This window comes from Leptinotarsa decemlineata, unplaced genomic scaffold, assembly GCF_025532065.1.
Source record: "Leptinotarsa decemlineata unplaced genomic scaffold, Ldec_3_MD MMD2_P_RNA_scaffold_12, whole genome shotgun sequence".
Taxonomy (NCBI): Eukaryota; Metazoa; Arthropoda; class Insecta; order Coleoptera; family Chrysomelidae; genus Leptinotarsa; species Leptinotarsa decemlineata.
The window spans coordinates 8,805,238-9,958,670 of record NW_027412526.1 but is presented as its reverse complement, the minus strand read 5'-3'; the positions used below and the strand labels follow the sequence as shown (position 1 = coordinate 9,958,670).

Below are 1,153,433 nucleotides of genomic sequence, written 5' to 3'. Positions count from 1 at the left end.
GGTTCTCTTTACATCCAGCGACTCCTTTCTTCGACCCTCTCTGCTCGCATATATCCGTTCGAACACTCTGTCAACTGCGGTGAGTATTGATGTGTATAAAGTGCTTGTAAACAACTTATAACACGAATTCAAGCATGTTAAAGGATTGTAATTCTTAGGAATATACAAATCTCCGCTTTTGGGGATGAGAACGGTCCGCCCCTCCACAAACCAATCCAGAATTGACTGCTCTCCGTCCAGCCATGAGTTAAAACCTCTGGCCAGATGGCGGTGGGTGCTCGATAGTTTCCTTCACCAATAAGTGTTTAGCCCATCCGGGCCTGGAGCAGCAAAGTTCTTGAAACCTACAAGAGCTCTTCGAACGTCATCCGGGTTATCGGGTTGCGCGGTTCATTGAGCTCAGGCTGTCGAAGCTTTCAACAAAAAGCTTTGAACTGCACTAGGGCTATCATTATTATTATACATTTTTTGTTGAGTTCAAGACCTCGCCTAGTGATGACGAAGACAGATCGAATCATCTGAGTAATGGGAACTTAGCAATAATTGAAAAACGCTCTTTATATTTATAACAATTGACAATATATTCAAGAATTGCTTATAGAATGTGTCGATAGAAGATGAATACAAATCAAATGAAATAGACAAATAAATTGGTAAAAAATTCTAGTGGTTTAGATAGAGTGAAGAATTTTTTTTATTCGCCAGGGTTAGTATTCTGGTTGCCAAATTTTGTAAATGTCGGTTGTCAACAAAACCAAACCATAAACAACAACTTCAATTGACTAGTGTGTCACCGGTGGAACTAACCATAGATCTCAGATTCAAGAAGTCGTCTTTTCTGTTCCAAGTTTTTTGTGTTCGGTAAATGTCAGATTTGGTTTACCGTTGTAGGTTATGTCGGTGGGTTTACCTGAGTAAATGTATTTGACAAATCTGACAAGTGACATTAGTGATTAGTTTCAAGACGATCAACAAAAACACGAAAAGGGGATTTATCATTTTTTGATAAGAAAATGTTGAATATGTGAAACTATATCAAGGTCTTCTTCATCAACAAGTTTTCAATAAAAATGGCTATGGCAAATTCAAGTGAAACCCATAATTTCAAGGTTGTTTTATTAGGAGAAGGATGTGTAGGAAAAACCAGCTTAGTGTTAAGATATGTAGAAGATAAGTTCAATTCAAAACATATGAGCACAGTTCAGGTATATGAGAGGCCTCAGATTTTTCATATCTTCTGTTGTATTATTTCTGACAGGGTCCATGTTTCAGGCTTCATTTTTAAATAAGAAACTGAGTATAGATGGAAATCGAGTGAACCTGTCAATTTGGGACACTGCTGGCCAAGAAAAATTCCATGCCTTAGGACCAATCTATTACAGGTCGTCAAATGGAGCTGTTTTAGTTTACGATATAACAGATGAGGATTCTTTTCAGAAGGTGAAAAGTTGGGTGAAAGAACTTCGTAAAATGTTGGGTACCGAAATATCACTTATCATTGTCGGCAATAAAAGTGATCTTGAAAAAGATAGACATGTAAATTTGGAAGAAGCTGAATCGTAAGTTGGAAAAATTATTTGGAAAGCTGACATTCAGTTAAAAAGTTTATTACATTTTGCTGAGCAGTAGATACAAGAATTTGAAATAATCAAATTTTTTTGTAATCGAAACAAGTAAAAAAATGTATGTTTTGGTAGACAGACTCGTGTTGAATTAACCATCTATAGGCTCATCTTTCAAGGCCAGTGATGCATTCGTTGTTCTGCCAAGAATGACTGCTACTAAAATCAACCTCAGAGTCTGTGTTATCATCTTCATCTAACCTAGCTCATTAACTCTCAACCTTTTGATAAGAGTATAAACGTTAGAATTCCAGATTTGTCTAGTCTTGTAAACTACTGAAACCATTTAATATCATAAAAATTCACTGTAGTGCCAGAAAATGAGTTTTCATTCAAAATGGATAGGATGTGTTGATAATAGATATAAAAGTTTTACGATATAATAATAAGTAAATATAAATAAACAAATAAAATTCGACTTCTTTCGATACACATAGTGAAGTTGAATATTGAAGCAATATTGCCTATCAAAATTCTTGGAAACAGAAATACAGTTTTAATTTTTTGGGACTGGTAACATTTTTCTTTAATTTCGTCCCAGTTATTTCGGGACTGATAATGAACTTGAGGAATGTAACTCGATAGAATCAAAAGTTTTTATTGGACACCTGAACATGATCTTGAAAACGATTATATCAAAATCACATAGTCTAAAAATGTTTGGACCCAATTTGCCCATTGTAACACAATGTGATGCATCAAGAGGAAATCAAGGGTGTTGCTTCCTTGTTAAGAAAAAACATTTGGCTATACTTTTTGTTTTGAAAAATGTCACTACTTTGTTTACCAATTTGAGGAATCCCCTGTTTTTGAAAGATTTAGAAAAGGTATCTGCTCAATTGCAATGAATGCAAGCATCCGTTCTCAAATTACTACACTGTCATTTCAATAAAAGGCAAGTTTTACAAATATTGTGATGCCACATCAGAAGGGCCATCCAACGGTTGTTTCTAAATAGGTATTCCACCTATCTTTTTTCATTTGTATGATATTGAAAACTGTGATTTGACTAATATTGCTTGTTTCAGCACCTAACATATATTTTTTATATTTACTGGTGAACAAATTCATCTGAATCCAAATTTCATATTAAGTAATTATTTGTGTTTGTCAATTCCAGTTATGCCGAAAAAGTCAAGGCAATCCATTATCAAACTTCTGCAAAGTTGAATCAGGGCGTTGAAGAAATGTTCTTGGCTCTAACACAGAAAATGTTAGATGAAGCAAAGGAGAAAGCTGCTCAGCAAAGTCATCTGACTAGAAACAATTCACAGAGAATCGTGACTGTTGTTGATGATGATCAAGTACCGACCAATAAAAGCTGCTGCTCAAGCGGATAGAGAAATGAACTACTGAAAATATAAATTTATTTTACTCGAAGCTCCATTTGTGATTTAATATTACTTTTGTCGTTTTATTTATGTATTGATGGTTATTATATTAATATTACTCAATCTAAATTTAATTTATTGCTAGACCCTATATTATGCAAATTTAAAAAACTCAAAAAAATACTATCGTCAGTCGAATAAAGTAAATTGAATACTTTGATGAGACTAAATCTTGACTGAAATGTCAACCAAAAAACTGAGACCGAATGACTCTTGAATTGAACATGTCTGAGAAATATATTGTATAGTTAAACCACGTTTGCAATTTTGTAAACTGTTCAGTGGAAATTTTTCAATAAAGTGTTACTCAAATACACCATGGGTTTTCATCAAGTACATTGCATTTCTAGGTCAGATAGCAAGAGTGAAATTCTATATCTGATTCGGTTCACGCCAACCTAAGCCAAAGTATGTTGTTTCATAATTTTCCAGAGATTTCACGCATTGTCTTCCAACAGTCCAAGTCTCTGCTGCAAGAGTGTCAGCAGCTTTGTTATCTTTAAGGTCAGTGTGGTCAACAATCCAGACCAGAGACAATTTGTTGAGACTTTTTTTTGAGAAAAACCTTTTCTGACAGTTTGCTACCAATTTGGACGTTACTTGATAGGAGACAAGAGCTTCCAAGGCCGCTGGGTTGTCCGAGAAATTTATTGACTTATGTACGAGATTTGATTCTGCCAATTTCTCCACACACAAATCAATAGCTTACACTTCCACTTAGAAGACGATCAGGGTCTGTATTGTATATACCTGCACTCTAAAGGTTTTCGTGATTCATCTGTGAGCTATCTGCTCTCAATATTTTCTCCTGAAGGATCCAAGCCCTGTTGCTCGGGAACAGGACTGTATAAACGTAAATTTCCGCTCGGAAGACGATAACATCGGTCATTAGGCAGGGTCTGTGACTATACACCTGCACCAGATCTAAAGCAGTTTGTGAAGGATCCAAACCTCTGTATAAGGCAAACTGTATTAAAGCAGTTCGTAGTATTAAGAGCTACCTGCTCTTAATATTTCCTCCTCTTGAAGGATCCAAACCTCTGTATAAGGCAAACTGTATTAAAGCAGTTCGTAGTATTAAGAGCTACCTGCTCTTAATATTTCCTCCTCTTGAAGGATCCAAACCTCTGTATAAGGCAAACTGTATTAAAGCAGTTCGTAGTATTAAGAGCTACCTGCTCTTAATATTTTCTCCTCCTGAAGGACCCAAACCTCTGTATAAGGTAAACTGTATTAAAGCAATTCGTAGTTGATAGTTGGAGGCATTAGAGGACAATTCCAAAATGCAATGACTTTCAGAGTCACCCAGCATCCTGCTACGCCCCGCATAAGTTTGTTTTGTGCAATATACAAGTCTCCATGCAGTCCATCTAGCCTCTTTCTACAGGAAAATGTGGCAGATTTAGAAAGATCTCCATGCCTGCTGAGGGCAGGTATCGGCCACCATGAAATTGCTGCCTAATGAATTTGTTTGGGGCCCGAGCCCCAATATTTACCAAAAATTCTTCGACATGTCCATAGGGACAGTTCAGCAGTGAAACTTTTTCCAAGTGTGAGTTCCAGGTGAGCTTTTTATCAAGGATAAAACCTAGATATTTCACCCCCGTTACAAATGGAATAACTTTGCCAAGGAGGGAAGTGCAGTTAAATTAACCTCCACTTCCTGATGAAGAGGACTATTACAGTTTTGCTGAGGTTTTCAGGCACCTGCTCCTTCTGGCACCAACTGTGAATCACGTCAGCATTCGGTGGAAGATATTACAAGGAAGGATTTTTCCTTCTTGTTGAAAGGTTACTCGCGTTCAGCCTATTCTCAAAAGGGCAAGAAAAATATTCCAAATACAGGCGACCTTCTATCGTATGTCACCCATATTTGGAATAACGCAATCGAGAAACATGGAGAATCAAGAGCTGCTGTGCTTGACATTTCTAAGGATTTTGACCGTGTGTGGCATGAGGGTTTGCTGGCCAAACTTCGATGCTATGGCTTGTCAGATCATTTTTGTGTATGGCTCTTCAGCTTACATCGACGGCCACTTGCAGGGCCGTCGATGGATCGCAAAGTCGAATACTTTCACCATCAACACTGGTGTTCCCCAAGGATCCATATTATCTTCAACCCCTTTTTTTATTGCTTTGCTGACGACAGCATACTTATCTCATCATTCCATTCGGATTCCAGGAATTCGGCTACGGAGGCACATCTTCACAGGCAGTAGGAGGTTGCACATCTTAATATGAGAATCTAGAAGTGATTTCGAGTTGGGATGAAAGTAACCAGGTTCAATTCAATGCCACAAAAACCCCAAGTATCGGTTTTCTCCAAGAAGATAAATGTCTCCGAACCGGATATAATAATGTCAGATCAGACAATCCTGCTTTCTGCTTTGATAAGTTTGTTGGGGGTTGAAATGAAAACCAATATGTCTTGGCACAATCATGTCGCTGGAATTGCAAAGGCTGCTTCTCAAAAGCTTGGAACACTGTTCCGAACCACAAAACTGTACACTCCTCAGCAACTTTTGATGCTTCATAAAGCTCAGATCAGACCATCTTTGGAGTGTTGTTCTCATGTATGGAGCTCCGCCCCTAAGCATACCCTGTAGCTGCTGGATTCCATTCAGAAAAGAGACATCCACCTGATTGGAGACGCGAACATCACTTCCAACCTTGATAGTCTCTAGAACAGGGGTCTCCAAACTACGGCCTGCGGGCCAAATCCGGCCCGCCAGTGTCATCAATCCTGCCCGCGACAGCCAATGATTTACTGTCATAAATCTGGCCCGCGACAGCCAATGATTATCTAATTGTTGTTACTATTGCTGTGATAAGTTGAAGAAGAAAACAGAATGATAATTACTCGGTTTTATTTACTTGCAAGGTAAAACTTAACGACAGAAATGATGACAAAGAAAACTTAACTTACGTATCTAAGTTTAAGAATATTAATAACTAATAAATAATTGAAATGAATCACAGTAAAAAAAAACACTAATGAGATTTACGTAATTGTGATTTTCCACCGACAATACTTTGTAGTTGTGGGTCAATTTTACTTGTACCAATTATCAAAAGAGATTTAAGATGCTCATCGGTTAATTGAGATCTGTAAACATTCTTTGTGTACTTCATCTTGGAAAACGTTTTCTACACAAGTAAGTAGTACCAAAAACAAAAAACAACCCACGAGCGAATTAATGCAAATTATCAAATTGTTCCAGTGGAAGACTCTTATAAAATTCCAACAAAGATGAATTTTTATATTTGTTCTTGAGCATATCACTGCACCGTAAATCAATAATTTCCATTTGGACTTCCGGAGCCAGGGTTTCAATGTCAGAATCAAAAGGATTTTGAAAAAGTTTAATTTCATTCGCAATGACATCAAAATCTAAAAAACGAGTATCAAAATTTATCTTCAAAGCACTTAAAGTTTCGATTGCAAAATTGACGGGAAATTCAGTCTCTGTAGTGTGGCTGAATATTTCACATGTAATTGCGATTGAAATAGTATTATTTTCTGCCTGAAGGATTTGATATTGGTGTATAAATCAGAGAGAAGCTGATTTTCTCCTTGCAATCTCAAATTCATTTCGTTCATATGATTTGTCAAATCGACATAGAAGGCTAACTTCCACATCCATTTACTATTTTTTAAATCGGCAAAAGGGCGCTGCTTCTCATTAAAAAAAAATAGATCTCTGCTCGAAGTTCAAAAAAGCGCTTAAGGACTTTTCCGCAACTAAGCCAGCGTACGGCAGTATGATATGGTAAATCATTTTCTCCAATCTGTTGAATAAACTCGCGGAATTGTCGGTGATTCAGTCCAGTGGATCTGATGAAGTTAACAAATGATATGACTGGTTTTAGAACTTCAGACATATCCAAACATTTTCCGCACAAGGACTGTTGATGAATGATACAATGTAAGACTAATGGTTTTGAACCACCATCATTTTCTACAGCCTTTGACACAAGTGCAACCACTCCTTTATTTTCACCATACATATTTTTGTCTCCATCAGTTGTTATAGATTTCAAATTTCTCCATCGAAGGTTCTTTTTATTAATGACATTTTCAACTCCCTTAAAAATATCTGCCCCAGTTGTCGTGCCGTGAATACTATCAATATCAAGAAGTTCTTCATACACTTCATAGCTTTTATCTACTCCGCGAATAAAAATCAACACCTGAGCAGTATCTGACACATCCGTTGACTCATCCAATGCTAGAGAAAACCACTCATGATGTCCATTTTTGTCAGACAGTTGAGATGATATATTTTCTGTGATGTCTTGCACCCTCCGAGCCACGGTGTTTGCTGACAAACTGACACTTTTAAATAAATTTACCTTTTCGGGGCATATTTCTTCGGCTACTGCAGTCAAGCATTCTTTTATCATTTCTCCATCGGTGAATGGTTTGCCACGTTTTCCGATTTCAAGAGCCACACGAAAGCTGGCGCGAGTTGCAGACTCTTGTTCAGTATTCGCTTTGGTAAACAAAGACTGCTGCGATTTGAGTCCGTGTTTCAAAGCTTCAAATTTTTCCTTCCGCAAACTTACTGTATATTTGGAGTAACTTTGAAGATGTTTCGATTCATAGTTTCGTTTAATGTTATAGTTTTTGGGAACAACTATGGTTTCATAACAAATTAAACATAGCGCCTTATTACTGGACTCAATCACAAAATACTGAAAGTTCCATTTTTCTTGAAACGTTCTGCATTCACTGTCGATTTTTCACTTCTTTTCCATACTAACAAATCACACATGAAAACAATAAATCAAATCAAAATACTTTTATTGACGGGTGTTACTTTATTTCACAAGAGTCTAAGGATTTAGACAATGCCAACGCGGTAATTCCAAATATTTAATTACGCCTAATGCCACCTACCGGGTAGCTGAAAAAGATAGTACATAGTATCACTACTCGCCACTAGATGTCGTTAAGTGTCACAATACACAATAATAATTGAAATGTCTAGACTAGTCTAGAAATATAGTTAAGGGCAGAAATTGGCCCTTGGAACAAACTGAAAAAGTCATTATGGCCCGAAGGCTTCAAAGTTTGGAGACCCCTGGTGTAGAACATCGAAGAAAGATTGAGATTTGTCTCTCTTCTGTAGATACTTTCACGGGAAGTCTTCAAGTGACGTGGCCCATTTGATTCCACCAAGAGCGGTACATATCAGAAATACGCGACAGACTGTGGCTGCTCATCGTTTTGAGGGTCAACTCAGAACATCTCGAACTTCACTGTTCAAGAACTCTTTCATCTGGAGAACTGGTTCAAGTGGAATAAACTTCCTTAGAACATTTTTCACAATGGATTCAATCTCTAGCGATTCAAATCCAATGTGAATCGCTACTTTCGCACAGGCACCGCTCTTAGAGCGCCTTGAAATTTTTCCTGTAGTTCTTGTGTTTTGTTCTTAACAAAAACATATTTACACTACATATATGAAAACCTTACATAGCATTTCTTTAATATCAAGGGTTCAACTCTATCAAGATAAATGTGGAGATTGTAATCATGCACGTGTTGGACGATAGGAAGTGAAAATCTATCGTCTGGGCTTGAACCATCGGTTCACACAGCGGTCGATTGAGTGAGTGGAGCAAACCACTTACGCTAACCCAACCGATACCTCATCTTACGTAACATCTAACATCTAAAACGTAACATTAGATGAAAACTCATTCATGATTGTCACTTATCCAAACCGGTGGACAGGCAGATATGCTCCCAAAGAGAGCGTACTAGATCACCTGATATGACGCCTCTAGATGCTTCTGAGGGGATACGTGACATCTGAAGTATACCGTACACAAGCACAATTCATTTCAGAACTCGTGCATAGGAAATGTGTGCCATCAATGAAATTAGCCAGGAACATTGCCTTATGTAATAAATAAATTTGTAAACATACTTCAGTATTGCCAGGAAGTGAAAGGTAAATATTTTGAACATATTTGGATAAAATGAAGTTAGATATAAATACATTTTTTATTCAATTGATATTTATCGTTTGTTTTCAAACGAATATAAAACGTATTATTAGCTATTAAAATTATTTTGAACCCAAAAATTATTCAGACGAACGTTAACTTGGAGAAGTTTTTTGAGCAGATAGTATATGGTACCAGCAAAATCATCATTGGTGGTATCTACATCCCTCCAAACTCCACTGTAGATAAATACTTGGTACATGCAGAAGAAGTTGAAAAATCAATGCAAAGCTATGTTAACCACAATTTTTTTATTGCTGGTGAATCACCAGTAGGTTATAATCACCAGTGGTGATTATAACCTACCACAGGCTGTGTGATCCAATGGTAATCTTGGAGTTACTGTTCAGTGTCCTATAAATTCACCGGCTTTAACTTTATGTGAATCTTTCAGTTTCTTAAACCTGTTTCAACACAACGGTGTTGGCAATAGTAATATTCTACTTGATCTAATTTTTTCTAATCTGGAATCAGTTACGGTGCTCCCAGATGTTGATCTGTTACATCATAATAGCATACACCATACCTCCTGTTTCTTCGATATACTTCATTCCTACTAAAATCCTGAAACCAAATCCAAAGTTTCCATGTTGGTATAGCCCGGAACTGAAAAGCAGCATATTTAAAAAAAAATTACCCATAAATCCTTCAAACAGTCGAGTAATCATGAGGGTTATACTAATTTTTCAAATCTACGAAATGAGTGTAAATTGCTTACCAAGGAGTGCTACCACCTCTATTTATGCGAAATAGAAGAAAACTTAGCAGCTGATAGTAAGTCCTTTTGGCGTTTCGCTAATGAAAAATCAAGAAACAATTTTCCAAATGAAATGTACTTGCATAATAAAATAAGTAAGAGTGTTATTTGATTTGAAAGGGTTATATTTTTAGGAGTGATTAATTTTTGGGAAAGAAAGTTTTTGGCTTTCTACTACTCCATCTGATACAAAAAAATGGATGAGAGAATCTTCCAAAGAAAGGAAGGAAGTAATCAATTTGAAAATAAGTAACTCTATACATGGATGTGTAGATCATGCAAAGAAGTAACTTTCAGACACAAACTGAAAGAAAGTCCTCCTGAAACAGCTACTTTCATATAAACATTGAATTACACGAAAGAAAAAAAATTTTTTGGAAACAAATACTTCTATATGAACACTGAATTATACAGAAGATACTTTTCTCTATTCAGTTTGTATATCGAACATTTGTTGAGGAATAAGAATCAGATATCATTCACATGAGTTCTACTTTGAATGAATGGTAATAAATTGTACTCACATGGAACACTGTCACCCAAACTGGTATACACCATGTTTCGCCTTAAGACACTTGCCCTAAGGCTCTTCAGTACCAAATTGGATAACATTATAGAAAATACACACACTTCATTCATGAATTACGATTTTGAATGTCACGGAATAAGCTTGATCTGCTTATGTCATGGATGACATCGTAATGACATTCATTCACCTATTTGATTTAATCCCAGCCATGAGGAATCTTATTTGATTTGAAAGGGTTATATTTTTAGGAGTGATTAATTTTTGGGAAAGAAAGTTTTTGGCTTTCTACTACTCCATCTGATACAAAAAATGGATGAGAGAATCTTCCAAAGAAAGGAAGGAAGTAATCAATTTGAAAATAAGTAACTCTATACATGGATGTGTAGATCATGCAAAGAAGTAACTTTCAGACACCAACTGAAAGAAAGTCCTCCTGAAACAGCTACTTTCATGTAAACATTGAATTTCACGAAAGAGAAAAAATTCTTTGGAAGATTCTCTCATCCATTTTTTTGTATCAGATGGAGTAGTAGAAAGCCAAAAACTTTCTTTCCCAAGTAAGAGTGGTTCTGAAACGGCTAATTTATTTGCTGAACATTTATCATCTGTATACGTTAAATCAGATAATCATTTTTCGGATGTAAAGTATCATTGTAATGTTAATGTCAATAAGTGTAAAGTATTATTGAGTGAAGTGTTTGATAAAATTTCAAACCTGAAAAATAGTGTTTGCTGTGGTCTTGATTGAATCCCTTCATACTTTTTAAAGAGGTGCATTACTCTGTGAGTATTCCAATACATTTAATTTTTAATATATCCCTAGATCAAGGTATTTTTCCAGATTTTTGGAAATATAGCTTTATAAGACCAATCTTCAAAAAAGGTTGCATTGAGGATATTTCAAATTATAGGGGTATTTGTTTACAGTCTTGCTTGCCTAAAATGCTGGACTCTTTTGTCACAGATTATCTATCATGGGAGTGTAAAAGTTTAGTTATTGATCAGCAGCATGGATTTAGCAAGGGGAGATCCACAGTCACCAGCTTCCTAACTTTTCAAAATACAATCTTAAATGCTTTCAAAAGGGGGTGTCAGGTTCACTCTATATACACTGACTTCTCGAAGGCATTTGATAGAATAAATCATGAACTATTAATTACTAAACTGGAGGCATAAGGCATCACTGGCAATCTACTGAACTGGCTCCATAGCTTCTTAACGGGTAGGTATCAATGGGTTAAAATTGGCAATTACACTTCAGATAGTATTGAAGTTCATTCTGGGGTTCCCCAGGGAAGTCACTGTAGCCCCCTACTTTTCAACCTATTTGTCAATGACATTGCCCTAAGTATTGAGTATTCTCAAATTCTACTATTTGCTGACGATTTAAAAATATTTAAAGTTATCGAAAATGAAATCAATTGTCATCAACTTCAGAGTGATATCAATAATGTTGTACACTGGTGCAATTCCAATGGAATGGATCTAAACCTCGATAAATGCTTCTTTATAAATTACAATAGAAATCATACTTCAATGGACTTTTCATGCTCTATCAATTCGTTAGACCTAGAACGGGTATCTCAAATAAAAGACTTGGGGGTTTTATTGGATGGGGGTTTATCGTTTTCTCAACACATTATAATGATCTCCCTGAAAGCACGCAAGGTGCTAGGTTACATCAAGAGAGTATCCAGAGACCTTTCAGTCAATGCCTTTAAAGTTCTCTACTGTGCATTTGTCCGTTCAATCTTGGAATATGCGTCGGTGGTATGGAACCCTCACTATCAAGCTTATATTAATATGCTGGAAACGGTTCAACACATATTTTTAGGATCTTCTGCATACAAGTTATGACTGTAGACAATTATGACTATGATTATCCAGCCCTATGTTTATCTTTGAACATAACTACTCTGGTGAACAGATGAATAGAAATTGGCTTATGCTTTTTGTTCAAGTTGCTAGCTGGTGAAGTTTATTCACCAGATTTCTTGTCTCACATTGATTTTAAAATTAATACCTCTGGTACTAGGTCAAATGACACCTTTCGTAATGAACACCATTACCGTAACTATGGATTCCACAGCCCTTTATCAACAATGGTAAGGAATGCAAATAAAGTAGATTTGAACTACTTCGGCATACCTTATTCTACTTTCAGACTAGAATTAAAAAATATAAAAGATAAAGACATACACTTGGCCTTATGATGCTGTTTGAATGAGTGATCTCCTTATTCTCTTGAGAGTATATTAATTGTGCAGTGAATGAATATTTTATATGTATTTATGTATTTATCTATATATTTTATTTTTATTCTTTTTATGTTTATATTTTATAAGACCACAATTTAAAATTAATGTATATAACTTTTCTCTGTAGTGAAATTATGTTTTGTAGGTATACATATTCAGGATCGCAAACTTTATATTAACTTGTACAATGCTGTAAAGGACATTCCGTAAATAAATAAATAAATAAACAGCTAATAACTAGAGAGAAAAAAGTTGGCAGCGCCCTCTCAACACTAAGTGTTACAACGCTATAGTCTTTACTATCAAAAAGTACTAAAAATTAAAAAAATTTATGTAAATTTCATTCAACTTTGATATCTTGCCCATTCAAAAATTAAAATTAGGAGACTTTATGTTTGCACTGTATTAGTTACATTCAAATTAAAAAACTTTAGTTCCAAAAATTCGACAGGAACTAATGATGAATATTACTGGTGCAGTTTGTATAAATAAATAAATAATGAAAGTCATACTTGAGTGGAAAATTAAGAAAAAATACTAACAGATGGTCAACCATTCTTCAATATATACCTTTATATATTTACAGATTTACAATTCACAATAAAACTTTCTCCAGTTCTTCTGGAGATTTATGGAATATAAGTTGAGGGTTTTCATAGTTGTTAACCGGATCATGGACTGCCTGATAAAGTTGTTTATAAATTGCCAAGAGAACATCAAATGATCTTTTTTGGACTGCTTTTTTATGCTTCGACGAGGTCAAAAGGTTGATCTGAGGAAGTAAAATGCTGTCTGGATGTGCGGTGAGATAGTCCAGTTTTTCCTAAAATATATTTAGGTCAATGAAAAAACTTAGTACACAAGGTGGATATTTAAATGTTTACTTCATATAGTTACTCAAAAAGATGGTGGAATATGGTCAATCAATCAAACATTTCACTTGAATCAGTGATTCCCAAAGTGGTCCAGATGGACCCACAGAAGGAGTCTCAACGGGGGCCTACTTTGGCGTGACCAAAAAATGGGTGTTCACAATTCGTAAGCAGCGATCCACGAAAATTTAACTGCTTTCAATTGTGAAGAACTTAAATGGTGGCTTGACTTTACCTATCAATGTAGGCAGATTATATTTTAAGGAGTTCAGCGACTGTTACATGTAGAAACTTGCAAATTCCATATTCAGTACAACTTGTCGAGAATGTTATATTACAAAAGAAGCTACTCGAACTTAGCACTAATGAAGAGCTGAAGGTGACATCAGAACACCAGTGTTGATGGTGTTGATTTTTGAAGCTGGAGAGCTTCAAAAATGATCCAACAAGCCATATTTTACCGTTTTTCATTCAACTTCAGAATTTTGACCTGCACAGTATCTTAGAATAAAAAAATCATTACTTCTAAGAATGTACTCACCAAAAAATTCCTGAGATTACTCGGTTCCATACCAGGTACCGCAGAAAGAGGACCGTGGCTTCGATCCTGCAAAATTGTATAAATGGGACCCAGGTTCAGATTCGCTACCAGAGAACTAGCTTGTTCAGATGTCAAAGTATCAGTTTGAGCATCAGATTGAGCTTCGAGACGTTCCAGTCGTTCATCCATGAATTCATATAATGACAAACAGGTGTAAATCTCGTACATGCAGTTCAACATATAAACGGCCATGTCTGTAGGAGGCAAACGTGATGCCTGCTCATTTACAGCTCTGAGAAGTGGTTCTAATATACAGTGTGTTATCTGAAATGATTGATAACAATATTATTTATTATTAATAAGTGGATTATCTTGCGATGGAGAATATATAATCAAAGTAATCTTTCATAAAGATAATTCAGAAGAAATAATAGAGTAAGATGGTTTCGAAACATTTGTTTTTTGAATTGAAGGGGTTATATTTTTAGGAGTGATTAATTTTTTTGGGAAAGAAAGTTTTTTGGCTTTCTACTACTCCATCTGATACAAAAAAAGGGATGAATCTTTCAAAGAAAGGAAGGAAGTAATCAATTTGAAATTCTATACATGAATGTGTAGATCATGCAAAGAAGTAACTTTCAGACACAAACTGACCTACCTCTTCACCCAAAAATGTATTTAGTGATTCTTCCTTACTGTTAAATTAACCGAGAAGTTTGAAAAATGAAGTTATTGTTGTTTGAATCCGGAAGGATTCTACTGCAGGTGAAAGGGCTATGAATGTTTTTATTCAAAGTTGTGGGACTTTGGAAATGTTTGAGGTCACAAGCTAAAATATGAGACCCTCGGGTTAGTTCTTGGCTTGCACAAGTCTCCTGGAGGCTTCTGAAAATTGCTGGTAGAATAACTCCACAGATCTTATAGTCATGATTTGAGATAGGAATAGATCATGTCATCCAGAACAGAAAATCCTAATTACAGCTTGGCAAATCTAGCTGGGCCTGTGAATATTGAATGCGCAGTAGATAAGCCGGCGAAGTTGAGCGAGAGCTCATTAGCATCGAGGAACTCGTGTAGTAAACATCGTGCTGGTACAGTAAGTGGAGAAATTATTCTGTGCGGTGAACTAGGTTCTTTGTTGTCTTCGAAAATGCCTTTCAATAGTAAACTGAAAAACAAGGTTCTCAGCGGATAAAGCAGAGAAATTGTAAACAAGGTTCTCAGTGGACAATGCAGAGAAATTGTGGACAACGTATTAAGATTTATGCAAGCTGAAGCAACGGTAGATGGAATAAGAATTCCTCTCACGAAGGTAAGAAGTAATAGTGATAATAAGTGAAATTGTAACCAATATCTATTGTATTTTAACTTTAAAGTTATGTCGAAAATAACCTGAAAACAATTGAACTGAGGTTTGTTTATAATCATTCAACTGTCAGTTCTTTTCTTATATTCAGTAAATATGCATCAACAGAAGAAATCTTAATAGTAGAGGCATTTCAGGTACAAGGTATTTGCAGTAGATAAGCTTTTCAAGGAAACTAGCTTTGTGAATTATGAAAAAAGTGGCCAAGTGAGCTCGAATAACAATAAAAAGGCGTTTATTATTATTACTGAAAACTGATAACGCTATTGACAATGAAATATTAACAGCAATAATCCACGATGTAGTATAAGGAATATGTCCAATGATTTGAATTTGGATAAAAACAGAATATGACGTTGTTTGAAAAAACAAAAATTGAACCTGTTTAAGCCACAATATTAACATGGCAATGAGAAAAAGATACAAAATTACTGCTGTTGGTTACAAGGTGAATGATAGGATATTATGTTCAGTAATGAAGCTACATTTAGTCAATGAGCTATGATTTGTTCAAAAGAAAAGTAGTTGTTTACAGGCAATTACATCTTTATAAACTATACATAATAAAAGAAAAATTTGGGAAGATTTTAAACAACTTTTTCTAATAAATTTTTTCGATAAAAAATGCCCATTGCTTGTTTTGGAAAATCGTGTTCATTTTTTATCAGAGTAAGATACAACTTGTTCAAAAAAGTTCATCAAGTATTTCTCTGAAAACTCTTCATAAAAGAAGAGAGTTTTTGAATACGACTTCAAATGAAAAAGATATACAGGCGGTTGGAACTGAAGTGAAACACACTGTTTGAATAAATACTAAAGAAGTTAGTTACCTTCATCATATCTCCCTCTCTGCCTTCACTCATATTGGAAGTTGAGAGCATATCTCTCAAAGTAGCAAGCAAATTTGTTATTGCTAAGGTAGGTGACAAGTCTCTAGGTGGAGCCTCAACCCGGACCAGTTTTTTATCTACTTGTTGCTGAAGAGTTGAGAAAAAGGCCTTTTCGCTCCGTTCTTGCAAATCAGTCAATGTCTCTTCTACTAGTCCAGTACCGACGAGCTACAATGAGAAAATTGCCATTATCGATGTTGAATTCCTTGTGGTATGAACTGTCTACCTTGCAAATACATTTCTTGTAATATCTCAATAGGTTAACGATGGAATAAAGGATAGAAGCTTGAGTAGGCACAATCAATATTTTCTCTATTCTCATCTTCAACGGCTGACAAATTCCTTCACAAATTATGGCTAATGAGTCTTTTATCAAAGCGTCAGTTCCTGAAAAAATATGATATGTTGAAAGCAAGTGATTTGTTGAACTCGCCGAAATGAGACTATACTTTTTTCAAATTTCTTGTTAACTCTCGATCGATGCACAAATAAATATAAATGCAAAAGGATTTGTTCATCTTTACTTCTTTACAAGTTACATACAATAAACATTTTTAGATGAAAAGCATGCAAAAATCTTTATGGTAGGTATTTGAAATGTATTTTGTGAATAAACTTATGGATTCGAAAGTTAGGATCGATTGTTTATTGATGTTTGTTCATTTATTCATTATTATACAGGGTGTTTATTGAATATGTGATAAAACTCGAGGGACTATTCTAAGGATATTTTGTCCTTTGATGATTTTTGATGGGTCACTTTGTTTCGAAGATATGGAGCAAAAAATAATTTCGACAATAACAATTTATTATCAAAATATACATCTAATGTTGAACTGTTGAAAATGACTACCCCCCGGTCGGATGCAAGAATCCAATATTCTCCTCATCAACTCCCGCCGAACTCTTTCAAAAACACCAGGATCGTTTCTGATGGCGTTACACCTAGCAATTATCCGATTACTCAAATCTACCACTGGAGCATAAACTAATAACTTTAGGTGGCCACATAGGAAATAATCCAGGAGAATCAAGTCCGGTGATCGAGCAGGCCATAAGTGTGGTCCACCTTGACCAATCCAGCGATCTCCGTGTGTTACTGTTAAAAACTCTCGAACCAATATACTAAATGTGCTGGTGCACCATCGTGCATAAACCACATTGCATTTCTTGCAACCAATGGTACATCCTCCAGAAACTGATGTAGCGTTTGTTCCAAAAAGTTGCGATATTCCTCACCGGCAAGTCTTCCTGGCAGAAATATCGGTTCAATTAGAAAGTCTCCTACAATTTCCACCCAAACGTTTAACGAGAACTGATGTTGAAAGCGATCTTCAAGCACCTCATGTGGATTTTCTTCAGCACAAACATGGGCATTTACTTATGGCATTTCTTGAGAAACTGGCTTCATTGGTAAAAGGAATGAGCGTCAGTGGTTGAGGGATTTGAAACAATGTGCGCAAAAGCCATCGATAGAATGCAATACGAAAAAGAAAATCTGCAGGAAGAAGTGCCTGAACTCGTTGTATATGGTATGGGTACAACAAATAGCCTCTAAGAATGTTCCAAATCGTCCCGTTACTTACTTTTGAAGTATTTGCAATTTTTTGAGTAGAGGTATCTGGATCCTCTTTTATCAAGGCCAGCACATTCTCTTTTACTTCTACCGTTCTTACTGTCATTGGTCTTTCTGTTCCTCCATTTCGGTTCAATGCCCCTGTTTCACGAAGTCGTTGATGTATACTTTGGAAGGTTTTTCTATTAGGCACATTACGATTAGGAAATCGTTCACTATATAACCGCCTAGCTTCCAATGAATTACCATCAGCAAGTCCATAAATGAAATGCATGTGAGCCATCTGTGCGTTACTATAGCCATTCGTGATAGAGGACTTCACTAACAAGACTTTAAATATTAAACATAGAAAACACAGTCAATCAGTTTCAACCTATTCAACACATACAAATAATCATTTACAAGAGTTACTATTTAAATTGAATGTTTGCAGCAGTTTGTAGAAATCGGAATGTTGTTGATAGGTATCAACAGATTTTTTATTACTTGGTAGGTCTAGTGTAATACACTATACTTTTATTTCGAGTACATTGATAATTTTAAAATGACCAAAATTGTAATTGTCGAAATTCTTTTTCGTCCCATATCTTCGAAAACAAAGCGCCCCATGAAAAAGCATCAAAGGACAAACTAACCTTAGAATAGTCCAAGGAATAGTCCCTTAATTTTATGCCACATGTTTAATAAACACCTTGTACATCATAAATTTTCAACAAGTTGTTCAAAACATGATAAAAAAATGAAACGAATAATTCCAGGCTAGAATAGTAACGATTTGCTGATTTTAAAATCCCAAAAATTGGTTCATTTTGACACTAATCGTTCAAAAAAAAAAAAAGAATTTTGAAAATGACACTATTTTTGTTCCTTCCAGAATTCACAGAGCACAAAGTTTTACTTTTTTCAGAATATAAAGCCATTGACAATTCTATGCATGAATATAATAATAACAATAATAACGACATTTGTTAACCATATATGAGGTAGTAATAACATGAATATGAATTAAACAATGATATGGTTAAAACGAGCCCGGTCAGTTGAAACAGGTCGTCCTGTGAACCTGTATTAAAATAATGACAGAAAAATAATAAAAAACAATGGTTTGCTAGCTCTCCAATAACTGAAACCATCATAAATAGGAACATATTTATCTATTCACATGAAATATTTTGAATATAAAAAATATAAACATAATTTTTTATAGATAACTTCGACATTCTTAAAAAATATATTTGGTGTGATTACATAAGCAATGTACATACGTGGTAGGAGATCATCATGATAAATGAGAAATAAAACTTTCGGATGTTTATTGTATCCGTTTGAAGATGTCCTTATAGGACGAAACTGCAGTAACGTTAGTTACAAATAAAAGTGGTAAAAAACATAGAAAGTTTCATTTCTCATTATTCAAAATGAGTTTTATGTTGCCAAAGTGACATTGGTAAGCATCAAGATTCCTAAGTAAACCACATATATGAATGAACATAGGGCATACATGAAGAAGAGACAGATAACAAGACCAGGGATATTAAAACACATTTTAATATCGCTTTCCACTGGTAAAACTGTTGCCAAGCCAAGCATACTTTATGATACAATGATAAAACGTGCATCAGACAATTTATATCTTTGAATCAATAAAATTTTTGATTCACCAAACCAGATCGTACGAGTCAAGCCTATAGAACAAGAAATAAAAACAATTTTTTATCCATAAAATATACATTTATGAGTGTTTTACCATTTAATGTTCTATGAAATTTTTCAATAGTCTTCGGAAGGATATAAGAAATAATGAAGCTACTAGCACATTCCTGAAATCAGTTAAAAAATGTTTAAGTAATCTAGAGCCTTACATTATTGAGGAATTTATTCATCCCAAAAGTTGACAAAAATTATATTTTAATTTTTTTTGTGCCATATATTGTTATTAGCACAGTACTTCATCAAAACATATCTTAAAGTTTTCTCGATTATTTTATGCCTTTGATATGTCGTGACAATTTTCCTTTATTATTGACGTGTTTCTCAGACAAGGGTTCTGCATTGATCATATTTGTTTACATATACTCTGTGAAAATAAATTATTAATCTATTATCTGTCTATCAATTTGCATGTTCCATTAAAAACTCAGGTCGATGAAAATTGCACTCAATGCATATTTTTTAGCATAAGCTCTTCGAGATTGATGGCTCATGAAGAGAAAATACAATTATGTTGAATCAATTATTTTTATCGTCTTCATTGAAGAGTTATGTAAAAATTGAAATAATACTTAAAACACCTCTAGGAAAAATAAAAAGTAAGCTTGGCAGAAGTAAATCACAGATGAAAAGTTTTTATTTTCGTATTATTGACAAAATTTCAAAAAAAAGGAGAGAAACAGTTACGAGTTGATTGATAAATTTAGGTACAGCATTTTCCATTCGAAGAATTCAACTCTCGAAAGTAAATCTTTAACGTAATGGCCCTAGAGATAAATTATTTCCATTGACTCAAATTTGTATTAGACACTTGATAAGCATGTGGTAAATTTTATCAATATTGGAGTAATTTTGTTCACAATCTATAATTATTTTCCACAAAACGTATAATAAAATGGAATACAATCACCTGAATCACGGCATTTTTTCAGCAGCAAACACAAATTCTGCTTCTCAATAACTATCGCTTTATTTAACCACACCAGCATATCAGTAACATAAATTTGTGAATCATGGGCTCTCATTTCGATGGGAGCTGGGTTGCCAGACGGACCACCTCTGGTCAAAGCATTGACGAATTCATCTGTTATTTTACTTCTTCTGCCAATGCAATACTCATCAATAACATATCTGAAAAATCATCACCATCAGATCATTTGAAAAAGCATATCGAGAGTGAATATATAATAAGAAGAAAGTACGAATGAGAAGTATATGTGAAGTTGTATTTATTTGAAATTTTGAATTACCATGTATAAATCTGGAAAATGAAAGTTGAACTTATACTAACGCTAATGTAAATATTTTGTTATATGTCAAACTATATATATTCACATATAATCCTGCAAGAGCTCTTCAAAAATTATTTTCTAATTTTCTTAAAATTTGATTAGGGAACAATTAAAGTCTTTACTTGAATAAAACTGGCCTATCTTCAAGTCTACGCATAGATTCAGTTATCAACTCTGTCAAATCTTGATTTTCCACATTCCTACAATGATTCTGAGTCCATCTGTACAATCTCTCTAATGCACCTTCCTACAAGAAAAAAACATATTGCAGAACTTATTTATTCATATTTATTCTGAACATTATTTTTTTCAGCCCAACACATCATCATTTGGAGTTTCAATTAAAAACACTCTTCAGTAAGGTTAGAGGGAAAACACCAATCAAGAAAAAATCAAGAATACACTGGTAACTTGTACAAAATCTATGGTGTAGCAAAGTTTTCTCATTACTAAGAATTAAATGTAACAAAGTATTGACACAAGTGTTATTGATCTGGCAAAAAATGGTTCAAGAGCTTCCTAAAACACCCTTTGATTGAAAGTCAAGAGAACCATAAGATTTAGCTACATCCAGTGTAAGAAATTATTCAAGGTGTTTTCCTATCATTTTGCAAAAATCTCGGGAAGTTTTCAAATTGGATATGAGTACACACCCAGCTTAAAAAAGAAATTATGGAACATTTTTGTTGTCTACTAAACCAAGACAGTTGTTATTTAAAAGTGATCATTGTCATGAAATCAGAATGAAATGTGCCAAACTCAGGGTCAAAAACATGCATATAAATTAAAAAAAAAATGAAGTGGCATACACTGATGCAGAAAAATGTAATAGACTTCAAAACGCATGATGCATGGGCAGGAGCCAAAAAATATTTGGTTCTGTTGGAAAAAAAGTTCATATAGGAAAATGAAGAAATGGCATCAAGATTTGTTGTTGGATATGAAAGAATCAATAATATTTGGTGAAAACAAAAAGGTTTTGGCTTTCTACTTCCCCATTTTTATACAAAAAAAATGTGAGAATCTTCCAAAGATGGAAAAGTAGAAAACCAAAAACTTTCTTCCCCAAAAATTAATATTCCTAAAAAATATACTCCTTCAAATTTATGTAATAATACTTTGGAAATGATGGGACCATCCTCAAATATAGCTATTCTGGATAAACAAATGGAAATAAGGAATCTACAAGCTGAATTAAATTATCTGATAAACGTCTCCCTCTATTATTATTTCCTCGAATTCATCACATTGTCACTGATATCAGAGAAGATTTGGCAATACACATGGACTGTTAAAAAAAAGGAATGTTCAAATTTCGCTACGTACATTCAATTAGCGATATTTTATTTTTTTATGTTAGCACACTCCTCTTCATCATATGTTCATAGGTTTCAGTTGTTTACCATGTTCAGATTGTAAGTGAGAGGTATAAAAGTATTTTGCGTGTTTGGGGCGATTTTCTGCTATAAAAAAATGGAATAAAGAATTTGCATAAAATTTTGTGTGAAAAATGGAATCAAAAGCTCAAAAACACTTGAAGTATTGACAGTGGCATAAAAATGTTTGCAAGTGGTATAAAAACATAGGAAGTTCTAATTCTCATTTTTCATGATTTCCCACCACCTAATAACATTCATCTTTTTTTTTGTTATCAAATACAATTTCGTTTATCGAGCAAACATATCGAAACAAGTGCCAAAATAATCCATTTTTATATTCCACAAGTATATATTGATTAATGATAGATACATTTGTGAAGAATATAACCTAGATATATCAATTACATTTACCTGATATAGAGTCATTTGTTCCATTATATCTAATGCCAAGGTTTGTAGCCCCGATTGCATTAAAATTTTGCAGTCACTATGAATTTTTTGAACTTTATCCAAGACAGAGAAAATTTCGTGAGTTATCAGAATATCTTTTTTGTTTCCTTGTAAAACCAGTAGATCTTCTGGTGAAAGTTGAAACTTGCTCAAAAGTGATTTCAAAATATTTTGTTGAGCAATACTTTGCTCCCTGTAACAAAGATATATAAGTGTTATTGATTTTCGAATATTTGGAGCTATCAATGAAAAAATATTAATAACTGATGATTTGAGAATTGATTCCTCATCCATACACCAAACTTTTACTTCAAGATTCCAAATTACTTTTCAAATTTGTTTTAAACAAAACACATAAATTTTTGCCTGCTAAATTTGCGCTACCTTTTCTTTAGCAATGGTAAACCCAATTTAACAATTTTAATCCACATTATTGAAGTAAAAGTAAAATATAAATTAAAAGTTTGGTTTATGAATTAGTCATGAACCTTTCACGTTGCAAAGCACTTGTTTGTTGCAACAGTTGTTTAGTTTGTGTTTTAGAGTTTTGCAAGCGTTTAGTCATTTCCTTGATAGATTCACTCATTTCTGCTACATCACTATAAACAGAATCAAAAGATTGCTTCACTTCAAGAAATGATGATAAAAATTCCTTGTTGATATCCAAACTACGCTTCTCAATTTGACTTCTCAAGTTCCTGCGAGCCTGAAGCGTATTTTCTGAATAAAATGTGGAAAGTTGTTTTAGTGCTTCCAGTGTTTCCTAAAAAAAAAATCACTCACTATATATTAAAGAAATATGAATATATTGTGAAAACTTTACTCGATCATTTTCAATTCTTGTCTGGATTATTTTGCTTAAACGTTTCGAAAGAACGTGTTCCTTTTCCGCACCTTTTTCAGAATTCATATTTATTATTTTCACATCTGATTAAATTGAATATTTTCCTTTACTATTATTGCCATCATTAATTTGAGGTTAGCTATTTGACACTTTTGACGTTATTAATATATGAAAGCTATTGTCAAAATTATAGGACGCGAGCGTGCACATTCAAACTTCTGTGTGTTCAGTGAAATCTATTAAAAATGTATCAACAATCTTGCGAATTGGTCTTTAAATTCGACCTCTATATGACCTTCACAAGGTCGAAAAGGTGACTATTCTGTGATTCAGCTTAGAAATTTTGACATTTTCATTCGTGCCGGTGAGCTGGTAAAGTGGCATATTTGAGTTTTTAAGAAAAAGTGAGTTTTTGAAAGCCATACAAACTAAAAATATTCATTCGTATAACTTCTCAAAATTTCTGAATATTAATCAAGTGGTATATTTGAGAAATGATAGAATCTCACTAAAACAGTAGTGTGCCCTGCTATGTCAGAAACCTATGAAAGGATTTTTATAGTTTTCAACTTTTTTATCAGAGATATTACCTAACCTCTAATTTACTTATGCCAATTTCATAATTTGCTTATAAATTTCGTAGATTTTTTATATTGAAAATGCCTCCTCTGACAATATTTCGATTTTTTAGAACTTGCACAGAGATGCCTATCAAAAGCGTTTTGGCCCGTAATATTTTCGACTCACGGGGAAATCCAACTGTGGAAGTTGACCTGGTCACCGATTTGGGACTTTTCCGAGCTGCTGTCCCTTCTGGTGCCAGTACTGGTATGTTAACATTTCTCTTTAATTATGTAGCAAATTGTAGTCCACAATATATTTAATTGTTTATTCAATTGTAAATTGCAAACAAAATTTCAATCACAAACTACACCGAACGATTTGATCTTCACAAACTTTGTTTTGAAAAATATCATGACATGTTTTGCTTTCACAGTAGCTTTTTCGTAGTGAATAACATACATATACGTTTCTGGGCACATATTTAGAATGAAATTTGAAGTGGAATATGCATGTTGATCAGATGTATAAGAGACTCAATAGAAAATATTAATGGAGTTTTTTCCCAACACCAAATCGTTATTTTTAACACCTCGACACGTGTTTTGATCACCAAGTGATCATCTTCAAGAGGAAGAATAAACTAGAAAACTTGCGAAGCTAACCCTATTTATGCTATACAGATATACCATACAGGTATACCACACCTTTGGTGTCTTAAATTAATTTTACAATTTTGTAAAATTAATAGATAAGGCAAATTGTCTATTAATTTTACAAAATTAATTTAAGACACCAAAAGTGTGGTATACCTGTATGGTATACCTGTATAGCATAAATAGGGTTAGCTTCGCAAGTTTTCCAGTTTATTCTCCCTCTTGAAGATGATCACTTGGTGATCAAAACACGAGTCAAGGTGTTAAAAATAACGATTTGGTGTTGGGAAAAACCTCCAGTAATATTCATTACTACACCAAAGGATCCAAACAGTGCATCATAAGTACTCAATAGTAGTTATTATGCAATTTTGCAGTTGAAAAATATATTCACATTAGAGCAATCAATAAATGTGAACTTTGCTCTCTCATATTCACATATTTCTTATAATATTGTCCTTTGGGGAAGTACGGCCAATGTTCGCAGAGTTTTTTAGGTATACCACTATAATTACGTACTACCCCGTAATAATGTACTTTTACCTTTTTACCAAAGTACTCTCATTTTTCATATCTTTGTCAGTACGATCAACTCTTTGGATAATAAAATCTATTTCATATCTTTTTTATTATTATTTATGATATTGATCTATTTTGATGCTATATTTTTATTACCCAGGTGTCCATGAAGCCCTAGAGCTACGTGACAATATCAAAAGTGAATACCATGGCAAAGGAGTTCAGAAAGCCATTGACAATATCAATAAAATCATTGCTCCTGAACTTTTGAGCGCTGGGCTAGAAGTTACTCAGCAAAAAGAAATAGACGAGTTCATGCTGAAGTTGGATGGAACTGAAAATAAGTCTAAACTTGGTGCCAACGCTATACTAGGAGTTTCTCTAGCCGTAGCCAAGGCAGGTGCTGCTAAGAAAGGAATTCCTCTGTACAAACATATTGCTGATTTGGCTGGCAACAAAGAAATAATTCTTCCGGTCCCCGCCTTTAATGTGATCAATGGTGGATCACATGCTGGCAACAAATTGGCTATGCAGGTGAGAAGAAATATATGAAACAAGTTTCATAGTTTTTAGTCATTGGTAAAAAAACTTTGACCACACTAGAACTGAATAATGTCCCCGGCTCGTGGTTGGTCAACTAAATGGGTTTGTTTCATGCTATGGAAAATGATACTGGTTTGCTCATAGACTGATCGTGTTAGGGGTATATTGTACTTATCAAGCCTAATCGGTCCCAAGAATAATTTGAAAAGCAAGAATTTAAATTGGCCGCGTGTCTGTTGACCAATAAACTTGATCGTGTCTAGAGCGGAGTTGCCAAGCTTGTAATATCCAATCATAGATCTGATGGTACAATTTGATAGACGCCATTTTTGTTGTTATTGTTGTCAACATGGTGTGAATACAACCGTTACAATTATCTAATCAAATTAAAGTTAATTTTATTATAGAATTAATGGTATTACCTCTGAAGCTTTTGTTGAATCAGTTCGAGTACAATCAATTCTGTCTATACTTGACCTCATTCAACCTTCCTCTCAAGTTTTGGAAGATTCAACAGATTACCCAAGCGAGCCTGAAAAGCTTGAATTAAATAGCAATATTAGAAAGAGGCAGTGATGTATAAGATACCCTGTATCTGAAATACAAGATGCAAGATACTTAAAAAAAAGCATTTCAGATACCAGATACAAATAATTTTCTAAAAAGGTATCTGAAATACTAGATACAAAATACCTGTCTTTCAAATACTTTTCAAAGATAAAATACTTTTGTAAGAAAACAACATTTAATTGAACTGCCAAGTTTATTTATTCAAAAAAACAATTTTCGATAATATAGGAAGATATGTATTAAAATTGAAACTTTATTTTTTTTATCTTTATTTTTTAGTTGAGATTTCAGTAAAAGTAATTCCTCAAACATATTGTCGCTCATCTTCCTTCTATGAGGCCTCATGATCATGCCACTAAAGGAAAAGAGTCGCTCCACAGGAGCAGAGCTGGGCAAACAGGTGTTATATTATAGGAATATTTTTTTTATCGTAGGAAAAGCATTTAAGCTCTTAAAATTTGCATATTTATTGTTCAGGTACTGGAGTGTCTCTAAATCACTGGTGCTGCTTGTGTTTTCGCCACTAGCAATAGAGGAATCAGAGACCTCTAGAAACATATAATAAATATCACCTTCAATGTTGTTTAAAGCCTCTGATCTTTATTTTTCAGATCGATTGATCTTTCTAGTTTCAGACAGTTCTTTTACATATTCCTTTCGCACTTTTGGTACCCATTTCAGTTTAAACATTGGATGGGACACTGAGGCTAATATAGCATCGTTTGCTGGTGGTTCCAACTGCAAAAACCGTTTAAACCGTCTAAGTTTTCTTCTATTACATCTAGCAGAGGTCTGCAGTATTTCAGATTTCACATTCTGAGGCTTTTGATAACATATGAATGAGTGACAGGAGTGAAATCTTAGGCGGTGACATTTGTAGAAAGATAGTGTCGCCATCTGTCATTTGATTTCCGGCAATATTGACAAAATGTTTAAACGACGCGCTGCGTTCAGTTGCGTTCGGAAAGAAAAACTGAAATTTATTTTAGTAAAAGTATCTTGGGGAACAAAGTATCTTCAAAATACTAAGATACCAGGAATATGTATCTAAATATAAGATACAAAATAAAAAATATAAAAAGTATTTCAAATAAAAGATGTAAATACGTATTTTGTATCTTGTATCTGTATTTCAAATACTTTTATCTAAGATAAGTCACATCTCTGGAAAGAGGTATGTATGTGGGAATCCTTTTTTTTTATAATAAATTGCAGTTGTACAGATTGAGGATTGTAGAATAAATTGAATAATTCAAATGATTCTTAATCCAGTTTGCTATATTTTTTGATTTTCATAACTGTATATTATTAAATAATGCATAAAATCATAGTTTAGGTGAATATTTTGTGATCTATCGACTTTGTGTACTGATTTTAAGTATAGAACTTATTTCCAAACATGATTTTTCGTGTACATTTTATTCCATGTGGAGAATTTTTCATTAATTGAAACGTCAACGGGTTCATATACACTTCCATAATTGAATTGATAATTATAGGGTTCGTAAATTTTATGATTTGGCAATGTTGATTATTTATATTGTTCCTATTGGTCAATCGAACAAGAAGCGGGAATAGGCCCGTGACGTCACCGGCCTACCACATTCGATTTTTAATAATTAATTACTGGAAAACTACGGTACTGAGAGATCTGAAACAAAGTGCGCTGTTTTTCAATTTGAAATTTCTATCAAGTGATCTATAAATCAAAAATTATGAAACAAGCCCATTAACATAATCAGGAAAGTGACTAAAATCAAACATAAGCAACTAAATTAGAACCTTTTATATAACTTTACCTTTGGTAATGTTTCATACTGTTTTTGGGTTTATAACCTTCGACAATCTGAAAAAAAATAAAAGATAAATTGAAAAGTTCAGCCTGAAAAGTTACTGCGTAATATAAACTACTGGAAACTTATCAAGTCCTTTATAGAATATCGATGAGTTTCCCATTTTACAATTAGGGAGGTGAAACATATTACCTCTAGTAGTGTAGTTGTGTATTTGGGAGTTAATTGTAGTAAACTCACTTAGATAATCTGGAAGTAGCTTTTGTAATATCTTCATAACTAAAAATCATTAATTTATAAAATCTGTTTTTCACTGAACTCATGTTCACTGATTCAACTAACATTTTAATTATCCCTCTCTTTTGTTGTGACTGGTGGTTAGAGTTTATTCAGGTACCCGTCTATGTGTACGTTAGTTTCCTTTACACTCTCTGACCCAATGTACCATCTTTACGCCTGATCACAAGAACATCCAAGAAGTCTAGAGTCCCTTGGATTTCTCGATCCATTTATTCACTTTCCTGAAAGTCGTAAATCTTTTTGAAATAAATCAAATGTTTGTACAGAAATTTTACTGTGTTTGAGTAATAATGATAATTTTAGGAATTCATGATTTTACCAACTGGGGCATCCTCCTTCACGGAAGCTATGAGAATGGGCAGCGAGGTATACCATCATTTGAAGAAAGTCATCAAGGACAAATTTGGTTTAGATGCTACTGCTGTAGGAGATGAAGGTGGCTTTGCCCCCAACATTCTCAACAACAAGGATGGTTTGGACCTCATTAAAGTAGCCATTGAAAAAGCTGGTTACACTGGCAAAATCGAAATCGGTATGGATGTAGCTGCATCTGAATTCTACAAGGAAGGTAAGAAAGTTATTCGTTATAGAAATTCATAAACAATTCACATATATTTTAAAGTGACAGTTTATTTTAGATCTACACGTTTTCTATTCTTACATGAACTTGAACAGATTCTGCCTTTATAGGTCAATACGACTTGGACTTCAAGAACCCCCAATCCGACAAAAGCAAATGGTTGACCCCTGAAAAACTTCTTGCCTTGTACCAGGAGTTCATCAAAGACTTCCCCATCACTTCCATTGAAGATCCCTTCGACCAAGATGATTGGGCAGCCTGGTCTGCCATGACTGCTGCTACATCCATTCAAATTGTTGGAGACGATCTTACTGTGACAAACCCCAAACGTATCCAGATGGCTGTGGACAAGAAAGCCTGCAATTGTTTGCTCCTCAAAGTGAACCAGATCGGTACTGTAACGGAATCGATCAAAGCTCATCTGTTGGCCAAAGCTAATGGTTGGGGCACTATGGTTTCCCACAGGTCTGGTGAAACTGAAGACACCTTCATTGCAGACCTGGTTGTGGGATTGTCTACAGGGCAGATCAAAACTGGGGCACCGTGCAGGTAAGTTAATTGAATAACCTTTGCATTGTTATTATATTCTCATATTCAGATAATGCCAAAACATGAACATTCAAAAATATGAGGTATACAGATTGGATCCTCATATAGCTTTCATTTTATTTCTATTTTAAACTATTGAAATGAAATGATGATGATATGATCAACTATCTCTTGAGCCACAGCAGATAAAATTTAGCTTATTAGAATTTACATAAAGAATATACACAATTCTGATTTAGTTAACTAGCTCTTTTGTTGTAAATTTTTCTATTGAAAAATTTTTTAGACATTCTCAAATTGTGTGAGTTGAACATAATTATGTATATAAGAGGTAGGTTAGAGAGTTCTAATTCATAAAAAAATGTTAATTAGAGATTAGGTTGACTACTTCTTCAGGTTATTTTTGAACAACAAACATCTTATTCATTCCAAATTGACGGCTCATATCTGTGAGAAGTAATCTGTCCTTCTATGGGAAAACTTTACATTCGTTTTGAGGTAACAATTGAAACCATTACATGAATTCATTCATCTTGACTTTTGAACTATGAAGAATACGTCGTAAGATTCTTACATCCACCAATTTTTGACTACTTGATCAGACTATGGGTTAGCTTCCTCAATGACTAGTAGTCTCATCATGTGTATAATCTTAAGGTGTAACAGATATACAAATATTATTTTCATTTAGTACACTGTAACAGATTTGGTTAGATGATAACAGGTTTAGAACAACGATAACAGATTGAGCACAACAGCAACAGATTTAGTATGACGGTAACATATTTGGTACAATGGTAACAGATTTAGTACAACGGTAACAGATTGAGCACAACAACAACAGATTTAGTGTGACGGTAACAGATTTAGTACGACGGTAACAAATTTGTTATGATGGTAACAAATTTAGTACAACGGTAACAGATTGAGCACAACAGCAACAGATTTAGTACAACGGTAACAGATTTGGTACGATGGTAACAGATTGAGCACAACAGCAACAGATTTAGTTTGACGGTAACATATTTAGTACGACGGTAACAGATTTAGTACGACGGTTACAGATTTGGTACAATGGTAACATATTTAGTACAACGGTAACAGATTGAGCACAACAACAACAGATTTATTATGACGGTAACAGATTTAGTACGACGGTAACAGATTTGGTACGATGGTAACAAATTTAGTAGAACGGTAATGGATTGAGCACAACAGCAACATATTTAGTACGACGGTAACAGATTTAGTACAACGGTGGCAGATTGAGCACAACAGCAAATGATTTAGTATGATGGTAACAGATTTAGTACGACAGCAACAGATTTAGTACGACGGTAACAGATTTGGTACGATGGTAACAAATTTAGTAGAACGGTAACAGATTGAGCACAACAGCAACAGATTTAGTATGACGGTAACAGATTTAGTACAACGGTAGCAGATTGAGCACAACAGCAAATGATTTAGTATGACGGTAACAGATTTAGTACGACAGCAACAGATTTAGTACGACGGTAACAGAATTGGTACGATGGTAACAGATTGAGCACAACAGCAACAGATTTAATTTGACGGTAACATATTTAGAACGACGGTAACAGATTTGGTACGATGGTAACATATTTAGTACAACGGTAACAGATTAAGCACAACAGCAAATGATTTAGTGTGACGGTAACAGATTTAGTACGACGGTAACAGATTTGGTACGATGGTAACAGATTTAGTACAACGGTAACAGATTTAGCACAATGGTAACGGATTCAGCATGAAGTAATGAAAACAGCAATACAGCCTTATGAAAATCAGACCAAATCGATTGTTGACCAGTGATGCATATGTTGCCTTTGAATTGGTGTACGAATTCATCTCGCTCAATTTTGTTCTTCTTGTCAACCATTCATTTCTGTACTACTCCTGTGCCTAAAGACATGAATAAATTACTTTTTGATGGTGTCAGGAGTTTGTCATCAAATGAGCAACAATCGAACTACATAACCTCGTAAAAGTTAATTGAACAATTATGTATTTCAGTATTTTGTTTCAGATCTGAACGTCTAGCTAAGTACAACCAGATACTTCGTATTGAGGAGGAGTTGGGGTCGGCAGCCAAATATGCCGGCAAGTCATTCCGTAAACCATGTTAGACATTTCATGGTTGATCAAATCAGTTTAGCGGAACTTTGGGCACTGCCAAAGAGTCTGATTACGAATATATTAGGAGCTAAAATATTGACACATTCAAAATGTACTATTTTTTAAATGTATTCTTTTTTGGAATTTGAGTAGCTCACTCAATGTGCATGCAAATTATTTATTCTGAATTCCTCCATGGAAATAAATGGATCTAAACCTCTGATCTCTATTTTATTTTTTGAATGTTCCAATGATCCTTCTTAGTAAAATTCACTTAGTTATTTAAATGAGTGCAGCTTTTGATTTATTTACGAATTCACTAGCATAACCGCATTTTTTGATTACATATCAATAAAAGTAACATCAATAACATAATCCTATTAGTTACTACATTAATCATTCCTATATATCTGATCACACTTTCCAGCTGGCAACTTTCTGCTATAACCAGGTTGACCATAACCAAGAAACTCACATGAGATATTTTAGTGACTACAGTATTGAGAAGTTTTCTAGTTTACAGCTAGAGACTGATTGGTCTTCAGTGTATGACTCAGTTGAAGCAAATTCTAAGTTTGATAATTTTTATAATGAAGTTTCCTATTATTTTGATACTTCATTTCCAAAAAAGGTAGTCAAGATAAAAAAAAATCTGGTGACTCCAGGTGGATAACTACTGAGTTGAGAGAAATTAGTAGAAGGTTAACCGAGTTATCTGAGCTGAACAAAGTATATAAAAATGGTTTATATCAGAGGGAATATCAAGAACTTGAAATAAAAAATCAGGATAAATTGAAACATGCTAAAAAACTAGCAATGATGATAGAATCTCTTCTGCTAATAATAAAGTGAAAGAATCCTGGAAAATCATCAAGGAAACTCAGACTGGTTATTCTGGCAATGCAATACCTTATCTAGAAAGTGCTGAAGATAGGGTCCTTCTTTCTGATGATTTTGCTATATGCAACCTTTTTAGTGAGTATTTTTCAACTGTTAGCAGTAGCATATCCAAACCTGATACTAAAAATATTAATTATATGTTATCTTCACATCAAAGTATTTTTTTATATCCAGCAACTAAGATCGAAATTGAAGAAGTTATCAAAAAAGTTTATAAGAAAAAATCGTTCGGTATTGATGAAATTCCTGGTCTTGTTATAAAAAACGTTGCCAATGTAATTTCTGAGCCTTTGACTCATATGGTTAACTCCACTTTCATAGAGGGGAGGTTTCCTGATATAGTGAAAAGGTTTTGCCAATATACACACATTGGAAAAGTCTAGGGATATTTTTTAAAATGGCAATAATTTTTTTTTAGATCGCTTTAGGAAAAAAAAAGTTGACGGGTGATTATTAAACGAATGTAACTTACAACAAAATTTATTAATTGGTCAAAAATACTGAGTTCGCATATAAGCAAAACTAAAAAAAAATATGGCTCTTCTTTAGCACCCCAAAAAAAATCATAATACAAAAAAAATTGGAATCAGTACAAAGTATGGCCTCCACGCTGGTTTATTACGGCCCTACATCTATCGTGCATCGACAAAATGTCATCGATGTCAATGTCTTGTTGAGGTACATTTGCCCATTCAGCGATTAAAAGCTCTCTCAATTGAAACGTTGTGTGAATGTTCCCCATATGCGGAGTAATTCTTCGTTGAAGCATGTCCCACACATGCTCGATGGGATTCAGGTCCGGTGATTGTGCTGGCCACGGCAATACATCAACTCCTTCGTTGGTGAGCCAGTCAGTCACTAGACGCGCGACATGTAGACGAGCATTATCGTGCATTAGGTGGAAGTTTTCACCAACAGCACCAGAAAACGGACGGACGATAGGTAGAAGAATGGTGTCGAGGTACTGTCTAGCTGTGAGGGAGCGATCGGTTCTGCCGCCAATCATGATTCCGCCCCATAGCATTACTGTACCACCTCTGTATGTGTGGACTTCCTGGACGTGTCTCAAACGTTCATTATTTCCAGGTCGTCTCCACAGTCTTACTCGACGAGAATCTGGATGAAATCCAAATCTGGATTCGTCTGTAAACAAAACTGTGGCCCAATCATTTGCATCCCAGTTTTGATGTTCTTGACACCACTCTAATCTTATACCGCGATTGCCTCTCGACAAAAGTGGACATCTAAGTGGCCTTCTGTTGTGGAGATCTGCTTCATGCAGTTGATTTCTGACAGTATCACGACCAATGGTTACCTGGTGCGTCTGCTGCAACACGTTAACCAACTCAGGTGCTGTGATTGTCGGTTGTCTTCTTGCGGTTAAGACCAAAAATCGGTCTTGAACTGCAGTTGTAGCGCGTCCTCGCCCTGAATGTTGTTCGACTGAACTGCCAGTTTCACGGAAACGAAGCCACAATCGACTGATAACACTTTGGGAGACCCCCAAACGAAGAGCTACATCATTTTGTCGCATGCCACCTTGAAGAAGCCCTAAAGCTCTATTCATCTCAGCCAATGGTAAGTGATGGCGTTCCATGTTAAAGCACAATATTTCCAGTTTAATTGCTGACGAGGGCTCGAGATCTGACTGTGCTACTTGTCAGTTTTCTATGATTATTGAATACTGTTTCTATCAAAGATTATATGATTACTTTGAATCATTCAGATTATTTTCTTCTAGTCAGAATGCTTATAGAAGAAATAAATCCACAGTTTGTGCAATCGATCAACTCATTAAACATATGTTGGAAATCTTGGAAAACAAACAGCAGACTCTGGGGTTATTTTTTGATTTGAGCAAAGCTTTTGACCTCGTTGACCATGACATACTGCTACACAAATTGCAGTTTTATGGTATCTTTAGATCTTACCTGACTGTCCATAGTCAGCTGGTCTGTGCGAATGGAAATAACTCTGTAGGTAAATGTATAGTAAGAGGGGTACCTCAAGGCTCTGTTTTAGGACCTCTTTTATTTTTTGTTTTTATTAATGATCTTCTGAAATTTTAAGCTTCCATTACTATAATTTTCGCGGATGACACTAACATCTTGGTATCTGCAGAAACTATGTCCGAAGTAATTGTCAAAGCTAATGAAGTAACTGATCAAATTGAGGAGTCGTGTTCTACAAATGGCCTGCTGCTAAATTCTGCCAAATCTCAAATGCTCAACTTTGTTACTAAAAATATAACTATTGATAAAAGCTATTTGGTAAGATTAAATAATGAAACTTTACATCAAGGTAATTGTACTAAATTCTTGGTTGTTGATATTGATAATAAACTTACCTGGAGGTTCCATGTTGATAGTGTCAAACTGAAGCTCAGTAAACATATATATTTACTTCATAGGTTGAAACAGTCTCTTTTGATGTTCTCATGCTTTAATACCACAGTTTAATTCAAGTCAGTGATTTCCTATGCTCTTGAACAGTGGGGCTTATCAGCTAAAGCTGATGAAGTGTTTGCTATTCAGAAAAAGGTAATCAGAATTCTGGCTGGAGCATCTTCAAGTGCAAACTGCAGGCCATTATTCATTCGTTATAGTGTATTATAAATGCCTAGTTTGTACATCTTCCAAACTCTGATATATATATATATATATATATATATATATATATATATATATATATATATATATATATATATATATATGCTGTGAGATTAAACTATATAATAAACTTAGTGATGACATTGAGTCCTCAAACATCAATGTCTTTAAAAGGCAGCTGAAGGTTTTTCTATTGCAGAAAGCAGATTACTCTGTGGATGAGTTTCTCCTTGAATCATAATTTGATTGAAGCTTAGTAATTTTATTTAAGTTATGCTTTGTATTTGATTTTTTATAATAGTTTGACCTGTTGTATCAGCCAGTATTTTATGATGATGTTTGCTTAATGTGATTGTAAATGAAAACTGATTCAATAAATGTTTGATTCCGAATGAGGTAATTATTTAACCAAGATACAATCTGATCCCCCTGGAGGAGAGAAAGAACAGATTGCTGTTCATTCACAAATGGATAAAAAACTCCTTCAGGTTCTGATGCAGGTGTAAACATTCTGACTTAACAGTCAACTGATTTGGATTCTTGGCCACACTAGCCTGGAGGGTAATGAAGCTTGTGGCTTCTTTGCAAGACAGAACTCATCAAGCGGTTTTATTTGACCAGAAAACTGAACACTGAAAGATTTGACAATATTTTGAATGATAGCCAGGGCCGTAGTGAAAAGAAAAACCAAACCGGGGGGGGGGGAATCCAAATTTTCCTAACCCCACCAGCAAAATTTCCCAACTTTCAAAAAAATGAAAGTGAGGGATTAGTTACTACTATAATATATTAATTTTCTTACTGAGCTATCCAAGGATTGGCTGAATGCTTATGCCCGTTAGGGTATGCACAAACAAAAATAAATTTTGGTAATTATAAAAATAATAATGGGAACTATTCTACTTTGGACCAACGTCCTTGGTCTTCCCCATGTATAGGAATATTCAATACAAATGAAAGGAAACAACACTTAAATAATATTGTGCTTTTTCTTTCCTTCTATTATTTTTTCTATCTTCACGTCCCGAAATTTCCCAACTTTTCCGAGTTGAAAAAACAGCGAAAAGTTGAGAATTTTGTAAAATTGTCACTTCAAAGTTTTTGGACTGTTCAGGACTGTTCTCTTGGGAGAAATTTTTTGAAGTTTTCAAACAACTCAGAATTTCAAAGTATGGTATCTCCAAGTTAGGCATGTTGGGAAACTCAACCTTCTCCTGGTTCTTTCCCTTTTCTTATTACCTCTCCCTTTCTTTTCTCTCATTTTTATTTTTCAGATTTTTATTAATTTTTTTACTATTATTTTTTTCTATCTTCACGGCCCAAAACTTCCCAAGTCGAAAAAGCAGGGGGGGGGAGGCTCCCCCATGGCGACGGCCCTGATGATAACCCCTTTCAAAAGAATGTGTTGAAGAGATTTCAAATGAATTGGCCATCCATCTGTCACTCTGTCTGTTAGAAAAATGAGGTGAATTTTTATTTTTCTTAAAAAAATATTTATTCAACAATTTCTATTTTGCCTCCTTAAAAGTAGTTTCTCTCAGATATAATACACTTGAGCCAGCGGTTTCTCCCATCCTTGAAGCAGTTCTGATATACACTTTTTGGTACGTCCTTGAGCTTTCCCACCGATTCGATTTTTATCTCCTCAATCGTCCCAAAATGTCGTCCTTTGATGAGTCTCTTCAATCTTGGGAACAGGAAAAAGTCACAGGGAGTCAAATCTGTTGAATACGGTGGCTGGATGGCAATGGAAGCTTGTTTGTGCCATTGTATGGAAATTGGTGGAAAGTTTTTGAACATTTACTATAGAAAATTTTTTTCTTCTCATTGTCTAGTCATCAGATTTTGATTAAATAATTGATAAAAAATTTCTGTTTCTGATTTATTGCTTCCAGGTATAAGTATAAGTTTGAAAATGTCCTTATAGGACGAAACTGAAGTAACGTTAGTTAAAAATAAAAGTGATAAAAAACATAGAAAGCTTCCATATTTGTCTCTTGAACAAATATTTCATATTTTGTGGACCTGTTTTTCATTTTTCCTGCAAATCATATTGTTTCGAAAGATATACAGGGTGGCTCGTTTTCAACTCAAATAATTTGTAGCTCCCGAACCATATGTTTTATACTTTGTTGAAATCTGCTCATCATGAAGCATCTGATAATGCGAAACAATATAAGGTGATCCATTCAAAAAAAATTGGTGACATGCTCTGGGAGTGCGATAGGGGAAGTAACATCAAATGTGAATATAATATCAAAATGTGTCCCCCGGTATACTATTGTTGACGTGTTTTTCCATTTTTCTTGAAAATGATTGTACCAAAAGTTATTCAGGGTGGCTCGTTTTAAATGGAATGCACTGTATATTATATGTACATCCTACTCAGATGCCACAGTTCACAGGAAAGCTCAAAATTTTGTTTATATGCCAATATTTTACCAATTACGAGCCATTGGTTGATTCATTAAGAGACCGATAATAGTACGTAGGTACTCAAAGATGCTCAAAGATAATAACGGGGGTTGAGAGATTCTGTAACGTTAGATATTACATGGCTGACGGACTGCGATTAGCCATGATGCTCTCAAGGTGGCTTGGGGAGCATAGCAGTCGTCGCTGTTAATACTCAAAAAATAAAATGAAGAGTATATGAAAGCTTATTTAGAGCCCCTTTCATACCGAAAAGAACAACAAAAACACATGCAACGGCCATACCACGTTGAAAAGTGCCAGTTCTCGTCCGATCACTGAAGCCAAGCAACGTCGAGCGCGATTAAGGCTTTGGCACACAGAACGCGGTCTGTCGCGGCGGGCTGCTATCGCACGATCTTCGCAGCGGCAAAGCGATCTATAATGCCACACAGGTTGCGAAATTATTATGTGTTCGGTTGGGCATGTGTTCGCAATGTCCAGCTTTGACGAAGAACTTATTCTCCTTCTCTTTGCTCTAAAAAAAAAGAAAAAGAAGAGACGTTGCTGGGTGCATCCCATCAATAAAAAAAGAGAACAATTTGGTGAATACCATCGTCTTTGTATTGAACTACAGTCGCATGAAGATAGATTTTTTCAATATTTCCGCATGTCGAGGTTGTGTTTTGAGGAATTACATGACCTTTTAAAGATAAATATTGCTAAGTGCACCACGAACTGAAGGAAACCAATTCATACAAGAGAAAGATTAGCCATTTGTTTAAGGTAAGTACTAAAAAACATACACTTTATGTGTGATATACAAACTACAGTTTAATTAACATGTTATGAATGTTACAATTATAGTTTATAGAGTGTTTAAACTTGGAATAGAACAAAAAAATAAAACTCAAAATTCAAATTTAAACCAAAAAATAATATTAGGGTAAGTGTATTCATCCCTCGAAAAAGATCGTGAATGGGATGTGGATGCCTTTGGGGCTGATGTTGAGTGTGCTTCTAGCTCCTTAATTTCATTTTCTGCAAATAATGTGGCAAGCTTTATTTTCATTGTTGCCTGAGTCAATGGATTGAATTTTCTGAAGGTCGCAGCATAACTTAAAAACAAATGATCAATCCCATCAGGGGCCTGTTTGCTTCTTTTATTTGATAAAAAATCAATCACTTTGTCGACATCATCTGGGCAGTTTTCAGTTGATGAGTGACTATACGACTTCCTTTTTTTCTTTTTTTGTCGAGCTGGTAATAGTAAAGTCGCTGAAGAATGTTCGCTAGATGCATTTGTTTGTTGGGTATCGTCAGACATCAACAAATTTTCTGTTTCAGATAACCTGGTTTTTTCAGTTTCTGTTACATCTTCTGGTGGTATATTGCTACTATGCGAACGTGGTTTGAGGGTATAATCAAAAAAATTCATGTGGGTACTCCAAGGCCCCTTATGGTACTTCTTGGCCTGACCTGTTTCACCCTTTGTGAACTTCTTGTATCTCATGTAGGAATCACGTAAATTTTTCCACTTTTGTTCTGCTGTTTCAGCTGAAACAAAAATAAATTAATTAGATAACGTAATTAGAGACCTCTGAAGGGTTCAAAAATCAGTTTTCATTTTTTTTAATCACATCGCCGCACAGGAAAGCTAACTGAACATTTTTCTTTTTCTTTTCAGATATTTGGCGACAGGTGACAGCCATCAGACTATCGCTTTTTCTTATCGAGTGGGACGATCAACTGTTTCCAAAATTGTGAGAAATGCCTGCCAAGAAATATGGAAAACCCTACAGCCAATTTATTTGCCATCACCCACCAGACAGATGTGGGTACAATCTGTTGAGGATTTTTTGGAACTTTGGGGCTTCCCAAACTGCCTTGGAAGCATAGACGGAAAGCATATTAAGTTGAAATGTCCTCGTCGTAGTGGCTCAGCCTATTTTTGTTACAAAAATTATTTCTCCATAGTTCTCCTTGCTATCGTTGACCCATATTACAAATTTGTGGTAGTGGATATTGGCAATTATGGGCGTCACAGTGATAGCGCTATCTTTGAAAACTCAGCTTTTTACCAACAGTATATTGAAAATAAAACTATTTTAGCCCCGAAACCACTTCCAGGAAGAGAGGACCCAGTACCGCATGTATTTGTAGGAGACGAAGGATTTGCACTGCAAACTTATTTGATGAGACCGTACCCAAAAACTGGAGTTATTAATAACGCAAAAAAGAAAAAAATTAATTCACAGCTCAGCCGAGCGCGTCGTGTAGTCGAAAATGCATTCGGCATATTGGCCATGAGGTGGCGAGTTTTCCTAAGAGCCATAGTAACTGATGCTCAAACTGCTGACTGGATTGTGAAAGCAGCATGCTGCTTGCACAATTATATTATTACAAAAAATAGGACCAAAGAATATACAGCCATGGTACTTACCCGTCATCCCTAGCGTTTTTGCTATTTCGTTCCATGCTTCACTTTTTTTTAACATATTCTTAAATTATGCATGTGTATGGTCATACAGGAACACATAACTTCTAACAGTTTCTATGAACAATTCAGTATCGCGCGAAAAACTGTAAATTTGTACAAGTGTATCGCTCGTCGTCGCGATCTAAACTAGACCGCCGCGATTAACCGCCATCAGTGTGACTATTATAATATACTTTCGTGTAATATAGAATTATCGCTTTCCCGCCGCGTTCCAGTATCGCAGCCCGCCGCGACAGACCGCGTTCTGTGTGCCAAAGCCTTTAGTACTTGGATGGGTGACCGCTTGGGAACACCGCGTGTCGTTGTTTTATTTTTATTTCAAAATGAAACAATTTTTATATTGACTGATCTTTATTTTATCTAATCAGAGTTAGCTGAATCGATGTCGATCGACCGCGAAATTTCAATATTCACTTTATTTTTTCAACAATCCACATAGGTATAGATTGTATTTTATTGAAAAAAATATTATATTAGGTACGCATGAATTCAGTACAAGAATGTAAAGTGCCTGCCAACTACAGATTGTATTTACTTTTCCATTGTTAGTTTTAAAAAGTGTCTGGATTTTGTTAACTAAAATTAGTACTCGCTTATTTCGAATTGTACTCTGAAGAACGCTACGAATACATGCAACGGCCATACCACGTTGAAAAGTGCCAGTTCTCGTCCGATCACTGAAGCCAAGAAACGTCGGGCGCGGTTAGTACTTGGATGGGTGACCGCTTGGGAACACCGCGTGTCGTTGTTTTTTTTTAATTCCAACTGGTCTTTATTTTGCCTACTTAGAATTTGGTGAATCGATTAATATTGATTTTTTCATTCAATCGAATTTACATATTATCATACATCCTACTCAGGTGCCACAGTTGTCGACAAGTTCAAAATTTTGTTAATATTCCAATATTGAACTAATCACGAGTCATTGGTTGATTAATTAAAAGTCCGATACTAGTACGGGTTCAAAGATGCTTAAAGAGGGAATTATACTACAACTCTATAGTTTAATAAATCAATAAAGGGGATTTGGGAGATTCTGCAATGTAACATGGCTGACGCACTGCGAATGGTTCGGGGAGTTATTAATGTGAATTACCCAGAATGCGAGGCTAATGAGCTTAGCAGTCGATGCCGTTAACACTCAAAAAATGAAATGAAGAGTATGTTATTGTTAATTTTTAATCCCTATTATACTCTTCATTCCTATCATACACCACAAAAATTACTTTTATTAAAACAGCAACATATAATATACCTATAAGAATTTGAGGAATTAAATCGGATTTTCGAGTTGCGTTTTTTGATGATTTGATTAACTAAATGCATTTGATATTTGAAGATTCAACAAAAGTAATTTTTTTGGAGAAAAATCAGTTTTTCATCGACCTTTTTTTGGTATTTTTTACCTTCCACAATCTGAAAAATATAAAAATTATAATGGAGAACTTTATTCAAGTGTAGAAAGGGCAAACTTTTTAGTTTACCCCGATAAGTTACTGTGTGAAATCAAAGTATTTTTCACAAAGAAAAATGTCCTATTTATCAGTAACTTGTCGTATTTAACAATGGGGAATGTTCCTCAATTTGGGTTATTAGAGCAAATGCAAGTTTGAACAAAATAAAGTTGAGTTTAATTCATGAGTTTTTCAAATTCACTTCGAAAAGTATTCAAATTGATGTTTCAAATGTTGGGTTTTAATTTTCAAAGTGATTTGTTTCTAATTCACATATTGTCAACAGCGCCTATATCAAGTTGAAGTAATTTATACGTACTTAGATATTCTACTTTAAAAAAGGAAAATTATCTTTATAAATCAACATTTGAGGCAAAATATAATTCAAAGTTCAATACCACCTCCACAACCCACATAAACAACAGTTGTTTTGTTATTTATTTATATAGAGGAAGATAGGTTAGGTGCACAAAATGTTATATGTCACAGAATGTCTCGGAACTCGGAAAATAAGTAAACAGAACCGCACGCCTCTGAAATATGTCATCTTTGTTTGTCTCATACAGGTAACAGATTCATTATTATCTTTTATTATCTATAACCGATGTTGTCAAATGGTGAAATAGAAACGAATCCCTTTAAATGTTGAATGCATTATTTCATACCTCTTTTTTAAGTATTTAAAGAAAAAGGTTGAAATGATAAGTTTAAAATGCGTTGTTTTAGAGCTCTTTTACGAAAACTACTTGATTTTCGCCAGGAGGAACATTCCCCATTTTGCCTATCAAAAAAAAATTGTTAAGAAATATTACAGTACTTATCTTTACATTACGGAGGCCAAAAGCTGCCTCTTTCTTCAGAAATATTTGCAGCTATTCCTTTTGATTATTCATTTCTCAACTTCTTCGACAGATGTCAAAGGAGTTTTGAAATATGAAATTACGTCAATGTTGTTGATTGACAACTGAAACATTCGATGTAATACAAGGTGCTCTCCGATATAAGTCTGTGGCCATTCGCCACTATCCAAACTTTCCTTCAAGATGGCTAGCCAAGTACGGTCTATTTCTAAGGAGCTGTTCGAAATACAATTCTCTTCATGAGAATATACATATTCTCATATCTGGAGGCGAATTATGACAGTCAAATAATTATATACGGTTATGATTATAATTTTAGTGTTCGTCAATTCAGTATCCAGCATGGTATTAGCCGGGGCAGTAGTTGTTTTCAGGCCGGCATTTGTCTGAACCTACTGTGTAGGTAGTGTCGAGATTTTATTTCGAAATATTCATTTAGACACGTTTTTGATTTCTGATATAGTATCGGTACATGGGGTGTTTCTTCCCCACTTGGGGCTTTGTTCACGAAATGAAGCTGTCACTAGTTAACAATCTATCTCTGAGACGAAGGTTACATACATGCAGTCGAGCTGTGTTGAAATTAATCGAGTCCCAGCCACAGGAGTTTGTGTCGGATCTTTCCTGCACCGATGAGAGGTAATACCTCGAAACCGGTCTGTAGGTGATCTACTCGAATAATTTCAGCATGGTTCTGCTTCTGGATGAACAAGAAAGATCTGCGAGACTAACATCTGTGAGATAACTTGCATAAATGTCTGTCGGATATAAGTCAATATCCAACGTGGAACTGGCCGAGGAAGTAGTTATTTTCGGGCAGGCATTTACTTGAACCTACGGTGTAGGTAGTTGGGAGAGATAAATATTTCGAGATATTATTTCGAAATATTTATTTTCTTTTGTCAATATGGCAAAAATAGTGTACCTACATAGCCTGTATAGAGTGGGCCAAATTGGACACTATTAAAAGGAAAGTTCTGTTTTCAAACTATGTAGATGATAACTGATGACTGTGTCTGAGGGTCAAATTTTATGACAAACTTATTCGTGAAAACCGCATATCGATATCTATCATTTTTTCATAGTTATATTATTGTGTAGTAACGTAGAATTTATTTATTTATTTTTAATTATTTTTTTGGCAGTTGCTGTCACCAGATGCGATTTCTCCACATCAAATTTTGGATGTTGGGGAATTCCGAAAAAGGCTTGAATTCGGCCTCCTGCACGAAAAGGAAGTCTTCAGTTGCGGAGAGAAAGATTTTAAGAATTCGCAGACACTTCCTTCCAAGGGGTTATACTATGGTAGATTTAAAAAAAAGCCTGCTTAAAATCTTCAAAAGGTACTATATTCAATAATAAAGAAAATAAAGAAAAAATATAACAAAATAGACAAAGAAAAACACCCAAAAATTAAAGGAAATACCCATAAATCTTGAAAATAAAACTCAATGTTAGTGTCTTCGCTACACGAGAGTGACGAAATACTCTAGCTTGGCCGATGATTTCTGACCGCTAAATAACTATGACGCAATTATTTATCAGGTCCACTCTGTCCACTCGAACCTTACACGCTTTCTTATTCCTATGTCAGAATAAAAGACTATCCAAAATCGCGATAACCGCCTGTTTTTCAAAATAAAAAAAAAAAAGATTCAACCCAGGAAAACTATCTCTCAAAACAAAATACCGCCCTTGACCGACCGTCGAGAGAACCCTTCAAACTTCAAATTTTCGAACCCTCCTCAAAATTCACGCAAATTGCCTCATGCAAAGAGCTCCCAGAACTCTCTGTATTTTACGCCTTTCAAAAAGCCAGGAAGAAATCATGGATTCCTCGCCCCCTCCCGTTCTCGCCCCCTCCCGTTTCTCAAACGGTTTTTTTAACAGTCGCCTACGTGCGACGGAGGTCTCCAGAAAACCTATTTCGCTGAATTGATAAAACTCACGATTTCAAGGTTGGGATACTGATCCTGAGCAGTTTTCAGCTGCGTGACAAATATATCTTACTGTGCATCTTTTCAAAACACGCCGATAAATAGTGTTTATATAAACACTCTTGATCTTGCCATAATTTCACATTGTATGAGAGACAGATCCGGCGTTTAAAAAATTCTGAATTGAAGAAATCTGTCTCTTCCAGAAGTTAGAATGTATATTACCATACATAGCTTTCGCTAGGTATTACAATAGCATGTTTTTCGAAAATCCGCATTTTGGAACAGTTGCTATAACTTTTTTCCTGTCAATTTTTTTTTGTTTCTATGAAAACATTTCCGGAGCACTTAAATTCAAGCCATACAGGACCAGAAGAGTTCGTCAACTCAGACCAGGAGTTTCTGAATGCCGCATGGCTTTTTGCCAGTGGGTCCTGAAAAGTTGTAACCAAGTACGTGATTTTTCGTTAAATGGTATTTGGACAGATGAAGCTTATGTGAGCAGTGCCGGCATTTCCAACGCAACAATTCTTATACTTGGGCACAACAAAATCCCCATTCTATTGTGGAACAGAGAATTCCAGAAAAATTTGGATTTAGTGTATGGGCAGGTGTTTTCAGGGGTAGAATTATCAGCCCGTTCATTTATAATGGCACTCTCACATCTCAGAGGTATTCTCCTTGTTGGTGAATTGTCACTAATGGAGCTCAAAAAAAATATTTTCAACAAGTCGGGGCTTCGCCTCATAGCACTGTAATTGTCACCAATTTTTCGCTGCAAATTTTGGTAATAATTAGACAGCCAACCAAGGACCCAACCGTTGGCCGGCCAGGTCACCGGACCTAACGCCAATGGACTTTTACCTATGGGGAAGGTTGAAAGATCTTATTTTTAGATTGCCGATCAATTTGAGATACGAATTGGAAAAGGCACTGATGCAAAGTTTTGCTTCTCTCACTCCTATTGAACTAATTAATTCGGCAAAAAACGTTCAGAAAAGGTGTTGCCTGTGTGTAGAAGAAGTTTCATTTATAAGTAGTAAATATAGTATAAATTGTTATCAGTTTTATTAAAACTATGCGTGGTAATTACTGGCATGAAAAGCTTTCTCAACTTTTGATAGCTATTACTGAATAATTTCTTTCTGTTTTATCATCGCGTCGTTCAAAGCCTACTTGATCAAAGTGTGCGTTTCAAAGTCTACATGAAAAAATCTTAAAGCTCTGTATTTCAAAGATGACTCTAGCAAAACATCAAGTGTGCTACATTTTTTGAAAAAGTAATTTTAAGCTCAATTGAAATATGTAGAAATTTATAGGATGTCTCATAAAAAAATGCACATTATTGAAAGACATGCTGCAACTATGAAACGATGATATATATCGATATGTTGTTTTCACCAATAAGTTTGTCATAAAATTTGACCCTCAGATATAGCCATCAGTTTTCATCTATCAAGTTTGAAAACGGGAGTTTCCCTTTAAAAGTGTTCATTTTGGTCCACTCTGTACAAGCTATGTACACTATTTTTGCCATATTGATGAAAGAAAATAAATATTTCGAAATTAAATCTGTAAATATTCATCTCTCCCAACTACCTACAAAGTAGGTTCTGGTAAATACTTGCCGGAAAACAACTACTTGGCTCACTCTGTATACATTTTAGTAAAGTTTCTTGTCGAATGTTGAGTGAGAACTGATCAAAAGTCGAAACTGAAACGTCATTGTTTTCAAAAACAAAAAGTGTTGCTAGGCAACACATTACGATATCAGGATCGTAATGTCCGATTTACCGGCCGCAAATAGGTGAAGGGTGAGTTGACTTACTACACAGAATGAAATAAACATTTTCTGTAGTAGCAGGTTTTCATTTGTCATTCTCTCACATTTAAATGACGTTTTCGAAGCAGTGCATCACTATTTTCGATCAAAATGAACTTCCCAAATGAAGTTTTGCTTAGTTTTCAACATATATCGTCAAAAATAAAAAAAGGCACATCAAAATTTATTGCATGGTTCCCACTTTGTTGTTTTATTATCAGTAGGTGACCAATAAACGGTTCGAATACAAAAACCCATCAAAGAATTCATTAGTTTTTGAACCATACGGTACATAATAAACTTATCACTACTACTACTGCTATATTCATTGATAACTCAAATTGTTTTGAGAAGGCAGCATTGCCATCAGCTTCCCGCCTAAAAATACTTCGCACGCCTATGGCAACTGGTGCCCAGCTCGTCTCCTTCTGTTTTCCACCGAGAAAAAATCTCACGTTTATCACAAGTAACAGTACGATTGTTTTTGTATTGTCTTTTGCCAAAGTTTCCGATTGATTTGCGCGCGCATTTATTCCAACACGGTATAAAAGCATGTGAAGAATCTTTGGTTCCTGTCTCCTGTCTCAATTAGTGGTATATTCAAATCAACGGCGTACGATCCGTAAGAGTAAAAACGATCTTAAAGTTCTGTGGAAAAACTCGTATTGGTGTTTCGTAAAAAATGTCTCTCGCGACCAAAGTTTTCTTGATGGCCCTTGCGGCAGCGTTGGTGGTCAATTTCTCAGCGGAGTCTGCGGCGGTGAAGGTGAGTTTTAGCTGTTTGTTGGAATTTATTGCGTCTAGAACAAATAAAATAGGTGACTTTTTTCATGGAGGAAGCTATAAAAAGTTTTTAAATTCAAGGGCAACTGAAATATTCTTTATATATGGTTATATGGAACGTGGTTTTCAGGATGAATAATGAAATGTTAGGACTTCATTCCTTTGTACCGTGCGTTCTGAAAGTAAATTACAAATAGGTAATTAAACAAAATATTAGAAAACATAGAGATGTACCTAAAGAAGCAAACTTTTCAGTTAACTTCGATCGGTAACTGCGTAAATTCAAAGCCTTTCAAAAATTTCAGAAAAGTCGATGAGAAACTGATAACCTCCACAAAAAAATACTTTTGTTCAAAATAAAAAATCTTGATCGAAATTTCAATTACCTTACATTTAATTTTGAAAGAGTTTTAATTGTCGATCAGATTTCACATAAATGTACCTATATTGAAGCATGAATACAGAATTGAATACATTCGAGAGCTTAAATTTTGTGAAAGCTTTTGGCTTTCTACTTCTACATCTTCAACAGAAAAATGTGGCCATCTTCACATGAAAGGAAGAAAGCAATTCATATCAAAATAAACTTGATGCAAAGATATGTAGTTCACACAGAAGTAACTTTCAAACATAAACTGGAAGAAAAAGACCTCAGTGGCGTACATCAGATGTTTCAAAATAAGACATTTGCCTCTTTAGCACAAATCTGGATAACATTACAAGATGTAGCACTCGATTTATTCATGAATTCTCCCCTAAAATACGCAAATGAATATCATATCGTACTGTAATCGATGACATGAGTAGATTTAACTCAGTTGTGATATATAGTCATAATTTTATGAATGAATTGAATGCCTCATTTTGTTATGTTATTAATTGCACGTAACAGTGGTGATTTCAAAAAAACTTCGACCTTAAAAACTCTATTCGATGCTTTCATAAGATTAAAGTTAGAATACGCGTCAGTTGTGTGGAGCCACTTTTATCAATATCATATTGATAGAATAGAAGCAATTTAACGACGATTTTTAAAACTGCTAAGCCTAAAAACTGATGGAGTTCATCCTCCATTAGGAACAACCCAATCTGAAATGCTACAAAAGCATAACTTTTTCAGTCTCGAAAAAAGGCGTGAATGTTATAGCATAGTTGACTGCCCAACATTACTGGAAAAGTTTAATATTTGCATTCCTAGAATCTGTTCCAGACACCCGAGTACTTTCTTTATAAAAAAATCTCGCACAAATGTTCTGGAGAATTCTTCGATATCGTGTGTAAAGTGACAAACTCTGTTAGTGATAATTTAGATATATTTAGTTGCAAATTGTCAGATGTAAAATCCCACTTCCTAAAATAATTGTTTTGTTATCTATTATAAATATAGAATGTGTAGTCTTTATAGTCACTTGTTTGTATTGTGCTGAAGAGGCAAAAAGGCATGTGGTCTCATTCCGAAACATCGATGTCCACTAATGAGAATTACAGTGTTTCATGAGACTGAAATTTCATCTTGAAAATGAGAATTGAAACTCTTTATGTTTTTTACCACTTTTATTTGTAACTATCGATAGTTACGAACAACTGTTAAAAAAAATGAAAAGTTTCAATTCTCATTTTTCATGATAATCTCCTACCACGTAGTAACGGCTACATCAACCAATTTATTAAAATGTTACTTGTTTCTTATACTATATTGTGTAGTAATCCTGTGAATGATATCCGATTCAATTCCATAACGAATGTTCGGAGTAGAAATTGAATAAAAAAAGTGTTTTTGTATAATTCAATGTTCATATAAAAGTATCTGTTTCGAGAGGGATTTTTTTTCCAGTTTGTGTCTGAGAGTTACTTCTTTGCATAATCATTTCATCATCATTTCATGATCATTTCATTTTTAAATCAATTAGTTTCTTTCTTTGGAATATCCCCACATTTTTTGTATATAGATTGAGAAGTAGAAAGCCAAAACCTTTACCAAAAATATAATTGAAATTTCATGATTTTGACAGTTTTTAACGTCGAATGAGAAACAAAGATTATTAATAAAACTACTCAGAGACAAGCAGCTTTTTTTTTAATTATTTTATTAAATCAGCTATAATAATAATACGTATCTCCATTCATTTTTGTATAACGTTTATTCTTTATTATTGTCCTTGTAAATTGGAAATAACTTGTAAAAGATTTTTCTGTGAATTGTTTTGTCAAAACTGTTTAAAGACTACTCCTTTGAAGAAATTGTTGAAATATCGACTATTTCAGTAGGTAAATCATTTCTGGTACTGAAAATTCTCAAAGTGGCACCTCATTTTCACGATTTCATTCGCCGACCTTTATTCACCCATTCCATATTTTTTCACAAAATAAATACTTTTATATCATCAATAAATTGGCTCTATTTTTGGAATGTCGTATCGTCTCTTTAGTGTTGTTATTATTATTATTTGTTGACAATATCATAAAAAGTTGGAAGTCGAGAAAAGAAAATTATGTTGCCAAATTTCAAGAAACTTATAATACATCATGACTTCCTTAAACGTTTTTTTCTAATAAAAAGAAATTAATCACAAAATGAAAATAGCAATGAAGAAAATACTCATAATGAAAAAAAAATAAATTTAAGTGTATTACTATATTATAAATGGGGTGATAATTTTTCATGATTTCCACCGAAAATAAACCTACTATTGGGAAAAGTTTATTACAATAATTATAGGAAATATAAAGATCTACAACTTTTGTGTGAAACATTTTCCACTAAAACTGAAATTTTCTCTGGTTTTTATTTTTTTCTTAACAAAAATAATTTGTTTTTCACGATATTTGGTGAAAACTCACCTTTTTGAGATCCAACCATGTTGTGATGTTTTTAATGAAAATATTTAGTATAACATTTTAATTAGAAATTGAATAAAAATTTTTCAGACTAAAATACCCATGTACATACTAAGAACGGTGGTATTATTAGTTCGAGTCATATCTTTCAAATCAAAGAATAATAATATCGTTGCAATATAAGATTGTTCAAAAAACATTCAAAGTAATTTGTTTTTCGAGTATTAATTATTAGGTTTCAAATAGTCAAGGTTGGAAAAATGATATAACTGCAATATTTTTTAATATATAAAAATTGATTCATCAGATTTCAGTGACATTTATGGAATATATAATGTTATAATGGAAGTTATTTAGTAATTATACTCATTAAAAATAATTTGGAATAAAAAATGTATTAAAGATTATGAACTAAACTCAAATGGTAATCTACAAAAAAATTAAATACTTTTGAAAATAATTGTTTGTATGTAATGACGTTTCACTTATTGTTGAACCTATTTATTTTAATTCATTTTAATTTCAGGTTATAATGATTTTGGTTAATTTTTCTTGTTTTTTTGGCATTATTTATGTTTCAATTAACTCCACCGAATATTCATTTCATTTGTTCTTCCATAGATTTTGAATCGTTTTGGACAATGGGAGTTAGAATTTGTTTTGTAACCTGTTACATTCAACTGTTTTCCCAAAACAACAAACATTATTTTTCAATAGTTTGTATTTTTTAACAAATTTAATTTTTCCTCACACCATCTGAAACTATATTATTTAACAAAAAAAATACCATATGTTTTCTGCGCATGGATATATCAAACTGTAAATGGGTTTTTTTCAGCTTTAACATCAACATGAAATGGTAATACTGAATATGTCGATTAAAAAAATACAGAATATCAAAATCGTGAAAAGGTACATTTCCACTGAATATCATGAAAAACAAATAATTAGTAGGTATCTGAAAGAACACAGAGAACACTGTCATCCTCAATGACGGACATCGATGTTTCCGAATAAAACACGTGTTTTATTGCCTCTTCGGCACTAATTTTTCATGTAATTCAGTGTTTATATGAAAGGATTATAGTTGTTTTGAGAGGGTTTTTTTCCAGTTCCTGTCTGAAAGTAACTTTTTTGCATGATCTTCATAAATAGTTTGCTTTGAAATTAATTGCTTTTTTTTCTTCAGAAGTTTTCCTTATACTCTTCTCACGTTAGTAAATAACTTCCTTTTGAATCAAAAAGTTGTTTTCAATTATTTTTAATTATGTAATTGTATAAAAGTGATCGTTTTGTTTTATGTGAATAAATAAATAAAAATAATTATTAAAAAACCATTGAAAACCATGACATTGTAATTTTCACTAAAATTGAAAATTGCAAAAACTCGGCTGATATAAGGTAAAACATAAATTATACTAACACTTAATAATACCGTTTATTGTATGATTTTCAAAAAGAGGCGACACGTGTTTCGCTATACAATAGCCTCCTCAAGCGTAAAATGAAAAGTTACTTCTAAATTATAACTATTTTATACTGTAACATATTACCTACTTATTTGCCTACTATTTCTGTGTTCCTTCATGCGGGTTTTGAATGTTCTTCCAGTTTGACCTATATAAAACATCGGACATGACCCACATGATAATTTATGCACTCCTGATTTTTCTGAAACTGAACTTTTATCTTTGTCATTCTTAATGTGATGCCCAAGTTGAAAGCAATATTTACACCTTTATTATGCAGAAAATTTGAAATATACGTAATGGGTTGGCCTGAGTTGGTTAAGGTTCTATAACTTTTATCCTCATCTCTTCGAATTGGTGAACTTTCTTCAAAGCTTGTCTGTATAACTTTTCTGATAATAGAGAATGTATTAGACTGCTATTGTAATCATTGTTGATGGCTATTTGTTTTATAATGTTCAGTTCTTTATTGAAATTCGCATCTGACAAGGGAACATTTATCAGTCTGTGGATCATACTGTTGAATGTTGCTACTATTTGCTGATACGGGTCGATGGACGAATTATGAATGATAATATCTATATGTGCTGGTTTACGATAAATTGAAAAATTCAAGTTAAATCCAAAAAATTTATAGAGTCGTCCATTTTCATCTCCATGGTGAATATGATAGAAGGGTGGAGAGAATTGATGAAATTCAAGAAGTCAGAAAGAAGTAAAGAAAACGTTGAAAATTATTCATTGTGTCATGGATGAATCAGTCCTTCAGTTAAAATATACAAAAAATTCATTGCAATTATTCAAAACCACAGCAATTTCAAATCAAAATTCAGTTTGAAGATTTTTTTTTATTAAAGCAAGAACCGCACCAACCACAGAGGGTTATTAGTGAGGTACATTGCAAGTTATAATAGATATATACACACATATATACGAACTTCATATTTGATTGTATACATTAATTTTCTTTATAAATTGTATAATTTTCTCCACATTGTTATTCAAAGTAAGTTTTATGTTCTCACTGATGTTCATTAGTTTTCGTTCTTCATTGTAGTAGGGGCAGAGACATATGATGTGTTCCACTGTCAATGGTGTATTGCAAAATTCACATAATTTGGGAGTTTGTTTCTTGAATAAATGTTCATGTGTTATTCTGGTGTGACCGATCCTCAAACGAGTAATTGTGATTTGATCTCTTCTGGTTAAGTATGAGTAGTTCTGTTTGATCAATTCCGGATTCACTTTGAATAATTTATTTGTGGTTTGCTTTTGCCACCTTTCTGTCCAATCCTGCGAAATTTTCGTTCTAATAGAACTATATAATTGAGGAATTCATACCATTTGATCAATGAAATTCAAGATATTACACTCCCGAATAATGCCATATTGATTTCATTCAATGTAAAGAATATGTTTCCCAGTATTCCTCAGAATGAAACGATTACTCTGGTAGGGAACTTATTGGACGAAAGGTCTATCAATCCTGTAGTGAAACAGGAAATATTAGACTCGTTTACGGTTTGTCACAGAATTGCTTCCAATTCAGTGAAAGTTTTTACTCATCATGCAAAAGTCTCATAATGGGAAATCCACTTAGTTCTGGCAGAAATTTTCATGGACGATTTGGATCGCAAAATACACAGTAACCCACTGGTAAGAAGTTTCGTGTATTGGTATAGATATGTAGATGATATCCTGGTATGTTTCACAGTAATGAACAGACAATTGACTAAGTTCTTGAATTTCATCAATTCTCTCCACTTTTCTATCACATTCACCATGGAGATGGAAAAGGACGACTCGATAAATTTTTTGGACTTGACAATAACGAAAGTTAACAATGAACATGATTTTTCAATGTATCATTCATAATTCGTCCACCCATCCATATTATCACAAAGTAGCAGCATTCAACAGTATGATCCACAGACTGACAATTGCTCCCTTGTCAGATGTGAATTTCAATAAAGAATTGAACATAATAAAAATAAATAGCCGTCAACAATGATTACGATAGCAGTCTAATACATTCTCTTTTGTCAAAAAATGTATACAGCCAAGCTTTGAAGGAAGTTTACCCAATTCGAAAAGATGAAGGTAAAAGTTTTAGAACTTCAACCTACTTAGGCCAAACCACTACGTATATTTCAAATTTTCTGCACAACAAAGGTGTAAATATTGCTTTCAAAACCAACAAGAAGTTAGGCATGCACATTAAGAATAACAAAGATATAAGTTCAGTTTTAGAAAAATCGGGAGTGTATACATTATCATGTGGGTCATGTCCGATATTTTATATATGTCATACTGGAAGAACGTTCAAAACGCGCATAATGGAACACAGAAATCGTTTCCAGAATGGGAAAATAAATTCCCTATATGCCACTCATTTAATCACAGAGAGACATCAGTTCAACCATGAATTCAAGCCCTCCATACCAAAATAGTGAAAAAGTGAATATGGTACAAGAAATGAAAAATGTAAGAATGATAGCTTATAATACGCCAGAATTGAAAATTAAACCATCAAAACTAGAGTGTCCGCTGTAAGCTAGCGGAAAAACTTTCAATTTTTGTATTTATTTTCAGCCCTTAATTTAAGGCTATATTTTTACCCTATTTCAGAATATTTTGATCTTCATTTAACGAATTTATTGTGGGTTTTATTAGCTTAACATTTTCCTCAATTAGACAAGCACATTTTAGGCTCCCATTGTCCCCTACAGCTGACTTTCTATGATTTATTTTTTTTTAATATAGGGGTTCTACTAGCTTTACCGTAAAGTTGGCAGAACTAAGTCGAAATTTTTCACTTTTTGGGAAATTTGAACTTTCAATACTTTTAGGCTCATTTTAGGCTCCTTCATCAGGATATTGAACATTTTTTCACATCTTGTTTGATTTGAATGATTAGGCACACGCGACAAAACTAAAAATAAGTTTTCAAAAATATTCTTCAACTATGGGTACGAAAGAAATGTATTGAGAATTTTAGGCTCCTATGATCCCCAATCGTCGACTTTCGATGTGTTGCTTAAAAAAAGTGGGTTCTGCTAGCTTTTCCGTTAAGCCAAATCGAAGTCCTTCACTTTTTGGTGAAGGCAAACGTTTTAGGCTCCTTCATTACGATGTTGAACAATTTACTGATTGAATTGAATATTTGGGAGATTACCCCAGACACACACACGGTAGAAAGGGGACTAGTTGTTTGAAAGTGTTCTAGAAATGTGGAAGAGATGAAAAATATTGGGAATTTTAGACTTCTGTTCCCATCCATCACCGACTTTCCATGTGTGTCTGAGGTATTTACTCAAATATTCAATTCAAACGAGAAGTAAAAATGTTCAGTATCGTAATAAAGGAGCCTAAAATTATTGTAAGGTAAAATTTCACAAAAAGTGAAGGCTTTTGATTTGGTTTTGCAAGCTTATCAGTAAAACTTGCAGAACTCACTGATTTTTTCAAAACAACTTATGAAATGTCGGTGATGGAGTGTCATAGGAGACCAAAATGAGCCTAAAATTCTCAATTTACAATGATTTTCTATAATACCCCCCCTTTTATTTTTTGAACGAATCAACTCAAAAAATTAAAATTTGGGATAATGAAATTAATGCATAATAGTGAAAATGACATATGAGACTTTCAAGATGGCGACTAGACGCCATCTGGGGAAAATTGAATGGAAAGGGGGGTTTTGTGACACATCTTTTTGAAGCTCCTGATAAATGCTTCACAACCATAGAATATGTCAATATCTTCAACTACTACAAAATGGCGGAACTTTTAATAATTGCCTGAATACATTGACATTCAACTACGTAATATGAGGTAATAAGCTTGAGAAGATGCTCGAAATGGTTGGCTTGAACTTCTTGACATATGAACAGCCTATCCGATATTTCACGCCGAACATTTTCGAACACTGTAACGTCAATATCTCTACAAATATTTATTATCTGCCGTATATCCAATATTGGAACAGGTTCAGTTTCGTACACCTTTTGCTTCAAATAGCCCTATAAAAATAGTCCAAAGGTGTCAAATCTGGCAAGCGGGCTGGCCATTCCGTAGGACCTCGACGGCCAATCCAACAACCGCGAAAAGTAGTATCCAAATAGTTTCTTACTTGTCTGTTCTTCCGGAATGGATGGATGGCCTGGGGGCTTTTTGTTATGTACACTACCGGTTGTTGTGAATTCGGATACAAGTTCCCTCAAATATTTTCTACAGATAGGACAATTCGAAAAACGTTCATTGAAAATCTTCTCGGTTTCGTGAAAGTTACGCGTCGCACCGTAAATAAAAATCGCTTCAATTTTTTCTTCAAATGGACGAGAATTGACTATTTTGGAGATTGTTGACGTGGTACCTTTTTTACTGGTAAAACCGAAAACTAAATGAGAAAATTCTAACTGAACACTAATGTTCATTGTCGTATTGACATTTTTTGTCGTTTTTATAAACAAAAAATAACTCGACAAACCTTATCGGGTTGTTGGAGACGCCATATGGCAGATAAAAAGGAATATTTCTAGAAATATCGATATGAATGTGTTTGTCTTCAGGAAATTATTGAATGTTCCGCCATTTTGTAGTAGGTGAAGATATTGACTTCATATTCTAGGGTTGTGAAGTATTCGTCAGGAGCTTCAAAATGGTCTGTCACAAGACCCCCTTTTCCATTTAATTTTTTTTCCAGATGGCGCCTAGTCGCCATTTCAAAAGTTTCATCTGTCAATTTCACTTCAATATAAAGTATTCATGCATTAATTTCATTATTCCAAATGTTGCTGTGTTAGGAAAACATCACTAGATCTAAGGAAGTTTTCGTGATACAAAAAAGAATAATAAGAACAATGTCGTTTAAACCTGAACAATATTCTTGTCGCCATTTATTTATAAATGCTAACTTTTTGACACTGCCATGTTTATATATCTTGAACACTATTTTGCATGCCAGGGAGACTCTATCAGAGTTCTCAATTTCACGTTACGATTCAATACTTTATCAATTCCTTTGAAATCCCGAGTCACAGATTAACGCTGGTTTCACATAGTACTGTACTTATTCTAAACTATTCAACTAGCAATAACCGTTCTAAAAAATATTAATAGTTATGACAACTTCAAGTTTATGTTTTTATTCCATTAAGGCATTTTTTGTTTGTAAGAATATTCAAAACGGTTGTTTTGTGTATGATTTTTTGTTTTGTTTTTATCAATATTTTCCTCTGTTCTAGTCACTTAATTATAGCATCTTTTTTTTCCTACACTTGTACTTTGCAGGTCTTTTGGAAATGTGTTGTATTGTATTGTAACCCACAGAGTAAAAAAAAACAAGTCATAGAAAGTTGGCGATAAGGGGTAATAGAAGCCTAAAATGAGAAAATAATGGCGTTGTCTGATTCAAAAAAGTGTTTTTCGTTAAGCTAGCAGAACCCACGATACCTTTGTTAAATGTAAAACAAAAAAATTGTGGAATAGAGCAAAAAATTGTAGAATAGAGCACAAAATCAAATTCAATGAATATAAAAATTGGAAGTGTTTTTGCTAGCTTAACAGGGGTCGTTCTACTTCCATCTTAATTTACACTATAAACAACAATTTACATAATAACGAAATTTGTAGAAATACTTCGAGTGAAAAAAAAGCATAACAGCTCAAAATATTATTTTTTTCTGAAATGAAGTTCCTCTATTTCAAATCCTATAACATACAGGGTGGGGCACCAAAAAGGAAACAGATCGAATATCTCCAAAACATACGTTTTCTGGAAAAAATGCAAAAACAAGTCGATTTGTAATCGAAGGAGGGCTTCAACTGTCATACCTCTCCCTCCACCCCTCGGTCACTATGACCCAAACAATTTGAATAGGAAAAGTAGTAAGTGTAATACATCATTGAAAAGATAATTTCCTAAGGAATTTGGCCATGTCAATTTTCGCTACCTAACTTTCCATTTTGGCGCCATCTTGCGGCACAAAACTGTTCCGTTTTCCAAATTATGATACTTTATTCGCAAGCTAATTTGATAATGCCTCCACAATGGCAGACAAGATTTGTAATTATGGTCCGATTCGATTAAAAATTGGATTGTGGAGATTTTGGGTTCAGATTTTCAGCATGACTTTATGGAATTGGCCGCGGTGATAGTGCGCCTGACTCACGATCGGAAGACCGTGAGTTCGATTCCTGCCTCGACCAGATATTTTTCTCGAGAGAATTTATCTAGTTGAGGCTGGGATGATTCTGCAACCGTGTTAGGAATCACACGTTAAAAGGTAAGACCTCGTTAGTCCTTAGCTCGCACAAGTTTCTCAACTTCCTTCGTATGGGGGCGACAGCTGATTAACGAAAAAACAGATTTTAAACAGAGATGATTCAAACGAATGGAATAAAATTGAATGAAAAGTGGAAGAACAATTCAGCAGTTATTTGCATAGCTGCGAAAATTGAACTTCACCTTTCACTATAACTTTAAATATGTGGTAAGAACTTAATATTGTTATTTTTTTTGTGTGGCTGTAGTAATGAAGACGTTTATTATTATTATTAAATACGATGAGAAGAAAAAGAAAAACTTGACACGAGTACAAAATAGATATTCTTGTTAGGTAAAATTTTGATTCTGTTACGCACAGAATAACCTATGTCACACATCAAAAAGTCTATATAATTATATTTTTAGCGCATTTATATAAAAGCTTTTTTATCAATTTAATCAATTCTTTTAGTCATACTGCCCCATATGCCTATTGTGAGTCGAATCGAATCACAATTACAAATATCGTCCGCCATCTTGTTTTTTGTATCGACAAAACAATCATATTTTGGTAACCCTGAAAATCCCCACATACTAATTTTGATTCGAATCGGAGCATAATTACAAATTTCGTCCTCCATCTTGGAGCCACCATATTGTTTATCAAACAAATCATAATTTCCGATCCTGAAAACCACTTATCAATTTTGAATCAAATCACATCTTGTCCGCTATTGTGGAGCCGCCATTTTGTTTTTTTCCTTAGAATAATTCTATAATGCATTGTCATCGAACTTATGTCAAATTAGCTTGCAAATGAAGTATCATAATTTGGAAGACGGAACAGTTTTTTCCGCAAGAGGGCGCCAAAATAGAAAGTTAGGTAGTGAAAATTGACATGGCCGAATTCCTTGTGAAAAATAACTTTTTTAATGTTTGTTTGAAGGTGATTGACAATGTTTCATGATGAATTTCACTAGTTCTAGACAATGGAAGTCCGAACTAGTGAAATACTTTTTTAATGATCTGTCACACATACGTCCACTTTCCCTATTCAAATTGTTAGGGTGATAGTGACGGGGGGTGGGGGAAGGTTTGACAGTTGAGGTTATGATAGATGTATTTTTGCAAATTTTTCAGAAAACATGTATTTTGAAGATATTAGATCTGTTTCGTTTTCGGTGACCCACGATGGCTTTCTACTTCTCCGTTTTCATACAAAAAATGTGAAAATCGTCCATAGAAAGGAAGAAAACAATTCTGTTGAAATGAACTCTTCACAACGATATTTAAATCATGGAAATGAGTAACTTTCAAATGCAACTACTTTTATATGAAAATTAAATTGTACAAAACACACGTTTTCCTTTTCAATTTGTTCTTCAAACATTCTTCATGGAATCAAATCAGATATCACTCACAGGATTGATATACAATACAGTATATGAAAAAGGGCAAAATTTCACTTACACGGAATACTGTCATCCTCAGTTCCTCTTCACCACCAATCTGAAGCACTCCATTCATGAAATGAAGACTTGGTTAAATCTGCTCATGATAGTACGTAATGGCATTCATTCGATTATTTGAATCTTCAAATTATGTAAGAAAAATTCGTTCAGGCCAGTCTCAACTCCCTACACAGTAGGTTAATGAATTGACACCTCTCAGAAAACAACTACTCCCCTGGCTAATACCACGAAGGGCGTTGGATTATTTCCGACAGGTGTCAGTGCAGGATTATTCACAGAAGTTAATCCTGCATAGGCTGTTGGCGATACAACTGCTGCAATACGAATACGCAATACGCATACGAATCTTGTTTAAATTGAAAGGGGTATAGTATATAAGAAACGTTTTGATTTTTTATTTCTCCATCCTCATGCATATATATATATATATATATATATATATATATATATATATATATATATATATATATATATATATATATATAAAAGATTCCTTTAATTTTGGTTGAAGATGGAGAAGTAAAAAGTCAAAACCTTTCTTTCTCTCCCTATTTGTATCTCAAATCGTAGTTTCTTTTACGAAATATATAAATACCTACCTATCTTGAAAATTCGCTTCACATACGTTTTTCAACTCTATGAATTCATTTGAATCATTTTTTATCCATTTTTCTTCCCAACAGACGTTATTTACTGCCAATGTATTCTGAGAAGTATGTCTGCTTCCAGTTGAACAATAAACTTGTTTTCCATGAAGTCGTTCGTAGAAAATGTTTTGCAATTTCACGCACTATTTTATGGTCCAGAAAATAGAATTTTGCTTCATCTTTGCCGAGCAAAACACCCGTTTTTCAGCGAATAACTAATAAACAAAGTTTTAGCATGTTTCGGTATTTGAAGCATTCTTAGAATTTGAAATTGAACTAACTCTATTACCAAAAAAGAAATAAATCCAGTAAATTTAATGAATACAAGAAGAAAAAAAGCTTTTTGTGTTATATAAATATAACATTTTCATAGGTTATTGATGTGCTGTAGCGTCCAGGGCCGAGTGTCGTTATACGCATCTTCTCGACCTTCTGTGAAAAGTTTATGCCACTTGTAAACAATGTAGTTTTAAGAACAGCATTCAGCAAAATTAGGACTTGAAACAAAAAATTCGATAACCATTTGATAGCGATAATCACAAAAATTAACGACAAGCACACGATTTCGCAATTTACCACAAACCAACCCATTAAGACACAACTATTAACGATAATTCTAATCACCCCTTTCAAACTAGCAGCTTACAACAGCATCATCCACAGACTCATTAGTATTTCTTTAACAGAGGCACTGTTGATCAGTGCCGGCTGCTGCCGACACAATTTTTGGTATAGTCGAAGGAAACGATATTGTAAACATTTAAAGTTGGCGGTACTCTCAAAGGCCAAAAAACCCAATACAGTGCTAGTCAAAAGTCCCCTCCCCCCCTCGTATCTTTTGAACGGGTATACTTCTAATAATGAAATTTGGAGGGTGGAAATAAACGGATGTAGGCTTCTTAACTGGTCATAACAGGTGACGCAATAGTCATAAATGGCGTCACAAGGCCACTGTGACCAAAAATTTTAAATGGGACCCTATGGCAAGTGACAGCTCGTTTGAAAGGTATTGAAAATACCTATTCAGTCATACCAATTTTGTTTGGGTTTCGGCTGATTTTGATTGATAAATTGAAGAAATACGAAAATTATTGTTTCGCATTTAATTAATAAAGATTTAAGAACCAGTTCTTATAATAAGTGTTCAAAATGTGCTCCATCTACTTCCTGGCAGTAATGCATCCTATTGCTAAACTCTTGTCGTACTCGTCCCAGTGTGTCAGCGGAAATTGCCCTACATTCTTCAACAATTCGTTGTTTCAGAATGGCAATACTTTCAGGTGCTGTAGCGAAAACCTTAGATTTCAAGTACCCCCATAGAAAAAAATCTAATGGTGTAAGGTCCGGTGACCGAGCTGGCCATTCGATCGAACCTCGTCGTCCAATCCATCTACCACGATATTCTTCATCTAGGTAACGTCTTACTGCACCGTAATAGTGTGCAGGAGCACCATCTTGTTGAAACGTTATTTCCAAGTTGTCGAATTCATCTCGATTATCTTCTAGAATTTCAAGAATTAACGCCTCAATATCAGTTTGTAACATCTCCAGATACAATTCACCGGTTAAGTTAGCATTGAGAAAAAGAGGCCCAACTATGTGGTTTCCCAAAATACCTGCCCAAACATTTACTTTTTCAGGAAATTGAGTATGTTTTTCACGAAAGATGTGAGGATTTGTGTCACTCCAATACCTCACATTTTGAGTGTTAACATTTCCATTGAGAAAGAAAGTACTTTCGTCACTAAAACAAATTGTCTGTATGTAGCCTGGTTGTTGGTTCATTTTATCGGACATAGTTTCACAGAATTCTAGTCTTCGGTCGGGGTCATCATCTGAAAGTTGGTGCACCATTTTTAATTTGTATGGATGATTTTTGTTTTTAGCCAACACCCTATGTACTGTCCTTTGACTGACTTCACAGATAGACGCAACTTGGGCTGTGGAAGAAGTAGGGTTCACTACCATTTCTCCAAGTATGTCAATTTTTTTGTCATCACTAATTGTTGGTCGACCAGATCGTTTGGCATCTTGAACACTACCTGATGCTTCAAACTTCCGAAGAAGCTCCCTCAAATAAACCCTCGATATAGGGCGATCGGGGTACCTCTCATTAAACAGTCGTTCCGCTGCATGGAAATCGTTTCTACATTCACCAATTATTAAGATAGCTGCTACTTTGTCGGCTACAGTACGTACCATTTTGCCTATGTAAACACTTAAACGTCTCGTTAAACAATAGCTTAGGTAAATTTTCAAGGTATAAACACTTTTGACAAGTAGATAATTCAAACACGTCAACCTTTTTGACAATGAACCAGAGGCGTACTTTAAAATCTTTATTAATTAAATGCGAAACAATAATTTTCGTATTTCTTCAATTTATCAATCAAAATCAGCCGAAACCCAAACAAAATTGGTATGACTGAATAGGTATTTCCAATACCTTTCAAACGAGCTGTCACTTGCCATAGGGTCCCATTTAAAATTTTTGGTCACGGTGGCCTTGTGACGTCATTTATGACTATTGCGTCACCTGTTATGACCAGTTAAGAAGCCTACATCCGTTTATTTCCACCCTCCAAATTTCATTATTATAAGTATACCCGTTCCAAAGATACGAGGGGGGGAGGGGACTTTTGACTAGCACTGTATATAGAAATGAACCGGCTGCGAAATAGTCCACGTGGACTGCATAGTTGGCGGTTTGTATTGGATAATTTTTACTAACCGAGTTTTATGATTGGCTGAAGAGTCATAAAATTAAATTTGAAGTCATGTTACGGTGACGAATAGAAATCGGGGAATTCAGGGATGGTTAAAACCGTCGTGTTTAGTTCAGGAACCGATCGCGATCTGAGAGTTGAAATTTGATATTGATGCAGTTATAATTACTTAAAATGTTTGTTATCTGTTTGAAACGTTGCGTCCTTGGATAAGTTTTAATAGTAGTAACGAGTGTAACAACGCAGACTTTTTCCAGTGTAGTGATTCCAATAGCGATGATGAACAATGCGAAAAAGTGATACCACTGAGTAAGATTCGGATGCATTTGAATATTGAAACACAGAGAGTATACAGGGCTTTTCATGATGAGCGTTAATTAGCCGTTTCTGGCAAACTATTCAACCTGATCAACCTGAAAATTCCACAGTATGCATAAGTCAATATGACCTACACGCTTAAAATATTTTAGACGAAGCAGCGTTGTCGCTTCTACTATAAAGTAGCGGCTTCTTTGATTTTTCGAACGGAACACCCCGTATATAATATCATATTATGATTCATTATCTTTTTGTCAACAAATTCGTATACTATTTCCCTATACCTATCTATTACCGTTTAGAACATATAAATTAATTTCGATATTTTTTTTACTAAACATGAACTTTTATAAATGCTGATAATCTTGAACTTTCTTGCACTAAAACGATCAAATTTGAAATGGAGTGGAGTGATACTATGAGGATCTTCACTCCAAATCATATTTTCATTTGCCTCATTTAGGGTCTTCAAAAAATGCAGATACTTTGATCTCATGAAAAAATGAGTGGAACTCAATTTTTTCAAATGGAACACCCTGTATATTTCAACATTTTTGAGCTCTACATCCAATTTTAGATTAACTTTGTTCAGATAATACTATTTCTATTTTGAACCGTTTTCGAAACCGTTTCGAAACCGTTTTCGAAATCAAACGGAAATTGACATGGTTTCCCTGTTCATCACTCATTTTTGTAAAACAGATTTTGTTTGATGTTTCTCAATTAGTCACAGATAATACAATGAAAAGATAATTATTAAAATACTCCTCAACCATCGAATAAAACTTCTCTTCAAACAATAGTTTTATTAACGCTAAAACACGAACTGAAAATAATAAACCCATAAATTAATGAGTTAATTTAGTCGTCAGTGTATTTTTCTGAATATGTTCAAACACATCTCCACCTCTATTTAAACAAACATGTAATCTCTTCAAAAGATTGTCATGTGTAGCGCTTTTGATCAAGTCTGGAGTCAAACTATTGAAAACAGTTGTAACTCTCGATTTCATATCTTCCATTGTTATTATTGGAGTAGAGTAAACCATATTTTTAATGAAACCCCACACGAAATAATCTAATGGATTGCCATCTGGTGTTCTAGGAGGCCAACGAAAAGGTCCATTATTACCAATCCATCTGTCTTCGAAGATTTCGGTTAAAGCTTCGCTGACTGAATGAGAATTATGGGGTGGTACCATACACGTTCTCTTCCTGGTCTATTATTTAAAATCATTTTAATTTCATTCCTCAGTTAATCTTCATATTTTCATGCATTCAAATTATCATCATAAAACTCGATATAAAAAATTGACTCATTCTTTATGGCACAAAATACATTGAATTGTCATCTTTCTTGAAAACCCCTTTGGCGGACAACATGGGGATTTTCTGGCGCCCAATAATGACTGTTGTGTCTGTTGAAAACTCCATTTCTTGTTAACTTGGCCTCATCTGTCCATATGATATTGTCAAGGAAATGTTCATCCTCTTGAGTCTTGACAAGTACCCATTCAAAGAATTCCACTCTACGAGGTAAATCAGTCTCTTTCAAATGTTGGACACAGTAGAACTTATAGGGATGCCATTTATGCTTATTAAGAATTCGACAAATTGTCACGTAGGGTATACCTATCTCCCTTTCAGCCTCGTGCAGAGAAGCATTTGGAAATGCATGAAAGTATCCCAAAACTGTTTTACCATTGTCATCATCATCCACTTTAGTCTTCTTACGAATGATTTTTGGACGGAAGGTTCCATTCAACCTACAGTTTTTTAGTAGTCGATTTATCACATTATTATTCGGCTTCGGAAGTTGTGGATATCTTTCATGAAATACTCGGCATGTTCTACTTGCAATTCTATTGCACTCACCATAAATTATTAATAAATTCAAGAAATCTTCATTACTGTAACCTAATCTTGACATTATTCTTTTATAATTGGTAGCTATCACAATCAGTCAAAACCACCAACGAAAGTCTGACGTTAAATAATTGGTTTATTTATTTTTCCAAAGCACACTATTAAAAAATATCAATGTGTACTGTTGTACGTTAGAGACCAATACCTCAATGAATACAAATTGTAACTTTTTCTAAGGTAGGTACATACCAATTTCGAATTGACTGATCTGAGACAGTTTAAAAACTGGATCAAAAAGAAATATTACTAAGTATAAAAAAAAGTTGAATATCCAAAATAAGTGATGAATTCAAAAAAACGAGCAAGAAAACCACGTCAGTTTCCGTTTGAAACAGTTTATCTCGAAAACGGTTCAAAATAGAAATAGTATTATCTGAACAAAGTTAATCTAAAATTGGATGTAGAGCTCAAAAATGTTGAAATATACAGGGTTTTCCATTTCAAAAAATTGAGTTCCACTCATTTTTTCATGAGATCAAAGTATCTGCATTTTTTGAAGACCCTGTATGAGGCAAATGAAAATATGATTTGGAGTGAAGATCCTCATAGTGTCACTCCACTTCATTTCAAATTTGATCGTTTAAGTGCAAGAGAGTTCAAGATTATCAGCATTTATAAAAGTTCATGTTTAGTAAAAAAAATATCGAAATTAATTTATATCTTCTAAACGGTAATAGATAGGTATAGGAAAATAGTATATGAATTTGTTGACAAAGTAATAATGAATCATAATATGATATTATATACGGGGTGTTACATTTGAAAAATCAAAGAAGCCGCTACTTTATAGTAGAAGCGACAACGCCGCTTCGTCTGAAATATTTTAGGCGTGTAGGTCATATTGATTTATGCATACTGTGAAATTTTCAGGTTGATCCGTTGAATAGTTTGTCAGAAACGGCTAATTAACGCTCATCATGAAAAGCCCTGTATTTCAATGTATATAAGAATCTACAAACAACTCAAGTTTGGTTTCGAGGGAAACAAACTATTACAAGCAACATGAGATTTGATCGAAATTCCTTTCTCAACTGTACGTAAAGTAGTCAAAAACAAACCTTATAAACGCGAGACGCGATGTGATACAGGATTACCGAAACTTTCAGATGTTCATCTAATAAAATCATTGAAGAAACCATAAGCTGCGACTGTTACAAAAGCAATGAGATTCCTACAACTAAAATCATAAGGAAGAAATTGAATACTTCCGGCCACAACGTGAGCTGTTGTGACAAAACTCTTCAGAATTGGATAAAGAAACTAGGATTTAGATTTAAAATAATAAACAAACGTCAAGCAGTTTTGGAAAGCAGAAGAATAGCGGAATTGCGTAACATATACTTAGAACAGATAACTAAATATAGACAAGAAAAACGGCAAAATTTCTCTTTGGACGAAACTTGGTATGACACTCACGACACAGTTATGAAAGGGTGGAGTGATGGTTCGAGAATGTGTACGCCTAACACGCCTGCAAACTTTTGTAACAACCTAATAATAAAGAAAAAAATTAAAGCAGGTGGCAGTAAATAACAACTCAAATTCAGACACGAAAACCTATTCAAACAAGCCGTTGAACAAATATACCCTCACATAAAAGATAATACTAACACTTTCAAAACACTGATATATACAGGAAAGTCATCAAAAAAGGTGAGCAGACTACTAACTGAACAGAACATCAACCTAGCATACAAAATTAATATCATATGAAAAACAATATACCTATTCCAACATCGACAAGGACAACAAATGGGGGTCTGCAAGCTACAATGTGGCTCGTGCCAAAAAGTTTATATTGGAAGAACATCCAGAAATTTCAAAGAAAGAATATCCGAAAACAAAAGAAGTTTTGAATTGAAGGAAACTAATTCAATCTATGCATGCAACCTGTTGGAAAACAATTAAGATTTCGACATAAACTACGATTTACTACATACATTGAAAAAAGGACAAAAATTGAACCTGGTGGAATCTATGAAAAAATATAAAAAAGTGAACAATCAAATTTCCCATTGAACGGTCACCACTGTTGGAATTTATTTTCATAATAAAATTTCCTAGAATCAATCAAATCATTGATAACAATAATTTACCTGGTGGTTACCTGATTTTAAGACTACCTTTTTGAAAATTAGTAATCTCTATTAATTAATGTGGGTAATTTGTATAAATTGCATTGTCACTGAGGAAACTACTGCTGTAGTGAAACACAGATTGGAGATAAACTCTATATTGTGCATATTTGTAATAATTATCATGAATAGTGTTATTGATTTTCATCGAGAGTCGGTGTATTCAATTTCATTATTAGTTGATTTATATTTTACACTTCAAACTTAGGGATTATTTATCCCCTCGACCCTAATTCGGATGCGTCTATGTCCCGATTCCCATTTTCATTAGTCATCCACGCAGAGTTACCAGACCAGTAAGTCAAATTTCAGTCTGGTTAATCTCTGGTTCGAATCGGTTCCTTTTATATGCGGGCTATTCGTCATAGATCATTTCATTTATTACATGATACATGTGTTTTCTTTGTCCTCCAGACACAAATTCATAAAATGAAGTAAGCTTTCGTTTAAACCGTGCCAGCTGGTGGCTTTATTCGATTAATTTATCATAGATTTGTCGATTTAATTTCCACTGTCATCTGCTTTTATCGGTAATAAGATATTGGAGAAGATTCAGTTGGTATCCTGAAAGATGAAACTGAAGCCCAAAGACAAAGCATTCGTAATTCTAGCAGTGGTGCTAGGCTGTAACAGGAATGCATTTCATTAGTTCGGATTTCCATTGTCTAATATGATATAAGTTGATTTGAAATTCTTGAAAATCTATAAAAATTAAAAAGAGTAGCTAAAAAATAACTGAAATTACAATGAAATAAAATACAAACAACAATTAAAAATTGAACTACTAACATATAATGAAAATTCAAAATAAAAAGATTGCAAGCTAAGTTACTCCACGACGTTTCAGTTGTTAGTATCCACAATCGTCTTCAGGTGATGACTGGACTTATTCTTCCGAGATATGACTATTAATAGGTCATTTGAGTGCTTACACCTATCCCCTCTTCTCTCTCTCCGCTTCATCGGTTTTAGAGGGAGCTGACCCTTGGCGGCAGTTGGTCATGTTCCGCTTGTTGAGTATCTCTATGCTAGCTTGGCTAAATGCGTTGTTGGACAACATATATGCAGCTTCTATGAATTTTCTCCAAAAGCAGTGTTCCTCCTTGTGGATGATTTCAGCTTGAGACCACTTGACGTCATGTTGATGAGTCCAAACGTACTCTGCTGTTCCTGATTTGCTGGTTTCCCCTCGATGTGTGTGTTTCTTGTGCTCAGCAATGCGAACTTTCAATGGCCTCTTAGTTTCACCAATGTATGATTCTCCGCACTCGCAGGGTATCCGTAAAGGCAATTCTTGGAATCGCAGTCCGCGTTTGGTGGCCTGTTTTTCGTGAGGCTGTTACGGATAGTGTTTCCAGATCTGAAGCAGGTTCTGATGTTGGACCTAATTCTTCTTATCCTTTCGGACAATCCTCTAATGTAGGGAAGTACAAGAATTGTTGTGGCGGCTCCTCTTCCTTGTGAGGCTCTTGCTGTTTCTAGAAAGTTCGCATGGCCGAACACAAGAAACATTCACAGCGAGGAAAAACCAGCAAATTAGGAATAGCAGAGCATGTTTGGACCTCAAAAACTAAATCTTTGGACAGGAATTTTAGGTGACCACATCATAGGACCTTTTTTTATCGATAATTTGATTAGTGATAAATATTTGGATATGTTGGGGAATCGAATAATACCGTGCATCAATAGGGCAATTGAGGAGGATATAAATTTATTCGAAAACGAAATAGTTTTTCAACAGGATGGTGCACCTCCTCATTATGCAGCTCCAGTGCGACAATCTTTGGATGATAATTTTCCTGGTCGCTGGATTGGCGGAAGAGGTCCTACAGAATGGCCACCAAGGTCTCCGGATCTCACTCCTGCAGATTCATTTCTATGGGATCATTTGAAGTCTAAAGTGTATGAGATAGAATCAACAACGTTAGAAGATTTGAGAGAGAATATAATGAGCCATTGCAGAGAAATAACTCCCGACATTCTCAACCGCGGCAATGGAAGCTGGTTTGTACCATTGTATGGAAGTTGGTGGAAACGTTTTTGAACATGTACTATAGAAAATTTTTTTCTTCTCATTGTCCAGTCATCAGATTTTGATTCAAGAATTATTAAAAAAAATCTCTTTTTCTGATTTATTGCTTCCATATTTGTTTCTAGAACGAATATCTCAAATGTGGCCTCCTGTATAATTATTGACCTGTTTTTTTATTTTTCCTGCAAATCAGTGATTTAAAAGTTATTCAGAGTGGTTCGTTTTCAACTCAAATAATTTGTAGCTCCAGAACCATAAGCTTCAGACCATATGTTTTATACTTTGTTGAAATCTGGTCGTCATGGAGCATCTGATAATGATATATATATATATATATATATATATATATATATATATATATATATATATATATATATGTATATATACAGGGTGTTCCATCCAAGAGGACCACCCCGTATATTTCTTATCCCATAGTGAGTGGAAAAATTTCCCGAAACACATCGAATGATTTTGTTTGGGGGACATCTTTTGACGTATATTTTAGGCTTGAACTAGCAACCCCCTTTATTTGAAAGGTCTTGGTAGCCTCTTTCTAACGGTGTATGAAAAACGTAAATTTGATGAACCGATTTCGCCAAAAATCTATTTTGCAGCACGAATGAGCCACCTTGAATAATTTGGTTATTTTTACAATGTACAAGCCCATTTTTACTAAGCCCTTTTTACAAACTCAAACAATCGTCAAAAAATTACATTCTTGAAAAATTTAATTGTGTTATCATCATGCTTACAATCAAAAAAATCAAATCTGCGTGTTTAAATTCATTGATCAAATTGTCCTCCATTGACTTCCTTACAATGATATTTTCTCTCAAACTAATAAATAAAAAACCAGCAAAACATTTCCTTATCTTGCCGTAATTTGTTTGTGCTTAGAAGGTGATTGTCTGGTTATAACGTTTCTTTTATCATTTCAGAATTTAAATCAATCTGTTGAGTTACTACTTTGCTGATTTGTTTAAAATTTCAAAAAATATGGTGTACACATTGCAAGAACGTGTTGAGCTGGTTAGCCTTTATTACTAAAAACAAAATTTTGCCCGAGCGACTGCAGGGATATTTAACCAAAACCATCCTGAACGTAGCGTTCGCCATAAGTACGTACTGGAATTGATTTCAAAATTTGTGGAGACGGATTCAGTAATGGATAAAGAACGGGCACCAATTGGAATTGTGAATGATGAAGGAGCAGCTGTGGAGGGATTTGGACATGTCCAACTTATGCCAAACACGCAATCTGTACGACAACTTTCTGCAGTTTCCGGTATTAGTCAATCTAATGTTTTGAGAATTTTACATAGACACAAGTTCCATCCGTACAAAATTAAATTAATTCATGAATTAAATGATGATTATTGGGATCGAAGGCAAGAGTTTTGCGAAAGTATGACCGAGCGTATCAACAATAACCCAAATTTCTTGTACAACGTTTGCTTTTCTGACGAATGCACTTTTTTACTTAATGGAGAGGTTAACCAGCATAACTGGAAAATGTGGAGTGATACAAATCCTTATGTATTTCACACTCAACATCCAGAAAAGCTAAACGTTTGGGTAGCAATTTTGAGAGACCACCTAATTGGACCTGTGTTTATTCCTGGTAATTTAACTGGCGAACGTTATCTTGAAATGCTGGAAAATGCGATTGATCCGTTAATAACTGAACAATTAGAAAACGATCCTCTACTACTTGAACAACAATGGCATTTCCAACAAAACGGAGCTCCTCCGCACTACGCCACACCAGTTCGCCAATACCGCAATTTGCAATACCCCGGTCGTTGGATTGGAAGAAGAGGTCTTATGGAGTGGAGTGCCCGATCTCCTGACCAGAACCCTCTAGACTTCTTCTTGTGGGGACATCTCAAGTCCAAGATTTTTGTGACTCACCCTGAAAATTTGGACGAACTACGCCAAAGAATTGTGAATGAGTGTCGTCAAATAACTCAAATTATGCTGAGCCATGTCAGAGACGGTTTTCAGTCAAGATTGTATTATTGTATGGAAGTCAATGGAGGACAATTTGAACATTTGATTTAAACACGCAGATTTGATTTTTTTGATTGTAAGCATGATGATAAAACAATTGAATTTTTTCAAGAATGTGATTTTTTGAAAATTGTTTGTGAAAAGGGCTAAATAAAAATGGGCTTGTACATGTAAAAATAACCAAATTATTCAAGGTGGCTCATTCGAGCTGCAAAATTGATTTTTGGCGAAAACGGTTAATCAAATTTACGTTTTTCATACACCGTTGTAAAGAGGCTTCCATTACCTTTCAAATAAAGTATTACTCTACCCCTCTCCCCTATTCAAGTTTGAGGGGTTGAAGACCCCCTATTAGGGGGTTGCTCGTTCAAGCCTAAAATATACGTCAAAAGATGTCCCCCAAACAAAATTATTCGACGAGTTTCCGGTAAATTTTTCCACGCACTAAGGGATAAGAAATATACGGGGTGGCTCGTCTGAGATGGAACATCCTGTATATATATATATATATATATATATATATATATATATATATATATATATATATATATATATTTGACCTTTGTGAAACTCAGGTCAGTTATTTGGGGAATCCATCTAATGACCTTTGATAGATTATCAAAGAAAATGATGATTCAAAGAAACAGTGTTATGATTGATAACCTCATTTCATTCCAAGAACACTACAGTGTATTAGTGACCGGTTCTAATGGAAACATAATATGTAAAATATTGAGTAAAATCATAATAAAACGTTAAAAGAAACTTGACTCTCAAGAGCAATCACCATTTCCAATCCTGAATTCTATAACAAAAATTTCCAACTAACCGAAAATTTCTTGGTAAAAAATATTCTTCCAAGAGCTGTCATCCGAAAAATAATTAATGAAGAAAGTTGATCCCCTCAATAGAGGAGAGTCGTAATAAAAAATAATAATTTATATGATGGTTATCAAATCAACAAAACTCTCGTGAATACGAAATGAACTTAAATTTAATTACATTACGCGGATTTCCACCAAACGGACTCGCTTGCGACTAGTTTCGTTTTGAAATACAGAAACAAAAAACTTGTTTTTGTTTCGAAAAAAAACACTCGAAACCGAGTGCCACCAAACAGACAAAATTCAGCCTTAGTCGCGCTTGTGAAATGTATTCTGTCGTTTTCACTACCTACACGAGCAGTTTTCATCATGCCATATCTAGAAGATGTTTTCATAATGGACTGCGGTTTTTTTAAAATCGAATCTTCTGAGCGAAAACACAAAGACATTCGCTCGCGACACAAAGTTTTCAAAATGTTTATTATTTTACAACTCAAGTTTTTGTTTTGTACAAATCGACACAGTTGCTGTTCCTGTGCTGTTGATGTGGTTTTGCTGTGGTTTGCTGTGCTGTTGCTGCGGCTTTGTCCGTTCGGTGGAAATACACTGTTGATCAGAAAATTGTTACAAGAAATACGTATCCATATTCAAAGTTTCCAATTTTATTAGGTTGTTTCAAATATTTTGTCCGTTTTTATGAGTCTACTTAAAACTGTAAAATCTCCCTGCATTTTAAATCTGTAATATCTTCGAAAATTTTATTTAAATTACATTCAGAGGACCATATTGATCTATATTAAATGCACAATGTATTAAGGTACTTAATTAGATAAGGATTATTGCTGTATTGTGATGCTCTGTTTGGAACCTTTGGTAGTGATGAATATTACTGGTGGTTTTTCCCAACACCAAACTGTTATTTTGATACCTCGACACGTTTTTCGATCATCTTCAATCTCAAATCTCATAAAACAGCAGATTACTCTAATCACACTTGCACCATAATTGTTCTCTTTTGTTCCATAGTTCAACATAGACATACAAACGATTTTTCAAACTGAATCAAATGACAGCTGTCAGTGTCAACTGTTTTATTACCTCTCTCTGTGATCTGCAGCCACATGGCTTTCACCAGTATTTTATAATTTCAAACCAAATAACGATTTTATTATGTAAACTCAAATAATCTTCCTTATATCAGTGATAGTCCAGTCATTTTAGGAGGTTTACCTAGGAAAGTGGACATACCCAGCTGTAAATTTGTATAAACTTTGTATTTTGGCATCAAAAAAGTATTCTCAAAATTTACATATGGTTCGACGGCCGCAACTTCAAAAATTGGGGGTCATATCTCGTTTCCAATGAGTTTTATGCTAATTGTATTCATTATCAATATTGTAGACAATTAAATTCTCTACAACTTTTGTTTCAAACATTTTTTCATACGTTGAATCGTTTTTGAGATAGAGGGCAGCGCGAGCGCAGATTAAATATTTGAAATCAACTGGTTGTTCCGATCGAAATCAGCTTATTTAAGGTTTATAAATTATTACTTAATGAATAATTATGAATAATCTTCATTTTTTATTAACAAATACATTATATTCAAATATTGTTTTCATTAATTATTTATTTTCAATTAAGTATCAATTTATTTAATAACACTTACCTGCCCGTATAGTTATGAATTTGTAGAGGGAAAAATATATATTACATTATAATTTAAATCTATATTCTTCAATAAATGAAAATAATAGAAAATAAATAAAATGTTAAATAATATTTTTATTAAAAAATCTCATTTGATACATTTGTGAATGTCAAAATTAAAAAACAGATGAAATAATTAAATAATAATGAGTTTTAATTTCAATTTTCTTCTTTATCTTCGTCGTCTTCTTGCAGCTGTAAAAATTCAAGGGCGTTATCATCTTCATTGTTTCCAATTCTTCCATGATTTCTGGATCAAAGGACCTATCGTCGTTAACATCGGTCTCATATGGTACAGCATTAAGACAAGCTTGCCCATTACACTGGCCACAAGCTAAAGAGCATTGCAACCCCGCTTTGCTGCGTCCACATCTTGAACCACAACCACTTTTGCAGTAACAGAATATCGTATTGAGTAATTCATCTGGGGTGGTAAAATGGTCGTGATAGGTTCTAGCAATCCGTTACGCATTGTCCAACCCCATTCCTGGGGTTCCAAATAATGTCCTAACCAAGTTTGAACTCGGTAATAAACACGATTAAAATGTTGGTGAGCTGCTCCACTTGTTGGTGGGATATTTGATAACTGCACAGGTTTATTGAGCTTTGTTAGCTTGACATATTGTACATAACGAAGATGATCGATAGTATCTACAGACTTTGGAGCGTTATAAACAGCTAATAAAGTTTGCAATCCACTATCAAATAATCTTTGAACCGGGCAGTTTTATTCTTCAGATGCTGCGGCAAGTTCATCCAAAGTTTCTCAAATGTTCTTAAAAACTTTTTTTTTTCTTTTTTAAAGAGCGAAGAAGTCGTATCACAGCCGCTTAAAGCGTGAAGGAACAAAATGTGTTTTTTAGAACTTGAATATTTGTCGAAACTCTTAGAGGAGTATATTTCCGTTTTCACATTTGCTTTGCCAACTTTTTTAAAGAAAATTTCTTGTTTAAGAGATAGTGTACGCCCAATTAAAATCACAAGTAAATCAATATCTTCATCGACTATACCTAATTGTTGTTCTTTGACATTTAGATTCTTCAATAGGTGTCTCAATAATGAAAACATCCGCATCATCTCTGGCCTGTTTAGTGTTGATGTATTTGTTAATAAAAAATGAATATTATTTATAATTATTTATTAAGTAATAATTTATAAACCTTAATGAGCTGATTTCGATCGGGACAACCAGTTGATTTCAAATAATATTTAATGTGCGCTCGCGCTGCCCTCTATCTCAAAAACGATTCAACGTATGGAAAAATGTTTGAAACAAAAATTGTGGAGAATTTAATTCTCTACAATATTGATAACAAATACAATTAACATAAAAGCCATTGGAAACGAGATATTGACAAAAAACGTGCAAAAATTCGGTTTTTTTGACTTTTGACCGCCAATTTTTGAAGTTGCGGCCGTCGAATCATATGTGAATTTTGAGAATACTTTTATGATGCCAAAATATAAAGTTTGTACAAATTTACAGCTGAGTATGTCAACTTTCCGAAATACAGGCCTAAATCGACCTAAAATGACTGGACAATGAGGAGTCAAACCTTTTTCAATGTAGAAACGAGAATTGAAACTTTCTATGTTTTTACCACTTTTATTTGTAACTAACGTTACTGCAGTTTCATTCTATAACGACATTTTCGAACTTATACATTAAACAGTTCATTTCATATTCAAAATATATCACCATATTGACAAAATATAAGATAAACTATGTAAACCCGGTGGAATTTACTGAAAATATTGCCGTAAATAAGTATTTCTCAACGTTTTCGTATATACTTAATACCCTGTTTATGTTTTGTTAGGTGACGATAACAAAACCAATCCGTTCAATTTTAGAAAGTTGCTGATATAGTATAATTCAGGGGTCGGCAAGTAGATTTAGGTGGGGTCCGGATACTGTGGGAAATTTTTAACAGGGTCCAGAAAAAAACAAATATTAATAATAAAGTGCTACATATTATTTTGGTTTCAAATCACATCCTGAATTATAAAAGACATACAAGACCTCTTATTAATGTAAGAAACTACACCGACGGTCTTGTGGCCAGTTTTTTACAGTTTGATTTTCGATAGGAACAGCAAATTCGAAATTTTCTTCTGTTAATCTAGAACGATATATATAATTTTTTTAATTCATCTTTGAGAAAGATGTTTTACATATGTATGTCGAGCCAAACAAAGTGGTCAAATTGATAGGTAGTCTTTTAGAATTTTCATATTTTTCTGGGACATGTTTGGCCCAAAATTCTTCAGTGGATACCGTTCTATACATTTGCAAAGACACATCCTCTTGCAAATCAATTATCTCCATTTGAAGTGATGGCTTTGACAGATTAAACAACTTTGTAGCCACATCTGTCCATTTTGCCGCTGCATCAATTTCAAATGGAGATTTAAGAAACAGAGATAACTTGCCTATCTCTGCTAAGTCTTGAAATTTTGTAGCAATTTCGATCTTAAGATCGGCCAGAAATTTTACAAACTCTGCAATGTCTTCTCAGAGGTCTCCTTTTCAAATTCAAGAATTGTCGGAAAATTAATAAATTCTTGTTTAACGATATATTTTTCAAAGATATCCAGCTTACGACGAAAATCAGACACGCTTTGTATCAGATCATATATTAATTTTCCATTTCCTTGTAACTCTGTATTGATCGCATTCAAATATTTTAAAATATCTTTCAGAAAAACCACAACCAACATATTGCGCTCGTTTTCTATAAACTCAAAGTGCTTTCTGGCTCCCTGCGTATCCAAGTTTTGCAAGAAGGAGGATACCTGTTCTTTAATTAGCCAGAAACGTTCAATAACTTGACCTTTACTTCGTCAACGAACATTGTTGTGTTGTAGTAAGTCACTTAACGCAGATTCACATTCAGAGAGGAACTCTTTGAAATGTCGGTGCTGAAGAGCAGAATGGGATCTCATAAAATGAATATACTTGACCAAGTTGTTCATCACTTCTTTGAGTGTAGCACTAATTTTTCCACAAAGGGCTGCATTGATACGATATGAAACCTGAATTTTTATCTCTGATTACTACACCTTTGTCTTTGCCAATCATTGCTGGGCCCCGTCAGTTGAAAGCGCAACCATTTTATCATAACTGATGTTATATTTCGTAATAAAATCATCAATGGCCTTGAATAAGTCTTCTCCTAGAGTGTTACCTTTCAACAGCAATGTTGCTTGCAACTCTTTCCTAAAAATCTGACACTCAATGTCAAAAAATCTTACGAAAATTGAAATTTGTTCATCATCAACAATGTCACATGATTCATCAAGTGCAATGGTGTAGCAAGGTTCCTTTAGCAGAAGTTTTTAATGGCCGCAGCTAAAATTTCAGTTCTTCGTGCATTACTTCTTGCTGATAATGGAATACTTTGAACTGCAGAGAACATATTTTTTTTCTTCAAAAAGTGACGTAGCTACTGCCAACATACATTCCTTCACTATCTCAGAATCTGAAAATGGTTTCTGGTGTTTATTAAGCGTCCAGCACACAAGTAACGCTGCTTCTTTCCATTTTTCTTGGTCGCTCATGCAACGAACTAGTAATTTTGTACTCTTTTCGTAAGAACTAAGTTATAAATCTAAAGAAATGAACTTCAAACCTTCAAGTCAGTCTCGAATATACCTATACGTTAGGCTGAATGGACTGACGCCTATCAGAAAACAACTACACCCCTGGCTAATACCACGAAGGGCGTTTGATTATATCCGACAGGCGTCAGTGCAGGAATCTTCACAGAAAATTTCCTGCATATACAATTGGCAATACAACTGAAAGAGTCGACCTTCAATTTTGGAACGGGAACACTTGCATACCGGTTTCGGGCTATTTAGCGACTCGTCAGTGCAAGATAGTGGCCATCATCGATCTAAAGTCAATGATATTCCATAATTGAAAATCGGAATTCTTTCAGAGTATTTCATTCCTCTTCCTAAGTTGGAGTGAACAACAAAATGTCACACTCCATCTAGTGAACGAGGTACTAACCAACTGCATATCTGTAATTTTCCCGATTTATCTGAATAAGGAAGAAAATCTTTCTTATTAGTCAGTGGGCTAGGCTTGAAGACTGGCAGTGGTGACTTCGTGGTATTACCCAGGGGAGTAGTTTTTTTCTGATAGGCGTCAGTCCATTCAACCTACTGTGTGATATATTCGAGACTAGCTTGAACGTTTAAAGTTCATTTCTTTAGATTTGTTTACTGCCAGTCCGCAAGCATAGACCACAGACTAATAAGAAAGAACTAAAATATGTCGTAAGTTTTTTCTTTACGAGCCTGACTGACAAGAGGAAAGTTTTTGTGGAATTTCCGATGAGTTGTTTCGTAGTTTCGCTTCAAATTTCCACTTCTAAAAGTAGCGACAGTTTTATTGCATATAAGGCACACTGAAACCGCTGGAGGGCTATCAGGCAGCGTAAAACAATATTGTTAAATCCATTCTGTCAAAAACCTTCTATTTTCACTGTCGACTTTTCGTTTTTTAGAATCCATATCAACTTAGTTACAGAAAGATTTTTTTGTCAAACGAACAAAAACGACAGAAATCATGAAACAAATGTCCGGTTACTCCGTTGTTCGTGCTGCGACTGATGACTGGCAGTCTGCTTTCAGTGCTTTTCCACTCCGCAACTATCGATTGCGATAGTTGCGGAGTTGTTTTGTTGAAACAAGCTCATGCTTGTTTCAACAAAACAAAACAGGAGCAAGCACAAGCACGCTGTTATATGTGCTCACGCACATATTTCCGAAAAAAATGGTACGAAGTTCAATCTATGGATGTTTCGTGTGCATAACAGAGATTTGAAAATATTTAAATCGCATCAGTCTGATTCGCGCGCGCACACACACATATTAGATAGGAAACATATCAGTAGTAAGTAAAACAGGTTAAATAGGCAACTTGAAATAGAATACGTACTAAGTTAGGGTTTATGGTACAAATAATAATTCTAAAGGGTGAAGCAATAATTATGAAACTTTGGCTTAAATGGAATATTTAATGAGGTTTTTGTTTAACTACGAATTTATTAAAAATATCAATTAAGTAAATGTTCAGAGTAGGTTCCGTTGTTTTGTAAACAATAATACCAGCCTTTTGTCAAAGTCTGCACGAACTATCAGCTGGCTTACTATGACTTTTTTATTTTTAATGCTACTTCCCGGACAATTTTTTTAAATGATAAGTGTCCGTCGATACTTTTTTTGTTAAATAAATACTTAATTGGCCGTTTTTGGAAAACAAGTTGGAAAGATCTGTTTTTTGGGTTCTGTCAAAGTCAATAATTTTTGGTTTGTTTGAGACGACTTTTAAATGTCATTAGTTTTCATCATTAGTACGATCTGTACTGTCATTCAGCTGTAGTTGTCACGATGGTTTACAGTATACCTGAGCGCGTGGAGACAATTTTCATAATTGCCTCCCAGAACCAATGTTATTTGAAAACAGCTCAAATATAAAAGGCATCCGGACAAAAATTTAACTTACTTGTACGTCCGCGATTTAGTTGAAAAGTTTAGAGAAACGGGATCAGTGCAAAATAAAAAAAATGCCCCAAGGACAGGACTCTCACATGAGTCGGTTAGAAAGGTGTTGAAATTACATAAGTTCCAATCGTACAAAACAAATTCTTCAAGAACTAGGCGATGATGATTCAGACCGACGAATTGTGATATATTTGTTTCAGTGATGAATGTACTTTTATGCTGAATGGTAATATGTAAATAAACAAAACTGTCAGTACTGATGGAGTGATGCGAATCCGCATCGATTCAGAGAAGGTCACACTCAATATCCTGGACTATTAGGCGATGCTATAATTGGTCCCTTGTTCATATCAAGCAGTTTAAGTGACGACATTTATCTCGATATGCTGGAAAACACCATCAAACCCTTAATTGGGCATGAATTAGAGAACCAAAGGGACGACCGAGGCAACCTAGCTGTAGACGAAGATTTGCTGCATTTGCGACAAGATGGAGCACCTCCTCACTATGCAGCTCCAGTTAAACACTGGATGGATACTAATAATCCGAACAAATGAATTGGAAGGAGAGGTCCCAATGAGTGGGCACAGAGGTCACTAGACTTGGCGCCACCTGACTTTTTTGTGTGGGGTCACCTCAAGTCAGTCGTTATAAAACTCAATCTGCGTCACTTGGGGAATTGCGAGGAAGAATTACGCAAGCATGTCGCGCCATTACTAGCACAACATTTGCCAAAGTTCGTGCAGAATTTCAAAATAGGGTGTATTATTGTTTACAAAACAACGGAACCCACTTTGAACATTTACTTAACTGATATTTTTAATAAATTTGCAGTTCAACAAAAACCTCATTAAATATTCCATTTAGGCCAAAGTTTCATAATTATTGCTTCACCCTGTACAATTATTATTTGTACCATTGGATATCATTTTTTATTGTCTTTTCAATGATGTATCACACGTAAGGGTTTGCAATTTAAACTTTTTGTGCTTTGGTGGGTGGGGCCTAGGGGGTTGATGGGGGTGAGTTCTCTTTCATGTCACTTTAGTTCCCCCTTACTATCCTAGAAACGGTTTCAAGCATTTTTCGATATCAGCTTTCGTTTGTGAGATATAGTCCATTGTAAGTTTTAAAATTGACACACTGTAGAATACAATATTTGGCGCGGTCCGCGGGTCAACAGCGATCCGCATTGCTGCTGATCGCTAGTGTTATCTATCAGCTCCCTGACAAGAGAACTTTGGACACGGCTGTTTAGAATGTAGCCCACGCATCGTAGTAAAACGTAGTAGGGTTGACCTTCCACCGAGAGTAGAATCCTTTGTTTCCATCCAACTACACAATTCATTCATGCATCGGATCACGTTGTTATCTCCCGAGCTGTATCACGGTTCCAAGTAACGAGTCTGTTGACATTTTTTATCAATGTTAATACATCATTAATTACGCCTCAGAAGCGGAAAATATTACACTTGAATTTGTTTCGATACAAACAAATTGATTCGAAAAAGAAACGATATCTTCATGAAAGAAGAACTCATTACGCATTGTTTCGACATGTTTTGTTTGTAAGACGTACGCGATAAATGAAGTGCGTCACGTTTCCTGTTACATGGGAATAATAAGATAATTCCATTCAACCTGATGCAATGCATGTAAAATAATAGTAACAATCTGTGTAACTGTTGATTTGTTTATTTTGCGGAAATTAATGATCACTTCAATGAAATGAATGAAAACACTTTTGTCTAATGTCCACACTACTTAGTTATTATTATCACGCTTTTATTAGCTTCGCCTGTATGTATGTTTGTTTGTAACTCTCCTTTTCATTTCATATTTATTCCCGTTCGAATGCTTGTGATCTGTATTTGACAGAATTATCGACATTATTGCTTGATCTATTCGCGGGCAGATGGCGCTGTACGCAACCTCCTTTATATAATTCGAAGTCACTTCACAAGTATTTCTTCATTTGAAAAAAGTATTATTTTTTTATTAACACACGCGCCTGCTGCCTTATTTGTAACTCTCCTTTGCGCGCCTGCTGCCTTCCTTGGGCTTGGTAACTGATTTTCAGGCTCCTTCTCCGGAATCGGAAAATATCAATGGTCCTTTTTCTAAACAATAAATGTCTGATTGTTCCCAAAGTTTAGATAAAATAAATATAGTTTAAAAAGACTAAAAAACACGCTTTTATAGCATACGAAACTAAAAAATGAAAAATAAATATAGTTTAAAAAAACTCAAAAATACGCTTTCAAAGAACATCAAACTCAAAAGTTGAAAATATTTTTTTAATAAGCTTAAAACAATAACGAACAAAAAATACTAATATTATTGTGAAAAAAGCGTGGGTGCTTTGTGCCATATTTTTTGTATATCAAGCGCCCGTTGCTTGCTAAACCACAATCGTAAAGTTCACGTAGTCCTTTTGGACATATCGAAGGCCTTTGACAGTGTTTGGCACGAAGGCCTTCTACTACACAAATTAGACGCGTTCGACCTGCCTCGGGGACTGATCCGGTGGATCGGGTCCCTCCTAAAAGACAGAAATTTTCAGGTCAGAGTAGAGGGCTCCCTGTCTGACAACAGAGAGATCCTCGCTAGGGTGCCACAGAGAGCTGTGCTCTCTCCCACGTTATACTCGCTCTACACCAGCGACCTCCCGAAGTTCGAGCGTGTGAAGGTGTCCCTCTACGCCGCTGACACGGCTCTCCTCTCATCTTCCATGGGTCGGGAGCTTGGGATCATCTATATGCAACGTGCATTGGACGACCTCGAGCGCTGGTACCTTGAGTGGAAGATCCGAGTGAATCCAGTAAAAACTCAGGCGATAACCATGGGAAGAACGATATCTTCTCCGGCTAGGAAAGTAAGGGTCTCTGGAAGGGAGATCGACTGGCAAGCGCGGGTAAAGTACCTCGGCCTTCTAATAGACCGCAGGCTCACTTGGAACCCACACATTATGTCAGCAAAAACAAAGATCGAGGGCCGGATAGCCAGTCTGTACCCTCTGATCAACAGAAGATCCAAAATGAGTATGAAAAATGAAAAATAAAATTACCATCTACAACACAATGTTCAAGCCTGTCATCATGTATGCTTCAGGCGTCTGGGGACAAGCGGCTCCGTCTAATATCTCCATTTTGGAGATATTGCAAAGTAAGTTGATAAGGATGATTGTGAATGCTCCTTGGTTCGTGCGGAATGGAACCATTCGCAGAGATTTGCAGCTACCTTCCATTCGGCAGTCCATTCAGTCGAGGAATCAGCGAGTTTTTGATTGTGCAGAAACTCATGAAAATCCGTTAGTTAGGGAAGCTATAGATTATGCTGTAGAACCCCTACCGATATAGAAGGCCCCGACACTCTGTCGAATGAGGCCCCCATGTCTCCCGTTAACAGATGAACAAGTTTTTCATCCATCTAACCCCAGCCAGGTAAGGGTACACCGTGAAGGGCGGCACTGATGTTCTGAGAACATTCATGTCGCCATATTACCATCAGCCGTGACCCATTTGTCCCTCTGACAAACATCAGTTGAAAGGGTAAGGAAGCCAGGCTCCAACCTTTTTTAAATCACGACGACAAACAATGTAGGCTTTCAAAATCCGAAAAACACTTGTAGCTGATATACCAGACGCTCAAGGTACTTGTCTGATAGATTGTCGATTATCCATTTGTACATGTCCTGAAACTGCAACTTCAACTCCTTCATTTCTGACAGGTCGGGATACTTCATATTTTCTGTTTTGAACAGAACCTGAAGTTCGAAACTTATCCTTTAACTGTTCAACGTATTGATGGTTCACGTTGTGGTCTGGATGATTCGTACTATAAATTATTGCAGCAACTTTAGCACATTCATTATTTCGATAATAGGTTGCAACAGTTTCTATTCTTTCTTCAGTAGAATAAACCATGTTGGAACACATTGAACAAGGATCACTGAATAGTCGTAATAATTCGTGAAGAAGTGACAGTGGCCAACTACCTACTTTTTGTTTTGCGACTAGATTCAACAAAAACTACCAGTGCAGAAAAAAGTAACAGTGTAGTCCATTTAAAAACGTTAACTACTAATTGAATAAATTCAATAAATCTAGAAGACTTGCGACAGAGAATTATTCGGGAATGCCGATTTCTGACTCCGGACATCTTAAATAATGTAAGGAACGCTTTCGAAAGTAGACTGTATATTGTATGGAACTAGATGGAGGTCATTTTGAAAAATTTATCCGTTGATTTTGTTTCCACTAATATTATTTGTTGTTGATTTCCTCATTAAAATAAACGACAGCGAATTTTCTGTAATTTCTTAAATAAAACGTTCAACATTTAATTTCTCAATAATGAATAAACCAGTAACGACTCGTGCATTGGAAAACAGGGGAGGCTTAAGTCATATAGACTATATACACACAGAAAAGCCCGCCGGAGGCGCGAAAATTTTTATGTTGTTGCACGCTTTGCTTAATACTAAAGTTAGGGCATGGACATGACAATGCATAAAAAGTGCATGAGGAACTATGGACTTTATTTTAGTTTGTAAACCATTTAAATGGCCGGCCATGACCGCAGCCCCATCATAGGTTTGCGCAATTAACTTTTGCCTAAAATTATAGGTGTCACACGTACGAATTAAAAAATTAAACAAATCTTCAGCTGTGCGCCCAGATGAAACATCATGAAAACCCATAAATCGTTCTTTGACATATCTAAAAACGAACGAAAGTTGTGATGTACAGGTAATATCGGTAGTTTCATCAATTTCCCATGCAAAAAAGAAACACTTTCAATCTCCTTGCTTATATTTTCCTTAATAATGTATGCCACACTGTCTATACCGAAAAGTGAAAACCTGAAAACATCTTGAAATTGAAAGAAAACACTTTAAAAACGCATCAAAAATATTACTAATATACTACTATAATATACTGCTATAATTACTGCTATAATATAATACTGCCTGTTTTATACACAAATATTATCAAGAAACACTAAAACGATTTACCGGAATATTTTTTAGTCCTGTCCGAATAATTAAATAAAAAACAAAAGCATTCATACACTAACAGAGACCAACTGGAGGCAAGCCTCCTCTGACGCTATAATTTGTGCAACTGAAATTACAAATCGAAGACATCTGGTTGGATCGGTCTCGTGAAGCCTGTGCTTTATAAAGCGGTCGAAGGCTTGGCTCCCTTGCAACGTATGGCATTCATTATTTCGGGATGATAGTTTATTCGTTATTCGTTCATGGGCGGTGCGTTTGAATATTGTTGATGTAGGATACAGTGTGGTACGTACTACGTAGTGAGTGATAGTGTTTTTTCGAGCATATTATGTATTTATATTAAAAATTAATGGTAAAGTAATGATACCCAAGCAATTTTAGAAAAAAATAATCATAATTATTTGTCAATATCTTTCAATTTATTGTGATGAATAGCCTCAAATTTTATGGGGAGGCTAAGCCTCTCTTGCCTCTTCTGACGAGCCGCCGCTGGAATGAACCAATTTCGACAAAAGTCACAGAGGCAGTAGAGGGACAAAAGACCTTTGAAATGATGTATCACTTAACCGCACTATGTCATTGAAAAAAATAGGGTAGTAGTTGCTGACCGCAGGAGGGTGAAGTTCAGGGTATGATTTTCATATCAGAATTAGTCATCCTCGAAATAAAAATTGACTTGTTCTTTGAAATTTTCGATTACATGTCCGTTTCTGACTTACAGGGGAAGTCAAGTTTTCGCTGGAACGCCCTGTATAAATAATAACTTGTTTGCCAACTTCAGACAAATTGGCGAATACGGTGCATATTATTCTCCAACTTTTCATGGCTTCGAACGTAAACTACGAATATTTCATTAACTTACCTATGAAATGTTCCACCAAAAAAATTTCATTTTTGTTTGCACTATGATTGAAACACACTAAAACAAAACACTGATCCATTTTGATTCAGAAAACTGAACGTTAATGCCTTTTCAAAAGAAGTCAACTCAACGAATACTGAATCTCGACTAATACGCTTCGATTTGCATTTCATTAGTTCGACTTCCATTGTCTAATATAATATAAATTGATTCAAAATCCCTGAAAAAATCTATAAAAATTGAAAAGATTACCTGAAAAAGAGCAATTATATTAAGCAAAAAAACTGAAATTACAATGAAATAAAATACAAGCAACAATCAAAAAATTGAACCATCAACACGAGATGAAAACTAAAAATTAAAAGAGTTCAAGCCAAGTTACTTCACGACGTTTCGATTGTTAGTATCCACTTCCAAACAAACGCTTCGATTTATCTCACCATGAGTTTACCATACTTGGGTCGTCACTAGGCGATTTGAGTGATTATTCCCTTGATTCTTTTTCCATGGTTGTATGCCATTCATATACAGCGTGACTCACGGTCGATGGTAGGTTAGACGTTTCTGGAGAACGCAAAGCATGATTTTTCTGAAAATTTCACCTCTCACATTTCCTTACCTGTTCTATCGATCTAAAATATTTTCAGCATTGCGGCGTTGCCACTTCCATCAAAAAGTCCTAGCAACTTTATTTTTTTAAATAGAACACCCCGTATATTAATTCATTTTTGGAATCGCTCTGGTATTTTAATACTTTTTTGTTAATAATGTCCTATACCTATCTTTATCTGTTTTCGAGATAAAAAATAAATTGTGCTAAATATGGTTTAAAACATGGCCTTAATTGAAATTAAGTACATCAGTACTCTCAATTCATGATATATCATGTCCCTATACCTAAATCGTCAATTTTTCTCAATGAAGTCGCTTCTTCTAGAAACATTATTTTTTTAGAATTTGGATTTAGGTAGCAGTGGAATTCAAGCTTATAGCAGTTCGGTTACTTTTATAAGTAATTTACAAATAATTATCGACGGTGTTTCGAATCATCTTCCAAAATGAATGCAAATATCGATTTTTCAAACGAAGTTCTTATGAAATTATTTATTATACACATGAACAAAGTGATCAAATCATTGTCAGAACGTGTAAAAAATTCAACCAAATGTATCCTGAATTAACACCAATGATCGAGAGGAAGTTTGTAAAGTTACAAAATAATTTCCTTAACTATGGCTCAAAGTTTCCAGGGAACAACTGTACCAAAAATCAGTCATATCTAGGTAAAAAGCAAGATTTTATGGGCTAAAACATGTGAAAGTACCGACAATAACAGAATAGGATGATTGAAAATAACAAAATTGTAAACAAAATATCACATTTTCACAATAAATGCTGAAAATGTTGTCCATTACATTCTAAACACTTTAAAATGTTTTTTTGTACGTGACTTGTGGTTGCTTTTTCAATTTCCTGGGGATCCAGATCTTCAATACTCCGCACTATTCGCCGTCGCAATTCTTCTTTGGGATGCACTGGAGTACTGTATATCCTTTCTTTTAAAACACCCCAATAAAAAAAAGTCAAGTGGCGTGATATCGGGTGATCTCGGTGGCCAATCCCACGGCCCTAAACGCCTAAACCAACGATCGTCGAAGAGTTCGTCAAGTTTCCTGGAAACTTCCTGGGTGGAATGAGCTGGCGCTCCGTCCTGTTGATACCACGAATTTCTATATTCCTCTAAAGGCAAATTTTCAATAAAATCGGTTACAGTCGTCCTTAATATTTGGAGATATCTCTCTGCATTTAGTGTGTCTTCATAAATAAAAAAGCTAATTTTATTGTTCTTCAGAATACAGAAAACATTCAGGTCAAATTTTTCTTGAAAACCCATTTCTTTTATTACATGAGGATTATGATCAGCCCAAAAATGTTTATTCCTTCTATTGAAAATATCATCCCTCGTAAATTTTGATTCGTCGCTCCAAATTATTTTTGACAAAAATTCCCGGTCTTCCTGTGAAGCATGTGATACACCTAAATCTTTTTCTGCACTGCGAATGGAAGCTTGTGGATATGCATAAAAATATGCCAAAACGTTTTGAAGTAACAGGTTTTGGTAATGTTGAAGGTGCTTTTAACATGGAGCCATAGTTAAGGAAATTATTTTGTAATCTTACAAACTTCCTCTCGTTCATTGGTGTTAATTCAGGATACATTCGGTTGAATTTTCTACAAGTTCTGGCAATGATTTGATCACACTGTCCGTGTATAATAAATAATTTCATAAGAACTTCGTTTGAATAATCAATATTTGCATTCATTTTTGGCGATTTTTTGAAACACCGTCAATAACCATTTATCAATTAGTTATAAAAGTCACCAAACTGTCATAAGCTTGATATTTTCACGGCTACATAGAAATCAAATTCTTTAAAAATTATTTTTTGTACAACTGTTATTGAAAATCTCTTTGATAGAAACACTTCAATCAGAACACCTACCAAAAAATCATTTAGAAAAGTTCACACATGCAGTTCGTGCTATTGGTAATATTAAATCCCTGTGAAATTACTGACGATGACGAAGTAGTAGTCAGTCCAACTGTAGAAAGTCCTTCATGACTAACCAACCAAGTCCTCCTTAAAATAACTTGAGTTGGCGTATGTAGTTGTAACATATGCCTTGTAATCCAAAGATCGTGTGTTCAAATCCCATGGACCCTATAATTTTTTTTATTATCAGCAGTAACGTTATACAAAAAAATTGTATGATACATTTGTTAAAAGTGATTTTATTTGGCTCGTGAGTTCGCTCCACTTGCTGACGCTCGTTTTGCAATAAACCCCACTCACAAAATAAAATGCCACTTTCAACACTTGGTAAAATGTGAATAACTATTTTTCCACAAAAACGGCTTTATTAGGAAAACTTGACGATTTAGGTATAGGAACATGTATATCATCTTGAAGCATTTTTTACCATCTTTCAATTAATCGATTAATATACAGGGGGTTTAATTTAAAAAAAATGAACTTTCGACTACTTTTATGCACAATGGAAATAATAGTGAATTTAGCACGCCCTGTATGATATGGAGTTGATTTCTTGGTGTTATTTGAATATTTCGAGTTTGTCCAAACTATCATCAAAATATCAACTTTTCATGAATTGAGAGTACTGATGTAAGTACTTAATTTCAATTAAGGCTATGTTTTGGACCATATTTAGCACAATTCATTTTTTATCTCGAAAACAGATAGAGATAGGTATAGGACAAGATCAACAAAAAAGTATTAAAATACTAGAGCGACTCCAAAAATGTATTAATATACGGGGTGTTCCATTTAAAAAAATATAATTGCTAGGACTTTTTGATAGAAGTGGCAACGCCGCAATGCTGAAAATATTTTAGATCGATAGAACAGGTAAGGAAATGTGAGAGGTGAAATTTTCAGAAAAATCATGCTTTGCGTTTTCCAGAAACGTCTAACCTACCATCGACCGTGAGTCACGCTGTATATGGCAAGTAATGTTATGTAAAAGCTGAGTTCATCTGTTTTTTGTTGCTAAAACCTTTAACTGCAATACCATACGTAAGGCGAGACTCGACAAGAATATTATAATTACGTTTTGCTGCATAACATCCAAGTTCATTCATTACTACTCTTTACTACAAACCTACATCAGAGTATTATGAAACGTTCATCCTACCTGAATATTTCCATTACATAAATCGAAATTGATTTTATTTGTTATTTGCCCCTTCATCCTTGGACAATCAACCATTTTAGATTCCAGCAAGCCACGAGGCGACCATTTTCACTTGTATATGCGCTGAATCTCGGAATGGGATACACTCTATAGTTATTACAAATTCAGTATGGGAAATAACTATAAAAAGAGATTTCCGAGTCCTAACCTAATAATAAAATTGAACCTTCCTTTTATTAAATTCGTTAAACCAGTACAATTTGTGGATTCTCTCTCAAGACAGCCATAAAATATAAACTTTATGTTGATAATAAAACGTCAATCTGAAAGTTAGGAAAGTTCATTTTCCCATGTAGGTACTTCAGATAAATTTTATGTTCATCTGATTTCGATCTGGGTAATATTGTCTTATACCTCATAATAAATATATGTAAGATTTTGGTTATAATTTCATGTATTCTAGTCTGAAGACTAGGTTTGTTAATGATAGTCACAAATGTCTCAAGAAACTGTGTTTATGGACCTACAGAGAATTTCAATATTTACGTCGCGCCGATTTGACGTTGTTGGTAGTAGTGAAAACTACAATTTGAAGGTGAAAACCGTCTATCGATATCTAGCATCATTTCGAAAATACATGTTACAATGGTGTAAAAAACTTATTTTTTCGAAAGACATATCAATAGTTATTGATGGAAAACTATTTTTTTATTGGGACACCCTGTATTTACCTGCATATTTCAATAGCACACTTGATGTTTCACTAGAGTCATCTTTGAAATACATAGCTTTTGCTTTTTTTTCATGTAGACTTTGAAAGGCACACTTTTATCAAGTAGTCTTTGGACGATGCGGCGATAAAACAGAATGCAACACTTTACTGGTAGCTGTAAAATTTTGATTCAAGCACTAAAGACGCTCTTCAATTAATGGGATATTATAGTCTGTTTTGGTAATAATTGGATATCCAACTAAGAAACCAACCGTTGGCCGGCCATTTCAACGGATCTAACTTCTATGGACTTTTACCTCGTGGAAAGGTTGGAAGATTTCATTTTAAAATCCCGTCTAATTTTAGATACATTTTTCTCGAAAGTATGCGTGATAAGCTTTCTCAACATTCCATAGCTACTACTAAACAATTTCTTTCTGTTTTATCGCCGCGTCATCCAAATCCCTCTTGATCAAAGTGTGCGTTTCAAAGTCTATATGAGAAAAAAGCAAAAGCTATGTATTTCAAAGATGACTCTAGCAAAACATGAAGTGAAGTGCAAAAGTGAGAAATTACATACTTTGTGTCTGCCCCGCTGGGGACCTAATTAGGTTTTTAGAGTTCGACAGAGCCGTACTCTTACCATCTGACCTGAAAGACCACTCACCATACAAAATAATCGGCTTCCTTGAGAAGTTGGGTTTATTTGGTCGAGTGTGAATAGGTGTGAACCACGATAAACCCTTGCGGGTTGCGGTGGAGGGTCGAATAGACCCACTCACTTTGGACCTAACCTAACTTAGCCAACTTGCATCACTTCTTATTACTTTGCCCAACTTTTTCAGTGAAGAGATTTTTAAAATCATATTCGAAATGTAAAAAATGTCTTTCGAAATTGGATTTAATTTAGTACGAAATCTCTCCAGTTCAGCTGTTTTATCAAGAGAGGTGCGTGCCACGCTTGATGAAAAAAATTATGATAAATAATGATGTCATACCCTTCTCATTTCCATTCATCAAACATTATACAAGCCATTTTAGTCAATCTTTGTTTCGTTATTTTGTGTCATCAAAATTTAAACATTGTCCTAATTCATCATATTTGCACTTTCATTTGTCGAAATATGTTGAGACATTTTAGATTTTTGTTTGATTTTTTTTTTGGTTTTATATTTCCATTGTCTTCCATTGTCTAATATGATGAATTGATTTGAAATCCCTGAAAGAATCTGTAGACAATTAAAAATTCAAAATTAAAAGATTCCAAACAAAGTTACTTCACGACGTTTCGATTGTTAGTATCCACTATCGTTTACGGGTAATAACAGGTTGGAGCCTGGCTATCTTAACCTTACAACTGGTAACTGGACTTATTCCTTCAAAATCTATCTAATTATAGGTCATTCGAATGCTTTCATCTATCCCCTCGTCCCTCTCTCCGCTTCATTGATTTTAGCGGGAGCTGACCTTTTGGCGGGAATTGGTCGTGTTCCGCTTGATTGGAAGTTTCCATATGTTGCGTATCTCTTCGCTAGCTTGGCTAAATACGTTGTTGGACGACATATATGCGGCTTCTTTGGATTTTCTCCTAAAGCAGTGTTCCTCCTTGTGGATGATTTCAGCTTGAAACCACTCGACATTATGTTGATGAGTCCATAAATGCTCTGCTATTCCTGATTTGCTGGTTTCTCCTCGCTGGGTGTGTTTCTTGTACTCGGCAATGCGAACTTTCAATGGCCTCTTAGTTTCACCGATGTATGATTCTCCGCACTCGCAGGGTATACGGTAAATAATGCAATTCTTGGAATCGCAGTCCGTGTTTGGTAGCTTGGTTTTCGTGAGGCTGCTACGGATAGCTCAAATCATCCACAAGGAGGAATACTGGTTTAGGAGAAAATTTAAAGAAGTCGCATATATGTTGTCCAACAACACATTTAGCCAAGCTAGCGTAGAGATACGCAACATATGGAAACCTCTAATCAAGCTAAACACGACCAACTCCCGCCAAACGGTCAGCTCCCGCTAAAATGAAGCGGAGAGAAGGAAGGGGATAGTTGAAAGCACTCGAATGACCTATAAATAGTCAGATCTCGAAGGAATAAGTCCAGTTATCACCCGAAGGTGATTGGGGATACTAACAATCAAAACGTCATGAAGTAGCTTGGTTTGGAATCTTTTTTGTTAATGATATTTTAAATTTTCATCTCGTGGTAATAAATAGTTCAATTTTTTGATTTTTTGGTTGTTGCTTGTATTTTATTTCATTGTAATTTCAGTTTCTTTGTTTGATGAAATTGTTATTTTTCGATTAATCTTTTTTAATTTTTTACAGATCATTTCAGGGATTTCAAATCAGTTCATATCATATTAGACAATAGAAGTCCGAACTATTGAAATGCACCACAAAAACAAGTTGTCACAATAAAAGTACTCGAAAATAAAATTCACGAACAAAAATTTTTATTAAAACTTTCCTTCAAAATACTCATCTACTTACTAAGTAAAAACATTTGCCCAATAGAAAGTCACTCAAAGTTTTTTTGAAGCGATATAATGCTCATGTTCTTTTAACAATATCTGGAAGTAGGTTATACTCGTATATCCTAGGTCCAATACAATTGGGAAAATTTGATATCGAGTCTCGCATATGGAACTTGAAGATTATTTTTTTCCTTGTATTCAATGTATGAATGTTGGATTTTTTGTAAAATTTGACAATATTTTCAAATATACCTATAGACGCATACTTCAAAAATATATAAACTTGCAAAATGTAAAATTTTATAGGAAGGGAAAATATTTCTACATGAATGATCGTAAAAAACTCCTGCCATTAGTCTCAAAATTGTTTTTGGCTAATGATAACATCCTGTGCATTAATAGTATTACCCCACAGACACAACACAGAGTTTTCTGGACAAATACATTCAAAGAAAGGTAAATTAATTTCTGATACTGGTGATAAGTTCACTGTCGTCATTTAAATCAATAATGACTTTATTTTCGCCATTGATATGGAAGTGCCCAATCTCCATATAGTCTTTTTCAACTAAAATTATATTTTTAATCCTATTCTGCCAGTCTTCTTCGGTAATATTGGGTACTTGTTCTTCAATTAGCTATATTACCTAGTTATCAAATTTTGGAAAATTATTTTTACGCCTGATACTTTGTTTTGATTTTCCCTGAATCAACTCGAAAGGGTTGAAAACACAAAAATAGAAGGTAAGTCTCAGTATAGTGTATCCACACTTATCAGCAATACTCTCAAGGGCATATACTTTTTCAAATGTTGTTGTGTGTGAAAAAGTAGTTGATTTTTGGTATAGTAATCTTCAAAATTCAAATTGTTATCCATTAAAAAACTACATATTTCATCTTTTCTCGCATTTTTATTCGGTACTTTCATGAGCTATCGCGAATGATAGGAAGCGTTGTCAAGAACTATTACACTATTCGCATCCAAATTTGGGATCCATGTGTTTTCAAACCATTCCTCAAAAATATTAGCTTCCATGTTCTTATGATAGTCAACATTGCGGTCCTCATTTTTCCCACATAGTTTTAAAGAATTCGAAACCCATCCTTCACTTCCTCCGCAACCACAATGATTAGTCGCGATCCTTTGTTTGCAGGCATGTTAGGCGCATACAGTCTCGAACCATTAGTCCACCCTTTCGTAACTGTGTTGTATCATACTAAGTTTTGTCCAAATAGAAAATATGCCGTTATTCTCGTCTATATTTAGTTATTTGTTCTAAGTATTTGTTAGGCAATTCCACTATTCTTCTGCTTTCCAAAACTGCTTGACATTTGTTTATTAATTTAAATCTGAATTCTAGTTTCTTTATCCAATTCTGAAAAGTTTTGTCACAGCAGCTCACGTTATGGCCGGAAGTACTCAATGTCTTCCTTATGATTTCAGTGATAGAAAAGTCATTGCTTTTGTAACAGTCGTATATTGTTTTTTTCAATGATTTTATTAGATGAACATCTAAAGGTTTTGGTAATCCCGTATCACATCGCGTCTTGCGTTCATAAGGTTTGTTTTTGGCTATTTGAACGTACAGTTGAGAAAGGAGTTTCGGTCAAATCTGATATTGCTTGTAATAGTTTATTTCCCTGGAAACCAAAGTTGAGATATATATTCTTATAAACATTGAAACCAACTTCAAATGTGCACTTTATCGTTCACTTCGACTATACTATTAAATTTTGTTTAAGGGAGAGTACACCCCAAATTTTTTGCAAAATCGTATAGAGCAGCCTATCCAAAATTTTACGAAAGATTTTTGTTGAACTTCGGCATTTTTCTCATTCTTACAGCTCCCACCAAACTATCATCCCAGGCATTAAAAAAACTCATTATCGCAACAGGCAATATGGCTGCAAATCACAACAAACAATTAATATTGATTAATAGTTTCAAGATAAATCGATATTTGCTCATCCTATTGGTCGTTTCACATAATGCAATTCATCGATTTCTATTGGAGAAGAAATATAGATTTTATTGGTTTGCATTGATTTTTGTTTTTTTTGTAGAGATCCGAGGATGCTGCTAAGAACGTGACAGAACCGCCTTGCTTGGGAAGAACTCCATGCGGATGGGCGGTGTACAACAAGATGGACAGGGTGATCGAATATTTTCTGGATAATAAGTGAGTAAAATACAGTTCAGTTCATCAAAAACTACAGTGTAGCCAGTAGAGATCGTATCATATGCGAATTTTCAATTGATAGCTTTATTTGAAGTTTAAAATAGCAGTCATGTAATTCACATAATCAGTCATTTGTTTCTTCAAAAAAATTCCAAAAGTAGCACCACACTTCAAAATATCGAAAAAAGTAATTTGAAAAAATTTTTTCAAATGCAATTTGTAACGTATTTAAGCTGCTGAACATAATTTTTATTTTCAAATATTTTTGAAAATTCCACTACTGTTGGAAAATAAAACTCATTGCAACTATATTACTCAATTTTACATTTTCTTAATTTAGTACCATACTAAATATGTGTGTTTTTCTGCCAAATCTGAAAAGATTTTTTCGTATCTTGAAGTAATGTATAATAATATTAAGAAAATTGTTCATTCATATATATATATATATATATATATATATATATATATATATATATATATATATATATATATATATATATATATATTTTCATGGAATCAACTAACTTGAAGATGTGAAAGGAAATTCTTAAAAAACGTGGTCGGTTAAATTGAACAAAAGTTTCCTATTTTGGGAAACTTGGATAATCTCCTCATATCGAGATTTCGAAATATTCGCCAAAAACTAGAATTGTCTAATTTCGTTTTTTGGATCAACCGCCTCCATTTAGAATGGCATTAAAAATGCAGAGAATATTTCATATTTGTTATAATCTTACATAAACCAATTTGCCATGCGTTTCAGAGTCAGAAATGCTTTATTGTCATAAAAGTTTAGGTTTTGTTGACAAAGGTTTTGTTGACAAGCACACTTCAAAAAGTCTATAGTAAAAGTCTGTGATAAAAATGTTTTTAAGTTGCAATTAACGGTTGCGAAGTCATCCGAAAGAAATTCCTCAATACTATAATAAGCTTTATCTAGCAGAAGATTTTTTACTCTTTTTCGAAACTGTTTGTAGCATGTTAACTTATTGATTGAAAGGGGGAGATGATTGAAATATTTTTTGCTATTATAAAGAATCGAGTTTTTAATTTGTGCTGTTGACGGGATAGGCAGAGGAATATTGAATGTGAGACGAGTGGCATAACTTTGAGTTGAGTTGAAATGTGCTTTTTGTGCATTAGACAGACTTTCTAAAATAAAGAGGCTGTAGACTGTTAAGATGTGATGAGTTAAAAAAGGGGCTTACAGGAATCTTGGACTCTAGGTCTGATAATGAATCTCACTGCTCTTTTTTGAATTGTGAATACTTGACTCATTAAGTTTTGACAGATGCTCCCCCAGAAAAAAAACTCGTTCGTTGAATTTTATCAACTTTATTTTTTAAATGAGGACCTCTATTTTTTTCATCGTCTCTGTGATAACAAGTTCAGCTATGTATTACAATACATGTGTTTTGAGACGTTTTTTTCAATCAGCACAGTATGGTCATACAATTAACGCTTAGAGTTACCTCAAAAAAGGAGGGACCAATATTTCTTGGATCTAGAACTCAAATATATATATATATATATATATATATATATATATATATATATATATATATACATTGGAAAAGTCTAGGTATATTTTTAAAAATGGCAATAATTTTTTTAGATCGCTTTAGGGAAAAAAAGTTGACAGGTGATTATTAAACAAATGTAACTTACAACAAAATTTATTAAATGGTCAAAAATACTGAGTGCGCATATAAGCAAAACTAAAAAAAAAAATGGCTCTTCTTTGGCACCCCGAAAAAAAATCATAATACAAAAAAAAGTTGGAACCACGCTGGTTTATTACGGCCCTACATCTATCGTGCATCGACAAAATGAGATTGTCAATGTCTTGTTGAGGTACATTTGCCCATTCAGCGATTAAAAGCTCTCTCAATTGAAACGTTGTGTGAATGTTCCCCATATGCGGAGTAATTCTTCGTTGAAGATGTCCCACACATGCTCGATGGGATTCAGGTCCGGTGATTGTGCTGGCCATGGCAATACATCAACTCCTTCATTGGTGAGCCAGTCAGTCACTAGACGCGCGACATGTGGACGAGCATTATCGTGCATTAGGTGGAAGTTTTCACCAACAGCACCAGCAAACGGACGGACGATAGGTAGAAGAATGGTGTCGAGGTACTGTCGAGCTGTGAGGGAGCGATTTGGAAAAACGAGATCGGTTCTGCCGCCGAGCATGATTCCGCCCCATAGCATTACTGTACCACCTTTGTATGTGTGGACTTCCTGGACGTCTCTCAAACGTTCATTATTTCCAGGTCGTCTCCACAGTCTTACTCGACGAGAATCTGGATGAAATCCAAATCTGGATTCGTCTGTAAACAAAACTGTGGCCCAATCATTTGCATCCCAGTTTTGATGTTCTTGACACCACTCTAATCTTCTACCGCGATTGCCTCTTGACAAAGGTGGACATCTAAGTGGCCTTCTGTTGTGGAGATCTGCTTCATGCAGTCGATTTCTGACAGTATCACGACCAATGGTTACCTGGTGCGTCTGCTGCAACAAGTTAACCAACTCAGGTGCTGTGATTGTCGGTTGTCTTCTTGCGGTTAAGACCAAAAATCGGTCTTGAACTGCAGTTGTAGCGCGTCCTCGCCCTGAATGTTGTTCGGCTGGACTGCCAGTTTCACGGAAACGCCGCCACAATTGACTGATAACACTTTGGGAGACCCCCAAACGAAGAGCTACATCATTTTGTCGCATGCCACCTTGAAGAAGCCCTACAGCTCTATTCATCTCCGCCAATGGTAAGTGATGGAGTTCCATGTTAAAGTAAATATTTCCAGTTTAATTGCTGAGCAAGAACTGCATAGAATGTATATATATATATATATATATATATATATATATATACAGTGTGTCCAAGATAAGGATCCTAAGCATGGGAATCTCAGTACCTGTTGGAGATACAGCTTAGGTTAAATCAGGAAAAGGTTGTGTTCTTTAAAGCTTATTTACATGCCGTTTAAAAATTTGAAGAATTTTCATGGCCTGCTGAGATATTTGGGAAAAACGAGAATTTGAAAATATCAATTTTATTTTTTTCTGACTTTATTTGAAAAGATATCAAAAAACGAATAACACTTTTTCATTGGCACTTTCAAGGTACTACACGATGGTATTTTTAGTTTTTATATCCGACGTATCGTTTTCAAAAAACCATCATCAACTTTATTTTTTTAAATAGCCCGAAAAAAAAGTACACCCTGTATCTGATTTCATTTTTTATTGCGAATTCAACGATGTAACACATGCCATTGTTTTCTTTTTAGTTTAAGGGAAAATTGCATTTTTTCTATTTTCAAAATGTATTTTTAAGTAGGTTAATAATGATTTTTTTAAAGTAATGAAAACAACAAAGAAATTAACGCATTTTTTATTCAATTCAAAGGAGGTGTTCAAACAGGTTTCTGTTATTTTCCAAACATAAGTATGATCTTCTAACTGTAGAACTTAAAACATCACGTAACATCTCTGATGTAATACTGTTAAATGCGACAGTTACACATTCTCGTAACTGCTGTTCAGTTTCAAAAGAATATTGGTAAACCGGGTTTTTAACAAAACCCCATATGAAGAAGTCCAGAGGAGTTAAGTCAGGGGATCGCGCTGGCCAAGACACTTCACTAAAGGTTCCAATCCACCTTCCAGGAAATCGCTGCGAAAGATACTCTCGAACTTGTCTAGAATTATGTGCAGGAGCACCGTCTTGTTGAAACCAACAGTTATTGACCTGTGCCAGAGGTAAATTATCTAAACAGTCTTCTACATAGTTTTGCAATAAATTATGGTATCGTTCGGCGGTCAAAGAATTATAGTAAAAAAACGGACCTAGTATTTCAGTTCCTAAAATTGCACAACACATATTAAACCCAAAACGTTCTTGATGTCTTGATATTTTCTTAACACGCGGATTTTGCTGAGCCCAGTAATGCGTATTGCGGCGGTTGAAGATACCATTATTAGTGACCATACTTTCGTCGGACCATATTATTTTTGAAGGGAAATTATAATCTTCTTCACACGCGCGTGTATACCATTCGCGAAAATTTCGGCGCCGTTCGAAATCCCCTGGCAAATCCTAAATTTATAGGGGTGATATCTATTTTTACGCAAAATAAATTGAGCTGTGGATTTGGCTACTCCTACATTATTTTCGATTTGCCTAGTTGATATTTCAGGGTTCTCAACAACTGCTTGTAAAACATTATTTTGGGCTTCTTCTGAAGATTCCTTTTTTCGAGATAAAACAGGCTTTTTAAATGAACCATATTCTTTTAAATTTCGAGCCAGCTCTAAGAAAATGGACTTACATGGCTGCTTTCTTTCTGGATATGTATTAAGATACATTGCTGCTGTATTTACAGTATTTTTGTGGCACAAAATGTAGCACGTTAGCATGTCAAACTTTTCTTCATGGCTATAATGCTCACCCTGCATATTCGACGATAATAACACAATATTATCTATTCAACAATAAACAATAATAACGACAACAGTAACAATAACTCTAAAAACAACAACTCGACAAACAGGCTAACAACAACGACAATTACTATTTTATCGTGTAAATAACTAATATTTGACAGGCTCGGTGACAGGTATTTACGTCAAAGCATTTGTTTGCAACGCCTACTTAAAGATTTTTTTAAAAATAGAAAAAATGTGATTTTCCTTCAAACTAAAAAGAAAATAATGGCATGTGATACATCGTTGAATTCGTAATGAAAAATGGAATCAGATACAGGGTGTACTTTTGTTTCGGGTCATATAAAAAAATAAAGTTGATGATGGTTTCTTTAAAACGAAACGTCGGATATAAAATCTAAAAATACCGTCGTGTAGTACCTTAAAAGTGCCAATGAAAAAAAGTTATTCGTTTTTTGATATCTTTTCAAATAAAGTCAGAAAAAAATAAAATTGATATTGTCAAATTCCCGTTTTTCCCAAATATCTCAGCAGGCCATGAAAATTCTTCAAGTTTCTAAACGGCATGTAAATAAGCTTTAAAGAACACAACTTTTTCCTAATTTAACCTAAGCTGTATCTCCAACAGGTACTGAGATTCCCATGCTTAGGATCCTTATCTTGGACACACTGTATATATATATATATATATATATATATATATATATATATATATATATATATATATATATATATATATATATATATATATATATATATATATATAAATATATATAAACTCCACATATTCTGGAAGAACATGTAATATATAAAGTAACAAACAGAAAAAAGGTAATGTCAAAATACTCCTAACAATCTACATCGTTCACGATATCTCAATAAATGTTCAAATTGCCGTCTATCATTCCTTAAACATATATTTGCTCTTGCAATAGATTTTTGTGGCAATTTTCTAGCATTTGTGGAGTTATAGCCACGCAATCCCGTCTTGTTCAAGACTCTTGATAACAACAGACCTCCCATTTTCGAGGGCGCTAAACGCCCAAAAAAGAACGATTAGGTGGTCGTCAAGAAGGTTATCACAGCACCGGCAGTTGAATGGGCTATCAAGTCGTTTCAGCCCTTCAAATCTCCTGGAGAAGATGGTATATTTCCAGCTCTTCTTCAAAACGGACTGGAAATAATTTTACCTGTTCTCATATACCACCCAGGCAGCAAGGGTGGTATATATACCTGAAGTGGGTCGGAAATACCCACACCCTAAATCGGTGCGACCAATCAGGAGGGTGGCAATACATGAATCCCCCTGAATAAACAACAGTATGCCTATTAAACCGTCAAATCGATAGATTTAGCATTAAACAACCTTGTAGAGAAAATCTCCCACTCCCTTTACAACAAAGAGATTGCGGTTGCTGTATTTCTCGATATTGAAGGAGCATTTGACAATGCACTACCTGAATCTATAGGATCATCTCTGGCTAAAAAAGGTATAGAATCGACCATAACTGGCTGGATCTATACCATGCTGGTAAACAGAACTGCAACTATGACTCTTCAAGGCGATGCCATTAGGCTCAGGATCACTAGAGGCTGCCCTCAAGGTGGGGTACTATCTCCCCTTCTGTGGTCGCTCTTGGTGGTAATCTGCTTGATGCCCTCGACAGAAAAAAAGTTGATCCGTAAGTTTATGCAGATGACCTTGTTATCTTGGCAAACTCCACGTCGAGAAGGGTAGCTTGTAATACACACAAAGCCAGATTGTCCCTATTGACATGTCAAAGGATTTGTGGTTAAACTTGGAGTTTGGGTCCCAAACAAATCCATTGGATTTATGTGATGATTGTCAAACCAATGATCACTTATAGTGCAATTGCCTGGTAGCCGAAGACTTTACAGAAAACGGCCCAGGCGAAGCTCTCTGGCTCACAGAGACAGACTTGTCTGGCAATCAGTGGTGCCATCAGTACCACACCGTCAACAGCCATGAAGATCCTTCTGGATCTACCTTCTCTCCACATTTTTCTGGAGAGGCTCTGTTTGGATAGTGATGAAACAGCAGAACACATCCCGCTGGTGAGCCGTACTCTTACTACCTGACCTGAAAGACTACTCACCATACAAACTAATCGGCTTCTTTAAGAATCTGGGTTTATTCATAATCATAATCATAATTGATTAGCCCAAGTATGTATAAAGTACATTTAAGGTTGTCATAACAGAGGTATAAGTATATGTATAGAACGTAGATTCCGTGTAAAACATAGAACAAGTAAACGACATATAGTTTAGTGACAAACGGTACATGACATTTACAGTATCTGAGAAACTTTCAACAAAATTATTAACAATTTCAGTGGATTATGGTTGTATTTCATCAAAAGAGAAGTCAAAAAATTCGTCGAGTTTGTAGAAAACATTATACAGTAAAATTTCCATAACTGCAGCTTTAAATCTTTTTATCGAAGCATTTTTTATTCCATTTGGTAATTTATTGAAAAGTTTCAGAGCAGTATAATTTGTTGGCTGCTGAGTTCTTTTCATTCTATGGTAGGGAATACTCAATAAATTTTTATTTCTGGTGTTGTAGTAGTGATATGATGAATTTAGAGATAGTGAATTCTCATTTTCTTTAATGTACATCACGCATTGTTATATAAAAACTGATAGTAGAGTTAATATATTTAATTTTTTAAATAATGGTCTGCAGTGGTCCTTGAAACCAGCTTGAGCTATTATTCGTATGACTTTTTTCTGCAATTTGAATATTCTCTCACTATCTGAAAAGGTACCCCAAATTAAAAGGCCGTAAGAAAAGACCGAATAGAAGTTACTGTAGTAGTATGTTAGTGTCGTGTCAAAAGTAGTGAATTCTGTAAGTTTTCTGATTTGATAAACTACTTTATTCAATTTTGCTGCTAATTGCTCAATATGTTTTTTCCAATTCAAGTTAGTGTCAATATGGATGCCTAATAATTTCACGCTATTTTGTTGATCAGATTTTCCGAATAGTAACCCGTTTGTTTTTTTCAGTATTTAGTTTAAAATTGTTTGCTGTAAACCAATTGGTGGCTCTCGCTACTGTTTCAGATTTTTTTACAGTTAATTCCTGTACCTCTTGGGCTACATTCAGAATGGTCGTGTCATCCGCATATAAAATAGCTGCATCTGCGTTCAGGTATTTTAGTAGATCGTTTATAAAAATAATGAAAAATATTGGTCCTAGGACAGACCCTTGAGGAACTCCGATATCTAAAGGCAATAATTCTGATTTTTCGCCCGAGAGTAAAACAACTCTTTGCTGTCTCCGACTCAAATAAGAGGAGAAGAGCTCAAGAGCTTCACCTCTCGATTCCATAAAAATCTAATTTATTCAGGAGATAATCATGTGGTACACAATCGAATGCTTTAGATAAGTCAAGCATGGTAACAGAAAAAAGTTTATTATCGTCTATTGACGTTGTGATTTTTTCAAGAATGGATATCAGTGCTTTCGTCGTTGATTTATTTGTACGGTAACCGTACTGCTCTTTAGCAAATAGTTGTTTTCCCTCGAAATAAGAAACGACTCTGTTTTTAAGCAGTTGTTCCAAGATTTTCGAGTGTGAATAGGACAAGGTCAGGACAGGACAAAGTCAAGTATCTTGGACATATTATTGATAAAATCGGGTTGAGAACTTCTGAAGAAAAGACACAGGCCATTAAAAAGGCAAACATTCCAAAAAATGTCACAGAGTTGAAATCGTTTTTGGGAATGGTTAATCTTTATTGTAAATTCATTCCGAATGCATCAGACGTGATGCAACCTCTATATGAATTATAAAAAAAAACACTTGTTTGATTATAACCCTATCACAACAATTGGCGACACCCCCACCACAACCCGTAAGGATGCTACAAATGCAATACGCATATATATAGACGGCTCAAAAACCAAAGAAGGCTCAGGATGTGGAGCGTACTCCAGATCACTAAGCCTAAGGATTAAGTGGGGAATGGAAAAAAATACCAGCGTGGTCCAAACAGAACTGGCTGGTATCTCAATCGTCACAAAATAAATAACCGGGAAAGTAATGTCTGGCAAGCCCTGGTAGCCTTGAACAGACAACGTGTTACCTCAGGGCTAGTACTAAAGTGTCACCAAGATTTAGCCAAAGCCTCGGTACATAATAACATTATCCTGAGGTGAGTTAAAGGTCACGACAGGAGTAAATGTAATCCCATTGTCGACTCTTTAGCCAAGGAAGCGGCTGGACTAAGAATTTTAGGACCCAGTGGCATCTTGGGCCACTAGGTCCTAGGCCAGTAGGATTTCTGACTGGTCACTGTCAACTAAGGAAACACCTCAATAATATGGGGCTAGTGGACACACTTTTATGCAGGATGTGTGAACAGGAAGACGAGACTGTCAGGCATGTCCTATGCGAGTGCCCGGAGTTATCGTCAATAAGAGAGTGTGTGTTCGGCGAGTCTTGGCCTACACCTGCCGATATAAAGGAGATGTCTTCAAGTACAGGATGGACGATGACCTAGGAGGACAACTCCTCGGGAGGATATACAATGGGTCACATGTGGCCTAAGTGATATGGGTTTACACTCACCCTCCCTACTCTACAGATACAGATAGTGTTGCCAGTTCCCGAAATATAAATAGTCCCCCGTTGAACATTTTATTTAGGACGCGTTTCACACTACACGCTAGCTTCATCAGTTGAACTGATACGACCAGTGCAGAGTGTATATTATTGAACCTTGAACAGATCAAGATTTTCACGAAAACTTTTTTTTGCAGATGCTCTTGCGTAGATGGTAAGAAATGCTTACGGGACGGAGATGACTTGTCGATAGCAGCATATGTCTACAGATGCGTTCTTCCCATAACGTAAGATCTCCATACTCCCGCCATATTTTAAATAGGTTAGCTTTTATACATATACATTTTTTTTATTAGTTTCATAGATATTGTAAAGTTATGACGCACAGTTCGTCAAAGTTAAGTGTTTTTAGATGTTGATTTGCTTTTCATTTTGTGGTATTTCTGTAGCAGAAGAGACTGATGGTTAATATAAGATAAACATACTGGAATGCCACAACGTGGAATTATATACTCTTGTAATGAATACTTTTCAAAATAGACACGAGTAAGTCTTTTCACTGAGGGTCTCTATACAATCATATTGATCTGCAACCATTACATAATAGGTGTATGCTATTCGCTTTCTAGTTGACGAACTAGAGATGAAGTAAAAAAAAGTTATCAGTATATACAAAAAACCTTTGATGTATTTATAGTTATGGTATACATGTAACATAATACACATTACGAATACAAGTTTCGTCATTTTTTTAACATTTCTTATTTGAACATCAGTGTACAATTTTTTACAGAAAAAATTTTTTTCTTTGAACATAACATATTTTTTTACAGAAAAAAATTAACAAAAAAATTCTCATCATGGCTGATAGAACCAAAAGTGAAAAGACAGATTATCGATATCTAGATGTTTTATGAACTGTAACTGGTTGATGATGTAGGTAGTTTAGACAGATTTTAGCAGACTCAATGTTGACCTTAAAAAACATGACGATGAAACAATAATATCAGTATTTCTAAACATAGTTGATAGTTTAAAGACAAAAATTTGTTTTACTGAATATGTAATCACTCTATATATCTTGTCTTTTTATAGATAGATAGATACTCTCTTTTTCATAATAATGATGATTTTACCAATTGTCTGTATGTGATTGATTAAATGGGTAACGTGTTTTTTTTTAACGAAATGCATTTGTCACTTTTTTGACTTTTTTTAATTAAATGCTAAGAGGTTTTTATCTAGGCCTAATATTCCAAAGAATGTTGTTAGGATATTTCTTCGTTGTTTCCTTTTTAAACAATTACCAATATTTTAACTTTATATTTGTATAATTAGTAAAATAGTTGACTCATGTACTTTTAGGTTATGTAAATTTCCTAACTTGAATGTATCATTTCAAATTCATCAGTGTCGTCGATTCGAAAAAACTTATATCCTGTACATGTCGATTATTTTCAAGAAAATAAATATAATAAAAAATCTAGGGCATTTATTATTGACCTGTTTCAAAGGAAGCGTATAAAATACTCTATTACTAAAGAAAAAATTATTATTTCAGCAAACTTGATGGAAACTGGCATATCATCAACGTTTTGAGTATTGCGTCACATAAAAAATAGTTTTATCTCGACTTGAATGAAAATAAAACTCACTAAAGTCGGAGTTTGAAATAATACATTTCCAATAAAATTTCCAGTTTGAAGTCTGAGTTTGACATTTTTTTTACTTGATAATTTTGTTTAATTTATTTATGGAATTCTGACTCGGAATTTTTATAAATCCTGACTTTGCAAATCTGAATTATATTGAATTTTCATTCGCGAGTGAAAGTGTCAATTTATCATTTAATAAACGGACGCTTTTTCGCAAATAACTCAAAAAGAAAATATTTAACCGAAAAAAGCATTCTCAGTAAAAATGTAGCTTATAAGAAAAAGTTAGGATAGGTCCAAAGTGAGTGGGTCTATTCGGCCCTCAACCCGCAAGGGTATATTGTGGCTCGCACCTATTCACACTCGACCAAATAAACCCAGCTTCTTAACGAAGCCCATTAGTTTGTATGGTGGATGGTCTTTCAGGTCAGATGTTAAAAGTATGACTTTGCTGAAATTTAAGAACCTGATTTGGTCCCCAGCGGTGCAGGCACAAAGTGTGTGCTCTGCTGTTTCATCATTTTCCAAACAGAGGCGTCACACAGTTTCTTCTGACAGTCCGAGTCTCTGCCTATGATGAATCAAGTGAAATTGACCTGTAAGAAGGCCTGTTTGTCATCGTAGTCCATCCCTACTGTAGTCCATCCCTACTGTAGTCCAACAATTTGGTAACAAGCTTCGAAGAGTGAATAAGTGCATTGGAGTAAACCAATCCTGGAAGATTCTACCACAAGTCCATAAATCTTCTTACCATCTAGGTATTTAATCTTTGTGTGGTCCGATGAAGCTGCTTGCAGCACCCTCCTTTGCAAGGAGGCCTTCAAGGCCACTATGGCCAGGAATCCAGACCAGAGACAATCTGTTAAGTCTTCCTATCAGGAAAGTCGTTTTTGGCAATTTGCTAAATACAGTCGCATAGGTTCCTAAGCAGGTTGATATCTCTGGGTCTGCGACTGAAAACACCTGCAACAGAACCAGAAAGAGTTTTTGATCCATCTGTGAACCAACAAATATCTGCTCTTAATATTTCCTTCTCCCGAAGGATCCAGTCCTATCTGTGGTTGACAGTTGAAGGCATGAAATCAGAGGTCACTTCCAGAATGATTTGACTTCCAGTGTCAATCAACAGTCTGTTGCATTCTGCATAACCTGATTTGTGCAATTGATAATGTGCACAAGTCTATGTGTAGTCCGTCTAGCCTCTCTCTCCAGAAAAATGTGGAGAAGAGGTAGATCTAGAAGGATCTCCATGTCCGCTGACGGTGTGGTACTGATGGCACCACTGATGACCAGACAAGCCTGTCTGTAATTCCGAGAGCTTCGCCTGGGCCGTTTTCTGTAAAGCCTTCGATCACCAGGCAATTGCACCATAAGTGATCATTGGTTTGACAATCATCACATAAATCCAATGGATTTGTTTGGGACCCAAACCCCAAGTTTAACCACAAATCCTTTGACATGTCCATAGCGACAGTCTGGCCTTGTGTGTATTACAAGCTACCCTTCCCGACGTGGAGTTTGCCAAGATAACAAGGTCATCTGCATAAACTTGCAGATCTACTTTTTTTCTGTCGAGAGGTAAGAGTCCATTGGCCTTAGCAGCACAAGAATTCACAAGATTCTCTATAGAGAGCCAACTGTTGGAATTGGGTCGCTTAAACGACCCGATGGAACATTTACGACCTCTAGTAAAGAAACGTTAGGGATTTTGATAGAAAAACACTTTCCTGGAAATCCGACTCTTGATAACAACAGACTGCCCATCTTCGAGGGCGCTAAACACCCAAAAGAGAACGACTGGAACGTCGCAAAAAAAGGTTATCACAGCACCGGCAGTTGAATGGGCTATCAAGTCGTTTCAGCCCTTCAAATCTCGCACAGAGGATGGTATATTTCCAGCTCTTCTTCAAAACGGACTGGAAATAATTTTACCTATTCTCACAAAATTGTATAGAGCTAGTCTGGCTTGGAACTATATACCACCCAGTTGGTTGGCAGCAAGGGTGGGCCTTACATCCTTCCTGCGGAAAGGACTTGAGAGGATACTGGACGGACATATCAGGAGGGTAGCAATATATGCATCCATCCTGAATAACCACCAGTATGCTTATCAAACCGGCAAATCGACAAATTCAGCAGAAAATCTCCCAATCCCTTGACAGCAAGGAGATGCGGTTGATGTATTTCTTGATATTGATGAAGCATTTGATAATGCACTACCTAAATCTATAGGATTGTCTGTGGCTAGAATCGACCATAACTGGCTGGATCTATGCCATGCTAGTAAACAGAACTGCAACTACGACTCTTCAAGGTGAGGCTATCAGGTTCAGGGTCACCAGGGGCTGCCCTGGTGACTACTATCTCCCTTTCTGTGGTCGCTCCCGGTGGATAGTCTGCTTAATGTCCTCGATAGAAGAAAAGTCGATCTGCAAGCTTATGCAGATGACTTTGTCATCCTGGCAAGGTCCACGTCGAGAAGGGTAGCTTGTAATATCCTCCAAAGCGCGTTGGACGTTGTTCACAGTTGGTGCTTGAGGGAGCAGATGTCTGTCAACCCCAGCAAAACTGTGTTAATCCCCTTCACCAAGAGGAGAAAATTGGACAATCTAACGCCACTTTTCCTCAATGGTGTGGTCATTCCATTTGGAGCAGGGGTGAAATATCTTGGCATTGTCCTTGATAAAAGACTCACCTGAAACGCTCAGATAAAGTTTTACACAAAGCCAGACTATCTCTATGGACATGTCGAAGGATTGGCTCACTCCAAGGCGTTTATTCACCCTTCGAAGCTTTATACCAAACGGTTGTTGGACTACAGTAGGGATGAACTAAGATGTCTAACAGGTCTTCTTACTGGTCACTGTCATTTGAATCATCATATGCAGAGACTTGGACTATCGGAAGACAGTGTGTATCGCCTCTGTCTGGAAAAAGATAACGGCAGAGCATATACTTGTGCCTGCCGCGCTGGGGACCGAATCAGGTTCTTTGAGTTCGGCAAATCCGTATTCTCACCATCTGACCTGAAAGACCACTCACCATACAAACTAATCGGCTTCGTTAAGCTGGGTTTCGGTGTGAGCCACAATAAACCCTGGTGGATTGCGATGGAGGGTCAAATAGACTCACTCACTTTAGATCTACCTACCTACCTACCACTGGCCTTAGGTCCGGTGATCTGGCCGGCCAATGGTTGGGTTCTTGGTTGGCTATCCAATTATTACCAAAATTTGCAGCCAAAAAATTGGTGAATTGCAGTGATGTAAGGCGAAGCTCCATCTTGTTGAAAATATATTTCTCTGAGCTCCATTAGTGGCAATTCATCAACAAGGGGTCCAATATTTTGCCTTAAAATTTCTAAATACCTCTTGAGATGTGAGAGCGCTATATAAATGAACGGGCCGATAATTCTACCTCTGAAAACACTTGCCCACACACTAAATCCAAATCTTCCTTCACTTCTCTGCTCCACAATAGAATGAGGATGTTGTTGTGCCCAAGTATAAGAATTGTAGCGGTTGAAAATGCCGGCACTGCTTGCATAAGCTTCGTCTGTCCAAATACAATTTAACGAAAAATCACACACTTGTTTACATCTTTCCAGGAAATCCTCCTATCGTATTTCGCGTTGACGTTCCTAATACGACTGTTTCTTCCAACTCCTTATCCCTATTTGATTCATATAATTTTGGAAAAGTAAGATTCATAGAGACAAAATATTTTTGACAGGAAAAAAGTTACAGCAATTTTTCGAAAATGCACATTTTCGAAAAACTTGCTGTAACTCAGAAACGATGATAGATATCGATATGCGGTTTTCACCATTGAGTTTGTCATAAAATTTGTTTGATTTGCTGGGGATTTTTATATTCGATTCGTTTCGTTTATATCCGTCTGAGCTTCTTTTGAGAACCGCTTTGAATTTCAGTTAATTTCCATAGTTTACGTTATGTATATATTGACCAAAGAGTGCTTAGCTTGTACTTATTTCCTAATTCTCCTATGTAAGCCAATGAAACTAACTACTTCGGTTAAGCTTCTTGCTTTACTTCTTTCTTTCCATGTCATAAAATTATCGTACGCCAAATCATCTATTTTGATTTTTCTGGCAGCAATTACTTCGTTGTTTCGTTCGCTGAATTGCATACTTCTGGGGGAGTAAAATCTACCGTTTCATCGTCGAATGACATTGTATAATCGAAGTAACTGATATAGTACCTCTTAAAGCTATCGACGAACTCGAAGGTCAAAAAAAACAATGCAAAGAAATATTGCCGCTACGAATTAGTCCACGTGGACCGAAGAACTGGCGGTTCGTATTGGATAATTTTTACTAACCGAGTTTTATGATTGGCTGGAGATTCATAAAATTAAATTTGAAGTCATGTTACGGTGACCAAGCGAATGTAGCGATGAGTACCGCCGTTGTGTCGTCAATGTTCAGTTCAGGATTTGAGTGTTGAAATTCGATATTGGTGATGTTATAATTACTTAAAATTTTAGTTATTTGTTTAAAATGTGGCGTCCTTGGACAAGTACTAATAGTAATAACGAGTGTGATAACAACGCAGACTTTTTGCTGTGTAGTGATTCCAGTAGCGCTAGTGAAGAATGCGAAAAAGAGATACCAGTGAATAAGATTCGGATGCATTTGAATATTGAGACACAGAGAGTATATCAAGTTTGGTTTCAAGGGAAAAAAACTATTACAAGCAACATCAGATTTGACCGAAATCCCTTTCTCAACTGTACGTAAAATAGTCAAAAATAAACCTTATGAATGCAAGACGCGATGTGATGCAGGATTACCAAAACCTTTATATGTTCATCTAATAAAATCATTTAAAAAAACAATATACAACTGTTACAAAAGCAATGAGATTCCTACCATTGAAATCATAAGGAAGAAATTGAATACTTCCAGCCATAACGTGAGCTGCTGTGACAAAACTCTTCAGAATTGGATAAAGAAACTAGGATTTAGATTTAAAATAATAACAAACGTCAAGCAGTTATGGAAAGCAGAAGAATGGTGGTGTTACGTAATAAATACTTAGAACAAATGACTAAATATAGACAAGAACAGCGGCAAATTTTCTATTTGGACGGAACTTGGTATGACACTCACGACACTTACGAAAGGGTGGACTGATGGTTCGATAATGTGTACGCCTAACATGCCTGCGAACAAAGGATCGCGACTGATCATTGTGCATTGCGGAGGAAGTAAAGGATGGGTTCTGAATTCTTTGAAATCATGTGGAAGAAAACTTGAGGACTGCAATGTTGACTATCATAAGAACATGGAAGCTTATTATTTTGATTTATTTTTATCGTTCGATCACTGATCCCAAGCAACGTTGGATGCGGTCAGTACTTGTATGGGTGACCGTTTGGGAACACCGCGAGTCGGGGCTCTTTTCATTACAAAAAAAAAATTTAGAATTGTAAGGAAATATATAGAAGACATTCGTTTTGTATGAAAACATATATATGGCATGGAAGCGCAGAAGGGCCACTTATTTTTATTAATTCTTTCTTGGAAATTCCAAAGTCATAATTTCGGGATTCAATTATACCAAATTAAATATGTGCCAAATTTTAGCTTCCTAGGATTTACCAGTATGGAGAAACAGTATAAGTATAGATTTATTTAGATTGTTTGAATGCTGGTAAACAAATTCTTCACATCAAACGAAAGCTATTTGGCATTAACTGGAAGAGTGATATTTTGAATTTTATTGATCAACTGATATGAATTCTGCAAAATGAATTTGGACTGGAAATTACTATAGTTCTGAACGACTGATGAATTTTTCTGATGTTTTTACTGCAGATGAGGTAACAAAAGAAACCACCGGTCTGATGAAGTAATTCTCTTTGTGTAGGTTAGGTTAGGTCCAAAGTGAGTGGGTCTATTTGACCCTCCACCGTAACCCGCAAGGGTTTATTGTGGCTCACACCTATTCACACTCGACCAAATAAACCCAGCGTCTTAACGAAGTCGATTAGTTTGTATGGTGAATGGTCTTCAGGTCAGATGGTAAGAGTACGGCTCTGCCGAACTCTAAAAACCTGATTCGATCTCCAGCGGGGCAGGCACAAAGTATATGCTCTGCTGTTTCATCGTTAATGAGGTAGTCGGATAGTCAAGGTGCAAGATTCCCACCATGATTCACGCGACAACCTCCCTATATGAGGGTTTTTGCACGTCAGCTACACCTGACGATGCCTTAGATTCAACCGTACAGGATTTTTTTGCCTCTGGTTTTGGTGAATCATCACTTGAGTGCAAACGTTTGCTAACCTGCTCATGGGGGGTTTGTTCCTCCACCTGAGACAGCTTCTGCGTAAATCGCTCAAGAATTTGGCGGTTTCATAAGGTACCCCGAAACGACTCAGTCGTTTCCTCAACAACCACCAAACCTGTTTTTAGGTTCAGTTATTGGATCAGGAATTGAAGAGTTGCGAAGCTCTCGCTTCCTAATCTAAATTTACAGAGAGGTCAGTTGGAGTCGTAAGCTCGACGTCCATCTCCACTGTAGACTCAGCGTCAGAAAGAATTTTTAAGTTTACTTTGTCCATAAAAGTCCCACGAGTAGCTGGGAAAGAAGGTCAATCACGGCAGAGCCCCGCATTACCGTGACAAGGCGATGCTACGACGAGAGGGCGCCCAGTATCTCGAAGTTTCCGTAGAGACAGCTGATAGGCTCAGTGTCATTCATCCTCTCGGCACGGATACACACACCTTAGGATTAAGCCATCGTTGGGATGCCATTCAGTTTGGGAATAACAGAACCACAAGTGATTCTGTCATTCCCGTATCCAGCGGTGTTACGTGGAAGCAGGCATCCGATGGCCGGTTTGCTCAACCCCCACATCCCAAGCCAATGCCCTCGCCAAAAACAGCATGCACATTGGTTCAGGCAGTGAAAGATGAACAAGGACAGCCAACACGCCTCTTTGTGTAACTTGATTAATGAATAAAGTTTATGCGACTGTGCAGCTTTCTCTAGCTTTTTTTGTTTTATTCATATCTTCATTAATTTTAGAAGTTCAAGGTTCATCATAAATGGGCACACTTTAGACCCCTCCTTGTGATAACTGATATGTATCGTAAAAATAAGGATTCATTCATGTATTCGAAGAAGATAAAATTTAATGATGATGATTATTGTTCAACTTCATTAATTGCTGTATTTTCATTGATTCAATAATGTCAGCACATCTGTAAGCAACATCACATAAATAACACGATTTATCTGTAGTTTTGATGTTTTTAATAAATCCCATTGATGCTATTGCATAAATCATTTGAATAGGCGTTTTCCACAGCGTCCAAAGCAACAATTGCAAAAACATCGTAATGATAAATGATGAATTATGACCGAGACAGATAATGGCTTCGAATAGAAACTTGATAGATACGAGGGTGGTCTCATAAGTACCCGGCCCAACCAAAAAAAAAACACGAAAAGTTTAGAAAAAAATGTGTTTATTACTCAGAATAATCTCCATGCAGCTCTATACACCTTTCCCAGCGACGTTCAATAAGTTCAATACCGTTTTCATAATAAAAACTGGCTTGCTTCCCAAAATAGCCATTAACTACCGACATCACTTCTTCATCGTTGAAAAATCTCTGACCACTGAGCCATTTTTTTCAAGTTTAGGAACAAAAAATGATCCGAGGGCTAACTTTGGCGAATAGGGTGCATGAGGTAGCAATTCAAACTTGAATTCGTTAATTTTGGTCACTGTGATAATGGATTTGTGAGCTGGTGCATTGCTTAAATGAAACAACAATTTTTTCTAAGCCACCTGCGGCGGTTATTGCTTGATTTCTTCACTCAAACATTGCAAAAAGTTCGTATAATCAGTTTCGTTTCTGAGATGGTGGTGGACGAACGTACCTATAGCGACCGTCCACAAAGAAGATACGTGGACGCCATTGTTGGAAATGGAACTCATTTCGTGTTGTGATTGTTCGCTCTTTTATAACGTACCAGCATCAATTTAGTATTAAAATTAGTGTTAATAAAATGTGTTTAAGTGTTTTAAAATAAATAGTACTCTCATTCACGCCGGTTAGAGGCCGGAGAGGACATGATGTCCACGCGAAAGTAGGATGGCAACAATTAATCGTTTATGAAGAAACCGATAACTTTTATGTACTGTATATATCCGCCGTTGGAAGACGTGCCAAACGAAAACGAATGATTTGGAAAGAATAAATAAGGGTTGCAGTATTACGTAAAGCAGAGGTTCTCAAACTTATTTTGTCTACCGCCCACTTCGAGAATCCATTATTTCTTAAGAATCACAATCGCCGTCATTATCTTGATAATTAAATTATGTGTCATGTAAAAATTCGACTTTTTGACGAGGGTAATGTAAAACATCATTTTGTAATATTAGGAAAACTTTTATTCATGTTATTAAAACAAACATTTCAATTTGAATTTTAAAAATAATCTAATGTGAAGGATGACTTTGATGATTTTTAACAAATTTGTAATCTGCAACATATTTCTCTTTTTAGTTAGTCTCGTTGCCACAGCACTAAATCCACGTTCACACAAATACGATGATGGGAATGCTATCAAAAATCGTTGAACGATGGACCACAATCCAGGGATAATTGCGGGATTGGCTTTTGTAGCCAAAATTCTTGGTATCCATTTTTGAATTTTATTTTTATTTCCTCGTTCGTTATCAGTTCTGAGAGTTCTTCCAGCTGAGGTGATCCTGCTGTGTTGACATTTGAAAAAGGATCCAACACCCAGTCCGGTATTTCCAATTTTAAAATGTCCTGGAATCGTTCTGCGAAATCACTGTGGAGGTTCTCCAAATGTTGGCAGTAAACAAGCAAGTCATCGTTGTTGAAGGATACTGTTGACAAATTAGGGAAATTGGGAAACTCACGTCTGCCGATATTATTCTTGTATAAGAGAAATTTGGCTACAAAAGCAGCAGACATTTTTGTTTTAATCAAACTCAAGCCGTCACCGCAAAGTTGGAGATTGACATCATTAAATAATTTATACAGCTCTGTCAAGTACGCAATATCATTCTTTGAAGTGATGAGGTTGTCGTGCAATTCTTTGTCTTTGTTTTCCAAGAACTCTATTACAGAGTCAAATAGATTGTAAAATCGAGTCAGACAGTTACCTCTTGATATCCAACGCACTTCTGTGTGAAATATCAATCGTTGAAATCTTCATCATTAGCAACACAAATCTGATTAAATAATCTGTCATTTAAAGAGCTGCTTGGGATTTTATTGACTGCTTTGGTGATATATCGCTGTGATTGAGACAGGAGTCATTCAAATTTTTCGAAACCAAATGTTGCCTATAAATGACGCAATGTACAGCGAGCACATCTAGAATTTAATTTTTTAAGTACGCTATGAAACCTTTGTGACGTCCTGTCATAGCCGGAGCGCCATCCGTAGCAGCTGATATAATATTCTTCAGTGGAATTTCTTTCTCATCACAAAATTTTTCCAGTGTATTATATATGGTTTCTCCTTTTGTATCCGTTTCTAAATTTCTGGCAAATAGTAGTTCATGATATATTTTCTCATTTTTAATAAACACCACGTATGACAACAACAATGCTTCATTGGTTGGTAAAGTGGACTCATCCAACTGAATTGAGAATTTAGAAGTCTTCAGATGATTGCACAATGACTCTTCAATGTTTTCAGCCATCTCATCAATTCGTCTTTGCACGGAAATATTGCTCAAAGGAATTTTTCGGATAATATATGGCGCTGGTTTAGGGAGCACAGTAGTTATTAATTCTTTTATTGTCGAAAAAAATAAATCCTCTCCAATAGTGTGAGGTTTACCTTTTTGAGTAATTAGCAAGAAGATATTGTAGGAAACTCGGAGTTCGTCGTCGACTTCCTTAGAAGTTGCTGAAAAAAGTTTTGGCACAGTTGGCTGAGCTGGGTGTTTCTTTTCCAGTTCTTGAAAATAAGTCACACTTTTGTCTTTTTTATCTGAATGTATTTCATTCAAATGATAGCCTTGAGGGTTTCATCGCTTCATTCGAAAATGTTTTTTGACAAAGAAGGCACACAGGCGAAGATGGATTTGTGAGATTTTCAATAAATCCATATTTTATATAGTCCGCGCTATACTGCCGTTTCTTCTTTTTTGCTTCCGATTTAATTTTGTCTTCAAAAATGCCGAAGTAAAGAATCGAGTATTAAAAACTTGCTAATGGCACCACTCATAGTATTCACCACCACACGTACAGCACTTTACCTAGCTAGTCGCTAACTAAATTCACTTGTTTTCGTAATATCGTCGAATGACGTTACTGGCTGGATTATATGAGGCAGCGGACGGGCCTAGTACTTTCGAGAATGGAGACTAGAAACTTCTCGCTTCGCATTGAAGCTTATCGTCATCTATTGTACATGCATTAAGCGTAAAGAAGCGGTAAAGTTTGTGTTAAAAGCAAAACAACATTTTTAAATTAGCTATCGCCCCTCTAAACCGCTTCAATGCTCCCCAATCTTCTCTGTGCCCTTTACTGCCCCCTATATAGGCCTCTAACGCCCACAAGGGGACGTTATCGCCCACTTTGAGAAAGACTGGCGTAAGCAAGACCTTTGTACCCCCTCGAATAGACATGGCTTACTGCGTCTGAACGGATGCAACAGCCAATAATAGAGATAGAGAGAGAAGTTCGTATAATACTCGCCATTGATAGTTTTACCTTCTTTAAGTCAATGAAAATTATCCCACGTGCATGCCATGACCTTGTCTGCAGATGAAACGGTTTTCGCCTTCTTTGGAGCCGGTGTTCCTTTTTAATTCCACTGTTTTGATTGTTATTTTGTCTCGTGAAGAATTCTGCTTTGTTGCTATGAAACTTTGCTAAAAACTCAATTGAAACATCTTCATGACACTGTTTTTGCCCAAGTGTGAGCAAACGCGGTACCCATCTTGCACACACCTTTCTCATGTCAAAATTTTCAAATATACGATGTACTGCACTTTTTGGAATGCCTACTAAGTCTACTAGTTCGCACACTTTCAGTCGACGATCAGTCAATACCGCTTTGTGGATTTTCTTCACCGTTTCTGGAGTCGTCACCTCATTTGGTCGACCACTGCGATGCTCGTCTTGGCAGATCGTACGGCCTCGTTTTAACTCTGCTACCCAATATTTTACTTTTGTAAATGAAGGAGCGGACTCACCCAGAGTATATGATGGAATTGGCTGATTCTTAATGAAAATCCAGAACTAATGTATTCAAAAACACTTTATTGTGAGATTTTCAATAAACAATTTTACAAAAACGCAACGTGTTTCGCCATACAATGGCTTCTTCGGGCGTGTCTTTACTAATTATATTCTACATATTCAATGCTTAATATACCTAATTTTGCAATTTGAAGTACCTACATTTCAAGTACCTGATTTTTACCTAAGTTTGTAATGAATTAAATTACCTGAGTTCATGTCTCGTTTCCACATTTGAAAAAATATTCAGTAACGGGGAGTTATTCAATTCTAATTGATCATTCAGTAAATTATCCAAATTCCTGGATTTCTAAACATTCTAGAAGACTGAGTTTCAAACTCTTCTCTTCTAAATGTAACACGTCGTATTCATGATTGAACTCATGTCCTTCTGCTAAAAGGTGGTTTGCAAATGACGAATTGGTCTTTCTATTTACAAAACTACTTCTATTCTCTTTAATTCTTTGGGAAAATGTTCTTCCTGTTTGGCCAATATACAGTTTTGGGCAAGAGCCACAAGTCATCTTATATACTCCTGATTTATCTGACACCGCCCTTGCCAGCAAAAAGTTGCTGCATTCAATAGTATGCTTCACGGACTATTGAATATTCCCCTGTTGGAGAGTAATTTCCAGAGAGAGCTGAGTTTTATCAAACAAACCGCAGTCAACAACGGTTATAAGGTAGATATTATAGACTCCATTCTTTCCAACAAAATACAAAAGCAAGTCATGGACCTGGTCTACCTAAATTCAAGATGCGATAACGTCATATTTAGGTGAACCAACCAATAATATTGCCCGTTTCTTGAAGAAAGAATGCGTAAACGTATCTTACAGAACGAATAACAGTCACAATTTTCTACATTTCCACAAATTCCGAAAACGTTCGCTATTGATGGATGCCAAACAAATATTGAACAACGCAGCTTCTTCAAACTTGAAACATATGCTTTATAGATTAATAAAGTGATATTTTTCATACAACTACCGCCATCTCTAGGTCAGTCTGAGTATTTCTGGGAGTACTCTATTTCATAATGTTATAACCTTGTAACACCAGGATGCAAATTTTAACAATAATTTTATGATTGCAATAGTTGTAACCACACCGATGTAGGTATATAAACAGTATACCGAAACGGCGAGTCGATTTTTTCTTCAATGAGAAGCAGTATTCACGAACATGGTATTCTTGAAATATTCGCAGATATATGACTTGACTGTTACTGAGTATATTCAGGCTGACATTTGGGTCTATGAGGTGGAAATATACCTATTTAACCTCGCAAAAATTAGACTACAGATTACTCAAATGTTGGCCAACTATCTAGGCATAGTTCTCAGTCTACAACAAGTCAGTGGCATACTTTTTTCCCAAGACTGTTATCTGTGTGCACACTGAGACTCCACTGGACCTAATAATCTAGTTCGGGCTAAATAAGCGCGTTATTACTTCAAATAACTGTAGCAAATTTCAACCAAATCAGTGTAAGGATGTATATGATACTTCATAAATCCCGTTTTTTTTTTCAAACTTCAACACCCTAAATCTCATAAACGTAGCAACTCCGAATCTATGTTCATAGGAACTTTTTTTCTTAAAACGACCAAACGAATCACCTTCTATAGTTTTGTACCGTAGTTAGGAAACACCCTGTAGTTCTCCACTGAAGGAATTCAAAAATATCACAGTCTTCAAGAAGTTTAAAAGTTCAGCCATTTCTTATTTGAGCCATAATGAAGCTACTATTCGTTTAACTTTTAGCTAAGTTGAAATTCGTCACAAAAATTTTTAATAAAGGTAAATATGTAAATTCTGTTCATCATGAATATTTTTAAAAAGTCTTCTTAACTCTATATAATATTTAATTGTAATATCAGTGATATCTATGTAGACAGTACCTTTTCATTACACCACATCAGTATAAATGAATTGAAAGAAGTGATTGGAAACATAAAAAATAAGAAAGCATCTGGCTTTGACGAAATTTCTATTAAAATTCTCAAAAGTCTTCCTGAGACTGTGCTCAATATACTTATTGAATTGATTAACAACTCCTTCAAGGAAGGAACATTTCCTTCAATTCTCAAAACCTCGGTTGTCATTCCTCTCCACAAAGGCGGCAACAATGAAGATCCAACAAACTAAGGCCTATATCGCACATCCCAACCTTAGCAAAAATAATTGAAAAACTGGTAAAAAAGGATAATGGAATTTTTGACAATTAATGGGATATTCAGTGCACATCAGTATGGCTTTCAGAATTTTAAGAGTACAAGTGAAGCTATATCAACAGTATTGCAATTGGTGTATAATGAAATCAATAACGGGGAATCCACTGCAGCAGTGCTTTGTGACTTATCCAAAGCTTTTGACTGTGTCAATCACAACATAGTGCTTCGGAAGCTCATAAGATATGGTTTTAGGGACAACAGTCACATTTGCATTAGTTCATACCTTTCTAACAGAAAACAATTTGTAAGAACATCATCTAACTCAGACTCTGTGTCGGATCCTATACAGTTTCTGTTATACATTAATGATTTGACCAACATATCGATTACAGAAAACTTTACCTTATTTGCTGACGACACCACATTAGTGTGGCATGACAAGGACAAAAACAGATTGCTTAACAAAATGTGTCAAGACATGAAAAAAGTGAAAAATTGGTTTGACTCGAATCTTCTATCATTGAATACCAGCCATATTAGCATTCAAGTGTGATATACCTGATATCCCCCTGGACAATAACACAATAAAAAATAACTCCACTTTGAAATTTTTGGGAAGTTATTTAGATGAAAATTTAAAATTCTCTCAGCATATTGCAGACATCAACAAAAAATTGGCAGCAGGATGTTTCGCAGCGAGAAACATCTCAAAGGAACTGGGATTTTCTGCAGCGAAAGTAGTGTATTATGCCTTAATAGACTCTCATCTAAGGTATGGTATACTCTTTTGGGGTGTTTGCAGTAAACAACTTATGCGGTCGGTTTTTGTCTTGCAGAAAAGATCAATCAGGTACTTATGTTAAGCGAAATGGTGGGATTCATGTAAACCCCTTTTTCGAGAACATAGAATCCTTTCGGTTATTTCAATATTTATATTGGAAACCATGTCAATTATACATAAAAATAGGGAGAATTATGAATCTACAGCTACACAGCCACATACCACACAAGGCGGTCAAATGAACTGAGTCTATCAATTCCAAAAACATGTTTGGTTCAAAACTCGTTGATGTATAATGAAATCAAGATTTACAATAAACTTCCCAATGAAATCAAAGAGACTCCTTTCATTATATTCAGAAAGAAATGTACAAAACTATCAAGTGATAAAACCTATTATGACATACAAGAATGGTTTTTACAATGCTCTGTGATTTAGAATGTGATGAAACTGCGATTGTACTGTGTGTGAAAAACATATTTTTATTCGTTGTCCTAGTGACCTTTGAATATGTATGTATATATAGTTTATATTTTATTTTATTCATTTATATTTTATACACTTATACTTCATGTTTACAACGTTGTGTTTGTAACAAGGATTTTATTCTTAAACCATAAACATATTATCAATCAATAACTTCATCGATGATGGAACATCAATGTATTTCAATATTTTAATTTGAAAATTCAATCATTGTTGAAATCAGTACCTACCTTTTTTGGGTGAATGAGAATTACCTTCTTGAAAGTTTGACTTTTGCTGTGCCCACTGTTGACCGTATTGCAATGAAAATATTATTATCATTATTATTACTTCGAAGGGCGGAAGGACTTCGGTCGATGTTATTTTGTTCAATAAATTACAATTATTATTATTATTACTTTGAAAAACCCAAGCAGCGGGAAGTGTAAATTGGGTAGTGGGTTGAAAAAAAAATCAGCATACTCCAATTTATATCACTTTTATTGATTATAAATTCGATGTCATCAAATTGGTATAGCTTTCTACGATAAATTCTACAATCAGAACTTTTTTATAACATAAGCACTAAAATTACTGATACTGAAATGAAAAGTTCAAAGTTTACAAGTTCAAAATTCCTTATAAGGCATATCACATAAGACCCTGACAACTATCAAGTCAAATTTCCTACATTTTTTGTATATCCAAGGAATGGGTGGAAATATTTTCACCAGACTAAAACGAAACTGTGAAATGGATCATACGGAAATAGAAAATAAAAATGAATAAATCTTTTTTCAATATTTTCAGAAAAAAATAGGGGGATTTGTACGTATGTAATTCTACTTTTTCCACTAGTGAAACTGTTTCTCAAGTACCGCATTATTATTGGCATTACTTTTATTAACTAGTTGATAAATTCAAGCAGAAATAAGAATTCGGGAATACTATCAATATTGAAAAAGAAACTAAGATTGGGATTATCGCTTTCATAATAGATTTTTTAGAGAGCTTACCTGGAATGAATGATTTCAAATTTGAGCTGTACCTTTCAAAACTTTTAACAATACCACTATTTGTTATTATAGATTGTCAATAATAAAATAAACAAATACGTTTTTCTCTACTTCTTAACGTTTCCTTATTTCGATAGGTCTTTAAACTTTTTCTATTTCGTGAATGTAAATAACTGTGTTAGGAAAATACTCCACAATAATAAAGAAATGAAGACAGACTGTTGCAAAACTTTTATTTGGCGTTAAATTGAACTGTCGAGATAGTGAATCAATACTTTCTGGCAAATTTAGCCATCTCAGTTCGTAGGATTATAACAATCACATTCAAGCTGCTTTCTTTTAAACATTACATTCGATCATGATCACTTAATCGCCATTTGTTTGTTCACTGTGATCATGTTCAGGAGAGATTCAACAAATGGCATCCAAAATTATGCCACTAATTCTGAAATGACAGATATAAAACTAATAAATTAAATCCGATGATTGACACTTGACTCAAATCAAAATATTATCAACCTTCGAGTGTTTCCATTTTGAGGTTAGAATTACATTTCATTTTGAATTATGACTCAAATATTTCATGAAAACATAAAACCCGAATTTGTCCAAAAGAACATGATTCGTGAACTAAACGTGTTATGTTTAATATATAGTGTTGAAAAGAAAGCAAGTAAGAATATCTGGTTCAATTCATATTCTCAGAACATCCAGAAACTGCAAGAAATTTATTATATTTTTAGTAGTATCACACATGGGCTGATAAATGAAATTAGTATTCAATTTCGAGTTGGTGAGAATTTTTCGAATTGGATTGAATTTTTTCATTATATTTGATGAAATGCGCACATTACGATAATATTTTGATACCAGCATCATATATAAAGATGAATGTATAAAGATTTCAAAGAAAATAATCGGAATGTAGGAAAAATATGTAAACAATCACTGAAAATATATATAAATCTTTAAAAAATATATATGAATACTTTTATGTACAACAAACTAATGGCAAGCCAAAAAAATTTAAAAACTAAAAACTCCAACTGTGCAGATGTGGTGAGTAATGAATATTGTGAAAATAGGAATGTAGAAAATTATCTGGGAAGTAAATTAGTAGTACCTCTATGATTAAAAATTAAATCATAGATGGTCACGAACATCAACCTCAAAAGCTTAATTTTTTTTTGGGCGTCATCGGCATCGACTGCATTGGTCATTAGCCTTGTGTCATGGGTAGGCAATGTTAATAACTCCACGAGCCACCTAAGGAGCATGATGGCTAGTCGCAGTCCGTCAGCCATGTAACGTTGCAGAACCATCCCAGCTTCAACTAGATAAATTATCTCCAGAAAAATATCTGGTCGATGTTGGGGTCGAACTCACGACCTTCTGACCGTGAGTCGGGCACGCTACCACCGCTCATATATTTTTCATTAGCACAAATGTTTTCAGATTTGCAGGGAGATTCACCTAACCTAATTTTCACTGATTGGTTAGGTGAAATATGCAATCAAACACAGCGACCAAGATTTTTCATGATGTATATACTCCGGAAACATTAGTAGTCACATAGTGCTTTTGTTGCTACTCTGCAACTGTGGAAACGATAGAAATAGCCCACAATCACACTTTGGTTGTTTTCCATTTACATTCTCTATTAAGGTTAGAGATTATCGTGTATCATATGGGGATCCAAACCTACAATTTCGACTGGGCAAGATAATTGGTCCTATAACTTGTCAAAAAAATTATCAATCCAAGATTTATTTCTGAAAATAATGGGAGTGTATGCATATAGATTGTTAGAGCTTAGTGTATGAGGGATATACGTTGAGATTATTTCCTGAAAAGGAAAAATATATACAGTGCCTTCATTTCAAAACTTCCCACCCCTAGTACTTCGTTTAGCAGGGAGAATTTGCCGTAGACAAAAAACACGTCAATTTAGATATCGAGGGGGAAGTTTAAAACCAATGCCAGTGGTATTTTAGGTTTTACCCCCACTTAATAATTTTAAATGGCACACCCTATCTTGTAACACATCATTTTAAAGATTAGAAAACTGAAATTGAAAATGAATTATAACAAAATGCAAAAATTTATGGAACCGCTACCACTGACTCAATAACGGTATGTTAATGTCTCTGTTTTACACAGATTTTTTTGCTTTAGCTGAAAGTGAGATAAGGGCACACAGTTGCTTCTTGGCATCAGTTACAATTAAATGGTGAAAACATTTATCAGAATTAGTTATTCCTGATTTTAAACTGTTTGTCACGTGGTGACAGTTACACTGACAGTAATACAAATCGTAATGGTGTACACTTTACAAGAAAGAACTGAAATTATTTTTATTTAAGATAGGTGTGCTCGTAGGACAGCCCGGGTTTTTAATGAAAGGCATGCAGGCCATGCCATGCAGATTGATATTTTAGGCCAATTCGCCGTTGAGCCTACTACTTCAATTTCGAAAGTCGCTAAGTTAGTAAATATTTCAGTTGGTTCTATACACAAAGTTTTGAAACTAAACAAGTTCTTTCCTTACAAAATGAATATTCTTCAGCAACTCAGTGAGGATGACTATGATAGGAGAATTGAATTTTGTGAAATAATGACTGCGAGAATTCAAAATGACCCGAATTTAATAAAAAATATTTGCTTCAGTGATGAATAAACTTTTTTTTTAATGGCTTTGTAAATAAGCATAACTGTAGGTACTGGGATAATGAAAATCCACACTTGTTTCGAGAGGATCATACGCAATATCCACGAAAAATAAACGTCTGGGCTGGAATTCTGGGAAACGAAATAATTGGCCCCATTTTTATTGAAGAAAATTAACTGGTCAATTGTATTTAAACTTATTGGAAAATGTAATCGATCCACTCATAACACAGTCCTTAGAACGCCAAGTTGATGAAGAAGACAACCCGCTCTTGAATGAACAAAATTTACATTTTCAACAGGATGGCGCACCGCCACACTAGGCATTGCATGTCCGACAGTGGCTCGATCAACGGTATCCTAACAAATGGATTGGCAGAAGAGGCGCTCTGAAATGGCCGGCGAGATCTCAGGATTTAACGCCATTGGATATCTTTCTCTGGGGTTATTTGAATACAATGGCATACAAAACTCCCTGCAGGACATTCAGGATCTAAGACACAGGATTACTGACACATGCAGACAAATTAATAACGAAACATTTACAATAGTCTGACAGGAATTCGAGCATAGATTGTACTTTTGCTTAGCTAACAATGGTGAACATTTTTAACACCTAATAAAGTAAGGTACATTTATTTAATTGCTATAGCTATTATTTTATTTTTTATTATAATTAATTTTCTTTTTGCCCTATTTTACAAGAACGGATCAACCAATTTCAGTTTTCTAAATGGGGTTGAGCGAGGATTTTTAAGATCTTTAAAATGATGTGTTACAAGATAGGGGTGCCATTCAAAATTATCAAGCGGGGGTAGCTAGGGGTAAGAGGTTAAACCTAAAATACCACTGGCATTGGTTTTAAACTTCCCCCTCGATATCTAAATTGACGTGTTTTTTGCCTATGGCAAATTCTCCCTGCTAAACAAAGTACTAGGGGTGGGAAGTTTTGAAATGAAGGCACTGTATACTCAAAAAACATATAATTTGAAAATACTGATTTTCGGCTTTAAGTGAATATCTCAAAATTATTAGGTTCCAAAAATTATATTCATCTGTCAAGAATATGTTGACGGGCACTTGTCATGTTAGTAAGTAAAACCGATCTGGAGAAAATATTATTGCTGTAAAACTCTGTAAAAGGTACTTATTCAATTTTCCATCATTTTCATGCTTTGGGGGAAATAGTTGTTCAATCGATAAAAATGTGTATAAATTCAAAAATTTTTAAATATTTTTTTTGACTTGAGCATGTAATATTTTAATAATATCCCGAGACCGTAAGTCGGACGATTTTATCTTAAATTATTGTACTCAAAAGCACTAACCCAAAACTCTGTAAAAGCTGCCTAGCTTTTAGCCATAATCATTTGTATGCAATGAGAAAAATAATCAAATCAAACTACTGGAAATTTTAAACTACACACGATGAAAAAACAAACAAAACAAAAGAGTTCTTTCCTTTTGATAAAACTAACAATGTATATATTCAATTAGGTAATATAAAAATTGCTCCCAATGCTAATGAATGTGAGGTAACCCGCAAAATTCACATGCTAACGCATTCTTTCCAGAATGAGAGAGTATAAAGTTCTATCTCATATAATTTCATGTAAGCATCAAACGATTCAAATTTTTTTGGCTCACCTTACTTAACCTAGTGGTTGGCATGATTCGTATTCTCAGTACATTAATAAATCTCAACAAAAACAATAGTTATTCCTCTTCAGCTTTCGGCCTCTGTAACTTTTCAGGGTTGGAACAAGCTAGCCTGGAAAAATCTCTCACGACGTCGTTGAATGTATCGTCCCCTGTAACTCCCAGTTCATCGGAATCTCTTATTTCTTCATTTAATCTTCCTAATCTCAATCTAGAAATCATAATTCATTTTCAAATTGTGCAGTAAAGTGAGTTTGTTTCTATGCAGAAATATAGGTTTTTTCATTAAGCGCTTCCTATAGAGAGAGAGAGTAATTTATTTGACCACTTTATATACAAAATACATTTATGGCAAGTCATATATACTATATACTATAGGTACTATGTCAAACACTAAAAATGAGCAACAACGTCTCTAGATTAAAGTAATAAATTTTATAAATAAATAAAACTGGCATATCAAAATTGCATAAAATGATCACAATGTCACATGAATGGTAATAAAGTAAAGATATCAATATAAAAAGGTCAACAAACATAAAAACAGACATTATCACAGTTTTACAACATGAATCATTTTTCAAGAACTCTGAATTGACCAGCTACAGCAGCATATTCTTCGATTGTGTAAAAACAGTGGTTAAGAAGATAATTCTTGACATTATTTTTGAAATTTCTGAAATCCAAAGATGTAACTGTGGGATGGAGACAGTTGTATAAATTCAAATTTAGGGAGTTTTTTTGACTAACTGCTAACCTATATCTTGTATTATTCAATAAACATGCGGATCTTGTTGAATAATCATGATTGTGAGAGTGTTTCGGAAACATGTCTATATTGAATTGAAGGGGTTATATTTTTTAGGAGTGATTAATTTTTGGGAAAGTTTTTGGCTTTCTACTACTCCATCTTGATACAAAAAAAGAAGGATGAGGGAGTCTTCCAAAGAAAGGAAGGTAGTAACTCTATACATGGATGTGTAGATTATGCAAAGAAGTAACTTTCAGACACAAACTGAAAGAAAGTCCTCTTGAAACAGCTATTCTATATAAACATTGAATTATACAAAAGAAAAAATTTTTTCGAAACAAATACTTCTATATGAACACTGAATTATACAGAAGATACTTTTCTCTACTAAGTTTTTATTTCAAACATTCATTGTGGAATAAAAATCAGATATCATTCACATGAGTTCTACTTTAAATGAATGGTAACAAATTGCACTTACATATAACACTGCCATCCTCACTGGTATACACCGATGTTTCGCCTTAAGACACTTGCCCTAAGGCTCTTCAGTACCAAATTGGATAACATTATAGAAAATACACACACTTCATTCAGTTTGTGTTTGACTTTCTTTCAGTTTGTGTCTGAAAGTGACTTCTTTGCATGATCTACACATCCATGTATAGAGTGAGTTACTACCTTCCTTTCTTTGGAAGACTCTCTCATCCTTCTTTTTTTGTATCAAGATGGAGTAGTAGAAAGCCAAAAACTTTCTTTCCCAAAAATGTCTATATTCTTGTGAATCTGCGTATTTTTTCATTGGCTTTTCAAACGAACCAAACTCGGTGAGATTTTGATCCAATAACTTGAACATAGTTCAAGTAATTGGTTCAAGTGTAATAAATTTATATCATATTTCTTTTTGCTTCATTCGTGAAAGCTATTTTTCGACAAAAATTCAATCACTTGTACAATAACAAAACGTCATTGAGTGTAACAAATTAAAAGTCAAATTTAGAAACGTCAAAGTCAAAGCCTATTATGATAAGAATCAATTTTTTTCAATATCTACAATTTTTTGGAAAAAAATTATAGCTCATGATACATCATTGAAAAGGTGAAATCTGGTTCTATTCAAAACAGAAAGAATCCAATGTAGCACCCATAAGAAAAAATAAAGTTGATGATGGTGGCCGGAAAACGAAACGTCGGATAGCAAATCTGAAACCATCATTATATAGCAGGGAAAAAGTGGCAATGTGGAAGTGAAATTTATTTTTGAATCCTTCAAAAAATAAAGCCAGAAAAAAATAAAAACCATTTTCAGAAATTTCTGTTTTTTCGGATATCTCCGGATATACTCGGCACTTCAGAACTTTCTCAACGGCATATTGTTAGTGAGGTAAATCCGCAACTTTGCCCCAATTTAACCATCTCCCTATCTCTCATAGTTTCCGAGATCCCAATGGTGAGGATCGAATTTGAAACACCCTGTATACTCCTATATGGTCTGTGTTTATATGAATGAATATTATCATAAATACTGATTATTTTGATATTCTAGTTTGAAATATGTTAATTCCTTATTCACTTCCTGTAAAAACTTGATAAGCAGCCATATTTCACCAAAATGAATACTTACAGAGTAACAATATCTGCATTTTCTTTTTGTTCGGCGACAGACAACGGCACCTTCCCTTCATCATCTTCAAGATATTGGTCAGCTCTGTGCTTCAAAAATAAACAAACTTGCGCCGTATGGCCCTCCATCGTGGCCAGAAGGAGAGGCGTTTTTCCGCTCTGATCTTGAGCATTAATTTTTGCACCATTTAATAAGAGGTACGCACAAGGCATCACGGATCCCTGCGTACAGAAATTATCATCAGAAAAATATTTACTTTTATGAAATATACTGAAAAAGTAATGGCAACTAGGAATGTTACAGATGTGGGTTTACTGGATACGATTCAAAACTATTGGATTTGAAGTGTGTGTGAAATCAATCAGAAGTTCCGATCTTTCCGAGTCGAAGCAAAATAATGATAACCATTCATTTTCCAACAGTATTCTCAATAATCAATTAAATAATGGTGAAATTAATGGTAACAACAATATTGTATGATATATTACTATATAATAATATGGAAAACCATAAAAAAGTTAAGTTTTTGATTCATTTATGTTGTCATTTGTATAAGTACCTTTATTTGTTTCCATGGTATTCCTATTGTATTGAACAATAAAGTACTCATAAACGATAAATAGAACATTTCATCCAATACCCTAGATTCCGATTAAATCAGTCATGCTGTAAATAAAAATTTGACGAAGAGATTTAATAAATGCCTGAAAGTTAACGAATGTCTTCAAACATACAGTGTGTAAAAGGCAAATGGAATAAATTAATTATTTCGGTTACTGTACATATTTAAAAAAAATCCTGGAACACGTCAAATGTAAATTATAATTTGACATTCTTCAACGTGAAAATGTCACCCCTACCTTTAACCCCCTTCGAATGACAGGTACAACCCCCAATTTTTTAAATGAGAAGTATAGGCTTGTGATATATCGTTTGAAAGGTCTCTTCATTCTCTATTCAAAAATTTTATCGCTTTCAAGTTTATTGCAACTATTAAGATAAAATAAATTAAAATCATGTGGGTACCAAAATTCGATAAAATACACTCAAAAACTAAAATGTAATGCAAAACGTAATGAAATATAGAATACGAAAAAAAACCATGAATGTTAACGAAGTAGATGTTCAAAATGTTCACCGCGAACGTCTTGGCAACATCCTAATCTCAAATAAAACTGTCTTCAAACATTATTCAACATATCAGGAGTGACCGACCTAATCGCAAGTGTTACTCGTTCTTTTGAGTCATTCAAATCTGAAGGTATAATTTTGTACACATTGCTCTTTACATATCCCCATAAAAAGAAATTTAATGATGATTGGGAAATGTTGCAGTTATTGCCGGATATTAACTTGGTATCAGGATCAGGATATAAATTTGATGAAATTGGAGAGACGTCACTTTGAAGTATTGCCAAGTAATTATCGCCTTTCAAGTTGACCAATGATATGATTTCCTACAATCCCTGCCCAAACATTAACCTTTTGAGGGTATTACTTGTGTTCTTCTCTCATCCAGTGATGATTTTCCGTTGATCAGTAGCGGCAATTTTGCCGATTAGCATGACCGTTAAGAGACAAAGTACACTCATCAGAAAACGTAACGTCTTCTAATTGGATGATATTGTTATTCAACATGTCCATCATTTTCTCAAAAAAATAAGTTCTTCTATCAAAATCGTCTTTCATGAGCTCCTGTGTAGGTATCATATTATAGGGATGCATTTTATTTTTTTTTAATATGTTTACTATCGATATATGGCTAACACTTCTTCAAACTCAAGCATCACATCTAATTTGAGTTCATAACTTATTGCATTGGCAGCTGCTTTTTTTAACTGCCCCGAATGACCAAGCTTCTGAAACTGCTTCTCTATTTTGCTTATTGTTCCTTAAGATATGGAGGATAAATTAGGAAATTTCTCATGAAATAGGCGAGCTTCTTCCTGTTGTGTTAGGGTTTTATCTCGGTAACCAATCATTTGTAAAACTGTTATTTTATGCATTTTCGTTAATTTAACCATTTGTCAGACTTGAAGTTAACGAACTTTTAACTTTAATTAAAATACTGACAACTAATGTTGTAACATACAAAACAAGTTGACAAGGAGTTTTAAACTAACGTTGCTACGGTAATTATTTAGGTTTTCAAAGGATACCATCTAAAAAAACATTGTTATTGTTTTTGCTTACTTTCTTATTATCAATACCTAAACATATTGCAATAAGTTTTCAGTGTATTTTATCGAATTTCGGTAATCACATGATTTTAATTTATTTTATATTAATTGTTGCAATAAACTTGAAAGCGATAACATTTTTGAATAGAGAATGAAGAGACCTTTCAAACGATATATCACAAGCCTCTACTTCCCATTTAAAAAATTGGGGGTTGTACCTGTTATTCGACGGGAGTTGACGGTAGGGATTACGTTTTTCCGTTGAAGTATGTCAAATTATAATTTAAATTTGACGTGTTTCGGAATTTTGTTAAAATATGTGCCGTAACCGAAATAATGAATTTATTCCATTTGGCTTTTACACACTGTACTTTGAGATAGTTTTTAGATTTTGTGTGAAAAGACAATGCAATATTTTTTAATTTCCACTCTTTCATAGAACGTTTAGAATAAACACTTTTAAAATCATTATTTATTCATCTGAAATCCCATTCTCAATAATAACCATAACGGCAAATTGATAGCTCTAATTAACTTTCTGTAACTGTTCGAAATGAAGGTTTCGTAGTTCTTAGTTTTACGGTGGGTATGCGCTCGTTTTATTATTTCAAGAAAACCTGAAATATGTCTTGAACGGTCGATTAGTTATTTATTTATTTATTTATTTATTCATCCAAACAGGCTGATTAGCCTAATTACATGGATATAACAAAAAAAACAAAAATTTTAGTTCAATACTAATACATATACAATAAAATTAATACTAAAAATAGCAACATAATGTTTACACAACCCTAACTGCCAATATAGCAGAATGACAGGGAGACGTTATTCAGAAATACTAACCAAATAATTTAATATCAATTGGCGAAAACTGTTTTGCGATAAAGTCCAGTCCAATGATATTAAAACACCTGTTTGATTAGCCAATCGGAGCATGTATACAAGAGAAGATCTAGATCCATATAAATTTACAGGATAGTTAAATTCAAATGATGAACGTGTGCGTCGCAGCGGTACATTAAAAGGTATTAACGATAGAATTTCCAGACAATTTATTCTATTGTTTAAGATTTTATACAAAAATATCATAAAATTCAAACAACGTCTTTGCTGTAGAGATAATATTTTAAATTCTGCTCTAAGTGTTGATGTTCGCACCGTTCTATAATCCGGCCATTTATGATATTTTTTGAAATACAGATATCTCAGCAATTTATTTTGCACTTTTTCTATATCACCTAATAGCGTTGCATTCTCGTTTGACCAAACTTCGGATGCATACTCAAGTTTGGGCCGAACTAAGGTATAATAAAGTAATTTAATAGTTTTAATACTGTTGAAATGTCTACTTTCTCTAATTATATATCCTAACATTCGATTAGCAGATTTGATGACATTGTGGATATGGTTGGCAAAGGAAAATGTGTTATTATAGGTTACCCCCAAATCTTTAACTTCCTCTACACGCTCCAATGCTTCATTATCCATTGTGTAATCAAAAATAACTGGGTGCTTGATCCTATGTATAGTTAAGACATGGCATTTATTTATGTTGAATGAAAGTTTGTTGTCCTTACTCCATTTCACTATATTGTTTACATCTTTCTGTAGGAGTATACAGTCCCTCACCGTTTTTACATTTTTAAAAACTCTAAAATCGTCTGCGAAAAGCAAACCGGATGAATAATTCAGCACTGAAGATAGGTCATTAATAAACAATGAAAACAATAGAGGCCCCAAATTAGAGCCTTGTGGGACTCCGGAAGTTATAGGAAACTTTGACGATATATTTTGATTGTGCTTAACCATGAAGAATCTATTTTGTAGGTAATGCAATGTCCCTCCTATTACTCCATACTTTCCCAATTTATACAGTAATACATCGTGATTCACCTGATCAAATGCTTTCCTGAAATCAGTATACACTATATCCAATTGAGACTTGTTTCCAAAACATTCAGAGACAAAATTACTGAACAGAAATAGATTAGATCTAATTGATTTATTAGCCATAAAACCATGCTGCTCTGGAACAATATATTTATTGGCATATTGATTTAACTTTGTATGAATAATTTGTTCAAATAATTTTGCTGGGGAACATAGTATTGAAATAGGCCTGTAGTTCTCTATATCCTTTTTATCGTTCGATTTATGTATGGGAGTAACTATAGATGTTTTCCAAATAGATGGAAAAGTTTTGCTAGTTATTATTAGGTTGAAAATATGAAGCAATGGTGTTCTGAGCCATTCATGACAGCCTTTAAGTATATATGGCGGTATACCATCCACTCCAGCTGACTTTTTTGGTTTAATTTTTTTTGCCGCATTATCGAAATCAGATTCATCTAAACGATTTATTACAAATGTATCATTACAATAAACATCAGAATCTTCAGAGTTTACAGTATATGAGGCTTGTTGTTGGCAAAACGTGGAAGAGAAAAATGTTGCAAAGTATTCTGTAGTTTCATTAGCTAATACTTTATTTCCCTGGTAGTAGAAAGAATTTAAATTCGGAGAATTATTTTGTTTATTATTAACATAATTCCAGAAGGAGTTAATATCAGTTCCTCTTTTTTTATTGAATTTTTCAACTCTTTCCTAATATTTTTATACTTTTCATTGAATTGATTGGACAGAAATCTCAATTTGAAACATCGATTTTTTTCCTTTAGTAATAATTTGATTTCTTTTGAAAACCAGGAAGGGTATTTGCTCATTTTACTAGTATTAGTACAGTACGTTGGAACACATTTCGCAACAATTGCCCCCCATGTACTGTAAAATTTGTGTAAAGCTGTTTCTACATTATTATCATTCAAAATCTCGTACCAATCTGTATTTCTGACATTCGTACTTGAAGCAAAGAAATCTGCATTTTTGTAATTATATTTCACCTTGTTACACTTTTGTGTAGATTGCTTAATATTAAAACTTTTTGAAACATTGATATTTATATTCAAGGAAGGGTGATAGTTATGTGGGGAATGTTTCATAAAAATGAGTCATAATCATCTCTGAATTTCAAAACTATCAAATGATGAATCAATACTAGCATTTTTATGTATTCTATGAAATTCTTGAATTTTATGAGAAAATCACTTAAAAGGCCGAATACTTACTTTTTTGAGAGAACAAATGCATGCAAATCTCGACAACGGTTCATTTTTGGTATCAGGTGTAATGAATGAACTCACAATTGGAATTATGCCAGGTATTAAAAAACGCGAAAATGTACAGGGTGTTATATTTGAATTAAAAAAGTTGGTACCAACTTCCGGTATAACCCGAAGTGTTGGAAAAATGCCATAATTTTTATTTGGCGAAGCATATTAAAAAACCTATATTTGACAATTTTTAGGATATGAATCCTATTATTTCCCAAAATACGGCCCACCGACGGTCATCGCATTGTACCCTGAATATACATGTTTTCTGGTAAATGTAATAATTTTGCAATTGCCTATGTTGAGATTCAAGTTATTATCGTCTTACCATTTCTGGTCATTACCCAAATTTACAAATCATCAACGAAAAATAATTTCATTGATTCCATTTGTTGGGATAGATCATTAATAAATAATAAGAGTAATGGCCCTAAATTGGAACCCTGAAGCACTCCCAAAATTGCAGTATCAGTTCTCATTTATATAACTGTTATAAATTACTATCTGAGATCCATTGGACATGAGAGTATGCTGATGAGATTACTAGAGGCCAGGTTTGTACAAGATAATTTCAAAGACCTTTGCAAAATTTGAGATGATGGAAATTGTTCTGATGATGGACATTGCTCTATATTTTGTTCAAATCGGTCTTTTTTTTGCTAATTTCAACTCATCAAAAAAAGTTGAGGTGTTTAGATAGATAGTGGTGCAGTTGGGATAAAACCACAGTCTTTCACAATGAACAAAGGAATAGAATCCAAACCGGAGGTTATTTTATTTCTGAGTTTTCTGGTCGACTCCCAAGCTCCACAACATCCCTAGCAACAACTGAAACCAATGATATACAATTTTATCGGCTTCATTTGCTTCAGTAATCCGAAAAATCAAAAAAAGTCACACAACTTGAACAATTCACACTTACACTGGTAACTGCTGAATGAAGGGGACTCCTTCCTCTGTCGTCTGGATTGATCCAACATTTATCAGCACCTAAAGCTAAAGCTTCGCACATCACTGGTAAATTGTGAGCTGCTGCAGCTTTATATAGTAGTGAATTTGGTTGAAGCTTCGAAATATCTTCCTCACCTAAAAACATGATTTAGTAAACACAGTTCTGTTTGTGAAATATTTTGAAAAACATTCAGACCTGAACCCTCTTGAATAAATAGGACCTCGTCACATTATATTAATTTTTATTCGTTTATTTATTTAGCACAAGGCTGATTAAAATATATTATTTGTTCTCAAATAATGCCTTATTGTGAGATTTTCACACATTTTTCGTTTTGCAATAGCTTTCTCAAGCGTCTTTATACTGACTAATTTCTACTTAATTTGTGCTGTATACAGGGTCTTCCGAGAGGGAATTCCGAATCATGACAATTGATAACGGTCATCTTGTTGAAGGTACACCGTGAAATCAGTTGTCATTTATTCACTCTGTTTTGCCAAATAACCATTGATCATGAATTACCATAAAATAAACAAGTTATCAATCACACATATGAAAACTAATTAAAATTTAAATATCTTAAAAGGAAATTTCAACAAACTCCTTGAATAAACAGCTACTAAATAAATTATCAATTTCCAAATCAGAAAACATATTAAGAAAAGGTGAAGAATGCAATTCTATTCATGAATGGACAGACCCGTTACTTGATGATAATTAATAACACTATCCATGATACTAATTACACAATTATTATTTCTTACTGAGCATGGATAGCAGTGGCGGATTTACAAATTTTCAACGTGAAGGCTGTACACAGTTTTTGCCGCCCTTGCCTATACAATTATCATGCCCTACATTATTTTGACAATTTCGTTGAAATTGTAGGTAAAATAATTCTGGGTATATTTTTGAACTAATTAAAGCTCAATCATTTACGAGCGGAGTATTGTTTTCTACTCACACAATAAGGTACATTTGGTAAACGTGAATAAATATTCTTTATTGCGCTTACGAACAATTGAAAAAATAACCCAGTCAAGTTATAAAAGTTCGTTGCAATAACTTTTGTTGTCCAAATCATCGATGATATCGGCATAAGTAATCTTGTTCATTAATTCTGACTCTATGCAAAAAAGAGCAGAGGCGTTCAATTTTTCTTGGCTCAAGGTCGATCTAAGATAATTTTTTAGCCTTTTCAGACAAAAAAAGCTTCTCTCGCTCAAACAATTCGTGAGAGGACGAAAGTCATCGGCAAAATTTGTTGCAGACTTCTATCTGTAAGACATCAGACAACCGTCATGCCAAAATCTTTTTAATTTTCATGATTTAGCAAAAAAATCGTTCCCTAAATTTGCCGCCCCAGAAATCTGCCGTCCTAGGCTCAAGCCTACTTAGCCTGCTGGTAAATCCGCCACTGATGGATAGCAATTTTATTTGGTCATTAAGTAAATTTTCAGAATTTTCGAGTTTATTAATTTCTAAACATTCCAAAAGATTGAGAGTATCAAACCTTTCTTTTCGAAATGTGATTCCCATCTGCTATATCTGCTTGTTACTACATAAAATGTACACTGGAAGAATTTCACATAAAATTCCATCAGGGTTGTATCAGGAGTTCCACAAGTATCACATCTTGGTCCATTATTATTGAATTTGTATGTTAATGACTTGTATAATGTTATAAAATACTATAGTCTTATGTCATTTTCGAACAACAGCAGGAAACTTCACATAGATCTTGATGCATTGCGGCTCTGGTGTCATCGCATGGTTTTCAATAGAAAGAAAGTAGCCATCGAGTTTAATTACTCTTTGAACAATCATTCAATATGTAACATTGACGAGGTTCTTGGCCTTCGACAAATCTCTGACCATTATTCCGCATATGAACTCTATAATTAGTAAGTCTACACAACTAGTGGGTTTCATCAGTAGGAATTCTATTCGCCTGAATACACTGTAGGTTAATGGACTGTCACCTATCAAAAAACAACTACTTCCCTGACTAATACCACGAAGGGCGTTATATCCGACAAGTGTCAGTGCAGGATCCTTCACGAAAGTAATTTGTGCATATGCTGTTGGCGATACAACTGGACGATTCGGATGTGCGGTTGGTTACCTCGGTCACGGGCAGACTGGGCGATGACAAATATGGCCTTTGACTGTGTCTCTCATGAGATACTCATTTTGAAACTCAAATATTAGAGGGGTGGCATTCTTATTTGTAATTTATATAAATGACCTATGCAACTTCCTATTACCCAATAAAAGTGTTCTATTCGCCGACGACACTACTTTGATGAGTACCGGTAAAAACCTTATGGAACTCACTTCTTCTTCTTATAACATTGAAAAACGTGCTGAAAATTGGTTTACTGCAAACAAAATCAAGTTGAACGCAAGCAAATCCCAAAAAATAACCTTCTCCTCTAATTTGAACTTACAAATGGGAAATACTGTCAACTCACATGGTCGAATCATATAGAACAGCTCTGTAACAAATTAGCAAGTACTCTATTTCTCTTGAGGCAGTTAAAAAAAGCAATTCAACCTGATACTCTAAGAATGACATATTTCTCTCTGTTTCATTCGCAGATAAACTATGGAATAATTTTATGGGGAAATGCCACTCGTGCAATAACCATCTTTCGACAACAAAAAAAAAGCAGTAAGAATTTTAGCTGGAGTTGGATATAGAGAACATTGTCACCCACACTTTATAAAGTTTGGCATCATGCCTTTACCTTCATTATATATCTACAATGCCTTATTAGAAATACACAGAAATATCAACCAGTTACAAACCCAGTCAGATATACATGACCATAATACTAGGTATACTAAGTTATTAAAAACTCCAAAGTATAGATTAACGAAATCTCAACATAATTCTCTGAATATCAATCTATATAACTGCTTGCCGGAGAGTATCAAATCACTATCTTTTGATCAGTTCAAAAAAAGCACAAAAAAATATATTCTTGAACACTGCTTTTATTCCACAGACGAGTTTCTCGTCACAACAAAGCAACTGAGTCATGCACTCAACACATCACTTCTCTGAAATATTCCATTCTGTTTACGCAATTCATTTATGCCTCACTTGATTATGTTTGTAACACTTTCAAAATATCATATGTTTTATTGTATAATTTTATTCATTGTGTACTTTATATTGTATCTGTTAATATATTGACATGCCATAAATGTATTTATATATGTAATGTGGTGAAAATATATCTATCTATCTATCTATGTTGTTTATCGTTCGCTTCAACCTAGTTCGAGAAATGATACTCTGAAATGAATTCGATTTTTAATTGTGGGAAATCATCGGCTTCGTGTTGATGATGGACACTACCTTGCACTGACGAGTGGCCAAATAGCCCGAAACTGGTCTGCAAGTGTGTTCCAACAATTTAAAATCGATTCCGGCAGTTGTATCGCCAGCAGCATAAGCAGAAATTACTCTTGAGAAGAATCCTGCAGTGACACCTGTCGGATATAATCCAACGCCCTTCGTGGTATTAGCAGGGGAGGAGTTGTTTTCTGATACGTGTCAGTCCATTAACCTACAGTGTAGAAAGTTGAGACTGGCCTGAACGAATTGTTCCTTTAGATAATTTGATACACAGCCAGTCTCCAAGTATGTCCCCTTACTATATGTGTTGTCTATGTTAGATCGATTCTAGAATATGGATCAACTGTATGATCTCTTATCATTCTGCACATTTAAATAAAATAGAAGTAGTTCAGAATCGATTTTTACGTATCTGTGTATTTTTTTGGGGTACTCACGAATATAATACGATCTTAACTACCTAGACTGTCCGGATCTGTTATCTACTTTAAGCAACTCAGAACTTTGGTTTGTTTTAATTGCCAAACCATAACCCTGATTATGGATATTACAATTCATCACGACTCATTCTACTTGAAAATCCTTTCAAGGGTGAAATCATAGGAATTGGCTTTTCTCAATGAAAAAATCTCTACATTTTTCACTCCTGGTACATACTTGACTTATATTGGATTGTTATGTTAGGTTGAATTTGTATGGATTGTATAATTTTTTTGTTAAAGTGGGGTTTAATTTCTTGTCTTGATGAATAAATAAAACATATCCATGTAACACTAACTATTTCAATTATATCTAGAGTTTTAGACTTGACTTGACTTTGACATGGCAATATCAAATCAGTGACTACAACAGTTTTTTTTAATATAGTTTTCAGCTTACCAACACTTTCATTGTTGTCCTCTCCTCCTGTAGATTCCTGATCGCTGCTGAACTCTATAGCTCCTTCAATCGGCTGCTTATCGAAATCATTACCGAAAAGCAGTACACTGCCGCGTTTTCTCAAACTATTCCTTTTTGATGATTCACTGTTGGTGTCTTCGTCCTTTCCACTGCTGCTGCTACTTTCTAGGCTCTCAGATATATTGTCAACTTTCGCTTTCGCTTCCTCAGTTTTCACAACCTTCCTCTCCCTTTTATCGCAACTTTTCGGCCTCCGCCTTATTTTTCTCACGCTCCACTTTCGAACTTCCATTAAACTCAACCTGGAAGTTCTATTCGACGATGGAGAGGTTTTGTTGAATTGTGGTAGCGATTTGACATACTTTTTATCGACATACTTTGCTTTAATGAAAGTCTCCCTCACTGCCCTGTAAAATGTATAACCTTTTGAATATTGACGGAAGAATCTCAAAATACCTTGACTTTACCCAAGACATTGCTCCGAGGGTCTAGATACATCTTCAGGCAAGTTTGCTTCATAAATTTTATTCACTACAGTATTACCCAATTCCACCATCACTTTGATAATTTCTGGTTCCCAATCATCTAAAGTTAGTGATCTCACTTTAGTGTAATGTACCCCTAAACTCCTATGAACTCCTGAACATTCTGAAAAGTTATTCAATGTATGAGTTATTGCAAAAATTTCATTACACATTTATATAAGTACATCTGAGAGAGCTAGTCATAAACTGAAAAAAAACTGTAGTTGAAATTATATCGGTTCCTTTTGATACTGTCGTAATTTAAATAATACAATTTAGAATGGATTTCAAGTATTAAACTTATTAGGAATGTTCGAATACGTTTTTCATCGATTTTATTTTTAAATTCTATGGCAATTTGTAAGTATAGTCTATAGTAGGCTTTCTCAAAGTGGCGATAATGCCCCCTTGTGGGCGTTGGAGGCCTATAGGAGGCCAGTAAAGGACACAGAGAAGAATTGGGGGCGTTGAAGCGGTTTAGAGGGGCGATGGCTAATTTAAAAATGTTTTTTTGCTTTTAACATAAACTTTACCGCTCCTTTACGCTTAAAGCGCGTTTCCTCGTGTAACGCCATCTAGGGGACTAGACAGTAACTATTTCCTGTCCGATAGTTGTCAAACTGTACAATAGATGGCGGTAAGCTTTAATGCAAAGCGAGAAGTTTCTAGGCTCCATTCTCGAAAGTACTAGGCCCGCCCTCTGCCTCATACAAAGGCGTGCGCGCCATCCAGCCAGTAATGTCATTCGACGATATTACGAAAACAAGTGAATTTAGTTAGCTACTAGGTAGGTAAAGTGCTGTACGTGCGGTGGTGAAAACTGTGAGTGGTGTCATTAGCAAATTTTTAATACTCGATTCTTTATTTCGGCATTTTTGAAGACAAAATTATGTCAGAAGCAAAAAAGAAGAAACTGCAGTATAGCGCGGAATATATAAAATATGGATTTATTGAAAATCCCACAAATCCATCTACGCCTATGTGCGTTCTTTGTTTAAAAACATTTTCGAATGAAGCGATGAAACCTTCATGGCTACAAGATCGTTTGAATAAAATGCATTATGACTTATTTTCAAGAACTGGAAAAGCCAACTGTGTCAACATTTTATTAGCGGTTTCTAGGCAAGACGACGACGGACTCCGAGCTTCCTACAATATCTCCTTGTTAATTGCTCAATCTGGTAAACCTCACGCTCTTGGAGAGGATTTAATTTTACCGACAATAAAAGAAGTAATTACTACTATGCTCCATAAACCAGCGGCAGATATTATCCGAAAAATTCCTTTGAGCAATACTTCCGTGCAAAGACGGATTGATGAGATGGCTAAAAACATTGAAGAGTCATTGTGCAATCCTCTGAAGACTTCTAAATTCTCAATTCAGTTATAATTCAACTGAAGAATATTTATCAGCTGCTATGGATGGCGCTCCGGCTATGACAGGACGTCACAAAGGCTTCATAGAATACTTAAAAAATGACAGATTATTTAGTCAGCCTTGTATTGCTAATAATGAAGATTTGCCACGCCGCCTATGCCAAAACTACCAAAAACTTTTCTCGTAAATACCTCACTTTCAAGAAATGAATTATTTTGTTAATACAAAAAAAACTATCTCCAAACGACTCACCAATACACAACGTAATTCCTAAATTAATGCTAGCCCACCTTGGATTGGGGCTTCCACAATCACAGCAAAAGTTGTTACCAGGAATCTTCAACAACTGTTCCCACATTCTCTTTTTGGTACGATTATTATTATCACCGGATACGTGTCCACTCCGATTCCTATCGGAAATATAATCGGAATATCTGATGAAGTTGTTAGCGAGCTTTTTGGTCTGATCAAAGTCGATACTTTGAACCCTCTGAATTGCTGCCCCAATACCCTTTTGCAGAGCTGTGACCCAGCAGTCGTACATTTCTTTGGAATCGGCTTGTAACATGTGACTTCTGAAAGGAAATTGTATAATTTCAATGAATATACAGCATATCACTTTTAGACTTGCTTGGAAGGTGACAAAACTTCAAAACAAAAACGTCTCTCCCCATCCAACACTGGTTTAACGGTACATATTCTCAAGTCATCCTCCATAACAGTTTCGTGCTCTTCTCCAGACCTTTTTCTGAAATAGAAAAACTTTATGGATATTTTATATAACTGTTGAATATATTTATTCAAATGTAATTTACGGGCTTTTTCCTGGCTCAGAAGGAGTCTTTATATAATGAGTTTTATGAGTCATTAAAGGGTGAAACCAACCGTATCAAAATTTTATAGTGGTCTACCGAAAGCCAGTATTTGAGGTAGGGTAGAGCACTGGTTAGCTCAGTGGAGACGGGTGGTTCGTATTTCCTAAGTAGTTCAATTAATGCAACCTTTTTCTTTGGAGAGAGAGAGAGAATGAACGTCTATATTACGTGACTTTACAAACTCACTTTCTAATATAAATTTCACTAGTTCGGACTTCCATTTTCTACTATATAAAATGATTTGAAACCCCTGAAACAACTAAAAAAGAAGAATTAAAAATGAATAGCTGAAAATAAGAATTATATTAACCAAAATAAACCTGAAATGAAATAATAGTGAAAAAAAATACAAGTAAAAATAGAACAATTGAATAAAAAAAAGTGGAGAGATTCCAAGTCACGTTAGTTCACGACGTTTCGATTGTTGGTATCTACAATCGTCTTCGGGTGATGACTGGACTGATTCCTCCGAGAGATGACTATTTATAGGTCGTTCGAGTACTTTCACTTATCCCCGCTTACCATTTTCCGCTTAACTGGTTCCGTGTTAGATGACCGTTTTGGCGGGAGTTGGCCATGGTCAACTAACAATCGAAACGTCGTGAACTAACGTGACTTGGAATCTCTCCACTTTTTTTTTTTTTTATTCAATCGTTCTATATTTACTTGTATTTTATTTCACTATTATTTCATTTCAGGTTTATTTTGGTTAATATAATTCTTATTTTCAGCTATTCATTTTCAATTCTTCTTTTTTAGTTGTTTCAGGGATTTCAAATCATTTTATATAGTAGACAATGGAAGTCCGAACTAGTGAAATTCATCATGAAACATTGTCAATCACCTTCAAACAAACTTTTTAATATACTAATACCTAGCCCTGTACGTACTAGGGATTGAAACAAGTCTAATTTATTTATACAGTTAAACAAGTCAAAGTATTTTCCTGGGATGTGGCTAAGGTATGTGGATGATATTTTCGCGATATTAGATACAAAAAAATCGAATATTGAGGACTTCGTTTCCTTTTTAAATAATAGATGTCCATCAAAAAAATTCATGATAAGTTAGAAAATAATGGACAACTACCATTTCTTGACGTTTTGGTAATGAGGAGCCAATATGGAGGGATAGAATACGATAAATTTAGAAAAGAAACAAGCACATATTGGTATATTCCTGACAGTTCACATCACTTTGGAGAGCACAAACATGCTGGGTTGAATTTTTAGTGCATCGTCTTTTGATTTTCCCTCTAACACATGAGAGGTTCACAAAAGAAAAACGTACAATAGAGGAAATAGCAGCCACTAACGGTTTCTTGAGGGGTATTGTAGATGACATAGAGGAAGAAGAAGTTTAGGTTGAGAATGAACGAAATCTCGACTTTCAGAAAGGACAAAAACCCAGATAAATACATCTCAGTTCCATACCACCAATATACAAAGAACTTTGGAAAGATTTTCAAGGAACTAGGTATGAAGGTGGTTTTTGAAACAAAGCATACACTACTGAGCCTTTTGGGAAGTCCAAATATTTTGCAACAAAACCATTCCATAGACTTTAGTTCATTAAGATTAGTTAGACAAGTTCACAACAACAGGCAACTAGATGCCTATGAGGGTGTAGAAATAAGTAAATATAATAATATTATGAATAACGATGACGGACCAATACCAAATAGCATACTATATAGCTTGTTGAAATAATATTGTTGGGTTTACTGATTACTACAAAAAGACACATTGTAAAAAATAATTTAGATAGGCAATATTGTAAAATTAATTTATATATAGCTTGAAAATTGTTTTATATATAGCTGTAACATTTAAACATTACATAAGGACATATTGTAAAATTAATAGATAAGGCAAATTATGAAATTAATTTATGTGTGGTATACCTGTATGGTATAGCATAAATAGGGTTAGCTTCACAAGTTTTCCAGTTAAATCTTTCTCTTGAAGACTTGGTGACCGAAACACGTGTCGAGGTGTTAAAATAACGGTTTGGTGTTGGGAAAAAACTCCAGTAATATTCATTACTACACCAAAGGTTCCAAACAGTGCATCATAAGTTAGCTTGAAAATAACTACAAATAATTTGGCTGGTGACGAAATTGGCTGTCAGAAGAAAAAGGCAACAATCAAAGAAATAATAGTGGTACTCATCCGATTCGTTAGCTTTCCTCCCTTTTTGGCTGCAACCTGGGAAGTTGAAACTGCACTCCCCCAACTTCCAGGAAGTAGCGGAACTGTCAGACTTTCGAATTTCAGAAATTCCTCTATAACGATATCCAATGGCATTAAACGAAAAAGACCTAGAGGATAGAGAGAACACTAGGACTCTAGAATACTTTCTCAACTATTTTATCCATACCTTTGATGAAGGGCGGCCTTAGAGTATAATTTCAGCTTTGTATCCCCTTTAAAAGAGGTAATAACAACTAAGCTCACAACACTAGTTGTTAAAAATGGAACACGGCAATTCAATCCCCAATCGTGGGTAATAGTAATAACAAATAACTCACTAACTAAACACACTGTGCTCCTGCCTGAAATCTTTTACTACTGATACGAATTTTAAAATGTTGGAAAGGGTCTAGGCTCCCGTTCACGAATCAAAATAATGTCATTGTTGAACTTCTTTGTCCCACTCATGCGAATATTACACCTAATCTGGCAGCTAATTGTCGGTGCTTGATAAGGAACGATATTTAAAGTTGATAAGACATCGAGAAACGTACCTAGTTGCGAACTTTGCAGAACAATGACCTTGATATAATTTAACGAATATGCGAAACAGACAGACAACCACTCAAAGAGAAATTATACTGTAACAGTATGTAGCTTTGTGTCACGAACATTAACAACTTCAGGTTTCCCAAGAAACAAACGTTTCTAAATGAAATTAAAGAAGATAACAAATTTTACAAATTGAAAATAAAAAATATTGATTTATACTCAGCAGTCGGTAGCCAAGCGGTTCGGCGTGGGTGCTTTGTTCACTCACTCGAATTGACTGCCGTGTTGGTCGGTGGTTCAAGCCCTAGTCTGAACGATCGATCTTCACTTGCTACCGACAACCCGTGTTAGGAATCACACGTTAAAAGGTAAGACCTCGTTAATCCTTGGCTCGCACAAGTTTCGACTTCTGAGGGTTGTCGTTCGTAGGGGTGCGACAGCTGGTTAACGGAAAAACAGATTTTAAACAGATTTTTTTTTAAACAGAACCCGACGAATTAAAAAAAAAATTAAAGTATTTCCAAATTGAATGGCTGTGTGTAATGTCCCACACACTGAAATTCAAGTTACACTTAGTTTTGGTTGGTTTCCGAGTTTTGCCGTGGTCTACTTTGGTTGTATTCTCCAAACGTTTCGACTGCAACTGCGGCAGCCATCTTCAGTGGGGTGGTCGAATGACTCTTCTTGACGTGTCAACTGAAACTGAAGGTCTCATTTCTGCCGTGTCATTAATAGTGCTGATTTTTCGTGCACTTTCTGTAAATCCCATTCCTTGATGTTTCAGTCATCAAGGAAGGTACATAAGGTGTACAGAAAAAAAAACACACACACACACACTACATAATGGATCCAACCATCATCCAAAACGGAAACGAACTGTCATCAACACCCTAGTGAACAGAGCTTTGAGAATATGTGAAAAAAAGGTACGTCGAAGATAAAATAAAACACCCAACAACTGTGTAACAAGCGAACGGCTACGACAGAAACGACATAATCCGTGTTACGCGTCCAAGGGAGAACGGCACGTTCAGTATTTGAATTTTTTATTAACCCAAATTGTTGTTGTGTTATAATGATAATAAATATCTTTATTTCTGAAGAGTAATCGCAAAAAGAAATAAAAACAGTATACACCACTAGTATAGGGATCTATATTCAGTAGAATCCTATGAATTCCCTTTTTGAATTCACCAAGTTTATTCATTTGTTTGATGCTGGTGGGGAGTTTGTTGAACATTTTCATGCTTTGATAGAAAGGGCTCCTTTCTGTAACAGTTAGTCTATGTTTTGTGTATACATAGTCAAAATTTCTAGTGTTATATACATTATGTGGTAGACTATTTTCAAAAAGATATTTGTTTTTAAAAACGAATAATAAGAGTTCGTGTATATAGACTCCTATAAGTGTAAATATTTTAAGACTACTGAATTTGCCTCTACATGACTCTCTTGAGTTTAGTTTCAGCATAGTTTTTAAGTCTCCTTTTTGTACAATAAAAATTTGCTCTGCATTTCTTCTACCTCCATAAAAAATAATCCCATACCTACAAACAGATTCAAAATTTGAATGACAGACCATTCGGATTACATCTGTGTCAACATACTGACCAATAACTTTCATTGAATACAACACTGAGTTCAACATTTGACAAACACTTTGAATATGACTGTTGAACCTCAGTGTGCTGTCTATGTGCAGTCCTAAGAATTTGCACTCATTTTCTATTTTGAGTGAAATATTCATCAGCCGACTTTCTTGAGGTAAGTCAAGTCCTGCATGGTTTGTTTTGAACATTAAAGTTTTGGTCTTTTTGTCATTCAATATAAGTTTGTTTCTCCTGAACCACTCATCTGCCTTACAGAGGCTTTCTTCAGTTATGGATATCATAACATAATTTGTCATTTTGCAATTTTCCCCAGTATAATTGGCCCAATAAACATCATTGGGCCAATTATACTACCTTGTGGTACCCCAGTATCAATTGATTTTTATGTCTGATTCAGCTTTGACTCCTTACTTGTTAATTAACACCATCTACCTGATATATAATATTTAAGCTATTTCAACAAAGGGCCACGTATGCCATATGATTCCAGCTTTTGTAGAAGAACTGTGTGGTTCAAACAATCAAAAGCTTTTGACAGGTCTAGAAATAATTCCAATGTCAAATAATTGTTCTCAAGTTGTATGATGTTTACTAAAGAAATCTTATTATTCGATTTTTGACAGATTTCTTGAATAGTTTAGCAAAATTACGGATGACAGAAATTGGTCGGTAATTGCAGTAATAATTTTGACTTTCAGATTTGAAGACTGAAGTTACTTTCATAACTTTCCACTGGGATGGTATATTACCCTTTTTGTAACACAAAAATTCATCAAATAAACTAGCACTTTCAAGATATTTATGCAAATGTTTCATTAGTTTGCAAATTATTTTGTCAGAACCTGGTGCACAATAGTTTTCAAGATTTGAAATTAGACATATTATTTCATTTTCTGTCACTGGTTCAGAAAATATGAAGGATGTTACGTGGGTTTCATTAGTTTTCAGGTAATATGCATTTACTATTAAAATCAATCTCTAGTTAATATAATATGCTAAAAATAATCAGAGTTCTTATATTTGAATCAGAAATTCAACATTCACAAGGTGATTTGATCTATTTGGATTTATTGAAAATTTTCGGCATCAGGCTGCAGATTGTCTTTTGATGTTACTTCAGAACACAAATAGCCCTAATTTCTCCATTCTCACAAATAATTCAACATATACAATGCGCAAGCTTTAAAATAATAAATCCCCAAAGGAACAATTCTTACCTGTAAACCAACTTATTGTCATAAAGATAAAACCACCTTCTATTCCAAGTTTTGAATGCATTTGAAGTCCTTTTGAACAGGTATCCTTCCATAGAAGGGGAATTTTTTTCATTTTTCATCGATATCGGTTCGATATTTGATACTATAGCATGTGTATTTTCCAGTTCTTTCTGAATCTTGTATGTCTCATCTCTCATAACTGCTATCTGCAATTTAAATTGGAATCTCAAATCATGAACTGAGATAAAATATATTCAAGAGAATGCTCACTTCATCCGCCAAAGTTTTGGAAAATGGTTCCAAATCTGCACATAAGTCTGAACCTTGATGATAGTAAGTTGAACAAGCATGCAGATACGATAGGAGCTAAAAATTGAATCAGTTTATTATTTCACATGTGTTTGTTTTAGGGCGAGTTTTTATCATATAAGATTAGATTAGCAAAACCTGGTTCCTTAAAAAAGGAATCAGTGCAAATAAATAAACATTAATACTGTTAACATCAGAAAAATTGATCTGTGTGCTTATGAATGGTGATTTGCATTTAATAGGCCAATGAGTCATGTCCTGAATAATCAATAAGTTTTGTTTGTATGGCACAACTAGTGTAGTGATAGACACAACAGTGTTGGGTTTCCTCACAAAAAAAATATTTTTATAATTGCAAAAAAAAGTTGAGTGTGAGAGGGTTTTAGGTAATCATTAATTGGTTTGCAGAGGTTTGAAAAAGTTAAACAGTGCAATTTCATTTAGAAAAATGTTGTTTTTCAAAACTAAACAAATTAACCACTAAATTATCAATACATCCAACCAAACCTCAGTGACAAGTTTTTCTTGAGCCTTCAACATCTCATTAAATTGAGGTAAACTCAAGGGACAGACAGTATCGTAGAAAATTACAAACTTCAAAGGTAGATATAACTAAATAAGAACTCACGGTACTTAAAATTTCATGTCTTTTCTTTGCCTGCAAAACGCTTATGCTATTTACATAATCCAAAGTTTGGTGACCAAAGCACGATCTAACAGCAACCAAAATATTTTGGACTTCTTCTACCTCTTGATGTTTACTCCTGGGAGTGTGAGAGTTACGTGCGAGGACACTGTCATACTCGGACGATATTTTTTCAAAATGTTGCTTATAGTCACGTACTTTCTTGATATCACTGAAACGAGATATTTGATGAATTTTTTGAAGAAAATCATGTAGAAAATTTTCGTAGTTTATCAATTAACATCCTATATTATAGAACAGACTTTTTTTAGGGGTTGTCAGTGTCAAGTGTCAAAATGTCGAAGCGAAACCGATCCCTAAAATTTGAAAAATAACATTTTATATGAATTGATAGGTCAATCATGACCCAAGTTTCGTATGGCGATTGGCAAAATAGTTGGAATATTACTGGCAAAAAGTTAAATATGTCAAACATTGAGCAATTTTCTCGGGAAGTGCATAATCATCATTTGGAGAGACAGATGTCTAAAAATGGAAGCTGGACGCATATTTCATGCTTGTATCACCTACCATAAGATTATAACAACAACATCCATAATTTGAATCTGAGATTCAGAAATCAACTAACTACACCCCAACACAGAACCACTCTATTTCGTGGATCCTTCTTTTATAATGTGGCCTGGCTTTATAATCGAATTCCCAATTTAATAAAATCACTTTCTGCGCTAGATTATAGAAATAAAATCAAAATTTACTTACTGGAACACAAATTGCCTCAACTCCTCTGTCAATAAAATAAATTTTATGTAAATGAGCATTTCATACAGTTTCATTTTCATTGTTTTTTTTATTGTTGTTAGTACTAACAGAAATAAAACTGGTGCATTTGGCACTAAATATATCTAGGATTACGTATGTTGTGCATGTACAATACTTTTTTTTTTCGATGTTGAATGGAAGAGCAACTTCTGGTTGAGTCATTCGTGACAAGATCAGAAATTGAATTCTGCCTTTTGATAGGTACGTGTGTGGATTGTATATATTGTATTCCATACATTGTATTTTTTTCTTGCCTATTATTATTGTAGAAGGTCTTCATTACAAATGCAGTTGCCACAAAATGGCATAATTTTGGACAAAAATTCAACTTTTTGGTGGTGTTGGGACAAGTTTCAAGACATTGTGCTGCAGAGCAATAAAGCTTGTTTAGAAAAACATATATTTCAAAAACCACTGGTCGACGATTTCATCAACAAAATATGAGTGATTTTCCATAAATTATTATTGTATTTAAGGAATGGACATGGCACAAAAATTATAGTTTAAACCTTTCATTTATTTTACAGATAACTCATTCGCATCAAGAAATACATTTTGAGAAATATTTTTTTAATGCACGTAAATGAGAGGTATGTTAAAAAAATAAGATGAATGTTTAAATTTCATGAGCTATGTACATTCAATTAGCAATTTTTTTTATGTTGGTACACTCGCTTTGAACATATGCTCTCAATTTCAGCTGTTTAATATGTTTAGTTTGTTAGACGATTGTTTGCTACCGAAAAAAATGGATCAGAGAATTTGGATGAAATTTGTTGTAATAAAATAAAATTGAATGCTCAAAACCACTTGAAATGTTGATAGTGGCATACGGTGACTGTACTCTGATTCAGAAAAATGTTTACAAGTTGTACAAGCTTTTCACAGAAGGTCGAGAAGATGTGAATGACGACGCTCGCCCTAGACACTCCAGCACATGAACAACCAATTAAAATGTTGGGAAAATGAAAAAAAAAATTATGGAGAATCGTCGAATAACTATTAGAGAGGTTGTTGAGGATGTCTGCATATCGGCTGGCCATGCCATACAATTTTTTCGGAAATTCTGGGCATGAAAGGTGTAGCAAAGTTCCTTCCTTCCTTTCTTTGTTTTATTCAGCTCTGAAATATATTAATTAATTCTGTGAATAGTGTAAGTTTTGTTATGTATGTTTATTTATTCTCACAACCAGATCCTGTGTTGTCATAATATCTATATTTTACCCCAAGTGACGTTTTTCTTGTTACTGTCTTCTATTTTTGTTAACATGAGAAATAAGTAAATATTATTATTAATCACATATTATTGCTTTGAATAAGTAAAATCCAACTATTTTTGCAACAATTATCCATATATGGGTGGATTTATAGGTTACTTCATGATAAATTAAAGCAGATTAAAGTTATTATATTTATTCTAAAGAAAATTATAAATCTATCTGAAGGCAACCATAATTTTTGTTTTTCTCAGAATATTCAACAGTTGACTAATTGTTAATAAAGACGAAGTTCATAATAAACCTGTAACTTCATAAAATCCTTACTTTTTCAGGAATGATGTGAGATTCTTCAAAACTGTTCGAGATGCCTGATCCAACAAAATAGTGTGAAACTTATTCATTTCTTGTAAGCTGTGGATTAATTTATTTAAAGATGATAATACCATTGGATCCTCTTTGAAATGGGTACTCAAATCCCACAAGCTATTGGCAAAGAGACTGAAAAAAGAATTTTTGCTGTTTCAAAATACAGAAGTAAAGGAACTTCTTAAAAAATTAAATGAGGCTCAATTGAGCAGGATAGAATAAAAGTGGTTCAAGTCCATTTGGAAAATTTCTAAATGGTTGAAATTTTTGTGAAGCAACCAGTTGAAAAATCTAGGTTAAGGATTTCGAAACACGTTTATTGTATTTCGAATTGTATGTCATCACTAACATATCAAAAATAGAGAAGATACAAAGAAAACCATTTTTGTAAAGAACTCGGATTTGCCAATTATTGACTTATACCACTTTCTTTCTATGCAGTTCAGTTGTTAAGGGAATCTTTCTTAGGAGAAATTGGATTTGGGGAAAAACCTTCTCCATCATTATATAGAAATTGGGAAACTTCAGGAAATAGAAAGAAAAAATCAAATGCATCAATAAAAAGTCTTTACAAAGGTAGATAATGTACCTTCTTTCATAGATGCAGATACATAGATGTATCTGATATCATAGATGCATAGATACAGATATACACACTGAATTACACAAAATAACTTTCACTGCAGAAACTTTACAACAATATGTCATTTGGAAGAGACTTGCTCTTGTGATGGAATTATCTGATACTTGATGAAAATCCATAAAATATTCAGAAGAAACTTCATTGTGAGAGTTTCACTAAATAGTTTCTAAAACGCAACAATCGTTCCGCCATACAATAGCTTATTCAAGTGTATCTATACGCTTATACGTAAAATTGTTTAAAGAAAATCTCACAGTAAAGTGTTTTTCGAATAAACTTGCTTTTGTCACAATAACAGTTCTTTACAAGGTTATCCAAAAAGGTGTTGATAAGGAGTTAAAGATTGAACGTTTTCTTCATAAGAGCAAATTTTCTATTACTCTTCAAATATTACATTATTTAGAGTACAAACTTATTGAGGAATAATGTAATTTAATGTTCATATTTGAAAGTAGTTGTTTCAAACGACTTTTTTCTTCCAGTTGTATCTGAAACAAGTTTCTGTCCATAATCTAAACATCTTTGCACAGAGTTTTTTCACGTATTTAATTTTTGAATCCTATCTTCAGAAGTTTATCACTTTCCATACAATTTTTTTTTCTAAAAGTTGGTGAAAAAATATAACTAACACTGGTCTCCATAATTTTACTTGACATCCTTTAATAAGCTAGAGAGTGATACCATTGCTGTTGTCAACATGTTATTTACATTAGTAATTATGATAAATGAAATTAAAAAACACACCTTTGTTGTCCCACATATGTTTTTCCAGCATCAACCATGCTCCCACAAACTTTAAGGATTTTTTCCAATTTGTTCTCAAGTTGATCAATGCTGGATTCTTCCTCCTCCAACAAACTCCTGAAAATATTGAAAACAATAACTACCTCCTACAAAATAAAGAATAAAATATACCTAAACTTTGGGGAATCTCGAAGGCAATCTTGCAACTCTATTTTTCCAACCATTTTTGAATTTTTGTGAGTAGCAATACTAGAGGAAATGATACACTTCTCCAATTACAAAATATACAGAATCCTAATAAGATGAGTCATTTCTGTTGCCACTTTCTTTTTCACATAAAGAAAGTAATTAAAAAATCAGCATTCCTTCAGTCAACAAGGTTCTATCGTACTATATGTTCTGTGACTATGATGGAGTTGGAGAAATTCTTGATGATGAATGGCATATGTCATCTAATCTAAATAACATGCTTTGGCGAGTTTTTGAATTCTCAGAAAATTTCTGATGAACGGCTTTAACCATTACAAATGCTTCAAATGCTTTCAACTGGATATATCGAAGCATTCTTTGGTGAATTTTCATCTAATGGATGAATTTATGTACTCGTCTTTTTTTGTTCAGATGATGACAGAGGTTACTCAGGAGCTACGAATTTTCAAGTGAACTTTTGGGTCATGACAGCGAAAAAGATTGGTTTCCGAAACGCCGACAACTAATAAGAAGGCCAAGTATAGAAATTTCATTATGTATTCAAATTGACTATTCAATTATTAGTCAAAATTAATGGATATGATAAATTACTAACTAATTGGACTCCTCAGTGGTATATATTACGCAATAACTCGGAGCGAACTTTTCAGTTTACCCTTCATTACACTTCAGCAGATTCTCTATCAGTTTAACTTGGTCTATATACCCAACAGTAAGAAACACACAAAAATGTTACCCCAATGCATCACCTTTCTATTTTTCCTTGCTCTCTCAAATACCTACTTGGTTCTCTCAAGTATCTATTTGGCACTTGGGGTTTTGTATGTTTTTGTTGAGACTAAACTCTAATTGAAACATATGGCTAGGAATATTTAAAAATACAATATTATAATAGCTAATGCTAATACAAAAAACTACAATAATGAACATCGTAAGGTCCGCCAACACAGTTTCATTACTGTGTCCATCAATTGTTAATGACTTATGTATTTTTTTTTCAACATTATTTTCGTTTTGTGTTCCTTATCAAAAAGACAATACCAAAAATTAGGCAGTACGTATAAATATATTTCAGTACAAAACTATAAATCCCATTTCATTTCTGCAATCATCTTTCCACTTTTTGTCACCGCTACTTTCACGCTAATTGTATTTAAGCAAACAGTATCATCTGCATTTTCGATCTTGGTTAATTTGAGAATCGGAATCGGGGCGGACAAAGCATTTTATACAAACAACTTTCGAAACATCATTCTACTTGAAAAGGGATGGGTCAGGTATGACCTTTATTAATTTTTTACATTGTTACGATAGGTGTCTTCTGGTGTTTAATCGTATTCGAGGCTGTATTCAAAAACGATTCGTAGTGACGTCATTAATAAAAATATTCGCCGGTATGGAATGATTCAATTTATGTCAAATTCAATAATAAAAATAAACTTTTCAATTTCTCTAACCTCGGTTAGAATCAGATTTGTGCAAGTAATAATTTTTCAGCTTTATTTTGTACATCCTTACAACATATTTGATAAAAAGTTTTCGGCACTTTGTGAACTATAACGATAAAAATAAAGCAGAATTTGACAACTGACGTAAAGTAACGTAAATCATAGTTGAAGTGACGTCATCGTTTCAACGCCAGAATGAATGTATTTGAATCACAGACGTTTTGAATAAATGAACTATAATTTATATTTCTGTGATTTGGATAGAGACCACAGAACTCATAATTTCATGTTCATGGTTGACAATGTGTCGTGTGTCGTGGTGCATTTTATTAGTTCGGACTTCCATCGTCTAATATGATACAAATTGATTTGAAATCCCTGAAAGAATAACAATTATATTAACCATAAAAATTAAATTACAATGAAAGAAAATACAAGCAAAAATTAAAAATTGAACTATTAACAAAAAATGAAAATTAAAAATTATTGACAAGAAATGAAAATTAAAAATTGAAACATTCCAATACAAGTTACTTCACGACGTTTCGATTGTTAGTATTCACAATCGTCTTCGGGTGATGACAGTCATCAAGTCGTTCTGAGGTACAGACAATGAAAGAAAGGATGCCTATTTTCAAGGGCAACTAAATAACCCTCGCATATAATTACCTCATTGAAAGTAACGAACTACCACACACTGTGCTATCACTAGCAAAAGTTCTATTGTCCCCTACGAGGTATATTCAAAAAATAGTGTGAATTATCATTATTCTTTCTATTTTCTCCTCTCCAAATTAGTCTCCCTCAGATATAATAAACTTGTGCCAACGTTTTTTTCAATCCTCGAAGCAGTTCTGATATGCACTTTTTGGCATGTCCTTGAGCTCTCTCTCTCAGCGATTCGGTTTTTATCTCCTGAATTGTCGCAAAACGCTGTTCTTTCATGGGTATCTTCAATCTTGGGAACAAGAAAAAGTCGCAGGGACCCAAATCTGGTGAATACGGTGGCTGAGTGATGATTACGGTGTTTTGGCCAAAAAAATTAAGAACAAGCGATGACGAGTGAACAGGTACATTATTGTGATGCAAAAACCACGAATTGTTTTTCCATAATACCAGACGTTTTCTTCGTATTTCTTCTCACAAGCAGAGCATAACTTCAAGATAATACATATTATTGACTGTACGACCATGTGGCAAGAACTTCTCATGCACTTCGCCACAGTAATTGAAGAAAACAGTGAGCAAAACCTTGACATTTGATCAAACTTGGCGTGCTTTTTTTGTCTTGGCTCTCTTGGGCTCTTCCATTGAAAGGATTGGACTTTTGGTTTCGATGTCATAACCACATAGCTATGATTCGTCCAGTCATGACCCTTTCAAGCCAATCTCGAACGCCGTTGACGTCATTCAACAATTCCTGAGCGAGGCTCATTTGACGGTTTTTTTTTTGGTAAAAATTCAGCAATTTTGGAACGACTTCGCTGTCACAAGCTTCATGTCTAAGATATCCGAAAAAATTGCACGGCACGAGTCAACCGATGAGTTGATATCCTTAGCAACTTGTCTAATGGTGATTCGACGATTCTCCATAACAATTTTCTTCATTTTCTCAACATTTTAATCGGTTGTTGATGTGTCCAGGGCGAGCGTCGTCATTTACATTGTCTCGACCTTCTATGAAAAGCTTGTACCACTTGTAAACATTTTCTGGCTCAGAGCACAATCACCATATGCCACTGTCAACATTTCAAGTGTTTGTTTAAACAAAATTTGATGCAAATTTCTTGATCCATTTTTTCAATAGGTGAAAGTCGCTGAAGATTTTTAACTTGTATCCCCTCACCCACAAACTTAACTTGCTGACAGTTCAAACTGTGAATATACGTTCGAGACAAGTGTACCAACAAAAAAATCCCTAATTGAAGGTACGTAGCCCGCGAAATTTGAACATGTACTTTATTTTTTGAACAGTCGATATATATCACCGGCACTAAACCTAAATCAACCACAATTGGACCAATAAAAAATGATCGGGGAGTACTCCTAACAAACAACAGAGACATAGCCAATGAATTCAATGATAATTTCGTAGATATTGGAAAGATATTGGCAAATAAAATAGTCAAAAATTATAACCTCGTTTTTCATCCAAACATTTTACCAAACTCTTTTGTCTTAAGCCTAACTGATAAAAATGAAGTAAACGCTTTAATCTGCGACCTTAAAAACAAAAAGGTGGTAGGAAAAGACGAAATTAAAGCAGAACTGCTAAAATTAATATCACATTATATACTAGATCCTTTAGTTTTCATTATTAATAAATGTATATTACTTATTGGTGGGCCCCCCGACTCATTCAAAACTGTAGTAGTGACTCCTATCCATAAAAAAGGAGATAAAAACTGAAATCACAAACTATAGACCAATCTGTCAAAAATTTTCGAAAAATTGCTAAAAAGAATAAACTCATTTATAACCAAATTCAAATTGATTTCAGATAGACAATTTGGCTTCAAAGAAAAAACCTCAACCGAAGACGCGTTTCTTGAACTAACAGAATTGATACATAAATCCTTGGAGAAAGGAAAACCTTCTTTATGCCTATTCATAGACCTAACGAAGGCTTTCGATACTGTCGATCATCAACTACTCCTACAAACTTTAGAAAATAATGGTATCAGAGGGAACTGCCAAACGCTTTTTGAAAGCTATCTTTAAAATAGAATGCAAGTTGTGCGAATTGCAGATACAATTAGCAATCAAAAACAAATAGAATGTGTACTCCCACAAGGTACGGTACTGGGTCCTCTGCTTTTCAATTTATATCTAAATGAATCTGGAAAAAACTAATTTTCTTCCTTTTAGCTGCAATCTATCCAATGATTGTCCATTTGAAACTCTTGATGTCGGCGAACAAGGAAAAACAATAAAAATAGATTCCCTGAGAGAAATCGAATACTTGGGCGTCTACATAGATAGAAACTTAAGGTTCGACTCTCATATAAAATATACAATAAAAAAACTGCAAACAATACTTTACAACTTCCGTTCCTTGAAAAATTACTTACCTCACAAAGAACTTAATCAATTATATAGTTCCCTAGTAGAGAGCCATTTAAGATATGGTATAACAGCATGGGGATCAGCTCTGCATGTACACCTCAATCCGTTGGAGGTATTACAAAGGAGATTCATGAAGTTGATCATGTCTAGAAATTCACGTTTCTCGTCAGATCTCCTGTATAGAGTGTGAAGTTATGGATATGAGACAATTATATTACTATTGTATAAAAGTGAAGTATCATTTCAGCAAAAATAAAGCATCATCACGAAACCACGACTATAACACACGACATCGCGACCAACTAACCTACCCTACTGTTAAAAAGTCAATTTCACAAGGAGCATATTCTTTCAAGGCAACTAAATTATATAACACCGTACCTCACAAAATAAAAAAATCTTATTCCAAACCAATATTCAAAAAACAAATAAGAAAACACATTCTCGAAAAAGATAGACAATTTAAAAAAAATGTGTTAGAGTGAAATAGTTAGTCTTAGTCAAATTTATCTCAAAGTTGTATCATACGGTATTGTAAGTAGCATAATCTTATCCATATTGCCTAACATTTTATCTATTTGTACATTAATATTTTATTCTTATAGAACGTGTAATATTTGTCTAAAGCTTCATCTTTTTTTCTGACTTTTTGTTTGTCTAGTATTTAATCGGCCTATTTTACCTCAAGCCGAAATATAATTTGCTTAACTAAACACCAAATTCACAAAATTTAATAAAATATTTTGTAGTTTCTACTCCATGAAGGCCATACTTACTTTTATACAAATATTTATGTACTTACATATTCTTTATAACTTCTTGCGAAAAAAGAGCTCTGCTCTTATCGCCAAACCACTTTGTTCACATATTTTGTTTTAATTGTACTCTAATTTGTATACGTTGTGAATAAAGTTATTATTATTATATGTAATATACATTACAAGCTTCAATATCATATACATATACCTGTGTAAATCAACAAAAAAACAATTTGCACCTTGATTGTTTTATACAATAAGTTAATTTTAAGATGAGCCTTTATATGATATAAATTGTGTAATGTAATAAATTGATGAGTTTCATGAAGTTTATTTTCTTTTGAGAGCATGTAAATAAAAGCTTGCTTCTAAAAATGTTTTTATTATTAATTTATCTTTCTTCATCTTCTCCCATGTTGTGGAATATTCAAAAACCCACAAAAAGATAATGGGGAATGTTCCTCCTGACGTAAATCAAGTAGTTTTCATAAAAGAGCTCTAAAACAACGCATTTTAAACTTATCATTTCAACCTTTCTCTTTGAAAAAATTATTAAAATACTTAAAAAAGAGGAATGAAATAATGCATTCAACATTTAAAGGGATTCGTTTCTATTTCACCATTTGGCGACATCGGTTATAAGCTAATAAAGGACAATGAATCTGCTACCTATATGAGACAAGCAAAGATGACATATTTCAGAGGCGTGCTGTTCTGTTTACTTATGTTCCGAAACATTCTGTGACATATGACATTTTGTGCACCTAACCTATCTTCCTCCATATAAATAAATAACAAAACAACTGTAGTTTATGTGGCTTGTGGAGGTGGTATTGAACTATAATTTATATTTTGCCTTAATTGTTGATTTACAAAGATACTTTTCCTCTTTTAAAGTAGAATATCTAGGTATGTATAAATTATTTCAACTTGATATAGGCGCTGTGCCAATATGTAAATTAGAAACAAATCCCATAGAAACATTTGAAACATCAATTTGAATACTTTTCGAAGTGAATTTGAAAAACTCATGAATTGAACTCAACTTTATTTTGTTCAAACTTGCATTTGCTGTAAAATAACCCAAATTGTGGTACATTCCCCATTATTCATAAAAAATGGCTTTTTAGGATAAAGTAGTAACTGAAAAATTGGTGCAGATTTATAGAATATACCAATACTACCAGCAGTGGCATATAGCAATTATAAAAAATCATAATTTTAGACCTCGATGAATATTTTTTTCTGTAAAAATCCCTAGGACAAAAATACTAAAATTAAAAATAGTAAATGTTAAAAAGTTATCTTTATTCACCAGGGCATTTAGATATAAATGAAAGAAATCACCTTCAAAATAACATATAAATAAATGAAAAAAGTAAGTACAGTAAATTACATATATTGAGAATTTATTTTTACACATTTTTTATTTATCTCATTTTGTCTGATGTATTTAATACTCTTGCGACTAAAATTCCTAGTGCAGTGAAGGCTGCCAAACTCAAACCTGCTTTCCACCAAACTGTTGAATCACTCGAAATACTACCAAACTCTCGAACACCCCTGTAAAAACAAGTTCCATCATTTCTGAACGTTATTTCAAGTTCACTGAAAAAACAAAGCCCATGCAAGAAGTGAAAATGTATTAGTCAATCGTTCATTGTTAATAAATAAAACAAACAGTAAAAGAAAAAGTAATTGATTGAACAAATTCAGATATTGTAAACATAGTTGAAATTAGAGGACCCGCTAAATATTTCGCCTTTTGTCGGTTTTTATGTCAATTATGATTTTCATTTGGTTATGGAGATTTAAGCAAGTGTAAAGGAACTTTTTTCCCTATTTGTGAGTAGATTATCTTCTGATAGACCTCTTGTAACGTTCTAAAAATGAACCTCTCATATAACTTATTTATGTTAGTTTTTTAGAATTATCATCATTCGAGGTTGTCAATCATTGATTGATCGTTCACATTATGAATTATTTAACGTTTTGTTGTAAAAGCAGTCAAAATGCCAAGAACTCACTCTGGTTCCTAATACTTGAAAAACTATGGAATTTACTATTTTTCTACAAGCGTTAACATTGATAGCTTTAGCGTTTTCAAATAAGTCAGAAAAAACTCCTCTAGAACTAATGGGTACTTAGTCTTATGTGAATTTAAATAAAGAACTGAATTTAATAGAACACATTTGGAAAAACAACGGTAATGATAGCAATCTAACCTATTCTTTACTCTCCAAAAAACTATACAGTCAAGCCATGAAGCAATTACACAATTCTAAGAGACAAAGATAAAAATTATTTGAGTCAATCTAGTAGAAAGATTTCAAATTTCTTACAGACTAAAGATGTAAATGACAAAGATAACAGTTTGGTGTCAGATATATCATGTCCGATGTTTTACATGGGTAAAACTGGAAGAACATTCCAAACACGTATTCAAGAACATAGAAACAGTTTCCAGAATGAAAAAGTGAACCCAACTTATAATAATCAACTCCTTACAGAGATAAATGATTTCAATATTGGAACATAGGCAACATCCAGAGTATTATGTAGTGGTCGAAAGGAATTTCCAGTATGTACTTTCTGCTACGGCAGTACACATCTTCAGTAATATATGCATTGACTACAAGGACGAAGGTACAGCTAGTCAAATCTAGGAGGCGACTTTTAACATATCACCACCTGCGTACACTACTGATAGAGAATCATTAGGATAGAAATGGATGAAATCTACCGAGCGACTTGGTGCGCCTATTTGGGTTTTAAAGTGGCCTGAGAGTACAGTCCTAGCTGCAAGTAGCAAAAAGGGTTGCTGGTTTTTTAATTGATGGTCAATTATTAGTTTACAATGAAAATGCGGTATTTACGTAATCGTATTTAAATGAGTTTGTTTTTCAGCAGTCTGTATTGCATTTAATTTCGGGTCTATTAAGGAAAGGTAGAAAGACTTATTCTGAAAATGTAGTTTATTTGGGTTTAAGATTAAATTTCAAAATGAAAATTTCTTGGGAAACATTATATTTATTTATCAAGATGAATTAATCCAAACAAAAATAGAATTAAAGTTAAAACCAAAAAATTACAAAGGTTCAACTCCAGAGAGATCGGAATCGCTTGAAGAGTTATCACTATCCTCACTGGTACTATCGTTGTTACTATCACCTTAAACATTTATTATAATTTTGTCAATTGCGAAGTCAAGATCAAGTTCCTCAAAACGTTTAGCATGTTCGCAACGTTTTTTCCAATGCTCTTGAGAAAACGAAGTGAATAATTCATCACATAAACTTTGAACGGATTTGAAATGGAAGTCCTCATTTTTATCAGCCACATATTGTTTCAGTGATGCCCATACTAATACTATTGGGTTCAAATCTGGATGATAAGGAGACAATCTGAGTACAGTATGTTCATGATTTTCCATAATCATATCAATTTCATACAACTTGAATCGTGGTTTATGGATTTTATTATTAGAATGGGGATCAACTTTTAGCATGTCATTCGTGAAATGAATGTTCCGTCGTCTTAACCATTCTTTCATCTCATCTTTCCTCGAGTACATGTTTGGACACTTTTCATACTGGACATTGTGGTATGGGGCATTGTCTATAACCAAAACGATTTTTTCTGGAAGATTGGGAATTAATATTTCTTGCAACAACTTTTTGTAACTCATTTCGCTATGAAATGTGTTGGATTTGAATTTTATCTATGAATTTTTCACAAATCTATTTTCTCCTCCATTCACAATTATAAGTATCTGCCCCTTTGAAATTGGTGCAAGCAACCCTTCATTCAAATCATCATTTAAACTCTTCTCATATGTATGTGAAGCATGGATATATGTTTCATCCATATAAATTATTGTTCGACCTTCTTCATGTCTCTGAGAAAATTTCTTGCAATTGCTGAATCGCCGGTTTTTCCACGACCAATTTTCTATTTTTTTTTTCATTTTCCTCCATCTGAACCCTATTTCTATTATCGCTTTCCTCAGAGACTCATAAGATATCTTGTAAAAATTTTCGTCAACGAATTTTTTATGTATGCGGCGTAAGGTGAGAATTTTTTTCTTAGTAATGTAATAATTGATAATCGTTGTTGAAATCATCAAAATACGATTTTAATGCTTTTCTATGTCTTTTTTTATTAGGCGTTGAAAAAGAGCATGACTCACCATTTTCAATTGTTTTAATTTCACGAGCTATTCTTTTAATGCTACCCAAACTTACACCCGCCGCTTTTGCGTAACGCTCTTGAACTTTTTTCAGTACCATGCTTATGCCATCATCAGTTTCTCGTTGCATAAGAAAAGTACATTAGCAATCACTTCTCTCGCTTGACCACACAAAACTTTTTGTTTCAATTTCGACTCAAATGCCATTTTCTCAGAGCACAGACTTTTGTCGAGTACTATACTTCACCGAAGTGGACACTATAAGATTGTCGTAAGACTGAGCTCCGATCGTCTTTAAGGGTTTTTTACCACGTGCATCTTAGGGAAGGATCTAAGCCGAGACTTTGAAGTCGCTTCGTAGGCTCTAAGTCTCCGCTGAGGAGCTCTGTGTTTACTAATTGGGGAAAGGGGGGAGGAGAGGTGTCCATATAAATGCGATTGGTCCGCAGTTGTGCTAGGTTATTGGTTAATGTTGCTGATAGATGTACTGCTGGTGTACTTTTGGAGTAGAAGCATCAACACTAGGATACAAGAACAAAAAACGGACTGTAATACAACTCACAACTCCGATCGATATCCCACCAAAACCCGTCAATAACGTGGCCCAATCAGAACAATCTAGCACAAGTGAGGACCAATGAGGAGTGAGCATTCTCATGGACACTTCACCCCCACAGTCAGTCATTGCTTAGGCTTTGAGATACTCCTTCGTCGTCCCGGTCAATGCATACACCACTGAAGATGTCTGCTGCTGTAGCAGACAAAACGTTGGGTACTACAAAGTCCCTTTCCACTTTGACCTATTTGCCTGGATTTTGAGCTCTCTTATCAAGACACGAGTTCAATTAGGAAATTAAAAACCTTTTCCAGAAAAAAGTTTCATTTTTTAAAAATGTTTGGTAATAGATATGATATAGGTTTTTATCGACAATATTCAATATATCAGCTCTTTCCAGGAAAATATCACTGGAAGAAATAATAATTTGAACAGCATTCTACTCGCAAATTGTGCTAAATATTCCAATACGCTTACCAAACACCTGAAACATGCAAAAATCTCTGAAAGTGAGTGATGCAAACGCTGCCATGAGACTTAATATTTAGCAGTCCATCCAATTCTGAATTTTGCTACCCAATAGTGAGCTACAGCCGATGCATCCAATTATTCAGCGTCTTAACGATTGAACATACATTTTGAACATTTCAAAATAAAAAACAGCAAGCAACAAAAACAAAAAACTCTGTTTTATATCCGTAGCAGGTTCTGAGTCGTTTCACAGAGAACCCCTACAAATATATTTTTACAAAACACAAAGTGTTAGTAAAGGTAGCCAATTGAGATCAAACAATGTTAAATTTTGGGTTAGAAACAATAGAAAAAGACTAGGTTAGATAGACAACGGCAATCTTAAAAGATAAAACTGTAGGAACCTGTAAAAATGATCTAACCACTCGCTTGGCTGAGGGCGCACAAGTAACATATGAACCATACGACGTAAAGGACTGGAAAACAAAAATAACCATAGAGCCGACAAGAAAAACATAAAATTTCAGGAGGGCTTTAATATTTGAAAATTAATAATCCTTCACCAACATGTATGCAGATGCATAAAATAATAGAACTAAAAGAGAGTACTATTAACTACAATTTGAGAGATAACACATAAAGAGAGAAAGTCTAATAAAACATTTATAAACAATATATCATTTCAAAAGTTCAATTCAGGTCATTTGTTTTATTTGTAAAAACTGATCAGGTTTACCCGGCATCTTAAAGGAGGACTTCTAATTACACAAACTAACGTTAACCCCTGTGTAGGAACCATTTTAATGTAACATATTGAACTAGTTCAATAACCCTAAATCTAAAGAATGAGGATACACGTTATGAAATCAGATTTGCAAAGTGTGAAAATCCATGCTGATTGTCAGACAATGCCATTTGAGTTTTTGTAACTTCATTCGTCATTTCTGAAATTTGTTGTTGGGAATTTTTATTGATTTGACATAACTCCTTCCTTGGCCAATACTACGACGACGATTGGATTATATAAAAATAAATAATAAAATAAAATACATTTCTTTGCTCAAGAGACTGACAATAATCATTATAGGAGTCTTCCTATCCTATTCAATAGATATTTGTGCAAGTTTTTTCGCACAGGAAACACAATTCCAAACGTTGAAGAAACTGGTCAAGCAAGAAGAATTGCACTAGTTGTCAGGTAAATCTACAGATAAGTCCTGATACTAACCACTACTACCAGTACTATTCAAAATGTTTACTTTCATGACATATGTATTTTTCTTCAATACAGCGATCATAGTGTTTTAATTTGTTGTGAATTTATTGGAACTTGTTTATTTGTTAACCTGTTACTTCCTCATAATATTTAAAACATATCAAGGTTTTGCATATGAAGTGTCTTTAAAACAGTCGGGGTTAGATCTGTCCTGCACTGACGAAAAGCAACACTCCGAAACCAGAGATCAGACGATTGCTTTTGGCGAATTCTTGCTGTTGGACAAACAAGAAGCATCTTGTACAATGTCCCCCAGAAATAATCCAGCATTTGTCCCCAGTAAGTTAGTCGTTTTTTGAGTTATTTGCCAGATCTTACTCTGTAGTAACATTGGCAGAGGTGAATATTTGAGTTCGGATGTTTCCATTTGTGGTTTTTCTCCATTCTATATCAATGTAATAAAAACAGCTTCAGTATCGAAGACGGCACTGCTACCTTGGGTAGATCTGTCCTGCCTGATGAGTAGTTTGACTAATGATTTGAAATCTATTAAAGAACAGATAAAATTAAAAAGAATAGCTAAAATATTAATTGTATTGAGCAAAGAAACATGAAATGAAATTACAATTATTGTAATTACAATTATTGTGATTTAATTTCAAGTTTTATTGTTTAATTTTCATTTTCTTTTTTCTTAGCTGTGGTCATTTTCATCTTTTATTTGTTTTATTGTAATTTCATTTCACGTTTTATTGCTTAATATAATTGATATTATTGCTATTCATTTGAATTTTATTTGTGCTTTTATAGATTTCTAATAATATTAGACAATGGAATTCCAAAATAGTAAAATTCTGATGAGTAGTAATGGAATAAATGAGATTTCTGTGTTTGGGAAAAGTGCTTGTTGGTTTGATAATTGTGGTTGTAAAAAATTCGCGAACATGTAACAATTGAATAGATTAGCAAAGTTGGTAATGATGACGAAGAATATAAAATATCTGGGATCAAGTTTTACGTTACCTTTATAAAAAACTACACCCTAAACATACACACCTGTGTTTATAAAATAAAATCCATGCTGCTTGGAAACAACTAACAAACACATTGTATAATTAGTAGAGGACACAAAAAAATGTTTCAGGGAGCAGTTCAAAAAAACAACACAAGCTTTACTTCATCATTATATAAATCCAATGAGTTTTCAACCATTAAAAACATGATAAACACAAGAAATTTTCTCAGCAAAGTAATATAATATAATAATATATAATGTTATCCAGATTGCTGCTCAAGAGGCAATAAAGAAAGTGCCTTATTCCGAAACATCAGATGTCCATGTCAGTGAAATTTTTCCTCTTTCATATTATACTATATTGTGTAGGAATCCTATGAATTATATCTGATTCAATTCCATAACGAATGTTCAAAATACAAGCTGGATAGAAAAAAGAGTATCTTGTGTAATTCAATGTTCATATAAAAGTAGTTGTTCCGAAAGTATTTCTTTTTTCGTGTAATTCAAATTTTATATGAAAGTAGTTGTTTGAAGGAGGCTTTTTCTTTAAGTTTGTGGCTGAAAGTTACTTCTTTGCATGATCTACTCATCTTTATAAAGAGTTCATTTAGAAATCAATTACTTTCTTTGGAAGATTCTCAGAGTTTTTGTATGAAAATAAAGGAGTAGAAAGCCAAAACCTTTCTTTCCCTAATTTTGTTTCCCTAAAAATATACCCCTTCTACAGCTGCCGGACTGAGTCATGGTCGGTGAGAACCTCCCTCAAGATGTGCAGTAGATGTGTAGAAATCTGTTATCAGCCTGTTAGATTATTCGAGCCGTAAACATCCTAATTCAGGACTGTATTCAGTTAGTGATGGAGTTTAAAAATAAATTGCATAAACATATTTTAAATAGTCAAACTCGTGAAGATACGATACAATTTCTCCCACAGGCCATGACTCAGTCCGGTAGCTGTAATTCAAGTAATATAATCTGTCACACTTAGAAGAAATAATTGGAACTGTGTATACTAAAAAATATAAAACTAGTGCTGAACAATTGAAAAATTCCCATCAAGTTTTGTGTATCATGAAGTTGTCATTATTGAATTTATAAATTGAACATTTGAAATAGTTTTCATTAGTTTCCTCAAAGTTGTTCCGTTTATATTTCAACATATAATTTTTCTTGTATGTTTTCCCAATATTGTATGTAAGTTTTCCCAATCATATATGTTTTCCCAATTTATATTATTGGTACCTATATAGTAGTGATAATTTCAAAATATATTTTCCTCTCACCACAATAATTATAAGCAAACAAATGGAATACTTACGGGAATGCAGCCATGGTGGCGAGTTTGACAAAAACATCTTTTCGGAAGTGACCCTTAACGCTAAACTTTTGCAATGGCAAAATTTTGTACTTTTGACAAAAGGTTTCCGGTTGCAAAAGGTAGTCCTGTTTCACTTCTGGAAGATCGTCTTTACAACCTACTATCAAAACGGGAATTTTGCTTTCAGCAAAATATTTCTGAAAAAAAGTTATCTTCATTACAAATAACTCAGTATTCAAATGAGCTTTTATCTAATTTTTCGAATAGGTAAGATTTGAAGGAACACTATTATTCGGATGGTCTTTGTGTTCTAATTTTACATAAAATTGGACGTTGTGAGGAAATAAAAATTCTAACACCATTATTTTTGTTCGACGTAAAAAACTTGCAAAATTTATAAGCCTTTCGTGCACAGCGAATGTCAATAGAAGCCGATTTAGTATAAGTCATATGCTCTCAACATAATGTCGATTGGTGCTGAATTCATGATGTAGACCTCAAATTGAAACAAATAAACACAGGTAAAATATGAAAGCAAGCTTATCGTGTTACGTACAGAGTGTATCAACCATAGGTGGGTGGCAGATAAATGTTTTGGGAAAAAGTTGTAGAGATTTACGAAAGCTATGTTTCAATAATCATTACTAATATATTCAGAGTGTCCAATAAATGTGTTTCAGACCAAACTTATGTTTTTCCAAATAGAAGAATGGATTTATTCCTTCTTCAGTCACGAAAGCTCTCCGGAGGTTCGGTGTCCTTGTCCTCTAGTTCATGCTCCTCCTGGGCAATAAACTCAGGCATGGCCGGAGCAATACTTGCAAATTACTGAGCACTGCAGACCTGCCTTCTTGCAACTGCAGGCCGCGGTGTTGAAGCCTGTGGCGCACTTGTAAGCAAGAATTTTGAGGAGAGAATCTGGGGTTGCGTTCTTCGTGGTGGTGGTAGGTACCACTCCTTACTTGCAGTAAAAGAAAATTTTGTGGAATGCTGCAGAAGACACCGCTCAGCCGCTTTCGTACTTCAGTACATAACATCAGTGGGGTATCCATCAAAAACTACAGTAGTGTTAGCCCCGAAGTGGTTCAAGACGTAATCTACATATTTTCTGCACAAAATTCAACAGAATATTTTTACGTCAAACGAGAATTAGCAGATGGTAGCAGCATACTGTTACGATGTTCTGGCACAAAGTTTCTGATGTAACTGGAAGTAACTTAGCGCTAATAACTCATTTTGGCATTTTTTTTTTTGTTACGTCGATCAGAAATATACATAATCCACGTTTAATGTGGAGAACGCTAAAAAATTAATAAACCCTAAACAAATTAATGATTTCTGCACTGGTATGCAATTCGAAAAAATTGTCAGATTTTTTGTGTAAGAGATAAAGGAGAGATTTCTGAGCATTTTAATGAGTTCTTTGTCAATAGTATTGATGATATGGTGTCTAGTATTGAAGATGTTGAGTTTTTTTGTAGTATACAGTGGAGTGAAAAAAAATTCAGTAATTTTAAATAAGTATCTATAAAGGCAGTCAAATTTATGAACTAAACATTAAAGTTGTGAAAAATAGCTTTGATGTTTGTTTGAAGGTGATTGACAATGTTTCATGATGAATTTCACTAGTTCGGACTTCCACTGTCTACTATATAAAATGATTTGAAATCATCGGAGTCATCACCCGAAGACGATTGTAGATACTAACAATCGAAACGTCGTGAACTAAAGTGACTTGGAATCTCTTCACTTTTTATTTTTTATTTTCTTTTCTTCATTTCTTTATTTTTATTTTTTCAATTGTTCTATTTTTACTAGTATTTTATTTCACTATTATTTCATTTCAGGTTTATTTTGCTTAATATAATTGTTATTTTCAGCTCTTCATTTTTAATTCTTCTTTTATAGTTGTTTCAGGGATTTCAAATCATTTTATATAGTAGAAAATGGAAGTCCGAACTAGTGAAATTCAGCTTTGATGTTATCGGGCATGTGTGGTACCACTTTGTGAATGTATCATTGGAAAATGGCACATATGTATGAGAGGTAAACGAGAGATATCTGAGCATTTTAATGAGTTCTTTGTCAATAGTATTGATAATATGGTGTCTAGTATTGAAGACGTTGAGTTTTCTTGTAATATACAGAGGAGTGAAAAAAAATTCAGTAATTTTAAATTAGTATCAATACATGAGTTGGGTATAATTATAAAAAATCTAGAAAATAAAGGAAGTCAAATATATGAACTAAACAGTAAAGTTGTGAAAAATAGCTTTGATGTTATTGGGCATGTGAATGTATCATTGGAAAATGGCACATTTCTCGAGGAATTAAAAACAAGCACTGTTACACCTATCGAAAAGGTTGCAAATAAAAGTGGTGAGTTTAGACCAATCAATTCTTTGCCATTTGAAGAAAGGATATTAGAGTCAGTAGTTTATCAACAGTTATTAGAATATATTAATTCAAATAATTTGCTATTAATTAATCAGTCTGGCTTTAGATCAAATCACTCATGTAAATCAGCTATACAACTCACTGTCACTAAATGGAAGGAAAAATGAGTAATCATCTGTACACTATAGCAGTATCACTGGATCTAAAACGGGCTTTTGAAACAGTAGAGAAATATTATTAAAAAAACTAAATGAATATGGTATAGAGAGTAAAGTATTCAAATGGATTAGAGGATACCTTACAAATAGAAAACAGACAACAAAAATTTATGATATAATGTCGTCAGCTATTACAGTAAATCATGGAGTTCCTCAAGGTAGTATTTTGGGCCCTCTATTGTTTTTAATGTATATTAATGATATGATATGATCAAAATAAATTATGTGCTGAAAAATATGGATAAATATTTGAAAATGTATGTTAACTATTTTATTTTTTGTAAATTAGGATTGTCCTACTTAAACGAATAAATCAATCAATCAATTCTTAACCCTCAATATATAATTATGATATAATGGACACGGTATGGTATCAAATCGATTGATTATGGGTCAAAGAGATCGGTAAGCCCCAGGAAAGAGCATGGAACCATTTTCGAGGAACACTTATTTTGGAAAAAAAGTTTTGAAGATTCAAAAAAATGTGCCAATTTCAAATTGAACTCTAAAATTGATGATTTACAACTTTCAGGGAGGAAGTAGGCGATTGGGATCGATGGTGTAGCGCTACAGCACTTTGAAAATGGGTTATAGCAGTTTTTACGGGAATTGTAAAAAAAAAATCATTTTTTGATCGTCCGTTTTTGAACTTTCCTATCTGACCGATTTCGGATTAATTTTTTTGTTCGACGGGGAATTTAGTTTTCTTAGGTGAAAAATTAAAACAAGTCCAAAAATTTTGCGGTTTTTCGGCCACCAAAAATTTTTCACAACCTCCTCTAAGTCGAAAACTTGTATTTGACATCACCAAACGTGTGTAAACAACATACTAAAATTTCATTAAGTTGGGAATTTTTCGTCGTGACACTCCTTTTACACGACCTGCCGACTGGATTAAGAAACACCCAGTATGTATTGAAAAAAAAAAATCAAAAAATGAAAAATCACTACTTGAAATCAGAGAAATAAAGAAAAGGTCATGATTCCAATAACTGTGTGATAGAAAATCATCATGAAATATGAGAAATAAAACTTTCTATGTTTTTATATCGCTTGTGTTTATAACTAGCTTTACTACGATTTCGTCCTATAAGGATAGTTCATTGTATTCGTTTAAAAATGTCCTTAAAGGACGAAATTGCAGTAACATTAGTTTACAAATACAAGCGGTATAAAAACATAGGAAGTTTCATTTCTCATTTTTCATTAAAATTCATAAAACCAAAACCCCAAAAAAATATACGTAATGATTCCTCGAGTTAATTTTTACTCACGATATATATCCGAGCTATGTACTCAAAAGATTTTTCATTGCTTATGTCATACACTAAACATGCGACATCACATTGCACTTCATGAGGTAACAAGGGATCAGACACGCTCCTCACGTTGATATCCCTAAGTATCATTATTTTTTCTTGTCCGTAAACTTGAACTACATTAACTGTACAATTTGGAGTTCCTGTCTTCTCAACAAAAGCATTTTTCGGCTGAAAAACAAACATTATTTAAAAAATCTTTTGTTTACCAATAAAATGTACGGTTTCCCATGCTTAAGGAACATTACAGTATGTACAAATAAATCAAAGATATACACTTACATCTAAATTCGATTTGACAAAAGTTCGACAGAGAGTAGACTTGCCAGATCCAGTTGGTCCTATGACATGACATTGGTATACGTTTCTGCTGGACTGTTTTTTGGCCAAATCTAATTTTTTTTCTCTGGTTACTGCAAAAAAATTATATTATCTTACCTTGCATCATATCAAATTATTTCCGAATTAAATGACTGAACTATTGTTTGGCAGCTCATTATTCTTAAAGGAAACCAATGCTAAGGAGGTATCTGAAGTCAAAGTTGCACTCAATAAAAACTCTGCAGCAGGGCACAACAACATATCCGTTAGAGACATAATATTATTTGAAAAAAATGTCAGTTCCATACTTGTTAATTTGATAAACAATATTTTCAAAGCGGGGGTATTTCCTGGGATACTGAAGATTGGAAAAGTAATACCAATATTTAAGGGTGGTAATTTCACAAACAACACCTAAACGATTTGATCTCCACAAACTTTATTGAAAAAATATATCACAACATGTTTCGCTAAACATTAACTTTTTCAAGTGATTTTCATTAATCACTTGAAAAAGCTAATGTTTAGCGAAACACGTTGTGATATATTTTTTCAATAAAGTTTGTGGAGATCAAATCGTTTAGGTGTAGTTTGTGAAATTACTATGGATCTTCATCAAGTAACGGCCGAATCAATCAGAAAATTAAGGGTGGTGATAACAAAAACTTAGAAAATTATAGACCTATAACAATTGTGTGCTCCTTCTCTAAAATTATTGAAAATATAATAAAGACAAGAATAATGGACTTTGTTGATCGTTATGTGGGACTTGATGAGTATCAGTATGGTTTTATCAAGGTTAGCAGCGCTCTAAGTGCCACAATAGATTTCATTCATATTACATCGGAATTAGAAAAAAAAAAGAATGGTTATTGGAGTGGTTATTGATTTAAGAAAGGCATTTGACATTGTTGACCATACTTCACTTCTGAACAAACTATGTTGCATGGGTATAAGGGGCAAAACTTTTGAAGGAAATATCCCAATTTGTCGCTGTTGGTGAGAGCATGAGTGAGTAGATAAAAAATAATTGTGGCGTACCACAGGGATCCGTTTTGGGACCCCTGTTGTATACACTGATGGTTCTGTCACTGAGGCAGGCCGGGCTTAAGGAAAGGTATTTCACGTTTGCCGATGACACCATCCTTTTGTACAGTGGATATGATTTACATTTACTGGAGAACACAGTTAATGAAGATCTCTCTAAATTGTCTGGCACATAATAAACTTTTGGTGAACTCTGCAAACACCGTTTACATGCTATTTAAACAAAAAAATAGAATTTGTGGTAAAATTGAATTAAGAATAAATAACACCCTTAATGAATGTTGAAAAAACCAAGTATTTAGGACTCATAATAGATGACAAGTTAAACTGGTCATATTAACGATAAAATTGTACCAATGTTAGGAGCTCTATATAGGTGTTCCAGTTACTTAGTTTCAGTAATAGACACTTGGTTTACAATGCATATATATAGGCGAATCTTAGATATCTGTTAATCATATGGGGTAATTGGGGCATTACTAATTTCAAAAAAATTCAAACGCTACAAAATAAATCAATAAAAATTTTATTTCAAACCAAACAAATGATTTATTCTCACAAACTGAACTACACCCAATTAAATATCTACTTAAAATTGAGCAATGCAAGAACATATATAAAATAAAAAACAAAAGAATCAAAAGCAACAACGATCTACTAATCAACAACCAGTTTTATGAGTATAATACATGGGGTAGAAATGACTTACACCTGAGCATGGTAAGAACGAACAAAAGATTATACAACCCTATTACACAGGCTATAAAAGTCTTCAATGAATTAGCTGTCCATATACGTGAGTTGCCGGGCTATAGTTCATTCATCAATAGTTTAAAAGAACATCTGAGCCTCAAGACACATGTCTGATGTGTTAGTACTATGAGCTTAGTAGTGGTTTACTAGTTTTTGTGTTTCACTTATTATATTGAATGTTTGTGAATCCCGAGACCAGCATTTTTGCTGATTAGGGAGCATAACAACATATTTTATATTTATAGTGTCTTAACTGTGTAAAACTTTACGCTGTTGTTGTATTTTTAATAATAAAAAAAAACCTGAATTATGTATCTAGAAATGTAACAGATACCCGAAACAATTTTTCTAAACAACCCCTTTTCTATTTTTTTACAATACAGAAAGCAGAAGAAATGAATGAAACATTGAATCTTGAGTTAACGAGAGTTAGTCTTATATTTCGAATTATTGAGCTGCCAAGAGTATATAGAGAGGCAATAGAAATTCAAAAACACAGAGATAAGTTAAATAGAAAAGAAGAGACAATAAACGACCCACATCGCATTTAATAATGTCTACCGCAGTAATAGACGAAACGTCAGGCATAAAAACTTGCAGACCACAGCCAAAAAAACAGAAAATACCTTTCACACTATAACAGCAGTAATGTCAACTAATCCCTTCATTTCTTATTCTGATTGTAGAATGGCCGCGGGTTGGGCTACCTATCGGGCGCGTCCCCAGGTGGCGGATAGGGGAACGGCCAGGGGACTGGAGGTCCTATCCGGGAAGCCAATGGGGCCTAACGGACGGGGTTGACGGACTCCTGGTCAGTGGCAGAAATAAGTAGGGTGAGGGGAACTAAAACCCCCCAAAAGCCCTGCAAAACATGCCACCGCGGACCAGCCTACCCAAGCTAAGATGTAAGGAATCGTGTCGACAGCTGAATGGCCGCAGGGTTATATGCGGTTACGAACGATCCCCTTGAGGAACCGGGCGAAACCTCATTGTAACTAGCCTTCCTCTGGTAATGCGGGGCTCTGCTAGAGGTGACCAACCCTTCCCTTGCTACTCGTGGGAACATACATGGAAACAAAACGTAAGTACAAAAAACCAAACAATCCCGAGGCTGGACAGCAATGCTCACCTCAATTTAGGGCGGGGGCTGGGGATGAACAGAAATGCTCACCCCAAGCTACCGCTCAGAAAGAGGCTGGACATAGCAGACCACCTCGCGATGCAACGCAAAGGCCAAGGCGTAAGCGTATCAGCGGCGCCGAGGCCAAGAGGAGGAAGAGAGCGAAAGAGGCAGAAGTGGCAGCAACTATGAGTGCACCCTCCACCTCTCCCACTCCATCCTCAACAACAAGGGCACCTCTTGCGGAGGGCGCCAAGAGCTCCGCCTTGGAAAAAGGCAAGGAACCGGCTGCCACCGCAGGAAAGCGCCCTCACGCGAGTACCTCCACGGAGGGAACCCCAAGAAGGTTGAAGAAGCTGCGCAGCGACAGAAATGTCGCTGCACCTTCCAAAACCTTCGTGGAGGCCGCCTTGAGACACCTCAAGGTAGCCATCATAGATGAGACTAACCCGTACGGTAAGGTTACCGCAGAACGAGAGAGTCTCATCAAAAAACAACTGTTGGAGGAGCTGGACAAGATCATCTTCTCCGCCTCCAGCAACAACAGCAAACCGCCCACGTTCAAGTCGTGGACATACTCCGGTGAAATCATCAGAGTGGTCTGCGATGACGACGTGACGCTAGAGTGGCTGAAGAAAGCCACAATGAATATTAAGCCATGGGAGGAGGCATCACTTGCAGTCGTCAGTGTGGATAAGCTCCCGAAGCTTACCAAAGCCTCACTCTGGATCCCGGAGGACGTCCACAAGACGACATCCGGTGAAAAGGAGAGGGTGCTGGGTCGGCTAAAGGCGCAGAATCCTGACCTGAAGGTAGCAAGATGGTGCACCTTCCATCATGAGGTTAAGATGAACCCACAAGGACACCTCTTCGTCTTCGGGATCGGAGAAGATGATATGGCTGTCCTGAAGAAGAAGTCAATGAGGTTAAGCTACGCGTTTACCTCACTGACTATTAGGGCAACAATAAAAGAAACAGAGGGTACCTCTGAAGACCCTAGGTCCTTGGAAGTTGAACCACCTAAAGTGGATATTGACCCCAAGGCCACCATGGGTCCCGAAAAGGAAGTCGAAGCATCTGAACAGATGACATTCGATGACCTGACGGAGGAGGCACCCAAAAACAGCGAGGCCACCTCCCCCTTAGCAGGGGAGCAGATGGACCTCTAAAGGTAACTTTGTATCCAACAACTGTCTCATGGGCAAGGACGTTGGAAAAAAAGTAAAAATAATACAATGCAACCTCCAACACAAAAAGGCGGCAACGGCAACACTATGTCGCCACCTTGATGTATTGGAGGAGGCAATAGCTTTGATCCAGGAGCCCTGGATAATTAAGACCAAAATTACTGGTTTCAGTAGTTTAACTGGTCAAATTTTCAGCTTACCAAGCAACCAGCAACCTAGGACGGCTGTCTACGTTCCTAGGAAATACAGAGCGTTTCCGATGGCACAATTCAGCACCTCAGATCTCACTGCGGTCAAAGTTGAATGTCCAGTTGGGAAAGGCAAATATATGGCGTTGATAATCGCATCGGTGTACCTCCCTTCAGATGCAGCCACCCTACCACCGACCAGAGAAATGGAAGTACTAGTGGACCACTGCCTCAACCAGAGAGTGGAGCTCATATTGGGTTGCGACTCAAACTCTCACCACGTGAGCTGGGGCAGCAAGGATATCAACGCCCGAGGTAAGTCACTATACGAATATATAATACAGAAAGATCTAACAATCTTGAACAGAGGCACGGAGCCAACATTTATTAATGCCCGTAGCCAAACGTTAATAGATATCACGCTCACGACAGCCGAAATATCAAACAAAATCCAAGACTGGCAAGTCTCGGACCATATCTCTATGTCAGACCACCGCTGGCTGACCTATACGGTAAGCCAGGATCTCAGGACTACTGTGAAATCCCGTGACCCGAAGAGGACGGATGTAGCTCTCTACAATCGACTCTTAAGAGGAGCTCTGCGGGAAACAGAGGTCCTGACTCCTGGCAACAATGAAGAACTGGAAAGGTGCACAGTATCTATCCACAACAAAATAGACACTGCCTATAAGGAATCCTGTCCAATGAGGATGGTTCAAACGCATGGCACAACCAACACATGGTGGTGCCCTGAATTGGAACACCTCAGGAAGTCAGCGAGAACGACCTTTAACAAGGCAAAACGTACAAGACTCGAAGAGGACTGGGTTATATATCAAGCCAACCTCAGAGAGTTCAAAAAAGTCTGCAGACGAAAACAAAGAGAAGCCTGGAGAGCCTATTGTGAGGCAGTCGAAGACTTTCCACTAGCTTCTAGGCTACAGAAGGCACTCTCAAATGACCACCAAAAGACTATCGGCATCCTGACGAGGAAAAATGGCGACAAAGCCGCCAACCTCCAGGAGAGTGCTGAGATTCTTATGGAAACTCACTTCCCAGGTTCTGTCTTTCCTGGAACGGCGAACTGGACGGATGTACCAATAACACCCTCACAATATGACTGGCAATATGCTAGTACAGTAATTGATGAGGACAAAATAAGATGGGCTATATCGGGCTTTTCCCCCTTCAAGTCACCAGGGCCTGACGGTATAAGACCAGCCCTACTTCAGTGGGGACTGGACACTCTTATGCCACACCTGGTTGGAATATTCAGAGCCTCTCTAGCTCTGAGGTATATTCCCAGTAAGTGGAGAGAAGTAAGAGTAGTATTTATACCCAAACCAGGTAGGATGGACTACACCCTACCAAAAGCATTCCGACCAATTAGTCTCACATCGTTTTTCTTAAAAACCATGGAGAGGCTATGTGAGCGGTACATAAGAGATGAAGTACTTGTTAACAACCCACTTCATCCAAATCAGCATGCATATACCCCGGGAAGGTCTACTGATTCTGCCCTTCACCATGTGGTTGGCAGAATCGAGAGATCATTGGACAACAAAGAATCCACCCTAGGTATATTCATAGATATTGAGGGAGCGTTTGATAAAACAACCTTTCCAACAATTACCCAGCAACTACACTCCAGGAATGTACCCCTGGTAGTAGGAGAATGGATACTCCAGATGCTCTCTAGCAGAGCAATAAGTATTAATGTAGAAGACATCACAGTTAAAGGACTGGTCATGAGGGGATGTCCACAGGGAGGGGTTTTATCACCCCTTCTCTGGAACATAGTTCTGGATACCCTAATTAATCACCTTAACAAAAATGGATTCTACACAATTGCATACGCAGATGACATAGTTATCTTGCAGACCGGCAAATTTGTAAACACACTGTGCGATAGAGCGCAGGATGGGCTCAAATTGATAGAAACATGGTGTAAGGAACACTCACTGTCGATCAATCCCAAGAAGACTGAGATGGTCCTTTTCACCAGGAAAAGAAGTTTAACGGGCTTAAAACCTCCCGAAATCTTCAAAAGCCAACTGAACTTCTCTGAAGAGGTGAAATACCTTGGTATTATCCTCGACAAGAAGCTAACATGGAACTCTCATCTACAGAGCAGAGCAAAAAGAGCATACGTGGCTTATGAGCAATGTCGGAGGACAGTGGGACGCGCATGCGGTCTTTCACCCCGTGTAGTCGCCTGGATCTACACTGCAATAATAAGACCTATGTTAACGTATGGAGCCATTGCATGGGGACCGAAAGTTCTACAAGCAACGGCCATCCAAAAATTATATCAAATACAGCGACTGGCTTGTTTAAACATCACAGGAGCCATGAGAACAACACCAACCGCGGCAATGGAATTAATCACGGGTCTGACCCCTCTGGATCTGTACGTTAAGGAGGTTGCGTTAATGGCCATGATACGATTGCACACGGCTGGTGTAAACCTAGAAGTAGGAATGGGTCGATTGAGGCTGGGCCTATGGCGGGAAGCGCTTACTGCGCAACCTCTGCTGCAGGCAACAAGTGATGCAATTGAACCCAGGTTTGTGTTTAATAAACCCTACAAAATACAAATTAAGCAGAACACAGAGTCAGATGCTACAAATGCAATACGGATTTATACAGATGGCTCAAAAACCAAAGAAGGTTCAGGATGTGGAGTGTACTCCAGATCACTAAGCCTAAGGATTAAATGGGGAATGGGAAGAAATACCAGCGTGGTCCAAACAGAACTGGCTGGTATCTCAATCGCCACAAAAGAAATAACCAAGAAAAGAATTTCTGGCAAAAACATTACAATCTGCACTGATAGCAGACAAGCACTATTAGCCTTGAACAGACACCGTGTTACTTCAGGACTAGCACTAGAGTGCCACCAAGATTTAGCCAAAGCCTCGGTAGATAATAACATTATCCTGAGGTGGGTTAAAGGGCACGAAAGGAGTAAAGGTAATCGCATTGCCGACTCTTTAGCCAAGGAAGCGGCTGGACTAAGAATTTTAGGACCAAGTGGCACCCACGGCCTGATGACATCGACAATTGCGGAACTAGTCAAATGTTACACCCATGCTCAATCTTTAAAGAGATGGGATGAAATCAAAGGATGTAATCTTGCCAGGATCACCTTGGGCGACCCTGGGAAGCTGGCGCCGAAGAAATATCTGGCGATGACCAGGAAAAATCTACGCCTTACAGTAGGATTTCTGACTGGCCACTGTCAGCTAAGGAAACACCTACATAATATGGGGCTAGTGGACACACCTCTATGCAGGATGTGTGAACAGGAAGATGAGACTGTCAGGCATATCCTGTGCGAGTGCCCGGAGTTATCGTCAATAAGAGAGTGTGTGTTCGGCGAGTCTTGGCCTACACCTGCCGATATAAAGGAGATGTCTCCCAGCGACCTGTCCACCTTCCTGGAAAGGACAGGATGGACGACGACCTAGGAGGACAACTCCTCGGGAGGATGTACAATGGGTCACATGTGGCCTAAGTGCGTGGGCTTACACTCACCCTCCCTACTCTACAGATACAGATGGCCGCGGTGGTAGTGCGCCCGACTCACAATCGGAAGGCCGTGGGTTCGATTCCCGCCTCGAGCAGATATTTTTTTCAAGAGAATTTATCTGGTTGAAGCTGGGATGATTCTACAACCGTGTTAGGAATCACACGTTAAAAGGTAAGACCTCGTTAGTCTTTAGCTAGCACAAGTTTCTCAACTTCTGAGAATTGTCGTTCGTATGGGGGCGACAGCTGATTAACGGAAAAACAGATTTTAAACAGATTTTTTCAAACAGATCCATTGTGGTGTAATAAGGTAAATATGGTGTCATAAGTGGAATAATTTCCAATGAGAAATAAGAACCTATGACATTATCAAAAGATAAATAAACGAAATAAATTTCGGAGCTAATGGCGCATTTTTTCATAATAAAGCTATATAGTCTGATGAACCTAAATCAAATAAATAAACTACTAACCTTGAATTGCAGTCGTCTGGCTCTCGTTCTCATAAATATTATACCCTAAATAAGCGAGATATTCCAGAGTCCTCGGCAAATCGACTAGAGTCATCAACGCCCATTGGCACATGTACCCTTCAAAGGTGATCCAACCCTTTTCGTTGGTAGAGACCATGGAGCCGACGTCTGGACTCCAGGCAGGCGTTGGGCACATGGAGAACAGATCCTCGAACTCGGGAGGTGACAGAGCTTTGTCGCGATCTTTGTCATACCTTTCGAACAAATGTGTGAGAAACATCTGACCTTTGTAGGACAACTCTGTGGTGGAACCGGATGGAACTTTCAGGCTGAAAATAATCGAAAACTGAAAAATAAAGAATGAATATGGCCTGAAATATTATCAAGAAATTTCATACAGGTTGATCTAAGCGGTAAAGAATACCAGGGGTTCAGGTTTTCTGTGATAAAAATATGGGTTTCAATTTAGAAAGTTGTTGGAACTGGAAATAATTCTCAATTCAACTTTACAGAGACTTTTGGATCACACTGGATCAAATATGAATTGAAAAAAAGAAAAGGAAGAAACTGACTCTTAATAAAGGTATGTAAGTATACACAGAAATTTCTTTCAGATACAAACTTGAAGAAAAAACCCTACTTCCATAACATTATTTGTTATGGAATTGAAAAATAGGAACTCTACACAATGTGACATATGAAAGGAACTGATATAAAATATCTCTCACAATGAAGACGATAGCGTTTCATGTGAGTGGCATTCAATGTTCATATGAAACTAGTTGTTTAGACAGGGGTTTTTCTTCCAGTTTGTGTACGAAAGAAACTTCTATGTATATTCTACATATATTTATAGACAATTTTGATTTTACTTATTTTCTTTCTTCCTTTCTTTGTAAATTTTCCACATTTTTGTTTGATAAATGGATTAAAATAATTCAACATGTCAGTGGCAACACAACTATTTTGCGTGAGACACCATTAAGATGGTTGATCACATAATGCAAGTCAAGAAATCAAAACATGTGATTTAACTATAATCATTCATTACAAAAACAACAAAAAAAATTGACAAGTAACTATAAGGAAGTGAAAATTAGGTTGGGTATTCAACGAAGTTCCATTTTGGGACCAATATTGTTTCTTCTAGATGCAAAAGAATTCAGTAAACTTTGCTAAACTTTTACTGGGTGTTTTAAAAAATGAACAATGTGAGCGAATAGCTATTGCTATTTCATATGGCAAAAGGAAACAGCTGCTGGGAGTTGCTATAACAGCAAACAGTTCTGGAGAGGAGCAAGCCGAAGCGGTATATGAATGCCTACATGAATGGGGTTTTTCTGATACCGTCAAGGCGATGTACTTTGATACTACAGCATCCAACACGGGAAGACTCAAAGGAGCATGCGTCATATTGAAGCAAATGTTAGGAAGAGAATTGTTATATCTAGCTTGCCGTCACCATATCTTGGAAATTCTCTTAAGAGGCGTATTCGACACAAAAATGGGATCAACCACTGGACCTCATCCACACACATTTTAAGAGACTCCTCACTGCGTGGTCCAAGACAGACAAAGAAAAATACGACACAAGTATCAGTGACAATCTAATACAAAAGCAGCTAACTCCAGAAGTAATTGCAAATGGTAATGCTGAATTCGACACCGAATTAAGTGAGAGCCACCCCAGAGATGACTACAAGGAGCTATTGCAGTAGGTTATCGTATTTGTTGGATCACTAGACGGCAACGTTGTGGGTTTTTGAATTCCAGAAGCCATTCATCACCCTAGGTGAATGGCAAAGGCTATTCACTGCTTAAAAATTTTAATTTTTTGTCGCCAATTTAAGATGTCTAAATATTTCTGTTTTCCTGGTTAAAATTTATTGTAAAGCTTGGTTCAATGCTCCAAAAGAGCATCTTACACCAAAGCAAGATTTAGGTATTTTGCTAGGTATTTTGCATAGCTTGGTAGACATTGACGACATTGCAGAAATAGCCCACTAAATTTTCGAACCATTTGTGGTATTTGAATGCAGAGTTGGTAGGATTATCTTTCTTCGATCCCACCATGACTAATACAGGGTGTTAATTAAGTATGTACCATAAATTTAACAGACGATTCTTCAGGTAATTTTAAGACGAAATGTTCATATGAACATGGATCCTCAAATCTTTCGTTCTCAAGATACGTAAGAACGTGATTCAATTCATTAAATCCAGTGGCGACTCGAGCGGGATTTGAACGAATATTTTTGACCTAAAAATGTACGCCACTGACTTTTGTGCAATTTTTATTATTTCTTTGGATTGAGCAATTAGAAATACAACTTTTTTGTCTCTCGATTTTTTTCGCATCTTGCTTAGTTTTTAAGAAAAAAAAGTCGACCTAATTGCATATGCCTGGACCTCACAAGGAATAATACGGGGAATTGAATGTTTCTTTTGGAAATTATTATTTCAACAATTTTTCAATACTAATTATGTAACAATAACAACAAATATTAAATAACATTAACATCAAGACTAACGAATTGCACTAAATTAAGTGTTGGAAATGGCCTCCTTCGGCTTCAATACAACCGTCTAGCCGCCGCATCATTGAATTTCGCACTCTTCTGAAAATACCTGGCGTATTTTTTATTATGCCACATGAAATAATGATTTTATTCCGTAAATCCTCTTCACTTTGAATAGCAGTTTTGTATACCAACGCTTTAAGGTGTCCCCAGAGAAAGTAATCTAAGGGATTCATTTCGGGCGAGCGAGGTGGCCATGGGTGTGGGCCTGCTCTCCCAATTCAGCGATTACGGTAATTTTCATTCAAAAATTGCCGTGCCACTACACTAAAGTGTGGTGGAGCACCATCGTGCATGTACCACATACGGAATCTTTCCATCACTGGAATTTCTTCTAAAAGTCCAGGTAAAACAAATACTAAAAACCTTCGGTATTCTTCTCCATTAAGTCTAGGTGGAAGGAAGTGAGGCTCAATGAGATGGTCACCAACAATTCCAACCCAAATATTAAAAGAAAACTGTTCTTCAAAATTATTTTCTATCAAGGCCTGTGGATTGTTTTCGGCCCAAATGTGATTGTTGTGGAAGTTAATAATTGAATTGAGAGAAAAATAAGCTTCATCTGTTAACAATATTCGATTTAGGTGGCTCGAGTGGCGTCCAGTGGCTCGAGACACCACTGGATTTAATAAATTGAATCACGTTCTTACATATCTTGAGAACGAAGGATTTGCGGACCCATGTTTATATGAACATTTTGTCTTAAAATTACCAAAAGAATCGTCTGTTAAATTTATGGTACATACTTAATGAACACCCTGTATATTGCTCAGTACCACAGATGAACCATCAGAGCACGCTAGGGTTGTAAATCCCAAAGTTAGGAAAGAAAAATTAAAAGAGGTAGTTGATGGAGGATTGGTTAATTTACTTACATTTACATTACAAACGTTTACATTATTTGACCGATTTAATATAAAAACAGATTTCCTAAGACAACATCCAAACATCTGTCAAATTATTAAAAGTAGTTAATGATATGACTGAGCGTGGTGTTAAATTAATAACCGACTTCAACAACCTTCTGACAAAAGATGAAGACCAAAAGCAATATGACGTGCAAGTTGTAAGAAAATGACGGGCATTATATTCTGACGTTTCAAAAACTACTTTAACAAAAGTTCTAGAATAGATTAGATAACTATGTAAAATTATCAATTCATGTAGTACTGATAGTGGTACCAGGTCACGTTTTTGGGGCTAAAAGCTGTTGTAACTCGGTTTGAATTAAAATAAAATACAAATTTTGAAGAACAACATTAGCCTTCTTTTGAGATACTAAACGTGTTTTTATTATTCATCGTTCTGGAGTTATGGTTCCATATGTCAGCTTTTTGGCCGAAAATTTGGGTTTTTTTTCAAACTTTGAGGGACGAGCGGCACGGGTTAACGTCGTTCAATCGAGCCCAAATTTCGGCTATCTCAATATCTGGAAAGGAGAATCATTTTGTGGGGTCCAGACGAACAAAATTCCGACTTCGATTTTTTGCAGCCACCCTAGTATGTAGCCCGGGAAATTTGAACGTTCACCTTATTCTTTCAACAGTCCACATATTTACCAGAAAAAATTTTGATAACGCAAGAGTAAATTGTGGAAACCTGAAACTATACAGAAATTTCTTTAGTCGATGAGGCGGTTATTTCTGGATTGTCTCCATGAGCAAACACTAACAGCTTATAATAAAAACACTTTCAAAAACAGACTGGACAAGGAGCTTCAATATCTTAAGGAAAACATTTTAAACCTCTATAGCCGGATATAACTGTGACAAAGCTTTTTGTCTAGTTCTCTTCACAGCAGAAATTACATTAATGATGTGGATCTGCGGTTCCATTCTACCCAAAGCATTGATGTAGTATCTGTTGTGAGGACCATTTGAGATAGGGAGAATACGCTTTATTGCATCATGGTGTGGACATGGTAACAAAGCTTATTAGAAATAGAACACAGAAGTATCCCAAGAAGAAATTTTTGTGAATCCCATTCACACCGGTTGGGGCCGGGGTGGACCAGATGTCCACGTGGGAGTGCTGAAGTGGAATAAATATATAACACCTGCTCCCATTCACGCCGGTTGGAGGCCGGGGTGGACCGGATGTCCACGTGGGAGTGTTGAAGTGGAATAAATACAGGGTATTCCATATACGATGGTCTATTAGACGTATCTGGAGAATAAAAAAAGATGATAGTTTCAAAGTTTGGTTACCGATGTCGATGGCTGAGATCTATCGTTTGAAAATATTTTCATCACCGCATTGTTGCCACATCTACATGTAACAGACATCAACTTGGAAATTTCAAATAGACACCCTATATATTATATCATTTATGAATTCTGCATCGAAATCCAAATTACTTTTGTGAACCATGTTCTATACCTATCTCTCACCGTTTTCAAAATATTAATTATTTTCTAATTTTTTTTGGCGAAAACATGTTTTTTTCAATATTTAATATCGCATGAATCAACTGATACACCGAACTCAAATTCTGGAAATATTAAGATAAGGTATGGTGGTTGTTATTTCAGAACGAAACTTAAATCTTATTTTGTACAGAGTGTCTGAAAAATACGTCTCAATTTGTATTTTTGAAAAACGACCATAACTAATTTTTTCAAATGGAACACCCTGTATATTATTCAATTTTCGAATTTAGCCTACCAATGTGAACAACTTTGATCAACTATGTCCTATACCTATCTCAGACCGTTTATGAGATATGGACTAATTCTAAAAGAATTTGCTCTTATGCAAGCAAAAAATTTCCAATAAAGTTAAAAATTGAGTGCATAATACACACATTCTCAAAATTTCATCTTTGCAAAAATGGTGCAGGTCTCAAGCCTTTGGAAATTTACTCCTTTAGATTGAAAATTGACAGACTGAGATGTTTTTTTTTTTTAGAAATACTTTTGAATATTATTAAATCAGGCTGAAAAATTCAATACATATGGTGAATCTTTTTCTATTTTCAATCATCTACTCGAATATCAAAAGAATTTTAAACGTTAATTTTGAACTTTGCAACTGAATTTCGGAAAGGATAATTGTGTATCATGATTTAAAAAACAAAAGAATGAAGTTAACAATAACTTGTTTATTTCAAATAAGATTCCTCTTGGCTGGGATTAAATCAAATAGGTGAATGAATGTCATTACGATGTCATCGATGACATAAGCAGATCAAGCTTATTCCGTGACATTAAAAATCATAATTCATAAATGAAGTGTGTGTATTTTCTATAATGTTATCCAATTTGGTACTGAAGAGCCTTGGGGCAAGTGTCTTAAGTCGAAACATCGGTGTATACCAGTGAGGGTGACAGTGTTCCATGTAAGTGCAATTTATTACCATTCATTCAAAGTAGAACTCATGTGAATGATACCTGATTTTCATTCCACAACGAATGTTTGAAATATAAACTGAGTAGAGAAATGTATCTTCTGTACAATTCAGTGTTCATATAGAGAAGTATTTGTTTCAAAAGAATTTTTTCTTTCGTGTAATTCAATGTTTATATGAAAGTAGCTGTTTCAGGAGGACTTTCTTTCAGTTTGTGTCTGAAAGTTACTTCTTTGCATGATCTACACATCCATGTATAGAGTTACTTATTTTCAAATTGATTACTTTCTTCCTTTCTTTGGAAGATTCCCTCATCCCCTTTTTTTGTATCAAGATGGAGTAGTAGAAAGCCAAAAACTTTCTTTCCCAACTTGTTTAAATAGTTCGACTGTCATATTGAATAGTGAAGATGGATAATAATAATAATTTGAACTCTGAAAATCCTAAATTCGTTTTATATTCATTTATTTCAGGTGAGGGAATATTCAATCGTCAATATAATCACTTCTGGGCTTCAGAAAATCCCCATTTCATTAGACAAAGGGGATTCCTACAAACATTCAGTTCTAATGTTTTTTGTATGCTCACGGATGATTAAGTTTTTATTTGCATTTATGAAGAAAAGTTGAATTCCGAAAAATATTTAGATATTCTGAAATCGACTATGAGTGATTTTCTAGACAATTTACCCCTGAACTTGTATCGGAATTGTTGGTATCAGTTGGATGGATCACCGGATCTGACTCCCCGATAGGTGTATAGAACACCTATCGATACGAAACAGGAACTGAAAGATCGGGTTAGATGTGCCTTCTAGGAAATCGAACATCAATCCATCAATGTTTACAAGTGAATGGTCAGAATTTCAAGCACCTGAGCTACTGAATTTTTGTCATGTTAGCATCAAATTTCAAAAAATTGCGAAGCTAGTTTCACAATATTATCTCTTGTTTTTTAGTTTGGAATTAATTTTGTTATCGATTTAATTTTGAAAAGTGTTCGTTCTTCTGTCAAAATAGTAATGTTTGTCGTACACCCACTATGAAATTTCATTCATGTATTCCATTAAACCTTTCTGAACTAATATAAATTTTCAATAAATACATTTTTGCTGAATTTTGTATTTGAAGTGTTATATTTGTATAGAAGCAAAAACATTATAGAAGAATTCATATCTCATAAACGGTCAGATATAGGTATAGGACATAGTTGATCGAAGTTGTTCACATTGGTAGGCTGAATTCGAAAATTGAATAATATACAGGGTGCTCCATTTGAAAAAAAAAATAGTTATGGTCGTTTTTCAAAGATACAAATTGAGACGTATTTTTCAGACACTCTGTATAAAATAAGATTTGAGTTTCGTTCTGAAATAACGACCACCATACTTTATCTCAATGTTGCCAGAATTTGAGTACTATCAGGTAATTCATGCGATATTAAATATTAAAAATACCATGTTTTTGCCAAAAAAAATTACAAAATAATTAATATTTTGAAAATGGTGAGAGATAGGTATAGAACATGGTTCACAAAAATAATTTGGATTTCGATGCAGAATTCAAAAATGATATAATATATAGGGTGTTCCATTTGAAATTTCCAAGTTGATGTCTGTTACATGTAGATGTGGCAACAATGCGGTGATGAAAATATTTTCAAACGATAGATCACAGCCATCTACATCGATTACCAAAATTTGAAACTCTCATCTTTTTTTGTTCTCTAGATACGTGTAATATACCATCGAATATGGAATACCCTGTATATAACACCTACTCCCATTCACGCCGGTTGGAGGCCGGGTTGGATTGGATGTCCACGTGGGAGTGCTAAAATGGAATAAATGTAACACCTACTCCCATTCACGCCGGTTGGAGGCCGGGTGGACCGGATGTCTACGTGGAAGTAGGATCGCAACAATTAATCATTTATGAAGAAGATGATAGTTTTATATATACTGTATATGTCCGCCGTTGGAAGACGTGCCTACCAAATGGAAGGCAATAGCCAATAATAGAGAAAGAGAACCATGATAATTAAGTTTATCGTATCTAAATTATACAATAGTCTAATTGGATATTGTCGCTTACTATTCAATAATAATAACATTAAAATGTCGAAGAACATAATTATCTACTCACGTCGGACACAAATACTCCTTTGACATGTGAAGATTATCATTATAACCAAATTTTCTCAGAACAGTCCATGTCGTTTCGTTTCTACCTCGCTGGATAAATAAACTATGTAGATACAAAAATCCCTTCATTGTTACACAATTCTGGCACACTCCATCCTCTACATTCTTCCGTAAAACAGCTTTCACGTCGTCCAAAACTTGAGGTTGCAGCGGAGCATTGAAACAACGACTCTGGAAGTTGTTCAACTCTATGTCGTTGAGCAGGCCATCGCAGTCTACATCACATATTTTGAATATCCTGATCAGAGCTTTCTTACACGCGTCTGTCAACTAAATAAACGACCATTAAAGAATGTTTTATACGACTGAGTTCACTTTTTTATTTTGACTTACATCAGCTTTTTCTACAGAATAAATTGGGGAAGTGGGGTGCAAGACAGCTTTCTGGGCATAGTAGAACATTTCCGAAATATTTTTCAAAGTTTTGGCAGAACACTCTATACACGTTTCTATTTCTGAATATTCTTCCATGATTTCAAAAATACCCTAAAAATATTGAAACAATAAAATTCTAAATAAAGAAACATTTCTCATATCCGACTCTATTTTTTCAATTGTTTGATTACCCCATAAATTATATCTCAAAATACTTGAAAAATACATTAGAAACTGCTTCAAGGCTCTCTTTAAAAATATATTTTAAAGAACGCTGAATAGGATGAGACATTGCAAATAACCGTTTCGGATATATTTATTTTCAATATCTTCAATGAAACAACTTTCAAATATAAGTTCAGCTGTATGAATAAAAAAAGAAATGTATGACTCGAAATAAAAAAATGTATTCAATTCTATCCTTGATAATAATTATAAAATGTTTACACTATAAGTAAATTTTATTTAACACGCATTTCGCTACAAGTAGCTTCATCAACTTCATCATCAATTACAATACAATATTACTCCTAGGAGAACAGGTAATTTATAAATATGTTAATTATTGACATTTTATGAAAATAAGTTTAACGAATATGGTTGAATTACTTCTAGTTGATCATTTAAGAAAAATTGATTGTTCAAGTTTTTCTAGAAGTAATATGGTAACTATTTTTTCAAAATCTATTTGTTTTGCCAAAATTAGTTATTTATGAATTCAAGTTTTTGCATACAATGCCAATAATTAATGTCTTTAATAAATACTGTTTTTCTAGAAATAATATTGTATTGTAATATTGTTTTTTCAAAATTTGTTTTACCAGAGTAAGTCATTAATATAATCCAGTTTTGTCCTAAAATGCCAATAATTAACATATATAACTATATATATATATATATATATATATATATATATATATATATATATATATATATATATATATATATATAAATTACCTGATTATAATACCTGTTTAATATAATCCAGTTTTATCATAAAATGCCAATAATTAACATATTTATAAATTACATGTTTTTCTAAAAGTTTCATTGTATTGTAATTGTTTTTTCAAAATCTACTTGTTTTGCCAGAATTAGTAATTTATGTAATCAAATTTTTGCATAAAATGCCAATTATTAACATATTTATGAATTACTTGTTTTCCTAGAAGTAATATTGTATTGTAATTTTTTATTTCAAAAGACACTGTAGAATAGTTTGATGTACCACTCCAACTGATAAAGCAACTGTGTAACGAAACCCGTCTGAAATAAAGTTTTGTGGGAAAATTTTATAATTATTATCATGATTCAACAATATTTCAAATGATTTCTTCAAAACAATTCGTTTTTATATTAATCATCTCATAATATCAATGAACTGTTATCACATAATGAATAATAATCTACTTGAGATTGAGGTATTAAATATCTAGGTATTTTCATTGTTCCATATTTACCGCAAAACTAATTTTTACCTTTCATCTCAGAAGAATATAAAAAAGAGATATTAATTAGAATAAAAATGTAAAAAGTCCAGACTAAAAGTCAAACATGATAATTTTGGTTTCTATTTGACATCTATTTGGTTTATCCAACTTCGAAAAAAAAACCAAAACAAAACATTAGTTCAAAGGATTGTAGAAAAAATATTATTAGCTTTCAAGGTACTTTGGGTCAACTTATGATCTGTTGTGAGAGGATCGTTGGTTAAGCTACTAAGATGCTCATTGTGAAAGTAAACAATAATCGTGATAGTAATGGAATCGAAAAAAAAAAAGTTTATTATTTTTTCCAAAAACAAATACCGATGATTTGTACAAAATTTATAAAGAATAAAGTATTGAGAAATATGATTATTTGACATATGCATTAAAAACAGTACCAACCAGAACCAAAAGTAAATATAACTGTATTTTTGATAAGAACAGATAATATTCACAAGAACATTGTGAAAAATTATTACTAGATAATACCATAATTAATGAGTGCTAGTAAATAAAGCATTGGCAAAATAAGATTAGGTTGTTTCAAAAGTTTTGTACTTCAAAACATTTTGTTTTTGAGAAAAAAAATTGCAAAATAAAAAATGATTGGTAATTGGATACATCAAGAAAAGGAAGGTACAAAATCGAAGAGAATATGATGTAATTGAAGACGATTGTAGATACTAACAATCGAAACGTCGTGAACTAACGTGACTTGGAATCTCTACACTTTTTATTTTTATTTTCTTTTTTCATCCCTTTATTTTTTTTATTGTTATATTAGTACTTGTAGTTTATTTCACTATTATTTCATTTCAGGTTTATTTTGCTTAATATAATTGTTATTTTCAGCTATTCATTTTTAATTATTCTTTTTTAGTTGTTTCAGGGATTTTAAATCATTTTATATATTAGACAATGGAAGTCCGAACTAGTGAAATTGAAAGTAGTTTATTTTAAAATTATCTCTCAATAAATTAGTCAATGATAACTTGTCATGATCAACAAAAAATATAAATAGTCAGTAACTTCAGTATCAGTATCCTAACCATCACATTTCAGAAATGTTAAAACCCCAAATATATTACTTGGAAACAAACAAAATATCAAATGATGGATGGGTTATTTCTCGGCATGCTTTTCAAATATAAAGGTTTATAATAATAATAATGAAACTGATAATCCAAAACAAGTCAATCAATCAAAATTTATTCATCACCTGAAACTATTGAGCATATCATAAATGATATATAGCGAAGCTTATTGGACTAGTCAGAAATTATTAGACGAGATTAGATATCCTCGCATCAGTATACAGACAGATATATTATTATGTATTATGGTTAGAAATTCAAATGGCTACATCAAAAAGAAAAACAAACCAAACTTTTTTCGTTTGTAGAGTTTCAAACAAGAATGAAACATCCAAGTTGGGTAACAATAAAATAGCAGCAATATTCTTAAACATCAATATCGGTCCTTTTACAAACTAAATGAATTATGATGTTCAAATGACTACTCTATACAAACAAGAATCATACTATCGCAGAAAATTGTGATTGAAAATAGTCAACTTTTTGAACAGAGTTCCTCGGGGTTCAGCACTACCACCATAATTATACCACATATTTAGCAGCTGATAAAATAACAGAAAAATCAGTATTATAAAGTTGTAATTGGAAGAACCAAGTTAGTCAAATGAAATGGAATTTAGAAAATTAGGTAACTAATATTGAAAAAATTACAGTTTGTATGAAATAGGAATATATGAAAATGGAGTTAATTAAGGTCTGTTGAAAAAATGAGGTGAATTTTCATTTTTCCCAAAAAACATGTAACATGTTTTTGGTCAAAATTCAGCAATTTTGTAACGAATATCGCTACCACAAGCTTAATTTTCTAAATTTCTGAAAAAATTGCATGGCATGAGGATTTTACAATCCTCCATAACAATTTTTTTCCCTTTCTCAACATCTCCATCGGTTGTTAACGTGCTATGGCGTCCAGGGATAACTTTGAAAAACTTGTATCACTTGTAAACATTTTTCTGACTCGGAGTACAATTATCGTATGCCACTGTCAACATTTCAAGTATTTTTGAGCAATTAATTTTATGTTTTCACAAATCTGATGCAAATTCGTTGGTAACTTTTTTTCAAGAACAGAAATTAAACATGCTAATTAGCTGAAACTGTGAAAATATGTTCGAGACGAGGGTACCAACATAAAAAAACTCTAATCAAATGTAAGTAGCCCGCAAAATTTCAACATTCACAATTTTTTTTACAGACCTCATATGCCTATGCAAAAATATAAACTCTTCAAATAAAATAAAAATTAAATATCAAGGATTACAAACCTACATTCGACTATCGAAAGGTAGAATTTTTGCTTATCCTTCTTCAAATGAAATAAAAATAATATATGCACAAAGAGTTCGGAATGTTAATTGTGTTAAACTGGAAAATATAAATTGTTATTGACGAATTAAGGAAGTGATAACTGATACTTTATTGTCTGAAGAACTACATCTTGTAGACAAAGTCATAAATAATATGTAATATACAAAAATCAACATAAAAAAAACATACACAATTTAAACAAAATACAATAAACATAAGCTAAAAATGTGAAATACACTGAGATATCCAGATGGAAATAACAAGACATAGAAATCAAAGTTAAGATTCAAGTGAATCGTCAAGATACTCCTGAACTGAATAATAGGCCCTATCAACAAGTAGCATTTTAACTGCTTTTTTGAATTTGTTAAGCACTATAATTTCTTTAATTCGGGCTGGTAAGTGGTTAAACAGTTTGATCCCGTTGAATATAATTGAATCCCTAACAAGGGAGCTCTCAGGAATAGGATCTATGTTACTATTGTGGCTACAAGTATTATATGAGGAAGGGGGAGATGCACAAGAATAATGTTTTTTTATCAAGCAAATTGAATCCAAGATAAACAGGGCAGCAACTGTTAAAATACCATGAGCTATGAAAAGAGGCTTGCATGGATCCCTGGGAGCTGCTTTGCACATATATCGGACAGCCCTTATTTGGAGCAGAAAAATCATTTGAAATAAATCTCTAGAACAAACTCCCCAGAAGGCAATTCCATATTTATTATGGGGATCTATTAGAGCGAAATAAGCTGTTCTTGAATGGGAGTAGCCTAGTTCTCTAGAAATCACTCTTAGTGCATAGCAACCTGAGGCAAGCTTCTTGCTTAAGTTTATTGTGTGATTTTTAAATTTCAGTTTATCATCAATGTTCAACCCTAGAAATTTATGATTATGTACCCTGTCTAAGATTTTGTCACCAAGGCATATCTCAGGTAAGTTGCAGTGGAAAGTAAGTATGCTAGTTTTATTGATATTTAATGATAACTTATTGCAGTCGCACCATTCTTTGATTTTGTTGATGTCAGCTGAGATGGCATCTTGAAGGGTAGGAATGTCCTTGTTGTGCCATAATAAAGTGGTGTCGTCAGCAAAGAGAGTAATTGTTGCCGTTATATCTATAAAAGCTAGTCCTTTATGTAGATAAGAAACAAAATTGGGCCAAGGATCGATCCTTGTGGTACACCACATTTGATAGTTTGAGCAGAGGAACACTCGGTTGTTTTAACTATCTGTTTGCGACCTGATAAGTACGAATGAAACCAGTGGAGAGTGTTGCCTCTGAAGCCATACTGTTGCAACTTATTAAGAAGGATATCATGGTTGACACAGTCGAAAGCTTTCGATAGATCACAGAAAATGGCAGCGACTGCTTCTTTAGCGTTATATTCGGAGTATATCGTTTCTAACAGAGAGAACATAGCATCACTATTACCCTTATTTGCTTGGAATCCAAATTGACGAGAAGTAAGGATGTTATTATCATTGCAAAAACATAAAATTCTGCTTTTCACTAGTTTTTCTACGAGTTTAGCAAGGGTAGGAATAAGTGCTATAGGCCGGAAGTTGGAAGGGTCATCATTGGGTCCACCCTTATACAAAGGGATTATCAGAGATGTCTTCAAAAACGATGGGAACTCGGCAGATTCAAAAGACTGATTTATGAGTTGTGATAAAACCACTAAGGTTGAATAAGGTAGATTTTCAAAAATTTTAACAAAAATATCGTCTATACCTTTGCTATTCTTGTTTTTGATATTTATGATAACTGCTATTATTTCCTCAGGATTTGTTTCATAGAGGGAGAAACTTTCTGATATGTCAATACTGGAAAGAAAATTCAAGGGATTAACAGTTGATGATATATTTTCGGTGAGTTTGTCCGCTATGGTGCAATTGAAATTATTTAATAAATTGGGATCCAAGCCTACTTCGGATGAATGTTTATTGGACTTTTCTCTGAGATCGTTGATAATGGACCAGCTTTCCTTAGATTTATTTCCTGCTATATTTAGTCTATGTTTGTAGTAGATCTGCTTAGCATGCTTCAAAGTAACTCTGTAAATTGACCTATAATTATTATAGTAATTGATAAATGAAGTTTGGTTAGGATCTATAAATTTTCTTATATAATGTAATGATCTTAGGTTCTTGGCAGATATTTTAATACCTTTAGTCAACCAGGGTTTTCTTTTTTTATTTTGATTTTTTGTAGAGGAAATGATTTATTGAAATTTTCTAATAACCCATTGTAGAATGCCTCAAAAGGGTGAGAATTGTCTAAGAAGGAAGCCCAGTTTGTTTGCTCACAACGTTGATAAAACCTATTATAGTTCCGCTTGCTGAATAAACGACTCCTTTTCTCACATTTACTGGCAGTTTTGGAAGGGAATTTGAAGGAAAAGACTACAGCTTCATGATCCAATAGCCCAGAAGGGATAACCGAGCAATCAATGTTTGTTAAATCTAAATTACTGCAAATGTAGTCTATTAATGAAGCTGAGTATTGAGAGATACGAGTGTGACAGTTTACATGCATGGATAAATTGAAAGTTTCAGTTTCAGTGAGTCTTCTTTTTTAAGAAAAAAACAGTCAAGAGGAAAGAATTTTGAATCTGTTGAGAGGGACAGAGATTGATACAAAAATTCAGATTTGTTAGGAGTGACATATTGAAGTTGATTAGTGAATATTTGGATGAAGAAAACAAAACTTGAGAGTTCACAAGGAATTCATCAAGGTAGTGTTTTGAACCCTTTCCTATTTTTGAAAATTAATTATAATGCAGTGGAAATATCAGGAGATTACAAAATTTATTTGTTTGCTGATGGCAGTCTATAATCTATTTCACCTTGTCAGATGTAGACAAAAAGACATTTGATCAAAATTGTGTATATTCAATATTTGGTAATAAATGATAAAAGGTTATTTAGAAATAGTAATGCATCTGACTATTTGAAGAATAAAAAATGTAGAACATTAATAATCAATATTGTTAAACTTTATCATAAAAAGATTTCTATACTCAAATAATACATAAGGATTTTTTCGGTAGGCTCCATCCTAATACAGGTATCATCTCTATAATACAGGGTCTTTCACGACGAGCGTTCGTTACGAATATATGAAGAACGATTCAAAATAAAAACTTGAAATTTTGTGGTAGTGGGTTTTACAAAATGGCTTTCTCAACTAAAATATTTTCAACTTCCGGTCTCTTTCCGTTATACCGGAAGTGGAGGGCAACTTCCTTATTTCAAATGGTACACCCTATATTTTATTACATTTTTGAATTTCTCAGCACATTTTAGGCCCACTTTGTATAACAATACCTATACCCAAATTTGTTAGTTTTCGAGATATTAATTTTTTTCTGAAAAATTTGACAGTAACAGCACCACTCCGAAAAAATCATAACTCATAGATAGTAACAGTTGAAAATGTGAAATTTCACAGAATCACACCTTAAGCATCAAGTCATGAACAGGTCTATCGAATTTTCAAAAAATAATTTACAGGGTGGTCAAAATTTCCACCTAAAACATAACATCGAGAAAACTGATGAAACACGATTTTTTTAAATGGAAACCATACACTATTCTATTATTTTTGGATACTTCGAAAAAAAAAAGATATCAAATTCATGAAGTGTCCTATACCTAAAATACACCCCTGGCACGATATATCTGATTTTGATGGGAAATATTTGAAATGTAAATCATTCGGAATAATACCAAACCAAGAAAGCTTTGAAAACAATTTTGAATCGTTCTCGATATATTCCTAACGAACGCTCGTCGTGAAAGCCCCTGTATAATTAATATTTTCTAATTTTATCTACAGTCCATGGCATTTTTATTTTGGTCTATATCTTTTTTTATAGTTATATTCCACATTAAATGTTATTTTCATGTACTGTAAGTAATATTTTATAGATTACATATTAGTCAAAGATTTTTATAATTTATTCACACAAGTTTTTGTCTCATTTTATCAAAGGGATATTTCGAAGATAATTATAATAATAAAAGTAATAAACTTACATCAATTGTTGAATATTCAACAAGATCAATCTTATTTCCAACTAAGACCACGGGACAAGGAATGTCAGGGTGGTTCTGTTTTATCAAAGGCATCCAATACGATGTGATTCTGTCAATAGAATCATCATCATCAACAGCGTAAACTATACACACAACACTAGCTCTCTTAATCTGGTCGTTTAGGTCTGCTTCAGTCTGCTCAGAAGAGGAAAAATCGACGATATTCGTGGGGACTTGTTCAGGAGTAACATCTGCTGGTATTGTAATCTCTTCAGCTTTTGAGGGTACATTTTCAGGAAATTCTTCGCTAACGAGTGACAAAATCAAGGAAGTTTTACCCACACCAGCATCACCTACTAATAATATGCGAACGGTCCGTTTCAGTGGGGACTTCACAACCATTTTCACTGTTACACCCTTAAAATACAAAAATCGTATTGAGGTTAGGATTTTGTTATCTAATGTTTATAAATAACCAAACACTTATAAAAACGATAACAATCCATCAATCAATCAGAGGTAGAAGGCGATAAACTGATATGCACAGGTGTAATATGGTTAATTTTCTTCATTAAAGTGTTTGGGAAAATAAGGTGGAAGCAGAAGATGTTGAAGAGTTATAGGATTTTACCTTTCAATTATGTTCACAGAAAATTATCCCACGAATACAGAATGCGCAACCGATGAATCCACAAATCATTTTTCACTGACATATCATAAGTATAAAATATTAAACACTGAATTTATTGTATGATTAACTTTTATTTCACATAAAACTAGACAGTTCTTGCCACTTATTTGATCTTTATTCATTACGTCAAAATGCAACGCGTGCGTGAATTCGCTTGCACGTGATAACTGGAATTAGGTACATATTCTATTTGCAATTATATGTTGGAGCAAAAAACTGGTTTGTTTATATTCCCCACGAAGTAGTTTTTCAAATATTACCCACTCGAGATCTGTACGCCCATCAGCCTCCCGCGCAGAAACATATTAAAATCGTAGCCAAAAATAGAAAACTGAAAATAGTTCATAAGTTGATTGTTTTTCTAAAGAGTTCTTTACTTTAAACATTTCTTCGGAAATATAGTTTTATTCAACGTGAAACAATTTTATCTCACAACTCAATTTCTGTTTTCAAAATTATTGTAACAATTGTACGATAGCATAGAAGGTCTACTCTCATTGATTTTTTTATATTTCCAACTTTAAACTCATATGTGTTTTTCAGATATTCAACTCGGAATGATATAATAGGGTCGGGTTAGGTTATGATGTCTAGTTCAGTTATAATTGAAAAAATGTCTGAACACAAGTCACAATAAGTAGTTTTTGCGATGTGATTGTGGCAAAAACAATTAGTTGTAACACAGCTTTATAGTAAGTAAGCTGTGGTTGTAATCTGTAATCTGTGCGTCTACATTCCGAGTCGGAATTCCCAAATTATAGTGTGGAAAGTGAGGTTTGAGCCAAGCTCCAACTGTCGCAAAACATCCCGGTGTGGAGTTTTTAAAATTATTCTGTTCTAGAGAAAACAATTGCCGCAATATGATGCAACAAAATTCAAGGAAAATGAAGACATTCCATATTGAGATTTCTATGTCCCGATGTGGAGTTTTTAAAATTATCCTAATCTAGCGGAAACCATCGCCGCAAGATGGTGCAACGAAACTCAAGGAAAATGAAGACGTTCCATATTAAGACTTCTAAGTAATATTACGTATGTTCAGAGTAGAGTTACCTATTCTGAGTATTCGACCTTGATATCTTGGATCCCATTCAAATTTCATATTTTTATTCCTCCTTTCTTCTGTTTTTATAAGATAAAAACCAGGACCACTCAAACAAGATTGTTTACATGTACTTAGCATATAGAAAAATGTACCTGTTTATATTTTGTTAACTTATCAATTGAACTGTTAAATCTGACAATTTTGACTAACATTCAACAGAAGTATAGAAAGGAACCCTGGTGTTTTAACCGATACGCTTTTGTTTTGTCAAAAAATTTAGATGCGAGAAATTGAGATTGATGCTGCAAGAATCGAAATCTATCCCGCGTATTTTGAAAATTGAAGTGCCAACCTGACATTGTCGGATAGTGTATTCAAAACCTCTGTGAATGTTAATCTGAAATTTATTGGATTTCTTTATTATTTCTTATCCAGAGTGCTGTAAGTCGAGAATTTTTAGCATGGAAAAGGGTCCATCCACGGATATTATATGTACCTTGATCCCTTCTATGGAATTGATCTTTTTGAACCAAGATACACCAATATTTCTTGATGTTCTTTTATAGGAATATTTTACATTGTGAAACATTACACAAATTTGAAGTCAGTTGCATGTGGTATTATCCAGAAAAGTAGTTATTTTTATTGGATATATGCCCAATGATAGGCTCCACCACTGCATTTTTAACTACATAACCATTGAATTAAAAAAATATATTTATTGTCATAAATGAAATATATAACTTTAAAGCTTCTTCTTCTTTTTTGATTTTCCAGCAAGAGGAGCAGGCATTTTGAAAACAGTGCTGAAAAAAAAAAATAACATTAAAAATTTTACATTGTATTCTAATTTTATCAGTTTACATATAGTAGGACAAATAATGTACTTACTGGCATGTTGTGCATATAGGACTGAATTTGCAGAAAACTGGAATATAAAAAAAATTAATCTTCAATTTCAGCAACTGAAAAAACTTACTTGAAAGACAAACCGAACAAACATATCCTATATCAATGAGTTCTCTATGACAAAAACAAGCTGCTCTATAATCTACTTTAACCGGAGGAGGTAATACCAGCTTTTCTCTAACAGGAGGTTCTGGTAGAAAAACCCACTGTAAAAAAGGGTTTGTATAGGTACTTATTCCAAATTCAGATGGTTTACTTTACGCACAAGCAAATACTGCAGCAGCCCTTGCAACTGGGGGACCTTGAGGTACAAACCATTGGTGATATCACATCCCTGTTGCAACAAACTCAGGTGTTGGTCCAGTGCACATACATCAATCACTACATTCAATTTTTGAGCAGTGAAGAATACATTCATATAATTCATATACTGAGAGGCTGAACATCCGCTACCTGTGACAACTAATATGCGACTATTTAGCTGAAAATATAAAAATTATTTGTGAACTTATTACTGAGTCAATGGCCAGATGTTCTGTTCAAAACAGAACTAAAGTTTAAACTATGGATAATATTCAGATCATTCATTAACTTTAACGACAGATGAATCAGTCGTTAAACTTAGCTGGAATTCAAGTTAATCCAATAAGTTTCTTTTTGGTTACCGAAAGATGAAGAAGCTATGTTAATATAATATAGAGCGTCCAAAAACTTTCATGTGAGAAATTTTTTATTTACTAGTGTCAAAGAGTTCATGTGTTCTTTCTACTTCATGAAAATGTCACAAATGATTCTTGAATATGGAACTACTAGCCAAGATTGAAGATTCTAAAAGATTTGTCTAATTTTTGAGAAAGTGGTCCCTGCAATTTTGAAATTTTACTATTGGTGACTTCCCTAAATAAAATGTTAGCTTCTCATTAATAAATATGCCTATTTCATTTGAAATTTATAAAGCATCAAAAAAACGCTGTTGTATGTATGAACTCAGTTAAAACTAATTGAAAACTGAAATTTAATCTATTTGTTAAACTCTAGTTCAAGCTGAACCTATAAAACTGGCTCTAACCAGTCATTACGGTACTTTTTTTTGTCAAGTTATATTTTACCTTTGCACCGGGGGGCTTTGTTCTTTGGAGCCTGGCAATATAACACAAAGCCATAGCAATTGTACCTGCTATAAGAGATTCTGTAATGGAGGCTGAGTGTTCCTTGGTCATGAGCTCGGCTAAATTATGCTTTGTTGTCTTTTCTACATTTGTGAAGACTTCATACTGCCCATCCACTTGCCTAACATCTGAAGACTTTCCAGGACCAGGGAAAATGAAGCGGCTACAAAATTTCACAGTTAGATATGGTTAATCATTTCGCACTATGAACAACAAACACTTGCCTTGTTTTAGAATGACATGCCATAATGGCGAGTTTATTTTGAGATTTCTGCATAAGGTGCGAGTTTGCGAAAGCTATCACAGACTCCACACAATGGGTTAATACATGCGGATTATCTCGAAGCATTTTTTGGCCCGGATTAGTGTCCATAATAATCACCAATAAACTCGTTTCGTCAGTTGAAGTTATTTCGGGAGGTACTTCTGCGGGTATTTCAATATTACCACTCATTTTGTTAGTTTTTTCTTCAAAATGTTTACGTTATAACCTTATTATAACCTAAAAATGCACTTTGTTTTGTTTACTTTTTTATTCTCTAATCCTCCATGATAACCAACATAAATTGAACCCAACTCTAAATGTGCTTTAGATTCATGGATGGACATTTTATTGTCAGTTTTTCTATTGTTTCCATATAAAATATTTACAAAGGCATAGAATGGTAACAAAAATGTGCTTAAGCTCTTTAATTCAAGTTACAAAAGCTATTTTGTCATACTTTAAGGAAACACTTCGGATCAAAATTTGACATACATCTCGAACCTTATTGCCGTCTTCATTAAAAATCTGAAGTAACTCCTTAAAAACTTGAGTGGTTAACATACTGTTAAGCAAATTTTACCAACTACTAAATCAATGATAAGTTGTTATGCATATACTTTTATATGCATATACAAAATTGAGTTATACAGATGTAGTCTTTTAAGACTATACAAATATTCAAGGATTATACCCGGAGAGCACTAAGTACCATCCGTTGAAATTTGTTTTAATGCATAATTTTTGAAATTTTGCTAAGCAAATGAGTTGAGTTTATGATAAAATTATTATACACGAAACCATTGGTCTAAAAAACAAATTTTCAAAACGGACATTTATCTGAGAAAATTTTTGGGTCAAGTGGTATTCGTGTATGCATACATATAAGAACAAAAATCAATTTTGAAATTGATTCAATGTTATTATCTGTTAGTGTCGAAAAATTTCAACAGAAAAATTGTTTGAAAATACAATGTTCAAATATATGAGTACATAAATATACTTCTGATGAACTGTTTGGAACCTTTGGTGTAGTAACTGGAGTTTTTTCCCAACAACAAACCATTATTTTTTAACACCTCGACACGTGTTTCGATCACCAAGTGATCATCATCGAAACATGTGATGTCGAAGTGTTAAAATAACGGTTTGGTGTTGGGAAAAAACTCCAGTAATATTGAGTACATGAATGACTGAATTCGTATTTTTCAACAATATGTTTTCTTACTTAAATCTATCGTATACTGATCCTACTTAATTTTCACAACCGCGTATTCTGGTATAATTAAATGTAGATACTATATAAATGTAAATTTTATATTACTTTGTTCACATGTTTTGTGTGGTTTATCAATTTGTGAATATATTATGTTTGGATACTTTGTTATAGCGAAGTGTAGAAAAAAACCGTATGTTGTGAATTTGAATTTTTTATTAACTTGTGATACATGGGCCTCTAACAATCATAAGTTTTTGTGATTTTTCATGTTGTCTTGAACAGGTTCATTACATATGTACCAGCTGGTGTCTTATTATTAAAATTAAATGAAAATTGGCGATCACAAATTGCTATAAAAATACAGTTCTGTGTTCGAAATTCCAAGGTCAACATCTTGTATAAAGATATTAATATAAATTTTTGATAGTGAAGTTTCTATAGAAAAGTATCAACATAATTTCAATTACTACTGAGAATAAAAAGTACGCCAAAAAAGAATATCTATAATGATAAAGTAACTTTCCTACAATCCTACTGGGAGTCTTTTACCATTCACAATATTTCCATGCTTAGACTCGAACAGGATGTATCAGAAAAATATATTAGGTTGTTTCAAAAGTTTTCTCCGTTTAAATGTCATATGTTTCACTGAGATATTACAGTTTTAAGTCCAATAAATCTATAATAATTCCGCAATCACTTACCCAATCGAATCATAATTCAGTAATATTTTTTCCACCAAAGAATTTTATATGTTGCAAAAAATTAAATTAAATAAATTATGTATGTCTACACTTCTTTAGTGGAGTATGGTTTATAACGATTACTTTTTCACTAGGTATCGATAATTACCTATCTTTAACTACTGCCATCTCAGAAAAAAGGGTTTTAGTTTTTAGTAAAATTCATTCACCCACTTAGATTGTTACTTTACAGAAGACATGGAAAGATGAAATTTATATTCAGATTTCATTCTTGCTTCGCTTATTCAAATCCAACTACATCCAATATCATCATCAAAATGTCAAACTGGTCAAAATTTTAATGAGAACGTCATTGGAATGACAGATATACTGTTGAAGATTTGTAAGTTGATTTAATATAATTACAGTCTTTAATTTGATGAAAAGAGCTCTGAAGAAGTTATCTAGTACTAAGAAACTAGTTAGGTAAATTCGCAATGTAGTGAAGTGTCAACTTGTTTGGTAATATACAATTATATTACAGGAGTGTATTGTCAAAACCTTCATCATCATCGCATGAACCTACCACGCAAAATTCAGAAGTACAGATGAACGAAGAAGCAGAATTGCTAAAGACAGAACTAGACGCACTGAAAGACCAAATAGTGAATCTGAAAGCAGCTATTCAGGCTTTGCAGCGCGAAACGGAACAAAAAGAAATAGCTATTGCAAATTTAGCTCGAGAAAAAGAAAAACTCGGTATCGACCTATTGAAGACAAAAAGGTCCAATGTTAACTTGAGCCAGCAATTGGAAGATGAACGAAAGTATTATTTTAAAGAAAAAGAAATATACTGCAGGGAAATGAATGAATGTAAGAAACTCAAGCGGGTTTTGAGTAGTTCCGTCACGAATAGTGAGGAGAAAGGAACAGAAGAATTCAAATCGGAAATTTTGAAATTGAAACAAACTCTCAATCAGACTCTGGAGGCAAATTTCAATTTGAGCATAAAGTTTCTCCGAATGAAAAATACCAAAACTTGTTTAAAAACGGAGCTTCAGACTATGAAGTTGGAACATGAAAAAGTAAGAGATTAATTATGAAATTGTCACCGGAACAAAGATTATATTATTTTTCTTTTATTCAGAAAAAAATTGAAGATGAATATGGGTAGATATGAGGTTGATAGTTGAGATAGTTGATAGTTCACTTACTATTTGTCGAAGATTTGTTTTCATATATCTACAAATTTCGATGAGTTTTTTATATTCCCCAAATTTACACAGAAATTTCACACAAAAATACCAGAACTGCAATTCTTTTTTGAGATGAGCTATATTATAACAGTAAAATTCTGATGCCACCAACTTTGCGCTGAGTTAGTTCAAGGTCGGACGTACCTGCTGGAAAATAGTGTTTTCAATAGATTGTATATGTTCAAAAAAAAACGGCAAATCATTTGTTTTCATCCGAAGTCCTAGACAGTGAAAAAGTATACCCCACCGATGAATTTTGACATTCGATTCTTGTTTACCGGACCAATACCCGTACATTAAAATACATTTTTCTAGACATCAGCGGCATAACGAATCCAAAAATTACAACTTTAGTCGGTGTAAATGTACAATAACTTCCTTCACTTGTGTTACTGATTTAATTCTCTTCTCATCTCTACTATGACTTGTACCGGACTGAACTGAACGCTCTCTCTAACCAGCCTGTAAGTTGTACAGAATAGAAAGCTCATGAACAGTCTTAGACACGTTCTCTCCTCGCCATAATGCCACATATTCATAACGCTCACTCGCTTTTCGAAGGTTCGATTAATTTCTTGTTAGTTCATCGCTCATTCATGAGTTCTTCAAATTCGGAAATGCATTTCGTTGAGCAGCAGTAGTGGTTCGTAACGCACTTTGTATCAAGACCGATAATGATCTATTATTGAAGACTATCTACTACTAGAGTAGTAGTCTTCAAGAGATATAGTCATGAAAAATACTACTTTCTTTCAATTTCCAGTCTTCATAGGAATCACAGAGAGCGATGTATCCAGAGCAGCTTTGAAGATGATCCTAATCTGGATCCACAGTATAGTGAATATGAAACTGGGTAGTCTGAGAATGGGGAATAACAATATTTTCATAATGAAGAAAAGAGAATTGAAACTTACACATTTAATGTATAAGTTTGAAAATGTCCTTATAGGACGAAACTGCAGTAACGTTAGTTACAAATAAAAGTGGTGAAAAACATAGAAAGTTTCTTTTCAAGAACTATCACCTCACGATTCGATGTCTACGAGCTTTCTTTGAAAAAATATAATCACAACATGTTTCGCTAGCACAGTATCTTTCTCAAGTGTATGTAGGTATATACACTGTGCTAGCGAAACGTGTTATGATTATATTTTTTCAAATAAAGTTCGTGGAGATCAAATCGTGAGGTGCAGTTTTTGAAATTACTATGGATCTTCATCAAGTAATGACTGAATCAATCAGAAAAATAAAATAGAAAGTTTCAATTCTCTTTTCTTCATTATGATTTCATACCACGCAGTAACGGCTACATCCATCAATTTATTGAAAAAATATTTTCACTACTTGAAAATGTGGATATTCTGATTGCGTTTTCGGATAAATTGTCTCTTTCATTATTTGCATATTACGATAATCAGTATAAAATAGCTATTTTCCTACCTTACCTGATGATTTATTTGCTTACAATACTAAAATGATCTACAAAAGTTTTTACAGTATAGGAATTGTTTTCATAGATATTCGAGATATCTGAAAGTATTCGTAGAAAACTTTGTTTGCTGAAAATAGAAAATACTCTTATTTGAGGGGGCTCCTTCTTGTTTCTAACTGTTTAGTGAACGAATTTTTCCGTTAAGTCTGTAATCTTGAAGTTCAATATTATCTATTCTCTATAATTCAGTTTGGTTTCACAATATTGTTCAGTTTTTCGATAGCCGTTTTTGTAACATATGTCATTCCTTGTTTTTCGAAACTTCTGTCATTTATCTGCATGAGGAATTCCCGCCACAAGCGGTCGCCTGAAGCTTGGTTGTTTGGGAGAACGTGGCTTTGGAACATGTGAGTCAGAACCCCTGGACTTTTTCTTTGCTGTACTGTATCAATTACTCTTGGCCGGTCCTCTATCGAGGAAAACCTCAATTGTCTGAACAACGGTCAGACAGAACAAATTAGAAAAACGGATTCTACAATAAACAGTAATTCGCTTGATGCCTCCGAGGGGTCCTCCTGGTACCAGATAAAGCCTCATCGAGGTTGCCGCAAGAAGTTAGCCATCGGTTCACTCGTTCCTACCGTAGTGTTGTCTGTAGACTCCAAGAAAACACCTGGTAATCACAACCAGCTGTCAATGGGTAAAACATGTTTGATAGAAAGTATGGTGTATTCTCGAAGTACCAGGATGATATCATCCGAGCAGGCCAGGAAATGCATCTTTCGCAATCCTCACTAATTGTATGGGAAGACCCTCTGAACGTAACGCCGGACCTAATACCTCATGAGGTTCTGTGTCGAATTCCTTAGATCATACAAACAATACTGTTACGACAATACCTTTGTGAGTTTTTGAGTGCTAGAGCACTTCGTTGAGCAGATGAAAGTTATTGAAGTAGGTTGCTTCGTTTATGATACTTTTTGGTGGGTTGAAAACTGGATGACGATTCTAGTTGAGAATATCAAACTAAGCTCTTCTTAAACTATGTTACTTTCAACATAATGGTTGTGAGTTACTTCTCCTAATTTTTCAATACTAAATTTCTGAATGTGAAGAGAAATCGTTGATGAGCGCATTTTTTTTACATTTTTCTAGTCACGTCATTGGTCAACACTTTTGATGATACATTGATTCAAAAAACATATTATCAATTCAACTCTTTTAATTTCAGCTGCAAAACGATTATAAAGGAAAAATTGAAAATTTAACTACGGATTTGAATGATCTAGTGAACGATAAGCTGAGTACACCGATATCCCCAAGTAGTAAGAAATATCTGCAGGTATCTCTTCATTCAAAATTCAAATTTCGTTCGATGTGAAAGATTTTTTATTTTTTTGTAGCTTGTCAAACAAAACGGTTGTCTGGTTTATGAAAATCTGTGCCTCCAACTGGAAGTGGACAATTTGAATTTGAAATTAGAAAAACTGAAACTTGAGCGAACTCGAAGCGAAACCAATAATCAGTTACATTACATTCATCATGACAAAATCAACAAATATGGGCGTAAACCCGAAAAAAATCCGAGAAAAGTCAAAATTCAAAACGAAACACCGGAAAAATTGGAAAGAGAAAGCAAACCATCATGTAGTCGCAGGTATTTTCAGGAAGACGAAAAAATCGTTAAAATATATGAGCGAAAAGAAATTCCAGGCCTACCAAATATCAAAATTATCAATGAAAGAAATTTGAAAGAAAAGAAAATGAAACGAAAAAAAGAAGTTATGGTGCCAAAAACCGACAAAATAATTTCTGATAATGATACTCGAGTTGAACAAGACAAAAATGAGTGTATTCCTGAGTATCGGATAAATGTTGATGAAAGTTGTAAAGATAAAATTGTCAGTAAGAATTTGTCGAAGTTGGCACTGTTTCAAGTTTCTAATGCCCAGTCAGTAGTTTCTAGTGATTTTGTCTCCGTAGCATCCAGTATAAAAAGAAGTCAATCATCACCTGATATTCTGATGAATAATGAATTCAAACCAATGGGCTGAAGCAATTATGTCACTTCCTGTTGGTATATTACTTTTTGGGTTAAGTTCTAACATGATCGGTACGATGATGTGCATTGACCAGGTGCATATTAATTGTGTAGAGTTATTTTTGTATAAATAAATATCCAGACCCTATGTTTCAAATATTTAGACCAAACGATAAGGATTTTTTTAAAGATCGCATTTTCGTGTTGGTTCATATGACATAATAATTTTTTTGTATGAAGTATTGATTATGAGCGACTTGAATTGGGAACTATAACTCACGAAAGTTAATTAGAAGAGTTCAAAAATCAAAATTGCCATTGAATATAGGATTGAATTTTAGAATTTGTCCACCTTCAATGGTTCAACTTTTATCCGAAGATAAGTGTCGTTCTTCCACTCAACCGAAAATCTATATCTTTATATATATTTCCTCGGAAATTAATGCTGCTGATATCACTCAAATAAAATTTTACATAAATATTCAGGTTCAAATTTAGAAATGTTCAACATTTTTACAGTGTCTGTGGTATCATTATATTTTTTACTTCTGTGGTCACAAATTATTTTTAGCTAGTTCACTACCCTGGACTTCAAACGAACAGCGAGTGGCAACGTTGGCAAAATTCAAATTTTCCATTACTAACAAAATTAACCAAGCACTCATCTTAAACTGAATTTTAGTCTAAGAGGAAACCCATGGAAATTTATTTAAAAATTACGTAATTTTACGTTTTGCTGTTAAAGCTAGTTCTTAAATTCAATGACGAGCTTATCAATGCATGAAGATCATTCTTTATTTAATGCTGGTTCTCAAATTTCTTCAAACAATATTGTGGGCTCAGAGATGAATTCAGTAACTCATTTTTTTTATAAATTATAGATATGACACCCTCCATGTTCTCAATTTTAGGATTAGTTCAACCGATACCACACATCAAACAATCAAAGTTTATGATTTATCAAATTGGTTTGATTGACAACCGACATTATCAAAATTGTGAGATTATAATAAATTATTAACTTTCCCCTGAATAACTGGAACTCCGATTTTATTTGTACGACAGTTCGGAAAGATCTTCAACTAAATATATAACTCCTCTGTGATTGATATGTATAAATGCCTACGAAAAACTTCAGCATCAACTCAAGAATACAGGATTTACGAAATCGTTGTTTGAATCCTGTATTCTTGGGTTTATGACACAATCATGAAACAATGAAACAACAATGAAATCGAAGATGTTCCAATGTTTTATGAAAATTTTTTCGGAATCGTTAATTTTCTGTGACGTCATCGCCCTTCTTCAGTTTAATCAATGTTCTGCGAGTAACAATCAAATTGTTGATCTGCGAATGAGTTGATAATACCAATTTCTCAGGAATTGTTCGCTGTGTAATGACTGGTAATTCAAATTGAGGTGACCTGCCAATTTTCATAGTATGAACTCATGAATACAGAACTACGTATTTGCAGACCAGCGAGTGATTCAATTATACGCTCAAGGCCTTATTCTTGAATCAGGTGAAGTCTCACATCAAGAGAGATAATTTATCCCCCTTCTGAATTTGAATGCTATTCAGTTCCAAAACAGACACAAACATCCGATTTTTTCTCTCGTAGTTGGCAACATGGCAACAACAACGTAATACTACAGATAAAATTAACATGTAGCAATACAGCGCAAAAGAAAAAATTCGACACTTTGTTTCAAAAATGTCAGTCTACTTTCATTACTCTAAATGTCAAGATCGTTGTCAACGACACCCCCACCCTCAACATCTTCAACATCATTCAGAACATTATAGCACCATTAGGTATTGCGTTATTGTACCAACAGCAGTTGGTACTTGAGAAGTATTTATCTCATGTTGTGTGAAAATAATTGTAACAAAGAACGTTGTGGGTGAAGCCTTTATCTCACACAAATATTACATGACTTTGGAAAGCTGCTCTCGACTATCGATCTAGTATTATTTATCTTATAACATATTTTTTCCGTCAACTATACTTCACTGTGGGGAGTCTCAGAGATGGCAGAATTTCGTAAGAATTCAAATACAAAATTTCACTCTCACAATTATTTGTTTTTTTAGAGGAGTAAATCGCAGCAATGCTCCGATTGAATTACTGGAATTGACTAGTTAGTTACGGAAGATATGGGTCAAAAAGGAAATATAAATAAAGAGAAGAAGAAAGGAATCAGCGCCTCTCGTTTTGACTTGTGGAACTATCTCCTTTATCGATGTTTCAGAGAACGTGAATAGTTCGGAAATAAACATCAAATAATTCTTAGGTAATTTCTTATATTTCTGCTCATCCGTTTCTCTATTAGTGTAATTAGGAAAAATACGAATCTGTTTTTTCTGTATCGGTGGATATTTTCCAACCAATTTTCGATATTTATTGGAAAACTTGAAAGTGTTTATGGTGTATCATTTCTAGTAAATAAATGAAACTGGTTTGTATAATTGAAAGTCTTTAGAGGAAAATGAGTTTACTTTTCTTTGTTCATGAAATAAGATCTGCTTTACTGTTGTTTGATTTAATCAAGCAGTAAAATTTGACTCTTAACCCAACTTTTTTCTAATCCAAACTCAACACAGCAACAAAAGGAATATATTTTATAAAGTAATATTAGTAACACTATAATCACGTTTTCTGAAACTTTGTATTTATCGAATTGATTTTTCAGCCATGGTGCGAATGAATGTATTGAGTGATGCCTTAAAATCTATAAACAATGCTGAGAAGCGAGGCAAGAGACAGGTACTCATCCGGCCTTGCTCCAAAGTAGTGGTAAAATTCCTGACTGTGATGATGAAACACGGTTATATTGGAGAATTTGAAATTGTAGACGACCATAGGAGTGGGAAGATAGTAGTTAATTTAACAGGAAGAATCAATAAATGTGGAGTAATTTCACCTAGGTTTGATGTGCCCATTACACACATTGAAAAGTGGACGAATAATTTACTCCCCTCACGTCAGTTTGGGTAAGTTCTGTGTTATATATTTTGTGGAAATTTTATCACTTGAATTACCTGGAAATTTGTGACAGAGATACATTTGACTCTTAACTTATGTAAAATTATGAGAAGAACATATTCTGAAGTCAAAACGTGGGACTTTTGTTTCGTATAAAAGTTATGGCCCTGAACAGTTAGGATAGACATGATTTTATTCATCGTGTCAGCTTTACACGTTATTCCACTTTGTTTTATACTTATTCCACATAAATGAACCTTTTTTCATTCAAAAATATTTTTTTGGGACAGTTGCTGTATGGTGGTATTCTATTATGTGATGGAATTGACCGATACTTGATGAAAATCAATAACTTATTCAAGAAAGACTTTATCGTATGTTTTACATAGCCTCATCGAGTGTTTTCATATTCAAATAGTGAAACACGTTCTTATTAGTCAATGGGCTATGATTGAAGACTGGCAGTAAACAAATTTAAAAAAATTAATTTCAAACGGTCAAGCCAGTCTTGAATATACCTACAAGTATGTTGAATGTACTGACGCCTATCAGAAAACAACTACTCCCCTGGCTAATAACACGAAGGGCGTTGGATTATATCCGACAGGCGTCAGTGCAGGAATCTTCACAGAAAATGTCCTGCATATGCAATTGGCAATACAACTGAAAGAGTTGACCTTCAATTTTGGACCGGGCACACTTGCAGACCGGTTTTGGGCTCATTAGCCACTCATCAGTGCAAGATTGTGGTCATCATCAACCTAAAGTCAATGATATTCCATAATTGAAAATTGGAATTATTTCAGAGTATTTCATTCCTCTTCCTAAGTTGAAGCGATAACAAAATGTCACTCCATCTAGTGGACGAGTGCATATCCGTAATTTGCCCGATTCCTCTGAATAAGGAAGAAAAACTTTCTGGCTAATACCGAGAAGGGCTTTGGATTATATCCGACAGGCGTCAGTGCAGAAAATTTCCTGCATATGCAATTGGCCAATTGCATATGCATATGTTGTTCGTTTAAACTTAGGAAAAGGAATGAAATACTCTGAAAGAATTCCGATTTTCAATTATGGAATATCATTGATTTTAGGTCGATGATGGCCACTATCTTGCACTGATGAGTGGCTAATGAGCCTGAAACTGGTCTGCAAGTGTGCCCATTCCAAAATTGAAGGTCGACTCTTTCAGTTGTATTGCCAATTGCATAAGCAGGAAATTTTCTGTGAAGATTTCTGCACTGACGCCTGTCGGATATAATTCAACATCTTTTGTGGTATTAGACAGGGGAGTAGTTGTTTTCTGATAGGCATCAGTCCATTCAACCTACTGTGTAGGTATATTCGAGACTGGATTGAACGTTTGAAATTTATTTCTTTAGATTTGTGAAACACGTGTTGAGATTTTGTGTTGAAAATTTATGACAACTGTTTTGCTCAAATGTTACAAGTTTGGTAGGGGTTTGAATTCATCCAATTGTTTTTCAAAGACATATTTAGGAAAGAAAACATGGATTTAGGAGATTAGCTGCTACTTATACACAAAGTGTGTCCTTTAATGATTTGAATTTGGCTGATTTGATAACCGGTCTCCTTTTGAGCCAGCAGAATCACTTTGGGTTTCTATATTTGTTAACGGTTCATAATATTCGGCTGAATTTAGATCAACTTTGTGGTATATTCCAGAGATTTAGCTCGTCATTTGATGAAAATGTTGTGCATTTCGCTAACACACTTAGTTAGCTACAATTCTTATATACAACAGTAGTAGGTACCTAACTCAATTGGTTAAAAGTCAATGAGATAACATGTAGACTTTGTGAAACAATCACAGTCCTTGGACAGTAGGTACATTTTTGAATATTAGTAAAATCTTTGGCATTATGAAAAAAGGTTTTAACAATAGTGGCTGGTCAACCTCCTGTTGGTTGTTCAACAGAGAATCTGAACGATCACACTTGTTGATTTCCAGAGACTCGTTCAACTTCTGTCCCTCACCTTCTACACAGAGTATGTCTTTCATAGTGTTGAAATCATGATCGTACTCCAAAAGGCGGCAAACTTCTTTTATGTTCGGAGATTCTTGTTTTAAAATTTCTTGAAGTCTTTCCTACATACACTTTATGGCATGATCAGTATGTTAAGTTTGTATACACCTGATGTGTTATTGTTGTCTATGTTTGACTTGCTGTTCTTTACATGTCTACCCGAGGAGTTACCAATCTTATATGCTATGTTAATATTTTTTTATATTGTAGTCTTTTTCTTTTATCGGATATTTTCAGGTATATGTGAGTGTCTTGAAGGTGCCACTATTATATTTTATGTTAGGATTTAATGTTAGATCAAGGATGTGATGAATTAAGGCATTTTCTGGCGCTTATGTATTCAGAAAGTATTGGTCTGTGATTCAAATACATTCATTCTGGCATTGGAACGATGACATCACGTCAACTATGGTTTGAAACATATTCATGATGATTCAAAACTAGCGTGAGGTTTGTTTTGAAACGGAATTTGATGTCACGTTACGTCAGTTGTCAAAATACCTACTCTTGGTCCATATTTTGAATAGAAAAAAAAAGTCTAATACAGTGGTTTCGAAATTGCAGCTATTTTGTAATATTTATGCAAAACATTGTATGCACAAATCAGATTCTGATTGAGGTTAGAGAAATTTGAAAAGATTGTTTTTATCATTAAATTTGACATCTGATACAAATTGCATCATTCCATTCTTGCGAATCTTCTTATTAATGACGTCACTGTGAATTTTTTTTGGATACACGCTCAAATTCGATTAAACGCCAGAAAACACTTTTACATTTGAGTTGAAGTGTTATTCACTGTATTTTGTTTCATCAGATTCAATTCCTTATCAAAATTCTTTGTGGACATTGGTATGTTAATTAGTCTGTGAATCATACTGCTGCTAATTCATGTTGCTGTGGGTGATTAGAATAGTTCTTGATTTTCGAAATGTTGTTTTTTAAAACAAACTCTGTTCTGAAGGCTTTATCCTTAAGATGGCAGAACTAAATTGTATTCCTCTACTCTGTAAATTTTGGCCTTAAAATAACTTTAGGCTCCTTCGTTACCCCATTGAACAATCTTTTGCTCCTCTTTTAAGATTAACATTTGTGTGACTACCTCAGGCACACATGACAGAAGTGGAAATATTTTTTTTAAGTAACAAACTGCAAGTGTGGGAGAAATATAAATATATCGAGGGGCTCATTTTAGGCTCCTGTCCTCCCCCCTATCGATGATTTTTCATGTCATGAATATTCGAGTGATAGCCTCAAAAGCATGATAAACAGCTGAAACTGAACATATGTTCGATGAGAGTATCAACATATTTACTCAACAGATTTCAAGGTACTAAAATGCACACGTCCTATCTAGTCAAAAGGCAATTGATACTGGGGTCCCTCAAGACAGTGTACTGGGTCCTGTTTTATTCATACTTCATTTGAATGACATGACTTTCATTAGTGATTGTGAATTCATCGACCTCTTTGCAGATGATACTCTCATTTGAGCAAGCGACTATGATATTCATAATGCTGTACATTAAATTAATTTGACTCTTGAAAACGTAGCCAAGTTTTTGAATATAAACAAACTCAAACTGAATACCACTAAAATGAAAGCTATAATATTTACAACTCAATATAAATAGAATTTAATTGATATCAACTCCATTAATATTGAAATCTGTGGCAAAACTATTGAAATTGTGTGCCTGGGCTTCATCATTGATAACACTTTGAACTTGAAAAAACACTTCCACTATGTGTGTAATAAAATTTCAAAAAAAAAATGTTTCCTTTACTAGAATTAGTAGACAGCTAATATTCCAATCTAGTTTGACTGTTTATAAAACAATAATCCTACCACACTTTGATTACTGTGCTGGTCTGATATCATTACTAGCTCGTAATTCTATTTCTACTCTACAAAAGTTACAAACAGAGGGATGCGCTTATTAAAATGCCATAAGTATACTCCTATAGTATCAATGATAAATATTCTGAATTGGATGACAGTAAAAGATAGATTACAATATTTTTCAATGATCTTCATATTTAAAATACTGACTGGAAAAGCGCCACAGTACTTCAATTAATTCATTACATATATCCATCAGATTCACAAGTACGATAAAAGAGGAAGAGATGACTTGATTGCCCCTCGAACAAACCTTGCAAAAAACAATGAACTCTATATTTCACAGAAGACACTTGGACTGTAACAAGCTTCCTGATGAAATTGAACAAAGTAACACCTTCCAACTCTTCAAACACTCCTTATCTCAGTATCTACGAGCACCCTATTATTCCAACTGAGTTGTTCATCATTCTTCTCTTTATTAATCTCTTTTTCATTTACTACTGCTACTTTGTTACACACTATTCTACTGTAAATACCTTATATATTTTTGTTAGTTTTGTTTAACAACTTATATATTTGTATAATCTTTATTCATATAAGAATATCTATTTCTAATGAATCTATCTATTCCTTATTTAGAACAGTCATCGTTTATCATTATTTCAGAAAACTTATCAACGTCTCTGTAATTGTGTTTCTAAGCTATCTCAAGGTACACCTGTCTCCTATTAGAGCTGTTTATGAAGATTTTGATGCTAGGTGGCAGTCTAAAGAATCAACTGATAGCAGAATACAGATTTCTGTTTTTCGAACTGTAGAGTTTACGGTAATAGTTTCACTAACAGTCGAAACGAAAAGTAAATAGTTTGTTTTGAAACCTGTTGATGCAGTTGGATAACGAAACCTTCAAACGTACATTTCAAGTGAAACTTCAAAACATTAATATCTCCCAGTGTTACTAAACTGGAAAGGATAGTTTCAAATGACAGTTGAAAAAGAACTTCTTTGAAAGGCATTTGTGTGAAATTTTCCATGCAGAAATTTCTTGGAGATGATTATCGTTGCCCAGCAACAGAACTTCCCCGAAATTTATCAAGTGATGATCTACACGCCAGTGATATGAACATTTCATCTCAATTTCAAATGAAAATTCAAAATTCTATGGTTATTTGTGAAACATGGATATATTAGAATGAGTAACACTTTTTAGATTGTTGAAAAATTGTTGATATAGCCAAAACTAGTTATTTTTCTATAATTTAACATGAATTTTTTTTTGCAACTATTTTCCAGAAGGTTATTGAAGTAGAATATACGTTTTTCAACCTGTGATATTTGAGAGGTTTATGTTATTGGTACAGAATTTCTTGATGCACACAGGGAGATAAAATTAGGGGACCCGTGCTGACATAGTATTAGCTACCACTATAATAATAACACTATTATTATCTGGTTGTTAACGTTTATACTCGGCTCCGATTCCCCTAGACATTTATATTATTACTAAACGTCCATTTGTTATCTCAATTATTTAATACATGTTCAATTTGTGTTTTTTCTACAATATATTTTCTTTTTTCAGATATGTCGTATTGACTACTAGTGGTGGCATTATGGACCATGAAGAAGCTAGAAGGAAACACTTGGGAGGCAAAATCCTCGGATTCTTCTTCTAATGTGAAGTTATTTAATAAACTTTATTAAAAAAATCCTTGTTTTGAACTAATTGATCTCAATTTTCTCACTCCAGCGCATCATTTTTCAAAAATGATGATAATAATAATCTTGTTTCTGAAATTATACAGATATGGGAAAAATAAATAAGTAATTTGCTCATATTGAAACAAAGGCTGGGTTTCAACTTAGGTAGTGGAGAAACTGTTCATCCACTTAACTGAGACACGAGTTTATACGCAATATTGAATTTTTTTGGTCCAATAAACATTGAATTTTTTTGACCAGTAATATTGTTATACTAGGCTTTGAATTTGATACTTAGTTACGAGGGATAAAATATTATTGATACCCATATTACAAATGGGGATTCAACCAATAATGAAAAATTCCTCACTTTTGCAAAAACATATCATGGAGAGTTCATTTTTGTGGTTACAGATGCGTCAAAAAACGATGCTGAAATAGGAATTGGCATAAATATACCACAAATTTATATTTTCGGTCAGAGTCCATGACTAAACTGATTTTTATGACGCCAAAGTAAATGCTATAAATCCGGGAATGAGGACGTGTATATTAATATATAGGAAAAGCTTTATATTTACAGACTGAGTGCATTAGAACAAATAAAATATGCGAGTTTTCAGGTAAACGAGTGATTATATTAGTTTGACAATCAAAAACTTCCACTTCATCCACAATAATAAAATTTATTTTTAAAAACTACACCTCTAATTTGATCTTCAGAACCTTTATTTGCTAAATATATCACGTTTCACTAGCACAGTAGCTTTGTCAAGTGATTTGAACACTCCAAGTTGTTCTTACATTAATATTTATATACTACAGGTAACCATAATTGAGACTACCTCCAAAAAATACTTGAACCTCTACCTAAGGTACCTGTTCAATTATGATCACCTAAAGCATATTACGTCACATCTACATCATTAATAATTCTTTCTTCTCGGTTTTTAAGAAAACAAATTCAGTAACGGTGATCTATTCAAATCTAGTTGGTCGATAATTAGAATGTTTGAATTTTTAAGTTTATTATGTTCCTATGTGCTGTGCTATGTGATGTTCCTGGATCCGATTCCTAAATATTCTGCCAGTTTGACCAATATATACCTTAGGGCACGTTAATTTATATACTCCTGATTTTTCGAATTTGGATGTTTTGTCTTGATTATTTTTAACAAACTTTCTCAACGTATTACTTATTCTATATGAAATTTTAATATCTCGTTTCCTCAAAAATGAAGTCACTTTTTCCGTTGGTTGTCCAAAATTGAGGAAAGGAGATATTAAAATTGCATATAGACCAAGTAATACTTCGGGAAAGTTAGTTAAAAATAATAAAGACAAACATCCAAATTCGAGATATCAGGGGTATATGAATTAAAGTGAAACGTGCCCTAAGGTATATATTGGTCAAACTGGCGGAACGTTTAGGAATCGAATCCAGGAACATCATACGAGCTATGTAAATAAGAAAACAAATTCAACATATTCCAAGCATCTTCTAGGAGAAAATCATATGTTTAACGAAGAGTTCGAAATTTTGCACATAGAAAATGAAGGTTTGAAACTGAATCATTTGGAATAAATGAAAATTAATAAACTTTAAAATTCAAACATTCTAATGAATGACCAACTACATTTGAATAGATCACCATTATTGAACTTGTTTTCTTAAAAACCGAGAAATAATTATTAATGATGTAGATGTGAGGTAATATGCTTCAGGTGATCATAATTGAACAGGCACCTTAGGTAGAGGTTTAGGTAATTTTTTGGAGGTAGTATCAATTAAGGTTACCTGTAGTATATAAATATTGATGTAAAAATAACTTGAAGTATTCAAATCACTTCAAAAAGCTACTGTGCTAGCGAAACATGTGATATATTTTTCAAATAAAGTTTGTGGAGATCAAATCGTGAGATGGTTTTTGAAATTACTATGGATCCTCATTAAGTAACAGCTGAATCAATCAGAAAATTAAAATATATGTTTGAATTTGCATAGGTACGTGGTCTGGTCATGCATATATCGAGGGCAATAAAAAAGTTGATATATTAGCTAAAGCAGGTATATCTTTGAATGTTTCATTAAGCATAAAATTGACAAAAAACTTCATACCATATCTGGAAAAAGTATAAGTGAGAAATGTTACAGTAAAGCCAAAGAAAGGATGTATTTTAGAATCCACTCTGATTTTCCGGTAACTCCATAGTACTGAAAAGTACACAGACATCATAGCTTTTTTAGGCATGTTTATAATACTCTGAAAACTGACAAATTAACAGCAGAAAACGAGTAATGCTACTTATAAGGTACGGTATTGTTCCGAGCAACTCAAACTGTATACAGTGTGTCAATTTGAAAACTTCCCACCCTCAATATCTCCCTTCCAGTACATAATATGAAAAAATGGTCAGACAGGTCAACTTTATTTGCAAGGGGGACACTCTGAATGAATATTTTCAACCCTCGGGGTTCAACCCCCTAGGAGGGGTGGATGTTACCCTCAGAATTTCAAATGGAAAGGGGGGTCAAGTGGCACATCATTTTGAAGGGCATTCAATTCTCTTGCCAATGATACCTTTTTCATTAGTTTTTGATGAGCAGTTTTTGAAAAATAACGTTCCAAACGAACGGTGATTAGAAGTGAATAAGAATAAATGATTAAAACTCGCCCGCACTAGATGTTTGGTATTCAGGTTGGTATTCAAAACAAATGATTGTAATGGACTATTGGAAAAGGTGAGCATCGTACTAGGTAGCATCGTTCCAACCCTTGAGTAATATTCGAATTCGTGGATGTGAGAGGAATGTAGAACTACTTAGTTAACGAAATACGCATCGAGTGCAAACAAAAAATACTAAATTGCAAAAAACAAATTTCAACCATCTTGTTACGCTTTATCCGATAATATGTTCAAAATGTTGTCCATTCTGCTCTAAACAGTAATACAGTCTGTTTTCGAACTCCTCTCGAACATTTTGGAAAACTTCACCACTAATTGACCGGCATGCTGCTGTAATTCGTCCTTTGAGGTCATCCATATCAGTGGGCTGTGTTTTATAAACGACAGATTTGAGATATCCCCAAAGAAAAAAATCTAATGGAGTCAAATCCGGTGATCTCGGTGGCCACTCAATTGATCCCCTTCTGCCAATCCATCTCTCCCGGAATCGCTCGTTCAACCATTGTCGGACGGGGCGAAAATAATGAGGTGGCGCACCGTCCTGTTGGAAATGTAACAAATCTTCCTGCAACAGTAAATTACCGTGTGCATCAATTTGAGTTTCGAGCTCGTGAGTTATAAGTGGATCGATAGGTGCTTGAAGCATATCTAGGTACAGATCACCATTCAAGTTTTCTTCAAAAAATAAAGGTCCGATAATGGCATTTCCAAGAATACCAGCCCAAACATTAACTTTTTGTGGGTGTTGTGTATGTCCTTCTCGAAAATTGTGAGGGTTTTCGTCACTCCAATAGCGACAATTTTGCCTATTAACATTGCCATTCAGGAAAAATGAACATTCATCACTGAAACAGATATTGAACAGAAGATTAGGTAAAGCATTGATTCGAAGAGTCATGATTTCACAGAATTCTATTCTTCTGTCATAATCATCCTCATGGAGCTCGTGGAGAATCTGCATTTTATATGGATGAAATTTGTGCATTTTCAGTGCTTTCCTTACAGTCTCGTGTGACATTCCCGTCTGTTCTGCTACTGATCGTAAGGAGCTAGTCGGCTCTGCAGCAAATGTTCCCAACACCTCAATTTGAGCATCCTCATTCAGTACTCTGGGGTTATTCCTTTTTTTATTCTTCACCGAACCAGTTTCGGAAAACTTTGTCACCAAATCAAGCACATACCGGTGACTTATATTAAGATTTGGATTTCTTTCATTAAAAAGAGATGCCGCCCTTCGTGCGCACTTGCCCACCTCTCCATAAATAAAAATTATTTCAATTCGGTCTTGGATAGTGTAAACCATTCTTACAATTTATACACTTTCTAAGGTATCGCTGATCAGCTCAACAAATGAAACTGAAATGATAGTACTACCAAATGGCTTGAATGCGATGAACACCTTTTTTGCTCAAAAAACGATACTTTTTATAGCAGAAGTAACAAAAAAGGGATAAGAGTTTTAAATCCGATAATAAACCCAAATGAAAGTCACCGAAATCAGATAACTAATTAATGTAAATTTTTTGAGGCTTGTCTAATTTTACCCCTGATGGAAAGTTGAAAAGCTGACCCGTCATCACAAGTTTTACTTATAAGAGAGTCAATAAATTGTATTTCTTTGCATACTAACTTGATAACCAGGCATTTTAGTATAGGCCAATTCTAATTACTTCTATTAGTTTAGAACTACATTTTCGGATACTGCTGATCGGAAAATAATAAATGAGGGCACCGTCGGCAAGCGAATTGAATGCCCTTCAAAATGATGTGCCACTTGACCCCCCTTTCCATTTGAAATTCTGAGGGTAACATCCACCCCTCCTAGGGGGTTGAACCCCGAGGGTTGAACATATTCATTCAGAGTGTCCCCCTTGCAAATAAAGTTGACCTGTCTGACCATTTTTTCATATTATGTACTGGAAGGGAGATATTGAGGGTGGGAAGTTTTCAAATTGACACACTGTATACCTCCCGACGAAGCTCCCTATTATGTTACGTAATAGGAGGCGCACTGGTCAAATGCACCTGACTGAGGAAGCAACGACCAAACAAATGGAAGAAGAAACCGTCATTTTTTTCGGTAAAAAAAATCAGTACATTTGTCAAATATTAAGGTGTTTTTTTTCAAATCTATTATATGTATATTTGTACGTACTTTTCATGGAGTGATTGACGTTTGCCAATGAAACTTTTTCAGTGTTTCTAACACAAATACTATAAAAATAATAGTTGAAAAAGGAAGTATCGAAAAAGAACAAAAAAGTATTAGTGTGAAATGAAAACATATAAGAACGGCAATTTGTAAAGACCTAAGTATTAAAAATCTGTTAACATTCCCAGACAGTGGAAGGCCAAAGCTGTAACATTAACACATACTAAATTCCAAAGAAAACAAATTATACGGTTGGTATATTTGAGCAAATATTTAAATACATTAATTATGGACCTCTATTGCAATAATTCATGTACCTACAAAATTACATTTTTGAAGTGTGGCATGTAAAATATCAAGTCAAATGCCATGAAACCTAACTGCTGGATTTTAGATTCTTTGGTCATAAAGGCCCAGGCACCCATACGCCAAACTCCACTACTAACGTGAACATTAGAATCAAAAGCCCGCAACTGTTTAAGAAATATGTTTTTCGACAAAAGTCGAAACTTCTGCTAGTTAAGAATGAGCGAGGTTTTAACGTGCGATTCCAAGCCTACTGTCTATGGAACTTTTTAGAGGGGCTTGCGGATTATTCTAGTGAATGAGCCTGATCTGCCTGTTACAATTCATGTCTTCATTTATCAATAAAAAAATTTACTAAAAATGATACGAATTTGTAAAATGATACAAACAGCTGATACTAAAACCAATTCATTCGCCACCGAAGTTCATACACATTGTACAAAAGATTCACATCATATAAACCTATTAGACTAGTCACATATCGGAACTCACAAGCTACAGTAATATAGATAAAATGAATTTATATTAAAAGAACTATTATCAGGTCATAAGGGGAAGAACAATTGCATGATAAAGAACATTAAAAGCTACAAAAATGAAAACATTAAATGAGTATGTATTAAATGAATAGCTACCATCTGTTCATTATTAAAACGATACAATTGTACAATCAAATAAGAACATTAAGACGGCAGTACGTTAAAGATAATATAATATAATAATGACCATACATTTGCATAAAAAATTCATTAGTGCAACGTAAATATTCGTACACAAATCTGCAATTGCTGTAGTTGTGGATTTATTATTTCTGACACCATTTTTTACAGTATAGTTAGAGCTTTCGATTCTCTAAAATTGCAGCCGACTGAATATTGAATGAAGAATCGAAAATTTTTATGAAATGTGTCTTAAAGACATAGGTTCATTTGGATAGTTTGTGTTATCCTGTTTGTACCGTTTATTTTTTTTTTGTAGATTGGGATTGACTTACGGGATTGTATTACGTCAATAAGAATGAGTCATAAACTCTTTTCTGAAGACCGTGTTGTGCTAACAAGAGTAAAAAATTTCACCAAAAGTTCATAATTTTCAAAAAATAACTGAAACCAGACAAATTTTTTGTTATAAATGCACTTTTTGCAGGAAAGGAAATCATTAAATAATAACTCTGTTGAGTTCTGACAATGACTAACTATGTTTTTTATTTCAACCTTCAATAGAATGACGAGTAGACAAGTACATACAGTGGAAGGGATGAACACAGAGCAGATGTAATTGATACAACAGATCTGCATTATCGAACGCATTCCGAACGTTCTAAAATGTATTTAACGAACACACCTTTACAGGGTGTTTAAAAATTCGATCCTCACCATTGGGATCTCGGAAACTATGAGAGATACGAAGATGATTAAATTGCGGGCCAAAGTTGCGCATTTACTTGACTAACAATATGCCGTTGAGAAAGTTCTGAAATTCCGAGTATATCCGGAGATATCCGGAAAAACAGAAATATCGGAAAATGGTTTTTATTTTTTTCTGTCTTCATTTTTCGAAGGATTACAAAATAAATTTCACCTTCACATTGCTATTTTTTCCCTGCTACATAATGGTGTTTTCAGATCTGACATCCGACGTTTCGTCTTCCGGCCACCATCATCAATTTTTTTTTTCATGGGCGCTACATTGGATTTTTTCTGTTTTGAATAGAACCAGATTTTACCTCTTCAAAGATGTATCATAAGTTATCATTCTTTTTCGAAAAATTGGAGATACTGAAAAAAATTAATTCTTATCATAATAGGCTTTGACTTTGATGTTTCTTAATTTGGATTTCAATTTGTTATAATCAATGATATTTTGTTATTGTATAAGTTATTGAATTTTTATCGAAAAATGGCTTTCACGAATGAAAAAAAAGACATATGATTCAAATTTATTACAAATACGATAAAAACAAGGTTAGGACATCGGAAATGTATTTCAACTTGTATGCCGAAAGACGACAACCACATCGACCTATGTTCAAGATATTGGATCAAAATCTCACCGAGTTTGGTTCATTTGCAAAGCCGAGGAAAAAATACGGAGACAGAATGGACCAGGAAACTAATGTATAAAAATTAATACTTTGCAGATAAACATGAACCCGGGAAAATCTACACGTCAAATTTCCTTCGAAATTAATATTTGTCACACAAGTGCTTGGAGACATCTCAAAACAGCGGTTAAACTGTTTTCTGGAAAATGTAATTTGGACAGATGAAAACGAATTGTGGGATATTCAACCGAAATAACGAACACATTTGAAGCATAAACAACCTCAGGCAGTTCCGAGAAATTCGACCTCAAGTGTGATTTAGTATTAACTTGTGGGCAGGAATTTACAAAGATAGAATTTTGATCCTCATTCATTTATCAAATTTTGATTGTTGATTCTGTCTCTGTATTTTTTTCAGTGGCTTTTCAAACGAACCAAACTCAGTGAGATTTTGATCCAATATCTTGAACATAGTTCGATGTGGTTGTCGTCTTTCGGCATATAAGTTCAAATACATTTTCGATGTCCTAACACTGTTTTCATCGTATTTGTAATAAATTTGAATCATACCTACCTATTTTTTTTTTCATTCGTGAAAGCCATTTTTCACCAAAAATTCAATGACTTGTACAATAACAAAATGTCATTGAGTATAACAAATTGAAAGTCAAATTTAGAAACATCAAAGTCAAAGCCTATTATGATGAGAATTATTTTTTTTTTCAATATCTCCAATTTTTCGAAAAAAAATGATAACTTATGAAACATAATTGAGAAGGTAAAATCTGGTTCTATTCAAAACGGAAAGAATCCAATGTAGCGCCCATGAAAATAAAAAGTAGATGATGGTGGCCGGAAAACGAAACGTCGGATGTCAGATCTGAAAACACCATTATGAAGCAGGAAAAAAGTGGCAATGTGAAGGTACAATTTATTTTGTAATCCTTGGAAAAATAAAGCCAGAAAAAATAAAAACTATTTACCGATTTTTTTTTCCGGATATCTCGAATCCGGATATCCTCGGAATTTCAGAACTTACTCAACGGCATATTGTTCGTCAGGTAAATGCGCAACTTTGCCAAATTTAATCATCTTCGTAACTCTCATAGTTTCCGAGATCCTAATGAATTTGAAACACCCTGTAGACATCCTAACGGTAGTTCAAGGATTAGCGTTTGTTTACATTTTCACCAAAATCCTTTGCAGATAGAGATGATCTTCTACAGTTGATTCAAATTCGTACACAGACATTTGTTTTAGTTGTAACTCTACCTTATTTTGAAGAATGAACAGATTTGTCAAAAGTATGTTTTCCATTTCAAATTAATGGGAAGACTCTTTGTCGAGAATTTTTCGGTCCATAAATGATTGATTACCATAAAATAATTCAATTGCGGTAAAAATGTGTTCTGAACATTTTTATCAAATTTATGTAAATAACGATAAATAATAAAAAAAAACAACGACACGCGGTGTTCCCAAGCGGTCACCCATCCAAGTACTAATCGCGCCCGACGTTGCTTGGCTTCAGTGATCGGACGAGAACTGGCATTTTTCAACGTGGTATGGCCGTTGCATGAAGTTTGTGAGTTCTTTAGAGTACAATAGGGATTCGAAATAAGCGAGTACCAATTTTAGTTAAAAAAATTGAAATACTTTTCAGAACTAGCAATATAAAAGTAGATAAGCTCTGTAGTTGGGATGTACTTAACATTCTTATAATGAATTCATACGTAATATTCAGGGCCGTAGCGAAAAAGAAAAACCAGGGGGGGAGGGAATCCAAATTTTCTCAACTCCACCAGCAAAATTTCCCAACTTTCGAAAAAAAGAAAGCCGAAGTATTAGTTACTACTATAATATATTAATTTTCTTACTTAGCTTTCCAAATATTGCCTGAATGCCCGTTAGCTTGGGTAGGTATGCACAAACAAAAATAAATTTTGGTAATTATAAAAATAATAATGGGAATTATTCTGCTTTGGACCAAGGTCCTTTGGTCATCCACCATGTATAGGAATATTTTGTACAAATGAAAGGAAACAACACTTGAATAATATTGTGCTTATTGTTTTCTACCATTATTTTTTCTATCTTCCCGGCCCGAAATTTCCCAACTTTTCCAAGTCGGAAAAACATCGAAGATTTGGGAATTTTGTAAAATTGTCACTTCAACATTTGTGGACTGATCAGGACTGTTCTCTTATTTGGGAGAATTTAAACTTTTTTGAAGTTTTCAAACAACTCGGAATTTCAAAGTATAGGATCTCCAAATAATGCACGTTGGGAAATCGCAACCTTCTCCTGGTTCTTTCCTTTTTCTTATTACCTCTCCCTTTCTTTTCTCTCATTTTGATTTTTTGAATTTCTATTCATTTTTTTACTGTTATTTTTTTCTATCTTCACGGCCAAAAATTTCCCAACTTTTTCCCAAAAGCAGGAGGGGAGGCTCCCTCCATGGCGACGACCCTGGTAATATTATATTTATTTCACTAAAATACCATCTACATAATGTGGATTTTTGAAAAAAATAGTGTGACTGTTGATATTTCGCGTGCGACTGACATCGATTCATCCTTCTCTAATTTGGCAAAAGGAATACTAGTCAATACAAAAATTGTTCCATTTTAGAAAAAAAAAAAAAACAACGACACGCGGTGTTCCCAAGCGGTCACCCATCCAAGTACTAACCGCGCCCGACGTTGCTTGGCTTCAGTGATCGGACGAGAACTGGCATTTTTCAACGTGGTATGGCCGTTGCATGTTGTACTAACGTTCTTCTGTGTATAATAGGAATTACAAATGAGCGGTTACATTCTTATCATTTTTTATTTGGGGTCTTAACGCCATCGACTGTTATGATAGTTAGCCTCGAGTTCTGGATAGGCGATATTAATGACGCCACGAGCCACCTTGATAGCATAGTCCGTCAGCCATGTAACGTCCAGAATCTGCCAAACCCCGTTAATATCGATCATATAGGAGGGTAATATCGGTAATATTGATCAATGTCTATACTGCTGCTTCACACGAATCCAGGACTTCTGGCTGAGACATCGCAGAATAGGTAGCATGGAGCCAATTGTCACATGATCTACACCGCCACTACAGTTCTTCTGGTGCCCCAGTTTCAACTGTAGAGTAGGTAGGGTGCGAGTGTGGACTCATAACACTTAGGCCCCATGTGACCCACTGAACATCCTCTCGAGAAGTTGTCCTCCTAGGTCATCGTCCATCCTGTCCTTTACAGGAAGGTGAACAGGTCACTAAGAGACATCTCCTTTATATTGGCAGATTTAGGGCAAGACTCGCCGAACACTCACTCTCCGAACGTTTTGGAAGGTGCAGCGAAATTAATGTCGTTGCACGGCTTTTTCAACCTTCTTGGGGTTCCCTCCGTGGAGGTGCACAAGGCAGCCGGTTCCTTGCCTTTATTCAAGGCGGAGCTCTTGGCGTCCGCCGCAGGAAGAGCCTTTGCTCTGTGATACGCTATGTTCAGCCTCATTCCAAGCGGTAGATTGGGATGGACATTTCTGTTCATCCCCAGCCACCGCCTTAGATTAAGATGAGCACTTCTGTCCAGCCTCGTGATTGGTTTTTGTTTTTGTTGTTCCTGTTTTTGTGTTGTTTTATTCATGTGTGTTCCCACGAGTAGCAAGGGAAGAGTTGGTTACCTCCGGCAGAGCCCCGCATTACCAGAGGTAGGCTGATTACAATGAGGTTTCGCCCAGTTCCTCAAGGGGATCATTCGTGACCGCATATCACCCTGCGGCCATTCAGCTGTCGGCACGATTTCTTACACCTTTTGGGTAGGCTGGTCCACAGTGGCATGTTTTGCAAAGGCTTTTGGGGGTTTCAGTTCCCCTCACCCTTTTTATTTCTGCCACTGACCAGGAGTCCGGCGACCCCGTCCTTAAGACCACATTGGCTTCCCGGATAGGGCGTCTAGTCCCCTGGGCGTTCCCAAGGGACTATATATTCTCTACAACTTCTCTATTGAACCTTTTTATATCAGGTATAGTTTCCGTGAAAATCGTAAAAATCACCCCTTCACCCCATTTCATCCCAGTACCTTTGATCGCCTTTCATTTTTTTCCTTACTGAATACTGAATCACAAAATTCTCTACCCTTGCTAACGATTTTTATGATGTTATTATTTGTTAATTTTGACTTTCTAAAAGGCTTCTGCACTGGTTTTCGAACCACTTCCAACAAATACCCATACAATAACACCTTTCACCAATCAACAGTAAATCCTCCCTCGAAACTACTCTACACCCCCCGTATATCCTCACCTGGTACACGTGCATTCCACGCCGCGCCCCCACCTTTGATACCTGTCCGCGAGATGTCTCCATCGTGTGCTAAACCAATTTTCTCCCATCGTTTACTCACCTGGCGCGGCGCTCGGCGCAAGCGCGAAAACTTTCAACAGAAAACATGCACTTCACAAACTTGCATTTGCGACGTGTGCCGTGGCGAACAGCGCGTCTCTCGTAACGTAATGTCTCTCGAAAATGGTGAAAATTTAATTGGTTCGAGTTCGTGAGGTTGTTTTCTTCTGTAAAGTAAGCATGCTGGGCATTGGAATAAGTGACCTTTTTATAACATGGAAGGACTGATCAAGTTTCGCCCTTTCTGACTTGCAGCATCCACAGGTGTCTTGACCGAACTTTTCAACTGTTTGTGTGTGCGAAGAAATGCAGTTGGTTCAGTAGTGATTTGATATGAGTGATGAGTTTGTTTGAATTTCAAGTTATTAGTTGGTGTAAAATTGAACTTCTACCATGGTAGTGTATAAACGTAAACAAAGAATACCTAACGGAATGGTTAGTGGTGAACGGAAGACCAACGTTAGGTATGTCAATGGATCGGATATATGGTTTTTCGCCATGGCTTTGTTGGGAATTATGCAGTTTACAATAGCAGGTAAGGTTATGTAGTAGTTGTCACATCAAATTAGCGGGAAATTAAGTTAAAAGAGGCCGTTAGAACTGGTTACCTTGGGAGTGCACTTTTATATAGTAAGTTGCTTAATCCACGTCTGTCTTTTAAATCAAATGTGATTAATACAAAATCACGACCAATTCCAATCGTTGGATATTGTAACCTTGTTTGATGATTCATATTATTACTATATCTTCGTCCAGATAGGAAGCAAAAAATCGGATAACTAGATTAAGCAAACAACTATAATTGTAAATATTTCGAAAGGTGAGATAAAAGTATTGATTAGAGTGGGATATTTATAACATATATGAAAGTAATTCAGCCTGTTTGAACATTTCAAAGAGAGCATATTCATCACTTTTACCTTTATCATTTTTAAGATATATAATTCATAACTTACTTACCCCCGTCTATTTTATATATATCTTAGTGAAATATCTTCAATGCTACCAGACATTTAGATCCAGTGAAATTCAGATAAAATGTTCTAATATACATACATCTTCGTTTGATGTTTTAAACTTGAGTTAATTTCCAACCTGGATCTTACAATTTGAAGAGTTTTATCTGCATTCGTGAAGTGTTAACAGATGTGTTCATTTTACTAAGTGTAAAATCAAGGTTGAATTTTCAAGTTTACATGTGAAATGGGTGATATTTTGCAAAAAAACCTTTATCATTTCCTGATATCTGTTTCGAAATTTCTAAAAGGTATTTTGCCAATTTGAGACAAGGAGATCCATTACAATTTTTGTATTTTCCAGATTGTGGAAAGTGAAAAAACTCAAAAAAGACCAATGAAAACTGATTTTCATAAAAAATTACTTTCGTTCATTCATTTTGTTTTATATATCGTACAACAAACGCCTTTTCTCCATCACGTAGTGCAACAAGAGAACATAGTTTTTTTGCATAATATATTATGACTAATATACCTAGGTAACTTGTTCGATTGATGACTTATTAATTTTGTAGAAATTCATATTGAATATAGGATTGAGGAAAATAACTTTTGTCTAATTTCTACTAAGATTTTTTATGATTTGATTGATATGACCGGTTTCTGTTTATTAAACCATTCTCAAGTATTGAAATTTTCGTCCTTTATCAACCTTCTTATTTGTGGACCATCGAAAATTTCGCCATTCAGTTTGTCTGTACTCATATTATGAAACTTTTTAGAGATGTTTTTGAAACAATCACCATCGTTAATCAGAGCTTGGACAATTTATTCCATGAGCATTAGTTTGATATGGAGTGGCGGTAGTATTATCACACATTCAGTTTCCGTGGAACCGTAACTTGCCAGATTTTTCCAACCCAGTGCTGAGACTTAGCTCTGCTGCCCCACAGACAATAAAACAATGAGTTTATATAGCCTCCTTGTTGTTCGAGCAGAAAATTCACCATTTTTAGATCATACAGTGTGTCAATTTTAAAACTTACAATGGGCTATTAAATCTCACGAACGAAAGCTGATATCGAAAAATGCTTGAAACCGTTTCTAGGATAGTAAGGGGGAACTAAAGTGACATGAAAGAGAACTCCCCCCATCAACCCCCTAGGCCCCACCCACCAAAACACCAAAAGTTTAAATTCCAAACTCCTACTAGTGATACATCATTGAAAATACTATAAAAAAATGCTATCCGATGGTATAAATAATAATTGTACAGAGTGAAGCAATAATTGTGATACTTTGGCTTCAATGGAATATTTAATGAGGTTTTTGTTGAACTGCAAATTTATTAAAAAGGTCAATCAAGTAAATGTTCAAAATGGGTTCCGTTGTTTTGTAAACAATAATACAGCCTATTTTCAAAGTCTGCACGAACTTTGGCAAAGGTTGTTCTAGTAATGGCGCGACATGCTTGCGTAATTCTTTCTAGCAATTCCTCAAGTGACGCAGGTTGAGTTTTATAAACAACTGACTTGAGGTGACCCCACATAAAAAAGTCAGGTGGCGCCAAGTCTGGTGACTCCGGTGGCCACTCAATGGGACCTCTCCTTCCTATCCATTTGTTCGGATAATTAGTATCCAACCAGTGCTTAACTGGAGCTACATAGTGAGGAGGTGCTCCATCTTGTTGGAAGTGCAGCAAATCTTCGTCTACAGCTAGGTAGACGAAGACAAAGGGACGACTTTGGTTCTCTAATGCATGCACAATTAAAGGTGTTTTCCAGCATATCGAGATAAATGTCGCCACTTTAATTGCCTGGTATGAACAAGGGACCAGTTATAGCATCGCCTAATATTCCTGCCCAAACATTCAGTTTTTCAGGATATTGAGTGTGACCTTCTCTGAATTGATGCGGGTTCGCATTACTCCAGTACTGACAGTTTTGTTTATTTACATTACATTACCATTCAGCATAAAAGTACATTCATCACTGAAACCAATATTTTTTAACATTCTCGGTTCAACGCGAATTCTTTCAGTCATGAGTTCACAAAACTCAATTCGTCGGTCTGGATCATCATCGCCTAGTTCTTGAAGAATTTGTGTTTTGTACGGGTGAATCTTATGTAATTTCAACACCTTTCTAACCGATTCATGTGAAAGTCCTGTCACTGCAGATACTTGACGTGTTGATGCAGTAGGCTCCATTGCAAAATTTCCAAGGACCTCAATTTGGGTTGCTTCATTCAGTAATCTTGGGGCATTCCTTTTTTTATTTTTTCCCGTTTCTCTAAACTTTTCAACTAAATCGCGGACGTACACGTGACTTACATTTTTGTCCGGATGCCTTTCATGAAATATTTGAGCTGTTTTTAAATAACACTGGTTCTGGGAGGCAAATATGAAAATTATCTCCACGCGCTCAGGTATACTGAAAACCATCGTGACAACTACAGCTGAATGACGTTACAGATCGTACAAATGATGAAAACTAATGACATTTAAAAGTCTCAAACAAACCAAAAATTACTGACTGACAGAACCCAAAAGATAGATCTTTCCAACTTTTTTTCCAAAAACGGCCAATTGTGTATTTATTTAACAAAAAAAGTATCGACGGACACTTATCATTTGAAATAATAGTCCGGGAGGTAGCATTACAAATAAAAAAAGTCATAGTAAGCCGGCTGATATTAAAGTTCGTGCAGACTTTGACAATAGGCTGTGTTGTTGTTTACAAAACAACGGAACCCACTATGAACATTTACTTAATTAACATTTTTAATTAAATATTCCATTCAAGCCAAAGTTTCACAATTATTGCTTCACCCTGTACAATTATTATTTATACCATTTGGATAGCATTTTTTATAGTCTTTTCAATGATGTATCACAAGTAGGGGTTTGAAATTTAAACTTTTTGTGTTTTGGTGGGTGGAGCTTAGGGAGTTGGTGGGGGTTAGTTCTCTTTCATGTCACTTTAGTTCCCCCTTACTATCCAAGAAACGGTTTCAAGCATTTTTCGTTCGTGAGATATAGCCCATTGTAAGTTTTAAAATTGTCACACTGTATATCTGAGCCACAGTAGCATATTCCTCTTTGACTTTTGTTGAATGTTCTATCGGTAACGAACCCAGCTACATTTAGAGGAATCAATAAATGAGCGTCATTTATACTGGTCATATTTGTCTATTCCAATGCTTTTAATAAACCCGGAATATCTAAACAATGAACAAAGTCAACATTTTTAGAAAATAATGTAAGTATATCTCTCTGTCTGCACCGATAGTACGAAATTCTTGTTTCTTGAGTTGAAAGATTGTTTTGTTTCAATCGGGAAGTTATAATCTCCGATGTTTCCTCAGAAAGGCCAAGGTCCCTGACCAGTGCGTCGAGATCTTCCTGGTTAAAGGGCTCAGGAGAAATAAGTGGATTGAAATCAGTTGTTCTACATTCATCACTTGAAGAAGAGATTTTTTTCATCTAAGTCGTGATCATTTTGTGTAGATGAAGATCTTTGTGGCACTGGTGCATCGCCAGATTGATCGAGTAATGGATAACACTTTGACTTCATATTCGACGGTTGTAAAATATTCGTCAGGAGCTTCAAAATGATGTGTCACAAGATCACCGCGGTGGTAGTGCGCCCGACTCACGATCGGAAGGCCGTGGGTTCGATTTCCGCCTCGACCAGATATTTTTCTCGAGAGAATTTATCTGGTTGAAGCTGGGATGATTTTGCAACCGTGTTAGGAATCTCACGTTAAAAGGTAAGCCCTCGTTAGTCCTTAGCTCGCACAAGTTTCTCAACTTCTGAGAGTTGTCGTTCGTATGGGGGCGACAGCTGATTAACGTAAAAACAGATTTTCTTCAAACAAGACTCGCCTTTCTATTTATTTTTTTTCCAGATGGCGCCCAGTAGCCGTCTTGAAAATTCCATCTGTCAATTTCACTTCAAAATAAAGCATTCATGCATTAATTTCATTATCCCAAATTTCAATTTTTTGAGTTGAACCGTTCAAAAAATAAAAAGGGGGGGACATTAAAGAAATGAACTATATATTCACCACAGATGTTACAGAAATAGTTGGGGTCGTTTTTACAGATATTTTCCGATGTAGACACTGTAAAGAAATTAATTTGTGAAAGAATCACTCGGTTTTATGAAAGTTGAGTGTAAATTCACGATAGTAGCTACACAAATATGGTCAATAGCTGTATTTCAAAAACTGGAGCTTTTGTAAAAAAAAGGTAGATTTGAAATCAGTGCCCCCGACAACAGCTATGTGATTTCACGCAACAAAAAAACAATTAAATTTCGTTTCCTTGTGTTGTCGTTAATGAACTTTTAAAAAATGGAACGCACAAGTCCATCGACCTGGTGTAATGATATGCATCAAAGGTTTCTGTGTGACTCGGAGGTTGTTGAAATAAAAGAATTTGTCTTGGAACTGATATAAAATGAACTGTTCAAATGAATAATTTTGAAACTGACAATTTTTTCAGTTCTTTTAAGAATGAAAGAATTCAAAGTCAAAGTCAAAATATGCTTTATTGTCTGAAGATTAACATCTTATTGGCAAAGCTTGGTTAAAATAATTTTCGAGAAACAATTTCACACATAGTAGCTATCGCTACTTGTCAAGTTATAATTATTCGAGTAATGTTCTCGAAAACTATACACTATAAAATAATATACATTGGCAGGTAGTTGTTGAATAAAATTTCAGGTAGTTATTGAACATATGTACAAAGAACAAAAAATACGCTTTACGAAGCCTAAAAGGTAGTCATTGGACAGCAAGCCATGATGGTCAAATCTCTGAAGAAGCTAGCTACTCCCGCCAGCGAAACGTCAGGAAGAAATTCCAAAAATCCACGGCTTTCAAACTCGAAAAGCAATGACACTGATAACAAAAACAATTAGTATTCACGTAGCACAATACATCACTTGCACGAATATACTTAGCCAATAAGAATTTATTTGGAAAATTTTCAATATTGATTACATAAAACGAGTCATCCACAAGTCGATTCAAAAAGTATCTTGGTAGTTTATAATAGGCTCTATCACAAAAAAATCCTTCAAAACTTCCCTAGAGTTTACGTTATTGCATGCAAATTTCAGATTTGATGAAAGGTGATTGAACATTTTTAACCCATTATAAAGGAGTGTCTTTGATGAGGGAATATTTTGGAATGGGCAAATTAAAGTCGTTTTTTTGTCGAGTGGCGTTTGTGTTAATTGAAAATCGATTTTGATGTTTTGCTATGAGACATATAGTTTCAATAATAAAAATAGATATTACAGTGAGGATTTTCTTTTCCTTAAACAGTGGTCTGCAAGAATCTCGTGGTTTTGCTTTACACAGAAAACGTACAGCTCTTTTCTGTATAACTTAAATTGATTGCAGTGTTGTCACAGTACATGCACCCCAGAAAGGAATTCCATATCGTAAATGAGATTCTATGGGAGAGTGTTATGTTACTTTGGCAGCAGCAAATCTTTGATTTGAGACTCTTGATATGGTCTTCAAATTTCAAATCACTGTCATTGGATAGTCCCAGAAATTTGGTTGATGGTTTATTCTCAATAGAGATGTTGTCAATTTGTAAATTGCTGAACATTTGAAGCAAATTACGTTCGTTTTAGAGATATTAAAACTGAGAAGATTTGCGTCACACCATCTTTTTATATTGTCAATATCATTATTTATTACTGTTCCAAGTTCAGAGGGATTTTGATCATGCCATAAAATTGTAGTGTCGTCAGCGAATAGTGTGAACTCTCTTTTAATATCAATAGATGTCAGATCATTTATATACAAAAGAAATAATAGTGAACCTAGGACTGAGCCTTGTGGAACTCCACAGTTTATTTTTCCTTTCTCAGAATAATTAGATTCAAACCAATTGAGATTTACACCTCTTATACCATATTGTAGTAATTTCCGAAGCAGTGTACCATGACTAACACAGTCGAACGCTTTCGATGTCACAGAACACAGCAGCTGCAATCTCTCCATCATTTAATTTGCTATATAGACTGTACAATAATGAAAAAATGGCATCATGAGTGTTTTTTCTATATTCTGGAATCCAAACTGACATTTGTTTAATATCTGTTTTTCTTCGAGAAAATCAACTAGTCTTCTCTCGACTAGTTTTTCTATAATCTTTGCAAGTGTTGTTATTAAAGAGATAGGTCGGAAGTTAGAAGAGATGCCAATATCTCCACCTTTATGGAGAGGAATAACAATAGACATTTTGAGAAAATTTGGAAAAACTCCTTGATTATATGAGAAATTTATTATGTCAACTAGTAGGTAGGACTGATTACACAACACAACAAAGTTTTTGTTTCGGGGTTGAAATTAGATGATTTTAATGTATTTCCACGTGTTAAAACCGAAAGTGACCATAAAAATTATATATTAGCTCTTGTTTTCAAGATATAGTATCATTATATTATATATATGTATATTGAGTTTTCAACAAATGAAATATTTCATCACCAACAGTTGGTACACATGTTTGTTTACATAACACCCCTCTCATCAGCTGTTCTTAAGTAGTAAACATAACCTATGTGAGTTTGTCAATTGTACGCACGTGGTTGCTATTGAAATTATCGTGTGAAGTTGATTTTTAAATTAATTTAAGTGCTGATCTGAAATGCCTCGAAAGTGTGTGAATTCTGTCGATAGCTTTTGCTATATATGTGGTGAAATAACATTTAAGGCTCAGAAACGTAAAATGACACCTATCGTTAAAACAGCCTATGAACATTTTTTTGGTGTGAAAGTTGGGGACCAAGATAAATCATGGGCTCCTCATATATGTTGTAATTCTTGTTCCGTCATATTGCGAGAGTGGCTGAAAAATAAAAACCGGGCAATGGCTTTTGCAGTACCTATGGTTTGGCGTGAGCCTACCAATCATACAGACGACTGTTATTTCTGCTTAACTCCTCCCATTAAGCAAGGTTTATCTATGAAGAAAAGAGGAACGGTTAAATACCCTAATCTCCCATCTGCTCTTCGGCCTGTACCACACTCAGACAATTTGCCAGTCCCTTCTCCACCCCAAAACTATGAAGTTTTAGAGGAAGGTGATGAAGACTGTTTAGAAGGAGCAACCCATTCTTCTACATCCTATGACCCTGATTTTGAGGTAAGCGATAGGTCTAGTGATCCGCACAGAATTAGTCAAGCAGAGTTGAGTGACCTTATAAGAGATCTTCGCTTGTCTAAGCAAAAAGACTGAACTGTTAGGGTCAAGACTACAACAGTGGAGGAGAGTCACAATTTGGATTAGTTCTCGGCGGAAATCCCAGAACAGAATGAATGCATGTATTTCGAAATAACTTTCTCACTGATAAAAGGTCGAGTCATACATTTAGTTACAAAGGATCAGCCACTTGGGCCCTTCTCTTAACTTTTAAATGTGTTAACAATGAGTACCTACTCGAAACATCCCAAATGGTTTCGTTCTAAATATCGATGCGATGCGATGAAAAAATACAAAAATCCTGAGTAAAAATTAAAATAAAATAATTAACAAAAAAAAACTCCAGCAGATGGATATTTTGTACGACTGCTCGGTAATAGAGTCATGAAAAGTGATTTTCTAACGAGAATTTATAATACACAAATAAAAATCAATAACGAAATGAAATGTTTCTAAAGTAAGTAGTTGTAGGAAAAAAGTATACTAAATATGACTATCAAGGAACAATTTTTTTTTATAATCATAATTTCTATTTCTCTTTGATATTCTGAAAAAACACTTTCTTTGATTTATGTTCTATTTATTTAATAAACAATTTGTTTTAAACAAATTAATTTTTACGATATATTTTTTTAATACTACCAAAAAAAAGTGTAACTTTTTGTGTAAAAAATTTTTTCTTTATTTTTTACAAATTTTTTAATATTTTTCTATTTTTGCCTTTGCCAATTCATCATGGTTCTCAATCGTTGTTATCAAAATAACTCATAAACTAATGGAGACTAGACAAACACACAAATAAGATTTTAAACAAATGCTCTAGGCCTATTATTTATCAAATTTATGACAATTTTTTACTAAAATACACCCTAAATCTGTTTTTTTGGGAATCTGTTTTTATGGGTTTTAAATTTTTATAACTCAAACTATTCGACATACGACAAAGACACTTCAAGTCTTTTTTGTTCTCCTTTTAATAGTAAACAAATAACATGCTCTAACAAATGCTCTAACCCTGTTATTTATCAACTTTTTTAACAATTATTTAAAAAGATACTTAAACAATCTAATCTAATTAGTTCTTCATAATGATAATCACGGCGCAAAACTCGCCAGTTGTGGTTTGCAAAAGGCCGTGCTCTTGTAAAGCGACGCGAAATCGACTGCCTCGTATTGTCCTGCACACTCTCACAGACAACGGCCATGTTTTCGACAGACCTTGCGTTTCGTCGACGTACGAGGTTGGTCGATTGTTTACTGAACCAATGGACTCTCAGTATGGCGATTATAGCGAGCGTGATATGGACGAAGCGCGCGGTACGTTGTCCGAACATAATACCCATTTTGATTGAACAATTTTATCAATTTGAACATGTTGTTAAATGCTATATCCGTCCATGGTGATTCGACAAAACAGACTGATCAAATGGCGGAACTCATCTTGATTTTATTCAGGTTGGAGCCTGGCTCCCTTACCCTTTGAACTGAAAGACTGATCAAATGATAAGTAATTTGACAGATATAGCTTCAACAATATGGCTGTTGTCAATTGTCAAAGTTCGGAAGATTCTATATTAATAACTTTCCAGTGAGTGTATGTAAATTCTGTTTATCCTTAATGAATTTCACGGAATATAACTAGTTATTTTTTTTCTTGGAACGGATCATTTCCCGCTGAATTGATTCAATTTAAGAAAAGACAGAGAGAAACGAAATTGAGTTTCTGGCAAGGATCTTTCGCGTGTTTCCTCTTGCGATTCTTTATTTGTGGTGGATGCTTATTTCTGTACGAAAATACATGTTCTAATGTACCACGATTAAAATAGGAAAACTAGCTAGACGCTGAGAAACAACGACTGTGAATAGTTCAACTCGAGTATTAAGTTCTCGATTATAAAACGACTAAGAACACAGAAAGCAGAGTTTACATTTTGTTACATCGCGAGGTGGTTGAACTGAAACATCTCAGTTAGAATTCGAAGAAGCGTCTGTTTATGATAGATATAATGCATGAAGCCACTTCCAGAAAATTTTTCCTCACTTAAATTTCACCAACTAGTTACCTATTTCATTAGGTATATTATACTTATCGAGCTTAATCGGCCCCAATACCTCTTTATATTTGCAGAAAAAAGAAAAATTAGAGAAGCAAGAGTTTGAATTGGCCGCGTGTCTGTTGACCAATAAAATTGATCATGTCTACAGAGGTATTGCCAAGTGCCAATTATTTTAACCAAAATGTAGAGTTATGAAACATTACAAAGAGTACATTGTCTCATACATTCATCAGAGATAGCTGACTTGGTGGCAATATGGCTAATATATAATATATAACATTGAATTTTTAATTTTTTTATTAGGATTCATGAGCCTTGAGAACCATTTAAAAATATAGCTCGTTAAATTTTATTTAGAACTATGGTTTTCCAGTACATTTTATTTCATATGGAGAAATTTTTCATGAATATAAACGTTAATAGGTTCATATACACTTTCATTATTAAAATTTCTGTGATATTAACATGAAAATGAAAACATGAAAACGTTTTATTTGCGTTTTGTGTTATTTTGATCCCATGTATAATCAATTTTCCCTTCCAATGCATTTCTTTCTTCTTAGATTTAGTTGTCGGAAGTGAGTGTGATTTTACTTTGAATCACGAATGAATCAGAAACTGTTTATACCAATACCTACGCTCCGTGAATTTTACAATTTGGCAGTGTTCATTATTTGTATTGTTCCTATTGGTCAATCGAACAATACACGGGCCTAGAAAATCCGATTTTCAATAATTAATTACGAGAAAACAACGCTATTCAGAGAGCTGAAACAAAGTACACTATTTTTCAATTTGAAATTGCTAGCAAATGAACTGTAAACCAAAAATCATGAAACAAGCCCATTGTCAAAGTTCGGAAGACCCTTTATTAATAATTTTCCAGGAAGTATATGTAAATTTACGTGTATCCTGATTGAATTTCACGGAAGATAACTAGTTATTTCTTTCTTTGGAACGAATTCTATACCTAACACTACCTATACCTAACATTTCGGATCATTTTCCGCTGAATTGATTCAACAGAGGAAAATTATTCAGTTCTGTTTGGTCATTGAGCAGATGTTCTGAATTTTTCAATCTAGCGATTTCCACTCGCATTTAAAGCATTACGAAAGAAAGATTTTCAAAACCGTCTCTTCAAAATTAATCTCGAAATTAAGTAAAATGCCATAGTCATGATAGAATTCATACCTTTTTACCAAGAGTGGGTTTGCAAATGTTGAATTGATCTCTTTTTAAAAACTCTTGAGCTTTAAACTATTTTATTCTTTTGGAGAAATTTCTCCATTTGACTAATACCATCGAGAATACAATGTTTGGGACAAAACTATTGGTCAACTTATATCCTCCGGATCTACCCGACACTGCTTGAAGTAGTATTCATTTTATTAGGTTGTTTTAACAGAATATAAAGGAACAGTAAAAATTAAAGTTTTTCAAGAAAATGTTTTTTTATATTGATATGTTCACATACAGCCAAATGGAGTAAATTCATTATTTCGGTTACTGTAATTCTTTTACCAAAATCTTCTTCCATGAGCTCCTGAGTAGGTATCATTTTATTGGTATGCATTATTTTCTTTTAATATGTTTACTATCGATATATGGCTAACATTAAATGTAGTGGATGACTGTCTACTCGATGTGTGGGTTTTCATCAAACTCGAGGCATCACATCTAATTTGAGTTCACCACTCATAGCATTGGTGGCTGCTTCTTTTATCTGCCCCACATGACCAAGCTCGCGAAACTGTTTCTCTATTTTGCTTATTGTTCCTTGAGATATGGGCAGTGAATTAGTAAATTTCTCATGAAATAGGCGAGCTAATTTCTGTTGTGTTCGGGTTTTATCTCCGTAACCAATCATTTGTAAAACTGTTATTCATTTCCGTTAATCTTACCATTTGTCAGACTTGAAGTTAACAAATTTCAAACTTAAATCAAAATACTGACAATTAATGTTTCAACATACAAAACAATTTGACAACGCGTTTTAAACTAACGTTGCCACGGAAATTATTTACAGTTTTTTAAAGGATACCATCTAAAAAAACATTGCTGTGATTTTTGCTTACTTTCATTATCAATACCTCAACATGAAATTAGTTTTGAGTATATTGCAATAAGTTTTGAGTGTATTTTATCGAATTTCGGTAATCACATGATTTTAATTTATTTTATCTCAATTGTTGCAATATACTTGAAAGGCGATAACATTTTTAAATAGAGAATGAAGAGACCTTTATAACGATATATCACAAGCCTATACTTCCCATTTGGAAATTGGGGGTTGTACCTGTCATTCAAAGCGTGTTGAAGGTAGGGGTAGCATTTTCCGTTGAAATATGTCAAATTATAATTCAAATTTGACATGTTTCGGGATTTTGTTAAAATATGTACTGTCGCGGAAATAATGAATTTATTCCATTTGTCTTCTACACACTGTTTATTGGCAAAATGAATACTTAGTTGATAATTTTTTTGAGAAACAATTTTTTTTGGAATCATTGTTTGCATTAATAAAAGGATTCCTCAAAAAATTTCTATTATCTCACAAACAATTCTCAATTTGTTTGTACCAACTTTTTCAGTAATAAAAATGAAATGTCAAAAAAATATATCAACGTAACTTTTATCATTAAAGAAACAAACCAATCGAAATATTTGAAAAACATAAATTTGTTCTGAACTATTGATTTGAATGAAAATATTGAAATTTCCGATGTTTTTTTGGTTTCCCACATACTTTGAGAATTTATGAACGAAAAAAAAATGTTTTCGTTCTTACCATTTGAGCGTGAGGTAATTCGAAAATAGAGTTCAAAACCACCCTTAAATTAAGATGATGATTAGAATTCACGATAATGAATCAGAATAATACAATTAAATTTTCTGTAATAATTATCAGCGTCGAGGAAAATGGTACAGTTTTCCACTGGTGTGCCGTGCTAAGCACCTGTTATTAAACTTTCTTTGTGGCTAATGTTTCAACTGCTCCGATAGAAACCTCATTTAAAAGTTTGATACTGTCGTATGCTGGAAACCAAGTTTTCCACCTGATATTATCCAGAGAGCAGGTTTTTACGTTCCAATTTATATCGAATCATATCAATCAAATATAACTCAGTCGGGAGTGGATGTCACTTTTTCTTTTTCGTACTTTTTTCGATTTGAAAATGTTAAAAATGTCGTTAACTACGGACTGGTATGGATATTTGTGATATACAGAGTGGTGGAATGATTTGCTTTCACCAGATTAAAATTTTTTTTTCAGATTATTGTGTAGTCATGTTTAAGGGAATAAAGATTTGTTCTTGACATTCTTATTGGAAATTTTCGAAAAGTACCTATTTGCTTCAGCTCCAAATATCTACAGTTGGTCAAGGTTGCTTGTAAGGAAGACAAGTTTTGAGATAAAAAGGGATTTTGATTCCTTATCCATTGCTTCTTTGTTTTCCAAGAATGCTAAAGGGGAATCGATATTGAATAAAAACATATAAGGCGTCTGTTGAAATTGTATGTGTATGGCCGGCCTAAACATTGAAGATAAATTTTATGATTGGCTGAAGTCATGTTACGGTGACGAATTGAAATCGGGGAATACGGGGATGGTTATCGCCGTCGTGTACAGTTCAGGAACTGATCGCGATTTGAGTGTTTAAAACGATATTGGTGCAGTTAAAATTACTTGAAATTTTTGTTATCTTTTTAAAATGTGGCGTCTTTGGACAAGTACTAATAGTAATAACGAGTGTGATAAAAACGCAGACTTTTCCGGTGTAGTGATTCCACGTTTGTTTGAAGGTGGTTGACAATGTTTCGTGGTGTATTTCATCAGTTCGGACTTCCATTGTCTAATATAATATAAATTGATTTGAAAACCCTGAAAAAATAAAAATATTACCCGAAAATAACAATTTTATTAAACAAAAAACTGAAATTGTAAGAAAATAACATACAAGCTACAACCAAAAAATAAAAAATTGAAATATTATTAAAAGCTGAAAATTAAAAAATATTATTAACGAAAAATTAAATACAAAAATTAAAATATTCCAAACCAAGTTATGTCACGACGTTTCGATTGTTGATATCCACAATCGTCTTCGGGTGATAACTGGACTTATTCCTCCGAGATCTGACTATTTATGGGTCATTCGAGTGCTTTCACCTATCCCTATATCATCAAGACCCTACTAGATCGTGCTTTAGAGCTTTGTAATACAAAGGAAAGTCTCGAAAAGGAACTAGGCATCATTAAAGATGACCTTCAACGGAATGGTTACTCCAGAGTGATGGTAGTACAGGCTTCAGCTAGAAGACAGCAAGAGCTCCACAAGGAAGAGAAGCCGCCACAACCAGTACTTGTACTTCCCTACATCAGAGGATTATCGGAAAGGATAAGAAAGATTGGGTCCAAGTATAACATCAGGACCTGCTTCAGATCTGGGAACACTATCCGTAGCAGCCTCACAAAAACCAAGCCACCAAACGCGGACTGCGATTCCAAGAATTGCATTTACCGGATACCCTTTGAGTGCCGAGAATCATACATCGGTGAAACTAAGAGGCCATTGAAAGTTCGCATTGTTGAGCACAAGAAACACACACAGCGAGGAGAAACCAGCAAATCCGGAATAGCAGAGCATGTTTGGACTCATCAACATGATATCAAGTGGGCTCAAGCTGAAATCATCCACAAAGAGGAACACTGGTTTAGGGGAAAATTCAAGGAAGCCGCGTATATGTTGTCCAACAACGCATTTAGTCAAGTTAGCGTAAAGATACGTAACATATGGAAACCTCTAATCAAGCGAAAAACGACCAACTCCCCCCAAACGGTCATCTCCCGCTAAAACCAATGAAGCGGAAAGTGGAAAGAGGGGATAGGTGAAAGCACTCGAATGACCTATAAATAGTCAGATCTCGGAGGAATGAGTCCAGTTATCACCCGAAGACGATTGTGGATACTAACAATCGAAACGTCGTGACGTAACTTGGTTTGGAATCTTTTAATTTTAATTTTTGATTTTTTGTTAATAATATTTTTTAATTTTCAGCTTTTATTGATATTTCAATTTTTTATTTTTTGGTTGTAGCTTGTATGTTATTTCCTTGTAATTTCAGTTTTTTGTTCAATAAAATTGTTATTTTTGGTTAATATTTTTATTTTTTCACGGCGGTTAGTCCAGCAAAAGTTGGTATCAATGGCAAACGTCCACCGATTTCGGGAACAGGAATTATGCGTGGTGTGCGGATTTTCTTCTTTCCACCGGCAGCTTTGAGGTATTCACGTGCCGCTTGCAATGCCATAGAGATAGCTTTTTTGCTATTATTCGTCACAATACATTTCGCACTTTATGAACTATCCCAGCACCAAATGCAACTTTTCACATTTTATTTTTCTTCGTTTGTTTTTTCTCACTTTTTTCTTATTGGTGCTACAACCCATGCCCATATGTCTTTTTGCTGCCATAATGTTGGTGACAAGTAATGCAGCTGCTCTTTCCCCAATACTCGCGTCCTTCGACTTAACCATATCCCAAGCGCTGTATTCAAGTTCTTTGTCGGCTAAATGTCTTGCTGCGAGATCGGATGGATGCTCAGAATATTGAATATCGTGTTTTTTTCATGCAATATCCATTTTATTGATTCCAGGATCGTTGCTAGCTGAACGTTGTTTCAATTTTGTACCCCGTCCACAGTATTGATAACCTTTGGGTATATGTAATTCTAAAGGAAGTTTGTTTATTAAATCATCAACAAAACCACAACCTCTTCGAATTTTACGATCACTTTCAATACGTCCGTATCATTTGATGTCATACATTGAAATAAATAAGCTAATAACATTTAAATTTATAATGCGCACGGCACGATGCGCATTGTAAAGGCGGGGACAGACTAAGCAAACATTGTCGAGCAACAGTTAATCAACTGTTGAGCAAGAATTGATCAAATGTTGGCAAACAAACGTCGATGATTGTTGGAAAACTTCGGCGAACCTTGTTCCTGAAAAGTTCGTTCAGTCGAGCCAAAATGTGCGACGAACGCGTAACTGCAGAAAGCGTCGGTGGTGGTAAAGAAGTAACGGGTGATTTTTTTGAGGTTAGGATTTTCATGCATTAGTATTTGACAGATCACGCGGGATTTCAGACATGGTGCAAAGAGAAAGATGCTCAGTATGCTTTGACATTTCATCATGAATAGACTTACTAACGAGCAACGCTTGCAAATCATTGAATTTTATTACCAAAATCAGTGTTCGGTTCGAAATGTGTTTCGCGCTTTACGCCCGATTTATGGTCTACATAATCGACCAAGTGAGCAAACAATTAAAGCGATTGTGACCAAGTTTCGCACTCAGTTTACTTTATTGGACATTAAACCAACCACACGAATGCGTACAGTGCGTACAGAAGAGAATATTGCGTCTGTTTCTGAGAGTGTTGCTGAAGACCGTGAAATGTCGATTCGTCGCCGTTCGCAGCAATTGGGTTTGTGTTATTCGACCACATGGAAGATTTTACGCAAAGATCTTGGTGTAAAACCGTATAAAATACAGCTCCTGCAAGAACTGAAGCCGAATGATCTGCCACAACGTCGAATTTTCAGTGAATGGGCCCTAGAAAAGTTGGCAGAAAATCCGCTTTTTTATCGACAAATTTTGTTCAGCGATGAGGCTCATTTCTGGTTGAATGGCTACGTAAATAAGCAAAATTGCCGCATTTGGAGTGAAGAGCAACCAGAAGCCGTTCAAGATTTGCCCATGCATCCCGAAAAATGCACTGTTTGGTGTGGTTTGTACGCTGGTGGAATCATTGGACCGTATTTTTTCAAAGATGCTGTTGGACGCAACGTTACGGTGAATGGCGATCGCTATCGTTCGATGCTAACAAACTTTTTGTTGCCAAAAATGGAAGAACTGAACTTGGTTGACATGTGGTTTCAACAAGATGGCGCTACATGCCACACAGCTCGCGATTCTATGGCCATTTTGAGGGAAAACTTCGGAGAACAATTCATCTCAAGAAATGGACCGGTAAGTTGGCCACCAAGATCATGCGATTTGACGCCTTTAGACTATTTTTTGTGGGGCTACGTCAAGTCTAAAGTCTACAGAAATAAGCCAGTAACTATTCCAGCTTTGGAAGACAACATTTCCGAAGAAATTCGGGCTATTCCGGCCGAAATGCTCGAAAAAGTTGCCCAAAATTGGACTTTCCGAATGGACCACCTAAGACGCAGCCGCGGTCAACATTTAAATGAAATTATCTTCAAAAAGTAAATGTCATGGACCAATCTAACGTTTCAAATAAAGAACCGATAAGATTTTGCAAATTTTATGCGTTTTTTTTTTAAAAAAGTTCTCAAGCTCTTAAAAAATCACCCGTTATATTCGCAAACAGAAAACGGAATTTTTTTACCAGAACCAAGCTGTTCAAAAACTTCACTCGAGTTAATGCAACCGCATATTATATTAGACAATGGAAGTCCGAACTGATGAAATAGTAGTGATTCCAGTAGCGATGGTGAACAATGCGAAAAAGAGGTACCAGTGAGTACCAGTAACCGTTGCTTACAAATGTAAAGTGATATAAAAACATAGGAAGTTTTAATTCTAATTTTTCAATAAAATTCATGTAGTTTCCACATATGCAATTATTCTAATAAGGTAAAGGTCATTCCTATATTTTCGTTGCCTCAACAAATAATTTTGTCAAAAACAGTGCACGACACTACAAACCTTGCCTGGTTTCATCCACGTACTGAACACTCCTGATTATTCGATAAAAGTGAATTTTCCTACATACTCGAAGCAAACACAATTTTGGTGCCTCCTATTTTTTTGCCGTGCTTCCCTAGAAAAGTATAAACAGCGGGAACACCGTGTATTTTGGACGTCGTTTGTATTTTCTCTCTCCGATATATCTCGACAATACCTAATTTAAAAATCAATTTCCCCATTCCGAGTGGATCGCTCGTATCGGCATGAAATAAAAATACCCAGAGATCGCGCCTATTGAATTTCCCTGAGTAATTCTAGTCATTTTCGATCAAATTTGTATTTTTTGCCATTGACACGATATTGAAAAAGCTTCGACCCGGAGTGGAATGAAGAGAAAAATTTACGAGAGACGATCAGGAACAATGTAATGAATAATTGGATATTAATTTATTTTATTCATTACCTCAAGGCCAATACACATGTAGAAATTACAGTTTCGTCGGTTTAACATTCCAAAAAGAATACCCAAAACATTTATGTATGAACAAACAAAATTTAAGAATCCATTGAAAACGCTCTACCCTTTTTGCTAAACAAGATTATTAGATATTCTTATATATTTTCATATATAACTTCATAATATTCAATGGTAAGAGATTCACCAAAACATGCTGCTACAACCACTATACAGGGCTTTTCATGATGAGCGTTAATTAGCCGTTTCTGGCAAACTATTCAACGGATCAACCTGAAAATTCCACAGTATGTATAAGTCAATATGACCTACACGCCTAAAATATTTTAAACGAAGCGGCGTTGTCGCTTCTACCATAAATTAGCGGCTTCTTTGATTTTTCAAATGGAACACCCCGTATATAATATCATATTATGATTCATTAACACTTTGTCAACAAATTCATATACTATTTCCCTATACCTATCTATTACCGTTTAGAAGATATAAATTAATTTCGATATTTTTATTACCAAACATGAACTTTTATAAATGCTGATAATCTTGAACTCTTTTGCACTAAAACGATCAAATTTGAAATGGAGTGGAGTGATGCTATGAGGATCTTCACTCCGAGCCATATTTTCATTTGCCTCATACAGGGTCTTCAAAAAATGCAGATACTTTGATCTCATGAGAAAATGAGTGGAACTCAATTTTTTCAAATGGAACACCCTGTATATTTCAACATTTTTGAGCTCTACATCCAATTTTAGATTAACTTTATTCAGATAATACTATTTCTATTTTGAACCGTTTTCGAGATAAACTGTTTCAAACGGAAACTGACGTGGTTTCCTTGTTCATCACTCATTCTTGTAAAACAGATTTCGTTTGATGTTTCTCAATTAGTCACAGATAATACAATGAAAAGATAATTATTAAAATACACCTCAACCATCGAATGAAACTTCTCTTCAAACAATAGTTTTATTAACGCTGAAACACGAACTGAAAATAATAAACCCATGAATTAATAAGTTAATTTAATCGTCAGTGTATTTCAGAATATGTTCAAACACTTATCCACCTCTACTTAAACAAACATGTAATCTCTTCAAAAGATTGTCGTGTGTAGCGCTTCTGATCAAGTCTGGAGTCAAACTATTGAAAGCAGTTGTAACTCTCGATTTCATATCTTCCATTGTTGTTATTGGAGTAGAGTAAACCATATTTTTAATGAAACCCCACACGAAATAATCTAATGGATTGCCATCTGGTGTTCTAGGAGGCCAACGAAAAGGTCCATTATTACCAATCCATCTGTCTTCGAAGATTTCGGTTAAAGCTTCGCTGACTGAATGAGACTTATGGGGTGGAGCACCATCCATTTGGTACCATACACGTTCTCTTACTGGTCTATTATTTAAAATCGTTTGAATTCCATTCCTCAGTAAATCTTTGATGTACTCCATTTTTTGTGAACTTGGCCTCATCTGTCCATATGATATTGTCAAGGAAATGTTCATCCTCTTGAGTCTTGACAAGTACCCATTCAAAGAATTCCACTCGACGAGGTAAATCAGTCTCTTTCAAATGTTGGACACAGTAGAACTTATAGGGATGCCATTTATGCTTATTAAGAATTCGACAAATTGTCACGTAAGGTATACCTATCTCCCTTTCAGCCTCGTGCAGAGGAGTATTTGGAAATGCATGAAAGTATCCCAAAACTGTTATACCATTGTTATCATCATCCACTTTAGTCTTCTTACGAATGCTTTTTGGACGGAAGGTTCCATTCAAACTACAGTTTTTTAGTAGTCGATTTATCACATTACTATTCGGCTTTGGAAGTTGTGGATATCTTTCATGAAATACTCGGCATGTTCTACTTGCAATTCTATTGCACTCACCATAAATTATTAATAAATTCAAGAAATCTTCATTACTGTAACCTAATCTTGACATTATTCTATTATAATTGGTAGCTATCACAATCAGTCAAAACCACCAACGAAAGTCTGACGTTAAATAATTGATTTATTTATTTTTCCAAAGCACACTATTAAAAAATATTAATGTGTACTGTTGTACGTTAGAGACCAATACCTCAATGTATACAAATTGTAACTTTTTCTAAGGTAGGTACATACCAATTTCAAATTGACTGATCTAAGACAGTTGAAAAACTGGATCAAAAAGAAATATTACTAAGTATAAAAAAATGTTGAATATCCAAAATAAGTGATGAGTTCAAAAAACGAGCAAGAAAACCACGTCAGTTTCCGTTTGAAACAGTTTATCTCGAAAACGGTTCGAAATAGAAATAGTATTATCTGAACAAAGTTAATCTAAAATTGGATGTAGAGCTCAAAAATGTTGAAATATACAGGGTGTTCCATTTGAAAAAATTGAGTTCCACTCATTTTTTCATGAGATCAAAGTATCTGCATTTTTTGATGACCCTGTATGAGGCAAATGAAAATATGACTCGGAGTGAAGATCCTCATAGTATCACTCCACTCCATTTCAAATTTGATCGTTTTAGTGCTAGAGAGTGCAAAATTATCACCATTTATAAAAGTTCATGTTTGGTAAAAAAAATATCGAAATTAATTTGTATCTTCTAAACGGTAATAGATAGGTATAGGGAAATAGTATATGAATTTGTTGGCAAAGTGATAATGAATCATAATATGATATTATATACGGGGTGTTCCATTTGAAAAATCATAGAAGCCGCTATTTATAGTAGAAGCGACAACGCCGCTTCGTCTGAAATATTTTAGGCGTGTAGGTCATACTGATTTATGCATACTGTGAAATTTTCAGGTCGAAATAAATGAATAGTTTGTCAGAAACGGCTAATTAACGCTCATCGTGAAAAGCCCTGTATATCTTTCATTATTTGCATGAATAGGTGCAGCCAACTTTTGTGGAACATATTCTTGCCCCAATTCCATTTTTAAGCAATACATAACAATTCGAACGAAGGGGTGAAAAGGATACACGCTTGACTGATTCTGACGTGTTTCCACCAGCTGCAGTTTGTAACACGGGGCCTATGGTCGGCCTTTTCTTGTCGAGTCTCTTGTGTATAATTATGTCGTTTGGTTGGCATTTATACAAGGACGTGCGAGTAACTTGTTTGTATTTCAATATGGTGGATATTTTCCAAATTATTTGTGAAAAAGTTGTCTTCAATTGTTGAACAATATATTTGTTCATTGAAATTTAGTGTGTGATCAAGTTCCGAAATAAGCACTGCTCCCAAAATCAGAACTGTAACCCCCTTCTCAACGCTCGTTTTACCAACCAACTTGGCGGTATCAGGAGATTAACTAGACTAATTCATAACTAATTGAATAGAACTGGCCGATACTTGATGAAAATATCGGTACGACCAATCAGCCTTACATCCTTCCTGCTGAAAGGACTTGAGAGGATACTGGACGGACATATGAGGAGGGTAGCATTATATGCATCCCCACTGAATAACCACCAGTATGCTTATCAAACCGGCAAATCGACGGATTCAGAATTAAACAACCTCGTTGAGAAAATATCCCAATCCCTTGACAACAAGGAGATTGCGGTTGCTGTATTTCTTGATATTGAAGAAGCATTTAACAATGCACTACCTAAATCTATAGGATTTTCTCTGGCTAGAAAGGGTATAGAATCAACCATAACTGGTTGGATCTATGCCATGCTAGCAAACAGAACGGGAAGGGTAGCTTGTAATATCCTCCAAAGCGCGTTGGACGTTGTTCACAGTTGGTGCCTGAGGGAGCAGATGTCTGAAAACCCCAGCAAAACTGTGTTAACCCCCTTCACCAAGAGAAGGAAATTGGACGATCTAACTCCACTTTACCTCAATGGTGTGGTCATTCCATTTGGAACGGAGGTGAAATATCTCGGCATTGTCCGTGATAAAAGACTCACCTGGAACGCTCTCTTGGAAAAAGTTTTACACAAAGCCAGACTGTCTCTATGGACATGTCAAAGGATTTGTGGTATAACTTGGGGTTTAGGTCCAAACAAATCCATTGGATTTATGTGATGATTGTCAGACCAACGATCACGTATGTTGCAATTGCTTGGTGGCCGAAGGCTTTACAGAAAACGGCCCAAGCGAAGCTCTCTGGCTTACAGAGACAGGCTTCTCTGGCTATCATTGGTTCAATCAGTACCACACCGTCAGCGGCCATGGAGATCGTTCTAGATCTAGCTCCGCTCTACATTTTTCTGGAAAGAGAGGCTAGATGGACTGCATACAGACTTGTGCACATTGCCAATTGCACAAATCAATTCAATGCAGAGTGCAACAGACTGTTAGTTGACATTGGAAGTCACAGTATTCTGGAAATGATCTCTGACTTTATGCCTCCAACTGTCAACTACGAACTGTCTTATAAAGTACTATTTCCGAGTAGAGAGGACTGAATCCTGCGGAAGAAGGAAATATTGAGAGCAGATAGTTTTTGGTTCACAGATGGATCAAAAACACCTTCCGGTTCTGGTGCGGGTGTTTTCAGTCGCAGACCCAGGACAGAATTATCTACCTGCCTAGGAACTTATGCGACTGTATTTCAAGCGGAAATTTATGCTATTGAATTGTGTGCGGGGAGATTGGATAAATCCAACCTCACTCACAAGTCAATGAAAATATTCTCGGACAGTTAAGCGGCGTTGGATGCCTTTGGCTCCCACCGAGCAACGTCTAAATAGGTAGCAAACTGCCAAAAAAGACTCTCCTCGATAGGAAGACTAAACAGATTGTCTCTGGTCTCGATTCCTGGCCATACTGGCCTGGAAGGCAATGAAGCTGCTGACTCTCTTGCAAAGGAGGGTGCTACAAGCGGCTTCATTGGACCAGAACCTGTCATTGGCATCGCTTTGGGCTTTGCCAAACAAACACTTAACACCTGAATGGCAAGAAGAGTTATGGACTTCTGGCAGAATCTTCCAGGATTGGCTCACTCCAAGTCGTTTATTCACCCTTCGAAGCTTGATTCCAAACAGTTGTTGGACTACAGTAGGGATGAACTACGATGTCTAACAGGCCTTCTTACAGATCACTGTCATTTGAATCATCACATGCAGAGACTTGTACTATCGGAAGACAGTGTGTGTCGCCTCTGTCTGGAAAATGATGAAACTGCAGAGCATATACTTTGTGCCTGCCTCGCTGGGGGCCGAATCAGGTTCTTTGAGTTCGGCAGATCCCTACTCTCATCATCTGACCTGAAAGACCACTCACCATACAAACTTACCGGCTTCGTTAAGAAGCTGGGTTTATTTGTCCGAGTGTGAATAGGTGTGAGCCACAATAAACCCTTGCGGGTTGCGGTGGAGGGTCGAATAGACCCACTCACTTCAGACCTACCTACCTACCTACCTTATAACACTTTTCAAGCCATTGCTCCGCTTGAACGGTATTTTTTCTCATCATGAAGCAGCGTAAAAAAAATGAAAACACGAAATTGTTTTTGATCGATTGTTTTGAAAAAAAAACAGAAGTAGTGTCACTGTTAGTACAATAACTCACAAACTTATGAGTAGAATATTATGAAATTCTAACAGCCTTCTTTTGAAAGTTAGTACTAACTGAAAAAGCGGTGAATGCAATAAGACTAGCGCCATCTCCATGTTAGGCCCGAGACTTTTCAGATGTCTTGGAAATTATTTTAGAAATTTCTGGAGACAAATATGAATTCATTTCATTTCATTCTATACGATGGGAGAAACGTCTTAGAATGTGTTAGACAGGAAGCATGTCTCGGGTTTGTGTGAAAGAGGATGTATATTTCTCTCGACGTCACTAATAAAATATTTATGAATGCCCGAGAATTGAAGGCACTTACACCCGCTGTGAATAACAACTTTTTTATTATTTCATTACATCACTACATAAGTAATGTAATACAATTTGAATAACAGTTTCCCATAATGATTTGTGTTTTTGGTTACTTTTGTCAAATTTTGCATGAGTTGTAAGAACGAAGGATCATCTTTCCAGGAAATTTAGATTACTTTTAATGACCAGTGCCATGAAAGTTATTAGTGAAGTGTTGAGTCTGAATTACCGTCTACCTGCTCAAGTACCTGTTTTTGTTGGTGTCTTTCTAAACTTTCCAAAATTATTCATTTATTCAAGTTGTTTTTGAATACATATAAAAATAAATATTTTACACAGTTTGTCTTCAATCGAGGACCGCCTGCCCGGTATTTATGATGGCCTACAGGCCGAAACAGCTGTCTACCGGTGGCTCTTATATTGAAATCAAATTGTGAATGACCGAAAAGTACTAATCTATTTATCTTTTAATTTTCATGGAATTCTTTTTCAGCAGTTTGACTGCATTACCCTTTCTCGGTTTTATATCATTTCTAGAAACATGTGGATTCGTTTTTCGATGACATTCCAGGATAGCTTCCCAAATATTTATTCATTTATTATTATTTTTTTATTCAGAAAGGTTTCCTCTGTCAGCAATCTGATAATTTAATGTCCGGGTTGAACCGCGTCTTGTGTTTTTATTAGTTCGACGTTCAAGAAGCTATCACTACACTGAGGTCTCAATCTGCCGACTCCTCAGGTTGTGACACGCTGCTAAGGTTTTATGACTTGACACCGGGGCCTCAATCTGCTTACCCTTCAGGTCTCGTCGCTGGTCTCTGCTAAGGTGTCAATCTTTCTGCTCCCAAGTTGACGTTTGGAAGAGGACATCTCGAGTTATCAGTTTCAGTGTTCAGCTTAGACTTTGAAGCAATTTTCAAGAGAGTATGACCACCCTGAGGTCTCAATCTGCCTGCTTCACAGGTAGTGACACGCTAAGGGTTTTGTGACTTGACGCCGGGGTCTCAATCTGCCAACTCCCAAGTGTCGATTGAGACTTTTTCAGAACGCTGGATTTGCATATAATGAAAAAGAGATCTTAAAAATGTTACAATATTCACCAGTAAATTGAGTAAATGATCCCTTTGAGGGGTTTCTTTAACTCTGGGAGTAGATACCACCCTTTTCAGGAGGTAAAAATGTTTTATTAAATACTAGCGACCCGCCCCGGCCTCACACTGGTGCAATCTGGTACTTAATATACATATAAACGCGTGTGATCGCTGCTTCGACGCGCCGCCGCACCGGCCTCCCGCCCGGTACCGTCGCAACCGCTATGTGCCTGCATTTTGAATCTGTAGTATCTTCGAAAATATCCATTTGAATTATTTGCTGTAAAGTAAGATTAAATGCACAGTGTATGTAAGATAATTAATTGGATGAGGATTAATGCTGTATTGCTTAAAATCACTTTGTAAATAATCCATTATTTTTCGTAGGATGAAAAATGGTTATTGTGGGTTATCCCTAAGAGATATAGATATAAACCATCGCGGACTTTATTGTAGACCATTTTAAGGTTACTGTACTGTAGTACTTACGTTATTTTGATCTATCTCGTAAGGTTCAGCCAGCGTTTATAATGTAAGAGCAAAAAAAAATGTGTTCATTTACGACATCATTTACGACATAAATTATTATCAGTGTTTCTCTACTATTTTATGCATGTTATATATATGTTATGTGGTTTTTACATATAAACCTTTCCTCTTGAATTACTCTATCTATTAAAAAACCCGCATCAACGGGAAGCGACCTTGTTTTGTACTATGTATTGATAAGTCCGTATAGGTAAATAATACATGAGGTCTTTTTGCTTTCGGAAAATCTGGGAAAACCTTAGAACTAAATTCTCACGAATGAAGTCGCGGGCAAGCTAGTACAGTAATGAAGTTTCTTTTTGATAATATCTAGAAATATTGCAACAATTGCCCTTTGCGCGAAACAACATCTACAATTCCAACTATTGGACAGGCGGTCAGTTTGATGTTACTTTTTGATTTTCCTTTTTTTCTCTGAAAAAAATTCAACGTGTTGAATGAAAAGACATCAAAGTTGATAGCATACTCACTGACTTTTTTTCATACGTTACTTTTCAAAAACTTACTTATTTCGTTTTTATATCAGTGAAGAATATTATGATTTTTAAAAACAAAATCGTTTCTCAAAATTTTTTTTATCGTTTTAAAAGGCATTTGTTGATTAAACTTTTTTTGCTACTAAATATGAATATTAAGGGAATCAATTGTTGGATGTAGCCATTAAGTACTACGTGGTAGGAAATCATAATGAAAAGAGAAATGAAACTTTGTATGTTTTTTACCACTTTTAACGTTAGTTACAAATAAAAGTGGTAAAAAACATAGAAAATTTCATTTCTCTTTCCATTAATATTAGGGAACTTTTTTTTAAATCATAATTTCAATTTCTCTTTGATATTCTGAAAAAAAAACTTTTTTTAATTAATATTTCCTACATTTATTTAATTAACAATTTGTTTTAAACAAATTAATTTTCACGATATATTTTTTGAATGCTACCAAAAAAAAAACAAAAACAAACATGTGTCACTTTCTGTGTAAATAATTTTTTCTCTATTTTTTACAATTTTTTTAATATTTTAATATTTTTGCGGTTTTAAGAAACGATTTTGTTTTTAAAAATCATAATATTCATCACTGATAAAAATCCCTCAAAAAAATTTCAAATATCTATAAGGAATACATTTGTTTATAACAATTTCTTAAACAAATAGAGCTAAAAATTATGAAAAATCATTTTTATGTAACTTCAAATAATAAAAATACGAATAAATTTTAATATTAAAAAATTTGTTCATTGCTTTCATTGAATTTTTCACTTTTTAACGTCTTTGATTATTAATAACAAAGTGAAAAATCAAATTTTTTAAATTTTTCTAACGGAAATTTATTTTGAAGGCTTTTAAGAAAAGCTCCAAGAAGCTTTTATTTAATTGAAAACTTGTTAAAATTAGTTGATTAAGTAAAGTATATCTAATAAAATAACCACGGGATTTTTTTACACGGATTTTCGTTTATTCAAGTCTCTAGAAGGTATGTGAATTTTTTTTACCTTATAATGATATTTAATGGGTTGAAATAACTGGTGTTGTTCAAAGGTTAGCGCGTGCGGGACGCGCATCGCCCGCATTTAGTGCCTCTAAATTAAAATTAAAAATATTGATAGTTCCGGAAGGTGGGACTTTTTTTAGGTAATTTCCTCCTTTTTAAGGATCTTTTTTCAAATTTCGGATGTCTTCAAGAGACATTTGCAAAAAATCAAACCCCCTTTATTTTTTTCACTAAATTATTCATAACTTTTGCAATTTTTTTGAACCCCACTTGAAATGTTTCAAAAAGTTGCTAGAGGTCAATCCGAATCGAATGAGCCTTGGATCATAATTTTCGGTGACCTTGGACAATAATTCCAAAAAAGAGATCTTGTGACCCAGACTACACTACTTTGTTCAAAAAATAAGGTGAATTTTTATTTTTCTCAGAAAATATTTATTTATTCATCAGTTTATATTTTGTTCCCTTCAAAGTAATCCCCCCTAGATTTAATACACTCTTGCCAGCGTGTTTTCCAATCCTCTAAGCAGTTCTGTTATGCACTTTTTGTCGCAAGATTTCAACTGTTTTTGGGCATTTTTTGGGCCATTTTTGACATAAAAATTGATAAAAACTCCGATCATTTTTTTCTGGTTTTATATTACAATAAATAATGAAATTTGGAACAATCAGGAAATACAAATCAATTCAAAGAACTAAGATTATAAAAAAAAATCACATCGAAGGTGCTGCTTCTTTCCCTCCTGTTCAAAAAAGAGGACATATGCCTCATCGCTCACAAGTGATTTTGGCGAAATTGGGAACACGTGTGAATCGTTGTATTCATGCCACGTGCCACTATATGGGTGTCTGCAATATGCTGTGTAATGTCCGTTGTAAGTAGTCACACTGTGATTTGAAAGTGCATATAGATTATAACGATAAGGAGCCACATTGTCTGCTGCATAACTGTAGTAGAAAATTGCCGAATACGCAAAACACTCTTAACTTGTATGCTCCTCACCAACAAGCTAAACGTACTGAACAGCTGAGACTGTGAACATATGTTCGAGACGAGTGTACCAACATAAAAAATAAAAAATCGCTAATCGAATGTCGCTAACCCGCGAAATTTGAACATTCGCCTTATTTTTTGAACAATCCACGTTCGCATGACTTGTTCGTTCTTGGTACATCAATTATTTGTGTTGATTGTTTTTAGGAAATGACCTCCAGGGTTATGTCATGATAAATATGAAGTAGATAAAGTAAATTTATCGTACTATTGTTACGTTATTTGTTATGATTTTAGTGTGTGGTATTCATTAAACTGTATCACTTCCTCATTGATTAGTTGCAGTGTAATTAATTCCTAACTTCTATGAAAACATTTATAACTAAGTAGAAAGGTTATCATTGACAAAGCAATATGTTTGTGCTTGAATCTCTTTATCAGTTTATTTTTTGATGTTATTAATTAAAATGAGAAATCGTTATTGCTTTCCGAGTGCTGTTGTGATGTTTTATACTATAATCTAAGACATCTACGACACTTCTACGGTATTAACTAGAGACAACGTTGGTAGTATCATTTTGTCAAGAAAGTAGTAGGAAGCAATCTTTCTAAAAGCTCGCGAAAATAGACCAATAGAAATAACAGTAGGATGAAACTCATCAGAAAAGGAGGGGAATATGATAAAAATTGAAGGTAAAATAAATTACGGGCGGTCTGGGAACAGGGAGGTGGTCAGTTTTCAAGGGTAAAAAATGGTTTTTCTCGATTTCCGGCAAAACTACAAGTCCTATGGAAAAAAGTTAAATGGCAAAATTGTAGGTAATAAAAAGATCTACAACTTTTGTATTATAGTTTTTGGTTTTTTGTTTTTCTTTTTCAAATTTTTTTTCTATGAAATTTGGTGAAATACTTATTTTTTCACCTTATTTTGACTTAATATCAAAAAAGCAACCTAATTTTTTCGCGTCAAAATATTAGCTTATTTCAAAAAGTCGGTGTGCTTTTTGTTCGTTGAAATTTCTATGTTCTGATAATGTAAAAAATACATTATTGTAGTAGTAGTAGATGTTAGGAATCACACGTTAAAAGGTAAGACCTCGTTAGTCCTTAGCTCGCACAAGTTTCTCAACTTCTGAGAGTTGTCCTTCGTATGGTGGCCACAGCTGATTAACGGAAAAACAGATTTGTTTAAAATGTTAGAGCGGTGCTGGAATTATGACTTTTTCGGGGAAAATAAGATAAGATAAGATAAGATAAAAGCATTTATTAGTATAGAAATCCTAATATACATAATACTGTTATAACAATCACATTTTGAAAATACAAGCAAAAGTATAACAAGAATAATAAAAATAAATAAAATCAGAGGATGGAGTGTACAACTCTCGATAGACCAATGAACTGAAAAGCTGATATAAATGTGGAAGATATGTTAAACTCAAACATATTTTTCTTTCAGATATTCAGTTAGACGGTTTTTAAAAATTAAAATGGAGTCACTACATTTAATATCATTGGGAAGTTTATTGTAGTCCAAGAGACCCTTGTGGAAAAGAGAATTCATTGTCATGGTATGTTTTGTTCGGGTAATATATAAGTTCTCATTCCCTCGTGTAGGGTAATCATGGATTTCATTTTGATAAGTTATGAACTGGTTGAAATAGGTAGGAAATTTTCAAGTAATAATTTTGAAAATAAATATCATGGAAAAATAGAAAAGCCTGTCTTTTACATATAGCCAATCGAGAACCTGAAGCATGGTCATTATAGGGGTGTATCTATTACATTTTAGGAGTATACGCATACATCTATTTTGTAGTTTTTGCAAAGAGGATATAGAGTTTGCATCAAGAAGGTTGAGAAGAAAAAGACCATTGACGTCACAGAATTGAGATCTACGTGGTATTAGCCAGGAGAGGAGTTGTTTTCTGATAGGCGTCAGTCCATTCAACCTACTGTGTAGGTATATCTGAGACTGGCTTGAACATTTAAAGTTCATTTCTTTAGATTTGTTTACTGCCAGTCTTCAGGCATAGCCCGCTGACTAATAAGAAAGTTACCAGAGAAGCTCTAGAAAATCCAGCATGTACTCTCAGTATGAAAGCATTGCCAACAGATCTCAAATCCTTTTTCCGTGGTAAAATTGTAGAAATGTGGAATCACCACTGGTCTCAAAAACCCTCCAAACTTAAGGAAATCAAATCTACATTATATCCTTGGAACAATAAAGCAACAAATCGGTTCCATCAAGTCGTAATTACCAGATTACGAATGGGCCACACTCACATTACGCATGACCCCATCTACTGAGGAAAGAACTAGTCTAATCAACAAGTTCAAAAACATGAAAAATAAAATAGAGATAAAGGTCCTAAAAATATGAGCGATTCGGAATCACCTCTAGAAAAATGTTTCTGAAGGATTTTGGTGCAGGTAAAAAATTGCAATTGTTATTAACAAAATAAGATTAAAAAAATGGTATTTAGTTTTTCGTTAATAACTCAAAAAATATATTTGAGCAATTTTGAAAACAGGTCGTTAAAGAGGAGGAAATTTCCGATAAAAAAGTCCCGACTCCCGAAACTTTATCTCCATTATTTATAATTTTAATTTGACGTTGAAAATAGGGTTCCGCGCGGCTGTTTCGGCATGCGCGCGCTGCCGCTAAAGAGAGTTTATCAAAAGAAATAATTTTTTTATATCATAAAATGTCATTTTAAAAATTTGAGAAAAATCTAGTATCTTCTTAACACGTGAATGAATCGATTCCCGTAGAAAAAGTTTTATCACCATTTTTCAAAAAGTTATTCAATTGTTAACTAAGAAATTTTTTCCCAATCTCCGTTGGCATAAATAATGGGATAAAAGGTATAAATAATTGGCCTATAAATTTTAAACTTCGTGGAGCCCTTTTGTGATATATATACTTCATACGATCCTGCGATAAAAGTTCATAAAAATTTATTAATTTGTTAATTATGATTTTTTATAACTATTGCTAAATGAAATGTCTGAAATTGTTGATAACATTTTTTTTTCAATTGATATTTAGCTATGTCTGTTTTCACATTAAACAATGGCAGTTATTAACATAGGATATGAATTTTTTACGTAATTTGTTTATTAAATTGTTTTAAACAAATAGAGAAATTCAATATTTTTGAAAATTTTTTTTTGCTATTTTGTTGTCTAGAGATAATTATGATTCTTTAAGATTTTTTTCTTAATGTTAATTGTTTAAAATCGATTTTTTTATATTTCTATTGTTTAAATAATCAGTTAAGAAATAATTTTGCTTTTAAAAATCATAATTTACACTTTTAAATAGTTTGTCAAATATTTTTTTTTCATTTATTATTTAATTGTTTATTAGTTTAACAATTTGTTATAAACGGATATTGACAACCTTATATTTTCTTCTGAAGCAGAAAAAATTATATAAAAACAGCTATATATAAAAAAGTACCATAAAAAAATGTTCGTATGATGATATCGTATGATATTAGAAAGTATTATAATAAATAATGTTATAAAAAAATTATTTCTTCCGATTAACTCTCTTTAGCGGCAGCGCGCGCATACCGTAACAGCCGTGCGGAAAATTAAAATTATTAATAATGGATATAGAGTTTCGGGAGTCGGGACTATTTTATCGGAAATATCCTCCTCTTTAACGAGCTTTTTTCAAAATTGCTTAAATATTAATATTTTTTGAGTTATTAACGATAAACTAAATACCCTTTTTTTATCTTATTTTGTTAATAACAATTGCAATTTTTTACCTGCACCAAAATCCTTCAAAAACAGTTTTCTAGAGGTGATTCCGAATCGAATGAGCTATCGCTCATATTTTTAGGACGTTTATCTCTATTTTTCATGTTTTTGAACTTGTTGATTAGACTAAACCTCCATCAAAATGTTTTGCGTCCACCAAAATGTTTTGCGTATTTTCCAAAATACCAATACGAACAATATTATTGAATTTCTTAAATAATGTAACATTTTATTTAAACTTTAATGTAAACAACTGCATATTTTATATGTTTGCCGCTAATAGCTACAGCTAATGCGGTTAAAAAAAATGAACGCCCATTAATGACTACTACGATAAACAATATCGAGTGTCCCTATTTTTATTCAGGTTTGAAGGCCGTCGATTTCTGGAATTTTTCTTGAATTTACAGTCATCGTAGAAAGAAATTCCAAAACCCAAACCCGAATGAAAATAGGGACCCCGGCCGCGATAGCCGACTTAAGAACATCGACACCAGAGGAAGTATCGCTCATTTTTAATTATCTATAATCTATTTCAATTCATGTTATGAACTGTTTGGTGAACGTTCTCATGATTATCCTCAATTTGAAATTGTTATCTGCTATCTAGTAGAACTAAAAACAAATATATCGCTTAATTTTTCTTGTACTCAGCTACTAGTCAATGCTCTCACATGAAAAAGGTTATCAAAAACTTCGTGGATGTCGAGGAACCATAATTCTTAGTTATCATACCCTGTCACTTTGTTTACAGAAACGAAATACTGCTAGACAGAGTGTATTTCGAGCTGCAGCAATGCGATGGTGATATAATCTATTTTCTCCAAACGACTGGAACAAACAGCTCATCTATTTCTTCCTTCCCAGGCTATTCCGTTTTTTTCACAGCAGAAATGAAATTAGCCAGTACTCAGATGCTCGAGAGATTTTCCCACGAAGTATAATTAAATTTGTTATTAAGAAACACGGATTCTTGGCATAACTTCTTAATTGGAGTAGCTCGCATTTAATTATTCGCTAGGTATCGTTTCTTTCATTGGATTGAGAGGTGTTCTTTGATGAGACTAGATTTGTTGATTAAATTATTGGAGTGGTCGCTGATAAATTTGCACAATGTTCATGAACTTGCAGAATGTTTTTCTATGCGGGTAGATGCTTGTCACTGGTAAAAAATGGGTGAAGAAACTACCCCGTCGTGGTGGGTGACTTTTTTAGATCGTCAACGGTTGAATTTCAGAAATACTCCTACACAAATAATCAAGCACAACTTTAAAATTATGTTTTGTGCTATTGAAATAAACTACTCAAAATGAATATATAGACACATCTTTAAAATCCAATAAGTAAAAAATATGTATTATTTCATGATGAAAACTTCTGGTGTGTACTCCATACTAATTCTTATCATGTTCGCTTTTTTTACTTCTTTTTGTACTTTTAGCTACAGAATCACTAATATGAAAAATTCTGTATTTAGTTTCACTTTACTTTAGTTCGTGATTGGTATTGAATTTTAAAATTCAAACAATGAATGTTGATGTATTGGGTAGAAGGAAGATATGTAGGGTGTACCTCAACGAATTTCAAGTTGCTAGAGCAGTGGCATTGATCTAAGTAGGGTATTCAAGGTGTCTTATAACCCAAATGCTTAATGTGAGTCATTCTGAGGTTTCCAGAGCTTGGAATTGCTACCAAATTTACGACATAGTAAAAAGAACCCTTTATCCCAATCGGAAAAGGGCAACAACCCACAGAGAAGATCGTTTATTACGACTTTGAGCAATTGGGAGTCCCACCGATTCTGCTAGAACACTGCAAAATCGCCTTATATATTATAGAAGCTACGGGACCGCGAATTTCGACCCAAACGATACGAAACCGACTTCACGAAGTACAACTCCACGCAAGACGACCTGCTAGAACCCCTAAATCAACTCCAGCTCATCGAGGAAATCGTAGAAAATTTTGTCAAGAGCATCGTAATTGGAATTTAGAGCAGTGGGTCAATGTAATGTTTACAGATGAAAAAAAATGCATGTTATTCATGTGTGTTCGGGTATGGAGACGTGAATGCTAATTGGATGACTGTGTGGAAGAAATTGTTCCATTCGGAAGTGGATCGATAATGGTATGGGCTGGTATAACTTTGAGAGGATACACGGACCTTGTGGTATTTCGGGAAGAGACTTTAACGGCTGTCCGTTTCATAGAGGAGATATTGGAACTTCATGTCGTCCCATTTGCCCAAAATATGGGCGCTGGGTTCATTTTACAACAAGATATAATGCAAGGCCACACGTAGCCAGGGTCATGTGAAATTTCCTACAGGAGCACAATAATAATGTCATGAGATGGCCAGCTAATAGTCCGGATTTAAATCCTATTGCGCAGCTCTGGGATGAACTGGAAAGACGTTTGAAGGATCATCAACCCTTCAAAATCTGAACCAAGTTGCATCATGGACATAGTGGACAGCATGCCTCGTCGTTGTGCCGAACTTCTTAGAGCCAGGGGTGGACGTACTCACTATTAATGTACATTTTTCTTAATTTTTTTCTGAAATAAATTTTATTTGTTTTTGACACTCATATGTATTTCTTTTTGATCGTATTACCAAATAGCATTTTGAAAACAATGAAGATATATACAACATCAAGAAGAGGAAATCGGTCAAAGAACAGTGTGGATTGAAAACTGCCTGAAATTTGTGCAAGACAGAGTTCACAACTGTTTTAACATCTATAATTGCAGTAGTTTCACCATTCATAAGTTAAATTTAATAAAGGCACCTATAAACTATTTTATAAATATAAATGTTTGACAAAATAATACATATTTTTTTACTTACTGCATTTTAAGGACATGTGCCTATATTGATTTTGAGTAGTTTATATTTAAGTATGCGTCATTTATGTTTTCTACTCGGAAACTCAATTTTTCACATATAGTCAGTGGGCATACTTGAAGACTAGCTGTAAATCCAATTATCTACAAGAACAATTCGTTTACGCCAGTCTCCACTCGCCTAAACTGTAGGGTCATGGACTGCCACCTATAAGCAAACAACTACTCCCCTGGTTAATACCACGAAGGGCGTTGGATTATATCCAACGAGTGTCAGTGTATCATTCCTCGAACCAGGCTGAAGCGAACGATAAACAACATATTTGTCATCGCCCCATATGGTAAACGAGATATTAACCAACCGCATGTCCGAATTTGCCCAATTTCTTGTATAAGGTAAGAAAACTTTTCACATATAGTCAGTGGGCACACTTGAAGACTTGATGTAATTCCAATTATCTACAAGAACAATTCGTTGAGGCCAGTCTCTTCCCTGTAGGGTAATTTACTGACACCAGAAAGCAACTACTCCCCTGGCTAATACCACTAAGGGCGTTGGATTATATCCGATGGGTATCAGTGCATCAACGCTGGTGTTCCCCAGGGATCTATATTGTCTCCAACCCTCTTTTATTTGTATATCAACGGCTTAAATGTCTCCGAAGCGGATATAATAATGTCAGGACATACAATTCCGCTTTCTGCTTCGATGAGTTTTTTGGGAGTTAAAATGGGCACCAATATGTCTTAGTACAATCATGTCGCTGGAAGGCTGCTTTTGAAAAGCTTGGAACGCTGTTCCGAACCAGAAAACTCAGCAACTTTTGATACTTTATTAAGCTCAGATCAGACCTTTTTGGAGTATTGTTCTCATGTATAGAGCTCCGTCCTTAAGCATACCCTGAAGCTGCTGGATTCCATCTAGAAAAGAGCCATCTGCCTGATTGGAGACGCGAACATCACTTGCAACCTTGAAGAAAGGTTGGAGATTTGTCTCTCTTTTATAGATACTTTCACGGGAAGTGTTCAAGTGACTTGGCACATTTGATTCCACCATCGTTTTGAGGTTCAACTCAGTACACCTCGAACTTCACTGCTTGAGAGCTCTCTCATTTGGAGAACTGCGTTTATGTGGAATAAACTTCCTGAGAACGTTTTTCCAAATTAATTCAATCTTCAGCGATTCAAATTCAACGTGAATCGCTACTTTCGCACAGGCACCGCTCTTAGAGTGCATTAAGCATTATCAAAGACACCTGTCTGATATAATCCAACGCCCTTCGTGGTATTATCCAGGGGCGTAGTTATTTTCTGATAGGTGTTAGTCCTACAGTGTAGGTAATTTTAGACTGACCGATACGAATTGTTCTTTTAGATAATTTGATTGGCAGCCAGTCCCCACATATGGTCACTCATTTTGTGAAGTTTTCTTCTTTATATGAGGAATTGGGCAAATTTCGGATATGCGGTTGGTTACCTCGTTCACAAGCAGATGGGGCGATGACAAACATGTTGTTTGCAGTGCTACTTGCTTGAAACTACTATGTTGCTCAGACAAAACCGAATGTACTATAGCATGATTTCTATGAGCAATTTCATTTGCACTTGAGCATTGCTGTTGTGTGAAAATTCGTGATTATTATTATGAATAGTGTTAATGATTTTTACCAAATAACGAATCAGTTTATTCAGAATTCTTAAAAAAGTCCAATAACTTTCTTAGCAGGAGTTATTCAATACAAATCAAATATGGCTTTAACAGCTTTATTCAAAAGAGTTTTCTATCTACCAAACCAGCTATTATTGTTTCATCATAGATAGATGCCTTAACAATGAAATAGTGTTAACTCCTTCTTGCGATCAAAACCTCAATCAGTTGGAGCAGCTCCAGCACCTGAAGAAGGTTGTACATCAGCGGCGAAACTTTGAATAAATCATTTGGAAATTCTAGACGTTAACGATGTGTTGGTTAGATTTGTCCTGCATACTGTAAGGTACTTGTAACACTGCCTAGTGGGTTAGGTTAGGTTATGTCCAAAGTGAGTGGGTCTACTCGAACTCCCACCGCAACCCGCAAGGGTTTATTGTGGCTCACACCTATTCACACTCGACCACATAAACCCAGCTTCTTAACGAAGCCGATTAGTTTTTCAGGTGAGTGGTCTTTTAGGTCAGATGGTGAGAGTACGGCTCTGCCGACAGTGACCTATAAGAAGGCCTGTTAGACATCGTAGTTCATCCCTACTGTAGTCCAACAACTGTTTGGTTTCAAGCTTCGAAGGGTGAATAAACGCCTTGGAGTGAGCCAAGAAGTCCAAAAATATTGTCATCCAGGTGTTCAACCTTTGTTTGGCAAAGCCTAAAGCGATGCCATTGGACCAGGTTCTGGTCCAATGAAGCTGCTTGCAGTACCCTCCTTTGTAAGGGAGTCAGCAGCCTCATTGCCTTGCAGGCCAATATGGTCAGGAATCCAGACCAGAGACAATCTGTTGAGTCTTCCTATCGAGAAGAGTCGTTTTTGGCAACTTGCTACCAATTTAGACGTTGCTCGGTAGGAGCCAAGAGCTTCTAACGCCACTTGACTGTCCGAGAATATTTTTATTGACTTGTGTATGAGGTTGGATTCTTCCAAACTCTTCGTACACAATTCAATAGCGTAAATTTCCGCTTGAAATACAGCTGGAGAGGTTCCTATGTAGATTGATATCTCTGTTCTGGGTCTGCGACTGAAAACACCTGCACCAGAACCGGAAGGTGTTTTTGATCCATCTGTGAATCAACAACTATCTGCTCTTAATATTTCCTTCTCCCGGAGGATCCAGTCCTCTAGACTCGAGATCAGTACTTCATAAGGCATTTCGTAGTTGACAGTTGGAGGCATAAAGTCAGGGGTCATTTCCAGAATGCTGTGACTTCCAGTGTCAACCAACAGTCTGTTGCACTCTGCATTGAATTGATTTGTGCAATTGGCAATGTGCACAAGTCTATATGCAGTCCATCTAGCCTCTCTCTCCAGAAAAATGTGGAGAGAAGGTAGATCTAGAAGGATCCCCATGGCCGTTGATGGCTAGATGGCTAGACTGATGGCTGATGGCTAGACAAGCTGTCTCTGTAAACCAGAAAGCTTCGCCTGGGCCGTTTTTTGTGAAGCCTTCGGCCACCAGGCAATTGCACCATAAGTGATCATTGGTCTGACAATCATCACATAAATCCAATGAATTTGTTTGGTACTCAAACATCAAGTTGTACCACAAATCCTTCGACATACCCATAGGGACAGTCTGGCTTTGTGTTAAACTTTTTCCCAGTAAGGGTTCAAGGTGAGCCTAGTGGGTACTCGTTTAAATTTCAGTGAGGTTGAGGCATATTGAGAAACATCTACAAGAATATTCTTGCACAATTCCCTGTGTTCTTCGTCGTATTAGCCAGGGAAGTACGTGTTCCTTACTGGAAGAGAATTTCCATTCGAAATATTGGGTTACAGCAAATTTTACACCAGGGTCACTATAACCAATTTTTGAACAGCCCCCGTATATCAACCTCATCACTGTCTCAAACATCTTTCTCGACATCTTCTATTTATCGGCGGTTGTTTTATACTAATCATAGTTTATTATCTGGCGGTTTCGTATAAAATCTTCACGTATTCCTACCCAACTAATAATTATTGTGACAATTGCATGGAGAATTGTATAGAAAAGAAACGGTATGTAGATTCCGAATCTCTCGAGTTCCCACTTCCCACAATACCTGAGATAAAAGCGTCGAGCTCTTTCAATTCCGGATCAGATGTCGTGGGTCGCATTGTAGGCTCCTGTTTCCTGTTGATAATATTAAGGTACGGAATAATGGTGTATTGTGTATAAAACAATGTGAAAAATAATAACTCGAAACGAACTGACGAAAGAGAATGAAATGGATAGGAGATTCAGGAATATATGGAGCGTCTCCTGAACATCTAGGGTCAACGAAATAACAGGGAAATAATTTTCTGCCCAATAAGTAATATACAGTGCGTTATACATAGTCCGTCCCCCTTTTAACTTTCGAATCGCGAAAGATAAAGGGGTTGGACAAAATTTTTGTGAAAAGTAATCATTTTCAGTACTTTTTGATAAAAATTCCGAAAGTGTGATATCACTTGCCGCCGAGAGCACAAATTTTGGTAATTCTGTCTCCAAGTTCCCGTATTGTCCCAGGTTGCGTAGCATAAACTTTCAGTTTGAACGGTAAATCCGGTGAACGAGTAGGCCATTCCAATGGATCGCGCCTATCAATCCTCATGCCTGGTTTAATCCCTAGCAAAAAGGCTATGTATTCTAGTATTCCTAATTTTGAGAATAGACCGGAAAAATCAAACGTCCAGTATTGTGTCAGTACAGTGTCTGTACTGGACATCTTGGAAAACAATTTTAAACAATATACTATAACGCACGCCACAGAAACACGCAAACGACTGATTACAACCCTGTGCTGGTACCGAACTCGTACTAAGAAGGCGAATTCACCAACGAACGCTGCCCTTTCCATCTGACACTGGGCGATCACGTGAACATCACGCTTTGGTTTTGTTTTGTTTTACTCTATCTTGGATTTGGATAGACTTTAGAGTATTACAGCCACTCTTGTATATGATAGGAATTTACGGTGAAGGCACCAAATTGGAGTTTTATTCGAAATTTGGTTATTGTTATTTTCTTTTTGGTGTCTTTATTCGGCTATTTTGTTGTATCATTTTTCTTTGTTTCTTTATTATTGAATAGTATCTTTTTAAGTTTTAAAGCCGGCTTTAATTTTAAAATCTGGCATAGTAGTAACCTCTCGGAGTTTGCGAGTTCTTAAGATCTTTCTCAACTGCAACTGAAGACCTCTTCTTTAGGGATCCTGGCATTCAAAATATCATGTGGAGAAATCCGCATCTGGTGACAGCAGCTGCCAAATTTAATTTGACAAAACAATCACGGCATAAGCGAGAGGGGCTCAAAGGGTGACAACTAGCTGAATGATATTTTTTACAAGTGTTTATAGACAGTTAAATGGCATATTATTACAGTGGTGACGATGGTGGGATCATTACTCATCACAAGGGGGACAAATAATTAAAGAAAGTACCGGCGAGCTCAGTTCTCCAGTGGTGACTTCGACGGGATTGAAAAAGCTCATTTATTACACTGGGTATGTCGGATCCAACCAATCTTTCACAGTCCAAAGAAAACGTGGGAACTCACCATCCCGTTGAAAACAAAATCCTGTGTTAGATGAAAGACAACCAACGTGGGACCACGTCAGACATGAAGCGGTGTTGACATTGGTCTGACATATTTAGCACATGAAATGACAACTTGGATGTGCAGTTTGCTGGAGACAGTTTGCTTGGAACCTCCAATCTTGGATGTGCTTCGAGTTTTAGACACGTCGGAAAAATAAAAGAATAAAAAAACTGTTTTCACTAACTGGTCAAAACAGCTCTGTCTGGTATTGAATCATAAATGTGTGGTGTTTGGGATCTGGGTTCATTATTCAGTCAGAATTAAATAGACTAAACATATGATAGATCCCAGGTTGTTGGCAAAATAAATTTACAAAATCAATATATTGTCACGTTTTTTATCCGTGGGTTGACCAATAATTGACTACACAGAATAATCAAATTCAACTTTGTTTCACTTGAAATACAACAAACACTTCAACTAAAACTTCAACTATTATTTGAATGTCTATCGCCTTACTAAATCACTTCGCGTACCGCACTGTAACGTCCACTTGACTGTCCCAATACCCTCGTGGCTAGCCTTCAAATATCGTAATCGAATGTCGAAGAAATTTCACCGAAGTTCGGTAGCATTATTCTCGCTGCTTCTAGAGTAGCGGGGAATCATCGTACATTTGCAGGCTCTTAGTTACGTCACGTTTGGTTTATGGTTACCAGTGGCGGCCGGCATTGATTTCTTTTGGGCATGATTCACAACAATATATCTAGTAGAATCATAATTAGGCAGGGTGTACCTCAGGGCTCGACCCTTGCAGCAATACTCTTCCTTCTATATATGTAAACGACTTACTCCGGGCAGTGTTTACCAGTTCGCAGATGACACATCAGTCATTATCACAGGAACAAATACATCAGAACTCCCAACCAAAGCTTCAGCCGTGTCAAATAGTATGTCAGATGATCAGAGGCAAATATGCCTCAACTAAATGTCACCAAACTAGAACTTGTAATTTTCAACAAATCAATTAACTGCTAGGAATCTCTTTATGTGAAACTCCAAAATAAGTCTATTCTCAATATCTGATCACACTAAAATCTTAGATGTCACGATGGATGTAACCTTCAGTTGGCAAACCCATATAAACTTATTAAATAACATATTGAGCTGTATTTGTGGTGTGATAGATATTTGAGGGATCGAATTTCTGTTTGTAGTCTGAGAATATATTACTATGCCCATGTGCAGTCATTGATTTCATATGGTATTATATTTTGGGGTTCTTCAGTATACTCACAAAAAATATTCATTATTCAAAAAAGAATTCCGAAATGTATCCCAAATCTAGATTGAAGAAGCTCTTGTGAGGAGGTCTTTTGTAAACTTGTCATTTTGGCAGTGCTCTCGTTGTACTTCTTGGTCTTGCCTGTGGTCTGCGAAAAGCCGAGTTCTTGTGAGCGACTGCCTTAAATTCTCCTGCACACTTTCACAGACAGTGGCGATGTTTTCAGCAGATCTTGTGTTTCGTCGATATACGGGGGTTGGTTGATTGCTTACTGAACCAGTAGACTCCAATTCATCTACCACATTGCGAAAAGTAGTCTCGGTAAGACGATTATGGCGACCTTAAAATGGGCGAAGCGCGCGGTACGTTGCCCGAATAGTACACCCATTTTAATTAAACCATTGTTTTATTTGCACATGTTGGTGAATGTTATATCCGTCTATGGTGATTTGGCAAAACATACAGAATGAATGACAATTTGACAAATGTAGCTCTAACAAGATGGGCGTTATCAATTGTCAAAGTTCGGAAGTCGCTGTTGGAAAACTCTATAGTTCTCTACCGAAGGAACTCGAAAATATCATAGTCTTCAAGAAGATCAGAAGTTCAGTCATTTCTCACTTGAGACATGAATGCTACTATTCGTTTAACTGCTGGCTAAGTTGAAATTTGTCACGAAAAAAAATAGATATGTAAACGCAGTTTATCAATAATGTGTTTTGATAATTCAATTTGAAAATGTGATCATTGTCATCCGGTACCAATCTCGAAAGTTTGTTTTTTGCCATGTCCACTGTTGATCGTATTGCAATAAAAAATATTATTGTTATTATTTTTTTTCCATCGTAGTGTGCGCTGGTCAGGCCCTATCCCCCGAAGCCCCGATACATTCGAGAGGGCGCGCCAGCATTATCAACCAATGACCACTCCCCACACTGTAAGTGATCATTGGGTCCGAGAATCATGTGCCCTCAGCAAGCGCAGTGAGCCAAGAATGACAGCCTTCTGCATCTGTGCGGCTAAGATTTCTGCCTTAGTGCGACAAGACGGTATGATTTTAAGATTCGAGAGTAGAGAGGACATCATTCCACCAAGGACTCCAACAACCATCTTGACAGAGTGATCTGGATAGAGTCTGCGGAGTTCGAAGAGAAAATCTCGATATTTTATCCATTTTTCCTCCTCTTTTCTGACGATCTGTCGTGGAGCTGAAATCTCCACGACAAATATCGTTTTGCTCTGGTGGTCGAGAAGGACCACATCAGGCTTATTAGCTTGTATGAGCCTGAGGGTGGGGAACGAATAGTTCCAATAAATACGGCCCTTCTCGTTCCCCACAACGGATTCAATATCCCCCGGAGCGTAGGGTAACACCGGTGTCTCGTCAATACCGTAAGAGTGCCGTAGATGGTAATTTAGCACTCTTAGGGCCGCGTTATGTCGATGGATATTGGCCGAGACCGCATATGCTGGACATGCTGATAGCAAGTGCATTAGGGTCTCGGGCGCCCCGCGGCAGGCCCTGCACCTTGTGTCAGGAACCTCTATACCCATGGGTATAGAGGTTCCTGACATATGGTTAATATTATTATTATTATTATTGTTCTATTCATGTATCACCGAAGAAACGAAAAATGCTTCACAAATTTGTGGAGACTCGAACGAAAAATGTTTCAATTTAAATTTCAATTACATCTGTGGAACAATAAAGAAAGTCGTAAAGAAGGTCGACGAAAGGCTTTTCTTTATTATTTGTGGATATATTTGCTTGCCATCTATTATTTAAAATAGAATCCACCCATTGTAAATAATATATTACATATCGGATAAAACATTGAATAAAAGATTAATCCACTTGTCAAGTGAGCGAGCTCGGTGACAGATCGACCTAAAACCTATTCAATAATACAGACAAAAATAAAAGTATCTGTAAAACATGTCTGTCGAACGCAAAGGTTTCATGGAGGAATTGAGATATAAATTGGATTAAAATCGAAAAGGGAAAACGTCACTGATTAGGTGTTGAGACAAATGTGTTGTCTCGAAACTTCGAAGTACACCTTCGACGTTGGTTAGTGACATTTTATATCATTACTATTTCATATATTACGTTGTGTAGCGTTCATATAAATGATATCTTGAATCAATTTCTCAACGATGAATAGGTATTTGGAGTACAAACTGAATGGAAAAAGTTATTTTCGTGTTCACGTGAAAGAAGTTGTTCTTGTATTTGAAAGAAACTTCTTTGAATTATTCACATATCTTTATGGAGAGTTTTCATTGTAATTTTTTGTTTCCTTTCTTTGAAAATTTCCCAAAAAGGTTTTTTTCTGTGAATTTGATATTTGAACGATGTCTCCAGAAGATCAAGAATTTTTTTAAATTCAAAATTGAAATATTTTCCAGTTATTCATTCGAAAATTTGTTTCTTAACCATGATAGTTTGTGCATTGTTCGAAAAAGGGTTACATTGTTGAATCTGGGAGACAATTTTCAATACTCAACACAACAAGACCTACCATTCAATATACTACACAAAACATTACACATTCCTAAAAACAATGAACCTAGAGAAACTACAATACAAAGGATATTACCTGATGTAACCTAAATACCAAATATAGGTAAATTTAAAGAGACATATTGATGACAGGAGGGGACAAATACAGGTAAATACAAGACGATAAAACAGTCAGTTTGAGTAGATCCATGAAGATGATAGCACAACCTGCTATCGCTCGCATGTGAAGTAGAAGTTATTTAAGAATCAAATCCTTTATATATATATATATATATATATATATATATATATATATATATATATATATATATATATATATATATATATATATATAAAATGAATAGATAAGTACTCTTTGATCATTCCCATATTGATTTCAATTTAAGAGCCACCGGTATACAGCTGTTTCAGCCTATTGGGCATCGTCAGTACCGAACAGGCGGTCCTCGATTGAAGACAAAATGAGAAAAAACCAAGAAAGTACTTGATAACAATAGCTGCGTAAACGCAAGCGAAACATAAGTGGAACCGCCTGCCCGGTACTGACGATGCCCAATAGGCTGAAACAGCTGTATACCGGTGGCTCTTAAATTGAAATCAATATGGGAATGATCAAAGAGTCCTTATCTATTCATTTTTTGATTTTCATGGAATTATTTTCCAGCAGCTTGACTGCATCAACCTTTCTAGATTTCATATATATATATATATATATATATATATATATATATATATATATATATATATATATATATATATATATATATATATATATATATCGAATATAAAATATTGTTTTGCGATTGGGTCTTTTTTTTACATTTTGTTGGAATGTTTATTTGCTATGTGTAGGGGTAATAGGGGTAGTTTTATTATGAAGTGTGGTAGAATTGTTAGGATATTTTTGAAGTTTGAGAACTGTGTGGTAGATTTGGCTGAGGTTGTTGATATATGTTCTATTGTTTATAGTGTTTGGTGATTTTTCAATATCTATAATTTCTTTTATAGTTCTTTCATCATGGTTGTGTTCATACGCTGAAACTTTGGTGCCATTAAAATTTGGGTTGTGGTTATCAGTAACAATATGCTTGTTTAGAGCAGTACTAGAATTTTTCATATGTTTGTGTCCATTTAGTCGGTTATTTAATAATTGTGACGTCATCCCAATGTAAACTTTATAGCAGTCAAAACATGGAATACTAAATGTAAAAAAAAAGACCCAATCGCAAAACAAAATTTTATATTCGATATCCTGCAGAACTGAGACACGCACTGATATACATATTTGACACACCGTTATCCATCAACTATAACATTAATTTTTGAAATGATAATGTGGAAAAAAGCCAAATAGAATAATGAATTATGCGGTATTTGCCAAAGTATGTTACCCTCCTTTCTTGAATACTTAACACTCAATTTAATATGTTTTTTTTTATTTATCTTCCAGCTGTTAATTACTGAAAAATGTTACCCACTTTCACTGATTAAAAAAGAATTTTACTGAAGATGCCTCTGGCCAGAGGAGAAACGTTTAATTGAAATCTTTCTTTTCGTATATTTTAATTGAACATGTGTCCAATAACCCAAGAAAATTAATCAAAAATACATATAAGGGCTCAAGAAATTACCCTTTCTAATATATATATATATATATATATATATATATATATATATATATATATGTGTGTGTTTCTGGCTCATTGAAATTCGTCAGTGCAGAGTTTCTTCTTTTTGTAAATGTTTATCAATCTATCACGTCTACGTTTCTATGTACTTTGCTAAGAGCAAATAATGCATTCTACAAACATTTCTCAACTGCTACGATTGATGTATTACTCGAGGTGTTCGTGCTTTCCAGTTGTGATTGTAAAATTTCCATTCATTTTGTCACAGACCCATTTAAATCTACTCAATTTGATTGAAAACGCAAATAGATCCCTTTCCAGTGCCTCTTCGTAAAGTTTAAAGCTTCGATCTGTCTGTTCTAGCCGTTCCATTGGTTTATTGGGTTTAGCGCAGGTGTTGAGAATATAATCGTGTTTATACGATGGAAATTCGGTGTGTATTGGTATTGGATTTGAAAGTTCCGCGCGTAGGGATATTCGAATTAACTGGTATTGTGCATACTTGAAGTGTCGGCGTTCTCAAAGGCCAAAAAAAACCAATACAGAGGAATAAAGCCGCTGCCAACTAGTCCACGTGGACTGGAGAATTGGCGGTTCGTACTGGATGATTTTTACTAACAGATTGGCTGAAGAGTGATAAAATTAAATTTGAAGTCATGTTACGCTGACGAGTCGTCGTGTTGTCAATGTTCAGAACAGAACTGATCGCGATTTGAGTAATAAAATTCGATATTGGTATAGTAATAATTATTTAAAATTTTTGTTATCTGTTTAAAATGTGGCGTCTTTGGACGCCACATTTTAGTAATGAGTAGTAACCAGTGTGATAACTACGCAGAATTTTTGCTGTGAAGTGATTCCAATAGCGATGGTGAACAATGCGAAAAAAAAAATACCATTGAATAAGATTCGGATGCATTTGAATATTGAAACACAGAGAGTATGTTTCAATGTATATAAGAATCTACATCGAGTTTGGTTTCGACGATAACAAACTATTAAGTAGAAGCAACATCAGATTTGACCGAAATTCCTTTCTCAACTGTTCGTAAAATAGTCAAAACCAAACCTTATGAACACAAGACGCGTTGTGATGTCGGATTACCAAACGCTTTAGATGTTCATCTAATAAAATAATTGAAAAAAACAATATACGACTGTTACAAAAGCAATGAGATTCCTATAACTGAAATCATAAGGTAGAAATTGAAAACTTCCGGCCATAACGTGAGCTGCTGTAACAAAACTCTTCAGAATTGGATAAAGAAACTAGGAATTAGATTAAAAAAATAAGCAAACGTCAAGCAGTTATGGAAAGCAGAAGAATGGTGGAATTGAGTGACAAATACTTATAATGAATAACTAAATATAGACAAGAACAACGGAACGAAAGTTGGTGTCACACTCACGACATAGTTACGAAAGGGTGTACTGATGGTTCGAGAATGTGTACGCCTAACATGCCTGCAAACAAAGGATCGCGACTAATCATTGTGCATTGCGGAGGAAGTAAAGGATGCATTTGAAGGGGGCATACATTTGAAAAAATGTATGCCCTTGAGAGTATTGCTGAAAAATATGGACACACCATATTCAGACTTCCCCCTATTTTTGTGTTTTCAATCCCATCGAGTTGATTTGGGGAAAATTGAAACAAAGCATCATGCGTAAAAATAATTTTCCAAAATTTGATAAGAAGGTAATAGAGCTAGTTAAAGAAGTATCTGATATTACCGAAGGAGACTGGCAGAAAAGGATTAAAAAAGTAATTTTAGTTGAAAAAGACTATATGGAGATTGGACACTTCCATTTTAATGGTGGAAATAAATTCATTATTGATTTAAATGACGACAGTGATAGTGAAACAGACTATGGAAGAGGAATTATCAGAAGTTTTCGAAGAAAGTTAGTGAAGTGTTTTTGCAGCCATCGATTGTATATATATATATATATATATATATATATATATATATATATATATATATATATATATATACATATATATATATATATATGTATATATATATATATATATATATATATATATATATATATATATATATATATATATATCCAATATAATATGTATACCTCTCCTGTAGGTATATATATATATTATATATATTGAATTGAAACTACTTGTGAACTAGACTAAAAGCGCCTAAACTACTTTCAGCCCTCCATTTGCTCACAGATGGAGCCGGGGATAATCTCCGGTTAAGCTCCTCGACTACGATCCTGTATCGTAGAAACCACTAAGTCGCGGTATTTGTTCATTAACAAAGTTACGTATCCCGATCGAATTGATCTAAATGCTCACCTGGCGTGCTTCAAATCTCAATTATGCTCAGGTCGGATCTCGTGTACGGAAAACCATTAAGGCACGCGCCTTTTCCTTTCGACAAACGTTCGAATTTAGTTGAGGAATGGCCGAGAGATTGTTATCTGATAAACGCGACAGATTTTGAAGGCAAATGTTTTTCGAATTGGCACTGAAATGTTGGCAAGCGTGGTTTGTTACGTGATTGAACTCTCACCTAATGAGAGAAATTTACGATTCGATGGATAATGGTAAACCATGTCTTTGTGTTTTTGTCGATCTGGCCAAAGCTTTTGATACGGTTTCACATAAGAAATTATTAAAGGTAATGAAAACATCGGTTTCAGATGGACATCGCTGAAATTATTTGAAAGCTATCTCTCTGATAGGAAACAGTGCGTCAAAATAAATGAAACACTTAGTTCTTACCGTACCATAGAATATGGAGTCCCCCAAGGAACGGTATTGGGGCCTCTCCTATTTAATATCTACTTGAATGATTTGTTTAGGGTCAATTCAGAAGGTACCATTATTAGTTTCGCTGATGACACAGCCGTACTATATAGCGCTGAAACTTGGAATGAATTGAAGAACAAGGTTGAGGGAGATTTTATAAAAATTGTCAGTTGGTTTAAGAGCAGGTTGCTGACAATTAACACAAAAAAACTCACTTTGTACCTTTCTCTTATTTCAACAACAAATTGCCAAATTATACCTCGTTGGAAATCGATAATGATAATGACACAATGACTATAAATATGAAAGAACATATAAAATATCTTGGCATAATAATAGATAAAAATGTAAGATGGAGTAAGCACGCAGAATATGTTGCGAATAAAATAAGGTTTCTACTGAACAAATTTAAGTTTTTCAAAAAGATTTTTGACATAGCACAGCTACGAACATTATATTTCAGTCTAGTACAGTCCCATATCAACTATGGAATAATTGTGTGGGGAGGTATTACTGATAATCATCTCAGGGTTATAAATGTCACTCAAAAATTTCTCATTAAAATTATTTTCAATAGAGATTATACCTATCCGTCTGAAATACTTTTCGCAGAATCTAAATTTTTTACATGTAGACATCTATATTTTCAAAGTCTCGCTATGTATCATAGGAAATATGAAACAAAATTATTGTCTGTGGATCACTTGCACGATACCAGATTCAAGCACAAAACCTCAAGAATTCCTAAAGTAAGTACATCTCGAAGTCAAAGATTTCTCACATACTTGTGCCCTATTGCCTATGCAGAAGTTCCATTCGAAATTAAGTCCATTACAAGTGATAACAGATTTAAAAAAGAACTGAAATTATGGCTAACGAATATAACAATAGGTAAGATAAATGAAATATTGGAACGAAAAAAAAATGAAGTAGTGATACAGAAAGAAAAATCACATGTACTCACAAAAAATAATGTTAATAATTAAAGTATAAATGGAAATAATTTCACAATTCATGATATACACCAGCTTCGTACTTATATTTGAACTTTTATTCAAACTATTAAGTACAAGCAATATCAGATTTCACCGAAATTCCTTTCTCAACTGTTCGTAAAATAGTCAAAACCAAACCTTATGAACACAAGACGCGTTGTGTTCATATTAAGAACAGAACAGTGAATGAAATATAAGATATATGACTTTCATTTGCTATACGTATATGGTGTATGAATGATGAATGTTATGACCGATAGTTTAGTTTGTAATGTTTGTTCACTGATTCATGTTCATGATATCTTTATTTATTTTTCCCTTTCAATTGACATTACACACAAAACGTGTCAACTTAATTTATTGTTTCATTTTAATTTCTTCATTTTTTTGTCATACACAAGCTCTATGAGCTTCAGTGGCTTGCCATGTTTATTTCTGCATTTTTTTTTGTTTATATGTAAATATATTTAATCTTGTGAAATAAACATTATTATTATTATTATTATTTTAACGTAAGATATTTATTTATCGGTCAAGTACACTACAGAATTGTTATAAAGTCCCAAATGGTACATCAAAAAATTTTCAATTGTAGAAACCATGGTTTCTACAATTAAACTTGGGTGTCACACCAATAGGTGGTTCCACTTATGTCTCGCTTGCGTTTACGCAGTTATTTTTACTAAGTACTTTTCTTGGTTATTCACATTTTGTCTTCAACCGAGGACCGGCCAATAGGCTGAAACAGCTGTCTACCGGAGGCTCTTAAATTGAAATCAATATGGGAGTGATTAGAATAGTACTTATCTATTTATCTTTTGATTTTCATGGAATTATTTTCCATCTGCATTAACCTATAACGATTTCATATCATTTCTAGAAACATATGGAATCGTGTTCCGATGGCATTTCAGGTTAGATTTCCAAATTTCTGCTACCGCAGTTGTCGGTTGATTGGTCAAACCATCAACACTGACATAAAAACTTGGCAAGTCGACTTGGGTGTCACACCAATAGGTGGTTCCTCATTTTGCGTAAAGAATTCGTTGTTCAGTTGGAAGTCGCAGTTTCGTACACAGCATCCTAGTAATTCCATGATTATTTGTATTGGTAAGTTTGTTCTATCTTTCCGGTCCCCATCTTCGGATAGCTTGTTCTGTATGATTTGAAGTGTAGAGGCTTTCCACGTCGAAACGATCGTTTTTGCCTTCCTCCGGATATTTACTGTTTAATTTAATTAATTATTGTTCAGTATAAAATATTAACTGTCCATAAACCATTGTGTCTTTTATGACATCGTAGTCACATATTTGAATAATGATTTATCTTCTCTTTCCACTGCATTAGTGTTGTAGGATTATCAGAAAGTGTTGTGCTCTTTGACGAACCGTAAGTGTCATGTACTTCTTGAGTAAATATTCGTAACTTGTTTGAACATGTGATGATTTGTTTGCTCATACTTGAAAGTGTCAACAGTAAAGAAAGGAGATGATGTCGTCTGTTTAATAAACTAATATTTGAGATTGACGAGTTTTGCCAATGAGTGCATTATTCGGTTGCTCGAATTTTTTGCTCAGTTGTAAGTTAATCAAATTAGTTGCTTGTTTAAAAAACAAAACAAGCAAGACCTAATTCACATATTCGTTCGACAAGATGATAACATACAGTGTATTCGTGAATACATTTTGATTTATTTTTAATATCCTTCATTATATTCCAAAACAGCAGGAAGTTCATGAAAATGAAACATAAAATACATACCATTCTTTATAAAAAAAGTGTTTCATTCTAATGATAACACATGTAAAATGTATGTTTGTTTTGTGGCCAAACGTAAACTAATGAGCCTTCTAGATCATTAATAATGAAAAAATATAGACATAAATATATTAGAAAATACTTAGTTTGAAGGTGGTTGACAATGTTTCGTGGTGTATTTCATCATTATATTAGACAATGGAAGTCCGAACTGATGAAATAGAAAATACTTAGTATGAGGATATAAAATAGGCCGAACCAGCTGAAAACATTGTTACAAGAGTTGGTCCTTCACATTGTATACCATAAAAAGAAAACTAAAGAAAAAAAAATTTGCTCAACGTACAAACAGTACGCATGAGTAAACCTACACTCTGCGGCGCTATTTTTGGATATCAATAAAGCTTTTGATAGCGTTTGGTATGAAGGAATGTTATATAAACTTCACACGAATTGAACACCCCTATCCATCGTCTCTGTATAATAAAACAATAATTTTAGAACATAACCCTCACCGTCAGAATCATAAATTCATTCTCCAAAAAATTTGCTCCCCAAAAAGGAGTTCCACAAGGCTCTCTCTTATCTCCAATTCTCTATAATACTTAGTGCCATGATATATACAATCACCAGTTGGAAGACAAGAATGAATTTAATGAAAACATTTACATCTTCCAGTATGCAGATGACACTGTCTTAGTTTCACACAACCGCACGCTAGCACTCACAATAGAGGAACTGCAAAATCTCGTCGACAGGACAACGCTCTGGTTCTATAAATGGAGATTGAGAAAAATCACAATTTATAATTTTTCATCACAACACTTCAGAGACGCTACCAACAATAAACATCAACAACGAAATGGTAAGAAGCAGGCAATCAGTAAAAAACTTGGGAGTTAACATTGACTACAAAATCAACTTGAACAGGCATACAAAAAGGAGAAATGCCTCAATAGAGGAAAACAATTTCGGAGTCTGACATTTAAAAAAGAGGAATCAACACTAAAACCGCAGCTAATAGTTATTTATGTATCAAGGGAATTAGGAGGGCCTTAATTACCGATGGCAAAGTTTGCGTCCCGAGGGCCCCTGGCCCGAGGGACAGCAATTGCCTGAGGTTATTAAGGCTCATTAATTCCCGTGGTACATAGATAATTTTATTTCTGACCGATTTCAATAAAATTTTGTTCATTTTTGAAACGGAAAAATGTACCAATTCATTACCTTCCCGGTATATTTGAATCAGGTACCGTTGATTATAGTAGAGTTTTCTTGTTGCTAGGTTGTTGCTATGTTACTTGTTTATAAACAGAACTTTGTTATCAAGCTGTGTTTGCGGTGAAAACGTGTTTTCTACCCCAAATATAATGGAGGATATTTTGAAAAAAGCTGAACAAGCAAGAGAATCATTAATTCCATCGAAAAGTGAAGCCGTATACCAAAAAGAATACAAGATATATCTGGACTGGCTGACACGGAAAAATGATATGCCAAAAGATGTCACTGAAACTGTATTTCTGTAGAAATACAGTTTCTACAGCTACAATCGGTAGATTTGGTAGTAATTGTGTTTATTCGTTTCAGTCAGAAACGTATAGTCCGAATTCTTTATGGACTAAATGATCAATGCTAAAATCGATGGTGACTATACATGAGAAACGAGATATCACCAAGTTCAATGAACTACAGGCTTTTTTGAAACGGAAGAGTAAGAGTTATAAGCCGAAAAAGTCTGCTGTTTTATCTCCTAAAGATGTTATCAGATTCCTAAAGGACGCTCCTAATGATATTCATTTATTGCATAAGGTAATTTTTTTCTTATTTTCCTTTTTGTGTGTATTTATTTCCTTTTTTTTGTTATAGGTTGTTTTGATTATGGGTTATTTTGGAGGATGCAGAACTCAGGAACTTTTGAATATGAAGATATCGGATATAGAGGACCGGGATTCCGTTATGGTAGTGAACGTACCGGAAAGTAAAACTGGTGTATAGAAGAAATTTACAGTTGTGGATGAAAAAGAGTTCTCCGCTTTGCCTTTATTAAGACTTTATATGTCTTTGCGTCCTAAAGGTATTGAACGATTTTTTTTGAGCTTCCGACAAAATAAATGTACATCTCAGCCAATTGGAAAAAACATGTTTGGGAAAATCCCCAGCAAAATCGCAATGTATTTAGGATTGCCAAACTCATCTTCCTATATGGGACATTGCCTTCGTCGCACTTCTGCTACTGCTCTAGCCAATGCAGGAGCAACTATGACTAACTTAAAAAGACACGGAGGTTGGAAAAGTTCCACGATGGCGGAGGGGTATTTGGAGGATAGCATCGAATTGAGAAATAAAACGGCGCGTATGTTGTCTACTTTGTCATCAGAAGAGGCAGGTACCTCGACTGTAGTGAACAGAAGCTCCAGCCATACAAAAGAAGAAATTGTTTCCAGTGGCGGAAGTAATTTTCAGGGAACATTTCAAAATTGTACACTTATTATTTGTAATGACGTGAATAAATAAAATATGGTTCAGTTTTCATTTCTATTTATTTTTACTTGTGAAAGGTAGAGGGAATTATAAAATCTATAATGTCCCAAGGGAGTTATGACCCTCTTTATTGATAGCGTAACTATGACGATATAAGCTTATAATATCCCGGTCAGAAATAAAATATATAAAATGATCTGTCGTCCACTTCTCGAATATGCACACGTAATTTATTCAAGTTGTCGTAATCCTGCATTAAAAAATCTCCAAACAGCTGAAACATCTACACTAAGGAGTATTACCAAAATACGTCACCCTCAGAACATACTACACAATTCCCCAAACGCACTGCTTTATAGAACTACAAAAGTGAAACCTATAAAGGAGAGACTATCCGACCTAGGAAACCGCTTTGCCAAAAATGAAACTAACTTGGAAGGAAAACATCAAATCACTGTCATAATTTATATATTTTTTTTGTCAGAAATATACGTAATGAATAATGTATTTATTATATATATATTATGTATCTATTGTCTAAGCATATTCAAAAATTATACACTGCCTGAAGGACTTCGGTCGATGGCCCTTTGGTATTCAGCAATTAACGACAATTATTATTATTGGCTATCGATCAAACATGGCTACATTTCCTGAGAAAAAAAATAGTAGTAGTAGTAGTAGCTGTTTATTAATCACCAAATTACTTGTATTTATGAAAGCATACAACATAAAAAATGGGCGGTTGATATAGATATAAGGAAAGGTTTGTCAAAACGAGTCTTATTGAATTTTTATCAGAGGAAACATAGGTATTGATGATTGACTTAAGTTTTCGGAAAACTTGTCTGCGAAACATTCATATCTAAATTCGTCCCTTTAAAAATTGTCAACATTTTGAGTTACTCGGCTAAAACATTTCATTACTTATATTTCTAAATATTATTGTCAATATGGATATTAATCTTTCCTAAAAAGTAACGAATAATATTCTTAGTATACTACAAAAAAGATACATTGAATATAAAATCTGAAAGTATAAAATCTCTAACCGTGTACATGATGTAAAACATATACAACGTAAAAATTTAAATGTGTAAACGTATAAAAATATGAATGTTACAATATAAAATATAAACTCGTCTTAAATTAAAAGTGCTCTAGATAGAAAAGCGGTTCCAACCCTTCTGTATAAGTGGATAAATGCCGATCTGGAAACAAGGGTAATCATATCATCCATAGGCGAAACCACAGTCACAGCTAGAGCTGCCAAGGGGTGTCCACAAGGAGGGGTATTATCGCCCCTACTGTGGGCTATCCAAGTGGACGAACTACTAATGGGGCTAAAATCCAAAGGCATGCATTGTTTAGGATATGCCGATGACCTCGCGATTGTCGCAAGAGACAAATTCGCAAGAACTGTTTCGGAGCACACACAAACGGCTCTAAACATGAAAAGTAAATGGTGCCAGGAGGAGGAACTAACAGTAAACCCTCTCATAACTACACTAGTAGTCTTTACAAAAAAGAAACTACTTAGAGGGCTGAAGCCACGGGGTAGAAATTCCAATTGCACAAGAGGCAAAATACTTGGGAGTAATTTTTGACCACAAGTTGACATGGAATCAACACCTACAAAAAATAATCCAAAAAAGCACGATAGCGTTCAACTTGTGTAGAAGGATGCGCGGAAATAATTGGGGTTTACAACCAAAAATGACCATATGGCTATATACCAGGGTTGTCTTACCCATGATATCATATGGCTCGGTGGTATGGTGGCCAAAGACTCAGCAGGCTGGGCGATTCGAAGGCTAAGTGGCATTCAAAGGCAAGCTTGCCTGGCTGTCACGGGCGCTATGAGAACCACCCCAACAGCCGCATTAGAAGTCTTGTTGAACTTAACGGCACTACATCTATATAATCAAGGAGAAGCCAGGTCAGTCATTAGTAGACTGACCAGAGGGCAAATGCCTATAAGCATGCTGCACGGTAAGAGGTACAACGAGCTAAACAAAGAGTTGGAAAACGACCCTATAATGGGAATGCCATCGGATGAGATGCTTCCCCAGTACAGCTTCGGAAAAAACAATTATAACAGGCAGAGAGGCATGGAAGGGAGGACCTCCAATAAATGTAGAGATTGCCTGTTACACAGACGGCTCAAAAACTGAAGAAGGTGTAGGAGCAGGAATCTATATAACTAAACCAAAGACAAAAGTATCACTCAGCTTAGGTAAAAAAGTGACGATATTCCAGGCAGAAACAGCAGCAATAGGTCATTGCGCAGAAAAGTTACTAAGGCAAGAGTTTAAGGAAAAGACTGTTGCAATATACTCTGATAGCCAAGCAGTTATAAAAGCAATTAGCTCCATGCAGGTCAATTCCAAACTGGTCTGGAACTGCTTAGAAAAGCTACAAGAACTAGGTAGTCAAAACAGACTGTCATTATCCTGGGTACCAGGCCACGCAGGATACAAGGGCAACGAAGAGGCTGATTAGCACGAGAAGAAGCACGACGATACAAGGGCAACGAAGAGGCTGATTAGCACGAGAAGAAGCACGACGCTCCCCCATTGGCCCAGAAACCTTTTGTGGTACAGCAAAAGCGCTGCGAAAAACTTGTAACAGCAACTGGAAAGAAAAACAATCTCAAAAATGGTGAAATAAGGCGCCGGGCCAAAGAGTTCATTGAAGAGCCATCGCCAAAATTCACGGAGTACCTACTAACTCCGAATAGGCGATCAACTAGAGTTCTGGTCGGGCTATTGACGGGACACTGTAGACTCAATAAACACATGAACAACATCGGACTGGCAGACACAGCCCTATGCAGGCTTTGCCAAGAGGATGAGGAAACCTCCGTACACATACTATGCTATTGCGAAGTTCTGTCAAGGATAAGGTTTGCAACATTAGGGGAGGAAAGAACACAACCCTCTCAATATATGGGGAACTTGAGGTCTGGCCTATGGAGTCTAGTTACAAGGACGAGCCTAGACAAGGAACTCTAGCATACATGAGGGCACAGACAATAGATCTGCAAAGGTCGCAGTGTAGTGGCTGTTCAGCACAGAAGCCCCATATTAATCTAATCTAATCTAAATTAAAAGTATGCAAAATGCTAGGTAGGGATGAAAAATATACATGAAAATTGAGACATTAATTCAGTAGAATTGATTCATAGTAATGTTATATTTTGATTTTTGAGCCATTTGATCACTGAAATTTTGAATAATTTAAACACATATTCCATTTTTATATGATCTGGAGCAAGATTGAATAATGTGTAATTGATCTTTGTCCAACAGCTTTGTTCATTTTCGCTATATCTAGGTTACTCGCTTTGAGTCGGGTTTCATATCCATGTTTATGATTTTTGAACTTATTTCTGATATTTCAGTCAAATCACTTGACAAAGCTACTGTGCTAACGAAACATATAGTGATATATTTTTCAAAAAAGTTTGTGGAGATCAAATCGTGAGGTGTAGTTAAAAAAAAAATGTAGTGAACTGGAGTTATGTTCTTATTTCTGCTATCTAAATGAATATTGAAAATGAATAGAAAAATTTCACATAAAGCAGAGTACTCAACATTCAGCAGACTTCCTGATGTAAAATTATAATTTTTGAGAAATCTGATTCTTAATCATTCATGCAGAATGTGATGAAGTCATCCACAGGTCACGTGACAATGGATACCAATTAATGTGCATGACGTCACGTTGTTTGGTTGACATCATATATGGGCATGTTTATTATAGTAATATACTTACTGAAAACGAAGTTTCAAAATGTTTCCAAAGATGTGTACATCGTAGTGGTTTCAATTTATGAACCACCTTCACCAATTTCACAAAAATCGCTTGTGAGTGGGAATGTACACATCCATGTTTATGAAAAGGAGGAAACGAGTTGGCACCTGTAAGCCTTATGAAAAGTTATTTTTGAACTGTTGATTTCAATGTTACAATGTATTATAGATGATTCGCTTCGATGAGAATCATATATTGACCATCTCTGTAAAAAACTTTCGAGACAATTGTTTCTACTTCGCCAGTTAGAAAAAGCATTGAGCCATAAAACACTTCCCACTTCATATCATTTCCTTTTTCACTGTCACCTTTCATAAGGGATACTCCTTTGGGGTAGATATTCGCATGCAGAAAAAATACATCAGAATTATAGCTTCTTGAACAAAACTATTCTCAGTGTTATCTTTCTGCTTGAGGTCACGTATATTATCTATAGAAGAAGGAAGGTCATTTGCATTTATGAGGAGCATGAAAGGGGCTAAGGATCGATCCTGGTGGTACTCCCCTTCCAATTCTAGCTTTGTTACAATTTCTATGTGGGGATGGTACAGTACTAATGTATACGCATGCACGTGATATACGTTACCTTAATACGAAAAAAAAAGATGTAGGTGAAAGTGAAGATAGAGGGAGGTTGATTTGTTTTTTATCTGTGGTGTCATGATGGTGGACAAATTTACAAGCAGAGTTCAATCATATATATGTCCCATCTGATTTCTTATTGTTTATGAGAATGAAGCTGATGCTGCGGAGGATATTTTGGTTAATTTCATCGATTCTTATGCTGGTACCAAATAATACACACCTGCAACTCCTCTCAGACCTATCGTTCCTTCACGATTATCGAATTCTTCAGGATTAGGAAATCTTATTCAAGAGCTTGACACTTCAATTGGTGAAATTCCAACAACTGGTATGATACTGTGCTAGTAATCGCACGTTAGAAGGTGATACCTCGTTATTTCATCAACATTTGTATGAAATGACCGTAATTGAAAATATAGTTGCAGCAAAAAACGGGTTGTATATTAATAGTACATAGTTTTCGTTGTTCCACTCGAACCACTCCATTTATACTCTATACACCATACTTATTATACACACATTTCCTTAACAGTTATCGGTTCAGTTATTCTGATTATTCTAAAGCCTTACTTAACACAAAACAAACATTAACCATTGTTACATCATTTGTTTGAGGTACATAAATTTCAATGTCATTGCTTTCTCTTTTGTTTCAGGTAAAGCAACCATTAGATGATAAGACTTCCTATTCGGTGAGTTGTTTCTTTGTGCTAATGAAATGAAGAATTTGTTGTGTGTTCCGTCAGTCGGATAAATTTAATGTTTTTGCAGTTACCCATTTTATTTCATTGACATATTTTGATGTATTCTTCCAATAATAATTAATATGGAACCATGGCAGGCCACCAAACTGTAATGTTTGAGTTTGTTGAATTCCCTACGTTTCCCTGAACCAGTAGAATATGAATTGGAATTCTTCTGCATATACAGGGTGTTAATTAAGTGTGTACCATGAATTTAACAGACGATTCTTTAGGTAAATTTAAGACGAAATGTTCATATTAACATGGGTCCGCAAAACCTTCGTTCTCAAGATACAGGGTGTTAAAAAAAAAGTTATTCGTAAATATTTTAAATATCCTTTACCTAATTCTGTTGTAATTTGGCAAGGGTATTTATAACATTAAGGGACTAATTTAGCCCGAACGTGATTCAATTTATTGAGTCTAGTGGCATCTCGAGCGGGATTTGAATGAATATTTTTGACTTACAAATGTACGCCACTGACTGTTGTGCAATTTTTATTTCTTTGGATTAAGCAATAAGAAATAAAACTTTTTTGTTCCTTGAATTTTTGGTATCTTGCTTAGTTTTTAAGGAAAAAAAGTCGACCTAATTGCATATTCCTGGACCTCACAAGGAATAATATGGGGAATTGAATGTTTCTTTTGGAAATTATTATTTTTACAATTTTTCATTACTAATTATGTAACAATAACCACAAATATTAAATAACATTAACATCTAGACTAACGAATTGCACTAAATTAAGTGTTGGAAATGACCTCCTTCGGCTTCAACACAACCGTCTAGCCGCCGCATCATTGAATTTCGCACTCTTGTGAAAACACCATAAATAATAATCAAGGGTTGCCTTGGAAAACGATTGCAGCATTTAATAAACAACTTGACAGTTGTTGTCAACTTTATAAGCTTTCAATTTATAATTGTTATAGAGTGTGTTTAGTGGTTATTTTTCGAACCATTTTTGTAAAACACGGTTCAATTTACTAACAGTGAAATGGCAGATATGCATTTCTGTTATGGAATGGCTCACGGAAACTCGAATTCTGCAAGACGCATTTACCATGAAAGATTTCCTCAGCGTGTAGTGCGTGTAGAACTTTCGTACGTCTCCATGCACGACTTTCTGAAACAGGCAGCTTTAAAAGATCGACGGTTGTCATTGGGAGTTCTGCAACGGTACGAACAGTTCAAATTGAAGAAGCTGTTTCAAATGAGATTGAAGTAAATCCTCATACCAGTACTCGGAAAATAGCTGAAGAACTGAATATTACCCATGTCACAGTGTGGCAGATTTTAAGAGCCCAGCAGTTATATCTCTATCAAATGCAAAGTGTGCAAGTTCCATTGCCCAGAGATTTGCCTGTAAGACTACCTTTTTCTAATTGGTTACGCGGTAAAATAAGAAGAAATCTAGGTTTCCTATTACCGTAATCGCTGAATTAGGAGAGCCGGCCCAAACCCATGGCCACCTCGCTCGCCCGAAATGAATCCCTGAGATTATTTTCTCTGGGGACACCTTAAAGCGTTGGTGTACAAAACTGCTATTCAAAGTGAAGAGGATTTACGGAATAAAATCATTAATTTATGTGACATAATAAAAAATACGCCAGGTATTATCAGAAGAGTGCGAAATTTAATGATGCGGCGGCTAGACGGTTGTATTGAAGCCGAAGGAGGCCATTTCCAACTCTTAATTTAGTGCAATTCGTTAGTCTAGATGTTAATGTTATTTAATATTTGTTGTTGTTATTACATAATTAGTATTGAAAAATTTTAAAAATAATAATTTCCAAAAGAAACATTTAATTCCCCATATTATTCTTTGTGAGGTCCAGGGGTACGCAATTAGGTCGACTTTTTTTCCTTAAAAACTAAGCAAGATACGAAAAAAATTCAGGAGACAAAAAAGTTGTATTTCTAATTGCTTATTCCAAAGAAATGATGAAAAATTGCACAAAAGTCAGTGGCGTACATTTTTAAGTCACAAATATTCGTTCAAATCCCGCTCGAGACGCCACTGGACTTAATAAATTGAATCACGTTCGGGCTAAATTAGCTCCTTAATAAATACCATTGCCAAAATACAACGAAATTAGGTAAAGGATATTAAAGATTTTTATGAATAACTTACCTTACTAAATTACCTAAAGAATCGTCTGTTGAATTTATGGTTCATACTTAATTAATACCCTGTATTAATATGATTTTGAATGATATTTTTGGTGAATTTACTTGAAAGTAATTTAAAATCATGTGATAGGTTATGCGATTTTCCATAACTAGCTATGTAATATCTACCTTGTTTTAATGGATTTTCACATGATGTAACAATTCTCATTGTAAATTTTAATTTTTCACTGTATTTTTACATATTCTACTGTATTTCTAGAATGTGACTTTACATATTCATTGTATTACAGTTACGACTGGTTTTGGATTGTTGAAATCAGACAGTTATTTTCTTTCTCCTTTATTCAATATGAATTTCGAACAAATAAGAAATATTAATATTATGATTATTGTGATATATAAATGAAATATCAATTAATGAACTGATAATTTTCAATCAAATCAATATAATTCGTGAATTCATTATTTGAAATAATAATTTGAAAATGAGAACTAAATTTAAATTGTCCAGTGTATAATTCGATAGCCAGGTATGTAGATGATGTAAAGATTTATGCTATTAAAATACAAAATCGCAGTTATTCAGGAAAGCACGAACCTTCATGATTCCCAGTCGAATTTAGCTTGGAAATCTGGATCCGTTAACTTTTATTCGAGCCCGTTACACGTAAATCCTGCAACTTTTGCAGGAATTAACAGTAGATGTGCTGAACTGGATGATGGGATGATGAATAGGGCGTTTCGTTTTGAGCTGTTTTATTGTCAAGGATTTTGAGTTATCTGTTTTGGTGCAATATGGAAAATTTGAGTGAATGAACGAATAAATTTGGATCGCTTAATATCACAGGATATTCGGACTTCCATTGTCTAATATGATATAAATTGATATGAAGTACTCTTTTTACCCAATATATCATCAACCAAGAGACATGAACGCTACTGCAATGCTTTGCCAGAGGCTGAGAAAATATATAATGATGATTTGTTAATGAAAGCAAATAGTAAATCAACTGTATGGAAAATTATTAATAATTTGAAACGACGTTGTTAAAACAATATATCTATCAAAATTCACGAGGAAAATGGTAAACAGATGACTTCTCCGGAAATGGCTGAGCAGTTTAACATCCATTTCACTAGAGAACCATATTCGGTAAATCAGCATAATCTGGATTATCTAAAGTTGAATATGCCAGTGTCAAAAAAGGTTTTTCTTAAAGCCAATGTCAAAATAAAATCGTTTTTCTTAAAGCCAGTTACACCTGTAGATCTTAAAATATTGATTGGTAATTTGAAATCTTCCAACTCAAGTAGATTTGATGAAATGTCAAAAAACCTACTAAAAATCCTATGCAGGTTTACGCGAACCTTTGGCTTTTCTCATCAATCATTGTTATTCTGAAGGAATTTTCCCAGAATATTTGAAGTTGGCTGTGGTTCTGCCATTATACAAAAAGGTGATTCTGATGACTTTTCCAATTATAGAGCCATCAGTTTATGGTGAAGTCTCTCTAAACTCATTGAAATGGACATCACTAACCAAATGTCATCATTCTTGCGGAGTCAGAGACTGTTATCCAGAAATCAACATGGATTCTGTAAAAATATGAGCACAGAATCTGCTCTGTGTGATTTTCAAAAATGTCTTGTAGACAATCTTGATAAGGGAAAATATGATCTGGGTCTTTTGATTGACTTTTCAAGAGCTTTCGACTTAGTCAATCATAGGCTGGTTGGATGGAAAAGCAATTTCTGCCTTGATTTATCATGCGCAGACGTTGAATTCTGCCATTTGTTAGGTTAGATTAGTATCTCTTGTACTGAGTAACCTTTCAATAAAAGTATTTATTATTATGTAGTAAGTTAGAATTGTATGGAGTTAGTGGGAGACCGCTAAAATTATTTGAATCATATTTAAATGTCATATTTAAAGTCAGGTTGTTAGACTGGATGAAGTTCTGCGTAGTTACAGTGAAATAAATCAAGGTGTACCTCGAAGATCTGTATTGAAACCTTTATTGTTCAAAATATTTGTAAATGATATAATCAGTCTAATGAAAATAAACCACGATATAAAAATAGTGTGTTATGCAGACGATACCAGTTTACTACTTTTCGAAAAAAGCATAGACATGCTACTGAGTAAAACTGATAGGATTTATGAAGATATCATTCGTTGGTCTGAAAAGAATTGTCTGTTATTGAATCATAACAAAACAGTCACAGTTTTTTTTGGGCGCTCCAAACAAAGATCACCTGTGTTATTCAAAAATACAGAAAAACAAATAACTTGTAGTGATGAGGTGAAACTTTTGGGAGTAATTTTCGACAAACATCTCCAATGGGCAAGTCATATAGAACTATTGTCTAATAAGCTAATAAGTAGTTGCTACAGCATACAGTATATGAAAGACCACTGCAGCAAAAATGTCTTGCTTACGCTGTACTTTGCATATTTCCACTTCAACATGAAGTATGTTATACTGAATTGGGGAAACAGTGCCGGTATGAATCGGATACATTTTTATTTTATTGGTTGTAAGCTCTATAATATTCTTGACGATCATATAAAATCATCCCCCAATGTTCATATTTTCAAATCAAGGCTGAAAAAGATCCTACTTCGTAAATGTTGTTATTCCATAGACGATTTCTTTTTTTGATGATATTTTTTTATTTTTAAACTATATTATTGATGTTTCTTATATATACATGTATACGTAAATTTGTAATTGTTGATATTTCCTTGTTCAATGTAACGATGTAACTGAAATATTAACGTTTTTAATCATTTATGTCACCTTTGTGCATTTAAATGATACAATGAAGGAATATTATCATTATTATTATTATTAGTCTATTAAAAATTGAAAATATTAGCTGAAAAATAACAATTATATCAAGCAAAATACCTCAAATTATAGTATTTCCAATACCAATTGTAACAGCACAGAGAAGGAATTCCCGCCTCGACATAGGCGTCGGCATATTATTTTTCAGTGGTAGTTTTTCAGGTACTTATTCTTACAATCATAGCAATTGATCACTCCATGAAAAATTTATCTAAACTGAATTCTTCCACCATGTGTAATTATGAAAAACTTCGAAATTTAAAGCAGTTGATTTCCGAGTCCAAAACTCTAAAATACAATGAAAACTCAAATAATCACACCGAATTCTCGTCAAACATATATTTACGAAATTATAGAAGCCAACAAAATTGCTAGAAAAATCAAAATTCTTCTTCGCTATATTCGGGTGAGGTGGAATCATCATCGGGTTGAATAACGATCGGATTTATGGAACTTTGCACATAATATTTGTTCTCTTCTTTTATAACGTGGGCCACATAGTTCTTCCACACATCATTATTACCTACTTCATTCACTAATCGCCTTATATTGTCCAGCACTACAGCATTTAAAGTCGGTGACTGATTACATTCCCGCAAGCTTTCTTTAATTGTGGCCCAAACCATTTCAATTGGATTGAACACACAATAGTATGGAGGCATACGTAAGATAATATGACCACGTGTTTCACACATCGAATCAATAATATACTCCTTTTTGAAATTACGCTGTTTTATGGTCGCCAGTAATACCTTTTTCGTTGGAATCTTTTCGGGTATTTCCATGTCATGATTTCGCATGAAATCAACAATATCTGCTTTTTTGTGTGTTGTTTGGCATTGTAGTCAATAACCGAGAATGATATGAGACGTTATCCATAACAATAACCGAGTTTGGAGGAATATTTGGAAGAAGCTGCTCACTGAACCAGGTTTCGAATAAAGCTGCAGTCATATCTTCGTGGTAATCAGCAGACGAATCTTTTATATTTTTGGCCGACAGAAGCAAAGCGTTAGGTACAAAACCACTTTCATTCCCGGCATGCAAAATTATAACCCCTTGAAGAAGGTGTGTTCAAAGCCCAATACTTGGTTTCGTCTACCCAGCCATATTTGACAACATGGGTGTCAAACCAAATTTCGTTGAGGTCGTCATTTCCAAGGTTGGTACTTCATTTTTTTTGTATATACCATAAATTGTTCGCCGAATCATATCTTTTGTAGCACCATCAACGTTTGCGAATTTTTTATTCCTTTGTTTTCGTTTCATTGCATGGTCAATGACATCCCCTATTTTAATGACTTGAAGAACTGTCGAACGAGATAGTTTCGTTAACTCGCATATTCTAATCACAAAAGCATTCTAAAATAATGACTTACATGTTCAAGTTCAGCGACTAATTTTAAATATTCACAATAAAGTCCGAATCCCTGTCGATTGACACAGATTCCTCACACGTAATGTTATCATTTGTTTCAAAAGGTCTCCAGAAAGCCATATTGATGAAAGTACCCAAAAACACTAAGATTTTCACAAAAATCGGTTTAAACGATGAGATTGGAACCTTTGGTGTAAAAGTTGAAAACTTTTTCTAGAGATCAATTACCCTAACACCAAACTGATATTTTTGCACTCGACTCGCGTTTTGCTAACAAGTTTAGCATCTTCAGGAGAAGCAAATTGATACTGAATCTAAAGACAAGAGTTAGCTGTGTATATACCTAAAGTTTTTTGGTCCGATGTGGACTTTGTTTGTTAAATGATGATTATCCTTATTGATTTTTCGGTAATTACCTAGTGGTTCCACTAGTTAATTACTGAAAAATCAATTAAGATAATCATCATTTAAAAAACAAAGTCCATATCGGACTAGTGGTTCCACTAGTTAATTACCGAAAAATCAATTAGGATAATCATCATTTAACAAAAAAATTCCACATCGGACCAAAAAACAGGTATATAAACAGCTAATTCTTGTCTTTAGATTCAGTATCAATTTGCTTCTCCTGAAGATGTTAACCTTGTTAGCGAAATGCGCGTCGAGTGCAAAAATATCAGTTTGGTGTTAGGGTAATTAATTTCTAGAAAAAGTTTTCAAAAATCGGTTTGAAAAACCACTCACTACCTCACCTAACCCCACGAACACACGGCACTGATAAAGGAATATTGTGAAACGGACAAAAAATTAGTATTCAGCCAGTCCAGCTAGCCGAACCTTCATTCCCCAACTACATTTGATAGCACGTTTACTAACTATCTGGACTTATAGGGGCCACAGGCAAGAAATGTTTATGACTGTACACTTATTTTTATTGCCGTTCCAATTGGGAATGGATAGACTATAACAATGAAATAAAATACAAGCAACAATAAAAATAAATAAAAAAATGAACTATTAACATGAGATGAAAATTGAAATTATTGACAAGAAATGAAAATTGAAAAATTGAAAGATTCCAGGCTAAGTTACTTCACGACGTTTCAATTGTTAGTATTCATAATCGTCTTCGGATGATGTTATTTTTCAGCTAATCTTTTGAATTTTTTATAGATTCTTTTAGGAATTTCAAACCAATTTATATCATATTAGACAATGGAAGTCTGAACTAATGAAATGCATTGACGATAAAAGATTGTATCATTTCTCTACCTGCAGTACTACTGAGTTACTCACACTTTTCAATGGAATTGTGACTAATAGTTGAATTTGAAGAAGCTATTCTTTGAAAGCCATTTTTTGTGGAGGACTCAATACTTCTTACTGTTTTTTGGGTATATACCCTTCTGCAATACCTTTGACGTTTAAAATCTGTTTAAAATCTGTTTTTCCGTTAACCAGCTGTCGCACCCCTACGAACGACAACCCTCAGAAGTAGAAACTTGTGCGAGCTAAGGATTAACGAGGTCTTACCTTTTAACGTGTGATTCCTAACACGGGTTGGACGGTAGCAAGTGAAGATCGATCGTTCAGACTAGGGCTTGAACCACCGACCAACACGGCAGTCAATTCGAGTGAGTGAACAAAGCACCCACGCCGAACCGCTTGGCTACCGACTGACCAAAAACGTATTTCAAAAGAATTAATGCTAATTTGAATTCGAAACGAAGTTTTAAAATGATTTTTGGGTTTTGATAACGACCAACGGAAAATACTGTTTTCCGAAACGTTGAACACTAAAGATAAATAAATTATAGAAATTACATTTTTTCAATTGATTTTTTCAATATGTATGCAAAATTTATGAATACGACAATTTACTGATTAATCGGACTTTTCAGTGGTTCATATCAGGCAGTAACTTTTCGGGGTGATCTTTTCAGTTTGCCCTTTATTACACTTCAGCAGATTCTGTATCGATTAAATATTGTTCATTTTTCAGATTGTGAAAGGTTATATATCCAGTAAGAAGTATTGACGAAGCTTTTGTACTACTATGTCAAAAAGTACAGGGAATTGATTATCGAAACGCAAAATATGTATTATTCATCCAAATTCATTGTATCGCCTTCAAAGTGGGTCTCTTTCTAATAGCAGGGGAGCCCACGATGCAAAATGGGGATTTACTCGAGCGTCTTTGAGACATATTAGGTTGCAAAGCTTAGATGATAAGAAGAAAACATTTTTTTTATATAATATATACCTTTTCATCGGTGGGGGAAGCGGCTATAGATTTTTTAATATGTGAAAAAATACTGTTGCATGGACATACTCGAGCGCGTCAGATATTGATAGCATCAATGTCCTACGTATTTTTAATAATGTTGGTATGTTAATCTGATCGTTTGCATGATGTGGGTGGTTGTACTTAAGGGTTAAAAATGAAAAAAAAAATTCAATCGAGCGCATTTTCTGAGGGGGTGTTGAGTGCAACAAAAAAAAGCTCTCATTCAATAATCTGACGATTACGATCTGACGCAAACTCGCGGTCATTATTATAATGTGCAAAAAAAATTCGCCATTTTGAAATACTCAAGCGCGTCAGATTAAGATATATATGGTTCATCTTTATGTTTTAGACGTGCTGTCTCATAATCTGACGATTATCTTGAGGGATCCGCTTAATCTGACAAAAACAATATTTTTTAAAAATTTTTTGAGGTCACGTACAAAATTACGCCCAGAAGAATATGACAAACATTCAACACGGAACCTGTACAAACGCAGCCCAAGAGGCTGCAGTGTTTTCTGGAGACTTGGACTAAATGGACAAGTTAGAAAGAAACCACTTGGGCCCTCTTCTTGATATATTAAAGCCTCAACAATGAGTACCTCTTCGAAACCTCCCAAATGGCGACTGTAGTTCTAAAATATCCATATTAGTCTAAGATCCGAACCTAAATCGACCTTCACCGAGCTGATAATAGAATTAAATATATTTTATAATGAATTTAGTATGTTAGAAAATATGTTGAAAATGGGTTCGCTAAAAAAATCCTGGATAGACTATTTTTAATTATTTTTTGAAAAATGATTTTTGATTAAATTTTGCTACATGAAGATAATAAGAAAATTTTTGTCCTTACTTGAAGTATAAAACGTATAGAATGTGCAGCCGTTGGGTTGTCTATTATTTACCTGGGCGAACTACTGGTTTGTCAGGTATAAACAGGTATATCGATGACAGTTACTTTCACTGATTACTTAATAAAAAAAATTATATCATCATAAGCGCTGTTTCATTGCGAACACGTTGATATAGGGTTGTCTTCAGAAAATTCGGTCCTATTAGGGGTTTGCGAACTTTAAAGATTTGAATTTCAATGCGCGTGGAAATGTGTGACAGAGAGATGCGAGGTAAGTATAGTATGTAATAATAAAGGAACCAACATCGTAGTCGCCTCGAATGGCATTTAGATGATTTTTTAAAACCAACAGGTTTCATCGGATATCAAACTCCTTTGAAAATCAAGGACATCGTCAAAATGGAAGAGAAGGAGGAAGAATCTAATGAATCAGAAGAATTCGAGTGCGACAATGATACTTCTGATGAATCAGATATAGAATAAAGAATATTTATTTTTCAGTAATATATATATATATATATATATATATATATATATATATATATATATATATATATATATATATATATATTATAGTTTACTCTATAGTTTACAAACCGAGCATGCGCACTTTCTAATATTCTAGGTCCCATTCGAGGCGACTACGATTTTGAGTCCTTTATTATTACACAGTATACTTACTTACCTCGGATCTCTCTGTCACACATTTCCACGCACATTGAAATTCAAATCTTTAAAGTTCGCAAATTCCTAATAGGACCGAATTTTCTGGAGACAACCCTATATCAACGTGTTCGCAATGAAACAGCGCTTATGATAATATACATTTTTTTATTATCTAATCAGTGAAAGTAACTGGCATCGATATACCTGTTTATACTTGACAAACCAGTAGTTCGCCCAGGTAAATAATAGACAACCCAACGGCTGCATATTCTATACGTTTTATACTTCAAGTAAGGACAAAAATTTTCTTATTATCTTGATGTTGCAAAATTTAATTAAAAATCATTTTTCAAAAAATAATTAAAAATAGTCTGTCCAGGATTTTTTTGGCGATCCCATTTTCAACATATTTTCTATTATATATACTACTAAATAATATACTAAATTCATTATAAAATATATTTCATTCTATTATCAGCTCGGTGAAGGTCGATTTAGGTTCGGATCTTCTACTATATGCTTTTCGGCAATAAACTTTGGTTCAAGGGACGAGAGCCTTTCAATGATATGCAATGAAAAATATACAAGAATCCGGAGTAAACAATTAAATAAAAGAATCAACATGAAAAACCCAGGTAGATTGATATTTTGTACGACTGCTCGATAATAGAGTTATGAAAAGTTAATTTCCTAACAAAAATTTATAACACAAAAATAAAAATCAATAACGAAATGAAATGTTTCTAAACTAAATAGTTGTATGAAAAACCCTATATGTCTATACATTTTGCAATTTTTGTCGGCCTTCTTCAAAAGTTTCGTCAACTTTTCAGATGTTTCAATAAAATGACCCTTGTGCTAGACTACAACGATATCGACGAATCACTATTTTCAATCTAGAAAACAAACTTCCGTGCTGCGACCGCCGTACGCGATATCCCCTGCTAATTCCTGCGTGGCCGTACCCCGCGGGCGATCTTTCATAAAGACCAGGATCGAATCGGACTCGAGGAATCCTCGAAGCGGATTCGCGCTGCTGTCGAAGAAGAAAGTCATCCCCGGTCTCTCGACAAGTCGGTAACATTCCAAAGCTACAGGTATTTCCTTTGTGGCCGTCTACCTTGGCGTGAGACGGCCGCGGCACAGTGGCGGGGTTTGGGAAACACGTTACGACTGTGTGGGTTTTTTAATAATGATAAGTCGCAAATTATTCAATAATAAGAAAGGAAAAATAATGTATTTATGCAAATCATGAGATTATGAAACAACAAAAATCAATTGGCGCTCCGGGGCGACTTCATTGATTCCAGTGGCGCATTTGCTTTTTCAGCTGCAGGAAAACCCGTAAAAACCTGCAGCACCACATCATCTGAAGATCTTGATCTGCCAATGTCCTCTCTCTTATAAAACAAAATGTAGGGTGTCTCCAGAGGCTCCAATAGATTCAATACATCGCCAGAACACTTCGTGGCAACTATTGTCAAACTTGAACCAGTCCGTTTTGTCTTTGGCCAATGCGTAATAATGACCTGATTCAACGCCAGAACCACAATAAGCAATGACTGCATGAAGATTACAATTGTGATCTGCTAGATTGAAGTGTTCTTCTATTTTGACCTTTCGTAAGAGTTTAGTGCATCCGTCAGAGGTTGAGTCATGTTTGAAGATCATCAGTGGTATTATTATATTGACTGGTGCCTCAGCTATATTTGTTTTCTTATAATATTTGGTTAGTTTGGCGCATGTTTGGCAATACAATTGATCCATCACCCGTTAAAAGTTCCATTTTCAGATAATTCGACAATAAGCTTTGCACGGACTGATTTTATCAGTCATATTAGGAAACGCTAGTTGAAGTTTCAGAAATGCACATACACTTTTGCTACCTCTTGAACATTTACTACAAGTAAACAAGTGAGTATTTTTCCAGCAAAAGATCTATAGACTGTACGGAATCATTCAATCCAGAGCGGTCAGAAGTATTGGTTCTGCTATTTGTTTGTTCACGAAGAGTATTCAACAATAACCCCAAGAATTCGGAACAATCCTCTTGTTGTCCTAACGAGTATCTAGTGGACTTCAAAGACTCCAGAAAATCGGTTGGTGGGGAAGATGATACATTCTTTCGAAACTGCAACTGCATGAACAATTGTTTGAGTTTGGTGAATAAGTAGGTAACATTCTCGTTCAGCGTTTAAACTTCTTTCTTGAAATTCTTCGTCATGAACAACACATTTAAAATGCTATTCATGCAGCAAATATTTCCTAAATTGTATAATCCAATTTTCTTCTCAACACTTCTTCCATTACTTTTTAAATTAAGGCCACTTGTTTCACCGTCGCCATCTCTCCTAACTGATCTTCGAACTAACCTTTGAATTAATCGACATGGTCCAGTCATCTTAGTCAAAATAAGGTAAGTACCCTGTTATAAACTCGTTTGAACTGGGTATCTGATAGAGTAATGAACACAGTCTCCTACATTGTAACAGCAAATTATTGATAAGTCAATAATCCGCTGTATATTTATTTGCGTATGGCAGCTTTTGGCCGGAGAGCACTATGGGTTCGTTAAAAGATTATTTTCATCAAATTCAAACTAACATTGAAGTGGGCGCCACCCAACTTTGTTAAATCACAAGTAGCAACCATTTATAAAGCTGGGAAATTAAATGGAGATAATTGATGGGAACGTATTTTTGTGGAGTTTGGTTGTTAAGTAATAGCATAAATAGTAAACAACTGAAATAAATACAAGTATATTAAAGTTATAAGAAACAAAAGGCTTCTGTGATATGGAAATCGAAGATATTTTTGGGGAAGACTGAGAACTCAATTTTGCAAGATTATATCACATCATAATTGAAAAATGCTTACCCATAGTACTATGCATCAGCTCACAACATTATAGCATCGTGATTTTTTATAGAGATTTATATGTAGCACTTCCCCTATATTTTTTTATAAAAATTTGAAATAGGTTCAAAATAACATTATAAGTTGAAATAAATTATAAGTTCTGGCCCTATTGGTCCTCTTCACATGACAGTAAAATGGAGGTAGAACACTATCTAGCCGGACACCACCAAGGACGTTTTCCCCACAATTGAAGAAAAGGGAAAGATCAGAAAGTTATGTACTTCTAGCCTCCAGCCGAGTTGAACGTAATAGCATATGCAACAGCAAAGTTATTAGATTCACTTTTTTCAACATAAACTACTTATTCGCCTGAAGTCATCCTACAACCCTAAAATTGAATTTTAATTAAAGCAAACCTAACACAAAAAGGTATCCAGAGTATTCTCCAATTTCTGGGGCTTCTCAAAGACTTACATCTAAAGAGGGTAGGCAATGGTGTATGTATCAAAAACCGGGAGCCTCGTGGTTTGATTAAGCAAAAAACTGGCTAGTTTACAAAATAGCCAGAATATTATTCTACTCAATTCAGGAAGGGCAATTATCAACTTCGACAGGAAGAAGAATTCAAATCCAAAAACTGTGTCCCTTCACAACCACCTCGGCACATCTGCCTTCACTGGAAAAAATTATTGAACTGAAGCCTTATCCTTGAAAACAATCGTGCTTGGTTTTACCAATCGAATTCAATACACTTCAGTTATCGGACAAATGGAAGGTGAGATATTTTAAAATTCCGCATTAATTGGGAGCTGTCAACTGACCATACTCAAAAGTGTTCGAATGGTGTCCTGTATAAGCTGACTTCACTTGGATTTATTTCAAAAATTATAGAAAATTAAAGTAAGACAAACTAAACGCTACAACATCTGCTATTGATTTAATTTCTTTCTTGTATATTCCGTATTTTATCACTTGATATTTTTCAACTCCAATATTTACTGTGTATGTGACAAATTTCCATGCTTGTAAAAAAGTCTCAGGAAAAAGTATAGTATTGTATTGCAAAAAAAGTCAGATTCAGAGTCTTGCCTCTCGATTCATGGGTCATGCACATCAAGACGCCCAGGAGTTCTTTCCTCATCTTTTAGAAGGTTTACATGATGACGTTGATAGAATTAATGACGTATAAAATGTAACGTTGATACGTCAAGAAGGGTACTTCGACCACGCCACTGAAGATGACTGCCGCAGTTGCAGTTGAAACGTTTGGAGATTATAAACAAAGAAGACAACTGCAAAACCAGGAAATCAACCAAAACTATGTGCATATAATTGGAAATATCCTACTTTCCTTCTTACTATCTGAAATCGCGTTGACTCGAGGACGGTGCTTCCTAAGAAAAAAAGAATTGAGAGAATTGAGAATTGGAGAATTTCACGATTTCCAAACTTTCCCTGAATAATGTTTCCAAAAGCTCTCACAATGGGGAATGTTCCTCCTGACGAAAATCAAGTAGTCTTCATAAAAGAGCTCTAAAACAGTGCATTTCACCATTTGGCAACATCGGTTATAGCTAATAAAGGACAATGAATCTGTTACCTGTATGAGACAAACAAAGATGACATATTTCAGAGGCGTGCTGTTCTGTTTACTTATGTTCCGAGTTCCGAGATATTCTGTGACATATGACATTTTGTGCACCTAACCTATCTTCCTCTATATAAATAAATAACAAAACAACTGTTGTTTATGTGGCTTGTGGAGGGGGTATTGAACTATAATTTATATTTTGCCTTGAATGTTGATTTATAAAGATAATTTTCCTTTTTTAAAGTAGAATATCTAGGTACGTATAAATTATTTCAACTTGATATAGACGCTGTTGCGAATATGCGAATTAGAAACAAATCCCTTTAAAAATTAAAACCCAACATTTGAAACATCAATTTGAATACTTTTCGAAGTGAATTTGAAAAACTCATGAAATACACATTCGCAAAAATCAAAAATTTGTGACCCGTGATCTCGAATAAAAAACGACGCGACGCACAAGTAGGATCGATGGGGACTTTTGGCAGTTTATAGATGATGACGTATTCAAGGTCTCTACAAAAAAATCAGCTTTTTGTAAACCCAGCTCTTTTTATTATTGTCTTTTTTGTCCGGACTATACATATATCTGTTGATGAATGTATTGATATTTGAATAATCGTCTTGATGGAAGACATGGAAAGTGGTGGAAAGGTTTCACATAGAATAGATTTTATCCAACCTCGATCAGATGAGATTATGGCAAAGGGAAATCTGCCCTTACAAATCTTTGCTATACTCCACCCAAAATTCAATTAATATTCATATCATAGAAGTGTATGTACATATGAATGCAGTGTATGCACAAATACTACAATTTAACCAAGCAATTATTAAATAATTCAAATAACATCACTTTATTTCCATCTGTCGATGAGTCTGATGCATTGTCACGAGGGATAATATTATTTATGTTTGTTATTTCATTTTCAAAAACTGTTTATTGAACCTACCAAGTTGATGAAAAATAAATATGTTGTTTGCATGTGTGACTTTTCTCGATGGCATTAATCATTCAACGCAGTATTACATTTCTTTGGAACAAACCCATACAACTTCCGCTTTCCCATAATTTTTCAACTTTTACAAGCACTCGTGTATTTACGTCTTTCACCAGTCACTTTAGAAAAACATATTGACTAATTTTTGGAAAAGAAGGGTTTTGGCTGTCTTCATCTTCTCCGTGGGAAACATCTAAAGAAAGGAAGATAGCAATTGGTATCAAATAGATCATTCATAGAAGTAACTGGAAGAGAAAACCTTCTTGAAACAACTACTTTCATATAAACATTGAATTACAATTTTTTTGTGTGGAGAAGGAGAAGTAGAACGATGAAACTTTTTTTTCATATATAGTCAGTGGGCATAGTTGAATACTGGCTATAAATCAAATCATCTAAAGGAACAATTCGTTCAGGCCAGTCTCAACTCCCTGTACTGTAGGTTCATGGACTGCCATCTATCAGAAAACAACTACTGGCTAATACCACGAAGGGCGATACATCTGCCTGTTTGTGAAAAGTTTTCATTTCTTATACGAGGAATTGGTGAGACCATTCCATTTGGAACGGAGGTGAAATATCTTGGCATTGTCCTTGATAAGAGACTTACCTGGAACGCTCACTAGGAAAAAGTTTTACACAAAGCTAGACTGTCTCTATGGACATGTCGACGGATTTGTGGTAAAACTTGGGGTTTAGGTCCCAAACAAATCCATTGGATTTATGTGATGATTGTCAGACCAATTATCACTTATGGTGCATATGGCTGGTGGCCGAAGACTTTACAGAAAACGGCCCAGGCGAAGCTCTCTGGCTTACAGAGACAGACTTGTCTGGCTATCAGTGGTGCCATCAGTACCACACCGACGGGGGCTATGGAGATCCTTCTAGATCTACCTCCTCTCCACATTTATCTGGAGAGGGAGGCTAGATGGACTGCATACAGACTTGTGCACATTGCCAATTGCACAAGTCAACAGACTAGTGGTTGACACTGGAAGTCACAGCATTCTGAAAATGACCTCTGACTTTATGCCTCCAACTGTCAACTACGAACTGCCTCATAAAGTACTATTTCCGAGTAGAGAGGACTGATCCTCCGAGAGAAGGAAATATTAAGAACAGATAGTTGTTGGTTCATAGATTGATCAAAAACACCTTCCGGTTCTGGTGCAGGTGCTTTCAGTCGCAGACCCAGGACAGAGATATCTACCTGCCTAGCAACTTATGCGACTGTATTTCAAGCGGAAATTACGCTATTGCATTGTGTGCGGAGAGATTGGATACATCCAATCTCACACACAAGTCAATAAAAATATTCTTGGACAGTCAAGCGTCGTTGGTAGCTCTTGGCTTCTACCGAGCAACGTCTAAACTGGTAGCAAATTGCCAAAAACGACTCTCCTCGATAGGAAGACTTAACAGATTCTGGATTCCTGGCCATACTGGCCTGGTAGGCAATGAAGCTGCTGAGTCTCTTGCAAAGGAGGGTGCTGCAAGCAGCTTCATCGGACCAGAACCTGTCATCGGCATCGCTTTTGGCTTTGCCAAGCAAACATTGAACACCTGGATGGCAAGAAGATTTAAGGACTTCTGGTACAATCTGGATTGGCTTACTCCAAGGCGTTTATTCACCCTTCGAAGCTTGATTCCAAACAGTTGTTGGACTACAGTAGGTATGAACTACGATGTCTAACAGGCCTTCTTACAGATCACTGTCATTTGAATCATCATATGCAGAGACTTGGACTGTCGGAAGACAGTGTATGTCGCCTCTGTTTGGAAAAATAATGAAACAGCAGAGCATATACTCTGTGCCCGCCCCGCTGGGGACTGAATCGGGTTCTTAGAGTTCGGCAGAGCCGTACTCTTACCATCTGACCTGAAAGACCAATCACCATACAAACTAATCGGCATCATTAAGAAGCTGGGTTTATTTCCTGGGTTTGTCCTAGTATGAATAGGTGTGAGCCATAATAAACCCTTGCGGGTTGCGGTGGAGGGTCGAACAGACCCACTCACTTCAGTCCTAACCTAACTTAACGAGGAATTGCGCAAATTTTGCTTCACAGGCAGATGGGGCTAGTTCGAGGAATGATACTCTGAAGGAATTCGATTTTCAATCATCGCAAGATATCGATTTTATGTTGATGATGGACACTACCTTGCGCTGACGAGAGGCCAAACAGCCCGAAACCGGTTTCAATAATTGAAAATCTAATGCGGCAGCTGTATCGCAGCGTATGCAGGAATAACTTCAGTGAAGAATCCTACACTGACACCTTTCGAATATAATCCAACGCCCTTCGTGGTATTAGCCAGAGGAGTAGTTATTTTCTGATAAGTATCATTCCATTAACCTAAAGTGTGGTGAGTTGAGACTGGCCTGTACGAATTGTTCCTTTAGATTTAGATGATTTGAAATCTTTCTTTCCCAAAAATTGATCTGTCCTGAAAAAATACCCCTTTTAATTTGAATGTACTGAGAAGTTCATGGATGAGATTGATTCATTGATTATGTATACATCACCTAATCAATGGTCGCTTTTGAATTGTTTGAACTTGTTTGAAATCAAGGTGAAATAATTATGCAAATTGGAGTCAATTAATTCCCACTTGTTATCGCTAATTATTCCGTTGAATATTCGTTTTGTATCATATCCGAGTTAATTATTCCAGCTTTAATATTATGTATGCCTACCCACGATAGTTACAGTCCAAGTAAGAGTACATGCATATTAGTATAATTCGAGTTGTTTTGATGTTGTTGATGATATATTTTCAATGTTTCAATGTTTTTTATTGATGCACAATAGGTGAGGTTTAGAATCAGGGGTTAGTCTACTCCATCTCCTGTGGACTGCAACTTTTTTGGCGAAACGCGCGTTGACAAGAGTGTTTCAGTTCTCATGTTTGGGAGCAGTTTTTGTTTCGGATTCGAAGAGTATTATGAACTTCTTGTAGATTTTCATTTTAAGAATTATTATCAAATCTCAACAAAACATGTACAATAAGACTATTCAAAAAATACACGGTCGCCAAACCCGTTTGAGAGTCGTTTATTTTTCCTGACGTTTCGCTGAGCTAGCACGAGTGGCTAGCTTATTCGGAGGTTTCAACATCCTGAGTTGATATCAGATGACTGGATATTATGGCTGCTTATCGCATATTTATGGCCTAGTCTGCAGTTTCTTCATGCTCCTTTAGCTTTTAACTCACAAGTGCACAGTACGCGATAAATTCCTGCTGCTGATAGCAGTTCTCTTTTGTCTTTAGTCGACCCGAGGCTTTGTTGTATCTTGCTGGTTTGAAAAACGTTTTAATGTTGTGTTTCACCAAGATTCCCACAATTCTTTCCATGGCCCTAGGAATTTATGGTAGATACGCGCGTACACTGTATCCATTCCTTCTCAAGGTCAATTGAAGATGTTCCAATCCTTTCTCTGGATGCTCTGATTCACATAATCTTCGAGACTGTTGAGTTAAAGTGGAGGTGACTCCTCTTGTGACTAGGATTGTTGTTCAGTTGTGTGTGCAGGTGTGCGTACACAAATTATACAGAACACCTACGCACACAGGGTGTGCTCGGTATTCAGTAGGTACACAAAGTATTACCGTTGGTAGACGAATTATACCGAATATTTAGTCACACGTATAGGTACCTGCACCCACTATCGAACCACCACCTTAGTCAAAACAGAGGAGTCATCCCCACTCTAACTGAACGTTTTAGAAGAATATGTGAACCAGAGCATCTAGAGCAGTGGTCGCCAACCTCTTCAATGTGTTGAGCTACTTTGTTAATTTTGGAATAAACAGCGAGCTACCCACACGGAAGCCACGTAACGCAACGTAAATGAAATAATCCACAGTTAATTTATCATTATATGTATTTATTTTACTATTTAACTGGTAATACATAATACATAAAGACTAATAATAAACTAATAACAAAATAACTAATATTACTAGCACGTACTTGTTCATAGCTACATTCCTACCTATCAAACGAAGGTGTTTGAAAAATAAACACAAACTTTTATCCAGCCACAACGGCATGTCACGTATGATTTAAAAATAGTTAATAATAACAACAAAAAAGTAACGCACTATCATGAACATAAACACTGAAAAATAAAAAAGCACGTTCAATGAGAAGGCTGACACTCAGACTCATCGATAATTTTTTTAATGTTTGCAGTATAATTTGATGCAGCCATTCGAATACAATTATCCAAATGTTCATCTGTAAGTCGATTGCGATATTTGTTCTTAATAAACTTCATATTGGGAAAAGAAGATTCACACAAATAGGTTGAACTGAATAATGCTTTCACTTTCAAGGCAACACGGCATAGAACTGAATATTTGTCTTTACTTACAATAGGCTAGATACATTCAGTACTTGAGACTAACGATTTTAAGGCTAAATCATTTTGAAACTCAATGACTTCCATTTCTGTTGCAGCGATGTCTTCGCCAAAGTTCTGCATAACACAAGTTGCAAACTGTTGGATATCAATTTCCATAAAGGGTGAAACAACAAACTGCGCTACTAAAGCCATTTCATTGAAATCCTCAAAACGATTTTTGAAGTTATTCTTCAGGGTAGAAATTATTTCTACATGATATTTGTTGTCATAGGGTTCTAATGGATTTTGAGATATTTTTTCTGAAAGAATAGGAAAATGCTTGGCATCGCTGTTAATTAGGTTTTGTTTCCAAAACTCCAGTTTTTTGATAAATGCTTTTATATCAGAAATCATTTCCGCTAGTTCTTTGTCTCTCCCCTGAAGCTGCAAATTAAGTTCGTTTAATTTCTCTGTAATGTCCACGAGAAAACCAAAATATCTAAGTCAGATTGAATTTTCTAGTTCCGGAGTTGGTTCATCGCGTTGTTCGAAAAATTGAACTATGCCAGATAGGACATCATTAAAACGTTTCATCACCCGTCCTCTACTTAACCATCGGACTTCAGAGTGAAGGAGTAGGTCCCCGTATTGACAGTCAACTTCATCGGCCAAGGTTCTGAATAATCTTCTTTGTAACGCTTGAGCTCTAATCTTGTTCACAATTTTTACCACCAGTTTTATAACGTTGTTTAGTTTCAGGAAATTTCCACATAATGCTTGCTGATGGATAATGCAGTGGCAATAGAGAAATTGCGGAAAAGTTTCATCTTTACGAGATAACGCCACCAGACCCTTATCACAACCCACCATAGCTGGAGCGCCATCGGTTTGTCAAGCCTACCATTTTCGATATTGGAATTTTCTCGGAAGAAATAATATTTTTTAAATGAGAAAACAACTCATGTCCAGTAGTGTGTCCTTTCAGTGGAATGAACTTTAAAAGATATTCTTTAATCGTAAAATCACTAAAAACCATCCTGACGAACACGGCCATCTGGGCAGTGTCAATGACATCTGTTGATTCATCCAGTTGAAGTGAAAAATAAACACAGTTATCTAAGTCAGTTCTCAACTGTAAAAAAATATCATTGCTCATTACTTCTACACGTCTCATCACTATATTAGCAGAAAGTTGCATAGATTTTATAGCTGAAACTATCTCGTCTTTATTTCTAAAGTTGGCAAATAACGAAGCAGCAGCTTCTAAAAACGCCTTTTTTATCATTTTCCCGTCTTCATAAGGTTTCTTTTTTTGTGCAATTATCTGGGACACACGGTACGATGCTTCAGTTGCAGCCTTATTTTTGTCGACTGTTCTTAAAAATATTGATTGTTGTCCAATTAACTTCTTTTTTAACTGTTTCAGTTTCTCCTTTCTGGCGGCAGAATGTAGTGGGAATGATTTTTCAAAATTAGAATGTACAGTTTTATGATGTCTCTCAATATTTCCTTTTTTAGCAACGGAGACCGAAGTATTACATAACGAACACACATTTTTATCTTTAACTTCTGTAAAAAAATATTGTTCTTCCCATTCCGAGTGAAAGTGGTATGTCTTTACCTTCTTACAACTGCTTGCCATAATATTATTTTTGTTGTTCTCTACTAACCCAACCGCTGGACGTTGGTTACGCGTTCAGTTTTAAACTAAGCGCAATGTCGCCGCGCCGTGCGTATTTATCCCGTTCAAAGCAATCCAGATCGTTCTCGAACACTAACGCGCTGGTCCGGCTGGTCGGTTCTAGCCGATTCTAGCTTGATGGCGTCAGTGGCAGATCGCTCACCACAACGTTGCCGCTGTTTATGTTTAATATTATGACAATTAGATTTTTTTGTGGAATTTTCGGAAGCTTCTCTGATTTTTGCAGTTTGTATTTTTTAAATTAAAATCGTTGTGAGAGCTACCAGAATTGCCTCCGCGAGCTACCGGTAGCTCGCGATCGACAGGTTGGCGACCACTAATCTAGAGGAAGAACTGAAACATCTACAAGTAACCTTGTGATCGAATGGATTCAGTGTATCAACAAAGCCATGAAACTGGAGAGTTCAACGGTTAAAAACGGGAATAAGGCTCATGGTTGCACGCGCGTATCTACCATAGCTCCCTAGGGTCACAGACATAATTGGAAAACTCTTGGAGAAACACAACATTGAAACGGTTTCCAAACCCAACAAAGAAGAGAACCACCGTCAGCAGTACGGGTTATCGCATACTGTGCACTTGTGTGAAGGTATACATTGGAACCACCAAAAGATCTATGGGAACAAGGCCGAAGGAGCATGAGAGGAACTGCAGTCTAGGCCAAACGAACAAGTCGACTGTGACACGCGCACAGTGAAGGAAACCACTGGATTCTGTTCGGAAACACGGAACTCATTGCCCCCAAACATGCATGCCTTAGCTGACTGGTACGGGAGGCAATAGAGATCCACGAACACACGAATAATTTCAACTGAAAATAAGAAGCTGTGAACTTCAACCGAGTATGGAATCCTATTCTAGGAAGTTTAAGAATAGCAAAGAGTATGACGGCAGGTACAAAAGAGTCGACGACTGTTATTTACAATTTACCTAATCCAGGTACAGTTATTATCACACCAGAATACCTGAGTCAACATAAACCCGCTTTACAGAATTTACCAGGTACAGGTATAAGCACACCAAACTACCCGAGTCAACATAAATACGCGTTATGCAGCCGTTATATCCAACCTTTGGAGATGACCCCAGGATGTATAAACCTCTGAAATAGCTAGCCACCCGCTCCAGCGAAACGTCAGGAAGAAATTCCAAAAATCCACGACCTTCAAACTCGAAAAATAGTGACACTGGAAATCTCGGTCGCGAATGGCTCAACCATTTTGTAATTGGAATAATTTTTTTTAATTTCATGATTCGAAAATTTGGAACACTATTCTGTTGGAGAAGGCTGTCGAAATTTGGTTCAACACTGTATATCTCTATTAAAAGTGGTTGGAGGTATGTCGCATGAGCTATAAGAAGTATCCTGAAAACCTAAATAGTTCTCGGATTATGAGTTTCAGAAATACTCCTCAGGAACGAGAGTTGTCGCGCATCTACCGTCCAATAGTGTATCGCATTATTTCTGGGAAAACGTCTTTTATTTAGGATTAACCCCAAAGTAACGCATCAACCTGAAACATTCATTTTCCCCCGCGACTTCATTCGCGTCTGTCACCCGCCTTAAATCCCTGCGATTCAATTTCCGCATTCCGAATCCGTAACGTCTTGAACGTTCTCCGGAGAGACCGGATCTACGAAACCCCCTCTGAGACCCCTCAAATCCGCCTCTGGTGACATCCAAATGCAAATTCGCCTCTCCATATATTACGTCACCGCCTAACCGGTCATTCCCTCCGATGCACGCCGATTTCGTATGCGAGAAGAAGAAGAAGAAGGCCCCTAAAGGTCGTGTGTGCCGCTTTGCTGTTTGTCTTTCCTCTTCTTCTTCTTCTTCTTGTCGTCTGGGGCGATTAATATGTAAGCGGGGGCGGCGATGATCGTGCGAATTTCCGACAGGAATGCAAATAGTATACACGGCGTCGATGAAAAATTCAGTAGTTCGTGAGAAGTTTGTTTACGAATGTTGGGACTGACGCGGTGACAAGAATTGGAATATCGGTGATTGAAATGCATTTTTTATTATTTCTTGCGTCTAATAAATTTTCTTTCTCGCTTTTGGATTGTTGATACCTGGTATATCGGGATGAACCACGGAATGACGACAAATAGTTTTATAATTCGAACATAAGAATCGATAAATCAATCAAATTTATACAGCGTGTAAAAGAAAAATGGAATAAATTCATTTTTTCGGTTACGGTACATATTTCAACAAAGTCCCGAAACACGTCAAATGTAAATTATAATTTGACATTCTTCTTCGTAAAAATGCTACCCCTAACTTCAACCCCATTCGAATGACAGGTACCACCCCCAAATTTTTAATGGGAAGTATAGGCTTTTGATATATAGTTTGAAAGGTATCTTCATTCTCTATTCAAAAATGTTATCGCTTTCAAGTTTATTGCAACAATTAAGGTAAATAAATTAAAATCATGTGATTACCGAAAGTCGACAAAATTCACTCAAAAACTAAAATGTTATGCAAAACGTAATGAAATGTAGAATACGAAAAAGAACTATGGATGTTAACGAAGTAGATGTTCAAAATGTTCACCGCGAACGTCTTGGCAACATCTTAATCTCAAATAAAACTGTCTTCTAACATTTAACATATCAGGTGTTACCGACCTAATTGCAAGCGTTATTGGTTTTTTTTAAGTCACTCAAATGTGAAGGTTTAGTTTTGGTACACATTGCTCTTTACATATTCCCATGAAAAGAAATCTAATGATGAAAGTTCAGGTGATCGCGCTGGCCATTAACACGACCCTCGCCTCCCTATCCACCGATTGGGAAATGTTGTATCGAGGTATTGTCGGATATTAACCTGGTAATGTGGTGGTGCTCCATCGTGCTGAAAACATATCGTATTCATTGTAACTTGAGGATATAAATTAACTAAACTTGGAATCGCATGATTTTGAAGTAGTGCCAAGTAAATATCGCCATTCAAGTTGCCCTCAATGAAAAAAGGGACCAATGATATGGTTTCCTACAATCCCTTCCCAAACATTAACCTTTTGATTTGAGGGTATTGCTTGTATTCTTCTCTCATCCAGTGAGGATTTTCCGTTGACCAGACCGTTAGCCAGACGATGTCTGGCTAACATTGAATGTAGTTGATACCTCTCTACTCGATGTATGTGGGTTTTCCTCAAACTCAAGCATCACATCTAATTTGAGTTCATCACTCATTGCATTGGTAGCTGCTTTTTTATCTGCCCCACATGACCAAGCCGGCGAAACTGCTTCTCTATTTTGCTTATTGTTCCTTGAGATATGGGCGGTAAATTAGGAAATTTCTCATGAAATAGGCGAGTTACTTCGTTTTGTGTTCGGGTTTTATCTCCGTAACCAATCATTTATAAAAGTATAATGTTATGTATTTCCGTTAATCTAACCATTTCTCAGACTTGAAGTTAACGAACTTCAAACTCAAATTAAAATACTAACAAGTATTGTGGTAACATTACATTTTGTATTCGACGTTTCGGCTCCCATTTTGGAGACATTTTCAAGAATTTGATGTGACTTGGCACCGTGGCTTCAGTCTGCCTACTCCCCTGGTCTCGTCATGACTCTCGTCATGAGAAACAAAGTTGTACATTATTCACTTCAAAAGTTTCTGCAAATAAAGTAATTATCAGAAGACTCACTATAAATGCAATATTTCATCCACACTGACAATAAAATCATTTTATCTTCCTGAAATCCATTAACTTTGACGTCAATGGATCCACACCGTCTTGAAAGGGAGACGGGACCGATTTAGTTTTGGTTGCTTTATTACCGAAGGCTGGATAACACTCTTGTCGGAAGCAACAGGTAGATTTCCGGCAAGGGAACGTAGAGAATATAATGCACTCGAGTCCCGAAGAATCGCACACAAGGAAATGCGATTTATGTAGTATAAGATCTGGGGCGGATTTTATCAAACCATTTTGTACGAAATTTCGTAGGGTTCTAAGTAATTTGGTCATGGCAGACGATAGAAAATTGTACTTAGAAACATGTTGAAGGGTTTTCAGAGATATTACGAATTGAAATGTTGAGCCTTAATATTGAATTCAGTAGGTATGTAGGTACTCGTTAGAGATTTTCGTTAGAGAAAGGGATTGTATATATTGCACATATGAGTTCTCAATGTAATTTGCTCATTGAGAATTTTATATAATTTTTTTTCAGAACAAACAACTTATAGATGTTCACTGTATGTTCATATGTGACCCATTGTACAACCTTCCGAGGAGTTGTTCTCTTAGGGCATCGTCCATCCTGCCCTTTCCAGGAAGGTTGACAGGTCTCTGGGAAACATCTCCTTTATATCAGCAGGTGTAGGCTAAGACTCGCCGAACACACACACTCTCTTATTGACATTCTCTTTAGGGATTGAGCATGGGTGTGACGTTTGGCTAGTTTCGCAATTGTCGAATTGCAATGTAAGCAATTTCCGTGGTAACGTCAGTTTAAAATGCCTTGTCAACTTGTTTTGTATGTTACAACATTAGTTGTCACTATTTTAATTTAAGGTTAAAGTTAGTTAACTTCAAGTCTGACAAATGGTTGGTTACGGAGATAAAATCCGACAACAGGAAGTAGCACGTTTATTTCATGAGAAATTTCCTAATTTACCGCCCATATCTCAAGAAACAATAAGCAAAATAGAGAAGCAGTTTCGCGAGTTTGGTCATGTGAGCCAGATAAAAAAAAAGCAATGTTTGGGCAGGGATTGTAGGTAACTATATCATTGGTCCCTTTTTTCATTGAGGGCAACTTGAATGGCGATAATTTTATTTGACACTACTTCAAAATGGTGTCATTCCAAGTTTAGCAAATTCATACCCTGATCCAGGAAACCCTCAACTCAAGTTCCAGTGAATACGATATGGTTTCAGAAGGATGGCGCACCACCACATTACCAAGTTAATGTCCGGCTATACCTCTAGACAACATTTCCCAATCGGTGGATAGGGAGGCGAGGATCGATTGAATGACCAGCGCGATCACCTGATCTATCATCATTAGATTTCTTTTTATTGGAATATGTGAAGAGCAATGTGTACAAAACTAAACCTTCAGATTTCGATGACTTTAAAGAAAGAATAATGCTTGCGATTCGGTCCCTGATATGTTAACTAATGTTAGAAGACAGTTTTTTTTTTGAGATTAAGATGTTGCCTAGATGTTCGCGGTGAACATTTTGAACATCTACTTCGTTAACATCCATAGTTCTTTTCCGTATTCTACATTTCATTACGTTTTGCATTACATATTAGTTTTTGAGTGTTTTTTATCGAATTTCGGTAACCACATGATTGTAATTTATGTTATCTTAATTGCTGCAATAAACTTGAAAGATCGACTGCTCGAAATCGAAAGTCGTCAAACAACTTGTTCAATCAATCGCTTTCGTGTTAGATATCAATAAAAATGGCGATTCCATAAATATCACGAAGTGTTAAACAAAGCAGAGAATAAAACCGAATGCGTGATCCTATCACGCATAATTCTGTTTGGTCGATAACAACATTTCCCCTATTATCTTCATGATTTATTCACCGACATCAAATAGATTTGAAGAATGAAATGTACAATAGAAAATAAATATTTCATGGATAAAGTTCGAAGAGGATTCTGTATTCCTGAAGAATAAAATTGTTGTCGATTAGTTTACAGTTCTTTACTGCAAATGATTTGCTGAATAATTGCAACAAAAATTAGAATTATGCAGATGACAGTGACAGGGAACCTGAATCTTATCATTATTTAGCTTTTCTGACCGTTTCGATATCTTTCATGTGACTTTATTGATAGTCTGAATCACAAGATCCTTATTTTGGAACCGACAATTATGATCTAGGGTTCATTCGATTCGGAATGACCTCTAGCAACTTTGTGAAAAATAATGGCTCGAAAAAATTGCAAAATAAACAATTTACTAAAAAAGGGGGGTTTGCTTTTTTGCAAATATTAAAGATTCTCGAAATTTGAAAAAAGATATTTAAAGAGGAGGAGACTTCCTAAAAAAAGTCCCACCTCCCAGAACTCTATCACCAATATTTATAATTTCAATTTAGAGGCGAAAACAGCTGATTGTTTTTGTTTTTTTAAGGTAGTATTAAAAAAAATATATCCTAAAAATTAATTTGTTCAAAACAAATTTTTCTTTTAATAAATAATGAAATATATATATAAAAAAAAGTTTTTTTCAGAATATCAAAGAGAAATAAGGATTAAAAAAATCGTTCCTTAATATTCATATTCGGTAGCAAAAAAAATTGTTAATCAACAAATGCGTTTTCAAGCAATAACAATTTTTTTTAAGAAACGAAATTATGAAAAATCATTTTTATCTAACTTTGAATAGAAAGTATGCAAATAAATTTGAAAATAAAAAAAAAAATTCTTTGCCTCAATTGAATTTTTCACTTTTTAACGTCTTTGATTATTAATAACAAAGTGGAAAATATATTTTTTTCAATTTTTCCAACGGGAATCTCTTTTGAAGGCTTTCAAGAAAAGCTCCAAAAAGTGAATAAAATATGAGGTTTTGAGTTTAAAAATTATCAGGGTTTCTATGTAAATTTAAAACTTGTAAAAATTAGTTAATCAACTAAAGTATATGTAATAAAATAATCACGGGAAAATTTTTTTCCATAGATTTTACATTTTCAGGCAGTCGTTCATAATTTTTTTGTCTGATAAATGCACAATCAAATATTTTCTTTTAAAGAACATCGAACTAAAAAGTTATTTTTTTTTAATAAGTTCAAAACAATAGCGAACGAAAAATACTAGTATTATTGTGAAAAAGCGTGGGCACTTTGTGCCATATTTTTTGTATATCTAGCGCCCGTCGCTTTTTTCACAATAATACTAATATTTTTCGTTCGTTATTGTTTTAAACTTATTTAAAAAATTATTTTCAATTTTTTAGTTCCATGTTCTTTAAAAGCGTATTTTCTAGTTTTTTTAAAACTATATTTATTTTTAATTTTTTAGTTTCGTATGCTATAAAAGCGTGTTTTTCAGTCTTTTTAAAGTATATTTATTTTATCTAAACTTTGGGATTAATCAGCCGTATATTGTTTAGAAAAATCACCATTGATATTTTCCCAAGGAAGGCAGCAGGCGCGCAAAGGAGGGTTACAAATAAGGCAGCAAGCAGGTTACGTACAGCGCCATCTGCGCGCGACTAGATCAAGCAAAAATGTCGATATATCAAGGAAGTTACGTACAGCGCCTTCTGCCCGCGAATAGATCAAGCAATAATGCTGATAATTCTGTCAAATACACATAGCGAGCTTGTTAGTTACAAACAAACAAACATACATACAGGTGAAGCTATTAAAAGCGTTTTAAAGGTTATTTCTATCTAGATGGGGGGAGTAGGAAATAAATTACGAAATTGGGATTTAAATATTGAGAAAATTGAAAAAATTCAAACAATCAAAATGAATCTGGTCATTCAAGGAGATTGTTTGTGGGACTTTAACTGTTTTATTGTAAAAAAAAACTCCACTAATGTTTAAGGTCCTACCTTTATCACAGAGGCGTAAAAAATTTTATATCTGTGTCTGGATTGTAGAGGCGGTTTTGGTTGATAATACAGTTGGCGCAGGAGTTGTTGTATTGATTTCATAAGAATGATCATGATATCTATATTTTTGAATGGTTTTGTGAAGTTCTTGAACCCTGATTTTAAAGGAGCGACTGGTTTGGCCCACATACGCTACAAAACAAGTTAATGAGCTCCTGATTTTTTTAAAATAGGGACTTCATCTCTACTATTGATAGGGTATTTGCTTAATGTATTATTGCAGTAAAAGAAAATACCAAGATTTTTGTAAAATTTTTGTAAAATATTTTTAATATTATAATATTAAAACTTTGCCCAAAAAAGGAATAGAATAACATTTGGAGAATAATGAAGGGGACCATAAGTTTTTGTTGATGGATTTAGTTACATACATGTGGTAAAGTTTGTCAGTTAAATGAATGGGATAACCATTGTTCAAGCCAATTTGTTTAATTATATTCAACTCATTGTTGAAATCTAATAGAAATGGAAAAAATGGCGGTGAAATTATACAGGGTTCTACAGTACTTTTTCTCCAATGGTATGACTGACCTATTTAATCCTCATTGTTGAAGAAAAAGAAGAAGGAAGACAAAGTAAAAGTTTGGTGTGTGAATCAGGCATTGAACCTACTCGACACATGTCATATTCATTCTACTCCACACAAAAACAATCGAGAACCGCTTCAGTTTTTACTAGATGCCGTCAAGTAATACGAGATGTTTCCATAATTATTTTTTATGCCTAGCCATAATAGTAAACAAACGTTCTTGTTGGCACTTCGTGTGGCAACATTCTTGGAACCGCAGACAGCAGCTCGCATACAATTGCGCCATTGTATTTAATGGGGGGCAATTACAGAGGGCAATGCCGAGGACCTCCTATATTTGTTTCCTATTAAAATAAATTGAACGGCCGCCCGTTGGGATTGACGTTAGTTTGTTTTCTTGGCGTTTTCGAGATCTGGTTTTTTGCCCCAGGAAATGTGGACAATTTGATGAAGATGTCGTAACTTCTATTTTCGGAGATATGTACTCGTAATGAAAGGCCAGATAAACTGTGAAATTTGAGCTAATCGAATCATTAGAGAAATCTTGGCGGTGGATTTCGAAACTTGGGTTTGCAAAGAGCCACCATATTCATGGTTGGAGTTTTTGTCGATGCCAGGCGACATTTTTGTAGAGGAAATCTTTTTCTAAAAACAAAATACAAGCACTAAGAGCTCCAAGAGCGGTGCTTGTGCTGTAACGTTTCATTTTTCACCTAATTGATTTTTAGTCCATTTGCAAGGCAATGTTATCAGGATGAAACTCCCCTGTGTTAATTTATATTGATGAACTTGTAACATGATATTTATTTAATAAGATGTTTTCACAGATATACCTCTACACAGTTTGCAGCAGTCCATTGGATATGTCCTAGGATTAATTTAATTACAAGTGTTTAAGACCGATTCAATATATTTCAGGGTTAAAAGTCATAATACAAAATGTCAAATTTTTCTTCTCATATTTCAAGGCAGATGACATAATCGCTCAGAGATAAACCCAGTAAACCAGAAAAGATAGTCTTGCGCTTGATCACTGATCAGCTTGCTGTTGACATTCGTGACTGGAATGAAATGGGTGGCAACACTTGTTCAACCTTGAACGAAATCTGAAGTAATGTCGAAAATCAATAAGTAAATGTTATATTCTTCCTTTTCTGTTTCTGGCGTTTATCAGAGAACGACGTATTGATTATTTATAAAGTTTTTTCTGCAAATAATCATATTTTCATAGTTTCAACTAACGTTTAAGGTAGATATATTTAATATGCATTTTGGAAATCAATATCAAGAAATATTGAGTAATTATTTGAATTTGATTTTTGTTGACATATATTGAATGAGAGGTCATTTTTTTAACAACACTTTTTCTTTCTTTTTTTTGTGCTATAGTTCTGCCAGATAAATAGATTTATTTGAGAATAAATAAATTCAGATAAATACATTTATTGATGAATAAGTAAACTCAGATGGAGAAATTTAGATAAATAAATTTACATAAATAAATTTATCAAAGAAAATTTACTGAAGTAAATAAATTTACTGGAGATAGTAAAAGAAAATTCTATTCAACCGTAGCTAAGTCAACCTTGGGTCATTGTGGAATCTATAATAATAATAATAATGAATCGGCTTTATTGATAATACAAAAAAACAGTACAAAGATATATTTGAAAATGAAAATAGGTTACAGGATATTCTGGTACTCCTTGGCGAAGTCTAGCTCAAAGCTACTCCAACTCAACCAACAAGCACCACTCCATAATGCACGCAAACATACAAAAATAAAAGCAATTAACAGTGATGGTACCACGAAATGAGAACCGTAAATAAAATAATAATTTGTGATTACCTTCTAAAGATAGTTGATAAATAATTTAATTTAATTGATCTGTTGTCTAAAAAGCAAAAGTTGACATTACTGACTATCATAGATATAATTTTCATATTTGTATTTGAATTTCCTGATATTGAATCTGTTCAATTGCTCAGGCAATGAGTTATAGAGTTTTACAGCACCAAAAAGAAATGATCTCTGAAACTGTGCAGTGCGATGTTGTGGTATAGTTAATTTGTTTTTATGTCTAATGTTTCTTGAGTGAATATTTTCACGCAGAATTAGTTTTTGTATTAAAAGAGGAGAATATATATGTATTAACGAGATTACTGAAAGTATAAATGCATTTTACTGAAGGTAAGGTACTGTAACTATTATTCTTTTGATCAAGTAACCAGCGTTTATATTATTGCACAACGTTGCTAATTCAGTTCATTAAATTTTTGAAAATATTCATTGCTGTTATTTATTATTTGGAGATAGAGTTTATCTACAGAGACTGGTATCAAAAAGGATCGTTAGTAACTGTTATTTGCTGTAGATGGCGCCCTAGTAAGATCTCTGTATCTTATTCTTTTTGATACCACCCATTTAAATTTCCAAAAGGCCAAATAGCTTGCCTCCTCATGCTAGAGCTGGCTGTATCCATCGTGGCATATAAAATTTAAAGGAAACGTTATAGTGCGAAAGTAGCGATTCAGGTTGAATTTGAATCGATGGAGATTAAATCCATCTGGAAAAACGTTCTCATGAAGTTTATTTCACAAAAACGCAGTGCGTGGTGGAATCAAATGTGCCAAGTCACTTGAACAGTTTCCGTGAAAGTATCTATAGAAGAGAGAGGTTGCAAGTGATGTATGCGTCTCCGTCATTTTGTAGTAGTTGAAGATATTGACATTATATTCTAGGGTTATGACGCATTTGTTAGGAGCTTCAAAAATATGTGTCACAAGACTCCCCTTTCCATTTAATTTTTTTCCCAGATGGCGCCCAGTCGCCATATTGAAAGTTTCATGAAAGTTTCAAAATACAGTATTCATGCAATAATTTCATTATCTCAAATTAAAATTTTTTGAGTTGACCCGTTCAAAAAATAAAAAGGGGGGGACATTAAAGAAATGCACTGTATGTGAACAATACACCAAAGAAGGTTTGAGCTGAGCTATATGAAGCATCAAAAGTTGTTGAGGTTTTCTGCTTCAGAACCAGAATTGGTTAGGTTAGAACCTGGTTACTTTCACCCCAATTCCAAATCGCCTCTAGGCCCTCATCAAGATATGCAACCTCTTGCTGCCGGTGAAGATGTGCATCCCGTAGCCGATGTCCTGGAATCCAAATGGAATGACGAGACAAGTGTGCTGTCGTTAGCACACTTGTCGTTGATTTACAATAAAAAGAGGTTTGGAAACAATATGGACCCCTGGGTAACACCAGCGTTGATGAAAAAAGTATTCTAGAGCTATCCGTGGAAGTCCACTTGCAGGAAACGTTCTTTCAGGAAGCTGGAGAGCCGTGCAAAAATATGATCCGACAAGCCATAATCTCGAAGTGTGGCCAGCTAACCTTCATGCCACACACCGTCAAAGGTCTTAGAAATATCAAGCGCTACAGCTCTTGACCCTTTATATTTCTTGAATGCGTTATTCTAAATATGCGTGTCTATCTTCCAGGTTATTTTCTTCGGATAGCTTCCTCTGTATGATTTGAAGTACTTCTTCGACAGTCACGTTGTTGGCTTGGATTGCTTCTAGTAACTCGGCGGAATGCAGAGGTGAGGTGTTTTCTTCTATCGGTTGAATGATGGGCAGTAAGAATCTGGACAAGTTGTTAGCAGCTGAATTTCAGAACTGATAGTTGGTCTGGGAGCAATACCTCTTTGTCGATTTTGGTAGCCCATTGAGCTGAGAGGTCTCACTCCTTTTCCGAAAAGTTTGACCTCTACGTTTCCTGTTCGTCGATATCTGTATCCATTACAACGGTGCATTCACCTTATCCCCAGGAAGAATCTTGATGGTGTCATCTTTCCGTGAACCGTTCGGATCTCTACTTTCTTCGTGGCTGATGTTAGAAGATGGGAGTTGTTCTCGACCTAGCTTCTTTCTGATTTTCTATCTGCAGTGGTCAAATCAAGAGATCTCATTTGGTTCCTTGACGGTCCTGAGAGATAGGTTTACTATTAGGAGTTGTAATGTTTAATGCATTAAATCCTGGGATAGGCGCCTATATTTGTTATTGGTCAGATTGATAAATAGTCCTATCAAGGACACCGATGGAAAGTAGAGTACCTAATTTTTTCAAATCTTTGACTCTTTGATATTGTTTTGACCTCATTGAAAGAAACATGTAATCCTCATTCATTGTTTCATTGGCCTGTTTTATTGGGATGCCTTCTGTATAACTTTAAATGAGTTAATCTACGAGTACAGTGACGAGTATTAAAAAAAGAGTACAGTAGTTCTGTAATTTACTGTAGAAGTCCAAATGAAAACCCTTTTCAATACTTTTGATTGAATTCCTATTACGAAAATGGAATTAAATCGTGACCATTTTCGTGCGATTATTTTTTACAACTTTCTACGTGGATTAACTCAGCAACAGTGCTTGGATGAACTTAATTCAATCGTTCACTCCAAGACGAATTTCGTGAAGGTTGTCCAAAATCAGTTGTTGTTCCGAAAACCATTGATGCTGTGCGCGAACTGATATTGCAAGATCGCTACGTGACCTATCGTGAGATTGAGACAACCATAGGCATTAGAGGGAACAGCATACAATCAATATTGCATGAACATTTGACTGTCAAAAAAATTTGTTCGAGCTGGATCCGAGACAATTTGTCAATCGCTCAAAAAAAGGATCGTGTCGATTGGTCGAAGGAAATGCTTAAAAAATACGATCGCGCTGCTTCGAAACACGTCTATGACATCGTGACAGGTGATGAATCGTGGATGTACGCGTATGAGCCCGAAAGTAAACAGCAGTCGACTGTATGGGTGTTTCAAGATAAGCCAAATCCAACAAAAGTTATTCGCACACGATGCACTTCCATCGTGGTAGGAGATCATGATGGTCTCCTACCACGTAGTAACGGCTACATCCATCAATTTATTGAAAGAAGCAAGTACAACTTGACAAGCCACATACTACTTTAAACTCAAAATGAAGTACCATCAAGCATCGCAGAATTTATGGTTCAACCAAGAATGCATGAGAAGAAAAATTACTCCCAAATACATTAACATCAGCACCAGGACAAAAACACCAGCAGCGGAGAAGGCGACAATGAAGGTACGAGTGATCTAGCTAAAAGAAGAGTGCAGGACACTGTTCTCAAAAAGGAATATCCTGCAACATTATTTGAAGGTATTACACTCGGAACTTACTTATAAACTTCACCAGGTAGAATTTGACATTTTTTATGACCAAGTTAGGTCTTCAATTCAAGAAACTTAGGGCACTAACACAGAAACAACAACATATCATACACAGCGAATCAGTCGAACCAGATATCCAGTTCAGCGAAAGAATCATCAACTTGAACAAAGTATAATTTAACAAAGAGGAAATTTTAACAATGTCCAAGGGGCCGAAATATACACCAGCAATAATTAATAAAAATAGTTTGGATACGTTGATAACAGATGCAGATATTGCATTGAAATAGACAGATAATAGAGATATAGGGCCATACATTAAGAAAGACCCGACGAAAAATAGTCAAAATGAACTGAAAAATTTCCTCTTAGATACTAAAATCATTTTCACGGAATCAGAGAATCGGAGAATTACCAACATGAACCCCTCTTGCCCTAAACTGTATGGCCTGATAAAAACACATAAAGAGGATAACCCCATAAGACCGGTAGTTTCGAATATAAATAGTCCGGTAAGAGAACTAGGAATACGTCTTAACAAGTTGTTCAAAAATATTACCAATTTCGTCCCACCTCACAGCATTAAAAATTCACTGACTTTAGTAGAAAACATAAGGAACCAAACCACGCCACATAATTCAATTTTAGTTTCATTCGATGTAAAGAGTATATTTTCCAGCATACCGTATACAACGAGTGTAAACCCCTCATTTTAGATATATTAGATCAAGCCAAAATAGACCATATCACTTCCTTTGAAGTTTCAACAGCTTTCGATGTGTGCCTGAATCAGAGCTACCTACAGTTCAACAACAAATTCTATAAACAGGATTCAGGTTTACCAATGGGCTCACCCCTTAGTCCAATTTTAGCAGACATATTTATGAACAACTTAGAGACCACGATAGTAAACTCCGACCTGGGTAAAAAACATATTCATTTTTGGTACAGATATGTAGACGATATTCTTGCCTGTTTCAGAGGTACTACACGACAGCTGAACCAATTTATGACATTCATGAACAATCTCAATCACACTCGAAACAGAGATAGAGAAACAGATAAATTTCTTATACCTGGCCATTACACACATAAATTCGAGTTCAATGTTTTCAGAAAACCTAGCTATACAGACATCACCATCCCAAGCGATTCTTTCCATCCAGATAGTCATAAATTAGTAGCCTACAATTCAATGCTGCACAGAGCATTCTCACTGCCTTTGTCTACAATCTAGCTAGGGAAATTGATACAATTACACAGATAGGTCATAATAATGGTTTCAACACAGATACTATCCAGAAGTTAGTCAGGAAACAAAGCCGGAAATTCACTTACAGATTAATATATCCACAGGTCAAACAACCAGAAATCAAGAAATGGGTAACGCTAACATATTTTGGAAAAAGAACATAAATAATCGCAGGTTTCTTCAGAAAAAACAATGTGGAAGTAGCATTCAGACCACATGCAAGGTTATCTCATTTCCTTTTCAATGCCAAAGATAAGGTCGACAAGTTGGAAAAATCTGGAGTTTATAAGCTTAAGGGTCCGGAGTGTAATAGTGTTTATGTGGGACAATGCGGACGAAATTTCCAAAAACGGTATGCTGAACATGAAAGGTCCTTCAGACTAGGAAAAAATGATTCGACGTTTTCAAACCATTCCTTGGCATGCAACCACAAGTTTCCGAATCTAAACGATACGGAAATTCTGCACTATGCATGGAAGGGTTGCAAACTCAATTATTCAGAATCCTTGGAAATTCACAAACTTAAACATTGCGGGTGCAACCTGTTAAATGACCATTTAACTCTTCGGTTTTTAAATTGGTACATGCGCATTGTGAACTGTAAATTCAGGTACCTGAATGGTATATATTAGCGAATGTAATGAATCATTGTTAGTTTATTGTATAAGTTTGAGAATGTCCATATAGGACGAAACTGCAGTAACGTTAGTTACAAGTAAAAGTGGTAAAAAACATAGAAATTTTCTTTATCTTTTCATCATGATCTCATACCACGTAGTAACGGCTACATCCATCAATTTATTTATTTTCGATGATTAATATTTGTTTTCGGTCTCTAATCCCGAAATATAAAAGGCAACCCTCTAAAATCGAAAGTTAAACCGCTTCCTTGCCTCCCCAAACTTGAGAGCTAATCATTTCCACCTGGGAAATACTACTATTTTATTACTTAAATACGTCATAATGCAGGCAATCGTCAATCCTCTAATCCACCTTCCTCTATATGTTATCATATACCCCAGTTAATCACTGTCTCTCTAACTAGGTTTTGTAATTTTACGGTTTGTGGTTTCGTTTTCTTCGAAACTTTGTCTAGGTCACCCTAATTTAACTTGTACTACACTGATGCTTCATTCTGTCAAAGAGACGTATCTTTCGGCATATTTCAAAAATAAAATCCGCGGCTGCTTGAACCATATTCTTCTCACTTTATCTCCGCTTCGTGGGTTTGGATGATCTTGAGAATCATCCCCAGGGCGTTGCTAAATAACAGGTGAGCGTGTTCATGGTGGTGACACCGAATTGTTTTCATGCATTTTCCAGGTAGGAAATTTACGAGATAAAGTTGTTTTGTTTTACTTTCGGCCCCCACCTTCCCATGCATTTTTGAGTCTTATGGAAGTTGAACAGGGCTCAAAATCGAGTTTATGCATGGGGATTTCGTAAGCGGTTAGAAGTAGTCAGAACGTTGAACCGTGGGGAAGTTGTCTACTTTCGGGTGCTATTGAATTATACAAAAAAATCGATTCTAGCTGTTATTGCCAACAATCTGGAAAATATTTCGGGAAATAAACTATTCAAAATGAATATAGAGAGAGACACATCCTTAAAATCCAATAGTAAAAAAATATGTATTATTTCATGATAAAAAATTCTGGTGTGTACTCCATACTAATTCTTATCATGTTCTATTCGGTTGTTGTTTACTTTTTTTACTTGTTTTCTGTACTTTTAGCTACAAAATCATTAATATGAAAAATTCTGTATTTAGTTTCACTTTACTTTAGTTCGTGATAGGTATTAAATTTTAAAATTTAAACAATGAATGTTGATGTATTGGGTAGAAGGAGGATGCGTAGGGTGTACCTCAACGAATTTCAAGTTGCTAGAGCAGTGGCATTGTTCGAAGTAGGGTATTCAAGGCGTCGTGTAGCCCAAATGCTTAATGTGAGTCATTCTGAGGTTTTCAGAGCTTGGAATTGCTACCAAATTTACGACATAGTAAAAAAAACCCTTTTCCCAATCGACAAAGGGCAACAACCCGCAGAGAAGATCGTTTGTTACGACTTTGGGCAATTAGGTGTCGCACCGATTCTGCTAGAACATTGCAAAATCGCCTTATATATTATAGAAGCTACGGGACCGCGAATTTCGAACCAAACGATACGAAACCGACTTCACGAAGTACAACTCCATGCAAGACGACCAGCTAGAGCCCCTAGATTAACTCCAGCTCATCGAGGAAATCGTAGAAAATTTTGTCAAGAGCATCGTGATTGGAATTTAGAGCAGTGGGTCAATGTAATGTTTACAGATGAAAAAAATTGCATGTTATTCGTGTGTGTTCGGGTATGGAGACGTGAATGCTAATTGGATGACTGTGTGGAAGAAATTGTTCCATTTGGAGGTGGATCGATAATGGTATGGGCTGGTATAACTTTGAGAGGATACAAAGACCTTGTGGTATTTCGGGAAGAGACTTTAACGGCTGTCCGTTTCATAGAGGAGATATTGGAACTTCATGTCGTCCCATTTGCCCAAAATATGGGCGCTGGGTTCATTTTACAACAAGATATAATGCCAGGCTACACGTAGCCAGGGTCATGAGAAATTTCCTACAGGAGCACAATAATAATGTCATGAGATGGCCAGCTAATAGTCCGGATTTAAATCCTATTGCGCAGCTCTGGGATGAACTGGAAAGACGTTTGAAGGATCATCAACCTTCAAAATCTGAACCAAGTTGCAGCATGGACATAGTGGACAGCATGCCTCGTCGTTGTGCCGAACTTCTTAGAGCCAGGGGTGGACGTACTCACTATTAATGTACATTTTTCACTATTTTATAAATATAAATGTTTGACAAAATAATACATATTTTTTTACTTACTTTGCATCGACAATTTTATTGGATCCTCGAAACATAATATAGAATTTTGAAGTCGTACGATTTGGGGATCCCTTAACTTCGATGTTTTGGATACGGGTCTGTATTTATTAGTTAGTTTTTGACAATCATCAAAATGATATCGTGAACTTGAAGTTTTATCGATATTTCCGAGAACTGAAATAATTTGATTATCGTCAAATGAGTGGTTTTTTTATTACGACCCCAATAGAAACTTTCAAAGCTGATCTTTACCGAGCTCGGCTCGGTAATCTCAGCCTAAATGTTGATGTTATAAGCACCGTAATTATTTAAGTCAGGCTTTCTGAAGTCAAAATACATGTGACAACGCCTGAAAATTGCTGAAATTCCTCAAGTGATTAAGACTCACCAAGTTTAATAGACAGAGAAAAGAAGAATTTTATGCGAAAACAAAGGTAACGGACAGCCAAAAAGGTAGGTTAGGTTTATGAAGCTTGACTTGGAGGTTGTAATCCGCTTTTGTGGCGTGTGTGTGTTGCGTGAATATATGTTTCATCCATATAAATAATAGGTCGACATTCTTTTCAATGAGGCCGTATTTCATCAAGAATTCTATCCTAAATATTCAAATAGTCTATTGTTCGAAGGCAACAAATAAGTCATAATCACCACATAGAATAATTTCTCCACTTACTCCACAAACACGATATTTACTACCCGAGTTTCTTGATGTTCGGCTCTCGTCCCTGATCTACTACGTATCCATTATTCAAAGGCGCAGCTAGATTTGCCCAACTGCACGTGGCATGTAACACAAACCTTTTTATTTTCTTGTTGATATTTTACTTAGAAGTAGGGTTCTTTTATTTCTGTTGACCGAAAATAGTCAATTTTGTCACATCAAGAAGAGGGAAACAATCAGTCGAAGAACAGTGTGAATTCAAAATTGCCCGAAATTTGTTCAAGAATGAATTTATAACAGTTTCAACATCTATAGTTGCAGTAGTTTCACCATCCATAATGAACCAGGATATGATCCTGAGGAAGCCCTTACCTTTGAAACAAAAACAGTCTAATTCAATACAACTTATTGATGTTCTTTCTATTTTTCTATAATTGGAATGAAAAAGAAAATATCCCCAGTTTCCCATGATCTTTTTTTTATATTAGCAGACCGAAGTGACTTGTTTGTTCTCTTGTTTGTTAGAGCTGTCAGTATTCAAAAGTTTTTCACTCTCTTTACGAAATTTAATAAAGCCCTCTCTTGTCATATTCTATTCAATAAAGAAAACGTATTAGTTCTGTACGCCAGGATTTTGATGTTATGAGAATGATAACAATAACTGTCCAAGTTTGCTTCGAGAGATCTCGAAAATATGAATTACCTTCTTTTGGACATTAACAATGTTTTACTAGGTCAATTTATCAACTGCTATCTTACATAACAACAAACAAACAAGAAATCGGTAATCAATGAGTAACATTTTGATACCGCGAGGAAAAAACATCTACCTGGGACAATATTTTTGCCATTTTTGATAAATAACGAATACATTTGAAAAAAAAAGTTATTTTCATATCATATTTAGTTCTTCGTGAGCGGATGGTTGGGCCATAATTCTTAGAAGAAACTTTGATAGCTCAGTGTCGTCGAAATTTTTTGGGTAATGATATGAATGAGATTTTGGATAATATGGACCTTATTACTAGGCGAGAGTTGTGGTACCAAATTGATAGCGCAGTAATACACCAAACGGTTGTAGTAAAACAGTGCATAAATCAAATGTTCAGAGGTATAGCTTGTAAAATGTAGGAAGATATTTCTGGTTTTTGTTATGGTCCCGCCCACTAGATCTGCGTTCGTTAGAAAACAGTGAGAGAGAGAGAGAACAGAGAAAGAAAGATTTCTCTAGCCTCTTTCTAGATTTGACAAGCTGTCTGATGCGATTGGGATTATTACTAGCCACCTCGACCACCAGATTTGAAGGCATTGGACTTTGGGCAGAAAGTTTATGAGAGTAGACCTTTCCCTGATAACCTTTCATTCTTTCCATTAATACTTTGCATCAATTTGGGAATCATGGATATATTTTATAATACATCTACTCATCTTACACCTAGATGTTTTTACTTACAAGACTAGTGTTATATTTTGTCTCATATGAGTATGTATCATCTACTGGAATATGTTTACCTTTTTCTTTTTTCTGTTATCATTTCCATATTTTTTTCCTGTCCCAGGAATTGAAAGAATTATTATTTTACACACAAATTTCGTGTTATTGCATTTATGTGCGCATTTTTTGAGAATACACCTAGTCTGTATGAATGGCTGAACGTCAGTGTGAAAAAAACACCCCAGCACCCATCTCAACCCCCGAAACATTCACATCCACATACCTCTACGAATTTTGGGGGCTTATCATAGCGACAATTCCGGACGGAATTGCGAATGTATCAAATTAATACGAAATGAAGCATTCCTAACAAGACAACCTCATGAACACCTCGAAGGAGTACGTGTTTCCCGCGCCCGAGTTTCGAATCCGATTTTGATTTACAAGAACATTATTCGGGTGGAGGCGCTACGACGATTAATCCACACGCAAACCTCACGATGATAACCTTGATTGAGTATTCATAGAGCTTTGAATTTTCATCGGCGTGATGGATATTGCAAGAGAGAAGGTACCTCAACAGTTTTTGGGCAAGGTTTACTCATTTTGATTTTAGATATACAGTATGTTAGTTGAAAATACGTCTCAGAACCTAGACTCGCGGCCATAAATATTTCCTTCTTTGTCTAATCTATTCAACAAAGAAAGTTAAAGGTTACTCATATGTTATTGCAAGATAGTTTTATGTAAATATGGTACATATAGTTTATCTGGTACATATTCTATGTTTGAAACAAAAATCTATCAAACAAATTGTTGGATGTTTTTGGGTTCATCAGCAGGTTTTTATACCTGCGTTGGCAGGTTCTGGTGTGATTGTACTTATAATGGGACTACACTTAGTCCACTTATAGTGAGACTTTAATAGAATTACGCCTAGTCTACTTTTAGTGGATATAGGGTCCTAGTATGAGTGGACTAGGCGTAGTCCCATTATAGTGGAAGTAAAAATAGTCCACTTATAGATTGACCGGGTCCACTCATAATGGGACTAAAATAGTCCTTGTACATTTGTAGTTATAATGGGACTACTCCTAGTCCACTCATACTGGGACTTGGGGGACTAGGTCCACTCATAGTGAGACTGAAAATGTTCCTGGTACGTTTGTAGTTATAATGGGACTACTCTTAGTCCACTTATAGTGGGACTAGGTGTGCGATTGTACTCATAATGGGACTGACTACACATAGTTCATTTATAAAGGTACTACGTCTACTCATAATGGGACTATAGTAGTCCTTGCACGTTTGTAGTTATTATGGGACTACTCCTAGTCCACTCATACTGGGACTTGGGGGACTAGGTCCACTCATAGTGAGACTGAAAATGTTCCTGGTAAGTTTGTAGTTATAATGTGACTACTCCTAGTCCACTTATAGTGGGACTAGGTGTGCAATTGTACTTATAATGGGACTACACCTAGTCTACTTATAGGGGGACTAGATCTACTCACAATAGGACTATAATGGTCCTTGAATGTTTGTAGTTATAATATGACTACTCCTAGTCCACTCATACTGGGACTATAATTTGACTACGCCTAGTCCAATCATACTGGGACTTGGGAGACTAGGTCCACTCATAGTGAGACTGAAAATGTTTCTGGTACGTTCGTAGTTATAATGGGACTACTCCTAGTCCACTTATAGTGGGACTAGGTGTGCGATTGTACTTATAATGGGACTACACCTAGTCTACTTATAGGGGGACTAGATCTACTCACAATAGGACTATAATGGTCCTTGAATGTTTGTAGTTATAATATGACTACTCCTAGTCCACTCATACTGGGACTATAATTTGACTACGCCTAGTCCAATCATACTGGGACTTGGGAGACTAGGTCCACTCATAGTGAGACTGAAAATGTTCCTGGTACGCTTGTAGTTATAATGGGACTATTTCTAGTCCACTCATACTGGGACTAGGGGACTAGACCGACTTATAGTGAGACTGAAAAACTGTCCTGGTGCGTTTGTAGTTATAATGGGACTACTCTTAGTCCATTTATAGTGGGACTATAATGGGACTACGCCTGGTCCACTCATACTGAAAATGTTCCGGGTACGTTTGTAGTTATAATGGGACTACTCCTAGTCCACTTATAGTGGGACTAGATGTGCAATTGTACTTATAATGGGACTACATCTAGTCTACTTATAGGGGGACTAGATCTACTCATAATGGGACTATAATGGTCCTTGAATGTTTGTAGTTATAATAGGACTACTCCTAGTCCACTCATACTGGGACTATAATTTGACTTCGCCTAGTCCAATCATACTGGGACTTGGGGGACTAGGTCCACTTATAGTGAGACTGAAAATGTTCCTGGTACGCTTGTAGTTATAATGGGACTATTTCTAGTCCACTCATACTGGGACTAGGGGACTAGACCGACTTATAGTGAGACTGAAAAACTGTCCTGGTGCGTTTGTAGTTATAATGGGACTACTCTTAGTCCATTTATAGTGGGACTATAATGGGACTACGCCTGGTCCACTCATACTGAAAATGTTCCGGGTACGTTTGTAGTTATAATGGGACTACTCCTAGTCCACTTATAGTGGGACTAGATGTGCAATTGTACTTATAATGGGACTACACCTAGTCTACTTATAGGGGAACTAGATCTACTCATAATGGGACTATAATGGTCCTTGAATGTTTGTAGTTATAATAGGACTACTCCTAGTCCACTCATACTGGGACTATAATTTGACTTCGCCTAGTCCAATCATACTGGGACTTGGGGGACTAGGTCCACTTATAGTGAGACTGAAAATGTTCCTGGTACGCTTGTAGTTATAATGGGACTATTTCTAGTCCACTCATACTGGGACTAGGGGACTAGACCGACTTATAGTGAGACTGAAAAACTGTCCTGGTGCGTTTGTAGTTATAATGGGACTACTCCTAGTCCACTCATAGTGGGACAAGTTGTGCGTTTATACTTATAATGGAACTACATCTAGTCCACTTATAGTGGTACTGAAAGCCTAAACACCATGAAAAATCTATCTGTTTTAGGATTTTCATACAAGATTCATATCTCAATTCATATCGTATAAATTTATCACGCAATTTATGATAGGCTAATACATTCTGGCATTACCTCAGTGAAGGCAACTTATGCATTCTACTATATATATTTTTTTCGATGTCTGCTAGAAGCGAGTATAAATATTATCCATTATCGCTGCAGTATTACGACACCAATGTTCGATGTGCATAAATTTATTGATGTCAACGATCTCTTTGTTTCAGGTAAGGCAACCGTTAAATGATGAGGCAGTATATGTGGTGAGTTGCTTTTTTTGTCGTCGAAATCAAGCGAGGGAATCCCAATGTATTTTTAACAAGTTCACTGACTACATACAGGTATCGTTGTCTAGTTGAAAAAAGCATTGTTCGTAAGTTGAATCCAATTCAGATTCACTCGCTGTATTATAGGAAGAATCGGGGTTTTGAGGTGATCAACTAATTACAGATGAACGAGAAAATGAAACACATTTCATTAATTATTTTGAAGAGGGAATATTGTACCCACTTTATGGGAGACTCATGGATTTCCGCGGAATTTTTCCGGGATGATACTAGAATGATGGTAGGAATTTGGAACAATATTTCTTCTAGTCGGACGCAATTAGTTTTCGAAGTATAGCCTGTCAAAGTATCAAAATGACGTAATTTTTTTTCAACACTGACATTCTTAATATTGAGATGAATTGACTTTGACATTAAAAAAAATTACGGATTACCGCGATTTTTTTTTATGATACTAGAGGATAATAGAAATTCAGAACAATTATTTTGTTTTGGACTTAATTACTTTGTGAAATATAACCTGTTGAAGTATCTATGACGTCATATTTTATTTTTTTACAAATAATATTTGAAATATTGAAATTTAGAGAGAGAACAGCTAACAAAAAAAAAGAAAATCGCAACAGAGGCAGTGACATACCATTCCATCTAACTGGACCTTCGAATTCTAAAACGATCGTATTGTAAATATTTACTTTTTAAAAAACTATCTAATTTAACCTCCGAATTCTAAAAGAAACGCATTTTCGATTATTTAATTTAAGTAAACATCTATCCTCCACATTTAATCTGACTTCCGAATTCCTGAAGAATCCTGTTTTCGAATATTTAATTTAAAAAGAATTCTCAACATCTAACCTCCGAATTCATAAACGAACGTATTTTCGAATATTCAACTTTGAAAAAACTATCTTTTCTCGCCATCTAACCTGACCTAAATTGAAAACCTCATGTATTTTAGAAAATTATATACAGAATTTTTAAAAAACTATCCATCCTCAACATCTAACCTGACCTCCGAATTCTTAAAGGAACGTATTTTCAAATACTTTACTTTGTTAATCTTGTCTCAACATCTAACTAGACCTAGCAAAATGGACAATCTCATGTATTTAAAAAAAAAGAATAGAAAAAGTTGAGATGATATGAAAAAATATGTGAATTGCAAAAGAAACTATATTTATGAAAATTCATTGTTATAGAGCCCTAAAGAAGAATTTTATTAAACTCGAAACGTCGGCAAGAATAAATTAAAAAAAAAAACAAAATTGATCCTGTTACCAAACCAACCCCTTTTTCAAAAAATATGTGAATTGCAAAGGTAAAATATGACATCATACAAACTTTGACAGGCTAAACCCAAAAATCAATTGAGTCCGACCTAAAATAAAAAGTGTTCTGAATTGCTAACATCATGTAGTATCATCTCAGAAAAAATCGTGAAAATCCGTGACTTTACTTATTGCTATAAAAAAAAAGGTAAAATATGACATCATTCAAACTTTGACAGGCTATATCTTGAAAACCAATTGAGTCCGACCTAAAATAAAAAGTGTTCTGAATTCCTACCATCATGTAGTATCATCACAGAAAAAATCGTGAAAATCCGTGACTTTACTTATTGCTATAAAAAAAAGGTAAAATATGACATCATTCAAACTTTGACAGGCTATATCTTGAAAACCAATTGAGTCCGACTAAAAATAAAAAGTGTTCTGAATTCCTACCATCATGTAGTATCATCACAGAAAAAATCGTGAAAATCCGTGACTTTACTTATTGCTATAAAAAAAAAGGTAAAATATGACATCATTCAAACTTTGACAGGCTATATCTTGAAAACCAATTGAGTCCGACCTAAAATAAAAAGTGTTCTGAATTCCTACCATCATGTAGTATCATCACAGAAAAAATCGTGAAAATCCGTGACTTTACTTATTGCTATAAAAAAAAAGGTAAAATATGACATCATTCAAACTTTGACAGGCTATATCTTGAAAACCAATTGAGTCCGACTAAAAATAAAAAGTGTTCTGAATTCCTACCATCATGTAGTATCATCACAGAAAAAATCGTGAAAATCCGTGACTTTACTTATTGCTATAAAAAAAGGTAAAATATGACATCATTCAAACTTTGACAGGCTATATCTTGAAAACCAATTGAGTCCGACAAAAAATAAAAAGTGTTCTGAATTCCTACTATCATATAGTATCATTCTAAAAAAAGAACGCGGAAATCCGTGATTTTGTTCATTGCTGTAAAAAAAGGTAATTGAGTCCGACTAAGGAATGTTATATTTCATAAATAATTTTAGATACCTGTTTTACTGAATTTAGTGTTTTCCCTATTAAAAAACTGATCAATACAGTTTATTGTATGATTTTCACTATAAGGGTTTTACAAAAACCACGACACGTGTTTCGCTATACAAAAGCTTCTTCAAGCATAAACTGAGAGTTACTTCTAAATTGCACCATTTTATACTATAACCTAGTATCTATTCGTCTACCTAAACGATGAATCTACCTGGAAAGAACAGGTATCAATACATTTTTCGAAAGTCTACCTGTAAATATACCTAACTATTTTTACCTGCGAATGAACAGATTCAATAATGGCGAATTATTCAATTCAGTTTGATCGTTCATAAGATGTTGGGAGTTTTTGAATTTGTTTATTTCCATACTCTCCAACAGGTTGAGTTTCAAACCTTTCTTCTGGAAATGGAGGGATTTGTATTCATTGTTGAACTCATGTCCCTCTGAGATTAAATGATGCATATGTGGAATTTATTTTTCCATTCTGAAAACTATATTTGTGTTTCTTTATGCGGGCTTCGAACGTTCTTCCAGTTTGACCTATATAAAAATCGGACATGACCCACACGATAATTTATACACTCCTGATTTTTCTGAAACTGAACTTTCATCTTTGTTATTTTTGAAATGCATGCCCAAGTTGTTGTTGGTTTTGAAAGCAGTATTTACGCCTTTGCTTTGCAGAAAATCTGAAATATTTGTAGTGGGTTGGCCTGAGTAGGTTAAGGTTCTATAACTTCTATCCTCTTCTCTGCTAATTAGGTAAACTTCTTTCAAAGCTTGACTGTATAACTTTTTGATAATAAACAATGTATCAGACAATTTGTGGAAATCTGTTTTTAGGTTGAATTGATTTCATTGGTATCTATCTCTAAATAGTCTGAATATGAAAAGAGATGAAAATTTCTATGTTTTTTACCACTTTTATTTGTAACTAACGTTACTGCGTCCTATACGGACATTTTCTATATTTATACAATAAACTAACAATGATTCATTACATTCGCTATTATATATGAAAGAATCATTGTTAGTTTATTGTATAAGTTTGAAAATATCCGTATAGGACGAAACTGCAGTAACGTTAGTTACAAATGAAAGTGGTAAAAACATAGAAATTTTCATTTCTCTTTTCATTAAGATTTCCTACCACGTAGTAACGGCTACATCCATCAATTTATAGTCTGGATATATATAACTGCTCCCACACTTTTGCTCATCGCTGTATACCAGCAATTGAATGTCTGTGAAAATCTTTGCTAGCGTCTAATTCAGGAACAGGGGATATTACATAACATTACATGCTGATTCATGATATTTGTAATCTCGAATCTCAAACATGGCTTACGCAGAGAAAACGCCAAAGGAGACCTTATTCTGCTGAACATTCCAAAGATAATCCTGCGGGCATGAAATCGTATTTACTTTTATTTTCGATATAACACGGTCATTCGCCGCTGACCACGCAACAATACCCCTTTTGATCGGAATCTCGTTCTCTATATATAGATAATACAATCTTGATTATTCTCGGTAGAGTAAAAAAGTGGATTGTCTTCTTTACGCTACCTGAAAGTACGGACGGACATATAGTGAGGTTTGATAGCTTTTAGATATTTTGCGTGATAATATAAGGTAATACCGGATGACTTATATTTTTCGTTTAGCCAAAAATATTGAGGTAAAACGGCTATTCTAAGGAAAACCTGTGATCTGAAAATATTTGAAGCGTATGAATTTTAGTGTAGCAAAATAATTTACAGTGCCAACAGTACTTTTCGGTAGGAAAAACAATATTGGTAATATAAGGTAATACGGGATGACTTACATTTTTTGTTAAACCAAAACGGAAGTGAAAGGGAATTCTAAGAAAAAACTGAAAATATTCGGAGTGTATAACATTAAAAATAATAATAATAATAAAATTGATATCGTTTATTATGCATAAAAATACATTTATACATGACAGGAAAAGGGTTAGCCAAAGGCTATCTTCCACCCCTCTCAAAAATTAAAACAGTGAGTATAAGAAAATAATTATAAACATACTTATTTACTATCATAACAATGATAGAGAAGAGAAAAAAATAATACATCATATAGTTGCTAATAACGCTTGATATTCTTAACATAATTTTGGTCAATTTAACAATTTCATTGCATTGAATTTTAAATTTTTTAACTTAGTACTGAACAGTAAGTATCCGTGATTTTATTTCTTTTTTAAATTGATGAATATTATGATTTAAAAGGGGTAAAATTTCATTCAGATAAGAAGGGGCTATATAAGAATAACATCCTTGAAATTTGGAAGTACGGTGCCTAGGTATGTTGAATGAGTTAACTCTCAAATTGACCGTATGTATGTCAGAATGCCTGCTTAATAAACTATATAAATAATTAGGTGTTTTAGTTTAAAGCAACTTAAACAAAAACAGTTTTATCAAATATTGGACTCTGTACCTCACACTCAGCTCCTTCATTTTTAACAAAAATGGGGTGACATGTTCACCATGTGGTTTACAGTTATACAGTATACGAATCGCATGCAAGCATTTTGTATACGTTGTAACTTCTGTTTGTTATATTGCGGCAAAAAATTGTAATACACCGAACAACAATACTCGATATGACGGTAAATAAGCGTTTTAACAAACCTGAGTTTCATTTCTTCTGATAACCAATACTAGAATTTATATAGCGATTTGAATTTGTAAAATGAAACTTTTGAAAATGTTTGTCACATGTACATGGAAAGACAAAGAGCTATCTATGGTTACGCCAAGATTTTTAGCACTGTCTACCTAGTCAATGTCTGCGTTATCGAGAGTGAGCCTAAAGTTACACTGAATTTCTGCTATTTTGTCTTTGAGACCCTATGCATAAGGCCAAAGTTTTAGTTGGATTGATTTTCAGTCCATGATTCTCCGAGTATAGGAATGTTTTGTGCAAATCTGTGTTCATATTGGCCACGCAACTTTCTGTATCGGTGTTATGAGAAGACAAATATAACTGTAAATCATCTGCGTATAGATGTACTTGACAATGCGATAAGAAAGTGGGGTAATCAAAAATAAACACTGAAAACATCAAGGGTCCTAAAATACTTCCCTGCGGTACACCTGTAATTGTTTCTTTCAGAGATGACCATGAGTAATCATTCAGTTTTACCCTGTGAGATAGCTGGTCATGCATTTAAGAGAAATGTCATCGAATCCTATGAACTTGAGCTTACTGATGAGTAAATCGTAATTAACTAAATCGCTTTACTTTGATCTTTACTTTGATCAAGCTTTACTTTGATCAAGCAGTACTAAAATGGTGACTTTTGATTGATCTCTGAATCTCGCAAGATCGTCGATTACTTTCAAGAGGGCAGTCTGTGTTCCATGTTTTTTGCGAAACCCAAATAGCCCGTACGGGAGTATTCGATTTTCTTCAAGAAAAGCTCTTAAGTATTTGACAGGAAACATTTCTCTCGAATATTTTAGAGAATGAAGGCAGAATGCTGATAGGGCGTAGGTCACTGAACGTGGTAGGTGCATTCTTTTTCGTAGCGTAGCAAAATAATATACAGTGACAAAAGTACTTTTTGGTAGGAAAGACAATATTGGTAATATAAGGTAATACCGGATAAATTATATTTTTCGTTTCGCCAAATATATTAAGGTAAAACGGCCATTCTAAGAAAAAACTGCGAACTGAAAAATATTTGAAATGTATAAAATTCAGTGTAGCTAAATAACATACAGTGCAAACAGAACTTTTTGATGAGAAAGGTAATATTGGTAATATAAGGTAATACCGGATAACTTTTATTTTTCGTTTTGCCAAAAATATAGAGGCAAAACGGCTATTTCAAGGAAAAAATGCGAACTGAAAGCATCTGAAGTGCATAAAATTCAGAAAAATAATATACAATGCGAACGGTTGTAATTGCTAAGGAATAGAATATTGGTAATATTGGTATATATTACCGGATGAATTACATTTTTCGTTTCGCCAAAAATATTGAGATAAAACGGCCATTCTAAGAAACAACTGTGAACTGAATATATTTGACGTGCATGAAATTTAACATAGCAAAATAATATACAGTGACAATAGTACTTTTGGGTAAGAAAGAAAATATTGATTATATAAGGTAATACCCGACAACTTATATTTGTCGTATCGCCAAAAATATTGAGGTAAGACGGCTGTTCTGAAGAAAAACTGCGAACTGAAAATATTTGAAGTGTATAAAATTCAGTGTAGCAAAATAATATACAATGCGAACAGTAATTTTTGATAATAAAGTCAATATTGTTGTAATTCTCCTCACCAAAAGGGCGCTACCAACTTTTTTTTCCAATAGAAAGGGGTGTTTTGTGATACCTCGTTTGGTAGGTATTTCAATTCTCTAACCAATATTTTTAATCGTCGGAAACCGAATTAGTCGTTTCTAAGTAATCAACAGTTTTATATTTTTTAAGACTCTGCAAATGAACTATAAATATCAAAATTTTGAAAAAAATATCCAAAACCCATTCCAGTTCATTCCGATAAATATTCAAAGTATTTATCATGTACTCCTTGACAATAATAAACGATTTCGAGTTCCACGAATTCTCAAATGAATTGGGGTTGTCAAATCATACACTTCAGATGTCACGTATTCCCCCAAAAACATGTGGAGGCGGCATATCGGGTGATCTAGTGGGCTCTTCTCAGGAGTCACGTTTGCCTGTTAACCGGTTTGGAAAATTGCCAAATCCGAATGAGTTTTCAACTAATATTAGGTAGCAAGACGTGGTATCTCTTTATCACGACGAACTAATTTGAAATTGCCTAGATGACAATTATTCAAACCAGTGGATGGGCAAACAAGGTGCCTTAAAATGACCCGCAGCATCACCTGATATGACACCCTTAGATTTTTGTAAGGATTGGTGAAATCTGAAGCTTACGGTAACAACCACGCTCTACTCCAGAGCTCATGGTTAGATTAAGAGGTGCTCCAAACGAAATTATCAGAAAGTGAATGTTGACTGATTTAAACATTTACCAGAATGAACTGAAGTGAGTTCAGAATACATTGTTGAAAATCTGTTTAAAATCTGTTTTTCCGTTAATCAGCTGTCGCCCCCATACGAACGACAACTCTCTGAAGTTGAGTAACTTGTGTGAGCTAAGGACTAACGGGGTCTTACCTTTTAACGTGTGATTCCTAACACGTTATGTGAATCCTCAAAACGAATATATAACTCAGGAACGGCTGGTTCGATGCTTAAAAAATGAAATAAAAAGTTGTATAGAGAATTGAAATTCCTTTTGAACGAATTGTCACAAAATATTTGATGGAATCGTCCGATACTTCAGGAAAATCCATAACTAACGTATTCAAGAAACACTTTATTGTGAGATTTTCACTAAACAGTTTTACAAAAACGTAATACGTGTTTCGCCATTCTTCAGGCGTGTCTTTACGTGTGAAGATACGCCTGTAGATGACTCCCGTTTGTATAGCTCCGTGTCTTCGGTGCACTGTGTACAAACTGTCATCCAGACAAGAGATTTCGCTTGTTAAACGAAAACATTTACTGTTTTGTCTTCATTTTTCACTCGTAGTAAAAGAATACTGAATAATAGCTATTTATGACATGAGTGTTTAAAGTAAGGTTTTATTTTGTGAGTGAAACAGTTTGCGAAAGAAGCCTAGCGAGTTGAGTAATTTCACGAACAAAATAAAACTTACTTTTGACACAAATATCATACAAAGTTTTTTGTATAGTCGAAGTAAACGATATTGTGTACTCTTAAAGTTGTCGACACTCTCAAAGGTCAAAAAAACCGATACATAGAAATGAACCTGCAGCAAATTAGTCCAGGTTCACTGTAGATTTAGCGGTTCGTGTTGGATAATTTTTACTAACCGGGTTTTATGATTGGCATAAAATTAAATTTGAAGTCATGTTACGGTGACGAATAGAAATCGGGAATGGGGAGATGGTTATCGCCGTCGTGTTCAGTTCAGGAACTGATTGCGATTTGAGTATTGAAATTCGATATTGGTGCAGTTATAATTACTTAAAATTTTTGTCATCTGTTTAAAATGTGGTGTCCTTAGACAAGTACTAGTAGTAATAACGAATGTGATAACAACCCAGACTGTTTCCAATGTAGTGATTCCAATAACGATGGTGAACAATGTGAAAAAGAGATACCAGTGAATAAGATTCGGATACATTTGAATATGGAAACACAGAAAGGATGTTTCAATGTATATAAGAATCTACATCTCAAGTTTGGTTTCGAGAAAAAAAAACTATTACAAGCAACATCAGATTTGACCGAAATTCCTTTCTCAACTGTACGTAAAATAGTCATAAACAAACCTTATGAACGCAAGACGCGATGTTATACGGAATTACCAAAACCTTCAGATGTCCATCTAATAAAATCATTAAAAAAAACAATGAAGGACTGTTACAAAAGCAATGAGTTTCCTACAACTGAAATCATAAGAAAGAAATTGAATACTTTCGGCCATAACGTGAGCTGCTGTGACAAAACTCTTCAGAATTGGATAAAGAAACTAGGAATCAGATTTAAAATAATAAGCAAACGTCAAGCAGTTATGGAAAACAGAAGAATAGTGGAATTGCGTAACAAATATTTATAACAAATAACTAAATATAGACAAGAACATCGGCAAATGTTCTATTTGGATGAAACTTAGTATGATATTCACGACACAGTTACGAAAGGATGGACTGATGGTTCGAGAATGTGTACGCCTTACATGTCTGCAAACAAAGGATCGCGATTAATCATTGTGCATTGCGAAGGAAGTAAAGGATGGGTTCCGAATTTTTTGAAATTATGTGGAAAAATATGAGGACTGCAATGTTGACTATCATAAAAACATGGAAGCTAATACCAAATTTGACCCCAAATTTGGATGCGAATAGTGTAATTGTTCTTGACAACGCTACATATCATTCGCGACAGCTCATCAAAGTACCAAATAAAAATTCGAGGAAAGATGAAATGCAAAGTTTTTTAATGGATAACAATTTGTATTTTGAAGATTACTATACCAAAAACCAACTACTTGAAGTTTTACAGACAAAAACATTTGAAAAAGTGTATGCCCTTAAGAGTATTGCTGAAAAGTATGGACACACCATACTGAGACTTCCCCCCTATTTTTGTGTTTTCAACCACATCGAGTTGATTTAGGAAAAATTGAAACAAATCATCAGGCGTATAAATGGTTTTCCAAAATTTGATAAGAAGGTAATAGAGCTAATTAAAGAAGAATTATCTAATACTACCGAAAAAGACTGGGAGAAAAGGATTAAAAAGTAATTTTAGGTGAAAAAGACTATATAGAGATAGAAAACTTCATATAAATGATGGAAATTAATTCATTATTGATTTAAATGACGACAATGATAGTGAAACTGAGAATATGGAAGAGGAATTATCAGACGCTTTCGAAGAAAGTCAGTGAGGTATATTTTTGAAGCGTAGGTTAGGTTGCACTATATCGTTCACTTGAACTATACAACTGTCCTATTTTCATAATTGAATAGAAAAGTTTAATGTTTCTAAAATAGTATATTATGCAACGATCATGTAATGATGGTTATTAAGACACGAACATTAACTGGGATACGAAACGAGCCGAAGGCGAGTTTTGTATGGTATATGCGAGTGTATTAATAACCATTACATGAGGGTTGCATACGCTATTTTTTCTAAATCCGATAAATAATGAAAAACTATAAATATTATATTTGTATTGAACACATTTACAGTAATTAACTCATATTTTTTAAAAAAAACACAAACTTAATGGTATTATCATGGATATATGAAAACTATAAAGATTCCAATTATATTTATATTGAATATAACAACTGTAATTAATCTGATCTTTTAAAAATATTGGAGTCGATGGTATTCCTTCTATATCGCCGTTCTCAGACATTTTGATAATATAGGTAGGTAATATGAAAACTGATTTTGACAAATAAAGCAATTAGTTACTTAGGTTAGAATCTAGGACAAACAAAGAAACAGGATTCTTGATTGAAAAATTATGGGTTTCTATTGGTTGATCATCTGTATCGTTATGAAAAATCTGTATAATAATGGATATCATTATGACACGGATTATAGTCATATAAGTGTATTGTTAGAGTACGGGTGTAGAAAAAAACACATTTCGACATCTCTTGTCAGTTAACTAAGTATTTTCATGTTATCGCATTTGCTATGAAGTGGGCTTGTCAGGTGACGCCGAATCACCTGGTTACCAACAAATAGTATTGTTTCCAGCTCACGCGTTTAACACTAGTGTTGAAAATATTTTCAACACTCTACTTTTTTGTACAAAAAAGTATGTATCGTCTGTTTCATCAATGATCCATATGTAATATTTCGTTTCTCCAACCGTATTTGTCGTGTTTGTTGTAGAATATTTTATTTCTCTGCGGTTCATTGCGGAATTGAATTAGCAGATTGCCGTTTCAATGTTCCACTCCAATCCTGGAATCACACACATTGCCATTATTTTATCAAGCCAAGCGCTTAGAAGAACAGGTTCTACTCGCAGATGAATTTGATATATCGCTAACCCGCATTATTGAAAGTTGTTCCATGGCGTGACATATCGAAGTAATTTATGCTTTATGTTCCGCTCTCTCACGTATTTGACAACATCGTCCCGAAGGGCAGGGGACTAAGGCCGACCACACACGTACTATTTTAACCATCAGTTAGAGTTAAAAAGCTGTAACTGTCGGTTGGAACTGTAAACTTAAATGCCTACTAACAGAAACAGATGATATAGTTATCTTGCAGACCGGCAAATTTGTAAACACACTGTGCGATAGAGCGCAGGATGGGCTCGAATTAATATAAACATGGTGTAAGAAACACTCGGTGTCGATCAATCCCAAGAAGACTGAGATGGTCCTTTTCACAAGGAAAAGAAGTTTAACGGGCTTAAAACTTCCCGAAATATTCAAAAGCAAACTAAACTTTTCTGAAGAGGTGAAGTACCTTGGTACTATCCTTGACAGGAAGCTAACATGAAACTCTCATCTACAGAGTAGAACAAAAATAGCATACGTGGCTTATGAGCCACGGAGGACAGTGGGACGGGCATGGGGTCTTTCACCCCGTGTGGTCACCTGGATCTAAACTGCAATAATAAGACCTATGTTAACGTATGGAGCCATTGTATGGAGACCGAAAATTCTATAAGCAACGGTCATCCAAAAATTATATTAAATACAGCGACTGGCTTGTTTAAACATCACAGGAGCAATGAGAACAACACCAACCGTGGCAATTTAATCAATAACGGGTCTGACCCCTCTGGACCTGTACGTTAAGGAGGTTGCGTTAATGGCCATGGTACGATTGCGCACGACTGGTGTAAACCTCGAAGTAGGAATGGGTCAATTGAGGCTGGGTCTATGGAGGGAAGCGCTTACTGCGCAACCTCTGTTGCAGGCAACAAGTGATGCACTTGAACCCATGTTTGTGTTTAATAAACCCTACAAAATACAAATTGAGCAGAACATAGAGTCAGATGCTACAAATGCAATACGCATATATACAAACGGCTCAATAGCCATGGTACAATTGCGCACGGCTGGTGTAAACGCCTGTGGCGGGAAGCTCTTACTGCGCTACCTTTGCTGCAGGCAACAAGCGATGCAATTGAATCCAGGTTTGTATTTAGTAAACCCTACAAAATACAAATTAAGCAGAACATAGAGTCAGATGCTACAAATGCAATACGCATATATACGAACGGCTCAAAAATCAAAGAAGGCTCAGGATGTGGAGTGTACTCCAGATCACTAAGCCTAAGGATTAAGTGGGAGATGGGAAGAAATACCAGCGTGGTACAAACAGAACCAGCTCGTACCTCAATCGCCACAAAAGAAATAACCAGAAAAGGAATTTTTGGAAAAAAACATAATTTGCACTGACAACAGACAAGCCCTATTAGCCCTGAACAGACAACGTGTAACCTCAGGGCTAGTACTAGAGTGTCACCAAGATTTAGCCAAAGCCTCGGTAGATAATAACATTATCCTGAGGTGGGTTAAAGGGCACGACAGGAGTAAAGGTAATCGCATTGCCGACTCTTGAGCCTAGGAAGCGGCTGGACTGAGAATTTTAGGACCCAGTGGCACCTACGGCCTGATGACTTCGACAATTGCGGAACTAGTCAAATATTACACCCATCCTCAATGCTTAAAGAGATGGGATGAAATCAAAGGATGCAATTTTGCCAGGATCACCTTGGGCGACCCTGGGAAGTTGGCGCCGAAGAAAAATCTGGCGATGACCAGGAAAAATCTACGCTTAACAGTAGGATTTCTGACTGACCAGTCAACTAAGGAAGCACCTCCATAATATGGGGCTAGGAGACACACCTCCATGCAGGATGTGTGAACAGGAAGATGAGACTGTCAGACATGTCCTATGCAAGTGCCCGGAGTTATCGTCAATAAGAGTGTGTGTTCGGCGAGTCTTGGCCTACACCTGCCGATATAAAGGAGATGTCTCCCAGCGACCTGTCCACCTTCCTGGAAAGGACAGGATGGACGATGACCTAGGAGGACAACTCTTCGGGAGGATGTACAATGGGTCACTTGTGGCCTAAGTGCTGTGGGCTTCCACTCACTCTCCCTACTCTACAGATACAAAAGCAACTCTGGAACGAACTTCGCTGACACACGCTTCGTGACCAAAAAAGTCAAGAAAAAATTGCATGGAATGAGCCAACTGTTGTGCCGACATCCTCAGCAACTTCTCTTATGATGATTTGACGATTCGTACTATGAAACACGACACAAAATTTGTACAAACAGTATTCTGACGCCCGAATATGCTATTGTATAGCGAAAAACGTGTCGCGGTTTTGGAATTTTTGAAGTAGAAATCTCACTTTGAAGTGTGTTTCTTGAATATGTCCGATGATTTCGCATAACACCTGTCTTCGCTTTCTGAACATTTCCATTGGTTGTTGATGTGCTGGGGCATCCAGGGCGAACGTTGTCATTTACATCTTCTCAACCTTCTATGAAAAGCTTGTACAACTCGTAAACATTTTTCTGACTCAGGGTACAATCACCGTATGCCACTGTCAAGATTTCAAATGTTTCTGAACATTTTATTTCATTTTAACACAAAATATTATGCAAATACTTTGTTTTTTCCCCGATAGCAGAAAATCGTCGAACACGCTATTTACTTTTTACTTTTATGCCTCTCACCAACAATGTTAACATGATAAACAGCTGAAACTGTGAATATATGTCCGAGACCAACATAAATTGGCTAATTAATGTACGTAGCCCGCGAAATTTGAACATTCACCTTATTTTTCGAACATGTATAAACAGCGACTGAGAAAGTCTCATTATTATTTTTTCTTTCCATTGTCAAATCCCGGATAATTTCACCTCCGTTTAAAGCGCTATAGTTGCTCTTGTCGAGCGAAATATACATGTGCAATTTTATGCATCGTTAACTTGCATGCATTCAAGTCAAAGTGCACTTTTCTGTATCGTTTACTCATACTCTGATTGGATGTAAATTCATGTGAAGTTGATGTAGGTCGCCGGTCGGATTTACAAGTGAGAGTAGACGATTTAATCATTCTCAAATGGAGCTTAATAACGCAAACGGATAATTGTTATTCAGAGAAGGACATCGGATTTGCATTCTGCTTCGTTTTTTTAAATCTTCAGATTGATAATTGACTTGTTGGAATTTTCGAAGTTGGATTGCAATAATTGAAATATTTCAGTGGCTTTGGAATTAATGTTACGAAACCATTCTGTAGCGTTTGGAAAGGGAGAGTTCGATCAGATTTTCCATTTTTTCGAGAAGTTCCAATAAAGAAACAAAATAATGGTTGTCAGGTTTTTAATGATATGATGAACTGTTAATTTAAATGTCACACATTCATGGAATGCAGTTCATTAGTTCAGACTTCCATTGATTAATATAATATAAAATAATTTCTCTGAAAAAACGTATGAAAAACGAAAACGGAAGCGGAAGCTGACCGTTTGGCGGGAGTTGGTCGTGTTCCGCTTGATTGGAGGTTTCCATATGTTGCGTATCTCTACGCTAGCGTGGCTAAATGCGTTGTTGGACAACGCATTTAGCCATTTAAACCAGTGTTCTTCCTTGTAGATGATTTCAGCTTGAGCCCACTTGATGCTATGTTGATGAGTCCAAACATGCGGACGTACGTTGTTGATGTGCTTCAGGAAGGTGTCTAGTTCTGCATTCCCATGGTTCCATATTATGATGGTGTCGTCTACGTATCTCAACCAGACTCGGGGCTTCTTGTGGGCGTCTTCAATGGCCAGAGTTTCAAACCACCCCATATATATATATATATATATATATATATATATATATATATATATATATATATATATATATATATATATATATATATTGACTATAACCGGCGAAAGTGGCGATCCCATTGGCAGTCCCTCATCTTGCGTAAAGAATTCGTCCTTCAGTTGGAAGTAGCAGTTTTGTACACAGTATCTTAGTAATTCCATGATCACTTGTATCGGTAAGTTTGTTCTATCTTTCAGGTCCCCATGGTTCGATTTGAACTCGAACGTTATAAGTAAGGACCTCGTTAATCTTAATCTCGTTAATAAGATTCCAATTAAGAAGGTGGATGTTCCTAAGGGCACGGCACATTTTCAAAACCGTTTCGGATTCATAACTTTTCCTTTTTTCAACTCTACTAATTCTTCTAAATAATAGTAGTCCGAACCTCTAAAATTCAACAAGACAATATTTATTCGAGTAAACGTTGTTTCCATCAAGGCTTGTTTGTATCTAATCAATATCCAATCAAATATGGGCACAGGTGTTCATTTTGCACATCAATATTGTCCAATTTTCAATGAATATTTGATCAAAATGAGCCTATTCGACAATACTCCTATGACCCAGATGAATTGTTGTTGCTGTAGATCTTAGTATTTTTTTTCGGGGAAATTACTCCATAGATATTAGGATCAAAAGAATTTCCCAACTGTTCAGAAATATATAAATTGTTATCTATGACAGAAAAAATTAGTCATAAGTGTTAGTCGTCAAATTATCTAAGAGAACAATTCGTTCAGGCCAGTCTTAAATTACCTACACTGTAGGTTAATTGACTGACACCTTTCAGAAAACAACTACTCCCCTGACTAATACCACGAAGGACGTCGGATTATATCCGACAGGTGTCACTGCAGGATTCTTCACTGAAGTTATTCCTGCGTATTGTGAAAGGGTATCGCATTACCCAGATTGTCTGAAACATGCGGTGGTAGTGCCCGTTCCGAAACCAGGAAAAATCAAAACACGCATTGATAGCTACCGACCGATCTCGCTTCTCAGTTCGGTCGCGAAGGTTATTGATAAAATCATCCTAAGCAGACTTCTCCGCCTGGAAGATAGAATGAAACTCATCCCCGAGGAGCGATTCGGGTTCCGGCGAGGAGCGATTCGGGTTCCGGCGAGGTCGGAATACGACATCGCAACTGGTCCAGGTTGTTCACGGGGTGAGGGAGTCCTTCAACCAGGGGAAGAATACAGTTATGATCCTGTTAGATATCAAGAAAGCTTTCGATAAAGTTTGGATAGAAGGGTTTGTCGCTAAAATGTGGTCGGCAGGCATGCCTTTATTCGTGATTAGGATTCTAGAATACTACTTGAGCAACCGAACTTTTCGTGTAAGAGTGGACCAAACCACATCTGCGAGTTATTCAATCAAAGCAGGTGTCCCGCAGGGGTCCTGTTTGTCACCGCACTTATATTCATTATATACGCATGACTTCCCTATGTTCTCGAGGACGAAGGTGGGTATTTTCGCGGATGACACCGCGATTTACGCGCACTCTTTCTCGAGCGAGGTGGCGAAGCAGCAGCTTCAGATCCACCTCGATAGGCCAGTCGTGCCGTATTTCGAACAAAATAAAATCGAAATAAATCCCGATAAAACTGAACTCGTAAACTTCACGAGGAAATTCACGAATGTGAAGATCTTCAGGAAGTTGCGAGTTAAGGATAAGTGCATTGACGAGCAGAAGAGTGCGAGGTATCTGGGAGTGATCCTGGACAAGCGCCTGAACTTCCAGGAACACATGAGTATGGCGATCCAACGAGCGGGTGCGGCGATAAAACGCACGTATCCGGCTATGTTGTACGCGAGTCCTGTGTTCTGCAGTCCCAAGAAGTCCCCTTTAATGAGACTCGAGAGAATACAGAATAAGGTGCTCCGTATTTGCACTAACAGTGACAGATACATTTCATTGAACAATCTGTTAGATCTGGCAGAAGTGGAGTCAGTCACCGACCATATCAGGAGACTGGCTCAGAAATTCAGAAATTCTTCAACGAAGAGCCCGCTGACGAAGGACGTCACGGCAGTTAGAAGCTATCATGGACAGCGCCGTAAGCACGGGCTAGTCTATGAAGAACTGGAGATATACCGTGAATGGCGCGAATGCGATCGCACTTAGTTCATGGAAAAATTGGATAAGAGTATTCACGCACACATGATGACGTAATAGCAGAAATACTCTTACCTGGTTTTTTTAATGAACTTTTTCCAGGGGGTTATCGACAACTGCTACCAACAAACAGACGAATGATTCTCTGAGAAGTACCGAAACGCGACAGAATGACAACTTCCGCGTAAGCCTCGGCAGGAAGCGGAAAACTAAAGATGAGGCTGATATAAGGCGTTTTTGAGTGGAGAGCCACTCAATTTGTATATATTATTTTTTTTATTGTGTATATTTTATAAACACCACAAAAAAATTACCTTAAAATTGTATGGAGAATAGTCAATAAAGAACATTTTGATTTTGATTTTTATTCCTGCGTATGCTGTTGACGATACAACTGCCGCAATCGATTTTCAATTATTGGAACACACTTGCAGACCGGTTTCGAGCTATTTGGCAACTCGTCAGTGCAAGGTAGTGTCCATAATCAACATGAAGTCGATGATTTCCGATAATTGAAAATAGAATTCTTTCAAAGTATCATCCCTCCAACTAGGCTGAAACGGACAACAAACAACAGGTTTGTCATCGCCCCATCTGCCTGTGAACGAGGTAGCCAACCGCATATCCGAAATTTGCCCAATTCCTCAAGGTGTATTGTTATCTAATACCACTGGACTACCAGACTCTAACTTCATGAATAATTTTCTCTCTATTTATTCAATACCTGGCCCCGTTTCACTACATCAATTTTCAATGGATTATGGATTATTTAATGACACTTTAATGCAGGATCGTTGAATAAGTTTGATTAGATAACTTCTGGAGTTGTTGAAGTTTCCGTTGTCCCAGGAAGTACTTATAAACTAAAAGCTTAATCCTGCAATATCGAATGCCTAGATTTGACAAATTGGGGGCTTAGGATCACATCTAATGCAAACATCATGTAACTTTACCCTCCCAGCGAAGTTGCTTTGAATAAGAATAACAATCTGAAGCTGTTGTACAGAGTGGGCCAAATTGAACACTTTCAAAGGGAAACTCCTCTTTCCTAGCTAGATAGATGAAAACTGATCGCTGTATCTGGGGGTCAAATTTTATGACAAACTTAATCGTGAAAACCATCTGCACTTTCTAAAAGTTGCTCTAACTGTTTTCTCGTCAAAAATTTCTTGGTTGTATGAAAACTTTTCCAAGGCACTTTTTTACGTAGAATTTTTTATGTAGGTTTTTTTATGTAGATTTTGAAACGCAGGCTTTGGACGACGCGGCGATAAAACAGAATGAAATTGTTCAGTTGTAGCCATCTAATGTTGACATAACAATATTTACTAATGATAAATGAAACTTCAACAATAATAATGATAAAGAACAAACAATGAAATATATTTATTCAGATGTGTTCGAAATATCTACCAGCTTCTTCTACACACATGCGACACATCTTCTGAACGTTTTTTGCCGAATCAATCAGTTCAATAGGAGTAAGAGAAGCAAAACTTTGCATCACTGCCGCTTCCAATTCGTATCTCGAATTGGAAGAGGTAAAATTCCATAGGCGTTAGGTCCGGTGATCTAGCCGGCCAACATTTGGGTCATTGGTTAGTTATACAATCATTACAAAAATTTGCAGATAATTGACAATTGCAGTGTTGTGAGGCGAACCCCCGTCTTGTTGAAAATATATTTTTCCGATCTCCATTAGTGGCAATTCATCAACAAGGGGTTCAATATTTTGCCTTAAAATTTCGAAATATCTCTGAGATGTGCCATTTTGAATGAACGGACCGATAATTCTACCCCTAAAAACACCTGCCCACACACTAAATCCAAATCTTCCTCAATCTTCCTGGACTTCGCTGCTCCACAATAGAAAGTAAAGTAAAGTAAAGTTGTGCCCAAGTAAAAGAATTGTAGCGGTTGAAAATGCCGGCACTGCTTACATATGCTTCGTCTGTCCAAATACAATTTAACGAAAAATCACGGACTTGGTTACAACTTTCCACGAACCACTGGCAAAAAGCCATGCGGTGTTCTAAATCTCCTGGACTGAGTTGATGAACTCTTCTGGCCCTGTATGGCTTGAATTTGTGTTTTTTTTTAATCCTCGAAGCGTTAGTTCTTGGTAGGTCTGTTGATATTTTTATATTTCGCGTTGACGTTTTGGAATTATTTTCAACAGCTCCTAAAACGACTATATCTTCCAACTCCTCATACCTATTTGATTCATATAATTTTGGCGTTTTCTTTTCAAATTGACCACCATCAATTAGATTGTGTCGTAATCTTGTAAAAAAGTCTCTAAAAGGTTGTCTTCTCTCTGGATTCCTCTCGTGATACAAAAACCTAACCCAACCTAACCTAACCTAAACTAACCTAACCTTATCGCCAACGTGAAGCCTATTTGATTCATATGATTTTGGCGTTTTCTTTTCAAATTGACCACCATCAATTAGATTGTGTCGTAATCTTGCAGTCTCTAAAAGGCAATCTTCTCTCTGGATACCTCTCGTGATACAAAAACCTAACCCAACCTAACCTAAACTAACCTTACCTTATCACCAACGTGAAGCTCCCTCTGAGGTCTACACTATTTGGTCCATACCTATTTGATTCATATGATTTTGGCGTTTTCTTTTCAAACTGACCACCATCAATTAGATTGTGTCGTAATGTCTCTAAAATGCTGTATTCTCTCTGGATACCTCTCGTGATACAAAAACCTAACCCAACCTAACCTAAACTAACCTTACCTTATCACCAACGTGAAACTCCCTCTGAGGTCTACACTATTTGGTCCATACCTATTTGATTCATATGATTTTGGCGTTTTCTTTTCAAACTGACCACCATCAATTAGATTGTGTCGTAATGTCTCTAAAAGGCTGTCTTCTCTCTGGATACCTCTCGTGATACAAAAACCTAACCTAACTTGAACTAACCTAACCTTATCACCAACGTGAAGCTCCCTCGGAGGTCTACACTATTTGGTCCATACCTATTTGATGCATATGATTTTGGCGTTTTCTTTTCAAACTGACCACCATCAATTAGATTGTGTCGTAATGTCTCTGGATACCTCTCGTGATACAAAAACCTAACCTAACCTGAACTAACCTAACCTTATCACCAACGTGAAGCTCCCTATGAGGTCTACACTATTTGGTCCATACCTATTTGATTCATATGATTTTGGCGTTTTCTTTTCAAACTGACCACCATCAATTAGATTGTGTCGTAATGTCTCTAAAATGCTGTCTTCTCTCTGGATACCTCTCGTGATACAAAAACCTAACCTAACCTGAACTAACCTAACCTTATCACCAACGTGAAGCTCCCTCGGAGGTCTACACTATTTGGTCCATACCTATTTGATTCATATAATTTTGACGTTTTCTTTTCAAATTGATCACCATCAATTAGATTGTGTCGTAATCTTGCAAAAATATCTCTAAAAGGCTGTCTTTCCTCTGGATACCTCTCGTTATACAAAAACCTAACCCAACCTAACCTAACCTAATCGCCTACGTGAAGCTCCTTCGGAGGCTAACATTTTTAGTCCAGTGATTTGCTTGGTCTCTGCTATTCCACAGACACAAAAAGCAAGGAAATTTGATGCCAACCGTGGTCTTCATATTTTAATTTGTAAAGAATCAATTCTAGGTTTTTGTAGGTTTTCTTGAGGTGTACGGAATGACCAACAGAAATGGAGGCATAGAAACCGCCATTGTGAAGCAGAACTGCTTCAAGGTTTCTTTTTGAAGCATCTATGAATATACACCACTGTGCTGGGTCATATGAGATATTAAATGTATCCATCAAACCTTCAATATTGGTATAATACACCAACTCGTTCTCTTGGGCAAAGCACAGGGCGTTCTTTTTTCATAAAGTGATAGATAGATAGATAGATAAATACTTTATTCATGTTGTTACACAAAAGTGTTTATACATACGTCACATAAAACAGTTACAACAGAAAGTAAAAATGTGAAAATTACAGCGAATAATTAAGTTATTTAAAATCCATTACAATCAACGCCATTTGTCAGACAATAAAAACATATTCAAACACAAATACGTATAGCTTTGTATACTTCATAAATACATAAATTCAGTTACTTGATTACAAATAGGGTATCGGATATGAAAAGTAATTGAAATACTCTTCAAAGAAGTAGAAACATTCCTCGATCAGAATACTCTTTACTTTTTTTTTGAAGTTGCTCAAACTCGACGTTTCGTTTTTCAGATTCTTAGGAAGAACGTTAAAAAATTTTATCGATAGATTCAGAGATGATTGTTTGATCTTAGTTGTTCTAGGCTTTGGCAGTCTTATATCACTTTTTCCTCTTGTGAAATATTCATGTACCTGCTCATATTTGACGGTATCACCACGAATATTTTTATTTTTTATATAAATCAAACATTCATATATGAAACAAGAGGGAAGTGTAAGTATCTTAAATTTTTTAAATAGTGGTTTGCAATGATCATTATAATCAACCCCTGCCATAATTCTTAGAACTCTTTTCTGCAAGACAAAAATTTTGGCTGTATGACTTAATGCACCCCAAACAACTATAGCATACGTCATTGCTGCGTGAAATATTGAAAAGTAAGATACCCTGATGAATTCTTCAGTTAGCTTGCCTTTCAATTGTCTAATAATAAAAGTTGCCGTCGATAACCGTTTGGATAAATGGCTTATGTGTGACAAAAAATTTGAACTGACGTCTAGATGCACTCCTAATAACTTAATATCATTATTAGCTATCGTATTGTTCAGTGTGAAAGAGATTCTTTGTGTTTTGTCCAGATTTAATGTCAGATAGTTGCTTTTGTTCCATATTTTCAGTAATTCTTCAGATTCCATTATATTTTGTTCGACAATACATTTGTCCCTGTTACAATGTATGATGGAGACATCGTCAGCATAACTAGTTACATGTATATTAGTTGGTTTGGACAAATTGAACATCATATTATTAACATAGATTATAAAAAGTAGAGGCCCTAAAACAGAGCCCTGCGGAACTCCATGTTTCATTACAACAAAATCCGAGATATTGTCTTGCCACTTGACTCTTGATTTCCTATCCATAAGATAGGATTTAAATAATTCCAGTTCGTTTCCCCGCACTCCATAGTACTCCATTTTATTTATCAAAATTTTATGATTTACAGTATCAAATGCGCGGGAAAGGTCATAGAGATTTGCCATACAACATTGTTGATGATAGTTATGGCCTGTATACATTTAAAAATAGCGATAAAAATGAAATTGTGCCTATTCATTCATGACTTCAAGTGAACCCTAAAAACCCCTTTTTATAATACAATTTTGCGTTTTGCAAAATTACCTGTCATTCTGTATTTTTCTAGTTTTCAGAACACCTATATACAACATAATCAACATTATTTGTATCGAAAGAGTAGAGGCCAGTTACTTCAAATCTGAATCGGATAGGTTTTTATTTGAATTGAAGGGGTTATATTTTTTGGAGTGATTAATTTTTGGGGTTTTCAGTTTGTGTCTGAAAGTTACTTCTTTGCATGATCTACACATCCATGTATATAGTTACTTATTTTCAAATTGATTACTTCCTTCCTTTATTTGGAAGATTCCCTCATCCTTTTTTGTATCAAGATGGAGTAGTAGAAAGCCAAAAACGTTCTTTCCCAAAAATGAATCACTCCTAAAAATATAACCCCTTCAATTCAAATAAGATTCCTCTTGGCTGGGATTGAGTCAAATAGGTGAATGAATGTAATTACGATGTCATCGATGACATAAGCAGATCAAGCTTATTCCGTGCATTAAAAATCGTAATTTATGAATGAATTGTGTGTATTTTCTATAATGTTATCCAATTTGGTACTGAAGAGCCTTGGGGCAAGTGTCTTAAGGCGAAACATCGATGTATACCAGTGAGGACGACAGTGTTCCATGTAAGTGCAATTTGTTACCATTCATTTAAAGTAGAACTCATGTGAATGATATTTGATTTTTATTCCACAACGAATGTTTGAAATACAAACTGAGTAGAGAAAAGTATCTTCTGTATAATTCTCAGTGTTCACATTGTAGAAGTATTTGTTTCGAAAGAATTTTTTTCTTTCGTATAATTCAATGTTTATATGAAAGTAGCTATTTCAGGAGGGCTTTCTTTCAGTTATAAGTATAGAGTTACTTATTTTCAAATTAATTACTTCCTTCCTTTATTTGGAAGATTCCCTCATCCTTTTCTGTATCAAGATGGAGTAGTAGAAACCCAAAAACTTTCTTCCCCAAAAAAGGTTTTTTATCTTCGTGCAAATTTGGAAATTTCTACTTCATTCTAATATATTTGCCATTAGAGAAACGGTTGCATCTAGAGGTTTCAATTTATAGGATCCTATTGGGTGGAGCGCAAATAATATATTTCTTTTTCTTGACAGAATCGGCTGAGATGTAATGTCAGATGAATATGATATCCTTCTAAATATACAATCACCGGCCTCTAGATATTCTCTTCATTGTGAATATTCAGCCCTTTTGGTTCAATATTATCAATTTACCTTCGAGCTGCCAAAAAATCGCGTTTCATGAATATTGAATATCGTCTCTGCTTGTTTAAGAATTTCGACATCATTGCCAAGGATTCCAGATACCTTTGCATACCAATAACTTATCCCATCTAATTGTGTTCAAATAATTAAAAGCTATCGAGTTCATTTGCATACAGAACATAGCTTCTGAAACCATACCTGAGAAATTATTCTATGTGTATCTACGAAATTACCAGAAATTTCTGTATTTCTCAAATACATTCTGATATTTACATTGCCTTACCTACTAGAAGTAATAGACATCGTGAGGTTTTCCAAAGTTTGCTCATACTATCATGAATTAGTTGAATATTTCATTATTATTCAACAATGCGAATGAAGGCACCGCTGATGTTCACATTTTTCAATCACATTTCTATCTTGAATCTCATTCTGGTAGAAGTAGGAATCAATTTCTCCAGTTATGATGGACATTCAATTAAAGTAATGAAAATTCAATTTTTTTGGGTTCATATCAGAGTGGAACTTCTGAAATTTCGTAGAAATTTACAAAATTGAACCCTCCACAATGAAATTTTATTAGTGAATTTACATTTTTTGTGTATAGTTTCATGCAGTCAAATTCACACATCATTGAAATTTCAATACGATAATTCCATAAAAACTCACGTAATTTTACAAGTATCACGAATTTAATGAGTATATTTGCAAGTGTGTATTATACCGAATCGAATGTGAAAGTACATAATATAACGTTGGCAACTAATTTGCCAACGTTTTTTATGTAATTTTACATTTTTATTTTCACTATGATACACCATCATGTTATGGTAGATTATTTTAACAAGTGCCTACCTCCGATAGTATCCTGTCTCCTCTCATCCTCTTAATGTAATCCACCAAATCGCATGTACCTCCATACTGAATATTCAGCGATTCAATACACACTCATATCGAATCCACCTGTGCTTGTACGCGAAGCGGAATAAGGGACTGTGAAGTGCAGATATAAATTGGTATTAACTGCGGCTTAATCTCGTTTCGGAGACGGGCGATAGAGAGGAGGCCGTGGATGTGATAGTCTAGTCCACAAGTGTTAATTCATCGAAAACTTGGTCTCCAAGATCGAAAATTACGCAATCTGTATTACGCAACTATTGGCTATCACTTGCGCTTTGGAAGCTTGAATTGGGGTATGAGCTCCTCCGCTGAAAGAGTATTCATTTTACAAAAGCGCGCGGTCAGAATGATTGCTAATTTAGAATGGCGACACCCGTGCAGACACTCATTCAAAAAGCTGGAAATACTCACAGTTGCTGGTCTGTATACATATACATGAGATGTGTTTCTACGTTTATGAAAAAGAGAATAATTTAGGGCAAACCAACAAGACTACCCATGCGCAACTAGAGCCAGAGGGTTGCTAATAGCGAATCCCTACCGAACCTCTCTCTATCAGAAGAGTCACCTATACCTTGGATCCAAACTATACAGTGTGGTCCACTAAGTCTGCAACAAATAGGAAACTTTTTTATTATCGATTTCTCAGAAAATTTTATTCTCGACAAAAGTTGGTGCATGTTCCAAAACTATACCAAGTGTATAGTTCAAGTAAAAGATATAGTGCCCCCTACCTTCAATAACACGCACAACGCGGTACTCATCGCTACATTCTGTTGGTCACCGTAACATGACTTCAAATTTAATTTTATGACTATTCAGCCAATCATAAAATTTGGTTAGTAAAAATTATCCATTACGAACCGTCAATTCTTCAGTCCACGTGGACTAATTCGTTGAGGTATAATTCCTTTGTATTGGTTTTTTTGGCCTTTGACTTCGCCGACACATTTAAGATTACTATATCGGTTACTTCGACTATACCTGAAATGGCTTTATGACAAACACCATACAGGATCGGCCAAAAAATATAAAGTTCTTTCAAGAGTGAAGTACCCTTATTTCAAAAAATATAGAAATATGTTGAAGAGAAAAGTTGCTTAGATTTAAAAGTTATGTTCAGATACGAAGTCATGGCCTGCTATCGAATTTTTCTTTTGGAAAATTTTCAATTACCCCCGTATGATACATATTTTTACTATTTTGATTTAATATGTATTTGAAGTAGCCACAATCAAATCAGTTCGGGGTATTTTTTATCAAATTAAAGTGTATTTGTAAAATTTACTTGGATTTGTATATCCTCCTTGATATTTATTAGTCTATTCGCGGGCAGATGGCGCTGTATGTAAATCGACAATATTGCTTGATCTATTCGCGGGCAGATGGTGCTGTACGTAATTTCCTTGATAGGTTGTTCAAAAGAAAATAGTTTAAAAAAACTAAAAGACACGCTTTTGAAGAACATCGAGCATCGAATATCGAATAGATATCGTTTAAAAAATCTAAAAAACACGCTTTAAAGAACATCGAGGTAAACAGTTGAAAATAGATATCGTTTAAAAAAACTAAAAAATACGTTGTAAAAAATATTGTTGCGTCTTTATTTGTAATTTTCTGTTTTTATTACTATTATTATTGTTGGCATGGAGCGACTTCTAAGGGCACATGCTCAAAACTCAATTGAAGTTCTATAGAAGTTCTATAGAACGACGCGACGTTTAATTTATTAATTTCACTTGTAAGATTTTACAATATATTTGAGGTGAGATGTAAATTAGTAATTAATTATTTTTAATATAAGTATATTACAGCTTAATGACATTGTACAAGTTACAAAAAAAAATACTATAATTTTTAGATTGTATCGATTTCTTTAAAATTGTTATTCACTTATATGTATAATTTATTAGTCTTTGACTAAATAAAGAATTTATATATATATATATATATATATATATATATATATATATATATATATATATATATATATATCTAAACCATATGAATAGAGACCTACCTACGATCTCATGCTAAGTACGCTACATGAATCGCTATTACTTTTGCTAATTACTTATTTCACCGTGTGTGATCTAGACTCTGTGTCATCTTCGACTGTTTGATAACTCATTTTAACTTCCCGTTTTGTTGTACAATCCAGTGAAGCTGAAGAAAGAACACTCCAAGAAAGGGCCCTTTCAGAAGCAAGGATTTGTGCTAGGAATTCGGTGAGTTCGCTTTATGCCACAATTGTTACAGTCCACTCTTGTTTTCATTTTTATTATTTTTTAAGTATTCGAAGACGCGTCAAATATCGAACTTGAAAGTTAAAAATATTTTTGTAAATAAGCTTAAAAACAATAACGATCGAAAAATACTAATATTATTGTGAAAAAAGCTTGGGCGCTTTGTGCCACATTTTTTTATATCCAGCGTCCACGCTTTTTCACAGTAATACTAGAATTTTCCAATCGTTGTTTTAAGCTTATTAAAAAAATTTGATTTGAAAGGGTTATATTTTTAGGAGTGATTAATTTTTTGGGAAACAAAGTTTTTGGCTTTCTACTACTCCATCTGATACAAAAAAATGGATGAGAGAATCTTCCAAAGAAAGGAAGGAATAATCAATTTGAAAATAAATAACTCTATACATGGATGTGTAGATCATGCAAAGAAGTAACTTTCAGACACAAACTGAAAGAAAGTCCTCCTGAAACATCTACTTTCATATAAACATTGAATTACACGAAAGAAAAAATTCTTTCGAAACAAATACTTCTATATGAACACTGAATTATACAGAAGATACTTTCCTCTATTCAGTTTGATTATCGAACATTATCGTAATTCATGAATGAAGTGTGTGTATTTTCTATAATGTTATCCAATTTGGTACTGAAGAGCCTTAGGGCAAGTGTCTTGAGGCGAAACACGTGTATACCAGTTAGGGTGACAGTGTTCCATGTGAGTACAATTTATTACCATTCATTCAAAGTAGAACTCATGTGAATGATATCTGATTCTTATTCCTCCACGAATGTTCGATAATCAAACTGAATAGAGGAAAGTATCTTCTGTATAATTCAGTGTTCATATAGAAGTATTTGTTTCGAAAGAATTTTTTCTTTCGTGTAATTCAATGTTTATATGAAAGTAGCTGTTTCAGGAGGACTTTCTTTCAGTTTGTGTCTGAAAGTTACTTCTTTGCATGATCTACACATCCATGTATAGAGTTATTTATTTTCAAATTGATTATTCCTTCCTTTCTTTGGAAGATTCTCTCATCCATTTTTTTGTATCAGATGGAGTAGTAGAAAGCCAAAAACTTTCTTTCCCATTAAAAAAATATTTTTAACTTTTTACTTATGATGTACTGTTTGGAACCTTTGGTGTAGTAATGAAAATTACTGGAGTTTTTTCCCAACACCAAATCGTTATTTTTACACCTCGACACGTGTTTCGATCACCAAGTGATCATCTTCAAGAGGAAGATAAAACTGAAACCTCTTGAAGATGATCACCTGGTGATCTAAACACGTGTCGAGGTGTAAAAATAACGATTTGGTAACTCCAGTTATATTTTTTAACTTTTTAGTTCGATGTTCTTTAAAGTGTGTTTTTTAGTGTTTTTAAACTATATTTATATTTGTGTATTTTAAACAATTGTTTTCTTGACTAGTCCAACAAGCTCTCGTACACTTTTTTATATTTGAACAAGAGTTTACAGTGATGTATGAATTACTTTTGACTTTGACCCAAATCGCAATTTTCAGCCTTGGAGGACAGGTTTTTGATAAAAGGGCACTTGCGGACTAGACTATAAAGTAGACCGTGGATGTGAGGAACGCGAACGTTTGAACGTTTGCGATCGTTTTGCGGCTTCCGTGTATGGTGCAGGATCGTTCGGCACGATGTTGTTGCATTGTTAACCCCGTGGCGTTTATTGCCCAGGTAGAAACGAAGCACCAGGTCGGAATTGGGAGCGGCGCGGCGAGTGGAATGGCGAGGAATGGATGTTAAAATTTGGTCGAGGAATCCTGTAGATATGTAAATTGAAAGCCTTTACGTCCTTATTTGTTTACTATGCCTTGAGGTAATTTCCAAACTTCGGACTGAGTGGAAGGGATGGAATGAGTAGTGATGTTGGAACTTGATGAAATATCTTTTTATGTTGGTGTTTATGCGCAAAAATAGTTGTTTTTTTTTAAAGTTCAAACCGAAACAAATCAAAAACGAAGATATACAAAATAATAGGCACTGAATTCTCAGAAATGACTGACGTTTTTGCCTTAATTCGCCTCTTGCAGTGGCGTACTAAACAGATGAGGAAAAATATATCTCAAGTGTATTGCTAAAATTTAAAAAGTATCTTTTTCGATTGATGACTTATTTATTTTGTAGAAATTCATATTGAATATAGAATGAGGAAAATAAATTTTGTCTGATTTTCACTAAATTACTTGTTACTTGAAAATAGTCTATTAAACCGAAACTGGCCGTAACAAAAAATACACTCAGTAGAAATTAGACAAAAATGATTTTCTTTATTCTATACTCAAAAACTATATTCACAAATAATAATTAATTATATTAAAAAAATAAATACCCTGTGTCCGCTAGACACATAATATACAGGGTGTCCCTGGACTTCCTCTTTTCCTCTCGGGAATGTATAGATGGGGTCAAAATATCACCAGTACTTCATATAACTTTTTTTCCTAAAATCCTTCGTTACCAAGTAACAGGCCCTCGAAGTTACAAAGTGAAAAATGTTTTTCTTTGATAACTTTTCAAGTGAATATTCAAAATCATCCAAATTTTGGTAATTGACTAAACAAATGAATTCCGTCGATGAGCTTTCATGCAGGAGTCAGTTGTTTTTGCTACAAAATCAGGAACGGACCACCCCCGATGATCCACACCCCAAAACTTTGAAATGACAGATATTTTTCAATATTTTTCAACAAAATAAGGTTACTTGGACAATTTTATGAATAAAAGTACTCGTGTGGAAAGTCGATCGGAGCAACGAGTCTTGATAAAAATGTAGTTTCACTCGACGACATCAAACCCGCTCGTCCACCATTATTTGAAATAAATAATTATCAAAGCAGAAATAATAATGATAACGTTAAGTCAACAACATTTATCCTGAGATGTCTACCATTATTCGAAAATATTAGTTTTTAAGGAAAATGGAAATGATAGGTAAAATGTTCATAACGAATTTTTATAATGCAAACACGTTTAACTAACGAAACTCAAGAGCCTCAAGAGCAATCAGAAATGAAAAATCCGCTACAGAAACTGCTCGATATGACCACCTTTTCTCTCTATACATTTTCTTAGTCTGCGAAGACACCCTCTCTGTACTTGAAATAGCATTCCAGGGTCGTTTCGTATGGCTTCACAATGTAATGTTATTCTATTCAACAATGCATCTCTTGTGTGAATAGATGTAGCGTAAACGAGGCTTTTTAGATGCCCCCACAGAAAGAAATCCAATGGATTTAAATCCGGAGACCACGATGGCCATACCAATCCATCTATTGTGGAAAATATGGTTCAGATGGTCACGCACAATCAAACTAAAATGAGGAGGAGCGCCATCATGCATAAACCACATATCTCTTCGGGTTTGCAATGGAACATGTTCCAAAAGTCCATTCAATCGGTCCTGTAGAACGAATGGTCCTATAAGATGGTTTCCTATGATACCAGCCCAAACATTCACGTTGAATTTCCGTTGGTGTTTGGTTTGCAATATCCCATGGGGATTTTCTTCGGCCCATATATGGAGATTATGAGAGTTGATAACTCCATCTCTACTGAAACCTGCTTCATCAGTGAATAAAACTCGATTAATAAAAGTCATATCCTCTCTTTGCCTATCCATGAACCAATTGGCATATTCCAGTCGTGCTGGAAAATCTTGAGGTGTCATGGCATGTACCTTCTGGATGTGAAATGGGTGGAGCAGTTGTTCCCTAATTATTCTATGAATAGTGGACTTGGATGTAAGGAACTGTTCTGATAGATTTCTGATGCTCATTGAAGGATCATCAGCGACGGCTTCCAAAATATTTTCCTCCAATACAACGGTACGTACAGTCCTAGGAGCGCCCTCACCACCTCGTTTTGGCAAAACTGTACCCACAATAATATCGAAATAAAACAACGTGCTCAAATTAATTATCAATTATTACATACCTGTCTCCCTCAAGCTGCGATCGACACGCTCGAATGTTTCTCTTGACGGTACCGTTCGATTGGGAAAATGCTCGGAATACAGACGACGAGCTTCTGCAGCATTACAAAATGCTCGTCCATAAAATACATGCATATCTGCATATTCATTGAATGTAAACTGTTCGGCCATATCAAAAAAATTCAAAATATCCTATAGAATATTGACAATACAATGATAGTCATATGACAACGCACCACTCAACAAAACAAAATCGCATTCCAGTTTCTCATTTTTTATCAAAACTTTCTAAAAGGTTTTTTTGTCAACATTTGTGAAAGAAATGGAACAAATTATTCCCTGGATATTTTTCACCTGATCATGTGCAGCCGTTTTTGTAGTTCATTCGTTTGCTTTTTATTAGTATAGTAAATATTTTTCCGATGTGCGTTTTTTCAGCTAAATTTAGATTCGTGTTAAAGAATTTCTCCCATGAAATTATAATTATCAGTGAAACTCCTCAACAGTTTAGCTGTGAAGAAGAATTTGAAACATTCGAATGTTGAATTTCATGAGATTCAGATAACTGATCAACACGAAACGTGATTATTCCACACGTATTATGTACATACAAAATATGGAATGAATTCGATATTTCATAGTAGAGTAGCTTGTTAGTTTAAAAACACCACGAATCTACAGAACTTGATATTTCTTTTGAAAAAATATCTGCTATCACAATTGTGACTTAAACTTCCATATAGGTACTGTACTTTTTGTTTACGACTTCATTTTAGCATACTTTGTATTATTCCTGTTATAAATGTCGTTGAATTAACGTTATCATTATTATTTCTGCTTTGATAATTATTCATTTCAAATAATGGTGGACGAGCGGGTTTGATGTCGTCGAGTAGAACATTTTTATCAGGACTCGTTGCTCCGATCGACTTTCCACCCGAGTACTTTAATTCATAAAATTGTCCAAGTAACCTTATTTTGTTAAAAAATATTGAAAAATATCTGTCATTTCAAAGTTTTGGGGTGTGGACCATCGGGGGTAGTCCGTTCCTGACTTTGTAGCAAAACAACTGACTCCTGCATGAAAGCTCATCGACGGAATTCATTTGTTTAGTCAATTACCAAAATTTGGATGATTTTGAATATTCACTTGAAAAGTTATCAAAGAAAAACATTTTTCATTTTGTAACTTCGAGGGCCCGTAACTTGGTTACGAAGACTTTTAGGAAAAAAAGTTATATGAAGTACTGGTGATATTTTGACCCCATCTATACATTCCCGAGAGGAAAAGAGGAAGTCCAGGGACACCCTGTATACCTTATAGTTTTTTCTCCATCAGATAAACTCGGACGTCTGCGTTTGCTTTGACTGCTTTCACTTTTCATGTTGCTCATAGTTCACAGTACAAAATTTAACTGATTTATCATGATATTTTCTTTGTTTCAGTTGGTTTCTACCAACTCCGTTGGTTTCTACCTAATGCAAAACTTCTTTTTCATTTACCGTTATTGCTTTTCCTAGAAATTTAGGTACCTAATATTATGACATTATCACTTCTTAGGAGTGGATTAAATGTATAGAAAGTATATTATTGATTTTTGATGTTTATCTAGGGTAGATATTCAAAAATATCATTATATCAAAATAAGAAACATTTTGAAGAGTTTGTGTCGCGGGCGATTGTTTCTGTCAACAACAGAAAGCCCCGTCGGCAGTCGGAACGATCGAAAGTTCTAGGGGTTTGTCAGTGTTTTTTAAACATAGTTTAGACACGTATAAACGGTCGGCGACAACAACAAGCAACTATTCAGATATAACATATCAGTAATTTGTATTCTGTTTGAACATTTTTGGAGTTCATTCAAAGGTTCTCAAATTCGTGATTGAACATTCTTAGAAAAATACGAAACGATGATCTCAGTTTCATTCATTCATATGTCACAATTTTATTTGTTCCATATCAGTCATTTCAGCATTCGTAAAGTCGGGCATGGTACCAAAAAATCACTTTATAAACTCCGAACTGCGAATTTGTCAATTAATAGGTAAAAATGTGACAGCGAACTTCTATTTTTATAAACAAACTTTCATAGCCTACTCGATTTAATTAACTTAATTTGCAAGCGAGGAGTGACAAAAATTATTGAAATCAAATTTGGCTATAAAGTAATATGCATCGATATAGAGAATTGTAAATATCTCGAATACTATTATCACCTTCAGCATTGTTGAGGAGGTTTACATTTTCACTTGGAAAAGGTGTGGGAATTGAGTTTTTTCATGAAAAGTACCAAAAGTTTACTGTCAAAAAAGTTAGGACAATTTGAAATAAATAATGACAGCGTACTCAACGCCCTCTAGGTGTTACATGTACAAATAACTCATTTTTTGCGAGAGTTATTTTCAAAAAGCGAACAAAAAAAAATCAATTTCAACACCCCATATCTCCGAAACGAAGCATTTTCGGACACAGGTTCATATAGACTTTTTTCTCAAAATTGTCTCAGGAAACGTCACTTGAATATTTTAACGTACTTATGTTACACCCTGTATAGAATAGAGTGTGGCGAATGCTCTGCAGTATATACATGTCAAACCGGTAGAAATATATACCCCTAAATGAGCAACTCGAGTTATGTATGTCTCCACTCTTGAATTTATAAGTTTAACAACCCCTATAATCTTCAGTGTTGAATTTTAAAGTTAGCACCCTGGTTCGTACAACTACCTGTACATACATCTTACCTGAAAACTCCCGATATAACCGAATTTTCAAACTTCACATTTCAGTTTTATACTTGATAATGGGGTTAAAACCGAAACCGGTCGTATAAATAAAATCAAATAGTGGTAATTAAACAAAAGTGTTTTTATTCGTTTCATTAAAGTCAATATTAATACAAAAATTTTTTTTTGAAAAGACAGCCATATCTGTATTTTTTCACCGAAATTATGAAACACCTTGTATAAGTTTGAGGTGAGAGACATTAATAGAAAAGTGACAGCAGTCATTAGAATAATTTTGATGCTCACTCGCCCAAAAAACTTTTTTTTTTGGGGTTATCAATATCGGACAAGATCGGATGTGTTTTTTCTATCTTTCTCAACTTATTTCAATGTAGTTTCTCTCTCCAAATTACCAGATGCAATCCCATCACCTATCATTCTTTTCATAATACCCTCAAGATAAGCATCTTTTCTCGGGATCTGATATTGTCACCGATTCTGAATGAAACCAATGAATGCAGGCTGCACTGGCTTACTAGTTCGGATTAGTATTCTTTACCCTCGGCTGAAATAGACTTGAAAGAAATGAGCTTCCTTTGATGACGACGCAAATTGTACGTTAAGGCTGACGACCTCTTGTATTGTTATTTGTTCACCGACCGACCCAATTTTTGATAGGATGTAATATAGTTATAATGGAAAGGATTTGAGTTCAGGATTAAATTTCAAAGCTATTTCGGTTTTTATACCGTAAAAATATGTCGACTATATTTTGACAAAGGTGAGGTGGGATTTAACTCCACTCACTTTCGAAAAATTCTCCGGCCTCTCTTACCTCCTCAGTTCCAATCTAAAGGACTATAGTCCTTTAACGCCGGCTAATTTCCTCATCGGTTACTCTATAGTGGCTTCTCCGGTCAGAGACGTGACCGATCTGAACATCAACCGTCTCAATTGATATCAGTTGGTACCGCAGATATATCAACTTTTTGGAAACGGTGCAAGATGTAATATGTTACAATTTCGCAGCCGTTGAAAACAAATTCAAGGCGGACTTGATGTAGGAACATTAGTCCTCATCAGAGACGACAACACCAAGCCAAGTCGGTGGCAACTAGGGCGAGTTGTCTCATTGGAATCAGTAGAGTCCTTTTTCTCAAGACTTCCTCAGGCATCTTGCGTAAGGGCCGCCATAAGCGCTCCAAGATATGTACCGAAAAGTTATAGTAATTCCAATACCAATTGGAACAGCACAGATTTTCTTTTCTGTGCTGATAAAGAAATATTGTGAAACGGACAAAAATTAGTATTCAGCCAGTCCAGCTAGCCGACCCTTTATTCTTCAACTACATTTGATAGCACGTTTACTAACTATCTGGGCGACTAGAGGCCACAGACAAGAAATGTTTATGACTGTTTATATTGCCGTTCCAATTGGGAATGGATAGACTATACATGTTCCGGGATCTAGACCTGAACATACACTACGTAGACGCGTACATGGGGAAACACGCAGAGGACACGTTTGACTGAATTCGAGCGCACGACAATCCAGCGCTAAGCGACCTACATAACGCACTGAACAAAGATGACCCCAGATTCCGAGAGAGGGACAAACACGGGAGGCCAACGAAGCAGAACCAAAGACTACCCCTGAGAGTCGCCGTCAGGCGGCTTCGGTAAGTATGAACATTTCTTAACCAGACTTCAGATTGATGTCATTTTCAGATTCACTGAGAACCAACACTTACTTGCGACTAAAGACACTCGTCTCCGGTTAGTTTTTGGGGACCTTATGCAATAATTCAGTTAGGAAAGTCACAATTAAACAACACAATAAATTAGAAAGAAAAAGCACCTAGAGGCTGACTTTCGAAAAAAGAAGGTCATATGTCAATCTTGCTGAAGTCCCATCAATAAGTTGAGGACCGCTCCGAAGGAGCGGGGGTGGATGGACGAAATGGGATGTCCTGCACACATTGATCATGTGGAGAAGATTTCAACTCAAGGCACTCAAGCCGGGAGTGGGCATGGGGCTTCATGCATCATCAAGCGAAGCTGTCAGAAGATTTGCCCTCTATCCATAAGTGCTTTATAAGAGGTCTTTTCAAGGCGGGGAATGTGTTCCGGTCTCAGGCCAATCTTGCGTCTGTGCACCTTTACTCATTGATTTGAAAAGGACTAGAGGTGATTGTAGTAGTTACGCATACATACAAACAATAGTTTCGAATGTAAGGCAATATTTTGTTAAAGAAATCCACTAACGACAACTCTAGAAAGTCAAAACTTTTGCTAGCTAAGGATTAACGATGTCTTCCTTTTGAGCGCGACTCGTTGCTCTGGGTAGTGAAGACATCTATTATATCAGATGTCTGCCTAATCTTTCACCTAACCAACGATACTTTTAGATGTTGCATATTCTTTTCCGTTATCTCAATATTTATTGAATGTATAAGTTAGGCCTCAATACTCGTTATCAGATACGCTAACTGAAAAAAAGGTCGAAATATCACTCTATTCAGTCGTCCTGTGTTGGACGATCAGATCAGCAGCTGTTGTTCGCATTATTACCGACGATGGCCGTCCCAGGTGTTCTGTAGCGCCCCCTCCCTCCTCCCCAGTCAAGGTAGACCGGTAGCTAAGAGTAACGAACTAATAGTATAAATAATAACGTACAAAATATGGTAGCGCGAGCAGTTCTGAAGTTGGACTTTATCTTCGCGAGATGAAGTAGCTAAACGACGGTTGAGTAATGCAGGTGGGATGCGAAATGTATTGCTATACATATTAATTATCTGGAGCGCTGTAGTAATCATTTACTGCTTGAAATTTGCGAAATTCATTGTTTATAAATAATGAATTGAATAGAATCTCTCGGTTGGGAATGAGAGCTTCAACGACAATTTTTGATTTTCTATCAAATCAGCGAATTCAGAAAGTCAAGAGGACTTTTTAGGTTTTTTTTTAGAAAACTACGACGTTATGATAATGTGTACAAAAGATTGAGTGAGAGCATTCCATTCCGGTTCATTTAATAATAATAATATACTTTATTGTCATTAAGAATAAATCTTGTGGACAAAGCTTGTGAAAAATACATGCAAATGTAAGTATAGACATATAAGTTAGAACGTACACTATAGTTCAACATCGAAATTTTGTCTCAAACAGACTTGTTTAAAACGTTCATTATTTCCAGGTCGTCTCCACAGTCTTACTCGACGAGAATCTGGATGAAATCCAAATCTGGATTCGTCTGTAAACAAAACTCTGGCCCAATCATTTGTATCCCAGTTTTGATGTTCTTGACACCACTCTAATCTTCTACCGCGATTGCCTCGCGACAAAGGTGTACATCTGAGTGGCCTTCTGTTGTGGAGATCTGCTTCATGCAGTCGATTTCTGACAGTATCACGACCAATGGTTACCTGGTGCATCTGCTGCAACACGTTAACCAACTCAGGTGCTGTGATTGTCGGTTGTCTTCTTGCGGTTAAGACCAAAAATCGGTCTTGAACTGCAGTTGTAGCGCGTCCTCGCCCTGGATGTTGTTCAGCTGGACTGCCAGTTTCACGGAAACGCCGCCACAATCGACTGATAACACTTTGGGAGACCCCCAAACGAAGAGCTACATCATTTTGTCGCATGCCACCTTGAAGAAGCCCTACAGCTCTATTCATCTCAGCCAATGGTAAGTGATGGCGTTCCATGTTAAAGCACAATATTTCCAGTTTAATTGCTGAGCAAGAACTGCATAGAATGTACAAACTCGACACTTTCAGATTATTCATTTTAGCCGAAAACCTATAGTTTGTAAAAAACTTGATGAAAGATTAGTTACCGTTTTTGCAGGCTTTGTTCAACCCATAGAAATCTACAAGGTGGTCGAGTGTACCAATTTAATCGAAATTAAACGACCTCATGCATTTATTTTTATGATATTTAGTATGTTATAAAAATATCCCTAGACTTTTCCGATGTGTGTATATATATATATGCAGTCAAGCTACTGGAAAATAATTCCATGAAAATCAAAAAATAAATAGATAAGTACTTTTTGATCATTCCCATATTGATTTCAATTTAAGAGCCTCCGGTAGACAGCTGTTTCAGCCTATTGTAAATTTGCCTGTCTTATATCTGAGGGCAAGTGATTAATCATCTTGACCACATTGTAATAAATAGAATTCCTGGCCAAATTTGTTGAAGGAATTGGCAATTTCAACGGGGTATAACGGGCGCTATAAGAATGACATGAAGCCTCAAATAGGGACATGTTTTTGTAAATGAGGCAAACATTTTCCAAAATGAATAAAGCAATCACTGTTAAAATTTTTGCTCAGCGAATTTGTGTCTGCATGAATCACGAGGTTTAATTTTACACATATACCTGATAGCCTGTTTCTGCAGTACTAATACAGACATAAGTACTAATGAATTGCATACTCCCCAAAACGGTATTACATAACGTATTCAACGAGGGCGTAATACACCGTTCTGGCAGTTTTTATTCCCAAATTTATTCAAGTTAATCTCACTGCATAATATCCAGAACAAATTTTACTTTTAAGTTGTTTAATATGCTCCATAAATTTGAGCTTGTTGTCAATGTGAATACCTAGAAATTTAGATTGAGTCTCGTTCTTGATCACTAAGTTATCACCAAATGACAGGTCATCAAGAGCACATCTGAATGATAAAATGTTTGTTTCAGTGATATTGAAGAAAAGCAAATTAGCATCATTCCACTCCTTGACTTTTTTCATATCAGTAGATATTGCATTGTGTAGATCATTTGAGTTTTTGTTGTTCCACAATGTCGTCGAGACATCAGCGAAAAAAGTGAAATTTCCAGAAATGCTCAAATTCACAATGTCATTGACATATAATAAGAATAAGAGGGTCCCAAAACTGATCCTTGTGGAACACCACACAAAATTTCCTCTTTTTCTGAAAGTCTTGTTGTTCTTATCATTTGATTCCTTCCTGAAAGGTAAGATTCAAACCATTTGAGCGTCATTTCTCTGCAGCCATATCGGTGAATTTTTCTTAGCAAGATCTTATGATAAACGCAATCAAATGCCTTAGAAAGATCACAAAAGACCGCAGCTGCTACACTACCAGAATTAAACTTTGAGTAAATATCATAAGGAAACGAAAATATGGGATCGTGCGTATTTTCATTGCTTTGAAAGCAAAACTGGCTTTCACTTAAAATATTGTGGTGTTGTAAGAAAATTGATGAGTTTTCACCACTCTCTTCAAGCTCCTGGTATTGACATAAGCTGCGATTTCCCCAAAAGTACCATCTTAATATAGTTTGAACCCCAACCAAATTGCGACACTTCAAAATTCACCAGTAAACGTGATTTTGGTTAGAAGAAATGAGGTTGAGAAAACTATCGGCCGTAAGGCCGTTATTAATTGAATTGAGCCCCAACTTGTGAGAAATTGAACAGCCTATTCTAGCTTTCATTTTGAGCTTTCAAAAAACACTTATTTGCAACAAGAATTTTTTTCCTCGTCGCATCAGATGTTAGATATTGGGCCGCCTAAAAACCCTTTCCGTTCTCCAACTATCGTTCTCTTGACTTATCAATCTGCCTATATTTGGGCCGAACATTCAAATTTCATTTTGAACTTTGGCAATTCAGTCGCCAATTCTCTATTACAGATAGTAACATAATGTCAGACCTTACTGAATATTAATAAGTTTACAGCTGCCAACTTAGGAAAAATAAAAGCAAAAAACTTCACAATCAAAGAATTGGGGATAAACTGCTTGGCAATACCAACGGGCCTAGATTCTTCTGTTCGGTAGCTAAAGCTGTTAATCAAAACTTTACAAAATCCACAATTTCATCGCTAACACAAGCAAATAATTAAACATTTCATTAAGGAAGATAAAATGTTGGTTGTCTATTTAGAGGCGACTCCATTGGCCAATATTTGCATTCCTGGAGCTGCTTGCTTCATTTATCATAGTTTTGATCATTTAGGGCTAACAGAGTGGGCGAAAAAAATTTTGGTCGTCATTACGATGAGGGTTTCGTTACAAGGTCTCCCGTTATGCATTTCTTCCATGGCTACAGGGCACTTATTACATCTACCAACCAGGAGACGCTTTTCCCAGCCTCTCAGTTACCTGCAGTCAGCAAGGAGTCGTTTGGTCAACCTCCATATCTTCTGCAAATTCAGATCAGAAGCTGGTGAAATAAGAAGCTCTTTTTTTATTGGGGTCGGGGTCGACGTACATCTCCTCTGTTGACTAGCGTTTGGCTATTTTGGTTCCTGATGGTCCATGTGGTTCCCATAGGATCCATATGGATCCTATGGGATCCATATGGCTGGGAAGGAAGCTAGTGAAGGAAGGTCCGTAACACAAGGTCTCCTACTACTATGGTAGTTGCTAGCCACACCCGGAATTTTCAGATTGCAGACTGCTTTGTTCATTGGGATTTCTCAAAAAAAAGTATCTTTTGGTTGTTTATATTCAGTCCATACAATTTGGATATACAATACAGAGTACTAATTGATCTAGAATCGCCCAATAAAAGGTAAGACCTCGTTAATCCTTAGCTCGAAAATGTTTTGATTTTTGAAGGTTGTCGTTCGTGAGAGACGACAGATGGTCAATGGAAAACAGATTTTGGCAGATTTGTGGTGGTTTATGCTTCAATGGACAATACTGTGACAAATTAAAGAATTAACTTTTCTAAACAAATGTATTTCCAACAATATTTCATCAATCACAAACTAATTTATTTATTACAACACTCAGCATCTAACGCCTAATTTATTTCCACAGTTTGAATTTCTTGTTCAGCCGCTCGATTCACTTTCTGAACTGCCCTCTTGAGTCGGGAAAACGAGCTTATATCGGTAACGGTCCTTTGTAGAATTCTGCAGTCTATTCGGTACTAGAATTTTACCGCCGATTCCCGTACTGGCGTACTGGTCAGGGGCGGACTCAGATTCGTTACAATACATTTCATTAGTTTGAAGAGCCGGAATACCTGTGAAAACAACTTTACAGTGAGATCATAAACTTTGTGGGACTGGTGAAACTTGATAAATATCCATTATTACTCATTTTAGTAACAGTTCATCGTGTAGTTTTCACATAACAGTTTAGAAAACCAAGATAGGTGTAAACAAAAACTTCTTCAGTACTAACTTAATTGCTGTATCGTGCTTTTTCATACTATAGCAATGAAATCTTGAAAAACTGATGAATTTTTACTATTTTTTGGTAACACACTCATCAAATTCAAATTATAATTATATTACTTGAACCCCCTGTTACATATCGGGGTGAACTGCCAAGTGATAATCGTGTTTTTAAAATACGGATTTACATTGATTTTTTTCTGACATTTGTAATTTACAACCTAATTAAACTAATGGTGGTCTCGTTTCTTTAAAATATCAGTTCTTTCGTAAACACATAAACATGCTGGAAAACAGGTCTCTTTTGATATACTTTGAAGTGGTGAAATAACGATCAAGATTAATTAACTCAAGACTGGGACACTTGTATAAACCGACTGTCATCATAAACAACGCGAATATAAACATTTATCGTTGATAAATCGATGTTTTGATAGCTGTAGATACGTGATTAGCAGTGGTTCGGATACTGATATTATCAAACTCGAATCTTATTGTTTTTCCAGTGACGAGATTTGGCAAATAATTTTGAAAATATACAGGGTGAATCGAAATACTTTGCTGGTGTTTCATTATTATTCTAAAAGAGAGTAATTTGATTTATTACAAGTGATTATGTTTAATCACTTGCCCTCAGATATAAGACAGGCAGAGACCAACAAAATGTTTAGAATAAGATTGAAAACATTTTTGGCTGATAGACACTTTTATAATTTGCAAGAGTTCTAAAATGAAATTCACGTGACAAAATTTGTATATTTGAATTTAGGTTATAAAAGATTTTTGTTTATATTCTTGTTTGGATATAAATGTTTGATTGTTTGGTGTAATTGGTGTGTTTATTTATGTAATATTATATATAAGTATATATGTTTATATGTATTTAAATAATAAATTTCACAAAAAGGATTTGAAGCTTTATATCTTCTATCAATTATCTGCGAGCGCTTTCGACAGCTGGTCGTACTGTCATCTTCTAGGCACTCCTCAAACTGAACTTGTCATCCTGTCGTCAGTCTCTTTATACGGTCAGATCGTCTCAACTCAGGTATTTCAGGTACTTTAGGTAAATTTGCCTGTATTTGTACTGCATCAGGTACTATTCTGTGTGTTAGATCTTCTCTAGGAATGTGTATGGTTTTGTTTAATATATTGAATGTGAGGTCTTGTTGTGTTTTGATTTGTATTTGTTCCTCGATAAGTGATTTATGACTGTTAAATTTATGGATGTTCAAGTTTTCCCAAATGTCTATGCGGTTTCCCTTGTTGACTTGTTTTATGAGTTTTATGTTCTCTGGTGGGGGGAAATTATGTTTGTTTTGTATGGCGTGTGTTGCGAGGTTTGATTTATATACTATTGGATTTATGTATGCCTTTTTGTGTTCATTGTACCTTTGGATCAGTTTTTTCTTGGTTCGGCCTAGATATTCTACTTTAAAAAAGGAAAATTATCTTTATAAATCAACAATTAAGGCAAAATATAAATTAAAGTTCAATACCACCTCCACAAGCCACATAAACAACAGTTGTTTTCTTATTTATCTATATAGAGGAGGATAGGTTAGGTGCATAAAATGTCATATGTCACAGAATATCTCGGAACATAAGTAAACAGAACAGCACGCCTCTGAAATATGTCATCTTTGTTTGTCTCATACAGGTAACAGATGTATTGTCCTTTATTAGCTATAACCGATGTTGCCAAACGGTGAAATAGAAAATAATCCCTTCAAATGTTGAATGCATTATTTCATTCCTCATTCCATTTTTCAAAGAAATAGTTTGAAATGATAAGTTTAAAATGCGTTGTTTTAGAGCTCTTTTATGAAAACTACTTGATTTTCGTCAGGAGGAACATTCCCCATTAAAAAAAATATGTTAACCAACAGCAATGCGAGTGCTCCATATTTTTGTTACTCGAATACATACATACATACAACTATAAAAAGTGTTTTGAGATTTGTTATATCATTTCTCCGCTGACTATAGTTGGTTAAATCTTCCCTTTTTTTTAAGATTTCAAATATTACTTTGGTTATTCTGCTGGTATGGACACATCCAACAAATAAATCATGAAAATCTCCAGATGTCCTTGAATTATAAATGATTTTGCCTCTTCGTTTTTTATATTGCATGGAGTCTAGATCTCCTATCTTTAAGGAATTGTATTAAATTATTAATAATTGAACTATTATAATACAGGGTGTCTCTGGACTTCCTCTTTTCCTCTCGGGAATGTATAGATGGGGTCAAAATATCACCAGTACTTCATATAACTTTTTTTCCTAAAAGTCTTCGTAACCAAGTTACGGGCCCTCGAAGTTACAAAATGAAAAATGTTTTTCTTTGATAACTTTTCAAGTGAATATTCAAAATCATCCAAATTTTGGTAATTGACTAAACAAATGAAGTCCGTCGATGAGCTTTCATGCAGGAGTCAGTTGTTTTGCTACAAAGTCAGGAACGGACTACCCCCGATGGTCCACACCCCAAAACTTTGAAATGACAGATATTTTTCAATATTTTTCAACAAAATAAGGTTACTTGGACAATTTTATGAATAAAAGTACTCGTGTGGAAAGTCGATCGGAGCAACGAGTCTTGATAAAAATGTAGTTCTACTCGACGACATCAAACCCGCTCGTCCACCATTATTTGAAATGAATAATTATCAAAGCAGAAATAATAATGATAACGTTAATTCAACAACATTTATAACAGGAATAATACAAAGTATGCTAAAATGAAGTCGTAAACAAAAAGTACAGTACCTATATGGAAGTTTAAGTCACAATTGTGATAGCAGATATTTTTTCAAAAGAAATATCAAGTTCTGTAGATTCGTGGTGTTTTTAAACTAACAAGCTACTCTACTATAAAATATCGTGTTGATCAGTTATCTGAATCTCATGAAACTCAACATTCGAATGTTTCAAATTCTTCTTCACAGCTAAACTGTTGAGGAGTTTCACTGATAATTATAATTTTATGGGAGAAATTCTTTAACACGAATCTAAATTTAGCTGAAAAAACGCACATCGGAAAAAATATTTACTATACTAATAAAAAGCAAACGAATGAACTACAAAAACGGCTGCACATGATCAGGTGAAAAATATCCAGGGAATAATTATGTTCCATTTCTTTCACAGATGTTGACAAAAAAACCTTTTAGAAAGTTTTGATAAAAAATGAGAAACTGGAATGCGATTTTGTTTTGTTGAGTGGTGCGTTGTCATATGACTATCATTGTATTGTCAATATTCTATAGGATATTTTGAATTTTTTTGATATGGCCGAACAGTTTACATTCAATGAATATGCAGATATGCATGTATTTTATGGACGAGCATTTTGTAATGCTGCAGAAGCTCGTCGTCTGTATTCCGAGCATTTTCCCAATCGAACGGTACCGTCAAGAGAAACATTCGAGCGTGTCGATCGCAGCTTGAGGGAGACAGGTATGTAATAATTGATAATTAATTTGAGCACGTTGTTTTATTTCGATATTATTGTAGGTACAGTTTTGCCAAAATGAGGTGGTGAGGGCGCTCCTAGGACTGTACGTACCGTTGTATTGGAGGAAAATATTTTGGAAGCCGTCGCTGATGATCCTTCAATGAGCATCAGAAATCTATCAGAACAGTTCCATACATCCAAGTCCACTATTCATAGAATAATTAGGGAACAACTGCTCCACCCATTTCACATCCAGAAGGTACATGCCATGACACCTCAAGATTTTCCAGCACGACTGGAATATGCCAATTGGTTCATGGATAGGCATAGAGAGGATATGACTTTTATTAATTGAGTTTTATTCACTGATGAAGCAGGTTTCAGTAGAGATGGAGTTATCAACTCTCATAATCTCCATATATGGGCCGAAGAAAATCCCCATGGGATATTGCAAACCAAACACCAACGGAAATTCAACGTGAATGTTTGGGCTGGTATCATAGGAAACCATCTTATAGGACCATTCGTTCTACAGGACCGATTGAATGGAGAACGTTATTTGGAGTTCATTCAGAACGATTCGAATGGACTTTTGAAACATGTTTCATTGCAAACCCGAAGAGATATGTGGTTTATACATGATGGCGCTCCTCCTCATTTTAGTTTGATTGTGCGTGACCATCTGAACCATATTTTCCACAATAGATGGATTGGTAGAGGTGGGCCATATTCATGGCCATCGCGGTCTCCGGATTTAAATCCATTGGATTTCTTTCTGTGGGGGCATCTAAAAAGCCTTGTTTACGCTACACCTATTCACACAAGAGATGCATTGTTGAATAGAATAACATTACATTGTGAAGCCATACGAAACGACCCTGGAATGCTATTTCAAGTACAGAGAGGGTGTCTTCGCAGACTAAGAAAATGTATAGAGAGAGAAGGTGGTCATATCGAGCAGTTTCTGTAGCGGATTTTTCATTTCTGTTTGCTCTTGAGGCTCTTGAGTTTCGTTAGTTAAACGTGTTTGCATTATAAAAATTCGTTATGAACATTTTACCTATCATTTCCATTTTCCTTAAAAACTAATATTTTCGAATAATGGTAGACATCTCAGGATAAATGTTGTTGAATCAACGTTATCATTATTATTTCTGCTTTGATAATTATTCATTTCAAATAATGGTGGACGAGCGGGTTTGATGTCGTCGAGTGAAACTACATTTTTATCAAGACTCGTTGCTCCGATCGACTTTCCACACGAGTACTTTTATTCATAAAATTGTCCAAGTAACCTTAATTTGTTGAAAAATATTGAAAAATATCTGTCATTTCAAAGTTTTGGGGTGTGGACCATCGGGGGTAGTCCGTTCCTGACTTTGTAGCAAAACAACTGACTCCTGTATGAAAGCTCATCGAAGGAATTCATTTGTTTAGTCAATTACCAAAATTTGGATGATTTTGAATATTCACTTGAAAAGTTATCAAAGAAAAACATTTTTCATTTTGTAACTTCGAGGGCCCGTAACTTGGTTACGAAGACTTTTGGGAAAAAAAGTTATATGAAGTACTGGTGATATTTTGACCCCATCTATACATTCCCGAGAGGAAAAGAGGAAGTCCAGGGACACCCTGTATAGTCGTGTTCAAGATTTTTTATTTTTGTACTGCAATGGTTGATTTCCATTTGTACATTCACCATATATTACTTTTTTATTTTATAAGGAATAAACTAATTATTACTATTATTAAAATTACTAACTGCTGCGCCGCATTTCGACCACCAACCAATTACGACAGCCTGGCTATCCGAACTAAAATAAAACCCCTACCGGACCGACGTCAATTGAAACTGCACTCGAGCGGATCCTCCATCCAGAGCCCCGGGGGACCGCGGGCTTCCCCCCACGAAATTGCAGTTGCAGATTCAGTTCGCTAAATCGTCGAGACGCTATTCAACAAGGGAGTCGAAACAATTTGGCTGTCGGAAGAGTAACACACCGAAACTGTAAAACCGCAAACCGAACTTTGCAGATCTTAACCGCGGTTAATAAGTCAAGTCTAATATTTGGCCGGAGTCCAGCTTAATCAAGCGCGGAGGTGACTCCGGGCATTCATCAGGGGTTTCGGGTCGCGCCAGCGTTATGGTCCTAGCGCAGGATAACTAATTATTTAATTTACGTGAAAAAGCCCTGTGACAGAATGTTTTCTCGTTTTTCGATTAATTGATGTGAGATTGGGTCATGCGACTATACAATTTTAATATTACTCAATTCGGGACTGTGCTGATGGGAAAATTTTCTGTTTCCAGACTACAAAAGTGACCTCTCCTGACAAAAAGAGAAAATAATGGAACGCCACAACGTTGTCATCATGTGGTGGTTAATTTACTATAACCCTTGAGTGCACGGGTTGGGTCTGACATACACAGCCTATTACGTTTGAGCGCTCCCCTCTTGAACGCGGCTCATATGATAGCCGTCTTCTACAGTACCTTCCTATCTTCAGTAGACCTTTATATCCTGAGAAGTTTGTTTCGCTTGCACTTTTAGTTTCCACTAATTCAGACCATCGGTGTATATCAGACCCAACCCGTGCCTTCGTGGTAACATTTTTTTCAAACTCATTTCGATGAAATGTATTGAAACGCTTATTTCACAGCTTTCATGATGAATGATCCCTACGAAAGAGAGTTGCAATCTATGTTTGATGAAGTGTTGACTGACGAAGAAGTCAAATCTGATGATGATTCTGAGTCGGATGGTATGGAGATGTTGGAGGATAGAACAAACATTATAAGTACTCATGAAACAGATTCAGAACAGGAGCTGAGTATGGATGATGAAGAGGAAGAAATGATTGTAGATATGGATCAACGTCGTGGTATACATCGTCACCTGTCTTATTATGGAAAAACTGGTTTTCAATGGAATAAGTGCTGCTTTTCAAAAAATGTTCGAACTAGGCAACATAATCTGATAAAAAAAGCTGCCAGGTGTTATTGACGTTGCAAAAAACTCAAAAACTGCTATGGAAACTTGGAAGCTATTTTTTTCGGATAACATAGTACAGAAAATAGTTGAATATACCAATCAGTTCATTGAAAAAGTAGCTCATTCATATAAAGATAAATACGACGTATGTTACACAGATATAACGGAAATCAAAGCACTAATCGGCCTGTTATATTTAGCTGGTGTCCATAAAGGAGGTCGAACCACTATTTACGAATTGTGGGTAACAGATGGTACTGGTCTGGAGATAGTCCAAAGAAGATTCCGCTTTTTGATAAGATGGTTACACTTTGATGATGTGAAGAGAGGAAAAAAACCGACAATCTTGCACCTATTAGGGAATTGTTTGAGGAAGTAAATGGAAAATTCAGAAATCATTACTCGCCAGGAGAATACGTCACGATTGGTGAAATGCTATTAGCCTTCCGTGGCCGATGTGCCTTCCGAATGTACATACCTAATAAACCTGTGAGTTATGGAATAAAAATATATTCGCTTGTAGATGCTAGGATGTATTATACGTTCAACATGGAAGTGTATACAGGAACCCAACCAGCTGGACCATACCAAGTGAGCAATAAATCTCTTGATGTTGTTGTGAGAATGACAGAGCCCATCCATGATAGCAAAAGAAACATCACGATGGATAATTGGTTTACCTCTATCCCCTTAGCACAATCACTATTGACTGATCATAAATTGACTCTTCTGGGAACTTTACGCAAGAATAAAGTGGAAATGCCACCAGAATTTCTAACAGTGCGAAGACCTGCTAAAACTAGTATGATTGCTTTCACTAAAGACATGACTTTAGTGTCTTATAAACCGAAAAAAAATAAATCAGTTGTATTACTGTCTACCATGTATCATGACGATAAAATCAACGAAAGTACTGGAGATGAAAATAAGCCAGAAATGATAACCCTGTATAATGCGACAAAAGCGGGGGTAGATTGTGTGGATTAAATGGTGGCATCATATGATGTATCAAGAAATACCAGGAGATGGCCAATGACAATATTTTATTCCTTGCTCAACGTCAGTGCAATAAATTTGTTCATCATATATAGGACCAACAATAAGGATATGGTTATCACAAAAACAGGAAGGAGAAAATACCTGAAACAACTAGGAATGAGTTTAGTTACGGAACAGCTAAAGAGAAGAGCTATTGACAAATATATATCAAGAGATGTAAGGCTGAAAGCTGCGAAGTTTAGTGGACAGAGTTTGGTTGAGCAAGCAGATCCATTACAAGGAACATATCGAAGATGTGTCTTTTGCCGAAATCGCAAAACAAGATTTTTCTGTCACATCTGTAAAAAAATGATTTGTATGGAACATTCCAAGCATACATGCCAAGACTGCGCTCAAAATTAACGTTCCGAATCCATGTACCACATAATTTTTCTTCACTTTGTATATTTTCATGAACTTTCTTTTATGTTACATTTTATATGTAAAACATGAAATATATCGAAATACTTGTTTTTGGTTAATAGTGAGAGTAACAATAAACATAATTTTGCATGAACAGTATCAATTTAATTTATTTGAAAAAGATAATGATAATAACAAATGTGTGTATATCAGACCCAACCCGTCCTTTTTTTGTATATTTTTTCACCCGTTTACTCAAGGGATAATGTCGCTTTACACGCTTGATGAATTTAGGGCTGTTTAGTTTTTGACTGTGAAAGAAATAAATCAAGGATACAAAAATGATGACAATATTCATTAAAATAAAAAATGTGCTTCAATCGAGAATGGACAATCATGAGCCTGGAGAGATGTGTCAGCTGAAAGAGGGAAGAGGTGTATCCAATTCACACTCCATCCACTGGCTCCCATTCCCGGATATAACAATGTCAGGTCAGACAATTCCACTTTCTGCTTCGATAAGTTTGTTGGGGATTAAAATGGCCACCAATATGTCTTGGCACAATCATGTCGCTGGAATTGCAAAAGCTGTGTTGGGACTGTTGATAGGTGAATTATTATTTAGACGAACACAGCGTTTATCGAAAATAAAATTTATTAACGACAAACATGACACGAAACAGAAAATGGCAGAGTAACCTTGAGGAACTATCGCTAAGTCTTTTCTCGATCAGCGAGGAGACTCTAGAGCGGGTTCTGGGCGGAAACCCCATAATAAGAAATAGTTCCCGGCCGAAATCCCAGAACATAATGAATTGCTTCGGCTAAAAAAATGTGTTCCAAGTAACTCTCCGAAAAATCATCACTGACAATGGTCGGGGTCATAAATATAGTCGAGAAGGGTCAACCACTTGGGCCCGAATTCGTTGTCTTAATTCAAGTAAAAATCGGGTGTTCAGCCTGCGGCTTGAACCATCGACTCACACATCGGCCGATTGACTGAGTGAACAAAGCACCCACGTCGAACCGCCCGGCTAGCGACCAACCGAAGTAAAAATCAAAATAAAAGAATTAACATAAAAACCCAACAAAAACTTATAATATAAAATAAAAATCAATAAATAAATGAAATGTCTCTAAACTATGGAATGACACGTTAAAAGGTAATACCTCGTTAATCCTTAGCTCGCACAAGTTTCGACTTCTGAGGGTTGTCGTTCTTAGGGGTGCGACACCTGGTTAACGGAAAAACAGATTTTTTTAAAGTAGTTGTAGGAAAAACCCTACAGCTGCTTCTCAATAGCTTGGAATACTTTTCCGAACCAGAAAACTGTAAACACCTCAGCAACTTTTGATGCTTTAAAAAGCTCAGATCAAGCCTTCTTTGGAGTATTGTTCTCATATGTATGGAGCTCCGCCCCTAAGCATACCCCGAAGCTGCTGGATTCCATCCAGAAAAGAACCATCCGCCTGATTGAAGACACGAACATATCTTGTACCCTTGATAGTCTGGAACTTCGAAGAAAAGTTGGAGATTTGTCTCTCTCTCTCTCTTATAAATACTTCCACGATAGATGTTCAAGTGACTTGGCACATTTGATTCCACCAAGAGCGCTACATATCAGAAATACGCGATGGACTGTGGCTGCTCATCGTTTTGAGGTTCAACTCAGTACACCTCGAACTTTACTGTTTAGGAACTGCGTATATGTGGAATAAACTTCCTGATAAGATTTTTCCAAATGAATTTAATCTCCATCGATTTAAATCCAACGTGAATGGCCACTTTCGCACAGGCACCGATCTTAGAGTGCCTTGAGGATTTTTCTGTAGTGCTTGTGTTTTGTCAATGAAAAAAGGCTCCCACTCTGGTGAACTGTTTACTTAGTTTTTCAAATAAAACGATTATTGCTGACTTTCAATGAGTCGGCAAACATCGATCTACTTTATTGGCTTTCAAAATTAATAGCTAATTATCAAACAAATTGAGAAGCAAGGCAATGAAATAGATTTTGATGTACTAAGTGATACAATTTTGATAATTCATATGACTGAATTGAAAATTAATATTCATGAGTTGGGTCTGTCAACCTCCATTCGACACATAATACAGGAAACTATTTTCCTCACTTGTAGAAACCCTTAATATTTTGACAATACAATCATTTCCATGCTAAAATTTCAACATTTCGAGACTTGAATGTCTTCGATTTCAACTGATCAAAATCAACTGCCTTGGTGGACTGTGAACTGCTCTGGTAGAACGATCACAAAGAGAGCCCCAAGCCCGGAGAGAAGAGGAGGGAACCCCCTGCTACACTGGGGGTTAGAAGTCCATAGTATCCCTAAAACGTTGTAAGAGGAAATTGAAAGGCTGTCTCAGTCCAATGGTGTTATGCCACCTGTGCCAAAAGGTGAATAGTACTCGAGCTTTTTCAGGTATCTCCAACGGAGCCTCGGAGTTTCCTGGTCTTCTGAGAGGTGAACGTTTTCCCCTTTCTACTTGGGATCTACACGTCCCTGTCTTCAAAGTCAAACACTAAAGCCTCATGAGTTCATTGTATTTAACACCCATTACAGCAATCTCGTTCCCTGTACTAGTTTCTACCGATCCTTAGTTGGACGTTTTGCTATAGGTATTCTTCTGGACATAAAGTAGGTTGTCCTTGAATGCTTGCTTTCTGTGATTCAGTAAAAAACTGAAACTAAGTACTCCATTATATAGCCCTATAAAGGTGTCACATAACTCGACATTTTTTCAGAGTCTCTTAATATATGTGGGGCTGATAATCCGTGTCTGGCACACTGATGGGCTTTTTCATTGCCTATGATTCCTAAGTGTATATATAGTCTGTTTTTTCCTGTTCGCAAGTTTCTTCAGTTCTTCACCTGACTGTCTGTGAGATGTTTTTGTCAAACATGTTTTCGCGATGAGATTCACCGTAAAGTTTGCGTTTATTTAGGAGTTGCTTCAATGCTGTTCTCGGAATGGTTTTATTGTTATCATTATTCCCAAAAAAGTATTTGCGCTTTATTTACTTTGTCAATAGCAGGTCACCAAACCGTACTAGTGTGAACTTGAAGAACCCAAGTACAAAAATAAGGAGGATGACTCTTCGAGGAAATCCTTTGACTCGCGGTAAGACTACTATAATGAAAAGGGCTCATGTTCCCCAAAGAGGCTTTGGAATAGTGCTTTCCTACAAGAACCCTGGATCAACCGTTGTCGGAACCAGACGGAATTTATCCAGTAATTTCGCAAAAAGGACCGAAAATTCTACTTGAAAAATTTGGTGTGAGTGTAGCTTCGGCATGGTGACTGATTAGGAACACCTTTATTCAGAAACCTGGAAAAATCAGACAGGACTTGGCCAAAGCCTTGAGACTAGTCATTCCTGTCTCATTTGCATTGAAGACGTTGGAAACACTTATTGACAGACTCATTGAGAACGTAGCACCGACTCTCACACCACTGTATTGAGTCTAATATGCGTACAGATCAGATAAATCGACAACTTGGTTCCGCAACAGATCACCTTCCAAAGCCTCGTTTATTATTGATATTCGAGATTTCCGCCTTCTATCGACTTTATATATAGGTGGCATCTTCGTAAGATCATAGCCCTTCTGCAAGTAATAGGAAACAAAAAAGTTTTCTTTCCTTGTACGAGGAATTTGGCAAATTTCAGATATACGGTTGGTTACCTTGTTCACAGGCCGATGTAGCGATGACAAACGTGTTGTTTGTTATCCGCTTCAGCCTAGTTCGAGAAATGATACTCTGAAGGAATTCGATTTTCAATTATCTGAAATTATCGACTTTATATTGATGATACACACTATCCTGCACTGACGAGTGGCCAAACAGTCCGAAACCGGCCTGCAAGTATTTTACAATAATTGAAAATTTATTGCGGCAGTTGTATCGCCAACAGCATATGCATGAATAACTTCAGTGAAGAATCCTGCGCTGACGCCTGTCGGATATAATCCAACGCCCTTCGTGGTATTAGCCAGGGGAGTAGTTGTTTTCTGATAGGTATCAGTCCATTAACCAACAGTGTAGAGCAGAGGTCTCCAAACTACGGCCCGCGGGCCAAATCCGGCCCGCCAGTGTCATCAATCCGGCCCGCGACAGTCAATGATTTACTGTCATCAATTTGGCCCGCGACAGCCAATGATTACCTAATTGTTGTTACTATTGCTGTGATAAGTTGAAGAAGAAAACACAGAATGATAATTACTCAGTTTTATTTACTTGCAAGGTAAAACTTAACGACAGAAATGATGACAAAGAAAACTTAACTTAAGTATCTAAGTTTAAGCATATTAATAACTAACAAATAATTGAAATGAATCACAGTAAAACAAAAACACTAATGAGATTTATGTAATTGTGATTTTCCACCGACAATACTTTGTAATTGTGGATTAATTTTACTTGTACCAATTTTCAAAAGAGATTTAAGATGCTCATCGATTAATTGAGATCTGTAAACATTCTTTGTGTACTTCATCTTGGAAAACGTTTTCTCACACAAGTAAGTAGGACGAAAAACACAAAACAACCCACGAGCAAATTTATGGAAATTATCAAATTGTTCCAGTGGAAGACTCTTATAAAATTCCAACAAAGATGAATTTTGATATTTGTTCTTGAGTATATCACTGCACCGTAAATCAATAATTTCCATTTGGACTTCCGGAGCCAGGGTTTCAATGTCAGAATCAAAAGGATTTTGAAAAAGCTTAATTTCATTCGCAATGACATCATAATCTGAAAAACGTATATCAAAATTTATCTTCAAAGCACTCAAAGTTTCGATTGCAAAATTGACGGAAAATTCAGTCTCTGCATATTTCACGTGTTTCAAAATGTGTGAAACATTTTTCACGTAATTGCGATTGAAATAGTATTATTTTCTGCCTAAAGGATTTGATATTGGTGTATAAATCAGGTTGAAGCTGATTTTCTCCTTGCAATTCAGTTGTTCATATGATTTGTCAAATCGACATAGAAGGCGAACTTCCACATCCATTCACTATTTTCTAAATAGGCAAAAGGACGCTGCTTCTTATTTAAAAAAATTTCGATCTCTGCTCGAAGTTCAAAAAAGCGCTTAAGAACTTTTCCGCAACTAAGCCAGCGTACGGCAGTATGATATGGTAAATCATTTTCTCCAATCTGTTGAATAAAGTCGCGTAATTGTCGGTGATTCAGCCCAGTGGATCTGATGAAGTTAACAACTGATATGACTGGTTTTAGAACTTCAGACATATCCAAACATTTTCCGCACAAGGACTGTTGATGAATGATACAATGTAAGACTAATCGTTTTGAACTACCATCATTTTCTACAGCCTTTGACACAAGTGCAACCACTCCATTATTTTTACCATACATATTTTTGCCTCCATCAGTTGTTATTCAAATTTCTCCAACGAAGGTTCTTTTTATTAATGGCATTTTCAACTCCCTTAAAAATATCTGCCCCAGTTGTCGTGCCGTGAATACTATCAATATCAAGAAGTTCTTCATACACTTCATAGCTTTTATCTACTCCGTGAATAAAAATCAACACCTGAGCAGTATCTGACACATCCGTTGACTCATCCAGTGCTAGAGAAAACCACTCATGATGTCCATTTTTGTCAGACAGTTGAGATGATACATTTTCTGCGATGTCTTGCACCCTCCGAGCCACGGTGTTTGCTGACAAACTGACACTTTTAAATAAATTTACCTTTTCGGGGCATATTTCTTCGGCTACTGCAATCAAGCATTCTTTTATTATTTCTTCATCGGTGAATGGTTTGCCACGTTTTCCGATTTCAAGAGCCACACGAAAGCTGGCGCGAGTTGCAGATTCTTGTTCAGTATTCGCTTTGGTAAACAAATATTGCTGCGAATTGAGTCCGCGTTTCGAAGCTTCAATTTTTTTTTTCCGCAAACTTCCTGTATACTTGGAGTAACTTTGAAGATCATTATAAAGTTCCATAAATAATAAATTGACTAAAGTTTTGTAATCCTCATAAAGTTTCATTTTCTTCACAATAATATTCAAGTTTCAACAAAATAAATGGAGGGAAAAAGTGGAAAATGGGGTTGTACCATGAATTATTGCTACATGGTTCCCAGGTTACTTGGCACTCTGATCATATCAAAAAAGGTCATTACCTGCGAAGTTTTTCGATCTTAGGTCAACGATTCGCGTATACGCGTGAATCAAAAACATTAATTCGTGGTAAAAAAGCTTTAGCGTTCCAATTATAACGATGCATCGATTTATTCTCAACTCTATGTCGCATGATTTGGCGTGATATGCGTGTTATATTAAACTACAGTTAGCGGAAAGTAAACATCCATAACATTTTGGGGGTTTATCGGTATAGGGATATGTTTCAACTGACCTCGGTATATCCTAATAACAAAACAATGGCGGGCCTGGGCTAAACCGATAGTTATCATTTTATCGAGTCCTGTAGCCCGAAGGTAGAGCTCTGTATATAATACCTGTCCTTGTTATTGAGCTTTTAATCTCGCGAACAAATGTGCGGTCGCTGTGGCATTTTCCCAAAAACTATGCACGGATTAATTAATGTTTCATTTCGCGTATATATAGTCGTAGTCGGCTTTGGTAGTTCGTAATTACTACTTGTCCTGCAAAGTCGAGAGGCCATTCAAAGTGTGATTATCGATTGGGTCTCGGCATTTTTGAGGCTTCTCTCGTGGATGTCGGACGTGGGTGATTCTTTCGAGGGTGTTACTCATCAATAATGTTTTGCATTTAGGATTATTCGGAACTGTACTCGTACAACTTTTTTTTCCGGAGGACATAAAACACAAAGTATTTTTATCAACTTGAACCTCGTATTGGTTACCATTTGAATAATATCATCGACAGTAATACAAGATCTCGGTGTTTTCTTTCCCTTACTAACTACAAAAGACATGAATAAAAATTCACTTATTTTTGAAATTATAAAAACTTTAGAGTATTTCTTCCGTAATGACAATTGACCAATTGATCCAAATGAAAACAATTGACATTGTTTTCATTTGGCCATTCGGGTATTGCCGGAAATGAAAAAGTAGATGTGGTAGCGAAAGAAGACACCTCTCTAGAATTGATAACTGATATCAGCTCCCCGCAAGATATAGTATCAGACGTTAGATATGAAATACGACCAAATTGGGGAAAACTCTAGAAATAGTTCTCTTCTAAATTAAAAAATCATTATTCATTAATCCACCCCACTATCCCTAAAAGTATCCCCCACATAAACAACTTCAATTTCTTAAGATTTTACGCCACTACCATCACACGAATGAAAATGAACCATGGTAAGTTCCCTGCACATTTGGCAAAAATAGGCATTGATGTGAATCCATTATGCTCTAATGACAATTTTTGTTTAGCGTATATAAGTCACATCCTATTCACATGTTCCAACTTCGAACTGTACCGGACGGATTTCTTAAATAATTTGCTTTCCTCGAATGTTTCGTTTCCAACTAATATAACAGTGCTTTCAGCTACACTACATGAAAAAATATACGACTTAATTCTAAAATTCATAATTAAATCTAAAATATCAATATAAAAAGTAGTAACTCGATTGATACGAAATTACCAAAATCCACCAAAGTTACCACTAAAACAAATGGAAATTAATAAAAAAGTTACTAAAATATTTAACAAATTTTTATACACCCTTACAGTCACAAAAAAATCACCAAGCACGAAGCTTATCAAAAATGTTTATAAACACACACAAAGAAAAACAACCCAATAAAAGGTGATCAACATGTCGCCAGTGTTATTCTTAACTTATATCCAGGGAAACAAATAGGATCATCAAACAATGATTGTGGAAACCAAAGTCACTTTTCGATCATTTTGATCGATGCAACTAATTTTCCTTCATTTTCAGTATTTCAATATTAACCTATGTTAAAAAAAAGGATTTGAAGCTTTAATAACTTCTACTTATTCATGCTTTACTCAAACTGAACGTTTTATCTTCATGTTTGTTTTTTTATACGGTTAGAACGCCTTAGTGCAAGTATTTGTCCCCTCCCGTCATCCGGTTGTCTCTTTAAATTTGCCTGTATTTGGCTCAGGTAATATCCTTTACGTTGGAGCTCCTCTGGGTTCATTGTTTCTAGGAATGTGTATTGTATTGTGTATCATATTGAATGTTAGGTCTTGTTGTGTATTTATTTGTTTTTGTTTCTGTCTGTGAATTATGTCTTCTGAATTTATGGATGTTTAGGTTTTCCCAGATGTTTCCTTTATTTACTTGTTTTATGAGTTTGATGTCTTCTGGTGAGGGAAAGTTATGTTTGTTTTGTATGGCGTGTGTTGCGAGGTTTGATTTATATGTTATTGGGTGTATGTATGGTTTTTTGTGCTCGTCGTACCTTTGCATAAGTTTTTTCTTGGTTTGGCCGATATAGAAATTGTTGCAGTCCGAACATTGTATGCTGTTACACTCCGTTTAGATTTTCTTCAAACCCTTGAACATCAACATCACTTACAAGCCGAACACGAAAATAACACAAAAAAAAACAGCTATGAAAAAGAAGAAGACAAAAACCTATACAGCGTGTCAAAACTGGGAAGAGACTTGAGAATTATATCTCTCCCTCACATAATCTCCTAACGAACGCGCATCTTAGAGGAGATCCTAAGCCGAGACTTTGAAGTCGCTTTCTAAATTTCACAAGCCCATCTTATGATATACATATAAGATACGTTTCGTCACCTGTGTTGGCGTAATGACGTAATCATCAATTTTTTTAGATGCAAACATGGGATTATTTGTGCAATTTCCGTTCTGAAGCGTTCTTTCAACTCTTATGAATCATTTGACCGCATTTGATAAACTTTGGTCTTTAAGTAGCCCCATAAAAAAATCTAATGGGTTCAAATTCGGAGGCGTTGGTGGCCATTCGATCGCTCCTCTTCTTCGTATCCCTTTACCTCGAAAAACAGTATTAAGGTAGGTTCGCACATCAACGGCGTAGTGCGGGGGCGCCCCATCCTGCTGGAACCACAAATCATTTCTATTTGGAAATATCTGATTCAGTTTTGGCATCAGATAACCCCGAAAAAAGTGTAGATACCGAGCAGTAGTTTCGCTTTCCCCAAAAAAGTATGGCCATGGGACATTAAATTCAGGCGCAAACATTCACTTTTTGTAGATATTGTGTGCTATGCTTCTCAATCCAATGTGGATTTTCTCTTGCCCGGTATATCGATTATTCTGACAGTTCACGTGACCGTTGAGCATAATAGTAGCTTCATCTGAAAATATTACATTTTGTATGAAACTCTGATCTCTGTTAGAGCGTTCCATCATGATTTAGCAGAATTCGACTCTTTTGTCAAAGTCATCTTCTTAAAGTTCTTGGACCAGATGAACATCATATACGAAGGCCACTTTTCTTTCTTCAACACTCTAACAACAATCGATTGGTGTGAATTATTATCCAGTGCAACTTGCACGCAAGTACCACGTCAAATTTTTGGGCTTCTGAAATTGATTTTCTTTTTTGGGAGATATTCAACATGGCCCGTTTCTCGAAACTTTCTTCCAATTTGACTAATTGAACTATAACATTTGAACAATAACAAAACCAACATAAGAAAAATGTTGTAATTTTTAGGTGAATTGATTTAGAACATAAACTTACAAAACATGTGTGTATTATGACTAAACATCAATAAAGTAGTCAATGTGACCTCATTTGTTTTTGAGTAACACATTGACACGACTGTGGATTAAAATAATCAAGCGATTTATCTTTTCTTGAGCAATATTGTTTCATTCTTTGGGTGTAATGCAAACAATATCAACGGTTCAAATAATGTTTCTGTTGTATCTATAAATTCAAGCATGTTTTATGTAGTGCATTTGTTTAAAGTTCCCCCCCCCCCTTTTTTAATTTTTTGAAAGGATCAACTCAAAAAATTGAAATTTGGGATAATGAAAGTAATGCATGAATACTTTATTTTGAAGTGAAATTGACAGATGAAACTTTCAAGATGGCGACTGAGCGCCTTCTGGAAAAAAAAATTAAATAGGAAGGAGGGTTTTGTGACACATTATTCTGAAGTTCCTGACGAATATTTCAAAACCCTTGAATATGAAGTCAATATCTTCACCTACTTAAGTTATTTTTTGTTTATCAAAACGACAAAAAATTTCAGTAAGACAATGAATATCATTGTTCAGTTAGAATATTCTCATTCAGTTTTCGGTTTTACTAGTAGAAAGGTACCACGTCAACAATCTCTAAAATGGTCAATTCTCGTCCATTGGAAGAAAAAAATTGAAGCGATTTTTTTACGGTGCGACGCGTAAGTTTCACAAGACCGAAAGGATTTTCAATGAACGTTTTCCGAATCGTCCTATCTGTAGAAAATATTTGGGGGAACTTGTATCTAAATTCACAACTTCCGGTAGTGTACATAACAAAAAGTCTCCAGGTCATCCATACATTCCGGAAGAACAGCAAGTGCAAATAATTGGTGATATGGTAGTAATTCCTGAACAGTCTACTTATTCCGTCTCGAATATTTGTTAGGTGTCTTCTTCTACTGTGTGGAGACTTTTTAAGAGGAATAGGTATCATCCATACAAAATTAAAATGGTACACCATTTAACTGAGGATGACCCTGATCGAAGAACAGAATTCTGTGAAATCATGACAGAAACCATTGCAAGGCATTCTACCTATCTCCACAATATTTGTTTCAGTGACGAATGTACATTTTTTTAACGGCAATGTTTACAGACAAAATTGCCGTTATTGGAGTGACACCAACCCTCACGTTTTCCGGGAAACACATACCCAATATCCAGAAAAAATTTACGTTTGGGCAGGAATATTGGGAAACCATATTATAGGACTTCTGTTTATCGATCAAAATTCAACAGGGGAACTGTATTTGAATATGCTGGAAACTACTGTTGACCCTCTCATCACTGAAATCGTCGAAGCGAATCCTAATGAATTTGATATGGATACTGTATTCCAACAAGATGGAGCACCACCACATTACTCTAGACAGGTAAAAAACTTATTGGGTACTACTTTTCCAGGCCGTCAAGATCCTACAGAATGGCCAGCCTGCTCGCCAGATTTGACACCTTTGGACTTTTTTATGGCGCTATTCGAAGCAAAAGGTGTACGAAACTGAACCTGCTTCAATATTGGATATACGGCAAAGAATAATAAATATTTGTAGAGATATTGACGTTACTGTGTTCGAAAATGTTCGGCGTGAAATATCGGATAGGCTGTTCATATGTCAAGAATTTCAAGGCAACCATTTCGAACATCTTCTGATCCAACCTAAAGCTTATTTCCTCATATTATGTAGTTGAATGTCAATGTATTCAGGCAATTATTAAAAGCTCCGCCATTTTGTAGTAGTTGAAGATATTGACATTATATTCTAGGGTTGTGAAGCGTTTGTCAGGAGCTTCAAAAAGATGTGTCACAAGACCCTCCTTTCCATTCAATTTTTTTCCCGGGGGCGCCCAGTCGCCATCTTGAAAGTTTCATCTGTCAATTTCACTTCAAAATAAAGTATTTATGCATTAATTTCATCATCCCAAATTTAAATTTTTTGAGTTGACGCGTTCAAAAAATAAAAGGGGGGGGACATTAAAGAAATACACTGTATGAACTTAAATATGGGGACCTGGTACAACTATCAAGAAATCAATCAGTATATCCGGTGTCTTTTGTTGAAATGAATGTCACGTAGTCGTGAAAACCATTGTAAACATAACGTACGTTTCGAACCGCATACATATTACTTTGCGGTAAAATCACTGCCAGGTACAATGGAACATCATGTATTAATTTTTTCAGTTATTCATAGGTGAGAACCAAGGCTGACCTTCGCAGTCGACAGTAAGCCTTAAAAATAGATTTTCTTCTACAGGTAGATTAGAAGAGTTGTGAAAAAGATTTGAGAGAGACTGAACTGAAAAACTATTATTTTTTACGAATGGAAAATATAATAGAAAATCAATAAAATCAATACTTTATGAATGAATTCAAATCAATTATGCAGTAATAATATAAAAGGAATCTCATTTTGTACTGTGTCAGCTTCTCATCATAATATAAGGTGAATCGAAACAAAAACAATAATCTCATTAATTTCTTGTGCATCCAAATAAGAATTTTGTTGTTTATCAAATGCTGCAAGCGTTTGATTCAACTTCATATAATTTATTTCTTTTTTAGCTTCAGTTCAATTTGGTTGTTCTAGCTTATGTGATTCTTACAACTATCCCAATTCGAAATATTTTGTTTCTTCGCTCACTACCTTACTAACTAGATTACATTCCATTCTGAGTATTTATGCATACATTGCCTATACCTATCATAAATAATTCGATACATACAATTTCCTTTCCTGAACCTATAACCCAGTTCCCAAAACCACATTTTATCAAAATTTTCTGTTATGTTCATCCATATACTGATATTAATTGCGGTTATGCCAGGTATAGACAATTTAGGTATCATATTATTTATGATAGGCATAGGCAATGTAGGTATAAATACTCAGATTTGAATGTAACCTAGTTAGTTTTGAAAATGATGTAATGACCTAAACTAGTCAACAAATATAAAACTAATGTGGAAAATAGACAAAAGTGTATTTTTATAGTGTATCCTTAGTAATTGCATTATTTTATAAAATTAGTCGGAGTGTTGACATGTTTTAAGAACTCGATTCAATTGTTGATTAATAGAAACACCTTAGAAAAATTGTGAAAAAGTGGTAGAAGCTTTAGTCATTTCAATTCCAAAACTAAGAACCACAATTCTTTTTCTAAATATCATCAACTTTTTAATATTTTGTTAAAGTTTTGTTTTATTTTCTCCAGCTTTTCTTAATATATTTTTCCTTGGACATATGTGTAATTTAGCCAATTTGAAAAGTATTAATGAAATCTATACATCTTACCTATACATTTTTTTGTATTTTGGGTATTTTCACCTTCCACAATCTGAAAATTATGAAAATTGTAATGAAGAACTTTATACGCGTATAGAAAGGGAGAAGTTTTCAGTCAATAAAAAACTGATTTTCCTTCATAAAAAATGACTTTCGTTCAACATTCTTTATGAAATTCTTCATCCAGCAAATAGTAACAAAGGTTGAAAATTTAAAAGGAATATATGAATTCGAAAAAACAAAGATTCGTTAAAAGATATGAATGTAGATTTCGATTTTTATACAAAATTCAAACAAAATTTTCAGGAAATTCTGAAAATTTTTCACAAGTACCAACTTTGAAAAAAAAATTGCCCCACAATATTATTTAGTTTCATTCAAAACATCCGTAATCTAACATCTTGTTGAAATTTTCAGAGTTTTCATTCAAAATCCCAATTTTTTCACAAATGTAAGTAATTTTTCCATAAATGAAGTGTCCAGTGTCTTAGAAATTAACATGAATCTATCAGATTATTTTTTGAAATTTCATTCAGAATTTCATGAAACATTTTTTGAAATAGAATTCATTTTGTCGAAATTTAGTTGTGAAATTCTAGAAAGTCAGTTCTCTATTGAACTTTTCACTATATTTCAATAAAATGTTAGTACAATAAGTAGATACAATCAAGAGAAGTAAGCCATTAGTAAAGTTGATGGTTTTGGTTTTCTACTTTTTCATCACTGGACAAAACGTGTGGGAAACCTCCAGTGAAAAGATGAAAGGAAATAACTACAATGAAACCTCTTTATGAATATGGGTATACGTATAGATCATATACAGAAGTTTCATTCAGATACAAACCAAAAGAAAAAAAAATCTTATCGAAACTGCTTTCACATAAACATTGAATTACGAAAACTACCTTTTCTATTCAGTTTTTACTTTAAACATTCGTTATGGAATTGAATCAGATATAATTCACAGGATTGCTACACAATGTAATATTATGAAAGAGTGTTGATATAAAATGACACTCACATAAAACACTATTCCCCTCAATGATGTATTTCGAAGTTTCTGAACAAGAGATTTGTCAGCACCGTTTTGGATAACATCAGAAACACCAACACAGGTCGACAGTGTTTTTGTAACATGATTTTTGTGATGTGTTTTGTTTATGTTGGCCTACCCCCATTATAAATATATAATAACGTTGTTTCAATCACATCCAGTTTTTTGTGATAGCTATATATTTATTTCTGACCTAATATACGTCATTTAGGCGGCTGTACAGCTATTGCAACAACTAACATACATTTTATTTTCGTTAGGTACATCGCAAATATGCAACGAAAGTGTTTTACTAACCCTGACAGTTTTGTTATGTGTGTGAAAGATGTCAGTGGATTTTTATATCTTAAAGAGAAATTCCCCAAACTCAGCGACGCGAAAATTGAAGGGAGAATATTTGTAGGCTAACAAATACGACAACTAACGAAGGAGAACTAAATAACCAGGAAAAAATCGCCTGGAAATGTTTTGTGAGTGTTGTACAAAATTTCCTAGGAAGTCATAAAGCGGAAAGCACAAAGACTTAATAGAGAAACTAATAATGTCAGATAAAGCTTTGGGGTGTAATGTGTCCTAAAAAATACGTATGTATGACTCTCATCTAGATTTGGGTGCTGTGAGTGACGAACATCGGAAAAGATTCCATCAGGAAATTTACTTAATAGAGAAGCGTTATCAATGGAAATGCAGTTACGATTAGTTGTAAAAACACTCAAAAAAATATACCAGGATATTCAACAGGAATTCGGCGAATTCTACAGGAAATTCCCCCTATATAAGCAACAGCAGGAATATTTGTTAATTGTACGTGACAATTCCGGTCTTAGTTGTAAATAGTTGGACGCTAATTATTAAATTAGGACAACTCTATTTGTGAAACACCCGATATATAGTTCCAGCCGACTCGATAAGTTTTTTTTTGAAAGGAAAAAAAAGGAAGGTTTTTTTTTCGTTCATCCGCTCTGGGGCATTTGTTAATGAAACTGAATGATAACGTTCGGAAGATTTGATTTCAGGCAAATTCTGGTTTTCGAATATGAAATTACGTCTTTTGACGGATATAAACCTGCCGTGCCTTGTTGTGATATTGCGATTGGGTAATTCTGCTGTGGAGCGATCTTGCTTTATCCTTATTATCGATTGGGATGAATTTTATCGAATGAATTATTTCTTCCGGATCGTTTAAAAACATCTCCAGCAATGTTAGGGCAGTCGAGCATTGGGACGTAAGCGTATACTTTTATCACTCATTATTTTATTTTGGCACGGATGTATCGCGAAATCAATTATTTACGAGAATACCTTTCTTTAGATGTTTTTCTCTGATATGGTAAATCGAAATTTCGCCCGGACGGTGCTAACTTTGAGAACAAGTCGAAGTGGATGGGGTCAGACCTTTTTGAACTGTATTGCCTTGTACATAGCGCCTAAACCGCAAATTTTCCGAAATCATATGGATGGTGGTGTCCTATTTCGACCGTGTGAACGTGGAATTAAGAGCTTTTCACGAATTTGCGAATTAGCGGGCCATAGGAATCTACACATCACTAGCAGCTAGATAAGTACCGATTAGGAGTTTTATTAATGGTGTTGTTTTTGCGGGATTCTAACATTATTGTTTACGAAAGCAATGAACCTCGCTGAATAGGTGTTTCCGAATAGTTTTGTCTTCGCCTTTGTATAAGCGTTTAGTTTGTAGTATAAGTGAAGAATAAATTGGTTGAACAGGCGTATTTTGGGGAAGCAACATTCAACGTTTTTATTCTTGTTCCTTTATCGTATTCCACCTTATTGTTTTCGCGTATCTGGATTGTTTAGTAGTTTCATTTCAGGTTTAGGGCATGTACACAAAACTGCGATGTGACGCGATGCGAATTCGCAACGCAGAAAGTTGCGACACGAATTGCTGCGATGCGAATTCTTGCGGCAAGTGATTGGGATGAACCCAAAATCTTCTTTGTTTCTTTTGCCTGTATCTCCTAAGCAATAACAAAAGTGCACACTTCTTTTTACGATCCATGTCACCTCCCACATCTTGTACCTGTACACGATCTAGTTTTCAAAATACGTCCAGTACGGTTGACGGTCATCGAAGGAATGGTCACCCTAGGCCCTAGGGAGCCACTTGCCGCAAGAATTCGCATCGCAGCATTTCGTGTCGCAACTTTCTGTGTTGCGAATTCGCATCGCGTCTCATTGCAGTTTTGTGTACATGCCCTTAGGAGATACAGGCAAAAGAAACAAAGAAGATTTTGGGTTCATCCCAATCAATTCGTAAGTTCTTGCCATGCGTATTGCGAGCTCGCAGATTTTTGCGTTGCGACGTCGCACCGCAGTTTTGTGTACAAGCCCTTAACCCACGGCCCTTACGAGCAAGCACATTACTTGCCGTACACAAAAAAAAAACTAATGTTTTAAAAATAAATGTCTTTGATAGATAATTTTTTTTACTATTGAATTTAATGTAATAATGCAATAGCAGATTATTGTTGGAAATTCGGGAGGGACCTACCAGAAGACAAATATTTACGAAAATCATAAATATTTATTGTACAGTAAGTAATAATTTCTCTGAGTTTCACCAAAATATATGCTTTGATGTCAAGACAAAAACCTGTTGTGTCAATTTTTTTTCATTGATACAATATTGGTTAGTGACTCTAGTAGATTCAAAGTTTGATATATGTTTTCATGTGACAAAATAAAATTTTGTAGACCAGTGTAATTTCTTTCATAACATTATGACTTTATCACCGGAAGAAACAACTCTGTTTTTGTAACAATGCACTAACATTCATACTATTTGTTAAATCAATCCCACCATAAGAATTTCATTCAAATTGTAAGTTCGACTATAGTTTATTCACAATTGTTGTCTACGTTTCTCGTTTGGTATTCGGAAATATGACCGAATATCCTCAGCCATGTAAGAATCAGGATGGCTAAAAGTTTAGAAACTTAGAACACTGCATCTACTCACTTACACACATAAAGTTTTGATATCTCGCCAACCTGATTGCTTACTGAAGAAGCTTAGAACATTCTCAACAATTAATAGTTTCAGCACACGGAACAGTTCAGTTTTAGTTATACCCAAAAACAAATCTTTCATTTCCACCCACTGCTTCTCGTATAATGCACCCAAACATTATAATCAACTACAATTTGAGTTCGATCTTACTACATGGGCTGGAAAGTCTCGGCCTAACACATAGATGACGCTAGTCTTATTCCATTCACAGCTTTTTCAGTTAGTACTATCCTTCAAAAGAAAGTTGTTGGCGTTTGGCCATTTTTCGCTTGATGATGGGTTTCCATATGTTGCGTATTTCCACGCTGGCTTGGCTAAATACATGGTTGGACAACATGTATGCGGCTTCTTTGAATTTACTCTTAAACCAACGTTCCTCCCTGTGTATGATCTCAGCTTGGGACCACTCCATGATATGTTGATGTTGAAACATGCTCTGCTATTCTTGATTTGCTGGTTTCCCCTCACTGTGTATGTTTTCTGTGCTCGGCAAGGCGAACATTCAATGGCCTTTTAGATTCATCGATATAGGATTTTCCGCACTCACAGGGAATCCGGTAAATGCAATTCGTGGAATCGCAGTCCGCGATTGGTGGCCAGGTTTTCGTGAAGCTGCTAAGGATAGTGTTTCCGGATCTGAAGCAGGTTCTGATGTACTTGGCCCCAATTCTTGTGGGCTTCTTCAATTACCAATTACCAGAGTTTCAAACCACTCCATATAGAGTGTGTAACAACGAAAACTTAACAGAGCCGTTTCTGAATATAAAAAGTAAGATTTTTAAAAAAAGCTCGGACACGTCGATTTCTAATTAAAGGGGGACACCTTTCAGACTAATAAGATTTTTTGTAGTACTCACCCCCTCGGAGGGGTACGTCCGACGACCGTTATTTAGATAGGAAAAGTAGGTCGAGTGGCACCTTGTTTTAAAGGTCTTTCGAATACCTTTACAACTCTGTTGAAAAAAATTTTGTAACGATTAGTTTTCGAGATAATTTGAAGTTAAAATTGCCATGTTGATAATACATTAGACAGATCACTCGGTAACTTGTATGCCTAAATAAAAAAAAAATCCGAGTAGTTCTTATCATTTTTTCGTTAAATAAAATCCCGCGATATATATACAGTGTGACCCATTTAAAATGGAACCACCCCTGTAGAATGTGCATTTTTCAATCAATCTCAATTTTTTTTTATTGAAATATTAAGCATGAAAAACTGTATCTTGACACTAACTTTCACAATTTTAGTTTCATTTCCAAGGCACTCTATGGTTTTTTTGTTTGTCAAAAACGGCAAAAGTTTATTAGGCAAGTTTTGTTTTCAAATTTGACTACACCACTGGATTCGTAGTCGTTATAAATCAAAACTGTCAAATTTTCATTAAAAAATATTTGTTAACAACGAAGTTACAACAACTTCAATTTTGGAAACAAAGTATTTGTTTGTAATTTTTATTCAGATTATAGACATATTTGAGATCTGACAACACTGTCATCACCAAGTAGAACACCAGTGAATTTGTACAGTGAAAATCCGAAGTCAACAGCTCAATGCGTTCTACAGTTATAACTCCTGAAAATATGGTAATGTGAGAGATTTGTGGTGCAAGCGTTTTGAAATAAAAATCTGACTACGCCACTGGATTTGTGGATAATATTCCCTTAAAATCATTCATTTGAGTGTAGGTTACGAGAAGTGTATTCTAGAATAGCAGAAAATTAAAAATTCATTTTCAAGTTATGCAGTACTTAGTACATTCTTCCGCATAGCCGCTAAAATCAAATTGATTTAAGGCATGGAAATCATTTATTCAATAATAAAACAGAGAGCAGGACAAAAATTGTTCCCTGTAAATTCTTCATAACTCAGCTAAAACAATCTTTTAGAGAAGATATCAATAATTTGAGGAAGCTGTACTCATTATGCAAAGGTTTTATAATAAATCAACAGTAGGCTGTGATTTTGACAGTTAATCATAAATAAAATAATAGTTGTTAGTTACGTGCATTTAATAATGGCTTTGCAATTATCATTAGAAGAAAGAATTGAAATTGTGAGAATTTCTGGGGACAATTATCATAGTGAAAGAGAAGCAGCTAGGATATTTAATCACAGACATCCAAATCGACTTCCCATTGACAGAAGCACCGTCAGTAAAATTAACAAAACATTTAAAGAAACCGGTGCAGTCAGCAAACATATTTTAAAAAATAATCACCGAAGAAGAAATTTAAACGAAGGTGCTGTTTTAGATTATTTTAGAAACCACCCAAACAGAAGTTTACGAGTCGCCAGTTTGGATTTAAACTTACCGAGAGAGACTATTCGACGATGTCTTAAACAAAACAAAATGAGAGCATTTAAACCTAAATTTCTTCACTCTTTAAAGGCAGGTGATGAAGTGAAACGTATGGAATTTTGTTTGTGGGCACAAGGCGAGTACCTGAATACAAGAAATTTTTTAAACTGCATAATGTTTAGTGATGAAGCTTCTTTCAGCACCAATGGGGTAGTTTCATCGCAAAATGCTCGGTATTGGGCTACGGAAAATCCGCACTGGATCATAAATTGTAAAAGTCAATATTCCGAAAAAGTTAACGTTTGGTGTGGTATAGTACAAAATAGAATAATAGGTCCATATTTTTTTGATGGAAACATAAACGGGCAAAATTTTTTGGAATTTCTAAATAACCAATTATCGGACGAAATAGATGAAATGCCTCTTGCGGAACAAGTAAATTTATATTTTCAGCTCGACGGCTGTTCCGTGCACAATTCGAGGATTGTTAAAGAGTGGCTAAATAACCAGTTTCCAAATCATTGGATAGGACGAGGTAGTGACTTAATTGAATGGTCACCTAGATCGCCTGATCTAACAATATTAGACTTTTTTCTGTGGGGTATTCTGACACAAAAAGTATACAGAACGAGACCAACGAATCGAGCTGAACTCATGCAAAGGATACGACAAGCTTGTGCCGAAATTACAGTTCAACAAATAAGAAATAGTGTAAACAATATTCGGAAGAGATACGATAAATGTATTGAACTTAATGGAGGTTTGGTAGAAGCCACAAAAATTTGAATGTTCAGTTTTAAATCAATGTTTATTTCAGTATTAGTTTTTTCTTAATGGCAATTAATTGTTGAATAAATACTTTGAAACTTGTTTGTATACATTTTGTTTTCATCAGCTATAGAAGAAGGTAGAGTAAGTTCAGAATCTCATAAAATGTGATTTTCCAGGTGCGCTGTTACAAAAGTACTATTATTTATTATTGGGAAACTTCCAAAAAGCTTACAAGTATGACCATTAATACTTCAAGATTCTATCAAGATTTGGTAAAAGCGCAATTGGGAGATCCCATGACATGAGATTCTGAACTTGGTCTACTACTGCGTAACTTGAAAATGAACTTTTAATTTTCTGTTATTCAATTATTCAATTTTTATTTTTATTTTCACTTCTCGTAACCTACACTCAAATGAATGATTTTAAGGGAATATTATCCACAAATCCAGTGGCGTAGTCAGATTTTTATTACAAAACGCTTGCACCACAAATCTCTCACATTACCATATTTTCAGGAGTTATAACTGTAGAACGCATTGAGCTGTTGACTTCGGATTTTCACTGTACAAATTCACTGGTGTTCTACTTGGTGATGACAGTGTTGTCAGATCTCAAATATGTATATAATCTGAATAAAAATTACAAACAAATACTTTGTTTCCAAAATTGAAGTTGTTGTAACTTCGTTGTTAACAAATATTTTTTAATGAAAATTTGACAGTTTTGATTTATAACGACTACGAATCCAGTGGTGTAGTCAAATTTGAAAACAAAAATTGCCTAATAAACTTTTGCCGTTTTTGACAAACAAAAAAAACCATAGAGTGCCTTGGAAATGAAACTAAAATTGTGAAAGTTAGTGTCAAGATACAGTTTTTCATGCTTAATATTTCAATAAAAAAAAATTGAGATTGATTGAAAAATGCACATTCTACAGGGGTGGTTCCATTTTAAATGGGTCACACTGTATATATATATATATATATATATATATATATATATATATATATATATATATATAATATAATTTAATATATACCTTTTCATCGGTGGGGGAAGTGGCTATAGATTTTTAAATATGTAAAAAATACTGTTGCATGGACATACTCGAGCGCGTCAGATATTGATAGCATCAATGTCCTACGTAATTTTAATAATGTGCGTATGTTAATCGGATCGTTTGCACGATGCGGGTAGTTGTACGTAAGGGTTTAAAGTGAAAAGAAAAAAATTAATCTAGCGCGTCAGATTTTCTAAGGGGGTGTTAAGTGCACCAAAAAAAAGCTCTCATTCAATAATCAGACGATTTCGATCTGACGCAAACTCGCGGCCATTATTATAATGTGCAAAAAAATTCGAAATTTTGAAATACTCAAGCGCGTCAGATTAAGATATATATGGTTCATCTATATGTTCTAGACGAGCTGTCTCATAATCTCACGATTATCTAAAAGAATTCGCCTAATCTGACAGAATCAATATATTTTTTCATTTTTTTTTAAATCATTGAACTTAATTAATTGAAAGCTCAGAAAATAGCATGCAAATAAATAAGTGTATGCTTTTTAAGTGGAATACTTGTATTTATGAGAAAATAATTTTAAAAAAATGCTCAAGAAAATTTAATTTCTTATAATCAGTTGATTAATTAATCATCATCTTCATCACGAACAAGTCTCTGTGATCAGCTGTGATGGCGTCATGGCAACAGAATTCAGAGTGGGGACGGTATGAGAGAGTAATAGATAGAGTAAAAGTAAAAGAGGAATAGAAACTCGGAGAGGAAAATATAGGTATCACACAACTGCACGCATTAAATTTTATCGACGAATATTGTTATTTCGGCATGCGGAAATCGTCAAAATAAAAAAAAATTAGCAACGCTCGGAAATGTCGAAATCAAGTTATTTTTTTATAACTTTGCTGCCCTCCCCTTTCTTTACGTCACTCACAAATTGTCAGATTACTGAAATATACACTTTTTAGCATGTATTTAACTCACCCTACCTTAATCTGACGCGCTCAAGAATTTCTGATGATCAATTTTTGTTACTAATCTGATCCTTTATTCTTCACGGGCGACCTTATATATGGGGCTCATATTTGGTGGACGTACTTAACCGGGTACAAGGTATCCCTCTGTATATTAATCTGCCGCACTTCAGTAAATCCCGAAATCTCCGCTTGGGCTCCCCTATTATTGATTTAATATGCGTATTGAGAAACTTGGCAACCACTGATCGTCTCCACCCTTTACACTTTGTACCTTCATTAATGTATTAAAACGAACCCATGAAGTGCTTTAAGTGCATGTTTGCTACCGTATGGATATGAAAAGATTATGTATATATACCTGAAAACTTGTAGTCAAGCCGTTTGCACTTAACCTTGATGTTTTTGATTATACTCTTAAACTCTTGAAAATCCATCGATTAATGATATACATTTTCCTGTAGACAGAACGATTGCATACTTCAAATTTGAATTATTATATGACCTGTTATAGAATTACTTTGTCAACGCCCTTCTTTCAACCGGATGAAAATTATTTCAAGGTCTCCCTAGTGGTATGTTATTAAGAGTTTACCACTTATTTTCGAGAATATGTGTAGTAAAGAAGTATTGTGTTACATATTTAAATTAAGGAAAGGTCAATAATCTATTGTTTTTGCTAGATAATCAACAAAGGAATATGAATCTCAGACAATACAAAGTGATCAGGCTATGTTATAAGACATTCTTAGTTTCCCATGAAGCGAACTTTTATTGAATTTTTCAATCATATGTTGTTCATTGTTCGTATACCTTGTCTTTCCTTGATTTTCCATTCACAAAAAATCTCTCAGACTCAGACTTCTCATTTAAAATGTAGATTTGTCTTTCTATCCACTCGGCAAAACACATAAAAAACATTCTGAATATTTCATGTTGCTAGTTCAGATAATTTGGAAGAAAATCCAGGCATCGGTTTTCTCCAGAAAAATGAATGTCTCTGAACCGAATATAATAATGTCAGGACAGACAATTCTGCTTTCTGCTTCGATAAGTTTGTTTTGGGGGGTTAAAATGGACACCAATATGTCTTGGCACAATCATGTCGCTGGAATTGCAAAGGCTGCTTTTCAAAAGCTTGCAACACTGTTCCGAACCAGTAACTCAGTAACTCAGTAACTCTTAGTGCTTTATAAAACTCAGATCAAACCTTCTTTGGAGTAGTGTTCATATGTATGAGAACAATAAGGGTTCCGCCCTTAAGCATATACCTTGAAGCTGCTGGATTTCATCCAGAAAAGAGCCATCCGCCTGATTGGAGACAAGAACATTACTTGTAACCTTAATAGTCTGGAACATCACTTGTAACTTTAATAGTCTGGAACATCACTTGTAACCTTATTAGTCTGGAACATTGAAGTCTTCAAGTGACTTGTCAAATTTGATTCCAAGAACGGTACATTTCAGTTAAAATTAAAACAATGTATCACAACGTTCGATTGGACTTTTCATTTCATCCTTACAAATTTGGTTCAAAAAGGTGAATATTTTGTAGAAACAATGAGAAATATAATAAAAACATGCTCACATATCATAAAGGAAAAAAATATTCAAAAAAAAGACAGAGATGGATAACACAAGGACTCATAAGTCAATAAAAAAAAAGAAATATACAGTGAATATAAAAGAAATCCAGATAATTAAATAACGAAAGATTCATACTTGAATTATAGGAAAATAACAATGAACTAATAAAAAATAAAAACTACAAAAGCAAACTTTTATGCAAAAGAAATAAATTGAAACAAAAATGTCTCAAAAAATTCATGGGGGACCATAAACGACTTGACCAACGGTGTCCAAAAACAAGAAATGGAAGAAATACTTACGCATGAGGGAATATACTAAAGGAGGAGGGCCCCATATCGGAAATATTTAATGATTTCTTTTCAACAGTTGGTAAAACCTTGGCACTGAAAATCCTTGTTCGTAATTCGCCAACTCCCAAAATAAAAACCCTAAAAAACTAATTTTTTTCATCACCTGCAACTGAAATGGAAATAAATGACATAATAAAATCGTTACAAAATAAAAAATTACCTGGAATAGATGGCATATCAACAGAAATTGTAAAACAAGTTGGAGTTTTTATTGCTCCTATGTTAATGAGTCTCATCAATGACATTTTCAAAATTGGAAAAGTTTCCTCAAAAACCTTTACAAAATGTCTAGAAAAGGCGATAAAAACGAGGCTAGATAATTTTCTGAATAAATATAAAGTTATTTCAGACAATCAATTTGGATTTCGAGAAGGATTGTCGACCAACGATGCTATCTCGGCACTTACTGGAAAAATTTATAAGTTACTAGATGAAAGTAAACCTAGTCTTTGCGTGTTCCTGGATTTAGTCAAAGCATTCGACACGGTAGATGTAGATCATCAAAAGATGTTGCAGGTTTTGGAGAATACAGGAATACAAGGGACAATACTCAGATTATTCGAAAGTTACTTGAGCAATAGGAAACAAATAGTGAGAATTGGACACCACGATATCTCGCCTAAAGGAATTACATATGGAATACCCCAAGGTACTGTCCTTGGTCCATTATTGTTTTCTATATATGTGAATGATCTCTTCTCGATTAGAATAGCTGGAAACATTATAAGCTTTGCCGATGACACAGCCATTTTATATGCTGCCGATACGTGGGATGAGCTGAAAAGAAAAACAGAAAAAGATCTTACTATAATCAGCGATTAGTTTGAACATAAAAAACTGACTATAAATTACGACAAAACTCATTTCATTCCTTTCACGAGCTACAAGTGCCAACTTTCAAATTTTCAAACCCAACAAATGACAAACAACTCTCAGGTGATACAAACAAAAAATGAAATCAGGTATTTTGGAGTAACCCTCGACTCACACATGCGATGGAATTACCACATAAACCAAGTAACGAAAACTATCAGACTGTTATTATTCAAATTCAAATACCTGAAGAAAATTCTAGATATAACTCACCTGAAGATACTATATCATGCACTGGTTGAGTCATGTTTACAGTATGGGATCCTCTCCTGGGCGCAGTAGCATCTGTACACCTAGAAGTTTTTCGAAGGAAGATATTAAAAATAATTTATAACAGAAAAAATTCATACCCAACAAATGATTCATTCAATGAAACAAAATATGTGCATAATATAATCATATATACTTACAAAAATAAACATATTCTGCAACAAACAGAACACAGCTAAGATACTCGCAGTAAAACTCAAAATATAGTACAAACAAATCTGGTTAAAAAACAATAGGCCAAAGATCTTATGAATATCTAGCCTGTAAAATTTTTAATATTTTGCCAGATATATACAAACTATATATTTACCAAACCAATTCATTTAGTTTAATGAAAAAAAAATGTTTAAACACTATTTGTGCACAACTGATAGGCTCATATTATAGAGAATTTACTCCTAGATATATTTTATATTATATATATATATATATATATATATATATATATATATATATATATATATATATATATATATATATAAATATTTATATAATTCTCATTTATACCCTTTATAGTGAACACATCAGACCTGCGTTTGCAAATGCTAACACTGTAGATGAAAGATTTTTTTCGAAACAAAAAACGCAGTCAAACGCCGTTTATACAATTAACTGCAAGGATTGTCCAGAATGTTATGTAGGGCAAACGGGACGTTACTTAAAAAACAGGTTGTCTGAACATGAAAGAGGTACAAGGAAGTTGAATGTTGCTAATCCAACAGCCCTCGTTGAAGACACAGGAGATAACAACCACAGTTTTGACTTTGCAAACTCCAAGATTTTAGATATTCAACCTTCATTAGGTAAACGACTGTTTAGTGAGATGATCCACATTTTCAAACAAAAAAGTGCTAACGCTAGAAGGGACATAGAAGAGTAGTGAATAGTGCTTATTTTAATTCACTAAATCGTAATCCCTAATATTTTACCATCCTGTGTAATCTGATATCCTTCTATTGTTTATAATTATTGTATGGCAAAAAAAACGTCCATTTCTAATCAGTGTGTCTCCCTTGATATCATTTTCAGTTTTGATGTGTCTGTGGTGTATGTGTTTTCATTTGGTTAGTCCTCATTTTTGTTTGTATCTATGTTGTCTTACACATATATTTCAAACGTTTTTTTGACATGGATAACTAATGTTTGGTAAGTGCACCTGTTTGTTTCTCTTTTACGCAATATGAGATTGTATAAACTTTATAAATTTTGCAATATGTATTGGCATATACTGTTCACTTATTAAATTATTTTATTATAGATCCCTGATGATGGATTTAATAGAGTTCGAAACATTGGCATAAAACTAAATTGTTCATCTACGAATATTTGTTATCCCTTTCCCAACCAATAGAAAAAACCGCATTTGAAAATGAATATAGTTTAAAAAGACTAAAAAGCACGCTTTTATAGCATACGAAACTATAAAATGAAAAATAAATATAGTACAAAAAATTAAAAAACACTTTTAAAGAAATCGAACTAAAAAGTTAAAAAAATTTTTTTTTGATAAGCGTAAAACAATAACGAACAAAAAATACTAGTATTATTGTGAAAAAAGCGTGGCATTTTGTGCCATATTTTTTGTATATCAAGCGTCCGTTGCGTTTTTCACAATAATAATAGTATTTTTCGTTCGTTACTGTTTTAAGCTTATTAAAATTTATTTATTTCCCAAAAATGAAAAAATATTTTCAACTTTTTACTTCGATGTTCTTTAAAAGCGTGTTTTTTAGTTTTTAAACTATATTTATTCCTTTTGAGATTTCTGGATTTGTGTGTCCGCCCGTCGTTGATTGATGTAAATTGTGTAATTGTGTAAATGAAAACAAGCTCACAAAATGTCCCCCTTAAAAAGTAGTTTGACTTTTTTTTGGCATATTTTAGATTCTCATTAGGGGAATATAGTAAACAAGTCACCAAGTGTATAAAAAAATAGACGTTTTCAAATCGAATATGCAACACACCTGTACTTCGGTCGATCCTAGCGGTACTAGGATCTACCGAAAAAACAGCTTCAGTCATAAACCAATATCCTCGAAACTATCAATTTGCTGAAGGCCTGAGGTTGCAATTCATGCCGATGTCTATAATGTTCAACATGTACTGCTTGTTATGAATCGTGTAACTATATAGGAAGGGAATAATAAAGCTGAACTGGCTAATTGAAGTTAGTCTTGTTTATAACTCTTATGCAATGCGGAAGTTGATAACGTAATTTTTGAATAATGGGAATGAATAAACGAATTTGGTTTTGTTTCATAAAGGGCATGTACAAGCTCTTTGTAGTTATCCTTCCGATGTAGATAATTATGTTATCTAAGTCTAAAATACGATTGTATACATTTTGATTGATGCAACTAATTTTCCTACCCGATGCAACCCAAATACAGGCAAATTCAATGAAACATCCGGACAGGAGGGGACAAATACCTGCATTATGGCGTTCTGACCGTATAAAAGAACAAATAAGGAGATAAAACGTTCAGTTTGAGTAGAGCCATAAAGCACAGCCTGCTATCGAAAGCGCTCGCATGTAATGAGTAGAAGTTATTAAAGCTTCAAATCCTTTTTGTGAACATATGTTAATATTAAAAAAGATTGTATACATATACAAAACAGTTGAAACTGCTACCGGGGCAAGAATCCGTTGCCGAGTAGTTTCCTGTTTAGAAAGGCAGAGGAAATGAAATGAAATGAAATGAAATTTGGCTACCTGTCCCTAATTTTACACAGTGAAATCAAAAGAAAAGAAATTCCAACATTGTAGTTTCTGCACTTCGACCGTTACCTCACCGTCTTTGATAATGTGTACCGCAGTAGTAGGTGAAACGTCAGTCATAATAACGTGAAAAACCGGGGGAATAGCTGTGACACAAAATCATATTAGTCTATTGAAGTATTGCCTCGCTTAGATCTTTTTTATGAATCCTTGAGAACTATGCAATGTGTTTTTTAAGATAATCGGGAAGCTTGTTAAATAAGTTTAGATTTGTACTTTTTTTCTGACAAGAATATTGAGCATATTTGAAATTCAGATGTTCTTACGAATATAAATATGAATTGAAAGGGGTATATTTTTAGGAGAGAACCTTTTTCTTGTTTCTACAGAGTGTCTATTTAATTTTCTATGCCACATTCATGAAACATAATTAGCTGGCTTCATAGCAGATGGTATTTATTTTATAAATCGCCGTATCCGTTGACTATGATATGGGACTGATTTCTCCTTTTGTTTTCAGGTAAGAGACGACACAATGAAGCAGGGGATTTTAGTGAGTATTGTAATTATCTGAAGTTGATTTAGATATCGTTCACAACAGTAAAAGTTTTTTGCAAAATTGAATCATTTTTCATCTAAAAAAAAAAACAAATCTTCATATACCCTGTATAAACACTTTCTCTCTAATTAATCCGACATGCTGGCAGCCTCTACAGTATCGCGTACTAACCAAAGGAAGTTTACTGTTATCACCTCATATCCGATTTCTATTACGAAACGACAAAGTATGAAATAACGTCTGTCAGCCAAGTAACATTATCTTTTTTCTTTTTTTCCTAATTGGCCGCAAATTCCAGGATACCCAATATATGTGCACTAAGATTTCCAGCGAAATTGGATATTTTCGACCTGGAATTTATCTTTCCTACTTGAATATTCGTATAACGGTGATTAGAAGAGATGAAAAACTCTGATCAGATGGTTTCACACGAATTTTCTTTTCATTGAAATTTGATGTTCAGGTTGAAAAGCAGGTAAAGGGAATGTCTGCATTAATAACAGAAACAACATTCATCAGTATAAAGATGGATTTCCATCAAACGGACTCGCTTGCGACTAGTTTTCAAAAACAGAAACAAAAATTGAAAGGGTTATATTTTTAGGAGTGATTAATTTTTGGGTTTTTGGTTTTTTTTCTTATAATCTTATTCATATTGATACTGAGGAGCCTGCATTACGGCGAAACACAGGATGACAGTGTTTCATGTAGGTAAAGTTTTTTCTCTTTCATTTAGTGTATCGAATCTTAAAATCATACCGGCTTGCCGCACTGAGGCAGAAATCTTAGCCGCACAGATGCAGAAGGCCGTCATTATTGGCTCACTGCGCTTGCTCAGGGCACATGATTCTCGGACCCAATGATCACGTGCCCCACGGTGTGGGGAGTGATCATTGGTTGATAATGCTGGTGCGCCCTCCCGAATGTATCGAGGCTTCGGGGGGCCTGACCTGCGCACACTAAAATAATAATAATAATAAATGGGCTTTATTCATTGTCATACATTGTTTATAAAGAAGAAGTAGATACAAAAATCAATGAAAGAGCGAAGTTCAGCCGAGGCTGTTTTACAAATCAACCTAGGGGATAGCATGCATTATATAGAAATATAAAAATAATTAACTGGTATACATTGGTAAGTGAGTAGTTCATGAATCGTTGTGAAACTAAGAAAAAAACAAAGGTTATGAATTCCAAAGTAAATATTGAAAATCTATTTTGCTTAAATAAGGTAAAATATATAGCAAAACATTCACAAAAGTGAGACAAAAGGAAAACCATATGATCAAAGCATAACATGAATATATTATCTATCCAGAAGACTTCAGATACGTTTTCAACTTTTTCTTGAAATTATATATGGACTAGTGTCTAAATTCACTGGGCAGAGCGTTATATATTGTTTGATAGAGTTGTAAATAAAACTACGAGAAAAGCAGGCTGTCGAGTATTTTGGAATAATAAAAGTGTGTCGGTTTCGCGTCCTCAAATTATTCTGAGATTTGACAGTTTTATATCTTTCATAAATATAATTTGGGTTTTTGTAGATGAGGAATTTATGTGTATTGACGAGTAGGTGGAACTGCCAGGTTTTAGCAATCGGTAACCAACCTGAGTCCTCGAACTTGGGGGATATATGGTCGAATTTTCTTACACCATATGAAAGACGAATGCAATTGTTTTGTATTTTTTGTAAGCGATTCACATCAGTTTGTATCAAAGCAGGCCCGTAGATATATCGCAATATGTTGATCTAGACAATATGAGGGTTTCGCAAAGTTTCAACTTCAATTTGGAAGTCATAATATCTCTATCTTACTTGACGTAAAATACTGTACGAGCTACAACAAAGTGAATTTATATGTTTGTGAAATCTTAGATCAGCATCTGGTCACAAACCCAAGTTCTTGCTTTCTGTAATTATTTGTAGTACGTCTTGTCCAAGTTGGATTTCAATTATTCCTTCAATTGTGTTTCGGACCAAAAAGTATCAGCTGAAATTTTTTAGAATTCAATTTCAGGTTATGGGCTATAGATCCAGTAACTTTTGTAGATCGCTGTTAATTTATTCCACTGCCACCCGCCAGTTACTTGGAGGAAATTGATAATATAACTGAGTGTCATCTGCATAATGATGAACTGTGAATGAATGATCAATTATTTTATGGAAGTTAGATTTATATAGAAATTAGAATTGGGCCAAGGATAGAGCCCTGAGGTACTCCATAATCAACAGAGAAAGCACTAGAACACTCTCCTTCCAGAAATACTGACTGAATCCGATTTCTGAGGTAACTTTTCAATAAATCTACAGTCCTTTCACTGAACCCGAGAAATGACATGTTCCTACACAGAATATTGTGGTCTAATATATCGATGTAGATATACTGTAGTCCAAGAGTACTATGGCAGGTACTTCATTATTATCAGTTGCTTTGAATAAATCTTGAGTGATGTTGACAAGAGCGGTGGTGGTACTAAATAATGTACGAAATCCAGATTGAACATTTGTTATTAAATTATTATTGTATACAATACAATACAGATCGTGATCTTTGGATTGAGTTTCAATGACTCGTTAAGTTTGGCCGATATATTTTTCGACACAGTCCTCACAGCGTATTTCATATCTCCCCCGCTTTTCAGTTTGAACATCTTGTCTATAGTATTGCCTAACATTTATTGAAGTGAGCAAGAAGTTTTGAAGGCTACTTTCACGTTCAATTTGAAAATACCATCTATATTAAATGACTTGTGAATTTCGGAAACTTTATTTAGTAATGAATATTACTGGAGTTCTATTCCAACGTCAAACCGTTAGATTAACACTTCGACACGTGTTTTGATCGCCAAGTGTTCATATTCATCATCTTGAAGATAATAATGATTTTTGGAATATTTATTAATTATTTCTCACTTATAATTTTGTTATTGTATATTGGGAATGTATCCTGATCTCAGTGTATTTTTTATTTATGTGAAGTTCTCATACGTATATCTGCCAATATGTTTCATCTTTTCAGATAGTCCTGGATTATTAGAGTTGATGTTGGTCGTTGAATCGTTTATTGTTGAGTTAATATACGGTTAGAATGGTGTAAAACCATCTGGTTGTTAAAGGACTGTTTATTTTGTATTACATTCATTATAGAAACTACAGTAACTTAAAGTCAGTTTTTTTATTATTATTCTCAGCGTGACCTGTTTTTAATGAAGCATTGACCATAATCATCATTGACTAATGCAATATCTTATATTTGGGTCAAATTCTCTTCACCTCCATAGCTTGACCAGATCTAATTCAATATAGGTAAATATTTTTCGAATCTTTCTAATGGCTGCTGAAAAATATGACGAAAGAAAGTTAGGTATTCGAACAAACATTTGACATGAATGATCATCAAATTATTCATCCATCGACGTCAGGATATATAACGAATAATTGGAATGAAAGAACTATATGATAGATACCGTCTCCGTTGCCATATCACCATTATGTAACATGTCGTCTTTGTTCTACTGGGAATATGTCGGGCATGCAGCTTGGTTATGTATATTGTATTTGATGAATGAGAAAACTTTCCTCAGTATAGGTTTGTATAATATTGTGTACCAAGTGAATTTTCCAAACCATCAATTCATTAAATTTAGCGTATTGGCAGATTTTATCTTGTCTCATTTGAAAATGTAACTCACAATGTGAAGACATCTGCTTTTCATAGTGGGAAATAACTTGCGACGAATCTTCCAAGTCGAAGACGTTGCACAGGTGCCTGATGGTTTTACTTCAACTCTCTGCGCGGCATCAGCTGGGTTAGTTGTTGTTTTTCCGTTGTAATCCAGTCATTTTAGGTTTTTTAAACCTCAATCTGCGGAAAAATTCCTACTGAGCTGAATTTTGGTATACACCTTCATCATGCCGTTTTAATGAAGATGTGAAAAATCGACTTGGAAATCGTGCCGGATAAAAAAGTTATGAGGGTCAAAAGGTCACGAAAATCAGTTTATCGCGAATATCTCGCTACCTATGGCTCGGAGGTCAATAAATGTCATTATAAAAATTATTCCTCATACGATTGTCTACAAAAATTGTCCCTTGCATTTTTCTGTAAAGTCAACCGTTTTCGGACTAGAGCGCTGAGAAAGCGAGTAGAATGCACTCACGTAGGGTATTGTATACCGTATATATATATATAAGGCGTCAACTCTATTGCTTTTTATCAATGTATTTAAGTTTTCTTAAAATACTTCTACTCCGACGTTTTGTGACAAATATACTTATATTATATCTACTATATATAATATAAATGACCTCCACTGGCAGATGTTCCATTTTTTATTGGTACCTCTCATAGCACGCACACAAATACTTGATCAACCTACATCCAATTTTTTAAGAAACCAGGAAAAACAATGTTGAAACTAAAATATACTCGACTGAGAGCCTCAACAAGTACCCACACTGCAAGAAAAATATTCTGTTTCTACATACTATGACCAAATGTGACACAACTTCAACACTTTCAACACTTTTTGGAAAAGAAAAATTAAAGTCATGAAGATGTTTGAAAAAAACACCCGATTTACAGAATCCTGCAGAAATATTTCAACAAGAAAATTGCGCTCGAGATGCCGTTGTCAATGCTGGAATACATTTTCTACTAGCAATGTACGTTGCTCCAAAATTAAAAAATTCAATCGGCAATCACAGATACTGCAGCTTTGCTAAACTAACAAGACAAAGCACAGCTGTGAAATTTCAATTATTACCACCCACTTCTTCAGCAGGTCAACAGCATATTTATCAAGTCTATTATCAAATACAAACCTGGCTAGGAAAAGAAATTGATCCAGAAGAGTGGGGTTGAGAGTTGAAAAATAATATATCACAACCAATAACAACTTTATTGCCACCAGCATCTGATGATCTACTGAACACAATCTTTTGTAATTGTACAAAAGGTTTTAGCGGCAAATGTGGATGTAAAAAAGTTGGATTGAGATGTTCTAAAACTTGTGGACATTTTCCTGGTCAGTCATGCTTAAACGCAGAGTCTATTAAATACAGCAATTAGTCCACTTGATGTTTTGTCAGCAACTTTTGATGAAATTGAAATTGAGGATATCGACGACGAATTAATATAAATGAAAATTATATACAAAAATTTGTTTCCCTATTTTTCAATGTACAAATAAAAAATTATTGAGCATAAAATAAAAAAAAAACCTTTCATTACAGTTCATGGATTATGCCTACGGAGGAAACCATGTAAAAAAACACGCCTTGCGTTCTACCTCAAAGGTGGTGCGGAAACGAGTCCATCATCATAATGTAGTCGCTTTCACAGCGCTCTAGTCTGAAAACAATTGACTTTACAGAAAAATGCAACAGGAATTTTCTGTAGGTAATAGTATGAAGAATAATTTTCATAATAACCTTCATTGACCTCCGAGCCATAGGTCGCGAGATATTCCTGAAAAACTGATTTTCGTGACCTTTTGACCCTTATAACTTTTTTAGCCGGCACGATATCAATGTCGATTTCTCACATCTTCATTAAAACGCCATAGTGAAGGTGTATACCAAAATTCAGCTCAGTAGGAATTTTTCCGCTGATAAAACCGCAAATGACTGGACTGCCACACGTACCTTGTAAGTCTACATTTATAATTGGTGCTGAAACTTATTTCAAGCTACCTGACTTCCTCAGGCTATTGAAGCTTCAGAGCACTTTCAAGTTCCAACTAACACAATTTATAGTAGATAAATGTTTACATTATCTCGATGACTTTTCAGCTACTTGAAATTTTTTGTTAGTTTCCGTTTTAGTATGGTTGACATTTGATTGTTAACTCATTTATGGCCAAGAATGTGTGAAATGTTCATGTTTCCGAAAGTAAAGGAAGGATTGAGAGGAGAAGCTGTGAAGGAAAAAGCGGCGGAAACCATGAATACCATTCCAGAAAATGACTTTGAACGCTGTTATGAATAGTAGAAAATTTGATCAAAAAGTGTAGGAATAGTGGAGGGGGTATGTTGAGGGGGATAAGGTGAAAGTTGTAAACGAAAATCCTTTCATTTTCTAGCCAAATCTTGTAATAACGAAATTGCAGTAGTCTTATCATGAAAAAAAATATTTATTTGTTCCAAAGTTTTAATTGCTTGCCAACAATTTCATAGTACACTGAATTATCCATTGATTTATCTGTTTGTTGTAATTATTCGATGCAGCTGTTATCCAATGACAATCTCGTTATTATGAAATATTTCATTTAAACGCATTTATTTTCATTGTTTATTTTTCACATTTCTTGTATGCTGACTGAAAAACGACTGTCTCGGCAGACGATGCTTTCTAAACAACATTATTTTCACACGAATTAACTCCACATACCTGAGGAAGATTAATTCTTTTCCACGTGGCAATACTTTAGAATGACCTGAATTTATGAAGTCATGCGAAGGAGAGATTATTCGAATAATGATAACATAAATATTTCTCATGGATATAAAACTCAACTTGAAAATAAATTATGAACATTCAAATTCAATCGGAATCGTAATACTGTTTTATATTTGTTATCATCTGGTCATCTGGTGTAAACCAATTTGTAATATGACGTTTCGCTCGTGAGATTTCATCATCAACTTTATATTTTTAAATATGGACTTCCATCGATTTTTGTAGCCACTGTTAACCTATAGCGAAAGTCAGCGTTTAAGAATAATCGATATCATTAACGCAAATGATATAAACTGACATGTGACAAACCAAAACTATTTAAACTTACCACCGCTCAATAACAATCATTCCATTGAATTATTACAAAACTTATTGTCGCCTGAATATCTTTCCAGGATCATAATGAACTACTCAATATTGAACTCAATGTTAACCTAATCTCTGTAAGAGATTAGGTTAATATCATCATTGTTTAATGCCTCATTGGTTTTTTCATTGTCGTGTTGGCTTTGATTTTCATTTGGTTACGATGTCATTGTAATCCAATTTTTTCGTGAAATAACCCAATTTAATTCCGGCACCCTCGTGTTTACAATTTTAACGATATTATTTCGCTTGGCTCGAAGAATTTCTGGGGATTGACGCAAAAATTATTCGAATCGTATATGAGCCATAATTGTAATGACTTTTTTAAACTTACATGGTCGAGATAAAATGTGGCAATTATGTTTGAACATTACACAAATAGGCATTGCTTTGAATCAGTTATATTTAAAAAGCGGAAACGTGAAGTCTATGAATTTCATTAGTTCGATGAATGATATGAAATGATTTGAAATCCCTAAAAAAATCAAAAGAATTAAAATGAATAGCTGAAAATAATAATTATATTAGGTAAACACACTCTGAAGAAAAATCATAATAAAATAAAATCAATAATTGAAAATTAAACAATGAAAACAAAGTAAAAGATTTCAAGCTGTGTTACTTCACGACGTTTTGATTGTTAGTATCCACCATCGTCTTATTCTTCCGAGAGATGACTATTTATAGGTCATTCGAGTGCTTTCGTCTATCCCCTCTTCCCTCTCTCCGCGTCACCGGTTTACATGGAGCTGGCCATTTGGCGAGAGTTAGCCGTTTTCCGCTTAATTATATGTTTCCATATGTTGCGTATCTCTACGCTAGCTTGGCTAAATGTGTTGTTGGACAACATATATGCGACTTCTTTGAATTTTCTCCTAAACCAGTGTTCCTCCTTGTGGATTATTTCAGCTTGAGACCACTTGATGTTATGTTGATGAGTCCAAACATGCTCTGCTATTCCTGATTTGCTGGTTTCTCCTCGCTGTGTGTGTTTCTTGGCATCTTAGTTTCACCGATACAGGAATTTCTGCACTTGCAGGATATCCGGTGAATGCAATTCTTGGAATCGTATAGTGTTTCCGGATTTGAAGCAGGTTCTGATATTTTGTTTGGACCCAATTCTCCTTATCCTTTCCGACAATCCTCTGATGTAGGGAAGTGCAAAGTCTGTTCCACCAACACTTTGGAGAAACCATTCTTTAAGACCTTCCTTCGTGTTACAAAGCCCGACAGCACGTCTGGTAGAGTCTTGATGATTCCTCTTTTAGTCGATTGATGGTGGTTGGAATTGAGATTCAGATACTGTCCCGTGTGAATGGGTTTTTGGTACAGATGTTTCCCACTTAATGTCGGTTCTCTTCACCATTACGTTTAAGAATGGTAATTTGTTGTGAGCTTCCTTCTTTATTGGGAAAGTGATGGAAGGTCTTACGCTGTTAATATGCTTCAGGAAAGTGTCTAGTTCTGTATTCAGTGTTTTCATTTATGAAGGTGTCGTCAACGTATCTCAACCAGACTCGGGGTTTTTCAATGGCCAGAGTTTCAAACAATCTCAAATCATATCGAAAGTCAGATGTCCTAGGACGCAGGCGATATTCTGAAGTTCCTATGTATCGAAAATTGTAGAAACAAATGGATTTCAATTATTGATTAGAACCGAATTCGATAGTCTAGACTTGCCATGGTTCAAGTTAAGTAAGAAATACTTGAGCCGCTTCATAAGTGAGTAAAGAAAAAACGTATAGGCTGAGAAATATAAACGAAAACAAAAAAAACATTAACCAGATCAAATGAGCAGAGGTCTATAAGAAAGTTAGGTGATTATCAAAATTATGGAGGCATAGAGAAGATAAAAAACACGTTATGGACGTATGTGAGAACTACCACTCGCTGTGGATGCAGCGAAACTTCATCTTTTGGTGGAGGAGGATGTTGGAAGTGATAATTATTTTCACATACTGTATTGTTCTTTATCTGTTTTCTTTTTTATGTCACTATACAGTTGTTATTATCATTATCTTGTCAATAATGAAGTCATACGATTTGGCAGAATCCAGAAATACGTTCACACTTAGTTTTCCTCAACAAAAAAATCATGAGTGAAACATAAGCATGACTTACTTTATGTTCCATATATGAACAAAGAATCACTGAGTTCACTGATAACAAATTGTGAGTTTGGACTGTGATCTTTCAATCTAATTTGATTTTTGTAATGAATATTTTCTCTTCGAAAAACTGAATAAGGGACTTAACAAAAATGAGAACAGCAACTATGAAACATCAATTATTCAGTAAATAGGCAAAAGCAACCTGCATCTCTTACATCATTGTATTTTGATAAACTTCGAAATCAGTCGATAATAACAGAAGTGCAAAATAAACAGGAGACTGAATGTACGCTAAAAAATATCATCAAATGTTCAAAGCGAAAACGTAAAATGTATCCATTAATGTCAATATCCACCAGTTGAAGCGACCAACCAAGTTATGTATATTGAATTGATTGTCAGGATATAACGGCACAAATGCAAATTTGAACATTACTGCAAATTAAAATCCACTATCACAATGTAAATTTACTTTTTAATTCAACAGTTGCATGGCAATATTACAGTATGAGCCAAAAATATTGTAAAATTGAGTACTCTTCAGAACGACTTTATGATACAAAAAACGAAACGATGACGATCGATTGAGAGCTACATCAACTAGGGTTCCCTTAGAACTCTCGACCAATCACTGTCTTCAGCTTAATAGGAAAGCTGACTGAGTTTGTCGTCCTACAAAGGTTGGTTGAAGAGATTGTGTCCTGCAAAATCTAGATAGATGAGTAGAAGTTTGAAATATTCTGCTAAACAATACGGCTTCAGAAGGACCTCTTCATCAAGCTTAAGACTAATGACATCATTTCGGAGCTGGACTGTCCTTGTTCGATATTTCTGAGGCTATTGACTGTGTGGGGCACCAATTTTTTTTTGCAGAAACCAGTCCACTATCACTCGCGTCTTAGCCTAGGCAAGTTGAATCAGTATTTCACAAAAGATTCTAAATTTCAGTTCAAACTTGAAGGCACACTTTCGGTTTCTAGGAACATCTTTTCTGGTTTTTTTTAGGGAACTGTTCTGTCAGCGCTGACATATATTCTAAATGCAAGTAATATCCCACGATTTCAACAAGTGAAGGTCTCACTTTATGCTTACGACATGGAATGGCTCTCCACCCATGTTTCGCTGAAGGTAACTCATATACAAAATGAACTGAGAGATAACGGCAACAATGTTGAATGTTAGAACTAAATTCTTACCGGGGTCATTTTTATTGTCTATGCATCGCAATTGAATAGTAAGATGATTCCATAAAATTTGCCCCCCGTAACAAGATAGCTTCTGCATATCGATAGGATGTACTAGCGAATAGGTGAACCACTTCGTTGAACACTTCGCAGGTCTATTATATTTGCGTCCTTAAAATGCCATAACTAGTCATTCGGTTTCTTCATTATCAAGCGTCCTTATCTGCATAGGCGTAGTGTGTTCTGTTTCTTGTGAAGGTGACTTTGTTTTGTATTTATTAAATATATTTTATTATATTTATTAAATAGACTGTTATATTTATTGACTTTAAAATATAAGATAGAGTTGGCCGATACTTGTTTTTCAAAATACATTATCATAGATTTTCATCTTATTCACACTTTATTGTGAGATAATTAGTTCACCTAGTCATTATGTTCCTAGGTATAAATGTTCGTTAAACTCAGGTACAACTGTCGTTAATTAGTTCCTATAATATTATTAATTTCTAGGTAGATAGTAATATTTCAAAAAGTATATATAAATCACAATGTATGTAGAATTCAGTTTGTTAGTGAACACGCTTGAAAAAGCTACTGTGCAGCGAAACACGTGTTGCGGATTTGTTGCGGATGTTTGTCACACAGTATCGAAGATCTGGCAAGATACTAATGTAACTAGTTATCGTCAATCATTTGTGGACGGTTTATCAACAGGGTTACGCGGACCAACGGGTGAAGGGCAACGACTAATTGTGGCCCATATAGGTAGAGCGAGAGTGGCTTTTCAGACGATAGTGCACTAATTTTTTTAACCAAAAAAGCGGGGGATTATCACGCTAATGGACGCCCAACGCTTTGAAGGATGATTTGAATCCTTTCTTTCACGAGTCGAGCCAAATTCGGTAATAGTAATGGATAGTGCTTCTTATTACAGCCGATTAGTCGAACAGCTGCCAGCAGCAGCTGCTGGGAAAATTTTGTGTGAGGGTTGGAAATAAGGGTCTCGTCAATATAGCAGGTTAAGCCCTAGTTGGACAGGTCTTAAACTTGTTTGCCCACATTATCTTTCAGAAGGTATCCAAGAAGGTTGCCACCACCCAAAGAGAAGGTTGCCACCACAAGAAGAGGGACATTTCGAACCCCTCCTCTCGGGAATGATACTTTATAAAGCAGTTCGTAGTTGACAGTTGGATGCATAAAGTCAGAGGTCATTTCCAGAATGCTGTGACTTACAATGTCAACCAACAGTCTGTTGCACTCTGCATTGAATTGATTTGTGCAATTGGCAATGTGCACAAGTCTGTAAATGTGGAGAGGGGTTAGATCTAGAAGGATATCCATGGCCGCTGACGGTGTGGTACTGATGGCACCACTTGCCATGAGCCAGACAAGCCTGTCTCTGTAAGCCAGAGAGCTTCGCTTGGACCGTTTTCTGTAAAGCCTTGGGCCACCAAGCAATTGCACCATAAATGATCATTGGTCTGAAAATCATCACATAAATCCAATGGATTCGTTTGGGACCTAAACCCCAAGTTTTACCACAAATCCTTCGACATGTCCATAGAGACAGTCTGGCTTTGCGTAAAACTTTTTCCAAGTGAGCGTTTCAGGTGAGTCTTTTATCAAGAACAATGCCAAGATATCTCACCTCCGTTCCAAATGGAATGACCACACCATTGAGAGAAAGTGGCGTTAGATCGTCCAATTTTCTTCTCTTGGTGAAGGGGATCAACATAGTTGCCTGCTTCCTCAGGCACCAACTATGAACAACGTCCAACGCGCTTTGGAGGATATTACAAGCTACCCTTCCTGACATGGACCTTGCCAGGATGACAAGGTCATCTGCATAAGCTTGCAGATCAACTTTTCTTCTGTCGAGGGCATCAAGCAGACTATCCATCAGGTGCGACCACAAAAGGGGAGATAGTACCCCACCTTGAGGGCAGCCCCTGGTGACCCTGAACCTGATAGCCTCGCCTTGAAGAGTCGTAGTTGCAGTTCTGTTTACTAGCATGGCAGTTATGGTCGATTCTATACCCTTCTTAGCTAGAGACAATCCTATAGATTTATGTAGTGCATTGTCAAATGCTCCTCAATATCAAGAAATACAGCAACCGAAATCTCCTGTTGTCAAGGGATTGAGAGATTTTCTCAACGAGGTTGTTTAATGCTGAATCTATAATTTACACGAACATATCTTATTATGACAGATTTCAAATTCTATAAAATAATGCAATACGTATTATCCTTGGTTGCAACAGGTACACGAATATAAAGTCGATGTTAGATATCCTCAACTGGCTTAATATGAAACAAAATCATTATTTCAAACAATGACTTTCATTTTCAAAATGATAAATAATTTACTGCCGAATTATTTACAGTGTCAATTGATTCCTTTGAACAATATCCATGATCGAGCAACACAAACTGCAAGTAATATGAATTTCTATGTTAAACCAACCTCTAAAGCTAGTTCGATGAAATTATTATTGTTGAATTCAATCTACTTCCTCGTGAAATCAAAGAATCTTCGTCCATAAAATTGTTTAAAACAAAATTGAAAGAATCTGTGACAAATTGAACATTATAAATGTGTATGTATATGTTTATATGTATATATCTATAAAATAGGTGGTTCCTGATGTGGGTTCATTATTATATTATTTTGTGTATACAGGTATATATCTGTGTGTGTATATTCATGTATTTGTTAATGTATATGTATATATAGATCTGTGTAAAAATTTTAGCATGTTCCATACTATTCTTTTATTTTTTATATTTTCTGTAATCTGTATTTTTTATATTTTCTACTCTACATTCGTTTCTGTCGATAATTTCAGACGAACATTTATAACAGAAATATTTCATTTACAAAAAAGTTGATGAACTCTGTCGTTTTTATAATAAAACATAATCTATACTATAATACATTCCTTTAATGGATATATCAAGGACATCGATCGAAGGACTAGGCGGTACAGGAAAAATACAAATGGCTCTTAAGTGAATAAAGTAGAAATGATATTAAAACGAACATACATCATGACGGGAGTATCATTAATGCAAATGCGTTCGTATAAAACAAAAAGATTTGCCGCATTATGTAAATTGGGCTCCGCCAACAGTTAGCTTGATTATTAGAGAAGTTCGAAAGAAAAACAAGAATAGCGGAGAGATTTATGGAAAACCATGCCGTTTTAGAGCGATAGCCATAAAGATAATTTTGTGCATTATTATAACATGTGCACGATATTAAAGGAGAACCGACGATGAAAAAGTAATCAACGTTTTTTGTTATTTACTCTCAGTCGTGTGACATTTTGTCTACTATTGGGGAAAAATTCAGATTGTGTATTTTCAATCCAGAATTTTTACTTCATGTTGAAAAATCATTACTATCTCAGCAACGTAACGATAATAATAATAGTTCTGATGTTCTGGTTGAGTAACAGAATAATTCAATTGATTTCGTTTTTTTTAAGGAAAAATTGATCCTGTTACCCAACAAACCTTTGAAACATTATTGAATCACTGGGCTACTTAACTTAATAATAATAGTAATAATGATACTCTTGAGTATAACTGTGGCACCCCCGGAAACCGGAGGCACAAGGTCTCCCATTTGTTTTATATGAATGATTTTAAACTTTATGCCTCTGGAGAGAAGGATCTCCTTCAGTCCTTGAGGGTGGTGGAAGAGTACACACATGCTATCGGTATGAAATTTGGAATAGACAAATGTGCAATAGTCCATCTCAAAAGAGGACGATGCGGGGACTACGGAGGGGATGTGCAGCTCGTGAATGGAAGCATCCTACAATCATTTGGATGCTGGAGAGACGTGTTCTTACCTCGGCGTGGAGCAACGCCACCCACAAGAGGTAATAGCAGTGAAGAACTCTCTCCACGGCAAGAATCAGCACAAACTTCGACAGATCTGGTCATCGGAACTGTCGGGGAAGAACAAAGTTGCTGCAACAAATATGCTTGCCGTTCCAATATTACTCTACTCGTTTGGAGTAGTTAAGTGGACTCGGGAGGAGCTGTATCAACTTGACGTAAAGACCCGAAAAATGATGCATCTTTATAGGAGTTTGCATCCCAAATCGCCCGTTCCACGGCTGTACTTTCCCCGACAACAGAGATGCCATGAACTTTTGAGTTTGTAGTGTCTACATGACAGAATGGTACTGGATGTAGCCTGTAAAGTCGTCAATAGTCCGGATCCTCTTCTCTGCATGGTTCGCGACCATGAGAGATCAGGAATGGGAGCATTCATCTTTAGGGCAGCTGCCCGAGCAACTGATGAACTCGGTTTAGTTTTCGACACTGAACCAGGTGATCACAACTCTGTCACCGAGTTGGAACCCGTTGAGCAAAAAGCTTATATAAAAGCCGCAGAGATCACCTCACTTCTGCGGAAACATAAGGATGAACCAATGCATGGGGTTTTCTTCAATAACATTCAAGACATTGGCTTATCAAAACGCCTGACTTTCGCTTTCCTCAGGTAGAGTGTGCTGAAGTCGGAAACTGAGGGGTTCGTCATGGCTTGCCAGGATGGTGTCTTCAACACCATAGTCTATCGCAGTCGCGTGATGGGTATAGAGGTTCTTGACACAAGGTGCACGGCCTGCCGCGAGGCGTCCGATACCCTAGTGCACTTGCTATTAGCATGTCCAGCATATGCCGTCTCGACCCTAAAAGTGCTATATTACCATCTACGGCACTCTTACGGTATTGACGAGACACCGGTGTTGATCTACACTCCGGGGGATATTGAATGTAGTCCTTCTCGACCACCAGAGCAAGACGATATTTGTCGTGGAGTTTTCAGCTCCTGGCGAGACGAATATCGTACGAAAAGAGGAGGAAAAACGGATAAAATATTGAGATTTTCTCTTCGAATTCTGCAGACTCTATCCAGACTACTCTGTCAAGATGGTTGTTCTGATTATTGGAGTCCTTGGTGGAATGATGCCCTCTCTACTCTCGAATCTTAAAATCATACCGTCTTGTCGCACTAAGGCAGAAATCTTAGCCGCACAGATGCACAAGGCTGTGATTCTTGGCTCACTGCGATTGCTCAGGGCACATGATTCTCGGACCCATTGATCACTTATCCCGGTGTAGGAAGTGGTCGTTGGTTGATAATGCTGGCGCGCCCTCCCGAATGTATCGGGGCTTTGGGGGATAGGGCCTGACTAGCGCAAACTACTGCTAAAAAAATAATAATATGGCTAGAATTGTGGAGAGGAGAGCAGCGTATAAACGGAAACATCTCGAACCATCTGGTTCTTGGGATAGAACAATACTTCTCAAGAAATCATTACAGTAAAGAACTCTTTCTGCGGCAGTATCAACACAAACTCTGAGAATGAACAAAGTTGTTGCTGCGGATATATTTGCCGCGAGGTTTGTCTCACTTCTTTGAATTCTGCTAAGTTGGAAAATAAATCTAAATTCGATCTTTTTACAACCTGTAAATGCAACGGAAATAATTAAAATCATATCAGAACACAAAAATTACAAAGCTACTGGTATAGACGGTATGAAACCGGAAACACTAAAATTTCCATGAAAATAGCCCATCTTTATAATAGGGGAGCCCAAGCAGGAATTTCGGGATTTACTAAAGCGCGGCAGATTAATATACAGGAGGATACCTTGTACCCGGTTAAGTACCTCCACCACATATGAGCCCCATATGTAAGGCCGCCTGTAAGGGATAAAGGATCAGATCGTCAGAAAAAGTGTATATTGCATTAATCTGACAATTTGAGAGTGTCGTAAAAAAGGGGATGGCAGCAAAGTTGTAAGAAACGTCATTTCGACATTCTCGAGCGTAGCAAATTTTTTTTTATTGCGAAGAAAATAATTCAAGGATAACGAAAAATATATAATCTGACGATTTCCGCAAGCCGAAATAACAAAAATTCGTCGATGAAGTTCAATGCCTGCAGCTGTGTGATACCTATATTTCCCTCTCCGAGTTTCTATTCCTCTCTCTTTTCACTTTTTCTCTATCTATTACTCTCTCACTCCGTCCCCACTCTGAATTCTGTTGCCATGACGCCATCACAGCTGATCACAGAGACTCTTTCGTTATGAAGATGATGATTAATTAATCAATTGATTATAAGAAATGAAATTGTCTTTCTTATAAATACAAGTATTCCACTTAAAAACATACACTTATTTATTTGCATGCTATTTCCTGAGTTTTTCAATTAATTCAGTTCAATGAATTATTCAAAATTAAAAAAAAAATATTGTTTTTATCAGGTTAAGCGAATCCCTGTAGATAATTGTCAGATTATGAGACAGCACGTCTGAAACATAAAGATGAACCATATATATCTCAATCTGACACGCTTGAGTATTTCAAAATGGCGAATTTTTTTGCACATTATAATAATGGCTGCGAGTTTGCGTCAGATCGAAATCGTCAGATTATTGAATGAGAGCTTTTTTTTGTTGCACTCAACACCCATTCAGAAAATCTGACGCGCTCGATTAATTTTTTTTTTGTCTTTCCACTTTCAACCCTTACATGCAACCACTCACATCATGCAAACGATCAGATTAACATACCAACATTATTAATGCTATCAATATCTGACGCCCACGAGTATGTCCATGCAACAGTATTTTTTTACATATTTAAAAATCTATAGCCGCTTCCCCCACCGATGAAAAAGTGGGGGTGTTATATAATATAAACATTTTTTTCTTCTTATCATCTAAGCTTTGCAACCTAATATGTCTCAATAACGCTCGAGTAAATCCCCATTTTGCATCGTGGACTCCCCTGCTATTATGTCATGTTTTGAATGAAGTCCTAGAAAAGAAGTGTTTCCTAAAGAATTCAAAACTGCAGTCACTTCCTCAAACTATGGACCTATCTCATTGATCAGAAATGTTGCTAAAATTTCAGAGAAAATTATCAAGGTACGACTACAATCTTTTTCAAACAAAAACAAAATCATCTACCCCTCCTTGGGGGTTGAATCACGAGTGCTACAAATATTTCTTGATAGTGTCCGTCTTGACTATAAAATTGACCTGTTTACTCGATTCCTCATGTTATTCACTGAAAGGAAGATATTGAGGGCGAGAATTTTTCAAATTGACACCATGTATAATAGTATTCGTTACTGAATATATAAAATAAACGCTGCTAAAAATTTAGCAAATTAGTTTACAATACTGGGTGAGTTTCTATATTCTATTTCATCCATATAGAACAATTCAGGATTTCTTGAACCCCCTTTATTTATACTGTATAAAAATCAGAAATATGATGGATCAGATTTAAGAGATAAGCAGATTAGTTGAAAGCAGATAAATGTTGCAAAATTATTTCCTGGATCTTCAAAGTTCATCATCATGCTTTGGTTGATTTGAAGTTTGCTAATAGCACTCTGTTTAACCGAATTAATACTCGTATATAGCTGTGTTCCCTCAGTTGATATTAAACTATTTTGGGTGTTTTGTATAGAAGGAGGAAAGTTCTACATTTGCGGCGAGAAATATCATTAATAATGGATGTCGGCATACGTGTTTCTGTAAAGAATAATGAGGCTCATTTTCGTCGTGTATTATGAATGAAAACGAGATTTAAACTTTAATAGAAGGTGATGCGACCCCGTTATGGTTTGGATCATCTTTTTTACCTTTATGCTGCAAGAAAGATAAACAGCTATATAATTCATATCTCCTGGCACAGTTGGGAGATAAGTTTACATGGTAAAGTTTTCAGCGCTTGCAGCCGTTGAGATGATATGTGGTAAAAACCGAAACACTGAGGACTTTTATCATATCCGCTTCCGTCAACAAGTCAAGTATTTCGTTGGCTACATATTTCTCTTTTTTCAGTTGGACAAAATATCACCATAGAAACGAAATAACAGTTAATGGTAACGATTTACTTGCTCTTTGCAAAGCAGTGAACAAGGTGACAATCGAAAGAAAACAAGTTGAAGTTATAATAATAAAATTGTTGAAAACACCCAAAAATTTAATTGGAACTTCATTGTGTGATTTTTGCTGAACATATATAAATTGTTGTCGTTGAGTTCGAGTTGAACCGCGTCTCGAGTTTTATGTTCGACGTTGTGGCTTCCATTTTGGAACCAGTATCAAGAAATTGATGTGACTTGACGCCGAGGTTTCAATCTGCCTACTTCTCAGGTCATGAGTTCTCTCTAAGGTCTCAGGTCTCAGGTCTAATGAATAAATTTTGCAATATGAGAGACATCGTATCCAAAAACAGTTCAATAACTCTGGATTACAGTTTGGCTGAATCTGTCCTAAGTCACTGCATTACAGCACGGTGTAGCTCCTTCAATAATATTTTCGATCCTCTAAAAATTTTTCTAAATTCTTCACTGGAGATTATTTACTATTTTCTACTATGTTAATCTACCACAATACACCGATAATGAATATAAATTACTTACATATTTACAGAAGCATCAAAAATTAAATATGTTAAATAATTGTCAACATCCTCATTAGTCTTGAAGAAAACAAGTGGCGAGGTGTTCAAAAAAAGGGATTTCCGCCAAATTTCTTTTTTGATAATACATATTTTTCATTTGGTGGTAAGAGTTATAAACAAACTTTTGGTACTCCAATGGGAGCTAAGATTAGCCCCATTTTAGCAACATATGTCATGGATGACCTGCTAGATTTGGTCTTACAGGTATTTTCCTTCAATCTTTTCTTTATAATAAAATATGTCGATGACATTATCATATCCCTTCCTCAAGATGGAATATCTGAGATTGTGGACATCTTTAGTAATTATGATCCTTACATACAGTTCACCATCGAAACTGAGAACAACGAACAATGGGTTCCTTTTCTTGAAGCTAAGGTTATCAGAACACCAGATAATACTCTACTCATTGATTGGTATCGCAAGCCTATCAGTTCTGGTAGGTCCTTGAACTATTGGTCATACCATAAATAGTCAACGAAAATCAATTTGGTCAAACAAATGAAGAACCGCATTCTGCAGATTTCCGATCCTTCTTTACATGATAAAAATTTAAATATAATTTTGCAATTATTTATTAACAACTCCTATCCGGATCCCCTACTTGAGAAGATCTTATTTAGTACGTCAACCATTGACGTTCAAATTAACAATAACAACCAGTTGGATATAAATCCTTTGGAGTCTGACAATGTCATAAATGGAGGCTGATGCACCTCCAGTTCCTATACTTTTCTTTTCTTTACCATACATAAGTGATATGACACCCAAGTTATGCAGAATATTCAATATTAAATGTAAAAATATCTTTTAGAACCATATTCACCATTAACAAATTATTTTCTAAACTCCAATTTTGACTAATTTTCATGTGATCTGATGCAGAGAGAATAATTGTATGAGATATTTTAAAAAATAATAGTCGTTCTCAAGATTTTACATTTTAAGCAATAACTCAACAACGCTGTAACCGAATTTCACAAACCAAACATGAAATGATATCAGAATTTAACGTAGCATCTGAATATGTAATGATATACAGGGCGTTCTATTTTAAAAAATGGAATTTTGGTCTGTAGCACCTACACCAAACACCCTGCATATTTAAAAATTATATCAAAATATAGCTCTCATGAACTCCTAAAACTTTTGTATGAAACATTTTTGTGTATCTCCTTCAACAAACCAGTTACAATATCTGTCAATGTGATATATATATATATATATATATATATATATATATATATATATATATATATATTCTTATATATATATATATATATATATATATATATATATATATATATATATATTCTTGGACGAAGAACTCAAAACATAACAAGCAAACTTTCAAGAGGAAGATCAAAAATTCAATCTTACTCTTGAAGATGATCATTTGGTGATTAAAACACGCGTCGAGGTGTTGAAAATAACGGTTGGGCATTGCGATAACACTCCAGTAATATTTTTTAACAAAGGCTGTTAGGAATCACACGTTAAAAGATGAGACTTCGACTTCTGAGGGTTGTCGTTCGTAGGGGTACGACAGCTGGTTAACGTTAAAACAGATTTTAAACAGGACATATTTTTTTAAAGTCATAAGACACCAATTAAATGGACAACCTTCAGTATAATATAATTCTTGGATTAAGTATTGAGGTAATTGATATTTTTCATAATATTAAGTGATGCAATATCTTTCAGGCGTACTTTATACTTTTTGATTATAATTGATGAGAGATGTGATTACTGACGATTATGTCTCACTAGAGGTATTATCGAAGTAAACTATTATAGAGCTTCCAGTGAAAGACACAAGAACGGATAAACGGGTTCTTGGTAGTAACCTTGAAAGGTCGTAGACACTAGTGGAAGCGCTTGCGGTGTATTCTCATCGACTTTTGATTTCTAATGGTTGTTACCAGAGGCAGCCTATTTGGTATTTCTTTATCTGTGACATGTTCTCCCTGTTTGTCATCTTGACGATGGCGATGACCTTCACAATGACTCGTAATCTTAATTCAATACAGAAATTACTGAATGTGATCGTTACAGTCTTATTCAAACTTACTGTAGTTCCGTAATAAAAATGTATGATACAAAATAAAAATCACTCTAGGAATACAATGTTTCTAAACTAAATAGTTGTAGAAAAAATCCTACAGTACAATATAAATTTCTAAATTTATATCAGATCACAAATTTCTCTTGCGGTTTTCCAAAACATTTACGAAATTTCTGATAAACTACTTTGTTTCGTTTTCGTTCTTGTCCGTGTAAAGTTTTTCGAAGATTGCTCGCGTTGAGCCTATTCCCAAAAAGGACAAGAAAAATTTTTCAAATAACTAAATCTACACGTTATACAATTACACACGTTACACAAGTGGTCCAGCAGTTTCAGGGTATGTTTGGGGGCGGAGCTTCATACATGAGAACAATACTCCAAAAAAGGTCTGATCTCAGCTTCATAAAGCATCAAAAGTTGTTGAGGTGTGTACAGTTTTATGGTTCGGAACAGTGTTCCAAGCTTTTGACAAGCAGCCTTTGCAATTCCAGCCACATAATTGTGCCAAGATATTCCTTGGTGTCCATTTTAACCCCCAACAAACTTATTGAAGCAGAAAGCGAAATTGTCTGACCTGACATTACTATATCCGGTTCGGAAACATTTATCGTTTTGAAGAAAACTGATGCATGGGTTTTTGTGGCATTGAATTGAATTTGGTTAATCTCAGCCCAATTCGAAAATACTTCTATACTATAACAATTTTCAATTGAAGGTGATTCATTAGGGTGCAAGAGGAAGAATGAACTCTGTTCAGTCTTGTATCCTATTGACAAATTTGTATTTTGTTTTACTCCATATTGTATCATGTTATTTCAGCTGTCAATAAATTCATTTATTATTATTATTATTATTATTAGCAACGTCGCACTTGAAGTCACCAACGGATAATCCTCATACCAACTCTGCAGAGGCTTACCAAAATAATATTTTCATTCATTTAAACACATAGGTGATTACGTAAAAATTGTTATAGTAGGTGGCGCTACCTGGTGTCAATGGTAAAACTGATTACATTTTCTTATTATGCCTAATACAGTGCTTCAACAAAACAGAAAAATGTACAAAATTATTATTATGTTTCTTTTATATGAAAAGATAACTACAAAGCAAAGAAATAATTACCTATGCATATGAAGTTTCAGAATCCAATGACTCGTCCGAAGAGGAATCCCCAGTCACTCTTAAATCTATCATTATTTGGTCGAAAACAGTGTCTACCATCTCGTCCAATCTCCACATTTTCTCTTCTTCCTTGATCACATGGTCTACAACATTAGCCCAATCTTCTTTCCGTATCCGTTCCATTGCGAGTTCTAATAAACGTTGGACATCAGAAATTTTATATGTCACGTTTTCACGAGCTACGTAACCCTTAATTTGAGCCCAGATTAATTCTATCGAGTTTAACTCGCAATGGTTAGGAGGAAGTTTCAACATGGCGATGACTTCAGCACGAGCTATTGTATCCACCACATGCTGGCAATATCTGTCACGATGCTATTTAATGACACTCATAACCTCGGCCTTAACCATGTCTCCGGAAAATGGAATTCCTTTTTGTCCTAACTAACTTTGCATGTCTGCTTTTCTGTTGGCCATAGTTGGCAGCTATTCTACTAATCGGCTGTGATAAGAAGCGTTATCCATTACTATTACCGAATTTAGCTCGACTCGTGAAAGAAAGGATTCAAACCATCCTTCAAAGCGTTGGGCGTCCATGTCTTCGTGATAATCCCCCGTTTTATGGATAAAAAAATCAGTGCACTATCGTCTAAAAAGCCACTCTCGTTACCTATATGGGCGACAATTAGTCGTTGCCCTCTACCCGTTGGTCCGCGTAACCCTGTTGATAAACCGTCCACAAATGCTTGACGATAACTAGTTACAGTAGTATCTTGCCAGATCTTAGATACTGTGTGACCAGTATTCACCCAAGTTTCGTCCAGATAATAAATCTTTTTGTGAGTACAACGCATTTCTCTAATAGAGCGAAGATGTCTCCGTTGCCATGAGACTATATCTTCTCTTTCTATTAAGACAGATTTACGGGATCGTTTGGCATATATACATTTTAAATTAATATCATTATCCATTACCTTTGTCCTAATGGATTCGAGGGTTGGCGCTTTATTCTCAAAAAAGAAAGAATGAATGGTAAAGTGTACAACATTTTTTTGGTACTCGTACAATTCAAATTTTTTTTCACCACGAGACAATGTACTTTTGGAACTGTACGGAGTGTATTTTATAAATTTTCGTACACTCTACAGATCTGTTTTTCTTCTAACGATATAAACTTCCGCTTTCTTTGAACATTACTTGGATCTGCTACGGCATCCATCTTAATACTATAAAAATAATAAAATTCAATGATATTATTCAGCTATTTGTCAGTTGTTTACTCACGTCAAAAACTATTTTAAAGTTGATGTATTTTGAAAAACACTTCATAGTGAGATTTTCACTAGAACAGATTAACAAATCCGCAACACGTGTTTCGCTGCACAGTAGCTTTCTCAAGCGTGTTCCCTAACAAACTGAATTCTACATACATTGTGATTTATATATATATATATATATATATATATATATATATATATATATATATATATATATATATATATATATATATATATATTCTTTTCGAAATATTACTATCTACCTAAAACCTAATAATATTCTAGGAACTAATTGATGACAGTTATACCTGAGTTTAACAAACATTTATACCTACGTTTAATGACTAGGTCAACTAATTATTTCACAATAAAGTGTGATTGTGATGAAAATCTATGATAATGTATTTTGAAAAACAAGTATGGGTCAACTCTATCTTATATTTCTAAGTTAATAAATATAACAGTCTATTTAATAAATATAATAGAATATATTTAATAAATACAAAACAAAGTCACCTTCACAAGAAACAGAACACACTACGCCTATGCAGATAAGGACGCATGATAATGAAGAAGCCGAATGACTAGTTATGGCGTTTTAAGGACGCAAATATAATAGACCTGCGAAGTGTTGATCACTTTTCCGATGTTTCAAAGTATTTAACGAACTAGTTCACCTATTCGCTCTTACATCCCATCGATATGCAGAAGCTATCTTGTTACGGGGGGCAAATTTTATGGAATCATCTTACTTTTCAATTATTTACAATAGATCCTCATTGAGATATTCAATTTCCTGCTTCCGGTAGAGATGTGCATCCGCCGCCTATCTCCTTGAATCCAAATGTAATGACGAGACAAGTGTGCTGTCGTCAGCAAAGCAATATATTGAATTATAGGTTTTTTCCAATAAGTCGTTGATATACAATAAAAAGGGGGTTGGAGATAATGTGGATCCCTGGAGAACACCAGCGTTGATGATGAAAGTATTCGAGAGATATGCATCGACGGTCACTTGCAGGGAACGATCTTCCAGGAAGCTGACAAAAATGAAAATGAATAAATTTTCACGAACTCCATGAGTAACTGTTCATTCAATGATTTTTTCGCGAATTCGATTAATTTGATTCATTGTCGACATAAAAAAAAATTATTATTGCTTTAAAAATTATTTTGGTTTCACTATAAATGGTCCATGATCATCATTAATGAATGTTGTTTTATTCATGAATATTTTCATGAATACAATGAATCTTTGGGCATAAAGGTATTCATCTCAAACAACAGTGTTCATTAATGTTTTTTCATGATAACACTGAACGCTATTTCATTTAGATTATAATTGGTAAGTGTTATTCTGATCATGAATATCCATAAATATTCATTAAGGCAAGTTACTGATTTCATGTACACAATTTTTTGAGTGTACAAATGTAACTTAAAAGCAATCAAGATCCACATAAATGATGTTGCCTTGCCTTTCACTTCTGAATGCAAAAACTTGGGTTTGTGGATTGACTCCGATTTGAGATTTTCTAAACATATCAGTCATATTTGTAAATTGTCTTATAACATTCTCAGACAAATTTTTCCCAATAGAGACATTCTTTCTACACAACTCAAACTTAAGCTTTGCGAAACTTTAATTTTCTCTAAATTATCTTATTGCGATTGCATATATGGACCTGCACTTACTCAATACGACTCTCTTCGCCTCCAAAGAATTCAAAACTCTTGTTTGAGATTTTTCTTCGGTATACGTAAATTTGATCACATCAGTAGTAGGTTTGATGACTCCGGATGGTTAAGATTTGAAAAACTACGCACTATACACATCCTCACAAATACACATAGATTACTATTAACAAATAAACCTGATTATTTATATAATAGACTTGTTAGTTTTTTCCAGACTAACAACTATTATACTCGAAATTGATCTGTCTTGGTCATTCCCAAACACAACTCGGCACTTTTTACTCGAAGTTTCTCCTATATTTCGCTAAGCTGTATAATAAGTTGCCCAGTGACTTCAGACTTTACACGATAATGACATTTAAAAAACGCTTGAAACTTCTGCTTAAATCCTGGTAATTGGTGCTATGTGTGTCGATTTTTGCAAAACCCTTATTATTATTCATTTCAATCAAGCTTTTATTATTGTGTTTATTGTTGTATTGTTTGATTTATCGTTTATTCTATACTTGATTTTATAGTTTTTATTGTATATTTTTGTAAGGTTGATTTGAAAAACAGCTTATGCTGATAATCCGCCTGTTCATCTAATTTATTTTTGATGAATAAAGTCGATTTATTATTATTATATTATTATTATTATTTCAATAAATTGATGGATGTAGCCGTTACTACGTGGTAGGAGATCATGATCATGATCTTTATTTGTATGCATTACAGCTCGTGTTAAGATTTAATATGTCATTGTAACCACAACCAAGCAATGTTAGTTGCTTCCTTGCGATATAACACGTTTATTCATTGATATGTTTTATACAGTGCGTTTCTTTAATGTCCCCCTCCCCTTTTATGTTTTGAACGGGTCAACTCAAAAAATTGAAATTTGGAATAATGAAATCAAAGTATGAATACTTTATTTTGAAGTGAAATTGACAGATGAAACTTCCAAGATGGCAACTGGGCGCCATTTGTGGAAAAAATCAAATGAAAAAGGAGTCTTGTGACACACAAATGCTTCACAACCCCAGAATATAATGTCAATATCTTCAACTACTACAAAATGGCGGAACTTTTAATAATTGCCTGAATACACTGAAATTCAACTACATAATATGAGGTAATAAGCTTGAGGTCAGTTCAGAAGATGCTCGAAATGGTTGCCTTGATCTTCTTGGCATATGAACAGCCTATCCGATATTTCACGCCGAATATTTTCGAACACAGTAACGTCAAAATATCTACATATATTCATTATTCTCTGCCGTATATCCAATATTGAAGCGGGTTAAGTTTAGTATACCTTTTATTCCAAATAGTCACATAAACAAAGTCCAAAGGTGTCAAATCTGGCTAGTGGGCTGGCCTTTCTGTAGGCCAATTCAACGACCGGGAAATAGTTTCTTACTTATCTGAAGTAATGTGGTGGTGCTCCATCTTGTTGGAATACAACATCCATATATAATTCATTAGGATTCGCTTCGACGATTTCAGTGATGAGAGGGTCAACAGCCGTTTCCTGCATATGCAAACACAGTTCCCCTGTTAAATTTTGATCCAATAGGTAGTGGTCCTACAATATGATTTCTCAATATTCCTGCCCAAACGTTAATTTTTTCTGGATATTGGGTATGTGTTTCCCGGAAAACGTGAGGGTTGGTGTCACTTCAATAACGGCAATTCTGTCAGTGAACATTACCGTTTAAAAATAAATTTACATTCGCCACTGAAACTAATATTGTGGAGATAGGTAGGATGCCTTGCAATGGTTTCCGTCATGAAAATTACGCGTCGCACCGTGAATAAAAATGGTTGGATGGAAGAGCAAGGTCGACTCATGTTGCGATTTCTCCATAGCATGGTCAGAAATTGAATCTTGCCATTGCAAGGAGGTTATATTTTTGTTTATATATATATATATATATATATATATATATATATATATATATATATATATATATATATATATATATTTTTTTTTTTCTTTGTATTTTATTCCTATCAATAAAATCAATTATTAAATGAGAATATTCTAACTGAACAATGATGTTCAGTTAGAATAGATATTTTTTGTCGTTTTTATAAACAAAAAATAACTTACTTGTTTCAGGGATTTCAAATCATTTTATAGACAGTGGAAGTCCGAACTAGTGAAATTCATCACGAAACATTGTCAATCACCTTCAAACAAAAATAACTTAACAAAAAAATGGCGCCCAGTCGCCATCTTGAAAGTTTCATCAAGAAATAAATATTATTACATTACAAAAACCCGGTATCAGTAATTGAGCTAGAGGGAAATCCATCAAATACAGTACGTCGTTTTTTTTCAAATATCCCATAAATCCTACATATATCAGACCGTACTTTTATGGTAGTTTCAATCACATTGAGTGTCCATTAAACAAATTACCGTTGTGTTATTGAATAACGTTGAATAACGCTTGTCCTTGATGGGCTTCTTGGTTGTTTGGTAATACAGCACCGGTCTTTGTCATTATCATTCATCATCTCGTGTGTGTTGTTAATGTTTTATGGGTTCTCCGTATCTCTTTGTCGTCCGGTTCGAATGAGTCAGGTCCAATGGAATTTTCGATTCGTCAACATCAACGTACATTCTTGAGAATTCTTGTGACGGCTTTTGATGCATTTGAAGAACGAACGAATAGGGGGAAGGACGTTGGGTGGTTATAAAAGGTCAAATTGTAGAAAATGGCTTATTATTTCAACTTTCTTTCCTGTTCCATCGGCTCCCCTGATATCTTGGGAAACAATCGTAGTATTTATTCAACCTAGTTCAACTCTATGAACTCTAATAATAATAATAGCTTTGTTGTCCAACAGTTACCCATTCATAGGGTAACAGAATGCTAAAATTCAAACAAAGAGAGATGAATGCAGAAGAAAACAATTCTTATTACCTAAATTAAGTGCATGTTTTCAACTCTGCAAAAACATCCTGAAAATATATTTCTCCGAAACATGAGCTTCCCAAAACATAAGATAAAATTCAAATCGTGATATTTTTCAACATATGAAAAAATCGTGTAAGTTACGCCATTTGTTGATGTTAATTTTTATAATTATAGTTTTAGGCTTAGTTGAATACGCAGTACGCAGTCCACTGCTAACAACTACTGTAACTGTGTGTTATCTTAATTTTTTTAAAAAATATTTGTGTTAGTGGAGTATTGTTTATTGTAGTTTGTTTTTTGTGTAAATTATTATTTGTATCTTTTAGAAATAGACAAATATATAGACCCATACTTCAACTCACGCACTTCAGTTTCTGTGGCTTTCCTGTTTATTCTTACCCGCATTAATTTTATTGTGGCCATTTCTTGAATAAATAAACATTATTATTATTATTATTTAACCGTAGTTTTCGCTGGTCAGGCCTTATCCCTCGAAGCCCCGATACATTCGGGAGGGCGCGCCAGCTTTATCAACCAACGACCACTCACCGTGGGGTGAGTGATTAATGGACCCGAGAATCGTGTGCCCTGAGCAAGCGCATTGAGCTAAGAATGGCAGTCTTCTGCATCAATATAGCTAAGATTTCTGCCTTAGTACGGCAAGCCGGTATGACTTTAAAATTTAAGAGTACAGAGGGCATCATTCCACCAAGGATTCCAATAATCAGAACAAACATCTTGACAGAGTGGTCTGGATATAGTCTGCGGACTTTGAAGAGAAAATCTCGATATTTTATTCGTTTTTTCTCTCCTTTTCTCTTATTCTCTATTCTCTTATTATTTTTTTACCGTAGTATGCGCTGGTCAGGCCCTATTCCCCAAAGCCCCGATACATTCGGGAGAGCGCGCCAGCATTATCAACCAACGACCACTCCCCACACTGTGGGGTACGTGATCATTGGGTCCGACAATCATGTGCCCTGAGCAAGCGCTGTGAGCCAAGAATGACAGCCTTCTGCATCTGTCCGGCTAAGATTTCTGCCTTAGTGCGGCAAGCCGCACTGAGGCAGATTTTAAGATTCGAGGGTAGAGAAGGCATCATTTCACCAAGGACTCCAGTAATCAGAACAACCATCTTGACATAGTGGTCTGGATAGAGTCTGCGGAGTTCTAAGAGACAATCTCGATATTTTATTTGTTTTTCCTCGTCTATTCGGACGATATTCGTCTCGCCGGGAGCTGAAAACTCCACGACAAATATCGTCTTGCTCTGATGGTCGAGAAGGACTACATCAGGCTTATTAGCTTGTATGAGCCTGAGGGTAGGGAAATAATAGTTCCAATAAATTCGGCACTTCCTCACAACGGATTCAATATTCCACGAAGCGTAGGGCAACATCGGTGTTTCGTAAATAACGTAAGAGTGCCCTAGATGGTAATATAGCACTCTTAGGGCCGCGTTATATCGATGGATATAGGCAGAGACGGCATATGCTGAACATGCTGATGACAAGTGCATTAGGATCTTGGGCGCCTCGCGGCGAGCCCTGCACCTTGTGTCAGGAGCCACTATACTCATCACGCGACTGCGGTAGACACCATCCTGGCAAGTCATGATGAACCCCTCAGTTTCCGACTTCAGTCCACTCGACCTGAGGAAAGCGAAAGTCAGGCGCTTTGATAAGCCAAGGTCTTCAATGTTATTGAAGAAAACCCCTTACATTGGCTTTACCTTGTGTAAGTAAGGTGATCTCTGCTGCTTTTATCTGAGATTTTGCTGAACGGGTTCCAACTCGGTGACAGTGTTGTGGTTACCTCGTTCAGTGTCGAAAACTAAACCGAGTTCATCAGCTGCTCGGGCAGCAGCCCTAAAGAGAAATGTTCCAATTCCTGCTCTCTCATGGTCATGGACCATGCAAAGAAGGGGATCCGAACTCCTGACGGCTCTACAGGCTATATCCAGTGCCATTTTGTCATGTAGATACTTCGAAGCCCACGGCTTCCCCGTTGTCGGGGGAAGTACAACCGTGGAAGAACGGTTTGGGACGCAAAGACCTATAGAGACGCATCATTTTTGGGGTTTTTACGTCGAGTTGATACAGCTTCTCCCGAGTCCACTTCACTGCTCCAAACGAGTAGACTGAGATTGGAACGGCAAACATATTTGTTGTAGCAACTTTGTTCTTTCCCGACAGTTTCGATGACCAGATCTGTCGAAGTTTGTGCTGATACTTGCCGCGGAGTCTCGCCAGGAGCTTCTTGCTGCTATTACCTGTAGCGTTGTTTCACCCAGAGGTAAGTATATGTCTCTACGGCATCCAAATGGTGTAGGATGCTTGATCTACGAGCTGCATATCCTCCGTAGTCCTCGCATCGTCCTCTTTTGAGATGGACCATTTTTGTTGAAAGCTTCTGACTGTGCTAGGGCTGGAGTGTCTAAGTTGAGTGGCTGCGGGTGTTGATAAATATCCTTCCAAAAGGATTCCACCTGATCAGCGGTTGGCGGATTATCCACAACACGTGGATGCTCTTGGAATAAGCGAGAAGGTTTCTCGCGGAACCTAAGGTTTTCCGCGATACTTTTTGCTCGCGTCACTAGTGACTTCTCAACAGCCACTAGCATTCGTATCCTATCAAGGCAATGTTGTTTGGTGGTCATCAGCACGCCTTGACTTAAAGTGTGATGGATACGTTGTAGTTAGGCGGCATAGAATTATACATATATATCATGAAAATGACTCCCCTGGGAAGATATTCTTTGTGAAAATAGTCGCAAGTTGATGTATTTCTGCCGAACGCTGAACTTTCCGATTCTTGTAAATAATCTATGTTAAATTTGTTTCAGGTATGTCGAAGCCACCTTTTTCATTTCGTTTGGTGAGTATATATAAGTTGAAAGGAACTGCGGATTATAGAAGTCCCAATTGAATATTTTTTGTATAAAAAACACATTAAAAAAAAAAGTGATTACTTCAATTTGTTATTTTTCATTACTTCGATTTTGTTTGAATTGGAAAATGAAAATAGTATGAAGAAGACTGTTTATCGCTCGTTCTTCGTTAAGAAATTTCAAACGTTTTGAAAATCTCTTTCTAGCTATTTTCAAGACTGTCTGACTACACTGAGGTCTCAATCTGCCTACTCCTCACCTAGTGACACGCTTTCAGGGTGTGGTGAAACACGTCTAACTGCCTCAACAAACGTCGTACATTTCACAGCATTGCACAACTCGCTTCTGCAAGTCACAACCCCACTTCCACTACCAACCCCATCATCGCTCCCACTTCCAGTTCTCCCCTCCAATCGCCCAGGGATATGAATGCCAGACTAGATCCTGTGTGGACCCTTCAGCTCAAAGGGTAAGGGAGCCAGGCTCCAACCTGTTTGAAATCAAGATGACGTGTGTGGACCCACACTCGAAGTTGACTGCTGCCCGAACTTACGCACACACACTCACATAGCTATTTTCCAGATTTGATGGCAAATGTTTACAGAGTTTTTATGCCGGACGTTTCGTCTACGTCTGCGGTAGACGATGAGACGATGATATTTCTTATAATATATGCTACATGATAGGTTCTCCGATTTTTTACATTAACGGAGGCAGTAGCGAACAAAACCGGTATTTTTCGTTTTATATTCCATTAAAAATGCCTTTGAAAAACTAAAAATATGTAAAACTTAGTTCTCTTTGAAAGCTTTTGATCTGACTCTTCATTTGTGTGTATGATTGACTAAAGTTTGGAATATACGATTTTCGCTTGCAGCGAAAATCCTACGCTCACATGATGCTAAATGTTCCGATTACATAATAAACATATCGTCATTCTTAAACATTTTGTGTACGGATAAATTTAGGTTCTGCAGTTAACAGTTCATTCGACTTAATGACGCAGCATCTGTTTGGAGTTTAATTTTTTTTAAGTAAACATATATATTTCAGTTGCCTTTCGGAATGTGTTATCATGTAGAAAGGTGTTACGAAAACAAATAGAGTTATGATACTCTTTATACGTTTTCAACGCGGTGTTACATTTACAAAAAAAGTAGTTTGAAATTGTTATTTATGCAGTTCTTTACGGCATTGATTAATTAAGAATTGATTGAGCAAGGAACACATCAGAAGATGTTGAGAAGCAAGATTTATGAACTATCAACAGAAAATATTTCAAAATAACATACATCTTTCTCGTATCCTAACTGGTTTGTCGAGAGATACATTCTAAAGCCAAGCGGTTTATATCATGTGGGTTTTTCTCAATATATAGTTTCAAATGATACAACATTTATATATTCTTCGGTTAAATTCAACAAAATTCATGATGATGTAAAAACAGACATGAAAATAATAATAATAATAACAGTAATGTTCATTCACCTTTTTTTATACACTTGGGTATACATATAAGGTAAGTCAGCTGTACTACAAGCTAGTAAAGATAAAAAGAGAAAGAGATTGAGCACAGATTTATTTATACATATATTCACATATACACATACACATATACAAATAAGCATGTATGCCCACAAATTTAGTGAACATTTTACACCATTCACATAATTTAATCTAAATAAAATTACATCAACTGTGATTTTGATTGTTTGTGAGATAATGTTAATTGAAATATCTTGGTAACTGTAACAGTATCTTTCTAAAAGCATAGTTTTAACACAACCATGAAATACTTTGTCATTTGTGATTTTTTTAACTACATTTGGCAGTTTAGTGAAGCACGTAATGGCATTATTGTATCAACAATTGTATTCATTTTTATAAGAATTTGACAAATATTCTAACATGTGCATTAAAAAAGTATCCAATTCAATTTCATTTATGGCTCAGTATTTTGCATATACTGGCTACCACATAAGAGTTGATATATGCTATCACGGACTTTCATTTAGAACTATTTAAATCTTACATTATCTGCATGTAACTCCAACGGTATAGGCACCGCACGCCAAGATAGTTCTCAGGGAGCAAGAATTTTTCCGACTTACTTAAAACTTATCGTTATATTATGAGCAAAATTACACAGAACCTTTGTGAATTGTGGCCCATTTGTTATTCTGATGTATAAGGTGTATTTATGTTAAGTTTCATCTGAATCCGTTCAGTCGTTTAGGCGTGAAAGAGCCACAACATACATACATACATACATTTATCCACCCTCACAAAGTTTCACATTTATACAGGGTGGGTCATCGAATACTTGACATAGAGGTTTTGGGTACTAATCTTGCAAACCCTAAAAAAAGCTGAAACAGGTGAATTTTTATTGGGAGGGGGACAGTTTGTTCCCCACTTACAGCATCGTCACTTCAACCACGGAGCAGAAGGGTGAACAACCCTTGGACTTTTAACAGGGAGTGAGTCGCTCTTCGTTTGAAAAATCTAGGAATTCTCTAAACAATGGTGTATATTTTTTTAATTTGGATGAATCATATTAAATTTAGAGTTGAAGTTACTTACTTTATTCTTATGTTAGCTTATGCTCAAAATGGGCTTCTCCAGTTTCCATGCAATAACTTTGTGGAGCATTTTTGGAATGATTTGGCGACATTCATCTGTGATTTGTTGCCGTAAATCTTCGAGTGATGCAGCGAGTGTAAGTTCTGCTTTTCCAATGACCCCACAGAAAGAAATCTAACGGCGAAAGGTCTGGGGATCGTAGTGGCCATTCGATGGTGCCCCGCCTCCCAATCCAGTGATCCGGAAAAGTCTGATCTAAATACTGCCGAACAGGCAGAGCATAGTGCGGAGGAGCCCGATCTTGTTGAAATATTAGCAGATCCTCCCGATAATTGTAGTCATTTTCAATAATCTCAGTGAGAAGAGAATTAATAGTATCTTCCAGAAGCTCCAGATACATTTGTCCGGTTAAATTGTCTTCTAAAAACAATGGGCCAACAATACTGTCACCAAAAATCCCAGCCCATACATTTAATTTTTGTGGACGTTGAGTATGCACTTTATGAAAAATGTAATGATTTGAATCAGCCCAATAGCGACAATTATGGCGATTAACTGTGCCATTTGAAAACATGCTCGTTCACTAACCTACTCGCAAAATTGAAAGCGTCGATCGAAATCATCTTCATTCGTTTCTTGCGTTAATTCAATCTTATAAAGATGCATTTTGTGGATTTTTAAAATACGCCGAATGCTAGTTCGTGACACCCCGGAAACAAATGCTCACTTTCTTGTTCTCGAAGTATGGTCAAGCTCAACATGGCCCAGAATTGCCACTTGTGTCGCCTCATTTATTACTGGTGGTTCGTTTTGGCGTTTTTTATTCGCTACAGATCCAGTTGCGCGAAATTTGGAATCAAATCGAAAACATACTGTCGCGACACATTCTTCCCATGATGTTGATTGAACAGTTCAGCGGCTCTCACAGCACAACGTCTATTTTCATAGTACAGTTCATTCAACTCAACCTTCTCTGCAGTTGTGCAAACCATTGTTTCTTCAGCAACGCTTTACGGCACTAATAGTAATAATGTAGATATCACTTTTAACATAAAAATGAGAAATAGAAACAGCATTCTCGGAACAAACTCTTTTAAATACGTCCAAATTTAAAAAAATTTAAACCATTGTTTAGAGAATTCCTAGATCTTTCAAACTGTGCGACTCGCCCCCTATTCTCTATTAAATTTTTAAGGGTTGTTCACCCCTCTGCTCCGGGGTTGAATTGACGACGCTGTAAATGGGGAAAGAAACTGTCCCCTTTCCAATAAAAATCGACCTATCTGGATTTTTTTTTGGATTTGCAAGATTAGTACCCAAAACCTCCATGTCAAGTTTTCGGTGGCCTACCCTATAGCCATTAGTATAAATATAGATATTTTGATTTTTATGAAAACAACTGAATTCGTTATTTTCCTAGTTTCCATTAGTATTACAGAGACGAAGCTTAAATTGCCTCTTATTGAAAGACCCATTATTCATTTAAATATAGAATAAAGAATTTATGAAGATCATGGATCAACTTATATTTGGAAAAATAACTAGTTTGAGGTTTTATGTTTTCTACTCGAGTTATTCGGACACCAGATGTCTCTACATCAGCCTCCGAATTTGATTTCCCCTCGACCGCTCATCCATTGTTTTCTCCATCATCTGCGGCTGGATCCGACGGGAAGTGTATTTATAGTAAATCATTCACCAAGCAAATATCGGACAGAGGAAAATGGAGAGTATGTGACCCAATAGCAGATTCGGGATAATCGAATAAATGGTCCGTGAAGGCCGTATCGTGCAGTCTGGCGGTTGAGCGAAATCACTGGGCTTTTATGTAAATTATATTCAAATAAAGCGACACTGTAACGGCGACTTATCTGGATGTAATGTTATGGCTGTGGTAGTCTCGCTGTGTACCGTTTCGAAAGTGTCTATGTTAGTTTTATCGGAGATGGCTGAAAAATGGTTCGATACGGGCCGCCGGGATGTAGAATTGTTTACAAGGTTTGTGAGCTCAGTATTTTATGATGAAATTTGGAACGATTTTATTATCATATACACAGGAAGAGCTATCGAAATGATATCTCCATGGAAGATTGCAACCCAAATCGTCCGTTCCACGATTATACTTTCCCGGACGACGGGGTGGTGGTGGAGCTTGGAGTGTCTACACGACAGATCGGTACTGAGTTGAGCCTGTGAAGTCATCAGGAGTTCGGATCCCCTTCTCTGTATGATCCGCATATAAGTGAACAGGAAATGAAGCATTTCTTTCGAAGGCAACGGCCTGAGCGGCTGATGAACTAGACGAGGTGGTTAAGTTGGAACCCGTTGAGCCAAAAACCTACATCAAAGCCGCAGAGATGACTCCACTTGTGCGACGTGGAGGCTTCTTCATCAACATTGAAGTTTTCTGCTCACCTTTGCTTTCCTCTGGTATAGTGGGCTGAAGTCGGAAACTGAGAGGTTCATCATCGTCTGCCAGGATGGTGTCTTTAACATCTTTATAGTGACCTTCATACAAGTAGTAATCCTAGAATTCATTAGGAAAGGAGTTATATTCTTTTGAAGAAACGTAAGAGAAACTTCATGTAAATAGAGAAGTAGGGATATATGGTAGATACGCGTGTGCAAGTATCTGAGCCTTCTCCTTGTTTTGAGCCGTAGAACTCTTCAGTTTCATGACTTTGTTGATCTCGTATACACTGTATCCATTCGACCTCAAGGTCACTTAAAGGTATTTCCGTTCTTCCTCGAGATGCTCTGGTACACATATTCTTTGAGCCCGTTTCGTTTGAGTGGAGATGACTCCTCTCTTTTGATAAGAATGGTGGTTCCATAGTGCGTGCAGGTATCTATCCGTTTGCGTGGGTTTTCGGTACACTTTGTGGGTCAGTCTAGCACCACGTCGTTTGATTAGTACATCTAGGAATGCTATCCGCTCGTCCTGTTCAGCCTCTGTGGTGAATTCGAAGCTTGGTTATTGAGCGTTCAAGTGGTCTAGGAAAAGGTTCAGAGCGTCCTTTCCATGTTTCCAGATGACGAATATGTCATCAACGTAACGTAGCCACAAAGTCGGTTTCAAATCAAAGGTGTTAATTGTTTTCTCTTCAATACGTTTCATGAAGTAAATGGCTATCACGGGGCTAACTGAACTTTCCGTCACCACACCATGTAGTTGCTTGTAGAAGTTTCTACTCCATTGAGAGAAAGTGAGACATGCTCTGAAAAGTCCGAGGATATCACTCTGAAACAAGAGGCTAGCCCAGTGGGATATTGATAAACAGGGACACAATCTTGAAGTTGACCAGAATATCCGTCGGCTCCAGAGTTGAGTGCTTGACGTAGGAGTTTGTCTTTCCCACATGAGGCTGGAGGAGTGAGGCTATCTGTATCTGTAGAGCACTTAGGCCACATATGACCCTTTGTACATCCTCCCAAGGAGTTGTCCTCCATCCTGTCCTTTCCAGGAAGGTGAACAAGTCACTAGGAGACATCTCCTTCATACCGGCAGGTGTAGGCCAAGCCTCGCCAAACATACACTCTCCTATTGACGATAATTCTGGACACTTGCATAGGACATGCCTGACAGTTTCATCTTCCTGTTCATACATCCTACATAGAGGCGTGTCCACTAGCCCCATTGTATGGAGGTGTTTTCTTAGTTGACAGTGGCCAGTCAGAAATCCTACTGTTAAGGGTGATCTTGGCAAGATTGCATCCTTTGATTCCAACCCATCTCTTTAGGGATTGAGCATGGGTGTGACTTTTGGCTAGTTCCGCAATTGTCGAAGTCATCAGGCTGAAGGTGTCACTGGGTCCTAAAATTCTTAGTCCAGCCACTTCCTTGGCTAAAGAGTCGGCAATGCGATTACCTTTACTCCTGTCATGCCCTTTAACCCACCTCAGGATAATGTTATTATCTACCGAGGCTTTGGTTGAATCTCGGTGGCACTCTAGTACTAGCCCTGAGGTAACACGTTGTCTGTTAAGGCTAATAGGGCTTGTCTGCTGTCAGTGCAGATTGTTATGTTTTTGCCCCTCCTGGCTATTTCTTTTGTCGCGATTGAGATACCAGCCAGTTCTGTTTGAACCACGCTGGTATTTTTCCCATTCACCACTTGATCCTTGAGGCTTTGTGATCTGGAGTACCTTCCACATCCTGAGCCATTTTTGGTTATGGAGCCATCTGCATATATGCGAGGCTAGATGCTTCGCCAGGTGGTGGTCAGTGAACCGGGGGCACTTACGATAAATCTCAGTAGCATGTTGGTTTTGTGTACTTTCGGAAGACCGTAGAGCCTGGGTGGAACGGCTTCATTTTTAAGAATGGTTCTCTGTACGGTTTGTAACAGTGAGGAAGATTTAATGATTTTGTTAACGTTTCTCAACCTTACTTGTGTTGAGTCCCGCGAGTTTATTGAATATAGTGAAAACTATTGACAAAACATTGCTGAACAATATTCAAGATGATGCCTGAGCGGAGCACGAATGCGGATATTTTAGCTGCAGCTCTCATTCTATAGGTTTTTTCATGCACATGAGAAACTGTTGATGGTCGAATGGAATATCTCTTGTTTTCTTATTCTAAATCCTCGAAATGAATATTCAGAAAGACTCGAGTCGCTCCGCTAACCTCAATATACCGCCGAGAGAGAAGCATAATCGAGTTTTGCATGGGTAAATATTATTTCCTTCAATGGAGTTTTTCATTTCCATACGTTCTCCGTGTCGCGTCGAGACGGGCGTCGTATCTCATTCTATACTCCAATTCAATCAGGTTATTACTCCAGCAATACAGTTTTCGGTGTATATTGTAAAAAACGTAAAAAAAGTAAGCTAAATAAAATACAAGTGTATTCGCGTTCGGATGCCTACCAGGAGAATTTTGAGTCGTTGAAATGGATTTGCCACCAGCTGTTCGGCTGGTGAAAGTTTGTCTGTTTTCTCACTCTCGTAATATGATAGAATTTGCTGAATTTTGTTTCTATAGATTTTTGTCAAGGTGGAAAGAATAGTTTATTTACGAATCTGGTTGTGAAATTCTCAATGCTCGAATTTACAGTTGTGACTATACAGGGTGACAACAAAATCATTTTACATGGTTCCACTCAATTGTTTATGAGGCATGATATTTGAAATTCGAAATGATAGCTTTAATGATAATACTCTTGAAACCGGAAATTAACCCATGTCGAGAATTTCAAACAGAACCCTGAATATTTTTGGTAAATATTCGTTTTGAGGGCACCCGGCGATTTTGAAAAAAATTTTGAGTGCACTTACGTATTTTGATGCGTTGATTACGAATTCGGAAGAAAAAAGCGGCGCTCTGCCTAATTTATAAAGTCACGACCCTTTAAAGGGTAACTGTTCAGCCTTCTTTTTCACAATATAAACTATTTAAAAACACTATGTCACCTTTACACCTTTTTTCTCCTTCCTTGACACTGTTCACTTCAGCAATCAACATTTTTCCAATAAAAATGTTGAAAAATGCACGGAGCTGCTTTTTGGTTATATATCTCTGTATTTTACGTTTTTAAGGTTAATGGCATAGCTGGTACGACTGATGCTGTCAATATTCCTAAAGTAATTCAACTGTTTTTTGCCTTCATTCTTTGTGTTTTTCTTATCACTCACGTCAAACTAAAAATCCAAATCTACGAATATGAAATAGTAAGCGACGGCAAATAAAACCGCTTTTTTCTGAAATATCACTAGTAAGTAACCTAGAAATAGAAGAATGTCAGCAGAAAAAGCATTCGTTTTTAAATTGAGTTTTTTTTAAGAAAAATGTTGATTGTTGAATTGAAAAGTGTAATTAAGGAGGAATAAGGTGTAAAGGTGACCTAGTGAATAAATCCTTGTGTTTTTGAATAGTTTATCTTGTGAAGAAGAAGGCTGAAAAGTTGCCCTTTTCTGAACTTTGAACGGTCCTAACTTTGTAAATAAAGGAGAGCGCCGCTGTTTTCTTTCGCATTCGTAATCTACGCATCAAAATACGTAAGTACACACAAACATTTTTTCAAAACCGCCGGGTGTCCTCAAAACGAATATTTACAATATTTTTTGCCGTTTGATCAACGATCTTTTCCAAATTCAATATGGCGGCACTATGACGTCATCAAGAGAAGAATTGTCAAACAACTCGATATATGGGGAAACAAACGATTAGTTTGCTTAGTTTTCGAAAAAAAAAATCAAAAATTGAAAATTTTCACTTCTTCACGTACTTTTTCGATGCCATTTTCACTACATTTATTTGGAGAAGCTCATTTCATCTTTCTGTGCTAGTGAAAATGTGAGTAGGTAAGTAGTTATTAACTCACAATGGTATAGGGCAGCTTTGACACTTCCACATATGCTGTTCATTTTGTTGTGAAAGTGTCAAAGTTGCTCTTATTGTGAATTAAAAACTAACAATGCATTATAACTTTTTCAATTCATTCATACTGCCATGTATGAATTCAGGCAAAAAAATGAAAATGAAAAGTGAATGAAAAGAATACAAGAATAGATCAAAATACTCCTAACTAAAAAGAGCTTATAAAAACAAGTTTTTCCAGAGATCGAACACCATCGAAAATAAACGAAAAAATTGTCATAAGCGGTTGTATTTTTCTCTGATTTTTTAAGACATAAGTGATAAAGCGAAATTTGGTATTGTTACTAATCAGAAGCCGCCCCTGACCAATACGTCGGCCGAATCATGAAACAAACACATGACGTCACCACGAAAGGATGCAACCGCCGGTAAAACTCTAGTCGAGTACCGAACCGACTACCGATTTCTAGAAAGATCCATTACATTATATAAGCCCGGCTTCTCGACCAAAGAGGGCAGTTCAGAAAGTAAATCGAGCGGCTAAACAAGAAATTCAAATATTGGAAATGAATTAAGCGTTAGTTGCTAAGTGTTGTAAATAAATTAATTTGTGATTATTGGAATATTGTCGAAAATAAACTTGTTCAAGACAGTTCAGTCTTTAATTTATTGCAGTATATTTATTAAAATACTTGCGGACGCAAGTTGGTAGGGGAATCAGAACTTTTTGTGTGGAGGCACATCAATTTTTTTTTTCCTCAGATTCAGTTCTGAATGTGATTTTCCTTGAATAAATTTTCCAGGTTTTCAGTTCTGGGAATCTTATACAAAATGCTCTAATCTGTATCACAATGGTTTTAATGTAAACTTTTTTACCGGTTTCATTTAGATTTCCCTGTTTTTTAGGTCAAATTATGTTATTGAAGTTTGAGCCCTTCCTGTTGATAGATTGCTCTGATATTTGGTACACACATTTAGTTTTGATGACAATACAATTTAATACATTCTGTATTAGTGTAAATCCAAGACGGCCGCAACTGACCTACCGAATTATTTTTTAGCTTTTACTACATCTACATCATTATTATCTATTTTTCAAAAAAAACCGTTCAGCATAAAACATTTTTTACTTACATCTGCTCTATGGCAGAGCAGCATATGCTATTTTGAGTTTCGCAGTAACATGTTGATCGAATTGGAACTTAGCATCTGAATATAAACCCAGGTTTTTCATGTGATCACTCAAAAGAAATTCTTAATTATTGACTGGGATTCCTAATCGAATTATTGTACAGAGACAGATTTTTAAACAGATTTACCCCATTTCCGAATATAACAGCAGTACACCTTGATTTTGACGTGATGATTTTCAGACAGTGTGGCTAGGGTTGATAAATCACAGTTGATTTTATCATTTGCCTGCTGAACGTCACTGACTTTGAAAGAATAATAAATGTGTGTATCATCAGCATAAAAATGATAATAACAGTAAGAAATATGAGTGTGAAAATGTGATGTGTACAGAGAATATAATAGAGGACCTAAGATGCTTCCTTGTGGTACACCCTCCTATATAAATAAGCTATTTGATGATTGATTTATAATTTTAACTTGTTGCCCACGATCTGTCAAACAGGATTTCTGCTGAAACAGATCTAAAATTGACAACAACATTTCGTGATTTAGTATGTCGAAAGCAGCTGTTACTTTTGGAACGCCTAACTAAGATTTTGGTCAATTTCGGATATACCCTAAGTTATTACTTATGAATTCAATGAACTGACCTTTCCAAAACGCCCTTTATGTGCGTATACTCCATTCCCACTGATTGGTATCTACTGACGTGCTGGAGAGAATCTCAACTTTCATTAATTGAAAATTCATTTCATTCAAGAAATGACATTTTCGGTTGAACCTGCCGATCAAATTAGAATGTCGCTTTTTCTGTTAGCACAATGACCACATTTGATCGACTTGTCAGTCACTCCATTTATCTAGATCGAAATGAGAAAAACGAAAAGAACCGATAGTTGTTGAACGATCAATTCAGTGCTACTTGATGTAGTCAGCAACTCGTCAGAATATGTTGGATTTAATGAAACTTCATGTTAGAACAATGAGTAACTAATACATTTTTGGTCGCATCACACAAATCGTGTTTGGGTTTGCGGAGAATAGTTTGATCATTTGCTGAGTTCGCTCGCATCAATTCGGAATGGGAAGTTCATTAAAAAATACCGTTCGGGCGAAGCAATGGCTTCAAAAGTGTTGTGAGAACTTCACTCCGTTAGAAACAATAATTGAACGTTGGTTTCCTGACTTCAAACGTGGTCGTAGAGACACCGATGATGCAGAACGCAGTGGATGTCCAAATGAGACAGTAACACCAGAAAAAATCCACAAAATCGTTTTGAATTATCGAAAAGTGAAGTTTCGTGAGTTGGCTGACAATGTAAAGATATAACGTGTTTGCTTTATATTGCATGAGCATTTGACTATGAGATAGCTATGTTCAAAGTGGGTGCCGCGCGAGCTCACTTTTGACCAAAAACAAGAACTTTTTGATGATTCTGAGCAGTGTTTGGCCATGTTTAAACATAATATACCGGAATTTTTGCGTCTATATGTGACAATGGATGAAACAGTCATCTGAGCGGAGAGCAACTGATGAACCTCGTTCAAAGCGCTCGAAAGCACAACAATCGGCTTAAAAGGTTATGGCCTTGGTATTTTGGGATGTGCATGATGTAATATTCATCAACTTCCTCGAGAAGGGAAACACCATCAACGATTAATATTGTATAGCGTTATTAGGGTGTTTGAAGGCCGAAATTGCGGAAAAAGACCACATTTGAAAAAGAAGAAAGTGCTGCTTTATCGAGACAATGCCACAACTCAATCAAAACAATGACAAAACTACATGAATTGAACTTCGAATTGCACCCACATCCACCGTATTCACCAGATTTGGCTCCCAGCGACTACTGGCTGTTCGCCGACTTCAAAAAATGCTCGTCGGTGAGAAATGTAACTCCATTGGAGAGGTTATTGTTGAAACTGAGGCCTGTTTTTAAGCTAAAGATAAGTCATTTTGAAGTGGTACTGAAGTGAAGTGGTACTGAAATGTTAGAATGGCGATGGTTGATTGTGTGGCTCTTGATGGAGGTTACGATGATGAATTAAGTCAATTATGAAAAAAACGCGTTTTCCTTTCTAGCCTCGAGACTTCAGCCCATGTGTCATTTGCACTGAAATGCTAAAACTAGAACTGAGCTGATTTTTTGTGTTTCATCTTCCACTAGTTTAGCATTTTTCATGTTTTTGAAACTTCATAGCTTGGTTTTGACGTTGAGTCAGCTATACTCTTCTTTATATTGTCACAGTTTTTCCTATTTCGCTAACACAAAGCAGGGTTGTCAATTAAAAACAAAACCTGACAATATCAACATTTTCAACCCTAGCACTAAAATTCTCTGGGCTGTAGAGCGGGGTGCTCCCATAGATATCATCAGTGGTTCTGAGATAAATTTGATATGTTTTGTTAAAAATTTTTTTAAGTATCGTTTTGAAAATTTTTACTTTCATTTAGATTTTTTCATATGTAGTATTACTTACTATGTTTTGCAATTCATAGATAGGCTGAAAAGTTCCGAATTTGACAAAAAATCCTGTTTTTTTTTGTTCAAAATTGGCTTCACCAACGCAATTTCCAACAATGGTCACACAATCATTCTAGCGCCGCTCTTACATTTCAGTACCACTTTTGTAGAAGGATTTATCTTTTGCCTAGAAATAGGCCTCAGTTTCAGCAATAAACTCTTCATTCAAGCGAACTTTCTTACCAGTGAGCATTTTTTGAGGTCTGTGAACAGCCAGAAGTCGCTAGGAACCGTATCTGGCGAATACGGTGGTGTGGGAGCAATTCGAAGTTCAGTTCATGTAGTTTTGCTATTGTTTTGATTGACTTGTAACTTGTACAACATTAGTATCACAAAAGAGGAACCGCGTCTATGATTTTCATCGTTTCGACGTTTCGGTTCCTGCTTTGGAGCCATTTTCAAGAATCACTTAGATTTGTACTTACATGACTCGAGGACGAGGTCGTAATCTCCCTTGTCCCCAAGTCTCGTTACTAGCTCTATGTTTGCTGTGTCACACTCTAAGTTCGCACTGGTCACTCTGTTGTTTGGGGCCCAAGCATATTCATCCTGTTGTAGCAGGTATCTGGTTTGCCTGACCGGGTAGCTGAGTTATTTTCAGGTATCTTGCGTGACAACAGTGTTCTCCATGTTTGTGGTAGTCTTTGCGAATCATCTCGGTTGTTAAGACAGTTGGAACGTTTTTCAATGTCGATTGCTTCCCGATATATCCTGGCCTGGCAAAACATAGACACGTGTTTCGGGCTTTTGACCCATCATCAGTAAGGTGCAGCCAAGTGTAAGGATGGGCAACACTTGGTTAACAAAAGATAGAAATACAAATGCACGGAACCACCAGCAGGAGCGAACCGCACATTTGTGGTTTCAGTTGATAGATCTTGTGTTTACAAGAAAACTATCAAAATCACCACGGAGGCAGCTATAGCTACCTGCGTGACATCCGGGTCCAGGAAATTATACAAATATGAAAGTAATTGAGTGTCTTGATATAGAAACAGAAGTTAATAATCGGAAATAGCACTCAAAAAAGTGGCAAGCCGTAAACACCTGTTTCGGGCTTTTGGCCCATCATCAGTATGGTGCAGCCAAGTGTAGGGATGGGCAACACTTGGTTACCAAAAGATAGAAATACAAATGCACGGAGCCACCAGCAGGAACCAACCGCACATTTGTGGTTTCAGTTGATAGATCTTGTGTTTACAAGAAAACTATCAAAATCACCACGGAGGCAGCTATAGCTACCTGCGTGACATCCGGGTTCAGGAAATTATACAAATATGAAAGTTATTGAGTGTCTTGATATAGAAACAGAAGTTAATAATCGGACATAGCACTCAAAAAAGTGGCAAACCATAAACACATGTTTCGGGCTTTTGGCCCATCATCAGTATGGTGCAGCCAAGTGTAGGGATGGGCAACACTTGGTTACCAAGATATATATATATATATATATATATATATATATATATATATATATATATATATATATATATATATATAAATACAGTGTCACCATTAAAGTGCGCACCATATGGGAAACTTTTTTTTCTAAAAGTTTCAATGAAGTTTAACTTCGGCACTTGTTTGTGCTTCAAATTTAATTCAAAATGATGCGGCCAACTGCGACCCACTAACGTTCGATGTTTGTCAAATTCAACTTTTTTTTTGAAAAAAATTGAATAAGTGCATTTCTAGATCGAATTTAACAAAAAGTTACTTAAAAAAGTTGTGTCTACGGCAATTTTATATCCATATGCCAAATTTTATGCAACTAGGATAAAGTTAACGTTTTGCTTATTTCTGACAGATATCCCCTTTATTTTAAAAAACAAGTTCGGTTTATTGTGATCATTTCATGTATACATAACAAACTCATCATGGAGTTCAACTTTTCTGATACATTTTTACTTATACGGACATTTTTAGAGAGAAATTAAAAATTTGCTATAAAAATTTTAACATGACTGGTGCAAATATATATATATATATATATATATATATATATATATATATATATATATATATATATATATATATATATGAATTGTAACAAATATGAAGAAATCAGATTGAAAAAATATATAAATATATTTCAATTTGCAAAAAATAAGTCAAAGAGAATGAATTGTGGCTACTTTCAATGTGATCATACAGAAAAATATGTCGTGCGAGTGTAATTCAAAATTTTCCGAAACTAATAAAGCTGAATGGGGTGGTTGACATCAAAAACAGAGCTGAGATAGCTTATATTTTATATTTTTTATAGTTTCTAATAGATCGTTGATCTACAATAGCAAAGTGGCTTTAGACGAGGTGAATCCCTGAGAGATATCATCATTGTGGAAGCTGGAAAGCCTTAAGCAATAACCATCAGGCAAAACATAAAATGCGGTTCAGCTTTTAACCTCTTTTTATTTTTTCAAATCGTCCTATTTAATTTTTTTTCACTGTTGGAAAATCCTAAATGACCGTTTCACTAAGGCTAGCTCATATGAAATAAGTTGACGTTGTTTATTTCAATCAGCATCACATAATTACTCGGGAATAAATTAAATTTTCATATTTACCTGGAGTAATTGAAAGAAATAATGTTTACCAACTCACGAATTTGTCAGTGAATCAAATTATAAATGTAAAATTGCTTTCAGATTGGAAACATGTGAACAAACAAATAAAGTAATTGCAATCGTGTGTTTCGTGTTTCACAAAATGACCATTATCGAAATGTATAAGCACTATAAAAATTTAAAATAAATGTGCGTTGTTTTTGTAGCGCACTCTTTGTGTCAGTATTGAAGCATTGTGCTTTTATATTCAAAACATTTCGAAAGGCTGTAAAAAGACACAAGATATACAAGTTGATTTCCACCGGTATGTTTTTTTGTTTTGCACGTCCAGTATTCAGAGTTAATTTTTCAATGTTATGCCTGTGGATATGAATCGGCAAATATTCAAAACAAAAACAGAAGCGAATTCGCTGTGGGAAATTATAGACTCAAAAACTCTCTGTTTCCAAATGGCATGAAAATCATTTACTACATGCGCTGAAAAATCTCAGGCCTAAAGGAGGCCCTAGACGGTCAGTCATTTTGATCAAAAGCTTGAGTCAATCGATTGACTCAAGCGTGATTGACCGTGTAGGAACCTGTTTGACGCGAGGCTTGATAGTGTTTGATAGAAAGTTTGAATGACTCAAGCGGTTGAAGAAGGAAGTTGACCGTCTAGGGCAATTTTCGTCAAGCATTGCGTCAGTCACTAGGTAGAAACCATAGGGCTACCTTAACAGGTGGCCCTAAACGATCTACCTGCTTGATCAAAAGATTGAGTCAATCGATTGACGCGCGCTTCAATCAACTGCAATCAGCCCTTCAATATTTTGATCAAAACCTTATTCTCACCCGAAATGGGACCAGTGCATACTTGTTGTTCATTCGCTGGTGGTTCATTTCGGCGAGCAATGGTTTTGAACACGGATCTGGCCTTACTCTCTCTCACATTTTTTGCTCTCAGGCGGAAAAAACAACAGAAAAAGAAATGACGGTGGTCGAAGGAGTGGTACATGGTAATGATGCAGTTTTCTCGTTTCTATTGTAATAGTCCTTGCTCTTCACTTTCCATAATTCCGGACAATCGCGATATAAATCCAAATTGGAAAAAACAGGTAAATGAATGATTTTTATTATTATTATTTTATTAGCCATGTTCAACACGCGTTTAATTACCTAAATTAACTAATTTTATTGCATTTTTGTTTCAAGTTTCTTTCCAAAGACAATTTTCAATAAATGTGTGGGCTGGGGTCATCGGACGCACATTGGTTGGCACACACATTTTGCCTGACAATTTGAATAGACAAAATTACCTCGAATTCGTGATAAACGACTTGCCAATGTTACTCTATGATGCCGAAGTGCCAATATTGGAAACTGACAGGCCGATCACATTTCAGCAAGATGGATGCCCAGCACATTGGGCTGTAAGCGTCCGCGAACACCTGAACCGCTGTTTTCCTGGCAACTGGATAGGGAGAGACGGACCCATCCCCTGGCCTGCCAGATCGCCCGACCTGACTCCGTTGGATTTTTTTGTGTGGGGTCGGGTGAAAGAACTCGTATACACAACAGAAATCACCACGAGAGAAGAATTACTTCAGCGAATAGAGGCAGCGTTTGAAATTATGAAAGAGGAAATGCAAATGAAAGTAACCACAACTGAAGTACGAAATCGTTGTAGAAAGTGTATACGCAATGGTGGAGGACATTTTGAACACCAACAATAAATTTTTACAGTACAAAACATTTTTTTCTTTAATTCCACAAAAATCCATATTTACGACCTTTAACTGGTTCAGGTACCCTAATTAAAAAAGTACTAAAAATCGTAAAAGTTCCTTTAAAAATAAAAAACGCGCTAGAAAATAAAAATGTTTGTATGAATATGTTCAACATGGGCTAGTGTATCACCCCCTTAAAGGTTTGCACCCAGCTACCAAACACCCTGTATATATATATTATTTCGTAGGGATTCAAATAACAGGGTGATAATTGAAAATAATTCTGAATACTACTTACTCACACACACACACACATATTCAAAAACACTTCACTAACTTTCTTCGAAAGCTTCTGATAATTCTCTGTTTCACTATCACTGTCGTCATTCAAATCAATAATGAATTTATTTTCGCCATTAATATGGAAGTGTCAAATCTCCATATAGCCTTTTCCAACTAAAATTACTTTTTTAATTTTTTTCTGCCAGTCTTCTTCGGTAATATTAAATACTTCTTCTTTAATTAGCTCTATTACTATTTCATCAAATTGTGGAAAATTATTTTTACGCCTGATGATTTCCCCAAATCAACTCGATGGGATTGAAAACACAAAAATTGGGGGGAAGTCTCAGTATGGTGTGTCCATACTTTTCAGCAATACTCTCAAGGGCATACACTTTTTCAAATGTTTCTGTCTGTAAAACTTGAAGTAGTTGGTTTTTGGTATAGTGATATTCAAAATACAAATTGATATTCACTAAAAAAACTTTGTATTTCATCTTTCCTCAAATTTTTATTTGGTACTTTGATGAGCTGTTGCGAATGAGGAAGCGTTGTCAAGAACTATCACACTATTAGCATCCAAATTTGGAATCAATTTGTTTTCAAAACATTCTTCGAAAATATTAGTTTCCTCCGCAATGCACAATTATTTGTCGCGATCCTTTGTTTGCAAGCATGTTAGGCGTACACATTATCGATTCATCAGTCCATCCTCTCGTAACTATGTCGTGAGTGTCATACAAAGTTTTGTCCAAATAGAAAGTTTGCCGTTGTTCTTGTCTATATTTAGTTATTTGTTCTAAGTGTTTGTTACGCAATTCCACTATTCTTTTGCTTTCCATAACTGCTTGACTTTTGTTTATTATTTTAAATCTAAATCCTAGTTTCTTTATCCAATTCTGAAGAGTTTTGTCCCAGCAGCTAACGTTATGGCCGGAAGTATTCAATTTCTTCCTTATGATTTGAGTTGTAGGAATCTCATTGCTTTTATAACAGTATATTATTTTTTTCAATTACTTTATTAGATGAACATCTAAAGGTTTTGGTAATCCCGTATCACATCGCGTCTTGCGTTCATAATGTTTGTTTTTGACTATTTTTACGTACAGTTGAGAAAGGAATTTCGGTCAAATCTGCTGTTGCTTGTAATAGTTCGTTTCCCTCGAAACAAACTTGAGTGTAGATTCTTATATACATTTAAACATACTCTCTGTGTTTCAATATTCAAAAATGTATCTGAATCTTATTCACTGGTGTCCCTTTTTCGTATTATTCACCATCGCTATTGGAATAACTACACAGGAAAAAGTCTGCGTTGTTATCACACTCGTTATTACTTTTAGTACTTGTCCAAGGACGCCACATTCCGAACAGATAACAAAAATTTTAAGTAATCATAACTGCACCTTATCGAATTTCAACACTCGAATCGCGATCAGTTCCTGAACTGAACATTGACAACACGAAGTGTATAAATATTCTCGCATTCTATTCGTCACTGTAACATGACTTCAAATTTAATTTTATGACTCTTCAGCCAACCATAAAACTCGATTAGTAAAAATTATCCAATACAAACCGCCAATTCTTTAGTGACCGTGGACTAGTTGGCAACGGCATTATTTCTCTGTATTGGTTTTTTTGGCCTTTGAGATGCCGATAGCTTTAACTATTCACAATACAGGTTACTTCGACTATACTAAAGGTTTTTGTGTTTAGAAGAAACTGTGTTTCATTTTCTGGTCTCTGTAGGTCTGTTTGATCGTTGGCAATTGGAAATTTGGAACATCGTGTGATATGATACGAGTTCAACCTTTAAAGGAGCCACTATAGAAGTTCTTAGTGAATATTATTGTTATTTACTTCTACGTTTACCACTCGATTGATTTCTCTAAAGAATAATGATGAATTACTTTGACTAGGTACTTTGTCAAGACCGAATTAATACATAATTCATTTGTGTACACGATAGTAATGATGTCGACGGATTTCTTTTTTCCAATATCAACCTAGTATGGCATCCAAATCAATTTTTCGGTCAGCCTAGGTGGCTTGTACATTTATTGACATAACTTACCCAGAGGCTAATGACCACAGATGATATGGTTGATATTGGATCACATTATTCCATTGCCTTATCAACCAACTATCGAAGTCTTGAAGCGTGATTCGGATTTTTTTTGTTTTATACCATCTCGAGCCCTATTTTAAGTTCATTTAAATTCATTTTGCTGCAAATTTCAGAATGTAACTTGCTGCACTTTATACGGATTTACATTAAAATATTATAAACATCGATAAACAACTCGAGGTTCAGGCATGTAATTCTACGAACACCGCAATAAACTCAGTTTATTAAACTTTAACCAAGCTCATTACCATCGCACGTAGGTAAGTGCCCTGTGATTACTGTGATCCATAAATTAACAAAAGAACTATCAATAAATTGAAGCCTTTTTGTGGCATGTTCGATTCACCAATGCAAGAGATCATGAGTTGACCTCTTTTTATCCGTATATGGGTTGAAAATGTTACTATCTCAATTAGTTTATTTTTTGATATTGACAACTTATACATTAATGTACAAATAAAAGTGGTAAAAACATAGAAAGTTCCATTTTTTTTAATTTCGGATATCTATAATATTTTCCGAGATATTCGCAAAAACCAGCCCCTCTCTTTTTTTACTAAATTATTTATAACTTTTGCAATTTTTTCGAGCCCCTCTTGAAATTTTTCAAAAAGTTGCTAGGGATTATTCCCAATCGAATGATCCCTGGACCATAATGTTTGGTGTCCTTGGACACAAGTTACAAAACAGGATCTGGATCGCTGTCGACGCTTCTTGCGCTTCTATGAAAAGCTTATACCACTTATAAACATTTTTCTGAGTCTAGAGCAGAGGTCTCCAAACTTTGAAGCCTTCGGGCCATAATGATTTTTTCAGTTTGTTCCAAGGGCCAATTTCTGCCCTTAACTATATTTCTAGACTAGGATAGTCGCAAAGTGCGTGACCTAAGCAAACTTACGCTTTTTTTGCATTTCAATTATTGTGTATTGTGACACTTAACGACATCTAGTGGCGAGTAGTGGTACTATGTAATATATTTTTCAGCTACCCGCTAGGTGGCATTATGCGTAATTAAATATTTGAAATTACCGCGTTGGTTCGAGAAAGTTCTGGTTCTAGCTAGTGTATTCCGATCACTTCGAGATGACAGTAATAATTGCATATAAAAAGGCTAGCGGCGCAACTGCGAGTTAGTCTGCGTAGGAAAGGCGAAGGAAGCGAAACTGTCTATTGTGAAATAAAGTAACACCCGTCAATAAAAGTATTTTGATTTGACTTATTGTTTTTATGTGTGATTTGTTAGTATGGAAAAGAACCGAAAAATCGACAGTGAATGCAGAACGTTCCAAGAAAAATGGAACTTTCAGTATTTTGTGATTGAGTCCAGTAATAAGGCGCTATGTTTAATTTGTAATGAAACCATAGCTGTTCTCAAAGACTATAACATTAAACGACACTATGAATCGAAACATCTTCAAAGTTACTCCAAGTATACAGGAAGTTTACGGAAGGAAAAATTTGAAGCTTTGAAACGCGGACTCCAATCGCAGCAATCTTTGTTCACCAAAGCGAATACTGAACAAGAGTCTGCAACTCGCGCCAGATTTCGTGTGGCTCTTGAAATCGGAAAACGTGGCAAACCATTCACCGATGGAGAAATGATAAAAGAATGCTTGATTGCAGTAGTCGAAGAAATATGCCCCGAAAAGGTGAATTTATTTAAAAGTGTCAGTTTGTCAGCAAACACCGTGGCTCGGAGGGTGCCAGACATCGCAGAAAATACATCGTCTCAACTGTGACAAAAATCAACATCATGAGTGGTTTTTTCTAGCATTGGATGAGTCAACGGATGTACCGGATACTGCTCAGGTGTCGATTTTTATTCGCGGAGTAGATAAAAGCTGTGAAGTGTATGAAGAACTTCTTGATATTGATAGTATTCACGGCACAACTGGGGCAGATAATTTTAAGTGAGTTGAAAATGCCATTAATAAAAAAAATTTTCGATGGAGAAATTTGAAATCTATAACAACTGATGGAGGCAAAAATATGTATGGTTCAAATAAAGGAGTGGTTGTACTTGTGTCAAAGGCTGTAGAAAATGATGGTGGTTCAAAACCATTAGTCTTACATTGTATCATTCATCAACAGTCCTTGTGCGGAAAATGTTTGGATATGTCTGAAGTTCTAAAACCAGTCATATCAGTTGTTAACTTCATCAGATCTACTGGGCTGAATCACCGAGAATTCCGTGAGTTTATTCAACATATTGGAGAAAATGATTTACCATATCACACTGCCGTACGCTGGCTTAGTTGCGGAAAAGTCCTTAAGCGCTTTTTTGAACTTCGAGCAGAGATCAATTTTTTTTAAATGAGAAGCAGCGTCCTTTTGCCGATTTAGAAAATAGTGAATGGATGTGGAAGTTAGCCTTCTATGTCGATTTGACAAATCATATGAACGAACTGAATTTGAGATTGCAAGGAAAAAATCAGCTTCTCCCTGATTTTTATACTAATATCAAATCCTTCAGGCAGAAAATAATACTATTTCAATCGCAATTACGTAAAAAATGGTTCACACATTTTGAAACATGTAAAATATTCAGCCACACTACAGAGACTGAATTTCCCGTCAATTTTGCAATCGAAACTTTGTGCTTTGAAGATAAATTTTGATACTCGTTTTTCAGATTTTGATGTCATTGCAAATGAAATTAAGCTTTTTCAAAATCCTTTTGATTCTGACATTGAAACCCTGGCTCCAGAAGTCCAAATGGAAATTATTGATTTACGGTGCAGTGATATGCTTAAGAACAAATATCAAAATTCATATTTGTTGGAATTTTATAAGAGTCATTCACTGGAACAATTTGATAATTTGCATAAATTTGCTCGTGGGTTGTTTTCTGTTTTTGGTACTACTTACTTGTGTGAGAAAACGTTTTCCAAGATGAAGTACACAAAATATGTTTACAGATCTAAATTAACCGATGAGCATCTCAAATTTCTTTTGATAATTGGTACAAGTAAAATTGATCCACAACTACAAAGTATTGTCGGTGGAAAATCACAATTACATAAATCTCATTAGTGTTTTTGTTTTACTGTCATTAAGTTTTACCTTGCAAGTAAATAAAACCGAGTAATTATCATTCTTTGTTTTCTTCTTCAACTTATCACAGCAATTGTAACAACAGTTAGGTAATCATTGGCTGTCGCGGGCCGGATTCATGACACTGGCGGGCCGGATTTGGCCCGCGGGCCGTAGTTTGGAGACCTCTGCTCTGGAGGACAATCACCTTACGCCACTGTCAACATTTCAAGTATTTTCAAGCACTTAATTCCATTTTTACACAAAATTTTATGTTAATTTTTTTATCCATTTTTTGCGATAGCAAAGAATCGCTTAACACGCAAAACACTTTCAACTTTCACGCTTCTCACCAACAAAGTGAACATATTTTCGAGACTAGTGTACCAATATGAAAAAATAAAAAAAAAATGGAAATTGAATGTAGTAGTCTACGAAATTTGAACATTCACCTCATTTTTCCAACAGTTCACGTAAATTAAGTTTGGGAGCTTCCGAAATCGATTTTTAAAAATAAAACTTTTTCCGAAAAATTCAAAGTTGAGTGACAATTATATTTTATTAGCAATGTCAGAGCCAAAGGTACAATTATAACTGAAGTAAAACTAAGAAAAACTCATATTTATAATATCGGGTAATCTTGGTTAGAATTGCAGAGTCTACTGAATTCCTGATAATGTAAATGCACTCCCGTAACTGGACTTGACAATATCTATAACATGGCTTGTTCATACATAACACGTAGGTATAACTCTGTTTTGAAAGGAAGTATAAAAAAGAAAACATTTTTTTCCACAGGATCATTTCTTCCTTAGTTATAAGCTTTGATTATGGACTTTTTCTGCCAATTTGATTCGTTCAAATTAGGACAATCCATTCTTGTAAGGCCTCTTGACTGTCTGCAAGTTTGTTATTTTCACCTCAGTTTTTTTCAATTCGAGTAATCCTCTATAAGGTCTGCGGAAGCTTACCTAATATAATATGCCTTGATAACACATTCTTAAAGCACTCTTACTTATAACGAGACAGCAAATTATCCAGCACCAGCTTCTTCGGATATTACATCGCCCAGAATACACCCAAGATTTTCTTCCCTAATATCATTTGAAAATGAATTTAATGAAAAATGTAATTGAATTTGAAATCCGAGACGGGGAAAGGATTATCTCTCATATACTTCTGAAAAATCATCTTGTCAGTTATATTGCGGGGATGTCAGACCTAGCGAGGCTATCTCGGGTGATGAGATTTTCTAAGAAGAGTATGTTACAGTGACTTATGAAAGGAAACTCGTTTTAAAAAGTGCACTATCCTGACATTTCGTGGACCGGCGGAGGAAAGAAGGCGAATGATTGATTCGTTCGCAAAAAGTTTAGTGCACTTTGCGTTGGTGGTTCTTGGTTTCGGATATCGCTTCAAAAAGTTTGTATGTTTCTTGTTTTTCGTTCTGTTTTCATGGATCAAAACGAGAGTGAAATGGAGCCCAAAGAGCATTCAAAATGATGTATTTTATAAAGCTTATACAGGGTGGACCTCCCTTGAAACTCACGAAGAGACTGTATTCAAAACACCGCTGTATTACATCACTGTATTACAAACATCGCTCCATTATTTTTTTGAGGTCCGATTTTGGAATGAAATACGTACCGAAAATTCCACTCATTTGCTGGCTAAAGCTATCTTCGAAAGCTTCTGATAATTCCTCTTCAATATTCTCTTTTCACTATCATTGTCATCATTTAAATCAATATTGAATTTATTTCCACCATTAATATGGAAGTGTCCAATCTCCATATAGTCTTTTTCGAATAAAATTACTTTTTTAATCCTTTTCTGCCAGTCTTCTTCGGTAATATTAGATACTTCTTCTTTAATTAGCTCTATTACCTTCTTATCGAATTTTTGAAAATTATTTTTACGACTGATGTTTCCTTTCAGTTTTCCTCAAATCAATTCGATGAGATTGAAAACACAAAAATAGGGGGGTAGTCTCAGTATGGTGTGTCCATACTTGTCAATCAATACTCTCAAGGGCATACACTTTTTCAAATGTTTTTGTCTGTAAAACTTCAAGTAGTTGGTTTTTGATATAGTAATCTTCAAAATACAAATTGTTATCCATTAAGAAACTTTGTATTTCATCTTTCTTCGGATTTTTATTCTGTATTTTGATACAATGTGTTTTCAAACCATTCCTCGAAAATATCAGCTTTCATGTTCTTATGATAGTCAACATTGCAGTCCTCAAGTTTTTTTTTCCACATACTTTCAAAGAATTCGGAACCCACCTTTTACTTCCTCCGCACAATGATTAGTCGCGATCCTTTGTTTGTAGGAATGTTAGGCGTACACATTCTCGAACCATCAGTCCACCCTGTCGTAACTGTGTCGTGAGTGTCATACTAAGTTTCGTCCAAATAGAAAGTTGGCCGTTGTTCTTGTCTATATTTAGTTATTTGTTCTGAATATTTGCTAAGCAATTCCACTATTCTTCTGCTTTCTATAACTGTTTGACGTTTGTTTATTATTTTAAATCTGAATCCTAGTTTCTTCATTCAATTCTGAAGAGTTTTGTCACAGCAGCTCACGTTATGGCCGGAATAATATACAGTTGTATATTATTTTTTTCAATGATTTTATCAGATCCGCATCTGAAGGTTTTGGTAATTCTGTATCACATCGCGTCTTGCGTTCATAAGGTTTTTTTTTGACTACTTTACGTATAGTTGAGAAAGGAATTTTGGTCGAATCTTATGTTACTTGTAATAGTTTGTTTCCCTCGAAACCAAACTTGAGATGTAGATTCTTATATACATTGAAACACTCTCTGTGTTTCGATATTCAAATGCATCCGAATCTTATTCACTGGTATCTCCTTTTCGCATTGTTCACCATCGCTATTGGAATCACTACACTGGAAAAAGTCTGCGTTGTTATCACACTCGTTATTACTGTTAGTACTTGTCCAAGGACGCCACATTCCGAACAGATAACAAAAATTTTAAGTAATCATAACTGCACTTTATCGAATTTCAACATCCAAATTGCGATCAGTTCCTCAACTGAATACGACGGCTTTAACCATCCACGCATTCCCCGATTTCTATTCGTCCCCGTAAAGTGACTTCAAATTTAATTTTATGACTCTTTAGCCAATCGTAAAACTCGGTTAGTAAAAAATTTCTAATACGAACCACCAATTCCTCAGTCCACGTGGACTGTTTCGCAGCCGGTTCATATTTGTGTATAGAGTTTTTTGTCCTTTGAGAGTGCCGCCAACTTTAAATGTTCACAATATCGTTTACTTCGACTATACCTATTATTGGGTCTATATAATAAAAATACAACTTCTGAGGGTATTTGGACTCACAATACAAGGTCCTTGGAGAAATGTCCGTTCCTGTTCGAGAAAGTAATCGGCTGAAAAAAAAAACGTGGATAATGCATTGAAAACAAAGAAAAATAAAGCGGTTTCTTTGAAAATCTTCAAACCTACTACGGAAAGAGAAACAAGTAGAAAACGGAAAATCTTTGAAGATATCAAAGTCTGAAGAATTTTACAAAAAATAGAAGAACTGATAGGTATTCTGAAACTGAAAAAAGCGGAACTTGAGGTAATTTGAACAAAATTCCTGTGGCTGGGAGCAAATGAGCAAATTAATGTTATTTACATACTGTCAACGATGACAACGATTGGTTTCTGTTATATTTCATTTAACCATTAAGCTAAGTATAGTCAAATAAAAAATCTTGCAAAATTTATCATAATCCTTTGGATTCGGAAATTGTTAGTTATCATTCGAGGAAATACGATAATGAAATTTTAGGGTTGCACCTATTGTTTTCAAAAAAAGTAATGGAAATTATTCTACTCACGCACTTTTCGATGAAGGAACAATTGTCACTTTGATAGATGAGGAAGTAGCAGACAAAATGAGTGAGGGTAGATTTTTGTGTAATATTTTGTGAATGAATTTATTGATCAATGCTGGATGGTTAGGATCATCAAAAAGTTTGTGAGTAAAGGTACCTATGTGGAGCTGTCTTCTATTGTACATATTGAGCCAGTTGAATTCAACAAGTTTATGTGAAATATATTCATATTTTCTGATTCCATAAATCAGTCTTGCGCAGCTATTTTGCACTTTTTGTATTATATCCTTATAGACTTATATCAGGCATGGTTGTGATTCACACAACGTTCACTTCATTTTGAAGCTAAGAATATAACGATTACTGTGAATATACTGCTCTCAGTTATATCAAAAATCAACATCTTGAGCGATCATCAATATGGCTTTTGGAAACAGAGATCAACAGGCGACCTTTTATCGTATGTCACCCATATTTGGAATAACGCATTCGAGAAACATGAAGAGTGAAGATCTGTAGCGCTTGATATTTCTAATGCCTTTGACCGCAATGATGGTTGCAGGTCAAACTTCGATGCTATGGCTTGTCGAATCATTTTCTTGTATGGCTCTTCAGCTTTCTGAAAGAACGTTCCCTGTAAGTTGCTGTTGACGGATATCTCTCGAATACTTTTACCATTAACGTTGATGTTTCCCAGGGATTTATATTGTCTCCAACCCTCTTACTATTGGATATCAACGACTTATTGAAAAGAAAACAAGAATCCAATATATTGCTTTGCTGACGATATCACACTTGTCGTCATTCCATTTGGATTCCAGGACATCGGCGGATAATGTATTTCTTCACCGGCAGCAGGAGGTTGCATATCTTAATGAGGATCTAGAAGTAATTTCGAATTGAGGTAAAAATAATCAGGTTCAATTCAATGCCAGAAAAATCCAAGCATTGGTTTTCTCCAAAAAGATAAATGTCTCCGTACCGTATATAATAATGTCAAGTCAAACAATTCTATTTTCTGCTTCGATAAGTTTGTTGGGAGTCGAAATGGACACCAATATGTCTAGGCACAATCATGTGGTTGGAATTGCATAAGCCGCGTCTCAAACACTGTTCCGAACCAGAAAACTGTACACACCTCAGCAACTTTTGATGCTTTATAAAGCTCAGATCAGACCTTCTTTGGAGTATTGTTCTCATGTATGGATCTCTGCCCCCAAACATACCTTGAAGTATTACCTGAAGCATACCCTAGAGCTGTTGGATTCCATCCAGAAAAGAGCCATCCACCTGATTGGAGACGCGAACATCACTTGCAATGTTGATAGTCTGGAACATCGAAGAAAGTTTGGAGATTTATCTCTCTTCTATAGATTCTTTCACGAAAAGTGTTCAAGTGACTTGGCACATTTGATTCCACCAAGAGGGGTACATATCAGAAATACGCGACGGACTGTGGCTGCTCATCGTTTTGAGGTTCAACTCGGTACACCTCGAACTTCACTGTTCAGGAACTACCACGACACATCAGAATCTCCAGAATTCACCACAGCAGACAAAGGTAACAGCATAGTATGTCTGAGTACAATACGATTCAAAAATGCAAGAAATTATAGAACAATTAGACACCACAGAGTTGAAGAAAGGCCCCACAAAACCCTTCACACTCCATCTGAAGAAAAATCTTGAACATTCTACGTTCCTTTTCCCCACAGCATGGGACAAGGAGAAGACTACCTGCATGAATTCCCGTCCACCTGAAATGTATGGACTAATTAAACTACACAAAGATGATAACTCAGACCGGTAGTTTCATATACCAATCCCCCTAATTATAAGCTGTCGAAATTCTTAAATTGCAAATTCAGGGAGATCACTAATTTCAAACCTTCTCACACCATACTAAATTCTATATACTTGACAAACAAACTCAACAACATAAAAATTAACAATAACACTAAATTAGCATTATTTGACATCAAGAACATGTTTCCAAATATTCCAACAGATGAATACCTTCCCCTGATAAAAAACACATTACATAGACATAATACTAACCCATATGTCAACAGTGAACTCTGTGAACTGTTCAACACGTGTTTAAAAAAAACTATTTTAAATTTATATATAAAATTCAGACCTACCGATGGGATCACCGATAAGTCCGTTAATAGCTGATATCTTCCTAAACAATTTAGAGAATAATCTAATTTTGAATAACTGTCTTTCCCATAAACATATTGTGTTCTGGTTTAGATATGTAGATGACATATTAGTAGGCTTCGATGGTTCAACTAGACAAATATCTCATTAATTGAAATTCCTCAATAGTCTACACGATAAGATCAAATTCACCGTAGAGATATAAGAGAACAATGAGATGAGTTTTTTAGATCTGACAATATCCAAAAACAATGATAAACTCGACTTTAACATTTTCCGAAAAAACACATTCACAGATTGCACAATACCTTTTGACTATTTTAACCCGATTTCACAGAAATTGTCTGCATTCAGGTCAATGATACATAGGGCGTTCACAATACTCCTTTCCGATCAAAACCTCCGAAATGAAATCGCAATCAGTAAACAAATAGCAGTTGATAACAAAATACCTACCACTCTAGTTAACAACATTATAATGAAATATCAACAAAAATCAATAATGGAAGAACTATATTCAATTTCCACAAGAACAGAACACAAATATGGTAGAATCTCCGAGAATATTAAAAATTATCTTTCAAAATTCAATCTACAAACATCCTACACATCTAACGGAAATTTAGGAAACATATTATTTAATGACAAACCTAAATTAGACAAAGGGAAGAGATCTGTTTATATCGACTAGAATGTGGTGAATATTAAAAAGCAGGCGGAAGGAAACAATGAAAACACTCCGACTTGTTCAACTATCAGCAAGAAACTGCTTTATTAGAAAAGGAACGGGAATACAAAGTAACTGCTACATATGCTACTAGAGGGCGCGACAACTAACATCTTTTATTTTTAAGCTAATATCAACACCCCCACTAGGTTAAACAATAAAAATCATTCTATTCCAAGAGTCTTCAGAAACTTATAATGCTTAACAGAAGGTAAAGCCTTAGTCAAGATGTCAGCCACCATTTCATTTGTTTGAATGTACACAACATTTATAAATTTGTTAGTAACAACATCTCTGATGTAATGGTGTCGTACATCTATATGCTTTGTTCTTTTGTGATATACAGGATTATTACACAATTTAATTGCGCGTTGATTGTCACAGTATAACTGAACACAATTAAATGAGCCTTTAATTTCACCTAACAAGTTCCTCAGATAAACGGCTTCTTTCGATGCCTCAGACAAGGCCATATATTCGGCTTCCGTCGTTGAGAGTGCTACAGTTTTTTGTTTGGTGCTTTCCCAGGAAATAACACACTCGGAATATTTAAAACAGAAACCAGTATAAGACCTCCTGTCAACTGTGCTGCAACCCCAGTCAGAGTCTACAAAACCCAGTAATTGACCAGAACCCTTTTTATACTTTAGACAAAAATTTCTGGTTTTCTGCAAATATTTTAAAACTGTTTTTGCGGATTTCCAATGACTAACATCAAAGCAACTATTGTACTGACTAAGATAGCTGACTGAGTAAGAAATATCAGGTCTCGTCATTACGGCGAGATACATTAATCCACCAATGAGCTGCCTATATGGTAACAATGAATTACAGTTTTTGTCACCCTTATTTAAGCTTAAACCATTTTCCATAGGAGTATCAATAGGTTTACAGTCAATCATGTTGAATCGAGTCAATAGTGAATCAATGTATTTACTTTGATCTAGGGTTATAACTTCGTTTTTCTCATCAATGCACACACTTACTCCCAAAATATGTTTGGCCTGACCTAAGTCTTTTAGTTTAAAATGGTCTGCCAATTTCTCTTTCAAATCCGTACTTTCGGCTATGTTGTTTGAGAAAATTAAAAAATCGTCAACGTATAGTGCAATCACAGTAAGAAAACTATTGACATGCTTTATAAAAACGCAAGGTTCAAGAGCTGATTCACTATAGCCTAGACACAACAATATATCCTCGACTTTTTTATACCAGACACGTGACGCTTGTTTTAAGCAATAAAGGGCACGTTTTAACCTTAAAACTTTGCCTTCATATCCTGATTTGATAAAACCCTCAGGTTGTCTCATATATACAACTTCGTCTAAGTGTCCGTGTAAAAAGGCCGTAGTTACATCTAAGTGACTTACGTCTAGACCCAAATCTACAGACAATGCCATTAGTAACCTAAGTGTAGAATACCTAACTACCGGTGAGAAGGTTTCACCATAGTCCACTCCTTCTCTTTGAGTAAAACCTTTCGCTACTAATCTAGCACGATAGCTTTTATTATTTTCAGTATCACATTTTATTTTATATACCCACTTGCACTCAACCAATGTACCGTTCGATGGTAGGTCGACAACTTCCCACGATTCATTTTCCACCAGGTTGTTCATCTCTTCCTGCATGGCCTTTTGCCACTCGTCTTTGTCGTTTCTACCCATAGCCTGTGAGTATGTGGTTGGGAACTCCTCAAAACAGATGTTGCTATCTGCAGCGCTCAGATAAGTAACATAATCCTCAAATTTCTTTTCTTTTCTTTCTCTTCCAGATCTTCTTACTTCTGTTCGAGTTTCAACATCATCAGCATTGTTTGGAATATAGTCTGGATCTAAATCGTCCAAGTCAGTGAACGAACTGCCTTCACTAATATTCTCAACAGCTGGATTGTAATCTAAATCCCCCACTGCTTCTGACATTCCAACAACTTCTTCATAGTTTACTACTTCTGATGTATTTTCAAATCTTTTACTTGTATAGTCTTCATAAACTATGACATCTCTACTGGTTGTTATGTCATCAATGTCTGGGTTATATACTCTATAACCTTTGATATTTTCTGAATAGCCAACAAGTATGTGTCTTTTTGCCTTTTTTTTCAAATTTTGTACGCTTGTCCTTAGGTATATGCACCATACAGGAACTTCCAAAAATTTTGAGCTTTGACAGGTCCGGTTTTTGTCCTACCCAAATTTCATATGGTGTTTTTCCATCAATACCACTTGCTACACAACGATTTCTTAGATAACTAGCAGTGTTGACTGCTTCTGCCCAGAAACGTTTTTCTAAGCCAGCATCAAACAGTAGGCATCTTGCTTTTTCTATAAGGGTTCGATTATGGCGCTCAGCAACCCCATTTTGTTCTGGCGTGTAGGCATTGGTCATTTGGTGTATTATTCCTTCGGTTTTTAAAAATGTCTTAAACTCATTTGAACAAAATTCACCACCTTGATCTGTGCGGAATACTTTTATTTTTTTGCTTTTCTGTTTTTCTGCCATAGCTTTAAATTCTTTAAACTTAGAAAAAGCTTGACTTTTAGACTTTAAGAAATACACAAATGACATGCGACTACAGTCATCGACTAAAAGTAGAAAATACCTAGAGCCGCCAATGGACACATTTTCCATGGGTCCACAGATGTCACCATGTAGTATGTCTAATAAGTTCAGACTAAGCTTACTTGTATTTGAAAAAGGTAATCTTGTTTGTTTGCCCTCACAGCAAACTATGCAGTTAGATTTATCTATGTTTACCATCTCTTTTAGTGATAATCCATTCACACAATTCTTCATTTTGTACATATCTTGGCTATTGATGTGAGCTAATCGTCTGTGCCACGTTTCAGGGGATATGGCCAATAAGCATTGTTCTATCTTCAAGTTTAGTTTATAAACGCCGTCTACTAAACTTGCTGTAGCTATCTGTACACCAGAGCTATTAACAATCGAACATCCTTCGTGGGTGAATATAACTCTGTTACCTTTAGCAATAATCTCACTTACTGATATGAGGTTTGTGGTTAGTTTTGGTATGCACAAAACTTCTTCAACTTCTATTTCATGAGATTTTCCATTACAATCTGTGACAATATTCAAACTCCCAGAGAATTCTACTGGCAAAATTTCTTCGTTTGCCACTAAAATTTCTTTCACAGTTGCTTCTGAACAGTCATGCAGCCAACTTTCATTAGGAGTCATATGTTTACTGGCTCCGGAGTCTAGGTAAAGATCGTTTTTATTATATTTGCCACTAAGAAATACTGCACTAAAGGCATTTATTTGTGATGAATTTGATTTTTCCGGACAATGAGACATGTAATGCCCAGTTTTCTTGCACTTAAAACAAATAATTTCGGTTAAATCCTTTTGTTTTTGTTTTTGATATTTGTCGTTTTGACTTTGACAACTGTCTGACGATTTTCTGTTAAATGTCTTTGCCTTGCCATCTCTTGGTTGTGTCGTAAAGTTTCGCTCAGCTACGAAAGCGTTTCCACTTTTGCCTCTGGTGCTATCTGTGCACATGTCTAATAACTTTGTTTTAATTGAATCGGTAGTAATGTTCATACCTGAATGCTCCACTGCCATGATCATGGGTGCAAACCTTTCTGGGAGACCGGCCAAAAGCAGAGAACCGATCCATTCCTCGTCGATGTTAAAACCTGTCCTTTTCAATTTCTGAGACGTTTCAACGACTTGGTTGACGTAGCTTTCCATGTTTTCACAGCTTTCCAAACGAAGGGATATTAACGTACGCAGGAGCCCGATTTTTCTGACAAAACCAGTGTCTTCATAGAGGTTTTTAATTTTTAACCAGACGTCCTTTGCGGTAGCGGCATCTTTAACGTGCATATATAAAGAGGGATCAATGGTAAGGATGAGTTTTGCCTTCGCTTTCGCGATTAAAACTGTGTCCGTCTCGGTCCCATCAATACATTTGGTCAAGCCCTCCAAGACAAAGATGTTTTCCAGTGCAAAACTCCACTCGTCGAAGTTCTCGCGACCGAGTAGTTTTGGACAACTGTTTAAATAGTTGATCGACATTTCACTTTACTGAATGAACAAACTGCGGTAACACTTGTTTCAATGTTTTTATTTACACGTGGTGTTCTGGGCACATAACCTATTAAAAAGCAGGCGGAAGGAAACAATGAAAACACTCCGACTTGTTCAACTATCAGCAAGAAACTGCTTTATTAGAAAAGGAACGGGAATACAAAGTAACTGCTACATATGCTACTAGAGGGCGCGACAACTAACATCTTTTATTTTTAAGCTAATATCAACAGTGAATGCCCCGCCATATATACAGGCCAAACTGGTAGAAATTTTGATACAAGGTACCATGAACATGTCATTTCGGATTAAAAAATCATCAATGTACGAACATCTTCAAAATTCGAAACATAAAATAGATAAAGATAATTTAAAGATCCTTCACACATGCGAATCTGTTGGAATCTATGGAAATAAATAACTCAAAGAAAAATCCCAATTCTATTGTCCTCAACGAACAACTTGATCTAAATAATAGTCCTCTCCTGAATCTATAATCCAGTTCCCAAAATCTACATTATATCAAAAGCTTTGTTTTGTTATGTTCATGGATATTACAGGTATACAAAATTTAGGTACCAAATTATTTATGATAGGATAGGCAACTTAGGTGTAAATTATTCAGATTTGAATGTAATCAGTTAGTTTTGAAAATGGTGTAATAGCCGAAACAAGGCAACAATAAAGTTTTGTAGTGTATCCTCAGTGAACATGAATTTCCACAAAATAAACAAGTCGTCAATCAAATAAATAAATATTTATTGAGATATGAAGCTACAAAAACACATGCCATTGAAACGGATACAAATCTCGAAACAGCCTAACAATGCCACAAAAATGAAAGTTTAACTAAAATTTTTTTCATCAAATTACTGCGTATAAGTTGTGAGTTAGCGAGTTATGTAATTAATTTATTGCGGCGGACTTCAGAAACTGGGTGAAGGCCATCCATAACATCAAAATCATAAACGGTATAACTTCATAATGCTCGATACGGTCTGCGGATCGCAAAAGGGCGCGATAACATCGAATTCCTGTAGAAATTCGTTTTTGCCGGGCTATTGTGTTGCACTTTGCGTGCGAACATATTCAAATCCTATGCCACTTTACCGCCATTGTGTCGAGAAATGAAATGAACAATAAAAGAAATCCACGTAATAACTATTCGTTTCGATTGTTGTTAATGAATTGCTTTTTCGAAATCAAGATGTTTCGTTTATTCGGTTCGCGGGTCAGTTATCGAAATACAAAGCTGAAAATGTACCTGGGAGGTGAAACGTGACGAATTGTTTTTTTGCACGCCCCGAAGTTTTAGTGACTGTTTCGAATGAGTAAGCGAAAATTATAGACCGAAATGTCCGCATTCTGACAAAAAAACATACAAAGGGTTCAATTCTTTCATTCATCCTGTCTTTACTTTTAATAAATAAACTTATCAATATGACGGCTTGACTCCAATGTTTTGTAGATGACTACATATCTTTCGGATACCAGGTTGTTTTGACTCTGTTATTCTAGAATGTTAACTGCGTATGATTATGCCGCAAAATAGTAGTTTCCTTATGAAATATCCTAAAAAAATATTTTTTAAAAATTTTCTGTCTTTCTCTCTTTGTTTGTATGACCGTTTCTCTACTGTTGGGTACATACAATGTTACAAACATTACAAAGGTATTGCCTTTTTTTAAAAAAGGAGACAGGTCTCTGGTTAGTTACTATAGACCAATATCAATCATTCCCGTTTTGGGAAAAATCTTCGAAATTATTTTGAAGAACAGGCTCATGAACTTTTTTATCAATAACAAATTATTTAGTGAAGATCAATACGGATTTAGAGCGGGTAGATGAACAACAGATGCAATACGAAAAACTGTGAGTCTGGTTATCGAGGGTCTTGAGAGAGGTGAACATGTGATATCAACCATGTGTGATCTCTCTAAAGCATTCGACTGCGTTTCGCACGATGTTCTGTTCAAAAAGTTGGAGTTTTATGAAGTGAGGGGCTACCACTCAGTTTATTTCAGTCGAACTTATGTAAATGAACCCAATCTGTGTGTGTGTGAATGGAAACATGTCTGACAATGAAACTATCAAGAATGGTGTACTGCAGGGATCCGTTGTGGGACCATTGCTATTCTTGATATATTTCAATGACTTCAGTCATTTTATGTCACCAAGTGAATGTGTTCTTTTCGCAGATGACACAACTCTAATAACGTCTCAGAAAAACATAATCGAATTACCATCAATTACTGATGATACTCTGAGACAGGCGTCTCTGTGGTTCACAACAAATCAGTTGAAATTAAATGAAAGCAAGACCCAAATTTTTTGTTTACGACCTCAAATACTGAAACCACTGAAAATGGCGATGATACTGCCAAGAAGTTGTGTAAGAGTATATTTGCTTTTTGACAGCTAAATAGAGTATTGTCTCTTGACGTCCTGAGAAGTTCATATTTTGCTTTGTTCCACTTACATATGAATTATGGCATAGTTTTGTGGGGTAATTCCTCTTACTCCATTAAAATCTTCAAACTTCAGAAAAAAGCAGTCAAAATATTGATGAATGCCAATTATAGAGATCACTGTAAGCCGCTTTTCAAAAAATGGGTATACTACCATCGGTATTCATATATAGTCAATTATTTGAAATTCATAAAAATAAATCAATCTATTCGCAGCATCAGGATATTCATCATCATGCTACAAGAAATGCAGGTCTGTTCATACAGCCTCGATACAAACTCACAAGGTCTATTAAAAATTCATTGAATATCAATCTCTACAATCATCTTCCTAATTCGTTCGAAGTGCTCAAACAAAGCTCCTTCAAAAACAAAGTCAGAACTATTCTCCTGGAAAACTTTTTTTATAGTACTCAGGATTATTTGAGTACTTCAATTATGCCGATTTAGATTTTGATTTTATTTCATCTGATATGTGAAGCTCATGTTTATACATAATATTTGTTTCTTGACACTTTCAAAAATTTTAGACTGATTATTGTAATGTTCAAAATTATCTTTCATTTTATTCACTATATATTTTTAACTTGTGACTAGTTTTTTTGCTTTTTCTATGTATATTTTAACTGACTTGCAACAAACATTCAAGTGTAAAGTTGTCAAATAAATAAATATATATGTATATATATATATATATATATATATATATATATATATATATATATATATATATAGAGAGAGAGAGAGAGAGAGGTAGTCTTTGGTGACTAGTTACGAACAATTCCTTGGAGTTATTTGGGATAGCACTAATACCGTACTTATTGACTGGTACAGAAAACCAATAAGTTCAGGTAGATACATGAACTATTGGTCACTACATAAACAATCAACAAAAGTCAACTTGGTCAAACAGATGAAACAACGTGTTATCAGAATTTCGGACTCATCCTTTCATTTAAAAAATTTCAAAATCCTTTTAAACCTCTTTGTACAAAATTCATACATTATTAAACAAGATATTGTTTAACACGTCCCCAAATGAAATAGATCATAACGTTCGTCCTTCAATCTCTTCAAGTCAGGACAATGATATCAATAATAATAATAATGAAATTCAGATAAATAATTATCTTTTTACTTCCTTACCATATACCAGTGAAATTATACCCAAACTGACACGAATTTTCAAAAATATTGATAATATAAAAATTGCACACAAACCTATATCAACAATTAATTCCCTTTTTTCAAACTTAAAAGATAAAATCCCAAAAAAATTTCAATCTCAAGTGGTTTATAGTATCCCTTGTATAAGTTGCAGTGCTGAATACATTGGTCAGACTGCCAGATTATTAAAAGACAGAATATCTGCACACAAAAGTGACTGTAGACTTCATCCAGAAAGGTGTGCCCTTAGTGAACATGTTTATAATAATGGACATGTAATGGACTTTAACTCAGTAAAAATTTTGACCAAAGAGAGGAATGTTTCTAAAAGATTATTCCTTGAAATGACTTACATTTCGCAATCACAAAATTATCTGAATAAAAAAACAGACTTACAACATTTAAGTGAAATATATTCCTATTTAATTATACAACAAAACTCTTTCTTCTGTAGGCAACTGTAACTCTTTGATTAATTGCACCAGCGGTAAATGCCAAGTCTACTTCTTCTTCAAAATTTAATAAATTGACAAGTGATGTGTTTCTAACCTAAGATCACCACGTTCATTCTCAAATTTAAAAAAACATTTTATGAAAATTCCTCATTTAACGTATATATTTTGTAGCTTTCACTTACTTCATATGTCTTGTAATTTTACAGTTGTTATGTGTTTTTATCATGATCACAACTTTCATATTTTAATTTTAACTCAACTCAATTGCGACCAATCTCACTAACATTGTAAGTATCCGTCTGTTAACTTGAGTTCTGTATTAATTCAAAATCTATCATCTATATATATATATATATATATATATATATATATATATATATATATATATATCCCTGTGGACTGATGTTAGGAAGACCCTGCTGACTGTCAGAAATAGTGGTTTTCGAATAACTTCTGCAGGATGATGCCCTTGGATCAGCTCTCACTCGGAGATCCGATTGGGGCGCTTGAAACCGGAAACAGCAGCACAACAACGAAACATTAACCCGAAAGCAGCTTCATGCTGCCTAAGCCGTTGCGATGGTATCTTACCGGGCGATGCCGGGTGGGACCAGCATCTACCATCTAATTCTCCAATAAATTCAGTAGAATTCTTTCGTAGCTAAAATGCACCAAAATAAAAATATAATTGAAAATTTTATGAGAGTATCAATTTTCTTCGTTTTTTTTCAAGATGGCGGCAAGGATAAGTGGGTATTCACTGAACTACGTAAGAAGAGTAAGGATCTGTATCTGTAGAGTAGAGAGGGTGAGTGTAGGCCAAAAGACTTAGGCCACATCCAACCCATTGTACATCCTCTCGAAGAGTTGTCCTCCTAGGTCATCGTCCATTCTGTCCTTTCCAAGAAGGTGGACAAATCACTAGAAAACATCTCCTTTATATCGGCAGGTGTGGGCTAAGACTCGCCGAACACACACTCTCTCATCAACGATAACTCCGGACACTCGCAGGACATGCCTGACAGTTTTATCTTCCTGTTCACACATTCTGCATAGAGGTGTGTCCACTAGCCCCATATATGGAGGTGTTTTTTAGTTGACAGTGGCCAGTCAGAAATCCTACTGTTAAGCGTAGGTTTTTCCCTGGTCATCGCCAGATATTTCTTCGGCGCATCTACCGAGTTTGGCTAAATCTTGGTGGCACTCTAGTACTAGCCCTGAGGTAACACGTTGTCTGTTCAATGCAAATAGGGCTTGTTTGCTGTCAGTGCCGATTGTTATGTTTTGGCCAGAAATTCCTTTCCTGGTTATTTCTTTTGTGGCAATTGAGATACCAGCCAATTCTGTTTGAACCACGCTGGTATTTTTCCCATTCCCCACTTAATCCTTAGGCTTAGTGATCTGAAGTAACATCCTGAGCCTTCTTTGGTTTTTAAGCCGTCTGTATACAGTGCCTTCATTTCAAAACTTCCCACTCCTAGTACTTCGTTTAGCAGGGAGAATTTGCCGTAGGCAAAAAATACGTCAATTTAGATATCGAGGGGGAAGTTTAAAACCAGTGCCAGTGGTATTTTAGGTTCAACTCCCTCACCCCTAGCTACCCCCACTCAATAATTTTAAATGGCACCCCCTATTTTATAACACATCATTTTGAAGATTTCAAAAATCCCCACTCAACCCCGTTTAGAAAACCAAAATTGGTTGATCCGTTCTCGTAAAATAGGGCAAAAAGAAAATGAATTATAACAAAATGCAAAAATTTATGGAACCGCTACCACTGACTCAATAACAGTATGTTCATGTCTCTATTTTAGCTGAAAGTGAGATAAGGGCACACAGTTGCTTCTTGGCGTTAGTTACAATTAAATGGTGAAAACATTTATCAGAATTAGTTATTCCTGATTTTAAACTGTTTGTCAAGTGGTGTCAGTTGCACTGACAGTAAATACAAATTTTAATGGTGTACACTTTACAAGAAAGAACTGAAATTATTTTTATTTATGGTGCTGAAGATAGATGTACTCGTAGGACAGCCCGGGTTTTTAATGAAAGGCATGCAGGCCATGCCATGCAGATTGAGATTTTAGGCCAATTCGCCGTTGAGCCTACTACTTCAATTTCGAAAGTCGCTAAGTTAGTAAACATTTCAGTTGGTTCTATACACAAAGTTTTAAAACTAAACAAGATCTTTCCTTACAAAATGAGTATTCTTCAGCAACTCAGTGAGGATGACTATGATAGGAGAATTGAATTTTGTGAAATAATGACTGCGAGAATTCAAAATGACCCGAATTTAATAAACAATATTTGCTTCAGTGATGAATCAACTTTTTTTCTTCATGGCTTCGTAAATAAGCATAACTGTAGATACTGGGATAATGAAAATCCACACTTGGTCCGAGAGGATCATACGCAATATCCACAAAAAATAAACGTCTGGGCTGGAATTCTGAGAAACGAAATAATTGGTCCTATTTTTATTGAAGAAAATTCAACTGGTCAATTGTATTTACACTTATTGGAAAATGTAATCGATCCACTCATAACACAGTCCTTAGAACGCCAAGTTGATGAAGAAGACAACCCGCTCTTGAATGAACAAAATTTACATTTTCAACAGGACGGCGCACCGCCACACTACGCATTGCATGTCCGACAGTGGCTCGATCAACGGTATCCTGACAAATGGATTGGCAGAAGAGGCGCTCTTGAATGGCCGGCGAGATCTCCGGATTTAATGCCATTGAATTTCTTTCTCTGGGGTTATTTGAAAACAATGGTATACAAAACTCCCCCGCAGTACATTCGGGATCTAAGACACATGCAGACAAATTAATAACGAAACATTTACAAAAGAGAATAGATTGTACTTTTGCTTAGTTATCAATAGTGAACATTTTGAACACCTAATAAATTAAGGTACATTTATTTAATTGCAATAGCTATTATTTTATTTTTCATTATAATCAATTTTCTTTTTGCCCTATTTTACGAGAACGGTTCAACCAATTTCAGTTTTCTAAACGGGGTTGAGTGAGGATTTTTGAGATCTTCAAAATGATGTGTTACAAGATAGGGGGTGCCATTTGAAATTATTAAGTGGGGGTAGTTAAACCTCAAATACCACTGGCACTGGTTTTAAACTTCCCCCTCGATATCTAAATTGACGTGTTTTTTGCCTACGGCAAATTCTCCTTGCTAAACGAAGTACGTTGGGTGGGAAGTTTTGAAATGAAGGCACTGTATATGTGTATTGCATTTGTAGCATCTGACTCTGTGTTTGTTTTGTTTGTATCTTGTAGGGTTTATTAAACAGGAACCTACGTTCAATTGCATTACTGGCTGCCTGCTGCAGAGGTTGCGCAGTAAGCGCTTCTCTCCATAGGCTTAGCCTCAGTTAACCTATTCCTACTTCGAGGTTTACACCAGCCGGGCGCAATCCTAACATGGCCATTAACGCAACCTCCTTAAGGTACAGGTCCAGAGGTGTGAGACCAGTAGTTAATGTTAATTCCATTGCCGCGGTTGTTGTTGTTCTCATGGCTCTTGTGATGTTCAAACAAGCCAATCGCTGTATTTGATATAATTTTTGGATGGCCGTTGCTTGTAGAACTTTCGGTCCCCATGCAATGGCTCCGTACGTTAACATAGGTCTTGTAGTGTAGATCCAGGTGACCACATGGGGTGAAACACCTCATGTGCGTCCCACTGTAAGTAAGGATTTGTCTATCGATATTCTTGGACGTACAGTACACGTTTCTTGATAGATTGGCCCAATCCTCTGGCAGTTCATTTATCAGATTTTCGATATCCTGCATCGTCATATCTTAATTCGTCACTTGATTGCCAGCCAGTGCTAATAGCCAACAAACAGAGCAATTTCTCCGAAACAATACCCGACCCATTACCGTTCCGCTCTTCTCTCAATTAAACAATAATTGATTACTGGTGTAATTTTGATAGATTAATGAAGAGACTTCAGTGTTAATTCGGTGTATTAATGATTCTAGCGTCACAGACGTGTAACGCATGAATCGGAGATGAATCATATTGTTAGCGTGGACAATCATAATTATTCATCATCGAGATGCTGAGATTGCAATGATTGTTGTTGATGAGGAATTCAAAGTGACAATGCATTTCGAGGAGGTATCGTGCAGGATAAAATAATAATAATAATAATAATAATGGTGTTCTGCTCCGGGTGAGACGAATATCGTCTGCGTATAACGAGGAGGAAAAACTCCTGAAACATCCAGATTTTCTCTCCGAACTCCGCAGTTATATATTCGACATACATTTTCTGATAATACGATTCACATGTTTTCCACAAACTCCAATTGAGAGTCCAATTCGAAACATGTGTCAGGTTCAGAATCATATCATTTAATTTTATATACACCAGATCCTAGTACCATTGTTTAGTATGATGTCGACTGAAAAACAATACCTGGGATTCGCCAGGGTTGATTTTGGGGGGATATTTTCTTGAATTTTCTAGTTGCTGAGAGGTCGTTATTAATTTCAATGGCCTGTAAAGGAAAATAAACTTGAGTGTAATCGATGTACAAATAATTGTTTCAGTTTTCTAGATAATCTTTGAAATGGAACGTATATATTAAGGACAATAATGGGTCCGATATGGACCCTTGGGGTATTCCACTACACTTTCTGAATGCAATGTTCAGCCTAGATGTAGTTTTGGGACCTCTATTATTCATTCTATACATACTCGTAAATGATCACACTGGCAAATATAGAATAAAGAAAATACTTTTGTCTAGTTTCTACTGTGTTTATTTATTCGTTACGACCGGTTTCGGCTTATAAGGCCATTTTCAAGTAACTACCAACTAACTTAGATAGTGTGGAAGGTTTCTGCTCTAGGTACCTGACCTAACACGTTACCAATATTACAATATGTCACGATTACCAACTATTGGATGGATCCTAAAATTCCTAAATTCAAAAGGGGCGAGCTGCATAGATCTTGTTGGTCGTTGAGCGTTATGAACTTGGGGTCCTTGTACAATTTATTTATTTCCAATGCTTCCAATAAATTCATCTCCCTTCCTTTGTTACATGTATGAAGAATTTTCATGTTTCCTTTATTTATTGTATGGTTTGTTTCTTTTAGATGTCCATATATGGCTGATTTTTTATCTGATAATACATGTTCTCGGTATCTTATGTCGAAGTTTCTGTCTGTCTGACCTGTATAAGCTGCTGGGCAGTCCCCACATTCTAGTCTGTATATGCCCGATTTTTTCCATTAATCCCTTTTGGGTTTTGCGTTGAATAACATGTTTCCTAAATTATTCTTATTAGGAAATGATGTGCTTATGTTGAGTTTTGAAAAATCGTTCTTTATATTTTCTGAGAGCTTCCCTGAATAACTTATGCTAGCATATGTTTTACCTTCTTTATGCTCTTCCTGATTTAGGTATAGTTCCTTCATGATCAATTTATTGTTCTTATTGGGGATCAGTTTTTCAATTAAGTTGGCGGGAATATGGTTGTTATATGCTATCTGCTTTATGATCTTAATTTCTTCTTGAAAAAGCCTCCTCTGATGACGGTATCATAAATGCTCTATATATCATAGATCTGAAGGCCGATAATTTGTGTGATAATGGACTGAAAGAATCCATCGGTATTGTATAGTCCGTGAAGGTGTTTTTTCTATAGATGTTGAACTGAAATTTATCATTGCGTTATGTAATAGTGAGATCCAGGAAGTTAATGCTGTTGTTTTGTTCTATTTCGACCGTGAATTTTACCTTATCGTGTAGAGTATTAAGGAAGTTCACGAACTGGTTTATCTGTCTCTTTGAGCCGTCAAAACCCACGAGGATATGTTCCACATAAATAAACTCAGTAGAAACTAGACAAAAGTATTTTCTTTATTCTATATTCAACATGAATTTCTACAAAATAAGTCATCAATCGAACAAGTTACACTGGCAAATACCAAAATTCTCTTTATTGAAAATAGATAAAATGAATTTGTTTAAAAATTCAATATTTAGGTGTATTTTCAGATAGCTCACTAAATTTCAATGAACATGTAACATACATTCCAGGAAAAATTGCTAGAAAAATTGAACTATTATCAAGAATAAGGAAAGACTTAACAAATGAAACAAAATTCACGATACTTGGATCTATCATAGAGCTTCATTTTCAGTATTGTTCAGCAATTTCATTTTCAGTTGATGAGAATCAGATGGAAATTCTACAGAGATTAGAGAATAGAGCTATGAGAGTTGTTTTAAATAAGGATATTTATATGAAAGTAACGTGGATGCATGATGGCCTAGAAATGTTGGGTGTAAGACGGAGAATATATCTAAACACGTTCATATTTTTATATGAACTCATGAATGATATGCTTCCTGAATATCTCAAGAAATTCAACTAATATCCAAATAAAGAGAAATAACACAATCTTTGGACAAAATAAATTATTCTATAGAGGTTTGCAAAATTATAGTTACCATTAGAAATAAAAATGTATATCAAGTTGACGAGACACTTCTCGAAATTTGCAAAACGAATGATTTCATAATTTGCCGCTATTTATTCGCTAATTAGTTGCGGAAGAAAATATTTTTTTGCCCCTTTTTTCGAAAAAATACATGTTGTCTCGCTAACCTGATATCAAGTTAGCGATACGACTTTTTTATTAATAAGTTTTCCTGAACTTTGAGTAGACCATTGGTTTAGTATATTTATTCGCTAATTAGCTGCGGAGAAAAATATTTTTTCGCCCCTTTCATTTAAAAAATACATGGTGTCTCGCTAACTACTTGATATCAAGTTAGCGATACGACTTTTTTCATTAAGTTTTTCAAAACTTTGAATAGACCATTGGTTTAGTATATTTATTCGCTAATCAGTTGCGGAGAAAAATATTTTTCCATCCCTTTTATTCAAAAAATACATGGTGTCTCGCTAACTTGATATCAAGTTAGCGATACCACTTCTTTATTATAAAGTTTTCCAGAACTTTGACAAGAACATCGGTTTGGTATATTTATTCGCTAATTAGATGCGGAAGGAAAAATTTGACTTACTCTTTGTTTGAAAAACTACATGGTGTCTCGCTGACTTAACATCGATACGTCTTTTTTTATTAATCAATGTGAAAACAGCCACGAGTTTCAGTCATGGATTTGTCGAACCGACGCGACGCGAGAGATCTTCCATGAATTAACTCAATTACCTTAAATTTTCCGATGACATTGACATTTTTCATCAGATGTCGGACTTTATATGTCAGACCTTTCGTAGGGCAGAAAATCAATCTTCACCCATGTTTTTACTAATCCATAATTCTCTCAAAACATTCGTATATTAACATATATTATAAAACATATTATAAACAAGTTACACATGTCAAATTTATTTCGTTAGGCATTAAATCATCCCTGTTTTCATTCATTTTCAACAAAAATTGATAACTTTTTCCAAACATTCGTGGATAAAATAAAAAAATATATTCACAAATGTTTTTTGGAAATGACTGAAAACAGGGATGGAGGTTGAGTTTTTGCCGGACAAAGTAATTTGACTTACGGAATTTGTTTAGTAAGTAATATAATATATGTTAATGAGAAAAAAGTCACATACACGAAAGTTTTGAGAGAGTTACGAAATAATAAAAACAAGAGTGTGAATTCATTTTCTGCCCTACAAAAAGTCTGACATATGAGCTTTGATCAACTACATAGTTCACATAGAATTCTCCAGATAAAGTTTTCATCCACGAACATTTTATTGAAATTGAATCGTGGCTGTTTTCTCACTGATTTTTTATTATTGAGTTTTTCAGATCTTTGACTACACCATTAGCATGTTCTAGTTATTAGCGAATTACTTGCGACGGAAAATATTATAATTTCTCATCTTTTAAACAATATATGATGTGTTGCTAATTTGTCACCCCTCTTAAGCTAGTAGAACCACTTTGGAATTCTACATTTATTTTCAGGCCATAATTTAAGGCTAATTTCAGTCAAATTTTGTATTCTTTTGCCGAATTTTTTGCTCTTCGTTTAAAGTAGATAACTTAGCTCAACGTTGAGCTAGCAAAACCCACCCTTATAAAAAACATTTTGTCAAATCGGATTCCATCATTATTTCAGGCTCATTTTAGGCACATCTTTTCCCTTATCGCCGATTATCCAGGTGTTCTATTTTTTGAAAAAATGTTGGGTTCTGCTGGCTTAACCGTTAAACCGTCAAGTTAGCGAAACTATGAATGTTTTTAAAACAAAAGGTAAGTCAAATATTTTTCTTCGCAACTAATTAGCGAATAAATATATCAAACCAATGTTATAGTCAAAGTTTTGGAAAACTTAATAACTTCTAACTTCTTGACGTCAAGTTAGCGAGACACCATGTATTCGAAAAAATATTATTCTCCGCAACTAATTAGCGACTAAATATAACAATCCAATGGTCGAGTCAAAGTTCTGGAAAACTTTATAATAAAAAAGTGGTATCGCTAACTTGATATTAAGTTAGCGAGGCAACATGTATTTTTTTTAAAGGGGCGAAAAAATATTTTCTTCCGCAACTAATTAGCGAATAAATGGCGGCAAATTGTGAAATCATTCGTTTTGCAAATTTCGAAGTGTCTCGTCAACTTGATATACATGAAATAAAATACTGTGAACATTTTGAAACACATAGAAAAATGTGTTCAATTTTTGTACAAAACAACATTGATTTCTGAGTAATAACTTTATAACTTAATTAAATAATTTATTCTTTTTTTTTTCTATCATGCAGAGTTTACTTGAAAATAAAATAATTTTATAATTCACGATATCAACCAATTAGATTGTCTTATTTGATATTTGTATTTAGTAGCTTTATAGCAGAATAAACTCTTTATTATTATTATATGGACCTTCATGACCACGATCTTCCATGCCGAAAATATTGATAATTCTGGGTATCATAATGTTGAATTCAATCTGTGGTCAAATCAGAGGTCATTGAAAAGAGGTACGCCCTTCCAATCGGGCTTTTTCCTACCCATCTGCTACTAGAAAAAAAAACAACAATAACCAATCTACAAATCATCTTCCGCCTAAACTCGACCATCTGTTAATCAAAGCAGAATCACAAGTGTTTTCTAACCCACAAACCCCTCGCCTACTCTCAATTAGATTCATTTGTGATCGACCCACCCCTTGGGCCTTTCCGAACGAATTACGCCGATCGCTGATCCAGATCGACAACTGTTCCAGTTCTAAATTCAAATCAAGGCGTGCCGTAACAATTCATTGACGACAATCATCGCCCCTTAATATCAACACGGTTGGACGGTCGCACTAGATGAATGCATGAGCCTCGTGTGCTCAGCAAATCATTTATATACTGACGAATAAACATACGGTTCGAAATGCGGAAGATTTACATAATGTATCGCTTTCATCTGCCCACATGCTCGTTTCGACGTGTGGTCTGATAATGTTTGTTTGATTTATGGCGACAGGTAGTCTGTCTTGTTTTTGGTTTTGTTGGAGACAAGCGGTGTCGATTTGCCGAAATTGAACCTCAGGGGATACTTTATTCAAAATTCAAGGCCATCCGTTTGTTTTTCAAAACAAGTACATTCATTGTAGATGTTTGCTGTGAGAAATAATTTTACTATAACAAATTTCAAGCATAACTTCAATCATTTTCTGTTTCTGTTGCTCAGTTTCTTTGATCTTCCTCTTGAAGATGATCATTTGGTGATCGAAACACGTGTCGAGGTGTTAAAATAACGGTTTGGTGCAACTCAAGTTTAATGCTGATACACCAGGAATATTAGGCGTTTAACCTCGGAATGAGAGATAGGCAGCTATAAATTTGTATAAACATTCATTTTGACTTCCTAAAACTTGTCTCAAAACCTACTTATCGTAGGCTTGATAAACGTTGATGTCATCAATGTCAAGGGATTCCTTGACAACAAGAAGATTGCGATTGCTGTATCTATGCCATGCTGGTAAACAGAACTGCAACTACGACTTTCCAAGGCGAGGTCATTAGGTTCAGGGTCACCAGAGACTGCCTTCAAGGTGGGGTACTATTTCCTCTTCTGTGGTCGCTCCTTATTGAAGAAAAGTAGATCTGCAAGCTTATGCAGATGACCTTGTCATCTTGGCAAGGTCTACGTCGGGAAGGATAGCTTGTAATATCCTCCAAAGCACGAAGGACGTTGTTCACAGTTGGTTCCTGAGAGAGCAGATGTCAACCCCAGCAAAACTGTGATAATCCCGTTCACCAGGAGAAAAAAACTGGACGATCTAACAATTTTGGCATTGTCTTTGATATCAAAAAAGTTTTACACAAAGACAGACAAATCCATTGGATTTATGTGATGATTGTCCGACCAATGATCACTTATGGTGCAATTGCCTGGTGGCCAAAGCCTTCACAGAAAACGACCCAGGCGAAGCTCTCTGGCTCACAGAGACATGTTTGTCTGGCCATCTGTGGTGCCATCAGTACCACACTGTTAGTGATCAGGGAGATCATTCTAGATCTACCTCATCTCCACATTTTTCTGGAGAGAAAGGCTAGATGGACTGCATATTGATTTGTGCACATTGCCAATCGAACAAATCAATTTAATACAGAGTGCAACAGATTGTTGGTTGACACTGGAAGTCACAACATTCTGGAAATGACCTCTGACTTTATGCCTCCAACTGTTTACTGCGAACTGCCTCATAAAGTACTGTTCCCGAGTAGAGAGGACTGGATCCTCCGGGAGAAGGAAATATTAAGAGCAGATAGTTGTTGGTCCACAGATGAATCAAACACACCTTCCGGTGCTGGTGCAGGTGCAGATATATCAACCTGCCTAGGAACCTATGCGACTGTATTTCAAGTGGAAATCTATTGATTCGAAGAATCCAACCTCATACACAAGTCAATAAAAATATTCTCGGACAGACAAGCGGCGTTGGAAGCTCTTGGATCCTACCGAGCCAAGTCTAAATTGGTAGCAAATTGCCAAAAACGACTCTCCTCGATAAGAAGACTTAACAGATTGTCTCTGGTCTGGAATCCTGGCCATACTGGCCTGGAAGGCAATGAGGCTGATGACTCCCTCGCAAAGGAGGGTGCTGTAAGCAGCTTCATTGGACCAGAACCTGTCATTGGCATCACTTTAGGCTTTGCAAAACAAAGATTGAACACCTGGATGGTTAGAAGATTTTTGGACTTCTGGCAAAATCTTCCAGGATTGGCTCACTGCAAGGCGTTTACTCACTCTTCGAAGCTTGATACCAAACAGTTGTTGGACTACAGTAGGGATAAACTACGATGTCTAACAGGCCTTCTTACAAGTCACTGTCATTTGAATCATCAAAGACTCTGACTGTCGGAAGACAGTGTGTGTCGCCTCTGTTTGGAAAATGTTAAAACAGCAGAGCACATACTTTGTGCTTGTCCCGCTGGGGACCGAATGAGGTTTTTAGAGTTCGGCAGAGCCGTACTCTTACCAGCTGACCTGAAAAAACCACTCACCATACTAATTAATCGGCTTCGTTACGAAGCTGGGTTTATTTGGTCGAGTGTAATTAGGTGTGAGCCATGATAAACCACCGCGGGTTGCGGTGGAGGGTCGAATAGTCCCACTCATTTTGGACCCAACCTAACGTTTAGTCAATAGAAAACAACATAATGATCTACATGTACCTTTTCAAAAAAATGTCTTTTTCAATCATCCATCTGTGATTGGCCGAAAGATTTCTAATAACTTAACCATTGACTTGGAAATCTATTCCTGAACTGAAATTATTCGAATTAGTATTGAAAGAATTTTTATTGAATCAAGTTTTTCACTCTGTAGATGAATATTTTTTGCACTGATTTCAGACTCTACAGATATATGTAAGTTCCTCTTTTGTGATATGAATGTTGTAGACGAAAATTCAGGCTAGGTATTAGTTTTACTTTTAGGACATTGACAAACAATATACGAATTGTTTCATCATAAAGGAAGTAAAGTTTTACTTACTTACTTATTGAAATTATTTCAATGAACTTTGAGCACCCGCAACATTTCGTTTTTTTAGCCTCCGTCGCTCGTTTCGGACCGTAGTCCGATAATCTGTGATTTGTGTCGACAGGTGGTGTGCCGGCCGGGCAGTTCGGATTACCGAACTTTTCTGTCAGAAGAGTTTCGGGATCAAGTGTTTATTCTGTCTATATTTTATAGGAAATCCTAATCGTTATTTTCAATCAAAGCGTTGGCAGTTATCTCACTGATGGCGAACTGCAATCTATTGAAACAATGCGCACTTTTGTTTTTGCAAAAGTTTGTTTGTTTCGTCAGTATTTCGACAATTGATAGTGAATGCAGAATTGATTCTCAGCTTTTCTGCACAATCGTTTGTTTCGCGATAAATTATTTGGTCTCTGTCAGTTAACTGTTTGAATTAATTAAAAAAAAATGTTTCAACAACTGTTATTGTGACTTTTTCACAAAACTTCAACAAAGATATTTCATACTTGTCTATCAGAAATCAAATCAATCAGTTTGACTTCATTCTGAGAGAGCACATGATAACCTTTTCATTTAGAATGTTCATATGAACTGTCGTCGTGTCCGGTGACAGAGTTGAGATGATATGAAAGAAATGAGTGCTCGGTCTTGAGAAATGATCGAAAAATATGGTGACGACGAGATAGAGACAAGTGTCTCTGCGCCGAAACTTCGAAGTACACCAAGAATTTGTAAGTAAGTGATTTTTTTTTACATTTATTCCTCATATATTTTGTTGTGTGGCTGAGGATGAAATTTGAGGGACTATGGTGCATTTGACAGAAAGAAAACAAAAAAAAATTGTGGTTACTGGAAGTGTGAGGAAACAAATAAATGTTATGGGTGAGCAAATATTACCACATAAAAATTTACACAGTGAAAACATCTTTTTTTTCAATTTAGGATAAACCAGTTACAATAATTATACAAATTAAGATTGTTCTTTACGAGAAATTGCCCACAAAATGGGGTTTCTGTTGAATCCACCAGAACTATTTCGAAAAAGGACAAATATAAACGGTATAGGACACGCAAAGTTCATCACCTCAATGAAAGGGATTACGGAAGGAGACTAAAATTTGCGAATTGGTTAAGATGTAGAAATAGGGAAGTTGGAAATACTTGTGAAAAAATAATATGGACGGACGAATCAAAATTCACCAACAATGGTTGGTTGTACAGAAATATCCATTATAGGTGTAATAATACAAATATTACAAATGAACATTTACAGAGGGAATCCAATTTCCAAGAGATGTTCTGAATTAATGTTTGGTTGGGAATTGTGGGAACAAACATCCTTGGCCCTTTCTTTTACGATGATCATTTGAATAGTGAAATGTATTTTCATTTTCGACGCTCCTCCCTATAATGCAGCAATAGAAAGTGACATTTAGATGCAATATTCCCAAGTGAATGGACTGGAAAAAATGTACCAATCAACTGGCCAGCTTGATCCCCAGATCTTACTCCTTTAGATTTTGTTGTCTGGAGATACACAAAGGATAAAGTTTTTTCAACACCAAGTACGGATATCGACCATCGCAAACAAAAAGTAAGAGATGGGTATATTAGTATTTCACTTATTATGCTAAAAACTTATGTGCATTCAACAAAGAGGTCGTCAATTCGAGCATTTAATATAGACTGCCATGTAGCTTTGATCCTCTGTATAAGTTTCATTTTTCCCAAAAGTTCATGATAAAATAAATTGTTTTTCTATTTGATTGTTGTCACTGATGATGTTGGTTATTTCAAATGAAACTCTATACAAATATCAAATCTGCAATACCCTTGGATTGTTAATTTATCGCTTTATCAATATCTGTAATAAAAAAAACAGGTTCATATTTAAAAAATAAAGTTGATGGTGGCCATTTCGACACGAAACGTTTTATCGAATATTTATTATTGCATCGTCATAGTACACTTCGAATACAGTAGCATTTTCCTTAACATTTTTTTATATTCTCCGAAATAACAATGCCATTCGAAAAAAACGAAAAACAGCATTTTTGGTTTTTCCCGTATAACTCGAGGAGGGCGAGAGTCCCCGTAAATTTTCCTCGACCATTGTATTGTTCTTGATGACAGTTACCTTTTTTCCCATTTAATCGTCTTCGTATCTGTTACGGTTTAGAATATAGCAATGTGACCACATGATGAAAAAAACTGCCTGTATATTATTATTTTTTCCCAACCGGTTGGACTAGGTTGGATTCATACTATTTCTAAGACGATTTAGTATAATGTTCCAGTCGTTACTGTTTCATATATATTCCATCAATTTATCACATGTTATCACCGGTGATAACAAATCGCGTTCATATATTTTTTTAAGACTCCTTAGGTGATCGTTTGCGATCAAACCTCATCCGGTTCATTCTTCGTCTTCATTCCCCTGCCGGAAACCAATTTAAAGAAAATCGCATCTCGTTCGAGAAGACACAAAAGTCGTTAAGAACTCCCCTTCGCCGGCGATGAAGATACCACTTCACCGTTCAACAGCCGACGATCGAGTTTTCCTCGAAAGAAATTCCCGCGCAGTCGTTTTTCCGAACTGCGGAAAGTTTGCTGAAATAATTACCGGTGAGATGGCCGCACTTTGGAATGCAAATAGGTACACTGTTGAACTGGCCATATAGTAAGAGTCCAATAAAATGAGGATTCAAATCGCCATCCGCCCGGCAATCCTGCATTTTTCAATATAAGTTAATTTCAGCATATATTTGACTGATTTATAATTGAACAATTTTGAATTTCATTTGGGGGGCAGAAAATAATCAAACACTTTCCCAAAAATAACTTTTCTGAAACATAAAAAGATATAAAAAAATGGTTGGAATAAAAAATGTAGGAATTGAAATTCTCGCTTAAATCGTCAAGAACCACTTTTGACGTATCTGCATCAGAAACCGATGCAATAAACGATTGAAATTTATAGCTCAGCGATGCAGCATATTGAATTTACAAGAAATCGAAAAATTTTAATTCTTCAACTCATTTTTAAAATAATTTCTACACAAAGTCTAACGAATAATCTCAGAGATGTAATTATTTTTCTGTATTGATTGGTGTCGAATAACTCAGCAGATGGTTTTACATATTCACGCCATGTAAAATAAAAAGTCATTGACCAAAGAGTTCCAAGGGATAGGGTTTAAATTGTTTTGTATGCACTGACGAGTTGTAAAGTGAGAGGTGGTATTCTCAAGTTTCACCAGATGTTTTTATTCGAATATACTTTCTTCAGAATGAAAAGAGCTACAACTGTCAAGTTTTTTAATCTACAAACAGTTGCCTGCATGAGTCACGAGGTTTAGCTTTACACAAAGTATCGTATGGCTCTCTTCTGTAATAGAAATACAGACCTCAGCAAATTAAGGCTACACACACCCCAAAGAGGTATACCTTACCATAAGTGAGACTCTAGCAAAGCGTGATACGCTGTAACAACTCCCAGTTCACTAGCAATAACTCTCACTCAGCCGGTGGAAATTTTGCTTTTCATCTTCCTGATGTAATACAGTAATATAAGAAATGTAACTCTCTCTTTCTATCTTCACAAACTTATACCTCCCCCTCAACTTCCGTTCGCCTGGCCCGATCACACTTTTCCTAACGCCCCTTCCACACCTTCCACAATCTAAAAAAATCACCCGGGCCCAGTCCGACCCTGAATAGGCACGCATTTACGGTTGCAAAGTTATGTTCGTGTCAACCGATTTACATGTCAAAGTGTTCGCCGGCGACCAGCCAACTTGGATAAGGTCGATAATTATGGCAAGGTTTATCATATGAAGGATAATTCCTGATTCCTGTAACAACGAAAATTTCCATCGGCGAGATATGCAAATGCGCACTTGCATAGGAAGAAATATGCGCTCGTTAGACATTGCAGAGGATAATTGAAGTCATGAGACCTGTTAAGGATGGAATGTGGCTTTCTAAAATACCTCTTTCTATACAGATTGAGGAATCATTTACAAAGCAATGGGTGCTTATGAAGTTGAAAGACGTTCCCAGGCTCCTTGATTAGATACAACCCAACTACACGGTTTGTTGGAAATGTGTGGAATTTGAGAATTCAGTACAGAAGTTTTTGTGAAGAAATCCTTGTTTTCCAGAAGAGACTAACTATTTCGCCTCTAGGACAAAATACCACACTTTTTCTTAGGCAGGCACATTTTACAGTCTTTCAGACCTTTGAGACATGTGGAACACCCAACTCGTGGTAGATGTGACGTGTGTGTGATAGGAACTGCTATTTGTATGTGTATAAGGGAAAAGACGATGATTTCAGTGTTGGGTATATAAAAAACAAACATGCCAGTGACATGCCAGAAGGACACTGAACTGAATCTTCTTTTTTCCATCCCCCACTCACATCACCTACTCACTCATGCAAACATACATTCGTCTCACTCTTACACACGTCAGCTATTGATACCAGAACTGCTTTTTTGGTACGCTGCCCTCCTTGTTTTTTCTTCATCACTTGTCTTTTCATTTGATATATTACACGTGTCAATCCGACTTAGTGCTCTTTTGGCCTGCCGTCATGTTTGTTTTTTCTCTAATCAACATTGACGTTATCGCCTTCTCCGTCATACTCACAAATATTGTAGTTCGTCCCACTCTCGCACACGTCATACCTACCTCGGGTTAAGTTTTCCGCAACGTTCCGCTCGGAGATTTGAAAGAGTCCAAACAGCACCTCCACTAGAAAAAGTATGAGATTTTGTACTAGAATATAGCTCCTGTACTCAAGAAACTTCTTCGGACGATGGATTCAAAGAAAATTCTGTTCATATAAATTCTTTGAAGTTTGGTAAAAAAGTCAATTTTACACCGTTTTGGCGTTTCTGTGGAGCTTAAGTCAAAATTTCATGCTCTCTCGATTGATATAAACGGCTTTAGTCTAGACAGTTTCTGCGCCACACAATTTGCTCTGGTAATAGGGAATTAAGTCAGAAATGTAGAATGATGTTTGATATTATGGACTTCAGTCAACATGCGCCCATTGTACCAAACAAAGAATGAGAAGCAAGCCTCTGGTCTAACAGGCTTTTGTCGTATTGAGCCCGTCATATCAACCTAATGTACAAAAAATATCACCGTGCCTTTGTGGTATTCATACCGTGCTGTGGAGTGAACATGTTATAACAATCGAGAAAATCGTTTCAATTTTTGTGCTGTTCAATAAATTGAGTAACCGAGGTAAAAACAATTTAAAATAATAATTTAGTAAATCCCAGGTTATGTATACTGCAGTAAACACAACTGTAGACACTATAGGTATACGGGCTCAGTGTGGCAAGAGAGATGGCGTAACGCCAAACCAGTGGGAAGAGAATCGCACAGTCGCTTGCGTATGGCGACCCATCGCCACGGCAGCAATCGGTTTTACATGCGACTATAGATGTTTCACATCAATAGTATAAAATCTAAACAGCACTATAAAAAATAAGAAACAATTTCGTTCTAGCTTGATAGAGTTTTGATTAATTGGGTTCACAGAAGAACTTACTTTTTCATTTTCAAACAAATGCCAATTTTGATAATGGATAATAATTTAAAAACAGAAAAAATTATTGCCAAAGACGAATTTTATCATCAGACAGCAGACATATATGTATATAACATTTTAATGGTGACACTGTATAATTATTGGTTATTTACCGCCTCACTTCATCGAAACCTGCCTTCATTATAAACGTATGTCCACGAAAACAATATCGTCTCGGCGTGATGATCAAGAAAGTGATGTAACCAAGTTTTTTCACCCCACTTACCTTTTCAAAGGGCCATAAGTAGGGTGGCGCGATGTCCCTAAGCCGGATATTGTATACCGGCGCGGCGTAACAGATCTGCGTGGTTATTTTTAAACACAAGTGGATGGGTGTTCATATATGGTACGCATTTTTATCATTATGAATGAGGGTCTATTCTTCCAAGGCTAGTTGAGGGTGCAGGCGAGTCGGGTCTCAATTAATTGAAGGGGATAGATTGGAATTGAATGACTACGAAGTCGATTTTTTTCATTGTTATTTGAATTGCGAATACGATACGTGATACATTCACTATTAGACGGGAAGTTTTCCATAGATAGAAATTGAATAACTTGAGAACTACTTCTTTGAGATTTTACAACGTCTTTTCAACTTCAATTTCTTTTACTGTTGAAGTAAATACTGCATTAGACTCAATAATAATGAAACTAGCGCATTTTCCATCAGACAATTATAAACTTTGTGGGATTCGACGTAACATGATACTGTAACAAAAACATTCTAACAACTCACGTTTTATTTTTGTACTTTTCAACGGAGAATGTTTCATCCAGCAGATTGTTTATTGAACTGTATATAATTTCACATTTTTTTATATCATTAACCATTGAATTACCTAGTATAGGAGTTCTCGTAATACGAACAAGTATGTGAAAATCATATCTTGACACGTATTAATTTTGTGTTTTTACCTGATTACCTACGATAAAGTTGGTACTTGTTTGTGAACATACAACAAGTTTTACATACGAATAAGGGTGGTAGGGCTAAATCTGTCTTAAAATGGACTTCATTGGGAATACCTACCAGAGAGCCTATGATACGTTTTTGTACTGTATAAACACATCAGATTATAAACTTGACGATCTCAAAAACCGCATTCTATATCCCAGAAATAAGCCTAACTGAGCACATTTTTTATCTCGGTTTTTCATATTATTTATTGCCCTTAATACACGTATTTGCTGCATTGTTGCGAAATCATTCAAAATCCTCAATCTGGAGTCTTCCACATTTTCTATTTCTCTGCCAGCGTAAATCCTATTTTTCAATGTCCCCCATAGAAAATAGTCCAAAATAATAAGATCTGGTGATCTTGCAGGCCATTTTATTGATTCATTATTTGTCTCGAAATGGAAGGACTCCAATTCGAACATTTATTGCGCCATTAATTTTTTTGTGTATATAAATTACTTCATATCAATTTTCATTACAATTATAGTGTTCCTTTCGGATATTATTATTGCTATCATTTCTTTTTCTGCTCATAAAAACACATTTAATATATTTTTGTTGTAAATGTGTTTCAGATAATCATAAAATATTTTCTTAAATGTAGAAAACGATCAGAGCAATGGAAATATGAAAAAATATGAATTGATACCTGAAAATGAAAAACAAAACTCTCTAAAAACTCTACGGTAAATCGGGAGACGTGAAAGTTGCTAAGTCTCAACTTATTCAGGAATGACAAACCAAAATCGTAATCATTTCAGAACCTTAAACAATTCAAATTGAACGATAAATATTCTAATGTTTACGAGTTCATGTACCTCGTTGTTCCATTTTGGTGCACGTGCTGTCTTCGACGGCTGTGTGAATAATTCAATGTGTTCACTTAACTGTGAAGTATGAAATTGATGGTTGACCCCTGTAATTGTAGTTGATGACACCCATTTAATCAGCACGCTCTAGGAGCCTCAGAATTATCTTAAAAAATGACGGGATGTTGCAATGTCGAGTCTTAGGAATGAAAATGTCCTTCAAAATGTTTTATTCAAATCATTCGATTGTACTGAGTGTCCAAAATAAGGAGGAAAAATCGTCAACCGCTTGAGATACAAAATCGCTTGATTCAGACCTTTTTTTAGAATTGAAGAAAAAAGAAAATGTTCTGTTTCGTTTGTTACCACACTTAGAAGAAGTAGGTGGTTCATGACAGACTCTAATTGTTTAGATAGATTAAAAAAAATCTTTTAAATATAGGACATATTCATACTATGTAGTTATTATATAGATAAATAAAAAGGTTCTTCAAAAAAAAGTTGTTAGAAGAAGTATATTGGACACACAAGTAGAAGACTGAAAGATCGTATTACTTCTCACAAGAGTGATATTATGTGGCATAAACCAATCTACACCATTTCCAAACACATTATTCACATCGATCATAGGTTCTTCCTTGACAATGTGCAAATTTTAGACTCGAAAAATAATATTCAAAAAAGAACTATTTCAGGAATGCGACACATATTTTGATTTTGATACGATTAAAACCATGACAGACATTGAAAGTTTGATCCTGTTATATACATATCTCCTGCACAGCAAAGGTGTAAATACTGCTTTCAAAACCAACAACAACTTGGGCATGCACATTAAAAATGACAAAGATAAAAGTTCAGTTTCAGAAAAATCAGGAGTGTATAAATTATCGTGTGGGTCATGTCCGATGTTTTATATAGGTCAAACTGGAAGAGCGTTCAAAACCCGCATAAAGGAACACAAATATAGTTTTCAGAACGGGAAAATAAATTCCACATATGCCAGTCATCTAATCTCAGAAGGACATGAGTTCAACCATGAATACGAACCCCTCCATTTCCAGAAGAAAGGTTTGAAACTTAACCTGTTGGAGAATATGGAAATAAACAAATTCAAAAACTGTCAACATCTTATGAACGATCAAACTGAACTGAATAATTTGCCATTATTGAATCTGTTCATTCGCAGGTAAAAATAGTTAAGTATATTAACAGGTAGACTTTCGAAAAATGTATTGATACCTGACTTTTCCAGGTATAGTTTTCAGGTAGATTTATTACTTAGGTAGACGAATAGGTACTAGGTTATAGTATATAATATTGTCATTTAGAAGTAACTCTCAGTTATGCTTGAAGACGCAATTGTAAAGCGAAACACGTGTCGCGGTTTTTGTAAAACCCTTATAGTGAAAATCATAGAATAAACTCTATTGATTAGTTTTTTTATACATGAGTAGAACCAAAAGGCTTACTTATAAGGGGTGATTCTTTTTTCGGGTCTATATAAAAAAGTAGAATCGGTCATGGTATATCATAGCTTGAAAAGTGGCAATGAGGAAGTGTTATTTGTTTTTTGATATCTTCTAAAATAACGTCGAAGAAAAGTTTGGTTCTTTTCAAGCCTCATTTGAATAGGCTCTAAAATAAGTAACTTTACATGTCTCACTATTTTCGATTTTCCCAACCTGGTTCTCCTTATCTTGGACATACAGTATAGTATTATTATTTTAAAACGGTATACCCTATAATAGTTCGAAGGTTAAGCGCAAAATCGAACAATTCATAATTTCAGATGGTATATATCATAAAGATACCTGTTCTTTTTGAGATCAGAGATAATTCATTCAGACTATTTAAGTCTAACAAAACTATCGTCGTCGAGCAATTCTGTGCGTAATTTGACATTATTCGAAGAGAATGGAAAATTACTGAAGATTAAACTAACATAGTTTAATCTTCCTCTTGAAGATGATCACTTGGTGAACGAAACACGTGTCGAGGTGTTGAAATAGCGGTTTGATGTTGGGATAAAACTCCACTAATATTCATTTTTATAAAACCTGTGGTATATAAGAATACTCTGTGACGAGCGAAATAATCTACTGTTATCTATTATCTGGTTTCTAAACATAATAAACTCGGCAAATAAAAATTCAGTCAGGAAGAATTCACAGAAAAGAATAATTGCTGAAATTTCCATTTCAAAAATAGCTCAAGTATATATTTAATGTATAGATACATAATGTATGAATTTCGGTATAAAGGCATAACCTGCGTATTCAAGAATGCTTTCTCCTTTTACCTTACGCTTTGATTCCGGAACTGTTCAATTAGGAAGGATTTTCTTCTGGATTGTGAGGAATTTAGTAGAATTGTAATTCTGAAATGTCTTTGATGGGAGATCAAAGCTCCATTCGTGAAACAATGGAAAATTATCTCTCAAAAAAGTTTTTATTAAAATGAACGTAATACAAAAATAAACATTCAATGGAAAATGGGACATTTTTAGGAGGGGTCAGTCTTTTGATTTTCTGCTTCTCCACCTATGAAGAAAGATAGGAGAAAGAAAATATAATAATAAAAACTCCTCAAAAATATGTTTAGATCATGTATAGATGTTTCTTTCAGATTCAAACTGAAATAAAATTGAAAACTACGGAAATAACTTTCTCTCGTTCAGTTTGCACTTTCTGTATAAGGAGTACCAGGAAGTCAAAAACTGATTTTTTCAAAAAATCTAACCTTTCCAATCAAAGGCTGCCGTAAAATTAACTATTTGTACGACAAACCTCTTTCAGTGACTAAAGATTAAATTATCCAAAAAAAGTCCTGATTAGGATTTCAACATTTGTTTTCCTCTGAAACTTTCAGAAGTGCATCTGTGAAATTTTGTCTTGGAAATCAAATTTTATATTGATATAATCTTTCATATACTATGTTGGGTAGTATACGAATGTTGGGAGTAAAAACTGAATGGGTTTTGGATAGATTTTTTGTTCTAGTTCCTAATGAAAATAAACCTCTGTGAATGATATTGTGACAAATTAAAAAATTAACTGTTTTGAACAAATTTATTTCCACTAATGTTTCACTAATCACAAACTAATTTATTTACAACACTTAGCAACTAACGCTTAATTTATCTCCACTATTTGAATTCCTTGTTTAACCTCTCGATTCACTTTCTGAACTCTTGGGTCGGGAAGCCGGACTTATATAATGTGTAACGGTTCATTCTAGAAATCTGTAGTCGGTTCGTATTTTGAGTTTTACCGGCGGTTGCCGACTGCATTCCTTTTGCGGTGATGTCATGTGTTTGTTCGCTGGCCGGCATATCGGTCAGGGGCGGTTTCAGAGTCATTACAATATACACATTTGTGTGAAGAGTTCTCAATAATGTATTTATTTATTTTTCTTCAGAAGAAATATATACAAAACTATAACCAACATTAATATAATCAAAACAATGGAAGTAAATTACTCACTAAAACCAACGGGGGCACTCAAAAAAAATAATGAAATGTTTGAAGAACAAGAGAAATAACAGAAAACAAAAAGAATTCGTAGAGGGCGGGCTAGATAAAAGTGTTTCAAGAAAGTAAAGGACAGAGAAAAATAGAATGAATCTGGAGATCAAGAGCAGTGCAAGTTACTAAAGGGTATTTCATCAAGCTCTTTCCATCTTTACATTCAAATAAAATACAGTGTGTGTGAGATATCATCGAAATTTTTTATTCGTTTAAAAGACTTATTAATGAATGGATACCGATGAATGGGTCACATCGCTGAAGTGGATTTTTCGATGAAAATTAGGGCCAGTTGCCAACTGCTCCAAAGCCCATTCAGCGAAGATACGTCGTTTTCTGTGGTCGTTTCTCCTGAAGACTTTCAGAGACAGCGGTGATGTTTTTGGCAGATATTGCGTTTCGTCTACGTACGAGTATTGGTCGATTGATTACTAAACCAGTGGACTTGAATTCATCCACCACATTGCGAAACGATTATGACGACCCTAAAATGGACAAAGAGCGCGGTACGTTGCCCAGAACACCCATTATGATAAACCAATTTCATTATTTGCACATGTTGTTGAAAGCTATATCTGTCCATGGTGATTTGGCAAAACAGACTGAATAAATGACAACTAATTTGCTAGATGAAGCTTCAACAAGATGGCCGTTATCAATTGTCAAAGTTCGGAAGTTCCTGTTGGAAGACCCTATTGAGGATATCTAATGAAAACACTCTTCCTACATATACCATCAGATTTCTTTGTCTCGATGCACGTTTCGCTAACCAAGTTAGCATCATCAGGAGTTGAATAATAGGAGAAATAGTTCTCTACTTTGGTATGCAATAAGTGTTTTCATTAGATTCATTTCACGTCAGATGTTTCATACCTAAAACTCATTAAGGAACTGTGAAACTCATTTGGAATCACTGATAATTCTGTTTTTATCACAGTTCAACGGAGTTCTGGTTGAATGATTTTTGTTAATATGAATTCATGAATAATAAACTCATCCATGAAACAAGTGAGAGTTACGTAATGAATGATTCTCTTGAATTATGCACGCAATGTAAGTAAAGTCCGTTCTCAGTGAGGTCGCTTGTTCAGAAATTCGTATGCTCGAGAACTATTCCAATAATGCTGACTTTGCATACAATATTACCGACATATTCCATTAAATAACTATAAAAAATAATCTAAGCATCGAGCAGTTTCATAGCGGCGTGCACATTATTTTTAGTACCAAGTCAGCGCATTAATTAGCCGCTGAGATGATGATCTAACTTTGGATAACATGTTTTTGAAACAGAATAATTGTTTTGTCAATAATATCCGAAGATTTTGGTAGAATGAAAATTGGTAAAATGCTCCCTTTATAGCGCTATTTCAATCTAACACCCCTCCTTAAAGCCCTGAGCTGTGTTGCTGCACTGACAAATACCATAAATAAAGGTGAAGTGTATCATATTCCTTGTAATGAGTACCGCATCTGCACTATCATGCACTAAACCCAAGGAGATAATAGAAGAAGTGGATATTTTTATATAATATAGGGTTCAGAAATCTCAAACAGTGAAAAAAATTTCATTCACTTCCTTTTTTTGTCAAATGTAATACAATTGTACCTTCCTCCGCAATACTGGTTCCAAATAACGAACTGGTTCTAATTTTTTGTCTGCCATCTTCCAACCCCAGTCTTTTGGGTCTAGTTGATAAATAACCAAGGCACACTTGAACTTTGCTTAATATACCTTGAAAAATGTTGATGGGCAGCCGCTTTTAGTTGGAGGAAAACAAGCTAATTGCACCAGTTTTTTATTTCGAGTATAACGAAACATGCATATTGAAACTTATCTAAGCACGTGTTTTTTTCAGGAGCTCCATACATACAGAAAAGAAAGCAAATTCCGTTGGTGATAGCTTCTTCTGAAGTTGAATTACTCTTTTTAAAAAACTTCAGCACATTGAACTACTTGAATCTTGTTTTCCGAGGAGTAAAAGGAAGTCAAAATTTGACAATGACATATAATTAATGATGATCTTATGTCAATGTCAATTTTTCACTTTCTTTCACTCCTCGTACTCGTCATTCAGCACGTTGGAAATAATTTTATGAAAAGGTTTTAAACAAAATATCATAATGTTAAAACCAAAGGTGTAATGTTCGTGTCTACTCAGAGTAGTGTTTTACTAAGGTTTTGTACTTTGATTCTAGAGGATATTCTTGTATGTAATTGACGAGTAAGTAATTCAAAAAATAATTTAAAGTTCAACTTCAAACAAATTTCACAACAATTACTTACTTGCAGGTATCGCACTGATGATAGCGTGAAAGCAGAAAGCGCTTAACAATTTACAAATAAATTATTCACACGAGATACGACTCTATTTCTGATATATACACTTCATGTAGAAATCACAAGTAGAAATCACAAGTCATTCATCAGTTTCAACCGGTAAGTTGAGTACTACATCATGTGTTTGTTATTTTTATTTGATTTCAGTACTTCTCTCAGTTCTGCGTCTTAAAAAAGATGGTGTTTTGGAATAAAAATTTAATAAAATGAATTTGTAAAACTCATTAAAACACTTTATGTATAAACATCGTTACTCTATATTTCTCATTTCAGACTTATTAATGTATCTTCAACGACTGGTCTATCAGAAAGTTTCAAGAAAGACAGGAACAAATGTGGTAGAAGTCTTATATTAATGACTATTAGTACAAAACCTAATGTGAGAAATACAGTGGCTCTCTGTCTCTATCCACAAGGTACGTTGTACGAAATGTAGCAGACGTTAATTATACTTAATTACGTTTTCGTATGAAGCAGAAGCTTGAAAAGAATCGAACTCATTTTATGATTTTTTGTTGTGCAGTTTAGTTGTTCCCTCGAATTTCCATGTGACAGACATAGACAAATAATTACATATACGACTATGTTGTTGACGTTTCAAATTCCGATAGTTTCAATCTTCAATATTTTCTAAACGAACGGAGCAGGAGTATGTAATAATTGGCTACACTATACAATTACTAAACTTCATTTCACTGCTACACTGACGATACAACACAAACACTCTAACTAAAACTTCGGACTGATACACAAATGTTTATCGCCTTATTAGAACACTTCGTTTATCACTTTTAACTAAGCTTCTCAATCTGCGTATTGGTAGTGCTTATATATGGTAATGGAAGTCTCTGGAAGCCGATAAAGAAGTTCCTGGAAATGGCTGAAGTGGCTGAAAATGAGTCGAATAATTACTTTTCATTATTAGGAAACACAGTATAGAAATATCCTCCTTTCAACTTGAGAAAAAATATATATAATAAAGACGGATATTTTATGTTCGATCGTCGTGGAGAGGTCAATCCTACAGTCTGAGACCCTCAGGCGAAAAGGGATTCCAATTTTCGATTGAACATCGTCGCCTCATGAATATTTTTCCACCTGTCTCTCAGTCATCTGTGACGGAGTCGTCATGAAACAATAATTTTTCGAGAGCCCTTTACAGCGCCATTCTGGCACCGACGTAATCTCCAAGAACCAGCGATTAACATACAAAGACGGAGATGAAAAAGTGGTCGACAAAAGACTAACGACTTCCTCAAGACGCGGTTATTAAATAGTTAATTCAAAGTACACCACAGAAATTATTTTGGAGTACCCGTTTCACTTTTATCAAACATTTCTTTTTTTTTTCTTTAATGGGAGATGTTAGAGCAACTTTCTTTTGTTTCATGAGTTCATGCGATATGAAATCAGAAAATCGCATGGTTTCAAATGTTGGAACAGAATAGTTCAAAATTTGAAGCTTTCTTATAATGAAATCATTTTATTACATTGATTACAGTTTTCATTAAAACTTCAACAATACTTGATCGATTCTCAAAAAATGATGTATGAGCAAAATGATGTATCAGCATTATAAGTAGTGCCATTGGGGATGAGGGGGTTGACAACACAATGATTTTGTATTTGGTGAAAATGTTTCCTCTCGAAAAGAAAATCTACGGGTTTGAGCGATTTTTAGTTTTTCTCACGAGTTCACAGATTAGGAGGGTGACAAGTTTTAGCTGTGACACATTGTATGTGTTATGGCACCTCTTCAAATTTTTCTCCACTGAATATACATACGCTTACAGAAACCAAACAACAGACGCTTATTTACTAATTCCATTGTCAATTTTGCTTCGTTTCAAATCTGTATGCTCTTTATGAAGTTCTGTAATAAACACACTAATTTAAAACAATGATCAAATAGAGACGAGTTTGACACAAGGTGATACAAATGGGAATAAAGGACAGTCCCAAGTTTCAAGTGATAATTATTCTTCAGACATACAACTCTGGAGACTTTGTTGAACTCCGGAGTCAATTCAAGTAAGGAACACGTTATGCATATTATATGAACTAAAAAGAGAAGTGAATAGAACTTTGTTCATTATGGTATAATCAATTTATGGAAATTATTTTCTGTGTCGGCAAGTTAGTCGTAACAAATTGAAATTATGGTTATAGATTTAAAAAGTAGGAGAAATTAGTATTGATTTTATCAACTGCTAATTTGTTTTTGCTATAAGAAAATACTGGATTAAAAAAATAATTTCCTTGTTATTAGTTCAGTATTTTTTTTGGAGAGAAAGTTTTTGGCTTTCTACTACTCCATCTTGATACAAAAAAAGGGAGATGAAGGAATCTTCCAAAAAAGGAAGGAAGTAATCAATTTGAAAAAAAAGTAACTCTATACATGGATGTGTAGATCATGCAAAGAAGTAACTTTCAGACACAAACTGAAAGAAAGTCCTCCTGAAACAGCTACTTTCATATAAACATTGAATTACACGAAAGAAAAAAAATCTTTCGAAACAAATACTTCTATATGAACACTGAATTATACACAAGATACTTTTCTCTACTCAGTTTGTATTTCAAACATTCGTTGAGGAATAATGATAATATGGTTACTTTTTTTCGAATTGATTACATCCTTCCTTTTTTTGGAAAATTCCCTCATCCCACTTTTTTTGTATTCCCAAAAAATTAATCACTCCTAAAAATATAACCCTTTCGATTTAGTTTAGTATCTTTGTGAATTTTTTCTTGCGATAGTTTTTATACATAAATTTTATGCTTTGCTAATATTTTAGGTTTCAACATATTTGGATATAAGCTGAAAACCTCATGAAACTCGTTGGCCTTATATTGTTGTTCACTATTCCAATGTGATATTTCTTTTCTGGAATTTTAAAAAACCATAGCCGATCCACAAGTGTTTTCTGTGTTTTCCCTAAAAAACATAGTTTTCTGACTGGAATTCATTTGTTTATTATATTTTAACATTATTCAACCCTACGTGTTCCCAGTAAACTGAACACTAACTTCACAAAAAGGAAAAGTGAATATGCTTACGGATATAGGGGGTATGTTTCATCTTTTGAATTCGTTCATCTAGATACAGCAAGACTAGCACATATTCCTTTTTGAACAATATGATACTTAGTTATCAACACTAGTTCCATTTTTTTATTTTCAGATTAGGAGTTAAATTTTTTCTAAAGAACGTTTTTTTCAAGAATTTCATTACAGTGGTTTTCATTTCTATTCTATGAATATGTTATTTTATTTCGATTTTTGTTTTAATGTTGAATCCTAATGGCAGTTTTAAAAATTAAAATTTATTTGATTTTGAGCAGCTGAATTAAATGATAGTAATAATAATAATAATCGTCTTTATTGTTTCCCAGCTGTAGTAACATCAAATATTTAAATAAATTACATTTGTCAAATATTTATTAAGATGCTGGAGAAGACGTCCATTACTGAGACTTATTCTGGTCTCATAATGATGAAAAATGTATAGGGTTGGGCAGTTTACACTTAAAGTTGGCTTTCGAACAGAAGGAGTTTGAATCTTTTCCTTAAAACAAAAAGTTCTGAATTTCTTATTTCTCTAGGTAACATGTTGATCATTTGGCATATATCATAGCATCCCAACTTGATAGAAAATAAGTCATTCAAACTCAATTTATCTTTTTTTTTCATCTCAATAAACGCCAGTTGAATCATGAAGAAGCGAAACCACAATGAACACCAAAATGAGACTAAATCGATGATTGAATTAGTGCTTATTATTTATTATTTTCATACTGAAGTAATAGATTTATATATCGTAATGGTTTCTAAGATATTCTAAATTTTCAATATCGTGATCTATCAGATTTTTTGTATTTAATTCTAATCTGGGGTCCTGACAATTTCCCCAAAAACTTGGATTTCACAAAGACAGTGTTATATCAATTTAGATACACGATACATAGCTATGATACATAATAACTGGAGAATCAAGAGCTGTTACGCTTGATATTTCTAAGGCGTTTGACTGTGAGTGGCATGAGGGTTTGCTGGCCAAACTTCGATGTTATGGCTTATCGAATAATTTCTGTGTATGACTCTTCAGCTTCCTGAAAGAACGGTCTATGCAAGTGACCGTCGATGGATATATCTTTTTTCTCTTTTGTATCAATAACGCTGTTGTTTCCCAGGGATCCATATTGTCTCCAAATTTTTTTTTATTGTATATCAACGACTTATTGGAAAAAAACAAGAATCCAATATATTGCTTTGCTGACGGCAGCACACTTGTCTCGTCATCCCATTTGGATTCCAGGACATCGGCTATGGAGGCACATCTTCACCGGCTGCAGGAGTTTGCATATCTTAATGAGGATCTAGAAGTGATTTCGAATTGGAGTGAAAATAACTAGGTTCAATTCAATGCCACAAAACCCCTCAGGCATCGGTTTTCTCCAAGAAGATAAATGTCTCCGAACCGGATATAATAATGTCAGGTCAGACAATTGCGCTTTCTGCTTTGATAAGTTTGTTGGGGGTTAAAATGGACACCAATATGTCTTTGCACAATCATGTCACTGGAATTGTAAAGGCTGCAAAGCTCAGATCAGACCTTCTTTGGAGTATTGTTCTCATTTATGGAGCTCTGCCCCCAAGCATACCCTAAAGTTGCAGGATTCCATCCAGAAAAGACTCATCCACCTGATTGGAGACGCGAACATCACGTACATGTGTATGTGCATTTCTGTAGTGCTTGTGTTTTGTCCGTAAAAAAAACTCTCCTGTCCAATTTATCTATTCAATCAGAATTGCCGGTTCCTCAGCTTACTTTGACGATAGGATCCTTAGCATTTTTTCAGTTTGGAATTCGTATAAGCGATTCTGTAGTTTCAGCAGCATAGTTGCAGTTACGACAATTTTACTGAGGTGATACCGTCACGAAAAAAATTTCTTTCACCATTACCTTCAGGCTTTTTTTATCTCGGAAGCTGTTCATATTTCTTTGGCGACGGGATCAACCTCTTCGCTTGTTTTTTTCTCCTAGGTACCTCATTACAATGGCTTCTTATTCAATCCAGTTTGCTTCATCAGAATGATTCCTTCACCGTAGAGATAGAAGAGAACAATGAGATAAATTTTTTAGATCTGACAATATCCAAAAACAATGATAAACTCGACTTTAACATTTCCACAATTTCCACAAGACCAGAACACAAATATGTTAGTATCAATTATGCTGGTAGAATCTCCGAAAATATTAAAAATTATCTCTCGAAATTCAAGTTACAAACATCCTACACATCCAACGGAAATTTGGGAAACATATTATTTAATGCCAAACCTAAATTAGAGAAAGGGAAGAGATCTGGTATATATCGAATAGAATTTGGTGAATGCCCCAGTGGCATTCATTGGTGAATGCCCAGGCCAAACTGGGAGAAATTTTGATACAAGGTACCACGAACATGTCAGTTCGGATAAAAAATCATTAATGTACGAACATCTTCAAAATTCGAAACATAAAATAGATAAAGATAATTTAAAGATCCTACACACATGCGAAAAAGGGAAAATGATGAATCAGTTGGAATCTATGGAAATAAACAGGTCAAAGAAAAATCCCAATTCCATTGTCCTCAACGAACAACTTGATTTAAATAATAGTCCTCTCCTGAACCTATAATCCAGATCCCAAAACCTACATTATATTGAAAGCTTTGTTATGTTCATGGATTTTACAGGTATATGAAACGCAGGTACCGGGTATCAGGTATATCAAATCATTTATGATAGAATAAGCAACATAGGTATAAATTACTCAGATTTAAATGTAATCAGTTAGTTTTGAAAATGGTGTTATAGCCGAAACCGGTCAACAATAAAGAAAAATAGTATCCTCAGTGAACATGAATTTCCACAAAATAAACAAGTCGTCAATCGAAGAAGTGTTTTTCTGACAGTCTACTGAAGGAAATATCGGCTAATTCAAATTCCAAATTGATTTACAGAACCACAGGTATATGTCTTTCAGTGTTGTTTGGCTGCCTGTTAAAATTGGGATTCTTGGATGACTGGTGCATTCAATAGCTAAATGTATTCCTAGGTTCACATCTCTGCTTGAAAGAAGGTGTAGGCGATAACAAGAAATTTGAAAAGGTTGAAACGTGACACTTTGACTTGTGTGTCAACGTTGTCAACAATGTTGAAAGATGAAGTATGAAACTGTAACTATCATCATTTCATGCAAACAAAAACGATTATAGACAAATGATCTATTATTTGATAGAATTACAAAATCATGCAAGGTATTTATTAACGACATCTACAGGAAAATATCCAACACTTTGATCGTTTCGATATTGATTATTCGGTAGTATCGGAAATAGCACTCCTCAAATCTAGAACAATAATCTATTATTGGTGTTGGATCATTAGCTGAGGTAATTAGGGGTAATCAACGGAACGCTTCAAGCATTGATTGATGTATTTGAAAAGCATATTCGTTGTTGTTATTATTTGTTTTGTGTGGTTTGAATAAATGGAAAATTATGTTTTCTATAAATTATTTTGAAAAAATGAAATTTTGAAATATTCATCACTTTCAAATAACAACCTATACAGTTGGTTCTGTTAAATTCATAACGGAAAAATCTCCACATCTTCTCGATCTTCTGTAAATAACTTGTGCCACTTGTAAATGTCATGAATGTAGTTATATCTGCTACTTACTGTGCCTAGATGCTTTGTCTATGGATTGTATTTGTATGTAAAAAGTGACAACAAAAATGAGTGCAAAGAAAATTAAAGTCAGTCTGTCTCCAGCTATTGTTTCAATTCAAGGAACCTTAACATGGCGCAGTCAGTAGGATTCGAACCTATACACCCCCATAGGGAATCTGATTTACAATCAGATTGTTTTTACTGGCCCGGCATGTTCAAAAATATAGAAGATCTTATTTCAAATTGTAGAATTTGTTTGAAATATAGTTGTAACCAACAAAAACAGCCCTTAATGCATCATGAAATACCAACAATACCGTGGTATAAAATTGGGTGTGATACTTTGTATTTGGGGGAAAGTATGCTTGTTACTGATTATCATACTAAATGGGTGGAATTGATATTATTGGATCAAAATTCTAACTCGCAAATGGATATTAAACATCTTAAAACAATATTTAGTCGATTAGGTATTCCAGCAATATTAATTTCAGACAATGGGCCGCAATTTTAAGGCGGTTCAGTTTGTAAAGAGAAAAACAGTTTTATTAAAACAACGATAAAAATAAAAATAACAATAAAAGTTAATTGGCGCTCTGGGACGACTTCATTGATTCCAGTGGCGCATTTGCTTTTTCAGCTGTAGGAAATCCCGGAAAAATCTGCAGCACCACATCATCTGAAGATCTTGATCTGTCAATATCCTCTCTCTCATAAAACAAAATGTAGGGTGTCTCCAGAGGCTCCAATAGATTCAATACATCGCCAGAACACTTCGTGACACGACTATCGTCAAACTTGAACCAGAGTCCATTTTGCACAATGATCACAATGAGCACAGTGAACAATGACTGCATGAAGATTATAATAGTGGTCTGCTAGATTGAAATGTTCATCTATTTCGAACCTTCCAAAGAGTTTCTTGCTCCGTCAGTGGTTGAGTCTTGTTTGAAGGTCATCAGTGTTATTATTAGATTGACTGGTGCCTCAGCTATACTTGTTTCCTTATAACAGTCAGTTTGTTGCGTTTTCCTTCAGTTGAATAAAGTTGTTATCATATCACTTCCAGTCCTAACTACCCTCAATCGAATGGGATGGTAGAAAGGTAAAAACAAACTGTTGAAAAAATGTATAAAGACATAGAATATAAAAAATATTTAGATTTAATACTTATGTACAGGAATATCCCATTAGAAAGTGATTTTCACCAGCTCAAATATTAATGTCTAGAAATTTGAGAGATATTTTACCTACTACTGAAACTTATTTGAAACCAAAAGTTGTCAATTTCACTAAATTTAGTAACCTAATAAAATCAAGACACAAGAAACAAGCAGAATATCACAACGAAAATGCCAAAACCTTAAAACTTATCGAAAAAAATAAGAATGTAAGATATCAAGATAAATTAAATTCAACTTGGAAATTTGGCAAAGTAGTCGACAAACCTAGGGAACACTCTTATGTAATCCAAAAAGATTATGGCACTTCAGTAACACGTAACCGTAAGTGTATCGAAACTTTGTCGATGGAAAGTGAAGAAAATACAGAATAAAAAAACCTGACAGATTGAAATATTAATTTAATAATAACTTATTTTGTAGGCTTGGTTAATTTTATTGAAAAAAAAATATGATCATGTATGTTAATTTTATTTAAATGATTAATGTATTTCTAAACTTGTTCAGGTAATTTTGTTATATAGAAAAAGGAGATGTCATGAATGTAGTTATTTCTGCTACTTTCTGTACCTAGATGCTTTGTCCATGTATAGAAGAAAATTAAAGTCGGTCTATCTCCAGCTATTGTTTCAATTCAAGAAACTTTAACAGTAAACATTTTTGTGACTCAAGAGTACAATCACCGTAAGCCACTGTCAATATTTTAAGTTTTCTGATCGATTTGGCCGTTACTTGATGAAGATCCATAGTAATTTCAAAAACTTTTCAAGTGTATGATTTATACACTTGAAAAAGCTACTGTGCTAGTGAAACATGTTGTGATTACATTTTTTCAAATAAAGTTTGCGGAGATCAATTCGTGAGGTGTAGTTTTTGAAAAAAAAAAATTTGAGTGTTTTTCGATAACACGCGAAACACTTCAAACTTTTATGCCTCTCATCAACATGCCAAATAGCCAAATCTATGAACATATGTGACGAGTGCACCAACGTAAAAACATAAAAAAATTGCTAATCGTACGCGAAATTTCAACATCCTTATTTTTTGAACATACCTCGTATACTCATTTCATAAATATGCCATGATTCAGTGAAGAATCATCCATCCAGAGTTCATTGTACCTTGTTTTAAACGCATTCCTATCCAATTTTGTTCGTTTCAAACTAGTATGTTTCGTAATTTTACCTTTTTTTCTTTGTTTTTCAGGTAAGCACAACGACTTCTGAAGAATTTCATCGTCCCACCGACAGGTAAAACACAATCATACTTTTATACACATCGTGTAGCTGAAACTCCAAATAATATCATTTCGTATTCCATAATTGAACCTTTGCATGACCGGAAATTATTATTATTTCACAATCTTGGTTATAATGCACTTTTGCATTTTTTACTTGTTCGAAGTGCAATTACACGAACAACTAAATTTTGCACCAGATATCTTGTAATGAAAAATCTGTTTCCGTTAAAACAGTAAAAGTAGCTCGACGTCGACTGTCAAGTGGAAAAATCATTTCCCTTTAGTAATCCTCTCTGCCACTTTATCACAGTGACAGTACTGAAATTAGTACCACATGCCGATTGATGTCTATAAGCGTTTCTCTTTTCGAAAATAGGAACTACTTTGCCATCTTAAAACTTGTGCCATCTTCAAATGAAAGGTTAACCAAGTGAGTCAGAACTTGTGTTAATGGTTCAATTATCCGTCACAGAAAGAATTTAGAGATTTGGTCAAAACTAGTAGAACATTTCTTTTTCATTTTATTTTTGATGAGTTGGATTATTTGGACTCGAGAAGAACAGTTTACTTGACGAATGTGATGGAAAGCAATCATCTTATTCATTATCACCTACATTCTATCTCTGTTTTTTTTTTTTTAAATATTTGCAATGGAGCATTCTCAAAATAATTTCTGAATATTGGATTTGTTCGATTGATGACCTGTTTATTTTGTAGAAATTCATATTGAATGTATGATAGAGAAAATAACTTTTGTCTGATTGTTACGGTCAGTTTCGTTTTGTTACATAATTTTCAAGTAAATCGATGCGTTTTAACAAACAACTCCTCAAATATACAATGATACAGGTACCTGCAATATGTACCTGAAAAAACAAATGTTACCTGAATTATCATTACCAATACTGAAACAATTACCAACTATTGATTCAAAAACCTACTTGTGGATATCTCCAATTATCAATAGATCCTAAACTAGTTGTCAAAATTCACAAATTCAAAAGGAGAGAGCTGCATAATTCTAGTTGGTCATTGAGGGTTTTGAAATTGGGGTTTTTATTTTCAATGCTTCCAACAAATTCATCTTCCTTCCTTTATTGCACTAATGGAGAATTTTCATATTTTTTTTATTCAATGTGTGGTTTGTTTCTGGTTCCCAACTCCCTTAAAACAGGGAAAATCATCCCAATTCATAAATAGGGTTCAACTAGCAAAATGGATAACTATCGTCCCATAACAATAACGTCAAGCTTCTCAAATATCTTTGAATATTCTTTCCTTGAACGGTTGTTGAAATTTTTGGATGGTTTTAATATTTTAAGTGAAAATCAGCATGGGTTTAGAATTAATCATTCAACGAATACGGCTGCAATTTCGTTCTTTAACCAAGTTATTGAATATTTGGAATCAGGAGAATGCTCTGCTGGGGTCTTTTGTGATCTCAGCAAGGCATTCGACTGTGTTAATCATCAGCTTTTATTATCGAAGTTGTACAACTATGGAATCAGAGGCTCTGCTTTCAATTGGATTTCTTCCTTCTTAACTGAACGTACTCAGTATGAACAAATTTCGGAACGTATTTCCGGAGCAAACACATTCGTTAATTCTGAAACTAAAGTGGTTAACATGGGAGTTCCACAAGGGTCTATATTGGGGCCAATTTTATTTTTATTGTATACCAATGATCTTGAGAAATACCTTACAGGGATCCCTGCTACCATGTACGCTGATGATACTTCTGTGATAATATCGGACAAGGATGAAATTGCAACACAACAGAAATGCGAACAAGTTCTCAGTTCTATAAACGAGTGGTGTAGCCTAAATTCTTTATATCTGAATGCAACGAAAACCCAAATCGTCAAATTTCATAATTGGCAAAAAAATTGTGTTTCATTAAATGTTTGCGTTAGTGACACACTAATATGTAACATAAACGAAGTAAAATTTCTCGGACTAGATGTCGATGAAAATATGAACTGGAAAAGTTACTGCACTTATTTGAATAAAAGATTGAATTCTTTATGCTATATGTTCAGAAGTCTCAAGCAGGTCCTGGAGGAGCCTCAACTACTATCCTTATATCACTCCCAAGTAGCATCTCGAATCAGGTATGGAATTTGTTTGTATGCCAACTCCACTTCAATAAATGACGTTTTTATCATGCAAAAAAGAGTTGTAAGAATTATGGCCGGCGTTTCCTCCACGAACTCTGCTTGAGGACTGTTTGTTAAATATAACATATTGACATTATTTTCACTCTACATATATGAACTTTGTAATTATGTTCATGAAAATAAAACTAAATTCAACAGAAATGCAAACCTGTATGACGTTAACACTTGTCAAAAAAATCTTTTTCACATTCCATTTTGTAAATATAAAATCACTTATAACTCACCTGATCATATGGGGCTGAGAATCTATAACAGACTACCCCACGATATAAAAAATGTCAATGAATGTAGGAAATTTAACAAGATACTGAAAAAATTTTTAATTGGATGAATATTTTAATATGTAGTTGGTGATAAGCCTGTTACTGTCTAGCTTATCAATCTTTTTACTTTTTTACCTTTTGTTGTCCCGACTATTCCTATATATATTGTACTATGTCTTTTGGAAAATAAATATTATTATTATTATTCTGTAGATGTCCAATTTACAGCTGATTTTTAATCTGATAATACATGCTCCCGTTATCTTATGTTGAAATTTCTGACTGTGTGGCTTGTATAAGCTGCTTTACAGTCACCACACCAACCGCGGACACGTGTTTCTGGCTATTGTCCTCATTAGCGCGGTGTAGCCAAGTGCAGAGATGGGCAACACTTGCTTGCCAAAAATGGAAAAGACAGCAAAAAACGGAGTCACCAACAGAAGCCTACCGCACATTTGTGATTTCAATTAGGAGACCTAGAATTTCTGGGATATCTTGGACCCGGAAGTCACGCAGGTAGCTGTAGCTGCTGCTGATTTAGGATATCCTAGAAATTCTAAGTCTCCTAATTGAAATTTCTTAATTGATAATTTATGTGATAATGAACTGAAAGAATCCACGGAGATATTGTACAGTCCGTGAGAGTGTTTTTCCTATAGATGTTAAACTGTCATTTATTATTGATTTTTGTAATAGTAAAATCCGGAAAGTTAATAATGCTGTTGTTTTGTTCCATTTTGAATGTTAATTTTATCTTGTCGTGCAGAGTGTTGAGGAAATTCACAAGCCAATTCATCTGTTTGTTCGGGCCGTCGAAACACACGAGGATATCATCCACATATTTTAACCAGAATGAAATGTGTTTTTGTGATGATAATAGGGGAGCCCAAGTGGAGATTTCTGGATTTACTGAAACGCGGCAGATTAATATACAAGGGATACCTTGTACCCGGTTAAGTACCTCCACCAAATATGAGCCCCGTATATAAGGCCGCCCGTGAAGGATAAAGAATCAGATTATTAAAAAAAAATTGATCATCAGAAATTCTCGAGCGCGTCAGATTAAGGTAGGGTGAGTTAATTACATGCTAAAAAGTGTATATTCCAGTAATCTGACAATTTGAGAGTGACGTGAGAGAATGAGTGAGAGTTGTAAAAAAACCTCATCTCGACATTCTCGAGCGTAGCTAATTTTTTATCATTTTGAAGAAAATAATTCAAGGATATCGAAAAATATATAATCTGACGATTTCCGCAAGCCGAAATAGCAAAAATTCGTCGAGAAAGTTTAATGCGTGCAGCTGCGTGATGCCTATATTTCCCTCTCCGCGTTTCTATTTCTTTTTCACTTTTTCTCTATCTGTTACTCTCTCACTCCGTCCCCACTCTAAATTCTGTTGCAATGACGCCATCACAGCTGATAACAGAGACTCGTTCATGATGAAGATGATGATTAATTAATCAATTAATTGATGGATTTAGCCGTTACTACGTGGGAGGAAATCATGATGAAGAAAATAGAAATAAAACTTTCTATGTTTTTTACCACTTTTATTTGTAACTAACGTTACTGTAGTTTCGTCCTATGAGGACATTTTCAAACTTATATATTGTATAAGTAACTACAGTAACGTTAGTTACAAATAAAATTTACATGCTTTTTCCTGAGCTTTATAATTAATTATGTTCAATGATAAAAAAAAATTGAAAAAATATTTTTTTGTCAGTATAGGCGAATCCCACTAGATAATCGTCAGATTATGAGACAGCACGTCTAAAACATGAAGATGAACCATATATATCTTAATCTGACGCGCTTGAGTATTTCAAAATGACGATTTTTTTGCATATTATAATAATGACCGCGAGTTTGCGTCAGATCGAAATCGTCAGATTATTGAATGAGAGCTTTTTTTTGGTGCACTTAACATCCCCTTAGAAAATCTGACGCGCTCGATTAATTTTTTATTTTCATTTTTAACCCTTAAGTACAACCACCCACATCATGCAAACGATCAGATTAACATACCAACATTATTAAAAATACGTAGGACATTGATGGTATCCATATCTGACGCGCTCGAGTATGTCCATGTAACAGTTTTTTTTACATATTTAATAATCTATAGCAGCTTCCCCCAACGATGAAAAGGTATATATTATATAATATTTTTTTCTTCTTATCATCTAAGCTTTGGAACCTAATAGGTCTCTATGACGCTCGAGTAAATCCCCATTTTGCTTCATGGGCTCCCCTGCTATAAGATATTCTTCAGGATACATGTGTGTTCTCTAAGTTGTCCATAAAACTATCTGCTTACGAGGGACTCAACAGTGACCCCATTGGGAGACCTGAATTTGGCAGGTAAAAGTTTTCATTGTATTTGAAAATAATTTTGTTTGAGACAGATATCAAACATATTGTATACTTCCTCAGTGATATATGGATTTGTATTCTGTTTTTTCAGTAAGTCTTTCAGCAAAGGGAGGCATTCGTTTGTTCGAATATTTGGAAACATGTTTTTCACATGAATGAATATCAATTTAATGTTTTTAATGTTGTTGATATTATCAGATTATTAGCTAGGTCTATGGAATTAATAACGATGTTTGCTGGTGTTTTTTTACACCAGATAGCATATAACAACCATATTCCCGCCAACTAAATCGAGAAACCGATCTCCAATAAGAACCAAAAATTGATCAGGAACGACCTGTACCTAAATAACGAAGAACCTAAAGAAGCTAAGGAATATGCTAGCATAAGATATTCAGGAAAGATCTCAGAAAACATAAAAACTATTTTTCAAAACTAAACATAATTACATCATTTACCAATAAGATTAATTTAGGGAAGAAGTTATTCAACGCGAAACCCAAAAGGGATAATTGGAAAAAATCGGGCATATATAGACTAGAATTTGGTGACTGTTCAGCAGCTTATACAGGCCAGATAGGTATAAATTTCAACGTAACATACCGTCATCAGAGTCATTTTTTATCTTATATTTTCTTTATCCTATGTTCGGGATATTGGATACTTAGAACCTGCCTCTTTAAAAATTCCATTAAATATGGGTAACAGTAATTTCCACTGAATGTTTACCAAAGATATAATGGGACCTTTTATGCGCCAGAATTCACTTTCGAACACTTCCGTAAGGTATCTGATATAATGTAGGTAATAAAATTTAGAGTGTATTGTACATTTTCCGTCGCTTTAATTAAATTTCGGCTATGCAAGGCTCCCTAATCTATATATCATTTTATGAAAAAAGCTCTATCAAAGACAAGGGACCTGTTCAACAGGCTTTATTAGATTTTCATTGTGTCTGCTTAACTTGATTTGCGCTGCTATCAAATCCGTGAATTCATCAAACTCGATGCGAATGATTCGACAGTAAGATATGGAAGACGATTCAACGGGATTCAGTTGTTTTACTCTTTTCGATTATGTTGGAAATCATTTCCGTGAAATGAGTTTTTCTCAATGCTGTCGGTCCCATTAGGATGTGAAGTTCTAGTCTAGAGGGTAACAAAAAAGTGATGTAAATTGTGGAAATTATTATTTGCCCAAGACAGGAAATGTTGCGACCTAATCTTTAATTTTCTCATTATTTTATTGGTTTGGACAAAATAATCTTGAAGATATTAATTTTTCACCGTTCATCCCTGAATCAAATCTGGGTAAGAAAATACTCTACAATGTTATTTGAAAAGGAAAGCGAATTTCTGAATTATTCGTGTCTTACCTGTTCAAATCGTTATCGATTTAGTTGATAAATTCATCTGATTTTTAACAATTATAGACAAGAGAATACTAGATATGAATTAAATTGAAATCACAATAATTGTCAGAAATACTCATCTTTTGACCAGAATAACGTTTTCCATAAACATGGCTGGAAAATTAATTTTTTCATTATAAAATGTGAAAGCACAAAGCAAGCACAAAAAGCAATGACTTTTCGAAATAAAAAAGGGATGCAAGTAGTGTTTTCTAAGAGTAAGATCGGAAATAAGGCAAAATTTGAATTTCTTGTGTTTAAAAACCTAAAATACCAATTTATGTCCAAATTTCGACTTTATTTCGAAACTTATTGGGAAAATTGAAAAAAAAAAGAATTTTTCATGCCCTTATATCCCAAAATCCAAAGCCTTACGAACCCATGTTTGTATCATCGTCCTATCAAATATCAGACGTTTATTTGAAAGATATCCTGTATAATACTTCTCTCCCAACTGAATCAACCACCAGAAATAACGTAAATATATCAAATTGAAGTGTCATGAGAAGATTTTTTTCATAAACTCATAATATTATTACTGTGTGACATTCTGCAACTGAAGAACCATTTTGTTAGTCAAGTAAATCAACTCAACTCAACTGACATCACTGTTGCTATTTTGGAACCGATAAAACCTACGAAGTCTGTTAAATTAGACTAGAGTTTGTTATTTTGGGAAACTAGAATAATCTCGAGAATATCAGTGGTTGCTTTTGAAATGTTAGCCAAGAACTAGAATTGTCGAATGTTCTTTGATTTTACCGCAATCATCAAATTCATTTTTTTAAATACGGACCTCTAATTTTTTCATCGATTTTTGTAACCACTGTAATAAAAAAATAATGTATCACAATACATGCCTGTATTCAAAAAAATTAAATTTATGATGAAATCTAATGAATGAAACGCCGCGTCGCATTGCAAATTGGTTTATATCAGATTATATCAAACATGAAACAGTATTAAAAGTTTCTCTGATTTTTTTATATCATTTAAAAAGGAGCGGTAGTGCAAAAGAAAGAAATTCGACGACAATTCAAGTTTTTGGCGAAAAGATGTTATTCTAGTTTACCGAAATACAAAAATATTGTCCAATCAAATCGTTTCCAAGATAGCAATATTGGGATCAGTTAAAAAACGGCCCGTATATTTTATGTCAACCGTCAATAATTGAACTTGAACAGAAAATAATACATGATTATTCTTAGAAAACTTCAGATATCATAAATTATAGTATAAATTGAAAGTATTAAAATGCAATCATTCAATAATGCAATGAATAAATGTCGCCCATGAAAGCTATTTATATGTATTGATTTGAAACGAATCGAAAAGCAATGCAACGAACATCCCTTCAATTTGAAAGATTATAATGAATATTTCATTACACTTTTCGTAACAAAAATATATGTATTTGAATCGTTGAATCGTTAAATGAATGAAAAATGTAATTATCAATACATACCGTCCAATTGGGTGTGTCCTGTTTTCCATATGGATAAAAATATTATCAGTTATTATTATTATTATAAACGTTGATAACATTATTTAATCATCATATCAAGATTTTAACTTGTGTGATACTTTTTGAAGTGATAACTAGTCCAGTCATTTTAGGGGGTTTGCCTAGGAAAGTGGACATACCCAGCTGTAAATTTGTATAAACTTTGTATTTTGGCATCATAAAAGTATTCTCAGAATTCACATATGATTCGACGGCCGCAACTTCGAAAATTGGGGGTCAAAAGTAAAAAAAAACGACTTTTTTCACGTTTTTGCCAATATTTTGTTTCCAATGGGTTTTATGCTAATAGTATTTATTATCAATATTGTAGAGAATTGAATTCTCTACAACTTTTGTTTCAAACATTTTCTCATACGATGAATCGTTTTTCAGATAGAGGGCAGCGCAAGCGCAGTTCAAATATTATTTGAAATCAACTGGTTGTCCCGATCGAAATCAGCTCATTTAAGGTTTATAAATTATCACTTAATGAATAATTATAAATAATTTTCATTTTTTATTAACAAATACATTATATTTAAATTTTTTTTTTTCATTAATTATTTATTTTCAATTGAGTATCAATTTATTTAATAGCACTTACCTGCCAATGTAGTTATACATTTGTAGAGGGAAAAATATATATTACATTATAATTTAAGTTCAATCTATAGTAATTAGTCTTTAATAAATAAAAATAAATAGAAAAGAAATAAAATTTTAAATAATATTTTTATTAAAAACTCTCATTTGATACATTTGTGAATGTTAAAATTAAAAAAACAGATAAAATAATTGAAAGAAAATAAGTTTCAATTTCAGTTTTCTTCTTCTTCATCGTCGTCGTCTTCTCGCAGCTGTAAAAATTCAAGGGCGTTATCATCTTCATTATCATCTTCACCCAGATTCGTTTCCAATTCTTCCATGATTTCTGGATCAAAGGACTTATCTTTCAATGTTCACCTAAACTCATCTGTCTTCTTAATGTTTTATTTGTGAAATTGCTATGTTTGTATTTTTTATATTTTATGTCATTGTATTTTGCATTTTTTATATTTTTTCTACACCCGTACTCTAACAATACACTTATATGACCATAATCCGTTTCATAATGATATCCATTATGATACAGATTTTTCATAACGATACAGATTATCAACCAATAGAAACCCATAATTTTTCAATCAAGAATCCTGTTCCTTTGTTTGTCCTAGATTCTAACCTAAGTAACTAATTGCTTTATTTGTCAAAATCAGTTTTCATATTACCTACCTATATTATCAAAATGTCTGAAAACAGCGATATAGAAGGAATACCATCGACTCCAATATTTTTAAAAGATCAGATTAATTACAGTTGTTATATTCAATATAAATATAATTAGAATCTTTATAGTTTTCATATATCCATGATAATACCATTAAGTTTGTGTTTTTTTAAAAAAATTTGAGTTAATTACTGTAAATGTGTTCAATACAAATATAATATTTATAGTTTTTCATTATTTATCGGGTTTAGAAAAAATAGCGTATGCAACTCTCATGTAATGGTTATTAATATACTCGCATATACCATACAAAACTCGCCTTTGGCTCGTTTCGTATCCCGGTTAATGTTCGTGTCTTAATAACCATCATTACATGATCGTTGCATAATATACTATTATGACATTCTATTAGTTTTTTTACAAGACTTTGCCAATAAGATACTGATCTTCCGATAATAAAGCATATATTGATTGATTGATTGATAGAGCGACGTTGGAATGATTGTGTGGCCCTTGATAGAGATTGCTTTGATGAAAAAAGACAATTTTGAACAAAAATAAAACGCGTTTTCCTTCTCAGAATCGGGATTCTTCAGCCCAGTTGTTAGGTTGTGCTCAAACAAGCAAATTGAGTTAATAGCAGAATTACGTACCCCGTACGAACTGGCCTATAATGGCATCGCTCTTGAGGCACTTTCCACTAGGTATGCTTTTAGCAGAGGGCGACTAGCAATTTATGGGGTTCCGTGAGTGGACTCGTATGTGTGTGTCGGTGCATCTGGGTGCAGGCAGGCTGATATTAATAAAAACCCGGCGAAACTCGAAAATTACCACGTAATTCTGCTGACATTTTAATCTCGAAGGTGGAAAATACTTGGGAAACGAGGAACGGGAGAATGATATTTTGATTAGGGCATACACTTCCATAATTCGGAATGAGAATGGCGTGCATTTGTGGAGATACACGTTACATGTGAATGTTTATCCAGCTGGAAAGCTGTTGTAATAATGAACGTTTCCATCTCAGACGGTCTCATCAGTAAGGAATACATCGTATTGAATATCTATTTTGAACGGCAAAATAATCAAGCTACAATCTGTAATGAGTCCGATTCATTTCAGTCAATTAGATTCATTGGTTTCGTTGTATATTATGATATAGTTGGCTTAATGATTATTTCATGGTGCTAAAGATGCATTAATCATATCAAATCTATTTTGGAAGAAGAAAGATTTTCAACACTTGTTCCATATGCTTTTTATCAATCAAGTTAAAGTCATCAGAAGATGATCTATATTTTCTGGAAAAAAAAGGTTTCTGGCTTTCACTTGTTCATACAATAAAAATTGTAGGAAGCTTCCAAATGAAGCTCTCTTGAAACGGCTACTTTCATTGAATTACACGTAAAAAAATACTTTCCAAACAATGACTTTCATATGTGAACAAAGAATTTCAAGAAAATAACTTTTTCCTATTCAGTTTGTACCCCAAACATTCGTTATGGAATTGAATCAGATATCATTCACAGGATTCCTACACATTATAGTAATGTGTGATTTTTCAAGAGGTATAGGATTTGATTTTCAAAAAAAACACAAAAAATTTGATGAAATCTTTATTGGAATCGATAGAACGATCAACATAATTTAATGTTTGAAGATGATTTCATGCAAATATTGTCCGCGGCTCCACTTTAGATGGCCCATGCGCAAGGTCCAATTTTGGCACACTCTAACATATCGACCGGTATTTCACGTATAAATGCTTCAATATTGGCTTCCAAAGCGTCAGTCGTTGCTGGTTCATCCCTGTAGACATGAGCCTTAACATGACCCCACAAGAAATAACCCAAAGGTGTTAAATCCACTATCTAGGCAGCCAGTTGATGGGCCCCAAACGTGAGATAAACTGTTCACCAAAGGCGGCTATTAATTGGGCCATTGTTTCGCGTGTTTTGTGGCATTTGGCACCGTCTTGTTGAAACCACATGTCAGGCATGTCTAATTCTTTCATTTTGGGCAACAAAAAGTCATCAATCATCACACGGTAGCGCTCGCCATTCACAGTAACGTTCCGACCATTGTCGTCTTTGAAGAAGTACGGCCCGATGATGCCACCGACCCATAATCCACAAACAGTGACTTTTTTGGGATGCATCGGTAGCTCTTGCAATGCTTGTGGCTGGTCTCCACTCCAGATGCGGCAATTTTGCTTGGTAACGTATCCATTCAATTAAAAATGAGCCGCTGAACACAATTTTTCGATAAAAATGTGGATCATCCTCTAACTTTGCCAGCGCCCATTCACTAAATGTTAGACGTTGTGGAAGGTCGTGTGGCTTCAATTCTTGCACCAGCTGTATCTTATAAGGTTTTACACCCAAATCCTTTTGCAAAATTTTCCAATAACAGATACCCAATTGCTGCGAACGGCGGCGAATCGACATTTCACGGTCATCACGAACATTGGCGGATACAGCCGCAATATTTTCTTCGGTCCTCACTCTACGTATGCGTGTTGGTGGTTTAATGTCCAATAATATGAACTGGGTTCGAAATTTAGTCACAAGCTTCCGAATAGCTCCCTCAGTAGGCCGACGAAACTGTCCATAAATTGGAAGAAGTGCGCGATGCACTTTCTTCATTAATTTGCAAGCGTTGTTCATTCGTAAGTCGATGCATGGTAAATTATAGACCAAACTGAACAAGTTTGACACTGTCAAAAACAGTGTTGCCAAAAAGATACCAGCAAAAAAATCACTCATTATATGAAAAAGTTACGATATGAAATTTCACCTAGATTGAGCAATACTTCGGACTTCGAAGTTTCGGAATGAGACACTTGTCTTACCTCATTCGCACAGTCTCCTACGTTTAAATTGAAACATGATATGTTTAAACGATATTAGTTTTTGGAAAAAAGCTTTTTGACTTTCAGTAATCCATCTTTACACAAAAAAGTGTGGGAGACTTCCAAAAAACGGCAGAACGCAGTTAGGTTTGAAATTGATGGTAAATAGTGTAATTTCTTACCGGTGACCATTTTCCTGAGATCTGCGAACAGCCAATAGTCACTGGAAGCCAACTCTGGCGCATACGGTGGATGTGGGAGCAATTCGAAGTTCAATTCATGTAGTTTTGCCATTGTTTGGATAACATGTGACACGATGCGGGGTCTTGATGAAAAAAATGATTTTCTTTGCCAGATGCGGTCGTTTCTTTGCAATTTCGACCTTCAAACGCTTCAATAACGCTATATAATATTCACTGTTGATGGTATTTCCCTTCACAAGATAGTCGATGAATATTACACCACGCACATCCCAAAATACCGAGGCCCTAACCTTTCCATCCGATTGTTGTGCTTTCGAGGGCTCTGGACGAGGTTTACCAGTTGCTCTCCACCCAGATGACGATCGTTTTGATTCCGGAGTGAAGTGATGGATCCATATTTCATCCATTGTCACATATCGACGCACAGGTTTACCGTATTCCCATGGTATGGGAGACATACCATCTGGTAGTTTACCATCACCTCGACTGGTACCTGAGGGTTCCACAATTGCAGGAACATAGTTAGTAGTAACTTGATGATTCTCAGATCCTCATCAGGATCGAGATGAGGATGAAATGATCATACATAATATCAGTAACATTCAGCTGTTCCGGTAAATAAGTTTTCTTTTGTCCAAAATTCGTCAAGTTTTTGAGAGTGGGCCAAATAAAAATAAATCTTATTATTCGGTTTTGATACGGATATCAGCCAGTTCCATTCAACTAGAAAAATTATACTTTTTCAAGAGATTGAAATGACATTCTGAAAACTCAGCATATGATGGCGACCTATAAATATTTATAACCTTCAGTCAAACGCCGTCGTGTTTTCCACGAAACCAGAAGTAAAAGCGAACTTTTCTCCCAGTTTTCGGGTGCATAAAGAACTCCGAGTCGATTCAGCTTAACTGACTTCACTTTTAGCTGCGAACTTTCGTTGGAAACACTTTACTAACTCCTTAAATTACCCTTTTTGTCACCTTTTGTAAACTCGCGTAAAAACTTCGGAGAAAAAAGATAAGGAGAACGCTGAATACACATCATTGCCCGGAGCGGAAAAGTGGAATAATTCACTTGTCGAGTTGTAGGGAAGTGATTTCGAAAACGGGGCCAGTTTTATTCGAGCGAGATTAGATTTCATTCGAGGAAATCGAAATGAGATGGAATTATTTTCATATTCGTTTTTGATGGAAGTCGATGGCAATGAAATTATGAGTTGAGAGGAGTTAAGTGAGATTAATCTAGGTCTATTACTGTGATTATGAGTTGTTCAAGGGATGATATCCCATCTACTGAAGTCTATTGTGAGATTTATTTGAGAGATTTGAAATATTTATGCCTGGAGACAACGGTATTAGGTAGAATAATACTTATTTATGCGTTTGAAACTCAACCCTCAAATGTGCAATCCATGGTCTAACGTGGCCTTACTTTTCAGCATACGATGCCTAGGATGAGAGAACGTGTATACTACTACAGAACTATTTTTATGCATTTGTCGCCGACTTAATTGAAAAACAGAGCTCCACTATCTGTATAAATTAGTAAAAATGATATCATGTAATGCTCCACTTTCCCCACTTCTTTTTCATTCATTGTATCTTGCGTTTTGTTCAGTTATTTCGACGCAGAAATAAAATTTTTAATAAAGAACAAATTCAATAGCAACTTCTAAGCAACTCATATTATTCAAACTATCTAGAGTCAAAAAAGTATTCATGAATTATTTTCCTCAATTTTTTCTGCAAAATATGTGCTATGAAAAATATTGAATATTATATCTTCTCTTCGATAAACTGATCGACAGTTTGTAAAAGCTTTTTCTTCATCATATTGTGTGATAATTACCTGTTATTTTCAAATGAATTATGAGTGTATTAGAGAGAATATTTTGGTGAAATACTGAATTATAAAACAACGATAAAAATAAAAACAACAATAAAAATTAATTGGCGCTCCGGGGCGACTTCATTGATTCCAGTGGTGCATTTGCTTTTTCAACTGCAGGAAAACCCAGAAAAACCTGAACCACCACATCGTCTGAAGATCTTGATCTGCCAATGTCCTTTCTTTCATGAAACAAAATGTAGGGTGTCTCCAGAGGCTCCAATAGATTCAATACATCGCCAGAACACTTCATGACACTACTATCGTCACTATTTCGTCTTTGACCAAGGCGTAATAATGACCAAATTCAACGCCAGAACCACAGTGAACAAAGATTGCATGAATATTATAATAGTGGTCTGCTAGATGGAAATGTTCATCTATTTTGAACCTTCGAAAGAGTTTCTTGCTTCCGTCAGAGGTTGAGTCTTGTTTGAAGATCATCAGTGTTATTATAAGATTGACTGGTGCCTCAGCTATACTTGTTTCCTTATAACAGTCAGTTAGTTTGGCACATGTTTGGCAATACAGTCGATCATCACCTGTTAAAAATTCCTTTTTCAGATGATTTAACATAAAACTTTGCACGGACTGGTTATTAGTCATATTAGGAAACGCTAAATGAAGTTCCAGAAATTCACATAAGTTTCCACTACCTCTTGAACATTTACTGCAAAGTAAACAAGTGAGGATTTTTCCAGCAAACACAAGACGAGATGGACTGTACGGAATCATTCAATCCAGAACGGACAGGAGTATTGATTTTGCTATTGTTTTGCTCACGAAGAGTATTCAACAAGAACCCCGAGAATTCGGAACAATCCTCTTGTTGTCCTAACGAGTATCTAGTTGACTCCAAAGACTCCAGGAAATCGGTTGGAGGGAAAGATGATACCTTCTTACGAAACTGCAGCTGCATGAACAGTTGTTTGAGTTTGATGAATAAGTAGGAAACATTCCCGTTCTCGTTCATCATTAAAACTTCGTTCTTGAAATTCTTCGTCATGAACAACACTTGTAAAATGGTATTCATGTAGCAAGTGTTTCCTAAATTATCCAATCCAATTTTCTTCTGTAGATTTTCAGAACAACTCTCTACGGATTCGTAAGGAAGAACATCTTTCACATAATCTCCATAAGAACCATTTCTCAAGCTGCGATCGATCCTTCCAAGTGAAGAAGGGTTTCGTAGAGGGATCGATTCGGCTCTTGCTTCATGAAGCTCTTCCACTGAAAGGGAACCAGAACTACGAGGACTGCAACTCATATTTGGGGGCCAAGAATGACCTAAGTCCATTGACCGCACTGAAAAAGAAGAAGGTTGATCGATCACTTGTGAACTAACCTTGATAGGGGACTAATGAATATCCACAAATTTCGGCTTGTTTCGAAGATATTGCAGTTCCGTACTGAAATTAGGGCAATGCATGATCTCATCAAAATTATGTGAAGGAGGAATAGTTCCAAGTACTGAAGCAGCATTGCCATGTTGAATAGCAATACTAATTCTTCCTATCAAAAAAGAGGTAGAACGGTGATCTTTCGTTGCTTGGCCTATTCTCCTTCCGAGTTCATGAACGAATAACAGAGACTCCGGGCCATAAACACTGAATCGTTATACAGGGTGTTTCAAATTCGATCCTCACTATTGGGATCTCGGAAACTATGAGAGATATGGTAATGTATTGAAACTATTCATTACCTGTTGAAAATTCTCTATCTACGCCAATGTTTTATTTTTGATTTTTTATAGTTTTTGAGGAATGTATATTTTATGTTTTACTTTACTACCAGAGAATTTTCATTCCATGACGGGATTCAGTCTTATTGTATATATGTAATATAGGGGTGCAATGACAATCACTGTTTCATTGTCCCTTTTGAACATTACAGATACGAAGATAGTTAAATCGGGGCAAAGTTGCGCATTTACCTTACTAATAATATGCTGTTGAGAAAGTTCTGAAATTCCGAGTATATCTGGAGATATCCCGAAAAAACAGAAATTTAGGAAATGGTTTTCATTTTTTTATGGCTTCATTTTTCGAAGGGTTCGAAAATAAATTGCACTTCTACATTGCCACTTTTTCCCTGCTACATAATGGTGTTTTCAGATTTGCTGCCCGAAGTTTCGTCTTCCGGCAACCATCATCAACTTTATTTTTTCTTATGAGCGCTACATCGGATTGTTTCTGTTTTGGATAGAATCAGATTTTATCTTTTCAATGATGTATCATAAGTTATCATTCTTTCTCGAAAAATTGGAGATATTGAAAAAAATTTATTCTTATCATAATAGGCTTTGACTTTGATGTTACTAAATTCGACTTTCAATTTGTTAAACTCAATGACATCCTGTTATTGTACAAGTCATTGAATTTTGGGCGCCATTTGGAAACGGTTGGCGACAACAAGCAACTATTCAGTTCATTATTTTTCTTAAGGACATAGCATCGAAGTTTGGCCAGCAAACTTTTTTGCCACACACGGTCAAAGGCCTTAGAAATATCAAGCGCAACAGCTCTTGACTCTCCATGTTTCTCGATTGCGTTATTCCAAATATGGGTGACATACGATAGAAGGTCATCTGTTGATCTTTGTTTCCGAAAGCTATATTGATGATCGCTCAAGATGTTGAAGCCTTCCAAATATTTGAGGATATGGTGGTTTACGACTTTTCCATAATTTTTTATATCACTGATAGCAGAGCGACTATAATAGTTATGTGGAAGATTTTTCTTGCCCTTTTTTGGGAATAGGCTGAATGCGAGCAATCTTCCAACGAGAAGGAAAAACCCACAGACAGGTCGAAAAGTCTGCAAAATACTGTTGCGAGTTCATTTGCGCACTTTTAAAGTACCTACGATGACGGGCACTTCATCAGGGCCGGACGCCTTGTTGATATTGAGCAATTTAAAAATTCGCCTGTAGTAGAAATGACAAAAAACACGCGAATAATTCTTGTCTTTTCGGTGGAATTCGTTTCGAGTTGGTTTTCGAAACTAAAATAAGTTTTTTGTTTCTGTTTTTGAAAATGAGACTAGTCGCAAGCGAGTCTGCTAAGTGGAAATCCACCTTTAGATTCGTTTTACGCAAGAGGTTCCAGTAATGGTGTATATTTAATTATTACTTATTACTTGTGGTAACAATAAATCAAAAATTGATCTGTTTCGGATATTTATACCATTATGAATGTACACTCTACTTTATGGACGCTCTGTATTCATTTTATATTGAACACCTTTAGACTTCAACAGAAAACTTTCATCACACACCAATTCATTCTACGTAAGAAAATTGAAATTCTACTTTCCAACTTCGTGAAAATTTCCATTGTACACCCCGTAGGTGTTGATTGGCAACTTCTTTCGACACAACTCGTTGATTTTAATGACCATTGTCGAAAAATACTGCAGTCGTAACGACCCTTTCGCAGCGTTTTAATGTATAACCCTAAAGTCGAAATAGGAATTCAAGTTGGCCGATATCGATCAAATGGAAATGTCGGTTTTAAAAAATTAATGGGTTTTCAACTTTTCCGAATCGTAACCTACATTTTGAATTCAACACTTTACCGTTTACGTATTATTCGACACGTCAGTGGAAGCGAAAATTTGCGAGGTGCAGTTATGAAATGTCCACAACACTCAATTGCATACAAAAATGGTAGATTGGGAGAAAATTGGAAAAGTCTTATAACGGTAGCGTTTTGTGTCATACAGAAATGATGGCAGATATACAGTAAACTTATTTTAGAAACACTACACACGCTTCAAAGTAAGTGGGTCTATTCGACCCTCCACCGCAACCCGCAAGGGTTCATTGTGGGTCACACCTATTCACACCAAATAAACCTAGCTTCCTAACGAAGACGATTAGTTTGTTTGGTGAGTGGTCTTTCAGGTCAGATGGTAAGAGTACGGCTCTGCCGAACTCTGAAAACCTGATTCGGTTCCCAGCGGGGCAGGCACAAAGTATATGCTCTGCTGTTCCATCACTTTCCAAACAGAGGCGACACACACTGTCTTCCGACAGTCCAAGTCTCTGCATATGATGATTCAAATGACAGTGTCCTGTAAGAATACCTGTTAGACATCGTAGTTCATTCCTACTGTAGTCCAACAACGGTTTGGAATCAAACATCGAAGGGTGAATAAAGGCCTTGGAGTGAGCCAATCCTGGAAGATTCTGCCAGAAGTCCATTAATCTTCTTGCTATTCAGGCTTTGCCAAACAAAGATTGGCGATGCCAATGACAGGTTCTGTCTTGTGATACCTGATGTTGTGGAGAGTAGGTGGCTGACAAGTATCTGAATTTTACGTATGTTTTCCTAAAAAGCTAAGTTAAAAATCACGTTGCCATACCAACGAAGAATAACTCATTACAAGTGTCAGACAAAACTTCCACGTCAAAAATTCTAAGCAGAGTTTAGAGTTCCTTCACTTATACCTCGACATACACTTGAATCTACTGCTCTCAACATTTTCTGGATTTCCTCGATGAGCTGTTATTCTGTATTCATGTTGATCCATTGATTTTCTGTAAGATTCACATATGGAAAGTATGCAGACCTGTTTGGAATTGCATTGTTCGTCAAGCAACCCTGCTGGTGGCAGGAAGAGCCTCGAATGCACCTCTCTGTGGCCTAGCTACAACGACTCGGGGGAATTTCCAACGTTGTATTTGGTGAATAGAATATAACAAATCTTTCATTGTCTTGCGTACAGTTCAGAAGAAAATTATTTTCATTTTGAAAAAGTTATATATTTAGGATTGAAAATAAAAACAAGATTTCTTCTGGCTAATAAGTGAATGAATGTCATTATTATGTCATCGATGACATAAGTAGATCAAACTTATTCCGTGACATAAAAATCGTAATTTATTAATAAATTGTTTGGTTTTTTCGTATAATGTTATCCAATTTGGTACTGAAGAGCCTTAAGGCAAGTGTCTTACGGCGAAACATCGATGTCTACCAGTGAGGATGACAGTTTTTCATGTAAGTGAAAGTTTTACCTTTCATTCAGTATACTGTGTAGAAATCCTAAGAATGATATCTAATTTAAATCCATAACGAATGTTTGAAATACAAACTGAGTAGAAAGAAGTGTTTCTTGTATAATTTAGTGTGCATATGAAAGTATTTGTTTAGGAGGGCTTTTTCTTCCAGTTTGTATCGGGAAGTTACGCCTTTGCATGATCTACACATCTATGTATAGAGTTACTTCTTTTAAAATTGATTGCTTCCTTCCCTTCTTTGGAGGATTCCCATTTTTTTGTATCAAAATGGAGTTGTAGAAAGCCAAAAACTTTCTTTCCCAAAAATAATTTTCATTTCACATATATCGACACAAAGTACAAAAATTAGAAATGGGGACGAGTTGAAAATTTTATATTATTCGAAAAAATTTTTACGAAGTTGTTTGCGAATCGAAGAGGTTTCTGACATACACCTTATTTTTTTTTAACATACACCAATTTTTTTTGACTCATGAATACTTTTTCTGCTAAAGCAGTTGAGCCCCAAATCAAATTCCGTATATGGGTTTAGATTAATTTGGACAAAGTATAGTTGTAATACATGATGTTTATTCATTACTGTTCTGATGTTTTTCAATTTGTAACTCTCTGAATCAAAACGGAAGACGATCATTCACACTGCTTATTTAAATTCTAATATGCATTTATATAGAGTCTTGTTTTCTTGACAAGTTTATTTTATCTGAGCGGATTGATAAATCAAGATTATTTTTTCTTTGTAAATGAATGAAGTCGGTTTTTTCTGTGTTTAGCCACAAGAAATTGTCATTGAACCATTCATTTATGTAACTCATAATGAGCGTATTGCATTGTTGATTAGGGATTTTTTCTCTATTAGAAATAACTATGGAAATAACCACAGCATTTAGGCCACATATGACCCATTGTACATCCTCCCGAGGAGTTGTCCTCCTAGGTCATCGTCCATCCTGTCCTTTCCAGGAAGGTGGACAGGTCGCTGGGAGACATCCCCTTTATATCGGCAGGTGTAGGCCAAGACTCGCCGAACACACACTCTCTTATTGACAATACCTTCGGGCACTCGCATAGGACATGCCTGACAGTTTTAGCTTCCTGTTCACATATCCTGCATAGAGGTGTGCCCATTAGCCCCATATCATGGAGGTGTTTTCTTTAGGGATTGAGCATGGGTGTGACGTTTGGCTAGTTCCGCAATGGTCGAAGTCATCAGGCCGTTGGTGCCACTGGGTCCTAAAATTCTTAGTCCAGCCGCTTCCTTGACTGAAGAGTCAGCAATGCGATTACCTTCACTTCTGTCTTGTCCTTTAACCCACCTCAGGATAATGTTATTATCTACCGAGGGTTTGGCTAAATCTTGGTCGCACTCTAGTACTAGCCCTGAGGTAACACATTGTCTGTTCAAGGCTTATAGGGCTTGTCTGCTATGAGTGCAGATTGTTATGTTTTTGCCAGAAATTCCTTTTCTGGTTATGTCTTTTGTGGCGATTGAGATACCAGCCAGTTCTGTTTGAACCACGCTGGTATTTTTTTCCATTCCCCACTTAATCCTTAGGCATCCTGAGCCTTCTTTGGTCTTTGAGCCGTCTGTATATATGCATATTGCATTGCTGTGAGCAATCCTAACATGGTCATCAACGCAACTGCCTTAACGTACAGGTCCAGAGGGGTCAGACCAGTAATTAATTCCATTGCCGCGGTTGACGTTGTTCTCATGGCTCCTGTGATGTTTAAACAAGCCAATCGCTGTATTTGATATAATTTTTGAATGGCCGTTGCTTGTTGAACTTTCGGTTTCCATGCAATGGTTCCGTACGTTAACATTGGTCTTATTATTGCAGTGTAAATCCAGGTGACCACTCGGGGTGAAAGACCCCATGCGCGTCCCACTGTCCTCCGACATTGTTCATAAGCCACATATGCTCTTTTTGCTCTTCTCTGTAGGTGAGAGTTCCATGTTAGCTTCCTGTCGAGGATAGTACCAAGGTTTCTCTTCAGTGCGAATAAATCTTTCGCCTTTTTAGCCCATTTATAATAGGGGAGCCCACGCGAGGATTTCGGGATTTACTAAAACGCGGCAGATTAATATAGGGCGGGATATCTTGTACCCGGTTAAGTACCTCCACCAAATATGAGCCCCATATATAAAGCCGCCTGTGAGGGATAAAGGATCAGATTAGTAAAATAAAATTGATCATCAGAAATTCTCGAGCGCGTCAGATTAAGGTAGGGTGAGTTAATTACCTGCTAAAAAGTGTATATTCCAGTAATCTGACAATTTGAGAAAGGGACGTAAAGAAAGGGGAGGGCAGCAAAGTTGTAAAAAAATAAAGTCATTTCGACATTCTGAAGCGTAGCTAATTTTCTTTTATTTTAAAGGAAATAATTCAAGGATAACGAAAAATATATATATCTGACGATTTCCGCAAGCCGAAATAACAAAAATTCATGGATAAAGTAATGCGTGCAGTTGTGTGATACCTACATTTCCCTTTCCGAGATTATATTCTTCTATTCTCCATTCACTTTTTCTCTATCTATTACTCTCTTACTCCGTCTCCACTCTGAATTCTGTTGCCATGACGCCATCACAGCTGATCACAGAGACTCGTTCGTGATGAAGATGAAGGTGAAGATGATGATTAACTAATCAATTAATTGTTGGATGTAGCCGTTACTACATAATGAAGAAAAGAGAAATTAAACTTTCTATGTTTTTACCACTTTTATTTGTAACTAACGTTACTGCAGTTTCGTTCCTTAAGGACATTTTCAAACTTATACAATAAAAAACTTATACTTATATATTTTCAAACTTATACAATATATAAGGACAATATATAATACAATATATAAGTTTGAAAATGTCCTCATAGGACGTAACTGCAGTAACGTTAATAAAACAAACAAAAGTAGTGAAAAACATAGAAAGTTTCATTTTTTCTCTTTTCTTCATCAATTAATCAATTGATTATAAAAAATTAAAATTTTTTGAGCATTTTTTAAAAATTATTTTCTTATAAATACAAGTATTCTGCTTAAAAAACATACACTCATTTATTTGCATACTATTTCCTGAGATTTTCAATTAATTAAGTTCAATTAAATTAAAAATAATTTAAAAAAAGTATTGTTTTTGTCAGATTAAGCGAATCCCTCTAGATAATCGTTAGATTATGAGACAGCACGTCTAAAACATAAAGATGAAACATAAGTATCTTAATCTGACGCGCTTGAGTATTTCAAAATGGCGATTTTTTTTTCACATCATAATTATGGCCGCGAGTTTGCGTCAGATCGAAATCGTCAGATTATTGAATGAGAGCTTTTTTTGTTGCACTTAACACCACCTTAGAAAATCTGACGCGCTCGATTAAATTTTTTTTCTTTTCACTTTTAACCCTTACGTACAACCACCCATATCATGCAAACGATCAGATTAACATACCAATATTATTAAAAATACGTAGGACATTGATGCTATCAATATCTGACGCGCTCGAGTATGTCCATGCAACAGTATTTTTTTACATATTTAAAAATCTATAGCCGCTTCCCCCACCGATGAAAAGGTATATATTATATAACATTTTTTTTCTTATCATCTGAGCTTTGCAACCCAATATGTCTCAATGACGCTCGAGTAAATCCCCATTTTGCATAGTGAGTTCCCCTGATATTATTAGTAGTGTAAACCGTTTGCCGAAAGAATGATAAAAATGTTTGTCCAACATTATTGAGAAAATTATCTTCAAAACACTTTAAAAAATCTGCCGAATTTCTATTCACCAACTCGTCGCATTTTCCACAAACTAATTGGTTATTTGCACAATTCAATTCATTAGAAGGTAATCCTTTAGCGCCGCACCGAATTTCGGTCATTTCGTGTTTTATTTAGCGCTGCTTTTATTTAACAGCCCAATTAACGTTTCCAAATCCGAACTTAATCAAGTTAGTCGGGTTTGTGGAGTAGTTGGTAAACATGCGGACGAAACAGGGAAATGGCCTTTTTTGATACTCTGAAGGTCGTAAAGAATCGGGACACCGAGTTATATAGACTAAGATGAAAGGAAATTCAACGGATGGTCGGGCTGAAAATTGAAGTGAATATAAAAACGAATGTGTAACCCGAATGTGTGACATTTGAAAATGTGGGATATTTTTTCTTCAACTTTCGATTTTCTTGAGAATTGATATCAACCTGGGATTTTTGCTAAAGTGAAGAATTGTAGCCTTTGATCATCTCATTCCTCTGTCTGAACCCACTAAAATCATTTTCAATAATAACAATTATGATACAATAACCAAGAGTCGCGATTCTGTATGAGCTCTGCCTCCTTGATATCCACAGGTTACTTTTGGACACAAACTAGAAGAGGGGGACTTCCAGAAAAAAAAATGGATTATATATTTAGACGTGTTGTTCATCATCCACAGAAAATTATTTGAAATAAATTGGTAGCATTAGAAACTTAGAAAAATTCATAATGTCTGCAACCATGGAGATGAATCTCCACACATGGTTTTTTTTTAACAATTCGTTGCATTAAATAAATGAAACATCATACTTTAGCTTGATCAATAACTGGTTGATGATATTTGTCAAAGTTAACCAATAGTGAAGGAAGAACAAAAAGATCCGTTGCAACATATTTGTTGAAAAGAGAGCAAGTTTTGTGAAAACTGCCAAATTTTATCACACTTCAAGGTTATGTATACCAGCATAGTTAAAAAAATGACAATTAGATTCTCCAAACCCTTGAAGTTTCAAAGTTATCGTTCTTTTCTGAAGATACCTTGTAGTCCAGCACAAATTGTTTTCACACTAAATAAACCAAAACAGTTAACAAATATTGAATTATACGTCATAAGCAACATATATCATCAATTTGCCATATTATGTATATGAAGTCAATATCCATCGAAGTCATCGTGAATTTGCCATGTCAAATCCGAACTCTCAGGATGAATTATGACAGTATGAACGTGTTCAAATAATTTGAAATCAATTCAGAAGCGTATTCCAGACTTGATAATTTTGTGGACGGATTTTGATTTTAATAGAAGTTCCAAATAAACAAAGGAAATTGAAATATAGATATAGATATGGAAAAAATCTACAAAATGTAATAAATGATGGAATATTGAAAAAAATTCGTATGCAACAGTTGAAGTTTTCATTGATAAGAATTATTTTTCTTCATAATTTATGTTTTTAATATGTTACTTCAGAAGTAATAATCGAAAGTAGGTTTTTTTCTATAAAAAATGTGATAATATATGTACCTTTTTAAAATTAATTTTCAGATACGAATATTATAATGCTATATAATAATAACGTTTATTTAGACTGAAAAAATATACATATTCATATCACAAAAATGTATGTGACAAAAATTACGTAGAATGTTGGTGTAGAATAGACAAGTTACCCACAAAAATCATAGATTGAGCGTGGGTTTTCATTTATCTAGTATTCCATGTTATGATCTCTATATGAATTATATTCTATTTCAAAAGAGTGTAGAGTAAAAAAATCTCATTAAGTATTCAAAAGCGCTACAGGGTGATCCGTCAATAAATTCTGTCACTTCCCTAGTCCGCATTGCAAAATTATGTCGTTTCATAAAGAGCAGGTAGGTATCACCCTGTTTTAAGGGATTTGTCCATTGTTATCGACGGATAAATACTGAGCCAGAGGCGCGCTAGTGGGATAATTGCCAAAAGAATATGCATTCATAAAAATTATATTAAAGGAAATAAAAATTTAATACAGCAGAACAGTGTTATTAAAAAAATAAAAAATGTAACAATAAAATATATACGAACCGAAATCGGGAAATACTCACAAACACACACGAACGAACTTTACGTATTGAAACACTTGTGGGGACTTTAAATCAATTTATTCACAAAAACGACAAGAACTTTACTGGATACGTTATTACAATTTGACACTTGAACAATACTAAAACTGTGAACTTCCCTTAACGTTTAACAACACTCTACTTATACCCTAATTGAATGTTCTAGAGATTACTAGGTACAATTTTCGAGAACCTTCCGAGAAAATAATTATTCAGACTACCCTTAATTCTAAACCCTAACCTAAGCAAAAGTGTCACTGTCACTGATACACTGGTCTCTGTCCAGATTGCTTATCCCGCTACAGTATATTTACAATTCAATTAAATTATTCTACATCAGTATAGTCTTCATCCGAAGAACTGTCATCATCCCCTGGTGTTATAATTATAGGGTCAACCACCTGATCGACCAAGTTGTCCAGTTCCCACATTTTATCTTCCTCTTTTGAAACATGCTGGATTGCTTTTTGCCAGTTTTCTGATGTGATTTCCATAATGGCTTGATCAAACAATACCTTGACATCTTTCATTTTAAATGTGGTATTGTGCCTTGCAACATATCCTTTAACTTGTGCCCATATAAGTTCTATAGGATTTAATTCGCAATGATATGGCGGTAGGCGCAGCACAGTTACTTTATACTTTTCTGCTACATCTTCTACGGCATATTTCATGAAGCGAGATTTATGTTGTTTTACTATGGCTAGTAGTTCCTTCTTTACTGAATTCGTCTCAAACTGAATACCTTTTTTTGACAGCCAGTTAATAATTTCTTGCTTTCTCCAAGCTGAAGTTGGTACCTTCTCTAAGCGCCTTGAATGGTAGCTTGCATTATCCATAACCACGACCGAATCAGCTGAAAGAAATTTTAACATTTCCCCGAAGTAGTCTTCGAAGACATCCGAATTCATGTCCTCATGATAATCTCCCGTCCGGCACGACTCAAAGCTTAACAAACCTTCTTTTAAAAATCCGTCTTCGCTTCCAATGTGAGCAATTATAAGCCTCTTCCCTTTTCCCGAAGGCACTTTAATACCCGTCGAAAGGCCTTCTATGAAAGCTTGGCGAGAACTTGTTATATTTTCATCTTGCCACATTTTTTTGACTATATAACCTTCGTTTATCCACGTCTCATCAAGATAAAAAATTTTCTTTTGCTCTCTGCGGTACTGCTTTATAGTTGTCAAATATTTTCGTCTCCAGCAAACAATTTCATCACTTTCCAGTAATAGTGCCTTTCGATTGTGCTTTTCCCAGGCAAAATTCATACTTTTTAAAGTTTTCCATAAAAGTTTTCTGGATATCAAAGGAATATCGTTATCTTGGCTTATCTCGATAAATATTTTTTCAAGAGTGGGTATTTCCTTTTTAAAATAAAACGAATGAACTTTTCTTCGAATGTCACATTTGGTGTCTTCATCTAAGATTTTTATTGGTCTTCCTGATTTTCTTTTGCATGGACTTACCTGGCCTGATATCTTTCTTTCTCGCAATAATTTAAAAATCGTGGACTGTCCAATTCCAGTCATTCGGGCACATCGCTCAACACTTTCTTGCACAGACAAACTAGGGTGATCGTGTTTTATGCAATCATATACATTTAAAATTATAACTTTTTCGCAAACAGATAGCGGAGAATTTTTTACACTTCTTTTCTTTGGAGTAAATGTCCCCATTTTATAACTTTTTCACTATTTCTATATCACAATATCACTGTACGTTTAATTGGTGTAGTAACAATTACTATTATAACTCGAATGTTTAAGACACCATTACAATATATTTAAACCCTTTTTCTTAATTACCTGGGTTTAATAGGTATTGCATGATTGGTGGGCAGGGTCAAAAAGGGATTATTATAATGACATGGCACCTCGGAACTAAGTGTTAACCCTTTTTTGAGAAATCATGCTCAAGTATATGAACCCAAATTGCATATTAAATAAGTTCACAAGAACCACTAAAATTAATCTTAATCTTTTTTTAAGAAATTTTACTTACCTAAATACATGTAGGTACTTAGTTTTAGACCAAATTACTTCCCAAAAATGGCCTTTTATTATTATCTATGTCTGTAATTTTTAATTTACTTTAATTATTAAGTTTAATAATCCTAAGATTTGCCTACGCCCATGGACGACAACGAAATTCAGGCAAATTTTATGACACTTCATGATTTATTACTCTACACTCTTTTGAAATAGACTATAATATACCGAAAACGTATGTAATACATTAATGTATAGTCAAAGTAATTTTTATTGTGAATACTTAAAGCTATCGGCGCCCTCAAAGGCCAAAAAACCAATACAAAGAGATAAAGTCGCTACCAACTAGTCCACGTGAACTGAAGAATTGGCGGTTCGTATTGGATGATTTTTACTAAATGAGTTTTATAATTTGCTGAAGAGTCATAAAATTAAATTTTGAGGTCATGTTACGGTGATGAAATAGAATGCAAGCCGTCGCGTCGTGTTGTCAATGTTCAGTTCAGGAACTGATCGCGATTTGAGTGTTGAGATTCGATATTGGTTACTTAAAATTTTTGATATCTGTTTAAAATGTGTGGTAACAACGCAGACTTTTTCCTGTGTAGTGATTCCAATAGCGCTGGTAAACAATGCGAAAAAGAGATACCAGTGGATAGGATTCGGATGCAATTGAATATTGAAACACAGAGAGTATGTTTCAATGTATACAAGAATCTACATCTGAAGTTTGGTTCTTTGAAATCATGTGGAAAAAAACTTGAAGGCTGCAATGTTGACTATCATAAGAACATGGAAGCTAATATTTTTAAGGAATGGTTTGAAAACACATTGATCCCAAATTTGGATGCGAATAGTGTAATAGTTCTTGACAACGCTTCCTATCATTCTCGACAGCTCATCAGAGTACCGAATAAAATTCGAGGAAAGATGAAATACAAAGTTTTTTTTAATGGATAACAATTTGTATTTTGAAGATAACTATACCAAAAACCAACTACTTGAAGTTTTACAGACAAAAACATTTGACAAAGTGTATGCCTTTGAGAGTATTGCTGAAAAGTATGGACACACCATACTGAGACTTCCCCCTATTTCCGTGTTTTCAATCCCATCGAGTTCATTTGGAGAAAATTGAAACAAAGCATCAGGCGTGAAAATAATTTTCCAAAATTTGATAAGAGGGTGATAGAGCTAGTTAAAGAAGAAGTGTCTAATATTACCGAAGAAGACTGACAGAAAAGGATAAAAAAGTGATTTTAATTGAAAAATACTATATGGAGATTGGACACTTCCATATTAATGGTGGAAATAATTTCATTATTGATTTAAATGATGACAGTGATAGTGAAACAGAAAATATGGAAGAGGAATTATCAAAAGCTATCAATTGTATAAATATGCGTGTAAGTAGTATTCAGAAGTATTTTCAATCATCACTCTGTTATTTGAATCCCTACTTTCCCACTCTTTTATATAAACGAAATATTTATTATATGTATTATATTATATATATATATATATATATATATATATATATATATATATATATATATATAAACTATATATGATGGTCGAATAAAAAAATTAGTTGAATACAATGAAAAAATTATTAGAGAAGAGAAATTATCAACAATATTGAGTTATTTTGAGGTCTCCTTGAACCACATATCTTTCCTAACAAGATAGGTAACATATTCTTTTAACTCAACTATTATTTGGATCAATCAAATTACGAATATCCATTCTATTTGAACCAAGCAAATAGTTTTTCACATTGGTCCTGAACAATATTCCATATTTGATGGTAGTTGGCAGGGTATTGAATAATCTTGCTGCAAGGTAAGTGTGGCATCTTTGAGCTAGGGTTTTTGTAGCCGGAATTGTTTTAAGATTTGCATTAGTCTTTGTGTCTGGTGGAATATCGGTGGTGTACAAATTGTATGTTTTTTCTCTGAATTGGAATGACACAACATCTATGAAGTAGAGCTGCCTTATATCGAGGAGTAATGCCTCTTTGAATAGTTCGTCTGAAGGGTAAGTTGAATACACATATACTCCAAAAAGTAATTTTTGTTTTCACTACTTACATATTTTTTACTTTACTTTCACAGGTCAAAATATATAATCTACCAAAATAGTCACGAAGAGAGATTTGAAAAACGAAAGGGTTGGACATGTAATGGCACTTCAATTCGTAGAATATTCAAATATTCAAATCAGATGAATATATTTGAATTCATCTGACGAGATCTAATAGTTTATTCATCTAATGGAGTAGTCTACTCAAATTATTCTGAAAGTACATCAAAACATAGTTACTATGATTGAAATTCTTACACGTATTTCCTTTCTTCCACTAGGAATTCAAATATTCTCAAGATTTAATGTTGATATTCGCAAGTCTACTCCTACTTCGGCGAATAATCTTATTGATACAAAATCAGTAATAACGTATTCCAAAAACACTTTATTGTGAGATTTTCACTAAATTGTTTTACAAAAACGCAACACGTGTTTCGCCATACAATGGCTTCATCTGGCGTGTCTTTCAACTAATTCTACACATTTTCACAAACTACACTTAAACGATTTGATCTCCACTAACTTTATTGAAAATAATCATAACATGTTTCGCTAAAACATTAGCTTTTTCAAATGATTAATACATCCAAGCATCCTTACATTCATATTTATATACTACAGGTAACCACAATCGAGACTACCTGTAAGAAATTACCTGAATCTCTACATCACATACCTGCTCGATTATGCTTACCTAAAGCAAATTGCCTACCATCTACATCAATAATAATTCTTTATGGGTTTTTAAGAAAACAAGTTCAATAATGGTGATCTATTCAAATCTAATTGGTCATTCATTAGAATATTTGAATTTTTAAGTTTATTAATTTCCATTGCTTCTAAATGATTCAGTTTGAAACCTTTATTTTCAATATGCAAAATTTCGAATTCTTCATTAAAGATGTGATTTTCTTCTAGAAGATGATTTGAATACGTTGAATTTGTTTTCTTGTTTACATAGCTCTTATGATGTTCCTGGATTCGATTCCTAAATGTCCTGCCAGTTTGACCAATATATACCTTAGGGCACGTTCCACACTTTAATTTATATACCCCTGATTTCTCGAATTTAGATGTCTTATCTTTATTATTTTTAACTAGCTTTCCCAACGTATTACTTGTTCTATATGCAATTTTAATATCTCTATTTCTCAAAAATGAAGCCACTTTTTCCGTTGGTTGTCCAAAATAGGTTAAAGCTCTATAATTTTGATTATCTACCTTATCAATGGGAAAAACGTCTCGCATCGCTTTTGTGTAGACTTTCTTGGCAAGTATTTTGTTTATTAATTCGGCTTTAAACCCATTGTTTACCGCAATTTGCTTGATGATATTGAGTTCTTTATCAAAATTATCTATTGAAAGAGGAACATTGACTAATCTATGAATCATGCTATTATAAGCTGATACTTTGTGTTGATACGGATGGGTAGAATCGTAATGTATCGTAATATCCGTATAGGACGGTTTGTGATAAATTGAAAAATCATGTTTGTTGTTCCTCCTACTAATTGTTAGGTCCAAAAAATTGATTGAGTTGTCTGTTTCTATTTCAATAGTGAATTTAATGTTCTCATGAATTTTGTTAATATCCCGATGAAACGGGTAATTTCTTACAGGTAGTCTCGATTGTGGTTACCTGTAGTATATAAATATGAATGTAAGGATGCTTGGATGTATTAATCATTTGAAAAAGCTAATGTTTTAGCGAAACATGTTATGATTATTTTCAATAAAGTTAGTGGAGATCAAATCGTTTAAGTGTAGTTTGTGAAATTACTATGGATCTTCATCAAGTAACGGCCGAATCAATCAGATAATTCTACACATTCAATACTAAATATATATATAGTTTATGGAGTACCTGAAATCAAAGTACCTGTAAACGAAGTACCTGAATTTTAAGTAGCTGATATTTTACCTGAGTTTCTAACGAATTAAATTACCTGCACTTATGTTCCATTTTCACATTTGAAAAAATATATTCAGTAACGGAGAGTTATTGTGTTCTGATTGATCATTCAGTAAATTACCCGAATTCCTGAATCTATTGATTTCTAAACATTCTAGATGATTAAGTTTCAAACTCTTCTCTTCTAAATGTAACACCTCGTACTCATGATTGAACTCGTGTCCTTCTGCTAAAAGATGGTTTGCAAATGTGGAATTGGTCTTTCTATTTACAAAACTACTCCTATGTTCTTTAATTCGTTGGAAAAATGTTCTTCCTGTTTGCCCAATATACAGTTTTGGACAGGAGCCACAAGTCAGCTTATATACTCCTGATCTATCCGACACCAAAGTTTTGTCCTTATTGTTTTTAATAAATTTACTTAGGTTATTACTCGTTCTATAAGCTACGTTTACGCCTTCTTTCTTCAAAAAACGGGCAATATTCCTGTTTGGTTCCCCCACATATGTCAATGTCTTATAACTCACGTTATCGCATCTTGAATATGGGTAGACCAGATCCATGGCTTGCTTTTGTCGTTTTTTGGAAAGAATGGAGCTTACAATATCTACCTTATAACCGTTATTAATCGCGATTTGTTTGATCAAATTCAGCTCTTTCTGGAAATCCCTATCAGACAGTGGAATATTCAATAATCTGTGAATCATACTATTGAATGCAGCAACTTTATGCTGGTACGGGTGTGTGGAGGAATTATGTATGATAATGTCCGTGTACGATGGTTTGTGGAAAATTGCAAACTCATGTTTATTGTTATTTTTCGTAATGGTTAAGTCCAGGTAATTTATTGAATTATTTACCTCCCTCTCAGTGGTGAATTTTATTGACGGGTGGATGGAGTTGGCATATTCAATGAACTTGCCTAATTGCCTATCTGTACCAGTAAAACATACTAAGATATCATCTACGTATCTGTACCAGTACAAAAAATTGTTGGCTAACTGATTATTATGGATTTCATACTCTATGTTATCCATGAAAATTTCCGCCAGTAAGGGACTCAAAGGATTCCCCATTATTAGTCCTTCATTACATAAAAAGAATTCTCCGTCAAACTGGAAATAATTTTGAGACACACAAATGGTGAGTAAATCAACAATCTCCTGTTTTATCAGTGGATTCACATGGTTTTTGTCTAAGACTAGTGGAGTGTCTCTTAGAGACACTCCACTAGTCTTAGTCTCTTAGAGACACTCCACTAGTCTTAGAGAGAGAGAGAGAGAGAGAGAGAGAGAGAGAGAGAAGAGTTTGAAACTTAATCATCTAGAATGTTTAGAAATCAATAGATTCAGGAATTCGGGTAATTTACTGAATGATCAATTAGAACTCAATAACTCTCCGTTACTGAATATATTTTTTCAAATGTGAAAATGGAACATAAGTGCAGGTAATTTAATTCGTTAGAAACTCAGGTAAAATATCAGCTACTTAAAATTCAGGTACTTCGTTTACAGGTACTTTGATTTCAGGTACTCCATAAACTATATATATATTTAGTATTGAATGTGTAGAATTAGTTGAAAGACACGCCAGATGAAGCCATTGTATGGCGAAACACGTGTTGCGTTTTTGTAAAACAATTTAGTGAAAATCTCACAATAAAGTGTTTTTGGAATACGTTAGTTATGGATTTTCATCAAGTATCGGCTGATTCCATCATATATCAAAAATCAGTAATGATTTACACGTTAAATCTTAGGTAACGCGATAACGCTTTTTGCTTCTCACTGTGTGAAAACTAACTTCCCCGTTAGATAGAAGCGATGTGTCATTTGTAATCAAAATTTTTTTGTCTCCTTCAAAGATTCTCGAAGCAGTTCTGATATACACTTCTTGGAATGTCCTTGAACTCCCTCAGATTCGGTTTTTATCTCCTCAGTCGTCGCGGAACGCCGTCTTTTCGTCGGTCTCTTTAATCTTGGGAACAGAAAAAAGTCGCAAGGGAACAAATCTGGTGAATACGGTGGTTGAGGCATGATTACGGTATTGTTTTTTTGTCAAATAATTACCAACAAGCAATGATGAGTGAAGAAGTGCATTTTTGTTAAGCAAAAGCCGTGAATTGGTTTTCCACCAGACGTTTTCTTCGTATTGCTTCTCGCAAGCGGTGTATTTGTATACGACACGTCACGATATTCAGCTGAGAGTTTCATTTCACAAGACTACAATATTATAGAACACGCCTATTTATAATCAATAAAATATGGATATTATATATATCAAAGAAAAATTCTTTCGGCCCAAGAATTTTATTATAGTCTGCAGGAGAATGGAAGAAAAGTAGAAAGCTAAAAAACTGTTTTCCAATAATTTAATATCTCTCTATGTTTCCTTTTTCATTTTATTTTAACCCCAGTGATGATTTAACTTACCACATGTGCACGTTGAATCAGAAGGATCAATAACAATTATTATTACTTTTACTTTTGAACGAAAGGTTATTCTAATTTTATAATATCCATCACAGAATTCCATGTTCAAAAGTTGATTAACCTTCAGTAAATAGAAAAACTAGTTACTTAGCTGTGTTTGGGTCAAATATAGATGCCAGGGCTCATAGCCTAAATAATTCCAGACATATTTAAAGAGTAAAAAGCATCTGCAGATAAATAAAATTTGAAGGTTCCATTGAACTTTTAAATGTCCCATTATTTTTTGTGATGGCAAGATGTTACATCCAAGACGGTTTTATTTGTATTTCAATGCACATGGCTTTGTTGTGTATACACAGTTTTTTTCATAGTAACGTATTATCTTGTGTTTTATGCATTCGACGTGTGTCACTTGTCTTGAATTCAATTATTTTTGGCGAATCACTTTCATCTGGACATTGAAATATTCAGTTTTGAAGTCTTCGAGGCCATAAAATATTTCCTTATTATGCCAGTATTGTGAATATCATTACTCTCAAGTTCTGACTCTTCTGAAACGGAGATACAACTGGGTGAACCGTTGGTATCGATAATATTTTTTCAACGATTGAATTTAACTTCATAGCTACACATCTTTATATAGAGTTTATTCAGAAATTGAGTGCTGTTCCCCCTTTTTTTAAGTTTCCCATATTTTTTGTATCAAGTTAGAGAAGTAGAAAGCCAACACTTTACTTTCCCAACTTTGTATGCATTTAATGAGTGATTTTTTTGTTGGTATCGTTTTGGCAACACTGTTTTTGACAGATCACACGTGAATCGTGTCTTGTGTCATTGTCAAACTTGTTCAGTTTGGTCTACAAGTTAACCATGGATCGACTTACGAATGAACAACGCTTGTAAATTATTGAATTTTATTATCAAAATTCATGCTCGGTGAAGAAAGTGCATCAAGCACTTCTTCCAATTTATGAACAGTTTCGTCGACCTACTGAGGGAGCTATTCAGAAGCTTGTGACTAAATTTCGAACCCAGTTTACATTATTGGACATTAAACCACCAACTCGCATACGTAGAGTGAGGACCGAAGGTAATATTGCGGCTGTATCCGCCAGTGTTCGTGATGACAGTGAAATGTCGATTCGTCGCCGTTCGCAGCAATTGGGCCTCGGTTACTCCTCCACTACGTGTAAAATTTTGAGAAAGGATTTGGGTGTAAAACCTTATAAGATACAGCTGGTGCAAGAATTGAAGCCACACGACCTCCCATAACGTCTAACATTTGGTGAATGGGCGCTGGCAAAGTTTGTGTTGTTTTGAAAATTGAATCCTATACCTCTTAAAAAAATCACCCGTTATCTGGAGTGTAACTCCAAATCAGTTTTCAAAATTCCAAAATCATACATTCGCGATACATTCCGCATTATTCATAATAGTGATGTTCGGTCGAAAGATAATGAAATAAACCCGAATGTTTATCGAAAACAGTACATGTCAAACTTGAATATGACGGGCATTGTTGATAATTGAAAGATTATAATCATAAAACCACTATTTCGATTTACGTAAATTCGTAATCCTCTTCACTGAGTAATCATTACTATATAATTGCAATGCATTCATTGAAATTCCCATGACGGATTCGCTTATGGGACTTCAGTTGATGCACGACCTTTTTGTCAGGATGTTTTAATTTTCCATATTTTCCACTTCGCTACAGTTTACCATTCGCAAACAATGTGGCTGAAAAGATAAACAAGAACCGATGTGGTCATGGTGTGTAGGTGACCGGTGTATGATAAATTGGTCGATATTTTCGGGTTTATTAGCCCTTGTCTGCAATTTTTATATCTGACGTTTCGTCTGCTTCTACGGCAGACATTATCAAAAGCGATGCGGCAACGATCGAAGTGATTACCTTGGTAAGATGCACAATAAATTTTCGCAAAGTGCAACGTTTTGCGCAGTGATCTACACTGCTGTGATGCGCAACTTTTTTGCACATCAAGCAATCATTTCACATATAGTGCAAACATTTACACAATGATCTACTCCCCTGCGACGAGCAGACATTTTGCGCGTCACGCAAAAGGTTTGCGCAAAGCGCAAAAAATTGCGCAGTTTGCGCATAGGGCAAACATTTTGCGTTGTGATTTATCTTGCTGCGATGCTCAGACAGTTTGCACAAAGCACAAACAGTTTGCGTATAGCGCAAAATGTTTACGTATTGCGCAAACATTTTGTGCAGTGATTTACTTTGCTATGATGCACAACTATTTTGAGCATCACTCATTGGTTTACACAGTTTGCGCATAGCGCCATAATTTTTCACATATAGTGGAAAAATTTTGCGCTTAGTGCAAACATTTACCCAATGATCTACTTCGCTGCGATGAGCAAACATTTTACACGTCACACAAACGGTTTGTGCAAAACGCAAAAAAATTGCCCAGTTTACGCATTTGCACATAGCGCATTTTGTGCAGTGATGCGCAACTACTTTGAGCATCACGCAATCGGTTTTCACAGTTTGAACATAGCGCCATAATGTTGCGCGTAGCGCAAAAATTTTGCACTTATTGCAAACATTTACGTAATGATCTACTCCGCAGCGATAATCTACCCCGCATGCGTAGTTTGCGTATAGCGCAAACATTTTGCGTGTAACGCAAACATTTTGCGCAGTAATCTATTTTGCTGCGATGTACGAACAGTTTGCGCATCACGCATTTTGTGCGTTGTGCAATCAATTTGCACAATTTGCGCAACATTGCAAGGTAGATCAATTCCACCGTTGCCGCTATGCCTTTCATAAGGTCTGCCGCAGTAGCAGACGAATGGTTTCAATGACGTTTCATTTGAAACAGCGGTGGACAGACTCAAAAAATTCCATTATAACATACTAGTAAACTGAGTGATACTTTCGTGGTCAAGTTCCGTTACTTTGGTTGGTTTTCCAGTTTGCGTATTCTGAGTTTCTCGACGTTTCACCCACATCATGGTAATTGGCATCTTCAGTAGCACGAAGAGTGGTATATCCCAGAATCGAATCGAAAACATTGATTCATTTACTGTTTTAGTGAGACTTGTTTTAATTTGGGAACGTCGTAAATGAATTCAAATACAATTGAAAACTGCGTATCAATATTGATCCATTACGTTTCAACAAATTCAGAAATTCAATAGAAAGCGCCAATAATAGGATTTCATCGTTAAAATCTATCGTGCCTTGAAATGAGACCACAGAGACGGCACCCGAGTCACCCGACTTACGTGACGCGGCTTAGTTGCATCAACTATACATCGCGTTTTTTTTATTTCAATGAAATTGCTACTATGCAGAATAATGCTTTGATTCGAAATAAAAATGTCTTATTATATCATTAAGTTTAGATTGAAATATTGGGATCCCTAAATATCATATATAAACTGTTGCCATTCAATGTACAGCGAGAATGAAATTACTGTTTATTTAAACGTTCTGTAGTTTTCGTATAGCCAATTCATTTCCACTTATTTTTCTCAAAACAAACTCCGTGAAAAATGGGGGCATATCTCGTAAAATTTTCAGGATGTCTGAAAAATGACAAGAGAGAGCACTGACGCGATTTATTATAGTTAAACGATGAATGATACAGATTCATTTTGTTGTTGAAAGGAACTTGGATTGCTACTTTGCTTTTTCGCGTTGAGTTTTTACGGGGTGGCTTTTATTCTTTTTCTGGAAAATTAGTTGTGAAAGCTTCGCCGAATGGTTGACTGAAGCTTTGAGAGACCAATGATGTACACCAGGGGTCTCCAAACTTTGAAGCCTTCGGGCCATAAAGATTTTTTCAGTTTGTTCCAAGGACCAATTTCTGCCTTTAACTATATTTCTAGACTAGGATAGTCGCGAAGTGCGTGACCTAAGCAAACTTACGCTTTTTTTTGCATTTCAATTATTATTGTGTATTGTGACACTTAACGACATCTAGTGGCGAGTAGTGGTACTATGTACTAACTTTTTCAGCTACCCGCTAGGTGGCATTAGGCGTAATTGAATATTTGGAATTACCGCGTTGGTTCGAGAAAGTTCTGGTTCTAGCTAGTGTATTCTGATCACCTCGAGATGGCAGTAATAATTGCATATAAAAAGGCTAGCGGCGCAACTGCAAATTAGTGAGCGTAAGGGCCGCCGTAAATGCACCGTACTATATTCCAAACAGATTCATATACAGAGTTCTAGACCTGGACACGCAGTATGTGGACGTGTATATGAGAGAACATGCAGAAAGCACGTTCGATAGAATCAGATCGCACTTAAATCCAGCGTTTCGCGATCTACACGATGCGTTGAACATGGATGACCCCAGGTTCCGAGAAAGGGACAAACATCCAAGGCCGACCAAACAAAACCAGAGACCGCCCCCACGAGTCGCCGTCAGGCGGCTCCGGCAAGTATAACATTTTAAAATGTACTAACCATATATTCTCTTTCAGAAAAACCGCGATTCACTCTCAAATCATATGCTCTCAGCATCACTGAGAAACGCCCGTCAATCAAATTCTGGCCGCCGTTAGTTTTGGGGGCCCCCATGCAAAAATTCAGTTAGGAATACCGCGACAAATAAGAGCCAATAAATTTAAAACGAGAAGTTAGATAGGGAAATAAAAGTACCTAAAGGCTGGTTTCCAACCCAAAAGAGGTTAGATATCAATCTTGCTGAAGTGCCTAGCAGCTGGATTGAGGACCGTTTCCCTTAAGAAACGGGGGTGGAAGGAAAGGGTCGCCAGGTCCAAACCTGCAGAAATGATTCCGTAAGGAGGGAGCTTGCGACCTGGGCACACAACCCGGGAGGGGGCATGGGGGCTGCGAGTTAGTCTGCGTAGGAAAGGCGAAGGAAGCGAAACTGTCTATTGTGAAATAAAGTAACACCCGTCAATAAAAGTATTTTGATTTAACTTATTGTTTTTATGTGTGATTTGTTAGTATGGAAGAGAAGCGAAAAGTCGACAGTGAATGAAGAACGTTCCAAGAAAAATGGAACTTTCAGTATTTTGTGATTGAGTCCAGTAATAAGGCGCTATGTTTAATTTGAAATGGAACCATAGCTGTTCTCAAAGACTATAACATTAAACGACACTTTGAATCGAAACATCTTCAAAGTTACTCCAAGTATACAGGAAGTTTGCGGAAGGAAAAATTTGAAGCTTTGAAACGCGGACTCAAATCGCAGCAGTCTTTGATTACCAAAGCGAATACTGAACAAGAGTCTGCAACTCGCGCCAGCTTTCGTGTGGCTCTTGAAATCGGAAAACGTGGCAAACCATTCACCGATGGAGAAATAATAAAAGAATGCTTGTTTGTAGTAGCCGAAGAAATATGCCCCGAAAAGGTAAATTTATTTAAAAGTGTCAGTTTGTCAGCAAACACCGTGGCTCGGAGGGTGCCAGACATCGCAGAAAATACATCATCTTAACTGTCTGACAAAAATGGACATGATGAGTGATTTTCTCTAGCATTGGATGAGTCAACGGATGTGTCAGATACTGCTCAGGTGTTGATTTTTATTCACGGAGTAGATAAAAGCTATGAAGTGTATGAAGAACTTCTTGATATTGATAGTATTCACGGCACGACAACTGGGGCAGATATTTTCAAGGGAGTTGAAAATGCCATTAATAAAAAGAACCTTCGATGGAGAAATTTGAAATCTATAACAACTGATGGAGGCAAAAATATGTATGGTAAAAATAAAGGAGTGGTTGCACTTGTGTCAAAGGCTGTAGAAAATGATGGTGGTTCAAAACCATTAATCTTACATTGTATCATTCATCAACAGTCCTTGTGCGGAAAATGTTTGGATATGCCTGAAGTTCTAAAACTAGTCATATCAGTTGTTAACTTCATCAGATCCACTGGGCTGAATCACCGACAATTCCGCGAGTTTATTCAACAGATTGGAGAAAATGATTAACCATATCATACTGCCGTACGCTGGCTTAGTTGCGGAAAAGTCCTTAAGCGCTTTTCGGAACTTCGAACAGAGATCGAATTTTTTTCAAATAAGAAGCAGTGCCCTTTTGCCGATTTAGAAAATAGTGAATGGATGTGGAAGTTAGCCTTCTATGTCGATTTGACAAATCATATGAACGAACTGAATTTGAGATTGCAAGAAGAAAATCAGCTTCTTCCTGATTTATACACCAATATCAAATCCTCCAGGCAGAAAATAATACTATTTCAATCGCAATTACGTAAAAAATGTTTCACATATTTTGAAACATGTGAAATATTCAGCCACACTACAGAGACTGAATTTCCCGTCAATTTTGCAATCGAAACTTTGAGTGCTTTGAAGATAAATTTTAATATTCGTTTTTTTTATTAAACTGTTCTACCTTTTCTCAATTCAGTTGTATCTTTTTCAAATTTATTCACAGGAACACCTGCTGGTAAGTTCAATTTGAGTAAGTAATCGTTGTGTTTGTGCCTGAATCCGCCTGAGGTGTTGACAAAAATCTCTATACACTGAGTTATAGGATTTCAACTCAACGTAAAAGTCAAGAAAGTCCTCCTGAAACAGCTACTTTTATATAAACATTGAATTACACGAAAGAAAAAAAATTCTTTCGAAACAAATACTTCTATATGAACACTGAATTATACAGAAGATACTTTTCTCTATTCAGTTTGTATATCAAACATTTGTTGAGGAATAAGAATCAGATATCATTCACATGAGTTCTACTTTGAATGAATGGTAATAAATTGTACTCACATGGAACACTGTCACCCTAACTGGTATACACCTCCTTCCTTTCTTTGGAAGATTCTCTCATCCATTTTTTTTTGTATCAGATGGAGTAGTAGAAAGCCAAAAACTTTCTTTCCCAAAAATATATCATTATATAATTATATATTATCATTATATATTGTATAATTATATTATTATAATTATAACTATAACTTTACTAACAAAACCCACATCATCATATTTATTATATAATATATATATATATATATATATTACATATAGTTATTGTGATTCTTATATAATCAGAAATGATTAGGTATTGAATAACGAAATTAGTTAGCTCCCCAGCTATATTATTGTTGTTGGAAGGTAGGTTGCAGTATATCGTTCACTTGAACTATACATTTTATGATGATTTATTTATTTTATTGAAATTTTTATATTTTAAAAGTTTGTATCTTAGTTACGTAGACTGGAACCGTAGTAGAACTACTTATTAGTGTAAAGGCGTAAGATAAAGCAAGTAAATAGTAATCATTTGTTCATTTTCTTCGATATAAACAAGAAAGCCTAAATTAGCATTCAAACAGTTGCAACGCCTGGAATTGCCACTTTCCTCTTTCCTTTCGGATTTATATACTTGTACTGTATCCACTTTTGCCGGTGATCATTACAATTTCGCAAACTGCATAGTGGAATCGTATGTTCTCATATAGAAACAGAAGTGTTGCAACAACATAATATAATTAACTGATTTAGTGTGCTGGGTGTGCAGTTTTCGCTAACTTTGGCGAACTTTGGACGTGCACCATTCGAAACAGAAGTTCGTTTTGACTCATGTTGTTGAGAACTATCATGTATTCTGTTCATTCGTTTTGAAAAGGAAGTCATCACTGAAATTTCACTCGAACATCCTTTACACTATTCGTTATCCAGCAATATAGTCTGGGTCACAAGATACTTTTTTTTTTCTTCGGTTTCGTGGGTTCAGCAGTCAAATAATGTGAAAAAACTTTCGAAAAAACGGTTTTTATTTACAATATTTGCCAAGCTTTCGCTTTATTTTGAAGGTTCTTCAGGGCTATCTAAAATACAATTTGGTTTGATTTTAACAGAAAAAGGTTAATATTGATACTTACAGTAAATATAAAAAAAATATATAGGAACATTGTATAAAATAATTGCAGAAAGTTTATATTGGTTGAGTTGGAGGTTGAGTCTTGTTTGAAGATCCTCAGTGTTATTATTAGATTGACTGGTGCCTCAGCTATACTTGTTTCCTTATAACAGTCAGTTAGTTTGGCGCATGTTTGACAATACAGTTGATCATCACCTGTTAAAAATTCCATTTCAGATGATTTAACAATAAGCTTTGCACGGACTGGTAATTAGTCGTATTAGGAAAAGCTAGATGAAGTTCCAGAAATTCACATGAGTTTTCAGTACTTCTTGAACATTTACCACAAAGTAAACAAGTGAGGATTTTTCCAGCAAAAGATTTACAAACACAAGACGAGATGTGTTGTACGGAATCATTCAGTCCAGAGCGGCTGGGAGTATTGATTTTGCTCACGAAGAGTATTCAACATGAACTCCAAGAATTCGGAACAATCCTCTTGTTGTCCTAACGAGTATCTAGTGTACTTCAAAGACTCCAGGAAATTGGTTGGAGGTAAAGATGATACATTCTTACGAAACTGCAGCTGCATGAACAGGTGTTTGAGTTTGATGAATAAGTAGGAAACGTTCTCGTTCGTCATTAAAACCTCGTTCTTGAAATTATTCGTCATGAACAACACTTGTAAAATGCTATTCATGTAGCAAGTGTTTCCAAAATTATCCAATCCAATTTTCTTCTCTCGATTTTCAGGACAACTCTCTACTGATTCGTTATGTACTTACATGGACGTTTTAACATTTCTGAATTCAGGGTAATAAAAGTCTTTGTTTAATGCTAGAAACTCTTTCAGAATCATCAAGTCGATTCTAGGCACATTACCGCTGTTAGCCTTTGTAAATCCTGGTTTCATGGCTCACATTATTTCACTTTGGATTTGATATCATATCAAAAGGAAACAGTCACTGTGAATAATATTGAGTCGTAAAGAAAATGAAAAAAACTAGCTTCGAGTATTACTGTTGTATTATACACTATTTCATTTTCGTTTGTTTACTCTAACGTGACGTAATTCGCTGTATTTGGCGTTCAAGATATCATGACGGCTTGCCGTATTTTGGAGTTTCATTTTACCAAAATGTTATTAATCTCATACATAATAATACAATGAATGTGTGTTTTGTTATCCATGATAGGGTTTCATTCAATAAATACATCATTTCAGTGATTTTACTTCCTGTCACCATGCCTGTTACATCAAAAGAATCGTTCCTGGAATTTGCACATTTTTCACCTTTATTCCACAAAGTTCCACAAAACCCTTTTCGATGCCCTATTTATCTACACTAACAGTAGTTTTATGTCGATATATGTCTGTTTGTATCTTTATAAATTCCCCATTGAACGTCCAGCGGTCTTATCAGTGAAAATTTATTGAATATCGCTCGGACCGTAACTCACATTTGAAAAATTTATGAACGTTTTGACAGCCGTTCAATATCGATGCGAAAACTAAGACCTTCGACCGAGTTTTTTTATTTGCAGTGATATCGTGAATTATTTGCATATTTTCGATACGATCCATGCAAAGGATGTAGTTTTAATATCCTATGACTGCTCCACACAGGATTTTGGTTTGATTTAGAATCTGTCAATGTTGAACATTTCCCTATTTCTCGATAGCTGAGTTTTGATATTGCAATTGGCGTTCAAACAAACTTTCTGTTTAATGCCGTTTTTAAATCAAGTCGTTTCGTTTTTTGTAACGTTCCAGTTCAATTATTCTTCGATCTGGCTTGTCTTGATTATATTTTTTTTTTGGTATATGCATTTTCATCACATCTAAGTCCGAGTTTTTGAAGTGATTACTTCTTATGGGAGAGTAAACCGCTTGGTAACGTAACGAATAACGGCGCCAGTATGTCTGGCTTCCATTTCTCCTCACTCTAACCCACAACGCTGGCTCTCCTTGCTTCGCATGACTGAGTATTCAGTGTGCGATCGATGTACATTGTTGACAATGAGAATATAACGAAAAACTATCACCGCTTTTATGAAACAAGCAGAAGATGATCTTCTTCATTTTGGTAACCAAGTGTTGCCCATCCTTACACTTGGCTGCATCATACTGATGATGGGCTTAAAGACAAAATTACTGAACTATTGGGGTACGCACGGTAGCGTAGCTACTAAGGGACTAGGCGGGGAAGTGCCCCGGGGCCCTCAACCTCAGGGGGCCCCCACCTTACCAGAAAATCTCAATCGAACTCAACTTTTGAAAATTTCTCCCATTTTCAAAATAAATACACGACTTTCATGGCAACTCACTTACTTGATACATTATTAGCTCAATTAAATACACGAGTTACTGGTATGAGTGCAGTCTGTCGAACATTCCATTTTCTAGCACCAACATCTTTTTTACATGTTGATGAAGCAACTGTATTACAAAAAAATATTCAAATGTAATATGCCCTAGCTTTTCACTTCAATCTATCACTCTATCTATCACTCTATCACTGATTCTTTTGAAATAGCTACGGAATTCAATAACTATTTTTCCAATGTAGGACCAGAACTTGCTAATAAAATACCGCGGACTTCAAATTGTAAACATTCTTACAAATCACTACCCCATTCAATTTTCTTGGAACCTGCAACAGAAGAAGAAGTTATTAACACCATAAAATCTTTAAAAAACAAAAAATCACCGGGTTACGACGAAATTACCGCAGAATGTTTGAAGGAAATTGCAAATGAGATTGCAACACCACTGTGTTATTTAATAAACAATATTATTTATAAAGGTGTATACCCTTCTTGTTTTAAATTATCAATTGTAGTCCCATTACATAAAAAAGGAAGTAAAACTGAAGTTTCCAATTATAGACCTATCTCCCTGATTTCTAACTTTGCAAAAATATTTGAAAAATTTTTGAAAATTCGTATAACAAAATACTTAAATAAATACAATTTAATATCAGAACATCAATTTGGGTTCAGGGAAGATAGGTCAACACAAGATGCAATCTCTTTTCTGACAAGCAAAATTTATAAATCACTAGATACAAACAAAAAATCGTTATGCATTTTCTTGGATGTTGCAAAGGCATTTGACACAGTGTCTCATAATAGGATGTTGGAAACTTTACAGGATTTAGGTTTCAGGGGCAGTGTTTATAATTTGATGGTAAGCTACTTAGCTGGAAGAAAGCAAAAAGTCAAAATAAATGATAAATTAAGTGAAGAAAATTTAATAACATATGGTGTGCCGCAAGGTACGGTTCTAGGGCCTACTCTGTTCACCATTTATATTAATCATTTACTTACCTTGAATACTGAAGGTTCCATTATTAGTTTTGCAGATGACACGGCTGTTTTTTATCAGAGTGAGTCATGGGCTGACCTACAACAAAAAATTAATCAAGATTTTATTCACATTATAGACGTTTGATTATAATTTATTAACTGTTAATTACTCAAAAACGTGCTTTGTTCCATTTAGTTGTTATGAAACTGGTTTACCAGATTTTAATGTTGTACAGTTACATGTCAACAATAAAATAATAGAAATAAATAGAGTTAGATATATAAAATATTTAGGTATAACAATTGACGATACTATGAAATGGAATATACATATACAAAATGTAATTAAAACATTAAGGCCTATGCTATATAAAATAAAATTTCTGAACCGATACTTAGACTTACCTGTGATAAAGATTTTATATTACTCTCTGGTTGAATCTAGGCTAAATTACGGAATATTGGGATGGGGTGGAGCCGCAAACTGTCATTTGTCCAAACTTGAGACTCTACAAAAAAGATTCCTAAAAATAATATTTAAAAGAGACATGTTGTATCCTACAAACCTTCTTTATCAAGAGGCTAAAATATTTGATATTAGTCAGTTGTACTACATACAATTAGTGTATTTTCAATATAAACATAAACGTCACGATTATATAGACCACGTACATAACACTAGAAATAAAGTAAAAAAATTGATCAAAACAGAACTGACACTCAAAACAATTGGTCATCGAAGTCATTTGCATTCAGCTAGTCGAGCCTATAATATACTTTCGGAGTCCATTCGACAGGCAGAACATTTTAAAAAATTTAAAAAATTAATTAAAAAATTCGTTTTGGACGAACGACATCAAATTAATTTGTTACTAAGAGCCTGACGTCCTAGTAACATAGTATGTTGTTCTTTTTTTTTGTATTGGCAAATCCTGTTGTTTGCAATGGTTTGTAGTTCTTTCTCTTTTTGTTTATTATTATTTTTATTAACTACTACATACAAAAGTTTTATTTACTGTCTAGATTATTTCTTCTGTATTTCTTTTTTGTTTGTTGCTATAGTTTATTTCATAAAATACGTATATTTTTTAATCGAAAATTTTGGCAGTTTCATCGCATACAAGCTCTGCTTTCGAGATGTTCTGTGTTGGTGTTTATTTGTATTTATTTGTATATTATATATAATATAATCGATGTAAATTAGCATGTGAACAATTGACAAATAAACATATTATTATTATTATTATTATTATTATTATTATTATATTTACCACCTACTTGTACCTCAGTTAACTCAAGCATGGACTGTTCACCAATTATGGAAGGAAATAATGAGTAAATATGGAGTGCTAGAATGCCATCTAACGGAAGTATTTACAGCAATGTTATTATTCTTTACAATTCCTGTCACTTCTGCAGCAGCTGAAATATCATAAGAAATAGTATGGGCCAAACTCGACTCCGATATTTATCACTAATAGCGATTGAGAACAAAACCACATCAAGTCTGGATTCAACCGATGTTACTGATACTTTTGCGAAAACTAAAGCTAGGAAAAGATAGTGATTATAATAGCTATTCAGTCAGTTGATAGGTCCGACCTTTATATAATAATAATAATAAACCCTTGAATCTTTTCTATTTCGTTTTATTGGCCAATGCCTACTCCAATTATTAAAATAATTGTAATTTATGTTGTTAGTGTTTAACATTTTTATTACCTGCCCTGCAGTGCATGAAAAAGAGCTGATGATAAAGTAGCTTAGCATTTTTAAAGTATTTGTATATTTAATGATTTTACTTCTTAAAACCTTACCAGTTTTGATAGCAGTGGGGCCCCATTTTTTTATATGCCCCAGGGCCCTAGGTTACCTAGCTACGCCACTGGGTACGCAGCATGCAAAAGAATACTCTTAGGACATTGATTCTGATATTTTGACACTTTTTATTGTCATCATCAGGGAAACTACAATAGTAAGAATATGTGTATTTACATATTGCTTAAGTTTTGATAAAACTACTCACATTGTCCACGAGGTTGTATGCAAATGGTGGAAAAAAATCATCAAATATATGTACAACAAAACATTTTGGTGAAGTTGACAATACAATCTTTTTAACAGATTGAAATAATGTTACTATAAAACACTCTTGAAACTTTCAGCCAATATTTAAAATGAGTTGTTAATGTTGAAATTTAATACGACGCAGTAACAGAAAAACGAGAATATTCGAAGATTGAAATTGATGGACGCTTGTTTTCATCATCAAAGTCTAATTTTTGAGGTTGAGGCAACTCAAAAACCAGTTTCATAGAACACTAAGTTGAGATGTATCATAAAACAAATCATTAGAAAGGTTTTGGACATTTCCTTGACCCAAGTGCAACTGGTAGGAATATATTCCACTTAAATGATTGATATCAGTTTTTTTATTAAAGTATGAAGGTGATTATGAGATGAAGGCCATCTCTAAAAAGAGTCTAAAAAGACCTTTATTATTTACGTGATTAATCAAAACACATCTTTCTGGTCTTAATCTACAATCACTTTTATGAGATGTTATTCTGTGTTCTAATAATCTTGTAGTTTGTCCAATATATTCTCCATTGTAGTTGGAGCATGGTAAATAAGTTAGGTCTGAGGTATTGGTGTTTTATCTTATGATTTGGTGAAAATAGATCCAATAGTTAGAACAGTTTCATTTGCAATTTTGATATTTTCAAAAGGTTTGAAAATTCCGGCCAATCTAGGCGTGATTTCTATAATGTGAGGAAGAGAGGTATAGAAAATATTATTATTATTATTATTTTGGTTCAAATCCACTTGTTCATTAGTATTCACACGTTTAACAGTGCGCCCTTCAAGTAACTCATGCCTTCATTATGAATATAAATAAACCATATTATTGAACATTCTTTTATCAATTTCTGAAATCTAATAAATATGAGGATATTCTGAATGACCCCGTCAGAGTGTTTAACGCGGATGAGGCTGCATTTTTTAAATCCCAAAGGTGACAAAGTATTGGCCAGAAAGAGGGAAAAAATATTCATCAAAAAATAAACTCTGACTAAAAGGAATGTTCAACTGTTTTGATTACTGGAAATGCAGCTGGTCAGTTAGAACACCTCCAATGGTCATATTCAAATATGAAAGAATACCCAAAGACATTTCGAAAAGTGTTCCTGACTCCTGGGCTTTAGAAAAATCATAGACTGGTTAGATGACAAGGAAAACTTTCTATGAATTCGTAACCCCTGAGAAAATGAGGTTATGGGGATTAAAAAATGTGAGGATGAGAAAACTTTCAAACTTAATGACACAGATGTTAGTGTGATCAATTTTAACCAAATTGTAGAAAAGTTAGACTTTCCGAAAAATAACTATTTTTGGTGATAGGCTCAAATATGAATTTAACAAAAAATTTAATGTCGATGAATGACATGAGCATATCATATTTTAGATGAAGAGTGGAATTGTTTAGTTTATTTTTGTTCGAACTATGAAAGCCATTTTTTTAAATCATTTATTTGTTTTTTATTGTACATAAAAGTCATTCTAACAAGAAAAAAGCTACCGGCAAATTTGTCAAATATTGTCAAGCACTGGTTCCAAAAGTGTCAACACTTGGTTACAAAAAAAGGTGAATAAATACCGAAAGTTAAATATTGTTTTAAAGTATTTCTGAGTCCTGATTCATTCTGTACAGAGTGACCATGATTGAATATCAATGGGAATGTAGGTTTAAATTGAAATTATTGAAGCATGTTATCAAAATAATTGTTTTGTCAACTATTGGTGTGGAAGAGTGTCAGTTTTTGGAATTTTATGATTCTGGAAAGTCAACTTTTGGTGAAATTGCAAAAACGTAATATATATTTTTTTTATTTGATACTCATTTTAACAATATCTTTGAAATTTGTGCTGTAGTTAGCAAAAACCCTATTTGTTCCGTTTTCTCAAGTTATATTGGGGAAAAAATATCTTTTTGTCAATATGTGTAATGATTTGAAAATCCTTCACTGTACTGTCAACCAATGGGTCCTTTACCTTAATTCAATTCAATTGATTAATTCAAAATAGTCTCCATCACTTTTACTAGCATTTTTTCCAGTCCTCGAAATACTTCTCAAACTCGATTATGGGATAGCAGTTAGATATTTCAGAGATACGCTTTCAAAGTCATATATGCTTGTAAAACGACGACCCTTTTAGGTTCTCTTCATTTTTGGAAATAGGTAAATGTCACACGTAGCCATGTCATGTGAATATGGAGGCTGGGGCATCGTTACAGTATTGTTTTGGGCCAAAAAATCTGTATATTATCGTTGTGCAAAAGTCATAAATTATTTTTCCACAAATCCAGGCGATTTTTTCCGGATTGCTTCACGCAAACGACGTTGAGTATTACTACTTGATGACCGTTTGATTTTGTTGATAGAATTTTCCGACGAGCGACAGACACGGGGTCTGACACGAACTACGATGTGGTCCAACTGAGCAAGCTAGTGTCATCTAATCGGCTGACTTGTGGAGGGGAGATATTAGGCGACTCTATATGGTGTTTGACCTTGAGGCTTGCTTCGTTTGTCTCAGAGAAAACTAGTCTCGTATTTTCCTAGCCACGCCTCGTTGTTCTCAGTCCACCTGGTGTAGCTCAAGCATCGCCATGTTTACTTTGAAGCAGCATTTATTATTTCAATTTCCAAAAGCTCTATCCCTGTAACATATTTTTGGTCGGTCCAATTTTCTTCCCAAAATCGATTTACATATTGTACCATGCAATTAATCTGCAGTTGTCCACTTGAGTGGTTTAATTTACAATGCGTGTCCTTTTCTATTTCAATATTTAATCTTTATCGCCTTTATCGCAAGACAAATGTGCCATTCAGAACTTTTACGATCCACTTTCTGTCAATGTGCAGTAATTCCGAGAATGCTCACAGTATTTTTCATTGCTCGAAGATCAATCAACAATAAAAAGTGCGAAACGATTTTACTGGAAAGATCTATTTGTTTTTATCTCGAGGAATAGAACTTCCGCGAGCGCATCATCATCATTTATTTCCAATTTCTTCATGCGAATTTATTTTAGAGAATTATTTGATGAACATAAATTTCGTAATTTCCACGATTTGTAGACAACCTAAATGTAATTGGATTGCTTTTTCTGTCTAGAATTATACTGGGTGTAGTGTAAACAGTGGTCCAACGTTAAGTTGCCGATTTTATCGATTATAATAAGGAATATTTCCACATTTTTTGTATCAAGATGAAGAATTAGGTAGCCAAATACTTTTTTTCCCAAAAAGTATTTACTCCTAAAAATATAACCCTTTCAATCCTACCAACTTTGAGCTGGGTGCGAATTTTGGTACCCGCGGAATATTCCATGAAATTCCATGAATTTTGGTGCAATATTTTTCAATTTTTTGTGAACTTCATCTTAACAACGAAATCTGAGTCGTTTACTTCTCATGCTGGCTATGAATCAATTGTTAGTTGATACTCATAATCTTGAAAATCATTATCATTTCAACATGCCTTATATTTTACTCACATCCGATTGCTTGATTCTCTCACAGCTAGTTGAAATTACTCTAGTTCGTTTTTCAAAGAGAAATCATCAACCACATGTTTAGGAACTTCTCATGATGCAAACGCGGTAAAAAATAATTTGTTTTTTTCTGGTTGTTTGTACTTTCGTGCATGCACCAATTTACGGAACGAGATTGTTCTCGTTACATATTTGTTCCACAGCTGATGTGTGTGTTATTCATTTTAATTATTTTCTGCTACATTTTGTTCAGAGATCGTGTGTGAGGAAAGTTTCGTTTCATCCTCAGAGTAACGAAAGACAATAAGAAACCTTTTGCATCCTTACATTGAAGGCAGCATAACTTTGTTTGTTCACGGGAAGTAAGTTGGACCATAAAACAGTGGCGGTTGGTTGAGTTGATAATTGGAGGGATATTATATATTTATAAAATAAATCATTTCAGGTGAAAATGTATTGTGTTCAAATAGTTCCTACAGGAAATTTGATTTATTATTAATGATTATGGAAATGAGGCCAGTTTTTCTACCACCTAGATTTTTATTTATGTATGGCTTTTATAATAAAGCGCGTGGTTTACTGGGTTGAAATCAAATTATTTCTTATGAAATAATTCATAACAATGATAAATGTTAATTTCAAAAGTAAATGAACTTTGCTTCATAAAATGAGATGAAGAAGTTTGTGATTCATTCTCAGATTTAATAAACGAGCGATACGGTTTGTGAGTCCGATATAAAGAATTTTCGATTAGAAATCATGATTTCATTCAAAATTGGTATCTAGGGGACTTTGTGGACTGACATTATGAAAGGGGATATTTTTGATGATTTTAATGATCATTATTTTGATCTTATTCTTATAAATAAAGTTTTTGAAACTAGATTTATATTATTTCATTATTTGACATATCCCAACCATATCCCAACCAAAAAAAGGTTAAAAAAATGACAACCGTCATTTCTTATTGAATATTGTCTGTATGCAACGCGAGAGCCTCGTGTAAAGAAAGAAAAATCAAAAACGGAAATCATATTCTTTGTTTGAATTGAAGGGGTTATATTTTTAGGAGTGATTAATTTTTGGGAAAGAAAGTTTTTGGCTGTCTACTAATCCATCTTGATACAAAAAAAGGGATAAGGGAATCTTCCAAAGAAAGGAAGGAAATAATCAATTTGAAAATAAGTAACTCTATACATGGATTGTAGATCATGCAAAGAAGTAACTTTCAGACACAAACTGAAACAGCTACTTTCATATAAACATTGAATTACACGAAAGAAAAAACTTCTTTCGAAACAAATACTTCTATATGAACACTGAATCATACACAAGATACTTTTCTCTACTCAGTTTGTGTTTCAAACATTCGTTGTTGAATAAAAATCAGATATCATTTACATGAGTTCTACTTTGAATGAATGGTAATAAATTGCATTTACATGGAACACTGTCACCCTCACTGCTTAAGACACTTGCCCCAAGGGTCTTCAGTACCAAATTGGATAACATCATAGAAAAAACACACTATTCATTCATGAATTACGATTTTTTTTAATGTCACGGAATAAGCTTGATCTGCTTATGTCATCGATGACATCGTAATGACATCCATTCATCAATGAATGAATGAAATGAATTAAAATAATAAATGAATTAATGAAAGCCAAAAACTTTCTTTCCCAAAAATTAATTACTCCTAAAAATATAACCTCTTCAATTCAAATAAGATTCCTCTTGGCTGGGATTAAATCAAATAGGTGAATGAATGTCATTACGATGTCATCGATGACATAAGCAAATCAAGCTTATTTCGTGACATTAAAAAAATCGTAATACATGAATGAATAGTGTGTATTTTCTATGTTATCCAATTTGGTACTGAAGAGCCTTGGGGCAAGTGTCTTAAGGCGAAACATCGGTGTATACCAGTGAGGGTGACAGTGTTCCATGTAAGTGCAATTTATTACCATTCATTCAAAGTAGAACTCATGTGAATGATATCTGATTTTTATTCCACAACGAATGTTTGAAACACAAACTGAGTAGAGAAAAGTATCTTCTGTATAATTCAGTGTTCATATAGAAGTATTTGTTTCGAACGAAGTTTTTTCTTTTGTGTAATTCAATGTTTATATGAAAGTAGCTTTTTCAGGAGGACTTTCTTTCAGTTTGTGTCTGAAAGTTACTTCTCTTCATGATCTACACATCCATGTATAGATTTACTTTCTTTCCCAAAAATATTCTTTGTGTGACGTAAGTTATTTGTTAAGTGAGCAAAAACAGATTTAACAGGTTGCACAAGAATAACTATTCAGTATACTGAACATTGAGCAGAAAGCTTTTTTCTGTTGATCGCAGAATGAATATGACCTATGGCACACATATGAAAAACATATTTTTCATTTTTGAATAGAGTTTTTTCATTTAAATTAATGATTTTTCGTAATTATAGAATTCGTCAGCATGAATTATTGAAAATAAAAACATAATGTTGGTCCACAAAGACCTCTAGATACCAATTTGAATGAAATCATGATTTCTTATCGAAAATTCTTTATATCGGAACTCACAAACCGTACCGCTTGTTTTATCAAATCTGAGAATAAATCACAAATTTCTTCATTTGATTTTCTAAAGCAAAGTTCATTACTTTCGAAATTAACATTTATCATTATTATGAATTAGTTCATATGAAATAATTTCATTTTAACCCAGTAAACCATGGGTTTTATTATAAAGCCATACATGAATAAAAATATAGTAGGTGGTAGAAAAACTGGCCTCATTTCCATAATAATTAATGATAAATCAGATTTCCTGTAGGAACTATTTAAACAGAATACATGTTCACCTGGAACGATTTATTTTATAAATATATAATATCCCTTCGATTGTCAACTAAACCACCGCCACTGTTTTATGATCCAACTTACTTCAACTGTAAACAAACTCTCCATAACTCCTCATTACCCGCCACCCCCCTTGCCTATAAGTTGTACAGAAAAGGATAGTAGGATACCCGTTTCATAATACATGTATTGTATTGGATTAGGCATGGCAATTCTATATCTTTTTATTACTCTGAGGTTTCGTCATATGATTAATGGGATACTTGATGGGACTTGACAGAAAATATTTCTGTTACGAAGTGGTGGTGAATGAATGAAAATAAAATTTAATTTTACTATGGCCGAATGAATTTGGGAAAAAGGAAATATTATGAATGTTGTTTTTTCTTGTCTCTAAGGAGCTCGTCTCTAAGGAAAACGACGCAATAAAAGATTATTTGGTGAAATTTGGGATAAGCTGCACATGCCGGTTTTGAAAAAATGTTTATTTGTAATACATTGATGGATGTAGCTGTTACTACGTGGTAGGAAATCATAATGAAGAAAAGAGAATTGAAATTTTCTATGTTTTTTACCACTTTCATTTGTAACTAACGTTACCCGGCATGTGGTCTGAATGCTACTTCCACATTGTAATGGTTAGATAAATGTCTTAGACCTAACCATTACACCCAATCAAAATGAATTCAAGTTCAATGTTTTCAGAAAACCTAGCTATACAGACATTACCATCCCAAGTGATTATATCCTTCCAGGCAGTCATAAATTAGCAGACTACAATTTAATGTTTCATAGAGAAAAAAAAAGATTTGTTGAATGAAATAAAATTCACTTCATTCAAAGAAATAAAAGTGTCATATATGCACGACAAAATATTTTGTTGGTGCAAGTAAAAAGAATTCTTGACTCCTAACTATTTCTTCAAGCATATGTTCATTGTAACAAACAAATATTTCATTGAAACAATCGCCTCCATTAGTTATTTGAATTCAAAGAAGAATTGAATTCAAGTAATATTTTGTCTAATTGATAGCGAGAATGATTTAGAGTAATTCGAATATTCTATTGAACAAACAAAATTTAAAGATGGGTGAAATAGTGGATCTGATTGAAATAATCAAATGTATTTTCTATTTGAATAAAAGTTATGTTGAAGAAACATAATATATCTGCAGGATGATGAAGAACCTTGTTTGTTTTGATAATGGGAAAATTTCCACTAAAGTAATGATTTTGTTGAACAAATAATGAATAGTAGTTGAACGAACAATGTTTATACCTCATTGTGAGTATCTTTCTGATAGAGTAAAGCATTTCGAAAGTTCAAAATAAGTATGAATAATGATGTACCAAATGAAATAAAGTTACAAATCAAAATCCTTCCCTCAGTTCTACTGAAAATTACTTTTCTCTTCTCCAAAACTTCAATATGTTTTTTAAGTTTGTAGATAAAAAGCATTACGTATAGTTTTAGTATATTGAGAAAATTACTTTTCAGCAGAATCAGAAATACAGAGTCAGTGATTGAATTTACATGAATCTCCAATCAAAATAGATCAAGTTATTGAATAATTGTGAGAATATATTATAGTTTGTTCAACAACCCGATTTCTCAATACATCAAATACACTTTGTATCATTTTCTCAACTGGATCATTGATCTACTTACGTATCACGATTTTTTAATCAGCTGCTGATGGGAGTCTTGCGGATAATATTTCATATTCAATACTGATTATGTAAATGCCATGGAAAATTGTTCAACGTGAGAATGAGCAAAATATAAATAAAAATCGAGAAATTTTAGTACCAAATTTATTCAAACAATCAATAAATTATAATTGACTTCTACAAATATTTAAATGAAAATATAAATTTTTCACAAATGGTTAATCCTAATATGAAACATTAACATATTTTATTATTTATTATTATTATTGGTGATATCTACTAAAAAACAATTAGAGTTGATTTCGAAACCTTTCACTGAAGTAATGATCTAAAATGAAAGAGAACAGAGATTAGTGATAGTCTACATTTTCGCAATAATACTATTGGATCAATTTCTATTAACAAGCTTAGATATTATCCCATAGAAATATAAAAATATAATAATTTTTTTTTGTACACATCCAATTTAACAAAAGGAGATACCCTTATTTTTTGATAATAGGAAAAAACAATGACTTACTTCATCACAGAAAAATTTGATTAGAAATATGACTGTGATGACAAAATTTACCTAGGTCTCCAATCGTAACTTTCAGGCCTTCAAATCTATTAAATTTAAGAATTCTAGCATTCAATTACTTAGGTATAGACCTGAATAATAATAAGTATCTACAGCAAATCGCAAAATTATATAGTTATTTGAGAAAACTGAATATGTTTTTAATTGTAATGGTATACATATTTATTATTAAAGTTATGAATGAAAGACATACCTCTGTTATATATGACTCTTAATTTATTCCATCAATTGCTTCCTTGATTGAATATTTTTCTTTTGCCAATTGGAGGAGTCATTTCTTTCATTTCTTCATCAGTGAGCCTTTTAGCTATGTCTAAGGTTACATCATTTTCTGTCTGAAAAGTATGTGTTTTAAGTATATTATTAGGAGATAAATAATATATGTATTTTTTTACCTTGAAAAATGCCAATTAGGTCATTTAATCCCAAGTTATTAAGAAATTCCTCCATGTCTAAAAATAAAAGAGATTATATTGCAATTATATCCAATACATGCTATTCATAATTATTTCAAAATATGGAATGAAAGAAAGTTATCAACATACCTGTGAAAACACTGAAAAACTTCAATCCACGTATAATCAAAAAGAAACTGTAAACCTCTTCGTCATTTCCTTGAAAAACACAAAACACATTGTTAATTCTTATTCCATTCGTGATTAGTTTACGGTTCTTGCGAAAATGCAAATGGTGCCGACCGGCACTCTATTCCTTAGAAGTATTTCAACTATATCATTTCTTTAAAGGAAACAATTCAATTTTTCAAACCAACAAATAATAAAAATGTTGAAATGAAATTATCCATAATTTTGAAATTATTTCCAAAATTAGTTAAAGGTATTGAAATGTATTGTTGAAGTGAAAATAAATATTCGGTTGATTCAATTATATATTAGTGTCAAAACAGCACCCCATAGTGTTAAACTGAATTGGAAAGTTTTCATTCAACAGACGTACTTTTGATTTGATGAAATTATATTGTTTGACTCAACCGAATTATTTTGAGAACTCAATAAATGTTATTCTTGAAATGATTCACAATTCATTTGACTAAGTAAAATACCTCTTGAATTGAAATATTAGAGAAATTAAAATGAGAATTTCATTTTGTCTCCGCAAAATTATCATCTAATCAATACAATACACACGTCGTTTGGAACGAATGATATTTAATCAAAGTGATGAAATAAATTAGACTAAATAAATTTCTTTGAAGTAACAAATCTTTTTTTTCCGTGGCACAGCCTTTGTCTGCTAACAATCTATAGGGTCCGCCATCTAACGTTTTTTCTTTCAACTAGTGCTTATTTCGTGAATGGTAACACTTAGCTCATGTTTGATTTGACATATAATTAGTTTTATCCTTCCGCTGAACGAATATGGTTGTGTATACGCTTGAACAACGCTGGAAGATATTGCGACATTACTTTGAAAATCATGGTAATGTTGCAGAATGTGTGCGAAAATTGCGTATGGATTTTGGAAGAAGAGAAGCACCGTCAGCTCCGTATGTTTGTTATCTTGTGAAACTGGCATCCTCATCGATAAACCAAAGCGTGAAGAGCCAAAAACAGTGCGTACATCCGAGAATATTGCTGCTGTGGCAGAAAGTGTGCGTGAAGCGCCATCAACATCAATTCACCGTCGTTCTCAACAATTAAACATTTCGGAGACATCATTGAGACGAATTTTGCATAAAGACCTTGGTATGACGCCATACAAAGTCCAATTGGTTCAGGAGTTGAAGTCAACTGACCATCCAATGCGTTTTCGCTTCGTTAAGTGGGCCTGCGATCGACTTACAGAAGATGCCGATTTTGCAAAAAAAATCATCTTCTCAGATGAAGCTCATTTTGACACCGTTGGACTATTATTTGTGGGGTGCCGTCAAAGATGAGTGTTACGCCGACAAGCCAGAGACAATTGACGCTTTAAAGGACTATATTTGTGAAGCCATTGGTGAAATACACTTGCACACAATCGATAATGTGCCTAAAAATTGGGCCGATCGTGTAGCCTACTGCATGGCCAGCCGAGGCAGCCATTTGAATGAAATTATTTTCCATTATTAACCGGAAGGATTTTACTTTCAAATAAAAAAAAAATGAGAAAATATTCAGTATTTTTTATAGCATTTAAAAAAAAGTTATTTGGCGAACCCTATAGCTTGGGAAATGGAAATAATTACACAGATAGGCCATAATAATGGTTTCCATCCAGAAGTTAATCAGAAAACAAAGACGTAAATACAAATTAATATACCTCCAGATGAAACAATCAGAAATAAAAAAATGGGTAACGCCAACACATTTTGGAAAAAGAACAGAAATAATTGCGGGTTTCTTCAGAAAAAACAATGTGGAAGTGGCATTCAGACCACATGCCAGGTTATCTGATTTCCTTTTCAATGCCAAAGATAAAGTGGACAAGTTGAAGAAATCTGAAATTTGTAAGCTTAAGTGTCCGGAGTGAAATAGTGTTTATGTGGGACAAACTGGTCGAAATTTCCAAAAACGGTATGTTGAACATGAACGGTCCTTCAGACTGACTTGGAAATTCATTAGCATAAACATTGCGGATGCAACCTGTTAAATGATCAAATCGATTCAGTTTACTCGCTGATTTTCAGTTTAGCATATCCACATTGTAACAAGTAAACAAAATTCAGGTAATCAATTGAGCTAAGTACTTCTATTATTACCTACAATGGTTTTGTATAAGGCTAATGTAATCATTTTTATTTAAATGTATATCTGAGAATGTCCGTATAGGACGAAACTGCAGTAACGTTAGTTACAAATAAAAGTGGTAAAAAACATAGAAAGTTTCAATTCTATTTCCTTCATTGTTTATGTGTATTACGTATTTTGTTCGCACACAAACCCCTACGACCTCAGCTACTCATTCTTGAATCTTCAAAGGTAAAATACAATATTGGATACAATTCTACTTATTATTATCACTCCTAACAGGAATTCTTATCCCACTTGCCTTTGCTTCCGCTTACATAAATCTCAATACATTGTTCACAATTTTTCTGCTTTGTTCACTGACAACGTCGTTTTTCAGTTAACTGTTCGAAAGACAAGAAGTAACTGACAGTTTACCAAACAGAATAATTTCTCCACTTACTGTACCAGCACTACACGAGTTCATCGATAGCTATGAGCTCTCGCCAACTACGCCAAATGAATATTACTTCAATGTTACAGAAACAGTCTCATTTAACAGGTCAATAACAGTAGCAAGTTGTAAAATTCGTAACTCGATACAATAACTACACACATCGGAAAAGTCTAGGGATATTTTTATAACATACTGAATATCATAAAAATAAATGCATGAGTTCGTTTAATTTCGATTAAATTGGTACACTCGACCACCCTGTAGATTTCTATGGGTTGAACAAAGCCTGCAAAAACGGTAACTAATATTTTATCGAATTTTTTACAAACTGTAGGTTTTCGGCTAAAATGAATAATCTGAAGGTGTCGAGTTTGTACATTCTATGCAGTTCTTGCTCAGCAATTAAACTGGAAATATTGTGCTTTAACATGGAACGCCATCACTTACCATTGGTTGAGATGAATAGAGCTGTAGGGCTTCTTCAAGGTGGCATGCGACAAAATGATGTAGCTCTTCGTTTGGGGGTCTCCCAAAGTGTTATCAGTCGATTGTGGCGGCGTTTCCGTGAAACTGGCAGTCCAGCCGAACAACATCCAGGGCGAGGACGCGCTACAACTGCAGTTCAAGACCGATTTTTGGTCTTAACCGCAAGAAGACAATCACAGCACCTGAGTTGGTTAACGTGTTGCAGCAGACGCACCAGGTAACCATTGGTCGTGATACTGTCAGAAATCGACTGCATGAAGCAGATCTCCACAACAGAAGACCACTTAGATGTCCACCTTTGTCGAGAGGCAATCGCGGTAGAAGTATAGAGTGGTGTCAAGAACATCAAAACTGGGATGCAAATGACTGGGCCACAGTTTTGTTTACAGAGGAATCCAGATTTGGATTTCATCCAGATTCTCGCCGAGTAAGACTGTGGAGACGACCTGGAAATAATGAACGTTTGAGACACGTCCAGGAAGTCCACACATACAGAGGTGGTACAGTAATGCTATGGGGCGGAATCATGATCGGCGGCAGAACCGATCTCGTTTTTCCAAATCGCTCCCTCACAGCTCGACAGTACCTCGACACCTTTCTCCTACCTATCGTCCGTCCGTTTGCTGGTGCTGTTGGTGAAAACTTCCACCTAATGCACGATAATGCTCGTCCACATGTCGCGCGTCTAGTGACTGACCGGCTCACCAACGAAGGAGTTGATGTATTGCCATGGCCAGCACAATCACCGGACCTGAATCCCATCGAGTATGTGTGGGACATGCTTCAACGAAGAATTACTCCGCATATGGGGAACATTCACACAACGTTTCAATTGAGAGAGCTTTTAATCGCTGAAAGGGCAAATGTACCTCAACAAGACATTGACAGTCTCATTTTGTCGATGCACGATAGATGTAGGGCCGTAATAAACCAGCGTGGAGGCCATACTTTGTACTGATTCCAATTTTTTTTTGTATTATGATTTTTTTTCAGGGTGCCAAAGAAGAGCCATATTTTTTTTAGTTTTGCTTATATGCGCACTCAGTATTTTTGACCATTTGATAAATTTTGTTGTAAGTTACATTCGTTTAATAATCACCTGTCAACTTTTTTTTCCTAAAGCGATCTAAAAAAAATATTACCATTTTTAAAAATATCCCTAGACTTTTCCGATGTGTGTGTATTTAGGATTTAATGCTGTCAATCGATATTGCAAAATATTGAACCGGTATAGTATACCTACACGAGCGACGCTTTTTGATTGATTCAATATTCCTTTCAATACAAATAAAACCGCTAGCCTTCTCCTTAATGGCTAATTTATAAACGTTACACACAGGAAAACCTTGCGTCCTCCTTATTGAATGAATAAAAAACGATGGAAAAGCTGGAATGTAATTAAATGAAGCCAGTTTTGTCAGAAGCAAATATTATAACCAGAATTACTATATGAAGGAACATCAAAGGCCACTAAATTGAAAATTATATGCTTTCGAAAAACTGAGCTCTTTTATAGATTTTTTTCTTCAATTCCTTCAGGAAATTGTTATTTGAAAAGGTGTCTCACTCATTCAAGGAACCCAACAATGTCAAATCATCTCCTTTAATATCTCTCAATTTTTTGATATCCTATGAGTGATAAATGTTGTTGGCTTGTTGAAATGGAGAGTTGTTAATGTTTGATCTAGCTTATCAGTTTCTATCTTAAAACTATGTCTCTGTTTGCTTTGAAAATTTCCTGATCTAAAACACTACTACTGTTTTCATTTCAAATTCTTCATTTAATTTTTTTGTAATATTTATTGAACTATTGAGTTTATCTAGTACCCCGAAGGAGGAGGTAGTAGAACGAGCTATATCGAACTGAAAAACAGTTGTAAGCTGTAAAACAAATCAAAATCGTCATCAATAGATCGTTCAGCATTACTTTTATAAAAATTTCGCTTTTGCTTGTAAAGTACAAGCTTCTTTATTATTAAAAAGACATCGATAAAGACTGGTAAAACTTGGTGCTTTAATTAAACTCTATTTTGTCGTAATTCTAAGTGATTTCGGAGTTGTTGAAAGATATCATAATTTTTCTTTAAAAAAATGATAATTTAGATCGCACATTTTTTTAAACATTACATGAAAAATCGGTGTAAGGTGGAAGAGAAGCCTACATTTTGTCGGGAATTGTATTCATTCACACGATGAAATTCACTACTGAAATGCTACCCAAACAAGAACCTATCACGATTCAATTTTCAAATAGATGCTTCCTGTTGTGGATGATATTTTCCAGGACTAATGTAAAATAATTATATTCATATTCAACAAGCTAGTAGTTATTCAAATTTCACTGGTTACAAATTATAATCGATGTCACACAGAAGAATATTAAAAGTGGACATAGCATTACGGCCGTATTTAACCCTTATTACACTCATTTTCCTCTTTGTGTCATGCTCAGTATCATTCGGAGAATAACAGATCAAAACACGCCACGCTCTCATAATAATCTGATTTTTATAAAACCTGTTTTGTACATTATAATTTGTTAATTCGGATCGAATTAATGCAAATTTATTCATTTTTGTTCGGAATAAAAAATAAAATATTTCATTTTCATGGACCTACATCAAGAAATAACCCTCTTGTGAGGGAAAAGAAAGAAAAATAACTTAATAATATGGAGTTAGACTTAATGAAAAAATCGAAACTTTGCCAAGGCCTGGTGATTAAAGGGAGTGGTGATGAATGGTTGCGATATTTCAATTCGTAGATTTGGAAAGTCGTGATGAGCTTGATGAGTTACGGAAATTCGGAAAAAATGAGTTTTTCTGCACGACATTCATGATTTTTGTACACATATGATCGAACTATTTAAGTATAGATTTTTTTTTGTGATTACATGATAGCAAGAAAAACTATTTTATTACAGATATTGATTAAGCGATAACATCACAATTTAGTAGTACTATACTCTATCTGACCAACAGAGTGCTCCAAAATATTATCAGTCACAGTTACGTGATATCCCAGACAAGGCTGCTTGCACAGAGTCGCACTAAGAAACAACCGAATTTTTTTTCTAAAAATGTGGCGGGGTATAGGAAATGTTTTTAGGTGTAGTGTGGGGACACCCATTAGCAGTTTCTTCACCCCTTTCAGTACTTGACATTTTGAAAATTTTAAACTTGAAAATACCGTATATATACACCACAGGCATTAAAACGTAAGTGACCACTCCGACAATGTAACAATGAATTTCTCCAGCCGATTGCAGTTTTATCTGATTGGCCAGCGTAAGAAGGCTTGTTTATTTTACCCAATAGATGCAAATGTACGTGGTGATCATGATTTGACCACGCATTTATCTTTGTTTGGGTTACTTTGTTTGCTGGATGAATATAGTCAGCATCATCAGTGACAACAATTTTCAATTACGGTCCTGTCATTTATTTATGTATTTATTTTATTTATTTATACACACGGACAAGCCCAATTCAGATATTAGTAGTACAGTGCTATGTAGCACTTGATGCAATAAAGTGGATTAAAAGTAAATTGTAAAAATAGATAGGCAATCTTTATCATTTTGTAGACACAATGCATCAGCTTCGCTTTTAATTATTTTAAAACATTGTAAGTCGTCGGCAAATAGCAAAGCTTCGCTTTTATGGAAAAAACTCATTAGATCGTTGATAAAAAGATTAAACAACAGTGGTCCCAAATATGAACCTTGTGAAACACCCGATGTAACTGCGATGGAATGAGAATAATAATAATTAACTCTAAGTTCTTGCGGTGAATTGTTTTGATTTCTTCAAAACATATCCAACTATTGGCATACCTCAGATATTATTCAATAATTTCGATAAGAAACGATCATTCGTATTTTTCCTATTCGTACATTTTTGTATTACAGTTATCCTTGCTTCAAGGCTGATTTCTGATGAATCAATTTTTATTTGAAATATTTTTATAATTCCCAATCTTCGAAGCTACCAAAATATCAGGTTTTGGTCAAAATATGATTGTTGTGTAATTTGGGAGCATTTAGATGTTATATTCCCAACAAAATATATTGGAAACAATGGAAATGCCTGGCCAGCTCGATATCCAGATTCCAAATTCCTTTAGATTCTTTTGTCTGGGGATACATAAAGGGTTTTTCGGCACCTAGCACGATATCGATATCTAAAACAAAACATTGAAGATACATATAATAGCATTACCGACATTTTTTGTGCAGTCAACAAAATGGTCGTCAATTCGAACATTATATGTAGTTTGTCATTTTCTGTATTGGTTTTATTTTAACCGAAAATCCATAAAAATAAATTGTTTTTCCGTTTGAACATTGTCACCGATGATGCGAGTTATTTTAAATGAAAAGCTATAAAAATATCAAGTGTGATATACCACTGAATTGTGATTTTATAGCTTTATCAATATTTGTAATGAAAGAGACAGATTCGAAAAAATGAGTTATTATTGGCAGAGTTGATACGAAACTTTTACATCGTTATAGTACATTTCAAATACAATAAAACTTTCTGTTCCAATTTTTTTTTGATGTTTCATTCACTATTTCTCACCTTTATATTTCAATTTATATATATGTAATTTATAAGTTTCCTCACTGAATCTATGCATCATATTCCGTATTTGGATATTTGTTATCAGTTTCTAATTCAGTTACTACACTCTACACTCCTTATGCCATATAATGGCTTCATATGATGGCTTCAGTTAGCTATTGTCTAACTCAATCCATAAATGTCACAACAGCGTATGTGGAAGACTCCTTCTACTTGTTTATCCTTTCTGCCAATTGTTTGTCACGGCACTTCGAAATTCAAAAGGGAAAAAAAATTTCGTATTGGTCGAATTAAGTTCTGCAGTAAAATACTTTATGATGTTTAAAATAAATAAATTCAACTAAAATAAAATTATCCAAGCAAATACCATTCGAATCATCTGTCACGTCAGTCTCTACTCATTACACTGTAGATTAATGGACTGATACCTATCAGAAAACAACTACTCTCCTGGCTAATACCACGAAGGTCGTTGGATTATATCCGACAGGTGTCAGTTGCAGGATTTTTCACTGAAGTTATTCCTGCATATGCGATACAACTGCCGCAATAGATTTTAAATTATTAGAACACACTTGCAGATTTTTTTTTTGTGTTTCTTGTAAGCTGAAAGCCAAAGAGGGGTTTTCTAGTTCTTTTCTTTCCTTCATACGAGAGAAATGACATAATATGAAACTTACGCTTCTTTTTAAGAAAATTTTAAAAATCAAATCATGACCTTTATTGCATTACACCATAATGTGTTGAGAAATTTAAGGTTCACTTCAATAGGCTAGTGGAAACGACCAAAAGAAAAGTGGAACACGTTTGATGAAAAGACACTTTATTGAAAGTTTCACACACGGTTTTTACGATGTCTGCATGCACGCTATTCCACGATCAATTTTGTGAACAACGTGGATAATAGTGTTGCTTATGTATGAGCTGTTTTCTGTTATATCAATGGCAATCATCATATACTGATGTCAATGTCGGAACTGATTTAAAAAAAGATAATTAATTTCATTCAACATCATTTTGTACAAAAGAAGTGAATTTTCGAATGATGGATTACATAAGGATAAAAATGTTCTTTTATCTTGCACAATATAAAAATGTAATGTGTAAAAGAATATCACATGCGGTGCTGAAGAGGCAATTAAACTAGTGTCTCATTTCGAAACATCGATATCCGCCATTGAGGATGACACTATTTCGTGCAAGTGAAATTTTTCCTCTTTCAAATACTATATTGCTCAGTAATCGGGTGAATGATATCTGATTCAAATGCTTCAGTTTTTTCTTGATTTCATAAAAACTTGACCCTGTTCAATTTGAGACTGAACCTTAAAAATTATTCAAAAAACAGTTTATTGTGAGATTGGTAGTTCCATAATTCGTGCCTATTTTTTGTGAGTAATGTTTAGCTAGCATAACAGTTTTTTGATTTTTGTTTATATTGTGCTTGTCCTGATCCATCAAAACCCCACTTACAAATTAAAATCAATTTCTGAAAGGTCTTGGGTGTCTTCCTACTCAAAACTGCTAGCTGAGCTGGTCTTTTTCAATTGTCAAAGTTCGGAAGTCCCTGTTGGGCGACCCTATATAAATTCAAGAATGAGAGAAAAAAAATGAAGCTGCGAAATTACCAAAACTATCTTCAGGAAAACAAACGGTGCCTGTTGATGAAACCTGCAAACTTGGATTTAGAAGAAGAGTACATTCATTTCACCATAAGAAATGCCGACCTTCGAACGAAGGCATCCTTGAGAAAAAACCAAAGAATTTTTTTCAACCCCCCCTGGCATCAAACTGGAGTACACTGATTCAAATGGCGTAGGAATTCCCGGACGAAAAATGATTCTCGCTGATCTTACTGACTAGTTTTTAAATTCCATAAACAGCAAATCCCTCGAGAGTACTGCGGTCTGATTTAACCTCGAACTGAGCATATTTCGATAAATTGCGATAAGCATAATTTTCCCAACAGCGATTGTATCTAATACGGTTGGAAAATCGCGTGACTAGAGCGAGAAAAAGTTTCTATAACCCCGACAGCAAATAACCACAACTGCACCATAATGTACAATACAATATAATAAAACGAGTTTCTAATTAAAATTTATTTTTCGATAAGCAACAGACCCAGAATAATTTCACATCGTTGGAAAGTTGCCAACATTGCATTTGAATTCGACAATGACAGTATTTTCACGGCTACAAAGGCGAAAATAATTACCTCTGAAACTTTTGCGCCTATACAGTGTGTCAAATAGTTAAAATAAATAAGACCATCCGGGAGGAATGAAAATAGGTATATGTATATGTATAGTAGGAAGGGTGAGTATATACCCACAGCACTTAGGCCACATTTGACCCATTGTACATCCTCTCGAGTAGTCCTTCTAGGTCATCGTCCATCCTGTCCTTTCCAGGAAGGTGGACAGGTCACTAGGAGACATCTCCTTTATATTGGCAGGTGTAGGCCAAGACTCGCCAAACACACACTCTCTTTGGCAACCTTGAGATATCTCACAGCGGCCTCCGCGAAGGTTTGGAAGGTGCAGCGACATTACTGTCGTTTCTTCGTCGCTTCTTCAACCTTCCTGGGGTTCCCCTAGTGTAGGTGTTCAAGTGGCAGCCGGTTCCTTGCCTTTATTCAAGGCGGAGATATTGGCGCCCGCCGCAGGAAGTGCCCTTACTGTTAGAGGTGGAGCGGGGGAGGAGGAGGGTGCACTTATAGTTGCTGCCACTTCTGCCTCTTTCTCCTTTTGGCCTCGGCCAGCCTTATTCCGAGCGGTAGATGAGGGTGGACATTTCAGTTCATCCCCAGCCACCGTCATAGATTGAGGTGAGCACTTCTGTCCAGCCTCGGGATTTGTTTTTGTTGTGTCTGTTTTGTTTGTTTCATATATGTATGTGTGTTCTTACTAGTGGCAAGGGAAGAGTTGGTCACCTCTAGCAGAGCCCCGCATTACCAGAGGAAGGCTGATTACAATGAGGTTTCGCCCGGCTCCCCAAGAGGGTCTTTCGTAACCGCATATCACCCTGCGGCCATTCAGTTGTCGGCACGATTCCCTACACCTTAACTTGAATAGACTGGTCCACGGTGGCATGTTTCGCAAGGCTTTTGGGGAGTTTTAGTTCCTCTCAACCGACTCATTTCTGCCACTGACCAGGAGTCCGGCGATCCCGTCCGTAAGGCCACATATTGGCTTTCTGGACAGGGCCCTCAGTCCCCTGGCCGTTCCCCTATCAGCGCTAGATAAGTAGGGGATTCAACTTAAAACATTTATTTTGGACAAGAAAATCTCCAGAAAATCAATGAGTTTGTTCCGAAATACCTATTTTGTATTGATATATTGTGATTCGATATTATTAAAATCGAGTTCTTGTTACAATACTGTAGAATTTTGAGTAATTTTCGGTGTTAAGAAATGAAAATAACTGCACCAAAAACTTTGGAAATTATTTTACTCTCCAAAAAAATTGACCGTGGTAAACACCATAGTTGTGTAATTTGTAATATTACAGGCTCATAGAATAAATCGTCGTTAGATCATGATCATGACTTCAAATCCAGATGTAGTTTTCAATAATGAACAACTTTTTTGAATAACATTTCCCGAGATTTTCCAAAATAAGAGTACTTTACTCTTGTCTCAATCAAATATTTAAAGGCTCCTCGTATATTACGTGTGTTTTACTGTATTTTGTTGGTGCATGTTCAGTTTTAGGGGGTGCAAAAACTTTTGTCGAAAACCCCTTAATAAATAAGTTTCCCATATGGTGCTTACTTTGGGGATGACACTGTATATTTGAAATTATCAGACGTTTCTGAATTATCATGAATTTGTTAAAATCTTTTTTTCCGTTAACCTAATATCGCTCCTTCACTAACGACAACCCTCAGAAGTCGAAACTTGTGAGAGCTGAGGATTAACGAGGTCCTGTTCTTTTCATATACTTCCATGTGAACAATGAACGGTGGAAAAAGCCCACATCACTGATCAGAAGATGATTTTTCTATATTCAAGAGTTCTCAAGGAATTATTGTGTCAAGACGTTTTGGTCTGTTTTTATATTGGAGCCTTGAATCGCGCAAAAAAGTTGCTGGTGAGTTCATGGCTGTTATTCTGAACAAGTCCTTGGATAGGAAGCCAGCAGGACGTAGAACAGGATGTGTTCTCCCAGTTTTCCTGACTTCAACAGTCTTCACTTTTTTCTATGCGGTTATTCAATGACTGAAATTAGTATTGAACGATATGCTGATATTAACACATTACAACAAAATGTAACGAAAAGCTATAGATGATTGAAAGAACGTTTTTGAAAAGTGAGCAGTTAAACAATAGCAAAGATGTATTGGCATCTTTGACCATCAGTTGAGAAGAAATCGACTGTGTTTTAAGTATCTATGCGAATAATGGAGTTCAAGTACTTCTACACATCCTTCACAACTCCTTTATTTCGGCAAATTTCGACCACCTTGTATATCTTCAAAAAATTACTGTTAATTAAATAAAGTATAACATTTGTATATAAAGAACAGAAGTAGTGGTAAAACCATTTTTGAATATTCCAAAATTTTTCTACTCCATTTTGGTTGCTGATACGACAAACAATAATTAGCTGCGATTTCTAGTGTTTATATTGGTGAGAAATATCAACATTTTAATGTATGTTCTCTGCTACAAAAACATGTACTTCCATGTTCTATATCTGGGATCAAATAGAATTGGTTTATCATTGTTTTGTTGACTAATGAGTGTTTGAGGAATATGGAAATTGAAATATTTCACAAACATTATCGAGTAACTAACTCACCGAAATTAAATTGATTACAGTGCTTCTATTTACAACTACAACTGGGTCTTTAGAGTTAAATTCAATTTACAAAAGAAATGATTCATTTACACTTAGATCTTTAAATATTACGTTTTCAAATTTATTTCCGAAATAAGGCTCATCTAGTTATCGAAATCCCAAAATTACTTCCAATTCTATCAATTCAACTTTGTCAGTTGACTAGGTCTCAAAATGCAAATGCAAAATGAATGCAAATATTGATTATTCAAACGAAGTTCTTATGAAATTATTTATTATACACGGACAGTGTGATCAAATCATTGCCAGAACTTGTAGAAAATTTAACCAAATGTATCCTGAATTAACACCAATGAACGAGAGGAAGTTTGTAAGATTACAAAATAATTTCCTTAACTATGGCTCCATGTTAAAAGCGCCTTCAACATTACCAAAACCTGTTACTTCAAATGAGGACAATACTGTTAACGTTTTGGCATATTTTTATGTATATCCAGAAGCTTCCATTCGCAGTGCAGAAAAAGATGTAGGTGTATCACGTGCTTCAGTACAACGAATTTTGAAAAATCACGGAATGCATCCTTATAAATTTACCAAAGTTCAAGCTCGAAAAGCAAAAGACTTCGAACGTAGAATGCATTTTTGTGAATCCCTTTTGATTCATACACAGGAAGATCGGGAAATTTTGTCAAAAATAATTTAGAGCGACGAATCAAAATTTACGAGGGATAGTATGGTATCTAGTTATCGAAATCCCAAAATTACTTCCAATTCTATCAATTTTGAGACCTAGTCAACTGACAAAGTCTGAATAGATTTTTACTTTTTGTTTGTTTTATAATTCATCTAATTCCACACTTTAATTTCATTACAATGAACCCATCAGTTTGTTAATAATTCATTCATTTAATATGTGGAAATGTGATTTATTATTTACATTTATATTGCTCTGTTTAGCAAATAATCCATTTCATACGCATTTGGTTGTTTCTATTGAAGTATCTCGTTTTAGTCCGTGAGCTGAAGCATGTTTTCGACATATCATTCATTATATAAAGCAGCACTCATCGTGTAACTTTAATGTCACGTTCATGATGTACCAAACAATTCATTCATGTCGAATATTTTCTTATCGGAAGATTTTTGCTGTGTCTTTTTCACTCCAGTGCAATTTAAGTTATACAGATGTGTACAAACAGCTGAAATTCGCAGTCCTCATTTATAATGAGGGTTATTTCAATTGTTCAAAATATTAGAAATATTTTATGCGTTACCATCGGAGGTGAATTTTAGATCCAATGTAGAAGACAGTATCCACATTCGATCTTTAAATTTCATCTGAAAATTACTTTGTTATTCAACTGCGGTTTTAAATGTTACGTTTATTTCGAATAATATCCCGAATGAAAGTTTTGCATGAACCCTGAAATAATTATGAATTGAATGAATATTTTTGTTAGGCAGTGAAATTGTAGTCCCCATCGCAGACAGAAAGCTAGGTTAGGTCCATAGAAGCTTTGCTTGAAAGCTCCAAGCCGTCAAAGTGGAAGGCATGAGGCTGATTTTTGTCACGGTGCATAACAAGTTTACGAATTAAGCGAGCTTGAGGTCTAAGCCAGGCCTAATGCTGTACGAAGGATACCACAAGACGTTGTTTTGGTTTGGTGTCAACCTTGCACCTTTGGCTACGGGGATGCAATTTGGTACAATTTTACTCCACCCTGTATTTCCAAATACAATCGTAACTCCAAGAAAACAAGTCATCAGTATCATAACTGCCTACATTGAGGCAGGATAACTGTTGATCGCTGTTCGAGAGAGTGTTGAGTGGTCCACCAAAGCCCTAAATGAGGTGATAAACCGTCAATTGTAGCCATGCAACTTGAGTTTTTTCCTACCTATAACTCTAGAACTTCCAAAAAACGGGTGCGCCTCGGGACTTCCGATAGAAGTGATGACTTGAAATAATTTAAGTTGAACTATTTGATATTAAAATTGTTAATTTTGAGAAAAGCGTAGGTTATTACTTAAATTTTATGCATATTAATATAATGATGTAAGGAAAGGTTATTTATAATTAAAATATTTAATTGATTATTCTGTATATAGCTACCATAGGCCAATTGTTACTTCTGTAGGATTAAATAATGATAGAAGAAGAAGAATACATTTATTGAAATAGGTAATCCTAATACACAATATTATATAAAACATATTACTAACATGGAAATTAATAATTATATAAAAAAACTCAAAATGTAGATATAGTTCAAAATTGAAAATTTTCAGTTTGAAAAATCTTCAGATCAAGAAAAAAAAACTACTACAAATTTATTGCTATCGACTTCTTTTTTGAATTTAGATAAAGTGAGTTGTAGTGTGGATTCACATGAATATTTTTTATGAAATCCAGATTGATTCACAACACAACAAAGTTTTTGTTTCGGGGTTGAAATTAGATGATTTTAATGTATTTCCACGTGTTAAAACCGAAAGTGACCATAAAAATCATATATTAGCTCTTGTTTTCAAGATATAGTATCATTATATTATATATATGTATATTGAGTTTTCAACAAATGAAATATTTCATCACCAACAGTTGGTACACATGTTTGTTTACATAACACCCCTCTCATCAGCTGTTCTTAAGTAGTAAACATAACCTATGTGAGTTTGTCAATTGTACGCACGTGGTTGCTATTGAAATTATCGTGTGAAGTTGATTTTTAAATTAATTTAAGTGCTGATCTGAAATGCCTCGAAAGTGTGTGAATTCTGTCGATAGCTTTTGCTATATATGTGGTGAAATAACATTTAAGGCTCAGAAACGTAAAATGACACCTATCGTTAAGACAGCCTATGAACATTATTTTGGTGTGAAAGTTGGGGACCAAGATAAATCATGGGCTCCTCATATATGTTGTAATTCTTGTTCCGTCATATTGCGAGAGTGGCTAAAAAATAAAAACCGGGCAATGGCTTTTGCAGTACCTATGGTTTGGCGTGAGCCTACCAATCATACAGACGACTGTTATTTCTGCTTAACTCCTCCCATTAAGCAAGGTTTATCTATGAAGAAAAGAGGAACGGTTAAAGACCCTAATCTCCCATCTGCTCTTCGGCCTGTACCACACTCAGACAATTTGCCAGTCCCTTCTCCACCCCAAAACTATGAAATTTTAGAGGAAGGTGATGAAGACTGTTTAGAAGGAGCAACCCATCCTTCTACATCCTATGACCCTGATTTTGAGGTAAGCGATAGGTCTAGTGATCCGCACAGAATTAGTCAAGCAGAGTTGAGTGACCTTATAAGAGATCTTCGCTTGTCTAAGGAAAAGGCTGAGCTGTTAGGGTCAAGACTACAACAGTGGAATCTTCTAAAACATAATGTGAAAATATCTCAGTACAGACAGCGTCAAAAAGATTTGCTTCCTTTTTTTGAGAAAAAAGAAAACCTCGTAGTTTGTTCTGATGTTAATGGTTTGATGGACTGCTTGAATTTGGATCACACTCCATCTGAATGGAGACTGTTTATAGACTCTTCAAAACTAAGCTTAAAAGCTGTACTTCTGCATAATGGAAATCAGCTACCCTTTATTCCTATAGGTCATGCAGTTCACATGAAGGAAACGTATATAAATATGAAAACACTTCTCCAATCAATCAAATATGAACAACACAAGTGGCACATCTGTGGTGATCTGAAAGTCATTGCTATACTCCTAGGAATGCAATTTGGGTTCACCAAGTACTGTTGTTTTTTGTGTCTGTGGGACAGTCGGGATAGAAAATCTCACTATAAAAAAATGAACTGGCATACACGAAACCTAAACCCTAATGAGAAAAATGTAGTTTACGAGCCTCTTGTAGATCCTAAGGATGTTCTCCTTCCCCCATTACATATTAAGTTGGGACTAATGAAAAACTTTGTGAAGGCCATGGACCAGGAAGGACAAGCTTTTAAGTACTTGAGAGCAAAGTTTCCCAGGTTGAGTGATGCTAAAGTCAAGGAAGGCATCTTTATTGGGCCTCAAATCCGTGAAATCGTAAATGATCCTGCTTTTGACATGATTTTAACAGGAAATGAAAAAAGAGCCTGGGAAGCCTTTAGGGGGGTTGTACATGGGTTTTTAGGTAACAAAAGAGATGATAACTTCACAGCATTCGTTAAAGAGCTTCTTCAAGCTTACCACCAACTTGGATGCAACATGTCCTTGAAAATTCATTTTCTTCACTCTCATCTTAATTTCTTCCCACAAAACTGTGGAGCTGTGAGTGACGAACATGGAGAAAGATTCCATCAAAACATTGCCTTAATGGAACAGAGATATCAGGGCCGTTGGAATGAAGCAATGCTTGCAGACTACTGCTGGTCTGTGTGTAGGGATGCTCCAGAAGTGTTTTATAAAAGACAAGCTAAACGACAGCGATCTTACAATGAATCGGATGGACTTAATTGAAATTTGGTGGTACAAACTTCTTTTATTTGTCAAAACACTAAGAATAATGTTTTTTTTTTATTAATTTTGTACTTAAAATATGCTAAAAGAAACATAACAATATTGTTTTATGTACTTTCACTTTTCACGTATAGTATAACTACTCTTTAAGATTAAGTACTGTGTATCTCAAAAACCAGAGCTGATAAAAATTTTTCATTGTTATTTTCGTTTTTATCACCCCAAAATTAGTAGAAATTGACTAATTTAGTGTAGGAAACATTCAAAAAATATTTTTTTGTTGTGTTGTGTTATTTATTAAAATTTAATTTTTTTCAACATGATCAAGCACCTGCTTATAAACAGCTAGTTCAAGAATTTTTTCTATTGGTGGTAATGTATTTATAGGTCTATATTCATTGGTCTTGATTGTATTGTTTACCTTTTGAATGGAAACTATAGTACTAACTTTTAAAGGATTTTGAATTTTAGAAGTTTGAAGAGAAGTATTTACAAGGTTTAAAATTATATGTCCACATGTTTCAAAAATGACTGAGCATTTTGGAATTTAAGAACTCATGAACATTGTTTTTGTTGTCTAAGGAGTTAACAATACGACGTAATTCATTCATTGTTAATATGTGAAACTTGGAAAAATTAGGATATAGATTATAATTATTGAATTTCCAATCTTGAACATTATCTATACTATCAACAATTTGTTGAATACTGCTAAATTCGTTTACTAATTCAGTTTTATTATTAACAATATACCTCTGGTTTGTTAAGTTAAATTCTATACAGCTGAAGTTTTGGCAATTCATGTTCATAAGCTTTTCTAATGTTTTCCACATCAGTTGACAGTTCTTTTTTCTTTTTTAATAAATTTACTACTTCATTTCTCTGTTTTTTGAATTCTTTCCATTTGACATTTCTATTCACCCCAATAGTTTTAATACAATCTTTATATATCTGATCACGTTGTTTTATTCTAATATGAATTTCGTTGTCAAACCATGGAATTTTACTTTTATAGTGACAGACGTGAATTGGTGCCACTTTATCGATAACTGATTGACAGTTATTAAGTAAATTGAAATATATGACACTAACATCTGTTGAATTCAAATCCCAATCACATGAAATTGAATCTAGTTTTATGATACTGATAATATACGTAAGCAAAATTAGTATCATCATTTTTAAACCACATTTCAAAGAATGAAAGAATATTTTGTGCTTGCTGGTTAGATTTTTATAATACTGTCAACAGTATAAGTGTAACGCACACTAAAAATCGAGCGTTTGTCCGACGAGAGAGGAGGAGCCTGCCTTCCTATGACGTATGCGTGAGAGAAAGAAAAGCCAGACAGATTGGCGACGTAACGCGTTAGGTAACGAAGCGGTTTACCTTCCCATAAGTTATCACATAAAAAAATTGAAATATCTTACGTTACACCTAAGTTTTTCCTATTGAAAATACTCCCTCTGGCTCTCGGACTGAAACATGTCCCGATAAATTTCCGCTTCAAACAGCATGTTCTAATGCGAATATTAAATAGTCATCGTGAAATGTGATATAGTATTTACGTTTTGTCTTTGTTAACTCAATATGACGGGCACCCGCCGTAATGCAGAATGGAATACCTGACAATGATTCAAATGTATTTGTTCGGTGCGACCCCGACTAACGGATATGAATTTCATTCTGGTTGTGAATGAGTTGGAATTATTCTGACGAATATCTCTTCAGGTGTTTCAGGAATGCTTGAATTCCGAGTTGGTGTTCTGATTCTTCGAAGGTTTCATTTTAGTTTGCAGTATAATATTTAATCAATTACGAAACTGATTCATATCTTTTTTTGTTTTCAGGTATGGTCCTTCAAACCCAAAATATCCTTAGGATTTTTTGAAAACAAATCATTTTGATGTCAGTGAGTAGCAAAGATCAATTTCAACTTATTTATTACTAATATACGAGGGTGGTATGAAAAGTTTACGACCTCAACATAAAGATAGCAGCACTCGTTAATAAAAACTAGTGAATTTCGTTGTTCATCTGGTGACAATTATAGTTCAAGCAAACAGTATAGTGCAAGCTACTTTCCAACAGCTCCCCTTTAATAATATAGTTAGAGAGCTAAATAATTTCGTTATTCAATAATCTTTTCTATATAATATATATATATATATATATATATATATATATATATATATATATATATATATATATATATATATATATAGCAAAATGGATTAACGTCTCAGTCAAAAAATCAAAAATCAAATCTCTGTTCTACTTTGCCAAGCTTTCGCTTCTATAATGGGAAACTTCTTCAGGGCAGTAAAAATGAGTTAAAAACAATAAATTGAACATAAAAACTGACGGAGAAGGTTGAACATGTATAAGATATAAGTAGAACAGAGATTTGATTTTTTGACTGAGAGACCCCGTTAATCCATTTTGCTGTACATTTCTCCAGTCGCTAAGATTATCCACTTTTATATATATATATATATATATATATATATATATATATATATATATATATATATATATATATCTGTATCAGGGAGGTAAAAGATTGTTTGTCCATAAATGAAAATATTGAAAAATGGAGAAAACAACTGCAAATGACAATTCACTTCAACTTTTGAATACTTTTTTCACAATGTGTGACGGTGTTCTTATGGTATATCAATTAAATTGATGGGCCTTTTAAAAAACTTTATATATATATATATATATATATATATATATATATATATATATATATATATATATATATATATATATATATATATATATATATATATATATATATACAGGTTGTTTCAGAATTCGACGGACAAACTTATACCACGTCATTCCTCTTGCAAAATGATGAAAAATGAGGTAGGACATGTGTGTCCGGAAATGAGCCGTTTCAGAAATACAGGGCGTTGAAGTTGCAAAATAAAAATACCCTTTTCGTCGTAGCTCCCGGACTAAAAGGAATAAATTAATGAAACTCAGCAAATCGATTACGAGCTAGAATGTGCTTCCTCCAGTGGTATGTTTGCTTCAGTATCAGTAGCCAGTGGCGTTCCAGCGGGGTAATAGCTTATATTTCCCCCCTTATTTTTTACGCCACTGACTTTATATCCACAACCGTCTTTTTTTTGAATTCCTTGATCAATTTTACGTAAAAACCAAATAAACATTCACTATGAAAAAACCAGTAGTTTTCGAGAAAAATTGAGTTGAACTGATAGGTGCATTCTCATATGGGAATATTAATAATCGAGTAAAATAATCGAAATTCCAAAACCGAAATTATTTGAACTCTTTCATCATTCTACCATTCATTGTGTGCTTGAAAAATTATTCACTTCGGCAACATATTGCGGATTTTCTACCATTTTACCAACTTTTTTTGCAGATATGTTGTGAGCCCGTAGACCTACTGAATGGCTTTACCTCGAGATTTATTTTTTAATAAAATGTTCCATCCAAACGATTTTCAAAGACAATTACGAATAGTTGGCAAAACTGAACTCAGAATGTTTTATCGAATTATCTTCTCTCACTGGGTAAAAATCCAAGTTTTATCGATTAACCAAAATACCATTACTTGTTTCAACCTTAGCCATCTACAATGTTTCCTGGGCATATCTATTATAGTTTTTTTAGATAACTGTACCGATATTCTCGAGTTCTTCAGCCACTGGTTGAATAGTTTCAGAATACATTCACGTGACTTATAACAATCTTTGATCCACCTAAGCAATGAGGATTACTTTATTCATTGACAACAATAAATTTGTTAGGGGGCTGTGGAAATGAAATGAGATTCGTATGACACTTCCAAGTTAACGTAGCTGTCAGAAAGTGTTTGATTGTGTATTTCGTATAATAAAAATGAATTTTACATTCGAAGAGTTAGCGGACATGCACCTTATTTATGGAAAATCGGGACGAAATGGAAGGTTGGCACAAAGAATTATGATTTGTCATTACAATATGCTAAACATAACAAAAATTGGTACGATGATAGAAAACCCACAATAATTACCATCACTTGCAAGCGCTAAATTAATGGTAAAATCATAAAAGAGTTCAAATAATTTTGGTTTTGGAATTTCGATTATTTTAATCGATTATTCCCATATAAGAATGCACGTATCAGTTCAACTCAATTTTTCTCGAAAACTACTGGTTTTTTCATAGTGAATGTTTGTTTGGTTTTTACGTAAAATTGATCAAGGAATTCAAAAAAAAAACGGTTGTGGATATAAAGTCAGTGGCGTAAAAAATAAGGGGGGAAATATAAGCTATTACCCCGCTGGAACGCCACTGGCTACTGATACTGAAGCAAACATACCACTGGAGGAAGCACATTCTAGCTCGTAATCGATTTGCTGAGTTTCATTAATTTATTCCTTTTAGTCAGGGAGCTACGACGAAAAGGGTCTTTTTATTTTGCAACTCCAACGCCCTGTATTTCTGAAACGGCTCATTTCCGGACACACATGTCCTACCTCATTTTTCATTATTTTGCAAGAGGAATGACGTGGTATAAGTTTGTCCGTCGAATTCTGAAACACCCTGTATATATATATATATATATATATATATATATATATATATATATATATATATATATATATATATAAAATCTGAAGTTTTCACGGATAGGAATATGCTAAACTGGTTTTTCCGGGTATTTGGTCCGTGTATGTGATATTATTTCGAATTTCACCGACGTTTCGACAAAATCTCATTTGTCATTATCTAGGTGTGCTGTTACGTCTTCAGAAGTTTTTTGACCCTGCTTAACTCACTCCTTACTATACTGGTAAAATGGTATTCGTTACGTGTTCAGAAATAGAGTGTCCATAAACTCTCTACTACCTACTACTTAAATGTTGTTGTTGAGTTGAGCAGGGTAGGTAGTAGAGAGGTTATGGACACTCTATTTCTGAACACGTAACGAATACCATTTTTACCAGTATAGTAAGAAGTGAGTTGAGCAGGGTCAAAAAACTTCTGAACACGTAACAGCACACCTAGATAATGACAAATGAGATTTTGTCGAAACGTCGGTGATATTAGAGATAATATCACATACACGGATCAAATACCCGGAAAAACCAGTTTAGCATATATATATATATATATATATATATATATATATATATATATATATATATATATATATATATATATATATATATATATATATATATACAATAAATATTTCGTTTATATAGGTGAGTGGAAAAGTAGGGATTCAAATAACAGGGTGATAAACTACTCACACACACAATTAATTAGATGATATCTTGATGTTGGTAATCCTGTATTCCTATATTACATCGCGTCTTGCGTTGATAAGGTTTGTTTTTTTTGTTTTTGACTGTTTTACGTACAGTTGAGAAAGGGATTTCGGTCAAATCTGATGTTGCTTGTAATAGTTAGTTTCCCTCGAAACCAAACTTCAGATGTAGATTCTTATGTACATTGAAACATACTCTCTGTTTCAATATTCAAATGAATCCGAATCTTATTCACTGGTACCTCTTTTTCTCATTGTTCACCATTGCTATTGGAATCACTACACTGGAAAAAGTCTGCATTGTTATCATACTCGTTATTACTATTAATACTTGTCGAAGTACAAGTACTGGGCAGCTTAATTTAAACGTGGTCGTGTTGGAGATACGAAATAGATTGTCTCTTCTCTTACGTGAGGTACAATAAAATCGATAGTATAGACAATTTCAGGTATTTTCAGTTTTTTAAGAATGTTAAAAATAAAAATCACTTCGGAGGACTTACGGCGGTCTTTCAATGGTTGCATATTAAATTCTTGTAATTGGCTAGAATACGATATAAATAAAGGCCAGACATTGTGTTTTCTGAAAAAGAGTGTTCTTAATAATCGTTTCTGGACTTTTTCTATAGTATCAGAATATAAAAAGGTCTTTGGATTCCGAATGACACAACCATATTCCTGCTCGTGTGAAACTCATTATTTTGCGTTTAGCTTCGTTGAGAGATAGGCCAGATCTGAAAAGTAAGTAGGTAGATTATCGAGATCATCTTGAAGCATATCAGAAGCTTTTTCGCTTTCGATTATTCTAAAAAGCTTGAGACCATCGGCATAGAGGAGAAATTGAGAATGCTCGATATACCGAGAAACGTCATTAACAAATAACACGAAAAGGAGAGGTCCCAAAATCGAGCCCTGCGGAACTCCCGAATTAGCGGTGAATTCGAACGAAGATACGTTGTTGGACTGTACGAACTATATCAAGTTGGTTATATGGGAAGCACAACGTATATTCCAAGCTTTGGCAAACTAATTATTGCCGTAAGAAAATGGGAGCTGAAGGCTCAATTTTCTGTTGTTGTACGTATCACTGATCCGTTCAAAAATAGACTATTGGTGCATGGATTATACACCAATAGTCTAAGCGTCTAGACACAATAGTACCTGGGCTGAAAAGTATCGGACCTAACACATAGATGGCACTGGTCTAGTTGCATTCACCGCTTTTTCAGTTAGTATCAACCTTCGAAAGAAAGCTGTTGAAATTCTACTTATGAGTTTGTGAGTTATTTTCAAAACAGTGGATCAAAAACAATTTGGTGTTTTAATTTTACACTGCTTCTTGATGGGAAAAAATGCCGTTGAAGTAATGCAATGGCTTGAAAAGTGTTATATGGACTCCGCTTCATTAAAAACAAAAATTTAACGTTGGTTTGCTGACTTTAAACATGGTCTTAGACACACCGATGATGTAAAAGGCAGTGGAAGTCCAAATGAGGCAGTCACACCAGATAACATGAAAAAAATCCACAAAATCGTTTTGAATGATCGAAAAGTGGAGTTGTGTGAGTTAGCTGACATTGTAAAGATATCAAAATAAATTGTTGGTTTTATATTGCATGAGCATTTGACTATAAGAAAGCTCTGTTCAAAGTGGGTGCCGCGCGAGCTCACTGTTGAACAAAAACAAGAACGTCTTGATGATTCTGAGCAGTTTTTGGCCATGTTTAAACACAAGAAACAGGAATTTTTGCGTCGATATGTGACAATGGATGATGAAACATGGATCCATCATTTCAACCCGGAATCAAAACAATCGTCTTCTGAGTGGAGAGCAACTGATGAACCTCGTCCAAAGAGCCCGAAAGGTTATAGCATCGGTATTTTGGGATGTGCGTGGTATAACATTCATCGACTATCTTGAGAAGGGAAATACCATCACCAGTGAATATTATACAGGGTGTTATTTAGGAATGTACCATAAATTTAACAGACGATTCTTCAGGTGATTTTAAGACAAAATATTCATATAAACATGGGTCTGCAAATACTTCGTTCTCAAGATACAGGGTGTTAAAATAAAAATTTAAAAAAAGTTATTCGTAAATATCTTAAATATCCTTGACCGAATTCTGTTGTAATTTGGCAATGGTATTTATAACATCAAGGAGCTAATTTAGCCCGAACGTGATTCAATTTATTGAGTCCAGTGGCGTCTTGAGCGGGATTTGAACGAATATTTTTGACTTAAAAATGTAGGCCACTGACTTTTGTGCAATAAATTTCAGAATAAATGAACACATGTCTCTCAAATGAGTAGGTGGTTGTATATACTGTTTTAACAGAAGATATACATTTACGAGTTTTTACCGAAAGAAACCAGTTTCGAATTCAAAAATTATTTTCACTTCTACAGCGTATTCTCCGACAGAAACATCATCAACAAATTCGATTTATCGTCAATAAAATCCAGTAGAATAACTCTAGTAATTAATTTATTATTTGTTATTCGAACTGAATGACCGACCACTATTTAAATAAATGAATTAAATTTCAAATGTTTACCAAACATTAAAATTTATTGCCATCACCGTAAATAAAATTAATTCCTCGTGCTGTGTTAATCCACATTTCACCGGGAGTTTATATTCGAATGTCATGTTAACAAATCATTTGTTTGCAGAAACATCTACCTTAATTATCTGCGAAACAAATCGAAGGAAGTTAGTTGTTAAGGAATCGGCCAATCATACGCGACTAACTTTAATTTGCAGATTTGGATAGTTTTTCAAGATCTATGCAGAATTGACAATTCAAACCTGATAAATTGGTTAATGCTTTCGCGGCCGCGATTTTCTGTGTTACTAACGAGTGATTTTTCAAGAGGTATAGGATTTGATTTTCAAAACAACACAAAAAATTTGAAAAACTTCATGAAATCTTTATTGGGAATCGATAGAACGATCAATAAAATTTAATGTTTGAAGATGATTTCATGCAAATGTTGTTCGCGGCTCCGCCATAGATGACCCAAGCGCAAGGTCCAATTTTGGCACACTCTCTCTAACATATCGACCGGTATTTCACGTATAAATGCTCAATATTGGCTTCCAGAGCGTTAGTCGTTGCTGGTTTATCCCTGTAGACATGAGCCTCAAAATGACACTACAAGAAATAATCCAAAGGCGTTATATCACATGATCTAAGCGGCCAATTGACGACCCCCAAACGTGAGATGAACTGTTCACCGAAGGCGGCTCTTAATTGGGCCATTGCTTCGCGTGCCGTGTGACATGTGGCACTGTCTTGTTGAAACCACATGTCAGGCATGTGCAATTCTTCCATTTTGGGCAACAAAAAGTCGTCAATCATCACACGGTAGCGCCCGCCATTGACAGTAACGTTTCGGCCATTGTCGTCTTTGAAGATGATGCCACCGACCCATAATCCACATCAACACTAACTTTTTCGGGATGCATCGGATGCTCTTGCAATGCTTGTGGCTGGTTTTCACTTCAGATGCGACAACTTTGCTTGTAAACGTATCCATTCAACCAGAAATGAGCCTCGTCGCTGAACACAATTTTTCGATAAAAATGTGGATCTTCCTCCAACTTTGCCAGCGCCCATTCACCAAATGTTAGACGTTGTGGGAGGTCGTGTGGCTTCAATTCTTGCACCAGCTGTATCTTATAAGGTTTTACACCCAAATTCTTTAGCAAAATTTTCCACGTAGTGGAGTAACAGAGGCCCAATTGCTGCGAACGGCAGCGAATCGACATTTCACGGTCATCACGAACACTGGCGGATACAGCCGCAATATTTTCTTCGGTCCTCACTCTACGTATGCGTGTTGGTGGTTTGATGTCCAATAATGTAAACTGGGTTCGAAATTTAGTCACAAGCTTCCGAATAGCTTCCTCAGAAGGCCGACGAAACCGGCCATAAATTGGAAGAAGTGCACGATGCATTTTCTTCACCGAGCATGTATTTAGATAATAAAATTCAATCATTTGCAAGCGTTGTTCATTCATGAGTCGATTCATGGTTAAATTATAGACTAAACTGACAATTACAGAAGACACGATTCACACTTGAACTGTCAAAAACAGTGTTGACAAAAAGATACCAGCAAAAAAATCACTCATTCTCTTACCTGTTACGTCATTAACAGGTAATAACATTTCGGCCAATAGCAACACTTCAACAAGAGGGGCGGACTAACTGAGTCAACGTAAATACAACCTACGTACTATAAATCACCACTCATCGGTGAATCATCAAGATGAATTAACGTCTGAAGAAGCCTGCCACTCGTGCTGGCGAAACGTTGGGATGCAGTTCTAAACTACGACGGCCTTCAAACTCGAATGAAAATAGTAACACTGAAATTCAAAACTGAATGATGAAACCACCAGGTTGATACTCTATAGGAATGAAAGTAATTGTTGGACCATTTATGCGTATAATTTTGGATTTTAAATGACGTTTGTAAATGAAACCATTGAATGTATTTTTTTTCCTCAGAGCCAACTCGTTAACTAATATAATTTAGAATTTGATGAAAAAAAAATGAAACTATACCTATGAAATAGATATGTATAGTTTAGGTATTGGTATAGGTATAGTAGATTGTGTTTTCAAAAATAAGTATGTTAAGACCGTTACATTTCGAGGAATCTCCACTGGAAACATCCAGTTGAGAGGTCGAGTCATAGGCATTGAAATCAATAAATTGATGGATGTAGCCGTTACTACGTGGTAGGAGATCATCAGGAAAAATGAGAACTGAAACTTCCTATGTTTCTGTACCACTTGTATTTGTAACTAACTTTACTGTATTTTCATCTTACAAGGACATTTTAAAACAATAAACTGAAATAATTAACAAAGTACACCCTCATATACCTGGTATATGTTGTTCATTGACCTTCTCTATTCATACTCAAGGTGACATGGACCAACGTCAATGCTGACTTGCTGAATCGACATCCGGCGATACGCAGTTCTTAAAACGACGACACCATGTCATCATCTATTTTTCTATAAATACCGTACTGCGTAGCGAAGTGAGTTAGTTACATTAGAATTGCATTTAGTTACAAGTTTGTTACTTTTGTATTCATATTACCTAATATTGTGCATTCTGTAACTCAAGGGAACATAGTACTGTTTCCCTTTTTCAAAATAAATTATTAAGAGAATTCCTAGGTGGCCAATGAAATGTTTTTCAAAAGACATACTAGAAAAACCAATTTATAGAGTGGATAGAACTTTCAAGTAGTTGGTTTTCAGAAGACAGTTGTTTGTGATAATTTGGTAGAACGGGGCTTGCCGAAATACATTTTGAAAGCTTTATTCATTTTGTTTCCGTAATCAAATCATCTAAAGGAACAATTCGTTCACACCCGTCTCAACTCCCTACACTGTAGGGTAATGGACTGACATCTATCAGAAAACAACTACTCCCCTGGCTAATACCACGAAGGGCGTTGGATTATATCCGACAGATGCCAATGCAGGATTCTTCACTGAAGTTATTCCTCCATATGCTGTTGACAATACAACTGCTGCAATAGATTTTCAATCATTGGAACACACAGACCGGTTTCGGGCTGTTTGGCTATTCGTCAGTGCAAGACAGTGTCTATCATCAACATAAAGTCGATGATTTCCGATAATTGAAAATCGAATTCCTCCAGAGTATCATTCCTCCAACTATGCTGAAGCGGACAACAAAAAACAGGTTTGTCATCGCCCCATCTGCCTGTGAACGAGGTAACCAACTGCATATCCGAAATTTGCCCAATTCCTCGTATAAGGAAAGAAAACTTTTCACATATAGTCGAAATTCGGAATAATTTATGCCACTAGAATTTTGTAACTAACCTTTTCTCGTGTAGATATATTATTTCTATTTTTTTTACTATGGACAATGTACACACAAATTGTTATATCCACTATTTTGAAATACCGATAAATCCAAATGAAAATACTTCACGTCTTCTTCATATAAATCAATCAATTAGTTTGAGTCTTTGATGCAAAAAGTAATTTTGATTCTTCCTTATTCATTATTTATTCAGAAAATCTCACTGAACTATAAGAAGACACAAAGGATTGTTGAATAACCGATTGCAATCTCGTTAAATCAACTTTTGTCGTTGATACAAGTTTGTGATTCAATGTTCAGACGTTATTAACGGCGCAGCAATTATTGAAATTGGTGTATGTAATAATAATAATAATATCATTCGTTAATGAAAAGACCGAAAATGTATACAGCAAATACAATTTTTTGCATAAATGATACCTACTCGATAAGTGAGCAAACACTTGTTTCGAGATAAAATTACCTTACTTAACTACATAAAAAAATTTATATTTATTCCAATACTGGAATGAATATTAATTACAATTCAACAATATTTACCTTCATCCCCGGAGAATTCGGTTATCAATTCATTCGCAAGTCAACAAACAACCCTGGAATGTAACCCAACGACTCTAATCCAATTCATCCGGTTCGTCGTGACAGTTTCGAGAACTTCGTGCAATCCAGTTGCATACTCCTAACACAGTTTTATGACGCGATACACCTGTCCGGATAATATCCCCGTGGTCTTTTCATCTGGTTTTCCATGACGGTTACCATACAGATAGGTCCCGATGCGCCTTTTAATTTTCTCGTTCCAATTTCACGGCTTCGTCGGGTTATTCTACGGACGAATATTCTGGTCGACTTTATGAGGCTTTCCATTTCTTATTTGTGCTGCTTGTTGTTTAATTGGAAGTGCTCAAGTAGAAGTGTAATGGAGTAATTGAACGAAGTACAAAGTTTATAATATGTACTTGTAATTTCACAAGTTTCTTTCCATCGATTTCCTGTCCGTCTCTACAGAAAATTATGATTGAGATTTTATTCGATTCGAAGTGGAGTTTGGAGAAGTGGAGAAAATTTGAAAAAGTTCCGCAGTAAAACATTGTTATAAAGGTATAAATAGATAAAGTAATAACGGGTTTTGATTTTTGCAAATAGTATTACAAGCAAGATTGCATCCTTTGATTCTATCCCGTCTCTTCAGGGATTGAGCATGGGTGTAACATTAGGCTAGTTCCGCAATTGTCGAAGTCATCAGGCCGTAGATGCCATTGGGTCCTAGAATTCTTAGTCCAGCCGCTTCCTTGGCTAAAGAGTCGGCAATGCGATTACCTTTACTCCTGTTGTGGCCTTTAACTCACGTCTGGATGATGTTATTATCTACCGAGGCTTTGGCTATATCTTGGTGACACTCTCAGTGACGGCTCGTGCATTGGAGAACAGGGGAGGCTTAAGTCATATAGACTATATACACACAGAAAAGACCGCCGGAGGCGCGAAAACTTTTATATTGTTGCACGCTTTGCTTAATACTATAGTTAGGGCATGGGCATGACAATGCGTAAAAAGTGCATGAGGAGCTATGGCCTTTATTTTAGTTTGTAAACCATTTAAATGGCCGGCCATGACCGCAGCCCCATCATAGGTTTGCGCAATTAACTTTTTTCAATTCGTACGTGTCACACGTACGAATTGAAAAATTAAACAAATCATCAGCTGTGCGCCCAGATGAAGAATCATGAAAACCTATAAAACGTTCTACCACATTACCATCTTTGACCTTTGACATATCTAAAAACGATTGAAAGTTGTGATGTACAGGTAATATCGGTATCGGTAGTTTCATCAATTTCCCATGCAAAAAAAGAAACACTTTCAATCTCCTTGCTTATATTTTCCTTGGTAATATATGCCACACTGTCTATAATGAGCTCATTTTGGATGGTTTTTGAGGTGCCCGAAAAAACGCTACCGTTTAAAAAAGTGCCAAATTGTGAATTATATTTGCCCCATAACACGAGGTAAATTTTTCAAATCGGAATATCCTATTTTACGTTTGGTATTCGGTTTGTACGGATAATAAAACACAGGGTCAACAAAAAAGTTTTTCTCGTTTAATGGAGCCGGTTAACCAATCGCATTTATCGTACCAACTAATATTAAATCCTCGATTTCGTCGAATATCTGACGATTTAATTGAAATCAAATTTGGTTGAGGCCTTCCCAGAGTTGTAATAATGTAAAATTTATTATCATAAGATAAAGACTCAAAATTATTTGTCAGCAACCGATCGACTATATCGTCATATTTTTTATTTTCGTCCAACTTATCCATAATAAATGAAAAAAAACTCACCGAAAAGTTAAAATCTGAAAACACCTCGAAATTGAAAGGAAACACTTTTAAAACACATTAAAAATATTACCGACAAGCACTGCTATAATATAATACTGCCTGTTTCATACACAAATAACAAATATTATCAAGAAACACTAAAACGAGTTACCGGAATATTTTTTAGTCCCGGTCCGTCACGGTATCCCGTCCGAATAATTAAATAAAAAACAAACGCAGTCGTACACTAACGGAGACCAACTGGAGGCTAGCCTCCTCTGACGCTATAATTTCTGCAACTGAAATTACAAATCATGATGTATGTCGCTGGTTGGATCGGTCTCGTGGAGTCTGTATTTTTCAAAGCAGTCGGAGGCTTGGCTCCCTTACAACGTATGGCATTTATTATTTCGGATTGATAGTTTATTCGTTCATGGGCGGTGCGTTTGAGTTTTGTTGATGCAGGATACAGTGTGGTACGTACTACGTAGTGAGTGATAGTGTTTTTTCGGGCATATTATGTATTTATATTAAAAATTAATGATGAAGTAATGATATTCAAGCATATATGCGTATTGCATTTGTAGCATCTGACTCTGTGTTCTGTTTTATTTGTATCTTGTAGGGTTCATTAAACACAAACCTGGGTTCAATTGCAGTATTACAGGTATCCAAATCATAAAAAAAGAAGATTTTTAGTTAGGACACATTTTTTCCGCGAACACCAATATTTATTTTATTAATTTAATTTAGAGATGAGGTAACTCATAAAATTGACATACTGAGAAATTGAAACATTCAATTGTCTTTTAGATTCATGGAAAAAATATTGCAAATTTTTTGTCGCGATTTGTTCATTAGTTATGCTTTTGTTGAGTAAAAATTTTCACAATTCGAAAAGTTACATAAAAACTATAAGATTATCAAACTAAGGAACTCAATTTTAAAGTTTTAACTTGTTTGGCGCGTCAATGAAAAATGATAGGAGTAAATTATTACGATGTGCGCGCACACCATCACGAATTACCGACAACCAGAAGTTGGCTTCTTCTTCTTCGTCGTTTCTCAGTCGAGCGCATTTGGCCAGACTCCTCCTGTCCATAGTGAACAGTTTTATCATTCACTTTTTTTTTATGAAAGCACTTTTTTCACTGGTCGCCCCCTTCTCGTGAGGCCTTCGGATAAAATTAACAAATCTATTATCGAACTGACGTCCTCGTCGAATCTGTCGACATCCAGCCTGGTTACTGGCGTAGGGGACCGCTAGTCCTCTCAATATGTCTTTCACAAATAACATATATATTATCGCACTGACGACCTTGCCGAATCCGTCGACATCCAGCCTGGATACTGTCGTAGGGGGCCGCCAGTCCTCTCAAAATGTCTTTAACTTCAATATTTATTCGAACTTGACTTTATTATTTGAAAAACACCTCACTTTTGGACTCCACTCCGACCACCACATCCAGGTGCCATCTTTGAGGACGGTCGTTATCGGCACACCCGTTCTGTTGCGATCGGCGGGGAAGTCCCTGAAGTTAGCTGGTCAACATTTTAGTTTTTCGATAACCACAATTTGAGGACCAATGCGAGAACTAATTTGAGGACCAAATCGAGAACCAACTTGGTGACCAATTCGAGGACCAAATCGAGGACTCAGTCACACTTCAAGTCTCACTCCTAACCTTAATTTCTGTACCGCACCTAACGCCGTTTAACGCCGAACCTACTTTTCTTATTACCTTCTGTGATTTTCTAGTGAACATTCACATTCTTCGCCCTAAAACGCATTGAAGTTTTCGAATGATCTAGATCCACGAACTGGAATGGTGTGTTGAAGGTTCTACAAATTCCTCAACAGAATGGTCTAATTTCCACATGTTGTCCCCTCCTTTTATAACATGTTCCATACAATTTTTTCATTTTCGACATTTCTTTAGGACTCCTTAAAGAGTTATTTTGGCATCTTTTCTTTCAAATGTCGTGTTTCTTCTTGCAACGAAACCCCCTAATTGAGTCAAAGCAAGTTCAATGAGATAAAGTTCTCAAAGATAAGGGTGCAGACGCAGAATAATAAGATTTCGTTTCTGTGATTCAGTGCCATCTTATCTACTACATATTATGTAAAACGAGTTTCATTTGAACAAACTATGGACAATAGTTCTTTTTAACCATATTTTCTTCGAAAGGTATGTTTTTTTATGAAACCACTCATTGATATCCGTTTTTCCCCATGCAGGAGTTGATATTCTTTCAACTCTTTTGGAATGATTACTTGCATTATCCATCACCATCAGAGAGTTACGAGGAATTTGGTCTAACATTGTAATCATCGCTAATGCTTTGACTTCAAGGAAATCATCAAAACCATCTGATAGACCAAATTTCTGAAAAGGCTTGACGTGAACTTTTGTCTCATCATTTGCGATTGAGATATATTCTCTATTTTGTTTTTTCAGCTGAAATTTGATTCCTTTGAAGTTTTCCACAACTTCATTCTGCCTATCACTGGAGATCTACTGAGTTTTCTTTTCAAGGCTTCCATTATTTTGTTGAAAGTCGGTATTTATTTCTCAAAATAAAATGAATGTACTGTTCTTCTAATTGCAACTTGTAGTGTTCCACAACACGAAAAATTTTTTTCCTTAAGATAGTTTTGGTAATTTCACACTTCATTTTTTCTTATTCTTGAATTTACACATCGAGGATTTTGAAACTCCCATTATTAGTTAACACACTTCCAGCAGAGTTTCAACGAAATACGAAGGATTTTGGCGGATGAGAGCGTCATATACATTAAGAATAATAACAGTTTTACAGCCTGTTTACGACTGTAATGCCAAAGGCAGTTCTTTGTTAATTTTTGGTCCCTAAATGCAAAATTGATAGTAGAAGTTTCCTAACACGTAACATTTTTTCACAAAAATGTAATGAACACGACATTCCAAATTTGCTTTTTTCTGTTTTCTTTACCTTTGGAACAGTAGGGCAACACAGAGCCATTATCAAGTGAAAAACGTTTTGTTACCTCCATTACACATTAAACTGGGGTTAATGAAACTTTTGTAAAAGCATTAGACAAAGAAGGTGATGCGTTTAAATATCGTAAACACGTTTTTTTCAAAATTAAGTGATGCAAATCCCAAGGAAGGTATATTTGTTGGACCACAAATTAGAACACTACTAAGTGATCAACAGTTTGACCAAAAAGTAAGTAATGAATTAGCTGCGTGGATTTCTTTCAAAAGAATTGTTTCGGAGTTTTTAGGGAACAAGAAATTAGGAAATTGCTAAACACTTGTAGAATAACTACTTGAAAACTATTGCAGAATGGGATGTCGCATGTCTCTCAAAATTCATTTCTTGCACTCCCATTTGAATTTTTTACAAGAAAATTTGGGGGCTGTCAGTGACGAACAAGGGGAAAGGTTCCACCAAGACATACTGACAATAGAGCAACGTAAACAAGGCAGATGGGATGCAGCAATGATGAGGGATTATTGTTAGTTCCTTATAAGGGAAAACGATGAAACATATAAACAAAAGTCAACATTTGAAAAAAGGCTATGCGTAAAGGACTTCATTTGAATATTTTTTCATGTGTATTGTGAATAAATTCTGTTACCCTCAAAATATATTGTTTTTTTCCTTGTTTTGATCTTATATTTCACTAATAACAACTATAAAGAGTCTTTTGATATATGTAAAATTAAATCATACAACATTTAGTGTTCAAAATGAATACGACGACTCAATTATGTACGCCTATGGAGCAGCCACTTGAACATGATTTATTACTCCGCTGCCCACGGAAATAGAATATAGTTCCATTCATAGAAATGCAGTTCAGATTTCGAATTTGAGAAGCATCTGACTAGTAAAAATTACCCTATCCTATCTCGACACTTTCGTGATAATAATTCATCACTAGGCTTTCATACCTGATTAATCGAAAACCCATCAATCACCGCTGATGATTTATTTTCTCTACTTCGCGTTGGTCGAGTCAAAAGCCCGATCCGACGGGCCAAACTTCCTAAATTTTATTTTATTCGCCGTGTGCAGCGTAGATCCTTCAGATGAAGATTGATCGGGATTATCTGACGCACTTTTTCATATCTGTCAAAAAACTTGATGGGTGAAACGACAATAGAACGAGTTTTATATTCAGGGGGATCCCATATGGGCTCACTGCTGTTCAACTTGTTTGTATCGGACATAGAGTTTGTTTTCAAATATTCAGAATTTCTTATGTTATTATTATTATTTCTTATGTTATTATATTCAATTACTTGCCGGAAAGATGCTGAATTAGTTCAAAAAGATCTCGAAGCCTTTTCCATGTGGTGTGGAAATAATTTGTTAGAGGTAAACATTAGTAAGTGTCAAATCATTACGTTCGCTGAAATTACAAGTCCAATATTCTATGAATATACATTTAATAATATATCTCTTAAAACAGAAACATTTATTCGCGATCTGGGAGTTAAATTTGATAGCGAAATTAATTTTAATCTTCAAGAATCAGAAATGTGGCAAAAAATCTCAAAATGCTGGGTTTTGTGTTGAGAATTTCTACTGATTTTTCAATTAAAACAAAAAAGATTTTATATTGTGCTTTCTTAAGATCCAAATCATAGATATGAACAATTTGTGGACAATGTATTGTCGACATTGAATGAAGTCGCTCCAAAAAAAAACGGTCAAGATCTTTCGACATTATAAGGAATTCTGGAATGAGAAGGTGAGGCAAGCTACACAAGAAAGGGATATGAGTTACAAACAGTATACAATCGATAAAACAACGGGTAACTGGAAAAAGTATAAAGAAAAAAGAAATATAGCAGTGAAAACAATTACACAGGAAAAGAAGAACTATTCAGAGACAAAGATTGAATCAAATAAAAACAATTCCACTGAAATGTGGAATACACTGAAGGCATTAATACCGAATAATAACAAAGATACAAACTTACAACTATTGATTTGGGCAATGGTGAAATAATTTCTGATAGGAGTTTGATACCAAATGGCCTGAACACGTTTTATGTCAAAAGTATAATAAATATAACTGATGCAATTGACAACAAATTTTCTCATAGTTTTCCTATAACTGAAAGAATAACTGATAATAAATTGTCCAACTTTAGTCTTATCAATATGGCGGACCTGATGAAATTTGTGTAGAACTTCTGAAGAAGTGTTTCAGTGCCATTTGTTATCCATTGTTAAACATTATCAATAGTTCTTTAGAGAAAAGTGAAGTACCAACTGAACTAAAATTATCTACTATTATACCTATACCAAAAGGACCAAATACAAACCAAGCTATTCAATTGAAACCAATAAACATGATTAATGCTACAGCAAAGTATTGGAAAGGGTTGTATATGAACAGATAGTGGATTATTTGGAGAGTAATAGGGTCCATTGTTGTGAAACTGCGTTACAATGTGTTTTATCAGATTGGAAGAAAGGTGCGGAAATGGATCAGTATACTATTGCAGTATTTCTTGACCTTCAAAGGGCATTTGAAACTGCAGATAGATGCAGACTGATTAGAAAGATTGAAAGCTTAGGTATTGATGGAAACTGGATCATGAATCATCTGAGCAATCTGAGCATCTGGGACCATTGTTATTCCTTATATATTCAAATGACATTGTAACCATAGCAGAAGAATGTAGAATTCACTTATTTGCCGACGATACCCTATACTGTACCCTATAAACGCTAGTCTTGAAAGGGTGTATAGATATTGCTTTGCAAATTTGCTGAAGGTGAATTTAAATATGACATTTTCATCTTCCTGTTAGCACATCCTGCATAGAGGTGTATCCACTAGCCCCATATTATGGAGGTGTTTTCTTTGTTGATAGTGGCTAGTCAGAAATCCTACTGTTGAGCTGTATTTTGACCATTCAATTTTTTCTCATCCAAAAGTTTTCTCACTCCCGACTGTTAATATATTAATTAATGATAAATATTGAACTCCGTTTGCAAATGTTGGGGTAAATATTTGCAGTGCAACCCTCCATATACCAAACTCGATTCAGATATTAACGTGAAAGCTTTCAACAAACATTCATTAAATAGCTACATGGGAAAGCGCTGTGATCATACGCAAGTCCTATCATCAGCCACCTTGATTTCCGCTTTGTTTCTCAGAGTGATGCGTGGTCGAGGTTGATGAAAATGAGGCTGAATCTTTGACAGGTTGATGGTCGAGTGTGAATAATGGAAGTTAACTGATCAAAATCTACATGTGATTTTTTTTAACAATGTCAAGTAGATGAATGTACAGAATATATAATACATTTGGTATACATTTGAATTCGGGAACTAACCCGAATTCAGATTCTCCTCGCCACGAGGTTACACTGTTATTTTCTGTTTGTCGTTTTGTTGGTGTTTTAATAAATTTCATTATTCGTAAACGCGGTGTCCATCTGATTAATAATTCATCTATCACCAGTCCCGACATAAGTTCAACTTCATCAACAATTCGTTTAACTTGGAATCGGATAGTGAAAATAGGATAGTGGTTTTGCTGTGTAGAAAAAACTTGTTTTATTTTATTTCAAACCATTTGACATGAAGTTTGTGAATGGAAAACAAAATATTTATACGTTAAAGTTGATCGTCAGCTCTGAAGAAAATCATTAACTACTCTTTTTCCAATGTAACGTAATATTTATATCCAGGGGATAAACATAATTTTCCCAAAAAACTTTTTAAACTGGTTCGTATTTTATCCCAGTAATTCTGATACCAAAATGAATGCTCTATTTAGATCATTACTCACGATAATACCAGAGTGACTTGTTTAATTGCTCCATTACGAAAAGGTCAGTACATAATTAGTTGACGTCATTGCCAAATAACGAACTAGTTTTTTTAGGCCAGCCGTTCATCAATGATAAACATCACTGTTATACGAGGAATTCAAACTACATTATGTCATAAAGTTCTTCACTTATCCATATTTTGGTATCCCTTCAATTTGGTATGACTGTTTTGAGTACAGCAATTAATTTTACAAAATCTGAAGCAGGTTCTTCCTTTGAGACACTCATCAGTTGATGTAATGTACTAACTGGTACAGTAATACCAACAATGAACGATACTTTAATTAAAAAGTAACTCGCCACTACATTACAAAAATACACAACACACAGGGAAGATAACCTGCCAGAAGGGAAGCGTGGTAGCCTAACCTAACCTTATACAGGCTGATTCACGGTGGATGGCACATTGGACGTTTCTGGTGAACCAGACAACGGATCACTTTGAAAATTTAATGGAGGGCATATTCGGACATTCTCTAGCCAACTAAAATATTTTCGACAATGCGGTGTTGCCGCTTCTATTAGAAAGCAGTAGCAACTTTGATTTTTCAAATGGAACACTCTGTATATAATATTATTTTTGGAATCTCCAACAATTGCCCGACAACTTTTCTTGATATTTCCCTATACCTATCTGTTACCGTTTTCGAAATAAAAATTAATTTCAATTTTTTTCTTCGAAAATCATGACTTCTAAAAATGCCGATATCTTTTAGTTAAGAAGTACTATGATATCGAAATTTGGTTTGGAGTTAGGTGATACTTGGACACTTCCCACACGTCAGCCTAATCTCCGTTACTTCAATACAGGGTGGTAAAAAAATACAGTTTTTTCGTTTGCTTGAAAGAGTTGCTGAAATTTGATTATTTTAAATGGAACATCCTGTATATTATTGAAAATTCGGAAAGCTGCTGAAATTTGCTTTCTTTCTATGTATATCATACCTATACCTAACTAGTCAAGTTTCGGACTTATGAACATTTATTTGTGAAAATGTCCCTTCAGAATGGTATTTCCATTCGGTATTTGGTAAGCAGGCCATGATTACTATTTGACAGTAGCGTTGTGACATTCTCCTAATAATATCGACATTTTCGTCACCTCAGAAGTTGCAAATACCTTCAAAACGATGGAACAAAACTATTTAAACGAAGTTCTTATGAATTTGTTTATTATTTTTGGACAGTGTGACAAAATTATCAGCAGAACATGTAGAAAGTTCAATGAAATGTATCCGAATCTACCGCCAATGAACCTCAAGAAATTTATACGAATTCAGAACAATTTCAATGCATTTGGATCAACTTTAAAAGCACCAAGAAACTTGCCTCGACCCGTAACTTTCGAAGACAACCAGATTAATGTCTTAGCATATTTTCACGCATTTCCCGAGTCATCGATAAGAAGTGCTGAAGAAGATTTGGGTATAAAATATTCATCGGTTCAAAGAATCTTGCGAAGACATAAAATGCATGATTATAAATTCACCAAAATTCAAGCAATGAAGCCTCAAGATCCTCAACAGAGAGTAGAATTTTGTGAAATGTTGTTGACACGCATTCAAGAAGATCCACTTTTTTTAAATAAAATTATTTGGACTGATGAATCGAAATTTTCGAGAGAAGGGATTTTCAATAGAAAAAATCGTCATTATTGGTCCAGTGAAAATCCTCACGTCACAAAAGAAGCCGGATTTCAAGAAAAATTTAGTTTTAATGTCTTCTGCATGTTGATGGACAACAAATTGAAGTACGTGATATACGAGGAGTCATTAACATCCAGAAGCTACCTGAATATTTTGGAGAATACTGTAGACAGTTTCGTGGATAATCTGCCACTCGAAGATTATCGAAACTGTTGGTACCAACTAGACGGAGCTCCTGCACATTGCACAAGAGAAGTGAGCGCAGAACTGGATAGACTATTTGACGATCGGTGGATGAGGCGCTTGGGACCATGGAATTGGCCAGCGAGATCACCCGATCTTAATCCATTAGATTTTTATTTGTGGGGAATGTTTAAAGAAAAAGTTTACAAAATACCCGTGCGTTCGAGAGATAAATTGTTAGAAAGCATTGCCCAAACATTTGAAGATTTGGATCCCAATGAAATCAGATCTGCCACCACGAAAGCAGTCAACACCCGCATTTTAAAGTGCTTGGAAGTGAACGGCCAGCGATTCGAACATATTTTGAAATATTCCACATGATTGTTTTACTTTTTTATAATTATTTATATCAATATTTCCAATTTCAAGTTTCTTGGTGCTTTTTTAAAGTTTATCCAAACATATTGAAATTGTTCTGATCTCGTATAAATTTCTTGAGGTTCATTGGCGGTAGATTCGGATACATTTCATTGAACTTTCTACATGTTCTGCTGATAATTTTGTCACACTGTCCAAAAATAATAAACAAATTCATAAAAACTTCGTTTGAATAGTTTTGTTCTATCGTTTTGAAGGTATTTGCAAACGAAAAAACTGTATTTTTTTACCACCCTGTATTGAAGTAACGGAGATTAGGCTGACGTGTGGGAAGTGTCCAAGTATCACCTAACTCCAAACCAAATTTCGATATCATAGTACTTCTTGACTAAAAGATATCGGCATTTTTAGAAGTCATGATTTTCGAAGAAAAAAATTGAAATTAATTTTTATTTCGAAAACGGTAACAGATAGGTATAGGGAAATATCAAGAAAAGTTGTCGGGCAATTGTTGGAGATTCCAAAAATAATATTATATACAGAGTGTTCCATTTGAAAAATCAAAGTTGCTACTGCTTTCTAATAGAAGCGGCAACACCGCATTGTCGAAAATATTTTAGTTGGCTAGAGAATGTCCGAATATGCCCTCCATTGAATTTTCAAAGTGATCCGTTGTCTGGTTCACCAGAAACGTCTAATGTGCCATCCACCGTGAATCAGCCTGTATACTATTTTACAAAGAAGAAGAACTGTGGTTATAGCATTGAGGAGTATATAGACAGTTATGCATTCTTACGATACTACAGTTGATAGTTAAATTTTCATTGATAGGTTTCATTGATAGGTAAATTTTCATTTTATTTCGTATAAGATATGCGACTATTTTTCAATTTTGGAACGGGCACACTTGAAGGTCGACTTTTTCAGTTGTATTGCCAATTGCATATGCAGGAAATTTTCTGTGAAGATTTTCTCCTTATTCAGAGGAATCGGGCAAATTTCGGATATGCAGTTGGTTAGTACCTCGTTCACTAGCTGGAGGGACATTTTTGATGTTCCCTCCAACTTAAGACGAGGAATGAAATACTCTGAAAGAATTTCGATTTTCAATTATGGAATATCATTGACTTTAGATCGATGACCAGTTGTATTGACAATTGCATATGCAGGAAATTTCCTGTGGAGATTCCTGCACTGACGTCTATGGGATATAATCCCACGCCGTTCGTGGTATTAGCCAGTGTTGTAGTTGTTTTCTGATAGGCGTTAGTCCATTCAAACTACTGTGTAGGTATATCCGAGAAGGGCTTGAATATTTAAAGTTCATTTCTTTAGATTTGTTTACTGCCTGTCTTCAAGCATAGCTCACTGACTAATAAGAAAACCAATGTTTGATTGTTGTCTCTGATGGAGCGGAGTACTTACAACACCCTTCAAGCCACTGCTGTGCTTGAACGGTGTTTTTTCCCATCAAGAAGCAGTATAAAATTGAAACACGAAATTGTTTTTGATCCATTGTTTTGAAAATAATAAACATAATGTCAGTATTAGCACAATAACTCGCAAACTGATGACTGTATTATCATGAAATTTCAACAGCTTTCTTTTGCAGCCATCTATGTGTCAGGCCCGAGACTTTTCAGCCCATAATATAACAGTGTGTGAAGCGTCTAAAAAAACTTTGAAATTTAAGAATGTTTTGAAACAATTGCAGAACAAACTATAATTATCGCGTGTAATCGTTTTCAAAGTTTGTAGCTGAAAAGTTCTATTAGATTCGAAAAAGTTCTATTTAAGTAACTGACAACTGAAATTGCGATTATAGAAAGACTAGGTTTGCGTCACTGCCATCTCCTCTGTGAGCTTCTTTTGCAAAAAAAAGTAAGAGATTCATACTTTATATGGACTTATTTCTGAAGAATCTTCTCACGTTTACGTGTCGTCACATTTTTTGAATGCAATACTGTTTTAAAAATAAATTGAGGAATAACGATTTTATTCTCATACAATTAAGCAGTTTTGAGCATTCCTAAACGCATGCAATACAAACAAATTGATTGCATTATTACTATCGAACACTGGCACAATCTATCTATCAATATAATCACGAAAATGTATTTAAATCGGGAGCTATTTCAATATCCACGAATCAAATGAAACATCATGTGAAATCGACCGTTTTTCATCGAATTGGAAAAGCCATTCTATGATGAAATGAAAATTGTACTCCAATTTCGATAGGTACAATCACGGAATTGCATACGATGATTATATTATGTAGGCATGGGTAATGTTTCAAAGACTTTTATTCGATTTCGATTACTAATAATACGAATACATTTGTGAATTGTCGAACAGATACGCATGTTAGAGAAAAACACTCTGTTAGCTATTTTGTTAGATATTTTACTTGCAATAACTCATGAGATAGGCTACACAGCCTATCTGAGTGTATGAATGAGGAAGTACGGCTCTGTGGTAAAACAAAACGATTTCCAGTTGGTGGATCTTGATGATTCGATCTCGATGTAACTTAGGGCGAAAAATGTGAATTTTCAGCGTCAAACAGCGGGAGGGCACAGAAATTGAGGTTAAGAGTGAGATTTGAAGTGTGACAGAGTCGTTGATTTGGTCCTCGAATTGTGGTCATCGATTTGAGTAGAGAAAAAACAATGGCCGCCTATCATTTGTCATTTACGGTCTCTCGACGCGCGATTCGGTTAGTTAGCATTATCAGTTGATGACAAAAACCAAAAAATCTCAGATGTGGGTAAACATAACAAAAAAAATTCTTGGGGTGTCTCAAAGTAAATTGTTTAAGAAAAAAATACTTTGACAGTTTATAGATGAGGGGTGGTCTAACGTTTCAACGTGCGATCTCAATTAGGAACGTATACCTGGTATGTGCGATCCAAATTAGGGACATATACAGGATGACGCAAAATATATAGTATGTCATTAAAAAATATACAGGGTGTTTTAAATTCAATCTTCACCATTGGAATCTCGGAGACAATGAGAGATACGAAGATGGTTGACTAACAATAGTACCTGGTACAATGGTACCTGACTAACAATATGCCGTAGAGAAAGTTCTGAAATTTCCAGTATATCCGCAGATTTCGAAAAAAAAATAGAAATTTCGGAAAATGGTTTTAATTTTTTTCCGGCTTTATTTTCCAGCAACTTTATTTTTTCTCAAGGGCGCTACATTGGATTCTTTCTATTTTGAATAGAACCAGATTTTACCTTTTCAATGATGTATCGTAAGTTATCATTCTTTTTCTAAAAATTGGAGATATTGAAAAAAATTAATTCCTATCATAATAAGCTTTGACTTTGATGTTTCTAAATTTGACTTTCAATTTATTACACTTAGTGACATTTCGTTATTGTACAAATCATTGAAATTTGGGCGAAATATGGCTTTCACGAATGAAGAAAAGAAGATATATGATACAAATACAAATACGAAAGAAACAGTGTTAGGACATCGGAAATGTATTTAAACTTGTATCCCGAAAGACGATAATATGTTCAAGTTATTGGATCAAAATCTCACCTAGTTTGATAAGTGAGGTGTGTATGAGATAAATTAGACATCGTGTCGTTTTCAATGAAAATAGAACTTTAAAGAAATTAAAATAATTTACTAAAATGCATAGAATATAGAATAGATTGTATAAATAGTATGGAATTGGCCGCGGTGGTAGTGCGCCCGACTCACGATCCAAAGGCCGTGGGTTCGATTCCCGCCTCGACTAGATATTTTTCTCGAGAGAATTTATCTGGTTGAAGCTGGGATGATTCTGCAACCGTGTTAGGAATCACACGTTTAAAGGTAAGACCTCGTTAGTCCTTAGTTCGCACAAGTTTCTCAACTTCTGAGAGTTGTTCGTATGGGGGCGACAGCTGATTAACGGAAAAACAAATTTTAAACAGATTTTTTTAAACAGAAAAGTAAATCACAGCAAATGCTCAAAATGCTGGCCTTCTTCGAATATTATTCACTGCACGATTAATTTCCCTCCTCCTCAATCTTCCGGACTCTCTAACAATGAGGTGTTGAAGGTCCTTAATATTTTGATATGATAAGCGGATTATCAAATTTATGTTTATTTTTTATAACAGAAGGGTCTCAACTCCTTTGTCTATAATAAAAAAAATTCACTATACAATTAGAAATTTGAAATTTTTTTTTCATGCAGAAAAATTATTGTCCAAAAGAATGTGAAGTGTATAGGACGTAGATGTTCTTAATCCTGTGGCCAGATTAAACAATATTCCATAGAAAAGGATTGAAGGAATGGCTACTGCAGAATAATTTGAAAAATATATGATATTTTCAAATAATTATCGTTATTGACTGTTTTCAGAGAATATCTAATATCGAACATGACAATATAATTTCCTAAAGTAAAAATCAGTTATAAGTACCTAAATGTCACGCACAAGCAGCATTTTTGACTACTTCCTTGACTATTTTCTTCATTGGTATTCAATTGTTATTTAAAGACATTTAAGCAATTTCATTGGTCAAAATTATAGAATGAGAAATGCTTAAAACAATTTATAGAGCTTTATTTGAAAAATATGTGCCCAAAAAATATTTGTTCACCCCCATTAAACGATTCTTGAAGTTGAGTGAATAAATGTGATTTTTTACCCAAAATCAGTATAAGAAAAGTTATACCAACTATTCATGAATAAAACGCATTAATTGAAAAGCGTTTCACTTATTTTCAAATAAGTCGTAACAATAGTTCCACCAACTTTCTGTTCCACAAACCTTCAAGCAATATTAACTTTCATGGCCATTATCTTAATTATTAAAAAAAAAACATTAACACTCACAATCTCACATTCACACTCCATAAATCAGTTTCTGATCGTATTCTTGCTCAACACGTTGTCTATTATCCTTGCGTGTCCTTTATCAGGAATAGATGTGACATGGGCCATATATCCTTCGTGACAGACCGGTTCCTATTGTTAATTATTCGATCGAATCGTCTAATGAACAATGCATGCGTTTGACATGGATTTTCTCGGTCTTTGCCCTTGTTGTACATGATGCATCAATTATTGACCACAATACGCTGTTTCAAGTTAGTTGAAAGTTTGGGGAAAGGAAGATTCTGGTTTTCCACTTTTCCACCTTTATACAAAATAAAATGGGTGGAAAAAATTATGTTGAATGGTTTCATTAAAAAAAGATAATAATTCGGAAGGTTCTAGGTAGCCGTCATCACATCACTCTCTTCAGAAATCTACGGTATTGATCAGATAAAAAAATAATCAAATAGTTGGGTGTAGCGTAACCTAAGTTAATATATAAATACAACGCCTAACGATTCGTTTAGTTCGTTTAGTACCTCAGTATTACCAGGTAATCCGCCATTTTGTAGCTGCGACCATCTTGGATTTACAATGATACAGCATTTATTTAATTGTATTGTCTTCAAAACTAAATGTGTGTACGAAATTTCAGATGAATCTGTGAACAGGAAAGGGGTCAAATTTCAATTACTAAAAATAATGATCCAAATAAATAAAGAAATGAACAAACAAACCAACAAACAAATAAACAGGGCAAACTAAATAAATCCGTTTGATAAAAAATGTGGGAATCTGCCAAAGAAAAGAAGAAACCACTATTACTGTTTTATACCAACACTAAACCCTTGTTTTCAACACCTCGACACTTGTTTCGAACACCAAGTGATCATCTTCAAGAGGAAGATTAATCTTCCTCTTATGGAAGATCTTCCTGTCCAGTAATATTCATTACTTCACCAAAGGTTTCAAACAGTGCATCACAAGAAGAAACCAATTGATTTTAAAATAAACTCTTCACAAAGATGTGTAGATCATGCAAAGCAGTAACTTTCAGGCAGCTATTTTCATATGAACATTGGATTACACGAAAGAAAAAATACTTTTAGAACTACTTATATTACATTGAATATTTTTTTCTATTCACTTTGTATTCCAACATTCGTTGATTGAATCTGATATCATTCACGTGATTACTACACAATATAGTATATGAAAGAGATGAAATTCCACTTACATGAAACTCTGTCATCCTCAGTGGTGGACATCGATGTTTCGGAATAAGACAGTTGTCTTTCTGTCTCTTCAGTACCGATATGGATAACATTACAAAATGAAGCACTCAATTCATTCGTTGAAATGTATGTTGTCAAAGAATTTATTGGTAATGATCGATGAAATGTTTGATATCAAAATGCTCATGAATGAACATCACACAGCTTTCTTGTAAACGTGTTTTCGTATTTGTTTTCTGATTTATTTTCCATCGATAATTATAACTAACAACAAAGTTCATATTTCTAGTTATTTACTTGCTTTTATTCTATTTCCGAGTTTTCGGGAGTATTTGGTCATATTTATCCACAATTCCAAATATTTTCTATTTCGGACCATTTTTCATCTGTCGTTATAGTGACACTACCACCACTACATTATTGACGTAGCAAATTGGCAGTTCAAATTCTTATTAACCTACAGAGGGTAAAGTTGAACCGTTCGAGATTGTTCCACTTTTTGGCGAAGGCGTCGGTTTTAAATATCACCATATACATATTCAAAATAAAATCAATCATAGTGAGTTTATTAAAGCACTTATTTTCTGTTTCAATTCATACTTCTCACACAATTTATTTCTCATGTGGTTATTTATTGTTACCTGCTTTTTTGTTTCAGAGAATTTACTCCAAGCACCTAGATTTACAACGTCTTCTTCGAGTAGCAGCATTATTAGGCTAGGAACAACAAAAATCGTGCAATGTCAGGCTTTTGGTAAGTCAAAATTATTTTTTCCGTGGATAGAGTTGGCACTAGAAATCTTCCATTTGTGACTGATTTTTGTTCGATACAGAGATATATATCTTCACAATATTTCAACAAATTTCCATCAACCACGAAGGTTCTTAGTGAAATCTCTAATTGCAACCTTAACTTTTACTGGAAACACAATTCTCATGAGATTAAAACAATATTGAACGAAAGTCACTTTTGTGGAAGAAAATCAGTTTTTTTATCGACCTTCCACAATCTGACAAATATGAAAATTGTAATGGAGAACTTCATACACGTGTAGAAAGGGTCAATTTTTTAGTTTACCCTTGTAAGTTACTGCGTGAATTCGATATATTTTTCACAAAGAAAAATGTTACATTTGTGAAAGATACTGAAATAACGTTTCACAATTAAGTTCAATTGGTGTGCAGGTATAGAATTTGCTGTGAAGTGGCCGTGTCAGGTGACGCCGAATCACCTGGTTACCAGCTCACGCGTTTTATTTAAAATTTCATTTAAAGTTCGTGCTGGTGGTGTTTAATGTCTTGCATAATGAAGAACAATAGTGAGGAATTGTGTGTTCCTGACGATATTGAAGAGGCTGCAAAAAGAGCTTCAATTGAATTGTTACGAAAAAAATCGGCTCAGCAGTATGACGCATATTCTAATTTTCTTGAGTGGTGCAGACTCAAAAACGTCGAAGGAGATATCAGCGAAGTCGTCTTCTTACTCTATCTAGAAGAGAAATCAAAAATATGGAACTCGTCAACTTTGTGGAGCAAGTTTTTAATGATAAAGTCAAGTGCGCTCGTTAAAATTAGTGTTAATACAAGCAAATATTTCAAGGTAATAGCATTCTTAAAGCGGAGAAATTAAAGTTATAGACTCAAAAAATCAAAAACTCTTGCGTTTGAACAAATCCAGAGGTTTATAAAGGAGGCGCCGGATGAAAAATATTTGATGATAAAAATTGCTACTATTTCCGGAATATATGGAACCTGGCGTGAAGAGGTATGCCGTTTATTAATAGAATGAATTAAATTAACGGATACATCATTGATTGTTCAAATTCCAAATACAAACACGAAAATAGGTCGTTCTTTTTGCATTGTCAGAAAAAACATTGACTATTTCAATAAATACATTGCATTACGCCCTTCTGTTATCAATCATCAACGTTTTTTTCTGAAATACTCAAATTATAAATACAGTGCGAACTTAGTTGATATAAACAAGTTTGGGAAAATGCCCTCTACCATTGCTGAGTTTTTGAACCTCCCGGAACCAAAGGAATATACAGGTCAATATTTCAGAAAGTCTTCTGCTTCTTTGCCAGCAGAATCAGGAGCAAATATAACGGATATAAAGAAGCGCGGAGGATGGAAGTCTACAATAGTAGCTGAGGGTTACATCGATCAATCTTTTTCTTACAAAAAGGCTGTTACTGAAAGAATAATCCCAACAGCTAGCTCCAGCATTACGGCATCGTCCTCTTCACTTGAAGAATTAAGTGTTGATTTCCATGAAATTGTCAATTGAGCAAGTTCAGATATACCCCAAGGCCCTCCAATATCGCGAAGTATTAATATATCAGCAGTTGTTCTGATTATGCTTTTCATATTAATGCTCATAAATAATAATAATTCAATTAATGTATATAATACATTTGTAACACAATTTAATTGAATCAATATCAATAGAAAACTAAATATATGGCACTCTCTCCAACTGACCCTGGTCAACCAACTACAGGGGTTGTGAAGTTACATAGTCACGTATGTTTGGCACCACTAGTTTGCACATGCCCATATCTCTGGAAGGAACTGATTCTATTAAATACCTTGGAGTCATTGTTGAAAACACCTTAAATGGCACGAACATATTACTTACGTCACAAGGATAAGATCACTCATGAATAGATTCTACACTCTTCAAGATTTATTAAACAAAAAAAATTTAATAACCCTTTATACTTCTATGGTAGAATCAGATATAAGATACTGCATTCTCTCTTGAGGAGGCATTTTTAATACTACAATAAAAACTTTACAAAGTGCACAAAACAAAATTTTAAAATCAGTTCTGAAGAAAAACAGAAACTACTCTACCAATCTTTTGTATGAGGATACAAAAATATTCAATGTAAGGTCTCTTTACATTTATCGTTGGCTAATGTGGTCTCAAACGAATTGTCAAAAATGTTTGCTACAAAATTCCCGAACAACAAGAGGTGTTATAAAAAACACACAATTCACAGTTCCCTTAATGCATAAAAATTTAACTCAAAAATCAGTTTATTTTTATGGATCAAAATTATATAACCTTCTCCCAAATAATATAAAAGAACTAAAAAGTGCCATAAAATTAAAAAAAAAAAGTGAAACATTTTTTAATTGAAAATTAAAATATTTTCAATATATTCTAAGTACCTAAACAATAATCTCCCAATTACTAACCCTCACAAAAACACCCATAGGTTGTGAACTATACGCCTGTTTTGAACAGGAACATTATTCTATCAATTGTTCCACTTCTCTCATACGTCTCCGATTTACTTGTTTTTTACACATCTTAGGCTTTCGCATTATGAAAGCCTAAGATGTGTATAAAACAAGTAAATCAGAGACATTCTATGTACAACTAATCTTATCTCTGCTCCACGATATATTTTTAGAATAGGAATATGATCCTTCAAAAGATAACTTTCAGGAGACAGACATTAAGTTGCCTAACTCAAACTATCACTGGAGGAATCATATTGAACAAAATGTAAAAATGTATTTCAAATTACCTGTATTGAATTGAATCTATTGTTCATAATAAAACTTCCTTTTAAAATTGAATAATTATGTTTTGTTTATTGCTATTTGGTGAAAAAAAATCTTGCTGAAAATACTGTTAACAGTAATCTACTAATTTGTAAACATCATCTTTTAATATTCTTGACAACCATCAAAAATGTCACTTTTAAGGGCAATTGTACAAAAAGATCTTTACGTGAAAGAGTTTTTGAAGAACTGGTGTTTCATAATACTAGTGGATGTGGTTATTCCTAATTTTTCCAATACCTTTTCCATAACTCGTATACATTCTCTTCAGACACTGGCTAGTGAATAATGATTTTATATAAAATATCTGTTATTCTTTGTTTATCACACCAGAGGGGAAACATTTTCATAAACATTGGTTTTTATAACTTTCCTATGCATGCTGGCTATAGAAAAATAAACATATTATTCATCTTTGACTTTGTTATTCAAGTGCAAGACAGCGCCAAGATGTATTGTCTGCTCGAGTCTGAATAGGGTTTTTCACAGGATTTCTCCAGTTTGGTCATGTCAGAAAAAATCCTCATAGCATTCCTTATACATAAATCGTTAGCAGTATGTTTTATTCACGAAACAACAATAGCCAGCCAACATTATTACCTCAACATCTGCAGTTACATATGCATTTCTGCGGCATGAAATAGAACGATTTACAACGGCTTCGTTCCATATTTATGAGAGACGAAGCCCTCTTTAATAATTTCAAAATTCAACGACCAGTATGTAAAAATGTCACGTAATTGCCTTTGTAGCAGAACTAACGGTGTTTGGAGTAAACTACTCAGCAAATTTAATGTTTCCCAGAGGCGTCCTTTCGTTTTCCGATCAGTTAGAGCTGGGCTTCTTAATTTTTTTTCATTCGCGACCCATTTATAATTGCGAGTTTCCTGACGACCCCATATAGGTATAAAAGAAAGATAAATGAATATTTTTCGGTGATTTATTTATTAGGTAACAATATACATATAGATATGAAAATAAAATTACTGAACTATTTGGGAACGCAGCATGCAAAAGAATACTCTTAGGACATCGATTCCAATATTTCGACACTTTTTATTGACATCATCAGAGAAACTACAAGAGTAAGAATCTGTGTATTTACATATTGCTTAAGTTTTGATAAAACGTTCAGTCAATATTTAAATGAAGTTATTAATGTTGAAATCTAATACGAAGAATTCACAGAATAAGGAGAGTATTCGAATATTTAACTTGATGGAGGCTTGTTTTTTACATCAAGGTCAAATTTCACCAGTGGTGTCAATCTAATCAGTTGAGGTAACTCAAAAACCAGTTTCATATAACACTAAGTTGAGATGTATCATGAAACACCCTATGGAAAAGAAATTGACAGATGCCCTAACTTTTATTTGATTAAAATTGAAGATAGAATATAAATTTATGAATTTCACAATATGAATTAAATAAATTTGAAACTAATCGTTAAAAATATGTTAGAAAGTTGACAAATCATTAGAAAGGTTTTGAACATTTCCTTGATCCAAGTGCAACATGTAGGAATATATTTCATATGAAGGTGATTGTAAGATGAAGGCCATCTCTGAAAAGATAGTTATGTTCAGTTGCTAATATTTTTGTACAATTGAAGTCCATACAATGACCTTCATTATTTACGTGATTACTCAAAGCACATCTTTCTGGTCTTAATCTTCAATCACTTTTATGAGATGTTATTCTATCTTTTAATAATCTTGTTGTTTGTCCAATTAATTTTCCATTGCTGTTGATCATTGCTGTTGTCACTGAAGAAGATAACGAAGAGGAAGAGGAGAATGTAACCAATATCGAATAGAACTGGCCGATGAAAATGCATATTAAACTAATTACACAGTTCACGCTTGGGGAAGCTTTTGTATAGCGAAACACGTGTCGCGGTTTTTGTAAAACCCTTTATAGTGGAAATCATACAATAAACTGTATGGATTGGTTTCAGAGGCGAGTTAACATATGTTTATCCGTAACGCTATATTCTCGGAGGCAGAAATTTTGTATGTATGTTCGATTTTCAAATATTTCAACTGAGGCGCCAGCTGGTGGGTGAATTAATATTTAGTGTCATCATTGCACCCATACGGATCCGGAGCGGGTCGCTAGTACAAATTCAAAAACAAAGAAATAGGGTCGATCGGGGCTAATATGATACAAAAATATAAACTTTTCACTATAATACCTAACCATATACATTAAGCCATTTTGAAAAAATACTGGGATATATAATTCGTATTGGTTAGTTGATTTATGGGTGCGATATCGTCAATGAACGTAAGACGAGACTAATGTTATACCAGTAATTTTCTCGATTTTTTGTCTTCAGCCATATAAAAGATACAACCGTATCTTGTTCATGTTTTTTCCACTAAAAAAACTCCTTTGGAAAAAATAACTAAATCACCGTTTATCGAAAAAACTCAACATTTTTAACATTCCATGATTTTTTCAGTTTCTTGTATGAAATTATTGAATATTATAATATTCAAAAGTCGAGTTTAAAATCAGTTCTCCTCTCCCTCCCAAAGCAGGTTCAGCAAGTTTTTCTACCACATCTTCATTTTCAATAAATGACACATCTTCCGGATCTTTCCAACAAAAAACTGTGGTATCTTTTATTCGTGTGAATTTTACTCTTGGTTCACCAGCTTCAGTATCCATAACTTGAACTACGTAATGCAACTCTTTCTTCTTGGTTGCAAATTTAACTACAACTAAGTCATTGATTCTAGTTGTAGTATGTTGGTCATGCATGTCACTACCATTGCAGTTTCATAAAGTCTTCTCAAATTCCAAGTCTGACTCTTCTTCTCTCTGCATGGCTTATATAATGTCGGAATCACTGCTATCCTCATCTGCAAAATCAATTCCACTCAGGATATCTGATTCGCTGTCTGACGAAACCGTTATTTTCATACGCTTCTTTTGATTCCTTTTTTTTCCTGAATTATCTGACTCTCTTCCTTACTTGTTATTTCGTCTTGGGTAGCATTTTCCGCTGGTTGGGTTTCATGGGTGCCTGATGTGGTTGTTTTCTTATGTTCCTCATTCACTCTTCCCCCTAGTTTTTTATCTTTTTCGGCTTTCTTTCTCTTCCATTTCTTGTTTCTTTTTGTGTTCGGCAGCAATCCACTCTTCACTAGTAACGATTGCTGCCCTTGAAGTTAGTTTCTTTCTGGTTTTTTTTTTGGAGCAACGGTTTTGTTGAGTCTTTGTAGAAGCAAAGTCTCAAATGAACGAGAGGTACTTGGAGTGCTGATTATTGAAGTAGAGGAACCAGAGTTCCTGTCTGTATTTGGGCTGGCTATGACTGATTGAGATAGACCAACTGAAGATCCACATTCTGCTGAAGTAGAAGCTACCGCCAATGCAAAATCACTAGACGGTGGTGGTTGTGACTGATTGGAAGACGAAGGCTGATATAAATCGCTTGACATAGAAACTTTGACTGATGGAACAGCGTTGTCTGAGTTTGAGTCCGTCATAAAAAATACTGCAAAGAATGATTACAAATTCACTTTTTATCAATTTTCTTTGGTTACTTCTGTACCAATGAAGGATGTTTAGGTCCCACGTATACTTGAGTATTTTGAAACATGCCTTGTCCAGGGGCTGCAAAACATCTGTTGTATGAGCAGGCAGTTTTACTATAACAACTTACTGGTTTTTGGCATAGATAGCTGTCTCTATATCCAAGTGAGTTAGATGACCGTCAAATATCAAGAGGAGCGGTCTCTCTTTTACTTCCTGACAAAATTTTACGAAGTAGGCGTGGAATATAACAGAAGCCATCCACCCCTTTTCACTACAGGCATAGAACGTACCAGGCACATCTTTATCCCCTTTCCAACTGGACCACAAGTTGGCGCCTTGGAAGACTATTGAAGGCGGCATTACTTCACCTGCAGCATTACAGCATGCCAAAACTGTAGTGTTTTTTTCTGCCACTTCCTTCTTGAGTTCAATGAGTTTTCTCACCAGAGAGTAGTTTAACCCTAGAAGGAACGGCACAAAAATATGTCTCATCCAGGTTGTAGATATGGTTAGGTTTATCATCTAGCTTTAATTCCTTAATTTGTTTCTCAAGCAAGTCATAAAAATGGTATATGATGAACGGGTCACTGATATTTAGACGTTTTTTCTAAAGGCTCCATTTTTTTTAGACTCAATTTATGTCTTTCACAAAAACCTTTATACCAATCATGCCCCGGTCTATAATTTCTAAATGGAACCGTCACTGCATTTTGCTCCACGTATTCTTTCACCACATCCAAGACTTCCTCTTTGCTCAACGCAAAACCATTTTTTGCCATGGTCTTGAGATTTTCGGCTTACGAAGCATCACTTTCTTCTGGCAGAGCTGTCTTGTGTCCAGCATGCTTCGCAGTGTTGTCCTCGGTAGGATTATTAGTTTTTTTCATGTATCGGCATAGGAACATTTTCTCAATCTTAAGATCCTTGGCCACATTGCGCAGAGACTTGGCCATCATATATCATTTTTTTAGCACAATCAAAAAGTGTCTGTGGATAAACTGTTCTTGTCCCTTTACGAATGTACTTACGCACCATTTTAACACGTCTTTTTTTATATGTCGAATAAGTTTTTAAAAAAATACAGTCATACACTAAAACTGTTAGCACTATCCAAACAGAGTATAAAGCTTGTATTTGTGATCTACAGGTGGTCCTGCAACAAAACAAAACAAGTTGAAATCCAAGAAAGTTACAAAAACTAATAAAATGCACAATTTTCAAAGTTTTGCATTATCAAGAAAGCCCCTTCAGCTGTATCACAATAGCCCCAATGTTTGTATCAAATTAACCCCCTTATTTGTATCAAATTAGCCCCCTATATGTGACGTCATATATCTCGTGAAGAAATTACCTATTTTGAAATTTTCAAATGTAGAAACATAAAGCTATCTTCCCCCAATACGGGTGGCGCATAAAAACATTTCTACCTCAATAAACAACGGAGTTCAAATAAAAGTTCACAGTCAGTCACTGAAATTTTTTTTGCTTAAAAAAACCACTGCTGATTATTTATTTTTTTATTGTCCACTTACCATGCAATAATGAGAACTTTCGTTATGCCCAACAATAATAGAATGTATTACTTAGTTAGTATTTTTTTTAAATATTTTTGGCACAAAGTACGTAAATAATCTCCTGGTGTATCATATTACCCCATTTTTCATGGTGTATCACATTAGCCCCGATTGACCCTACTTTCAACAGAAAATGAATGAGTTTTTCCATTAACCTGATGTCGCTCCCTGACGAATAACAACTCTCTGAAACTAAAATGTGTGCGAGATAAAGCTTCACGAGGATTTTTTTTCGATATAGTTGGCCTTAAAAAAACCTAACTTGGCTGTTATGCTCTGTATCGTAATCAAATCAGCACGCCTCTGTATCGTTAACTACTTCTGGTGATTTACAACCTGTTACATATGAACCACCTAAATTAGCGACTAATATGGAATCCACATTCCGCATTCGGCTCGTTCGTTTCTGACAGACGACAAATCATGAAGTTCGCATGCGGAAAACTTCCGCGCATTTTTGTCGACGCGACGAATGAGAGGTTTCGTTTCATGAAATTTTTGGTAATTATCATTGTACGTGCGCGCTTATTCTAATTGAAAACTTCCGTACCTAACATTAATCAACTCCGGTCGACAGGTAGTTTATGCTGTAGCTAAAGTCTTTCATCGATGTCTTTCGTAAAACCGAAAGAGAACGATATTTAGTTCGGAAAAATACTCGGCAATATCACATGGCTTGGCTGTCCGTTTCTCTGAAGTTTACAAAAAAAATTGCTATAGTATTGTGTACCGGTTCTTCGAGGTATGTTTCTCACATTATTCCAAACCTAGAAAGAGAAAACCATTACTAAAAATCCAATGCAATGTATTTCGAAGCTCAATACGGGAGTATTGAAGCGTAAATTCGTCATCTGCGTCTGTATGAGTCATAGCCGGTAAGAAAATCAACAAACTCTACTTACCCACAACTTATAAAAATTTCAAACTGCTTGAAAACTTTCGTGCGTTGTTATTGAAAAAGTTTATTTAGGATTGTTATCTCAAAGCAATTGAAATGAGTTGAAATTAATTTTCTTTTTACCAGCTGTTGCCTCCATACAGTGCATTTCTGTAATGTCCCCCTCCCCTTCTATTTTTTGAACGGGTCAACTCAAAAACTTGAAATTTGGGATAATTAAATTAAGGCATGATACCAAAAGTGTCAAATCTGGCGAGCGGGCTAACCATTCTGTAGGACCTCGACGGCCAATCCAGCGACCAGGAAAAGTAGTATCCAAATAGTTTCTTACTTGTCTGGAGTAATGTGGTGGTGCACCATATTATTGGAATACAGTATCCATATCGAATATAATAGGGTTCGCTACGGCGATTTCAGTGATGAGAGGGTCAATAGCAGTTTTCAGTATATTCAAATACAGTTCCCTGTTAAATTTTGATCAATAAATAGAGGTCCTACAATATGGTTTCCCAATATTTCTACCCAAACCTTAATTTTTTCTGGATTTTGGGGATGTGTTTCACTTCAATAACAGCAATTTTGTCTGTGAACATTGCCGATTAAAAAAAAAGTACATTCGTCACTAAAACAAATATTGTGGAGATAAGAAGGATGCAATGGTTTGTGTGTTGTTGTTCTGTTCTCAATTTGTTACTTAATTAATTCATTGTTATTGAAATGGCATACACAAATGAGGAAATGGCTGATATACATTACGTTTGTGGTCTGTCGCAGGGGTTAGAAGCTTCTACAAGATATGCTGAAATGTATCCTCAACGGCAGCATCCTTCACATAGAATATTTGCTCGACTTCATCAACGATTACGAGAATATGGATCATTCGACAAAAGAACGCAGGATTGTGGTCGCCATCGAGAAGTACGAACACCACAGCTTGAGGAAGCAGTACTTAATTTGATTGAAGAACAACCTACTACCAGTACTAGAAAGATTGCTTTCCAGCTAAATGTTGATCATATGACGGTATTTCGAATTTTAAAGGAACAACTCTTATACCCTTACCATCTGCAACGAGTACAGGCACTGTTACCGCGAGACTTTCCGAACCGTCTTGAATTTTGCAATTGGATGCTGGAAATGATAAGAAGAAATTGTGACTTTCTGAAGACGAAAGAATTCACAGACGAATGTACAAGATTATTGATTTTCATAATTACCACATATGGGCTGATGAAAACCCTCACGCTATTGTCGAAACTAACCATCAAGAACAGTTTTCTCTTCACGTGTGGCTCGGAGTTATTGGGGATGATTTAATTGGGCCTCATTTTCTACCTCCTCGATTAAATGGTGAGGCATACGTTCCATTTTTTAAGAGAAGTGCATCCGGAACTGCTGGAGGAAGTTCCTTTGGGCGTCAGAAGGGATATGTTTTTATGCATGATGGGGCTCCCGCCCATTTTAGTCAAGTAGCACGTCAGCATTTAATTGAAACATATGCAAATCAGTGGCGAGGAGGGCCACAGAACTGGCCCGTTCGATCCACGGATCTCAATCCTCTCGATTTATCTATTTGGGGCCATTTACAGCATTTGGTTCATCGTACTCCTGTTCGCGATGTAGAGGACTTAAGAAACCGCATCATCGATGCGTGCAGGGTAATCAGAGAGACTCCAGGAATATTTGAGCGAATACGTGGCTCAATGCGCCGACGTCTAGACGCATGCGTAATGTCATATTGAACATTTACTATGATTTCTACATGTTGTGTGTTTTGTTATTGATAAATTAGTTTTGTTTATTACCCTTTATTCGTTTAATGCAGGTACTAACTACAAAATAACAATAAATCCAGTTCGCATTTATGACGATGTATCTCTGTAGTTGTTCGTAAAATAATTTTTTGCTGCGAACTGGTTATTTTGGGCAAAAAACCCAAGGGACATTTTTTGTTCAGAATGAAATCGGCTATCGGAAATAAATTTTAAAATGGTTAACAAGTAATAAGACAAAAAGTTACATTGGAAATAAATTTTAGGGGTTGCGTTTCCACCCCTTACAACTACGGGGTAAACCAAATAAATTACTGGCTAAGTGTCTTTTTGGTAGTACAAAACGTCAGGTATTTTTCAATATTGTAACTTTTGTTACGTGTTCCAAAGTTTCATAATTCAAATACAATTGTTTTGGTTCCATCATTGCTTTATGTAAAGAGAGACTTCAGAAAAATCAATACCACTTATTAAACACATACCTGCCATATGGGTTATCTATTCTAAGGGACTATTTCTTTATAAATATACTGAACTAAAAGGAAAGAAAACAAAAAAATGAAAAAAAAACACATCCTACTTGATTTAGGTGGAAATATCACTTGTGCCGATGTCGTCTCGAGTTTAACTTTGTTTTGCTCTTCTCTAATTTGAGGATAAATTCTCAAGACGTGAAATTTGTGCTGAGGAAGTAATTGGTGAATGGATTTACAGTTCCTGTTGGAATCATTCCGTTGAGTTGGTTTTTTTTACTCCTCTAGCTATCGACTTAGTCGGATATTTTTTTGTGTTTACCGGCACTTTGTCTTCTGTCCTTGCGTAGGACAGCTACATTTTAAGCCACCCTTCTTCCACGTAAGTTGAATTTTCTTATTTTTTCTTCTACTTCTGGATGGTCGAAAATCCTTATTATTTTTTTTCATTGATGTTTTCTCCTAGGGCTTGTTCTTCCACCCCTAGATTGTTTGGGGCCTACAACCCTTGACTCAAGTCATCTTTGTTACCCGGAACGAGTCCTGATGGGTAGGTGTTATCCTGCGCTCCAGACGATCATCCCTGAATGGATTGGTTCCAGTCCAGGAGATCTGACTTTTTATCCCGACTCACCACCCTGAATAGAAACATTAGGTCCACTACCTTCATATTGGACAGAAACAGATAAGTCTAGCCAATAAGACAATTATTTTGAATTCCTTATTTATTTATTTTTTTTTAAATTGTATAATAATAGAATATCATTATAATTTGTATGGGGTTGTGCTACGAAAGAGTTAGAAGAAATTGTATATGCTTATGTCGTTGATTATTCTAATGTGAGACGCAAGTGAGATCTCCCTTGAGTACTATCTCAAATGTTCATGTTCATGATCTAAAATCAATAATAAATAAGGCGAATTCATGAGTCAGGTTCGCTTGATTCACTTGGAATTATTTATGATATCAGAACCCGCTATACAGAGAACCTACCCCCAAGCTAGGCAAAGTTTGTGTTTTAGTTTTCAGGATTATAGTTGATAAGGGGAGTCACTAGAGCACGTTAAATCTTTTTCTTATTATAACTTTCAGGTAAGAACAAACCCCTGATTAGAAGAACGATATAATTTTGTTAATGGTGAATATCACCAGATATTCTCCCTCCCCCCTTATGTAATACTTTTTCAGTGCTTGTGAACAAAATTGTTACACAAATTTTATGCACCCCCTTTAAGGGAGCGTGTCTTAACAAGGGATGCTCCAATGAAGTTTCTTTATATGAAAGATCCTATCTATTTTTCGATGAGGAATCACCTCCTTAAATGTTTCACACTTATTCAGTTACACCCTGTATAAGTGAACAAAAAATCAAAGCTGCATTATTTCCAACAAGGTATGATGTACACGGTTATTGGAAAATTGTTTAAAATTTCTGAACCATTAGTCACCTCCAGTCGATAGGTAGTTTATGTTTATGTAGTTTAAGTTACCGCCTCTCATCGAAGTTTTCCGTTAGATCGATAGCCCGTCGATATCTTTTATTAACCGTTTGAAATTCTCCGTTAAAATATGAAGAGAACTTTACGAAGTTTCCACTTATTTAGGCGGCAATGAAAATAAACAGGGCATTTGTAAAGTTTATGTTCAGCGTCTGTTTATTGGAGTTATTAGGAGCTTGTAGAGATGTTAATAATAATAAAAAGCAGAATGTATGGCATTCTTGCTTGTTTATTTCGGAAGCAATGAACTATGCACTATACAAACTAAACCAAGGAATTCGTCTATTTTTGATCGAATGGGGACAATGAATGATATTTAGACAGTTAAAAATCAATCGAAAGACCCCAAAATTATCTTCACTTTATTCTGTCAGTAAATATATACAATATATATTGTCGTATATATATACAATATATATATGAGCTGCTTATTATTTTTGCCATATTGACATAAACTAAGATTATAATAACCATATACACTTATTACACAACAAAATGTCATGATTGAAAGTCATAGCCCACTATAGTTTTGTAGGGTTTTTCCTACAACTATTTAGTTTAGAAAAAATTTAATTTTCTTATACAATTTAATACAGTTCAATACATTTTTGCACATTCGCGTTTAAATATTCAAAAATCGAATCTCTCTCGTTTTATCATTACTTTGTGGCAATTCTATTTCAATTCAAAACTCGCGATTCAACATCAACATTTCATAAATTGTATCTTTGCAAAAATCTATTTAATTTGGAAAAGATAATTTCAGTTTTTATTTTTGCAAAAATGTATTCAACTTCCAGTAGTTCAAATAAGTATATCATTGCACTTACAATTCTATTTTTGCACCTTAATTTACAAAATATTTTTTATATATCTCCACATTTCATGGTATATTGTTCATCACTGGCAAGGGGGTACTGTAGGGTTTTTCCTACAACTATTTAGTTCAGAAACATTTCATTTCTTCCTTGATTTTTATTCTGTATTGTAAATTTTAGTTAGAAAATCAACTTTTCATAACCGCATTATCGAGCCGTCGTCCAAAATATGCATCTGCTTGGGTCTTCATATTAATTTTTTTATTTTAATTTTTACTTAACATTTTCATATTTTCTCATCGCATATCATTGAAATGCTCGCTTCTCTCGAAAGGAAAGTTTATTTCCGAAAAACAAATAGATATTTAGAACGACACCACCTGGGATGTTTAGAGTATGTACTCTCATTGTTACCACTTTTATGGATTGAAACAAGGAATTCGGGATCAAGTGGTTGACCTTTCTTGACTATATTTATGATCCCGACCATTGTGAGTGGTGATTTTTTCGAGAGTTACTTCGAACACATTTTTTAGCCAATGCATTCATTCTGTTCTGGGATTTTGGCCGAAAACTAAACTCGCTTCAGTCTCCTTGCTCCTTAGAGTTAGTTCCTTGAGGTTACCCTGTACTTTTCCTTTTTGTGTTTTGTTTTTTGTTGTGGTGTTTTGTTGGTGATAAATTTTATTGTTGATACACGTTGTGTACGTCTGATTAATAATTCACCTATCACCAGTCCCGACACCTACTATTATGGAATTTTGGTATAGAAAAATCTGCACTGTGCGCCCTCGTCTCTAATATTAATTAGGGAAAAACATACACGTCGCCTCGTCCGTAATAGAACTGGTACCTACAGAATGAGTCACCAACAGGACTTAAAAATTTAATTTTAATTCACGTAACAAGTCAGGAAAATCCAGTTTTTTGGATGAGTAGTGGAAATCTGCGAGTCTGAAAAAACTGCTTTCGGGCGTGTTGCAGATACTATTTTCGAGATGAGACACATTAACTCTTTATCGCTTTTTGACACCAGGTTACATTTTTTTTCAATCCCTTAATGGACAAGACAGTAGAGAAGCTTATTAAAATGTTCAAATCGCAGAAAATGACTCAAAATAACTCACTGACTTCCTTGAAAGTGTCAGTATATCCATATTGATAGTAGATATCCGATTGAAGGTTATAACCATATGGTTACAATGACCACTAAATTGGCATTGCCCCTCATACGTATCTAATTCATTATGTATACATTTCTGCACATGACAGCTTAAGATTTTCAGATGAAACACTTTCTCAGTATGGGCAATGTAACCATATGGATATGCATATTTCATAGTCAACATTGCTTCTATATTCGTGTAAATTGGATCGGAAACAAATAAACAACATATTACCTGATTCTTTCACAAAACAGCAGTGACACTATAGACATAAAATTACTATGGTTTCAGTAGGAATTGAAACTTTTATACGAATGTCACACATAACCTGAAACACTGCAGCGCTACCAACAGGCATAACCTCGTGAAAACACACACACCGGCTCTTTTCCCTCCACAAAAACAACGTAACTATATTTACTATATTAACGTAGCCCGCGACACGTCAAACGGCATGGATATGACCATTAAACAACATAAAAATATTCAGGGAGTTTTAAATTTTTTGTAGAACAAAATTTCGAACATTTTAATTCTAATTTATATCAAATACTGATATTCGAACAGTAGATAGGTAGATAATAACAGAAACATTCTAATCCTCATTCGTGTTAAAATTTACATGAAAATTTGAGCAATTGCTAATATTGAAGGAATTGAATTTGTTTGAAAGGTTTGGTATATTTGAGTACCTTTTGTTTGAAGTCAGAACAAGAAGGTGAAGTTTCCGCTTCACATTGATTGTTTTCATCTGATAATTTTTGAAAAGTATTGACAATTTAAATATTATTTTTGTCTATATATGCTTTAGCGACATTGGTAGATCTTCAGCCACCGTGTCTCTTGAAAGTCGTGATGTTTTCACCATTATCTGCGATCCTCAATCGGAGATTTTCTAAAATGTGGTTATGAACATGCTGAATCGATAGTTTTCCTTGTTTGCAATTCACAATGATCTGTTATGTGGAGTATGGGATGGTGGTAAAGATAGATATTGCCTATACAACAGGTTTTCCTCCCCAATTACAACAAACATTCTTCCAATATGTGTTCTGAAATCTGGTATTTTCACAAGCAACATGTGTTACTTGTCGTTTATTAGATCAATTAACATTTTTGTTAGTTTTTCCCGTCTACATGCACCGGCTATCCCAATAATTGTTGCTACCTGAAAATGAAGCAAATCAAATTGATTCTTTTATATCGTACAATCGTAATATTTTGTTAAAATTACAATTAGCATTAGATATATTTCATAATTTGCTTCTCATGAATTTGTTGATCTGCTCGCTTTTGAAGAATTCTGATTTCTTCACGCCATAACCAACCACCATAACCATAACCTCTTAGAAAATGCTATAACCTTTAGAAAAGTGTCTTTTGTATTTTTCTTCACTAAAATGGTACTTTCCAACATACAGTGCATGTTCCACAAGGTAGAGGATTTGGCAGATTTTTGCGCCAAATACGCCAAAATTACATCCTTTGTAATACTTATGCATTTTTCATATCCATCCATTTAAATGAACGTTTCATTGAAATAGACATTTTGTTAGTAAGTATATATTTCATAGAAAATTCATAGAAACGCTACACAATAAAGAGTATTGATATACAATTTCACTATCATGGAAATTTTTCAATCTACAGGTGTACTTCGATGTTTCGAGTGGAAATACTTGTATTCAACTCATCATCAGCACCTTTTTGGAAGACGATACACTCAATTCTTATCATGTTACCAAAAGAGGCATTTATGCAATTTTTACATTTTCTGAAGGCCTGCATTAATAATTCCCTCGAAACGAATAATTTTAATGGCGTGCTAACTTTTAAGGAAGCAATAAATGGAAAATCTCTTATTATTAAGTAAACGTATGGTCAATAAATTGCATTAATTTTTTAATTTTTTTTAACATTGTTCTCAATTGTAAAAGTAAGATTTATCACATCATCATTCTCAAAAGAAAGTTTGTTTTTTAAAAGATTGTTTTTTGTTTGTACACATTGTGTAAAGTATATACCGGGTGAAAATGAAATAATTGTACCCGGCGCCATTCATTTGTTCGTAGGATCAAAAATTTTAAATTTAAGATCAAGGTATATAGGTCTTTGAAGCCTTTATTTCTAACAATGAAACAATTGAAAAATTCTTCCAGTTTAACTGGAAGTGGACCTAAGTCAAGAATTTTCAATAGAACCCTCTATATTTTTGAAACCATTCGAAGGAATGATTTTTCATTTCTCTAATATAACAAAAACAGCTATTTCTATTGAAAATTCTACAATTCACTAATTCGCGTACATTTATTTATCGAAATATCATTTATTATTTCATCTAACTTGTGAATCTTGGTAGGAGTTGGTATTTTTTAAATTTTATTGTAAAGTTATCCTCTTGTTCTACAAAAGAAATGGCGAAGATATTATGCAGTCTATTTGTATGTGCCAGTGAAAGAGTGAGTATGTTTGACATTTTTGTAGTAAGAGAAATTTAAAAAATACCATTTCCTGTCATAAGGCAAATGAAGTGAAAAATGACATTCCAATGAAAATGACAAACTTCTTTTTTGTTTCTCGCTAGATCATAATGCCGCCATATTGAATTTAGATTAAATGACTTCTACCCCGGCATTTTGAATATAAATGGTCACCTGTGTTATATGGTTGAAAACAGAATTTTATATTATATCAAATGATATATATAATAGTATATTATATACCTAGGGTGAGAAGTGAGATATTATTTACCGAGCATTTTTATATCCTGAGGCGTGTAGCGCCGAGAGAAATAATGTGTGAGGTAAATAATAGCTTTCTCAGCCGAGGTATATATAGAATTTTTTTCACTACTAACAATTTTAATTTTGGCATTAGTAATTTTCTAACAATTTGTTGAATATATCGGAATATCAAGTAGAATGGAGCTTGTTTCTAACCAGACTGGCTTTATTCATGAAAAAATTTGGCATGTGTCAAATTTTGATATGAATCTAGGAAATATCTCATTGCATTTTTGATATATTTCAACGTTCCACTTCTCTCATCGCTCAGAACTTAGAATTTCTCAATTCTGTATTATAGTGAGAAAAAAAATTTCCTTGGTTATATGATAACCCAAGGCAGCTATGAATTGTTGCATGTCAAATTGAAATGGTACAGTTTTCATGTTGAATTCGCGATGTCGATGATAAGCGCGCAACATCTACTTAGGCCATGAAAACGTTTGCCGGCGTTTCCATGACAACCAAACACTGTACAATGATTATTATTGCTGTCAGTTTGCCAAATGCGGTTTTAATTCAAATTAAGATGCCATTTTGAAGAACTTAAAAGATATCTATATAAGTAAAACGTCAATATAATTAATTGAAAAATGGGTGAAAATTCAAGTGACGATGATTTAGAGATGATGTGACCCCGCCTGATTTGTCACAATTGTTCAATTAATTATAATTTCAAATATTTTTCAAGCGTATTTCCAATGTTCAATTTCCTACTTCTAGTTGATAATTAAGTTAACAAAAGTTTCTGTGAATATCTTTAAAATTATAGAATTGTTCTCATTATTTACCTAGGTGTTTTTTTATTATCATTATTTACCAAGGGTGAGAAATAATTTTCGTTAGGGGAATGGAGTAAATAATAGCAATTTCTCAGGTTAGTAGTGAAAAAACAAATATACATGATTCCATTTGAAATACTTGATTTGGGTTCATTTTCGTTTTAACCGGTATACATTTTCAATTGTTTCATTGACAATAATATCAGTTTCAGTAAACTATACTTTCGTTCTTATTTCTCCCCCCCACCAACAATTGAATGGCGCTGTGCACAACAATTTCATTTTCACCCTGTATCCTCCTGGTTTCCTGAATTTACGCCTGTGTGTTATTTATCTCAACATTCAGAATGCGTTGTATACAAACATCAAGATGAAAACGTCGAGCTGTCTATCGAAATTCGCGGGGTTTTCAACGCCTAGGCTTTACATTGTGTGAAACCTCGTTAAAAATATAACACCGTTTTGATTTAAAGCTCAAAGCTCTATATTATGTTCCACGTTCGAACAACGCAAAAAAATCCAGTGGGAAAACGATATTCATTGCTATAGGATATGTTGTTTTTGATACAATTGTATTCCTCTGTCCATTATAATCAATTCAATCCAATGGTTCTTTATTTTTATTGTGTGTCGACTGTTCGAATTGGTTTTTTAGAATAATATACTTTCGAACCGATGCATTAGGTGATATCAAATACAGAACAAAATTAATTTTTGTGGAGTGTATCATTGACTATTTGATATTGATCTGAAGGAATGATTCAATGTAGAACTCAAATACAGGTTCACGGCGATAAATTTTCGAAGGTGACTGAAAAACAGCAGTTTTCATTGAGAAAATATTGAATTCTCCACAAACTTTTCTCCTTCAGTCAAAAGAGAAAAAATAGAAAAAAAGAAGGCATCTTGACGCCTTTAAAATATAATTGAAACTATTGAAAAGATCTAAATACGAACGGTTGGTAGGCCCGAATGGAACCTGAAGTATAGTCGAAGTAAACGATATTGTGCATATTTGAAGATGTCGGCACTCTCAAAGGTCAAAAAAGCAATACATAGAATGCCGAACTAGTCCACGTGAACTGTGGACTTGGTGGTTCGTATTGGATAATTTTCACCAACCGAGTTTTATGATTGGCTGAAGAGTCATAAAATTAAATTTGAAGTCATGTTACGGCGACGAATATAAATCGAGAATGCGGGGATGGTTATCGCCGTCGTGTTCAGTTCAGGAACTGATCGCGATTTGAGTGTTGAATTTCGATATTGATGCAGTTATAATTACCTAAAATTTTTGTTATCTGTTTGAAATGTAGCGTCCAACGCAGACTTTTTCCAATGTAGTGATTCCAATAGCGAAGGTGAACAATGTGAAAAAGAGATACCAGTGAATAAGATTCGGATGCATTCGAATATTCAAATACAGAGAGTAAGTTTCAACGTCTATAAGACTCTACATCTCAAGTTTGGTTTCGAGAGAAACGAACTATCACAAACAACATCAGATTTGACCGAAATTACTTTTTCAACTGTACGTAAAATAGTTAAAAACAAACCTTATGAACCCAAGACGCGATGTGATACAGGATTACCAAAACCTTAAAATGTTCATCTAATAAAATCATTGAAAAAACAATATACGACTGTTACGAAAGCAATGAGATTCCTATAACTGAAATCATTAGGAAGAAATTGAATACTTCTGGCCATAACGTGAGCTGCTGTGCCAAAACTCTTCAGAATTGGATAAAGAAACTAGGATTTAAACGTCAATCAGTTATGGAAAGCAGAAGAATAGTACAATTGTGTAACAAATCCTTAAAACAAATAACAAAAAACAAATATAGACAAATTTTCTATTTGCACGAAACTTGGTATGACCTCACGATACAGTTGTGAAAGGATGGACTGATGGTTCGATAACGATTATTGAATAACGAAATTAGTTAGCTCCCTAACTATATTATCAAAGAGGAGCTGTTGGAAAGTAGGTTGCACTATATCATTTACTTGAACTACACCAAAAGTTTGGTCTGATGCTGCAGAAGAAATCGTTACCGAAACTTCAAAAATATCCTTCGTCATCGCAGTTAACGCTCATACCTCTGATGATGTCTGTCACAGTGTAAGACGAAACTTTTTGTATACCAGATGATGAACAGATGATGAGGCAGAAAAGGTGAATATTTCAAAGATGATGTGTTTCAGTTTAATGTTAATCACAGTTAACTTCATCAGGGAATGGAATCAGGGTTTTTAAATCAAAATAGTTAAATTATTTTTGGCTAGTGTACAGAACATTGTGTAGAAAGTATTACAAATAAGTTTAATGAATATTACTGGAATTCTATCCCAACACCCAATCGTTATTTTTAACACCTCGTCACGTGTTTCAATCACCAAGTGATCTTGAATCTTCCTCTTGAAGATGATCACAGTGGTGTTCGCAGACTTCATAAAAAAGCTTTATTTATCAACGTTTTTTATGCCAGGTACTTTTCAGTCTCTACGTTAGACACGTAAATACAGGGTGTTCCTTAAACACATGCTAATATTTAAGGAGGTAATTCTTAGACCCATTTTAAGAAAAAAACTTCCTATGGACGTATGTCCTAAACGCCTTAACTTTTGAGATATAGGGTGGCAAAGTTTTCAAAAATAATCAGTTTTTTAATAATAACTGAGATAATTTTGTAGACATCTTTGGCATATTTGGTACATATGTTCCATGCCTCAAGGCGCATTTTCTGATGTACACAAATTTGTATTTTTTCAAACAGTGGCATCCCTACGGCTTTCGCATTGAATATTTTTGGGGAAAAAGTACTACGCCAATGCTTTCTTTTCAAAACAAAATCATTTTTGAAATCCTCATTTATTTTTGAGAAAATTTGATCTCCTGGTATTTTTTTGTCCGACGCATGATTTTCACTCAAAAAAATAAAAATCGACAGAAAGCAAATTAAGAAATTAGATCAATTCTAAAATGAATGAGAATCTGAAAATTGCTTCATAACGCATTACCAATTCCCTAATAATATTTGAAAACATAATCTACAAAAAAATAAATTTTTCACAAAAACGAGTTTTATTTTATTTTGTGACAGTAAGTTTAAACGAATAGCACAAATTTGTTAATTAGTAATAATACCAAAACTGATTATAAAAATTGTTGGAAGTGGCCACCTGCACTTAGTATGTATGCTTCCACCCTTCTACGCATGGAATTACGCACCCGTTCAAATATTCCCGTCGTATTTCGTATAGTTTCACACGTGGCAACTATTCGCTCTCTTAAATCTTCTAAAGTATTAACGGAAGTTTTATACACAAGAGTTTTAAGGTGACCCCATAAAAAAATGTAAACTGTTGAGATCGGGGGATCTTGCTGGCCATTGCTAAGGTCCTCCGCGACCTATCCAACAATTAGGATAAACTGTATTTAAATGGTTTCGGACAATTACACTGAAATGAGCAGGGGCGCCATCGTGCATGTACCATATTCGATTCCTTAACGCAAGTGGCACATCTTCCAATAACCCAGGTAAGTCTTCTTCAAGAAGGTGTAAATAAGAACGACCATCAAGGCGTCCTGGTAGAAAAAATGGGCCTATTAGATGATCATCTATAATTCCTGCCCATAAATTAACCGAAAATTGGTGTTGGAAATGGGTTTCGGTTATTGCATGGGGATTTTCTTCAGCCCACACATGATTGTTATGGAAATTTTGAATGGCATTCCGAAAAAAAATTGCTTCGTCTGTGAACAAAATTTGTGTCTCAAACTGCGGATTTAGTGCAATACTTTGTAGATACCACTGACTGAAGTTCACACGCTGTGGAAAATCTCTGGGGAGTAATGCCTGCACTCTTGAAATATGGTATGGGTATAACAAAAAATCAACCAAAATACGCCAAACAATTTGATGACAAATATCCAGAGTTCTAGCGATCTTCCTCGTACTCGTCTCAGGATGTTCCTCAATTTCTTGCAGCACCGCTTCCTCAATTTCAGAAGTTCTTACTACACGAGGTCTACCTTCCGGAGTCCCTTTCTTGAAACTACCAGTTTCCCCAAGTCGACGATGAATATTTGAAAAGGTTCGGCTATCTGGTAAGGCACGATTAGGATATCTTTCCTGATAAATGCGCCTGGCTTCTGTTGCATTACCATCGGCAAGGCCATATACGTAATGCATTTGCGCCATATCCGCATTCGTATAATTTACCATATTTACTGATATTCAGAAAAACAGCGGACTACCAAATTAACTTCAATAACACTTCAAAATAAATCAAAACGCGCTGTGACAGTTTTTAACACCAACACCTTACTTTAAACCAACATCAATATTGTCTACTGACGTTTGTGCATACAGAGAATTCGTTTTTTATTGCTATGGTGGGTACGCTGTTTTTTCTGCTTTTAATCTTTTAAAGAAATCATATATCGACAAACTCCATATTTCCAAAAGGTGCAGTAAATAAATTCTGCTACACGTCATTTATTCCAGGATAACTAAATTTATGTTTTCAAAAATTATTAAGCGGTGCTGCGTTATGACGTAATTTTAATTGAGAACAGTGCATCTGACAACAAACAAATACCTTTTAGATCCTCAATTATTTTGCAACAAATCTGATCTCTTAGTTTGCTTTCAGTCGATGCACGATACCGCATCAGATTTTTAAGGAATTTATCCTTAAGTAAAGCGATTTTTCATTTTTTGAGCGAAAACAATGCGTCGGACAAAGAAAACCCAGCAAATCAAATGTGCTCAAAAATGTATGGAGATTTTAAAAATAATTTTTAATTCAAGATAAAGCAGTGGCGTAGTATTTTTTTCGCCAAAAATATACATTTAAAAACTCGTACGTACGCCACTGGCAGAGAAAATTAAGAAAATTGTACATCAGAAAATGCGCCTTGAGGCATGTAAAAAACTGATCATTTTTGAAAACTTTGCCACCCTGTATCTCAAAAGTTAAGGCGTTCAGGACATACGTCCATAGGACGTTTTTTCCTTGAAATGGGTCTAAGAATTAGCTCCTTAAATATTAGCATGTGTTTAAGGAACACCCTGTATATCAAATTTATAGGTAACTTAATTTTTCGCCTGAGGATACAAGTGGATTTCAAGAGAATTACATGAGGGTACAAGAGAAATACAAATAATTTTTTTTCCGCATACAGTATTTTAAATATTTTTTTGTTTCAATATAAATTTCAATCATTGATGTTTAATCTGATTTGAATAATAAAAATGTAAAAATATGTCAAGAGTTGCATTTGTTAGGATGTTTGAGTGTAACTGTATAACGAATAAATAATATACTCCTAGTTCTACAAAATATTGAATGAAAAGTGGTGAAAATGTTCCTTCAATTTCTCGTTTCGAATTTAATTACTTCTCTGTTAATAATAAAGTTAATCGTATTCTACTCACGAATACACAAACTTTCCCGTTATTATTTTCAATATTCACTGTTGTGAATTCACAATTTCACTGTTGTTTTCAGAGCGAGACAACAAATACTTCAAAAGTCGTTACTCGGCAGCCAGTTTGTCAAGGCCCTTTCTAATTTGACGGCTGGGCGGATTAACTTTATGACTGGGCCAAATGAAGGCAATCGTTTAATTGGGCGCTATCGATTAAGTAATGAAGCTATTAATATCGTACCCTTCCGTTCTGCTTCCAACTTGACACAGGCCCGCAGAATGCATCATAATTTAAAATTTATAGCCTGAGAATGAATTACTGAAACTTTTCGTATGTATAACTTGCCAGAAAGAAACTTTTCTTACTAGTATTGTTTCAAACCCATATTGAAAACAAATTATTGTACTGACTGAATTGAAAAGAAATTTTCGGCTTTTTCTTCTCCATCTTCATATAAAGAATGTTGGAAAGTAATAATTGTATAAGGAACGTGCTTGGGTATTCAAGCAATAATCCCAGATTTGAATCTAATTAATGTCAACATGCTTATGGGTTTAGGAAGTATCTTCAGCATACTTCAATCAAAATAAACTCTTTTAAACTCAACTAATACCCCTTTAATTTTGCCAGGACTACCCAGAGAATTCACGGACGTTAAATGGATATCCAGTTGATGTCCATTCTGCATATTTCGGGTATACAATGAACATCCAATCTATTTCCGATGAATATCTTATGGACGTCCGAAGTGTAACAGCCATAAGATGCTCATCCAGGAAATCCATAAAATTTCCATCAAGAATATCCATAAGATATCAGTGAAGGGCATTAAGAATGACTTTTTTGGAAGTTTCTTCATAAAATACCTTTTCCATGAATACCAAAAAATATTGCGAAAGAAGATATTTTAGCGCAAGGTACAAGCAAGCCATAGACCAATAAAAGTTGACAAATGACAACACAAATGAGCTTGGATAAGTCAAGTTTTTTCAATTCAATAAATGAACTTTATATCATTGTTGCTGGGCATCTTAGATTAAAAAATTTAAATGAGATACACATGAATTTCAAAATTACTCCTTGGATGAACTATTGCAATTTCGAAATTTATTTTTATATTTTTGGGGTAACTGATGGATATGTAAAGGATGTCCACCAAGAGATCTATTTTAAGTCCGGTGGAATGGACCACCATTTCATATCCAAAGGTAATCCGGCCTGTATTGGACGTGAAATGGATATTCACAAGATATTCCGTGTGGTCTGGAAAATAACTCTGTCATCACGGTTCCGGATTTCATGGAAGAGTAATTATAACATAATTCACTAAAATGTTTGGTGACAGTGGAAGTACATACAAAAATACAAGGGCAAAGAGGGTGTTGCACTGAAATTTTTTTGCCAAAAAAATTATCCTATCAAATTTGTCTATTTCTAGTCATGTGTGTCGAAATAACCAATGAAACCATCATTACACTTATAACTACCCATGGATAGTTTTCACGGGTAGTTATCACTTATGTCATGACATTGCTAAGCAACCAACACAATAAAGTTGTTTGACATTTCAGTAATTCAATTTAATTCGAAAATGTCACTTCCTCGCTTTGGTGTTCAAAATGATGCGGCAATTGAAGAAAATACACCAAAAAATACTGTCAATAGTAAAAAATACACTTGGAAAATATTTATGGAGTTGTCTTGCAAGAAAATATGAATTGGATGGAAATCGTACTCTCGAAGAGCTTGCATTAATACTCAAGGATTGGGCGATTAATATGAGAAAAAAGGATAGCACAGAGTTTAAGGAGGCTACTGTTAAAACCGTATGGAATATAACAAGCAAATTATATTACAAGAATAACTGTGTGTTCAATAAATAATTTTGTTCGAATTGCAAAAAATTTTCTCACCGAATATCCCTCGAACATTGATAAATAACTCATAATTTTATCACAACTTCCTCAAGCACGTTATTTTAGGTAACATCCCTCCGCCTTCGGCGTCGGGATGTTACCAAATAACGTGCTTTCGAAAACTGTGATAAAATTATTTCGTTAGTTATCAATGTCCTTGGGATATTATAGCTGAAAACAGCGCTGTGGAACTGTCTATCAGCTAGTGCAAATATGGAAGTATGAAGCCTGGGCCCTTACGGAGCCCCTGATTTTATACATAATATTATAAACATCCAGAGTAACAGCCAAATGCGTAAAATTTGGAACATTCCTCCATATATACGATAATGAATACTCACTTGTGAATATAAACTGAATGGCCATACATTTTTTGTCGAGTACAACTAGACCAGAAAGATTCATCTATTTTTTGAGGAGAAATATCAATTCACGAATTGAATCAGTTTTATAACCTGAATAATGAGAAATTTTGACAAGAATATTTGCTTTTAAGTTCAATTATTAAAAACACATTGTTCGTATATATATGAACAGAGTATGTGATTGACTGAACTCGAATTTTCATTTTGATTTCAAATAATAGGATTTTATTGTTTAAGTCTACTTTGCCTTGAAAGGAGACCGCAGATCCTGTACCCGACCTACTTGACGCGGCTAGGTGCATCACCAGGACGTCGCGTATTCTAATCGATTTCATTGTAACTCAGAATAACGTTTCCAGTCGAATTGGAAATGTCTCATTATACCAATAAGTTTCCAATAAGATATTGAGATGTCTGAATACCATAAAAAAATTGTTGTTATTCAAAGTGGAGATTCAATTGAAGGATTGTTGTCTTATTTTCGTGAGATTATGTGAATCAGTGAAGTTTGATAGTTCATTTTTCATTTCGGTCTCTTGCACTACCTTCCCAAGATAAAATGAATTTGAACGAGTGGTAAAAGGATTAAATAGAAATCGGCTACAGAATTGGTCAGTGGGGAGAATTAAAATAGTTGAAATTCCTATATCAAATGCAGAACTTATTTGTGATTTTTGGGAAGAAAAGTTTTGGCTTTCAACTTTTCCATGTTTTTACAAAAAAAGGTAGGATTTTTCTTTCCTTTCTTTGGCAGAGTCCCACATTTTTTTGTTTGAAACAATGTGTTGTTAGGAATGAAATCTTCGTCATTGATCACGGCTCTCTATTATTTTCAGACTTCCGAAACTACCCAAAAATCTAATGTCAAGTAGCCACAATTTCTAATTTCGAACAGTTTTCATGACCGTCCTCTAAGGTGTATCGATCGACACTAAATTTTTCGGGACTCCGAGAATGGATATGTCTGCCTGTTCCTTGAAACTAGTTTTAATAGGCCGCTTAGTCTGACCAATATATTTTTTCGGGTTAGGGTTACCTAATATTTGTTGAAGTGAGCAAGTTTTGAAGGCTACTTTCACATTCATCTTTTCATAAATATTGTCTAATCCGTAGTATATCTTGGTTCATATTGAAGGACAATGAACTTTGAATCAATGTTTTTTGAAAAGTCGAAATTTTACGGAGACTTATGTCCCTGATAAAAAAGCTTACCTTTCTTTATTCAAAGGGAAAGTAACAAGCCCATCCACAAGAAAGTAACATCCTGTCATTTTGTGTTGTGGACAATGTTTTGTGCTATCAGGAATATATCTAAAAGTACTGGAATTATTCCTATAGACATCAATTTTTAACCTGGTTGGTTACTGGGGGATCTGTTGTTAAGAGTTAAAACAAACTCCTGTACCTTGTATTTCATCGTATCAAGAATCAAAAGTACATCGTCTACATATAGGATCTAAGTCTTCGAAAAGTAATCTAACTCCTTTGATCGTGAACGGCTCAGCTGTAGAGGGGTACAAAGAGTTTCCTATTGTCATGACTTCGTGCTGTCTGTAGAAAAAGGTGTTGTGCTAGAATCAATTCTGTTCCATGCAGATTTTTGTTTATTGTATGTCGTCTTCAATAACTTAACTGTGTGATTCTTATATAACTACATATATTTCTGAAACATCTCTTGGACTATATCCAACAAGCAAAAGATGGATCGTTCCTTTCACTTTCAACTTTTGACACTGTCCCCACAGCCTGCCGGAATGGATTCAAAGCCGACTTTATGAATCATAATTAACGGCTTTATGAAATTCTCGGCGGGTAATTGATTCTAGACTGTTTATCGACTCTGTTCAGGATGGCAGATAGGTGAGCAAGTAATGGACTATTTCTGTTTGGTATGCTTTAAATATAGACGAGCATCCACACGGGATTATTCACGACCGATTTGTTAATGGCATTCTATTGATTTTGACTTCATTAGCGTTTTATTTTTGGATTGATGCTTTTGTGACTTCAAAAGCTTTATCAAGGTTGTAGTCTTCTACATGATTTGAACAGGTGGAAAAGTTTCAATGAATATTGTCTCTTGAAACACTTTGTCTTTTTTATATTTTTCTTTAATATAACTGATGATTTTGTCATCCTGAAATTCGAATATTCATGAAAAAATTGTCACTGAAATAGGTAAGTGTCGAAGAAAACAATAAAAATGCACAAAAAACTCTTATAGGAAATGGCACAGAAGAAAACATTTTTATAGTTTGAAGGGGTATATTTTTAGGAGGGAATAATTTTTGGGAGAGATTGGTGTTTAGACATTTTGCTTCTCCATCTTTCTTACAAAAAATCTTTCGTAAAAGGAAGAAAGCAATTGAACTCTTCACAAAGATGTATTGTACTTTTACTAGTTCGGGCTTCCATTGTTTAATATGATTCTAATATGATTCGAAATCTATGGAATAACAAATGAAATTAGAATGAATATCTAAGATTCAATTATATATAAGTAATAAAACGTTAAATGAAAATACAATAAAATGAATAAAATAAAAGAATCAAGATAAAAGTTAAAAATAACCACAGAGTAAAAAAAAATAAAAAATAAAAATAATCAAAAAATTGAAATTTTACGATTGAAATAGAAATTTAAAAAAATCAATCCAAGTTACTTCACGACGTTTCGATTGTTATTATCCACAATCGTCTTCGGGTGATGACTGAACTATTTCTCCGAAGGACGGCTATTTATGAGTCATTCAAACACTTTGACATATCCCGTCTTCCCCCCGGTTTAGCGAGAGTGCACCGTTTTCCCGCTTGATTACAGGATTCCATATGTTGCGTAAATCTACACTAGCTTGGGTGAATGCGTCGTTGGATAACATATATGCAGCTTCTTTGAACTTCCTCTTGAACTAGTCATCCAACCTGTGGATGATCTCAGCTTAGGACCACTTGATGTTATGTAGATGAGTCCAAACTTGATCTGCTATTTCCGCTGTCTCCCCGCTGTCTGATTATCTTGTACTCGGCAATGTGCGGACTTTCAATGGCAGGTTATTCGGTAAATGCAATTCTTGGAAACGCAGTCCGCGTTTGGAGGCCTGGTTTTTGTGAGACTGCTACGGATGGTGTTTTCGGGTCTGAAGCGGGTTCTGATGTTGTACTTGGATCCAATTCTTCTTATCCTTCTCGACAGTACTATGACGTGAAGAAGGCAAGCACTGGTTGTGACAATTTCTCTTCTTCGTGAGTTGCTGTCTTCTAGACAAAGTCTGTTCCACCATCACTTTGGAGGTTACTATTCCGTTGTTTCTGTTTTTATGTTGTTTCATTCATGTGTGTTCCCACGAGGAGCAAGGGAAGAGTTGGTCATCTCTGGCAGAGCCCTGCATTACCAAAGGTAGGCTAATTACAATGAGGTTTCGCCCAGTTCCCCAAGAGGATCGTTCGTGACCACATATCACCCTGCGGTCAATCAGCTGTCGGCACGATTCCTTACACCTTAGCTTAGGTAGGCAGGTCAACGGTGACATTTTTTGCAAAGGCTTTTTGGGGGATTTAGTTCCCCTCAGTCTACTTATTTCTGCCATTGACCAGGAGTCCGACGACCCCGTCCGTAAGGTCAAATTGGCTTCCCGGACAGGCCTCCAATTCCCCGGCCGTTCCCCTATCCGCCACCTGGGGACGCGCCCGATAGGTAGCCCAACCCTAGGCTGGACATGGGTGCTCCCCAGAAGTGCATCCCCAGCGGTAGCTGAGGATGCAAAGAATCGTCCACCCCAATCTACCGCTTAGAATGAGGCTGGAATTAGCAGATCACCTCCAACAGCAAGGGCAGTTCCTGCGGCGGGCGCCAAGAGCTCCGCCTTGAATAAAGGCAAGGAACCTACTGTCCCTTCAGGAAAGCTCCCTCACTTGTGCACCTCCACGGAAGGAACCCCAAAAAGGTTAAAGAAGCCGCGCAACGACAGTAATATCGCTGTACCTTCAAAAACCTTCGCGGAGGCCACCGTGAGACACCTCAAGGTTGCCAAAGAGAGTGTGTGTTCGGCGAGTCTTGGCCTACACCTGCCGATATAACGGAGATGTCTCCTAGTGTCCTGGAAAGGACAGGATGGACGATGACCAAGGAGGACAACTCCTCGGGAGGATGTACAATGGGTCACATGTGGCCTAAGTGCTTTGAGTCTACACCCACTCTCCCTACTCTACAGATACAGAACCATTCCGTTGTAGATCTTTTTTTAATAATGCCTAGTTCCTTTTCGAGACCGTCCTTCATATTAAGGAGCCGGAAAGCACGATCCACTAGAGTCTTGATGAATTCTCTTTTGGTGGTTGGATTCTTCAGAAATTGTCTCGTGTGAGTGGGTTTTCGGTATACAGAGGTTTTCCACTTAGTGTCGGTCTTCTTCACCAATACGTCTAAGAAGGCAATTAGTTGTGGACTTTCTTCTCCATTGTGAAAGTGATGGAAGGTTTCAGGCTGTTGATGTGCTTCAGAAAGGTATCTAGTTCTGTATTCCCACGGTTCCATACTAGGAATGTGTGAGCTTCTTCAATGGCCAGAGGGTCCTAAGATGAGATCATCCACAGGAAGGAGTACTGGTTTAAGAGGAAGTTTGAAGAAGGTACATATATGTTGTCCAACGATGCATTTAGCCAAGCTAGCCTAGATATACACGTAGTGTCCGATTGAAACTGGTTTTTGCGACCGAAACCGAAAACTAATTTCGACAACGGTCTCAAGAAAAAATATTAATTGCACCTTAAAAATACTTAAAATAGGTGAGGTGTTCATTTGCGTATGTTTAGATTCTTCTTTGGATATTATTGATGGGTTTTCAAAAATATTAAACATAAAATTACTTATTTGAGTTGATACCTAATATCACAATAGCCACGACATGATTAGGTACGTGGAAGCGGCAAAATGTCTTCGTCAATTGTATGAAATTCAACGCGCTGAACATGACCGATCACAGCGCGGGAACTCCCGAATGCAGTTTCGGTTTCGGTCGTAGTTTCGGCAGGTTTGGCGCCGAAACCGAAACTAAACCGAAACCTGTTTTTTTCCGAAACTCAACCGAAACCGAACTTTCGGTCGAACACTATATACACGACAAATGGAAACTTGTAATCAAGCGCAAAACAGCCAACTCTCGCTAAACCGGTGAAGCGGAAAGAGGGACGTGGGGATAGGTGGAAGCCTTTGAATGACCCACATATACTTGTAGTCATCTCTCGGAGGAATAGTCCAGTCACCCGAAGACGGAGGATACTAATAATCGAAACATCGTGAAATAACTTGGTTTGAAGTCTTCTTTGATTTCTCTTTTGATTGTTATTTTCAATTTTTTTCCTTATTTTCATTTTACTTGTATTTCTTTTCCCTCTGTGGTCATTTTCATCTTTCATCTTGATTATTTTATTCGATTTATTGTATTTTCATTTCACATTTCATTGCTCAATATAATTGATATTTCAGCTAGACATTTTGATACTATTTATTAATTCAGAGATTTCAAATTATATTAGAATTGTAGGGTTTTTCCTACAACTGCATTATCGGACAGTTGTCCAAAGATATAATTATCATTCAGGTGAACACAGCGTTTATCAACAATAACATTTATTAACAACCGAACACAACGATAATTTGAACACGAAAAAGAATATTACAAACCTCGAGGAACTAACGCTAAGTCATTTCTAGATCAGCGAGGAGACTATATACCAGATATCCAGTTCAGTTCAGTGAGTCCACTTTTAGCAGACATATTTATGAACAACTTATAGACCAGTATAGTAAATTCAGACCTGGGTAAAAACATATTCATTTTTGGTACAGATATGTAGACGATATTCTCGCCTGTTTCAGAGGTACTACACGACAGCTGAACCAATTTATGACATTCATGAATAATCTCAATAGCAACATTCAGTTCACACTCGAAACAGAGTTAGAGAAACAGATAAATGTCACAATCAGAATGAATTTGAGTTCAATGTTTTCAGAAAACCTAGCTATACAGACATCACCATCTCAAGCGATTTTTTCCATCCAGACAGTCATAAATTAGCAGCCTACAATTCAATTTGGTCAAACAACCAGAAATCAAGAAATAGGTAACGCCAACATCTTTTGGAAAAAGAACAGAGATAATTGCGGGTTTCTTCAGAAAAAACAATGTGGAAGTGGCATGTGATCTGCCACATGCCAGCGAGGTTATCTGACATCCTTTTCAATGCCAAAGATAAGGTGGGCAAGTTGGAGAAATCTGGAGTTTATAAGTTCAAGTGTCCGGAGTGTAATATTATTTATGTGGGACAATGTGGCCGAAATTTCCAAAAACGGAATGCTGAAAAAATGCTAGGAAAAAATGATTCGACGTTTTCAAACCATTCCTTGGCATGCACCCACAAGTTTCCGAATCTAAACGATACGGAAATTTTGCATTATGCAAGGAAGGGTTACAAACTCAATTATTTAGAATTCTTGGAAATCCACAAACATAAACATTGCGGGTGCAACCTGTTAAATGATCAAATCGATTTACTCACCGGTTTTTAAATTGGCACATCCGCATTGTAAACTATAAATTCAGGTACTCAATCAAGCCAAGTACCTCTATTAGTACCTACACGGTTTCTATATGAACCATTTTTAGTTTATTGTATAAGTATGAAAATGTACGTATAGAATGAAACAGATAATGAACTTTTATTGAAACACCGATAAAAACAAAAACAACAATAAAAATTAATTGGCGCTCCGGGGCGACTTCATTGATTCCAGTGGCGCATTTGCTTTTTCAGCTGCAGGAAAACCCGGAAAAACCTGCAGCACATCATCAGAAGATCTTGATCTACCAATGTCCTCTCTCTTATAAAACAAAATGTAGGGTGTCTCCAGAGGCTCCAATAGATTCAATGCATCACCAGAACACTTCGTGACACGACTATCGTCGTGTAACGATAGTTACAAGAAAAGTGGTAAAAAACAGAAAGTTTCATTTTTCTTTTCTTCATTATGATTTCCTACCAGGTAGTAAAGGCTACATCCATAAATTTATCTCGAAAAATCATCTCTGAGAAATGGTCGGGGTCATAAATATGGTCGAGAAGGGTCAACCACTTGTACTTGAATTCCTAAATGATAAGTAAAAATCGAAATAAAAAAAGTTACATAAAAAACCCAAGCAGATGGATATTTTGGACGACTGGTCGATAATGCAGTTGTAGGAAGAACCCTACAGATTCATATTAGATTATGGAAGTCTGAACTATTCACCATGAAACTTTGTCAACCACTTGCAAACAAACGTTCAGTTTGTGTGACCTTGCTTTACGAAAACACTCTTTGATAGACTCGCCGTGAAACACCAACTCTTAAGCGTCGGAGGTAATTCGGATTTTACGAGCCCGTGAGTTATTAACAAAATTATATTTATATCCGAAATATGTGCGGCCGAGCGGACTTTATTTTCATCCCATTATTTATGGGCCGTGAAAGCGCGTTTTTCTCCCTCAAAGAGAAAACAGAAGCGATCCGAACAAAAGACGCGGAAGAGTCTCTGAAAGCAATACCATCAAAGGTGTTGCGTGAGATGGATTGAATTTCGCCATAATTTCGGGATGATTCCGTGTTGCTGGAAACATTTAAAAAGTGTGGGTCGGGAATGTATCACAGAAATGTCGTACAGGAACTGAAATGATGATGTGTGTTGTGTTTATGGATTTTATACCATAATCATGTTTTTTTTGAATAAAAATGCAATATATTGAAAATAAATGTTATGACACATATTACATGTTTCCAGAGACAACTCAAGTAAAAGTGACTTAAAAATAACAAAATAACCATCTGTCTTCAGGTACTGAACAGCCTTTTTGTCCTCGGTTACTTGGCAAGGGCTATGACGATCGAGTTCTTAGAATTTAATAATCGGGTGTCACTAGAAAACACGATAGTCCCATGAATATAGGCACATTTGACGCAACATGCCGCCCCCTTTGAAAACCTCCAGGTTTTCAATTGAAATTTTCATCTGGCATAATGTCATTGTCTGAAGTGGGAAGAACACAAAGGTTGCCAGTAGGACGTTGATAAACACCATTAACCGCTTTTATGGACGCTGTACGAATCACTCCATCGGAACCCGGAAACACTTCGATGACTCTACCCATAAGCCATCTCAAGCACCAATTATCCAATCTTCAACAATTCTTGCGAATTTGTAAACTAGCTTCGTATTCTTTAGTCCACCTGGACCAAAAATGCTGGAGCATCTTCTGAAGATGTTGATAACAACTCAGTCGGTTCACTGGAGTTGCCGACCAGTCATGGTCGGGTACTGAGGTCAACAATTGTGCCAGTCAACAAGTGTGCTGGGGTCAAAGGTGAGGGATCATTAGGATCGTTGGATGAAGCACAATGTATATTCGCTAAAAAATACAAAAAAGTAATATTGACAAATATGAAGAAATATACATGAATAGAAAATAATTCTGGACAAAATACTCGAATTAGAAGGCAAGATCAACCACCTGTTTAAACGATGAGAAGTATTTTATTTGAAATTTATGTGTTGAAAAATAAATCGCGTATGGGTTGATTGAAAACCCCAGATTTTAAATAATTAAAAATCCAAAAATGACATTTTTCTATACACAGTATATGACAGTAGTTCATAAATAATAATTTCTAAAACAAGTAGGTTTTGAAAAACAATTATAATGCAATATTCATTGTAGCAAAACATGTCATTTACAAATATGTTAATTCTTCGCATTTTATGGAAACAAGTTTAACAATGGTGAGTTGATAACTTCTTGTTGGTCCTTTGAGGAAGATCAAACAGTTTGATCTTCTTCTTGAAGATGATCACTTGGTGATAGAAACACGTGTCCAGGTGTTAAAATAACGATTTGGTGTTGGGAGAAAACTCCGGTGATATTCATTTGGAAATATATATTTAGATAACTTTTTCTCCTGAAGTGACCTCCGATATCCGTATGAAAATGCATTTACATATATGTAATAATGATATAGTAGGTGCTAATTAAAATGTGTCCGCGCGGAAACGTAAAATCGTTCTGTGTTTTACGATAGTCAAAAACAAGCCTTATGAACGCAAGACGCGATGTGATACAGGATACAGAATATCATTGAAAAAACGATATATGGCTCTTACAAAAGCAATGAGATTCCTACAACTGAAATCATTAGGAAGAAATTGAATAATTTCGGCCTTAACGTGACCTGCTGTGACAAAACTCTTCAGAATTGGATAAAGAAACTAGTGAACAAACGTCAAACAGTTATGGAAAGTAGAAGAATAGTGGAATTGCGTAACAAATATTCAGAACAAATAACTGAATATAGACAAGAGCAATGGTGAATTTACTATTTGAACGATTCTTGGTAACGACACAGTAACGAAAGGGTGGACTGATGGTTCGAAAATGTGTACGCCTAACATGCCTGCAAATAAAGGATTGGGATTAATCATTGTGCATTGCGGAGGAAGTAAAAGATGGGTTACGAATTCTTTGAAATTATGTGGAAAAAAAAACTTGAGAACTACAATGTTGACTATCATAAGAACATGGAAGCTAATATTTTCGAGGAATGGCTTGAAAACACAATGATACCAAATTTGGATGTGAATAGTGTAATAGTTCTTGACAACGCTTCTTATCATTCGCGACAGCTCATCAAAGTGCCAAATAAAAATTCATTCATTCATGGATAATGAGAATGTATATTTTTATACTTTTGAGGTATACAAAAGCAATGACATTGCTTCATTTTGTAACTATAAAGTATATTATGTACTTTTACCCCAGTTCACATAAGTATACGAGTATTAATTCTTTATCACACAGCTACATAGAATTCATACATAGTGATTGAATACATAGTGATTGAACTTTCAACAAATAATAATTGTGCTTGACTACTCTTAGTCCGCGTACTTCACCAAGAGACAAATATTCAGCTTCATTAATGAATTCCACTACCATAAACATATCAACAACTGGCAGATTATCGGATTGACCTTTTGAAAACCTGTCGTCGGTCATTTTTGTTCGAATTTACAAATAATACTGTGTGAAATTAACTAAATACAGTAAAAACCACAGATTTGGACAAAAATAGACAATAAACAATAGAAACTTCGATCCAGCAAACGCAAACAGTTCAACATAAATAGAATGGCGACTGGCGTCATACAGTATGACGTCACATCCAATGGCTGGACTTTTTTGGTCACGTGACAAAATTCAATTTTTTAGTAAACTTTAATTGCTTCTATAGAATTTAAAAAATAGTTTTTTTGTAATAAAGGCTTTATTACAATCTTCCGAATCTCAATGTAATTTCGTGATTGAATTTTTATACAGCAAGTTCCCTATTGTGGGTCAGTTATTTTTTAACTTTTTTAATTGAATCAGGCTCTGCAAGGGGTCGCAATGTTCATCTGTAATGCTTTTATTTATATTAATGAATGAATAGCACAACCATCACGACTGTGAATCTGACTACTATAATCAAATTTTCCAGCTCATCCGACACATAAAACTCGTGTTTATTGTGTTTTACTCGCGTGCCATCATTCACGTGTTGATGTAATGACAGTTTCCTTTGTTTTAGTCTGTGTAAACATTTATATGCAGCGAAACATTTCGTTGCTATCCATGACAGTATATCGTATTTAATTGCTTTCTCGTCGGAACTAAGTCAAATATTGGGGTATCGTATAACTGGAGATTTACTCTTAATCATTTTCCGACGATGCCTATGGCCGTTGTTGAAAAGGAAACGGCTGGAGCACAGTAGAATAATACAACCAGTAGGCTCTCTTACCATGTGATCCGCTCGAGTTGCCGGGGACCTTCAACCACTCTTAGAATGAGATTATCATCCAACGCGGTCAGTGCTGTAGTATCGAAGGATTCGACGGTATCACGGGCATCGGATTAGTTATCATAAACGATCGGAAATTGATATCGTGTTTAGTTTACTCGCTGTTGTTATTTTCGTTTAAGTTTTGGTAGTTGGTTATAAGTAATTTACCACAAAATATTCTATAATAACCTTAAATTTCGTTTTTATATGAGCGCACGCCTAAGGTAAAAGAACAAAATTGGCTCCACACTTCATTTCGAGAGAACTTTGTAAACTTATGAATGAAAGTAGTGGGAATGGACTTACTGGTTGATTTTTACTATGGCTGGAGCACGAAGAAAGGCAAAACAAATGTTGTAATAACACACAGTGTGACCCACTTGAAAGCGGGACGGTTCCCTAAAATTTGCATCTTCTCTTCGATTTCGAAGAACTTCATTTTGAATTGTTGACCTCAAAAACTGTACTTTGGAACAAAATATCATTTTCTTTTTACAAAAACCAAGGCGTGCTGTGAAAATTTCTATAGGTTAAAATACAAGAAATCGTATTAGCGATTTTTCTTAGGAAAAATTCAAAATCACCATTGGATTGGGCACCCTCTCAAAAGTGTGTCATTTCTTTGAATCTAGTTTCTATTATTGTCGAATTATAGTATAGTATGAGCTTTTAGCTGAACGAGTTCCAACTCGGTGACAGAGTTGTGGTTACCTCGTTCAGTGTCGAAAACTAAACCGAGCTCGGGCAGCTGCCCTAAAGAGGTATGCTCCAATTCCTGCTCAGTCATGGTCACGGACCATGCAAAGAAGGAGATCGGAACTCCTGACGACTTTACAGGCCATCCTGTCATGTAGACACTCAAAAGTCTATGGTCTCCCTGTTCTCGGGGGAAGTACAACCGTGGAACGGACTATTTAGGATGCAAACTCCTATAGAGATGTATCCTTTTTTGGGTCTTTACGTCGAGTTGATACAGATCCTTCCGAGGCCACTTCACTACTCCAAACGAGTAGAGTAAGATTGGAACGGCAAGCATATTTGTTTCAGCAACTTTGTTCTTCCCCGACAGTTCCGACGACCAGATCTGTCGAAGTTTGTGCTGATACTTGTCGCGGAGAGAGTTCTTCACTGAGCTGTTACCTCTTATGAGTGGCATTGTTCCACCCCGAGGTAAGTATACGTCTCTCCGGCATCCAAATGGTGGTGGATGCTTCCATCTACGAGCTGCACACCCTCTCCATAGTCCCCGCATCGTCCTCTTTGGATGGACCATTGCAGATTTGTCTATCCCAAATTTCATACCGATAGCATGCGTGTACTATTCCACCACCTTCAAGGACTGATGGAGATTTTTCTCTCCAGAGGCATAAAGTTTAAGATCATCCATATAAAACAAATAGGTGACCTTGTGCCTCCGGTTTCCGGGGGTGCCACAGTTATACCCTTGAGTATTTCTGAGTACAACGGATAGTAGCCGTAGTGAAATGTAGAAGAGACGGGGACTGAAGGATTCGCCCTGAAATACACCCCTTCTGAAAGTGACCCACCCTGTTTGGACTCTTGCTTGACCAGATGTTATGGTGAAGCGAGTTCGCCAAAGTGGTATCAGTTGTTCAATGCATCTCACTATGTTATCGGGTACCGCAAGGCATCTGAGCAAATGCAATATGAGCTCATGCGAAATTGTATCAAATGCCTTACGGTAATCGATTCAGGCCATAGAGAGGTTACGCTTATATTGTATCGAGTCCTGCGTTACACATCTATCGATGAGCAGGTTCTCTTTACATCCAGCGACTCCTCTCTTCGACCCTCACTGCTCAAATATCCGTTCGAACACTCTGTCAACTGCGGTGAGTATTCGTGTGTATAAGATGCTTATAAACAACTTATAACACGAATTCAAGCATGTTATCGGTCTGTAATTCTTAGGAATCGACAAATCTCCGCTTTTAGGGATAAGAACGGTCAGCCCCTCGACAAACCAATCCGGAATCGGCTGCTCTCCGTCCAGCCATGAGTCGAAAACTCTGGCCAAATGGCGGTGGGTACTTGGTAATTTTTTCCACCAATAAGTGTTCAGCCCATCTAGGCCTGGAGCAGCAAAGTTCTAGGAACCAACAAGGGCCCTTCGAACGTCATCCGGGGTTATCGGGTTGCGCAGTTTTTTGAGCTCAGGCTGTCGAAGCTGTCTGTTGAAAGCTTCGAACTGCGCTAGGGCTGGAGTGTCTAAGTTGAGTGGCTGCGGGTGTTCATAGATATCCTTCCAGAAGGATTCCACCTGATCAGCGGTCGGCGGATTATCCACAACACGTGGAGGCTCTTGGAATAAGCGAAAAGGTTTGTCGCGGAACCTAAGGTTTTCCGCGATACTTCTCGCTCGCCTCACTAGTGACTTCCTAGCAGCCACTAACATTCGTATCCTATCAAGGCAGTGCTGTTTGGTGGTCATCAGCACGCCTTGGCTCAAAGTGTGATGGATACGTCGTAGATTGGCGGCTATTCGCCGCACTGCAGGCGTGAAAGGCCTATTGTCCGCCCTGTAGTCCATCACACATTGGATACGAGAAGCGTGTTGTCTCGCCAACGTGATCTTAGCCTCCATCTTGTGTACACGCCGTTCAATCTTCCGAACCGCAAGGCCGGGATTTCGTCCTTCCGATTCGGAAAGCGATTGGACGACGTTATACACGGCGGTGTTGATTTGCCAGATGTCAGCCTTTTCTGTTAGAACATTATGAACCTTCGCATCCAAACAAGCCAGTTCTTGTGGCTTCAGGGGCCTAATTCTGTGGAGCGCCCTGCGTGTTCTGATTGTCGTCTCCATTGGTGGTATGGTGCGAGTCTCCTCTCCAGCCGTGCCAACGGGTGGTAGAACTGCCACTTCTACCACTTCGTTAGCAGGCTGGGGAGGAGCTATATAGCCCTGCCACCGAAGATAGGATACGTAATCTCTAAGATTTTGGGCGGAAAAGGCGGCATGCTCCGGATGTGTTTCACACCACAGAGCTTGCAATCTCGCCATGTACCCTCTTCGCGCGGGCTCACTACTCTCGTAGCAATGCATAAGGGTATCTCTCAGTTTATGCGTCCACTCAAAGCGTCCGTTGTCGTTGCCAGGGTTGTCGTCGGTAGGCAAATCATCGTTATGGGCCCCACCACCTTGCCTCTGACCCCTCCGAGCGGGTCAATTGTGGGGGCCTCTTCCTTGATTATTGGGAACCAAGTGTTGGGTCCACCGGCTGGTTAGCCCTATGGACCCACGGCCGGAACCGGAGGGAGAATAGAGTTCTCCTTCCCGGGTGCGCCTGGGCTGTCGGTCCGGTTTTGCACCAGTTGCTCGGGTAAGTGGTGTCGCAACTCACCAAAGGCCAAGGGTGTTAGTGGCCATCCCTGCTTATATTCTTAGGATTATTCTTAGGATTATTATTATTATTATTGTTATTATTATTATTGGTGTGCTCGCTCGCAATCATACAGCGGAATTAATTTTGAATCCGTGATTCTTCAAGTACTATATCGATGGTCTTTCAAGTTGAATATAATTCATATTCAGCAGGCAAGATCGCCGTCGAATACCTCTCAGTTTGCCCCAATTTTCGACATTAACTCGAATTCCGAGAAATTACCTAAAAGAGATACGGGCGCCTCTGCAATTAGATAGTCAATTCCAATATATAGTTACTTAACCAAAGAGCAATCAACTTTGGAATTCCCACACGCCTGACGACAGACAGTATGCAATTCCAACAGCGAACTGAGAGAATTCTGGAATTGATAACGGCCATATTTTATGAAATCTGTTTAGCTGCAACAACACATCCCTTATGCGCTTCATGTAAATGCAATTACTGTGAAAGCACCCTCACTTTTTTCGTGTTTACTCTTTGCCTCTCCTCGAGTTTTTCCTTGTAATTTGTTCGGCTAATCCGACGAAATGTAATCACATTTTATAGATTCCGGGCTCTGTTCTATTAACTTAAGTGTTTTCGGACGGCTCATTTACATTCTAACCGAAAGAGATTATTAGGCTTTGACTTTGAACAATTAAAAGAGATTTGGGATAGTCAAGCAAAATATTTTCGTTTGTGGGGTGGATATTCGACGCGGTTTTGTTTTTAATCACTTTGATTATCGGTGCGGTAAATGCAATCGCTATTCAATGGAAATGTTTCTCTCTTTGTAGAACGGTTTGGGGCATTGTAATCCTTTAATGCAGTATGGAAGCGAATAGCTCCCCCTCAACTCTTGAACGGGGCAAGCTAAAAAAATCGTACAGAATTTGTGATGAAAAGGAATTATCATTTGACAAAAAATAGCATCCCTGTTTTTTATCTGGTTTGGATTTTTTTTATGATTGACCTTATAAATGGTGCACCTCCATATGGGGGATTGGTTGAGTCAGACATACCCAGGCATGGGGATTGATTAGCGCATTCCGTTGAAATGGTCTGCTCGTTCACCGGATTTAACTCCTCTCGATTTTTTCCTTTGGACCCGTATCAAATCGAGAGCTGATGTTACCCAACCTGGGATAATATGGGAACTCAGAGACAAGAACTCATGCTAGCATTACCTCATAAACATACATGTTATCAAAATTGAAAACAGTGAAGATCGTTTTATAGAGAATTGAAATACCTTTCGAGCGAAAATAGATAGCGCCCTCCCTGGTGCGAGTGATGTCTCACCAATGACTTTTTCATCACAAAGTATATTCGAAGTAAACGATATTGTGAACATTCAAAGTTGGCGGCACTCTCAAAGGCCAAAAAAACCAATACATAGTAATGAATCATCTGCGAAATAGTCCACGTAGACTGCAGAATTGGCGGTTCGTATTGGATAATTTTTAGTAACCGAGTTTTATGATTGACTGAAGAGTCATAAAATTAAAATTGAAGTCATGTTACGGTGACGAATAGAAATCGTGGAATCTCGTGGTGATGATTATTGCCATCGTGTTCAGTCCAGGAACTGATCGCAATTTGGGTGTTGAAATTCGATATTGGTGCAGTTATAATTACCTACTTGAAATTTTTGTTATCTGTTTAAAATGTGGTGTCCTTGGACGAGAGGATGATCACTTAGTGATCGAGACACGTGTCGAGGTGTTAAAAACAACGGTTTGGTGTTGGAAAAAACTCCAGTAATATTCATTACTACACCAAAGGTTCCAAACAGTAAATCACCAGTTCAATAGCGATGGTGAACAATGCGAAAAAGGGATACCAGTGAATAAGATCCGAATGCATTTGAATATTGAAACACAGAGAGTATGTGTCAATGTTTAAAAGAATCCACATCTCAGATTTGACCGAAAAAGTTTACTCAAGTGGATCTCTTGTCTGTACGTAAAATAATCAAAAACAAACCTTATGAACGCAAGACACGATGTGATACAGGATTACCAAAACCTTCACATGTTCATCTAATAAAATCATTGAAAATAAAATTTTCAATCACATTAACCACATTCACTTATGACTTTACAGAATTGAAATTATAATAAAAGCTTGTCGCCATAATTCCTCAATTTAATTTGTGAAATTATAAAACAACGATAATTTCACGTTGTAATTGAAATTTTGTAATTCGGTAGGCATCTACTAAACTTGTAAGCAATTCATAATGTTTGTAATTAAATGAAAGTGCCGTGAATGCTTAAAATGTGGAACTTTAACCTTGAATAACTTTTTTGCACACATAGGATTTCTCGGGTTTGAAATTTGAAATTTCATTTAAGTTTCATCTGACTGAATATGTAGAGATTTCTTCTAGGCATCGCGACAAATTTTTATTATAATTTCAATTCTGTAAAGTCATAAATGAATGTGGTTAATGTGATTTAAAATTTTATTTTGATTTTTTAGGGCACTTGAATAAAAGCTTGTTTTAAAATACAATTTATTTATATTTTTTAGTTTCAATCGATAATTATCGATCAATACGAAAGTCCATCTATAAAACGGAAAGTTCTTCAACAGAAAAACTCAAGGAACAGGATAAACTATATTCTATAGAAGTAGGTAGGTACCTACTCCTCCGACATCCCTTATAGAAGAATTAGCTTTTTATATTTCTTAGTCTATTCATTTCATTGATGGCGTCATTATTACATGGCCGAGTCCCAGTTAATATCGAACAGTCTAATCCTTCTATCAAGAGACCTTCTATTGATGTGACCCTACTTAAAACCACGTACGCTTGGCCGGCAGCGAACCCAAGTATACAACAACGTGGTCAACCAAGCTACCTTGCATTTTGTGAACTGTATAAGCCCAGCATAAAACAATTGGCAACATTCTACGTTCAGCTGTACCATGGCTGAATTTAGCTGGAAATTGCACAGATTTTGGTTGAATAACGTGAATCACATCTTTGCCGAAGTCGATACGGACTGATGGAATGTCCGTGTCATACATTTGTGCTCTCCGGAAACAGGGCCATATAATTTCTATTATATGACCGATGACACCATTCACTAGACCCTTAGACACATCAACATTGTATCACCTTTGCCCCCACCAATATTTCAAACACTTTAGGCAACCCCCCAGTCTTGTTTACATCAGATGGTATAATATTATTTAAATCTATATCTAGCACAACCTATTAGACCATCTTGTGCAATTGGTTTATGACAATGCAAGTAAATATGGGTTCTTACAACCTACTACGCATACACCACATTTTGTATGCGAATGCGTATACAAAAATTCGTGTCCTTGCTATTTACCGCTGAGGAGATCTCTCGTACGGAGCCGATCCTGGCAAGAACATGAGGTCACGTTTATGATTAACATGCATTGTCATCGGTTTTGGATCAGCATGCAAAATTTCAGGTCAATCGGATACCGTGAAGTGGATCAAATTAAACTTACAAGATTTGTCAACATACATACAAGTCAAGTAAAATAAAAGCTTTTGAAAACAATATACGACTGTTACAAAAGCAATGAGATTCCTACAACTGAAATTATAAGGAAGAAATTGTATACTTCCGACCATAACCTGAGCTGCTGTGACTGAAGTCAGTGAGATTTTGATTCAATAACTTGAACATAGTTTGATGTGGTTGCCGTCTTTGGAGATACAAGTTTAAATACATTTTCGATGTCCTAACATTGTTTCTATCGTATTTGTAACAAATTTGTATCATATCTCTTTTTTCTTCACTCGTGAAAGCCATTTTTCGCCAAAAATTCGATGACTTGTACAATAACAAAATGTCATTGAGTGTAACAAACTGATCCTTATTCATTATTATCCGTAATAAGTTGTGCATATGTGGTGCTGGGCGTCTAGAGTTTCTAAAATTTTTTTTATCCTATTCAATGGAGCAGCTGAAGTTTCCGACATTCAAAATATTTTGTTACTTAAAATGCTAATAAAACTTCAACATTGGAATAATATCCTAATAAAGTTCCGGGAGCATGCAGTTGCGATATAAATACAAATTTTCTGTAATACTAGTTCCAATTACGAGCTTAGAAACACAATGAAAATGTATAGCTCGAATAATATTCCATCCAAATCTAATAATAATAGTAATGTAATAGAGCATAGGGATTGAAGTTGAACAATGCTGTACGTGAACAGTCGCGAGCCGGGTAATTTCACAGATTTATTGAGTAATTAGACAAAATAGGTAAAGGTTGATCGAACAGGAATATTAATTTCAGATTGAAGTGTGGTTATGTTGATATAGAAAAAAACGTGTGCTTCTCGGGACGCCCGACAGGAGTGATAGCTCAAACTAATCTAAGTTTAACTATTTGACACTAGCAATCGCCCCGGTTCCGCACCGGTGCAATGCTGATACTAAATATAACTTCACCCACCGAAAATTCAAGGGCATGGAGAAACAGTGATGTAAACCTTACTTTATTTTATAAATGCCCCTTTTTTCCTGCAGCTGACGCCTCAGTAGAAATATTTGAAAACCCTTTCTTTTTGCACAACTACAACAGGAGACAAACCTACATACAAATTTCAGCCTCCGAAAATATAGCGGTACGAAGAAACAGTGATTAAAATGGTAATTTTCATTTGTAAATGCGCCCCTTTCATCCCCAGTGAGGGCTCCCCAATTGGAATATTTGGAATTATTTTTTTATTGCAAATCTTCAACATAAAGCGAACCTACACACAAAATTTCAGCCCCCGAAAATATAGCGGATTAAACAAATTGCAGTAAACAATCTGGTACTAATTTCTCTAATAGAAAAGATTATATCAAGTAAAACTCACAAATCACTTATGAGCGAATTATACCCAAACTGTCGAGAATACAATATAGTCAAGTTCAGTAGCATCAATTACTCAGGTAAACTTTCAGATAATATTCAAAATTATTTCTCTAAATACAAAATATCAACAGCTCTCACAGTAAAAATGATTTAGGTAGAACCCTGTTTAATGCAAAAACCAAACGGGATATAATGAAAAAAACAGGTATATACAGTACGATGCAAATGTATGGAATAAATTCGATATTCACAAAAGGAGCGTCTTTCGGAAGAAATCCAAAAACAAGTCAACTTTAATTTTTGACGGCCCATCGCATGATATTTTTTTTAAATGCAAACAGGGGTCATGTGGCACCCCATTCAAAAGGTCTACTATAGTCTATTTCAAAAGAGTAGAGTAATAAAATCTCATTAAGTATTCAAAAGCGCTACAGGGTGATCCGTCAATAAATTCTGTCACTTCCCTAGTCCGCATTGCAAAATTATGTCGTTTCATAAAGAGCAGGTAGGTATCACCCTGTTTTAAGGGATTTGTCCATTGTTATCGACGGATAAATACTGAGCCAGAGGCGCGCTAGTGGGATAATTGCCAAAAGAATATGCATTCATAAAAATTATATTAAAGGAAATAAAAATTTAATACAGCAGAACAGTGTTATTAAAAAAATATAAAATGTAACAATAAAATATATACGAACCGAAATCGGAAAATACTCACAAACACACACGAACGAACTTTACGTATTGAAACACTTGTGGGGACTTTAAATCAATTTATTCACAAAAACGACAAGAACTTTACTGGATACGTTATTACAATTTGACACTTGAACAATACTAAAACTGTGAACTTCCCTTAACGTTTAACAACACTCTATTTATACCCTAATTGAATGTTCTAGAGATTACTAGGTACAATTTTCGAGAACCTTCCGAGAAAATAATTATTCAGACTACCCTTAATTCTAAACCCTAACCTAAGCAAAAGTGTCACTGTCACTGATACACTGGTCTCTGTCCAGATTGCTTATCCCGCTACAGTATATTTACAATTCAATTAAATTATTCTACATCAGTATAGTCTTCATCCGAAGAACTGTCATCATCCCCTGGTGTTATAATTATAGGGTCAACCACCTGATCGACCAAGTTGTCCAGTTCCCACATTTTATCTTCCTCTTTTAAAACATGCTGGATTGCTTTTTGCCAGTTTTCTGATGTGATTTCCATAATGGCTTGATCAAACAATACCTTGACATCTTTCATTTTAAATGTGGTATTGTGCCTTGCAACATATCCTTTAACTTGTGCCCATATAAGTTCTATAGGATTTAATTCGCAATGATATGGCGGTAGGCGCAGCACAGTTACTTTATACTTTTCTGCTACATCTTCTACGGCATATTTCATGAAGCGAGATTTATGTTGTTTTACTATGGCTAGTAGTTCCTTCTTTACTGAATTCGTCTCAAACTGAATACCTTTATTTGACAGCCAGTTAATAATTTCTTGCTTTCTCCAAGCTGAAGTTGGTACCTTCTCTAAGCGCCTTGAATGGTAGCTTGCATTATCCATAACCACGACCGAATCAGCTGAAAGAAATTTTAACATTTCCCCGAAGTAGTCTTCGAAGACATCCGAATTCATGTCCTCATGATAATCTCCCGTCCGGCACGACTCAAAGCTTAACAAACCTTCTTTTAAAAATCCGTCTTCGCTTCCAATGTGAGCAATTATAAGCCTCTTCCCTTTTCCCGAAGGCACTTTAATACCCGTCGAAAGGCCTTCTATGAAAGCTTGGCGAGAACTTGTTATATTTTTATCTTGCCACATTTTTTTGACTATATAACCTTCGTTTATCCACGTCTCATCAAGATAAAAAATTTTCTTTTGCTCTCTGCGGTACTGCTTTATAGTTGTCAAATATTTTCGTCTCCAGCAAACAATTTCATCACTTTCCAGTAATAGTGCCTTTCGATTGTGCTTTTCCCAGGCAAAATTCATACTTTTTAAAGTTTTCCATAAAAGTTTTCTGGATATCAAAGGAATATCGTTATCTTGGCTTATCTCGATAAATATTTTTTCAAGAGTGGGTATTTCCTTTTTAAAATAAAACGAATGAACTTTTCTTCGAATGTCACATTTGGTGTCTTCATCTAAGATTTTTATTGGTCTTCCTGATTTTCTCTTGCATGGACTTACCTGGCCTGATATCTTTCTTTCTCGCAATAATTTAAAAATCGTGGACTGTCCAATTCCAGTCATTCGGGCACATCGCTCAACACTTTCTTGCACAGACAAACTAGGGTGATCGTGTTTTATGCAATCATATACATTTAAAATTATAACTTTTTCGCAAACAGATAGCGGAGAATTTTTTACACTTCTTTTCTTTGGAGTAAATGTCCCCATTTTATAACTTTTTCACTATTTCTATATCACAATATCACTGTACGTTTAATTGGTGTAGTAACAATTACTATTATAACTCGAATGTTTAAGACACCATTACAATATATTTAAACCCTTTTTCTTAATTACCTGGGTTTAATAGGTATTGCATGATTGGTGGGCAGGGTCAAAAAGGGATTATTATAATGACATGGCACCTCGGAACTAAGTGTTAACCCTTTTTTGAGAAATCATGCTCAAGTATATGAACCCAAATTGCATATTAAATAAGTTTACAAGAACCACTAAAATTAATCTTAATCTTTTTTTAAGAAATTTTACTTACCTAAATACATGTAGGTACTTAGTTTTAGACCAAATTACTTCCCAAAAATGGCCTTTTATTATTATCTATGTCTGTAATTTTTAATTTACTTTAATTATTAAGTTTAATAATCCTAAGATTTGCCTACGCCCATGGACGACAACGAAATTCAGGCAAATTTTATGACACTTCATGATTTATTACTCTACACTCTTTTGAAATAGACTATAGTCGTCTATTCAACAGTATGGTTTCAATATGTATTAATACAGGGTCAACCGAAATTATGTATTCAGAAGACTGGAATTACAAATAATAGTAATTCGTTGAACCAAATAATGCTATGCACCGCCACTGAGAATAAAGTATCGTACTGTCTTCTATTGTTTTTGTTGATTAGAAAAAAGAAATGGTGATAAAAGTCCTACACTCTACTTGAGATTAGTCAATGTCATTGAAGTGAAGTATTATTGAAGCGGTTGACATTATTTCTAGAAAAATATTTAAATCACTTATAATCTGGCAATGAAAGTAACAGAAACCCAAAGAAGCGAAATTTTAATTATGATTGGCTGTGGAGATAAAGTAAGGACTCAGGCAGAAGTTCGAGATTTATTCAATGCGAAATACCCCAACCGAGAACCCGTTTCTCAATCAACAATAAGTAAAATTGAGAAAAAGTTTCGAGAAACGGGCCATGTTAAAGATCTTCCTAAAAGTGGTAGAAAATCAATTTCAGAAGTCCAAAAACTTGATGTGGTACTTGCGTTCCAAGAAAACCCCCATACCAGCACGAGGCAAGTCGCACTGGATAATAACACAACACAACAAAAAAATATTTTTTTAATGTTTCCTACAATAAATTAGTCAATTTCTACTAATTTTGGGGTGATAAAAACGAAAATAACAATGAAAAATTTTTATTAGCTCTGGTTTTTGAGATACACAGTAATTAATTTTAAAGAGTAGTTATACTATACGTGAAAAGTGAAAGTACATAAAACAATATTGTTATGTTTCTTTTAGAATATTTTAAGTACAAAATTAATAAAAAAAAACATTATTCTTAGTGTTTTGACAAATAAAAGAAGTTTGTACCACCAAATTTCAATTAAGTCCATCCGATTCATTGTAACATCGCTGTCGTTTAGCTTGTCTTTTATAAGACACTTCTGGAGCATCCCTACACACAGACCAGCAGTAGTCTGCAAGCATTGCTTCATTCCAACGGCCCTGATATCTCTGTTCCATTAAGGCAATGTCTTGATGGAATATTTCTCCATGTTCGTCACTCACAGCTCCACAGTTTTGTGGGAAGAAATTAAGATGAGAGTGAAGAAAATGAATTTTTAAGGACATGTTGCATCCAAGTTGGTGGTAAGCTTGAAGAAGCTCTTTAACCAATGCTGTGAAGTTATCATCTCTTTTGTTACCTAAAAACCCATGTACAACCCCTTTAAAGGCTTCCCAGGCTCTTTTTTCATTTCCTGTTAAAATCATGTCAAAAGCAGGATCATTTACGATTTCACGGATTTGAGACCCAATAAAGATGCCTTCCTTGACTTTAGCATCACTCAACCTGGGAAACTTTGCTCTCAAGTACTTTAAAGCTTGTCCTTCCTGGTCTATGGCCTTCACAAAGTTTTTCATTAGTCCCAACTTAATATGTAATGGGGGAAGGAGAACATCCTTAGGATCTACAAGAGGCTCGTAAACTACATTTTTCTCATTAGGGTTTAGGTCTCGTGTAGGCCAGTTCATTTTTTTATAGTGAGATTTTCTATCCCGACTGTCCCACAGACACAAAAAACAACAGTACTTGGTGAACCCTAATTGCATTCCTAGGAGTATAGCAATGACTTTCAGATCACCACAGATGTGCCACTTGTGTTGTTCATATTTGATTGATTGGAGAAGTGTTTTCATATTTATATACGTTTCCTTCATGTGAACTGCATGACCTATAGGAATAGAGGGTAGCTGATTTCCATTATGCAGAAGTACAGCTTTTAAGCTTAGTTTTGAAGAGTCTATAAACAGTCTCCATTCAGATGGAGTGTGATCCAAATTCAATCAGTCCGTCAAACCATTAACATCAGAACAAACTACGAGGTTTTCTTTTTTCTCAAAAAAAGGAAGCAAATCTTTTTGACGCTGTCTGTACTGAGATATTTTCACATCATGTTTTAGAAGATTCCACTGTTGTAGTCTTGACCCTAACAGCTCAGCCTTTTCCTTAGACAAGCGAAGATCTCTTATAAGGTCACTCAACTCTGCTTGACTGATTCTGTGCGGATCACTAGACCTATCGCTTACCTCAAAATCAGGGTCATAGGATGTAGAAGGATGGGTTGCTCCTTCTAAACAGTCTTCATCACCTTCCTCTAAAATTTCACAGTTTTAGGGTGGAGAAGGGACTGGCAAATTGTCTGAGTGTGGTACAGGCCGAAGAGCAGATGGGAGATTAGGGTATTTAACCGTTCCTCTTTTCTTCATAGATAAACCTTGCTTAATGGGAGGAGTTAAGCAGAAATAACAGTCGTCTGTATGATTGGTAGGCTCACGCCAAACCATAGGTACTGCAAAAGCCATTGCCCGGTTTTTATTTTTCAGCCACTCTCGCAATATGACGGAACAAGAATTACAACATATATGAGGAGCCCATGATTTATCTTGGTCCCCAGCTTTCACACTAAAATAATGTTCATAGGCTGTCTTAACGATAGGTGTCATTTTACGTTTCTGAGCCTTAAATGTTATTTCACCACATATATAGCAAAAGCTATCGACAGAATTCACACACTTTCGAGGCATTTCAGATCAGCACTTAAATTAATTTAAAAATCAACTCCACACGATAATTTCAATAGCAACCACGTGCGTACAATTGACAAACTCACGTAGGTTATGTTTACTACTTAAGAACAGCTGATGAGAGGGGTGTTATGTAAACAAACATGTGTACCAACTGTTGGTGATGAAATATTTCATTTGTTGAAAACTCAATATACATATATATAATATAATGATACTATATCTCGAAAATAAGAGCTAATATATAATTTTTATGGTCACTTTCGGTTTTAACACGTGGAAATACATTAAAATCATCTAATTTCAACCCCGAAACAAAAACTTTGTTGTGTTGTGTAATTTACACCAATCGACTGTTGTTAGAGTGTTGAAAAGAAAAGTGGCATCCGTATAAAGTTCAGCTGGTCCAAGAACTGTTAGAAGATGACTTTGACAGAAGAGTCGAATTTTGCGAAATCATGATGGAGCGCTCGCACAGAGATCGGAGTTTCATACAAAATATAATATTTTCAGATGAAGCTACTTTTATGCTCAACGGTTACGTAAACCGTCAGACTTATCGATACTGGGCAAGAGAAAATCCACATTGGATGGAGGAGCATAGCACACAATATCCACAAAAAGTGAATATTTGGGCCGGAATTTTGAACAACCAGATAATAGGACTATACTTTTTTGAGGAAAGCGTAACTGATGCTCGGTATCTACACTTTCTTCAAGGTTATCTGATGCCACAACTGAATCAGCTATTTCCAAATAGAAATGATTTGTGGTTCCAGCAGGATGGGGCACCCCCACACTACGCCGTTGATGTACTAACCTACCTGGACACTGTTTTCCGAGGAATGTGGATAGGAAGAAGAGGGCCGATCGAATGGCCACCAAGGTCTCCGGATTTGACCCCGTTAGACTTGAAGAGTAAAGTTTACCAAAATCGACCAAATGATTTAGAAGACGTGAAGGAACGCATCAGAGCGGAGATTGCACAAATAACCCCCGAAGTTCTCGGAAACGTTAGAAATGAATTCAGTGCCCGGCTTTCACATTGCAACATAGCTAAAGGTCATCAATTTGAACATTTATTATAATTTTATTGTACTTCAATAAATAACATGTTTTGGTTCATCTTGTATAAATGAATATTGGCATGGTTATACCGTTGAATAAATGATTAGTAGACCTTTTGAATGAGGTGCCAAATGACCCCTGTTTGCATTTAAAAAAATTGTCGATTACGTCATCACGCCAACACCGGTGACGAAACGTCTTTCATGTGAATATCATGAGATGGGCCGTCAAAAATTAAAGTTGACCTGTTTTTGGATTTCTTCCGAAAGACGCTCATTTTGTAAATATCGAATTTATTCCATACATTTGCATCGTACTGTATAGAATAGAGTGTGGCGAATCCTCTGCAGTATATACAGGCCAAACCGGTAGAAATTATGACAAAAGACTGCGTGAACACGTCTGTTTGGACAAAAAAGCTACAAAGTACGAACATCTTCAAGAATCTAAACACCAGATAAATAAAGATAACCTCAAAATCCTACATATATGTAATGAAGGGAAAAAAATGAATTTGTTGGAGGCCATGGAAATTAACAAATCGATTAAAAACCAGAAATATACACCCCTAAATGAGCAACTCGATTTACGTAGGTCTCCTCCCCTGAATTTATAAGTTTAACAACCCCTAGAATTTTCAGTGTGGAATTTCAAAGTTGGCATCCTGGTTCGCCCAACTACCTGTCTTTCAAATACCTCTCCTTGCAGTATACCTGAAAATTCTATATAACCGAGGTTTCAAACTTCAGTTTTATACTTGATAATGGGGTCATATCCGAAACCGGTCGTATAAATAAACTTCACCAGTGGTAATTAGACTAAAGTGTTTTTATTCATTTCATTACAGTGATTTTAAAATTCATTATCAAGGAACATCGATAACAGAAAATGCAATATTTGTCAACAGAATTAAAATAAAATTCAACGAATATATAAATTGTTGATACTGTTCTCAGTTCTTGATGCGTTGGTCGTTGAAAAATTTTTGAAAGATAGAGGTTTTTTCGAAAATGATTTCGAAAATTATTTACCAAAATAGTTAATCTATTTCGAATACAAAATGTTTTGCGTAAATTTTTCTGAATGCCACACGTGTTGCTTTCGCAATATTTCAAATTGAGATATTTATAAGACTCCATTCAATTACAAATATCAATTTCTATTGGGATATGACAAAAAATCCTCCTAAACTTTATGTTCTGATGGCATTACCTATTCAATGTCATTTGTTTCGATTTTATCCCGAAACCATTTCCTCTTCGAATGTATTGCAAAAAGACAGCTGACGGTGAGTTAAAAAATGAACTGCATGTAGTCCCAACTATTATTCGAATCTTCTAATTTATATGTGTTTGAAACTCGTTTCAACAAAAGACAAGAATGAAATGTTCTCATTAAAAGACGACCTTTTCGATGTGGATTTTCAACATCTATGTATCACAGTGGAGGCAACAATAACGAAACGATTACAAAAACGATTCAATTCCCTCCAACGCCAATTCGAATGAGCACGTTTTTACTTCATCATTACTGTTGATCGATTTTGTGGAATACCGATTTTATTGTTGTGCTATCTAGTTGGTTATCAAACTCATTCAGGCGAGTGGATGAATTAATGATTGTACTTCTATCAGATCCATCAGATTTCAATGTATTATATTCTACCTACAAAACGAATTCGGACGTTGGAGTTTTTTATTTTCTTATCGGCTGATTTCTTATCTTCCAATCAAATCAATTATTCATAATTCTACTCTATCGATAAAGAAAAATGAATATTTCATGACATATTCGGTGGCCGAGTTTTTTCTAGAGAAATGATTCTTTTCTTGCTTTGATATTTTGTTAACCGTCTATAAACTATGAAGTTCTGTATCTGTAGAGTAGGGAGAGTGAGTGTAGACCCACAGCACTTGGGGTTGTTGTACATCCTCCCGAGGAGTTGTCCTCCTAGGTCATTGTCCATCTTGTCCTTTCCAGAAGGTGGACAGATAGGAGACATCTCCTTCATATTGGCAGGTGTAGGCCAAGACTCGCCGAACATACACTCTCTTTGGCAATCTTGAGGTGCAGCGACATTACTGTCGTTGCGCGGCATCTTCAACCTTCTTGGGGTTCCCTCCGTGGAGGTGCACAAGTGAGGGAGCTTTCCTGCAGGGGCAACCGGTTCCTTGCCTTTAATCAAGGCGCAGGAAGTGCCCTTGCTGTTAGAAGTGGAGTGAGGGAGGAGGAGGGTGCACTTATAGTTGCTGCCACACCTGTCTCTAACGCTCTCTTTCTCCTTTTGGCCTCGGCGCCGCAAATGCGCTTATGCCTTGACCTTTGTATTACATCACGAGGTGATCTGCTATGTCCAGCCTCATTCCAAGCGGTAGATTGCTGTGGACATTTCTATTCATCCCCAGCTACCGCCTTAGATTGAGGTGAGAACTTCTGTCCAGCCTCGGGAGTGGGTTTTGTTTTTGTTGTATTTGTTTTTGTGTTTGTTTCATTCATGTGTGTTTCCACGAGTAGCAAAGGAAGAGTTGATCACCTCTGGCAGAACCCCGCGTTACCAGAGTTAGGCTGATTACAATGAGGTTTCGTCCAGTTCCCCAAGGAGATCGTTCGTGACCGCATATCACCCTGCGGCCATTCAGCTGTCGGCACGATTCCTTACATTTTAGGTTGAGTAGGCAGGTCCATGGTGGCATGTTTTGCAAGGGCGTTTGGGGGGGTTTTAATTCCCCTCACCCTACTTATTTCTGCCACTGACCAGCAGTCCGGCGACCCCGTTCGTAAGGCCACATTGCCATGGCTTCCCGGACAGTGCCTCCAGTCCTCTGGCCGTTCCCCTATCCGCCCCCTGGGGATGCGCCCGATAGGTAGCCCAACCCACGGGAAACTATGAAGTTGAATCATTATCATTGTACATTGTTGGCTTTGTTCAATCATTGGCGGTAGGAACGTTCAGAAAAATTCGTTTGTTATAATTATTTTAGAATTATTATACAATACCATTCTATTCACTCTCAATGATCAATCCTCACAAGTAGGTATCGATAATTGTGTTTCGAATATCTTTACACTGAAAAATTGAATTGCAACTTGTACTACCAAACGTTTCGTAGACTACTGCGTCAAACAACTTCAGTGGTGTATGCATTGACTGCGCAGACGAAAGTGGCATCTCAAAGTCTCAGCAGCAACTAACTGGGGAGCTCAGTGTTAACTCGTATTCATACTGGTAGGGGTAGTGGGGGTGAAGTGTCCGGGATGATGCTAACTACTAATTGTTCCATTGTTCCACAATTGCTCTGATTGATCTACGTTGTTGATGGGTATTTATTTATTCGATATTTTGTATCCCAACAGACCAATCTGGTCTAATTACATGGATAAAATATATACAATATTCAACGTAAAATAATATTGATGTTATCATCATAACATGTATTGAATATAATCTCAGCTTATATATACATTATTGTAGGGGATCGAACCAAATAATATATTTACCGGGTTTCTCAATTATAAATATTATCAATTGTAGTGTTTCAACGATACGGTTTCTATACCGCCATATTCAGTAAATAGTTCAGAATGACACGCTGAAAAGTATAGTTCAACTAAACGATATAGTGCAACCTACCTTCCAACAGCTGCCCTTTAATAGGTGAGTGGAAAAGTGAGGATTCAAATAACAGGGTGATAATTGAAAATACTTCGAAAATATTTGCTTCCATGTTCTTATGATAGTCAATATTGCAGTCCTCAACTTTTTTTCCACATTATCTCAAAGAACCCATCCTTTACTTCCTCTGCAATGCACAATGATTAGTCGCGATCCTTTATTTGCAGGCATGTTATGCGTACACATTCTCGAACCATCAGTCCAACCTTATGTAACTGTGTCGTCAGTGTCATACAAAGTTTCGTCCAAATAGAAAATTTGCCGTTGTTCTTGTCTATATTCATTTTATTTGTTCTAAGTATTTCTTACGCGATTTCACTATTGTTCTGCTTTCCATAACTGCTTGACGTTTGTTCATTATATCAAATCTAAATCCTAGTTTCTTTATTCAATTCTGAAGAGTTTTGTCACAGCAGCTCACATTATGGCCGGAAGTATTTGATTTCTTTCTTATGATTTCAGTTGTAGGAATCTCATTGGTTTTGTTACAGTCGTATATTGTTTTTTTTTTCGATAATTTTATTAGATAACATCAAAAAGTTTTGGTAATCCTGTATCACATCGTGTCATGCGTTCATAAGGTTTGTTTTTGACTTGATTTTACGTACAGTAGAGAAAATAATTTCGGTCAAACCCGATCTTGCTTGTAATAGTTTGTTTCCCTCGAAAGGAAAATCATATAAAGTTTCTAAACAACTACTGATCTATGAAAAAAGCAAAAGAGGAATAAAGGATAGTTACAAAATACATTTCAGTACTAACGCCTATGCTGATGAATTAGTGTGACCGCTTTTAATGACATCGCATACTCTCCCGCATACTTTTTAATTCCCAACTTTCTCAATAGAGGTCATTTTGAGTCATATATTATTAAAAAACAAATTAAAAGCGTTCTTTGATCCGTGAATTTGTTACTCGTGTTTCTTTCCACCCAGTTTTATTGATCTTACCAGAGAAAATGAGGAAAGTATTGTCTTTTGACAAAGGCTGGATTATTAAAACTGTTGTTTTTTCAATAAACTTTTATGAATAACGAATATTATTTTCATAAGAAGTTATTAGTGCCTATTATAACAGAACTTCCATTAAACTCGGAACGTAAGTATTATTCGACATACAATGTACATCAAATGAGAATTTAGAGAACAAAGCGTTCTACGCAAAAGGTACAATTTTGTTGTAACCAACAAATTTTCATATCATTATGAATATTACAACTAACAAGCAATTAGGAATTTATCTACAGGCCGTTTCTTTTATTATGTGGTAATATTGCTGTATTTTAAACCGTAACAGGTAAGAACACGATTAAATAGAAAAAAAAGGTGACTGTCATTGGGAAACATACAATGTTCGAAAAAAATTAATGGGACTCTCCCGTTTCTCGCGTTTTCTTCGTATTGCTTCTCGCAAGCGACGCATAACTTCAAGATGATACTTGGCAAGAACTCCTGATGCACTACGCCACGGTAATAGAAGAAACCAGTGAGCAAAACCGTGACATTTGGCCGAACTTAACGTGATTTTTTAGTCTTGACTTGTAAAAAAAGTGAAAAAAAAATGAAAGGAACGACAAAACGGTGTTGTTATGGAGTATGTAAAACACGATACAAATCATTCAAAACCAACACCTACTATTTTATAAATTTTCCAAAGCCTTATCTTGAATATCGCAAAACAATAATCAAATCATCAAGCAAATTACATATTAAAGCATGTGCAAAATGTGAATTATGGGTGAAAAAATGTGGCAGGAGTGACCGAGGCTTTGAATCTATTGATGATGTTACCAAAGATACTTATATTTGCTCACTACATTTCATTGGAGAAAGTGGTCCAACTGAAAGCCCTGATACTTTGAACTATCAGGAATTTCACCATATTGATAAATCAATCAATAAGGTAATCAGTAAGGTAAACAAATTATACAGAAATCTGATTTTCGGGGTTATAATCTCAAACTTGTTTATAGGTGATCCAAGCAAGAACCAGCTCATCTGAAAAATATAGAAGAGTAGATATGGAAAAAGCAAATGGATGTGAATATACGAAAATAGATAATATTTCAACAGATGCACAGGCAGTGTGAATAATATTAAATTATAGAAATGTATTAATCGTAATGAAAAATGTTCCTTTTTGTTATAGATATCAGCGGCTCATGAACAGGTCCACAAGATACTTGATGATAACTTGTTATGTTGAACAAATACCTCCAGATCAAAAATCTGAAATGAGTATAATCAACGAAGGTATAAACAGTGAAGGAGCTAGAGAACATAAAAGAACAATAGAAATTCAAATGTTTGGTCCACTGGCACATTATTCCTTATTGCATTTTTGACTGTAAATTTCATAAATTTCATATATATTATGTTGTATTAAATATTTTCCTCTAATAAAAATCACTAAACAAATTCAATTCAGTATTTACATATTTGTCTAATTAAAAATGTCATATGTACAGCCTCAAAATATTAATGGCTTGATTTATTTATTAGTTCCATAAGTATAATTTCAATTACATCAAATAAATTGACATTATTAATAAGAATAAAACTGTAAATACTATTTTTTTATATGTTTTTAGATAGTAAACAAATGTTGATACCTAACCTCTCAATCAGCTCACTTTCTTTCCTTTTTGCGGACGCCCATATCATTTTAACCACCATTTTAATTGTTCACAATTATGAGCCTCAACTGAATTATAAACAAGTGAAGCACCATCAATGATTTTTTTCCAATAATTTATTTGTTTATAGAGATAATATTCCTTGTCCAGCCATTGTTGATTGAAACAGTACGAATGTTTTGAATAACCGCCATTTCAATATGGCGGCTACGCTTGTGCTCGTCTTATGATGAAAAGGCCTATTAGGACGATTGTACTTTGGTTTCGATGTCATAACCATATACCCATGATTCGTCATCAGTTATGCCCCTTTCAAGCAACTCTGGATCGCCATTGACGCCATTCAACAATTTCTGAGCGATACTCATGCGACGGTTTTTTTGTCTAAATTCAGCAATTTTGGAACAAACTTCGGTGCCATACGGTTGTTGCCCAAAATTTCCGAAAAAATTGCATGGCATGAGCCAACCGATATGCCGACATCCTCAGCAAATTATCTACTAGTGATTCTACGGTTCTTCACAACATTTTTTTTTTTTATTTTCTCAACATTTTCATCGGTTGTTGATATGCTGGGGCGTCCAGGGCAAGCGTCGTCATTCATATCTTCTCGACCTTCAGTGAATATCCTGTACCTACCGCTTGTAAACATTTTTCTGACTCAGAGTACAATCACCTTATGCCACTGTCAATATATCAAGTATTTTTGAGCACTCAATTCCATTTTTTCACACAAAATTTGATGCAAATTCTCTGATCCAATTTTTTCGATAGCGGAAAATCGCCGAGCACTTCTAACTTTTATGCCTCTCGCCAACAAACTAAACATGCCACCTCATTTTTTGAACAGACCACGTTTGGTAGGGATAAGTGGGGAAAGGATCTTAATTTGTCTCGGAAATACACCAGATTCGAAACTTTCGGCCACCTTGTAGCAGTCGAAAATGCATATTGAGTTTCGCAAGTCTGACAATAACTAAAACTGCTCCCAAACTCCCGAAAGCTCTGGGTAATAAACGCCCGTGGGCTTCTAAGATCGACAGTTTGAACCAGACATTGTTAATTCGACGGAGAGGCGGTTCATTAACGTAAATTTGATTTATTAAAATTGCCGGTTCACCTGTTGTTGTTGTTATTATTATTAATGATCCAAGTTTCGCAGTGGCACTCTGATACGATGAAGGATCGTAGTTAGTTACTCAATATTAGCATTATGAATATTTGTTTATGCATACTGCCTCGATCAGAGACTTGCTATCAAGCTAACCAGGTGGATATTGAGAATTGAGCTGTGTATTTGTGATATTTTCATTAAACAGTTCAAAAAGTTCCAACACGTGTTTCGTTAAACAATAGCTTCCTCAGCCGTGCTCAATATCAACTAAATTCTACATAGCTACCACTCAATGCTTTTTTTAACTGGTGGAATTTTTCTCTAAGTCTTTCTATTGTTGATTGAAGTTTTCCTGATCTAAAACAAAATCCTCTATTTTTTTTCTACCATTAAAGGTGTGTTAATTTCAATTATGCTTAGTTTTTCCACTAAATAAATTTCTACGTATACTACAGGTGAACTCTCCAATGATATTTCTCGATTGTAAAAGAAAGACATAAACGTAGCGCTAATAATTAGTTTAGCAGATATATCAAAAACAATAAAAACAAAACATGACATGTGGTTCTCGTCCCAAATCCATATTGGTCAACCGGAGAGATTTTTTACTTAAGAATGAAAGAGCATAGAAGTAGTTTCTTGAATGCCGAGACAATTTCCAACTCTGCGAATTATCTTCTGGCAGAGACTATAACTATGAGTATGACTATGAAAGAGAAAGGTTTCAAATTAAATCTTTTGAAAAGCTCAGAAATGTTATGATGAAAACAATATTTACCACCTAATTGTCCAAAAAAGAGTTGGATAATAAATCTCCATTGTTAAATTTGTTTTCTGGTGTTTGTTACTGGAATGAAACATTATTGGTCATTTGATAGGCAGTAAATGTCATCAAAATCTAAATTAACAATTATTTAATGGGTGGCAAAAATTTAATTTCCCACTATTGCTATATCGGTATCGGTAGAAGATACCATGTTGGTGAAATCAGACAAAAAATTTACTTTCCTGAATGCTATGAAATTAAATTGAAAAATCCAACTATCGTAAGGAATTTTGGAAATGATATAACAAAATGAAATTGTTGATTTTTATTTCTTGTTCTGTATCTTTGATAAACAAAATATAAAAAAATGTCTGAAGGCTTTTTCATTGAAGTAACCATGAAGGATACAGTTTGCAATATTTTTGTTTATCTTATGATATTCCGCTTACTTTTGACGAACGTCATAATTTTTTTTCCAAATTCGTATTTTCTATATTATTTAAAAAAATATATAATACTTCTCTCAATTATGCATTTGCTTATGTACACTTATAACTTTTCCTCGACTTTTCATTTAAAAAGTATAATCATCAGTTGATTATATTTTAAATTAAATATCTAGGTAAGTACTTGATTTGTTATTACGAAGTAAAAACCGAACTTGAAGCCTAAATAAATATTTAAAAAGCAATAAAACCCGGAAAAATATTGAAAGGTCATAATTTAACTCTGAAATTTCGTCGTCACTAGACAACATGTTATCATCACGTTACATATTCCTTTCGTTTTTATTAGTCCATTGTTCCTGAAATATTATTGATCAGTACTAAAGTCATAATATTGTATTATTATTTTTCTGAATAGAGAAAAATCACGAAAGATTGAGTTTAAAATGTTTCTCTCACATATATAAAATGTTATAGTAGTGCTTGAATTCACACCTCTCTGCCAGAAGACGTTTTGAAGAATTGAAAATTGTCTTCACTTTCAAAAACTTCTTATATGCTCTTTTTATCCTTTGGTTGGATGTTCTCTCCGTTTGACCAATATAGAGCTGGGACACGAATTACATGTCAAGTTATACAGTGCTTTTCTTTTTTGTAATGTAATAACATATATTTCTTGAACAGAATATGTGAACGCCTGTATACAGTGCATTTCTTTAAAGCCCCCCCCCCTTTAATTTTTTGAACGGGTCAACTCAAAAAATAGAAATTTGGGGTAATGACATTAATACATAAATACTTTATTTTGAAGTTAAATTGACAGATGAAACTTTCAAGATGGCGACTGGGCGCCATCTGGGAAAAAAATTGAATGAAAAGGGGGACTTTTGACACATCTTTTCGAAGCTCCTGACAAATGCTTCACAACCCTAGAATATAATGTCAATATCTTCAACTACAACAAAATGGCGAAACTTTTGGTAATTGCCTGAATACATTGACATTTTAATTACATAATATGAGTAATAAGCTTGAGGTCAGTTCAGAAGATGCTCGAAATGGTTGCCTTGAACTTCTTGACATATGAATAGCCTATCCAATATTTCACGCTCAACATTTTCGAACACAGTAACGTCAGTGTCTCTACAAATATTCATTATTCTCTGGCGTATATCCAATAATGAAGCAGGTTCAGTTTCGTACACCTTTTGCTTCAAATAGCCCCATGAAAAAAAGTCTAAAGGTTTCAAATCTGGCGAGCGGGCTGACCATTCTGTAGGATCTCAACGGCCAATCCAAAGACCGGGAAAAAGTAGTATCCAAATAGTTTTTTACTTGTCTGGAGTAATGTGGTTGTGCTCCATCTTGTTGGAATATAATATCCATATCGAATTCATTAGGATTCGCTTCGACGATTTCAGTGATTTCAGTGCTGAGAGGATCAACAGTAGTTTCCAGCATATTCAAATACAGTTCCCCTGTTACATTTTGATCAATAAATAGATATTGGGTATGTGTTTTCCGGAAAACGTGAGAGTTGGTGTTACTCCAATAACGGCAATTATGTCTGTGAACATTGCCGTTTGAAAAAAAGTACATTCGTCACTAAAACAAATATTGCGGAGATAGGTAGGATACTTTGCAATGGTTTCCGTCATGAGTTCGCAGAAATCTCTTCTTCGATCAGGGTCATCTTCAGTTAACTGGTGTATCATTTTGATTTTGTATGTATGATACCTCACAAACATTCGCGACGGAATGAGTAGACTGTTCAGGATTTACTACCATCTCACCAATTATTTGTACTTCCTGTCTTCCGAAATGGACGGATGACCTGGGGGCTTTTTGTTATGTACACTACCGGTAGTTGTGAATTTGAATACAAGTTCCCTCAAATATGTTCTACAGATAGAACGAATCGGAAAACGTTCATTGAAAATCATTTCGGTGTCGTGATAGTTACGCGTCGCACCATTAATAAAAATCGCTTAAATTTTTTATTCCAATGTACGAGAATTTACCATTTTAGAGATTGTTGACGTGGTACCTTTCTAGTAGTAAAACCGAAAAATGAATGAGAATATTCTAACTGAACAATGATGTTCATTGTCGTACTGACATTTTTTGTCGTTTTTATAAACAATAACTCAACAAACCTTATCGGCTTGTTGGAATTGCCATATAATGATAATAATAATAATAATCCATATTTTCCATTTTACATAATAAATAATTATTTCCATCTTGAAATGCTAATTGTTGGCATAATAGGCGGAGTTCAGCTTGAAAAAAATGATATGACAATATTATTTGATTACTCAATTGAGCTGCTATTCCACTCAATCTCAAAACGCGCCATATAACGAAAAAGTAAATAAATTAAAAACATTCTTAACATTATTATTGAGGGGTGTTCTGCTTCTTCAATAAAATTATTTTCAGATTCTCTTTAAACTTATCTAACTTCATCTCTTTCAATTTCATTGTAAATTTTTGAGATCTGATAACTGTAGGATCTTACATATTGTTGTGTTTTGTGCAATGACAGATAAAAAAGAAAATTTCCATAAATATCGATATCAATGTGTTTGTCTTCAGGAAATCATTAAATGTTCCGTCATTTAGTAGTAGGTGAAGATATTGACTTTATATTCTATGGTTGTGAAGTATTCGTCAGGAGCTTCAAAATAATCTGTCACAAGACCCCCCTTTTCATTAAATTTTTTTCCCAGATGGCGCCCAGTCGCCATGTTGAAAGTTTCATCTGTCAATTTCACTTCAAAATAAAGTATTCATGCATTAATCTGATTATCTCAAATTTCAATATTTTTTTTGAGTTGACCCGTTCAAAAACTAAAAGGGGGGGACATTAAAGAAATGCACTGTATACTTTCGAATTGTACAACACGTAATGGGATGAAAACAGAAACATTATATGCTAGAACTGGCCAATACTTGTGAGATTTTCACTTCAGGCGTCACAATACTCGAGTATTGAGTAATGTGACGCCTGAAGATGCTACATGAAGATCGTACAGCGAAACACTCGGTTTTGTAAACTGTCATGTAGAAATGTCACATTGAAATGTTGTTTTTCGAATACAGAAACATTATTTCGAAATTCATACAGCTATTCTGAAAATAGTATAACTGTTTGGAAAGTACTATAGTACATTACTTGAATTTCAATATCATATGGATGAGATTGCACAAAAAACTATTTCTGAAGTGTGAAAACTGTATAATTGTAGTTTTTTCTCTGTAAATTTAAAACAACTGAATATGATTGTTATGAAACCAGATGCAGAATAGGAATTGTCACAAAAACCTTCTATGGGAGTTGCTGTTTATTAGTTTTTCCCACGTACAAAATTGTCTTTTGTCCGTATCATTATCCAGAATATAAGAATTCCCAGGTGAAAATCATAACACTGAGGACAGGATACCTTGAGATATATTTTGATATCGAGTTGTAAACATTTATGGCACAACATAAAATAACGTCTTCAAAAAAATTAACGAGCTCGGTCATAAAGAAAGTAATGATAAAAATAAAAGACTCGAAAATTTTGTATTGTCATCTCGAAACATGATTGTTGCCCCTTTTTTATGTTTGATGCGATTCCCAGAAAGATGAGAGACGAATTGAGAAAAAATGTCGTAAAAAACTAATTAATATTATTTAAAAGAGTTGAATGGATGCAAATGGTAGTATATCTGACTTACGTTCCAGATATTTTTTGCCCGAGAGTTACACCACGTTTACTTACTCTTTGAAAAAATGAACACCTGAGTAAGTTATTGTATAGTGAAACATGGTAACGGTTTTGTAAACTATTCAGTGGAAATCTCACACTAAAGTGTTACTTGAATTGTTTATGGATTTTCATCAAGTATGGCCGATTATATCACATATATACATTGAGAAATCATTTATGCATGACTAAGAGTAATTTTAGCAATTGTGAAAAAAACTATATTATATAATTCAAGAAAGCCAACTTTGTAGCAGGGGAGCCTACGATGCAAAATGGGGATTTACTCGAGCGTCATTGAGACATATCAGGTAGCAAAGCTTAAATGATAAAAAGAAAAAAATGTTATATAATATATACCTTTTCATCGGTGGGGGAAGCGACTATAGATTTTTGAATATGTAAAAAAATACTGTTGCATGGACATACTCGAGCGCGTCAGATATTGATAGCATCAATGTCCTACGTATTTTTAATAATGTTAATCTGCTCGTTTGCATGATATGGTTGGTTGTACGTAAGGGTTGAAAGTGAAAAGAAAAAAAATTTAATCGAGCGTGTCAGATTTTCTAAGGGGGTGTTTAGTGCAACAAAAAAAAGCTCTCATTCAATAATCTGACGATTTCGATCTGACGCAAACTCGCGGCCATTATTATAATGTGCAAAAAAATTCGCCATTTTGAAATACTCAAGCGCGTCAGATTAAGATATATATGGTTCATCCTTATTTTTTAGACGTGCTGTCTCATAATCAAATGATTATCTAGAGGGATTCGCTTAATCTGACAAAAACAATATTTTTTTTTAATTCAATGGACTTAATTAATTGAAAAGCTCAGGAAATAGCACGCAAATAAATAAGTGTATGTTTTTTAAGTAGAATACTTGTATTTATAAGAAAATAATTTTAAAAAAATGCTCAAAAAAATTTAATTTTTCATAATCACGTGATTAATTAATGAAGAAAAGAGAAATTTAACTTTCTATGTTTTTACCACTTTTATTTGTAACTAGCGTTACTGCAGTTTCGTCCTATAAGGACATTTTCAAATTTATACAATATATAAGGACATTTTCAAACTATAAGTATGTATAAGTTTGAAAATGGCCTTATAGGACGAAACTGCAGTAACGTTAGTTACAAAGAGAAGTGGTAAAAACATAGAAAGTTTGATTTCTCTTTTCTTCATTATGATTTTCTACTACGTAGTAACGGCTACATCCATCAATTAATTGATTAATTAATCATCATCTTCATCACGAACGAGTCTCTGTGATCAGCTGTGATGGCGTCATGGCAACAGAATTCAGAGTGGGGACGGAGTGAGAGAGTAATAGATAGAGAAAAAGTGAATAGAGAATAGAGGAATAGAAACTCGGAATATTTTTTGTGTGATGAAACTTCATGGAGAACTGATGTGTTTGATATTGTGCACTCTTTAAGTTGGCGACACTCTCAAAGGTCAAGAAAACCAATACATAGAAATGAACCGGCAGCGAACTAGTCCACGTGGACTGTAAACTTGGCGGTTCGTATTGGATAATTTTTGCTAAACGAGTTTTATGATAGGCTGAAGAGTCATAAAATCAAATTTGAAGTCATGTTACGGTGACGAATAGAAATCCGGAAACGCGGGGATCGTTATGGCCGTCTTGTTCAGTTCAGAAACTGATCGCGATTTGAGTGTTGAAATTCCATATTGGTGCAATTATAATTATTAAAAATTTTCGTTATCTGTTTGAAATGTGGCTTCCTTGGACAAGTGCTAATAGTAACAACGAGTGTGATAACAACGTAGACTTTTTCGAGTGTAATGATTCCAATAACAATGGTGAACAATGCGAAAAAGAGATGCCAGTGAATAAGATTCGGATGCATTTGAATATTGAAACACAGAGAACATGTTTCAATGTATATAAGAATCTACATCTCAAGTTAGGTTTCGAAGGAAAGAAACTATTACAAGCAACATTAGATTTGACTGAAATTCCTTTCTCAACTGTACGTAAAATAGTCAAAAACAAACCTTAAGAACGCAAGACGCGATGTGAAACAGGATTACCAAAACCTTCAGATTTTAGATGTTCATCTAATAAAATCATTGAATAAAACAATATACGACTGTTACAAAAGCAATGAGATTCGTACAACTGAAATCATAAGGAAGAAATTGAATACTTTCGGCCATAAGGTGAGCTGCTGTGACAAAACTCTTCAGAATTGGATAAAGAAACTAAGATTTAGATTTAAAATAATAAACAAACGTCAATCAGTTATGGAAAGCAGAAGAATAGTGGAATTCCGTAACAAATACTTAGAACAAATAACCAAATGTAGACAAAAACAACGGCAAATTTTCTATTTTGACGAATCTTGGTATGACACTCACGACACAGTTACGAAAGGGTGGACTGATAGTTCGAGAATGTATACGCCTTACATGCCTGCAAACAAAGAATCGCGAATCATTGTGCATTACGGAGGAAGTAAAGGATGGGTTCCGAATTATTTGAAATTATGTGGGAAAAACTTGAGGACTGCAATGTTGACTATCATGAGAATATGGGAGCTAATATTTTCGAGAAATAGTTTGAAAACACATTGATCACAAATTTGGATGCAAATAGTGTAATAATTCTTTACAACGCTTCCTATCATTCGCGATATATCATCAAAGTACCTGATAAAAATTCGAGGAAAAATGAAATACAAAGTTTTTTAATAGATAACAATTTGTATTTTGATGATTACTATAACAAAAACCAACTACTTGAAGTTTTACAGACAAAAACATTTGAAAAAGTATATGTTCCTGAGAGTATTGCTGAAAAGTATGGACACCTTTTACCCGTATTTTTGTATTTTCAATCCCATCGGGATGATTTTGGAAAAATTAAAACAAAGCATCAGGCGTAAAATGAATGTTTTCAAAATGTATATATATATATATATATATATATATATATATATATATATATATATATATATATATATATATATATATATATATATATATATATATATATATATATATATATATATATATATATATATATATATATATATATATATATATATATATATATATACTATTCTGATCATTCCCACATCGATTCCAATTTAAGAGCCATTTGTAGACAGCTGTTTCAGCCTATTGGGCATCGTCAGTACCGGGCAGGCGGGCGATTGAAGACAAAATGTGAATAACCATGTACCAAAATTACTTAATAGAAATAATTGGTGGTTCCACTTATGTCTCGCTTGCGTTTACGTAGTATTTCTATCAAGTACTTTTCTTGGTTATTCACATTTTGTCTTCAATCGTCCGCCTGCCCGGTACTGACGATGCCCAATAGGCTGCAACAGCTGTCTACCGGTAGCTCTTAAATTGGAATCAGAATAGTACTTATCTAGTTATCTTTTGATTTTTATGGAATTATTTTCCAGCAGCTTGACTGCATTAACCTTTCCCGATTATATACTTATTGTGATTCTTATATAATCAGAAATGATTATTGAATAACGAAATTAGTTAGCTCCCTAACTATATTATTGAAGGGGAGTTGTTGAAAGATAGGTTGCACTATATCATTTACTTGAACCATTCTATACAAGTTTTTTTGTTTATGAAAACCAAACTAGTCGCGAGTCCGTATTGTGGAAATCCGTCAGAATTCACACCAAAAACACAAAACAAAACTATTCGAATATTGAATACGCCTCCCTCAAATATCGCGTGTTGATTATGATATATTTTCTATGACAGACCGCGTCTACCCGACGCTGTACTCAAAGAAACCTCTCGCGTTTCTGGCAAGCTTGTCTTCTGCGGTGGTAATGAGATACTTCCTCAATTCTACGATTCCTGTCTCGGTGCTGTTGCACAGAGAAACTCGTGGAAAACCACACTATCGCATCACGCATGTTTTCGTGGTTAACCCGGTCGAGTGAAATAATTCATTATGCTCGGTTTTGCTCAGTCGCATCCGGTTAGAGACATGGAAGTGAAACTGAATTTTTCAACGAGCTGATTTTAGTGAACTAGAACTCGGAATTGATTGTATTGAAACGGCTATAAAACGGTCAAGGACGATCAATGGACTCCCTGAAAGAAAAATGTCAGTCATACTAGTGCTATTATACACTACTTCACGGCATAAGCACTAATAAAACACTTTCGTACTCATATTTCGGTCTGATATTCACAATAGGCATGATGCCAGATCGAAAAATATTCATTTATTCATCAATTTCTATTTTTTCCACCTCAATTATCTTCTCAATCGTCGCAAAACGCCGTCTTTTCATGGGTCTCTTCAAACTTGGGACAGGAAAAAGTCGCAGGGAGCGAAATCTGGTAAATACGGTGGCTGAAGCAAGATTATAGTATTTTTCAGCTAAAAGATTACGAACAAGTTATGACGAGTGAGCAGGTGCATCATCGTGATGCAAAAGCCATGCATTGTTTCTTCACAACACTGGACGTTCGTATAGCTTCTCGCAAATGGCGTATAACTTCAAGGTATTATTCCTTATTGACCGTACGACCATAGTGAATATCAACCATTAAATCCACTCCCACTACTTTCATTCATACATTCACAAATTTCTCGGTGACCTCGAAACGAAGTGTGGAGCCAATTTCTTTCTTTTACCATAGGCATGCGCTCATATAAAATCGAAATTTAAGGATATTATAGAGAATTTTGTGGTAAGTTACTTATAACCAACTACAAAAACTGAAAACAATAATAACAACAGCGAATAAACTAAACACAATATCAATTTACGACCGTTTATTATAACTAATCCGATGTCCGAGGACCGTCAAATCCTTTGATACTACAGCACTGAACGCGTTGGATGAGAATCTCATCCTAAAGGCCCCCATAGACGTCGTTCTTTTTCGACTGGATTACCCGACGTGCAAAACTGTTCAGGCAATCACGAACCGTGGTGGCGCCCACACACTGCTCGGGTCAGTTTTCCTTCAGTATTGTCATTGTCATGGAGACGACAGTGGCGTTAGCTGCGGTTTTAGCAATAAAAGTTAAATATGCTAAGAGAAAACGCTCTATGGGCAAAAGAGTGGTTTCTAAAAAGGAAACAAGTCTCTTACATTAATTTATTGGCGGATCTGCGGTTAGAACCAGGTGATTGGTTTAATTATCTGAGAATGGATGAAGACACGTACCTAGAACTTCTTAAGTTAGTAACGCCTTCAATCAAGAAAGAGGACACTCTCATGAGACAAAGTATAACCCCCCATGAACGTCTGACTGCCACATTGAGATTTATCGCTACCGGAAGAAGCTACGAAGATTTGAAATTTTCAGCGATAATATCTCCTCAAGCTTTGGGACACATCATACCCGAAACCTGTAAAGCTATATACTATGTTTTAAAAAAAGATTATTTGAAGGTAAGAAAAAAACTTATTTTATCACATGTTTACTTACTTTATACATCAAAATATGGAATGAAAGTTTATGTGAATCAGAATAGAATCAGTTGAGTTTCGTATTTTTATGGTAAATTGAAATCTGGTTCGAAATGTGAAAAATACTTTCCGACATTTCTGTCATAATTGATATCATTAAAAGTATTATTACTGTTTGGTTGCTGGGCAGGAGGTTGTTGACATGTGCCATTAGACAAAGTCATTTTCTTATTATTGGAATTATAAAGGCAGGCATAGTATTGTTTTAATGGCAATCGCCAATGCTAATTATGAATTCCTTATGTGCGACATTGGTACAAATGGAAGAGTATCCGATGGAGGAGTTCTAGAAAATACTGTCTTCTACGAAAAACTAACAAACCATACCCTTCACCTTCCTGCTCCTTGTAAAATAGGAAAAAGTTGTGAACATGTTCCATATGTTTTCATTGGCGATGAAGCTTTTGCCTTGAGAAGCGAGTTTTTGAAACCATATGGCCAGAAAGATTTGAACACAGAAAGAAGAATTTTCAATTATAGACTCTCTAGAGCACGTCGCATAATAGAAAATGTATTCGGTATAATGGCTGCAAGATTTAGAATATTCCATACTGACATTAATTTGAAAATAGAAAATATTGATGCGGTTGTCATGGCTTGTTGCATACTTCACAACTTTTTGATTAGAAATCGCAGAGAGATTTATGCACCTCCAGCTAGTTTTGACAGAGAACAGCATGAAACAGGAATAATCGAAAAAGGCTTAGGTACTGGACAGGACAATATGACGAATTTGCAGCGGGGTTATAACCGAAATGCATCTGAAGAGGCAAAAAGGATTCGAGACTTATACATGTTATATTTTAATACTGACGGAGTCGTAACTTGGCCAGAAAAATTTATTTAATTCAAATAATTGCTAATGTTGTTACTATGCTCTACCAAATGATGTAATGATGTTTATATGTACTTTATTAAATATTCCTTACCATAGTTGATGCTGAGATATCATCTTCATCTATATTGCTCTTAGTTTCTCGAGGCGTCTCTTGATCGGTTAAGAATAGTAGAAGATTATAGTACCAAAGATGTGGTTGGTATATATCATCAGCACCCGCTCATGACTTCATCGTCGCTTTCACTTTTTTAAGTTCCTTCCGAAATGTACCTCGAATTGAGTCAATTCTCTTTTTCATCATTTCTATTGTTGCCGATGAATCAATTTCCTTTAGCTTGGTTAACATCTCCTCGTACGCCTTACTCTTTTTATTTCTGTCAGAATACTCGTCATAAATTGTTTACTGCATTGCCTCAAATCACTCACTTTATATAATACACTGAATACGCACACTACTGGTATTCAAAATCTACTTGGTGACTAGCGGTGTGCCTACCACATACGGGCCGACTTGCACGATCCCATTCAAAACCGTCGTGAAAAATCAGATCACAACAGGTAATTTGGAACGCCGGCAATCACGACGGTTTTCTGCCACACACCGACCGGATTACCCGAACAGTTTTGCACGTCGGGTAATCCTGTCGAAAAAGAACGACGTCTGTGGGGGCCTTAAGAGCGGTTGAAGGTCCCCCGCAACTCGGGCGGATCACGTGGTAAGAGAGCCTACTGGTTGTATTATTCTACTGTGGTACGACCATGTGGCAAGAACTCTTGCTGCCAAAATATTCCTGTTTTTGAAAATTTCACAATTTCTAAGGAGGGCGCATGCTCAGCAGGAAGATTTTGATGTTACTATAATAAAACTATTCCAAAATTATAAGATAAGGTAAGATAAGGCGAGGTGAGATGAGATGAGATGAGAGATGAGAGATGAGAGATGAGAGATGGGAGATGGGTGATGGGAGATGGGAGATGGGAGATGAGAGATGAGAGATGAGATAAGAATTGAATCAAATATCCATAAACATTCACTATAAAATAACGGATAACAATAACATATATGACAACTTGATTTATCGTGATTTTTCGTGTTTTTTATGCTGGAAATGGCAGGAGTAGCCTACCGTGAGTAGATCTGTTGTGAGTGATGACCTCAGCAATAAAGCTTTAACTTTGAAATTGGAATTTCAATATTCAAAACAGATACATGTCAAGAAAAATTATGAAAGTCAAAAACATTGAATTGTTATCACCATATTTATCAATCGAAATTGAAAATGCCTATCCAAAAAATAAATATCAACTTGCAGAGTGTGTCCTGCGTTAATAGTATAAATTCAACAAAATATAATCTACTTCTTGTACCCTTTGAGACATGTATTTTTATTTAGGTCGATTTTGGGCCGAGCTTTGAGCAGCGCCGACATTCAAGAGTCGAGCCAAGCCGAGCCAAGCTCGGCTCTGCTCGGCTCCAATACATCCCTAATATTGATGCCTTCTGCGGTTTTCTCAACCTGTAATGTGAAACTTTGGAATATTAGCTCACTAAAATCGAAATTCTTAAGTAGAAAAATGGTCGTCACGGATAAGAAGGAACTGACTTGAGAATCCTCGTTTATTTTTGATATTTGTGGACTGAGTAGTCTTCTGTAGATCTCATAGATGGCTTTATGTTTATTCGGTTTTATCTGTAATTTCATGCATTTATACAATCGCTTTCAACCTAAATCCATTAAAAACACTTGGCACGTTTTTCATAGAAAACCGCGCATTATACATCGTATTGCGTAATTCAACGGCTTTCAGTTTATAGAGTCGATAAAAAATAATGCCGAAATCGCATGCAGTGATTAATCTTTCATAAATGTCTGGCTGGTGCTAGTTCCATAATAAAATATAAAACGAGATTATTAACGCATGGCATGGATTTATATTGCCAATCTGCCGACCGGTCTTTGTGAAGCAGTGTGTCGGGCAATTACTCCACGAAGAAAAAAACCGTTGATTGCAAAACAGACCTAGTCGTTAATGAACAACCGCCTGAAGTCCTTTGAAGGGGTTTGGGAAAGTGGCAGAGTAACGCGTTTACAATTTCGAGAGAATGTTTTTATTAAAGAATCTGGCACTGGATCGCAATAAGTGTTTTTGGAACAAACAATTAGGGTTTAGGACAACTCTTCGGAATGAATGTGAGTTTTCTTTGACATGGTCTTCAATACAATTTCATATAAGTTGCTCAGAAAAGTGAAGAAATGCCGAAACCTTCCAAATGTAATACGTCATAGTCGTGGTTTGCAAATATGAAAATAATCTTCGCTTTCGAAAAAATTCTTCAATGTTCTTTAATTCGTTGGGGAAAAGATCTCTCTGTTTGGACAATATAAAGCTTTGGACAAGAACCACAAGTCACTTTTTACAGTTCCATTCAAAACGAGCCACCCTGAATAACTTTTGGTATGATGATTTGCAGAAAAAATAAAAAACATGTCGACCATAGTATATACAGGGTGTAACTAAATAAGTGTAAATCATTTGAAGAGGTGATTCCTCATAGAAAAAAGATAGGATCTTTCATACAAAGAAATTTAATTGGAGCATCTCTTGTTAAGATACAGGGGGTACATAAAATTTGTATAACAATTTTTTTCACCAGCACTATTGAAATTAACCTGACGTTTTGTACTACTAAAAAGATACTTAGCCAGAAATTTATTTGGTTTACCCCATGGTTGTAAGGGGTGGAAAATGCAACCCCTAAAATTGATTTCCAATGTAACTTTTTGTCTTATTACTTTTTTTTAACATTTAAAAATTTATTTCCGATAGCCTGTTTCATTCTAAACAAAAAATGTCTCTTGGGTTTTTTGCCCAAAATAAACCAGTTCGCAGCAAAGAATTATTTTACGAACAACTACAGAGATGCATCGTCATAAATGAAACTAAATACGAAACTAATCTATCTAGTACGTCGCTATTAGTGATAGTGACAATAAAATTTATATGACGCTGTCAGTTTGTGAATTTTCGAAATTGAATTAATACTAATTGTGTGTTGTTGTTCTGTTCTCAATTTGTTACTTTAATAATTCACTTCTTATTAAAATGGCATACACAAATGAGGAAATGGCTGATATGCATTACGTTTACGGTCTGTCGCAGGGGAATGGGTTAGAAGCTTCTAGAAGATATGCTGAAAGGTATCTTCAACGGCAGCATCCTTCATATAGAATATTTGCTCGACTTCATCAACGATTACGAGAATATGGATCATTCGACAAAAGAACGCAGGATTGTGGTCGCCATCGAGAAGTACGAACACCACAGCTTGAGGAAGCAGTACTTAATTTGATTGAAGAACAACCTAATTCCAGTACTAGAAAGATTGCTTTCCAGCTAAATGTTGATCATATGACGGTATTTCGAATTTCAAAGGAACAACTCTTATACCCTTACCATCTGCAACGAGTACAGGCACTGTTACCGCGAGACTTTCCGAACCGTCTTGAATTTTGCAATTGGATGCTGGAAATGATTTGAAGAAATTGTGACTTTCTGAAGACACAGACGAATGTAGTTTTTCTTGGGACAAGATTAATAATTTTCATAATTACCACATATGAGCTGATGAAAACCCTCACGCCATTGTCGAAACAAACCATCAAGAACAGTTTTCTCTTAACGTGTGGCTCGGAGTTATTGATGATGATTTAATTGGGCCTCATTTTCTACCTCCTCGATTAAATGGTGAGGCATACGTTCAATTTTTAAGAGAAGTGCATACCGTACTGCTGGAGGAAGTTCCTTTGGGCGTCAGAAGGTATTTGTTTTTTATGCATGAAGGGGCTCCCGCCCATTTTAGTCAAGTAGCACGTCAGCATTTAACTGAAACATATGCAAATCAGTGGATAGGTCAAAGAGGACCACAGAACAGGCCCGCTCGATCCCCAGATCTCAATCGTCTCGATTTCTCTATTTGGGGCCATTTACAGCATTTGGTTTATCGTACTCCTGTTCGCGATGTAGAGGACTTAAGGAAACGCATCATCGATGCATGCAGGGTAATCAGAGAGACTCCAGGAATATTTGAGCGAATACGTGGCTCAATGCGCCGACGTCTAGACGCGTGCTTAATGTTTGAAGGTAGACATATTGAACATTTACTAAACACACATGTTGTGTGTTTTGTTATTAATAAATTAGTTTTGTTTATTACCCTTTAATCGTTTAATGCAGGTACTAACTACAAAATAACAATAAATCCAGTTCGCATTTATGACGATGTATCTCTGTAGTTGTTCGTAAAATAATTTTTTGCTGCGAACTGGTTTATTTTGGGCAAAAAACCCAAGAGACATTTTTTGTTTACAATGAAACATGCTATTGGAAATAAATTTTAAAATGGTAAACAAATAATAAGACAAAAAGTTACATTGGAAATAAAATTTAGGGATTTCGTTTTCCACCCCTTACAACCATGGGGTAAACCAAATAAATTACTGGCTAAGTTTCTTTTTGGTAGTACAAAACGTCAGGTTAATTTCAATATTGTAACTTTTTCAGTGCTTGTGAAAAAAATTGTTATACAAATTTTATGTAATCCCTTTAAGGGGCTGTGTCTTAACAAGGGATGCTTCAATGAAGTTTCTTTATATTAAAGATTCTATCTTTTTTCGATGAGGAATCACCTCCTCAAATATTTTACACTTATTCAGTTACACCCTGTATAGGTACTTCCCCTATCGCACCCCCAGAGCATGTCATCAATTTTTTTGAATGGATCACCCTATATTGTTTCGCATTATCAAATGCTCCGTGATGAGCAGACAAAGTATAATACATATGGTCTGAAGCTTATGGTTCGGGAGCTACAAATTATAAGAGTTGAAAACGAACCACCCTGAATAACAACAATGGAACAATAATTTTCAGGAAAAATAAAACACACTCCAACAATAGTATACAGGGGGGCACATTTTGACATATTCACATTTGGTCTAAGTTTCCCTATCGCAGTAGAATACATTATGGTCTGAAAAGCTTATAGTTTGGAAGCTAAAAACTATTTGAGTTGAACGAGCCACCCTGAATGAACTTCTGTACAATCTGTTACCTTGGTTTCATAGGTGTTTTTGTGAAGTATACTTTAAAAAAGTCTTATTTTGCCTAGTTAAGTTTGAATTTGATATTTTCTTCATTTTGTAGTTGTCCCATTCTACAATAACGATTATATTACCTACTCTGTTTGTGAATGCTCTAGAAGCAATGGTTTATAGAGAACGGATTGAAATAGTGATTTGTACTACCAGAATGGAAATAGCGCTAGAGCTGCTGCCCGTATGTTCAATGATAATCATCCAGGAAGAAATGTACGACACAAATACGTTTCGGAATTATTGAACAAATTTATGGAAACTGGATCTGTTAACAATAAAAACCATAACCGTTCAGGAGTAATCAACGACGGAGCTATTTGTACTGCAGTTTTGGGGCACGTTGGACTAATGGAAAATTCGCAATCTCTTACTAATAAGTTATCTCGAGAATCAGGAATCAGTCGTACAAATGTTTTCAGTATCCATCGTAAGTACAAACTTCATCCATATAAGATTACTCTAGTTCATGAATTGAACGAAGATGATTTCGATAGACGTATCAAGTTTTGAAAAAGTTTCACTGAACGGATAAACTTGCATCAGAATTTCTTGTAGAAAGTTTGTTTTTCAGATGAATTCACATTTAGTTTGAATGGAGAGGTGAATCGATATTGGAGCGATACGAATTCTCATTTATACCGTCAAGTTCATATCCAACGACCTCAAAAACTGAATGTTTGGGCAGGAATATTAGGTGACCACATCATAGGACCTTTTTTTATCGATAATAACTTGACTAGTGATAAATATTTGAATATATTGGAGAATCGAATAATACTGTAACTAATTAAAGAATTAACTGTCTTAAACAAATCTATTTTAACAATATTTCACTATCACAACTATATACAACACTTAGCAACTAACGCTTAATTCATATTCACGGTTAGAATTCTTTTTTTTAAACGCACGATTCACTTTCTAGATACAGACTCCCTCTCTGAGCGAGGACTCGACTTTTTATATTGGAAACGAACGTTCTAGATACCTCTAGCGGTTTCGGTGCTCATCTATTCTTTTCGTGGCGATTCGTCGATCGCATTCCTTTCGCGGTGAGTCATATGTTTGATGTCTGAGATAACGGTCATTGCCGGCTTCAGATTCATCACAATACCGTGCATCAATAGGGCAGTTATTCGAATACGAAATAGTTTTTCAGCAGGATGGTGTACCTCCTCATTATGCACCTCCAGTGCGACTATTTTTGGATGATAATTTTTCTGGTTGCTGGATTGGCAGAAGAGGTCCTACAGAATGGCCACGAAGGTATCCGGCTCTTACTCCTGTAGATTTCTTTCTGTTGGGTTATTTGAAGTCTAAAGTGTATGAGATAAAATCAACAACATAAGAAGGTTTCAGAGAGAATATCATGAGGCATTGCAGAGAAATAACTCCCGAGATTCTCAACCATGTGAGGGCGGCAATAGAAGCTCGTTTGTACCATTGTATGGAAGTTGTGGAAACGATTTTGAACATTTACCATAGAAGTTTTTTTTTTCTTATTGTCCAGTCATCAGATTTAGATTCAAGAATTAATAAAAAATGTGTTTTTTTGATTTATTGCTTCCATATTTGTCTCTAGAATGAATATTTCAAAATGTGGCCTCCTGTATAATTGTTGAGCTGTTTTTTTATGTTTCCTGCAAATTATTGTTTCAAAAGTTATTCAGGATAGCTCGTTTTATACTTTGCTCATTTACTTGCATTCTTCAATAATGAATTGAAAATGTATATCCTGTATGTATTCATTCTTTGGTAAATATATTATTATTATTATTATTATTATTATTATTTAGTTAGGCGCTGCTTGTGAGAAGCAGTACGAAGAAAATATCTGATGAAAAAGAACGTATGGCTTTTGCATCACGATAATGCACATGCTCACTCGTCATTGCTTGCTCATCATTTCCATGCCTCAGCCACCGTATTCACCAGATTTGACCCTATGCGACTTTTTTCTGTTCCCCAGATGGCATAGACCCATGAAAAGATGGCGTTTTGCGACGATGTAGGATATAGAAATCGAATCGCTGAGAAACCTCAAGATCATATCAAAAAGTGCATATCGGAACTGCTTCGAGGTTTCAAAAAAACGCTGGCACAAGTGTATTATATCGGCTACTTCGAAGTGGACACAATATAAATTGATGAATGAAGAATTTTTTTGGAGAAAAATTGAAGTTCTCTTATTTTTTGAACAGTCAGCGTATTCTAGGAAATGTTCTCAAATGAATTCTCTATCTCTTTGATTTATATCATTGATTTCGTCTGCTTTCGATCTGAAACATCTTTCTCTGTCAATCATTTGATACCTTCCTTTCGGCCTTTTTCTACCCAAATTCGTTGAAGTGTGCCTGAATATAAATTGCTACCAGTTTTAGAGCAGGGAATTAATGTTCTTCATCTTCTGAAGTCGCCAACTTGGTGGGTGAAACACGCGTCGCGTAGAGTGGTGCAGAACAATCACTGTTCCCAGTTCAATACTTTTTGAATAAGTATTGTAATAAACAGTTTGTAAAAGCCAAATGGAATAAATTCATTATTTCGGTTATTGTATATATTTAAAAAAATCCCCAAACATGTCAAATGTAAATTATAATTTAACATTTTTTAACATGAAAATGCCACCCACACCTTTAACCCATTTCGAATTACAGGTACACCCCCAATTTTTTAAAGGAGAAGTATCTTGTTATCCAAGATGTCCATCATTTGCTCACAAAAATAAGTTCTTTTATCAAAATCGTTTTCCATGAGCTTCTGAGTGGGTATCATTTTGTAGGGATGCATTTTATTTTATTTTAATATGTATACTATCGATGTATGGCTAACATTGAATGTAGTGGATGCTTGTCTACTCGATGTATGTAGGTTTTCCTCAAATTCGAGCATCACATCTGATTTTAGGTCATCACTCATTGCATTTGCAGCTGCTTTTTTTATCTGCCCCACATGATCAAGCTCCCGAAACTGCTTCTCCATTTTACGTATTGTTCCTTGAGATATGGGCGATAAATTGAGAAATTTCTCTTGAAATAGGCGATCTACTTCCTGTTGTGTTTGGGTTTTATCTCCGTAACCAATCATTTGTAAAACTGTTATTTTCATGCATTTCCGTTAATTTTACCATTTGTCAGACTTGAAGTTAACAAACTTTTTGAAATACTGACAACTCATGTTGTAACATACAAAACAAGTTGACAAGGCGTTTGAAACTAACGTTGCTATGGAAATTATTTACGGTTTTTCAAAGGATAAAATCTAAAAAGAACATTGTTATGGTTTTTGCTTACTTTCTTATTATCAATACCTCAACATGAAATAAGTATATTACAATAAGTTTTGAGTGTATTTTACCAAATTTCGGTAACCACATAATTTTAATTTATTTTATCTTCATTGTTGCAATAAACTTGAAAGCGATAACATTTTTGAATAGAGAATGAAGAGACCTTTCAAACAATATAGTACAACAATATATCACCATTAAAGTGAAACTTTGAAACTTTGCACCAGTCATGTTGAAATTTTTAAAGCAAATTTTTAATTTCTCTCTAAAAATGTCCGTATAAATAAAAATGTATCAAAAAAGTTAAACTCCATGATGAGTTTGTTATATATACATGAATTGATGACAATTAACCGAACTTGTTTTTTAAAATGAAGGGGATATCTGTCAAAAATAAGCAAAACGTTAACTTCATCCTAGTTGCATAAAATTTAGGATATGGATATAAAATTGCCGTAGACACAACTTTTTCAAGTAACTTTTTGGTAAATTCGATCTAGAAATGCACTTTTTCAATTGTTTTCAAAAAAAAAAGTTGAATTTGACAAACACTGAACGTCAGTGGGTCGCAGTTGGCCGCATCATTTTAAGTTAAATTTAAAGCACAAACAAGTGCCGAAGTTAAACTTCATTGAAGCTTTTCGAAAAAAAAGTTTCCCATATGGTGCGCACTTTAATGGTGACACTGTATATATATATATATATATATATATATATATATATATATATATATAACAGAATAATTAGTGACTGGATTAACTATAAATCGATTTAATTCGTGAGGTTGCAGTCAATAGCTGGGCTGTTACAAAGAAAACTCTTTGTTATATGTCAAGCTTTCGGTATATTTCACACCTTCGTCAGGACAACTACAAAAATAAGATTATATATCTTGTAAAAAATATATAAATATGGAGAACTTACTAACGTGAGAATAAAATATAAAATGGTTCAAAAACAGATAGAAAAACATTAATAAATGACAGTTAATAAAAATTTTGGCTGACAATGTCAAGTGGGAAAATTCTGAATGATACTCGAATTACTAGATTTTTTATTTTCTTTATCATATTTCAGTAGGTACGTGTAAATTTTGCTGAGACTATCAATATCAGTTCGTTTATTCATTGAATGTTCTTCGTTATCAATATGTATAATTTCCAAAAATATTCTTTTCGTTATATTGGTTTCTCTATCTAAAATATTTGGATTTTCAAAATTCATTTTATGATCCTCCGAATTAACATGTTCTGTTAATGCACAAGAATTCGGAGTATCATAAAATGAATTTTGAAAATCCAAATATTTTAGATAGAGAAACCAATATAACGAAAAGAATATTTTTGGAAATGATACATATTAATAACGAAGAACATTCAATGAATAAACGAACTGATATTGATAGTCTCAGCAAAATTTACACGTACCTACTGAAATATGATAAAGAAAATAAAAAATCTAGTAATTCGAGTATCATTCAGAATTTTCCCACTTGACATTGTCAGCCAAAATTTTTATTAACTGTCATTTATTAATGTTTTTCTATCTGTTTTTGAACCATTTTATATTTTATTCTCACGTTAGTAAGTTCTCCATATTTATATATTTTTTACAAGATATATAATCTTATTATTGTAGTTGTCCTGACGAAGGTGTGAAATATACCGAAAGCTTGACATATAACAAAGAGTTTTCTTTGTAACAGCCCAGCTATTGACTGCAACCTCACGAATTAAATCGATTTATATATATATATATATATATATATATATATATATATATATATATATATATATATATATATATATATATATATATTACCCCCACGCAAAATTCAGAAGCTCGAATTATTTGAAAAAGTCATTTTTATCGAGCTGAAAAGTGCTTGGATGGTCCACATCACGTTCACAATCTATTCAATAATTCACTAATGATCACTCTGGATTACCACGGATACGAATGTCCGTTTGTTTGGCACGAATTTCCTATTCGAGTGCCAGTAAAAAGACAAGCACACATAACTACCCCTTTTAATCAATTGGGTGTGAATTATTTATGTCGACTGGATAAACTCGGATGAATGCATGGCTCCGGAAATGTATGTGTAAAACAGCTTTCTCGGTGTCCAGATTTACTTCAGAGCGTGGAAATACAGAAGACACAACTTATATCGGGGTTCCCGTTGAAGCGGAATGCGTTGTTGGAACGTCCCCGTCGAACTTTTCGACTGATATTTTGGGAACACGCAATATATAATAATAATAACGTTTATTGTACAAAAACAAGTTTTATACACAAAGGGAAAAGGGTTACCCGTCCCATAATTAAGAAAAAAAAATAAGCATACAGTAAGACTATAAGTAACAGTTACAATAGATACAAAAATCATATAAAAAAAAATATTATGGAGATAATATAAAAGATTACAATCATTTTTGAACATCTAAGAAATGAATTTTCAAAGTTTTTTTGAATTGATATATAGACAAATGAATATACGGTGATAAATTATTTAGATACTTCGGTCCAAAGTAAGATATGGAGTTATATGATCACGGTAGTTTATGCAGCACACAAATCTCATACAAGCATTTTGTATGCGTTGAAGTTTGTGTCTATTATAGTCTGGCAAGAAGTTGTAATACACTGATCAGCAATACTCAATATGGGGATAAATCAATGATTGAACTAATTTCAATTTTGTTTCTTGAGAAAGCTGGAACTTGAACTTGTATGAGGATTTCAGTTTAAAAAAGCAAATTTTGTAAATGTGTTTAACGTGCTCGTTGAACGAGAGAGTGTTATCGATATATACAACTAAATTTTTTGCTGAATTCACCCAGTCAATCGGTTCATTGTCAAGAAAAAGATGAAAATTTGTTTCAACTTCATTTCTTTGTAGGTCAGATCCCAAACATAGGGCTACTGTTTTATTTGGATCTATTCGAAGGCCATGAAAAATAGAAGTGTATTTTCTAAATCTAAGTTCAGTGATAGCATGGTAAATATTATAAGATTGACTTGACAGATATAATTGAAAATCATCAGCATATAAATCTACGTCGCACCGAGATAACGTGGCAGGAAAGTCAAAAATGAAAAGAGAGAACATTAATAGACCTAGAATGCTACCTTGTGGTACACCAGAAGAAGTTTCCTGAAGAGATGAGCATAATTGATCATTATCCAGTATAACCCGTTGAGTCCTTCCTGTGAGATAGCTTCTCACCCAATCTTAAGAACTGCATTCAAACCCAATGTATTTTAGTTTACTCAGCAATAGTTTGAAGTTTACCAGATCGAATGCTTTGCTTTGATCAAGCTTAACCAAAAATGAGACCATCGATTTGTCCCGAGAAGTAGTGATATCATTGATAACCTTCAACAGAGCAGTGTTGGTACCGTGTTTCTGTCGGAATCCAGATTGCACTTCTGGCAGTATGTTAGCTGTATATAAATCTACTATCCATATAGTAGTTGAATAATAATGATGATAATAATGATAATGATAACTATAGACCAGTCCTTTTGCTATCAGTGATATCAAAAATCATGAAGAAAGTCGTAAACCACCATATCCTCAAATATTTGGAAGGCTTCAACATCTTGAACCATAATCAATATGGCTTTCGGAAACAAAGATCAACAGGCCACCTTCTGTCGTATGTCACCCATATTTGGAATAACGCAGCCGAGAAACCGAGATTTAAGAGCTGTTTCACTTGATATTTCTAAAGCCTTCGACCGTTCTTGGCATGAGGGTCTACTGGCCAAACTTTGAAGCTATGACTTGTCGAATCATTTTTGTGTATGGCTCTTCAGCTTCCTGAAAGAACGTTCCCTCCAAGTGGCCGTCGATGGATATCTCTCGAATACTTTCACCATCAACTCTGGTGTTCCCCAGGGATCCATATTGTCTCCAACCCTCTTTTTATTGTATATCAACGTTATATTGGAAAAAAAATCCAATACATTGCTTGGTGACGACAGCACACTTGTCATCACATTTGGATTCCAGGACATCCGCTGCGGATGCACATCTTCACAGGCAACAGGAGGTTCAATATCTTAATGGGGATCTAGAAGTAATTTCGAATTGGGGTGAAAGTACCTAACCAGGTTCAATTCAATGCCAAAAAAACCCAGCCATCGGTCTTCTCCAAGAAGATAAATGTCTCCGAACCGGATATAATAATGTCAGGTTAGACAATTCTGCTTTCTGCTTCGTTTGTTGAGGGTTAAAATGGCATCAATATGTCTTGGCACAATCATGTCGCTGGAATTGCAAAGGCTGCTTCTCAAAAGCTTGGAATACTGTTCCGAACCAGAAAACCGTATACACCTCAGTTTTTGATGCTTTATAAAGCTCAGATCAGACCTTCTTCGGAGTATTGCTCTCATGCATAGAGCTCCACCCCCAAACATACCCTGAAGCTGGATTCCATCCAGAAAAGAGCCATTCGCCTAATTGGAGACGCTAACATCACTTGCAACCTTGACAGTCTGTAACATCGGAAAAAGATTGGGGATTTGTTTCTCTTCTATAGATAATTTGACGAAAAGTGTTTAAGTGACTTGACACATTTGATTCCACCAAGAGCGGTACATATCAGAAATACGCGACGGACTGTGACTGCTCATCGTAACGAGGTTCAACTAAGTATACCTCGAACTTCACTATTCGAGAACTCTTTCATTTGAACGGCGTTTATATGGAATAAACTTCCTGAGAACGTTTTTCCAAATGGATTTGATTTGCAGAAATTCAAATCCAATGTGAATCACTACTTTGGCATAGGCACCGCTCTAAGAGCGCCCTAAAGATTTTTCTGTTGTGCTTGTGTTTCACACTTCAAAAAAAAGATAATAAGAATGAGAATTTGATAGAATTCCTTTATGTCTTTTGAAGTGATAACTTCTTATGGGAGGGTAAACCGCTTCGTTACCTAACGCGTAACGACGCCAGTTTGTCTGGCTTCCTTTTCTCACACGCATACGTCAGCGGAAGACAGGCTCCTTTCCTCTCGTCAGACTGACGCTCAGTGTTCAGTGTGCGTTAGACATATACGTGGCTTAAAAATAATGATACTAATTTTGTGTAACTACATTATTAGTATCATTATTTAATCCTACAAAAGTACCAATTGACTTATGTTAGCTATAATATAAGCAAACACAAAATTATCAAAAAATGATTTTATCAATAAATAACCTTTCCTTACATCATCATATTGAGCCAGTAAAACATAAATAGGACAAGTCACGGATTGCATAATAATATTACAAGTCCCGAACGATCATAATAATATACCGTGTGACAATGGAATCATTGTACACGGCGGCTTTCAGCTGTTTGTAAGGTAAGAAATTTGAAATTCAAAATAAAGGTATAGTTCGTCTATTCAGATATTTTGAATGATAAAACGTTCGAAAATATATGCAAGGTTAATCGGAAACGAACCCAAATCAAAAATATTAAATAGAACCCATTCAAAATGGCGGCATAATAGCAATGTTCCCCAAGTTCAATATGGCGGCATAAGAGCCATGTTCCCCAAGTTCAATATGGCGGCATGATGACGCCATCAACAGAGGTATTGTCAAACAACCCGTTGTGGGGAGAAACAGACACCAAAATTTGCTCCAAAAATCGAAAATTTCCAGGAATCAACGTACTTTCTATTTTTTCAATGCCAAATTTTACTTTTCTATCCTGTTAATCTTGATGAGAAATGATTTTTTTTAACTTTGATATCGAAGTGTACCTATTACTTTACTACAAAAATGTCGAAGATACTATGCTGTCAATTTTTTCTGTGCTAGTGAAAATGTGAGTAAGTAGTTGTTACCTCACAATAATATAAAGCAGCTTCAACACTCTCACATATTATTATCTTCACAGTATGCTGTTTCAGAAGGAAAATAAATATAGTTTAAAAAACTAAAAAGCACGCTTTTAAAGAACATCGAACTATTGTAGATGGCATAATGAGGAAAAAGAAGTTTAGGTTAAGAATGAACAAAATCTCGACTTTCAGAAAGGATAAAAACCAAGATAAATACATCTCAGTTCCATACCACCAATATACGAGGAACTTTGGAAATATTTTCAAAGAACTAAGTATGAAGGTGGTTTTTGAAACAAGTCATACACTACAGAGCCTTTTGGGAAGTCCAAAAGACTAAGTCGAGAATTCGGAAAAGTCTGGAATTTACGAAATTGAATGTAAGGACTGCGATGCAAAATATTATGGACAGACAAAAAAATCTATTAAAGTAAGATATAAGGAACACATAGCACATTTAAAATATGGAAGACGTGAAAAATCAGCAGTCGCCCATCATATTTTGCAACAAAACCATTCCATAGACTTCAGTTCATTAAGATTAGTTAGACAAGTTAACAACAACAGGCAACTAGATGCCTATGAGAGTGTGGAAATAAGTAAACACAATAATATTATGAATAACGATGACGGACCTATACCAAAGAGCATACCCAACTAGCAATTTCGTATTTTATAATAGTTGCGGAAACGTTTCGGAGAAACAAATTATAAAACTGCATTTCTCCCAGAAATGTTTTCAATATGTTTATAAAACTGCTATAAATAGGAAATTGGCACCGTTTCATAAAACATTATAGTTATTATCAATATTTTGTAAGGCCTTTTACAAACACTACAAAACAGTTTTATAAACATTTTGGCAGTTACTATAAAATTTGTCCAACGCTCTTAAAAAATAGTTTTGTAAAGACTTTCCTTACTGCACTTTTGCAACATATTCAAGCGATACTTATAAAATAATCAGAAGACAATTTTATAAGAGTTTTTCAGTAGTTCCAAGTAGGCGTTATAAAATATAATACAGCCGAAAACGATAACAAGAAAATAAAAAAGTGTTAAAAATGTTTTCTTGAAGATGCAAGAAGTAATTTTGTATTGGACGCTAGGAAAATATAATGGATATGTCACCAACTGAAAACTAACAAATAGAAAGGTTGAAGCCATTTTAAAATTTCACTTCTGCACTCATAAAACTGTTAGAGACATTGTTCATGTTTCGAAGATTGATATTTTTACTACAAATGAAATTTTATTGAGAAATATATAGCCTATTATTAGCAAAATTTAAGCCCTCCACTCATAAATGAGTGGAGCGCTTAACTTTATTACAAATAATATAATGTTATAATATTTATGTACTTTTCAGCTGTAAATATCACTATATGTGCGGTATTTCATATTTTCAACTCATCTAATTTCAGTATCCCGGATCGCTATCATTACAAATGGCGTCGTTCTATAAAATGAATTGGTATCAGTAGCAAGCATTTCAACGTATTTTAGCTACTATGTTACCCCTATAAAACTGTTGAGAAACACTTAGTTCTGGGAGTGATGGTATACTATATAGCTTGTTAAAATAAAATAATGTTGTTGGGTTTACTGATTACTACATAAGGACACATTGCAAAAATAAATTTGGATAGGCAATATTGTGAAATTAATTTTTTTATATAGCTGAATTTTTTTTTATATAAACATATATTGTAAAATAAGGCAAAATTGTAAAATTAATTTAGATTGGTATACCTGTATTATTGGTACGCCTGGAAGGTTCACCTGAATGGGTTACCTATATAGCATAAATAGGGTTAGCTCGCATTAGTTTCTAGTTTTAATCTACCTCTTTGAAGATGATCACTTGGTGATCGAAACACGTGTCGAGGTGTTGAAAATAACGATTTGGTGGTGGGAAAAAACTCCAGTAATATTCATCGAACTAAAAAGTCAAAAAAGATTTTTTTAAGTAAGCTTAAAACAATAACGAACGAAAAATACTAGTATTATTGTGAAAAAAGCGTGGGCGCTTTGTGCCATACTTTTGTATATCAAGCGCCGGTCGCTTTTTTAACAATAATATTAGTATTTTTTGTTCCTTATTGTTTTATGCTTATTTTTAAAAAATTATTTTTAACTTTTTAGTTCGATGTTCTTTAAAATCGTGTTTTTTATTTTATCTAAGCTTTGGGATCAATCAGCCGTGTATTGTTTAGAAAACTGACCATTGATATTTTCTGATTCCGAAGAGGCAGCCTGAAAATCAGCTACCAAGCCCAAGGAAGGCAGCAGGAGGGTTACAAATAAAGCAGCAGGCGCGCGTGTTAATAAAAAAATACTTTGTAAAGTGAGTTCGAATTATATTTACGTATAGCGCCATCTGCCCGCGAATTGATCAAGCAGTAATGTCAATAATTCTATCAAATACAGATCCCGAGCATTCCAACGGAAATAAATATGAAATGGAAAGGAGTGTTACAAACAAACAAACAAACAAAAATACATACATATAGGTGAAGCTAATAAAAACGTCTTAAAAAAAACCTTTTTGGTTTTCTACTTTTCCAACTTTGAACAAAAAATTTAGGAACTCCAATATTTATTTGAAAGAAGTTGTTTCTTCCAGTTTGTGTCACGACGTACACATCTTCGTAAAGATTTTATTCTTAACTTGATTCCTTTGTTACTTCGAAATTGTCCAATATTTTCTGTATAAAGAAGGTGGAAGGCCAAACAGATATTATCACAAAAAGTAATCCTTCCTAAAAACGTACCCCTTTCACGTTGAACCGTTTTAAAATAACTTACCTACTCATACTCATGCAACGTTGAAGATATCACTCTCGCAAACTGGAACGTGCCTATGATTAAACTATTAAATCAACTCTCCGGGAGTTTAATATGAGGATTTCTTGCTGGATATGAAATTTTTTAAAAAATACAGTTTACAACTACCCGTTTACAGGGATGCGCATTTTCATTTCGGTCGGAAATAATGGTTATAATTCATAAAAAACTTAATTAAAACTTTTACACAATTTACATATTCATTTCGTCGGGGATAATGAATATGCATGCTGAAATGCTTTTATCTATTACGTTTTCATATTTCAGTGTCTCGTCGACCGTCCACAGTTGTCGTCGGACGCGTACTTAGTCAAATTATTAAGCTGCAAAAAACCATAAAACTTCTGTTTCGTTATTTAGTACAAGAAAATTGTAATGAAAATCCCAAAGAGCACATATTTTATAAATGTTATTTGGCGAGGTTACGGAGTTACTCTTTACATTTATGGGTTAGCACTTACAGACAATATATAAGTTCAAATATATACAGAGTGGTCCAACGAAAAGTATGCACCTTGCTTTTTTCCTTTTTTTATAACTTAACGCAAAAATGCTGGGACTGGTCAATTTTGTTTTTGAGGGGGACACATTTTAGATGTATTTTTCTACCTGTGCCTTCAACCCCCTAGCGAGGGTGAGTAACAACCCTAGAATTTGAAATGGAAAGTGGGGTCGAGTGATATATCATTTGAAAGTGCACAAAATTATCTTTCCAATGATACCTAATTTGTTGTATTTCACTCAAACATGTAGGTATTATGAAGAAAAACAACTACAACCCAGTACTTTGAAATGTGTAATTGACTTAGTAGAATCCTACTTCAGCAAGTGCTGAAAATGTGACCCATTTGCTACCATACAATAATACAGATTTTGTTCAAATCTATTCCTAACATTCTGTAGCATATCAGGTGTTATACTTCTGCACTCTGCTGTAATTCGTTGGCAAAGATCTTCTATGGACTCGGGCTGCGTAGCAAAACATTTATTTTTCAAGTGTCCCCAAAGTAAAAAGTCTAAAGGCGATAAATCAGGTGACCTGGCAGGCCATTCGATGGGGCCTCTCCTTCCAATCCACCGTCCAGGAAACCGGTCATTTTAAAACTCTCTTATCTGAGCAACATAGTGAGGAGGTGCTCCATTTTGCTGGAAATGAAGCCGATCATCATTATGATTTTGGCCATTTTCAATTATTTCTGTTATGAGAGGATCAATTGTATCTTCAAGCATGTTCAGGTAGACCTCATCGGTAAAATTCCCAGGAATAAAAAGTGGCCCTACGATATGACTACCTAATATGCCACACCAGACATTGATTTTTAAAGGGTACTGGGTATGGACCTCTCGAAATAAGTGTGGGTTACTGTCATCCCAGTAACGGCAATTATGCCTATTCACAGCTCCATTCAAAAAAAAACTCTTATCGGAAAAGCACGTGTTGAATGATAGGTGCGGATCATCAATTAGTAGCTGGCTCAGTTGTTCACAAAATTGCAGCCTTCTATCAGGATCATCTTCATTGAATTCCTGTACTAATTTAATTTTGTACGGATGAAATTTATAGGCTTTTAATATCCGTATTATGGACGAATGGGAGACACCTGAGGCTGCAGCAAGCTGACGGGTACTTTGAGTATGATCCAATTCAACATGTCCCAAAACAGCGACTTCCTTTGCTTCATTTCTGATCGGTTTTCGTGGCTGGTGTTTCACATTACAGACAGATCCGGTATCGACAAACTTTTGGACTAACTTGGCAACATAGGAATCATTCACGTTTTTCCCGAGATGACTGTTATTAAAGAGTCGAGCAGTAAGTCTAGCACAACTATTATGTTAATAATAAAGTTTAACAATTTCAACTCGTTCAGGATTGGAATAAACCATTTTTACAGTAAAGTTGAAATAATTTCAAAAGCAACCGAACTGAATCAATGAACGTTTGCCTAAATTCTTTTTGTTCACTTATCTGCTGTTGTTATTTGAACCAAAAAACGCACGAGAGAAATTGAGGAATGTAGTAGTGATAAAAATGCCGTTTTTTCCCAATTTTCATTAACACCAAAATATAACTATTCAAGTAAATACAACAAATTAGATATCATTGGAAAGATAATTTTATGCCCTTTCAAAAGATATATCACTCGATCCCACTTTCCATTTAAAATTTTAGGGTTGTTACTCACCCTCGCTAGGGGGTTAAAGGGACAGGTAGAAAAATACATCTCAAATGTGTCCCCCTCAAAAGCAAAATTGACCTGTCCGAGCATTTTTGCGTTAAGTTACAAAAAAGGAGAAAAGCATACTTTTCGTTGGACCACTCGATATATACTAGTAGAAATCGCAATGTTTACTTGAATCATGAAATCAATGTAAACCGAGGTATAATTAAAAAACTTCATGAAACAGATATAGCAATTAATTCAGAACAAAAATTTTGAAAATGAAATTGACTCCATAAAAAAATCTTGGAGATAATAATTATCCTGAAGATTATTAAACAATGTTCACAAACATGTGAATTATTATCATGGATAATCCAAAAACTGAAAATGCAGCCATACAGCAACCACAACCATTATTACAACACCAATAACTACTGCCATTTTCACAACGTCTACTAATGAATGTGTTACCTAATTCCTTGGCTTTTCTGAAACGAAAAGAAAACAATCGCTTCTGAATCCCATATTCGATACAGTTGAATTGGTAGAACATTCTTTCAACAAGAAATGTTTTATGATGAATTGAACCAAAGCTGAAATTCTGATGTCGGAAGTTAACGAAACGAAAACTGAAAGAGACGGTTTTTATTAAGTTAAAGGGAAATGCAAATATGGCAGTATTTTCATCATTTTCGATAAAAAAAAACGCCTCTCTTGAGAAGAAAATCTGGGAAAATTCAACACCCAGCTCATACATTAAGCTTTTTTTAGTGTTATGTATGTATTCATTTATTTATTTCTTATTGAACAACATTTCATTATGAAGAGATCCATCATTACCTCACAAAATTAACTTGTCGTTTAAAATCATTATTGGACACTGATTATTGTAACAATTGCATTTTGTACGGGCGAAATTTATGCTTTTGAATAAGTTTGTATACTTATTTTCAATTAGCGACATGTGAAGCGACCTGCAGAATTATTGAATGTGGATTTCCTTGCACCATGAAAAAAAAACGTTAACAAAACATGAAAACAACTCCTTTATTCATCCGATTTCTGTTTCCAGACTCAGTCATCTTCGAAACATTGATTGTTTACGTTTCGGTCTCATTTTTTAATTTTTCTTGCATCCAGAAAAAACAGGCTGAATCTTCTTAATTATTATTACCAAATTGTTAATAATAAGTAAATTGCAATTATTCATACAAACTTACTGTAACAGCTTTCACAACGTTTTATCATATTATCATCAAACGCTTTGAATAAAACTAAATGTTCGTGAGATATCGTCGAAATCTTTCATTCGTTTGAAAGACCTGTTTATGCCGCGGTTTCTTTGGGTGGAGCACATCCAAACTTGGCTTTCAGGACCGCACGCACCTACGACTTGAGAAAAACCCACAATAAAAAGTCTAACGGGATCAAATCGCACGATCTCGGTGGCCAGTCCATATCACCTCCACGTGAGATGATCTTGCCCTCAAATCACATGTCTTTGGTGTCTAGATCATCCAACTCAGACCAAGAGAAGTTGGTTATCATCGACTTATAGAGCTCGCCGCTGACAGTGATGGTCGTTTCCAAAGAACCAGTGACTATTTAGGGATGGATTGGACGCTCATGGATCTCATGTTGATTGGTATCGTTCCAAATTCGACAATTTTATTGAATTCTATTTCTTCATAAACCGACTGTAGATACCTAAATCAACAATGATTATGAATTCATATCGAGTCAAACACTGAATTGACTTTACTATCCTTATACTCGCACCAATCTCCAGCGATCCCAGCTATTCCAAGTCCCCGACGAAATTATCCTCTCCGATTCCTATCCCTGAAGGATCGCACCTAAATTTGACCCATCCTGACAAAGACTAGATTGGATCAGAATTATTAATTTCTGTTTACGTTCCAACGAAACCGTTGCCATCCTTCGTTATTTATACATTAGAAACGGCCTCCCTCGATTGATTTTCCACCGCCGCTGCTGACAATTTCCTCCCGAATCTTGCATCTCGCATTCCGCCTAGTTGATAATATCCAGCGAACCCAGCTATTCCAGGTAAACGGTTACGAAGTCCCTGACGAAATTATCCTCTCCGATTCCTATCCCCCAAGGATCGCTCCAAAAGTTGACCCATCCTGAGCATGGGGTCTTTCACCCCGTGTGGTCACCTGGATCTACACTGCAATAATAAGACCTATGTTAACGTATGGAGCCATTGCATGGGAACCGAAAGTTCTACAAGCAACGGCCATCCAAAAATGATATCAAATACAGCGACTGGCTTGTTTAAACATCACAGGAGCCATGAGAACAACACCAACCGCGGCAATGGAATTGATCATGGGTCTGACCCCTCTGGATCTGTTGAGGAGGTTGCGTTAATGGCCATGGTACGATTGCGCACGGCTGGTGTAAACCTCGAAGTAGGAATGGGTCAATTGAGGCTGGGCCTATGGAGGAAAGCGCTTACTACGTAACCTTTGCTGCAGGCATCAAGCGATGCAATTGAACCCAGGTTTGTGTTTGATAAACCCTACAAAATACAAATCAAGCAGAACATAGAGTCAGATAATACAAATGCCATACGGATTTATACAGACGGCTCAAAAACCAAAGAAGTCTCAGGGTGTGCAAGTTACTCCAGATCACTAAGCCTAAGAATTAAGTGGGGAATGGGAAGAAATACCAGCGTGGTCCAAACAGAACTGGCTGGCATCTCAATCGCCACAAAAGAAATAACCTGGAAAGGAATTTCTGGCAAAAACATAACAATCTGCACTGACAGCAGACAAGCCCTATTAGCCTTGAACAGACAACGTATAACCTCAGGGCTGGTATTACAGTGTCACCAAGATTTAGCCAAAGCCTCGTTAGATAATAACATTATCCTGAGGTGGGTTAAAGGGCACGACAGGAGTAAAAGTAATCGCATTGCCTACTCTTTAGCCAAGGAAGCGGCTGGACTAAGAATTTTAGGACCAAGTGGTACCTACGGCCTGATGACTTCGACAATTGCGGAACTAGTTAAATGTTACACCCATGCTCAATCCTTAAAGAGAAGGGATGGAATCAAAGGATGTAATCTTGCCAGGATCACCTTGGGCGACCCTGGGAAGCTGGCGCCCAAGAAATATCTGGCAATGACCTGGAAAAATATACGCTTAACAGTAAGATTTCTGACTGGCCACTGTCAACTAAGGAAACACCTCCATAATATGGGGCTAGTGGACACACCTCTATGCAGGTTGTGGAAACAGGAAGATGAGACTGTCAGGCATGTCCTGTGCGAATGCCCGGAGTTATCGTCAATAAGAGAGTGTGTTTTCGGCGAGTCTTGGCCTACACCTGCCGATATAAAAAAGATGTCTCCCAGTGACCTGTCCATTTTCCTGGAAAGAACAGGATGGACGATGACCTAGGAGGATAACTCCTTGGGAGGATGTACAATGGGTCACATGTGGCCTAAGTGCTGTGAGATTACATTTACCCTCCCTGCTCTTCAGATATTCCAAGTAAAGGGTTACAAAGCCCCTGACGAAATTATCCTCTCCGATTACTATCTCCTAAGGATCGCGGCTAAATATGACTCATCCTGCCCAAAACTAGATTGGATAGGAATTATTAATTTCTGTTTACTGTTGAACGAAATCGTCGACCAAAAATACTGAACCTATGAGAAAATACGTGTAGATTACGCTCTTTTTATAACTGTATCTGTTCGATAAGTAAACTGGTCTGTTCAGCGAAGAGATGGAGTGACTACGTACAGTTTGCGTGTCTACGCAAGTTAGGTCGGAATTTACAAATTTCATTCAACTCTATCTTTTTAATAAACATACTGTTGATACCTAAATCAACAATGATAATGAATTCATATCGAGGCAAACACAGAATTGACTTTACTATCCTTATACTCACACCAATCTCCAGCGAACCCAGATATTCCAAGTAAACAGTTACAAAGCCACTGACGAAATTATCCTCTCCGATTCCTATCCCTCGAGGATCGCTCCTAAATTTGACCCATCCTGACCAAAACTAGATTGGATCGGAATTATTAATTTCTGTTTACTGTTGGACGAAATGGTATACCAAATATACTGAACCTATGAGAAAATACGTGTAGATTTCGCTCCTTTCACAACTGTACCTGTTTGATAAGTAAACTGGTCTGTTCAGCGAAGAGATGAAATGACTACGTACACTTTGCGTGTCTTCGCAAGTTAAGTCAGAATTTACAAATTTCATTCAACTCTATCTTTTCAATAAACTAACTGTAGATACCTAAATCAGCAATGATTATGAATTCATATCGAGTCAAACACAGAATTGACTTTACTATCATTATACTCACACCAATCTCCGGCGAACTCAGCTATTCTAAGTGAAAGATTACAAAGCTCCTGACGGAATTATCCTCTCCGATTCCTATCCCCCGAAGATCGCTCCTAAACTTGACCCATCCTGACCAAAACTAGATTGGATCGGAATTATTGATTTATATTTACCTATGAACGAAATCGCTGACTAAAAGTGTTGAACCTTTGAGAAAATACGTGTAGATTGCGCTCTTTTTATAACTGTACCTGTTCGATAAGTAAACTGGTCTGTTCACCGAATAGATGGAGTGACTACGTACTCTTTGCGTGTCTATGCAAGAAAGGTCAGAATTTACAAATTTTATTCGACTCTTTCTTTTCAATAAACAGACTCTAGATACCTAAATCAACAATTATTATGAATTCATATCGAGTCAAACACATAATTGACTTTACTATCCTTATACTCACACCAATCTCCAGCGATCCCAGCTATTCCAAGTCCCTGACGAAATTATCCTCTCCGATTCCTATCCCTGAAGGATCGCACCTAAATTTGACCCATTCTGACAAAGACTAGATTGGATCAGAATTATTAATTCCTGTTTACGTTCCAACGAAACCGTTGCCATCCTTCGTTATTTATACATTAGAAACGGCCTCCCTCGATTGATTTTCCACCGCCGCTGCTGACAATTTCCTCCCGAATCTTCCATCTCGCATTCCGCCTAGTTGATAATATCCGGTTCGTCTCCCGCCAATTAAGCTCCGGCAGATTTTCCCAGGACCGATTTTCACAGTTTTTATTTCATCGAGTCGAATGTGCACTTTTCACCACAATGCTCAATTATCGGACAGAAAAAACCAAAATAGGTAAATGGGTTTCGAACGCGTCTGCCTATGAATGAATGAATGTTAACAGGTGTAGTAGAACTCACATAAAATGCATACTAAATATGCCCCTCTAGCCCAATATGAAAAATATGGTGACTCAATATCTTTCTCAATCGCAGTTCCATCTGGTGTACCGCAGGGATCTCATTTAGGACCATTACTTCTCAACCTATTTGTAAATAACTTGACATGTTATTCTCTATAGTGAATTTCTTCTATTTGCTGATGATCTCTAAGATTTATCTAACTTTGTACGCTGGTGTGATATGAATATTGCAATTGGCATACTGCGAATTAACTTTTTTCCATAACAAAAACTACATAATTCCTATGCTATCAGAGATTTATGAATCACTCTTCACCCAAAAATATCATTCAAACCCCATATTATTGTAAATGCTACTTCAGGAGCACTAAAAATATCAAAATTTCACCCTTAGGTCTGTAAAGGATTTATCTCTCCCTTCCTTAAAAATCATACAGTGCATTTCTTCAATGTCCCCCCCTTTTATTTTTTGAACGGGTCAACTCAAGAAAATTGAAATTTGGGGTAATGAAATTAATGCATGAATATTTCATTTTGAAACGAAATTGACAGATGAAACTTTCAAGATGGCGACTGAGTTGCCATCTGGGGAAAAAAATTAAATGGAAAAGGGAGTCTTGTGACACATCTCTTTGAAGCTCCTGGCAAATGCTTCACAACCGTGAAGTATAATGTCAATACCTTCAACTACTATAAAATGGCGGAATTTTTAATAATTGCCTGAATACATTGACATTTAACTACATAATCTGAGGTAATAAGCTTGAGGTCAGGTCAGAAGATGTTCAAAATGGTTGCTTTGAACTTCTTGACATATGAAAAGCCTATCCGATATTTCACGCCGAACATTTTCGAACACAGTAACGTCAATATCTCTACAAATATTCATTATTCTCTGCCGTATATTCAATATTGAAGAAGGTTCAGTTTCGTACACCGCCCAGTCGCCATCTTGAAGTTTCATCTGTCAATTTCACTTCAAAATTAAGTATTCATGAATTAATTTCATTATCCCAAATTTCAATTTTTGAAACCGTTCAAAAAATAAAAGGAGGTGTTCAATTGTACCTACGATAAATAATTGAATAAAACTCGACAATTTAGTGCCCCTCATACATAAGGAATTCGGCCATGCCAATATTCGCTATCTAACTTTCTATTTTGGCGCCCTCTTGCGGGAAAAAAACTGTTCCATATTCCAAATTATGATACTTCATTATGGAATTTTTCCAAGGGAGAAAAACAAAATGGCGGTTCAACAATGGTGGACAAGATTTGCAATTATGGTCCGATTTGATTCAAAATTGATAAGTGGTGGTTTTCAGGGTCGAAAGTTATGATTTGTTTGTTAATAAAAAAAACAGTATGGTGGCTCCAAGATGGCGGACGAAATTCGTAATTATGGTCCGATTCGAATCAAAATTAGTATGTGAGAATTTTCAAAAAGGCTGCGATAAGATTGTAATTGATTGGCTTATTTCTGCCTTTTATTTTGTAACAAATAGGCAATGTCATAAATAAATAGATAAATAAATGAATGAACATAACTTCACAAGAAATATAGGATTATTTATTAGACTGCTAGTGATCCAGATCTAATATGATCAGTAACTCTGCTCCTTCAAACAATTACATCATTAATATGAGATTTCAATGCTCCCAAATTATTTGTGTTAGGCCTCCACTTCTTCTTAGCACCAGGGTCTCTAGACTTCCAAATCGTCCCTGGCTATATTTAACAGATTATAACTTCAGAAGCTAGTCTGTAAACTGTCTAGCTTTTATATCAGTTATGTGGATGTATTACAAATTGATGTACTTTGGATATTTGCAACGAAATTACTTTATTCACCTGTGATTACACTAATTGTTTGACAATAAGGACATGCCAGTGATTAAAGATACATTTCAGGAGTAAGATGTGAAAAAAAGTGCTCGGTAACGTTCCAGGTCATTCATTATTCAACAATGCCATATTGTTTTTCAAACCCACCGCTTTTTTATTTTTCATTTTCCCTAATGTATGTACTGATGTATTTTTCATTGACGGAATTCGTTTGAATTTGAACAAAAACAAACATGGAGTGATTGGATCGATTGTATTTTGTATCTAATGAATACGTGATTGATTTCCAAAACGATGTGTGCACAATGAGATTTTTGTTCTATTCCAGACTAACCAACAGGTGAAATTTGTGAGTCATGATTTTATTTCAAGATATAGTTACAAATATGATTACAGTATTCTTTGGACTTGTAATAGTCAAATATTAATTTGGAACTTTTTCTTTTCTTTCTTGTCTCGTTCATGATATTGACGGTGGCCTTCAATTTAAAAATTGTTAATTAAGACCAGAATTTTGATGTCACCTACCATTTTCATATTTTTTCGAAATTTTGTGCAACAAGAGAATCAACAACCACTATGGTATGAAATGGTATGAAATTGAAGAGAATTTTTTCGAAATAGTAGTGGCTAAAAATTTCTTCCAAGAGATAAATCATGTGGAAATAGTATAAAAATGACATAGTATTCGAAAAATAATTGTTTTATTCATTATAACTGCATTATTTTTTAACGTTCAATTCAAAAATTGTTAATTAAGATCAGAATCTTAAGCTTCAATGTCGCCGATCATTTTCATATTTTTTCGAAATTTTGTCCAAGAAGATCAACAACCAATAAAAATTTGGAGATTCACGATACAGATACACAGTAATTGAAAGATGATTTTGTTTCACTCATTTTGATTGCGTATAAATGGTATTACGAAGTACTTTGTTTTTTCACGTCATCAGAGAATAATTATTGGATTATTACACCATTGTGATCATAAATATGATATTAATAATAGTAATATCGTGTTTATCGCTATAATTATTATTATTTTCAAAATCAGTTCATTGAAAATTTAAGGTATTCCTCTACTTCAACGAGGTATTCCTCGTTGAAGTAGATTTGTAGGTAGTTGAATGTCAAGTCAAAATTATTTGAAACTGAACTGTACCTCATTCTTTTAACGAAAGACATTTATGCAATTAGCTGCTGATGTGACAAATATATATATATATATATATATATATATATATATATATATATATATATATATATATATAAAGATAATAGCTTTTGTGAATAATAATATTCATAATTATTATCCCTCTGATACTAATGAAGGTGACAATAATCTCAATCTCCCAAAAAGCTTCTGAATTATTGGATTCCAGGTTTAATGACAAAAAAATTATCAAAACAAGAATTCGAAATTACAACCTACAATTTTCCTTCTCTGAAAGAAAGTCCGTATACGTTCAAAATGTGCCTTTCTAGGATAAAATAATACTATTTGCCTATTCAAAAAGCGTAAATCAAAAATGCGACAACATAGATTTGTGCTTGTGTAATGCAATAATAATTCACCACCGAGAGGGAGGTAAATAATTCAATAAATTACCTTGACTCAGCCATTACGAAAAATAATAATAAACGTGAATTTGCAATTTTCCACGAACCATCTTACACATACATAATTATACATGATTCCTCCACACACCCTTACCAGCATAAAGTTGCTGTATTCAATAGTATGCTTCACAGACTATTGAATATTCCACTGTCTGAGAGTAATTTCCAGAGAGAGCTGAGTTAGATCAAACAATTCGCGGTCAACAACGGTTATGAGGTAGATATTATAGACACCATGGACCTGGTGTACCCAAATTGAAGACGCTATAACGTCAGTTATAGGTGTACGAACGAATAATATTGCCCGTTTTTTGCTTAAACGTAGCTTACAGAACGAATAATAGTCTAAGTAGATTAATTAAAAACAATAAAGACAAAACTTCGGTGTCGGATACATCACGAGTATATAAGCTGACTTGTGGCTCTTGCCAAAAACTGTATATTGGCCAAACAGGAAGAACAGTTTCCCAAAGAATCAAAGAGCATAGAAGTAGTTTTGTAAATAGAAAGACGAATTCCACATTTGCAAACCACCTTTTCACAGAAGGACATGAGTTCAAAATCATGAATACCACGTGTTACATTTAGAAGAGAAGAGTTTGAAACTCAATCTTCTAGAAGGTTTAGAAATCAATAGATTCAGGAATTCGGGTAATTTACGGAATGATCAAGTAAAATTAAATAACTCTAAATGTGGAAACCGGGACATGAGCTCAGGTAATTTAATTCAGTACAAACTTACTTAAAAATCAGATAGTTACTTGAAATTTAGGTACTTCAAATTGTAAAATTAGGTATATTAATTAAACATTGAATGAATTAGAATATAGTAGTAAAGACACGGCCGAAGAAGCCATTCTATGACGAAACACGTGTTGCGTTTTTGTAAAATAGTTCAGTGAAAATCTCACAATAAACTGTTTTTTGAATACGTTATTTCGATTTCAATTTTTTTCTTTCATCGATAGTTCCAACATGAAATTGTGCAACAGCAAATTCACTGAAATGTTATATGATAAAAATACAAATAATCCACTGTTGCTTACTGGAATTGTTCTATAATAGAATAATTATTTACACAATTGAAATGCTACATATCCATTAGCATGAGAAAAACCAATAGTATTGATGAATTTCACTAGTTCGGAATTCCATTGTCTAATATATAAAATGATTTGAAATTCTTGAAACAACTAAAAAAGAAGAATTAAAAATAAATAGCTGTAAATAACAATTATATTAAGCAAAAAAAACTGAAATGAAATAATAGTGAAATAAAATACTAGTAAAAATAAAACAATTGAACAAAAATAAAAAATAAAGAAATACAAAATGAAAATAAAGATAAAAATAAAAAAATTGAGAGATTTCAAACCAAGTTATTTCACGACGTTTCGATTGTTAGTATCCACAATCGTCTTCGGGTGATGACTTTCACTTATCCCCGCTTTCCATTTTTTTCCGCTTCACTGGTTCAGTGAGAGATGACCGTTTGGCGAGAGTTGGCCATTTTTCGCTAGATGATGGGTTTCCGTATGTTGCGTATTTCTACGCTGGCTTGGCTGAATACGTTGTTGGACAACATGTATGCGACTTCCTTGAATTTTCTCCTAAACCAATATTCCTCTCTGTGTAAGATCTCAGCTTGGGACCACTCGATGTTTTGTTGATTGGTCCAAACATGGTCTGCTATTCCTGATTTGACGCTTTCCCCTCGCTGTGTGTGTTTTTTGTGCTCGGCAATGCGAACATTCAATGACCTCTTAGTTTCACCAATATAGGATTTTCCGTACTCGCAGGATACCCGGTAAATGCAATTCTTGGAATCGTAGTCCGCGTTTGGTCACCTGGTTTTCGTGAGGCTGCTACGGATGGTGTTACCGGATCTGACGCAGGTTCTGATGTTGTAACTTGGACCCAATTCTGCTTATCCTCTCCGATAATCCTCTGATGTAGGGAAGTGCAAGCACTGGTTGTGACGGCTTCTCTTCCTTGCTAGGCTCCTGCTGTCTTTTAGCCAAAATCTTTTCTACCATCGCTTTGGAGTAGCCGTTCCGTTGAAGATCATTTTTGAAGATGTCTAGTTCCTTCTCGAGACCTTCCTTTGTATTACAGAGCCCGAAAGCACGGTCTAGTAGAGTCTTGATGATTCCTCTCTTAGTCGATTGATGGTGGTTGGATTCGTGGTTCAGATACTGTCCCGTATGAATGGGTTTTCGGTGTACAGATGTTTCCCACTTAGTGTCAGTCCTCCTCACCAAAACGTCTAAGAATGGCACGTTTTTAGTTGTTTCAGGGATTTCAAATCATTTTATATGTTAGACAATGGAAGTCCGAACTAGTGAAATTCATCATGAAACATTGTCAATCACCTTCAAACAAACAGTAGTAGCGAGTTCAATCAAACAATTATACAGGTAGTGTCGTATAGATTTGTACAAGGTTTCGCAACTGAATGAAAAAAAAGGGCTGAAAAGTATTCATCAAGATTGTGAAATACATGCTGGTCTATTAACTACTTCAGGGATTTTTTAAAATATATTTTTTCAAATCGAACGCAAGAGTTTCTTATTCTGTTTTATAAATTCCTGATTTTAATGAACATCGCAATATTTCCTGTAAACATTCCTCCCTTAGAACATTCCACATTAAGCCGTTTGAGAAACTGGCAGAATGAATAATCGTTTCAAATTAACTTTTTTTCGCATTGTTCTACAAACTGCTCTGATTATTTCGAGGAACACGCAAAGTATGCCAACCTCAATATCTATCGTTCCGTTTTCAATTCCATGTCACATTTGTTTCTACGTGATGTCGAATCAAATTAAACATTTATTATGTAGACTTACCTCCCGGCGGAAGTTGATGGAAAACAATCGATAAAACTCTATTTGGTGGAATTTAATTGAAGTATTCTGATTATTGTGCAATTATTTTGAAGAAAAAAGTAAATAAGTGAAAATTGGGTTCGAATATTTCTTCATAGTAAAGCTTACTGTATTTGAACCTATTCATTTTTTCGATTTCTACGGGTTGTAGATGTAGAGTATTTAACCATAATAAAACACGAATTTTTTGGGTATTTGTTACCTTCCAAAATCTGAAAAATATAAAAATTATAATGGAGAACTTTATACAAGTGTAGAAGGGCAAACTTTTTAGTTTACCCCGATAAGTTACTACATAAAATTCAAAGTATTTTTCACAAAGAATAATCTTCTATTTATCATTAACTTGTTACTTTAGCAGTTAGCGTTTTTTATGTTGGTACACCCGTCCCGAACATATTTTTACAGTTTCAGTTGTTTAGCATGTTTAGTTTCTTTAGTGAGAGGCATAAAAGTTCGAAGTGTTTTGCATGTTCGGCGATGTTCTGCTATCGAAAAAATTTATCAAATAAATTGCATCAAATTTTGTGTAAAAATGGAATTAGGTACTTTAAAACACTTGAAATATTGACAGTGGCATACGGTGAATGTTTGCAAGTGTTACAGGCTTTTCGAGAAGATGTGAATGACGACGCTCGCCCTGTACGCTCCAGCACATCGATAACCGATGAGAATGTTAAGAAAGTGAAGAAAATTGTTATGGAGAATCGTCGAATCACTATTGAAGAAGTTGCTGAGCATGATCATCGTTCAGGAATTGTTGGATGACATCAACGGCCATCCAGATTTGCTTAAAAGGGTCATAACTGGTGACGAATCATGGGTATGTAGTTATGACATCGAAACCAAATTCCAATCGTCCCAATGGAAGAGCCCAGGAGAGCCAAGTTCGATCAAATGTCAAGGTTTTGCCCACCCACTGTTTTCTTCGATTACCGTGGCGTAATGCATCAGGAGTTCGTTCAACTTGGTCGTAGGGTTGTTGAAGAAGTGATTATGAGGAAGAGGAGGAGGAAGAGGAATTGTCACGCGCAAATTTAGAGGATGCGGATGAGGAATAGGATATTTTTTGAGGAAAAGGATGCGGATGAGGAAGCGGAAGACGAAGCGGATGAGGAAGACGATGATAGGACATTATAAATACTAGCGGACCCAACCAAAAAGCCGCTGTCCTGTCTGTACTACTCTGTACATAACTAGATACAGTTCATTTCGATTTTCGATAACAAAAATCAAATTATTAGATCATTTGCACTGCGTACGTAGTTGCGTACGCGCATAAACAAAACAACGCTTGCTATGTCAATAAAATTAAACCAAACAACAAATTCTTCATACATTCCTCTCAAATTTTGAGAAAGCGATAGCGGAAGAGGATTTTTTTATTTTTATTTATGAGGATGCGGTTGAGGAACCCAAAATATTGCGGAACTTCCGCATTATGAGGAAGCGGAATAGGAATCCTCAGCAACCCTACTCGGTCGTGCGGTCAATAAGGAATATTATCTTGAAGTTATGCGCCGCTTGCGAGAATCGATACGAAAAAAGCTTCTGGTATTGTGGAAGAAAAATTTATGTCTCTTGCATCACGATAATGCATCTGCTCACTCGTCATTGCTTGATGCAAGATTGAAGAGACTCATGAAAGGATGATCTGTATCTATCTGTAGAGTAGGCCACGTGTGACCCATTGTACATCCTCCCTAGGAGTTGTCCTTCTAGGTTATCGTCCATTCTGTCCTTTCCAGGAAGGTGGACAGGTCACTAGGAGACCTCTACTTTATATCCGAACACACACTCTCTTTGGGAACCTTGAGGTGTCTCACGGGGGCCTTCGTGAAGGTTTTGGAAGGTGCAGCGGCTTCTTCAACCTTCTTGAGGTTCCCTCCGTGGAGGTGCTCAAGTAAGGGTGCTTTCCTGTAGAGGCAGCCGGTTTCTTGCCTTTAGTCAAGGCAGAGCTCTTGGCGCCCGCCGCAGAAAGTGTCCTTGGTGTTGAAGGTGGAGTAGGGGAGGAGGAGGGTGCACCTATAGTTGCTGCCACTCCTGCCTCTATCGCCCTCTTTCTCCTTTTGGCGTCAGCGCCGTAAATGCGCTTACGCCTTGGCCTTTGTATTATATCACGAGGTGATCTGCTACGTCCAGCCTCTTTCCGAGCTTTAGATTGAGGTGAGCATTTCTGTTCAGCCTCGGGATTGGTTTTTGTTTTATCTATGTCTGTTTTTGTGTTTGTTTCATTCATGTGTGTTCCTACGGGTAGCAGGGGAAGAATTGGTCACTCTGGCAGAGCCACGCATTACCAGAGGAAGGCTGTTAACAATGAGGTTTCCCCGGTCGCTCAAACGGATCGTTCGTAACCGTAACCGTTTTGGTTCCTCTCACCTTACTTATTTCTGCCACTGACCAGGAGTGCGGCGACCCCGTCCGTAAGGCCACATTGGCTTTCCGGACAGGGCTCCCAGTCCCCTGGCCGTTCTCTTATCCGCCACCTGGGGACGCGCCCGATGCGTAGCCCAACCCACGGGAAAAGGATGATGTTTTGCGGCAATGGAGGAGTATGGTGCAGCCAAGTGCAAGGATGGACAATACTTGGTTGCCCAAAGTACTACAAATGCACAGAGTCATCAGCAGAAGCCATTTAATATATCTTGTGTTTACTAGAATACTACTAACATCAGCACGGAGGCAACTATAGCTACCTGCGTGACATCCGGGTCCAGGAAATTATACAGATAAAAAATATTTACGCGTGTTTCGGGCTTTTGAGTGCTATGTCCGATAAATCATTTCATATATTCAAATCAAGACACTCAATAATCTTTATTATATTGGTTATTCACATTTTGTCTTCAATCGAGGACCGCCTGCCCGGTACTGACGATGCCCAATAGGCTGAAACAGCTGTCTACAGCTCTAAAATTGAAATCAATGTTCGGATAGGTGTCCGCGGTCAGTAGTATGTTGTCGTTGAGTTCAGGTTGAACTGCATCTGAAGTTTTCTATTCGACATTTCAGCTCCTATTTTGGAGTCATTTTCAAGAAATTAATGTGACTTGACGCCGGGGCCTCAATCTGCTTAGTCCCCAGGTCTCGTCATGAGTTTTCTCTAAAGTCTCAATCTGCATACTCCTCAGATTGAACAGTTCAATCTAAGGAGTAGGCTAAATCATTCCATATTGGTTCATTTAAGAGCCACCGATTATTATAAAAATCTAACCAGCAAGCACATTATGTGAAACGTGGCTCAAAAATTATGATACTGATTTTGTGTATGTATATTATTTAGTCCTCGAAAAATAACAATTGGCTCATGGAAGCTATAATATGTGTATATACAGAAAATAACCACTAAAAGATTTTATTAATAAATAACCTTTTCTTACATTATCATATTAATATACATAAACTTTAAGTAATAACCTAAGCTTTTCTCAAGCTGAACAATGCCAATATCAGATAGTTCGACTTAGATTAGTTTATAGTCCAGTCATTATAGTAAGTTCACCTCGGAATTCGAGCTGTAAGTCTGTAAATACTTGTATATTGACACCCTAAAAGTTATCTCAACACCTACATATGGTAGGGTGTAAGCAACTATTAAATTTCAAGGTCAAAGGTCACAAAAATCGGTGTTTTGCGCTTTTTTTGGAAATATCTCATTTCCTATGGGTTTTTTGCTATTTGTATTCATTATCAATATTGTAGAATACAAAATTTTCTACAAATTTTGTTTAAAAAAAATGTTTATACGGTGAACCGTTTTCGAGATAGAGGGCGGAGAGCACGTGGTCACAGCATCACTTCAGGTCAACCAGTGCCTCCGGTCGAAAACGCGCCATATATAGTTGATGAACTATCGATATATCAATGATTATAAATGTTTGTCAATTTTTATTAACTATTATATTATATTTTATCATTTTTTTCCTAACTTATCCACTTTTTATTCAGTATTAGTTTATTTAACAACACTTACCTGCCCATGTAATTGCAGAATTGTTAATGAAAATATAGGAATTATATTTGAATTTTAACCTAATTAATATTTATAACTTCTTACATGATGAAAAAAAACAAATAAATTATGAATTAATCTTTTTATTAAAAAATATCATTGAATACATTTATTTTTATTGAAAGTAAATAAATGGAATAAAGGGTACAAAAACTACAATTTATAATTTTAATCATCTTCTTCCTCTTCATCGTCGTCTTCTGGCTGCTGGTAAATTTCAAACTGGTCTTCATTATCGTCTTCAACGACATTTGTCTCAAGTTCTTCCATGATTTCGGGGTCAAAGGTTCCATCTTCGTTAATGTCGCTCTGATATGGTAGAGCATTGAGACAAGCTTGCCCATTACATTGGCCACAAGCTAAAGAGCATTGCAAGCCCGCTTTCCTGCATCCGCATCGCGAACCACAACCACTCTTGCAGTTGCAGAAAATTGTATTTAGCAAATCTTCTGGAGTAGGTGGTAAAATTGTCATGATAGGCTCCAGAAAATCGTTTCGCATTGCCCAACCCCATACCTGGGGTTCCAAATCATGTCCTAACCAAGTTTGAACTTGATAATATACACGGTTGAAATGTTGATGAGCAGCTGCACTTGTTGGTGGAATATTTGAAAGCTGCACAGGTTTATTAAGTTTTGTAGACTTTACGTAATGCATATAACGAAGATGATCGAGACTTTTCACAGATTTCGAAGCATTATAGACTGCCAATAAGGTTTGAGTTCCACTCTCTAATAATCTCTGGGCCGAACAATTTTCTTCCTCAAATGCTGCAGCTAGTTCATCCAAATTTGTCAGTTTCTCAAAAACTTTTAAAAATGATTTTTTTCCCTTTTTAAAAAACGCTGAAGTTGTGTCACAGCCACTTAATGCGTGCAGAAATAAAATATGTTTTTTAGAATGAGGATAATTATCAAAACTTTTAGTCGAGTATATCTCCGTTTTTACATTACCTTTCCCAACTTTTTTAAAGAAAATTTCTTGGTCGTAAGACAGTGTACGCCCAATTAAAATGACAAGTAAATCAATCAATCATTAGTGTAAATGGGAATGTAATTATATTATGATTTAAGTTTTTCTCTTAATTATTTTTTAATTTTAGTAAACGGTTATCAGTATTATTGAATAGATATAGATTTAATGCATGAAGAAAATGATAAAATATAATATAATAGTTAATTAAAATTGACAAATATTTATAATCATTGATTTATCGATAGTTCATCAACTATATATGGCGCGTTTTCGACCGGAGGCACCGGTTGACCTGAAGTGATGCTGTGACCGCGCGGTCTCCGCCCTCTATCTCGAAAACGGTTCACCGTATACAAAATTTTTTTAAACAAAATTTGTAGAGAATTTTGTATTCTACAATATTGATAATAAATACAAATAGCAAAAAATCCATAGGAAATGAGATATTTCCAAAAAAAGGGCAAAAAAACCGATTTTTGTGACCTTTGACCTTGAAATTTAATAGTTGCTTACACCTACCATATGTAGGTTTTGAGACAACTTTTAGGGTGTCAATATACAAGTATTTACAGACTTACAGCTGGGTATCTCGATTTCCGAGATTCTTACCTAATTTAAGCTGGATTATTAAGTTATCACTTCTGTCGGGCGTCCTGAGACGCACATGTTTTTTCATTTGAAATAATTTTTCTAAAAAAACAAAATATATACATGAGCTTGTGGTTTTTGCTACTTCAGATGATGGTTTCTCCTAATTTTATTTTTTGGTAAATAACAAGATCCAAATATTCAAAACTGTTGTATTCCTTCGAAAATGTCTTTATGGGACGAAACTGCAGTAACATTAGTTTCAAATACATACAAGTAGTATTAAAACATTGTAAGTTTTATTTCTCATTTTTTATGATGATCTCCTACCACACAATAACGGCTGCATCCATCAATTTAGCGAACCTTTTTTTCTCTTTTATCAAGTAATAGCTTTGAAATATTTTGTTCTGTCAATGTTATCATTTTTTTTGTTACAGGCAACCCTTCGCCGCAATTCAGGTGGCTGAAAGACGGACTTCCCATAACGGAATTGTCAACGGATCCTTTTTACAAAATAATATCGGCGAAACTAGAAGATGGCGGGAGCTACAGATGTATAGCTGCGAACAAAATAGGATCAATACTTAGCGAAGAAATCAAAATTGTAGTGGCATGTAAGTTTTTTCAGCAAACTCAAAATTGAACCCTCCATGGAACAATATTAACAAAAACGTTTACGGTAAAAAACGATGGAATTAAAACACGAAAACATGAGGCTCCATAATAAAGCAGAAATCGATTAATTAAAATATTCAATTCAGAAAAAAGCATTCATTACCTAACAGTTTCCCGTTTACAGAGCAAAGTATACATGATTGATGAAAAAAATTATACTCTTTGTTACAGTGTCATCCCCCAAAGTACGCACCATATGAAAAACTTATTAATCAAGGGTTTTTCGACGAACAAAATACAGTAAAACACACGTAATATACGAGGAGCCTTCAAATATTTGATTTTGAGACGAGAGTAAAGTACCCTTATTTTGGATAATTTCGGTAAATGTTATTTGTAAATGTTTGTGATGTACCTAACGGTAAATGTTTTGTGATTTAATATTCTTAAATATTAAGTTCTTGTTAGAATACTGTATAATTTTGAGTGCTTTTCGGTGTTAACATAAAATAAAAGTAACTTTGCACCCAAAACTTTGAAAATTATTTCACTCTTCAAAAAAATTGACTGTGGTTAACACCACAATAGTGGTGTTAACAGGATTTTGAAATAAACCGTCGTATAAGGATGCTGTCTATTTATCGTTTTAGCAATTTTTTCCTAGTCATTTGAAAAAATTGGTAAAAAAATAAAACTTCACTCAGATAGCCATGACTTCAAATCTAGATGTACTTTTTAATGCTGAACAACTTTTATAAATAACATTTCCCGAGATTATCCGAAATAAGGGTACTTTACTCTTGTCTCAAAATCAAATATTTGAATTCTCCTCGTATATTACGAGTGTTTTACTGTATTTTGTTAGTGCATGTTTAGTTTTAGCGAATGCACAAACTTTTATCTAGAATAACTTATTGTTGAAAAACCCTTAATAAATAATTTTCCCATACGGTGCATACTTTGGGGATGTATAAGACAAAAAAAACCTAAGGAAAAGAAAAAAACATAAAATAAAACTTTGTAAACATTTTCTATACTCAATAACTACCATTTCTACTGACGACGAAAACGTTGTTGTTGAATCGCGAGTCGACAACAGTATTGCAATTCTGGTCTGCGGGGAAAATGTGCTCGTTTTGAATTCTGCTCTGATTCTTCAATTTTTTTTCCCGTTGATTCCGCAATGTTTTTTGCGTTTTTTTTGTGATACTTTTGCGAAATTTTGATTAACATTGAAAACGCAAGTTCTCATATACCGTTAGGGATCATTATGGAAACTATAAACGTGAATATTCTACTACAAAAATAGAAGTATCTAGTAAAGTTTATTGATAATAATTGACAAATATTTGACAAGAGTTTTCGAAAAATAGCTACAAGAAAGTCCAAAAGACCTTCCATCTATGAGGAAATCATTATTATAGATATGTGATGGGATTGATCGACACTTGATGAAAATCCATAACGAATTGTTTATTATAGAACTGATTATTATAGAATAGTACGGCAAGCGCCAAACGTGATGGCGAGCCTGCCCCCATGCGCACAAACTCATTTTCAATGTAATCCCCACTACAGCTCTTGGACGACATACAAATTATCTGTGCAGATGCATATCTTTACTTGTCCTCCAATGCTGTGGCGTTTGGCATTGTCTGAATAATTTGTGTTGTTTCTGAAAAAATGTCATCGCCTAACAAAAAACCAAGCATCAAGAGTGTATCATTATATAACATTTTATGAACTGTACTACTACCTATACTAATAAAAAATGAAAATAAATTACAAATAGAAATTTTTCCATTTGCTACCCTAATTAAAACTAATTATAGGTACGGCACTGGCCGTCATCACGTTTGGCGCTTGCTATATGTGGTTTAATTTTCTCAAATTTTACTAAGGATAAAAACTACAGTGTGAATTTATATTATGAACTAGCTTTTGCCCGCGGCTTCGCTCGTGTTAAGAATTATTATTATTATTTAGGTATAGTTTTTGCGGCTTTACTTTTGTTTAGCGTCTGTAAAAAATTAGGGCCTACAAAACTTTTTTGCCACTAACGCCATCTATTGTCAACATTTAGAACTAAAAATTGTTTTATTCGTCTTAATTCATTCGTTCCATTAGGTACTAATAAGTTCGAACTAATAAATTTACATCCTCCATCATCCCTTATTTTATCCCTTTAGGGGTGGAATTTATCAAAATCCTTTTTTAGGGGATGCCTACGTCATAGTAGCTTTATGAATGCAAAGTCTCAGCCCGATCGGTTTAAAATTGACAAAGTTTCATACAAACTTTCATCCCCTATTTTATCCCCTTAGGGGTAGAATTGATCAAAATCCTTTCTTAGCGGATGCCTACGTCATAACATCTACCTGCATGCCAAATTTCAACCCGATCCGTCCAGTGGTTTGGGCTGTGCGTTGTTAGATCACTATGTCAGTCAGTCAGTTATCTTGGAGTTATATATATTTAGATATAAGTGGGTTGCTTAAGTTATGACATTTTACTATTCATATTCAATCAAATTTGATTATTGTTTTAGTCGGTAGATAGAAAATTAGGTTGTTTCCGAAGTTTTATCCGTTTGTATGAGTCAACTTTAAACTGTAATATCTCAGTGAATACTCATTCAATTCAATTGGAATAAGCACTATTTGAGTCATGACACTTTCGCCAACGTAAAAGCACGTCCACACTATGTCGAATGTGCCTATCGACATTTTTGAATAGAGAATGAAGATACCTTCCAAACTAAATATCACAAACCTATACTTTCCATTTAAAACATTGGGGTTTTACATGTCATTCAAAGGGGGTTGAAGGTAGGGTTGGCGTTTTTACGTTGACGTGTTTCGGGTTTTTTTACGTGCTTTATATTAGCTTCACCTATATGTATGTATGTTTGTTTGTATGTATGTTTGTTTGTATGTATATTTATTTGTATGTATGTTTGTTTGTAACTCTCAAGCTCAGGATCTGTATTGACAGAATTATCGGCATTATTGCTTGAGCTATTCGCGGGCAGATGCCGCTATACGTAACATCCTTGATAGGTTGTTCAAAAGAAAATCAAAATAAAAAACATATTTTAAGAATTATAAGTGTTAGGTAAATTTTGTACTACAGATGAAATATTTAAATATTTACAATTACCCGTGATTCAGTACATAAAAAAGTTTTGAACGAAACGGAAGATACATTTTAAAATCTAATTCGATTATTTGAAAGCAAACCAGAATATGGATTTCAACAATGAAAACCTTTTTCGTAAATTGTACACCTAAAAAATTCAGTTACTCAAATATTTCAAAAAATCGAAAAATTAGAATTGAGGTGCTTGACATACATATTAAATCAAAAGATTGATTTGAAAAATGAAATTATTCACAGAAAAAATATTTTTAGTCCATTGATATTTTGAATGAAACTTCAAATCAAAACATCAAGACTGAATTGTTTTTGAAATTATTACTGCAAATTTTCTCTTTACTTTACTCTCTTTACAAATTTTACAACTGTCCGCCCTCTGTTGGAGACTTACTGCATCTCAGTATTACTTTTAATTTGAGACCTCAAACTTTATTATGTTGTTTGAGAGGAATTTTACATTCGTGCGCCGTTTGTTGAATATTTATAATACTAGTAGCTAGAATTAAAAAAAAATGACAATGAATCGGACTAAAAAGTAAAAATTAAATATAGTTTAACAAAACTAAAAAACACGTTTTTAAAGAACATCGAACTAAAAAGTTAAAAATAATTTTTTTAAATAATCTTGAAACAATAACGAACGAAAAATACTAGTATTATTGTGAAAAAAGCGTCGGCGCTTTGTGCCATATTTTTTGTATATCAAGCGCCTGTCGCTTTTTTCGTTCGTTATTGTTAGCTTATTTTAAAAAAATATTTTCAACTTTTTAGTTCGATGTTCTTCAAAGGCGTGTTTTTTAGTTTTTTCAAACTATATTTATTTTAAATATGTACAGTAACAGAAATAATAAATTTATTCCATTTGGATTTTACACACTGTATAGCTACAAAAACACAAGACATGGAAACGGAAAAAACTTTTGAAATAACCTAATATATACAAAAGACTCGAAAGGAGACTTATTAATTGCGATTCGGAAACATTAATCTCATGAAAGTAGTTATTACACAAAATTATTCTGTTTTCAGATATGGGAATATTCGAAGATCAAAGCGAGAGATCTCTATCTGTTAAAGAAGGCGATGCCGCCATCTTGGATTTGCCAGAAATCGAATCAACACCACCGCCGGACGTCACGTGGCAAACCGATGAAGGTATTACGCCATATGGACAAAAATATGCTTATTCGAAAAACAATCAGCTGATTATTTTATCGACCGAACCTTCAGACGAGAAAGCATATAGGTAAGTTTTGACAGTAGTCAATAGCTTACTTGAGTAAGTAAGTAAGCAAGTAAGTAATACTCACTTCATCAATCAATATTTTTACACCTATAAAATACAGTATTTAATATTATAAATGGAAAAACGTTAGTGGACTAATCAATACGATAAACAAAGAGCTTTAGAATTCATAGTTCAAACTAAATATACGAGGGTGGGCCCAGAAGTACCCGGCCCAACAAAGGAAACACAAAAATTTTCCAACATAATCTCCTAACAGCTCTATACACTTTTTTTTTCACGTTTGGGAACAGACACTAATCAGAGGAAGCTAAATCTGGCGAATATGGTGCATGAGGTAGCAATATTTATGTATTTATTTATTCAACGGCAAAGCCAATTTACAAAAACATATTTAACAAGTGTGAGGAACTACAAAGTATATTTGAATGCTCATGTCTGATGTCTACATTACAATTTACAATTTTACAAAACATTTAGCAAAGTGTGAAATACGAAATATTAATAAATCCTTGTCTAGTGACCATATTACTTGAAGATGAAACAATTCTGGTACTTACAAGAAAAAAGAAGTAACAAATCTGGTACTTAAAAGAAAATGGTAAGGCAAAGAAAAGCTTCGAAAACACTATAGCTTTTTCAATTGATTTTTAAAGACCTGAAGTGATACATTAAACAGATCTAAGTTATTATGAAATTGATTTCCCAGCTTCAGAATACGAGGCATCAGACTGTTCAAAGCATAATTGCTATGGAAAAAATGTAAGTATATAAAAAATATCAGGATTTCTCATATCTTTTTGTTTGATATGAAAAGTTATTAGTTGAAGTAGTTCTGGGCAGTTTACCTCAATATTTATTATTTTGAAGAGAAAACTCAAGTTCATAGAAATTCTTCTATCTTTCAATGATTTTATATTTAATTTGGTTAAGAGTTGACTGTACTCATATTCATTTCGTTGAATACCAAAGTGAAAAGAACAGTTCCTTAAGAATTTCTTTTTAACATTCTCAGTGTAAATCGATATTTACACTATAGTATGGGCCCCACTATAACCGAACAATATTCAAGAATGGATCTTACGAAAGCACAATATAAAATCTTTTTTGTTTTAATTGAAATTTCTGATACTTGAGGATTAAAATTGATTTCGCTATGAAATTTTACTTCCAGATCGCGAATAAATGTTTCTCTTTCAAGAGCTATATTATTCAATATATATTCGAAGAATATTGGACTTCTAATTTTGGCGAACGTAATGATTTGACACTTGTCAATGTTTACCTCTAACAAATTATTTCTACACCACATGGAAAAGGCTTCGAGATCTTTTTAACTAATTCAGCATCTTCCCGGCAAGTAGTTGCTCGATAAAGTTTGAGATTATCAGCAAACATAAAAAATTCTGAACATTTGAAAACAAACTTTATGTCCAATACAAACAAGTTGAACAGCAGTGGGCCCATATGGGATCCCTGCGGTATCCCTGATGGAACCTGAATGGGCGTAGATGTTGAATCTCATGACATTGCTTGCAGATGAAACAGTCTTCACCTTCTTTGGAGCCGGTTCTCCCTTTTGAGTCTTTCACTGTTTTGATTGTTCTTTTGTCTCGGATGTAAAGTGAAGTTCCCATATTACTGGAGTTTAATCCTAACACCAAACCATTATTTTTTACACCTCGATATGTGTTAAAAAGAATGGCTTGGTGTTGGGATTCAACTCCAGTAATATTAATTACTACACCAAAGGTTCCAATAAAGTGAATTACATGTAACATTTATTGCCAAGATAATTTGGAGAATTTTGATTTACACTTTAGCGAGAAAATTGTTGGTATACTATATCTTTCTTTCTCGTGGAGTAATTATGAATCACAAAGTGCTTTGCAAGTAACTCCTCTTTATGAAGTGGCTGGACTCTGTCAGAGAGGGGATAAAACATACATGTACGTATTCATTGCGTGAACACGCAAAATAATGAAGAAATCAAACAAGTCAACAGAATATCATTGAAAAATGAATCGCCACCTCATATACAAAGATTAACACCAAAATTGATCGATGTATTTCGTAACAATGGCGGCGAGATTCTTGTAGGCTTATTTTACAAAAATTCGTCGCTGTATGCGATTTTTGTGTTAGAAACATAAATCTGAGATTCCCTTAATTTCCTTCAACTATGTCCACGTCAGATACTCAGTTTAAATCTCACCCATATCCACCTAAAGATTTTCTTATTGATGGAACTCAATTATAGATTGCAAGAATTTGATATAACTTTAATCGAATGTCTGCACATAAGTATTTTTAATCTGTTTGTAGAGTTTTGTTCACAATCTTCTTTTCATTTTTATTTTACTTTTTCTATTATAGTACAATTGATATTTGTTAATATGACAAATATAATACATTTCTCTGTTGTACTATGTATTATTTTTTTTTGTATAATTACAATTTTTTCATGTAAGTTGAATTGCCTGTTTTTTCCGCGAATCTTGCTGTGTTAATGAGAGTAACTTTTTTGACAATAAAGTGTATTTATTATTATTCATTATTAATCGCATTCTGAAGATATGCGTTTGTGTTTAAATGATAGCAGTACTTATAATCATAGCATACTATACTACTCGGCAAAAGTTGAAAGTAATAATCGATTTTGTCAGATCTATAATTCGATTATGTCTCTGTCTTTTGCAAAGATCGGTTTGATCGCATCATAACAGCACAAGTATTTATTTGGATTTCAGAGCTCGGGCAATCAACTCTCAAGAAGGTAAGGAAGAAAACAGCGCCTTCATAAGACTGACGATAGAAAAAACAAACGACGACAAAGAGATAGCTCCCGAAATAATAATAGGCCCAGAAGACTTACAGATAGTGAAGGGGACACCTCAAACGACAATAGACTGCATAGCAAACGCGCGCCCTGTATACGAACTAGAAACGTTATGGTTCAAAGATGGAATACCGATCGAAAGTACTGGAATATTGTACTCCTTCAACGACATTTGGAACAGGAGCGTCATCTTGGCTTCGGTCAATACCACGTACAGCGGACAATACGAGTGCCAGGTTAACTTAAGGTCTGGAGGATTTCCCACTGTGAAAGCATCTGCTCAAATAGAAGTGCTAGAAAAACCTAGATTTTTCACTAATTCGAAACCAGAGACTCTTGGGGATTACGCCAATTCCATCAGCTTACCGTGTGATGTCCTGGGGATTCCGAAGCCGAACATCACTTGGTACAAGAACTCTGAGGAGATCGATCTCGCTGACAAAAGGTGACTATATGAAAATTCCTTTTTTTAAGTAGTCAGGTATATTCCATTGAATATACCTGATCATACTTTAAAAAGCTGTTAACAAAGCTTACGTTTTACTAAACTAGCTAGGCAATTCTGAATGTTTTTTTATTTAGACAAGGCAAAAAGACAGAACCTTCAGTTTATTGAGTCAAAATCCTTGTGTATAAATTTAAAATCAGTTATTTTCTACTACTGCTGCAGCACTAGGTAATTTAATTCTAACCAGATTTACTACTGATTCAGAATTTACCAATAGCCGTTTTCTAAACCATGTTTACCTATACACCAAGTACCATTCCATTATTTCATTAATTCGTCTAGTCACTGTTTGTTTTAAATACAGATAATACTTCTCTAGTTGTTTCTCTTCCAGTTGTTTCATTTTATCTGATACAAAACCCATTTTTCTCAACTCTCCAGTTGATTATGTTTATTCTCAACAGCAGACAGCATCGTACTCTGCATTTTATTGTTTATCTGCCATCTGTCAACACCAGAATCAACTGATGATTTCGATCTTCCGAATCATCATTTTCTAATTTGTTTTTCACCTGGACACCAAGCACCATTCTGTTATTTCATTCATTCGTCTATTTGCTGCTTGCCTGAAATGCAGATGATACCACTCTAGTTATCCCAGTTGATTATGTTCATTCTAAACAGCAAATACCTGCACGTCGTCTTGATTTCAAACAGGTTGGAGCCTGGCTCCCTTACCCTTTGGACTGATGTTTGCCAGAAGGACAAACGGGTCATAACTGATGGTGGGTGTTGATGGTATGGCGGCATGAATGTCCTCAGATATCAGTACCGCCCTTCACGGAGTACCCCTACCTGGCTGGGGTGGGTTGGATGAAAAAATTATTCATCTTTTAACGGAGGACATAAGGGCCTCATTCGACAGAGTGTCGGGGCTTTCTATATCGGGAGGGGTCGTCTACAGTATAATCCATAGCTTCCGTGACTAATGGGTTTTCATGAGTTTCTGCACCATCAAAAACTCTCTGGTTTCTCGACTGAATGGAAGGCAGCTGCAAATCTCTACGGATGGCTTCATACCGCACGAACCAAGGAGCATTCACAATCATCCTCATTAACTTGTTTTGCAATACCTCCAGAATGGATATATTATATTTCGCCGCTTGTCCCCAGACGCCCGAAGCATACATGATGACAGGCTTGAACATTGCATTATAGATGGTGATCTTGTTCTTGAGACTCATTTTAGATCTTCTGTTGATCAGAGGGTACAGACGTGCTATCCGACCCTCGATCTTTGATTTGACGCTCATTATGTGCCGGTTTCAAGTGACCCTACGGTCTATTAGAAGGCCTAGGTACTTTACCCGCGTTTGCCAGTCAATCTTCCTTCCAGAGATTCTCACTTTTCTGGCCGGAGATTTCAATCTTCCCATGGGTATCGCCCGAGTCTTTTCCGGGTTCACTCGGATCTTCCAATCAAGGTACCAGCGCTCGAGGTCGTCCAATGCACGTTGCATGTAGACGACGCCGAGCTCTCGACCCATGGAAGATGAGAGGAGAGCCGTGTCATCGGCGTACATAGATATTCACACGCTCAGGCCTCGGTAGGTCACTGGTGTAAAGTGAGTACAACGTCGGAGAGAGCACGGCCCCCTGTGGCACTCCAGCAAGATCTCTCTGTTAGACAGAGAGCCCTCTACTCTAACCTGGAATGTCCTGTCATTCAGGAAAGACCCAATCCACCGGATGAGGCCTCGAGGCAGATCGAACGCGTTTAATTTGTGCAGAAGACCTTCGTGCCAAACACGTCGAAGGCCTTCGAGATGTCGAGTAGCACAATATGCACTTTTTTGTTGAAATTCAGCTCGTGGATGGGGTTTTCGACCAGCCTTAGAGCCTGTAACTTAGTGGAGTATTCTCTCCTGAAGCCAAATTGTTCATCAGGCAGAACATTTCGGTCCTCAACTTCTTCGTTGAGCCTTTGGAGCCTCAGCCAGCTTCACCGCCGACAAGAGTAGACTGATTGGGCGATAGTTCTGTGGAAACAGCGGGTTCTGACCCTGTTTTGGGATCATGACGATGTTCGCATGCTTCCACCTTCTGGGAAAGTGTCTGAGGGATAACGAACTGTTTATGATGTTCAGCTAACATTCGACGCAGTTGTCCGGGAGCCTCTTCAACAACTTGTTAGTTATTGAGTCGTCCCCCGAAGCTTTCTTGGCCTTTGCAGTTCCGACGTATCCCTTCAGCTCTTCCGCAGAAGATGGACGGATGTCGTCGTCATCTTCCCTGAGGATTCGGTGACCGGTCTTCCAACAGCATATCGCGGTCGATGTCGTCGTCGTCGTCTCGTCAACGTTAAGCTGAAACTGACGTTTCATCGTGTCAGCAAAGGCTAACGCTTTGTCAGCGGGGGAGTAGCACACTCCGCGCTCTCCGTGAATGGGTGAGAAAGCAGTCTTCTTCCCCTTGAGCCTGCGAGTGACTCGCCAAAGCTCGTCACTCCCAGGTTCGAAGGATTCCAAAAGCTCTTCCCACCTTTCGTTTCGATGATCAATGATGGCCTGCTTGACTTGGTTGTCCATCCTATTTGCCGCGATTTTATCCCCTGGGAAAAGGGTTCGCTGATAGAGCCTTCTCAGGCGATTTCTTTCTCGTATCAAGTCTTTGATATGAGAGAGAAACTCATTATAGCTCCTCAGCGGGCACTCCTCCCTGGAGGTGGCCGTTCGAAACGCATCATTCACGGAAAGCTCGAAACGTTCAACTGCCGCGTCGAGTTCGTCGGGAGAGTCGAGTACCTCAGGAGGGGCACGCATCTCTCCGAGCTGGGCTGTGAAGACATCCCAGTCCGTCTTAGATCTTATGCGATAATCAGGGGAAGGAAGATCATCGCCCAATACCAGGATTACTGGATTATGATCGGAATCCAGTTCCGACAGAACGTAAATTTCGCTAGTCAGAGAGACGTTTCTGAGAAGCGCGATGTCTAGTACGTCAGACCTGGTATGCCCGCGATACTACGTAGGGTCATCTGGTCCCAGCACAAGATATTCATACCCGTCAACGTGCGCATGGAACAGCAGATAACATCGTATCCTGCATTTTATTGTTTATCTGCCATCACCAGAGTTAACTGATGATTTCGATCTTCCTAATCATCATTTTCTAATTTGTTTCTTTCCCAGGCACCAAGCAACAATCTGTCTATTTACTGCTTTTCTAGGATGCAGGTGATACCTCTGTAGTTATTTCTCCTCTGGTTGTTCCATTTTATCTGATACAACACTAATTCTTCTGAACTCCCTAGTTGATTGTGTTTATTCTAAAAAGCAGATAACATCGTATCCTGCATTTTATTGCTAACCTGCCACCTATCAACAGCATGCCATTACATTTCATTCATTGGTCTATTCACTGCTTGCCTAAAATGCAGATGATACCTCTCTAGTTGTTTGTCTTCAGGGTGTTCCATTTTATCTGTTACCACACTTCTGAACTTCCCAGTTGGTTGTGATTATACTCTTATCAGCAGATAGCATCATATCCTGCATTTTATTGTTTCCGGTTTATTTTTTCTTCCGTCTCTCAACAGAGTTTGTTTTTATCTGTCTGGTATTTTTTCTTTATTATTGTATCTGGTGCAAATATCTTATAGCTGTTTTCTGTCTCCACATTGTTCTTGAAATCATCTTGTATATTAGATCCTTCCTCTGTTGTAGAATTTTTTATGTGTTTTCAATCAGAAAGCCCTACCCACAGCTTCTTCATTCACGTACTATGATTTCTTCATTGTTGTCTTTCATTCAGGTTGTCTATTTATGTGTATTGAGCATCTATTCACAAGGCAAACATTGTTGAATAACTTTTGTACCTTTCCCACTTTTCTATACAGGGTCCTGCAACAGTGGCGCGGTGTTCCATATCTCTATATAGGAAGCAGATAGGAATCTAATTTTCTATAATATTACCTTATTGCTCGAGCTCGACAAAATAAAAATATTGGCGGTCACACAGGGTGTTCGATTTTTTCTGGGCGGATCCCAACTGTGTCTTTTTAAATGGCAACCTATATTTTTTATCGCTTTTTCGGTTTCTTCATAGAAAATAAAATAAACTTTATGTATATCTGCACTTCGAAAATATTGACGGTTTTCGAGATATCTAGCATGACAGGTTTTTTTTTCCAATATTCGTCACTCAGAATATTTGAAATTATAAAGTGGTGCCAAGTCCAGTTGAATTTTTTTTTTGGTCGAATATTCTACATTGGTAACTCTCTCAAACGATATATCTAAAATCGACCTGTGATATACAGGGTATGAAAAACCGCTTGCCAAATATTGTAAATGAAAATTTGCAAAATCTTCCTTAGATTAAATGGAACACCCTGTATATTATTGATCCATAAGAAGCGCCAACGAAACCTCTACAAATTTCATTAAGTATTCCCTATGGCTAAGTTCAATAGTTTTTCTTAAATGAGCATTTCTTTCGAAAAATGGTCATTTTTTTCAAAGCGAAATCCATTTGACGACTGATAAAAATATACGAAAGATATCTTGTTTCAATTTTGTACATTAGAAGGTGTCCAAACAAATATTTTTTAACGAAATAAATGTATGTACCTATCACTTTTTGCTAAATGGAAAATTATTTTTTCATTGGATGCAGAATTTCACTCATAAATCGTGCAATATCAAACCAAACAAGTTAAAAGAAAGAAACATTATAAATAACTATTTTTTTCATGTTATTATATTCATTCAGAGCTTGAGTTCTAGATATTCAAATTTGTCAACTGGCAAATTACAAAACTACAAAAGGGAGAGTTTAATTAAGGTTGATAATGAAACTTTTATAAAATATGTTCAACATGTCTTCCATTTTCTTGAATGCAGACCTGAAGTCTATGTTTGAAAGACTGTTCTACCCTGCGCAAGACAGCTGGTGTAATGCTGCGAAAAGCATTCGTTATTCTAAGTCGCATATTTTCGGGAGAAGTTGGTGGCTCAACGTAAACCATATTTTTTATGTATCCCCATAAGAAAAAATCTAGTTTCGTCAAATCTGGTGATCTAGCGGGCCACCGTACAGGCCCATTCCGTCCTATCCATTTATTGGGAAATACTTCATTTAGATGATCTCTCACTTCTGCCGAATAGTGAGCAGGTGCACCATCATGTTGTAACCACATTCTATTGCGGAGGTCAAGAGGAATATCATCTAACAAACCTGGTAAATCATTTCGTAAGAAATTGAGATACATTGCACCATTCATATGTCCCTCAAAAAAGTATGGACCAATTACATATTCTCCAATGATGCCTCCCCAGACATTTATCGACCACCTATGTTGATAATCCACCTGTCTCAATAAGTGAGGATTTTCTGTCGCATAATAATGGTAATTATGTCGATTTACAAATCCATTTTTATGGAATGTCGATTCATCCGACCATAAAATATTATTGAAAAAATATTCGTTTCGACGAATTTTGTTCATGGCCCAATTGCAAAATCTCACTCTTTTCTCGAAATCAGCATACAGTAGTTCTTGATGTAACTGAACGTGGTATGGATGCAAGCGATGTTTCTTCAATACTCGTTGCACTGATCTCTCACTTATATCCACTATTTCCCCAATTTGTCGTTGACTCCTACTAGGATCTTCTTCAACAGCAAGAAGAACTTGCAATTCATTATCTTCATTAGTAGCTGGCTTGATGCGCTCATGTTTGGAATAATTAATAGATCCAGTTTCAACGAATCGTCCCAAGACCTTTCGGAAAGATCTTTCATCTGGATGCCTTCTATCTGGATACCGTTGAGAATAAATTCTACTTGCCAATAAACAATTCCTGTCTGATTCACCTAATATGAAAATCATATCAATCAAATCACTTTTTGATAACAACATTCTGATGAAATTATACCGACAGTTCAACTTCACGATTGACTAAAAATTTCAATATTCATTTGCAGCCAAATATTTTGTTCTGTCATTTGCCAGACTACTTGATTTCCAATAAATATTTCATTCGCTGAAAGGTTGTTTTAGACCGAAAGAATATGGCACAAATTCCGAGATTTTTGAAATTATTGTAACTATTCAAGAACGTCCATTTTGTGGTGTAATTCGCAACTTGTTTATCTAGCAACAGGTAATTTTAGGAATGGGCGATATTTTAAGGAAAGGGTATTTTTTGTATATTCTTATCAGTCGTCAAATGGATTTCACTTTGAAAAAATGACCATTTTTCGAAAGAAATGCTCATTTAAGAAAAACTATTGAACTTAGCCATAGGGAATACTTAATGAAATTTGTAGAGGTTTCATTGGCGCTTCTTATGGATCAATAATATACAGGGTGTTCCATTCAATATAAGGAAGATTTTGCAAATTTTCATTTACAATATTTGGCAAGCGGTTTTTCATACCCTGTATGTCACAGGTCGATTTCAGATATATCGTTTGAGAGAGTTACCAATGTAGAATATTCGACCAAAAAAAAATTTCAACTGGACTTGGCACCACTTTATAATTTCAAATATCCTGAGTGACGAATATTGGAAAAAAAACCTGTCATGCTAGATATCTCGAAAACCATCAATATTTTCGAAGTGCAGATATACATAAAGTTTATTTTATTTTCTATGAAGAAACCGAAAAAGCGATAAAAAATATAGGTTGCCATTTAAAAAGACACAGTTGGGATCCGCCCAGAAAAAATCGAACACCCTGTGTGACCGCCAATATTTTTATTTTGTCGAGCTCGAGCAATAAGGTAATACTTTAGAAAATTAGATTCCTATCTGCTTCCTATATAGAAATATGGAACACCGCGCCACTGTTGCAGGACCCTGTATAATTCAAGTCGATTTTGACAGAAATAAATCATGGTAATATGACAATGTTTTCATGCATGTTTTTGATAGAGATTGCTTTTGGCAGGTATGTGTTACAAGAGGACAATTCGCTGTTGATTAAAAAACTATTGATTAGCGATAATGGAATGTACCAGTGCTTTGCAAGAAATGAAGCTGGAGAAAGCTCGTTGTCAACTTGGCTGAAGGTTAAAAGTGAGTATTATTTTTTTTGAAATTTTGAAAGTAGGTATCACATTATGTTTTGTCACAAAAAGTCGGGTATACATATGCGAAATCTTCCACTCAAGAAAGAATGTTAGTGTAAAATGTTACGAAGTTAATTTTGCTCTTAGTCGGCTCGAAAGGTACTCTTGTATTATGAAGATTTTTTGAGTTGTTGAAAAATTCAACGCAGCAGCCTTAAAAACTACAATGAGTTTCAAAGTATGTACCATATGAGAAACTTTTTCATTATCCATTTGTCAGAAAATTTTATTCTTATATATTTTACACCGTTCGGAAATTTAGAATTTCGACAACTCAAATCCAAATTTCACGCAATACACCAATTTTCATCAGGAATAAATTTTTCAGACAAATGAATAATAAAAAAGTTTCTCATATGGTGCAAAACTTTCTGAAACTCACTGTATATCGCGATAAAAAAAAAACGATCATATAAAACATCTGAATTTTTGTATATTTACCCATCAGTAAAACCTACAGAAATATGAAACCTCATTACAACGAAAATTATCCGTGATATTAATTATAGAATTCTCACGATAAATTTTATTCAAAACGCGTTTCGCTACACAGTAGAATCATCGGTTACTGATCACCAGTATAAAGTTAATAATTTTCATCAAGTAATGGGTCAAAGTATTCATAATTTGAACAAAAAATAGTCCATTTTGTGAATAGATTGAATTTTTGAATAATACCTAATAGAGAAAAATATAACTGAAAAAAAAAAATTCTACTCTCTCAAAATATCTCTTAAATTTCAAGTGATACAATGAAAAGAGGCATTTTTTGGAAATTGCAATAATTGTACGAATATTTAAGGTCTACGACGATGCTTTTGTTCATTCACAGATTACCATTTACTCTAATGATGTATACAATAGTCAATAGTTAATTTCATTTGCAACAGCTCAAGATAAACGAAGTTTCTCGTCCTAATGAAGCACATATTATCCTACTTTAAAAATTCGTCGATGATCTTGCACGTGGAATCTGTAGGATCTTCAACTTGTCTTACGAAAAGTTTTTTTTTCTTTTTGTTGGAAGACTGTTCAACCTGTACTCGAAAAGGGCAACACAAATGTTCTAAATAACCAAGCACCAGTTGCATTACTATCAGTGGCACCGAAACTTATGGAGTAAGCTGTTACTAAACCCATTATGGAATATCTGGAATGCTTCAACATTCGAACAATGTCAGCTAGAAACACGGATACTCTCGGCATGTTGCGCTTCATGTTAACAAGACCTTTGACCGTGTACCTCTTGCATGATCGTTCACAAATTAAATGTCGATGTTGCAATTTGTCGGATCGTTTTTGTTCGTGGCTCTTATTTGGCCTTCTCAAAGAATGTTCCTTACAAATAGTCAACGACTCTATCATCTATTATCAAGTATCTATTGGCCAATATACATCTTCAGCGTCAAAAAGAGTTTTCATTAATTAATAGATATCTGGAAAAATCGGTTTCCGGTGAGAATTTCATACCACTAAAACCCACCCATCATTTTTCTCTAAGGAGGAATGTTGAAGGTTAGGTTAGGTTAGGGCTGCCCAGCGAGGCAGACACAAAGTATGTTCTCTGCTGTTTCATCATTTTCCAAACAGAGGCGACGACACACTGTCTTCCGACAGTCCGAGCCTCTGCATATGATGATTCAAATGACAAAAGGCCTGTTAGACATCGTAGTTCATCCCTGCTGTAGTCCAACAACTGTTTGGTATCAAGCTTCGATGGGTGAATGAAAGCCTTAGAGTGAGCCAATCCTGGAAGATTCTTCCAGAAGTCCATAAATCTTCTTGCCATCCAGGTGTTCAATCTTTGTTTGGCAAAGCCTAAAGCGATGCCAATGACAGGTTCTGGTCCGATGAAGCTGCTTGCAGCATCCTCCTTTGCAAGGTAGTCGGCACCCTCATTGCCTTCCAGGCCGGTATGACCAGGATTCCAGACCAGAGATAATCTGTTGAGTCTTCCTATCGAGGAGAGTCGTTTTTGGCAATTTGGTACCAATTTAGATGTTGCTCGGTAGGACCCAAGAGCTTCCAACGCCGCTTGACTGTCCGAGAATATTTTTATTGACTTGTGTGTGAGGTTGGATTCTCCCAATCTCTCCACACACAATTCAATAGCGTAAATTTCCGCTTGAAATACAGTCGCATAGGTTCCTAGGCAGTTTGATATCTCTGTCCTGGGTCTACGACTGAAAACATCTCCACCAGAACCGGAAGGTGTTTTTGATCCAACAACTATCTGCTCTTAATATTTCCTTCACCCGGAGGATCCAGTAGTTTATAAGGCAGTTCGTAGTTGACAGTTGGAGGCATAAAGTCAGAGGTCATTTCCAGAATGCTGTGACTTCCAGTGTCAACCAACATTCTGTTACGCTCCGCATTAAATTGATTTGTGTAATTGCCAAATGTGCACAAGTCTGTATGCAGTCCATCTAGCCTCTCTCTCCAAATGTTGGAGGACCTGACATACTAATGTCATGGCTAGCTACGTCGATCAATTTTTTGGTGATTTGATGTCAAATTGGATATTAATATTGTAGTGTTCAGAAAGGGTAATCAAACAGAACTCAACTCCCAATTACACACTTTATTCACACTCAAGTTCATATATCAATGCCCAGCACAATACTGTTGCCTTTAAGATATAAAAAGTATGAATATGTTTTCTGTAGTAATAAAAACAACGTAGTACCTACCGGAAGGGTTTATAAAATTAGTTCACTAGACATTACAAATATGTCTTGGCATAATTACGTTACAGGAATACAACTTTATAGAAACTTGTTGACAGCTCTAAAACTGCGGGTGCTTCATAAACTTTCAATGAGATCTTTTTTGGAGTATTGCTCAAACTATAGCTATAGTTATGCTCTTACGCATTCCCTTAATCTGCTATTACTATTACTGGAGATTGATCCTAACACCAAACCGTTATTTTTCAACACCTCGACGCGTGTTTTAATCACCAAGTGATCATCTTCAAGAGGAGTTTAATCTTTCTCTTGAAGATGATCACTTGGTGATTGAAGCACGTGTCGAGGTGTTAAAAACAACGGTTTGGTGTTGGGATGAAACTTCAGTAATATTCATTACTACACTAAAGGTTCCAAACAGTGCATCACAAGTACAAGCAACCTAGTTCGTCAGAGAATGGTTGGGAATATGCCTCTCTACTGCAGGTACTTTTATGTATTGAAATATAGTTTCTCATTGCTTCGAAATATATCTTATCACACCTTTAAGTACAGTTTTCAAGGACTCTTTTCTATGGAGAAAATAAGCGAGACAGTTTTTCCAAATGAATAGAATCTACGATTCAAATCCAATAGATATATTCCTATTCCTTCTCACTGGTAACGCCCTTAGGGCTTTAAAGGATTTTACTGCAGTGGCTGTGTTTCTCCATGAAACAAATATCATATGTAAATAATTTCAGTTTGTTTTCAAACCATCATATGTTCCCACAATGTATGGAAAAATCAAAATCACTACCTCGATTGTATTATTTTAAAATATCTCTTGTTCTTGTTTCTGAAGGCAATCAAATAAAACAACCGTGCCTGTTTTATCATGGCGTAAAGTACAAAGTTGAAAATCGAATTACCGAACTGTTTTTGTTCGAATCAAACTTCTTTGTACCCGACTTTTTGTATACAAAGTTATATATAATGTGATACGTTCCCTCTGTAGCGGAAGAAGAGGTGGATGGATTATATTACATAACAATTTCATCCCTAACCGAAACACCCTTTTATTAATATGCAGAGCACAGAAAAGTTCGGAGTTTAGCAGCTAAAATCGTGAGATTGAGAAGTTCGGGGGAACGGCATGGAAAAAAAAGCTTTATTTATATTGCGCAATGTAAGGGTTTACGAAAAATTTTTGGAATGTTATGTTATTACACCTTTTGCACCCGTAGTTGTGTTAGTTTTGTTGGCACCATTTTGCAAATTATTTTGTTAGTGGATTTTGACTGAGAAACTAGAGATTGAATTTTTGAAATGTATGTCTTTCTGAAAGAATTGGTTTGAGTATAATTCAGTTTTACTTTTTCGATTTATCAAATGAACAATATTATTTTTTGTGTGTTGATTGAAGTTTCATAACAATTGTTTTTTCATCAATAATTACCTAGTAGGTCATTTGCACCAAGCAGTTCAGAATCACTTTAGGAACAGAATACATTCAGGCTAGATGACTTTTTTAGTTACAGATACATCTCTTCCCCCCTCCAGAATGCGCATTACTTGCCCCCTCTAGTAACAAAACAATATTAATAGATTAAACACTGTAAAATCCGAAATGGAGTTTTCACACTTACCAACGACGCCCGACCTTGAAGTGGGCTAGGACCAAGCTTGCTCATCTACTAATAATTACCTAGTAGATCATTTGCACCAAGCAGTTCAGAATCACTTCAGGAACAGAATAAATTCAGGCTAGATGGCTTTTTTAGTTAGAGATACATCTATGCCACCCTCCAGAATGCACATTACTTGTCCCCTCTGATAACAAAAAAAATACTTATAGATGAAACACTGCAAAAGCCGAAATGAAGTTTCCTAGATTTTCTATCGGTCAAAACTGATTATTCAAATAATCTAATAATTATTCTAATTATATAAAATCTAAAATATCATTTTCAATCGATAACCACAAATTAAAAAGTATGGCTTGATACATCGGCTACAAACAAAATATAAGTTTATTTGAAACCTGTTCCTTTTCTTGGTTGGCTGGCCATTCATAACTTCTAGCGCATAAATGCTCTTTATGTAAACATGTTTGGCATTGAAAAGTTCAGTTGTAAAATTTGCTGTATAATATTTAGCGAATATGCTGATTCGGCTCATATCACCGATTTTGAATTACCTTCTCAAGTTCTGCATAGTCTGCCAATTTCGTGGGGTTACCTCTATTGGCTTCATACCGATAGTACGATGAACTTTGTAGTTATATCAACTGGTGATAGAAGAATCAAGCACTTACAAATGCCTTGAAGTGAAAACGGCCTCTAAAGCCAGCTCTTCAATGTTCTGATAACTCGTTCCGCAATTGCAGCCTTTTTTGTAATAAAAAGGAAATAATGTTTGAAATGCTTCTCTCTCATCAAGGATGAGAATGTGGAATTATGAAATTCAGTGCCCTTATCAGATTTTAAGTTTCTCTAGACATACTTGGCATTTTTCAGCTTGCTCGAAATAGCTGAAGTAATTGGATCAGCAGTTTCATTTTAACGGCCTTGAACATAAATAGTTCGAATAGTAGTTGATCATTATGATTTCTATGCCGTGCAGTTGGATTTTCATTAAATGTTCTCGAATGGAAGGTTCAACATCGAAGTTATCGGTAACAAATGAATCAGTTTTTAGATCTTACAGATGTAATGGAGAGATAAAAGACCTTCCAACTGAACATCAGTTGCCCTCCATACCATTGTAGAAAATACTAGGGTGGGGGTGGAGTTTCGGGTATGAATTTTATATCAAATTGTACACTTTCAAAATAAAGGTCACGTTTTCTTCAAAAAATGTTCACACATGTCAGATTCTGAGAAAAGTGGTATCAAGAATTCGTTGGAATTTGAATGATTCATAATTCTGTGCAAAGTTGAAGGTTCGTTTTACAATCCAAAAGGCATTCGATATACCAAAATTATTTCACCTATTCAGTTCAAAGAATGAATTTTGTTCCGTTCCATCATTGATGTGACAAAATGTGTAGTTTGTTACTTTTTTTTTCAGAATGTGTTGAGAAAAATGTGTTTGCGTTATCTATTAGGTTTTCTGTGAAAGTGTTCATTGTGTACATATTTCATTTTGCATGCCCCTCTTTATACATTCAAATTTCTTTACATACCTTCAACGAATTTTCAGCTGCGCAACCTGTAATGGAATATGGACCCTCGAACATGACAGTACTTGATGGAAATGACGCCACTCTGAGCTGTAGGGCGGTTGGGGCGCCGCTCCCAAACACCACGTGGATACATAACGGTAAGATTAGCGATCTAAATCACAAAAAGCAAGCAAGCTTGGCATATGTGTTACGTTTAAAATGTGTCACCCCGCATGGAACTTGTGCATTTTGCTACTAAATTTCCAGGTGAGAAAGAAGTAGAAACTTCGAGCAGGGTGCAGATTTTGGACACCGGGGACCTACTTATAGCCTCAGTCAAAGAATCTGATGCGGGTCAGTACACTTGCCTTCGATCGAACGAAGCCGGGGAAGTACGAGGATCGGCTCATTTGCAAGTGTTGGGTCAGTATTGATTCTGGGTTACTAACAATATTAACAATATTTCATCCACCCTCGAGACTAGTCTGCTTCTAATTCGTTGTATGGATTGTTTTTGCATTTGTGCAGTGTTATAAGTGTCTGCTAAAATAAATTGACATTCATCTATTCAACAACTGCATTTAAAATTTATTTCTGAATCAATCAATTTCGAAAAAACTAACTAAATTTTTCATAAGTTTCATCCTCTATAAAATACTCAATTTTATTGAGTTGAAATTTTCTTCAGTCTCAATCTGGCAACTCTAGGGTATATCAGTAATTCATATTCAAGTTTGAGAGTTATCAAAATTGTTAGGTATATTTATAGGAAATTCATATTCATTCACAGTATTCACAGCGATCATTGATCTCTGAAAATTTATGATAACTCATGGAAAATCCGCCATCTATTGGCATAATTTATAAAGCGATGTATGCTGAATATATTATTCACCCCTAGGGACTGACTATCATTGGTTACATTGAGACCCTTATTTTTATAAAAAAGAAGAAGAAAGCCAGTAAATTCAAACATTTGTTTACTTTAGTTTTCTTTATTTCCTTTTTATTTTAAAAAAGTACATACTTAATTCAAATGAATTTTTTTTCAAATTCCTTCATTTTTATTTATCTTGATGTTTCTATTATTTGTTTTAATATATTTCGTTCAATACTGTGCAGTGGATATTGAAAGTTATAAAATTTTCACAGGTACTTTTTTAATACTAGTATTTTACAATTGCCACCCTAATTTTGATGAATTATTATAAGAAAATTTCTCTTGTAATCACATTCAACTCATTCTTATGAATTTAATAATTTTTTCTAGTTCGTACACAAATAATTCAACCACCTGTGGATACAAGGGTTCTTTTGGGGCAAACAGCTACACTGCAATGTAAAATATCTTCTGATCCAGCTGTACCTTACCAGCTGGACTGGTTTCGTGACAAGCAGTAAGTATTTTCATTAAAGATCTAGAAAAGAAAGGTTTAAGAAACTCAACTCTTTTTCGTAAATTCTTTCGTAACCAATCTATATATTGGCTGAAAAAGTTTTCATAATTTTGATTAGTTGGTCCTTGAGCCGTTCATAGAAGTTCTAACCATCAAAGCCATAACTATTTATTGAATATCACCTTATTTTTGTTTTGGAAGTCGTGAGGGCTCTTTATTTAACATGGTGAGAATAGACCTCAACTTGATTCAAGCTAATGTTTTTTTTTCCATAGAGAGTATCTTCAAATGTCTTTTCTGAATATTCTCTCGATTATATGACACTAGAAAAAAGTTAATTTTCAATTCCATTTTATTCATTTCATATAAAACTTCCAAACAAAAAAAGTTACTGATATAATAACAAATTTAAGTGAAAACAAATAACAACTTTTTGATAAAACTTTCAATAAACCCTTACACCAATTTTTTTATGTTTTCAAATTTGGATTTTTTAATAATCGAAATAATTGTAATTTTGTTTCTAAATTGTACACTTTTTGGAGTTAGTGAATTAGTCTTGTTTTTTGGTAGATATCTGAAAAAAATTAATTTGGTATTTTCATCTTGAACATTTTCAATTTGTCCTCATCAATAGTGTGAGGCTCTATGTTAGAATCATGATGTAAAATAAAATAGTTGATGTTGGGGTAGCACGAGGTTCAATACTGGGGCCATTGATTTTCTTAATTTTTTTCTTAATGAGATACTTTTCTGGGATGGATTGAAATACAGTATTTTTCAAGGATGATAAATCCAAGAGGAAGTCAGAGGATTCGGATTCTGAGTGATGGTACTTTAGAAATCGAAGCGGTGAGAGCTTCTGATGTCGGACACTATACTTGTTCGGTTCAGTCTCCAGGAGGCAATGAAACCAGGTCATCAAAACTATCAGTCATCGAACTACCCTTTTCTCCTACCAACGTGAAAGCTGAGAGATTGGACACTGGACAACAGAGAGCTGTCAACGTCAGCTGGACGCCGGGGTTTGATGGAAATAGTCCTATAAAAAAATATATTATACAAAAAAGAGAGATTCCCGAATTGGGTGAGTGCATCTTAGTACACTTGTTAATTTTTAAACATTGTTTTTGTGTTATGTACCGTTCTATCAACTATTTCGTTCTTAATTTGTTAATATTCATTAATTCCATTGAATAAATGGGTGGCTAGTAATATCACACTGGTTTGCTTGATCTAGCTTCATTTGTTATATCACACGGAACATTCCATAACACAATTCATAACCTTCACATCATTATTCTTCATTACGAAACACAACATTCTCAGCATGTGACAATAAATAAAGATAATCCACAAAATCATTGACTTTAGATTTTTTTTGTTAAATTGGTATTGATGCATGTATAAGAAATGTATATTTATACGAGGTGTGCCCCAAAAGTATCCGAACTGCTTTCGGTTTTCGCTGTGGCGATGGGCTTCGTGTTCGCAAAGTCTATGTTGTGTCCTGTTGATGATGTTTGGACAGGGCTGAGGATGGGTCTGACTTTCGAGCAGCAATTTGATATTCGTTTACTCTACTTGTCACACGTCTGTTGGTCTGGCCTACATTTGTTCTATCGCAATCGTAGCATGGGGTTCATTGACAATTTTGTCCTTGGGAGAACGGAGGATTGTGGAAATTTGATTGTTGGCGGTGAATATCGTTTTTATGTCCTGTTTTTTAAAATTCGGCCAATTTTGTCAGTTACACCTTCAATGTAGGAAAGGAAAGCTTTATGGGAACGTTATTGTCTTTTGGATCTTTGGGACTGGGCGAAGAAGTTTGTTGCAACGGATGGATCTGTCAATTTGATGGTCTGTGGTTGATAGATCTATGGATGAGAGAATTCAAGACGGAGTTGGTGGGAGTTTGTGTGTGTTGGTTTCCTGTAGACCGTGTGGGTGAAAGAGTTATTGGATTTTCTGATGAGGACATGAATGGAAGGGAGTTATTGGTTTCAATTTCCATTGTGAATTTTATATTTGGGTGGAGGTCGTTGAGGTGACAAAGGAAATTATGGAGAGTTTGGAGCCGTGGGGTCATATAAAACGTCATCTACGTATCTGAACCAGCAAGAGGGTTTGTGGTGGAACCTGTCAATAGCCTCGGTTTCGAAGTCTTCCATGAAAAGGTTTGCAAGGACTGGTGAAAGAGGAGAACTCATGGGGGCGCCTTTTACTTGTTCGTAGAAAGTATCTTGGAAGAGGAAGTATGTGCTGGATATACAGTGACAGATGAGGTTGAGGGTGCCTTTGGAAATTTGGTGTTTCGTTTCGAGAAAGTTCAATGTGTCTGATATGGGAATATTAGTGAATAAAGACACTACGTCCAAACTCACAAGGATGTCAGTCTATTGGATGTTGAGGTTTTTGAGGATTTCAATGAAGTGAAATAAATTTTGTACGAATGATGAGGACTGTTCTGCAAGGGGTTGGAGAGTATTCGCAAGGTATTTAGCAAGGTTTTATGTTGGAGAACCGAAAGTACTGACAATGGGGCGAAGAAGAACATTGGGTTTGTGTATTTTTGGGAGACTGTATATGCGGAGGGTACGTGAGGATTTTTGTCGGAGGATGAGAGCTTTCTTAGTTTCGGTAGGGAGATTGGAGTTGTTGATAAGGGTCTTGGTTTTCTTCTCAATATATGTTGTTGGGTCCCTAACGGTGGGTTGATATTCCGGGGAATCAAGTAATGTACTCATTTTATCAAAATATATACCCAATACTGATGGACAGTATAACTTGTAATTCAATAATTTGAAGTATTTTTGTGGTTTCTAGGATTCTTGAGCATATACTCAGTATTCCAAATGTTATGAACAAATTTTTTATTCTATTTTCACCGTCACTATGTTGCAGAAAATAATGCACAAATCAAAATTATTCATATCATGATGTCGTATTTATAGATAGATAGATAGATAGATACATTTATTTCAACAGAGTATTTTATAATCATTCACAGGAGTGGCAGAAAATTTTTGTCTGAGAAATGCGTCAGAAGGAAAATTTTAAAGATATCAAATATGTGTACATATAAATCTAAAAATGAAGCATTCAAAATGAATTACTTCAAGTTTCAAACATGATTACAAACATATTAAAATGTGCGTCATATTGCGCATGATTACTGAAAGTAGAGATAATTTCTATAAATATATAGCGCAATTTTGAATAAAATTTGTTTCATTAATTTCCACAGGCCAGAAAATATTCATCAGTATTGTAGGGCTCTAGATTACATAAGAATTTTTTTACAGATTTCAGAAATCTGTTAGCAACGACAATATCTTATATGTTTTTCGGAAGATTTTTATAAAATTTCATTTCAGCGTAGATAGAGATAGTGATATAAATAATACTTTTTGAATACCTTTTGAATTTGATAGGTATGAACGTTTCTTCCACAAAGACTGAGTAATCATTCATTTATGTTACTTAGATAAATTGTTATTAACAGTATGACCAGTAATACTGATTGTATACAATACAGTAATGGTATAATTTAATTGATACTTTGAATTAATAACACATGCATAACAACCTAGGGCGCTTATTGGTGAAAGTATTCATTCTTCAATATTCACATCAACATCTACATAACAAATCAAATACACGCACTAACAACTTTCATTCATTTTGCTTATTTATTATACATACTCCACATCTAACTGTATCAACACATCTATCCACCATTTCTTTTCCAGTAATAATCCTTCTGTTCAAAATCTTTTCTGCAACTAACTAGTTTCTTCAGTCTAACTTTCCTGTAACACAAAAACATTGTTTAACTGCATGGGCATGTAGTGAGGACTTTTTTATTTGTTCGAAAAAGAAATGGTGTGGGACATTATTAGTTACAGCTCGACAGAACGTAGCCAAATATACAAATAAAAATGACAAAACAGTAGAGGCAACCTCCAAAAACCCTTTTGAAAATATTTCACTGCTTAATGTTTTTATTAATAATTTTCAACCTCAAAATGAGTTGCTACTCATTTTCCTGGAGCTACGGCCTGTTCGAAAGGCATGTCAGCTTCTTCAAACAATAATCACTCTACTCATATTATGATATAAGTGATCCTTGGGTCCGAGAATAATTTTCCTAATGTTCAGGGAATGGAGATTTACTGCCGTATTACTAGTCAATATGAGGAATGCACATATTTTCACATGTCATTCAATCTGAATATATACCAATCTTCCTGCTGTAGCAAACTGGCAGGTATCTCAAAATATTTATTGTCTGATCAGCGCACTCTTCTATATTCTACAAGATCATAAGATTTTGGAAAATTGAAGAAATCTTTCAAATTTAATAATATAAACTGTTTAAGAAATTATCATACATTAATGTCTTCAATGTCTTGGGACATTTTTTTTTATTTATTTATTCAGTATAAACGGGAAACCCCTATTTTACAATGACTGAATACAAAATTATATGATTATACATTATGTGATTATACAAGAAAATTAAAATATTGTAGGTAGAGTACACATCAAAAAAGTAAAAATTCTCCTCGGCCTCTGTCTCTAAGTTATCAATGAATTTTTTGAACGTTATTGTTGATATTTGTTTAATGCTTTGTTGTTCAATGCTTTGTTTATTGTATCGTATATTGTTCTTGATGAATCTCGAAGTTTGAGAGTAGGTACTTATCATTTTGATATTTCCTAAAGTTTTTTTCTCATTTTGGAGAACATTCACCAATAAAACATTTCAACAGTTCATTCAAAGATTTGTTACCTGATTTTCTATGAACATGCAGCATATATTTGTAAAAAGCAACAGCAACCTGTTGCACCTATCAATCTGCTCTTGGTGTATAACGTAGAGACCATACGCTTCATAAACCAGAAATAGTAGTAATAATAATACTTTCGTTTCTGTTCGACATTTTTACATGTATAGAAATCGTCAAAAAAAAAAATAAACGAGTAGACATAAAATTAAGCATTTTTCTCCGGTATGTTTGGTTACTATAATTTAAGTTGTTTCAGAAGTTTTGTCCGTTTTTATGAGTCTATTACTTGCTACCGCTCATATCTATTGAATTTTTCATCTTATTGAAACATCTCACACCAACATATTTTGGGGAATTTTGACCAATGAGAAAGAAGGCTTGAAAAGGGTAGATGAATATTCCCTTGTATCATCTGGATATATTTGGTCATTCTTTAAAAATGTTTTTTCCTTGTCCTTTATAAAAAATATCGGGTAGAGACAGGGTGGCGTTAGTATTTTAAAATTTTGGAATAGTGGCTTACAAGATTCTGAAGGGTGAGTTTTATTCATAGCTCTGATGATTTTTTTTTGGGAACAAAAACACCCTAGTATGTGAGTTGAGGATCCCCATATTATCCCATATTGCATAGCTGACTGTGCCAATCCGTAATAAAGAATTTTCAGTACTTCAGCTGATTCTGTATCCCTCAGATTCCTAATGATGTAAGTGATTGTGCTGAGTTTTGAACATAAAGTAGTGACATGGTTTTTCCATGAAAGTTTCCTATCAAGCACAACACCTAAGAACTTCATACTCTCTTTGCTTTCTATCGATTTTTCATTGACTGTTAATTAGATGACCATTATCAGAATTCATATTTTTTGTTAAGAATCGAATATGATAGGTCTTAGCAGTATTTAGTGCTACTCTATTTTTATTACAATAATCACTGATTTCCTTTTATTTCCACTCTTTACTAGTTGTTCTGCAGAAACATACTTCAGCAACATCATATAGTAATAAGCTGAAAACATAAAAAAAATTAACAGCATGAATGTATCAGAGGTTCTCAAACTTATTTTGTCTACCGCCCACATCGAGAATTAATTATTTTCTAGCGCCCCCAAATTTTTTTACTTGGTGAAGTGGACTCATCTAACTTAGGTATCCCAAAAACACTTTATTGTGAGATTTTCACTAAATTGTTTTACAAAAACGCAACACGTGTTTCGCCATACAATGGCTTCATGGCGTGTCTTTCAACACGCCAGATGACACGTGTTGCGTTTTTGTAAAACAATTTAGTGAAAATCTCACAATAAAGTGTTTTTGGAATACGTTAGTTATGGATTTTCATCAAGTATCGGCCGATTCCATCATATATCATCTAACTTAATTGAGAATTTAGAAATCTTCAGGTGATTGCATAATGACTCTTCAATGTTTTCAGCCATTCTGCTGCTGGTTTATGGAGCACAGTAGTTATTACTTCTTTTATTGCCGGTAAAATTAGGTTTAAATGAGGTTTACCTGTTTGAGCAAATAGCAAGGAGATATTGTAGGAAGTTCAGAGTCCGTCGTCGTCTTGCTTAGGCCGCTGAAAAAAGTTTTGACACAGTTGGCTGAGCTGAGTGTTTCTTTTCCAGTTCTTGAAAATAAGTTACACTTTTGTCTTTTTTATCTGAATGCATTTTATTCAAATGATCTTGTAGCCTCGAGGGTTTCATCTCTTCATTCGAAAATGTTTTTTGACAAAGAAGGCACACAGATGAAGATGGATTTGGGGGATTTTCAATAAATCCATATTTTATATATTCCGCGCTATACTGCCGTTTATTTTTTGCTTCCGACATAATTTTGTTTTCAAAAATGCCGAAGTAAAGAATCGAGTATTAAAAACTTGCTAATGACACCACTCATAGTATTCACCACCGCACGTACAGCACTTTACCTAGCTAGTCGCTAACTAAATTCACTTGTTTTCGTTATATCGTCGAACGACATTACTGGCTGGATGGCGCACGCGCCTTTATATGAAGCAGTGGGCGGGCCTAGTACTTTCGAGAGTGGAGACTAGAAACTTCGCGCTTCGCATTGAAGCTTACCGCCATCTATTGTACCGTTTGACAAGTATCAGACAGGAAATAGTTACTGTCTAATCCCCTAGATGGCGTTACACAAGGAAACGCGCGTTAAGCGTAAAGGAGCGGTAAAGTTTGTGTTAAAAGCAAAAAACATTTTTAAATTAGCCATCGCCTCCCTAAACCGTTTCAACTCCCTCAATCTTCTCTGTGCCCTTTACTGCCCCCCCTATAGGCCTCCGGCGACCACAAGGGGGCGTTGTCGCCCATTTTGAGAAAGACTAATGTAGAGAGTATAAAATTCACTATTGATCAGTATCTACCACAACAAAGTAAAATAAATATTCATTGAGATAAAGAGATACAAAAACACATGACATTAAAACGGACAAAACTTTTGAAATAACCTAAAAATAGTTGACGCAAAACTAATGGGTCCAATCATTTCACCTTATGATTTGTTTTACGAATGACATCCAAATTTCAACTTGATTGAAGTTACGCAAGCATGCTCATCTCCCCAAATTTTTTCAAACCTACCAAGCCTTACTATCAAGCAGTATTATTTTGTGTTGCAAAGTCCCGCCTATTGCAGGTCCAATACCCGATCCGCTATTGAACTGGGTGACAGAATTGAGTAACGTTTCCATGGAGCAACGATGGGTTTTGCTGACTAACCTCAAGGCAGCAGCGGCTTACCAGTTCAGGGTGAGCGCCGTTAACAGCGTAGGTGAAGGACCTGCTTCTGATCCTAGCAATCAGGTTATGTTGCCACAAGAAGGTGAGTTTCTTACGGTTTATACATGGTAATGGTCGATAAAATCGAAATGTCTCTATGTTTAATTTGTTAATAATGCATATTCATGAGATTTGATTCACTGGAATATTGTCTATCTACTGAAAATCATTTGTTCTTATAGATATTTTTTGTGAACAGTCGAGGGGTTTCTTGAAAGTATCTAACTTGTGTAGTGAAAAGGCTTCAAGTTATCAATTGGGAATTTTCCATGTCAAAAACGAAATTCATTCAGCTATAATAAGCCTTTTTCCTGAGAATAATACAGCGAACGTGTCATGAGAGGCAGCACGAGTAGTAGAGACAAACATAAACTATTCACATGTAAAACAGTGTTATTTACGTAATATTAATTGATTATTCAAAAATATAATTCTGATATAAAAAAATTATTTTGTGCTAGTATAATGCCAACAAAGCATTGCTGTTTTGCGAGTTGTACGTCAGATAATCGATATCCAGAAGAAAACGTATTTTTATGCCATTTATAAAACCTCATATTAATGAGGTTAGGTGTAAGAAATGGATACATGCTTCGACGAGAGTGGATTTAACAGTGCAAAAAATAAATATATATTCATATGTATGCTCTAAACATGAAATAAATGGTAAATTTTTCATAGTTAATTACCATTGATTAGAATGAGATATAACCTCAATCGTTTATTAAATTATATTCATTTATTGTATTTGATTAAATTTATTTTCTTACCATCTATATTTGATTCATATTTCACTCGGAAATAAATCCGAAATTCATAATTATTTTAAATTTCTTTTATTAGAGTTTGAATCTACCGCTACTCTTTTACTAGAGTCTGTATACTAACCTGTCTATTAACTAATTTTTTTTTCCAGTTCCTTTTAAATTACGGAATGCAAGCCAACGTTTTAATGTTACATTGTTATTCTTTACAGTTGCACATTTTTGTTTTGCTCTAGGAGCAAAATAATGTTAAAAACATTATTTTTCAATTGTAGATTAGGCAGTGTTTGTCCCTATCGAACTACTAGCGCTGCTAGTGAGTGATTTTTCGTACTTCAGGAAAAAGGCTCATTGAAAAATAGACTATAGTTCATGAAGTAAACTATTTTATAGATCAGTTTGTTTTCTCGATAACTCTAACTACATAGGTAAGTTAATGAATATTGGAAAAATATGGATTTTCATACATATACAGTGCTCGTGTAAAGGTTTAAATGAATGCAATTTCAGTTGTTTGTTCGGTAAATACTGTAAATATTATACCAGTTTTTGTCACAATCAAGAGGAATTAAGAAAAAAATATCAATGTATGACACTGACCTTCTTAAAGTCTTCTAGCTTTCTGAATTTTCCACTTCTTTTCTTTGATTGTGGGGTTTCCCTAGGCCGAACCTAATGAAGATGTATGAAGGATGTTGAATAGGCAGCTTTCATTATTCAATTATTAAATTGTAGTGGTTCACTTTTAGACTGAATAGATGGATATATATATTTATTTCCCGAAAAATACAGACTACATAATATCCTACTCTGTTCAAAAAATATGGTGAATTTTTTATGTGTGATTGATGACTTGTTTACTTTATGGTAATTAATGATCACTTAAATGAAATTAATAAAAACACTTTTGTTTATCTAAATTTCTCTAAATACAAAATTTCAACAGCTTTCTCAAGTGATAATAATTTGGGTAGAACCCTGTTTAATGCAAAACCCAAACGGGATAGAATAAAAAAATCAGGTATATATAGAATTAAGTGTAGCGAATGTTTTGCAGTATATACAGGCCAAACCGGTAGAAATTTTGAAATAAGACTGCGTGAACACATCTGTTTGGACAAAAAATCTGCAATGTACTAACATCTTCAAAAATCAAACCACAAGATAAATGAAGAAAACCTCAAAATCCTACATATTTTATGTGTAATGAAGGGGGAAAAATGAATCTATACCCCTAAACGAGCAACTTGATTTATGTAGGTCTCCTCTCTTGAATTTATGAGTTTAACAACCCCTAGAATTTTCAGGGTGGTATTTTAAGTTGGCATCCTGTCTCTCAAATACCTGTTCTTGCAAAATTCATATTTCAGTTTTATACTTGATAATGGGGTCAAACCCGAAACCGGTCGTATAAATGAACTCCACTGACCTTCTTAAAGTCTTCTAGCTTTCTGAATTTTCCACTTCTTTTCTTTGATTGTGGGGTTTCCCTAGGCCGAACCTAATGAAGATGTATGAAGGATGTTGAATAGGCAGCTTTCATTATTCAATTATTAAATTGTAGTGGTTCACTTTTAGACTGAATAGATGGATATATATATTTACTTCCCGAAAAATACAGACTACATAATATCCTACTCTGTTCAAAAAATATGGTGAATTTTTTATGTGTGATTGATGACTTGTTTACTTTATGGTAATTAATGATCACTTAAATGAAATTAATAAAAACACTTTTGTTTATCTAAATTTCTCTAAATACAAAATTTCAACAGCTTTCTCAAGTGATAATAATTTGGGTAGAACCCTGTTTAATGCAAAACCCAAACGGGATAGAATAAAAAAATCAGGTATATATAGAATTAAGTGTAGCGAATGTTTTGCAGTATATACAGGCCAAACCGGTAGAAATTTTGAAATAAGACTGCGTGAACACATCTGTTTGGACAAAAAATCTGCAATGTACTAACATCTTCAAAAATCAAACCACAAGATAAATGAAGAAAACCTCAAAATCCTACATATTTTATGTGTAATGAAGGGGGAAAAATGAATCTATACCCCTAAACGAGCAACTTGATTTATGTAGGTCTCCTCTCTTGAATTTATGAGTTTAACAACCCCTAGAATTTTCAGGGTGGTATTTTAAGTTGGCATCCTGTCTCTCAAATACCTGTTCTTGCAAAATTCATATTTCAGTTTTATACTTGATAATGGGGTCAAACCCGAAACCGGTCGTATAAATGAACTCCACCAGTGGTATTTAGACAAAAGTGTTTTTATTCATTTCATTTAAATGGTGAATTTTTATTTTTCGCAAAAAATATCATCAATTTCAATTTTGTCTCCTTCCCTCAGATATAATATACTTGGATAATATACTCAGATATAATAAACTTAAACTGAACGTTTTATCTTCTTGTTTGTTCTTTTTTGCGGTTAGACTGCCGATATAGAACCAAGAAAAAACTGATCCAAAGGTACGACGAGCACAAAAAAACATACATAAACCCACTAACATATAAATCAAACTTCGCAACACACGCCATACAAAACAAACATAACTTTTCCCCACTAGAAAATATCAAACTTATAAAACAAGTCAATGAAGGAAAACCTAAACATTCATAAATTCAAAAGTCAAAATTCACTTATCGAGGAACAAATACAAATCAATACACAGCAAAACCTAACATTCAATATACTACACATCACAATACACATTCCTAGAAACAACGAACCTATGGAAATACCAAAACAAAGGATATTACAGCCAAATTTAAAGAGACATCCAGGTGAAAGGAGAGAACAAATACCTGCACTAAGACGTTCTAACCGTATAAAAGAACAAACAAGAAGATAAAATGTTCAGTTTGAGCCATGAAAATGATAGCACAGGCTGCTATCGAAAGAGCTCGCATATAATAATTATATAGATAAGAACATGATACATTTGGTAACAATCGAATTGATTCCAACCTCTATAAGGGCACTGTATGTTTGTACAAGCAGTAAACAAGTAATAATTCCAGATGAAACTCATCAAGTGAGAAACGGAAAATATTTTATTTTCACTTCACTTTCATCTTCATATCTGTCATGCTTCAGTAAATCAGTCAATTGTTTTAATTTTTTTCCATCATACAGGCAGCTCATATAAATTTATCTTTAAAGGTGGGATGTATGTTGAAATTTATATATTGCATGACATGTTTCTGTCCCTTTTATTTATTCATAAGAATGTTTACTATTTTTTTTTTTTCACTTTTTCAGTGAGTTTACATTTTAGTCGCATATGAAATGATACTTACCAAGCATGTTGATTAAAGTTTTGAAGCAATGCAATTTTCTCCAGTTTTTCATTGAATATGGCTTGAATATACATTTGAAACAATCCTGCTTTTAATAATGGTAAATTGGAAGTTGTGATCATCGTCTAAAAAAATAAAAATAAACGAACTAGCACAAAACCTCTGTTTCACAATGTTTGAATCAATTGGTGAAAATTTAAATGACATCAATACTTTTGAAAACCTGAATAGATGAAAGATGAAATTCAGAATTGGAAGTAACCGTATTACTGTCAGACTCTTTCTCAACTTTTTTGGTTTCAAATCGGTACTGATATCGTTAGAAGACAATTGTATTTCAAAATGTAGAATGTTGGCTATATTCACTGTAAGACAACAAAACATTCACCGATACATATTGCTTAAACATTATCGAACTCATTACCCTATGTTAATGTTTACCGAATACTTTGTAGCTCCCTCTGGACCACCTGTGGGATTTGTTGGATCAGCCAGAAGTTCATCCGAAATCATAACACAGTGGCAGCCTCCTCTAGAGGAACATCGGAACGGTCAAATTTTAGGTTATATTATCCGATATCGGTTATATGGTTACAACGAAAGCCCTTGGACGATCAGAAATATAACAAACGAGGTAGGAAAAAGTTCTAACAAAGGATAACTCTGTTCAATGATTTAATTCACCTACTTTCTCACTCAATTTTCAGGCTCAACGAAATTATCTAATAACAGATCTCATCACATGGAAAGACTACATCGTGCAGATCGCGGCTTACAACAATAAAGGCGTAGGGGTGTTCACAGATGGAGCCAAAATTAAAACGAAAGAAGGCGTTCCTGAATCCCCACCCATCATTCGGAAAGTCGAACCGTTGAATTCCACCTCTATTCAGATTTGGTGGATTCCTCCCGATCCACAAAAAATCAACGGGATCAATCAGGGCTATAAAATACAGGCTTGGCAGTGGCATCCCACTAGGGGTCATCTTGAGGCCAGCATGATGACGGTGCATCCAAATTTGTTGGATCCCTATGCTGAACAAACGGCAGTCATGACTCATTTACAAAAATTCACGGAGTATAATATCACGGTCGTTTGTTTTACCGACCCAGGAGATGGCGAAATGAGCGATTATCATCAAGTAAAAACAAAGGAAGATGGTAAGTGTTGTTATTGAGTATGTATTACTAGATGCTGAATTTGACAGCTTGAGAACTCTTCATAGATATATATTACGAATTATTGTATTACAGAAGAAAACTCACACTTTACGGCATATACGTAACAAAACTATCGAAGAAAACATTTCCGATAGACATAAATTCGAAAAAGTTATGGAGAGGATTTTATTTGAAAGTATATATCAATACTTCGGGACTGTAGATACAACACAGTCTTCTTATCAGAGATGAACCTGGATAGGCCCTTGTTTGAATTTTCTCCACAAAAATCTATAACGTATTCAAGTAACACTTTATTGTGAAATGTAAACTGAACAGTTTACAAACCGTGTGTTTCTCTTCACAATACCAAATCAAATCAAAATATGCTTTATTACCCAAGATCTGAACATCTTATTGGCAAAGTCTAGTAAAGTAAAACATGTATATAGGAGAATTAACAAATATAAACTATAAAATAATGCTTAGAGGTAAGAGCAGAGTATATGGACAGAACAATATTAAGCCCAGCTGAACAGATACAAATATAAGTACATGAATATATGAATATTGAGTGAATGTAAATATATAATGCTACGTAATGAACATTGATAGCCATTTTGTGTTGATTTCAATAACTTGTTTACACAAAGCTACATGTCAATTACTCGATAGAGCCTTGGTAGAATTCCTCTACACTATAATAGGGCCTCCCAACAAGGAATTCTTTTACTTCATTTCTTTCTATTATATATTCGCCTTGAATTAATGGGAAGGTGGTTAAATAACTTCTTGCTATTGAAAATAATAGAATTTTGTGTAAGGGCTAGAGTAGGTGTTGGAAGGGAAATGAAGTAAGACTGACGTGTACTATGAGTTGAGGTAGTATTAAATTGATTTTTATATTTTTTGTGGATAAGACACACTGTTTCCAAAATAAAAAGACATACTAAGGTCAGAATTTTTTGCTTCACATATAATGAGCGGCATGAATCCCTGTAGCTAGCCTTGCATAAATATCTGACGGATCTTTTTTGTAGAGAGAATACCATATTGAAACGAAATTGTGCACAATTTCCCCAGAAACAAATTCCATAACGTAAATAGGACTCAATTTGTGCAAAATAAACTGATCTTGTGATGATAGTGTCTTACTCTCTTGCAACAACTCTCAGTGCATGACATCCTGCTGCTAGTCTTTTACATGAGTAGTCGACATGGGAATCAAATTTTAGATTTTCATCAATGAAGAGCACTAAAAATTTGTTTTTCTCCAAATTTTCACATTTTCCAAGTGTACTTCCCCTGTGTTACATCTAAATGTGACCACATTTGTTTTGTCGATGTTGAATGATAAAAGATTGGAATCACACCACTCTATTACCCTTCTTATGTATGTTGACGATGATTTGATCCAGTAAATTGGAGTCAGTATTGCTATGCCAGAGGATAGTGGTGTCGTCAGCGAAACGTGAATTTACCACTTATATCAACATGGACTAAGTCATTGACATAAATGAGAAACAACACCGGTCCCAAAACGGAACCTTGTGGAACCCCACTGTCAATGAAACTTTCCTCTGATGAAATTCCATCTAATAGAATATTCTGCCGCCGATGAGAAAGGTACGTCTCAAACCAAAGTACCTAATGCAGATCCTCTAAATCCGTAAACTTCTAGCTTGTGAAGAATTAGCATGTGGTCTATACAATCGAAGGCCTTGGTTAGGTCACAATAAATGGTCGCCGCAGATTCTCTTTCATTAAAGAGGAGTGAAAATATGACTTGTGTACCTTTTGGTACACAAGGGTATGTTCATACATGTAGAAAAGTCCTGTTCAGTGAACATATTCCACAATAATATTACTTAGATATATTCCTTTGTCAAAATTTCAAATTTGTTGACATTATTGAAGTAAACAAGATTGCATTGAGAATAAACGAAAATTACTGAGGGAGAATTAATATAAACGGCAGAGTAGAAATTTTGTATGAAATATGAAACGGTTTTATGAAGAATATAACCTATAGTTGAGTGACTAATATTAAATAATAATAATAATAATCTTTATTGAAATAGGTAATCCTAATCTACATTCACAAAGTATAATCTTATATATAGTAATTAGCAGCTCCTTCGATAGTATTAATATATTTGTTTTGTTTCAAATTTAAACGTACACACTAGGTATTTACATTTCGAGTTATATTTTCCATTGTTTTGCTAAAAGAAAACCATTCAAGTACAGCCAAATACCATAATAATCATATACAATCCTACATATGAACCAATAAGAATGCTATCCCAATATACACTTATAGCCCGAAAGAAAATACATATATTGATACCATTCACCTACAGCCAAATACCACAATAATCATATACAAACATACATAGGAAACCAATAAGTTATGCTATCCCACTACCCACTATACACTCATATCCCGTAAGAAGATACATATATTAATACTCGTATTGATACTAAAAATTATTAATCCTGATAGATATACAATACAACGATTTTACTTTTGCTGTAAATGGTTTATCATTTTTATTTTAAACTGTTGCAGAGTTTCTGATTTCTTTATATCATCTGGCAACCTGTTGTAAGCAATGAATCCCTTGAACACCAAGGTTTTAATATTGTAAGCTTTTGTTTGCCTAGTCACATGTAAGTTATGTTTACTTCTCGTATCATGCTGGTGAACTTGCGTATTGATAGTTATATATTTGTGAAAATATGATGGAAGAAGATTATGCAACATTTTGAAGATATAACTCATAGTTAAATAAATGAGTCTATTTTCTATTGACAGCCATTGTAATGTTCCCAACATCAATGATATTGGTGTATATCTGTTACATCTCAAAGTGATTCTCATTGCACGATTTTGAAGTTTTTGTACATCGGATTATGTTGCAGGGGTTATTTTATCTGGATGTAGTATAGTAACTTTTTTAACTAAGTGTTTCGGAATTAGATTTTTGATGATATTGAAACAGGTTGAAATTTAGAATGCATACAAGTGTTTATATCCTTTCTTGACATAGAACAGTTCTACACCAAAAAAGTATAATAATAATATGCCCTAATAAAAGCTTTTCTGTTTCATGAAGAAAACAATTCACAATTTTTTGCTGAAAGCGTTTATACCTACGGTAAATCTATTAACTGAATCAACATATCCATTAAACATATTTGATAATCAGTTTCAATATTGATTCAGTATTTATTTCATCGAAAGTGATGTATATACCATCTTTAAAGTACCCATGATTTTTTCCTGAGGAAACAATTCCCATTATTTCTATCAATTACATTATGTGAAATATTTTCTCATTAGAAACCAAGATAGGTAATTCTGCAACTCATCCCTCAGAGTTCTCTGATATTAGACCTATAAGTGTTCTTCCTGCCATCTGAAAAGCCTTTGAAATGATCATTAAAGAACAGATCACAGATTATGTTAAACGAAAAAATCTTATTATCTCCGTTCAGTCTGGATTTCGCTCTCTATATAGCACTACTACGGCTCTAAGTCTCGTCACTGACGACATATTCAAATAACTTGATGAAGGAAATTTCACATCTCTCTTATTGCTTGATTACAGTAAAGCATTCGATACCTTGGATTCTTCTTTATTGTCCATAAAACTTGAGTGCTTTGGTTTTACCCATAATGCAGTGTCACTTATGAATAGCTATCTCTCCGAAGGGACCCAGTCAACTTAACTTGATGGTAACCAATCAATAATAATATCAAAATAATTTGGTTTACCGCAAGATCCAGTCCTGGGACCTCCCATTTTTGCAATTTATATTAGTGACTTTCATGAATTTCTAAGTTTTGGTAAAATACATCACTACGCCGATGATACTCAATTGTATAATTCATTCAGCTTCAAAGATATACTCGCTAATGAAAATAGTAACAGAAACCTTGAAACTCTTTACGATGTATCCTGTGCAAAAAATCTTACTATCAATCCAAAGAAATCCCAGGTAATGTTATTTGGTCCCAAAAGTAAAAGAAATATTGTGTGGGAGTCATTGTCGATCCGTGTCAACAATAACATAATTTCTTTTGTAAATGAATGTAAAAATCTGGGATTGTGGTTAGATACAGACTTGAGATTCACGAAGTATGTAAGTCATCTTTGTTAAACGTCATTCAATGTATTGAGACAACTGTATCCAAGTAGGCACCTTTTATCAAAAAGTCTGAAGTTGAGTCTCTGTGAAACACTTATTTTTTCAGGATTAGCTAACTGCGATTGTATCTACGGACCCACCTTACAACAATTAGATGTAATGGGATTCCAGCGTATACAAAATAGTTGTGTCAGATTTTCGTACGGTATTCGAAAGTATGATCACATAAGTCCGTCCTTTCGAGATTCTGGCTGGCTTTCACTCAAATATCTAAGAGCAATCAATTTGCTTAGTTTCACGCATAGAATTCTTGTTTTGGGATATGGGCCTTACTATTACGTGAAAGACTGGTTGCACTATCACACAGTGGCACTTCTCGTAATAGACATACTTTGCTCATTCCTAGACATTCCATAGCAATGTTTACTCGAAGTTTCTCCTACAATGCGGCAAAGTTGTATAACACCATCTCTAAAGACTTTAAAGAAAGTTCAATGAGAAACTTCAAAAAAAGGTTGAAAGACATGTTTCTTACACGGCAGTGATAGCACGACATATGCAAAAAGATTTTGGAAATTTCTCGCATACCCGAATAGTATAAAAAAATTATAAAAATACATACCAATCGAGGGTGGGTTTAAAAGTAGCTATAATAGCGGAACTCCGCCTATTCATCATTTCTTTGAATTTTATTTAATTTGTACTCCTTATTGTGATGAATAAAGACTTATAATTATTATTATTATTATTATCTCACTCTATTTCCTCACGTGCATTTTACTTTTCTTGGAAAGCTTTTCTGAGAGACATCATTCCAGATCTCTAATTATAACCAAACTTGGTGATTTTTAAACGTTGAATTCTTGTTATAGTTCCCGATGAAGTATCCAACCTTCAGTTTGACGAAATCAGCGATAGAGCTGTAAAAGTTCTGTGGAAACCTCCAAAGAGAATAAATGGTATCTTAACCCGGTACCAGCTGACGTATATGATCAAAGACGAACCACAAACGATCCGGGTGAAAAACTTCACGGCGAATACTCATAGTACCAAAATTACGGATTTGCGAGCGACGACTCATTATCGATTCGACGTCACCGCATGGACCGACGTCGGTCCTGGTCCACCCAAGATAGCTATAATACAATCTGGAGTAGAACCTGTATTGCCGCATCCACCCTCCAAGTTAGCATTGTCCAATATTGAAGCCTTTTCTGTCGTTTTGCAATTTACTCCTGGATTCGATGGTAACTCGTCTATCACTAAATGGACGGTGGAAGCGCAAACTGCAAGGAACGCCACCTGGTTTATCGTATATGAAATTAATGATCCCGATGCGACTACCATAACGGTAACAGGACTCGTACCATTCACCTTGTACAGATTGAGACTGATCGCTAATAATGTTGTTGGTCGTTCAAATCCATCAGAAGCTACCAAGGAGTTTCAGACGATCCAGGCCCCTCCTGCACATCCGCCAAAGAATGTTACTGTAAGAGCGATGAGTGCCACAGAATTGCGAGTCAGATGGATAGTAAGTATTAATTTTAAGCTTCAAAATCATGATAATTTCCACAGTTCATATGATCAGTAGTAAATATGACAGGTGATACCTAAATTCACGTTCACGTTCATACATAATGGTGATTTCAGCCTTTGCAACAAATCGAATGGTTTGGGAATCCCAGAGGTTATAATATCACTTATACTGAAATGAGAACCGGATTTGCTCATAGTTCCACCATAGAAGACCATACCGCTAATTCTCATATAATAATCAGCTTGGAAGAATATGCTCTCTATGAAATAAAAATGCAAGCTTGTAACGATGTCGGATGCTCTGCTCCAGGTCCTACAGCGCTAGAGAGAACAAGAGAATCAGGTAATTGTTTCATAAATTATTCAAAATTCAGTTCACTGTACTCCCGGGCCTTATTCAATTTCGATGAAATTAAAACCGATATTAAATATTTTCCATAGTCTTACCGAAAAGTGTATTATTAATTTCATTAATTTTGCTTGACTGTTGAATTTTTCAGTACCTTCATTTGGTCCTATGAACATCGAAGCAAACGCGACCTCTTCAACAACTATAGTCGTCAGATGGGGCGATGTTCCGAAAGAACACCAGAATGGTTTGATAGAAGGGTTCAAGGTATTCTACACAGCTGGAGTAAAATCTCCCGTTCAGTATAAACAAATTCCTAGTAATTCAACATTCACAACGACACTGACGGAGCTACGAAAGTTTGTGACATATCACATTCAGGTGCTTGCTTATACCAGATTGGGTGACGGTGAACCAAGCACTCCAGCTGTGAGAGTTAGAACGCATGAAGATGGTGAGTAACTAATGAATTTTCCATAGTCTTTCCGATGAAGTAATTATTGCCTTTATCAGAAAGTTTTTCATTATTGCTAGATTGCTTATAGTTGAAAATATTAGCTTCAGTTGTTGATCTACATAGCAGTCCTGTTATAGTGTTCTTCAGTTCATACACTTGGTATCTGCTGAATCATTTTTCATTTATTGCTCTATATGAAAAATCTAATGCTGACTGCTTTCAGTTCCTGGTGCCCCGTCCAACGTTTCATTCCCAGACGTTTCATTCACAACTGCAAGAATAATCTGGGACGTTCCTGAAGAGCCGAACGGAGAAATATTGGCATACAAAGTCACCTACCACATAGAGAATGCCAAAGTCAACAGCAAATCCTCCAAAGAATTCCTTCCTTCTGACAGAACGTTTCGGTTCATTCAGCTCGACGCAGAAAAGTACTACATGTTCTCAGTAACTGCCCAAACTCGTTTGGGGTGGGGCAAAACCGCACACGCGTTGGTATTCACCACCAACAATCGCGAAATACCGCAACCGCCATCTTTACCTCAGATAAGTCTCAGCCAAGTTCAGAGCAAGCAGATAACCTTCAACTGGACACCTGGCAGGGATGGATTCGCCCCTCTGAGGTACTATACAGTACAGAAAATGGAAAACGGCGGCCCATGGCAGTCGTTGCCTGAGAGAGTCGATCCGAGTCGAGACTCTTATACGGTATCCGACTTGAAACCTTTTACTCGGTACAGGTTTCGTATTCAAGCGACCAACGATATCGGTCCGAGTCGATTCAGTCCGGAATCCATTGAGGTTCAGACACATTCTGCCGCACCTAGCAAGAGTATCACGGGACTTAAAGCAGTACCAATCACCACCACAAGTGTTGAAGTATTTTGGGAGCCAGTCGAGGAGCAGTATTGGAGTGGTGATACCAAAACAGGAGGTTACAGAGTAGTGTTTCAGCCCGTTTCTGATTTCCCTACAGCACTTCAAGTCACTCCAAAAGAAGAAATCATGGGTATCAATGTGAGTTGAACAAATTTAATTTTAGTAGAGATTTTGAATCCTTTTCTGATTCTGAAGTTATTTCAAGATCTTCGCTTTGACGAGTTCTCAAACAAATTTTCAGTATATTAATAAAAATGCTAGATATACTTGACTTTAAAAATAAAGTCACACCTTGATCACAACATATGTCATAGCAAAACTACTGGCAAAATACATTTTGAAACGAAATTGTTGAAAATAAACCTAATCTAACCTAATATATAATTTGCTGAAATAAACAAAGCACGGTTAGGTTGATTTGCGAATGTCAATAAATCAAAGATATTTTCAGGGTTTGTTGCCGTAGTCTGCAGGCTGTAGTCTACCCTCACAGCACATACTACATCTTTCAATGTTCTGATCTTGGGTCATGTTTCATTGGTGGTGTATGTGACTTTGTCCCTATTAGTTAGGGTAATTGGCCTGAAACTTGTACAGTTTAATGCAGGTAGCCAACCTCTATTTATATTAATTCCCTCTTCCTTCAGTTGAAAGTATCTCTGTGTTTCTGTTTTTTATCGTCTTTCTATATTATTTTTGAGTCTGTTGAGTGCTTAAGTCTCTTCAAACTCGATAACGTGAGTGCCTATTCTGAAGCTGAATTCAAGTGGGCAAAACGAAACAGGAAAGAAAACGTAACTCCTGCTTCGGGGTTTTCACGAATCGTGAAATTGAGAAATACAGAGACAAATTCAACTCAAAGAAAGAGGGAATCAACTTGATTAAAGTCCAGCAAACCCAACCAATAGGAATAAAGTCATGCTCACTATCAATAAAATAAAATTGAAAAATCGAATGCGCAGTGAGGGTCCAGAGCACTATGTTTGTTAGCTCATCGCCCCGATAACGTCTACTGTAGTTGTAGACGAAACGTCAGACAAACCTGCAGACCACGACCAACCAACCCGAAAAATAGCCGCGTAAGTTCACATTCTTTGGTGAATAAATCAGTTTACGATCAGTATTTCACATTCAAAGGTTAGTGATAGATAGATAGATAGATAGATCTTTATTTAAATAGGATATCCTAATGATATACAAATCAACTAGAATGGTAGAAATAAAAAAAAAGGTATGTGTTACGTCTAGAAATGACTTAAATGTATGACAAACATAAGTTCAATAAAATATTTTTAAAGACATTACTACAAAAACAGCAACATTATACATTCGAAAAATTTCAATGCAACATGTAGAAAGATAAATTACATAATTATTTGAAATATATAACGAACATTAGATGAAAGGATTTATACAAATTACAGCTACAGGTAACAAAGACATAATACATATTATATTTGTTCATTTAAAACAAATTTCTTCAGTTTATTTTTGAACATGTTCAGAGATGGGCTATTTTTAATTGCATTAGGTAATTTGTTGAACCGATCAAAACCCTTGAAAAACAATGAGTTCATAGTATTTTTGTTTTTTGTTCTGTTAATATATAAGTTATTATTATTTCGAGTGAAGTGGTGGTGAATATCGTGATGAAAGACAATAAACTGATTAAAATAAGATGGTCCTAAATTGTTCAATATTTTGTATACGAAGATCATTGTGAAGTATAGCAGTCTTTGGGAAATGGATTGCCAATTTAAAACATTGAGCATAATAGTGATAGGAGTATCTCTACGGCACTTCAAAATGATTCTCATACCACGATTCTGAAGTTTTTGGAGTTGAGACAATTTATTCTGATTGAATAGATATAGGATAGAGGAACAATAGTCGAAGTGTGGCTGAACAATTGACTTGTAAACTGTGATACTTGACTCCGTTGAAAGATTATTGGCAACTCTAGAAAAAAAGAATAATTTCTTTGAAATTTTTTTATGAATATACTCAAAATGTTCATCAAACGATAGAGTGTTATCTATCTGGAATCCCAGATATTTAGTTGAATTCACTATTTCAATTTTGTCATCATCAATGTTGAGATTAATAGTTTTAGAGTCTATTTGGCTGTATTTAAACTTGGTGGTGATTATCATCGCTTTAGTTTTCATCACATTCAGCTTGAGTTTATTAATTTTTAAATACTTGTTGACACTTGCTAGAGTATTATTCATTTTTTGTATAGCCATCGTAAGGTTCACATCGCTACATGCCAATAGAGTATCATCAGCAAAAAAGTTCATAAATTCACAGTCGACAAACAATGGCATGTCATTTAAATATAGTATGAATAGAAGGGGTCCCAGAACACTACCCTGGGGAACTCCAACGTAATTGTCAATTTCACAAGAGAACATGTCTTTAACTCTTACCCGTTGTTTTCTGTTGGTCAAGTAATTAGATAACCAATTATACACTTTGCCCTCAATTCCATATATATTCAATTTGGCTAGTAGTATAGACCTATCAATGGTCTCAAATGCTCTTTTGAGGTCAAGGAACACGACTACAACAAACTTATTATTATCCAGCTCAGATTTAAATTTGTTTAGAGATAGTTGCACTGATGACTCACACGAATGCAATTTGCGAAAACCCGATTGATTGTTGATTAAAATGTCGTTTTTTTCCACATATTCTATTAGTTGGTTATAGTGAAGACATGTCAGAATTTTTTTATTCCACTCTGTTTACATAATTAACATTTGAGAATTTAATTATTCTGATTCAGGCTAGCAAAATGGTACTGAGTGAATTGCTGCAAGACAGAAATTATGAAATCGTGGTAGTGCCATTTAATGCTCAAGGAGAAGGACCGGCCAGTCCCCCTATAACTGTCTATATTGGGGAGGCGGTTCCTACAGGGGAACCCAGAAGCTTACAAGGAGAGCCGGTATCATCGACAGAAGTGAGGTTGAGATGGAAACCACCCCAACAGCAAATGCAAAATGGAGAACTATTGGGTTACAAAGTAGGAACAAATTATTCAACCATTCGCTCATGTAATGGTTTCATTGATTTCTTTATTTGTAGATTTTTTACCTCGTTCTCAACTCGCCCCAGGAACTGGAGGAGGGGAAGAAATGGGAGGAAGAAATTGAAGTGGTTCCAGCATCTACCACATCGCACAGTTTGGTATTTCTCGACAAATATACCGAGTACAAAATTCAGATTCTAGCTTTCAATCCTGCTGGAGATGGACCCAGGTCGCAGATGATTAAAGTGAAAACTCTACAAGGTCTCCCCAGTGCTCCTGCGAATCTTAGGTTCACGGACATAACCATGAACAGTTTGGTAGTGGCTTGGGATCCACCGAAGAAGAGGAATGGAGATATTTTGGGTTATATAGTTACATACGAAACTACAGAGGAGAATGAACGTGAGTGAAATATTAAACGTTAACTTCAGTTAAATTAAGTTCCATTTCGCAAATATGTTATTTTCTGTACATTCCCTTAAAATTTCTTGTGATACTTTAGTATCACAAGTATTAATAGCGGCAAATTCTTTCATGAAACTACGATTTTATGTCAATAATGCGTTAAACCTACTAATGTCATCAATGACAGTAAACAACGACATTCATTCGCTTGAATTTGAAATGAATTGCTTTCTTCCTCTTTTTGGAAGATTCCCACGACTTTTTGTATGAAGATGAAGAAATAAAAAGCCAAAACCTTACTTTCCTAATGCCATTCAGTTTTCGAACCTTTGTTAACAAAATATTGTAGTTTCTGGGCAAAAACTAACTTACACAATTATTTTTTGATTTTGAAAAACAGTCCTCGTGAAATAGAAAGCAACTCAGGATACTTTCCAGGAAACAAATTTAAAGTGTCTGCCTTGTTGGTCCTTCCCAGAATATTTGCATGTACTTAAAGAAAGATAAACAATCTAGTGTGTAAAGTTCATAAAATCATAGCAGTAGTACTCACAGTAGGATTATATTCCACAGGTTACAGCAAGCAAGTTAAGCAAAAAGTTACCTCAACATACCTCCAAGTCCAAAGTTTGGAAGAAGAAGTTACATACACTTTTAGAGTAAAAGCGCAGACCATAGATTACGGACCTCCAACTTCCAGTAACGTTACGACTGGTCCCCAAGAAGGATCTCCCGGCACCCCCAAAGAACTGAGCTTGGTCAAGACTTTGTCGAGTGTTGAACTCAGGTGGTTTAACGGCCCCACAGGAAAAGGACCCATTCTCGGATACTACATCGAATCTCGCAGAAAAGGTAAGTTGAGAAACAAACATTCATTTTTTGTTAACAGATTCCCACATTGGTATTCCTCTCAATTTAGAACCTTGGTCAACGATAAAACGGTTGCACATAGGATTTATAAATGAAACAGAACTCCCCAAAACTATGAAATATTTAGTCAGTTGAGATCACAATGCAAGATTATATCTAGAGAACGTTATTTAAATTACATTCATTCGGTTAAAACCTGTGTTGAAGTAATGTTAAAAGCTTCTGGAATTTCGTTAGAACTAAAAGATCCAATAACATCATACCTTACAATATGAATCTTGACAACTCTTTCGCCTCCTGTGGTAGTGAAGTGTCTGATCTATTTGCCAAGCACTTTTCATCAGTTTACATAACTCAGAATCTAAATCCACATTTCAATTTCAACCATTTACGAGAAATTATACAATCTTATTATAAAGAAAGGTCTAGGACCTGACATTATTCCACCCAGTTTATACAGAAATTGCAGATTCGTTTTGTCTCGCCCCCAGATTATTGGAAACAATCTTATGTCACCCCAATATACCAATCGGGTACTAAGTCAGACGTTATTAATCACCGACCGATAACTATTCTCAGTACAATTTCCAAAATATTCAAGAACATTCTGGCAGATTACCTTACCTATGATTGCTCTGGCATCATAACTGAACAACAATATGGTTTTGGTGCTGAGAAATCGACTGAATTAAACCTAGTTACCTATTCCCACTTCCTGTCGGAATTTTTGGAGAAGGGCTGCCAGATTGATTCTGTGTACACTGACTTCTCTAAGGCGTTTGACAGGGTCAACCATGACCTCTTACTCCAAAAGCTCAACAGATATGGTGTAGGTGGTACTACAGAAATGGATTAGTAGTTATCTTACGAATAGGACTGAAATGGTTAGAGCAGATTATCACTATTCCACGTTATTCGAAGTAACCTCTGGTGTTCCTCAAGGGTCACACCTCGGTCCCTTATTATTCAATTTATTTATTAACGATATTATTCAGTGCTTCCGGCACTCTAAAGCACTATTATTTGCAGATGATTTAAAACTTTTCCTACTTATTGAAACCTCTTAGGCTTTAGTCTGACCTTGACAATGACCTGCCCTTGTTAAAATGGGGGTCCCACAAGGATCAACACTAGCCCCGCTATTTTTCATCATCTTTATGAGTGATATAATACTTGCATCTTTGTTACCGAATAAAACTATAGCATATGCAGATGATACAAGCCTAATAGTAGCGAAAAACAACCTTCCACTCTCGATAGAAGTTGCAAATAAAACTGCAGAAGAATTCTCACACTGGTGTAAAAATAATGGTTTACAATATAAACAAAACAGTCTTCATGCTCTTCCAACAAAAAAATACTACATATGATTACAGTCCCCTCATAAGAATCGATCATAAATCTATAGAGCAGGTCAGTCATATTAAATACTTAGGACTTACAATTGACCAAAAACTGACTTGGGAACTACATGCAGAAAATCTTACCTCAAAAATGAGTAGCTTGTGTTTTGTAATGAGACAGTTACGGGGAACTGTTTCATTGCAGGTACTCAAACTGACATATTTTGCACTCATACAGTCTGCAATGTCTTATGGGCTGGCCTTTTGGGGAAATTCCGCCCATATGACAAAAGTATTCACTATGCAAAAAAGGATAATAAGATGTATGGCAGGTCTACGTCACAGAGAATCCTGTAGAAATACCTTCACTGAACTGGCACTCTTAACATTGCCTTCACTGTATATATTAATCATAACAATGAATATCAAGAAAAATGAATCAAGCTACATTAAAAATAACATGATACATAAACATCACACTCGGAATGGTAATGAACTGCGACTACCCTACTCTCGACTGGCTCTTGGTCAGGGATCCTCAAGTTATCAAGGTATCATCTGCTATAATAAAGCACTTCAGCTATTTGGAAACACTTGTAATTTCACTGAATTCCAAAGTTCTTTACTTGATTACCTTACCAAAAATGCATTTTATAGTACTGAAGAATTTCTTCAACTCTAGCTATTATTGTGTAGTTACTTTATTTTACTTGTACAAATAATAATAAAAAAAAATAGATTTCACAATTTTAACTAATTTAAGCTACTTGCATATATTATTTGTCACTGTTCTTGCATCTTTTTATTATGTCTACTTAACTTCTAATAACATGTATATATACACTAACTATAGATAAGCACAATTGCTTTATGTTCGGTTCTGACTAGTCTGATAAAGTTTTATGCTGTATGTACCACATGTATAAAATCTTTTAATGATGAATAAATTTCTATTCTATTCTATTCTATTCTATTCTATTCATATATCAAACTGGTGCTCCTCAAATGGCATGAATTTGAATGCCACAAAGTGCCATGTCATGTGCTATTATCGATCCCATGTACCTTCCTACCACTTTGACTACACCTTAAATGGTCATGTCTTGGAGACTGTTAATCAAATAAAAGACTTTGGAGTTGTTCTTGATCCCACCGTGAGCTTCAATCTACATATATCCACGGCTATCCATAAAGCCATGAAAATGCTCGGTTTTTTTAATTGGCTAACCCACTAATTCACTGACGCAAGTGCTATTAATGCTTTTTATTGTTCACTGGTCCATCCACTCCTGGAATATTGTTCTTCTGTCTCGTCCCCTCATTGTGTAACTTATGATAAGAATATCGAAAATGTCTAACACAACTTCCTCAGATACATAGCATATAAATCGGGTGTTCGTTGCGAGTATGAGTTGCTACTGCAATCTCTGAGCATGTCCTCCCTGGAAACTAGGAGGAAACAGAGGGATCTGACACTACTTTTCAATATTATTAACGGCAAATTCAGTTGTGCTGAACTCCTATAAAAAATGTATCTACATGTTCAAAACATTTTACGTACCATTTTATCGTTTGAACCACACATTCAATAGCTGCATTTCAAAATGATTAGCCAATAGTAACGTTGATTTTGAGATGTTTAACATCTCCTTGCATCATTTTAAAACTCACTTACGGAATACTGTGATGTATCATTTTAGTGTATAGTTTATGGTAGTATATGTAGTATGTTTTATTGTCGCTCACTGTTTTTTGTCGTTTTATACTCTAAAATTAACCCCTTTTTAAACTTTAAATTTACCCCTTGTAAGCTATTATTAGTTGGAATTTGTAATTCAGTACCTTATCTGATTTTATTTCAATTATAATTTAACATTGTAATTTATACTTTAAATGGGCTTGTCCGTAAATGAATAAATAAATACTTTTTTTTTCTTGATTTTCATGTTGTACTTTCAGATGACACCAGATGGCAAACTGTTAGCAAGACTACCAACGGGCCCTTACAAGAATTCACTGTGTTATACCAAAGTTTACTACCGTCCACGTCTTATAAGTTTCGAGTGATATCGTACAACAAATTTGGCATCAGCTATCCTGCGTATTCGGACGAATCGGTTTTGACGCCATCCAAGCTCTACATGGAGTACGGATATCTACAGCATACACCGTTTTACCGTCAGACGTGGTTTATGGTTACGTTAGCTGCTACTTCTATAGTGATAATTATTATGATTATTGCCATCCTGTGCGTGAAAAGCAAGAGTTACAAGTATAAACGTAAGTATGTCAACGAATGTATAGATTTCATAATGCTTCGAGCCAGAAAGTTTTTGTTCTGTTACCACATAATTTGATTGATAACTAACTATCCAGGGTTGGCAAAAACCAAGTTTTTTTAAAAAAACAGGTTTTTTTGTTTGAACCAGGTTTATTTGGTTAAAACCAGGTTTATTCAATAGGAAGTATTATACGTCTAAATACTTTAAAAATTAATAAATTATTTTATAAAATAATAGTAATGAACAATGAAAAAATGATTAAGACAAATTTTATTTATATTTACACACAGAAAAAAAAATTATTTAACAAAAAAAAATCTTCAAACGTAATAATATTCAAAATAACAAAGTTTGAAAATACAAAAATAGAATTCATTTATCTTCATTTGCGGCAGATGTATTAAAAAGATAACAAAATGAGAAAAAATTTAAATATTACTAGTGTAAAATTACAGTTCTTTTAATTATAAGAATTTGAAATATATTAATTTAAAAATTTAAATATCAAATTTTTATTTGTAGTTTACTGAGCTGTAGTTTTCATTATTAGAATAATATCAACAACCTAGAGAGAAAAACCCAATAAAAACGGGTTTGTTTTCTTAAAAAACCAGTTGGTTGAAACCATGGTTTCAAGCATGTTGGTTTAAACCTGCCAACCCTGTAACTATCAGTTCTATTCACTGGACCATGATATTCTACTGACAAAACTGAAACTGTGTGGTGTCAGAGGTATTTTCCTGAAATTGTTTAAATCTTTTTTGGCAGGAAGCAATCTACAAGTACTTTTGAAATTTAGAAATTCAATCTGAAACTGTCAATAATAAAAAATGGCTGCTCTTGTTGTTTGCTTGTGGTTGGTCTGAAAAGTTTCTGACCTAACAAGTATACAAGTCATATTTTCCGATTTTTTTTCCAACATAGTCTCCCAGCTATGCTCCCATCTCTGTAACCCGTCTAAAATAGTACTAGGCGTTTTTCTCTGTAAAATAATTGTTCACCAAGGTTATTGCCTCTTCATTTGATGAAAATCTCTGCCCTCCGAGCGCAATTTTCAGATGAGTTAACAAAAATAAGTCACTTGGGGCTAGATCTGAAGAGTAAGGCGGTTGGACAAGCAGTTTGAACCATAATTCGTAGATTTCCGCCATGGCAACCGCTGTGGTGTGAGACGGTGTGTTGTCTTGGTGAAACAGGATTGTCTCCTATAATGGTTTTTCCTTTTTGTGAAGATAACGATTAAAATACTACATGGCTATCTCAAAAAAGAGTCGCCATAACACTCCCAGCTGAAAAAACAATTTTTTCCTTTTTTTCGAGCCGGGTCCCCCTTTGCATTCCGCTGTTTGAACTGTATTTTTGTTTTGGGCATATAATGCAGCATCCAAGTTTCATCTACAGTAATTAATCGGCGTCAAAACTAGAATTTATTGCGCCTAAAGCTACGCCAACACAGCGTTGGAAATGTTCATTCGAACACGTTTCTAGTCTAACGTGAGCAAACGCGGCACCCAACGCACGGACAGCTTTCTCATACCTAAATGTTGATTTAATATGTGATAGACACGTTTTTTTAACATGTTCATAACCTCCACTACCTCTCCCACTTTAATTCGGCGGTCGTCTAGCACCATTTGGTGAACTTTGGCGATGTTGTCGTCGGTAGTTTTTTGACATCCCGAACGTTCATCGCCTTCTAAGCTCTCACGGTCACATTTCAATTCAACTGCTCAAAATTTGACTGTGGTAAATGATGGTAGAGAGTCCCTCTTACACAGCGTTAGTGTATTGCCATTCAAAAACAAATAATGACAGTTCCATACTTGACAGCTGCCTATTTTCATAAATACAATCACATCAACTCACTAAAACGACTGTTACATAACAACTGCGCGTTCAATATAGTTTTTATTTACCAGCGCTGCTATCTTCATGTTGAGGTTCAAAACTTTTCAGATCACTATCATATTGATCTTAAAACTAAACAATTTTGGCATTAGAGGGAATATCCTCAAGTTGTTTGTAAATTACATGAGTGATAGACAACAATATGTTTGCAAAGAAAATCAAAAGAGTTCCATAAGAAAAATAAATTTTGGGGTGTCACAAGGATCTATTCTTGGTCCGCTCCTTTTTTTTAATATACAATAATTTCAGTTTTCTCATCCATACAAAGAAATTTTGAGTTTGTACTTCCCTCTCATCAACATGTATTTGTCCACAATGAATACAATTATTTATTTTAAATCACAGAAGAGGCTCAGAAAACTCTGGAAGAATCAATGGCGATGTCGATGGGCGATCACCAGGAAATGAACTATTTCCACCCCAGGAACGGTACCTCCACCATGAACTCGCTGGGAACGGTAACTAAGAAGAGCACTTTATCGAAGAAACCCACCCAGCACCAACCACCTCCGATCGTCGGAAAATCTCCACCGAGGCCGTCACCAGCGTCGGTTCCCTACAATTCGGACGAGGAGAGTTTGAAAGGATACGACGAGAATCCTGATGACAGCAGCGTTACGGAGAAACCTTCAGAGATGAGTTCGTCGGATTCACAGGTGAGACTTGAATGTTTTATGGATTGGGGAAATTGAAGAACTGAGTAACTGGAATCATACTGATAATAATTTATTAAGTCACGTCAACTAATACGCACTTGATGAATAGATATAAACATAGTTAAAAATACTTCATTCGAAGCATGTATTAGGTGGTTTCAAAAGTTTTGTCTGTTTTTATGAGTCTACTTTAAACTGTAATATCCCGGTGGATATTCATTCAATTTAATCGAAATAAGCTCTATTTAAATCAACGTTGGCACTTTTGCCAACGTAACACAAGTCGATTATTTTCGTCAGCAATAAATTTGTGTGCTCGGAATTCAATGAAGTTGACGAAGGCCGTTTTTGCCTGGTCCTGCTTGGCGAGTGTTCTACCGACGAGAAAGTTATTGAAATGCTTGAAAAGATGATAGTCAGTTGGCGAGAGGTCTGGGGAATATGGTGGGTGAGGCAGAAGCTACTCGCTCAATTTTCTGCTGTCATGGTTTGACCCAATTGCAGCCACTGACCATCATACAGTAACTACGTTCTTTTTTGGTGATTTTTCACGTTTGGGAAGTACCTGGGTGGAGATACCAGCCGCTGACCACCATACGTAACCTAACATAACCTAACTTAACCTAACCATTCTATTTTTTGGTGGTTTTTCGCGTTTGGGAAGTACTTGGGCGGCTCATTGTGTCCAATCACTGCTCTGAACGTCTCCTATATTGTCACAAAAGCAAAGAATAACAGACCTCAAAACATGAAAATATTGTGGGGCACCCACTTTTTGAGCTATTCGACTATTCCAATACGTTATAAATAATTAAAAACCGCATGGGAACTGACGTTCACTTCTTTCAACATCCCACGCACGTTTGTGATGGGTCAGTCTCCTCCAGGGTCCTCAAATCTTCGTGGGTAAATGCCTGTGTAATTTTTTGGGCTTTTTCGGTAGTGCTTTGGTTCAATTTGAATTCATAGAAAAAAATTGGCCAAAAACCGCTTAACGACATCATATAGTAATAAGCTGAAAAGATGCAAAAAATTGAAATTCAGAAAAAAACGGATTCCGTCAATGTATAAAGTACAAAATTTTCTATCGATCAGTTTATACCACGACACATTAGAATAAATATTTATTGGGATATGGAACTACAAAAACACATGACATTTAAACGGACAAAACCTTTGAAACGACCTAATGTAACTATAAAGACAATATTGTACAAAAATATAGTTGATAAACCTTAATGAAAGTTTGATAATCCATAAAAACAAAAAAAAATGAAAGTTAGTCAAAAGTAAGGTTAGGTAAGGGGCTGGTTTGATGATTTTAATTCAGTAAATTCAGTAACCAACATTTTGGTTATGTATTCCAAAACTAACCTTTGATGTCATACTTATGAACAAGTGGTAATATTCGGAACATGATTTCCTGAAAATTAATTAACCTAACATCATCTGTCACCAGCAAATATTGTTCGGTCGTCGAATGTCAAAAGACAATACTTTCAATAAATTGCAGGATGTAACAGTTACTACGTGGTAGGAGATCATCATGAGACATACTTCCTATGTTTCTGTACCACTTGTATTTGTAACTAACATAACTGCATAATACAATAAACTGAAATAATTAACAATGTACTCCCTTATATACCTACACCACCACAGTTGGTAATAACAGACGGTCCTTTATGACTATATTAGCCGAATTTTGTTTACCTGTGACAAAAAGTTAAGAATTGTAAAATTAAAAATTCCTTTCTAGTTGCCGTAATTTGGAAAAACGGTTTGTATTATTAATTGAAATACAAAATTCATCAAAAATCATTAGAATTTGCACCTTCTTTCTAAATTTTCCACTCACACATACCTACTTAGTGAATGCATTATTATCAAAAGACTTTTCGATATGCAAGTTCAAAACAACTGAGACTAAAGTTATTGGAAAGAATAGTTTACCTTGCAAGTAAAATGATAATATAGATTCAGTTGTGCAATTTTTTGATTTATCAAATCAAACTCAATTTCATTGGCTCTTTTTGACATGTTCAAATTTTTCCTTACACATTTTCGCCCACTTTCAAGATGACACAAGTAGAGGGTTGATATTTAAGGATAATAATTGTACATAATTTCCGCTATATACTGTGCAAAATTTACATATTCGTATCAATTATAAAAAATATAAACAAACTATCGCTGCCACCAATGTTGCGTCTATAAGTGAGTTAATAATAAATCTGCAACTTAACGCACACCATGCACACAAGGTCTTTTTAAAAAATGAGATGAGGTTTCAATAATTTTTCAAAAAATATTCATTTTCATCAATTTCAGTTCTGTCCCCCTCAAAGAAGTCCCCCTCAGATATAATATACTTGGGCCAGCGTTTTTCCCAATCTTCAAAGCGGTTTTGGTACTCCCTTTTTTGGTATGTTCCAGAGCTCACTCAGCGATTCGGTTTTTACTTCTCAATCGTCGCCAAACGCCATCTTTTTATAGGTCTTTTCAATCTCGGGGACAAGAAAAAGTCGCATGGGGTTAAATCTGGTGAATACGGTGGCTGAGGCATGATTATTTTTGGCCAAAAAATCACGAACAAGCAAGTGATAAGTGAGCAGGTACATTATCGTGATGCAAATTGCCATGAATTGTTTTTCCACAATACCGAACAGTTTCTTTGTATTGCTTTTCACAAGCGGTGCATAACTTCAAGATAATACTCCTTATTTACCATACGACCATATGGCAAGAACTTTTGAGCAATGAGCAAAACCTTGACACCTGATCGAACTTGTCGTGCTTTTTTGGCTTTGATTCTCCTGGACTCTTCCATTGGGACCATTGAACTTTGCTTTCGGTGTCATAAACATGATTTGTCACCAGTTATGACCCTTTTAAGAAAATCTGGATCACCGTTGACGTAATTCAACAATTCCTGTGCAATGCTCATGCGACGATTTTTTGGTCAAAATTCAGCAATTTTGGATCGAATTTCGCTGCCACACGCTTCATGAACAAAATTTGCGAAAAAAGTGTATGGCATAAGCCTACCGATGTGTCAACATAATAATAATAATAATAATAATAATAATAATAATAATAATAAACGTCTTTATTACTACAACCACACAAAAAAAAACAATATCAAGTTCTAACTACATATATGTATAAAGTTTAGTGAAAGGCGAAGTTTAATTTTCGTAGCTATGCAAATAACTGCTAAATTGTTCTTCTTCAGCATCCTCAGCAACTTCTCTAATAGAGATTCTACGATTTTATATAACCATTTTTTTCACTTTCTCAACATGTTCATCGGGGCGGGGCTCTAGTGCGATCGAAATTTGATACAGATTTTTGTATTCATTTTTTCTATAGCAGAAAATCGCCGAACTCCCAAAACACGTCTAACTTGTATGCCTCTCACCTACAAACTAAACTTACTAAACAGCTGACTCTGTGGAAATATGTTCCAGGCGAGTGTAGCAACATGAAAAAATTTAAAATCGCTAATCGATTGTACGTGGCTCGCGAAATTTGAACATTCAGCTCATTTTTTGAACAGACCTCGAATATTATAAAAAGTAGTGGTCCGAGAACAGAACCTTAGAGTACACCATGGACAACAGGCGTATATTTATCACTATAAAAGACTCGTTGGTAGCGCTGTTCCAGATAAGATTCAATAAGTGATATTCCAGTTCCTATAAATCCATAGTGAGATAACTTTTCAACCTACAACCTACACAGTAGGTTCTGGCAAATACCTGCGAAAAACAACTACTACTCCGACTAATACCACGCTCTGTGAGGTATCTTGCATAAATGTCTGTCGGATATAAATCAATGTTCAGTGTGATATTAGCCGGGAAAGTAGTTGTTTTCCGCAGGCATTTATTAGAACCTACTGTGTAGGTGTGTTGGAAGAGATGAATGTTTCGGGATTCCATTTTGATATATTCATTTCCTTATTACTTCTCGATATTATCATATGTAGCTAAATCGTATATAATCGCATAATCATTATACAAGGTAATTCATTAATTTCATAACTGCAAAAATTGAAACTGAACTGAAAATCGTTGGAATAATCGTGTATAATAGTTCATCTACTAAAATTAAATCAAAATAATCTGAATGTCTGAAATAAAGAAGCCCTTTCACTGCGAATCTTCAGATTAGAAATATTGAGGCATAGTTATACTTATCAAATCTGTTCAATATACTATCAGGTCCCTACTATGTTTAAATCCTACAGTTTGCAAAGATTCAAGCAGGCCTATAAGAAACACTTCAATGTAATCCTGATTTAGGTACGATAGAAATTAGATTTATTGCTGTAATTGTTTAACTTTCATTCTTTTATATTGTTGCGTTCAACACGCCTAGCGATATACTTAAGGTTAAGTTGAGAACTGTTTATGAGCTGATTTTATATCATCTTATAAACTGAACTTCGCCTTTTGCTTTGGGCCAAATTCACATCACATATGTATTCTTTTCATTCTAGTTACGAAAGCAATGAAGTCGTTTATTATTATTTTTTTTAACCGTAGTTTGCGCTGGTCAGGCCGTATCCCCGAAGCCTCGATACATTCGGGAGGGCGCGCCAGCATTATCAACCAATGACCACTCCCCACACCGTGGGGTAAGTGATCATTGGGTCCGAGAATCATGTGCCCTGAGCAAGCGCAGTGAGCTAAGAATGACAGCCTTGTGCATCTGTGCGGCTAAGATTTCTGCCTTATTGCGGCATCTCCGTTTTTCCTCCTCTTTTCTCACGATATTTGTCTCGCAAGGAGCTAAAAACTCCACGACAAATATCGTTTTGCTCTAGTGGTCGAGAAGGACTACATCACGCCTATCAGCTTGTATGAGCCTGAGGGTGGGGAACGAATAGTTCCAATAAATTTGGCACTTCTCGTTTCCTACAACGGATTCAATATCCCCCGGAGCGTAGGGCAACACCGGTGTCTCGTCAATACCGTAAGAGAGCCGTAGATGGTAATATAGCTCTCTTATGTGCTCTCGTTATGTCGATGGATATAGGCCGAGACCGCATATGCTGGATATGCTGATAGCAAGTGCATTAGGGTTTCGGGTGCCTCGCGGCGGGCCCTGCAGCTTGTGTCAGGAATATCTATACCCATCATACGAATGCGGTAGACTAAGGTGTTGAAGAACCCCTTTGTTTCCCACTTCAGCCCGCTCAACTTGAGAAAAGCGAGCGTCAGGCGCTTTGATAAGCCAAGGTCTCCAATGTTATTGAAGAAGACCCCATGCATTGGCTTATCCTTGTATTTCCGCAGAAGTAAGGTGATCTCTGCGGCTTTTATCTGAGCTTTTTGCTGAACGGGTTCCAATTCGGTGACAGAGTTGTGGTCACCTCGTTCAGTGTCGAAAACTATACCGAGTTCATCAGCTGCTCGGGCAGCTGCCCTAAAGAGAAATGCTCCAATCCGAACTCCTGACGACTTTACAGGCTGTATCCAGTACCATTGTGTCATGTAGACACTCCCAAACTCAAAAGTTCACAGCCTCACTGTTGTCGGGGGATGTACAACCGTGGAACTTACGAATTGGGATGCAAACTCCTAAAGAGATGCATCATTTTTCGGGTCTTTACGTCGAGTTGATACAGTTCCTCCCGAGTCCACTTCACTACTCCAAACGAGTAGAGTAAGATTGGAACGGCAAGCATATTTGTTGCAGCAACTTTGTTCTTATTATTATTAACTACCTCGGTGACTAAATTCAAAAATGGTCTAAAATATATATATATTGAACCGATGACTTTTTTAAAAATATTGTTTCTTTTTTTAATAATAACATTTTTTTGAATGATTTTTATCTAATTATATTCAATATTAATGTTGATAGTGTTCAAGTATAATTATTCGTTAATTTATGTTCTTTGGAAGATTATACACATTACTAATGAGACATTCAAATGGGAAATCAACAAAAATATACCGGGTGGTTATTACACATTCAAAAGAGAGCCAAATGTACTGAATTCAATACAATTATTATTGTAATTTGATAAAAACAGATATAAATATTGACTCAAATTCAAAGAAATCGTCAACTGAATCGTATTCAGTCTAGCCTGAAATAAAAAGCAGTTATATTGCCTGTCTTTCCAAATAAATGGTTCCAGAGAAACTAAAATTCTTCAATATTGTTTCATTTTGTTTTCCAGGGTTCCGAGAGCGAAAACGAAAGCGTCCGTTCGGACCCCCACTCCTTCGTCAACCACTACGCCAACGTCAACGACACCTTGCGGCAGTCGTGGAAACGACAAAAACCGGTGAGGAACTATTCGAGTTACACGGATTCCGAACCAGAGGGCAGTGCTGTCGTGAGTTTGAACGGCGGGCAAATAATAATGAACAATATGGCGAGATCGCGGGCCCCGCTGCCTGGCTTCTCGTCTTTTGTATAATAAAATGTGTCATAGCTGTAAATTGAAAATTTGATAATATCGCGCTGAATTTCTTTCTGCGAATGTGATCTACTTATTTAATTTTTATCGATAGTGTTATTCGATGTATATATTATGATTACGCGTTTCGGCAGCTTGGCAGGAATCCATATAATAATAATTGATATCTGTTCCATTCGTCGTGTGAAAAATAGCGGGCAGGTCATACCTGATTAGACGAACATGAAAAAATACATTGTTCTCAAAATTTACTGTAAAAATAATATTTTCATTGAAAGTTATAGTAAAAATACCCTTTAAAGAGTTTACATTCCGAAATGAGTAACAGACGTGCTGATTACCATATTAAGTGGCTAAATTACATATATAACATAACCTCAAGTTATGAATTTTCAATTTCTTGTATCTAAATTTTAATAATAATCGTTGCTAAAGTTTTAATAAGGGAGGCAAAAAAAATTGGTATTTGAATACTCGGGAAATGTTCTTTTTATATATTATATTTGTATTTTATTTTACAAAGAATTTTAATTCATTTTCATTGGCCTTGAGCAAGTTCAAAAGTGAGATTTGAAGAAGTAATAAATACTCATGAGGATAACATTTATAAATTACTTTAAATGATCAATTTGCACTTTTTCTGGTTGAAATATCACAGTGTTTTTTTAATATGTTTGAAAGTATCAACCAATTCCACCACTGTCACTCATAAAAACAACAAAAAGACGGATAATAATTTGACAGGCAGGATATATTATATTCAGTAAGTATATTATAACAGTATGAATTGTAGTGTGACTACTTATATTTGATGAAGTGAAACATCAGTTTTTGAAGTAAAATTTACTGGTGAGGTAACTTTTACTATTACCTTAGATAACCAATTGCCATTTTTCTGGAGTAATTATGATTTATAAATGTTGCACATTATCAGAAATGAACTGTGCTGTTTTTATTGACTGCTAAACTATAAAGTATTGATATTTTGGCTAATTGATCATTACTTCTTAGTAGAGAATTTTAAAAGTAAGATAATTTTCATAATTTACTTCAAATAATAATTATAATATGTCTTAAGAAATAGCAATGATTAGATAACAACTTTCTCAACTTTTAACCATCCTGATTGTTGCATGGCTAAAAATATATGATCATAACCAGTTTCTATTTCTTCCTAGTTTAATTTTTATTCCTACACATTACAGTTAGTGTTCAATAGCCAGGTTAGTTATCTTCAGCTACATTCCTTGAAAAACGTTTTATCTTATTTGTTTTTCTTCCTATTGCTATGAGAATTTGTACTCATTGATTCAAATAAATTATTCTCTCAATATCCTATTACTTATTTTATCATTGAATGATTTTCTGTGTTCTCTCCACATTAATTTTTTTTCTTTCAACTTCTCTTAATTATCTCATTCCATATACATATCACAATCATCCTATCAATGGATTTTTATCTAATTGGCATATTTGTGAAGTTGTAGAAGTTCATAGATGCATTATTGCCCTAATTATTTGTTTAATTTACTTTTCATCAAGAAACATTATCTGTTTTTACGTAACTTTTCGTATTTGATAGTTTAGACTATAAAACGAGAGCTAGGGATTCAGTTGATTCTTATCTCAAAGTTCCTGAAGCCAAAATCTTCCTCCGCCTTCGGAATTGGAAAAAATCAAATATATTTTGCAGATTTTTTTTGGAAATTTGTTTTATAATAGATTCTTTACTTATGGTTATTTCAGGTGATACCTAGTTTTCCACTATATTATCTCAATTGTTATTTATTTTTCTTTTACTGTTTGTAGTTTCGGTTGAAATACCTCAACCTTTGAAGAATTATCTATCTGCTGTTCTACAACTGATATAATTTTTATAAATCGATTTAAAAAACCACTCATACTATTAAACTGATTTTCATTCGAAAACCTAACTTCCCTGCAATTAAAATAAATGATAAAAGTTAGTTATCTCGAATTTAATATCTAGAATTCTCATTGTTCATAAAGCAAAGAAATGAATACACTATTTACTATATTTGCTATCATTATTTTTATCCTTATATTTTAGGTATATTTGCTTTCTTGCACTTTTTGGTTCTTATCAAATTACATAAATATTTATGAAAGTAATCCCAGGGCAAACATTTTTTTTGGAAAATATCACCTTTATTTTATGGAATGACAGTAGATATATTAGGGGTCTAAATTAATTCAATAATAATGAGGAAAAATGAGTTTGAACTTGAAAATAATATTCTGAAACTGAGTATTTACCTCGTAATAATCAGTATTGACTTGTCCAGTGTTGTATTTTATTCATTGACTATGGAATTTAGAAAATGATTATTTTCTGATGCAACATACAATGCAGGAACATATTTTTACAGAAATTCAATATTATCAATCAACGGTTCAATTGTTCAAAGGCAAAATACAAAACTGATTCATTTTTTGTGAGCAGTACGCTTAATATGAGAAAAAATAGTTTCTTCAAGAAACAACAGTTTTCTTTTCTCATTTTAGTTACAACTGAATACACTTGAGCCATCTTTTGACATGGAATTTTGCCAAGCTGTTTTTTTATTTTAGCTATTTTTTAATATCTGGACCAAATGTAGGCATTTAATTTGATCTCTTTGATTATGAGATATTTTAATCTACCTAATATTATCAAATTTTCGTAATTTATTGTTAATTCTACAAGACTTGAATCATTAACTGAATTCTATAGGAAGTATTTGTAAATATTTTTAAACTTTCCCAATTAGAAAATATTGTTACTCTTTATACAACTTTTGAAAGCTAGAAAATATATTGTAAATAATTGTCATTCCTTGTAACTAATCCATCACATCATTTTTTATCGATGCAATTCAAAACATTTGTGCTCAACACTCATACAGGGGGTTTGAAAAATTCTCACTGAAATAAATATTTACCCATTATCCGAGCTGTTTGGCTTTTGATAACGGTTTTTATAGTTATGGCTGAAGACAAATCACAAAAAACATATATATATATATATATATATATATATATATATATATATATATATATATATATATATATATATATATATTTTCTGTTTCTACATAATAATTTGCAGATTTTAGTAAGTAATGATTTTTTCATGTCTTCGAACCATTTCCCTGAAGACGCTATCATCAGCTTCTTTGCTCGATCTGTGAGGAGGGTATGTGCTTTTCCAATTTGGGTATTTTTATACACACTGTAACACATACCCTGTATACGCCATTTTTAACAAGCAACTTCTTCACCGTAGATGAATCAAGATGTTAGATATATTTCTTATGTAAGTGCATATCACCTTTGACGATAATTTTTTCTGTGTCCTATGCAAGTTGCCCTATCTTGAAAACAGTGCCAAATTGAGACAAGTTCAAGGTTCACTAGAATTTCATTTTATTTTTTTTCTTTCAAAAAATTAAATTTTAGGACAATGTATGTTCTATTAGTACAAAATTTTTCAGAAGGGTTCACCTTCATTTTGGAATATATCACTCTGTAACATTTTGGTATGTTTAAATCAGAATTGTTGAAAACTTGCACAATTTTTTCTAGGCTAAAACAATGAAGAGGATCCCTTCAGAAAGTACTGTTTTGTATCTTGAACACTCTGTATACAACTCCTGAGGCTTTTTGCTTTTTGTGTGTATAAATTAGCGAATTTCACCGTATCTAATAGCAACTTCACCTACACTCAATATTGCAGATGTAATTAAGCATCTGAGCACCCCATAAACATAATGAACGGTTGGTGTTGAAGTGTTCATTTCATTTTTATTCTACTGAACTGATTCCTCATCGGAAATATTTATTAATATGTCCTCATTGGAAAATGGGGTTTCAACAAAAAATAAGAACATTTTCAAAATTAAATTTGAGGGTTATAACAGCGTTTTTATTTCCAGACATAAGTATTCAAACAAGCTCTTTTCATGCTTCAAATTTTTAACATATACAGGAACATTTTTCACTTCAATTAAATATTTCTTCAAATTTCTAATAACAATGTTTGAAACAGAAATAAAGAAGTTTCCAATTTTGAAACTGAGAATGTCTTCATTTTCTATTAAATTGTGTCAAAGCTAATATCTGGGTTGTTTGCCATGGTTTGTAGGATTTTATACTTGAGTTTCGTCTACATCTATTGATTCAGTACTCTAGTTGACCTCAAAGAACATTCTATATATTGTTCGGAGTTTGTGTCCCCAGTTTTATTTTATCGGTACTGGATGTGGGTTCATTCCTATTGGTTGAGTTAATAAGCCCGAATCGTGTACTGTTGAGTGCAGGTAGCCAGACTGTACTTATGTTAATTCGCCATTCTTTCTGGTTGAAATTGAATCTGTATTTTTTAATTCATGATGCCTTCCTATAAATTGTTGGATAATGGATCCCAACCCCTGTAGTACAGTACTTCCATTGCTTCATTGACTTTGGCCATAGAAGCTTATATTCTTTGGTTAACTAATTTAGTGATCCATTAAGACTTCTGAAGAGAGGTTGTTTCGTTAACAGTATCAATTTTTTCGAAAAGTAGTTTCTTCTTCGTTAAAAACCATCAGACATATTAGATACATATTGAAAGAAAATAAAAAACATTGCAACAACCAAATTTCCAAGATAACACCAAAACGACACGAAACAAACGAATATTCTCTGTTCCATAATATTATTTGGGCATCTAACAATTCAGAAAATGAATGTTTTCAATTACATAAATAATTATCTTTTGAATAAAGCAAACTTATGAGATATAAGACTACAGCAAAGTGACATTTTGGTTATAAAAGCTTCACGATTGTTGAGATTGGATTCATTTTTGAAGTTTCTCTCTGATAGGGATCAGTTTATGGAGTCAAAAGATATTTGTGACTATTTTGTTGAATAATGAACACCAACCTACTAACTTTGTGATTATTTCAACTTGATGGACATTTTTACTTCTAAGACGCTTAATCTTATTTTCTTAGTTTTCTGTAATTTGTAAAGTAGAAAATTGTGTTCCAAAATAAGCTGAAATAATGTTATGGTGAAGACAAAATATTTCACATAATTCATTCTTTACAATGGATAACAACCATTTCATTTACTTAAAGTGCTTTTTTCATTTCAAACCGATAAGTAGTTGAAACCATATTTTTATGAACAAAATCGTATATCAATTTTGTTTTAAAAAACGTCCGTTTACGAAACTGAAAAAAATTGTAATTAAGGCAGTACTAGAATAAATCGTTAATTATATTCTGAAAAATTAACATAAACTTTTTTGTATTAAATTTGTTACGAGAACTGTTAAAAATATATTGTCTTTTATATATTTTGATTTAATAAGTTCAGCTGCTCAAGATTAGCCCTTAACAAAAAAATTAGTTGGAGTAATTCTATATTCAAATTGTTAATTCTGAACTGTTTCATATGGAATTTATGTAAATAAAATAAATTTATAGATCTAAACTGAAATTTCACTTTTGATGTGAATATTTTGAAAACCAAAATGGTCAATTATGTGATGAAATATTTTGTACCACTACAAATTTTAATTAATCCAGTGTAGATACTCTTCATGACTGGAAACAACTTTTTACTACCAGAAATTGTATTTGTAGTATATTTAGTTATCTGTTAGGTTTCTACCGTTTAAGGACTTTAGGAAAAAAATGGACTGATGTATTTACAGTTCACACTGCCTTTGTTTATTTTAATTTATTGTAATGGAACTGTTTGTAAAATAAATCTGTGATTCTATTAATAATTTATTTGTTTTCTTTTTGGATACCCTAGAACTCCAACCCTAGATAACTGTGCGCTGGTTCTGTTGTGTTTTTTCAACTTTTTGTAAAAGAAAATTCATGTTGTCTACTCTCGTCTTCGCTAGTCTAAGTTCGCCTGCGCTCGCCCTCATTCGCCTCCGCTCGCACACGCTAATTAAAGCTCGCATTCGCTCGTCCATGTGCGCCCACTCTCGTCTTTGCTCGCCCATGCTTGTCTTCGCTCGCCCATGTTTGTCTTCGCTCGCCCACGCTCATATTCGCTCGCCTCCGCTTGTCCATGTTCACCTTCGCTCGTCCAGGTTCGCTATCGCTCCTCTTTACTCGCCTCCGCTCGCCCACTCTCTTCATCGTTCGCCCACGCTCTTCCATGTTCGCATATGCTCGTTCAACCCTGTTCATCCACGCTTGCCTACGCTCGTTTTTGCTCGCCCACGTTAGCCTTCGATCGCCCACTTGTCTATGTTTGCCTCTGCTCGCTTCCGCTCGTTCACGCTCTCCTATGTTCACCTATGTTCGCTCTCAATCGCCCACGCTCACGTGTACTCGCCCACCGTTGTCCACGGACCATTCCGCTCGCCCTTTTTTCCTTCTCTCGCCTCCACTTGCCCATGCTCGCCGCCGTTCGCCTTCGGTTGCCTATGCTCGCCCACGCTCCACTCCGATCACATATGTTCGGTCTGGCTCACCTTCGCTCGCCCACACTCGCCCTCATTCGCCGTCGCTCGCCCTCACTTTCCTTCTTTCGCCCTCACTTTCCTTCTCTCGCCCACGTTCGCCGCCGTTCGCCTAAACTTACCTACGCTCGCCTCCGCTCCTCCTCATATAAGTGGTTGGAGATAATCATGAAAAATGAGAAATAAAACTTTCCATGTCTCTTTTACCACTTTTATTTGAGGAAGCATTATGTCTGGAAGAAGTAGAGGTTGTTCTCCTATTTCTGTTGCTTGGCTGACATATTCGTCCGTGGGGGTTTTGAACTGACATCCAAGAGGTAGGGTGATCAAATGTGCTCACTTGAGAGTAGTCATGTCTGTTGTTCCACAAAAAGTCTGAATACGGGTGGCATTCTTGAAGATGCCAATATAGTGGGCTTCATCTACTTGTTCGATTATGTTTGATTCCTGTTGGATTGGTATGAGCTCGCAGTTAAGTGGGTTATTGTCGATGCTCAGGATTTTAAAGATACAATCGCTCGTGGTGGATCCCAGCAGAAGGTTGTTCCAAGGGCAGTAATGGACATCGTGCAGGTTCAGGCAGGGCGTTGTGGAATATTGAAAATACACCTCAACCGTTGTCAAATAGGGTGAAGGTGGTATAGTGGTGGTTTCATTCAAGGTAGGAATCGAGTATAGATGGTAAAGGGTAAATATATGTGGAAGTACCAAAGGGAGTTTGATGATGAAGACGATTTTATTATTTCTTTGATATGTATACCTATATCGATGATATCATAATATCAAGATGTATTTAGTGGGTCTAATCCAAACAACAAATTTTCAAAAGAATAATGTTCTGATAAAAATGTTATAATTGTTTCGATATCTTTTATTTTCAAAACGCTAGGGTGCGTAGTATTTTTGCAAAAGTTATTGCAGTTTCTAGATCTGTTAATATTTGAATTAATAGGTGTAAAATGGCACTCAGTTGATCGAATGCTTCTTTTGTTTCAAGAAAATGATTGAAATCAAAAACAGAGGTTGAGATAGATGTCCAGTTATGACATCAATGGGTTTCATTCCTGTTGCGGAATGTATTGAACAGTTATATGAATAATGCATTTGTTTAATTATGTCAAGCTCTTCGTGGATAGTTTGAAGAATCCTCAAATGTTCAATAATCGTGGAATGGAATTGTTCAACGATTCCCTTAGATTCAGGATGATCGGGGGTGACATGATGTAATTTTATGTTTGCAAATTCTTGGATAAGTTCATTTTTCAGTTCAGTTCCGTTATCTGAGCTGAGTGATTCAGGAACACCATGATGATTAATACAAGTGTGTAAATTTCAACAGTGCTAAGGCTGGCTGACAAGAGGGTACACTTGTCCATATTTGGAGAAAGCGTCAACAATAGTCAAGAATTTTTTATTCTTTACTTGAAATGTGTCCATAAAAACTGTTTCGAATGGCTTAGTTGGAGTTGGACTCGCTTGGAAAACTTGTTTGGGGGGATTATGGTCATATTTATTAGGATGACATACAGGAGGACAGTTGTTAATGTATGCGCGGGTGTCGATTCCTAATTTTGGTCGATAATAAGTTTCTCTTATTCGTTTTTCCGTTTCGACTATACCTCTATGGTTTGTTTTGCCTTCGTGATATTTTTGTATTGTTAATTGTTGGTCGTCAGTCCGAGTAACGTCTTTTAGCACTTTTGTACATCTAACGAATTTATAAGAGGGTGTTTTTAATGTATTTTTTATTATTTCAAAAAATCGGGGTATCATATTTTCGTCTGGCAAATATATTGCGTAGGTACGTATATTTTGGATCAAGAAAATCCTTGAGCAGTTTGATAACGTCTTGTTCAAAATTTTGCAATGATAACTGAGCAAATATATTTTTTTTTATTTTTAAAAATGTCTTCAACTTTCGGTTCTGCTGGTGAATAGAACACGAGATCAATATGGAGTTGGTGGTCAAAATTATTCAAGGGTTGTTCCGAGATTGGAATGTGAGTACAGGATCTTCGGCGTTGGAGTGGACGGTTTCACAATTATTATTGTTAGATATGTTCACATTGGGTATTTCATCACTGTCACCTGTGTTTGTGACTTCGTTGATGAGGTCTTCAACATCAGTTCGGGGAATGTTATTACTGCTGAGATGATTTCCGTCGTTGCTGGCTCCATTGTTTGTACTCACATCTATGATGGAAGGTACAATAGGAGAGTCCGTAAAATTGATCAAGTCTAGTAACGATAGGGTTTCAAAATATGATGAGGGGGGATTTTCGTCACTATCGACAACATTCAAATTGGGATTTTCATCCATCTGAGGGATAATTGATTCCTCGTCTGTTGATCGATTTGGTCTAATAGGAGTGTTATTAGAGATATCCAAAATGTCTAAAATTTCACGATGGTTTCTGTTGGAATCATCTGTAAAATTTTGTAATTCGTTTGTATGTATTTCCACTCTAGATAGTTCGTCCGCGTTGGTGTTCGGCTTTCCCTTTTTATAGATGATTTCATAATCGAACTCCTCTAGTTTGAGGCGCCATCTCACTAAGCGTGAGTTGGGTTCTTTGAGTGATATCAGCCATTGTAGGGGCTTATGATTAGTGAAAATTTTAAATTTTCTGCTGTACAAGTATGCTCTAAAATATTTAGTAGCCCATACGATTGCTAAGAGCTCCTTCTCGATAATAGAATAATTTTGTTCAGACTCATTGAGTGTTCTAGACGCATATGCGACTGGTTTGTCAGAACAAATTGGTCCTTGTGAAAGGACGGCTCCTAGGGCAAAGTTGCTTGCATCGGTCGTTAGATTGAATGGCTGTTCGTAGTTTGGATGTATCAGGATTGGTTCATTGGTAAGCAATGTTTTGCAATGTTCAAAACATTGTATGAACTGAGAAATGTGTACGATTTTTGCACCTTCCTTCAGGCACATTGTGAGAGGTTTCGTCAAATTGGCGACATCTTTTATAAATCTCCGGTAATACCCGAGAAGTCCTAAGAACGCTTTAATTTGTTTTGTTGTAGTTGGGATAGGAAATTTCTGTATACCCAATATTTTGATGCGGTTGGGTTTGATCCCATCGGTCGTTATGACGTGTCCCAGATAGGCGGTTTCTTTTTTGAGAAATTCTGATTTATCCATCTGAACTTTAAGATTTGCTTTCTTCAAGCATTTAAATATTTTATAGAGGTTGTCTATGTGCTCCTGGAGCGATGTTGAGAACACGATAATATCATCTAGGTAAACTAGACAAATTTTATTAACGTAATATCTGAGAATGTTATCCATACAGAGCTGAAACGTTGCTGGACTGTTCTTGAGGCCCATTTGCATCCTCAGGTGCTCATAGTGACCTCCTTCAACATTGAAGGTTTTTTCTCAATGTCAGAGGGATTCATTTGAATCTAGTGGAAGCCAGATGCCAAATCAAGTGTTGTGTAGTACATAGACTTGCCTAGTGTATCCAAAACATCTGTGATGTTAGGAATTGGATACTTGTCATTGATCGTCTTCTCATTGATCTCACGATAGTCGATGACTATTCGCCATTTTTTCTTCCCAGATGCGTCTTCCTATTTGGGCACTATCCAAATAGGAGACGACCAAGGGGACTTGTTGGGTCGTATTATATTCTGGTCCAACATTTTATGAATTTGGGATTGAACTTCCTGTTTATGGATGAAAGGGTAACGGTATGATTCTGTATAAACCGGAATTTCATCCTTAGTTTTTATTTCGTGTTTTATTTAAGTCGTCGCAGTCAATGGTTCACCTTCTCGGTAGAAGATGTCTGAAAATTGTCTACACAGTGATAGTGGTTGACGTTTCTCTTCAGAGTTAAGGTGGTCTGTCCATATTATGTTTTGAATGTCACTGTAAGTTTTGAGAGAAGTGAATTTCAAAGTTATTTCTCCAGTCATGTTCGCTTATGGCAGGGAACTCTGGAAGCTGATATGTATTATCGTTTTTAAGGGAAACGGTTTTAACCGGGTATAGCATGGTTAATTTGGTGTCGTTTCCTGTTACATTTGAAATTTCGACAGATACTTTTCCTTTGTCAACAGTTGATGTTTCCGGAATCAAGCATGACAAGATTTCTTGTTTGAGTATCATAATATAACCGTCTGGACAGTCAACAGGAATTTGTGCAGAAATTTTGGAATTTTTGGAATAACTTTTTGGAATAAGAGAGTTGGGTTCGATGTGAAATATTTCATAGTTATGGTCGATTCAGGGGTTATTATTTTACTATTAATAAGATCCAATCGGCTTTTTAACGATTTCAAATTATCGATTCCCAATAGGCCATCGAATACATTGTGAAATTTATACAGGAAACACTTTCTTTTCTTATTTGTTTTCTTTTTTTTTAATAAAGTAGAAATTTATTCTGGATTATTACAATGTGTTAAAACAACAAATTATTTGGCGCTCCGGGGCGACTTCATTGATTCCAGTTATTCAATAGCCGGAATTATAATAGACGAATTGTGATTAGAAGTATTGAAACAGGTCGATACCGAAAAAGGTTCCTCAAGAATAAAATCTTTGAAGTATCGATTAGCAATTACTGGATCTAAAAATGAACGTGTTGATCCTGTATCGATTGACAATTTTAGAGGAGGTTGTTTTATTTCAATGAAACAATGTTAATTGTTTCAATAATTAAGTGTGGTCTTCTTGACCCTGGGCATCTGGAAAATTTTCGTTATTTTCATCGATTTCGTCTGGGGTCGAATCTGTCTATTCGACGACAGGGACAGAACTTTGTTCAGCATGGAAGAGTTTTTCCGAAATGAAATTTCTATTCTGATTATCATTCTGGGAGGTGTTCGGACGAGTTTGTTGTATAAGAGTTGTGCCATGTGATATGCCACTCATAGGGGTAGGTCGAATATAATTTGTATTTGGTCTGTTTGGAGGTTTTTTCCAAACGTTTTGAGTTCTCCGGAATACTTGAGAGTTTGTGAGAAATCTTTGAGGGGGACGGTTGATCGGCCTTATGTGTATGGGTTGACTATGGTTGAATATGGGGCGTTGTACATTAACATTTGGTTGATGAAAATTTGGTGAAAAAAAAGTAGGCCTCGGTGTATTGACACTAGTGTGGGGTTATTGATACATAAGATTTGGAGATCGACTTTGTTGATTGTGATTAGGGCGAGAGTTGCTGACTTGATGTTTTGGGAAAAAGTTTAGCTGCAGATTCAAAATATTTATTTCGTCACTGAGAATTGTCAAAGCATGTGATAGTGACTGGGGATTACGAGCCCTTACTATCGTACCATACGGTTCCTTTAAACCTAACAGAAAAACGCGTAAAGTTTGACCAGTAGAAAGTTTTCTTTCACATTTTTTCTCAACTTCTGTAGTGGTATGTACTGTTATAAATAGTATTTAAAACATGAATACAATTCGAATAAAACTGCTGCGGGGTTTCATTCCCTTGTCTCATATGCATAAAGTTTGATTGAGAGAATTTAGGTCTCTCTGATCTCCAAAATTTGATAATAATGTTTTTTCGAATTTCTAACCAAGTTTTAGCATTATAAATATTTACTGCTTCTAAAGCAGTTTTGAAAATATAGTGTTCACAATCAATACATTTTGAGGTGCGTTAGCATTGGTGTTATCAAAATATATTGCTGATAGTTCTTCAACTGTTTTTATAAATCTAACCAGACCAGTTGGATTCCCCTCATATTCAGAGATGGTCGTCAAAAGATCAGAACTGTTTCAGTTCTGTTTCTGTTTCTGTTCCTGTTCTGTTTTATTTCTGTTTATGTTTTGTTTCTGTTCTGTTTCTGTTCTGTTCTGTTTCAGTTCTGTTCTGTTTCTGTTCTGTTTCTGTTCTGTTTCTGTTCTGTTTCTGTTTTGTTTCTGTTCTGTTTCTGTTCTGTTTCTGTTCTGTTTCTGTTCTGTTTCTGTTCTGTTTTGTTTCTGTTCTGTTTCTGTTCCTGTTCCGTTTCTGTTCTGTTTTGTTTCTGTTGTGTTGCTGTTCTGTTTTTGTTCAGTTTCTGTTCTGTTTCTGTTCTGTTCCTGTTCTGTTTTTGTTCTGTTTCTGTTCTGTTTTGTTTCTGTTCTGTTTCTGTTTCTGTTCTGTTCTGTTTCTGTTCTGTTTCTATTTTGTTTCTGTTTTGTTTCTGTTCTGTTTCTGTTTAGTTTCTGTTCTGTTTCTGTTTTGTTTTTGTTCTGTTTCTGTTCTGTTTCTGTTCTGTTTCTGTTCTGTTTCTGTTTTGTTTATGTTTTGTTTCTGTTCTGTTTTGTTTCTGTTACGTTTCTGTTTTGTTTCTGTTTCTGTTTAGTTTCTGTTCTGTTTCTGTTCAGTTTCTGTTCTGTTTTTGTTCTGTTCTGTTTTTGTTCTGTTTCTGTTCTGTTCTGTTTCTGTTCTGTTTCTGTTCTGTTTCTGTTCTGTTTCTGTTCTGTTCCTGTTTTGTTCCTGTTCTGTTTCTGTTCCTGTTCTGTTTTTGTTCTGTTTCTGTTTTGTTTTTGTTTCGTTTCTGTTTGTTTTTTGTTCTGTTGCTGTTCTGTTTCTGTTTTGTTTCTGTTCTGTTTCTGTTCTGTTTCTGTTCTGTTCTGTTTCTGTTTATGTTCTGTTCTGTTTTTGTTCTGTTTCTGTTTCTGTTCTGTTTCTGTTCTGTTTCTGTTCTGTTTCTGTTCTGTTTCTGTTTCTGTTCCCTGTTCTGTTCCTGTTCTGTTTTTGTTCTGTTTCTGTTCTGTTTCTGAACCCTGTTTCTGTTCTGCTCCTGCAGAACAGAAACAGAACAGAAACTGAACAGAAACAAAACAGAAACAGAACAGAAACAAAACAGAAACAAAACGGAAACAGAACAGAAACAGAACAAAAACAAAACAGAAACAAAACAGAAACAGAACAGAACAGAGCAAAAACAGAATAGAAACAAAACAGAAACAAAACAGAACAGAAACAGAACAGGAACATAACAGAAACAGAACAGGAACACAACAGAAACAAAACAGAACAGGAACAGAAACAGAACAGAAACAGAACAGAAATGAAACAAAAACAAATCAGAACAGAACAGGGAACAGAAACAGAACGGAAACAAACAGAAACAGAACAGAAACAGAACAGAAACAGAACAGAAACAGAACAGAAACAGAACAGAAACAGAACAGAAACAGAAACAGAACAGAAACAGAACAGAACAGGAACAGAACAGAAACAGAACAAAAACAAAACAGAAACAAAACAGAAACAGAACAGAAACAAAACAGAAACAGAACAGAAACAGAACAGAAACAGAACAGAAAAAGAACAGAAACAGAACAGAAACAGAACAGAAACACAACAGAAACACAGCAGAAACAGAAAAACACAACAGAAACAGAACAGAAACAAAACAGAAACAAAACAGAAACAAAACAGAACAGAAACAGAACAGAAACTGAACAGAAACAGAACAGGAACAGAACAGGGAACGGAAAAAGAACAGAAACAGAACAGAAACAGAAACAGAACAGAAACAGAACAGAAACAGAACAGAAACAGAACAGAAACAGAACAGAAACAGAACAGAAACAGAACAGAAACAGAACAGAAACAGAACAGAAACAGAACAGAAACAGAACAGAAACAAAACAGAAACAGAACAGAACAGAGCAAAACAGAATAGAAACAAAACAGAAACAAAACAGAACAGAAACAAAATAGAACAGAAACAGAACAGGAACACAACAGAAACAGAACAGGAACACAACAGAAACAAAACAGAACAGGAACAGAAACAGAACAGAAATGAAACAAAAACAAATCAGAACAGAACAGGGAACAGAAACAGAACGGAAACAAACAGAAACAGAACAGAAACAGAACAGAAACAGAACAGAAACAGAACAGAAACAGAACAGAAACAGAACAGAAACAGAACAGAAACAGAACAGAAACAGAACAGAACAGAAACAGAACAGAACAGGAACAGAACAGAAACAGAACAAAAACAAAACAGAAACAAAACAGAAACAGAACAGAAACAAAACAGAAACAGAACAGAAACAGAACAGAAACAGAACAGAAACAGAACAGAAACAGAACAGAAACAGAACAGAAACAGAACAGAAACACAACAGAAACACAGCAGAAACAGAAAAACACAACAGAAACAAAACAGAACAGAAACAGAACAGAAACTGAACAGAAACAGAACAGGAACAGAACAGGGAACGGAAAAAGAACAGAAACAGAACAGAAACAGAAACAGAACAGAAACAGAGCAGAAACAGAACAGAAACAGAACAGAAACAGAACAAAAACAGAACAGAAACAGAACAGAAACAGAACAGAAACAGAACAGAAACAGAACAGAAACAGAACAGAAACAGAACAGAAACAGAACAGAAACAGAACAGAAACAGAACAGAAACAGAAACAAAACAGAAATAAAACAGAACAGAGCAAAAACAGAGCAAAAACAGAAACAAAACAGAACAGAAAAGAAACAGAACAGAAACAGAACAGAAACAGAACAGAAACAGAACAGAAACAGAACAGAAACAGAACAGAAACAGAACAGAAACAGAACAGAAACAGAACAGAAACAGAACAGAAACAGAACAGAAACAGAACAGAAACAGAACAGAAACAGAACAGAAACAGAACAGAAACAGAACAGAAACAGAACAGAAACAGAACAGAAACAGAACAGAAACAGAACAGAAACAGAACAGAAACAGAACAGAAACAGAACAGAAACAGAACAGAAACAGAACAGAAACAGAACAGAAACAGAACAGAAACAGAACAGAAACAGAACAGAAACAGAACAAAAACAGAACAGAACAGAAACAGAACAAAAACAGAACAGAACAGAACAGAACAGAACAAAAACAGAACAGAAACAGAACAGAAACAGAACAGAAACAGAACAGAAACAGAACAGAAACAGAACAAAAACAGAACAGAACAGAAACAGAACAAAAACAGAACAGAACAGAAACAGAACAGAAACAGAACAGAACAGAACAGAAACAGAACAGAAACAAAACAGAAACAGAACAGAAACAGAACAGAAACAGAACAGAAACAGAACAGAAACAGAACAGAAACAGAACAGAAACAGAACAGAAACAGAAACAGAACAGAAACAGAACAGAAACAGAACAGAAACACAACAGAAACACAGCAGAAACAGAAAAAAACAACAGAAACCGAACAGAAACAAAACAGAAACAAAACAGAAACAAAACAGAACAGAAACAGAACAGAAACTGAACAGAAACAGAACAGGAACAGAACAGGGAACGGAAAAAGAACAGAAACAGAACAGAAACAGAAACAGAACAGAAACAGAGCAGAAACAGAACAGAAACAGAACAGAAACGGAACAAAAACAGAACAGAAACAGAACAGAAACAGAACAGAAACAGAACAGAAACAGAACAGAAACAGAACAGAAACAGAACAGAAACAGAACAGAAACAGAACAGAAACAGAACAGAAACAGAACAGAAACAGAACAGAAACAGAACAGAAACAGAAACAAAACAGAAACAGAAACAAAACAGAAATAAAACAGAACAGAGCAAAAACAGAGCAAAAACAGAGCAAAAACAGAAACAAAACAGAACAGAAAAGAAACAGAACAGAAACAGAACAGAAACAGAACAGAAACAGAACAGAAACAGAACAGAAACAGAACAGAAACAGAACAGAAACAGAACAGAAACAGAACAGAAACAGAACAGAAACAGAACAGAAACAGAACAGAAACAGAACAGAAACAGAACAGAAACAGAACAGAAACAGAACAGAAACAGAACAGAAACAGAACAGAAACAGAACAAAAACAGAACAGAACAGAAACAGAACAAAAACAGAACAGAACAGAACAGAACAGAAACAGAACAGAAACAGAACAGAAACAGAACAGAAACAGAACAGAAACAGAACAGAACAGAAACAGAACAGAAACAGAACAGAAACAGAACAAAAACAGAACAGAACAGAAACAGAACAAAAACAGAACAGAACAGAAACAGAACAGAAACAGAACAGAAACAGAACAGAAACAGAACAGAACAGAACAGAAACAGAACAGAAACAAAACAGAAACAGAACAGAAACAGAACAGAAACAGAACAGAAACAGAACAAAAACAGAACAGAACAGAAACAGAACAAAAACAGAACAGAACAGAAACAGAACAGAAACAGAGCAGAAACAGAACAGAACAGAACAGAAACAGAACAGAAACAGAACAGAAACAGAACAGAAACAGAACAGAAACAGAACAGAAACAGAACAGAAATGAAACAAAAACAAAACAGAACAGAACAGGGAACAGAAACAGAACAGAAACAAACAGAAACAGAACAGAAACTGAACAGAAACTAAACAGAAACTAAACAGAAACTAAACAGAAACAAAAACAAAACAGAAACTGAAACAAAATAGAAACTTAACAGAAACAAAACATAAACAAAACAGAAAAGGAACAGAACAGAAACAGAACAGAAACAGAACAGAAACAGAACAGGAACAGAACAGAAACAGAACAGAAACAGAACAGAAACAGAACAGAAACAGAACAGAAACAGAACAAAAACAGAACAGAAACAGAACAGAAACAGAACAGAAACAGAACAGAAACAAAACAGAAACAATACAGAAATAAAACAGAAACAAAACAGAAGAGAAACAGAGCAGAAACAGAACAAAAACAGAACAAAAACAGAACAGAAACAGAACAGAACAGGAACAGAAACAGAACAGAAACAGAACAGTACAGAACAGAACCGAAACAGAACAGAACAGAACAGAACAGAATAGAACAGAACAGAACAGAAACAGAATCAGAAACAGAAACAGAAACAGAACAGAAACAGAACAGAAACAGAACAGAAACAGAACAGAAACAGAACAGAAACAGAACAGAAACAGAACAGAAACAGAACAGAAACAGAAACAAAACAGAAACAAAACAGAAACAAAACAGAACAGAGCAAAAACAGAGCAGAAACAGAGCAGAAACAAAACAGAAACAAAACAGAACAGAAAAGAAACAGAACAGAAACAGAACAGAAACAGAACAGAAACAGAACAGAAACAGAACAGAACAGAACAGAAACAGAACAGAACAGAATAGAACAGAACAGAACAGAACAGAACAGAACAGAAACAGAACAGAACAGAACAGAACAGAACAGAAACAGAACAGAACAGAATAGAACAGAACAGACCAGAACAGAACAGAACAGAACAGAAACAGAAACAGAAACAGAAACAGAAACAGAAACAGAAACAGAACAGAAACAGAACAGAAACAGAACAGAAACAGAACAGAAACAGAACAGAAACAGAAACAGAAACAAAACAGAAACAAAACAGAACAGAGCAAAAACAGAGCAGAAACAAAACAGAAACAAAACAGAACAGAAAAGAAACAGAACAGAAACAGAACAGAAACAGAACAGAAACAAAACAGAACAAAAACAGAATAGAACAGAAACAGAACAGAACAGAAACAGAACAAAAACAGAACAGAAACAGAACAGAACATGGACAGAAACGGAACAGTTCCTGTTCTGTTTCTGTTCCTGTTCTGTTTCTGTTTTGTTTCTGTTCTGTTTTGTTTTTGTTTCATTTCTGTTCTGTTTCTGTTATGTTTATGTTTTGTTTCTGTTCTGTGTCTGTTTTGTTTCTGATCCTGCTCTGTTTTGTTTCTGTTCTTTTTCTGTGACTTCGTTAGAAAGCTGGGTTTATTTGGTCGAGTGTGAAAGGTGTGAGCCACAATAAACCCTCGTGGTTTGCGGACCCACTCACTTTGGATCTAACCTAATTAACCTATCCTTGTCTATGTGTGACTTGCTATTCTTTAAATGCCTAGCCAAGGAATTACCAGTCTTATATGCTATGTTAATATTTTGTTTGTTTGGTAGTATTTTATCTGATGTTTCCCGGTATACAAAGAAAATTAACGAAATGAATATAAATTGATCAACTGCTAGTGAGAGCAGATTTCTAAGTGATCATAATAAAAATTCACAAAAACATTTATTCAATTATGATATGCCATTGTTTTGAGAAGGAATTAAAAAATTAAAACGATGTTTTAAAGAAATCTGTTTAAAATTTGTTTTTCCGTTAACCACGCACGAACCTACGAACGGCAACCATCAGAAGTCGAAACTTGTGCGAGCTAAGGATTAACGAGGTCTTACCTTTTAACGTGTGATTCCTAACACATTGATATTTGAGATGAAATAATGGCAGATCTGTTAGACCATCGTCATAATCGTCGATTATTCATATTCCTTTCAATTTCCAAGTTATTCGTTGACAGATTGTGCTAGGTTAGGAACGCAATCAACAAAACGAATACGTTCTAATGATTTCCATTGTTTCGACTGGGTTAATGAATAATTCATAAGGAATATTTATGTAGGTTGGACTTTGAACGTATCAAGGTTTGCTCGAAATTTAGAAAATTTTAAACATATGGCCATTTCTTTCATTGAAATAAAGAGTAGCAGCAACAAATCTTATCCAGTTCGCGCCCTCTTCCTGAAACCGCTACTCCACAGTCGACATTTTCCATCGTAAAGTTAGTTCAAATGATCAAAGGTGGTCGCAGTTGTTTGCAAAACGCGTCAGTTTTCAAAAATAGACGAGCCAGGAATAAACCAAAACTTCAGTCGCGAACCAGACCAACTTCGAAAAACACTTCACAGAGCCGTTTCACGAGTGCAGTGCGCAAAATATACAGACGAAGAAGGATTTTCCAATGAACTGTTCGGATTAGAGAGCCATGGAATTTTCGAAAAATTGCCGTGTCGAAATTGCCGAAACTCAAAATGGAGAGCCCCGCTAGGAAGGTTAAGAAAGGTGAGCTTTGGTGTGGGGTGTGATGTGCAAGCTAAAATTGGACGTGGAGACAGTGAGATGCGTGAAGTGCGCAAATAGTTATTTGCCTGACAAGCACGATAAGTTATACTTTTGTACTTTCTACTGGTTTTTTTTGGGTATATGACCTTCCACAATCTGGAAAATGAAAGCTAAATCAATAGAAAATTTGCTGGAGTGTCGTAAATGGCAAACGGAAAAGTTTACCCCGAAAAATTACTGCGTAATATAAACCACCGAAGAGTCCAATTAGTCAGTAACATGTCGTATTCATGAATTATGCCTACAGACTGAAAAAATAAATTTAAAAAATTGAATATCAGTGCTTAGCTTTCTTTATCGGTCGACATTTCAGAAAAGAATCTTTTTCCGTTTTCAATACATGAAAATCTCTATAAAACTTTCGCGTCAAATTGTGAATGTGTGTTCATGAAAACAGTCGCTTATGACATCTGGACAATTAATTCTTTTGACGTATGTCAAAAGAATTAGAGCCATCACAATTTGACGCGAAAATTTCAGGTTTTCGAATGTCGACCACTAATTTTTTCAATTTGTAGATAAAATTTATGAATACAACTTACTGACTGATTTAATTATTCAGTGGTTTATACAGGGGGTAACATTAGTACGTTGAAATATTCAAGTGACTTATTTCTGAGACAATTTTAAGGAAAAAGTCTTTCAAAACTTTCGTCCGGAAATGTTTCGTTTCGGAGATACGGAGCGTTGACATTGATTTTTTTCTTCGTTTCTTGAAAATAACTTTTGCAAAAAACGAGTTATTTGCACGAACTTTGGGGTTTTTTTTGACGTGGGAAATCATAAATTCGTATTAATTTTCATGTAACGTCTAGAGGGCGCTGCGTACGCTGTCATTATCCATTTCAAATTGCCCTAACATTTTTGACAACAAACTTTTGGTATTTTTCATGAAAAAACCTAATTTCCACACCTTTTCTAAGTAAAAAAGGTACACTCAACAACGCTGGAGGTGATCGTTTTCCAGATATTTACAATTTTCTATATCGTTGCATATTACTTGGCTTACTTAGTTTTTATAATGTTCTCAGCACCTTTACTTAGCGCCCTAGGAACTAAGTATAATGCATCGAATAGAAAATTGTTAATATCCAGAAAACGATCACCTCCAGCATTGTTGAGTGTACCTTTTTCACTTGGAAAAAATCTGGGAATTAGGTTTTTTCATGAAAAATGCCAAAAGTTTGCTGACAAAAAAGTTAGAGCAATTTGAAATATTAATGACAGCATACGCAGCGCTCTCTAGACATTACATGAAATTTAATGTGAAGTTATGATTTCCAACATCAAAAAATTTATTTTTTGCAAAACTCATTTTAAAAAAACGGACGAAAATATTAATTTCAAAATCCTATACCTCCGAAACGAAGCATTTCCGGAAACATTTCTCTTAAAATTGTCTCAAGAATACGTCACTGAATATTTTAACTTACTTATGTTTCCCCCTGTATTACGCAGTAACTTTTTGGGCTGAACTTTTCAGTTTGCCTTTTATTATACTTCAGCAGATTCTCTATCGATAAAGCTTTCATTTTTCAGATTGTGGATGGTTAGATACCCAATAAAAGAAAGTATTGAGTTCTCCACGAAAAAAGGTTTTTCAAACCTAACCTCTAACCAAAAACTACAAACTAAAAAGTTTGACATTGATATGCTAATACGCGAAGCGCGCCAAATTCAAAATTAAAGAAATCTAATTTCTTTACATTTCCCCCTTGCCAGGCGAAGTTTTATAAGACTATATCTTATGGGTTAGGATTGAAATAAACCAATGTGTTGCTGAAATGAAAGAAACGACATACAAAGTGTATTCCTTCTTTCCATTTTGTATAGTCACAAAATAAATTTCAATAAACATTCCAATTCCAATAAATCTAACCTCTAACCAGAAACGACAGACTGAAAAGTTTGACATTGATATACCAGCATGCGAAGCGCGCCAAATTCAAAACTAAAGAAATCTAATTTTTTTACATATAACATATCATTAGATACAGATACTCCCACAAGATTGGAATATGAAAACTTATCCCATTAGAATGTAATTTCAATAAATCGCCTCATTTGTGGAAAAATAACTTCACTTCACTAAATGCCATCTTATTAAACATGTTTGAGTGTCGAATGAATACTTCATATATTTTCTTAACCGTGTCTTATGATTTTTGGTCATGTCGAAAATGGAAGCTTGACTAACCATATAGTAAAGCATTTATATGTTGCTATTCAACTGTCTTGTTTGTCCCATAGTGATTAAAAAAATTTATTGAAACGTCTTTTCTTGTAATTTTCCTGAAACCGGTGGTACAATTTTGTTCGATTTATCTTTTTCCAATATTGAGAGGAACAGCTAGATTAACCTAGCTGTAATAATCATTACAGTACATTAATTGCATATCTAAATATTTCAATTCTGTCAGTAGAACAGTAGGTCAAGAGGTAAAATAAAATATCTACTGCAGGAACAGGAATACGCCGCTCCTTTCTTGCGATTTCTTCCTCATCTGCAGAAGATTGATTTCCAAAATTCACGGCTTCGTTGTGAAACATTCGATCTTCCCGCTCGAGGCATTGTAATGTCATGGATATTGCCGACTTTCTTTCTATTATGACGTAACAATTATTCATGCACTCACAATCACAATTAAATGTCATAGTCTTAATTGACACCAAATGTCGTCAATTTGTTCGATCTTCAATTTTATATTATTATTTTTGAAACATCTATAGCCGCACGTAAAACCGATTGCTGCAGTGGCGACGGGTCATCATGCGCAAGCGACTGTGCGATTCTCTTTCCACTGTTTCGGCGCTACCTTTCTCGACTACTAAGCTCGGATACTTAGGAATCACAAAATATTATTATTGATGTTTCGGATCTGCCAGGCGTCCCGTGACGGCTCAAAATTTTTTTCAGATGTTTCAAGTCATTACCTTATCTCTATTCCGGATGTAGACACATCCAACGAATCAGAAATCATGAAAATCGGTCTAACTGTTTTTGATTTGTAGATTATGCAACTAACAAGATTTCGCGACTTTGTTTTATCTATTAAGATATCTTCTCCTATGAACTCACCCGAAATTAATGTCGACTTTGATAATGAACAGGTGTTTCCTTGTATTTTTGCAATGCGTTGATATAATTGAGAAAATCTAAGTCTCGTTTGATATTTTCCGTAGTATTCCTGAAATCTCAAAATACATTTTTTGTTAGTCAGAAATAACCTCCGCCAAGATCTTGCATCACAAACGCCCACGTTGGAACATTAATATATGTAGAAGGAGACATTACGAAAAATATATTATTCTGAACGAATGTTCATTTTCAATGCACTTTACGATAAAATTTGTTAATAGAACCTGTGAAGGTTCTGAGGAACTGAAACTTATTTTCTCTATTTACAGGACTTTCCACTGAAACGCGGCGAAAGTGTTGATAATCGCTACAGCAGAAAAAGACTTAACAAAAATATGAGTAATAGCCAACTGCTTGAAGTAAATTATTACTTGTCTGATGAAAAACATCTACTCAATTAATTGTGAACTCAATTTCAATAGGTTACTATCGAAAAAATTGAAACCAATCGTATTCTGAAATCCATATTCAAAAAATTATGTTGGCAAATGGCCATTTTGCCGCCTTTCCACCATATTGTATCGAATGATTTGCTTTCATAGGCCTTTTCATCACAATTTTTTTTGTGCGCATGCGTCAGTATCAGCCATCTTTTTCGTACTGTTTTTTGTAAACAACCATGTTAAAGAGCCCGCAACTCATGTTTAAAAAATCAAAATATAAATTGAAGTTTATTAACTGTAAAAAAGTGAAAAAAAAGTAGTAAGTGAAAATAATCAGAAAAAAAAAATTATACTCCATTAAAATTATGTTATCTGTACGAAAAGGAACAACAAAACGGTGTTGTTATGGAGTACCTATGTAAAAGTGATATACGATTCAAACCATTCAAAACCAACACATACTATTTTATAAATTTTCCAAAGCCTTGTCTTGAATATCGTAAAAAAAATAATCAAATCATCAAGCAAATTACATATTAAAGCATGTGCGAAATGTGAATTATGAGTGAAAAAATGTGGCAGGAGTGACCGAGGCTTTAAATCTATTGACGATGTTACCAAGGATACTTATATTTGCTCACTACATTTCATTGGAGAAAGTGGTCCAACTGAAGAAAACCCTGATCCTTTAAGCTATCAGGAATTTCAACATACGTACATTATTCCTTATTGCATTTTTGACTGTGAATTTCATATCGAGTGGTCCAACGAAAAGTATGCACCTTGCTTTTCTCATTTTTTTTGTAACTTAACGCAAAAATCCTCGGACAGGTTCAATTTTGTTTTTGAGGGGGATACATTTTAGATGTATTTTTCTACCTGTGCCTTCAACTCCTTAGCGAGGGTGAGTAACAACCCTAAAATTTTAAATGGAAAGTGGGGTCGAGTGATATATCATTTGAAAGAGTACAAAATTTTATTTCCAATGATACCTAATTTGTTGTATTTACTTGAATAGTTATAAAAAAAGCAAGAACATTTACTCGATATTTTTGGTGTTAATGAAAATGCGGAAAAAAACGGCATTTTCATCACTACTACATTCCTCAATTTCTCTCGTGCGTTTTTTTGGTTCAAATAACAACAGCAGATAAGTGTACAAAAAGAATTCAGGCAAACGTTCATTGATTCAGTTCGGTTGCTTTTGAAATTATTTCAACTTTACTGTAAAAATGGTTTATTCCATTCCTGAACGAGTTGAAACTGTTAAATTTTATTATCAACATAATAGTTGTGCTAGACTTACTGCTCGCCTCTTTAATAACAGTCATCCCGGGAGAAATGTGAATGATTCGTACGTTGGCGAGTTAGTCCAAAAGTTTTTTTATACCGGATCTGTCTGTAATGTAAAACACCAGCCACGGAAACCGATCAGAAATGAAGCAGTGGAAGTCGCTGTTTTGGTACATGTTGAATTGGATCATACTCAAAGTACCCGTCAGCTTGCTGCAGCCTCAGGTGTCTCCCGTTCGTCCATAATACGGATATTAAAAGCCTATAAATTTCATCCTTACAAAATTAAATTAGTACAGGAACTCAATGAAGATGCTCCTGATAGAAGGCTGCAATTTTGTGAACAACTGAGCCAGCTACTAATTGATGATCCGCACCTATCATTTAACACGTGCTTTTCCGATGAGAGTACATTTTTTTTAATGGAGTTGTGAATAGGCATAATTGCCGTTACTGGGATGACAGTAACCCACACTTATTCCGAGAGGTCCATACCCATCAGTACCCTCAAAAAATCAATGTCTGGTGTGGCATATTGGGTAGTCATATCGTAGGGCCACTTTTTATTACTGGGAATTTAACTGGTGAGGTCTACCTGAACATGCTTGAAGATACAATTGATCCTCTCATAACAGAAATAATTGAAAATGACCAAAATCATAATGATGATCCGCTTCATTTCCAGCAAGATGGAGCACCTCCTCACTATGTTGCTCCGGTAAGAGAGTTTTTAGATGACCGGTTTCCTGAACGGTGGATTGGCAGGAGAGGCCCCATCGAATGGCCTGCCAGGTCACCTGATTTATCGCCTTTAGACTTTTTACTTTGGGGACACTTGAAAAATAAATGTTTTGCTATGCCGCCCGAGTCCATAGAAGATCTTCGCCAACGAATTACAGCAGAGTGCAGAAGTATTATACCTGATATGCTACAGAATGTTAGGAATAGATTTGAAGCAAATGGGTCACATTTTCAGCACTTGCTGAAGTAGGATTCTACTAAGTCAATTACACATTTCAAAGTACTGGGTTGTAGTTGTTTTTCTTCATAATACCTACATGTTTGAGTGAAATACAACAAATTAGGTATCATTGGAAAGAGAATTTTGTGCCCTTTCAAATGATACATCACTCGACCCCACTTTCCATTTAAAATTTTAGGGTTGTTACTCACCCTCGCTAGGGGGTTGAAGGCACAGGTAGAAAAATACATCTAAAATGTGTCCCCCTCAAAAGCAAAATTGACCTGTCCGAGCATTTTTGCGTTAAGTTACAAAAAAAGGAGAAAAGCAAGGTGCATACTTTTCGTTGGACCACTCTGTATATAAATTATATTGTATTGTATTGTATAAAAATTACTAAACATATTCAATTCAGTATTTACATATTTGTCTAAATATTAATGTCATATGTACAGCCTCAAAATATTAATGGCTTGATTTATTTATTAGTTCTATAAGTAATACTCCTGTCAACTGAAATATATTCTCAATTACATCAAATAAACAGACATTATTAATAAGAATAAAACTGTAAATACTATTTTTTTTATATGTTTTCAGATAGTAAACAAATGCTGATACCTAACCTCTCAATCAGCTCACTTTTTTCCTTTTTGCGGACGCCCATGACGTTTTAACCACCTTTTTAATTGTTCACAATTATGAGCCTCAACTGAATTATAAACAAGGGGAGTACCATCAATGGTTTTTTCCAATAATTTATTTGTTTATAGAGATAATATTCCTTGCCCAGCCATTGTTGATTAATATGTTAATATGTTAATCTTGACAGTGCGTTCCAACGAAAACTTGACCCCCCTGTGAGTCAGAAACGCAAGTGTAATCGAAAATTTCAAAGAACACGTCAGCTTTTATTTCTAGGGGGACTGATTTTGATATAGCGCGATTCAGCCCCCTGCGGTCAGTAACTACCCCCATATATTTTCAATGGCATGAGGGGTCGAGTGATACATGCTGTCAAGTATTATGAATGAGTCAATTTCGGTCCCGACAAAGTAATATCATCAATGGCAACACAATCAACGGATAAATTGTTCAAACTGACCTCCATCTAGTTCTATACAAGTCTACTTTCGAAAGCGTTCCTTACATTATTGAAAATGTCCGGAGTAAGAAATCGGCATTCTCTAACAATTCTCTGTTGTTTTGAAATGGATGACACTGTTAGTTTTTTCTGCACTGGTAGTTTTTGTTGAATCTACTGAAGAAAGAATAGAAATTATTGCAACCTATTATCGAAATAATGAATGTGCTAAAGCTGCTGCAAGAATTTATAATACGAATCATCCAGACCACAATGTGAGCCATCAATACGTTAAACAGTTAATGGATAAGTTTTGAACTTCAGGTTCTGTTGACAACAGAAATGACGGAGTTGAAGTTGCAGTTTTACGACATATACAAATGGATAATCGACAATTATCAGACAAGTATCTTGAGCGTCTGGTATATCAGCTACTAGTGTTTTTCGAATTTTGAAAGCCTACAAATTCTATCCATTCAAAATAAGGCTAGTTCAGGAATTTAACGAAGATGATCCTGTTTGTCAACTTCAGTTTTATGAGGTGTTCAGCGAGAAATTGACGAATAACCCAAACCTATTATTTTAGTATATGTACCGCCGAAGTGAGTACATATACCAGCCTATTATACAATACATGTTTTTCAGACGAAAGTTCTTTTATGTTGAATGGTGAAGTGAATAGACATAATTGTCATTACTGGAGCGATGTGAATCCTCAGTTGATGATGGAAACACATTCACAAACTCCACAAAAATTGGATGTCTGGGGCAGCATTCTTGGTAATCATATTGTTAGACCATTCTTCATTGAAGGCAATCTCAATGGAGACACATACTTAAATCTATTACAAGACTGTATAGATCCTATGATTACGCAAATTTTAGAAAATGATGACAACTTAGTAGAAAATGAAGTAACATTCCAGCAGGATGGTGCACCCCACATTTTGATGTTCGGATGAGACAGTTTTTGGACGAACGTTTTCCAATGCGTTGGATCGGCAGAAGGGGTCCAGTGGAGTGGCCAGCTAGATCACCTGATCTCACACCGATGGACTTCTTTCTGTGGGGACACCTGAACTCTATTAAGCCTACAAATCTAGAATACCTGCGACAGATAATTGTTCGGGAATGGCGATTGCTGACTCTGGACATCTTGAATAATGTACGGAACGCTTTCGAGAGTAGACTGTGTTATTGTATGGAACTAGGCGGGGGTCATTTTGAACATTTTATTCTTCGATTTTGTTTCCACTGATATTATTTGTTGTTGATTTCCTCATTAAAATGAACGATAGCGAATTTTCTGTTTTTTTTTTAATAAAACGTTCAACATTCAATTTCTCAATATAGAATGAACTAATTTCGAAAAAAATTACAGAGGTAATAGAGTTACAAAAGACCTTTCAAATGATGTATCACGCAACCCCCCATGCTGTTGAAAAAAATAGGGAGGTAGTTGCTGACCGCAGGGGGATAAAGTTTCGGGTATGATTTTCATATCAGAATTAAGTCTCCCTAGAAATAAAAATTGACGTGTTCTTTGACATTTTCGATTACACGTCTGTTTCTGACTTACGGGGGGGTCAAGTTTTCGTTGGAACGCCCTGTATGATAAACTCGACGGTTCCGTATTATATTAGACCATATTCAGTGGCGGCGCAAGACCTGAATTCACTATGGGCAAGGTACATTTCTCGAAGCCCTCTGATGGTGCAAGAAGAAGGGTTTATAAAATAAAAAATCACTTAAAATTAAACAATTTTTCATTCATTAAGACAAACTTTCCAAATTTTTCACTAATGTACTTTTTTGGAACATATAACAACAAAATTCAAAACAAAAAACCCAACTGAAAAGTAATAAAGAACCATCATGTCTAGTTCCCCGTATTAAAACCCCAGTCAAAGTCACTGATACTGGGACTATTTACTCACTTTAATTAAAAAAACAAAAAATTATCTGTTTTTTGCTGAACCAAATTCCCATTTTGTTCCTTTATCTATATCTCTGTTAGTACCTAATACCGACATGACTGATAAATTATAAAGAATGCACCGCAACCGTGACCTGTAAAAAAGAATAATAGGTCGGTAGCCGGGCGTGGGTGCTTTGTTCGCCCTCTCAATCGATCTATGTGTGAGTCGGTGGTTCAAGCCGCAGGCTAAACGATCGATTTTCCCTTGCCATCGTCCAACCCGTGTTAGGAATCACACGTTAAGAGGTAAGACCTCGTTAGTCCTCAACTCGTACAAGTTTCGACTTCTGAGGGTTGTAGTTCGTAGAGGTACGACAGCTGGTCAATGAAAAACATATATTTTTTCTATTTGTAGGTACTTGTTTGTTTCCTTAAGTATATTTAAATTTTTCATTAACTACAACTCGCGATTTGATTTCCACAAACTTTATTTGAGAAATATATCACGACATGTTTCGCTAACACAGTAGCTTCTTCAACAGTGAGTATTCAAATCACTGTTGAAGAAGTCACTGTGTTAGCTAAACATGTCGTGATATATTTCTCAAACAAAGTTTGTGAAGATCAAATCGTGAGGTGTAGTTTATGAAATTACTATGGATCTTCATCAAGTAACAGCCGAATCAATCAGAAAAAAAAAATATAATTGACTTCTGAGAAGTACAATAATTTGTTAAAAAATTGAAATTTGGGATAACGAATTTAATGCATGAATACTTTATTTTGAAGTGAAATTGACAGATGAAATTTTCAATATGGCGACTGGGCGCCATCTGGGGAAAAAATTAAATGGAAAGGGGGATCTTGTGACACATCATTTTGAAGCTCCTGATAAATACTTCACAACCCTAGAATATGAAGTCAATATCTTCACCTACTATAAAATGGTGGAACATTTAATAATTTTCCGAAGACAAACACATTGATATGGATATTTCTAGAAATATTCCTTTTTATCTGGCATAAGGCAATTCCAACAACTAAGGTTTGTTAAATTATTTTTTGTTTATAAAAACGACAAAAAATGTCAGTACGACAATGAACATCATTGTTCAGTTATAATATTCTCATTTATTTTTCGGTTTTACTGCTAGAAAGGTACCACGTCAACAATCTCTAAAATAGTCAATTCTCGTCCATTGGGAGAAAAAATTGAAGCGACTTTTATTTACGCTGCGACGCGTAACTTTCACGAGACCGAAAGGATTTTCAATGAGCGTTTTCCGAATTGTCCTATCTGTAGAAAATATTTGAGGGAACTTGTATCCAAATTCACAACTACCGGTAGTGTACATAACAAAAAGCCTCCAGGTCATTCGTCCATTCCGGAAGAACAGCAAGTGCAAATAATTGGTGGGATGGTAGTAAATCCTGAACAGTCTACTTATTCCGTCGCGAATGTTTGTGAGGAATCTCCTTCTACTGTGTGAAGACTTTTGAAGAGGAATAGGTATCATCCATACAAAATTAAAATGGTTCAACAATTAACTGAAGATGATCCTGATCGAAGAACAGAATTCTACGAAATCATGAGGGAAACCATTGCAAGGCATCCTACCTATCTCCACAATATGTGTTTTGGTGACGAATGTACATTTTTTTAAACGCCAATGTTCACAGACAAAATTGCCGTTATCGGAGTGACACCAACCCTCACGTTTTCCGGGAAACACATACCCAATATCCAGAAAAAATTAACGGTTTGGCAGGAATATTGAGAAACCATATTGTAGGACCTCTATTTATTGATCAAAATTTAATAGGAGATGTGTATTTGAATATGCTGGAAACTACTATTGACCCTCTAATCACTGAAATTCCAACAAGATGGAGCACCACCACATTACTCCAGACAAGTAAGAAACTTTTGGATACTACTTTTCCCTGTCGTTGGATTGGCCGTCGAGGTCCTACAGAATGTTTTATGGTTCTATTTGAAGCAAAAGGTGCATGAAACTGAACCTGCTTCAATATTGGATATACGGCAGAGAATATTGTAGAGATATTGACATTATTGTGTTCGAAAATGTTCGCCGTGAAATATCAGATAGGCTGTTCATATGTCCAGAAGTTCAAGGCAACCATTTCGAGCATCTTCTGAACTGACCTCAAGCTTATTACCTCAGATTATGTAGTCAAATGTCAATGTATTCAGATAATTATTAAAAGTTCCTCCATTTTGTAGTAGTTGAAGATATTGACATTATATTCTAGGGTTGTGAAGTTTTTGTCACGAGCTTCAAAAATATGTGTCACAAAACCCCCCTTTCCATTTAATTTTTTTTCCCAGATGGCGCCCAGTCGCCATCTTGAAAGTTTCATCTGTCAATTTCACTTCAAAATAAAGTATTCATGCCTAAATTCATTATCTCAAATTTCAATTTTTTAAGCTGACCCGTTCAAAAAATAAAAGTTTGAGGATATTAAAGAAAGGCACTGTATACTTGTGTGTGCATATGATATGTATATGTCCAATTGTTTTTTTAAGCTCATTCATTTTAATGCATAAATAAACATTAAAAAAACTAGGGACTATAGCAAAAGCCCACTTTACTTCTACGAGACTTTCTCCACAGTCTCTTTGGATTGTTTCGCTCTCAAGTGTCTACATCTTTGATACTATTTCGCTCTTCTAATGAAGCATTGTCAAAAATTTTAAATTTACTTCAAGCAAAAATTAAATGCAGTTAATGGATAACCACTCTGTTCCATTTTCGTTCGGCAACTCTGTATATCCAATGGCCTTCCTTTCACATTCTAAATGGAAAACATTGTGTGTTACTTCCTGATGAACAGACAGTTTTCTTATAGAACTGACGAATGATATTAATTTTATCATTTTTTTGGAAAATATGAAGTTCTATTTGTTAAGCATAGAATATTCATATTCTAAACACAAGTTTTCTTTACAGCGAAAAGAGATCCGCGGGTACCAATCAAGACATACAAGTGGGAGGACGTCAAGAGATCTCGCTCAAAAGGTGGGTACCCGTGGACGTACCTCTACAAGGAACCATTTGACGAAGAACTAGACCCAGAACCGTACACGATGGAAGGCATGCGAAAAAGTAAAAGCTCTTCGACGATGGGCAAATCTGACGTCGAAATATCTGAGGTGATGGACACCGATATAAATCCACATGCCGAAGAACCTCACGAAAAATCCGACGAATTGCAAATTATCACCGAACCTGATGAGCATTCCATTAAACGTAGCAATAGTTCTTTAGTCATAGAAGAATGTGATGGTAACGATAAGGATAAACAAAGTCCTGGAATATTCTTCCTCGAATCTGCCGAAAGCTCGGACGATATAAGCCAATATCTCGACAAAGAGGATCGTAGTCCAACGGGAAAACGAAAAAACCAAGAAACTCCTATGGAGGTAACTATGGCGGAAGAAAAAGAAGAGGAGCCTCAAACAAGAAAAAGAAAACTATCAGCAGAAAGCAGTTACAGCAGAATCAGTCAGACTAAATCGGCCATCTTGAAAAAGATCAAGGACACCAAAGCCAAAATAAAAGTTCCCAAGATATCTTTCCCGACATCAAAACTAAAGAAGTCTCCTCCAAAGAAAAAAAATAACACGCCTCCCGAAACAAAAAAAGAAATCAAGAAAAATAACACCCCTCAAAATACGAAGCCTTTATATATTCACATACCACTGAAACCTCTCCCAGGTGAGGAAGATGAGTTCTCACATCTCGAGTTGGGATCAGACCAAACGAAGAAACATCAACCTAAGAAACCAGGAAGCTTCAAGGATCTCGTGAAGAACCTGAAGCAACTGAAGGATGTCAAAAACGATCCGATTAAAGAGGAAATGGAAACAGAAGGGACCATTCAAACAGACATTAATACAGAAAGAACCAGCAAAGGAGAAGAGGCATACAAAGATGAAGACACCGAAACTGTAGAAGACACCAATGTAGGAGAAACGAAAACAGAAAACAAGAAAGATGCAAAAGTGAAAAAAGAGTCCAAGTTAGATAAAAATATCAAAGCACAAACGATTACCAAGAAAGAAATAGTCGTTGATGAAGAAAAAGGAAAGAAAACTGAAGAAGACACGAAGGTGCATGTAGACTCGAAGCAAACGGATTTCAAAATGAAAACAGATCCTGTAGGAAAAGAAGAATCTGTGGTAGACATCAAAGTAGAAGCAAACATTATCGAAAACAAGCGTAGGGTACAAGCTGATGGAGATTCTGATACTAAAATTTTAGTGAAAAATGAAGAGGTCAACTTCGAAATGAAGGATGAAGCTCGTTTCTACAGCCCTGAACAACAAAGTCATCAACAACAAGGTTTATCATCTTTCGGAGAAGTCGATCCTATAAATTTTAAAAGACATAAATCTCCTGAAGACCCTCCAAATATGGAAGTCATGGAACCTGAGGAAGAAAATGATAATGTTGCACAAGTCGAAGAAGCAAAATACAATGACATGTTCGACAAGCTTTTTGCAGCCACCACGTCCAAATCTGACGCAGAGACACAAAGCGAAAGGAAGGGACGGTCCAAATCGGCAGAACCCGAAAGAAAGAGGAAAGTTTCTCTCGAAAGCAGTTATAGCAGAAAAAGTCTCTCAAGGTTGGGTGTGATGAAGAAGCTGAAAGATGCTTCTGATAAAATAAAGAATGCACTGACGCGGTCCAGTTCTAAGAAAGAGGTCAAACCGAAAGAAGAGAAAATAGTTAAAAAATCTAAACAGCTAAAACCTCTGACACCTGTTGAGCCAGTCTACATTCATATCCCCCTGAAGCCGCCCGAAGGGGAAAAAGACGAGTTCTCACACGTCCAAGCCGAAGAAGGTTTGAAAACTCCCGATACGGACTCAACTACTCCCGACAGCCCCGTACAAAGTGGGGTGCAATTCATATTCTTGACTGCACCATCCGACGAAGAAGTGCTAGACTACAACAGTTCTGATGTACCTGAAACGCCTTCATCAGAAAACAAACGCTTTTTCGGGAGCAGAATAAGTGAACTCAGGGAACTTGCTAAAGGAGCAGTTGATGAAATCGCATGTCCTAAACATAAATTAGAATCGGTCAGCGAAGAAAGCAGTGACAAGTTTTCTGTTGAAGAAGGGAACAATCGACAAGAAAGTGAGGTTGTTACTCTGCCTGAGGATGAAAATGTTAGAAAGGAAGTGAAAGATAGTGCTAGAAATGTTGAAATAGAAAGTAACTCAGATCCCATTGGCATTATACTCAAAGAAAAGGCTACTAGCGAAGATTCAGAGAAAGAGGCTATTCAAGTTGATGAGGAAGACGGTTTGAGTGAACCTAAGACAATGAAGAAGGACAATTTCTCAGAAGAAAAGTTGGAAGATGACAAGAAACCGTTACAAGTACAAAATGAAGCCAACCTTCCAGAAACCACAGCTTCGACAGAAAAGGAGGAAACCACCGGAGCTCAATCTCTCGAACTCAGGTCAAGCTTGAAAGGAGACGGTTCACCGGTCATGAAGAAGAAAGTTTCTTTCAAACGTCGTTCGAAAGTGAGCAAAGAGGGAAGCTATGAGGACATCCAAGTCATCAGCTCCGATGGTGACGAAGGTAAGGAGTTGAAGTTTCTACGAGGTGGTCTGGACAATACTCAGTCGATGTCTGTTGACGAAGAGAAGAGTTATTTGGACGATAAGATCGTCAAGAATTCATCTCTCGAGGAGGACTACAACAAATGGTCTAAAATAAGGTGAGTTTTTATTATAAGACTTATAGAAAAAAAATGCAAATGTATAGGAAGGTCTTTAGCATCTTTTATATCGATGAAAAGAATGACCTAAATATGTTTTGAAATCACAGGGAAATTTATGGAAAAGAAAAATAGTTCTCTAAATGATAAAGTGCTTCCAAAAAGTGGGCAGAGATGTATCCTGCTCTTGAAGTATATTGAACAGAAATCAAAATGAGTCTGAATACTGTATCAAGAATACTGTATAAGAAAAGTTAATGTTTCAAGATTTGATTTCGAAATATTCATATAGTCTATTGAAGTCGCAGATGTGAAATCCCAGCAAATTCAGATTGTGCTTGAATTTGTGAGATTGAAAGTTTCGTTTTAGTTCGAAGTAGTGTTGGAGGTTTCTGACGAACTGACCATACTATTATTGTTGTGTATATGTTTAATATATACAAGTCTTGTGCATATTCATTCTATACTCACATTTTACTGTATTTTGTACATTTTATGACATGTGTAATTGGTAAATGATATTGTACACCTATATTTTATCTTAACTCACCTTATGACTAATTTACGTTGTAATAGCTTCGTCTCAACGTAGGAGCCGAGAAGCCCAAAAAATGTCACTGTTTTTTTCGATTACCGTGGCATAGTGCATTAGGAGTTCTTGACACATGGTCGTACGGTTAGTAAGGAATATTATCTTGAAGTTATGCGCCGCTTGCGAGAAGAAATACGAAGAAAACATCCGGTATGGTGGAAAAACAAAAACAAGACTTTTGCATCACGATAATGCACCTGCTTGTACGTGATTTTTTGTCCCAAAACAACACCGTGGTGTTGCTTCATTCACCGTATTCCCAGATTTGCCCCCTTGCGACTTTTGTCTGTTCCCAAGATTGATGAAACAGTAGGGGTGGTGGCTCATTAGACACCCTTCACTCCTCAACTTATGTCGTCATACAGTTGACCAGTCAGAAGCTATCGCGGGTACAGCGGAAAATTCAAATCAGTAGATGAACAAGCTTGTTCCTGGGCCATTTCAAGGCCACGCATTTGGTTCCCATGGAGTTGGTGTTTCAGAGAGTGACTTTAGTGAGTGTGAGAGAGAAATGTGTGACGTAATCGATGCAGAGAAGGATGAAATGAATATCGGAGCGATTCAAAGAGCGTACCAGTCACGTGGTCCTAGTGGTCATCGACAGCTGAGAGAAATTCAATTAAAAAAATGTACCGGTATGAGAATTGAACCAGGTTGTCGGCGTGATAGGTCTCAACACCAATATGAGATGTTGGATATGAATGGGAAGTGATGATAGTGAAGGCGCTTGTTTTGTCAGTTGTCATCGGCGATTCAGAGTGATGAATGAAAACAGAAAAGTATGGAATGAGTATCGGTGATATTGATGAAAGGATGGTGTTTTGCGATGAGTGAGGAGATAGCAACCGATTCGCTGAGAGACCCTAAGTACATACCAAAAAGGGTCATATCAGAACTGCTTTGAAGATTGAAACAACGCTGGCATAGGTGTATTATATCACAGGGGGAATATTTCAAAGATGACAAAATGGAAATTGGTGAATAAATAAATATTAAAAAAAAAAAATCTGCTGATTCACGAGATCTGTTTTCTGAACAGATCTCGTAAATCACATCTTCATTTATTGAATGATATTCCAGAAATGGGTTTATGCCAAGACGTATTCTCAATCGATGAATTATTCCCAAATATTTATATGTTATGTCACTTTCTCTTTTAGTCCAATCTATTTTTTTAGTTTAAAAAGCTACACCCTAATATTCATGTTCCTTCACTTTCTTTAAGAGCAAGGCTAGAGAACTGTGAAAACAAAAAACTTATTCGACGCCTTTATACAGAGTGACCCATTTGAAAGCGGGCCACCTCTCTAAAACTGTTATTTATTATCCGATTCAGAAGTTTTTTTTTTCAATAGATAGAGCGTCAATAGTTCTATTAGAGTGCTGTGAAGTCGAAATATAAATAAAATTTTCAAGGCCTACTTCGAATTTTTTTCAAGGTCAAAAATCCAAAAAACATACTAGCGATTTTTTTATATGAAATTTGACGACGCCACTGGATTTGTGATTCTTTCAAATGGTTGTGACTGAAATTTCAAGATGAAATATGTTTTTTTAACAGAAATATAGCATAAGTAAAATTTTTATCACTTTATCTAAATATTTCGAATTGTCGTCATATTAAATCACAATATTATTAATAATATCGTTTAAAATGCTCTTTCACGTCGTTAGCAGTCGAGCTTGTAAACAGCAGTTATTCAAAATGGTGTCAAATTATGTTTCTTTCAAACAGAACTCCATAAAGTATAGAAGATAGTTATGTCCATCAAAACACTGCAGTTTTTTTGTCATCAGAGAAATGAAATATACATCTTTACATCAAATAGTAATCAATATTCAATAATCAATAATAACCAATACTGATGAAATAAATGAACTACAACAAAAAAATGGATTGAGATGAGAGTGCCCAGACATTAATTTCCGTACTTTGTAACTAATTTCCGATTTAATTCGATACGTTTATTCTACCATTTTCTAATGCTAACTAATCATAAGATTCGATCAAAATTCGATCATTGGTTTGGGGTAACATTTATGCAAGCCTGGTCTTATTCTTTCACGCAGTTCCTCTTTGGTGGTTGTCAGTTATTCCGAATATCTACATATCTTGGTTTCATTCAAACATGTTTGGGATGCCACATTTCGAAAATATTATTTTTATTAGAAGGCTTTGAAAGTTAAGTTGCCGTGGAGATGACAAGTCATTAAAATAAAAGACGAAAAGACACAAATTTGTCAGTATTAATAGTGAAGTTTATAACTCTTCAAGTACCTACACTAATAAAGAAGTATGGCAGATAATTTGACTTTGCAGGAGAAAATTGAAATAGTAAAACTTCGTGGTAACAACGACAGATCCGAAAGGGAAGTATGTAGAATTTTCAATAACATGCATCCGGAGCGTCGAAATATTAGCAGAGCTACAGTTGGAAGAGTAAACAAAATTTTCAATCAGTATGGAGCTGTTAGTAAACATATCCTGAAGAATATTAATACTGTACAAAGGCAGAGACGAAATAATTCTGAACGAATTCGAAATTATTTTAATAATAATCCGAAAACAAGTGTGAGAATTGCAAGTTTGGACATCAACTTACCGCGTGAAACAATAAGGAGAAATCTTAGGAAATATAATAATATGAAGCCCTTTAAACCAAAGTTTCTTCACACCTTAGAAGAAGGCGATAATGAAAAGAGGATGGAGTATAGTTTATGGGCTCAAGGAGAATATCTAAATAACAGGAATTTTCTGAAAAAAATTTTGTTCAGTGACGAGGCAACATTCACAACCAATGGAACAGTTAATTCTCAAAATTCAAGGTACTGGACGGAAGAAAATCCACATTGGATAATAAATTGCAGAAGACAGTACTCCCAAAAAATAAATGTTTGGTGCGGAATATTACATACCAGAATAATTGGCCCCTTTTTTTTTGAAAACAATTTGAATGGTCAAAATTTTTTGAATTTTTTGAAAAACGAGTTTTCCAACGCTATGGATGAACTTCCACTAGCAGAAGAGGCCCATATTCTATTTCAATTAGATGGCTGTTCCATCCACAATAGCAGGATTGTTAGAGATTGGCTGGAAGAAAATTTTCCTAATCGGTGGATAGGGCGAAATAGTTCACTGATTGAGTTTCCCCCCAGATCCCGGACTTGACTCCACTTGATTTTTTTTTATGGGGCACCGTTAAGGAAAAAGTATACAAAACTCGCCCAACGAGCAAAGAGGAACTGCGTGAAAGAATAAGACAGGCTTGCAGAGATATCACCCCAAATCAATTATTGAATGTTTTGGTTAACATTAGAAAACGATATGATAAATGTATCGAATTGAATGGAGATTTGGTGGAACAGTCCAAAATTTAATGTGTGGGCATTGTCATGTTAATACATTCTTTTGTAGTGGTTCATTTATGGTTTTAATATTGATAATTATATTATGATATAAAGATGTGTATTTCTATTCTTTGACAACAAACTGCAGTGTGCTAATAAAGATAACTATATCGCACATAAAGTTGTTATGTTCTGAAGAAGTATTTCAAACCATATTATTTACAAAATTGTTATTTAATATACAACTATTTGAATTATTTTGACAGTGATTGGTATATTTTACTTATGCCATATTTCTGTTAAAAAACATTATTTTATCTTGAAATTTCAGTCACAACCATTTGAAAGCATCACAAATCCAGTGGCGTCGTCAAATTTCATATAAAAAAATCGCTAGTATGTTTTTTGGATTTTTGACCTTGAAAAAAATTCGAAGTAGGCCTTGAAAATTTTATTTATATTTCGACTTCACAGCACTCTAATAGAACTATTGACGCTCTATCTATTGAAAAAAAAAACTTCTGAATCGGATAATAAATAACAGTTTTAGAGAGGTGGCCCGCTTTCAAATGGGTCACTCTGTATGAACGATGCCGTTATCTCATGATAATACCGACTTGGTTGTTGAAACGCGCGTTGAAAAAAGTGCCGTAGCTCTGGTGTGTGGAAACAGTATTTGCATTGGATATAACCAGGATTCAGAAAGTTACGGCAATGATTTAAAACAACTGGTTGGTCTGAATGCTAATAAAAGATGAATTTGATTTTGTCAATTTCACACTGATGTGAACAAATTCGAGTTATCTGTGGGATGATTTCAAAGATAAGTTTTCAACTGAGGGTTGTTGCATGTAGGATCACTTTTAGGAGAGTTTTGAATGAAACGACGTCTCCTAGATATCTCTGATCGAACACATTTGCGAATTTTGACCACAAACACAAATTTTCCCTCCAAGTAACGTGGGACATCTTTATTTATTTTTATCTCCAGTGATTCAGCACCTATATTTCATTTTGATTATGATCCAAATTACACGAAATAGGTTTTTCTTGCATTTGGCTAAGACAACTGCCATTTCTTGACGTTTTGGTAATGAGGAGCCAAGATGGAGGGTTAGAATACGATATATTTAGAAAAGAAACAAGCACGTACAGGTATATTCCTGACAGTTCACATCACTGTGGACAGCATAAACGTGCTGGGTTGAATTTTTTAGTGCATCGTCTTTTAACTTTCCCTCTAACACATGATAGGTTCACAAAAGAAAGACGTACAATACAGGAAATAGCAGCCACTAACGGTTTCACTAGGGGTATTGTAGATGACATAGTAAGGAAAAAGAAGTTTAGGTTAAGAATGAACGAAATCTCGACTTTCAGAAAGGACAAAAACCAAGATAAATACATCTCAGTTCCATACCACCAATATACGAGGAACTTTTGGAAAGATTTTCAAGGAACTAGGTATCAAGGTGGTTTTTAAAACAAGTCATACACCACAGAGCCTTTTGGAAAGTCCAAAAGACAAAGTCGAGAATTCGGAAAAGTCTGGAATTTACGAAATTGAATGTAAGGACTGCGATGCACAATATTATGGATAGACAAAAAGATCTATTAAAGTAAGATATAAGGAACACATAGCACACTTAAAATATAGAAGACCTGAAAAATCAGCAGTCGCCCATCATATTTTGCAACAAAACCATTCCATAGACTTCAGTTCATTAAGATTAGTTAGACAAGTTAACAACAACAGGCAACTAGATGCCTATGAGAGTGTAGAAATAAGTAAACACAATAATATTATGAATAACGATGACGAACCTATACCAAAGAGCATATACTATATATCTTGTTAAAATAAAATAAAGTTGTTGGGTTTATTGATTACTACATAAGGATACATTGCAAAAATTAATTTGGATAGGCAACATTGTGAAATTAATTTTTATATAGCTGAAATTTGTTTTATATAAACATATATTGTAAAATAATAGATAAGGCAAAATTGTAAAATTAATTTAGGTTGGTATATCTGTATGGTTGGTACGCCTGGATGGTTTACCTGTATGGGTTACCTTTATAGCATAAATAGAATTAGCTCGCACTAGTTCTTAGTTTTAATCTTCCTCTTTGAAGATGATCACTTGGTGATCGAAACACGTAAGAGGTGTTAAAAATAACGATTTGGTGTTGGGAAAACACTCCAGTAATATTCATTATTACACCAAAGGTTCCAAACTGCATCATAAGTGAGAATTACTTAGTAAAAAATAATTTTCCTAGAGCCCTCATTGGAAAATTGAAGAAAGAAGTTTCTCCTCCCAAAATGAAGGGATGAAGCCCAAATATCACAAAATTCCATCAGTTGAAAATGTATCTGATAAACTTGGAATGCTACGCAATACCGAACAATCTAAAGTGGCCTTTTCAAATGAAAATACAGTTGGAAAGCATTTTTTCTCGAAATTACACTCCAATATAGTGTTCAAATTGAACTGTGGAAACTGTCACAAATGATATGTTGGTCAAACCGGACGATATCTTGAAACACGAATTTTAGACAACTTGAGAGACTCAAGAAACTGAATATAAAAAACCTCACAGCTCTCGTTGAACATAAAAAAGGATATGGACACATTTTTTATTTTGATCATTCAACTATTCTAGATGTTCAACCATATTTATCTAAAAGAGTTTTGAGTGAAATGATACATATCCTCAAATGCGATAGTGTCAACACTAGAAGAGATGTCAATGGCCTCAATACTGCATATTTCAATTGGATACGTAAAAAACCTTGATAATTTACACTTTTTTCATTCTTTTTCTTTCTGCCATTGATTAAAAAACAGACACCACCTTATCAGAATCACAGATAAAGCCATTCGTTTGTTTCATGTCGTTTTGTGTTGGTCTAATCTCGGAAATTTGATTGTTGCAATGTTTTTATTATTTTTTTAAATATGTATCTAATATGTCTGATGGTTTTTAAAATAGTAATATTATCAACACGAAAAAACTACTTATCGATGAGTAATTTAATTAAAAACTCTTTATTTCTCGTGAAATTGAAACGATAATGATCGTATAAGTTTTGTGTAAGGTATTTTTATGAAAATTCATTGCTACCGAGCTCTGAAGAAGAATTTAAATAAATTCGAAACGCCGGCAAGAGAACAATTGTTTTTTAAGAAAAAAATCATCTTGTTACCCAACCAACCCTTTTTCAGAAAAATTATTGGTTCACTAAACTAGTTAACAAAAGTTATTTTCTTTATCCTATATTCTAGTTGTGTCAGTGATGTACGGCACTGTAGAATGCCTATCTGAAAATATTTATACATGTTTCTCGACAACAAACAAACAGCGAAACAACATCAGGAAGATCGAAAATAGTGATCGGATTGCGTGTTATGGAATTGAAAACAGGAGCAAAACTTAATTATCCATTGAAATAGATATACTTCTTTATTGGCACGGTATCGGCATGTCTCCCGTCTTCGGCAAAACTAGAACAAATAAGCGAAAATATCGCCAGAACCCAAGCCAACAAACAAAACGAAAATAAAAATACTCTCGCCGGGCGTCGAAAAATCCTCGTTCAAGCTCGGCGTCGGCGTTCTAACAATAGCACTCACTAAAATTAGCTAGTGACCTGTGGATGTTCGAGCGAGTTGCTCCGAAGCGGGGAAAACCAAACAAAAATGTAGAAAAATCGGGCGAAAGTCGGAGATGGAATCGGAAAAAGTGCGGCGATCTCGACGGAGGAGGTCCCAGGGCTCGGTGCAGGGCCTGCAGCAGGCGAAGAGGTCCCTGTCGGAGGGCTCGAAGCTCGCCTCCAGGCAACGCGACGTGTCCAGAGAGAGGACCGACGGATCTTCGGCGGTGTCTCTTGACGTGCGGTGCGCTTGTCAATACTTCCAATGCGACTCGCTGCTGCCCGACAAAGGCTGTTTGGTGGGAACGCGGCCTTCGGCTCGGTTCAGACCTACATTTCGGTATGTTTTCAAGTAGTTTTGGTTTCCGATGAGAGTTACTAAAAATAACAGAGCGAAATGTCGATCTTCTCTGACGTCTGAGAAGTCGGAATATAAAATTCACCTAAATGACGTATATTGTTACGAATCATTTATCGCAAAAGTAACCAAAGGATATTCAAATTGTTAGTGGCATTTTTTTATTTTTGGCAGAATCGGATCATCCAAACTTCTACCGAAATTAGGACATTTCAGATAGCTGCAGATGAATTGCTCAATTTCTGGTGAAACATCAAACCTTTAACTCTCATTCGAGACCTACAATTTTGTAGATACGACTGGGAAATAACTGAAAAAATAAACAGTAAATCCGGCTAATGCCACGCTGAATAAAACACGTATGCAACGTCAAGATTTATCGTAAGTATTTTTCTCGAAATGACCACCGCATACCGGTTTCGGAGTGCCGGGTGTGTCAGTTGAGAGAATATTCCTGCTTGTCATTTATAGAACGTTTTTTTTGGTTCCTAGGGAGCTGTCTGACTTGTCCATTTAGTCCAAGACTCCAGAAAACACTGCAGCCTCTTGGGCTTATTGCGTTTATTCTCCCATCTTCTCATGACACCCATTCCATCAGTCTCGTTCCCTGAACTAGTTTATACAGGTTCCGTGTTGGATGTTCGTCATATTCTTCTGGACGTGATTTTGTACGTCCATATATTGCCTGCCTCCTGTGATTCAGTGCCACACATTCGCATAAGATGTGTAGAGCTGTTTTTATCCGTTCGCTGCATAATCTGCAGCTGAGGTCTCCGTTGTACAGCCCCATTTTATTGAGGTGTCCTCTAAGCGGACAATGACCGGTTAGTAACCCTGTAATCATTTTGAGCCGATCCCTACTATATTGATGTAGCCCTTTGGTTCTTTTCTCGGACGGTTCCCTAATGAAGGTTCTACTGTGTTTGATGCCAGGTACTTTTGTCTAGTACTCTGTGTGCTTCTTATTGGTCCATGTCCTAATCTGGTTTCGTACCAATGATTTTGGTACCCCCAGAGCTGGTTCAGGAACATTATATGAAGTTGATGATCCGTGTCTAGCGCATTCATCAGCTTTATCATTACCTGTGATTCCTGAATACCCTGGCACCTAGTACAAAGTTCATTTGTTCCTGTTTGCAATTTCATTCAGTTCTTCATGGCATTCCCAGACCAGTTTTAATGTCACCTTTGGGTTTGTCAGAGCCCCTAGTGCGCTCTCGCTGTCTGTTAAAATATTGATCCGCTCATTTCTTTGAGGTCTCAATTTAATAAGCCTTGCACACTGCAAATAGCATACACTTCCGCCTGAAAGACGGATGTGTATAGGATAGTTGCAGTTTAAATTTCTATCCGCTTGGTATATCCCAGCTTCTGTTCCATGTTTGGTCTTCGATCCATCTGTATATCAGGTGTTTTTTCCAAACATGTTTTCGGGATGCTAATGGTCGTCCACTCTTCACGGCTTATGATTTTGGCCGTGAAGTTTGTGTTAAAGGTGTACTTTAGTGTCAGGTGGTCCGTGCACATATTCAATATGTGCTCCTCCAAATGTTCCGAAATTTCTATTCGTTCCGATTTTTTGTAGTTCGGTGAGTTTTCCAGTCTGAATTGGCCCATCCTGGCCTTACCCATTATCACAAAGTGTAAAGGAGGTAGATTCAGAAGTGTCTCCAATGCAGCTGTTGGGGTAGTTCTCATTGCTCCCGTCATTTCCAAACATGCAAGTCTTTGCACCTTGCCTAGTTTGTTAATAGCAGTCGCCTGCTTCATCTTTTGCCACCAGACCAGAGATGCGTATGTTATCCTGGGTTTAACCACCATCATGTATAGCCAATATTCCATGTCTGGTTTTAGCCTCCGTGTTTTTCCATAGGTGCGTCTGACGAGCATCAGTGCTACCTCCGCTTTCCTTTTTATCTTGTCCAAGTGTTGGTTCCAGGTCAGTTCCGGGTGTGTCAGTTGAGAGGATATTTCTGCTTGTCATTTATAGAAAGTTACTTGCGATAATAGTATTCTTTCAACCGAAAAACGTTGCACAGTTGTCTGATGGCTCTACCTCAATATTTAATGGATTTGTTGTTTCTTCATCAAGGTGTAAAGGAGGTAGATTCAGGAGCGTCTACAATGCAGCTGTTGGGGTAGTTCTCATTGCTCTCATCATTCCCAAACATGCAAGTCTTTGCACCTTGCCTAGTTTGTTGATAGCGGTCGCCTGCTTCATCTTTGGCCACCAGACCAGAGATGCGTATGTTATCATGGGTTCAACCACCATCATGTATAGCCAATATTCCATGTCTGGTTTTAGCCCCGTGTTTTTTTATAGGTGCGTCTGATGAGCATCAGTGCTACCTCCGCTTTCCTTTATATCCTATCCATGTGTTGGTTCCAGGTCAGTTCCGGGTGTGTCAGTTGTGAGGATATTTCTGCTTGTCATTCATAGAAAGTTACTTGCGATAATATTATTCTTTCAACCGGGAGACGTTGCACAGTTGTCTGATGGCTCTACCTCAATATTGAATGAATTTGCTGTTTCTTCATCAGGGATCTGCTACTCGTACTTACAAGATTGTAGTTCACCCATGAGATGCTAATGCCCCGCTGAATTCTGATATTTTATCTTCTTTTTGATTGCAAATAACTTTCTATTGATGATGGAAAGAATGAGTTGATTTTGTTTCGTCTGAATAACCACCGACATCTTGGTTACGGAGTACTGGCTCCTCATCAGTGCCAGGTGGGGGTCACATCAGACGGAATTTCTGCTTCTCATTGCGATTAATCTTTCAAACGGAAGAAGTTTCACAGGGATCCAATAGATCTACTTCAACACTCAGTGTGGTATTGGCTGGATTTGTTGTTGTTTCTTCATCAGTTATCTGCTACTCGTACCTACAAGAGAGTAGGTCTCCCATAAGACGATAATGCCACGCTGAATGCTGATGTTTCTTCTTCTTGATTGCAAGTAACTTTCTATAAATAATGAAAAGGCAAAAAATTCATTCCATTTCGTCTGGATAACCACCGACAGCTTGGTTTTGGAGCACTGGTTTCTCATTTGTGCTAGGTGGGATCAGATTAGAGGCAATTTCTGCTCCTCATTCACAGAAAATTAACTTGTGATGAATATTTTGACTGAAGACTTTGCACAGGATCTACTTCAACATTCAGAGTGGTACTGACCAGATTTCTGTTTGTTTGAAAGTAGGAAAATGGGAATCATCTGTATACCGAAAACCCACTCACACGAAACAGTATCTGAACCAGAAATCCAACTACCATCAATCGACTAAGAGAGGAATCATCAAGACTCTAGTAGACCGTGCTTTCAGGCTCTGTAATACAAAGGAAGGTCTCGAGAAGGAACCAGAGGCATCATCAAAAATGACCTTCAACGGAATAGTTACTCCAAACTGATGGTGGAACAGCCTTTGGCTAGAAGACATAAAGAGCCTCACAAGGAAGCGAAGCCGCCACAGCCAGTACTTGTACTTCCCTACATCAGAGGATTGTCGAAAAGAATAAGAAGAATTGGGTCCAAATATAACATCAGAACCTGCTTCAGATCTGGGAACACTATCCGTAGCAGCCTCACGAAAACCAGGTCACCAAACGCGGACTGCAATTCCAAGAATTGCATTTACCGGATACCCTGCGAGTACGGAAAATCATAATTCGGTATAACTAAAAGGCCATTGAAAGTTTGCATTGCCGACCACAAGAAACACACACAGCGAGGAGAAACCTGCAAATCAGAAATAGCAGAGCATGTTTGGACTCATCAACATAACATCAAGTGGTCTCAAGCTGAAATTATCCACAAGGATGAACACTGGTTTAGGAGAAAATTTAAAGAAGCCGCATATATGTTGTCCAACAACGCATTTAGCCAAGCTAGCGTAGAGATACGCAACATATGGAAACCTACAAGTAAGCGGAACACGACCAACTTCCGCCAAGCGGTCAGCTCCCACTGAAACCGATGACGTGGAGAGAGGAAAGAGGTGAAAGCACTCGAATTTTAACAGGGATTTCAAATTAATTTATATCATATTAAACAATGGAAGTCCGAGCTGAAGAAACATATTTCTGTTGCTTTTTCTCTGCTACTCGTACCTATAAGTACGAGTAGCAGAAGAAGTCGATTTCATTTGGTCTGAATAACCACCGACATCTCGATTACGAAGTACTGGCTTCTCATCAGTGCTAGGTGGGGTCAGATCAGACAGAATTTTTGTTTCTCATTTGCAACAAGTTACTTGCAATGATTCTTTTAACGGAAGACTTTGCACAGGTGTCTAACGAATCTACTTCAACATTGAGCGTGGTATTGACCGGATTTGTTGTTTCTTCATCAGTTATCTGCTACTCGTACCTATAAAATAGCTGGTCTTGCTAATGCTACGCTAAATGTTGATGTTTCATCTTCTTGATTGAAAGTAACTTTCTATAAATAATGAAAAGAAGTGAACTTCATTTCATTTTGTCTGGATAACAACCGACAGTCCGGATTCGGAGTACTGTCTCCTCATTAGTGCCAAGTTGGTCTTCTCTCATTTCTTCTTCTCATTTATAGGAAGTTACTTGCGATGAACCTCTTATCGAAATACGTTTCACAGATGTGTCATGGTTCTACTTCAATATTCAGCGTGGTAGCCGGATTTGTTGATGTTTCTTCTACAGTGATCTGCTACTTGTACCTACAAGAGTGTAGGTATACCATCAGATGCTAATGCCACGCTGAATGCTGATGTTTCTTCTTCTTGATTGGAAGCAACTTTCTATTATTCATGAAAAGAAAAAGTTGATTTCATTTCGTCTGGATAGCCACCGACAGCCCGGTTTTGGATTACTGGCCTCTCATTATTGCCAAATGAGGTCACTAGATCACTAGAACAATCGCGAAGCGCAAATCGAGTTGAACAGGATCTTGGTCACGCCACAATCAATTTACGGCGCTCAGCGGTGGCTGGTGTATTTTTTTCCAGGGGATAATTTACAACAGTAAACTTGAGCACGGTGCTTACTGCTCACTGTTTATATTCCCTTTCATTTTATATTGAATATTGTTAATTGAGAAATTAAAATTTAATTATCAATAAAAATAACATTCTCTGAATAGCAAAACTCACTTGAAAAATACTTTTTCATTACCTTTCCATATTATTTCAAAAGTAATCAATATATCTTCTAAAACTTCAATTTCTGAATCTTTTTTTACTGATTACTTTTTTATTCTAGTGACCATGAATACGAGCCTGTGAACCCACCGCCGGAAAACGTCGAAATAATCCCCAGAGTGAAGATATCCGAGAACCCCACAGTTTGCATAATAAATAGCGATCAAATATCCAACAACTCACAATCGTACAACTTCGCAGAAGAGGAGGCCTACAAGCAAGACCCAGCCTTCTTACTTAAGTTCCAGAAAAACAGCAAACTGGTGCACAGTCCATCTACAAAACCAAAAGAAGATCAAAGTCAGATACCACTAGGAGAAGAAGCCTACATGCAAGACCCGGCATTTTTACTTAAATTCCAGAAAGACAGCAAACAGGTCCACCGATCGGGATCGAGAGAAGGCCCGAGCAAATTCCAACAAGCCATAAAACAGCGAGCTGACAACTTGAAAGTCAGGCTACACAATATTAAAAAACCTCACTTATCCCTACCAGAAAGGCCAAAATTTCACAAGCCAAACTTCCAGAAATTCAATTTGCCCAAGTTACCAGAGAGCGCCAAGATAAACTTACCATCCTTCAATTTGCCACGACGAAACAATGCGAAACGGTCTGTGAGGGAGCGACACCTATCGACGGAATCCAATGACGGAGATTCCAAGAAACCTATCTTCGACTTCAGCACCTATCCCAGAATCTTCAAAAAGAAACCAAAGGATCAAGATCTAGTCGAAGAGGACATTCCGAGTTTCGCTACTGTTCCAAGAAAGAAAAAGCCCGACAAGCCTAAAACAGATGAGAGTAGATGGAGCGCGGGTAGCGATTCCGTGAGAGTGCCTCTTCACTCGGAAGATTCTATGGATGCCGATAATGGAGTGGATAATAACAAGGAATCCTACATCCGCGGTGACTCGATTGAAGAGAACGAACCATCTCATATCAGATACGACGAAGATATCGATAGTGACGATGCGTACGATAGGGAGAACAGGGAGCTGAATAGAGAACGAGATTTTTTGAAGAGGTGGGATCAAGGTACGTACAATGCAGAGGACCACGAGTACATCGAAAACATGAGAAATAAGCAACCTAGAATAACAGACCTAGACTCCCCGGAAGAACCACAGGAAAAAGACTACCCCCACTTCCAAGGAAATAACAACGGGGAACACTACTCCTCGGGTAGTTCGCAAGGCATGCATAGACAGGGGGTCCTAGAGGAGATAAACCCTGACGAGTTCTTCTTGCGGCAGAAAGGAATATCTCAGGACAACATCGAGGTGGGGATGTACCTCAGTTCCGAGATACGAGAAGCTTTTAGAACGCCAGTGAATGCTCTATCGCAAATGCAGGGAAACAACGTCTTCGAGCTGAGGGATTCCAATCAGTCCCTGCCGGAAATGCCTGTTAAGAGAAAGTCTCTGAAAAAGCCGAAAAGAAAGAAGACTCCTCACACCTCCCAGGAAAAAATAATCCCTTATGACGAGGAATCCGCAGAAGATGAGCTCGGCACTTTTCCACCCCCTAGGCCAACTCGTCGAAGCAGGCGTTGCAAGAAGCACAAAAACGCAGAAGATCTCATCCCCTACCAAGAAACGATATCATTGGATATCCCTGATGACGGTAGACTGGTCCAGCACCGAGAAAGTCTAGGAATTCTAGGTGACGACGAACAAGACGAAGAGGTGACAACCTACGAGAATGAGAAGATGAAGGGGAAAGAACAACCTGCCATCAATATTACCGACCAGTATAGGAACTTCGAGTTCGCTGATGAGGAGGATGTTATGGAGGATTTACCGTCAGCTCCTCCGCGGAAGCAGAAGAGTTTGAAAAGCTTGAATATGTCAGAAAGTGATTCGATAATGGGCGACTTTAGTTCCAACAGAGCTATATTCAGTTCAGAAACGGATATCCACGAGCCCGAGGTTAGTACATTTTTTAAATAGTATGCGGTATGCGTCTCTTATACAATTTTCGATGAACTGCAGAACAAACTATAAGGCAGTCCTTGTGGATTTAAAAAAAAAAACGCTACTTCAGACATGGATGGGGTGAACACTTATTGATGGAAAAAGCTTTCTAATACCTACCAATTTTTGGTCAGTTTATAATTCAAAGCTGGATTGAGAGCAACATGTTAGTTTGTTGAGGAGCGATCCGTTATTATCACTCAAAACGGAGATTTGTTGATTCCATAGAATTGCAGACCAATATCCACCCTTCACCATAGAGTTTGCGTCGAAGGTACTCTGGATTCATGTAGTCCGCGAACACAGTCAATGTTTATTCGTGTCTTATCCCTAATAGCTTGGTGAATTTTCCAGGCCTAATGGGCACACTATTGTCTTTTCGTTATTGCAAAATGTAAAGGAAGTAGATTCAGGAGTTAGTTTTACCAGCCAATATATGGTGTCGGATTTGGTCACATGTCTCCTCATGAGTATGTGTCCTCCTGTCTAAGTGTTGGTTCCAGGACGGTCTGGAATTTATAGTATCACTCCCAAATATTTGACCTCCCCTGTTAGTTGCATTTTTTTTATACAGAGTCCTTCTATCTTGGTCCTCTTGGGTGAACGCTACTATGATCGAGGGTTTCTTCCTTGGTTCATCTTGTTATAATATTCATGACCTGCTGCATGCGTCCCTTCACCATATATGCTCCGGAGTAGAATGACTAAGTCATTTGCAGTTCTTTATATCCATTATGATTCAGATGACGTAGTAATTCCATTACAAGGCTCCATAACAGTGAGCATGCATTTTATCCACCTGTAGCTTGACTTTTCGATCTCTCTAATTCAACTTTGCATGTTACTTTCAGAAGGGCTGTATTCTAGAATGACTCCCTTAGCCACATTCAATGATATTGCTATCATCCGTAGACCGCGAACTTAGCCCTTCCATTTATATGACTCAATGGAAAAGAATATTCATCATCAGTCTTTGAAGGTGGTGCAAGAGTACATACATAAACAAAGAACTAAAATTATACTCACGTTGATATATGCAGAAATAATACTTTGAATCATTAATCTGTCTTGGAATTAGTTGCTAACAAAAAAAGTTTTAGACACCTTTATTGCAGAATAGATCCCTTTATACAGCATGCGAAGTGGGAAATTCTCATGAGACAGTAAGAAAATTACCACTAAAAAGTACACCTATTTCAGTATAGTTGTCAAATATATAAAACCTGTTCTCTTATTGAATATAAGTCAGTTTGTTGTGAAATAATCATTATCAATGCCCTAAAGACTTATCAACGACCCTCTCATATTCGAATGCTTCAGAGGTTCAAAAAACGTGGATTTTTACAATATAGCGATTGTTTATATCACCAATCGTTATTGCCATCATCCGAAGAGATTGTGGATAGCAACAATCGAAAGGTACTGAAAGATGTAACTAGATTTAAGTCCGATTCTCTATCATTGAAGAAAAATTGTCAGTCACTTTCAAAAATGTCTTGACTATTCATCATAACTATATTTTCCTCGCCTTTTACAATATCTTATGTCCTGCCATACTTACATACATAACCTTGTTCTCTCCATAAGGTACACAGATTTCGCGATATTTGTTTCGTTGTGTCCCTCCCAATAGATTTCTCCTAGCTACAGTCGTTTCAGAGTTTTGACCATTTACCCTTTTTTGGGATTACGTCCACCTAATGATTCCAATTCATCTTTGTTATATTTTTTTTCATTGTCATTGCTGTGGTCATTAGCCACTTATCAGTCATCCATCATCCTTCATTTTCTTTAGATGTCCGACGTAACTGTTAACTTGTCGCCAATATCGTTGTTCCTTCAATATTCTTCTAAGAAATATCATCTCCGTCGCTTGGAATGTTTTGTCTTGTTGTTTTTATTCACTTGCTTGTGTACTACCAAATAAATTTGCACTTAATACAAAAACATTTCTATCGAATTGTCTCCATTAGCTGTTGATGCGAGATATGAAATGGCGTTTACAGTTTACTATAATATTTTCACGATGAAAAGTTTTACAAAAACCGCGACATGTAATCGCTTACAATTGCTTCTCATAGTAAACTGTATTTGAAGTTTGTATGGGTCAGTTCCATTCAAATTTTTCAAAACACACTCAAGAAATCTATTTATCTCAAAGATTTCTACTAAGGATATAATTTTTTTCGATTTGATTTCAGATAAAAGCAATACGGACAGGATCAAAGGTAATAATACCAATAGAAACCGTAGTTCCGACAAGACCTTCAAGAACACTATCACGAACCAACTCCCAATCCAGAGGAACTTTCCAGAAGGACGACGAAAACATATCTCTCAACACCGAGTCCTTAGCGTCAGAAAATCAAATCCCCTGTGTGGAAGAACCGTGCTTGAAAGATCTGAGAGACTCCATGGGGTACGCCATAATCGACAAATCGAAAGCTAGAGACCCACCGTTGCCTCCACCAAGAATTCCAACCCGACGTAAGAGGTCATTTAGGAATGAAAACGATAGAAATTTCTTCACCGTTCCCAGGTCATCTCGTAATGGAGACACCCCTGTCAGGCCTCTGAGAAATTACAGTACATTGGGACATACCAAGAGAGGCAGCGTCCGCTCAAATACCTACGAAAACAAAGAAAATATTGATATCAGCCAATATATTGAGATTGAAGATGAACCTAATAGAAACTTGCACTCCGGTGCAGTCATTAAAAAAATGAAGGACCGTCCATTGCCACCCCCTCCTAGACCTCCGAGAAAATCCCGACCTCTCCGTGACATCACTTCACAAGAAAATATCAGAGCAGAGTCTAACACCGAATTAGATAAAGTCACGACAGAAGAAGCCGAAGTATCGACTCAAACAGAACCTCTTCCGGATGATTTCATCTGCGAAGAAGTGGTTCAAGAACCAACAGACACAATCATTATTCCTACAAAAAATCAAGATACTCTGTTTCTTCCGGATAATATACTAGACCAGATCGTACAAGTATCAACTCCTGAACGAAAAGCACCTCTAGCAGTTCTCGATGATCAATTAGAACAAGAAACAATTTCAAAACCGATCAATTTTCAACAAGAGACGAGAACAGATAAAAGCATATCTGGCCAAAGCAATCAAATCATTTCCAAGGAAGGGGTGAAAGAAGAGGTAGAAACAATCATATCAACTCCTAGAAGAGAAAAACCTACCATAGAAAGACGTTTAATCACGCCAACAGTATATTCTTATGAAGAAACCGTCACACATGGGTCACTAGTGGTTCAGCCTCTCGACGGGGCTAAGTTACTACCAGATACTGAAATATCCAACATGAGAACCATACCAGTTCACATGGAAGATGACTTGGAAGAAACTTCCTCTATCCCTGAAGAGTTCAATAAGCTCACAGATCCTTCTCCTGGAGAGAATCCTGAAAGACAAATACAAAGTGGCGTCAAACCTAGTGAATTCGACGTGCTCAAAGCTCATAAGCTGCAAGTCTCCGACTTGGATGTTGATAAATTAACAGTTAGCAAATTACATGCTGATAAAATAATAGTATCGGAAATTGACAGCAGCAGTATCCAAACGAATGAAATTTCATCCAAAACGGGTGCGCTGAAAGTTGGGGAAATCACTTTACCCCCTGGAGTGATTACACAAATAATAGAAACGATAAAAAGCAGTCAAGTGGAAGAGTCAACAAAATCGGAGGTACAAAAAAAAACTTCGATTTCTGAAAGTCCTAATATGACTGATGAGGCTCCTGGTGGATCTAGAGACCCATCTGAAACGATAATTGAGAGCCCTGCTGATATACCTGAGACTTTTAAATCACCCAAGGTTGAGTCGCCAGGAGTCTTAGAGGTACAAGAAGGTCCCGCTGAAGGGTTCATCGATCCAGTAAGTCCTTCTGGGCAACTTCATGCACAGAAAAGTCCTCTTGAAGAATTAAGTGTCGAAGAGAGTTTCTCAAACGAGGCAGATCTACAAGAACGCTCTCAAGAGAGCCCTTCCAGAAAAATATGTGACTTAGAAGGCCTTAGTGGAGACCAAAATGTACCAAAGGATATTTCTGAACACTTTGATGTGGAAGAAAGACCTTCGGAGGAAGTGAATGTACAGGAAAAACCTCCTAACGACATTTGCACCCAGGAATCTGAACATGAAATGTTAAATGAACCAGAAAGTTCCCCTAGAGAATCAAAAGTACTGGATTGTCCGCTCGAAGAGTATTGTCCAAAAAGCAGTGTTCTTGAAGATCAAACAGTTAACCAGTTTTCACGTGTTGCAGCTAATATTGAAGAACGTCCTCCAAGACCCCCACCTAGATACTCTGATACAACAGAGAACATTAATGTGTCAGGAAATTTTGCTGAAAACCTAGATGTACATGAATCTCTTCCAGAAGAACATGGCGTTCAAGAAACACCTCCAAAGCCCCCACCTAGATCTTCCGACGCGAATTCTTTCCGCAAAAGAACTCCTCCTCCTAATCGTCCCCCTCGAAATTCAGAAAAACTCAGAACAGGCTCCAGCTCCACCCAAGAAGAATCTCTGCAAGAACCGGACGTGGATGACGTTCCCCCTCCCCGACCTCCACAGCCTCAGCTGGAGTACATCCCCTCACAACCTCCCGCAAGTTTTTACGCCCTCAGAGCGCAGAAATACGTCGATACCCACGGTGAAAGCATTCCCACTGTACCAAGAAGGAGAGGACACGCGAAATCTAAGCAACGCTCTAGATCTAGCTCAGAGGAATCTTCTGTCGTCACTCCTCCTTCAAGACGGTTTCACAGGAGATCCAGCGACCTTTCCATCGCGACTCTTTCGGGTCAACTCGTTCGGGTGTGCGGCGCAGAGGTTAACAATTCACTGAGAAGACTGATAACGTATATTCTGAACAATGTTGTGAGGAACGAGGACGGCAAACAAGACTTGAATGTTATGATAATGATAGTGGTGGTGTTGATTGCTGGACTGATTTTGTTGGGTTACGGGGACGAAAAGACTGTTGTGCATATGCACCATTGGGAGTATTTTAATCCTCCTGGTGACACGTAACCCTTTCCCTCTCTTTCGATTGTAAGAAAGTTGTTTGATTGTTTTATAATTAAGACGAGAAAATTATGTTCATACAGGAGTTATAGCTGATAAGATATGTTGAAAATAAATAACCAAAAAACACTGTTGGCATTTTCCTTCAACTGAGGCATATAATTTGATTCAGAAGGGTTGTGAAAAAAGTAATTAATTAATTACTTTACAACAAAAAAATATTTTTTGAATGTTTCCTACACTAAATTAGTCAATTTCTACTAATTTTGGGGTGATAAAAACGAAAATAACAATGAAAAATTTTTATTAGCTCTGGTTTTTGAGATACACAGTACTTAATCTTAAAGAGTAGTTATACTATACGTGAAAAGTGAAAGTACATAAAACAATATTGTTATGTTCCTTTTAGAATATTTTAAGTACAAAATTAATAAAAAAAACATTATTCTTAGTGTTTTGACAAATAAAAGAAGTTTGTACCACCAAATTTCAATTAAGTCCATCCGATTCATTGTAAGATCGCTGTCGTTTAGCTTGTCTTTTATAAAACACTTCTGGAGCATCCCTACACACAGACCAGCAGTAGTCTGCAAGCATTGCTTCATTCCAACGGCCCTGATATCTCTGTTCCATTAAGGCAATGTCTTGGTGGAATCTTTCTCCATGTTCGTCACTCACAGCTCCACAGTTTTGTGGGAAGAAATTAAGATGAGAGTGAAGAAAATGAATTTTTAAGGACATGTTGCATCCAAGTTGGTGGTAAGCTTGAAGAAGCTCTTTAACCAATGCTGTGAAGTTATCATCTCTTTTGTTACCTAAAAACCCATGTACAACCCCCTTAAAGGCTTCCCAGGCTCTTTTTTCATTTCCTGTTAAAATCATGTCAAAAGCAGGATCATTTACGATTTCACGGATTTGAGGCCCAATAAAGATGCCTTCCTTGACTTTAGCATCATTCAACCTGGGAAACTTTGCTCTCAAGTACTTAAAAGCTTGTCCTTCCTGGTCCATGGCCTTCACAAAGTTTTTCATTAGTCCCAACTTAATATGTAATGGGGGAAGGAGAACATCCTTAGGATCTACAAGAGGTCGTAAACTACATTTTTCTCATTAGGGTTTAGGTCTCGTGTAGGCCAGTTCATTTTTTTATAGTGAGATTTTCTATCCCGACTGTCCCACAGACACAAAAAAGAACAGTACTTGGTGAACCCTAATTGCATTCCTAGGAGTATAGCAATGACTTTCAGATCACCACAGATGTGCCACTTGTGTTGTTCATATTTGATTGATTGGAGAAGTGTTTTCATATTTATATACGTTTCCTTCATGTGAACTGCATGACCTATAGGAATAGAGGGTAGCTGATTTCCATTATGCAGAAGTACAGCTTTTAAGCTTAGTTTTGAAGAGTCTATAAACAGTCTCCATTCAGATAGAGTGTGATCCAAATTCAAACAGTCCATCAAACCATTAACATCAGAACAAACTACGAGGTTTTCTTTTTTCTCAAAAAAAAGGAAGCAAATCTTTTTGACGCTGTTTGTACTGAGATATTTTCACATCATGTTTTAGAAGATTCCACTGTTGTAGTCTTGACCCTAACAGCTCAGCCTTTTCCTTAGACAAGCGAAGATCTCTTATAAGGTCACTCAACTCTGCTTGACTAATTCTGTGCGGATCACTAGATCTATCGCTTACCTCAAAATCAGGGTCATAGGATGTAGAAGGATGGGTTGCTCCTTCTAAACAGTCTTCATCACCTTCCTCTAAAATTTCTTAGTTTTGGGGTGGAGAAGGGACTGGCAAATTGTCTGAGTGTGGTACAGGCCGAAGAGCAGATGTGAGATTAGGGTATTTAACCGTTCCTCTTTTCTTCATAGATAAACCTTGCTTAATGGGAGGAGTTAAGCAGAAATAACAGTCGTCTTTATGATTGGTAGGCTCACGCCAAACCATAGGTACTGCAAAAGCCATTGCCCGGTTTTTATTTTTCAGCCACTCTCGCAATATGACGGAACAAGAATTACAACATATATGAGGAGCCCATGATTTATGTTGGTCCCCAACTTTCACACCAAAATAATGTTCATAGGCTGTCTTAACGATAGGTGTCATTTTACGTTTCTGAGCATTAAATGTTATTTCACCACATATATAGCAAAAGCTATGGACAGAATTCACACACTTTCGAGGCATTTCAGATCAGCACTTAAATTAATTTAAAAATCAACTTCACACGATAATTTCAATAGCAACCACGTGCGTACAATTGACAAACTCACATAGGTTATGTTTACTACTTAAGAACAGCTGATGAGAGGGGTGTTATGTAAACAAACATGTGTACCAACTGTTGGTGATGAAATATTTCATTTGTTGAAAACTCAATATACATATATATATATATATATATATATATATATATATATATATATATATATATATATATATATATATATATATATATATATATATGTATATATATATATATATATCATTATATTATATATATATATATATATATAATATAATGATACTATATCTTGAAAACAAGAGCTAATATATAATTTTTATGGTCACTTTCGGTTTTAACACGTGGAAATACATTAAAATCATCTAATTTCAACCCCGAAACAAAAACTTTTTTGTGTTGTGTTACAAATAAAGGTGATTCAAGTGTATTTTAATGTAGTGATTTATAGGATTTCTAAATGTTGCCTAACAAGTGGAATCAGGGATAAAATAATTTGTAGAGGGTGTTTATTAAATATGTGGGAGAAAACAAAGGACTATTCCTTGAAATATTTTGTCCTTAGATCATTTTTGATAGGGCGCTTTGTTTTGAAGATAAGAAGCGAAAAAGGATTCCAACAGTAACAATTTATTACCAAAAATTACATTCAATGTGTCTGATTGCGTTACACCCAGAAATTATCCGATTTCTCAAATCGACCACACTTTCCACTGGAGTAGTATAAACTCTCATCAAAGGAAAAAATATCCTTCTTCTTATTGTAAGTACATAGGATTTCACGGCCGTACGGAATTTTATTCTCTTTAATTGAGAGTCCAGCTATAATTAAAGAGGCTGAGATTGAATGGAACCTAAAGTAGTAAACGTTTCATCTGCTACTGCGGTAGACCTCATCAGTGGTATATCTGTAGTTTGATAAATTTTGTAGGTGAGTTTTTCAATTAGTAGGTATCTTTTTATGGAGAAAAGCTGAGTATATAAATCATTTTCAACATAATTCCATCTTATTTGCTGAAAATGATTTATGAATACAAATTATCTTTACGTCACTTCTCTCAAGAACAATATGAGTTTTGAATTAGGAGAAATAAATGTATTCACAGTTTGGAATTGAAAAAGTTCATTTTCTTTTGTATTGACCCCTAATTGTATGAAAAGAGAGCCAAAATGAGGGCTAGACGTGAAAATTTGGGTTGTTGTTGAACTTCTGGAAGCTCTAAGATATTGAAAAATCTCAGGTAGGTACTTAATGAAGTTTTTAAGAATAAGATGTGGTACACAAAATGATTAATGACTGCTTCCATTCGAACGATTATCAAGGCTGTAATAATAAAATAATTCACTTAATGATCATCAACGTACCAAAACTCTGGAGTATATAAAAAAAGAACTTTGACTTTATGGTATTGTGCCTCTAGTCGGATGATACTCTGTATAAAAATTCTATGAACATATTCTGATGATAATCTAATGTCTAATGGATATTTCAATGACAAAGTTGAAACAGATTCCTATTATCAAGTGAAGAAGATACAGCAAAAAATAGAATTTTGAAATGCTAGGATGCTTAATCACGTTGCATAAAATTTTTAAGTAGGTCTTGACAAACAAAATGCATGCTATGGTAGTGTCAAGTTGTTGATTTACTTGTCAAATTTTTAATAGTTATTGTTGCAATAATGTTGTCTCTTCAGGAAAGAATAGAAATAGTTTTATTATGTGGTGACAATACACCATACCGGCAAGTAGCTAACATTTTTAATGAACGGCATCCAGGAAAAAATGTTCAACATACTGTGTCAAGGATAATGTCGAAATTCAGAGAAACAGGATCTGTAGCAAATCAATTCAAGAAAAAGCACAGTCCAAGTGAATATGATGAGGAGGCCCAACTTAACATTTGTTCAAAATTATTGAACACAGGCAAACGAGCATAACCGTTATTATAAAAAATACCGATTACAAGAGAGAAAGTGTTAGAAAAATTGTATTAAAGAATAAATGTTGGCCTTACAAGCCAAAATTTATGAACACATTAAAAGAACGAGATTTTGATGTCCGTTTGGGGTTTTCATTCTGGTTTCAAGGAGAGAGAGAAGAAAATGTAAAGTTTAAGTATAAAATTTATGGACAGGTGGGGCAACGTTCTCTTCAAATGGAACGGTAAGTTCTCAAAATTGCCGATGGTGGGCCCAAGAAAATCCCAATTTCACAGTTGAATGTGGTGATCAGTATTCCTTTAAAACTAATGTATGGTGTGGGATACTCAACGACCAAATAATTGGGCCATTTTTCTTTAGGGAAAATTCAACATCCGTCGGTTATCTCAACCTCTCAAATAATGAGGTTAGTGAAGTTTTAGATAATATGCCTTTAAATATTAAATACGACCTATGGTATCAGCTTGATGGCGCACCAATACATTACACGGTTGCTGTAAAACAGTCCCTCCAACAAATGTTCAGAGGCAAAGTTATTGGACGTGACTGGGAACATTATTGGCCACCTAGATCACCCGACTTGACGCCTTTAGACTTTTTCTTGTGGGGTTACCTGAAACAAAAAGTGTACCGAAGTAGACCATTTACTGACATAGAACATCTGGAAAATACCATTGGCGAGTGCTGTGCAAATATAAATCCCCGATTTATTAAAAATTCAGTTACAGATGTCAGGAGAATGACCATAATTTGTATTGAACCTGGAGGACGACATACTGAAATGTAGGCTATAAGTGTTTGACAATTCATTTAGATCAATAAGTAATTTTTTGTACTCATTTGTATTTTCTATAAAATTATTGATGTTTAAAATTTATAATAATAATAATAGTTCTATCGAAATTATTTGCATTTTTTTTAGTTGCCTCTGCTTTTTCGAAATCAAAGGTTTGTTTAAGAAAATAGTCAAGTGATTGAAACTTTGCACCAGTCATGTTAAAATTTTTATAGCAAATTTTTAATTTCTCTCTAAAAATGTCCCTATAAGTAAAAATGTATCAGAAAAGTTAAACTCCATGATGAGTTTGTTATGTATACATGAATTGATGACAATTAACCGAGCTTGTTTTTTAAAATAAAGGGGATATCTGTCAAAAATAAGCAAAACGTTAACTTTATCCTAGTTGCATGAAATTTGGCATATGGATATAAAATTGCCGTAGACACAACTTTTTCAAGTAACTTTTTATTAAATTCGATCTAGAAATGCACTTTTTCATTTTTTTTCAAAAAAAAAGTTGAATTTGACAAACACTGAACGTCAGTGGGTCCCAGTTGGCCACATCATTTTAGGTTAAATTCAAAGCACAAACAAGTGCCGAAGTTAAACTTCATTGAAACTTTTCAAAAAAAAACTTTCCCGTATGGTGCGCACTTTAATGGTGTCACTGTATATTCGGTTTTAACGGAAGTTCATGAAATAATTGGTTTTTGAATCATCATCTTTTATTTTCAACCCATATTCCTCATTATCCAAACTTGTCTTCACTTTCAATACGTACCCCCGTGCGAGAGTAGACATCAAAATTTTCAAGAATTGAAGAACTTTTCGTCAGCCTAGCACAAATGTCCATTTTTCTATAGTGTGTCATATCGAATTATTAACATAACTCGTAACGTAATAGTTGGATGGGTTTCGAGTGGATCTGAGACATAAAAGTGAGTGTAATTTTGCTATCCTTCTAGGCCTACCTCTTCTCCACATCTTCCCGGAGAGACTCCAGATGGACGCATACAGATGTGTGCAAATTGCACAAAACAGGTTAATGCGGTGCCGTTATTGAAAGTCACATCATTCTGAGTAAGACCTCTGACTCAATGCCTCCAATTGTCAACTACGAACTGCCTCATACAGTCCATTTCCCGAGTAGAGAGGATTATTAACATGTGAATGATAACAAGTCACAAAAAACAAGATATTTTGGATTCCTTTAATAAATCTTAGTGTCAGATTAGTCAATTGTTCAGAAATAGTTCCGAAAACATAAATTCTATGATCACAAAAATATTCAATAAGTAGAATTAATTACTTCTATAATTAATATGTATAAAATTTCATCAATCAGAATTTTCTCACCAATTCCATGAAAATATTTAATATTCTTCTCAAACAAAAAGTATGAGAAATATGATTGGTCTATGGGTCTTCAAGAGATTGTTTTCTGCTTCCTAATCAAACATGTCATCATATGTAACCAAGTTCCTCTTATCCCTGTGATTTCCTTTCTGAGAGTGACTGGATGCTGCAAAATAAAGAAGAGCATGCAAATTCATAAAATCTAAACAGTATGATACAAAGTGCTATGAAGTAAAACTATGAAGTTACAGAGTGAATGAAAAATCTGAAATTAATAATAATAAGGTTTGCTGAGCATTATCCCGAAAGTATATATAAATCAAAACAACAAAAGAAAAGAAGAATAGTAGTATCAGACAAACTTAATAGTGAAACTTCGCCAACAAACGTTTCAACCTAAAATCTGATAAATCTTTCTATATGAAAGTTACAAGTTTCATCATATAGTTTCAATAACATAACTTGGACTGAAGGAAAATGAACCATTTTATAATAATAATAATAGTTTATTAACCATTTGTTGGTATGCTAGGTACGTATGGTACGTCCTTATAGTATAATATTACAATTTGTTACACTAAAAATATAAGTACATATGTATGAATAAATAAGTAAATAAATAAAATCTGTCAATTTGTACATATGAATTTGAGTGTCTGTATATAAAAATAAAAATAAACAATCAATATTGTTAACCATTTAAAAGGTAAAAGTCATGTAAGATCTGTGTCTATCGAATTATCGTTCATAAACTCTTGGTAACTATAATAGCACTTTCTAAGTAACAAGGTTTTAATTTTGTTGTGAAATACCCTATCATTGGTAATTTATTTCAGCTGATTTGGTTACTTATTATAACAACTAATTACATTGTACCGTGGGGAGTTCTCATATAATATGCCATTATTGCATGGGGGCACGCTGCGGAAAGGCATAGAATTTTCAGGTTACAAAGAAAGGCAATTAGAATTATAGATGGAGTTTATTATAAAGATGATTGTAGAACATCTTTTATAACACTGAGTATTTTAACATTCCCATCATTATACATATTAGAAAATTTACTCTATATAAAATTGCATATACCTCAATATGAATCATTTGAAAATAGACACGAATACGACACTAGAAATAAAAAAGATATTATCTTTAATACATGTCGCCTTAAAAAAGGCTAAAATGGACTGAAGTACTGGGCTGTGAAATTTTATAATAAACTTCACGAGGAAACGAAAAAATTAACTACTAGCGAATTCAAACGTAAAATAAAAGAGTTTTTAGTATCTAAAGCTTACTACAGTATAGATGAATTTTTACAGGATGACTTTAGTATACAAATACACAAGACGAATCATGATAATATTTTTATATTGTATTAACCTTTAAATGTAGTTTCGTAAAATTATTTAAGATTGTTTTAGGGTGTAATTTTAATATAATGTTAATAAGCTTATTTTATGTTGTATCTTTGTTTGACTTGTGTGAATACTGTAAGTATATTAACACCAATAAAGTATCTATCTATAATGAGGTTCTGTGTTGTGGAATTCTCAAAAAAGCTCCATGCCGTGTATTATGTTCGTGTTCAGATCCATTATGTATATATATATATATATATATATATATATATATATATATATATATATATATATATATATATATATATATATATCATATATATATCAAATACCCGGAAAAACCTGATGTGTATGTGATATTATCTCTAATTTCAAAATTAGAGATAATATCACATACACGGATCAAATACCCGGAAAAACCAGTTCAGCATATTCCTATCCGTGAAAACTTCAGATTTCATATATATATATATATATATATATATATATATATATATATATATATATATATATATATATATATATATATATGTAACCATAGCTGAATTTCATAGAACCAATTATATTCATGTTGACACAATAATTCTGGTGAAGAAAGGTTTTCTTCGACATTGTCACTTTAAAAATTCTGAAGTAAATTCCTTGGTTCTTGGGAAAGAATTCGAGTTCTCTATAATATTTTCTAGAAACAAAATCCTAGTCCTTGTATGTCTATCCCAATCAAATGAGAGTATTTTTATTGAAAGATTGAAAGACCTATTAAGTTTTCACCCCATTCAAATGTTGTGTTGGCATAAAACACGTCTCATTCCGAATTCATTGAATTCCTATTATTCAAAAATGCAGGTTGATAGTCCTACCATATTTTCAATTTTCCCTTCAATTATACTGGATTATACAAAGTCTGTTAAAAAAATAACGTGAATTTTCTTTTTTCTCAAAAAATATTTATTTATCAATCAATTTCAATTTTGTCCCTTTTAAACCCCCTCAGATATAATACACTTGTGACAGCTTTTTTTTCAATTCCCGAAGCAGTTCTGATATGCACTTTTTAATCAGCGATTCGATTTTTATCTCCTCAAACGTCGCAAAACGCTTTTCTATCATGGGTCTCTACGACCTTGGAAATAGAAAAAAGTCGCAGGGGGCTAAGTCTGGTGAATACTGTGGCTGGGGCATTATTATACGGTGTTGTTTTTGGCCAAAACATTACCAACAAGCAATGTCGAGTCAGCAGGTGCATTACCATGATGTGAAAGCCATGAGTTATTTTTCTACACTACCGGATGTTTTCTTCGTATTGTTTCTCGCAAGCGGCGCCTAGCTTATTGACCAAACGATCAACTGGCAAGAACTCCTGATGCACTACGCCACAGTAATCAAAGAAAACAGTGAGCAAAACCTTGACATTTAATCAAACTTGCCGTGCTTTTTTTGGTCTTGGCTCTTCTATTGGGACAATTGGAGTTTGGCTTTGATGTCATAACCATATATCCACGATTCGTTACCAGTTATGATCCTTTCAAGCAAATCTGGATCGCCGTTGATGTCATTCAACAATTCCTCAACGATGCTCATGAGACGGTTTTTTTGGTCAAAATCCAGCAATTTTGGAAGGAACTTTGCTGCCACACGTTTAATTCCCAATATTTATGTAAAAAATGCAAGGCATGAGCCAACCAATCTGCAGGCATCCTAAACAACTTCTCCAATAGTGAATCAACAATATATATCGTTTTATTTAGTTGAGAAACTAATTCATTTACAATAGTAAATACATTGTCACATTATAAATGAAATAATATCAACATGAAAAAATACAAATTTCTGATTAAAAATACATATCCATAAATAAAAAGTTATATAAGAAAGTCATGCATAGGAATATACAATATTTTCGTAAAGAAATCCTTCAATCGTCTTTTGAATATATTTATCGAACCACTATCTTTAATTTCTTGTGGGAGGTCATTAAAACAATCTACTCCTTTATGAAACAAAGAATTATGTGTACTATTTTTTTAATATTTTTCAACTTTTATATTGCTTCTGTTTCTAGTATTATGCCCATGTATTTCAGCCACATAAGTTAATTTATTCTGTAGATATATACAGGTGAATATCCAATTTTGATTTTAAAAATAAAAATTAGTGTTTGGTACTCGAAGACTTTCTTCACTGGTAGCCATTGAAGGGTTTGCAACATATTTGCTATGGGTGTAAGATTATTCGCATACCACGATTATGCATCTTTTGTAGTCTGTTTATTTCATTTTGCCAATCAACATTTTCATTGGTTTGTTGGTACCCACGAACTTTGAACATTCACGTTATTTTTTGAAAAGACCTTTTAGTTGAAGAATAGTTCACAAAATGTTCAAGTTTGTAAAACAGTGATTAGAATTTATACTTTAGTAACGCCTCTATCATTTCTAAACTACTTGGCTTTGATGTATCATCAGCTCAATTTTCAAATCATTTGACAGCAAAACTTAAAGTTGAAAAACCATAAAATTTAGGTTTGTAATGAAACTGTAGGTCGGTAGCCAGTCGGTTTGACGTGGGAGCTTTGCTCCACTCACTTAATCGACCGCTGTGTGAAGCGGTGGTTCAAGTTGCAAGCCGTACGATCGATTTTCACTTGCTATCGTCCAACCCGTGTTGGGAATCACACGTTAAAAGATAAGATCTCGTTATTTCTTAGCTCGCACGAGTTTCGACTTCTAAGAGTGGTCGTTAACGGTTGTGGTTAACGGAAAAACCGATTTCAAACAGATCTAGGGTAGACCGAGGCGAATCGGATCCAAATAAGAAATCTTTGATAATTCAAATATCGCATTTACATAGAACGCACTAAACCAGCGTTTCCTGTCTCTCCATTCACCTCTCACCTCCAGACATGGGTAGTATTTCGATCGTGCTTGTGAATCAGTGTCGACGACGCTCGTCTGCAATTGAGTTGTTTGTGTCACATTATGTATTTGGGTTAAAACTCAACTATATTGGTTTATATTGTTGAGCAAGGTGTGTATATTAGAGAACATCCAAAGCGGTACGTAAAAACGCATTCGAATTTGCGGCAAACGCAAAACATAAAATACAAATTTAACAGAGGTGCTGGAATGGCTGGCCAGGACTGGTTGGTTTCATCGCTCCATGCAAAGAAATAAAAAAAACAATTATTCGGAAGCTGATTTTCTCCTAGGTATGCCACCTGGTACTGAAGTTGCCATGATAGAAAAGGGCTGGGTCACCAAAAAATCTTTTAAGTTATGGCTGCAACATATCCATCGCTATCGTTTTTGAAACCGTTCAAAACCTAACATCATCAACAAGCTACAGCATGGCAACACTCACATCCGAATCAAGGATTCACAAAAGTTGCTTTAGGAGCACTTTTCCAACGGGCTTGGAATCAAGCTGCCACTGTTGGCAATGCTACAAAAGGCTTCAAAAAAACTGGAAAGACTGGAATATTTGCCACTAGACGCCAATGCAATACCTGACCTCAAGTTTATCTGTGATCAAGAGTCAGACATTGTGGAGTTCCAAGTCCAGTCCCCAAGTTCCCAACAAATAAAGCCATAAATGCAAGCCACAAGAAAGAAAGAAAGAAGATGAAGAATAAAGCAACACCTGGGATAAAAATTAAGAGTTCATCAGCAAAACAGAGAAACTGTGAAGTACCCCAAGTCCACTCCAAGAGTTCCAAGAAGTGCATCCACAAGACCAATTCTCAAGTGCAGAACAAGTACAGTCAAAAATAAAGGTACAAGTCCAAGTCACAAATACAAAACCACTTGATATAGTGCCATCCACAAGTTCGCAACAGTCTGAAAAAGCCCAGCCTTTCACCTGTTCAGAAATAATTAAAAAAATCTTCCATCACCTTTGACGTCACCATTTGCTTCGAAGAGAATTCGTGAACCTATGGGGGGGGGGAAGACCATATATATGTGATTTATGTCCTGATGATTAAAATTGATCTCATTATCAATTTTTACCACAGCAAGTGTTAAGAAACTCAAAATTTAGTTACATGTTGTATACGATCCGATTTACCCCGAAAATTGCGGCGATTAGGATATTTTCCTTTTAGTTTTTAATAGCTAATCAAGAGAATATATAGATGATTTAAGTTTTCAAATGTTTATTTCATAGCTGAATATTACTTCTTACGTTTTCGTCAATAAAAATAACATTATCTAACACTTTAGTATGATTTGCTCAACCTCAAAGAAAAAGTGATCCGATTCGCCTCGGTCTACCTTAGAATGAATTTCAGAACTAAATGTAACAAACTGAACATATAAAATGAACAAATAATTATCATATTTTGTCTCTTCTGGTGAATCTACCTTAATTGTTCTCAAGATCAGGCCAACACTATGAAATGAAAAATTGACTATTTAAACTTAACTTTATACATTTAAAAAAAATCAGATTGTTGAAATGCTATTGAAAAAAAAATTCCCACGAATATTATGTGTAGATTTGTTCTATTTCAAAATAATGTAGGTACTATAATAGTTGGTCTTTGCTCCTACGATATGTTATACTAAAAAATAGCATTTTTCACTATCAAAAGTTTTTTTTTTGCGGCATCAACCGCTAGGTTATTAGCCGTCAAAAGTTTTATTATCCAAAATGAAAAAAATCGCTATATTTTCCACCTCTACCATGTTTCTTATTTAAAAATCAACTTCAATAATTGAATTATTATGAAAATGACGGCAGACAAACGAAGCATACAGTGTTTATTTTACCTAAAGTAGCCCAGGCAGCGGATGAAGTGGCATCATTGATGGGTTCAATTTGAGGTTGTCTTCTGGCGAGTGAAACTTTCAACGGAATTCCTGATACCATGCTGCCATCCATCTAGAAATAAAATTATTAATACACGTATCCGTTTTTGGGAAACATACTTATTATTATGGATTTTTTTTGAGCATGTTCGTTTTTTTATCAGATGAATTTCATTAATCATGAAAGCTGTCAAATGAGGTTACTGATTGGTTTACTGTAAATCCGATGAATATTATTTTTGGTTAAAAACATCTCCACAACTCCAATCATTATTACCAGATTTTCAGCCAATTTTCTACTTTTTAGTGGTATAAGAGACAAGCAAGAAGATATAAATTATTTAGACAAATCATACTTTATTGTCTGAAGATTGGCATATTATTGACAAAGTACAAGAAATACAATGTTATTATAGAAAAAGTATTAAAAAATGTAGATATAAAAAAGTTTTAAAAATGTTTTTTGGGACAGAAAATTTTTGGCTTTCTACTACTCCATCTTGATACAAAAAAAAAGGATGAGGGAATCTTTCAAAGGAAGGAAGTAATCAATTTGAAAATAAGTGACTCTATACATGGATGTGTACATCATGCAAAGAAGTAACTTTCAGACACAAACTGAAAGAAAGTCCTCCTGAAACAGCTACTTTCATATAAACATGGAATTATACAAAAGAACATTTTTTTTCGAAACAAATACTTCGATATGAACACTGAATTATACAGAAGATACTTTTCTCTACTAAGTTTGTATTTCAAACATTCGTTGTGGAATAAAAATCACATATCATTCACATGAGTTCTACTTTAAATGAATGGTAACAAATTGCACTTACATAGAACACTATCATCCTCACTGGTATACACCGATGTTTCGCCTTAAGACACTTGCCCTAAGGCTCTTTAAAAATGTATAAATACAAAATAAAAAAATGTATAGATAAAATACCACCATGTATAAAGTAATAGTACAAAGAATAAATTGCTAATATATTGTTAAATTTGCTAAAATACTGTTCCAAACTATAATAGGGTCTATCAACAAGTAGGTTCTTCACCGCCTTAGATTTGCAGATCTCATTTCTAGTGGTAAATGATTGAACAACTTACCACCATTATAGTATATGGAATCCTTGATTAAATCCAAAGTTGGAATGGGAAGTCAAAAAGTATAAGTGCTATTGCGAGCAGCATAAGGAGTAGAAGCAAAGTTGGACTTCGATTTATATTTATAAATAAGGCAAACCGTCTCTAAGATAAAAAGTGCGATGGCTGTTAAAATGTTATTGGCAGTGCTGCACGATTCTCTGGGTTTGACTTTACAGAGACATCTTAGTGCTCTCTTCTGTAATATCAATACAGAAGAGAGAAAGGATGAGTTGCATGCTCCCCAAAAAGGTATGCCATAACGTAGTCGAGATTCAATAAGTGCATGGTAACAGTCTTTGCGATATGGAAACCCAACTCATTTGAAACCACTCTAACTGCATAACATCCGGAGGAGTTGTTTAAGGTGTTCATCAAATTTCAGCCTATTATCAATGAATACACCGAAAAATTTTGTGTTTAATTCATTTTGTAATATGGCAGCGTCTATTAAAATTTCATCAAGCGAACATTTGATTGATATTATATTCCTTTTGGATGCATTGAGAGAGGGGAAATTTGCATCGCACCAGCTCTTCACCTTCTTCAAGTCGGATGATATTATTTTATTTAGCCCCACTGAATTTTTTTCTTTCCACAATATTGTAGTATCATCCGCGAATATAGTGAAACTACCAGATATGTCAATCATAGAGATGTCATTCATATATAGCAGAAATAGAATAGGGCCTAACACAGAACCCTGTGGTACACCAGATTCAATGGCCCTGTTCTCTGAGAGTTCTGTTATCCTCACCATTCGACTCCGACCTGAAAGGTACGATTTGAACCACGTGTTCGTTACACCTCTACATCCATATTTATGAAGTTTTTTTTTAGTAAAATTTTATGATTGACGTAATCAAACTGATACTGAATATAAATTCTCCCACCAGAAATTTAAGGGAATGAAGAAACAGTGATGAAAAGGTAACTTTGTTTCATGAATGCGTCATTTTCTACCGCAGCTAGTTGGAATATTCGAAAATCCTTTCTTATTGCGCATCTTTGACATAAAACGAACCTACATACAAAATATCAGTACAGTACAGAGAAACAGTGATGAAAAGATAATTTTCATCTGTGAATGATCCCTTTTTACCCCACTGGGGGCGCTTCAGTTGGAACTTTCAAAAATGCTATCTTAGTACGAATCTAAGACCTAAAAAACACCTATACACCAAATTTTAGCTTTCTAGAACTTACCAGTACAGAGAAGCAAAGATGAATGAGTGTTAAGTGAGAAACTTACACATTTATAAGTATAGATATAGCCAATGTCATTTAGGTAGGTTAGTTAAACCAGTAAACAAAATTGTTACCTGAATCATCAATTCCTCATCTGAGATACTAAAATAATAATTATTCAACTTCCATAAAATATCAAAATTCATTTCATGCCAGAGGTTTAAATTCTGCCTATATTATTAGATATCTTGTCGCTTCAATCACACACCTTTCCAAAGTGAGAAGCAATTTATGAATTTGATATGTTGTCTAGTAGTGGCTGAAAATTGGGTAATATAATAGGTAAAAAATGTAAATAATAGTTTTTGAAGTTTCTTGCGTCAATGACAGCTGTAAATATTTCAATTTGGGGCATGCACATTTTTTTGTGAGGTAAGCTCTTAGTTATTAGTTAAATGTTGACCAACTTTCTAGGCATAGTTCTCAGTCTCAGGAAGTGTGTTGCATAAACACGCTAAAATATATATTTTACCTCTGATATTGACCTCTCAGCCGCATCCACCTTATCAAAAGTTATAAATCCTCGACTGTAATAAACAAAACTAGTTAAATTTTCAGTAACACGGACAAAACATACTTTTTCTCAATTTCCATCGAAATATTTATAATTGTCCCCATGGTAGAAAAATGTTTCTTCAAGAACTCTTCGGTAATTTTGTACCCAGACACATATATGGTATTTCCTTGTCTGGGTTTGTCTGTCTTCTGTTGCTGCTGCTGCTGTTTTTCTGTGAGACCTCTTTCTTCCCTATCGCGAGCGTTTGCGAAAGAGTCATAGAGATTTTTTAATCTCGGTGGTTTGTTTTCCGGGTTGTCAGGGCCATCATCGCTTTGAACGGCTGAGAAAGGTTGGTATCCGCTAACGATTTTGTCGGAAATAAGCTTTCGCTCTAAGCCTCTTGGTCGCTTGAATCCTTGTTCAGGTTGCTTCTGTTGCTTGGATATGGCAGATATTACTCCAGATTTTATCAGTTTTTTAGCAACTTCTCTGGCATCTCTGGCTTCTGCAGGTCTTTTAGGTATAATGGGCTTTTCTGGTTCAGGTTTTGGAGCCTTTAGAGCTTGTAGAGCTTTTTTCTGAAATGGATGATGACTGATATTTGAAAAATATATTTATAATTCAGTACCTTCTTTTTTAGTTTCTGGTATTTAGCCTGCAGCATGAGTTCCTCTTCAGTATAATTTGCAGGAAAATGAATGTACACCATTATTATATTTTCTTGATTTAAGTATTATCAAAGTCAAGAAGTAAACAATATCCAACAATTAACCTTTTTTTGACATTACCACAATAAACAATACCACAGAATACCCTACTTCCAGAAGGGACACTCATAACGGAACATATACCATGAAATTTTTGAGAATCTCAGGCTCGGGTTGATTCCTGTCATTTGGGCTAAGTATTGCGAAAGGTGCGGCCCATGAAGGTCTACACCTCTATCAAAAATCAAATCGTTTGCTTTCAAAAATGACTAAAATACAGGGATAGCTTCATCTTAAGTGTGTCATACTGTATAATAAAATCAATTTTCATTTAAAAGTGAGAACATAATATTCCAAATTTTCAGTAAATTAAAATCTGAAATTCTAATCTGATGCGTGAAATTTGAAACCTCTGGCGTAAAAAGAATCCGTTGAAAAAAGTAAAGTGAATATTATCATGAGATGTTTAAAATTAACCTATTCAAAAATAGCTTGTGACAAAGAGCTATCAGTAAAAACCTGTTTTAAAAACAGATTAACAAAATCTTCGACATTACACTCTCCAATTTAGGATTGTTATTATCATTGAGTTCTGTATGAAATTGAAGAACGCCACTTGCTACCATCTCACAGTCTAATGGGCAGAAGTTTGATTTCTAAAACTCTCTCAGCTTTTTTTCTCCATCACTAATCTATCAGGACTGACACGTCATGTCCAGCGGATTCATCCATTTGTTATTGGTACAGGATGAAGAAAATAACTTTTGTCTCATTTCTACTAAGTTTTTTATTCGTTACGACCGGTTTCGGTTTATTAGACTATTCTGACTTGAGAATGGTCTAATAAACCGAAATCGGTCGTAACAAATAATTAACTTATTATCTTCATTATCCCATATTCAATATGAATTTCTGCAAAATAAATGAGTCATCAATTGGACAAGTATTATTGGTGAAACATTTATCATTTTTTGGAACATATTCATGAAACTACCGAAAATGTCAAAATTCTCCTTTGAGGCCGAACGCGGCAGAGGACGGTTGTGCTGATACAGACCGACCTCATAGATGGCATGCCGATGTCGTGATCCGAGTGGAGCCCAGAAGACATGTATATATTGAAATAATATAACAGTCGAATAGAGTTATAGTCAGGGAAGCTATAGATTACGCTGTAGACGACCCCTCCCGATATAGAAGGCCCCGACACTCTGTCGTATGAGGCCCCTATGTCCTCCGTTAACAGATGAATAATATCTTCATCTATCTCACCCCAGCCAGGTAGGGGTATAACGCGAAGGGCGGTATGGATGTCTAAGGACTTTCATGCCACCATCAAACATCAGTTGTGACCCATTTGTCTCTCTGACAAACTTCAGTTAAAAGGGGAAGGAGGCCAAGCTTCAACCTGAATAAAATCAAGATGGTTAACGTCGTCGAATAGAGTTATAAGTACCGGTGCCAATTTTTAAGAACAACAAATGATTATAACTGAATGGGTACACGAATGTTATGAAGTGATGAGGAATAGAAAAAAAAAGAGATAACGGTGAAGAAGGCAGGATAAGAAAAGAAGATAAATTTAAAATCTTGATTCTCAAAATTTGAGTTGTTAGTATATACAATCGCGTTTAGGTGGATATTTTCTTAATTCGAGTCAATTCGAGTCGCATAAAAGCTAAAATAGGTACCGAACGTCAGCATTTCCTTTGTATTACACTGGCAACGTGATATTATTTACGAATTCTAATCATTATTTTTATGTGGGAGGTTTTATATGGTATTAAGTAGTTAATTTTTCAGATCCGGTACATTAGTCTTTTATTTAGCTGTTCGGATTGACATTGTATAGCCTAGTTCTCTGGTCTACTGCGCTGAAGGGAAGCGAAGACCACAAAAAAAAAGAAAGAGAAGAAGAAGAAGAAATGTGTTCTTCTTCTTCTTGTTGAGATGGGTTTGACATTTAAGGTCATTTAAGCAGAAAGTTTTCTGTTGACAGTTTATAAATAGAAATGTTATTTTGATTTTAACAAAGAATTGTTTTCATTTCTTTTCAAAGCTTTTCAAGTAATTTAATGTTGAAAAATATGTTATAAGCAGTACATTAATATGAATTAGGAAATAATTTATTCACATTCAAACACGACGAAGCACGAGGAAACGGAAACAGTAGACGTGAAAAAACTGCAGATGGTAGTTTAATTCACAGTGATAGATAAATAATGTGTGATAATTCGACCAGTGATATTTCAATCTCGAATAATACAACTATTCCAATGGGGTCAATAGCTTCTACAAAAGACTCTGTATGCGAAACAGCAGAGGAAGCAGTTACAACTGATTCTGAAGAATGTTCTTCAGAGTTGAGGTAATTGGTTAAACATTCATAGTCCAGGTATATGTGACGAATATCTTGTACTTGATTTTACAGCAACAGTTTCTTTATTAGTGTTTTTTGACTTTACAGATATAAGAATTTTGACCGGCCAGCACAATCAACTACTTCTAATGCTACGTTAACCGATAATATGACAAGTGATGAAGAGAATGATAACTTTTACACAATGAATAGAAATATTTCTTGGGACAATATTCAGATACCTATAGTTGGATATGAAATAATGGAAGAAAGAGCTAGATTTACAGTAAATATGCATCTACTTAAGGTGGATTCAAGCACTATTCTAGAGTTGTAGGTCACAAGAGTTGAGAAATTGTAGGCAGTTGATTATTAATATTCAGACTGTATCCAAGATAAGGAATTCCGGATATGTGTAATACATTAGTGAACTTTTTATGAAAATTGCTAACTCAATGGTATTCTTTTTTTGCGGTCTATACAAAAAAGTACAAGTAGTGATGGTATCTCTGAGACAAAATGTTGGACTAAAAATATGTTAAAGCCATGCAGCATGATAAGTGGCAATCAGAAAGTGTTTTTTTATTTTCAATAATTTTTTAAATAACAAAATCAAAATGAATTTGGCAATCATTCAATGAACAAAAACAACTTGTTATAATATGAATGATACTTCGTGTACGATTAGTTTTTTCTGGTGATTTGATTTCACAATAGTTGGATATATTCTTATGGTTCTTTCTGATAGGTTGAATGTGAGAAGACACAGCAGAAAGTGGAAAAGTACAAACTTGCTACTTTTTCGTACCAAAGTTACTTATAAACTGTTGGTAATTGGCAAATATTCACTTTAACTTTTATACTATCAACTGTTTTCATTTGCTTATGATAAATTTGAAGTTAAATCTTGAAATTCCATGTCTATTTTTGGAGATATAGTACCTGTAAAATATGTATTCAAATCAATCTTGAAAATGGTAGGAAAGTAATGTTTATTCTATAAACTGAAAAAATTGAATTTCAAAACTTATTTTTCTTACTGAAAGTGAGTTCTTTAAATACTTAATATTTTGATTTTCGGATGGCTGAATCTGCGATAGATGATTTATGATCAGTAAATCAAACTATGTAAGTCTAATACAATTTTTCAAAAAGCGGTACAAGCCATTGAAACAAATATTAACCGTTTGAGCTTTTAGTTGGCCAATATGATTTCTTGGAAGTTAAAACGAGCAACTTACAACTTGAAATTGGTGCATGAATCTATCTTTAGGAATTGCTTGTCATATCCGAGTAAAAGAAAATTGTTACTTCCAGGTCTACAAACTGAAAGTTGAAAATAAACTGACTGGCGACTTCTGGTATGTATTTCGACGATATACAGATTTTGTGAGGTTGTGTAACAGACTCAGGGACAATTATCCAGATGTTACTCAACACTTGCCCAGGAAAAGATGGTTGAAGAACAATTTCGATCCTATATTTCTAGACGAGAGGGTTAACCGTTTGCAAACTCTTGTGAATGCCATGCTGAACGAACCAGATTTGATTTGTTCACAAGAAATACAGGACTTCTTTTGTTTAAATGAACCACCAGTGTATTCGGAAACAAGTGAAGAGTCTAAGGTCATTTTCTTATATTATTTCCTCTTTATTTTTGTACATAAAAAAATGCGAGAATCTTCCATAGAAAGGAAGAAACCAGTTAATGCCAAAGAAAACTCTTTACAAAGGTGTGTAGCTCATGCAAAGAAGTAACTTTCAGACACAAACTGGAAAAAATAAGCCCTCTCGAAACAGCTACTTTTCTATAAACATTGAATTAAAAAGAAAAAAAACATTTAATTGTCCAAACAGGCACTGGACCTAGTTATAGGACATGGTATACAATTTTGGGATGAAAGTGTTAAATATAGGAAATATACACATATAATTTCATGGAATATTTAAAAGGAAAAAAAACAAGTAAGTGTTTGATGATTTGCAAACATAATAGACAGTTTTGGGATGAAGGTGTTGAATATAGGGAATATAAATAATCCTAACAATAATACCTTCATGGAATATCTCTTTTCCTAATATATTCAATGGTTTTGAATAAGTGTCTACTTTCTGACAGACTTGATTCAATTAAGCACTTTGCAAATAAGGGAGATATCAATAACATATTGGTTCTTGGTGTTGGAAAATAAAAACATTGTTCAGTTCTACCACTGATTCTTGGCACATGTTACTCTAGTTGAGACAGTAGTTTTGATGAATTGACAAGATTGATCACCAGTTTGTATAAGAATATGCAAGGAGGGACGAATTATACGAAAGAAAAAATACTCTCTAAACAACTATTTCTATATGAACATTTGAATTATACAAAAAAACCATATACGAGTAAACACTGTACTATCATTGGCTAATAAAAATTATTTTTGATATTATTATAATGAATATTTTTTCCTTGGAAAATTTATGCACAAGCTTTGACCTAAACAGTTATCGTGTCCTGCCTTTACTTTCTAATAACTTGAAAAATCTTTTAAAATTCTATTTTAAGAAACAATTGATTGAACGATTATTTTTAGGCTATTTTTGAAGCTTTGGAAGAAACCATTACGGACCTCAAGCAGCAGATACAAGAAAAAGATAATTCATTAGATAAACTACAAACTAAGTTACATTTGTTAGGAACGGAAAATGAAAGTTTACGCAAAGTAATAAGGTATGCTATTATTCAGTCCTGTTTTAATAATTTGTATTACGAGTTAGAATGAGGCTGATAGGCCGATAAACAACACATGGAAATTTTTGCAGATTATTGCACAAAAATGTCCTGCAAAAAAAATTAATGTTTTCCTCCTGCAAATAGTTGGGACTCATTTGAACAGTTTCACAAGAAACTTCTGACTTCTCAATTTTTCTTCAGTGTGGTTATACAATACACAATTTTTTATGTGAAAACCATGAATAATATGAAAAAAAAATCAAGAGAAAGTATTGACTTTTTGAAAAATTATTTTTACTTTGAGAGGAAGCAGTGGTGTGCAATTTTAATTTTCAAAATAATTCAGTACACACGAATAATATTGGCATAAATGAATTATGTTGTACGTCAAAATTGCCTTTTGATGCATAGAAGAGGCATACTTTTCACACAAATATCTAAGGTCACACCAAATTTATCATAAAAAAATTGACTTGAAACTAGTTTAAAAGTTGAAATCTTGTTTTTTTTTTCAAACCTTTAGGACATATGTTGATATATAATTCTTTTTCTCAACTTTGATACAAAAATAACTTTGAATATCAGAAACCCAGTCACTGTCTCTTGTAGAAATTCTCGTAACGGTAGTGCGGTACCCTGATGTGATGGATCTCATTTCCCTAGCTATTAGTGGCTCTTTTCATAGACCCTGAAGAGTCTAAAGTAATCAAAGAATCCATCCCTGAGTCTTGAGAGATGAACATTGACTGTAACATAAGATGGCATTGACCATAACATCAGATCGACAGTGAGAGCTTCTCATGTTTTAACAGACAGGAGGAGTAAGCAACTCATTGCCTTCTCAAGAGCAGAATATCTTCTGATGAATCCGCTTCACACCAGATTATTGAATAGTAGAACAGAATATGCATCAGGGAGAAATCAAACTCTCCGTGTGCAGGTCAACAAAAACTTATATTTAAAAGATGAAAAAGTCCTGCATGACTGAATCTAATGTATCGTAAGGTAAAGCTGACTCATGGATGCCCTCATACGGAAAGTTGTGCAGTGAATAACGTAGGACTCTTGAGGTTTGAACATGCCACAAACTCAATATTGACCAATTAATTGGAATCACTTCAGCATGCCATTATGGCTGCCGTAGATAATATTCCAGAAGATGCCTACAGGCACGATTCCTTAGCTGCACATTGTGGCATGGATGGCTACAAGTTGCCCGAGAGAATCTTAAGAGAGTGTCCCCTGGCCCTTGGGTGCAGTTATGTGGCTGAGTTTGTGAGCCACAAAAAAACTTCGCTGGTTTCAGTAGAATCACTCATTTTGGATCTACCTTCCTATCAAGGAGGAGAAGAATTTCCTAACCTGATGACATATTCGCTAGTATTTCCCAAACAAACAATAGATAACTACCGCCAAATATCTCTTGACAGAATTTTCAAAGGTGCTCTAACGCAGTGTGTACAATGTAGTAATCAGTTACGACCTGTTAACTCAACATGGTTTTAGGAAAAATAAATCAACGGAACCAGTTACATACCATTTACTGAATCATGTTTGCACTTCCTTATATGAAGGAAAACATGTTATGTCTCTTTGGTTCGATTTCTCAAAAGCTTTTGACTGTCTAAGCATGAAATTCATTAGAAAAACTTAATTATCTGGGTATAAGAGGTGTCTTGTTAAAATGGTTTGAATCTTATTTTTTTCACAGAAGTAATCTCGTCAAAGTAGAACAACAACTATAGAATGCATGCACTACTTCTCTTGGGTGTTCCCCAAGGATCTGTCTTGGGACCCTCAATTTTTGTCCTTCAAGTATCAATGTTTGATGATGACACAACAGTTACAGCCTGTGGAGAAACCCTTGAAGAATTGCACAGTATGAAATAAAACAATGATGTAAAAAAAATCGACTCATTTTAAATACTGATAAAACAACCTGCATAAATTTCTATATAAGAAAACCAGTTACAAAAACCTTTTATAAAAATCTAATATTTAGTGACAGCATTAAGTTACTTGGGACATGGCTTAACTCATACCTCAGTTTCTCCTCCTAGATAGATTATTTTTTGTAAACAACTCAATAAAGCATACTATGCAGTTCTTCAGATGAAACCAGTTTTTGATCAAAAGGGATTGTTGAATTTATACTATGCATTTGCATATAGCCATATATCAAATAATATTGCAACATGGGGACTGGCTACTGAATGTAAAAGAGTTTCAACTTCTCAAAAAAGAATAATTGGACTATTATTCAGTTTTGAATACAGAGAGTCATGTAGGACTGTCTTCAAACAATACTCTATTCTGCCCTTCCATTCAATTTTCATTTTAAAATGTGTAACGTTTTTTAAAAAGCAACATTTCTGACTTCAATGTGTTAGGAAGTCATCATAACTACCCATCAAGAAGTTCTATATTAGAAATACCAAAACTTGGGACATGGCTTAACTCATACCTTAGTTTCTCTTGTTTTATAGTGGTGTAGGTCACAATGTGCAGCTAAGGAATTGTGCCTGTAGGCATCTTCTGGAAGATTATCTACAGCAAAACATAAAACTGCAACATTAAAAAAGTCTACATTTTATAATTGCATATTTCTTTATAATAACTTGCCAAAATATATTCTGGAAAATAGCTTCCGTTCAATAGAGGAATTTCTGGCAATGCAATCCAAACACTGAATGTTCACCGAGTAAGTTTTTTAATGTTCTCGGGATAACTACTCTTTCTCCACTCTCAACCCTTCAAGACTTTAACCGCAAAGTTTATTGCGAACGTGTATTTCAGTGTCATGTGATCTGAGAACATGTTTGATGTTCGCTCCACCACATATTCCGAAATTTCTGTTTTGCCTAATTCCATGGAACTAGGTGAGTTTTTCAGTATGAATTGGCCCACCCTTGTGTCTTCCATTATTACAAGATATAAAGGAGAAATATTCACTTGAAATTTTTGGAATAAGAGGTACAGTCTTAAACTTATTTAATTCATACTTAACCAGAAGGAAACAAGCCGTCTGCACAAACGGGGAATTATCTGTAGAGAAAGTAGTTTCCCATGGCATACCTCAGGGGTCAATCCTTGGACCTATACTTTTTGTAATATACGTGAATGATATTTTTCAAAGCCTACTACCTAGCAGAGTCATCTGTTTTGCAGATGATACAACAATGATTCACTCTAACTCTGACATAAGTAAACTACTTGACAAGACCAATGAAATTGAAGAAAAGGCTGTAAACTGGTTTACTTCCAATAATTTGAAATTAAATAGAGGAAAAACTTAACAAATAGCTATATCTTCAAATAATAGGGTAACCAAACAGAAGCACGTAAAATTATTAGGTATAATCATTGACGACTCACTTAAATGAGAAAATCATATTGACTTTCTATGCAAAAACTTGTCAACTCAGCTCTACCTTCTTCGCCAGCTGAAAAGATTCATAAGTACCAATACATTACTAACTGCGTCTTACTCACTATTTCACTCCCATTTAATGTATGGAAATCTCTTATGGGGACAATCTTCTCATGCTCAAAATATTTTCCGTGTGCAAAAAAAGCACTTAGAATAATAGCTGGAGCTTCATTCAACGAACCATGTCAACCTATCTTCATCTTTTACAAAATTCTGCCTTTGCCTTGTATATTTATTTCAAAAATTTTGTAAGAGATCCATAAAAAGAAAAGTATATTCTCCACCCAATCAGACTATCATAATTATCCCACTAGAAATGCAGATAAACTGAGACAACCGCTGAATAAACTAGAAATGTCTACACGAAATTCACTGGACCTCAAGTTGTACAACCATTTACCAGTTGACCTCACTCAGCTCATTACTTCTTCATTCAAGAGGAGAGTTAAAACATTCCTTTTAAAAACTGTTATTACTCAACACAGGATTATATGAATAGTACTTACAGTTGAAGATTAACTCACTTAATATTACTTTTCTATATATATGTTGCTATGTGATGTTCTGCAGCACCAATATTTTATTCTACCTAGCAGTTAGTTTCTATTTCAAATGATCAATAATAATTGTATATTATCTTTTAATTTTGTACCCAGTACAGCGTGCATCTCCACTCTTTTTGACCCGTCATAAATGTATTTATTGTATGCATAACATGATTGAATAAATTCTGTCGGTCTGTCAAAAGCGTCTCCAATGCAGTTGTTGGATTAGTTTTCGATGCCCCCGTTATTCCCAAACATGCAAGTCCTTGCACCCTGCTTAGTTTGTGGATAGCGGTTGTTTGTTTCATCTTTGGTTACCAAACCATAGATGCATATGCTATTATGGGTTTGACCACCATGGTGTAGAGTCAAATTCATCATGTCTGATTTCAGCTCCCATGTTTTTTTTATATTTGCATCTTGCCAGCATCAGTGATACCACCTCATTTTCTTCCGCTCGTAGATATTGGTTTCAGGTCAGCTTGGGATCTTGTATCACTACCAGGTATTTGACCTCCTCCGACAGATGTATTCCTTCACCTCAAAGTTTTAGAGGTCCTCAGCCCTCTGTCTTGGTTCCCTTGGTAAATGCTACTATGGCCGTTTTCGTTGGGCTATTATAATATTCTAGGCCTGCTGCATGCGCCCTCCTCCCACTATATTATTATATTTGCCCTGGATTAGGTTGACTAAGTCGTCTGCATAGCCCATTACTTTATATCCATTATGGTCCAGAAGACGTAGTAACTCGTCCATTACAATGTTTCATAACAGTGGCGACAACCCCCCTCCTCCTCGTGCCCCCATGATGGTTGCATATACCAATCTTCCTCTAAGCATACACTCCATCCACCTGCTACCTCTGTCATCGATCTTGTTCTTGTAAGCATATTCTGCTTTTTCTGTGCCCCGGCAAAAATCCATTTCTGTTGGCATACCTGGCCAGTATGCATATTGGTCTCGAAGCAGAGGTTTGTTAGACAGTGGTATTTCTCTAATAAGTCTTCTGTATCCAATACAAATGATATCAGACTGATTAGTCTCGAGACCTTCGCAAATCCTGTCCAATTTTCTTTCGTTATGAAGCTGGATTTAATCAGTCTTCATGTTTTGGGTATGCATTCCAGCCAGACTTCATTCAAGGATGAGTAGAAGTTCTGGCTCTTTTTGTAGTATTACTAAATGGATGTCATCTGTTCCCAGAAACCCATGGTTGAATTTAATTTACAGTTTTCTCCAAACTTACCACTTTCTTTGCCACCAGCATGTTCATAATCTCACTTTTTCAGCTACAGCTTCCACAGTATCAAACCTGATTACTTTCAATGCTTTCTCCACTTTTGGGAAAATAAATAAGTCACAAGGAGCTAGATCTGGTAAGAAGGGTGGATTTGTGATGCACTGTTTGGAACGTTTGGTGTAGTAATTAATATTACTGGAGTTTTTTCCCAACACCAAACCGTTATTTTAACACCTCGACACGTGTTTTGATCACCAAGTGATCAGCTTCAAGTGGATGTTCTAGTACAGGGATCCTATGTCTGGCCAAAAATGACTGAACAATCAGTGCAGTGTGGGTGATAGCATTGTCCTGATGAAGCATCCATAACTTGTTTTTTCATAACTCTGGTCACTTTTTGTGTACTTGCTCAACGAGAGTAGCTAGAATCTCAAGTTCAGCCACAACTGTGAAATATTATTTGTAGTTCTTATAGTTGGAGCTGGATAGCCTTTGAGGCTAGAGATTAATGATTTTAAGATTTAATTCTTTCACACTTTTGCTTCAGAGTGTAAAATATTGTTGGAAATTCGAATGGAACTGGCTGATACTTGATTGAAATCTATATAAAAAAGTACTGATTCAGTTAGATTACTATGAAAGATTTATAATCGCGGCACATATTTCATTATGCAATAAACAGCTTCTTTCTCAAGCAGGAATTGATGCTTGCACTTCCTACTTGAGAAAGCTATTATACATTTCATTAGTTTGGACTTCCATTGTCTAATATGATATAAAAAATGATTTGAAATACCTGAAAGAACCAATACAGTTGAAAATTAAAATCAATAGCTGAAAATAACAATTATATTAAGCAAAAAAAACCTGAAATGAAATTATAATGAAAAAGCAAAAAATTGAAAATTTCAACGATCAAACAAAAAAGGAAATGAAAATTAAAAGATTATAGCCAAGTTACTTCACATTTTGATTGTTAGTATCCACAATCGTGTTTGGGTGATGACTCTAATGACTAATGAACCACCTTCAAACAAACAAAGCTATTATAGTTTTTCAAAAAGTGTACTGTACAAGAAATAAGTGAAATTATTTTTTTTTTAATATTCCTTACTTTAAGTTGTATACTCAAATCTCAATGTAAAAACTTGCAACGTATTAAGGTGATCAAGATTTGAAAACCAAGTGCATGTTTAATCAAATGTGTGAAAAAAATACATTTCATAAATTTCACTTGATGCTTCCTTATAGTATATTAATGCCTTTTTTTTTTCAACTTTTCCAGGAATTCCATGATGAATTGTTCGAAGTGTCAAAAGGAGTGTGAAAATTTAACAAAACTTGCGAAATGACAGGACCAAGGTTATTGAGACCATTGAGTAGCTATATTTAGCTATATTTATATTTTGTGATAAATTGTTGACATAGTTTTAAATTTTATATCAGAATTTTTATGATTGTGATCAAACCTGATCCAAGACTAAGATGTCTTATGTTATTTCCATAGATATTTTATAAAATATTTCACCCAAAAATTTAGTTTTTTATTAGTTGGTATCTAATGATGACATCTGTGTTTCATCTAGTCAATTACTGAGCAGTGATTTACAAATATAAAGCTTCATATTCGAAACTCGATTTACAGCACATATATAAGGTAATTAGATATTAAAATAGGTATGTCTTCACTTTCATCAGTGAAATATTTTTATTTAAAAGATATTTATCAATACATATAACAAATAGTTGATTATTGCCTGTTTGTCTACGCAATTGTGTGCACTAATCTCCAAAGTGACTGAACCTATTAAGGTGTGGTTTTCATCAATGTATTTTGGTAAGCTTCACTTGACATTTAAGGTCTCTGCCCATTATACGGTATCAACCATGGCCGTGCTAGGACCGTATCAGACACGGAAAATAACATGACACTGTCTACCTTGCCCACTGTAATGGATCAACCGTGTTGTAAGCCCGTAAGCAAAACATATAATGACCGTATCATACAGGTATGATGACCGTTAGATACCCCTTTGACAACTGTAGGTAATGTGAAGTATTGTATGTTATTCCGGCTTACTCATCAGCAGAACTCAAAAAAAGACCTGACGCTATTGGATTCACGACTATTCAAGATAACAAGAAAGTGAAGCAGAATATTGGACATTATTTAGACATTTAGTTGATAATGCTAGTTTTGAAAAGTGTCTGGATTTTGTTAACTAAAATTAGTACTCGCTTATTTCGAATTCCTATTGCGTACTCTGAAGAACGCTAAGAACACATGCAACGGCCATACCACGTTGAAAAGTGCCAGTTCGGATATAACGACCTTCAAGGGACCGGATATACTATGTCGTACTAACCTGATGACGCACAAAACGGATTAATTTTGTGGTAGTAAAGTGTACATTAGTTCATTAGTCTTTCATTTAACTGTTCGGATTGCTGATCGATCTGTGAATACAACATTTTATAGAAATCACATATGCTTTATTTTAATAGTTCTTAAATATCCTAATGTACAAACATATGTACTGTAATACAAAGAGATAAAATACACACGCGTTGCACGAAAAAACTGTGTTACTAACGTAGAAAGTCTGTTATTTGAGTTTGTTTTTGACAAACTTTTGTTCGGTAGTAAGAATTTCGTACAGCTTTGGGATGTGCTCTTGTAGCAGAGGTCCATTAAGGGGTATTCTCCGGTCGCGCTGAAGCTTGAACCACTATAACAATGCCTTATCCAACTGCTCATGAGTAGAAGGCCTCACACGTTTGCATTTCAAAACGTTGGCATTGAACAGCGACTTGATCTTATCTTCATTCTTTTCAATAGTGAATATTGTAGAATGGGATACGCCACACTTCTTTGCGAGGGCTGCATTTGATTCACCGGCTTCTAATCGGTATAATATTGCAGCAAAACACTTTCGCTTTACAGAATTCATTTTGTCGAACTTTATGGAACAAAGACTTCATACAGGAACCTCTGGCGTAAAATCAATCTATTAATATCAATTAGTAGTACCTATCAATAGAGGTTCCTGAGAAGACTATCTGTTAGTAGTACCTATCAATAGACGTACCTAAGAAGAGGGAGTGCGCCGAGGTATTGGTGCGCTTATTTTGTGTAAACAAAACATTGCGCGACGTTTTAACCGGATGTAGTATCATGAAAAACGGTCGCTATAAGCGGTTGGTCGCACTAAACGGTATATTTTCTCAATAATTAAATATGAAACTAAACTTGAGTAAACATTATCGTCGCTATAAACAGATAGTCGTTATATGCGGAGTCGTTATATATTAATTCTACTGTATAAGTACATTTATTGAAAACAATAAGGACAAAAGTCCGGTGTCGGATAGATCAGGAGTATATGAGCTGACTTGTGACTCTTGCCAAAAACTGTATATTGGCCAAACAGGGAGAACATTTTTTCAAAGAATTAAAGACCATAGACGTAGTTTTGTAAATAGAAAGACCAATTCCACATTTACAAACCACCTTTTCCCAGAAGGACATGAGAACAATCGTGAATACGATGTGTTACATTTAGAAGAGAAAAGTTTGAAACTCAATCTTCTAGAATGTTGAGAAATCAATAGATTCAGGAATTCGGGTAATTTACTGAATGATCAATTAGAATTGATCAGGATTAATGAAGTGATTTCAACTTAATACTCGATAATCTCTTGAATATAACGTTGTGATAATCAATTGCCTTTGGTAGGTTTTGATAGGAACAATTACATGCTAAAAATGGTAAAAGCGCAAATAATGAAACTGGTGCACTGCCCATTATTACTAATTACCTAATGGTTATATATCAATCGATAACGCAACTTCGACGTCCGTAGTTTTTAATCTATGTTAATTGTTGGAGCTATATTACGAACAGTTTGAAAGTAGATTAGGATACTATCTTTTTGGGAATATCAACTTCAACGCGTAACGTTTTTGATTAATTAATTAACACGTTTTTATTAGCTTCATACGGAAGCGTAGGCCAAAGATTATTTGTTTATTTGATCCACCATAATTTCGACTTGAAAGTCGAAATTTCGACTTTTATCTCGTAATTTCGACTTTTATTTCGTAATTTCGACTTTTATTTCGTAATTTCGACTTTTATCTAGTAATTTCGACCTAAGGTTAGAAAAAATCATTAACTCTGAATCAATCAATAATTTTAACGAAAATCGCCATAATTGATTTATACATTAACCTGAGAAGTGAATTAAGTATGTTATTTGAATAAATTTCAGATTGATAATTATGCATTGATATTATTCAGTATCTTTTTGAAAAAGTAAATGCTTTCCGCACGAGTAGGAGAAAGTCGACTTTGGCTAAAATATTAGTTTCTCATCATAGTAAATCAATCTGATCAGTAATATCCGTACTTCATTATAAAAACTTGTCTAAAATTCAGAAATGAACAACTGAATGAACAACTGAAGAAATTTCTAGTAGAAATTTATTAACATTTTGAAAGAATACTCTACACATTCATATCTTAAACGTCAAGTAGAAACAGTTTGTAATGGCAACCAAATAATACTGTCGGTATGTTCTTCGAAGAGATACAGTGTTCATTTATTAGGTATTTTGGGTTTTCTCTCCTCGTTTCGAAAAATCGTGGGGATCTAATGACGCCAAAAAAAAACAAACTGGAGCAGAATGGTTCCCGAAGGTTCAATAAAAAAATGAGTAGGCTTCGAATATTCAATAAAATCGGTTTCAGTCATATTTCTTCGTAAAAAATATACCACTATGAGAAGATTGGAACACTGTCGAAATTATTTGAAAAGAGTGTCGAAATTTCGAGATAAAAGTCGAAATTATGAGATAAAAGTCGAAATTATGAGATAAAAGTCGAAATTACGAGATAAAAGTCGAAATTACGAGATAAAAGTCGAAATTACGAGATGAAAGTCGAAATTACGAGATAAAAGTAGAAATTTCGAGATAAAAGTCGAAGTTACGAAATAAAAGTCGAAATTACGAGATAAAAGTCGAAATTACGAGATAAAAGTCGAAATTACGAGATGAAAGTCGAAATTAAGAGATAAAATTAGAAATTTCGAGATAAAAGTTGAAGTTACGAAATAAAAGTCGAAATTACGAGATAAAAGTCGTAATTTCGACTTTTAAGTTAAAATTATGGTGGATCAAATAAACAAATAATCTTTAGCCCTACGCTCCCGTAGCTTCACCTGTATGTATAGATAGTTGCAAAAGAGTGGTAGTGTATACCGATCGATAAAACAATGTACCTGCAAAAAACAATACAGTCATTAACGATATAATCGAAAAATTGAGGATGAAAAAATAATTGGAAATAATGAGCTTGTAAGCATGTTCATGCATGTTTTGGATAATTTATATGGTTATATGCAAGAGAGTGGTACATAATACTGACCGAAAAAACAATGTACCTGCAAAAAACAACACAATCATTAACAAAATAATCAAAAACAGCACAATCTTCAAAGATATAATCGCAAAATTTCAAAAAAAAAAGAATTCGAAATAAAAAACTGATGAATCTCATTCATGAATATCACTGATATTTTTAACACTGTATTATAAGCCTTTTCAAACAACGAAACATTTTCTCTGTATTGTGATCATCCAATGGAAACAAATAAATCGCAAATTTATTATCATCTCGATCTGAATGAAACAGTTTTATGAGTTTATGTTTCAATCGACTATTTGCTACAAATTAAAGGCGATTTAGAAAGTCGGCTGGTTAGTAGATTTATTACTTCAGTGATATACGAATTAAACCAGACTCAGTTGCATACTAAATATTTTTCTTTGTTTTGCAAGGGTTTTTTGAATAACATTGCAACGACAATATAGCAGATGACTACCATGGATAGTTTGCTATAGGGACAATGGACTCAACAATTAATTAATGAATAAAAGTGAAAAGTATATATAAATCACAAAAATGAATGGGAGTTGACAATGTACATATTAACGATGATTCCATTTATTCGAAATGAGCGCTAATTGAATCAATGCACTTACTCGATGAAGTCGAGCAAGGCCGTTTATGCCTGGTCCCGATTGGCGAAGATTCTACCAGTGAGAAAGTTATCGAAGTACTTGAAATGATAAAAGTCGGTTGGCAAGAGGTCTGGGGAGTATGGTGGATGAGGCAAAAAAACAATAAAAAGAATTAATGCCGCTACGAATTAGTCCACGTGGACTGAAGAACTGGCGGTTCGTAATGGATAATTTTTACTAACCGAGTTTTATGATTGGCTGAAGAGTCATACAATTGAATTTGAAGTCATGTTACGATGACCAATAGAATGTAGCGATGAGTACCACCGTTGTGTCGTCAATGTTCAGTTCAGGAAGTGATCGCGATTTGAGTGTTGAAATTCGATATTGGTGTTCTAGGTGTAGGTGTTTTTATATTCACATTTTAAATTTCTTTACTTACATTTACATTCATTTTTCGCAAGCTTTGCCTACAAGATCTATTTTTGATGACAATAAAGTGAATTATTATATCCTGCGTCGATGACGTCACATGTTTCTCTCTTCTACTCACTAAAGTTTCTCTCTGAAATACTTACCAGCGACGCACGACCTTGAACTGTGCCAGAACACGCCTTGTTCATCTACCGACCAGCCTACCCAAGCTAAGGTGTAAGGAATCGTGCCGTTCCCCTTGGGGAACTGAGCGAAACCTCATTGTAATCAGCCTACCTCTGGTAATGTGGGGCTCTGTCAAAGGTGACCAACTCTTCTCTTGCTACTCGTGGGAACACACATGAATGAAACAAACACAAAAACAGGAACAACAAAAACAAAAACCAATCCCGAGGCTGGACAGAAGTGCTCACCTCAATCTAAGGCGGTGGCTGGGGATTAACAGAAATGTCCACCCCACTCTACCGCTTGGAATGAGGCTGGACATAGCAGATTACCTGGTGATGTAATACAAAGGGCAAGCGCATTTGCGGCGCAGAGGCCAAAGGGAGAAAAAGAGCGAAGGAGGCAGGGGTGGCAGCAACTATAAGTGCTCCCTATTCCTCCCCCACTCCACCTTCAACAGCAAGGACACTTCCAGCGGCGGGTGCCACGAGCTCCGCTTTGAATAAAGGCAAGGAACTGGCTGCCCCTGCAGGAAAGGTCCCTTACTTGTGCACCTCCACGGAGGGAACCCCAAGAAGGTTGAAGAAACCGCAGGTTGAAGGTGTAACGACAGTAATGTCGTTGTACCTTCCAAAACCTTCGCGGAAGCCATCGTGAGACATCTCAAGGGTGCCAAAGAGAATGTGTGTTCGGCGAGTCTTGGCCTGCACCTGCCAATATAAAGGAGATATCTCCTGGAAAGGACAGGACGGACGACGTTCTAAGAGGACAACTCTTCAGGATGATGTACAATAAGTCACGTGTGGCCTACACTCACTGTGGGTCTACACTCACTTTTCATACTCTACAGATACTGCAACCTTGATAGTCTGGAACATCGAAGAAGGTTGGAGATTTGTCTCTCTTCTATAGATACTATCACGGGAAGTGTTCGAGTGACTTGGCACATTTGGTTCTATCAAAAAAATCTTTAAAAAAATCAAATGTTTTTAAGCACTTAATTCCATGTTTCATACAAAATTTTATGCAAATTCTTTGATACATGTTTTCGATAGTAGAAAATCGTCGACAACAAACTAAACATGCCAAACAGATCAAACTGTGACCATATGTACGAGACGGGTGTACCAACATAAAAAATAAAAAACGGCTAATCGAATATACCTCTAATTTGAAGGTCGAAATGAGTCGCTCATGACCCTTATTATACAAAGGCATAACTTCGAACATAAAGTGAATATTCTCAAACGGTTTAGAAGCTATAAGATTTCAAATATTTTTTATAATTCTCTTGTAACAAACAAGAAAATTACCAGTTTCCATCACTTCTAGGTAAGTTTTTAGGACATTACTGAAAACAAATAATTTTTGACCAGTGGAATTCATGAGTTCTATGTAAAAAAATCCAATTGTATGTACTTCTAGCACAATGTGGTTATTTTTGCTCGGGCCGAGAATAAAACAGCAGTTAATATTTACTAATCATATGAATAGTTGGCGACACATAAACCCGTTGTTTTGATGACCCGAACTATTTTCAGATAATTTCTCATACCTACGCTGAGGAAGAAACGAGAAGTTTTGGAAGTAGGGGTAAACCTCCCGCGCACACCATTAAAATAACCGTCATACTCATTTCATTTCTCAAGATCATCGAAAGATACGGGGCGATACAAAAATTTTGATCGCCTGATATCTAAAAATGCTATCAAAGCGAATTTCCTGGAAGAGTTGAACTGGTTTGATAACTGGCATGCCATGTTGGGATATTTCTGAGAGAAAATAACATATTTGAGCTAGAAGACCACCTCCTGGTGTACATTTATGAAAAAGGAACTTCTACACAGAAAAATGTAGTCTCATTATATCATAACTATGATTTTTAGCTACATCAAATGCCATTCCATAGTGGGGAATGGGAAAAAATACCAGCGTGGTCCAAACAGAACTGGCTGGTATCTCAATCGCCACAAAAAAAAAACCAGGAAAGGAAATTCTGGCAAAAACATAACAATCTGCATTGACAGCAGACAAGCCCTATTAGCTCTGAATAGACAACGTGTTACCTCAGGGCTAGTACTAGAGTGCCATCAAGGTTTAGCCAAAGCCTCGGTAGATAATAACATTATCCTGAGGTGGGTTAAAGGACACGACAGGAGTAAAGGTAATCGCATTGCTGACTCTTTAGCCAGTGGCACATACGGCCTGATGACTTTCGACAGTTGCGGAACTAGCCAAATGTTACACCCATGCCCAATCCCCAAATAGATGGGATGGAATCAAAGGATGCAATCTTGCCAGCATCACCCTGGGCGAATCTGGGAAGCTGGCGCCGAAGAAATATCTGGCAATGACCAGGAAAAATCTACGCTTAACAGTAGGATATCTGACTGGCCACTGTCCACTAAGGAAACACCTCCATAATATGGAGCTAGTGGACACGTATCTATGCAGGATGTATGAACAGGAAGATGAGACTGTCAGGCATGTCCTATGCGAGTGCCCGGAGTTATCGTTAATGAAAGAGTGCTGTATTCGGCGAGTCTTGGCCTACACCTGCCGATATAAAGGAGATGTCTCCCAGTGACCTGTCCACTTTCCTAGAAAGGACAGGATGGGCGATGACCTAGGAGGACAACTTTTCACCCTAGGAGGATGTACAGTGGGTCACATGTGGTCCAAGTGCTGTGGACTTACACTCACCCTCCCTACTCAACAGATACAAAGGTGTCATTCCATAAAAAATTAATTGAATACTTATAAGAATTATAATCATTAATTAGTATCATCAATCAAAATATCAATGTCTAAGGCTCCTCATCGTTTTGAGGTTCAACTCAGTACACCTCGAACTTCACTGTTTAAGAACTCTTTCATTTGGACAACTGCATTTATGTGGAATAAATTTCCTGAGAACGTTTTTCCAATTGGATTTGATCTCCAGCGAATCAAATCGAATGTGAATAGCTACTTTCTCACAGGCACCGGTTTTAGAGCGCCTCAAGATTTTTTCTGTAGTGCTTGTGTTTTGTCCTTGAAAAAATATTTGTTTTTCGAAATCAGCAATGGCATTTTTTTATCAAAATATTTTTCAGATAGTACACGAGAAGTGTATGAAGAAAATTGGCAAAAAATGTGGAAAATAAAAAAAAATTTAAATTACAGAGCTGATATATACTTTCCATATCCTTTGTATATACCATCCCTTTATACTCGAGAATATCATATGCACCTCTCCGGAATATATTTATCACTATGACTCCCACTCCGGATTATGTTTGCAGGTGGCGCAGTAGTACATCCTGCTGAATCAACAATCCAATCAACTGGTTGGAATCAATTTCGTATGTTCAGAATATTCATACAGTTCATTCCGTCTGAAATGACCCTCCCGGTACTAATGATGAGCTAGTACTCAGATACCGGTGGTCGTCCCGACCAAATGAAATTAATTTCTGCTTTCCATAGTGGGAAATAACTTGCGACGAATCTTCCAAATGGAAGAAGTTCTACAGGTGCCTGATGGTTTCACTCCAGCTTTATGCGTGGCATTAGCTGCGTTAGCTATTGTTTTCATATCTGGTATCTGCCACACGTATAGTTCAAGTGAACGATATAGTGCAATCTACCTTCCCACAGCTCCCCTTCAATAATATAGTTAGGGAGCTAACTAATTTCGTTATTCAATAATCATTTCTTATTATATAAGACTCACAAAAGAATATAATAAATATTTCGTTTAAATAGGTGAATGGAAAAGTAGGGATTCAAATAACAGGGTGATAATTGAAAATACTTCTGAATACTACTTACTCACATATATATACAATCGATCGTTTCAAAAACATTTCACTAACTTTCATCGAAAGCTTCTGATAATTCCTCTTCCATATTCTCTGTTTCACTATCACTGTCGTCATTTAAATCAATAATGAATTTATTTCCACCATTAATATGGAAATGTCCAATGTCCAAATAGTCTTTTTCAACTGAAATTACTTTTTCAAGCCTTTTCTGCCAGTCTTCTTCGGTAATATTAGATACTTCTTCTTTAATTAGCTTTATTGGAAAATTATTTTTACCCCTAATACTTTCTTTCAATTTTCCTTAAATCAACTCGATGGGATTGAAAACACAAAAATAAGGGGGAAGTCTTAGTATGGTGTGTCCATACATTTCAGCAATACAAGGGCATACACTTTTTCAAATGTTTTTGTCTGTAAAACTTCAAGTAGTTGGTTTTTGGTACAACAATCTTCAAAGTACAAATTGTTAGCCGTTAAAAAACTTTGTATTTCATCTTTCCTCGAATTTTCATTCGATGAACTGTCGCGAATGATAGGAAGCATTGTCAAGAAGTATTACACTATTAGCATCCGAATATGGGATCAATGTGTTTTCAAACCAATCTTCGACAATATTAGTTTCCATGTTCTTATGATAGTCAACATTGCAGTCCTCAAGTTTTTTTTCCACATAATTTCGAAGAATTCGGAACCCATCCTTTGCCTCCTCCGCAATGCATAATGATTAGTCGCGATCCTTTGTTTGCAGCATGTTAGGCGTATTCATTCACGAACCATCAGTCTACCCTTTTGTAACTGTGTTGTGAGTGTCATACCAAGTTTCGTCCAAATATAAAATTTGCAGTTGTTCTTGTCTATATTTGGTTATTTGTTCTAAGTATTTGTCACACAACTCCACTATTCTTCTGCTTTCTATAACTGCTTGACGTTTGTTTATGATTCTAAATCTGAATCCTAGTTTCTTCATCCAATTCTGAAGAGTTTTGTTACAGCAGCTCACGGTATGTCCGGAAATCAATTTCTATCTGATGATTTCAGTTGGAGCAATCTCATTGCTTTCGTTACAGTGGTATATTGTCTTTTTCGATGATTTCATTAGATGCACATCTACAGATTTTGGTAATTCTGTATCACATCGCGTCTTGCGTTCATAAGGTTTGTTTTCGACTATTTTACGTACAGTTGAGAACGGAATTTTGGTCAAATCTGATGTTGCTTGTAATACTTTGTTTCCCTCGAAACCAAGCTTGAGATGTAGATTATTATTTACTCTCTGTGTTTCAATATTCCAATGCATCCGAATCGTATTCACTGTTATCTCTTTTTAGCATTGTTCACCATCGCTATTGGAATCACTACACTGGAAAAAGTCTGCCTTGTTATCACACTCATTATTACTATTAGTACTTGTCCAAGTACGCCACATTTTAAACAGATAACAAAAATTTTATGTAATTATAACTGCACCAATATTGAATTTCAACACTCAAATCGCCGTCAGTTCCTGAACTAAGCACGACGGCGATAACCTTTCCCGATTTCTATTCGTCACCTTAACATGACTTCCAATTTAGTTTTTTGACTCTTCAGCCAATTATAAAACTCGCTCTGTAAAAATTATCTAATACGAACCGCCAATTCTACAGTCCACGTGGGTTAGTTCGCAACCGATTCATTTCAATGTATTGGTTTTTCGGCCTTTGAGAATATCGCCACTTCTGAATGTACACAATATCGTTAACTTTGACTATACCTACGAAGTCGTAGGTTCACATGCGAGGCAAGGATAAGTCGTTTCTATGATTATCTCTTTACTGACGTGACTGTTCGGTACTTTTTTATATATTTATGAGCAGATGCCTTACGAAAATCATCGTATAACTGATATTTCGCAAGTACAATTTTGAAATTTTTCGCGAAGTTAATATATTTATATGCTTTTATCGTCACACCGCACTCATCCGGTATAAAGAGAGTCAGCCGAGCGTCGCGATGCCACCGTATCGCTCGTCTAGTGCCAGTTTTATTCCCGGCTCGAAGTGTCGCGCATTTTCCGCGATGATTCCCAACGAATTTTATTTATAATTTTCGTGTCAAGTTTGCCGTTCGAGTGCCGTGTTCAATACCGGACTATGTTTCTGATCTGGAAATTGGATACACCTTTTATCATCTCGATCTACTTGGCAGGTAGGTGGTGTGTGTTTAGGGGTCCAGTTGAAGCTTTTCTGAGCGTTGAACACGCGGTTTTGTTGCAATTCGTGCGAATGAAGTGAGTTTTATCAGAAAAAATGTCACGCTTGAGCAGCACTCGTAAATAAAGTGATAAGAGTTACAAAACGTTTGGTATTCGTGGTTCGGAAAGATTAACATTTTTTTTTGGTTTTCATTAGAGTGTGAACTTTTATTGTTTTCACAAGAACTGGCAACACATTGTTCGAGGTCAGCACCAGTAGTTTCTTTTTTTTTATTAATTGTCTTAATTTCCAGATCTCTGGAAAATACCGGAGCTTCATGGGCTCATTACCTTTTTCTTCCCATTTTCAGGACACCATTTCCATCAATTTTGTTTCCAGAATCAGTTAGTATGGTTGTCCTTTGTTGGACGTTTATTACATTCTTCTGGAAATAATATATGTCCAATGAATGTCGATAGGAGTGTTAATCTCATCAATTTTGCTGATGACACAACATCTGTATCTGTAGAGTAGGGAGGTTGAGTGTAAACCCACAGCACATCCTCCCGAGGAGTTGTCCTCCTAGGTCATCGTCCATCCTGTCCTTTCCAGGAAGGTGGACAGGTCACTGGGAGACATCTCCTTTATATCGGCTGGTGTAGGTCAAGACTCGCCGAACACACCCTCTCGTATTGACGATAATTCCGGGAACTCGCATAGGATATGCCTGACAGTCTCATTTTCCTGTTCACACATCCTGTATAGAGATGTGTCAACTAGCCCCATATTATGGAGGTGTTTCCTTAGTTGACAGTGGCCAGTCAGAAATCCTACTGTCAAGCGAAGAATTTTCCTGGTCATCGCCAGATATTTCTTCGGCGCCAGCTTCCCAGGGTCGTCCAAGGTGATCCTGGCAAGATTGCATGCTTTGATTCCATACCATCTCTATAGGGATTGAGCAAGGGTATAACATTTGGCTAGTTCCGTAATTGTCAAAGTTATCAGACCGTAGGTGTCACTGGGTCCTTAAATTCTTAGTCCAGCCGCTTCCTTGGCTAAAGGGTCGGTGATGCGATTACCTTTACTCCTGTCGTGCCCTTTAACCCACCTCAGGATAATATTATTATCTACCGAGGCTTTTGCTATATCTTTGTGGCACTCTAGTACTATCCTTGCGGTAACACGTTGTCTGTTCAAGGCTAACAGGGCGTACCTGCTGTCAGTGCAGATTGTTATGTTTTTGCCAAAAATTCGTTTCCTGGTTATTTCTTTCGTGGCGATTGAGATACCAGCCAGTTCTTTTTGAACTACGCTGGTATTTTTCCCATTCCCCACTTAATCCATAGGCTTAGTGATCTGGAGTACACTCCACATCCTGAGCCTTCTTTGGTTTTTGCCGTTTGTATATATGCGTATTGCATTTGTAGCATCTGACTCTGTGTTCTGTTTTATTTGTATTTTGTAGGGTTTATTGAACACAAACCTGGGTATAATTGTGTCACTAGTTGCCTGCAGCAGAGGTTGCGCAGTAAGCGCTTCTCGCCATAGGCCCAGCCTCAATTGACTCATTCCTACTTCGAGGTTTACACCAGCCGTGAGCAACACAACATATGGTATAGCTGAATTATCTATGGAGGATATGATTCTATCGGTTGAACTTGGTATTGGTGGAATGACAAAATATTGTCTTCTAATAAACTGATGCTGAATGCACAAAAAACAAAAATTATATATTTCAATAAGAACAATCTGATTGATAGTGAAGTCCTTCAGACACATAACTCCACTAATTTTCTAGGTGTAATGATTGATAAATCACTCTCATGGTCTGATCATACTGAAAGTTCATCAAAGAAACTCTCCAAATCCTACTTCGCAATTTTGCAATTGGGGTATGAACTTTTTGAGACTATTCTTATTCAAGTTTATTATGCATTACCATTTCACATCATGTTATGGAGAAATGCTACCGGAATGAATAAGATATTTGTTACCTACACAAAAACGGATTGCTAGATGTTTAACATGCAGCCAGATGATTCTTGCAGGGAAATTTTCAAGAGTAAAAAGATTTAGAGAGTTTGCTGCATTTACATATATAAATGTTGCTTCACATTAAAAAACATAAAAATGAGCACAAGAAAAACAGGTACCACCACCAAGGGGTATATTTTTGGGGGAGATCAATTTTTGGGAAGGTAAGGTTTTTGGCTTTCTACTTCTCCATCTTTATATAAAAAATGTGGTAAGAAAACAATTAATTTCAAAATATACTCCCCACAAATATGTATAGATCATGCAGAGTAACTTTCAGACACAAACTAGAAAAAAAATCCTTCCGAAACAACAACACTGAATTACACGACAGAAAAATTCTATCAGAATAACTACTTTTATATGAAATTGAATTATACAAAAAATACTCTATACTTCTCATTTTGTACCTCAAATATTCGTAATGAGCTTGTGGAAATTTTCTAAAAGATATTTTTCGTATGAAGATGGAGGAGTAAAAATATACCCCCTTTCAGTTGGACGCACATGGGGTCTTTCACCCCGTGTGGTCTCCTGGATCTACCCTGCGATAATTAAGACCTATGTTACCGTACGGAGCCATTGCACGGGAACCGAAAGTTCTATAAGTAAGGGCCATCCAAAAATATAGCAAATACAGCGACTGGCTTGTTTAAACATCATAGGAGCCATCATAGGAACAACATGAACCGCGGCAATGGAATTAATTACGGGTCAGACTCTTCTGGACCTGTACGTTAAGGATGTTGCGTTAATGGCCATGTTACGATTGCGCACGGCTGGTGTAAACCTCGAAGTAGGATTGGGTTAATTGAGGCAGGGCCTATGGCGAGAAGCGCTTACTTCGCAACCTCTGCTGCAGGCAATCAGTGATGTAATTGAACCAATATACCCTACAAAATACAAATAAAACAGAACACAGAGTCAGATGCTACATTATACAGACGGCTCAAAAACCAAAGAAGGCTCAGGATGTGGATTGTACTCCAGATCACTAAGCCTAAGAATTGAGTAGGAAATGGTAAAAAATACCAGCGTGGTCCAAACAGAACTGGTTGGTATCTCAATCGCTACAAAAGAAATAACCAAGAAATTAATTTCCGGAAAAAACATAATAATCTGCACTGACATCAGACAAGGACTATTAGCCTTGAACATACAACGTGTTACCTCAGGGCTAGTACTAAAGTCCCACCAAGATTTAGCCAAAGCCTCGGTAGATAATAACATTATCCTGAAGTGGGTTGAAGGACACGACAAGAGTAAAGGTAATCGCATTGCCGACTCTTTAACCAAGGAAGCGGCTGGACTGATAATTTTAGGACCCAGTGGCACCTACGGCCTGATGACTTCAACAATTGCGGAACTAGCCAAATGTTACAGCCATGCTCAATTCCTAAAGAGATGGGATGGAATCAAAGGATCCAATCTTACAAGGATCACCCTGGGCGCCGAAGAAATATCTGGCGATGACCAGGAAAAATCTACGCTAGATAGTAGGATTTCTGACTGGCCACTGTCAACTTAGGAAACACCTCCATAATATGGGGCAAGTACCGTGGGCGTACACTCACCCTCCCTACTCTACAGATACCCCTTTCAATTATAATAACTTGCTAATGAGTATGGGCTTTTACCCGCATAATTCACTTCACTACAATAATATTATTGTATATATTTCTTGTGAAAAATCTGACTGTGTTACATTCATCTGAGGTGATCCCCTCACTGATGAATTTTCTGGTATATTTTGAACATATTTTTAAATTAAAAATAATATTAAAGGTCACGGTTATAGCAAAGCCTAACTCCGGAAGTAGATTCCAAATATTTGTTCCAGATATCTGCTGCCTGCTATAAAATACATGTTTCCAATAATTTTTTTGGTTCTCGATTTGTTTATTAATATTCAGCTCCCTAATAATAAACTAGCCCACTCAAACCGCTCGATTCATATCAAATGTTTTATTTTCAATCTGAAGATCATTGATCCTTGTGGTAGGCATAATTTCAGCTATGGTTGATTAGATGTTTTTCCACTATAATCCGTATAAGGGTTGTAATCTCCAATGGTGAAGATCGAATTTGGATTGTCTTGTATACTGATGCGTTACTGTTATTTTAGAAGAATATTCCCAGGAAAACTTTTTCTGAAATTTGTTTAGTACCTAGTACTTTACGTTATGAATTGATTGAAAAATTAAGTTTCATACAAACAGTGTATAGAGTGAACTCATGAAATATTACATGAACTCATTGAAACTGATATTTTCTTCAGGTATTTTGGAAAAAACACTGCGCTTTAGAGTTTTTGTTCAATTTCGTCCACTATATTTTATTTCAGCCCTGTACAACTGTACTGTATAACAAGGTGAAAGAAAAAGTTTTCCGTAACAACTACTGTCACATGAACATCGAATTACATGGAATAAAAAATACTTTCTACACAGCTACTTTCCTATGAACATAAAAAAGAAAAAATCCAAACAAAATTCTTTGAATTTCAATAGAGATTATTTTTAGAAAGAAACTGATCTAAAACTGTTCTCCCTGAAAAATATACATGAAAAAAAAAATAGTTTTGGAACAACTATCGAATGTCTCAAATTTTCAAATATCAACGACGAACAAGGTCGCGAAGTTGAAGATTTTGTAATAAGCAGCAGACCTACTTGGATTATAAATGGGCCAACCAGGATTCCTGACAGTGATGGATAATATGCTAGTCTTCTGGATCTATACCTAACAACCAATCTAGAAATTTGCACAGTCACCGTAAGGTCTCCATTGGGATCTTCTGACCACAACTTCATTTCAGTGTTGAGTGAATTACCAATACGCCGATTACCCGAACTATGCCGAATTACTAATGTTGGAGAACAATCTAAGCCACGCAAAGTTTGGCATCACAGATCTGCTGAGTGGGAGGATTTTCAAGACCATTTTCAAAATTTCCCCTAGAAAGATGTTTGTTTTAGCTCCAATGATCCATCAATTTGTGCTTTGGAAGTCACGAAAGTTATTCTATCTTTCGTGGATGCATATATTCCTTTTTCTATGAAACGAAGTTCTAACGGCAAACCTTGGTTCAGAAAAGTTTATGAGTAAGCTGTCGCCTTCAAAAATCTCGCATATCAGCAGTGGCGCAAAAATCCCAGTGTCAAAAACCGAACTAGGTTTATGAAAGCTCGCACCAACTGCAAACATCGCACCAACTACATAATTTACAATTCCACCACTAACACAAGCGGATGGTTAGTTGCAAATCTACTAGCTGTACAATTTGCATCCTACTTCACAGTCGATTTCATGGGGAAGGCACCACCCACTATTTCCATACTGGAATCCACAATGCCGGAAATTATCTTTCGACAACGTCTAGTCAAGCAAATTGGGCAACAGCTCAATATACTGGCGCCTGGTCCTGATGAAGTGCCCGTTATCGCACTAAAAAAGTGCTTCAATGAACTCGCACCAGTATTTCGCAGACTTTTCAACGTGTCTTACAAGGAAGGTGTTTTTCCTTCTTGAAATTTTGCTTGCGTTCAGCATATTCCCAGAAAGGGCAAGACAAATCTTCCAGATGACTATAGACCAGTCGCTTTGCTATCTGTATCTGTAGAGTAGGGAGGGTGAGTGTAAGCCCACGCACTTAGGCCACATGTGACCCATTGTACATCCTCCCAAGGAGTTGTCCTCCTAGGTCGTCGTCCATCCTGTCCTTTCCAGGAAGGTGGACAGGTCGCTGGGAGACATCTCCTTTATATCGGCAGGTGTAGGCCAAGACTCGCCGAACACACACTCTCTTATTGACGATAACTCCGGGCACTCGCACAGGACATGCCTGATAGTCTCATCTTCCTGTTCACACATCCTGCATGGAGGTGTGTCCACTAGCCCCATATTATGTAGGTGTTTCCTTAGCTGACAGTGGCCAGTCAGAAATCCTACTGTAAGGCGTAGATTTTTCCTGGTCATCGCCAGATATTTCTTCGGCGCCAGCTTCCCAGGTTCTCCCAAGGTGATCCTGGCAAGATTACATCCTTTGATTCTATCCCACCTCTTTAAGGATTGAGCATGGGTGTAACATTTGACTAGTTTCGCAATTGTCGAAGTCATCAGGCCGTGGGTGCCACTGGGTTTAGGACCCAGTCCAGCCGCTCAGTCCAGCCGCTTCCTTGGCTAAAGAGTCGGCAATGCGATTACCTTCACTCCTGTCATGCCCTTTAACCCGCCTCAGGATAATGTTATTATCTACCGAGGCTTTGTCTAAATCTTGGTGGCACTTTTGTACTAGCCCTAAGGTAACACGCTGTCTGTTCAAGGCTAATAGTGCTTGTCTGCTATCAGTGCAGATTGTTCTGTTTTTGTCAGAAATTCTTTCCTTGGTTATTTTTTTTGTGGCGATTGAGATACCAGCCAGTTCTGTTTGGATCACGCTGGCATTTCTTCCCATTCCCCACTTAATCCTTTGGTTTTCGAGCCGTCTGTATTAATCTGTATTGCATTTGTAGCATCTGACTCTGTGTTTTGCTTGATTTGTATTTTGTAGGGTTTATTAAACACAAACCTGGGTTCAATTGCATCACTTGTTGCCTGCAGCAGAGGTTGCACAGTAAGCGCTTCCCGCCATAGGCCCAGCCTCAATTGACCCATTCCTACTTCGAGGTTTACACCAGCCGTGCGCAATCGTACCATGGCCATTAACGCAACCTCCTTAAAGTACAGATCCAGAGGGGTCAGACCCAAGATTAATTCCATGGCCGCGGTCGGTGTTGTTTTCATGGCTCCTGTGATGTTTTAACAAGCCAGTCGTTGTATTTGATATAATTTTTGGATGGCCGTTGCTTGTAGAACTTTCGGTCCCCATGCAATGACTCCATACGTTAACATAGGTCTTATTATTGCAGTGTAGATCCAGGCGACCACACGGGGTGAAAGACCCCATGCGCGTCACACTGTCCTCCGACATTGCTCATAAGCCATGTTAGCTTCTTGTCGAGGATAGTACCAAGGTATTTCACCTCTTCAGAGAAGTTTAGTTTACTTTTGAAGATTTCGGGAGGTTTTACGCCCGTTAAACTTCTTTTCCTGGTGAAAAGCACCGTCTCAGTCTTCTTGGGATTGATCGACAGTGAGTGTTCCTTACACCATGTTTTTATTAATTTGAGCCCATCCTTCGCTCTATCGCACAGTGTGTTTACAAATTTGCCGGTCTGCAAGATAACTATGTCATCTGCATATGCAATTGTGTAGAATCCATTTTTGTTAAGGTGATTAATTAGGGTATCCCGAACTATGTTTCAGAGAAGGGCTGACGCTCCCTCGATATCTATGAATATACCCAAGGTGGATTCTTTGTTGTCCATTGATCTCTCGATTCTGCCAACCACATGGTGAAGGGTCGAATCAGTAGACCTTCCCGGAATATATGCATGCTGATTTGGATGAAGTGGGTTGTGAGCCAGTACTTCATCTATGTTCCGCTCACATAGCCTCTACATAGTTTTTAAAAAGAACGATGTGAGACTAATTGGTCGGAATGCTTTTTGTTAGGGTATAGTCCATCCTACCTGGTTTGGGTATAAATACTACTCTTACTTCTCTCCACTTACTGAGAATATACCTCAGAGCTAGAGAGGCTCTGAATATTCCAAACAAGTGCGGCATAAGAGTGTCCAGTCCCCACTGAAGTAGGGCTGGTCTTATACCATCAGGTCCTGGTGACTTGAAGGGAGAAAAGCCCGATATAGCCCATCTTATTTTGTTCTCATAAATTACTGTACTAGCATATTGCCAGTCATATTGTGAGGGTGTTATTGGTACATCCGTCCAGTTCGCCGTTCCAGGAAAGACAGAACCTGGGAAGTGAGTTTCCATAAGAATCTCAGCACTCTCCTGGAGGTTGGCGGCTTTGTCGCTTTGCTATCAGTGATATCAAAAATCATGGAGGAAGCCGTAAACCACCACATACTTAAATATTTATAAGGCTTCAACATCTTGAGCGATCATCAATATGGCTTTCGGAAACAAAGAACAACACGCGACCTCATATCGTATTTCACTCATATTTGGAATAACGCAATCGAGAAACATGGAGAGTCAAGAGCTGCTGCGCTTGATATTTCTAAAGCCTTTGACTGCGTGTGGCATGAGGGTTTGTTCGCCAAACTTCAATGTATGACTTTTCGGATCATATTTGTGTTTGGCTCTCTAGCTTCCTTAAATAACGTTCCCTGCAAGTGGCCATCGATGGATATCTCTCGAATACTTTCACCATCAATGCTGGTGTTCCTCAGGGATCCATTATGTCTCCAACTCTCTTTTTATTGTATATCAACGACTTATTGAAAAATTACCAAGAATCTTATATATTGCTTTGCTGACGACAGCACCCTTGCATTTCCATTCCATTCCAGGACATCGGCTGTGGCTGCGGATGCACATCTTCACCGACATCAGGGGGTTGCATATCTTAATGACGATCTAGAGGTGATTTCGAATTGGGGTGGAGGTAACCAGGTTCGATTCAATGCCACAAAAATCCAGGCATCGGTTTTGTCCAAAAAGATAAATGTCTCCAAACCTGATACAATAATGTCAGGACAGATGATTCCGCTTTCTGTTTCGATAAGTTTGTTTAGGGTTAGAATGGACACCAATATGTCGTTGGAATCATGTCGCTGAAATTGCAAAAGCCTGCTTCTCAAACAGACCCCTCTTTCCCAGTGGGCACTTTGGGCAAGTGTCCAGGGCCCCGCGATCGATAGGGGCCCCACTCAGATCAAATACGAAATATCTAGTTCCTGACATATCACCAAACGATAACCAGTATTTATTAGATACCAAAAAAGCTTATATAATTTGAAGAAATCGAACCTAAATTACTGACTACAATACCAACTCACTAGCTTTTACATGCGCGAAGCTATTCTACTCTCGCCCAAAAATTTGGCTTTCCGACTTCAGCATGCTCAGATAAATTCAAATATATAATGGTATACTGAGCACATACACATTTTACAGAAAAATCATCAGTAGTACACTCATCAATGTGACTCGCTCCATTTAAATTGAGCGAACAAAGCGAAGTATGAAGCTCCGAATTTGAATTAGTAGGTGTACATGCTGCTGGGTGTGTATCGGAGGCAACAAAGTTTTTTGAAATGGTTCAGAAAGTGTACAACTTTTTTTCGGGCTCCACTCGTCGATGGGATATATTGAATATTTAGGTTCAAAAACAGTTGTTAAAAGTCTTTCACAAACTAGGTCAGCCCGAGCAGATGCAGTAAGCGCCTTGCATGAAGGTAATAAACAAGTTATAGAAGCTTTGATATCTAAGGCAAAATATACAGAACAGGCAAGAGAAACTAGAGACGAAGCACTTAGTCTGTCCAGAAAAATGGAAAAACCCGAATATATTATACTAACGGAAATTTGGAACTGTATATTGGAAAGAATAGACAAAATAAGAAACTATCTTCAGAAAAAAACAATAATACTAGACGTTGCAACTAATATGTTTACTTCACTTGATGATTTTATTATTAACCTCAGGGATAAATTTGATTACTTCGAATCGTCTACCAAAGAAAGGAACCCGGAATCTAACTACAAGGATCTATCTCAAAGACAAATCGCAGAAGTTCTCGCCAGAGTTTTTTTGATGGCTTTGCGCCGTCAGTCCAACTGAATGGAAGAGAGAAATTCGAAATAGTAACCTTTCTTCCCATAATTGATACCCTCAGCGTTTATTTAAAATAGCGATAAAGTTCGTATAAGAATATCAGTAAACGTTTTGATTTATTTTTTCGCTTGAAAACTCTGAATTCTGAAGAGTTGAGACAAAGTTGCAAAGAATTTGCTGAATTTTATTATGAAGATGTTAATGAGAAAGGGTTAGAAATAGAATGTTTGCATTTAACAGAATACTTGAATATTTTTGACAGTGAAAATGAGGGTTGTATATTAAAAATATATCAACTTTTGAAAGAAAACAAAATTGAAGACACATTTCCAAATGTAGAAATCGCATTGAGAATCTTTTTGAGCATGATGGTAACTAACTGCAGCGAGGAACGTTCCTTCTCCAAATTCAAAAGAATTAAAAATGAATTAAGGAGTACAATGCTTCAAGAGAGATTAATCAGTTTGTCGCTGATGTCGATAGAATATGATGTGCTGAAAAGCATAGATTTTGAAGAAGTGATTAACGATTTTGCCCATCTGAAATCTGGAAGGGTTTCTCTTCAAATAACATTTGATTTTCAAGCATAACCTGTAAATGCTAAAAAAGTTACTTTTGTGGAATATATTACATTTATCTATTCGTTTCATGTGATTGTTGATAAAAATAAATATTTAACCTTGTTTATCTACTATCTTTGTATATTCTAACAAAATAGTGCTGTGTCAAAGTCATTATCCTATTATGTCCAGGGCCTCCAATAGGTTAAAGACGGCCCTGTTCTCAAAAGTTCGGGACACTGTTCCGAATCAGAAAACTGGACAAACTCTAGCAACTTTGGATTATTGGAGTATTGTTCACATGTATGGAGCTCCGTCCCTAAGCATACGGTACATATAAGAAATTCGTGACGGACTGTAGCTGCTCATCTTTCTGAAGTTCATCTCCGTATACCTCGAATTGCACTGTTTGAGAACAGTTTAAATTGGAGAACCGTGTTCATGTGGAACAGACATCCTGGGACCGTTTTTCCAAATGTGTTTTGTACTCAAAAAAAATTATTTTGGAATCGATTGCTTTCTTTCTTTCTTTGGAAGTTACTCAAAAAAAATTGTGTATAAAGATGAAGAGAAGTGAAAGCCAATAAGATTTTTTTGCGATAGAATTCTTGATTCAATATTGAAAGACAGCTTCAGAATAGCCTATCTCAGTGAGAATTGTTCACCATCTGCATATTCGCAGGTCTTATTTTTGTCCATATTTTGGTGTTTCAATTATTCAAAATAACAATCATTTCAAGTAATTATAACTGCACCAATATCGAAGTTCAAATCGCGATCAGTTCCTGAACTGAACATTGACAACACGACGGCTCGTATTCTATTCGTCACCGTAACATGACTCAAAATTTAATTGTATGACTCTTCAGCCAATCATAACACTCGGTTAGTAAAAACCACCCAATACCAACCTCCATTTCTTCAGTCCACGTGGACTAGTTAGCAGTGGCTTTATTTCTCTATATTGGGTTTTTTGGCCTTTGAGAACGCCGACACTTTAAGTTTGCACAATACCAGTTACTTCGACTATACACACATTCATTGATGGGTATTTGGCTATCAAAAGTCACTGAGGTCATTGAAAACAACTGGAAAAGAATATGCATAAGCATCAAGTATTCATTTTAGTTCTTGGTTAACATAATTTTTTGAATTCTGACGCACAAGATTGAGTTTCTATAATATTTTTTGGCGAACGTACGCATTTTGTTAGAGAAATCATTGAATTGAACTGAACATTATTTTGGTTTGGTCTTACTTTCTAGTAAAATTTGATAAATTTTCTGTTTTCCACATTTTATAAAAGAGCTCGAATATTGAGAGTAGAACTCCTTCAAATTAACAATCAATGAAACAGAATATTTCTTTCAAAACAAGCAATTCCACCAAACACCGGAAATGCAAAATTGTATTCTACTTCATTTCCAGAAGAAACCAACTTGTTTGGTGGAACGCGCTCCGATAATGGTATTGCTGTTCTGGTGTTTGAGAGAAGTGTTTTGGATTTATTCCACGCCAGAGGTTTCAGTCAACAATATTTCCTATTTTCACATTTTCTCACTGAAATGCCTTCTGAAAATCTGAAGCCCAGTATAATAAGATAATTCAGTTTATGGTCCTGCATTATTGAATGTGTATAATTATTGGCAAACGTAAGCTAATTATATCAGTTATCAACTCAATGCCCATGTGTGCATGTGACGGTAGCAATTTTAAAAGCAATTGACCTAATTAATTGATGAATTTTGGTCATTTTGTGGAATATTTGGGGAAAACTAATCAACGATTGTTTGATCTATATTGGGTCAAGGTGTTGATGTTGTTAGTTGGTAGTAGTATATCTAATCTGGTTTAAAACGAAACATGTATATTTTTAGGGGAGATTAATTTTTGGGAAAGAAAGGTTTCGGCTTTCTACTTTTCCATCTTCATACAAAAATATGGGAGAATGCAAAGAAAGGAAAGAAGCAATCAAACTTCACAAAATTAACTCTATACAAAAATGTGTTAATCATGTAAAAAAGTAACTTTCAGGCACAAACTGAAAAAAACCCTCTCGACGTGTTCATATGAAAGAATTTTCTTCGTGTAATTCAATTTTTAAACGGTTTTATTCAGTTTGCCCTCTGTTTGTTTGGATAAAATTCAGTAACTGAAGTTTGACCCCCTTCTTGTTGACAGGTTGAACTCATATTTGATACACACATTTGATTTGATGACAATACAATTTAATAAATTCTATATCATTGTAAATCCAAGAAAGCCGCAGCTACATAATGACAGATCACATATTTTTTTCACAACTATCTCAATATAAATATCAAATGACAGGGCTTCACTAGTGGAATAGTAATACACTCAGAGCCTCTCTAGCTCTGAGGTATATTCCCAGTAAATGGAGAGAAGTACGAGTAGTATTTATACCCAAACCAGGTAGGATGGACTACACCTTACCAAAAGCATTCCTACCAATTAGTCTCACATCGTTCTTTTTAAAAACTATGGAGAGGCTATGTGAGCGGAACATAAGAGATGAAGTACTAGTTCACAACCCACTTCATCCAAATCAGCATGCATATACTCCGGGAAGGTCTACTGATTCGGCCCTGAATGGCAGAATCGAGAGATCATTGGACAACAAAGAATCCACCCTTGGTTATACATATCGAGGGAGTGTTTGATGAAACAACCTTTCCAACAATTACTCAGCAACTACTTACACTCCAGGAATGTACTCCTGGAGTGTAGGCGAATGGATACTCAAGATGCTCTCTAGTATCAATGTTGAAGACATTACAGTGAGAGGACTGGTAATGAGATGATGTCTTTTCATGAGATGAGGGGTCTTATCACCCCTCCTCTGGAATATAGTTCTGGATACTCTGATTGATTACCTCAACAATAATGGATTCTACACATATGTAGATGACATAGTTATCTTGCAGACCGCACACTGCGGTAGAGCGCAGGATGAGCATGGTGTAAGGAACACTCACTGCCTAGTACCTTGGTACTATCCTCGACAGGAAGCTAACATAGAACTCCCACATACAAAGTAGAGCAAAAAATGCATATGTGGCTTATGAGCAATGTCGAAGGACAGTGGGACGCACATGGGGTCTTTCACCCCGTGTGGTCACCTGGATCTACACTGCATATCAAATACATCGACTGGCTTGTTTAATCATCACAGGAGCCATGAGAACAATACCAACCGCGGCAATGAAATTAATTACTGGTCTGACCCCTCGGGACATTTACGTTAAGTAGGTTGCGTTAATTGCCATGTTACGATTGCGCTCGGCTAGTGTAAACCTTGAAGTAGGAATACACTGGTTGCCTGCGCAACCTCTGCTGCAGGCAACCAGTGATGTAATGTGTGTTTAATACACCCCACAAAATACAAATAAAACAGAACACTGAGTCGGATGCTAAAATGCATCACGCATATATACGGACGGCTCAACAACCAAAGAAGGCTCAGGATGTGGAATGTACTCCAGATCACTAAGCCTAAGGATTAAATGGGGAATGGAAAAAAATACCAGCGTGGTCCAAACAGAACTGGCTGGTTCGCTGTGGCTCAATCGCCACAGAAGAAATAACCAGGAAAAGAATTTTTGGCAAAATCCATAACAATCTGCACTGATAACAGACAAGCCCTATTAGCGTTGAACAGACAACGTGTTACCTCAGGGCTTGCTTGATAACGTTTATTCATTATTTGGCGCTAATAATTCACAATGTTTTATTCATATTTGTTGGGACCCTGCTATAGGCTTATGCCTCTTCAGGGTTCACAATTTTTTCCGATCTGTGTTAGTATACATTTATCTTAAAACATATTGGATGTATTATAAATTATAGATTATGAATTTGGTTGTCCTGGTTCTTGACTGTGGTCGGTGTTCGTGGGAGTGTGGATTTGTGTAGAGTCTGAGGTGTTGTTGGTTTCATTTGAGTTGAGTTCTCAGAGCGTTCCAGGCTGTGATTCTCCGCTATCTGATGGCTAATGGATACTCCTCAAGGATATTCTGGATCTGCTCCGTTGGGTCTTCCATTGACCCCCGGAGTCTGGCTGGGGGAAACAGTAGCTTTTTTTATGGTCTCCTTTTGGCGCCTCCGCGGGGCCTTCATGGAGTGGTGAGGGTGTTAATGGCCTCGGTGTTTTGGCTCCTCATAGTTCTCGTAGCATATCTGCCTTGGAGCTCCTGAAATCTCAAATTGATCGGGGTGATATCTATTCGATTGTATAAGTCGTCTGAGGGATATTTGAAGGGGATGTTATGAATGTTTTTAAGGATTTTTCTCTTGGTTCTTACTATTCGGTGGATTTGTCTTTGGGAGAGGGTGCTGTAGATCGTGGCTTTGTGGTCCACGACCGGTCTTATGAAGGTTTTGTATGTGAGTAAGAGTCTTACTGTTGTATCTACCGAGCTTGCCTCTCAGCGCTTTTAGGAGATTCGCCCTTTTCCGGACTCTGTCTGACTCGGCCCCGATTGAGCCAGACAGACAGCCGGAGCGAGACAGACAGCCAGGCATCCAACCGTGGTGTACCAGTGACGAACAGTGACGTCACCAGCCAGGCTTACAAATTGTCACAGGTTGTCAGGCATCCAATAGAGCGGCGAACCATTGTCACGCGCAGAGCGTGCATCATAGTGGCGGGAGATTTGATCTGTGGAATAATTCAGAATAAGCGGGTAGGTAAAACGTTATAAAAAAGTTTTGTTGAGGAGTTGAACGCGGGACGTTTGGTATCGTAGCTTTTGAGTATACTCTCATCGTTAGCGAGGTATATTGAAAGTGAATGCGAATAGTTGGTAGATATGGGTTGTTGTTGATAAGTGCGTTCTGATAAGTTGGAAGAGTGTCTGTTATAAAAACCATGACATAATCACGAATCGGATTAAAGAAAAAAACATGAGGTGGAAAAAACATGTCATACAGGGTGCAAATCAATGTTTATAGGGTGTAAAATGTCAGAGGGTGTATCGTTTCAGCGAACGATTCCCGTGTGTACAGGGTGTCTCAATTACGTCACAAGGTAGGGGGACTCTATCGTATTTGCGTGCGACTGTATTTTTCGTGTCCTTTGACCGTTTTTGTGTGTTTTCGACCGTTTTCAACCGTTTTTCGTGCGTTTTCGATCGTTTTCCGTATGTTTTCGATCGTTTTTCGTTTTTGACCATTTTTTCGTGCGACCTTTTCGCGTGCGATTCCCCAACATGTGTGTGTATAGGGTGTTTTATTTAAGAGTTTCTCTGAGGTCGGTCTCCCAGTTGAGGGTACTTGTGAAAGTAATCCCCAAATAGGACACCGAGTTTTGGAGGTGGAGGTTATCTCCCAATAGTCTGAGGTTCAAGTCGTTAGTGTTAAGTTTAGGACGTGTAGTGGTGTTTGGGTGTCTAAATAGGATTGTTAACATCAGGGCTATTATCAGAGTGTCACCAAGATTTAGCCAAAGCCTCGGTAGATAATAATATTATCCTGAGGTGGGTTGAAGGGTACGACAGGAGTAAAGGTAATCGCATTGCCGACTCTTAAGCCAAGGAAGTGGATGGACTGAGAATTTTAGGACCCAGTGGCACCTACGGCCTGGTGACTTCGACAATTGCGGAACTAGGCAAATCCCTAAAGTGCTCAATCCCTAAAGAGATGGGATGGAATCAAAGGATGCAATCTTGCCAGGATCACCCTGGACGACCCTGCGAAGCTGACGCAGAGGAAACATCTGGCGATGACCAGGAAAAATCTATGCTTAACAGTAGGATTTCTGACTGGCCACTTTCAACTAAGGAAACACCTCCATGATATGAGGCTAGTAGACACACCTCTATGCAGGATGAGTGAATAAGAAGATGAAACTGTCAGGCATGTCCTATGCGAATGTCCGGAGTTATCGTCAAAAAGAGAGTGTGTGTTAGGCGAGTCTTGGCCTACACCTGCCGATATAAAGGAGATGTTTCCCAGTGACCTGTCCACCTTCCTGGAAAGGACAGGATGGACGATGACCTAGAAGGACAACTCCTAGGGTCACATGTGGCCTAAGTGCTGTGGGCCTACACTCACCATCCCTACTCTACAGATACAGATACTGATAGTACACTTTGAAAAAGAAGCAAATTCAAGATAGCCACTGCTACAAAATGGCGAATTACATATTATTCCACAACTACCTCAATATGGGTACCAAATGACAAGGCTTGACAAGTACAAGATGCAAAAATTGTTATTAACTCAGAATCGGAATACAAGCATGGATCTCTCACCCAAGTCAAGATTTTGTATCGTGTCGAGAACTGTGTGGGGCCAGAGTGGCTAAAAATGATACGTCGTTAGCGATACACCATCCAAGTTAACGTGATAGGTAAAAACGTGACAAGAACTGTGTGGCATTAAGGCGGATAACAAAATTGGAAACTAAAATCTTTAAAATGACCTTAAATAATTTTTTTATGTTGAATGGTTTCGTATTCAAAAAACACTTCATTGTGAGATTTTTACTAAACAATTTTATAAAAACGCCACACGTGTTTCACCATGGCTTGTTCGGGCGTGGAGTAAAGATACGCCGGAAAATTGTTTAGTGAAAATTTCACAATAAAGTGTTTTTTGAATACGTTAGTTATGGATTTTCATCAAGTATCGGCCAATTTTATCACATATATTGAATGGTTTCATTGGAAAAAATAATAATGATGTTGATAATGTAATGAAAGCTAAAAAATAATTCGGAAGGTCCCAGGTAGCAGTCATCACACCACTCTCCTCAGCATTGTATGGTATTGATCAGATAAAAAAAATCGTTGGGAGTGGTATTTACATATTTACTCAAGTTACGCCACGCCCATCGAAACTGAAAAATCAATGACAGAAGTGAAAGTTGAATACTCATTTTTAAGTAATGCAGTTTCCCTTTTCTCTCCGATCAGATTTTATCGATGCAGATATTGTTTATTGTCGATTGATCGATATCGAATACGAAGTTTCATAAACACAAATTTTTCGGAACAGCAACAACGTTGAAATTTATCATTTGGTTGAGTGTATCTATTTTTATTACCGCCCACTATGTTCAGTGGAACATTCTGAGAGTAATTGAATTGATGTGTAAACATTGCAAAAATTAAAATGCATAAAATTTCATTCGAACGTTTTCATAGTAAAAATCGTGCATATGTTTGGGGAGGAGCTAATCAGTTATGAGTTCTTTCAGTGTATACGTGGACTGTTAAAAAAATAAGGTGAATGTTCAAATTTCGTTGGCTACATACATTCGATTAGCGATTTTTTATTTTTAAATATTGGTACACTCGTCTTGAACATATGTTCACAATTTCAGCTGTTTGGCATGTTCAGTTTGTTGGTGAAAGACAAAAAAGTTAGGAGTATTTTGCGTGTTCGGCGATTTTCAGCAATAGAAAAAAATTATTAAGGAATTTGCATCGAATGTTGTGTGAAAAATGGAATGAAGCGTTCAAAAACACTCGAAATGTTGACAGTGACATACGTTGATTGTACTATGAGTCAGAAAGATGTTTACAAGTGATACACGCTTTTCACAGACGACGCTTGTCCTGAACAAAAGATGGAAATGTTGAGAAAGCGAAGAAAATTGTCATTCAACGATTCTTGAGCGATGCCCATGAGACGGTTTTTATGTTTAAAGCGAATATAAGGCACTATGTCACAGGAGACAGCAATTTATAGACATCCCATAAGAAAGAAAGACAGAAATGTATTCATTCATAGACTAACTACACAGGGTCGTCTTTAACCTATTGGAGGTCCTGGGCATAATAGGATAATGGGGTCCCTATGACTTTGACATAGAAATATTTTGTTAGAATAGACAAAGAAAGTAGATAAACAAGGTTAACTATTTATTTTTATCAACAATCACATAAAACGAATAGATAAATGTAATATATTCCACAAAAGTAACTTTTTTAGCATTTACAGGTTGCTGCTTCAGAATCTATGTTATTTGAAGAGGAACCCTTCTAGATCTCAGATGGGTAAAATCGTTAACCACTTCTTCGATATCTATGCTTTCTAGCACATCATATTCTATCGACATCAGCGACAAGCTGGTTAATCTCTCTTGAAGCATTGTAATCCTCAATTCATTTTTAATTCTTTTGAATTTGGAGAAGGAACGTTCCCCACTGCAGTCATGCTCAAAAATATTCTCAATGCGATTTCTACATTTGGAAATGTGTCTTCAATTTTATTTTCTTTCAAAAGTTGATATATTTTTAATATACAATCCTCATTTTCACTGTCAACAATTTTCAAGTATTCTGTTAAATGCAAACATTATATTTCTAACCCTTTCTCATTAACACCTTCATAATAAAATTCAGCAAATTATTTGTAACTTTGTCTCAACTCTTCAGAATTCAGAGTTTTCAAGCGAAAAAATAAATCAAAACGTTTACTGATATTCTCATACTAACTTAATCGCTGTTTCAAATGAACGATGAGGGTATCAATTATGAGAAGAAATGTTTTTATTTTGAATTTCTCTCTTCCATTCAGTTGGACTGACGGCGCAGAGCCACCAAAAAAACTGTGGCGAGAACTTCTGCGGTTTGTCTTTGAGATAGATCCTTGTAGTCAGATTCCGGGTTTCTTTCTTTGGCAGACGATTTGAAGTTATCAAATTTATCCCTGAAGTTAATAATGAAATCATCAAGTGAAGTAAACATATTAGTTGCAACGTGTAGTGTTATTGTTACTTTCTGAAGATAGTTATTTATTTTGTCTATTCTTTCCAATATACAGTTCCAAATTTCCGTTGGTATAATATATTCGAGTTTTTCCATTTTTCTGGACAGACTAAAGGCTTCGTCTCTAGTTTCTCTTGCTATAAGTATAACTTGTTCATTACCTTCATGCAAGGCGCTTACTGCATCTGCTCGGGCTGACCATCTGGTTCGTGAAAGACTTTTAACAACTTTTGTCGAACCTAAATATTCAATATAGTCTATCGACGAGTGGAGCCCGAAAAAAGTTGTACACTTTCTGAACCATTTCAAAAAACTGTGTTGCCTCCGATACACACCCAGCAGCATGTACACCTACTAATTCAAACTTGGAGCTTCATACCTCGCTTTGTTCGCTCAATTTAAATGGAGCGAGTCACATTGATGAGTGTACTATTGATGATTTTCCTTTGAAATGTGTATGTACTTGATATACCATTAAATTTTTGAATTTATCTAAGCCTGCTGAAGTCGGAAAGCCTAATTTTTGGGCGAGAGTAGAATAGCTTCGCGCATGTAAAAGCTAGTAAGTTGGTATTGCAGTCAGTAATTTCGGTTCGATTTCTTCAAATTATATAAGTTTTTTTGGTATCTAATAAATATTGGTTATCGTTTGGTTATCTGTCAGGAACTAGGGATTTCGTATTTGATCTGAGGGGGGCCCCTATCGATCGCGGGGCCCTGGACACTTGCCCAAAGTGCCCACTGGAAAAGAGGGGTCTGTAACTACATGGTATCGAACATCTTACTTTATACTTAGTTTGTTGGTGAGGGGCGTGTTCAGCGATCGAAGAATTTGCTATCGAAGAATTTGCATCAAATAATGTGTAAAAATGGAATAAAGTACTCAAAATACTCTAAATGTTGACAGTGACATATGCTGATTGTACTCTGAGTCAGAAAAATGTTTACAAGTGGTACAAGCTTCTCACAGAAGGTCACAATGATCACTGTGGATGCCCCAGCATATCAACAACCGATGACAATTTTGAAAAAAGTTGCTGAGGTTAACTCGTGCCATGTAATTTTTGTAAATTTTGGGCATGAAGCGTTTGGCAGCGAAGATTGTTCTGAAATTGCTGAATTATGGCCAAAAAAAACTGTCGTATGAGCATCGCTCAGGAATTGTTGGATAACGTCACTGGCGATCCAGATTTGCTTGAAATGGTGGTAATCACTGGTAACGAATAATGGTTATATGGTTACGACATCGAAGCCAAACTCCAATCGTCCCAACGGAAGAGCCTACGAGTGCCAAGACCAAAAAAGTACGCCAAATTCGACCAAGGTTTTGCTCATTGTTTTCTTCGATTACCGTAGCGAAGTGCATCAGGAGTTTTCACCAAATGGTCGTATGGTCAATAAGGAATAATTTTTGCTGAAACAACTAGATCGATGAGATAATAAAAGAAGTGTTCCAACAGAAGAGTTAGAAGAAAATAAGAGGTATTAAGGGACACAGAAGATGCAATACTGATTCACTGCGACCTTTTCAGATCTATTGTGATGCTTCTTGGTTGTTGGAGCTCATTGTCTAGCTTGATCTCTCTGTTAGACTCCATAGCCTTGACCCCTTCATATAGATGACAGCCTCTGGTTTCTCTTCCCCGCGTCTTACGTGTCTCAGCCTTGCTATCGCTTCGCATTCACAGAGCACATATAGTGCGGTTTCTTCCTCTTCTTGACATAACCTGCATTGGGTTTCTTCTGTCAGACCCTTGTTGCTCATATGTTTCCTGAGACCTGCTAGACCACTACCGTAAGGTTGACCTGGAAGACCTACTATGCCGTGAATCTGGGCGATGATTTCTTTATGAACTGGTTTGCCTGCCTCAGTCTTGAGAGCTTATTCCACCAATCTATCGATGCGGCTTGCATCCATGAATTTATGGATGGCTTTATATATGCTTTTGCTAACCCGCAGAAGGGTTCTGGACAGATCATAGCCTTGGATGCGCCTTCACGGGCTAGAACATTAGCCTTCTCATTGTCCTTGTGGCCCTCATGTCCTGGTACCCAAGCTAGAGTGACCCTATTTTGGGTACTTAGCTCCTTGACTGCGCTCAGACAGCTTCCCACCAGTCTTGAGAAGACTTGAAATGAGCTGAGCGCCTCAATTGCCGCCTGGCTGTTGTACAAAATGACAACGGTTCCATTTGGGACCTTCTGCCTGTTTATTTCCCCTATACAGTGTTCGATGGCCGCTACTTCTGCCTGGAACACAGTTGCATTATGTCCGAGGCTGCATGAGATTCTTGTCTTTGTTCTGCCTTCGTAAATACCACCTCCCACTTCTTCTTGGGTTTTTGAGCCAAGTTTTTTTTTGTTTTTACCGGTGGTCCGTTTTGACAGTCCTTTCTACTTGGTATGAAATCTTTTTGGAAGTTGTACTGTGAAACTGTGTTATCCACGGGTATTCCTGGTATTGGATCTGCCTTTAGTTCATTATACAGTTTCAAGTATTCTCCACAGTGTGACTGGCTGATTGGGGTTTCCCTCTGCATTGACCTGTGTGTCACCAGTCGAGCTTCTCTTTGTATGTAGATATGCAATGGCGGAAGTCTAAGTAGGACCTCAAGTGCTGCAGTTGGGGTGGTTCTCACGGCTTCCGCGATACTTAGGTACGTCATCCTTTGTATGCCGCCTAATAACCTAGACATATCCAATTGTCTTGTACTTGTCCACCAAGTCACTGAACCGTATGTTATCATGTATCTCACTACCCTCGTATATAACCAGAGTGTCATTTTTGAGTTCAGCCTGCACATTCTTCTGCAGATTCCCAAGGCCATCCTGGCCTTATGTGCTGTTTTTTGGATATGGAGGTTCAACGTGAACCTTCACCTAAGCATTTGACTTCCGTGGCGAAAAGGATCTCCACTTCATTGAGTATTGGTGGTTTCAGTTCTCTCATCACTCTTTTCCTTGTGAACACGACGACAGTGGTTTTCTGGGCATTCACTGAGAGGTTATCATGCTCGCACCATCTGCTGACGATGTTCAAAGCTCTTTGCATGTTCTCCGAGATGACGCCTGTAAATTTCCTTTTTGTGACTGTCACCAGATCGTCAGCATATTTCAGGCGATAAATGCCTTCTTCAGATAGCTTTCTGAAGAGATCGTCTACTAGGGTTGCCCATAGCAATGGCGATAGTACGCCTCCATGTGGGTATCCCTTCTCTGCTCTTACCTGTATGGTAGCCTCTCCTAGAGTAGTGTATATCATCCTTCTTTCTAGGCTGGCTCTTATATATCGACATATTAAAGCTGGTACTCCTCTTTTTTCCAGTGCGTCTATAAGTGACTCCGTGGAGACATTATTAAACGCACCTTCGATGTCTAGAAAGGCAGCTACTGCCATTTCTTTGTCGTCCAGCGACTAAGATAGTAGTCTGTCAAGTCGTCCAGCTCTAAATTTGTCGATTTCCCAGGCTGGTTCGCAATACTGAGAGGAGAGGGACTAATGATCTATTCGGCAATTTAACGAAATCAATTAAGAACTTCAGAGCTTCGAAAGAGTAGGACAAATCTAGGAAACAATATAGGAGGTTGAAGGTGAAGTCAAAGAAGTCTGGAATGAAGTGAAAACATTCAGTGGTAGATTGAGTGGGATTGAAAACCATCCAGAAGGTCATTGAACAGGTTAGGAGAGGGATGGAAAATATCTTGAACGAACAGATTGAAGAAAAGGTGAAGAAACTGAATAACAACTAAGTCACATTTCGATTTTCAACTTTCTCAAAGCTTGTTTTTACCATTGTGAAAGTTATTGATGTGCTTTTAAAAATCCTCATCTGACTTACTGCCTAATTTTTATTTTGCATTCAATAAATAGTCTCGTCATTTCATACGTTGATGAAAATAAAAAAATTATAGTTATAAATGCGAATGGTTGTCATCCTGCTCAACAGGTCCATGAAAAAATGAAGGCCGCTGAGATGAAATGAAAAAAGCCGACCTCCAATTTCCTGTGGAATCCCAACTCATCCTGCTGTAATTGATGCAAAACGATCTAATCCCGGCTAGCATTCTCTCGCGTATTCTGATTAAAAGTTACATTTCCTGAAACTCAGATTTATTTCAAAGCCTCTACGCAATTACAAAAACATTTTCTCGTTGAATATTATCATTTTTTTGTGAGCATATGAATTATGGTAAGCTTTACCTTAATTTCCTGTAATAAATATTTGTTACATATATAGAGTGAATCAAAAAGATACGTGTGCGTCTTGGGACGCCCGACAAGTGACAACTTAAACTTATCTAAGTTGAAATGTTCAATATTGAAAGTGTTTACCCTGAGAATAGCTCAGTTTATTACTTGAATTCAATGTATATTGATATAATAATGTAAGAAAAGGTTAGTTTTTAATGAAATCTTGTATTGACTATTTTATGTATGTAGGTACATACATAAATGTTACTAATAATGTACACGCACAAAATTATTATCATCATTTTCAAGCCACGTTTCACATAATAAAAGAATATTACATGCTTGCTGGTTAGATTTTCACGATACTATCACCAGTTTATGTCTGTCGCACACTAAACACTGAGTTGTGCGAAGAGTTGGGAGAAAAGCGTTTATTCTAGCAGGAGCCTACCTTCTGCTGACGTAAGCGTGGGAGAAAGGGAAGCCAGATAGACTGACGCCGTAACGCGTTTCGTAACGAAGCTCCTTCGGAGGTTTATTCATCTTGATGATTTACCGACGATTCATCGGTGAATCAAATTATATTACTCTATCATTTAGGTTCAATGTGGACTGTGGATGCGGCTATTCGAAAATTACATGTCACAGTATTAGGAATTGAACGAAGAATACCTGTTTCTGTATTTTCGGTAACCAGCTTTCGTACCCCTACGAAACACCACTCTCAAAAGTCTAAGACTAAGAAGTCACCTTTTAAAGTGTGATTCCTAGCACGGATTAGACGATAGGAAGTGAAAATCGATCGTTTGGACTCACAGTTCGGAACACAGACTTTGTCTTTTATCGAAGGATGGAAAGTTTTGATTTAATTTTTATTTTCTCTCGGCCAATGAGCAGATGGTGACTGAAAAGAGAAGCAAAAATATGTACAGTGAAATGTAGAATTACTCCAGTACATATGAGTCCAAAAATAACCCGAAAAAATATTTTTCGAAATGTAAACGAATGACACGAAATATGCACCAAATAGGCACCCGTCGAGACATACCTTTTACAAAAAAACGTTCTTTAATTAGATAATTGCAACGGTTGTATTCACACCGAGTTGACAACAATAACAACAAAAATGGCGTCTGTCAAATTGGATCATCAGATCTGTGATTGGATATCAAAAACCCATACATTTGGCAACTCCGCTCCAGACACGATCAATTTTATTGGTCAACAGACACGCGGCCAATTCAAATTCTTGTTTTTCAAGTTATTATTTTTTTCTGCAAATATAAAGAGATTTTGGGACCGATTGATTAGGCTTGATAAGTATAATATACCCCTAACTCGATCAGTCTATAAGCAAACCAGTATCATTTTCCATAGCATGAAACAAGCTCATTACTTCTGTTAGTTCAGAACGCTATTATTCGAAAAATGCTCACGAAAAAATAAGTCAGAGTACCATTGGAAGCAGAATTGAACGCCAATCAAAGTGATGTGCCATTAAGAGAGTCATAGTTACCACCGCACCGGGGGGCCTGGCGTTGGATGCGATCGGGTGTGGAGGGGTGGATTTTCGGAAAATCCTTGCGGGTACCGCCCCTCACCCCACACCAACAGGATTTCGCAGGGCTTCCTCCCGCTCACCGAACCCGGAGTTGCCTCCTTACATCTACTTGGTGTGGCTAACCAAGAGACAGGACCATCGGCAGCGTTCGACCGAACGTTCGTACAAGTTAACTAAGCTCTTCTTTCGTCAGAGAGTGCTCGCGTCGCACACCTGCCCCCGCCAACCATGCCAAATCAGTTGGGAATATGGTCCCGGAAGTGGCTGGTCGGGGTCCTAAGCTTGGATACTAGTAGCTCCGTCCAATCGGGGTCCGACACCTCAAGCGTCTGCCTTGGTGCCCTCCAAGACTAGACTCGGATACTAGAGCCCAGAAGGACCTACGAGCCCCGACACCTCGAACGCTCGGATCCGTACAGAAGCAGGCGAGGATCACGGAACAGTATAAGCCGTCCAGTGCCTCGATATGGGGCTGCAATGCACCCATGAATGGATTATCGCAACCCTGTATCCCTTTACCCTCTAGTGGAGCCGCTGCCCCTAAGAGGCCAACGCCAGTTGGAGATGAGGCTCGCTAGCCTCCAGCCGCGAGCGGGCACTCACCTCCCCCCTAGAACTCATGTTAGGAAAGTTTCCTTTCCAACGTTTGATGAGTAACCGTCGAGGACTCTTTCGAGCATCCTCTACCACACATCATATGTCGAAGACGTTGCGTCCATTACCCGTATAGGTGCGGGATAGGGCGGTTCATCAACAACTTTTGGGTGTACGCCGTGTGGTCTGCACCGCATACACTTACGTTACCCCGAAGGGCACTCATGTTAGGAAAGTTACCTTTCCAGCGTTGGATGAGTAATCGCCGAGGGCTCTTGCGAGACACCTCTCCCACACATCTAGCTTGAAACCGGCTAACGCCTGTTACCCGCAGGCGCGGGATTGGGTGGTTGACCGATAACTTTATTGGGTGAGTGCCGTGTGGTCTGCACCGGGGGACTGTTAAACACCCATAAGGGTGAGACAGTGATCCCCCGCCACTCACCCCGTGACTGCAAAATACCAAATAATTGCACAATTATCTGTCAAATGGCTGCAAAATACCAAAGACTTGCACTATTATCTGTCAAATGGCTGCAAAATACCAAATAATTGCACAATTATCTGTCAAATGGCTGCAAAATACCAAAGACTTGCACCATTATCTGTCGAATGGCTGTAAAATACCAAATAATTGCACAATTATCTGTCAAATGGCTGCAAAATACCAAAGACTTGCACTATTATCTGTCAAATGGCTGCAAAATACCAAATAATTGCACAATTATCTGTCAAATGGCTGCAAAATACCAAAGACTTGCACTATTATCTGTCAAATGGCTGCAAAATACCAAATAATTGCACAATTATCTGTCAAATGGCTGCAAAATACCAAAGACTTGCACTATTATCTGTCAAATGGCTGCAAAATACCAAATAAATGCACAATTATCTGTCAAATGGCTGCAAAATACCAAAGACTTGCACAATTATCTGTCAAATGCCTGCAAAATACCAAATAATTGCACAATTATCTGTCAAATGGCTGCAAAATACCAAATAATTGCACAATTATCTGTCAAATGGCTACAAAATACCAAATAATTGCACAATTATCTGTCAAATGGCTGCAAAATACCAAATAATTGCACAATTATCTGTCAAATGCCTGCAAAATACCAAAGACTTGCACCATTATCTGTCGAATGGCTGTAAAATACCAAATAATTGCACAATTATCTGTCAAATGGCTGCAAAATACCAAAGACTTGCACCATTATCTGTTTGATAATTCATTGGCAGACATAAAACGATCCTACACTGCCTTGACAAAGTAGTTATAAGGATGTGGGATAAGGTCCACTCAAAGAATGATGTCAGGGAAGGTGTGCCAAAACTTTATTTCGGGACAGCATTTCAGGCAAACTATGCGAGTCTGAATTGTTTCAATTGCTCCGAATTAGATACAGGACTTTGGATGGTTACAAATGTTGTAGATTAAAACGTTTGTTATTTCAATGAATTGTTGATTTAAACTAAGCAGTGCACTCAGTGCAGCCTTTAAAAACATAAACCGTACAGAAATATTACATATAACTGCCACTCCAAAGAGTGGATTCCATACACTATTCAGAATGTTGTGAATACGCATCGCCGATTTGTATATTATATAAAAATTAATCCGGGATGGGAATAAATCCAATTCAAGCTGAAAACAGAAATGCATACAGTATACTCATTCATATCTGTATGATTATTTATGCCTCAGTTCAAACTAGCGACATACTGCAGCCACCTTGAGGCAACACAAAACAAACATTTCAAGCTTGAAAGTTATTCACTACGCAATTGCAACCTTTCTTCATCATGCAAGTCGCATCAGTGTGTGAGACTGCTTGAATCTATTTTGTTTTAATTCAGCGATACCACTAAGATATGTGAAGTAAACTAAATTATATTTAGCAAGCAAGTAATACAAATAATGAAATTATGAAACAAGAAAAATTAATTGGCGCTCCAGGGCGACGAGATAGACTGTACGGACCATTCAATCCAGAGCGGTCAGGAGTATTAATTCTGCTATTTGTTTGTTCACGAAGAGTATTCAACAAGAACCCCAAGAATTCGGAGCAATCCTCTCGTTGTCCTAACGAGTATCTCGTGGATTTCAAAGAATCCTGGAAATTGGTTGGTGGGAAAGATGATACATTCTTTCGGAACTGCAACTGCATGAACAATTGTTTGAGTTTGATGAAGTAGGAAACATTCTCGTTCTCGTTCATCGTTAAACCCTCGTTTTTGAAATTCTTCGTCATGAACAACTCTTGTAAGATGCTATTCATGTAGCAAGTGTTTCCTAAATTATCTAACCCAATTTTTTTCTCAGGAGTTTCAGGATAACTGTCTACTGATTCGTAAGGAAGAACATGTTTCACAGAATCTGTATCAGAACCATTTCTGAAGCTGCAATCAATCCTTCCAAGTGATGAAGGGTTTCGTAGAAGGATCGATTCGGCTCTTGCTTCATGAAGCTTTTCCACTGAAAGGTAACCAGAACCACGAGGACTGCAGCTCATATTTGGGGGGCAAGAATGACCTAAGTCCATTGACCGCACTGAAATATTAATTTGAATTTTATGGTGTGAAGGAAAATTATAATGTGCATGAAATGTTTAGGGTGAAGTAAATGAATGACATTTATCAGCTGGAGACATTTTTCCACACCAGAACAAAAATACTGTCTCTTGACAAGTGTTTTGCTAACCAAGTTATCTTCATCAGGACTAAAACTAATCCCTTCGACTATGTTATTATATGCATCTACACGAATCATTACCTTGCATAATGAGAGTTTTTAAATTAGTTCCTACTATTTTGTTATTATTTTCAATGTTAATACCGTAATCTGGGGTGAAGTCGGACAGTTGGGGCTAAGGCGGACAGAAGCACGTTTTTCTATAATTTTTTTCAAAGACATCTCGCCGGTGTGCCAAATCGCGCTAGACCTGTCTAAATACGTTAGTAGACATTATATTAGTAGACGTTAGTAGACCGGGAACGGCTTGAGTGGCGCAAGTTGATTCTCCCTCGCGGATTCGGATTTTCCTCCGGATGTTCCACGAAATGTAGTTGAACAGGGCTGCTTAACCCAGAGTCGGAGCGTATGAAACACGAGGTTACGATTGCAAGTTACTGTTGCAATGTGAACTCCGGCGTCTTCAGGCGCTGAACGGTTGTTTTCGAGGATACAGCGGATGATTCTGGCTGGCTATCGGACTCTTGCACCGCATCTAAGAGGGCGGCTGGAAGTGCATCGATCTTCCGACTGTTCCAATGTGAGCTCTGGCGTCTTCGGGAGCGGAACGGTTGTTTTATTGGTTCCGGATTCAAAAGGCGGGTCCTGTGCTCAATCAAAGGCGTGACTTCTTGTACTTCTTCAAATGTCTGCAATTCTTCTTGTAGGAAAGTGTGCAATCGAGTCTCCTCTTCTTCCGTGAGGGCCAACGGCGGCCCTGGCTCTGTGACTCCAATAGGGAAACAAGGAACGGACCTAGTTTCCATGGCCACTGGGCGGTGATCCACACAGATCTCACCACTTCCTAAATCCAGGCTGAACTGTCTCTACCGGAGGATGTCCATTCCTATGACCATATTAGAGGAGAGTCCTCATAATTTTCCAAACGTTTCCTCAAAGCGGTAGTTGTCAAACTGTATCTCCACTCGGTATGTTGTCGGAACTATGGCGGTTTCTCCATTAGCCAGACGGGCTGAACTTGCAGTTGTTGGAGTTTTCGGTACTTCCATCAAATCCCATTGTCTAGCAATCCTGTCTCCCACATGGGAGATCACAGCGCCGGTATCAAGCAGAGCTTCAATATCGTTACCAAGAACATTGACTCGAATATGGGGGCGGTATTCTTCCTGACGGTTGGTGATGTCCTGGGGGCGGTTTTTCTCACGGGCCGGGACAACGGAGTTAGAGGAATTATGAAGCCTTTGCTGCACATGCCCCAAGTTGTTGCAGCACCCTAGTGGTTTTTCCGGCCGTGGGCACGGACAATCACGAGATATTACTCCATCTCTCTTGCATCTCGAACAGAAAATTCCGGAAATTGCTCAACACTGGTTCCTAAAAGGTCCCGTTTGCCCATATCGCCAACAGTCTTGGTCTTTTCTCTCGTGTCGGATCGAGAGCGGCGTAGTGGTGTTGGTCTGGCTCGTACTAGGACCACTCTCTCGACTCATAAGTGCTGGTACAGTTCCTCCAGTGGCAGGTCTGGGAGACGGCTGGTAGCTAGCGGTTTGCGGAAACGGTCTCGTCGGTGTCACTGGCTCCGACCTGGTGCGAGGGAACGATTCTACTCTAGCAGCATGCTCAATCTCTGAGCGGAGTAGTTCGTATTCTCGGGTGACCTCAGCAAATTTTTGGACGTCCTTGAAGTCGGTCCTACGGATCTGTTTTCGAAACTCTGGATGCAGGTTTCGGTGGAGCCAGTTCAGTTCCTGTTCTGGTGTAATTTCTCCGTGGCGGCGGATGAGGGTCTGCAGATCGGTGATGTACTGTGAGGACTCCTCCTGCAGTAGGTGCACCCTTCTGCTGATGGCCACTTCCAAGTCGATGAGGTAGTTGACGGGAAAGAAGAACTTCTGGAAGCCGGTGCAGAAGGCTTGCCAGTCAGGCCATCGTCAGGCCAGGTTATTTCTGAATCATAAAGAAGGCCTTCCTTGCAGCAGCTCGGCCATTGCTTGTAGAAGACGGTCTGGAGGGATGCACTGGGAATCACGAATCTCTTTAAGCCTTTCGAGGAAGGTGGCGGGGTTTTGGCTTACATCGAAATATATCTGCCAGTCTTTGGTCCTCAGAAGCGGAAGCACGGGGCTGAGTGAAGCACCGGGCTGGGGCTGGTTAGACTGGCTTCCCCCCAACGTCCCATGGAAAAGGCTTGGTAGGGTTTGTCCACTGGTATTCGTCACTGTGATGGCCGGAGGCGTGGCGGTAACGGTTGTGCCTGCAACCATGGTGGGAAGTACGAACGGTGTCATGGTAGTCGGAGTAGGCGAAGCTCGGCCCTCTAGTATGAACTTGATCAGACGCCGACGTTTCTCGTCTACGGTTCCAGTGGTCGCGAGTCGGAATTTTGTCAGTTCAGCATCAAGCTCATCTTTTCTCAGCAGGTATATCCATCCGTCTCTAGTGTCGGCCGGACTGCTTCCTCCTGGAGGATTCCGGTCGGCGGTACTCCCTGTATTGCTGGTTGGGTCCTCTGGTGCTCTAGATATATCTTCAGACATCTTTATTAGCATTTGGAGAACGTATATGTTGTTTATTTCACAGTTCGGTACTCACTAGCTCTCCGGTCGGCTCCTATCTTAGCTACGGTACTTCCAATCGATGAATGGATGGTGCGTACTGAGTACTGCGTACTGCGTACTCGAAAATCTATTGAACGAAGTGTCGCAGGGTCAGTTTGAATATCTGTCAAAATGACAGTTCGGCGGTTTCGACGTATTTCGAGGTAATTCCACTTTCGGAAGTGTTTCCAATCGGTTTTGGTGATATAACTCCTCGGATTTATTGTTCTAATCGGTTTTCTCTCAATTTTCGGTAATCAACGGCCTCTGTATACCATAAAATCGGTCCCTGCTCGGGCGCCGAATTTGTAACGCCCTTTACGCGTTACAAGTCACTTTGACGCCGTGTTCAGGTCACTGGTTGCCTCGACCGCCAGCTTTTAGCGTGGTGTGCTCCACGTGCTCCGGGCAGCATTAGTGAAGAAATGTTATATACCAGGGGCACTATGGTATTGACTGACTCAACTGTAGCCAGTACGGCAGGCTTTAATTGCAGTCCTGGGTTAGAATCCTGGGTAGGTACCTGTGGCAATTTGATCGAGGAAGGTATTCATTCAGTCGGAGTCAAATAAATAACGGAGCAATAATATAAACACAAAAATAAAAAAGGTGTTTCTACCTGACGTACCACTGGCGAAATTAGTAACTTCGTTACACCATACAAGAATAGGCACGAAAATATTATGAAAACGCGAAAAATCACTAAACAAATGATTGAGTCTGTTTTCTCCCTCGTACACGCCCGCGCCCCCGGGCGGATGGATAAATATATGTATGTATATTACTGGAGTTTTTTCCAACACCAAACCGTTATTTTAACACCTCGACACGTGTTTGAATCACCAAGTGATCATCTTCAAGAGGAAGATAAATCTTGTTTGATCTGAGTAAATACTATGCCCAACGATTTTATTATTATTTTATATGATAAATACAGTAGATTGCCTGCTACCTAGGACATTCTGAATTATTTTTTAGCTTTTTGTACATGATCTACATCTACTTCATTATTATTTTTTTAATGAAACAGTTTGACATAAAACATTTTTCTACTTATTTTTATTAAGATTGTGGATGGTGAAAATAACCATAGAAGGTCGATAAAAACTTTGATGCATGTGTTCTTAGAACCTCAAATCATTTTATTCACCCGGTACCCAAGTGCTTTGCATATATAATTATCTCATTACTTTCTGTTAATAATTTGTGGAACGCGTTTCATACGATGTATGAAACAGATCAGCTGTACCAACTTAAAATAGCATTATCAGATATTTCATTCAACAACGCAAGTGTTTCATTTTATCGATTCCTGGTTCGCATGTTTTGGTTACCTACTTTATCCAGTAAACATTCACAAGCCAAATACGATTTTACCCCGAATTCACATGCTTTCTCGTATTAATTCGCGAAAAGAATAAATTAAGTCGGTGATTTACAAACTTCAAACACACCATGTACATATTTTATCAGAAAAATTCAAAAAATGAGTTGTACTATGAGGGCGCACCCTCCCCGTTGCTATGTGTTGCTCTGGATCGAAGGCAGTTCGTCTTTTTCCGGAAAATCGTCGCTGGAACTTGGGGTTCGGCCTCGGAACGGTATTGGAATCGGTTTTAACGGAGAAATTCCTAGACTGATCGTCGAAACCGATGTAAAATTCACCGTTCTCGTTGTCCTCGTACGGTGGCCAGTGTATCAGGGCCTTTTCCATAAAACTAGCCTTACGCAATCCTCTGGAACCGACCAGTCTGGTTACCGATTACGGAGAGAGGGCTTTGTCTTTGTTTTGCGAGAAAATTGAGGTGCCTCGCGTTCTAGTGGTATGTTAATTCCGTTGTTTCTTCGGAACGCTGGATCGACTCGGACAATTCGTTCGCCCTAAACGGGTGATTGGAAATGCTTGTGACCAGTTTGTGCCAATACATTTCTCTGGATTGATCGAAATAGTTCTTCGCGCCTTGGGGATTTCCTCTCACAAACGGGCTCTGGAAGAGAATGGAGTACGACCAAGACCAGGAACAGGGTTTTGTACCGAGTTGGCCTGATTCTGAGCACCAGGTAACAATTTAATCCAAACAAAACACCTTCTCCGGGAATAATTTTTTTCTAGAGAACAAAATATTTTCGCTAAATTTAACTGGAGTTCTAGAAAACTTCTGATCGGTAGGGTTTGGACATAAAATGTAACTGTGAATGCTTGATTTTTTATGGATATGTCTCATAATTAGAACAAGAAAGAGGCGTGCCACGTTTACCTTATTTCGTACACATACATAATATGGTTAAATTAACATTTGAAGTTCGCCATGAAAAAGTAAAAGCACTTCAGTGATCTGAAAGAATGACAAACATATTTGAATAGGGTAATTTCATTGGAAATTGACATTCTAACATCATTACCATGAAGCTTATATTTTATCTATCATTTATTGGCGAAAGCTTGGAACTATTCAGTTTTGATACTTCAAAATGGCAGATATTGGAACAAGTAGATACATGAGCTCTTGATTTGTTTGAAGGTGATGGACAATGTTTCATGATGAATTTCATCAGTTCGCAGTTCCATTGTCTAACATTATATAAAATGATTTGAAATTCCTAAAAGAAATAATATAAAAGAAAAAATAAAAACAATAGCTGAATATGGGTTGGGTTAGGTTAGGTCTGAAGTGAGTGGGTCTATTCGACCCTCCACCGTAACCCGCAAGGGTTTATTGTGGCTCACACCTATTCACACTCGGTCAAATAAACCCAGCTTCTTAACGAAGCCGATTAGTTTATATGGTGAGTGGTCTTTCAGGTCAGAAGGTAAGAGTACGGCTCTGTCGAACTCTGAGAACCTGATTCAATCCCCAGCGGGGTAGGCCCAAAGTATATGCTCTGCTGTTTCATCATTTTCCAAACAGAGGCGACATACACTGTCTTCCCACAGTTCAAGTCTCTACATATGATGATTCAAATGACAGTGACCTGTAAGAAGGTCTGTTAGACATCGTATTTCATCACGACTGTAGAACAACAACTGTTTGGTATCAAGCTTCGAAGGGTGAATAAACGCCTTGGAGTGAGCCAATCCTGGAAGATTCTGCCGAAAGTCCATAAATCTTCTTGCCATCCAGGTGTTCAATGTTTGCTTGGCAAAGCCTAAAGCGATGCCAATAACAGGTTCTGATCCAATGAAGCTGCTTGCAGCACCCACCTTTGCAAGGGAGTCAGCAGCTTCATTGCCTTCCAGGCCGGTATGGCCAGGAATCCAGACCAGAGACAATCTGTTGAGTCTTCCTATCGAGGAGAGTCGTTTTTGGCAATTTGCTACCAATTTAGACGTTGTTCGGTAGGAGCCAAGAGCTTCCAACGCCGCTTGACTGTCCGACAAGATTTTTATTGACTTGTGTGTGAGGTTGGATTTATGTACAGACACAATTCAATAGCATAAATTTCCGCTTGAAATACAGTCGCATAAGTTCCTAGGCAGATAGATATCTCTGTCCTGGGTTTGCGACTAAAAACACCTGCACCAGAACCGGAAGGTGTTTTTGATCCATCTGTGAACCAACAACTATCTGCTCTTAATATTTTCTTCTCCCAGAGATTAGAGTCATCTCTACTCGAGAACAGTACTTTATAAGGCAGTTTGTAGTTGACAGTTGGAGGCATTGAGTCAGAGGTCATTTCCAGAAAGCTGTGACTTCCAATGTCAACCAACAGTCTGTTGAACTCTGCATTAAATTGTGGAATTTGCAATGTGCACAAGTCTGTATGCAGTTCATCAAGCCTCTCTCTCCAGAAAAATGTGGATATCCATGGCCGCTGACAATGTCGTACTGATGGCACCACTGATAGCTAGACAAGCTTGTCTCTGTAAGCCAGAGAACTTCGCCAGGGCCGTTTTCTGTAAAACCTTTGGTTATTGATTTCTCAGTCATATTTATGAAAAACTTGATAAAAATGATTTTATTATCAGTGTGTTTTTTGATCTGTCAAAAGCATTTGACACGGTATCAACTAATTTTGTGTTGACCAAATTAAGTGTGCTTGGTTTGCCTAATAACATAGTACTATGGTTTAAGTCTTACTTGAGTGGTCGTAGCATAATTGTTAAGCAAATAAATTCAATGTCTAATGAACGCGAGGTTAGATTGGGGGTTCCCCAATTGTTTTTAATTTTTGTCAATGATCTGTCGGAATATATGAGTGATTGCTATTTAACTATGTTCGCTGACGACACCACCATTACAGTCGCTGGACCTACTACAGATGATTTGCTAACAAGAGTTAGACTGATTATAGACCAGTTCACAAGCTGGTGTGATCGTAATCGTCTAGTTCTGAATACTTCAAAGTCAGTATCGATGAGATTTTATAATAGAAGTAGGGGTACCATAAGTGAATTAGCTCAGTGCGATAATATCAATATCAATGCAGCAAACGAAGTTAAATTTTTAGGAACAATTTTGGATGAAACATTAAGTTGGGATCAACACATCGATAGTGTCTGTAAAATACTAAATAAAGCATATTTTGCGATCAAGCAAATGAAAAACTGTGTTGACCAACAAGGTCTATTGTCAATCTATTTTGCTATGGCTTATTCCCATATTTCACACAATATAATGTCTTGGGGTTCTGGTAGAGATTTTAATAGGATATTTGTAGCACAAATACGTATTGTAAGATTGATTTTCAATATGGAATATAGAGATAGCTGTAAACCGATATTTGTCAGAATGCAACTATTATCGGCACCATCAATTTATATTTTCAAATGTGTTAATTTTGCGAGAAAAAATCTGTCCACTTTTGCAACCAATGCATCATCCCACAATCATAACACGCGGCATGGTAGCTTATTGAGAATACCAGCCCACACCACATCTAAATTTAAAAACTCTCCCCAGTATAGTGCTATTACGTTTTATAATAAACTACCCAACTTTTTAAAAAACTCCAAATCAGACAATATTTTTTATAAAAGTACTAAGGAATTTTTTATTGAAAAATGTTTTTATAATATACAAGAGTATCTGGATGCCAACTTCAGCTGAGTTTTATTTTGTTAAGTATACTAACAAACTCTCATTGAGATTTTAAACTTTATATCTTACTTACTTGCTATATTTTAAATGTATATGTTTAGTATAAATAGTACCTGTTGACATACCATATGTACATATTGTACCTCAGTGGCTAAATAAATTATTATTATTATTATTATCAGGCAATTGCACCATAAGTGATCATTGGTCTGACTATCATCACATGAATTCAGTGGATTTGTTTGGAACCTAAACCCCATGTCCATAGAGACAGTCTGGCTTTGTATAAAACGTTTTCCAAGTGAGCGTTCCAGGTGAGTTTTTTATCAAGGACAATGCCAAGATATTTCACCTCCGTTCCAATTGGAAAAGTGGCATTAGATCGTTCAATTTTGTCTTCTAGGTGAAGGGGATCAACACAGTTTTGCTAGGGTTGACAGACATTTGCTCCCTCAGGCACCAACTGTGAACAACGTATAACACGCTTTGGAGGATATTAAAGGCTACCCTTCCCGACGTGGTCTTTGCCAGGATGACAAGTCATCTGCATAAGCTTGCAGATCAACTTTTCTTCTGTCGAGGGCATCAAGCAGACTATTCATCAGGAGCGACCAGATCCAGCCAGATCCAGCCAGTTATGGTCAATTCTATGCCCTTCTTAGCTAGAGACGATCCTATAGATTTAGGTAGTGCATTGTCAAATGCTCCTTCAATATCAAGAAATACAGCAACCGCAATCTCCTTGTTGTCAAGGGATTGGGAGATTTTCTCAACGAGGTTGTTTAATGCTAAATCTGTCGATTTGCCGGTTTGATAAGCATGCTGGTGGTTATTCAGGGGGATGCATATAATGGTACCCTCTTGATGTCGTACCGATTTAGGCTGTGAGTCTCTCCGACCCACTTTAGGTATATATACCACCCTTGTTGCCAACCTACTGGGTGGTATATAGTTCCACGCCAGACTAGCTCTATACAATTTGTGAGAATAGGTAAAATTATTTCCAGTCTGTTTTGAAGAAGAGCTGAAAATATACCATCCTCTCCGGGAGATTTGAAGGGCTGAAAAGACTTGATAGCCCATTCAACTGCCGGTGCTGTGATAACCTTCTTTGCGACGTCCCAATCGTTCTTTTTTGAACGTCTAGCGCCCTCGTAGATGAAAGGTCTGTTGTTATCAAGAGTCAGATTTCCAGGAAAGTGGTTTTCTATCAGAAGCACTAACGTTTCTTTACTAGAGGTCGTGAAAGTTCCATCGGGTCGTTTATATAACAATATAAACGATATAACAATTATATTAAGCAAAAAACCCTGAAATAAAATTACACTGAAATAAAATACAAGTGAAAAATTGAAAAATTAAACAAAGAGTGAAAAATGAAAAAATTAAAATTGAGAGATTTCAAACCAAGTTACTCCACTTTGTTCAACTGTTCTAATTTTTACTTGTATCTTATTTCACTGTCGTTTCATTTCAGGGTTTTGTTTGCTTGATATAATTATTATTTTCAGCTATTGTTTTTTATTTTTTCATTTGTATTGTTTCTTTTAGGAATTTCAAATCATTTTATACAATATTAGACAATGGAAGTCCGAATTAATGAAACTCTCCTCTGATTTGTTAAAAACATTGCTAAGAAGTCGAAAACATCCTGGTTATTTTATTTTTTGTAACCGTTTCAATGCTATTTTAACTGTATTATCATGATATATCAAAGTTTTTAGCTATGATGTTTGTACTATTTAAGATTCACTTAGTTTTTGTATATTTTTCATTTTTTAAAAACAGAAAATGCCAAAATCAGGTAAACTGTTCAAAATGTCCACTTCCTGCAAGTATGCAAGCTCAAACTCTCCTTCTTATTGACTCGCGTACTGTTTGAAACATTTCTGGAGTATTCCTTATTGCTTCACAGAAAACTATTAGATACGCGGTTCCGCAATTTTTCCTAAGTTTGAATTGATTGACTACACCATAGTCTTGAGATATCCGCGAAGAAACTAATCAAGACTGTTGAAGTCTGGTAATCTAGCGGGCCATAACTCTGTTCCCCATAAACTATCCAGTGGTTATGGAAGTTTTGGTTTGAACATTCGCATGGCACATTTCTAAAATGAACAGGTGAACCATCATGCATGAACGAAATGCGATTGTGCATCAAAATAGGGACATCTTTTGACAGAATCTGCCAATGATCTTCAAGAAATCGGCGATAACTGTGGCGTAATAGTGTTTAGGAAACTCAATTTAAATTTTTATTGATATTCACAACAACTAGTTAGGTTTTCTCAACCTTGTCGCTTGCATCTGTTTCAATTTCCGTAATATTCCAAATAAAAGCTTTTTCAAGTTTGATACAAAAAAACATCAATCATTATGCTGTTTGTAAGCTGGTTACCATTTATTGACTGGATTATCATTGTTTGCTTCCAAATCCTTTGTAGTAGAGAACTAAACAAGACAATTCAGAGAATGTAGAATTCTAAGAACGTATTTCGAATGTGAATAGAAGCTTATGGGGAAATAAAAGCATTGGCGGCCCTCTTAGTCGATATTTGATGCTTTTGTTGTCGGGGAAATAGGAAACTAATGGAATAAATCACAATTGGGTTGAGAAGAGTTACTAGGAATCGAAAATTCATTGAAAGGCATAACAGATTCCACATCAAATAGTAATGAAGATGATTTTTTGAAAATATATTAGTTGCCCTTGTTAGAAATAACCACGAACATCTAGTAATTCTCTAATAATTATTCATATTTCTTATTTTTTTAAAATCCTTTGTAAAACTTGATTTCAGTATTTCAATTTTAATCGTTCAACGTTATTATATAAGTGGATAATCTTAGCGACTGGAGAAATGTCAAACCCGAGGTAATCCTATACATGTTTAACCTTCTTCGTCCATTTATATGTTCAATTTATTGTATTCAACTCATTTTTACTGCCCTGAAGAAGCTTCCCATTAGAAGCGAAAACTTGACAAAGTAGAGCAGAGTTTTGATTTTTTGACTGAGAGATACTGGATATATATATATATATATATATATATATATATATATATATATATATATATATATATATATATATATATATATATATATAATCTCGAAAGGTTAATGCAGTCAAGCTGCTGGAAAATAATTACATGAAAATCAAAAAATAAATTAGATAAGTACTCTTTGATCATTCCCATATTGATTTCAATTTGAGAGCCACCGGTATACAGCTGTTTCAGCCTATTGGGCATCGTCAGTACAAGTACTTTCTTGGTTTTTTCTCATTTTGTCTTCAATCGAGGACCGCCTGCCCGGTACTGACGATGCCCAATAGGCTGAACCAGCTGTATACCGGTGGCTCTATATATATATATATATATATATATATATATATATATATATATATAATTTGTGAGGTTGCAGTCAATAGTTGGGCTGTTACAAAGAAAACTCTTTGTGATATGTCAAGCTTTCGGTATATTTCACACCTTCGTCAGGACAACTATAATTATTTATATATCTTGCAAAAAATACACACATCGGAAAAGTCTAGGAATATTTTTATAACATACTAAATATCATAAAAATAAATGCATGAGGTCATTTAATTTCGATTAAATTGGTACACTCGACGACCCTGTAGATTTCTATGGGTTGAACAAAGCCTGCAAAAACGGTAACTAATCTTTTATCAACTTTTTACAAACTGTAGGTTTTCGGCTAAAATGAATAATCTGAAAGTGTCGAGTTTGTACATTCTATGCAGTTCTTGCTCAGCAATTAAACTGGAAATATTGTGCTTTAACATGGAACGCCATCACTTACCATTGGCTGAGATGAATAGAGCTGTAGGGCTTCTTCAAGGTGGCATGCGACAACATGATGTAGCTCTTCGTTTGGGGGTCTCCCAAAGTGTTATCAGTCGATTGTTGCGGCGTTTCCGTGAAACTGGCAGTCCAGCCGAACAACATCCAGGGCGAGAACGCGCTACAACTGCAGTTCAAGACCGACTTTTGGTCTTAACCGCAAGAAGACAACCGACAATCACAGCACCTGAGTTGGTTAACGTGTTGTAGCAGACGCACCAGGTAACCACTGGTCGTGATACTGTCAGAAATCGACTGCATGAAGCACATCTCCACAACAGAAGGTCACTTAGATGTCCACAATTGTCGAGAGACAATCGCGGTAGAAGATTAGAGTGGTGTCTAGAACATCAAAACTGGGATGCAAATGATTGGGCCACAGTTTTGTTTACAGACGAATCCAGATTTGGATTTCATCCAGATTCTCGTCGAGTAAGACTGTGGAGACGACCTGGAAATAATGAACGTTTGAGACACGTTTAGGAAGTCCACACATACAGAGGTGGTACAGTAATGCTATGGGGCGGAATCATGATCGGCGGCAGAACCGATCTCGTTTTTCCAAATCTCTCCCTCACAGCTCGACAGTACCTCGACACCATTCTTCTACCTATCGTCTGTCCATTTGCTGGCGCTGTTGGTGAAAACTTCCACCTAATGCACGATAATGCTCGTCCACATGTCGCGCGTCTAGTGACTGACTGGCTCACCAACGAAGGAGTTGATGTATTGCCATGGCCAGCACAATCACCGGACCTGAATCCCATCGAGCATATGTGGGACATGCTTCAACGAAGAATTACTCCGCATATGGGGAACATTCACACAACGTTTCAATTGAGAGAGCTTTTAATCGCTGAATGGGCAAATGTACCTCAACAAGACATTGACAATCTCATTTTGTCGATGCACGATAGATGTGGGGCCGTAATAAACCAGCGTGGAGGCCATACTTTGTACTGATTCCAATTTTTTTGTATCATGATTTTTTTTCGGGGTTCCAAAGAAGAGCCATATTTTTTTTTAAGTTTTGCTTATATGCGCACTCAGTATTTTTGACCATTTAATAAATTTTGTTGTGAGTTACATTCGTTTAATAATCACCCGTCAACTTTTTTCCCTGAAGCGATCTAAAAAAATATATTGCCAGTTTTAAAAATATCCCTAGACTTTTCCGATGTGTGTATATAAATATGAAGAATTTACTAACGTGAGAATAAAATATAAAATGGTTCAAAAACAGATAGAAAAAACTTGAAATGATGACGGTTGATCAAAATTTGACTGACAATGTCAAGTGGGAGAATTCTGAATAATACTCGAATTACTAGATCTTTTATTTTTTTGTCATATTTCAGTAGGTATGTGTAAATTTTGCTGAGACTTTCAATAACAGTTCTATTATTCATTGAATGTTTAATTTCCAAAAATATTCTTTTAGTTGTATTCATTTCTCTATCTTAAATATGTGGATTTTCAAAATTCATTTTATGATCCTCCGAATTAACCTTTTCTGTTAATGCACAAGAATTAACATTTCGTATACAGTCGCTCTTATAGGAAGTGATGCGACTACTTAGAGGTCTAATTGTTTGTCCTATATGTGTTTTTGAAGAATCCATACAAGAAATTCTGTATACTAAATTTGATTTTTGTTTATCTGTTTTTGAACCATTTTATATTTTATTTTCAGGTTAGTAAGTTCTCCATATTTATATATTTTTTGCAACATATATAATCTTATTATTGTACTTGTCCTGATGAAGGTGTGAAATATACCGAAAGCTTGACATATAACAAAGCCCAACAAAAGCAACAGCCCAACTATTATCCGGCCAAATCTGACTAAAAAATACGAGTGTAGGTACAAAAATTCGCACCCAGCTCAAAATTAGTGGGATTGTTAAAAAAGTCGTCATAAATGGAAACTGGAAAATCCTCATCGATCTGATACCTAAAAAAAATTACTAGGGGTCCAAAAACGGGCTTTTCGCGATTTTCAGCATAACGGTCAGTTTTATCATAAAATCAGCTCAGACAAAAATTGTAAACCAGATAATTATCTATAGAAAATATTGGTATAATTTTCTTTAAAGAGCCACCGTTTCTGATATATAACGATTCAAATAGTTGAAAGAGTTTTCACGCCACCTTTGAGGTAGTGTACTTAGCGGGTTTTTTTACGGTGGTTTCCCCGGTGGGCCCATTCTATGGATCTGTTGTGATTCTGTTCAAACTATTGAATAATTAAAAATATTGGCAAGGGTGTTAAATGATAAAAGCAGTGTAAATTAAAAAAAAAGGAAATTTAATCGTGTGATTCATGTTCATCTCGTTTTTTTAGGCAAATCACAAGCACTACAGGAAAATCCTTGAAGCGCTCTTAGAGCGGTGCCTGTGCGAAAGTAGTGATTCACATCAAATCCGGAAAAACGTTCTCACGAAGTTTTTTCCATATAAACACCGTTCTCCAATTGAAAGACTTTTCAAACAGTGAAATTCGAGGTGTACTGAGTTGAACCTCGAAACGATAAGCAGCCACAGTTCGTCGCTAATTTATTATATGAACCGTCCTGGTGAAATCAAATGTGCCAAGTCACCTCAACACTTTCCGTGAAAGTATCTATAGAAGAGAGGCAAATCTTCAACCTTTCTTCGAAGTTCCAGACTATCAAGGTTGCAAGTGATGTTCGCGTCTCCAATGAGGTGGATGGCTCTTTTCTGGATGGAAACCAGCAGCTTCAGGGTATGGTTGGGGTCGGAGCTCCATACATGAGTACAATACTCCAAAGAAGGTCTGATCTGAGCTTAATAAATCATCAAAAGTTGCAGTGTCCCAAACTTTTGAGAAGCAGCCTTTGCAATTCCAGCGACATGATTGTGCCAAAACATATTGGTGTCCATTTTAACCCCCTACAAATTCATCGAAGCAGAAAGCGGAGGTATCGGACCTGCCATTATTATATCTGGTTCGCAGACATTCATCTTTTTGGAGAAAACCGATGCCTGGGTTTTTGTGGCATTGAATTGAATCTAGTTACTTTCATCCCAATTCAAAATCACTTCTAGAACCTCATTAAGATATGCAACCTCCTGCTGTCGGTGAAGACGTGCATCCGTAGCCAATGTGCTGGAATCCAAATGGAATGGCGAGACAAGTGTGCTGTCGTCAGTAAAGCAATATATTAGATTCTTGGTTTTTTCCAATAAGTCGTTGACATATAATAAAACGATTGTTCACTCGTTGACCCATTCACTTCCTTTTATTCTGTTGAAAATATTGCGATTTCTATGAAGTCGCGCGTGGTCATGCATTGTATCAGGACAATAGAGCAGTTTTTTCAAATTTTATTTCGTGGTCTATTTCTGATAGAACACGTGCTGCAATTGCTGATATTTGCTACGCGTGTGTACTTGTATCCTGGTGTTGATGCTGCGTTCAATATTCACGATGTAAACTAAGCCTAAAGAACTGTGCATTTTGTAAACACCGGTAGATGACAGAAGCTGTTTTTTGTCCTTGGCCGATCTGATGAAGATGCGTAGTTAATTATTAGGCATGCCATTGGTTCTAATAATGTGACCTTTGAACAGTTTTCCGATGCGGTCCATGGCTTTGTTTATCAAGGTAACCCCCCCATGCCCCCTCCCGGGTGGAATGCCCTGAGATGAAATCTTCCCCACACGGTTACTGTGCGCAGAACATCCCATCTCGTCCATCCAACCCCGCTCCTCCGGAGCGCTCCTCAAGTTACTGATGGACAACAAGATTGGAATCTGACCTACTGCGGTCGACACCAGCCTTTAGGTTCTTTCATTTTCTTATCTAATATTTTATTGAATCGTGACTTTACTTGAATGTAGTTATTGCATGGGGCCCCCAAAAACTAACCGGAGACGAGCGTCTTTAGATCGCGAACAGGTGTTTCTCAGTGAATCTGCAAAAGAAGTGGTTTTGAAATCTGGTTTTTATACTTACCGAAGCCACCTGATAGCGACCCTCAGGGGTGGTCTCTGATTCTGCTTGGTTGGCCTTCTGTGTTTCTCTTTCTTGGAATTTGAGGTCATAACTATTCAATGCTTCATATAGATCGCGTAGCGTTGTATTGGCGTGCGATGGGATTCTGTCAAACACATTTTCTGCTGTTCTCTCATATACGCGTCTACGTAGTGGATGTTCAGGTCCTGGTCCCGGAATATATATCTGTTCGGTATGTATCTTGAAGCGTTTACGGTGGCTCACACGCATTCATAAACGTCTGGATATTTCGTCTGTATGTCGCTGCGCACTGGCCCCATGCAGTGCAAGCATACAGGATTACGCAGGTCTGCGACGAAAAAATTGTAGGATATTTAACAGTATTTTGTTTGCAGATTACGGAAAAAATTCTATCACCTATAGATAAGTCACAAATTTCACCTGAAATTTTCTCATTAAATGGGTTTTTAGGTTCGGTATAGGTTCGATGATTCTGTATTATATAGCCTATATAAGCGGTAAATTCAGTCTTAATTATGGAGCTTTTATGATGAACAAGTTACTACACAATGTGAGTGTATATCTAAGATAAAATACGGTTTTAATCTATTTATTTCGATAACAAAACTGGAAAAATCCAGTTCCTACTGGAACAAGGCATATATGTGTCAGTCTATCTGCCCCCTCCCTAAACTTACTGTCTGCTAGGCGCCGCGCGTGACCTTAGAGAGCCCGTACACGAGCCACATTTTGCGGTCGGATCGACCACACAATTGCAGTCGAGTTCCAGCGAACACAAGCCGCCTATAAGAAATACTGTACTACACGTACACGGGCGTTCACAAAAGTCAAAACGGGCGTCTGCAGTCAACTTGCTGCTGATCTCCGCCGAAATGTCATCGCGGCATCCGCCGTACACTAACCACAAACTTGCAGTCGTACCCAACCGCGTACACCGTCGTGTACTTTTTCTCATATTGGTCTCACAGCGTTCAATTTCTGATTTCAAAATTCTAATTAATTCATCAAAAGAACTAATGGACATTCTGAAGTAAAAAAAAATGTTTTTCGTTTTGTTAAAATGAAATTTCCCTCTTGTTGTCGCGCTGCCAGAAGTGGATGTACCCAAAGCGATCGTACTGTTCTACGTCTTCTCCTTCTCCTCAAAATAAGAAGTAGTAGTGCTTCTTCGAAATCTATTTTGAAACTGGCACTAAACTCTGACACCACAAAATATAGATCGACCACAAAAATGTGGTTAGGTCAACCGCGAAGTGCAGTCAACGTGGCCACAATATTGTGGTTGCCTTTACTGCAAATATGTGGTCCGTGTACGGCCGGGCTTAGTTGCAGGCAGTGACTCGATCAGTGTGGAGCCAGCCACTGTGGTGTACACATCAAACAGTTTTGTGCTACCGTTTTGAGAAGAAATGGCTACTAGACCTAACAGTTTCTGTTATATTTGTGGGGCTTATACCATCAAAAAGCAACAAAGTAATATTTCTAATTTTGTTCAGAAGGTGAACTTTGCATACTTTGGTTTTAAATTAGGGGACCAAGATAAATCTTGGGCTCCCCTTATAGTGTGTGTTGAAGAACTTAGACAATGGTTTCAAGGTAAGAAAAAATCATTTCGTTTTGGAGTACCCATGGTTGTTATGACTGTTATTTTTGTTCTTGTTCAGTGCAAGGTTTCAATTTGAAAAACAGAAAGGATATTTCATACCCCACCAACATACGTTCAGCTGTTCGCCCTGTTCCTCATAGACCTAACTTACCTATTTCTTCACCTCCGGATACCTTGGACAACATTTTAAACCATTTAGACGCAAAAACACATAGTAGCAGTAGCGACAGTGATGACAGCTACGATCCAGGTACCAATGACCCTGAACTTTTCTCTCAATCAGACTTGAACGATTTAGTACGAGATCTGGGCCTCCCAAAGGACTCAGCAGAAGTTTTAGAGTCTAGACTAAAAGAAAGACATATGTTAGCCTCCGGTGTTTCATTTTCATGGTACCGATTTAGAGAAAGGGAATTTGTCCCTTTTTTTACACAAGAGGTTGACCTAGTTTTCTGCAACAATGTACCCGGCGTCATGGAAATGTTCAACATAACGTTTTAACCAGAGAAATGGAGACTTTTCATCGATTCATCAAAAGAAGTTTGAAAGCTGTACTTCTTCACAATGGGAATCAATATGCTTCTGTGTCTGTTGGACACTCAGTCCATTTGAAAGAATGCTACGAAAATCTTGAATTTGTTCTTGATAAGCTCAGATACTCTAATCATAAGTGGACCATTTCGGGAGACTTGAAAGTTATTTCATTGTTATGAGGTCAACAAAGTGGTTACACTGAGTTTCCATGTTTCCTATGTGAATGGGATAGCCGTGACAGAAAACAACACTATGTCAAGCAGATGTGGCCAATAAGAAAGGGTCTTATTCCTGGAGTTAAAAATGTTGAAAAACAAAGTTTAGTGGATCCTAAAAAAATCTTACTTCCACCACCCCATATCAAATTAGGGCTGATGAAACAGTTTGTGAAAGCATTAGACAAAGAAGGAGATTGTTTCAAGTATCTTTCTGAGAAGTTTCCTGGTCTATCCGATGCTAAACTAAAAGAAGGAGTCTTCGTTGGGCCTGATATAAGAAAACTTTTAAAAGATGAAAGCTTTTGTCACTATGATGGAAATGATAGAAAAAAATGCCTGGAATTCATTTAAACTTGTTATAACAGGCTTTCTTGGAAACAAAAAACACCCAAACTACAAAACTTTGGTTGCTGAATTGATACAAAATTACAAAATGTTGGGCTGCAACATGAGTGTCAAAGTCCATTTCCTTCACTCACATCTGGACTGCTTTCCCGAAAATCTAGGGGCTATAAGTGAGAAAGAAACAAGAAGAACGGTTCCATCAAGACATAAAAGAAATGGAACGCAGATACCAAGGACGGTGGAATGTTAACATGATGGCAGACTACCGAAAAGGAAAAATTTACAAGAGCACAGCCGAAAAAGTACCAAAAGAAGCTTCGACGGAAAAAGAAAACGTTTTTACAAAGACTTATAATCACTTTGCAAAAACTTGTGTTTCAAGTGTTTGCAAAGTGCTTATGCTTAGTTTAGCTAAGTAGCATTGTTTTTTTGCTTTTACTTCATGTTCAAATAATAAAAATAAATCTACAATTCCTCGTTTTTTGTACTTTTTCAATTATATCATTATTTTGTAGGCAAACCTTACGTGATAGATAAAAACAAATGCCATTTTTTAAATCAGCGCAGAAAACTACATAAAGATCAGTCAACGAAATCAAAACAATTTTTTAAAAAGTTTTTTTGCAGAGCTGTGTTATTGGTAGTAATACGGTCTCTATTATCAGCAACTTAACTTGGAGTCCCATGTTACTTTTTCGACCTATAATTGGATATAGTTTTTGTCTGGCAGCTCTCGCCAGTTTTCTGATGCGGTCCATAACTTCGTTTATCAAGGTAAGGAGACTGCGGGCGCTTGATCGTGGTGACGGTTGAAGTATTTTTTTGGGCCTGTAGTGCTTGGTTAAGATGATGAAGTTTTTCTTAGCAAGTTTTCGTCCTGGATGATGGTTTGAGTTTTTGTTGACATACTGATCAGAATAAACAGGCGTGCTCTATGAACTCTATGACCTAATTTTTCATTAGTTTTTCTGTTGAACGGTATATGCAGGAATGATATCTTTCCTTCTCTCATTAATTATTTCTGTGGTGACACTTCATAAATAAAAATAGTCTTTCCTGACATCAAATTTATAAAAAGAATCCCTCGCTCTCATTTTCAACTTACAAGAGAAATCAGAAGCTTAGTGTCGGTAATTTGAACTGGAGCGCGAGTAATAATGATGAATCTTCTTCTATTGAATTCTCTTTTTCAATTCGACGGATACCACAGGCGAGATCGTGATACATTTCCGCATTAACCCGCTGATATAGAGCCCATTTCGCAGCCGGGTATATTAAAGATGCACGAGAGGAGCCAGGTTCGAGAAAATTCCGAAATAGAAAGGTCGAAGCGAATCAGGTCAACATATAGTTGCTTTTTTCTATGTACATGCCGATATATTATTCATCTATTAATCAAGATGTGAACTCGCTGGAGATAGAAAGTGGTCCCTTTTTGGTTTTGGCAAAGCAAGCTATGAAGTATCTTTGTGGGGAAGCTTTATAAGGAAAAAAGAAAGAAAGAGAGAAAAGATTCTTGTATAGTACAGTCGAATTCTGAAAATTTGGTTGAGTGTTTTCTAATCACGGTACGAATCTTCTGAAGATGATTCGTTAGGTAATTAGAGTAAAAAATAGAATAGTAGTACACTCTAAAAAAGATGCAAATTCAGGATGGCAGCAGCTACAAAATGGATGACTACATATCACCTTGTAATACTGAGGCATTAAGTGAACTAAACAGATTGAGAAGAATTGAGTACCAAAATCAGAAACTCTTCCCAGCAATCTACGGTATTGATCAGATAAAAAAATAATCAAATCGTTGGGCGTAGTTTTTACATATTTACTTAGATTACGCTACGCCCACCGTTTTTATTATTTTTCATCTGATCGATACCGTAGATTGCTGAGGGGAGTGATGTGATGACTGCTACTTAGGACCTTCCAAATTGCTTTGATTTGTTTCCGGGTTTTGCCGTGGTTTCTTTGGTTATTTTCTCCAAAGAAAATTATACCTACTCATTTATACAATCAAGAAAAAGCTATCCCTGACTGGAGACTCAAACATCTTATTTAGTATGCGAATTGTCTGTCTTCAATGGATATCAGAAGTACGCGGCAAACTATTGCTGCTCATCGGAGTTCGAAACATACCTCGAATTGTGTACTCGTCTTTGTGTACTAAACTTTCCGAAGTTTTTCCCAATGAATGTGATCCACTACATACATCTATATCTATATCTATAAAAAATTAATTTCGTAAGAAATAAATGACTCTATAGTTGATTCTAGCTTTGATATTTCACCGTTTTTTATACAACCCTTCAATAAGTAGAATCCTCATTTTCGATTAGAACGAAGAAAAACAAACGTGATAGACCATTATTTACTACGAATCGATTTTACGTGTATTCTATACATTATTTATTAATTGGATTATTCGTTTGGCAATCATCCTCGCCTATAGATAATACACCAAGCAGGGCTAGACAGATAATATCGAGGTCGCATTATCCATTAATATTAGTAGAATAGAACCTTTCACTCGATAGTGATGCGCAATTAAGGACTTATTTTCAATTGTGTTAGATTGTGTTAGTTCTGCTTGGAATTGAATAGGTTCTATTCAATAGGGCGTTGGGTGAAAAAATCCACGAGTAGATTGCTTCGAAGAATGTATTGACAAAAATGAACTTTTTTTCACCTGAATTTTTGAAGAAGTATTTGTGAAGGTAATTTGCTAACCGATGATCAAGGCAACATATCCAGATATAAAGCAAGGATTTTTGCTGAGGTTTTTCTCAAAAATATGGTCTTGATTATGATGGAGTTTCTGGTCCGGTAGTCAAAAAAACAGCATTTCATCTTCTCTTAACCATTGCTGGAAGGAAAAAAATTCACGTTCATCAAAACGGCTTTCCTAAACGCGGATTTGAATGAAGAAATATACCTGAAACAACACTAAAGGTATATTAAAGAAGGACAAGAGCATTTGGTCTGCAAAGTGAGTATAGTATTTCCAATACCAATTGGAACAGCACAGAGAAGGAATTCCCGCCTCGACATAGGCGTCGGCATATTATTTTTCAGTGGTAGTTTTTCAGTTACTTATTCTTACAATCATAGCAATTGATCACCCCATGAAAAAGTTGTCTCAACTGAATTTTTTCACCATGGGTGATTATGAAAAACTTCGAAATTTGAGGTGGTTGATTTCCGAGTCAAAAACTCTAAAATACAATGAAAACACAAATAATCACACCAAATTCTCGTCAAACATATATTTACAAAATAATGGAGACCAAAAAAATTTATAGAAAAATTAAAATTCTTCTTCGCTATATTCAGATGAGGTGGAATCATCATCGGGTTGAATAACGATCGGATTTAAGGAACTTCGCACATAATATTTGTTCTCTTATTTTAGAACGTAGGCCACACAGTTCTTCCACACATCACTAATACTTACTTTATTCACCACTCGCCTTATATTGTCAAGCACTACAGCATTCAAAGTCGGTGACTGATTACATTTCCGCAAGCTTTCTTTCATTGTGGCCCAAACCATTTCAATTGGATTGAACACACAATAGTATGGCGGCAAACGTAAGAGAATATGACCACGTGTTTCACACATCGAATCAATAATATACTCTTTTATGAAATTACGTTGTTTCCATTTCATGTCATGATTTCGCATAAAATTAACAATATCTGTTTTTTTGTTATTGTTTGGTATTGTAGTCAATAACCGAGAATGATACGAAGCGTTATCCATAACAATAACCGAGTTTGGAGGAATATTTGGGAGAAGCTGCTCACTGAACCAGGTTTCGAATGAAGCCGCAGTCATATCTTCGTGATAATCAGCAGACGAATCTTTTATATTTCTGGCCGACAGAAGCAAAGCGTTAGGTACGAAACCACTTTCATTCCCGGCATGCAGAATTATAACACGTTTTCCCCTCAAAGGTGTGTTCAAAGCACAATACTTGGTTTCGTCTACCCAGCCATATTTGACAACATCATGGGTCTCAAACCAAGTTTCGTCTGCTGGATTCTCGGTAGCTTTTCATTCATTCCCTCGGGCCAGAGGCCCTCGGGACGCAAACTTTGCCATCGGTAATTAAGGCCCTCCTAATTCCCTTGATACATAAATAACTATTTCACCATGAAACAAATACTTTTCATCGTTAAAATAATTCACAATATGAACATGAAATATTACTTTTTGGAAGATTTATTTTCAACACAGTCAATTATTAATTGATTGTTCATTATGAAACAATTTCATTTATTGAAATGATAAATGATAGTGAAGTTTCAACAATTACTTCCAACATAAATTCCCAAAAATGTTAAATGTTGCTGCTGATCAGAAACGATAGATATTTCTTGAAGAGTTGTTTCTACAATTTCATCAAATATTTTGATTTGTTTGGAAGAAGATGGAAAATTCAGTATTTTGATAGAAATTTAAATTTGGTTATTCAAACTATCTTCTTTATTTGCTGGATGCTGTGAAACTGTATCGGAAGTATTAATAACATTAAATATAAAATGTGTGGAAAAGAGAAATATCATTTAGTCATTTCGGATTTGTTTTAACATACAGGAAACATTTTTGAATGCGATTTTACTGAAAACATTGAATAATATTTTCAAGACAACAGTCGTTTAAAAGCGATAAATTATCGGCACTAAAAACCACGTCAAGACGTTTCGAATCCAATTCAAATTAAATTCGAAACGTTGGCAAAAAATTGTTTAAAAAAATCCTGTTACCCAACCAACCTTATTTCAGAAAAATTATTGGATCACTAAACTAGTTAACTGAATATATATTTTGGGTTGAAATCTTGACAATATGATCTACTTTCAAGAGATCTTTGACCTTCAAGCCTCGATATCAATGAGTGCCCTTGTAGAATTGTACAACATTTCTACTGGAATCTTGCTTATTCAAAAAACGAAGTGCTTCTTCTTATAACTGCTGAAATATAATACTCTACTCAGATTATCTGAATTTCATCTTTTATCCCTCAACTGGTAATTTTGCATTCATAAATTTTCATCAGCGCAATTCAATAGAGATTTAACACCCCGGAAAAAATAATACATACACCTACTGTTCAATGCCGACATCTGGGAAGCCACCCCAAAAAAATGAACATTTCAACTCTAATTGAATTTATTTATTTTCTAATTGATACTGTAGATCAAAGGAAATAAAGAAACTCTTTCAAAAAATGCTAAAGTAACACACAAAATAAACTAGATTTTTATCATCCATTTCGATCAATATTTTACAGAATGTAGAGGTGTCAAATTTTTCAATAAATTTGTGGAAATACGGAAAACTGACAGCTAAAAAACGTTGTTGTTCCAAGCAAAATTCAATACTTCAACGTGTACGTATAGTATAGATTATTTTCAAACCCTCATTCTCAATATGAATCGGACCAAGAAGTGTTTAATTGTAACTATTACCGTTTCTGACAAGTTTTCTAGTCAGAAACGGTAATACCCTCCTTCACGCCACCCCACTTCCATCTATTTCCTTCATTTTCTTTGCTTTTTTCCTGGCTTTCCTCTTTTCTCTCTCTTCCTTCCCTTCCCTTCCCTTCCCTTCCCTTCCCTTCCCTTCCCTTCCCTTCCCTTCCCTTCCCTTCCCTTCCCTTCCCTTCCCTTCCTTCCCTTCCCTTCCCTTCCCTTCCCTTCCCTTCCCTTCCCTTCCCTTCCCTTCCCTCCCTTCCCTTCCCTTCCCTTCCCTTCCCTTCCCTTCCCTTCCCTTCCCTTCCCTTCCCTTCCTTCCCTTCCCTTCCCTTCCTTCCCTTCCCTTCCCTTCCCTTCCCTTCCCTTCCCTTCCCTTCCCTTCCCTTCCCTTCCCTTCCCTTCCCTTCCCTTCCCTTCCCTTCCCTTCCCTTCCCTTCCCTTCCCTTCCCTTCCCTTCCCTTCCCTTCCCTTCCCTTCCCTTCCCTTCCCTTCCTTCCCTTCCCTTCCCTTCCCTTCCCTTCCCTTCCCTTCCCTTCCCTTCCCTTCCCTTCCCTTCCCTTCCCTTCCCTTCCCTTCCCTTCCCTTCCCTTCCTTTCCCTTCCCTTCCCTTCCCATTCTTCGTTCAGAAGTTCAAATTTCTTACCACAGAAACAACTGAATGGCACCGTGTATATCAATTTCGTTGTGACCCGGAATAACGGCACTAGTCTAGCTATGATGAATTCAAAAATCGGCTTAATTAGAGAGATCTTGAGTGTTCGAGAAAAAAATGTGGATTGTGGTGTGATGTCGGGTCGGTAAGAGCATGTTCTGGTCTCATTTACATTTTTGAGATCGTGGAAATTCACATAAATACTTGTATCACAAGCAAAAACATTTTACTCGAGAAGTTTTATACAATTTCCATGTATTAATTTCTCCTATCGATTCGTGATAAGAAGTAACAACAGGTTTGTCAACATTCAAAGTAATAAAACCATTGAAACAAATGACGGCAGGTTATCTATCAAACAGACGCGCCATATGCGTGAAACTGTTATCTCACTTCCCTAATTTCACGAATGAATATCCATATATATCTAGTTAGTCACGAAACCTCTGGAAAACGTCAGGAACCCCTTTCTGAGTGCGGTGTGATAAGGATTTATCTAGATACTGAATTATTTAATTAGTTCAGTAGAAAATAATTCCGATGGAAGAATGAGAAATAACTTAATTTTTTGGTTGTATGAAGTAATATAGGGTAAGTGAACTTGTACATTCATTCGAGAACCGCTGTGGTTTGTGGTTTATTCGCATACACCTGCGACTTAAGAAAACCCCACAAGAAAAACTCTAACGGGGTGAAATCACATGATCTCGGTGGCCAGTTCATATCACCTCCACGTGAAACAACCATGTTGTTGGTGTCCAGATCATACAATTCAGGCCAAACCTAGTTAGTAATCAGTGACCAATAGTGCTCGTAGTTGACAGTGATGAATTGGCCAACGTTATTCTCAAAGATATATGGACCGAAGACGCCGCCAGCCCAAAATGCACAACAAACAGTGACTTTTTCGGGATACATTGAACGCTGTTGGATCTCATGTAGATTGGTATCGTTCTAAATTCGACAATTTTGTTTGTTCACGTACCCATTCATCCACAAATGGATGATGAAAATAATTGGTCAGTTGCCAATTGTTCCAGAGCCAATTCAGCGAACATGTCGTTGTCTATAGTCGTTTACCTTCAGTTCCTGAGTCAATTGAATTATGTTCTGGTGCAGGCCCAAGTCAAGACGCAGAATTCGCCAAGTTGTGGTCTGCGGAAGGCCGACTTCTTGTTAGCGACGCGAAATCGACTGCCTCGTATTCTCCTGCACACTCTTACAGACAGCGGCGATGTTTTCGGCAGATTTGCGCCAACATTTCGAATTCAATCAAATTCTTCTTCAGGGCTACGTAATAATGCATTTTCATGAACATACTTTCCACGAAACGTACCTTCCACGAGTTCTTGGTTAAATTACTCACCGAAAAGTAGTTTTTTCGTGATGGCGAAAAGAAAAAAAAGGGTAAATTCAATTTTTTTCTTTCAGACATTGATTAAAAAACAGACACCACTTTATCACAATCACAGATAAAGCCTATCGTTTGTTTCATGTCGTTTTGTGTTGGTGTTGTCTCGGAAATTTGGTTGTTGCAATGTTTTTCATTTTTTTAAATATGTATCTAATATGTCTGATGATTTTTAAAATAGTAATATTATCAAGACGAAGAAACTACTTTTTGATGAGTAATTCAATTAAGAACTCACTATTTCTTGTGAAATTGAAACGACAATAATCGTATAAGTTTTGTGGAAGATATGTTGTTAATTATAATTAATTACAATATTCAGTAAGTAGATTGGTATAATTCAGTTCACCAAAATCAATTCTATATTCTGAGCAAAACTTATTTTATATATTTTTAATTCACATTTTAATTTGAACTTGTTTTAAAAATTGTTTTTTACTATAATTTTTTTAATTCTTTTTAGTTTGTACGACTCAGCATATTGATTTCTGCGGATACACATTTTCTCCGTGGAGGCTGCGGAGGCATATATTCCGAATAACATCAGCCTTTTTATAACATTCCTTTTAGCAAACCCTTTCATTTAACACCTATGATATAGATGTTCTTTTTTTGTTTTCAACTACTCGAAAACACTGCAGCCTCATGGACTTGTTGCGTTTGTCTCCATTATTTTTCATGACAGCTTGTGTCCTGTACTAGTTTGTCCAGGTCACTTGCTTGATGTATGTTATATTCTTCCGAACATCATCGTTTAAAACATGACAAGCTGTTTCTGTCTCATTTCCTGCAGTTGAAGTTTTCCAACGTACAGCCCTATTTTGTTCAGGTGTCCTTCAATGGACAGTGTCCAGTGACTAGCCCTGTAGTTGTTCCAAACCGATTCATTGCTAGGATGACCCAGGAAGACTTTCTAAATCGTTATTAGACGAAAAATAATCCCTAGTATTATTCTATTGTTACTTCTTATTTCGATTCACAATCCCAATATAATTCAACTGGAAAAAAAGCATTGTCAGTTTTGAATTTTGGGTAAAAATACATAGCAAGTGTCTTTCGATGAATTAAAATCGTTGGTCGTTGTTTTCGGTTTCACTAGTAGTGGTCTGCAGATTTTAACAAATGGGCTGAAAAGTCCCGGACCTGAGGAAAAAACCGCGTTTTTTGTTCGAAATTGTTCATTAATGTAATCTCCACACAACCACCCAATCTTTCCAGCGCCGCTCTAACATTTCAATGCCACTTTTTAAGAACGACTTATCTTTTGCCTCAAAATAGGCCTGATTTTCATAGTAGTTAGTTTATGCCGATTTCAGAACCTTTCTCCACCACTTTTAACCTTGATATGACCTCTATGAGTTCAACTTCGAACGACCTTCACGTCGCACGGTGACGCAAACAAGGTGACTTCGAGGTGGTGTTTCGGATTTAACATTGAATGACCTTCATTCACTTTCCATATTTTCGACAAATTGACTTTGACACGAGCCAGATACGCGACTCGTGTCACCACTACACCACATAAAGTACCCAAAGTGACTTCACTTCACGCGGATATTACGAAGATTGAGGGATACGGACCTTGAACAACCTTCAGCTGCATGGAAAAAGGCTTTTGAAGAGCGTTCTGACAATGACATCTACATACGTCAGACAAAGTAGCCAAGGTGACTTTGAGGGGGTGTTTTGAGTTTGACCTTGAACGATCTTGACCCACGCCACACGACGCAGAAAAGGTGACTTTGAGGTAATGTTTTCGGTTTGAAATTGAAAGACCTTCATTGATTCACGCGACTATTTCGAAGGTTTCGACATTGAACTACTTGGACGAAGAGGCTTTTGGAGTGCGTTTTCAGTTTGACTTTGGATGACCTTTTGCAATATCATATGCCGTTGCTGAAATGAGTCACGACGCAGGCAAGGTGACTTTGAGGTTGTGTTTTGAGTTTGACTTCGAATGATCTTAATCGATTCACGTAGTTACTTCGAAGATTGAATGAGTTCGAAATTGTGATGTTTTAGGTATATTTTCTTTTGGGTATATTTTCAGCTGTAAAACCAGAATGGAACATGAATATAATCTGAACGACGGACGCTAGAAACGCGGTCGCATTCTCAAACGAAAGCTGCTCATGAACTGTATCGATGCTGCTTTGAGAAAAGCCCGATTTTTCTGTCTAAACAACCGAAAAGGCCATTTTCTCATAAAATATCCAGCAAAATTTCCAACTTCCATTTTCGAACATTTTTCTTTGACTTCATATAAATGACGACGCCCTGAGAAGAAAAGTCCCATGCAGAGAGACGATACCGTTGAGCATTTTTTTGAGGTCTGCGAACACGAGATTGTTTCTGATCCATTGTTTTGGAAATAACAAAAGTAGTGCCACTTTTAGCACAATAACTTACAAACTTATGATTAGAATATCATGAAGTTTCAACAGCTTTCTTTTGGAGGTTAGTACCTACTGACTGAAAAAGCAGTGAATAAGACTAGAGCCATCTATGTGTTGGGCCCGAGTAGTAATACCTGACGTTCCGTCTGCTACTGTGGCAGACATTATCATGTATGTTGATGTTGGGCAATGCACAAATAAAGCCGTAATGTCTGGAGCAAAGAACCCGCCAATGAATTGCAGAATTTCCTCAACCGGAGCTGAGATACGACAAAACTTACCAACACATCAGGATTCAATTTCAAATCGGGAATCTTGAGCTGAGTCTGACTTATGTGTTTGTTTTCCCCACTAGAAATCATATTGTATGTGAATTCAAACTCGAAAATATTTTATTTCGTTTATCCTGAAATAATAACCTCATTTTTCCACCTTGTTTTCACACTTACTTGCTTCAAATCACTCTGACCGAGAACATCTGACAATTGCAATGAAAATTTACATTTATATTGAAAGACTATCAAAATCTCTTTCCGTTTCCGCTCGAATTGTGACTGCTAATTTGAACTTGTAATGGAATAACTATCGGGGAAAATTGAAGTTTATGTGAACTGATCGAAAATTCTAATTAGTACTGTTTCATTTATTGCCAAAACCCATTAAACTTCATTACCAAGAATCGTTTTCTATAGATGAATTCAGCGATACATTGGCATTGTTATTGAATTCAACTGATATATCCATATATACCATTTCCGATAGGAACGTATTATTTGATAGAAATATGGAATTATAACGGAAAACCTGTCAGAGAACGGAAGAAATAAAAAATGATTGGATTTTAATGAAAGGATTTATGTAACAAGTGTTGATTGAGAGTGGAGGAACCGAAAATCATTGAAAAATTAAATGAAGTATTGGAAATCAACAAAAAGTTGGTAGAAGAGAATAACAAGTTGCAAGAAATGGTTGTAAAAGCTAATGAAAAGAATATGGCCGAAAATCTCAATCTTATTGTCCAAGAGATGCATGAGAGACAATCAAGGGCATCTAATATTATTGTATGTAATATTCAAGAATAGAATCTGAATAATCAGCGTGACAGGGCCAAAGAAGATATAAAAAATATCAATGAAATTCTTGGTGACCTTTCTGATGAAGTAACCATCAGAAAGATTTTCAGACTTGGTAAATTTTCCGAAGACAGAAACAGACCTATCAAAGTAGTTCTGTCGAACAGTGATGAAGCCCTTTATGTTTTACGGAACAAGAACAAAATTATAGTTCCTGGAATAATTGTATTTGGTGACCAAACAAAATTACATAAGTAATTCTCTTGTATTCATATCGGCCACTAAAGAGGAAGTTGAAGAAGTTATCGCTAACTTACCTAATAAAAAATCTACTGGATTAGATGAAATTTCGGTTGATATAATAAAAAAGTGTGCTTGTATTATATCACAATACCTTGCTGACATTATAAACCTATCAGTGAATTCAGGCACTTTTCCTAGTGTTCTGAAATCGGCTGCCATCATTCCCATATTCAAAAAAGGTGATACAAGCAACATAGAGAACTACCGCCCAATTGCTCTCCTGAACATATTTTCCAAAATCATTGAAAAAATCATTTGCAAAAGAATTACAGATTTCTTCACAAAGCATAAACTACTTACTGATTGCCAGCATGGTTTCCGCCCTGGCCTATCTACCGAAACAGCCATAACAGAACTTGTCCAACACATTAATGATCTGATGGACAAAAATAAGTATGTTGTTGTCATATCGTTTGACCTAACGCGGGCATTCGACACGGTTAATCGTAATTTCGTCTCCGAAAAATTCAACAACCTAGGTCTACGTGGCCCAGTGAACGACTGGATAACGTCCTTTCTTGAAGATCGGAAGATCATCGTGAGAATCGGTGAAACCAAATCGAAGGAATACGATTTAATCTTGGAACACCGCAGGGAAGTGTCATGGGTCCCTTGATCTTCCTTACCTATGTCAATGACTTGCCTCATAACATAAAGTACGGTAGAGTTTTCATGTATGCTGATGACACCTCTATTGTGATGTCTGACACTGATCGCCAAAGACTACAGCTGAAAACTGACTCAGTTTTGAAAGATTTTGCGGATTACTGTATGCAGAATACACTAATAATGAATCAAAGTAAGACAGTAATAATTGAGTTTCACACAAAACATGGAATACCTTCTAATTTCACCTTCGAAGTCAATAATAGTATTGTTGAAACCTCCACTTCATCTAAATTCTTAGGAACGCTCATAGATTGTAACCTAATATGGGAAGATCAAATACAAATAGTATGTAAAAAAATCAACAAAAGCTTTTATATTTTGGCAACACTAAGAAATATTTTGAACACAGATTCATTATTACAGGTTTACTATGCATTTGTGTATTCCGCAATTTCCTACAATATTATAGTATGGGGTCAGGCATCAGACATAACAAGAATTTTTGTTGCTCAGAAAAGAATTATAAGGCTTATCTTTAACATTAGTAGTCGCCAATCATGCAGACAGGTTTTCAAAACTAAACGGATCCTCACGGTTACATCAATTTGTTTAATGAAACTATTATCATATATTTTCAATAACAAACATTCATTTCCCATTAATAGTGATTCACATTCTTACAATACCAGAAATAAAAATGATATCAAATTGAACAAGCCCAAACACTCCTATTACAAAAAATCTCCCATCAATGCAGGCTGCCGTTTTTTTAACTGTCTTCCGAAAGAAATAAAATACGCGGGATCCCTGGCGGTTTTTAAGTATAGACTTAGGGAACTCCTTATCAGAGAATGTTTCTATACTGTTGAGGAATTTGAATTATACTTTTCAATTTTGAGATGATATCGAAGTGTATTTTACATAGTCTATGTTAGTCATCATTGTGCTTGTTTCGTCCTGTTTGTCAATTAAAACTTAATGACACTGTTTTTGACTTATCCTATCTATTGTTAACAATAGTTGAAAGGATTAATAAATATTTTATTTATTTTATTTATTTATTTTATCTCTCAGTCAAGTCTAAGCTTGCAGATCTCACTTCTCAGGGAGTAAACAACAAGAAGATCCGTTATATCAACAATATACCAACAATTGTGGATGTTTCTCCTGAGCAGAAGCGAAAAAACTGAATCAATATCTCAATATACCCTTTACTACTGATATCATTTATACAAATATACAAAGCCTAATAGCAAATCATGACCAACTCGTGCATGACATCATTTGTTACCAGGCCTTCAGTAGTTTTACTCAGCGAAGCCCGAACAACAACCGACATTGAAGACTTTGAACTTGATATTGACGGCTACAGGATTGTGATTCATCTAGCAGGCATACTGGTGGTGTTGTGATTTATTTACGGAGGGAATTTGATTTTAAAATATATAAAAAAGTTTGTATTGACAGGGTTTATTGGTGTTCAATAATTAGCTTTAAGATGCCTGGTGAGAACATACTCTTAGGCTGTTTGTATCGTTCACCTAATTCTAACTTCAGTCAATTCATGGATAATTTTGAAATTTGGGCAGAACATTTTTTCGATGAAAAACGCCGATGTATTCTACTCGGCGACTTTAATCTGAATTATTCCAATAATAATGAGAGAAATGTACAACAATTCAAAAGTTTCACAGCTATACTTGGTGTAAAACAACTAGTTACAAGGGTGACTAACAACAGCAGCTCTTTAATTGATTATGTATTGACCAATCGAGGTACCTTTCAAGTGAAAGTTCACAATACTCCCAAAATTGCCGATCATAGTGTAATAACAATGTCGATTAAATTTTCATCAAATCTTAATAATGATTCAAAAAAATTTTTAGAAATTTTAGCAGGAACAATCTTGATTTATTGAACACTGGATTAATAATAGTTGACAATGCCAGAAACTTGGGCTTGTATATGGACTATCAACTACGATTCACGGCACATATCGACCACCTTATTAAAAAATCCTTCGGTAAAATTAAACTCCTGTATGGATGTCGACACATTCTGAATCAGCAAACAAAAATTGTTTTATCAGAATCATTGATCTTGTCTCAGCTTACCTTCGGAGATGTGATTTATGGTCCTTGTCTAACTATAAGAGATGAGTCCCGATTACAAAAAATTCAGAATTCGTGTATCAGATTCATATACGGTTTGAGAAGATATTCCCATGTATCGGTTAAACTCAAGGAACTTGGCTGGCTGAATATGAAGAAAAGAATATTTTTTCATAGTGCATGTACCTTCCACAGAATTTTGATAGAAAAGACACCTGAATATTTATATAACAAAATATCATTTCGGTCACAAATTCACTCTATAAACATTCGTCAGAAAAATCGAATCCATATCCCACGACACAATTCAAGTTTATTTAAACTTCATTCTCTTACAATATAGGTAGTATCCTGAATGTATTGCCCTCAGATATTATAAACACCTCTAATTATAAATTCAAAAAAACCATTTTTCAATTTTTAATAAAGGATGAAATCTGAAGTACTGATAGTTAACGCAGCATTTCTCAACCCTTCTAACTGATGTTACGATCACATCTGAACCATGCAGTTTTGATTTTGATTTGTTAGCCCATGTATTTTAAATATGTTGAAGTTTATCAAACGCGTTTACTGATATAATTCCTTTGGAGCAAACAAACAGTTATTTAGTTATTCTAGTGTAAGATCTTCTAAATGAATGTAAACTAGGAAAATCTTGTAGGTTAAGTAGGATAAGGTAGGTTAGGTTAGTGTAATTGGAGACCTCGCAGGAGACCTCGCATGTATCAATTGCGGCCTCTAATATAGTAAAGTAAAAGGTTAAGTGGTAGAGCAGGACCTCACTAGGTTATACGTAGTGGGCTACTGAACTTCGCCTTTTAGGTCAGCAGTTATGTGTAAAAAAATTGTTTTTCATGCTGTTCTAATAAAGACAAAGACAATTAGTATTAGTAGTATTTGTACTCAACTGATGTTAATGTTATTTACGACAACCTGATGGAGAATATAAAAAGGCTGGTAGAACTAATTTCACCATTGAAATCATTCACAATAAAGAAAAATCAACTGCCCTGGTATGACCATGAAGTTGTTGTATGTAGCAAAGCAAGAGATAGGGCTTATAAAGCATTTAGGAGTAGCATTCATGTAAACGAAAGACAATTGAACTGGAATATATATAAAAACCACAGAAATGAAGTGGTGAATCTTCTCAAAATAAAAAAATTAAGTTATTATAAAACAGGAATAGGTAATCTTTCAAGGAATCCGAGAAAAATGTGGAAAACACTCAAAACTCTTATCAAACCCAATAATGCACCTGTACCTACCCAAATAATTTTTGAAACAACAACAGCTAATTTAGATTACGACAAGGCTGAAATGTTCAATTCTTTTTTCATTGATAGTATAGTATCAATTAAAAATAGTATTCCCTTAGCCCACCCTTGGTCAAACCATAACCTTCCAATAAATGAATGCACTCTGGTAGTTTTCAAGCCTTCAACCTTGAATGAGTGCAATTCAGATATTCTGAATAATAAAGTGCTGAAAAGTATCTTTCATGTGATTGGTCCGATAATCTTGAACTTTATCAATACGTCACTTACCACTGGTGTTTTTCCTCATTAGCTTAAAACAAGTACAGTTGTACCAGTTCCCAAAATAATAAATACAAACGAGGCTATCAATTTCCGACCTATCAATACATTACCAAGCTTGGAAAAAGTACTTGAATTAGCTGTGTACGATCAAATTCTTGACTACATCAATACAAATAAACTTTTAATGGAATACCAATCAGGGTTTAGTGCTGGTCATTCCTGTGAAACTGCTCTTCACGTAACACTATCCAAATGGAAAATTGATATGGATGCAAATAGGTACATTGTAGCAGTGTTCCTCGATTTTAAACGAGCTTTCGAGACTAATGATATTTCAGTTCTACTTATGAAACTACAGTACTATGGTTTGACTGGCAACGTTTTCAATTGGTTCTCTACATTTCAACAAAAAAAGCCATCAATACCGGTGTTCCACAAGGTAGTGTATTAGGTCTGTTACTGTGTATTTTATATCTAAATGACATCAATCGTATTCAGGACTGTGAATTTAAAAACCTCTTTTCAGATGACACTTTGCTGACAGCAAACGATATCAGCTTAACGAATGCTGTCAAAAAAATTATTAATATGCTTATTAGAATATCCGAATTCCTCAATATCAATAAAATGAAACTCTATATAAACAAAACCAAATCAATGATCATAACCACTCAATATAAATATAATCTAATCGACAAAAAATCCATAAACATAAAAATATATAGTGAAATAATTGAATTGGTTGAGGAATTCAAATACCTCGGATTCATGATCCTTCTATAGAAACCAGTACCATTCCATTATTCTTAAAAATTTCAACTATAACACCAATTGCTAAAGTTGCTAATTCGAATAAGGCATCTGATCTTAGACCAATCAATATGCTCTGTACTATTGAGAAAGTATTGGAAAAAGTAGTCTATAGGCAACTTGTTGAATATTTAGAAGAAAATAGTTTGTTAAATAGTGTACAATCAGGATTTAGGGGCAAACACAGTTGCGAAACAGCACTGCAGTATGTTTTAGATGAGTGGAAACTAAACCAAAATAATAAATTAATCACAGGTGCTGTTTTTTTAGATCTTCAGAGGGCATTTGAAACTGTTAACCGCTCTTTACTTATTAGAAAACTAGAAAGCTTTGGTATTATTGATGATGCTTTAAAATGGATGATGGAATATTTAGATAATAGAAAACAGAAATTAAAATTAAATAACATTTTATCTTCAGAAATTATAAACGAGTGTGGTGTACCGCAAGGTAGCGTGTTAGGTCCTCTTCTATTTTAATTGTATATCGATGATATTTCATTTATAATTGATGGATGCTTTGTTCATCGGTTTGCAGATGATACTTTAATATATTATGCATCAAATGATCTGCTTGATATAATTAATGTAATAAATGAGACACTAAAATCTGTATATAACTGGTGCTGCTTCAACTCGTTAAAAATTAATAAAAATAAAACAAAATTCATGATTATAGGAAATGACAAGCAGTACCATGACTTCAAAAAATATAATTACAATATTAAAATATCAAATGATAAAATTGAGTTAGTAAGAAAAATTAAATATTTGGGTGTAATTTTAGATGATAGAATGTTTTTTAAGGAACATGCTTCATATATTATTAAAACAATAACATTCAAAATTAATTACTTAAGTAGGCAATCTAAGCACTTAAACCAATGGTCGCTTTTACTTTTGTATAATAGCTTGATTTTACCTCATTTTACTTATTGTGGAACCATCTTGTACTTACTAAACCAAAATGAAATTGGAAGACTTCAGAAACTTCAAAATAGAGGAATGAGAGTAATATTATCTTGTGATAGAATAGCACATATAACATTAATGTTGAATACATTAAAATGGTCATCAGTAAAAAATTACTTTCGTTATTTAGCATTAATATTTATTTTTAAAATCAAAACTGGTGATGTTCCTGTATATCTACATGACAAATTAAAGTATAACTTTGAATATCATGAATACAATACAAGAAGTCGCAATAACTTTCATATACGTCAGACTAGTAATGTCAATTCAAATAATACAGTTTTCATTAAAGGAGTTCAAGCATTCAACGAACTACCGGAGGATATTAAGAATACTACCTCTCTGAATATATTTAAAAGAAAATTAAAAGTGCACTTTTTAGACCTACAAAGTGTTTAGTATAGGAACCTGCTAATACAGTTTTTTTTTCTTCTTTTTATTTTATTTATTGTGCTGTTTTTATTTATATGTTTCAATGTACATGATTTTAAATTTTAATTGTGACATTTGAATTTTTAACCTAGATTAAGACTAATATTGTAACTGCATTAGCTTGTGCTAAATAAACGATACATATGATAGACAACACTCTGAGCCTAAAAAAACATTTTGATTACATTCATAACAAAATTATTAAAAAAATATTCTTTTTTACAAGAATTAGTAACACGTTGACATTTGAAACATCACTAACAGTCTATAATACGACAATTCGACCTCATTTTGATTACTGTCCAACACTTCTCAACCTTTTTGATGCAAAGTCTATATCCTCTTTGCAAAAACTACAAAATAGATGTATGCGTATACTCCTAAAATATAATAGATACACCCCTATAATGACCATGCTTCAGGTTCTTGATTGGCTATCTGTAAAAGACAGGCTTTCCTATTTTTCCATGATATTTATTTTCAAAATTATTACTGGAAAATTTCCTACCTATTTCAACCAGTTCATAACTTATCAGAATGAAATCCATGATTACCCTACACGAGGGAATAAGAATTTATATGTTACCCGAACAAAACATACCATGACAATGAATTCTCTTTTCCACAAGGGTCTCTTGGACTACAATAAACTTCCCAATGATATTAAATGTAGTGATTCCATTTTAATTTTTCAAAAACGTCTAACTAAATATCTGAAAGAAAAATATGTTTGAGTTTAACATATCTTCCACATTTATATCAGCTTTTCAGTTCATTGGTCTATCGGGAGTTGTACACTCCATCCTCTGATTTTATTTATTGTTATTATTCTTGTTATACTTTTGCTTGTATTTTCAAAATGTGATTGTTATATATCAATAAATGCTCTCTTCAAAAAAAAGTGATTATACTGGTGTCTTGGTTGTGCCACTGATTTTTGTTATTATGTTGACGAAAAATGGTCAATACAGTTGAACTCCACATCTATCACATGTCATAAAATTTTGAAATGACTTTTGAACAATTTCGTGAGATGAAAAACAGATTTTAGTACTCAATCATCTTTGAAAAAACAAATGAATACTCAATCAAGATATTCATACCAAACATACATTACAGCTTTTTTATATCATGGAATTGAAGTTTATAATAGCTTTTTTAATATCATTGATTTTACTGCTACGAGAATTCATTTGATTTGATTACTCTAGTATACTTCGTTTGCATACATTTAGAGTCCTGCTTTTAAATTATTTATTTTTGTATTCTGTCAAAGTAAGGCTGACCTCTGCTGCTTGGGAGATGTCTAACTTTTCCATATTTTCCAAATTTCCTGAAAATACTGCGTCTCCCTCATCATTGCGTTTTGCCTCACATATTTTTATGACATCCACTTCAAACTTTTTGGTTCTCTGTACTAGTTTGTACAAGTAATTTTTATGTTCTGTATTTTTGCTTCACGACCTACAGTCAAGATCTCCGTAATGTAGCTCAATTTTGTTCAGGTTTTGAAAACACCACGTTCATAGGGAAGATCTGTAATTATTCTAATCTGATCCCTGATTTGTTAACTCTCCAGTTTTTTTTTAGACTGACCCTTTGTCTAGGTTTTCCCGTATGTGTTTCTGGATGTACTTTTCCAATATTATCCATGATTTTACTAACCCATTTCTTCGTCTGATTATATTCCTCAGATTACAGTTCTTCTTGGAAAATGAATGTTCATTAGCGATTGAGTATCTGTAATGTGAATTTTTGCCCGCAGAGTATTATATTCCAACATGTTTCATATTAGGTTACTCACCTGATGTGATTCGTGACCAGGGCCGTCGCCATGGGGGGATGGGGAGAACCTCCTCCCTGCTTTTTCGACTTGGAAAAAGTTGGGAAGTGAAGATAGAAAAAAAAATAATATTGAAAAAATTAATAAAAATTAACAAATTAAAAATGGGAGAAAAAAAGGAGAGGTAATAAGGAAAGGTAAAGAACCAGGACAAGGTTGGGATTTCCCAACATGCATAACTTGAAGATCCCATACTTTGATTTTCTAAGTTGTTTGAAAACTTCAAAAAAGTTTGATTTCTCCCAAGTAAGAGTACAGTCCTGTACAGTCCACAAATTTTGAAGTGACAATTTTACAAAATTCCCAACTTCTCGCTGTTTATTCGATTTGGAAAAGTTGGGAAATTTCGGGCCGTGAATATATAAAAAAATAATAGTAGAAAACAATAAGCACAATATTTAAGTGTTGTTTCCTTTCATTTGTATTGAATATTCTTATACATAGTGGATATTCTGGAAGACCAAGGACCTTGGTCAAAAAAAATCTGTTTAAAATCTGTTTTTCCGTTAATCAGCTGTCGCCCCCATACGAACGACAACTCTCAGAAGTTGAGAAACTTGTGTGAGCTAAGGACTAACGAGGTCTTACTTTTTAACGTATGATTCACAACACGGTTGTAGAATCATCCCAGCTTCCAAAGTAGAATAATTCCCAATATTATTTTTATAATTACCAAAATTTATTTTTGTTTGTGCATACCCTAACGGACATAAGCATTCAGCCAATCTTTGGATAGCTAAGTAAGAAAATCAATATATTATAGTAGTAACTAATTCCTCGGCTTTCATTTTTTCGAAAGTTGGCAAATTTTGCTGGTGGAGTTGGGAAAATTTGGATAACCTCCCCCCCTGGTTTTTCTTTTCGCTACAGCCCTGTCCGTGACCCTTATTTTCTATGTTGATGTCTTCGCCTGTTGAAGGATGTGGTTGAGTTAGGCCAGGTCCAAAGTGAGTGGGTCTATTCGACCCTCCACCGCAACACGCAAAAGTTTATTGTGGCTCACACCTATTCACAATAGACCAAATAAACCCAGCTCAACGAAGCCGATTAGTTTATATGGTGAGTGGTCTGTCAGGTCAGATGGTAAGAGTATGGCTCTGCCGAACTCTCAAAACCTGATTCGGTCCCCAGTGGGGCAGGCACAGAGTAAGTGCTCTGCTGTTTCATCATTTTCCAAACAGAAGCGACACACACTGTCTTCCGACAGTACGAGTCTCTGTATATGATGATTCAAATGACAGTGACCTGTAAGAAGGTCTGTTAGACATCGTAGTTCATCCCTACTGTAGTCCAACAGCTGTTTACTATCAAGCTTCGAAGGGTGAATAAATGCCTGGAGTGAGCCAATCCTGGAAGATTCTGCCAGAAGTCCATAAATCTTCTTGCCATCCAGGTGTTCAATATTTGTTTGGCAAAGCCTAAAACGATGCCAATGTCAGGTTTTGGCCCGATGAAGCACTCTCCTTTGCAAGGGAGTCAGCAGCTTCATTGCCTTCTAGGCCAGTATGGCCAGGAATCCAGACCAGAGACAATCTGTTGAGTCTTCTTATCGAGGGGAGTTGTTTTTGGCAATTTGCTACCAATTTAGACGTTGCTCGGTAGGAGCTAAGAGCTTCCAACGCCGCTTGACTGTCCGAGAATATTTTTATTGACTTGTGTATGAGGTTGGATTCTTCCAATCTCTCCGCATAGGTTTCTAGGCAGGTCGATATCTCTGTCCTGGGTCTGCGATTAAAAACACCTGCACCAGAAGCGGATGGTGTTTTTTATCCATCTATGAACCAACAACTATCCGCTCTTAATATTTCCTTCTCCCAGAGGATCCAGTCTTCTAACCCGGGAACAGTACTGTATAAGGCAGTTCGTAGTTGACAGTTGGGGTCAAATTCAGGGGTCATTTCCAGAATACTGTGACTTTTGGTGTCAACCAACAGTTTGTTGCACTCTGCATTAAATTGATTTGTGCAATTGGCAATGTGCACAAGTCTATATGCAGTTCATCTAGCCTCTCTCCAGAAAAATATGAAGAAAAATATGATTCTGAAACCATTCTGGTGTCAATTCTTCCTCCAAACGATACTGAGTTGAAGAAATAAATGAACAAATTGAAGTAATGCCTAATTTTTCCTTTGTTTTCTCCAGCTCAGAATGCATAAAAAGCATTCTAATTTTTCCCCACCCATATACTTTATGTAAATACTCAATGTTTATTCATTAGTCCAATTATGGAGACCAATTTCGCCCTCTTCAACCAATTACGCATTAATTAGAGTGACACGGGGTAACGTAATTCCATTCTCTCGGTTGTCGAGAGAGCATTACGTCATTAGGCATCATCGTGGAACACTTCAATTACATTTGAGTTATGATCTTTGTAATGGAATCCAGAGGATAATTGTGAAGGGATCAGTTATTTAGAGGATGTGATCTTAAGCATTATAAGCTTATTTATTTCATGTTTTTGGTTGTGTTCCACATCATGGTGTGCTAGAAAGTGGATAAAGCTGTAAAACAGAGGAGAACAATAATATAAAGTCTTATAAAAATCCTAACGTCGGTTCGACGTCGGTGTTTTGTTCACTCACCCAATCGACCGCCGTGTTAGTCGGTGGTTCAAGCCGCAGGTTGGACGATCGATTTTCACTTCTCACATGTTAAAAGGTAAGAGCTCGTTAGTCCTTAGGTCGCACAAGTATCGACTTCTGAGGGTTGTTGTTCGTAGGGGTGTGACAGCGACAGGGTACCTCGTGATGACCATCAGTGAACCGTATTTTGGGAAATTAAAGGTTATAGGTTGAGTCATAAAACATCCTCGGCTGAACTTCGCCCATTCATTAATATTTGTATCTACTTCTTCTTTATAGACAATGTATGTCAATGAATAAAGCCCATTTATTATTTCATCAGTTCGCGGACTTCCGTTGTCTAATATGATATAAATTGATTTGGAATCCCTGAAAGAATATGTAAAAAATAAAAAAGATTAGCTGAGAAATAACAATTTTATCAAGCAAAAAACTGAAATTACGATTAAATAACATACAAGCAACAACCAAAAAAAAATAAAAAAAAATAGCAGAAAATTAAAAAATTATTAACAAGAAATGAAAATTAAAAGATTCCAAACCAAGTTACTTCACGACGTTTTGATTGTTAGTTCCACAATCGTCTTCGGATGATAACTGGATTTATTCCTCCTAGAACTGACTATATATAGGTCATTCGAGTGCTTTCACCTTTCCTCCTTTTCCGCTTCATTGGTTTTAGCGGGGGCTGACCGTTTGGCGGGAGTTGGTCGTGTCGCTTGATTAGAGGTTTCCATATGTTACGTATATCTACGCTAGCTTGGCTAAATTCGTTGTTGAACAACATATATGCGGCTTCTTTGAATTTACTCCTAAACCAATGTTCCTCCTTGTGAATGATTTCAGCTTTAGCTCACTTGATGTTATGTTGATGAGTCCAAACATACTCTGCTATTCCTGATTTGCTGGTTTCTTCTCGCTGTGTGTGTTTCTTGTGCTCCGCACACGCAGGGTATTCGGTAAATGCAATTCGTGTCGAAGAATCTTTCCCTAAAATTCCTATTAAACCCAAATATTCACGGCCACCAAACGCTTGGTATTCTCGTGAACTAAAAGCTGAATCAGATAACCTGAGAAATCTCAATAACTTACGTAAAACAATTCCCAAAAATGCCGCTCTTAATAATGAATATAAACGATTGAAAAAATTACATAAACAAAATGTAAAAACAGTGAAGCAGAATCACTATAAGAATTTCATAGAGGAATCGGGTAATAAAAATAAGACGATCTGAAATATTGTTAATACCCGTCTGAATAAGAAAAATGTACAAAACGGCATGGAGATTGATCATGATGGTCAACGAATCTCGGATAATCAGGAAATTGCAAATATACAGTGTCACCATTAAAGTGCGCGCCATAAGGGAAACTTTTTTTTCGAAAAGTTTCAATGAAGTTTAAATTCGGCACTTGTTTGTGCTTTAAATTCAACTTGAAATGATGCGGACAACTGCGACCCACTGACGTTCAGTGTTTGTCAAATTCAACTTTTTTTTTTGAAAAAAATTGAAAAAGTGCATTTCTAGATCGAATTTAACAAAAAGTTTCTTGGAAAAGTTGTGTCAAATTTTATGCAACTAGGATGAAGTTAACGTTTTGCTTATTTTTGACAGATATCCCCTTTATTTTAAAAAACAAGTTCGGTTAATTGTCAACAATTCATGTATACATAACAAACTCATCATGGAGTTCAACTTTTCTGATAAATTTTTACTCATACGGACAGTTTTAGAGAGAAATTAAAAATGTGCTATAAAAATTTTATCATGACTGGTGCAAAGTTTCAATCACTTGGCTATTTTCTTAAACAAACGTCAGTACCTTCAATTTTGAAAAAGCAGACACAACTCAAAAACTGCAATAAGTATTAATAAAATTACTAGAGTTGAAATAACATTAAAATTTCAATATTCAATATTTACAGATTATTTATAAACACTAACTAGGGCGGCAAGGATGCTTAATCACGTTGAATAAAATTTTTAAGTAGGTCTTGACAAACAAAATGCATGCTATGGTAGTGTCAAGTTGTTGATTTACTTGTCAAATGTTTAACAGTTATTGTTGCAATAATGTTGTCTCTTCAGGAAAGAATAGAAATAGTTTTAATATGTGGTGAGAATCCAGGAAAAAATGTTCAACATACTATTGTGCCAAGGATAATGTCGAAATTTAGAGAAACAGGATCCGTAGCAAATCAATTCAAGAAAAAGCACACTCCAAATAAATATGATGAGGAGGCCCAACTTAACATTTGTTTAGAAGTTATTGAACACGGGCAAACGAGCATAACCGATATTATAAAAAATACCGATTACAACAGAGAAAGTGTTAAAAAAAATTTATTAAAGAATACATTTTGGCCTTACAAGCTAAAATTTATTAACACATTAAAAGAACGAGATTTTGATGTCCGTTTCGGGTTTTCATTCTGGTTTCAAGAAGAGAGAGAAGAAAATATAAAGTTTCCGTATAAAATTTTATGGACAGATGAGGCAAAATTGCCGATGGTGGGCCCAAGAAAATCCCAATTTCACAGTTTAGGGAAAATTTATCATCCGTCGGTTATCTCAACCTTTTAAATAATGAGGTTAGTGAAGTTTTAGATAATATGCCTTCAAATAATAAATACGACCTATGGTATCAGCTTGATGGCGCAACAATACATCACAAGGTTGCTGTAAAACAGTCCCTTCAACAAATGTTCAGAGGCAAAGTTATTGGATGTAACTGGGAACATTATTGGCCACCTAGATCACCCGACTTGACCCCTTCAGATTTTTCTTGTGGGGTTACCTGAAACAAAAAGTCTACCATTTACTGACATACTATATCTGGAAAATACCATTCGCGAGTACTGTGCAAATATAAATCCCCGATTTATTAAAAATGCAGTTACAGATGTCAGTAGAAGGACCATGATTTGTATTGAACGTGGAGGACGACATACTGAAATGTAGGCTATAAGTGTTTGACAACCTCATTTAGATCAATACGTAATTTTTTGTACCCATTTGTATTTTCTATAATAATATTGTTGTTCAAAATTTATAATAATAATAATAGTTCTATCGAAATTATTTTCATTTTTTTTAGTTGCCTCTGCTTTTTCGAAATCAAAGGTTTGTTTAAGAAAATAGCCAAGTCATGTTAAAATTTTTATAGCAAACTTTTAATTTCTCTCTAAAAATGTCCGTATGAGTAAAAATGTATCAGAAAAGTTAAACTCCATGATGAGTTTGTTATGTATACATGAATTGATGACAATTAACCAAACTTGTTTTTAAAATAAAGGGGATATCTGTCAAAAATAAGTAAAACGTTAACTTTATCCTAGTTGCATAAAATTTGGCATATGGATATAAAATTGCTTTTCAAATAACTTTTTGTTAAATTCGATCTAGAAATGCACTTTTTCAATTTTTTTCAAATAAAAAAGTTGAATTTAACAAACACTGAACGTCAGTGGGTCGCAGTTGGCCGCATCATTTCAAGTTAAATTTAAAGCACAAACAAGTGCCGAAGTTATACTTCATTGAAACTTTTCGAAAAAAAAGTTTCCCATATGGTGCGCACTTTAATGGTAACACTGTATAATAATAAACTACTAGAAGACTGTTGCTATTCAATTCCACATATCGACTACGGGAAGAGCCATCGGTGAAAACATTTATATAACCAGTTCATCAATCACATTTCAAAGTAGCTCCAAGTTTTTGGGTACAATCGTCCACGAAAACCTCAAATGGGACAAGTGCATAGAATCACTATGTTCCACCTTGAATAAGCACTACTTTGCGTTGAAAAATTTAAAGAGCTGTTTTAATGAAGAAGGTCTCATGAGCGTTTACTGTGCATTGGTATATTCTTCCATTAGTCATAATATTATAGTTTATGGTCCCGCTATTGGTAGCAGCAGAGTCTTCATAGCACAGAAAATAATCATACTATTGATATTCCACCTGGGTTTTCGAGAATCTTGCAGAGATGTTTTCAAAGAAAAGAGAAGATTGACATTCACGAGTATCTATTTGTATAAATCAATAATATTTGCCTACATTCATAAAAACCATTTTATTCAAAATGCGGATGTCCACCACTACCCAATCCGTCAAAGAAACCAATTCAGATTGGAAATTGTCAACTACTCGACCTATAAAAAATCCCCAAAATATGCTGCGGCAAACCTTTTTAACATGCTACATAATGACTTAAAGAATCAGCCAAACCTGTTCAGATTCAAAACAAAATTGAAATGTTATCTGTTATCTAGGGCATTTTATAGTATTTCTGAGTTCATTTCGGACTGTCAATGAACAGTGTACTACCTACTTTCAGTGTTGCTTGGTTTGAAAATGTTTTTGAAGTGTTTTATTGTTTTATTATTTTAACATTGTTCTGTTTTGACTTATCAATCCAATGTAAATTGGTGTATAACCAATAAATATCTATCTATCTATCTATCTATCATGGATCCCTGGGGAAAACCAACATTGATGCCATAGCATCTAAGTTTGGCCAGCAAACCCTCATGCCACACACGGTCAAATGCGTTATTACAAATATGGATGACATACGAAGGTCCTCTGTTGATCTTTCTTAACGAAAGCTATATTGATGATCGCTAAAGATGTTAAAACCTTTCCAATATTTGGGAGTATGGTGGTTTACAGTTTTCTCCATGATTTTTGATATCAACGATAGCGAATCGACTGGTTCATAGTTATTTGGAGGATTTTTCTTGCTTCTATTCAGGACCAGACGCCTTGTTGATATTGAGCTGTTTCAGAATTCTCCTGACAAGACGCTATCGAAAAGTAATTTCCGGCATTGTGGATTCTATTGTGGGAATAATGAGTGGTGCCTTTTCCAGAAAACCGACTGTGGAATGGGACGCAAATTGTTCAACTAGTAGATTTTCTTTTTCTATGTCTGTTGTTGCAATTGAATCATTATCTTATGTTAGTATATTGATAAATCGAGGACAAATGTAAGACACAAGTCATTAAGAAAAATAATCCATGAACAGGTGCTGGTTACATACAAAGTGTCTAGAGGTCTGATGACGCCTGCTTGATAATTTGATGTATTTCTGACTCGAATATATCCATAGAATTAAATTTTCAAATAACAGCACGTGGTGATGGTTTGTGTCGTATCAAAAATAAACGTTGACGTGTTGTTGGGGTCACATATTTCATTTTAGTTGAAACTAAGTGGCGCTTGTCGAATAATATTATTTTTTGGTGCTTCAGTATTATTTTCAACGTTGAAATGTTTACGAACCCTGGTCTTCGTATCAGGGGCGGATTCAGATTTGAATTTCGAGTGAGGGGCAGTTTCTGAATTTTGGATGGTGCCGCAGGTTTTTTCTGGTTTTCTTGCAGCTGAAAAAGCAAATGCGCCACTGGAATCAATGGAGTCGCCCCGGAACGCCAATTAATTTTTATTGTTGTTTTATAATTTCACTAATAAAGCTATATTTGAATTTTCTAGGGAATAATTTATAAATTGAAGTATGTGTGTGTGTGTGTGTGTATATTACAATATTGAAGTAAACTTGGCAATAGATACATTTTATGCAATAATTTATTCAATAGTGGACCAATATGTTCCTCTCAGACCGAATTTCACCAGTAAATATCCACCCTGATTCAACAGGGATATCATAAACGAGATCAAACTTAAAGATGAATTATTTAAAACATTAAAATCAAACTATTCAGAAACTTCACGTGATCAATTTAGTAATATTAGTAGGTCAATAAAAACCAGATATCACAAGTCTACGAGGAGTACAAACAGAAAGCAGAAAATTTGATCAGAACTGATCCCTCCTCATTTTGGAACTATATGCATAGTAAAAAAAGCACAAAGAATTCCGAATGTTTTATTCTTATATGATAGAGAACTGAAAAACCCTACTTCAATAGTGAATGTATTTGCTGAATTCTTTGAAAGTGTGTATGTTCCTTCTGATAGTAGTAATGATAATAACCCCTCAAGAAAATCAACAATTTTTTCCACAATAACAATAAATGCATTTTTCGAAGAAGAGATTTTGCAAACTCTCAGAAAATTGAAACCAAACTTCACAGCGGGAGATGACAACATTCCGAGCTTTCTTGTAAAAGACTGTGCATACATTTTTGAAAAGCCACTTCAATTAATTTTTAACATGGCCTTAAAGACTGCGTGTTTTCCCGATAGATGGAAAGTATCTAAAATATGTCCAATACTGAAAGCAGGGTCTCCAAATAACATTCTGAACTATCGACCCATAACAATTCTGTCCAACTTTGCAAAAGTCTTTGATATGTGTCTGTATATAACAACATTTTTCGTAAAGTGAGAAATAGTATAACATGACAACATGACATAACAATAGTATAATATGATGCAACAGCATGGTTTCATCAATAAACGTTCAGCAATAACTAATCTCATGTGTTTTACACAAACGGTCAGCACTGCGTTAGATAAACAGCTACATGTGGATACGATCTATACAGACTTCTCAAAGGCCTTTGATGAATTGAACCATCATATTATACTGAATATTTTTTTCTGTTGGTTTCGATAGTCAACTATTGAATTTACTACAGTCTTATCTTCAGAATCGTACGCTATTTGTAGAATACAAAGGACACAAATCAAAAGAATTCACTTCAACTAGCGGTGTTCCTCAAGGAAGTAATTTAGCTCCTTTTCTATTTTCTTTGTTTATAAATGATATTGTTTCAAATATATCTAGTAACATATTACTCTTTGCTGATGACTTGAAGATTTTCAAACCCATTGAATCAACCGAGGACTGTCTTATTCTGCATAAGGAAGTTAATTCGATACACGAATGATGCATACTGAACAAGCTTCCACTGAATATTCAAAAGTGTAAATTTATGAAATACACCCTCAAGCACAACAATATACAGTTTGACTATGTAATAAATGATGTCACTTTAGAACAAAGCACATAAACTAAAGATCTGGGCATCATATTCGATAAGAAACTTAGCTTCACGTCACAAACACAAATTAATCAAATCACATCCTCTGCAAAATACAACTTGTTAAATTCTATTTAAAATCATATTTAGATATAACTTGTAGTATATCAGTTGTCAAGGCAAATATTATTGTCCATTTGTATGCTTAATTCGTGGATTCGAACTATCTTATTATTATGAAAAGAGAAATGAAAATTTCTGTGTTTTTTACCACTTTTATTTGTAACTAACGTTACTGCAGTTTCGTCCTATATGGACATTTTCAAACTTGAACAATAAACTAACAATGATTCATTCCATTCTCTAATATATACCATGTAATGAATCATTAGTTTATTGTTCAAGTTTGAAAATGTCCATATAGGACGAAACTGCAGTAACGTCAGTTACAAATAAAAGTGGCAAAAAACATAGAAATTTTCATTTCTCTTTTCATCATGATCTCCTACCACGTAGTAACGGCTACATCCATCAATGTAACTTATTATTGTATATGTAGTTGTTTGCTGGCTTTATTCTTAAAAAAATGAAATAATTACAGAAAACTTTAATTGATCGTTCATTTTCTCAGGAAAATGGAGTACCCATATCACAATTTATTGGTCAATTTATTGACCAATTTATTGGTCAGTCGGTAGCCAAGCGGTTCGGCGTGGGTGCTTTGTTCACTCACTCGAATTGACTGCCGTGTTGGTCGGTGGTTCAAGCCCTAGTCCGAACGATCGATCTTCACTTGCTACCGTCCAACCCGTGTTAGGAATCACACGTTAAAAGGTAAGACCTCGTTAATCCTTAGCTCGCACAAGTTTCGACTTCTGAGGGTTGTCGTTCGTAGGGGTGCGACAGCTGGTTAACGGAAAAACAGATTTTTTAAACAGATTTGACATTGAAAATGTATGTCATATCGGATCCATTCTGCTTGTTTTTGCCACATTGAGTTTAACCTTTTCTTAGTATTCTCCACAGAAAGTGTCATCTGATGTTAATACTGTTGCTGAAAGTATGAAAGAAAAAGAATTAATATTTTTGCAAAAAAATCAAATGTTTTTCATTTTACTTCATTGAATTTTATCATATGATTAATGGTATTACCTCAAAAGCTTCTGTTGGATCAGTTCGAATATAATCCATTCTGTCTATACTTGACCTCATTCAACCTTTCTCACAAGTTTTGGAAGATTCAACAGATTACCCAAGCGAGCCTATAACGCTTGAATTTAGTAGCAATATTAGAAAGGGCATGTAAGAATCGTTTTTTTCATGATAAATTGCATTTGTATAGATTGAGGATTGTAGAATATATTGAATATTTGAAATGATTTTTTAATCCCGTTTGCTATATTTTTTTATTTTCGTAACTGTATATTATTAAATAATGCATAAAATCATAGTTTAGGTAAATATTTTGTGATTTTTCAACTTTGTGTACTGATTTTAGATATAGAACATAGTTCCAAACATTATTATTCGTATTTCACGATTTGGCAATGTTGATTATTTCTATTATTCCTATTGGTCAATCGAACAAGAAGCAGGAATAGGTCCGTGACGTCACCATCCTACCACATTCGATTTTTAATAATTATTTATGGGAAAACTACCGTACTTAGAGAGATGAAACAAAGTGTACTGTTTTTCAATTTAAAATTTCTATCAAGTGAACTATAAACTAAAAATCATGAAATAAGCCCATTGCAAAGGCTGCTTCTCAAAAGCTTGGAACACTGTTCCGAACCAGAAAACTGTACACAGCTCAGCAATTTTTGATGCTTTATAAAGCTCAGATCAGACCTTCTTTGGAGTAAGTTTATAGCCCCAAACACACCCTGAAGCTGCTGGATTCCATCCAGAAAAGAGCCATTGAGACACAAACTGATTGGAGACACAAACATCACTTGCATCCTCGATAGTCTGAAACTTCGAAGAAAGGCTGGAGATTTGTCTCTCTTTTATAGATACTTTCACGGGAGGTGTTCAAGTGACTTGGCCCATTTCATTCCACCGAAAGCGTTAAATATTAGAAATACGCGACAAACTGTGGCTGCTCATCGTTTTGTACACCTCGAACTTCATTGTTTAAAAACTCTTTCATTTGGAGAACTGTGTTTATGTGAAATAAACTTTCTGAGAATGTTTCTCCAAATGAATTTAATCTCCAGCGATTCAAATCCATCGTAAACCGTTACTTTCGCACAGGCACGGCTCTTAGAGCGCTTTAAGGATATTCCTGTAGTGCTTGTGTTTTGTCATTAAGAAAAATACCCCTAATCTTCAATCTTCTTGCTCTTAATGAACAAATCTGTGTAGTCGCTGTTCCTTGAATTTTTATAAATATCGTTCAGAATTGTAACAGACAAAGCCAACTCCAGTCATTCGTTTTTCTCTCGAAACCTGCGAATTTCCGCCATGAAATAGAAAACGTAATAATGTCATGTAACGCTTTGGCTGACTCCCGAGAACGTTCAATCAATAACCGCTTGTTTTTCTCATTTCTCGGGTGAGCTCCATATTCAAACCCTATTTTCGAGTTTTCTCTTTCGTCCGATTCTCCCTAGTAATAAACTTGGTGTTTGCATTATGTCGACGGTTACTTGTGCCAAATTCGGAAGCTGATAGTTCATAGACACGCACGACATCAGACCCGGTATGAAATATAATTTTTCAAGACTCTTGCTTCGCGTCACGGAATCAATCAATTAACTGGATGTTCAGCTCGTATGTCAATATTCCCAAAGTTTATTACTGTGGGCTCTCATTCTGTCTTCGCTTATTTTTTGTGTAGACAAATGGTTTTATAGCTCAAGAGGCAGAAATACACCAGAGTTAATATAGGGCTTTTGAAATTCGAGTCTATGCATGGGTTTTTGTAAACGTTCAATTTGTGGCAAAGTTGGTTATGCTTGAATTATGCCAAAAATGACCCTACGTTATTTGGTTCCAGACGGAAAGTTCCAAAATTAATTTTTGCTGTATCTTCTTTATTCGCAGAAATATAAGCAATGTGTATACACTTATCTAAGGCAACTTTTATCCTATTATCAGAATATGATCACAGGCTATCACGACCAAACAAATATGATTCCAGCTAGTCATGGAATCAAAGTATTTTATTTCTATATCTTTATCATTTGAAGAATGATAAAGCGAGATAAAGAAATACAGCGAGGTCATCGTGTACATGTCTAGAAATTCACAGACCTGACAGGAAACAAGTACAAAAGAGTGGGAAATTCAAATTTAAAAATTTGTGTACCATATTTTTTAATTTCCATAAAACAGACAAACGGCAGAGGTTGTAAATCAATATCAAATGAAAACAAAATTATATCTGTTAAATAAAATTGGAAGAGAAATCATAAACTTGTAAATTTTAAGAAATGATGAATATTATTGTTATGAACCATATCCCTAGTTACGGACATCAGATGATGCTTATGAAAAATGTTTATATTTAGACATAAGTAATGTTAACCAGATATTCACATAATTGTTGAGTAGGACGGACACAAGTTCATATAGACTTTTTTCTTAAAATTGTCTCAGGAATACATCACTTGAATATTTTAACGTACTGATATCATATGTATATATATATATATATATATATATATATATATATATATATATATATATATATATGTATATATATTTTTGTATATATATTTTGATTGATGCAACTAATTTTCCTTTATTTCAATATTATTTCAATATTAAATTCTACAAAAAGGATTTGAAGCTTTATATCTTCTATTAATTATCTGCGAGCGCTTTCGACAGTTGGTAGTACTGTCATCATCTGGCACTCCTCAAACTGAACTGGTCAGTTTAAGGAGTGCTCAGGTGTTTCAGGTACTTTAGATGAATTTGTCTGTACTTGTTCTGAATCAGGTACTCTTCTTCTTGTTAGATCTTCTCTAGGAATGTGTATGGTTTTGTTTGATATATTGAATGTGAGATCTTGTGTTTTGATTTGTACTTGTTCCTCGATAAGTGATTTATGACTGTTGAATTTATGGATGTTCAAGTTTTCCCAAAAAATGTCTATGCGGTTGCCCTTGTTGATTTGTTTTATTAGTGTTATGTTCTCTGGTGGGGGGAAATTATGTTTGTTTTGTATGACGTGTGTTGCAAGGTTTGATTTATATACTGTTGGATTTATGTATGCCTTATTGTGCTCATTGTACCTTTGGATCAGTTTTTTCTTGGTTTGGCCGATATAGAATTTGTTGCAGTCCGAGCATTGTATACTGTATATCCCGTTTTGGTCTTTGTCTTTTCCTTTTTCATAGTTGTTTATTTTTTGTGTTATCTTCGTGTTCGGCTTGTATGTGATGTTGATGTTCAGTGGTTTAAAGATGTTTGTTAGTTTTTTGGTTTGGTGTCCTACGTACGTAAATGCTGTCCATCGTTGTGTTGTTTTGTCTGTTGGGGTAGCTTGACCCTTGTTCTGTATTTTTCGTTTGATTCTGTTTTCTAGTTTATTGTCTTTTGGGTGTATCCGTTTTCGTTCGCTATTTGGTATATGATTTTCCGTTTTTTGTTTCAGGCTTCATTGCTGAGTGGTATCCTTAACATTCTATATATGAATGCGTTATAGGCAGCCATTTTGTGTGATGGTGGATGGTTTGAACTTGCGGGTATGGTGGAGCTTGTTTGTGTAGGTTTCCTGTATATTGCCATTTGAAAGATCTAACACGAAGAAGAGTACCTGATGCAGAACAAATACAGGCAAATTTACCTGAAGTACCTGAAATACCTGAGTTAAGACGCTCTGACCGTATAAAGAGACAGACCAAAGGATGACCAGTTCAGTTTGAGGAGTGCCAGATAATGACGCTTCGTGTTCTGTGTATTTTATCCCCATAAATATTATCTTCACAACGTTTCGGCAAAGACTCATTTGCCATCTTCTGGTGATGTCTGGTTTTTTCAACCAGACTGATCAGTTCGAACCCTGTGTCTCAATTTATAGGGATGGATGTTTCCCTTTACCTGCTCCCTTTACAGCTACCTGTGTTTGCTCGATTACCTGCCGAGTTTTGCTTCTGGGGTTGAGCGGTCTGATTGCTTGTGCGAAGCGATAAAACGGATCTTCATGTTGATGGTAATCTTTGCGCATCATCCCTCTTGTTCATAGTATTAGGTCGTTTTTCAATTTCGATAGCCTCTCTGATTGTTCGCGAGTAAAAGTTTTCGTTGCTTGCTAGTATTTTTGTGTTATCGAAATTGATGTTATGTCCTGTCTGAAGTACGTGTTGGAAGAGAGAAGGCGTGGTGACTATTCCCTTCACTGCTAGTTTGTGTTCATCTTTGCGTATGTTGATTCGTCTGTTGGTCTGGCCGGTGTAAGTCCTGTCACAATCATGGCATGGTACTTCATACACTCCTTGTGACTCCAGTGGTATCTGATCCTTGGGATTACGAAGCATGGACCTTATTGTCCATTCTGGTACGAACGAAGTTGATATGTTGTGTAGGCAAAGAATTCTGCTGATTTTATCTGTTTATATATATATATATATATGTATATGCTCACTGTCAACATCGCACACAGAATACTCAGACGACTAGCTCTGTGTGTTAAAGTGAGGAAAAAGGGAAGCCACACATACTGGCGCTTATGCATTATGTAACGAAGCGGTTTACCCATAAGAAGTTAACACTTCCAAATTTCATTTATTTTATTTCCACTGTTTACTGAAAATGAATCATTAACACGGGAAAGGTTGGTGTTTCGTTCGAACGTTTTATAGCTTTGGAATAATTACGACCATATTATGAAATCGCGAGATCCATTAAATCCTGGTTTCTACCCGATTATAGCGGTGGAAGTATGTGCATGAGTTTCGTGTACCTCCATCATTTCCAGCTCGTTGAATGCGACAACACTTTGGGTTGTAAATCAAATTTCCACGTTGAGTGGGATTATTTCAAGGACTGTTACGGAACGTGTCGTGAGTCATGAGAAAAATTAGGCTTTGGCGAGATAATCTGACCTATAACTGTGGCTCCATGCGGTTGAGAACTCGCAAGGCTTGTGGCTCCGATTAAATTTTGGTATCGAAAAATTCGGAAAGAATATTGGAAACTTGAATTATGTTGTTAGTTCTAATGGATATTTGATATGCCACCCGTCTATAACTTGCTCTGAGCGAATACGAGCTGCAACGATAAACATTCTTGTATTTTTTGGAAAAGTAACACCTCATTGTGATATTTTCACTTGATTAACAAATTTAGAAATTATTGCTTTAGAAAACGATATAAATGTTGATATGGATGGTTGTGTAAAGGACCTTACGTTAAAAATATCTCGTGAAGTAAATATTTAATCTAATATTCTAGCTTAGGTATCTCGTCTACAGGGAGCGGAAAGCTGCGATAAGTTGCATAATCAATTCATCAGAATTCGCATGACAACTCGCGAACGATCCAAACACATGGATCGGTAGGGGAACGCGTCCACTTGGCCCCTATCGTTCGTCATTTTTCTCCGACTATACTAAAACCAATAATGATTGAGAGTAGAAGTAATCCCAGTTGACAGCAAATCGGGGGCGTGCTTATTAATTTTTGAGAGGGTTAAGAATGAAAGAAAAATTCTTAGTACAATTAGTTAAAATATTCATACACATTTTTTATTTATTTCATTAAAACTTTGCAATATCGTAATTTACCTAATCGTTGTAGTCATTAGGTGGGCCTTATGAAAACGGAGTAATAATCGTGGTAATTATAGTAGGTACCAAATAAATTAACAATAATAATAAAAAACACTATATATATATATATATATATATATATATATATATATATATATATATATATATATATATATATATATATAACTTTTTTTCACTATTGGGTTGCAGCAATTGATAAGTGAACTCTTTATAACTATTCTCAAGCTTTCGAGTAACTTAAACTCATCGTCAGGGGTACTAGAAAATACAAATTACAAATTTTTGATTATAGAATATAATATAAATGTAAATGTACAAATTTTCGTCTAATCTTCAACCTCAGATTCGTCACTGTTGCTACCGCTATCATAAAAGTGAATTATGATTGGTTCAATATTGTGTTCAATACGGTTGTCTACGTCCCACATTTTTTGCTCCTCTTTTAAAACATGCTGCATGCATTTCTTCCAGTCTTCTGCAGAAACAGTTCGAATAGCTTCTCGTAGGTGATGTTGCACGTCCACTAATTTAAATGTTCTGTTTTCTCGTGCCACATATCCTTTTACTTGCGCCGAGATTAATTCTATTGGGTTTAATTCGCAGTGGTATGGTGGTAACCTTAAAACTGTAATTCCACGACTTAACGCCATTTCATCTACTGCGAATTTTTTATATTTGTCTGTGTGTAATTTTGTTAGCTGAAGTAGTTCTGCCTTTAAACTATCTTTGTTATATTGGATGTTCTTATTAATTGAAAATTCTTGAATTGCTGCTTTTTTCCATGATTGTTTCGGTAATGGTTCTAAATGTCGACTATGCTATGGGGCATTGTCCATGACGATGACAGACCCAGGTTCCACAAGTTGAATGATGCCTTCAAACCATTTTTCAAACACCTCCGCATTCATCTCTTCATGATAGTCGCCTGTTTTCTTAGATTTAAATATTAATTCACCATTTGGTAAAAATCCACTGTCGCTTCCTATATGCGTAACTATCAGACGACTACCTTTTCCAGATGGCTGTTTTAACCCTATTGACAAACCTTCAATAAAGGCTTGTCGTGCACTTGTTATATTACCATCCTGCCATACTTTTTTGACCGTATGTCCTTGGTTAACCCATGTCTCGTCCATGAAGTACAATTTTTTTTTGAGCTTCCGAAATTCGTCAATTTTTCTTAGATAGTTTCTTCTCCATGCTATTATTTCTTGACGTTCAATGAGAATGCTTTTCCTGTCAACTTTTCCGTACGTAAATTTCATTTCGTGTACAAGTTTCCTAAAAGTTTCTTTACCCATTTTTGGGACCAATTCATGATCGCTAAGTGCCTCCAGAACTGTTTGTAGTGTGGGCAGCTCATTTCTGAAAAAGAGACTGTGAATAGTTCTGCGTATACTGGTTTTGGCTTCTTCATCAACTGTGATTTTTTTTCGTCCGCTCTAGTTTTTGGCGTTTGTACGTCCCCATGAATTTCTGCTTCTCTTAGTACTTTGTAAATCGATGATTTTGGTACACCGGTATAATCAGAGCACATATCAACTAATTTATCTTTTGTAATTGTGGAACTTAATGATGTAGAAATGCCCGGTTGGTTATTCGGAGGTACACACGTAGAATTACAGCACATATGCACAAAGTCATCTTTTGGTGGCTGATGATCTCTTTCAAGACAGTGAAATACTCGCAGTACAATTTGTTTTTTTTGGAAAGAAAGTGTTTGGCTTTCTACTACTCCATCTGATACAAAAAAAGGGATGAGATGTATCAGATGGAGTAGTAGAAAGCCAAAAACTTTCTTTCCCAAAAAAATTAATCACTCCTAAAAATATAACCCCTTCAATTCAAATTTGTTTTTCTCTTACTGACCGAGACTCCGACCGTTTTACCTTTTTCGACGTGGAAGGCCCGACCATGTCTCCCATTTTTTGAGTAGTTTGAGAACGGTGTAGAAATATAATTATGTAACGCTTAAACACTTATTAGCACTATTATTATCACCAATTGTTATCACAACACGTCGATTGCTGACTAACTTAACTGTAAAACGTACAATTCACGCTGTATAATTCACAAACCAATGATACGCTTATGGCTGCAAGTACATTAGTGAGGACTGCAACGATGAGATGGAAGTTACGGTAAAGTCACAAAGACAGAAATATCGTTGCGTACAGCGTTGCCACTAGTTGTAATAAATATCTAACACTATACAGAAAATAATGAATTTTAACTGATCAGTAATCAGGAAATGTATAAGTATTACTCATTACAAGCTCATTACTGATTTTTGTCATAAATAATACCTTTTAATCGTACTAGTATTGTGTATTATCTATAATTTGCCACAACCTTCAACTCTACTGCTTACTATATTTTGATTCTGCTATAGACTGGTAACGTAAAATTTAGATATGACAACGCGCTTTACTCTCAATCATTATTGGTTTTACTATAGGTGCTAATTACGAACCGATCCCGTTCTGCTGGAATTTAATTGCGTTCCAGTGCAGGAATAGTTACAATAATGTATTGAAATGTGTCTTTTCTCATTCGAAAATAAGAAAAGTGGTGGTCCAATCAAGGGATATGAGGTTTTTGATTATTGAATGAATTGAAAAATTCTAATGCTAGCGGATATGATCAGGTCTCAAACAATCTTCGGAAAAAATGCATGGAAGAATAGTCTACCCACTGACCTATCTAAAAAATATTTGCATGGAACGAGGAATGTTTCCTGAAAAATAAAAGTAGCTATGATAATGGGCTTGTTTAATGATTTTTGGTTTATAGTTCACTTGATAGAAATTTCAAATTGAAAAACAGTGCAAATTGTTTCAGCTCACTAAGTACCGTAATTTTCCCGTAATCATTTATTAAAAATCAAATGTGGTAGGGCGGCGACGTCACGGCCCTATTCCCGCTTCTTGTTCGATTGACCAATAGGAACAATAGAAATAATCAACATTGCCAAATCGTCAAATTTACGAAGCCTATAATTACCAATTTAATTATGGAAGTGTAGATGAACCCGTTAACGTTTCAATTAATGAAAAATTTTTCACATGGAATAAAATGTACATGAAAAATCATGTTTGGACATAAGTTCTATATCTAAAATCACAAAATATTCACCTAAACTATGATTTTATGCATTATTCAATAATATGCAGTTATGGAAATCAAAAAATATAGCAAACTGGAATAAAGAATCAATTAAAATATTAAATTTATTCTACAATCCCCAATCTGTATAGTTACAATTTATTATAAAAAAAGGTTCCTAAATACATACCTCTTTCTAATATTACTATTAAATTCAAGCATTATAGGCTCGCTTGGGTAATCTGTTGAATCTTCCAAAACTTGAGAGGAAGGTTGAATGAGGTCAAGTATAGACAATTGATTGTACTCGAACTGATCCAACAAAAGCTTCTTAGGTAATACCATTAATCATATGGTACATTTTGATGAAGTAAAATGTATCATACTTCCAGCAACAGTATTAACTCCAGATAATACTTTCTGTGGAGAATATTTGGAGTTGAAATAAAAAAATGTGTCATCAAATTCAATATTTCCGTCCCCCTTTCATTCAGAATCACTTTTTAAATGATTTCTATAAAGTCTTAGAAGAGTAGAAGGATTGTAGTTCTTTCTTTTCCATACTTTCACCCATTTTTTTCCCATCATTTCATCCTTTGGAAACCTAAACTCATCATATGAAATAACTCATCTATAAACCAATGCGCTTTCTGTTATCTTGTGCCTTTCCGCACAGTTGAAATCAGCACAAGAATGCACTATATTGATATTCAAATATATCTCTAAAACACTTTTAAAACACACACAAACTAAATTCGATGAAAAAACGAATTGTTCCTACGCGAGATGGCAGCTAAGAAAAAGTTGAAACTCAATGTTGCAAAACAAGCAGAATGAATCCCATACGACATACATTTTTAATGACGAATAAACCAATAAATTGTGATATGGGTACTCCATTTTCCTGAGAAAATGAACGATCAATTAAAATTTCCTGTAATTATTCATTCACTTTTGTTAGGAATGAAGCCAGCAAACAAATTAATTTACAATAATAAGATCGCTCGAATCCACGAATTAAGCATAAAAATGGACAACAATATTGGCCTTGATAACTGACATAGTACAAGTTATATCTAAATATGAATTTAACGAGCTGTATTTTGAAATGGTTTTCGAATGTTCATGAACCCTGATAAAATAAATCAATTATGCATTCATGCCACTCACCAAAAATAAGAAATTCAACGTTACTGGTATATTAGCCATATTGTCATCCAGTCAGCCAGCACCCTCTGTAGTGTATGCGAAAATGTGCTCTTTCTAATGTCAAAGGTTTCTACACATAATTTCGTACTTTTGTCGAAATAATTTCAAAATTGATGTTGAGACTAGTTTTCTTAAAGCTGACTCATTCGCCAACTCACCACTAAAAAATTCAACCCAGCACGTTTGTGCTGTCCACAGTGATGTAGGAATATACCTGTATGTGCTTGTTTCTTTTCAAAATATATCGTTTTGTAACCCTCCATATTGGTTCCTCATTACCAAAACGTCAAGAAATGGTAGTTGTCCCTTATTTTCTAACTCATACGTGAATTTTATTGATGGACATCTATTATTTAAAATGGAAACAGTCCTCAATATTCAATTTTTTGGTATCGAATGTCGCGAAAATATCATCCACATACCTTAGCCAAATCCTAGGAAAACACTTCGACTTTTCTTTGGTTTCCATTTCGAATCTGCTCATGAACAGGTCTGCCAGGTAGGGGGACAGGGGATTTCCCATGGCCGTTCCTTCCTGTTGTTCATAAAAGCAACCTTCTACCTGGAACCGATTTTGTTTCATAAACAAATTAGTAAGAGAAACGAATTTATCGATTTCGTTATTATTGAAATTATTTCTCTCTAGTAATTCCCTGAGGTATTGCAAGGTCTGTGGAATTGGGACGCTAGGAAATAAGGAACTAACATCAACAGAAACCAAAATATCACCTTCTTGCAGAACCACGTTTTTTGTATGTTGTATGAACTCTAAAGAGTTTTTTATACTAAAACTTGGTTACGCAATAGACAAGGTTTCAAATTCCTTAGTGAGCCACTTTGCTATTTGGTAGGTAGGAGCTCCAATAGCTGAAACGATGGGGCGCATTGATTTTCCCGGTTTGTGGATTTTTGGGAGGCAATATAGCTTCGTCACCGTTGGGTTGGAAACTTGTAACTTTCGTTTCAGTTGAGGGGTAAGTATGTTATCGCATTTCTTGAGGACGTCTTTTACTTCGGCAATCATCTTTGGTAACCGGTTCCTGGACAATTTCGCATACGGTCCGTTAGTAGTTCGTAGTAGTCCGATTTATCCAGAATTACTACTTTGTTACCTTTCTCGGTTTTCAAATAAAAAACGTCCTTTTCTCTCAATCGCTTGATGAGTTTCTTTCGGTTTTTATTGTTGTTTATTGAATGCTTCTGTTTATCTGGTATCTTGTTCTTGGAGATTTGATTCCTGACCTTTTCTCGAACTAGTCCCTTCGAGGAATCGGGCATATATTGAATCGAACTTTCAACACTAGCAACGATATCCTCAAGTACTTTCTCGGAAGGCGGGATGCCAAACCGTTGTTCAAAAGGTTGATCTCTTCCTTATCAAACGATTATGATGAATGATTTTCAACAATATTTATGACTTTCGGAGTGGTTTCTTTCGGTTTATGCTTAGATATGAGGGTTTTGATTTTCTTATCGAGCGAACACATTTTTCTGATATATTTTGATTCAATCATCCGAAACATTCCTCTCTGAAAGTCATTCCATTGTACGTAATCATTTTCGTCTAATTAGTTTTATAAGATAATTACAAATTTTGACTCTTCGTCGTTTTCAAAAGTCAAGGATTTACGGAGAAAGTCTCTAAAAAGTATTCAAACGAGATATACTGTGAATAAAAACTTATTGCAAACATCACTGACGATCAGAGATAGAACAATCAGCTTTATAATTCACTTTCTAAAATATCTCCTTTACATTCATTTTAATTTGTTCGGTTCCATCATTGAACCACTGCCAGCTTGGTAAAATTTGCCCTGTCGCAGAAAAATCAAAGCATTGTAGTTTGCTTCGCTTGGCAATATTGTCTCATTAGTTTTGCCAAGTACACATGAGAATTCAGAAACCGGTGCCAAGAAAGAAAGTTATCTTCTGGGAGTAGATAAGGAAAGCAAATTAAGGACCAGCGGTTTGGAAGTAGTTTTTCATGACGAACATCTTCAAGGTTACTTATTAGATTAAACTAGATTTTGTGGAGTTTGTGCCAATTGTGGAGTCGTTTTATTCTTTGCTACGTGTTTTTTTTCTGAACTCGAGCTTCGAAAACAGGAGCGATATCCGATAAAAAGATTGGCATAGTTTATTTAAAGAGTCTTATAAAAATGAACTCATTGATTCAATTCTATTATACGGAGTGTGACATAGAAAACATATGTCAACAGTTCTATAAAAAAATTCATTGAATAACCAAAAAATAGCTCGAAAGGTTCAAGGTAGCAGTCATTATACCACCCTCCTGGGACGTAACATTGGCTATCAGACCTGTTGCGGAACGGCTAACATACTCATTTTTATTTTCTTAATTTTGCCTCACCCTTTACCCTCAAAACGACTTCATTATGATTGCGCCCTCTGTGGTGTGTTGGAGCGATGAAAAGGGACGAACAGTGTTGTTGTATTGTTTTTCTATGTGGTTGATTGTCCGCCATTCTCGACTACCCAGTTCAACTGTGAATTATTCGTCTTTAGTTGATAACATTTATGTTTATCGCACCGCATAATATCGTGCTTCTTGATACACGGATTAGCTTCGATTCCAAGAACTGGTACCAGTCTCAGGACTCTGATGAGACAGCCGCAATCCACTCAAGGTAAGTCGTCTTTGAGGGATTTAATTTAACATTTTGTTAAGTATCATAACGGTATACAGTCCCTACTGTTCCTATTACCGTTCCGTTACAAGACCATTACATCGAGACCAATATGCATACAGGTCAGGTATGTCAACAGAAACGGCTCTATGTCGGGTAACAGAAAAAGTAGAATATACCTACAAAAACAAGGAAGTACTATTAGCTGCTTTCTTGGACATTGAGGGCGCATTTGATAATACGTCGTTAGAATCAATTATCCAGGCGTCGAGGAGAAGAGGGATCGACAAGACAAGCTGCAGGTGGATAGACTGCATGCTTGGGGGAAGATTGGTAAATACAACCATTATTGGGGAAACAGTCGTGGTACGGGTAGCAAGGGGCTGTCCACAGGGAGGGTTCTATTCCCTCTGTTATGGGACCTTGTGATGGACGAGCAGATATGTCTCCTGGACCGTAATGGGTACAAAGCACTGGGCTATGCAGACGACTTAGTCATCCTAGTCCAGGGCAAATACAATAATGTAGTGAGGGGGTGCATGCAGCAGGCCCTGAACATCATAACAAGATGGACCGAAGAGGAAGGGCTTAACATAAGCCCATCCAAATCGACCATAGTAGCATTCACCAAGAGGACTAAAACGGAGGGTCTCGGACCTCTAAAACTACGAGGTGAAGAAATACAAGTGTCGGGGGAGGTTAAATATCTGGGAGTAATCCTAGACTCCAAACTGACCTGTAACCAACACTTGGACAGGATAAAGAGGAAAGCGGAAGTAGCACTGATGCTCGCCAGGCGCACCTATGGGAAAACATGGGGACTAAAACCAGACATGATATATTGGCTATACACGATGGTGGTTAAACCTATGATAACATACGCATTTCTGGTCTGGTGGCCAAAGGTGAAGCAGGCGACCGCCATCAACAAACTAGGCAAGGTGCAAAGACTTGCATGTTTGGGAATGACTAGAGCAATGAGAACTACCCCGATAGCTGCATTGGAGACACTCCTGAATCTACCCCCTTTATACTTTGTGATAATGGGGGAGGCCAGGATGGGCCAATTCAGACTGGAAAACTCACCGAACTACAAACGATCGGACCGAACCGAAATTTTGGAACAAGTGGAAGAGCACATATTGAATATGTGCACGGACTACATGACATCGAAGTACACCTTTAACACAAACTTCACGACCAAAATCATAAGCCGTGAAAAGTGGAAGACCATTAATCATCCCGAAAACATGTTTGGAAAAAACACCTGGTATACAGATGGATCGAAGACCAACCATGGAACGGAAGCTGGAATATACCGAGTGGATAGAAATCTAAACTACAGCTATCCGCTAGGACTATACACATCCGTATTTCAAGCGGAAGTGTATGCTATCTTGTAGTGTGCAAGGCTTATTAAATTGAGACCTCAAAGAAATGAGCGGATCAATATTTTTACGGACAGCAAGAGTTTTGATGTCACCCAAAGGTGACATCAAAACTGGTCTGGGAATGCCATGAAAAACTGAATGAACTTGCAAACAGGAACAAATTAACTTTGTACTGGGTGCCAGGGCATTCAGGAATCACAGGTAATGAAAAAGCTGATGAATGCGATAGACGTGGATCATCAACTTCATATGTAGGTCCTGAACCAGCTCTGGGGGTATCAAAATAACTGGTATGAAACCAGATTAGGATATGGACCAATAAGAAGCACACAGAGTACTGGACAAAAGTATCTGGCAACAAATACAGTAGAACCTTCATTGGGAAACCGTCCGAGAAAAGAACCGAAGAACTACTTCAATATAGTAGGGACCGACTCAGAATAATTACAGGGCTACTGACCGATCATTGTCCGCTCAGAGAACACCTGAATAAAATGGGGCTGTACAATGGAGACCTCAGCTGCAGATTATGCAATGAAGGGATAGAAACAGCTCTACACATCTTATGCGAATGTGAGGCACTGAATCACAGGAGGCAGGCAATATATGGACGTACGAAATTACGTCCAGAAGAATATGACGAACATCCAACACGGAACCTGTACAAACTATTACAGGGAACGAGACTGATTGAATGGGTGTCATGAGAAGATGGGAGAACAAACGCAATAAGCCCAAGAGGCTGCAGTGTTTCCTGGAGACTTGGATTAAATGGACAAGTCAGACAGCTCCCAAGGTTAATAAAAAAAAATTAAAAAAATACCACCCTCCTCAGCAATTGACGGTATTGATTAGATAAAAAAATGATAAAATCGATATATCGTGACCTGAGCAAGTGTTAAAAAATTCTACGCCCAACGATTCTTTTATTTTTTCCATCTGATCAATAGGTACTGTAGATTACTTAGGAGAGTGGTTAAACGGTTTCATTTTTCAATGAAACCATTTAACCAAAAAAAATTTGTTTACTTATTTTTTATATCCCGAGTGTTGTCTCCTATATTCTTTATATTTTATTGCGTGACAAGTCCACAATAAAAATTTGCAGAAGTTGATGAACCGCCCAGTAAATAATAATTCTACTTGTAGTCAGAATTCTGCTCTTCTGAAATTCTGTTAATCATTCAACGAGAAATAATTTTCAGCTGCGGATCGAAAAGTTATGAATTCGCAGCATATTTCATGATTTTACGCCGGAAGAATCTGAAACAATGGCATCATGCCAGTTTCGAAAAACAGCTGATGATTTCTCATGCTTCTCCATCCGAATTTTACGTACGTAAACGATTCTCTGAGAATTATTAATACTAAGAACTGACAGAAATATGGACCATTGTTATTCTAATCCAGCATCCAACGAGACTGCATCCAAAATTAGAACACTTTTCGACTGTACTTTGGAAGGAATCCAGTGATAAAGAATACCATGCGACAAATTTACTATTATCTACACGACAACAAGCTGTGGTATTTGTTTAATGTAGTTCCGTTTCAGTTGATTAACACTCTTTTGGAGTTTCATTCTTATACTCTTATTATTAGGTTGTTTCAAAAGTTTTATCCGTTTTCATGTCATATATTTCTTTAGCTGTGACGTGATATTATAAAGAATTTTGATGCTGTTCATTTTTCCCAAACTACAATTTTTTGTCTGTTTTCAGCTTATTACTAAGTGATAAGAATTGATCGGTTTTCGGCCAATTTTTCTCTACGAATTCAAATTGAACAAAAGCGCTGCCGAAACAGCCCGAAAAATTAACCAGACATTTGGCAATGAAAGTGTTAATGGAAGCACTATTCGACGCCCTGTATACCCAATGTTCTTATATCTCAAACAGCGATAACGCCACCGCTAACACTGATAAGTCACTTCCACTCCAGATCTGTCATAGTTGTCATAGCTGTCAATACCTATCAACTGAACAAGAATCATTATTACAAATGTTTTGATGACGAAAAACAATTCGAAAAGCAATGACCAAAGCCATCACTATCAACAGTTCGCAATTACTTCCAATGTCCTCCAGTGGTGTCGAAGCTAAAGATCAAGTGTCTATCACATCGACAACCTGCGTTCAATTCTCCAACGAAAACTCTTTTTTTATGATTTTATGACTGTGGCGAAACAAAAATGTGTTGAGCGAAAAGATCGGCTGACGTAAATGCGCCACGTGACTGGGTGATCTGTCTCGTTGAGGAATACGCCTGATCCTGGTTATCTGGGTGGTCTGTCTATCTGAATTATTTATGTCCACAGAAAATTCAAATCTCCCGCCTGGGTAACCACGATGTTCTGAGATGCAGAAGCGTGCGCTCTGATTGGCTGGCGAGCTGGGTGACAGTTTAGGACACTACGTGGTACACTCTGATAGGCTGTTTCACCGCCTAGATAGCTGGGTGACAGTTTGAGGACACCACGTGACATTTTGATGCACTTTGGTTGGCTGGGTGGTCTGTCTTGTCTGGCAAACTGAAACACACTTTGATTGGTGTGATGACGTCACTATCTGTCTGAATTGGGGGTACTCCTACTTTTGGTACACTCTGATTGGCTGTCTCACCGCCTAGCTAGCTGGGTGACAGTTTGAGGACACCACGTGACATTTTGGTGCACTATGGTTGGCTGGGTGGTTTTTCTGTCTTGTCTGGTGAACTGAAACACAACTTGACAGGTGTGATGACGTCACTGTCCGCCTACTAGCTTCGAAGATGAGCTCCGATATGGTCGACCAACATTAATCTAGGACAATTTGAGGACCCTGATGGAGACTGGCCCATCACAAACGGTGCGTGGGATGGTGGAAGAACTGGGGATCAGCTCCCATGCGAGTAGATGAGCAACCAAGTTTCTATGTCGGAAGTGGCTTATCAGTGTTAGCTTTAGCATTATCGCTGTTTGAGGGATAACGATTTGAGTGTGCTTGGAATATGATAGCAATAATATTGGGTATACAGGGTGTTGTTTTAAAAAACATCAATCAAATCTATACAGAATGTTTGTAACGTTGAAGCAAAAAACATGGCTACCAGCGTTAAAGAAAAAACATGGCTGCCAATGTTAGAGAAAAAAACATGGCTGTTATGGAGGTATACAAAGTGTGTTTGCAGTGTTGAAAAAAATGGCATGGAGGTATACAGGGTGTGCAGCGCAGGTATACAGGGTGTGCAGGATGTTTGTAACGTTGAAGCAAAAAATATGGCTACCAGCGTTAAAGAAAAAGCATGTTAGAGAAAAAAACATGGCTGTTATGAAGGTATACAAAGTGTGTTTGCAGTGTTGAAAAAAATGGCATGGAGGTATACAGGGTGTGCAGCGCTGAAGGAAAAACATGACAGCCAGCGTTAAAGAAAAAAACATGGCTGAGAGTGTTACAGAAAAAACATGGCTTTCAGCGTAAAAGAAAAAAAAATGGCTGACAGCGTTAAAAAAAACATGGCTGCCAGCGTTAAAGGAAAAAACATGACTATGAAGGTATACAGGGTGTGTAGCATTGAAGAAAAAAACATGGTTGCCATCGCATGTACATGTTGTGCGTAGCGTAAAAGAAAAAACATCGTTGCTAATGCAACCTAACGATGATGGTGACCAAAATATGAATTAACAAAGTTTGGGATCTTTACAATTCATCAAAAAATTAGCACTTCTAGTTCATAAACATTCAGATAGAAGAAAAGTTATGATGAATTTGGATTGCCCATATGGAGGAGAGCCCAAATCATGCATGCATTTTATTCATTTTGGTAGTATATTATAAAACCATTTATATAAAATATCAACATCATTGAGATTGCAGCTGAACGGACGTCTTTTGGAATGATGTACACGGAACGATGTTGTTTCAAAACACACCAATCAAATGCTATACAGAAGGTGCAGCATTACAGAAAAAAAAATGGTTACCAACGTTCCAGAAAAAAAATGGCGTCGATGTGTTAAAAAAATCTGTTTAAAATCTGTTTTTCCATTAACCAGCTGTCGCACCCCTACGAACGACAACCCTCAGAAGTCGAAACTTGGACGAGCTAAGGATTAACGAGGTCTTACCTTTTAACGTGTGATTCCTAACATGGGTGTACATGGTGTCTCTAAATACATCATTCGAAAAAAAACATGACGTCAATGTGTACAAGGTGTGATGGTTTGAAACGTATTGGAAAAAACTAATGATCTAATATATTGCTTTGCTGACAACAGCACACTTGTCTCGTCATTCCATTTGGATTCCAGGACATTCGCTACGGAGGCTCATCTTCACCGGCAGCAGGAGGTTGCATATCTTAATGAGAATCTAGAAGTGATTTCGAAATGGGGTGAAAGTAACCAGGTTCAATTCAATGCCACAAAACTCCAGGCATCGGTTTTTTCCAAGAAGATAAATGTCTCCGAACCGGATATAATAATGTCAGGACAGAAAATTCCGCTTTCTGCTTCGATAAGTTTGTTGTGGGTTGAAATGTACACCAATATGTCTTGGCACAATCATGTCGCTGGAATTGCAAAGACTATTTCTCAAAAGCTTGGAACACTGTTCCGAACCAGAAAAATGTACACACCTCAGCAACTTTTGATGCTTCATAAAGCTCAGTGCAGAGCTTCTTTGAAATATTGTTTATGGAGCTCTGTCCCCAAACTTACCCTGAAGTTGCTGGATTCCATCCAGAGCCATCCGCCTGACTGGAGACGCAAACATTACGTGCAACTTTAGTAGGCTGGAAGATCGAAGAAAGGTTGGAGATTTGTGAAATAGATATTTCCCGGACTAGGCTGGAAAAATGCTACGGTCTCAAATAAAAAGCGTCTGGGAATTGGGTACTTCCCGGACGGTTCCCAAAAATACTTACCATCAAAAATAGTCGATCTTTCGTTCGGAAATTAGTACCCAAGTACGTCATTTTTGTAGATGTCGATAAGGCAAGATATTCTCTTGACCAGTTAAGCCGCATTTTACTATTATAGTTCGCAGAATTGAAAAAGTTCATTTAGTAGATTTCTCGATAATTATTGGCATATAATTATTGATGATAAATCAACTGATATTTCTTCTTGTCGCGATAAAATTTAAATGATTAAAAAAATATTTTTCAATTGAAAGTTTCAGTTCTCTTTCATTTACATAAATTGACTCATAAATTTACTCATTTTCACTGAAATACAAGTTTTATATATGTCACATTTGTACCCGACTTGGTTAGTGTTTATAGTATATGTTTTCTTGGTTTTTGAAGATGAACATAGTTACTATTTAGGAACAATCATGAAATACAAATCAATTCAAAGAACTAAGATTATAAAAAAAAGGAAAGATTGAACTGTAAAACATTACGGAACTTATTCACATTCTGTCTAAACAGCAATTGATATACCAATGACGGAAACAAGTTTTTACGTTCCACCAATGACTGAACTGATCGATATTTATAAATAATTGAGAAACGTATTGTGAATCAAAACAATATGTTCATGGTGAGACACCAGTTAATCAATATCTTCACTGAAAACCTTAATGAATCACCAGAGAAAATGCTAGTGAAAAGTTCTTTCCGTTTTCATTTGCAACACCCCAAAATGAACTTTTTGTTGTACGACATTAACAATAGCAGAATTAGCTGCCAATAGCAAAAGACTAGGCCATCATATAAGTGGAGGCAAACCTAGAAGTGGAGAGGAAATCATTACATGTGGTGTGCCCCAGGGGACTTGAACAACCTTTTCCTTCAAGACATCAACTCCAACATTCTAAGTTTCGCCGATGATACTATGCTGTTTTGCGAAGATGAAAACTGGTTTAATTTGAAACATAAATTAGAACATGACCTTCATCAAATCAAATTGTGGTTCGACCATAGGTTCTTATCTATTAACTTCGAGAAAACCTATTACGTACCATTCAGTAGTTACGACAACTCTCTACCAGAATATAACATCAAAATCTTGAATACGGAAGTCATCAAACCCACAAAGAAAATAAAATATCTTGGAATAATTTCAGACAGCAATCTCAGATGGAACCAGCACATAGACCACATAGTTGAAAAATTACGTTGCCTACTTCACAAATTCAAACGGATAGCAAACATACTCAATCAAAAACAAAGATTTATGTCATATAAGAGCTTACTAGAGCCCCATCTGAGATATGGTATAATTGGTTGGGGTGGAGTGTTGAAAACTCATCTACATTCCCTTGAGGTTATGCAGAAGAGATTTATCGGATATATCCTACGAAAAGGTTACGACTACCCTAGCAATCTACTTCATTCAGATTCTGGAATATTTGATCCCAGACAACTGTTTTTTATAAATATTACTGCTGCACAGCATAAAAACAAAAAAGAATTGACTACTTATCACCATAAATATGCTACACGTCGGAATCATAGTATCGTCATACTATTAATACTCAAATCAGTTGGGCAGAAATCCTTCCGGTATTTAGGACTAGTACTCTACAGTTTTCTTCCTGAAAATTTAAGATACGAATCAAATCTCAAAAAATGTATGACAGAGATTAAATTATTTGTCAAGAATATTACCACGAGTAGAGATACATAGACAAATATAAATTTAAATACTTCCTTCCACGATTGTGGATATATATTGTGTATTGATTTGTTTGCAGTCTGGAACCCTTATGATTGAAATCTCTATATCCATTGATTGTTTAATTTATTTATATTATGTTCAAATGTGTCCAGTTCAAAATTATGTTTTTATCCATATTTAGTAGGTACCCATTCAATACATTCGTTCATTTTGATTCTTCATATTCTGTTCAAATATGTTCAGTCCAAACTTATATTCTTGTCTATATCTAGTACTCATTCCAATAGATTGACTGTTTTTTTTTATTAATATTTTGTTCAAATGTAGCTGTTTTGAATGTATATCTTAGTACTTAATTTAATGCATGATTCTCATCCAATGTCAGATTCAGTATTCTCATTCCTCACACACAGGCAGATTATTTTGCTTCGTAAGATGTATTTTATTTGTTCACTGTTTATTTCTATATGTACACTAGCAGACCTGGTCACGTGTTGCCCTGGCTAAGGTTTTTGTTATATTACATTGTAGTAAACTATTTAAGAGGAACAGTGGGAGAACACCAGTCACGGGGACCATCATGCTTTTTTACATAGATGCCATTTGTAAAAAAATATGGCGACATGCATGACAGATTTTCTACTACTGTGATCCCTTAATACAATAAAATTATTATTTACGAACGAAGACGAAACCGGTAAAGCTGGTATAAAAATTCACTGGATTGGGATTTGAAGGGGAAGGACTTTGAACACGATTGATTAAAATTTTTGTATAGTTGATATCAAGCAAAAATCAATACAAAATAATTAATTCTAAAATTTATTATTATTTTTATTCAATTTTGTAACAAATGAGTAAATTACAAAGTTGTTAGTAAATAACATGTGACACTTACAACTTATGGATGAGGTAGATAGGGCAGATAATCTTAAATCTTCAACAATAATATTTATTATTTTGAATTATAAATACTTTCAATTCCAATTTAGCACTAATCGGTGCAAAATATTTTTGGTTAACCTGTTTTTAGCTAACACAAATAGATTCGACGGTTTCCCTACACGTGAACATGCAACATTTAGTTGCCCATGAGAAAAACATGGATTTTCCAAATCTAAATCACAAATGGACATTGTTTGGCCTTGAGACTTATTTATAGACGTGGCAAAAGCTAAACGAATTGGAAACTGTAGCGTTCTGAAGGGTATACGTGGAAACAGGACCACTTTTCTTTAAACTTCCCAGTTAAAATGGTTGCTTCAAGAATATTTCCGGTGATCTTGATGATCTTTTTGATGACTAAACGCGTACCGTTGCATAATTGAGTCGAAGTAACACGTGGCCGGCTATGCTAACATCAAAAATTTAAAAAGTAAAAACAATTGAATTTCACGGTATTTCGTTTACTACAAAATAAATTTAACTTATACTTTAGTCTCAACAACACGTGGTGTTTATGCTATTGAATTGTAACTTGTATGACACGTTTGTAGGTTTAACATAGCAGCACCATCTATTGATTACTTATCCAATCCAGTCAACAGATATCGCCATCTGGTAAAATCGTTTGGAGTTAACAGATATTTGTGAATGTCAAATAATAGACAAATAATTTGCAATAAAATAATATTGCGACTATAAATCAAGATGAAAGCTATTCTATCTTTCAAGTTGGATCAAACTGCACATGGTGTGTAAATTTGATTAAAATCAGTTGAGTAGTTTAGGAGTCCATCGCGGACAAACAACGTGACACGTAATTTAAATATATTAGATGTATATTTACTGTAAACAATCCTAAGAAAGTGAATAAATACATGTCAGGGCCGGGTTTATAAATATACTTCGTTTGTTTGATAATGACGATTGATCATTTCATTATAATTATAGGCTATTTCTTCCTATAATAAATGAGACATGATGGGATCATAAAAAGTCCACACGGGACATAGCGATAACTCACCATATGGTCGATTCGTTTTCAGGGTGCTCAGGATCGATATAAAAATATACCATACGTGTTACTTATACTGCTATTTTATTATCTCTCTGATGATCTGATTAATTCGAACCTACAGAGAGCTTTAATTGTTTGAATGTCGCACGAAATTGAATAATCAAGGATTTCTACAATGGCCGTTGGCTCACTATTCATTGTATCATTTGAAATTGATTTTGTTGATGGACTTCATCGCGTTAATACTTCCACAATTCAATTCACAATATTATTTACATCTGATGATACTATTAATATGGTTGTTTATTCAAATGAAATGAAAACACGCTATATATTAAAAAAATTTTAGTTTGTTCGAAGTGGTTGATTTGAAAAATCAAGTTTCTTGAAGTACAAGCTGCCAAGACGAGCATCGCAGTGGTTGATCAAATGAGGTGACGACTTCAGAATCTATGAAAGAAATCCACAAATCGCTAGTAGGGGCAAACCCCAATCAACCAGTCACACGGTACACAATACTTGAAACTGTACAATGAACTGAAGGCAGATCCAATACTAGAAATGCCCGTGGAAAAATCATTCTCTATTGAGACAATTCAAAACGTATAGAAATAAATTAAATACATTGTTGAAGAAATCTAAGGCTGATTATTATAAGAAAAAGATCAATAAAAATAAAAACAGTGCAAAATTACTATAGAAAACAGTAAATGCTGCTTGCTCTAAACCAGGGGTCTCCAAACTTTGAAGCCTTCGGGCCATAATGATTTTCTCAGTTTGTTCCAAGGGCCAATTTCTGCCCTTAACTATATTTCTAGACTAGGAAAGTCGCAAAGTGCGTGACCTAAGCAAACTTACGCTTTTTTTGCATTTCAATTATTAACGATATCTTAACGATATCTAGAGGCGAGTAGTGGTACTATGTACTCTCTTTTTCAGCTACCCGCTAGGTGGCATTAGGCGTAATTGAATATTTGGAATTACCGCGTTGGTTCGAGAAAGTTCTGGTTCTAGCTAGTGTATTCCGATCAACTCGAGATGACAGTAATAATTGCATATAAAAAGGCTAGCGGCGCAACTGCGAGTTAGTCTGCGTAGGAAAGGCGAAGGAAGCGAAACTGTCTATTGTGAAATAAAGTAACACCCGTCAATAAAAGTATTTTGATTTGACTTATTGTTTTTATGTGTTATTTGTTAGTATGGAAAAGAAGCGAAAAATCGACAGTGAATGCGACAAGAAAAATGTAACTTTCAGTATTTTGTGATTGAGTCCTGTAATAATGTTTAATTTGTAATGAAACCATAGCTGTTCTCAAAGACTATAACATTAAACGACACTACGAATCGAAACATCTTCAAAGTTACTCCAAGTATACAGGAAGTTTGCGGAAGGAAAAATTTGAAGCTTTGAAACGCGGACTCAAATCGTAGCAATTTTTGTTTGCCAAAGCGAATACTGAACAAGAGTCGGCAACTCGCGCCAGCTTTCGTGTGGCTCTTGAAATCGGAAAACGTGGCGAATCATTCATCGATGGAGAAATGATAAAATAATGCTTGATTGCAGTAGTCGAAGCAAACACCGTGGCTCGGAGGGTGCAAGACATCGCAGAAAATATATAATCTCAACTGTCTGACAAAAATGGACATTATGAGTGGAGAAATTTGAATTCTATAACTGATGGAGGCAAAAATAAGTATGGTAAAAATAAAGGAGTGGTTGCACTTGTGTCAAAGGCTGTAGAAAATGATGGTGGTTCAAAACCATTAGCCTTACATTGTATCATTCATCAACAGTCCTTGTGCGGAAAATGTTTGGATATGTCTGAAGTTCTAAAACCAGTCATATCAGTTGTTAACTTCATCAGATCCACTGGGCTGAATCACCGACAATTCCGCGAGTTTATTCAACAGATTGGAGGAAATGATTTACCATATCATACTGCCGTACGCTGGCTTAGTTGTGGAAAAGTCCTTAAGCGCTTTTTTGAACTTCGAGAAGAGATCGATTTTTTTTTTAATAAGAAGCAGCGCCCTTTTGCTGATTTAGAAAATAGTGAATGGATGTGGAAGTTAGCCTTCTATGTCGATTTGACAAATCATATGAACGAACTGAATTTGAGATTGCAAGGAGAAAATCAGCTTCTCCCTGATTTATACACCTTCAGGCAGAAAATAATAGTATTTCAATCGCAATTATGTAAAAAATGTTTCACACATTTTGAAACATGTGAAATATTCAGCCACACTACAGTGTGTCAATTTTGCAATCGAAACTTTTAGTGCTTTGAAGTTAAATTTTGATACTCGTTTTTCAGATTTTGATGTCATTGCGAATGAAATTAAGCTTTTTCAAAATCCTTTTGATTCTGACATTGAAACCCTGGCTCCGGAAGTCCAAATGGAAATTATTGATTTACGATGCAGTGATATGCTTAAGAACAAATATCAAAATTCATCTTTGTTGGAATTTTATAAGAGTCTTCCACTGGAACAATTTGATAATTTGCATAAATTTGCTCGTGGTTTGTTTTCTGTTTTTAGTACTACTTACTTGTGTGAGAAAACGTTTTCCAAGATAAAGTACACAAAGAATGTTTACCCGATGAGCATCTAAATCTCTTTTGATAATTGGTACAAGTAAAATTGATTCACAACTACAAAGTATTGTCGGTGGAAAATCACAATTACATAAATCTCATTAGTTTTTTGTTTTACCGTGATTCATTTCAATTATTTGTTAGTTATTAATATGCTTAAACTTAGATACTAAAGTTTTCTTTGTCATCATTTCTGTCGTTGAGTTTTACCTTGAAAGTAAATAAAACCGAGTAATTATCATTCTGTGTTTTCTTCTTCAACTTATCACAGCAATAGTAACAACAATTAGGTAATCATTGGCTGTCGCGGGCCGGATTGATGACACTGGCGGACCGGATTTGGCCCGCGGGCCGTAGTTTGGAGACCCCTGCTCTAAACCATCCAAAAGCACGGAAGTAACAGAAATTGAAAATGGCGATAACAAAATCACAACTTAACCCTATAGAGATCGCGGAAATTTTTTTAGAGCATTATACTAAAATTGCTGAGGACCTAGTGCTCAAAATAGAAACTCCTCGGAATTATAAAGAGCTCAGAATTGTTAACCAAAGCTCAATATATTTCACAGAAGCAAATATAGATGAAGTTGAAGAAATAATTAACAACCTAAAAAACCACAAAGCACCAGGAATAGATATAATATCAGTAGAAGTTCTGCAGCATATTAAAGAATATATTAAAGAGCCACTAACACTGCTCATGAATAAAATACTAACGACAAGATTTTGGCCTTAATCTTTAAAGACGACAGTTATTAAACCCATTTTTGTAAAAGGAGAAGAATTGAAATGTATAAATTATAGACCGATTTCTCTAATCACTGGTATAACTGAAATTCTAGAGTATATTTGGAAGAGAAGGTTAACAGATTTTTTGAGAAATATAATCTCCTCTCATCTAGACAGTTTGGATTTAGAGAGGCCAGGTCAACACAGGATGCGATAAAGGAATTAACTACACGAATTAACGAATTGTTCTCTTAGATCATTCAACTACACAAGTTTATTAATCTTTTGATAGTAATAAACCGTGCCTCTGCATATTCTTTGATCTGGCTAAGGCGTTCGATACTGTCAGTCATAATAAACTCCTGAACGCTCTAGTAGAAGATTTAGGTATTCGTGGAACGTGTTTAACTCTCATAAAAAGTCACTTGATTCAAAGTAGGTAAGCAAATACGAAGTGATGAAGTTTGGGGTACCTCAAGGCATCATACTTGGTCCAATTCTTTTCACAGTATATCTTAATAACCTGTTTAATCTCCACACTGACAATTATAAGCTACGCAGACGACACAGCAGTTTTTTATGAAGCCGAAAACTGGAACTCGCTCATCACTAAAGCACAAAATGACTTTAAAACAATTATTGACGGGCTCAATTTCAAACTATTGACTATTAGTTTTTCTAGTCCATAGCACACTTAAAATATGGAAGACCTGAAAAATCAGCAGTCGCCCATCATATTTTGCAACAAAACCATTCCATAGACTTCAGTTCATTAAGATTAGTTAGACAAGTTAACAACAACAGGCAACTAGATGCCTATGAGAGTGTAGAAATAAGTAAACACAATAATATTATGAATAACAGTGATGGACCTATACCAAAGAGCATACTATATAGCTCGTTAAAATGATATTGTTTGGTTTACTGATTACTACATAAGGACACATTGCAAAAATAAATTTAGATAGGCAATATCGTGAAGTTAATTTTTATATAGCTGAAAATTGTTTTATATAAACATATATTGTAAAATAATAGATAAGGCAAAATTATAAAATTAATTCAGGTTGTGTACCTGTATGGGTGGTAGGTACACCTGGATGGTTCACCTGTATGGCATATCTATATAGCATAAATGGCGTTAGTTTCGCGTTAGTTTCTAGTTCGATCTTCCTCTTTGAAGATGATCACTTGGTGATCGAAACACGTGTCGAGGTGTTAAAAATAACGATTTGGTGATGGAAAAAACTTCAGTAATATTCAAATACTCTCGTTATAAGTCATTGAAAAGTATAGTATTCTACTCGTGAAAAATGGTCATCACTGGCTCGTATAATACACGACCCCCAAACTTTATTCTCGCTTGTAATGGACACGTTTATTACATTTCAATGACCACATTTATTCCATTCCATTCGAGTTATTATGTCGAAACAAAATAGTTGTCTCCAAACAGATGGTATTTCGCAGCGGAAATTCTATTGTCGAAATTGATTTGACTCATTGGCACATGAAACAGTGTAAACACAGCATGTGCCAAAGATACATTTTCGTACAGTTGAAGTGACCTTTCGACGATTATTTAGTGTGTGCATCTTCTTTGAAGTGAGTTGCTAAATGGATGTGCTTGGTTGTGAAGTCACTTGTATTGTTATTTTTATGAGCTGGCTCCATGTTCAAGTCAGACGAACTTCATTTTTGTCGAATATATGGTTAATCTTTTGCCTTCATTCGCGTATTATTTCTGTTGGCGAACCTTAGGAAAACTTGATCATTTGTTATTTTTCATTGGAAATTATCATGTCTCTGGACAGAGTGCAAATTTCCAAATGAGATGACACTATTTCGTGCATTACCCACCACTAGAACTGCAGCATTTGGAACTGTGAGTCAAAACAGGTGAGTCTTTTGCAAAATTTGCAATTTGACTTGAGCTGACAGTTCTTCCAGTTTTGTAAGATATAGGTGACTATGAGTTCAATGACTTGTTGACCAAGATACTGAGGTTAATCTCCTATCGACCAGTTTTTGGTCGATCATTACGCCAAATATTCCACTTATGTTTTCATAAAAGTAGTATTATTTTGTTGATTTCATATTGAAATTATTAGTGTTATTGTAATATCCTAGGGCTTCATATCACCATGGGTTTTCTCATTATAATAAAACTAAAATATCACCCTTCTGAAAACTGATAACAGAACCTCACCAGCTAGACTTTACTGCCTTCTCAATAATCACAAGCTAGACCATCCACTTCGTGCGAATTACCTAATCTACTGTATCATTTCATCGAGAAAATAAATATTTTGTTCCAGCAGCCGAATGATATTCTGGTTAATTTCGATGTTGTTTCTCTCTCCAGTATGGTATAAGTCAAGAATACGTTGGAGCAAATCAAACAAATTTCCTCAGTGAAAATCACAGCTTTTCTCGACCACTACATGTGGAAAGTCCTCTCAGCTCAGTGATTGCAAATTTCTAAATGGAAGTTATCTAGGAGAAAGCTCTTAACACCATTCCACCGAAACACACCAGTTGGTTTCGCTATGTTTATGTTTGTTATTTGGAGCCACCATTTTTGATGCACTAATCAACAATAAAACTGTTAACATCGGAACTACCAAACGCAGGATAAACATCACAATACAAATACACACAAGACGTATCATCTAGTACTCAAGAAGGCCAAAAATAGACTACAATATAACTCCGTTTGACATTTCACAGTAGTATACATGTCAAAAACGTGGACAAAGCATAACAATCAAGTAACAGGGTAGACCCATCAGATCGGCCCAGCAAAAGTGCAGTCCAATCATGAGCAAGCATTTGCATGAACACCGCGTCACCATCCCTACCATCAGCCACACCACCGCCCACAAAACCACCCCCACCTCAGTCTGGAATTGTAAATACGAGTGAACACGTAGCTCGCCAGTCAGTCGTTGCTGAGACTCCGAAATATAACCTCCCTCATCGCAGCCAACGCGTGGACTGTTCCCATATTTGAGGACTGACCTCAATCAGCGTTATATTCAAATTTATCTTGGTATTCTCACCGGTGAATATTCAATCCTCATTCCATTTCCTGCATGATTAATTTTTGTAGTCTACACCAGTGGCAGAAAAAAATTCACATTTGGTCCAGCAATTCAAACGTCTGATCTGGGACCACGAATGCTGATTTTGTGGACTCTGGTTTCGTCGATTTGAGAAGGAACATTAAATTGCAAGGCATTTGGCAGATCACACTTAAAGCAGATGATATTAGTTATACTTATGGCAGATGTGGTCCCCAGAAAGAATGTTTGGGAAATAAAGTTACTGAGTTTCTGAGTTACTGAGCATAAAGGTGTCATTTGAAGTTTTTCAACTTTCAGGAATTAACATTATTGTAAATTCTGTGATACGCTAGTTGAAGGTTAATTGATGATACGAATTTTGATTTCGAAGTTGAAAATTTCGAGTGGTTATCATTTCGCTCCGTTTAGAGTCGGTTATGTTAGGTTAGGTCCAAAGTGGGTGGGTCTATTCGACCCTCCACCTCATCCCGCAAGGGTTTATTGTGGCTCACACCTATTCACACTCGACCAAATGAACCCAGCTTCTTAACGAAGCCGCCAGCCCCGCTGGGGACCTGATTCGGTCCCCAGCGGGGCAGTATGTGCAGACTGTTTCATAATTTTCCAAACAGAAGCGACACACACTGTCTTCCGACAGTCCGAGTCTCTGCATATGATGATTCGAATGACAGTGACCTGTAAGAAGGCCTACTAGACATCGTAGTTCATCTCTACTATGGTCCAACAACTGTTTGGTATTAAGTGTCGAATGGTGAATAAACACCTTGGAGTGAGCCAATTCTGGAAGATTCTGCCAGAAGTTCATAAATCTCCTTTCCATCCAGGTGTTCAATCTTTGTTTGGCAAAGCCTAAAGCGATCCCAATGACAGGTTCTGGTCCGATGAAACTGCTTGCAGCATCCTCCTTTGCAAGGGAGTCAGCAGCTTTATTGCCTTCTAGGCCAGTATGGCCAGGAATCTAGACCAGAGACAATCTGTTGAGTCTTCCTATCGAGGGGAGTCGTTTGTGGCAATTTGCTACCAATTTAGACGTTGCTCGGTAGGAGCCAAGAGTTTCCAATGCCGCTTGACTCTCCGAGAATATTTTTATTGACTTGTTTGTGTATTAGGTTGGATTCTTCCAATCTCTCCGCACACAATTCAATAGAGTAAATTTCTGCTTCTGCTTCTGCTGCTACAGCTGCATAGGTTCCTGGGCAGGTTGATATCTCTGTCCTGGGTCTGCGACTGAAAACACCTTCACCAGAACCTGAAGGTGTTTTTCAGAGTAACATTCTGTTCTAGATCACGTTGTGAATTTCGAAATTCAGTATAGCAAAAGAAGACTTTCAAAGATGAAGCTATTGAAAAGGTTTATGTAGCTTCATTAGATAAGTGGACTGTAGCATAACACAGGATTATATGATTTGAGGAAGTTCTCAATAGAATTTTGTTCAGGATATAAAAAAAGAGCGAGAGAGATTACGTGGCTGTGGTTCTCACATGAGTGTCTGTCGGCTCTAGTAGCGGCTTGTAGAGAGGCTTCTGGTTCCAGGAGGATGATCGTAAGAACCCGTTGAATCACACAACACAAGCTGGCCAGCAACTTTCTCAATTAATTGAGTAGGTTGTCGAATCATCTGAGATGTTTTCTGTAGCGAATCTATATATCGAATTCCTGTTGTTTTGCTGCTGTTGTGACAGGAAACACAGCCGAATTTCGCGATCAATACAACTTTTGCAAATTGAGTGAAAATCATCAGTAAACAAATACACAAAGAGAAAAAATGAAAAAAAAAAAAAACTGGTGGAGACGGAACAGTAAAAAAGTTCGAAAAGTGGGTGCCCCATGATCTGAACGATCGATTGTCACGTTTCGAAGACTGTTCTTCTTCGCTCTTGCGCAACAAAAATGATCCTTTTTTTGGATCGAATTGTCACGTGTGATAAAAAGTGGATCATCTACGATAGCGGGAGACGTTCAGGATAATGGTTGGACACCAATGAGCCACTCAGGCATTTTCCAAAAGCAAAAACCCACCATAAAAGGCCATAGTTACTGAATGCCACTTACTGAGTCACTATACTATCTGGTGTGACTCACTACCGGTTCCCCCTTTACACGTCCAGAGACATGAATACCAGACTAGAACCGATGTACCGAGCATTGACGCTTGGGCATAGGCAGACTGGGATCCTTGTAGAGACCAAAGACCAGTCCTGGGGAGTAAGCAGATTGACGCCTTGGCGTCAAGTCAGGAAACTCTAGCGGCGTGTCACAACCTGAGGAGACGGTAGACTGAGACCTCAGTGTAGTGATAGCTTCTTGAAAATATATTCGAAGCCGAAAAATCCAACTAACAATAACACAAAAGTTGGTTCAACTCGTACGACAAACTTTCATATAAAATTATTATTTTTCCCTGAATTATCATTAATTTAATGGAATCTATATTAGAGAAATAACCTTTTTGAACACATTCTCTGTCTTGCCATTATATTTCACGTGGGAGTTGCCTGCCTTGACCTATTGAATGAATTTTGCCAAAAACCACATTCTCCCCTCGTATTAATTGCTTCTGTCGTAAAAAACGATTGTTTTGACATTTAGTATTGCAAGAGGAAATTGAAGTTTAATGACTTGAACTAATATTCACTCATTAGTTGCCGTGACTCGACAAATTTCGATACCTTCATTTACGCTATTTTGTAGGTTGGAACTTCCTTTCGTATTCTTCGAAATATTTTGTGAAACATGATTTGTGATAATGTTTTTTAACGACATAATCTTGAATATATACATTGAAATAATACCGATATTGAAATGAACGTGTCACACAATGATATAATTCAATCAAAGTGTTTAAATGCTCTACTTTATTTTTTTTTTCGAATAAGAACTCCGAATAATATAAATTAAATATCACACCATACACCAAACTGGTGCATAAAATCCTAAACACCAGATATACATTACTTGTTTCGTCGCACGTTTCGTGGACCAAGTAATCAATGTGCTGTTTGGGATAGAACGTTTCTATCTGTTCATGATTTTCGTGCCATACTGTGCTATTTCAAGACTTTTGAAATCATCCAAAAGTCCAGTGTCATGTACCGATCTCAACAATTTTCGACATAATTCATTCATTCTGTCTCTCGTTCACCAAGACACGCCAGACTTTTCTTATCTCCGATATATTGAATATGTACTGCGTGGTCTTTGAAACGAGGTTTAACAGCTCGTCTAGTCTGACCGATATACTTTTAGTCACAGTTTTCACAGCTCATTTCATATATCCTTGAATTTCCAATATTTTGTCTTCAGGGTCACTCATATTTGTGGAAGTGAGCAAGTTGTTTTGAAAGCTATTTTTCAACTTTTTGAAAATGGGATATAATCCGTTAGTTCATCGTGGTTCATATGGCGAACAATGAATTGTGAATCCATTATGTAATGAAGAAACACTTAATTGTGAGATTGTGTGTTGAAGATTCCCAAATTTTACATTTCCTTTTCAACTCATTTACTATATTTGAAGAATTTCCTTTGTTGTCAGTTATTTTACTGAAGGGGAATTGAAGAGCCCGTGGACAAGAAAGTTTACTCCCTTCATTTTTTCTTGTGTGCAGTGTTTTGTTTGAAGGTGTGTTCAAAGCTTGAGAACCATAACAGGAGATCTACTTCAAAAACAGTGAGCCTGACAATACTGAACATGACGCTCCTATAATGCAATTTCTTCTTCATCTGCAATGGATTGAGTCGCAATATTCCACAGTCCAATTGCATTCCGACTTAGTTGTAAAAAATTTGCATGCACAATTACAGGGGTCATGACTTACAGTTTCCTATGGAAGAGGGAAACGAAGAAAAGGTATAATTTTTGGATGTACTGGTCAACAGAAAAACAGCCACATCTTCTTCAAGGAATTTGTAAATTGGACCAAGCTTTACAGGTCAATGGGTTTACATCGCAAGAAATCAAACTGCTCTACATCCTTGAAGAAAAAATACTTCAACTACACATTTACGGACCACATCAGTAAACTCTTCAATGGTCATGGTATCATGACCATTCACAAGCCGACTAATCAAATGAGCATTCCGACCATATGTCTCTGACATCTGACATCAGTACTACCAAAGGCAGCATCAACACCAGGATATAAGAACACAAGCTCAGCTGCCGATTTACATAACCGAAACAATTCGCAATTGCAAAACATGTCCTTGTAGAGACAGACCACGTACTACAAATTTCATTAGATCACGGCTCACCAGCCCATATTTTTTCCTCTCTAATCGTGACTACGGTCGTGAAAGCTCATGTTTTTGAACTGAACGTTATCAGTTTGCTCAAGTTTTTTTCTCAGTTTTTCAAATGTTTCTATAATTATTCCGGCATTTGGTGTGGAGATGATTCCAATGAATCAAAAATCATAACAGTTGGGGTTGAAATGGACACCAATATGTCTTGGCACAATCATGTCGGTGGAATTGCAAAGGCTGCTTCTCAAAAGCTTGGAGCACTGTTCTGAACCAGAAAACTTTACACTTCTAAGCAACTTTTGATGCTTTATAAAGGTCAGATTAGACCTTCTTTTGAGTATCACGGGAAGTGTTCAAGTGACTTGGCACATTTGATTCCACCAAGAGCGGTACATATCAGAAATTCGCGGCGGACTGTGCCTGCTCATCGTTTTGGGGTTCAACTCAGTACACCTCGAACTTCACTGTTTAAGAACTCTTCCATCGGGAGCAAATACTTGTGTTTTCTCCTCAAAAAATATAAAAGGTGTTTCTTAAACAATTTTGCGATTTTTTTATATATCAGATACTTTCACTAGGTTACCAGATATTGCAGTTCCGATTGATATTGTTTCAGGTTCGGATAAGCCAAAGACGCGCGGCCGACGACAGTGGCGGGTGAGGCCGCATCAGCACGGCTAGTACCACGACCCCCAGCCAGGCGCCGTCTATGGTGGGCGATCGGGATGGAGGCGAAGGACTGGCCGTGCGGTGGGACCAAATCTCCTCCGGCGCCCTCCTCGACGGCATGGAGAACAACAGGGAGCAGGTGCGGTACTCCTCCGTGCCGCAGATGTCGCCTCCCTCACACCTGCCCCCACACATGCCCCCGCCGCCGCCGCTGCCCTTACAACTGCAGAGGCCCTTCTCCAGGTCGATGTCTTCGCTGCCGCCCGAACCCTTCATGATCATGCGCTCCAAGGCGCTCAACAGGAGGGTCGTCATCAACGTTGGAGGAGTGAAGCACGAGGTGCTCTGGAGGACGCTTGATCGACTACCGCATACCAGGTGAGTGATATTAACAAGAGAAGTAATGATTCAACATATATCTTTGTACATATATTGCTCAATACTCCTTGTGGAGTAGCACCACTCTGTGAGTTATCTAGTACTCGATGTTTTTGGCGGACAACTCCTCTTGTTCGTTCATTTCATTGATATTTTCTCATCTCCTTCTGTCCCTCATTGCCGTTTCCTCATTTCCATCCATTTTTGCTTTGATCAGTTCATTTCTGACTTTTTGTAACTACCTCGAGCTCCTTTTCTCTACCGTTATTCAATTCAACTGTTCATATTATCCTTGTTTTTCTTTCATTTCTGTCATTTTGAGTATTTCTTCTTCCCGTGTCATGCGAATCATCACATAACGACCTTCATATCAATTGATATACTTTATACATTTAGTCATCTCTTGATGGTGCTAACTTGGATAGCGAAATGCACGTCAAGTGACGGTATTTTTGTTTTGGTGTGGAAAAAGTGTTCTAGATAGATTCATTTTACTTCAGAGGTTCCAATTTGATCTATCATGATAATTTATTAAGTAATAATGTATATAAGTAAGACATGATATACCTCGGTTCTGGCAGACTGTGTGAACTGTTTAGCAGGTCTCAACTAGAAGAGGGAGCCCCTGTGGTATTAGGAGAGTAGGGAAGCTTCACTGGTCTTCATGAATAATATGGGAAAGCTTGATATTGCTATCTAAGTACCCTGGGTCTACAGGGGAAAAATCATGAAACTGGAAAAGATATGGAGGAAGTTCTGTATCTCTATATCTGTAGAGTAGTAGGGTGAGTGTAGGCCCACAGCACGTTGGCCACATGTGGCCCATTGTACATCCTCCTGAGGAGTTGTCCTCCTAGGTCATCGTCCATCCTGTCCTTTCCAGGAAGGTGGACAGGTCACTGGGAGACATTTCCTTTATATCGGCAGGTGTAGGCCAAGACTCGCCGAACACACACTCTCTTATTGACAATAACTCCGGGTACTCGCACAAGACATGCCTGACAGTCTCACCTTCCTGGTCACATATCCTGCATAGTGTGTTCACTAGCCCCATATTGTGGAGGTGTTTCCTTAGTTGACAGTGGCCAGTCAGAAATCTTACTGTTGAGCATAGGTTTTTTCTGGTCATCGCTAAATATTTCTTCGGCGCCACCTTCCCAGGGTTACCCAGGGTGATCTTGGCAAGATTACATCCTTTAATGTCTACCCATCTCTTTAGGGATTGATCATGAGTGTGACGTTTGGCTAGTTTCGCAATTGTCGAAGTCATCAGGCCGTGGGTGCCACTGGGTCCTAAAATTCTTAGTCCAGCCGCTTCCTTGGCTGAAGAGTAGGCAATGCGATCACCTTCACTCCTGTCGTGCCCTTCAATCCACTTCAGAATATGGAGAAAGTTATTGAACCCTTAGAACATGTGTAATTATTCGAAAGGACTGAATATAATGTCGTTGAGAAATTGTTGTACCAGGAACCAGTTAAAGACGATCTGTGAGGAAGGTCCTGAGGAAATCATAATTAAAACAGCGTACCTTCTTCACGATAGCCCAGAACTGCCACTACATGAATTGGTGAGCTAGTGAATGTTGTTGTTGAGTCATGGTTTCATCTAGTTGCCTTGCACTACAAGCTGCAGACGAACAAAGAGAACAAATCTCGTTCGGTGGTCGATTTTGCGGCTTGGCTTTGCAACGGACCGCCTTTGGAAGTTTCGGTTATCTTTGATTGAGTCTTCTAAAAGGCGTCTTCGTGAAGAATGATTATTCTTTAATGGTGGATGAATCCGGCAATGAATTTGTCGTTCATATCAGTTCAACACTAATGAGACGGGACGAAATAGTGTGTTTCTTCACAATTGTTTTGCGTTTGACCTCTGGCTCAGATGATAAACATAAGTTTCATCACTGGTAAAATTTCATGTTAAAACTAGGTTAGGAATTAACGAATGAAAACTACCGCGACTAGATTTTTCTATGAACTCATCTACAGATTGATAAAATAATTCCAAGTTCGTGGAGCTGATTGTGATAGATTCTTACAGCAGTGGTTTTCCGTGATAGTGGCATTTTTGCTGAAAAAACTTGGGCCAGTCGCCTGACATGATCTGTAGCTGATTTCATCCAAATTTAAACAATCAAATTTCCCAGTAATATATATCCACTATCAAAACAAAATGTAGTACCTTGTTCAGCAACATTTCGAGTCTCATTAGATGACCCTTTTCAAGGTTCGAGCACACAGGTAAGGCATACAACATCGAGTTTTTCTTCATAAACGGCTTCAAAAGTTTTTGCTTAACTAGCAGGACCATAATAGTATTTTCTTCCTGATGAAAGAACAGTTTTATTCATAATGGAACCTGTATCACAAGATTTGATTGCCCTGAGTGGCAAAATTGAATGATTGCTAACTAAATCTGTACAAATCATGGCTGGTGTAAGTATAGATTAAGTATTGGACCTTCAAAAACAGATACAACTATAACCTACGTCCATTCTTTGAATGTTTGTCCAATCTAGTTATTGTCAGTGCTGCAACGTCCTTTTTTTGTTCAATTCTTCTTTCTTCTCTTTTATATGGTGTAATTGTTATTGCGTTCAATAAAATCATTATTTTCATGCACTCTTTGAAGCAACCTAAAAACCTGAAAAATATTCCACTTCAATGCATACAATTTCAACAAAAATTCTGTATGGAATAATGTACAAATGTAGAGATCGCTGTGAGGTTCCTTTTTCACTGTTTGGTTATTAATGGCGAAAGCATCGACAATGATGATTACTGAAAACGACTCAGGTGGAAGAAAAGCAACCTTATTCTCAGTGCTGGATTCACCAAACGAGTTACCAACAATGATTAATTGATTATGATGATGAAAAATGTGTGTGAAGATGTCGATGACGATAATGACAACTATGAGGAATATAATGACGCTGAATCCTCGTTTTTCTTTTCAGGTTGGGCCGCCTCCGCGACTGTAACACCCACGAGTCCCTCACCGAACTCTGCGACGACTACTCGCTCATCGACAACGAATACTTCTTCGACCGCCACCCCAAATCGTTTAGTTCGATTTTGAACTTCTACCGAACCGGAAAACTTCACCTGGTGGACGAGATGTGCGTGCTCGCGTTCAGTGATGACCTGGAGTACTGGGGCGTCGACGAGCTCTACCTCGAGTCGTGCTGCCAGCACAAGTACCACCAGCGCAAGGAGCACGTCCATGAAGAGATGCGCAAGGAGGCCGAGTCTCTGCGGCAGCGCGACGAGGAGGAGTTCGGGGAGGATAAGTGCTCCCAGTATCAAAAGTGGCTGTGGGATATGTTGGAGAAGCCTACGACGTCGATCGCGGCGAGGGTGAGTGAGGGGTATTGGGGGAGGGAAGTGCTGCTGGGAGTGATGGGTGGGAAGAGTTGGTGATTTCAGTAAAAAAGTTTTCATGGTTGAGGTGCAAATTGAAAATAGGGGTTTCTTCAAGCAAATATCAGTTGGTAGAATGGTTCCATTTCATATACAATCAAAAAGTGCCTTTAAAGGTTTTTATCATGTTCAAAATATCTTTAATAGATTCGTGAAGACCAAGTAACAATAAATAGAAATGAATTGATTTCCTATATAGGTATATACGTACCTATTTACGAACCACTCATACATATGATCGGTAAAGTAGGTTTCTTCACTCTTGACATTAACAGAAACTTCAAAATTTATGAGCTTCTGAATACAGACACAATCAGTGACTCTGTGGTGACAATAATGTAATATTTTCAAAGAAGAAATCAAATACTTTCAAAATAATTTTATATTGGTGGATAAGGAGAATTGAAAACCATTTTTGAACAAGTCATCAAACTTAGGTAACCATGTTCTATTTAAACAATTCAAAGCGATGTTCTCGGAGATGTTTTGGTTGGCGTATTAACTGAGTTTCTGCTGCAGTCATCAACTGAGTTTCAGTTGATACGTCAAAAAGAGTACTTCGATCACGCCCCTCAAGATAACTGCCGTAGTTGCAGTTGAAGCGTTTGGCAAAACCCGGAAACCAACAAAACATTGACGCCAGATGTGAAAGCTTACATTCCTATAAAATGCATGTGACGTAAATATTTTCAAGTGGATTAAATGAACACTGATTTGACAAAACATGGCAGAGTAGTAGCTTGATTTTGAACACTTTCAATCTGTACAATAGCACTGAGTTTTCGAACAAATTCTCAAATCTCAATTTGCCATCTCAATCATGAAACACGAGTACTAATATTTCCCGCACATACGAATCTCTTCTAAATGCAATTCATCATATCTATCAATGGTGAAAAACAGGCATTTAGATATTCACAGGTTATAATCAGCACTCATCAATCATTCTGTTTGCATTCAGATAATCTTTCAAAGAGCCTCTCTAGGCCAGTGATGAATTGGTTCTCATTCCGTTCTAAATTTCTAGCTTATCACGCTCATTCTCAAAATTATCTCTCACTTTGTTTACAACAGGAGCATTTCTATTTCATTTAAAGTATCAGACATTTGCTTTCTGTTGCTGATGCTATTCAGTATTTTTATCGCTCTGGTTCAACTGAAATTGTAATGTATGATGTATATCAATGAATAGAGCCAATGAAAAATAATACATGAAATCATACTTCGATTCTTTGGGTACATTACAGTTTTAAGTTTCAGGGATAAGTAATGCAGTAAAGGAATAAATTGAAGCTTCGTTAAAAATCAGAATGGGCTGAGGTTGATTGAATAAAGCGATTAATCAAAAGTGGAATAAACTTCCGTTGAAGTATCAAACAGTAGTTCATATACGCGGTTGTAACAATGTTATTCAATCGCTGTCTGATACTAATGATAAGGCACTCGCATTTCTCGTTATATTCTCAACTCCACCTCAGCCTGTTCATATTATGTATATATGCAAAAATATTACCCATTTTCAGTATGAATATTCCAATGAATTCTCAAACTTACGTTTTGTAGTAAATTCAAGGTGAAAGTGGTCATTGTAGTGGTCCCTTCATATCCTAAAAAAATAATTATTTATAATACATTACTAATGATATCTGTCCAAAATAGGTAGTTTTGACATTCGGGTTTCAATTCATATCTGGTATTTGGGAATACTTGTACACAAAGTCATGACATCCTAGCAGATTACAGTGATACGAAAAATAAATATCGGAACATACGAATCGAGAGGCATTCTTGCCTCTCGACGGGGTTGGCGATAGCAGTTGACCAATTAGAGAGTTGTTCGTGACGGAATATCGAATACGAGAGATAAATGGTTTCACCTCAATCACCTGTATCACCTTAGGGAGAACCGTGCGAAAGATTACACCAATTATTTAAGAAAGAAATGAGATCATAGCACCATAATCGTGGTTTGTAAAAATTTCTCTCCGATGCGCCGGATTTCATTGTCAACTTCACTTTTCTAAATCCCTTAAGGAAACTATGCTTTACTAACTCAATTCTACTGTTGACTAAACTTATGCCTGAGTACTGACAGAAATCAAAATGGCGAACAACAGTTTCTCTCCTCCACACACAGACGAACTTGGTGCGCTCTGCCGGCGAACCGAACAAATGTTTTCCAACCCTATGGAAGACCAACTTCGTGAGAAATTGTGGCGATCTTGGTTCATTAAACACCACATACAGGGGAACAAATGACGAACATGGTTCGGGCGAACCAAAATGGGAACAAGGTTCCCATTTTTGTATGTCTGGCTTTGAGCAAGAAACCATGCGTAGCCGAAGCTCCATTGTCTGCTAGTAATTATTTGCTGCGATAACTGTAACAAATAATTTCTCCTATCAAACAATAGGTGTTGTGTTTCCTTCACGTCAAAAGGGCTTCGAAAATGAAACACACGCTTTGAATCGAAACAGATGATGTTCTCTGAAACTCAAAGAAAACATAACGTCTACTTCTGAAAACTAAAAAAAAAGTAACTTATGAAAATCGATGGACCCAATACAATAGAGGTTCAAATGAACCACCTTATTGTGTTCAACAATGGCCAAATATGTGATACAGAGATAATCTCATATCTCTGAGTTTATTTGATGTAATGCTGGCTGGATAGGTTTTCCCTTAATTCATCAGGATTTGTAGCTCTCCAAAATTCATGCCCATAGACACATTTTTTCAGATATTCACAAAGAAAGAAATCACTCGGAGATGAGTCTGGTGATCTGGGAGCCCACTCAATTGTACTATGTGCAGATATCAATCGACCAGGAAACGTATTAAGGAGAAAACTTGTGTCATTGGTCGTGCATTGAACAATTGTCCCGTTGAAACTGAAGGTCACCAAAATCAATATTAACCCTTTCGGACCCGAGTTTTTTTTAGTCTAGCAAAAAAATTTAAACAGAGCATATGTTATTTGTGATTTTTTTAAAGAATTTTGCTATCGATTATAATGTCATATCTATGGTCGATTTCGACTTCTGACATGTGCACACAGAGTCTCAATGGTAATATTGCTACCAATAGAAAACAAAGCAATTCATTTCTAGAGTTAATTTTTATTCAAAGCAATTCATTTCTAGAGTTAATTTTTATTCATTTTGTTGTATAGTATAATTTGATACAATTCTGTTTTTTTTGCTATGCCCAAATGGACTTGACATTTCTGGCAAAAAATGTGTATTCGAGATATATAAGTCGGCATTTTGCACCTACTTGCAAAATTCTTATTGTCAAATTCCGGATAGTGCTTCATTCCATCGAGTCTAACTTCGTCTACTGTCTTCATTTCTTTTCGGTTTCTGATCCTTACCATCGGTGAAATTGTTGGCGAATCTCTCGAAGCCCGTCCTCGTGATCTCGGTGTCGACTCGGCCCTGGTCCCACCAATTAGGCCCTCAGCAACATATGCACGAAAATGCAATAAATCTAAAATTGTATTTTTGTTCACTCCAAGATCCTCAGCCTTCTGCCGGTACTCGATTCAACCATTTGTGCATGCTATATCGATTCCATGGGTGAACATACGAAGTGTCCATTTACGACTTCGAGTGTTGGTCCTATAGAGTGTGAGCAGAAAATCCATTTTGTCTACCCCTCCCGTATGGCTATTGTATTGTCTGATAACTTCCGGCCGGGGGATATTTATATTTTCTTTCTTTATATTTTCTTGTTGTGGAATTGGCCGCGGTGGTAGTGCGTCCGACTCACGATCGGAATTCTCGAGAGAATTTATCTGTGTTAGGAATCACACGTTAAAAGGTAAGACCTCGTTAGTCCTTAGCTCGCACAAGTTTCTCAACTTCTGAGAGTTGTCGTTCGTATGGGGGCGGCAGCTGATTAACGGAAAAACAGATTTTAAACAGATTTTTAAACAGATTTTTTCACCTTATCCCAACGTTTGCATGAATCAGCCTCTCCCACACTCATGTAATTGAACGCCATGACAACACTTTTACTACCAAATCTTTTGGTGAGCACCACTTGGCCATCGTTACTGATGAGATCTTCGGCATATCCACGACCTTTACTTTTCATTACAGTGTCTGAGGAGAAGGGAGGTCTACCAAAACGGTCCACTCGTGCGGTACCAGAAGCGTAAATTTATGAATTTCTCAAATACTGTAGTAAATTATAATTCGAAAAATAGTTGCCAAAGTAAAGTTGTATGTTGATTACCTTGATCCTTTCAGAAAGTTTGAGTACAACTGAAGCTCCAAGTCCAAAAACTTCTTGCTGCTCAATAGTCAGAGCCCTTGGTATATGAGAAAATCATACATCAGGCCACTCGACCCACCCAAAGCGAACAGTTTGATACCCCATGGAGAAGGTTTCCCCTTTATATACTGCTTCACATTTAGCCTCCCTTTGAAGGGAATCATTTGCTCGTCGATACTCAACTCCAATTCCAATTGAAGGGTGGTCATTCGTTCACGTAGGGTGTTATACAATGGTCGTACTTTCCACATTCTGTCCGTGCAATTTGGGCCCCTTTCTACTACTTTCACGAAATGCAAGGCTGTTCGCAGTCGGTGGAATCGATCGCGAGGTATTGCATCGACGATCATGGGCACACGTAATCTATTTTCCCAGTAACATTTCACTCTGGGATAATGAAGATTGCCCATCAATATATGTATTCCAAAGAGTGTCTCCATTTCATCCATCGTTGTTGGTGGGCATTTCATAAATTTCTGCACAACGTATAGATTTGTATGCTCAACCATGAAAGAGATAAGCTCAGGAGTAAAATACTGCCGAAAGAAATACAGAGGACTTTCAAGATCAGTCACTTCATCTTTTTTTGGCCTGTGCCAAGTGATGTTTGGGGTAATATATCTCACATTTTTTCGCCAACAGATGTCTTTTTGAGCGTCAATTCATTATTTTCGAAGTAATTTTTTATTCGAGCAGATTTACTCAAAAGATATTCTTTGTCGCTGACATTTGTTTTACTTTGTGAAACATATTCACTTTCAAGGACATCAGGTCTCTGTTCCTCGATGTTTTCTTCTTCCAGGAAAATATCTTCAACATCGTCTCCTCGAAGAGGCGCGACTACATCTGTGATTTCATTTAATTAGCGCTAGAACGAACATTGAAAATCACGTAGAAATACCAGAATCTGATTCCCATCCATCGTTTTCGTCACTCAAAATGTCAATATCCGACATGTCTTGATGAATCAGCTCAAATAATTCGTCATGAGACAGACATTTTTTGAAAAAACGCTGACATAATTGGATTCCATGTACGTTGGGTTCAAAGCGCCCCACAATGAGAAATTCTCTATATGTGATGATCAAAGTTACGTACACTACAGTGTACGCTAGGCCCGAAAGGGTTGTAGATGAACTGCTAGAATAATTTGATTTTGTAGTAGCTGTAGTATTTGACAGCGTTGATGTTGCTATCGATGAAAAAAAGACCTATAATATAGTCACTTAACATTTCTGTCCAAACATGGAGTATTTGTTGGTACTAAGTACACACATGAATACTCAGATGCTCAAGACTAATATCGAACAGTGGATGGATTTTGTTTTCTACGTAAAGGAAATGATGACTCCTGTAAATATTACGTTATTGAATAATCAGTCAATTACATTTTATTTTTTCAACATGGTTTCACAAAATTCCATGCGTCTAATGTGGTCGCCGGGATAAATTTCTTGAGTTTTTTGTACTCAATAACAGTGGTAACCATTCCAAACAGTTCTGTTACTCATATTGATTTGATGTGCAGTTTATTGGCTTGTACAAGGTTCAAGAGCTTCAAAGCGGCACATACTTTTAGCTTTTCTTCCTTCGTGAACTGAATGCTAGTTGCTGGAGTTGAACAGTGCAGAAAGGAGAATGGTAGTTCAATCAAATAGTTGATATTCCGCAGCGAACAATTCTCTAATTTTAAACTGATCGACTGCTATCGCAAACCCCGTCCACAATGCATTGGGATTCGTAAGTACCGATATTTTTTTCCACATCTGTATATGAAAGTATTTACATGAGATAGGACATTGAAAAATCGCAGAGAATATGTAGAAACGATAAATGTTGTCGATTCTAGAAGTGATTATCGAGAGCATATCGATACAAAGAGGTGAAAATGTTTCTATTTGGTTAGTTATTTCTTTTTCTACTGTATTGTTGCAGTGGAATTGATTCAGAAAACGCATTCTAATAAGATCTCTATGAAATGCTACTTTCTCCTCTACATTTCGATATATCTGAAGATAGAAATATTTTTGAATGGAATCTGTGAGGATCTCCAATGACCAATATAAAAACAAGATGTCTTTCAATTCATTTTCCCCATTGGACAAGAACAATATAGGCATTGAATACATACATTATTGATTAAAATGCCTGGTTTCTATCTGTTGGGCTGAAGTTTCAAGATACCATAATGAAGAAAAGGGAATTGAAATTTTCTATGTTTTTTACCACTTTTATTTGTAACTAACGTTACTGCAGTTTCGTCCTATGAGGGCATTTTCAAACTCATAAAAACTAATAAAACTATAATTGATATTGGTGTACGAGTCTAAGGAATACTGCCAGTAACTTAGTCCTCAAAAGTTATTGACTTTGTGAAAAAGAAAAGTGCCACTGTTATTGGAATTTTTCTCTAATCTAGCTAGCAACCGGCAAACCTGATTTTAATATCTAAAAGATATAATGCTTTCTCAATAAGACTAATTACGATATTTCAGATCTCAATTTTGGAATATGAAGGGATATCCACTAATTGACTACTGTGTAATAATATCAAGCTTTCTCGATTTGGTGACTTTTTTACATGCTTCTTGCCAATTTCATTCAGGAAAGCACAATTTTTGCAGAAATAATTATGACTCAATACATCTTCTGCAAATATATATTTTTTCAAGTCTTTAAACAGGTTTCTCATATTCTTGTTATTATATATCATATTCTTGGTTTCATATATTATATATTCATGTATTGAAAAATTAAATACAGGCGAAATAAGTCATTATTTCGATAGATATGATGATGAAGTGTAGAATTGGAGGAAATCAACAAAATAACATATTTGTAAAATTTGCAGAATGGTGAAGTACTTACACAGTCAAGGTTCCAAGACAATCTCGTTGATTCAATCAGTTTTCAAGTAGTTTCAAACCGATGGTCTTGTTTTACTTCTGCCATAATTTTTAGCCGTTCATCAATCTCAATAATCGAGCTACATTCTTAATGTATCAAAATACTATATAAATTGGCTATAGAATTTGGTTATTCAGTAATAGTATATTCTGTTGAAAATTTTTTGCCAAAAAAATTATCCTATCAAATTTGTCTATTTCTAGTCATGTGTGTCGAAATAACCAATGAAACCATCATTACACTGATAACTACCCATGGATAGTTTTCACGGGTAGTTATCACTTATGTCATGACATTGCTAAGCAACCAACACAATAAAGTTGTTTGACATTTCAGTACTTAATTCAATGTATTTCGAAAATGTCACTTTCTCGCTTTGGTGTTCAAAATGATGCGGCAATTGACAAAATCATTGAAGAAAATACACCAAAAAATACTGTCAATAGTAAAAAATACACTTGGAAAATATTTATGGAGTTTTGTGACGCCAGAAAATATGAATTGGATGGAAATCGTACTCTTGAAGAGCTTGCATTAATACTCAAGGATTGGGCGATTAATATGAGAAAAAAGGATAGCACAGAGTTTAAGGAGGCTACTGTTAAAACCGTATGGAATATAACAAGCAAATTATTACAAGAAAAGTATTACAAGGAGTATAATATCATGCTAGACCCCTTTAAAAGTGTTGCATTCAAACAAGCGCGGAATGCACGCGACGCAGCACGAAGGAATTTACAAACAGATCCCACTAAACGCAAAACAAGCTCAGTACCATTAACTTCAAATGAAATGAGTAAAATAATAAACTTTTGGGATGAAAATACCCCTATAGGACTCCTACGCAAATTTTATCACATAGCAGCGGTGGAATTGGCTTGGAGAGGTGGTGAAGGTGCTGCTTGCTCAGTTGACACAATAATGGAAATTCCATAAAACCTTATTTGAATATTGATCAGGAACATCATAACCAAATAATCAATAGTATGCGTGGAAACACCTATGCAGTAACCGAGGCAAATACAGCAAGATCAACGGAATATCATTATACGAATTCTTCTTTTAATAACTGTGTGTTCAATAAATAATTTTGTTCGAATTGCAAAAAATTTTCTCACCGAATATCCCTCGAACATTGATAAATAACTCATAATTTTATCACAACTTCCTCAAGCACGTTATTTTAGGTAACATCCCTCCGCCTTCGGCGTCGGGATGTTACCAAATAACGTGCTTTCGAAAACTGTGATAAAATGATTTCGTTAGTTATCAATGTCCTTGGGATATTATAGCTGATAATATTATTGAACGCCAGTTTTTATAATGTAGGAATTTTGAGAAAGACTCATTTATATTCCTAGAATAGATGCATCGAAATATTGTATAGTTTATTGCTACATGGTTTATGCTCCAACAAATATCTGGAAAGATACTTGGAAGTAGAAAATTCCAGGAAATTTATGAAATTCCAGCTGAGATTAACATCTGTACACCTAACCAATTTGAAAATAGTGTTCACAGTGCTAGTGCTACCACAGTAACATGATTATGACCCAGGACCCAGTGACACCTACGTCCTGATGACTTCGACAATTGCGAAACTTGCCAAACGTCACACCCATGCTGAATCGCTAAAGAGACGGGATGGAATTAAGGGATGCAGTCTTGCCCGGATCATCCTGGGCAACCCTGGGAAGCTGGCACCAAAGAAATATCTGGCGACGACCAGGAAAAACCTACGCTCAACAGTAGGATGTGACTGGTTACAGTCAACTAAGGAAATATGGGGCTAGTGGACACATTTCTATGCAGAATGTGTGAACAGGAAGATGAAACTGTCAGGCATGCCTTATGCGAGTGTCCGGTTTTATCGTCAATAAGAGAGTGTGTGTCCGGCGAGTCTTGGCCTACATCTGCCGATATAAAGGAGATATCTCCTAGTGACCTGTTTACCTTCCTGGAAAGGACAGGATGAACAATGACCTAGGAGAACAACTCCTTGGGAGGATGTACAATGGGTCACATGTGGCCTACACTCACATCACAACTTCTGTGGACCTACACTCGCCCTCCCTTCTCTACAGATACAGATAAAAAGAACATGATTAAGGCTAGACAAATTACTATTGAATTTGGCATAAAACAAAATATTTGTTGCATCCATTGGAACTGTGTACCTCTACAAGGCTGAGTTTCTCAACAGTGATATTTATTTGGTTATTCCTGGAGTCATCCAAAACCAAAATATGTCTTGGCAGCTGAACTTCCTAAATACCTTAATGAAAGAATAAGTGTGGTGTTGTTGATATTTTGGTTTACTAATTTTCCTCAATAGGTTATTGATGTATGAGAGAAAAAAGTTGAAAGATAACATGGCTTCTTTGGAAACACCAGCCACCACTTATAAGGAACGTTCATTGATAAAATTTGAGAGCATTGAATTGAAACGAGCTGACCGTTCGTAACCTCAAAGTAAGTTTGTTTAGCGAAGCTTATGCTATACGTTATCAAAAATATTGAAAATATCAAGCAACATGAGAAAAACTTTGTTTGAATTAAGTTCACCTATTGATCTTGAATCATCATAGACACAGAGTAAAATATTTGAGGGTTTAAGGTTAACAGCTCTCACATTTGATTAGAAATACAGTAGATACCTATAAATAACGATGTATGGCAATTTAGAGAGAAAAAATATATTTTGCTAAAAATGAATTACCACCATTTGATTTTCTTCAATGATAATGACCTCCACATTGATAATCACAGCTCACTGGAAACAATACAACATATATTGGTCGTTTCAAAATTTTTGTCCGTTTTGATTTTATGTGTTTTTGTAGCTCCATATCTCAATGAATTCTACTGTTCTACTGTGTCGTGGTATACTAATCGTTAGAGAATTTTTTACCTTTCCAGATTTTAATTTATTGCCTCTCTTCAGCTCATTAACTAACAACAATTTTTCTTTACGAATTCAAATTGAATCATAACGCTGCCGAAACAGCCAAAAAAATTCATCGGGCATTTGGCAATGACAGTGTTAATGAACGCACTTTTCAACATTGGTTTGCGGAATTTCATTCCGGAGTTTTTACTTCGGAGATGAGGTCCGAAATGGCTGACCTACATTAAACCAGGACGGCGATTTGATGACCCTGGTGGAGACTGACTTACTTGGGATGGCGGAAAAATTGTACATGGGCCCCTATGCGGATTTTGATGGTTTGAAACGTTTCGGAAAGGCCCACTGGGTGCCCCACGATTTGAACGACAGACAGAAATTGTCACGTTTCGAATTCTGTTCTTCTTTGCTTTTGCAGACCGTGTAATGAAAAGTGGATCCTCTATGACAACAGGAGACGTTCAGGGTAGTGGTTGAGCCAGCTAGGCACTTCTCATAGACGAAACCCTACCAAAAAAGACAATGGTTACTGTATCTTGGTCAGCGAAGGTGTGATTTACCATAACTTTCTGCAACCGGGCCGAACCATCACAACAGAGTCTTACGATGAGGAGAGAAGGAACGACTGGATCCTCCGGGAGAACGAAATATTGAGAGCAAATAGCTGTTGGTGCACAGATGGATCAAAAACACCTTCCGGTACTGGTGCAAGTATTTTCAGTCGAAGACCTGCCTAGGAACCTATGCGATTGTATTTTAAGCGGAAATTTACGCTATTGAATTGTATTCGGAGATACTGGAAGAATCCAACCTCATACACAAGTCAATTAAAATATTCTTGGACAGTCAAGCGGTATTGGAAGCTCCTACCGAGCAAAGTCTAAACTGGTAGCAAATTGCCAAAAACGACTCTCCTTAATAGGAAGGCTTGACAGATTGTCTCTGGGCTGGATTCCTGGCCATACTGATCTGGAAGACACTGAGGCTGTTGACTCCCTCACAAAGGAGGGTGCAGCTTCATCGGACCAGAACCTGTCATTGGTATCGCGTTAGGCTTTGCAAAACCAACATTGAACACCTGGATGACAAGAAGATTTATGGACTTCTGGCAGAATCTTCCAGAATTGGCTCACTCCAAAGCGATTATTCACCCATTGAAGCTTGATACCAAACAGTTGTTAGACTACAGTAGGACTACTACGATGTCTAACATGCCTTCTCACAGATCACTGTCATTTGAATCATCATATGCAGAGACTGTCGGAAGACAGTGTGTGTCGCCTCTGTTTGTAAAATGATGAAACAGCAGAGCACATACTTTGTGCCTGACCCGCTGGGGACCCAATCAGGTTTTTAGAGTTCGGCAGAACCGTACTCTTACTATCTGACCTAAAAGACCACTCACCATACAAACTAATCGGCTTCGTTGAGAAGCTGGGTTTATTTGATCGAGTGCGAATAGGTGTGAGCCGCAATAAACCCTTGCGGGTTGCGGTGGAGGGTCAAATAGACCCACACACTTCGGACCTCACCTAACCTAACCTACTATGAGGAAATCGACGAAATGTACCAAAACTTGCGTCAGCAGCAGCCGACACTGGTCAACAGACAATGACAACGCCCCTCCGCACGGTTCACAAATCACCGTCCTAAATTTGAACGAATTGAGGATCAAAGTCCTGCCTCACCCACCATACTTCCCAGACCTCTTGCCAACCGACTACGATATTTTCAAGCACTTCGATAACTTTCTCACCGGTATAACTTCCGCCAAGGACCAAGCAAAAATGGCCTTCGTCGACTTCACTGAGCACGCAACCCTTATGCTGATAGAATCAATTCACTTGTGTTGAAAATTGAATAAGTATAAGTACAGTTCGAAGAAAACTCATAAAAATGGACAAAACTTTTGAAACAGCCAGTATTATTCGAATGCCTAGTGCATATTCAAATAAGTCGAACTCTTATGATTCACCCACTCAAAAATATTATGCCTTTGATTGCTTAAGGCATGGCATATATTTCGAAATGGAGATCAATGATTCTCTCCTTCATTCATTTATTTCAGCCATTCTCAAAACATCTGTTTTTATTTAGGTGAAGTTATAAATATAGATTCAACCACATCAGAAAATTAATTTGTTTGAAGGTGGTTGACAATGTTTTGTGGTGGATTTCATTATTTCGGATTTCTATTGTCTAATATGATATAAATTGATTTGAAATCTCTAAAGAATCTGTAAAAAATTAAAAAGATCAGCTGAAAAATAACAATTTTATTAAGCAGAAAACTGAATGAAGCAACAACAGCATGTTTAGACTCATGACATCATGTGGGCACAAGTTGAAATCATCCACAAGGAGGAACACCGATTTAAGAGAAAATTCAAAGAAGCCACATATATGTTGTCCAACAACACGTTTAGCCAAGCTAGCGTAGAGATACGCAATATATAGAAACCACTAATCAAGCGGAATACGTCCAACTTCCGTCAAACGGTCAGCTCCCGCTAAAACCAATGAAGCGGTGGGAGGAAAGAGGGGATAGGTGAAAGCACTCGAATGACCTATGAATAGTCAGATCTTGGAGGAATAGGTCCAGTTATCACCCGAAGACGATTGTGGATACTAACTATCGAAACGTCGTGAAGTAACACGGTTTCAAATCTTTCAATTTTTAATTTTCATTTCTTGTTAATAATTTTTTTATTTTTTTCAGCTCGTGTTAATAGTTCAATTTTCTTGAATGTTATTCGTATGTTATATAATTGTAATTTCAGTTTTTTTGCTTAATAAAATTGTTATTTTTCAGCTAATCTTTTTACTTTTGTACAGATTCTTTCAGGGATTTCAAATCAAGACAATGGAAGTCCGAACTGATGAAAAGAAAATTAATTATTTTTATCAAATATATGTTTCATTTTTAGATTTTTTTAGAGACTTCGTAAAAATTACTTGAATCAGATCTATTAGGCGAACTCTCTTTGTTGAAAAACTGTAAAGTTTTGATGAACAACAAAGATGATTGATTGACTCACATTAAATAATGATCAATATCCTAGAGAGTGAAACATATCAAAATATTGGATTTCAGATAATGATTCCAAATGATGACTGTGAAAAACTAAAAAACATGTTAGTTTGTTATCAAAAGTATGATGTATAAAATACATGTGAAACCTGAGAAAGATTAGTTTTATTAAAGAAATACTAGTCTATATTTTTGCAATTTTGTGTTTTTCAGAGCGGCTTCAACATGGCTAAAAAAGTTCACCAAATCATCAATCCTCAAATTCTCCAACATATTTGGTATACTAATTTTTGTTGAAACTCCGTTTTCATGCTGTAACATTTGAAATACCTTTTACATGCAATAATTTTTTTAGATGTCTGCCGCAATTGAATTGAAGATGGAATTCTTGGTGTCTTTATGTTGTGTATAGCTTTCTTAATCGATGGTGATGGGCACACGCGACAACCAATTTATGGCGCATTCGCTACCCTTAATGCGATGTCGATTGCAATGCGTCTTTTTGGAGGCTATTCGGCGTTAGAAAGGGTTAGGGTTAGATTTCGTAGGCAACCCGTGAACCGTGTTGTCGATATCTGTAAATATGTACAATACTCAACTTTTTTCTAGGAACGAAACCATATTCAAAAATTTTATACAGGGTGTTGCAAAATTCGTAGATCAAAAGGAAAGGGAAGACGATAAGATATATGTGAGATATTCATTTGTTTTATTTTTCTGGCCTAACTGATCCTTCATCTTATTTTGAATCTGACTATTCACTCCTTCATTCAATTTAATTTTACAAAAAGTCCAATACCTGTAACATCGATAGCTTAAAAAAATTTTCAAAACTATGCCACCATTTCGTATGTTCATTTCAAGAATATACAGGGTGTAACATAAGTACGTTGAAATATGTGTGATGTATTCCCTGAGACGATTAAAAAAAAGTCTATAAAAACTTGTGTCCGGAAATGCTTCGTTTCGGAGATATAGGGTGTTTAGATTGACGTTTTTGTTCATTTAAAAAAAAGTTTCGCAAGAAACAAGTTAGTTATACGAAATTTGATACCAGGGGTTTTTTTTGACAGGAAATCTTAATTTCTTATTTATTTTCATGTAACGTCTAGATGGCGCTGCGAACGCTGTCATTATTTACTTCGAATTGACTTTTTTTACAGTGAACTTTTGGTAGTTTTCACGAAAAAACCAAATTTCCACACCATTTCCAAGTAAAAAAGGTACACTACCTCAACAACGCTGGAGGTGATTGTTTTAGAGATATTTACAATTTTCTAAATCAATGCATATTACTTAGCTTCTAGGAAGCTAAGTGAAGTTGCTGAGAACATTACAAAAACCAAGTATGTTGTAGATCTCGTCAAAATAAACAACATTTTCCAATAATACCATTTATGATATGACTGTTTAAAATAAGGTTTTATTTTGTGAGTGAAAAAGTTTGCGAAGCGAGCGTAGCAAGTCGAGCAATTTCACGAACAAAATAAAACTCACTTTTAAAACAAATATCATACAAAGTTTTTAGTACAACTGTCCTGTTATCATAATAAAATAGATAAATTTAATATTTGTATAGTTAACGGAAGACCGTGGGTTCGATTTCCGCCTCGACCAGATATTTTTCTCGAGAGAATTTATCTGGTTGAAGCTGGGATGATTCCTAACCGTGTTAGGAATCACACGTTGAAAGGTAAGTCCTCGTTAGTACTTAGCTCGTTGAAAATGGTGTTAATACAAGCAAATATTTCAAGGTAATAGAATTCTCAAATCGGAAAAATGGAAGTTATAGGCCCAAAAATCGAAAACTCTTACGTTTGAATCAGAGGTTCATAAATGAGGCGCCAGATGAAATTGCTACTATTTTCGGAATATATGAAGCCTGCCGGCGTAGAAGACATTGAATTAATGAAAAAATCATTGATTTTTCAAATTTCAAATACAAAAATGAAAATAGGTTGTTTCTTTTGCATTGTTGAAGAAAACATTGACTGTTTTAATAAATACGTTGCATCACGCCCTTCTGTTATCAATCATCAACGTTTTTTCCTGAAATACTCAAAATATAAATGCAGTGCCAACCCAGTTGGCATAAACACATGCCCTCTACCATTGCTGAGTTTCTGAACCTCCCGGACCAAAGGAATATACAGGTCACTGTTTCAGAAGGTCTTCTACTCCTTTACTAGCAGAATCAGGAGCAAATATAACGCACCGCAATAAGAACGCATTAAAAAGCACCGAGGATGGAAGTCTACAACAGTAGCTGTGGGTTACATCGATCAATCTATTTCTCATATAAAGGCTAGTTCAGATATATTACTAGGGTCTTCAACACGGCAAGGTATTAATATCAGCAGTTGTTCTAATTGTACTTTTCATAATAATGTTCATAAATAAATATGATAATGTAATTAATGTATATAATACATTTGTAACAGAATTCAACCCTAGTGTTGAAAATATTTTTAAAACGCCACTTCGTAAACATCATCTCCATAACCTTCAGAAATGTCACTTTAAATGACAGTTGCACAAAAAATATATTTCAAAAAATCAATCTTTTTCGAGATACAAATAACTAAAATTGCAAAAAACTTTTGATAAAAACCAACAATATGTTGAAAAATTTTAACAATTTGTATACCAAAAACGGATGATTTTTCGATGAACATTTTAAAGAAAGAAGTTATTTATTTTGACGAGATCCTCCACATAGGTACTTAGTTTTTGTAACGTTCTCGGCAACTTTACTGAGCGTCCTAGGAGCTAAGTAATATGCATCGATATAGAAAATTGTAAATATCCTGCGTTGTTGAAAGAGTTTACCTTTTTTACTCGGAAAAGATGTGGGAATTAGTTTTTTTTTTCCATGAAAAGTACTGAAAGTTTACTGTCGTTTACTGAAAGTTTACAATTTGAAATAAATACTAACAGCGTACGCAGATGCCTCTAAATGTTACATGGAAATTATTACGAAATTATGATTTCCCTGGAACTAAATTTCGTGCAAATAGCTTGATTTCTGCAAGTTATTTTTGAAAAACGAACAAAAAAATAAATTTCAACACCCTGTATCTATGAAACAAAGCATTTTTGGACAGAAATTTATAGAGACCTTTTTTTTAAATGTCTCAGAAATAAGTCACTCGAATGTACTCATGTTACACCCATATGAACTCAACAGTTTTTCGAAAAAGCGGCAAGATTTTTATTAATAAAATTCAAAAATTGGATTTTTTGATCTGTGACTTTTGGAAAACCTCGTATAGTAGGCAAACCAAGTGAATATTTTCCATGCAATTGTTTTTTGAAATAACATCTATCAGAGTCAGCTGAAAACAGGTTTTTGATTTGTTTTATTTTTCAGACTTAAATAATCTTCATCTTATTTTTAAACAAACTATTTCCTTCTTTATTTAATTCCATTCTACAGAGTTGAAAAACAGCCTTGGCTGATACTCCGCCTATTCACCATATACTGGAAGTTTTTGTTTTGTTTTTGTTATTGTTCCTGTATACTGTTTCATTTTATTTTTGTCTATTCCATTTGTATTTTTATGGTGAATAAAGACGTATTATTATTATTTATAAAGTAGGAAATCTGTAACAGTATTTACTTTTCCAAAGTTGATTATTGCAAATATTCCACTATCTCGTATTTTGATTCTGAGAATATGAAACTTAAAAGTTTTTTGAAAAAGCGATATTATTTTCAACTATAAAATCAAAAAATTGATACTTTTTGATTTATCACTTTCGAAACACTTCGTAAAAGTATAATGAGGAATCCAGGTGAATATTTTTCGTTAATTTTTTTAACAAAATATTTCAACGTCAATCAGGGTAAGTCAACTCTGTAAAAATAATTAATTTAAAAGAAAACATTACACAGCTACAAACAAACTTAGCATTATAAGTGACGATACTGTTCTTGTGGAACATTCTGTTACCAAATATAAGGGAAACATTCATATATTCAATTTTTTTGAATTACAAACAAGTTTGATGTCAAATACATGCAGGAAAAATCATGAATATGAGCTTGGGGCTTTGTTCATGAGATGGAGCTGTTGATACTTCACAATCTTTCTCTTAGACACATGGGCTGGAAAGTCTTGGGCCTACGAAAGAAAAAGGTTTTTTGTTCAGAATTGGCTTTAGTCATCAACTTTATCATTCCAGCGTAGTTTCAACATTTCAACACCACTTGCAGAATGATTTATCTTTTGCCTCACTTATTGAGGTCTGCGGATATCCACTAGTTGCTGGGAGCCAAATCTGGCGAATACGGTGGATGTTCAATTCATGTACTGTTGCCATTGTTTTGATTGACTTGTGACTCGGTGCGTTGTCTTGATGACACGATTTCTTTTTCATTGCCATATGCTGCCCTTTTTTTCCTATTTCGGCCTTCAAACGCTTCAATAATGCTGTTTAATTATTCACTGTTGATGGTATTTCCCTTCTTAAGATAGTTGATGAATATGACACCACGCATATACCAAAATACCGAGGCAATGACCCTTCTAAATGATTGTTGTACTCTCGGGCCCTTTGGACGAGGTTCACCAGTTGCTCTCCTCTCAGATAATGATCTTTTTGATTCCGGATTTGAGCGATACAGTGGCGGATTCACATATTTTCAAGGTGTAGGCTATACAGTTTTTGCCGCCCTTGCCTCTACAATTTGTCGTGCCCCACATTATTTTGACAATCCCAACAATTTCGTTGAAATCGTAGGTAAAATATTTCTTGGGTATATTTTTGAGCCAATCAAAGCTCAATCATTTACGAGCGAGGTAATGTTTTCTACTTACACAATAAAGTGCATTTGGTAAACGTTAATAAATATTCTTTATTGCGCTTCCGAATAGATAAAAATTAACTCAGTCAAGTTATACAAGTTCGTTGCAATAACTTCTGTTTGCAGAATCATCGATTCTGACTCTATGCAGAAAAGAGCAAAGGCGTTAAATTTTTTTGGCTCAAGGTCGAACCCAGATAATTTTTTACTCTTTTCAGACAAGAAAAACTTGTCTCACTCAAACAATTCATCGGCAACATTTTTTGCAGACTTCTATCTGTAAGACATCAGACAACCGTCTTGCCAAAATATTTTTGATTTCCATGATGTAGCAAAAAAATCGGTCCCCAAATTTGCCACTTCTAGAAAACTGACGCCCTAGGCTCAAGCCTACTTAGCCTACTGGTAAATCCGCCACTGAAGTGATATATCCATGTTTCATCCATTGACACATATCGACGAAAAACTCCGGTTTGTTATGTTGAAACCAAACACTGCTTAGAATCATCAAGATGTTCTTGTTTTTGGTCAACAATGAGCTCGCGCGGCATCCACATTGAGTAGAGCTTCCTTATTGTCAAATGCTCATGCAATATTAAGCCAACGCGTTCATTTGATATTTTTACGATGTCAGATAACTCTCCCAACTTCCCTTTTCAATAATTCAAAACGATTTTGTGGATTTTTTATGTTTTCTGGTGTTACTGCATCATTTGGACGTTCACTGCGTTCTGCATCATCGGTGTCTTCAAGCTATTGCTCTGCTTGAACGGTATTTCTTCTCATCAAGAAATTGTTATTTGAAAATAACAAAAGTAGTGTCACTCTCAGCACAATAACTCACAAACTGATGATTAGAATATCATGAAGTTTCAACAGATTTCTTATGGAGGTTAGTACTAACTGAAAAAGCATCTATGTGTTAGGCCCAACGCTTTTCTGCCCAAGTAGTAGATGTAGTTGAGCCGTGTTGAAATTAATCGCTTTCCAGACACTTTGCTGTTTGGGTAGGATCTATCCTGTACTGATGGGAGAAAATATCTCGAAATCGGTCTGTAAGTGATATACTCGAATAATTTCAGCATGGTCCTGCTGTAGGAGGAATGAGAAACATCTGTGAGACTAACCTCTCTGAGGTAACTGGTATAGTTGTCTGTTGGCTACATTTTAATAACCAGCGGTGTGTCAGCCGGGGGAGAACTTACTGTATGGGTAGTTAGCAGAGATGAATATTTTGAAATTTTATTTCGGAATATTAGTTTTCTACTGAATGATTTAGTTATTAGCCTCAGTATATCTGTTGCATTTTCATGATTGTATTTTATTGTTTTGGGTTTTTATGAATTTTTCATTACAAAACCTAAAAATATTGAATTCAGTATAATTTAATTTTGTATAATTTAAAATTCATATCTAAAGTGTCATTGATACTGAAAAATACTTTTTTGTCTTTTCACATTTCATTCAATAATTTATTCATAATATTTCATTTATTAGCCATAAAAATTTTTTTAAAACTCTTTGGAAAATTTTGTAGGTCTCTACAAATACATCTCTAGGATAAAAACGGCAAATGAAGACCACCCGAAACTTTTTTCTCCTCTCTTGTCCATTTAAACAGATGAAAAGAATCATTTATTCAACAAAATTCCTCATACAAGCAATACTTTTTTAATACTGTTCTTCTTTCAGTAAGTCGAAAAGTAACTTCTGTAAATGACCTACACATTATTCCACAAAATTTTCTTATTTATTAATTTCACTTTCTTCCTCTTGAACATTTCAGATTCGTTGAATATCAAGGAAGAATTGAAAAGTAATTAATTTCTCTTCAACTGGAAAGTCTTTAATAACTTTTCTCTTTTTATAATTTTTCAATCAATAAAATTACTAAAGCTCTTCTATAATAAATGGTTCAAATATTCACTTGGTTGCGAAAAATAATCACTCTGTATATACTGTTTTTGAAAGTTAATCTGAGCGAAAGTTCAGTTAGAAAATAAAGATTTATTGAGTAGAATACCTTTATAGTTGGGGGAACCGACCATATATCAAACTTTTTTTCAATCCATATATGAGGATACAAATTATCCGTTAACGATAACTCACAAAAAATAATTGTCATTAGGAGCTTATATTGCTTTACGTAGTACATGCTTTGCTCTTGTTTTCTTGTTCAAGATGAAAATTAATGATGAACGTCTATTCTGAATATTGTGCTCATTACTATGGAAAAATGATAATTGAAACTTCAAAAGATTGTTTCATCTTTGACGATCTTAATAAAATCATTTTTCCCTGTTGAATACATTTCTTTTTATGTGGAAAAGTTCATAGCGATCGCTTTTATATGCTTCTTCAATTTGTTCATCAATAACAATAATTATTTCTATTGAATATAGAATATTTAATAAAATCCACTACAAATTCATTTGATTTCAGTCTATCATTCTCAAGTGTTTATCAAGGTGTTGCGAAAATGAAATAAATCTTGCATTTAGATATTACTGGAGTGGTTTCCCAACACCAAACCGTTACTCTAACACCTCGACACGTGTTTTGATCACCAAGTGATCATCTCCAAGAGGAAGATTGAACTAAACATACTCCTAATATTATTCTTACTCACATCATAGATGCCTCCTCTAGGTACCTGCGGTTTGAGTGTTTTAAATTAATTTCACAATATTGCCTAATCTACTAAACTCAAATCAATTTTGCAATGTGTCCTTATGTAATAGTCAGGTAAATCTAATAATTAAAATATTAGGTATTGGTCCATCATCGTAATTCACAATATTATTATGTTCACTTATTTTTACACTCTCTTAGGCATCTAGATGCCTATGACTTGTTAACTGTCTAACTAATCTTGATTAACTAAAGTCTATGGAATGGTTTTGTTGCAAAATATGATGGGCAACAGCTGAATTTTCTGGTTTTCCATATTTTAGGTGTGCTATGTGTTCCATATATCTTATTTTAATAGATCATTTTGTCTGTCCATAATAAATTCCAGACTTTTCCGAATTCTTGACTTTGTCTTTTGGATTTTTTAAAAGACTGTGTAGTGTATGACTTGTTTTAAAAACCACCTTCATATATAGTTCCTTGAAAATATTTTCAAAGTTTTTCGTGTATTAGTGGTATGGAACTGAGATATATCCATCTTGGTTTTCGTCGTTTTTAAAAGTCGAGATATCGTTCATTCTCAACCAAAACTTTCTCTTCCTTATTATAGCATCTACAGTACCCCTCAATAAATCGTTACTGGCTGCTATTTCCTGTATTGTACGTTTTTCTTTTGTGAACCACTCATGTCTGAGGGGAAAAGTCAAAAGACGATGCTCTAGAAAATCCAGTCGAGCACGTTTGTGCTGTCCACAGTGATGTGAACTGTCAGGAATATACCTGTACGTGCTTGTTTCCTTTCTAAATACATCGTATTCTAGCCCTCCATATTGGCCTCCTCATTACCAAAACGTCATGTAAATAACAGCTACTTTCCTTGTGTACACTTTCCCGAAAATATTTGAAAATTATGCTCTTTCTCATTACTCTGTATCTTGAAAAAATTAGCTACGTTAATTTTTTTGTTCGAAATATTTATGGATTTTAACTAGTTCAAGAGCAAATCGAAAACTGTGCCAAAATTTCAAAAATCTCTTAAGAAATCGACCGAACACCTTGATAAATACATCATGCTGTCAATGAATCCATAACAAAACAGCTGTAGGAGATATTTTAGTGGCATTTGCTGCTTAGTAAATATTTATGAACGTTTAAATCAGTTCAGTTTATCACCAAGCTGTCATCAGGATTTTGTTAAATATTGAATTCTCGGATTGATATTTCTCAAATAATTCAAAGAAGTAGATTCAGATAGATCATAAGCTATAAAAAACAAGCATTAACGCTGTTTAGATAATTTTTCAGAAAAAAAAAATAGATTAGAAAGGCTAAACTAATTCGAAATATGTTCTGAATTAGTTCAGTCGAACAAACTTATTTCTTGAAGAAGAGAGAGCATCCGTAGTTAACTCAAAATAATCCAAATATCTATATTTCCTGAGTTTGCGAAATTAAAAGATATGATTTATACATATTTATTACAGCTTCGCATATTTGATATATCTGTGAATAACGCCAAATAGCAATCTGATTAGACTAGTTATAATCGATACAGGGTTCGAGCTATTTGTACATAGCTTCCTATTCTTGAGTCTGCTTAAGTTCTACCTTTCTAACCAATTAACAACCTCATTAGGTATATCCGCTTTTTGGGTGTTTTTGGTACAAGCACATATTTTTTTCATTGTTATGACGCCTTGTATAATTTGCTTTATTTTATGTCAAACTCATGATATACACAGAAATTCCCCCTTCTGGATTTACACTCAATCATCACAGCTCACGGACTATAAAATAACTCAAAACACTTTGAACACGTTCAATTTTTTTTTTTTCAATAAAACTGATTTGTATTGAAATAACGCTTCGGTTCAAGATTTTTACTTGACGGCTTACAGAACCACGACAAGTGTTTCACTATACAGACAATGTTTAGTACTAACTATAGTACTAAATGTTACTACTGAACACTTCATTGGGACACGTAACATTGCTTTGTTAACTCTCAAGTAAAAATCTCACAATAATGTGTTATTTGAAAGTTTATAATGAGTTTTCATCAAGTATCAGCCAGATCAAACACGTAAAGTAGGATCCAATTATTGTAATACCCATGTGTGAAATACTGTATTGTACTGTACTGAACTGATCATTTTGCATGAAAATATTGAAATATATCAAACCAAATGTTATCAGTTGAAACCGTATATCTAAATAGTTCAAGATACATATAATATACGGATAATACAAAGTGGCCACGCAGGACATATTTATTGTAAAATAAATCTTTTCATACTCTGAAAACAGAACAAAGAAAATGAAGAGCCTTTATGTCGTCATTTTAAGAACTGCGTATTGCCGGATGTCGATTCAGCATAAGTCAGCTTTGACATTAATCTTGTTTATCCATGTCACATTGGGTATGAATAGAGAAGGTCAATAAACATCATATATCACGGACATCATATTGCTGATTTGTCACAGTTTTTTTTAGAATATTGAACAGTTTTACTGAATATTCAGCACCCCAAATTGATTTTTTTTTCGATATGTAATCAGGGTATGGCCAGGAATCCAGACCAGAGACGATCTGTTGAGTCTTCCTATCGATGAGAGTCGTTTTTGGCAATTTGCTACCAATTGAGACGTTGCTCGGTAGAAGCCAAGAGCTTTCAACACCGTGCCGCTTGACTTTCAGAGAATATTTTCATTGACTTGTGTATGAAGTTGGTTTTTTCCAATCTCTCCGCTCATGATTCAATAGCATAAATTTCTGCTTGAAATATATTCGCATAATTTCCTAGGCAGGTTGATATCTCTGTCCTGGGTCTGCGACTAAAAACACCTGCACCAGAACCGAAAGGTGTTTTCAATCCATCTGTGAACCAACTACTATCTGCTCTTGATTTTTCCTTCACCCGGAGGAACCAGTCCTCTTTACTCGAAAACAATACTTTATAAGGCAGTTCGTAGTTGACAGTTGGAGTCATAAAGTCAGAGGTCTTTTCCAGAATGCTGTGACTTCCAGTGTCAACCAACAATCTGTTGCACTCTGCATTGAATTGATTTATGCAATTGGCAATGTGCACAAGTCTATATGCAGTCCATCTAGCCTCTCTCTCCAGATAAATGTGGAGAGGAGGTAGATCTAGAGGGATCTCTATGGCCCGTGACGGTGTGGTACTGATGGCACCATTGATGGCCTGTTTTTGTAAGCCAGAGAGCTTTGCCTGGACCGTTTTCTATAAAGCCTTCGGCCACCAGGCAATTGCACCATAAGTGATCATTGGTCTGACAATCATCACATAAATCCAATAGACTTGTTTGCGACCTAAACTCCAAGTTTTACCACAATTCCTTCTGCAGTTTCATAGGGACAGTCTGGCTTTGCGTAAAACTTTTTCCAAGTGAGCATTCCAGGTGAGTTTTCATCAAGGACAATGCCAAGATATTTCACCTCCGTTCCTAATGGAATTATCTCACCTTTGAGGGAAAGTGGGGTTAGATCGTCCAATTTTCTCCCCCTGGTGAAGAGGATAATCACAGTTTTGCTGAGGTTGACAGACATCTGCTCCCTCAGGCATCAACTGTGAACAACAAAGGAATATAACAAGAAATTGATGGATGTAGCCGTTACTACGTGCTAGGAAATCATAATGAAGAAAAGAGAAATGAAACTTTCTATGTTTTTTACCACTTTTATTTGAAACTAACGTTACTGTAGTTTCGTCCTATACGAACATTTTCAAACTTATACAATATTACAAGCTACCCTTCCCGACGTGGACCTTGCCAAGATGACAAGGTCGTCTGCATAAGCTTGCAGATCTACTTTTCTTCTGTCGAGGGCATCAAGCAGACTATCTATCAGGAACGAACACAGAAGGGAAGATAGTGCCACATGTTGAGGGCAGCCCCTGGTGACCCTGAACCTAATGACCTCGCCTTAAAGAGTGGTAGTTGCAGTTCTGTTTACCAGCATGGCATAGATCCAGCCAGTTATGGTCAATTTTATACATTTCCTAGCCAGAGATGATCCTATAGATATAGGGTCATTTCTGGATTGAAATAACCCCATGACTATCCCAAAAAACAGTTGCCATCACTTTGCCAGCCGAAAAAACCGTTTTTTCTTTTTTTGTAGCCGGTCCCCCCTCTGTAGTCCACTGTTTGTTTCGGGCGTATAATGGTGTATTCAAGTTTCATCTACAACACCTAATTGGAAATGTTCATTCGAACATATTTTTGGTCTAATGTGAGCAAACGCGGCACTCAACGGGCGGACAGTTTTGTTATGCCCTTTTGACATTTTCATAAACTCTTTTATCTCTGTCACTTCAATTCGGCGGTCGTCTAGTACCGTTTGGTGAAATTTGGTCATATTTTCGACGGTAGTTGCAGTTTTCGGACGTCCCGAACTTTCATCGTCTCCCAAGTTCATACGATCACTTTTAAATTCAGCTGCCCAAAATTTCACTGTGGTAAATGATGGTGTAGAGTCCTCATACTCAGAATCCAACTCGTATTTGATTTGTGTAGGCGTATTACTTTTCAAAAACAAATATTTAATGATTGTTGGATAGTCGATTTTGTCCATTTTCATAAACACACTCACAGCAAATCACTCAAACGTCTGTTACATAACAACTGCGCGTTCAGAATGGCTGAAACTTTGGTGAGTAACTGTCAACAAATGAAAAACAAAATTCACTAGCTTTTATTTGTGTGCTGCTATCTTAAAATCGAAAACTTTTCGTCCGGAACACTCGTATGCTCATTTTGCAGTCCACAACGACGCCCGTTCCGGTTTCTTTTCATCTTCAGATACACCTTTTTTTTGATAACACTATGCTATCATAGTCAGTGTACGGTGGTTCGAAAAGTGAGATGCAAAAATTTTGTATCAAGACTTAATGGGGAAAGTTAGACAAGTTGTAAATATGAGAAGAATTTTGAATGTCATTTCGATAAAAATAAAGAGTTATAATCTTTTTTGTATGAAGCATTTCCATTATTATTCTTTTCTGATATACGTATTCAAAAGCTTCAACTTCAACATTTTAGAAATCAGATGACGGCCATTTCAAAGTGAATGTTCGGCTGATGCGGAAGCATCAGGGTTGTCGTTCTTTATACTATTCACGCATGTCGAAACAGGCTTTTTATTTGTAGCATCACAATTCTTACAATAAATCTTACAAGCTTGTAAAATCTTGGTTCATTGTATCAATCATCGATTATAACTTTATTTCATAAAACTCTTTTATAGTCAATTTCACTTGTGAAGTATTGTTTATATGACACTACATCTCCAAAATTCTTCACCCGTATCTGTTTCATTACGATCATTTGCCAGATAATTGCCTGATAAAGTTATAATTTTTATGTGTCGTAAATAATAATTGTAAATAAAATGGTTTATCCTCATCCCTGTCTTCAGGCACATACATTTTAAGGGCCAATATTTTTCTTTTACTACATTGCTTCGGGATACTCCTGAAATCATTTCAACTTTTCATGTACTTCTAGTTGTGTTCGTGTATTTTTTCAAACATGTTAGAATTTCATATCATACATGTTATTTCATAATTGAATGCTGATCATGAAGGGCAATAATGTAAAGAAAAACTCACTATATGAACATAGGTCTTCAACCGCTTTATTTCTCTATTAATATTTTTGATACCGCTTCGTCTTTTTTTACACGCTTTTATTAACTTCACTTGTATTTTTGTTTGTAACCGATTCCTTTGAACTCGATTTTGACTAACTTTGAATGGACTGATGTATTTTAAACTTTGTACACTCATTAAGACAATACAATAGTTTCATAAGTTCATCTCATTATCCTGATCAGGATCGCCAGGATTGAATAATTTCCTTACAGCACACTGTCTGCGCATGCGTATATATTTTATATTGAAACAAATGGGCTTGAAATAGAAAACCTAACTTGAAAGTGGAAAATAAATGAATAAAAAATAATTCGAAACCAATTCAAGATTGTGTTCAACATGGATAATAATTTTTCAAGGACAAAACACAAGCACGTCAGGGAAATCCTTACGGCGCTTTCAGAGCGGTGCCTGTGCGACAGTAGTGATTCACGTTGGACTTGAATCGCTGGAGAATAAATTCATTTAAAAAAACGTTCTCAGGAAGTTTATTCCACATAAACGCAGTTCTATAGATGGAAGTGTTCCTAAAGAGTTAAGTTCGAGGTGTACTGAGTTGAATTTCAAAACGATGAGAGAGATAGAAGAGAGACAAATCTCAAATCTTTCTTCGATGTTCCAGGCTAGCGAGGTTGCACGTGATGTTCGCGTCTCCAATCAGGCGGATGGCTCTTTTCTGGATGGAATCCAGAAACTTCAGAGTATGCTTATGGTCAGAGCTCCATACTACAAAGAAGGTCTGATCTGAGCTTTATAAAGCATCAGAAGTTGCTGAGGTGTGTACAGTTTTCTGGTTCGGAACAGTATTCCAAGCTTTTAAGAAGCAGTCCATTTTAACCCCCAACAAACTTATCGAAGCAGAAAGCGGAATGTAGGATCTGACATTATTATATCCGGTTCGGAGACATCACTGAACCTACGTTAATAACCCTACGTGGTTGAAGCCTCTTTGTTCAAAAAAACTACTGTTTACGGTAATATAATTCTCTAGTCGGAAATTATAAGTTGCAATATCTCGTGCTCAACAAATGAAATCAATTTAATATTAAATAAATGAGATACATATATCATTAATAATTGAACAATACCTATCACTAACGAAAGAATAAAATAATTCATTGAAACCAACTTTCTCCTTCTGTAGCTTGGAATTGTCCTTCGCCAATTGTTCGTTCTTCTTTTTCTCTTCCTCGACCGCCCTCGACAAATCCGCGATTTTCTGCCCGTCTTCACTAGCTTTGGCTTCGAGGATCTCGCTCTTGCGTCTCTCTTCCTTGCTCTTCTTCCGCTTCTTCATTATTATGCTCTCCACTGCCTCCACCTTGTCCTCAATATCGATACTTTTTCTTTTCTGTTCCTCTAGAATCTTCTTCAATCTGTCTCTTTCCACCTTCACAGCCTTAAGGTCCAATTTAGCTTTGTGCAGAGCGTCTTGCAAGCTCATCATGTCTTCGTCATGTGGCGCGTTGAGATTTCTAACGGAATCTTCGTGAGCTTGCTGCAGCTTCGCTATACTCTCTTCATTTTGCTTCAAGAGATTCTTCATTTCTCTGTCGAATTGTTGTTTCATCGATGCTATTGTATCGGCCAGTTTGGCCAGTTCATCTTGAAGTTGCTCAATCTTCTTTTCGTGATCTATGATTGTATCCAAGTCCCCTGTCGTTGCTTTTCGCGGCTCCCCAGTAGCCTTGTCCGCCCTCTCTTTGGCCTCTTTCAAACTATCATTCACTTTTTTCAGTTGGTCCTCCAATTCTTCGGCTTTGACAGCGGCTTTGTTCTCTTTCTCATTGGCCTCCTTCAAGCTATCATTTAATTTCCCTAACTGGTCTTGTAACTCCTTGATTTTCTCTTTCAATTTTTCGTTTTCATCCCGAAGCTGAGCGATTTTAGTATCTTTCTCTTTGGCGGCCGAGTTAGCTTCATCTAATTTTTTCATTAGATCCTTAACCTGATTCTCTTTGTTGGTGAGCTCCAGCTTAAGCTTAGACACTTCATCGGCTAAATCGGATTTCTGTTCCAGTTGTTTTATCCTCGCTTTCAGCTTGTCGTTTTCATCTTGTAGCTGCTCGATAACCGTGTCATTAGCCTTGTTATCCGAAAGGGCCTGTTCCAGATTTTTCCACATGGACATAACTTATTGACAGTTTCTTGTGCGAAATGGAGGGGTGTCATTTGATTTGTTGGTGTATCGGACAATCTTCTTGCTAAATTTTGAGACTCTGCTTTGAAGAGTCCCCGTTGAAAACTCTCAGCGTCACAGTCGTCAAATAATTCCAAGGTGGGAATCACTTTCCAATGCTGACGTGATCTATTCTCTTGGTACCTCCACAAGGCGAGTGCACTTCCTTCGGCTGCTTGTTCCGGATGTCCCAAACCTTCAACTAAAATTCTTGTTACTCCTTCTTTTTTCAATACTTGGGCTCCCATTCCTGCTCCCTCTCTCACAGCCTCCATGCCTTCTTCTATTGCTTCCATTTCATTATATCCAAGTTTTTCTTTTCCTAGTCCCACTACAGCAATAGACCAAAATTCTTTGTCAATATTATTGGAAATTTGGGCATGTCCTCTTCGTATATCTGTTCCAGCTCTTTTAACTAGGTCGAATAACTTTCCGCTGAGATGATCATTAAATTTTGCTGCTGCTTTGGTGAACACTGGTTCTTCATTTCCCCTCTCATATATGCCTTTCTTCTCTTCACCGCAATCTTCTGAATAAAACTTGCGTATTCCACATATTCTTGGTAATTTGGATCGAAAACAGTTTATGCCTTTCAGAAATGTTACAGAAGACATGTCTTTCACGAAAATTTTGGACAGAAATTGAATGTTTGAAATACGTCATAATAACGATGGAACTATAAATGCCAAGCAATTTTATTGTTCAACAGTTGTTCATACAAGTGTGAGAGTCAATCATTCAATAACGCAATATTCCACATGCATCTCGTAATATACTTGATGTGATTCAACTAGAATATATTTTTAATATTACATGCAAAATGATCAACACCATTAGCATATCTAGCACATGGCCATGAAGAGCCTTAAACGCGTAGGTGTATATCACCGAAAGAATAACATCAAACAATAATTTTAGAATTCATGACCACATGAATTCAGTTTATTTTGGTGTATTACAAAACACTCTTGGTCGTCGAATTTTGGTTGCGTGAATTTCTGTAGTATAATGGCTTCAGTTGACGCTCTCAAAGCTTACTAATGTAACTAACGCTACATAATTATTCTAAAAAGCTTGACTACTTAGATTTACAGTTGTAAAAAGTCGTTTCAGTTACTCAGTTTCAGATACTCTCTGTTTCGGAATCATCCAGTTTGGTCAGTTGAGTTAATAAAGTTAATGAAGTTCTACCAAATCATTATCATTATTGACAAGACGTCACTTTTTTCAATGACATACGAATCTGTTGGAGACTGTATGTACCAATGAAAGAAGTGAAAAAACTGTCACTTGGCTTCTTTTCCACAATCTGCCAATACGCACTTTGTCAACCTGTCAGTTGTTTCTCAAAACTTGTAGATTATTTAATTTTATGGGGGGGGGGGAGTTGAAGTTTTTTCAACAAAAATATGTATTCCAAAAAACATTGAACTGAAGTTTATTCTGATTGTGTGTAATAGTCAGGTCTGAGAAATTTATCTGTTTCTCTATCTCTATCGAATGTGAAATGAATGTTGCTATTGGGATTATTTATGAATGTCATAAACTGGTTCAGCTGTCGTGTAGTACCTCTGAAACAGGCGAGAATGTCGTCTACATATCTGTACCAAAAATGAATATGTTTTTTACCCAGGTCGGAATTCACTATACTGGTCTCCAAGCTGTTCATAAATATGTCTGGTAAAAGTGGACTAAGGGGTGATCTCATTGATAAACCTGAATCCTGTTTATAAAATTTGTTGTTGAACTGTAGGTAACTCTGATTTATACACACATCAAAATCTGTTGAAATTTCAAAGGAAGTGATATGGTCTACTTTGGCTTGATCTTCAACATATCGTACAACGAATGTGAGCCCCTCATGTGAGCCCCTCATTTTAAATATATCAGATCAAATCAAAGTAGACCATATGACTTCCTTTGAAATTTCAACAGCTTTCGATGTGTGCCTAATTCAAAGTTACCTACAGTTCAACAACAAATTTTATAAACATGATTCAGGTTTATCAATGGTCTCACCCCTTAGTCCACTTTTAGCAGACATATTATTTACTATGAATTCCGACTTGGGCAAAAAACAAAAGACCTTTCAAATGATGAATTACTGGACCTCCCATGCCATTGGAAAAAATGGTGGGGTATGATTTTCATATCAGAATAAGTCCCCCTAGAAATGAAATTCTTTGCAATTTTACAGGGGAGGTCAAATTTTTGTTGAAACACCCTGTATATCTATAGAATGGATGTCAAAAAGGAGATACTTCATTTAATATTTTTGATTTTTATTAGTTCTCTTCACTGATTTTGAATTTGGTACCTTGGGGCAATCAATTGAAAAATTTTTTACTTCAACATCAACTGAAATGATTCTGAAACAGATTGAAAATCGAAATTTCATGATTTCGTATAAGTAAGTTTTTCAATTCAACTATTTGATCATTGAAAACATTTTCCCTTGAACTCACTCCCCCACATACACAATTAGATACTTCATTTTCGAACCGTACACAAACATATGGGATAGTTGATTTTTACGTTGGTTAAAATTATTTTTGGGCTTTTATGTTTGGTTAAATATGTATGTTTATTTCTTAGGATTTATACATACCTTTTTAGGAGAATCATTTTCACCATATATACCCCTATAATTCCAAAACCTACCCAGGACGCTCTATAGGTTACAGCTCAATATTCGTTTTACATAGGTTTTCAAGTAACTAGATGAAATGAAAATCTGAAAATTTTTCGTTTTTCTGGTATCGAATAGAAGTTGTTCAGAACTTGTTTACTTTGAATAAAATACCTCGTTTCTTTTAAATGGGACACCCAACGTAGTTTGTAATACTTTTGTTTGCGTAAAGCTCTATCAAAATGGGCTGTTTTCAAAATATTCATGCTTTGTTGAAAAAAAAGGATGTCATCAATGGATATTGATGAAAAGAAGGTTTCACTTGTATGGGGCGTTTATAATCGACGATGGATTGTGAAGATATAAAAATAATCAAACCTGATTTGTTTCAAAATATTATGATGTTTCAGAAATGTTGATAGTTTCCACCATAACTCATATAAAGAAAATTGATCGATATGGATATTATTCATTTTATCATGTTGATCATTTATACTATCATTATGGATCATAAACTCGTTATTTTGAAAGGCTCGAAAACATTTTCATTTCATTTATAACATTTTTCATATATACTTGAAGACTGGCATAAATCAAATCATCTACAGGTTCAGGCCCGTCTCAACTCCCTACACTGTAGGTTATTGGGTTGACACCTATCAGAAAACAACTACTTCTCTGGATATTGCCACGAAGTGCGTTGGATTGTTCCTTTAGATGATTTGATTAATGCCAGTCATCAAGTATGCCCACTTACTATATGTGAAAAGTTTTATCATACAAGGAATTGGGCAAATTTCGGATATGTGATCGGTCACCTCGTTCACAGGCAGATGGGGCGATGACAAAACTGTTGTTTGTTGTCCCCTTCAGCCTAGTTCGAAGAATGATGCTCTGAATGAATACATTTTTTCAATTATCGGAAATCATCGGCTTTATGTTGATGATAGACACTATGTTGCACTGACGAGTGACCAAACTGCCCAAAACCGGTCTGCAAGTGTGTTCCAATATTTGACAATCTATTGCGGCAGATGTATCACCAACAGCATATGCAGGAACAGCAGTGCAGGATTCAGTGAAGAATCCTGCACTGACAACTGTCAGATATAATCCAACGCCCTTCGTGGTATTAGACAGGAGAGTAGTTGTTTTCTGCTAGGTGTCAGCCCAATAACTGTCCTGAACCTATTGTTCCTTCAAATTATTTGATTTTTATAACATTTTTCATTAATCGATTTCTGACTAACTTTCTTGCACCTTTGTGACATTGAACTCAGTTGAAAGCTAGGTCAAAATCGATTTTTTCAAAACAAATATGTATATTTAAATTATCAAAGTTATCGACCTCCTTTGGGTATTTTCACCTTTCATTTCTACACATTTTTTTGGAGCTGTCTGACTTGTCCATTTAGTCCAAGTCTCCAGAAAACACTGCAGCCTCTTGGGCTTATTGCGTTTATTCTCCCATCTTCTCATGACACCTATTCCATCAGTCTCGTTCCCTGTTCTAGTTTGTACAGGTTCCGTGTTGGATGTTCGTCATATTCTTCTGGGCGTAATTTTGTACGTCTATATATTGCCTGCCTCCTGTGATTTAGTGCCTCACATTCGCATAAGATGTGCAGAGCTGTTTCTATCCCTTCGTTGCATAATCTACAGCTGAGGTCTCCGTTGTACAGCTCCATTTTATTCAGGTGTCCTCTAAGCGGACACTGACTAGTTAGTAACCCTCTAATTATTTTGAGCTGATCCCTACTATATTGAAGTAGTTCTTCGGTTCTTTTCTCGGACGGTTCCCTAGTGAAGGTTCTACTGTGTTTGTTGCCAGGTACTTTTGTCCAGTACTCTGTGTGCTTCTTATTGGTCCATGTCCTAATCTGGTTTCGTAGCAATGATTTTGGTACCCCCAGAGCTGGTTCAGGACCTATATATGAAGTTGATGATCCGCGTCTAGCGCATCCAACAGCTTTATCATCACCTGTGATTCCTGAATGCCCTGGCACCCAGTACAAAGTTAATTTGTTCCTATTTGCAAGTTCATTCAGTTCTTCATGGCATTCCCAGACCAGTTTTGATGTCACCTTCGGGTTTGTCAGAGCCCCTAGTGAGCTCTTGCTGTCTGTAAAAATATTGATCCGCTCATTTCTTTGAGGTCTCAATTTAATAAGCCTTGCACACTGCAAGATAGCATACACTTCCGCCTGAAAAACGGATGTGTATAGTCCTAGCGGATAGCTGTAGTTTAGATTTCTATCCGCTCGGTATATTCCAGCTACCGTTCAATGGTTGGTCTTCGATCTATCTGTATACCACGTGTTTTTTCCAAACATGTTTTCTGGATGACTTATGATCTTCCACTTCTCATGACTTATGATTTTGGCCATGAAGTTTGTGTTAAAGGTGTACTTCGGTGTCATGTGGTCCATGCACATATTCAATATGTGATCCTCCACTTGTTCCGAAATTTCTGTTCGATCCGATCTTTTATACTTTGTTTTCCAGTCACAATTGGCCCATCCTGGCCTCCCCCATTAGCACAAAGTGTAAAGGAGGTAGATTCAGGAGTGTCTCCAATTTGGCTGTTGGGGTAGTTCTCATTGCTCCCGCCATTCCCAAACATGCAAGTCGTTGCACCTTTCTTTCTACACATTTAGAAAGAGCAAACTTTTCAGTCCCCGATAAGTTACTGCGTGAATTCAAAGTATTTTTCACAAACAGAAGTGTGCTATTCATCAGTAACTTGTATTAAAGAATGTTGCCTATAAAAAAAGAGCTAAGAAATTACACAACGTTTTGGAGGCTAAAATTTGCCTTCATCTTCAGAAATGGACAAAATTTAAGGCTATACGCAGTTTTTCCTCTGTTTCCGATTTTCCTTTTCGAGAACAACATTATTTAGGTACAGAAATAATAATACAAAATTTCGATAGTTAACTGAATTGATTCCACTGCTCTACAAAACTTCACAATTCATGTTCCTCTCACAGAAATGTTTTGAACAATTTTTATATCTTCTGGATTAAACAAAGTTTTTGACCGCTTCATACAAAATTTAGGAAATGAAGCAAAATGAAACTTGAAAAATATGAACTCTTGTTCTGTTTGAGTTCTTATTCCAGTGTGAACGAACAAAAAATGAGTATTTTGGAAACGCTGTATTTATTGAGTATCAGATGATACGAATATAGGAACAATCTGGGTTTTCCATACGAAGAACACGTTCTTTCGGAATTTCGGTATATTTTCCCTACATTTTTTTCGTGAATCTCAATCCTTCTGAACGATCGTTATTGGGCTGTAATTTGAATATGAAGGTGACCTCTTTAGAGAGAAATATTAATGTTTGATTCGGAAATATGTAAATGGGTTTAGAGTAAAACACTTTGATATTATAAATTTTCCAGTGGAATTTGAAATGCTTTGTAGCAAGTTTATCATCAACTGAAGCTGTCATTGATTTATTAACGTTCATTTCATGATTTTTCATTCATTTTATTCATTTCTTTATTGTTAGTCATTCCGGCAGGTATACAATACGTATTGTGAGCCAGAAAATATTCAATTTGGAAATCCAGTACAGAATAAAAGACATATTTCATAAGCGAATAATATCTCGCGGTTTGTGAACCTTTCATGGTGATAATCGTTATTGGTTGTTTCAAAATTTTTCGCCACTTTTCAGCTTATTACTATATGATGTCGTTGGTCAATTTTCGGCAAATTTTTCTCTACGAATTCAAATTGGAGCGTTGCTGAAACAGCCAGAAAAATTACCTAGGCATTTGGCAATGAACATAATGTTCGGTGTTAGTTTGCGAAATTTCATTCCTCGGTTATTTCGAAATATCCACCGAAATAGCCTTATATATCGAATAATATGATTATCATCTCACCGCTGCCCGCTCTAGAGTTCTAATGACGAGAAATCGGTAAATTTTCAATACACTTTCCATTATTTTGCCTACACTTTCCGAAAATCTGCTCCCAAAGGACAGAGAGAGGTAAGTTTTCACCACACTTTATTTTCCTATACTTTCCGAAAATCTGCTTCCACTACACTATACTTTGCGGAAAATCTGTTTCCAGACGACAAAGGTAAATGAATTTCACTAGTTCGGACTTCCATTGTCTAATATATAAAATGGTTTGAAATCCCCGAAACAACTGAAAAAGAAGAATTAAAAATAAATAGCCGAAAATAAAAATTATATTAACCAAAAATAATCTGAAATGAAATAATAGTGAAATAAAATACAAGTAAAATTAAAACGATTGAACAAAAAAATAAAGAAATACAAATAAATTTAAATAGAAAAGTTAAGACATTCCAAGCCACGTTAGTTCGAGTACTTTCACTTATCCCCTCCGCTTCACTGGTTCAGTGGGAGATGACCGTTTGACAGGAGTTGGCCATTTTTCGGTTGATGATAAGTTTCCATATGTTGCGTACCTCTACGCAACATATGTTCAGGGAGTTCAAATCATTTTACTTATTAGACAATGGAAGTCCGAACTAGTGAAATTCATCATGAAACATTGTCAATCACCTTCAAACAGACAGAGGTAAATGTTCACTACACTTTCCATTATTTTCCCCACACTTTCCAAAATTCTGCTTCTAAGGGGCAGAGGTGCATTTTAACTAAACTTTCTATTATTTTTCCTACACTACAACAGAAGAGGTCCGATCCTGCTCCACGATAACGCATGTTGTCCTCACGTTCCACATATCACCGTCCTAAAATTAAACGAATTGAGCGTCGAAGTTCTGCCTCACCCACTATACTTCCCAGACCTCTAGCCAATCGACGACTATCTTATCAAGCACTTCGATAACTTTCTCACAGGTAGAATCTTCGCCAATCAGGACCAGGCAAAAAAGCCCTTCGTCGACTCCATCTAATGCCGATCACCTAATTTTTATGGTGACGTAATAATTCGACTTTTATGGAGGTGCTCAAGTGAGGGCGCTTTCCTGCAGGGGCAGCCGGTTCCTTGCCATTATTCAAGACGGAGCTCTTGGCGCCCACCGCAGAAAGTTCCCTTGCTGTTGGAGGTGGAGTGGGGGAGGAGAAAGGTGCACTTATAGTTGCTGCCACTTCTGCCTCTTTCGCTGTCATTCTCCTTTTGGCCTCGGCGCCGCAAATGCGCTTACGCCTTGGCTTTTGCATTACATCACGAAGTGATCTGCTATGTCCATCCTCATTCCAAGCGGTAGATTGGGATGGACATTTCTGTTCATCCCCAGCCACCGACATAGATTGAGGTGAGCACTTCTGTCCAGCTTCGGGATTGGTTTTTGTTTTTGTATTTTGTTCGTAACCGCATACCACCCTGCGGCCATTCAGCTGTCGGCACGATTCCTTACACCTTAGCTTTGGTAGGCTGGTCCACTGTGGCATGTTTTTGCAAAGGCTTTTGGGGAGTTTTAGTTCCCCTCACCCTACTTATTTCTGCCACTGACCAAGAGTCCAGCGACCCCGTCCGTAAGGTCACATTGGCTTCCCGGACAGGCCCCCAGTCCCCTGGCCGTTCCCCTAGCCGCCACCTGGGGACGCGCCCGATAGTTAGCCCAACCCACAGGACTCATTCAAATATTACAGTTCAAAGTAAACTCATAAAAACGGACAAAAGTTTTGAAACAACCAAATAGTAATGATCCGTAGGTGATACTTTGCCAAAAAAAATTATAATAAAAATTAAATTCGATTTTTTTCCAATGATAATGTTCCAATGATAATGTCGAAATGACGTAAAAAATCTAAGAGATACTGTAACTATTCCAAAAGGATATTCATAAACGATGGATGTACAACTAAAGCAGTACACATTAGAAGTAATTACCAGTTTAGAACCATCAATTTTTTCAAGTTGAAGGATTTCTCGACGTGAATGTAAGTAGTGCGCTTCATTTCATCAACACACTGTATATTTCATCACTCCCAAACTGCCAGAAAGAATCAAATGTTCATTGATTGATTTCAATTGAAATATGACAACATTCAAACTGTCTATGTTTGTTTTGAACGAATTCTCGGCATACTCAGTAATCAAAATAGGCGAAAAAATGGTAAGCTTAGTATGATTCGTATAAAGCCTAAAATTTGTTACAAGTCGTAAATACACTGTTATAAATAAAATATGAAAAGTCCTTGAAGGTCAGAATTTAATAAAATCGGGTTTTGCATTTTTTTTGGTAACGGTAAGTGTAATCATAAAAAAAAGGTCTGGATTACTATTAATCATTGAACATTGAAATTGACACATAAATCTGTTTGAAAATCGATCGTTCGGCCTTGTGGTTCGAACCACCTGGTCACACAGCGATCGATTAAGTGGGTGGAGCAAACCACCCACGTCAAGCAAAACGGCTAACGTCCTACGACCAATATCATCTATGGAGAATATCTATCACATTGTATTGTTTGGAATAGATATAAAAATACGTTATTTTTGATCATTACGATCAGTTTATGCAGAAACATTCAGGTCATAGAATAAGTATAGAATTCGGTGGTCATACTGATTCTTGAAAAAATATATCAATTTCATAACATCACAAGAAAACATCGCATAGACAGTTTGAAAGAGATCAGTTTAATGAAAATTTGAAAATGATTTTATTGATGAAACAGAACACGACAACTATGGTAAGAATTTTTTGTATTTATCTACTTTTCCGTTATATGGCGCTTTATGAGGTTTTGTATCATTTTTAAAAAAGCTGAATTCCGCCCATCATTACTCGCACAAATTAGAAAAAATGATAATGTAAAATGGAAAATGAAGTTGGTTTTATTATTATAATTACATTCCACTTCGACGAGGTCACTTTCATATTGATGTATCCCAAAACCTTCCCGAAATCTCACCATCCAAATCGAAAGACGAATGTCTGGCTCCGAACCGAAGAAGTGACACTGTCGATATCTTCCAGGTCATTGCCATCGTTTCCATCTTATTTATCGTATTGTCAACAATAGCACTCACACTCAACACCATTCCAAGCATGCAGCATAACGACGAAAAGGGTAACTTCCAAGACAACCCTCAGCTGGCCATGGTGGAGGCCGTTTGCATCACCTGGTTTTCGCTGGAGTACATTTTGCGATTCAGTGCGTCGCCCAACAAGTGGAAGTTTTTCAAGGGCGGCCTGAACATAATAGATTTATTAGCCATATTGCCTTATTTCGTTTCCCTGTTCCTGTTAGAAACCAATAAGAACGCCACGGACCAGTTCCAGGACGTGCGTCGCGTAGTTCAAGTGTTTCGAATCATGAGGATACTGCGCATCCTCAAGCTTGCTCGACATTCCACCGGGTTGCAATCGCTAGGGTTCACTCTGCGTAACTCCTACAAAGAACTAGGCCTGCTGATGCTCTTCCTCGCGATGGGGGTCCTCATTTTCTCCAGCCTGGCCTACTTCGCGGAGAAGGAAGAGGCGGGCACAAAGTTCATTAGCATTCCAGAGACTTTCTGGTGGGCCGGTATCACCATGACCACCGTGGGTTATGGTGACATCTATCCCACCACCCCTTTGGGGAAGGTAATAGGAAGCGTATGTTGTATATGCGGCGTTTTGGTAATTGCGTTGCCCATTCCCATCATTGTTAATAATTTTGCCGAGTTCTACAAGAACCAAATGAGGAGGGAGAAGGCGCTGAAACGTCGGGAGGCGCTGGAAAGGGCCAAGCGAGAGGGCAGCATAGTATCATTCCATCACATTAATCTTAGGGACGCTTTTGCGAAGAGCATGGATCTGATAGATGTGATAGTGGATACAGGTGAGTCAGCACGCTTTCAAATACGTAATTTTTCATTTCCTTATATATCTGAGCTTATTTTTATTGTTGAACGCTCATACTTATTTATTCTTGTGTGCTCATAGAGATGATAGTTCTTGTCTCTGCGGAAATCTACCGAGAAACAGAAATAAGCATGTTTAAATTTTTATCGAAACCAAAAATGATTGACAGGAAGTTTTCCATCTTCATTATTTAATGAAAATGCCAATGATGTCTATATATGTCTTCCCACAGATGATTATAAATTTTATAGTAAACACTGCTGAAGTTTCAAGTAAATATCTTTCTATTATGACACTTCCGTTATGTCCCTTATACGAGGAACTGGGCGATTTGGATATGCGGATCTTGAGCACCTCTTTCACGGGCAGATGGAGCGATGACAAATTGTTGTTTGTCGTTCGTTTCAGCCTTGTTCGAGGAATGCACCTCTGATTTTTAATTATGACGAGAATCTTATTAGCCCGAAACCGGTCTGCAAATGTGCCCGTTCCAATAATTGAAAATCGATATCGGCAGTTGCATCGCCAAAGGATATGCAGGAATTGCTTCTGTGAATAATCCTGCAATGACACCTGACGGATATAATCCAACGCCCTTCGTGATATTAGCCAGGGGAGCGGTCATTTTTGATAGGTTTCAGTCCATTAACTTACAATGTAGGTGAGTTGAGACTGGCCCGAACGAAATGTTCATTTAGATAATTTAATTGAAGATACTGGATATTTCAGTGAAACGTAGCACGCAAATAAAACATTTTTTTCTTGGATCTGTTCAGAATTTTACAAAAAACACTGAAAACTACAAATCTTTCGTGTTCAATAAATGTTCCCCATTTTCCAATAGTTCATTTTTTTCTTTCAATGGTGTTTGTTCTGTGACAAATATGAACTGCCAAAAGATTGAACTTTTTATATTAAGAAAGTTTCAAACACACTTCATGCAAGGGCTTCTATCAATTATTATTGGAGGACATCATTAATATATCAACTAGAATATTTAATGGTGAAGAACACAATCAATATTCCTTTCCTTACTGTCATACCTGGAAAAACGCAATTAATCCGTCAGTTCAGAAGCAGAACCCAGAAAGAAATCATTCGTGATATAGTCAACTATCAGTGGGCTGTTCTATCAATGGTAATAGGCTGAACCACGTGAAGATGGGCCCAACTTACCTTAAATTACAATCCTGAACATTTGTAAGCATGGTCACTAAAACTTCTCCTATTCAAGATATCCACAATCCCCAAGGTTCATGCCAATGACCATGTCAAAGCTTAGTTTTCGAGCAGACTGACTTTGCTAAGCGGAGTTTGACTCTTCTATCGATCACATATATGATGTTGCAAGGAGAGATGTTTTTGCCTACTTCTATTTAGGAAGTAGGCATTGATCATAACATTTTGTTAGCACGATTTGATATGGAATCTTTGGAAAATAGGAAAGTTATCCTTGGTATAAAATTCCTGCATGAATTACTTAACAACAATATTGACAGTACGGTTCTTTTACTCGAGATCAATTTCTTAGTAGCAAGAAGCGGAGATCGACACAACCGGAAGTTCAATTGCGAAGCATCACGCACAAATGTTATGCTACGATCACCGTTGAATTTTATGTGCAGTGGCTTCAATAAAATCTGTGAACATTGCGATTTTTTAAGGACAAAACACAAGCACTACAGGAATATTCTTGAAGCTCTCTCAGAGCGGTGCCTGTGCGAAAGTAGTGATTCACATTGGATTTGAATCGCTGGAGATTAAATCCATTTGGAAAAACGTTCTCAGGAAGTTTATTTCATATAAACGCAGTTCTCCAGATGAAAGAGTTTTTAAACAGTGAAGGGCAAGGTGTACTGAGTTGAACCCCAAAAACGAGCAGCCACTGTCCGACGCGTATTTGGGTTGTGTACCGCTCTTGGTAGAATCAAATGTACCAAGTCACTTGAACACCTTCCGTGGAAGTATCTATAGAAGAGAGACAAATCTCCAACCTTTTTTCGATGTTCCAGGCTATCAAGGTTGCACGTGATGTTCGGGTCTCCAATCAGGCGGATGGCTCATTTCTGGATGAAATCCAGCAACTTCAGGGTATGTTTGGGGGTAGAGCTCCATATATGAGAACAATACTCCAAACAGGGTCTGATCTGACCTTTATAACGTATCAAAAGTTGCTAAAGTGTGTATAGTTAATGACCATGGTACGATTGCGCACGGCTGGTGTAAACTTCGAAGTAGGAATGGGTCAATGCAACCTCTGCTGCAGGCAACAAGTAATGCAATTGAACCCAGGTTTGTGTTAAATTAACCCTACAAAATACAAATTAAGCAGAACACAGAGTCAAATACAATACGCATATATACAGACGGCTCAAGAACCAAAGAAGGCTCAGGATGTGGAGTGTACTCCAAATCGCTAAGCCTAAGGATTGAGTGGGGAATAGGAAGAAATACCAGCGTGGTCCAAACAGAACTGGCTGGTATCCCAATCGCCACAAAAGAAATAACCAAGGAAGGAATTTCTGCCAAAAATATAACAATCTGCACTAACAGCAGACAAGCCCTATTAGCCTTGAACAGACAACGTATAACCTCAGGGCTAGTACTAGAGTGTCACCAAGATTTAGCCAAAGCCTCGGTAGATAATAACATCATCCTGAGGTGGGTTGAAGGGCACGACAGGAGTAGAGGTAATCGTATTGCCGACTCTTAAGCCAAGGAAGCGGCTGGACTAAGAATTTTAGGACCCAGTGGCACCTACGGCCTGATGACTTCGACAATTGCGGAACTAGTCAAATGTTACACCCATGCTCAATCCTTGAAGAGATGGGATGAAATCAAAGGATGTAATCTTGGCGACCTTGGGCGAACCTGGGAAGTTGGCGTCGAAGAAATATCTGGCGATAACCAGGAAATATCTGCGCTTAACAGTAGGATTTCTGACTAGCCACTGTCAACTGAGGAAACACCTCCATAATATGGGGCTAGTGGACATACCTCTATGCAGGATGTGTGAACAGGAAGATGAGACTGTCAGGCATGTCCTGTGCGAGTACCCGGAGTTATCGTCAATAAGAGAGTGTGTGTTCGGCGAGTCTTGGCCTACACCTGCCGATATAAAGAAAATGTCTCCGAGTGACCTGTCCACCTTCCTGGAAAGGACATGATGGACGATGACCTAGGAGGACAACTCTTCGGGATGATGTACAATGGGTCACATGTGGCCTGAGTGCTGTGGGCCTAACACTCACCCTCCCTACTCTACAGATACAGAGTGTGTATAGTTTTTTGGTTCCAAACAATGTACCAAGCTTCTGAGAAGCAGCCTTTGCAATTCCAGAGACATGATTGTGCCAAAACATATTAGTGTCCATTTCAACCCCCAACAGACTTATCGAAGCAGCAAGCGGAATTTTCTGACCTGACATTATTGTATCCAGTTCGAAGAAATTTATCTTCTTGGAGAAAAGCGATGCCTGGGTTTTTGTGGTATTTAATTGAACCTAGTTACTTTATCCCAATTCGAAGTCACTTCTAGATCCTCATTAAGATATGCAACCTCCTGCTCCCGGTGAAGATGTGCCTCCGCAGCCGATGTCCTGGAATCCAAATGAAATGACGAGACAAGTGTGCTGTCATCAGCAAAGCAATAAAATGGATCCTTAGTTTTGTCCAGGGAGTCGTTATCATACAATAAAAAGAGGGTTAGAGACGATATGGATTACTGGGGAACACCAGCGTTGATGGTGAAAGATTTCGGAAGATATCCATCGACGGCCACTTGCAGGGAACGTTCTTTCAGGAAGCTGGAGAGCCTTACACAGCAAACCCCCATGCCACACACGGTCAAAGGCCTCAGAAATATCAATCGCAACAGCCATGTTTCTGGATTGCGTTATTCCAAATATAGGTGACTTACGATAGAAGGTCTCCTGATGATATTTGTTTCTGAAAGCCATATTGGTGATCGCTCAAGATGTTGACGCCTTCCAAATATTTGAGAATATGGTGGTTTATGGCTTTGTCCATGATTTTTGATATCACTGATAGCAAAGCGACTGATCTTCAGTTATTTGGAAGATTTTTCTTGCCCTTTATGGGAATAAGTTGAACGCAAGCAATCTTCCAACAAAAAGGAAAAACCCCTTTCTTGTGAGACAGGTTGAAACATCTGCAAAATACTGGTGCGAGTTCATTTGCGTACTTTTTAAGTACGATGAAAGGCACTTCATCAGGACCAGACGCCTTACTGATATTTAGCTGTTTCAAAATTCGCCTGACTAGACGCTGTCGAAAAGTAATTTCCGGTATTGTGGATTCCACTGTGTGGATAGTGAGTGGGGCCTTTCCCAGAAAATCAGCAATTACTTTTGATAATACTGTAATCTTTGTGTCAGTACTGCTACATTGCATGATTTGTAACTTTTTGTATTATATACTTAATTTTTCATTCCTCGTTTGAAATTAACTTGGTACTCCTATTGAAAATAAGTTGCTTTTTTGGAGTACCAACTGAATAGTAAAAATTGTTTTTTTTTTTTATAATCCAATGTTTATAATATTAAAGTAGATGTTTTGAGTTCGTAAAGTTTCAAACAGTTGCTATTATTCCAAGGCTCAAAACTTCGAAACCCTATTCAAATTCAAATTGAGTTTTTAAAAACGTGCAGATTTTCATTTTGACATCAGACGATCACTGCTATTCAACTCATTTCTCCTCCAAACTTCAAAACACAAAAGTTGGCATTATTTCTGTTACTTTTCGGTCTTAAACAAATTCACACTATGAAACAAGAATGCAAGGAGTCGCTGCACTCACTAGACATTAATTATACACTTGCTTTCTCAGTCTATCCATGTATTCGTTATGCTCGCTTCACTTGTTTTTCTTTCTAAGCTCGAATTACAAGCGTGTACTTCAAGGCTTCCTTAATTGGCGCCTTGCCTTTGGTGAGAAATTATATTCTTTATGAAAACTGTAGCTATATTTTACATGTTTTTAATTGGACAAGAACTATCACTCTATGAATCTCTCTAGGCCAGTTCTCAGAATTTAAAAAAATCATAAGCAGGTGATAAAAACCTAGTAACTCGACGTTCAGTGCTTTTTCGAATTGTTATGTATGTTTTACTATCAATTTTCAGTAAGAAAACAAAATATAGTGAAAATTCACCAGACATACACAGGGTATTTGAGAACTTTGGATACGAAAAAGATATGTTTCAATAATTTCGCAAACCACGAGATCTAGATCTAGATTCAGAAATTCAAGTCACAATACTTGAAAAACAAAGCACAGATACAACTCAAAGGTAAGGAACACTTGAAAAATTATTGGAAAATTACTAAATTTCAGAAATTATTATTGCTCAACTTAACCAACTCAAATATTACCCTTATTGTAGGTTCGTAATCAGGCCATTTATTACTGTCAAATTTTCATAAACTTCTCTCTTATACGTCTTGCAATATTTGTTGACGCTCTTCGCAGAAAGTCACCCTGTATGGAGTTTGATGGACAAACTGTGAGAAGAATATTTCCTTTCAAATTTTTTGGGAGGATTATTTGTAACAAAAATATTCAATGAGAGTGTCCAACTTAAAATTTCAATTTACATAAAGAAAAATGATAAAAAATTCACGAAGATACAGGGTGTCCTATTCAAAACAAAAAGCTGTTTCCAACGGTGAAGGTCATTTGAAAATATTACTTACTAATAGATCATCACTTATTGCTTTCACTTTTGAATTTTCAGATTTCTTTTTTCCCTACATTTCAAAATACGTCCAACAAGCCCTCTTCATGAATCGCCATATACCGGGTGGCGAAAATTCATGTGCACACTATTGCTATCTTGGTAACGGTAGAAGATATGATGTTTGTTGAATCATACAAAAAAGCGATTTTTAGTATGTGATGAAATAATGTTCGAATAAAATGAGTAAAAAAAAATATGTTAAACGGTTTTATTGAAAAAAAATTATGATGTAGATAATGTACTAGAAACAAAAATAATTTGTAAGGTCCTAGGTAGCAGTCATCACACAATTCTTCTCAGCAATCCACGGTATTAATCAGATTAAAGGATGATAACATCGTTGGGCGTAGCGTAACTTGAGTAAATATGTAAATACTACGCCCAACGATTCTATTATTTTTTTATCTGATTAATACCGTAGATTGTTGAGGAGAGTGGTGTGATAACTGCTACCTAGGACCTTCTGAATTATATTTCAGATTTAGTACACTATCTACGTCATTTTTTTCAAATGAAACCGTTTAACGAAAGTATTTTTTTCGATAATTTTATTTTCGAGTTTTCAGTTCCTAATTTCGTTACTGCATTCTTCCTATTATATTCCATTCATTTAGTGCCTCAGTAATACAGAGTAATATGTAATCCGTGATTTTGTAGCTGCGGCTATCTTGTATTTGCATCATTTGCAGTGTACTAGGTACTATTCTACTAGCTTTGTGATTTGATATCCATATTGAGGTAGTTGTGAAACAATATGTAATCCGCCATTTTGTAGCTGTAGCCATTTTGGATTTACGGTGATACAGAATTTATTTAATTGTATAGTCATCAAAACTAAATGTGAGTACCAAATTTCTATCAGATCAATCAATCAACAGGAAGGGGGTCAAACTTCAATTACTAAATTTAACCCAAACAAATAAACAGGGCAAGAGAAATAAAACCATTCGAAAACAATATATCTTGAGCCGTTCTCGATGTAATCAAAAAAATTTGAAACATTGATTTTGTTTTTTCAGCTCTGTTTACACACAGTATGGAAAAAAAATGTAGAGGCAATTTTGATTGAACTTCCACCCTCATAATTGTTTTTTCAAATACGGACCCGAATTTTTCAAGCAAATTCTGACGCCTCTTTTAATTCTGCGTTTATCAATGCATAGCAAACTTTATCGTGTTTTTTTTTTATTCAGGAAAATAATATTACCTATTATATCGTATGTTACCCCTATTTGGAATAACTCAGTCGAGAAACATGGAGAGTCAAGAGCTATTGCGCTGGATATGTTTAAGGCCTTTGACCGTAGATGGCATGAGGGCTTGCTGGCCAAACTTCGATGCTATGTCTTGTCGGATAATTTTTGTATATGGCTCTCCACCTTTCTGAAAATACATTTCCTGCAAGTAGTCGTCAATAGATATATCTCGAATACCTTTACCATCAACGCTGGTCGACCTCAGAGATCCATATTGTCTCCAACTCAATTGTATATCAACGACATATTGGAAAACAACAAGAATCCAATATATTGCTTCGCTGACGGCAGCACATTTGTCTCGTCATTCCATTTGGATTCCAGGACATCGACTGCGAAAGCACATCTTCACTGGCAGCAGGAGGTTGCATATCTCAATGAGGATCTAGAGGTTATCCCGAATTGGAGTGAAATTAATCAGGTTCAATCCAATGCCACATGAACCCAGGCATCGATTTTCGCTGTCGCTGGAATTGCAAAGGCTGCTTCTCAAAAGCTTGAAACACTTCAGCGTTACGATCTTCGTTCGGGTTTGAAGGCCGTCGTGGTTTGGAACTGTATCCTAACGTTTCGCCAGCACGAGTGACTGGCTTCTTCAGAGGTCTATTCATTCTGATGGTTCACCAGTGACTCGTGATTTCTAGTTCGTAAGCTGTATTCAGGTAGCCCGCCTTTCTGATTGGTTCGTTGTTATTGGCCGAAGTGTAATTACCTGTTACATTGCCTTGCACTTCTGCCACCTCAGCATCTTTGGCCGAAGTGTTATTACCTGTTACATTGCTTTGCACTGCTGCCACCTCAGCATCTTTGACCGAAGTGTTATTACCTGTTACATTCCGTTGCACTGCTGCCACCCTATCATCTTTTAGTATGGGATTTCAAATCCGGTCAAGCGTTATCGCTTCTTCTTTTCTGTTGTAGTTTTCTGTATGTTCATGGATTTCTATGGCTTCCCGTACAAGCCGACTGTGGTATCCATGATCGGGTGCAAGTAGTTTCACATCTTCTAATAGTATCGTATGATATCCTTCACTAAACGAGTGTTCCGCTACTGCCGATTTTTCTATTTGACCGAATCTACAGTTTCTCCGATGTTCATTCAGCATTGTACCCATGGATCGTTTGGTGGTACCGATATAAACTTTTCCGCAAGTGTATGGTATACGGTATACCCACGCAGCTGAGAGTGACTCTCTTTTGTCTTTCGCAGATCTCAGGCTTTGCTGTATTTTCCTGGTGGGCTTGAACATCCAGAAAAGAGCCTGATCGGAGACGCAAACATCTCTTGTCTGTCTGTCTGTCTATAAACAGTCTCCATTCAGATGGAGTTTTATCCAAATTCAAGCAGTCCATCAAACCATTAACATCAGAACAAACTACGAGGTTTTCTTTTTTCTCAAAAAAAAGGAAGCAAATCTTTTTGACGCTGTCTGTACTGAGATATTTTCACATCATGTTTTAGAAGATTCCACTGTTGTAGTCTTGACCCTAACAGCTCAGCCTTTTCCTTAGACAAGCGAAGATCTCTTATAAGGTCACTCAACTCTGTTTGACTAATTCTGTGCGGATCACTAGACCTATCGCTTACCTCAAAATCAGGGTCATAGGATGTAGAAGGATGGGTTGCTCCTTCTAAACAGTCTTCATCACCTTCCTCTAAAATTTCATAGTTTTGGGGTGGAGAAGGGACTGGCAAATTGTCTGAGTGTGGTACAGGCCGAAGAGCAGATGGGAGATTAGGGTATTTAACCGTTCCTCTTTTCTTCATAGATAAACCTTGCTTAATGGGAGGAGTTAAGCAGAAATAACAGTCGTCTGTATGATTGGTAGGCTCACGCCAAACCATAGGTACTGCAAAAGCCATTGCCCGGTTTTTATTTTTCAGCCACTCTCGCAATATGACGAAACAAGAATTACAACATATATGAGGAGACCATGATTTATCTTGGTCCCCAACTTTCACACCATAATAATGTTCATAGGCTGTCTTAACGATAGGTGTCATTTTACGTTTCTGAGCCTTAAATGTTATTTCGCCACATATATAGCAAAAGCTATCGACAGAATTCACACACTTTCGAGGCATTTCAGATCAGCACTTAAATTAATTTAAAAATCAACTTCACACGATAATTTCAATAGCAACCACGTGCGTACAATTGACAAACTCACATAGGTTATGTTTACTACTTAAGAACAGCTGATGAGAGGGGTGTTATGTAAACAAACATGTGTACCAACTGTTGGTGATGAAATATTTCATTTGTTGAAAACTCAATATACATATATACATAATATAATGATACTATATCTTGAAAACAAGAGCTAATATATAATTTTTATGGTCACTTTCGGTTTTAACACGTGGAAATACATTAAAATCATCTAATTTCAACCCCGAAACAAAAACTTTGTTGTGTTGTGTAATGAGGGCGGCTAATTCAATTTTTCACTTGGTTATACAAATCAAGTACTCACTCAAATAATAAATTTCAAATACAATCAACTCAGTTATGATGATATTTTTCGAAGTGAAACGTCGTAGAAAAGTTGTAAGTGGTACAGAAGTAAATGCAGGATTGAGACAGGCATCATAATTTGTTGAAAAAGACAGGTCCGTATTCAAATAAAATTGATGAGGGTGGCTCCAAATGAGGTTCGATCAAAAATATATGTACATCTTCTCATACAGAGTGGTCCAACGAAAAGTATGCACCTTGCTTTTCTCCGTTTTTTGTAACTCAACGCAAAAATGCTCGGACAGGTCAATTTTGCTTTTGAGGGGGACACATTTTAGATGTATTTTTCTACCTGTGCCTTCAACCCCCTAGCGAGGGTGAGTAACAACCCTAAAATTTTAAATAGAAAGTGGGGTCGAGTGATGTATCATTTGAAAGGGCACAAAATTATCTTTCGAATAATACCTAATTTGTTGTATTTCACTGAAACATGTAGGTATTATGAAGAAAAACAACTACAACCCAGTACTTTGAAATGTGTAATTGACTTAGTAGAATCATATTTCAGCAAGTGCTGAAAATGTGACCCATTTGCTTCCATACAATAATGCAGATTTTATTCAAATCTATTCCTAACATTCTGTAGTATATCAGGTGTTATACTTCTGCACTCTTCTGCTGTAATTCGTTGGCGAAGATCTTCTATGGACTCGGGCTGCGTAGCAAAACATTTATTTTTCAAGTGTCCCCAAAGGAAAAAGTCTAAAGGCGATAAATCAGGTGACCTGGCAGGCCATTCGATGGGGCCTCTCCTTCCAATCCACCGTTCAGGAAACCGGTCATCTAAAAACTCTCTTACCGGAGCAACATAGTGAGGAGGAGCTCCATCTTGCTGGAAATGAAGCCGATCATTATTATGATTTTGGTCATTTTCAATTATTTCTGTTATGAGAGGATCAACTGTATCTTCAAGCATGTTCAGGTAGATCTCACCAGTTAAATTCCCAGGAATAAAAAGTGGCCCTACGATATGACTACCTAATAAGCCACACCAGACATTGATTTTTTGAGGGTACTGGGTATGGACCTTTCGGAATAAGTGTGGGTTACTGTCATCCCAGTAACGGCAATTATGCCTATTCACAGCTCCATTGAAAAAAATGTACTCTCATCGGGAAAGCACGTGTTGAATGATAGGTGCGGATCATCAATTAGTAGCTGGCTCAGTTGTTCACAAAATTGCAGCCTTCTATCAGGATCATCTTCATTGAGTTCCTGTACTAATTTAATTTTGTAAGGATGAAATTTATAGGCTTTTGATATCCTTATTATTGACGAACGGGGACACCTGAGGCTGCAGCAAGCTGACGGGTACTTTGAGTATGATCCAATTCAACATGTCCCAAAACAGCGACTTCCACTGCTTTATTTCTGATAGGTTTCCGTGGCTGGTGTTTCACATTAAAGACAGATCCGGTATCGACAAACTTTTGGACTAACTTGGCAACGTACGAATCATTCACATTTTTTCCGGTATGACTGTTATTAAAGAGACGAGCAGTAAGTCTAGCACAACTATTATGTTGATAATAAAGTTTAACAATTTCAACTCGTTCAGGAATGGAATATACCATTTTTACAGTAAAGTTGAAATAATTTCAAAAGCAACCGAACTGAATCAATGAACATTTGCCTGAATTCTTTTTGTACACTTATCTGCTGTTGTTATTTGAACCAAAAAACGCACGAGAGAAAATGAGGAATGTAGTAGTGATAAAAATGCCGTTTTTCCGAATTTTCATCAACACCAAAAATATCGAGTAAATGTTCTTGCTGTTTACTGTTCAAGTAAAAACAACAAATCAGGTATCATTGGAAAGAGAATTTTTTGCCCTTTCAAATGAAATATCACTCGACCCCACTTTCCATTTAAAATTTTAGGGTTGTTACTCACCCTCGCTAAGGAGTTAAAGGCACAGGTAGAAAAATACTTCTAAAATGTGTCCCCCTCAAAAGCAAAATTAACCTGTCCGAGCATTTTTGCGTTAAGTAACAAAAAAAGGAGAAAAGCAAGGTGCATACTTTTCGTTGGACCACTGGATATGTATTATGAATAAGGTACCAGAGTAGTATAATCAGAATTAACGATTTCAATTTGTCTCGGTTATTTCGAGGACGCCTCACGATAGTTTGGATTTCTCAACATAATTCAACTGGATCCTGAAAAGTACACTTTTTCGTTAAATCAAACCAACATCGTATTTTTCACCGTTAGTGAAATGCTTTTAACATTTCGCAATCTCAGAAATTCAACTAAAGTTTTCTCTGCTATTGATATTAAAAAAAATATTATCGGAAAAGCACAAGACATGTAAACTCCGAAACTATCAAACATAAATATCTGAAAACTGCCCTAGTTCTAGTTTGCAAGTCTTTGTTTTACACCTGTGCTAAGACGCTGTCTTCTCAACAGGTGAAAAGTGCGCCCTTATCGGTGAAAACGAAGACAACCGCAGAAATTCCTAAGTTCCTTGTTCGTTCTCGAAGACGCATGTTGTTCGCTTCTGTTGAGTTGATCCGCATTAAACAAAAAAACATTCAGCGCACTCTTGCACACGACCGTCCTTTCAGTTTCCTAAAAGCTTTCTTCGTTTCTGACTGTAACGTGCACGGCCAACTTGCATGGCGCGACGTCTAAGCTGACGACTCTGTGTCGATAGGGCACAATATGTCGCACGCCGACGGCAACAGTACTGAAGGGGAGTCGATCGCGGGGGGTCGAAACCCAGCGCAGACCGGCACGGGGTGTTATCGAAATTTTGAACATTTTCCGAACCGACATCGACGCAGTAACTCTTCCACTCTGCCTTGTCTTCCAACGAACGAAGGTCCTCCTGGTTCCCCTTCCTCCCAGAGGCGGCTGCTGGGGCTAATCCCGGCGGACGAGCAGCAGTTCCAGCCGCAGACGGCCGTGGCTCCTCTGGCACAGGATGAGACCCAGTTGATCCCCAGCACGCCAAAGGAGTGCATTTCACCAACAGTGAGTACTTTTTTCGTATCAAACATTTATTATATTAAAGAATTGAGCCTTCACAGATGTTGAAGCTACATGCCAGATATGTTGACCGGGGTCTGCAGATTCATACAGGGTGTTTATTGAACATGCGAAAAAAAATTAAGGGACTCTTCCTTGGACTTTTCTAAGGGCATTTTGTCCCCTAATAATTTTCGATAGGGCGCTTTGATTCGAAGTCGAAATAAAAGTATACCGTACTACACTGGACTTAACAAGTAATACAAAATCTAAAGGCGTTAGTTTATACTACTCCATTGGAGGATGTGAATGATTTGAGAAATCGGATAATTGCTGGGTGTAACGCAATTCGAAACGATCCTGGTATTTTTAAAAGAGTTCGGGAGGAGTCGATGGGGAGGAGATTGGATTCTTGTATCCGAGAGAAGGGGTAGTAATTTTGAACAGTTCTTGTAGATAAAGAAATATTACATCTAATTTTTGATAATAAATTGTTATTGTCGAAATTCTTTTTCGCTCTGTATATTTGAAACAAAGCGTCCTATCAAAAATCATCATAGGACAAAATATCCCTAGAAAAGTCCCTTAAATTTTTACCGTCTGTTTAATATATATATATATATATATATATATATATATATATATATATATATATATATATATATATATATATATATATATATATATATATATATATATATATATATGGTAAAATGGATTAACAGGGTCTCTCAGCTAAAAAATCAAAAATCAAACTCTGCTTTACTTTGCCAAGCTTTCACTTCTAATGGGAAGCTTCTTCAGGGCACATAATTTAATGATTTTTGAATATTTTCGCCTTTGAATAGCATTACAAATCATACTTACAGTAAAAATGGGTGAAAAACAATAAATTGAAGATATAAATTGACATAAAAGTTAACATGTACACGATTTTTTTGTGGGTTTGACAAATGTTATACCTTCACATAAATGTCATTTTTCAATGGGTATGATGATTTGATAATTTTTTACTGTGAAGAAATAGTTATTGATTGATACATCTTTCATTATTATTATGTTTTTGATGTAGCTCTAGTAAATTACTGTATATACTGCTGAGATTATCAATGTCAGTTTCCTCATTCATACAATCAGAAGATTTATTAATTTCCACCATTTCAAGAAAAAGGTGTTTGAAAATATTTTTTTTGTATGTAAAACTTTGACATTAGAGTAATTTGGTTTATGTTCTGTTTCTATAGAGTCTCGTGCTAATGCACATGATTTTTTATTGAGCTTTATATCACTTTTATGTGAAGTTACTCTATCATTAAGAATTCTAGATTCTTAATTCTCGACACGTGTCGAGGTGTAAAAATAACGATTTGGTGTTGGGAAAAAACTCCAGTAATATTTATTTTAGGCATAAGGCAATCCACACATTGTCTATGTTTAAAAAATAAAAATGCATGCTTATGAATGAATATGCTTACGTTATACTTGAATGGCCCGTGAGTTTTAAAAATGTGACCTATAGTGAGTGGTCATTCTTGAAAACTGGCTTTAAATCAAATCATCTAAATAGAAACTTCGTTCAGAGTAGTCTTGCCTTACCTACACAGTAGGTTTATGGACTGACACCTATCAGAGAACTACTCGCCTGGCTAATACCACGATATACCTGGCTAATACCTTCGTGGGTATAAGGGAAGACTATTCTGAACGGATCGTTCGGGCCATTCAGATATGCGGTTGGTTAGTACCTCGTTTACAGGCAGAGGGGGCGATGACAGATATGTTGCTGACGTTTCGTGTATAACGAATATGATCGGTACTGTGCACTGATTTCGGAGCATCATAGACTGCCAACAAGATTTGAATTGTATTCTCAAATAATCTTTGAACCGGACAGCTGCTGCTTCAAGTTGATCTTGATTCGTCAGGTCCTCAAATGGTTTTAAAAACGTTTTTTCTTTTTTTTAAACCTCAGAAGTCGTATCACGGCCATTTAATGCGTGCAAAAATAAAATGTGTTTTTTTGAACGAGGATTCTACTTTTTTTAAGACGATTTCTTGTTGATCAGATATAGTGTGTGTATAGTGAAAGCCTATAAGTGTTTTGAATAGAAAGATATTTGATTAATGAATAAATTATAGAATATGATGTAATAGTTGATAATTAAGTATTTATCAATAATTTTTAAACTATAAATTGGTGGATCTAGCCGTTACTACGTAGTAGGAAATCATAATCATCATAATTATCATACTTTATATGGCGTGCTTTTGACCGAGACTACCGGTTGACTTTAAATTATGCTCTAACCGCGTGCTCTCCGCTCGCTATCTCGAAAACTATTCAACATGAAAAAAATATCTGAAAAAAAAGCTGTAGAGAATTCAATCCTCTACAATATCGATAACGAACATAAATAAATAGCAAAAAACCCATAGAAAACGAGATGCCTGCAAATCGAGGCGTATATTCTAGCAAATTCAGGTTTTGTGACAACTTTGGGGATGACGAAATACAAGTTCACACCAGATTATAGCTGGGTATCTTCAATTCCGAAATACTTAACTAATTTTGACCAAGATGACTGGATCATATGAAAGCATGTAGTAACTGCCACGAGTAACGTGGAAAAACATTTCATGCCTGTTGGATATAATTAAATACCTATCGTAGTGTTAGCCGGGAAAGTAGTTGTTTTCCGGTAGGCATTTACCAGAACCCTCCATACTCATAATTCGGGAGAGATGAATATTTTCAGATTTTATTGTGCAATATTTATTTTCTTATACACGTATGCATCTCTCCTCTATATAGTCTTCAGAATTCTACGTAGTTCATCTTCTGAATATGTACGTACACAATTGAAAATATTGTTCTTTCATACATATAATAGTATATTGAAATTTCTCTCTTTATACAAATAATATCTATTTCACCTCGTTTGATTTGATTTTTTCTGTAACAAAAATATTCCTAATAAAAATGTTTTCATTAAAAATGAGATGATAAATGTTTTTCCGAATTTGTTTTGAATATGGTTCTCAAATCTATGAATTGATCTTGTTTAAATACACTCAAGTCCTTTAAAGATGTACTGGTATATATTTGTTTGAAGGGGATCTACGATGTTTCATGATGAATTTCATTTGTTCGGACTTCCATTGTCTGAATTGCCATTCTTAGACGTATTGGTGGAGAGGACCGACACTGAGTGGAAAACATCTTCATACCGAAAACCCACTCACACGGGACAGTATCTGAACAACGAATCCAACATTATCAATCGAGTGAAAGGGAAATCATCAAGACTCTATTAGACCGTGCTTTTGGGCTTCGTAATACGAAGAAAGGTCTCGAGAAGGAACTAGACATCATCAACCTACTTCAGATCCGGAAACACTATCGTAGCAGCCTCACGAAAACCAGGCCATCAAACGCGGACTGCGATTCCAAGAATTGAATTTACTGGATACCCGGTCAGTGCGGAAAATCCTATATCGGTGAAACTAAGAGGCCATTAAATGTTCGCATTGCCGAGAACAAGCAAAACAGCGAGGGGAAACCAGCAAATCAGGAATAGCAGAGCATGTTTGAACCCATCAACATAACACCATGTGGTCCCAAGCTGAAATCATACACAGGGAGGAACATTAGTTTAGGAGGAAATTCAAAGAAGCCACATACATGTTGTCCAACAATGTATTCAGCCAAGCTAGCGTAGAGATACGCAACATATGGAAACCCATAATCAAGCGATACTAACAATCGAAACGTTGTGAAGTAACTTGGCTAGGAATCTCTTGACTTTTTATTTTATTTTTATTTTTTGTTCAATTGTTCTATTTTTTTACTTGTATTTCATTTCACTATCATTTCATTTCAGCTATTCCTTTTCAATTCTTCTTATTTTTTATCAGTTCTTTCAGGGATTTTAAATAATTTTATATAATATCAGACAATAGAAGTCCGAACTAATGAAATTCATGTCACATCAAATAAAAGGGTTTCTCAAATCCTTTTACTGATTTGGAGGGCGATTTCTTGGAAAGTTTTTATGGGCATTTGTTCGAAACTCTTTAATTTTTATATGAGATGTTGAATGTCGAAGAGGAAATGCACATTTTGTCAGATCTCTCGAAAACTATTGGAAATAAAATTTTCTCATCGAAGATTATTCCAAATAATGGGATTAGGTTATATCAGTGATGATGGAGTTAAGGAACTTTTTTTTCAAATCATCCAAAGGAACAATTCGTTCAGGCACTTTAGGTTAATGGACTGACACATCTTGGCTAATACCACAAAGTGCGTTGGATTATATCCGACAGATGTCAGTGCAGATGTCAGTGCTGTTGGCAATACAACTGCCGCAATAGATTTTCAGTTATTGGAACACACTTGCAGACCAGTTTCGGGTTATTTCGCCATTCGTCAGTGCAAGGTAGTGTCTATCATCAACATAAAGTTGGGCACATTTCGTATATGCAGTTGGTTACCCCGTTCACAGGTAGATGGGGCCATGACAAACCTGTTGTTGGTTGTCTGATCCAACCTAGTTCGAGGAATGACACTCTGATGGAATTCGACTTTCAATTATCGGAAATCATCGACTTTATGTTGATGATAGACACTATATTGAACTGACGAGTGACCGAACAACTCGAAACCGGTCTGCAAGTGTGTTCCAATAATTGAAAATCTATTGCGACAGATGTATCGCCAACAGCATATGCAGGAATAACTTCAGTGAAGAATCCTGCACTGACACCTGCCGGATATAACCCAACGCCCTATATGTGAAAACTTTTTTTTCGTGAAAGTTTTCAGAAAGCATATCCATTTGTATGCAAGAAAGTACGTTTGGTGCTTTCGGGTAGGAGTAACTGTTTCTGATAAAAATTTGATGAGACACAAATGATGCCTTTCCAGTATTTCGAATGTCTGGTCAAAATTGGAACATTATGAAAATTATCATCGTTTCTTGATATTTCATTCAGTATTCCATTCATCTGTTTAAGCAGTTGCTGCTTCGGATTGAAATCCATCATTTAAGTCTCAATTATCTTTTGTTATCATACATCACCATCCTCGTTTAAACAATAGTTTTGAAATATCTTCACAAGTAATCCATAGGATCTAAATCTGGTGACCACCATCTATGTAATAATATTCATAAATGTCATGTCAGTGCAACATTTGCTAAAAATACTAAGTATTATGTCCGAAAGATGCATTTTTAAAAAAAATCAAGATCATACGTAGACCCACTAAACATCTACACATAAGCGTTTTGATTATATTTACCGAATTTCAAAATCGAATATATGATAATCAAAATATCATACAATCATAACATTGATCAATTTATTGAAAAACTGTCCATTGAGGTATTTTCAAAAAAATAATTTCACCACATCAAACTACGTAAATGAAAATTAAGGAAAATAGCTATATAGAATGTTGAATTATTATTGAAATTAACGCTCAAGAGATAAAGGTGGGTAAGAATTGACACAGAAATATCTCATTCTCGGTTGAAGAGATATAGATGAAACAAATGAATATATGAAATGCGGTGTTCCAGGACAAATCCAAATTTACGCTCATACAAACAGGAATGAATAATGAAAGTTAAAAACGATTCAGACCACTAATATACAAAAATATAGTCCAGGTATTCCTTTTCAAACCCCAGAGTTTAGCTATCGTTTAACAAAAACTATTTGTTTCTGTCATAGGCTGAAAGTAAAAAATCTGATACCCTCAAGAAGACTGACAAAGTTGAAAAAATAGAAGAAATCCCCAGTGAATTTGAATGTTGTTTCTGCGCATCCAAGGTAGTATACTTCACACTTTTTTCCATGCTTGTGCTTGTTTTTTTGTGATCACCTGTTCTATTGAAAATATATTATTTTTTCAAAGCTCTCATCTGAAGTTGGATTGTTGTAGTATCATTGAGTGGGATATCATGTAGATCACCATTTCATTATTCCATTTTTTTATTGAATGATTATGATTCTGAAGTTAATTTATTGGCTGTGTCAAAATCTCAACTGGTTGAGTATGTTACTTTTCCATAAGTGCCATTGTAGTTCAGGAACCAAAAATCTGTGGTTCTGAAAACCTGCTTTTTGGATAACCTTGACTTCAGTACCATAATAGCATTTAAAAAATTAAAAACTTACTCTTGGAAACGTGAATAATTCCATTGTTTTGAGTTTTCCCTGTACGTAAGGTATACCGTACATGTGAAAGATAGCTTGTATAATTCCATTAAAAAATGTTTTGGATCTAAATTGGTTGTTTCACAATTGGCTATTTCTGAAACATCAAACTTTCTGAATATTTCAACTTTCAGCAATCTGAAACAGATGAAAATTGTCATTGAGATGTTCATACATGTTGAAGAAGTTTGATAATAAATCGAATCACAGAAAAAAATGTAAGTCACTTCAAATTTTTTCAATCCTGAAGCCGGGTACAGATTCGAAACATATACATATTTCGAAACTTTCTGATTATTTTTTTTTTGAAGGCAAAATTTTTGAATACAATTTACAGATGAATATAACATTTTCCTTGTAAGAAATACTTTGACTTTACACAGTAACTTATAGAGATGAACTGAACACCTGTACACAGTTCTTAATCACAATTTTTATTTTATTTTTTTCAGATTATGGGAAGAGGAGATTCCCAATGAAGGTTGATAAGAAACGTAAATAAAAAAAGTATATTTGTTCGAAAGTTGCCATATTGATATACAGTGTGTGAAAGCCAAATGGAATAAATCAATTATTTCGGTTACGGTACATATTTCAACAAAGTCCCGAAATACGTCAAATTCAAATTATAATTTGACATATTCCAAAGGAAAAATGCTACCCCTTCCTTCAAACCCCGTCGAATGACAGGTAAAACCTTCCAATTTTTCAAATGGAAAGTATAGGCTTGTAATATATCCTTTAAAAGGTCCCTTCATTTTAAATACAAAAATGTTATCGCTTTCAAGTTATTGCAACAATTAAGATAAAATAAATCAAAGTCAGGTGGTTACCAAAATTCGATAAAATACACTGAAAACTTATTGCAATATACTCAAAACTTATTTCATGTTGAGGTATTGATAATAAGGAAGTAAGCAAAAACTATAGCGATGATCTTTTTGGACGTTTTTTTTTAAAAACTTTTAAAATATTCCGTGGCAACGTTAGTTTGAAACGTCCTGTCAATTTGTCTTGTTTGTTACAATATTAGTTGTCAGTATTTTGATTCAAGTATAAAGTTTGTTGACTTCAAGTCTGACAAATGGTTAGATTAAAGGAAATGTATAACACAACAGGAAGTAGCTCGCCAATTTCATGAGAAATTTCCCAATTCACCGATCATATGTCAAGGAACAATAAGCAAAATAGAGAAGCAGTTTCGCGAGCTTGGTCATGTGGGGCAGATAAAAAAAGAAGCTGTCAATGCAATGAGTGAAGAACTCAAATCAGATGTGATGCTTGAGTTTGGGAAATACCCACATACATAGAGTAGACAGGCATCTACTACATTAAATGTTAGCCATACATCGATTTCAAACATATCAAAAAAAAATAAAATGCATCCCTGTGAAATTGTATCTACTCAGAAGTTCATGGAAGACAATTTTCCCACATGATTTTAATTTATTTATTCTTAATTGTTGCAACTTGAAAGCGATCCCATTTTTGAATAGAGAATAAAGACAACTTTCAAACGATATATCACAAACCTATACTTTCCGTTTGAAAAATTGGGGGTTGTACATGTCATTCGAAGGGAGTTGAAGGAAGGGGTAGCATTTTTCCGTTGAAGAATGTCAAATTATAATTTACATTTGACGGGTTTCGGAAATTTTTCAAATATGTACAGTAACCGAAATAATGAATTTATTTCATTTGGCTTTTACACACTCTGTATGAAATGTTTAGTATTCTCATTAATTTACATAAAGACGGGTTTCAAAATTGGATAGAAATAATTTTTGCCCATCGTTTTTCTTATTATTTGAGTATCCAATTTGAATTATAGTTGAAAGAAAAGCAAGTAAAAAAGTTTACCTGGTTCTCAGCAATTCAATCCCAAATTTTAGTTAATTCAATCTAAATAAATGAACTTTAAATGTTCAAGCCAGTCTCGGATATACCTACACAGTATGTTGAATGGACTGACGCCTATAAGAAAACAACTACTCCACTGGCTAATACCACGAACGACGTTGGATTATATCCGACAGGCGTCAGTGCAGGAATCTTCACAGAAAATTTTCTGCATATGCAATTTCCAACACAACTGAAAGAGTCGACCTTCAATTTTGGAACGGGCACACTTGTCGGATATAATCCATCACCGTTCGTGGTATTAGCCAGTGGAGTAGTTGTTTTCTGATAGGCGTCAGTACATTCAACCTACTGTGTAGGTATATCCGAGACTGGCTTGAACATTTAAAGTGCATTTCTTTAGATTTGTTTACTGCCCGTCTTCAAGCATAGCCCACTGACTAATGAGAAAGTATCAGTTAATTATCAATTTCAAAGAATAATTGAACAAAAGGAATAATAAAATGCCATCAAGAAAGCAGTTCCTCAGTGAATAATAGTGCAGCTACATCGTTAAAGAAGCGAATACATTTTCCCGTCTTCCAAGATATCAAAGTGTTGAAATAAACTCATTTCCGAAATCGATTTCAGTGAAATTTCACATTTAGCCGTGAAATTCTAAAATAGCATGTGGTATTTCCATATCGATTATTTAAATTCTTCAACTGATAGACAATAACGCCTCTGCGAGGAAAGTCATGCTAAATTTATAGTAAAGTGACCCCCGTGGCATCTAATTTTAGGGATCGATGAACAAGTTGCCAACTATTGAACTGAAATTGAATTTAATGACGAAACATAATTGATTTTAGGTTTTTGATAACTGAAAAATAGCTTGTCATCTCAATCGAATAATAAATATAAAGATTGAAAATAATTTGTTTGAAGGTGATTTCATGGTCACTTTCATTGAAAAGGAAATGAAAAGTAAAAGATTTCAAGCCAAGTTACTTCACGACGTTTCGATTGTTAGTATCCACAATTATCTTTGAGTGATAACTGAGGATACAATTATGGATTATAATAATATACTTTATTGTCATAAGGAATAAATTTTGTGAACAAAGCTTGTGGAAAATAAATACAAATGTAAGTATAAAAATATAAAATTTGAATATAAAAACACCTACAAAAAAGTAAAGTTAGAACATACACTATAGTTCAACGTCGAAATTTCGTATCAACAAAAATCTAGATACTGATTACCACAGGGAAAGATCCTTGTGGTTAGGTTAGGTATGAAGTGAGTGGGACCATTCGACCCTCCACCGCAACCCACAAGTGTTTATTGTGACTCACACCTATTCACACTCGGCCAAATAAACCCAGCTTCTTGAAGAAGCCGATTAGTTTGTATGGTGAGTGGTCTTTCAGGTCAGATGGTGAGAGTACGGCTGTGCCGAACACTAAGAACTTGAATCGGTCCCCAGCAGGGCAGGTACAAAGTATATGCTCTGCTGTTTCATCATTTTCCAAACAGAGGCGATACGTCTTCCGACAGTCCAAGTCTCTGCATATGATGATTCAAATAACAGTGACTTGTAAGAAGGCCTGTTAGACATCGTAGTTCATCCCTACTGTAGTCTACCAACTGTCTGGTATCAATCTTCGAATGGTTAATAAATGCCTTGGAGAGAGCCAATCTTGGGAGATTCTGCCAGAAGTCCATAAATCTTCTTGCCATCCAGGTGTTCAATGTTTGTTTGGCAAAGCCTAAAGCGATGCCAATGACAGGTTCTGGTCCTATGAAGCTGCTTGCAGCACCTTCCTTCGTAAGTAAGTCAGCAGCATCATTGCCTTCCAGGCCAGTATGGCCCGGACACCAGATCATAGACAATTTGTTAAGTCATTCTATCGAGGAGAGTCGTTTTTGGCAATTTGCTACCAATTTAGACGTTGCTCGGTAGGAGCCAAGAGCTACCAATGCCGCTTGACTGAGAATATTCTCATTGACTTGTGTGTGAGGTTGGATTTATTCAATCTGTTTAAAATCTGGATTTATCCATTCTCTTTGCACACAATTCAATACGTAAATTTCCGCTTGAAATACAGTGACTTTAGTCTGCGACTAAAAACACGTACACCAGAACTGGAAGGTATTTTTGATCCATCTGTGAACCAACAACTATCTGCTCTCTTGATATTTCCTTCTCCCGGTGGATCCAGTCCTCTCTACTCGGGAATAGTACTCCATAAGGCAGTTCGTAACTGACAGTTGGAAACATAATATTAGAGGTCATTTCCAGAATGCTGTGACTCCCAGTGTCAACCAATAGTCTGTTTCACTCTGCATTGAATTGATTTGTGCAATTGGCAATGCGCACAAGTCTGTATGCAGTCCATCTAGCCTCTCTTAGGAAAAATGTGGAGAGAAGGTAGATCTAGAAGGATCCCCATGATCGCTGACGGTGTGGTTTTTTTTGTACCTTGGGAGCTGTCTGACTTGTCCATTGAGTCCAAGTCTCCAGAAAACACTGCAGCCTCTTGAGCTTATTGCGTTTATTCTTCCATCTTCTCATGACACCCATTCCATCAGTCATGTTCGTCATATTCTTCTGGGCGTAGTTTTGTACGTCCATATATTGCCTGCCTCCTGTGATTCAGTGCCTCACATTCGCATAATATGTGTAGAGCTGCTTCTATCCCTCAGTTGCAGCTGAGGTCTCCGTTGTACAGCCACATTTTTTTCAGGTGTCCTCTAAGCGGACAATGACCGGTTAGTAACCCTGTAATTATTCTGAGCCGATCCCTACTATATTGAAGAAGTTCTTCGGTTCTTTTCTTGGACGGTTCCCTAAGGTTCTACTGTGTTTATTGCCAGGTACTTTTGTTCAGTACTCTGTGTGCTTCTTATTGGTTTATGTCCTAATCTGGTTTCGTACCAATCATTTTGGTACCCCCAGAGCTGTTTCAGGACCTATATATGAAGTTGATGATCCGCGTCTAGCGCATTCATCAGCTTTATCATTATTTGTGATTCCTGAATGCCCTGGCACCCAGTACAAAGGTAATTTGTTCCTGTTTGCAAGTTCATTCAGTTCTTCATGGCATTTCCAGACCAGTTTTGATGTCACCTTCGGGTTTGTCAGAGCCCCTAGTGCGCTTTTGCTGTCTGTTAAAATATTGATCCGGTCATTTCTTTGAGGTCTCAATTTAATAAGCCTTCCATACTGCAAGATAGCATACACTTCCTATTGAAAGACAGATGTGTATAGTCCTAGCGGATAGCTGTAGTTTAGATTTCTATCTGCTCGGTATATTCCAGCTCCCGTTCCATGTTTGGTCTTCTGACGATGTGGTACTGATGGCACCACTGATAGCCAAAGCCTGTCTCTGTGAACCAGAGAGCTTCGCTTGGGCCGTTTTCTGTAAAGCCTTCAGCCACCAGGCAATTGCACCATAAGTGATGATTGGTCTGACAATCATCACATAAATCCTGTGGATTTGTTTGGGACCTGAACCTCAAGTTTTACCACAAATCCTTCGACATAACCATAGAGACAGTCTGGCTTTGTGTAAAACTTTTTCCAAGTGAGCGTTCCAGGTGAGTCTTTCATCAAGGACAATGCCAAGAAATTCCACCTCCGTTCCAAATAGAATGACCACAGCAATGAGGAAAAGTGGCGTTAGATCGTCCAATTTCCTTCTCTCGGTGAAGGGGATTAACACAGTTTTGCTGGGGTTGACAGACATCCCCCTCAGGCACGAACTATGAACAACATCCAACGCGCTTTGGAGGATATTAGAAGCTACCCTTCCTGACGTGGACCTAGCCAGAATGACAAGCTCATCTGCGTAAACTTGCAGATCAACTTTTCTTTTGTCGAGGGCGTCAAGCAGACTATCCATCAGGAGAGACCACAGAAAGAGAGATAGTACCCCACCTTGTGGGCAGCCCCTGGTGACCCTAAACCTTGCAGTTATGTTCATGGAATAGATCCAGCCAGTTATGGTCGATTATATACCCTTTCTAGCCAGAGACAGTCCTATAAATTTAGGTAGCGCATTGCCAAATGCTCCTTCAATATCAAGAAATACAGCAACCGCAATCTCCTTGTTGTCAAGGGGTTGGGAAATTTTCTCAACGAGGTTGTTCATTGCTAAATCTGTCAATTTTCCGGTTTGATAAGTATACTGGTGGTTATTCAGGGGGGATGCATATAATGCTACCTTCCTGATGTGTCCGACCAGTATCCTCTCAAGTCCTTTCAACAGGAAGGATGTGAGGCTGATTGGTCGTACCGATTTGGTGTGTGGGTCTCTCCGACCACCCTTGCTGCCGACCAACTAGGTGGTATATAGTTCCACGACAGACTAGCTCTGTACAATTTTGTGAGAATAGGTAAAATTATTTCCAGTTCTTATTTGAAGAAGAGCTGGAGATATCCTCTCCTGTGGTAATCAGTATCTAGATTCATTGAGGTATTGAAAGACTCTTCGAATATTCAGCGGTATGTTGATTCAAGACTAGTAAAGAAAGTTACATCAACAATATCTTTTGAGCCCTTCAGATTCATTCCGATGTACTAAATGAATGAATAATGAGAACAAGAAATATTCTCTAAATATTTGAGTTTCAACAAGTTTGGGGTGTGCACATGAAAATCTTGGAGAAGTGAAAACAAATTATCCAAGGGGAAAGTGGTTTACCAGAAGTAAAAGTTTTGTACGGTTACATTAATTTGTACGGTATGTCCAAAGCCGTACAGGTATTAATCACTTTTTTATGAGATGTCACATCACCAAAATTGAAAATTGGTTTCATTTTCTGACCTAGTTTTTTTGTATGAAGTTTGATTAGACAAGATCCTAGTGGTTATTATTATCCAGAATTATGTAGGTATCAAGAGACTCTTTGAAAATTCAGCGGTATGCTAATTCAAGACTAGTAAAGAGAGTCACATCAACAATATGTTTTGAGCCCTACAAATTCTGATGTTCTATAAATGTTCTATAGATGTTCTATGATGGATAAATAATAAACACAAGAGGTATTTTTGAAATTTTGTATGACTTTCGACATGCTTTGGGATATTTTCACCTTCCACATCTGAAAAAAAGTCAATAGAAACGAAACAAATGCACATAGGCATAAATGTCCAATACACTATTCTATAAGGAAAACACACTAGTAATAACTTGATGTGTTTTCTGTTTTACCTAATGAAAATAATATTCCATTGATACTCATCCCGATACTTTGGAAATCGAACCCACCAATTATATTCCATGATGCTTGAAAATGTGGTTTACTGTTGAAGTTTCAATAATGAATTTGACACAGTCAAAATTACCTGACTACAAGCGAATAGATAAAGCTCACCTCACCGTACTTATCATCATCATCATCATTTCACGATCGCATGTTTTCTTATTTTATGTTATAGAGTAGGAATTTGAAAATTGAAAAGCACCAGTAGAATTTTCGTTGAACATTTATGATTAGCCCTGGAAAATCGATACGAAAACACGCTCCATCAAATTTTCGAATTTTTTTCGTTGGCGCTTCGCTGAAAAAAGTTTTCGTTGATTCGATTTGTAAGCAGTAGGAATATATTATCGGCGTTGAAGCTTGCCATTAAGAATAGTGCATTACATCCATTTCAAATAGAATGAAACTATCCATAGGGCAGTTTACCCTTTTGAAAAATGGCAATAGAAATGATAGTTGCAGTACCAGCAATCAGGCATTGCCGTAGTACAATGCAGTACTTTTTCAGAATATCGATTGATTTTCTAACTCAAAGTTTTATTGTTAGCGTGCAAGGATGACCAGAGTCAAAGGTATTATAAGTAAGAGAAAACACTTGACATAATCTCTGAGCTCTGTTTTTTGAAAGTTTTGAACGGATTTTGAATAATTGAAAAGTTATGGTTTCAAAGTAAAAGTACTACTTTAGCCGAACCTACCTATCTCAATTTATGTATGAATGAAAGGTAGGAAAGTAACCTCTGGCGTAAAATGAATCCAAAACAAGCACTTTTCCGAAACACCAGATCTGTAACATTCTTCTCGACGCGCGATTCACCAGCCAAGTGGGCGTCTTCAGTAGATGAAGTAAACTGTCAGTGCAGGATTCTCCACCGACAGTTTAACTTCAATATAATATAATTCGTGAAGTTCATCTCGTTATAATAATCACCTGACTTCGTATTTGATCTGAAATTTAAATGAGCATTTTTTACAAAACCAGTTCCACTGCCCGCATTCACTATTATTAGTATTTGCCCTTTTGATACTGGTTTATTTAAACCTTCACTAGTGTTGTCATTCCAGGTTTCTATGTGGGTATGCGACGAATGAATATAGGTTTCGTCAATGAAAATTATGGGTCGCTTTTCTTCTCGAAATGTTTTCATACTTCGCAAAAAATTTGTTCTTAACTGAACGATTTCTGGCTTTTCCATTAATAATTTTCGATTATTGTTCGGTTTCCTCCAACGAATTCCCATGTCATGCATAACTTTTCTTTCTTTCCATATTTGGTGTCAAAAAAGCAGCGGCTTTTCCAATCAATCGTTTTCATTTACTTTGAAATGTTTCGTATACTGCTTAAACTTACGCCAGTTGCCATAGCAGCTCTTTCTTGAACTTGTTTGAAGTCCTTTATAGGTTTATTTTCTGCCACTTCTCGTTGCATAAAAAAATTATGTTGGCTATAACTTCCCTCGTTTCACTTGTCAGCACTTTACGATTTAGATTTTATTTAAACTCCATCCTGGTTAAGTCACAATACTCAAATTGTACTTTGCTTTACGCTTTATTTCTGATTGGACTGTACACTCGGTTAACCCGCGATTCTCACTTCACAACAGACAAATTAAACAAACTGGACTGTGGGCGTTTCCACTCTCGTCTTCTGCGAACAGCAAAGGCGGTCTCAAATTAAGATTTTGAAACTTTTTCCCATTATTGAAGAACTGTACATGACATCTGGTTTTTGGATGCTTTCGACAATCTGGAAATAGTAAACGTTTGGTATAAGAACCACAAAGTGAATCGCTCTGTTGAAATCAGCAGCAAGTTTCAGGGGAATATTTCTTGCACATTTCTATCCGAAATCATTAATGTGTGTCTGAAAGTGAAATTGTACCCTGTTAAATATAAGTAAAGACCGCTTTCATATTCAAAAATCAGTTTATTTAGTATCCTGAAGACGTCGGTCAGCTTGGTTGGTGAAACGTGAAGTTGGGAAGAATGTTGCAAGTGTATGGATAGAATGTGCAGTTGGATGTAAACATTTGTTATCCACGTGGTGAACAGCCCATGCCCAGACAAAGGTTATTGATTTACTGAAATCTGTGAAAATCTCGCACTAATATTTATCAGTAGGAAAAGAACAAGAGTGATTATTATTTGACATACTTTGGCCTAATCCAGCTCTGAACTATATCTAAGAGGTATTCAAAATATCGAATGTCAGTTTGATATTTATTTTTTTTTTAACAAATCTAATATCAAAGCTTTTCATCAGCCTTTCTTGGATGTATTCTTCTTTCACAATCAGGAAAATGTGAAATTTGTTATAGAAAACTTTCTACATGTGTAAAAGTGGCAAACGTTCACTTTACCCAGATAAGTTACTGCATAAATTCAAAGTATTTTTCGCAAAGAAAACTGTAGTATTCGACTCATTATCTTTTTCAATAATTTTGCTTATCAAAAAAAAAACTGAAATATTGTACAGTCTTGTTCGTTTTTATGAGTCTAATTTAAACTGTAATATCTTAGCGAATATTCATCAAATTCAATAAGATTAAGCACCATTGGAATCAGTGCACTTTTGCCAACGTAACACAAGTTAAATAATTTCGTCAACATAGAATTTGTGCGCTCAGGATTCGATAAGTCAACGAAGGCCATTTTTGTCTAGTCTTGATAGGCGAATGTTCTACCGGTGATGAAATTGTCAAAGTGCTAGAAAAGATAATAGTCGGTTAGTGCGAGATCTGGGGAGTATGATGGGTTGGCATTGTCGTGGAGCAGAATCGGACCTTTTCTATTAGGTTAGGTTAGGTAAGGCTGCAGCCGGCTGGTGCTGACTCAATTTTCGGTACATTTCGTTGATATCGTTATAGTGGGACTCTGCAGTGATGATTTATGGGACGATTTGGCCCGGTTGCAAAAAGTTATAGTAATCACACTAGCTACTGACCACCATACAATAACAAAAACATATATTACGAGTGTTTTTCATCGGTATTATTGAATTCATTGAGAATTTTAGTTTCATTTACTCTAGAATGATTGTATACAGTGAGGACGTAAAAAGTCCTCCCCCCCTTAACTTTTGAACGGAATAAACTATCGAGGTCGAGTTAAATTCAGGTAAAAAGGTACAACTTTTTCTACGTTTTGGCTTAAAAATGATTGTGATCACGTGGTCTAGTGTCAAGAGGGCACCATCAACTTTTTTTAACGCAAAGGGGGGTCACGTGGCTCCTGGATTTGAAGGCCTTCCGATTCTCTATCCAACACTGCTGTGTTTGTGAAAATCGGCCAAGCCGTTTCAAACTGACAAGCTTTTGAAGTATGCTCCAAATATTCAACGAATAAATTATTTTAACTATTAATTGCAGTAGAATTTTATAGTCTATCCATTCTTAATTGGAACGGCAATAAAAATAAGAGCACTACGAGGGGTGTTCATAATCACTGCCCGGCAAATGGGAAATGTATATACTACCAGTGCTTTTATGTTCAAAGCATCCCTGGTACAGTCATAAACATTTCTGGCCTGTGGCCCCTAGTCGCCCAGATAGTTAGTAAACGTGCTATCGAATGTAGTTGAGGAATAAAGGCTCGGCTAACTGGACTAGCTGAATACTAATTATTTGGCCGTTTCACAATATTTCTTCATCAGTGCCGTGTTTTCGTGAGGTTAGGTGAGGTAGTGAGTGGTTTTGCAAATCAATTTTTGAAAACTTTTTCTAGAGATCAATTACCCTAACACCAAACTGATATTTTTGCTCTCGACGCGCGTTTCGCTAACAACGTTAGCATCTTCAGGAGAAGCAAATTGATACTGAATCTAAAGACAAGGGTTAGCTGTTTATATACCTCAAGTTTTTTGGTTCGATGTGGACTTTGTTTGTTAAATGATGATTATCCTAATTGATTTTTTGGTAATTAAGTAGTGGAACACTACCTGCAAATTAATTTGTCGATAACAGATTAAAAAGCGGATGAATTGAACAAATTTTTGAAAACTTTTCCAGAGATCAATTACCCTAATACCAAACTGATATTTTTGTACTCGACGCGCGTTTCGCTAACAACGTTAGCATCTTCAGGAGAAGCAAACTGATACTGAATCTAAAGACAAGGGTTAGCTGTTTATATACCTCAAGTTTTTTGGTTCGATGTGGACTTTGTTTGTTGAATGATGATTATCCTAATTGATTTTTCGATAATTAACTAGTGTAGCCACTACCTTCAAATTAATTTGTCAACAATAGATTAAAAAGCGGACAAATTAATTTGCAGTATCAGTTTGCTTCTCCTGAAGATGCTAACTTTGTTAGCGAAACGCGCGTCGAGTACAAAAATATCAGTTTGGTATTAGGGTAATTGATCTCTGGAAAAAATTTTCAAAAATTGGTTCAATTTATCCGCTTTTTAATCTGTTATCGACAAATTAATTTGCAGGTAGTGTTCCACTACTTAATTACCAAAAAATCAATTAGGATAATCATCATTTAACAAACAAAGTCCACATCGGACCAAAAAACTTTAGGTATATAAACAGCTAACCCTTGTCTTCAGATTCAGTATCAATTTGCTTCTCCTGAAGATGCTAACTGTGTTAGCGAAACGTGCGTCGAGTGCAAAAATATCAGTTTGATGTTACGGTAATTGATCTTTAGAAAAAGTTTTCAACTTTTACACCAAAGGTTTCTCATCGTTCAAACCGATTTTTGTGAAAATCTTAGTGTTTTTGGGTACTTTCATCAATATGACTTTCTGGAAACCTTTTGGAACAAATTATAACATTACGTGTGAGGAATCAGTGTCAATCGACAGGGATCCGGAATTTGAAAATAAGGATTTTACATGTTCAAGTTCAGCGAGTAATTTTGAATATTCATGAATGCTTGAAGAAGGAGAACTGTCACACTTCACAGGATGCTATTGTGAATAGAATATGCGAGTTAACGAAACTATCTCGTTCGACAGTTCTTCGAGTAATTAAAATAGGGGATGTCATCGACCATGCAATGAAACGAAAACAAAGGAATAACAAATTCGCAAATGTTGATGGTGCTACAAAAGATGTGATTCAGCAAACAATTCATGGTATATACGAAAAAAATAAAGTACCAACCTTGGAAATGATTTGGTATAAATTACTCGACTATCCTGATTACAATTACAAATCTTTAGAAACTCCACGAGGTGTCTTATTGTCTTGTGGTTTCGAATATATAAAATTGAACAATCGGATGGTCTTAATGGAATCGACACGCATTGTTCAACTCCGACAAGAATATTTGAGGCGAATGAAAAGCTACCGAGAATCCAGCAGACATATAATCTACCTCGACGAAACTTGGTTTGACACCCATGATGTTGTCAAATATGGCTGGGTAGACGAAACCAAGTATTGTGCACAACTTCACAACTTCACAACACAACTTCTTCAAGGGGAAAACGTGTTATAATTCTGCATGCCGGGATTGAAAGTAGTTTTGTACCTAACGCTTCGCTTCTGTCGGCCAAAAATATAAAAGATTCGTCTGCTGATTACCACGAAGATATGACTGCAGCTTTATTCGAAACCTGGTTCAGTCGTTCAGTGAGCAGCTTCTCCCAAATATTCCTCCAAACTCGGTTATTGTTATGGATAACGCTTCGTATCATTCTCGGTTATTGACTACAATACCAAACAATAACACAAAAAAAGCAGATATTGTTGACTTCATGCGAAATCATGACATGGAAATACCCGAAAATATTCCAATGAAAAAGGTATAACTGGCGACGTAATTTCAAAAAAGAGTATATTATTGATTCGATGTGTAAAACACGTGGTCATATTCTCTTACGTTTGTCTCCATACTATTGTGTGTTCAATCCAATTGAAATGGTTTGGGCCACAATGAAAGAAAGCTTGCGGAAATGTAATCAGTCACTCTGAATGCTGTGGTGCTTGACAATATAAGGCGAGTGGTGAATGAAGTAGGTAATAGTGATGTGTGGAAGAACTGTGTGGCCCACGTTATAAAAGAAGAGAACAAATATTATGTGCAGAGTTCCATAAATCTGATCGTTATTCAACCCGATGATGATTCCACGTCATCCGAATATAGCGAAGAAGAATTTTGATTTTTCTAGCAATTTTGTTGGCCTCTATTATTTTGTATATATATGTTTGACGAGAATTGAATTTCGAAGTTTTTCATAATTACTCATGGTGGAAAAATTCATTTGAGATAACTTTTTCAAGGGCTGATCAATTGCTATGATTGGTAGAATAAGTAACTGAAAAACTACCAATAAAAAATAATATGCCGACGCCTATGTCGAGGCGAGAATTCCTTCTCTGTGCTGTTCCAATTGGTATTGGATATACTACAACTCCATTGCTGATTCTGGTCGAAAAGATATTTTTTTGTCGTGAAACAGGTGCGCATATTATTGTATTTTTAAATTGAGGTTTTTGTTCCAGTTTTTTATACCTCAGTTATTTCGCTGGAGACTACAAATAGCATTCCATTTCAATGTCAGTGTGATATTGACGTTAATTATATCGATACATTTGACAATTTTCATAGGTTTCAGCATTTCTTCATTCAAATGCTTCGTCCCCGTCCTTCAGAAGAAAAAACTGAAGCAATTTCAATTTACGCCGAAACTAGGCGTAATTACCATGAAGCAGAAAGGATATTTGATGAACGCTTCCTAAATAATCCAATATCTTGTGCCTACTTAAGGGAATTGGTCAGTAAATTCTATAGAACTCGTTGCGTAACGAGGGAAAAAGGATCTGGAAGAAAATCTAGTGAATAGTGAAGAAAGTCTAGTACAGTGAATCGAAGTTCCGGCAGCTGTTGTTAATAATCCGCAACAAACAACGAAAACGGTAGCCACGTATTGTGGCGTGACTACGACTACTGTGAAAAAATATCTTAAAACACACAAATTCCACCCATTATAAATAAATATTCTGCATCTATCAACAGAAGACGACCCGGATAGAAGACTGCAGTTTTGTGATGTCATGTCTGACCGCATAACCGAAAATCCCGTTTATATAAACTCTATTTTTTTAGTGATGAAAGTAGGTTTTTTCTAAAAGGAACAGTAAATAGACAGAATGTGCCGTATTGGTCAGACGTAAATCCGCACGTTTTTGTAAAGCTTCATACTCAATTTCCAGAGGAGATCAACGTATGGGCTGGTATTTTGGGTGGGAGAAAATGTAACTGGGCATCTGTATTTAAATATGCTTCAGAATCAGATCCATCACAGTATTCAAAAAGTAGTTGGGGCAAGCTTAAATTAATTTACCATGGATGTTACCTTGCAACTCCCTCACTACTACAGATCTAAACGAGAAGTTCCGGGACGATTGATAGGCCGACGTGGCCCCATTGAATGGCCAGCTGGGTCACCTGATAAGATACCTATGGACTTTTTTCTGTGGAGGTACATAAAATCTAAGGTGTACGTCACGCAGCCACAGTCACTACAGGAACTTATGAATCGAATAACAGATGTGTGTTACAATATTACCCCGGAAACTTTCAATAACATTCGGAATGAATTCCAAAACCGTATTTTTTTTGTCAAGAAGTGAACGTATTCCATCAGTTCGGACTTCCATTGTCTAATATAATATAAATTGATTTAAAATCTCTGAAAAAAATAAAAATAAAAAGATTAACCCAAAATAACAATTTCATTAAATGAAAAACTGAAATTACATACAAGCTACAACCAGAAAATGAAAAATTGAAATAATAATAAATCAAAAGATTCCAAACCAAGTTACGTCACGACGTTTCGATTGTTATTGTCCACAATCGTCTTCGGGTGATAACTGGACTTATTCCTTCGAGATCTGACTATTTATAGGTCATTCGAGTGCTTTCAACTATCCCCTCTTTCCTCTTTCAGCTTCATTGGTTTTAGCGGGAGATGACCGTTTGGCGGGAGTTGGTCGTTTTTCGCTTGATTAGAGGTTTCCATATGTTATATGTTATATGGCATCAAAAATGACCTTCAACGAAATGATTACTCCAGAGTGATGGTAGAACAGGCTTTAGCTAGAAGACAAAAAGAGCTCCACAAGGAAGAAAAGCCGCCACAACCAGTAATTGTACTTCCCCACATCAGAGGATTATTGGAAAGGATAAGAAGGATTGGGTTCAAGTATAACATCAGGACCTGCTTCAGATCTGGGACCACTATCCGTAGCAGCCTCACAAAAACCAGGCCACCAAACACGGACTGCGAATCCAAGAATTGCATTCACCGGATACCCTGCGAGTGTGGAGAATCATACATCGGTGAAACTAAGAGGCCATTGAAAGTTCGCATTGCTGAGCACAAGAAACACACACAGCGAGGAGAAACCAATCTGGAATAGCAGAGCATGTTTGGACTCATCAACATAATATGAAGTAGACTCAAGCTGAAATCATCCACAAAGAGAAACACTGGTTTAGGAGAAAATTCAAGGAAGCCGCGTATATGTTGTCCAACAACGCATTCAGTCAAGCTAGCGTAGAGATACGTAACATATGGAAACCTCTAATCAAGCGAAAAACGACCAACTCCCGCCAAATGGTCATCTCCCGCTAAAACCAATGGAGCGGAAAGAGGAAAGAGGGGATAGGTGAAAGTACTCGAATGACCTATAAATAGTCAGATTTCGAAGAATCTCTGTATCTGTAGAGTAGGGAGGGCGAATGTGAGCCCACGCACTTCGGCCACATGTGACTCATTGTACATCCTCCCGAGGAGTTGTCAGGACATGCCTGACAGTCTCATCTTCCTGTTCACACATCCTGCATAGAGGTGTGTTCACTGGCCGCACATTGTGGTAGCGTTTCGTTAGTTGACAGTGGCCAGTCAGAAATCCTACTGTAAGGCGTGGATTTTTCCTGGTCATCGCCAGATATTTCTTCGGCGCCAGCTTCCCAGGGTCGCCCAAGGTGATCCTTTGATTTCATCCCATCTCTTTAAGGATTGACCATGGGTGTAACATTTGACTAGTTCCGCAATTGTCGAAGTCATCAGGCCGTGGGTGCTACTGGGTCCTAAAATTTTTAGTCCAGCCGCTTTCTTGGCTAAAGAGTCGGCAATGCGATTACCTTTATTCTTGTCGTGCCCTTTAACCCACCTCAGGATAATGTTATTATCTACCGGGGCTTTGGCTACATCTTGGTGGCACTCTAGTACTAGCCCTGAGGCGACACGCTGTCTGTTCAAGGCTGATAGTGCTTGTCTACTATCAGTGCAGATTGTTATGTTTTTGCCAGAAATTCCTTTCTTGGTTATTTCTTTCGTGGAGATTGAGATACCAGCCAGTTCTGTTTGGACCACGCTGGTATTTCTTCCCATTCCTCACTCAATCCTTAGGCTTAGGGACCTGGAGGACACTCCACACCCTGAGCCTTTTTTGGTTTTTGAGCCTTCTGTATGAATCCGTATTGTACAAATGCAATACGTATGTATATATGCGTATTGCATCTGACTCTGTGTTCTGCTTAATTTGTATTTTGTAGGGTTTATTAAACTCAAACCTGGGTTCAATTGCATCACTTGTTGCCTGCAGCAGAGGTTGCGCAGTGAGCGCTTCCCGCTATAGGCCCAGCCTCAATTGACCCATTCCTACCCAAAGACGATTATAGATACCAACAATCGAAATCTCGTGATGTAACTTGGTTTGGAATCTTTCAATTTTTATTTTTATTTTTAATTTTTTGTTAATAATATTTTTCAATTTTCAGCTTTTATTAATATTTCAATTTTTTATTTTCTGGTTTTCAGTTTTTTGTTCAATAAAATTGTTATTTTCGGTTAATCTTTTTATTTTTTTTTTTTTTCAGAAATTTCAAATCAATTTATATTATATCAGACAATAGAAGTCCGAACTGATGAAATACACCACGAAACATTGTCAACCACCTTCAAACAAACAAAGAAGTGAATGGTGAACATTTCGAGCACTTGTTAAAATAGTTACCTGAAATTTTGTTACAATTAAAAGTTATTTTGGTTTTTAATTCATTTGTAACATATTAGAAGCAAATTTCAAACGCTTGTCAGTTTGAAACGGCTTGGCTGATTTTCACAAACACAGCGGTGTTAAATAGAGACTCGAAAGGCCTTCAAAACCAGGAGTCATGTGACCCCCTTTACATTAAAAAAGTTAATACAAGGCCACGTTACCACAATCATTTTTATGCCAAAGAGTAGTAAAAGTAGTACCATTTTACCTGAATTTTACCCGACCTCGTTAGCGTGTTCTGTTCAAAAGTTAAGGGGGAGAGGGCACTTTTTACGTCCTCGCTGTATAATGAAATTCATTTACTCTTTTTTTTTATACAATCATAACTATGTTAAGGTCCGAATAATAAACATATACATTTTTGTTAAACTCTAAGATCCCAAAGTCAATAGACCTTATTAGACAATAGATATTTCAATGTATAGTTAACTTGGAAAAGCCTTTTACAGTTATCAGAAGATTTATTTTTTGATCAGTGAGTGCTATCAATCAACATTGTCTTCAGAATGTAGATAATACATTGATACTTAGCTATTTTTTTGACCATTCGCATCAAAACCGTCGAACCTTGTCGAACACTTTGAAGGCAATTAGTTTGGGTCACAAGATCCTTTTTTTGGAACTTCTGTTCAGGGCACCGAAAATTATGATACAAGACTCATTCGATTCGGAATGACCTCTACCAGCTTTTTGAGAAATTTCAAGAGGGGCTCGAAAAAATTGCAAAAGGTAACTACAATTTAGTAAAAAAAGGGGGGTTGATTTTTTGCAAATATCTCGTAACATATTGGATATCTGAAATTTGAATAAAGATCCTTAAAGGTAAGGAAATTTCCCAAAAAAAGTCCCACCTCCCGGAACTCTATCACCAATATTTATAATTTTGATTGAAAAACCATAAAAAACCGATTCAGTTGGTATTTTAATGAACAATTGTCAAAAAATTTGATATGTTTTAGGGTTAGAGCATTTGTTTAAAATCTTATTCGTTTATTACTAAAAAGAGAACAAAAAAGACTCAAAGTGTCTTTATCCTATCTCCATTAGTTTATGAGTTATTTCGATAACAATAATTGAGAACAATGAAGAATTGCCAAAAGCAAAAATAGAAAAATATTAAATAATTTGAAAAAATAGAGAAACATTTTTTTGCACAAAAAGTGACACATGTTCTATCGTAAAGAATGTTTTTCAGAATATTGAAGAGAAATAGGAATCGAGATTTGAAAACAAATCGTTCCTTAATATTCATATTTAGTAGAAAATAAAATTGTCAACCAACAAATGAGTTTTCAAGCAATATAATTTTTTATAAGGAACAATTTTGTTTTTACCAATCATAATATACATCTTTGATAGAAAATTCCTCCAGAATAATTTCAAATATCTTATAAACAGTAAATTTGTTCATAACAATTTTTTAAACAAATAGAGATGAAAATTATGAAAAATTATTTTTATGTAACTTTGAATAATAGGATTCCGAATGGATTTGAATATTGAAAAAAATTTTTTTCATTGCTTCAATTGAATTTTTCACTTTTTCACGTGTTTGATCATTAATAACAAAGTAGAAAATATTTTTTTTCTTATTTTTTCAACGGCTTTCAAGAAAACCTCCAAGAAGAAAAAAATTAGCTTTTTAATTTAAAAATTATCAGGTTTTTTATATAAATTTTAAACTTAGTTAGTTAACTAAAGTATATCTAATAAAATAATCACAGGAACATTTTTTTCTATGTGGGACTTTCTTTCAGGAAACATCCTCCTCTTTCAGGATCTTTTTTAAAATTTCGAATATCTTTAATATTTTTGGAGATATTTGTAAAAAACCAAACCGCGCTTTTTTCACTAAATTATTTATAACTTTTGCAATTTTTTCGAGACCCTCTTGAAATTTTTCAAAAATTTGCCGGATGTCATTTCGAATCGAATCGAAGTTCCAAAAAAAGGATTTTGTGACACATACTACAATATCGTTCAATTGGACATGATGTATTAGGATATTGGGACTGCTGTGAAAAATAAAAATCTGTATATACATGGTCATACCTTTTATTGTCTTAATACTAGCTTTGTTTAAAACGTAGGTAAGTGAGAGATTTGAAAAAATTGACAACAATGTGAAAAAAACAATCTTTCAGATCCTTTGATCTGATGTTGATCGTTTCGACAATATCTTGAAATATTTCAATTTTTTCATAAAGTTTATCAACGAGTTTTTCATTAAAAATCAATTCGAAATTTGGGTTGTGGTTTTTGAGAATTGAAGCTAATGGTACGTTACAGGATTATAATGGAAGATGTCAAGGAGAATGCATTCCACTCCGAACCAAAAGCGTGTAATGATTTTATCTTTACTTATTTTGTTTCAGGTGAGTTTTTCTCCTTATCGTTGTGTCATATTTTCCTGTTTTCTATCCAGTTTCTCTAACTTCTCTTTGCCTACTTGCTGCTAAACTTTTCAAATTGGTAAACGATCGGTTCGGTTACTATGATTGGAAATATTTCTCTTGTAATTATAATGTAATATTAGAAGGTGTGGATTATTATAATTGATACTTTTGTTTTTATAATTTAGTTTCTCAACTGGGTACGTTTTTTGAAGAAATATACTACTACACATACATAAAATCACAATGAGAATTTCTTGAACAAGATTCATCAAGCTGAAAGATTTTTCAAAGTATTCTTCTTCACTGGACACAAGTACAATATACTTACACTTTATCTACTCACCAGAACTGGAAAATAAAATAATGATAAAAAAAACTTTTACAACAAGCTTTTATTCGAGTGCCCTAAAAAGATCAAAATAAAATTTTGAATCACATTAACCACATTCATTTATGACTTCACAGAATTGAAATTATAATAAAAGCTTGTCGCGATAATTTCAGTTTGTAATTGAAATTTTGTAATTAGGTAGGCACCTACTAAACTTGTAAGAAATTCATAATGTTTGTAATTAAATCTCTCTCTCTCTCTCTAGGTTTTTGGACGTTGCTTCCTTTCGACGCATTTGTCCATCCTCCTCCTATCAGAATTGATAGGAGCTTCGTCGAGGGAGCAACTATATTGTTCGCAGCAATGCTGCCACCCCTTTTTTATCTAAACTTTTAATTATATTAAAAAAACACTCAATAGTTTTTGGAGACTTCAAGACTTTTTACACATAATTAACACTTATATCTGGTAAAATCCTGTCTCCACATGGACATCCGGTTCACCCCGGCCTCCAACTGGCGTGAATGGGAGTGCTGTTTCTCTTCAACACTTATAGACTGTTCACAAAAATGTTTAATTTAATGGTGGCAGACATTCACGACACAAACCGAGTTTCGTTTCCAATTATGGCGTCCGCGTAACTTCTTTGTGGATGGTCGCTGTCGGCACGTACGTCCACCACCACGTCAGAAACGAAACTCTTGTAATTAAATAAAAGTGCCGTGAATGCTTAAAATGTGGAACTTCAACCTTGAATAACTTTTTTGCACACATAGGATTTATCGGGGTTGAAATTTAAAATTTTATTTAAATTTTATCTGACTGATTATGTAGAGATTTCTTCTAGGCATCGCGACAAGCTTTCATTATAATTTCAATTCTGTAAAGTCGTGAATGACTGTGGTTAATGTGATTAAAATTTTTATTTTGATCTTTTTAGGGTACTTAAATAAAAGCTTGTTTCGAAAGTATTTTTATCATTATTTTATTTCATATTTTTCAGTTTCAATCGATAGTTATCGATCAATACGAAAGTCCATCTATAAAACGGAGAAACATCAGAAAAACTTAAGGAACGGGGAAAACTATTATTAGGATAAACTATATTCTATAGAAGTAGGTAGGTACCTACTCCTCCGGCATACCTTATAGAAGAATTAGCTTGTTATATTTCTTAGTCTATTCATTCATTTCATTGATGACGTCATTATTACATTGCCGAGTCCCAGTTAATTTCGAACAGTCTAATTCTTCTATAAGGAGACCTTCTATTGATGTGACCCTACTTAAAGCCACGTACGCTTGGCCGGCAGCGAATAACTTTGAACCCAAGTATGCAACAGCGTGGTAAACCGTACTACCCTGCATTTTGTGAATGTACAAGCATAAAACAGTTGGCAACATTCTACGTTCAGCTGTACCATACTGAATTTAGCTGGAAATTGCAGATTTCGGTTGAATAACGTGGATCCCATCTTTGCCGAAGTCGATACGGACTGATGGAACATCCGTGTTATACATTTGTGCTCTACGGAAACAGGGCCATATAATTTCTATTATATGACCGATGACATCAATCACTAGACCCTTAGACACATCAACATTGTATCGCAACATCACCTTAGCCCCCATAAATATTTTCAACTCTTCAGGCAACCCCCCAGTCTTGTTCATATCAGATGGTATAATATTATTTAAATCTATAATATAATTTTTTCTAGTACACTCTAATAGACTATCTTGTGCAATTATTTTATTACAATGCAAATAAATATGGGTTCTTACAACCTACTACATCATTTATTGTCTTCTTTTTAGAGTCGGGAAGTAGGTATTTAAAGGTAAAAGCTTGTTTTAATTTTTTTTCTGGAAATATATCTTTTAATTGAAGCCAACCCTGGATGTGGCTTCTATTTCATGGTGGGCCTAGCAACTGCCTATCATAATCGAATGCGTATACAAAATTTCGTGTTCCTGCTATTTACCGCTGAGGAGATCTCTCGTACGGAGCCGATCCTGGCAGCAGCATCAGGTCACGTTTATGATTAACATGCATTGTCATCGGTTCTGGACCAGTATGCAAAATTTCCGGTCAATCGGATACCGGGAAGTGGGTCAAATTAAACTTGTAAAATTTGGTAACATATATAAACGTCAAGTTAAATAAAAGCTTTTAACAACATCCTTCTGACAACCAAGTTAGCACCATTAGCATCCATTCACGAATACTGTTAAATCGGTTAAAAAAATATCTTAAAATCTGTTTTTCCGTTAACCAGCCGTCGATCCCCTACGAATGACAACTCTCAAAAGTCGAAACTTGTGCGAGCAGAGGACTCACGAGGTCTTACCTTTTCACGTGTGATTCCTAAAACGGGTTGGCCGATAGGAAATGGAAATAGATCGCCCCGCCTTGCGGTTCGAACCACCGGTTCATGGAGCGGTCGATTGATGGAGTAGTGCAAACCACCCACGTCAACCCGCCAGGCTACCGTCCCCACTGTTAAAATTGATGTCACTCTATATTCACCTTTGTTGAATCTCACTTCACTACAATATTGTGTTTTTTGAAATCTTGATAATGAATCATTTCACTCAACAGTTAGTGGTACAAATACATGTGCTCACCTTAAATGCCTAATTACTATTCGTTTATTCAAGAAATTGAAAACTATAGATACAAAACACTCAACTATGAATTATTAGGACTTGGGTCACCATCACAGATCATACCCATACCAAAATGTCTGATGAAATGACACTATAGACATATAATAAGGGGGCATGCTTGAAAAGTGGCTGTGAATCAAATTATCAAAGAGAAAAATTTGTTCACGCCGGTCTCAATTCACCTACACTGTATGTTGACGGACATCAAAAAACAACTTCTACCCTGGCTAATACCACGAAAAGCGTTGGATTATATCCAACAGGTGTCAGTCCAGGATTCCTTACAAAAGTAATTCCTGCATATGCTGTTGGCGATACAACTGCCGGAATCGTTTTTCAATTATTGGTATACACTTGCAGACCGGTTTCGGGCTATTTGGTCACTCGTCAATACAAGGTAGTATCCATCATCGACATGAAGTCGTTGATTTTCCATAAATAAAAATCGAATTCCTTTCAGAGTATCATTCCTCGAACTAGGCTGAAGCGAACAACAAATAACATATTTGTTATCGCCCCATAAGCCCAGGAATCACTTCTGTTGAGAATCCTGCACTGGCACCTGTCGTGTATAATTCAACGCCTTTCGTGGTATTAGCCAGAGGAATAGTTGTTCTCTGATGGGTATGAGTTAGTGAACCTACAGTGTCGGTGAGTTGAGACTATCTTGATGATTGTTCTTTTTGTTTTCCAAAATCTGATGAGATCTACAAAACCAGTTTGCAATATTCACAATTATTTTCATGAATCGCAGATACTCTTGTTTTTTTTAAATCTATGGCTCACTTAAATTTATGAAGTATACAGAGCTTCAAGCGTATTCCTCAGATCTGATACCTCTTTCCATTAAGTTACAACAAGTTACAACAGTAAGCTAATGTGTTGAAGACAATCCGGGTAACTCTTCGATTTCGAATTCCAATCCACTTGACCTGAAGAAGCTTAATGTAGTCCGAAATCGAGGCATTTTTTCTGTTAGGATTAGGAAAAAATAAAGAATTTGTAAACCGGTGAAACGATTAGTCAAAAATAGATCTGGTAGGTCTTGAAGTCATCCTGGACTAACTTCCTTTTACAGTATTCACGCGGCTATTTGCGGCTAGTCGACTTAGGTTAGATTAGGTTAGGTCCAAAGTGAGTGGGTCTATTCGACCCTCCAACACAACCTCAAGGTTTTATTGTGGCTCACACCTATTCACACTCGACCAAATCAACCCAGCTTCTCAACGAAGCCAATTAGTTTGATTATCCAGTGGTCTTTAAGGTCAGATGGTAAGGTACGGCTCTGCCGAACTCTGAAAACCTGATTTTGTCCCCAGCGGGGCAGACACAAAGTATGTGCTCTGCTGGTTCATCATTTTCCACAGAGGCGACACACACTGTCTTCCGACAGTCCAAGTTTCTGCATACGATGATTGAAATGACAGTGACCTATAAGAAGGCCTGTTAGACATCGTAGCGTAGTTCATTCCTCCCGTGGTCCAACAAATGTTTGGTATCAAGCTTCGAAGGGTGAATACACACCTTTGAGTGAGCCAATCCTGGAAGATTCTGCCAGAAGTCCATAAAGCTTCTTGCCATCCAGGAGTTCAATCTTTATTTGGCAAAGCGTAAAGCGGTAATAATGACAGGTTCTGGTCCGATGAAGCTGCTTGCAGCACCATCCTTTGCAAGGAAGTCAGGAGCCTCATTGCCTTCCAGGCCAGTATGGCCAGGAATCCACACCAGAGACAATCTGTTAACCCGGGGCCGCACTGCAGAATGCTAGATGGTCGCTTGGAGGGTGGATGGTAAAGGTGGGGCAATTCATCCTGGACGCAGTGAAATGAAGCCAGTATCCAACTGACAGCGGAAAAGTAACAATCATGCCTCTCTCTAAAGTTGCGAAAAAATGTCTACTAAGTTCATATTCGAGAATTATAGTGGCATAAAAAAATCGTGGGTGCATACTCACAATTTGAGGACGGAGAATTAGTGAGAGTCTACAAAAAAATTACGACAACAACCCTGACTTTTATTTGTATTTAAGGATGTCAGTTGAGGCATTCGACCTACTTTTGAAGTTGACTGAATGCAAATTGCAAAGAAATTCAACGAAGAGAAGCTATATCAGCATTGTCGTCAAAATTTTTGAATTCTTCTTTAATGGGTCTGTTGGGTCCCAAATTGCCCTTCTTTTGTGAACAGAACTATTACGCTTTACTCCCTAGCTAGGCTACTCGGCTGGAATATCAAACACGACTGATTAGGTTAGATAGACGCCTGGCGTACCTTCCGATAGTTTCTGGAGGTTAGATGGTAGTGGGGGGTCACTGCGGCTACCGTCGTTCTGTTACTCACGTTTATAAATAGCAGGATGTTCGGCAGGCAGCTAACTACCATCCACCATCCTACCAACCTTCCAGCAGTGCGGCCCTAGCCTTAAGTCTTCCTATCAAGGGGAGTGGAAACGATTATTAAAAAGGTCTCAATTGAAAAATAGTTACCTTCTCGAGTATTGAGCCACACCATCTTGTTGAAAAATACTCTTTGGCGATCAGCTCAGTTGAGATTATCAAAAAACTCCTTTTGTATAGTCCAAAAAATTCCAGATAACACTCACCTGGAAAAGTACCACCGTAAAAAGTGGTCCAATGGTTTTAACCCAGTAAGACCGTACCTTGAAAGCTGAAACGTACCTGTAATTCACAAGGAATATTTTGCTTATAGTTTTCATACTCTGGTGATGATTATTTTTCCCGCTATACTATCTGTTCAAAAAATAAGGTGAATTTTCATTTTTCCCACAAAATGTTTACGTATTCATCAATTTATATCGTCTCGATATGCACTTTTTGGTATGTCCTTGGGCTCTCTCAATCTTACAAAACGCCGTCCTTTCATGGGTCTTTTCAATCTTGGGAACAGGAAGAAGTCGCAAGGGGCCAAATCTGGTGAATACGGTGGCTGAGGCATGATTACGGTGTTGTTTTCGGTCAAAAAATCACGAACAAGCAATAACGAGTGAGCATTATCGTGATGCAAAAGGGGAAGGCAAATCTGGTAAGTTCGGTGGCTGACCGTACGACCATGTGGCAAGAACTCCTGATGCACTACGCCACGGTAGTAGAAAAAAACAGTGAGTGAAACTTTGACATTTGATCGGGTTTGGCGTGCTTTTTTGGTCTTGGCTCTCCTGGGCTCTTGAACTGGGTTGATTGGACTCTGGTTTAGATGTCATAACCACATACTTACCCATAATTCATTACCAGTTATGACCCTTTCAAGTACATCTGGATCGCTCTTGACGTCATTCAACAACTCCTGAGTGATATTCATGCGACGGTTTTTTGGTCTTGGTCAAAATTCAGCAATTTTGTAACGTACTTCTCTGCTAAAATTAGATTCGTCGCTACATAAATGCTGTCTCGGGAAATCATAATTAGCATTTTCAGCATTTACATACTGGCAAAATGTAGTTCTTTTTTCTCGGTCACCAGGTAAAAGGCACTGAGTAGGTCTATATTTGTATGGCACGAACTAATGTCCTCTCAAAATGTTCTGAATAGTGGGTATCGAGGCACACCCCTCTGACTTTCACGGTTTGTTACAAATTAAGATTACAAATTAAAAACTAAGTTCAGTAGTAGATCTCTCATTACTCACAATTTGTTGATGTTTTGTAATCAGTACCAGATAATTCATTTCCTATTTTCACCAACCTGGTTGGTGATTTGCGCCTTAGTAGGGTTTCATCGTAGTTTCTTGAAAACTGAGCTAGGTCATAATATCGTTTATTATGCATAAAAATACATTTATACATGAAAGGAAAAGGGTTAGCCGAAGGCAATCTTCCACCCCTCCCAAAACTTATACAGTGAGTATAAGAAAATAATTATGAACATACTTATTTACTATCATAACAATAATAGAGAAGAGAAAAAAACAATACATCAAATAGTTGCTGATTACTCTTGATATTCTTGAAATTATTTTGGTCATTTCAACAATTTCATTGCACTACCATACATTGAATTTTGAATTAGCACTGGGCAGTAAGCATCTGTGATTTTATTTCTTTTTCAAATTGATGAATAGTATGATTTGAAAGGGGTAAAATTTCATTCAGATAAGAAGGGGCTATACAGTGTCACCGATAAAGTCCGCATCAAATGGGAAACTTTTTTATTTATCGTTTTATGTGAAATTTGATTTTGGCAGTAGATTTTGCCTAAGAAATGATGTCAAATGGCGTCTACAAAATAGGTCACGTGATTTCCTTAACCTGTCAAAATTGACATTTAAAAAAGAAACATCGAAAAATGACATTATTCTTCAAAATATCCAAAAATATCAAAGGATAAAAACATTTTCTTTTGTAATTTTATACCTACACACCAAGTTTCAAACCCATAATAAGTATTTTATATTTTCACTATTTTTTCGCACTCCTGCTTTTTCTACTTATCAAAATTTAAGCACACCTGTACTAAATCATTTATTTTAACTAAACTCGTCACCGAATTTCTTTTTTTGTAATATAATAATATTTTAAGAGCCTCTTTGATGTTAAAAACAAATTTTGAAAAATAAAAGTTGTCAAACTTGATGCAAAGTTCATCTAGTTTCAACGGGGCTTTCAAAACTATACAGTACTTGAGTTTTTTAATGAGCAAATGGCCTCACAATATGAATTAGAACAAAACGGAACATTAGGAAACATCATTTCGTGATTCTTGAAGCCCATTCAATAAAAGAAAAAAACTCATAGTATTTACATTTACCTACTCCGCTAACAACACTAATTTAAAAAAACTGGGTAGGCTGTGAAAAAATATGAAACTACATAATGTGTTTTAGAAAACGTCACTGTCACTGAATAAATTAATGCCCGTTAGTTCAATGTAATGTATGAAAATTAAAATAATATGTTATCTTTACAAGAAAAAATTGAAATTGTGCTAATTTGTGGTGAAAACACATTGCATCGACAAGTGGCTGATATTTTTAACGCAAGACATCCTGGTAGACATGCACAGCAATCCACTGTAAGTAGGATTTTAAAAAAATTTAAACTGACTGGTTCAGTTGAAAATACTTTTAAAAAACCTCATAATCCATCACGCAATAATGATGAGGTTCAGTTGGCTGTCTGCCTGGATGTTATCGAACAGGGAAAATCAAGTATTACCAATATTGTAGATAGAACTGGCGTTAAAAGAGGAAGCGTAAGAGCAATTTTACATAAAAATAAATTCAAACCCTACAAACCCAAATTTATAAATACCTTAAAGGAAAGAGATTTCGATGTTCGACTAGATTTCTCTTCCTGGTACCAAGGAGAAGTAGAATTAAACAGAAAATTTCCTTACAAAATCCTATGGACCGACGAAGCTACCTTCACATCGAACGGCGTAGTCAGTTCCCAGAATTGTATGTGGTGGGCTCAGGAAAATCCTCATTTTGTGATAGAATGTCGGGACCAATATTCATTTAAAACAAATGTGTGGTGCGGTGTTTTAAATAATCAGGTAATGGGACCATTCTTTTTTAGACACAATTTAACTTCTCAGGATTATTTGCAATTTCTAAATACTGAGATCAGTGATATAGTGGACAATATGCCGGTTGAAATAAGACACAGTCTGTGGTATCAATGTGACGGGGCTCCTATTCATAGTTCAAGACAAGTCAAAGAGAAACTATTAGAAATGTTTAGGGGCAAAGTTATTGGGCGAAATATGGAGCAAATATGGCCGCCTAGGGCGCCAGATTTAACCCCACTAGATTTTTTCTTGTGGGGTTACTTAATACAAATCGTTTATAAACAAAGACCTTTTCGTGACGTGAATCACCTAGAAACTGTTAATAGAAACTCTATTTTAAACATAAACCCTGTGAAGTATCAGCAACTCAATAAAAGATGTATCAAGAAGGGCAATTATATGCATAGAACGCGATGGAAGACATACAGAAATGTAGTGTATTTAATGTCGTGAGTCTTTTTTTCGTGTTTTTTTGCTATTAGGTATAGGTACATGTTTATTTTCAGTTCCTTTTAATTAAGATTAAATTCCACTGTATTTTTTGTTAAAAAAACAATAAACACTCTAAGATATTGTTTCCTAATGTTCCGTTTTGTTCTAATTCATATTGTGAGGCCATTTGCTCATTAAAAAACTCAAGTACTGTATAGTTTGGAAAGCCCCGTTGAAACTAGATGAACTTTGCATCAAGTTTGACAACTTTTATTTTTCAAAATTTGTTTTTAACATCAAAGAGGCTCTAAAAATATTATTATATTACAAAAAAAGAAATTCGGTGACGAGTTTAGTTAAAATAAATGATTTAGTAAAGGTGTGCTTAAATTTTGATAAGTAGAAAAAGCAGGAATGCGGAAAAATAGTGAAAATATAAAATACTTATTATGGGTTTGGTGTGTGGGTATAAAATTACAAAAGAAAATGTTTTTATTCTTTGATATTTTTGGATATCTTGAAGAATAATGTCATTTTTCGATGTTTCTTTTTTTAAATGTCAATTTTGACAGGTTAAGGAAATCACGTGACCTATTTTGTAGACGCCATTTGACATAATTTTTTAAGCAAAATCTACTGCCAAAATCAAATTTCACATAAAACGATAAATAAAAAAGTTTCCCATTTGATGCGGACTTTATCGGTGACACTGTATAAGAAAAACATCTTTGAAATCTGGAAGTTCGGTGCCTAGGTATATTGAATGAGTTGATTCTCAAATTGACCATATGTATGTCAGAATGCATGCATAATAAACTATATGAATAACTAGGTGTTTTAGTTTGAAGCAACTTAAACAAAAACATTTTTATCAAATATTGGACTCTGTACCTCCCATTCAGCTTCTTCATTTTTAACAAAAATGGTGTGACATGTTCACCATATGGTATACAGCATACGAATCGCATGCAAGCATTTTGTATACGTTGTAACTTCTGTTTGTTATATTGCGGCAACAAATTGTGATACACCGAACAACAATACTCGATATGGGGGTAAATAAGAGTTTTAACTAACCTGACTTTCATTTCTTCTAATAACAGATACTTGAATTTATATAGCGATTTGAGTTTGAAGAATGATACTTTGAAAATGTTTTTCACATGTTGATGGAAAGACAAAGAGCTATCTATGGTTACGCCAAGGTTTTTAGCACTGTTCACCCAGTCAATGTCTGCGTTATCGAGAGTGAGCCTAAAGCTACACTGAGTTTCTACTATTTGTCTTTGAGACCCTATGCATAAGGCCAAAGTTTTATTTGGATTGATTTTCAGTCCACGACTCTCCGAGTATAGGAATGTTTTGTACAAATCTGTGTTCATATTGGCCACGCAACTTTCTGTATCGGTGTTATGAGAAGACAAATATAACTGTGTATCATCTGCATATAGATGTACTTGACAATGTGATAAGAAAGTGGGGTTATCAAAAATAAACACTGAAAACATCAAGGGTCCTGACATACTTCCCTGCGGTACACGAGATTGTTTCTTCTAGGGATGACCATGAGTAATCATCCAGTTTAACCCTCTGTGATCGGCCTCTGAGATAGCTGGTCATCCATTTGAGAGAAATGTCATCGAATCCTATGAACTTGAGCTTGCTGACGAGTAAATCGAAATTAACCAAATCGTAAGCTTTAATTTAATCAAGCAGCACTAAAATGGTGACTTTTGATTGCTCTCTGGCAGTCTGTGTTTCGTGTTTTTTGCGAAACCCACAGACTGCTCTTACGGAAGTATTCGATTTTCTTCAAGAAACGCTCTTATTTGACGGAAAATATTTTTCTGAATATTTCAGAGAATGAGGGCAGAATGCTGATAGGGCGTAGGTCACTGAACATGGTAGGTGCATTCTTTTTCGGAATTGGAAATATATTAGCAACCTTTCAAACATCTGGAAAAATGTGTTAAATCATCAAGCCACGATTGGTACTGGAGATTAAAATATTTGAAAATGCATGCTATGGAATTCTCCAAAAATAATTATGACCAGCACATTTTGATCATATAAGACAAATATTTCGTTTCAAAAGATTATCGTAATATTTTTTTTGTTAGAAAATCAGTTCATAAATCATTATAGGAAGATTGTTAGGTAAAACTTCATGAAATATAAAAAGATATTTTTGAAAGGGAAATCCAGGCAACGTGATATCGAATCGCACCGTATATTATTTCGAATGAAGGTTTGTTAACATTTATAGAATTTTTGCACGCTGGACGAGTCACTTCTGCACGATCCCTAGAGCAGTAGAGATTCAATGTCTATTTCATTAGCAGCACGTATACACCAATATTAGAGATTGCACTTGGATGTTAGATACGGTGATACGAAAGCAAGTTGATTCCCAGTGGTCTTCAATTTTTAATTTCTTTTATATAGAGTCTTCCAACAGGAACTTCCAAACTTTGACAATTGATAACGGCCATGTTGTTGAAGCTACATCTGTCAAATTAGTTGTCATTTCTATTGTACTGACACTTATTCAATGGCATAAATGTGAGCTAGTATATATACCTATATAATCGAGAAAGGTTAATGCAGTCGAACTGCTGGAAAATAATTCCATGACGAGTATTAGGAGAAAGTGACACTTTAATTATTTTGTTTTTTTCAACAATTCTGAACCTTTAAAAATGAGAGTTGCAGTTATTATTGAATTTGAGGCTTATAAAATGAATGGTCTGGATTATCGATGGAAAAAAAAGGTTTTCTGTGACAGGAAAAAAGTTTGACATTTTATCTCTGATGACAGGTATGGTCTATCCATTTCCAATTGGAACGGCATTGAAAATAAGAGTACAATCATAAACATTTCTTGCCTGTGGCCCCTAGTCGCCCAGATAGTTAGTAAACGTGCTATCAAATGTAGTTGAGGAATGAAGGCTCGGCTAGCTGGACTGGCTGAATACTAATTTTTTGTCCGTTACACAATATTTCTTTCAATGCCGTGTGTTCGTGGGGTTTTGCAAACCGATTTTTGAAAACTTTTTCTAGAGATCAATTACCCTAACACCAAACTGATATTTTTGCACTCGGCGCGCGTTTTGCTAACTAGGATAGCATCTTCAGGAGAATCAAATCGGTACTGAATCTGAAGAAAAGGGTAAGCTGTTTATATACCTGAAGTTTAATGATCCAATGTGGACTTTGTTTGTTAAATGATGATTATCCTAATCGATTTTTCGGTAATTAACTAGTGGAACCACTACCTGCAAATTAATTCGTCAACAATAGACTAAGAAGCGGACAAATTAATTTGCAGGTAGTGGTTCCACTAGTTAATTACCGAAAAATCAATTAGTATAATCATCATTAAACAAACAAAGTCCACATCGGACCAAAAAACTTTAGGTGTATAAACAGCTAACCCTTGTCTTTAGATTCAGTATCAATTTGCTCCTCCTGAAGATGCTAACCTTGTTAGCGAAACGCGCATCGAGTGCAAAAATATCAGTTTGGTGTAAGGGTAATTGATCTCTTGAAAAAGTCCTCAACTTTTACACCAAAGGTTCCCATCTCATCGTTTATACCGATTTTTGTGAAAATTAGATTGTTTTTGGGTACTTTCATCAATATGGCTTTCTGGAGACCTTTTGAAACAAATGATAACATTACGTTTGAGTAATATGTGTCAATCGACACCGGAATTTGAAAATAAGGATTTACATGTTCAAGTTCAGCGAGTAATTTTAAGTATTCATGAATGTTTGAAGAAGGAAAACTGTCACACTCCACAGAATGCTATTGCGAATAGAATATGCGAGTTAACGAAACTATTTCGTTCGACAGTTCTTCGAGTCATTAAAATAGGGAATGTCATTGACCATGCAATGAAACGAAAACAAAGGAAAAAAAATCGCAAATGTTGATGGTGCTACAAAAGATGTGATTCGGCGAACAATTCATGGTATATACGAAAAAAAGTATCAACCTTGGAAATGATTTGGTATAAATTACTCGACTATCCTGATTACAATTACAAATCTTTAGAAATTCTACGAGGTGTCTTATTGTCTTGTGGTTTCAAATATAAAAAATTGAACAATTGGAGGGTCATAATGGAATCGACACGCATTGTTCAACTCCGGCAAGAATATTTGAGGCGAATGAAAAGCTACCGAGAATCCAGCAGACATATAATCTATCTCGATGAAACTGGGTTTGACACCCATAATGTTATCAAATATGGCTGGGTAGACGAAACCAAGTATTGTGCTTTGAACATACCTTCCTCAAGGGAAAAACTTGTTATAATTCTGCATGCCGGGAATGAAAGTGGTTTCGTACCTAACGCTTTGCTTCTGTCGGCCAAAAATATAAAAGATTTGTCTGCTGATTACCACGAAGATATGACTGCGGCTTTATTCGAAACCTGGTTCAGTGAGCAGCTTCCCCCAAATATTCCTCCAAAATCGGTTATTGTTATGAATAACGCTGCGTATCATTCTCGGTTATTAACTACAATACTAAACAATAACACAAAAAAAGCAGATATTGTTGATTTCATGCGAAATCATGACATGGAAATACCCGAAATGATTCCAACGAAAAAGGTATTACTGGCAAGCATAAAACAATGTAATTTCAAAAAAGGGTATATTATTGATTCGATGTGTGAAACAAGTGGTCATATTCTCTTACGTTTGCCTTCATACTAAGGTGTGTTCAATCCAATTGAAATGGTTTGAGCCACAATGAAAGAAAGCTTGCGGGAATGTAATCAGTCACCGACTTAGAATGCTATAGTGCTCGACAATATAAGGCGAGTGGAGAATGACGTAGGTAATAGTGATGTGTGGAAGAACTGTGTGGCCCAAGTTATAAAAGAAGAGCAAAGTTCCATAAATCCGATCGTTATTCAACCCGATGATGATTCCACCTCATCTGAATATAGTGAAGAAGAATTTTGATTTTTCTAGCAATTTTGTTGGCCTCTATTATTTTGTAAATATATGTTTGACGAGAATTCGGTGTGATTATTTGTGTTTTCATTGTATTTTAGAGTTTTCGACTCGGAAATCAACTACCTTGAATTTCGAAGTTTTTCATAATTACCCATGGTGGAAAAATTCAGTTGAGATAACTTTTTCATGGGGTGATCAATTGCTATGATTGTAAGAATAAGTAACTGAAAAACTACCACTGAAAAATAATATGTCGAGGCGGGAATTCCTTCTCTGTGCTGTTTCAATTGGTATTGGAAATACTATAACAAAATGTCACTTTTCATGAAATTACTTTTTTCACCGGTCCCCGTGGAAAAAGTGAGTACTTTTTGTCTCGAAGGGTACACATGTATACCCAGTATTGATTGACGGTGGACGAGTTTTCCTTGTTTCTTTGAGAAGTTTCTACCAGAACGGGTTGATTTATTTTTTATTTTTTGTACATATAAAATAATCAGTTCTGTATACATAATACATACAAGTTTTCGCATTATTTGCTTCAACTGGTTTTTGAAAATACCTTGATCCAAATTGTTCGTCATTGATTTGATTTTGAAAAGCATCACTTTCTAGTTTTTGAAAACTAAAAAGAGTGATAACTTATTTAGTGTTTACCCACACAGATATCCTTCGATGCAAAAACTCTAATTTTTTACGACATCAAGGTTTGGACCGCTCTTATAATGAAATACCCCAAAATAAATAGATATGTGAAATATTTTTGCAATGTGTTTGGTAGAATATGATTTTATCTGAAGTTTTACTATTTGTATGTCTCGCTTCAAGTTTATTAAAAAATTTCAATATAGAACAATTATTATGAGATCATCCAACAAGCCAATATTTATATAATTGCTGATGTACAAACTCAAAATGCTTGTTGAAAATTCTAATGGGTCATCAGTCAAAAACAATTAAAAACTATTTTCAAGAGAAGGGGTGCTGTTCAGCCTCATCAAATGGTTTATTATGAAGGACTGAAAATAATCTAGAATTGAAATGTTCTTATTGTTCAGAACTGAAATTTTATCTTCTGTATCTTCCTAAACTGATGCATCATGAAATTATTACGCATGTCTACGTTCAAAATCTTTTCTAAAAAGTATGGTCCATTTATTTGGTTATGTAATGAACCACACTACACATTTGACCTGAAATAATATTGGTCACGGCATTACAAAATTTGGATTATTGACGATTTATGGCCTTTATTGTAATAAATGTTTGATGTTTATATTGAAAAATAGACATCTGTTATTTAACAATGTTGGTCAACATTCCTGTAGAACAAGGAGAAATAGTTTCGTGCTCACATAGGTTAACTATAACTGAAAACACTCTTCATGTCAATGAAACTGTATAATAAATTTCCTAATCGAAATAAAAAAAATTAATAGATTTAGAACCATATAGTATTAGTGATTATTCGAACCAAACGGAATTATAAATTGTATATGGTTATGAGTGTATCTGATTGTTGTATGCCAGTAGATTAACATACATTTTGTGGTTTTGGCATCATTTTATTCTATGTTGTCTATGTACAAGCTGTAGTAGTCGGCATATTTTTGAAGTCAAGATTATTATTATGAATGTACCTATGAAAATATGTATACAAAACAACCCGATTTATTAAACACAATAATTTGAAATTGATAAAAACTAAAAATATGTTTCAAAACCATTCATAATTCGAGATTTTGCACTGTTCTTTCATTGTTTAGATTTATGTAATTTCATATCAATCATGTTCAGTCGATATCGCTAAAACGAAAGTATTTTGAATAGTTATGAAACTGTAGGTCATTGTTGAGTCTACAGAAAAGTGTTTTAAGTTTTAAGTACCTGAATTTTACCAATCAATGTTGAAAATGTGTACCTGAGTTTAAGAATGAATCAAATAACATTAACATAGAAAAAAAAAAACAGAAAATAACTTGGATAAACATGTAATGAATGCAATTAGGTGATTTTATGTATTAGTCAATTACCCGCTCCCGATTTGAAAAAATAATCAGTATTGGGGATTGTTTGTAACTGAATTATTGGTCAAAGATAATCAAACTGAATTTAAATCTATGTTAGAGTGTCATGAGAACGAGAAGAAACACATTAACTCAATTATGGCCATTTTTAACTTCCTTACATTCAAAATCCGAATCAGTTTCGAAAGTGGAATGAAAAATCTAGATAAAATTTGCAACAACAAAAACGAAGTTCTGGAGGTACCTTTTTTTCTGATCACAGGCCAATGACGGTATTTTTCAGACATCAAAGTGTCGTATTCATCAAAATTATGAAATTTGATTCATGTTTCGTTTGAATCGTTACGGTGATTTGAAAATTTGAAAAAAGTCAAAGTGAACTACAGAGTTCAATTATAAAGAAAAGGTATAAAATTGTAAAACGGTTTTTTTTGACGTTTTTTTCGAACTTTCCAGAGAAAACCTGATTTTTTTTGGAAATATTCCAAAAAATGTCGAATTTTACTAGTTAAAAGCAGCACATGATAAATTTTGAATAAGTCTGCTGTTATAAAAATTCCTATATGTTGCGGACTTTATGTGTGACACTGTAATTTTGCATCACAATTTCAAATTTGCTTTCGTTATCTGTTCAATTTTACAACTTTATGACATTGATTATTTTTCGTGGGAAACAGCTTGTGCGTATAATAGAAATTTAATTAGTTTTCATAACAAACTTCCCAAGATATCCGGATTATGAATGTTCTATTAAACTTTGTTCAAAACCGCTGTTTTATAAATTGCTGGGAAGTTCTACTCGAAATAAGGAAACTCCACCCTTGACAAGATAAATGCCAATAGATTTTTTGTTCCATCTGAGCTAGTGAATATTTAGTACTATCTATCAAGGTGGACTTTCTTACATTCTCCTTTTCTTTTCCCAATTTCAGGTATTGATTTCTATGTTCAATTTCTTATCGCTACAGACACACTTGTACTTTGCCACTAGAGGCGGTGATATTCTATACGCTTCTAATTTTCTACTTCCGCTTCATGAAGAGCGTTCCAATAGTAATAATGATAATGATATTATATAGAAGTAATTGTTCATCTGAAGTAAAAAAAAATAAACAGTTCATGATAACTTTCAGTTAGTTTTGTTAACATTGTGACATGTAACATAACAGACAAAACAGTAAATTTACAAGTGCTCAGGTACTATAATGCCTGAGCAGTCGTTAATCAATAGTAATAGTAAACAGTATAAGTAAATAGTGAATAATATATGATGATACTCACTTTATTGTGTAACATGTGTATGGTAAACAAATCACAGTGAATTTACAAATACTCATTATAGTGCCAGCTAGATCACCTGATCTCACACCGATAGACTTCTTTCTGTGTGGACACCTGAAGTCGAAAGTGTACTCTACTAAGCCTACAAATCTAGAAGACCTGCGACAGATACTTGTTCGGGAATGCCGATTGCTAACTCCGGACATCTTGAATAATGTACGAAACGCTTTCGAGAGTGGACTCTATTATTGTATGAAACTAGGTGGAGGTCATTTTGAACAATTCATCCGTTGATTTTGTTTCCACTGATATTATTTGTTGTTGATTTCCTCATTAAAATGAACGACAGCGAATTTTCTGTTTTTTTCTTGAATAAAACGTTCAACATTCATTTTCTCAATAACGAATAAACCAATTTCGAAAAAAATTACAGAAGTAATAGTGATCACTCGACCCCCCATTTGGGGGTAGTTGCTGACCGCAGGAGGGTGAAATTTCGGGTATGATTTCCATATCAGAATTAGTCCTCCTAGAAATAAAAATTGACGTGTTCCTTGAAATTTGCGTTTTCGTTGTATAACTCATAAATGGACGTGTTATTGGTAATTACAAAGGAATCAAATTTTAAAATGAAATTCATACCAGAAACTCAATTTCCTCGTGGCAGTAACTATTTTTCAATGGCAAAAGAGGGTCGTAGGATACTCCATTTGGAAGGTTACTTGTTTCTGCACTACCTCGGTATTTTTTTCCGAAGCTGGTTCATTTGTTATTGAAGAATTCGATGATGATGATGATGATAGATTTCAAAAAATAAAATTCATTTTTCTTCACTTCATTGATAGAAATAAACAACAAACAATAGACGATGAGTCAGGTGTTTCCACAAAAAACGATCCAAAGGTGTGAAATCAGGTAATCCTGCCGATCCAACGCATTGGATAATATTCGTCCAAAAGCTATTTCGTTCGAACATAGAAATGTGTGTGAGAAGAAGTGGTGATATCTTTCCTTGCGAGTACGCAATCTATGGGATATATGGGATCGCCCCTAGCACTACTGATGAGACCTAAGGCGGATCGAAACAGCGCTGTCTAGTATTGATTCCCGAATGTTGATTTCATCTAGTTGCCATGAAGTGAAAGACAGATGTCAAAGCTTGGCTTTGTGAGTTACCGTCTTGTAAATCCCCGTTTATTTGTAATATTTGCAAGTAGATTGAGTTTTTTATGATCCCATAGATGAGGTATTCCTGAGGAGATATGTCATCCCCTCTACTTACTTAGGTTTTTCCTTTAGGGACAGATGATTCCAGAAATGCATTCGTGATTTAGCCTAGTACCACTGATAAGTCATATGGCAGAATGAAACAGCGTTGTCTCGTGGAGAGTTGCAAATGCGTTATTTCTTGGACTAGTTTCAATCGAAATGTGAGGATGCACCAACCTGCTTTATTGTTACTTTTTTTTCTAGTAAAGTCATCAAGTGAGTAACAATCATTCTACAAATGTTGTAATAGATTTATGTTCAATGATATTCCAATGAAGAATGATTCGTGGGTATGTTTTTATTCCCAAATGTTAATTTTTTTGCCAATAACTCCTACACAATCTGTCCATTCGCAAAAATAAATCATTGTTGGATGGAGAATTCAAAGATTTTCGAAAATGTCTCGAGATCTCCTCTTCTATTGAAGATAAAAGTGATACCACCCTCTTAGCAACTAGTGATGTCACAAAAATATTTTTCGCCTCAGTACCAACTCACTTTCTATGTGTAACTCTCGACTCTTCACTCTCCAATTTCCACTCTCAACTCGCCACTTTCTACCCTTCATTCTCCACTCTTCACCATTCACTCTTCAGTTTCCACTCTCGACTATCCACTCTCCACTTTCCACTCCCGACTCTTCACTCTCGACTCTTCACCATTCACTCTTCAGTTTTCACTCTAGACCCTCCACTCTTCACTATCCATTCTCCATTCTTCACTACCAACTCTCGACTCTCCATTTTCCATCTCTACTCTTTATTCACGACTCTTCACTGTCCACTCTCACTTTTTGCTCTTCAATCTCCACGTTCTACTCTCCATGTTCCACTCCTCAAACCCCACTCTTCATTCTCCACTTTTTACATACCACTCTCCATTTTCCACTCTCGACTACCCACTCTTCACTCTTTACTCTCCATTCTCTATTCTCCACTCTGGACCCTCCACTCTAAACTTTTCACTCTCCACTCTTCACATACTAGGTGTAACTGAGTTGGTACTTTCAGCTAAAAAAACTTTGTGAATATCCAGTAACGGGTATATAGTTTGCTACGTTAACGAGAATAATCAATAATCACTACAATCATATTAATACAAAATCACTGTTCATTACTTTCTCAACGATATTGACTCGGTTGGCAAAACTTCAGTATAAAAGTGTAACTCTCCCTCATGTAACATAAAAAAAGGGATCTGTTTTACGGAAGAAATTTCTGTAGACAATAAGTAATTATTTTAATTTCGACATGGTTTTGTTAAGATTTTCAAATTTATCAAAAAAATGGTATCGGACTCTACAATAGTTTTAAAACAACTGGCAATGTATTATAGCGTGTTTGTAGCACAAATACTAATACTAGTAACCTCCCTTCAAATTCCTTCTCCAGGATTTTAAAGAATTCGTCGACGCGGAAAACCTAATGCCGCTGACGACCAGCGACTTCCGCAATCCGGTCTGCTTAGAAATGCGCCTACTGAAAGCCTCCGAACAGACAATCAACACCTTCGGCTTCCCGGAGGTCGACATCGAGAAGAAGAACAACGACCTGAACAGTATGGACAGTTCGGACACGTTCGCCAGCTGCACGACGCACCCCTTCAACTCGCAGGGCGATTTGACCTCGGAGGTCAATAACGAGAACGCCAGCGTGACGGACAGCAACCTCTATGTCAATCCTCTGGACAAGAGTGGGGATAACAGCCCTGTGATACCGGCTGCCGTGACGCGAACCAGTGGGGTGAAGAAGTCCGCCTCTGGGGATACCGGACTGAGGAGCTTGGGGACTTCGCCGATGGATGAGGGGTTCAAAGGATTCGGACTGCTCGAGAGGGGTAGTAGGGTTAGCTTGAACGACTCGCCGCTCACTAAGCACAGAAAAACTAGATTTCAGGTGAGAATGCTACAGTTATAGGCATGTGAATTTTAAACAATGAGAATTGAAAATGATTTTCAAATTCAAAACCGATCAACATGTGAGGTATTTTTTCGACCCCACCACTACTGAAACAGTTATTCGAGCTGGAAGAAGCCCCTTTTCATTAATGAAATGAAGATAAAATTGAGTTCTGCTTTTAGATATCATCAATCACGTCTGCTACTGCGGTATGTAAAGGGACCTACCACTGATGATATCAACCGCAGTAGCAGTCGAAACGTTTGATAATTCAGGTTCCATTCGACCATGGCCTACTAGCCCAGATTTGTTCTCTTAAAGTTTGATGCACACTGCGACAGGACGCGAACATGTCGGGAAAGGGGACATGACATGAAGTTTCGTTTCTCTTTCTATAGTTTCTTATGGAGAACGCGTCCTGTTCTGGCATGTTTCGGTGCCGGCGTGTTCCTGTCATGTGCTGTTCTGTCGCAGTGTGGCCCATGCATTTATAGTGACACACTCGTCATGATTTTTCAACATTGTTTCCTACAGGAGTTTTATTCGCAGTATCAAATTCTGTTGCAGCTATCAATGCAGCGTTCATCTTTAGATGCCCTCCTAACCTGATTACTTAAATTATTTCTGTGTTTTTCAAATCGTCGATGAAGACCAAATCGATTCATTTTTTTTACAAAATGTCCTAGCCTCTAAAAGTGTCTTTTTTGGATGAAGACACACACTAACTGATAGTTTCATCTTTTTTGGATGAAGACACACATTAACTGATAGTTTCTCGATATCTGTATCTGTATATGTAGAGTAGGGAGGGTGAGTGTAGGCCCACAACACTTAGGCCACATGTGGCCCATTGTACATCCTCTCGAGGAGTTGTCCTTCTAGGTCATCGTCCATCCTATCCTTTTCAGGAAGGCGGACAGGTCACTGGGAGACATCTCCTTTATGTCGGCAGGTGTAGGCCAAGACTCGCCGAACACACACTCTCTTATTGACGAATACTCCGGACACTCGCATAAGACATGCCTGACAGTTTCATCTTCCTGTTCACACATCCTGCATAGAGGTGTGTCCACTAGCCCCATATTATGGAGGTGTTTTGCTTAGTTGACAGTGGCCAGTCAGAAATCCTACTGTTAAGTGTAGATTCTTCCTGGTCATCGCCAGATATTTCTTCGGCCACTGGATCCTAAAATTTTTAGTCCAGCCAGAAACCCCTTCCTGGTTATTTCTTTTATGGCGATTGAGATACCAGGCAGTTCTGTTTGAACCACGCTAGTATTTTTCCCATTCTCCATTTAATTCTTAGGCTTAGTAATCTGGAGTACACTCCACATCCTGGGACTTTTTTGGTTTTTGAGCCATCTGTATATATGCGTATTCCATTCGTAGCATCGGACACTGTGTTTTATTTGTATTTTGTAGGGTTTATTAAACACAAACCTGGGTTCAATTGCATCACTGGTTGCCTGCAGCAGAGATTGCATAGTAAGCCCTTCTCGCCATAGGCTCATCTTATTCCTACTTCGAGGTTTACACCAGCCGTGCGCAATCGTAACTTGGCCATTAACGGAACCTCCTTTAACGTACAGGTTCAGAGGAGTCACACCAGTAATTAATTCCATTGCCGCAGTTGGTGTTGTTCTCGTAGCTCTTGTGATGTTTAAACAAGCCAATCGTTGTATTTGATATAATTTTTGGATGGTCGTTGCTTGTAGAACTTTCGGTCCCCATGTAATGGCTCCGTACGTTAACATAGGTCTTATTATTGCAGTGTAGATCCAGATGACCACACGGGGTGAAAGACCCCATGCGCACCTCACTGTCTTCCTACATTGCTCATAAGCCACATATGCTCTTTTTGCTCTACTCTGTAGGTGACAGTTCCATGTTAGCTTCCTGTCAAGAATACCAAGGTATTTCATCTCTTCAGAGAAGTTTAGTTTGCTTTTGAAGATTTCCGCAGGTTTTGAGTCCGATAAACTTGTTTTCCTGGTGAAAAGGACCATCTCAGTCTTCTTGGGTAATTCTTTGGTATTGGTTTCAGCTACTTTCTGAAATCTTCTGTAGTTTTTCTGGGAATCAGCTAAAATTGATTTAGTGGGAATGTATTCTGACAACCAAGCGTTTTCCATCAGTGGAGAATGAATGGTGAAAGGATAAGTGAAGACAGAATGAAAGGTACAGGTTAATGGAGGAGATGCAGGATAAGGAGATGACTGAGGTGTATGTACATGCCGGAGCGAGAATAGACGAGTGAAGAATGGGCATAGGTTGGGCTTATGAAAGGAATAGGGGTGAGTGGGTTCTAGAGAACGAAAGGATTCCCGGACAGAGCAGCATGAACGAAGCCGAACTGATTGCGATAGAGAAAGTGATAGATATGTGGGGTATGAATGAAAACATTAGAGTGGTTGGTGACTTCGCCATGGTGGTGGAAAGGATGAAAGCGACACGAGTGAAGAATAAAAGGGTGGCTGTGATTCAGAGAGTGATTGAAGCAAAGCAAGAAAGGGGAGCACGGACCGAAATTATATAGCGAAAGGGACATCATAGTGACAATCTTGCAAATATAAAGGTCCACAAGGAGGCTACGGAAGGCACAAGAAAGGATAGCATTACGTGGAATGTAAGAAACATGAGTATCAAGAGCGAAGAAAAGGGATAAAGAAATGGATCGCGGAAGAATGGCAATGTAAATGAGATAACGGCATGACTGGGCGAGTGCTCTACAAAGTCTGTAAAGCAGTCGGATATGAATCACTAGATCCGTCAGGGAAGGTAGTTCAACTGTTCACGGGGCACGGTAACTTTCCGGGTTACCTGGCCAGATTCAAACTGGCACCAGAGGTCCCTGTCCGTGTGGATAGGGGGAGCCTGAAACGGCAGAATATCTGAGAGATATATGGACGCAAATAGGGTCTGGTGGTGAGTACGTAAAGAACGGGTGGAATAAGAAAAGGGAGGAATGCAGTTGAGAGATAGGAATGGAAGGAGAAATGAATGGATACGCGTTTCGAATGAATGAACGAAGAATGTGGTGAGGGATGAACAGGACAAGTGAGAGGCAAGCGACCAGTTTGCCAAAACAAAATACTGGAATGATGACGATCTTCCCAATCTGGGCAGACTTCTTTAAATACACATAGTCTGATTTGTGAAACTCTGATGTAGTTCTTTCTGGCAGAATAAATGTCTAAACAAATATTACTGGACTATTGTATTATTCGAGTCCGGCCAGCGGAGGGCAATGGCATTATTCAAATCTGTTAGGATGTGTAGGAGAATCCGAGGCAATTGATTTCGCGTCGCTCACAAGAAGCCGGCTTTTCGCAATGTGGCATGAGCTGTGTGGCTACGTGCCACACAGTTCACGCCACATTGGATATTCTACACGAGCGATATGAGGGCATGTTCATCTCATGTGGTGTGAACTGGCCACCGAGATCTTTAGAGTTGACCCCGTTAGACTTTTCCTTGTGAGATTTTCTTAAGTCGTAGGTGTATGCGAATAAGTCAAAAACCAGCGATCCTCAAAGCTAACATAACCAATGTCATGGGTCAAATTTAGCCTGATTTATGCTTCAGAGTGCAAATTGGGACGTTTCCGATGCGCTCAACCCAGAGAAGTCATGGCGGATATTCGAACAACTTTATATTCCACACATAATGGAATTAATAGGTATTTCCAACGAATAAAAAAATGTGATGATGTTTTATTTTAATTTCAAGATAGAAAGCGCTCAATGAAAGACCCATTTTATCTTGTATATTCCTCTCAGTTTCATCGGCCCACTTTCTAAGCATTCCTTGATATGAAAGATATTTCAGTAGCTCGTCTTATTCTTTATTTTTTTTTCTTTTCACTCTAAATGCTCAAGCACCATCTCTTGATCGTTTTTCTTTTTACTATCTGATTCGTCTGAATGTCTCCGCAGTTCAGCTCGTTCTTTTCGCCTTTCATTGGATAGCCTTCGCATACCCCTCCAGTATGATTCATGTTCTAGAATTTTCAGCGTTTTTCAGCTATCTTCATCGACAGCAGACGATTTAGATAAGTTCGAATGTAACTCAAATAAAAGTTTACCATGTATAATTTGTTCAAAGGGCCGACCAAGGACAAGGTTTGGAGATTCTTTCGAGAACGACTCCCAAGAAAGTTTGGAGAAAAAGAAGAAAACCTCTTTCATCCCTTCGAGAAGTCTGGCTTCAGCAACACGAATCATCAATCAGCATTTGTTTGGGCTTCAGAATTTAGCAGCCAAAGCTGGTGAGTAATAATTCATTCAAAAAATATTGTAGTTTTTAATTCAATCAGTGAAGAACGAACAAGTTCAACAAATATCCTACACCGCCGTGGCGAACTGAACATAATGTAAAAATTTCAAAGGAATATTTTGAAAATGCGAATATCACAAAAGTGTTCACAATTTATTTATTAAATACTTCGACTGCTGGGTGAACCTAAATAATAAAAGCAAAATACCCAATTAGTAATGCCAGTAGGACGTAAACTCGATTCAATCTGTAATTTATTCTCCATCTTGAAGTTTGTCATGTACCTTCTGAAACTGGTAGGTACTGATTGAATACTTATTAATAATAATTTCTGGGTACAGAGGTGGTAATGGTTTTTAAATAGTGATATGACAATGTACCACAATAATCCACAAAAGTTGATGTTGCGAGGATTCCAAAAATAATATAATATGAAGATATTCCAATGAAAAACATGAGTTATCAAATTTTCCAGGTTTGAACTTGTCTAATATAAAAATCCTACATCCGCCTCACTGAAGTCTAACCTCAATTCTTGCAAATATAGACGAAACATCCATTTGTGAATCATTATTGAATTCAAGACAAGATCAAATTTGTTCAAAGTTTCTTTCTGAGTTTTGATAGCTTTCGTGGAATCATTCAAAATAGTGGAGTTCTGTCAAATTACTGTTTATCGTCAGAGGCGGCAAAAAAATGAAATGAAAGAGAAGAAGATTCTTAGTTCATAGCATACAATGTTAAATTACGCCAAGCGACAGAACATTTCATTATATTTCTGCATTATAGTCTCATTGATAGTGTGCACATGTTTCATATAATCATAAAAGATCAAGTCATGAATATAAGAAGTGTTAAAAACTGATAAAAATTATATATTCTGATTATTATCATTGTTTTGTCGAGAAAGACAAGTATGTAAAATTCTCCTGTTCCACTAATATATTCAAGAACTTCCAATATATTATACTTTGCATTAATAACTACAAATAATATGCCTGTCAGATTGTTTCAATAGAAATAAATATCTACATAGCGAAGGATCTACGATGCACTAAATACAACCATGACAGCAATTAGTACCTAACTTATCTTCTACTCTCTAGTTCATTATATTTAGTGCTTCTTTGGTATAATAGATTAGATTAGATTGTCGTGGAGCCAGCACACAACAATCTGCGACCATTCCAGATCTATTGTGATGCTCCTTGATTATTAGAGCTCATTATTCAGCTTGATCTCTTTGATGAGACTCCATAGCCTTGACACTGACCCCTTCATATAGCTGGCAGCATCTGGTTTAACTTCCTCGCATCATGCGTGTCTCAACCTTGCTGTCGCTTCGCATTCACAGAGCACAACCTCACGGTTGTGGTTTAGCAGGTATTCCATGAATCTGGGCGATGGTTTCTTCATGAACTGTTTTGCCTACCTCATTCCTGGGAGCTTATTCTACCAATCTACCGTTTCGGCTTGCATCCATGAATTTATGGATGTCTTCATACATGCTTTCGCTACCCCTCAGAAGGGTTCTGGACCGATCAAAGCCTTGGAGGCGCCTTCATGGGCTAGAACATTGGCCTCCTCATTGCCCTTGTGACCCTCATGTCCGGGTACCCTTCTTGGGTCTTTGAGCCATCTGTATACAAAGTTTTTCCCTCTTTTACCAGTGAGCCTTTTTGCCAGTCCTCTCTATGTGGTGTGATGATTTTGAAATCTTTTTAAAAGTTGTACTGCGGAACTGTGTTAATCACGGACATTCCTAGTAGTGAATTTGCCTTCAGTTCCTTGTACAGTTTCAAGTATAATAGACTGGCAATACTTGGATTACACAACGCATTGTCTACGTGGCAGTATTTTTTGAATGATTCTTCAGGTCATATTACTTTCATATTTAGATGACATATGTATATGACTACCTGAACTTATGAAAAACATCTAAAAATCTCACAGTTGTGTGATTGGGTGATTGAATTATGTTGGACTAATATATGTTATGGATTAAAATAAGTTAGGAGTTGACTCAGAAAATGTGAAATTCTTATGATCCTCTAAAATTCGTTGATTTTTGTGTCCTACTATGTGCCTGACATATAGCATTTGAAATTAACTATAAAGATCAACTCTAACATATCAAATAAAAACAATATATATATAACATTTTTCAATGAAAAACTAATAGCAATCGTTACCTAACTTGTTTCCCACTTCTTTTTTTTTCATAGTCGAGTTATAGCTTTCTAAACTTTTTCTTTCAAACGGAATGATCAAATCATTCAATGCCTTTTTGATATTTGACATATATGGAGCCGAATCCACATGGTTTCGTCTCACTAACAAAATAAAAATAGCTAACACTTAGGCGTGTCTACTTGTTGCATACTTAACTATCGTTATGATGCTCTAGAGAGACCTGTTACCGATCCGTCTCTGGGGGATTTACAATTTAATCATACTTTCGATTCAATATTGTCATTTGATTTTGGTATATCTGAAGGAAAGATTGATTTGAAGCTGATTGCTGGATTTCTCTCTCACGCATGTTCAAACTCTCGCATTGACATTTAACTAAATAATATGAGTTATTAAGCTTAAGGTCAGTTCAGAAGATACTCTAAATGGTTGCCTTGAACTTCTTGACATATGAACAGCTTATCCGATATTCCGAACATTTTCGAACACAGTAACGTCAATATCTCTACAAATATTTATTATTTTCTACCGTTATCCAAGATTGAAGAAGGTTCAGTTTCGTACACCTTTTGCTTCAAATAGAACCGTAAAAAAGTCCAAAGTTGCCAAATCTGGCAAGCGGGCTGGCCATTCTGTAGGACCTCGATGACCAATCCAACGACCGGGAAAAGTAGTATCCAAATAGTTTCTTTGTCGTCTGGAGTAATGTGGTGGTGCTCCATCTTGTTGGAATACAATATCCATATCGAATTCATTAGGATTCGCTTTGACGATTTCAATGATGAGAGGGTCAATAGTAGCTGCCAGCATATTCAAATACAGTTTCCCTGTTGAATTTTGATCAATAAATAGAGGTCCTACAATATGGTTTCCCAATATTCCTGCCCAAACGTTAATTTTTTCTGGATATTGGGTATGTGTGTCCCGGAAAACGTGGGGGTTGGTGTCACTCCAATAACGGCAATTTTGTGCCGTTTGAATAAATATAGTTTAAAAATAGTTTGAAGAACATCGAACATCGATGTTGACGTAGTACCTTTCTACTAGTAAAACCGAAATCTAAATAAGATTATTCTAACTGAACAATGATATTCATTGTCGTACTACATTTTTTGTCGTTTTTTTAAACGAAAAATACCTTAACAAACCTTATCGGGTTGTTGGAATTGTCATATGGCAGATAAAAAGAAATATTTCTAGAAATATCGATATTAATGTGGTTGCCTTCAGAAAATTATTAAATGTTTCGCTATTTTGTAATAGGTGAAGATATTGACTTCATATTCTAGGGTTATGAAGTACTCGTCAGGAGCTTCAAAATGATGTGTCACAAGACCCCATTTCACATTTAATTTTTCCCCATATGGCGCCCTGTCGCCATCTTGAAAGTTTCATCTGTCAATTCCACTTCAAAATAAAGTATTCATGTATTAATTTAATTATTTCAAATTCCAATTTTTTGAGTTGACCCTTTCAAAAAATAAAAGAGGGGCGACATTAAATAAATGCACTATATATAAGTAATCTCATTCTTGTATAGTCATGAGGACACATATTTATTACAGGTAAAAATTGCGGCAGCAAATCTTCCCTGTCAGTGGACTCGATCGACAGCCGAACCAGCCCTCAACTCAACCGCCGATCAAAGTCAATTCTAAAAAAATCCGACAGCAGCGGCAACCGATGCGCTGACCCCGAAAGCGAACGATTGATCTCCGACAACATATCCGGCTTCGAAGTTTGCTTCGGAAACGAATACTCGCCAAACAAGCGACTATCATCGCCTTTGACGAATCGAAGGGCAGCCAGCCAGAAAATCATCTCTAAAAACCTGCCTTCCTACCAGCAGGAGCTGGAGCGGACGCGGTTGCTCAAATCCCAGCTCTTTCTGCTGGATGACATCTACAGGGAAAAGCAGACTTGTAACGAGACACGAGTGGACTCGAACAAGATGAAGGTTTGTGGGGACGGTATCGGTGAAGTGCCACTTTATATTTGTCCACCACCACCTCCGATGGATACTTCGCCATCAGAAGATACCAGGCTGCTTCTTTGTTCAACTGTGGCTTCTTCGCCACCCAGGCAGCCGAATTACTCCATATCCAAGGGACACAATTCATCTTCGTAGCAGTTACAGGTGATTATGGACATTTTTTTTGCTAAGGTGCATCCTGAGTTGATTTCATTTCACTCAATTCATAGGATTTAGTCAAATTGATGACTTTAACTCTGTTTAGTCTTACACGTTACATAAACTTGTAAATGGTGACTCAAAACAATGACTGTCGATTTCAGAACATTAATGCACGTTATCGTTTTTTTCATAAACTTTGTTTCGCGTCGATCACCATTCCGAGATATTCTGTATAACCGGCTTTTTCTTGAATAATTCCACGCACTTATGAGTTAGATTACAAACTCTTGGAAAAAAATTTAAATTGTTTTTATCAATTCTCTTCATGTCAATTCTTACGGTGTTCAATGAACACTATACCATCTAAATACCTCCCTAATATTCAGTGAACTTCATTCACCAGACTTTCAGATTCTGAATTATCACAAAAGATCGATGGAAGGAAGTCACCGAAGGTATTGAAAGGAAATGGTTCTAGAAATCTAACTAACAAATTTCCGAACTATGTAACAGTAGCAAAATGAGGCTACAACTGGAACCATTCGAGTTCTGAAAGAAGGGTACCATTTTGAAAAAAAGGTTGAACTAATTACATATTTGCATTATATTATATTATATATAAATCCTTTATTTAGTCAAAGACTAATAAATTATACATATAAGTGAATAACAATTTTAAAGAAATCGATACAATCTAAAAATTATAGTATTTTTTTTTGTAACTTGTACAATGTCATTAAGCTGTAATATACTTATATTAAAAATAATTAATTACTAATTTACATCTCACCTCAAATATATTGTAAATTCTTATAAGTGAAATTAATAAATTAAACGTCGCGTCGTTCTATAGAACTGAAGTCAACAAAGTAAAATATTTACAATCTATATATATATATATATATATTATATATATATATATATATATATATATATATATATATATATATATATATATATACACATATAGATCCTTATTTAGTCATGAAACTAATAAAAACATTGTGAACAATATACAAATATACAATGATAAAATAGGTGACTCGCACACATGTGTATAAACTTACAAACAAATATAATATATAAAATGAACCACACAACATTTATAAAAAAAAAAAAAAAATGTTACTACAATATACTTCCATCCGTTAATAGGTGCTTCTTGAGTTTGATTTTAAATATACTCAGACTTTCAGAATTTTTTACATAAACCGGAATATTGTTGTACATGGTTACACCTTTAACAAAAATAGAGTTTTGGCTATATGTTCTGCTAACCAGAGGAACGCGAAGATTACCTCTACATCTAGTATCGTGCTGATGAACATCCTGATTGAGAACTAAGATATTCTGCAAGTATTCAGGTGCTATACCTCTTTTAATTTTATGAATGAATATTAAGGAGTGATATAATAGATAAGTCTTAACCGGTAACCAATGAAGAGTATCGAGCATAGAATTTATTGACGTGTCACGTGCACAACAAAGAATAATTCGCATAGCTCGATTTTGCAATTTTTGCAAACGGCTTAGCACATTTTGATTTACCAGATAAAGCACTGTTGCACAGTAGTTGAAATGAGGAAGAATAAGTGTATTATAAATTATAAGTTTACTCCACTGAGTGAGATGCGGAGAACATCTCCTCAAATAATAAATTTTCATGGCAATTGTTCTTATAACATTTTTTGCATGGTCATTAAAATACAGTTGACGATCAACCAAAACCCCTAAATATTTAAATGTCTCAACCATTTCTATCTGGACACCATCGATTGAAAGTTTTGGCTCTGTTTTCATTACTTCCCTATACATTTTATCTCTACTGATTAACATCCATTTTGTTTTGTTTGTATTTATTTTCAATAAGTTTCCACAGCAATAATTTTGAATGGCTTCTAAACTTTCGTTGATTGCATTGAAGCATGTTGAATGATTATTCCCAGTGTAATAAATAACAGCGTCGTCAGCAAAGAGGTGTATACAACATTCTTTCACCACCTCAACCATATCATTTATATAAACTAGAAACAATAAAGGACCCAGAACACTACCTTGAGGTACTCCTATATTATTATCGAGTGTGCCAGATGTAACATGGTTAAGTCTTAATTTATATTGAGTATCGATTCCTGTAAAAAAAATCAGTTTCAATTAAAAGAGTTGATACGCGCGAACTTTTCAAAAAATAGGCTTGGAGCTATGTTATGCTAAAAGGTTGGTTCCAAAAACTGATACCGGAAATAGCCAATTGATAAAAAATACATATTTGGGGTAAAAACAAAATAGGAAAAAGTGATTTGTGAATAATTCAATCTCCCTATGGAAGTAGTTGTTTCTGAAGTTTTTTTTTTCGTGTAATTCAATGTTCATGTGAAAGTAGTTTTTTAGGGAAGGCTTTTTATTCCAACTTTTTCCTTAAAGTAACTTCTATGCTTGATTGCAGAGAGTTCATTTCGAACTCTATTGCATTTTTCCTTCCTTTGGAAGTTTTCTACAATTTTTTGTATGAAGATGGAGAAGTGAAATCCAAAAAGTTTTTAACAATTTTATTTTTGGTTGTTTGAATATATTTTCAGGTCATATTAATTCATTCGCTTCACAAATTGGCGTTCCCATTTTTTTATACTCATGTTTAAATCATTTTTGCTTGTTTGTTTCAGTTTCAACTAACTCATCATAATATTTTAGTTAGACTACTTCTATTATCAATAATTTCAACATTTCATCATTTTCATTTCATTTGTTCTATCATGAATTTCAAACTTGTTTGAACAGGTATTATATATTATCAGTTCACCAGATTGCCGTTTGGACTATATAATGCTTCCTTCCCCTGGCAGCGTTCAATGACAACTTGAGTCATGCTTTGGAGCTGCTTTACTGTATTTACTGAGATGGAGATTATTATCAGTACCTTAGTTTTGATGGCATCTAGAGGTTTGAATTGTGTTGGCCTGATGGTGAATCAAAAGAAGTAATTAGGAGTTGTTATGGACTATAGAACATTTTCCGAAGCTAACAAAGTTCTCCTTTCATAATATTGACATATTGTTCTCAATTAATAAGAGTTTCATCTCACTTACTCACTTCCTATATTCTCTTGCTGTAGCTTAGTTGGAAAAAATATTTGGTTTGAAGGAATTGACTGAGAACTGCAATTCCTGTTCATACATAAGTATAAAACTAATACCATCATTATAAATTGGTTAAGGCTTTCGCAGGCGAGATATTCAGTGTTACTATCTTCATTCGGATTTGAAGGCCGTGGTAGTTTGAAACTGCATCCTACCGTTTCGCCAGCACGAGTGGATGGCTTCTGCAGAGTTGTATTCATCTTCATGATTCATCAATGTCTGGTGATTTGTAGTTCGTAGGTTGTATTTATGTTGCCCCAGGTAGTCCGTCTCTCTTGTTGATGCGTTGCTATTAGCCGAAGTGTTATTGAGTGTTATTACCTGTTAATGACGTAACATTGCATTGCGCAATGCAGGTTGCAGTTCCAAACTACGACGGCCTTCAAACCCGAATGAAGATTGGTTTGTTTTCCTCGTTAAGTTCATTGATTTCAAAGATTACAAAAAAGGTTATTATAAATTCATTTAAATATCCGGAATCAGCTATTAAGTACCAGAAAGAGGATATTCGAGTTGTATTAGAAAAAAAGGATCTTGGAAACGAAACCCTGTATGTTAGTAAGCAAACTTTATGATGGCAACGGAACGGGGATGTTGGTCTAACGATAGAGTACCCCAATATAGTATTGCATGCTATCTCGAAAGATGATTCTGTTTAGCCAGGAGAATATGTCTATGTAGTAGTTGCAGGAAAGATTCTTATGCCAGGGGAAGATCCTCCATCGCCTGATGCAGGTGACAGTGTTGCAGCTGACAGGGAAGATAGTTATTGTGATGTATCACATGAGTATTTAGAATTATTATCAGTACCAAGTTCAACTAATGATAATATTGAAGTTGTCAGACAGCTATACCAGGCTATGATGCTCTGTCAGGAATTGAATCCTGATCTTGCCATAGATGTGGATGATGACAGCACAAATGAAGATGACAATCTCCACGAAGACGCTGAAGCTGAACTGAATGAGAAGAATGAAATTATGGAAAGAGGTGGAGGTGATGCTGATGTAGATCTTTTGATATACATGGAGGTATTTTCCACTCTATCTGTTCCTTAAAAGTGACCCTACGAGTACTACTGTGCAAAACAGGAGCAGGAGAGGAAGGTGGTCCTCTGGGATTTTTTTTATTTATTTCGAACCGAGGTGGCTCTATTGGATCAACCTGAGTCTCTACAAGTCTAAATCACCCTCTGCTTAGCTTCAAAATTGAATGCTGCACCTTGCTGGGAGGGAGTATATCTTATGGATTCTGCAGGGCTTTGTTTCTTGGCTGCTCTCACAGGCATAGCTGCTGCTATTTCGGAATTAGTTATCTTCATGAGAGCTTGTTTTGTTCGTTCAGTGATTTCATTAATTTCCTCTTGTCCAGGCTTTCGCAACTTGGATCATTCTCCGAAACCATTTCAACTTGTAGTAAATCTTTAGAAGACCCTGTCGAGCCGAAATATCATATTTCACTTTTCCGTCAGCACCCAACTGAACAGCCAAGGCATTTGAATTAGAATCTGCTTTTCGACACATATCCAAAGGGAACTGAGCAATATGTATTTCAGGAAAAGCCCCGCCGTTCCTATAGTCAGCACTATTCCTAGGAACCCATCCTCTTCTTTGACCATCAGGAGAAGCGATACTGTGAACACTAGAGTAGTAGCAGGTTTCAATGTAGCCTTTTTTCGACGTTCATCATCATGGTCCCAAATGGGTTAGACTGGAGCTGGCAAGATACTTGAGAGTTCCATGTTCAAAAAAATGATCAGTTCAATAATAAAATACAGCCACGACCGTTGCACGAAGGCCTTGGATTTTAAATTCGACTTGAAGATTGATTCGACTTTGGTATTGTCAGAAACATAGTCCCCAACAGAGAAGCAATACAAGATATTCGCCGTCGTTTACCACGAAGGCAAAAATGCCAACATTGGTCAATACGTGATCGATGCCTTCCACGTCGGCTACAACTGCTAGATTAGGTACGACGATTCTTCCATCAAGACCGTGCAAGAAGAAGACGTATTGAAACCCCAGGCAACGCGAGTTCCTTATTTGCTTTTCTACAGGAAAGTCGATATGATCCTATCTAAATAAGGTTGCTGCTTTAACGTAGAATTCAGCGTCTGGAATCTTACGGAATTTCTCTTTTTAGTTTTATTGATTTTGATATTTTTTTGGTTTCAATGAATTTTTTTATCCTTTCATTAGTTATAGTTATATATAGTATTGTTAAATTTTTACTGATATATGTATTTCTTTTGAATTCTCGTACTCGTACCTCGTACGAGTAGCAAAACCTCCAGTAACCATTCAATAGTCCAAACTCAACGTTGTTTGAAAAAGAAATTCAGTTGATTGATGAATGATAATCTCACTGAAGATGCTGATAATATGGCAAAGTTACCCCCAGAGCAGTTCAAAGTTTTTGTAATGTTTGTGATGAATTTATCATCACCTTGTTGTTTCAGAATACGATAAGTTGAATGTTTTTGAAGAAAACTAAATAGAACCTACCTCTATCTTGTCCACATTTTGAACTCATATCTCAAGAGGGAGCATCAGATTCCAGATTTCTCTGTCTAGAAAAATACCATTCATACTCTAGAAATTGGAAGATTTATTTTTATTTTTGAAATGGTTATTAGCCTAGTGTTCTGGGTAGGCTATGGTACTTACTTCTTGAGCTACCTACGGAGTAGGTAGCGGAGTAATATTGAACACTCTAGAATTCGAACTGAGCACATCACCACAGCAATTAATCGCTGAAATTCAATCAATGTTTTCGTGTGAAATAATGGTTCATTTTCAGAAGATTCAATATAAATTCAGTTCAATATATTGGGTGGAAGGAAGTTAGAGGTTCGGAAATATACACACACAGTGCGAATGAAATTTCAAGTAATTGTTTGCCTAAACATGCTTTCTGTTTTGCATGACTCAAATGTGACCTCAAAAGGGATGAAAAATAAATGATACTGTTTCAAACTCGATAGACTTCACTAAAATGTTCGTACTAAGGTAGAATTCCAGTGGATCTCGATCTGAAAATGAAAGAGGCCTCAACACAATGCATGAGAATCAGTGTTATGTGATGAAAGCTTGACTAAAATACAGTAAAGAAACATATCCATCACATGTACTCAATTGAAATATTATAATAGAAATTTCATTCAATATTTATATACTCATTTAAAACTTAATTTTTTTTTCAGAAACTTGGATCATCATACTGCAGCAAAGGGGGCAATTATGAATTGATTTTACACTTTGAATTTTTATGCATGGAAGCCTGCTGCATAGTTCAAAAATTAATGACAATCGGTGCAAAAAGAAGTGCTTTGTTGTTTAGAATTATTATTAAAAACGGTTGAGAATGTTATAGCCAGATTTGCAACGTTATATTCTAAAGTACCATCATCTCAAACGAATTTTAAATATTTCTAGTGCTGAATCTATTTTTTGCAAAAAAGTGGCGGGTGCAGTGTGGAAATAGAAACTGAAATATAGCAAATAGACTTAAAGAAAATTCGTGACTCTGTTTCATAATAATTTTGCAAGTATTTATAAATTGTGTATAGAAACAAAATCCAAGCAAATTGGACTGTTGTGGATGAAATGTAGAAGAAATTGTTCCATGAGCATCAAAAAATTTGATTAATATTCATTGGGTACATTCTGATTCAGAAATATTATATCAATCAGTTCAGATTTTCATTGAAATTCTACCTCCAGAGAATATTGAAAAAATATTCAAATTTCGCGATAGGAATCACAAACTGAAAGGACATACTTTCGCGCCTTCTCACAGTTAGCAATTATTCAGAAGAACGTGGCATTGCGAATTCATTTATGTAAAATATTCTGTTCCTTGATATTTTCATTTCTGAATACTTCAATGAGGGTTATTAATTCTCTTGATAGAAACAACAGAAGGAAGCCAAGTCAATTCTTTGGAAGTGTTTTATGATATTTATTTTTCAATTGTCATGGAAGTTTTGTAATGTGTGTGAAAGTAGTTTTCAAGCACTGGCTTGAATAAAAAAACCTTACACTTTATTTCCAATTTATTATATAGTATAGTTGTAGTATAGTTTTCTTGATATTTCCGACAATAACGTCACAGTAGTTTTTATTGAAAACATACTTTCAGTTTAGTTATTTTTCTGTAACACAGCAATTTCAATGATAAATCTTACTTCTTCTGTCAAAAAAACCACATTTTTCATCGAAATACGAAATAATTTGTAATTAACCAACCGGTTATTTTCTAATTTCCTTATCTGAGACGAATTTTGAATTAATAAGGTTTAATTCACTTTAATATACACCTGTCAAAGTTACGAATGAATGTACTTCAAAAATGTACTTCATAAGCACCTTTTAAAAATAGGAATCAGCTTTTCAATTCGAATGATGAAGCCTGTTTTTCAAATTTTCAAATTGTTCTTAAACTTGTAGTTTGTGTCAGTGCCAGGATATCCCAGTTTTATCATTCATTTTCACCTCAGGAATTCTGATGAGGTTCAGATAAGATTAGAATGATATCTCATTCCATCATAGTTCACTACTGTAACATTATGTCGTAAATCTGGCGCCCAATGTGGGGCGACGGACAGTGATAGTGGGTTTCAAAACTGACTTGCCAAAGGTGGAATGAACGACTATTTCATAGTGGTCCCTTCTAATAAAAATATTTCACTTATTAAATTACCGTAATGCGATCACATTTCGCAAATTACAAGCTCATTATCAATGGATTGAGATTCATATAAGAATGAAATAATATCAGCTACCTATTGAAAAGGCGCAAGTTAAGATATTTTCAGAGAAAATGGCGTATCTTTTCAACCACGATTCATCAGGAAACAATACGTTCACCATGATACTAATCGCCAAAGCGACATGAAAAATATTTAAATTCTTGTACTTACTATTGGATCGAATCAAAAAAAAACATTGAATATTTGAACCTTCAGATTTGGATGAGTTAAAAAGTAAAGAGTTCTACACATAGATAGTTGGGTATATTGCTCAACAGGTGTTGCAGTATGCTTTAAAGCGCGTTATAAAAAATTATAAACTATGTCGCTGTATGACATAATTCATAAGGTCTAGTAAATAAGCGTTATTGTTCTCATTAGATGACAGCACAGACATAAATAATTAATTTGCAAAACTATAAGTAATTGGAAATGGAAATCACTAGCATCGTGAATGATGAATATACAAATGAGACAATCAATTTAAAAACAGTACGGACCTAGATTTAAGTACCCATGATCCGTCACAAAATATGCTTTTTTGACTTCAAGATGGCAAGCCCCGCCTATATTATTTCGATAAAATTCCTAATTCTAGTGCCAATGTATCTCCAACCTTGAAGGTGATAAGTCAGACCTTTAAAGATGGCAGTTACCGCGAAACATTCAAAAATCCAAATTCAAATACAACAAGTGATAGTCTAACAATATGGACCCAAGTGTCAATTTCTTCTTCGTTTCTGAAAGCACTTCAAAAAAGTCCAATTTTCTTGGAATGTATACCTGTTATCAAAGTTAAATTCGTATGGTTACGTTGTGTTTTGCAAGAATAAATAATGAAGTCAATGAGTACAGCAATAAGTTATATATCTGTCGTTTGGGTTGTACAAGCAATTGGACAATTCTGTTGAATTATATTATAGAACTACATTTACTTCCCACATTATCTTGGGAGAAATGAATAATTGTTATTTTTTTATTAAAAACCAAGGTTTCAGAAATTATTGACTGTATATATCTGTTCTTATTTTGAGACTCTTGGATTGAATGAGACTGTTTTATTTGAAAAAAAGCCACTAGTATAAGATTGACTAACACATATCTAGATGAGTCTAGGTCTGCCAGAGAATTGTATGACTTGCTGGTCACTTTTTTGGGGACCTGCATTTTCTGCAATTGTTCTGTAAAAATCTTTGTCAACAACGATGACGTGATGAGACTAATTAAAGTGATATTAATTCTCTGGATCTATCGAGTTGGCTGAGAAACGAGTTTTCAATTTTTGAACATTAATGTGAATACGTAGAGTTTGAGAAAATTAGTATTTTCTATGAGTTTCAGAAATGCTTTGTGCAAGCATGATGGTGATAAAAATGATGTTTAAGGAAGTAAACTTTCCTGATAAGCATGAGTTATGCTATAAATGATCAATTGTTCACGCCTCTATATTACCAGCAACACAGTATAAATTGTTACAATAAAATAAAAATGAAAATCAGCGGTGAGTTTTTCTTCATATAACCCTCTGAACCTTTTTACAAAAACTGCACCGAGAAAAATACTCTAAGTATACATGAACACCATTTTTGTCATGTTTTAGTTTGTCATCAGTAGTGTTGATGACACTTATTATTTTCCTAACTACTAGGTGAGTAGGGATTAATTACAAACAGTAATACAGTGGATCCGCAGTAATCCGGACCCTTTTGAAAAATCAAAAATGACCTTCAACGGAATGGTTACTCCAGAGTGATGGTAGAACAGGCTTTAGCTAGAAGACAGCAAGAGCTCCACAAGGAAGAGAAGCCGCCACAACCAGTACTTGTACTCCCCTACATCAGAGGATTATCGGAAAGGATAAGAATGATTGGGTTCAAGTATAACATCAGGACCTGCTTCAGATCTGGGAACACTATCCGTAGCAGCCTCACAAAAACCAGGCCACCAAACGCGGACTGCGATTCCAAGAATTGCATTTACCGGATACCCTGCGAGTGCGGAGAATCATGCATCGGTGAAACTAAGAGGCCATTGAAAGTTCGCATTGCTGAGCACAAGAAACACACACAGCGAGGAGAAACCAGCAAATCCGGAATAGCAGCGTGTCTACTGTAATTTATAATTAGAGTGAGGTTATTTCCTGTCTGAAAAGACGATTTGAAGCTGTTATTTTATTGGTTAGTTAATATAAATATTCTACTCATAAGTTCGTGAGTTATTGTGCTGAATGTAACACTAATTTTGTTATTTTCAAAACAGTGGATCAAAAACAATTTCGTGCTTTGATTTTACAATGCTTCTTGATGAGGAAAAATATCGTTCAAGCAAAGCAATGGCTTGAAAAATGTTATAAGGACTTCGCTCCATCAGGAACGACAATTAAACACCAGAAAACATAAAAACAATCCACAAAATCTTTTTGAATGATCGAAGTGGAGTTGCGTGAATTAGCTGATATTATAAAGATATCAGAAGAACGTGTTAGCTTTATATTGCATGAGCATTTGACTATGAGAAAGCTCTGTTCAAAGTGGGTGACGCCCGAGTTCACTGATGACCAAAAACAGGAACGTCTTGATGATTTTGAGCAGTGTTTAGCCATGTTTGAACATAAAAATCCGGAATTTTCACTAAGGAATCAAAGCGATCGTCATCTATGAGAGGAGAGCGACTGGTGAACCTCATCTAAAGTTCCCGAAAGCACACCAAGCGGCTGGAAAGGTTATGGTCTCGGTATTTTGGGATGTGTGTGGTTTAATATTTAGGGACTATCTTGAGAAGGAAAAACACCATCAACAGTGAATATGGTGGCGTTATTGGAGTAATTGAAGGCCGGAATTGCAGAGAAACAATTGCATATAGTAAAGAAAAAAGATTTTGTTTCACCAAGACAACGCACCGTGTCACAAGTCAATCAAAACAATGACGAAACTACGTGAATTGAACTTCGAATTGCTCCCTTATCCACCGTATTCGCCAGATTTGGCTCCTAGCGACTACTTGCTGTTCGCAGACCTCAAAAAAATGGAACCTTTGGTTCCATCAATGAAGAATTCTTGACATGAGTTTCAGTATAGTATACACAGCAAAACATGACGAGATACTCAACTAGCCCATATATGGATGAATCCGGGGTACTAAAGATCTACCTCATTGACACTATCTGAATGTGGATTTTTGGTGAACGTACAGGCATGTGATACTGATTACGAATTCCAAATAGTTTTTTGAATATCGGCTGGTATCGATGAAACCTTGAGGTGCTTGATACTTTTATGAGATCTCAGGACAGCTTCCAGTTAACTGTTATTGGTTCCACTAGTTACATTTTTTTTGTAATAATCTGCACTAAGGATGCAGGTAAAATCAATAAAAAAAAGTATTTCCATTTTTTTTTGGAAATTTCTGACTGTGTGGAAAAATGGTTCATGGAAATATTGTAGATCTTTCCATTCCGACATTCAACTGTGAAACTCCGATGTTGAACTCTCAATAATGTGAATTGTGAAGGACTAGAGGTTAGATTAAGAGGTTAGACTGATTTATAATGAATAAAATATTCAGCGTTTATTATAATTTTTCAAATGACACAATATACAGTGAGATTAAAAATTTTCTCCTTACAATCCATGGGTGATTTGGGTGAACTGTCCAACTGTTCTCCAGTTCAACGTCAAAATTTTATAGGAATTAAGAAGAAGAATATTGGTTAGAGGGAATTTTGTGGTAGAATGACAAATATGAATATGAATCACAAAAAATTTCTAAATTTAAATATTTTATAGTGCTGTTCCGATAAGATCAATCGTAAAAATTATCCTTATACAAATTTGTTAATTTGTACACCTTTAATTTTTTATTCAAGTTCATTATAGGTTAACCCTGAAAGATGACTGAGGTATGTCTGAATTTAATGATAGTAAAGTTTGCAACTCCTTTTTACTATTTATAATGTTTTTTTTATTTCAGAGGAGTAAAAGAAATGTCCCCAGTGTTCTGAAGGAAATATTAAAATTTGATAGTTATATGACTAAGAGATTTGTTTTATGGGGAAACAGTATTCTACCATTACGGACATTTAGAGTCCATTATAAAGGCCTAGAGGTGAGTATATCATACAGCCATTGAGTATTAAATGGAAAAAACTTTATCTATAGCACTTTTCAAACAAGTCTATGAAACCATGATACTCCCATTGCTTCTAAGCTGATAATCTTGATGATTTTTGTTCATATCAAAAAAATTAAGTATACATATTGCTTTCTCAAATAATAGCGGGTTTATGGACTGAGACTAAGAACTGAGAGTTCGACCCCAAAAAATCAACGAGAGCCTTTATGGAAACTTGTCTAAGCCTAAAAACTAAATCTAACATTCAACTAACAACTGAGAGCTTAGGTCAAAACAGAAATGAACAAGCACCAAAGTTAACTATTTACATCAGACATTGACTCTGGAAATTTCAAAACTTTTTTCAAATAGTTTTTTTCACTGGATATCTTATCTTATTACTAGTTGTTGGTTAGGTATCCCAAATTCTTTGAGTATTTTTTTGTAAGAGATAGCAGAGTTGATCCCTTTCTATGGAGCAATCTAAGAAAATATGTTTTCAAGCTTTTTATCTCCTGAAAAAATTATATAATGAAGCAGGCCAATCATAGATACGTTTATTGAGAATGACTTTGTACTTTAAAGCAATTCTATGAGATTTTTGCTCTTCGAAAGTGGAATAATTGTGATTTTTGGGCAAGTCATTAGTGCATATGATTCTTTGTGCAAAAAAGAGATTACCATCTGCTACATTATTTATACTAAATTAGAAATATCAACTCAATTCATATGTAGACAGAAAGTTTTGAATGAAGTTAGCTTAATCTGGAAATTAAATGTTATTGAAATTGAATTCACTCAACAACTGATTTACTAATTGTGAAATCATGAAAGTTGTCATGATTGTTGAGATTTTCCAAGATTAGTAAATATTTTTTTTGTGAATGTTAGTTAAGGTGCAGTAATTTTAGCCAGGTAGAATTAACTTTATTATTTCATTTTTTTCAGATTTCTTGTCATGGAATACCTTGGTTATCATTTTGGATAGCTTTTACTTGGTTATTTGACAACCCCAACTTGATACAGATGCAAGTTAATATGCTTCTTGGTATGTTTTTTTTTATTTTAGTGATAGTATGAAAAAATCCTTCAAAACTTCCCTGAAAATCCTGTTATAGCATGCACCTATTAGATATGATGGAAGGTGATTGAATATAATAAACAATAGAAGGTGTATAGAAAGTGTATATGAGTGTATAGTTTTGGTCTACTTGTCATTCTATTCTATCATAATATTCTTCCAAACTATAATATAGGTTCTATCGGAAAGAACTCTTTCTACTGCTTTTCTGAAGCTGGCGTTGAACGGTATATCTTTATTACTATTTGAAAGGTGATTGTACGTTTTGCAGCCGTTATATATAATTGAATTTTTAACGAGAGTGGAAGATGGTTACTTTGACGAGTGGGGTATCTTTTCCCTCTAATGAAATTTTGTTTGTGATTATTTATGAGAAACACTGCATGAATCGAGAAATTTTAGTTTACAGAGGTATCTCTGGGCTCTTTTTTGTAATACAAAAACACTATGAAGAACATTACCATTGCACACTCCCCATAATGGGATACTGTATCGTAAAAGTGACTCTATCAAGGAGCAGTATACTGTCTTTGCGGTTGGGTATCCTAGTTCGTTTGCAGCAATTTTCTCAGCATAACAACCAGAGGACAATTTTTGTTCAAGTTTTTGACATGTTCTTTGAATTTGAGACCGTTGTCGATGTTTAGTCATAGACATTTAGAAAAAACGCTGTTTTCAATAATCCGGTAGTTCGAAGAAATATCAGCAACTGCACATTTGAAGGACACTATCTTAGTTTTCAATATGTTGAAGGATAAAAGGTTTGAGACGCACTACTCTGACCTTTATTATATCTGAATTGATGATATGATGAAATCAGCTTTCTTATCATTATGCCATAGTATGGTGGTATCATCGGCGAACAGGGTGACATTTTCTGTAATGTCAAGCGTCGTCAGGTCATTAACATTTAGTAAACACCAAATTGGACCCACGACTGATCCTTGCGGAACATAGCATTGTATATTACCTAAACTTGAGATTGATTCTGTCTTAGCTACTTGTGAGCGGCCGGATAAATATGTCGTGAACCATGAATGTGCTTTATTTCGAAATCACAGCCACTGCTGCGTCATTCAGACCGTCTATGGAAAGCTTGTGATAAAGTTGAATATCATCAGCGTACACATGTATTTTACAATGACTTGACAAACTTTCCAAACTGGCTTATGAATCTGGTTTTTCTCGAGAAATTTCACTAGTCTTCTATAATTTTGCAAGTTTTGATCCCTGGATATATGGTTCAATTTATGACCTATTTTTTTTGTTACACACTGTCAGAAATGGTATAGTATTTCCAATACCAATTGGAACAGCACAGAGAAGGAATTCCCGCCTCTACATAGGCGTCGGCATATTATTTTTCAGCGGAAGTTTTTCAGTTACTTATTCTTACAAGTGTAGCAATTGATCACCCCATGAAAAAGTTATCTCAACAGAATTTTTCCACCATGGGTAATTATGAAAAACTTCGAAATTTAAAGTAGTTGATTTCCGAGTCAAAAACTCAAAAATACAATGAAAACACAAATAATCACACCGAATTCTCGTCTAACATATATTTACAAAATAATAGAGGCCAACAAAATTGCTAGAAAAATCAAAATTCTTCTTCGCTATATTCGGATGAGGTGGAATCATCATCGGGTTGAATAACAATTGGATTTATGGAACTTTGCACATAATATTTGTTTTCTTCTTTTATAACGTGGGCCACACAATTCTTCCACACACCACTATTACCTACTTCATTCACCACTCGCCTTATATTGTCAAGCACCACAGCATTCAAAGTCAGTCACTGATTACATTTCCGCAAGCTTTCTTTCATTGTGGCCCAAACCATTTCAATTGGATTGAACACACAATAGTATGAAGGCAAACGTAAGAGAATATGACCAAGTGTTTCACACATCGAATCAATAATATACTTTTTTTTTAAATTACGTTGTTTTATGGTCGCCAGTAATCTTGGTTGGAATCTTGGTTTCGTCTACCCAGCCATATTTGACATCATGGGTGTCAAACCAAGTTTCGTTGAGGTAGATTATATTTCTGCTGGATTCTCGGTAGCTTTTCATTTGCCTCAAATATTCTTGTCAGAGTTGAACAATGCGTGTCGATTCAGTTATGACCATCCGATTCTTCAATTTTTTTATATTAGAAACCACAATAAAATAAGACACCTCGTAGAGTTTCTAAAGATTTGTAATTGTAATCGGGATAGTCGAGTAATTTATACCAAATCATTTCCAAGGTTGGTACTTCATTTTTCTTGTATATACCATAAATTGTTCGCCGAATCACATCTTCTGTAGCACCATCAACGTTTGCGAATTTTTTAATGACTCGAAGAACTGTAGAACGAGATAGTTTCGTTAACTCGCATATTCTATTCACAATAGCATTCTGTAAAATGTGACAACTTTCCTTTTTAAGCATTCATGAATAATTAAAATTACTCGCTGAACTTGAACATGTAAATCCTTATTTTCAAATTCAAATTGCCAACAGTAGAGCAGACAAATTAATTTGTAGGTAGTGGCTCCACTAGTTAATTACCGAAAAATCAATTAGGATAATCATCATTCAACAAAGTCCACATCGGACCAAAAAACTTTAGGTATATAGACAGCCAACCCTTGTCTTTAGATTCAGTATCAATTTGCTTCTCCTGAAGATGCTAACCCTGTTAGCGAAACGCGCGTCGAGTGCAAAAATATCAGTTTGGTGTTAGAGTAATTGATCTCTAGAAAAAGTTTTCAAAAATTGCTTTGCAAAACCACTTACCACCTCACCTAACCCCACGAACACACAAATAATTAGTATTCAGCCAGTCCAACTAGCCAAGCCTTTATTCCTCAACTACATTCGATAGCACGTTTACTAACTATCTGGGCGACTAGGGACCACAGGCAAGAAATGTTTATGACTGTACCAGGGACGCTTTGAACATAAAAGCACTGGTAGTATATACATTTCCCATTTGCCGGGCAGTGATTATGAACACCCCTCGTAGCGCTCTTATTTATATTGCCGTTCTAATTGGGAATGGATAGACTTACTTGCTTTTATCTTTTACATTTTTTCTTATGGGTAATTCAATTTACAGGTTTGGTCTTAGATATCATCTTCGTAGCAGTTGCAAAAGCATATTTCCGAAGACGCAGACCCATTCTCAATACAGATGATGCGCTGGGGCAGATGGGTCCAGACGTGTTTAGTTTCCCGTCAGGTCACGCCAGCAGAGCGATATTTGTAGTCTACTTCTTCACGAGATTGTGGCCCTTGCATTGGATTTTTCACTTTCCCCTTCTAGCATGGGTTACTTCGATATGTCTGAGCCGTGTCATGATGAGCAGGCATTACATTCTGGACGTTTTAGGAGGATGTGCCCTGGGAATACTGGAGGGATTTTTGATGGAGTTCCTATGGATTGAGGATTCGACCGCCAGATCTCTTTTTTCCGTGGTGTCCGATGAGAAAATCGATGGCGGAGAGTATCATGTGTGAGGCCTAGTTTATTCAATTTATTTACAGCTTTTTTCATTGGCTGAGTTTGATATCTAAGAAAACGAGTTGAGCAGGGTTCGATCTTAAAGGCATTTTTTATCTTGGATCAATGTTTGCAAATTTAGAAGGGACTGCAAGTTTAAAGGCAAGCTTTCCAGAAGTTATTTTAAATGAGATGTTTCAAGATGTTTGGATTTTTTTTAACGAAAAATTTATGAGAGAATATAACAAAATGGCTTTGAAAAAAATATTTGTCAAGTAACGGAACTGTTGAATATGAAAATTAGCAGAAATGTAAACATGTTAGTGTGTCAAAACAATTATGGGTATAAAAGTTCTTGGAAATATTTATTTTTCATTGGTAGAATCACAGATATACTATTAAACTGTCTTATAAAATGCCACCTGATAATCTTTGGGGTACATTATGTATGATGCATTAAAAATTGCTAGGAGTAATTTATTTGGGTGTACAGTTTCCATTTGTAAAAGTTATATCCTTCAAATAGTAACTTTCAAGATAATTTATCTAATTTAACTTCTGTCATGAACGGATCTTCACTCAAGCTCTGGATTTTACTTTGAAAAACATGTTTATTCAAGGGTTCAACTTTCTCCTGTATCATTAAACTCTGTAAAGTTGTAGCCTTCCTTAATAAACACTTATAGTTTCAAAAAATCAACTCTGTACAAAGATGTGTAGATTGTTAGATCTTGCAAAAAATGTGTGTGATTTAAAAAAATTCGTCAACATTTCCAACAATTTTTGTATAACATACATGTGGCGTATCCAAGTAATTCTCAGATAAAGTTGTCTATGATTGGAAATGGTTGTTCCTCAAAGTCTTCATATAAGTTATAAATAAATGTATTGTTCAAATATGCAGTAATCAGAAATTCTGAAAAGCCATGATCAACACGTCACTAAGTAAATTAATGTGTAAGACACAGCTTTGAAACTGTGACATACCATGCATGAAATCTTCAACAAACGAGATTGTTTCTTTTAGTGAAGACATGTTTTGGAGATATAATATTGAAGGTATGAGTAGTTGAAGACGTTCCAGAAACCCTAGTATTGTATCTTTGATAGAATGATCTCCAATTATTTTCAGAATAAGCAATTTCCTGTCATCAATGTTATATCTTGAATTTCTATTAAAGATGGAACATCAATCTAAGATGAAGGAAATACTTTTTCAACCATTCATTCACCTTCTTCCGTAAAGCATGTTGAATTTTAAACAGAGTTAGTTAGAATTTTGAGGATAGTGTTCACGATTTTCTCGCTCAGATAGTGGGAATGTGTCCAATTGATTTTTTCCAATAGTGGTTTCAAACCAAAATACTGGCTATGGATATATAAATCCATTAGATATGGTGAATACCAACATTTCCTGAAATATTCAAGGAAAATATCCGAAATTTCACTTATTTTCGTGTCATATTGAAGATCTACATCATTTTTTGGAAAATAATGATTGCTGCATATTTTCAGACAGGATGAGTATTTACTTTTGTAGTTTGATAACGCGTTGGAAGCTCTCAATTTTTTGTTGTGGTTTTTCTTTACTTTCTGTAGTTTCTGCAACATTCAAGAATTAGTATATGGCAATTTCGATGGTTCTTTCTTTAACCCATGAAGCTTATCTATAATAGATGTTCATATGAATGGTGAGGTTCTGGATATAAAGAAGCATATTTTGGAAACTCAGATTGATCAGTTTCTAGTATTGCAACTACCAGAGGTAACTTATCAGAAGTCAACTCAAGATATTTGACAAATTTATTCACATCAAATGCAGCACTTGGAAAATATCTTATTTCAGGATTACCTCCTGTTGACAAGTACATAAACATTTCAACAGTGTGTATACCTTTTCAGCACAAAAAAAACTAGATCACCGCTTGATACTGGACACGGCTGAAGAAACTATTGTATAGAGAAACACGTGTTGGGTTTTTATAAAACTGTTTTAGTGAAAATCTCACAAAGTGTTTCTTGAATTTATGATACAACTTATCACTACTACTATAGAAAAAAATCAACTGACGAACAATATATAACTAATTGAGGACAATGGAAAAAATGAGGAAATACAATTGTGAAAAATACTCCGTTATTCAATAGGATAATTTAACAGTGCAAGTGTGACTATTCGGAATAGTTGGAACAAAAAACAAATTGCTGCATGCACCAATTTCCTGTGGTAATATCCGCTTTATTTTTCCACTAAACATGCTGAATCTAGGACCCAAGACATCTGAATATATCCTACAAAGAGGTTTTTGCATTGCTCTAATTTGATCCACTAGAATTGGAGGGTAAAGAAGCTTCAACTGATGTAAGCTAGTGGGCGCAGTGACATGATTCGTTTCTTGCGCCATCTATTAGCATTTGCACAAAGTTGGGTTGATCGCTTCAATCACGTCAAGAGTTTTTGACAAAACAAAAGCAAGTCTGAGACTATACCAGGGTTTCTATGCATCTTGAGCAATATTCACGGACTTTGGTACTCTCAAGATTGATTAATCATCTTGTTGGAAGCAATTCGTTTCTCGCGCCATCTATCAACATTTGCACAAAGTCGGGTTAATCTTTTCAATCGCGTCGAGACCTTTTGACAAAACCAGGGTTTTATCACACCACTCTTTCTATGCATCTTGAGCCATATTCCCATATTTTGGTAATCATCTTGTTGGAAGCAATTCGGTTCTTGCACCATCTATCAACATTTGCACAAAGTTGGGTTGCTTCGAGAGCTTGTAACAAAACAAAAGCAAATCGGTGACTAGACCACGATTTCTATGTATCCTAAGCAAAATATTTAAGTTACTGAAAAGTGAAATTATCAAAAATAATATTGACAATATGTATTGATAGTAAAGAGGAAACTTGCATTGAACAGAAGAAATTCAAGACTTTTGAAAAGACTGAAACAAATTTAGGTCCTGTATAGAAAATATTAGAAACTAAAGAAAAAAGGTTAAGAGTCGCATAGATCTTTTTACTTGCAATAAAGGTGGAAAAAAATTATTTGCTTAATCTTATTAATGTCTGTTTTGAGGCGATACTTTTTGATTTTCGAACGTATAGCTGATTTTCCTTAAAATTTCACTCGAGTGTTTTTTAATAACTTCATTTTATTTCTGTAAATAATATTGTTTTGTTAGTATTTGTTCCTATACTATATTTTAATATTTAAGACATCCAGGAACCAATCAGTTCCTAGTAGTTATAACGTGGCCCCACCCGAAATTTTCTAGCTTCATCACAGAAAAGTTGAAACAAATTTTCTGGATGATCATCAACAAACTAATTCATTTAAGTGGATAACATACAAAATGCAATTTACTTAATTCCTGGTATTATACAATACCATAAAAGGTACAAAGTCGGTTAAATTAGGAAAAAGTTGTTTATTTCAGAGCCTTTTTGAATGAATATTAAACATCAGTAGAGTTGTCGCTACAAAGGCTAACTTATATTGGGTGATTCTTTTTTCCGGTTCATATAAAAATTCAAAATTGATGATGGTTTCTCTTGGAAGTAACGTCGGCTTGAAAATTTGTGAAAGCCATCTTGTATAGCTTGAAAAGTGGCGAAGTGAAAGTGGTTTTTCTTTTTTAACATCTTGAGTAGAATCAACAAAGATTGAAAAGAAATTAGTGAGTTTTGTTTTTTTTCAAATACCTCCAGAGCTAATCGGAATTTAACAAAATCACCTAAACTCCAAAATGCGCAACTTTTTCCTAATTTAACTCGTTCCAGCCCTCTTTTTCTTGGACGCAGGATGTATATTTGTTTTTTGTTTGACCTCCCCCATTAACAAGTATGCACCCGCCAAAACAAGATTCTCTGTGGGCCATCGTTTTCCAATTATCTTGTGTTATGAAATAATTATGGCTTATCAGATATATATCTGATAAGGGTATATACCCAAATGATTTTGCAATGGTTTTTATGAATTGAAAATGCAGTATTGAAAACTGAGTGTAGGATCCTTGAATATGTTATGCGTGATAATAAATAATTTTTGACTGTTATGTTTTGTAATATTGAAAAGTTTAATTGCTTTAGTGTTGTAAATAACTTTGTCGAGAAATAAAGATACATGAAAGTAATTTGTCTCTTTATTTTACATAGGTATTAATTACACTAGTTTACAGCCAATTTACGACTGTAATGCCAAAGGCAGTTCTTTGTTAATTTTTGGTCCCTAAATGCGAAAATGATAGAAAACATTCAATGAACACGACACTCCAAATTTGTTTTTTCCCTAAATTGAGGAAATTGTTTAAAAGCTGGCAACACAGCGGCTCTGCCCAGTATTCGAATCTGTTGCCGCTGTATATGAGACTTGTAACGCCGCTTCTCGAACTACCGATACTCGAAGTTTCCAGAAAATACCAGAAATATGGAACCGCTATAAAAGTAGCAGGTTGACAATTGGATCATCAATATTGGTTTAACACGAGTAGTGGTAAGTTAGTATTAGAAGCGAGGTGAGCAAACACGCGAATATTAAGAGTATTATATTAGTGTTATCTTTGTGAATAAAATAAGTTGACTCCTGTAAACGCTGTATCACATATTTGAACTCGACGTATGCAGCAATACAAAAATGTCCAAAGTACAGAAACTTGGCTGCGTTAATCCCGCAGATAGTTTTTCCCATTAACGTGGTCGGTTTACTCCTAAATCACAGAAACAGCCAATTAATTGAATGACCCAAGTAACTTACCATAAATATTTTGGATGTGTTGTTGGTGATCAAGATCGGGATTGGGCTCCTTACGTATGTTGCCAAACCTATGCAGCAAATCTAAGTAACTGGTTAAATGGCAAACGCTCTTTTATGCCTTTTGCAGTTCCAATGGTTTGGCGAGAAACAACAAATCATTACAACGGCTGTTACTTCTGCATGACAAACGTGTCTGGTTTTTCAAGAAAGAGCAAACACAAAATTGTATATCCGGATATTCCTTCTGCAAGAAGGCCGGTTCTTCATGGAGAAGGTTTACTAGTTCCAACACCCCTGAGAGTGAAGGAAGAACACCCCATTATTATACTCATTTCTTGTGTATCATAAATATGACCAAATTTATTGTTCACACAGTCTAGCCACATCAACTGCTTTTGCTACAACTATATTTATCATTTCGATTATGTTTTAAATACTGAAAAATGTTATCTTCATTCCTCTTCAATAACAAACTGTTATCAATATAAGTCTGATGACTGTATCGAGAAGAGACTCAGACTTATAAGAAAATTAATATTTCGAAATGAAATCTTGGATCTTTTCTGCACCGATGAGAGATTACACCTCAAAACCAGTATGCAGTTGATCTACTCAATTGCTACTGCTACTGGATGAACAAACAGCATCTGCAAGACTATCCTTTGGGAGGTAAGTTGCATAACTGTCTGTCGGACATAATTCAATGTCCATCATGCTATTAGCCAGGGAAGTAGTTGTTTTCCACTATACTGGGTAGGAGTTGTGGGAGGGATGATTGTTTAGAGATTGTAATATGTTACTTGCACAAATCTGCCATTTTGATCTGTTATGAAATAATTTATATTTTCGAAAGAAATAAATGCATTATACCTCTTCAAGATATGCTTTTCGATTGAATTAGAAAGCGCATTGTTTCAACTGATTCATATTCAAGACATCAACCACGCAAATTTTATCAATATAAACGAATCTCTTTCAATGAAAAGGAGAGTATTTATGAGCACAAAAATTCAAATGGCAAATATATCATAGGCAACACTTTGCAGCAGGGAACAGCATAAGTGAACAGCTTGGCAAATCTAGCTGTATTTCTGAGATGCGCGAACGATGAAGAGAGATAGTAACTGTCTACTAACAACTTTTATCAGGGACTATAATGGGGAAAATAATTTTGGTTTAAATAAATTCGGCAAGTATTGCCAACTATACATATACCAGTAGGGAATGGAAACACCATTTTTTTTTGTGCAGGCAGAAAATTATGAAAAGATCAAGAGTGATATCCAAAAATAATTTGAATCATTTATTGAATCAGTTTTCCTTCACAATCACATTACACAAAAAAAAAAACAACGTTATAAAATACTGTCAGTCTACTATACTATCGCACCCCTACTAACGACAACCCTCAGAAGTCGAAACTTGTGCGAGCTAAGGACTAACGAGGTCTTGCCTTTTAACGTGTGATTCCTAACACGGGCTGGACGATAGCAAGTGAAAATCGAGCGTTCACAGATCGGTCAATTGACTGAGTGAACAAAGCACCCACGTCTAACCGCTCGGCTGCCGACCGATGAATGTGATTACATACTGTCGTCTGTTTTATATGAAAGTAGTTGTTTCCAGAGGGATTTTTCTTTCAGTTTTTGTCTGAAAGTTATCTCTGCGTAATTTACTAATCTTTGCAGAGAGTTTGTTCTGAAATTCCTTTCTTTGAAAGATTGCTACATTTTTTTCTATAAAGATGGAGAAGTAGAAATCCAAAACACTTCTTTCCCAAAAATTAAATATCTTTCAAAAGTTTTGAAGGAAGAAACACTGGTAGAAATAAAAAAAATGAGAGGGAACAGTGGATAGCCTAAGAAGAGTTTCAGGAAGAGAATAATATATAGATTTCAGATAAATAAAACGTAAATAAATTATTAAGGTATATTTTTGGTATTGGGTAACTTTCAACAGACGTTCAGGCGAAAATATTACATTTCAAGAAAAGCGCCCACACTAAAAACAGAAAAAAATGGATAATTTTTGTATACCTCCAACAATAAAGGAGTATTTACAACTATGTAATGTGCTGTCATCAACAATCAATTTCTTCACTTCAAATGAATATGATTATACTTTTTATTGCGGAATACAATTCAATTGAGTCACATATTTATGTCATAGAGAGTTGAACTGATTCAAGAGCTGCTTCATTGAATAATAGTTGATAATGAAGTGACAATTAATGTTCTGCATAACAAAATCAGCAAAAAATACTTTAAGATACTCTGTTGATTTTTCAAACAAGTGCAGAAGTAACAGAATTCATCTGTGAGAATGTCAATATATATTGTTTCTAATCGGAATAAATATATATTTAAATAATAATAAATACATTAATTTAAGTATAAAAATACGTTAAATACAATTAATTTGCTTAATTTGACCATGAAAGTGAAACAATTTGAGGAAATATTCGAAAACATCATTGTTTGTTACGTAATGCCCACTTATTCACATACTAAATAAGTTTACAGTTGATATAGTAGCATTAATATTCAACATCAGAAGACAGTTCGCGTTGGTGGCGGACAGAAAATTAAATTTGGTTATTTGATCAATCTCGTAAAGCTACCTGGTTATAGTTTTAGATACTTTGATTCATTAGCATAATGCTCAAGCTGAAAAAGGTGACAGTGTTTATTTATTAACATTAAACGACATGTAAAAATAGTAAAAAAGTTTCCACACCAGATATATCGAAAACCACGAGATCTGAGTATGAAAACCATTCTGGAGGAATTATTTATATCTCAAGCTCAATGATCGAAGACTATACTTTGTGTCCGTTCACATGAGGTTTTCCCTTGGAATGTTATAAAGTTTAGAATGAGCTGTTAACATTAATAGATATGTTCCCTACATTTTATCAATTAAGCTCCACAACAATATTAATAATTTCTTTCACTGGCATTGTAATTCAAATCTACTATTACTTCAGGTCAGTTGCTCCAACATTTATTTCAATAATTATACTTTCTGTAAGACGTTCAAGTACTGCCTAGGATCAATTAAAAAAAAACTCATTCGGTATAGGCTGATGATTCCAGGAGAGGTTTTTTTGAAAAAATGTAGAGCCGAAAAAATGTCTCATGCGTATAATTTCGAATGAAAACTCATGCATACTATTCTTATATCCTGTTCTAAGTGATAACACTAGTTTACAGTCAATTTACGACTGTAATGCCAAAGGCACATCTTTGTTAATTTTTGGTCTCTAAATGCAAAAATGGTAGTAAAAATTTCCTGACACGTAAGATTTTTGAGTTATGATTTTTTTCACAAAAATTTAATGAACACGACATTACAAATTTGCTTTTCCCCTTTTCCTCCACTTGTCCAAAGAGAATGCTGAACTATTTGGGTCTAGATTACAACAATGAAATTTACTAGCCCCTAAAACCAAAGTTACAATATTTTGGAACCGTAACCATGAGCTATCCTCGTTTTTTACCATGCAGGATAAAATGTGTGTTTGTGTATATACAAATGGTGTGATGGAAAATTAGGATTTGCACATAACCCGGACGAATGCAGTTTATTTATACAGTGTCATCCCCAAAGTATGCACCATATGGGAAACTTATTTATAAAGGGTAATATACAGGGAGCCTTCAAATATTTGATTTTGAGACAAGAGTAAAGTACTCTCATTTTGAAAAATCTCGGGAAATGTTATCTGGAAAAGTTGTTCAGCATTGAAAAATACATCTAGATTTGAAGTCATGGCCATCTGAGTGAAGTTTTATTTTTTTACCCATTTTTTTAAATTGGGGACTACGAAAAAAAAATTGCTAAAACGATAAAAGCCTTCAATATTACGAATCACACAACTATGGTGTCAACCACGGTCAGTTTTTTTGAAGAGTGAAATAATTTTGAAAGTTTTTTGTGCAGTTATTTTTGTTTTTTGTTAACACCGAAAATTAATCAAAATCATACAGTATTGTAAAAAGAACTTGATATTCAATAATATTAAATCACAAAACATCAAAATAAAATAGGTATTTCGGAACAAACTCATTGTTTTTCTAGAGATTATTTTGGAGAATTATTTTGGACAAGAAAATCTCCAGAAAATCAATGAGTTTGTTGCGAAATACCTATTTCATTTTGATGTTTTGTGATTTGATATTATTGAATATTAAGTTCTCGTTATAATACTGTATAATTTTGAGTACTTTTCAGTGTTAACAAAAAATTAAAATGACTTCGCACCAAAAACTTTGAAAATTATTCTGCCCTTCAAAAAAATTGACCGTGGTTAACACCAAAGTTGTGCAATTCGTAATATTACAGGTTTTTGAAATAAACCGTCGTATACAAGATACTGCCTATTTATCGTTTTAGCATTTTTTTGGTAGTCCTCATTAAAAAAAAAATAGTAAAAAAATAGAACTTCACTTAACCATGACTTCAAACCTAGATTTATTTTTTAATGCTAAACAACTTTTCTAAATAACATTTCCCGCGATTTTACAAAATAAGGGTAGGTACTTTACTCTTGTCTCAAAATTAAATATTTGACTGTTCCTCGTATATTACGTATGTTGTAGTATATTTTGTTGGTGCATGTTTAGTTTTAGGGGATGCACAAACTTTTATCAAGAATAACATTTTGTCGAAAAACCCTTTATAAATAAGTTTCCCATATGGTGCATACTTTGGAAATGACACTGTAGATTCGTTTAAAAGTCGTTCTGCCTCATAATGGTAATGAAAGACCCTCTATTCCTCTTGCACATGCAGGTGCCATGAAGGAAACACACGAAAGTATGTCACTTATTCTAAATGCAATATGTTATAATACGTATAAGTGGTAAATAAGTGGTGACCTAAAAGCCATAGGACTATTACTAGGTCTTCAGGGCGGATTTACGAAGTTTTACTGTTTTCTTTGCCTTTGGAAACAAAAAAAGGGTTTTGTTACCTCCATTACACATTAAACTGGGGCTAATGAAAAATTTTGTAAAGGCATTAGACAAAGAAGGTGATGCGTTTAAATATCTTAAACACGTTTTTTCAAAATTAAGTGATGCAAAGCTCAAGGAAGGTATATTTGTTGAACCACAAATTAGAAAACTACTAAGTGATCAACAGTTTGATCAAAAATTAAGTAATGTTGAATTAGCTGCGTGGAGTTCTTTCAAAAGAATTGTTTCGGAGTTTTTAGGGTACAAGAAAGTAGAACACACTTGTAGAGGAACTACTTGAAAACTACTGCAGAATGGGATAACCCATGTCTCTCAAAATCCATTTCTTACACTCCCATTAGAATTTTTTTCCAGAAAATTTGGGTGCTGTCAGTGACGTACAAGAGGAAAGGTTCCACCAAGACGAACTGACAATGGAACAACGTTACCAAGGCAGATGGGATACAGCAATGATGGTGGATTATTGTTGGTTCTTTATGAGGGAAAACGATGAAACAAATCAATGAAAGTCAACATTTGCAAAAAGGTTATGCACAAAATACTTCATTTGAATGTTTTTTCATGTGTATTGTAAATAAAGTCTGTTACCCACAAAATATATTATTTTTTTCTTGTTTGGATCTTATAGGTATTTCCCTATAATATGTGAACATTTTTGTATAAAATAAAAGTAACTATAACTCAAAATCTTTACGTGATGGAAAATTTTTGATGTTGAAGTCGCAGTCAGGATGCTTTAAACTCTCATATTTGTCGCAATTTTTTTTCTTATTTGTTGACTAGTGTAATTTATGGAAAGTATTCTATGGAAGTGTCTGAACGTTCTTCAGACTACAGTTGTTGAAGTAAATGTCTGGAGTGTAAATTTTGTGACTTGTACCACATCAATGTTCAGGTTCCCAGTTACGAGTACATTATATTAATTATGCTCAGCTGAAAATATACAATCATAAATATACATGTATTTTAATTATGCGATGTACAATAACTATATATTTTAGATTAATTCATATAATTTACCAAAGCTTGTTATGATAGAATTTCAAATCGAAGTACCCTTGATCTGTCAAATGACCAGGAGTTTTTCTGGCTGATGGAAGGTCTTCTTCGGAACCAGGGAGAACTTCTTCTGGAGCTATCTTGGTAGTTTCCTGTATTTTATCATCTCCCAAATCTATTTTTCCCATGTCAATTTCGTCATCCGAGGCTTTAGTTTCTGGTACAATTGAAACATTTTCTTCAGCTGGTTCTTCAGTAGGTTGAATAGTAAGAGATCGAGGACGTTCTAATTTGACTGGATTTGGATCGACGTCATTCTGAACATTACTGGAATATTTCATTATTTCTAAGAATACATGTATTTACTGGGAAGCTATTTGTGTCCTATGAAAAAAAATAAAAAACGAAAGTAAATGAAAATGAAATAAACAGAAGGAAAGACAAATAAAAATAGAGCAATGGTTGGGAAGAAAAAAATTAGCAAGAAAAAATGTGATTCTAATGTGGATGGTTGTAAAATAAAATGACAAGAATTGGAAATAGAATGTCTGTTCAAAAAATAAGGTGAATGTTCAAATTTCACGGACTACGTACATTCGTTTAGCGATTTTATTATTTTTTATGTTGGTAGACTTGTCTTGAGCATATGCTGCTATCGAAAAAAGTGGATCAAAGATTTTGCATCGGATTTCGTGTTAAAAATCGAAACGAGTGCTGAAAAACAGTGCTGAAACAGTGGCATACACGTTTTACATTTTTTTGCAAATGGTCGAGATGTGAATGACGCCCCAGCTCATCAACAACCGATGAAAATGTTGAGAAAGTGAAGAGAATTGTTATGGAGAATCGCCGGTTTGGACATGATGCGTGTGGCAGTGAAGTTCGTTCCAAGATGGAATTTTGACCAAAAAAACTGTCAACGGCGATCCAGGTTTGCCCAAAAGTGTCATATCTAGTGACGAATCATAGGTATATGGTTATGACATCGAACCCGAAGTCCAGTCATCCCAACGGAAGAGCACAGGACAGCCAAGATCAAAAAAGCAGGCCAGGTTCGATCAAATGTCAAGGTTTCGCTCACTGTTTTCTTCAATTATTGCATCAGGAGTTCTTGCCACATGGTCGTACGGTCAATAAAGAGTATTACCTTGAAGTCATGCGCCGCTTGCGAGAAGCATAACAAGAAAACATCCGGTATTGTACCTGCCCACTCATAATTGCTTGTTCGCAATTATTTGACAAAAAACAATACCGTAATCATGCCTCACCCACCGTATTCACCAGATTTGCCCCCCTGTGACTTTTTCTGTTTTCAAGATTGAAGAGATCCATGGGAGGACGGCGTTTTGCGAAGATTAGGGAGATAAAAATCGAATCGCTGAGAGAGATCAAGGATTGAAAAACACTGTAACCAGTGTATTATATCTGAGGGAGACTACTTCGAAGGGGGCAAAATTGAATTTGATGAATTAATAAACGTTTTTTGAAAAAAAAAATGAAAGTTCACCTTATTTTTTGAACATATCTCGTAAATCATAAAAACTGTTGAAGAACATTCGGATTTTTCAATTTAGACTATTTGGTACTCTGTTATAGTAGAGTATGAGTTTGAACGTCTATTTACCTTGTAAACGCTTATCTAACTCTTTCATAAGTTCAAATTTCATACATATAAAATTAGACTTGTTCATGAATTGAACGAAGATGATTTCGATAAACGTATCGAGTTTTGTGAAAGTCTCACTGAACGAACCAATCTACATTAGAATTTCTTGTACATAATTTGTTTTTCGGATGAATGTACGTTTAGTTTGAATGAAGAGGTGAATCGATATTGGAGTAACACGAATCCTCATTTATACCGTCAAGTTCATACCCAACGACCTCAAAAACTGAATATTTGGGCAGGAATTTTAGGTGACCACATCATAGGACCTTTTTTTACCGATGATAATTTGACCAACGATAAGTATTTGGATATGTTGGAGAATCGAATGATACCGTGCATCAATAGGGTAATTGAGGAGGATATAAATTTATTCGAAAACGAAATAGTTTTTCAGCAGGATGGTGCACCTCCTTATTATGCAGCACCAGTGCGACAATTTATGGGTCGCTGGATTGGCAGAAGAGGTCCTACAGAATGGCCACCAAGGTCTCCGGATCTCACTCTTGTAGATTTCTTTCATTGGGTTCATTTGAGGTGTATGAGATAGAATCAACAACGTTAGAAGATTTGAAAGAGAATATCATGAGGCATTGCAGAGATATAACTCCTGAGATTCTCAACCATGGAGGGCGACAATGGAAGCTCGTTTGTACCATTGTATGGAAGTTGGTAAACATTTACTATATACATTTTTTTCTTCCCATTGCCAGTCATTAGATTTTGATTCAAAAATTAATATAAAATCTTTTTCTGATTTTTTGCTTCCATATCTGTCTCTAGAACGAATATTTCGAAAAGTGGCCTCCTGTATAATTGTTGGTCTATTTTTTAAATTTTCCTGCAAATCAATGTTTCAAAACGTATTCAACTCAACTCAAATAATTTGTAGCTCCCAAACTATAAGCTTCAGACCATATGTTTTATACTTTGTTGGAATCTGCTCATCATGGAGCAACTGATGAAGCAAAACAATATAGGGTGATCCATTAAAAAAAAATTGGTAACCTGCTCTGGGGGTGCGATAGGGGAAGTAATATCAAATGTGAATACGTCAAAATGTGTTCCCCTGTATACTATTGATGTCGTGTTTTTTTATTTTTCCTGAAAATCATTGTAACAGAAGTTATTCAATGTGGCTCGTTTCAAATGGACACTATATATTAAAAATACAGTGAACTGAGGTTGAAAAACCATTTTATCTTTAACTTAACTAGGTAATTCAAAATTTTGCATTCACTGGCATTATGTAAGACTTAATATTGCAGTAAGTAATCTTCACATGTTTTAGAGCACGTAACCCAGGAAATTATTTCCGTTCCGTTATTTTTTAATATTCGTAGAAATTATGCAGTTTGTCGAATATAAGTAAATATATACTTTAGCTGATGACATTATCTCTGAAACTGCAACTAATTGAGATGAATTGAAAAACATAGGGAATTGGGAAATATTGACTAAAAAACAATTCAGCAGAAATTTACTAACAGTTGATATTAAAAGAAACATTTTATCTGTCTTTTACTAGATATAAAAATGACCTACCCAATATGAGTTCACTCAAGACCAATTTTTCCGAAAGATCTACCATTTCGATGTGATTACAGGTGATGTGATGTGAAAAATCATATATTTTTCACCCAAAATCAACTTGAGATTACTTGTGATGCACTGTTATGCTAAAATTTCAGCAATTCCGCCAGTGGCGGGAAAAATACATGGAGACATAATCATGAATTGTTTTGAAAAAAGCACAAACTTAAAGAACAAGGTCGAAAATCGATTTTTATTTCATTTTCATTTTAGAAACTGAGGATCTTTCGGGAAAATTTCTTTCGAAAAGTATAGCTTATTTATTGGGAGAAATCTGCAATTCCAATTTGGCGATGATTCTAGTAACGTAACCCGTAAATTTTGCATTTTTTCCAATTCAAAATATGCTTGGGAATTAACACGAGAATCAATTATCAACAAGGTTCAGTACTTTACCTGCACTCAGGGTATTCTGGAAGAGGATTAATTGGAATCAGGATTTTTAGGAGGCCGGTTGGCGAATAATATTCGCTTGAGCGAAAACTTGAGATCTGAAAAATCAATTTTTCAAGTTGACAATGTGATGAGAATAATCTGAAAACTATTTTCAAGGCTGAATTTCTATAATGGAAGGCAACATACCATCCTTTTTTATTCATACAAATATTTTTTACATCAACAAGAAAGACAATGATGGAATGAAGTGTTCTATACACTGTGCCCAAGATAAGAATGACCAGCATGGGGATATCGGAAACGGTAAGTGATACGGGGTCGATTGAATTAGAGAAAAGTAGTGCATTTATGTGCCCAATAATATGCCATTTAGAAAATTTCAATAATCCGAGTAGTTTTGGAGATATCCGCCGGAATTTGAGAATTTCGTTTTTATTTTCTCCTAGCTTTATTTTCAAAGGAAATGTAAAACAAATAGGAATTTGCGGTGGCCACTTTTTAAGGACTATACGAAAACGTGATCAGAATTTTTCTGCGACATTTCGTCTTTTAGAAAACATCATCAACTTTGTATTTTTATATGGGCTGAAACTGAACTGTACCCTGTATACGACTCCGTTTTTCATTGTGAATACAGCAACGTATCACGCAAAATGGTTTCATAACCATTTTTCGCCCAAAATGAAAAGTGACCACTTACTAAAACCTACGAAAAATACGAAATTCCCAAATTTCAGTTTTTCTATCTCCGAAACTACTCGGAATATTATAACTTTCTAAATGGCATATTATTAGACACATAAATGCGCTACTTTTCTCTAATTTATTCATTCTTATTTTGGACACAGTGTATACCAATCTGCATATTTTTCTTTCCTTTAACTGCTTCCAAAAATATATTTAATTCGTCATGAATTCGACAGTAATTTTTATTTCAGTCATGATATCTTTCAATTCAACAATAAACTATCAAAAATGATTTGTTGATAGTATATGAATGAATGAAGTTTGAATGTTTTTTCGTAGTGATTTTACAATTAATAAAAAATAATAGTCAAAAATTAAAAAAAAAACACGCTTTAATAGCAACACGAACTAAAAATAAAAAATAATTTGAAACTAATTCAGTTACATCAAGTCAACATATTGACTTATGTAACTTATGACTTTCAATGAGTCTGAAATCAGAATAAATCTATTTACAAAAAAAAATAGTTTTGTTGTAAAACAGCGTGAGGTGCTTTAAATTATACTTTTATCATGGCTACAATCTGGCAAACACCTCCTAACCAAGTATTTATTATAATAGTTTTTTAGCACTCCACGCTTTTTTACAACAATTTTTTTTGTAAATAAATTTATTCTGATTTCAGACTTATTTGAAGTCATCAGTTACATCAATCCATATTATTTTAAATTTTTTAGTTTGTGTTGTTATTAAAGAATGTTGTTTTAGATTTTTAAGCTATTATTTAGTTTAAATTTTTTAGTTTGGCCTTGCTATTTCAAGCCTATCTGTTTCAATATAAAATATATACGCATGCCCAGACAGTGTGATTGTCTCACTTGCTCTCACACAGAGACTGTGTGAGGAAATTATTTAATCCTGGCGATCCTGATTTGGATGAGATAAACTTATGAAATTATTGTATTGTTACCGATTCTTGATATGTCTACAACGTTTGAAATACATCTGTCCGTTTAAAGTTAGTGGAAATCGAGTCCAAATGAGTCGGTTACAAACAAACATCCAAGTGAAGCTAATGAAAGCCTGTTAAAAAAAAAGGTTTCTATTTGCAGAGGAATTTTCAACAACTACTTCAAACCTATTACATTGTATCAATTCGTTTACCACTCACGTTATAACTCAATAAATATACGACTATCCAACCACTCACTTGGTCATTTGTACAGGATAACCATACTTCAGAACTCCTTCTTCAGTAACTTCGCGGGCATTGGGGCCATTGGCCACTGGTTTTACCAAATCACCTCTTCGAACATTTTGCTGAGTGTTTTGAAAATTTCCATAAACATTCGGTACTGAGTAAGACTGACTCACGGCCCTTTGAGTATCTACTGCTGTAGAATTCGTCTTCTGCTGGATATGATCTCCAACTTGTCCAACCTGTTTGTCGTTTTGGTTCCAAACATTTTGATCAACAACTTCTGCTGTGTTCTCTCCGACATTGTAAGGATACCTAATGTTCTGAATTCCACCTTGTTTTTGTTGAAGATCCATCGCGCTTTGATGATGGTACTGGCCCAGAGGTAGAGGGGGATGTCTCATCTGGTATAATTGGTTGGGAATGCTTTGAGTGATATTTGGAGGGTTGATTACCCTATCGTTAAGCGGAGATGAACTTACTACTTCGTTTGTTTGAGGCATGGCTTGTTGCTGAAATCGATTATCATTTGAGTTAACTGCAGATACTGCAGGCTGGTTGTTATTCATCACTTGTTGATAAGGTGATTGTAGTTGTTGGTAGTCAGGTACAGAAGTATTTCTTTGGAGCTGGTTATAACCGATACTTTGCTGCTCAGAAGTATTCAAATTGTTACTAACATTTGGTGGTAGCGGTTGAAGGAATTGCTTCTCGTTGAAACTCATTGCAGGATTCTGTAGAACTTGGTTCTGACTGAGGACCTGCTGATTTTGAGCCATAGGCGCTGATCCATCCACAAGCTGTTGATTATTGATCGTCTGAGGTTGAGGCATATGAGTCTGTGATGGAATTGCCCCCTGATTCTGAGTCATAGGGACTGGTGGATAGAACATTGGCTGCTGATTATTAAGTGTTTGAGAAATATAGGTCTGTGATGGAATTGACGCTTGATAATGATTTTGAGCCTCAGGAGTTGATCCATCTACCATACGCTGGTGATTATTAGATATTTGAGGCTTCTGCAAATAAGTTTGCGGTGGATTTTGCTGTACAGTTTGAAATGGAGGAGTCAACTGTGGGGTACTGGTAGGCAGTTCTGAATTCTGATATGCCTTTTGATCTTGATGCATTTGGTTAACAAATTGACTCTGCGTAGTCGTGGGGATCATCCTGTCTTGTTGATGCTGATGAACGTTTTGAGTTTGCATATTATTTAAAGGTTGTTGATACATGTTTTGTGCTAGCACAGGGTTAGCTGAATTGTTTAATGATTGATTCCTTTGAATCTGAGTGGCTTGGTATTCGTTCTGCAATGGTTTCTCCAAATATTGCGGCGGCTGCATAGTTGTGTTAATGTTTTGTTGATCATTCGCTTGATAGACATGTTGGCCATTATCGGGATTCATCGTACCTTGAAGATTTTGCATCTGGTTGGTGCTCAAGCTTTGTGGAATGTTGATACGTTCATTCACAGTGGGGATTTGTGGAAGATATTGAGGAGCCATCTTTTCTGCATTGTAGTTTTGATAACACTGCTGAATATTTGTTGTTACCGGAGTATGGGGTGAGTTTGTTTGAACCATGTACTGATTGTTCATATTTGGGTCAAGGTAATGATGAGCAGGGCTTAAACCACCTACAGACGGTTGGGGCATATTTACATAATTCACAGATGGTGTGAGATTGCTTATCTGGTTAAAATTTCCGGGAATATTTTGTTGACTACTAATCCTCATCTGATTCTGAAAAGATGTTTGTAGATCGTTTACATCAGGTTGGCCTTCTTGGTTGATATGTTGATGGTTGGGATAATAGTTCTCAAACATTGCTCGCTCCCGGTGTTGGATGTTTGGGACGCTTTGAGATACGCAAGGATTCGGTTGTTGTGGACTGTAGAAGAGGAAGATTAGAATATGGACAGGTTATGGAGAAGGTATTGTTACCTTTGGTTACCTTGATAATTCGTGACAGGCATGGACTGAACTCTGCTGTGCAAATACAGTACCTTTGATTTGGTGGGTGTTTATAAATGAATTATTACAAATTTGAACTCCGCTGTCTAACACATTTCAGTTGGGTACTTTTTAATGACAGTAAAATCTGTGACTTATGTGACAAGTTTTGTTGTTCGTATTCATACAATTTATTAGTTAGGTTAATTCAACTAAACGGAATTCAAATTTGCTTTAAATATTCATATTCAACCCAAACAACTTACCCGGCTGGTTCCTGTCGTTTGTTTATCGTCGATGTTTGGTTATGGATTATCTGCAAGGTTAGAATAATTGAAATGTTTGTTAATGATGTTACGAAGATGTTTTATACCTGTCCCATGCTGCAAGGCGGTCTATGAGCTCCATAACGCCCTACAGGAGAAGTGTATGTTTGTAAGCCGTTAGCAGAGTCCTTTTTAACTGGAGTGCCGCTAGAGTTGAGCGAAAGAAAAGCATTAGTGAATTACTAGCGTGTCAAATTGTTACGGTTTGAATGAAGTAAATGATGGTAAATATACGCCACGAGGATTATTAATTGAAAATATATTGTTACAAGTCGTTACAAGCATTGTAGTCTTGTATCAGGTTACAAGTAAATAATCTGAGGCAATCGTACCATGAAATCACAAGCTGTTATTCATTATATTCCACATTTTGAATTTAATGTGGATAGTAAGTGGAATAATATTCGAAACTTCATTCAACCACCGTTTTTCGTTCAAAATGGTATCCTCTTGATTCTTTTACACTAATGGAGGTTTTGTTCAAAACAGTTTCGGGTCTGAAGCATGTCCGGTATAATATTGAAATAAAATCAAAGATTCACGTGTTGACGTGAATATTCTTTTTATAGATTATAGTCTTTAAGTAACCCTACAAAAAAAAAAACTGAATAACTACTGGCAAAATGTATATTCATTCTCATTGTAACAGCGGTCACTATATTGAGAACTGTTTGATAGTTTGACAAAAAATCCAATAAATGGAATGTCGGTAATCTACCACATCTACTCTGAACGAAATATAGAAAAAAAACTGTGTTATTTTTTTACGGACTCAGAATTTCAAGTCCATTATATGGAAATAAGTTAATTTATTCTTGATGATTAACATCGTGCTAACTATATAATGTACAGGAAGCATATAATATATAATATAATATATAATAAGAATATATAGATAATAATAATATACAACAATAATAGCAAATAAAATAGAGAACCCATAAAAGGTGGAACCTTGTGCATGGGTATGCTATTAAAACATAAGTCTGATCTATAAAATGTAATAATAAAATAAAAATAATAATAATAATAAATATAATAAAAGTGATCAAAGAGTTATACAATGATAATAAAATATAACACTAAAAGTGAAATGAGTATGGGAGTATAGGTAAAGTTGGCGCACACAAAGATATTTTTTTTTCGTTCATTTCTTTATGAAATTCTTTTGATGTTAACAAATATAAGCAGTATACATATTTAAGTATTTTGAAGTTTTATGTGTCGCTGTGATTTTAGGGTTGAATTTATATCAAACTTGTTTCCTAAATTTCTCTTTAAAAAGCTTCGAGAATATGTTTGGAATGCTGGTTTAAAATCCATTCCTTCAACTTCTTTTTAAATAGGAAACGACTAGTGAATATTTTCATTTGGGATTTTTCTGTAAATTATCGGACAATAGATAGGAGAGGAATCTTTGGTTTTTTTGTAGTTCCAATCTTTGGTATTCTGGTTGTTTGCTTTTTCAATCGAGTATTGTATGATAAAAAAGTAAGAAATTTCTTGCTTCCTGAGAGCTATCTTGGCGTGAGGTGCCTATACCGTTGGAGTTTTATGCAGATAATGTACCTTGAGATTGTTTATCTTGAATAGTTCTAAATAAAAGTCCGCGATAGGATATATCTACTTCTTATGTGGTAGCTACTATACGGTGCACTTATTTATTGTCCCCCTCTCCTTTTATTTTTTGAACGGGTCTACTAAAAAAATTTAAATTTGGGATAATGAAATTAATGCATGAGTACTTTATTTTGAAGTAAAATTGATAGATGAAACTTTCAAGATGGCGATTGGGCGCCATCTGTAGAAAAAAAAGTTAATGGAAAGGGGGGTCTTGTGACACATCGTTTTGAAGCTCCTGACGAATACTTCACAACCCTAGAATATGAAGTCAATATCTTCACCTACTACAAAATGGCGGAACATTTAATAATTTCCTGAAGACAAACACATTTTTTTGGGAAAGAAAGTTTTCGGCTTTCTATTACTCCATCTGATTGATTACTTCCTTCCTTTCTTTGGAAGATTCTCTCATCCCTTTTTTTTTCTTCCAAAAAAATTAATCACTCCTAAAAATATAACCCCCTCAATTCACAAACACATTTATATCGATATTTCTAGAAATATTCCTTTTTACCTACCATATGGCAATTCCAACAACCCAATAAAGTTTGTTAAGTTATTTTTTGTTTATAAAAACGACAAAAAATGTCAGGACGACAATGAACATCATTGTTCACTTAGTTTTCGGTTTTATTAGTAGAAAGGTACCACGTCAACAATCTCTAAAAAAGTTAATTCTCGTCCATTGGAAGAAAAAATTGAAGCGATTTTTATTTACGGTGCGACGCGTAACTTTAACGAGACTGAAAGGATTTTCAATAAATGTTTTCTAAATCGCCCTATCTGTAACAAATATTTGAGGGAACTTGTATCCAAATTCAGAACTACCGGCAGTGTACATAACAAAAAGCCCCCAGGTCATACGTCTGGAAGAACAGCAAGTGCAAATAATTGGTGAGATGGTAGTAAATCCTGAACACTTCAACTAATTCCGTCGCGAATGTTTGTGAGGTATCTCCTTCTACTGTGTGGAGACTTTTGAAGAGGAATAAGTATCATCTATACAAAATTAAAATGGTACACCAATTAATTGAAGATGACCCTGATCGAAGAACAGAATTCTGCGAAATCATGACGAAAACCATTGCAAGGCATCCTACTTATCTTCACAATATTTGTTTTAGTGACGAATGTACATTTTTTTTAACGGCAATGTTCACAGACAAAATTTCCGTTATTGGAGTGTCACCGACCCTCACGTTTTCCGGGAAACACATACCCAATATCCAGAAAAAATTAACGATTGGGGAGGAATATTGGAAAACCATATTGTGCGACCTCTATTTATTGATCAAAATTTAATAGGGAAACTGTATTTGAATATGCTGAAAACTACTGTCTACTACCCTCTAATCACTGAAATCGTCGAAGCGAATCCTAATGAATTCGATATGGATATTGTATTCCAACAAGATGGAGCACCACCACATCACTTCAGACAAGTAAGAAACTATTTGGATACTACTTTTCCCGGTCGTTGGATTGACCGTCGAGGTCCTACAGAATGGCCAGACCGCTCGCCAAATTTGACACCTTTGGACTTTTTTCATGGGGCTATTTGAAGCAAAAGGTGCTTCAATATTGGATGTATGGCAGAGAATAATAAATATTTGTAGAGATATTGACGTTACTGTGTTCGAAAATGTTCGGCGTGAAATATCGGATAGGCTGTTCATATGTCAAGAAGTTCAAGGCAACCATTTCGAGCATCTTCTGAACTGACCTCAAGCTTATTACCTCATATTATGTGGTTAAATGTCAATGTATTCAGGTAATTATTAAAAGTTTCGCCATTTTGTTGTAGTTGAAGATATTGACATTATAATCTAGGTTTGTGAAGTATTCGTCGAGAGCTTCAAAAAGATGTGTCACAAGACTCTCCTTTCCATGTATTTTTTTTCCCAGATGGAGCCCAGTCGCCATCTTGAAAGTTTCATCTGTCAATTTCACTTCAAAACAAAGTATTCATGCAACAAAAAATAAAAGGGGGGGAGACATTAAAGAAGAGCACTGCATGCAAAATACTGAACAATGCACAATGCACTAAAATGTGCACAATGCACATTTTAATATATCTGTCAAATTCTTATGAAAATTGATGCAATTGTCGTTTCAAGTATTCAATATAGATAAACTTTGTATTTTACACTGAGTAATTAGGACGAATTGTTTAAAAGTTTTCACGATAAGAATAACTTGTCGCAACGCAGTAATCCATTACGCGTCGCATCTACTGTAAGACGACGGGGCACGATGGGTGGGGGTAGAGGAGAGGTGTAAGCAATGAAGCGTCATCGCCAAAAACGCGACCCGAACGCAGCAAGAAGCGTGAGGGCAGATGTCGTTGACGGTTGTGCTAGTTTTGCGAATTTCTTCATAGGTAACATAATTAGATTCTCAAAGCTATTCATTACTTAGTGCAGTTGGCATATTTTTTTAGTTACTGTATTCTCAAAGTAATAATATAAATTATCAGCTGTTGCCCGCTCTTATATTAACGTACAGCCGAAGCTACTGAACTTAGAATCTTGAATTATGCAGGTAGGTTCTTTGTATAGCGTAAAGAAGCATCAAGAAAAGAAATCAGGAATTTCCACCCTCAAGGGGGAAAAATAGGGGTTCAATGATTGTATTAAATTTCGTCAGTTTTGAAGTGGCAAACCTGAAGTTTTGGGTTAATGAAAAAATATTGTGATTATTTGTTCAAAATGGTCTGTCACGAAACTTTATGTGACAATTCAAATTTTACGCGGGCAACTAGTCAAAACATAAAATATAAAGAAAATATCACCATCTACATACCTTTTACTTGTCTCGACGTGGTTGATTTCTTCCTGTCTTTTCGGAAAAAAACCGTCAAATACAACATAATTATTCATTTGCTTCACCGGCGAACTTAGAGCATAGTGCTTGTTTAGGAATCCTAGGAATTTCTCGCTCGGTCTATCTATGGCCATTTGAACGGGTGTTATTTGTTCGTTCTAGAAACCAAAGTATCAATTAACAATCGGTAATAGCAAAGACAACATGTTATGTTCAATATTTATTTCAACTAGTTTGGAATGAAAAATAAAAATCACTATTAAGAAAAATTATAATAAGTTCTGAAATAATAACGAATCTATTGGGGCAGAATTCTGTGATTTCTCAAATGCGTTTGACTGCGTGAACCATGAAACACTATCATTCAAACTTCAGTGCTATGGCTTTAGAGCAGCGTTTCCCAACCTGTGGTCCGCGGACCCCTGGGGGTCCGCGAGTATATGTATGGGGGTCCGCGGTGTCTTCTCTGGACCAAACATAAATCGCTCATTAAATGCAAAAGGGCCGCAAAACGAAAAATCAGCAAACCAGTTTTACTAGAAAAATGTGATCTATGCACACGATATTTAAAAAAATTAAAAAAGATGCATCCGATGATGTATAACACTATTATTAATCTATAAAAAAAAAGAAGAAAAAATACATAAATTGGTTTTTCAAATTTTGTTTTGGCTCTCCTGCAAAAATTCATTTGGGAATGCGTCCCTTTTGCATTTAATGAACGAAATGCTTAATTTTTCGTAATCGCCACGCTTACTTAGCACGGCGAACGTGCGGTGAACGAGAGCGAATGAATGATGTGAGTGAATCAAGTACGTGATGGCGTCGCGCTGGGCCGGGACTCTTCCCCCACCGCACCGCACCGCCACGCACTGCTCGCAAATTACGATTACACCCGCCGCCCGCGATTAGTGCAATTGTTTTGATTTGTGTTGTGTTGCGTCCGAGATTAAAATTCTGGATACAGCGTCAGCAAATATGCTGATCACTTCAATGACTTTGGATGGCTTACAATGGCAGCATATAAGCGGATACTCCGCTTTCAGAAAGCAATTTTAAAAGAGAACTGAATTTCATAGATGGGGGTGAAGTTTCGGGTAAGATTTTCATATCAGAATTAGTCCCCTCAGAAATAAAAATTGACGTGTTCTTTGAAATGTTCGATTACACGTCGGTTTCTGACTTACAGGGGGGGTTAAATTTTCGTTGGAACGCCCTGTATGTTCTTTCACGGATGGTATCAAATGCTGAAGTGTCATCCCAACTGTACATTAATTTAGAAATTTGAATAACAAATAATTCGAAAAAAAAACGGATAAAAATAACTAGTAAGTCAAATGGGTTTATCGATATTGATTGCCATGGTTTTATGAAATGTGCCGCTTCACTGCATTTTTCTATTAGAATTCATTACCACCTACCGAAATTCATTACCGCATACGAGTCATCATACTGATTAACAGTTGTTCAAGTTACAACCATTCCGCATGTGCTACGATAAGCAGGTATGTTCAGAATGTGGTGGTGTTGAATAAAACATGAACTTGTCATTTCCTAATATATTTCCCGTTTTCTCGTTCAATTATTATTGGTACCGCAAGAATGAGTTTATTATACAATTTAACTGATTATTTTTCATGCCATCAAGGAGAGTACCTATTTTCAAAATTGGGATTTTTAGTAAGTTTTCGACCACCTGCAGAATAACCGAAAGTTTCATTTTTATACTGATCTGTTCAAAAAATAAGTTGAATTTCAATTTTTCTCAAAAACTATTCATTTATTCAGAAATTTTTATTTTGTCCCCTTCAAAGTAGCCTCTCTCAGATATACAGTGTGTAAAAGACAAATGGAGTAAACTCATTATTTCGGTTACGGTACATTATTTAAAAAAATCCCGAAACACGTCAAATTTAAATTATAGTTTGACATACTTTAACGGAAAAGTGCTACCCCTACCTTCAACCTCCATTGAATGACAGGTATAACCCCCAATTTTTCAAATGGGAGGTATAGGCTTGCGATATATCGTTTGAAAAATATCTCCATTCTCTATTCAGAAATGTTATATATAAAAAAGTTTATTGCATTAATTAAGATGAAATAAATTAAAATCATGTGGTTACCGAAATTTGATAAAATACACTCAAACTTATTGCAATATACTCAACACGTATTTCATGTTGACTTCAACATGATAACAAAAAAATAAGCCAAAACCATAGCTATGTTTTTTTTAGATGGTACCCTTTAAAAACTGTAAATAATTTCCCTGGCAACGTTTTAAAACGCTATGTCAACTTGTTTTCTATGTTAAAACAGTAGTTGTCAGTATTTTAATTTAAGTTCAAAGTACGTTAACTTCAAGTCTGGCAAATGGTTAGATTAACGGAAATGCATAAAATAACAGTGATTGGTTACAGAAGTAAATTAAAATATTCTCGGATTCAAGCGGCGTTGGAAGCTCTTGGCTCGTACCAAGCAACGTCTAAATTGGTAGCAAATTGCCAAAAACGACTCTCCCCGATAGGAAGACTTAACTGATTGTCTATGGTCTGAATTCGTGGCCATACTGGTTCGGTAGGCAATGAGGCTGCTGACTCCCTTGAAAAGGAGGGTACTGCAAGCAACTTCATCAAACCAGAACCTGTCATTGGCATCGCTTTAGGTTTTGCCAAACAAAGATTGAACGCCTGGATGGCAAGAAGATTCATGGACTTCTGGGAGAATCTTTCAGGATTCAGGCGTTCATTCACCCTTCAAACTTTGAAACCAAACAGTTGTTGGACTACAGTAGGGATGAACTTCGATGTCTAACAGGCCTTCTTACAGATCACTGTTACCTGAAACATCATATGCAGAGATTTGGACTGTCGGAAGACAGTGTGTGTCGCCTCTGTTTGGAAAATGATGAAACACCAGAGCACATACTTTGTGTTCTGCTGTCACCAATCACCATTCAACCTAATAGGCTTCTTTCAAGAAGCTGAGTATATTTGGTAGAGTGTGAAAAGGTGTGAGTCACAATAAACCCTCACGAGTTGTGGTGGAGGGTGGAATAGACCCACTCACTTTGGACCTAACGTAACCTAACCCTATTATAAGTCCCTATACCAGGAATTGATGTAATGACGCTCGTGTAATGATTCGTCTTAATGCATATAAAAACATTAACATAACTTGAAATGAACTGTTTTCGTCATCTCCTGATAATGCTAATTTGGTTGGCGAAACGCGCATCGAGCGACAGCATTTTTGTTCTGCTGGGGTTCCAATGGATTTTGTGTCATTCTAAGATAAGTAATGGGTTTCAAGAACTACAGTTTGATAGCTACTAGAATAATCTGTACCCTCACCTCTAGCATATGTTCGAACAGTTTTTTCCCCAGGCCTGTGCGCTGGCGGGACTCATGTATATAGAAATCCAATACGCAAGGAGGTGACACTTGATAATGCTGTCCATCCCTGTCGAACACGTAGAGACCTTTAGATCCCGTCTTCAGCATTCCCGTAACGGCCCCTTTTCCGCTAAAAGAATTACAGTTACATTTCTAGTTCACTTTCGATTTGCTTTTTTGTTTCTTACTTGTTCGCATTCTGATCGATGAGGAAATAGAGTTTGTGCTCTGAATTTCTGAGTCGCTCTGCGGTCGTTATCGCTTTTGTTAGTCCTTGGGCGGCTGCTGAAGCTTCCCCCATGGCGTTCACAACTTCTGTTACTTTGTTGACGGTGTCCCTGAAAAAAAAAATAGTTGCCATGTTATAAGGTCAAGATAAAGCAGTGAATTGAAAATATAGGAGATTTTTTTAAGCACTTCCTATCTTTATTTTGCAGACTTTTCAACCTGTCTTACAAGAAAGGGGTTTTTCCTTCTTGTTGGAAGATTGCTCGCGTTTAGCGTATTCCCAAAAAGGACAATAAAAATCTTACAAATAACTATAAACCAGTCGCTTTGCTATCAGTGATATCAAAAATCATGGAGAAAGTCGTAAACTACCAAATATTTGGAAGGCTTCAACATCTTGAGCGATCATCAATATGGCTTTGGGAAACAAAGATCAACAGGCGACCTTCTATCAGACAACACAAAAAATAAACAGCTATGAAAAAGAAGAAGACAAAAACCAAAACGGGATATACAGTATATAATGCTCGGACTGCAACAAATTCTGTATCGGCCAAACCAAGAAAAAACTGATCCAAAGGTACGATGAACACAAAAAGGCATACATGAACCCAATAGTATATAAATCAAACCTCGCAACACACGCCATACAAAATAAACATAACTTTCCCCCACCAGAGAACATAAAATTCATAAAACAAGTCAATAAGGGAAACCGCATGGACATTTGGGAAAACTTGAAGATCCATAAATTCAACAGTCATAAATCACTTATTGAGGAACAAGTACAAATCAAAACACAACAAGACCTAACATGCAATATATTTAACACAAAGAATAGTACCTGATGTAATCCAAATACAGGCAAATTTACCTAAAGCAACAGAAGTACCTGTATTGAGGCGTTCGGACCGTATGAAAAGACACACAACAGGATCACATGTTCAGATAGAATAGTGCCTAGAGGATGACAGCACGACCAGCTGTCGAAAGCGCTCGCAGATAGTCAAATAGAAGTTATAGAGCTTCACATCCTTTTTGTAACTTACATTAATAGAATGTATATATATATATATATATATATATATATATATATATATATATATATATATATATATATAGAAGATGAGAATCTTAGCGACTGGAGAAATGTACAGCAGAATGGAATAACGGGGTCTCTCATATATATATATATATATATATATATATATATATATATATATATATATATATATATATATATATATATATCCTTCGTCCTTCGTCCCCCGTCGTCTTATAGTAGACGCGACGCATAATGGCTTACTGCGTGGCGTCAAGTTAATCTAATCGTGATAACTTTTGAACGATTCGTCCAAATTCCTTAGTTTAGAAGACAAAGGTTATCTTTATTGAATACTTAAAGGTAGAGATATGCTATCGCGGACTATTATTCAGAACTATTTAAGATAAACAATCTCACGGTACATTATCTGCATGTAACTCCAACGGTATAGGCATCGCACGCCAAAATAGCTCTCAGGGAGCAAGAATTTTTCCGACTTAATACTTATTGTTACATCATGCCCAAAACTACACAAAAGCTTTGTAAATTGTAGCCTATATGTTATTCTGATGTATAAGCTGTATTTATGTGAAGTTTCATCTAAATCCGTTCGTTTAGGCTTGAAAGAACCACAAACAAACATACATACGTATATATTTTAACCCATCCGCACAAATTTTCACATTCATTGTATTAGTATAGATAGATGATGTAGGAATAGAGTTGTTTAAGGGGGGGACAGTAATGTCGAGTTTCCATACAAATGAAACATCTGAGTTTCTCGACTAGAGATTAGTCAATAGCCTGACTTGATAAGGAAAAAAAAAACAGAAAAATCTTGACATGACTATAAAAAAAGGAAAATTGTTCACATTATAATCGATAACAGGGAATCAGTCGAAAAGATTTTTCCTCCTAAGATCTCTGACACCAATAAAAGCGGATTTCCACCAAACAGACTCGCTGGCGACTAGTATCGTTTTCAAAAACAGACACAAAAAACTTGTTTCAGTTCCGAAAACTGAGTCGCGTGTTGTGAGGTATAGGTATAGTTCGAGTGAATCCTATCTTGCAACAGCATCCAAATTTGGGATCGATGTATTTTCAAACCATTTCTCGAAAATTTTAGCTTCCTTGTTCTTATGATAGACACACGCTTATGATTTCCACAAATTTCAAAGAATTCGGAACCCATCCTTCACTTCCTCCGCAATGCACAATGATCAGCGGCGATCCATTGTTTGCAGGCATGTTAGGCGTACACATTTTTGAACTATCAGTCCCCTTTTCGTAACTGTGTCGTGAGTGTCATACCAAGTTTCGTCCAAATAGAAAACTTGCCGTTGTTCTTGTTTATATTTAGTTATTTGTTCTACATTTCCACTATTCTTCTGCTTTCCATAACTGCTTGACGTTTGTTTATTATTTTAAATCTGAATCCTAGTTTCGTTATGTAATTCTGCAGAGTTTTGTCATAGCAGTTCAAGTTTTGACCAGAAGTATTCAATTTCTTCCTTAGGGTTTCAGTTGTAGGAATCTCATTGCTTTTGTAACAGTCGTAAATTGTTTTTTTCAATGATTTTATTAGATGTTTCGGTAATCCTGTATCACATCGCGTCTTGCGTTCATAAGGTTTGTTTTTGACTATTTTACGTACAGCTGAGAAAGGAATTTCGGTCAAATCTAATGTTACTTGTAATACCTAGTTTATTTCCCTCGAAACCAAACTTGAGATGTAGATTCTTATATACATACTCTCTGTGTTTTAGTATTCAAATGCATCGGAATCTTATTCACTGGTCCCTTGTTCGCATTGTTCAAATCGCTATTGGAATGGAAAAGTCTGCGTTGTTATTACACTCGTTATTACTATTAGTACTTGTCCTAGGACGCCCGATTTTGAACAGAAAACAAAAATTTTAAGTAATTCTAACTGCACCAATATCAAATTTCAACACTCAAATCGCAATCAGTTCCTGAACTGAACACGACGGCGATAACCATCCCCGCATTCCCCGATTGCTATTCGTTACCGTAACATGACTTCAAATTCAATTTCATGACTCTTCAGCCAATCATAAAACTCAGATAGTAAAAATTATCCAATAAGAACCGCCAATGCTACAGTCCACGTGGACTAGTTCACAGCCGGTTTATTTCTATGTATTGATTTTTTTTTGGCCTTTGAGAGTGTGCACAATACCATTTACTTCGACTATACAGGATGAGATCATTGTTAAGAAGACGAATATATAATGGAAGGGATAAAATTATGGCAGATTTGAATAAAAGATGACATAGGAATGAATGGAGAAATGATATCAGAAATTCAAACCCATCACAGATCAACACTTTAAATTAAAGAAATAATGTCACATGAAGTCACATACCAAAACAAAATGGTGAAGTGAACAGTTGCTTGTTGTTGTCGCCAACGTCTCCACATAGCGAACTCTGTTTACAAAAGCACTGTCAAAACACCGAAACCTTTTGATATCTCCGCCTGTCGACGGGACATGTCACTATTGACAAAAAAAAACGCCGGCGACACAAAGTTTTCAATTTGTTTCTCATTTTGACAACTCTAGTTTTTGTTTTGCAGAAATCGACACAGTTGCTGTTTTTCCCGTTTGGTGGAAATTCGCCTTAATAACTTCGTTTTTGAAATACTCATCATCAGGCACTCGTACCTTCCCATAGATTCGTGAGCACTTAGTATTATCTTAAAATCCAAAAAACCCGGCACAACCTTGACCTTAATTGCTATTGAACTTCCCAATGGATTGATAAAACTTGATAAAAATAGAATGCGATTGATTAGCCATTGCAGATACGGATTATTTCGGCACTGGTACGGCTAACCCTTTTTCGACAAAACGCTTTGCCGGATGTTTCGATTAAGGTGATTCATACACGCATCTGTGTTACATCACCAGGAAAATTTAGAATTAATGAGACTTTTTTCAAGTGTATTCAAGGCGGGTACTTTCATTGTGTATTAAAACAACCTCAATTAATGTCAGAAACAATGTGTACATCGGAAATTATATTCATTAATGTTGGGAATGCTAAATAGATTGCAATCATGTTTATATTACCTACATTTCCGCAGTGGTGGCCTTAAACATTTTGAGACTTCTGGTAAAAAGTCTTTAGAAGGCCCTAGTCAATTGCGTAGAGTATGTGAATTGAAAATAAGTATTTATGATCAGTGATAGTAGATGAAATGGTTACTACAGTTTTCCCTCCAGTAAAGCGAATGAAAAAATATGCTTTTCCTGTTAACGGAAATATTGAAGTAAAAACTTTGTATGAGAGGGTGAACCGATTCGTTTCCTAACGCGTTACGGTGCCAATCTGTCTGGCTTCCCTTTCTCTCACGCATACGTCAGCGTAAGGCATGCTCCCCCTCTTTCGTCGGACAAACGCTCAGTGTTTAGTGTGCGATAGACATATACTCCTAACAGTATTATAAGAATCTAACCAGCAAGCACGTAATATTCTTTAACGATGTGAAACGTGGCTCAAAACTGGCTTGATTTCGTGTTCGTATATTATTGATATCATTATTTAATCCTACAAAACTAATAATTGGCTAATGGTAGCTATGATCGAAGGTACCGTGAATTTACTTAACTATTGTTCAATAATGAAGCTTTTATTAGGCGTTTCCCAAGAACTGAACACCACCACTAATTTATTGTTATTTATTTTTTAATTTACTGTAATTATATTAAAGATATGCTAACATCTATTATAGACAAGAATAAGTATCTGCATTGAATAAATTGATTGATTGATACTGTTTGAGAAATAAGGTGTGTCAATTTTAAGACTTACAATGGGCTATATCTCACGAACAAAAGCTGATATCGAAAAATGCTTGAAACCGTTTCTAGGATAGTAAGAGGGAACTAAAGTAGCATAAAAGAGAACTCACCCCCATCAACCCTCTAGGCCACACCCACCAAGTTTAAACTGCAAACCTCTATTTGTGATACATCATTGAAAAGACATAAAAAATGCTATCCAATGGTATAAATAATAATTGTACAGGGCGAAGCAATACTTGGGAAACTTTGGCTTGAATGGAATATTTAATGAGGTTTTTGTTGAACTGCAAATTTATTAAAAATGTCAATTAAGTAAATGTTCAAAGTGGGTTCCGTTGTTTTGTAAACAATAGTACATACAGGTTATTTTCAAATTCTGTACGAACTTTGGCAACTGTTGTTCTAGTAATGGCGCGACATGCTTGCGTAATTCTTTCTCGCAATTCCTCAAGTGACGCAGGTTGAATTTTATAAACAACTGACTTGAGGTGACCCCATAGAAAAAAGTCAGGTGGCGCTAAGTCTGGTGACCTCGGTGGCCACTCAATGGGACCTCTCCTTCTAACCCATTTGTTCGGATAATTAGTATCCAACCAGTGCCTAACTGAAGCTGCATAGTGAGGAGGTGCTCCATCTTGTTGGAAGTGCAGCAACTCTTCGTCTACAGCTAGGTTGCCTCGGTCGTCCCTTTGGTTCTCTAACTCATGCACAATTGAAGATTCGATGGTGTTTTCCAGCATATCGAGATACATGTTGCCACTTAAATTGCCTGATATGAACCAATTATAGCATCGCCTAATATTCTTGTCCAAACCTTCAGTTTTTCAGGATATTGAGTGTGACCTTCTCTGAATCGATGCGGGTTCGCATCACTCCAGTACCGACAGTTTTGTTTATTTACATTACCATCCAGCATAAGAGTATATTCATCACTGAAACAAATATTTTTTAACATTCTCGGTTCAACGCGAATTCTTTCAGACATGAGTTCACAAAACTCAATTCGTCGGTCTGGATCATCATCGCCTAGTTCTTGAAGAATTTGTGTTTTTTACGGGTGAAACTTATGTAATTTCAACACCTTTCTAACCGACTCATGTGAAAGTCCTGTCACTGCAGATACTTGACGTGTTGATACAGTAGGCTCCATTGCAAAATTTCCAAGGACCTCAATTTGGGTTGCTTCATTCAGTAACCTTGGGGCATTCCTTTTTTTATTTTGCACTGATCCCATTTCTCTAAACTTTTCAACTAGATTACGGACGTACACGTGACTTACATTTTTGTCCGGATGCCTTTCATGAAATATTTGAGCTGTTTTTGAATAACACTGGTTCTGGGAGGCAAATATGAAAATAATATCCACGCGCTCAGGTATACTGTAAACCATCGTGACAACTACAGCTGAATGACAGTATAGATCGTACAAATGATGAAAACTAATGATATTTTAGTCCGGCCCTACACGGACCACATATTTGCAGTCGAGGCAAGCACAACATTGTTGCCACGTTGATTGCATTTCGCGGTTGATCCAACCACATTTTTGTGATCGACTTGCTGTCATATAAACCGCACTTGCAGTTGAAGCAACTGGCATCTATATTTTGTGGTGTCAGAGTTTAGTGCCAGTTCCAATGTGGATTTCGAAGAAGAAGCACTACTAATTCTTATTTTGAGAAGAAGTAGAAGACGTAGGAAAGTACGATCCCTTTGGGTTCATCCACTTCAGAATGTCCATTAGTTCTTTTGATCTCTCTGTATCTGTAGAGTGAGGAGGGTGAGTGTAAGCCCACAGTACTCAGGCCACATGTGACCCATTGTACATCCTCCCGAGGAGTTGTCCTCCTAGGCCATCGTCCATCCTGTCCTTTCGAGGAAGGTGGACAGGTCACTGGGAGACATCTCCTTTATATCGGCAGGTGTAGGCCAAGACTCGCCGAACACACACTCTCTTATTGACGATAACTCCGGGCACTGCCATAGGACATGCCTGACAGTCTCATGTTCCTGTTCACACATCCTGCATAGATGTGTGTCCACCAGCCTATTATGGAGGTGTTTCCTTAGTTGACAGTGACCAATCAGAAATCCTACTGTTAGGCGTAGATTTTTCCTGGTCATTGCCAAATATCTCTTCGGCGCCAGCTTCCCAGAGTCACCCAAGGTGGTCCTGGCAAGATTACATCCTTTGGTTTCGTCCCATCTCTTTAAGGATTGAGCATGGGGGTAACACTTGACTAGTTCCGCAATTGTCGAAGACATCATACCGTAGGTGCCACTGGGTCCTAAAATCTCAGTCCAGCCGCTTTCTTGGCTAAAAAGTCGGCAATGCCCTGTCGTGCCCTGTCGTGCCCTTTAATCCACCTCAGGATAATGTTATTATCTACCGAGGCTTTGGCTAAATCTTGGTGACACTCTAGTACTAGTCCTGAGGTTATACGTTGTTCTTTTGATGAATTACTTAGAATTTTGAAAAAAATTAAAAATTGAACGCTGTGAGACCAATATAAGAAAAAGCATGCCAGATGAAGAAAGACTATAACGTTGAGGCGAGTAATTGGAGAAATTCTATTATGTGATTTGGGTATGTGATGAATTTGGGTACGGCGGTGTACGCTGTGTAAGACTGCAACTTTGTGGTTAGTGTACGGCGGATGCTGCGATGACCACAAGTTGACCTCAGACGCCCGTTTTGACTTTCGTGAACACCCGTGTACGTGTAGTACAGTATTTCTTATGGGCGGCTTGAGTTGCTGGAACGCGACTGCAATTGTACGGGCTCTCTAAAAGTCTCAAACAAACCAAAAATTATTGACTCTGACACAACCCAAAAAACAGATATTTCCAACTTGTTTTGTAAAAACGGCAGATTAGGTTTTTATTTAACAAAAAAAGTATCGACGGACACATATCATTCAAAATAATAGTCCGGGAGGTAGCATTACAAATAAAAAAGTTATAGTAAGCCGGCTGATATTAAAGTTCGTGCAGACTTCTAAAAAAGGCTGTATTATTGTTTACAAAACAACGGAACCCACTTTGAACATTTACTTAATTGACATTTTTAATAAATTTGTAGTTCAACAAAAACCTCATTAAATATTCCATTTAAGCCACAAAGTTTCACAATTACCATTGAATAGCATTTTTATAGTCTTTTCAATGAAGTAGGGGTTTGCAATTTAAACTTGGTGGGTAGGGCCTAGGGAGTTGATGGGGGTGAGTTCTCGTTTATGTCACTTTAGTTCCCCCGTACTATCCTATAAACGTTTTCAAGCATTTTTCGATATCAGCTTTCGTTCGTTCGTTCGCTCATTGTAAGTTTTAAAATTAACACACTGTATAAATAATTCTGTCCCACTTCATTTGTTCCGCTTGATTTGAAACACTAGAAACAAAAAAATACTTTTTAAAATTATATAAATTACGAAATGGATAATTTCATAAAACAAAAAAGATCATAAATTTGAAATAATTACTAATAAATTACAATGTCTAACGTCACTTTTTTTTTAACTTTTGACGTGATCCGACGTCATCATACTCCGCATCAAGAAACTTATATGCAAATACTTTTTTTCTTTTAAAATTACTTTCCAGGAGCTTTATCAAGATCTACTGAGCAGTTTGAGCACGCTACATGATGCTAGGTGGAACTTCGTTTCATCAAGCTGTGTCGTAAATCTTGACTTTTCCTGAAACTTTAAATGCTGCCGGATAATTATTTTTTATGTTCTTTTCGTTTATTGGTCGAGCACCGTTACGGTTTTGCACCGACAAATTGAGAATAATTTGCGGTTATATACAACTGGCATTTATTCATTTTGAAAGTTGTGGTTAATTGCCGAGATGAGAAAATTCGTTTCAGAAGGTTTCTTTCAATTGAAATGATATTTGAATGCTTAATATTGTAACGAATTAAAGAATTAACTGTCTTAAACAAATTTATTTTCAACAATATTTCACTATCACAACTAATTTATATACAACACTCATACAACTAACGCTTAATTTATCTTCACAGTTCGAATTCTTTATTGAAACACACGATTCACTCTCTAGATGCAGACTGCCATTTTGGGATGGGAAGCCGGCTTATATATTGGCAACGACCGTGCTAGATTTCTCTAGTTGTTTCGGTAGTGGCATAGGCACTGTTCGCGGCGACTTGTCGAGTTCATTCCTTTCGCGATGAGTCATGTGTTTATTTGCTGGCTGAGATATCGGTCAGGGCCGGCTTCAGATTCGTTACAATATGATAGGCAGAAATAATATTGTGGATAACCGGTACTGAATTTCAGCTGGGAGAGTTCCGACGTGAGAATAGATAGATTTGTTATCTGAACGAAACTTGGTTTAACGAAGGATCTGTATCTGTAGAGTAGGGAGGGTGAGTGTAGACCCACGTGTGACCCATTGTACATCCTCCCAAGGAGTTGTCCTCCTAGGTCATCGTCCATCTTGTCCTAGGAGACATCTCCTTTATATTGGCAGGTGTAGGTCAAGATTCGCCGAACACACACTCTCTTTGGCAACCTAGAGGTGTCTCACGTTGGCCTCCGTGAAAGTTTTGGAAGGTGCAGCGACATTACTGTCATAACAGTTAAACATATCTCACTAAACTGTGTCCAGTACGATGAAGCTATACAGCGATCTGTAATAAAATATTCTCTGGAGGAACGATCATAGTGAAAATCTGGATAAAATTATGAAATTCATGAAAGCTACAAGGCTGTACTCAAAATTTTAAACAAGGAATCAAAACCAAAACAACAAATAGTAGAAGGCTAATGGTCTCGTAGTCGGCGCCTTTGAACTACAAAAGAATTGTCTATTGAGGTAGGTCGTTTCACGAAATATGTAGTCGATAAAATGGCCCAGAAACGAAATATCATCATTCTGCATCTGCTCCTTCATCAATGCGAACTTTATTTCCATCGAGTTTGTTCGAGCTCAAGTGAAAAGTTTCGTTTTAAGAAGAAACATTAAATTCAAAATGAAAGATGTCATAATAGTAGTCTTTATGGGGTCTTTAAAAAATTTCGATTTTAAGAAATAGCGTAAATGTTATGAAAGAAGAGGACAACATGTGGAAATAATTGATGGAATCGGTAGGTACTTGATGAAAATCACTAACGTATTCAAGAAATACTTTATTGTGAAGTTTTCACTGCATAGTTTTACAAAAACGCAATAGGCTATAGGTAAACTACATTTATTGCAAATATCTCGGTTTCTGTTGCAAATATGTCAAAAGTGATACAGGACGATTTATTAGAAAATTAAAATTCCTATATTTTTTTGTTTGAACAGTTTTTTCATATCTTCCAATGTTTTTGAGATATTAGAAAAAAAAGATTTTTGGGAAAAGTTATTAATTATTTTCTACCACCCTCTACCACCCAAATGTGTATAACTGGAGCCAAACCGTTATTTTCAACACGTGTTTCAGTAACCAAGTGGGCATCTTCAAGAGGTAGATTAAACTAAATCTACATACAATGTTGTTATCATTTATACCATAGATACTTCTGCTAGGTTAGGTTAGATCCAAAGTGAGTGTGTCTATTCGATCTTCCACTACCACTCGCAAGGGTTTATTGTGACTCACACCAATTCATACTCGACCAAATAAACCCAGCTTTTTGACGAAGCCGATTACTTTATATGGTGAGTATTCTTTCAGGTTAGATGGTGAGAGTACGGCTCTGCCGTCAGTCCAAGTACCTGCATATGATGAATCAGATGAAAGTGACCTGTAAGAAGGCCTGATATGCATCGTAGTTCATCCCTACTGTAGTCCAACAACTATTTGGTATCAAGCTTCGAAGGGTGAATGAACGCTTTGGAGTGAGCCAATCCTGGAAGATTCTGCCAGAAATCCATAAATCTTCTTGCCATCTGGGTGTTCAATATTTGTTTAGCAAAGCCTAAAGCAATGCTAATGACAGGTTCTAGTCCAATGAAGCTGCTTGCAGCACCCTTCTTTGCAAGGAACTCAGCAGCCTCATTGCCTTCCAGGCCAGTATGGCAAGGAATCAAGACCAGAGACAATCTGTTGAGTCTTCCTATCAAGGAGAGTCGTTTTTAGCAATTTGCTACCAATTTAGACGTTGCTTTGTAGGAGCCAAGAGCTTCCAACGCCGCTTGACTGTCCGAGAATATTTTTATTGACTTCATAAGACCTCTGCTGGGTACCTGCGTCCTTATTACCTTAAATTAATTTTACATGTTTCCTTATCTAATAGTCAGGTATCAATGATGAATAAAATATTATTTCAATTATCATTACAATACAATTAGGTATCGGTCCACCCACCATCGTTATTCATAATATTATTATGTTCACTTATTTCTACGCATCTAGATGCCTGTTGTTGTTAACTAATCTCAATGAACTGAAGTCTATGGAATGGTTTTGTTGCAGAATGTGAAGGACGACTGCTGATTTTTCAGGTCTTCCATAATAGCAGGGGAGCCCACGATGCAAAATGGGGATTTACTCGAGCGTCATTGAGACATATTAGGTTGCAAAGCTTAGATGATAAGAAGAAAAAAAATGTTATATAATATATACCTTTCCATCGGTGGGGAAAGCGGCTATAGATTTTTAAATATGTAAGAAAATACTCTTGCATGGACATACTCGAGCGCGTCAGGTATTGATAGCATCAATGTCCTACGTATTTTTAATGAAGTTGGTATGTTAATGTGATCGTTTGCATGATGTGGGTAATTTTACGTAAGGGTTAAAAGTGAAAAGAAAAAAATGTAATCGAGCGCGTCAGATTTTCTAAGGGGGTGTTAAGTGCAACAAAAAAAAAGCTCTCATTCAATAGTCTGACAATTTCGATATGACGCAAACTCGCGGCCATTATTAAAATGTGCAAAAAAATTCGCCATTTTGAATTATTCAAGCGCGTCAGATTAAGATATATATGGTTCGTCTTTATGTTTTAGACGTGCTGTCTCATAATCTGACCATTATCCTAGAGGGATTCGCTTAATCTGACAAAAACAATATTTTTTTTAAATTTTTTCAATTCATTGAACTCAATTAATGAGTGTATGTTTTTAAGTAGAATACTTGTATTTATAAGAAACTAATTTTTGAAAAATGCTCAAAAAAAATTTATTTTTTATAATCATTTGGTTAATTAATGAAGAAAAGAGAAATGAAACTTTCTATGTTTTTTACCACTTTCATTTGTAACTAACGTTACTGCAGTTTCGTCCTATAAGGACATTTTCAAACTTATATATTGTATATATTGTATGAGTTTGAAAATATCCTTATATACTGTATAAGTTTGAAAATGTTCTTATAGGTAGAAACTGCAGTAACGTTAGTTACAAATGAAAGTGGTAAAAAACAATAGAAAGTTTAATTTCTCTTTTCTTCATTATGATTTCCTACAACGTAGTAACGGCTACATTCATCAATTAACTGAATAATTAATCATCATCTTCATCACGAACGAGTCTCTGTGATCAGCTGTGATGGCGTCATGGCAACAGAATTCAGAGTGGGGACGGAGTGAGAGATTAATAGATAGAGAAAAAGTGAAAAGAGAATAGAGGAATAGAAACTCGGAGAGGGGAATATAGGTATCACACAGCTGCACGCATTAAACTTTATCGACGAATTTTTGTTATTTCGGCTTGCGGAAATCGTCAGAATATATATTTTTCGTTATCCTTGAATTATTTCCTTCAAAATAAAAAAAAAATTGCTACGCTCGAGAATGTCGAAATGATGTTATTTTTTTAAAACTTTGCTGCCCTCCCCTTTCTTTACGTCACTCTCAAATAGTCAGATTACTGAAATATACTCTTTTTAGTAGGTAATTAACTCACCCTACCCTAACCTGACGCGCTCGAGAATTTCTGATAATTTTTTTTTACTATTCTGATCCTTCATCCCTCATAGGCGGCCTTATATATGGGGCTCATATTTGATGGAGGTACTTAACCGGATACAAGGTATCCCCCTGTATATTAATCTGCCGCGCTTTAGTAAATCCCGAATCCCCGCTTGGGCTACCCTATTATAATTTAGGGGTGCAAAGTGTTTCTTATATCTTATTTTAATAGATCTTTTAGTGTGTTCATGATATTTTTCATCGCAGTCTTATCACTTGATTTCGTAAATTTCAGACTTTTCGGAATTCACGACTTAGTCCTTTGGATTTCCTAAAAGATTCTGTAGTGTACGACTTGTTTTAAATACCACCTTCATACCTAGTTCCTTGAAAATCTTCACAATGTTCTTCGTGTATGGAACTGAAATATATTTATCTTGGTTTTCGTTGTTTCTAAAAGTCGGGATTTCGTCCATTCTCAACCTAAACATTTTACGAGATCAAAGTCGTAATCGAGAAAAAAAGTCATAGTCGAGATTAAAGTCTTAATTTAGAGTTTAAAGTCGGAATTTTGAGTTTAAAGTCGGGATTTCGAATTTGAAGTCCAAATTCCGAGGTTATAGTCGTAATTTCAAAATCACGAGATCAACGTCGTAATCGAGATTACAGTCGTTATTTCGAGTTTAGAATTAGAATTTTCAAATCAAAATCGGAATTTCGAATTTGTTGCCCAAAGTCCGAGTTTCAAGTCAAAATTTCGAAATCACGAGATCAAAGTCGTAATCAAGATTGAAGTCGTATTCGACATTGAAGTCGGAGTTTCGAGTTTAAAGTCGTAATTTCGAGTTTGAAGTTGGGATTTTAAGTTTAAAGTCGTTATTTCGAAATAACCAGATTAAAGTTGTAATTGAGATTACCGCAGGTACCTAGGTATCTATAGAATAAATAAGGACAACAACATTGTACGTGAATTCAGTTCATTCTTCCTCTTGGAGATTGAAACACGTATAGAGGTGTTAAAATAACGGTTTGATAGAAGGGATAAAACTCCAGTAATATTCATTACTACACCAAAAGTTTCAAACAGTGCATCACAAGCACCCAAATGTAATTCAACATTTTTCAACTACCTATGAATCCTCTAAATGTATGCTAAAATGAATTTATATTGAAAAATGCAGGCTTGCCTTCCAGATGGTAATTTGAATCCCCATTTTATGGGACTATTTGAAGGACTATCATCAGACATTCTGAATGCCTCTCGTAGATATTTCATTTCGTTGTTATTACTTCGAACTCCATTCATAACATTTTTTAAGATTCATAAGGCATCTCAATTAATTTTAATGTTGCTAGATTGCTCCACATCATTGATATACCAGATATATGATATTATATAATAGCTCTCCGACAAGTCAATTGAGATCGTGAGACAGCGAGACGCAAGGGGAGAAACATGTCTGCATCGCTGCAGGGAGAGTGAATGAGTCATTCAGCCTTTCGCTTTCGTTATACCGCCTCTGAAATTTCGAATGATAATCCCGTCTGAATCTGAAATATACGGAAAAGCAGAAGAACTACATATTTTTGTTTCTCGAAAATTACAACTTTGAAACTCGAAATTTCGACTTTAATCTCGATTACGACTATAATTTCGTAATTACGCCTTCAAACTCGAAACTACGACTTCAAACTCGAAATTTCGACTTTAATCTCGATTACGATTTTGATCTCGTGATTCCGAAGTTACATTAAAATCGGAATTTCGACTTTTATCTCGATTACGACTTCAATCTCGATTACGACTTTGATCTCGATTACGACTTTATTCTCGATGACGACTTTGATCTCGTGATTCCGAAATTACAACTTTAAACTCGAAATTTCGACTTCAAACTTGAAATTCTGACTTCAAACTCAAAATTCCGACTTCGAAATTACGACTATAAACTCGAAATTTCGACTTGAATCTCGATAACGACTTCAATCTCGATTACGACTTCAATTTCGATTACGACTTCAATTTTTATTACGACTTCGATCTCGTGATTTCGAAGTTACGACTTTAAACTGGGAATTTGGACTTCAAATTCGAAATTCCGACTTTAAACTCAAAATAACGATAAATTGATAAATGTAACTACGTGGTAGGATATCATCATGAAGAATGAGAACTGAAACTTTCTATGTTTTTTACCACTTTAATTTATAACTAACTTTACTGCAATTTCGTCTCAAAAGGACATTTTCAAACTTATACATTAAACTCGAAATAACGACTTTGAATTCGAAATTCTGACTTTAAACTAAAATTTCTGACTTCAAACTCGAAATTACGACTTCAAACTTAAAATTTCGACTTCAATTTCGATTACGACTTTGATCTCGTGATTTTTAAATTACGACTATAATCTCGCAATTTTGCGTTAAAAGTCGAAATTTCGACTTCAAATTCGAAATTCCAACTTTTAATGCGAAATTCCGACTTTAAATTTGAAATAATGATAAATTGATAGATGTAGCCGTTACTACGTGGTAGGAAATCATCATAAAGAATGAAAATTGAAATTTCCTATGTTTTTTACCACTTTTATTTATAACTAACTATACTGCAATTTCGTCTCAGAAGGACATTTTCAAACTTATACATTAAACTCCAAACAACGACTTTAAACTCGAAATTCCGACTTTTTTCTGAAAATTCCGACTTTCAACTCAAAATTCCAACTTCAAACTCGAAATCACGACTTTAAAATGAGAATTTGGACTTCAAATTCAAAATTCTGACTTAGAACTAAGACTTCAGACTTCAAACTTGAAATAATGATAAATTGATGGATGTAGCCGTTACTACGTGGTAGGAAATCATCATGAAGAATGATAATTGAAACTTTCTTTGTTTTTCATCACTTTTATCCGTAACTATCGTTACTGCAGTTTCGACCTACAAAGACATTTTCAAACTCATACATTAAACTTGAAATAACGACTTTGATTATCGACTTGGACTTTAATTTTGATTACGCCTTTAACCTCAACTTGGACTTTGATCTCGTTATTTCGAAATTACGTCTATGAACTCGGAATTTCGACTTCAATCTCGAGATTTCACTTTGAAAGGCGAAATTTCAAAATTAAAGGCGAAATTTCGAGTTTGAAGTCGTAATTTCGGAATTACGAGTTTGAACTAGAAATTTCGACTTCGATTTTGAATATATAGATAATGAATATTTTTTCAACTCATTTATGTTTATTCATTTTTTTCAAAACATTTGGTAGCTTGATACCTTTATGACAAATCGAATTTTGCCCAACATTCATTTTCATTAAATTTCAGATCCATTGATTTTTAAAGCCAGCTATTTCAATAATCGAATACCATAGACATACCCATCAAACTCAAATAAAAATGAAGAAACTTTACCAACACGTGAATACGGAACATATTCTTTAGAATTTATATATTTCAATTGCCATTTAGACTCAGCAAAGTACCTAAGCATGACTATCTACACAATAATAATATAGTCTAAATGTATCAGAGGAGAACGAACTTCAGTAGAATAGGTTGAATTTCTGAATGGGGAAGAGCTTCAACATCCTCTATGTATTGGAAAAATATTATTGGAAACTCTTCACCAGAACATGAAATCTTCAATACAAGTAGATTGAAATCTAGACCACGAGGAGAGCATTTCAATGAAAAATCTCTCCCAAGAGCAATCCCCCTGGACTTAATTTTTTAAAGTAGCACCAACACAAATTATGACATTATTGGCATGTTCTCCACCACTTTATTCAATTCATTGTGCATGAATTTACAATAAATTTGGGCAGTACAAACACTGTTCTTTTTTCATAAACAAAAAATCCATTCTTAACGAAAATTATTCTGAATACCTAATATTCGTCCTTTTGTTTGACAAGAATTTTCTTCCACTGATAATAAACTTACTTTCATTTCCATGGCACATAACATAATGAAAACACTTATCAACAAGCTCGTTGAAAGTATGATTTTGCATGTTTTCATGAGGTGAGTGTTTCATACAATCAGATTTGTGCACTAACGGTTGAGCATGTCATATGAGTGACTGGCGTCAACTGGATTATTATCACACAATGCAAATGTGGAATGATCAATTGAAGGTTGTAATATATTAACATTATTATTATTTCCATTGTTTGTTGGTTTTCGGAGTAGATAAGAAGTGTAACTTTTTATGTTTAAGTTTTTATTTAAATGAAAAAACTCTATCGAATGGCGTTTTGTGCCGAGACAGTGGATTTTGGGATTTCAAGGAATAAAGATTTGAAAACGAATTGTGTTTAGAATATCAAGATAAAACAAAGGTAATATCAACAAATCATTAATAATCGTGCAAATTTCTTTACTTTTTCCAGATGATAATCTCGCATCATGAAAATACTTTCTTTCAGTAAGTACAGTACATTTCTTTGATGTTTCCCGCCCCCTATTATTTTTTGAACGGGTCAACACAAAAAATTATAATTTGGGATAATCAAATTAATGCATGAATACTTCATTTTGAAGTGAAATTGACAGATGAAACTTTCAAGATGGCGACTGGGCGCCATCTGGGGAAAAAATTGAATGGGAAAGGGGGTCTTGTGATACATCATTTTGAAGTTCCTGACGAGTACTTCACAACCCTAGAATATGAAGGTAATATCTTCACCTACTACAAAATGGGGGAACATTTAATAATTTCCTGAAAACAAACACATTAATATCGATATTTCTAGAAATATAAGGTTTGTTAAGTTATTTTTTGTTTATAAAAACATCAAAAAATGTCAGTACGTCAAAGAACATCATTGTTCATTTAGAATATTCTCATTTAGTTTTCGGTTTCACTGGTAGAAAGGTACCACATCAACAATCTCTAAAGTGGTCAATTCTCGTCCACAGGAAGAAAAAATTTAAGCGATTTTTATATACAGTGCTGTGCGTAACTTTCACGAGACCGAAAAGATTTTAAATGCACGTTTTCCGAATTGTCCTTTCTGTAGAAAATATTGAGGGAATTTGTATCCGAATTCACAACTACAGGTAGTGTAAATGAAAAAAGGCCCCAGGTCATCCGTCATTTCGAAAGAACAGCAAATGCAAATAATTGGTGAGATGGTAGCTGAACAGTCTACTTATTCCGTCGCGAATGTTTGTGAGGTATCTCCTTCTACTGTATGGAGACTTTTGAAGAGGTATCATCCATACAGAATCAAAATGGTACACCAATTAACTGAAGATTAACATGATCGAAGAACAGAATTCTGCGAAATCATGACAGAAACCATTGCAAGGCATCCTACCTATCTCCACAATATTTGTTTTAGTGACGAATGTACATTTTTTTCAAATGGCAATGTTCACAGACAAAATTGCCGTTATTGAAGTGACACCAACCCTCACGTTTTCCAGGAAACACATACCCAAATTCAGAAAAATTAACGTTTGGGCAGGAATATTGGGAAACCATATTGTAGGACCTCTATTTATTTATCAGAAATTAACTGGGAAACTGTATTTGAATATGCTGGAAACTGATGTTGATCCTCTCATCACTGAAATCGTCGAAGCGAATCCTAATGAATTCGATATGAATATTGTATTCCACAAGATGGAGCACCACCACATTCCAGACAAGTAAAAAACTATTTGGATACTACTTTTCCCGGTAGTTGGATTGGCTGTCGAGGTCCTACAGAATGGCCAGCCGGCCTGCCAGATTTGACACCTTTGGAATTTTTTTATGGGGCTATTTGAAGCAAAAGGTGTACGAAACTGAACCTGCTTCAATATTGAATATACGGAAGAGAATAATAAATATTGAGATATTGACGTTACTGTTTTCGAAAATGTTCGGCGTGAAATATCAGCTAGGCTGTTCATATGTCCAGAAGTTCAAGGCAACCATTTCGAGCATCTTCTGAACTGACATCAAGCTTATTACCTCATATTATGTAGTTAAATGTCAATGTATTCAGGCAATTATTAAAAGTTCCGCCATTTTGTAGTAGATGAAGGTATAGACATTATATTCTAGGGTTGTGAAGCATTTGTCGGGAACTTCAAAAAGATGTGTCATAAGACCCCCCTTTCCATTTAATTTTTTTCCCTGATGGCGCCCAGTCGCCATCTTGAAAGTTTCATCTGTCAATTTCACTTCAAAACAAAAATAAAAGGGGGAGACATTAAGGAAAAGCACTGCATGCAAAATACTATACAATGCACAATGCACATTTTAGTATCAAATTCTTATAAAAAATGATACAATTGTCAATTGTCATGCATTGATTTCATTATCCCAAATTTCAATTTTTTGAGTTCAAAAAATGAAGGGGGGGGACAATAAAGAAATGCACTGTATATTTATTAAGTGTGATGCTGTTTTTCGTAATGTTCTTGTATTGGATTGCATATATTTTTTAATGTTGTTAAGTAAGGTAATGTTATCTCGAAACAAGTGCTCACTTATCGAGTAGGCATCATTTATGCAAAAAAATGTATTTGCTGTATACATTCTCTCTCTCTTTTCATATTTTTTACCGAAGTGAGCGCTGGTCAGGCCCTATCCCCCGAAGCCCCGATACATTCGGGAGGGCGCGCCAGCATTATCAACCAATGACCACTCCCCATACCGTGTAGTAGGTGATCATTGGGTCCGAGAATCATGTGCCCTGAGCAAGAGCAGTGAGTCAAGAATGACAGCCTTATTATTATTATTATTATATGTCAAGGTTGTGCTCACTGTTTCCTTCATTACCGTGAGAAGTACATCAGGAGTTCTTGCCACATGGTCGTACGGTCAAGAAGTAGTATCATCTTGAAATTATGTGCCGCTTGCGAGAAGCAATGCGACAAAAACGTCCGGTACTGTGGAGAAAAAATCCATGGCTTTCGCATAAAGACAATGCACCTGCTCACTTGTCATTGCTTGCTCATAATTAACATGCCTCAACCATCGCATTCAACAGATTTGCCCCCCTGCGACTTTTTTTGTTTCCAAGATTGAAGAGACCCATGAAAGGGCGGTGTTTTGCGGCGATTGAGGAGATGAATACCGAATCGCTAAGAGAGCTCAATGACATACCAAAAAGTGTAGGTATATCAGAACTGCTTCTACGATTGAAAAAAAACGCTGGTACAAGTTTATAATATCTGAGGGGGACTACTTTCAAGGAGACAACATAGATATTGATAAATAAATAAATATTTCTCGAGAAAAATTAAAATTATCATTCAGACAGCGTATCTACATGATGCGATATTGAAATATATTTATCTAAAGTACCTAGTTATCCAACAAAATGTTTGAAAACAAATATACCTATGCAAACAACAATTATGAGTTTAAATATGCTGACAGGACTATAATTATAATCTATTTCGAAATTATCCGACTGTTATGTGACAGCTTCTCTTAAACTAATTAGTAATTAGTTGCCGAAACCGAAATGACTATATATAGCAATTCTCTCGCACTCCATCAACTTACCACAACGCCCTCCTGTCTCCCTCGAAACCGGGGGAATCAAACTTTGATTGATTTCCACAACTGGCATCTTGAAGACATCGTTGATGTTGAATTTGAATTCCATTTCAATCAAAACACCTCGCACAGGTTCCTAATGACGAATTAAGCCAAGGTTAGACCACTCGAACTGTCACGAGATCGTTCATCAGCGAATGCTCTCCTTTTTGGAAATTTGGACCGGACACTTCGGCTATTCACTGTTTGACATTTAAAATGATATTATTTTGCGTTATGCCAAGACCGTGTTTTGTTCAACAGCGTGACACGAACCCGTTAGATTTGTAGCGACTGTGGTGTAGGTGATTCACGAAGGATGAAGTTTTCTGGGCTGGTGAGTGCGTTTGCGGACAGTGGCGTCGCGCAAGGGGCTGACGCAGACGTCTTGGACGCCATGTGGGTCTGATTCGGTGGGAGGGGAATGTCTCGTACGGAACTCGGTTCAATACAGGTTATACGTTCAGCCATTTCAAAGCCTTCGACAAATGTCTAGCCAAAGATGTTGCCAACAATGAGAAAATAAAACATTTATATTGCCGTCTCCGATTTCTTTCGAAATTACGAGTTTAATGTCGAAATTTCGACTTTAATCTCGAAACTTCGACTTTAAACTCGAAACTTCCACTTTTATCTTGAAATTTGGATTTCAAACTCGAAGTTTCGAGATTGAAGTCGGAATTTCCAAGAA

General features: G+C 35.5%; 19 protein-coding genes, 3 long non-coding RNA genes, 1 other non-coding gene and 2 pseudogenes across 35 annotated transcripts; 12 read left to right on the top strand and 13 right to left on the bottom strand.

Annotated features, from left to right (window-relative positions):
* Window positions 1–901: 901 nt before the first annotated feature.
* Rab21 (RAS oncogene family member Rab21) lies at window positions 902–3,076 on the top strand. Its single transcript, XM_023167110.2, has 3 exons — window positions 902–1,205; window positions 1,273–1,559; window positions 2,743–3,076. The coding sequence occupies exons 1-3, from the start codon at window positions 1,071–1,073 to the stop codon at window positions 2,960–2,962; spliced, it is 642 nt and encodes a 213-aa protein (XP_023022878.1). The 5' UTR covers window positions 902–1,070; the 3' UTR covers window positions 2,963–3,076.
* Window positions 3,077–13,115: 10,039 nt separating this feature from the next.
* On the bottom strand, window positions 13,116–23,665 carry Cog6 (conserved oligomeric Golgi complex subunit 6). Of its 2 annotated transcripts, none has more exons than XM_023167107.2 (9): window positions 23,472–23,665; window positions 23,137–23,411; window positions 22,610–22,841; window positions 20,942–21,066; window positions 20,438–20,658; window positions 16,468–16,628; window positions 16,182–16,409; window positions 13,986–14,309; window positions 13,116–13,395 (listed from the first exon to the last, which is right to left on the bottom strand). In XM_023167107.2, the coding sequence occupies exons 1-9, from the start codon at window positions 23,556–23,558 to the stop codon at window positions 13,168–13,170; spliced, it is 1,881 nt and encodes a 626-aa protein (XP_023022875.2). In that variant the 5' UTR covers window positions 23,559–23,665; the 3' UTR covers window positions 13,116–13,167. The 2 variants fall into 2 exon arrangements, with proteins under 2 accessions (XP_023022875.2, XP_074029926.1); XM_074173825.1 differs by having other exon boundaries at window positions 23,543–23,648.
* Window positions 23,666–23,753: 88 nt separating this feature from the next.
* Window positions 23,754–31,925, top strand: LOC111511105 (alpha-enolase). The gene is made up of 6 exons (XM_023167108.2): window positions 23,754–23,896; window positions 24,184–24,320; window positions 25,389–25,762; window positions 28,738–29,002; window positions 29,125–29,563; window positions 31,614–31,925. The coding sequence occupies exons 2-6, from the start codon at window positions 24,197–24,199 to the stop codon at window positions 31,711–31,713; spliced, it is 1,302 nt and encodes a 433-aa protein (XP_023022876.2). The 5' UTR covers window positions 23,754–23,896; window positions 24,184–24,196; the 3' UTR covers window positions 31,714–31,925.
* An 8,829-nt stretch (window positions 31,926–40,754) lies between these two features.
* LOC111511109 (5S ribosomal RNA) lies at window positions 40,755–40,874 on the top strand (annotated as a pseudogene).
* Window positions 40,875–46,747: 5,873 nt separating this feature from the next.
* LOC141481735 (uncharacterized) lies at window positions 46,748–104,371 on the top strand. Its single transcript, XM_074173807.1, has 3 exons — window positions 46,748–46,962; window positions 93,725–93,840; window positions 103,085–104,371. The coding sequence occupies exons 1-3, from the start codon at window positions 46,879–46,881 to the stop codon at window positions 103,176–103,178; spliced, it is 294 nt and encodes a 97-aa protein (XP_074029908.1). The 5' UTR covers window positions 46,748–46,878; the 3' UTR covers window positions 103,179–104,371.
* Window positions 46,811–59,332, bottom strand: LOC141481737 (uncharacterized). Its single transcript, XR_012465137.1, has 2 exons — window positions 59,025–59,332; window positions 46,811–46,996 (listed from the first exon to the last, which is right to left on the bottom strand). It is a non-coding gene; the product is annotated as an uncharacterized lncRNA (long non-coding RNA).
* Window positions 104,372–119,716: 15,345 nt separating the features above from the next.
* Window positions 119,717–151,024, bottom strand: CenB1A (Centaurin beta 1A). The gene is made up of 13 exons (XM_074173801.1): window positions 150,792–151,024; window positions 150,621–150,737; window positions 149,192–149,365; window positions 146,808–147,036; window positions 146,141–146,236; window positions 145,871–146,076; window positions 140,056–140,172; window positions 139,677–139,999; window positions 137,990–138,170; window positions 137,502–137,929; window positions 133,226–133,389; window positions 126,951–127,171; window positions 119,717–124,786 (listed from the first exon to the last, which is right to left on the bottom strand). Exons 1-13 carry the CDS (start codon window positions 150,842–150,844, stop codon window positions 124,633–124,635), a joined length of 2,463 nt encoding a protein of 820 aa, XP_074029902.1. The 5' UTR covers window positions 150,845–151,024; the 3' UTR covers window positions 119,717–124,632.
* A 6,461-nt stretch (window positions 151,025–157,485) lies between these two features.
* Miro (mitochondrial Rho GTPase) lies at window positions 157,486–195,070 on the bottom strand. 2 transcript variants are annotated; one of them, XM_074173781.1, is made up of 10 exons: window positions 194,489–195,070; window positions 193,858–194,274; window positions 185,886–186,038; window positions 185,494–185,822; window positions 177,425–177,753; window positions 169,087–169,217; window positions 168,760–168,975; window positions 164,871–165,067; window positions 161,723–161,794; window positions 157,486–157,665 (listed from the first exon to the last, which is right to left on the bottom strand). In XM_074173781.1, the coding sequence occupies exons 2-10, from the start codon at window positions 194,257–194,259 to the stop codon at window positions 157,533–157,535; spliced, it is 1,962 nt and encodes a 653-aa protein (XP_074029882.1). In that variant the 5' UTR covers window positions 194,260–194,274; window positions 194,489–195,070; the 3' UTR covers window positions 157,486–157,532. The 2 variants fall into 2 exon arrangements, with proteins under 2 accessions (XP_074029882.1, XP_074029886.1); XM_074173785.1 differs by lacking the exon at window positions 161,723–161,794 and having other exon boundaries at window positions 194,489–195,061.
* Window positions 195,071–196,292: 1,222 nt separating this feature from the next.
* Tfb4 (Transcription factor B4) lies at window positions 196,293–198,310 on the bottom strand. Its single transcript, XM_023168097.2, has 6 exons — window positions 197,896–198,310; window positions 197,612–197,834; window positions 196,768–196,983; window positions 196,573–196,708; window positions 196,485–196,521; window positions 196,293–196,399 (listed from the first exon to the last, which is right to left on the bottom strand). Exons 1-6 carry the CDS (start codon window positions 198,123–198,125, stop codon window positions 196,339–196,341), a joined length of 903 nt encoding a protein of 300 aa, XP_023023865.1. The 5' UTR covers window positions 198,126–198,310; the 3' UTR covers window positions 196,293–196,338.
* Window positions 198,311–200,090: 1,780 nt separating this feature from the next.
* Window positions 200,091–204,712, top strand: LOC111512008 (uncharacterized). 2 transcript variants are annotated; one of them, XM_023168096.2, is made up of 4 exons: window positions 200,091–200,238; window positions 200,380–200,920; window positions 203,755–203,865; window positions 203,927–204,712. In XM_023168096.2, exons 2-4 carry the CDS (start codon window positions 200,444–200,446, stop codon window positions 204,575–204,577), a joined length of 1,239 nt encoding a protein of 412 aa, XP_023023864.2. In that variant the 5' UTR covers window positions 200,091–200,238; window positions 200,380–200,443; the 3' UTR covers window positions 204,578–204,712. The 2 variants fall into 2 exon arrangements, with proteins under 2 accessions (XP_023023864.2, XP_023023863.2); XM_023168095.2 differs by having other exon boundaries at window positions 200,121–200,321.
* A 1,996-nt stretch (window positions 204,713–206,708) lies between these two features.
* LOC111512004 (small ribosomal subunit protein uS8A) lies at window positions 206,709–213,410 on the top strand. The gene is made up of 3 exons (XM_023168090.2): window positions 206,709–206,859; window positions 207,259–207,559; window positions 213,028–213,410. The coding sequence occupies exons 2-3, from the start codon at window positions 207,261–207,263 to the stop codon at window positions 213,119–213,121; spliced, it is 393 nt and encodes a 130-aa protein (XP_023023858.1). The 5' UTR covers window positions 206,709–206,859; window positions 207,259–207,260; the 3' UTR covers window positions 213,122–213,410.
* Window positions 213,411–221,793: 8,383 nt separating this feature from the next.
* LOC141482197 (5S ribosomal RNA) lies at window positions 221,794–221,913 on the bottom strand (annotated as a pseudogene).
* Window positions 221,914–222,978: 1,065 nt separating this feature from the next.
* On the bottom strand, window positions 222,979–223,098 carry LOC111512010 (5S ribosomal RNA). The gene has a single exon (XR_002723012.1). It is a non-coding gene; the product is annotated as a 5S ribosomal RNA (ribosomal RNA).
* Window positions 223,099–224,780: 1,682 nt separating this feature from the next.
* sdk (sidekick cell adhesion molecule) lies at window positions 224,781–781,593 on the top strand. 5 transcript variants are annotated; one of them, XM_074173764.1, is made up of 25 exons: window positions 497,765–497,944; window positions 498,013–498,159; window positions 498,334–498,476; window positions 609,038–609,133; window positions 716,432–716,608; window positions 720,795–721,011; window positions 723,762–724,295; window positions 731,256–731,383; window positions 737,307–737,426; window positions 737,536–737,691; window positions 738,539–738,665; window positions 739,451–739,752; window positions 746,102–746,302; window positions 750,790–750,968; window positions 751,042–751,495; window positions 756,523–757,184; window positions 757,304–757,532; window positions 757,690–757,992; window positions 758,219–759,012; window positions 761,663–761,902; window positions 761,965–762,310; window positions 762,887–763,165; window positions 766,486–766,806; window positions 769,062–769,372; window positions 775,569–781,593. In XM_074173764.1, exons 3-25 carry the CDS (start codon window positions 498,416–498,418, stop codon window positions 775,809–775,811), a joined length of 6,480 nt encoding a protein of 2,159 aa, XP_074029865.1. In that variant the 5' UTR covers window positions 497,765–497,944; window positions 498,013–498,159; window positions 498,334–498,415; the 3' UTR covers window positions 775,812–781,593. The 5 variants fall into 5 exon arrangements, with proteins under 5 accessions (XP_074029858.1, XP_074029856.1, XP_074029871.1 ...); XM_074173757.1 differs by lacking the exons at window positions 497,765–497,944; window positions 498,013–498,159; window positions 498,334–498,476 and adding an exon at window positions 224,781–225,266 and having other exon boundaries at window positions 746,117–746,302; XM_074173755.1 differs by lacking the exons at window positions 497,765–497,944; window positions 498,013–498,159; window positions 498,334–498,476 and adding an exon at window positions 224,781–225,266.
* LOC141481717 (uncharacterized) lies at window positions 276,362–278,478 on the top strand. The gene is made up of 2 exons (XM_074173746.1): window positions 276,362–277,755; window positions 277,813–278,478. Exons 1-2 carry the CDS (start codon window positions 277,576–277,578, stop codon window positions 277,939–277,941), a joined length of 309 nt encoding a protein of 102 aa, XP_074029847.1. The 5' UTR covers window positions 276,362–277,575; the 3' UTR covers window positions 277,942–278,478.
* On the bottom strand, window positions 550,849–552,226 carry LOC141481714 (uncharacterized). The gene is made up of 3 exons (XR_012465121.1): window positions 552,019–552,226; window positions 551,635–551,710; window positions 550,849–550,958 (listed from the first exon to the last, which is right to left on the bottom strand). It is a non-coding gene; the product is annotated as an uncharacterized lncRNA (long non-coding RNA).
* LOC141481713 (uncharacterized) lies at window positions 561,877–563,073 on the bottom strand. Its single transcript, XR_012465120.1, has 4 exons — window positions 562,822–563,073; window positions 562,672–562,728; window positions 562,470–562,611; window positions 561,877–562,024 (listed from the first exon to the last, which is right to left on the bottom strand). It is a non-coding gene; the product is annotated as an uncharacterized lncRNA (long non-coding RNA).
* Window positions 781,594–794,924: 13,331 nt separating the features above from the next.
* LOC111504158 (uncharacterized) lies at window positions 794,925–830,031 on the top strand. The gene is made up of 4 exons (XM_023158659.2): window positions 794,925–795,140; window positions 806,951–809,741; window positions 822,939–824,805; window positions 827,052–830,031. Exons 1-4 carry the CDS (start codon window positions 795,110–795,112, stop codon window positions 829,905–829,907), a joined length of 7,545 nt encoding a protein of 2,514 aa, XP_023014427.2. The 5' UTR covers window positions 794,925–795,109; the 3' UTR covers window positions 829,908–830,031.
* Window positions 830,032–836,074: 6,043 nt separating this feature from the next.
* Nelf-E (Negative elongation factor E) lies at window positions 836,075–846,115 on the bottom strand. The gene is made up of 5 exons (XM_023158657.2): window positions 845,920–846,115; window positions 845,370–845,869; window positions 845,265–845,319; window positions 842,360–842,471; window positions 836,075–836,398 (listed from the first exon to the last, which is right to left on the bottom strand). The coding sequence occupies exons 1-5, from the start codon at window positions 845,998–846,000 to the stop codon at window positions 836,325–836,327; spliced, it is 822 nt and encodes a 273-aa protein (XP_023014425.1). The 5' UTR covers window positions 846,001–846,115; the 3' UTR covers window positions 836,075–836,324.
* Window positions 846,116–847,962: 1,847 nt separating this feature from the next.
* On the top strand, window positions 847,963–857,826 carry Snx16 (Sorting nexin 16). Its single transcript, XM_023158656.2, has 5 exons — window positions 847,963–848,366; window positions 848,466–848,643; window positions 849,675–849,983; window positions 850,937–851,073; window positions 857,577–857,826. Exons 1-5 carry the CDS (start codon window positions 848,221–848,223, stop codon window positions 857,641–857,643), a joined length of 837 nt encoding a protein of 278 aa, XP_023014424.2. The 5' UTR covers window positions 847,963–848,220; the 3' UTR covers window positions 857,644–857,826.
* Window positions 857,827–868,702: 10,876 nt separating this feature from the next.
* Shab (Shaker cognate b) lies at window positions 868,703–1,098,626 on the top strand. 6 transcript variants are annotated; one of them, XM_074173707.1, is made up of 10 exons: window positions 868,703–868,909; window positions 979,268–979,698; window positions 982,653–983,052; window positions 1,021,099–1,021,945; window positions 1,034,164–1,034,483; window positions 1,040,214–1,040,312; window positions 1,080,130–1,080,633; window positions 1,084,741–1,084,903; window positions 1,088,670–1,089,241; window positions 1,095,581–1,098,626. In XM_074173707.1, the coding sequence occupies exons 2-9, from the start codon at window positions 979,361–979,363 to the stop codon at window positions 1,089,230–1,089,232; spliced, it is 3,234 nt and encodes a 1,077-aa protein (XP_074029808.1). In that variant the 5' UTR covers window positions 868,703–868,909; window positions 979,268–979,360; the 3' UTR covers window positions 1,089,233–1,089,241; window positions 1,095,581–1,098,626. The 6 variants fall into 6 exon arrangements, with proteins under 6 accessions (XP_074029808.1, XP_074029824.1, XP_074029815.1 ...); XM_074173714.1 differs by lacking the exon at window positions 868,703–868,909 and adding an exon at window positions 901,157–901,612; XM_074173721.1 differs by lacking the exon at window positions 868,703–868,909 and adding an exon at window positions 918,017–918,145.
* On the bottom strand, window positions 889,731–890,608 carry LOC141482150 (uncharacterized). The gene is made up of 2 exons (XM_074174917.1): window positions 890,282–890,608; window positions 889,731–890,162 (listed from the first exon to the last, which is right to left on the bottom strand). The coding sequence occupies exons 1-2, from the start codon at window positions 890,606–890,608 to the stop codon at window positions 889,731–889,733; spliced, it is 759 nt and encodes a 252-aa protein (XP_074031018.1).
* On the bottom strand, window positions 994,856–1,011,602 carry LOC141482124 (uncharacterized). The gene is made up of 2 exons (XM_074174802.1): window positions 1,010,450–1,011,602; window positions 994,856–995,032 (listed from the first exon to the last, which is right to left on the bottom strand). Exons 1-2 carry the CDS (start codon window positions 1,011,479–1,011,481, stop codon window positions 994,856–994,858), a joined length of 1,209 nt encoding a protein of 402 aa, XP_074030903.1. The 5' UTR covers window positions 1,011,482–1,011,602.
* A 2,205-nt stretch (window positions 1,098,627–1,100,831) lies between the features above and the next one.
* LOC141481690 (polyisoprenoid diphosphate/phosphate phosphohydrolase PLPP6) lies at window positions 1,100,832–1,112,851 on the top strand. Its single transcript, XM_074173700.1, has 4 exons — window positions 1,100,832–1,101,026; window positions 1,101,098–1,101,232; window positions 1,102,187–1,102,286; window positions 1,105,432–1,112,851. Exons 1-4 carry the CDS (start codon window positions 1,101,018–1,101,020, stop codon window positions 1,105,830–1,105,832), a joined length of 645 nt encoding a protein of 214 aa, XP_074029801.1. The 5' UTR covers window positions 1,100,832–1,101,017; the 3' UTR covers window positions 1,105,833–1,112,851.
* Window positions 1,112,852–1,116,798: 3,947 nt separating this feature from the next.
* Atat (alpha-tubulin acetylase) lies at window positions 1,116,799–1,153,089 on the bottom strand. The gene is given in 11 exon segments (XM_074173694.1): window positions 1,116,799–1,116,939; window positions 1,120,211–1,120,305; window positions 1,122,109–1,123,986; window positions 1,124,040–1,124,084; window positions 1,124,315–1,124,364; window positions 1,124,422–1,124,521; window positions 1,128,800–1,128,978; window positions 1,132,177–1,132,348; window positions 1,132,407–1,132,556; window positions 1,152,710–1,152,737; window positions 1,152,740–1,153,089. Coding segments are annotated over 10 exon segments (2,724 nt in total). The 5' UTR covers window positions 1,152,813–1,153,089; the 3' UTR covers window positions 1,116,799–1,116,939; window positions 1,120,211–1,120,256.
* Between the last annotated feature and the right edge of the window lie 344 nt (window positions 1,153,090–1,153,433).

Coding starts and splice junctions, on each gene's coding strand:
- Rab21 (XM_023167110.2), top strand. CDS start 1,071: ATGGCTATGGCAAATTCAAGTGAAACCCATAATTTCAAGGTTGTTTTA. Junction 1,206..1,272: donor AACATATGAGCACAGTTCAG/GTATATGAGAGG, acceptor TCCATGTTTCAG/GCTTCATTTTTAAATAAGAA. Junction 1,560..2,742: donor AATTTGGAAGAAGCTGAATC/GTAAGTTGGAAA, acceptor TGTCAATTCCAG/TTATGCCGAAAAAGTCAAGG.
- Cog6 (XM_023167107.2), bottom strand. CDS start 23,558: ATGAATTCTGAAAAAGGTGCGGAAAAGGAACACGTTCTTTCGAAACGT. Junction 14,310..16,181: donor GAGAGGGAGATATGATGAAG/GTAACTAACTTC, acceptor CAATCATTTCAG/ATAACACACTGTATATTAGA. Junction 13,396..13,985: donor GTAATCTCAGGAATTTTTTG/GTGAGTACATTC, acceptor AATATATTTTAG/GAAAAACTGGACTATCTCAC.
- LOC111511105 (XM_023167108.2), top strand. CDS start 24,197: ATGCCTATCAAAAGCGTTTTGGCCCGTAATATTTTCGACTCACGGGGA. Junction 29,003..29,124: donor ATCTGAATTCTACAAGGAAG/GTAAGAAAGTTA, acceptor CTGCCTTTATAG/GTCAATACGACTTGGACTTC. Junction 29,564..31,613: donor AAAACTGGGGCACCGTGCAG/GTAAGTTAATTG, acceptor ATTTTGTTTCAG/ATCTGAACGTCTAGCTAAGT.
- LOC141481735 (XM_074173807.1), top strand. CDS start 46,879: ATGTCTCTCGCGACCAAAGTTTTCTTGATGGCCCTTGCGGCAGCGTTG. Junction 46,963..93,724: donor CGGAGTCTGCGGCGGTGAAG/GTGAGTTTTAGC, acceptor TTTTTTTTGTAG/AGATCCGAGGATGCTGCTAA. Junction 93,841..103,084: donor GAATATTTTCTGGATAATAA/GTGAGTAAAATA, acceptor TTTTTTTTGCAG/ATGCTCTTGCGTAGATGGTA.
- CenB1A (XM_074173801.1), bottom strand. CDS start 150,844: ATGGTTGGAAAAATAGAGTTGCAAGATTGCCTTCGAGATTCCCCAAAG. Junction 149,366..150,620: donor ACATATGTGGGACAACAAAG/GTGTGTTTTTTA, acceptor TTCTTTTTTCAG/TCTCTTTGCCAATAGCTTGT. Junction 140,173..145,870: donor GACAATAAGTTGGTTTACAG/GTAAGAATTGTT, acceptor TTTCTATTTCAG/AAAAAGGTCTGGAGAAGAGC.
- Miro (XM_074173781.1), bottom strand. CDS start 194,259: ATGGTTGTGAAGTCCCCACTGAAACGGACCGTTCGCATATTATTAGTA. Junction 168,976..169,086: donor TTGTCAAATCGAATTTAGAT/GTAAGTGTATAT, acceptor TTTGTTTTTCAG/CCGAAAAATGCTTTTGTTGA. Junction 157,666..161,722: donor TGGTTAGATCATTTTTACAG/GTTCCTACAGTT, acceptor TTGTTTTTACAG/GGGTGTTCGAGAGTTTGGTA.
- Tfb4 (XM_023168097.2), bottom strand. CDS start 198,125: ATGAGTGGTAATATTGAAATACCCGCAGAAGTACCTCCCGAAATAACT. Junction 196,709..196,767: donor GGCTGCTGCAGTATTTGCTT/GTGCGTAAAGTA, acceptor CCTTTTTTACAG/TGGGTTTTTCTACCAGAACC. Junction 196,522..196,572: donor TTGTTCGGTTTGTCTTTCAA/GTAAGTTTTTTC, acceptor TTTATATTCCAG/TTTTCTGCAAATTCAGTCCT.
- LOC111512008 (XM_023168095.2), top strand. CDS start 200,275: ATGAAAAGAGCTCTGAAGAAGTTATCTAGTACTAAGAAACTAGTTAG. Junction 200,322..200,379: donor AGTACTAAGAAACTAGTTAG/GTAAATTCGCAA, acceptor ATTATATTACAG/GAGTGTATTGTCAAAACCTT. Junction 203,866..203,926: donor GTAGTAAGAAATATCTGCAG/GTATCTCTTCAT, acceptor ATTTTTTTGTAG/CTTGTCAAACAAAACGGTTG.
- LOC111512004 (XM_023168090.2), top strand. CDS start 207,261: ATGGTGCGAATGAATGTATTGAGTGATGCCTTAAAATCTATAAACAAT. Junction 207,560..213,027: donor CTCCCCTCACGTCAGTTTGG/GTAAGTTCTGTG, acceptor TTCTTTTTTCAG/ATATGTCGTATTGACTACTA.
- sdk (XM_074173755.1), top strand. CDS start 225,125: ATGGTAGTGTATAAACGTAAACAAAGAATACCTAACGGAATGGTTAGT. Junction 737,427..737,535: donor CACCACGTGGATACATAACG/GTAAGATTAGCG, acceptor CTAAATTTCCAG/GTGAGAAAGAAGTAGAAACT. Junction 751,496..756,522: donor AGTAAAAACAAAGGAAGATG/GTAAGTGTTGTT, acceptor TTCTTGTTATAG/TTCCCGATGAAGTATCCAAC.
- LOC141481717 (XM_074173746.1), top strand. CDS start 277,576: ATGCTAAAATCGATGGTGACTATACATGAGAAACGAGATATCACCAAG. Junction 277,756..277,812: donor ATATTCATTTATTGCATAAG/GTAATTTTTTTC, acceptor TTTTTGTTATAG/GTTGTTTTGATTATGGGTTA.
- LOC111504158 (XM_023158659.2), top strand. CDS start 795,110: ATGGAGAGCCCCGCTAGGAAGGTTAAGAAAG. Junction 809,742..822,938: donor AACAAATGGTCTAAAATAAG/GTGAGTTTTTAT, acceptor TTTTTATTCTAG/TGACCATGAATACGAGCCTG. Junction 824,806..827,051: donor CGGATATCCACGAGCCCGAG/GTTAGTACATTT, acceptor ATTTGATTTCAG/ATAAAAGCAATACGGACAGG.
- Nelf-E (XM_023158657.2), bottom strand. CDS start 846,000: ATGGTGTACATTCATTTTCCTGCAAATTATACTGAAGAGGAACTCATG. Junction 845,870..845,919: donor ACCAGAAACTAAAAAAGAAG/GTACTGAATTAT, acceptor CATCCATTTCAG/AAAAAAGCTCTACAAGCTCT. Junction 842,472..845,264: donor CTGAGAGGTCAATATCAGAG/GTAAAATATATA, acceptor TTTTATTTCTAG/ATGGATGGCAGCATGGTATC.
- Snx16 (XM_023158656.2), top strand. CDS start 848,221: ATGTGTGATAATTCGACCAGTGATATTTCAATCTCGAATAATACAACT. Junction 848,367..848,465: donor GAATGTTCTTCAGAGTTGAG/GTAATTGGTTAA, acceptor TTGACTTTACAG/ATATAAGAATTTTGACCGGC. Junction 849,984..850,936: donor AAACAAGTGAAGAGTCTAAG/GTCATTTTCTTA, acceptor GATTATTTTTAG/GCTATTTTTGAAGCTTTGGA.
- LOC141482150 (XM_074174917.1), bottom strand. CDS start 890,608: ATGTCTAGGTTATTAGGCGGCATACAAAGGATGACGTACCTAAGTATC. Junction 890,163..890,281: donor ACTGTCAAAACGGACCACCG/GTAAAAACAAAA, acceptor ACTGTGTTCCAG/GCAGAAGTAGCGGCCATCGA.
- Shab (XM_074173707.1), top strand. CDS start 979,361: ATGGTGGGCGATCGGGATGGAGGCGAAGGACTGGCCGTGCGGTGGGAC. Junction 1,021,946..1,034,163: donor AGATGTGATAGTGGATACAG/GTGAGTCAGCAC, acceptor CTGTGTCGATAG/GGCACAATATGTCGCACGCC. Junction 1,040,313..1,080,129: donor GTTGTTTCTGCGCATCCAAG/GTAGTATACTTC, acceptor TTCCTTCTCCAG/GATTTTAAAGAATTCGTCGA.
- LOC141482124 (XM_074174802.1), bottom strand. CDS start 1,011,481: ATGTCCATGTGGAAAAATCTGGAACAGGCCCTTTCGGATAACAAGGCT. Junction 995,033..1,010,449: donor ATGAATTATTTTATTCTTTC/GTTAGTGATAGG, acceptor TGATTCTATCAG/CATAAGGGTTGCGTGCTCAG.
- LOC141481690 (XM_074173700.1), top strand. Junction 1,101,233..1,102,186: donor TCCATTATAAAGGCCTAGAG/GTGAGTATATCA, acceptor CATTTTTTTCAG/ATTTCTTGTCATGGAATACC. Junction 1,102,287..1,105,431: donor GCAAGTTAATATGCTTCTTG/GTATGTTTTTTT, acceptor TTCAATTTACAG/GTTTGGTCTTAGATATCATC.